The sequence below is a fragment of the Oryctolagus cuniculus genome, chromosome 10 (genome assembly GCF_964237555.1).
Source record: "Oryctolagus cuniculus chromosome 10, mOryCun1.1, whole genome shotgun sequence".
NCBI classification, from domain to species: domain Eukaryota; kingdom Metazoa; phylum Chordata; class Mammalia; order Lagomorpha; family Leporidae; genus Oryctolagus; species Oryctolagus cuniculus.
Genome location: NC_091441.1, coordinates 118,372,698 through 119,398,007, shown reverse-complemented (window position 1 = coordinate 119,398,007; position 1,025,310 = coordinate 118,372,698). Strand labels below are relative to the sequence as shown.

Sequence of the window (1,025,310 nt, the reverse complement as noted above, 5' to 3'; positions counted from 1 at the left end):
GTCCACAGCTGGGCATAGGCACTGATCACATCGCAGCCTGAAAGAACTGAAAATAGATCAAGATTTCATGACATGGAGGCCGCCGCCTGCAATGCTGGCATCCCACATGGGTACTGGTTCGAATCCCGGCTGCTCCATTTCCAATCCAATTCAGCTCTCTGCTATGGCCTGGGGAAGCAGTAGAAGACAGCCCAGGTACTTGGGCCCCTGCACCCATGTGGGAGACCCAGGGGATGCTCCTGGCTTTGGATTGGCCCAGCTCCAGCTGTTGTGGCCATTTGGGGAGTGAACTAGTGAGTGGAAGGCCTGCCCCTCCCTCCCTCCCCCCGCCCCAGCCTCCTGTAACTCCTGCAACTCTGACTTTCAAATAAATAAATCTTAAAAAAAAAGATTTCATGACATTATTCAGAATGCTAGGCAACTTAAAACCGATGAATTGTTTGTTTTTGCAATATTCCCTTTAATATTTTTGGACTTAAATTGTCCATAGTTAACTGAAGTCATGGACAGCCAAACCACAGATAAGAGGGGACCATGGTGCATTTCAGGAAGCAAAGGCATCTCAGACGGTTTTACAAACAGGGGCCAAGTGCTTCTGTGTGCATGAGGCATGGCTACATCTGAAACACACATGAAAGTTGCAAGGATGGAAACAGCACACTGAGGGCATACACGCAGACTCCATGGTGTGATCCCAGCATAGAGAAACTCTAGGACAGAGGCTTGAGTGTGATAACGATGCTGTGGGTTCAGGTGTGTCTCTTTAGGAGCTCTGTTCCAATGAGAGTTTGTTTGGAAATAGGATCTTACAGGTACAGTCAAGTCAAAACGAGTTTTCCCCATAGTAAGAAGAGTTCTGGTCCAGTGGCCAGGGTCCTGCAGCTCTAGATCCAAACGATGGGACATTTCTGTGGTTCTGAAGGGCCAAGTCAGTGGGCTGATGCTACAGCAACCCTAAGAAACCAAATTCCCACTAGTATTTCATTTCATACACGAGGTTCAAAATTAACATGAAATTATTTTGAAAAGCTGCATATCTATTTATAGCAATATCTGTCTTAAATACACATTAATATTTGTTCATAAACAAAAAGCTACAGTAAATCAGTGGAAAATCAGTCAACAGATACTGACCAAAACAGATGCTCATTTACTTTTTTCTGGCTATGAGAGCGCAAATAAATAAAAATTAACTGCACAGGAGAATAAATGGTAAGTTGAAGAAGATCAAATTTAAATCTATCAGTAACTATACCCAGAGGAAGAGGTTCCTAATTTTTATGTGCTAATGAAATTATTTTTATAAAACAAATTCCACAACATGTAAACAAAAAGAACATTTAATCCAAATTCAAATGAAACTAGTAAGAATTATTAAAATTTTCAACTATATAGCGACATAAGGTCACATCAACAAAGGGGTGAGGAGGAGAGAAAACTTTCTTTCTTTTGGATCTGCAAGCATACCCACAGAGACAGTATAGGATTGATTTAAAATGAAGCTTGTATGACACAACTAAAAGAAAAAATGAGTAATCTTAGATACTTACGGTAAACAGGAATGATGGAAACGCTTAGTTCAAAGGATAGAAAATTAGTGTGTCTATGTGGTTATGTGTTATCCCAAAGCCTGTCATTGGTATAATAAAAATATAACTTTCTATGATGTTAGGAAGAAAACAAAGATGTCCACTATCAGAGAAATAAGTATGATATAAAATTGGAAAGAAGAGAAGAAAGCCATCATTATTTACAAAAATAGGTCTTACCTGAAAGAAAATTAGTTGATAATTCCTTAGAACAAAGAAAAGAAGATGGTGACATGACCAAGGCCAAAATTACCAGGTAAAAATCAAGTTTTACTCCATGCAGACAAGTGCGTTTTTAAAAGATGGAGGATTCTATTTCCAGTAGAAATAAAAAGATAGCATACCTGTGTGGACTCTAAGGAATATTTAAACATAGTTTATTGAAGGAACATTAAAATGTTACTGAGACATCTGTGAGAATGCTTACATGGTGGGAACATTACTAGTTCCTGTGCAGATGGACTTTATATGAGGAAGATCTGTTTGCCCCAAGTTATACTCTGTATGTAGTTGAATTCCAGTAAAAACGCCAATAGGATATTTCCCACTGGAATTAAATAATCAGACTCTAAAGATATTTGGAAGATAGAAAGGTTGTAGAAAGGAGTGTGGGGAGAGATGGGTTTCCTAGCTCTCATAGTTATAACATGAATGTTTTCAGACTAAGCAGGAAAGTAACAACAGAGTTCAGAAAGGGACCCAGATCTCACAGGAGTTTTATTGTTTGTCAAAAATGGACCTTGCAGAGACTGGTGTTGTTGCGTAGCCAGTGAAACAGCCGCCTTCAGTGCCAGCATCCCATATAGGCATGAGTTCAAGTCCCAACTATCCCACATCTGATCCAGCTGCCTGATAATGTGCCTGGGAAAGCAGCGGAAGATGGCCCAAGTACTTGGACCCCTGTCACCGATGTGGGAGACCAGATAGAGTTCTGGATCCTGGTTTCTGTCTGGTCTTGCCCAGGCCTTTGTGGTCATCTGGGGAGGGAACCAGCGATCGAACGTGTCTGACTCTTTCTCTGTTTTTGCTTCTCTCTCTTGGTGTCTGTCTGTCTGTCTCTCTCTCTCTGGCTTTCAGATAAATAAAATAAATCTTTCAAAAAAGCAGAAGAAAAAACAAAAATGAAATTTGTATAATGGAAGGAAGCACATGGTAAATATCATAGAGAAAAATTGGATAAAATAGAGAAAAGATATGAATGAAAACCTGAATGTACATGTGAAAACATGGGAGCACTTTTTGCTATTTTGAAGCAAGGCAAATATTTCTTAGGATGGCTTACATTGTAGCAAATCATAGGAAATATGCAAAATCTTGTAAATTCAACCCTTCTTATGCATTGGAGAAATACACTGTGAGCAGTGTTAAAACACAAGAGAACAAATTAGAGAAAGATCCTTCTAATACATGCCACAAATGTGACTACTCTTCATTTGTTTACTGTAGAACGAATTTTCTGCTCATCAGAAAAGAATCCAATAGGAATAAATAGGCATTGTGATAAATAAGCTTTAAAGAAATGTGAAAGAACGTTTGTCTTTTTAGTTTTTGAAAAGATGCTAACCTCTACTTACAGAAATGTATGTAAGAATACTTCAAAAAGGTAGTGGAAAACAGAATGAAAAGAAGTTTAGCTTGGTGCAAATATTTTTGAAATCTATTTGTGATTTTTTTCGTGTACACTTTTCCCATAAGGCTTTTGAAGACTTCTTGTCTTGAAAAGCTTTGGGCTACCATTTGTTGCTGATTAGAAGAAACCTTGGGTATTTGTTGTGGCAGCTGAAATCACACAGCTTCTGTACAAGTCACCTGGGTCATAACATTGATAACATGTAGCAAACTGAAAATGTAGCTGTGTTTTGATGTAGCAAATTTATTTCCAGGTGTTTTCACTTTGGGAATTCTGGAATGTGAAGGATACAGACAAAGGTTTATGGAGGAGACCAGTCACTACAGAGTTGGTTAGTTACTTTCTCCAAGTGTTCAGCCACAGAAAACTGAATTCATTGTTACAGTGTATCTTCCTTTTGTCACCATTTGTGTGCTGGTGTAGGTTTCAACTACATCTGCAAGAATTTGCCCAGGATGAGTAGCAGAGAAAGAAGCAAACACAAACAGGAAGGGGAGTGACTCTGAGATTCCCTGTCTGCGCACTTACATCATTTTGTGGTCTGCCATGTGCTCAAATTATCCATTCAAAGCACCAGTAGCAAAAAAACAATAGAGAAGGGAAGAGCGTTTTCGTAGGCATTTCACAAATGTAGTTTATACTGACTTTAACAGTGTGGAATTTTAGTTCAAAGCTTTAATTTCCATCCCCCTTGTGTATTAGAATACCTCCATTTAATCATTTAGAGGATAATATACCCATTGAATTGTTTCACTATACACAAACTTCCAAAAGCATTTAGATTGTCAGCAAGTTGTGGGTTCTTTTGCTGTGAATCTGGGGGCCTGCTCATAGAGTATTGGATAGCAGCAAGTTTTTCCTAAACCATGGTTAACACCGTTTCCTCCAGGCTCACCTATTTATATGTGAAGCGGAACTCCATGTGCATAGGTCAGTTAATAAATCCTCCAAGTGTTTAATTTGCACCCATGATCTCTCTGACCCAGAGACTCTGAGCTGTCTTGATTTACTGAATATTCTCTTTCTTCATTTTAGAGCAGTCTGAATATTTACTTCAAAGATTGTAGTTTCCCTTAAAATGCCATCAGGGGCCTTTTCATTCACTCAGCAAATATTGACTTGAGATCTGGGTTTATGCCATTCTGGGGATATTTGTAAAGAAGATAGTGGATGAGTGTGCTATGTGAAAATCCCATGTTCTCTTGCGCCGTGTAAGCTGCTCCTATTTTGCTACAATGTGAGCTATTAATTTACATTCACGTGTGACTTGCAGTCACTGAATGAGAGACACTGAGACATGAAGATGAATGAGCTGTGGTCACTGAGAATCCAGCCACGTCGAGATGTGTGAGTGATTGGTTGTGGGACAATGTGGCATGTGAATTTATAGAAAGATGTATAGGAGCTGATGTTAGGCACACATAACCTAGTCTGGGGAAGCTTGGCTGGGACGGTGGCTGTGTTATAAAGAAAGGTATCGGACTTCCTTCAGCAAACGAGGAACAAGGCACAGTGGAGGAGCACCAGGTTTGAATTCCAGAATATAAAAGTGACTCGCTCTGGGGCTTTGGGCAGTTACTCAGCCTCTGTTGAAAATAGCGATGATGATTGCCCCTGCCTCTCAGGGTTGACTGAGAATTAAATGACAGGAGTAGAAGAGCACTGGAGTTCAGTAAGGGCCGTGCAAATGTAAGCTGATGTTTGTGTCATGGACTGGAGCAGAGATGCCAGGGAGGAAGGAGCCTGGTGAACAAGGGAGTGAGAAGGAGGAGGACCCAGGTGCAGGAGCAGCCACCTGGGCAGGTGTGGTGGAAGGGGGGGGGGTTAGCAAATGGTCAATCAGGAGGTGTGGGGGGAGGGAGGCAGGATTGTGGTGGCTTAGATAGGCAGGGCACTTCCTGTGCAGGGGACTTCCAGGGTCACACTTGGCTTTCAGCTCTGTCATTCTGGGTATTTGTGGTGGATCAGACTTTGAGATCAGAGTCCCAAAGCCATGGGCTTGTTCAGGCAAGAGATGATGTTGCCTGGACAAGAGGACTGATGCTGGCAAAGAGTGGACGCAAATAATTTACGACGTGACTGATGAGAAGTGCTGTGATGTCCCAGCAGACATCACTGCAGGTGGAGAGATGGGGGGCGTGGGTCACGTGGATTCCTGCTTACAGCAGATTCCACGGTCACCAGCAAAGGAGAGTACATAGGAGTCAGGGGCGGATGAGTTAGGGGTGCATTCGTCAAGTCCCTGACGAAGGACCTACTTTCTGAAGAAAAAGTTTGTCTTGACTTCTGGTTCTGGAAGGGAAGTTCTGGGCGCCTCATCTGGCAGTGAGCTGCTCGCTGGAGAGTGTCCGGGCGGCAGCAGGGAGAGCGTGGGTCAGCCGTTGCCTGGCCCCCTCTGTGTCTATACAAAGCCCAGGAGCCAAGTCCAGACAACTCCTGAGGCTTTGCCTCTGACCGCCGTCACTGGGTTCAGCTTCCAGCCTCTCATCACCATGAACCTGACATTGGGGAAGAAGCTGTGTGGATTCAGGGGGCACATTTCCATGTGGCAGCAGGAGCTGCAGCTTGGGGGTGGGGGTTATTCCCAAGCCATTTCCCGATTTTTGGAATTTCAGAACTAAGCCTGTCAACTTTCTACAATATCAGCTCGGGATTTAAATAAGCATGCAGAAGAGCCTCCCCTGACAAATGTGGCCTTCTCTCCGTCGATGTAAATGCTCCCGTAAATCACCCTGAGAGTTTTCCTGCCTTCCCTGGGAACCGCTCACGAGCCGAAGTGGGTGGCAATAATTTAATCTCTTCATAAATTCCTAAAACGGAAGTGGCAGCCCTGAGTTTCACTCCCAGTGTTCCGATTGTTGCCATCTTATTTCTGGGTGTCGCTGAGGCCTCGCAATGAAACGGAGCATTGGAGTCTTTAAAAGCTGCCCATTTCCCTCTGATCTGATTTGAGGCAGTGCTTTGAGGGGACGTGGGGCATTTTCCATCTCTACACATTTGTGTCGCATACACATGGACTTAAGGTCCTGGTTGCTGAACCTGCATTGAGGAGACTCACTCAGGGGCCTTTTGATTTAATGTAAGAGTTTTGCTATTCTCACCTGCACCCTTGGGGGCCTCATCCCTGCTACCCAAGAATCCCATCAGGATTCATCAACATGTACAGAACTCTCTAAAGTTTACATTCTATGTGAGAACAGTGGGAAAAGTAGCTGGACAGGCGTCAGAAACCTACATAGGATACAGATGCTATGTGTGGGGTTGAATGAGAATAAACGTGGGTATTGTTTCTTCTAGAAGCTTTGGGCCACACCAGCATGCTGGAAGTCTAGTAGATTCAAAGACAAAGTGCCTTTTCCACAGAAGGAAATTTTCAGTTTGTGTTTCCTTTGTGGAGATGTTTACTCACAGTGGAAACTGTTGCTCTTTCTGATAATATGTGTACCTCTACTCTTAATCTTCTCCCTACAGATGGATCATAGGAGCCATTGCAGAGGAGCTGGGTTTTCAAACAGAAAATTAATAACTTCCCTGTATCATGATCATACCTGTTAAACTGCCTCCGTGTGAAAACCCCTGTGACAAGGGTTGCCTGGGAGGTGTGTAGGTCCCTTTCCCCTAAGTGTAGTGTAGCCCTGGAGGCTGGGTCCTTGAGAAAGCGGCGTTTTCCACTCACAGTCCTGGGGGTGACAGTCACCTCTGGTGAGGGCCGTTGGTATGGACACCACAGTGGCAGGAGCATCCCAGAGAAGGACAGATTTGCTGGTGAGACAGGGAGCCTGGCGTTGCACAGGGTCAGTAGCTCTGTGAGAAATAATTGAGGCTCCCATTAGAAATGTGGAATCCCTGCGGAGGGCCTGCCCCCTAGAACACTCCACCTTTGAGGGAGCCCCCACCTGCTTATTGCCACATATTGAAGGTCTGGCCTCCAATGCTTGAAACTTGGCAAGAGACTACACGCCAGCCACAGCGCTAAGTTACCTAAGACACAGTTTCCAAAGGAGATTTTATAGGGATGTTTCTTAAAGTCACTGGGAACTGGAATTAAGAGATGAGTTTGATTTGATGCAAGAAAATAGAAATTCATGCCATTTTAAAAAATCTATGTTAAATTTTCTGAAGATCCACCTGTAAATGCCATGGGAGATAATCTAGTGGGATTTTTATGAGAATGGAGTTAAACAACATGGAGACGGATCCTAAGGGGAGGTTCCCTGTGTCCGTTCCCTCCTGGTTCCTCTCATTACTTATTGGCTATGGTGTTGGGGTCCAGACTCAATGCTCCCGGGACCCACCTGCTTCCTGTCTGTGGCCAGCCATGTTACCTTGGCAGTCTGAAATTGGCCACGGGGGAGGGTTTACTCCATGGGAAGCAGATGATGCCCTCAGCCACACTGCTCTCTTTAGGGGAATCTGTGCGCTTAAACCGCTGTCAGTGCTGAAAGCTGAGTCTCAGGTCAGCCACACTGAGCAGGTGCTCAGCACTCCTGTTATCCACGCCAGCCATTGTCTCCACCGCTGGACCTGGGGCTGGGTGTGGGGAGCAACTGAGACTAGACTAAGTTACTGGAATTAAGACTTATTCTATGCATCTGCTCTCCCACAATATGGCGCTAGGGAGGAGTAAACTTCTACGCAGCTGCCTCTCGCCAGTTTGATGAGCTGCAGGAGCTGATCCTGATCCTGATTGGAGGAGAGCAGCGTGCTTGGCGTGTGGGCAGCAGAGTTGGGATTGGTGGAAGAGGACTATAAAGGAGGAGAGAGACAACATGCACCAGGAACATCTAAGGGGAACATCTATCTGAAGGAACACCTGTGCAGCCCCCGAGAGAGCCGGCCGGCGGTGTGCCGCTCCTCCGCAGAAGCGGGGAAAGTGGCAGGGGGAACCGCCCTTCCACGGAGGTGGAGGGGTCGGCAGCCAACCCTGGAAGGACCAGCAGCAAACCCGGAAAGGGCCGAGCAGACAAAAGAACAGCGCAGGGTCCAGTGTCGTTCCTCCGCGAATGGGGGAGCAACAGCTGGGAGACTCCACTGCAGGGTCAGCGCTCAGCACACGGCTGCCTGCACTCTCAGTAGCCTTGCAGCTGTGCCAGGGCTGTGGGTTTTGCTTAAACAGAAATGATCAGAAGTGTCTTTCTTTAAATGTATATACTTGTATCAGTTCAGTAACAACTACGAGGATGAGAGCACTGTTTTGTTTCACCGTGAGGATGGAGTGGACTAGAACTGAGGCAGAGTGGAGGAGAGCCAGGGCCTGGTTATGGTGGAGCCTGGGTTGCTCTGTTTGAGGCGCTGTCCCAGGATCTATTTCTGGGCTGTGAATGTGTCTCAGTTCCAGCCACAGACTCCATTGACAAAGTCTCCTTAACATATGAGCACATTTGCTGCTTCTCTTGCTGTATCTTTGATTCTTTCTTTCCCCCCGCCCCCCCAACCAGCACAACTTTATTTTTTTTTTCTTTTTTTCCCTGAAGTGAAATGAAGATGTTTCAGTGGCTGAGGCTGGCTCTGTGTCCTGTGGTCCTGCTTCAGCATGTGCGGCAATTCTCTCCACAGCTCTTACACCTAAACTGTGCTGGTGTGGGCAGGTCCTGGATGCCTCCCAGACTCCTGCTGAGATGCTAGGACAGGGACTGTGGACCAGGGAGGGCAGGAATGTGAGGACCGTCTAACTTCTGAGCTGTCCGAGAGCTTTGTGCTCCCGTTGGTTTTGTTCAGAAACACGTAGCCAGCATGGGGTGAGGAGAGCTTGATGCCTCCAGCGTCTGTAGTGATGGCCTCCTTCTGATTGTTTCATTGCTACCCAAGATACATAAACAAGACCGACTTCTTCCCTAATGGAGAGCAGCATCTGACTTCTGCTATGGTGTCATCTCCCTCTGAATGTAGTGTGCTTCTTAACCCCTCTTCTGCCTGTCAGTGTCTTCACAGACAGTACACTCTAGAACGTGATAGAGGTGGGAAGATGAGAAAACGCAGTGTAGAGTTTTACACGCGGATGCTCAGCGTGAAGGAGACACTGACCGTGGTGATTCCTCCTTGCTGCATAGTTGTTCCTCACCATTGCCCATTGTAGACAAGCCCCAGATGCAGACATTCAATAATTTTAGAATGATTGAAATAGAAGATGAGATTAAACCATTGTTTAAATGATTTTGCAGAAAGCAATAAGTTTCGTTCAAACATTTCATCTTGATTTCCGTTTGTTCTTTATATAAAAATAAATCTAGATTGACAGGAGATGAGTCAGAGCTCAGGCATGAGCAGGCATGAGATTTCTCACTGTCTCAGGTACTGCAGCAATTGCATGTGTGGAAAACATCTCTCTCCCTCTTTCTATCTTTTAATTTTTTTTATTTATTTGAGAGGCAGATTTATAGACAAAGAAAGGGAGAGACAGAGAGAGAAGTCTTCCATCTGCTGGTTCACTCCAGCTTCCTCTGTGTCTCCCTTGTGGGTGTAGGAGCCCAAGGACTTGGGCTATCTTCTGCTGTTTCCCAGGCCACAGCAGAGAGCTGGATAGGAAGTGGAGCAGCTGGGACTTGAACCGGCACCCATAAGGGAATGCCAGTGCTGCAGATGGTGGCCTTACCCACTGTGCCACAGCACTGGCCCCTGGAAAGAACCTCTCTTGCCTCGTGTCCGTGTTGGATGGAGAGCTGTGGTGTGCATGTTTCATACGTGTCTGCATGTGTACAGCACTCCTGTACATGTTTGTTTTTCTATTGTACCACGTCCTGTGATCTTCTGTGTTAACACGAAAAAAGTAGATTCTAAATAAATAAGTGAATATTTTATAAGTTTTCTATTTTTTTTTGCTTGCTTGTTTTTTGGAATTTTTTTTACTGAGTACAGGGAAATCCCAAGTGGTCATAGTTTTCAGATTCTCACTTATTTTTCTGAAGTATCCTCCAGATTTCATGTGCTTGGATGAGGGTTTTATTTACAGAAGGAGCAATAGAGAGGGAGGGAAAGAAAGGGTAACTTTGTGGTTCTGGGATCATCAAATCTGGTTTCCTACCTTGTGATGTGCAGTCACCGGTTGCTGATGGAACACTGTTGTCTCAGCACTTCCTCCCTTGACACAAACGGACATGGAACTGAAACAGGACGTGACTAGCTCCAGGTCACCCATTCATCATAGCCCTGGTACCAGAGTCCAGTTTTCAATCCATCGGAACATCTAATACATGCATTAGTCCATACACGCAGCCTTCAACACAAGGTCTGACTGTGCACACATGTGCACAAAGACTGGTCGGGGGAAACAGAATAAATTTCCACTTTAGGAAACAAATATTCAGAAGGAATGCGTGTTGTTGATGGCTAAGTTGGCACATGACCTGAGGTGTGTAGCAGTCACATTGTGCTCTATCTTACACACAGGAGTAGCACAACACTCACAGGACAAGGACATTGAAAACTGGACTCTGGTACCAGGGCTATGATGAATGGGTGACCTCGAGCTAGTCACGTCCTGTTCCAGTTCCATGTCCGTTTGTGTCAAGGGAGGAATGGATCCATGCGCCAGGGTCACTGGTCTGCCTTTTAGTTTATGGGAGTTGGGACAAGCCTGGATTTGAAGGGGCTTTTCCCAACGTTGAAGGGCTGGGTGCCGATTTCTCCTTCTGCACATCTTTGAGAAGTGGACAGAGAAGGACTGAAGAAAGTGAATCTGAGCAAGTCTTTTCTAGCACAACCACCACTTCCTTGCAGAGCCAGCCCTTCTGCACGTGCTGGGTTAGCTCCCTAGATGTCTGTTCTGATCAGACCCACCTTCAGTGGCCCTCCCCCAGCTCCCATGGCAGCAAGAGCCTCAGTTTGAAGTGGTGCATTGAATGAGGCCATCAACTCCCCAGGGAGGCCCCGAGGCCCAGCCCAGCTTCCCACAGGGTGAGGGTCAGGCACGGCCCGCCAAGAAGCTTCCCAGCTCCAGCTCTTGTTTTCTCACCATTGCACGTGGCGTGAATGCATTCTGCCTTGATGGCACAACATCCATGCTTGGATTAAATGACACTAAGCAGCAGAAGTTCTAAGTTTTGTCTGTGCCGTGAGTATGTGCTTGTGCCTGGGGTAGGAGCCAGAGTCCCAAGCTAACAGGATGCCCGGGATCTGGTCCCACGACACCTGTGTTGTCTATGCAACATTTGAAACCCATGTGGGTTGTCTCGTAATGGGCATCCTTGATGCACTTTCTGAAGATGCCTCACACGCCTACATCTTAAACATTTTGCAGCACAGGAAACATTGTTTTGCTGTATTGTCCACAGAGGTTATGAAGTTCCCTCTCATTAGCTCTTTTGACCCTCACCGTGCCTCCTTCCCAGTTAAAGAGAGCCAGGATCCAAACCTCAGCTGAATCTGATTCTGAATCCAGATCTAAGCTCCAGAACTCCTGCCACACCCTGTTTGTCCTCCCATGACGTCACATACGTAAGGGTTTTGAAATGCAGCAAAGTGACTCACAGGTGTGAGGCAGTGACTGTTGCAAACACAGAAGCATGGATCAGTCTTTAAGTGAGAAAGGATCTGACATGGGGAAATCCAAGGATACCGAGACAGTATCATCTCTGGGTTGGTGGGGGAGGAAGCGTGGTGCAGAGATCCGTGTGCAGGGTCAAGTAGAAGGTGAAACAGGAGAGCCGGGTGGGAACCACACTTATCACCAGCCTTGCTCTCATTTGGCCTGGAACTATGATCACAGCCCCCATTCTGCTGCTCGCCCCAACCCCGCCTTCCACAGCCTTCTCTCCACAGTCACTGATGTGTTGGTCTTTTAATTAAGGCTCAGCCTCCACTAAACACCACATCCCACCAATGTCTCCTTTGTCCCTGGATTCCTCCTTAACACATTCATTGTTCCTTCTTTTTTCCTCCCCAGACCCCTACTGTGGGGAGCAACCCGGACTAGACTAAGTTACTGGAATTAAGACTTATTCTATGCATCTGCTCTCCCACAATATGGCGCTGGGAGAAGAGAAAACAGCTTCTACGCAGCTGCCTCTTGCCAACTTGAGTGATGACCTCCAGGAGCTGATCCTGCTCCTGATTGGAGGAGAGCAGTGTACTCGGCGTGTGGGCAGCCGAGTTGGGATTGGTGGAAGAGGACTATAAAGGAGGAGAGAGACGGCATGCACCAGGAACATCTAAGGGGAACACCTGAGGGAACACCTGTGCAGCCCCCGAGAGAGCCGGCCGGAGGTGTGCCGCTCCCCCGCGGAAGTGGGGAATGTGGCTAGGGGGAACCGCCCTTCCACGGAGGTAGAAGGGACGGTAGTCAACCCGGGAAGAACCAGCAGCAAACCCGGGGAGGGCCGAGCAGACAAAAGAACAGCGCAGGGTCCTGTGTCGTTCCTCCACGAAGACGGGGAGCGACACACTACTACTTCCATTTCTGGACTCTTGGGGCCAGAGCATCCTTAGTGTAGGATCAGCAGCGTCTCTGGCCAGCGCTCTGCACACAGTCCTGCTCGCCTCCCAGTCACGACAGACAGAATCACCTCCAGACACTGGCAGATCTTCTCTTGGGGCAGACTCACCTCCTTTGAAAGTGACTCGTGTTTCCCATGAAAACTGCACAATCGAGTCCCAAAGGGGAGAGCTCACCTGAGCAGGATGTTCCCGTGTCCCCTTGGGAGAACATTCTCTCTGTGACTCAGTGTGTTTCTCACATTAAATGATAATTAATTAGAAAGGTGGAGTTTTGATGCCAGCCTTGTGACGTAGCAGATTAAACCCTCACCACCTGCAATGCTGGTATCCCATTTGGGCATCAGTTTGAGTCCTGGCTGCTCCACTTCTGATCCAGCTCCCTGCTAATGTGCCTGGGAAAGCAATGGAAGATGGTGAAGTGCTTGGGCCCCTGCACTCATGTGGCAGGCCTGGGTGAAGCTCTTGGCTTTGGCCTGGCCCAGCCCCAGCTGTGATGTACATTTAGGGGGTGAACCCAGTGAATTGAAAACATCTCTCTCTGTGAGTGTCTCTGTGTCTCTCTCTGTGACTCTGACTTTCAAATAAATGAATAAAAAAAGGCATAAGAAAGGCATAGTTACAGATAGAGGGAGAAAGAAAAAGAAAATCATCCATCTGCTGGTTCACTTCCCCACGCAGCTGCACAGATGCAATGACCGGGACTGGGCCAGGCCAAAGCCTGGAGCCTGGAGCTCCCTTTAGGCCTCCCACACTGGGGCAGGGAGTTTGCTCTCAACTTGCCGACTGGGCTCCTGGGTGGCGGGGCTGCACGCTGCTGTTCCTCCCTCTGCAGCTCTGTTCTTTGCACATGGTGTGCACTCACTGGGTTGAACAAATACATCAATGAATCTGCCAATGCTTTGTGAAGTTAAAGGGACTGACAGATACAAAGTGCCGTAAGTATGGTGATGAGATTTGTGAACTGTTGGGGTTAGGTGAAGCCAGCCCTTTCTCTGGAAAGAACTGACAAGAGCACTCAATGCAGTGCTTACTGAGAGTCTGGATTTCAAGAGCTCCAACAAAGGGCTGCTGTCAATTACACGATCACCATGGTCCACCGAGGAAGCTGATGGGTCAGGGAGCACACCAGTGAGAGTCTGGATGACATCAGCAGAGGAAACCAGCAGTGTTTAAACGACTTCTTTTGAACCATCTACAGACTGCATCTGCTCCCTTCATGGCTGATGCAGAGGTCCCTAAGCTGCTGGCAGGTACACTAACCACAGACCCTGCTCTCCAGACCAGATCTGCATGGAGAGCAGGAAGCAGCAAGGGGAGAAACACCTGTGGATTGTGGAAAGTGAGAGGAGTAGTTGTTGCTTGTCAACGGTTTTACTGCAATCTCTGTAGCCAGCCGTGGCTTTTCTGAGCACTTTGATACCTGGTAACCATCTGCAGAACTCACCCAGTTCTCCAGAAGTAGGAACCTGCTTGTTCTCATGCTTGGGATGAACACAAAGAAACTGAGACCGGCAATCTTTCATTAAGGGGAAAGGAAACTTTCGAGTGAAACGCAAGTTTTTAGCAGGAGAGTGAGGGTGAGAAGATCAGAGTGGGGGTGAGAAGATGCAGGGGAGAGCGAGGGTGAGAAGATCAGAGTGGGGGTGAGAAGATGCAGGGGAGAGCGAGGGTGAGAAAATCAGAGTGGGGGTGAGAAGATGCAGGGGCACTTCTAAGGACATCAGAGTGGGGGTGGGAAGATGCAGGGGCACTTCTAAGGACAACAGTTCATGTCCACCTGGTCCTGAGCTCCTCCACTGTCATGCAGGGCCAGCAACCCCTCTCTGAAGCCTGGAATCCCCTCGCCCCACTTCTGCAAGTTCGGCTCTTTTCTCATCTTCTCTCAAATATTGTCTCCTCCAAAAGTCCACCTATTTAACCTATCTTAGGGGTTATTTATTTATTTAGAAGGCAGAGCAATAGAGGGAGAGGGAAAAGGGGCAAGAAGGCGAGGGAGAGATGAGAGGAAGAGAAGGAGAAAGGGGGAGGAGGAGGAGGAAGATGAGGGGAGAGAGAGAGAGAGAGAGAGAGGGAAGGGAAGGGAAGGGAAGGGAAGGGAAGGGAAGGGAAGGGAAGGGAAGGGAAGGGAAGGGAAGGGAAGGGAAGGGAAGGGAAGGGAAGGGAAGGGAAGCAGAGAGATCATTTGGTTCACTCCCCAAGTGACTGTGACACCCAGGGCTTGTCCAGGCTGATGGCAGAAGTGAAAGCTCTTTCTGGGTTTGCCACACAGGAGGCAAAGGCTCACACACTTGGGCCACCATCTGCGGCTTTCCCAGGTGCAACATCGGGAAGCTGGGTCAGCGGTGGAGCAGCTAGGACTTGAACCTGTGCTTGATACGGGTGCAGGGTCAGAAGCAGCACTCTCAACCTGCTGCACCACAGATGGCCATGTATGAACATATCCTTCGCACTCACAGCTGGGCCTCTTTTAAAAAATATTAATATGAAGAGAACAGATTTCATGTGTTTCATGGGTACAGTTCTCAGAAGACAGCCATAATGCCCTCCCTCCCTCTCTGTCTCTGTCCTCAATCACTTTCCTGCCCTCCTTTTTTATTTTCTTAAGATGTTTGCAAAAACATATTTTCCATCTACTCTGTAATCACAGGCATAATGCACACTAACCATAATATTCCACAAGTCAAAAGTGGGACCAAAACCAAAAGTGGGCTAAAAACAACAATCAAATCACAAGATGTCCATTTCTTATATTGACTACCACATATCAGAGAAAATGATATTTTTCTTTTTGGGACTGGCTTATTTCACTAAGCATAATGGTTTCCAGTTGCATCCATTTTGTTGCAAAAGACAAAATTTCATTCCTTTTTTATGGCTGAGTAGTATTCAACACTGTATAAATACCACATTTTTAAAATATTTATTTGAAAGTCAGAGTTACACAGAGAGAGGAGAGGCAGAAAGAGAGAGAAGTCTTCCATCAGTTGGTTCACTCCCCTATTGGCTGCAGTGGCCAGAGCTGCGCTGATCTGAAGCCAGGAGTTTCTTCCAGGTCTCCCATGCGGGACTTGGACCATCTTCTCCTGCTTTTCCAGGCCATAGCAGGGAGCTGGATTGTAAGTGAAGCAGCTGGGTCTCGAACCAGCACCCATATGGGATACCAGCACTTCAGGCCAGGGTGTTAACCTACTGTGCCACAGTGCCGGCCCCATGTATACCACATTTTCTTTATCCAGTCATCAGCTGATGGACATCTGGGTTGATTCAGAGTCTTAGCTTTGAGTTTAGAAGGAACATTCCTCAATACAATCGAGGTAATCTATGACAACTCACAGCCAACGTCGTATTGAACAGAGCAAAGGCGGAAGCATTTCCACTAAGATCTGGAATCAGACAAGGATGCCCACTTTCTCCGTTGCTATTCAATAGAGTTCTGGAGGTTTTAGCCAGAGCCACGAAGCAAGAAAAAGAGATCAAAGGGATACAAATTGGAAAGGAGGAAGTCAGATTATCCTTGTTTATAGATGGCATGATCCTATTTATAGAGGGACCAGAAGACTCCACTAAAAGACTTCTAAAACTCATTGAAGAGTTTGGTAAAGTTGCAGGATATAAAATCAATACACAAAAATCAGTACCCTTTGTTATACAAACAGTGTCATTGCGGAGGAAGAACTTGTAAGATCAGTACCATTCATGATAGAAACAAAAAAATTTAATACCATGGAATAAAACATAACCAAGGATCTGAGAGATCTCTACAAGGAAAATTGCAAAATATTAAATAAATAGAAGAAGACACAAAAAAATGGAAAAATCTTACATGTTTATGGACTAGAAAAATTAATCAAAATGACCATACTACCTAAAATAGTTAATAGATTTGATGCAATCCTAATCAAACTACCAAGGACATTCTTTTAAGATGTAGAAAAAACAATGCTAGAATTCATATGGAGACACAAGGAATGGTGAATAACTAAAGTAATGTTGTACAACGGAAACAAAACCAGAAGCAGTACAATACCAGATTTCAAGACATACTGCAGGGCAGTTATAATCAGAAGAGTCTGGTACAGGCACAAAAATAGACATGTAGACCAGTGGAATGGAATAGAAACCCCAGAAATCCACCCACACAGCTACAACCAACTAATCTTTGACAGAGGTGCTAACGCCAATCCCTGGAGAAAGGACAGCTCTTCAACAAACGGCGGTGGGAAAACTGGATCTATGCATGCAGATGTCGGGAAGAAGATCCCTACCTTACACTTGATACAAAAATCCACTCACAGTGCATCAAGGATCTGAATCTAGACCTCTTACATCTGAGAACTCTGAAAAGTCCATGGAAAATGCGTATCATGAAACAGCTGTGCATTGTGCATGCGCTTCCAAGTTTTTTTGCACCAAAATGAAATGTCTGTGAACTTTTTGAAATACCCGCAGCTATCGTCCTGTTTGTTCACCTGCCTAACTAATCAGGCTCTGGTCATGACTTCTGAGAGTCTTTACTTGGTTTGCTTTCAGCTTTCTGTGGCTGGAGGGTTCCCCTCTCCAGAGGAGAAGCATCCTCTCTCATCCCCGCATGGCTGATAGCTGGCTAGCCCACTGCTTCCGTCTAACAGTTGCTTGGTTTGTATTGTGCGTTAGAGATCCTGGCTTCTGTAATTGAGTTCTTGTTGTGGGCCAGGAACCAGTAATCTTGCAACACAGCTCTTGTCTCAGAGAGACACATCCTGGAGGCCGTGAGGTCCTCAGTCCTTGTAGTATGAGGTGGCGTCAGTTCCTGGTTCCCGTGCTGCACGTCGGTTTTTGTGGATCCCACAGAAGTAATGTCGGAGCAGCTGCAGGGATGACAACAGCTGATAGGAAGGGTTCATTCCGTAGGGGGCAGGGGTGCCTCAGGACTGACAGGAGTGGACGATCGAACCCGTCTCGTTCGTGCAGTTCCGAGGCTGGCAGTTACTGCCTTTGTGGCCTTGGGTAGGTTGCTGGACCACTCTGAACCTCACTTTCCTGATGTGAAAATGAAGTTGACAGTATCTGTCCTTGTTGTAGGAATTTTATCAATGAATAATTCTAAGTGCTTGAAACATTGCTAAGTGACGCGTACAAGCAGCAGAGTGCACTTAAGCCGCTCGTGAGACTCCCACTCAAAATCAGAGTCTGTAGAAAGCAGGGATTCAGGAGATAACACAGAACAGCCATCATCTCCATGCAAAAAAAAAAAAAAAAAAAAAAGGTTAAGGTTGTATATACCACCTCTACTTTACCCTTCGACCCATTTAGATCATACGTTGAGGACACACTCCACTTTCCTTAAAGAAATGGATAGCTTTTTAAGGGCATCCCATAATAAGGTGTGAGTGAAGTCACCTCCGGCAGGTCGAGGCTACAGGGGGTGATGCACGATTCTGAACATGTGGGGCTTGCGTTCCCGTGGACAGATGTGCGATGTTTCATCAGCCGCTTCCTGGATGGGGTGGGAGGTGGGGGCACAGGTGTATCCCAGGGGCTGCTTTAGCAGCACAGAGGTTGACAGAAAGGATCACCCTCGAGCCACTTGGCTTCACAGCTGCACGGAGAAGGAAACAAGGCAGCAACACAGGGTCTGAGCGCCAGGCAACTGGAAAGCCCCAAGGAGATCCGCTCCAGGATCGGGCCACGCAAACCCCGATCACCTCAAACAAGCACGCAGTTCTGCGGGAACTCCCTCCCTTGCAGATCGCACAGGTTTTTTTCTATCCTTTCTTTTTGCCATGCATCACTTGTCATGGGAAAGCGTTTGATAGCCCCAACTAAGACTTAAGCACCCTGGTCAAAAGCTAATCCTGGCGATAATTCAGGCTATAAAATATGACAACATTGCACTTGGAAGGTGCGTCTCCACATTAGCAGAAAATAAGTTTTCTTTCCTTAATTTTGTACATAAAGTATCTGTCTTTGCTAAAGCGCGCCTCCCAACCTTTCCCAGATTGTTAAAGGCCCCATCGTGTGTAACTGGGGCTGTTTAGTCTCGTTTATTTGCTCTGCACACAGTAACCACTAGCACGTTCCACTTTCTCATTACCAGGCCTTTCAGAATTATTGCCGAACAGCATATCCGTGTGACTGCTCAGTTGCAATTCCTTTATAGTACTGCTTGATCTCAGCCTGGCTGCCGTGGATCGTGGACTTAATGTGCCTCTTTTCAGGGGTCTGGTAACCTCCAGATGAGATTGTTCTCTTCAGTCCTTGTAGATTTCAGCGGCTGCCCATGCGGCCTCCTGCATGGCAGTGTCTCTTGCTAAGTAAAAGCCCTCGGCTTGTCATTTCTGTAGTCATTTACTTGGAAATTATCGTCATTCATAGCTCTTTCTCATCAAGTGTTTCTCAAAGCAAAGTCTAGAATTTTAAGTTCCGGGCATGGGAAGGTATCAGAGGCTTAGCATCACCTGGCCTTTAAAAAAAAGTATGCACTTATTTTATCTTTTTAAAGTTTTATTTATTTGTTTATTTATTCGAAAGTCAGAGTTATACAGAGAGAGAAGGAGAGACAAAGAGATAGGTGAGAGAGAGGTCTTCCATCCGCTGGGTCACTCCTCAGTTGACCTCAATAGCCAGAGCTGCCCCCATCTGAAGCCAGGAATCAGGAGCTTCTTCTTGTCTCCCACACGATTTCAGGGTCCCAAGGACTTGGACTATCTTACACTACTTTCCCAGGCCATGGCAGAGTGCTGAATCGTAAGTGGAGCAGCCGGGATACGAACCAGCACCCATATGGGATACTGGCACTGCAGGCGGTGGCTTTACCCACTATGCCACAGCACCGGCCCTATTTGCATTTATTTTAAAGTCAGAGTTACAGATGCAGAGAGAGAGAGAGAGAGAGCCAGCTGTACCTTCTATCCATTTGTTCACTCCCTAGATGGCTGCACCAGCTGGGGCTGCAGGAGCCGGGAGCCTCATCCAGTTCTCTCAAATAGGTAGCAGGGGCCCAAGAACTCAGGCTGCTTTGCACTGCCTTTCCCAGGCCACTAACAGGGAGCTGGAACAAAAATGGAGCAGCCAGGAAACAAACTGGTGCCCATATGGGATGCCACTGTTGCGTGTGGCATCTTTACGCACTAAGCCACAACATCAGCCCCAGTAGCATCTGGTTTTAAAAAGGTATATAAAACCTTGAAGCATCATGGAGAAAGGACTTCATTTTTATCAGAACGAAGGGATGGAGTACGTTGATTGAAAAACCCTAAAGGAATAGATAAACTTATTTGCCGATTATCTGCTAGGCATGAGATTTTAGGGACCCTCCAATTTTTGCCTATTTTATTTGTATTGTTTTCATTTTTTCATGCACCCTGGTTTTATTGATAGTAGAAATAAATGGAGAGTTGTTCTTCTATTCATAGAAAAAGAAATGTATCTGTTTTCCCAAAAGGAAGCCGGTAACTTTGAGATATGTTATCTCAATTTTATAGTTGTAAGCGTTTAGCACAGATTATGTGTAAGATACAAGAGTGACAGAATACAAAGAAATAAAAGACAGGATCCACAGCCTTTTGTGCGCAATGCAGTTTACAGGTGGGCTAATAAATGATTGAGAATGATAAAGCCCTCTGTGTTTATTCAGAAACTGCTTGAGTCTTGTTACTCACCACATCGAAGTCTTCTCAGCACAGAGTTGTCTTCTGATCCGTACAAACCCTGCCTGGTTTGCAGCTCGCTTTCCCTTGGAAGATGTGAGTGGCCAATGGACAGACATTCCCCTGGGCTACAGGCAGCATGGGGAGGAGCCTGGTGCAGGGTAGAGGAGAGCGAGTGCCAGGGCAGTGATGTTTTAGTCCTAGCATCATTGGGAGAACTCCCTGACGTGACGCTGGCAGAGTGGTGTGTGGAGTGAGCAAACCATCAGTTACAGCTGTGCAAAGGCCCCGGGGCAGAACATGCGGCAGCACATGAAGGTGGCCAGGAAGCAGAGTAGCTGTGGGAAAGGCTCCCATCAGGAGCGTGATATGGGAGGAACTGAGTGAGGGGAAGACAGATCAGAGTGAGATTGAAGGAGGGAGCTCCGTGTGTTACACAGCCGGCTGGGGTGACTGCTGTACACAATAACCTAGTGTATATTCTATGGTCAGACACAAGAAAGGGGCCCCATGCCTCCAGTTCCAAAGTAACATCACAGAAGGGGAATGACCCGGTTGCCCCTCTTCCAGGCCAGCCCTCTGCTGTGGCCAGGGAGTGCAGTGGAGGATGGCCCAGGTGCTTGGGCCCTGCACCCCATGGGAGACCAGGAGAAGCTCCTGGCTCCTGCCATCGGATCAGCGCGGTGCGCCGGCCGCAGCGCGCCGGCCGCGGCGGCCATTGGAGGGTGAACCAATGGCAAAGGAAGACCTTTCTCTCTGTCTCTCTCTCTCACTGTCCACTCTGCCTGTCAAAAAAAAAAAAAAAAAAAAAAAAAAAAAAGAAGGGGAATGAGTGTTGACCCTGACCAATCAGCACACATTGTAGACATGCACCAAAATGTCACACTGGAGCCCAGAATACGTACAATCATTCATTTAAAAAAAAAAAGCCCAAATCATATCAGGCCATCAAGACCAAGGCAATGGTTTTGAATTTCATAGCAATTATTAGAGGAAACTTAGAAAGTTGGAATGAAATGGAGTGAAATAATCTTATTTACACGTTGAAAGTCTCGTTCCTGCTAAGCTATGGAGAGAGGTGTTGAAGAACCAGAAGTCAAGACATGACCCAATATTGAGAGACGATCATTTAGGCCAGTGGCTGGAAGACTATTGGCTGCCTGTTCTCATGCCCCCCTGAGAGCTGAGAATGGCTTGATACAGTTATATGCCTACGTAATCGTCTCGGCATTGCCTCTTAGCCGACAAAGCTTCAGCCATTTATTTTCTAACCCTTTCTGGAAAAAAAAAATGCTGGCTCCTGGCTTAGGCAGTGGAGTTAAGCCTTAGGCTGCTGCGTTTCCAGCAATGATTATTTCTCCAAGCAAGTTTTTGCTCTGCAGAGGAGAGGGAGAGAAATGATGATTGGCAGGTGGGATGAAGGGCAGAGCCCGGGGAAGACAGAAGTGCTTGGATGCAGGATGTAGTTCAAAGGCCGAGTGCTAAGATTTGCTTTTACATTGTATGCAGCAAGTGAATGAGAGGGGCCAAGAGGATTCTGGGAGTTTTGGCCCAAGCCCCTAGGGGGATGACTGTGCCCATCGGTGAGCTGGGGGTGATGGCAGGGAAGGAGCTGGAGGGCCCAGCGTGGGCAGGGGTGGAGAGTGTTGCTCTGAGCATGTTCCTGTGGTCACTGCTGCTGGACGTGCAGAGAGCGATGTGCAGTGAAGGCTGGGAGGGTGACATAGACAGCGCTTCCTGTGGAAGCCCCCGGGACGCCTGGGAGGGTGGGGACTGCTGCGTGGCAGGCTTTCTCCAACAAGAATGATAGTGATAGCTGACAGTCCTGCCCCAGTCTGTTGTAAGCCCGGTGCGAAAGACCTGCCGGTTAGGGGCGTGCACCTGCCTGGATTTCAGCACCACTGCCAGGAGCATCAGTGATGAAGGGGCCTCCTGCCCCGCTGTGCAGCCCATCACACGGCTGCTGCCAAAGCCACACCTGCCCCGGCTGTCTCCCCTTGGAGGGTGAGCACAGCAGGCCTTCGAAGGCAAGAAAGGCTCCTCCAGGCTGATTGTGGTTCCAGGTTCCCGATCATCTGGCTGAAACTGCTTTAGATTACCCAGCATTCCAGAAGCTTCTGCCCACCTCCATGCTTCCCTCCTTCTCTCAAGTCAGACTTGCTTCCTGGCCTAATAACTCCACTCTCCCAGGCTTTCCTGGGCCCATTCCCGTCCTGTCTCTCACAGGCAGTTCCTCAGTTACCTCCTTGTGGGCTTAGTGCCGTCTGCACGTCTGCATCAAGAGCCCACACTCAACACAGTGGTGCAACTCCTGATCTCATCACTTCCCACTGACAGCCATGCAAACCACTCTGCCCTGTGCCCTTCACCATTCCCATACTGCAGACCAGAAGACTAAGGTTAGAAGGGCTTATAGAATAGCTTCTATATAGCAAGCCAATTTTTTTTGGAATCCTATTCTTAGCAGGTGAAAGCACTGGGTGAGGACTTAAACCTGGGACTTGCTAACTCTGTGGGACCTGTGTCCACCAGCTGTTGTTCTCAGCATGGGACAGCGTTCTCTGGGTGTTCACAGTCCCCAGAGACATTATTTGTCCTGACAAGGAGCTGAAGGCCAGGGATGCTGCACAGTGCACAGGATACCATGATTGGAGGGATTGTTCAGTATTGAATACCCCCAGTGCACAAGTTGAATTTCATGGCTCTATAAGGAGAGGGAGAGCCCCAGCATTTAAATGAGTAACAGGAGAATTGGGATAGTCACATATAAAATAAGATGAAATGAACAAGCTCATTCTCTGTTTCTTGATAAGGAAGTAGTCAAAATAATTTCAATACATATTAAAAGCCTACTGTGTGAAAAATCTCAAAATCTGCAAGGCAAAAAAAATACTAGCAGGTGGAGAAAATAGTAGTTTTGGGTCATTATAAACATATTGACTTCTGGGGGGAAAATGCCATTTCTTCATTGTTTCCAGAATTAATAGGGATGCATGGGGATACTTCCAAGTTCATGAAAAAGTAGATTAAAAGATGTTTATTTTTATACAAGAGTTTTTGGAATCCATGTAGATGAATGTATTTTCATGCTCAATTAGGCCCAAAACATGTATGCCAAGCATTTTAGGGAGTGGATATGATTTTTGACATCATTTAATTAGAGAAAACTGCGGCTTAGATCTAGAGGAAGTGGAATTAGAATAGAACCAAGAGCCAGAAGCCTTGGCACTGTGCTTGGAATGTGACTGCAGAATCCCCGTTGGGGTAGAAACTGGTGACTTGGTTACTTTCAACTTCTTCCAGTCTTAGAAAGTTGGTGGTCACAATTCACAGGTGATAACTACCGTCTCCTGTTTCTTCTTTACAATGTTATTGATTTATCTGAGAGGCAGCCAGACAGACACACAGAGCTGTGGGCTATTGGGATACCTCTCAAAGGCCCACAGTGGCCAGGACTGGGCCAGGATGAATTGGAGAGTTAAAATTCAATCCAGGCTGCCGCCGCGGCTCACTAGGCTAATCCTCCGCCTTGCGGCGCCGGCACATCGGGTTCTAGTCCTGGCCGGGGTGCCGGATTCTGTCCCGGTTGCCCCTCTTCCAGGCCAGCTCTCTGCTGTGGCCCGGGAAGGCAGTGGAGGATGGCCCAAGTGCTTGGGCCCTGCACCCCATGGGAGACCAGGAGAAGCACCTGGCTCCTGCCTTTGGATCAGCGCGGTGCACCAGCCGCAGTGCGCAGGCCACGTCGGTCATTGGAGGGTGAACCAACGGCAAAGGAAGACCTTTCTCTCTCTCTCTCTCTCTCTCCCTCTCCACTCTGCCTGTAAAAAAAAAAAAAAAAAAAAAAAAAAAAAAAAAAACCACCCTCAATCCAGATCTGCCGTGTGTGTGACAGTAACTCCAACTACTTGAGCCATCACCTGCTACCTCCCAGGGTGCAGATATCAGGGAGCTGAGGGCAGGACCAAGAGCCAGAACCAGGGCTTGAATCCAGACACTCAGATGTAGAAGGTGGACGTCCCAGTCACTAGGCCGGATGCTCACCCTGATTCCTCCTCATATCACTATCTTCTTCCGCCTTTTTGGCCCACAACCCACACATCTTTTGTGTGTGAATTTTATTAAAATCAGTGAACAATCGGAAAGAAACAAAACAACCCCAGCACTTCCTTTGTTTTGGCATGTATGTATGTTGGGTTGTATACATTTCATAGGAATAACATGCCGTGGTCTGAGGTGTGAGTGTGCTGGGACAGCTGGTTGAACCATTTTTTGGGAGACCCACCTTCCATATTGAGTGCTGATCTGAGTTCTGTCTACTCCACTTCCGATCCAGTTCCTTGCTGACGTGACTTGGAAACAGTAATTGATGACTCAAGTGTTTGGGTCCCTGATACCCTTTAGGGGACTGGGGTGAAGTTCCTGGCTCCTGTTTTTGACCTGGCCCAGCTGTGGCTGTGTGACCATTAGGGGAGTGTGGATTCTCTCTCTCTCTTTCTGTTTGTCTCTCTCTCTTCCTCTATCACTCTGCCTTTCAAATAAGCAATAACGATCTTTAAAAACTATGCTATGGTTTGTGACCACGTACTCAAGTGTAGAGACACTAGCATTATACTGATTCAGCTTGCCTTGTCTGTGACCCAAAGAGGTTTTTTTGTATACATGGAGAATGGAGGTAGGCAGTTTTCCTCATTTCTATTTGTGGGTGTTGGTAGGATAACAATAAATTCATATTTAATCTCGTGTAACTATATGCATTTTATCAATTGATTCGACGAGTTTCACGGAAGAAAATGTTTCGCCAACACACCACTTTCTGCTGAAAATAGTCTCCCTGGAAAGTCTTCCAGAGCAGTGAACGGTGGCTTTGTCAGTTCCTACTGTGGCATCTGTGCAGCACGTCCATGGAAGAGGGAACTTTACAGTCCTTAATAGAGACATCGACCAGGACTTCCCCAGAGAATCCAAAGTCCTTTGACAAAAATCAATGTTGGGCTGAAAGGGAAACCGTCTGCACCTTACCCCTGACACTTTTCTTCCCATTCATTCCTTTGTATATACTTTATCCAGTATTGTACAAGTAAGTCTCCACGCACACTCCTTAGAAAACTCACTGTTTAGGAAAATGGAGTTTGGACACCTGCTGGAATATTTTCAGATTGCCTTTTATTTTCATTCTGGAGAAGAAGGGGAAGAAGTGAAGACCAATACAGATGGCAGACGGTGTTCTGAAGAGGGTTCACAGTGGGTAAGAGTTCTTGGGCACTGTGTGCTGTGTCCTTCACTGGATCCTTTCCACGGATCCTAGTAGCACACACACCTGAGTGGTTGGTGCTGAGTAACATTCTACAGATAGTAACAGCTGGAGAGGGAGGTCAAGTTCATTACATAGCTGGTAGGGGACAGAGCTCCCTCCTAAACCTGGAGGAACTGGCTCCAGATCTGAAAATCTTAACCAAGAGAATTGCAAAACGGTTGTGCTTTGTCCACTGCACCTCTCATTACACATTGTGCAGCGACGTTGATAAATAACCAAAGTGACACGTACTACCTGTGTGGCTTGAAGGACTCAGTAGGAGGCACACCAGGCTGCATGTTAGAAACTAGGAGAAAGAAGATTTAGGTCTACCAGTTTGAGCTTAAGGATCTCCGGTTGTAAAATTGAATGGGCTAGATAATGGTGTCTCTAAAATTCTTTCTCACTAGCTCAGACATCTACCAAAGGAAAATGTCTTAGTGTTCTTTCTCCATGCTTGTTGCAGGTGCATTAAGTGCATGGAACCCTGCCACGGTGTGACAACACAGGCTGAAGGAAGGACTATGAAGATTTTATCTGGTAGGTGGCATGTGTCTGCTTAAAGATGTGGTAATGAAAGTCGTGTCTGCTTACTTTGGGTCTAACATGGTTGACCCAATGCCAAGAGGTAAATTAAATATGACTTAGTAGGGGTCAGTGTTATACTTAGAACTAATTCTAGTATAAATTATTTTCATTTCTCCTTCCTGAATTGTGCAAGGAGATGTGTGTCTCAGAACAGCAATAGGGACAGTTGCAGTGAGAGATCAGATTTACAGCATGAGCAGAGCTTTCCATGTGGTAGGCATCCCATCTATGTCTCAGGGCAGCCACGTGTTGGTGGGGGGGAAGCATGGGAACTGGCAATAGTGAACTATTTAAATATGTGCACCAAGGCCGGCGCCGCGGCTCACTAGGCTAATCCTCCGCCTAGCGGCGCCGGCAACACCGGGTTCTAGTCCCGGTCGGGGCGCCGGATTCTGTCCCAGTTGCCCCTCTTCCAGGCCAGCTCTCTGCTGTGGCCAGGGAGTGCAGTGGAGGATGGCCCAGGTGCTTGGGCCCTGCACCCCATGGGAGACCAGGAAAAGCACCTGGCTCCTGGCTCCTGCCATCGGATTAGCGCGGTGCGCCGGCCGCAGCGCGCCGGCCGCGGCGGCCATTGGAGGGTGAACCAACGGCAAAAGGAAGACCTTTCTCTCTCTGTCTCTCTCTCTCTCACTGTCCACTCTGCCTGTCAAAAAAAAAAAAAAAAAAAAAAAAGGAAGACCTTTCTCTCTCTCTCTCTCTCTCTCTCACTGTCCACTCTGCCTGTCAAAAAAAAAAAAAAAATATGTGCACCTGCTGTCCCTTGATAGGTAACATTTGAGTAAAGAAAATTCTCTCAAGTGAAAAATCATTAGACTCTGAGTAACATGTCAGCCAGCTCTTAACACTGGAAATTGGTTTGATTGGCAAAGCTACTTCAGCTGGTAGAAGAAATACTCAATAAAATCTGGAGGCCATAGAAAAGGTAGTGGGCGGCAAGGTTTGGTGAGGAGGGATGGGATGACTGGATAGAGCGTGGATGAGGAGGTTCTGAGGTTTATGCTGTTGGAATACTGTGTGTGATGCTATGAGGGAGGGTTTGTACTGTTCTACATCTGTCCAAACCCATGGGCTGCACATCACCAGGCTGGAAGCCTAATGTGAACCAGACACCTTGGATGGTAATGATGTGTCCAAGCAGATGTGTCAGGTTAGCAATTGAACCACCCTGGTTGGAGATGTTGATAACAGGGGAAGTTGTGCATTTGTGGATTTGTACATCTCTCAGAATTTTCCTGCAAGCTTAAAGCTGGTCTAAAAACAGTCTAAATAAGAAGTGCTACCTCTTGCTTAGCCTTTTTTGACATTATTCTAACAGCCTGTTGTATAAAGGCACGGTCTGGGATCTCATTTTGTCACAACCTGAGCCCAGGATCCAGGGTGAGAATTTTGTTTTAAATATGACATGATATTGTCTCCGCATAACAGTAAAATAAAATATGTGTCTCTCTGCAAAGAATGGTGTGTTTGAAGTTGGGTAGGTGAACATGGGGTTCTGTGAGTAGGTTTTGATGACTGCTTGCAATTTCTTGTGAGATTTCAGTAAGATCATATTGAGCTTGCAAATAATTATCCTAAAAGTCAAAATCTTATCAGTGAGAAGGGAACTCTAATGTGGATTATCTTACTGGTATAATGATGAACGAGCATGTTCAAATTCACATCAAAGTGTCTGGTGGGAAAGGAATTCTGTAGGAAAATTCTTCCCAGTTGATTTTATCAGAAGCTGTTCTTTGAAGGGTGAGCACTCATCAAAGAATAGAGGCTGCTATATAAAGCTACATCGACCTATAAATATGACTAATTAAAAAGAAAGTGGAGCTGTAACTTGCTATGTTTTCGTCTTCAGTACCAGTGGCATCAAAAAAATCATTCAGAATGCTCATAAAAATTGCTTTCCATGTTTCTTAGGACTAAAAACAGTTTTTCAGAAACTGGATTAATCCTCTTTTCCTGACACTTTTGCCAGAAGTTTGAGATAAAAAGAAAAACACTCTTATTATGTTCCCTGCCTGAAAGAGCAGTGGAGGTAAGATCTGAGTCCAAAATTGTGCATTGCTGCCTCCAGTCATTCTTGAAACCTTTCTTGTGGCTGTGATGCGCAAGAAATAGCTGGGGAATTTTTATCTCCACCCCCTCAAGTTACCCAGATCATCTGCTCCTGCTTTTTACAAATAGAAAAGAGGAAAACTGTCCCTGATGCTTTGTGTAGGGTGGGCGCCTGTGAGATCTGCTATTTCCATGGGTGGATCAGAAGCCAGTGTCACGATGGCTTCCCACACAGCAATATGGGAACCCACATTCACAGCAGGATTCCCAGTTGGCAGGATAGCCGATTGCACCTGCTAATAAACACACAGCTATTGGGGGTAAGATTCCTCAGGACAACTTAGAGAATTCAGTTAGTGTTTTGTGTGGAAATCAGAAGTTCCTAAATTGGGATGATGATTTCACAGCCTTTGAAAAGTGCAGCGTGGTGCAAGAATTAATTGTTCCTACTCTTTTATTGCCATCATTGATGACTACATGATTGTAGCTGCATGCTAGTCTTTTTGGGGGGGGGGGGTAGGCAGAGTGGACAGTGAGAGAGAGAGAAAGAGAGAAAGGTCTTCCTTTGCCGTTGGTTCATCCTCCAATGGCTGCCATGGCTGGCGCGCTGCGGCAGGCGCACCGCGCTGATCCGATGGCAGGAGCCAGGTGCTTCTCCTGGTCTCCCATGGGGTGCAGGGCCCAAGCACTTGGGCCATCCTCCACTGCACTCCCTGGCCACAGCAGAGAGCTGGCCTGGAAGAGGGGCAGAATCCGGCGCCCCGACCGGGACTAGAACCTGGTGAGCCGGCACCACAAGGCGGAGGATTAGCCTAGTGAGCTGCGGCACTGGCCCTGCAAGTCTTTTCAACAGAATCTTGCTTGTCAGAAAGCATGGATTCAGTGAATAGAAGTGAACCTCCATATAAACAATAAATTGAATCAGATTTCTGAGAATTTGTCTTGAAAAACGTTAGGGTAGGAAATGATGCCTTGACACTGGCTGGGAAGAAGATGCTCTGTGATTCTGAGGGAATCTTTGATGACGGTGAGTATGCCTCTGGCAGCAGGCTTTCTGGAATTATGGCGTCGAGATGGAAGTACCCCCACCTATGCTGGCTGACAAGCAGGGACTGTCCTACTGGGGCTCCCGAGACAGAAGCAGAGCCACTGCTTTCAGGACCCCCAGGGAGCAGTGTTCGTCCATGCCCATGTTTCACCAGGGGCCATGGACTGCAAGGTCCTGGACAAAACCTGCTGTTTGTGAAGAGCACCTTGAGAGAGTCCTCGTCAGACCAGAGCCCTTAGTCCTCTACAAGGTGTGCACAAGGTCACGGACGCCTGGTGCTTGCACTCGGAACTTTGCTGTGCACATTTCTTGTCTCCCTGTTTCTACTACGTTAGAGAGCAGCACAGATCCACCAGCATGCTGGCCTCTGCTTGCCCCTGTGGCGTGTTTCAGCAATGTGGCAGGTTACTCTGACCCAGCGAGTTTACGTGGTGTCACCATGGGAACCACTCAGTTCAGCTCTGGGTCACGATTCACCTCTTCCTCATCCTGCTTACTGCTTCTTTAGGACATGGAGCTACTAATCATGTCTGGTGGAGGGATTTTGAAACTTTTTCTTGACTGAATAGTGCTTTGTTCAAAGGAATAGTAACAATGTAACAAAAGATGCTTGGTAGTTAACACAGAGAAGCTGTCTTCAGCATTTGGGAGCGTTTTCCTGGGATGATCTTCGTCTTCTGTTGGCTCCACTTGGTCTTCGGAGGTCACCAGGAATTTCACTGACTGTCCAGGGCTCTGCCATACCCAGTGTTGAAAGCTGTGTCTGGAAGATACAGTGTCTTTCCTGGTCTTTAATGGTTTTACTAGAGGTCTGTGACCAGTGTGATTTGGAAATGTCCCTTACCTCCCTGTAAAAATATGCTGATTATAACTCATAATCTAAAACCAGTGCTTCAGTTTTGGTCTGCATCTGTCCAACTGCATTGTTTCAGAGTCTTTGGGTCGTAAGTAGGAGGAAACTCAACTCCATCTACCAGAAAGTGTTCCAATGGCTGAAATAAATGAATGGCTTAGGGGTGGCTCTGGGTTCAAGCACAGCTGGCCTCCAAAAAGCTGAGAAAATGCAAGATTTTGTCTCTTTCTGTTACTCGTTTCCTGTTACACACTTTAGATTATCAGATACTAGCTTTATTTTCTTCACATGGTAGCCACCAATGAATCTTTAGCAAGTTCCTAAGTAATTCCAACAGAATTTTCAGAATTGTGCTTCATTATATCTTTTTTTTTGGTTGATTAATAGACTTTATGGGGGGTTGCTTTCATTATTACATAAAAATTGAGCAGAAAATACAGAATTGCCCAATATTTTTCTCCCCCATACACGGTTCCCCTATTAACATCTTGCATGAATGGAGTACATTTATTATAATTGATGAATCAGTACTAATATATTATTGTTAATTAAGGTCCATACTTTATACTAGTGTTCACTTTCTGTTGTGAGGTAACATGAATTTTCAGAAATGCGTAATGCCACATATCTGTCGTTATATTTCAGCTTCCCACAGAATAGCCTCATTCATGAAAAAATCCCCAGATCCGCCAGTTCGCCCTTCCCTCCCTCCTGTTGAACACACAGCACCAGCGATGCTTTTACCGTCACCAGAGTTTGATTTTTGCAGAATGTCGCATGTGGGAATCTTACAGAGGGTAGCTTTTTAGGATGGTCTTCTTTCACTCAGCAGTTTGCATCTAGAGTTCCTTTCTCCTGCCTTAGTAGGTCATTTCTTTTTGTCTCTAATACTCAGTTGTAAGGATATCCCCCAGTTTGTTTTTCCATCATTCATTTGTTGGAGGCTATCTTGAATGTTTCCACCATTCAGTAATTATGAATAAAGTTACTCTAAATGTTAGTGGGCAGGTTTGTGTGAACTTTCATGTGTATGTTATTTGGATAAACACTGAGCAGTGTCATTGCTCAGTTGCATGGTAAGGCTATGGCTAGCCTCACGTGCCCTGCATCCCTGTCTTAAAAAATGTCATGGAATTCCCATTCCTACCATATGAATGATTTTTTTTTTTTTTTTGTCCCACATCCTGGACAGACTTTGCTGTTGACACTGTGAGATTTCAGCTGCTCTAATCCAAGACTCTAGTGAAATTTATCCATTTTATTTGGTGTCTACCTTGAGCCACTCTCTGTGGTCAAGGGATTCTACTGTGCTGATTAGCCAGGCCGGCATTCCAAGTCTTTCTCTCATATAGCGATGACAAGATAGCAATGTAGATTCACAAATGAAAGTGATGTGCAGTAATTCACAAAGGGAATTACATGTGGTGTGAATAAAAATAAGTTATTCACAGAAAGTTAAATATGAACTCCTGAAAGGCAGTGCTGGATAATATTAATTATACCTAAGTCGTTCTCAGGGGAAAAACACGTGGCATACAAGGAAGCCTCAGAATGTTCATCGAAAAGTAGAATTAAAATGTAGTGCAATGTATTTTTAATTTTTTGTTTACTTGAAAGTCACAGTTAGAAAAAGAGAGGGAGAGACAGAGAGAGATGTTTTCCATATGCTGATTCACTCCCCAGATGGCTGCAATGGCCAGAGCTGGGCCAGGCCAAAGCCTGGAGCTTCATCCCAGTCTCCCACATGGGAGGCAGAGGCCCAAATACTTGGGCCATATTCTTCTGTTTCTCCCAGGCCATCAGCAGGGAGCTGGGTGGGAAGTGGAGCAGCCAGGACACAACCCGGCGGCCATATGGGATGCCAGCATTACGTGGGGTGGCTTTACCTACTACACCACAACACTCGTCTCAGTGACGAAATTTTAAAGTTAATGCTTATGATGGATTTTTGGATAGTTAATGGAAAATTGGTGTAATGAAAAAAATTATGTGTGATTTTTTTAAATGTGCCAAAATAAACTTCCCTTTTAATTTCAATTTCCATGTACTTTGAGAAGTGTCCTTGTATTTCCAGTTGAAAGAAAGAGGTGTTGCACACGTACAGTGGAGTAAGGGCTAAGAGGCAGAGGTAATGCTGAGCTCAGTATCTGAGCTTTCAAGAACCATGGAAATAAAATACATTTACTTTCAATATTAATTCTGCGTTGTCCATACTGATTCATGAGTACGCGTAGCTCCTTTCTATGTGAAGTGTAACACACAGTGGAAATGAAATAAACAATTCAACTTGAATTTACAATTTAAATTAAGCTATTATTCAACATAATTACTAGTCTGAATGTTTCTGAAGTTTCTCTAATAAGAACTGTGGAGGTTGTTTATTCTACAAGACGGTTCATTGCATAGTTAGGAATCATCATCAGTGACTCTGTGAGTTGATGATCATAGTGTGTGTTTTAGATGGGAGCATATTTTCAGTAGTGAAAGTACAATGCCCATTAATCTAATCAAACAGCTTTTTATTTGCATGGATTCTATAAATGTTCTTTGAAAATGAATACTTGGCCAAGTGCCGTTCTAAATGCAACCGATGAGTTTAAAGCTTACAGCAGGGAAGGGTGGGTATAGGTTAAAGATCCATCCACATTGGCACAAGTTGGAGATGTGGCGTGGGGAAGGAAGACAGCCGTTAGTGTACACATTTCACAGATTGATAACGATATTTGTCCAGTGATTGATTTCATCTTGGGATTGATCATTAGCAAAAGTATAAGCCATATGGCAGCTGACAATTACAAATGTGGTTCTCTTAGTCATTTTTATCCATTGAGGGCAACAATTTAAAGAATCCAACATGTTTTAAGATGCTTAAGGCATCATTCTGAAGACTTTACTCAGTAATAGTGTTGGAATTATTCTATGTGGAATCTTTATAGAATCATGGGTGAAGGATTTTGAAAAGAACTTAAAATGATTCCCAACTTTATTCCATGTAAGATGTTTGATCATGTAATTCATGATTCTGATAACATCAGTGTGGAGTTTTTTTGTGATATTAGAGGAAATAGAATGATTCATAGACATAGATTTTTACATGTGATATGAAAAACTAAATTTGACTCAGTGAGATGGCCAAGAAGTGATGATGTCTGTGAAACTACGGAGTATTTAAACAAATTTTGTCAATGCAACCAGACCTCAAAAAGTTTGTTGGAAAAATGGAAGTTTTGTTTTAGCCAAAATGTTTGAAATCTATGTTTTCATAATACACGCTTTCCATGAACTTCTGAAGTCTCTCGTTTGTGTCTTTATTGATATACTAAGTTTTGGAATCCAAACTACCCATCCCACTACACTTCTTGCATTAGCTTTGGTTTAATCATATGACTTTTGTATTTGAAAGGAGACAAACTGTTTTTGCCTTTATAACAGTAAATATAAGACAAAGGCCATACACCCTTACTGTGAATTGGAGATCTTAGTTTTAAGTTTATTCCTGTTAATTCAAACAACTTAGGATACCCCTTAACTATAATTTTTCAGATGTATTTATTTATTTGAAAGGCAGAGGAAAGGAGAGAGAGAGAGAGAGAGAGAGAGAGAGAGAGAGAGAGATTGATTGAGAGATTGAGAGATTGAGATTCCATCTGGTGGCTCATTCCCACAAATTGACACAATGACTGGAGTTGAGCTGGTCCTAAGCTAGGAGTCAGGAGTTTCCTCCAGGTCTCCCACGTGAGCGCAGGGGCTCAAGGACTTGGGCCATCTTGCACTGCCTTCCCATAGCAGAGAGCTGGATCAGAAGTGGAGCACCCTGAACTTGAACTGGTGCCCAAATGGGATGCCAGCACTGCAGACGGTGGCCTTACCCTCTATGTCACAGTGCTGGGCCTCCCTTTAACTATAATTTAAATGATTGTTTAACTATCAAGTTGTAGTGATGTCTCAACTTAAGGTGCATTGTCATTTTCATTATTGTAACTGTTGCCATTGCCATGCTTGCCACATTTTGTTTTCATAGCAGTTTTTAAAAAGCTGAGTGACGGTGTCCAATGGTATCAAATCCGGTGTGGTGCTGCATTTTATTCAAAAATTGTTCTTGGTTCTGAATTTGCAGAAAGAGAATCTAGAATGAAATGTTTGGTTTTGAAGACAGAATCTAATGGATAATATTAAACTTCCAGCAGAGTTGATCTGGATTACTGTGCTTTCCTGTAGGTAGAGCACACGATTGGAGAGTAGAAATATACGGCTTCGTTATTACATGATTTTCCAAACCCCACTTGATCATTGTGGTGTCTGTTTTCTCAGCTGCGGAACACAGAGAGAAAAATAGGACTTGACTTCAACACAGCTCCGTAACTTGCGTGCCAGCCGTGCCAAGCATGATTGAACTGTCTCCATAGCAAGTCGCTTTTCTTCTCCCTGGCATGTCCCATCCAGTTCCACTTCCCACACAGGGGACGTCTCTCTTCTCTCCACATTGGGCTGTATGGCTCCCTGGCTTTTGATTCTCCTTCCTCAATAAGATCAAAGTTTCTTCTGGAAGGTCTATTTTAGAAGATTCCATCTGTGCAAAAAGACAAACAATTATGGAAAGCACAGCAGATACTATTGGGATATTTTCTACCAAAAAATCTCCAATCATAGTGTTTCTGGAAGAGCCTTCATGTAACTTGCTACTGGTATTTGCCCAAATTCATTTATTCAGTTTGGCCCAGCGAGGAGGGAGGTTGTTATTGGAAGTGCAAATACTGAACTCAATATTTCGTTTATTCAGAAGGGGGCACACTTGTGCTTTTAATAGCAGACGTATCCTGATTTACTGGTGGATGAGATTTACATAGACTTTTAGTAGAAGACAAACCTGTTCCTCATTGTCAGGTTTGCTTAAAATACGTACACATGAATATCTGCACCAGTCTCTTCTCCAATAGGAAGAATGAGAGAATCCAACGTGGAGAGTGACTTCTTTTTTTTTCGTCTGAAGTCCAAAATCCTATTGAGTCAACAACTTTGTAATTTGGATTTATAAGTATTCAAAGTAATTAACTTTGCTCTGCACAAAGGATTCTGTGACTGTGGGAATAATGTTTTCAACATCCTCTGAAAAATTTTAGTTTAATCTCTGACTTTTGGCATCCTTAGAGCTTTAAAAGCATTTTCCCCATGAGTCTGTTAATAAGGAGCGATTATGTGTATTCCAAGATGATAGGGACCCACTTGGAGGTAGGAGAGTGGCATCATGGTGCCATCCACCCAGTAGGCTGCCTTGACTTCAGCCATACTCATGTTTCTCAGGCACAAGACAGGCCTCAGAATGATGTTTGCATAAGGTTAGATGTTTATTCTAAAGCCACTGAAAATCATCACCACCCTAGACAACACGCATAACTTTGACCTCAGTGTTGTTTTGCTGAACCTAATTCAAGACTTTGGGAAAGAGTAATAAAATCTCAGCAGTTTAAATCATACACTGCCATATGCATCGAATAGAAAGGTACACAAAGATCGAAAGAAATAACAGTTTACATTGAGGCTTTATTAAAAACTCATCTTAGTAATCTTTGTGAGGTATCTTTGATGCACAGAGGGCTTTTGCAATTGATGAAGACAGTTTAAAATAATGCAGGAGAAAATGTGCAAGGTGAACAGGGGCCTTTTGAGAAATTACAATGAGAAGGATGTGTGGAAAACTGTCATGGTATGTGCAGTGTCAGCAGAAGAGAATTCTTCTGTTAAAATGCATATCAAACAACGAGATGGAGCTTGAACCTATCTAAATGAGTCAGGTCAACGTGAGCCCTGCCCGTGCAGCCGCTTGATCCTTGTCATTGTGAAGGATTGGTATTGATCTCCCTCCTCCCTCCTTCTCCATCTTCTGCCCCCACAAATTTTTCTAAGACAGTGTTGATGCAGGTGTAACTATTTCTAGATGATAACCTGACAATCTTTATCACTAATTTAGCACGTAGATTGAGGTTATATCCTAACAAACCCATCCTAAGTTGGTGAAATACATGCCAGGGCCAGTGCAGGTTAAAGCCATGGCCTGCAGTGCCAGCTTCCCACGTGGGCACTGTTGCAAGTCTCAGCTACCCTCCTTCTGCACCAGCTAATGTGCCTGGGAAAGCAGCCGAGGGTGGCCCAAGGGCTTGGGCCCCTGCACCCACATGGAAGACCTGGAAGAAGCTCCTGGCTCCTGGCTTTGGCCTGGTCTAGCCCAATCATTGGGGCCATTTGGGAAGTAAAGCAGTGAATGGAAGATTTTGCTGTTTGTCTGTTTCTCTCTCTATAACTCTTCCTTTCAAATAAATAAATAAATAAATAAATAAAAACGTTTGAAAAAAATGTCAAAAATGCACTGAGCTTTCAGCATCTCTCATAAGAGAGTGCTGTCACAAAAATACAACATGCAAAGATGTCTGGTTTTTGCTAACCACATAGATAATGTTTAAAGAGAAGTAAATAAGTTGTGGTAAAATCCTCTAAATGAATCCCTTGTAACCATTAATATCATAAAGAGAATCCATCTGTACTGATTTTTCTAATGTCCAAATGTGAGGGTGAATTGAAAAACACAGATTGACACAGAGGTTGTGAATGGATTACAGTCATATGAGGGAGAAACATACAATTATATGGGTGTAAAATAACTAACAGGTTAAGCTATATATTCCAATGGAGTTCTAACGGTGATGTTCTCAGCATGAAGAGTGTCTATGTGTTCTCTGTAATCTATTTTATGACGTATGATGTCTTAAAATCATGTCCTTATATTTGGAGGATATAATAACACTGCCGTGAATACACAACTAGCTTTAAATTCAAATGGCTTAATGCTTCATGTAGAGGAAAAAGAGAAAAAATGTTTAAAATGTAGACTCTCTTGCACTGATAGGAGGGAACACGGAAAAGCAGGTGAGTGGGCCTGTGAAAGCACAGGTTCTGGGGTTTTCTTTATGCCATACAGACCCCCGTTTCCCTTCAACTCCTGTAAAACGAGAGAAGAAGACCCTGATCCTCAGGTTTCCTCTCAGCTCTGACTTGAGAGGATTCCACGTACAGGCATCCGTTTAGCTCTTTGATCTTCACCGTCTAATGTGGTCTCTGATCTGGGGAGAAGTCGCAGGTGAGCTCTGATACTTGCCTTAGGCGTGACATACAAGGTGTGTGTCTCCGAGTTTTTGGTTCCGTGTATTTTCTGTTATCCCACAGGGGACCTGGTACCGCAGGGTCCTCCATGATGCCTTCTAAGGAGCTGTCCACGAACTACATGACTGTAAATGTGAACGGCAATGCAGGATTCAGTCTGTGGTTTAGATCTAGATCAGCAAGAATCTAGGTCTTGGACCTTTTTTTTTTTCTTTTTACCTTTTCCAATCAGACTGCAAGCTCCTTGGGGGACGTGGCAGTGTTGTGTGCCTCATTCAGTCTCTCACCTGTAGCCTACAGTTCTTGGTACCATGTGGACAAAATAAATAGAAGCTCCTTGACTGAATGAGAGATTGAAGAATTGAACCAGTGAATCCTTGGATGGGTAGTCACATGCACAGATGATAGGAGACTGCTTGAAGTTGTGCTATCACAGGTGTGTCTGGTCTCTAGGTGTGCCACTGACTGCTTGTCCGTTTCTCCTCCTGGGCTTTAATGCTTATAACCATTTGAGTAAAACCCTAATTCCTTACCTTTACCTAAAAAGGTCCCATGAATTCTGGCTCCTGGCGCTCTCCCTTTGCTTTGTATCATTCTCCCCCATCCCTACAGTTCATCTTGCTGACTTCTGGGAATAACAGGCGGACTCTACTGGAGAAGTCATGTGTTGGGAAGGACCGTTTGTAGGGCTGTGCATGCCGTCTCCTCCTCAGGACACTGAGGACAGTTGTCCTCTACTTAGCAGGTGTTTCTCTGACCATCACCATTGCAGCAGCTTCAAGACCCCCCTTGCTTTCCTGTCCCACGACTCGCTTTGTGTTCCTCATCACTCCACTTTCCTCTGGATGTTTGTTGTTTGCGTCCCTAGTGCATGGCCTTTTCCCTCTCCCACTCACATGGTGGCTTTCTGAGGACAGGTGCCTTCTGTCTCTGTTCACAGCTCTGACTGTATTGTGAGAGCAGTGATGGAGGCCCCAGAGGCGTGCCAGAGCCTGGTTCCCTAAGAACAAGTAATTTCCCCTCTAGATAGAACCAGCCTTCCTGTCAGTGCAGAAATTCTTAGGAATCTGCACTTAGGAATCCGGTTTCTAATTCCTTTGTGAAATGCTGTTGGTGTGACAATATCTACTCGCAGGGTCATCATACGACTTAAGTGAGGCAATGAATAGGAAAAAGATTTTGTTAGCAAAGTGTTCGTCATTTCTGTCGCAAGTTCATTGACAAGGAACCAGGGATCTTAGGGGCTGCAGAGCTGCCCTTAGCTGTCAACCTGCCCCCAGGCCTCTTGGTGCCTGTCCACTCTGCAGGTCACCATTGACGTGTGTTGGCTAAGCTAAAATCTCATGGGTATCACGTGGCTATCTCCGGAAAGTTAGGAAGGGAGAAAATCTTTGACACGAAGGCTCATGAAGGTCAGTGAAAGCAACCAAAGAGAACTTGGGGATGAAAAAGTAGGACAGAACTTGCCCCCTGGCCCAGACTCCGAGGGAACACACTACTTGCGATGTTTCCTGTGAAGCTGTGAAAGGCTAACAGGGTTGAGAGCAGAGGTCCCACAACTCCGCACTCAGAGCATGACTTTCCAGTCCAAGGGACTTCCCTACCCTGAGGGTTACACTTTTCATTCACCTTTTATCTAAAGGCTCTGTTGCTGTTTCATGCTTTCCCTCTTTTTCCCATTTCCTTCTTAAAAGTGTTCACTGATGCTTGGTGCACTTCTTTCCCATTTGATATCATGGCACTGTCTTATCATCATGTATGAGACTAGAGACTACATTAATTATTGAGTCGTATCTCATATTCTTACTAAATTCACATAACAGCTATTTCTGATAACTCAATTTCCTCTGTCATTTATTTAAATTTTACCCCATTTTTATATTTTATGTGTACTCACTAAAATGCACATTAATGGTAAGTCACACACTGCTTTCAGTGAATGAAAAATGAAAAATCTTAGGGAACGAACTTCAGACACAGCTGATGAGCGGATAGTATTAAAGTCAAGATCACCTTTATTTGTCTTCTCACTTTGGGTCTCTGCTGGTCCACCTCCTCTCCCCTGTCTATGAAATCTGATGCTTACAATATTTTCTTTACTGCCTTTGATGGCTGGAACTTTCTGATGCAACAGAAAGTATGGAAAATTGATTTGCAAATGTGAGGTTTGGAAAATCAACAGGAGAGAATAACATTGTTTGTCATAGTTTTGTCACAGAAGAATGACATTATTGAGCTGAAAGTATCCTGTCCTTAGAAACAACACAAGTATAGGGACAGGAGTTGTAGCGTTGCATGGGAAGACACAGCTTGGGACACTCACCTTCCATATTAGAGTGCCTGAGTTTGAGTTCCGCTTTGACTACTTCTTGTTAATTTGTCTGGGAGGCATCAGATCATGGCCCACATACTTGCGTCTTTGCCTCCCACATGGAAGACAGATGGAGTTCTTGGCTCTTGGCTTTAGTCTGGCCCAGCGTTGATTGTTGAGGGACTTTAGGGGAAAGAATTAGTGGTTGGAATATTTTCCTTTCTCTCTTTCTCTGTCTCCGTATCTCTGCCTTGCAAATCATACAAAGAAAGAAAGAAACAACACAGATGCAGAGAAATAGCGACTTTTCCAAGGCCACCCAGATCTAGAATTCATGATCCCAACCGAATGTCTTCCAGTTTAGTTTTCTTTCCACTGCATTGTTGTGATTCTGGGTGCTTGTGGGTTAATTTGTTCTCTGTGACCCATTAACATCTATAGTGGTGCTAATCAAAGTTGTAGAACTGTTCTAGACATTCATAAAACAACAGCAGAGTGAAGCCTCTATGCAAAATTTTTTTAAAAAACTTTTTGTCCTTACAAGGACAACACAGAGCATAATCATAGGTATCATCTGCATTTCACAGATGAGGACCTTTCTGTGCGTATGGACGTGTTAGTCAAACTTTTATAGATGGGAAGTTGGAGGCCTGGCATGGGAATCTCAATTCTGTGCCTTGAGAGCTTGAAATCGTAGCCTCTGATTCTGAGTTATGATGTGACAAACTCTTTCCTCTGTATTGGATTCACAAGTTGAATTTATTTATTTATTTCTTAAATCACAATTTACATTTTTTTATAAAAATTTATTTGGTAGTGTTATAGATAGTGAGAGAGAGAGAGAGACAGAGAGAAAGGTCTTCCTTCCATTGGTTCATTCCCCAAATGGCCGCCATGGCCAACACTGTGCCGATCCGAAGCCAGGAGCCAGGTGCTTCCTCCTGGTCTCCCATGTGAGGGCAGGGCCCAAGCACTTGGGTCGCAGTACCGGCCCAGTCTTTGGTTTGAAACCACACAACTTGAAGGCAGATAACTGGTCTTACAGATTGCTTTATAGTAGGGCAAAAGTTATTTTTGAAGAAACATAAATTTCTATACCCAGGTATACATATCAGTGTTTCTGCAAATTGTATGGCTCTGTGCCATGATGTGGCAGTGACAGAATGCCTTGAAATATGTTTTCTACATGTTTGAAGGAATTGTCACACGCTGGTCTAGTTCTGAGGGAGCTGTCCAGTGCTGAATCATCTGACAGGATGGCCACAGAAGTAGCAGGGATAATAACAGGCTCCAAGCCCTGGCCCCTTTTTTCTATGCTTATCAAGGCCAAGATTCTAACTGAAGAGTCCTAATGTGCATTCCTAACAGCATTTTCTGTCCATATTGTAAATATTCACATTAAAATGGGTCTTGTTCCATTTTAAAAGCTCACATGAAAGACTACAGGATATACCTTGAAATTGTGAGAGCAAGGTCACCCCAAAGTCTACAGAGTAAAAAGCATGGCATTTGGAAGAGGTAAATGTGTTTTCCAAAATGGAAATATCCATTGTAACTTCTTAAATACCATTCATTCTGAGAATGTGAGAAACAAGAATAAAAGACCTTGAACAAGACTCATTTACATATCTCTTTAAAAAAGAATTTTATTCAATCCGTGGTCCTGTAAAAATAGTTAAAATTTACAGTGGTAGTTATTATATCTAAAGACGTGAAAATTACTTTTCATATAAATTACTCAGGTTTATAGTGAAATAGCTCTGAGAATGTTAGTACTCTATGTAATAATTTCACTAACATATTGATCTGTTTCTACTTATTTAATCTTGAACATTCAAATTATGTTTGAAAATCATATGCATACTGTGAACCAAAAATCTAGTGCATAACTTTCCCATCTCAACTGTAATTCCAAATATATGATAGCTAAAATATGAATTGTTTTTTTTTTTTGGATTGTGCATTATAGATTAAATCATTTGTTGAACTCGTTCATTATATATTGGCTCTTCAAGTTATGATCCTTTGTTTTCATCCTCCATTAACCCTATAGTTCAATGTTGAAAGGTTAAGGAAAGTTACATTTCCAATGCAGTGTGAAATTCAGGGGGGGGTCAGTACTGGGCCTCCTTATCACTTTATTCTGCAGGATCCTCTATGAAACTGAGGGAGGTGGGGTCTTCAGGGAGGGAGACACAGAGGCAACCCTTAGTAGTTCAGGCGATGTCTGCTAAGCCAAGAGAAGACAATATTGTAGTCACAAAGAGGTTTGTATTAAAAGATAGGAAGGTATGGAGGGCCTGGAATTCTTTGAAAAATTAAGAGAAGGTCTGCCTTGCTGGGAGCCAGACTACATGAAAGGATGGAACAGGAATTAGAAATAATAAGATTGGTGTAGGGAACTGGAATTACATCATGGACGTCCCTTTCCACCATGTTGATGATTTTGACTTCGCTTTTAATAGGACTGTGTTTCTGTTTTAAGTATTTAAGTAAGGAAGTGGCTTGATCATGTTCGTATTTTACAACAGTGATTTCATCGCAAAGAGGAGCCCACAAGCAGATGAATGCAGCGTCATCATAGACTGGAGGACTTGTAGGAAGCCTGCCATGGGGTTCTGGGTGAGAGATGCCGTCAGCCTCAACTAGGCTTTCACTGAGTAGGGATGGAGAGAAACAACTAAAATTATGGGATTTTTAGATTAAATTGAGTAAATATCAGGGTTGTTTGAATGTGGAGAAGGGTGATGTTGAAGGGTCACAGAAACAAAGTAGATTTCTGGAATCTGCAGCAGTGGTTAATGGTTCTACAATCAAAGGTAGAAGCGTAAGGAAGAGTTTGTAGGTCAAAATGGTGAGATCATTTAAGGAGTCTAAATGAGATGGATAGCAGAGGTTCGGGCCTATGTAGTCTGAAGCAATAAGATCTGAGTTGGAGGTTGAAATTCTGGAGTTGTCAGCAGATGGATAGTCACTGTCATCACGTATGGGATGCATGATACTACCCAGTGCAGACTTGTGAAAGAATGACCCTGAAACTTAGGGGTCAGAGGACTTAACCTAGAAACCAAACACAAGTCAGAGTCCTGGATGTGAACTGCAGAGTCTCTGTGGGAGGTGTACAGTGTAGCTCATAAACCTGCATTTTTCAGAGGCGGAGTCCTATCTCTTGGTCTTGATGAAGATCACCCTCTGGCACCCATTTGAAGGAGAAGTAAAAGAGAATTTTCCTTGAGTAGCCTCAGGATATATATAAGGTGGGCAGAAGAAGAGGAATGCAAAATTGAAGACTGTAATGTAACAGGCAAAAACATTGAATGAAATTCAGCCAGTAAAGTACTACAATTTGGGGGAAAAGAGAGCAGATACAAAAGGAGTGGTCAGCAGGTTCAGAGGATTGAGAGATGCAATATAGATTCACCTGAAGTCCACCCACTGGGTACAACTAAAAGGATATCAGAACAAAGTTGGCCGGAACAGTTTCAGTAGAATGATGTGGGCTGCAGACAGACTGTGGTAGGTTGAGAATTGAATAGGCAAGGAGGAAGAAGACACGAGGCGGAGACACAATCTTATTAAGCAGTTGGGGTTAAAAGGGAAGGAGCAGCTGCAATGACAAAGAGAATTTGAGTCAGAATTCTATGTTGCACAGAAGTGCTCCACCCTTAGGGGGTTTAGAAGTCATTATTTACTTATATTGTATTTCATAGAAACAGAAAGAAGAAAGACAGAAAGAGGGATAGAGAGAGATCTTCCATCTACCATTTCTTTCCCCAAATAAAACAACAGCCAGGGCTGAGCCCGATTGGAACCAGGAGCCATGAACTCAATCTGGGTCTCCCACGTGGGTGACAGGGGCCCAAGTGCCTGTATCATCAGTGGCTGCCCTCCCTGGGTGGACATTAGCAAGAAGTTGGATGGGAAGCAAAGGAACTGGGATTTGAAACACACTCTGGTATGAGCTGTGGGCGCCTCAAAAGGCAACTTAATCACTTAATCCAGACAGAGAGAGGGAGAGACAGAGAGAGAGGTCTTCCATCTGCTGGTTCACTCCACAAATGGCTGCAATGGCCAGAGCTGGGACAGTCCAAAGCCAGGATCCAGGAACCTATTCCAGTTCTCCCACATGGATGTAGGGGCCCAAGCGCTTGGGTCATCTTCCATTGCTTTCCTAGGCCATTACCAGGGAGCTGGATCAGAACTGGAGCAGTTGGGACTCAAACCAGTGCCCATATGGGATGCCAGCATACGAGGCAGAGGCTTAACCTACTACCCTATAGTGTTCACCTCCCCTGAGTTATTTTTAATGGAGTCATTGAGGTGAAATTTCCATTTTATAAAATTCATGAATTTCAAGTGCATAAAAAACTCAGTGACTTTTCACAAATCTCTACAGAGTTGTACAGTCATTACAACCCAATATTAAAACGTCTCCATTGCCCCAGTGACACCCTCAGTCCCAAATAACAGCCGATTCCAGGCTCATGCTCAGCCCAGCCATCTAATGCATTTACTGTCCTTGAAGATTTCATAGACTTTTATATTCATCATAAAGATACAAAAATCTCGGAATTAAATGATAAATTTATTTTGGTGCAAAAAAATTAAGTCAGCATACATGCATCTTTTCTTCATTTTCTATTAAATTTTTGGAAGCTGCTCATATGCTTAGATTTCAAAATGTTTTTGCACCAAAATAAGTATGCATTAATTTTGTTTTCTACGAATTTTGAGCAACATTCTTTTTTAATAGAAAACTTATAAATTTCAAAAGTACAGCTTTTGGATTATAGCAGTTTTCCCCCCCATAACCACCCTCCCACCCACAATCCATCCCATCTCCTACTCCCTCTCCCATCCCATTCTTCATTAAGATTCATTTTTAATTATCTTCATATACAGAAGATCAACTTTATATTGAGCAAATATTTCAACAGTTTACACACACACAGACACATAAAGTATAAAGTACTGTTTGAAGATTAGTTTACTGTTAATTCTCATAGTACAACACATTAAGGACAAAGATTCTACATGGGAAGCAAGTGCACGGTGACTCCTGTTGATTTAACAGTTGACACTCTTATTTATGATGTCAGTAATCACCTGAGGCTATTGTCATGTGCTGCCAAGGCTATGGAAGCCTCTTGGGTTCACCAACTTTGATCTTATTTAGACAAGACCATAATCAAAGTGGAAGTTCTCTCCTCCCTTCAGAGAAAGTTACCTCCTTCTTTGATGGCCTGTTCTTTCCGCTGTGATCTCATTCACAGAGATCTTCCATTTAGGTCATTTTTTGCTACAGTGTCTTGGCTCTCCATGCCTGAAATACTCTCATGGGCTTTTTATCTAGATCCAAATGCCTTAAAGGCTGACTCTTAGGCCAGAGTGCTGTTCAGGGCATTTGTCATTCTATGAGTCTCTTGTGTATCCTGCTTCCCATGTTGGATTGTTCCCTTCTTTTTAATTCTATTAGTTATTACTAGCAGAGACTGGTCTTATTTATGTGTTTCCCTTTGATACTTAATCCTATCCTTAAGATCAGCTATGAACTTAAACTGATCACTTTAACTAGTAAGGTGGCGTTGGTACCTGCCAACTTAATAGGATTTGGATTCCCATGGCAAGTTTTTAGCTTTACCCTTAGGGGTAAGTCTGAGGGAGCATGTGCCAAACCGTACATCTCCTCCCTCTCTTATTCCCACTCCTATATTTATATTTAACAGTGATCACTTTTGAGTTAAATTTAAACACCAAAGAATAATTGTTTGTTAATCAAAGAGTTCAACCAATGCTATTAAATAGAACAAAAAATACTAAAAGGAATAAAATAGTAAGTTGTTCCTGAACAGTCAGGACAAGGGTTGATCAAGTCACTGTTTCTCATAGTGTCCCTTTCACTTCAACAGGTTTCCTTTTTGGTGCTTGGTTAGTTGTCACCGATCAGGGAGAACATATGATATTTGTCCCTTTGGGACTGGCTTATTTCACTCAGCATGATGTTTTCCAGATTCCTTCATTTTGCTGCAAATGACCAGATTTCATTTTTTTTTACTGCTGTGTAGTATTCTGTGGAGTACATATTCCATAATTTCTTTATCCAGTCTTCCGTTGATGGGCATTTAAGTTGATTCCATGTCTTAGCTATTGTGAATTGAGCTGCAGTAAACGTTGAGATACAGATAGCTCTTTTATTTGCCAATTTCATTTCCGTTGGGTAAATTCTGAGGAGTGGGATGGCTGGTCCTGTGCAACACTCTTCTATGTGATCTTGGGATCTGAATTCTTTGACTTAATGTATTGTTGGTGAGGTTCACCCTTTTTTGTCTGATCTGTCAGTATTTCCTTCTTTTGTGTTGCTCAATTGCATTCCTTTATGTAGATATGCAGCATTCATTGTATCTTTTTGTCATTTGATGGATACCTGGGTCATTTCCACTTTTGTGAGCGTTCATGTACAAATCTTAATGGAGCTGTGTTTTCACTGCTCTTAGATAGCTCTCTCAGGGTGCGATTGCTGGGTGGTAGGTGAAGTTCATGTTGGATGTTCTCAGAAACTATGAGACCCCTTTCCAGAGTAATACAAGATGTTACAATTACACTCCCCCAAACCCAGCAGTATGAGCTGAAATTCCATTTGCCTTTATAATTGCATTTATTTATTTAGGCTAAAGGAGAAAAGGAGTATAATCCTTTTGGTAGTGCCATTGAAATGTGAATGAGCATCAGCCTGCCCCCTAGTTGTGGCCAGTCCTGCCATGCAGTCAGTGTAGGTAACTGGGATTCTGGTCGGCTGTGCTCTACCTTGGCATCCCCATCTTTGCCTGCAGAGACCTCCCAGCACACAGCTGGTGGAATTATGCCTGGACAAATGCAGAGGTTGAATAGTGAGGTCTGATGGACCCGACAGTGAAAGTTCCTGTTCTCTGCCTCATGTCATAGAAATGGGGGTATTTCCATACCAGCACCAGCTATGGACTTTGAAAAAGTGATTGGACTTCCTTGAGCTCACTTTGCACATCTTTCCTATGTGGATTATCACAACACCGATCTTACAGGGATATTGCAATAATCAAATGAAATTCCTTCTGTAAAGCACTTCACTCAGTTTAACCTAGAATTCACATACAAGGAACAATGGGTGTTCATATTTAAAAATGAAATCAATGGTCAAGAATAGGGTAAAATACCTCAGTGCAGTTTTACTTACATTTATTTATCTGTTCTTCCTTTCCTGTGTCATGTTTATGTTCTCTATTTTAAGCTGAAGTCTCAAAATTTAGAGCTGGAATGTTTTTTGTTTGCTCTTGATAAAAATTAAAATAGGAGTAGCAATGGCATTCTCCATTATTGTAGACTGACAATGGATCCGGAAGTCTGCTAAAAATCTTCCTGTTTGTGCATGCTAATGCTGTATGGAGAGATCTCAGATGGACTATGTTGGAGTAAAGTCTTCCAGGTGTATCTGTCTCATCTTGTCTGGCCATGTAGACCCCTCTTGTGCCACCCCTGCCAATGGCAACCAAGTCTCAGTTACTCCTGGATGATACTGATAGGGGACAGAGGCTGCAGCAGTCAGAGAGGAATGGCTCATGTGCAGATACATATGGGCTTCATTGCTCTGCCAAAGAAGCAAGACCAGGACCAAGAATAGCCTGGTCCGATGGTGATCACTGTCACTCCCCCATCCATTTCAGGTGACTGCATTCTTGCTCCCAGCCCTCCCCACACTCACTTCCTGTTCACTTTCCTAGCTGGATTTTTGCCTTGACATAGCCAAAGCTTACTCTGGTATGTCATCCATGTAGACAAAGGCACAGGCACCCTTTTTGGTTTTTATCTTTTTCTTTTAATAATGCAGCAGGCTGTATTTGTTTGGGATTTATTCTCCAGTGGCGGTCATTAAGTTGTTCATTTTAATGAAGTGTTTTATAACTTTGAAAGGAAACCTGTCCCCAGAGCAGAGAGCATAGCTCTAAAATGCAGTCAGGTATTGAGGGGGAGGAGGCGCCCAATAAACTCTTTGGACAGGCTGCCATGTTGAGACACAGAGTCCTCATGGGGACATAACAAAGCAGTATTTTTGGCCAAATGTGTTGCACCTTCTGGGTTCCCACCTCCCATGCTGCAGGGAGCCTGGATTCTCTTCAGCAGGCAGTCATTTCTGCCTGGAAGATGCGTACGTGAGAGTGGCAACAGCGATGTGACCACAAGTGTTGAGCAGAAGGGTGGTTGGCATGCAGCAGCCAGGTTTACCCTACAGTCCACTACAGTCTCCCTGTGGAAAAGGTTTCCCTCCTCCCTTCAGTGTGGACACTGTCTCGAGGGCCATCTAATTTTTAAAGTGTAAGTGTAGTCTAGGATTAAAAAGAGAGTCAGAGGCCAGAGCCAGTGGTCTTCAGTGCACCTGTGCCTGACGCTTCTCATTCCACCCCTGCTGAGCTGAGTTCCCAAACAAGTGGAACCCAGTGTGCAGACACATTTGCCTCTTTCACGTATTTGGAAACACGAATCTGCAAGCAGGCGTTGAAATGCCAGGAGATTCCATATCAGCATCTGGCTTGCTCTCCTCCTGCTGAACCTGAGATGTTGGAAGCTTCGTTAGCCCTGCATGGGACTGTGGACAGGTGATGCACATCACATGCTGTGTTTTGCCCACACTCCTGGACGCTCTTGCCTTTTACTTAATAGTGCTGGATGTTAGTCTGTACAAACATTTGATCCCATTTTTATGCCCTGTAGAGAACTGGACCTACATGTAAAGGATTTTCTTATACAACCCAAGCCGACAGGTCTAATTCGTGTTAGAAGTAACTTAGGGGCAAGCCTGAAAGTGTGCAGAGAGCAGGCAGCATTTGTTTAATTTCCTTTGCTACTTGTCGCTCCCCGTCTTCGTGGAGGAACGACACAGGACCCTGCGCTGTTCTTTTGTCTGCTCGGCCCTCCCCGGGTTTGCTGCTGGTTCTTCCCGGGTTGGCTACCGTCCCTTCCACCTCCGTGGAAGGGCGGTTCCCCCTGGCCACTTTCCCCACTTCTGCAGGGGAGCGGCACACCACCGACCGGCTCTCTCGGGGGCTGCACAGGTGTTCCTTCAGATAGATGTTCCCCTTAGATGTTCCTGGTGCATGTTGTCTCTCTCCTCCTTTATAGTCCTCCTCTGCCAATCCCAACTCGGCTGCCCACACGCTGAGTACGCTGCTCTCCTCCAATCAGGAGCAGGATCAGCTCCTGGAGGTCATCACTCAAGTTGGCAAGAGGCAGCTGCGTAGAAGCTGTTTCCTCCTCTCCCAGTGCCATATTGTGGGAGAGCAGATGCATAGAATAAGTCTTAATTCCAGTAACTTAGTCTAGTCCGAGTTGCTCCCCACAGCTACTAAAGAAGTGATCACAACCAGTCAACAGTAAACCCTTGCTCTGCGCTGGGTGCTGGCGTTTCTCTCCTTTTTCTCCTTTGAGTCTCACAGCAGGCAAAGCAGGTGCTTGGTTCACTCAGTATTAGTAGACTCAGTATTATTACTAATTAGTAATATTATACTAATATATACTATATATACTAATATATTATACTAATATATAATATTAGTAATATACTAATATATTATTACTAATTAGTATTATTAATTATTATTATTACTCAGTATTACTAGATGAACAGTGACAACAAAGCCACAAGCCCTGAACCTCAGAGAGATTCACACAGCTTCAGCACAGCCCTGCACAACAACCCATCTTCGTCATCTCTCCTGCTCCTGCCCTGGCCTAACACCCTAAATGATTTCCCTGAAGTATCTGTAAAGGATTAACTATTTCCCATCGACTTGGAAACCTAAGACTATGTAGAATGCATATTGATACACATCAGAATTTGTCTCCACACTTAGTAAAGTTCTGTGGCCTGTCTCTGCTCCTTCCCCCCTTCCGATCAAGGCATGCTCTTTTATGAATGGGCAGGCGTGGGAATGGGCAGGCGAGGGGAGCCTTCCCCACCCCGTTCTTATGCACAGGCTTCTCGCTATTGCAAATGAATTATGTATCACCCTGAAGTAATTAGCAAAGACGGTGTTGTTCGGCTGAATTTTAAGCTAATTAATCTGACCTAATTCCTGTCAAAAATAATTAGGGTAAAATATGTGCTCCCTCAGCCACTGTCTGTGGCCACTGTGCTGATGCCTGCCCTGTGCTTGCCCTGCCCTGGCATCCAGGCGCCTGGGCTACAAGTCTGTCCTGAGTTGCCCATGTGCACTACCTCCCCCGATTCTACACCTGAGTAAAGACAGGAGGCTGGGCTGACCGTGGGACGCCCATGTGGATGAGGCTAGTGGACCACTGATGTCACAGCTTCGCAGTTGAAATCTACAAGCAGTCTGTCTGCTTCACCAAGCTCGGGTTGGGGGAGCGCGTGTGGGGGTGGGGGGGCGAAGCTGTGCACCTGTCCCAGCCCCTGCACTTTTCCTAACATGAAATCAATGGCAGAGTCTGCCGCCACCTGCACTCCTGCCACCCCAGGATGGGCTTTAGAAAATGTCCTTAGTGGGAGAAACTTTTACGCATCGTCCAAGTCCTTGCCTGTTCCTAGGGAGATAATTTAGGACAACTGCATAGGCAGGCTTTGGCTCCGGGGTCTGTCACCACACTAGGATGGTCTGGAGTTGAGAGGCCCAGAAAGGACAGAGCAGGATGTAGCTAGCTGTCTGCCAGTCAGTGCCCGAGCCCTGGCCCCTGCCCGGCTGTCCTAGACCCTGGCCCTCCGCGGCCCCTGGCCACGCGCTCTGGTGTGTGAGGGAGCTCCTGGGTGAGGCCGTCTGTGGAACATGGACATTGCATCCCCAGCCGTTCCGAGTTAATCATTTCCCCATTAAACCCATGAACCTTCCCCACCCCCTCCCTTCTGAGTCTCCAGGCAACCAGTAAGCACTGAATCACATTAAGCCCTCAATTTCAAGGCTGCAGTTCAGGATTTTACTGCATATTTGTTCGCTTATTTATAGAGACTGCAGCATAAAATTCATTAATTCCATGTAATCCTCAGTACCTCGGTGATTCAGTTCTAAACCACGTCGCCTGTCTTTACATCACTCCAGTGCTGGGTCACACGGGTACTAATGGTTCTCTGAGCTCTAAGTTGGATTCCCAGAGGGAAAATTTCTACAATTTCTGGTTCTTGGTAATCATTCAGCATTTGGGAGTAGTCTTTTAGGAAATTAAAAAAAAATCCAGATCTCCTTTCTTCAGTAGCCCAGATGTCCACAGCTGACTTCGAAGGAAGTGTAAAGGCGTCCAATTCAGGTCCAGCCTGCACCTGCGGCCAGCATCGCATTGTTTGCTTTAGCAGATTACGACTTTGATGTGAAAGAGAAGCGCTTGGAGACAGTCCTTTGTGGGAACGACTCAAAGAATCAAGGTTGTCATTTCCAGGTTCTCCCAGCACTGTGAGAATGAAGACTCGTCTTCTACCAGAGTGCTCTCTGCTTTGAGAGCTGAATGATCGGAGACTCTCCCACCAGCTCCAAGCAAGCACCTCTGCGCCCTGTCTGTCTGTCTCTTGCAAAGCTCTCTAGTGTCCCATACGACTAGTTGCTCACAACTGTGCAAGACACAACATAGTCAGCGTAGGTTCACCTCTAGTTTGTTCAAACCCAAAGCCATCATCTACGATGGCCGCATTGAAGAATGACTTGGCGAGGAGGGAGGTAAAATCCTCTCAGACCTCATGCTGAGTCAGCCACCCACCCTGGCCAGTGTGCTGGTGGACTTGTCTTCCACCAGGTCCTCTTGGGGAAGAGGAGTCCCCAGGTCACACAGACACTCTGCGGCCAGCCTGCTTCATCTACAGGTGATATTGTGCCCTGGAGTCAGTTCAGATCAATGTGGGCACAAGTGCCCTTTGCCCTGCACAGACCCTGCCCAGGGCTCTTCCTGTGTTGTCTCCCAGGTGTCTCGTTCTTTGCCCTCTGCCTCCTGCTTGTCGGTCATCTGTCCACCCTGCAACAGGGGCAGTGAGACATCTTGGCAGAGTCTCCATCCCCAGTGAGTGCACAGTACACCACCTCCCCGGTGGTGGCAGGACCAGTGAAACTGTTCTCAGTCCCTGACCATTAGGGTATAATCAGCTCCAATAGCTAATACCCCCTTGAGTTAGCAAGGTGCCGTGGTTAGGATGGCTTCCTACAGTAAAACGACGAACGCCTTTCACTGCTTAATGTGCACCATATCCTTAGCTTCCAAGGATTCCAAGAATGGATTTCTAAGACTGGCAAGGAAATCAGCGCATTTTCAAATGCTATAGTAATCCCTTAATTATGTGTATATATATATATATAAATGCAAATTAGGAATTTATTTTATATGGCAAATGTACTCTATGAATGTTGAAACTACTGTAGGGCGGGCATATATTTTTGTTTCGTTATTATTTGCAAATGTTTGGAAGAAAAGGAATCTGGAATTCACTTTCAGCAAGGCTCCGAGTATGGAGGAGACCAGCGGACTCAGTAGGTTAAACTGTTTCTTAAAATAGTCGCTTTTTTTCCCTTTGAGCAATAAAGGCACTTAGGAAACGTTTCGGTTAATCCCTTCACAGATGAGGGGAAATGTCATTCCCAAGCTAATACTACCATCCACTTTAGCACATTAAATATTCAGTGCAGGCCACAAACTAGGTTAGTCCTTATTTTTTATAACCAATTTTATTGTGAAATTTAGCATCCATGTCGATCAGTCTGCTCAAAGAGATCTATAAGTCAGTGGTATATCACAAATGATAGCACACATGTGATGTCACACATGTTGGGAAATGGACGATTGTCCCCTGGAGTTGCTAAGCCCAACCCAGTTCCTTCCTTCCCAGCTCCCTACTACAGTACCATGCAACCAGAAATGCTGAGTTTTGGGCTTTTTGTGACTTCAAAAAAATTAAATCGCCATAGTATATATGCATGCAGGTGTGTGTCTCTTCCTTCACTCACTGCGTAACATTCGTTTATATACTTGTTTGTGGTATACCCTGGTGTTCCTCTTTCTATTGTCTAGACATTCCACGACTCGTTTGACTGTAGGAATATCATATACTTTATTTACTTGGGTCTGAGTGTTATTTGGAGTTTGCTGGGAGGCGCACAGTTCTGAACAGGTTCATACCTATGTCTTCACACACAGTTGCATGCATTTCTGTGTCCTTAGGCTTAAACTGTCTTTATGTTTGATCCCATACCTGTGCTCCTGCAGAATCACTAAAAGATGTTCTTTCATAAAAACTGTTGAGTAAGGAGGGCTAGTTAACATACTAGAACCAAATACACTGCATTTATTACCTGATGACAGCTCTGCAGGTTCTTAGTTCGATATTTAATGAACTAAACCGAGTTCCATCCTGTACTGTGGAGACGAGTGGACAGTCTGCCTTTTGCAAGGCCCACTGCTTCCTTCTCCTTGTTTTCACCTTGAGTGGCGTGGCTGAGATGTAATACCTTCTTCCTGTGAAGTTGGGTTTTGCCGTTTGGTTGTATTATTTCTGCAGGTTTTATTATTATTATTATTATTATTATTACTGAGTCAAGTTTCTTCCACGTCACACTATGTAATGTTCTCTTTGCCTGGAATGCCCTTATTTTGAAGCCTGTTGTTACAACTTTAACCCAACTGGGAAGTCTGCTCTGACCGTCCCACCTGCCCCAAGTTTTCCTCTGTTATATCACCCTTGGTATTTTTTGTTATAGACTTTATCCCCATTAGTAGTTACCCTGCTTGTGTCTTACTGTCATTCACTGTTTTCTGGGCCTTTCCTTCTTTGGCTCTCTGATATATGTTCATCGATAATCTCATGTTTATTTATTTTGAGTGAGCTATATCTAGTGTCTGGAATGATACGTGGTTTGTAGCAGGAGCTACATAAGGATATGACAGAAAATTGAAGAACCAACAGAAGGACAAGGAGGGAGAGATGTTCATGTAGGTGAGGAAGTAAAGAGGCAATCCACATGATACACAAATTTTGTAATTCAGCATGGCAGGTGTCTGTGCAAGATTTGTGCAGTCGGATTTCCTTGGGAGACTGCAAGTGCTGCGCACTGTAGCAAATACTCAATGTCAGAACCAAGCAATGAGCCCCACGTTTCCATTCAGGATAGAGACTGACAGCAATGAGGGAACCAGGGCCCCAGGACAGCATGTGACCATCATTCTGGTTTTCTATGCACTTCTGCACCGAGCTGTCTACCCCTGAATTCCTTTCTGAGTGATGTGCATCCCACAGAATGAATCTGAGTCAAACCTGACCTAAGGGTTACAAGCCATGCAGACAAGGGGAAGAGGGGAAGAGTGTGGTCGCTGGGTGCAGTTGTCAAAGACAAAGGAGGAACCAAAGTGAAAGAAACACAGTAATCAACTCTTCAGTATTTTCTCATATCCTCTTGGAGGAAACTGGATGATGTCCAACGATTAATAGAGCAGAGTGATTGGGTGACCCTAGGAGAAGGCATCCTCTTGGCAGGCTGTTTGCAACCATGGTGCCTGTCACACTGCAGCAGCAGGTGCAAGGTGTGCAGAGAGGCTTACTCCCATCAACTTCCTAGCAACAGACGCAGGGCATGCACAGTCGCTTACCCTTATCTCCACCCTAACACCTGATGCAAGGTGTGCACAACTACTTTTGCCCAACAGCATCATAGCAGCAAATACATGGGGTGTTCAAACAGTTATGCCTGTCGCCACTGTAACAATAGACACAAGGTTTCCCTGATCAGTAATGTCTGTTACCATCATAGTAACAGGCAGAATGTGTGCAGGATCGTTTCAAACTCTTAGTGTCATGACAACAGATACAATATGTCAGTGTTCATAAGTGTTCATGAGGATGTGTGCTAAGATGAGTCTAGGAATGGCCCCCAGGAAGCCCCAGAAAAGTCACAGTGACAACACAGGCATTATTAATTCCAGGAGTTGAGAACGCGAGAATGTGCTGGCAATAGAGCAAGTGTGTATTTGACACATGACAAGAACAGAAGGAAGTCCTGTGATGGGTGGCTTCGATAGGAAAGTGGTGGAGTATGTATGCTTCAGGTAGGGAAAACATTTAAATGGCTAGAGTGTTGCATTGACAGTTACCAACCATTCCATCCATAAAGGGTTCTACTGATTGAGACTGCTTCTTTCTCCCTATGAGGGTAGCTGTAATTTGACTGTGTTAGCTACTAAGGGAGATGACTCATTTTCCAGACAGCTTGGCAAGAATATAAAGTAAGAAAAGGAGGGCATGAACTGTGTCATGTAGATACCAAATTCCTTGTCTCAAATCTTTGCTGAGGAAATAGTAAAATAGAACAACCCAGGAAGTCCAGGAAAATTATATGGCAGAGTAGTCTGTAAATTGCAAAGTGGGGTGGGGGGATACTAGTTTATCAGGGGGAAAAAGTGACTGTTCTGATGACTGATGGCTTAAATGGAGCAGAGAAACTGGGACAGAAAACTGCCTGTCACATGTGAGAGCTCCAACAGGGAGCTGTGCTGTCATTTGCTTGGCAGTGAACTTAGTACCTCCCTTCCCCTTCCCCCAAATAAAAAAGTCACAAAATTAAAGTCACAAAATTAGGCAACTTAGCAGGGCTGGGTCATCTCCCTCCTGAAACTCAGCATCCCCCAGCCCTGGAAGGCTGTAGAAGTGCTGTTCATTGTGCTACTTGCTAACCCTGTCCATCTGCCTGACCTTGTGGTTCACACCGCGGTCGTGAGTGGAACTCTCTGATGGTCCATGGAACCAGAGGAGTGACAAAGGCTTCCCAGCTCTGACCCCTGTCTGCCTAAGAGGGGACTTGCCATCTCGAGGAGCAAAAGTGGAACTCCTACTGGTGGCTTGTGAGAAACCAGTGTATGTGATCTACTATTTTTTTAAAGATTTGTTTTATTTATTTGAAAGACAGAGTTACAGAGAGAGGTATAGACAGTGAGAGAGATCTTCCATCTGCTGGTTCACTCCCCAGATGGCCACAACAGCTGGAGCTGCGCCGATCCAAAGCCAGGAGCCAGGAGCTTCTTCCAGGTTTCCCACGTGGGTGCAGGAGCCCAAGGACTTGGGCCATCTTCTACGGCTTTCCCAGACCATAGCAGAGAGCTGGATCAGAAGAGGAGCAGCTGGGACTAGAACCAGCACCCATATGGGATGCTGACACTTCAGGCCAGGGCTTTAACCCACTGCACCACAGCACTGGCCCCTCAACTATTTTTTTTAATTTTATTTAAGTTATACAAGTTTCATATATTTCTTTTTTTTTTTTTTTTTTTGACAGGCAGAGTGGACAGGGAGAGAGAGAAAGACAGAGATAAGGTCTTCCTTTACCTTTGGTTCACCCTCCAATAGCCACTGCGACCGCCATGCTGCAGCTGGCGCACCGCGTTGATCCAAAGCCAGGAGCCAGGTGCTTCTCCTGGTCTCCCATGTGGGTACAGGGCCCAAGTACTGGGCCATCCTCCACTGCACTCCCGGGCCACAGCAGAGAGCTGGACTGGAAAAGGGACAACCAGGACAGAATCTGGCACCCAGACCGGGACTGGAACCCGGTGTGCCGGCACCGCAGGCGGAGGATTAGCCTATTGAGCCACGGCGCCGGCCCTCATATATTTCATTTATACAGAAATAGGAACATAGTGACACTTCCCGCCCTTCCCTGCTTCCGGCCCACACTCCAAACATTTGTGTCCCTTCCCTGTGCATTCCTACTCTTAATTTTTATGAAGATGTGTTTTCAGTCTGCTTAGTGATTGCATAGTTAATCCTACTCTAAGTAAAAGAGTTCAACAAATAGTATGAAGAGAAAGAAAAACACTGATCCTCAGTGGAAGAGACGAGGGTGTATTGGAATGAGATAGACGTTTTCAAATTTGGTGATTGTTTATAGCCCTTGTCATCTACTGTTGAGCTAAAATTGCACAGAATGTCCCCAGCTCTGAGCAAAGGGGAGCCAGTGTCGCCGTTTCCCTAGCAAAGTTTTATTATTTTCTCATTTGGAGATGAGGCAGAATTGAAAAAAAATGCTCAACTCCTGCTTCCCTGAGAGGGAGTTGAGGTCAGTGCATCTTGGGATTTCTGAGCTGAAGGAGTTAATCCTGGTCACTGTGGTCACTTCCCGTCTTCCTGGAAGACTTACTGTAGCCCAGAGGGGAAAGATGAGTTACAAAATTGATTGCTTTGCGAATTTATGTCACAAATATTTACTGAGCACCAATTAGACCCTTGCCAGACACTTCATTAAAGGATATAGAGAAAACAGAGAGAAAGGCATGATGCTTACACCTGCCATCAGGTGGGCAGTTAAGGGGAATAAGCTGCCAGTGTTCAGGGTCGTGTGTGTGCATGGAGGGCACCTGGTTGCAGGCACAGAGGCCTTGTTGCCCAGGTGTCTGACACTGGGCAGCTGAGTTTCTTTCACTGTGCTTCACTTGACTTCTCATTAGACGTTGGGGACCTTAGCATTTATGCCCTAAGGTCGTTGGATGACTGAATGGGAAAGTGCACATCAGAAGTTGAAATTTTCTTGCTATCATTAGAATCCAGATCTAGATGTTGAACACAAAGCTTCCCAACATTAGAACGGTTAGGTCATGACTGAAGCAAAGTCTTGGAAGTGTTTCTTGAAGAAGGGATTCAATTATTTTCCTTTTGAAAAATTAGTTCACAAAATACAGGGCCAGCACTGTGGCGTGTTGAGTTGGGCCTCCGCCTGCAGTGCTGGCGTCCCACGTGGGCACCATTTCATGTCCTGGCTGCTCCTCTTCCAATCCAGCTCTCTGTTGATGGCCTGGGAAGCAGGGGAAGATGGCCCGGGTGCTTGGGCCCCTGCACCCATGTGGGAGACTCGGAAGAAGCTCCTGGCTCCTGGCTTCGATCAGCCCAGTTACAGCCATTGCAAGCATTTGGGGAGTGACCAGTGGCGAGGATATCTATCTCCCCCCGGCCCTGTGTGTGTGTGTGTGTGTGTGTGTCTCCCTCCCTCTCTCTCTCTGTGACTCTGCCTCTGAAATAAATAAATCTTTTAAAAAAATTTGACTCCTTGAAATACTTGTGCATTTTCATGGAGTATAGTTCAATATTTCAGCATATGCACAGCATACATCAACCAAATCAAGAAGTGAATCCTTCCACTTCCTTGTCACTTCTTTGGAGCCTGTTCCTCTTTCTGGTTTATTGACACACGTCCTACCTTCTGTGCTATGAACTGTGTCAGTACCTGTTAACCAAACTCAGTCTACTACTCTCCATCCATTTACACTCACAACGTACAGTAATCACTCTTGTGAACTCAGATCAACGTTTTTAAAGCTTCCACATATGACAAAGAAAGTACAGTATTTGTCTCTCTTTATCTGGTTTATGTCACTTATTCTAAGGACTTCCAGTTTCACTCATTTCACTGCAAGCATCAGGATTCCATTCTTTTTGTTTTTCTGGCTGAAAAACGCTGTGTGTTGTGCATATGCTACATCTCCTTGTCCATTGAGCCCTTGGTGTGCATGTTGTTTGGTTCCCTGTTTCAGCATTTAGGAATGGTGATGCCACGCATTTGAGAATACCAGGGTCTCCAGCATATTTATGTGTGAGGTTTTATTCTGCACCGTAGCTACTGTGCACACCCAGCACTAAGAGGACTTGTGCTCACCTAAGTTGGGAGCTCAGTTTTCCAGCAAATGGTGATCCATTACGTGAGGAAGGAGCCAACCCTCTTCATACACCCAAATTTAAGTGTTGCTCCCTGAGGTTTTGCTCTTACCAACTGGCACAGTATGATGGAGTATAAGAAAACACATGTTATCACAACAGGTAATGTAATCAGAAACCTGCGTCACCGTCTCTCTTCTACTGTAGACCGTCAGTGCTGTGAGGTCTTGGCTGTATCTGTTTCCTGTTGCTGAGTAACAGGCAACTCTAAGAAAGAACTACAGTGGCCACTGAACCTGTAGGTTGGGGAGGGCTCTGTGGTGATGAGTCATCTCTGCTCTGTGCCACGCCAGCTTGAGGAGGAGCTGGGCTCATTGAATGGCCAAGAAGCTCGTGATGGCTGTTGGCGGTGAACTTGGTCAAGGCTGAGGGGCCCTGTAACCTGCCAGCTGCTTTTCAGCCTTCTTCAGGGTCTCCACTACTACTTCCCAAGTATCTGAGAGGTCCTCAGTGAGTGTCCCCGAGAACCAGGCAGGCACTTTGTGGTCCTTTGGTCTTGCTTCAAGAGTTAGCACTGGCCGTGTCACTGGCTGTGTCATATTCAGAGGGAAAGAACACAGACCATCATCTCTCTACTGGGACAATGTCAAGGTCATGGTCTCTGAGAAACGCTCTGTTAGAAGTGCCATTTCCACTTTGGTCACCAGTCTGACAGAGCAGCTGCTTAAGAAATACTTGTTCATTGTTCAAAGAAATTCAATGGGCAGAAATAAAGGAATATGTCATCATTCTCTCTCTCACCCTTTCCAGTTACCACTGATTTTGCATATACAGTTGGGCTCATGGCTTGAAATTGTATGGGTACCAACTCTGGTGTCTACAGTCGATACTGGTATTTTACTCTCCCTTGGGAGCTAAAAAAAAAAAGTGATTACAAAGCAGAATCGGTAGTGCCTTTGAGAGTGGTAATTTGAATAAATGAGGTGGAATTTGATTGTAAAGGTTTATCAAGTCATCACAGAATATCATAAGGAGAAAAATAGTTCTGAAAGAGGAAAATAATTGATGCTGAACCAGTACAGTTAGGATGAAGGGCGTGATATGATGATCAGCTCTCCGGCACTTCTGGGGGAACAGCAGCCAAAAGGAGCAGCGGCAGAACTATGTTTAATTAATGAACAGTAGCGCAAGAGGGTGCTCCAGAAAGATGAGAGAGCGCAATTGAGGCTGTGCCTCCTGGGAGAGGCTGCATGACTGAAGTACTTCTCCGTGTGATGTGATTAAAATAATCAAGGAGAATGTTGAGCATCGAGTCATGAATTTAAAGGATTTAGTGCCCCTATCTAAACCTGTACAAACATCACACCATCATTTCTAAGTACTCTCTGCACAGGGAGAAGGCCACCAATGCAGTGGCTCCTCTCAGAAGTTGCAGGAGTGTCTTATTCTCTCTCCATTTCTGCCCGAGATACCGTTGCCTACCTGGATGTAAGTTCTGTTCCATTCCTATAAGATCTGTTCAGCTGGAGGGGGAGTCGTGGTGTAGCAGATTAAGCCACTGTTTGGAAAGCCCACATCCCTTTCCGGAGACCCTTTGTATGAGCCCTGGCTACTCTGTGCTTCTGATCTGCTTTGCTGGTGATGTGCCTGGGAGGCAGTAGATGATGGTTGAAATGCTTGGACTGCTAGCACCCATGTGGGAGACCCAGACAGAGTCCAGACTCCCATCTATCTCTTGGCCCAGCTGTTGCCAGCATTTGGGAAGTGAAGCAGCAGACAGAAGAACTCTCTCTCTCTCTCTCCCCCCCTTTCTAATAAATAAATAAATATTTTAAAAAATCATATTCAGAGAAAAAAAAATTACAACATAATCTGTGTAACAGGCTAAACGAGGGGTTCTAAGTCTCTTTTCTGTATCACATGTAATTGTGTTTAGTTGTAATGAAAACAAAGCATCCAATCTAGAAGCCCTTCAGAATAAAAAATTGACCCTCGTTTATCCTGTCGTTCTTGATTACCTCACCAGCAGCAAGTGTTTCTTGGATTCTTCCAGAATGGTTGAAATTACCAAACTTTGAAGTCAAGGGAAGGAAGATTTTCTTTGTTATTGTACTTTTGTACATGTTCTTCTGACGCAAATGCAAGTCACCGACACAGGAGTGGACGTCTCAGGCTCTCGGTCCCAAGTCAGCATGAAAGCAGACTCATAAGCCATGAGAGCCATCCCCATAAGCATTTGCTTGCTTTCCTGGCAGAGCTGACCAGCAGTTGCCCAGCTGATATTTTCTCCTTATCTTGCTGAATGGCAATAAATGCATGATGTAGATGAATGGAGTTGAGGAAGAATACATTGTACAATGATATTTATACTTATTTACATATTGATCATAGAGGATTTGGGCACCATGATTGTATCTCTGACTTAAAAAACTACTTAGAATTCTTCTAACTTAGCTTCTGATTTGCTGTGAGGGATTTAAAATGAATACACACTCATTTCAATGCATAACAGCCAAGATAAGGAGTCAGCTTATGTGTCCATCAACAAATAAATGGGTAAAGAAATGTGGTCTCTCTATACTCTGGAATATTACTGAGCCATAAAGAAGAATAGAATCCTATAATTCATAGCCTCGGTGATGGAAGTAGAGGTCGTTCTATCCTGTGAAATAAGTCCTATAAAGCACAGATTGTGGAAGCTGAACACATTGATCTCACAGAAAGGGAAAGTCCAGTAGTGGTTCCCTGGGCTAGGAAGGGAGGGGACAGGGTGGAGAAAGGCTGATGGATGGACTTAGGTGTGACATTGAATAGGAGGAATAACATCTAATGTTCTGTAGTGCAGTAGGATAACTATGGCTGACAATACCCAGTTGTCTGTTTGACGTGGCAGGAAGAAAGGATTTTAAATGTTGGCAACACATTAAAATGATAAGAATTTTAGAAGATGGTACACCTTGATCTGAGTATTCCACATTGTGTACACATCATGACATGCCACACTGGATCCCATCATTATGTTCAATTATTATGTCAGTTAATTACAAATATTTTTAAAGACTGATTCCTCTAAGACACTTTCAATCCTGTTTGAATTGAAGTTACTCACCAAGTTGAGAGTTCACCTGTGTTTTGCTGTAAATAAACAAATTAGAATATGAAGTAGGCATTCATTGGCCTAATACAGGCTCTCAGGGTAAGATTCTGAAGCTGGCAGGGGGCTTTGTCTCTGCGGTGCGTTCTTCGCTGGTGTTGGTGCAGGGGTTAGAGCAAGCAGTGTCTCTCTGACTCCTAACATCATTCCCAAGTGGAGACATCGTTTTCTGTTGGGTTTTCCGACCTCTTTATTTGCTTCTCTGCCTATTCTTGGAGCCTCAAGGTGTCCCTACACTCTGAAGTCCTCGGAAGAGCTTGAGTCATCTGGTAGGAACCCATGACTTAACTTAGCAGTAATAATAATATCAATAATATTAATAAAACCTTGCAAACCACCTCATGCAGTCAGTGCCCAGTCCCTCCAGAGCTGGCCAAGGAGAAGAGAGGCTTTCTCTGTGTGCTTTGCTCTCTCTCTCTCTCTCCAGGGCAAGTCTGGCTGCAGAAGAGGCTGTGAGCCACTCCAGCCCCTGTGCCTGCTGCACAGCCTCAGGTCCGGCACTGCTCCCCAGGAAGACCCCTGATCCCCTTCACCCCGTGTAGTTATTTCTGCTGAGTCACCATTCCTGAAACTCCCGGTGACCTCAGCATAAAAGGTGGAAGGGCAGATCTGGTTTGAGCCACATCCTAGAAGGTTTACCAGAGACGATAACTGAAGGGTCCGGATCAGAACCCCTGTTGCACCCACAGTGAGTTTGCTTGTCCTGGAAGCATTATGAAAAGACCCTATCATATTTGCTATCTCTTGGGACTTTATTAGAGGGTTCTTTAAAAATATCCTTTTCACCCTACCCATAGCACAAGAGAAGGTGAGACATTCACAACCTTCACAGGAAAAAAATAGATCAGAAACTATTTTTTTTTCTAAATAAAGAACTTATTTTCATGGTGCCTAGTCTCTCTGACCTAAATTGCAGTAATTCAGTATGTGTGAAATTACCTTTTCTAGGACAATAAGATCATAGCAAAAATGGAGGGAAAAATGGCAGGAGAAAGAGGAAAAAAAACTAAAACATCACCCAGAGTTCAAGGAGTCTGCCACGAACAAGAAACTAAATAGTTATAAGAAAGCAAATCAGAAATGGAAACTGCTAATGAGAAGAAGGAGCAGTGATCTCCCCTGGGCAGCTGTGTTTAGGGGAGTCAGGAGGTGCTGAGCCCAAAGAATGGCATCTAACTGAGCTCTGCATTTCCGGAACTTACTTTATTAAGCTTTTCTATCACTCTGGCGTCCATGGTGATGGTGTCACGGATTTATTTCTGTAATTAAGTGGATGCTTGTTTACCAGCAGAAATAAAGCTGGCGTAAAAAGACACATGATGGGTAGCGGGGTTCAGACTTCATGAATTATTGGTAAGGGCTGATGAGCTGGGTTGTTACTTCCTTCTCTGCAGGTCCATGGATTTCGTGTTTCAGATCAGAATGCTGGCAGCAGACAAGAGAGGGGCAACCACCAGCAACTTCTAATGGCCCACCGTTGCTTCTGCTTAGTATCAGTCATAAAAATATCACAGAACACAGTCGTTTCTTAGTGCTGCGGCCAGCACCTGAGCAGGGTGTGTTACCGTCATGATATTGCCGCAGGCAGGTGTTGCACTGTGGGTGGAGTGTTGTCCTCTGGGATTTGATGTGTGGGAGCATCCACCTTGGCGTTGCTGTGCTGCGTGTTAGGGGTGGGTGGTGTAGCCACAAGCAGGCTCCGTGTGAGTCACCCTGATACAGATTTGGCACTTGCACATGGTCCAAGAAACTTCTGGAAGATAATTATGACTTAACTCCAGGGCTCAAGGACTTTGTAATTTTACTTCTAGAAGGATCTTTAATAGAGATGAAAAATATTATAAAGAGGAGATGCATTCTTCATGGTTCTAAAAGGGGTGAAAATCGGATTTCTGGATCCAGGATCACTGATAAATTCCTGTTGAGCTGCTCCATCCACGATATATTTTTTAAGCCCATATACATGAGCATTTTTCATAGAACCTAACTATGTTGACCAAAATCAGTTTAAGGATAAAGGATAAAAATATATACAATTTTATGTTTGAACTACTTAAGGAACTGCTATAGAATAAGACCAGCATGTTCCTCACCGTTTAATTAAGGTACATGAAAGAGTGGAAGTCAACCTTTTGAACTTTGCATACAAAGATCAGCTGAAACAGGTCTGTTTTGCCATCAGTTGGAATGAGTATGGTTTTCCTTTGTTTAAAGCAAAGTTCTGCAAATCTCAGTGGCTTAAAATGGCAAAGGTCTTTTTCATGCATTCTGCTCATCTTAGGCCCACGGAAGTCTTTGCTAACCGTCGTCTTCTCTCAGCAACGCAGGCTGATGGGCCCTCCCCATGGGAACGGCATCGTCTCCTTGGCAGACGTAAGGAAAGGGAAGAGTTGTACTTCATACAGACTCCTGCTCACGCACTATGTCAAGGGTCTTCAAAAAGTTCATTTTAAAAAATTGCATCACGAACACCCAGGAATGGCTTTCAAAAGTGGATTGCAGAAAAATAAACTCAGCAAGGCAACGGCCAGCCCAGCTTCAGGTGCAATCCTCTCATAGGTCCAGGATGAGAGAAACAAGGAAGATTCCCAGAGAGGCACAATAACTGGTGACTGCTGCATTCAAAGGTCCTTCTCTCCTTGCCAGCAGAACATGCATTCTCCCTGCCCCATTTTCCCTCACTCCTCAAAACTACCCCAACACTCATTGTGGGTTAGCTGATGGCTCTGGCTTCAGTGACGTTGAGTTTGCATGTCAGAGGTCATAGAGGCTGCCGGTTCTCGCTCCTGTTCTTTTTCTTTTTCTTTCTTTCTTTTTTTTTTTTTGACAGGCAGAGTGGACAGTGAGAGAGAGAGACAGACAGAGAGGAAGGTCTTCCCTCGCCGCAGGTTCACCCTTCAATGGCCGCCACGGCCGGCGCGCTGCGGCCGGCGCACCGCACTGATCCGATGGCAGGAGCCAGGAGCCAGGTGCTTTTCCTGGTCTCCCATGGGGTGCAGGGCCCAAGCACCTGGGCCATCCTCCACTGCACTCCCTGGCCACAGCAGAGAGCTGGCCTGGAAGAGGGGCAACCGGGACAGAATCCGGCGCCCCAACCGGGACTAGAACCCGGGGTGCCGGCGCCGCTAGGCAGAGGATTAGCCTAGTGAGCCGCGGCGCCAGCCTCGCTCCTGTTCTCAGATAAAATAGATGAAGAAGAGTGACCTAGCTATGTTAAGTTACTTAGCTGCACAAACTACGTCCATGTCAGTGGTGAGTGATGTTTATCACTCTTCTCTGTCACGTTACACAGTATCCTTGGGGATATGACAGCAATGACTGGCTTCTTGAGAATTTCAATTGGAGTTTCCATAATGTTCTACAAGGAAACTAAAGTAGTTTAAGCTTTTCTTTTCAGTAATTTTATGAATATGTCTGTATTTTAGCACTGACACACTCTTTTTGGTTTAAGGCTATTGGAATAGAAATTTGGTTTCCATTAACAGTTATGTTTCCAGTCCCAAGAAGAAAATATCTGGCATGTAGGAGATGTTGAAATAATATTTGCTACATTTCTTTGTTTATTGTTTCTTTTTTTATTTTTTTTATTTTTATTTTTTGACAGGCAGAGTGGACAGTAAGAGAGAGAGAGAGAGAAAGGTCTTCCTTTGCCGTTGGTTCACCCTCCAATGGCCGCCGCGGCTGGCGCGCTGTGGCCGGCGCACCGTGCTGAGCCGATGACAGGAGCCAGGTGCTTCTCCTGGTCTCCCATGGGGTGCAGGGCCCAAGCACTTGGGCCATCCTCCACTGCACTCCCTGGCCACAGCAGAGAGCTGGCTCGGAAGAGGGGCAACCGGGAAAGAATCCGGCGCCCCGACCGGGACTAGAACCCAGTGTGCCGGCGCCACAAGGCGGAGGATTAGCCTAGTGAGCCACGGTGCAGGCCTGTTTATTGTTTCTATCCATTTATACTGATACCTAGTGAGTTCAAGAGAGTTCTGTGTGATTTGTTTATGTACAATCTGTGCTTACCAAAATGCCTGGGCAATATTGTTGAATACATAAAAGAAGTAATAAGAAAGTCACTAATTTGAGCTAATTATGAAGACTGAAGTATGGAAATAGCTGAACTAGTTTGTCATTGTTAAAGCAATCAGATTTTATTTAAGTGAATATAAATTATACCAAAGCAGCAGTATCACTCAGAAGATTCTCTTTCTTGTGATATATAGCTTACATCCAACTTGACTTGATTTTGTGTATGGTGACAAGTAAAGATCCGATTTCATTCTCCTTCCAATTTATGTCCAGTTTCATCCACAATATTTGTTGAAAACACTGTCCTTGCTCCAATGTATATAGTTGGTATTATTGACAAATAATCAGTTGGCTGTATGTACATGGATTACTTTCTGGGTTTTCTGTTCTATTCCTCTGATCTGTATGCTTTATGCCAGTACCATTCTGTAAGACCTGAAACTATGAAACTCTTAGAAGAAAATATAGAAAAGACATTGGTGGAGGCAATGATTTCTTGGATAGTACCCCCCAAAAACACAAGGAAGAAAAGCAAAACTAGATAAGTGGCATTATACCAAACTCAAAAGCTTTGCCTAGCAAAGGAATCATTTTTTCAACAGAATGAGAGAAAACATTTGCAAGCTCCTTATCCAACAAAGTATTAATAACTAGAATATATCAGAACCCCCAAATTTCAACAAGTACAACAACAACAAAACAACCAATCCGGTAAGGACCTGGATGGATAGTTCTGAAAAGAAGAACTGCAGATGGCTGGCAAGCATACAAAAACCATGTTCAGTATCACTGGCCCTTAGGGAAATGGAAACCAAAACTGCAGTGAGATGCCACCTCACTCCCATCATCATGGCTATGATGAAAAAGGCAAAGTAAGAAATGCTGGTGAGCGGGCAAAGAAGTGGAAGCTTGAGATGCACTTGGTGGAATGCAGATCCGTGCAGTCACCGTGGAAACACGATGGAGATTTCTGTTTAAACTACAGGTAGAACTGCCATAGGATCAGCAGTCCCACTATTTAGTATATATCCAAAAGACACAAAGTCACTGTATCAGAGAGATACCTGCTCCACAGTGTTTATCACCGCCAAGATACGGGCTCAGCCAAGGCGTCCACTGTCGGGTGCATGGATGCAGAGAGCGTGTGGTATATATAAACAGTGGAGTACTACTCAGCCATAAAAATGAAATCCTGCCAGTTACAGCAAAATGGATGGAACTAGCGGATGTATCGAATGAAATAAACTAGACACAGAAAGACAAATAGCACACGTTCTCCCTCATATGTAGGAGCTAAAACAAAGCAAAACAGAAAGTCTTCTCAATATGAAAACACCGTCTTAATTAGTGGAGGGGTAGAGGGAGTTTGGATGAAAAGGAAGTAGGAGAATTTGGGTGTAATTCATTCAGTTTGACAAATACGTCATAAAATGTTAACAGTAGGGGAAGCTGGGTGTGGAGTACATGGGAACTCTCTGCACTGCTTTATAATTTTTATAAATTTGAAAGTATTCTGAAATAAAGTTTTAAAAAATTCATAGTTTACACACAAACTTAGCTGCCCAGTTCTGAAATGAAGCAGAGTTCTCAGAGGTGACGTAATCATCTTGTTTAGTGATTATTATTCTTTGCTAAGTTCTGCAAGTACTGCGATCAGTCTCACTTTGGATGCATTTAAACAATTTGTCAAGCTTGGCCATGTTGCCATAGGCTAGCAAGTGTGCAGGTGGACATGACTTGAATTCATTGTAACCTTACTAACATTTACTTTTAAGCTCCTGGATCTTGCTTTCTTAATACAGTGTACTTTAGGATTTATTACAGTTTCCTTTCAGTTTAAGTCTTATTTTCAAAGTGTTAGCTGTTCCTTCCAGTTTTCAAGGAAGCATTCCAAAAGCTCCAATATGGGGTTGACCCACAGAAAAACAGTTAAATGGAGGTGAGTGTTTAAGTGAGCAGTTAAAACACAGCTTGGGATACCCACATTCCATATTGAAATACTCAGGTACAAGTACTCACTCCCTTTCTATCCAGCTTCCTGCTAATGTGTGTTTGGGAGGCAGTAAGGGATGGCTCAAGTATGTAGGTCTCTGCAGTACATCTGGGAGATCGAGACTGAGTTCCTGCCTCCTGGCTTTGGTCTGGCCCAGCCCTAAATGTTAGGGGAAACTGGGAGTATATCACTGCATAGGACATTGATTTATAGCTCTCAAATGAGTAAAATAAATACATTTTAAAATACTACAGTGTAAGTGCAAACCTCAGTTCAAACCCTCCCATAAGGTAGGTCTTCTCAGACCTCCACCTCACTGGCCTCAGCATGTTCATGGCATCCAGCACATTTGATCCGATTTGGAACCTCTAATGGTGTTCTCCTCCAGCAATAGCTCCCTAGCCTTTGTGGGGTTCATCTTGAGGTGGACAGATCCCTGTGCCTGTGGTAGGGCTTGGGAGGAGGGGCCATTGCTTGATATTTTTATTTCCCATTTGAAGGAAGTTAAAAACCAAAGGAGCTGCTATAAAAGGTGCAATGAGCTTGGCTGCTCTGGGATTGCCTGGAGCTGGCAGCTCCACAACCATCCATCACCAAAATGTGACAAGCTCCACTCTCTCCACCTCCGAGAGGCAGACTTTAGCGTCCTGACCGACCCCAGCAACAGCTCACTCAGCACTGTATTAGAGAGGAATGCATCTGTTGACTGATTATTGCATGAGTACCCGCAAAACACAGTCTGCATCAGGTACCGCATGACCAAAGATCCGAAAGCATCCATTTCTCTTGCAATTTTCTCTCTCACTTCCCCTCCAAGCAAACAGTCATTGGCTCTTGTTTTTCTCTCTCTGCAAACCTTGCAGTCTGTCAAGCTGGCTTCATTTGTCTTTACCCTCCCATCTTTACACGTGCATTCATGGGCAAATGTGAGCACAGGCACACACACACACACACACATGGGCACACATAGGCACACATACATGCACACATGCACACATTGCCTTTGTCAAGCAAGAAGTCTCTCTTGATTTCTAGTGGGGATTCTCTTTAGAATACATTGCAAAATAAAAAAGGTCCTTTGAGGAAGCAAGAGAGACTGCTTATGGCAGAGAATGAATTTTCTGCTCTCGATTCTCTAGAAATTGATGTACTGTTTTGTGTTAAACTTTTTTGTATGCTAATTAGCATACTCTTTCATTAGTCAACAAATGCTTACTGAGGGTCTACAACATGCCACTTTCCAAAAGACAAGTTCAATATTTAATAATTTCTTCTAAATTCACGGTTTAAGCAAATAACATTTGTGTCTATTCTCGGTAAATACTGACGTCTCTTGAGTGTTGTCATGGATCTGATCCTGAGCAGGGGCCAAGGTGACGAGGTTGACACTGACAGCAGGTTCTCGTGGATTTGAACAGGGGCTGGGGGAATACCGATAGACAATAAAGACCACAGGGCTGCTTTTGCCACTGGACACTGGTCTCTGGCCTCAGAATGAAACCTTGCAGAGTCAATTGGGTGTGAACAGTGAATGAACTATCACATGAGACTGAAGAGGGTGAACCAGAGGTTCAGAGCAGCGTGGCTTTCAGAGGGCACCATATCCACCGTCTCCACGGAGACAGGTGCATAGAGATGGAGGGAATTTTACAAAGCTCGGTAGGTCTCTTCAGATTTGGACTGTGACATCGTGCCTTCTCTTTTTTGATGTAGAATTTAGCAAGTCAGGACTTGATGAATCAGGGCCACAGGGCTGTATGGCATTTGAACACAGAACGGAAAGATTTACCTACAGGCACAGGTGCAACTCTGAGTGATTGTGTTGGTAGATAGATATAGATATAGATATAGATATAGATATAGATATATGAATGAATTAGCCAAGCTAGGTAATTCTGTCCTGTATTTCTATATTTGATGGTTAACATACAAGAAGCTGCTTTCTGATCTTAAACTTAGAACACTACAACCCAACTACTGCCCCCACTACCATGAGGTGAAAACCATGTATGTTCAGCAGAATGCATAATGTTTTCAGATTACGTGTACCCTCTGGCTTCTCATTGAAATGGCATGGTCTTGTTTTTAATTATCTGATCATTTAGATCTGAAATCTGTGTTGGTCTGACTTTTTCAAATAATCAATGAAAAGGGTAAATGGCCCTAGCCTATGTGATCTAAGTGATCAGTGTTTACTCGCTCACCAGATAAATGCCAGCCCTGGACTCCCTTTTTCCTGGTGCAGAGGTGGCCCCCGCTGGCGGACATGGACACTGTTCCGGAATCCTCCATGACAGGTGCCCCATGCCTGTGAATGCTCCCTGGGCTCGGGGTAGGGGGTGGGGTGGAGGGAGCGCATCTGGAGTTCCCCGGCATGATGAGCAGGGCCAGGGAAATGTTGGTGTAGGGAAGGATTCTTGGGCTCGTCTACACTGCATCGATTCCAGCGTCTTCTCAGGGTGGCTCAGGGGTGTTTGGGGCTGTCCCCACAGGGTCTTAGGTGTGAATGACATTTGCTGCTGGGAATGCCGTTCTGGGTCTCAGCAGCAGGTACAGGTTCACCTCTCAGGGGAGTGTTGACACTCAGGTGATCCCTCCTTTTAGACTTTGTGTTGTATCGCTAATGACTTGGGCACTTTTTGTTTGTTTGGTCTCAAATGATTTTGACTTTACAAAACACAAAAGCAGACACATGTATAAACGTATACACGGGCACTGCATACAGTTTGTGGCAAAGTGGAATTTAAGAAGTAGGCTTGTTTTGGTTCAAAAAAACCTTTGAAATCATGTGCATTATTTCCAAGTATGCATTTTCCATGAGTTTTTTCAAGACGCCTTGCACACACAGCAAAGATAAAGAGGCGTTGGGAATGAAAGCAGGTTTTAGGAGGACGAGATAGAAGCCTGTTGATAAGCGATGGGACATTGTTTGCAGGTAGCCTGAGTTTGCTGCTCTTACGTCCTGGTCCTTAACTTGGTGCAGGCCTTTTCCTCTGCACTCGCTCCTCACGTTCTGTGCAGGGAAGCAGGGGCAGCCACATGGCAGGTGCAGGAGAGGAGCCATGAGCCAGGTGCAGGTGCTGCGGTGACCTGGTCCCACAGAGGCCAGCCAGGCCAGAAATGCAGCCCTCGATGGATGGGATGATAGTGGTATCAGGGGGACTCAGGGAGAATGAGGAAAATGGCCAGGCTGGACGCATCACTGTTAGACATCATGGCACGTCTGGAAATCTACTTGAAAAATTCCCAGTCCCCTTTCCGGGATGAGCACAGGCACAAATGTCCTTCACTCCTATCTCTCCCCACTCTCATAAGGTGTTTTGAATAGGATGGCACTCATATTATATTATATTATATTATATTATATTATATTAGATATATTATACCTTTTCTGAGAACACATATACATTGTACCTTTGGCCTCATCGGTGAAAGCTGCAGAATGTAGGCCATTTTATGTCCTAAGTATTAAAACGTTGCTATTTTATCCTTATGACTGTGTCTCGATGTAGGAATCTGAGTGTTAGTGAGATCCAGAACCTCCAACAAGATCTCCTAATGCCAAAGTCTGTCTGCTTCTACATAATTCATACTGGTTACCCAATATCTGGGAAATAACTGGACATTAATACTACACACACACACTCATCTGCACACATACAGTTGTCTGTAATGACCTTTTAATGTTTATACCTTTAAAAAGGAGTTTTTCAGTTCAGATTCCTCCTGGTGATTTGGCTCACCTTTCCCTTCCTGTTTAGTCTCAGACAGAAATATGGTGGCTCTTCCTGTTTGTGGACACCCAGCACCCCCCACCCCATAGTTAGGTGGACCTGGTTCCTGATGTGCCAGAGACTGTCCTGCACTATTGCAGCTCCCATGTCCAGGTCCAGGGTCCCCGGGTGCCCCTTCGGCCAGGCTGTGGGTGACGGAGTCTCCGCATCGTTACTTGTGTCACAGTGCCTGTCCTGGATCACTCACACCCTGGGTGTCTCCAAGGCTTCCTGACTCAGGCCTCACTCACACTAACAGGTAAGCACATCCATGGTGCGGACGTCAGAGCTCTGGGTGCCGGGGAGAGTGGAAAGAGCGTGGATGTTAATGATAGCACGTCAGTTTTCCTGCCTGAAGTTTGGTGTGTCACAGTATGGAAATCAGTTCCTGACAGAGGGAGCTGAGTGCTGTGATGCTGATGAAGTCCGAAGGGCCATCTCTGGGGATAGAAACAGAGCTCCAAGTGGGTCCGAACACCCCAGAGATGTTTGCACAAAAGGCTGAGAACGCGCCACAAACTATCAGAGCAAACATTAAAATTCAGCTTGATTTTTTTTAGCAATTGATCACAAATCTGGAGCTTTCTCTGTGAAGACGTCTGATTGTTTGAAGACCGGCTTTGTGGCAATCTCTTCCCCTGCAGAAGTAATCGTCTCTGTCCCTAAACGCTGATTCGTTAGGGGCGTCCTGGGCAGGAGGCAGCGGTAAAGAGTTACTTGAACATGAGCTCTGTGAGCAGAGGCCTCTCCAGGTTATTGCAATCAGTCTCTGTGCCTGGCGCCTGGCATAAGCCTGGTTAAAATACTGTTTATATGAAAGGAGGGAGACAGAGGCGCAAGGAATGGCCTTACTAAGGCTTGTAAACCCAGCCAAAAGAAGCCCAAGCGCTTCTTCCCCAGCGCCATTGCTTTCAGTCTGGGTGCAGGTGTTTCCCTCCCAGGTTTCCTCTGGGACAAGGGCAGGTGTCAGCCTTGTCCCGTTCCAGAGCCCACATCAGCCAGTGAGCGTTACTCTGCTCTTCTGTGGAGGACGGACTGCACTTTCACCTTTGTGATTTCGTTCTTATTCGGTGATAAACTCAGTATAAGCCAAAGCAGTGAAGTATTCCCTACTCAGTTCAATTGAAACTGATTCCTAAAAAGAAGTGATTTTGATACACTGAGTTTCTCTGTTTTACAACAACCTCTTATATTTTATTGTCCCACTAATAGGCCCACAAAAACACCATTTTACACCTGACAGCTAAACAAATTCTATTATTTTTAGAAATATTTAGTTAGTTAGCTGTAAGGCAGGGCGATGGAGAGAGGGAGATCTTCCATCTTCTGGTCCACTCACCAGGCGCCTACAACACCCAGGGCTGGGCCGGGCCGAAGCAAGGAGCCTGGAACCCTATCCCAGTCTCCCAGGCACCCAACCACTTGGGCCATCTTTGATTGTCTTACCTGAGGCGTCAGCAGGAAGTTGGATCCAGGTGAAGCAGCCACGAATGGCACTGGCACTCTGATAAGGGATGCCGGCGTTGCAGGCGATGGCTTTACCTGCTGCCCCACAGTGCTGGTCTCTAAACAGATTACCTTCAACCTCAGCTACTCCACTGTCCAGCCTGGGAGGTGACAACTTCCTGAGCGTTGGTTTCCTCATCTGTACAACGAGGGTCATCTCAGCACAGATCGCCCAGGGCTGCCGCAGGAGTTTTAACGACACACACATGTCTGTATCACACACGTCAGTCCTCAGATCATGCTGCTCCTTCTGACATGAGGACATCTACTCTTAGTGTATTTAATAGAAATATGCAGTTGATATACATAGGTCCAGTAGATAAATGTAACAGATAAGTTTATTTAGGTGTAAAAACTCTGGAAATCCATGCATACAAAAGGCCTTCAAAATGTTAATGGAAAATACATTTTTTGAAAAAAATCCTGCATGGATTTCAAGAACTTCTTGTACCAAAATAAGCTTATCTTTTGAATCCGCTTTCCTAGGAACACTTTGACGTACCGTGTGTGTAGGGGGGTGCATTATACAAAGGAAAAACGGATGTGAAATAAACCGCATGGGGCACCCGTGGTACACTCACCAGGGTACCCCATGAATCCGCTTCCCTGATTCCTCACATAGGAATCAGCCCTGGGTGCAGTCCGCAGCCCTCACTGTCACACACAGCTGGTCTTGCTGTCAGCTCACCACCAGACCTGCGGAACTGGGATGGCTGCTGACAGGGCCTGGGAATTGGCCTTTCTCCTAAGAACTGGGTGATTGTCCGCATGCTTCAGTCTGACATCTAAAGAATCTTTGCCAATCACGTGGGCCAGTCCCACCACCCTTCTTGTCTTATGATTTGGACTCAAAGCCAGGGACCCGCAGCTCAGTTTCATGGTGCCAGCTGCTGCAAAGTGTGCGGGCAGGAGCCTGTGACCAAGTGTAGCCTCGTTGGTACCGCCGGTGGGAGGGCCTGGGGACGCCTGGTCCACCCAATGCATGGGTGTTAGACAAATTAAATCACAGAAGACAGCATAATTTGTAGACTCCAAAGGTCAACATAGATGAACGCATTCTTTATCCTGCAAAATAGATGCAGATGTCACAGGTGTGAAGGGAGGCAAGAGGTTATTAACAAAGCACTGTGAATTTTGTTCAGGTTAGTTTTTAAAAGGCGTGTGTGGCTCAGATGTGTTTCTTGTATTGTTTTAAAGTTGTGTTATTTTACATGTGACAGTAGCAGTAATGTATAAGCAGTAATGCATAAATCCGAGACAGTATGTCAGCATTCTCCAATGAAGACTGTTATAAATGTCCTTATGTTTCCTTCATAATTATATTCATAATTGCTAAATGCATAATAGGAAAAATAAGCCGCATATTTTGGTGTAATCATCTGTTAATGGCAATGAGGTTTCTGTGCAGACGGAAATGAGACACAATCTAACATTATCGTTAATAACAGCCTGTGCCAATTAAATAATGAATCCATGTATATATTTTCCTGTCCCCTTACTGCCTGAGACTGGCACAGGACGCTGGGACTGTGGCTTTACAACGAGAGGCAGGTGTTTAGCTTTTCATTTAAGACACCTGCATCTGGTATCAATATGCCTGGTGTTGATCAATGCTGCTACCAGCTACAGCCTCCTGTGAGTGCAGACCCTCAGACGCAGCAAGTAATGGCCGGCCCATTTATGGGGCTCCCTGTCGGCCACATGGAAAACCTGCATTGAGTTTCCAGTCTCCGGCTTCAGTCTGGCCCAGGCAGGGTCACTGTGGGCTATTAGGGAGTGAACCTACAGATGAAAGATCAGGGAGAGAGAGATTCCATCCACTGGCCACAATGGCCCCAACTGGACCAGGCTGAAGCCAGGAGCCAGGAGCTTCATCTGGGTCTCCCTGATGGGTGCAGGGGCCCAAGGACTCTGGCCATATTTCACTGCCTTCCCAGGTGCGATATTAGGGAGCTGGATTGGAAGTGCAGCAACTGAGACTCAAACTGGCACCCAAACTGGCTCAGTCTCAGGTCATCACAGGCACCACCAGTAGCCTCGCTGGAGCCAGGGACCCCGTGCCTCAGCCACTTATGTGTCCTCAGCACCACAGTTGCCACCCACTTTGTGCTCAGAAAACATTTATTTTGTTTCTCTTTCCCTGAGCTCCTTTTCCATTGTCCCCACCCCATACCTTCTTTGTTTCTCTCTCCTTGTATTTTCCCAAGGTCACTGACGTACACTGGCATCAGCAAGTAGGGAAGTTGTGCGTGCTTAAGGAACACAGTGGGAGCTTTGACCTATGCCTCCATTATGCACTGCGGACCACAATCCATGTGAGCAGCACGCCCCTGCAACACACAGCTGTTGTGTGTGTGTACTGGTGTGTGCAAGTGTGTGGCATGTGTTTGCACCTGTGTGTGTAGCATGTATGTGCATGTGTGTGCACTGGTGTGTGTAGCATTTTGTGTGTGCACCAGTGTGTGTAGCATGCATGTGCATGTGTGTGCACTGGTGTGTGTAGCAAGTGTCTAGCATTTGTGTGTGTAGCATGTATATGCATATGTGTGCACTGGTGTGGGTAGCATTTTGTGTGTGCACCATGCATGTGCATGTGTGTGCACTGGTGTGTGTAGCAAGTGTGTAGCATTTGTGTGTGCAGCATGAGTGTTCATGCGTGTGCTCTGTTTGTATATAGCATGTATGTGTGTAGCAAGGACACTTCAGAGGTCTCTCAGCAAACCTTGTGTAAACAACACAGCTACTTACTACGGTCCTTCTTACTGCATTCCCTCTTTTCCACACTCTTTCCTTTCCTCAGTAGGGGAAAAACCCTTCACGCATTCTGGCTTCAGCCCTGTTTTCCTTTGGGAAGCCAGCAGGTGTAATTCACTGTGAGGTGCGTGAGACTTCTAGGAAATCACCATTTGTGGATGCAGGAACGTCCAAGGTTCTTGCAACAATCAGACTGGAGAGGCAACTTCAGAGGAAAAGCCAGAAAAATCTCCCTGTCATCTTTCTTGAAAAAAGAGGATGCTGGCCAGTGCTGTGCCTTACTTGGTTAATCCTCCGCCTGCGGCGCCGGCATCCCATATGGGTGCCGGGTTCTAGTCCTGGCTGCTCCTCTTCCAGTCCAGCTCTCTGCTGTGGCCTGGGAAGGCAGTGGAGGATGGCCCAAGTGCTTGGGCCCTGCACCTGCATGAGAGACCTGGAAGAAGCACCTCGCTCCTGGCTTCGGATTGACACAGCGCTGGCCGTAGTGGCCATTTAGGGAGTGAACCAACAGAAGGAAGACCTTTCTGTCTGTCTCTCTCTGTCTATAACTCTACCTGTCAAATAAATAAAAAAGAGGATGTTTTTGAAGGCTCTCTGTAAGTGATAATGGGGTCCTTAACACAGAGACCCACAGCTTTGTGTTTTGGGATCCACTGTTCTCAGTGTTTTGGGTTCACTTCCTGCAGTGGTTCCCATGACGCTGTCCGATTTAATGTGTGTGTCGATGCACTTAGAATGGCTGCCCATTTCTGGGGAGTAGTGAATTTTCCAGATCCTAATGGGAGACCACCTGCAGAGAACTGGCTGCTCCTTCTGAAAAATGCACGGGACCACACTCACTTCGTAGCTTGTCCAAAATGCGTGGCAGAGCCATGAATCAAAAATGAGAATTTTGCTTGATTCAGTCACCACCTGTCACTCTCTTTCAGTGTCATGGAGCCGTGACACCTGGATCTCTGCCCGTCCTGACTCCAGCCAAGAGATAATTGCTGTGACCCAAGCCTAGACTTGCAGGATGCACTGCCTCACCGCCAGGAATGATAATCAGAATACCAGTTCATCTCTGGGTGCTGATGAGGCTTCTCAATTTTTTTTTTTTTTTTAGTTCTTCACTTGACACTGATAATGCTTCACCCGTTGCAACTTTTAGTATAAAATTCCAAGACAGTATGTCTTAGGGTCAGTCTCTGGAACACCTACAGACGTGCACAGACGTCCTGCTAGGACCCATCCGGGATGCTGCTTGCTCCGCTTACTTTTAACTCCGTGCTCTTGGCTGTTCACTCTTCAGTACATATCTGGAGTCAAACTAGCTTGGCTGGACTGAGCCTGAGCGATTGCGAAACAGCTTATCTAATGCTGGATGATAGCTTAAGAAAAGAACTTGAAGGAAACGGGGACGCAGGAAAGGAGAAAAATCTCTGAGCACTCAGCAGCTCCCCTAAGAGTGTTTTCCATTGCCTCACTCATCTGCCAGCTGCAATCTGACCCCACAAGATGAAGCATCAGCTTTCCAATGCGAGGATACTGAGACCTGCTGCTTAGTGAGTGTGAATGGAGTCAATGAGCGCAGTGTACTTTCAGTGCACCTTATGGTTTATAATTGTTGATAGCGGTAGCTCTTGGGTGCCTGAACTTGTCCTCGCTGTCGGATTTTAGTGCTCAAGGTTCCTGCATTATTGTTGTTGCTTTGCTCATAAATAGGTTGAAATCTGCGACTTCTTCCAGTCCCTTCCTAATTCCTCCTCCATCAGAATGCCAGGGGCACATCAGAGGTGAACATTGCTGGAAACTCTGATGTTTAACACAATTCCTGCTGTCTGTTCTTGGAAATGCTTTCATGAGTTGTCTTTAGACAAGTGAGACTGGGAAAAATGGAAAAAGAGAAAAGCTATTCATAGAGTATAAAGTAAGGTTTTTCTTGTTGACCCAAAAGAGGATGAGAGAGTAGAAGTGTGCACCAGGAGAGCAGATGAGTGTGGGAACACACCTTACAGCTGCAGGGTGCGTCATGGGGTCTGCTGGACCACGCTTGGGAGGATGGTGGTCTGGATATGGGGTGAGGCTGAGCTGGTGTGCTCAGAATGCTGGCCTCAGGACGTTGTTGGTCCAGAGAACAGCATTGGCAGGAGGAGAGAACCTCTCTGCAGTGCTGGCAGCAGGGTGTCCTGGTGTCGATGTGAAGGTTGACGGAAGAGGGGGCATCACCAGTAGACAGGGAACAGAGATACGTTTGTGAAAGGAAGCACTCAGGAGGCACCTGACTGCAGAATTCTCGACCATCGCAGAACTCGTGACTGCTGCCCTGTCATATCACCTTCAGTTTCAAAAATGCCCTGACATCTGTGTTGCAGTCACAGCAGGGTCGTCTTGTGCCGGGGTCTTGGGTGCTGTGCAGTGGCTCAGTTTGACTTGCTGGCTGCATGTTTGGTTTTCCCAGGCACCAAGCTCCTCTCCCATGCCTAGCCCTATCCCTTTGCCCTCAGAAGGAAACACATATTTTTCTGTTTCTCTGTCTCTTTTCTGTCTTCCTAAGGCCCTTCTCATCATCAGGTGCTACCAGACGCTCCACTTACTTTGCGCTACCTTCCTTGCCCACCAAAAACATGTTTCTCCCTGTTACTCTCAGGAATCATCCACCCCAACAGCCCACTTTCCCCTAAGTCTTGTTAAAATGAGAACCTGGCCACACCTTTCTGTCTGTTTCCTACACTGGAATATAAGAGCGGCAAAACCCAGAATGAGCTCCACGTGTTGAAGTCTGAGTCACCAGTTTAGAGAAGTTGAGAACATAAGTTCTAATAAAAAAGGAAAGATTGGATTGAGCTGCTGCGACAAGAACCAAGTCCATAAAACAAGCTATCTCTGCTTCTGTCACAGCCTCATGGGACAGCATGGCTGGCTGGGAAATGCCACGCTAGTGACAAAGTAAACTGCTTGTTCCACATTAGGTCAGAGAATAAAATGTGTTTGGAAAGAATAAACGCCAACTAGAGAAGGTTGTATCTGCTGTCTGCAAACAGTGATGGGACATACATCAAAGTGAAAACAAATTACTTTTAGTGATGATAACTTTGTTAACAGAACTTGATTCCCTTTGGATTTTTCTGGAATAAACCTGCAATTCTCACTTTCACCCGATCACATGTAATTGACCCAGGGTGGTTGTTCAGCCTAGCAGCTCAGAAAGGCATTCGGACGCCAGCTACGTCTGGTTGCCAGGTCCGGCCTCTGATTCCGGCTTCTGGCTGATGCGCAGCCTGGAAAGCAGTGGTGACGGCTCATGTACTCGTGCACCTGCCGCCATGCTGAGGACTGGAGTTGAGTTTTGCGCTCCTGGCTTTGGCTGTAGCCCAGCCTTGGCCGTGTGAGCACCTGGAGAATGAAGCAGCAAACGGGAGTTCTCCATCTCCCTCTCCTCCCACCTCCCTCCCCGCTTCCCCTTATCTCTAAATTTCTGTTTCTCTGCCTCTCAAACAGTAACTAAAGAAGTCTAAATTTAACACACAAGGATATAGCCAACTGAAGGGTATCTTTTGAAAACACCTAAGCACTATTAAAACGAAGGCTGTGAGGCGCAAGTGCGCATAGTCACCGTGTTCATGAAAAGGAGTATTTCCTTACAGTTCTTGACTTGGTTTCAAATTCAAGATTATATTTCTCTGACATTATTGCATGAGAATTTTGAAAAGCTGAGCAACTTCAAGTGAAGGAAGAAAAGCCAACCCAGTTGGAAACTTGAATGTGGAAGAATCTGCTGCTCTGACGACAGAGCGGGTGATGATCACTTGCTTTCTTGGCTCTCGGATAATGAAGAATCATATAAATTTGGGGGGAAAGACGGGGAACTTGCAGTTGTGGGGAAAGAGCTGAAGCTGTCGGTTTGCTGTATAAATGCTTCTGTGTCATGTGAAGATGGAGCCATATCTCTTAGGAGCATGTTACACATTTCATCAGAAACAGAATTTTTCAATAAAAGTTTCTTTGTAACATGGCATAATTCCTATCTAAAATTGTTCACTAATGTAAAGAGAACAGATTTCCTAAGTTTCACAGGCACAGTTCTAAGAGCATAACCACTTCCTTCCCGTCCCCCTCCCCCCTTCAGTCCCTCCTTCCTTCCTTTTTCCCTTTAATTTTTGTGAAGATGTAATTTCAGTCCCCTCTATAGTCACAAGCTTAATGCACCACTAACCTTAACATTCAACAAAAAGTAGGATGACCACGGTTCCACAGGAGTGTACACAGGGGCTAAAAACAACAATCTTTTCAAAAGATGTCCACTTCATTCCTGATACATTTTATAGTCTATATTAACTGCCATGTATCAGAGAAAATATATGATGTTTGTTCTTAGGAGACTGGCTATTTCAGTAAGTGTAGTGCTTTTCAGTTGCATCTGTTTTGTTTCAAAAGCCAGGAGTTCATTCTTTTTAGGGCAGAGTAGTATTCCAGGGGGTATATATATTGACCTAATTCATCAGCCATGATGATTAAAGATGGAGAAGATGAGACCAAAATTAATTTCAAACATAAAATAAATCTCAATATCTGTACTGCCACCATATGTTTTTAGGCTGTTGATATTTATTGGAATAATTCATCTGGGAAGGGAGTTCTCACAGCTCTCTGAAAACATTGTGAGGGTACACACTAAGTTTTCATTTTTCAAAACTTCCCAGGAATCATTGTAATAAGTAAAGCAAAGACTACATTTTCTTCACTGGAATTTCCATAGAATCCATGGAACAGATATTGCTTTCTCAGGAAAAGAGATAAGCTTAGTTCTCTTCCCAGTTACCTTCTTTAAAACAAAAAGAAAGAAAGATGCATTTATTTGTCAGTTTGAAAGTAGGGTGACAAGAAGAGAGAGAGAGAGAAAAAGAGAGCTTCCATCAAGAGGTTCACTCACCAAATGTTCATAACTGCTGGGACCGGCCCAGGCAGAAGCCAAGAGCAGGAGCACCAACCCAGTGTCCCACGTTGGTGCAGGGTCCCAAGTACTTACAGCATCCTCTGCTGCCTCCTCAGGCGCATTTGCAGGGAGCTGGATCAGATGTGGAACAGCCGGGGCTTGAACTGGGACTCGGACCTGGGGTGCCAGTGTCACACAGAGCCCTTAAATCACTACACCACAACATTGGCTCTCTTCCCAGGTACTTTGATTTCCTATTGTTAGGTAATGTGCGTGCATAAAGACTGGTGCTATATATTTCCACTAAATAAAATAGAGCTTCCTTCTGTCTTTGTAAGAGAGCTTCAGAAAAACTGAGAGCTGCCAATACACCCACCCTGGGGTCAAAGTTGCTGGTCTGGGGCCGGCGGTATGGTGCACTAGGTTAATCCTCCACCTGTGGCGCCGGCATCCCATATGGGGGCCGGTTCTACTCCCAGATGCTCCTCTTCCAGTCCAGCTCTCTGCTGTGGCTTGGGATAGCAGTAGAAGATGGCCCAAGTCCTTGGGTACCTCCCTGCACCGCATGGGAGACCTGGGAGAAGCTCCTGGCTCCTGGCTTCAGATCAGTTCATCTCCAGCCATAGCGGCCAACTGGGGAGTGAACCAATGGAAGGAAGACCTCTCTCTCTGTCTCTCCCTCTCATTGTCTGTAACTCTACCTGTCAAATAAATAAATAAAATCTTTAAAAAAAAAAGTCTCTGGTCCTATCCGTCGCATTTCACTGGGCTCCATCCTTCCACTTCCCGTTGTCAGTCTGCTGTAGGTATGCACAGGTGCCTGTCTGTCTCCCCGGATTTGGGGAAAGAGCCCCTGGAAGACATGTTCTTCCTCATCTCTCATTTCACATGAACTCTAGATGCTCCATAAATCAGGTGGGCCACCGTTATACACCTTGCTTCACTCTCTGCTGAGCTGTTAGGCATGTGGATTCATCATTCATGAAGCGTTCAGAACACAGGGACTCACACTGGTCAGATTGTCTGAGTCTCAGACACTCGCCCTGTCCAGGCCGCAGCACAGACCGTCCATCCTGGCCAAGGCTCCCTGCTCCCTCACTGTGGAGAATCCGGCCTCTCAGCAGGCTCAGCCGCTTTCCTGAAGACATGTCAGACCTCTGGGTGCCTGTGCACTCTGTGCGCCTGCCACTGCTGTGTGTCTGCTGACTTCTTAGACATACGAATCTACTATCTCTGTCCTCAGCCGCAAATGACTGCAAAGCCTTTTTGGAGAGAAGAGTTTCCAGGTTTCTCAGCAAACAGGGAGACATCACCATGTGATTTTTTTTAACCCGAACACAATGTTCTAGGCACATTTTGTCAATAACAGAATTTCCTTAAGTTTGTCTCTCACTGACTAGTAAACCAGTAACTAAAATACATCTGATTTATAGTTTGCAATACAACACTGGCATTTATCCTGTTAATACAAGATTCTTTGGAATATTGAAATCTTGATATTATCAAGACAGTCACAATACAGAGATTACTTTTCCCCATACAATGAGCAGGTCACCTTTGAGCTGAATGGAGACTGTGATTCTGAGCTGGATTTACGCTATTTCTACCCAGGATGATAAACTCTGTGGCCAAGAGTTCATGGCAGAGTGCTAGCAAAGAAATTGGCTTACCAGGAAGCAGAGGTAACTGGGACAGTGTTTTTCATAATAGCTCTGTGGAATCATATATTGGGCTTATTTTGCATAGAAGCCTTCTTTTGACATGATGGTCTAATTAATGACAGAAAGAACTCAAAACTGTTTTATGTAGATTTACTGTTTTAGCTGTCATACAATTTCCATTATTTTGAAGCAGGGTTATATTTCTTTTGTTTTTATTTTTTTAGCATGAATTTTTTAACTGAACAGCTATGTTCCTTTTCTTGTATCATGTGTACCCATAATGTGTTGTCTATTATTTCTAGATTTATATTTTTAAGTGAAATGAAAATACATATTTGCAAAATAAATGCAAGATTAGGATCTTCCTAGATTTTATGTTCCCCTACATCTTTCTTATATTTGTTCTTCTACAGTAAATCAAGAGCATTTGTTGAATTTGCCTTTACAGTTTTCCTGGTAACTGCTCTCTCCCAAGCTCCTATTCCATTAGGTTCTACTCTTAGGAAAGAAAAGATTTGAGGAGAAACACAAGTGACCCTTGCTAAGCAAGTGACTTATTCTATGGGAGCAAAAATGTGGTAATATTAGACCATACGTAAGTAGCCTTGAGTAGTCCTGAGGTCATGAATTTACAGATTTTGCAATGGAAATTATGATTCTTAGTTAATCCAGTAGGTTAATTACATGGAGACCACTAAAAAGAGATTCTATTTGGGATGTGCATTTTGCCTAATGGTTCAACCTCTTGGTTATGATGCCTGAATCCCATATCAGAGTGCCTGGGTTCAAGTGTTGGCTCTGATTCCTGATTCCAGCTTCCTAATGCAACTCCTGGGCAGCAGGTGATGTCTGAGTATTTGGGTCTCTGCCCCTGACATGAGATACCTGGAGCTCAGCCCCAGGATTTCCTTGGTCACTGTGGGCCCTGGGAGAGGGAACCAGTGGATTGGGTCTCTCCTTTCTTCCTTCCTTCCCTCCCTCCCTACTTCTAATGCTCTCTTCTCTCTTTTCTTTCTCCCCATCCTGCATCTCAAGACAAAATTTAAAGAGATTTTGCTGCACACACACACATATCACACATACATCATATTTTTCTGACCTTTTCTTGTGCTTAGTTGAATTTAGCAGACTTCAAGCACACTTTGCAACGAGCACATGCTCTACTATGTGTTGGGAATATACCAGGTTGAGTGAGGACTGGTTCCTGGAAGCAGTGAACATCTGAAAAAAAAAAAGATTAGAAAAAAAATCACTCATCTAAAGTCCATGTCTTAAATGCTGTCAAGCACAAAAATTAAAAATATATATCTCCTACTATTAGAAACAGGCCTCTATCCCACTTATTTTTGTCACCTTCTCTTCCAGTGTTTTGTGCTGTATTTGTTGCATAACTTCAAGTGGATTTTGGAAACATGGAAATGGCTGGATAACCACGTGCGCCGTCACCCTTAATGGTAACCACAGCACTCACTGAGTTTTGCTGTTGTTGCTCCCCACTTCAACGCGAGCAGGGTTAAATTTCATTCTCTCTCATTCTTCTGAGATTTCTGCCTCATGGCCTCATGCGTGGCTCTTCAGTGATGCGGTGACTCAGCAGTGGATGGCATCCACGCCGTGCAGATGGTTTTGGTGATGAGCTGCTTCACACTGCAGGTCCTGTCCACGACCTCCCTATGCACCATCACAGGGAAGAGAGAGCTTTGGTCTTCCTGCAGCTCTGGGCAGTATCATGTCAGTATTAGTTCATCATAGACTTTCCTTCATCTCTTTGTAATTTATGGCAGAGAACATGAACTCCTTATTTATTGGTTCAAACAGTCCAAATAGCTTTTGGGGAAGGACTCTCTCCTAAATCTTTGTAGCTAGGATTGATTTTATTGTGGGTTTCAAAATTGGGAAAAGATCTTAGCTTTTCACATTCCGTTATTGATCCTCTTAACAATGAACTTAGGATGGGTTTCAGATCCCTTTTCAAGCTCAATCCGGGCTTCCCATGTGGGTTAATGGAACACAGTTCTTTGAGCCATCATCTGTTGCCTCCAAAGGCCTGCATTACGATGAGCTGGAGTCAGGAGGCAGAGGCTGGATTCAGAATAACTATTCTGTGTAGGATGCAGGTATCGCGACTGGTGTGTCAACCACTAGACCAAATGCACACCTTTTTATTTTCATTTTTAAAGGGAAACAATGGAGAATTTTAGAGACAAAGATTTTATTTTAGCAGAGATCATAGTCATTGTTCCATCTTCTGTGATTTTGAGATGAAAGTAACAATTAAAAAATTAACTGATTTGACCAATGATGCATTAGGCTGACTTCAAGCACCTAGATGTTTTACTAATCCATGTAATCAGTTTAAACCTTTTATGTAATCATAGTATATTAGGTATGTGTAGTGATAAAGGTACCATAGCAAGCGATGAGCTGTAAAAGAGATGACAAAACAGAAACCCCAACCTAAAAGGAGTTTGTGACTGGAGTAGAACTGGGAACCACTGAGAGCTCCCTCAGCCTGAAGACGCAGATTTGAGGATGAGCAGCGTCATGTTGTCCTGGTAGCAGCCAGGTAGTGAATGAGATCTTGAAGGAAAAGGGACGAAGACAGAAAGAGTAGCCGAGCCAAGGATGAAGTCCTGGTGGGAATGTGCTCCAGGGAGAGGCATTCGCAGGTGAATTTGAAGAACCAAAGTGACTCCATTTTTAAAACAATAAAAAAAAAAGCAGCCTCCGTTTCCCATAGCAGATCCGGGTCCTCGTAAAAGCAGGCATTCAGGCATTCTGGAGATATCAAAGCTCACCAGGGACAGCTAGCTCGGCAGACCAAGGACAGCACCGCAGAGATCGCTAAACAAAGTAACTCCCTGTGCCCAAAGCTCCCGAGCTGTATGTAACTCTTTCCCTGCTGATGTAGCCTTTTTTTTCCCTTTAAAAACCCTGACCCTCAACTCCTTGGGGCTTCTCTGTTCTTGCGTGTTCAGGGAGCCCCAGAATGCTGGATCAATAAACCCCTTGCTGATTGCATGAGAGAGTCTCTTGGAGTCATTCCTGGGGTGGCGGATGCTTTTTCAACCCTAACAAATTCAGCATCAACAGTTTTGAAAATCAAGGGACAGGAGAACCAAGAAATAAGGGGTGAGTGGTCTTAGATACATTACAGAGACACCCGGAGGGCAAAGAATTACAAGCAACATTAGACTAAGAGAACCAGAATGGCTGGAGAGGTGTAAGAGGCTGCTTGTGTATTAAGGGGTCACAGTGCAGATCACAAAATGCATGGTAAGGAGAAGACAGAAGTAAAAATCTGCAGCGAGCATTTCCCTCGGTTCCTTTGCCCTTTACACAGTCGTTTGAGCCATCGCTCGGAAAACCAAAAGGCGGAGGTTGGGACAGAGCACCACAGTGAAGTGATTTGGGGAAAATAATGGAAAATTTTTGTAACTGAAGAAGCTCTCAGAAAATTCACTTGACAAAATTAGGAATGGAGATTTTCCATTCTCTTGTCTTTTTTTGTATTTGTTTATTTGAAAGCCAGAGTCACTGTGAGAGAGAAGGACACAGAGACAAAATGTTTTCCATCTGGTGGTCACTCCCCAGATGGCCTCAGTGGCCAGGGCTGGGCCAGATAGAACCAGGAGGTTGGAGCTTCTTCCAGGTCTCCCACAGTGGATGCAGGGGCCCCATTACTTGGGCCGTCTCCCACTGCTTTTACCAGGCTGCTAGCAGGGAGCTGGATTGTAAGTGGAGCCGCTGGGACTTGAACCAGCGCCCACAGGAGATGCTGGAAGTGCAGACGGCAGCTTCACTCTTTATGCCACAACATCAGCCCCAGAACATCCATGTTATGAAATTAGCAGCCAATGGCAGTCCCTTAAAAATTTTATTTGGGAATAAAAAGAAAAAAGCCAAGCTATTTCCTGCTGGAATCAGAGTGAGGGTGGAACAAAAGTGTGTAAGAATCTGGGAGTGGAATGAAATCCTTGTTGGGCCTGAGAGCTAAATCCCATCTGTCCTGGACAGCTTTGCTCCGATTTGAAGTAATTTCAATAATTTCAAAGGAGACTAAAACAAATTGTTTCCCCCACCCTTTCTGGGATCTCCGTTGCAGCCTGTAAGACGAGACAGGGTGACAGGGCATACATACGTGTTTGATGTAAAGTGATGGGAGCCTTCATCGGGAAATGAAGGTGCACCCTGCTGCTGCCAGTAGCAGAGCAACCTGAGTGCCTCCACTTTGGAGGTGATGGGCAGGGCAAGCGCTGCAGAGTGAGGTGGGAGGGAGGTGTGTGCTGAGGTAGGAGCCTGATACCAGCTCAGCACAGGCAGCTCAGACGCTCCCAGCCTTCGTCTGCCTTCACAGGTGAGGCTGCTCCTTCTCCTGGCCATATGGAGGGCACCGCTCCCATCAGGGTCTCATGACCACTGCAGGGGAAGCTCGGGGGTCCTTCCTGGACCTGCTGCCTCTCAGCTTCCTCTGGTTTAACTTGCGATAGGCTCCAGACCTGGGCATCATGTGTTCGGAGCCCCGTGCTTCTCCTGGTTGGAACTTTGGAGTCCAGAAGGTGAAGAGGCAGAAGGTGCCCACCCCAGCGAGCACATCTGTACGCCCTGGCCGCAGGTTGGGCCACTGAGATGGTTGCGTCTTGTGTCTGGAGCAGTCATGTGCATGGGAGTGGGGTGTGCACTGACAGAGTGTGAGCAGCCCTCCAGGAAGAGGCATTCCCTTGGCAAGTAAACAAGAGGTAAAGGTGAAAACAAACTCTAAACTCTGCTCTCGGGTCCAGAGTGCATTCACACAGAGCTGTGCACTTGGAACACCAGGAGCTCCTTGGGTAGTGAACAGAGAGCCACAGGAGGTGCCCAGCGAATGCCTGGTTGTGATCCTGCCGTCCTCTGTGGAGGCATCCTTGTGGCTGGGTCTTGGAGCAGACCATGGACCTGTCAGCCTTCGGCTTGCAGGCATCCTTCTGGTTTTTTCAGCAATGGTCTGAGCCGTCGGGCTTTAGCTCTCAGTGGTGCCAAATCGAGAGGCGGAAAGAACACTGCAAGATGTTAACTTGAAGCCGGGTTTTATAGGAGGCTACAAGAATTAAGCAGGATTCAATCCAGTTTACAGGTGGATAAGGAAACTTTGAGTACGAGGAACAGGGTGGGAAAAGCAAATAACCCACTGGGAATGCTCCACTCTTTCATAAAAATACAATTTTTCTCTCTGCAGTCACTACCATTTCTCTGGGAGACTCAGAATAGGACTAATTTGTTTGCAGAATATGTCCTTTCTGTAGACTTGACCTGAGTATTTATGTATATGCATCAAGAGCTGTCATTAGCTACATAGGATCTTTCTTTAGTTTGCCCTGCTGGGAATTTCTATCAGGAATCTCAGATGAGATGTTTCAAAGCCTTTGGAAGCTAGGAAGCCAAGCGTAGATTTGCAGGCATTCTCTTCTTAAGTCCCTACCATTTCCCGAGGTTCAGAATATCATATTTTCAATGCTGGGAGCCCTGTCAGCCACGCAACTGACCAATTTCTCCACAGGGTTTTGTAAGCTGTGGCTGCATCAAGTCAGCCTTCGTCCCTTTCAGCTTTCTGCTCATATCTGAGTGTGTGCTCGTCATTCTCCAGTGTGACACCCCAGCCACCAGCCTTGGAGATACCACTGGTGTCTCTGTTATTTCCCGTTGCACAGAAAACAGACTCTCACTGAAGTGTCGCACAATAACGATAGAGCCATGCAAACAGGAACACTCAGTCATAGTTTCTGAACTTTGGAGCAATCAAGTAGGGGAAAAGCACCAAATGCTTTCTTTCTGTTTCTGAGGGGATAATTGACCAGGTTTCCCCAGTTCTTAGAATTTAAAGGAGTTGCTTAGAGCTGGAAGAGGAAACATGGAAGCACTGCATTGTTTTAACCAAGTAGACCATAACAGTCAGCATCCTCCCTCAGCCCCTTCAGCCCCATGTGATTAAACACGACCCAGCAGTTGCAGGAAACCCCTGAGGTTGTCCACTAGAGCCCTGCAGGGTCCTGGAGCAGGTTGTGCGCACCACGGAGGACTGAATGCCGCAAGGCAGGAAGCCGTCACGGCACAAGGTCTGCTGAGCGTTGACTGCACTGTGGCACACAGCTTATAGAGGTCACTGGAATCAGGACCCCTTCCATGGACGATGAGGAAGACGGACACAGTTAGGAATTCCCAAGCTTTCTAAAGTGCACACAGATCACATCAGTCCACACAGATATCCCATAAAAAGGTTTATCCTCACTTCTTACTTCATACTGCTACCCCAGAAGGTTTAACATAACAAATAAGTCCCACTCGTTTAACATCTCCTTTTTGCACGGGAAAAGACAGATTCTTCTGAGATTTCCTAAGAGCCCTCTGGGAAGTTTCAAACTTAGTGGGAGATCAAAAGACTTAGTTTAAAATTGGACTTCGGGAATTTTGTAAAAATATACTAAAAGCCTTGAAGTCTTGGTTAAATGGAATCACAGATTATTATTAAGCAACACTTAGTCGTCCATTTAACCAGAGTGACAATTAAGTATTTCAATGGCAAATACAGAAAGGTGCACAGTTGGAAAAAGCGAACATCATGTTAGTGTTTAAAAAGTCAGTTATTTGAGTGACCAGGATGTCGCTCCCCCTCTTCATGGAGGAATGACACAGGACCCTGCGCTGTTCTTTCATCTGCTCGGCCCTCCCCGGGTTTGCTGCTGGTTCTTCCCGGGTTGGCTACCGTCCCTTCCACCTCCGTGGAAGGGCGGTTCCCCCTGCCGCTTTCCCCACTTCCGCGGGGGAGCGGCACACCGCCAGCTGGCTCTCTCGGGGGCTGCACAGGTGTTCCTTCAGATAGATGTTCCTGGTGCATGCCGTCTCTCTCCTCCTTTATAGTCCTCTTCCACCAATCCCAACTCGGCTACCCACACGCCGAGTACGCTGCTCTCCTCCAATCAGGAGCAGGATCAGCTCCTGCAGGTCATCACTCAAGTTGGCGAGAGGCAGCTGTGTAGAAGCTGTTTCCTCCTCTCCCAGCGCCATATTGTGGGAGAGCAGATGCATAGAATAAGTCTTAATTCCAGTAACTCAGTCCAGTCCGAGTTGCTCCCCACACAGGAGAGCTCCTCTCCTGGCCCACACTCCACGTGTCTGCCGGGGCCACTACTGGGCTGGGGCTGAGGCTTGAGCCAGGAGCTCAGACTTAATCTGGGCCTCCCATGACAGGGGTAGGAAATCAACCACTTGAGCCAGCCCTTCTGCCCCTCTGGGTTGGCACCGGCAGGAAGCTAAAGCCATGAGCTGGAGATGGACATGGAAATTAAACACTGTTAGTGGGATACGGCATCCAGCCATGAGGCCAAAGGCCCAGCCCTCTGAGCTCTGTAATATTGAGAAGTTGAGGTTTTGTGTTTTTTTTTTTTTTTTTTAGAAGTAAAGATCTGATAAAGGCAACAAGAAGCACAGGAAAACGATTTTTGATAAAAGATAAATTCTTTGCTTTTTAGGCAAATAGCTCAATGGGTAAATACAAGTGTTTAACAATAATCCAACGAAACCTTGCCCTTTAACAGTCAAAGAAAATCAAGTTTCAGTTTTGCATAGGTAGACTGCTGGGCTTTTAGCTCATTTTCAAACCTTCTAATAAACCCTTTCACATCTCTGTCGGTGTAGTGCGTGGGATGACATCTTTTCTCTGCAAACATTTTACAAATTTCTGTGCAGCATTTGCCTTCATTGCTCTCAATTTAGAATGATCAGTCCTCCTGACTATGGGCCAAAATTATTCCTTTTATCTTCCCTTTACAATTTCCTATCTTCCTATCTTACATACTTTTAAAAATCAAAACCACTCCTATGATCCTTGCATACTTTGTATATAAAGTTGTCCCCCGTATTATTTGGTAGTTTTACTTCCGATATTGAGTATAATTTTTCACCGTTAGTAGCCTTTCTTTTGCAGCGAAGAATAGCAAGTAGACAGTTGTGAAGTCTGTGTTGGGATGACTGCATTCATGAGCACACTGTGGAGAGAACGTCTCACCTTCTCACAGACATATGCTTCCACGTGTACTCTTCCTCGTGTTTGTTAACAGCTCCAAATGTATTTAGTTCCTCTATACTGTGTAAAAACAAGATGCTGAAGGTATACAAACTTAAACTGAGTAATCACCATTTCAGTAGTTCATCTTTGAGATGGGACATGGAATGCATACCTACTATTTAATTTATGTTTGTATGACTTTAAGAATGAAAATCACCAAAATGATTTGGGAAGCTGTATTTTGTTAGATACACGTCACACCAACCAAAGCCAGCCATCACTTAACAGTCATTATTTTTCTGTCAACTCTGGTTAGTTTTATTTGATAAGCAAACCCAAACAGGAAAAAAAAAAATATGTTCATCTTAACTCAGCAAACAGAACTGTTTCTATTAATGTACACTGTTAAACAAATGTTATTTCACAAAGATTTACCCAAGTTTTATGAACATAAAAAGCTCCTATGCTTCTGAGATTTTCAGGAATAATTAATTCTTGTACGTACTCACATTGCTCAAAGTCAATTTGGATAGAACTTTGGTAGGAGATTTTATAAATCCATTCTAGGACACCATCCAGAGGGCGGAATGTGTTTCTGTAGCACATATTCACACACAGACAGGAGACGGTTTTCTTTCTACTTCTGAGCCATGCGTTGGGGGGCAGTACAGAGATAGAATAGTCACTCATTTCCTGAGAGTCGTTTCTCATTTTTTGCCTCATTATGGTGTTGATGGCAGTTAGAATAAGGCAAGGTTTCCTCTCAGTTGTGGCTAAGGCTTTTTATTGATATTTATGGAAAAGACTTTGAGCATTTTGCTTTACCCTTGAAAAATAATCACAAGGGTCTGTGGGCTAAATTTTCGTCTCCCCTGGAGATATCCAGTAGCAAACTGATTGTAGACAACCCCTGCTGGCCCCTGTTCAATTTGGGAGGCCTGAGTCACCTCTATGGGAGCTTGCATATTGAAGAGATGGTATAATTATACCTCCAGGTGACCAAGAAAGGATGCTGGGCTTCTCCAGGAAGGAATTGGGGGGGATATTTCCAAGTCCAGGGTCATTGTGGTTGACTCTTTTCTTCTGGTGTTGTACAGCCCTGTGAATTCTTAGGGCTGCCGCCCAGAAACACACTCGTAAAGTGATTTGCATGGGAAAGCTCAGAGCTACAGAGGTTTGATCAGAGTCTCAAGAAATAAGTGGGATTTATCAGGGACATTAAACTGCCTCACGACGTCCTCCTGGGGCTTTGGCACAGCTTCTTTCTGGCTCTCAGCATCGCTGAGTCTATGAGTGCCTTTTGCAGTTCCCAACTTTCTTTCTAAGGCTGATCTCAGCCCCTTACCTCGTTATGGGAGCTATTTTGCTGGTTTGCTTGCTGGTTTTTTCAGACCAGCTAAGGGATTCTCTCTTTTCCATTTATTCTTTCATTCAGTCTTCTTGTAAGTTCCAGTAATACCTTTGTTTAGGATGAGAACTCTAGGGGCTGGCATTGTGGCCTAGCAGGAAAAGCCACCACCTGCAATGCTGGCATCCCATGTGGGCTCCAGTTCAAATCCTGACTGCTCCTCTTCCAAGCCCGCTCCCTGCTAATGTGCTTAGAAAATAATGAAAGGTGCTCAAATGCTCGGGCCCCTGCTTCCATGTGAGACACCCAGAAGAAGCTCCTCGTTCCTAGTTTTAGATAGTCCCAGCCCTAGCCATTGTGGCCATTTGGGAAGTGGACCAGCAGATGGAAATGCCCGCCCTCCCTCCCTCTATCTCTTCCATTCTCTGTGTGTTCACTCTTCCTCTCTCTCCCTCTCTTCCATTGTCTGTGTAACTCTGACTTTCGAATACATCTTTAGAAAAAGAATGAGAGCTCTAAAACAATAAAAAAAAACGTAGATATACAAGTCTGAATCCTCAGAGCTACACCTGTTCCAACTGTAACTCAGATCCAAAGCCAACACTCCAATAGATTAGCAAAGGTGCACAAAGGCATCCCCCACAGAGGGGACACCAGCGGGCATCGTCACCGACCAAGCCACCCCCAAAGGCAGTAGAAGGCAGGAAAGGCAAAGACAGCGTCCTGAGGGCTGGCAGTGGTCAGCAGGACATCGCTGCCAAGGAGGGCAGCCCACACTGTGTCCAGTCACCCTGCCCCTGCAGGCAGAGACACATGTGTTACAGTGGCAGACTCTCCACCCAGAATGACACTGACAGAGCAGCAGCTGCTGGGAGAGGGAGAGGACCAGAACCCCAAGAATACCCAAACCACAAATACTTCCAAGTAGTTTTTTCTCCTGGTAGGCTAAATGTGGAAAGGGAGACGATTCAGATCTAATGACTGCTTGGGGCCCTGTGCGTGCAAATTCAGGAGTCGCGACTTCATGAGAAACGCTGCTTGTGGCAGCTCTGTTCAAGGCCGTGGATTTCAGCTGGCGCCGCAGCTCACTAGGCTAATCCTCCGCCTCGTGGTGCCAGCACACCGGGTTCTAGTCCCGCTCGGGGCACCGGATTCTGTCCGGGTTGCCCCTCTTCCAGGCCAGCTCTCTGCTGTGGCCCAGGGAGTGCAGTGGAGGATGGCCCAAGTGCTTGGGCCCTGCACCCTATGGGAGACCAGGAGAAGTACCTGGCTCCTGCCATCGGATCAGCGCGGTGCGCCAGCCACAGTGCGCCAGCCGTGGCGGCCATTGGAGGGTGAACCAACGGCAAAGGAAGACCTTTCTCTCTCTCTCTCTCTCTCACTGTCCACTCTGCCTGTCAAAAAATAAATAAATAAATAAAGGCCATGGATTTCGCCTGTAGTCTCTGGGTGGAACATAATGACCAATTAGGACCTGTAGGGAAGGGAAACAATTTATTTCCCCCCGCTTCTTTTTTTTTTTTAAGATGTATTTATATACTTGAAAAGCAACTACAGAGAAAGTAATGCTCTGTTTCACTTCCCAAATGGCCTTAACAACCAGGGCTGGGCCCAGCCTGAACAGGTGGTCTGGAAATCCATGCAGGTCTCCCACATGGGTGGCAGGAGCCCGAGGACTTGAGCCCTCTTCTGCTGCTTTCCCAGGCCGTCAGCATGGAGCTGGATCTCAAGCAGAGCAGCCAGGACTTGAACTTAACACTCACATCTAATGCAGGCATTGCAGGTGGCAGCTTAACCCACTATACCACAATACTGGCCCCTCCCCTTCTGTTCCTATAGGATCAGCTGGAGCCTGCAACAATAGACAAACAGAGAAAGGAATGCTTATTTATTTTAAGTTTTAGGTGACACAGGAGCCTTTATAAAACCCAAAGTGATGGTTAAACCTGCATGTTTTTAGACTAGGTTGGGAGAAGAGAAGAAAATTCTGTAAAAATGTGGTAAGACAAAGGGACATGAGCCAAGGGCAGGTAAATGGTGGGAACCCTGGCAAAGCCCTCATCTCTGAGGTTTATCTTGACTTCCCTTGGCCTTGGACCTAAATATCCTCCCATCGTCCAGATGAAACAGGGACCCCTTATCTGTGGGCTGCACTACCTGCCCCAGGGGTCGCTCAGAGGGTCCCTCCTGCATTCAGTGGGCAAGGCTTCATGTTCTGGTGTGCACACCGTCACTTGTCAAGTTGCAATGTAAGTAAAGCACTTCTGAAGTCCAACACGCACCCACCCACACATTCCCAGGGTCACGCCTGAGAATTTCCATTGATGTCCATTTTCTTGACAAAGACATCAAGGGAATATGCCACGAAAGAGAAATTTGGCAGATGCTCTTAAGCCAAACCTAATTACTAAGGCTAGTTAAGAGAAGAGGGACCGTGGAGAGAGAGCAAAGAAAGAAAAATCTTGCCAGCATTGTTGCTGGTCTTATATTCAAAAATCCTATTTGCAGATAGTGATATAAGCATGGTTCTGAGGGATCCACAGGTTAACAAGGAAAGATTTGTTTTGGAATTTCCATTTTTGCTTCATTATTTTAGGATTCAGAAGGGTTTTGCTATTTGCCAGACACATTTTTTCACTGTATGAATTGAATGCTGTCGGGAGTGACCTTCCATCACTTGTCCCTGTCTCTGCAACATGGTTGCTTCTATAGCTTGACATATTAGAGATGTCCCTTTCGGGCAAGTCTTGAATAAGCCATCTTCTCACATAATTTGACAGTAGCAAAGTGGTACCTTCACCTAAAATGTCACCTGTGCCATGCTGGCATTCTGCGTGTGATCATGGGTCCTGGGACGCCTGCCAGAGAGAACTCTGTGTGTCTGTTTCATGAGTGTTCCTGTAGTATCCAGGATCATGTGCTTTTATTAGCTGAGATTTTCATCCTTCATAAAGAAGAAAACTTTTTAAAAACGGGACCTAGAGTAGACAGATTTCTTGCTACATTCATCAAATATTAAATTTTTCAAAGAAAGTAGAGGTCATTGAATTTAGCCATCACAAATGAGTTGGAAAAAAAAAAACTCCTTTCTGGAAGAAAAGGGCAAGCGGAATCATTCGGGCTGAGGCTCCTTGATTTTGCTTCCACCTTTCTGCAGGTTTCCTCTTACGCTTTATCTTTATTACATTAAAAGGAAAAAAAGTGGTTTTCCTATGTTGTAACAAAATTGCAATTAGGACCAGAGCTTTTTGAACTTCTGGGCTATGTGTTTCTTAGTCATTCTTCTATCCCATTAAAAACTTAGACCAGAATGCTGTCACAGAACGTGAGATCTTGAGAGAGAACAGAGAGAATTAGAGAAAATGGTTAGAAAGGGGCTGAGATCATCAGTGAATATTCTTCTCTACTGAACTGTGCCTTTGTACAGGTCCTCCCCATCTTTTGAGTATGCTGTTCATGGCGAGTGAAGTAGTTAATGTAATAATTTGGTCCAGAGTCCAGTGTGGGGCTGAATCGGCCCCTGTTCTTGTTGTCCTGCATACTGTAGACTGTTGAGTGACATGAACATCCTGCACAGGAATGTGGGGTAATGTGCTAGTCTTCAGCCCACCAGACTCCATGAGAAACCACTCAGGACAGTCACAGACGTCTCCAGACAATGTCACGTATCCACTGGGGCCAATGTCACTGATCATTGAGGAGACGGCAGAGAATCCAAATCAGAACTGAGAGACCTAAGCTTTTAGTTAGGTCCCACATGTTAATTTCATGTGTGGATGTTTGTGTCCAGGTTTCTAGCAATATAGTGAGATATTTTACATATTCTAAGGAAAATCATTGGAACGCATAAGTGAGGCAGGTGGAGGAGTAATAATAAATAGAGATGATGTGGGCTGTACGTGAATTGTCAATCATTCTCTCCCTGATGGTGCGGTGAGTCAACACAAATATTTGACATCATGATTTCATATAATTAAGCTTTCTGTAACCTCTTTGTGTCGTCCTATAAAATATTTAGCAGGAAAGCAAATAAGTATTTGTCTTTGATTTCTGAGCAAGGCAGTCCAGAGAAAGAACTGAACAAAGGCAAAATTCCAAGTAGGGTATGGGAATGGCACTAGAAGGGCTCTGATAATCTTGCTATGTTGCTGTCCCAACGTGTTTGGCTGTGAGAACAGGTGAAGAAAAGATCGCCTTGCAGAATGGGCTATGGCATTCTGGGTAGCGTCTGCCTTGAATGTATTTCTTTACTACCTGAGTACAAGGAGATCTGCAAATCAGCTTCCCATAGTTCTGATGGAGTAAAGTTATGTGTTGGCTTATAGACTTGCTTGGGTTGATTTTGGGCTTAGAGTGAGTGAAATCCTGTTACTTCCACTGTAAAATCACCCCTCCATCACCTGCATGGTCCTGGTGAGTCTGACATTTGCAGTGGTTGAGCACTTTGTGGCAGGAAGTATCACTCAATTTTGCCCAATCAGGTTATTTTTGCAAGTGTTTGTGTTTGTTCTGTGGACACTGGCATGGATTTCTCTGGCACTTTTGGATTTTGGTCTTTAGGATTCTGTAAGGCAGCTGGTAATGTGCTTTCTGTCTGGGTTGCCGGTGTCAAGAAACAGAAACAAACCAACACACAGAAATGCAAAGTCAAGGACAGCCGAAGGCCCGAGTCTCATGGCTCCTGTGAGGGCCTGGATCTGGCCATCGCTGACGCTGGTCTTCTCTCTCGGCCATCTAGTGACTTGAGTCAACAAAATCACCCTTTTGCTTCATGTACTTCCCATTAGGCTTCCATTCCTTACTGTGGAAAGAGGCGTCCTGTTTCAATCAGTGAGGACTCTGAGCAAACACGGACCAGAAACGCCAAATGTCAAGAGCCAGAAGACGAACAGAAAGGGGGATGAAAGGACAGCAGATTAAAAAGAAATGAGGCACAGAATGCCTGTGGAACCTTAGTGTGGGGCTAATGAACAAATTAAAAGGGAGTGCAGTTCCATTCCTCAGGGACAGTCAAGCTACGAAAGCAGAATGACGTCACGGCAGATTGAAATGCAGACAGCCCCGGAGAAGAATGGTGTCCAGAATCCAACCAAAGATTCCATCCTGTTTTTCACCTGCTGTTTGCAAGTTCCAGGGATGGGAGGGCAAAACATTAATTCCTCTAGGTGAAAACCACATGATTTATTTTTTCAGATTTCATTTATAAGTCATCATTGAGGAGGGAAAGATTCAGGGGTGAGAGAATCTTTTTTTCTGCCAAGGGCCATGTGGATACTTACAACACCATGCAGAGACCATAGCAAATTATCACCTTAAAAGTTCCCCTGCTGCGGATTGAAGACCTGGACTTAGAGAGGTGCCAGTAGAGGCGGGAAGGAAAGGGATGTCATTCTATTCAGTAAAACCTGCACAGTGCAACAACTGTTGAAATGGAGGGAAGCAAAGAACAGAATGGACAGTTGTAACAGAAAACAAAAACCCAAGCTAGGGTGAGTAGGGGGGAAACTGTACAGGAGGTGCCTCCAGCGTAGCTTCAACCCCTGACCTCAGGAGCCTGTCTGTCTGTCGTCGCTTTAGCATTCTTTGCTCCTTCATTGGCCTGATCTTCAGGGAATGTCTCCTGTTGGGAGCTCTGGCTTGGCATCCTGAGAGGTCAAGGGTCCGGAAATGACCCTGATGGAGTCTGCTTGGGTGCTATGCTCATTGCTGAAGTGACAGTTGTACCTAAGAGGACATCCTTGCAGCTATCCAGGTGCCGAATGATCATCAGTATTGGAGCCAGGAGACAGGCAGACATGCCACAATCAGGCAGAGTAAGCGATGCTCTGTAGCCAGCATGTGCTTGTCTTTCCTGCCATCACTTTAAGTGTCTTCAACTCTGCTGTCGTCTGGGGTGGGACATGGAAGTTGTCAGGTGACAATTGTGCCTTGTTAAGTGTTCACGTGATCACCAGTGGGTTAGGATCAACACTGAGAAGATGCGTTAGTGTAGAGAGCTTTGTGTAACTACCTAACTTTGTGAAAGATGTTTAAGGTCTATGTATGCATGGATATTAACTATCAGTATAGACTATTTATCATGTTCTAGGATGCATACAAATAAATGCTTAAACTTGACCACCATTTATCACATATTTATTATGTTCTAGGCACTGTGCTAACAGCTTAATCATATCACTTTAATTAAATTAAAATATTTTATTTATTTGGAGGGAGAATTACAGAGAAAGGGAGAGACACAGAGAGAGAAGGTTCTTCCATCTGCTGGTTCACTCCAGTTTTCACCTCCAGTCCTTGCCACACCGTGAGATTCAGTCGTCCTGTTTCTCAAAGCTTCTCTTGCTGGGACACTGTGGGAGCCATGTTTCATTTCTAATGACACAGACACGTCTGAGAAGTTGCTGTCCTGGTGGTTGTAGAATGTCCTTCTGTTGGGATTTCTCTGATGGCTTTCTCATGATTAAGATGGGATTATGGGTTCTGGAGAAGAAGACAGGATTAGAAGAGGGCCTGTTAGTTCTCATCACACCTCAGGTGCCTGGTGTGTGCACTGTCCCACAGCTTTTCACTGTTGCTCAACGTTGAGCCCTGGCCTGAGGGACGCCCCTGCCTGAGGGACATTTGTGGTGTCTCTCTAATGTAAATTTACCCTTTCCAAGTTCTTCTTAACTTCTTAAAGGTAGAGTTGAGGTGCAGAAAATGCATGTGCTGTATGTAAGTGTATGAAGCCATTACTATGACAGCTTAATTTACCCACACAGCCACTACCCAGGTGAAGATGTACCACCTGTCTGTCAACCCTGTGATGTTGTTTTCACTGTTCCTAATTCCGTCTTTTCATTTCTAGAAGTCCCTGAAGAAATCTTGCAGTTATAATTGAGTTGTAAGTGCCCCAGCTCCACAGACTTACCACACTCTCAGAGCCGTTCTGGAATAAGCACTCTCTGTGTTAGCATGGATTCTACGGTATGCCTCTTACAGACGGGCTGTCTGTCCGCCCATCTTTCTAGGCAAGCATGAGTAGGAAATGCAGTTATACCACTGCATGGACTTGCAAACTTGTCCCCTAAGTAGGAGCATGAGAATGTTTAAGCCTACCCCCAGAAAAAGAGATTTACACACACACATACACAGACCAGAAAAACACGGAAACCAACAGCTTCCTTGGAAACTCTCAGCATGTGAGAAGATGAGAACCCTGACCTGACTGAGTTGCCTGTGGCAGAGAGCAGGCCGTTTGAGATAAGACCAAGGGATGTTACTGTGGCAGATCCAGAGTGAGAAGTAGAAAAAGCAAGAGGTGTTTCCCTTCCAAGGTTTCTAAGGGCTACACTTCTCTTTAGACCCAATAAAATAGAGGCAAGTTGGGTGTGGCCTCAGCTTCACGAGACTTATGTTGGAAAGGGTTTCCAGGGGCAGTTTGACCGATGCTGCTTCAACTGTGAATTACCGTAACCACTGTTAGATCTACAGGGAAATAATGCATTCTACAAGAAGGGACCCAGATGTAAGTGTGAAAGTTGTTGCGAGTTTACGTTTTATCAACAAGTCTAAGAATCGTGGCATGTTGTTGGGGCTAAAAAAATGTGAAAACTCAAGGGAGAAATCTCTTCAATTTATAGGTAAGAAAAAATATATAAAGAAAGAGTTGTGTAATTTGTCTGGATCATGGGATTTTTTAAAAGATTTATTTATCTATTTGAAAGGCAGAAATACAGAGAGAGGAGAGATAGAGATAGAGATAGAGATAGAGAGAGATAGAGATAGAGATAGAGAGAGAGAGAGAGAGAGAGATCTGATAGTTCACTGCTCAAATGGCTGCAACAGCCAAGGCTGGGCCAGACCAAATCCAGGAGCCAGGAGCTAATTCCTGATCTCCCACGTGGGTGCACAGGCCCAAGCACTTGGGCCATCTTCCACTGCTTTCCCAGATGCATTAGCAGGGAGCTGGATTGGAAACAGAGCAGCTGGGCCTCAAACCGGCACCCACATGGGATGCCAGCATTGCAGGCGGAAGCTTAACCTTCTGTGCCACAGTGCTGGTCCCAGATCATGGGATTTTTAAACCTTTTGTATCAATGACTGAGATATAATTTAGCTAAATGAAAATGTACATACGTTAAATATACAGGCTGATGAGTTGTAAATATATAAAGTAAGCATAAAACTTGATCTACAACAATACTGCAGTCAAGTTATCGATTGTTTCTACTACCCTGGAAAGGTACCTAGTACGCATGTATCTTCCAGCAACTGCTTACCCCCAGACCTAGCCTGATCAACTCTCTTACATACTATTTTGACTTTTCTAGAATTTGTTTACAAAAAGTGTCATATAGTAAGCACTGTTTTTTTTTATCTGTCTCCTGTATTTTGTATAATGTGTTTGACATGTATCTGTGTTATGTGATCAGCAGTGTGTTCCTTTATGGAGCGAACAGCATTCTACCATATAGATACATCTCCATATATTTATATTGCCCATAGATTTTTGGCTTATTTCACTTTGGAATAGCATCACTATTCGCATTCTTATGGAAGTCTCTTTGGGCATAAATTTTATTCTTTCCTTGACTAGAAGTAGAAAATTAAATTTCCTGGCAAGTGTATGAGGGTGTTTCAAAAAGTTTTTGGAAAAAATAAAAAATAAATTCATTTTTGGTACAAAATTTTTGAAATCCACACTTAATTTTCATTTTTTAAAGATTTATTTATTTACTTGAAAGTCAGAGTTACAGAGAGGCAGAGAAAGAGAGAGAGGGAGAGAGAGTGAACGACAGATCTTCCATCCACTGGTTCACTCTCCAAATGGCCCAATAGTCAGAGTTGTGCCAATCAAAAATCAGGAGCCAGGAGCTTCTGCTGGGTCTCCCACATGGGTGCAGGGGCCCAAGGACTTGGGCATCTTCTGCTGCTTTCCCAGCCCACAGTAGAGAGCTGGATTGAAAGTGGAACACCCATGGTGGTGCTGGCACTGTGGCATAGTGGATAAAGCTGGTGCCAGCAGTGCCAGCATCCCATATGGGCGATGGTTCAAATCCTGGCTGCTCCACTTCTGATCTAGCTCTCTGCTATGGCCTGGGAATGCAGTAGAAGATGATCCAAGTCCTTGGGCCCCTGTACTCACGTGGGAGACCTGGAAGAAGCTCTGGCTCCAGGCTTCGGATCGGTCCAGCTCCAGCTGTTGTGGCCAGTTGGGGAATGAACCAGCAGTTGGAAGACCTCTCTCTCTGTCTCTGTCTTTCTGTCTCTCTGTCTCTGTCTCTCTCTCTCTGCCTCTCTCTCTGTGTAACTCTTCCAAATAAATAAATAAATCTTAAAAAAAAAAAACGTGGAGCACCCGAGACTTAAACCGGCGCCTGTCGCTCCCCCTCTTCATGGAGGAACGACACTAAACCCTGCCTAGGCTTCATATCCGAGTCATGGCACCATTATGTCGCTCCCCGTCTTCGTGGAGGAACGACACAGGACCCTGCGCTGTTCTTTCGTCTGCTCGGCCCTCCCCGGGTTTGCTGCTGGTTCTTCCCGGGTTGGCTACCGACCCTTCCACCTCCGTGGAAGGGCGGTTCCCCCTGCCACATTCCCCACTTCCGCGGGGGAGCGGCACACCGCCGGCCGGCTCTCTCGGGGGCTGCACAGGTGTTCCCTCAGATGTTCCTGGTGCATGTTGTCTCTCTCCTCCTTTATAGTCCTCCTCCGCCAATCCCAACTCGGCTGCCCACATGCCGAGTACGCTGCTCTCCTCCAATCAGGAGCAGGATCAGCTCCTGGAGGTCATCACTCAAGTTGGCAAGAGGCAGCTGCGTAGAAGCTGTTTTCTCCTCTCCCAGCGCCATATTGTGGGAAAGCAGATGCATAGAATAAGTCTTAATTCCAGTAACTTAGTCTAGTCCGAGTTGCTCCCAGTTGCTCCCCACAGGCGCCCATATGGGATTCTGGCACTGTGGCAGGCAGCTTTACCCACTACACCACAGCACCAGCCCCCAGCATTTTTCTTAATTTGCATCTTCATAGATTTTTTTTTTTTTGAGGAATCCTCATCTGATTGGCTTTTTAAGGACCTGACACAGAATTTTGTACAGTGGTCATATCAGCAATGTATAAAATTGTCAGTTCTCCCGCATACATGTCAGCACTTGGAATGTTCAGTCATTTTTATTTCGCTCTTTTAGTAGGTAGTCATATCTCTTGGTGGTTTTAATTTGATTATCTCAGGTAAGTAATGATACTAAGCAGTTTTCCCCTACACTTGTCATCGGCATATCTTTTTGGTGGCCATATATATTCTCTATCCTGGGGTGTATGTGCACGTATCCTGTATACCCCTATTTGTATACAAGTTCTTTAGCAAACACATGTTTTGTGCCATTTTCTTCATTGTACTTGCCCTTTCTTCTGTTTTTGGCAGGAGTCTTTGAAAGATTGATACTTTTTCCTTGAGTGTTTGATTAAATTCATCTGGACTTGGAATTTTCCTTGTGGGAAAGATTTATTATATTATTTTATTTATCTTATTTTAACAGCTTTATTAAGATACATTTTAGAAATCCATCAATTTGTAATAATTTTTGCTAACTTCACCAGGCTCGGCAGCCATCAGCGTACATCAGTTATAGAACATTTCCATTCTCCTAATGCCCGTCTGCAGTGACGGCCCACGGCCACCGGCCTGCGGCAGCAGTGCTAATATTTGTGCACAGAAGTCAATTTAAGAGACATAAACCTTTTAAGATTTTCTGTACCTTTCTGTGCCAGCTTTGGTGGATTTTGTCTTTTATGAGTTTTCCCTTTGCATGCACTGGTCTGCTGTGTGGACGTGAGCCGCTGAGGTCGGGTCTGGATCTTCTCTCGGAGTCTAAGCTAGGCAAAGGGAGGGACATGTGTTTCTGCCGAAGGCCATTTTGATATTTACAACATCACTCAGAGGCCATACAGAATTATCAACTTAAAAATTAGCCTGCTATTGATTTATTGAATTCCGAGTCCCACCTGCAGTTGCATTGACAGGGCTGGACCAAGTGATTTCTCTGGTGTTACAGCACCTGCAGGCCAGATGTTCCCCACCCCAGAAGAATGGTCTCTGATTTTAAATCGGTCATGTCTCTCCTTTCTTTGCTGTCCAGCGGGACATTGAGTTTAATCTTTTCAAGGAACAGCTTTTGGTATTATTGATTTTTTTTCCTCTGTTTTTAACATGTTCTATTTCATTGAATTACACTCTTTAGTATTTCTTCTCCACTTACCTGAGATTTAATATATTTTATTTTCTAGTTTTTTATGCATGTGAATATCATTTCTAATAGAAGGATTTATATTAGCCCTTTGTCCCTAAGATCTGTATTAGCAACACTCTATGTATTTACACAGGCTGTTTGTTTTTGGTCATTTTAAAATATTTTTTCTTTCCCCAGTTTTTTTTATTGAATTGCAGGTTATTTTAAAAGTGTTGTTTAATTTTCAAATAATAGAGATTTAGGGGGTTAACATTTTGTTACTGATTTTTTCATTTAATTCCACCATTATTAGAATGAAGTCCATAATTTAAAATGTATTGAGATGTGTTTCAATGAACAGTTATGGTCTGTTTTAATCACTGCTCTGTGCATCTTCAAGTTCATTGATTTTTCTTTTGCAACGTGCAAATCGTGGTACGCATAGGCAGTGTATTTCAGACGTTACCTTTCTCTATTGAACTTTTCAGCTCTAGACGTTCCATTTGGTTATTTTTAAGTTTCCACTTCTCATTATGTCTACGTTTTTCTCCAGTTCTTGCACATCTTTGCAGCGTGTGCTAAGACTTGTTTCCTCAGTGCTGAGCACAGATTAGCACACATTTAGTGAATTCAAGCTACAGTCATTTTTCTCACAGTTCCGCAGGTCCTCAGTAGGAAGGTTCAGTTGGGTTCTTTTCTTTGTCTCCACGACACTGAAATCCAGGTGTCAGTCAGGCTGTGCTGTTACCTGGGGGAGAATCCATGTCCAGGCTCCGCCGTGTTCCTACCAGGAGCAAGCTCCTTGCACCTGCAGAGCTGGTGTCCCAACTCCTTGCTGGCTGTCATGTGGGATGAGCCAGTTCCTCCTTTATCAAGAGAGACTGTTTCGTGCCAAAACCTTCTGGCACATGGAAGATCTCTGGATTCTTCCTATGAAATCAGCCGCAGGAAGTCTCCATGTTTAAAGCACTCCCATAATGTGGTTGGACTTGCTTGGAGAATCTGTTTTAGAGTTAACTGATTCATGACCCCAATTACTCCTGCCCAGAGTCTTTTTGTGAACACAGGGTTATTTTGGCATTCTGTCACTTTGCTGTTGCGTTGTTTGTCCTCGATTCCAAACTTTGTATTGTGTTGGCTACTTCTTTCTTGAGGTTTGCATGCCTTTTTCTGTACAATGGGATGCAACATGGCCAAGTGTCTTCTTGTCATTATCTTCCCTAAAAATGGTTGAGGTTTGTTCTCATGGGCATTGAGTCTCCCGCAGATCAGCTCAATCCCTGCTAGGTGTGTGTGTGTGCATCGTCCAGTTTTCTGATGACTTGCAGTAAGTGAGAAGGATTTTGGGAATGGTGAGTTGATCATGGCTAGAAGCTACAGTCCTGACTGGATACTGCCTGGCTGTGAGAAAGTCCACAAGTGCTTCATGGCTACCATCTCCCTACTGCACTGAGACTGGCTTCTGGTTCTTATGGTTTACAGATACTTTGGGTTTTTTTGTTTTGTTTTGTTTTGTTTTGCAGGAGGGTTGTAGTAGGATATGACAGACTGAAGAATAAAAATTATAACAGGATAAAGAACTTGTATGGGTGAGGCCCTAGCACCAACTTATGCTGCACAGTTTCAGAGCAGATCGGATAATGGGGTAAGCCACAAGTTATGAAAGCTTGTGGTGATCATACGTGATCACCTTAAAGAATAATGTCTACATCTCAACTGAAGTGACAGATACAAACATTCCTGGGCAAATGAGCTGAGCAAATTTTTACAACTAAAATGGAAAACAAGCAGCTGTTTGTGTTCAGTTGCTGCATCTGAAAAGTAAGTGTGATGGTAAAATCTACCATAGAGCTATGTGAGATCTGCATCACGTATATGAGATTAGCTAATTCACTGTGAGGATTCAACAAGTGTGTACATCCTCAGAGAAGGACAAATGGGATCAAAGTGCCAGATGAGTCGTGGTTGTTATAATCATTTCTTGTGTACAATGAGGGTAATAACAGTAACTGTAACACCTTTACCAGCTCAGTACACAGACTCAATGTATACAAATTGGTGTTTCAGTGTGTAATACACAGTCGGTATTCAGTAAACAGAACAATCCTCACACTTTGGTCAGGGGTGATTCAAGAAATATCTGAATTTCAAACAGTAGGTTCCCCTGCCTCCATCACCCTTACGTAAGCAAGTCTTGAAAACGTGGGCCATGTATGTCATTCTGTTAACAAGGAAAGTTGTACTACCTTAGCTTATTTAAAATAGGTAATTTAAAATAGGTAAATTTAATTTAAAATAGGTAAAATGTCACACCCTACTTAGAGCAGAGAGAAGCAAAGGCAGAGAGAGGGAGCCCTATACTATCCCTCTCATGAGATGAACATGGTACATGGTGTTTTTAAGACAATTTAAAAATCTGTTGGTTATGCACAGTGCTTCCTACGTGTCTTGTTGCTCACTGCCTAGCTGGCCATTTGAAATCACTGTAATCTGGAGGTTGGTATTCTACCCTCAGGTCTGAAATCACATCAAGAGCTGAATCTTGGGTCATTGCACTCTGGGTCATGGGTCTCTGAATTCTATCCAGCTCATCGTAGAAAGATCTGTAGCTGTACATTAATTACCCATGATCCTTAAGTACTTTCCATCTAAATTAGCACCCTCAATTTGAGAGACCCAACTAGGTTGATGGAATATGCTGGACTATGAGTATACTGGGTGCAAGATAGAATGCTTGTAGGTCAGTACATCATCAGGCATTGCTGAACAGTCTCTGATGACCTTGTCATGGTGTAGTTTCCCCACCATATCTTGAGTCTGCCTCGCTGTGTGGGCTGATTCATTCTAGGACAGACTTTCTCCGTTGTGTGGACACGGCAACTACTGTGAGCCCCACCTTCACATCTGAGTAACTGAGAGGAATAGATCTGCTTTCGTTCGGAATGAACACATCAAAGTCAGGACCTCCACCCGTCCATGAAGTCATCCATCTCACCAGAGGAAGGGGAATTCATCTGGGCCAACCGCATTTGTGTCACATCTCACAGTGTGTGTGAGGGGGTGGATGTTAGGATGGACAGCTGCATCTCACAGCTGGAAAATGAGAGAGGCTTTTCCCCCAAAGAACGGCCGATGCTTCCACTAAAGGAAAAGGAAGGGGCACTCTATCCTCGACCCACCACGGGTCACTGTGGAGACACTGACAGGGCTGTAGGGACCTGGCCCCAGACCTTCTAGACAGGCATTGCAGAGAAACGCAGAAGAAGGGAGTTGGTTTTGCCTGTTGAGAGAAAATCACTTTGCTCCAATGCACAGCTCTGGAAGAAGAATTGCTTTGGTCTTTCTAATGACAACATAAAATATGAAGCACGGGGGAGTGGTTGCTATGCCTGGAGAAACAATTTTTATAGCTGTGGTTTTCCCCAGGGTCATTGTCACACCCCTTCCTGCCAAGGCCAGGATGAAGGTGTCTTTCATATGTTCTGGAAGGAGGAACCAGGGGACCCTTTGAGACCTGGGAAGAAAGGAAACAGGTGGGAGGTCTCCTTGGTTCTGAAGTCAGACTCCCCTCCAGGCTTCCTGCTCAACACATTCCCATTGGTCAATAAGAGTGAAAGATGTTACAACAGAGGGCTTGAGGACTTGAGTATACCTGATGAGAGATCTCAGATGGAGCATCTCAAAGCCAGACTTAAGATAGGAAAGTTTCAAGGCAGGAAGATAGTAGGGGAGCCCTCAGAGGCATAGACGCATGCAGTGTTTTTACTTAAGAACATCTACCATCTTTCTGGGTCTCCATTCCCTAATCTGTTATGATGATGATAATGAATGATAGATGCCGGATTGGTTATCTTGAGGAAGGAGTCGGCAGACATAATGCTTGGTACCTGGAAAAAGCAACCTACTGTTTAATCTCATTTTTTATATATAATATTAAACATTAAATGCATTCACATGGCATTTATTAGCAATGGTATACTTTTTAAAAAGATTTTATTTATTTATTTATTTGAGAGGTACAGTTACAGAGGGAGGGTGAAACAGAGAGAAAGATCTTCCATCCACTGGTTTACTATCCAAGTGACTGCAGTGGCCAGGGCTGGGCTGATCCAAAGCCAGGAGCCAGGAGCTTCTTCCAGGTCTCCCACACTGTACAGGGTCCCAAGTACTCGGGCCATCATCCAGTGTGTTCCCAGGCCACAGCAGAGAGCTGGGTGGGAAGAGGAGCAGCTGGGACATGAACAGGAAACCATGTGGATGCCAGAGCCATAGGCAGAGGCTTAGCCTACTGTGCCTCTGTGCCAGTCTCAATGATATGTTTTTAATAATTATATTTGACCATGAGCTAACAGAAAACTCAAAAATTCAAGTGAAAATCTCCTCATCAAACAGCAGAGTTCTTAGCTTATATAATTGGAGTTCTAAGTACAGACCCTTGAGGTTGGTTGGATGGCATGGCACAGAGAACCTGTGTGTGTTGGCTTCCTCTTCAGTGAAAGGGCTGTCTCATATCCACATAAAATCATGCCAGGTGGCAGGAGCCCAAGAGTGGCTTCCAAATTCCCCATCACACTGCTCTCTGTGTGTCATTGGCATGAATCCCTCAACAAACTATTAGAAAGGAAGATAGGATTACCAGTAGGGGTCAGTTCCAACCCACTTCTCCCAGGCTTGGTGGGATGAGTTTATCTGTACACCGTCAGAGTCTCTTAATCAAATGGGACCAGGAAACAGATGAATGAATGTTAAGCCATAAAGTATGTCTCCTGCAAATAAATATATCAGAAAACTAGTACAGGAAATGGGATATTGTCTCTCTGCAAGGGAAAATGGCCCCCACTCAGCAGAGCAAGGAAGAAGTGAGACTGTGTTCTTAGAAGGTGTGGATGAAGAGAGACGTGAGGGGTGGAAGAATAGGCAGAGTGCATTACCACCCACTGCACAGGGAGCAGCAGCTGAGCACAACAGCCTCCTATGTAACAGATTGGATTTGCTTTTTGTTTTTAGAAAACTTTTATTTAATAAATATAAATTTCGAAAGTACAACTTTTGGATTATAGCAGTTTTTCCCCCATAACCTCCCTCCCACCCACAACCATCCCATCTCCTCCTCTCTCTCCTATGCCATTATTCATCAAGTTTCATTTTCAGTTATCTTTATATACAGAAGATCAACTTAGTATATACTAAGTAAAGATTTTAACAGTTTGCACCCACACAGACACACAAAGTATAAAGTACTGTTTGAAGACTAGTTTTACCGTTAATTTGCATAGTACAACACATTAAGGACAGAGATCCTACATGGGGAGTAGGCGCACAGTGAATTCTGTTGTTGATTTAACAATTGACGCTGCTATTTATGACGTCAGTAATCACCCAAGACTCTTGTCATGAGCTGCCAAAGCTATGGAAGCCTCTTCAGTTCACCAAGTGTGTTCTTATTTAGACAAGGTCGTAGTCAAAGTGGAAGTTCTCTCCTCACTTCAGAGAAAGGTACCTCCTTCTTTGATGGCCCATTCTTTCCACTGTGATCTCACTCACAGAGATCTTTTTATTTAGGTCAATTTTTGCCACAATGTCTTGGCTTTCCATGCCTAAGAAAGTCTCATGGGCTTTTTAGTCAGATCCGAATGCCTTAAGGGCTGATTCTGAGGCCAGGGTGCTGTCTAGGGCATTTGCCATTCTACGAGTCTGCTGTGTATTCCACTTCCCATGTTGGGTTGTTCTCTCCTTTTTATTTCTATCAATTATTATTAGCAGACACTGGTCTTATTTATGTGATCCCTTTGACACTCCTATCTTTATGATCAGTTATGAACTTAAAACTGATCACTTTGACTAGTAAGGTGGAATTGGTACATGCCACCTTGATGAGATTGAATTGGAGTCCCATGGTATGTTTCTAGCTCTACCATTAGGGGTAAGTCTGAGTGAGCATGTGCCGAACTGTACATCTCCTCCCTCTCTTATGCCCACTCTTATTTATTTATTCATTTATGTATTTATTTATTTTTGACAGGCAGAGTTATAGAGAGAGACAGAGAGAAAGGTCTTCCTTTTCCGTTGGTTCACCCCCCAAATGTCAGTGCACTGTAGGCAGCATGCTGCGCCAATCCAAAGCCAGGAGCCAGGTGCTTCTTCCTGATCTCCCATGCAGGTGCAGGGCCCAAGGACTTGGGCCATCCTCCACTGCACTCCCTGGCCACAGCAGAGAGCTGGACTGGAAGAGGAGCAACCTGGACAGAATCCGGAGCCCCAACCAGGACTTTAACCCCATGTGCCGGTGCCACAGGCGGAGGATTAGCCAAGTGAGCCACGGCGCCAGCCCCCACTCTTATTTTTAACAGGGATCACTTTTCAGTTAAATTTAAACAACAAAGAATAATTGTGTGTTAAAGAGTTCAACCGATGGTATTAAGTAGAAAAAGAAAATACAAAAAAAGAATAAAACAGTAAGTTGTTCCTCAACAGTCAGGACAAGGGCTGATCAAGTCATTGTCTCTTACAGTGTCAGTTTCACTTCTACAGGTTTCCTTCTAGGTGCTCAGTTAATTTTCACAGATCAGAGAGAACATATGATATTTATCCCTTTGGGATTGGCTTATTTCATGATGTTTTCCAGATTCCTCCATTTTATTGCAAATGACCGGATTTCATTTTTTTTTTTACCACTGTGTAGTATTCTATAGAGTACGTATCCCCTAATTTCTTTATCCAGTCGTTTGTTGATGGGCATTTAGATTGATTCCATGTTTTAGCTATTGTGAATTGAGCTGCAATAAACACTGAGGTGCAGACAGCTCTTTAATTGTCAATTTAATTTCCCTTGGGTAGATTCTGAGGGGTGGGATGGCTGGGTCATGTGGTAGGGTTATATTCAGGTTTCTGAGGAATCTCCAAACTGACTTCCATAGTGGCTTTACCAGTTTGCATTCCCACCAACAGTGGGTTAGTGTGCCTTTTTCCCCACATCCTCGCTAGCAACAGATTGGATTTGAATACCAAGGGAACTGTAGGTGGGACACTATTTCCCCGCAGGTGAGGATGAGCAGTGGAACAATGGCGAAAATAAATTAAACAATATGATCCGAAAACAAAATGCGAAGGATGTAAGTCAAGTCTGAGACCCGAAGTTGGGTCACATATCTCAGTAACGGGAGAGAGAGGACAGAGCTCCCTCAATGGACCCAGCCTGCAATTTTACTTTTTATATATGCTCCTTGTACATAAACCAAGATTTTCCTCTTATCAGATCTGACACTTGCATATTGACTGGCCCAGTTTTTTTTTTAAAGATTTATTTTATTTATTTTAAAGTCAGAGTTAGAGAGAGGAGGGGCAGAGAGAAAAAGTTGTCTTCTGTCCACTGATTCACTCCCCAAGTGGCTGCAACAGCCAGAACTGCACTGATCTGAAGCCAGAAGCCAGGAGCTTCTTCTGGGTCTCCCACGTGGGTGCAGGGCCCCAAGGACTTGGGCCATCTTCTGCTTTCCCAGGCCATAGCAGAGAGCTGGATTGGAAGTGGAATAGTCGGGACTTGAACCAGTGCCCATATGGGATGCCGGCACTGCAAGAGGTGACTTTACCTGCTATGCCATAGCACCGATCCCAACTGGCCCAGTTTTGTATGAACCAGTCTTACATAAAGATTTTCAGTTGGTATTCCCAATACACACACACACCATCCTCTGTGATGGGCCATTTCCTATGTCCTGTGTCTACAGGTATCAAGAGAACTGAAATACCATGGGTACAGGATATGTATTGATTATATAAGCTGAGGGTCATTTGCCAGCTTCTCTTGCCGTGTGGTTCAGGTGGCACTAGTGTCTGGCCAGAAAAATGGGTCTAAGTGTGCAGCCTCCCCCAGCCAGCCTATGGCCAACAATCACGGTGACTGGTCAGGGTGTGAGCCACTGGCTCTGGGAGCAGCAATCTGAACTTTCCATGCATTAATCAAAGTGCATTAAGTGCTTCAGTCTTAGATTATTTTTCCAAACAAAATTGTCTCACAATCAACTACATATCCTTTAAGTTCTAGACATGGTCTACGGTGACTAAACAAGAGCACAGCAACTTATCTGCCTGTGCTGCCGCTCTGCCCACTTGTAGTTCAGGTCAAAACATCGTCTCGGAGAGAAACAGCAGGAATACCCGGCTCTTACCCTCAAGGAGCTTACAGATGCCTGCAGTGCAAGGGAGATAGTGACCATGGCCAGATGTGTGGGGAGAAGGAGCAGAGTGAAGTGCACCCTTCTGCAGCCAACCGAGGAGTCTTTACCGAGCAGTTGCCGAAAATGGGACAGGGCTGGAGGCACGCACAGGTGAGGAGTCAGGTGGCACGACTTTCTAGCCACCTTGTCGAACATTTTTGTCCTCAAATTCCTAATAAGTAGCTGAAATTAAGAACTCACTAGGGACAGAGTCTCTTCCTAGATGGACTGAGGTCCTGAGGCTTAAGCACTAGAACTGCAGTCCCTTGTTTGCCACAATCCTTTGCACTGCTTTCTGGGCTGTCACTACTAAATTAGCTGATGCTACTTGTGGCTCTCCGCTTCAGCTGCTCCACAGGGCCTGGGAGCACAAAGGTCCTCATCAAGCCTGCCTCACTCTGTCTCTGTCTCTCTCTCACTTTTCCTCTTGTCTTGTCTCCTCTCCCTTCCCCTCTCTCTCTCACCCCGCCCTCTCTTCTCCTCTGCCTTTCTCTCCACTCCCCTCCTCCTCCTCCCTCTCCCTCTCTCTTTCTCCTTCTCTCCCTGTCTCTCCCTGAGTTTTGAGTATCTCCCAGCTCACGTGGAAGCCCCTGGCAAAGCTACAGGGTTCTGTGGCTGCAGGTCTGGCAGGAAGGAGCATGGCCATTGAGGCATCGGGCATCGGCCAGTGTACGCTGTGCATGTATGTCTTTTTTTTTTTTTTTTTTTGACAGGCAGCGTGGATAGTGAGAGAGACAGAGAGAAAGGTCTTCCTTTTGTCGTTGGTTCACCCTCCAATGGCCGCCGCAGCCGGTGCGCTGTGGCTGGCGCACCGTGCCGATCCGAAGCCAGGAGCCAGGTACTTCTCCTGGTCTCCCATGGGGTGCAGGGCCTAAGCACTTGGGCCATCCTCCACTGCACTCCCTGGCCACAGCAGAGAGCTGGCCTGGAAGAGGGGCAACCGGGACAGAATCCGGCACCCGACCGGGACTAGAACCCGGTGTGCCGGTGCCACAAGGTGGAGGATTAGCCTAGTGAGCTGCGGCGCCGGCGCATGTATGTCCTACTGCATCAAATGTGAGGAAGGCTGCTATTCACACTGTAGTCAAGGGTAGATCTGCATAGGAATTATCGCATAGGTTTTGGAAGAGGACAAACATCTTGTTCTTACAGGGTCAAAAAGCACCACCATTTCCAACAAACAAACCAAGCATTTCTCACGTGCTGCCCTATGCCCTGTGTGGACTCTCCCAGCAGAAGTCCAGGGTTCTCATGGACTCTGGTTGACCTCTTTGCCCCATCTCACACTCAGTGCTTCAGCCGAAAGATTCGAGGCTCTCATTAGTCTGGTTTGGATCTCAGAAGAGGGGTCAGTTGTCAAACCACAAGCATGGAAATGTCAGAATAGAAATGGAAGGATGGTGCCCCCACAGGAAGACGAACAGATGCCGGGCAAGAAAAGACAGAGGTGAAAAAGTGCTTTGCATCAGGAAATATTTGAAGTGAAATGTGGATGACCCAAAGTGTGGTTTCCTCCATGTAACCCACCAGAGATTGTTGGTCTAAAAACAGCAGGGTGGCCTAAGGGACATGGAATATTTTAACAGAGGAATTGAGAGGTGAAAAATAGGTTGGAAAGCATCCCATTCGGTCTGCTCATTTTCCACATGGAGGAACTTAAGACCCAGACAGGGGACCAGCAGTGTCAAGGACCTGCTGGTAGCTGGTGGCCAACTCCACCAGTCCCTATTCTTGACTTATTTTTTGGTACAGGGGTGGTTTCTTTGTGACGTCACCAAGAAGGTATGGTACAGTCTTGTTTCTGGTTTTCTCTCCCGGAACGCTGTTTGCAAGACGGTTTGGGTGGGCTCTAGGAGACAGCTTCCCCAGGACTACAGCCTATCTCCTCAGTTCCCCCACAGACAGACAGCTTGAATTTCCTTATATAGGCACCAGGGCCACTTGTTGCATTAAGCCAGCCCTGCTTGGCCTGAGCACGCAGGAGGGAGTGCTTTCCAAAAACAACGTCGTCTTGGTACGGCAGCCTTCTTGGGCTCTGGACTCTGCCCCCCACCCTGGCCCCAGCCATAAGCTGGGAGAAGTCTCCGTGCGCTCCTCCTTCCTCCTACCCTCACCTCTGTCCGGCTGTCACCAGCGCAGAGAGCGCCTGGGAATGGGTAAGGAGGCAGCCTTGCACCTGTCAGCACTGGAGAGCTAGCGCGCTTGCACACTTGCCAAGTCTTCCATCTCTCGCCGTGGAAGGCAGGCGAGGCACCAGGCGCACCCTAGCTCCAGCTCCGGGCACAGACCTGCTGCCGAGGACCGCGCGCGCAGTTTGGCTGCTGGCTCCCCAGCGGCGCGGCGCCGGAGGAGAGATTCCCCGCCTACCCTTGCCTCTCCCCGTTTCTACTTCTCTCCAAGGCCGGCCTGGCGCCCTTCTGGGGAAGTCTTTGGGTCCAGTTCTTTAGGTCGCGAATGGAGATCCTGGGGTCTGCGCATGGTCCCCAGGAAAACAGAACACGGGAGGCTCGGGGACCCCACGCGCCTCCTTCGCGCCCTCTGTCTGCCTCGCGCCTCCCTCGCGGCTCCCAGGAGCTAAGGGCCAGGCTCCGGACCCTGGGGCCGGGAGCTGCCAGCGCCAGATATCTCCGACGCTTTCCGGGGCTGAGGCCTCTCCTGCCCTGACCGCGCGCGGGGCTCCCACGGGGAGTCGGGGGCCCGCGCTCCGCCCTAGCCCGCGATCCGCAATCCCCAGATTCCCCAAGGACCTCGCGACTCGCGTGTTCCGAGGCAACCCGCCCTCCCCGACCGCCCACTCGCACCCCCGCCCCGACACGCAGCCCCTCCCTGCGTGATGATGCAAGCCAGTGGGGAGGGCGCGCGCCGGGCAGGGTGGGAGCGGAGCCGCGCGGCGAGGGAGGGAGGAGTGGGAGGAGGAGGAGAGGGAGCCGAGCGACCATTTAAAGCGATAGCAATCCCTGCCCTCTCCCAGAGCCGGGCTGTCGGAGAGCGCGAGCGGCCAGCCGGGGAGCGAGCGCGGCGCGCTGGCCAGCGACCCCGAGAGCGCCAGGTGCCCCAGGCTGGCAGGCGCCGCGGGACCCCCGAGCCTCGCCGGCCGCCCCTCCCTGGGCGCCCCCGTGCCGCGCGCCTGCGGGCACCCCTGGGCTTCCCCGGAGCCGCGCACCCCGAGGGGCCCAGAGCTCGGCGCGCCCGCCACGGTCCCCTCCAGCGCCGCCGCCGCAGCCGCAGCCCGGGCAGCATGGTCCGGCTGGGCAAGCTGTTGGGCGTCCTGACTCGGATGGAGTTCCCCTGCTGCGTGCTGGAGGTGCTCCTGTGCGCGCTGGCGGCGGCGGCGCGCGGCCAGGAGATGTACGCCCCGCACTCGATCCGGATCGAGGGGGACGTCACCCTCGGGGGGCTGTTCCCCGTGCACGCCAAGGGTCCCAGCGGAGTGCCCTGCGGCGACATCAAGAGGGAGAACGGGATCCACAGGCTGGAGGCGATGCTCTACGCCCTGGACCAGATCAACAGCGATCCCAGCCTGCTGCCCAACGTGACGCTGGGCGCGCGGATCCTGGACACTTGTTCCAGGGACACTTACGCGCTGGAGCAGTCGCTCACTTTCGTCCAGGCGCTCATCCAAAAGGACACCTCCGACGTGCGCTGCACCAACGGCGAGCCCCCGGTGTTCGTCAAACCCGAGAAAGTAGTCGGAGTGATTGGGGCTTCGGGGAGTTCGGTGTCCATCATGGTAGCCAACATCCTGAGGCTTTTCCAGGTAGGGGGGGCGCTCCCTCCGGGGAGGAGCGCGCGGGGGCTCCCTGCGGCGCTTAGCGCTAAAAGCTGCCTGGAACCCCCGGGGGCACGGGACCAGGTCAGCCCCCCGCGCGCCTCCGCGGCGCAGATGCCGCCCGAGGAGAGACCTTCCCGGCTCGCGGTCTCCCCCCTCCGTCCTCTTCCCCTCGCTCCCCTGTCCATATTCCACTCCATCCAGCCCGACACCGGGATTTACGGCCCCATTTGCAAGAAGCAATCTGCGAAAAGCAAGGCGATGATTTAAATGGGTTTGCATTTAGAGTGAATTACGGTCCGAACACGGGCTTGGGGACGCGCCGGGCTCCTGGGCAGGCAGGTCGGCGCCTGGAATACCAGAAGATGCACCCACCGGAGCCTGGCATTTGCCTCCTCCCCTGCTCCCACCCCCGAGCCACCTGGGGACCCTGCACTGCCCCTGGAAAATCGGGAGAAGACCTGGAGGCAGCACTTTGTGAACGCGGGGCGCAGCTTCACCCAGCGGGGACTGCCCCCTGCCCGTCTCCCTCCCTCGGGTGGGATTCCCCGACCTGTGGTGGGGAGAGAGGCGTGGGGGGACCCGCCCGCGGTGGGTTTGCTGTGGGCGCTGCTCTGCGCCGTCTCAGTCGCACTGGCAGCCCGGCAGGCGGCGGGAGCCGGGCGCTCAGCCTTCGCCTCCCCACACTTCAGACCTCGGCCCAGAGATGAGCTCATGCCAACTGCGAGACAAGCTCGTCCTCGCCGCCTGCCGCTCCCACCCCTCGCCCACCACCCGCCTTCCACAGCGCGCAGCCCCCAGCCCCGCGGCTGGGCACCGAGGCACACAGGCGCCTGGGTGGTGGGCGCACGGAGCAGGGCCCGCGCGGTCCGCCTCTCCCGGTGCTGCGGGCGACAACAGCAGCGCAAAAGCGAGGGGAAGGCGGCTCCAGGCCGCTGAGCGGTGGGCTCTACCGCAGTGCTCTCGCCTAGCGCTCCCCGGCAGCCTGTGCCCCGCCGCTCCGGTGCTGCATTGGCTCCAAACGGATGGCTTTAGGCTTCAGACATCTGTGTCCAGGGGCTCCGGGACTGTGGGTTCCCTTGAGTCTGACCCCTCGCTTTGCCTGCTTCCCTGTCTTCCCTCCCTTCGGTCCCTGCCTGCCTTCTCTTTCCCCACTCCCAAGTTCTTGGTTCCTCTGGGTCTCGATGTAAGAAGCCTCCCGAGGCGCGGCTCTCTCCCTGGCTGGTGGCGTCTGAGGCCGGCACATCCCTTCCAGAGATGCGCTGGCTGACCCTCGTCGGCACTCCACGGGGTGAAGAAGCACCTTCCTCCAGAGTGCTTTCTCCAGGGGTACTGGGTGTCAGGAGGGGACTCCGCGTGTGGCCTGGGGTGTCGCCGAGTCACCTCCAGAAGTTTGCCTTCGGAAAGCCGGGGCACCAGGGGAAGGTTGCAGTCTGGCATGCCCCCCCCCACACACACACCATGGTCTGTGCGAGCATCCCTGATTCCCTCTGAGGGTGCCAGCCTGGAAACGCCTAGGTGTCCCCCAAAGTGCTTTGAGGGTGGCGGTCACCCTGCATTGCTCGCTTTTACAAAAACCCTGGATTGCGGGTAGTCACACCCCAGAAGCAGGTTCTTCACCTCTGATCTCACAGCCTGGCAAGTTGAGGGGGCTGAGTTGGGGAGAGGGGATGTCAGACACCCCCTGAAAGGAGCTGGGGGCAGGCTTGCCCCTGGGCCCAGGGCTTGAGGCCACATTCTGCGTTCAGTGCTGGGAGACGGCTTTTCTGCCTGCTCCTCTCTTCTCCGGGAGCAGGGGCCTTGCTACAGATGGGCCTGCCTGGCAGAGCGAGATGCTGGGAGGAGGAAGGGCTGAGGGACTGTGCTTGCCGAAGAGGATTCCAGGGGGAGCTGGTTCCTTCTCTGGTGTCTGGTGTGCGAACCTGAGGCAACTCGCAAGGGGAAAAAATTACATAAAAAGAAGGCAGCTGGCCTCACACTCAATTCCCTCCTTCCCTGGTCTACGGGCGAAAGGACCCTGATGCTGGTGCTATCCTGGTTTGCCGGGACAAAAGCCATTCAGAGGAAACACTGCCTTTTCCCTCTGATTTGCCAGTTGCAGCTATGCATGCTGGATTCAAGAGCGGAGGCAGAGGAGCCTGGCTCTCACCTGCACTGACAGGAAAGAGGCTGGGAGGAGGAGGAAGGCAACAACTTGTAGCTGGTGCTGCAAGCTGGCCATCGCTACTGGTGTGGCATCCTGGCCAACCACTGCCCATGCAGGAATATCTACCTGGGCTCCTTCCAGTGGCGTGGATTTGTTTGTTTGTTTGCATGCCTTCTTATACGCTCCTGGCATGCAATTCCAGACTCCCATTCCTGAGCCTTCGTACCTGCATAATGAGTGGAAAGGAAAGTGGCACATTTCTGTATTATTCTGAAACACATCTGTCGGGCGGGGGAGCTGGAAGAGGACCGTGGTGAACCCTGTCTGGGATTTCAGGGTTCGGCTCAATTGAGTGTATCCTCCAGTAAAGAAACTTCTGCAAGTGATTGAGTGGCTGGCTCCTCCGGAAAGCCAGGTTTCCTTGTCCCTGGGAGCCCTGTGGGTTACTGCAGGGAACCAGACCCAGCTGTAACTTGAGCTGTAACTCAAGGGTAAGATAAGGGTCTAGCCTGGGGAGGGAAGTCTTAGGGTCTTACGTGTGTGTGTGTGTGTGTGTGTGTAGGGGGGTACTTTGTGCTGAGGGCAGCGGGGAGAAAGAGGATAGGAGATGCTGCTCCTGTCTGCAGAGTCTGGGATGAAGTTCCTCCCTAGCGATCAGACCCGGGCAGGAGTCACTGCTCAGGTGGGAACAGTGGCTGGGAGTTGGAGTTCCTGCCCTCCTGCGGGTTCCAGGTCAAAGAAAGGAGCTGAGTGAGCCCAGTCTCCTCTATGCACACACAGAGTCGGTTCCTAAACGGCCTAAGAGTCACACACAGCCATCGGGTCTCTCCAATCCAGGAATTTGAGGCTGATGAAATTAGTGGGTGGCCGGGGATCTGCCAACGAGAATCCAATCACTGCAGCTTCCCTGCACCGGGTTTCCAGCCGCACAGAAGCATCAGGGGGCAGTTTCTGGAGATTGGCTTCTGAGCCTGTGCAAAATAATGCTCTCCTAATGCAAAGAGAGATTAAGCATAGATTATTAAGAGTAACATATTTTTAAAAAACAACCACAGCATGAGGATGGCTTAATGTGGAGAGGTTATATAATATAGTGGCCAAAGGATTAATCATGTACCCTGGCCACTGTTTTATGGACCGTAAGTAAGATGTATTATGGTGGAAAGTGATGGGAATGTTTTTATTCAAGGTTTCTGTTATTGATTTGAGAGCAAACACTCTGAGAGTATAAATTACTCTTCTCCATCCTGACTTGGAATGAGCTGTGTTTCATGGGCACTGATGTGGTTCCAGCCCTAGACTGGGGACTCCATGGAATCTATGTCACTTGTTTATTTCCCTAAAAGCAGCTTGAGGGAAAAGGGTTTGCTCCACCCTTATTGGGGCACCATGCCAGTCTGAGCCCGTGGACTTTATCCCGCACATTTGTACAGATATTTGCACACTTGTCAATGTTTGCCTCTTTTTGTTGAGCCTTGGATGTAATCTCTAACTATTGGGGCAATGTTTATACATGAGTACCTGGGTTTTTCCTCTCTTCATTGTTTTTTTTCTTTCTCTCCCCTGTCCCCTTCATCTTATGTAATCAGATGGAACTCGGCTCATGGGACAGTGTGATTATTACTATAGGGAGGAAATTAAAGTAAAAAAGCAACTCTAACCTACTCTTTTGCCAATTGCATAAATATAGGTGTCCCTGCCATTTGGAATAATCTCTCTAACAGTCTCTGCCTGCATACTTGCTGCCTTGTAGGAAACTTACCCAACAGATGGTGAGTGGGGAATTTTTAAAGGGGCATTTTTTAAAAGAGCAAAGAGGAAAAGAATGAAGCTGTGTGCATCTCTCCTCGTGTGTCCTATATACACACACCCACCCAGTGAGGATCTTCCATTCTCTTCTCATGAACTAGTGAAGATATGACTGCATGCATTTCGACTTCATCAACATTTAGAGTTGATCAGATCCCAAGTGCTCAGGTCCTTATATGTGCACAGGCTGTGCCAAGTCCTGGTAAGACCATGGCCAGTTGGTGGTGCACTTCCTGCCCGTCTTGCCATCGACCAGCTTTGTGGTCCTCACCAAGTCATTTGATTTTCTAGATTTGGTTGTCCTCCCTGGATTTGTTTGTGTTTTCTTCGCTGTATTTTGTTTCTTTAAGAAATGTCGTTTCTAAACGTCTCCAATCTTTATGATGGGCTTGGGGAACAGCTACTCTTGTGGGAAGTTTCTGACGCTGTGTTTCCATTTCCCACCTTGAATGTCCCGTGTTTGCGGTGCACTTGGACGGCGTGTCTTCTCATGGCTGCCTTGGTCACAACTGGTCCAGTGGATTTCCCAGACTCAATCTTTCCCTTGCTTCTTTTTCCAGTTTGACCCACAGTGCTTTATGTCAAGGCTGGTATAGGGAAAAAGACCTCCGGGGTCAGCCTGCCTCAGGGTTGGAGATGTAGGCAAGAATTAGAATTGTTCAGTTTACAGGTGCACCCAGAGCTTTTGGCTATATGAATCCTGTCTCCTCACCTGTGGCAAGTAGACTGGACTTTCCTTTTGGAAAATGGACAAATGATGATATCCTGCCTGTCTTTCTGGCTGTTGGGATAAATCGCCTAACCTAGGTCAACAAACAGGTGCATGCCTCCAGGGTGGTCATCTGACCTGGTCCAGGCCAATGAAACACCTCCCCAAGACTTTTCTGTTAGAGAAAAATGGGGCTCAGTTCTGATGTCTCTGGGTGTGTCAGTGGGAAGACATGATTCTGGAGTGCCCCCTGACCACCCCATGAAGGGAGGGACCTACTCTCCGAGGTAGGCAGGATGCAGTGGCAAGGAGCCAGAGCTCTGCTCATCTTCTGGGACTCCCACGGGCAGCTCCTGCATCTGAATCTGCACGCATCCCTGAATTTCTAGTGCATGCCTTAAAAAAGTTTCTTTCCCTGTTTTTGAGAGTGTCCCAGCTGAAGCAGCTGATTGCCTACATTAGCGGAAGGGTCATTGACCAGCGTTGGTGGAGTGGAAAATAAGAGATCCTGTTTTCTTTACTTTTAAACCTGATCCTTCAAGCTCGGATTGGGGATGTTCGGAACCCTGCGTCCGTTTTCATTCTTGCTGGTGTTTTCTGTCATTGCTTTAGGCATCTGTGAGTGCGTCTTTCCAATCCTGATGCAGCCGAGAGGGCGGGTTCTTCCGATGTCAACAGCAGCCTCTAGGACTCCTCGCTGGAAGCTTTGGAGCCGTCCTCAGTTCCTTTCATTAAAGCAAATCTTCTGTTGCTATCCCCAGGGCACAGAAGCATTTTCGTGGCATAATGGAGTACAAAGTACATTAAATTCCTGGGTCCCTGTACAGTAGGCAACAAGCCTAAGACTATTCCACATCCTCTTTTACTTTAAATAGGCAATTAAGAACAGTTGAAAACTACATTTTCCCAGCAACAAAGATGCGTGTAGGATTACTTGGTAGGAGGACATTTGTGCATTGTGGACTTAGCCTAATTAATTAATGGATCTTTTGCAAATTAGTTGAGCAAGTTTGTGTGTGTGTGTGTGCGTATCACATAAATGTTTTCTACACTTAATAAAGTAGAATCAGTACAACATTTTTACAGGTAAATATTTGAAAAGAATACTCTGTCACAGTTCTTACTATCATGGCATTTCCATGTTTGATAAGTAACTTCCTTTCAACTATATTTCCTATTAAATGTTCCTTAAATCAAGTTATTAGATTATAAAGTCAAAAGTAAAATATATGACTAACAATTATCAAAGATACAAAGCACATTTTATGAGACATACTCCTTTTTTTTTAAAGATTTATTTATTTTACTTGAAAGAATTACAGAGAGGCAGGGCAGAGGCAGAGGCAGAGGCAGAGAGGTCTCCCATCCACTGGCCACTCCCCAAATGGCCACAATGGCCAGAGCTGGGCTAATCTGAAGTCAGGAGCCAGGAGCTTCTTTTGGGTCTCCCACATGTGTGCCAGGGCCCCAGGACCTGGGCCATCTTCCACTGCTTTCCTGGGCCATAGCAGAGAGCTGGATTGGAAGTAGAGCAGCCAGGACTTGAACCAGTGCCCATATGGGATGCCGGCACTGCAGGCAGCGGCTTGCTGGGCTGCAGTGTCGGCCCCACTCCTTTCTTTTTGGTAACAGTGGTGGTGACTGTCCTAATCTGAGGCCTCATGATGAGCTGCCATGCCGTGTACTGGATGCACTTCATCTCGTTTAATCTCAACAGTAGTCATGTAGTATACAGTGTGTGGTTAGGGAAGGTGACTGTCTGGGCCAAAGTCATACGGCTGGTTATGCAGAGTGTGCACACAGGTCAATGTGTCTAACAACTACCAAGCACCATGCTTAGTTGTTGCTGAAATAATTATAGTCACAGCTTTGCCTACCTTGAGATCATAGTGGTTTCAAGAGATCAAAGTGGCTGATTGTTTACCTGTCTCTATTTGCGGAAGTAAATACTTGATTTCAGTCCTGAGACAAAATCAATGTGTAGGTCTTAGCATGTTTATATTGAGAGAGAGTGAGGGATGGAGGGAGGGAGGGAGAGGGAGAGGGAGAGAGAGAGAGAGAGAGAGAGAGAGAGAGAAAGCTCCCCCATCCATTGGTTTACTCCCCCAAAGCCCACAAAGGCCATGACTGGGCCAGGACCAAAGCAGAGTTCTGGGAACTTGTTTAGGATCCCCTTTGTAGGTAACAGGGACCAAATCACTTTATAAACAAGGTTTATTTACTTCTCTGGAAGGCAGAGTAGCCAGAGTGGGGAGCGGGAGACCTAGTGTCCCCTAAATGACCACAGCAGCCTGGCTGATCTTTGCTAGAGCCAGCAACCAGGAGCTCCCTCTGAGGCCCCCACGTGGCAGAGACTTGAGCCATCATCTGCTGCCTCCCGGGCTCATTAGCAAGGAGCTGGATTGGAAGCAGGGTGGCCAGAACTCGAACCAATGCTTCCACAGGTGCCCCAAGCCGCAGCTGAACCCTAAGCGGTGCCATAACACCTTCCCAAGGGCCACAACGACTTGAGCTGTCACTGCTTCTTCCAAGGGTCTACACTAGCAGAAAGTTGGACTCCAGTCCAGCTACTGTGCTGTGGGATGCCGGCCTCCTAACTGGCATCTTCGGTGCTAGGCTTAACGCCCACCCCCACCCACTGGAAGTTGAGCACTGGGACTCTCAGGTCCACATGGGAAAAACTCATTCTGCATTATTCAGCGAGCAGCCCAGAGTGCCGGCAGTCAGCACACAGTAGCGTTTTCATTCAAACAAATGAGAATAGACGTTTCTTCTTGTTTTGATTCAGTGCCCATCATCCTGAATTAGGACAGCTCTTCCTAAACTTTATTTCATCCACTCCACTCTTCCTACAACCTGAAGGGAGGAGATCCATCATCCGGATGTATGTGCAAAGTGAGAGCACCGTATTAATACAGTCACTCAAGGTCAAGTTGATCGAGCAGGGGAACACCCTAACGCATGTGGCGTTGATGCTGTGAGCTGTGGACGGACGGCTGGGAGAATTTTTGGTTTGTGAATTATTTGGCCTCTTGCTGTCCAAGTGCTGCAGCTTCATGGTTTCATAATTGGTCATTTACCAGCTCTTCCTTCTCTGGGTGCTGGGCCTTGTCTGTCCTGCCGCTGCTGGTTCCCACTCTTGCTCTGTCTGGGAGGTGGCAGTGGGGAGCACGCTCTGCCACCCCACTGTTGCACTGACACGAGCTCCATGTGCCAAAGCGCTACATAGACACGTTAGCCGCTGTTGGACTTGACTGTGCTTTCAGGTCTTGGTCCCTGCAGAGCTCATGGGGCACTTTGCCATGAAAAAACACACTCCATCAGAGGAGCTGTCAGGCCTCTCGTCCAGGGGTTCAGAATCAAAATCTGGGGTTAGGCAAGCCAAGATTTAAATCTACACTCTCCGCTTACAGTGTGACTGATCAAACAGGTACCAGTTTGGGTGACTTTTCGCCAATGTCCTGATCTTTAAGATGGGCATAAAGTATCAGTCTGATAGAGTAAATGTGAAATGTGTATGTGTGTGAATATCACAGCCCTGAATTTAGGGTGCTATAAATGTTCAATAACTTTAAAAGCTATTATTCTATCATGTTATTATTATTCTATTATTAACTGCCACTATTTCTTGAGTAATCCCGCCACTGCTAAATTTGCTGTAAAATTACTATAGTATCATGCTGGATTATACTCTTCTCAGTTGTTAAATGGAAAAACTCTGTATACACACAAAATATAAACATACACATAGAGACTGGAGTGTGTGTGTGTGTGTGTGTGAGAGAGAGAGAGAGAGAGAGAGAGGGAGGAAGGAATGCTTGTTTTATGCTTTTCAGTAGAATGAGAATTTTCATGGCACTGATGGAAAACAAACCATGAATTCCATGAACTCCAGAGAGTGCAGAGATTAACAGCAGTGAAAGTCGGCTCTGAGTTTAGGTCCATTGCGACCAGCCGTTTTCTTAACTAAGAGCCTGGGCGAGTTATTCACGGGTTTCCAGAGCTCCCCCTGATTTCTTCATATACAATTTTTTGTTAAACGTATTTACTGAACCCCGTCCCTGTGCACTTTGCTAAGTGCTTGGACCCATCTGTGAAACAGCAGCATGTCTCTCTCTCTCGGGCTCTCTCTCTCCCCTCCCTCCTCTCTCTCGTCTGCCACTGTCACCCCTGGAAGCAGGTGGGTGTTTATAAACAGATCCCTGGTGCATCCAAGGTGGAACATTATGGGATAAGGCAAGGAAAGGGATGTGGAACTCAGGAGAGTCCTGTGTGGGTCTCACTGGAGGGCGAGCGATGTGGGCTTTGGTGTGAAATGGGACAGGCAGGGTGGACTTGAAAAGGGGACATTTGACCAGACTTTTGGCAAAGAGCTGGCAGAATGGAGGAGGCAGACATCTCCCTGGCGTGGGAATGACTGTTGGCAAAACTCCACAGCGGACAAGAGCCCAGCACGGATGCGATCCCCAGGGAGGCTATGTGGCAGAGCAGAGTAGGGGGAGGAAGGGTGTGCAGGGGGCTCGTGGGCAGAGCTATGATGGGGCCAAGTGGTGCAGCGCCTTGCAGGCTTCATGAGCTTTCTCTGTGTCTTCTGCATCTAGGCAGCCCCTGTAGGGTGTGGGCTGCAGGGTGGCGTGGCTGCTCTTGGGTTTTAGAAAGATAACTCTGTCCATGGTTCTGAGGGTGAGGGTGGAGAATGGAATTGGGGAGAGCATGCAGGAGGCATTTGACAGTGACTGTGGGCTGGTGGACCCACAGTGTCAGCAGCAGAGGGTCCAGGAAGCACCAGGTTTTGGTGATTGACATAGGGTTTCCTGGAAATCCAACAAGGGATGCATTTGGGACAGCTATAGAGGTGAGATCACAGTCCTCGGAGGAGGAGGCCGGGGTGGGGCAGATGGCCTGAGAGAGTCCCTTTTTGGAGCTAGAAGGTTTGGACTGGTTTCTTGGCATCCTCAGAGGGTTGTTTGATGTGCAGTTGGCTGTCAGTTCTGGTTTCCTGGAGCAAGATCTGGACTGAGGGTACCTTTGTATCAGGTGCAGATACTCAAAGTAATTACTTGAAAGGGTTGTTTTAAAGATTAAATGAGCCAATGCAGTTAGCACCGTAGGCTCTTAAGCACTTAATAACTATTAGCTAAAAATAATGATCTGAAATGGAATAAAAACACCTGTAGTTTGTTTCTGCAGGAAAATTGAACAAAATAGCATCTCATTATTTTAGTATTTGTGATATGACTATTTTAGTCAGATACTGTAGTGACAAACATTTAGAAGAAATGTTTCAGTTTCCTACCTTTCTCTCTGATTTCATAATTATAACCATATTTTGTAGGGTTTGCATTAGTTTTAATAAAGTAATTCTATGAAAAACAGTTCCAAGCTAGTTCGTGTAATAATCTATTATTATCACGGGTTCATTTAAAAATCTCCATATTGGGGTCCATTGTGTATACACACACATACATACATGTACTGTTAAGCTGTAGTCTGTGACACCAGCGTCCCATATGGGTGCGGGTTCGAGTCCCAGCTACTCCATTCCCAATCCCGCTCCCTGCTCATGGCCTGGGAAAAGCAGTGGAGGATGGTCCCAGGCTTGGGAAACCTGGAGGGAACTCTGCTCCTGGTTCCAGCCCAGCCCAGCCTCAGCCATTGTGGCCGGGTAAGGAGTGAACCAGTGAGAGGAAGGTCTCTCTCTATCTGCCTCTCCCTTTCTCTCTGTCACTTTGATTTTCAAATAAATAAATAAATCTTTACAAATATCCATATGAATAGGTCCTTTGAACAATTTTGCCAGGCATCTTTCATTTGCTTTTCGAACGGGAAGGGTGGCGGGGGAATTTCATCTCCCAGGTTTCCATTTCCCTTCAGATCTTTGCAGACTCCTAAGCAGCCTGTATGTCTGTTCCAAAATCCTGTCCCTTGTTATTGGCCACTGGATACTGGCCTGAGCCTGCGATTGTGCTACACATGCATGACCATGTTGTCTGCACACATCTATAACCTTATTTCAGCACTGTCATTATGTAAGCTATATTTTAATTATAATTATAACACATTTTATATCCACTCGCATCCATTTTTGGTTTTCAGGGAGAGAGCAGCATGTAGTAAATTTTATCAAATGTAGCATCTGAAGAAGTGAACAGAGGGTAATTGTGTCATTCTCTGTTCACTATAATTAAGTTCAATGGAGTTGGCATAATAGAATTAAGGTGGAAAAACATGTGTTCCATGGCTCCCCCCCCCCATCTACCCTGTTCACATCGGAGAGCAAAGAATTAGCATCTTTTAATAAGGAGGTAGGGAAAGACAGAAGCCAGCAGATGAATTCCAGGCACAAGAAGAGTGGGACAGCCGGCGCCGCAACTCAATAGGCTAATCCTCCACCTTGCAGCGCCGGCACACCGGGTGCTAGTCCCGGTCGGGGCGCCGGAATCTGTCCCAGTTGCCCCTCTTCCAGGCCAGCTCTCTGCTGTGGCCAGGGAGTACAGTGGAGGATGGCCCAAGTGCTTGGGCCCTGCACCCCATGGGAGACCAGGAGAAATACCTGGCTCCTGCCTTCGGATCAGCGCGGTGCGCTGGCCACAGCAGCCATTGGAGGGTGAACCAACGGCAAAGGAAGACCTTTCTCTCTGTCTCTCTCTCTCACTGTCCACTCTGCCTGTCCAAAAAAGAAGAAGAAGAAGAAGAAGAAGAAGAAGAAGAAGAAGAAGAAGAAGAAGAAGAGTGGGACTAAGGAAATGAAATGTTGCGATTGGATCTAAGAGGCAAGATCTGCTACCTTGTCTACCTAGGGGACTTCAGTTTCTGGAACAGTTGAGTGGGAAAGATGCTGTGCACTGTCCCCGTGAGCTGGAGCACACTTGTACTCCATTGCTTCCTGTTTCCTGGTGATGGGTTGCACAGACGGTCTCACTAACTGTGTTGTGTAGGGCAGAGCACATGGATGCGCCATGACTGACGCTGTGACATCTGTCACTCTGCAAGTTCCCGGGTTCATTCCCTCGATCTTTGCACTCACTCTGTTGACTTAGTTATGTGTGGAGGGCAAGAATGCCCATGCAGAAGAAAGGGTGTGGTCGTTTTTTTCTGTTTTGGTGAGATGTGACGTAGTGGTCACAAGCAGAGGAGCTGAGCATCTTTCAGATCCGTGCTGTCCACTAGGGGAGCCCAAGCAGCCTCCCTGGTGGTCTGACACTCACTATTCTCATCTGTGAAGGGTGGTGATGAGAATTCCGTCTTCCTCACACTGGTCTGTGGGTGACATGAGCACATCCGTGTCCTGGGCGGGGCACAGTGCCTGCAGCACAGTCAGCCCTCTTCTTGGTACCTGGTAGCATTGTTCATCCACCTCACCTTGAGCTGTCTGCCCATGAACCTGCACCCCACCGGCCCATCCTTGCCATGCCCCTGTCGGAGGGCTGGGCTGTCACACTGAGTCTGCTCTGCTGGTATCTGACCCTCAGTCCTCACTGGTGCTGGGCCCGGCAGCACCATTCTTCACTTCTCATGGAGACAGTCTTTGGTTTGAGAAGGCAAGAGAGAAGGATTTGTCTCCTGTCCACCCAGGGCACTGAGTAAGCTACTCATCCCCAGCAGGTGTGTTGGGCAGAGGGCCCTGTGCTGAATGGGAACACGTCACGATGGATTTGAACTATTTCAATCACATACTTGGAGTAGGATCTTGGGTGCTTACTTGGACCTTGCTAAGCTTGAATCTACACATGGAGGAAAGCAATAATAATATTCAGACTTCTACATGCTATTGTTGTGAAAAATAAGAGAGTCAATATTTTTGGTGCTAGGCACCTAACTTGGCATCTGCTAAGCCATCCACAAATGCTAGCTGTGGTACCTGCTTCCACTGCTGAGGTGACTAAGTGACTGCAGGCCCTGCCCTGTTCACACACACAGGATAACTTGGACAACCGGCTCATGGTTGTCAAGCGAAGTGTCCCTCACGTGTGCAGCCTCAGAACCCAGGAGTTCTCACACCTCACTCAGAGTCAGAGGCAGCCTGGGGCGCTGTATCAATATCATCACTGCCGCTGTCACCATTGCTGGCATCGTCTGTCCAGTGACCTTGCTGGGCACCTTGTGTGTGTCACGCAGCCGGCTCAGGCCTGCACGTGTGTTACTTCTTCATGTTTCCCCACTCAGGCAGGAGGGTTCCTGCCATTCTGCTGAGAAACACACGAGGTATGGGAAGGAAAAGCAAACTGGCCCCTGGAGGGAGAGCTGGACTCCGGTTATCCGACCTGCTGCCTCTCTGGCCTGGGGAACCCTGCCATCTCTGGCTTGATGCTCTGCAGCGTCCTGCTAAGATCTTCTTCCAGCCAGTCCTGTCAGGGGAGAGCAGGTTCTTGACCCCCAGAGCTCTCACTCCCCTGTGCCACCCTGGCCTGGGTCCTAGGAGGTCGAGAAGGGACCTCTTCAGAGACCCAGCCAAGGGGACCTGCTCCCTGAAGCCTCTCCTGCACCTGCCAACTTTCTTTCCCTCTTCCGCATCCCCACATCTTCCTCTAGGTACTTACCTTGACCTTTTGGAGTCCGTGCATTCTGTCCATGACTCAGCCACTCTATTTAAAGCTGATTTACTTGAGGTCAAGCGTGGGGTCTTACTCATCCTGAAACAATTATCCCCGGCAGCTTCTAACTCTGCGCTTTCCCTCTGGTAGAACTTTCGCAGATGTTTGAATGAATTGTATTGAATTGACTTCATCTATACTACATTGGAAGTTAGACATAAAAAGCTTTCTTATAATGGAAACATTCTTAGTAAATCTCTAGCATTCTTGTTTTACTAAATAGTCAATATAATACCATATATATAAAAAAAACAGAGGGCTTGGTTCTACAGATGTTTCTTTGGAGAGTACAAATGAGCATTATTAATCCAAAACCTGGAAACCAAACACCTTTTGACATCACAAGTGGGAAATTCCACACCTGACCAAGTCACACTCAGAGCACAGGCGCCCTGACAAAGCTGCATAAAATTACCCTCTGGCTGCGTGGATAAGGAGCAGAAGAAACATAAATGAATCTCTTGTTTGCACTGGGGTCGTATCCTCAAGACAACTTTATGTGTCCATGCAAACATTGAAAAATCCTAAAACACCCGGAACTCTCTCTGAATCCAAGCATTTTGGGGAAAACAGGCTCAGACTATGCTCCGCATTGCGTTATTTATCGTGTACTGCTGTACCTGTGTCATCGCTGTTAAGTCCACCTCGTTTCTTCTGCTTAGGACTTAGCTTGTTGGTTCTGCTGTGGACTAATCCATGTGTAGTGGTATCATTTGTTCATGGAGGAAATGCAGTGGATCAGGAGAGGGAGGGAGTCTTAACTCCTGTATATTGGCTTTTTAGAAAGGCAACACAAGGGACTATGGTCGTTTTACGTTTCTGCAGAGAGCATCAGTTGCCCCCTATCTATAACTGCACTCATTCAAGGAGGAAAACCATATTAAGAGGGCCTGTCCTGATGGGTTCATCATCTTCTCCTCCATCTCCATGGGAAGAGACTTGGCTGATTGGAGGGACGTCATCATGGCACCGGTGCCCTCCGTTTGCCGATTTGCTTCCTCTCTTCAGATATCAGTGCCTGGGTGATTGCTGGGCACTGCGACCGAGCTGTGTCAACCTGTAAAGGATGGGCTGTTTTTCTCCCTCACCATGCACACATACATCGGAGCCCCAGAAGTGGCTTTGTGACCGTGCTCATGGACGGCAGAGGGGAGCTTGCACTGGGTCTCATTGCCAGCCGGAGGCTTTTACCACCAAATCCAAGTTGTGTCCCTGTCATAGGGTGGGCTAGACAGTGTATATAATTTACTCAGCTCTTCAGAATTAAGTCCTTGGTTGTAAGTTATATGGGGGGGGAGGGGAGGAATGGACGAGGAATTTGAGCTGTGGAATGGTATTTTCCTCAGGTGTGAGTGTTGGCTTTCTTGACAAGAATTCATTCATTCATTCAGAATAGAATGACCGTCTGTCACAAGAAGGCATTGAGGCCTACAGACAAAGTCTTAGATGGGTGTGCCCGGTCCAGGGACCGAGCTGGAACCTGGCCAATCTCGCACTCACAACCCCAACACTCACATTCATTCACAGGCATCTTGATAGCACCCGGGTCTTGCCATGTTGGCCTGGGGTTAATGACAAAATGGTTTTGGCCTTGGATACGAGCAGTGGGTGCACCTGGGGGCCTAGTGGTCCCTGCTGTTCATAGATGTCATACACCATCAGCTTGCAGATGCCGGCTACCCACACCCCTGTTTTGCACACACAACCTGGAGACCTGTCTGTCTGTCCTCCGGCTGAGCCTCGGCCGTGGCCGTGGAGCCGGCATCCTTAGTGAGCATCACGGGTGGAAGCAGTGGACTTCCAAATGCCCTCTTTGAGAACTTACGATGCAGTCTGGAGGAGGAGAGAAAACAGTGTCCCTTGAAGATTCGAGGGGAAAAAAATAGGCCAATGGATGCAAGTTCCCTCTTTTAAGATTTTATTTAGGTATCTGAGAACAATCTTATTCATTCATTTATTGGAAAGTCAGAATTATGGAGAGAGAGGGAAAGAGGAGGATCTTCCATCTGCTGGTTCACTCCCCAGCTGGCTGCACCAGCTGGGGCCAGGCCAGCCCAGACTGAAGCCAAGAGCATAGAGCTCCATCCTTGTCTCCCAGGTGGATGGAAGGGCCCCGTGTACTCGGGTCGTCTTCTGTTGCTTTCCCGGGTGTAGAGCAGGGAGCTGGATTGCAAGTGGAGCAGCCCAGACTGAAACCAGTGCTCCTACGGGATGTGGCATCGCCAGCACAGGTTAGCAGTGGTGCTGCAACACCAGACCTAATAAACGATTTTGTGTTGAAGAAATCCTGGCCTCTGCTAGCAAGCGGCAAGTGAAATTATTAGGCACTGTGCACACACTCACACTGACACACTCAGGCAGGGGAGGGGCTGATCAGCTTCCATTCAGCGCATTGCTTGCTGTTAAGTGTATTCTTTTTTTTTTTTTTTTTTTTTTGACAGGCAGAGTGGACAGTGAGAGAGAGAGACAGAGAGAAAGGTCTTCCTTTGCCGTTGGTTCACCCTCCAATGGCCGCTGCGGCCGGCGTGCTGCGGCCGGTGCACCGCGCCGATCCGATGGCAGGAGCCAGGAGCCAGGTGTTTCTCCTGGTCTCCCATGGGGTGCAGGGCCCAAACACCTGGGCCATCCTCCACTGCACTCCCTGGCCACAGCAGAGAGCTGGCCTGGAAGAGGGGCAACCGGGACAGAATCCGGTGCCCCGACCGGGACTAGAACCCGGTGTGCCGGCGCCGCAAGGTGGAGGATTAGCCTAGTGAGCCGCGGTGCCGGCCTAAGTGTATTCTTTAAAATGTCCTTTTACTTACCTATAGTTCTAAATTTTGAAAAAGAAACATTTTATTTTTTTCTTTAATCTGAGTAAAGATAGCCAACACTGACTAAAACCCACAAAGTTAAAATTAAACATATACTTCACAAAATTACCAAAAACTCAGTAAATGGCCTAGAAGTTCAGCTAATGAAACTTCCAAAGGGTGGACTTTTTTATGACTGTAGTGTTTCATCTCTGAAGAAATGAATGCTGAAAATCTTCCAAAGCTTTTGGGACGCTCAGTTTAATGAGCAACTACTTTGTGCCTAAGACTTCATTGTACCCTCGAGAGTCTAGAGTTCCGGATAAGGCCTCCTCCTCCTAATATAATAACAACCACAACCACACTGAATCATCTCAGGGAAGAAGAGTCTACTGGGAAACAGACTAAGAATCCTCCCACGGCTCACAGCAGAGGCTGTCACAGGTGCATGGGCTTGGACACCACGCGGCGGGCAGGTTCCTGCGCCCCTGTCCACTCAGGTCAGGTCCTCACAGCCGCTCCAGCTGCACACCCTCGTCCCTCGGGAGATAGGATGTTCTCCTCGTCCTCAGACGTGTCTGCATCGGGTCTGTCCTGTTGAAGCACTGGACTCCAGCCCCAGGGTTTCCGGATCACTAGGCTTGCGATTCTCACAGTCACTTCCTTGACGTTTTATGTGTGGATGCATCTGAAATCCACTCCTGGATATTTTCAGGCGCACACTCCGCCACTCTCAGCCTGGCCGCTGGTGTGCAGGGTGCAGATTCAGCCCAGGCTCCTGGAGCAGCCAAGCTCTCAGGGCAGCACGCCGGGGACTGGATGTCGAGATGCCACTGTTGGGAAGAAATTGCGAACCCTGTTAGGGCTTCCAGAAGCTTCCACGGGAACGCGTTGTCTCCACACGTGTGCTCTAGGAAGTCTGATCAGAAAGCTGTTGAGAATGGGAGTAAGGGAGGCAGCTGGGAGAGTCTAGAACTCAGTTGGGCAGAAATACTGGAAACGGAGCAGGTGCCTGGGCTGTGTTTCCTGGGACAGCCCCCTCCTGGCACCCAGGCTGCTGGAGGGCCTCAGGGAGGGACCAGGTCCCTCTGTCTTCCCCTCCCTGCTTCTCCTGCTTGTCACTGTAATGCAAATGGTAGCAGACAATGGCTGAATGTTTGGCCCTGTTTGCTTGTTTCAGGCTGGAAGAAAGGAAAGCAAAAGGCAGTGTTTAGATCCTGGTGTCACTTATTTTCCAAAAGCCATGGGAGGTTCTCTTGGTTCAACCCAGCCACCTTGGCTCAGAGGAGACTGAGGGCTTCCCAGGTGCAGCGTTGGGCACAAGGAACAGGACAATGGTTGCTGATTGCCTGCCCACTGCCTCCAGTGAGTGCGCCCAACACTGCCTTATCCCCTATATTTTGCTTTGAAGAGTGGTGGAGAAATGTGTCCGGTCTGTGAATAGCCTCTTAGGAGGGGAAGGAGCATGGAATTGTGCAGCCCCCTAGGGAGCCTATTCCTCCTAAAAACTCTGCGAAAATGTGTTTGGGGTTAATGATGCTTTCATCCTAATTTGATAACTTGCAGTTGATCATCTTGGACTGTCCAAGTCTGTGCAGATGTTCTAGGAAGCTTCAGTGTGGTGGAATGAGGAGGCCATGCCAGCACTTCAAAAAATTCTGGAATAACTGATGTTCAAAAATGTCTTTGGACAAATGGATTTGATATCTTCCATCCAGGAGATCTAGGAGCTGGGATCTTCGTTCGGGTCGCTCACATGGGTGCAGGGGCTCAAGCACTTGGGCCATCTTCTGCTGCTTTCCCACGCTGGATTAGAAGAGGAGCAGATGAGATATGAACCAGCACCACAGACAGAGGCTTAGCCTACTAAGCCACAGTGCAGACCCCATGTCTGTGTTCTTGATCCATGAGAATTCTCCAGCATCCTCCATCTCATGCCTCTTTGTGAGGCATTTCTGGGTGTCCTCACTCTCTCTTCTCATGCTTGGACTGGTAGCTTTGGGATCCGCAAGGAGGGAAGGCCTATACTTCCGGGAATGGAGAGTCCTTGTCAAGGTCCCCGCGGGTGCCTAAAAGTCAACCAATGAGGATCAGACCCGCCTCAACCTTTAACCCCTATGACCTGAATTTATAAAAGGAGTACTCCTGACCTCTGACGTTCGACTTCCCTGGCCTCTGCTCTGTTGCTCTCTTGGGACCGGGGAACCTCGCCCGGGAGCAGAATCCCAATAAAAGCCTGTGAATTAATTAATTCGTCTGCCTGGGAAGATTTGTTACGCACTGGACACCTTGCATGGACTACCGCTCTGACTAATGGAGCTGCCTGGTGTGGTTCTCCAGAACGTAGAGTGTTTCCATTTGTAACCTGGATAGAACTGTTAATGACCTTAAAATATGAACACACCCTGGCATGCTACTGAATACTGAAAATTAGATAGACATATAAGCAATGGAGGACAGGGTTTATTCCATCCCAACATGTCATTTTTCAGGAAAGAACTGGAGTCCCAAAATGCCCACAGTAAAGAAGCACTGAGAGAGATAAGCCTGAGTGCCAGTGGAATGCAATTTAGGGCACTATTTCAGTCTCTCTGGGTCATCCAGTGTGGTCTGCCCTGCTTTGGTGGTTCAAGGTTCGCCATCTCCATCATGGGGCTCTACATTTGTCTCAGAAGGAAATGCAGAGGGGAAATCGCTCGCTGAGTTATAAAATGATTATCTCACACATCCTATCAGTTCATCATGTTGTTTCTTGCCATTGTCTCTGGGTCAGTAAGCAATGACACGGTCACCCTGCGTGGAAAGTGGAGATGTGCAGGATTGGTCCTGGCCACGTTCTAGAAATGTCTCCACCATCTGGAGGGCTTGCAGATGTTTGCTACACACTGGCTGTGGCTGGCAGAGTGAGCTGCTAGTCGGTGGGGTGGGGAACCCCTGGCCAGCAGGCCATATGAAATCGCTGGGTCTGGCCCTGCCAAGGCAACCACAGATGCCTTGCATCGAAATTCAATAAATCTATAGAAGTCTAATTTTTAAGTTGATAGTTTTGTCTGGCCTATGAATGATGTTATAAATATCCACATAGCCCTTGGTAAATAAAGGGTTCCCCAGCCCGAGGGCAGAAGATGGGTACACATGGGCGTTCTGGCCTGGCTGTCTTCACACCTGTGGATACAGGTGTATGTGTGTGAAATGACACCTGGGGATGCTAACAGACACTGTGCCTCTTGTTGCTGCCTCCCCTAATTCAGGACAGTCACTCTGTCATGTCACCTGCCCCTCATACCCAACTTAGAATCAGTGGGATAAAAACTTAGAAAAAATTATTCTAAAGTCACTGATACTTTGAAAGCTACAGAGTGTCCATACCCAGAAAGTTTTACCAACTTGGAATGACAAATTTGTGGGAAGTATTGTTTTAAAGAGAACATATTTCATGAATTTCAGATATACAGTTTTAAGAACATAGCAATATTTCCCCCTTTCTTTCCCCCCTCTCACTCCCCCTCTTTCTTCCTTTTTGTCTGTCTGTAAGTTTTGCATAGCATACTTCCAACTTACTTTATAAGCACGAGTTCAATCCTCTACTAAATAAAGAATTCAACAAGTAGAAAGAAGAAAGACCACTGTTCCTTAGGAGCATAGACTATAAACAGGAATCAAATCTCAGGGTGTCAGTCACTCATGCATATTCCACTTTTTGTACCCTATATATTGACTATTAACTACCATAAAACATAAAAAAATAAATGTATTGCCCACAAATTTTTCATTTCAAAATTGGTAAAAGTGAGCCATGATGTAAAATAATTGGGAAATTAGAGGAATAAAAGTCTTCTCATTGAAAATTAAAATATCTTTGATTGTCAAAGTAATACAACTCTAGAAGTTAAGAGAACATAAAGGGGGGAAAATGACTATAACTGAAAATCCCATTTCCAATAAACCATGTCTAACATTTTTGAGGCTGTTTTGCTAGTGGAGGTGTATACAGACAAAGTGGGGAAAAATGACTTCTGCAGTGATCAGGCCAAACCCTCAGACTCTTCTGTAGCTGTGTGTTTACATTTTTAATGGTTGAACAGCAACCCATCATTTGTTTATCTGCTCGGCGTTGGTTTGTTCCAGTGCCGTATTTGCTACTAGAAGTGAGAAGAGCATCCTTGTCTGTGTGCCTCTGTTCCTTCACTTCTGTAGAATGACCCTTGTAGAAAGAGATTGGCCCAGACCCCATCCACGTCTCCCATGTGAGTGGCAGGGGCCCAGGCACTGGGGCCATTTCTACTGGCATTTGCAGGGAGCTGGAGCTGACCAGAGGAAGGAAGCTCTCCCTCTGTCGTCTGTCTGTCTCTCTCTGTAATTGCACCTTTGACATAAAAAAATGTTTTTATAAAGAGAAATAGAATGGCTTCCCATTGGTTTGGTACAGGTGACACATGGTGTTCCAGAAAGGTTACTCTGCCTCATTTCTAGCTGTGAGTTATCATATTGCATGTTTTGTTACACTCTTAACGGTACCAGCATTATCCATTGATTTTGTGTATGCCAATATGATCAATGCCTTCTGTGGCTTCCCTTTTGCAGTGAAGGGAGGTTTTACAGGGTAGGTAAGGTGCATGGGGATAAAGAAGCCATAAATCACGCTCCATGGGTGATTTACTTACCTATAAAGCTGGCATTTAAGGTTGTGTACTTGTCATCAGATATGCACAATTAATTTTTAGCATGAAATGTTAATATTAGCAAGAATGGCCTGAGATGGGCTTAGCAACAGAAATGCGGAAATGCAGGAGAGCCTCTGATCCCCCCGACTGACAGCTAGGGCGTCGCACTGTGGGTGTCCTGCTGGGGGCGCCTTGGTCCAGTGAGCCCAGCTCGAATGAGTTCTTGGGCAGGGGAGTGGATGGCGTCGTCCAAGGGGTCATCCTTGGCCCCTTCTGGAAAAGAGCAGCAAGTACCATGCAGCACAGGGTGATCTGTCTGGCCTGGAGACTTTGAGCTCCCCTAGCCCTTAAAGACAGTGTGAGCCAAAATGCCAATATGAATCATATCGACGAGAGTATCATTGAAGTGACATTTAGTTCTTTCAACGACCCAACCTGTTTTTGCAATGTGCCATCTGTTGGTGAATGGGCAAAGCCATTTGACACATCTATTTGGTACAATGAATGAATGTGACACTCAACATTTTGAAAAACTGAAATTGAATCCATTTGTCAAGAGTAGCGGCTCCTTGTTGTGTTTTATCCCTTCAGGAAGAACTAGATGGCATTGTAGGCAGCAAGACGTCCTCACTTTTGGCCTCTGGAGTTGTCCAAACCAGGAGGTGCCGTCTCATCAGCTAGCTAGCTCCTTGTCCCTGAGACTATTAAAGTAGTTCTGTGTGACCTGCAAATTGAAGAACGTATTTACAAGCTTTGCAATATTATATACACAAAGACATCCAGGTTAATAAAATAAACCCTACCCATATATTAGCACAATTTTAAATACTTCATTGGATTACCTATCATTTTCTAGTGATAACAACATCACCATTCTGACCGCTAAAATATGCCTTGTTCTCCCCTGTAGCCCATTTGTATGCTCCTGGGAAAGTCAGTGTTTTCCTCATGTGAGATGAACCCAGTAACACATGCGTTTAAAATTTCAGGGAAATGAATGGTGGTGGTTGTGAACTCTTCCAGTACTTTCTGTACCAGTGTGCGCCTCACTTTCATGCCTCGATAGTTTCCATGTTGGAATAAATGGTGTTTCATATAAGTTGTCCAAGTAGATGAGAACCTACGTGAAGGTTCCATTCACACCTAGAAATATGGATGAATTCCCATGCCCAGTGCAAAAGTAGCAAAGACTTTGTTCTTACAGTGTAAGCAGGTGGTATGAAGCCCAGCTTCAGGGATTGTTTTTACGTTGGCACAGGCGAGACCTCCCTCCTACTATGTCTACCCCACAGCTGCCTACAGGGGCTTTGGCACTCTGGAGTAGTAGTAGTTGGAAGTAAATTACGCTGTACAAATAATAGTCAATAGTAATTATAGTTATAATAAACACCATTCACTTAATGTCTGCAATCTGGTAAGTACTTTATAATCATAACATATTGACAGCTATTATATATTTTTCAAGTTAGTTTGAGGGTTTTTTCCAGAATTTACTGAAGTGTAATTGAAAATTTGTATATATTCAAGGTGTAAAACATGATTTGGTATATGTACACATTGTAGTATAATTACTACAATCAAATTAATTGGCACATCTGTCACAGGACATATTTACCAGTGTGTGTGTGTGGTGGGGTGGGCACTTAAGATCTCTCTCATTACACTTCAGGTAAGCAGTGTGGAGTTATTAGCCACAGTCAGTGTGCTGCTGAGTTCATCTGAGAGCCCTTGCGTTGTTATGGATAATCCTGGGTTGGACTCTCATCTCCGTTACCTCCTAGTGAGTGAATTTTGTCCACCCTATGCTATTTATTGCATAATTCTTCCCTAACAATATATAAAGCATTATTGCCTGGGATGCGGGATGTTTGTGGAATCAGCAGATGCTCCGCTAAGATACAATATAACACTGTAGCATGTGCCACTGTATTAGCATTGATCATTACTCTCCCTGTTAATTCTTGCAATCTATTGAGTAGTCAGTGACAATAATAAGACTAATAATGTACAGACTCATAAAATGCTTAGGATGAGCCAAGCACTTTGCATACATTATCTCGTTTAATCCGGATCACATCACTCTGTAAATAGCATCTTTTGCAGTGTTTGTGGTGAAATTGAGGCTTGGCGTGATGGAATAGCCTGCTCAGACGTGAAGTCCGATCTGAATCACTCGAGACACGTGTTTGCACCACGGAGTGTCTGTAATTCTACTTCTCATTTGGTTTGTTGTTGTTGTTTTTGGCTTCCAAGCCTCTGCTGTGAAATTACTTCCTTTATTTGGGAAATTTTCCACTTTATGGGCTTTGGTGAGGGGAAGCAGTTGCTTCCACTGTACTGACAATTCCAGATACTCCATCCACTGTCTTTCTCAGCCTCTGCTCCATGTGGAAGGCTGTCAGGTCACCTGGGCTGGGCCAGTTCTGCCCATGTTCAGGGCGTTGAATGAGAAACAAGTGTTAGAAGGCAGGCATGGCGGAGGGTGCTCCCCAGGGAGCACCGTCCCTGGCCTCAGCATGCAGTGTGCAGTGCCTGCTGGGTCAGCAAGGCAAGCTGGGGCATTGGCCTTCCCTTTGGCCTGTGTCTCTGGTGTCCGTGCTAGCACTTGGCTTCTGGTTTTTGTCTGATTCTAGTTACCAAGTTCTAACCAAGAACATTTCAAAAAGCTGCTTTTGTGTGCAAGCCAGGCAAACCCAGTTCTGTATCTTACAGAGAAGAACTTTCTGGTTGGACCTCTGTCCGGTGCCCCCAGCCAGACAGTGATTTCAGTGTGGTCAACAGCGATGTGAACACACCTAGGAGAAAACTCAGGGATAAACAGGGCGCAAGCACTAAGTCGTGACTGTGCCTGGCTCTGAGTGGCATGAGAGGATCTCTTCTGTAAGTGTCCCATTGTGTCATGAGTTCCTGTTGTACATCTCCTGCTGGACCTGGTTTCTCAGTGAAGTATTACCCCAGGTGCTAGAGACTTGGGTTGGGTACCCTCCCTGGTTGAGGCACCCACTGGGGACCTTAGCGTTGTCCTGTGAGTAGAACAGGTGGCTGCTGTATACACAGTGACCTTCCTGTCTTGAGTGGTTAACACATGCCTCCTGGGAGCAAAGGACACAAACGTTCTCCAAGCATCTGAACATGGGAGTGGTGGGGGAAGGAACATTGTGCCTGTGTTACAGTTTTGTGTCCAGCTGCCTTTCTCAGGCCCATGCTCGGCAGCCTGCCCCTCTGCCCAGTCACACACAGGCCAGTTAAACCCAGCGCTGGCCACCGCAGGGCTGCTGAGCTGTGCCGCAGACATCCCGCGAGTGAAGGGCTTCGCTCCTGCTTCTGTTCCCTGATGCCGCATCACTCCCGTCTCTGAGCTCCAGCTCCTTCTGTTTGACTAGCATAGGCTGGACCAAGGTAGAAGTGGACAGGAGCCAACAATGCCAGCGTTGGCTGCAAAAAGAGGTGTAAGAGCTCATACACCTGACAGCCTTAGCACCTTATACACAACGGGTGTCCTGCAAGAGAAAGGTGTGCCTCGCCCAGGGAAGTTGGGTGTCCGTGTGTTCTCTAAGTGTCATGATGATTGGATCAATAACATTTATGGATACTTCCTCTTTGAAAGGCGCATCATCTTCCTGGTCTTTTGTCTCCACGGCAACCCTGGGAAGTCAGCATTATTATTGTTTCAATATTCTCATGGTTCATGAAAATGGAAGAATTCACCCTGAATTACAATTGGGCGTTAGAACAACGAGGGCTGGACACCAGATCTGCATGGATTGCATTGCGTGATGGGGAGCTGTTTATTGCCAGAGCAACGGGACGCGTACATAATTCTGGCAGATGTCATCTCAGAAGCTCCGTGTTACAGCAGAGCAGTTGAGTGTGTGCTTGAGTTAAGAAGGCTTTAGAGACGACAATGACTTTAAGGGAAGTTGCTTTGTTGGCACTTTGCACGGCACTGTCCTACCTGTGGCTGATACTGAGGGTAACCGCTGAGTAACTCACTAACATGAATCCCGGGCATCGTCTAGCCTACCTCCAATTTCACGTGTGACCCAACTGACCCAGTTATCGTTGTCGTTTTCTAAAGACACAAGTGGAACATGCAGGCCTGCCCACCTTTTCCGAATATAAGGGTGCTTCAGTCTCTGCAGAAAAATGAAACGAAAAGAGAACATTATGTTCCCTCCAAACTATCATGAAATCCATTCTTTCTGTGCGTGTGATAGGCATTTTCTGTGAACATCTGGAAGACCTCTTGTGGACACCCTTAGTTGTGCAGGGGCAGAGTGGGAGAGAGTGAAACAGACATGCAAATAACTCTTTCAGGATTAGAACTACTATCACCGTCTTTATCTTTCTATGTTGTTAATCCCTCTTAGCCCTTACTTAGAGTTTGTATTGTTTTAAATGAGCAATGCTTTTCTCATGGCATTTGTACATATGACTACTGTATCCTTATTCTAACACTGATGCTAACAGCTAGAGACCTTTGAAACACTCCTCAGACTTCATGCTTTCATTCCAAAGTCATGAAACTAAACCAGACAGGTGAGGTGGAGATTGAAAAATCTCCGGATACCTTTCCTTCATTTGGGACAAGGACTCCCTTGGGGTCACTCTCATGCCATCTCCTATGAACCTGGGTGTGGGAGCAACTTCCATTTGGGCAAATGGGAGTCCTAAGAGCAAACCAGAAAAGGAAAAGTGGAAAACTTTTAGGTAATGGTGCAATCAAAATGGATATTTTCTTGGCAATGAAAAAAATTGCTCCTTGAAAAATTCAACCACTGTAAGTGCTGTGGTGAAGATCTTTCTGGAAGAGGTACAATTTCCTCTGAAATTCTGGGAAATTTTATTTGTAGAGATTGATGCTGAGTACATGTGTTTCATTTCTTTCTGTTGTTTTCATTGCTATATTGAGATTAAAATATGTAGCAGAATCAGGAATTTAGAAGCTTAGGCACTTGATAGGACATTTGATCTGAATCTTGCAAGTCAATTCTGGATGCGCTGGAAGTCACATAAGAAAAAAAATCCAAGGATGTTCTTATTTTATCAAATATAGTAATGAAAGCAAATCTTATTTCTAGCTAATAAAATGTAGTTCTTCAGGTCATGTTTTATTTTGACAGAAAATAAATTTTCTGTATCCTAAAAATACCAGGGAGTAAGGACAAGTGAATTAAAATGCTTGTTTTGGGTTGGAATCATAGTCTTTAGTATCCATTATCTTTAATGAATTTTCTGTAGCAATGTAGCTCGTTTGCATACTATTTTAAAATGATTTTCTCCTAATGTGTCTATTCATTTTTCTATCATAGTATGTAACTATGCTACCTAAATAAGTGAAATGTATGCTGCATCCATCTTCTATAGCTTAACTAGGATATACTGAAAGATAGGTGAGAGAGAGGTAGAAGAGAGGTGGGGAATACTGGGCCAGGCAAAGTGGCAAGCTGTTTCTTTGCTTCACAGCCTCTTAGTCACCGTGAACTGTGTCTGCGGCGAATCCTGTTCTTCTTGGCCCCTCTCCCTAGACTTATGATGCAGAGGACACATCTAGAAAGACAATCGTGTTATAATGTACTTCATTAGTTGCTTCTGTTGAGCAACCGTAATTTGAAGAAATGACTTTATTCTGGGTGATTTGGAAGATATAAAAATGTAAAAGGCACTGTGATGACAAAGGAACCCAGTTTAGTCAGGGAAGCTGAGGTTTGCTGTCCCAGAGACACACACACACGTCCATGCAGTCTCCAGAAAGGTCACAGATAATGTGTAATAAGAAAAGCAGTATGCCTGAATTTCTTTTTTTTTTTTAAGTTTTACTTATTTTACTTGAAAGTCAGAGTTACAGAGAGAGAGAAGGAGAGGCAGAGAGAGAGAGAGGTCTTCCATCTGCTGGTTCACTCTCCAGTTGGCTACAACAGCTGGAGCTGAGCCTATCCGAAGCCAGGAGTCAGGAGCTTCTTCCAGGTCTCCCATGTGGGTGCAGGGGCCCAAGCACTTGGGCCATCTTCTACTGCTTTCCCAGGACACAGCAGGACTGGGAAGTGGAGCAGCCGGGTCTCAAACCAGTGTCCATATGGGATGCTGGCACTGCTGGCGGTGGCTTTACCCTCTACGCCACAGCGCTGGCCCTGAGTATGCCTGAATTTCAAAACTATCTTAGACCAAACTGTTATCCTCCAGTTCTACTTTGACAAGCATTCTGAATCCCCCTCATGTACGTACATGCACACACACGGATAAGCACTGTTATGTTCAAGTTTGTGTTCAGAGGAGGTGTTACAGTGAAGATAAGATGTTTGCTGTCATCAGCTTTCTAGAAGTTTCTTTGGTTCTGAAATTAGGGGAAAACAAAGCGTTTCAGCCGGTCAGTCGGTGTGACTTAGGTGGAGGAACGTTGCAGCTAAGGGAAATCGCATGATTGATTAAACCTGTGTTTGTTCAATGCCCAGATGGTTATTCCAGTGCTTGGCATGTGTGGAGACACCCGTTTGCTCCACTACATGAACAGGTGTCTCTAGTGAAATCTAACTGTCACAAAGAAGCGCCATTGCTCTTTGATTTGCAACTGCTTGCGTCTCCTACTTCACCCACTGTTGTCTGCATTCAGGAGAATTCTTAACTGCAGGAGCAGGAAAGACAACTTGCCTTCTGGTTTCTGCTTTCCATCCCTAAACCAGGGACTGTGTCAGCCGTCCAGGCCACAGATGCCTCCTGGGTGAAGGGAGCAGGCGTGGAGGTGGATTTTGAGAATGGGTCCAGTGGGAAGTGAATGGAAGTCCAAAGAAGGACACGACAGGTGTGCTGCACTTAAAAGGCACACCAAAGGCGTCACCCCAGTGGCCCGTTCTCCAGAAACGCCTGGATGTGTTTGCCCATGTGTGGTAGAATTTTAGAGGTAAAATTGGTAGTAAGGATGGAAAACTGCCTTCAACTTCTTGCAATTGGAACAGAGAATTCACAGCGGGTTTCCAAGAACCTTAGCGACTGCACTTGTAATAATGCCTGTTCAAGTAGCTGCTCTTGTCTGTCATTTTCTTTTAATACTGCAACTCAGATTCTATAATTATTTCCACTTTGGAAATTTGAGAGGTGCATCCTGGAGGTGCCAAGTCAGTTGGCCAGGGTCAGGTTCCCAGACTGGACAAATGCAAGGAGCCATGGCGCTGACAGTGCTCCTCCTGCGAACCCCTGACGTCAGCCTCACCAATCATGTTAAAGGGTTCTGAGCCTATCATATAGGCAGCTCCAAAGAAGATTTTAAATCACTGCAAATAGTATTTTCCTGTGCTAAATGCTGGGTTATCTTACAGCACGTAGCGTGAGATTAATGGGCCATTTTTTCCTCATCACAGTGTTAAATGGCTTGGTTTGGATGCCTTTCAGAAGGATGTGAGTTGAGCCATGCTGAGCAAGTGGGGAGAGTCAGCTGTTGATGAAAATGGGCCCACCCCTCCCCTGCTTCCAGCTGCTTCAGAAAGCAAGCATGGTTTCTTTTAGTAAGAGTTACCTGTTTGTCAGCTAGAGCATGTACCGTGCCTGGAGGAAGTGTGTCTTCTAATCAAACCCTATCTTGGCATGTAAAATAATCTTTCCTGTTTCACAGGCCTGCCAAAGTATGTTCTTGTACTTTCCGACTTCTGGGTCCCTATCATGAATATATTTTGCCTGAGTTTTAACTTCATGTATTGTCCATTGGGCAGGGTATCTTGCCAAAGTGCATCATGTAAAAATGCAGGCTCCCTGGGGACAGGCATTGCACGGTGTGCTGTCACCGTGGCTAGGAGTCGTAGCTGCGGTGGGTTGTGCGTGCACACCTGTCAGCCAGGTTTCACCTCCCACCGTTAGAGAAGCGCCCACCACAGACACCGGCTAGCGCACCTTGCTCTGTATTCTGTAGTCTCTGCGCATGCTGAGAGATCTGCCTCTCTGCTTTCGGTGCCAGCCACCTCCTGTTTTCCTAAACAACTACTTTTCTTCCTGCTGTTACTGGCTCCTCGCGAGTAAGTGTGTTATCTCCCCCACAAGGAGAATTTATTTCTCTGTCTTCTGCGTTGCACTGTTTATCCGTCTATAAATAGATCTGCTCTGTTGCAACAGTTGTCATACTGCATCGTAGTTATTCGCTGATCTGCTGTTTGTTGTGTGCTTGGTAGGAATGGAGCCGGAGCGTGCTACACTTCTTTTTGGCATCATCAGGAAATTACTCCAGTCCCTAATCAGCGCATGTAAAATGCTGTGTACGCTGGATCCATTGTATTCTATACAGTAATATCCCTTTGTTCTCTGACTTCCAAAATTTCAAATAGACAGACTGCTGGAAACTAGTCCTAATTTTTTTTTTTTATATTTCACACTGATGGCAGCTTTTTGGGTCATTTTCTTTGGAAAGCAGCCTAGCATGGTGTAACAGTCTTCCCAGTGCGTTACCCAGACTGGCACATTGATATTGGTGCCTTGCTAGAAATCCCAGTTCTTGATCTCAACCATAAACCTGCAGAGTCAGACACGATGGGAGAGTCCTCAGTACTCATGCCTGTGCTTGAGCAAGCCTTCTGCATTACTCTGATGCAGGCTGAAGTCTAAGGACCACCGCTCAGAGCAAGAGAGTGAAATCTGAGCTTTGTACAGATCTGGATCCCAGCTCCACTTGAGAAAGTTACTCTCCAAAAGCCCTTCTGGCACCTTCTTGACGCTTTTGTGCCTGCCGTACCTTTTTTCTGACAGCCGCATTCCATTCATGTGTTCAGTATACACAGGAGTGACTGAACCCATGTACAGCAGATAGATGCTTGCTGTTATCATTATCTTCAGGCAGCTTATTGACTCATCCTGAAGACACATGCAATAAATGTAGCGATGTGATATATAAAATCAGCAGCTCAGAAGAAAGATGTTGGCGAAATAAGCCAAGCACAAAGAGGCAGATACCTTATTTTCTTACTCACCCAGAGATGCTAAAAATACCGATCTCATAGAAGAGGAGAGTACAGTAGTGATCTTTAGCTACTAAGAAGGGAGGGAGGCACACAGACAACAGGAGAGTGTTGGGACGCGAGTTGGTGCAGCATTAAGGTATCGGTGAAAGCCCGCCACGTCTGTCGCCCTGGGCCTGGCGAGGGAAGAGGAAAGGGGGGCATTCCTGCGTAGAAAGGACCGTCCTGTAGCAACTGTGACCCTGAGGTGAGGGGTGCAGGCAGCCCTCAGCCGTGTGGCAGAGAGGAAGCCAAGCGACAGACATCCAGACCTGACTCCTCTCTTGAACTCGGGCTTAACTGTAGAGTCTGTGACATTAATTCTGCTCATGACTTAGCCTCTCTGTGCCATAGTACTTCAGGGTGGAGAATGAAGACAGTGCGCTTGCTACAAGCATCGCCGAGATCTACTGTGAAATGGACTTAAGGGTTGCATCTCTTAGGCCAGTGCCTCGGCTCACTAGGCTAATCCTCCACCTTGTGGCGCCGGCACACCGGGTTCTAGTCCCGGTCGGGGCACCAGATTCTGTCCCGGTTGCCCCTCTTCCAGGCCAGCTCTCTGCTGTGGCCCGGGAAGGCAGTGGAGGATGGCCCAAGTGCTTGGGCCCTGCACCCCATGGGAGACTAGGAGAAGCACCTGGCTCCTGCCATCAGATCAGCGCGGTGCGCTGGCTGCAACGTGCCAGCCATGGCGGCCATTGGAGGGTGAACCAACGGCAAAGGAAGACCTTTCTCTCTGTCTCTCTCTCACTGTCCACTCTACCTGTCCAAAAAAAAAAACAAAAACAAAAACAAAAAACTACATCTCCTAATGAAGCCTTAGACTCATGAGCTAAGGTGATAACGAAGATGCTGAGAATAACCTCCCTTATCTGTCGGACTTTCGCTAGGTGTCTGATGTGGTGTTGGTTCCTTTAGGTATCTTTTCTCACTTAGCTTTATCTGTTCCTATTAGCAAGACACCACTGATGACTCAGTTGTGAGGCAAGAATCAAAGGGAAAATGTACCAGCAAATTAATTCTTAATGAACCCGCCAGCTTTGTAACACAGGATACGCAAGATGTCTGACAAAGAACTGGGCATAAAAATACCCCACTGGACAACTTTTGATGAAATATTGATAAAAAGGCAGAACACAGGCTGGGGACTTCGAGGGGGTGCGGTGGCGTTAGTGTGATGTACTTTGATGGCACAGAGGCCTCGCACCAGGGAATGGCGCAAAGGTCGCTCACGGCACAGGGGAAGCCAGATCACCAGGCTCACAAAAGGGGAACTGTAGAGGAGGCCCAGAAGGCTGTAGAAGGCTTCTAAGTGCGCGTCCACCAGGAACACGAACGGTGACGGAATGCCAGAAAAAAAAAGGAAGAGGTTGGCTTCATTAATGGTGATCTGTTTTAGAGAAACTGGCAGATAGATGATGGAGGTTAGGACACCTTTCTGGACCCGTGAGAGTTTCATGCCCAAGCTGAGATTCAAGAGCTCAGAGGGCACGTTATTCACACTTTCTACCCACTCACTTTGTAGAACAAACAGAGCGTCTGGAACGTTCAAGGGTTTCACCAAGGAGACGGGTACCTAAGGAGAGGGTGACCTCTGCCCTTCAGGTAATTCTGCCTTTCAAATAAATAAATTTGAAAGACAGAGTTATAGAGAGAGAAAGAAAGAGAGAGAGAGAGAGAGAGAGACAGACAGATAGAGAGGACCTTCCATATACTGGTTTACCCCCCAGATGGCTGCAGCAGGTGGAGCTGGGCCCATCTGAAGCCAGGAGCCAGGAGCTTCTTCTGGGTCTCCCCAATGGGCACAGGGGCCCAAGGACTTGGGCCATCTTCCACTGCTTTCCCAGGCCATAGCAGAGCGCTGGATAGAAAGTGGAGCAGCTGGGACTCAAACTGGTGCCCACTATGCCACAGTGCCAGCCCCATAAATAAAATAAATATTTAAAAAATGTATCACATGAATGTACTTCCAGGAAAAGGTGCCCAGCATGATAAATTTGGAAATAAGGGATGCAGATATGATAGGTATTTTAAGATTCTGAAAATAGAGGTTAAAAAGAAAGCCATTATTGATTAAGAGAATGCATAAATTCAACTAGATGGGGGATAAGGTCAACCACAGGGGGTTGGAGATAGCAATGTGAAAACAGGGAGTTCCCTAAAGTGGAAGTTCAGGTATCAAGAAGTTTGGGGGCCTTCATGCATGAGTCTATAGGTTGAGCAACAGCAACAATAAAGAATAAAATACAGGGCTGATGTGCAGACAACAGCCTAGAATGAAATCTTGCAGAAAGATATAGGCACAGGCAAAGATTTCTTAGAAAAGACCTGGGAGGCACAGGCAGTCAAAGCCAAAATTAACAATTGGGATTACATCAAATTGAGAAGTTTCTGTACTGCAAAACAGTCAGGAAATTGAAGAAGCAACTGACAGAATGGGAAAAAATATTTGCAAATTATGCAACTGATAAAGGATTAATAACCAGAATCTACAAAGAGATCAAGAAACTCCACAACAACAAAACAAACAACCCACTTAAGAGATGGGCCAAGGACCTCAGTAGACATTTTTCAAAAGAGGAAATCCAAACAGCCAACAGACACATGAAAAAGTGATCAGGATCACTAGCCATCAGGGAAATGCAGATCAAAATCACAATGAGGTTTCACCTCACCCCGGTTAGAATGGCTCACATACAGAAATCTACCAACAACAGATGCTGGCGAGGATGTGGGGAAAAAGGGACACTAACCCACTGTTGGTGGGAATGCAAACTGGTGAAGCCACTATGGAAGTCAGTTTGGAGATTCCTCAGAAACCTGAATATAACCCTACCATATAACCCAGCCATCCCACTCCTTGGAATTTACCCAAAGGAAATTAAATTGGCAAATAAATGAGCTGTCTGCACATTAATGTTTATTGCAGCTCAATTCACAATAGCTAAGGCCTCGAACCAACCTAAATGCCCATCAACAGTAGACTGGATAAAGAAATTATGGGATATGTACTCTATAGAATACTATACAGCAGTCAAAAATGAAATTCGGTTATTTGCAACAAAGTGGAGGAATCTGGAAAACATCATGCTGAGTGAACTAAGTCAGTCCCAAAGGGACAAATATCATATGTTCTCCCTGATTGGCGACAACTAACTGAGCACCAAAGGGGAAACTTGTTGAAGTGAAATGTACACTATGAGAAATAGTGACTTGATCAGCTCTTGTCCTAACTGTTGAGGAACAACTTACTATTTTATTCCTTTTAGTATTTTTCATTCTACTTAATACCATGGGTTGAACTCTTTGATTAACACACAATTATTCTTAGGTGTTTAAATTTAACTGAAAAGTGATCCCTGTTAAATATAAGAGTGGAAATAAGAGAGGGAGGAGATGTACAGTTTGGCACATGCTCACTCAGACTTACCCCTAATGGTAGAGTTAGAAATATGCCAGGGGATTCCAATTCAATCCCATCAAGGTGGCATGTACCAATGCCATCTTACTAGTCAAAGTTTAAATTCATAATTGATTCATAATTCAGTTTAAATTCATAATTGATCATAAAGACAGGAGTGTCAAAGGGATCACATAAATAAGACCAGTGTCTACAAATAAAAATTGATAGAATTAAAAAGGAGAGAATGATCCAACATGGGAAGCGCGATATACAGCTGATTCATAGAATGGCAGATGCCCTAGACAGCACTCTGGCCTCAGAATCAGCCCTTAAGGCATTTTGATTCGGCTAAAAAGCCCATGAGAGTTTCTCAGGCATGGATAGTCAAGACACTCTGGCAAAAAAAAAAAAAAAAAAAAAATGACATAAATGAAAGATCTCTGTGAGTGAGATCACAGTGGAAAGAATAGGCCATCAAAGAAGGAGGTACCTTTCTCTGAAGGGAGGAGATAACTTCCACTTTGACTATGACCTTGTCTAAATAAGATTTAGGAGTTGGCGAACACTAGCGGCTTCTATAGCCTTGGCAGCTCATGACAAGAGCCTTGGGTGATTACTGACATAATAAATAAGAGTGTCAATTGTTAAATCAACAACAGGAAGCACTGTGCACCTACTCCCCATGTAGGATCTCTGTCCTTAATGTGTTGTACTATGCAAATTGACGGTAAAACTAGTCTTCAAACAGTACTTTATACTTTGTGTGTCTGTGTGGGTGTAATCTGTTGAAATCTTTACTTAGTACATACTAAGTTGATCTTCTGTATATAAAGATAACTGAAAATGAATCTTGATGAAGAATGGGATGGGATGGGAGAGGGAGTGGGAGATGGGATGGTTGTGGGTGGGAGGGAGGTTATGGGGGGAAAGCCGCTATAATCCAAAAATTGTACTTTGGAAATTTATATTCATCAAATAAAAGTTTGAAAAAATAGAAATCCTGCAGAAAAGCTACATCCATGTAAACTTATTTTCTGCTTAGTATTTAAAATTTTCTGGGGGGTGTGAAAGAAGTTGTTTTAAAATCATATGAGTTAATTTCACTGGGCGGTGAACACTACCAAGTATTTTTACATTTAAATTAATTAATGCACATAAACATCAGTTCAAACTAAAAGTGAGCAAACCCATGGTGCTGTACTGTTTTAAAGAATGGGAAGGTAACCTTTGCTCTGAGCAGTCAGGGTAGAGGTGAGGGCACAGAAACTTAAGAAGGTAGCATTCTTGGAAAAATTGTATTAACATCTATCGGCTACTACAGTTTGGAAGTGTGGTGCTTTAGAAAATTATTGATTTTGAAAAATGTAAAGTGTGTAGAGACCTAAAGTGTTCTTTTAGTGATGCATTTGAATGCCGTTTCAGAAAATAAACACATTTCCCATCACGGTGCAGCGAGGCTAATGGAATAACGCAGGTGAAAGCTTTTTGGCCCGAGGGTCCCATCAGGGCCAGGTGTTACTGCAGAGCTCGCCGCGGCACAGAGCCGCCAGGGCGGGAACCGGGGCTATTTTTACACGGGCCAGTGCGGTACTCACAGCATTCCCGGCATAAAGTATCCTTTGGTTTGCCTCTTCCTGATGTCTCCTCTGACAAACCGAACCGTCCTCAACCATTACACTGCAAAGTCCATAAAAACAAGGTTTCTCTCCGAGTTGAGCTTTCCTACATCTTGCGACTTGGAACCCAATGCTGGGAATGCTATGAATATTATACAATTGTTTTCCTTTGGCAATCAGTTAAGGGGAGTGGGGACTTCTGTATTAAAGATGAGTAAATAAATTAATCATTAATCAACAGCAAGATTTATGTTATTTATTAGAAAGCAGAGTTACAGAAAGAGAGGGAGAAAGAAAGACTTCTTCTATCCACTGGTTCACTCCCCACATGGCTGCAATGGCTGGTGCTGGGCCAGGATGAAGCTAGGAGCCAAGAGCTTCCTCTGGGTCTCCCACGAAGCTGCACAGGCACAAGGACCTGGCCATTGTACCAGCTGCTTTCCCAGGTGCATTCGCAGGGAGTCGAATTGGAAGTGGAGCAGGCAGGACTTGAACTAGCACTCATACGGGATGCCAGCATTGCAGGCAGTGGCTTTATCTACTACACCACAGCACTGGCCCTCACGTTTTCCTTTTTAATTGTATCTATTATGTATAATGGGATCCCTTTGGGAAGTACAGATATTGATAGGTATAATTCAATTCTTTGGAAAATAGTTCTTCATACTACTTTACAAAGAGTATTTTGGAAAAAAACATATGTTTTCCTTTTTCTTGTTATGCTTTGACTTGTGGGTTGGGTAGCTTTTTTTTTTTTAAGATTGTATTTATTTATTTGAGAGGTAGAGTTACAGACAGAGTGTGAGAGAGAAAGGTCTTCCATCTGCTGTTTCACTCCCCAAATGGCTGCAATGGCTGGAGCTGGGCAAATCCGAAGCCAGGAGCCAGGAGCTTCTTTCGGGTCTCCCATGTGAGTGCAGGGGCCCAAGCACCTGGGCCATCTTCTACTGCTTTCCCAGACCATAGCAGAGAGCTATGGACCGAAAATGGAGCAGCTGGGACTAGAACCGGCGCCCATATGGGATGCCAGTCCCACAGGCTGAGGATGAACCTACCACACCACAGCACCGGCCTGTGGGTAAAATCTCTTGTGAGGCCTTTGGTAGCACAGGAAAATTAATGAGCTCATAACTTTGTCCTGACTATTGTTTTTGTTGTTTGTAATTTTTTTCTCCTGGCTTTAATCTTGACTGCTTGCATTTGTCTTTCTGTTTAGAAATAATTTCTTTTTCTCAGAATTACACTTGTAGGGAAGTCTTCTTTCTATTTGCTGAACATTTCCTTAGACTATTTTTTTTTGAGCATTTCTAATTTTGTACTCATTTGATAAGAATATGTCCATATAGGAACTCTTTATTTTTTTGCTTCATGGAATAAGATTTATGGGGATTTTCCTGGACTTAAACTAGAAAGTAAAATGATGTTTTTTAATGAAAAAGCAGTGGCTTGGTTACAAAGTGAATCAACGCCCTAAATGTGTTTGAAGTGATTTATGTACTTTTATCGGACTACCTATTCTTTTTTTTAAAGATTTTTTATTTGTTTATTTGAGAGGTAGAGTTAAAGACAGAAAGGGTGAGACAGAAAGGAAAGTCTTCCATCTACTGGTTCACTCCCCAGATGGCTTCAACGGCCAGAGCTGTGCTGACCCAAAGCCAGGAGCCAAGAGCCAGGAGCTTCTTCCAGGTCTCCCATGTGGGTGCAGGGGCCCAAGCACTTGGACCATCTTCTACCGCTTTCCCAGGCCACAGCAGAGAGCTGGATGGGAAGAGGAGCAGCCGGGACATGAGCTGTGCCCATATGGGATGCTGGTATTGCAGGCGGAGGTGCAGCCTACTACGCCACAGCACTGGCCCCAGACATCCAGTTCGTCTTGTTTTAATGATGAAGGGGATTTTTAATTCTTTGTGACTTTGTGGTATACGTAGCTGCTTAATTTTTGCAAATTTTTAAATCTAGAAATCTTATATTTAAGGTATACAAGCTTCATGCATTTAATTTATATAAATTTAGGAACATGGTGATTCTTCCCACCTTCCCCTCCCCCCACCCATATGCCCAAACCTCTTCCTCCTCCCTCTCCTATTCCTCTTCTTATTTCTTACTAGGATCTATGTTTAATTAACTTTATACTCAAAAGATTAACCCTACACTAAGTAAAAAGTTCAACAAATAATATAAAAGAAAAAAAGTTTCCTTAACAGTCTATACAAGGGATATTCAAAGTCATTACATCTCAAAGTGTCAATTTTACTTTTATAAATTATCTTTTAGGTACTCTGTTAGTTACTGCAGATCAGGGAGAATATATGGTATTTGTTTGGAACTGGCTATCACTAAGTATAATGGTTTCCAGTTGCATCCTTTTTTTTGCAAACGACAAGATTTCATTTTTTTCACCACTGTGTAGTATTCCATGGTGTACATATCCCATAATTTCTTTTTCCAGTCTTCAGTTGATGGACATCTGGGTTGATTCCATGTCCTGGCTACTGTGAATTGAGCTGCAGTAAACATGGGGGCACAGATAACTTTCGTTTCTTTGGGTAAATTCCCAGGAGGGAGATGGCTGAGTCATGTGCTAGGTCTATATTCAGACTTCTGAGGATTCTCCACACTGTCTTCCACAGCGGCTGCACCAGTTTACATTCCCTCCAGCAGAGGATTAGGGTCCTTTTCCCCCACTTCCTTGTCAACATTTGTTGTTGATTTCTGTATGAAAGCCATTCTTTCTGGTGTGAGCTGAAACCTCATTGTGGTTTTGATTTGTCCTCACAGCTAGTGATCCTGCGCACTTTTTCAAGTGTCTGTTGGCCATTTCGATTTCCTCTTTTGAAAAATGCCTGTTGATACCCTTTGCCCATTTCTACACTGGATTGTTGGTTTGTTGTTTGAGTTTCTTGAGCTCCTTATATATTCTGGATATTAATCCTTTATCAGATGCATAGTTTACAAATATTTTCTCCCATTCTGTCTGTTCCTTCTTCACTTTGCTGAGTGTTTCTTTTGCAGTACGGAAGCGTCTCAATTTGATGTAATTCCATTTGTCAATTTCGGCTTTCATTGCCTGTGTTTCTGGGGTCTTTTCCAAGAAATCTTTGCCTATGCCAATGTATTTCAGAGTTTGCCTGAGTGCAGTGGTGATTACAACTAATTGATCATAGCCAGTTACAAACCACCTATTTTTTTTTTAAAAAAAGATTTATTTATTTGAAAGTCAGAGTTACAAAGAGAGAGGAGAGGTAGAGAGAGAGAAAGAGAGAGATAGGTCTTCTGTCCACTGGTTCATTCCCTAATTGGCCGCAATGGCTGGAGCTGCACTGATCCAAAGCCAGGAGCCAGGAGCTTCTTCCAGGTCTCCCACGTGGGTGCAAGGGCCCAAGGACTTGGGCCGTCTTCTACTGCTTTCCCAGGCCACAGCAGAGAGCTGGATTGGAAATGGAGCAGCCGGGACTTGAACCAGCACCCATATGGGATACCGGCGCTTCAAGCCTGGGGATTAGCTGGATGCGCCACAGTGCCAGCCCCACACTGCCCATTCTTAACCACCAGGTTAACGTCTACCACAAACCTCCTCCCAGTACGTGGCATTGCCTTGGTTTCCTCCAAATCCTGCGGGAGGTTTATTGTGTTTATTTAGAGAGATTTGTCTTTTTCACTTTTTTTTTTTTTCCACTGACAACTGTCTCAAAAGCAGGATTGTCCCTGAGTACAAACGAGCAAAATGTTTAGGCCACGTCTACATCTGTGTTAAACTTTTGGAAATTCAGAGCGAAAGCTGAGAATCCATACCCAAGTCTGTATCTTTTTAGTGTTACTGTGGAATATGACTGTAGCTTGCAGTTGAAAACCTGAATTAGAGAAAGTCTAAGTTAAATTAGTTCAAAGGTTAGAGCTGAAAGTTCACTGCCTCAGATACTTACACACATTTATTTTGTATGTTCTGGGCTCATGACTGTGTGATCCGTTCTGTGAGCTGCAAAATGCTACTAAGAATTGTTCTTGTTCAATGCCACGGAAGGAACAAACGTGATACACTGTGTCTGGAAGCAAAGCAGAACTGCACAGCCGCATCTGCAGGTCATCTGATGGCTTGGGGACCGCCAAGCAGCATCTTCCTGCTTGCTCCTGAGCTTCGGTTTGATTCGCTCAGTATCCGTTAGCACACGGCGAGGTGCTCAGTGTGAGCATCTGAGCTTACTGAACACACGTGAACACATGCGCACCTGCACCAGAGTCCAGGACTGCGGGAGTGAGAACTCTGAATATGCTTTTGGAGAAAACTGGGCTGCTCTCCACCTCACGAGCTGACCAGTATTTCACAGCCAATTAAAAACCAGCTTTTGAAAATTAAATTGGATTTAAAAGACATGATGCGAAATCTTAAGAGAGGTCTATTCTGGCTTTTGAAGTTGAGTGTTATCCCTTTATAAGTATAAACAGTTGGCTTTTGTTTGTTCTCTATCTCTTATTTAAAAGATTTCTTTCTTTTAAAGATATCTATTTATTTGAAAGAATGGGAGAAAGAGAGAGAGAATCTTCCATCTGCTGGTTCCTTCCCCAGATGGCCATAGTGATGGACTGGGTCAGGCAGAAGCCCAGAGCCAGGAACTCCATTTGGGTTTCCCAGGTGGCTGGCAGGGGCACAAGCACTTGGACCACCATCTGCTGTCTTCAGGCAGCCCGTATGGCATGTTGGCCTCACAAGTACTGGCTTACCTGTCTATACCATGATAGCTGCCTCCTAACTTTCTGTCTCAAAAGGTGAATTCTATTTTCTTTATTGTTTAGGTTTATTTTATTTTATTTTATTTGAAAGAATTACAGAGAGAGGTAGAGTCAGAGAGAGAGAGAGAGAAAGAGAGAGGTCTTCCATCCACTGGTTCACTCCCCAAATGGCTGCAATGGACAGAGCTGAGCTGATCTGAAGCCAGGAGCCAGGAGCTTCTTCTGGGTCTCCCATGTGGGTACAGGGGCCCTTGGGCCCTCTTCTACTGCTTTCCCAGGCCACAGCAGAGAGCTGGATAGGAAGTGGAGCAGCCAGGTCTCAAACCAGTGCCCATACGGGATGTCAACACTGCAGGCCAGAGCTTTAACCCACTGTGCCACAGTGCTGGCCCCTCTATTTCTTAACATGGATAACATCAGCAAGGTAACAGCCATACCCAAAACTTCCCAAAATGTCCTTGATGTGTCTTACAATCAGTACCCACCACTAACTTTTAGTGTTGTACCCATTTTTTTTTTTTAATTAAAAAATGAAATGCTTGAAAAAGTATCTTGGCACCATCAGAGAAGGAAATTCTCCCTCATCCTGTCTTCTCTCTAAGGAGAAACTAATGTCCAGGCAGGATATTGATTTTAAAGTGTGAGGAGGAGATGTGCTAAGGAACCATGGTGCTGTTTGATCATGGAAGATGAGCACCACTGTGATCTGCAATGCAGATCTAGTCCCGGTTGGGGCGCCGGATTCTGTCCCGGTTGCCCCTCTTCCAGGCCAGCTCTCTGCTGTGGCCAGGGAGTACAGTGGAGGATGGCCCAAGTGCTTGGCCCCTGCACCCCATGGGAGACCAGGAGGAAGCACCTGGCTCCTGGCTTCAGATCGGTGCAGCATGCCCGCCACAGCACACCATCCATAGTGGCCATTTGGGGAGTGAACCAACAGAAGGAAGACCTTTCTCTCTCTCTAATTCTACCTGTCAAAAGAAAAAAAAAAAAAAGAAATCGCCAAGTCTTCAGAAATTGATTTCCTTTAGCCATGGTAGTTTGTTCTTAACTCAGTCCTTTGTCTTTTCCTCTCTCCCTCCTTCTCTTCCTTAACCCCTTGCTGTTATTAGTGAACGAGGAAGAGGATGTCATATCCCTTAAGTATACCACCTAACATCAAACCCCCTGAATAGATTCCATTTTTTTAAGAGGACAGAAACAGAAAATGTTGCAGTCACAGAACCTTGGAGACGGAGAGGCACTCCTGGGTCCTCCCTAACGTCTAGCAGGTTCGTCAAGGAGGTTCAAGGCTGGCAGCTCTTGTTTCTAATGCAGGGATGCTAGCTGAGCCTTGATTTTGTTTCCCAGGGAACAAGCAGAGTATGTGGTGCGCTAACAAGGTCATCTTCACCTTTGGAAATTAATAACTGCATGGAAACAGTGCTCTGTGCTTCGGTGATTTCTCTTTTCCTTCCTCTGGGCTCTGCGCTCTTGCCTGCAGAGCTCTGCCCTGTTTAATTCTCCAGTCATCCCGACACGGAGCAAAGGTGTAGTTGTTCTTTCCCTTGTTTCACAGAAGAAAACTGGGGTTCAAAGAGGCTGAATGACTCAGCGCGGGGTCACTCTTGGCGGTGATGCGAGTGCCAGGAATAGCACCCCTGTCTGCTTGCCCTCTCTCTGTTCCCTGGTCCAGTGTGACTGTTACAAGGCCCCGTGCCTGTCCTCACATGGAGGCGCTGAAATGTCCCTTTGTTAGGACACTCTGACTGTGACAAGACTGACCAGGCACAGAGAATATTAGGACAAAGGACCAGTCTTTTTTGTTGACTCTGCCCCCGGTGAAATCCCACAGCCACTCTGTAGGAGAAACATGAGCCATCCATTAGGATTGTTTTCCCGTTAGAGCCGGCTGGAACTGGATTTTGCAGAAACTGAAGACATGTCTTGTGGTCTCAGTGCTAAAATGAGAGCCAAGGGAGTCAGAGACGCGATGCTGCCCTTTGCAGGTTGTTTCTCTCCTGTTTCTCGCAGCCTTAAATTCATTACCAACACCGTGTATTCTAACTCAGCACTATTCATCATCTGCCTTGCACATATTTGCAGCCAAGGAAGTTGCCCAACTCATTAAAAGCTGCCATGATTCAAATCTTACGACCCTGGGTGACATCCCAGGAGGTGGCTCGTGGTGGCATGTATTCAGTCATCTCCCGGACGGAGGGACGAGAACACGACCTCTGACGTAGGAGGCTGGCTCTCCATGGAGTGAACCTGGAGCTGGGAACTGAGGGAGAGCTCTTGAAGAGAGCTGACTCTTGTTGTCTAGCAAGGAGCTCACTGCTGGCTGCCAAGTCTGCCTCTTGATGAGTGGCTACTGCAAAATCAGCCATCGTAATAAAACCGCCCAACTCTTCAGTGATCTCTCCGCGCTCTCTAGTTCCCGCATGCTCAATAAAGTGAACCACCCATGTGAGCATCTGCAGATCTTGTGCCCATCATGACTGCTATTCTGATTTGTTTATTGGAGAGGCAGAGCTACAGATAGAGAGAGGGCCAGAGAATAGGAGGTCTTGCATCTGCTGGTTCACGCTCCAAAATGGCGACAGTGACTGGAGCTGAGCTAATCTGAAGCCAGGATCCAGGAGCTTCTTCCAGGTCTCCCATGTGAGTACAGAGGCCAAAGCACTTGGGCCATTTTCCACTGCTTTCCCAGGCCATTATTAGGGAGCTTGGTCAGAAGTGGAGCAGCCAGGACTCAAACCGGCGGCCATTTGGGATGCCAGCCTTGCAGACAGCAGCTTAACATGTTATGCTTGGCACCAGCTCCCGTGTCCAGGGCTGTCAATGTGTAGGTTAAAGCTTCCTCTATGCGCTCCTTCAGGACAGATATGGGACCTTTAGTTTTCACTGTCCTTCTGGATCATAGCTCTTTCAGTCTTTCTCGATGGACAGCCTAGAAATGTTAGCTGAGTGGCTGTATTTTCTGTATCTTCATACAGCACACAGAGGACTAATGTCTGACTTCCCGCTGTGTCAAACAAGGAGGTGACTTGGGCTGGAGACCTGGATGCCCAGGACACGTGGTGCCTCTTTTCCTTACTGTGTTCTTTAGAACCATGGCTCATCTATCCCGACATTCTTCCCTCTTGTTTCTAGACTTGACCATAGGATCCTTCTGCAGAGAATATTTCTATCACTGAGTTTGCTTTGAGTTGTGGTACAAGGAAAATTCCATCTTCATTCCTTGACGTAAACATTGGGGAAAGTGGCCATTTTTATGTAAAAAATGTTTGTATAGAATGGAAAAATAGTTTTCATGAAATAACTCAGTAATAATTCAGTGAGGGGAAGTGTTTGGTCCTGTTAACTTTGATTTTCATCCTGCAAGTGCACCCAAGGTGTAACGGAGCAGGCTACGAAGCCTCTAGATGCGATGTATCCATGCGTGTTCCTCTAGGATTGTTTCTGTCTAGATGTTTAATGTGGCTTTCATTATTAGCAAGTTAAGCTTGAGGAACAGATGGAGAGGTACAAAGGATACTTCCAGACTGGCACAGTCATCAAGAAACAGTACATGAAAAATAACTTCTGGTGGGTAGAGCAAATGGACCATGAGGAATGGAGAAGGCTGGCATTCGTTGGACTCATCAGTAACCCGTGGTGTTCACCAGTGTGCCGGTTTCACAATGAATTAGGGCGATTCATGCTTGCTGCTGTGTTAAATACTCCTCCAATCCAGATGGTGCAACTTGTATTTATCAAGAGCATTGTGCTTCAGGTAACCCTTTATTAGCAGGTCATTTCAAGTCGTGAATCAGGATCCCATGCCTCTCCCACCTTGGAAAGTTGTCTTAAATACATAGTCTCCTAAATTACAGCAGAAGGGAACACAGATAGCATGTTTAGGGTTTCTTGCTGGAGGCTTCTCCTTTTGAATAGGATGCAAAGCAGGAATTTCACCCAAATACAAGAATTCTTGAAAAACCATGAAAAATTGATGTGCAGATGGCTAAGTAAATTTGTAGCAAAATAAACAGATGTTTTAATTTCATTTTTCATGAACTTTTTGAGGTAACCTTGTCAAAGGCCTGTGTACCCAAGAAGCGGAAAATTAATTGCATCTCACGGTCTGGGGTTGGTTGAAGATGGTTCGTCCGTGGCAGATAAGAGCAGCATTTGCTGATAATGACAAGAGGAGTTTGGGGAAGATGGATTTCTCATTGTTGAAGAGCCCTGACCCACCTTACTGAGTTCCCTGTTGTCATAAATTAAACCATCCCTTGGAAAGAACCAGTCTAGCTTGTGTGCTATGGACAGAAGTACAGTCTTATCTTGCATTTAGTAATTCAGCAAATACGTGTGACTACCAAGCTCTATCCTGACGATGGTGCCCGACTACTCCCTTTTCTTGGGCCGTGGGTGATTTCTAGTACCTAGTGCCGGATCTGAGCAATCTAACTTATGCACACACCATCTCCTCCTTAAGAGTTTTCCTTCATCCTTGACCAAAAATGAAACGGGGAGAGAGGGAGGGAGGGAGGGAGGGGGGAGGGAGGGAGGGAGAGAGAGAGATTAAGAGAGATATTTCTCTGCTTATGGGAAGGTGTCTCTAAAATCTGGCACTTTTTCTGCCACATCTGAATAATTCCTTCCTCCACATTTGTTGGCCTACTCAACACTGTGAGCAAATTCTCCCTCATCTCTCTTTTTACAAAAGTGTACAACCACAGTATATGCATTCTTTTATCCTTAAAAGATAATTGTTTTAGTTATTTTCAGAATGTTTCATAAGGTCACATATTCAAAAATCACCTAATACAAAAAGATAAACAGAAATTCCTTCTGGGATTTCTGTTCCCTCATCTAACCAGTTTTCAGAGCCCCTACAGGTTTCTAAACAACAGCTATTAAGTTATCAGGTGCCCATCGCAGGTTTTTGTTGGATATTGCCAATGCATAAAATCTGTCACAAAGATTTTTATATCATGAAATTATGAATGCAGGAACCTGGGACAAGTCAGGTAAGTAAATGTTTGTACAACCGTGGCAAGGGGCCATCACCAGAGGATGTCATCTAATAACCAGTGTTTTCTATTTATTTTCCAAATCAGATGTAAGAGCAGACATTTTTCATAGCTAATGAACAACTTCTACTTTAGTTCTTGCTTGTTTCCACTTACTGTTAACCTTTTTGTTTGTTTGTCTCAAACAATGTATTTGGTTTTGAGAGGCTAAAAATAAAAAATGTTTTTCTTTAAAGGGAGATTATTTTAGGCTTAGGGAAATAGATATAAAACCAGGAACATGTGGTAATGATAGGCATATGATCTTTTTGAAATTATTTGAAACGTGTCTGTCGCATTCACATTCATCAACTGCAAGCAAAACAAGGTGATAATTAAGGTAACTTTGCAGATGGATAACATGAGAGTATTAAGCCAATTCTCAGTTTCATACTTGTTCCTCACTCTCAAGTAGATCTCCAACAACTCTGATTTCATGGTCATTCTAACGAGTCCAACAGCTGTCTAAATGCTCAGTGCCTTCCCCAGACATTGTTAAATATTTTTAATATATCACCTGTGGCTCCCTGAGATGTTAATTGAAGTTAAATGAATGGGAAAAAATGAAAAGATTGTTGTAGAAAATATGTTTGAGAAATGCTGTGCTGGATAAAATAAGTATGATTCTTGACTCCAGGACTTCCGAGACCTAGAATAAGCCATCCTGTGCTCTGTGAATTCCATGTAAGATGGTTTGCTTGTCAAGTGCTTGTCAACCTCATAGGGACACACCACCTTTTGTTGGTAGAATATGTTAGAGAAGTCTTGCTTCTAGAGACTTTAGGAAGCGCCGGCTGGTCTCAGTGGAGCTGCTGAAACCTTTGCAGTTGGAGGGAGGCCCACAGACAAGCTCAGTTCCATTTCTAGAACAGAAATCTACATGCTGTCTGCGCTATGGGCGCAGTTGGCTGCAGCTGAATGTTTGGATAACAGAAAGTTCAGTCCCTTAAAAATAGGCTGCATCTATAGTTGGAATGCTCTTCCGCTGGGAAATTTTATAGGCATTTTACAGTTAGAAAATTTTACCTTCTAAATGTGTGCCTTTGGGACCTGGATCTGATCTCTAGATTAAGGAACTCCTATTTAACTCTAAGAATCTTTTCTATTCACCATGATAAGTGCCTGGAGAACAAAGAAAAAGAAGTACTGTTGGAATCAGCTATAAATCATGACCAAAGATTAATTTAAAATTTTGTAAAAAGTAACTTGATTTGAAATTTATATAATAATAGAATGTTATTAAATAAATAAAACCAGCTAATTTTCTCTTAAGTCTAATAAAATATAAGCTAGTTTATAATTCTGCATATTTGTGAGGATGAGTGATTATTCAACAAAACTAGATTTTAGCACCAAGTTTATCCATGCTGAATATTCAGCATTAGCAGCTCAAATCAAACAGGATAATTCTGACTAATGTTCAGTCAGAGTGTCATCAGTTTTCCTGAGGTCTTCTCTTAATCATTGAATACCCCAATAAATTTATTTCACAGCCCCATTTATTTATTTATTTAGTTAGCTAGTTAGTTAACTGTATATCTTTGCAAGTTCTCATTTAGCAGTGACTTTGTGTGTTGCTTCTAGCCATTTCTGGTATTAGTAACATTGGTTACATGATAGTCTTTCTTCAAAATCTGTAATTGTTGTTTGAAATTGACTTACATTTATGCCTGTTGTATGATACCGTGTTCACATCAGTGAGTAACTGAAACAAGATGGTTAGGTTACTGACTTAGAATGGCTGGGTTCTTTGGGCAGCTTAAAATTGTAGATTATGTAGATATAGATAATGAATGAAGTTTCTCAATAGCAACCAACTTACGTGCAAAATACAGTGTGAATGAACTCCACAAATTTTATGTCCTCACCTGTTATTTTTTTCCATTTCTCAATGATGACATCCTTGGTGTGCCAGTTAAGAATATTGCCATCTTGACTTATTGTGGACTTTCTCATTTCTAGATTCTAAGTTGATGGACATTTAGGTTTCATCTTCCATTTGTGTAGTGGTGTTGTTTCTTCTGAAGATTAGGCATTTCAGATGTGTTAGTAACAAGAGCAGGTGAGTAGGTGTTAGTGTTCCATCTACCTTGCTTCCATCAGCTTCATGCACCTGAACAATAAGCGACCAGAATGGATGATGCAGTGAGTTCATAGCTCTGACCAACAATTGTTTCTTGACCTTAACCTCTTGGGTATGACCACCTTTATCAGCTTGCTATGTGAGATCGCAGTTCCCATGCTCGTATTCAAGATCCTTATCTCCAAGCCCTTACATCTTACTCCCCGTGTCCTTCCTACACAAAGGGAACATCCGTCTACCATGACTGTGCTGAGGTACCTGGGGAAGAGCTCATTCTTCTCCTTTGTTCCAGTTTGTCCCTGTACCCTCTGCAAAAAAGTGCCTTCAAATTCTTCACACACCTTAGTCTAGTCTAGACCCTGATCCTCTCTAAGAGCAACAAGCCAGCCAACCACTAATCACTAATAGGCTCATAGGGTGCCTTAAAAAACTTCTCCCCCTCCATCCCAAATAACAATGTCAGCCTTCACTAATGATTAAATCGCTCCCATAATAACTCAGTTTCTAAGTTCATATTAAAATATTCTTCATTATTTTAGTTCTTTTCATGTGTTTTGATATCTCTGGGATATCATTCTTTGAAGCCATAAAATTTAGCATATATTATCTGTTTTTTCAGTCTTATGTGTCTTGTTTTCTACTGTGTGAGTGTTCAATAAATCTGACTTTGATATTTTAGAGAATAAAGCAAACTCCCCCAAGTCCCCTCCATTTCTGTTCAAGGACAGTGTAGACTATTTCTTTGTATACTGTTTGATGATAGCAGCCCCAAATAATCAGAATATCTTTTGATTTAGTTTTTCCACCACAGATGTTTTGAAGTACCCTCAAAAATTCAATGAAGTGTCTCACTTTTATGATTTTGTGATGAGTCACATACAAAATAATCATCAGTATTTACAAATACTCAGAGTGCAAATATAAACATCAATATTCACAGTGCAATTATTTTGAAATTTTTATTGTTTATTCTTACAAAGGCAACAGTTATTTCGTAATTATGATGGTCAAAATTTTTAATAGTTGGAAATGTTTTATTTTTCCTCTTGTGTTTGTTTTATCTTCTATTTTATCTTAGATATGAAGGGGCAAGTTTTACTTATATTTCATAGTAGTATATACACAAAATGCTTTTAACACATCATGTGTAAATATTGACTTTTGCAGTCTCTTGAATAGCAGATATGAAGAAATTGTATTCATTCAAATATTGCTAATTAACTGATTTCAAAACAGAACATTTTCTCAAGCTTCAGCTCCTCATGAAGTTATCAAGTTTGTCTTGTTAACATAAATCACAAGATTCTGTACATCCCACTAAACTTCAGAGTTATATGTTGAAATTAATGCTAATATATTCTCTGCAAATTTGGGAAATTCTCTTGGTTGGTATCCTTGGATACTTTCTGTTCATCAAGGTGGTATAAATACTTTGATGATGTTGACCTAAAGGCTTCACAGTTCATAGAGGGGAATGTGGAAGCTGAATGACAATTAAATACAACAGCTAATGAGATTTATAGCCCTATTTCTTCCTTCAATTAAACATATTGAGTGAAGATTATTATTAGAATCTGGTTCTTTCAAAAGTCTAGTCCTCCACATCGGAAATTCTTTCCTCCACTTGCTCTGCACTCATGTTGAAGCTCTCAAGTGTATTTTTTATTTTGTGTATTGAAGTCTCCAGCTCCAGCATTTCTTCTAGGTTCTTTGTATATGATTTCTGTCTCATTAGTGAATTTCTCATCCATGTCCTCTATTATTTTCCTCATTTCTTTATACTACCTGTATTCCATTTCATCACTTTCACTTTCCTTAGGGTCATTGCTTTGAATTCTGTTTCAGGTATTTCATAGTTTTCCTTCAGATCAGGGTCAGTTTCTGCAGCACTACTTTGGAGGTGTTATGCTTCCTTGCTCTTCATGCTACCTAAGTCCCTAAGCTGACATTTGTACTTCTAGTGTAGTAATCCTTGCTTCTTTATGGAGTAGGTTTTGTTGGCAAATGATTTTTTGTTTAGGTGGAATGAAATATATCACTTGGCTTGTTGCTTTGGCTTTCGTTCTAGGTAAGCCCAGATGTGTAACCTCTGAATAATTAATTTTGTTTTAATCGATATCAGTGATGTCTGTAACTGCCACAGTTATCTGGTGCACATATCATGGAGGGAGAAGTGTGACTTGAAGCAGATCTTTCTATCGCTTAGACAATGGAATAATTATTCTTTGTGTTACCTGTCTTTGAACCTGGCACTTATGCTTCAGCCTTTGTGCATAATGGCAGAGTCAGAGCTGGTTGGGCATATCTGTTCTGGTTGGTCACTTGGAGGCCCAGAGTACACTTGATCCTCATCTGTTGCTATTTATGTTTCAGTCAACCAGATTCATTGACCCAGTCATACAATTGTTCTGACAAGTCCTGTGTTCATCCACTCTGCACACTTTCTGGAGGCTGACTATGTGCCACCTGCTGATGGGTGATGGGTTATGGTTGACGGGTGATGGGTGACACAGACACAGCCCAGAGTTGGAAAACATTAAAGGTATATGTAGGAAGAAGAAGTACAGACATTAACAACATTATACACACACATACATATGGGAGGTTTACAATAAATATGTGGTACTATGACAGCATGTCAAAGGAGAGCTAGTATTGGCAGGAGTCCACAGCAAGGCTTCTCTAAGTACCAATTGAACTAAGTAGAGAGGGATGTGTTAACTTAGCAGTGGCAGAAAGTTGAGTTACTGGGATAAATGAGCAATACAGGGATATTGTCTTAGTCATTTTTGGTTGGTGAACAGTGTACCTTAGACTGAGTAATTTAAAAAAAAAAAACAGAAATAGATTTCTTGTGGTTCTAGAACCTTGGGAAGTCTGAGATTCAGGTTCTGTGAGATGCAGTGTCTGTTGCAGGCTCTCTGCATCCTAGATGCTGCTGCTATGTATCCTAGTACAGTGGAGACAGGGAGCAAGCTGCCTCGGATCTCTCTCTCTCTCTTTTTTATGATAGGTAGAGTTACACAGTGAGAGAGAGAGACAGAGAAAAAGGTCTTCACTCTGTTGGTTCACTCCCCAAATGGCCGCCATAGCCGGTGCGCTGCACCGATCTGAAGCCAGGAGCCAGGCGCTTCCTCCTGGTCTCCCATGCGGGTGCAGGGGCCCAAGCACTTGGGCCATCCTCCACTGCCCTCCCGGGCCACAGCAGAGCTGGACTGGAAGAGGAGCAGCTGGGACTAGAACCTGGTGCCCATATGGGATGCTGGCGCCGCAGGCGGAGGATTAGCCAAGTGAGCCATGGCGCCGGCCCCTGGGATCCCTTATATAAAAGCACCAATACCATAGATGAGGGCTCTGGCCTCATGATCTAATTTCCTCAGAAAGAACACACCCAGTCCTTACTACTGCATTGGGGATTTGATTTCAGTGGATTTTGGAGAGACAGAAACATTCATACCATTGTAGACAAGCAAGTGTATTGGTTCATTGCTATTTCCATTTGGAAGCTACTGTGTGTCCACACTGTGGTTAGTCCTGAGATATAAGAAAAAAAAGAAGGTTTATCACAATCCAAGTGGGAGCTTGACTGGGGAAGAGCATATCGCAGGATGAAATTGATTAAAACAAAAAAGAGCCACTGTAAGCAACCCTCAGGATTCCCCACGTCAAGCACAAATGTCTCCCTTTTGTTGGTGTGTGTGGGGAGGTATGGCTTCACATGCCTCCTGTAACTCAGAGGAGTCTCCATCCTACCAGTGTCAGTACCTGACCGTGAGCCACACACTGGTGACTTTAGCTCTTGGTGTCTCCGTGTTGTCATCTCCAGTGGTCATGTCCCAGATACTGACATCGTTGGGTTGGGTGAGTCCTGGAGAAGAGTTGAGGGCTCTGCCGAGCACTTAGACCGTATCAGTTGTAGATGCTGCAGTTACTTTGGTGTTTTTGCTCATGGTTTGTTAAATTTGAATTTGATTGAGGAAAATCAATATAATTAAGTGATGAAGAATGCTCACAACAGATTTATTCAAAGTGAATTACAAGGGATAAATAAAACTTTCCATACAAATTGGAAATTCAGATGTGGAGACAAGAAAAATCTTGAAAGAGGCAAAAATGGTCTTGTGAATTGATTCAGATGTATGTATTACCCAAAGACACTCAGGAAGACTGGAGATCAGTGAAGTTCAGTTAATTGCTATTTTTTGGGAAAGGGAAGATAAATGTTTGTAATAAACTTAAATGAAAGATTGTAAAAAAAATGGTTCCCTCAGCACACAGAGGCAGAAACACATGCTCGTGGTCAGGCAGCTCGGGCTGAAGTATTTCTCAAATGTCCTTGAAAGTTCCCAGAGACAGTCTTTCCTCGGGACAACATTTCTCCTGTGAGTAAAAAATGTTCTTGCCTACAAATGAAATGCAGTCATATATTACATTGCAACCAAACTGATAGCAAGGCTGCTGTCAGAAGTGAAGGGAAAAGTGTCACCTTCTGTCCAGGGATTGCGTGTTCTAGATTTCTGTGCCTTTCTCAGGGATGCCCCACATTCAATCAAAACAATCCAGTAATGAGTGTTGAGTCCTCTTTACTTACCCTCTAGAGGGATTTGTGTGGGCATATTATTGTACTGTGAACTCCCTGCCTCAAACCTTGTGTTTCACCTGCACAACTGAGAAGCGAAGACTTCTTTTCACAAGAAAAAGAATCCTATAACACTGACATTTAAAATATTTGCTTGCTTTTGAAGAAGGCTTTGCATTTTCCAAAGTGCTAGATACATAAGAGTGTGCATCTCCATAAAGCAGACAGGGCGAGTCTCAACAACAATATTTTACAAAATAGGTCACAGAGGCTTTGGAGGAGCTGCTTGGTCAAGGTCATTATGAAAGTTCGACAAGGATTTCATCACAAGGAATGATGCGGAGTTCAGTAGGGCAGCCTACGCCTTCAGTTCATCTTTCCTCAAGAATTTTTACCATCATCCTGTTGGATGCCATAGAGAATTCTGAAGCCCATGGGGACCCCCAGTGTCTCTGTCATGTTACTTAGAGTCTAGCGGAAGGATTCTGGCTGGACATCCTCCGGCCTAATGATTGATCACACACACTCTGGAATTTGAATTCCAGCTGTCTTACTTACTAGCTGTGTATCCGTGGGGGAAGTTACTCAACCTCTCAAAGCCTGTCTCTGCTTCCACTGAGTAAAAGGTTCATGCTATCTTATGTTTATTCACTCATTTGGTGATTACTGATTAAGCATCTGTCACATGTCAAGAGCTCTGCTAAGAATGTAAGAGATTTTCAGTCTCCAGCAGAGGTCAGGAGAGGTTGGAGCAAAGACTTGAACTGACCCTAGGAGAAGTCGAAAGGCTTAGCTGACAGAGATGACAGGAAGGGCTCCTGTGCAGTTCCTGGAGGTGGGGCTGGAAAAATTCAGAAGCCTGGGTTGTGATTTTGGGCATAGTCTATTTCCAGTCTCAGTTTCCTGATCTGCAGAATGAGGATAAGAATCAGACCTATCTCCCAGGGTTCATTTATTCTGAATTAAAAGAAAAGATGTGACATGGAGAGCGTCTGATACGTTACCGTGTGTGTGTGTGGGTGTGAACAGAGTCGTTCTCCATGACCTCTCTTTATAGAAGGGGTCACAGCATAGTTTAATTTTCTGGCTGAACTTGTACTTGAACTCTTGATTTAATTAATTTTATTCTGTTGACATATCAGGCAGACATTATCCTTTCAATTCATAATTCTTACCCTGTTGGTGTAATAAATTTAATTTTGATTCTTTAGGAATGTAGTCACAAAAAAGGGGGGAATGTCAAAAGAAATGTGTTCTAAATTTTATGGTTCAAAAAATACAGAAGCTTTGTTTTCTTATTTGTAATTTTTCTACTTGAGTATTCTAATCAGCTACTTGTCCCCTCTGTATCCAGGCAAAAAGCATCTGAAGAAAACACTTTAAAATAGTAATTTCAGGCGTAAGGTAGCTGGGGACTCTTCTGCTTGATTTAGGTGAGTGCCCATCATCAGTGTTAGTGGGATAATACGGAGAAAAATAAGTTTCAGAAGTTTCCAGGTTATACTTATCCATAGTAGGAAATTGAGACTTAACTAAAACATGCCTCCTTCTTCTAGTTGCTTCTTCATCCAGGACTTGTTTCCCAACTGGCTGAGCTGCACCAGTAGTGACTGTTCAGCAGGTGTCTATCATGTATTTTCATGGCACGGACTGAAATGCAATGGCTAAGAATCAGACAAAAAGCCATGTTCTATTCCTTGGCCTTCCAAGTTAATTCATATTAACATATAGCCAGGACATTGGTAGAGTATGCTTTAAGTATAAGCATAGTGTTCTTAATATATTTTGAGTATTTCAAACTCTTTGTTAATTCAGAAGGGTTTTGAGATTGCCAAGCAATAATTAGCAAGAAAGCAATAATAAATTTGTGTCGCTCACTCAACCGAGAAGTTTGGAGATTGATGACTTTGTTGCAGATGTGTAGGGTGATGTCTGTGCTGATCACATCAAGTTAATTCACTATAGTCTCTAATGGTGTATCTGATTGAATGTCTGATCTGCTTTCATCCACTCTAATGTAATTCTCACCACTTGGGGTTGGCCTTGGTTCTCCCTTTAGATCCGCAGGCTGGGCTGAGTTGTTTCGTGTGCATGTGATGTAAGGCAACCCTGCCTCTGAGATGTGACGTCTGTAGGAACTTCTTTTAAATTTTCGTTTCATTTTGTCAGTGTCTATGCATGGGTTCAGCATCATAAATCCTCAATATATCATGAGCATGTGTGTAGCCAAGATCAGGAGGATGATCTAGAGACTTGCTAGATGCTGGAAGCCTCAGGAAAGTCCATAGAGGCAGGCAGTTTTAGAATAGCAGCCCCTACATTCTGGAGACGGGCCAGTATCCTCGTGTGAACCAGTTTGAATGTCAGTTCCAAAGGCAACATACTGTTGGCTAGAGGAATCTCTTCATCCAGCCGCTATGTTAGCTCACGCGGTGTCCCCACTTGGACCTGTGTGTGTGTGCTGCTGTGAGTCTAAGTCCCGGGAGGAGCAAGGCTGATGAGGAGCAACCTGCTCGGCTTGGGAGTGTGCCCGGTGCAAAGAGCGTGCCTGTGGAGTGAGAAAGATTGTCTGCAGGAGGAGAGCTGGGGCGGACGGCAGGCAAACCCCGACGGCTGTTTGCCCGAGAGCCTTCTGCTTAGCGGGAGGCAGCAGTGCCCAAGCTGTGGTTTACCATGGATGGATGTCCTGGTGTCAACACCCTGAGCAATCCTGCAGTCAGGTCCCCGTGTCTCAAGGGAGTGCCGAGACAGCAGCTTCTGCCTCACCTGTTATTTAAAGTTTCTAAGGTCTTTGCTTCCAGGAGAACACGTGTGTCTGCTTTATCATGAGTATCAGGGCTACTGCTCTCACGGATGCTGATTTAACAGCGGAAGTTTCCACGTGTGTCCAAAGCCATCTGCTTGTATTCCTTGTCAACTTCTTGGGCATCAGGCACTGCACTGTGTATTTTACCACCATGCTTTGTTTAAGAATACACCTCTCTGATGGGTATTAAAGATTCCTGCCAAGGACACTGTACATGGGAATAACAGCCAGATAAGATAAATGTGTTATTATTAACAGTAATGCCCTAGCTCCTGTTAAGCCATCACTTTGGATTTCTTAGTAAGGAATATTGTTCGCTCTCTTTTGTCTCTCTCTGTGACTAGACCACAGGACCAGCCTAAGGGGGAGTGTGGCTTACTCCTAGACTCACAGCCCGGGTGGCTGGGGCAGACCTTTGACCTGTTCGTTTGTCACTTTTCAGAGCAACAGCTCCACTCACTGCTCAGTGAACGGTCTGTTGATTGGCCACTAGCATAGCAGTTCCTCTCCCTGCAGCAGGACGGAGAGGAGTAGACTGGATCTTCTTTTCCCTCCCATGAGCCACTCTTGATGATAGAAATGACCAATCAGAAGTAAACGTGGAATGTGCTGACCTTTCCCTCACCTTGGGTGATGACTTCCTTCTTTATAGTGAGGGCTTTCACTTTTTAATGACAAACAACTAATGCTGTGCTTCACTTGAATCAAGTAGCCAAGACTTCTCCAAGAGAAGTTCTACAGAAGAATCCTGTGTCTCTTTAAGCTCAGCACGTGGATACTTCAAAAGGTCATGGAAAATGGATTGAAAAGTGTATTGTGGGGTAGCATATTTTAAAATCCATTCTTGGATCTCCATAATATGCATTTTCCATGAAATTTTTGATTACTCTTCTTTGTATGGGTTTCAAAATTTGGGGCATTTGTCTTTTATTTCTGTTTTTCTGAGAACTTCTTGTAGTACCCTTATAGATGTCTCTAGAGTTTAGACTCTAAAAAATATTGTTTCCTGCTTTTCATAAGGAATGAAATACAAGACTTCAGTTTGCAAACTGATGAACTCTTCTTTCTTGCTAGGCACACTGACTACCATTGCATTGTTGGACAAGGTAGAGAGAGAGCATCCTTGGGCAGATCAGAAGATTTCAGAATTCTGACATGAGATAGCTTGGAAGTTGAAGAAGAGGCTGGGGGAGACTAATGTGTTAGACACTATAAATCAATATTGAAACAGAGCTTAACACATTATAGCTCTTCTGGAAAGAACTTCAGGTTCTGACCATCAGTTGTTTAATGTTCTGTTCATAGACAGTGGGATTACCATTGAAGTGAGACACTTTGACCGCCATTGGCATGGTCTGGTTTCAGGCAGCAGTGCATTAGTTGTGCTTAAATGGATAAAGAATGTTGAATAATTAAGTGAAAGGGAAATAGGAGACCTGCATTCTAATTTTGCCTTGGCTATGGAGGGGAATGAGGTTGGCTTTTTGTCTCTCCCAGGTGGGTATTAACTCAGTTTTCTCACCTGTACGATAAGGGGGTGACCATAGTTCTTTAATAATCTTGGATGATCTTTAATTCTGTGTTCTAGATACATCTAGATCTTTTGTAATAGTAAAGGCAGAGAAAGAAGACACACACACACACACACACACAGAGAGAGAGAGAGAGAGAGAGAGAGAGAGAGAGAGAGAGATGGGAAGGCTAGACAAACAAAATTTTAGGACTTTAAGAAGAAACCAGGGGACAACTGATGTGGTAGAGAATATATTCTAAATGAATATTGAAATAGATCCTATCTGCTTACTCCTCAAATGCCTGCAGTAGCTGGGGCTGGACCAGGACAAAGCGAGGAGCTGGTAATTTAATCCAGGTCTCCCCTGTGGGAGGCAGTAACTCAACTCAAACCTAGCTTAGCTTTTGCCATAGCCGCTCAGGAAGCTGGAGTCAGGAGCCAGAGCTGGAACTTAAACTCAAATCCAGACACTCTGATGTGGGGTATGGGTAGCTTCATCAATTTCATACCCTCTGGGCCTAATTGCTACGCCCAGCACCCATTCCTGGAAGCATCTAAATTTGATTTATGCATAAATTCAACCATAAAAATGTTCTTATAACTCCAAAATGGCCTTGACACTGGATTAACATGGAAAATGAAATATTTTGAGGGTTGTTCATAGAATTGTCAGTTTAGATTCATCTTTACTGTTGGCTTTCATTGTTTGTGTGACTTTTAGTACATCTATGATAGTTGTATTTTTCCTTTGCACCTGGACTGATGGTGGATGGGCGGCTTGGAGAAATACATCGATGCTTATTTTAGATGTTTTGTTAGCAGTGTCGGCTCTGTGATCTCTGCTCTATCCATGCATTATTTATTTCATTTGGTGTGGATTCATAAAATTCCTTCCCATTTATAGGACTGTAAATACAGCTGACTGAACTGCTCTAGTCACTGAACACATCATGTCTTTTGTGTGAAGGAAGCTAGCTGTCTCTCTGTCATAGGCCTGCTCCACTTTCATTGATTTGCTCTCTTATGACGGTAGTTCAGTGGAGTAACAGGAGAGTTACAAGAACTGAGGCTCACTCCAGTTAGAGTAGGAGACTTGAACTTTTCCTAAGCTTTTAAACTTGCCACCTTCAAGGCAGTGTTCACCTCTCCTATTTCCTCCTTGACCCAAATGGAGATAACTTCTCATCATACAACATGGTTACAATGGTAGACGTAAAGGAAAGTAAGTCTACCCCTCTGTTACGATAGGGAGGGGGAGAGGAAGAGCAGGGGCAGAGGGAGAGGGAGAATGTCTCCCAAGCACTGGTTTTGTGTTGGGGAAAATACTTGAGTTGATTTAATCAACTTTGGAGGTTTGCCCTGGGCTGCTTTTTTTTTTTTTTTTTTTTTGACAGGCAGAGTTAGACAATGAGAGAGAGAGAGAGAGAGAGAGAGAGAGAGAGAAAGGTCTTCCTTCTGTTGGTTCACCCCCTAAATGGCTGCTACAGCTGGTGTGCTATGCCGATCCGAAGCCAGGAGCCAAGTGCTTCCTCCTGGTCTCCCATGCGGGTGCAGGGGTCCAAGCACTTGGGCCATCCTCCACTGCACTCCCGGGCCACAGCAGAGAGCTGGACTGGAAGAGGAGCAACTGGGACTAGAACTGGTGCCGGTGCCATAGGTGGAGGATTAGCCTAGTGAGCCGTGGCGCCGGCCAATGCCCTGAGAGAGAAATTTGAAAATATTAACTTTTTAAAAAATATTAGCTGCCCAGGGTACTGTGGAGAACTATATAAAAGAGATAGACGAATACCTGCGAGAGCACCCAAAACTAAGATGAAGTGGGAAGGCGGAGCCAGCACCGTTGGCAGTGAGTTAAGCACTGCTCATGACATTGACTTCCTATGTAAGAGCAGTGGTTTGAGTCGTGGCTGCTTTGCTTCGGATCCAGCTCCCAGAAAAAGCACCTGGGAAAGCAGCAGGAGATGCCGGAAGTGCTTGGGTCCTCCACCCATACGGGAGACCCAGCTGCAGTCTGGCTTAGCCTTAGCTGTTGATGTGAATTTGGTGAGTGAACCAGTAGATGAAATCTCTCTCTCTCTCTCTCTCTCTCTCTCTCTCTCTCTCTCTCTCCTTCTCTCCCACCCACACAAACACACTGCCTTTCAAACAAATAAGTGAATCCTTAAAAAGAGAGAGAAGGATTCTGATTTCTTAGTTTGAGAGTGATCGCTGCTGATCTGAGTTGTCAACTCTGGTTATGGGTTGGGATCTCTCAAGGAGCTTTTCGACATCTTACAGTCCAGACTGTAACTTGCATCAACTGAATATGGCTCTCTAGTGTGTTGGGCTGTCTGATATGTTGGTATTCTCAGTAGAGACTGAAAGCTACCGTAATGCTAAGATTGTATGGGTGACGTGCCGACGTGGGTGCTCTGGCAGAGTGGCTCTGTGCCTCACGTGGGCAACTCGCGTGTGAGCAGTGCTGTGGAATAGCCAGTCATATATATGAACAAAACTGCAGGAGGGCTACAAGACCATGAAAGGAGCTCGCCATGTGTCAGCAGTAACCCCGCATCTCCAGGGTGCTTCTCAGAGAGGGGACTGCAGGCCTGTGATGTGGGACCCCCAAGCCTGGATCCCTGAAGGGACCCCGGAGGGCTCCTTTTGAGGATCCAGACCGGAGGACCCACTGTGTGATAACAGAGTCCCACCGTGGCCTAGGGGACTGACGCCTGAGCCTGCCTTCCTGCCAGGAGCAGAAACGACCAAAGGTCTTTCTCTCGAGGAGGAAATAGAAGTTTGAGTGGGGAGGATGGAGAAAAGGAAGAGAAGTCAGACGGATCTTTGTGGACTTACTCTCAGGGAAAGCTCCGTATTTAATCTGTCTGTCCTGCTTTCCACGGAGCATTTCGGGCTCCACCTATGCAGCTAGTCCTGTGTCTTCAGGGTGGATGCTTGGTGCAGTGTGTAAGATGCCTCTGGAGACTCCCGCGACCTACATCAGACTGATTGTTTCGAGTCCTTGCTGCGCTTCAGATCCAGCTTCCCGCTAATGTGCACCTTGGAAAGCAGCAGCAGACACTGCCCAACTACTCGGGAGCCTGCATTCATGACGAGACCTAGAAGAAGTTACGTACTCTTGGTTTCAGACTAGCCCATCCCTGGTTGTTGTGGGCATTTTGGGGGTGAACCAGTAGGTGAGAAAAAACTCTCTTTTTCTCTGTTTCTCTGCCTTTCAATTAAAATGAAAATAATTTTAAAAATAAAGAAAAAAGTTTGCCTTCCCTACACATTGTTTCAGTAGGGAGTTTTACTTCCACTGGTATTTTATTCACTTGGCTTCCAGGCACTTAGGACAGTCCCTTGGGAATCATTTCTTGAATGACTAAATAAATAAGTGAATGACTGAATGAATGAATGAATGAATGAGACAGTTAGGGTTAGGGTTAGGGTTAGGATTAGGGTTAGGGAACATGCCCCTAACCCTAACCCTAAGCTTCCCCAGTTAGTCACCCCTGAGAGAGTTACGAAGCACATTGTTAGACCTCAAAAGGAAACATGACCTTGATTCTAGCAGTTGTGGGCACACGTCTTCTGTCACCTGACTCAATGCAACAGTTTCCTCTGAAACCAAGTGGTTGCCACCCAGTTTGATTTTGAGCACTTCTCAGGGATTTGGGATGTTCTGGATGATTTAAACCATCTTGAGCTCTAATTGCCATTTATGACTCTCTCTCGTTTCTGCCTCACTGAAGCATCCCAACTGGTAGTGCCCTTTGACCCCACAAAACTACAGAGAAAATATTCTAGGCTCACACCTGGCTTCTCAGCTGTCTGCAGGTCATCATCAAGCCCCAGGGTTTCCTTCCCTCCGCATACGCATCCTGGTGTCAGAGTGAGTCTCAGCACTGCAGAGACTTGTCTCCCAGAGTAACTGTGTTTGTTTCATTGTCTCACGTTCCTCGAAGCAAAAGCAGTGCCAAGACCCTACATCCAGTGCTCCCTCTGACGCAGAGTGACACCCATGCAGAAAGCTACACTGCTATTAGATGGGGTGCCTACCTCAGAAACCAACTTGTACTTGTTTCATCAATAAAAGTAATGTGGGATGACATAAAGAAAATCAGAAATCATTTAAAACCACCCACTAGCCAAAGGCAAGCCCTTTCATAGCCTTTCTGGTAGTTTTCTCTCTCTTCTTTTTCTCTCCCTGTAGTGTCTGGTGTGTGTCCATTGCTGTGGACATCAGCAAACAGACATACAGGGGTCCATCAGCAAGTTGGTGGAAGGGCATGTGTTTAACCAAATGCTAAAGATGCCAGTTAAGACTCCCAGGTCCCACATCAGAGAACTTGGCTTCTTTTTCCAGGCCCCAATTCCTGATTCCAGTTTCCTTCCAGTGCAGACCCAAGGAGGCAGTGGTGCTGGCCAAAGCATTGGGGTGCCAGCCACCAGTGTGGGAGGCCTGAGTGGAATTCCAGGCTGCTAGCTTCCCAGGCTCTTGTGTGCATTTGGGGAATGAACAACTAGAAGGAAGCCTTTTTCCTGCTCCTCCTTCTCCCTCTCTCTTTGTGTCTCTACCTCTTAAATACATTTTAAAAATCTTATGGAAAAATTGAATTAAAAGATGTTTAAATGTGTATTTTGAGGCAAAAACGTGTGCAGTGTTTTTAATCCGTGTTTTAAACTTTATGACAAGTATTGGACGTTATTACCTGGCTATAATTTTAGTTCTACATCAAAGTTTACACATTTCTGCCAGAGTCAAATGCAGCTCACAAATATTTTATTTCTTCCAGACTGCAGTGAATATTTAAAAGCCAGAAGGTTTTGCAGCTTCTTTTGAGAGGGGATAAGGTGGTGATGCTGGCCCTGTAGCCTGCCCCGCTCCTGGTGGGAGCCGTGTGACAGGTGCTTTCCAAAGGGAAGAACTCCTGGAGAGCTGTGTTGTTCCCTGCACATCCCACTGAACAGTTGTAGGATTCTAGACCACAGGTGTGCCGGAACTCGGGCCGCAGATCCCTTTGGCTAGAACTGAAGGTTGGTTCCATTTCTTGTCAACTATGGAGTTGTAGCGAAAACCATATTCACACAGATACTTGATAAATTCCTTCTATGAAATCCTCAACTGGATGTAGAATTCTTAGACTAAAATGGACTAGCAGTTTTTATAAATAAACTTTGTTTTCTGATCATCATCAGGCTGACAAAGCCATGCTGTCTTTTCTCAGTTCTACTCTCATAAGCAGCAATTTGGTCACTCTGAAGAGACCTCAAATGTCCATGGGAGATGTAACTAAAGGATGTTTAATTGATAATGTAAGCTTTAAAATCCATGCATAGCTTTTATTTCTTTTCTGTTTCTTAAATATTTATTTTATTTATTTAAAAGGTAGAGCCAGAGAGAGAGAGAGAAGAGAGATATCTTCCATCTGTTGATTCAGTCCCCAAGTAGCCACAACAGCCAGGGCTGGGCCAGAGCAAAGCCGGGAGCCAGGAGCTGCTTCAGGGTCTCCTGCATAGGTGCAGGGGTCCAAGCACTTGGTCTACCTCCTGCTGCTTTCCCAGGCACATTAGCAAGGAGCTTGATCAGAAATGGAGCAATCGGGACTTGAACTGGTGCCACTATGGGATGTCAGCTTCACAGGCAGTGGCTTTATCCACTGTGCCACAACACTGGCCCCCATGCATAATGTTATCATAATATGATTTCCATCAACTTTGTTGTGAAACAACTTTATGAAAGATAAAGTTGTTCAAATTTCATGTTGTACACTTTAAATAAATACAATAAAATACAAACAAAAATAGAGTTGTTACAAAACTATCAAGTCGTTCAATTAATATTTTATGTGGATAAATTTTGTAATACCCAGTGAAAATGTAGAGGAAAATGAATGTACATATATGAGTCCCTTTGAGAAAACAAATATTTTTGCTATTTTAAAAAATATTCCTACTTTTATATGCAAATACATGCATACAGATTTGCATGTACTGATATTCTATACACATATAATGGTTACATGCATTGTTTACATAATTTTACCTGTGTTACATTTGCATTTAATGTAACATGACCATTACAACATGGCTCTGTCCCATATGATTTAATATCTTTCTTTTGGCTGAAAGTTGCTTTCTAGTCCAACATACGGTTTCTTTTTTTTTTTTTTTTTTTTTTTTTTTTTTTTTTGACAGGCAGAGTGGATAGTGAGAGAGAGACACAGAGAGAAAGGTCTTCCTTTTGCCGTTGGTTCACCCTCCAATGGCCGGTGCACCGCGCTGTTCCGAAGGCAGGAGCCAGGTGCTTCTCCTGGTCTCCCAACATACAGTTTCATTTATGGCAATAATTCCCTGTTGTTGGACACTTAAGTTGTTTCTGAGTTTTTTTTTTTTTTTTTATAAATGGTACTCCAATCAATGTCATTTTACATGGACTTGTGTGATTGCTCCTAGCTATATACTTTGAACAAATTCTGAATATGCAGTCACTAGGCCACAAATGCAACTTGCCCCTCCAACAATGTTTTTTAAAAAACTTGTATCCATGGGTGGATATTTGGTGCTGAGATTAAAATACTGTTTGGGGTGCCCACATCGGAGTGCCTGAATTTGAGTTCCAACTCTGGTCCTGATTCCTGTTTCCTGGAGATGTCCTTGCAGATGATGGCTCAAGTGTAGCTGGGTCCCTGCCACCCATGTGGGAGACTTGGATTGAATCCCCAGCTCATGGCTTTCACCTGGTCCTGCCCTGGCTATTGTGGACATCTGGGGAGTGAACCAGTGGACTGGGTGTTTTCCCTCTCTCTGTGCCTTTCAAATAAGTAAAATAAATTAAAATTTAGAAAGTCTAAATTCTGACGTTTGCATTCACAGTTATTTCAGTTAGATTCCATTTTGTTGTTTTGCTCCTTACTTTCAGCCTGTTGAGGTCTGTTGTAAATTGAGCATATCCTTCAGTAATCTTGCTCTCTCATATCAACGTGTGTTCTAAACACTTTGCACACTTTTGCATCAACTGGGCATGTTCCTAAAGAGACCCTTGGATTCCTTCAGCGATTGTTATTCTAAATACTACAGACAAAGTGATTGATTAACACACAGATAAGATTAAGCCCCAGTGTTTCCCCAGCAGAGTTTACTACTCGGGGTTGGTTCTGCAGAAGTACCACGGTGTTACTTGCACAGTCGCTTTGATTCTCCATGTATGCATTACAGTGTACGAAGAAGCCAATGCTGTGAGATGATTTAAATGTGAAAATCAGTATGCAAATGATAAATATTATTTATTATTAAGCATAATTAGCAGTTGCTGCACAATTATTTTTCTGCCAGTCAGTGTGCCACATACCTTTCAAAATGAATGCTTCTGATGAATAATACTGAGATAGGAGAAGAATGAATCTTTTCTCAACTTTCTCATGATAGCTGGTATTGCCAGGCACACACCTTGGATGCAATCAATGGAAGCTTAGTTAAGTAGGTGATGATCTTCCCTTGCTCTCCAATTTATCACTAAACGGCTTTGCCAGGGATTGCAATCATTGCAAGGTGGTAATTGTAGCCTTGTGCTGTATTTACCATTAGAAAATCCCCTTTTTACTGGCGCGTGCCATGCTAATGAACACTGGCTTTATGGGCCCTTGTTTGTCATCGCCATGACTAGGTTCCCCTCCCTTTGACTGGGCTCGTACAATGCAAGTTGTAACATTTTAAGGTGACTTTTCTATATGCAGTCTGGCTTGCAGTCAGTGTTCTATGCTCTGAGCCTCTCGTAGCCAAAGGGAGAGCTGTGCACACCAGCACTCACAGCCAGCTCAGCAAAGTGAAAGACGCTGGGGGAAGGCTGGTGGTCTCTGTGCCGTTCAGAGAGATGCCGGTGTTGTAGCACAAGCTGAGTCGTCAGACAGAGTCGGGAGTCAGGCAGGTGAGGACCGTGTGAGCAGGGAGTCCCTTTGCTTGATAAAGGCGGTGCATCTGGTCCAGCACCCGCGCTTGTCCGTTCTTGCCCTGGCCTGTTTGGAGCTCCACTCTTCCTTGGATGCCTCCCCTACCTACCAGCTGTTCCTCTCCAGCTTTGCTTGGGGATATCTGTGGGAAAGGACTCTGAGAGCCCAGGGCCTGACCTCTGAAATACGAATCAGTGTTTTAGGAGCTGTGCAAAGTAAAATGGAAATCGGGAGTCTAATGAAAGGGCCTATGGGCTGACGGCAAGTTGTAATGCCTTGGTGTGCCGTTGAGGGTGCTGGAGGCCACACTGCTGCAGCAGGCATGTTGCCCCAAGGGAAAGCCAGCGGATTGCATTCAGCCTATTCCGACTTGGAACTCACAGTTCAGACTTTTCTGTAATTGTGAGAGACGGTGAGGAGAGGATACGGACGGAGTCTTTGGTTCGCCATAAGGTGAATGGGACGGCACATGGGTCCCCCACCTGGCCCTGTTGACTTGTTAACGTGAGCACCCATCAGAAAATCAAGACTGGGGTAGAATTCTGAGCGACCTGAGGGTGTGCAGGTGGCCATACTACCCTGACACACTATACTACCCAGGTGCTGTCAGGGTAGTGGTTCACCTAAGTGGGCATCTGTGAACCTAGGCCTGTGTCTTCTCAGCACCAGGCAGGAGCAGTTCTTTCTCCCTGTGGGTTATGCCCTCTGATGCTTTCTGCAAGGCGGGCTCTCAGCCAGGTCTGGAGAGATCCTCTAACTCGCTCCCCATGCCTGGCTTTGCAACGAAATGAAGTGGATGTGCAGGTGCACAAATGGTGGTGGGAGAGTGAGCATTGCAGGTCGGTGTTTACATCCCAGCCCCCCTGCCGACTCAATTATATACATTCAACAAGTTCTTTAAATTCTCCGAGTGGTGGTTGCCTTGCCTGTTAAGGAAAAACAGGGTCGGGCCATACAGGGTTATTGACAGCATTAGAAATAACTTCGGCAAGAAGGCTAGCACGGTGCTGGCGTGGAAAAGACAAAAGCTACCAAAGTGATGGTTGCATCTATAACTCAGAGAAGAGGCCATCCAGGACTGAATCCATGTAGGATACAAACTTATCAGCAGAACTTCAAGTCAGAAAGAGCTCAGCTCACTGTGTGGCTGTTTTCTGTAGTTAAAGGTCTTAACACATCAACTTGTATCCAAACATATTCTCAGTGTGTAGCAGGGGCAATGCGTTTCCAATCTAAGCCATTAGAAATACAATTATGTAATTCTTTGGTTTCTTAGTGTTTGATTAGTCATTGTTAATAATGCATCAGAGTGCTTCTGAGTTTGGCTCTTGTTGAATTATAAATGCTGTTGTTTTATACCTAAGAGGCATGGTCTGCCCACTGCAGGTGGAGTGCAAGGAGGCATGTTGGACTGGCTGGGATGGCTTCTGGTCTCAGGCAGGAGCTGGTTGGAGTCTGTGGAGCTGCTGGCTTCATCGTTTCTGGGTGTACGTGGGTCAGATCAGGATGCTAGTCTCCAGCTGCTACAGGCACTTTCATGTGGTCTTCGTTTCGTGAGTGCTTCTTTCCTTGCATTTTTGGGGATACACAAGGTGCTGTACCAAGTACAAGCTCTGACAGGTGCTCAGTGCTTCCAACCTGCTCGTTTTTTCTCTTTCCCGAAAGCAGCCTCAAATTCAAACTCCTGCCGGTTATTGGGATGCCCTGTTCTTTCCCAACTTGGTTCCCATCCCTTCCCTCCTCACCAGTCACTCCTGTCAGCTCAGTACCTACAGCGAGCCAGCCCTCAAATCCGTTCACAGTGGTTACTGCTGCGTGTGTACTAGTCCCATTTCCAGTGGCTCTGCAGACAGACGTCACCCCTTCACCCATTAGTTAAAAATGATCCTGACCACTTGACTCAACAGGTTCCTTTTTGAGAGACTGGTAGCGGCAAGCATTCGTGTTTCTTAGCAGAAGAGTTAAGGAAAAAGCCCAGCCCTGTGTTGCCTGAGGAAGGATCCCATCTTTGATTAGCAATGTCTGCTGTGGGAGCAGCAAGACTGAGCAGGCACAGAAGCAGTGATGGAGAGGGCTCCCTTCACTGCCCTTTCTCCAGGGACCTTGCTGGAGATTCGGGCCATGTCCCACTGTGTTGCTGCCTAGGTCATTCACAGACTGTGCACTTGTCACGTCAAGTCCCTGTTACTTACCATGAAATCCTCCTGACTCAGACTTCCCATGTGGTAGTTCCTCCATCTGAATGACCTGCCAAGAGCCCCAGTACTCCACAGTGCTGCCCCATGGCCCTAAGAACCTCCCTCAGGTTGTTCTGTGTCACATCACCATCGTCTGTTATGCAGTAGGAATGATACAGAGGTGATGTGCAGGGCCACAGGTAAGGCATGGCTGTGGACGCCTGCATTGCAGATTGTGGTTCCTGGTTCAAGTTCGCACTCTGGGAGTGCACACCCTGGGAGGCAGCAGCTGATAGCTCACCCACATGGGAGCCTCAGAGTCCTTTGCTCCTGGTTGGGGTCAGGTTCAGGCCCAGCTGTTGCTGGCCTTTGAAGAGAGAGAGAGATGATCCCTCTGACTGTAGTGCTCTCTGTTTCTGTCATTCTGTCCAGGGCTCACTAGGCTAATCCTCCGCCTGCGGCACCAGCACACGGGGTTCTAGTCCCGGTCGGGGCACCAGATTCTGTTCCGGTTGCTCCTCTTCCAGGCCAGCTCTCTGCTGTGGCCCCGGAGTGCAGTGGAGGATGGCCCAAGTGCTTGGGCCCTGCACCCCATGGGAGACCAGGAGAAGTACCTGGCTCCTGCCTTCGGATCAGCGCGGTGCGCCGGCCGCAGCAGCTATTGGGGGGTGAACCAACGGAAAAGGAAGACCTTTCTCTCTGTCTCTCTCCTTCACTGTCCACTCTGCCTGTCAAAAATAAATAAATACATAAAAGGCAAGCTTTTTAAAAAAAATCTGGTATGGGCATGTAATTATTCCTTGGTACAGCACTTATTCGTTGCTGTTCAGAGTGGGGACAGAATTGGGATGACAACCCAGATGAAAAAATGAGTTCTGAAGAGCAGGAAGTGAAAACATACCTCAGTGAAATTTCCCCGTAAGGACAAGTCCAGCGTTACAGCTTAGACTCTCCAGTTGGATGCTGTTTCACTGTGAACCTTGTAGTTTTAAGTCAGGTCACCAGATACATTATCTTGATCTGTAATATCCTTGGAGCGCTGATACAGAAAGTAAATAGCTATTTTGCCTGCAGAGGGCATGCAATCAGACTTCTGCTTCGAGGACAGTCTTCCTTAAGTTTCTGTTCTGCTCTTCACCTGTTACATCCATTTACTGTTGTGATGCAGTAGCCCTGATGGGTCCTTGGCCTACATGCACAAGGTTCCTGGGGATTTTGCTAATGTAGGTTCTTCTGAAATTTTAAGCGGAAAGTATATCCCAAGCATCTCCCATGGGTTGGGAGCCTGTGGTTATAGTAGAATAATTTAGAGGAGCGAAGTGATATTTGTCGTTGAGATTTGAATGCTTAATTTGAAGATAATAAAGGAAAAATCATTACTAGTACGACAAGGGATATTTAAAATAAAATATGCTTTTAACTGTGCCACTAACTTTTTATAGCTTTCCTGATAATTTATTAAGTATTATAATCATTGCAACAGAAGGTAACATCTCACTTCCCAATTAAAGCCTTCTGAGAAATAAGCAGGAGTCTTTTGGCTTGTTCATTTATTTTTTATAAGGTACAGGGAAAGAAAAGGAGGGATGCATGGAGAAAGAATGGGGAACGCCATTTCCCTAAATCACATTTGAAGGCAGGTGGAGTTTAATAAAATCCAGGAAGGGAGTCTGGAAGGCAAGGGTCATTAAAAGCAAAAAGCTTCTGCAATTACATTAGAGACCTTGAGAGAGATGTAGTGTTGCGTGTCAGTCTCTATCGTTTCCTCAAACGTGGTCATTCACCTTGATCCATCGTGTACCAAGGAGATTTCATCGGTTGGGTTGGCATCCCAGGATCACAACCCGGCTTTATAGGACCCCAGCCTGAGAGCAGCGAAGTGTGAACCCACACATCAAGTACAGAGAGAAACGGAAGCAACACTGAGATCAAATGGGAGCGCTGCCTTTAGGGTGAAATCAACCTACGGAATTCTAAATCGAGGGTGAGCAATCTATGCACCAGTGCCATGTTCAGCCTCTGATTTAACTTGAATATCGGGAAGCCATTGATAGGAAATGCATCCTGCAACTTACTTGCAATCAGAATATCAGAGAAGAGGAGGTGGGGCAAGCCATGGTTCACAAGATGAAACCAGAAATTTTTATCTTTTTCTCGAAAGAATAATCATCAGTACTATGCCTACTATATGTAATCCAACAGGCCATGTTTTCCCAAAACAGGGTCTTTTAGGAAAGACTGTCAAGAGATACAAATATTGTCAATCATTCTCCAAGTCAGGTATAAAATTATGCCAGAGTGCTACTCAGGATCCATACTGTTGTTCAGAAAAGTCTAAACCAGAACGATAGCATTTTTTTTTTTAATTTGGCCAATATAGATGGCAGGAAATATTGATTTATGAACTTTTATTTTCAACTAAATGGTCATGTAGAGAAAAAGCCAATGGTATCAGGAACATAAGGGTTTTTTTTTTAAGATTGATTTATTTATTTGAAAGGCAGAGTTACAGAGAGAGAAAAGGAGAGCTACAGAGAGAACTCTTCCATCTGCTGGTTTACTCTCCAGATGGGCACAACAACCACGACTGAGCCAGGCTGAAGTCAGGAGCTTCATCTGGATCTCCCACGTGGTGCAGGGGCCCGAGGTCTTGGGCCGTCCTCCACTGCTTTCCCAGGCCATTAGCAGGGAGCTGGGCCAGACGTGGAGCAGCTGTTCCTAAACGGGTGCACATGTGGGATGCTGGCGCTGCTGGTGGGAGCTTTAACCCACTAAGCCACAGTGCTGGCTCCAAACACAAGTGAAACAAGCACAGAGTTGGGATAAATGAGAGAAAATAAGGAACTGTTTCAAAGCTAAACCAGTTCCAATGAGTAGATGGAAAATATACCTACTAACTGTGGGTTAGCTGATTCTGCCTGCCTACCTGTAGGTTCATTCCACAAAATCCAAGGTAGGACTCAACAGTGATGATGTGCTAGTCTGGGTGCAGTTACTGTTCATGCATTCCTTATGGTTGGAAGGTCAGGAAACTTCTAGAATGGTGTCCAGGCCCAGAAGACTGTCAGTAACCACGTGTTTGATGAATGGATTGATGATACAGTCTGTTTATGAAGAGAGATTTCTGGCATTTCTTCCATCTTTTTCATTTCACTTATCATTTAACAAGATATTTTAAAGATATTATTTCTCTGAGAGGCATTGTGGCACAGTGAGTTAAGCTGCTGCATTGATGCCAGCATCCCATATGGGTGCCAGTTCGAGTCCTGGCCATTCCACTTTCAATCCAGCCCCCAGTGCTCAGTCTCCTGCTCCCCACTTGAGAGACCTGGATGGAGCTGCAGACTCCTGGCTTCAGCCTGGCCCAACCCTGGTCATTGCTGCCCTCTGGGAGTGACCAGCGAATGGAAGATCTCTCTCTCTCTCTCTCTCTCTCTCTCTCTCTCTCTTTCTGTGTAACTCTGCCTTTCAAATAAATAAATATATCTTAAAATTTATTTCTCTTCCAGGACTGATATGGACACGGATATAATACTGATGTGCATTAATAACTGTTTAGGAATTTAAGTTTGTTAGGAGAGAGTAATATTTAAAGTCAAAGTCAACTAAGGAATATATCATTATAGTTCAGGCTTAGTCCATAGTAAAGATTATGATTTTAGTGTCTGGGATTGAGTCCTACCATCGCTTCCAGTCCAGCTGTCTTTGCCAATGTGCTGAGAGGCAGCAGATGATGGCCCAAGTACTTGGGTTCCTGGTAGCCACACGGCAGACCTGGATTGAGACTTGGGTTGAGTTCCTTAGAGAGTGAGCCATCAGATGGAAGATTCTCTCCCCCTCTCTGTCTCTCTCTCTTTATCTCTCTCTCTATCTCTTTATTTATCTCTCTCTTCCCACTCCCAGCCTGTCACTCTGCCTTGCAAATAGATGAATCCTAAAAATAATATGGCCCTTAATTGAAATTGATAGGAAGACATTGGGTCGAGTCCACGTGAGCATCTGTAGGCTTTGCAGAGTTTCGTAACAGCGTGTGTCCCTGGAACAGGCTTGACTGGCCCTAGTCCCAGAGAGATCGGGCAGGAGAGGGACAGCAGGCATCAGTAGGTTTCTGAGTACAGGCGAGAGGGGAGCTGGCCAGTGAAGGACACATGTGGATCACACAAATGAGTAGGACTTGGCAAGTTTGCATCTGGTGGGGTGTTTACAAGGGGGACTCCTGGATTCTTCCTCCCATGATGACAATACTCTGCCCCGAGAACATGGACTGTTGGAAGATGGCGCTCTGCCCCAAGATAGAATTTCATGGCAAAGGTCAGGGGGCTCCCACCCAGTGCACATAGCATTTCAGCAGTCCTGAGAAGTTCAGTGTTGCCTAAATCTGATTCCATGGTCATTTCCCAAACTTACTCCATCTCACATCCCCCAACCACAGCACCAACTCCAGAGCATATGTTAGACAATAGTGGGCTTGGAACAACTGGAGCTCAGTTCACATTTATGTCTTTAGTTGGAGGGAGTGGTGTAGGTAGCAAAATGGAGAAGACATCAATAGGCAGTTGGACAATTCCTTTTGCCAGTACCCAAAATGAGTACAAGTGAGTGAGTGTGCCCTGAATTGTACAGTGCCCATAATGTCCTGTGCTGTTGGTTTTGCTGTGAAGACAGCTGATCATTGTTCCTCAACAAAGGAAACCTACTTATTTACACCTTCTTTGTAGAAATATGGTGGTACCAAAAGACTAATGGAACATTAACTTGTAACCTCCCTCCCAAAAGTAGCCATGTAGCATATAAATTTAGTATATAATGTAACTAAATTTAGCATATAATGTTTGTCTTTTTTTCAAATTTATTGTCCCACAGCTCTCATTTGTCCTTCTTACATGTTCTGTGGATGCACCTGGCCGCCTTGAGTCTTCTTTGCGTTGCTGGGTGGTAGGATAGTGGGACTTATCAGCAGTGACGCTGGGGAGAGCAAGGCAGAAAGCGAGAGTTGACTTCCTGTTTCCAGTGTGCTTGCCGGGAAGTCCTCTGGCGGCCTCTCCAGTGCCCGACTCCTGCGGCACCTGTGACTTTGCCAGGGCACAGCTCTGCAATGGCTCCCGGTTTCCCCAGCACATCTTCTCCAGCAACCAGCCCCTGCGACACAGGGCTCAGAGTCCTGCTGATGTGCTGACACAACCCCCATAGGCAGCTTCAGAGTTCAGGGAAGCTGTCAGCTCCCCAGCACACCATGCAGAGCTGGCGTTGTAGACGGCCTTGGATGGGAAACTCCCCACGTTTAGCTTTCCTTGGAAATCTAGAAGGTGGGTTTCCAGTGACTTCCACATGGACATTTCCAGAAAGTTCTTTCAGCATGATACATAGGACCTTCTCTGCCCTGCTGTGGGCCGGAGTTACATTCTCTCCACGCAAGTCTGGATGCTTCTAGCCAGGTATGCAAAGACATTCTCAGCCTGAGTAGAGGCTCTTAGTATCTGCTGTTCCTCTGTGTGTGTTTGCCACTTCCCTTCGCTTTTCACTATCTGTTCCTTCACTACTCCAGGCCTGCGTCATAATTAAAGACAACTTTACATTAAACTTTACATGCTGAAGCTTTGTGTGACTGCTCTTTCCTGGATGGACCCATGATGCTAAGTCTCCTACTCTAACATGTGTGTGTGCACGCGTGTGTGCATGTGTGTGCATGTGTGTGTGCACGTGTGTGTCCGTGTGTGTGTCTGTGTGTGTTTCCATGTGTGTGTGATTCTTTTGTTTTTGAAGAATCATGGGTGACTTATTCACAGCAATCTGAATGTACGCATCTTTGTTGTAATGGTTTCCTAGCAGTCCCTAATGGCAGTAGATATTACATGTATTCTTCCTCTATTCCTTATTATCAGATATGTCCTAGTGTGCTGTTGTCTAGTTCTATACTACGCTCTTTTAACATCCTTGAACAAAGGTTTCTGGCACATCCATAATGATGGCCTTACAATGAACTCTCAGTCATTTGGACATTTGGGTCAGAGGCAGAGGAAGAACAGAGTGCTTTATAGAATTCCAGGTGAGTTGTGAACATTTTACTTAGTGGTAAAATGAAACATCGGACACAAGTACAAGAAAAAAAAAAAAAAGCCCTGGTCATTATTATCTCTTGTCAAAATGTCATAGTAGAGATTTGAAAAATCTCCCATATAACACAGAAGCTGAATCCAAATGTGAGATTTCATTATTATATATCAATTATAAGCTATGCCTGGCTGTTCTTTGAGTCTCTGGTGTTTTACAACTGGGGAACCTACTGCATCGTAAGAATGGTCACTGGGGGAGGATTAAATGATACAGTTGTGGATCATTTCTCCAATCTGTAGAGAAAGAAAGCAAAGTGTTAACCTGGACATCCTCAGATAGTTGAGCTTGGCTGATCGCTATGTTTCCAGAGAAGATGCCTGTAGCTACAGCTGGAAGCCCTCGTTGTGTGGCCACCTGTTCTCATGACATAACTGTATCCCAGGTAGAAGAAGCCCTGAATATGGAGCGAAATGAACATCGCTGACCGGCTCAGTATGCTTCAGGTCAAGTTGAACACCCAGGGAATGGTACTGTTGGACACGATACAAAATCCTCTCCCACCAGGAAGGACATGGAGGCGGTCCTTCCAAGACCGGAGGACATGGAGGCAGTCCTTCCAAGACCGGACATGCCTCAGGTTGCTCCTGACACTGGGTGTCACCCACGCTTCGGTCACACATACAAAGGTTTTCTGAATGAGCTGGTAGATGCAACAGTATTTACTGAGCCTTTGAGAGATAGTCTTTTTATTTACTTATTTATTTTAAAGTAAGAGTTACACAGAGATAAGGAGAGGCAGAGAGAGAGAGAGAGAGAAATATAGATCTTCCATCCACTGGTTCACTCCCTAGTTGGCCGCAACGGCCGAGGCTGCGCTGTTCTGAAGCAAGGAGCCGGGAGCTTCTTCCAGGTCTCCCATGTGGGTGCAGGGGCCCAAGGACTTGCGCCATCTTCTGCTGCTTTCCCAGGCCACAGCAGAGAGCTGGATCAGAAGTGGAGCAGCTGGCACCCATATGAGATGCTGGCACTGCAGGCAGCGGCTTTACCAGCTACTCCACAGTGCCAGCCCCATCATAAAACATTAAGGAGATAGAATATACATTGTGGATTGTCATAATGTAATCATGAAATCAGGTACCTAACTCCACTGCCACGGCCAAGGTCATTATAGGCAACGTTACATCGACTTTTGGAGCATCAGCTGTGTGGACAGTGTATGTTTTGTCTGTGGATTAGTTTGATTAATCCTCACAAAGCACAAAGCTCGTAATAGGTTAATTGCCAAAAAGAAAGAAAAAAAGGACCAATAATATCTCCATTTTACAGGTGAAGATGGCAAAGGGAAAAAAAAAAAGTTAGGTATTTCTGTGCGATCACACGTTTACCTGCCCATTGAGCAGGTGCACATAACAAGCTGACTCCGAGGACGGTGGCTTAGGCCCTGTGCTGTTCTGCCTTCCTTGTTCTTAGGGATGAAAACAAGTCTACTCCTGGGCCTTAAAGACATTCTTCCTCCACCATTGTTCGGCTCCTTTCATCTCTTGTTCCTGTAGAGTCTTAAAGAAACAGTGCACCATGGCTGTTACGAAAGTTGTGGTCTTCTTCCCCTTCTGTGACCATGTTCAACCACATGGCTTTTCTTTCCCACAGGCTGAGTGGTGCTGCGTGTCCTAACACAGTTGTTAGCAGCCTGTTTCCATCACCACTGCACCTAGCCAAAAAATAGTCACCTGTACAGTGCTCTCCCCTGGGCCCATGCAGAAGTCACAGATGAAGTAAAATCTGTCTTTTGCAGCTTCTTCCGGCCCAGCTGTGACTCCCTCCTTTGTTTCCCTCTGATCCTCGGGCCTGCAATGGGGAACCCACAGTCTAGAAAGACTAAGAGAGAGGGGCTGGAGAATAAAACCTGAAATGCAAAGGGCAGGCTTGTAGGGTATTCAAGAATAGAAGGCGTAGCAGGGACAGGCGTTGACACCCAAGGCACCGTGATTTCTAGCACAAGACAGGGAAGAACGAAGCAGTGGGGACAGGGACACATTTGCAGGGAGTACTGCGTGCAGCCCGTTCCAAGTTTCTGATTAGAATTTCGCTCTTCAAGTGTGGGCCACTCGCATGGAATTCCCGACTATGAAGGTCCTGCTTGGTGTTTGACAAATCTGATGAAGATAGGCAGGGGGCTGGAAACCATAGGAGGGAGAGTAGGTAGCAAATCATAAAGTTGTGTTTCTTAAGTAGAAGTCAGCCCTACATATTAATTCCCAAACTTGGGTAATCTGTTGATATCCCATCTCATTGTAGGCCACGTTCTGTTTATTCATTAGTTGGCAATAGGGCATGAAAGCAAAAGAACTCACTGAATAATCTAACCCTTCGGCCAGCGCTGCGGCTCAGTAGGCTAGTCCTCCGCCTGCAGCGCTTGCACCCTGGGTTCTAGTCCCGGTCGGGGCGCCGGATTCTGTCCTGGTTGCCCCTCTTCCAGTCCAGCTCTCTGCTGTGGCCCGGGAGTGCAGTGGAGGATGGCCCAAGTGCTTGGGCCCTGCACCCCATGGGAGACCAGGAGAAGTACCTGGCTCCTGCCTTCGGATCAGCGCGGTGCACCAGCCACAGCGCGCAGGCCACGGCGGCCATTGGAGGGTGAACCAACAGCAAAGGAAGACCTTTCTCTCTGTCTCTCTCTCTCTCACTGCCCACTCTGCTGGTCAAAAAAAAAAAAAATCTAACCCTTCATCGTCCCTTATTTGAATATTTAACTAAATAGCTGATGTCAGGATTACTTGTGTTTTAAATTTCATTATTCACAAGTTATACAGAATCACAAAATTACAAAATGGTCAAGAGGACTCAATACATGTTTAACGCAAGCATTTTCTACAGATGAGAGAACAGTTAAGAGAGGTGGTTTGATGCATATATGCTCAACCAAAAAACCATTAAGGAGCTGTAATTAGAAATACTGATTTGTACTGCGTCCCAGTTTTGTGATTCATCCATTTCTCCATTGGCCAGTAAATCTTATTCTTGAAACATAGAGCACTTAGGCTTGGCTACAGAGGGTAACACTGCACACACACACACACACACACACACGGGCGAGGGAAGAAATATCAAAAATTAAATAAATCTGGAATTGTGATTTTTTTTTACCAGAGTTATTCACATTGCTATTTTGGGCTCAGAGCAGTAGTCTGAAACCACATTTAAATGGAAAGTGTATCTATTCCATATTTATAAATCTTTAGATTCTGTATGTGTCATGAAAATGTAAGTAAGTTTTAGAATAGAGTTGCATGAAATTAATTTCTCCTCTGTGTCAAAAGGCTCCGTGGTAGGCAATTAGCGCACGAAGCACCAGGGATTGCTGCCCTAAGGGCTACACTGCCAGATGAAATTGCAGAACTCAAATCCCATCATTATCCTGGTGTTTATTTTCTGTTTGTGTGGCCTAAGGAGGACATCATCTTCCATCGATAGTTACCTCATCAGAAGGCTGAGGGTGTCTTCTGGGTTCTGCCCCCGTGATCTGCAGCAGAGTGAATAGTTGTGAATATGAATATGGAGCAGGCTACGCAGCTCCTTCCTGTGTGTGCTCCCTGGCATACTTAGAAAATGGTAATATTTATATTAACTGGAGGGGATTTAAATGGGGCCTGGTGGAAAGCATATTATACTACTTTAGAATTAAAGAACTATAATAAAAACTAAATATATGGTGTTTGGGGAGATATTAAATGCCTAATTTACATAAAACGTCCAAATAATGCGTTTAATTTTTAAATGAGAAATTTGTTCCTGCTTTCACCAATTTAATTTTTTCCATAACATTTTCAGATTTAACTCATACCTAATTCTGGTCAATATAATTTAGTTATGTTCTCCTCCTATTTTCATAGTTACATTCGACAATACTTTCTCATTTTTTTTCAACCATTCAGCAACATATAAGGTTATTTTTAAAGGATTTATGGGGCCGGCATTGTGGCATAGTGGGTAAAGCCACTGCTGGTGACACTGCTATCCCTCATAGGCACAAATTCATGTCCTGGCTGCTCTGCTACCAATCCAGCTCTCCGCTAATGCACCTGGGAAAGCAGCAGAGGATGGCCCAAGTGCTTGGGCCCCTACACCCACATAGGTGTCCCAGCTGCAGCTCCTGGCTCCTGGCTTCGGCCTGACCTATCCCTGGATTTTGTGGCCATTTAGGGAGTGAACAAGCAAATGAAAGGTATCTTTCTCTCTCCCTCCTTCTCTCTCTGACTCAGCCTTTCAAGTCAAATAATTAACACTTTTTAAAGAACTTAATATATTTTTTGCATTCACTCAAAAATTTGCAATTCCTCCTGATAATGTATGTGAAATTAAACTTAAAGTTTGATGTTGTTTTAATAAGTTAGTCACCCTGAGGGTGGGGTTCTATAAGAAGCCTTCCAAAATCCATGCAAAATGTAGATCATGAAAAATGCATGAATTCCAAATCTTTTTGTAGCAGACTAATCCTATCTTTTTCTTCCTTTTTTCATAGCATTTTTTAAAGCACCCTAGTGTTTTGTAAAGGACTCGGGCTGTGTTAGGACCCCCATTTCTGTCTAACTAGGGTATCTACCATGCAGGCGTGTCTTCACCAGGCGGTACACGGACACCTCGTCCCTGGAGCTTGAGTCATTCTTGCTGTCCTTGTGGTCAGTGAACATCGGTGTACGCTGCCGCTGGCCATTGCAGGAGTTGAGTGTGGATGCTGCCACTTCCGCCCTCCAACAGATCCTTCTTCCCTTGGGTCGCCCTCCGGAGGAGCCTGGAGAGGCTTCTCGTGGCTGGGTGTTAATGGTCCCAGGACGCTGGGCAGGCCTGTCTCCACCACGGAGCCCCAGAGGTGAGTGGATCGTGATCCCATGTCCTACTCACACGCTCTTTCCCCAAGCCGAGTCCGGAAGCAGCCCAGATAGGGCCACCTGCCTTAGGGATGTGACTCAAAACAGGCTTGACGAACCTTGAAATAGCTTAGAAACAGCGTTTGTCTGTTTTCTCCTCTCTTGATCTCATGCGTGTAAGCTGAAATTCTGTTGTATTGAACACACACTTGTTCATTGATCTTCAGCAGGAGGGCAAGGCCCTTGGTTGGAAGCAGCAGCTACAGATGGGCTCGAGATGGTATCAGTCAGAGGTTTATGGGGAGAAATTGAGGATGAACAATACCGTAGACACATTAGTAGTAGTAATGTTTTGCTTTTTCTTCTACAACTAACCTCTAAATGTTTGACTTAATTCTATTATTTGAATGATTTTGAACTTATTTAGACATAATCAGTATTAAACTCAAAAGGGCCTAACAAAGTCAAAAAGAGATTAATGTCGGTGCTTCTTTCAATTTTTCTATATCCCCATCTCTCTGGTAGTTCTTGTATTCACACCATCCTCGCTAAGTGTGGCATGGGCTCTCTCTGGTTCTCATCTGAATGTGCCTGATGATGAATGATGCTGAATATCCCTTGAGATGTTTTTGCCATCCTATGTCTTGTTAGATTGAGTATGTGTTCAGATCTTCTTCCACTTTTTGTTAAGCCACATTCATGTTGTTGAGTTCTGAGAAGTATGTCATACGTTCTACGGATACATGTTCCATCAGATGTTATACGATTTGCGAATATTCTTTCCAGGCTGTGGTTCAACTATCCATTTTCTTAATAATCTTTCACATAGTTTTTTGTTTTGATAAAAATTATAAATATATATGTGTGTGTACATATATATGTAACTTTTTTATCTCTTTTGGATCATATTACTGGTGTATTGTGCTAATTTTTTTTTTGGCCTTATTTCAGTCCCAAGATTTTCCCCTATATTTTCATCTAGATGCTTGTAGTTGTTTTATCTAGATGTCGTGTAGTTGTTTACAAGCTGTAATTAAGTTCATAGTCTACTTTGTGCTCATTTTTGTTATATGGTGTATGTTATGGATTACAACTCATTATTTTGCATATGGACATGTAATTTTTCCAGCACCATTTTTGTATATGCAGAAGAGAAAATAAAACTGTTGTCTGTGTATATGTGTGTTAATGTATAAACTGTCTCTTCTCTTTATTTATTTATTTTTTTGACAGGCAGAGTTAGACAGTGAGAGAGGGAGAGAGACAGAGAGAAAGGTCTTCCTTTTCTGTTGCTTCACCCTCCAATGGCCTCCACGGCCAGTGCACTGCGCTGATCCAAAGCCAGGAGCCAGGTGCTTTTCCTGGTCTCCCATGGGGTGCAGGGCCCAAGCACTTGGGCCATCCTCCACTGCACTCCCGGGCCACAGCAGAGAGCTGGCCTGGAAGAGGGTCAACCAGGACAGAATCCGGCGCCCCGACCGGGACTAGAACCTGGGGTACCAGCGCCGGAGGATTAGCCTATTGAGCCGCGGTGGCGGCCGTCTTCTCTTTATTTGTATGTTTGTTTAACTTTATGCCGGTATCACACACTGTTGGTTATGGAGGCTTCATAACACATGCTGACGTCAGTAAAGCACATCACCCGTCTTTGTCCTTTAAGGTTCTTTCCCTGTTCTGTTTTGCACATCTGAGTTTTAGAATTGCCTCGTCAGCTTTGACAGAATCATTTGCTGCTGTGTATTTGGGATTGCACTGAGTTTATGAGTAAAATTGTCTTCTTAATCCTTCGAGCTTACAGTTCAATGAAAAAGATACTTGAATTTATTCAGAACTTTCTTAATTTTCTCAAAGATGTTTGGTAGCTGTCACTGCACACGTCTAGCCCATATTTTGTCACTTCAGCCCCTAAGAATTTCAAAATCTTGATGTCACACATATCGAATGATAGCTTCAAATAATTTTAAACATCAATTCTTTTTATTCTAGCAGATGGGAGTACATTTGGTTTGTATATTGATCTTACATTTCGTGATCTCTATAAGCTGGTTTTATAGATTGACAACTTTTTTTTCCTCTTTAAATTTTATCCGGAATTTTACCCTTGCGGTCATGCCATCTGCATATCGAGAGGTCAATCTCTGTTTTTGGTTTGGACGTTTTTCTACTTTTCCACTTCCTCTTCTGCCGTTTTGCGCTGGTTATAACCTCCAGTACCTGGCTGAAGAGGACCTGCAGGAGAAGATCCTGCTTCCTGGTCCCTGATCTGCAGGAAGATCTTGTCTGTCTTCATTAAAGACGGTGTCATCTGCAGGTGTTTCCAGCCACTGTATATCAGGTTGAGAAAGTTCTCAGAGAGTGTTCATCAAGAATGACCTGGTTTTGTTAAGTGATCTTTCTGCATCTGTGAAGATTGTGGGTTTTTTAATTTGTTAGTATATTAAATCACATAGATCGATTTTTGAATGCTAAACTTGTAGACCTAGGATAAACTTACTTCATCGCCATATATGATCCTCTTTATATATAGTTTGATTTAACTTTTCCAATTAAGAATTTTTACAACTGTGTTCATGAGAAATAAATGTCTGCAGTTTTCTTTTCTTGTATTTTCCCCTTTTTCTCTTAATTTTGCTAGCAGGGGAATGCTAACCTCATAGAATGAGTTGGCAAGCTTACTCATTTCCTTAATTTTTCTGGACTTTGTACACTTGCTATTATCCCTGTCCTAAACAGAATTCACCAGTGAAGTAGTGTGGGTCATGGGTGTGTGTGCGTGTGTGTGTGTGTGTGTGTGTGTTGTTTGTTGGGTTTTTGTTTTCTGGTGAGAGGGTCTGCCATCACAAATTGATATCCATTTAGATAAAAGCCAGATGTTTGATGTAATCATTGACGTGTTGCTGGAGACATCTGCATCCCATATCAGAGAGCCTGGGTTCCAGTCCTGCCCCTTCTTCCAATTCCAACTTCCTGTTAATGTGCACCCTGGGAAACTGCAGGTGATGGCTGCATGTCGGGGTCTGGGTCACCCACGTGGAAGAGCCAGATGAATTCCATGCTCCTGGCTTCAGCCTGGTCCAATTCTAACTGCCAAGTGCATTTGGGAACTGAACTACCACATGGAAGATCTGTCTGTCTCCTTCTCTCTGCCTTCTACATAAGTTAAAAAAAAATCAACTGGTAAAGAAGAAAAACTAGAAAGCTCTTTAGGTTTTGTATGTCTTATGTGAGCTTTGGTATTTTGGTATTTTGTGTCTTTCATCCAAGCTTCCAATTTATTGGTTAAGTATTCATAATATTTCTTTATTACTTTTATTATCTGAAGAATCTTAGTTAGGTGTTACCTCTCTCATTTCTTTTTTAAAAGTATTTTATTTATTTGAGAGTTAGAGTTACAGAGAGAGACAAAGATCTTTCATTCACTGGTTCACTCCCCAAATGGCTGCAAAGGTTGGAGTTAAGCCCGCCCAAAGCCAGGAGCCAGGAACTTCTTCCAGGTCTCCAATATGGTTGCAGGGGCCAAGCCCTTGGTCCGTCTTCTGCTGCTTTCCCAGGCCATAGCAGAGAGCTGGATGGGAGGGGAGCATTCAGTACACGAAATGATGCCCATATGGAAGGCCAGCTCCACAGGCAGAGGCGGAGCCCACTACGCCACAGTGCCAGCCCCTCTTTCATTGCTGATGCAGCTAATTTGTTTCACCTCCCTTGGCTCTTTTTCTCCTGTTCAGTATCACCAGTAGTTTATCAGCTCTACTGATTTTTTTCAAAGATTTGTCTTTGGTCTAATTTTTCTGTATTTATTTTTAAATTTGTATTTTCAGGCTGAACTTTATTATTTTCCTAGCTTACTTACTATGGCTATACACACACACACACCCCCACACACACATATCTATCTATCTATCTATACATGTATATTTGTAGCTTCTTGGTGTGAAAATTGAAGTCACTGATTACCCCTTAAGTCCTGTTTCTGGGCATTCTACAGATACTGATATGTCGCATTATCTTTAACATTTAGCTTAAAATAGTTTTTAATTTCCCTTGTGATATCTTCTTTTATTGGTTTTTTGAAGCATATTATTTAATTTACAAATATTTGGATTTGTCTAGAGGTTGTTCTATTTTTAATTTGTAATTTGCAGAACTTGTATCTTTTTACATTTACTGAGGCTTGGTTTATGGGCAAGAGTACAGCCATCTTGATAACTTTCCAAGTGCATTTCCATAAAAAAAAAAATGCATGTTTTACTATTGTTGAGTGTTCTTTCAATTTCAATTAGTGCTAGTTAATAATAGTGTAGCAAAAGTCTGGGCTACCTTTACTGATTTTTTTTATTTGAGTTATAGACAGTGAGAGAGAGAGACAGAGAGACAGAGAGAAAGGTCTTCCTTCAGTTGTTTCACTTCCCAAATGGCCACCAAGGCCGGCACTGTGCCGTCCGAAGCCAGGAGCTTCTTCCTGGTCTCCCATGCGTGTGCAGGAGCCCAAGCACTTGGGCCATCCTCCACTGCCCTCCCAGGCCACAGCAGAGAGCTGGACTGGAAGAGGAGCAGCCGGGACTAGAACCAGCGCCCATATGGGATGCCGGCACCTCAGGTGGAGGATTAACCAAATGAGCCATGGTGCCGGCCCCTCTCTCTGTCTCTCGATTCCTTCAGCTCCTGAGCTTTGTGTGTTTTGTAGCTCTGATACTGTTTGCACAGGCATTTGCTATTGCTATGTGTGCTTGACTGACCCTCTTTCTTTACCAGCTCATCCTCTTTAACTGAGGTAGTAGTGTGTTCTGGAAACCATCTTGGTGATAACAGAACCACTCTGCTTCCTTTGGTGGTGGCTGTTGGTATTGTCAGGCAAAAGCCCATCATCTTTATCTTGCTTTTCTGCTTGTTTCATTCATATTTTTTTTTGACAGGAAGAGTTAGACAGAAAGAGAGAGAGAGAGAGAGAGAGAGAGAGGTCTTCCTTCCATTGGTTCACACCCTAAATGGCCGCTACGGCCGTACTGCGCCAATCCAAAGCCAGGAGCCCGGTACTTCCTCCTGGTCTCCCATGCGGGTGCAGGACCCAAGCACTTGGGCCATCCTCCACTGCACTCCCGGACCACAGCAGAGAGCTGGACTGGAAGAGGAGGACTGGGACAGAACCGGCGCCCCAACCGGGACTAGAACCTGGGGTGCTGCAGGCGGAGGATTAGCCTAGTGAGCCGTGGCACCGGCCACTGTTTCATTCATTCTGTGTCCTGGGATTTAAATATTCCTGGGCTTTCTTGGGATGTGGTGGTCTGTTTTGGAAATCATTGCATTCTTTCTGTTTTTGTCTACAAGAGTGTTAGGGAAGTCACAGTCACATCAGTCAAGGCCAAGTATTCTCTGCAATGAGGCAACACCCTTCAGAACCTCTACCCATTAGCCCAAGAAATACGATGTTTTCCAATCTGAGAATGGGGATGGCACTATTGGAGGGCCTGTGTGCGCCTCGCTCTGTTATTTCTAAACCTTTCAGCACCCTGATAAGTACTTGGAGGTAAAGCTTTGGCCGACCTCTGGAACCCTCTCTGTGTGCAGCTCTTCCTGTCTAGCTGTCTTGATCTCTGTAGACTCAGCGCTGCCTCTCCTCACTTTGGGGAGTCTGCCCAGTCTGCCTTGGTTCCCCTTCCTGCTGTGTGCACCAAGAGGTCTACCAGCGTGCTGAGCTGGGGCAGTCACCTCGCTGGCTTCCTGTTTGACCTTAATGCTCAGTTGCTTAAACATCTGCATATATTTTTTCCTTCTTTTTTTTCTTTCAGTGTTTCAGGTGAGGGTCAACCCAGCCCCTCACATTCCGCGTTAGCTAGATTAGGGAGCATGTGGGCAAAGGAAATTGAATCCTGGGTACCATGCGACTTACTTTCTTCTATGACTTTGCTGCCAACTTCCTCATGGATAAAAGGAAGTCTCCTGTTTCCCTGGGGATTTCCCTAATGCAGTCGGGAGGCAGCATTGCAGCCACAATGGATAATTGACTGCACACTGCAACATCTGTTCTGGATGAAATAAAGAAGATTCACTTCCCTACATTCGATTAGTGAGGGTGATACAAGTGGGGGAGCAGCCGTTGTCTGTAGTGACTCAACACGAAAAGAAGTTTATTTCTTGTTCAGGAAGCAATTGCACACGGTGTTTCTGATTTGCTGAGAGCTTTTTTGCATGAAATGACTCAAAAATCCAGGCTTCCTTGAGCTCCTGGCCCTGTTATGTCTTAAGACTCGGGAGACGTGTTGTCTTCTTTCTTAGTGCAGCTGGGAGGTAGACGAGAGCACTGTAAGGGCTGCCTTCCGTAAGCACCTCGACCTGGGGGTGGCATTCAGTGCCCCGTTCTCCAGGCAACTGCAGGGGCCCCTGGGAAATTAGCCCTTGCAATCAGCAACCTCAACAGCTTCACACTGAGGAAGGGAGCTAACTGGGCTGAGCATCTCAGCATCTGTTGGCAAACCTAGAGAACTTGGTGGTCGTTGAGTCCTTTGTAAAATGCGTCATTTCTTCCATTCTTCAGCGTAGCAGCCTAAGGTGTCTTCTGGGTTGCCTCCGCTCCTGCTGCCGTCACCTGTGTCTTTTTGACAGCAAGCACAGCACCCTGGGCTTTTTTGTTGTTGTTGTTCCCACGTGTGGATAAAAGGCATGCCTTCCGCCTCACCAGGTGATTGGTGAGAAATCTCTCAATGGTGGCGTCCCTTAAAAGGCAGACAAGACTGGCTTGCAATGCGCTGGGGCAGAAGACCTGGCCGGCTCGCTTCCAGCCAGGTAGGCCACTAATGCTGGACTTCTTTGCGATATGTAGACTGCTCGTTTGCTTGAGATACAGAAATTATAAACCGAATGATGTGGTTTTGAGACTTAAGTGGGCTAATTTAGATAAAGTGCTAAGCGTGGGCTCAGGCACATGGAAAGTGATCTATAATTGAAGCTCTTGGAATTATTAAGGGCTAAATATTAAGCAAAATTTTCAGTGTCTTTCTTTGCATTGTGATAATACGTTGAAAATCTTCGTCTTGGGTTGTTTGCTGCAACTAACTTCTAATTGGGTTTTGCTGTGTGTTGGCTGTCTGATTTCTCAAGGGACTGAGTTACACTCTCCACCTCATCTCGTGCAAGTCTGAATACGCTGTGCACAGCTGAGAGTGAATTTGCTTTAGGATGTGCCCGCCTGTGGGAGACAGTGAGAGGGAAGCACACCAGTGCACGGCTGCGGCCCTCAGCGTGCACGTCAGGTCCCCGTTCCGTACCTCACAGACCGCCTGAACTTGAGCAACTCCTGGTTCCAAATCCGTGAGATTTGAGCCCGTGATATTTCTCCCCAAGGGCAGTATCCTGACATCATTGAGTCACGTGACTCCAAGCCCACTATTCTACACCATACTATTATCATCATTATGGCATCGTTCATTGGAACATTTATTTGGCATTAGGCATGTGCCGTCCCCTCTACTATGTGCTCACATACGTTCTTGTATGCCTCAGCCTTCTTGTTGATAAAACGGAGCCCATGTTGCTCAGGTGCCCCCCTCCCTGCCGTAGGGCTAATACAATGATTGTGTTGCAAGATCTGTCACAGTGGGTGGAACCCTGCTTTACCGGCACGGTTCCTAATGCTTGGTGAAGCTCTTGGTTTTTTTAAGTGTCCATGGCCTTAGGCAATTTGATCTTCCTTTCACATAAATAATTCCTTGTACTCAGCCTGCCCTAATCAATAGTAATGCAGAACTTGAGGCAATAGTGAAGAACAGCCCTGTATATAACATCCTTATGGCAGAGTAGGAGGACACTCTTTTCCTGAAAGATTCGGCCACTCAAGTTACTATACGCGGAGATCATTGTTCAGTTTGAGTGGTGACATCTCTGCACCACGTTGTAAGGCATGGATAGCGCTCTTCATGGAACACAGCGCTAGTACTCTCCATGAATTTATAAAACTGCACCTCGCCGGCGCCGTGGCTCAATAGGCTAATCCTCCGCCTTACAGCACTGGCACACCGGGTTCTAGTCCCAGTCGGGGCGCTGGATTCTGTCCTGGTTGCCCCTCTTCCAGGCCAGCTCTCTGCTGTGGCCAGGGAGTGCAGTGGAAGATGGCCCAGGTGCTTGGGCCCTGCACCCCATGGGAGACCAGGAGAAGCACCTGGCTCCTGCCTTCGGATCAGCGCGGTGTGCCAGCCGCGGCGGCCAATGGAGGGTGAACCAACGGCAAAAGGAAGACCTTTCTCTGTCTCTCTCTCACTGTCCACTCTGCCTGTCAAAAATTAAAAAAAATAAATAAAAAACTGCACCAGGTTAGGGTTAACCCTAACCCTACTAGGGTTTGACAAAATCAATTCTGAAGTGGGATAGCTGAGCCTATGCCATGGAACACCATGTTCCCAGGTGACCCTAGATGGGTACAGATGCCTCGAGGCAGGGCAGCTGATAGGTTTTGCCTGATGGGCCAAAGGCCATGTGTGACTGTTTTGGGAAAGACTCTGAGGCCAGCTGAGGTCAAATGGAAATGGTTTCATCTGTAGCGGTGTTGAGGCCGAGGACCGAGTCAGGTGCTGTCTGTTGACCTGCTCTGCTCGGAGGCCATTCTGTTAGTACAGTGAAGGCTTGCTGTGCCAGCAGCTCCCTCTAACCCTTTGGGCGGACCTGGGTACTTCTCCGTGTTCCCCGATTCTAACCATCCTGCAGAGTTCTCCTTACCTGAAGGGCTCTTCGGTCTGCACACCTGACAGTTGTTTGTCCCTCTGGTTGATGTCCGGGGCAGATTGCATATGGTAGTGTAGCTCGTAATTGTGCCTGTTCAAAGAGCACAGGGGCTGATGAATGCCATTGGAGGGAGAGGCTAAACCTTGAATACAGACATAGCGTGTGCTTTAAATTACAATTTGGAACCCATGGTCACGAACACTTAGGCTGAGTAAATATAAATTCAATTAAGATGACGTGTGGTGGTGCTTTCTAAAAACACTGCTGAGACCAGCATCAAGTTTGCATGAAATTGATTATCTAAAATTAGCTTGGTAACTACTCACCCTCTCCCTTGTTTGTGCAGGTAGCATGTGGGAATTTGCCAATTAGAATTTGCTTTACAGAGCGGTCCCTTCAGTGCCTTCATAGCGCCTTTTTCAGCTTCTCTTTGGACCTGTGTGTTCTGTTGTGGGACAACCATGAAGTACAAGCCGGAGATGCCCCATCAATGCTCATTCTTTTTTTTATTCCACAAGCTCTATCTATTCAATTTAATTGATCTCTTGAGTGCAGGAGTCTCTTTTAGGACTCAGCACTTTGCATTCTCGGCTCGTATATCTCACCTATTCTCTGAGGGCAGCGAGGTCTGAGCATGGGCTGATGGCCATGGATGCCACAGCGTCGCTTCCTTAGGACCGGGGCATGCGCTAGGCTGCACGTAACCTGTGCACAAACATCGCCCTCTGCACGTGTGTTCCCAGCACAGACAGAAGAGCCTCTGCTTTGGTGTTTGGTGCCTCACAGGCTGCACATCGTGCATAAGATATTTTAAGTGCATCGTGTATCCCTGTGGATGTCTTGTTGGTTTCTGTGTACTTGCCACGTGAAAGCCTTGTTGCAGACCTAGCCCACGGCCACTGCTGCTGCCCTGACACTGACATTGGCATCTCACAGCACAGGAAGTGGACACATGACCTCGTCCTGTCTGCCATCGGTCCATCCAGTACTGTGCTGTCTGGAAGACCTGACGTGACAAGGGGGGAAATGCTCTCCCAGCCCGGCCAACGTGAGGTCTCCCATGTGTCATCTGTTGACTCAGTGTGCTGGGTGTTGAGGAAACTGAGGGAACAGTGGGACATAGCCCTGTTCACCTGGAGTTGACAGTCTCGATGGGAAAGTGGACTTTAAACCAACAGGCCTGCCAGTAGGTGTAAAACATAGTTGGATGCATTTTATAAGTATAGGCTGTTGTGATAAAACACAGAATGGAGGAGGCAATTTACACATTTGTATATAATACATTGCCGGATTTTAAAGTGTATTAGTTGATCTTTTGTAGCTGTATATACCCACAAAAGTATTTTACATTCAAAATGTCAAGTATATTACTACTCCCAGTTTTTCGATGCTGTGTGTAATCCTTGCCACTCTAGTTCCTAATCACTATGCTTTAGTTGACATTTTCTAGAATTTTATAAAAATAACATTGTGCTTTTTGTGGGGAGGGGGAAGAATCCGGCTTGTGTTACTCAGCATTAAGATTTTGAGATTAATTTATTTTGTCGCATATATTAATAGTTGGCTGTTTTTATTGATTGATCGATTGCTGTTTATTTCTTGTTGAATAGTACCCCACTGTCAGTCTATACCACATCTTTATTCATTCACCTGGGGGTGGATGGTTAGGTTGATTTCAGAAATCCTGTCAACAAGTTTTTGTGTGCATTCTTGACCTCTATTTTCCTAGGTTGTTTAATATCTATAATTGGAATTTGAGATGCACAAATGCTTTGTGTGAGACATTTGGCCAATGAGTAAGTGGCAGCAGTAGGGATGTAGACCTTACATAATGGATATACGACACCTATTGGAGGGCTGAAGCCGAGCTGAACTAAATTCTGGAAAGTCCTCCTAATGACCAGTGAGGCTATCACCAATTTCATACCGGAAAATCCATGACCTTGTTGAGAAAGCTCTCCCTGAAACTATTTTATCCTTACTCTATACAGTCCTAGGAAACCCAGGTGCCACCTTCCTTGGACCGTAGTGTATTAGAAGCAGAAAATCCAGTAGTGGAAGAGAATTCATGCAGATATGTGAGAGCTCGTGGTACAGCAAAATGCAGCAGTGTGGAAACACATGAACTATAATTCAGAGACTCCGTAGTTCAGGGCTGCTGTGTCAGGGGCTATGGCTTTATTGGTATCATCTGATTAAGATGGAAGGAAATTTCTATTGCCTGAATGAAATGCTGACCTCATGAAACTCCTCAGAGTGACAGCTAGCCTGGGCTGTGTGCAAAATCCAGGACCTGCGTGGAACTCTCTGCATTATCTCATTGAATTCACAGAGAGACCATCAGGTAGATGCTGATGGATTCTAAAGTGAGAAATGGAAACCTGAGTGGTGTCAGACACCTTGGCCTTGGTTACGTAGATCTTTGGTGTGACCTCGGCCCACCCGGTCTAAGTCACCAAGAAAAGATCCAATCATGCTGTGTTCAGTTGTGTACGTGAATTCCACAAAAAAACACAGTTAATGCATCTGAAATAGTAGAAGGTAGAAGCATGCGTTTACCACTCATGGCAGATGAATCGAGTGGTTCTATAAATGCTTTCTGGCGATGACATTGCTTTTTATGGTGACCTGACAGAGTATGAAAAGACCATGTTTGCGGAAATGCAGTCAGAACATAAGGATAGGACCAGAGAATGCACTGCCCCGTACCGGCTCAGCCCAAGGCCTGCAAGAAGTTACAACCCCTTGTCTCTTTGCACAGGAAGTGGCAGGGTGTCGATAGATTCAGGCCCCACGTCCGTCGAGAGCCCATTCGTCTTCATGGCGGGATGGGTTTTGGGTCAGCAGGGCGAGGTTTTCCAGCCCCAGCAGCACTCGTCTTCCTCTCCGTGAGCTCTCCACTGAGAGACTTCTCTGCTGCTTGAGAGGGGTGGGCTGCTGTGATGCCAGGCACAGCTCAGGTGATGCCCACACGAGTGTTAACCAGGCCCACAGCTGGTGCCCTGACAGTGCCTGTGCCGCAGAGTGCAGTCCAGGCAGCAGCTGAGGGGAGCTCCCCCAGCTCCTTCCTCTTGGCCTCCCCAGTCTCTCTGTCTTAGCTGGTTCCTGCCATCCCAGTTCTATTGAATGCCTTTTGCTTTCTGGGATTTGAGAGGTCCAAGGAATTCTGTGGTCTTGATGCAGACTTGGCCTGCCCTGGGATTCCATCGTGCACTTTGGCAGCCTGACGGATGACATCTCTCCACCCTCTCCTGCTTGCATGCCTGCTGCTTCCTCTCCCAGCTGACTGTTGGGACAACCCCTCCATGCCTGCCTTCCCATTCCCATTCCACTCTGGAACTATTCCAAGCCTAGCCTCCCAGGATCTTTGCGTACCCCACGTACTCCCCCTTAACCGCATGCGTCTCTGAATCCGGAAGAGTCCCCCACTTCCTTCTTCAATTTCTGATGAGTAAAAACCTGACCTGCCCAATGGCTCCACTTCCCTAACTGACCTGAAGAGCCAGCAATTCCTGAAAGGATTGAAGGGAAGTAGAGCTCTGAACCTGGGTAGCAAAATCTGTCTTGAGAAACATGCCCAAGTGTGCCAGCTCCCCACACTGGGATCACCTGGACCTCCTAGTTACTCTCAGTTAATCTGCTTGGATGTGGCTGGAAGAAACTGTGTTGTCTTCAGGCTGCCACTCAGGCTAACCCAGCAGCACATCAAGGTGGAGGATGCTCCCTGGTCCTTATTACTAGGGTCGACTGCCCACCCCCTCTAGTAGTCCCTCCCCTCTACCCAGGGATGCCCCGTGAGTGCTGTTGGCTTCTCTCCTCTGTGCACTAGTGTTTTGAGTCTGTGCAGGGTTATCCCTGCTGGAGTATTAACTGCTTGCATTACATCATCCCATCTGGAAAGCAAAAGAACTCCCTACAGCATTCTATACCCAAGGTCCCTTATCTCTACTGCTATATAGGAAAACCCTGGAACACTTGTCCCAGCTCCTCTGAGCCCCAGACTTGCCCGAGTCCACTGTCATCGAACTTCGATCTCCAGGTCTCCCATCCAACCCCACCTGACTGTGGGTTCTCATTGCTCACCTCAAACATGAATCGTATCACAGTGGAATCTGCTTGAGCTATGGGAACACAGGGTATATTTGTCTCTGAGCTTTCTTTGATTTTAAGTTTCTGTTGATTCCATTGGAAAGAGAGACAGACATACAGAGAGACAAGGATCTCCAACCCCATGGTTCACTCCTCAAAGTTCCATAACAGCCAAGGTCTGGATTAAGCTGGAGCCGGGAAAGTGGAGAGCCCAGTAGGACCCTAGGCTCTCATCATCTCGCTTTTCAGGTGCTTACTTGTCTCCAGCTATTATCCATCACGGGCTGATGGTGAGGAGGCTCGCTTCAGGCTGCCATGCGGAGGACTGGCCTGCATCCTGGGAACGCTGCCGAGGGAGCCTCGGATGGTTCCTTCCTGTGCCTGTGCCGTGCAAATCGCAGCTTTCACCCATGCAGTTGAAAAGCACCGTGATGGTCTACGGGAGCCTGTTGTGTTTGGGGATGTTTTTCAGGTGGCTGCTTCAGCACAGACACGCACTGTGCAATTCTCTGCCAGGAGAGAAGTCAATTGTTTGCCCGAGATGGGACCGTGTAGAAAGCTGAGAAGCTGAACGTTCTGAAGAACATTTGTTGGCTGAGACTCCTGCTTTCTGGAGCTCAGCTGCTCCATGTACCTGCTGTAAACAGCATCTGTGTCATAGCTGTGCTGGAATCCAGGCGCGTGTGGCTGTGGCAAGCCCAAGCGTATCTGGGTGGACTATGGCGAGAAGAATGGATCTCTGCTAATGACTTAGAGCGAGAAAATCCAGAGGAGGAAAGCCGTAAGCCTGGTGCTACTTCCGTGCTTTCCATGCTGTGTCTGCTCAGTGCAGTGGCCTGGAAGTGCCCACCGTAGTCTCCCTGGTGAGGTAGGAGGAGGGCAGGTGCAGTATTTGGAGGTGCAACGTTGGAGAGTAATGGAGGTTAAATGAGGCCGTAAAGGCATCTTACGAGTGTTGCTCTAAGACTGCAGAGTCCCCACCGGCAAGAACGCTCTTGCCAGATGTGCTTCTGAAGCCACAAGTCTGCAGAACCAGCAGCTGAATAAACCTCCATCTTTATAAGCGACCCAGTCGGTGGCTTCCACTTACGGAACCAAAAAACAGACTTGCTCGTGCACACACACTCAGACGTTTAGACACACAACACATTGGAGCATTTCTTAATGTAGTACACAACTGATTCAGACCATAAATTACTAGCATTTTTTCTTTATTATGTAAAAAACATTGTAGCACTTGTATAAATGGCCCCCTAGTTTAAAATAAATGCAGTAGTATTACAGGTACTCATTACGAATAAGAAAATTTATGTTGTTGGGGCTGGCGTTGTGGCATAGTGGATTAAGCTGTGGCTTAGGACTCTGGCATTCCATATTGGAATGCTGGATCCAGGCCTGGCTACTGCACTTCCTATCCAGGTTATTACTAAGTCCTTGAGAGGCAACAGGTGATGGCCCAAGTGCTTGGAGACCAGGATAAAGTTCATGGCTCCTGGCATAGGCCTGGCCCAGACCTGGCTGTTGGAACCATTTTAGGGGTGAACCAAGTGGTGGCAGTCTCCTCCTTTCTCTCCCTGTCTCTCACCCCCTTCCTCTGCCTTCCCAATAAACAAATCTTGAAAGAAGAAAATACAGCCGGCGCCGCAGCTTACTAGGCTAATCCTCCGCCTTGCAGCACCGGCACACCGGGTTCTAGTCCCGGTCGGGGCACTGGATTCTGTCCCAGTTGCTCCTCTTCCAGTCCAGCTCTCTGCTGTGGCCCAGGAGTGCAGTGGAGGATGGTCGAAGTGCTTGGGCCCTGCACCCCATGGGAGACCAGGAGAAGCACCTGGCTCCTGCCATCGGATCAGCGTGGTGCGCCTGCCGCAGCACGCTGGCCGCGGTGGCCATTGGAGGGTGAACCAACGGTAAAAGGAAGATCTTTCTCTCTCTCTCTCTCTCTCACTGTCCACTCTGCCTGTCAAAAAATTTTAAAAAATAAATAAATAAAAGAAGAAAATACAAGTTTGTAACCTTGTGTCCTCTGTGTACCTCACATTTGCCATGGTGGAGTTCTTTTTTTCTTTTAAAGATTTATTTATTTGAAAGTCAGAGTTACACAGAGAGAGGAGAGGCAGAGAGAGAGAGAGAGAGGGAGGGAGAGAGAGAGGTTTTCCATCCAATGGTTCACTCCCCAGTTGGCTGCAATGGCTGCAGCTGTGCCGATCTGAAGCCAGGAGCCAGGAGCCTCCTCCGGGTCTCCCACGTGGGTGCAGGGGCCCAAGGACTTGGGCCATCTTCTATTGCTTTCAAGGCGGAGTTCTGTTGGTGTTTTCTTGACTTGGCCTAACTTTGCTTTCTGAAACTTTATTGCCTTTAAGCAGTGAAGTGAAAATAATTGGTCAATTTCTGTGCAGGACTGTCACCCCTGATTCCCCACCCCATCCCCATTTCCTTGTGTGGTGCTGAACTGAAGTCGCCCCCTGTGAGTTCAGCAGTATCTCCTGAGTCAGGACATCTCGAGGTCTGGGACAGTGCTGGACACTGGGAAGCACTGCCCATGTCCCAGTGCACTGAGCTGCTGCAGCCACAGACCCAGCGGTTTCTGATCAGAAACTCCTCAGGGTTCTAGGACCCTGGACTGTGATTTCAGAAGGCCGGTGTGGTCTGCTTCCGGTGAGGGCCCTCTGCTGCGCCCCAGACTTCTGCTGTCTCCTGGGTCCTCACGTGGTGGGAGAGGGTTAGGGAGCCTCTTGTGTTCTTTTGTAAAGGCCTGAACTCCTTTGTTTAAGGGGTCAGAATCATGGACTTCTTTTTCTCCTTTTCTTTTTTTTTTTTTTTTTTTTTTGGCAGGCAGAGTGGACAGTGAGAGAGAGAGACAGAGAGAAAGGTCTTCCTTTGCAGTTGGTTCACCCTCCAATGGCCGCTGCAGCCGGCGCACCGCACTGATCCGATGGCAGGAGCCAGGTGCTTCTCCTGGTCTCTCATGGGGTGCAGGGCCCAAGCACTTGGGCCATCCTCCACTGCCCTCCCTGGCCACAGCAGAGAGCTGGCCTGGAAGAGGGGCAACCAGGACAGAATCCAGAGCCCCGACCGGGACTAGAACCCGGTGTGCCGGCGCCGCAGGCGGAGGATTAGCCTAGTGAGCTGCGGTGCAGGCTTTCTCCTTTTTCAAACTCTTTCTTAACTCCCCGGTGCCCAGTCTCACTTCTCAGGCGCCTGTCGTCTTTGTCACTGGCTCTGTTTCTGGCGCATACACTCCTGATAGGGACACAGCTGAAGCCTTAGATTTCACTCCTCTGCTCTTCCATGAATCCCCGTTTCTCCCGTTTCAGCTGTAGTCTCCATGAAAGTCGTCGTAACAGCTTTGTGTCTGTCGCTTCCCCTTGGTGAGCTGTGGTCTCTGTCTCATGACCATTCTCACATTTTGCTTGTTTGTTTTCAGCTGAAAACCAAGCTCATTGTCATTATTTCTACCAGTGCCTTCCCAGTGCTAAGGTCATCATCATTGTACCATTTGTGTCTGCTTCCTCTGTTTAGGAAAAGCAAAAGGGAGGGAGGGAGATACTTTGATCTGCTGGTTCCCTCCCTAAATGCCTACAACAAGCAGGGCTAGGCCAGGCTGAAGCCGGGAGCCAGGAGCTCCATTTGTGTTTCTCACATGGATGGCAGGGGCCCAAGCACTTGAGCTGTCTTTGGCTGCCTTTCAAGACACATCAGCAGGGAGCTGGATTGGAAGCAGAGCATTCAGGACTCAGAACAGAACTCCAATGTGCGGCTTAACCCACTGTGCCATCGTGCTGGCCCTTTGTCTTCCTTGTCTTGAACTTGGTCAGATAATTCACTGGGTACCGAGGCGCTTTCTGTCAGTTGTCTGTTTTATCTGGGTCTCGTTTCCCATTCTGGCTGGTGTCCTCTGACCCAGATGCGTGCCTCTGAGCAGCCAGTCCCCGCGAGGAACCAGAGCTGTGGAGATCCTCAGGTCTTGACTTTCACAGAGCAGCCCATGTGTTCCTGGAGGCGAGAGCTGCCTCTTTGCTTCGTGGCAATTGGTATTGGTCTGCAATGATCAGAATGTGGCGTGGTAACCCGGCGAACAGTGAGTCTACCTGGGAGACAGAGAGACTCTGGATGGTGCCCTTGTCAGACACCGAGCATCCTGTGTGTCTCGTCACCTGAGCTGGTGGGAAAGAACTGAGGTGGCCTTGGTTTGGATGGAGTTGCAGGTGGCACACAGCTGGATGATCCTCAGACGTCACAACGCGGTCCTGACTCCAGGCTGGACCGTGCACTCTCAGAATTTCACCCCCTTCTGCTCATCAGCTCTGCCGTGTGAGATCATTGCTTCCATTTCAAGTCTTTGCAGGTCATCAGAGACTCCAAACAAGCTTTGAGACGAAGGTAAGAAGGGCTCCACTCTGGCCCCTGGCTAGGTTGCTGATAGGTTATTCCAGATTCACTGGGTCTGCTTTCGCACTGGGGAGGTGAAACCTGCCAAACCTCCTTGATAACCTGCTGTTGCTGTTTGCCAGTGAACACGTGTACAGACACTGATGTGAGTTCTCTCTTCAGTGTTGCTGTGCTTCTGGTGCACAGTCCTAGGCACAGAACATGCAAGGCTCATGCTTGCACCTGCTCTGGGACTCACACAGAAAGGCACGGAGTGCACAGTTGACCTGGGTCACTGTCGCTCCCCCTCTTCGTGGAGGAGCAACACTAAACCCTGCCTAGGCTTCATATCCGAGTCACGGCACCATTATGTCGCTCCCCATCTTCGTGGAGGAGCAACACTAAACCCTGCCTAGGCTTCATATCCGAGTCACGGCACCATTATGTCGCTCCCCCTCTTCGTGGAGGAACGACACAGGACCCTGCGCTGTTCTTTCGTCTGCTCGGCCCTCCCCGGGTTTGCTGCTGGTTCTTCCCGGGTTGGCTACTGTCCCTTCCACCTCCGTGGAAGGGCGGTTCCCCCTGCCACATTCCCCACTTCCGCAGGGGAGCGGCACACCGCCGGCCGGCTCTCTCAGGGGCTGCACAGGTGTTCCCCTTAGATGTTCCCCTTAGATGTTCCTGGTGCATGCCGTCTCTCTCCTCCTTTATAGTCCTCCTCCGCCAATCCCAACTCAGCTGCCCACACGCCAAGTACGCTGCTCTCCTCCAATCAGGAGCAAGTCCTACAGTTTATTGGCTGAACTGGAGGCAGCTGTGCGGAAGCTGTTTACTTCTCTCCCAGCGCCATATTGTGGGAGAGCAGATGCATAGAATAAGTCTTAATTCCAGTAACAGTCTAGTCCGGGTTGCTCCCCACAGGTCACCACCCCTCCCTCTGGCTGCAACCCTCTCCTCCAACAGCTGCCAAAAGCTTTGCGAGTCTTCCTCGCCCTTGGCCTTGAACGATCCCAGTTACTTTGCCAGTGACCTCTTATTGAGGGGCTTCCTGGTTGTGGCCATCTGGGGAGTTCCCCAGTAGATGAAAGATATCTTTTCTCTCTGCCTCTCCATTTCTGTGACTCTTAAAAAAAAAAAAAAAAAAAAAAAAAAAAAAAAAAAAAAAAAAAAAAAACTAGATTTTTACAAAAAGTAAGAATGCAGATTCTTGAGTTCCTCTGTACATCTAGAGATTCAGAAACTCTGTAGGCAGGGGAGGTCCCAAAATCTGTGGAAATTTTTTCCTTTTTTTGTTTTTGTTTAAGACCTGTATTGGAACTGTCAGTAGCTTCTCAACAGAGCCTTCTTTTACCAATGGGCTTTCGGTAGGAGTCAGAGGAATGAGTAGAACCCAGGGGTCAAGTGACAAAGGAAAAACATTTCCTGTGATGGGAATCCAGTGTCCATGGCCCCAGGCCCCTGGGAAAGACAATATCCAAAACTGGACAGAGCAGAGTCGTTGGGAGCCATCCTCCTTTGTTCTGCTGACTGTGGTTTGTAGATGCCACCTCCCCCTTCAGTTCCATCAGCAGCACCTTGGCCTGTCACTTCCTGCCTGCACCCAATAGCTCACATAGGAGACGCATGGAGATTCTCTTCTTTGCTTGCTTTTCCTCGTTATTGATTTATTTACATTTATCAAAAGGCAGAAAGGGAGAGAGACAGAAGAGAGGGCAGAGACAGACAGAGCTTCCATTCACCGTTACATTTTCCAGGTTCCTGCCACAGCCAGGACTGAACCTGAGAGCTCGGGAAGTCATCCCATGTCCCATGTGGCTGGCAGTGACCCAGCTTCTTGAACTGTCACCTGCTGCCTCCCAGGGTTCGTGGTAGCCAGAGCCCAGGAGCAGATGCAGGGCTGAGACTCAGACCTAGGTGCTCTATCGCTGGATGCAGTGTCCCAAGCTGCGGCTCAGCCCCTGCACCAAATGCCCACCCTAAGGGGACTATTTTAAAATTGAAATCTTAAAGTTGTTCCTAATTCTCCATAACCCAGTTTCCGCCTAGGAACAACCACTTTCCCCAGCTTTCTGGGTGACACACGAGCTGCCATCCACTTGTGTGCCTTGGTGGGGTGATTCGGGCGGGGGGAGGGGGAGGAGGCTGAGATTTCAGCTGTGTAGATGGACAGGCCATGAGCTTGTTCCTTTCAACATTTCCACAAGGAAGTCGCACTCCAGCTGAGAAACGGCTTTACCTTAAGGAATACTGTTTGGAGTATCTCTGCCCCCGATCATTTGCACCAGAGTGCCCTGGGAGTTTTCAAACCAGGTGCCGAGTTAGCCTGTAGGGATATTTCTGAGGGACTGTGGGTATCTCCAGTGATCTTACTCGATTCTTGGTTCTTTCATCACAAATAAGAATTTATTGTGGCTCCACCAGTACTTGATTTTTTTCCCAAACTTTTGCAGTATGTGTACTTGGATGGCATCCTTTTAATCTCTATCAGACCACATAATTAGAGTAGGCAGGTGGTGAAAGAGTGGTGACAGTATAACCCTGCCTCACCTTGGCTGTTGCCTTCTGCAGATCAAGATAGAATGATGTGTAGCAGGAGCGGAAAGATAGGAGAATGCAGGGGTGGGCTAATAAATGAGACTCCTTCTCAGCTGGGGTGTGCTGGGGACCCGCTAGTGAATGGAGGCTGTCGTAGTTTTGCAATTGTCATTTCTGACAGTGAATCCATATTCTTAGGAAACAGACAGATTTTACTAATTGGCCAGATTTTTGAACGTCGTTCCTGCTCTGATTGATCATGCATTCTATGACCATTTCCTACTCTTAGTGTCTAACATCCCCCTACCCTACGGGTTTGCTTTAGAGAATTGGTGTCCCTATCTGATAGGTGATAAATCTATCAGAATATCGAAACATCGCGGCCCTATGAAATGGGACCCAATGACGGGCCATTTAAAGTCACATTAGAAACTGGCTTTAATGAATCAATAAAGCAAGGAGGATTCAATAATAAAATACAATTAATAATAATGAGGATGATAAAATAGTAATAAAATCAGTTAAGTGGAGTCTACAAGTGAGTAAAAGTGTAGCAGGAGAGACATCTGCCATTGATGGTTCTCTTGTGAACCTTGACCATGAGGCTTTGTCTCGTCTATCATCAAATATCTCACCAGTAAAGAAGAATGATGATGATATCTGACAGACTTGTATGGGATTAGAATTGATTGACTGGTATCAGGTGACCAGGGAATTTTACAGGCCCTCAACCAATGTTCCCAGACACCATAGACATTGCTTTCATTGCTAAAGGATAATGAGACCGTCAAAAGGTTGCCTTGGTTTCCCCTCATTAAGTGACTCTTGTTCCTCACAAGTATCTTTTCTCTTCAATGGTCATCAGTAGATGGAGATTATGAAACACTTGTTATGCATTAGGGCTTTTTTTTTAGTTTTTTACTTATTTATTTGAGAGGTAGAGCTACAAACAGAGGGAGACACAAAAAGGTCTTCCATCCGCTGGTTCAATCCCCAAATGACCGCCATGGCTGGAGCTGAGCCAATCTGAAGCCAGGAGCCAAGTGCTTCTTCCAGGTCTCCCATGTGGCAGGGGCCATCTTCAACTGATTTCCCAGGCCACAGCAGAGAGCTGGATAGGAAGAGCAGCAGCTGGGACTAGAACCAGCGCCCACGTTGGATGCTGGCGCCACAGCAGCCCACTGTGCCCCAGAGCTGGCCCCTCAGTGTTCGGGGGCTGCTTATGTGTGGGGAGCAACCGAGACTAGACTAAATACTGGAACTGCTAAGACTAATTCTATGCATCTGATCTCCCACCATATGGCGCTGAGAGAGAGTAAACAACTTCTACACAGCTGCCTCACCAATTCGACTAATAACCTGCAGGAGCTGATCCTGCTCCTGATTGGAGGAGAGCAGCGTACTCGTCGTGTGGGTAGCAGAGTTGGGATTGGTGGAAGAGGACTATAAAGGAGGAGAGAGACAACATGCACCAGGAACATCTGAGCAACCCCTGAGAGAGCCGGCCGGCGGTGAGCCGCTCCTCCGCGGAGGCGGGGGGGTGGGGCAGCTAACCTGGGATGGCGTTGTTCCTCTACGAGTGGGGGAGTGACACATGTACATTACCCACTAGGATGGCAATGCTATCTAAGGATAAGGAACAGAGAGGAAAGGATGGAGCATGTAACTTGGGTGAAATGCGGGGTGCTGGCCATCACTGCCGTGCAGGGCTTGGAGGCCAGGCAGGCAGGCTGAGATCCCTTGCTGCATTTTCATCATGACTCTCAAACCTGGATGCAGCCAGGATGCCCTGCAGATGCCCCAGCCTAGGCCAGGTAAACCAGCATCGCAGGTGGGGAATGGAGGCGGCATCGTTATTTGTTTAAAAACAACAAAAAAAAAACACAATTGCAGCAGCCACTTGAGAATAGAATGCTATATGTCTTAGGGGCATTGGTAGGCCTTCTCTGAGATTCAGGGCACTACAGCCTGGGACTTGTGATAAACCGAAATGCCTTGTCTGATATGCCAGCAGGACCTGTGGCTCCCTGAGGGCACTGGGGAAAGTGACCCAAGTCCCTCTCCTGGCTCCCGGTGGCCTCCTGCAGCCCCAGGCTTTTCCAAGCCACTCTTCACCTCTCGTCCCTCTGCAGCTGTGTCCAAGTTTTCCATTTCCGTAGGAACTTGTTAGGTGGGGACTTACTCTAAGGACCTCATTGTATTCTGATTGCTGCTATAATGACCCTGCTTCTCATTAAGACTGTGTGCTGAGATACTGAGCATTCAAATATCTTTTTGGAGATGTGCGGTTCAATTCCCAAGACTAAATACAGGGGCCGCTGTGGCGCAGTGGGTAGGGCCACCACCTCTGGTGCCAGATCCCATATGGGTGCCGGTTTGGGTCCTGGCTGATCCTCTTCTGATCCAGCTCTCTGCTATGGCCTGGGAAAGCAGTAGAAGATGGCCCAAGTGTTTGGGCCCCTGCACCCACGCGGGAGACCTGGAAGAAGCTCCTGGCTTTGGGCCAGCACAGCTCTGGCCATTGAAGCCATCTGGGGAGTGAACCAGCTAATGGAAGACTTCTGTCTCTATCTGCCTTTGCCTCTCTATAACTCTCTGCCTTTCAAATGTATAAATAAATCCTAAAAAATAAGTACATGCACCTGGAAAGTGGCGCCATCACCGTTCCCTTTTCATTGCAATGCTTAGAGGATAGTGTTGGTTCATTTGGTCAGAATGTTTATTGTCATATTTCACAGGAAATAGCTGTGTAAACATTGTTCGTTGGGATCATTTCTTGTTACATTGTGTTCTATTCATTGTGCTCGTTGTCGTCCTTTCTTTTTCTTGTCCCCCTTTCTTTTTCTTGTCCCTGTGAAGGGAAATCACTGAACCTTCTGCATTCCTGTGGCTCACGAGGAGATTTTCACTCCCTGCTTCCAGAGGGAGCAGCTCACTCACCACTGTTTCAGCCCCCGACACGCACACTCGTTCAGGCCTGATGGAAAATGTGTCCCTAGCAGGAAGCCTTCTCCTGACTGCTGCACATGCTGTACTTTCCCCAGGATGCACCTGCTGCTGGGCGGTGCTAAAGTTAAATAGTTATTGGGTGCCCCAGAAACCCCCTGTGTGAAAGGCTTGATCTCCATAGCTTTGTGGTAATGGATTAAGGGTGGCATTTAATTATCTCCAGTGATGGGATCTTAAGGTAGAGCCTTAGGAAATGATTGTTCAAAACATATATATATACTGGAGCCAGCACTGTGCTGTAGCAGGTAAGCTGCAGCCTGCAGTGCTGGCATCCCATATGGGCGCCGGTTCAATACTTGGCTGCTCCACTTCCAATCCAGCTCTCTGGGAAAGCAGAGGAAGATAGTGCTTGGGTTCCTGCACCCACCTGGGATACCTGGAATAAGCTCCTGGCTCCTGGCTTGGGATTGGCACAACTCCAACCATTGCAGCCATCTGGGGAGTGAACCAGCGGATGGAAGACTCTCTGTCTCCCTCCCTCCCTCCCTCCCTCCCTTTTTCCCTCTTCCTGTGCCTCTGTTTCTTTGTAGCTCTGCTTTTCAAATAAATGAATAAATCTTAAACGTATGTATTTATTCCTATTTGAAAGGCAGAGAGACAGAGACACAAAGACATAATGGAGATTTTGTGTCTGCTGGCTCACTTTCCAAGTGCCTACCAGCTGGGGTTGGGCTAAGCTGAAGCCAGGAGCTTAACAGTCAGTTGAGGTTTGTAAGGTGATTGACCAGGACCTAAGTGCTTGAGCCATCACCTGCTAAACCCCAGGGTGCATATTAGTGGGAAGTTGGATCAGAAGTGGATGCAGGACTCAAACGTGAGCACACAGGTATGAGACGCAGACCCAGACCTCCCAGGCTGTGTCTTAACTGCTGCACCAAATGCCTGCCCTAAAGAGTGATCATGCTCGCCGAGGCTGGGGGGAGGGGGGGGCATGACTGAATCATGGGGTGCGTAAGGAGAGACCTCTTAGAAGAGCTTGCTCTCCATCTGTCTCTGCTTCCTGGCTAGAGAGCTTCCTTCCACAGGCCTTGCAGTATTCACTAACCTCGTGGATGGTAGCGTACTGCGGCTGCCGGATCTCAGACTGTGGACTTGGAAAAACAGGGGTGAAACGAAGCTTCTGCCTTCCTTAGTAGCTACTCTCAGGTGTTTGTTACAGGATCACAACTGGTACCAGAGGAGTGGGGTCACTGCTGGTTACCTACAACTGAAGATAGAGATGAGCTGACAGAGTTGGAAAGACCAGATGAGGCAGTTCGGAAGGCTGTAGGTACAGCATGGTGAGTGATTCTAATGAGTACTCCAAATGCCAGAATCTGGTGGGAATGTGAACGTTACAGGCTCTGTGATGAGGTATCAGACGGAAAATGAGAATTCCCTTGAGAGTTGGGTGAAAGGCCATCCCTGCGATGTGGTGACACAGAGCCTGGTGATTCGGTGTCCCTGTCTAGGGGATCTGTGGAAGACTGAACTTGAAAATTATGGACTGGTTGTTGGGCTGAATAGATTGTCTAGGCAGCATGGGTGAAGGTGGCTGCTGTTAATAAGTTGCACAATGACAATCGGTAGCTGAGAGGAGCAGAGCAACGTTTGCACATTTCTCAGCCTGGCCCTGACAGGCACTGTGCTCAGGACAGAGTGCAGTGGAGAATGATTGCAGGTAAAAGGGAGCCACATACTAATGGGCAAGAGATGGGGCTGAAACATCCAGAGGACATTTCAGAGCTCTGGAAATGAGCTCGTCCATCACAAGTCATTAGAGCTCTGGCACTGAGAGGTTTTCCAGGGCAGAATCTTTGCATGAAGGAGCCCGGGGTGCTCCTGTGCTCACCCAGCCTGAGCTCCTGGTTCTGGCTTGGCAGTGAAATGCTTGGAAGATGCTGCAGACCGATTTATGAATGTGGAGCTACATTCTTGCTGATGGCAGACCTTGGCGTCCGTGCGGTGCTGGTTTTGCAGGCACAGGGAAAGCAAGCTATGGCATCATAATGACTTTCAATGAAGTCTAAAGGGAAGCTTGGGAGGCCAGAAAAAAACCCTGATTCTGCATCAGGGCCCCTGATAGGATGATGCCAGAAGGAGCTGGGGAGTCAAGCCATGGTATAGACCCCAGAGATAGCAGCAGTGTTGAAGACCCACCAGGGACATCGGCAAGCGGCATGGAGCGCAGACCTTGGAAGTCGGCGATGTTGGTGTGCAGCCTCAGAGAGCAGCCGTGGAGGCCAAGACCAGTAGAGCTGTAGTATCAATGGATGTCAGGACTAATTGCAGGGAACACAGACCTAACCCGGGTAGAGACGCTGCAGGTAAGATGTTCCCCTGTCCCCAGGGCCAAGCCACATGAGGATGTGGGGTCAGAGCTGCCACAGAGAGTCCCTCCCAGGGTGGTACCAGTGGAACTGCAGAGATGAGACTTCAACCTGCGGGCCCTGAAGCAAGGGCTGTGATCAGTAAACCCATCAAGTTGGCCCTGCTGCTGCCACCGTGTGCCGGAGATGATAAGCATGGATCTTCAGTATTCAGCACTTACTCGGCTGTGTTTGGGTCTTGATTTGGCCTAATGAATCCATTCTATTTGTCTTCCTCTGTCAGAATGGAAATCTATACCTTGTGTCCTTGCACTTTACAAGAAGATAATTTGGTTTTCATTGGGGCTATTGGCTGGATTTTGCCTTGAGTATCAGATGAGTCTATACATTGAGCAATGGTAGAACACTAAGACTCTGGAACTTTGAAGGATGGGATGAATGTGTTTTGTGTGTGAGATGACATGAGCCTTTGGGGCTGGGGGATGACTTCTGTGGTTGGCATAATAGTTTGGGTGTCTCCTAATGTTCCATGTGTTAAAAGCTTCATCCATTCTGTCTTGTATTAATGGATCAAAGATGGAACTGAATCCACTCAGGGTGTCTCGGAGGCCTTAGACTTTGCAGAGTGGTTGCATCTGTTGAGGTTGCTTGGGTGGAGCCCCGTGATGCAGTCATGATGACCCTTGGCAGAGAGCACCTGGAGAAGCTTGCTCTCTGTCTGCTGCTGGCACATGGTCCTCCTCCACACACATTGCACCTTTCACTCCACTCTGCAGACCCCAGATTAATGGGCTCCAGATCTCAGACTGTGAACCTCCAAAACCTAGAGCTGAAGTAGAGCTCCTTCCTTCCTTGGTGTCTGCTGTCAGTAACTGATCATAGGACTGCACAGGGAGGAGTTGACTTCTCACTGTACCAGGTGTACCGAGGGCCCAGGCTTCTCAGGTTTTCTGATTTTTTCAATATTCCTAAAATAGAATTTGTATGTGAAATCCTTCATCCCTGTTTTATTCAGTTTCTGTAACCTCAGGTTAGTCCCTGAAATTGGCCGTGCTGGAGAATTTGCACCACTGAAATCAGCAAGCTCTTTTATTTTGATTTTTTTCCTGCTCAACCCATAATTAATAATTTATCAACACAACCCTCTTTTTGTTTTTTTTGTGTTATTTATGAAATTTGTGCCTTTTAAAGTTGTCCTCAACAGACTAGGATAGGAGGTGTGTGTTAATAATGTCTTCAGATTGTATGCCTGTGCTGACTACAGTAATCATTATACATAAAAGGGTGGTTTGCAGTTGATAGAAATATTTTATCTACATTCTGTTTTTATCTTTGAAATTCTTACCATTATCTGCATTGTATAAATGAAGAAATCAGTCAGCAGGGTTAAACTTCCTGAGGTCATGGAGTGAGTAAATGCTTAATGTTTCAACGAATGCAGACTAGAATCTTGAGCCCAAATCTTCTCATGTGACGCATTTCATATTTAGCCCATGAGAATATTGTAGAGTGTGAGAGCACTTGACTGAAAGTGGCCTTCTGAGATAGTAAGTTTATTTTTATAAACATTCATTCATTCATTCATTCATTCACTAGAAAGAGTGACAAACACACATACACAGGGAAGGAGAAGCAGAGAGAGAGAGAGAGAGAGAGAGAGCAAGCTTCCATCTGTGGGTTCATTCTTCTCCTCAAATGACCACAGTGCCCAGGGCTGGGCTAGGCCAAAGCCAGAAGCCGGGAACTCCACTGGGCCCACAGGTGTGGCAGGGGCCCAAGCACTTGGGCCATCTTCCAGTGTTTGCACAGGTGCAGTAGCGGGGAGCTGGGTCAGAAGTGGAATAGCTGGGAGTCCAGTCAGTGCTGCAGTTGGGGATAGCAGTGTTGCAGGTGCCAACAACCTGCTGCACCACAACGCTGGCCCTGATAGGTTCATTTTGGTGTTAAAATTTTTGAAATGCATGCACACAAGAAATCTTTTTTTTATTTAGTAAATATAAATTTCCAAAGTACAGCTTATGGATTATATTGGCTTCCCCCCCATAATTTTCCTCCCACTTGCTCCCCTCCCATCTCCCCCTCCCTCTCCCATTCCATTCACATCAAGATTCATTTTCAATGATCTTTAAATACAGAAGATCGATTCAGTATATATTAAGTAAAGATTTCATCAGTTTGCACCCACACAGAAACACGAAGTGTAAAATACTGTTTCAGTACTAGTTATAGCATTACTTCACATTGGACAACACATTAAGGACAGATCCCACATGACAAGTAAGTACACAGTGACTCCTGTTGTTGACTTAACAATTTGACACTCTTGTTTATGGCGTCAGTAACCTCCCTAGGCTCTTGTCATGAGTTGCCGAGGCTATGGAAGCCTTTTGAGTTCGCCGACTTCAATCTTATTCCAACAGGGTCATAGTCAAAGTGGAAGTTCTCTCCTCCCTTCAGAGAAAGGTACCTCCTTCTTTGATGGCCCCGTTCTTTCCACTGGGATCTCACTCGCAGAGATCTTCCATTTAGGTGTGTTTTGTTTTTGTTTTGTTTTGTTTTGTTTTTGCCAGAGTGTCTTGGCTTTCCATACCTAAAATACTCTCATGGGCTCTTCAGCCAGATCCGAATGCCTTAAGGGCTGATTCTGAAGCCAGAGTGCTATTTAGGACATCTGCCCTTCTATGAGTCTGCTGGCACACAAGAAATCTTTACGAAGTTCATGAAAAATGGATTTCAACTTTTTTTGCACTGAAATGAACGTACCTTTGATTCCATTTTCCCCACTTTTTGAAATAAACTCATTGGTCCTTTAAGGAATGGTTAGTGATAATAGGTCCGAGCAGTGTGAACCTGTCCATTCTTGAGAGCTTAGGGGATCTCTGTGACAACACCCTGTGGTTTTTCCCTGGCACCTCCCCTTGGACGGGTGACAGTGCCAGGCAGGTGTAGAGTCACGTGGAGGTGGTGGTGTAGTGATGAGTGGATCTCTTGTCTCTGCACAGACTTCACTCCTTGTGTTTTCCTAGAGCATGAGAGATGCCCCAGGAAACTCCTGGGACTGGGTGCGGCCGTGGTCACTGACTCTGGATTCCTCGACGACACCTCTGAATGTGGAGCACAAGAGTGCAGGGTCCCATCCTGTGCATCTGTCATGTGGAGGAGCCAAATAAATACTCTCTTCACACCCAGAGTTCTGCACGCAGCAAACCAGGCCAGGAGGTGCATCACTTGGTAAAATCACGTCTCAAATGCGTGCTACCTAGGAGGAGTTTGCTCTTGCTTGCCTGGCTTCCAGTAAGGGGTGACTCTGAGCTTGCAGGAGGCACCTCCCTTGCAGCCCCTCCCATGTTCTCCCTGCTGATCCACAGGTTGGAGCTAAGTCTGCACTGCAGATAATGAGGGGCTGCTAACCCATCCAACCACCACTGCCTGCCAGGTCTCCCAGCTAAATCACTGTGTTCAGACTTACCAGTTTAAGTCAAAGCTAATTGCTGTGTTTAAAACAAACACCAGAAAAAAAACCACTTTGCTAATTAATCCTCATCCAGATGCATATTTAAAATCCATTAGAATAGAAACTACATACTCACAAAAGCAGAGTCTCCCATAGTGTCAATGTTCAACTTTTTGTGATTATTTTGAGACTGTTAGGAAGTTACAGAATTACAGAAAAGTTGGGAGATCAGTCCAGAGAACTTTCGGTCTTGAACCATCAGAGAGGATGCCTGATGCTCCCACTCCGTTCCTATTTTCAGGGGTGGTTGTCAGAGGCACCTTGGTATCAGCTGTCAGAATCTTGAGTCTGACACTGTTAGACACCTGCTCTCTCAACCTCAGCCCCAGTTCAGGTCTCACCCATTGCTCCAATGGGTCCTTAACAGTAAAATAATCTAGTGTAGTGCTTGGTTTAATCAGTACCAGCTATAGATCATGTTTGCCTGTGTGTATTTAGGCTCAAATTCTTTGTTTTCTTGCTATACATTTTACTGTCCTTATTGTTCCATTCCCTTTATTGAGATCTAGATAGTGTGGATTAAGAAAGTCCTTAGGGCGATGAAGAGAGAAAATTCTATTGAATAAAATTAGGGCAGCAGCAACTTCGCTAATTATCTACAGAGTTCATCCCACAGGTGCTTTACTAAAATTAAATGTAAATCTTAGCTGGCTTCTAAAAATCATTTTTCATTTAGTCCATTTCCTTTAGCGTGGAGATTAATGGTAATGATAGCAAACAGTATTCAGGGAGCATTGTCTTAATCTCGGTCCCCTGTGTTACCTTGCTTAATTCTCACACAGCCTGACCAGCAGGTGTTAGTGTTGTGATTATGCCTGCTTTCCAGAGGAGGTCCCTGACTGTCCACCTGTCATCCCACACAGCCGAATACGTAAAGAGGGCATTCGTGGTATGAGTGTGCGTTTTGGGTGATGTGAGTTGTACTCAGTAGTGTTTCCTCACTTGGCTGACTCGGTGACTTCCGAGCGCGCCCTGTCATTCCACCTCGAGGGCAGAGCGGGAGGTCCCTTAATTTGTCATAAAAAAAAAAGGCACCCATGACTTTTCTCTGCATTAGATTTTGCGTTCACAGCTCCTGTCTCCAACCTCCGCCATCCCGAGGCTTTCTCTAATGTTGGGATTGTGATTCCCAAGTCTCGGATTTTTCTGATGAAAAGGGTCAGGTGCATCTGCCAAAGTCTTGGGTCCCTTTTGAGGGCCAGCCAGAAATAGAGGAAGCAGCACAGCTTGGGAGGCCCCTGGTGCTTGCCTGCTTCCATCCATTGGTACTTCCTGGTGCAGCGTGCTGTTGGTTTGAGTGTATGGGAGGTGAAAGCTGAGATGGAGAGAGCAGTGCAGGAATCTTACTGGAGAGGAACCTGTACAGAGGTCATAGATTCTGGCTGAGCTCTGACCAAGGGTCTTCCAGGTCAATGGAGACCTTGCAGCCAAGGTGTCCCTCGAGAGCCATCTTGTATCAGGCAGAAATGGCTCCCGATGTAGCTTGAGCTCTGCTGTAAAGCTGAGGGGGACCCTGCGAGAGCTAACGCCGAGGCTGCGAGCCAGCCGCCAGCCCAGCTGCTGGACAGGGGTCATTTCTTGAGAGGCAGCTCAGAGGCGCATTTCCACGCCTGTCACCCAGTGATAGATTGACCATTTCAGGAGGAAACTGAAACTGGACTCAGAGTCAAATAATCGGAGCCCTAGTATCGGCTTCTCCATTAACTAGTTATTGTATTTTGGGCAATTTGAAACTTTCTCTGTAAGAAATGGGAACATAATGGAAAACAATGACATAAAAACATCAGTAAGATCCAAACGAGGCAGTGCCTAGGTGTGCACTACAAAGGCATAGACACATGCTTTGAATGATTATTTGGTGGTTAAATTACTGTTATTATTATGAATAACAGAGCTGCTATTATTATAACCAAAAAGAATGTAGTGACCCCTCACTGAAATCCTGTGAGTCCTGCTCACTTTTGGAATGAAGATTACAGAAGCACAATATGGTACCAGGGTCCTGTGCACAGGAGACTTGCCTACCAATGCTGGGGAGGGGTACACACAGACAGACACGCACCCCAGTCTAGTGGAGAGAAAAGAAGGTAGAAGATGTATGGGTATCCCTGTACCAGTGATATTGGGGCCACAAAGGGAGAGAGTGAGACTGAGCCTTGCAGCCTTTTTGGGAAAGGAGCCATTAGGCAAAGAGAACGGCAGGTACTCGGGCCCCAGGTGGGAATATGTGTGTGGTGTTCAAGGAGCAGCGCGGCAGGAGATGCAGTTGGAGAGAGCAAGCGATGCGGATGTGAAAGCAGGGAGAGAGGCGGGGAATGGGCACATCCTGGAGCCTGAGCGGAGGCAGGGCTTGTGTTGTGATCCAGGCAGGGAGGCTGCCGCAGCAATGTGAGCCGAGCGGGGCTGATGTGTGAAGAGCAGACTGTGAGCGCAGGAGCTGAACTGAGATGCCAGCAACCACGCCCGTACGAAAATCCAGGAGAGAGGGGCTGGGAGCTCAGGCCAGGGCACGCACGCTGAATTGGTAATGACGCGATTGAAGGGATTGGATTCTGGACACGTGGCAGCTGGGAAGTTAACAGTAGTTCCCCAAGAAGAAGGTGCAAACCATAGAAGAAGAGCAAGGATGACCCCATGAGGTTCTCAGTCTGAAAGATAGGAAGGCCATGGCGAGATGGAACACGATAGGTGGACAGCACATTCGGGCAAGCACCAGAATCTGGCAAAAGGTTGGCATCTCAGTTTGGGGTACAAATGTTTTGCTGTTTTCTGTTGGTCAGTCCAGTGGAGACTGAGTGGGCACTGAGGGAGGGAACTCTGGAGCCCAGAGGATGCCAGTGTGGGAGCCATCCGCTCTCAGGTGGCTTGTAGTGCCTGGAGAAGGGGACTGCGGACATCGTTGAGGCATGGAGCCTGGGGTGACAGCAGAAGACAGAGTGAGACGTGGAGTTCAGCGTTTTTCAAGGGGTTGGGAGTGGTCAGTAATGGCTTCTGTGCAGGTGCCTCCTGTGAGACAGGTGGAAAACAAAGAGGAAGTTGTGTCCGGAGTTCTGGTGAGAGAACTGTGTCAAGAAAGATGGACATCTCAGCCTGTGACAAGCTACTGCCCCTCAGAGAAGCGCTCACTGGGTGCATCACAGGAAAGCGTTGCGTGACCCCGACAGGAGCTGCTGGGGCAAAGTGGCAGACGGGGTGGGAACATGATCGACCTGTACTTTTCAGAAAAGAGGAGGAGAATTGGGAATTGCATAGAAAAAGGATTCAAGGATTCTGGCTGGACAGGGAGAGAAGGGAATGAGGGCATAGGGGAGGGAGATAGAACAAACAAATTGGGCTTGGGGGTCGTGGTACACAGATAGGAAATTTCGGAGCGTGCTTACGTACTGACATGTTCCAGTGTGTGTTGGAGAGAATAGCAACACGCTTCCTGGAGGAATTGTTGTGCATATGAGGGCTTGGGATGTAACACAGGGAGAGTGGTGGGGATTAGGAGTGAGGGCAGGACATTGGCCGAGAATACAAAGTTTGGGCGCACACCTGTCTGATTTTCACAAGGGAGACCTGAATTTTAACATGAGTTCTGCTTCTCCTGTTTCCTAGCTCTCTGAGATTCGAAAAATCATTTTACCTCCGAGGTCCCTTGAATTTGTAGGAAGTAAGCAAAATCAGGCCTTTGACATTTATTTTACCACACTTCTCCTTCGTGTGCATCATGGCACACTGAACACACATGTTGATGGGCACATGTGTGTATTTGTAAAACTGAAGTTCAAAAAATGCATTAATTATGCATATGGCAGTCCTTGCTATTTTCTCCTCTGTGTGTAACCTAATTATTCTGATGTACTTTAGTTTCACTTTGCTGTTTATTTGTTTTAAGCCTGGTTGCTCATCTTGCAAAATAGGCTCACCACCCATTATTGGGTCACAATCCAGTGTGAAAGCCCTTGGGTTGTGAAAACCTTCTCCTCTAAGTGCCTATCAATCTTTAATCATGAGATTTTGTGAACTCAGAGAGAGAACACGAAGGATAAAGTAAGCTCGGTCCCAGTAGGCACGTTCTGAACTTGCAGTCTGAAACTGGAGCTGAACCACAGGCCGACACTTTAAAAAATAGGCTAGTGACCAAGGCTGTAAGATGGGGCGACTCTACAGTTTGGTTTGGCATGGCCTCTCCTGGGTTCTCCAGTCTGTTTCCTCTCCCTGCACCTGGCCCACCTGATTCTCTTTGGTCAGTTGCACTTACCCTATAGGTGCACAAATTGCAAACTCTGCTGGAGTTTAACCCAGCACTGCCGAAGCCATCTCCTTAACTAAAGGTCAGAAAGTACAAGATCACCTGGTATTAAGCTAGAATTGTAGAGAAATAAATTGTGAAGAAATTTCTTCAGGCAGGTACAGTCCGCTTACACAGAGCTAATTGGGCAGGAAGTCAGGTACCTGCCTGGAAGTCGGATGTCAGAAAACACCTTCTGCACGTGGAGAGGCAAAACCTCACCTTGTTGAGGACGACGTCGTTTTACCTGGTTCTTGTGTCCAGTCATTAAGGCATCGCTTTTCCACTTAAATGTCCTGGTTTGGACACCACCTGTTTGCATTCTGTGCTGCTTGCCCAACCACTTGGAAATCATTCTTGCCTTTGAACCCCACAGCTCTCTTCCCTCTTGTAAATGAACTGAAACAAAATCTGTAGCCAACCCCATTTACTTCAGTGAAATGAGTGTGAACACTCCTTAAAAGAAGATTGACAAAACAGGAGAAAGTTCCAACATGCGGTGAACTCTCAGGGCCCTCTCATTTTTTTTTCATACTTCTTCCTCTTCAAAAGCAGAAATCCTGTCCCTGGAATGCAGCTAAGGGACACAGCGCAGAGACCGGGCTGTGCTAAGAAGAACCAGGGATCTGTGGTGACTGACGGGGGAAACTGATCAGAAGGACTCCTCAACAAGTGTTCATTGATCAATCCAGAAACAAGATGCATTCCCCCCTCTAGCTGTTGGCGAGCCAGGAAGGAGTGATGGAAGAAGCTGCTGGCTGAATGGGAAGCCGTGGAGAAGCCTGGGAATCAGTGGCTGCTGTGGACTGTTGTGGTCAGCATCAAAGTTGAGCAGCAGAGATGGGCAGTCAGCCGCAGGAAAACGAGAGTGCCTTCAGTCCAAACTGTGCCCTCACTCTTCATCCCATGCTGACGTCATATTCCCAAACCTATATCGGCAGATGCTGAGCTGGTGTGTGTGTGTGTGTGTGTGTTGCATCTGTTTCATGGTTGAAATAGGTCTTCATGATTACTCTGTTGTTTGTTACATTACTGTAATAATTTGTTCATTTCCTCAGTACTAGAGTTCATTGAAGGCTGGGACACCTTGATTTAGACTCAGCGTTGCCAACCCACCATAAGTGTAGGGAATGCACCAGAACCACAGACAAAGCCGTCAAACAAGCAAGGAAGCCAGAAAACCAACCATAAATATAATTTTAAAGATATCCCATGTTTTCTTTCTTGGACTGTGGAGGAGTTCCTTGGTGGATTGTACTAGTATGGGTCCACGTGTGGGCTTACCAAGATGAAGGCAGTATTAGAATACAGGGGCAGTGCCAAATGCTGAGAGTACACACAACATCCGCCAGCCAGTGAGCCATCAGTCATTACTGGAAAAATGCCTTTATCTCAACATAGTCTTTCCTAATAGTTTTTGCCCAATGGTGGAGTGATTTCAGGAATATAAAATATTTGCTTAAAATCAACTGGGAAAATAATATTCTTTCCTTGCCCTGTGCTAACAAACTTATTATATTTTCTTTTAGAGGTCCCACATGAGCAAGAATAGTGGGTTGAAAGGTGGCCCTAGAGAGAAGTGTCCATCTCCCACCCCAGAACCTGTGAATGTGAGTTCACTGGGGGAGAAAAGGAACTTTGCAGAAATCACTAAGGCTGTTGAGGTCAAGGTGGATTATCTGAGGGGACTGTAAGTCCGTGAGAAGTGCACTTGTAACAGGACACCAGAGGGTGATGAACGCAGGATGGCAGAAGGGGCACACAGAGCCTGGCAGAAGGCAGAGATGGAGCCCATGTCAGCAAGCATGGGACTCCCTGGAGTTGTCAGAAGCCAGGAAGTCGTGTGACGTTCTCCCCTAGAGACTGGGGGGACTCCTGCCCTGCCAGGAAGCCCTTTGCACAACTTGACATTGGACTTCCAGCCTTCAGAACCCTGGGACGATAACTATCTTTGGTGTTAAGCCACTGAGTTTATGGCACTTCCGTTTTGGGCTGCAACACACAGAAATGAATGCAGCAAGGTCAGTGAGGATTATTGTTGCAGTACCTCCCTCCCACCCCACTTATTCCAGACATCTAAATGGCTTCGGCCACTTTTCCAGAATAATTTTCTATAAAGTGAGATGTTATTGAGTCAAATGAAGACTCGGTTAGGCAAAATTACCCTGCAAAATGAAGATTTTTATCGTACTATATTCTTTTACGGCAGCGAGTGAGGAGGAGAGTGACTTCGGTACATCATCCCCATTAGAGAAGAACATAGCAGCATGGCAGGAAATTAAAAGATCTCTTAGAACATTTTTCCTGATGAAAAATAATGGGGGAGACTTTGTTAACAAGTGGGAACACTAACCCAGAGTTCACGTAGCTGCTGGGCTCGCGTGTGAGAGTGGCTTCCCATCAAGGGAGCCGGTAGAGGGGGGTGTGAACATTGACACAATCCTCTTGCACTCCACCCAAGTTCTCATAGTCAGAAGTTCTAGTAGTGGGAATATGTGTTTCTCGGTAGCCCACTCGGCCAAACAGTGAGACTCTAAAGGGAGGATTGGATACTTTCAACAGAGCTTGGAGTTCATCTCTAAGTATCCGCACTAAAACATCTTACAGTGAAACAGATGCAAATGAACTACCATGTGATCTGAGATTTCGCACCCTGAATGCATTGGTCTTGTCAGATGAGGAAATGGCTGTGAGCCTTGGCAGCGGAGCTGTATGATTGCTGTGACCTTCTCCAGTCACACTGTGCTCGTTAGGATGTGCACAGTGACACTGCCTGGAGCAGCCTTGCAGAACCGGCTCTTGGCACTCATGGGCGTCTCCAGTGCTCACCAGCATTCGTGGAAGCTCCGGGTCAAGGTGTCCACAGCCGTATGGTTTGAGGATTTTGCTCCTGAACAACCACACTTCCAGGACTAGTAGCAGTCTGAGTGATGCAGCTAGAATTGCCTGTGAGGTTTAGCAAATAATACATATGAAAATAACGTTAACATCACAGCGTAGAAATTAACTGAACAATTGCCCATGGCAATCACAGAATATTCGACAGCAGTGGAAGAAGATTACGGAGATCTATACCTGTGGAGACGGTGACAGGGATGATGACAAATCAGTACTTACTGTGTCAGCTCATCTTCTTAAAGCATGCACGTGCAGAGAAAATAGCAAGTCACCAACTAGGTTATTGTCTGTGTGTATCAATCTGATTTTGGGTGATTGCTGCTTTCTTGGTTCTTTCCGGGATATGTTAATGAGTGTGTGGTTCTGTGAGAGGTCATGCATTCTGCTACATAAAGACATATGGGTGAGGCATGGTGTTAATTCTTATCAAAACGCCTGTGAATCTCAACTAGGATTCTTTGGTTTACCATCCAGCTTCTAGTATTTCAGAATGAATGCTCTCCAGAGTTAAATGTTAAAAAGAAATGTATTTTGCTATCATCATCTTGATAATATGCATCTCATTTCCTCTGTTTCTTTCTTCTCTCTCCACTCTCCCCTCTCCCTTCTCCTTTTTGTTGTGTTGTTCTTTCTTAATTTTAATGATGAAGAATCCTTGGGAAGAAGATGCAAACAAAACTCTTACTTAAAAATTCAGAATGCAGTGTTAATGATTAGTTTGATTTTGCTTAATATGTTTGCAGTTAAAGAACTTTAAAGGTGAAAACGGTTGACGGTCTCTCCAGAAAAAGGCAGAGACAAGATTCTGAAAGCTGTTTTGGGGAGAAACTGGTAAACATGAACTGCTTGACGCTCCTCGTAGATCCATTGGCTTGACTTTGTGTCAGGAATTTCTGGGCTGAGCACTCTTTAGGCTCTACTTACATTCTTCTGGCCCTAGGCAGGTGGCAGCCTTGTATCCCTACCTGTCTGTGGTGCTAATTGCTTCTTTTCTGCCTTCCAAACAAATATTTTATAATGGAAGAAAACCCTAAGGGGTGAGGCTCCTTTGTCTGTTGTTCCCTGAGGAAGCTGAGAATCCTTGCTCTGCCCCTATAGGATTAACCCAGTGAGTTTACAAAGCAAATCAGTTTTCTGCATGTGCTCATTGCCATTTTGGGGTGATAGGGCATCCATTTGGTTAATTTTACAAGTAGATAGTGATTAAATGCTTTGAATATTGTCAGTGGTGATCCAGCACACACCCAATGCATGTATAATGAGATGTTCACTGGTAGCTGCTCTTAGAGAAGAAGAAACCTGATGGGGGTGGGGGGTGGGGGCACAAGAGGACTGTCCCTGCTACCGGAAGACAGACTGCTAACCCCAGAGTGGAGGGAGAGAAGGTGGGGAGAAATCCTTGAAGCTGCAGGCATGGAGGAAGGTGGTAGGCTGAGCGAGGTGCCCCTTCCCATGACCCACAGTGGAGAGTCGTGAAATTAGTGAAGTTATCAAATGTTGCATTAGGAGGGAGCTCTTCTTCCATTAGAAAGAAAAGCTTGTAAGAAGCAAACTTTACCTTGAGCCTGCTTCAGGAACAACCAACCTAGGACGGACCCAGAAGTGAACACGGGAATTCTGCTGCGAATTGACAGCAACCCCCGGGGGCTGCCGGCTGCGGTGCAGATAACGGAGTTCCACGGCAGCGCTCAAGGATGCTGGAAGCCAGTGCTCTTCTGGACCTGATTCTTTCATGTTTAAATTATAAACGTTGGAGTCAATTTATAATTCAGATGTGTTCTTTTACAGCAGAATAGCTGTAAGAATTCTGGGGTATTTATATGCACGGTCTGAATTTAGGCACGTTACATAATTCCCCACCACTCCTGGGCTCTCTTGGCAGTGGGTGTTTTTCTCTGGGAGAGGAAGCTGAATGAGGAATGCAGAAGAGAACAACAGAGTCTCCCCATCTCTGCTCACGCATCAGAGATGAGGCTTCAGGTGCCTCTCCTGGTCTTTGTATCAACACCACCTGTATGTACTGCACCCAGAGCTCATGCCGGCTCAGGTTGTTGTCGTCAGTGCAAAAATTGCCCTCTGAGGCAGGAACTTTGTGCCCTCTGATTCCTCTAATGCTGAGAAGGCATCGCCCTCACAGGGCTTTTGTTAGCTTTCTCCAGATCCATGTCTTCTGAGTCACTGTTTCCCAACTTAGGGCAAGGACTGCTTGGTTTGCATTGAAATAACACTTTTTAAAAGATGTACTTGATTAATTTGAAAGGCAGAGTGACTGATAGAGATGGAGAGAGAGAGAGACAAAGAGATAGTCTGTTGCTGGTTCATTCCTCAAATGGCAATGGTGGCTGGGGCTGGCCCAGGCTAAAGGCAAGAGCAAGGATCTTCATCTTGGTCTCTAAATTGGGGCACAAGTACTTGAGCCAACTTCTGCTGCTTCCCAGGTGCTTGAGCAGGGAGCTAGGTTGGAAGCGGAGCAGCCAGGACTCCAACCAGCCCTCCGATATGAGATTCTGTCATCATAGCTGATGGACTAACCTGCTGTGTCATAGCACCAGCACCTGAAATAACGTTTTAATCTGTCACAATGGATGCTGTCAAGAAATTGGCAGGGGGAAAATAGAATCTGAAATCAAACAGCTAATTTCAAAACAGCTAGGATGTTTTTTCTCAACTTTCACTTTTTAAGTTGTTTTTTTTTTGGGGGGTTGCAGTTCCATGAATTTTAATACACAAAGAGATCATAGAGGCTTCCACGGAATCAGGATGCACAGCAAATGCACCGATTAAAAAAAGGAAAAAAGGAAACCTCCTTTGTGTTAACGCTGTATAGCGAGTCTCCTCCAGTGAGAACCGTCGGCTTCTGGCCTGTTCTTTGACTAGCCTTGTCCTTTTGAGACTCTGACATGCAGGGAAGCATCTAGTATCAACCTGGCTTTGTTCACTTGCATAATGCCTTCGAGATTCATTCAAATTGTTGCCTGCATTAAGACCTCATTCTCTGTTATCGCTACATAGTATTCTGTGGTCAGGGTGTACCAGTGTGCCTTTAGTTAGCCAGTAAAGAACCTTGAATTTTTCCCAGTTCAGGGATGTTATAAATAAAAATTTTAGGAGCATTCATCTCTAGGATTTATTATGAACATAAATTTTCACTTTTCTGGAGTAAATACCAGGGAATGGAATTTCTAACCTTGGCTTTGGAAGAAAAAAATGCAGTGAGCAACGATATTCCCATTACATTATTTATTTATAATAATTAACAAATTCCTTCTTCACTTTTCCTTGAGAAATTATCTGTTTCTATCTATCTTTGTCCTAGATTTCATTATGCACAGATGAAGGGTTTTAAAAAGAAGTTTTTTTCTAGGAAATTTCGGCACAGCCACAAACCATCTAACAGCCACACGTATCTCTGGCTGTCCAGGAATATTTGACATGAAAATTGTAAACAAGTCACACCCAAGAAACATTGCACTTGATAATTCTAGCCTGATGAGAAAGCAGGAAGTATCACTCATCAAAAGCTCCCAAGGTCTTTGTCGGAAAGAACGTTTAGGGGTTGGGTAGAAGGAAGGCTTCCTCTCCTGATGTTTTAAGGAGGTGGGTTGTCGAGGGGTCAGAAGTGTGTATTTTGATGACCTTGTGTGAACTTGATATATACCTAGGGTCTGGTTACTGTTCATCATGATTCTCAAACAGCAAATGAACTCAAGATTTATTAAAAAGATGCGAATTTTCATATTTTGCCACCACACCACGGACTTGTATTCTATTAAGGGATTGTCCTGTGTTCTAGCTTGATATTGAATGATGCAGTTCATCAATAAGTCAAAAACTATAGAAGTTCCCCACTTTTCAGAGTTTCTTGTCATATATTTGAGTATAGTCATTCCTTTCTATACCTTAATCTCAGATGAAATTTGCTCCGAATTTTTTTTAGGATTTATTTATGTATTTGAAAATCAGAGTTACACAGAGAGAAGGAGAGGCAGAGAGAGAGAGAGAGAGAGAGGAATATAGAGAGAGAAGTCTTCCATCCACTGGTTCACTCCCCAGATGGCTGCAATGGCCAGAGCTGCACCGGAAGCCAGGAGCCAGGAACTTCTTCCAGGTCTCCCACACAGATACAGGGACCCAAGGACTTGGGCCATCTTCTACTGCTTTCCCAGGCCATAGCAGAGAGCTGGATCAGAAGTGGAGCAGCTGGGTCTTGAATCGGCGCCCACATGGGATGCCAGTGCCCCAGGCCAGGGCGTTAACCTGCCATGCCACAGCACTGGCCCCTGAATATTTTTTCTTTTAATCTTCAATGTTCTGAAATTTTTCTGAGGCATCCATCTCATTTAATCCTACACCACAAAACATAGCCCATGTATGGCTTGTTTTCTGGATATCCTAGAAGAAAGAGCTCATCCCAGGCATGGCATACCAACAAGTGATTACCTCACTGGGAGGATCTGAAGGACATCTGATGCTTGGGGACTTTGAGGCTCTGTCCTTAGGGAAGCCCTGCTGAAGTATACATAAGCTCACTGGCGTATTGTCCTGGAGGTGATCATCTTGGATCTCTTAGCGAACGAGGCACGCTGCCCAGCCCGGAGCTTGGTAAATGTAGACACTCTACTGTCTTTGTGGCTTCTCCAGTAAGCTCGGACCTTCGGAGAAAAAGCAGAGTGGAGAACTTTGAGAGAACGAGTGATACGTATCAGGCCAACTCAAGCCCTTGTCTTGTCAGTCCTGCTGTCCCATGTGTACTCTGCTCTTGTGAAAGTGACTGCCAGGCCGGCGCCGTGGCTCACTAGGCTAATCCTCTGCCTTGCGGCGCCAGCACACTGGGTTCTAGTCCCGGTCGGGGCGCCGGATTCTGTCCCGGTTGCCCCTCTTCCAGGCCAGCTCTCTGCTGTGGCCCGGGAGGGCAGTGGAGGATGGCCCAAGTGCTTGGGCCCTGCACCCCATGGGAGACCAGGAGAAGCACCTGGCTCCTGGCTTCTGATTAGCGCGGTGTGCCGGCTACAGCTTGCCGGCCGCAGCGGCCATTGGAGGGTGAACCAACGGCAAGGAAGACCTTTCTCTGTCTCTCTCTCTCTCACTGTCCACTCTGCCTGTCAAAAAAAAAGTGACTGCCCACAGCGACCCAGTCAGAGTGATAGAGATTTCATTCCATCAGCATTGACTGGACTCGAGGGTAATTAATGGGCCTGTGCCACGGCTCGCTTGGCTAATCCTCCACCTGTGGGCACACCGGGTTCTAGTCCCAGTCGGGGCACTGGATTCTGTCCCAGTTGTCCCTCTTCCAGTCCAGCTCTCTGCTGTGGCCTGGGAAGGCAGTGCAGGATGGCCCAAGTGCTTGGGCTCTGCACCCACATGGGAGACCAGGCGGGAGCACCTGGCTCCTGGCTTCAGATTGGTGCAGCGCGCCAGCCATGGCAGCCATTTGGGGGGTGAAACAATGGAAGGAAGACCTTTCTCTCTGTCTCTCTCTCTCTCACTAACTCTGCCTGTCAGAAAAAAAAAGGTAATTAATGATTAATTGACAAGCATTTAAGAGTAGTCATGTTGAAAGGTGCCATATGTTTACTAGAGAAGTTAGCTTATTTTTATCTTCGTGGATACCATTTTTTCCACCCCATGAACGTCATACAGGAGTTTATCTCAATGTGTCTTAGATCTGTGTCTGTGTTGTGGTGGGGCAAAAGTCCTGCTGGATGTTGCCATCATCCCAGATGTTTCTGGTAGCATTCGTGGAGAGAGATGGGCAGACCACCCTGCAGGTGCACTGGTGGCTCCTGAAGACTGAGCCCGGAGTGCTAGGAAAGGAAGTGCGAGGAAAATCGGGTCCCCCACTATGACAAAGGTGTCTCAGAGCAGAGCAGAGTCGGCTGCTGGCTCCGTGCGTGGTTTCTGAGGGGAAGTCCTGGGCCAGAAGAGTTCAGGTTTCAGTGTGGTGTGGATGAGCCACCACGCATCTCAGGGCCTCGGCTGCTGTTCCGTTCAGACAGAGCAGCAGGACTGGGCCAGCCCTGCCCTGCACATCAGACTGGCTGACACCTGTGCTCTCTCCACCACCCTTCCTGTTGCCAGTGTGTGGTTATCAAACCATCTTAACGAATGCCGTGCTGTTGAACCCCCAACCCCTTCTCCACGATGTGCCAGCAGGTCTATCAGGTAAATCCCCTGTGTAGATGAAGAAACTGAGGAACAGGGCTGAAATGACTTGCTGAGGTCCACATTGCCGATACGAGGTGGACCCTGCAGGTGAACCCCGATCTTGCAGTTGAAATCCATCTCTCACTCCAGTCCTCTATGGCCATGTTGCTGAGGTGGTAACACAGGGATGCTTGATCCTGCCCAGAGCAATTTGGCCAATGAATGTCAAGGATGTGTCATTAACTCTGGGAATGGGCTTGACAGTAAATATAATAAAAACTTATATGGCACCTTAAAATTATCTAAAATAATGTGTGAGAAGCCCCTGACCAAGAATGTTAGTAAGACTGGAATTTACCTATTGGAAAGCTTTCAAAACTCCCGGTAATACTATGTTTGTTTTTATAATGGCTACGATATGTCCTTGTACTTTGATGTATATTTCCCCAAGGGTTAGTGGTGTTGGGCTCCTTTGTGTATATACCTGGTAGCCACAGTGGAAATAACATTGTAGTTACACAGTAGCCCTCTAAAATGTATTCTTTTTGTATAACATGGAACCTATGGTTAACATCTTAGTATTGCAAGCTTGAAAATTTAGGAGGTTGTATCTCATGGTAACTTCTTCAAAAGCAAAAGTAGAAGAGCATGAACATACAACAGGAAATCGTTGGAAATAACATATATGCTTATTAACCTCTGCTATGGTGGTGGTATCATGGTGTGTGCCAATGTCCAAACTCACCAAGCTGTGTGCATTCAACACGTGCAGGGTTTTGTTTTGTGCCATCAAGGAGTACATGAAAACACTTGACGCAACCACAGGGTTCTCGTAAAATTGTAATACAGCCAAGAATTCCTGTTACCTGGTGACATGGTGTCCGCAGAAATGCCATAGTGCAACGTTTTCCACAGGTGGTTGGGTTGGGTGGTGCTGGTGTCAACACACTCCTGGTGCTGCCGGTCATATCACAGCACAGCATGTGCAACTGGTGTAGTGCACACTGCTTGATAGTAAATGGGCACGTTCCCAGGTCATTCTGTGCTAGACTGTCCATCTTGACTTGACCATGTACCCGCTACTGAGTAAGAACAAGTTGACTGGGAGAGTGCCGAGTTCTGCCTGCAGTCTCATCCGTCTCTTCTTAGCCCCTCGTCTCTGCGGCATCCGGAATTCACCGGGCGTGGTCAACCTGCAGCGCACTGGTAGCGTCAGCACAGGCTGTTCTGTTTCTGGTGGGATCTCCAGGTGACGTGCTTTTGAGCACATATGTCCAGGGTTAAGAAACGTATGACTAGGTCTTGCTCATAGCTCAATAAAACTCTTCAGGGAAAGCCGTCTTCAACAGTCCCAGCATACGTACTGATGCAGTTCCTGCTTCACGTCCTCGCTTCTCACTCGGCCTCCGGAGGCTCCACCCTGGCTTCTGCCTCCGACGTGATCGTGCAAGTAGCCACGATGATTTCCCGAGCTCATTCTGCTTCTTCCCTTTGGGACCCTCTGCTGGAACAGACTCTCGCCGTCTTCGCCGAGCTGCCTTCTGCTTGTTCAGCAGGATGCTGGTTGCCCGGAAGCCCATGTCTGTGCAGGAGCCCTCCTTCCAGGAGAACAGCGTAGCCTTGAAAAAGCAGTTCAGGCCCACAGAGCGTGGCTCTTGCCCTGCAGGAACTGTCCCTGAGCCAGGCTGCTGCACCCCCTCCTGCTCTCGCAGGTTGACATCTAGACCTGGCGGGTGGTCATCGGGAGTTCCAGCAGGTGCTGAGCGGATCCGTGTTCTACACAGAAGTTGCTTGGCCACTCAGGGAGTTTTCTTTCTCAAATAGCTGTGTGTGTTTTCCCACTTGAATCCCCTTGTTCGGGGTCTTAGCATTGTCCACTCATGAATCCCCTTGTTCGGGGTCTTGCTGTTGACCTTGAGGTTGCTGACGTAGAGTCACTGATTTTCCCCTGTAGCCCAGGAACCCACTGTGAAATCTGCCTGGTGGAAGGTTTTTTTTTTTTTCCTTAATAAAACGTTGTATTTCATAACATTTTCCCATCTCACATGACAGCAACAGAGACTGAGATGCTCACATTTAATTTTCATTTTCAAATCTTGCGAACATGCCCTCCTGCTTTGCAAGAATTTTTGTTTGGAGTATAAATTCCCAGCCATTTATATTTTCTATCTTTGAGTTATAAACCAATATGAAAGTAGCTATTTGATCGCTCTTTACACACAAAAGGGAGGATTATCACGACCCATGTAAATAAATGTTCCTAAGATGCTGTTTTGCAAAAGCTCAAGTTGATTCTCGAGATTTTCATTGGTATTACTACAAAACCAAAGTTCCTGTTTTTCATCACTTTTTAGTAATAGGTAAAAGGACCTTGGTTTTCTTCAGAATTCAGTTTCTGAAATCCTTCCGAGTGAAAATGTGCTGTGAGAGTCTTTGAGAGCAGAGGCAGGTAGAATGTACCACATTCCTCAAAGTAGATTCACCAGGGAACCCTTCTGTGCAAAGCTTGTCCAGGTATGCTGTGTGGAACACCCACTGAGAGAGCCAGTCTCAGGAGTCATGTGGTGGCCTGGCGGGTCAGTCTTTGCTCCAAAGACAACATAGACTGAGAAACGATGACAGAAACTTGAAATCTGGAGTATTTTTGAAGCTGCCCTTATCTCATAAATGAGAAAACTCAGAGCTGTTATGGTTAGGAACATTGTCCACAGTGGCATATCACAGGAGGGGCCTGGTATTCTACTTCTTACTCTGTATTTCTGACTTCCGTTCATGGCTGCCATCTGGGATTAGAAAACCTGTTCCGATCCCATACTCCTTCTGTCCCTCATAGCCCCTCTTAGCTTTTCCATTGTCTCCCTCCTGACCATGCAGCTGTGAGCCACTGTGCTGGCTGTTACATAAGACATCTGAATCTCCAAGGAAAGGCTGTTACAGGAGCAACTGGCCAAATCTAAGACTCCAAGACTAAGCATAGGTAGAGGAAAAGTCCACCCTTCAGGTTCAGAGAGCCAGTAGTCAGTGCTGGAAGGCTGTGGTGCCTTCACTGGCCATTTAGCATGAATCACTGGTCTGACATCACTGTGAGAAGTTCTCATGTGATCTTGGGGTCCGGGAAGAGCAATGCGTTTTCCAGAGTGGAGGAGGAAGCAGCCTGTGTCCACCACATGGTGGTCAATCTTGTCCAGCAGGCAGGTCAGCACTGAGCATGCGGATAGCTTTCCCTTGCCGTCATTCCCTTGGTTCTTCTGTTGATGCTGATTTTGTAGCGCCCAAGAACACAAGTGCCAGCTGACCCTCCGCTTCCCTTCTTGGTTCCCTGTATTCTTGGGTCGCTGGAGGACTGTGTGTCTACCAGAGCTGCCGACTGTGGACTTCCTGCACGAGAGAGAGAGACACAGCCCTTCCCACTTTCCCCCTTTCAACTTGAACTCTGTGAAAGCTGAAGGCGGACAGTAGTACTTGACATTTGTGTTATTGTCCCCAAATCTTTGAAAGTTGTTGGTTCTCAGGCCACATCTTTTAGTCTTTGCTCCCTTAAATAGTTGAGAGTTAGTAAAAGGAGATCATTGAAATCAAAAGAGAGGCAAGGCTTTGTTGAAGCAGTAAAGCCAGTGCTTAGGGCATAGCCACATTGCACGTTGGAGTGCTGCGGTTCAAGTCCTCCCTCTGCTCCAGACGCCAGCTTCCTGCCAATGCACACCCTGGGAGGCGGCAGGAGATGGCTCCCACAGTCTTGGGCCAGTCATTCCCATATTGAAGAGCCAGATTTCATTCTTGGATTGTGGCTTCAACCTGTCACAGCCATGTTGTGGGCATTTGGAGAATGAAAGAGTGGATGAGAAATCTCCCTCTTTGTCTCTGACTCTCTTTCAAATAAATTTAATATTTTTTTCCTTTGGGAAAAAAAGCAAGTAAACAAATCTAGTAGTGCTACTTGATGGATTCCTTCAGAGGGATTAGAAAATGGACATCTTCAGGCTGGTGTTGTGACGTAGCAAATGAAGCCACTGTCTCTAGTGCTGGCATCCCACATGGGTGCTGGTTAGAGTCCTGGCTACTCTGCTTCCAGTCCAGCTCCCTGCTATGTGCCTAGGATAGTAGTGGAAGATGGCCCAAGTGCTTGGGCCCCTGTATCACATGGAAGACCTGTAAGAAGCTCCTGGCTCCTAGCTTTGGCTTGTCCCAGGCCTGGCCATTGTACTCACTTGAGAAGTAAACCAGCATATGGAAGATTTCTCTGTCTCTCCCTTTCTCTCTCTTTCTCTTTCTTTTTCTCTTTTTATGTAATTCTTTCAAATAAAAAATAAAAATTTTTTAAAATTAAAAATGGACATCTTCCCAAAATTGAAGTTAGGAATTTTATATAAATAAAAACACAATTTTATTTGTTCATTATTTTGTTCTTACCAGAACAGTAGGCATCCAGATGTTTTAAGGTAACTGTCAGTATCCGTATCTTGATATTTACTAGGAGGGAATCCAGAAATGTTTTAAAAAAAACGTATTGGTTTCTGTAATTCTCCCAGTCGGGAGGAAGCTGGAGAGAGGCTGAGAGCTGTAGAAGAGGGAAGGTATAGAGAACCTCCCCGGAGAGGGAAGGCTGAGGTACAGCAACAAGGGTGAGAGGCAGGCTTGGGGCCATGAGCAGAAGGCTGTGTCCACATTGCAAAGGTGGACAGCATGTATCCAGAAAGGTTTCTTAGCATTCCACCCTTGTCTCTTGGACATGACTCGTTACTTTTCAGTAGACTCCACGTAGTAAGTGTTTTTTTTGAGTCTATATAAACGTGGCTTGTCGCTCCCCCTCTTCACGGAGGAATGACACAGGACCCTGCGCTGTTCTTTTGTCTGCTCAGCCCTTCCTGGGTTTGCTGCTGGTTCTTCCCGGGTTGGCTGCCGACCCTTCCACCTCCGTGGAAGGGCGGTTCCCCCTGCCACTTTCCCCACTTCCGCAGGGGAGCGGCACACCGCCGGCCGGCTCTCTCGGGGGCTGCTCAGGTGTCCCTTCAGATAGATGTTCCTGGTGCATGTTGTCTCTCTCCTCCTTTATAGTCCTCTTCCACCAATCCCAACTCTGCTACCCACACACCGAGTATGCTGCTCTCCTCCAATCAGGAGTAGGATCAGCTCCTGCAGGTTACTGGTCGAACTGGAGGCAGCTGTGTAGAAGTTGTTTACTCCTCTCCCAGTGCCATATTGTGGGAGAGCAGATGCATAGAATAAGTCTTAATTCCAGTAACTTAGTCTAGTCCGAGTTGCTCCCCACAGTGGTTGTGCTTTGATTGTTTGGAGTCTTCAAATACTTCACCTGAAATCACACGCATCTAGAAGAGATAATGTGCAATGCAAATAACCGACATGCTGTGCAGACTCAGACACAAGTCACACATACAGGAACAAGCTGCCCGCGGGAGCTGCTAAGTGGGAAATGTCACCCTTTAGTATCAGCACGGTAACCAGCATGTAACAGGATCCACTGGAGGTGGTCCAGAAAATTCTAGTGAGGCAGCTGCCTACCACGGTATGGGTGGGTTCCATGGAACTGGCCAGGGGTGCTGAGCTTGGTGAGACCAGTGATCACAGCAAGTTCATAGCACCCTTGACCCTGGAGGGCTCAGGATAGGAAGTGGTGATTTTTCAATCCCAATGAGAGATGGAGGTGCCAGGAGATTGCCACCTGACAGGAGCTGTAACCATGGAGAAAATAACCAGTGCTGGAAGAACTGGCTCCTAGCAGGGGGAGAGTGAGAAAGCAGCACCTCCAGCCCTCGTCATTCTGTCCTCCTCCTCCTTCCTGCTCCCTTCCAGGGCTATCCCAAACTTGGAGTCCACTGCTGTGCATGGCCATATCCTGCAATCAGTGGGAGCATCCAGGGACTTCTGAGGCCATGAGGCGCTGGTGAGAGAGGGCGCAAGTAGGTCACAGAACAATGCAAACCCTGGAGCATGAATGACACAATACCGTGGAGGGCTTTCACGGGAGTCCCAGCAGATTGAGAGCACACAAGGAAGTGGAGAGTGAAAGGCAGTGATTCAGACAGGCTGAGTAGGAGGGCGTGAAATGTGTCAGATAAGAGCCCTTAGGAGAGGGCAGAGGAAAGCATCAGATCCCTGTCGGAGTGGCTTGCAGTGTGGTTGGTGCTCACATGGTCTTGACCCGAAAAGGAGGTAGGAACAGTTCATCTGGTGTCAGAAAGCAGAGCATGGGGGAGGTGGAAACTGTGCTTTGAAATCAGTCAGGAGTGTACAGCGGAAATGGAGATAAGCTACCATGTGGGTCCGAAAGGGATGCTGGCCGTCGTCGGGGAAAGTGGACGTGATGGTTCTAGACCTCATAGAACGTAACAGTGGCTTAGACATAGATGGAGCTGTGGAATGAACCCTTCGAACCTGAGTAATCTGTGTAGTTCTGTAGCTTAAGGAAGGAAGCCAAGTTGGCAGACGTGGGAACGGAGGGAGGAAGGGGTGGGTTCAGTTTTGGTCACTTGTGCTGGACCACGTGGGTATGCATCACGGACAGGCTCTGAACACTTCTGGGCAGTCACCTGGGTAGAGATGGGTAGCTGCCTAAAAGTGAATAAGGTTTGATGATAGGAAATGAAATAATAGTAAACTCACAGTGGCTACCTGGGAAGCACTATCCCGTGATAGGATTATATAAAGGGGCCACTGCAAGACATAGAACAGGGATATTTTGAGGGAGAAGAGAGAGAGCAAGTACCAGGGCATTGGAAGCCATGGAAAGGCCCATTTTCAAGGTAAAATATGCTTGAAGAGAACCAAGACTGAGAAAGACTGTCGGTTGGGCATTTACGTCAATTACCTGCCGGGGACTTTGGGAAGTGGAGACCAGGAAGAGGGAGGAAGCTGGGCGAGGTGTGTGGTTTTGTTTCTCTGACGGAGGAAACCCAAGGGCTCCGGCTGTGCTGCTGTTCTCCCAGGTTCTGCCTGTTTACTGCTCATGGAGGATGGTGTTAGTCGTCCCTAATGCAATTTAATCACAGTATGCCGGGAATCCACAGGAGGGAGACATTACTTTCTAAAAGTGACTCGGCGAGTTATTAAGTTGCCATAATGTGTTCATACTTAAAGCAGACAACTGGAAGCTGTTTTTAAGATTTCCAACAGAATAAAAAAAAAAGGACATTAGAAACATCTGTGAAACGTCCTGGACATGTTTAATTCTTTCCACAATCTAAAATATTACAGCTTTTAAAACTATACATCCTCTGTTTCCTGAGCCCAGTTTTTACCTTTGTGGTTTGGACCCCAGGGACAAACACAGGGTCTTCGTTTCTTCCTTTTAGTACCTCTGGTCCCTGATTCTTGATGCTGCAGAAATAATTTTCCATGTTTCCCTGAAGCCATTCATGATGAAATCTTGTGTCCAGACGATGAGATGAAGTTAGGTTTTGCATCTCCATGCTGAAAAGGAGATTTGGTTTAAGGATGAGCCAGTGCTGTTTCTTGTGATCCACGGACTGCACTCACTCTCCGTCTTTCAATCAGTACAGGACTTGCTGGGGCTGGGGGAAGGTGAAAGGGAGGGATGTGTTTCCAAGTGGGAATACAGCTCCCCAGGCCAGCTTCTGCTCCAGCGGCCAGGCCTGCTGATGACGTAACAGGGTGGGGGCTCATGCCTGCCCCTTGAGTGACCATCAGGAATGTGGTCTCTTTCACTGTCCCATGGTCATCATGAGACATGAGTAATAGATAACATTTGTCGATGTAAGCAGAGGTGACTGCACAGGAGAGTCGAGAGGTGGGTTTGTAGATAGCATATACTCCATTATTTCTCTCCTCTGCTGTGGTCACTGTTCGAGTGTTGCTCTGGCTTCCATCACTACAAAAAGTATTTGGGAGGAGCTACTTAAGAGTCAGATTTATTTCAGCTCATGGTTTTGGAGGGTTGCAGTCTAAGATCAGGGACCCAGTTGATCTGTTGACTGATGAGGCAGTGCATGGTGGAATGCCTGCAGAGGGAAGATCACAGGGCTAGCCAGGAATCAGCGAGACAGAGGCCTGATTGGCTTGAACAGTCAACCTTCCCACAGCAACACAGCCCAGCTAACCTCAAGACTTCCCACAAGGGCCACCTTCTAGACACCATAATCAGAACACAACTCTACCCTCATTAACACTAATCCATTAACCATTAACCTCAGACTCTGAGGTTTAAATGAGTGAGTTGAGGAGACAAATATTGTACAAACTGTAGCAAATATAAAAGCAATCATAGGCCGGTGCCACGGCTCACTAGGCTAATCCTCCGCCTCACAGCGCTGGCACACCGGGTTCTAGTCCCAGTCGGGGCACCGGATTCTGTCCCGGTTGCCCCTCTTCCAGGCCAGCTCTCTGCTGTGGCCCGGGAGTGCAGTGGAGGATGGCCCAAGTGCTTGGGCCCTGCACCCCATGGGAAACCAGGAGAAGCACCTGGCTCCTGCCATCGGATCAGTGCAGTGTGCCGGCCACAGCATGCTGGCTGTGGCAGCCATTGGAGGGTGAACCAATGGCAAAGGAAGACCTTTCTCTCTGTCTCTCTCTCTCTCACTGTCCACTCTGCCTGTCAAAAAGTAAAAAAAAAAAAAAAAAAAAATCATAAACAGATGGGCTTGAGTGTATTCCAATAAAACTTTATTTACAGCCACGAGCTCTAGACATTGGGTCATGGTTAACTCACAGCTGCTTTCGGCCCCTGAGTTGTTGAGGCTGCTAAGTGAGAGGGATCTATAACAACAGACCCGACTCCATTGTTTGCAGAGCCACAGCTGCGCTTTGCAGAGAGAGTTCGGGAATGGAACAGATACAGTGCAAGTGTCGCATTTCTCTATGGGAATGTCTGGTAAAACAGGACCGTGGGTTCATTCTTTACCGTAAGTGAGTCATACAGGAATCAAAAAAAAAAAAAAAAATAAGGAGATGCTACCCACTTGGCGCAGCTATTGGAGGAAAAGTGAGCCACACTTCCAGAATTTTTCCTGAAAAGTAAACCACAGAAAAAAACCAGCAAGCCTTGGAGATGTCAGAGAGGAGAACCCAGGAGCTGTGCTGGCGTAAGCCGGGGTCTACAGGAGGACATTTCTCAGCTTTCCTCACGTCACTAAACAAATAATTGAACTCCAGTTGTGGTTGCAGAGGTTTGGGAAGAGGCAAAGCCAGGCGTGGCAGTGGTGTTCTGTTGCTGGGCTGAGGCTGGGCTGCTGCTGGCTGCATGGGTGCACCCACTGTGTACAACACATCTGTACAGCCCTGACCCATGTTCTTGTCTGCATCTATCTTATGCTGAACTTAATAAGCTTTGAAATCTAGTTATCTGAACAGCTGAAGTGAAGGCAATCATTGTGTACCTGTTACACAACAATTGCACGGTGCGGTTCAAAGACTGAGCTGTGACGTGGTTGCTCTGTTGGTGGACTTGAGCTTGCTGCGATACAGGCAAGGCTCTCTGCAGTGCTGTGTTGGGAGTTTGCTTCTGAATTCTCAAATTTTCTAAACGAGTACTTCTTTCGGGCCAAGTGTCACGATGTATAGGTATCTGTCTAATGAGGAAACGTCCCGGTGTCTCGTCCCATCAGCCAAGTGTCCTACATCGCTCAGGTTTTCTGTCGCACAGGTGCAGTGTCTTCCCTCCCTGCTGCCGCCTTCTCTGATCTCCCTCGGTGGTTCCTGTGGCCGAGTCTCTGCTCCCAGCCGGCGGAAGCCTGAGCCAAGGACTCCTTATGGGGGCAGCAAGGGTCCTTTCTCACCCCAGTCACCATCCCTGGCAAACAAATCCTGGCAGCTCAGTGAAAAGCTGGGAAATTGGTACACAGAAAGATGTCTGGGAGGAAAAATACCCATCGGGTTCCTGGCCTTATAAACAGACTCCATGCTGATGCGACTCTGCAGAAAAGAAAGCCATCAGGTACCTGCAAATGTGTACAAAGTCATACCTAAAACACAAATAGCAAATATGTGAGTAAATTTGAAATCTTGCTAGTTACTGTTTTATTCTTTCTGTGGGGGAGAATAAAAATTTAATATTGACAGACTGAATTCAGTATTATTCATTTTTAAAAGGTGCTTTTATTAGCTGTAATAAACAATATTTTCTTGGTCAGGTGGCACTACCAAGATTGTTTTTCTATAGAAAATGAGCAATTTTTAAAATCTCCTTTGAATAAAAACTTAGGCTTAATGTTTTTAATGGCTTAAGTGATTATGATGACTATATTTAAAATAAAAGGCATATTAATTTGGTTTTAAAATTAAGCTTCAGAATACAATATTCATATTCAGTAATAAACTGTGTGGGTTGCCTTACGTGCTCTTTGAATACAGCACAGGAGCTTACACAATATTTTTTCAGATTTGTTCTTTTGTGTTAAAGGTTTTTGCAACTTTGTTTCCTCTGCAGAAATGCAACCATAGTAGTCATGGTGTCAGGTTTGACATTTGACAAAGCCCGATGGGAGGTCTCAGAGGGTCATACAAAATGCATAGCTGCCTGGACTGCCTGGAGGGACTGAGTTTAAGTTCAAGCTTGTTTTGTGATCTGAGGCCACTTGATTTCTCTGAAACTCAACCCTGTCGTTTGTATAGCCAGGGCTTAAATTCCTACACCATGTAATCGTTGTCTGGATTAAATGGGATGGGGGCACTCATGCCATGGTGATGTCTCTTCCCTTCCAAAAGCGTTGTCTCATTGAAGGTTTGCAACAGCCTTGTTAAAAGGTGATTGTTAGCAGTCAAGTGGTGAAAGAGCAGTCTGCAGCTCTCCATAGCTCCTGACCACAGGCGTTTCCAAGACACATTGGCAGCTGTGGATTGACCAGTAGATCTCAATCTTGCCCGTTCTTCTGAGGTTCAGGCTCAAGGGGTGGCCGACTACTGGGGACATCCACTGCTGTGTAGTAGGACAGAGGAAGAGACAGACCCCAACTCTTGCTCAGACATGGCCTGTGTCCCCTCTACTCACAGTCCCATGGCCAGAGCGGCCAGAGAGCCTGACTGGGGTAGGGGGGATAGGGCAAGGGAGGGTTCTTTGAGGAGAAGGAGCCTTCAAGGCACACCTCCCTGGAGAAGACTGACTGACTTATGATGGGAACAACACTCTTGGGTCTTGATACTATTAGCAGTGTGGAGGCTGCTTAGCAGATACCCTAGCCACCCAACATAAACCAAAATGGAGAAAAAATCACTGATAATTTGTAGTCATGCAAAGCCTTTTTGAAGCCTGTATTTGTGTGTGAACATGGTCTGGCTGGGGTTGGGCAGTGCACATGCTAGCCTTACACATATGCCATTAATAGTTGAGATAATTAATTTTAAAGTGATTTGGGGATCTATTAAGCCTAAAGGGATAAAACGCTGCTGTATGTGAACCAGCAAAATGGCCACAGAGGAAGAACAACTTGTTTCAGAGTTTAAAATATAATAAGATGAACTTTTAAATTGAATTGAGAAAAGGAGTAAGTTACAGATAAATTGAGTTACTAAAGTGTTTCCACTTTTTAGAACTGAATTAAGGGCTTTGAAATTAATTTACTTTGGAGCAGAATGTGCTCAGTGTAGGTTTTGTTCATTAATTTGTTTGTGGATTGAGTCTTTTGAATGGAAAACAAAGCTGTTTTAAAACTCTATTTCTCCTGTTGACAGCCCTGCACCAAACTTTTCTGTGCTCCACGCGTGAATCGCGTACCACATGCAGATGTGCAGGTGCACATCCCCTCTGCACGTGCGTTCACTTTGCAGGCGACGCTTGTGTGCCTGGACTCCCTGCCAGTCCTGTGAAGTCTTCTACAGTGAAGACTGAGTTGAGATATACAGCATGTTTTCATCTTTACTACCGACTGTTGATCAGTGAGGGAAACACTCAGGTTACAGAGGTAACATTCCATTTTAATTAGTGAGAAACACTCCGGTTAATTTGGAAAATGTCCTTATGTATCTGATTTGCAGTTTTTGAAAACTCTGAAGTAGGAGAAAGATGGGTGATTCTCTTTGGAGGTTGGATTGTTGAGAGCCGTGCAGGGAGGCTGATGAAGTCAAGGTGTTCTGGTTAGAAACACTGGCTGTGGATCAGGCTGATGCCTCATTTCTAATCTCATTCTACAGCATTTCAGATTTGTGTCTTGGGAAGTTCATACGCCCTTTACAAGACTTAGGCTCCTCATCTAAAAAACTCCATATGATAGTGACAGTGTTGTGTTGATAAATCAATTAAAACTACATATCTAGTAGATACTGTTGCTCATGAAAGCTTAGTTTTGTATTACACACCATTTAACAGATTCCATATTACTCTATAATAGTACAAAGTATCTCTAGTAAACACGTGTGTGATGCTTAAACATATGTTCTGAATACATACATTAAAGAATATTATGAACACCTACTTTATCCTGAACTATCTGCTAGCCATCGTAGATGTAGACATAGACAAAATCTGGGTGGTTTTTGTTGGATGGTGGAGACGTGAAGGGTTCGCATTCTGTGCACCAAACACACCCAAGAGACGGTGTGTGGCTGTGCCGTGATTCCACATTGCCGGATGGTTCTCAGAGGATCGCACCTCACGGAACTCCGAAATCCTGCTGGGGCAGAAGTACTGCTTTTTCTCGCTCTAAGAACGATGGGTGGGAATGAGTCACTGAGCTGGTGCGCCAGCCCGGTCTGTGTTAAGCGTTGGCTGTGATTTTGTTTTGCAGTTTTGGCTACACACGGGGTGGCTGCTACTCTGGTACTATACGAGTGCTGGAATCCAGTGGTGCACATGTTCCTGGGTGGAAAGTTTCGCTTCCATGTGTGTCTTAAAGTGACAGGACACACTGATGACTCTGTGTCCTTGGTGAGTCGAGGAGAATCAGAGCACCTTCTCCGACTCAGGGTATCGCCTGAGGTTGCTGTCTAGACACCACCTAGAGATGAGCTTGTCTGAAGAGCTGCTCTGGGTGCCTTGGAACGTGAATTTCCCCATAGGGAAGCCCGAGAGTCTTTCTATCCTGGCCACTGGCTTCCCACACAGTAAGTGATCCAAGCACTCAACGCAGAAGCCTGTTAGCCATCGATGACCCGAGCTCTGAGGCCACAGTGCCTGGCTCATACAGCACCTCCTGTTTGTACTGGTTACCTGCACTTGAACAGGCGCGGACTTGATCTGAGTATGACCTGAATGTTGTTTGGGTCCATTTTAGAGGCTGATTACTTCTGTAAAAATAGACATGTTATGTCCCCAAAACATAGAGATGAACCATAAAGATAGGTTTTGTTTATTTGAAAGGTGGAGAGACAGAAGAAAAGATCTTCCATCTACTGGTTCACTTACCAGATGGCTACAATAGATAGCTCTGGGCAAGGCTAAAACCAGGAGCAGAAAAGCCATCTAGGTTCCCATACTTGGGCTATTTTCCACCATCATCCACTGCCTTCCCAAGCCCATTAGCAGGCAGCCAGATTGGAAGTGGATAAGTTGGGACTTGAACCTGTGGGCTGACATGGGATCCAGCATGGTGAGCCAAGTCTAACTCACTATGCTATCATGCAGGCCTGCCATTTTTATATAAACTATAACTTTGATTAGAATTAGAAAGTACAAGAATACATAGAAAATAGTGAATTGAACTTCAACTCTTTTTAGGTTATCATTAGTGAGAAACTTGAACTTCTCTTTGAGAACAAAAGTATTTCTAGGAATTACTTTTATGCTTGAAATGCTTACATGAAATTTTTGATGAAGACTTTCTTTATAACGATCTTATCAAAGTCTTGTATGACTGAAGCTTTTTGTTGAAGATGTTTTACAAGTAGATAAAAATAGTTAAAATCATTTTTGTGACAATTTAAAACTTGTATCAAATTATGTTCAAAGATTATAACAGCTCTTTCTTTTGCATTTATTGTGATAGTGTGAGTGGGTTTAAAATCCAGTCTTTTTCTTTTTATATCAAGTGTTCGAAAATAATGTTGAAGTTCTAATTTATAGTATGTACTGCCTTATTGGATTAGCAGACTTAGGGTGAGCTTGGTGGTTCCTTAAAAAGCAAATCAGACAATGCCTCCAAAACCCACATCCAATAAAGGACAGGCAAATCAGTGTGCAACCAGACTTGGTTGTCAGGGCACTGGTGGGGGCTGTGTGCATCAATGGTCTCTGATGGCTGTCCCCATGCCCTGGCCCCTGTGCAGACCGAATGCAGATTCTGCATCAGGTGCTCTGAGAAGCATGGTGATGCTACATTGGGCACTCTGACAAATGTGATGCTGCACCTGTCCAAAGTGGGGGCCCCGTGTGTTGCAGCTGGCTCTTGAGATAGATGGCCAGTTGGTAGTTCACACCCTGCCCGGTCAGCACACCAACATGGAGCAGCACACGCTGGTGTCATGTATGACTGTCACCGCCCAGAAAGACCAGGGGATTTCTCAGCCATTCCTGACAGCATTACCTCCAACCTAAGGTTGCTCATGGCTGGAGGTGACCGCCTGGGTGTTGTTTGGCTGAGTGTCTTCTCTGAGGCACCTGGGGGCCCTGTCTCCTGGCAAACTCATATCTCATCTGTAGCATGTGCACCACATAATGATGCCTCAGCCAGTTGTGACCTGCATTGACGGTGATGGCTTTGTGCAGTTACAGTGCAGCTGAGAAGTTCCTGTCTCCTAACGGTGTTGTAGCCATCAGTGTCACAGCGCTGCATGATATTCACGTGTGTGTGTGTGTGAACACTCCTGCCGTGCTGCCAGGCATATGACAGCGTGCACACATACACACACACACACACACACTTACATGCACTGCATGATACTTCATCACAGGATGTATGCCTGTGCCTCTGGTCTATTCACTGGCTATGTTTTTAGTCACTATTGTACAGAATATTCTAATTTTTACATAGAAGTTGACAGTGGGACAGTATGCCTTATGCGGGCAGCAGCCTGATTCATCTCCTGTGGACCACATCTCTTGATTGTATCAAGAGTTCCTATCTGATGACTGATTACATCTTCTGGGTTTGCATACGTGTGCTCCATGATACGTGCACAATGATGCGTTTGCCGAAGAACACGTTCATCAGACCTCTTCCTGTTAGGAATCCGATGTACAAACTTCTTTCTATAGTCTCAATCTCGGCATCTTTTCAGTTCTGAAGACCTCTGAGACTTTTTGTAATACTGTATTTATGGTCGACAGAAATATGTGCCATTTTGAGTATTTGCAAAAATATTGAAACATATTTATGAGAACATTGCATGGAGTGATTTTCTGACTTAACTAATCGTGACATAATTAGACATTGTTAGGTCTGACTTTTTAATGGCTGGTATCAACACTTCAATTAGAACTTAAAAATCGAGAATTACTTCAGGTGCAGGAGAATCCCAAAGCACAGAAATGATATCTCATCACTCGGTGATACCCAGCATCTCAAGATGTACTTATTTTATTTGAAATTCAAAGTTAGAGCAAGAGAAAGAGACGTTCTATTCACTTGCTCACTTCCCAGATCACCCCACTGGCTAGGGCTAGGCCAGGTCGAAGCCAGGAGCCAGGATATTCTTCCAGGTCTCCCACTTGGGTGCAGGGGCCCAAGCACTTGGGCCATCTTCTGCTGCTTTCCCAGGCCACAGCAGAGAGCTATATTGGAAATGGAACAACCAGGACACAGACTGGCACCCACATAGGATGTTGGCATTGCAAGCAGCGGCTTCACCCGCTTCGCTACAGTGCCGGCCCCAACACCCAGCATTTCTCTTGCTTCCCCTCTTCATAGCCATCCCCAGGCTTGCTTCCTGTTGGTACACATTTGGGATAGAGGGCGTGTCTCCTTCCTAATAGCACCAACGTACGGCTTAGTGTTGAGTGTCCTTGTCTCATTGCTGATCCAGGCAGTGCATTCATGGAGAAAAATTCTCTGGCCAAAACTCTGTCTAGTACATACGTAGGCAGTGAAGGGGATTAAGGCAGTCCCCTTCAACTAAATGGCTAAGATATGGGAGACGTATGATTTATCAAAGGAGAAATGCATTCTTGTAATCAGAAGGAAGATAGACACATGCGACATTCCCCAGCCCTCTACCCTCAAGTTCATTGTGTGTCCTGCTCTGAGTCTCAAAATAAGGCTATGGGTGCATATTTCGATAGAGTTCCCTAGGAAATGGTTGAAGAGACCCTGGTCTGTTCCCTGTTGTAGCTTGCGTCAGTTTTTTGGAGCAGTGTGATAATGGATAGGAAAATGGTTGGTGTCTTAAGCTTTGCTAAACATAGCAAATATGTCCTGAGCTTTGTAGTCACCCCAACTACATCCCAGCAAGTGTTGCGGAACAGTCTATGTGCTGGGACCCGTTCTCCGAGATTCAGAGCGCTATTCACTGGGAATTCTCACAGAACAAATCCCTTTTAGTGAAATCAGTGTGCTTCCTTCCATCAAACTGTAAATATTACTTTTCTGATGATCTTTCCTCTCAACACTGGCTGCAAGGGAGTTCAGAGAAAAAGTTAATGTATTCTCATAGCAATAGTAGTCTTTGTGGCTGTTAAATCTGCCTCCCATCCTTATGATTCTGTCGGTATATGACTTTAAAATAACAGTATAAATTACACTAAATCATATTGCAATAAAAAACAGAAATTTTTATTCACTTTGTTAGTAATGAGAAAAACAGTTCATATACATATACTCACATGACACCCAACCATATATGTACGTGTTATAGATACACAGATGGATAACTACAATACATGGCATATGTGTTACATGTGTGTATGTGGCTAAGAAACATGGATTTCAGGTTAACTGCAGACTTGAAGTATTTCTAATGAATTAAGTTGACCACGCACCCCCTGAGTGTTAGCGCCTGAAGGAGATGTCTGAATGAAAAAGGGTGGTGCTCCTTTGATGGTGATCCAGTAATCCCTATTGAGATACAAATAACTGCAGACAATGCCACTGATCTGCAGGTGCACAGACAGTTGTTTGCTGGAGAGAGCACCAAGCCTCCCTTGCTGAGTGTCCTGGTCACGGGGGTCTTTCTGGAACACTCCAGCCTAAACCGGATATCTCCAGTGATTACTGACCCTGTGGCTACTGAAGAAAAATCCCAGAACAAGGCAGGTGACCTGCTCCTGTCTTTGGCTCTGCCGTGTAGTGGCTGCTTTGTGTAGGTGAGCAAGCCCCATTGCCCCTGGAGTCTCTGTTCCCCATCACTGAGATGGAGATGAGGGCCACACCTCACCTGCAGGGTGACCAGAAAGAAAAAAATGGGCACTTTTTAAAAAAATCTTTTTAGGTTTTATACTATCTGATACTTGATTTTTTTCGTGACAATGTGATAATTATACAAAGGGAACACAGTCGATAAAGTTCATAGATAGAATTTTAAGAATACGATTGTCCTTCCTTCCTCAGTTACCCTCCATCTCTCTCTCTCTCTCTCTCTCTTCCTCTCTCTCTGTAAGGTGTCCGGCGTGCTACAAATCTTCCCAGGCAGGCGAATCAATTAATTCACAGGCTTTTATTGGGGTTCCGCTCCCGGGCGAGGTTCACCAGTCCCAACAGAGCAACAGAGTGGGGGCTGGGGAAGTCACGCGTCAGAGATTGGGAGAGCTCCTTTTATAGATTCAGGGCATGGGGGTTAAAGGTTGAGGCGGGTCTGATCCTCATTGGTTGACCTTTAGGCACCCGCAGGGACCTTGACAAGGACTTTCCTCCCCGTAAGTAGGGCTCTCCATTCCCAGAAGTGTAGGCCTTCTCTCCTTGCGGATCCCAAAGCTGCCATCCTCCCCCTCACTCTCTCTCTTTCTCCCTGATCCCCTCCTCTGTTTTTCTCTTCCTTTCTCTCTCTTTCTTAGTTTTTGAGGGGATGTATTTTTATTTTTATTTTTTTAAAGATTCACTGTTTACTTGAGAGGCAGAATGACAGAGGGAGAGACGGAGAGAAAGGTCTTTCATCCACTGGTTCGCTGCCCAGATGGCCACAATGTTTGTAGCTGTGCTGAACCGAAGTCAGGAGCCGGGAGCTTCTCCCGGGTCTCCTTTGTGGGTGCAGGGCCCCAAGCACTTGGGCCATTTTCTACTGCTTTCCCAGGCCATCAGCAGGGAGCTGGAGCAGCAGCTGAGCTTTCATGAACCAGCACCCATATGGGACACCAGGCCGGCACCACAGGCAGATGCTTAACCAACTACTCCACAAGCGCAGGCCCGGGACATATTGTTTTGTAAAGCAGTGGGCGCATCAGCTGGGTCTTGGGGGTCTCCTCTGCATTGCTGGGTCTTGGGGGTCTCCTCTGTAGCCTTAGCTCTTGGCTAATAGATATTGCATCTCCACAATGGGGAGACCAGGGAAACCCATGAGCAAATATCACTGAGTGTCTAGAGTGTGTCAGGGCCCTGAGCACGTTAACCTCATGTGCCCTTTAGTTTGGAAAGTTCTGAGCTACCGAGTCCTGTCTGAGGTCGGTTATGTTTTCCTCTTACTGTAGATGTCGGTCCTGATTAGCAAAGTTTCACGTGATCCTATGCCCCGTGAAATGCCCAAGGTCACCCACAGGTGTTCCTTTCCTGAGGGGAAAACACTGCACGTCTCACACACAGTAGTGAGCAGTAGCTTCACATTCAGTCCAGCTGTGACACTGCACACACGCTGGACGGGTTTCGGTCTCTGGGAAACGGGTTGTTCACCCTTTGACCCACCGAGGACACCTGTGTTCCCGCTCCAACAGGAACTGCTGACACTAGGCACACAAAGAAGATTCAGAACACTCCTCTTTCTGACTCACCTCACAATTATGGTAAAGCATATATTATTCTCTAAGCTCCGAGTCTTAACATCTACCAAGGAATGAAAGAAGACACAGACTCGCCTTGGTGTTTATTTGGATTATGCCCGTAAGTGACGGATAACGCAGTGTTGTCTTCAATAGCTGTCCTGGTCTCTCTCCAGGGAGTCCTTGCCATGAATGGATTCTGCACTGTGACAAGGCCCCTTCCTGACCCAGAAGGGGTGAGGGAGCCGATTGGCTCTGAGTATCTGACCTGCTGGTACATTCGTGGCATTGTTTTGCCAGTTGTCTGTTCCCTTTGTCATGAACGGCCTGCCTAGCTTGTAGAAGATGGAGCCACTTCTTGGTTTAGGGCCCGTTTCTTAAGGAAGGCATTTAGAAATCAAATCAGACACTCCTAAGGGATGGGAAACTGATGATGATGTATGTCCTGGCGGGGGGGGGGGGCGCCTAGAGATGCTTAGGGCACCACTTTGCCACTTGTGTTTCCAGTTCATTAAGAAAATATGTCTCAAGCAGGAGAGCGTTGCTGAATGAAAAACTCAGTTGTTTGAAAATTTGCATCACCGCGGACAACCAGAAGGAAATAAAGTGAAAATGCCATCTTGTTAAGGAAAAATGCTTGTGCATACAACAACAACAAAAACCCAGAACCTACCTGATGATGGTTTTGTATCTCAAATGCACATTGTGTCTACATGTTTCAGATGGAGGACTCAGCTGTTTGCACTGCGTTGTAGGCTGGAGCTGGTGTGCCCTCCGGCCTGCTTGATGGTACTTTTCTCACGTTCATAGTCCTCTTTGTCTTCGGGATGAGCGCATAGCCCGGGAGTAGGACTGAGCATTGGCCAGGCAGCCTGTTGTTAGACACATTTAACTCACACTCTCCTCTTGTCTCAAGCTCAGTTTGCTTACCTGAAAAACACAGGCAAGAAGAGGGAATAGGTCACTCTCCGTGCAGCAGTTTTGAATACACAGAGACCTTCTCCATACTGTGAGTCCCTATTCTCAGTAGAGACTGGATTCTTGAAGGAAAGAATTTCAAAATCAAGAATTATCGCTGTGATGGAGGCCTTTGTTTATCCCTGGGAAATGACTGCTTCATTCATGTACATCATTGCTCACTATCCTAAACTCTCCTCATCCTGTCCTTGCTTTTATTAAACCACTGTCATATGGTAGCAGTAACGGTTGTGTCAGGAGTCTTCGAACGGTTCATGGAAAAGGTGTACTATGAAAAAATTAGGCATGGGTTTCATGTTTTCTTTTTTTTTATTTGCACCAAGATATATTTATCTTTAATTCTATTTTTCCGTGAAATCTTTGAAGTATGCTTTTAATTGTATCACCATATCATCATTTTAACAGATTCTGAGTATATCTCAAATGCTAAATATTAAACAATACAATGTAATTAACTCCCCAAACAATGGTGATGCAAGAATTACTAAAAAAAGAAAACCACTTAGAAATGAGAAAACTGAGATTTGTGGAGCAAGGGCCGAGGTCACCCAGCTGGTGGGTGGCAGAGCCTGCCCAGGGCAAGCAGAGTGGATGTTTCTGTCCCTGGGCACGGCATCTGCCCTTGGTGTTGACAGATGATGGTTGTCTTTGGACTCTGCCTGTGGGATAATCACAGGAGCAGTCCTGAGCCCAGACCTGTCACATTCCTTTGGACCCTGTCTACGGGGGAATTCACAAGAGTAGGAATCTTGAACCCAGTGACCTGTGGGCAGTCCTTTGGGTGGCCTTTGTGAGTTAAGTCCATGGAATCTGATGCCTCAGGTTGTGGTAGGTAAAGAACTTGCACAGACTCTCAAATTGGACTCCAAAGTGTTAGAAGCCAAGAAGATTCTGTAGCAATACCTCTAGCAACTCTGAACTTGGTCAAAACAGCCTTTTCCCTAGACTCAGCATAGCAACTGTTGACTCTTCAGCTACACATAGAACCTAAGAACGTCATTAAAAATACTGTTCAGTGATAGGCAAATGCTGCCTGGTACCAACACAGCAGGTGCAAGGAGCATTGGGACGGGGGTTTCCCAGTAGGGAGCGGAGTTAGGTCTCAACTCCAATTACAGCAAGGAGAGGTTGGGATTTACAGCAAAGGGGCTGAGGGCTGGGTCAGTGGACGGAAAATTACTGAGAGGAATGGTGAGAATCAGGGCAGAAACTGGCGAAGTAGACTTAACAGGGTTCTTGCATCTGGAGAGGTGATGTGCTCATGTCCCACGAGATGTCTCAAATTTAAAGGACCATTGTATGTCGTTGGTAGGATTTGACCATTGTGAGGACCCTTTGTGGCCGTTTTTAGTCTCTGCATACATTTTTAAACCCTGTTTAAAACAGAGAACAACAGCTCTTATCATTGGTAATTATCTCCTGTTTTTCATTTACATGGCTATCGCTTAAAGCCAGTGGTTTTAGTATTACAAAATCGGTTTTATCTAAAATGAAATCCATTTAATAACACCAATAACTTGTTCCTATAATTGACTAACAATTGAAAGCAAACCTAGTAACAGAAAAGGCCCAGTCTCCCGTGCTGGAGCCAGGCCTAGGAGGGTGGGAGTGCTGTCTTTGGTTTTGAAGGATTAGTGATTTTAACGTGTTAAGTGAGTGTGTCATAGAAACTGTGGGAAAGGTATCATTTTATACTTGAGCTTCACAAAGCCTTAGGAAATGGCAAATGAGCCCTTGGGTATCTGTGGCTCAGTTTAGTCCGTCCTTTGTGTTGCAAATGAAGGCTCCTAGAAGTGCTTTCCTCTAAAATAAAGCTTTGGAATTAACCCGGGAAGAGGTTAAACTGCTGAGTGAGATTGACCCAACTGAGAATTGTTTGGGTCTGGTTTCCTCTCCCTGCCAGAGCATTGCCCTTGCCACGCGGGCTCCCTGTTTCCCAGGAGGGCAGATGCGTGAGTGCCCAGGGAGATCCAGTATCTGAGTGCAGTCAGGGAAGAGGAAAAACAGGAATGGTGGGGCCCTCGGTCTACCTCCTTGTCCCTTCCCGAGGAGACCATCTCGGCTCTTGCTTTTTGAAAGAGGATTTCAAAACCTGGGGGTCTCCTAGTTTAAGAGAACTGTTCATTGGAATTCCTAATACACACAGAGAGAAACAGGAAGTAATGTTGAATGGGTCTCACATGTCTATGGTGAAGTCGAGGAAACTACCCCAAATATGCAGCCCTGGCCATGGAATGTTTCACGCTGAAGGAGCTGAAGCAAGTCATGGGCCCTCACGTGGACAGTAGCCTCCCTGTACCCCAAGGAAAGAGACATCTTGATTCCCAAAGATGCACACACACAGAGAAGGCTGCCAACAACCAGGACTCGCTAAGTTCCCCGCAGTGGACAATCTTGAATCACACCCTTTCCCCCATGGCCTTTTCCCACAACTGTTGGTTCCTGTTCCTAGCGCACCTCCTCCAGGCAAACCTCCGAGATATTGTAGTTTCCCTTCCAGGTCACATAAAGCAAGGTCTACCACGAAGGGATTTTTGTACAATTTTTTATTTCCTAGCACATGTACAAGTTATATTTATACTATTCTGTAGTCCATTAAGTGTGCAATATGTTACATCTAAAAATGCACATACCTTATTTAAAAACGCATGTTTGGTAAAAAATGCTAGCAACCGCCTCAGCCCTCAGTGCATGGTGCCCTTTGTGCTGGTGGAAACTCTTGCCTGTTGCTGACTGATGAGCATGGCTGGTGGGTTTGAGACCTCAGTTCTGGAGTAGGCTCTGGCTTGGGAATGCGCCATCTGCTCTCCAGCCCACTCCGCCTTGGCTTGTCTCTAACTCCCGCATCCACTGGAGTGACCTTTCATTGCTAAGAGCTTTTCCTTTGCTCTCACAACTTGGTTTGGTGCAGGAGGCCCATGAGAGCTTCGGCATGCCCGCCTCACTGGGTTGAACCATTTCCAGCTTTGGATGTAGTCGGAGAGTCTTCCTTTCACTTGATCATTTAGAAGCCATTGCGGGTGACTCTTGGCCTAATTCCCACATTTTTGTGCCTCAAGGCCCAGAGAAAGCTGACGAAAGGAGGAGAAGTGGTGAACAGAGAATCAGGGGAGCAGCCAGAAAGCACACAGTTATGGATTAAATCCCTCATCTTGCGTGGATGCAGATCATGCACCCCGGAATAGAATGGCAGCATCGGAAAATCACTGAGCACGGATCACCGGAGCAGATACAATGACAATCAAGCAGTTGAAAGTATTACAAGAAATACCAGAATGTGGCACAGAGAAAGGAAGTGAGCCTGTGCTGTAGGGAAATTGACACCCAACATCTTGTTCAAAGCAGGTTTGCTACAAACCTTCAATTTGTAAACGATGTAATATCCGCAAAGCAGGAGTGAAATAATGCACAATAAAACGAAATGCATCTATACAAAACATGTATAAGAGCAGCGGGCACTGTGTGCAGTGGGTTAAGCTACGGCTTGTACCTCCAGCATCTCATTTTGGATCGAATTCCACCTGCTTCTAGTTCAGCTTGCTGCTAGCATGCAACTGGGGAGGCAGCAGCTGACTGCGGTGTGTGGGAGACCCGGAGCGAGTTCCTGACTAACGGCTTCTGCCCTCCCTAACCCTGGCTATTGCAGGCATTGGAAAATGAACCAGTAGATGAAAGATACAAAAAAGGTCTCCTCTCCCCCCCCCCCCTTTCAAATAATAAAAACAAATATGTCGCTCCCCCTCTTCGCGGAGGAACGACACAGGACCCTGCGCTGTTCTTTTGTCTGCTCGGCCCTCCCCGGGTTTGCTGCTGGTTCTTCCCGGGTTGGCTACCGCCCCTTCCACCTCCGTGGAAGGGCGGTTCCCCCTGCCACTTTCCCCACTTCCGCGGGGGAGCGGCACACCGCCGGCCGGCTCTCTCGGGGGCTGCACAGGTGTTCCTTCAGATAGATGTTCCTGGTGCATGTTGTCTCTCTCCTCCTTTATAGTCCTCTTCCACCAATCCCAACTCGGCTGCCCACACGCCGAGTACGCTGCTCTCCTCCAATCAGGAGCAGGTCCTGCAGTTTATTGGTCGAACTGGAGGCAGCTGTGTAGAAGCTGTTTACTCCTCTCCCAGCGCCATGTTGTGGGAGAGCAGATGCATAGAATAAGTCCTAATTCCAGTAACTTAGTCTAGTCCGAGTTGCTCCCCACACAAATATACTTTCAAAAATAAGAGGACCTTGTACTACAAGCATCCTTTGTCAGGGTGCTGGTTTGAGAATCCTGGCTCCTCTGCTTTCAGTCCAACTTCCTGCTAAGGATCCTTGGAAAGAACTGGACAGTGGCCCAAGCACCTGGGCCCTTGCCACCCATGTTGGGGACCCAGATGGCGTTCCAGGCTCCTGCCTTCACCCTGGCCCAGAAGCAGCTATTGGAGACATTTGGGGAGTGAAACAGCCAACGAACAATTTTGCTCGCTCGCTTGCTCACTCTCTCGCGCCCTCCCTTCCTCTCTCCATCTTTGTTGCTCTGCCTTTCAGATAAATACATCTTTAAAAATAAATTTTTTCTGTGTCTTCATGAATGCTCCTAGGCCGTCTAACATTTTTTCTTCCTAAATTAGTGTGCATTTCTCCCATTTAGGCTTTGTTGAAGGGACCTCCGTTGTGGACCTGGGCTTGGTGAGAGAAACATTTTTTCTGCTTTACTCTTAACACTCCGTACAACTTGTCAATTCGTGGTCATTCTCATCTTCCTTCTCCCCTCCAAAATCACATTTTTTCTTCTGCCCTGCAGGTATCATATTAATTCTTCTGTAATGTTTCCAGTATGTTTCTCAAAGTGACGTATATTAGGAAAAAAAAAAATCAAGGGGCAGGCGTTTGGCGTAGTGGTTGGGACACAACTTGGGATGCCCGCCTCCCTTGTCTGAGTGCCTGCTTTCAGTACCAAGCTGATTCCACTTCCTGCTCATGTGCACCCTGCGAAGCAGCCCAGGGACTGGGCCCTGCCTCTCAGGCGGGAGATGGAGGTGAAGTTCCAGGGTCCTGGCTTTATCCTTGCCCAGCCCTGACATTGTGGGCTTTGGCAGGGGTATGGCAACCACTGAAACATCTCTCTCTGTCTCTCTCTGCCCTTCATCCTCCACCTTGAGAGTAAGTAATACGTTAATAAAAGCTTCAGAAAAATCAAAGCACCATCATGACTAAACATCATCAAGTTCATAGTCAATATTCGCATTTTATTACCTTCACATTTTCCTTTGTTTTAAATGTACGCCTGTTTATCCACTTTACACACAATCTTTATGAGGTGATGTGAATTGAGAGCCAAGGGACAGCAGTGCATTGCTACTGATGGCTTTGTCTTCTGTAGTTCTCAGTCTGCCAGTGTGCCCTTCCTTTTGTTACTTGTTTCCTGCGGTGAACACCTCAGCTACACTGCATCCGTCTTTCCGTGTATTTTCCCACAGTTCAGATTTTGCTTTTTTGTGATGCTTTCTGACATATTTGTTCCTCTCCTGCATTTCTGTGAATAGATACAGAAGTCTCATCAATTCTGCTATTTTTTTTTTTTTGCAAGCATATGCACACCGTCACCTGCTGTTCTGCTTCCCTGTGGATGCAGAGGAAGCGTCAAGACCTCTATTCCAGTAATAACACTTCTCTCAAAGATCATTGCCTGCATGTTTTTTTCCCAAAGGTTCACTTTTTATTTATTTGAAAGGCAGAATTATAGAGAGACGGAGAGACAGAGAGAAATCTTCCATCTCTTGGTCCACTCTCCAAATGGCTACAACAGCTGGGACTGCACAAGGCTGAAGGCAGGGGCAGGATCCCAGAGCCTCCTTCATGACTCCATGGGTGCAGGGCCCAAGCACCTGGGCCATCCTCCACTCCCTCCATTCCCTGGCACACCAGCAGGGGGCTGAATTCTAAGTGGACCGGCTGGGATGGGAGTTCTCTGTTTCTCTCCCTCTCTCTCTCACACTTTCAAATAAGTAAATTAGATTGTAAAAAGTGTATGTTCACATGATACACACTTCTATCTTAGAGGAACAGCAGCCGCTGATTTGAACTGATTCTCCTTCTTGAGCTGGGAACAAGCAGGACTCAGAATTGTCCCTTGAGGAGAAGGTCACGTGGATGAAACGTTAGTTATCCTGGATGTTGAGTGACAGAAGCCCTTCCTCAACAGTGAAAGTCACCTGTGTGGTCTTTGCTAGAGGACTGAGTAGACATCTAAAAATTCTGGTGCAGAATCTGGTGCAGGATAGGAAGTGAAACAGCCAGGGATGGAACTGGTGCCCATATGGGATGCTGGCACTGCAGGCGGCGGGTTTATCCACCACTCTACAACATGACTCCCCACCGCACCCCATTTTCTCTTAACACAGTTGGCAGCTGTTGAGTGTCTACAGTCCATCATCTGTGGTTTCCATAGCAATTAGCCTACTTGGCACTGGGTGTGGCCATGTTGCCTCAAGTACTCTCTAGTCTTAGTCCACACTCTGCTGCTGAAATGGCACGCCTGAAGGAATAGCTTATAGAGAAAAGAGGTTTCATTCACTCATGGTTCTGGGGGCTGGAGAATTCTAGATTGGGCAGTTTCATCCAGAGAGGGCTCCAGGCTGTGTCACACTGTGGTGGAGGAGCCACAGGGGCAAAAGCCCTGCAAGGGAGGTCATGTTGGGGAGAGTAAGAAGAGCAAGCTGGCTGCTCAATAGGCTAATCCTCCACCTGTGGCGCTGGCACACCGGGTTCTAGTCCCGGTCGGGGCGCCGGATTCTGTCCCGGTTGCTCCTCTTCCAGTCCAGCTCTCTGCTGTGGCCAGGGAGTGCAGTGGAGGATGGCCCAAGTGTTTGGGCCCTGCACCCCATGGGAGACCAGGAGAAGCACCTGGCTGCTGCCTTCAGATCAGTGCGGTGCGCCGGCCGCAGTGGCCATTGTATTGGGGGTGAACCAACAGAAAAGGAAAACCTATCTCTCTGTCTCTCTCTCTCACTGTCCACTCTGGACAAAAAAAAAAAAAAAATGCCAAGGAGAGCAGACTGCATTTATGCAGCCTGGTCTGAGAAGAACTAAGCTGTGTCTGCGGGACTCATTGCACAAGAAACACGGTCCCTCTCAAGGTCCCACCTCCCAGCCTGGCTCTGACAGCTAACAAATTTCAACTTGAGTTTTGGTGGGGACAAACAAGACGAAAAATCCCTGAGTTTGTAGGTTGAAGAAAACATTTGAGAATATGCTATGGATGCTTTCATCTTTGCACCTATGCAATTACAAATGCATTTTTATCAATGCAGTTGTGAAATGTCATTTTTAACATTTTCTATGGAAGAAGAAGCCTAAAAAGGGCATAATGCAGCCATCGCTGCACAGACCGGGCGCTCTCCCATGCCTGGCTGCGGGGTCCTGGGGCTGCCTATCCTAGCCTTGGCTCATAGCCTTCCTTCTGAGCAATCATGCTTTTCTTTCCTAATTTCTGGTAACTGGATACCACACACTGCTTGGCTTACAACAACACAAGTTGACTCTGTGACTGTTCTGGAGTTTAGAAACCCAGGAGTCAGACTATTGGACTCTACTGGGCAGCTGGTGATTTTTGGCATCGTTGGGTGGCACCTGTCACTCCAGTTTCTGCCTTTGACTTGTCCCCATGTGTCTCTCTCCACATTTCTTCTTCTAAGGACTGGGCATACACAATGCGGGTGTACCCGAGAGAATTCACCCTCACTTGCTTATCTCTGTGAAGACCCCATCTCCAAATGAAGTTGCACTGATGGTCCCAGGGATGAGCGTTTCACCCCGCCTCTGGGGAGGCGGGTCTAACACAGCTGGCAGCCAGTGAGTACCCTTCTCAGTACAACTTGTCAGCAAACAGATGGTTCTGGCCTAATGGTGCCAGTGCTGACGGTGAGCAGCCAGTGGGAAGCTCCTGGAAGTCTCCCTAGGTGCAGTGGGTGAGCTCCTTCTCATCAGGTAGTTTCTGGTATCTTCAGCAGTGGAGACACGATCCTCGGCAGCAGACCACTCCCCGTGGACAACCTGTTCCCATAACTCCTGCCCAGTCCTCTCCTGCACTCTGGTCTCAGTTTCCTGGGAAGTATTACCTCCCCTTCTTGTGCCTTTTAAGAGTGGTCCCTACCCAGAATCCTCCTACTGTATTTTTTTTTTTTTTTTGACAACAGATCTCCTTAAAGCAAAGCTTGAATATTTAGTTATGAAAAAGCTAGTTTTCTCTTATCTAGGTCAGGCAAGGCTTAGTGTTCAAACCTTCCCCAGAGGGAGAGATAATCCACACCAGGCTGCTGGCCTGCAGAGGCAAGGAAACCAAAGCATGCAAACTACAGGTCCTGGCTGTGTCTACCCCGACGTAGATGAAAACAAGTTGCAAGATGATGAAAACGGAAGGAAGTGCTGTTGGGACTAGCGTTCGAGGGTGAACAGGAGATTGCAGGGCACAGAGTGAGAGTCAGGGGAGGCAAGATGCCAGCATGAAGAGGGATGCAGAGCTTAGAGAAGAATGACGTGTTCACCACCCACAGTCCGGGTGGCCACAGCAGGGAGTGGGTGACAAGCCGGGCAAGAGCAGATGCTGTGTGTTAGGTCCTGTTCCTATGACTTGAGTTTACCCAAAGCATCTCCTAGTACTACCTCTGCCTTCTGCACTTTAAATTGACCTTACGATGCAGACGCTCAAGTGTAGAAGTGGGAGTCTATTGGCTGCATGTAGCTGTGGTCACACATCGCCACAACCTCAGTGGCTTGCAACTGTGGAAATTCCTTGTCTTACTTCTGGAGGTCGGGAGTTGAACAGGCTATGACCGAGATCCTTGCAAAGGTTGGTGGGACCCTGAAGCTTTCTGGGAGCCCTAGGGGAGCATCTGTCTTTTTGCCTTTCCCACCATCTAAGAGCTACCCCCATGCTTTGCTTCTCGGCCCCTGTGCCTCTTCAAAACCAAGTATGGCTGGTTTGGTCTTTGTCTCATCCCAGTGCTCTGTCTCTTATCTGCTTCTCATTTCCCCTTGAGGGGCCCTGGATGGTGGCACTGAGCCCATCTGGGCCACCCAGGGTCGTCTCCCCATCTCAAGATGAGCTGATTAGGAACCACAATTCCGCTTATAGCCTTAATTCTCCCTTGCCGTAGAACACACACATTCCCAGGGTCCAAAGTTAGAATGTGGACTTGCTTAGGGAGAGGCCTTGAGTTTTGCCTATCACAAGGCAGAAACAAAGGAGTGGGTTAGGCCAGCTCAGCACTGTCATGGTGAGAAGGTATGGGGTAGTGTCTTGTAGGACTGAGTGTAGCAGAAGGTAAGTGATGACACAGAGGTGGGGACAGACCTTGAAAAGTCTTCACACAGAGCTTGCTTTTCAGACTTCTCTTCCCCCGTGGCTGCAGAAGCAGGGACGCCCACTGCAGGAGTCCTGTGCCTGGCCGTGTGCGGCTGTTCTATCAGGATCCTCCATGCACTCGTCTGTGCTTTCTCGCTCTGTGTCTTTCCTGGCATTTTCTTCTGAAAGGTTTTCTATGCATTTGTTTTGTTCTGCCTGCATCTCATTCTAACAATAGTTTGCTATGTTCCTTTAGATGCCTCATTACCCAGAAATCTAGTTAGAGGAGATTAGCAAGTGACCATGACTAAGAGAGTGGCATTTGTAGCATTTTCATCTAAAGACAAGTTCCATGTTGCAAGGGAACCTATGATTTACTTAAGAGTAGCAGGAGCAGTCTGCAGTATCAGAAGCAGTGAATCCATGCATTTTGATGTTTTTATAGCCTTCGTATCTCATGACACCTGCCTTGCAATACCTTACATGGCTAAGAGAATGCAGCTAGGTGACTACCACTGTCTGTCATCGCTCAACACCCCCGACAATGACTACATTGCGGCTTTTTCGGCTGATCACCTCCTTTATACCCAAGGAAAGGGGGTGGAGGGAGAAGCGATGGGTTCTGACAGTGTCAGATCCGTCATCTCCGAGAGCATGGTGGGCTTGACTCGGGGACCGTGACTCATATAGCCTTGGGTCTAGGACACCCGGGTTGCATTGTAGGCATCACTGACACTGCTCATTATCAGTACCATCTACAAGTTGCCCAGAGCCCTGTGGCTGGTGTAACCAGCGATGGTCACCCGGTATTTGACACATCTACACTGTCTAAAAGAAATGCCATCAGATGCATAGTTCTCATCTGCACGTTCATGGAAAGACGATTGCATCAGGGATAAAATGCCTCTTTTAGGACCCCTTGCTTTTATCCAGCTTAGAAATGCAACTCAGATAAGGAGGTTGCTGGTGTTGAAATTTAAGGCAGGTTTCTGACCCACTGTTTCCTGTGTCTTTGGTGGGGGGATTGTATGTGTCCTTACAGAAGTACTTTATCTTTTTTTTTTTATCGTCCTGAAACCTTTAAGTGTCCTTTGGAAGTTTTGTGGGGAAATGGACTAGAAATATAAACCGACTTTGGTGCAACAAGTATTCCAAAATCCAGGCATCATTTCTTTTTCTTTCAAGATTTATTGTATTTATTTGAAAGGCAGAGTTCCAGAGAGAGAGAGAGAGAGAGAGAGAGAGAGACAGACCTTCTCTCTGCTGGTTCAGTCCCCAAATGGCCACAATGGCTGGGGCTAGGCTAGGTAATAGCCAGGAGCTTTACCCAAGTTTCTCTCCTGGGTACAGGGGCCTAAGGACTTGGCCATCTTCACTGGTTTTCCAGGCATGTTAGCAGGGAGCTGGATCAGAAGTGGAGCAGCCAGGACTCGAACCGGTGCCCATATGGGATGCAAGCATCGCAGGTGGCAGCTCAACCCATTGTGCCACAATGCTGGCCCCTCTGTGTCATTTTTTCATTATGTGCTTTATCCATGAGGTTTTTGAAGACTCCTTGTATATAAAAAAGAAACATCATTCTGGCACCCAGGAAAAAGTAAAGAAAATTCTCCCACATGAGAAACACAAGCCTAGAAGTTATTGTTACATGAGAATAATCCCTGACATTATCAACTCAGTATTCTACCAGAAAGTTGCCTCTGTCCCCTCACTCAGTGAGAGTGCACACTTGCTCTCACTTACAGGCTAATGTTTGAGCTACTTCTCCCCAGTTGCATCATATTAGGAAATGTGAGATATTGCTGCATTAATTCCGGATTGAATCCTGCAGCTCCCATCTGACATATTTGACACTGTCTACCTTTCCTGCTTGATTTATTTCTGTTTGGTTACCAAATTTCTCACCCCATCTATTTGTCTCATCTTCCCCAAACCTCTCTTCCAAAACCCACTGCCTGGGTTCATGCCATGCTCTCTCTCCCTGAGCTCGCCCATCCCACTGTGTTGTGTTCTTTCTTCTTAGCGCACACAGCCCTCAAGGATCAGCCAACATTCCTCCACGAAGCCAGGCCTGAACCCCGTCTTCTTGTGGGGAACTGTTAATTGGGGGAAGTCACAGCACTTGATGTACATGCTTCCCTTCCCAGGTGCCCACCATCTGCCATCAATCTCTTCTGTGCTGGTAGCTGATACCAGGAGCCACACACTGACCCACACAGCTGGCCTGGCACCCATTCTGGAACATGCCGTACAATATTTGTAAATTAGGACATCTTAAAAATCTGCTGGTCTAGACCTGTGAAAGATGCAAGAGCTAGCTAGCCACACTGTATAGCTGGTGACAACTGGCCGCAACTGAGAGACGGCCGTCCTGTGCCGTAGGCAACGTATTCCAGGGTTTGCTCAAGCTCACGCCACCCCTCCTGACGGCACCCCACCAGCAGTGCTCACTCGTGATTCTGGGTTTGCTTCTCTGAGGACACCGTAATACCTACAGATCAGCTTTGCTCCTCTGTCTACTGCCTACTCTGCACATAGACGCTGGTCGTGGCATAAGATAAAGAAGAAATACAAAGATGGAACCCATGCAGACGAACGGTAAAAACACAAATACTGCAGAGTTATAAGAGTTATTCTCATTCCTCTAGAAAATGCCCCCGATTTGCCACTGAATTTAAAGACAGTGTGTATTCGGAGGACCCTCAGCTCCACTGGACTCTCCCCAGGTTCCTCCTGGGTCTGTAGCCGCAGAGACCTCGGCCAGTGTCTTGAGCATGCCCAGTTGCTCACCCGTTGGGTGTTCTCTTGGTTCCCTGGTCTCTTCGTGATTGGCTCATGGCATCATTTTGGCCTATGGACTTACCTGATCTCCCTGTAAAAAGTTACCCCATTCTCCTTCTTCACCACTTCTTGCCCTACCATCCAAATCTGTTTCCTTCTTCATGCCTAGTAGGGTCCTAGTTATGCATCGGAAAGCCTGCTTTCCTCTTCGACTGGGATGGGACCTGGTCTCTCCTTGCTTGCTCTCCCAGTGCCTGGCACGACAGCAGATGCTGGTGTCAGTCATTTACGCAGCATTTCTAACCGCCTGCTCTACGATGTCACAGTAGCTACTTGTGCTTTTTCTGCCTACTGGGTTTGGAAGTATCTTTGAGATAAATACCCAGCTAGGCACTTAGAAAAGAAACCAATAAAGGTATAATGTTTTTTATAGACACTCAGTAGAGATTTGGCAGTGCGTTTATAGAGTGATTCAGATTAGATTTGAGGCCAGTTTCAGAGAATCTGTTAGTTTAAAAATTTGAGATAATAGTAACCCTTGGCCCACAAATAGCAAATCAAGAGTTCCATTTCTGGCAATATGGAGTAATAGGAACGTTGGGTTTTTCCTACAACCACCTATTTCATATATATTCATATGTCTATACACAAAATTTACCTACACAAAATATATGAAATGATGATCTACAAGAGAAGGCGTCACAAACTAGGGGCAGAGCTTCTTGAGGGCGAAAAACAAGCTAGTGTGGCCTGCTGGTTGTGAAGGCTTCTGGCCAATTAAATGTGGGAAAAGATGGTCACCATAATCAGTCACTGAGGGGATGCTAATTAATGCAAACCACCAGGAAGTAGCAGGACACACCTGTTAGAGTCGCTACAATAGAAAAGAGTGACCAAGCAGGCCAAGTGTTTCCGTTGAAGGAGGAAATCACGAGGTCCAGGGGAAAGGCAGCCACGTTAGGGACAGTGGGACAGTTTCTAAAAGTGAGACAGAGGACGTGGGAACATGAAACGGCACAGGTGCTGTGGGGACACGGAATCACCATAGGATCCAGCAGCTCCACCTGTAGGTACATGCCCCGGAGAACTGGACACCAAAGTCAGACAATTTCTGTTCCAGTGTCGTTAACAGCGCTGTCCACAGTAGTTACAAGGTGGAAATAGCCGAATGTCCACTTGTAGATGAACGGATCAATAAGATGTGATCTCTGCACATCAACAGGATATCATTCAGCCTTCAGGTAAGGAAGTCCTGATACACACTGCGGCTTGGATGAACCTTGACAAGCTTTACTGAGTGAAATAAACCAAATGCAGAAGGAAAATACTTGATGACTCTAACTCGATGAAACTCCTAGAACATGAGATCCGTAGGAAAGAAAGTTGAAGGATGGTTTCCAGGGCTTTGGTTTGGGAGAAAAGAATGGAAAGTTATTTTTTTTAGGGATTGATTTATTTATTTGAAACGTGGAGTTGGAGAGATCTTCCGTTCACTCTGCAAAGGCCATGACTGGGCCAAGCTGAAGCCAGGAGCCTGGGACTGCATTCCTGGTCTCTCACATGGGTGCAGGGGCCCAAACATGTGAGCCGCCCCCCATCGCTTTCCCAGGCTCATTCCTGGGGAGCTGCATTGGAAGTGGAGCTGCTGGAACACAGATGGGTGCCTGTACGGGATGGTGGTGTTGCAGGCAGCTGCTTAACCTGCTGCATCACAAGGCCAGCCCCGTATTGTAATTTATTTTTGCTGGGTACGGAGGTTGGGTTTGGGAGCTGTGCAGGGTGAAGATAGATGCCTTCAGTGTGAAGGCGCCTAATGCTGCTGAATTGTGCACTTACACTGGTACTACAATGAAATTTATCTTGTGTATGTTTGAATCACGGTAAAAAAGTTAGATACTCACCTACAGTAATATCCAGCTATTCCACTTTTTTATCCAAGATAAAAGAAAGCATACCTCTGTACAAAAACTTGTACAACAACACTCACAGCAATTTTACTGACAATAGCCAACTACTGGGTGCAATTGAAACAGCCACCAATAAGTAAATGGCCAAGCAAATTGAGGTTTACCTACACAATAAAATAATACCCAGCCATGAAAAGGCACACACCAGAGCCAAGGCACATTGCAAGAATGGTGGTAAATGAAGGAAGGAAGGCAGATGGAAGAGAGAACATTCCGTGTGGCCATTTCTATAAAGCTCTGGAAAATGCAATCTCATCTAAGGTGGCACGGAGCAGGTCGATGGTGGCTTGCAGGGCTGTACCAGCTGCGCTCAGAGAAAGTTAGTTTTGTGCCCCCAAAAAATGAAATTCGTACATAGGAAGGGGTCTTCAAAACTTGATGGAAAATGAGTATTATGAAAAACTATTCATAAATTTAGATTTTTATAGCAAAATAAATGTATTTTAATTCCATTTTCCTACAAACATTTTTTGAAACATTTATTTAAAAGGCACAACTAGAGATAGAGAGAAGGAGAGAGGGAGAGAGGGAGAGAGAGAGAGAGAGGGAGAGAGATCTTCCATCCACTGGCTCATTCCCCAGATGACTGCAATGGCTGTGGCTGTGCCAGGCTGCAGGCAGGAGCCAAGAACTCCATCTGGGTCTCTGTCATGCATGACAGAGGCCCAAGTACTTAGGCAGTGCTCCACTGTCTTCTCAGGTGCATTAGCAGGGAGCTAGATTGGAAGCAGGATAACCAGGCATTGAAGTGGTGCCCATATGCGATCCTGGCATTGCTCAACCCACAGCGCCACAACACTGGTCCCTTACATGCTTTTGAAAGTACACTTTGATGTTTGTAAACAGGGTTGCAAGGGGAGATGACACCAAGACAAGGGTGGAAGAATTCCTAAAAGTCAGTAGGAAACTGTGTGTGTGGGTATTTTCATCATCCTGATTTTGATGATTTTTCCCAAGGGTATGTACTTAGGCAAGAATACCAGTTCGGGGGGGGGGGGTGATTGTTGGTCATTTGGTGCAGGGGCTGAGCCACCTCTTGAGAGGCCTGCATTGGAGACCCCATATCAGAGTCCCTGTCTGAATCTTGGTGCCACTGTCCGTTCTACCTTCTTGCGGATACGCCCCCTGGTGGCAGGATGTGATTGCTCAAGGGGTTGGATCCCTGCCACCCCTGTGGAAGTGTGGGGTGCTTGGATTGAGTTCTGGCTCCTGGTTTTACCTGGCTGAGCCAGGGAGCATTTTGGGAATGAGCCCGTGCATGGGAGTTCTCTCTTGGTTTCTCTGTCTCTGTCTTTATCCCTCTCTTCCTCTGACTTTGTGTTTGTTGTTTTGTTTGTTTGTTTGTTTTTGTTTTTTGCCGTTGGTTCACCCTCCAATGGCCGCCGCAGCTAGTGTGCTGTGGCCGGCGCACCACGCCGATCTGATGGCAGGAGCCAGGTGCTTCTCCTGGTCTCCCATGGGGTGCAGGGCCCAAGCACCTGGGCCATCCTCCACTGCACTCCCTGGCCACAGCAGAGAGCTGGCCTGGAAGAGGGGCAACCGGGACAGAATCCGGCGCCCCAACCGGGACTAGAACCTGGTGTACCGGCGCCGCAAGGCGGAGGATTAGCCTATTGAGCCACGGTGCCGGCCCCTCTCTCTGACTTTCAAATGAACAAAGAAATAAGTATTTTTCAGAATCTTCAGGTTGAACAACCTAAATATATGAAGTTTTTTTTTTATTTCAGTGTAGCACAATAAGGGTTGTTACAGATAGTAAGTCTCATATAATAGTATCCAAGAATATCTTTATGTGTGGACTGGGCTTCTGCTCCAAACCCCATTGTTATTTATGGAAGGCACACTCCAAGACCTGGAGCTTTCTCACCGTAATTTGATCCAGTGGATTCTTGAAGTCATTGGCTTTAGGAGATGGAATACATTTGGTGTCCATGCATCTTAATGAAAATTAATGATAATGATTTGAAATTTAATGGATTCCTTGCAGACTTATTGCAACTTAATAGAAAATGATATAGTATAATTTGAAATCAATTTAAATCATCCCAATGAATAATTAATATGTCTGCCATAAAATTGCCTAGCATCTATTATTTAGAAGCAAATGCTTCAGAATCAGGTTTACCCAAACTTTGGCTCTCTGGAGGCACAGTGTTAAAGTACCCTCCTCCCTTCATGGTCTTTGGACAGTTCCTATGAGGTGCTAACTGTAAAAACATGTTTGTAGTCAAAAATACTTTTTTTTTATTTGCTCTTTATATGCAGCACATTCGTGAACACTGTCCCAAAATTCCTTAGGTAGAAAACAGTGTGAGATAAACACCTCTGTCCTCTGGTCAGTGACTCGGCACAGCCACTGCACCCATGTCTCCCTCTCCAGCTGGTATTCGACCTGCCCGTGCTTGTGTCAACTCCAGTAGTTTCTGTTAAAGTCCCTGCGCAGGGGCAGCCTCTGGTGCAGAGGTTAAGACACTGCCCTCGGGAAGCCCACACATTGGCGCCATATTGGAGCAGCTGTGTTCAAGTCCTGCTGCACTCCTGCCCCAGCTGCCCACTGACGTGCCCCCTGGGAGGCACTCGAGTCCCGGCCTCTGCACGGGGTACTGGGGTTCAGTCCCCGGTTCCTGGCTTCAGCCTGGCCCAGTCGTGGCTGTTACAGGTATTTGGGCAGTGGACCAGTAGGTGGAAGATGAATAAAAATAAAAATTTTCTTCAAAAAAAGATAAATTCCATAATACCTAATGTTCCTTTTATTTTTTCGGTCTAGGATAAATTTCCTTTGATTTAATTCCTTAAAATCTGGACTCCAAATGTTACTTCAAATAGTTTTCCTTTATATTACCATTGCTAATATTGCATTGTATTATGTTATATGTTAATAGTAACATGATATAAGTTACATATAATGATTTTTAAAGAATTTCTACCTCTCCCAAACCCCAAATTATCTGATTGCATTGTGCTCATTAATTTATTCCTAATATGTAGCAGACGTAGCACAGACATTAGAAAATATGACAGCACTTTAAAAATTTTTGGAAAATTAGGATGAAAAGATAAGCTTAGTTTGGTGCAAAAACTATTTTGAAATTCATGCATATGTTTTTGAAATGTATATTTGCCATAAACTTTTTTGAAGACCCATCATATGCGTGGATTGCAAACATTTTGTACCTTAATGAATTCATCATTTGGTTTCATTTTTCCATGAACTTTTTAAAGTGCCATAGTCTATGATGAAGGTAAACCAACGAACCCAAGACAGGATTTGGCCATGGAAGTCAAGTCGGAAGACTGGCACAGCCTCCTGATCGGTGCCTTTCTGGTGGCCCGGCTGTCCCCCGACATTGGTCGGGCGTTAAAGGAAATGGCAATCAATGCTTTGTGACTACAGGAAGGCTTCGCAGCAGGATGTTGCATTGTGAGTGACTGCCCTCCCACAGCGTGTAAAAGACTTCTCACGTGGATGGCAGCCCCTGTGGGAGCTAATTCCACAAACCAGCTTGGGCAGCAATATGTTCTTGTGCTTTAAATGATTCTGCTGCCTAAAATGTATGGAGGCCTTCTGCTGGTGGGAACACAGAATCTATACTTCACCCCCAGTGCATGACTGATTAAGTGGTTGTGGGAAAGTGTGCATTGCAGCCCAAAGTGTCCTCAGATGCTCTTGGAATTTATCCTGGGAGTTATTTGGGTAGATGTGAGCAACTTGATACGGTTTAACTTAAGTGTCGTGAGGTTGTGTGAAGATTTAAGGAGACACTGATGAAAGGCACTTAGGACCGCAGGACCTAACAGGTGTTCAATAATGTGTATTAATATTACGGCTGTTCTTGTGAGGAAGAGAAAAATCAGCCAGGAATATAGTGGGAGACACATCTTCTCTCTTCCACATCACACGAGAATGATTTCCCTACCATGATTTTGGGTCTAATTCTCCAGTGTACTTTTTAAAATAGCGGCTAGTAGATCTTTAAGATTTCAAATGATTTCTTCAAAGATACTATTGCACAAGTTCTCACTAAGCAAGTGGTGAATAAAACTATCCACATGATGATAAGATGAAAATAATAAGAATATTCTTTCAGATTCGCATCACAGATGATGAGGAGGGTGAATCCTTTGGCAATCCTCTAGTTCATGCTCTTAGTTTGCAAAGGAGGAAATTAGAACTCAGGAAATAACCTATTCAAAGAAACAGTGACTCTAAGTGAACAGGGATTGGAACCTACACTTGTGCGCTCTCCTCCCAGGGGTCTTTCCACTGTCGCCCTGTTCTAGTCTTCCAGCTCTCTGTAGCCTTTCTCATGGTAAAGGCATCAGTCCTCAGGTTCATTCTTTTAAGGAGATTCACTTCCTGTGTAACTGAGCCACCCACTACGTGTTTCAGGGGCTGTTTTCTCCCTAAAATGCAGATAGACTTACTTTCCAGGACTGACGGTTGCCTTCCTCTGTTTGTAAGAAATCATTTGCCATCACCTGCTGTTTGCCAGCCTGTCTCCAGTTCAGCAGAGTCCCCGCATGCAGGGAAACCCATCCATCCCAAGTCACCTGGGACACTTGGTCACCCCACAAAGGGTGTCTGGAGAAAGTGACTCACTGGAGTGGCAGGGGTGCAGAAGCCTGGGTAGAACTGTCTGATTAATTGATCATAGGAAGAGTTTCAAAACATTCCCGAGAAATGGGTACTGTTGCAAAAACTGCGTGGATTTCAAATAATTCTTCAACCAAGTAAACTTCAGTTCTATTCTTCCATCATCTTTGTGAAGGTTCGTCTTGCTGGGGATTGCCTTCTGTTCCAAGTACGAGAGAGTGTTGATTGCCACGTTCAAGAGCCTTCTCCTCAACTATGCCTAGGGCATGCAGGTGGTTGGGGTCTTTCAGCAAAGGGTCGTTGTGAATTCAATGGCACAGCCTCGTCTCTGTTGAGCGGGAAAGTCATACAGGAACACATCGAGGCTAAGCTTAGCAGAGATTTTCCTCTGGGTCAGACCATACCAGGTTCCTTCAATGATTTCATTCCATCATGGCTTTTGTGTTCCTCAATTGAGCCCATTGTGCAAATCACCTGGGGAAATTTTTGGACGAAAGATTCTCGGTGGGAACTGGAAATCTGTGTGTAGGACAGGATGGCTCTGGTGATTCTGATAATCAGCCAGTGCTGGCAAGAGCAGTTTGGAGCCACCAAAATGTGCATCCTACAACCCTCGTAGAACTGGCTAGGCAAGAACTCTGAGCCGTGAAATCCACGGTCCCCTCTCACCTTTGGCAAATAGAAACTCGGGGCCAGGAACAGGTGTTGGTGATGAAGGGCAATTAAACGAGTGAGTTGAGTCAGAAGCTTCGGCTGCTACAGGGCTTCTGCTGAATTCATCTCAGCTGCTTGCAGGCGTCCCCGTTTCCAGGCTCCCTCAGTCCAGGAGGGAACTCGGGAGGGAAGGGAGAGACGGCTCTCAGACTTGGAGAGAGGAGAAGACCCGGAGAAAAGAGGATTCGGAGGACCAAGACCCTGTGAGTCTGCGGTTTGCACGGAGACCAGGGCGTCCCGGGGGCTGACCCTGCTGGGGTCCTGGGGAGGACTGTGAATGTGGGGTGGCAGGTAGCAGGCGTGTTAGTATTGGCTGCTTCTTGGGGGCTGAGCAGGTGCACCCGCTGTGGGACTGTTCTCTGTGGCAGAAATGAGAAGGCTCTTTGTCCCGGAGTAACCCTGTCTGAGATGAGAGAGCTGTGCTTAGAGACGCCCGAGCTCCAGCCTCCCAAAGTGGTTTCAGCAAAAGCAAAGCACAGAGCCCCAGCATGTGTTTCTTGGAAGAGAGGACATTACAGGTATTTCAGCCAGTAATGTACAGTTTCTGTTGAAATAAAATGTCCCTTGAGAACAGGCAAGGTGTGAAAAGCGCAGGGGAAAACATGGAATGGAAGGCTCTATTCCCAGCCCTATGCAGAAAGCCACATAAGAAGGTGCTGTCTGTGAGAAGCAACCTGGGTGATGTATAGTATTTCACATGCTGTTGAAAAGGAAGTAACAGACGACAGCAGTCCTTGGCTTCCTCCTGAGTCTACCAGCCTGGTAACAGGAGGACAACTCAGGGACTCTGGAAAATCCCAGACCCACCTCCCCTGGCCCTGTACTGTGGCTTTGTCACTTGCCACTTTAGTGATGAATCTGGACAAATTCCTTAGTCTGCTGGTGTCTAAGTTTGCTCGCATTAAAAGCAGGAATAACGCACTGTGTCCTGGGACTGCGCTGTGTCCTGGGACTGCGCTGTGTCCTGGGACTGCGCTGTGGGTGTAGCAAGTTCATGTGTGCCAAGGGAGTAGACAGGTGCCAGGCACAGCAGGTGCTTGGTGGGCTGCAGCCATTGATTTTCTGCAGAGACAAAAAACTACTTCTGCATAGCTCCTGAGGAGCGGAAACCCACCACGGCTGATTGAAAGGAGGAGCCAAAAAGCACACAGCGGTTTTGGTATGTGCTAAATGCCTGTAGGAGCAGGGGAAATGTATTTGGTACAGACACCCTAATTGCCTCATGAAATAGAGCCTGTGACTGCAGTGAGGGCTGCACATGTGACTACAATGTATTCACAAAATAAAGGGCTGAGTCGTCATAGAAACCACAAAGGAGAAATTATGCTCAGAGTTCCAAGTCCCTAGTTATTAAATAGTAAACTGAGACTTTGTAAACATGACAATGCAAGCTAAGCATACAGTTTTCAAGTTCCACTCTGCTGATTTAAATGGTCTAATTGCTCCCCATATTAAATAGGTACCCCCTTTTGCTCTTCTGCTGATAAACTCTAATAAACAGCATTTGAGTCAGTAAAGAGATATTTCAAGGAATAGACATTTTCTTGAACTCTATGGAGAGTTCACCTCTGTCTAAAGAAGGGCGGTCCCTAGCAGGTGCTTGGCACCTCCAGCTGCACATGGAGACTGGGTCCGTGCCCCTGCCTCTGCAGTGTGTTCTTGTACTTAAATCTTTTTTGAAAACTGTTTATCTGTTTGAAAGTCAGAGTTACATAGAGGAGGAGGGGCAGAGAGAGCGAGAGAGATCTTCAATCTGCTGTTTGACTCCCCAAGTGGCCGCAAAGGCTGGAGCAGGGCTGATGCGAAGGCAGGAGTCAGGAGCTTCCTCCAGGTCTCCCACATGGGTGCAGGGCCCCAAGGGCCATCTTCTGCTGCTTTCCCAGGCCATAGCAGAGAACTGGATGGGAAGTGGAACAGCTGGGAGTTGAACCTGCGCCCCTATGGGACTCCAGCATTGCAGGTGGCAGCTTTGCCGGGTACACCGCAGCACCAGCTCCAGTATTTAAATCTTAAACTCTTTTGGGTCATATTTGTGACAAATCTGTGCTCAATCAGCTTGCACTCCCCAGCCTGACAGAAAGGGAAGCTCCAACGTGCTTGTTAACACAGAACCTCTCAGGAGAACCGTCGTAGGAATCGGGAACCTTCCTCTGAACTAACACCCTTGCCATCCTGCAAACTAGAGAGAGAGTTTTCCAAATCCCCCTTTTCCTGGGCCCCAGACGGAGCAGATTTCAGCAGCAGAGGAGAAACTGCAGAAGCAAAGCTTAGTGACAGAGGTTGCCTCCTAAGGAAATACTCAGCTTGGCGTCGGAGCCCCCAGAGAGCAGCTTTGTAGACGGCAGAGCTGTGAGAGCACTCGGCTTACTCGCCTGGCACCAAGACTCCAGGTGCGCTTCCCAGAGGGCGCCCGCATGGGGTTCTATGCCGGCAACACCTGTGCCGGGATGTGTTGGCCCAGAGCCTCCGTTCCAGGCAGGCTTGGTGATCAGCGTTGCTCCAGTTCTCCCTGCAGTGCAGAGAGGTTGACAGTTATTTGTTTAATTGGTGAGGAAACTGAGCCTTGGAAGATTTTTATCATATGGTAGTGAGTACTGACACTGTCTGCCTTCATTTGCTGTTGGTCTAACAAAACACCTGACCGTGAATATGCGAGGTCTCGGAAAAGTTCACAGAAAATGTATGTGACGAGCAAGCTGGATATGATATTGAGTTTTTGGCAGTGACATAAACATTCCTTTTAATTGCACTTTTGCACTAACTTTTTGAAGTCCTCTGCTGCTGAAAATTCAAGACGTGGTGGCTCTGGATCCTGCTTTGCCTCTCGACACCCCTGACTACATCACCCCGGGGGGGGACGGCATCACATAGCTGGGGCCTGTGTGAGATCAGCTCGCAGACCTGTGCGACTGCATGCCTGAGACGGTGATCCCAAAGGCTGTCACCGTACCTCATCCAGTCTCTGCAGACCCAGGCCTGTCCTGAGAGACAGGTGTTAATCATTTCCATGGGGTGTTCCTCCACACCTAATTAGCAATTGCTGGATCTCATCTGTTAAGAGTTCCACCCACTCCTAACACCCCTAGGGACCCAGCTTGCAGGACAGGTAGCTTCGGAGGATGAACCACACCCTAATCATACAGTGTCCGCCATTGTTTCTGTTCCAACAAACACTCATGTTCTCAGCCTTCATGTCTGGGGTGTTCTCAAAGTGGGAAAGCCATAGAGATTCTCAGGCTCCCTCCAAGGCCCTGAGTTAGTGCCTGGGTGTGGTCAACCCTCTGTGGTCTACCAGTTCCCCAGGTCATTCTGCAAAGTAGAAGATACCACTGCGGCTTCTCTGTAGTGCTTCATGTTTTAACATAAACAACTCAGTCCAGTGACCTCAAAACTCAAGAATGTTGGTTTTCTTGCATGCCTGTGAGGATGGAGGTAGCAAGTTCCCTTCCAAGAAAGAAGGAGTTGTTGAGGAAAAGGTGGAGAGAACCCAACGCTGGTGAATTCTTGTTACTTGTAGCATGAGCCTTAGGATCGTAACCAGAGAGGAAGGCAGGTGATTGGGAGAAAATTGGCTTAGTTTTGAATGAGAAAGTGGTTTCCTTATGGCTTGTGACAGTTATTATATGGATTAAGTAATTCCGTTTATGTCTTTATTCCTCTAATGAAGCATGCTGAGGTGAAAAGTGACTTGGCTCGTGCTGAGCACTTGTGACAGTTTATTCCCCTTCAGGGAAGACAGCAATGCATATGCTAATAAGACCAGAGCAGCTACATTTGCTCATGAAGGTGACAATATGGCAAGTTCCTGTTATGTAGGTAATACCGGATGCTTACTTGGCACCTAGCAAGTGTCAGTCGATCAAGGTGGAAAGTCAGTGCAGAGGAAGTGTCCCCATCATCAATGTTTGAAGTGCTGATGTGTAGGGGGACCATTTACCTCTTGGTGGATGCTTGTGTTGCTTCCAAATTTCTATGAAATACTGCTGTGAGTATTTATGTATGACTCTCCTGTGAACAAATACTTTGATTCCTTTTGAGTAAAGATCTACAGTAGGGTTCCCAGATACCAGAAATTCACCGGTTTTTTGTTCGCATATTTCCTGGCCCCATCCCCCACCCCCACCTTCCATCCCCATCCCTGTCAGTTTTTTTTTTTTTTTTTTTTCCATTTACTGGTATGGTTTTTACAGGTGTGTCTTCAGTTTGACCAGTGCTGTGTTCCACAATGTTTAATCTTTTACTTACTTACAGGGTATTTTTCATCTTAGAAATTGTTATCATTAGAAGATGAGTTTGCAAGTTTTCCCCTCTCAGATAATTTTTCTTCCAGCTTCCAAGATCATATGGAGCTCGATGCAGGTGCAACTAGATCAGTGTTCAGCAGGCAGCTAATTTTGCTCCACTCTCGGGGAAATGCTCCTCCGAGGACTGCGTCCAATCCCTGACCAATCATGAAGTTGTCACTCTGGCTCTAGTTCTGGTTCCTGAGTCTGGGACTTGGAAGTTTCACGACCCTGCTGACCCTGACAGTGCTCAGCTTTGTCCTGAAAAAGGTGGGGCCCAGTGAAGACCTTCACCCTTCTGTCCCTGGGCAGGGGGCTTAAAACCAAGCTGCCTTTGTCCTTGGACGCTCAGTCCGGACTCCTTCATTTCCGACTTCGGGAGTTCAATGCCCTCGTGGAACCAAAGATGGGGGAGAAAAAGAGCCTCAGATGAACTTTGCAAGCTCTCATTTCAGGAGAAAGCATGGGTGGCATAACCCAGCGTCTGTTAGCCCTTCTTGGCAAGTACCAGACAGCGTTAGGATGAAACTTGGGAATCCCAGGACTTTGCGTGGCTTTTCTCTGCCCTGCCTGGGCTTCTGCTTTGGGCTGAACGTCCCCAGATAACGCAGCAGCGTGGTCCCGGCACCAGCCCTGCCCTGGTGCCTCCATTATTCTAAACAGGTGAGTGTTGGGCTGCATTCTTCATGTCAGTTCTGCCGTGGTTATTTTCTGGAATCCCAGTATAAGCCTTTGCCCTTTATATGTTGATGAATCGTCATCTCCTTGACTTCAGTAGTTCTTTCAAAGCAGTCAATATACTTGAGAAAAATATCCCATCTTATTTCAGAAATAACATGTAGTTCCACATTGTCTGAAAATATGATATGCCACCAATTCGTATCATTGTCACTGATGAAAATATTGACCACAGTTGTGTCAGGAATCTTTACCTGTGTTCTTTCCCAGACTGGGACTGATCTATGAATCTGTTTAACACATACAGGTGGCCTTTTGTATCCACTGGTTTTATGTCCATGGATTCAACCAGCCATAGATAAAAAATAGTGAAAAAAAAAAAAAAGCCTTTGTACTGAACAAGTATGCATTCTGTCTTCTTGTCATTATCCCCTAAATGATACAATAAAATATTTACATAGTGCATATATTGTACCAAGTAACCTGGAGACTGGAGATGATTTAAAGTATGTGGAGGATGTCCATAGGTTCATTCAAATACGAGGCCCGTTAATATGAGGGATTTGAGCATCTAAGAATCGCGGTACCTGCCGGGGACCTGGAACCAACCCTCAGCCACCTCCTGTGGATCGGAAGGGAAGGTGGTGATTAATTTAACTGAATCATGAATCAACCTCGCCTCTCCTACGCCTCCTTTGTGGCCAATAAATTTGTGCTTGTTTAGGGAGAGAAGTCAAATCCTTGCCGGTAGCCTTAATGATAATCAGAAATGGTTTGGTGTTGGCAATGCATACAAATGTGAACTGCATGACAATGCTGGTGGTGACTGCTTGCTGATGATAGGATGAAATGTTGTTGAAATATCTTTGTCATTTCTTTATCAGAGTATATTCTTACAAGATAATCATTTTAAAAATCGTTTGTGTTCCGCATCCCCCAGTCTACTGTTTGGATGATGATTTGGGGATAAAGAAGGAGGTCTTTGACATTTTATTAGCTAATCCTTATAACTCCTAGTGATCACATTTTCATTTTCACAGGCTAACCATAGATCGTTTTAATTATCTTTTCTAGAATCTTCGCTAGAGCTCTTTGCTGCTTTGGAAATGCCGAGTTGTGCTGATCTGTTATCTGTGTTTCTTAGAGTTTAAGTTGCAGGAACTGAGGCTGAGCAGTTTGAATTTTAATGTCCCTAAAATGCATGGACTTTGTCTGGCGAAGGTCACACACACAGATCCTGATTGTTTTATTTTTTTTCTTGTCTCTTTACTGAACTTTCATTGATGTTTTTCTCAGCTCGATTTACAAATAACTGTTAAAGAGGGCTGTCTCCTGGCAGAAGCTTTGAGGTGAAATCACTTGAAGGCTGTCATTTCCATTCTGTGGATATTCACCTTTCAGTACCTGGCCCTGGGCTCTGTTTCTCCTGTTTGTTGCTGTTTCTACAGAAAGGCATCCAGTAGGGAAAGGTGAGGTCTCAAAGCTTCTCTCCAGTGCCCTGGCGACCACCAGTGCTGTGCGTTCATGTGGGAAAAGGTGGTGTGCTCGTGACCTCAGCCAGATCTTACTCCTGACCAGGCAAGGTCATGAGGTTGAATTTCCTAAGTCACATGTTCATCAGCCAGGACAGGTGGCACAAACTCCATGGTGGTACAGTCAGGGGTGTGGAGTTAAATCGGATGTTGTCTCTCATTCTTCCCGGTGGAGTCTCTTCCATCTAGTACAGCCATCTTCCAGGCCTTGTTAGGTTTTCTTTTTTTCAATTGCAGGCTTTTTACACAAGGCACCCCCTTTGGAGAGGCCTTGACAGTTAACGTGAGGGACCAGCTGAGAGGTTTATTCTGCAGGTGAGGTGAGACGGGTGAATGGATCTGGACGCAGTGAGACAGTTCGAGAGAGAGCCTAGGAGCAAAACCTTTTCTGATGGATTACACTTGAGTTTCTGGAAAAGAAGGTCTGAAATAAAAGTGTTGGGATCAGGCATTGGCTGCGAGGGTTACATTTGGGCCATAATTAGTGCTGTGGGGTATGGAGACTTAGGGTAAGTGGATAGCAGGACACAAGATTCAGGAGTGAAGGAAGGATAGGGTCCTGACTTCTGGGAACTGGAAAGCAGCGTTTAAGTAGATGAACCCTTGGAACAGAAGTAGGGATGGATCTGGGCGGCACTCTGCCTAGGTCCCGTCTGTTGATGCACGTGGCACCAGGCACTAAAGGTCAGCCTGTTCGCATGAAGATCCTGGCAGGGGCGATTGGGTCAATGTGGCCATAAAGCTTCAGGGCTAGGAAAAACTCCCAGGAAGGTTTTGCTCTCAAAATTGGAGCTTTTCCATAGCCTTGAGGGCTCACCTTCCAGTGTGTCTTCAGTGTCACTGTGTTGGTGCTTAGTTATACTTCTGTTTAGTTGTAGTTCTTCAAAAGGCTCAACAATGTGAAGATTTTGTGAAATGACTTCCTTTGACATGCACATAATTATCGATCCTTCCTCTGAGTTCAACATTGCAATCAAGTGGAACACAGCTGAATGCGTGCATTGAGGCCTTGGAATATTAAAGTCCTCCACCAAAGTTTGATTTCCTTTATTTTTAATTATCTCTGACTTACACTGTTAAGCATGAGAGAGAAGCCAAGCAACAGACTTCAGACAGTATTCTTTCCCTTCTAATTGAGGCTGAACTGAGCCACAGCTTTTTTTCTATGTTGGTGCTCAGGTTTCTGAGTTGTATTGGCAACTGACACTAGAGAACTGGCCATTTAGTCTTTGATTTTTGTCTGCAGTAATTTTGTCTATAATGAGGGGGTGTGCATGGCCATGAAAATTAGTGTCTGAAGTATTCACATAATAGCTGAAGGAAATTAATGCTAAATGGATGTTTGCCTGTTGGTTTTGCTGACCCAAGGAAGTTCAGGTTGTCATATTTCAAGGAAATGAAAAAGGATGTGATGGGCTATGTTAAAGTTATATTAGGTTTATCAGTTGAAAAAGGCGAGGTATATTTGTCTTCAGTTTTAAAAATGTATTTTTAGTTGACAAAAGTTGCATATATTTATTGTGTACAAAATGATATTTTAAATACATATATGCATTATGGAATGTCAAAATTGTTATTCACTGAAGTCATCAGGTTATTCCATTTATCTCTTAAATTTTAAACTCCTAACCAGCTCCTGGTAACCACTTTAATTTCTTTAATTAAACCAAATTTAAATTAAATTTCTTTTAATTAATTCACTTTAATTTCTCTGAATTCTGTTTTTATGATGTTACCTTAAGATGCTCCTCTTCAGTGAGCTAAAGGAGTTTGCGTTCTCAGGGAGCGAAGTTAGTGTATTGTCCTGGAGATTCAGCAAACATAGGGGTCCTGACATGAAACATCTCAGCCATGCCCATTCGTTGTTCTCACACTCGGCTCCTTGATTGAGAATCTACTGTGGTCCGAGCTTCAACCTGGAACACGTTGACTCAATTCCTATGCTGCTATTCTCAGATAGCATGAGGGATATCTTATGAGGGAGGCATTTCTTACTAATATAACCCCACAGAACAAGTGTAGGGTTTCACCCTGAGAAAGGGTTTGGAAGGATAGGGTCACGGCTCTTAGTGAGGGATCTGAGAGCTAACAGAGTGACAGTACAGGGTATGTGGTGGAGAAAGTGGGAGAGAATCACACACAGACTGCTTGCCTGTAACCAGGACCTGCCGTGGAGGGCTGAGGACCAAGGCTTAGCCAAAGAACCGAAAGGGAAGATCGCCAACCTTGTTCGGCATCAGAAGAAACTGATGCAGGCCATGAAGGTGAATGACAACAGGATGTAACATAGCTACATGCGTGGGACTTGAAAAACCGCTCTTGGTGGTGGGTTGGTGATGAGTGGAGCTTGGGTAGGGATGGGTGGGACTTTGAGGAAGATCCTGGTAAGAGACGGATGGATATAGTGGAAGGGCTTGTCACCCTGCACAGTCTCATATCTCGTCCTTGCCACGGACTTGACTCCTGGGACTGTCTGTGAGGCACAGGACTACCTTTTAATGAAGGAGGAAGAAAGCAGTGAGCATCCAAATCCGTTCTTAGCAGAAGCCTTGCAAACACCAGACTGTGTGATGTGTATCTCATCAACACTTTATAAAGGAACCAAGATTGGGAAGACTTGAATGATTGCCAAAATCATAGAAACAAAAGTAAGCATAGAAACAAAATGGAAGTGTGTGCTTCACTTCAAAATCCACGTTCGACCCACTGTAGTCGCTCAGAATCAATCCCCCCTTCATGCCATCCTTTTAATAGCAATGAGCAGGCCGGTAGATGATGGACTATAGTCTCGGAAGTGCTGGAGGATGCATCCCCCCTATTTTCTTTTTTTTTTTTTTTTTTTTTTTATTTTTATTTTTATTTTTATTTTTATTTTTTTTTTTTATTTTTTGACAGGCAGAGTGGACAGTGAGAGAGAGAGAGACAGAGGGAAAGGTCTTCCTTTGCCGTTGGTTCACCCTCCAATGGCCGCCGCGGCCGGCGCGCTGCGGCCGGCGCACCGCGCTGATCCGATGGCAGGAGCCAGGAGCCAGGTGCTTTTCCTGGTCTCCCATGGGGTGCAGGGCCCAAGCACCTGGGCCATCCTCCACTGCACTCCCTGGCCACAGCAGAGGGCTGGCCTGGAAGAGGGGCAACCGGGACAAAATCCGGCGCCCCGACCGGGACTAGAACCCGGTATGCCGGCGCCGCTAGGCGGAGGATTAGCCTAGTGAGCCGCGGCGCCGGCCCATCCCCCCTATTTTCAAGGACAGCTGGAAAGCTCACAAATAAAACCATGACAATCTACAGATTGAGGAGGGAAGCCACAAAAGCCCATTCCCATTGCAGTTGACTCTTGGGGTGGTTTTGACAAACGTGTTTGTATTGAATATTGCTCTGCAGTGTCAACAGCCAGCCCTTGTGAAGGTGAACACCGTGAGAAACGCCCCGATGACTGGTTGTGATGCAGGGATTTAACGTAGAGTTGCTTCCTGAGTTCCCCACACTGCTTTCTCCCCAATCACATTCCAGTAGAATGAAATTTGGGGATATCTTACAATCAGAACTCTACTTGTTGTAACTGGATAAAGTGTTGACATTCTCTGAGATATATAGGAGTATAGCGAAGAGTATTGGAATATAATCTTGTCCCAAGATTTGCATTTCTAGTTTTAAATACTAATTAAAAAGAACTTCAAAAAGTTCATGACAGGCAACACTAAAAGATTAGTTTGGTGCAAAAACCTTCTGAAGTCCATGTGTATAAGATGTATTCTAAAACTTGATGGGCCAGCGCCGCGGCTCACTTGGCTAATCCTCTGCCTGTGGTGCCAGCACTCTGGGTTCTAGTCCTGGTTGGGGCACTGGATTCTGTCCCGGTTGCCCCTCTTCCAGTCCAGCTCTCTGCTGTGGCCCAGGAGTGCAGTGGAGGATGGCCCAAGTGCTTGGGCCCTGCACCCACATGGGAGACCAGGAGAAACACCTGGCTTCTTGCTTCGGATCGGCACAGCATGCCGGCCGTAGTGGCCATTTGGGGGGTGAACCAATGGAAGGAAGACCTTTCTGTCTGTCTGTCTCTCTCTCTCTCACTATTTAACTCTATCTGTCAAATAAAATATCAATTTAAAAAAACCCTAAAATTATGAAAAATGTGTGTAGCTTTTACAGCTTTTTTGCACGCGAATCATGTTTAATTCAAATTTTCCACAACCCTTTTGAAGTAAGCAGAGATGCACGTAGGCTTACAGATTGGAGATTACACTGCTTTCATTAGAGGCAAAATGCAAAAAGCATTTGCAGTTGAAAAATGGGATTTTCCAGCATGAGGTGTGCAGAATCAAAAGCTTCCTTACAATTGTGCTATAATTTTACAAAAAATACTTACATTGCTTTTGTATGTGATCACCACCTTCCTGTGAGACTGATCAGCTCGTGGGGAGTCTTGGTTGTCCTGAAGTAGTTCATATCCAAGAAGAGACGTATAGAAAGCCCAGCTCAGTGAGGACAGCAGAGTTACACAGGTGGACAGGTGGCTGTGGAGGGCAGTCCAGTCAGGAGGCCTTGGGAACCCCCACTCTGTGGTTCCGTCCCTCCCTCATTGATGGCTCTGAGTCTGAAGATAGCCCAGCTAGCTCTGAATGTGTGCTCACTGTCACATCCTGGGCACCTTTGTCTTTTTACCTAAACACCTGGTGTTAGCAAAGGATGTGATCCCACATGGCTATGAGGTGTCCAAAGGAGTTAGGTATTTGAAACCTCCCCTTTCTCCATCCTCCCCACGCTTGAGATTCAAAACATCCCTTTCAGTATTTTTTATAGAAATCTAAATGAAGTCAACCATCTAATACAGTTTTAAAGCACAATGCCTTTCTTGTATTGTGCAGTAGTTCCTATTCATTTCAGCTAGAAAACTATTTTCAGGAAGATTTCAATGGGTAATAAAAACAAGAGTCTGACCTGCGAAATCAAACTACAACCTCTATATCCTTGCACAGTGTTAAGAGTTTAGAAGCTAAATAAATCACGGCCAGCACTGTGGCACAGTAGGTTTAGTCACCACCTGCAGTGCTGGCATCACACACAGGTGTTGGTTCATTTCCTGGCGGCTCCACTCAAGTTACAGCTCTCTGCTAATGTGCCTGGGAAAGCAGCATAGGATGGCCCACGTGCTTGGGCCACTGCACCCATGTGGGAGACCTGGAGGAGGCTCCCAGCTTTGGAATGGCCCAGCTCCAGCTATTGCAGCTATTAGGAGAGTGACCCAGCAGATGGACGACCTTTGTCCCTGTCTCTCCCTCTGTACCTCCACCTCTCAAATGATTTTTTTTTTTTTTGACAGGCAGAGTGGACAGTGAGAGAGACAGACAGAGAGAAAGGTCTTCCTTTGCCATTGGTTCACCCTCCGATGGCCGCCATGGCCGGCGCGCTGCGGCCAGCACACGGCGCTGATCTGAAGCCAGGAGCCAGGTGTTTCTCCTGGTCTCCCATGCATGTGGGTGCAGGGCCCAAGCACTTGGGCCATCCTCCACTGCACTCCCTGGCCACAGCAGAGAGCTGGCCTGGAAGAGGGGCAACCGGGACAGAATCCCGCGGCGCCCCAACTGGGACTAGAACCTGGTGTGCCGGCACTGCACGTGGAGGATTAGCCTATTAAGCCGCAGCACTGGCCTCAAATTAATCTTTTTTAAAAGAAGCTAAACAAACCTAGTCTACTCAACTGTTATATAAATACATTTTACAGTTCTCAGTTTTCATTTGTGCTAGAAGATGATGCTTCAGCCCCATTCACAGAACTACAGGGATTTAATAATTAAATGAAGTGTGCTATTTTTGGGGGAAGAACCAGCTCATGCTTCAGAAATGGTTTTTTGCTCTTGCATTTACCTTTAGGGGTCCAGCTGTGGAGTTTGGAAATTGCAGAGGCCTAAGCCTGGCTGTTTGGATGCAGAGGTTTTATGAGTCAAGGATGTTGGCCTTGGGGCTTGATGGTCTCAGCTTTTAGTCTGTGGACATTATGACCTAAGAGACAACACGCAGGTGGAACTGCCTGTCCACCCTCCCTGTTCACTGCTTCACCGGAAGCACGTTGCCTACAGCAGGTAACACACTGGGTTCTGAGAATGGCCAAATGTGAGCCCGTAGGAAGAATTAGGAATAATTGGAGTGTACAGTTGTAGAGCGGGGGTAGTTTTAAACCACCACCACAGGTGAGATAAATACTTCTTCTGGGACTCTCAAAAATCATCTGTTAGAATCTTCCCTTCACACACACACTCACACACACACACAAGGATTCTGGCAACCACTGGCCAACTTTGAATTGTTGCAGTAGCAATAAGGGAAGTCAAGAAGTAGATCTGTATTTCGTTGCTTGCGTACAGTTTGTTGCTTTTGGTGTGTGTGCATTTCCTTCCAAGTGTGAGAAGACTGCTCTTGCTGCTGAGTGGTATTGCTGCCTTTCAAGGCCTCACAGTTTGTGTATTCCCTGGCTAATGGATGTTTGCGTTCTTTTCCAGTTTGGGGTTGTTAAGAATGAAGCTGTTATTAACACTTGTGAACAAGTGTTTCAGTGGGCATATGTCTTAATTTCTCTTGGGCAAATCCTAGAAGTGTGTTGTTGGTTTCATGGTTAGTATATGTCTGATTTCATAAGAACAGCTTAGTTGCCTCGCACAGTGGCTACATCATTTTGTATTCTACACAGCATCATGTATGAATTTCAGTTGAACCATATCCTCAGTGACACTTGGTATTTTGCTTCTCTTAATTTTGGTCATTCTAGTTGGCGTTACTGATATAAGGACAGTTTTAATTTGTGTTTCTCTAAAGCATAATATTAATGTTTTCATGTACTTTATCATTTTGTGTGTGTGGTAAAGTGTCCGCTCAGATCCTTAACTCATTTATTTGACTATTTTACTATCTTTGAATTGTAAGAAAGATTTATAATCAGTATGTGTCCCTTATTAGGTGTATATTTTACGACATATTCTGCTGGAATAGAGCTCTAAATTTCATTTTACTTGTGCTGTCTCAAAAGTACTCAGAATTTTTTTGAAAAACCCCTTAATTCCTGCGTTGGTCTTTAAAATGTAGGCTCTCTGCTTCCTTACCTAGTTAAATTTTCCTCACTGTTAGCATCTAGAACAGTTATAGTTCACATTCTTTTACTTAAGCTATAATCCATTTCACTTACATTTTTAATTTGTTGTACAGGAAATGATGGCGTTTTTCCTGTATTGATTTTCATTTCTTTGGATAATACTTGTTGAAAATGTCATCACTCCTCTATTAACTGCCTGCCTTCTTCAAAAATCAATTTGTCACTTATAGTGGATTTATTTCTGTATTACCCGTCTGTTCTGTTCGTTTGATGCGTTCCATCTTTATGTGATTTCCACACTGTTCTGATAACTGTGGCTTTAAGACAAGCTTTGAAGTCAGATGGCGTGAGTCCCTCTGTTTCTATTTTTTCCCCCAACATTGTTTTCCATTATAAATTCTTTGCTTTCCTGTATTTTCTGTGTTTAGAGTGTTTATCACTTTCTCAAAAAATCCTTTGGGGATTTTGATTAGGATTCCAATAAGTTGATAAATGAACTTTATATAAATTCATACTTTAACAGTATTAAGCACAATATATTGGATTTCTTTAGTTACACAAATACATATCCCTAACATTCAGCAATTTTATGCTTTTCTGCTATATGATAATTTAGCTTTCATGTCTTTGTTGCTAACATGTGTATGCACTTTTCATATTTTGTACATTGGTGTTGTATCCTATAAATCAACTTGTTAGTTGTAAGCCTTTTTGTAGATTCTCTAAGATTTTCTGAATAGGTGGTCTGTGAATGAGGACTTCCTGTCTCCTCCTCTGTGAAGTGAATGCCCTGGACGTTTGCTTTCTTGTCCGGCTCACTGGGTGTGATACCTGGTACCACACTGTTGGATAGGTGTGACGTCATCAGTCATGCTTCATGACAGTCTTCTGCGGAAAAGATGGACTGTGCCAGCCCTCACTGGGACTCCATTCTGATAAATGCTTATTAGTCAGGAAAATTCACCTGAATTCCTAGTTTTCAGGAAGTTCGATTTTTAGCCACTATTCTGTACTAAATTTTTTCCCAAAGCTTTTGTCTGTGTGCATTGAGATGGTCATGTATTGGATTTTTATTGGTTTTCTCTTCCCTCTTTATCTCTCTCCCTCCCTCTCTATTATGTGGTAAATTACATTGATTGATATCCACGTATTACTTCTTTTTTAAAGATTGATTTATTTTACTTGAAAGTCAGAGTTACACATAAGAGAAAAGGAGAGAGAAAGAGAGAAAGAGAGAAAGAGAGAGAAAGAGAGGTCTTTTATCTTCTGGTTCACTCCCCAACTGGCTGCAACAGCCGGAGCTGTGCCAATCTGAAGCCAGGAGCCAGGAGCTTCTTCCAGGTTTCACACGCGGGTCCAGGGGCCCAAGCACTTAGGCCATCTTCTACTGCTTTCCCAGGCCATAGCATAGAGCTGGATCTGAAGTGGAGCAGCCGGGTCTCGAACCTGTACCCATATGGGATGCTGGCACTGCAGGTGGTGACCCTACCTGCTATGTCGCAGCGCCGGCCCCCACATAGTACTTCTTAAGACAAATTCCACTTGCCGTACTATCCTGTTAATATTGCTTAATCCAGCATGATAAAAAAGTTTTAAAGATTTTGCTTCTACATTAGTGATGGATATTTGTAGTTATCTTTTATGGTAATTTCTGATTTTATTATCGGTGTGGTACTGGCTTTGTGGATTAAGTTGGGGAGGGTTTGCAGCTTCTTTGTTGTATGAGTTGTTGTTGAGTCAGCGCTGCTCCTTTGACCATGTTTGGTAGGGCTTGTAGTTTTCTTTGAGGGAAGATTTTTAATTAAGGATTTATTTCTTTTATGGTCATAAGATTATTCAAGTTGTGTTCAAGTTATCTAAGGTGTACAAATGACCGAGAGTTATCAGAAAGAAAAAAGCTTGTTCAGCATCATTAGTTATCAGGAAAACGTAAGTTAAAAACACACTGAGACATTATCTCATGTGTTCGAATGGCTATTAAAAAACAGATAATAATAAATGAAGTTGAGAAAAATGGAGCTCTTGTATACTGTGAGTGGGCGTACAAATGAGTACAGCCATGACAGGAAACAGCATGGTGTCCTCAAAATATTCAAAATAGAACTACCGATGACCCAGGAGTTGTGCTGAGGACTCACAGGACATGAAATCAGCATGTCAGAAACCACATGCACTCCCATGTTCATTGCAGCTCCGCTCACACTGGCTGAGACAGGTCACTGACCTAGGAATGCATGGAAGTGTGACAGAAATAAGCAGTCGGATAATGAAGGACACAATGACCATTGCAGGAAGATCGGTGGACCTGAGGACATGAGTTAAAACACGCCCAGTGCAGACTGAGCAGAATGGCAGGTACTGTGGGGTTCCCCTGATGGGAGCGTGGCAAAGGCTGAGGCTGTGGAATCAGTAAAGCCGTGGCTCACAGAGACTGGGAGTGAGGGCATTGGGCAGAGATGCTGATTAAAGGGCACAGAATTTGACTAAGACGTGAATGCGTTCAAGGGCGCCATGGCACAGCGTAGAGACCACACTTGAAAGTAGCTTAGATCTTAAGGATGTTCATTGTACAAAGAAAAGATGAGGGAGGTCCTGAATATGTGCAATAGCTCATCGTAGCCACTTCACAATCTCTGTGTTGACAGAGACGTCGTCTACACCCTGAAGAGGTAGGATGTCGGATCTGCCTACTCACTTTATAGAAAAGTGTATACTTGTGCAGATTTTAAGAAGTACTTCCTTGTTCTCCCACGTGTGTGGAATCTGCGGTGATGCCCTGTTCTATTCCTGATAGGGACAGCTCATCTTCTCTTACTTTGCCTGTTCGGTCTGGTTAGCAGGTTATCAATCTTATCGATCTTCTCTTAGTTTCATTAATTTTCTCAGTTTAGAAGCATTGATTTCTGCTGTTAATGTATTATTTTCTTCCTGCTGTTGTTCGTAAGGAAGGGTTAATGTGCTCTTCTGCTAGTTTCTAGTGGAAACAGGTGATTTATCTGCGATGTCTCACCTTCTCTGCCAGAAGCATTTAATTCTGGGAGTAGTCGTGTGTCTGCATACGCCCTGTAAATACTTGCAGATTCACTTTATTCCTCCATTTAGTTTGAGGAATTCCATAGTTAGCCTTGTGACAACTTCACTGGACTGGACTTCTTTTGTTAAGTCGGCTTTTTAATTTCTGATTTGGGGGAATTTCTTGCTATCTATTTCTTTAGATTTCTAGTAGAATTCGGATCTATTCCAAGTCGTGCTGTCTGTGACTTGAATCACTTGAAATATGTTGAAGTTAGTTGATTTCTGTGCTTGCTCTGCCGTGTCATGTCTGTTGCTCTTCTCTCCCACTGAACACCCAGATTCCCACCCGTGTCCTTTCCCTTCTGACCGAAGGACTTCTTCAACATCTAACGTTGTTTAAATTCCAGGCCCTGAGAAAGACAACTATGAAATTTAGCTTGTCTGAAAATAGGTTTATTTTGCCTTACTTTTAATTTTTTTTTTTCATTGAAAAGCAAAGAGACAGAGACAAAAACAAAGTCAGACAGTCCCCACCTACCAGTTCACTTCTCAAACTCCCACAGTGGCCCGGGGGTGGGGATGAAGCTGGGAGGAGCTCGGTCTGGGTCTCCCACATTGGCTGTAGGAGCCGAATTACGTGAGCTGTCTGCTGCCTCCCTCCTGCACTGGCAGCAGCTGGAGCCAGGCATCAAACTCAGGTCTCAGATGCGGGATGCTGACGTCAGGAGTGGCCTCTTTACCCCGTGGCTGGACAAGAGCTGCTGGCCTGTAGATTTGAAGACTGTTTTGCTGGATGCGCTATAATGTCCGGATCCCCCCCACTTTATTCATATATCATATATCACTGTTAACAACCATCTGGTTTGCATAGTCTGAGGGCAGCTGCCGCTGTGGTTTTAGGTTTTCTTTCAATATAGACATTTATTATTGCTTCAAAAAATTTCTCCTTATGAACAGCTTGGAGGAGATTTTTTTGTTTGTTTATTCTGTTGTAGTTTCATTATATATCTGGATCTGTGGCTTAGAGTTTGTGTCACCTCGCAGAATATTAGATAATTTCTTTGGTTTTTCTTTTTTTGGTCTGTCTCCTTTCTCTCTTACACTCGTGTTCTCTGTGTGTTCAGTTGTTTTACATTTTAGAAGGGTTCACCAATATTCTGCCCTCTCTTTTTTTTTCTTTTTTTAAAGATTTTAGCCAGGAGCTTCTTCTGGATTCCCCACGTGGGTACATGAGCCAAGGTACTTGGGCCATCGTCCACTGCTTTCCCAGGCCATAGCAGGGAGCTGGGTTGGAGGAGGAGCAGCTGGTACTACTAGAACTTGACTCATATGGGATGCCGATGCCGCGGGCCAAGGCTTAGCCGACTATACCACAGCGCCGGCCACTTATTTTCCTTTTGAACTCTTTCCTCTTACTATTTGATTTTGAGTGATCTCCATTTTTACCTGGTCACGTTGATGATTCTCATTCATTTCTCCTTACCGCATGCTTTATATTGTAGTTGGGATATTTCCACCTACAGAATTCCCACGTGGATAGTGTTCATTCTTCTCATTTCTTCATGCTGATGAGCCTGCTGTCCTGCATTGGGTCCAGTCCTGGGCAGCTCTAGCCCTCGGCTTCTGTGGCTGAGACCACCATTGTGTCAGTGCCGTGGTCAGCCTGCGGGATTCCTCACCTGCTCCCTCAGGTTTGCTCATTGCCCAGAAACCTGTCCAGGTCAGTGTTCTGCCAAAGCCCCGGGGAGAATTCTCCGGAGTTCTTCAATCTGCTTCTCTCTTGATGCATTTCTATGCTTCTCTTCCCCCTCGTCCCAGAGCTCCTCTCTCTACTGTCTGTGGAAGTCTGGGTGTCGTGGCTGTGGGTCTGCCTGAAACTTAGACCCAGGGACTCAGTTCAGTGAGGCTGGCAGACTGTGTGGGTTCCCCTTGCATGAGCCATGGCCTGGGCTTTGTCCTGGCTCCTAGCTCTGACCCAGGGTAACTGTGGGGCTCCCTTGTTCTGTTTGCTCCGAGTATCTGAGTGCCCAGTCCAGCTTTCCGTCAGTCCAGATGGGTGCATTAATTTGGCTTCTTGAATCCCATCTTGACCCCAAAGAAAAAGTTGTTCAGGTTTTTTTTCTGTTGAAGGAGACGAGTTACTTCTCAATGTTACTGCATCTACATTTGTGGTTTGGACAGATGGCGATGACCACAGTCGCACCCACAGAGGGATATGAAGCAGGTGCGTGGGGCTTCACGTGGGACAAGAGCTTCTCAAGGCTGTGACCGATGATACTGGTTTAGGTGACCGAGGGAACGCTGTCCACGCACTCAGAGGGAAGGCAGTGTGGGGAGGTAGTCTCAGAGGACGGAAGTCTGAGTAGGCAGTGTGGGGAGGTGGCCTCAGAGGACGGAAGTCTCAGTAGCCTCCCAGCTGGGAACTGGAGTGGTGCGAAGAGGCCCTTTGCTCTGGGCTGTAGGCAAACAGAAGGCATCAAGTTGCCCTGTAGGGCCCCTGCCGTTGACTCTGCAACCCTCAGTGTTCTGGGGAGGAGTTTGCCTCAACCTCAGTGTCCTCCTACTGGTTCCTTATTGCTTAGGCCAAATGCACATTTGTGGTTTTCCCTGCTACCTGTCCCCATGCTTTCCTCTACTCTCACCCCTCCCACACTCCTGTCCCCCCTACCTTTTCCTCCCTCCCTCTTGCCCCTCCCCTTCCCAGGCCTCCCACAACTCTCCTAGTTCCCTTCCCCAACCTCCTTCCCCTTCCTCCCACAAATATCCCCTTGTATCTACTACCTCCTTTTGTAGAGAATTGGTTGTTTTTTTATGCTTGTTTTCAAAGAGTGAGATAATTAAGAGAAAAACCTTACGTATTTTTCTCCTAAAAATAGTGCCATGTTTTATCACATCATTAACTTGGGTTTGAATGCCTTCATTACATTCATGCTATAATTTAGTGCTTGATTTTGCTGAAGACTCCATCAATGTCCTTATTAGTTTTAAGGGTGTGAAAATGGCATTTTCTTATCTAATTCGGTTCTCTGAATGATGCTGCAGTACAATTAAGCACTCTCATTTGGACTTTGCAGGGTAGGTCTCTACATATGGTAAGAATGACTGAAAATACGAAGAGTTTCAATAAGGTTCATTTCAAGACTGGTTTGAAACGCTTCACTCATGAGTAAATAAATAAATAAATAAGCAGGACAGCTCCAAAGCTCCGGCAGCACAGTGCTGCCCCTGAGAGATGCCCAGGAATCTCCTTGGAAGGAGTAGACAGGAAAGATTCTCAATTAACATATGGATGATTTCTATGCAAATGAAGGCTTCTTGGACACTCAGCTCTAGGGGATGTTTGGTAAGTTTGTTTAATTATGATAATTGTGCTATTACCTCTGAAATCTGTTTACCCCTGTATTTATACATATCTTTTGTTTTATGGAGGTCCCTTCGCATTCAGAGACCCAGAGCAGGGCGGGGGTTACTTGGGCAGTCTGACTGGGGGCTCAGTTTACTTGTTCTGTATTAGGGGACTAGTTTTGTACATCCTATAATATTCTAATGTCACACATAAAAATTCCCAAGGGCTGCCTTGCCAGCAAATGGAATGTTTCTTCAAAATTAAATTGTGGTAGATGACCACATTTTGCAAAGAAAAAAAAAAAAAAAACACCGTATTTCTGGGGAAGGAATGGCCTGAATTGACCAGGCTGAGGACACCTTCATGTGAGTCGGAGGAACTGATCTCTTAAATAATTTTCAAATTTTAGTTGTTTCTTCTTAATGTCTATTTGAAAAGCAGGGTGATTGATAGATTCGCCATCCACTGGTTCACTCCGCAGATGGCCACAAAAGGTGGCCTGGACCAGGCTGAGCCCAGGAGCCAGGGGCTCTGTGGGTGGCAGGAACTCACATACTTGAACCCTCATCCACTGCCTCTCGGGCAGATTAGCAGGGAACTGGATAAGAAGCGAAGCCGGCGGGACTTGATGAGGGATGTGGGTGTCCCAAGCAGAGGGTTTACCTGCGGCACCACAGTGTCCATCTCCAAGTCTAGTTTTGCGGCTGGAGAAAGTGAGGCTGAGGATTTGGGGGTGGGTGATGTAATGCGATGTACCCCACATTGTGCTGTAGCGTCTCTACTGTGTCCTAGTAACTTGGTCTCCACTGCTTCAGTTACGATTGGACAGTTGTTCTGCCAGAAGGGTAATGGATCCATCGAGCAGGTGAACAGGAAATGTTTTATGTGGCCTGTGACTTTATGTTAGCGTTTGAGCAGTTTTCCCTCGTGACCTTATTCAGTCCGCTGAATTTTTGATAGGCTAATCTGAACCAGGGGCATCGCTGATACTTTAACTTCTGTGTGTGTGACGCGCGCAGCTTTTTAGCATGTGTGAGTTCACACAGCCTTTTATTGAAGTCCACACACTGAGTCTGTTGGTGTTTCTGAAATGATTGGTCATGTTAGATTTTTCGTTCTCTAGGCTACACCATTCTATAAGACCAGCTCCTTGAAGTTCTATCATCCTGGCCAGTCTGTGCTAAATAATTTTTATTGTAGCTTTATCTTGTATGCACAGCACAACTGGAGACTTTTAGCACAGAGAGTCTGCCAGAGTTTTCTCTGCCTCACTTCTTTGGTTAATGTAGAATATTACATTGATGAATATCGAATATTTATGCTCGGAAAAAGTTGGCTATGTTTTGTTCTGTGGATGGGGATGAGCTGTGACTTGATGCTTTTAGATACCTGAGATCCTCTTGGGGTTTTGGTAGTATCACTGTTGATTTGGTTAGGGTTTATTTTTATTTCCTGGTGTTTTATTAATACATATTTTTAGTACCACAAAGTGAATCCTTCATGATTGAAAAACAGATTTTTATCTTTATTGAGGTTTTTGAAAAACTTATTTGAGGAATGGCCAGTTGGCAGGAGTTAGGTCTCTGATACACTGATAAACCAGTAGGCCAAATGGCTGCTTCAGATTTTTGGTTTTTATTTGTTTTAAATCACAAGTTTTCAATGAGATGAACCTAAAAAGCCAATATTAACTACTTCTTCTTACATGGTGTTTCCCTCACTTTTATTTCCCACTATTGTTTAGTCTGTAGGTCTTGTATCTGGGAGGATTTTAATAAAACTTCCCACTCAGTCCTTTGACCTTAAGACAAGATGATTGGCCAGCGCCGTGGCTCAATAGGCTAATCCTATGCCTTGCGGCGCCAGCACACCAGTTTCTAGTCCCGGTCGGGGCGCCGGATTCTGTCCCGGTTGCCCCTCTTCCAGGCCAGCTCTCTGCTGTGGCCAGGGAGTGCAGTGGAGGATGGCCCAAGTGCTTGGGCCCTACACCCCATGGGAGACCAGGAGAAGCACCTGGCTCCTGCCTTCGGATCAGCGTGGTGTGCCGGCTGCGGCAGCCATTGGAGGGTGAACCAACGGTAAAAAGGAAGACCTTTCTCTCTCTCTCTCTCTCTCTCTCTCTCACTCACTGTCCACTCTGCCTGTCAAAAAAAAAAAAAAAAAAGATGATTACGACTCAGAAGAGGGCAAGATTGGCTCATGTTGCTGTTGACTGTCACTAGTGCTGAGCCTTCTACAAAGGGTGGTTGGGGTCTTGAAAGCCACCGTCATTGTGTCTGAAATAGTTTATTTTGGGTCTGGTGTGGTCTACACGCTTGTGTATCATGAAGCTTGGGTGTTAGAATTTGAACTCCGTACCTAAGGTCTGTTATGTGCTTGTGTTAGCAGATGGAAGTCCTGGGGGCTAAGCCTTATTACTGCAATCAAAGGACTCAAGAGAACCTAGAGAGGGAGACTGCCTAAGAGGACCCGGCACAGAGGTGCCTGTGCACTGGGAAATCGGCCCTCATCCCGTTCAATCTGCTGGCGCTGTGGTCTTAAACCTTGCAGCTTCCATACTGTGTGATGCATAAGCCACCTCGTCTGCAGTCCTTGGTATAAGCATTACGGGCAGAGTAGCACACACTTCTTAGCGGGCACAGGGAACACACTGAAGCAGAAGACTAGCACCAGTTTGTTCCTGTCTCCTATATGATTTCCTGAATACAACGGAGTGGGAAGGGTGATCCTTGGAAGTCAGGCTCTTCAACTGTCCCAATCACTTTTGCACCCTAGAAAGCAGACCCTAAGAGGCCGGTCGGCTTTCCACCTGGACTCTGTTCCCGTCTCCTGGAGCTAACACTGTTGAGTAACTGGAGAGGCTTTGGATTCTTTTTCCAAGAGTCTGCTTCAGTGCCTCAAGACAGCAAACATGTGGCCCAAGATGGGTGCTTGCTTGGTGGTGTTTGTGTGTGAACTACCAGAGTAGGCTTGCTTGCACCATGCCACCTTAATTGCTCTAGTACCTCCTTGTCATTTGAATAGGACAACATGACAGTCTTCAGGTGTGGAGGAGGAGGAGGAACAAAAAGGACAAGTCAGTGTAGGGACAAGTTGATAAGAAGGAGATGAATCTTTGCTACCTCCTTTCTCTTTTCTGTCTTTGTCAACTACAGTGCAGGGCAGCGTGTGGCCCTAGCCATCTCCCTTCACAGTGAAAGGACCAGAGTGACCCATAGACAATAAACACACGTCTAATTCATCTTATGGAAGTGATACATACAATCAAATAAAGTCATTCTGATTGTTTGCTGTATATGCTGACTCAAATGGCTTTTTTGGATTAGTCCTATCCCACACACACAAAAAAGGATTTTGTTTACTGCCTGGATATGTTTTCTTGGGCTTGTCAGTTAGGAAATACCCTTGTTTTTGTTAAGAGTAGAAAAGCATAGACAAATAGTGCAGGGCCAGATACAGGAGCATCTTGGAAGCCTGTGTTGAGATTTCTGTTGCATCGCATTGTTGATCTCTGCAGCAATTTCCCCATCTCTGTGAATGGCATCATCCCCTATCACAGTCATGTTGTCAAACCGGTGACTGATGGGTAGAACACACTGCTTATTAACTGTGTGAGCTTTTCCTGTGCAATCGCTCTGAGTGTAATTGAACGGCCTTTAAGCTTTATTTGAAAGTCACTATTATTTAGTGCAGACATCGTTGGATGGGCTTTCATGGAAACACTTACAGGTAGGCAGACCACTGAAGAGCACATCCTTCATGTTAAGATTGGGATGAACTGAGATAAATCCCAGGAAGGCTGTGTGTGAAAATTCAGCATGATACAGGTGCATTCCTTCTGTAGGGATTGACTGGGTCGTGATAGTCACCCTCCCTGAAGCACGGCTGTGCGGCTGGTCCTGGCAGTCTTCATGACACAACTCAGCAGTTGTTGTTCGTAGTTCATGACTGATGTGTTCTACACTGAACACATAGGAGGTACAATGAAAACATTCCCCTGAATTCTACGTGAGGAAAAGAGGTGGCAACGTGCCTGAACTTCCGCATATGCTATGTTGTATTCACACCTGGATATGATCATAATCTGTAATGTTGCTATCATGCATCTTGATTAAGAGCTGGAAATTGTGATAGCAAAGAATCAAAGCCTAAAATGTTGGTCTTCCTTCATTGGAAGAGCTCGGTAGACAAATGAGAGATGCCTCAGCAGAGAAAAGAAAATGCGAATTTAACGAGGAACAGTGACTCTGGATACAGGATAAGTGAAAACTTAGACATGGAGAAGCAGAACTACTTTGCATATACAGCCTCTTTCATTACCTCCCCCAAACCTTTCAGAAAAATATATTTTTCCATGGAATCTTAATGCAAGTCAGCTAAAGCCGAGAAGCTCAAGTAGCCTGATTTAAGTTTGGTTGGTAGAGGGAAAGTATGTATTTTGTTTCTCTTCAGAGTTGGGGGTTGTATGACTTTGTTAGGAGTTCTCCAGGGTAGGATTAAAAATAAACAGCTGTGTACACTGTTCCTCTCTGCTCCACTCCAGCTATTAAGTGAGTTAGTATTATTGTCAGAGCTGTGTTTGAATTAGACCTTGCAAAATACAAGGTAAGACATTCCATCCTCCTCTCTCCATCCCCAGTCCACCCCACCCATTATTTAGTCAGTTGACAAAAAGGAAGTTCCTGAAGAGAGATGAGTTTGGGAATATTTAAACAATTAGTACAGTGAAGATCAGCCTGGGTTGCTCAGAGTATGAAGATCTGAGATGACGCAAGACAGCACACATGGAAATCCAGCAACAGGTATTTCATGGACTGAACGAAGCTGTACACTGGAGAGTTTGTATCTTTTCAAAGGACAACCAGGAGACCCTACAGCAGCTTAGCAGATGGAGCTCAGGATCAAACTTGGGAGCACATATCTGCAAATGAATGCAAAAGTATGGAGCCATGACAAAGGGGGAGTTTCATTCTAAGAAGAGAGAATCAGCATGAGTTAGCTAAGAAATACAGTCCATGTGCCAAGGTAGGCATTAAAAATAAATGCATAGAAGTGGAAGATGTGACCCTTGGAAGTCAGGACTTTGATTGCGCCAATTACTTTTGCCATTTGTAAGAAAAATAACTCAAAGAATGGATTAAATGAAGGTGTACCATGGTAGTGATAATTAGCAATAGGGAATTCCAAGTAGAACTGATTTTCAGATTACTTTCTGGCTGCCTTTTCCCATATCTAACCTTGGTTAAGTCATTACTTGATGCACAAATTGAAAAGACCCCTACTGATACTGGGTGGTTGTCACCAATAAATGTGTAATTGCCCTAGAGCCTAAGAGATTGAGTTTTGCAATTGGTCTGTCTTATCTCTGCCTCTTCATTGGGGAATGGCTTGAGAAGAGGAATAGTTTATCCTTGGCTATTTTTTCAGGAAGAACTACACTACAATCTGCAGTTGAAAGGAATAATGACTGCTCATGGAGATAGTTCATTCCCACTGGTGGTGTTGTGATAGACACCAGAAAGTCACATTGCAGAAAACCACTTAGAGAAGTAGAGTCAGGAAAGGGCCACTGAAGTCAGTGAAGCTATCTACGGTTGGGTTGTAAACACGCTCACTGTTGCCTGTCCTGAAGATACTCCCAGGTACACGCGTGTGGTTTTGGGACCCAGCCATCTCCAGGGAGGAGTAGTCGGTCTAGCAGACAGTCTGGTTGGAATGCAAGGCACAATCAAGACATGGTATTTATTACAAACGTCTCCACCAATTTGGAGATTATTTTAATATTATCAGATCTATTCATAGCCACTCATTTTACTCTGTAATCTGAACTCAGAAACTGCTCTTACATGATGTGATGATTTTTTTGGTGATGATAAAGCAGATGACATTCGTAGTAATTCAGAAAGAATGTGTTGGATACTCAAAGACAGCAGTAACAAGAGACCAGCTCTACTTCAGAGGCCGTCGATGGCTCAGTTCCTCAAAAAGCCTCATTTCTTTGTACAAAGCTCATGCTCTTGCTCATGAATTTGATAAAATATATGTCCCTTAAAGTAATCTCTTGGATGTGAAATAATTTGAGTAGGTTTATGATCCTATGACCATCTATGTCTTAGATTAAATGCATACCAAGTAAAGAAAGTCATCGGTAAGTACGTAAAACTCATTGTCAGAATAGAATCTACATAACTTCCTATTCCACTTGAGTGCTCTGTTACCTGAAAAGCAATACAAGGATAGATAAATGCCCCTATTTCTCCCACATCTGAACTGCAGTTCTTTAATCAGACCCTGTGTAACATCTTGCAGAAACTTACTGCATGAGGGTGCATCAGAAAACTCAAGGCAAGTGGAAATAAAGAATGCATTTTGGTGCAAAAGTTTCTGGAAGTGATGGACAGAGAGGTCTTCAAAAAGTCTATGGAAAGTGTATAATGGAAAAACATGTACTGATCTCAAAATGTTCCACACCAAAATAAGCTTAACTCATTTTTCCCATGAACAGTTCAGATTACCTTCAACCTAGTTGAGGCAGCTCAACCTGCAATAACAGACAAGTTCAGAAATCTCTTTGGCTTAATGCAATGGAAATGTATTGCTAATTCATGTAGGGTAAAAATTGGTATGAGGGAAGGAGACTTTATCGACAAAGAATCTGCCATTTTTCATGCATGATTCTGTTTGTTGGAAGGTGGCTAAGAGTCAAGGGGAAGAGAGAGGTAGGAGATGAGAAGGAAGGTTCCTGGGCAAACACTGCAAAGCTCACATGTCACCTATGTGCAAAGAATGTTGATTAGAATTCAGTTGCGAGGCTATGTCTGACAGCAAAGAGGCTCAGAAACAGGGTGTAGATTGAGGAAGAAGGAGAGGAATACTCAGAGATAGGGAGTTGATGCCATGATACATCAGTGTCTAGTGCGGAACTACTTTAAAAGACCCCTCTGTTAACGCAGGATACTGACGTCATTCCACACTCCAGTCAGCTATTCAGGAAAACTGCTTAGAACAACTTCTGTCCTCAGGTTTAATAACAATACGAATTGGAAGGTGAGATGGGTGTTGTGGCACAACAGTAAGCCATTGCTGACGACACCAGCATTCCTTATGACGCCAGCTTGAGTCACATGTATTATGCTTCTGATCCAGTTCCCTGCTAATGTGCTTGGGAGAGCAGTGAAAGACGACCCAAGTACTTAGGCCCCTGCCATACAATTGGCAGACCCACAGGGGTTCCTGGTTCCTTGCTTTGGTGTGGTCCATCCCTGGCTGTTGTGACCATTGGGGGAGTGTGCCAGTAGATGATAGATCTTTCTCTCTCTCTCTCTCTCTCTCTACCCCCCCCTCTGCCCCTCTCTTCCTCTTTTCCTCTCTACCTCTCATTCAAATAAACAACTCTTTAGAAAAAGAAGTGGAAGGATTTGGGATAATTCATGATATATAAAGATAAGGAAATTGTGATACTGAAACAAGAAGCCTTTATGACCCACCATGTGAAACTGGAAGATGGCATGGAAATGAAAACCAGAGTCGGATGGGTTCAGCTACTTCAATCAATTACTAATGGAATAAATGTAGCAAGTGTGCCTTTTTTGAGTGGAATAGTGAGAAAAGGAAAAAGGATAGCTCTCCATGATCCCAGTCTGTTCAGGTACAGCATGCGCTTCTACAGTGTCAATTAAATCATGATGCTTAGCAGTAGGGTAGTGATGTTAGCATCATACAGAAGTCACATTGGTTCATACACTTTCTTTTTCAGTCCGTCAAGGGTCTGTGAGTAGTTGAAACACAGGATAGACTTCACTGCTAATGGCGGAAACCTGTTCCCCAACTGCACGCAACCTTTCACAATCTTTTACAAGACCCCATGTTGGCCATGAGTGTGTTTTTTTTATCATCATTTATTGTGGCTGATATGCAGTGGAAATTGGTCTCTTAGTTAAAGTGGAGTGAAAGGATATTAGCATTATCTTGATAGAATCAGTTGCATAGGTTTTGAATGCTCTGACCTCAATCCAGTTTTTCTTATAAATGATTTTTCTTGATGTTTGCAGAATATGGTATTTGGAGCATTCATGTAGTCCATAATAGAAAATATTCCTCTCTTTTCTGTTTCAGGTGTCAGAAACCCAAAGAAAATGAAACTGTATTAAGGCACACAACTGGAGAGCTTAGGGGTTTCTTTGGCTTCGGGCATGACTATAGCCAGCACTACAAAACACTTCATAGGTAGCTATCTGTTTCTTCATCTCTTAGCTCCACTTTTCTCAATGGACTTCAGACTGAATGCATGGCCTTTCTACAAGGCAGATAAGTGAGCAGTATCAGCCTAATGCTTGTTCTCATGGTGTTGGGGTGTATATCCATCTGGAGTACCTTGGAAGAAAGAAATGGCACAGTCAAAGGGATGAATAAAGACCCTTTGATGTTGAAATTATTGACAAGTTTCAGGCATTTTAAAAGACAGTGTGGAGGGTCAGTGTGGCGCTCACGGCTGTGGCAAGACAGGGATGTGGGTGTTTCTGGGCTGAAGGCAAAAGTGAAGGATATGTTAGCAGAACAGGTAGGGTCAGCGCTGCGACTCACTAGGCTAATCCTCCACCTGTGGCCCCGGCACATTGGGTTCTAGTTCTGGTTGGGGCACTGGGTTCTGTCCCGCTAGCCCTTCTTCCAGTCCAGCTCTCTGCTGTGGCCTGGGAAGGCAGTGGAGGATGGCCCAAGTGCTGGCCACCTGGCTCCTGGCTTCGGATCGGTGCAGTGCCGGCCTTAGTGGCCATTTTGGGGGTGAACCAATGGAAGGAAGACCTTTCTCTCTGTCTCTCTCACTGTCTAACTCTACCTGTCAAATAAAAAAAAAAAAAAAACAGGTGAGGACTGTGGTGGTCAGAGAGGGCCACCCTACTGGAGCTGTAGCCTTCATAGAGACACACTGTCACTGCCAACCTGCATGCAGTCCGGGGGGCGGGCAAAACTAGGGGATGAATTCCCCACCCTTTGCTTTGTCCTCCTTTTTCCCAAATCTTCCAGTGCCTTATAAGAGACTCAGGCTGACACAGTCCTTAGAACTTGGCTATCAAGGGAACAGAGCAAGGAGACCATGAGGCATGGCAGGGGACCTGGAGAATATCTAACAGGGCTGGCTGATCCTGCTGTGTCCAACAATCCAGCAGCTTCATGTGATTTTTAGAGAAAGTTCTCAATGTTTGTATTGATTGACAGGTGTATACATGGTGGCCAGGGACATTTGATCTTCTGGTTGTATAACCTTGTCCTTATGGATTTCTGTACTGTGGGATTAGCAGTGTCATCAAGAATATAGCTTTCTGAAGAAACAACCACTTTTGTTGTCCCATTCCCCATGGTGACCCTGGGTCGCAGCAGGTGACAGTGGCATGTCCAGTGCTTGGGGAGGACATGTCTTCATGTAGGATGTAGGATGTAGGGTGTGATGTGGGAGCACTGTGCTCTGTTGGCATCCTGAAGTCTCCACGAAGCTGGAAAGCGTGTATGTCACAACTGAGCCCTCTGGTATTGCTCAGTTATTGTCAGTTCCTCTGTGATCTAGCAGGGGTGGGGAATGTCCACCCCCGTGCCTTATCAGACTCAGGAAATTATTTGTGACCAAGAACATATGCTTTGGGGAGGAGTTTTCTCAAACATTGTTATGGACGCACAAAGCCAATGAAGACTGATGACAGTGTCTGGCTATAAGAGATAAGTTACCCCCTACTGCTGAGGTAGCCTAGTTGCTTACAAGAACTTCACAGCCAGTAAAATCAAAGTATTCAGTTTCCCCAGAGAAAGAGGAGGAGGAAGAGGACATCCTGAGGGTGATGCAAGGTGAGTTCGCCCAGCATTCTCCTTTGCACGGTTGAGGTGTGACTTCCCAGAGACCTGAGAGGAGGGAACACATCCTCATGCCCACTCAAACATGGATGTCCTCCAAGTCTCACTCAGAATGTGGAAAATAGCTTGTCAGTGAGCTGGCTTCCAAAGCACACTTGGTGTAGAGTTCTCCAGGCAGCTGCAGAAAATGAGAGCTGATCTGGCTAGATGGCGTAGTGTCAACATTTGTGTTCCTCTGGCTGACACCTTTCCTCCTTACGGGGCATTTGTATATTTCTAAAGGAATGGTAAAAATGGAAACTTGCTGCTAATAAATTCATTTTTATTGAGTAGTCTTCACTGCAGAAAAATGTGGCAGTAGTCTACAAACACTTGGAATGTGAGCCCCTAGAAAATGGATTTTCAGGAAGGATTTTATTATCATTAATTATTATTATTATTATTATTATTACTGTTGGTTTGAAGGAAATAATAGCCTATGCCAAAGAGTTCTTTAAAAAACCATTATGAGGGGGCCAGCACTGTGGCGCAGTGGGTTAATGCCCTGGCTTGAAGCACCAGCATCCCATATGGGCACTGGTTTGAGAGCCGGCTGCTCCACTTCCGATCCAGCTCTCCGCTATGGCCTGGGAAGCCGTAGAAGATGGCTCAAGTCCTTGGGCTCCTGCACCCACGTGGGAGACATGGAAGAGGCTCCTGGCTCCTGGCTTCGGATTGGCCCAGCTCTGGCCGTTGCTGCCAGTTGGGGAGTGAACCATTGGATGGAAGACTCACACTCTCTCTCTCTGCCTCTCCTAGCTCTGTGTAACTCTGACTTTCAAATAAATAAATCTTTAAAAGCCACTATGAGGAAGCAAGCGATATCAAGCAGGTCTGTCTGACCTTTCCCCCTTCCCATAGGAATCCGTGCCTTCAGGGAGTTCAAATGCCCTTGCGCTGTCAGTTGGTTTTGTTCAGCCGTGTGATACTGCGAAGCAACATGATCGAGAGGAGGAAGCAGGAACTGCAGAGAGAGCTAATGCACACTCTGTGTATCAAATAGGAGCTAGAAGCTCACTGATTTACCAAAGACACATTTCCAAGAATCCTTTTATAGCATTCAACTCAGCGACGGTCAACGAGTTCAACTTCATTAAAAACAGTCCTTTCTTCTTGACTACTTTTGCTAAATTATTCTTGAAGTCTTTGCTTTCCAGGAGTGCTGAGGGCTTTCTGTTTTTTTAATCCCCTGGTGAGACACAGTGTTCATGCTGTATGCAAAAAGAGGCTGCACTTGTCCTGAGCAAACCTTAGCCTCCTAGTTGGAGTGAACAAAGCCAGACAGTCAGTGCCTTGTGAATGAGGCTTGTCCAGGGATGGCAGCTCCTTTCTGTTTGATACTTAACTGAACCTGTTTATCTGTGCCCAGGTACTTGGTTTCAGGTTCCTCTCCACATCTGGGGGTAGTTTAGTCTACAAAGGACCTGGAAAAGTTGATAATGAAGTAGGTGGCATTTTCCTTTTACCATTAGTCCCCACTGAAAGGACCATCATGCCTTGGGAGATGTGGTGGGTTTGATGTGCCCAGGATCTGTGCCTGCTGTTGAGTAGCGAGTGAGCCCCAGCTGTGGCTTGGCTTGGCTGTGTCTCATGTGCTGGAGAGCTGGTTCCAGCTTAATGCTACTGATGAGCGGGAGGATCTGTAAGTGGTGGGGCCTCCAGAGAGATGACTGGGTCACGGCCACCCTCAATTAGGGGTGAATGCTGGTGTCACAGGGTAGGGTGGGTGGCTGGGGAGTAGGTTTGTTCTCAGAAGACTGACTCATTGCTCAAGAGCAAATCTGGCCCCTCCCCAGTTTCTGGAGTCTTTAACGTGTGCTGAGTTAACCACCATTTTCACAGGCACAGCTGATGTGCACTGACGAAGGCAAACACGGAAGGTCAAACACATGGGACTGCCTGACCTCAGGCCTTCATCCTCCCAAACTGGGAGCAAAGGTCCCCCTCCCTCTCCCCCTCCCTCTCCCCCTCCCTCTCCCTCCATACACACACACACACACCTATGTGTGTATATAAGTACACAGGATGGGCTCTAGGACAAGATCTCCATTTTTTAAATCCGACCCCACTTCCTGCACATTGCCTCCTGCTTTGACAACCCCTGTTGTGGCATCAGAGTGAGCTGTGTTGAAGGGATGACCTGTGCATCCCTGACCAGGAGCAGAGGGAGTTATGTCACGGAAGGAAGCACAAACCTAGGGAAGACTTTAGTGAGTATGTGAAGTATTTATGGATTTGGAGTCAAAGCAGATTGGCTGTCTGGAGAGCTGTTGTATCAAGTATGATTTTGAGTATCCACTAGTATTTTTAGAAGATGCCTTCTATGAAAAACTGGTTGGTAATATTAGTGTTGAAATCCTGGGGGAACAAATGCCGTTGGCACCTATAAGCATTACTACTGATTTATAGTAATATTTAATATTTACTTGGTATTCCTTAACCTGAAAGAACTGTCTACCAAAGAGAAAAAATGCTTGAGTGAAATGTTCAGTGCAGTTCCACTGTTACTATGACAACTGGCAGGCAGCAGGAAGTATGTCTCCATCTCTGCGGATAGATTCACAGGGTGCATTGGTCCCGTTGCCCAGGGTAGCTCTGGACCATGGCGGGTGACAGTGGCGTGTCCAGTTCTTGTTGAGGTCAGGTTTTCATGTAGGAATGAGTGGCAGCATGTGCTGGGGGTGGGCGTGGTGTGGGGGCGTAATCTCTTCCTGCTCTGCTCTGCTGGCATCCCAACGTCAACGTCTCTCTACGGGGCTGGAAAGCGCGTGGGACACAGCTGAGGCCTCGGTATTTTTGCTCAGTTATTGTCAGTTTCTCTTTGATCCAGCAGGGGTGGGAGTGTCCGCCCACGCGCTGTGTAAGGCCCATGAAATCATTTGCTTCAGTTCTGCCAAGGCAACTGCAGGCAAGACTTGAAATTCAGTGAATCCACAGCAGGGCAATTTTTAAGTTGATAATTTTTCCACAGTGCCTCAATGACACTACAAATATCCAATGGCCCTTGACAGAAAAAAAGTTCCCCATGCCTGATTTTGGATAAGGCATCTCTAAAGACCTCACTCAGGTTTTCTGAAACTCCTCCCAACCCTTCATGTCTGCAGAAGGATATTAATAGCAATGCTGTGGATGTTTGTTTTTGGGATTTTACATTGTGTTTCTTCGTGTGAGGGAACTCTGTTTTCTTGTTACACCATTCTGGCTGGAGTCTGAATTTTTTAAAGATTTATTTATTTATTTGAAAGTCAGAGTTGCACACACACACACACACACACACAGAGCAAGCTTCCATCAGCTGGTTCACTCCCCAGTTGGCCACAACGGCTGGAGCTGTGCCCATCTGAAGCCAGGAGCCAGGAGCTTCTTCCAGGTCTCCCACATAGGTGCAAGAGCCCAAGGACCTGGACCATCTTCTACTGCTTTCCCAGGCCATAGCAGAGAGCTGGATCTGAAGTGGAGCAGCTGGGACTCGAACTGGAGCCCACATGGGATGCTGACATTTCAGGCCAGGGCGTTAACCCACTGCACCAAAGCTCCGGCCCCCCCAAGTAACTTCTTATCAGAGTACAGAACAGTACTCTGTGTGCATGCTTGTGATCACTTTTGTGAATAATGTGGAAGGATTTATGGATTCAAAAGTAGAAATTTACAAGTCTTCTGTTGTCTCAGCTTAAAGATAGTTAATGAACCTAGTGAGAGTAGGATAGGCTTTGGTATGATTCCACGGGCTACAGAAGAGCTGTCATTTGTTTTTTTACAAGAATGGTCATGTGGCACTGCTTTCATGTTAAGGACAAGTACATAGAGAACATGGTCAGCATGGGAAGGATGCTCTCAAACTGACGCAGTGATAAAACAGACTCTCGGGATACAAAGAAAACACTCTGAGTACCTTACTTCTTACCTCTCAAAATAATTCCGCCTTTGCCATACCTGTTATCTTGTCGAAACAGGTGCTTTTTAGTGATGGCAACACAAAGTCTCCACACACTCAGTGAAGTCCTTGAAAGTGAATGGGAACTCAGGGTGTCTGATGAATCCACTTGCTACCTGGAAGCCATGAGACTTAGTGATACAGACAGGTGGACTGTCTTTGAAGAAAAGAATTAAATCTTCCCCTAACAGTTGATTTTTCAGGTCCGATCTGAAGAATTCTTTGATTGCCCTTTGGTTGTTGAATCTCAAGTTTGATTTGCGAGATGGAAACCAGGCTGGGTTAGTTGGATGAGTTCCATGAGACTCATGTGTGCAGGGTGGGGATACGCTTTTTCTGCCAGGGGTCATTGGAATCTAACCTCATCTGCAGGACATACAGAATTATCACAAATGAGCCCACTCTTCATGTACTGACTTTCCAGGCCTGCTCGGGATTACTTCGGCAGGGTCAGACCCAGACTTTGCAGGCTTTATAAGACCCATGGGCCAGTAGAGAGTTGATGGTAAAATGTCAGGTTTGACTGGCCTTTGTGACTGGACTAAGTGCTGACAGATCTGTTTAGCATGTTCACAGCTGCAGATGGAAGGTCGCTATGCAGTCCCGATCTCCATGCCTGTGTGTACCAAGTACGGGCACGGCCTCAGAGTCGAGCCGCCTGGCTATTCTGGGGGAGGTGGGACGAGGATCTCATGGAAATAAAACATCCCATAAATGTTTGCTTTCTGGTGGGTTCTAAAAATCAGGGAGAGCCGGCGCCCCGGCTCAGTAGGCTAATCCTCCGCCTTGTGGTGCCGGCACACCGGGTTCTAGACCCAGTCGGGGCACCGGATTATGTCCTGGTTGCCCCTCTTCCAGGCCAGCTCTCTGCTGTGGCCAGGGAGTGCAGTGGAGGATGGCCCAAGTGCTTGGGCCCTGCACCCCATGGGAGACCAGGAGAAGCACCTGGCTCCTGCCATCGGATCGGCACGGTGCACCGGCCGCAGCTCGCCGGCCGCGGCGGCCGTTGGAGGGTGAACCAACGGCAAAGGAAGACCTTTCTCTTTGTCTCTCTCTCTCTCACTGTCCACTCTGCCTGTCAAAGAAAAAAAAAATCAGGGAGGAATATGAAATGAAGCAGAAAGCCCAAGGTCAGCACGCAGTTGGGATTCATAGATCAAACAAAGATCTCTGAATGAGGGGACATCATCTAGAGCTTGGAAAGGAGGAATTAGAAGATAAATTTATGTTGTTGAGAAAGTAAAATCATGCATATTTTTTTGTCACTAACGTGCATTTCCGCCAACTTTTTGAAGACCCCTCATCTTGTAAGAGGATAAGGAAAGAGGTTAGGCTGAAGACGATTTTGTGGCGTTCGTTAATAAGAGCAGCAGCAAATGCCTGAGTGTTTCTGATGCACACAAAGTCATTCATTCTGCATGCGTTGTGTCAGTGACACATGGTGGAGCTGGTGCTGTCAATATTCAAATGCGGTAGCCAGGGACCGTGAGGCCTAGCCAAGGAAGAGCTTGCCTGGAGCTGACCTCGTGGGGAGCGGGGAACTGAGATGCATGGTTGCTGATGACTGTAGACGTCAGCACAGGCTTCAGTTCATGGAGGGTGAACCGTAAGGCGTGCTGAGCTCACCAGGAGGAGGTAGGAGGGGAAATTTTCTCTGTGGGTTGCAGTGGGAAAAACACTGCTCCCCGAAGACTTGTGTATAGAGAAGGGCCCTGTTCCATGGATTTCTGCCAGTCTGGGAATTGTTTGTGCCACTGTTCTAGGAACAATATAAATATCGAACTTAAGCTTCACTGCACACTCTTGCAGAAATTTGATAGTAATTTTATACCTGTGGAATCTTGTTAGCAACAGAAAGGGGTACTATATTTTGCATGTATATATAAACAAATCGTATTTATATGTGCATGTAATAAACATAGATGTAACATATATAAATATGTATATTTATATATATATAAATGCAAAGTTACAGAAGGGAGAGGCAGAGATATCTTCAATCTTTTGGTTCCTTCCCAAGTGGCCACGATGGCCAGTGCTGGTCCCAATTTAACCCAGGAGCCTGGAGCTTCATCTGGGTCTCCTAAGTGGATGGATGTGGCCCACACACTTGGGCCATCATCTGTTGCTTGCCCGGGAACATTAGCAGGGAGCTGGATTTGAAGTGGAGCAACTGGGACTCAAAGCTGTTCTCCTATATGGGTTGCTGGGCATTGTAGGTTGCAGCTTAACCCACTACACCACAACACCAGTCCTGTCTATATAGTTTTCTTTTATTAGGACTGGTTTTTAATGTTTTCTGTCATGCTCAATAGCTGTATGGAAAATTTAAAATAAAAGTCATATATTTTCCAGCAAATAGTTTGAGATGTACCAATGCAGAATACAGATCATCGTTGCTCTAGTTGTTTGTTACTTCTGAAGTGAGTTCACATCTACTTAATAGGGATGGTGGGCAAATTTAAAAGCCAGAGGTATCAGCTAGCATTGTCACACTGTTTAGCACAGGGTAAACGTTGAAGCAGAGCTATATGAGAATAAAAACCTAGAACAGCTTAACAGCACTGCCATTGGTTTTCACACCAACGAGTGCTTAGGTCTGACCAACAGGATTGAAGGGGAACTCGTCAAAGTTCCACCAGTCTGTTTTCATAATGGAAACATGGAATAAAAAACTCAATGAGAAAGCCCCATATGGATTCTTTTTTTTCTTTTATTTTTTTCAAAAACAAGTGTTTGCAGAGAGGTGCTAGATCAGCCCTCTGCAGTAGTTGATGGTGAGGGCTGGTGCTGTGGGTTGATGGTTCTGGCACCCAGAGGGGTTCAGCTGTCAGAGTAGAGGCTGGGGCGTCAGTCCCCAGGACTTCGCAGCCACAGGAGGCAGGGAGGCTTCCAGCCTACTGGAGCAGCCTCAGCTGCTGCCTTCGGGGAGTTGAACATGATTGTCCATTGTTGGGGGTTCCTGAAAGCCTTCTTCCCACCTCCGCCTCTGAAACCCTAGGTTACCCTACTTCAGTTCCACCTAATCAGCATAGACAAAACTTTGGGGAGGACTTGGACTTCCACACATTTTTTCGTGGAACATTCTAGAAGGAATGTGTCACAGACTATTGTGGTTCACATACCGTCCTCTTTCATCAGTTGTCTATGCCACGTGCTTAGGAGAGAGACTGTTCCCTTCCTGGCTTCCAGATGACTTTATACTTTTCTCCCATAGTCCTCTATCACCAAATGCGAAACCTTGATGACTGTCAACTCATCTGGAATTTTAAAAGAAAAGCACAGCTTTGCAGCGTGAATGAGGATTTTGTAGATTTACCGTGTACCTGCTTTGTAAAAGGTACTGTGCTGGCCAGGGGGAAATAACAGTGTGGGATATTTACTCCTGTTACATCTGTTGGGAATCTCATTGCCATACACATAAGAAATAATCCTAAATCATATACAAGCATAAGTTTAGACAGAATAATGTGCCAAGAAATACAGCTAGATGTTCAGTTGCTTGCTTGCTTGCTTGCTTTTTTTTTTTTTTTTTTTTTTTTTTTTTTTTACAGGCAGAGTGGACAGTGAGAGAGAGAGAGACAAAGAGAAAGGTCTTCCTTTGCTGTTGGTTCACCCTCCAATGGCCGCCATGGCCGGCGCACCATGCTGATCCGAAGGCAGGAGCCAGGTACTTCTCCTGGTCTCCCATGGGGTGCAGGGCCCAAGCACTTGGGCCATTCTCCACTGCACTCCCTGGCCACAGCAGAGAGTTGGCCTGGAAGAGGGGCAACCCGGACAGAATCCGGCGCCCCGACCGGGACTAGAACCTGGTGTGCTGGCGCCACAAGGCAGAGGATTAGCCTAGTGAGCCGCAGCACCGGCTCAGTTGTTTTCTTAGGCACCAGAGTGCACCGTCATGCACAGGCCTTAGACAGATAGACCCATCATGTAGGCCACTGCTCAAGGGTGAAAGGCTAAAGATGGCAGGTACGCGGCCCTGCTAATGCACCTGGGAAAGCCGTGGAAGATGGCCCAGGTGCTTCGGCCCCCATACCCACATTGGAGGCCCAGATGAAGACCTTGGCTCTTGGCTTCAGCTTGGCCCAGTCCTGGCTATTATGGCCATTTGGGGAGTGAACCAGTGAGTGGAAGATCTCTGCCTTTATCTCTCCCTTCCTCTCTTCCTCCCTGTATCTCTCGCTCTCTAACTCTGCCTTAAAAACAAAAAGAGATGGCAGTTAAATTCATCCTAAGTAGCAAACGGTGTTGCATGAAGGTTGCAGATGGAATGACAGGAAGTCAAGGTTGGGAGCTGTTGTTCTAAACTGATGAAGTCTGTGCACTTCTGTCACACACTTTGATATGGCTCTGGGATTATACAAATGACAGGCACAGTTGGCTGTCCTAATGAAGAGCCCAGTGGGGCCAGCACTATTGTCTAGCAGGTAAAGCCGCCATCTGCAGTGCTAGCAACCCATATCGGTGCTGGTTCGAGTTCTGGCTATGGGCCCCTGAACCTATGTGGGAGACCTGGAGGAAGCTCTGGGCTTAGGATTGGCACAGCTCTGGCCATTTCAGCCATCTGTGAACCAGCGGATGCAAGACCTCTTTCTCTCTGCCTCTGCCTCTTCCTCTCTGTAACTCTGCCTTTGAAGAAATTTTTTTTTAATAATTATTTTATTTATTTGAAAGTCAGAATTACATAGAGGAGAGGCGGGGGGGGGGGGTGTCTTCCATTCTGCTGGTTCATTCCCCAAGTGACTGCAATGGCCAGGGCTCAGCTGATCTGAAGCCAGGAGACAGGAGCTTCTTCTGGGTCTCCCACACGGGTTCAGGGGCCCAAGGACTTGGCCCGTATTCTACTGCTTTCCCAGGCCGTAGCGGGGACCTGGATTTGAAGAGGAGCAGCCGGGACTCGAACCGGCGCCCATATGGGATGGCAGAGCTGCAGGCTGGGGCTTTAACTCACTGTGCTACTGCGCTGGCCCTCAAAGAAATCTTTTTTTTTTTTTTTTAAGATTTTATTTATTTATTTGGCAGGTAGAGTTACAGACAGTGAGACAGAAAGGTCTTCCTTCTGTTGGTTCACTCCCCAAATGGCCGCAACAGCTGGAGCTGAGCTGATCCGAAGCCAGGAGCCAGGAGCTTCTTCCTGGTCTCCCATGCGGGTACAGGGGCCCAAGCACTTGGGACATCTTCTACTGCTATACCAGGCCATAACAGAGAGCTGGACTGGAAGAGGAGCAGCCAGGACTAGAACTGGGGCCCATATGGGATGCCAGCACCGCAGGAAGAGGATTAACCTAGTGCACCACGGTGCTGGCCCCCAAAGAAATCTTTAAAAAAATATATATTACGCTTTGCCCGCACGCTGCTGTCCCCATTGTCACAGTCACAGCCACGTAGATTCTGCCGTCTGTAGCAGAGAGGAACGCAGCCTGTGCAACAGGTGATGGGATGGGCCCTGTGGTCTCCTAGTGCTTCCCTCAAGCCACAGCCGGCTGAATCCTGATGGGCGCAGGCTGGAATGTACCCGACGGTGAATTCTGGTATCACTAGCAGCCATGTGATCATTTGCCAATTCCAGAAATTCCGTTTCCTTGAGGAGAAACAGGCCACCTGCCCGTGTGATTTTCCCATCGTTGTCCAGGAACGCAGGTTGCTAGGCCCTCCCGAGGCCTGCAGCTCTGTCATCTGCATGATGATAAACTCCTCGTGGAACGTGGGATGTAGGGGAAGCCTGCAGGCGGACGGAGAGGGTGAAGGAACCTGTGGGATAGGGGTGCTGGGTTGCATGTGTGATTGTGATGGTATCCTCCAAGTCTTTCCTAAGTAAGATAGTCTCCCTCTATTTTTTAAAAAGTTGAAAGATGCCAACAAGACAGACACACATATGCACACAGAATGACAGAGAACTTTTTTTGTTGTTTCTCTAAATGCTTGCAGCAGCCAGGTTGGACTGAGTGAAGTGCCAGTAGCTCAGTCTGGCTCTCTCCTATGGGAGGCAGGAACCCGGTCACTTCAGCCACCACCACCTCCTCCTGGAGTCTGAATTAGCAGGAAGTTGGGGTCAGAGCCAGAGCCAGTGACTGAGCCCAGGTACTCTGCTGTTGGGTGCAGGCATCTTACCTGCTAGGCTGCGTGACTGCTCCCTTCATTTCTGTTGTTGATGTCGTTGTTTTGCTCCAACATGACTATATTAGGATTTCTCAGTGCAGAATTTAGTCAAAGCTAAGAAGGTGATTTACAAAATTTCCCTTAAATGAGATTTAGTCATAGAAAAGGTGTGCAAGTTACTGGAGCCATTGTCAGTGTCTTAACTTGTAAGTAACAGACGAACACCTAATAATGAATGAGTGGGTGGATTTTGGGAGAACATGGCGGGGGGTGGGGGTGGAATACAGACTACTTGTTGACATTGCTTCGTTATCTGAGAACCCTGAGTTGGTTTTCATGGTTGAGCTGTTCACAGGTCTGATTCGCAGATGTTGTTAGAATTTGGTAGCTGCTATCTTTGATAAGAAAGAAGTAGAGATGGGATGCCATGTTTCAGATCGTTTTTGTGTGTCTTTGAAACAGTTGAAGTTCTCTTAGTTAATCAGAAACGCAAGGCAGTATGGGTGTCACGTTGCTATAATATTTGCTATGTGGTAGCCAAAGAACTACATGTTTTCTATGTTAAGTTAACCTTCAGTTTCACGTTGAAGTAGTGGCCAGGCCCGTCGGTTTTGGGAGTTAACTGTAATTTGAATGCCTCCTTTTCCTTAGAGGCGCACATTCTATAAAGAACTGGGTGGCGTGAGGTCACTGCTAACAAGAGTATAAAGGAGCAGCCTCGCAGAGCCCCTCACCTTCTGTGTCTGTTCTGTCAGCTGTTAAATGAGAATAATGCCTGTTCTTCGCAGATACTGTGAGGCAGACGATAAAGGTCACTGTGCTCTTTGAAAGAATGGTGCCATATAAATCCAAGATAGCATGACAACCCGAAGACTTTACTGAAGCCTTTCAACAGGGTAGCGGTGACTGCTACGACCAAAAACGGAAAACTGCACAAATGACTGGTCAGTTGGGAGGAGTTCACATGAAAACAATCCATGCTGATGCTGGGTTACTTTCTAATCAGGGCTGGGTGATTGAAGCCTGCACTTGTTGGTGTTGAATCAGTGCCTGAGGGAAGCACACGGCCGGAGGTGATGAGTAGGCAGGAGTAGGTGGAGATCTGTATCAGGGTGAGTTGCCTGTGATGGGACTTGGAAGGGAGTTGGTGGAACAGGAGTTTGGATAAATGGGGGATGTCCTTGTAAAATTCATGGAAAATGTGTTTTAGGAAAACTGATGCATATATTTTGAAAATCTTGTATGCCAGATTAAACCTGGAATTTCGTTTGCTCCAGGAATGTGTTGAATGAACTGCCCTGATGCGCAGTAGAGACTGTGGACACGGGTTTCCAGTAAGCTGATGCCCGTTACATCACGTACAGCCAGATGCCAGGCCCAAAACTTTTTCTTTTCCTTAACAAAACTCTTCCCCAAAATGTGGTCCTGAAATACACTGTGTTGTTAAGATGACTGGACTGCGTCTGGAGTTCTCATCCCAGGAAGCTGCCTTGCACTGATGACACTGTCGCATTTTTTTTCTCATGAAACACTTGGTCCTTTGAGCTTTGGATTGCAGAATTCCTTTTGCTGCTTTTGGTCTGAACCCCTCCCTGTAGATACTTTTGTTGGAGATTGAAGTCATTGACCTTATGACAAGTTCATAAGGGGGACCTCACAGTCCCATTTTCATCCTAGCTTTGATGGGTTCGCAACATGAGGTGCTCCTTGCCTTTACTTACGTTTCACTGGTTTCTGATGTGTAGCACATGAAACTCCAATTCCTGACTGTGGCACAAGGTCCTTTGTTACGCAGGGCACTTTCCTGTGGCTATTAGGCTCCATGTCAGCTTATAATTACACACACACACTTGTGGACACGTAGTCCAATTGTATTATCTTTATCCTCTTTTGAATCCTATATGGAAGCTTTGTTTTTCTTATAAAAAATTACCTCGTGTATTCGGTACTGCAGGGAAGCATGGTATGTGACACTGAGTCGTTTGGAAAGGAGTTAGTCTTGCCCAGTTGTGCTACACAATCACAAAGACTGGGGTTCCTAGGGTCTTCTTAGACCTGCTGTTGAAGCTGGTGATAAAACTTTGCCGAGTTGCCTCTTGTCATCTTAGTACCATTTGTAGAAAAGACTGTAGTACATAGTTTTTGTAATGATTTAACTAATACTCTTGAGTGTCTAACATGATACTTGATGCAAAAGCGTGATAGATGTTCTCTGTTCGTCTATCATCTCTAGGCCAATAACCATTGATTTTTTTTCTGCTGATTTTCTAATCACATAAAAATCTACTGGGATTTAAGTGCCATTGCAGCAGTAAAGTAGCTTGCCAAGCTGTCTACTATTGTGATTTATATTTTCATAGGGAGAGAGAGAAAAGAAGTAAGCAAATGCAATTACTAAGGTCTGGGTGTCTTCTCTGTCACTGTTAAGAAAATAAAGATCTTGGGGCCAGCACTGTGGCTCAGTGGGTTAACGCCCTGCCCTAAAGCGTCGACATCCCATATGGGTGCTGGTTCAAGACCTGGCTGCTCCACTTCCAATCCAGCTCTCTGCGATGGCCTGGGAAAGCAGTAGAAGATGGCCCAGGGCCTTGGGCCCCTGAAAATACATGGGAGACCTGGAAGAAGCTCCTGGCTCCTGGCACAACTCTGGCCACTGTAGCCAACTGGGGAGTGAACCATTGGATGGAAGACCTTTCTCTCTCTCTGCCTCTCCTCTCTGTAACTCTTTCAAATAAATAAATAAATCTTTAAGAAAAAAAAGATCTTTCTGACCAGATAGTTGGGAATGTTTTGTGCCAAAGTGGGGAGTTAGTATTGCAGGGGTGCCACGAGCAAACTGAGCAGGCTCAGGTGGGAAAATGTGGATGTTTATGAGACAACCCTAGTGCAGTCAGAGAATGATCGGTGATTTTGTTAGTTGGGAGATGATGACGTGGACAGGTTGTGTGGGTTACTGGAGAGAGTCTAGATTCCTCTCTTTCGTGTGTGAAGGTAACAAAGTGGTTGGAGCCATATGAGAGCGGAAGTGATACGGCTTGACTTAGAAGTAAAGAAAATGAAGTTGACTCTTTCCTGGACAACAAATTTCAGAGACGTTATGAGGCACTCTGTGTAAGAGAGGAGGGGCACTGCATTGAGGACAGTGGATCTGACTGGTGGTTTCTGGAGTAGCAATGTCAGTATCACATAGTCCTACCCCAGAACTCCCAAGACACAGAGTTTGGAGGTTAAGGAGATGAGATCGCTATCATGGAAAAACCTTCCAGGAAAGGCTGGTGTTTGCCAGAGTTCAACAGCCTCTTCTCTAGGTCTTGCCTACCAGTGATGATGATAGGAAGTGGTTATGCAGTTGGCTGAAGTCCGAGTTAAGTAGTTTTACTGATAGTTACATACAAGGTGTGTGCAGAATTTAGGTTTGTCAGTGAGGCACTGGTTGAATCTGGTTGCTGCCCACTCACAGGAGACTTGGGAGAAGCATTTGAAATGGAGATAGGTTCCATCCTAGGTGTATCCATTCAAATGAGCCCATTAGCCATCCAAGCAGGGCTGTGGACTAGGTAGCTGGCAGTTGCAGTGTGGACTGTCTTTTCTAGCTGTGTGTACAAGGACGGATTGCTGTTCTGGAATTCTCTATTCAATTCATGAAATTAAAAGAGGATTTGTAGAGGTTTAACAAGCACCTAGGGCAGCTTTTTAAGAATTTTTAAGAAGAAAAAAAGTGAATTCTTTTTCCCAAGACTAATTCCTTCAAATTGTTATATGCTAAGGATCACCTAATAGCATCTCTTCAACGACTAAGTGTATTTTGATGAGCCTGGAAATGAAACACGTTTCCTAGTACTTTGAAAGACATAGATGTCATGAGCATTTCATATCCCCAGGTAGAACGCATTATCTGATTTAATAGCTTGCTAAGGGGCTAGGTTGCTTGCTTGTGAAGTCTTGAGAAATGGTTTGCAGAGACAGTACAGGGATTCATATAGCCTGTGAAATCTGTTTCATGTCATATATTATCAGACTGAGCTCAGTCTAATCCACATCAGTTCATTCAATTTTGAACAGCCGAGGCTCAAAGTTACATCGGCTGCTGATAGTTGGTTTTATAAATCTCATACTTAAATTATGTACCATGTTATCTACCTACATTTACGTTTGGAACATAATATATCTTTGTATTTAAAGAACCAAGGTGTTCTTGGTTCTTCAGCTAATAATCTACCTAGATTTATAATGGGATAAGTAGTTTTATTACGATGCGTTGTAGCGTTAAGCAAACGATTAATAGTGTTTTTTTTTTTGTTTATTCTAATGACAGTCTTCTAATCATGAGCAAAAGCAGTTGTATAGCTCTTTCCTAAGTTACAGTTTTGGTATGTTTTGATGACTGAGAGCTTTCGTAGTAACAAATGGAGCAGGAAGAATGGGTGTTAGCAATAAGTATTCTAAGTATCTTAGAAGTTGAACAAAATACGCTCAGTCCTAACAGTTTAGTTACTATGTAGGAAGGAATTGAGTGGTCAGTATAGCAACTATTTGCTTCGACATACTTGGATAGTTAAGTGCTTCCTTCATTTCTTTTGCTGGGGACATGTACATTCACACAGATACTTACCTCTCTTCTAGAAATAGAACCTGCACCATCACTTGCAACATGATCCTTATTTAATTGTTGCAAACCATTAATGTTTGTTGAAATCTGTTGCAAATGTCAGTGGGCTTTAAAGTTGAAACGTATGAATCATATAAAAAAAGACAGTGCATGGTATATAATCAAATAACATGTGATAGATATAATAATGCAAATGTTGAGTTTTAAGGAGTTGGTTTTGAGTTGTAAGACTATTGAAATCTTTCCTAGGTTAAAATGTGCTGAAGTTGTTTATTTGAGGGCAGATCAAGTGGCACTAATGTGTTCAGTTCTGCTCATGTGTGCATGGGCATACTGAGTTCCTGATGATCTCATGGATTCTGCACCTTGGCTTCCTGGGACCTCCACCATCCCGTCCATACTCCTCTGAGCTCTGAATATCTGCAACTTGAATTTAACAGAGCAGACGTGCAGCTGTCCCTCCGGTTTGTGGGCTTCAGAGAAAACCACTTTTGTGTTGCTGCTGTGGCTCTCTTACTTGACTCAGCCCTGGCACTCAGTGGACATTCAGTCTCAGAAGCGATGTCTGCGAACATGCTCACAGCATGGCTGGGTTTTGTAGACCTCTTGGTGGTCTGCTCTACTTCTCTGGACACGAGAGCCTTGCTTTCTAGTTTAGTTGGAAAAATGGACCACGGCCTTTTTTTTGGGTGTTTAAATGGGATGTCAAGATGTTGACTACTACAGTTGGAGCTGGAAGGTGTGATCGGAAAGAAATGGTGACCTGAGAATTGTTTTCAGTTTAATAAATAGAATCCAAAATGGCTGATTAGGTTTTGTAGTAGTTTTAAATAAAAGAGAGCTGTCTTGCATATTGGTTTACTTATAGAGCCTTACATAATGTAGGTTAATCTATTTACTGAGAGGAACAAAGCATCATTTGCAGGCTGTAGCCTGAAATTTCCTGAATGCATTTTCGTCTCTAATGCTTATGGATGTTGTATAATCAGACCAAAGAAAAGGTAGGAGAAGAAATTAACATTTATTGGATATATACTCATGAACATATGACTTAACAATTAAAGACATTTGGTATCATTCTATGTCTTCAAATTCAGTTTATAAAAATAGTAAATAGTTATCTTGTAGTAGTCATGGTTATATACTTAATGGAAAAATACAGACTGATTTATTGACATTATGGAATTCCATGCTATGTCTTGGGGTAAAATTTTCAGAGGCAGTGTTTACCTTACATTGAGTGTGTACCATACTTGAAGAACATGTAAGATGATGACTTACTTCAGAGTAATGTATCCCAACATGGGGCTGGTGAAGATGAGGCCAACGTTGAATATACAAGTAAAATTTTCAAAAATAGTTATTTACAAACCTTACAAAGGAAGGTATGTATATGTAATATATAATAAGTGTTTGTAATATATGTACTCATACTACCGTATATGTCTATATGACAGAATAACAGAGATGAAGAGAGAGAGAAGGAGAAAGAGAAATGTGTGCTTTCATCTAATGATTCCGTCCCCAGATGCCCACGGCATCCAAGGCTGAGCTGAGGTCAAAGCCAGGATCCTAGATCTCCCACATGAGTTCCTGAGACAGCACTGCTGCCTTCCAAGCTGTGTGTTACCAGGAAGCTGGAGTCAGGAACTGGAGCCACAACTCAACCCTAGGCAGCACAGTGCAGGGCGGGGACTGCTCACTGACAAGTTAACCAGTAGGCTGAAGACCTGTCCCTGCTACACATTTCAAAAAGTGAAACCTTAAATAAATGTTATAAATCAATTTAATGTAAATATGAAATATATAGACAATGTGTTTGTAAATATGCACACATATACACACACATATGTTATGTAAATAACTGAGATGGCTAAGTTTTTTTTTTTTTTTTCATTATTTGAATTACATTTGATCTCATAAGGAAAAGACTTCTTTTCTTGGGCCATTTGTCATTGGCATCGGTTGTGTATTCTTACTGCTGTCCACACTGTTTCCACAGCATGTCTAGCTCACACTCAGGTGCTCCTCCAGCTTATCCTTAAAAGAAAGGTGTTTTCTCTCTAGCATTCATTTGAGCAGTGCATGTGTTTATTTTGCAGGAAACATAGAATGCGGGTGGGTGATTTTTTGGCAAAATAAAAGGAAGAGGCAGTGAGCATTGACTCGGTCCTCTTCCCTAGTTTGGATCAGCAACTGCTGTTGTCACAGCCTTTCTCTGAGTGTCACCTGGGAGTGAAAACCCAGCTCTCCTCACCTCAGGGATCAGGTAAAACAAATAGAAACACAAATCTTAGGACTCCTAACAATATTCATATTCGAACAAACCATCTCAGCCTGTCCTCTGTAAACACCTCTTCCAACATTCTGAATTGGTCATTGTCAAGACTGTTCTTTTTTTCTGGGCTAAGAAATCTTTGTAAGCTAAGTGTCTGTTAGAAACACTTTTTTTTTTGTTGAGCCCTTGCATCGCTTTGTTTTTCAACTTCATCCAGTGGATCTTAGAGAGTTCCTTAAAGCCGTTGTCTGTATGCAAGGTTCCCTAGCAAGAACATTCAAGGCATAATCAGAATAAAAAATCTGTGTGAGAGGGTATATGTGAGTAAAATGTGTATGCAAGTGCTTACTTAAAGATTTTTAAAGCCCTATGGAGATAAAAGTGTTTTTTTACACTATTCATTTTTAACTACATATCGTTGGATCTTAGATGGATGCAAAATCCAGGATTTGTGTTAAATGAGAGTGGCACATTACATCATGGGTTTCCTGAAGGGAGATGTGAATGTCATGGAAAGGAAGGAAATAAATTATTTCCAAAGAAATGGTTCACATAATTCATGATGTTTGACCAATGCCTTGTGACTTCTGTGCGCACAGGTGTTGGTAAGAGTTGGGGCCTGGTGGTTGGTTGCTCTGCTCCAGTGCAGGGCTTCGTTCATTTTTTTCAGACATTTCCATGCATCTTGTCAGAGCAGAAAGCTGTGAGGCTTCCACCTGTGTCCCTGAACTCTGTGAAAAGAAATGTTAGTTTATTATTTGTCCTTTGATGTTAGGCTTGTTAAAGAAGAAGTAAAAGAATGGGAAGAGGAAAAATCCAGGCTTCCCAACCCAGGAGTGGAGGTTGCTGCTCACGTTCTTGGGCCACTCTTGGGCTGCGGGCTGTGGGCAAATGGAAGCCAGCACTGCCTGGTCCACAGCTGGTTTGGACTTTGGTTTCTGTGACCGTCGTTCTGAGTTCCCTCCAGTGGTATGAAAGGGCGCAGAACAGACAGCTTAGATGGGGCTACAGCTGCTACATAAGGGAAGGCACTCAGGAGGCCAAAATAAAAATAAACAGGAGGAAGTGAAAAGCTGTCTTGTAAGCGTAGGATTTATTTTTGAAAATAACCTTTGGGGCAGGTGGTAGGCCTGGCTCTAAACACCAGTTAAGGTACCCACATCCCGGATGGGAGTACCTGAGTTCAAGTCCCTACTCTTCTCTGGGTTCCAGCTTCCTGCTAGTGCTGACCCTGGGGGTAGCACCCTTGGTCCCTGACATCCACGTGGGTGACCCTGAGTTCTGGGCTGTTTGCTTCAGTCTGGCTCTACACCACTTGTTGGGGACACCGGGGAAACAAACCAGGCACTGGCAAGTCTTGCTCTCTGTCTTCCTCTTCCTCTCTCTGCATCACAAAACGTAACAAACTTGATAAGCATGCCTTTTCTTAGGATCAGGAGACACATTAGATAATTAAGAGATTTGGTTTGTCAATAGACTTCATCTTGGGTTGCTGGATTAAAAAATCTTAGCATATTAAAATTTGTGAAACATGTTAATCCCATCCTGCAAACAGATGGCTTTCTTTACGACAATCTTTAAATTTTTAAGGTGCAACTAATGAGTATCTACAATGCATGCCAAGCTGCCTGCTAAGTTACTCTCTCTCTTCCGTGTCTGAAAAGATTCCACATTTTTATCGCCAGTGAGAAGTTCCTAACAGCTCTCATGACCTTTTTCCAGCTGATAGGAAATGGACCAGTTTATGTACAGCTGAGAGAGAAAGACTTCCAAGACCAGGGGACTCTAAAGACGCAGCTGTGGGAAAAAGACTCTGTTCCAAAGCCCTGACTACATGAGATGGAAGAAGCAATAAAAGTGTTTTCCAAGAGCTGAAAGCTCGTGAGGGCAGTCATTCCACAGATGTCGTACAAGTTCTCCAGAGAAGTCGGGTTTATGAAATAATCCCTTTATCCGCAGCATACAAACGATAACTTGCCAACCTATTTCAAAGGTTGTGAGGATTAAGTGATTATGAAAATGTGAAATGACTTTATTAGTGTTGGTATGCAGACTCTACCAGTTGGCTAATATTGGCCAGCCTGGTCCAGTGAGCTTGACCACAGCATGAATCAATTTTGCATCTGGACAGGCCTGAATTCGCCACTGCTTTGTAACTGTGTATTCTTGGTCGAAGTCATTAACATTTCTGAACCTCCCTTTTCATATCTTCTATTAACACTCAGGCTGGGAAGATTAAGGTGGAGTATTGGATAATGCATCTGTGGGTGATCAACAGACATTAAGTATTGTGGCCATCACAATCCAGTTCACCAGACATCAGTGCCCTTCCACACCGCGGGTATAGAGTTGGCCGGCCCCACAGCGGGCACTCACACTGGATGGAGAGGATGGCCCTTCTGTTCTTCTGGGTTGCCAGTGTCAGGGGCATGTGTGGAACTGATTGCCAAGAGTGGTTCAAGTGCGCCTTAAAGGAGAAGCCAAGAGAATATCGAAACTGTAAGCAGAAATCCAAAACAGATTGTGAAAACAAGAATTGCAGTTTAAAAGAAATTTTTAAATGACAAAAGGAATACATTACAGATAAATGGGTGATGACCCAGAATAAGTAATCCTAGAGTTTCTGGTCTTTTTGTGCAGAACTGAGATTTTTCTGCACATGGGGTGAGTAACTATCACTTTCCACTGGTTTTGGTCAGAAGTCTGGAGAAATTCCAGTGTGACCCGGGGGAGTTACCTCATTTTGGGCAGTGCAGTCCTTTGCCTTTAAGGATTCAATGATAACAGAGAAAGCATGAAATCTATAGGAGAGCAAATAGGATAAATAAATAGTATAACTAAAACATCAAGTTATAAAATCAATGAGAAAGGTGAAGTATAGACTTAGGATGTTATTCAGTTTTCTTGCATCAGTTGCAGTTTCTGTATCAAATCATGCTTTGTAGATCTACTTCCTTTTAAGGCTGTTCATGTTTCTTCCATAATTCTCTAAACATACTTGAAAGATAGATTCTTTCTCGTTTGACTGTTGATACACACAACTGAAATGCTGACTGTGAGCTCTGGGAGAACCGGAAGGGCTGCATATGCTACCTCTGCTCTTCATGCAAAGATGTGGGGAAACTTCCACAGAGAACTAAAATGGAAGGCAGCCATGGTTGTTGATGCAATCACTTAATGAGACGGGCATTCGAGAAGGCAAGTTTCGATACGGACTGTCTTAAAGCGTTTCCACAGTTTGGAAGCTGGCCCATGACTTTGAAGAGAGTTTGTTTGGTTTGTCAGGGAAATGGGGAGATGCTGATATAATAAAAGCTGATAGTTAGAAAACAGTAGGTCTGTAAGGGGTGTTGTGACCGTGGTGAGAATGTTTCACATGTGGAGTGTTCCTATAGTGAGCTCTTTGTCTAAAGATGCTGACATTGTATGCTTATGCTGTTGGATCACCTTTTAGGAATTTGCATTATATACAAATTGATTGATGGGATGATGTAAATGTTTCAGTTCTGTGGAAGGCAGGGCAGAAGAACGGTACAGATGATGAGCTGTCAGAAGGATTTATCGGCAAGCCTAGCAAAGACACACCAAACCCCCACACCCAAGCCACGATGGAGCAGCCGGTGAATTTGCTAACTGTTGACAGCTGAAGGCTTCTCTTGAGACTTACACGTTCCCTAGGTTTGTCGAGTGACAGAAGTGATACTGCAGCAGCTAGAAGAATCATAAGACATCATTTCTACCCTCTGATACAAGGTGTTTGTTATTTTCATCCAACACATCACATAAAATACCTTGTAAATGGCTGCACGGCGCATTATGAAGTAGCTCGTGCTGTGCTTACGCCGGCCCATTTTCAGCATTTTCCTTTGCCACAGGCGTCAAGAAACGACATTTTTGGCAGTGTCTGCTGCCTTCAGGATCTGTGCTCCCTCCCAGAGCCCCATTATCTCATTAAATCATTCATGTACAGGAGGGGGAATGTTGTTGCAGTGAATAGAAAAAGCTCAGTTTGTTTCTGGAATGCTCCACCTTTTCAACAAATGCCTTTGGTGTGCAACCTAAGTAAATAACTCAATCAGAGCCAGGCAGTGAATGTCAGGAATGAATGTTTCTGGTGGTATGGTGCAGACTAAGTCTAAGAACTCAAAATAGTTTTGGAAACTCTAAAGGACAGAGGAGCACCTTGATGTGCCTTTGTGCCCTGTGTGGTGTTTTTTTGGTTTTAGCTTAATGTAGGGAAGCTCTTTGCTGACCCATGTCACAGTTAGAAAACTGAATCATCACCTGAGATCCCCTGGCTGCCTGGAACCTCAGTTTTCTCATTTGTAGAATGGAAGAGTACATTGAGTTTTTATTTTTCAAGGTTTTTAAGCCATGCGTTTCAGGAATTGATCATACGTTTGCTCAGAATCTAGTTACTGCTGAGTTAATCTTGTCTACAACTAGTGATGAGTTAGCTCTCTTCAGGGTTGACTTTTCAGATAGACAGAGTTCCTTACCTGATCTTAGATGAGACGCATTTGCTCTTCAAACTTCTTGATTTGATCCTGAATCCATTATTTTCCACTTAGGTGGTTTTGGACAGTGGATACATTTTGTGTCAGTTTGCTTTCCTTTAATGGGGTTCATTGGAGAGTTTCAATGAAAGAACATTGAATGCGCACGTGCTGACTGACAGTGTCCAAAGATAGGTTTGATGGATTCTTTGTGTTTTCTGTTGCAGTAACCTTTGGGATCTTGGAGTAGCCTAGAAGACTCTCATAGCTGCTGCGCTCAAACATAGAAGTTAGAAAATTCTATTTATGTAATGCAGTCGTGTGTGTCTGTGTATACATACACACGTACACATACACAATTTTTTGTTATGTACTCATCAAGCAGTTAAAGTAGCCTTCTTGCATCCTGAAATGAAATTCTTTGACAATTGTCTTTAACTTACGCATTCAAAATGACTATTGAGAATTGTTGTGGATGCTAGGAATAAAACAGGACATAGTATAAATATATATACATTCTTTGACCTCAATAAAATTACGTTCCAGTGAAAGGCAATTAACAAACAAATGGATAACTAAGTTCATGTTACCTGGTGACAGTGGTTCTGTAGCCAAATAAAACTAGCTTAAAAATAAAGAAATCATGATTTTTCTGAGCATGGCAAGACATATTGTTTAATTGTCTATTTCTTCCTTCATTGAGTGCTATAAAGAGTAACACACACATACCAAGATGAGAGCAGATGATGGCTTGACAGTGTCTCCCACAGCAAGTGTCTTTTTTTTCTAGTAGGAAGACCCCAGAACAAAGAGTCTATTGTAGAGTATTTTCCAGGCTGTTTATCTGTCAGCAGATGGCAAGCTAAGAGTGAAGGTGATCCAAGCTAAGATGGCTGGTGATGGCTGAACGGCTTTGAGGGGTGTCGCCTGTCCCTGCTGGAACACGTGGGGTAAACTGGCTTGAGATGCAGTTCAGACTTGCAGATGCTCAAACACTGTATTGCTTACATAAGAAATAAAACCATGACCACAGGCTGCAGGGTTTATGTCTTAGCTCTGCCACCTCTTCACTTTGTAACTTGGGGCAGAACAGTTGAATGTGCTGAGCTTCTATTCCCTAATGTGAAAAAATGGAAAGAACTAAGTGTGTTCAATAATTAGAGTTTGGAAATGAAATGAGTTAATGCCTGCAAGTCAGTTAGCACATATGTAGAGTAAAAAAAATTAGACCCTTATTTAATCAAGGACACTTCATTAATCCATTACAGAATCTCTTAGGGACCATTCATTACTGTTTGATGAATAAGAGAAAAGTGGCACTCTTCCACCAAGGACAAAGATACCTTTTTTTTTTTTTTTTTTTTTTTTTTTTTAGTTTGGGGACTCTTGTCTCATCCTCATGCTTTCTCTTCCTGCATGTCATTAGCATTATGCCCTTGGCTGGCTGCAGTAGGAACTCTTGGTCTCCAGTGTGGATTTCAAGTAATGCTTAGCCCAAGAATAGATTTGCTTTATGATGAACACGCTTCAGGGAACACACTAACCCTAACCCTAACCCTAACCCTAACCCTAACCCTAACCCTAACCTCTGGACAGAAGGTGGATGACTTACGTTTCCTGCAGAAGGGGGGACGGTGAGTGCCCCGATTCTTCTCCTCCTGCAGAAATGGGGACTGTGAGAGTCCCGATTCTACTCCTCCCCTCGGGTTTCGGAGAGCCTTCATGCCATCTTTGCACTCAGACGTGATACTTGGGTTTCCTCTGTCAAAGCCTTTTCTGGAATGACAGCATGCATTTCATCAAGAGACCAATGCGCGTTCTTAAGGATGATTGTGCTTCCTGTTTGTCATTTTGTGTTTTCCTTCTCTATTTGCTCTGAATATTTATTTTGTGTAGTAAGTACTCCTTGACCCTGAGGGTCTACGTTTTGGGGAATGTGACATGTTGGGAGATAGAAATAACATTAGCTCCCACTTACTGCTTCAAAAGGAGTTAGTGTTGTCTATTTTACTAGGGATAAGCATTTTGTAGTTCATAATTACTGTCTTGGTGTAGAATATCCTGTGTTACCCTCATGGAGTGATAAACATACAAATTGTCAGTGCACTGAGCATTCTGGGCTCAGAGGGAATCTCTTCTGTGTGCACTGACATTTTCTCTTGGCTACTGGTTGTTTTCTTTCCCAATTCTCTTCTGGTCCTCTAAAGCAATTAAATGCTCAAGGAAAATTAGCTAATCATTGAATACCCTAACCACTGCTGCAAGACACCTTCAGGGAAAACAGTACACACAATTTACATACATGTGTAGAAGGGAGTACTTCAGAATTCCTTTCAAAAATTGAATTATAGAGGTTCCAATCATTTGGACATCCATATATAGCTTTTTGGGAACTGAACTGGGTATACAGCTGTACACTTTAAGATATATTTGAAAAGCTGGATTAGACATACACACACATACACAGGGGGAGAGAGAGAGAGACAGACAGACAGACAGACATCTTCCATCTGTTGGTTCACCCTGCAAATTGCCACAATAGCTGGGACTGGCCAGACCACAGCTACATCTGGGTATCCCACATGGGTGGCAAGGCCTGAGTACCTGGGCCATCTTCTGCTGCTTTCCCAGGCATGTTAGCAGGGAATTGGATCAGATGTGCAGCACCCAGGACTCCAGCTACTGCTTACATGCAGTGCCAGCATCACAGACGTTACCTTAACTCTCGGTGCCACGGTGCCAGCACGATGCAACACCATCCACCGCAAGTTACGGCAAACTGCACACATCAAGGGAACAGTCTTCCTCATGACTGCCGTTTGTGGGAGTGCACAGGCCACCTGCAATTCTCACGGCCTGGCTGTGCCCAGACACCGGTTCCCAGAATAGAACTAAGTGCTGTCCTTAGGGTTATAGCTTCAGGTCAGGGATGCACTTGGGATGAGAGATAGCAGGGATCGAAGTTGTTATATCTTCTCCCCATTTATTCATAATCTGTTGCCTTCCAGGCTCAGTGTTGTTTTGAATAAGCAAAAAATGTCCTGAGCTCTGGTGTCCAGAGTTGCTTTTTTTTGGAGAGGGCTGGCGGTGGTTATCATTACTTCATTAGGATTGATAAAATCCTTGACCACCTGATTAAACTCAGTGTCCAGCATCTCTTCCCTCCCAGGAGGTCAGGTTGGGTCTGACTTCCAATATTTAGTCACATGACTGGTGGTTTTTGACTTGACCGACCTCCATCCAGAAGTTCGTTGGGTGACAACCTAACCTGAGTTCCCCCAGAGTGGGAAAGACATGCGGATCCATCTGGAAAGTCCAACGGTTTTTCAAGGTTTTGCTAGGAACCAGGAATGAAGACTAAATTTATCTTTTTTTCTTTACTTTCCTACAGATACTTTGTATCAAAGCCATTATGCAGTTGAGGAATGAGGTCAAGAACAAGTGTACATCAATAGTGGGATTGTGTAAAATCCAGCTCTGACCCCTTCTACCTGAATAGTGACTGATGAGGAATACAAAAGGCATAAATTTGCAGCAAGGAGGAACTGGTCTGAATCTGGGGCATTCACGCCTCCTCTTCACACGCAGGCGATGCGACACTGAGCACCTGCCCACAAACAGGGGCAGAAGAGGGGGCCTGGTAGAGTGACTCACCCTCACTGGTGGGGCAGGATCCCATGTCCATGCCATGGAGGTTGATAATTGAGTTGAGTGTTGTGACTACCCATAGGCAGTTCTGAGAGGTTGGGAAACACCCAGAAAATGGCACTTGTTTTTGAATGTAATGCTGACGCACTCAGGGAAAAAAATACGAATCAGTGGATGCTCGTCTCTTGTACCAGACAATTGGTTGTCTCTGCAGCTTGGCCTGGAAGAAGTAGGATGAGGGAGACCATCAACAGTTCCTGCAACGTGTGCTTTTCCTGTGGAGTGTACGCTCAGTGCCTCCGTTTTGTGAGACTGGGAAGGTAGCACCAGTGCCATCCATGTTGTTTGAGTAGTGTGTAATAGAAGAGAGTGAGAGTAGCCAGAGTAAGTATGGAATTAAGGATCCCTTACTTGACTAAATAGGGTGAGCAAGTCAGCTACTCTCAGTCGCCTTCGTTTTCCCATCATCCTTGCCCCTTTGATCTGGGCATGCTTTGTTTTACTGTCATACAAGTTTTGTGTATTTTTTTTTTTTTTTTTGGACAGGCAGAGTTAGTGTGAGAGAGAGAGAGAGAGGGAGAAAGGTCTTTTTCCGTTGGTTCACCCTCAAGTGGTCACTAAGGTCGGCGCATTGCTATGATCCAAAGCCAGGAGCCAGGTGCTTCCTCCTGGTCTCCCATGGGGTGCAGGGCCCAAGCACTTGTGCCATCCACTGCCTTCCTGGGCCACAGCAGAGAGCTGGACTGGAAGAGGAGCAACCGGGACAGAACTGGTACCCCAACCGGGACTAGAACCCGGGGTGCCGGTGCCACTAGGCGGAGGATTAGCCTAGTGAGCCGTGGCACCAGTCTGTGTATTTCATATATACACATTCAGGAACACTGTGGTATTTCCCACCCTACCCTCCTTCTTGGTTATGCTCCAATCTTTCTCCCTCCTCCCTTTCCTATTCCCGCTCTTAAATTTTACGAAGATCTACTTTCAGTTTACTTAACGCATTCTCAGCACTCCTAAACACTTGTGCTCACCAAAACTTCCATGGCCAAATCCTTGATTCACGTACCTCTTTTAACATTTGCAGCTCCTGTTTGCATGACCCAATATTGTTTAAAATTTCCACTTGGGGAAAAGAATCGGGGACTTGAAACCTCAGTCGGATGGGTCACTTGTGGGAATCCCACACACTGTGTATTCTCAGCTCTTTATCCTGATTGCGAAGGCTGAGATGGCAAAGAGGGGCATTTGGCTTGGAACTTGAGGTGCCTGTTAGGACTCCCCCATCCCGTCCTGAAGCACTGGCATTGATGTCCCCGTTGGGCTCCCAGTTCCACCTTCCTGCTGATGCTGCCTCTGGGAGGTGGAGCTGAAAGATGAGCGTTTAGGGTCCTTTCACCCACATGGGACTCAAAGATGGAGTTTGTGCCTCCTGCCATCACCTGGCTCAGCCCTAGCTGTTGTAGGTATTTGGTGAGTGAACCAGGAGATTGGGGGGTGAGGGTCTCACTATGTCTATATTTTTAATGACAAAGAAACAATATCAAAATGAAGCTTGGGTATAAATATTTTGTATTTTCAAAGTAATTGTTAATTCCTACAATTTAATTATCCAGACTGATTTTTACATTCCTCATGCGGTTCCCTTATTTCTCTACCAAGAGCCACTTCTATCTTGTTGGACTTCACTGTTGTGTGTCATGAGTGGTGAAATGATAGCCCAGGACACGTAATCCAAATGACTTTGAATCACTTGATAAGTGAATTAATAATTTCAGCTGCACTGGTTGCTTGTTGAGTTCTTAAGTGTTTAAGTTCTGGCAGTAGAACCTAGATAGAGGAATATAGAAATATGGATTACGCATGCTTAAACATCTAATTAATCCACCTGAAATTATATAACACAATTTCCCAGATGAGCTAGTGGTTTACAGGGTCAATTTCGAGTTGTCAAACAAATGAGAATAATGGATTTAAGAAATCTTCACTGGGCCGGCGCCGTGGCTCAACAGGCTAATCCTCCGCCTTGCCTTGCGGCACCAGCACACCAGGTTCTAGTCTCAGTTGGGGCGCCGGATTCTGTCCCGGTTGCCCCTCTTCCAGGCCAGCTCTCTGTTGTGGCCCACGAGTGCAGTGGAGGATGGCCCAAGTGCTTGGTCCCTGCACCCGCATGGGAGACCAGGAGAAGCTCCTGGCTCCTGCCTTCGGATCAGCGCGGTGCGCCGGCCGCAGCGGCCATTGGAGGGTGAACCAACGGCAAAAGGAAGACCTTTCTCTCTGTCTCTCTCTCACTGTCCACTCTGCCTGTCAAAAAAAAAAAAATCTTCAATAATCCCTGAAGCTTAGATGGACACAGGAAGTTTTTTTTGTCATCTGTGGATTAGTTCTGTCCATTATTTTATCTCTTTATGTATTATACATATAATAATTCTCCCAAACAGTATGGAAGACATGATATAAAGAGGAACTTGAAGGTTAAAATATGTCCTGAATTTTTGGTTTTGCTCTTCAGTAAAACTACAATTACAGCTCTAGTGGCAATAGCTGTTAAGGAATATTTTAGGTGCCATTTATAAAAAAATCTAAGCTGGGTACTAACAGTCTGATGGACTCCACTTGTACTCCAAGGGGCTGTCACAGTCTGTTTTTGGTTTTCCGAGTCTTGAGTTATGCATGCGGTGCATTTTCCGTTTAAGGCAGAGATGAGCCTTGGAATGCATACATATTAGATCAACACTAATTTTTCCCGTTGAGAAATGGTATAGTTGCACAAGCATGCTTAAGCAGTTGTCAGATGTGCTCCCTAGTGCTGATGGACGTTTTAGCTTCATCTTTGTAATTATTATTACCAGTGTTAGGCTAAGTCTCTTAAAACCAAGGCTTGTGTCTGTTTTGTGTTTGAACTTGAGACAGGACTCTGTTACTGTATTAGTAGTACTCTAGTACCTCTTAGGATTGAATGAATGAATGTGCTGGGAGTGGACAGAAATACCATTGAGAAGTTCACAAACTTAATTGAAAAATGTCTGCATAAATAATTATTTACCCACAGAAATTCACAGACTTGAATTTTTTTTAAAAAAATATTTATTTGAAATGCAGACTTAGAATGAGAGACAGATCTTCCATCCACTGGTTCACTTCCTAAATGGCTGCAGCAGCCTGGGCTGGACCAGGCTAATGTCAAGAAACTGGAACTCCATCTGGGTCTCCCTGGTGGGTCTCCCTGGGTCTCCCTGGGTCTCCCTGGGACTTGGGCCATCATTTGTTTCTTTCCGAGGCACATAAGCAGGGAGCTGGTTTAGAAGTGAAGGAGCTGGGACCTGAACCAGTGGCCGTATGGTATGTAAGTGTTGAAGGTGGCAGGTTAAGCAGCTGCACCACAACACCCAAACTTGCCCTTGTTGTCACAAATCTTGAAGGCATACAAAAGGTGCTATTGATAAAAAGGGGCAGAATTAAGGAAGCTAAACCACCGCAACACACTTTTTTTAGATGACTGCGGACAGATACGCGTTATGAAACACCATGGTGTTTCATGGCCGCTGCACTTGGGTAATACAAGAATATCTCTCTGGGATTTCGGTTCAGGCACTTTCTGAAACTGTGTTAATTGGCACCCCTGCAGTTTTAAAGAGCTTGATGCTGCTTCCCAAGGGAATGCTCTCTGTTTTTCCCTCAGAAAGAAGATTTTGCAAAGTGAACATGTTGCTATTAGAAAAACAAAAATAGGATGGTTTTTCAGAACCCAAAATACCAACCTAAATCATTGTCTAAAATTCTTGCCACAGTTTCATGTTAATGAGTGCAGTGTGAAATAGTTGGGTGGTGGTGGTGGGGGAGGCGGGAAGCATGGGCCTTGAATTTTGATGAGCTTTCCCATTCTGGCTGTGTCTTTCTGGAGAAATGTGACTTTGTTAATTAAAGAAAAATTTACATGCAGTCAAATTCTCAAATCTTATGAGAGCAGCAATCTGAGTTTCAGGAAGCCATATAAAGCAGAAGTCTGTCTAACTGTGGCTCCTATGAAGATGTAGAACATCATCAGAAAAAAATTGTCCCACGCCCCCGTCAGAGCTACCTTCCTTGTTCAAAAGCTAATGATGTTTGGATTTTTATCTCAATAAATTGGATTTTCCAGGTCTTGAAACTATACAAAGGAAATAGCACAATGTGTATTCTTTCATATCTGGCTTATTCAGTTGAACAGGTATTTCTGAAATTTGTGTTACATGTGCATTAGTTTGCAACTTCTCATTGCTGAGTTGCGTACCATCTCATGAATGCGTTACAGATTGTCTTCCCTTCTTCACTTGTTGGACGTGCCTATTGGCAGTTTTTAATTACTGTGAATAAAGTCATTATGAACCACCTTGAACTCTTTTTGTGGCCATATGTTTTCAGTGAACTATGTATTTATTTGGAAGGCAGACAGAATCAAAACGGGAGAAAGAGAAGGGATCAAGACAGAGATTCATCTAACCACTGCTTCACTCTCCAAATGGCCACAGCAGCTGGGGATGGGCCTGATCAAAGATAGGAACTAGGAGCCAGGAGCTCTGAACAGGCCACTCATGTGCGTAGCATTGACCCAGGTACTTGAATTATCATTGGCTACCTCCAACAGTGCACGTAGCTGGGGTTTGAACCAAGACATTGTCTTCAGCAGGGATGCGGACTGCCCAAGTGGCAGCTGTATCCCTGCACCAGATGGCCTTCTCAACGCTTGTTTGTTTTTTTTGTTTGTTTGTTTGTATTTTTTTAAATACTTAGTGCAGTCATTGTGTCGTAAGGTAGCTTACGTTCAATGGTATGAAGAACTCCTAGACTGCTAACCAAGTTAATCATACCATTCTTCCTTCTCCGAAACTATCCACAAGAACTCTAATTGCTCCTTAGGTTCTCCCACTGTTGATGCTGCTGGTCTTTTTATTTTCGTCTTTCCAGGAGGGGCATATATAGCATTAATTTGCACTTCTCTGAACCCTTTTTTTGCCTGGTACAAATGTAGTGGTGCCACCTTCTCATGCTTACTATTTCCATGGTATATTCATTTTCCCATTCTGTGCCTTTATATATAAGTGCATATAGCATATGGGTGGACCCATATCTTCTGTTCAGTCCTTCTGAATGTTTAATAAAGTTAATGTATGATTGTGGTTAAGCCTGCCATGTATTTTTTTAAAAGATTTATTTATTTGAAAGAGCTACACAGAAAGAGGAGAGGCAGAGAGAGAGAGAGGTCTTCCATCTGATGGTTCACTCCCCAGATGGCCGCAATGGCTGGAGCTGCGCCAATCTGAAGCCAGGAGCCAGGGTCTTCTTCCAGGTCTCCCACGCGGGTGCAGGGGCCCAAGGACTTGGGCCTTCTTCCACTGCTTTCCAGGCTATAGCAGAGAGCAGCCAGGTTAGAACCAGTGCCCATATGGGATGCTGGTGCTTCAGCCCAGGGCGTTAACTCACTGCTCCACAGCGCTGACACCAAGCCTGCCATATTCTTCTTAGTATATATTTATGACTCCTATTGGTACAGTTAAGTATTGATTACATTGGTTCATATCTGTGTATTTTCAATTGCAATTCTAGAGATAACGGTCTGCATCCTTAATTTATCAGAGTCTACTCAAAGATAGCGTAGTACTCCTTCACTTGAAATGGAATATGTTTGCAAAAGTGTGAACTCATTTGGCCTTTGTGTATATTTTGGGATGCTGTCATCAACCCTTTTACATATGTGTATCTTCAACAAGCCATAATGTTAATATGTTGCTTTTTGAATGTAGTTAGGTATCTACCTATATATTTGCCTATGCCATTTCTATTCATTTCTGTTTACCTGGAGCCTGGAAAAGCTTGTTTTAGCATTTCTTGTAATCAGTGTTGTGGTGAACCAACTTTCTTAACTATCTTTCACTTTCTAATGTTTTCTTTGCCTTGTTGTTGTTATGCTGTGTGTTCATTTTGATGTCACATGGACTATGTTTCCTGAAAATTGAATTTTGATGAATGGTTTTCAGTTATTTTATGATATTGCTCCAACGTTTGCTGGCCGTCATTGTATTTGAAAGTAAGTCAGTGTATCTACAAATATGGGTTCACTGTTATATTAAGAGGTATATTTTTCTGGCTGATTGAAGACTTCTTTTTTTTCTATCTTTATTTAAGGGGCAGAGTTACAGACTATATGTATATAGTGAGAGAGATATCTTTGATCTGTTAGTTCACTCACCAGATGGCCACAATGCTCAGGGCTGGTCTAGGCTAAAGCCAGAAGCCAGGAGCTTAATCTGGGTCTCCCACATGGGTTTAGGGGCCCAAGCTTTCATTCTGTCTTCTGCTTTCCCAGGTTCATGAGCCTGGATTGGATGTGGGGCAGCTGGGACTCAATCTGGTGCTGTATAAGATGTTGACATCACAGACAGCGGCTTAACCAGCTTGCTGTAACACAGCTCTGGCCACCGAGTTTGGTTTTCACAAGTGTGCTCACGATAGCCCTGGGAGTGATTGCCTTTGTATTTATCTTGCCTGCGGTTTGTTGAGCTCCCTGGAGTTGTGAACTGAAACATTTTCCTTGAATTAGGAGATGGTCACCTATTTGCTTAACATGTCTTGCAGAATATAAAGATGTATTATGAAAACCGTATGGTTTGTAAATTTTTCCAAAATAGATTCTGAATTCCAGTTTTTTCACAAGATTATTTCAGTTCCTTTTGGTTTTCCCTACGTCTTTGTTTGACATACTCTGTGACTCCATGCATTAGGAAAGCTGTGCTCATCTTGTTTTTTCTATATTTTGGTTTCCTCTTGATGCTGAATTAAGTCTGCTGATCTGTGTTCTGCTGCAGTGGGCCTTTCTTTGGTTGTCTGAAGTGTTTTGTTTAGCCAGTTCAGTAAATATTCATTTTATATGCTTTGTTTTTAGTCTAGAATTTATGTCTGGTTTCTTCGGTACTTTCTTTTTCTAGGCTGTAATTCTACCTCTCTTGAGACATTTGACCATTTTTAAGTTTTAAACACGTTTACAATACTTGCTCTGAAGACCTTCCTTGCTAATTTCCATTTATATATAGCAGTCAAGATTACTAGAATGAATGCTTTGGATTCTTGTTGAATGTGAACAGTGATACACAAAACCGCATGGTAAGTATTTTCTATTTGGTAACCATGTGGGCATGACCTAACTTTGCCTTTCAAATGCTTTCATTTGGAAATTCATATAGGTATAATGGTGTTTTCCTCATCATTCAAATTATATGGTATAACCTCTCTTGTGAAACCACTCACGTATCAGAAAACTCTTTTTGGAAAATGTACATAGGCCTTTTGCAAGCTTAATTCCTGTTCCATCCAGTCTTTTTACTTCTTTGTTAATCAGCTTGATCAACAATACTCATAGAGGGACATACATTCAAAATGTCAAATATATCCATTCATATCTCAGGATTAAATATTAAATATTTTCTTCAGTGAGATTTCTGAGAAAATTAAATTAGGCGATTGGTTGGAGCAGGGCAGTGACAACTCTAATAAAGCAATTAAGACATTTTCTTCCTTTTGATCTTTCACGGGCCATTCTGCTTCGTCATTGACCCCACTCATGTTCCAATTCTTATTTCATCAAATGACTGCATTTGCAAACTTCTTGGACATTGCTATGTTTGGCAGCTATGAAAAAATTCCAAATGTGTGTGATAATTTTCAAGAAAACAAAGCCCCAAATGAATGGGATGTCTGTGCACTCCCCAGAATGGGGCTGCAATCAACCCATGAATCGGGGCAGCAGCTGAGCTGGCGCACACGCAGGATGTACCAGCTGAAGCAAGTCGGCAGTTGGATTAATTTGGCACTGGGTTCAGTTCATTCTGGCATTTGGACCGAATTTCACTGCTGCCTGTGACCCAGTTCCACCTGCATTGGTCATTGCTACTTTCAGATACTTGACAAACTATCTGTGGGATGGACTTGGACTGGTGGTGTGGACAAATGCAAATGTGTGTTGTGTTTTCTGGCAACAGTGGCCCTGGGGAGACAGATGGTGTGTGCCTGCCAGTGAGGAGGTCCTGCCCAGGTCCGCTTGCCCAAGAAAACATTGAGCTAATGATGAGAGGAGATCATGCCCTTCACTGAACCAATGTAATGAGTGTGCATGCAGTGCTGAGTGGTAGGCTAGGGATCCAGTGATGACCGAAACAAACCGCCGTTAGCACACTGGGTTGGGAAGGAGCTACCCTCTGCACTCACACAGCCTAACGTGTGAAGGACAGGGACAGAAAGCTGAGTATGTCAGGACCAGCTCAGGTCATGCAACTTGCTTTTCTTCCATTCATTAGATCATTACTGAGCACCCATGAGTCATCACATGACTCCATTTTCAAGCTTCTTGGCCGGTGCTGCCATAGCTCACTAGGCTAATCCTCCACCTGTGGCGCCGGCACCCCGGGTTCTAGTCCCGGTCGGGGTGCTGGATTCTGTCCCGGTTGCCCCTCTTCCAGTCCAGCTCTCTGCTGTGGCCCGGGAAGGCAGTGGAGGATGGCCCAAGTGCTTGGCCCCTGCACCCGCATGGGAGACCAGGAGAAGCACCTGGCTCCTGGCTTCAGATCAGCGCAGTGTGCCGGCTGTAGTGGCCATTGGGGGGTGAACCAATGGCAAAAAGGAAGACCTTTCTCTCTGTCTCTTTCTCTCACTGTCCACTCTGCCTGTCAAAAAAATAAAAAAACAAACTTCTTGGACATTGCTATGTTTGGCAGCTATGTAAAAAACATCCCAATGTATGTGAGCCTACAGTGGGGAGAAAAATAGGCACTAATTTTTGTTGTTCACTCCTAGAGCGTAAAGTCCAGTCTTCGTGCCTGTTACATAGGGGGCTGGGGCCTGGCAGCAGTTTGATAGGTTTGTGTTGAGTGAGTATTCATGCAGTAGATTGGTAAAGTCTGGGCAGGTTTTCTTGTGTGGGCCTGTAGCATGAATCTGTTATATGAATGAACATTTTTTAGAGTAGAGCTTTTTTGTTTTGTTTTGTTTTTAAATTTTTTTTGACAGGCAGAGTGGACAGTGAGAGACAGAGACAGAGAGAAAGGTCTTCCTTTTCCCGTTTGTTCACCCCCCCAATGGCTGCTGGGGCTGGCGCACCGTGCTGATCCAAAGGCAGGAGCCAGGTGCTTCTCCTGGTCTCCCATGTGGGTACAGGGCCCAAGGACTCCCGGGCCCTGGAAAAGAGCTGGATTGGAAGAGAACAACCGGGACAGATTCTGGCACCCCAACCGGGACTAGAACCCGGTGTGCTGCAGGCGGAGGATTAGCCTATTGAGCCGCGGCGCCGGCCCTAGAGTAGAGCTTGTTAAGGATGGCACATGTCAAAATTATGGTACCCTTTTCCATGAGTAATATAACAGACATGTGTACCTGGTAGGACGTTGATCCCAGGGGAATCTACGTTTGAAATAACACTGCCCACAGAAATTCTGAACAGATGCTGGCAGCAGGGGACCAGTGCAGTCTGTGCTCAAGAGGTTTTGGATTTTACCAACAGGCACCAGTGAAACAAACTTTCCATGAAGTTTATTTTGCAATGCCCTGTACTTCAAGAATTGCTTTCAAGGAGTAAGCTGCTCCTGGGAGAGCTTAGAGAAGAAGTGTAATGAAGTTCGCTGTGCTACAAGATCAGGCTGTAATGCAGCTCAGTTCACGGTAGCTAAGATACAAATCTACTGAGATACTCATCAGTTGATGACTAGATAAAGAAATTATGGTGTATGTATTTGTAGTGTGAAACACTACTCATCTATAAAGAAGAATCAAATCCTGTCTTTGAAATGAAATGGATACAACTGGAAACCATTATACCTAGTGAAATAAGCCAGTTCCTCCCCTCAGCCACATACCATGTGTTTTCTCTGATCTAACTATTCGAGTATTGAAAATGTAATGCGAATGAGTGAAATTGACATGAGATTGGATGATTCTTTACAGCCCTTGTCTACTGTTAAAGTCTTTTTTTCTTTCATTTGTTGAACTTAATGTAGGGTTAATCTTATGAGTGTAAAACAAAATGAAAGTAAATCATAAGAAATAATAGAGGGATTAGGAGAGGAAGGAGGAAGGTTGGGCGTGTGGACGGGAAGGAGGGTGGGGTGGGAAGTAGGATTGTCCCTAAATCAGTATATAGGGAATTCTTGAGATTTGTTTAATTTAACTAAAAAAAAGAGATAAACATTAAATGTGTGAATTAGGAGATCCTTGACCTTCTGCTATGCTGGGAAAAGTGGTGACTTCCTGCCAAAGACCATTTTTGGAGAATGGGGCTAGAAGATTAAAAATAAAATAAAAACAAACCAGGACAGGTGCTTGAGTGTTTGTAAGATGATGGACAAAGTCACAGGTGGCGTGCAGGTGGAAGAGGAGACGGAGTGGCCCTCAGGGAAGAGCAGCTTCCTGGTCGCTATGCATCATGTCATGCGATAGGGTTGCTTGCCTGGGCAGTGCCGTGTTCCTGGAAATGCTGTCTGTGCTGTGATGAGAGCTGGTTTGGCTCTATAAGTAAGTGCTGTGTGATAGTGTTCAAGCACCCGTAGCATCTTTTCCGTTTTTCTCCATCTTGTATTTCAGCGGCAAAAGGGACTGTCAGCCTTCAGGTAGAGGAGCTCTGTGAGTGTCTGATGGCGAGAATTGATGAGACTGGTCTCTTAGGTGATGTGAATAACATGGGAGTCTGGGCACACATGTGGATGGACTGGTTACTGAGCGTAGATCCACCTCCACCAGTCATCTTGTTCTCCCGTAGAAAGAGGCATTTGCTGCTGCTGTGGTCTTACTGTGCTTTGCTCTCACCCCCACCTATTCTGTGTTTTTGTTTCTTTGTCACCTTGAAATCTTTAATTATCCTTGCGCTGACTTCTCTGTGTGCCTTATATTCTAATTCATGCAAGAGGAATGAATGGTGCCATTAGTCCCATTCCTTGTGAATTGCCTTGTTTGGTTTCTTAGGACCAAATGAGAGAGTGTTAGCTATTTAAACCAAGGAAGTAGTTTCTTCGTTCATTTATTGGTAGTCAACACACACACACACACACACACACACACCACTGAGGGTGTAGAAACCGCCAGAGGGGTTTTATTCACAAAGTTAAGGTCACTTCATGCATGAGTTTCAGCACAGGTCAAGGTCACAGTTTCTGCAGCCTGGCGTGATGCAGCTATCAGGATCCACGAGCAGATGTGTGTCTGGGATAGTGTGCACTTAGAAGTTCCCTGAGTATCTTTGCCCAGAGGAATTTCTTCCTCTTGTTTAACTTAGGGAGTTCACTCAGGGACTGAGGAAGCGATGGTCTGAGTCGAGTGAATCCTCGTGTGGTTGTCACACTTGTGTGTGCTCATGCATGGCCCCAGGAGGAGCCTCCACTCTTACCGTGTTTCTCTTTTTTCCTACTTGTTCGTTTGGCTGCGGTGTAGTTCGGTGCAGTTTTGGTGGCTCATGGTGTCTCATCCGAACCAGAACCCAGCGGAAAGTTGGAGGAAGTGGGTTCTGGGAAACTTGATTAGCAACAAAAACTGTGAAGACAAATCAGAATGTAAAAGCCATCAGAAGCTGACTTTGCGTGGTTGCTGACGTTTGGATGTTTCTGCGTGACTATTCCATGTCAGACATGACACATGTGTTTTGTCCCTCTTTGCACCTCAGGAGACCATGATCCACAACACGGGCTTCACTTGAGTCTGTCTGCTCTCTGGGCTGAGCTGTGTTGTGCTCAGGTGAGCGTTCCCCGTTGGAGGAGTAACCATGGCCAGGAGACGTCCTGTGTAGGAATGCACAAGCCCACGTCCCAGTAGTGTTTTGTCTTTTTCCTCTACTCTTCCAATTCAGCGTGCAGGAGTTTGGACTCCTCTATGTTTCCTCTGTTGTATTCAGTCCTGTGTGTTAAAATAAAGGATGGAGTTAAATAAATCAGCTTGCAGGCTAGGAAAATGGAATGTCCATCTGTCCATTTAAATGAAATATACGTAAGTAATAGCAATTTAGAGAAAAACCAATGCCTTGCAAGAAGTTATCATTTCCCCCATCTGTCCACTGCAGAGAACAAGCCTGTAATTGCATTGTGAACACTACCTTCGCATCTGGAATTGACCTTTCTTTTTGTCTGTTTTTATTTTACACTTTTAAATCAAATCTGTTGAGCTCCCCTTAAATTAGATGAGAAAAAATCAGAGTCAAACCCATCTACAAATGTACTTCAGTGCTTTTCTGACGGTAAATAGTGATCTAAAAAATAAATGTGTATATTTGTGTGTGAATGATGTGGTTTTTCTACCTTAGAGACTTACTCTCATTTTTTAAAATATAGAAGCATTGAAACTTCCATCTACTGCATGTGGAACATCATTTAGTAGCCAAGAAATTTACCAGACTCCCTAAATGTCCAACAGATTTGATGACTGTGAAAACTTTTGGAAGACCCTAATGCTAGATGTCTAACCAATTCACACTGTACTTGTGCAGCATTGACTATGTACTGTCCCTTGAAGGATGCTGCAATGTAAAATATAAGAGCAGTTTACAGAATCTAATAGGAAGTAGGAAAAAATGTTCATAAAGACATAAAGATACGTTAATTATATTAGCTTACTTAGCCCTAGGTTAAATACTGTGATGAGGTTCTTGCTGGAAGTCCCTTCCCAATTCCAACAGTATTTAGGTATTCACTTCAATTCTTAAGACATTAATAGATCACCTACTACAGCGTCCAGTAATTCTATATACATGCGGTGAAGTTGCAAATCATAGCTACATAGTTGTCTTCACTACAGGCAAAAATCCATTCATCCATTGATTTAGGATTTGTACACAGCTTTGGTGGTTTCTGAAGTCAACACAGCAAGTGAGTGATGGAAGAAGTGTAATGTTACCAGCAGTCCCCAGAAAACTCAGTTTCACCAGCTTTTAAAGCTAAATGTAGAATTGACTTCCTGTAAAAAGTATATCCCTGATTGTCCACCATTTTTGGCATGGGGCAGGAATTGATGAAATTGAAAGTTAAGTTGGCAGGAGCACACAAGGTGGGAGTTTATTGAAACTGTTAATACTGCGTGTGGCAAACAGTGCATCTCAAAGAAAGCAAGTGTTACCAATTAGGCCATGACTTGATAAAGGACACAACAAGCGATTTTTATGGAAGAAGTTGCTTACTGGTTTGCCAATGAGGATTCTGTAGTCCATGATTTTAGAAATGCTTTCTCTTTCTCATTTTTGAATCTCTGACATTGAGATGAATTTTGTGATGGAGGTTGAGTTGTGGCTGTCATCAGCCCGGTATGAGGTAACGCTCACTTGTTTATACTTGGTGTCAGCTGTGACTGTTATCATGCGATAGAATGCTATGCATAGTCGGTGCTGTACCTGCTGGTGCTATGTACTAAGCAGTGCCACAAAAGGTAGGATGCCATGTCCCATCCTTGGGAATGGGAGAACAGTTCCAAAGGAATGAGTGTCTGCTTTGACTTACTCATCACGTCAAGCAAGAGGGCCCAAGTTCCAGTTGACTTTGAACCCTACCTCCCCAGTCCCAGTGGCCCGTGACTCCAAAGCGGAAGAAACGGAGCTGACTTCATTCAGGAGAGCAAGTACCAGCCTCCAGACTTGACGCAGGGATTTGGATGACCACCGTGTAGCAAACAGTGGAGCGGAGACACTGGTAATTACCAGAGGAGAAGTGATTGAGAGGCCTGAGTTCCTGACGTGATGAAGTTCGATGAATACCTTAACCCTGTTGTTGTTTACCGATGTTTCTTAACCCAATGGGGGGCACATGGAGATTCACTGCGTGTGAAAATGCTTCTTTCCAGAAATATATGGGAGTTACTTCAATAAAAACACTTCTAAGTAATAACACATTGCATTATAGTCCAATTGTAATGACTTCTTTTTTTATTTATTTTTTATTTTTTTACAGGCAGAGTGGACAGAGAGACAGAGAGAAAGGTCTTCCTTTTTACCATTGGTTCACCCTCCAATGGCCACTGTGGCTGGCGCACCGCACTGATCTGAAGCCAGGAGCCAGGTGCTTCTCCTGGTCTCCCATGGGGTGCAGGGCCCAAGCACTTGGGCCATCCTCCACTGCACTCCCTGGCCACAGCAGAGAGCTGGCCTGGAAGAGGGGCAACCGGGACAGAATCCAGCGCCCCGACCGGGACTAGAACCCGGTGTGCCGGCACCGCTAGGCGGAGGATTAGCCTAGTGAGCTGCGGCGCCGGCCGATGACTTCCTTTTTTAATAGAGTTCGTTCAGAAGTTAGAAGTTCGCAGCAGAATTGAACTGAAGGTGTAGAGATTTCTCATGTGTCCCACAACACCACATATGCACAGCTCTCCCTGTGACTAATGTCCCCAATTCCAGTGATGTGTTTGTTCAAATAGATGAACCTAGGTTGAAATGCTATGGCCAAGGGTCCATAATTTATTTTAGGGCTCACTCTGGACATTGCAGGTTTTCTGGGATTTGAAAATACCTGTTTGCACTGTTTGTTGTTCATGGTTGTGTTGCTGCTGTTAGTGTTGTATTAACTACTGGTGCGTGTTACCCGTGGTGTCAGATGTGATGAGTATATGATCATCCCCCACACCAAACTAATGACCCAGCACCAGAACACTGAACACGGACTATACAGCGTATCGGTCTGTGATCTTGGGTAAAAGAAAATGGCAAGCAATGTCTGAACACTCTAACTTACCCAGTATTTTGATGCGTGATTTCTGGGCATTGTTTTAACAAAATATCTACAGAAATTATCTTACAGTGCAGAAGAGTCTTTCCCATGATGACACAGCTCTGCGTGCACCCTGCCTTTGAGATAGTAGGTGACAGGTTTTTTTTTTAAATCGGTTGTGTCAGGGCAGAGTATGTCTAACATAATGGGCATAAAAGCTTAAACTTCTGGGAAGAAAAACATTGAGGAGTCCAATGGCCTTTGTAACGCTTGGGTTGCTCTAGCGCACAAATGTGAGTAGGCGAGGAGCAGAGACTCATTAGAGGCCGGTCTCGCTGTCTGGCTGCCGAGCGTCAGTGGTTTAATGAGCAACCAGGTCGTCACACAGAGCAGCCCCTCTGAAGTTGCTCCATTCCTTAATACAGAGCCTGCTTTGGTAATAACAATAAAAAACGAAAAAACAGAAACAAAAACACAATGTTAACCCTCTACCAAAACTTCTTCTCTAGTCTTTTAGCTTTGGGTTGTAGGTTGGAAGCCCACAGCCTCCTTCATAAACTGAGAAGCTATGATCCAAAACAAGCAGAATAAAAATCTTAAAAAGATAAAATGTGTTGAGGATTTACTGTTCACACCTAGGGAATGCAGTGTCCGTCTTCGCCCCATTGAGGCCACAGAGCTTCTCTGGCTCTGTTGGGGCCGCCCACAGAATTCAGGCTCCTTGGTGCTGTCTGAGCTCTGTGCTTGGGGAAGTTGGAAGTCATCATTGGTCAGAAATGAGGTGTGTGTGCGGGATAGCTGGTTTGAGGGAACAGTCAAAAACCAGCATGCGCCAAGGTGAGTCTGTTTATGATGGCACCTCAGGGAAGTGTGTTCTCATTGCTGGTCTCGGGCCTGCTTCAGTGTTGTTTCCCACCAACTCCATGCTCTGCTGTCCCCTGGTGGTGCACTCTGCCCCCCACCCCCACCCCCCACCCCCCCGCCTCTGGTTTCCATCAGTGTCTGCTCATGGGGAGGAATTCGGGTTGGGTAGTGAGAGGCAGCATTTGGTGAGCACTTCCTATGTGCTGAGCTGTGACCATCTTTGATGTTCTGGGTCTGAGTCAGATGACCCCACCCTGCAGACACAGATCCGCAGTCACAGAGGAGGTGCATCATCTTCCCAAGGTCACACAGCTGCTTCGGGGCCAGTGGTGCCTGGAGTCCAGCCAGACTGCAGTGGACACAGTTGTAACCATGGCGCTACCTTTTAGCAAGCGAGAGCTTCAGAAAGGAAAGTCGCTGGGTCTCCCTGGGCGGTTTGCAACAGTGCTCTGAGCTGCGAAGGGTGTCCCTGTCATAAAACCAGCGGTAATAGATGTCCTCAAGGTGCGTATGGCAAGTGAAGAACAACACATGCCAGACAGGCTGCTCTAGAGCCGGAACAATCCCAGCAGCTCAGGACGGGTTAATTTCTCTCCCAGGTCTCCTCTGTGGTCCTAAGTAGAAATTTGTCCTCGGAACCAAAATCTTTTTGCCCCACGTGCCAACAGTAAGCGCACAGATGCATACTGAGGGTCTCTGTAAGACCTGTTACAGTGGGGTCCAGGAAAGTCTAAAGCATGATAATCCAGGATGTGCTTGAATGCCAACAGTGGGCTCATCTGTTGCAAATATTACTCTTCCCTGTGGACTGCCTGGCAGGCTGTTCCATTCAGGTAAATGTTATTGTGTCACTCACGCCATCTAATCAATGGTGCCGGCTGATGGAAGAGGCCAAGAGGGAACGAAGACATCCACACTCAGGGTTGGTGATGTGGATCAACAGGTCACACTGCTACCTGCAACACTGGCTTCCCGTCTGAGCACTGGTTGAGTCGTGGTTGCTCTCCCTCTAATCCAGCTTTCAGCTAACGTGCATGGGAAAATAGATGATGGCTAAGTTCTTGGGCCCCTGCCACCTGTGTGGGAGACCTGGATGGAGTTCCAGGCTCCTAGTTACAGTACTGACTGATCCCTGACCACTGCAAACATGTGAGGAGTAAAACCAGCAGATGGAAGATCCGTGTGTATGTGTTTAAATAAACAAGTAAGTTTGTTAAAAAAAAATCAATTTTCTTTCAATGAATTCTTGATAATTCTAAGCAAATGGAAGATTTGGAAAGAGAACATGGATCAATTTATGAGAAGAACTTCAAAAAGTTCTTAGAAAAAAAATTTGGAGAAAAATTGAAAACAATAGATATATTTTTCATAATACAGGTCTGTGGGGAGCAACTGGGAGCAACTCGGACTAGACTAAGTTAGTGGAATTAAGACTTATTCTATGCATCTGCTCTCCCACAATATGGCGCTGAGAAGGGAGAAACAGCTTCTACACAGCTGCCTCCAGTTCAACCAATGAACTGTAGGACCTGCTCCTGATTGGAGGAGAGCAGCGTACTCGGCGTGTGGGTAGCAGAGTTGGGATTGGTGGAAGAGGACTATAAAGGAGGAGAGAGACAACATGCACCAGGAACATCTAAGGGGAACATCTAAGGGGAACACCTGAGCAGCCCCCGAGAGAGAGCCGGCCGGCGGTGTGCCGCTCCCCTGCGGAAGTGGGGAATGTGGCAGGGGGAACCGCCCTTCCACGGAGGTGGAAGGGACGGTAGCCAACCCGGGAAGAACCAGCAGCAAACCCAGGAAGGGCCGAGCAGACAAAAGAACAGTGCAGGGTCCTGTGTCGTTCCTCCACGAAGACGGGGAGCGACACAGGTCTGAACATTTCGAAGCACTCCTCTCTCTCTCTCTCTCTCTCTCTCTCTCTCTCTGTGTGTGTGTGTGTGTGTGTGTATCTCAGAAGCCTAAGATGAAACTTGCTGTCTCCTGGAATAGTCTGTCTCTAGCAGATTGACTGTCTGATGCTACTTCTTCTGGGTACAAGACAAGGACCCAGAAATGACCTTGTGTCTACCGTGCTTTTCACTTGTCTCATCTCAGCCACTCTGAATATTTAGATGCCTCAAATGCCTGGTAGGGGAACCTCCTGGCAGTGCAGGTGCAGATTGTACAAGTGAGATTGTCACTTGGGAGGTTTGTGCAAGACTCAAGGTAAGTGGTTTACAAGGGTGCGCGTCTGTTGCATTGGGTGCAGTGCTTAGACACTGTCCCAGCAGAGTGTGGTGATGGTGGTAAAAGGAATTCCTCCTTTGTAGAATGGTCAGTTACTGCCCCAGTGACTGGAGGAATGGTTGTCGAGTCGGGCACCTCTGCATGTGGGCTGCTGTTTGACCATGCACTGGGAACTCAGGTAACCATAACAGCTAAGGTGCAGCTCAGCTAGATGCCAGGCTTGTGAGGTCCCGGGCAGCATTGCTGACAGCTGGCTTGCACTTGCTCACTGAGCCTGTGCGGCCTCTCGTCCAGTTCTCCTGCAGAGAGGCAGCGCGTGAGTGAGGAACAAGTGACACACCTCGGCTCCAGGTCTGCGTGAGGAGCTGAGGTCCCCCACTGCTGTGTCTGAATCATGATGTCTTTGTACGCTGTTATTTTTCAAAGTTGTGCTTTCTTTGTATTTGTAAAGAAGTAATATGACTACTTAACCATTACAAAAGGCAGTTGCTCTGCGAAAAATAGAAAAGGAATTACTTGGAATGGTACCAATAAGATAGGATTCTCCGTGGTTATTGTACTTTGTAGATTTCTCTCTTTAGAAGCAAAGTCTAAACATTAGCCTTGCAGATGATGCTGTGTTGCTTCTTTTTAAACAAAATAACCAAGATTTATTTCCTATAAAGTAACTTCGTTAACACAACACAATGCTCTTATTTTTAGTTCTTGTTAAGAAGGAAAGTGGGCAGTAAATAAATTTTCCCTCAGTGTTGAGGTTGCAATTGCTTGTGGCTATGGAAATGGGTTATTTGCTCTGCCCAGAGATATTTGACCACTTTGTGTGTGAAATTAAAACTTGAACTCAAGTTGGAAAATAAAACTTGGGCTCACCCAGTTCAGTTCTTGGCTGTAAGTGTGAAACTGTGTGAGAATGGTAGTAGATTAGACAGTCCTTGGGTTGAACACTGGTTTCATTCCAGGCTAGGAAAACTGGTCGACTAAGGGCATTCAGAGGGAAATAAATCACTGACCACAAGCTGCTCTCAAATCTGTCCAAGCAGTGGGCTTCAAGACAAAAGTGATCATTTTAAAATGTTGGCTTTTGTGCTTATGGGACTGTGAATTTGCGGAAATTCTTAGTCAACGTAAGTCTCAATATGATCATCATAAAATAAATCAAGGCTAACTACACTGATGCTGATGGTCAAGAGTGAAACAAGATACAAGATCCCTCAAAACACCAGGTGGACAGAAGTTACTTGGAAATTTACTTTTTTTTTTTTTTTTGTAAGACTGAAACCACAGTTTCTTGGCGTCTAAAGAGATGAGAAACATTGGTGGTTCATTTTTAATCCACTACTTGAACACCCTGATCCTTTAACAAATCATTTTGTGAGTATCAAAGAAAAAAAATGTAACTCACCAGTGAATACAAAAATAGGAGGATGTTTCCAGGCAATGGTAAAAGTAACTTCCTATGCACAGTTGTCCCTCAAAGTGTAGAACTTCACGGTTAACAAGTACTTTGGAGAGGCCGGCGCTGCTGCTCACTAGGCTAATCCTCCGCCTGCGGCGCCGGCACACCGGGTTCTAGTCCCAGTCAGGGCGCCTGATTCTGTCCCGGTTGCCCCTCTTCCAGGCCAGCTCTCTGCTGTGGCCCGGGAGTGCAGTGGAGGATGGCCCAAGTGCTTGGGCCCTGCACCCGCATGGGAGACCAGAAGAAGCACCTGGCTCCTGGCTTTGGATCAGCGCAGTGCGCCGGCCACAGCACGGCGGCTGTGGTGGCCATTGGAGGGTGAACCAACGGCAAAGGAAGACCTTTCTCTCTGTCTCTTTCTCTCACTGTCTACTCTGCCTGTCAAAAAATAAAAAAAAAAAAATTAAAAATACTTTGGAGATACGACAATGAGGGGACTGGGAAAGTTGGGGAAGTGGTGTTGCAGGACAATGCATGTTTTCCAAGAAGTATCTAAGGAACTTCTCCAGAAAATGAGGTACAGAAAACGATCCCTGGCTGTTGTGTACTGTCAGAGGGTGTTTATATATATTGCATCACTGGATCTTATGTAAATAACAATACTTTCCCCACATTGAGGTTATTGTCACAAATCTCAATCTGTGATGCTAATCACTGTTTTCAAGGACAAAAGTATATAAATGTATGCACGGGCTGTCTATATGTTAAGTGAATGTGGCAAAATGTTTAATTTCGAAAATATCGAAGAAGAGCAAAGACAAGACCGCAACAAACAGAAAATAAAGTAATAACTTGCTCTTGATAGAATACCGGGTAGCATGAAGTGTGCAGAGAAATTGGGTAAGGATGGGCTCATAGGCTCCCAAATGCTGCAGTCAGTCAATCAATCAATCACCAACCAACCCAAAGAACAAAAGCAGATGAGAGAGTCAACAAAACAACTCATAATATCTGATTGTTAGAGCCATTTTCGAAGTTAACCGATACCTGTAAAATGCCTCTCTCCATCTCTGTTACTCTGCCTTTCAGATAAACAAAGAACTAAACCTTTAAAAATAAACCTGATAACTTTTTTCTAATGAGATAAAAATGTTTTCTGTGGTAGTGTCTCTAAAGACAGTGGAGCCCTGCACTTGGAAACTTCCTCCAGATAGTTTTTGGCATTTTAGATCCTAAAACACTGAATATAAAACAGTAAACAGGTTGTTTTAATCAAGAGAATATCGGCTTTTGCACCTTCCCAAATCATTACTCATTCGCATTTTATCCTACTGGGAGGTTACATTTATATCTTGGAAGTGTGACATAGATAATCACATCTTGGCTCTCCTTAAAACAGTAATTAATCTGTTTTTCCTTATAATTAGGAGCTTTGCTGTTTCTGGGATTTAAAGCCTAGCAACAACGTTCCTTCCAAATACTCATGCAAAGAATGAATGGAATTTCCCAGTTCTTCTCCACTCTATCAGAAGCCATTTTGTCCGTTATCGGAAGTGTGTGTGTTCAGTCCAATCATTCCAGTGTTGCTAAGCCTTTTCAACTGTTGCACAACATTCTCCCGCATTTTCATGAAATTCCAAGTGTTTTCCCATCGACACGTTCACATTTTCATGAGGGGGGGTTGGGGGCGTGATTTGTTGTTACCTCCCTAGAGCGTTTCGCAATTTGTCTCAGAAAACAATTGCACGAGGATTATACTGAAAAGTCTCTCCTTGTGGTTTGATAGCTCTTGATCTCAGTGAGCTGGCTTCTCTGATGTTTCCAGTCTACATGCTTTCCAGAGGGGTCACTAACTTGATCAGACTAGTGGACCGTACACTGCAAACACTAAAGTATTGCCCAAGAGAAAACAAGTGCTCTCCCAAGAGTATGCTTCACATTTTCACCATTTTTGGATGCTTGAGTTATGCATGAGTATTTGGAATGGATTATTTGAAATGAGCTTTAACATCAGTAATCTGGGACTAAGTATTCCCCTGTAGGCACTGATGTTAGGCCAAATCCCGAATATTAAAGGATTAGCCCAGATGTGCCTGTGAGCTTTCCTCTGCTCCAGTGAGAATCGGGCGTTAGCTGACTATCCACAGATGCAGTCTGCTTATTCTCAAGATGAATGCACATCAAGTTGATTCAAAGATGATGAAATCAGGTCAGTGTGTGAGCGGACGACTGCGACTCAGGTTGGAAGATGATGGGCGCCTCTGATCTGAGCGGCTCATTTCCTCCCCTCGTGAAACGTGCCTGCCTGGCATTTGTCTTGCATTGATTTAATATGATTTTTACCAGAGATGACAAAAGCTTTTCGAGAGATGACAATCTTTCATTAAGGTGGTGGTGATGACTTTTTTCCCCCTCACCGTCATACAAGCAAATCCCAGGAAGCGGAGTTGTAGAATAAGCACAAAGAGTCTCACAATACTTGGGAAAACCGAAGGCATTTGAGATACTTGGTTGCAAGGTTGAAATTGGAAGAGGAAACAAAGAAGTAATTACTAGTACAAAAAACTGATTACACAATGATTGAAATATTTACATGTTCAGGATGGAAAAAATTTCTGTAGGAGCCCAGAATTTGGGATATTTAACGAGTCAACCACACAAACTATGCAGTTGAACCATTATCACTGTCAAATTCTGATTCAAAGAACAATTTTAGGCCATGAGGGGCTGGGAAGATTAATCTCAGTGCTGAAAGATGAATCCAGCAGGTTGAACAACACAGTTCGAGGCAACCCAAATGGCCATCAATAGGTGAATGGGGATTGCTCTAGAAGCATGAATGGAATGCTGCCCAACAGTAGAACACAGATGAGGATCATAAAGGTTAGGCTGAATGGAAGAAGACAGCAAGAGTGCAGATGGTCAAACCTATTTGAGAGCAGTACCAGCTGAGTGCCTGCTGGGTGGGGTGGAGCCCAGGGCAGGGCTGGATGCTAAGAATGTGCACAGGGAACTGGGGAGACAATGCAAGTGTCGGGCATTGACCATGGCATTGCTTGCCCAGTGGATGCACTGCTCAGAGGACACTGGCCGTGTGGTCCACAGTCACAGCGTACGGCACGTCTTCAGAAACTTTGTGGGAAGTCCGTATTAGGAAAAAACTACAGTGGTGTCAACATTGTTTTGTGCTCAGACTTACCTTTTAATTTCATTTTCCGTTAACTTTTTGAAGTGATTAATATTGATATAAATTTTATTTCTATAGTTATTTAAAAACTTTAAAATATTTTAGTTGTATTTCAATATGATTATTTCTTTCAAACTAGACAAAAAAGAACTTTTGAAGCCTAAATATTTTACGAGGATAATTTCTTTTTGCAAAAAAAAAAATAAAAATGAAAACTAGTGGGAAATACAGGGCTGCATTAGCTGTGCAGCAGTAATCACCTAACTTTTATCCCACTTTGAGGATAGTTGTTGGCCCTGGATATTGCCCTGTTCACACTTGAGACTTTTCAGAAGAGCAAGAGAACACTTTCTGTATCTAGCACACGGCATTTAGCAGACATCTGTCAGGGTAGATCCTGCCACTGGAGCCAAAGTACTTTGCAAAAATAATATTTAGCTTTTAACTCTGAGATAATCAACTAGCGAAAGCATCTAGCAAGCTCTTAGCAAGCACTTGATTGTGGGAGGGACCTCTGTTTAACCTTGAATATCCCTGTGGGAACAACTGGGTAAGCATTAAAAAAGGCGTTCTTGGGAATTTTTGCAAAGACCCCCTTTTCCCTGGCTAGACTCACAGGGACACTGTGCGCCCTGGCTCACTGTCACGTTGGTGAATTAGAATCACTGTAATGGAGCCGCGTTGCCTTGGAACGTGGCGGTAGTAAGTGTGCCATCCACCCAGATGATTTGCCTGTTGTCTGCTCATTCCCTCTCTTCCCTCCTCCGTCTCCACTAAACTTCTCTCCTCTTTGTCATAGCAGTAGTGCTTGCTGAGACTGTCTAATGCACGTGTGTTCTCTTTCTTGAAGCTACTTTGTTGAAGACAGCGGAAGGCTATGGAACCTTGGGGTATTAGAAAGGGGGCCTGGCATCTGACTGCCCAGCCTGAGGGCTTCTGGGGCTTCTCCTGGAGGAAACGGGGAGGCCTGTGTCTGGGAGGGTGTCCTGACTCTCCAGATGGAGTTCACTGGAGATGGTTGTAGCCGGGGTCCCAGTGGGGCCCCGATCTTATCTTCAGGTCTTTGTTGCGTCCTGCCCAGTCTCGCTGCAAGATGGCTCATCCTTTGCACACTCTGCTGCTCCCTCCCGCTGCAGCTCCTCAGCTGTTCCTGTATCCAGGACTGACTGACTTCTGAAAGGAGCACATACCTACGCTATGTGGAGGCCTCCCTCTGTGCTGCTCATCAAACCCTTCTTGTTCATGAAAATCACAAGGGAGATGGGGTGGTTGAAACCGACATTTGGAATCTGGTTAGCGCAGAACTGTTCCAGTTATTGTTACTGAATAACTGCTAGGATGATGATTTTGTTGCTAGGATAAACACAGGCACCATTTCTTTTCTCATCTATTGGTTACAGCAACTGCACATGCTCTTAGTAATAGGTTGTGATTCAGTCGTGTCTTAGTAAGCTGACTTCTGTCTAGACCACTTTCTCCTTGAAGTGAACCCAAGAGAGTGATAGCTTAACTAGGCTGCTAGTAGATGAATATCTTTCATTTATACAACTTCTTTGTTTTCAGCTTCACTCAAATGCGTTTCGTACACCACGTCTAGTGTAAACATTGCCTGTTACTGCATAAGTTGAGCTGAGATTTTTTTTTAAATCCCTTTGGTTGACAAATTTTCAGCACTTGAATCCAAATGATGACAAATCAGAGGGTTGTAACAGCTTAATTCAGTCCAAACTAGAGTCGCATACCAAGGCTGCGCAGCATAAATACTCCTTCTCCAAGATGCATATTTGCTAATTTTCTGCCTTTTGAACATTTAGAGCCACTTATCTCTCGGTGCCCTGTTGGGCAGCACTTGCTGTGCTCGTCTGACAGCTTTTAGTTAAACTTGGAAGGGGTATTTTGGCAAAGACCTGTTAGCAGAGAAATGATCTACAGTGAGAAGTTTGGCTTGTTGTTCTCATTTTTGCTGTAGTCGCTCTCAGTTTCACGATGGCTCCCTCCAGCTGATGACACAGTCTCAGAAGAGTTGGTTTTGAATATGAGAAGCTTTGCCTTCTTGTGTTGGTAGCAAGTTGGCAGCTGCATTGTCACCTCCTCTTCAGGTGGTTTCCCAGTTATGCTTGGTTCTGTGTGACAGGGGGAAGTGGAAGAATAGAAACACATACTGTGTGTGCTGCAAAGCAAACAGGACCAGGTCAGCCTTGGCGGCGAGGAGTCACAGTGGTCATCGTTCAAGGGCACAGGCTGGCTGTGGGGTGGTGCCATGGGGGCAGGCTGCCCCGTGGTTCAAATGCTGCCAGTCTTGAGTGAGCTTGACCTATGCTGGCTGCAGTGGTGTCCATCCCAAAATGGGCTGGTACTCAGGCACTTTTTTTTTTTTTTTGACAGGCAGAGTGAACAGAGAGAGACAGAGAAGGTCTTCCTTCTATTGGTTCACCCCACAATGGCCACTGTAGCTGGCGCGCTGCGGCTGGCACACTGCAGCTGGCGCACCGTGCTGATCACAAGCCAGGAGCCAGGTGCTTCTCCTGGTCTCCCATGGGGTGCAGGGCCCAAGCACTTGAGCCATCCTCCACTGCACTCCCGGGCCACAGCAGAGAGCTGGCCTGGAAGAGGGGCAACCAGGACAGAATCCGGCGCTCCAACCAGGACTAGAACCCGGGGTGCCGGCGCCGCTAGGCGGAGGATTAGCCAAGTGAGCTGCGGCGCCAGCCTCAGACACTTGGTTAAGACTTGAAATCACCTCTCTCAAAGTGCAATCTAGTACTAGAACTTGGTCCTTAAACCACACGCCGCCATGCTCCAGGGAGGAGGAATGCGTGGAGCTCAGGCTCAGAGCTGTGCGAGGAAAGTCCGCTCTCCTGTTTCACTGTCACACTCTGGAAAGTAAGGCTGGACCGCTGCTCACAGAGGAGACCCTGAGGGTTTTGTTCACTTGGACGGGAAGTGGCCTGCTGGTTGAACAAATGAGGAGGCCTGGGGATGTCTCAGCTTCTTGGGTGTCCATTGCCTGTGTTACACACGGACACTGTCCTTGTTTCCAGGAGTCTGTGTGCCGAGGAAGAGGGCTGAGTTAATCTCTGTGAGCGTCCTGGAGCTTACAAGAGTCCTTAAATATTAGGAAGTTAGGCATCCCAAGCTCAAGGTTGCTGGCCTTGTGAGAAACTGTCTGGCTAACCCACTTCTCTGTCTGCTTTACCCACTTCTCTGTCTGCTTTCTTCTCTCCCGTCCCACCCTTCCTATGTGCCTTTCCTTTGTTGATCTCTGCATTCTCCACTGGGCTCTGTCTCTGTTTATCACTGCTGTGACTCCCCTTCTGTTTTTTTTCCTGGTTAATGAATGCAATGAAGAGCTCGGTTGGATCCCGTCTTGGTGAGAGGTATGTGGGAAAATGCATGCAGTTCTCTTTGAGCAGTCCAGGACGTGTCACCGACCTCAGTGTTCCACTTCAGGAGAAGGTAGGCAAAGCTGGGCAGTGGCCAGGCTCAGGGGCTCATGAGCAGCAGCTGCAGACGACCCCGATGAACAGGACATCCGGCTTAAAGGGATTCATCACTTGCTCGAGTGTGACGCCACTTGGGGAATCCTCAGAGAGGAGAGGTTTGGTGAGACAGATTGTTTGCAGTCCCACAACGCAGGCACACGTACCGTGCAGTCACAGAGACACAACTCTCTCTGCCCCCAGTGCCTGAAGAGGAGAGACCCCATCTCGTCACACCTGTTTGTCTTCCACAGCAGAGCTCCAGTGACACACACAGCGGGCAGCCCATGTTGAGTAAGGACTGCACTACATAATGAGTTAGGGTCCAGTACCACCACAGAGACAGTGGGCAGCAGAAAATGCTGAAGCCAGTGCTTCGCTGTCTACACTTACGAATTAGGATGACTATTTGAACACCCATTTTCTCTAGCACTAATAAAGTGAAGCTGCCTGCTGTCTCCTCCAGGGCTAATATTCTTCAAAGAATTTTCTGGAGAGAGCATTCCTTAGGGTGTGTTAAAGGTTCTTAGGTTTGCTTTGTTAATACTGAGAAATTGAATTTTTGTTATTCATAATATCTATTGGGTTTGCAATTTATTGTATACATAGTATAATTATGCTCCTGCTACAATACGCATGAATGAGATGGGCACAAGTGTTTTGTTTATTTCAAACCCAAGGGGCAAAATATGCATAGTCCTGTTGAACAGGTTGAGTCAACTTCCATTATCTAAGTGTTCTACTTCTGAGAAGGTGAAAGTAGTTGAGGAGTCTGTGATGTTTCTTTCGCTCTCGGGGCTGATGGACTTACCCAAAGAATGATTTTGCAAGTATGGAAAGCTTTAGGTGAATCCTGTCACAGATGAAGTCCAAGGTCCTTAATATTCCCTCTGACTTCACTGTGGCAGTAGATGAAGATCCAGTTGCAAAGTGAACTCTTTTTTCTTGGAGGTGTGCCAGTCAGTGCACACTGGGTCATTGGGGTTCTCTCAAGTAGAGATAGAGGTAAAAGACAAAGAAAAAGTAGGGGAGTTCAAAATTTAATATGTATATGAGGTCCTTTGCTTAAAAATGGGTGGATGTGAAATAAAATGGCAACTATTAGTGAAAAATTGGGGGCCAATATTGTGGCACGGCAGGTTAGTTTCATTTTAATTGATGTTTAACAGCTTCTCCTTGATCTGCAGGTACAAGTCTAAGAACATCATGATACTCTCCTCCTCTGTACCTCCCTCTTTACCATACTCTTCCCTTCTGCATTACCTGTTTTTGTTTTATTTTTTGAGATAACATTTAAATTTATATTAAAAGACTGAATACTTTACTAAATAAGTGTAAAGAGTAAATAGCAAAAAGTCTCAAGATTATTGGGAATATAGACAATGGCCAGAAATAATACTTGAATGTTTAAATGACTCACACACGGTATTTTGGGTCAATTAGTCATTCAAAATTTCTTTCAATGAAACACAACCAATGACAATGTAATATCTAAATATTTCCTATGTATTTATAAGATGATAATTAAGTTCATGTAGACTTTAATCCATTTCCTCTCAACAGTTTATGCACAGGAAAAATTTTATGCATATTAGAACGCAAATAATTATATATTATTTGTACTCTATTAATTACCACAAATGAGGGAAAACATGTGGTATTTGTATTTTGGGGACTGACCTATTTCACTAAGTGTAATAGTTTCCCATTGCATCCATTTTGTTGCAAAGCAAAGGATTTCATTCTTTTTACTGTTGAATAATACCCCATAGTGTGTATGTCCCAGATTCTTACTCCAGTCATTGGTTGATGAGTGTCTGGGTTGATTCTGTATCTTAAATATTGTGAGTTGAGCTGCTAGAAATACGGAGGCACAGCTGAATCTTTCATGTGCTGATTTCATTCCGTTGGGACAAATTCCCAGGAGTGGGATGGCTGGATTGCATATATGGTAGATCTACTTCGAGTTTTCAGAGGATTCACCATGCCCCTACTAACTAACATTCCTACCAGTAGTGGATTGGAATACCTTTTGCCCACATCCTTGCAAGTATTTGTTGTTTTTTGATTTCTGAATGAGAGCCATTCTAACTTGGTTAAGGTAAAACCACATCGTGGTTTTGATTTGCATTTCCCTGATGGCTAGTGATCCTGACCATTTTGTGTGTGTGTGTGTGTCTGTTGGCCATTTTAATTTCCTCTTTTGGTGGTTCTGGGGCTGTGGTGCAGCAGGTTAAAGCTTTGACCTGAAGTGTTGGCATCCCATATGGGTGCCAGTTCTAGTCCCGGCTGCTCCTTTTCTGATCCAGATCTCTACTATGACCTGGGAAGGCAGTAGAAGATGGCCCTGTCTTTCAAATAAATAAAATAAATCTTAAAAAATAAATTTCTTCTTTTGGAAAATGCCTGTTCAAGTCCTTTGCCCATTTCTTAACTGGATTATTTGTTGCTATTGTTTCGTGAACTCTTGAGAGAGTGCAGATATTAATCCTTTATCAGTTTCATAGTTTGCAAATATTTTCTTCCATTCTGATGGTTGCCTCTTAACTTTAAGTGTTTCCTTTGCAGTGCAGAAGTTTCTCCACTTGATGTAGTATTTACCTATTTTTGCTTGATTACCTATGCTTCTGGGGTCTTTTCCAAGAATTCTTTGCCTATGCCAAATTCTTGGGCAGAGTTTCCCCAATGTCTTCCTCTATTTGATGGTATCAGGTGGTAGATTTAGATCCTTGATCCATTTTGAGTTGGTTTTTGTAAAAAGTATAGGGTAGGGGTCTTGCTTCACACTTCTGCATACAGAGATCCAGTTTTCTTAACACCATTTCTTGAAGAGACTGTCCTTGTCCCGGCGATTGATTTTAGCTCCTTTGTCAAAGATGAGTTGGTTGTAGATGCATAGATTGATTTCTGTGTGTTCTATTCAGTTCCACTGATCTCTATGTGTATTTTTGTGCCAGTACCAGCTTCTGGTATTGTGATATCTCTGGCTTTGGTTTTATTGCATAAGATTACTTTAGCTATTTGGGGCCTCTTGTATTTTTCTATGATTTTTAGCATCATTTTTTCTAGATTTGGGAAGAATATCATTGGTATTTTGATTGGGATCACATTTAGCTTGTAAATTGCTTTTGGTATTACAGACATTTTGATAATACTAATTCTTCCAATACAGAGATTTAATCATTTCTGTATATTCTATTTCTTTAATATTTTGCAATTTTTATAATAGAGATCTTTCATCTTTTTGGTTAAGTTTATTCCAAGTTATTGAAACTTTTTGTAGCTATCATGAAGGGAGTTGATCTTAGAAAGCTGTGGCATTGTTTGTGTATACAAAGCCTATTGCTTTTTGTGTGTTACTTATATCTAGCAACTTTACAAAACTGTCTTATGAATTCCAAATGTCTCTCAGGAGAGTCATTTAGTTCCCCTACATACAGGATCATGTCATCTGCAAACAGGGATGATTTGACGTGGCACTTTGTAATTTGTGTTTTATTTTTTTTTTTTTGATTTCTTTTTCTTGTCTAATGGCTCTGGCTAAAACTTTGAGGACTGCATTGAATAGCGGTGGTGAGAGTGGCATCCTGTCTGGTTCTGGATCTTAGTGCAAATGCTTCCAACTTTACCCCATTCGATGTGATGCTGGTTCTGGGATTGGCATATATTGCCTTGATGATGTAGAGGGACGTTCCTTCTATACCCAATTTGCTCAAGGTTTTCATTATGAAAGGATGTTGTATTTTATCAAATGCTTGCTCTGCATCTATTGAGATCTCTGCATCTTTTTTTTTTAAATTTGGAAGAAATTCTTTACTTGGTATAACAATGTTTCAGTTTGAGAGGGAGAGATAGATTAAGATTTCTTAGAGTCCATTTCAAACTTGGTTGTGACAGTTTGATTCTTCAGAGTAGACCCATCTGCTGTAAGAATTGAGAAACGAATCTTCATTGCTGTGCTTGACATTTTAGCAAGGAGATTATCTTCTCATTCTTCCTCTACTACATGCATGAGTGTGAACACAGCTCCCATCTGGTAGCTGGGAATAGACAATTCACATCCTTAGGGCACTGCTGCCGGATGCCTGTTGTGACCAGGATGTCCTACAGAATCTCGGGCTTCCTCATGGGGATGATGGTGCTAGACAGCTAAGTGTGCTCCTGCCTTTAGTAACAGGAATTAAAGAATCCTTACTCTGGGGCCGGCCCTGTGGTGTAGCAGGTAAAACCACCGCCTGCAGTGTCGGCATCCCTTATGGGCACCCGTTAGAGTCCTGGCTGCTCCACTTGTGATCCAGCTCTCTGCTATGGCCTGGGAAACAACAGAAGATGGCCCAAGTCCCTGGGCCCCTGCACCCTTGTAGGAGACCTGGAAGAAGCTCCTGGCTCCTAGCTTCGGATTGGTGCAGCTCCAGGCATTGTAGCTGATTGGGGAGTGAACCAGCAGAGATGGAAGCTCTCTTTCTCTCTCTGCCTCTCCTTCTCTTTCTCTGTAACTCTGACTTTCAAATAAGTAAATAAATAAGTCTAAAAAAAAGAATGCTGACTTTGAATTGCTTGAAGTGGAGTGATTTAAAGAAGTTATCTTTTTAATCCATGGTATAAATGAAAATCTACTAAACTATTTCAAATCTACTTTTAGCTGAAATTGGGAGAAAAATTATGTCCTAATTAATCTTTTTTTAAAGATTTATTTGTTTATTTGAAAGTCAGAGTTACACAGAGAGAGAAGAGTTAGAGGTCTTCCATCTGCTGGTTCACTCCCCAAATGGCTGCAATGGCAGAGCTATGCGGATCTGAAGCCAAGAGCCAGGAGCTTCTTTGGGGTCTCCCACATGGGTGCAGGGACCCAAGGACTTGGGCCATCTTCTACTGCCTGCCCAGGCCATAGCAGAGAGCTTGATTGGAAGTGGTGCAGCCAGATCTTGAACTGGCACCCATATAGGATGCTGGCACTTCAGGCAGCGGCTTTACCTGCTATGCCACAGTGCCGGTGCCCCTAATAACTCTTACAATCATCCATACTATAAGCATTCAAAATGTATCTTGGGTAGAAGAAAGCAGTATGGTCTTCAGAGTTAATGGGTATTTATACCGGAAGAGTTGAAACTTGCAAAGAACATTTGTGTTTGGTACTTAGAGTGTGTTCTTGGAAATAAAGCACTACTTTGGGTCAATACAAGATGATCCTAGTATAAGCACTCGTGATGTTGTTTATTGTCTCTAATACACAATTTGTATCATCGTAGGGGAGTTTGGGCTGCTGACCTTGTCATCTTTGCCTCCTATAAAATTATTTTAAAGGTCATTTAACCACAGCTGTTTGTATTTTAAAGTTCCCTGGCCAAGTGCTATGCTTAACCCATTTTTCAGGGTTGTGGCAGATGACAACCACGCTGTTCCTTTCTCTTCCTTAGTAGTAGACCTCTCTTTTATTTGGGGTAATGCACATTGCTAAAAGGTAATGGTTTTGAAAACTCTTTACTTGTAGCTAAGTGTGACCTGTGAGAGCACAGATTTGTAGGTTTAAGTAAGCCTTGCAAAGCTGAGGAGATGATGGACAAGAAAGACTTGAGTCTACTGCCCCTTGTCCTTGTCTGCATGCCCAGATCTACTGCCTGGGATGAGCCCAGGATGGCTGGACCTACGTGAGTGTGATTGTCATCAAGGGTGGAATTGGCATCTAGCATGCAAGAGCAGAAATGCCAGGAACCTGGGTCTCTGTGGCCAAGATGGCCACACCGGCTCTGTGCTGTTAACCCAACAATGTCTCTGATGTGAGATATACACTTATGTGCATAGATTGACAACTGATCAAACTAGTTCATCACTGAAATTGATGAAGAATCAAGATGAATCAGTTAGTCCAGCATATTTTGAAGTCTTAATACACACAGGAACTAAATACTTGAACAGAACAGCATGGAATTTGGGAAACATCACAATAGGATTGAGTGGAAAGGTCGGATTGAAATTGTGTCTTGCTCATCATGTGGTGCTGTGCCTGGTAAGGTGTTTTCCTTTCCTGAGCACTGTTCATGCTGTAGAACATATCTGACTGCATTCGCCCTCTCATCCCACCCTTGACCTTCCCAGCACCTTCTTCTGGCAAAATGCACCTCACAACCTCTTATGTAAAGGACGAGCTCACAGGGGACAGAATGCCCAATTACAGCCCAGATTCACCTGTACTAGGAATCCATGCGTTATTATGGAAGGGATTAGCAGCTGTCTGCTGAAATCTGCCCCAAAGCAAACCTGCTCCCTACAGCCAGCAGTATTGCCAGTAATGACTTGCGCTCTCCCTCCCTCCATCTCCCAGGAATCAGTCAGCCTGCAAAGCAATTACATGTGAAAAAGATGCAATCATGGTAATTGGAAGATGATACAGTGGCAGGTGATGGTATAGCAGAAGTCGGGGTATGAGGAAGGAAAACCATACATGTTAAATTCTGCAACTCAGTATTTCTGATAATGCATGCTGAAGAGAATCTACCATGGTATTCCAACCTGAAAAGTATGCTGGGAATCTGGGAGGAGGCATTTCCTCACACACGGATGGCACTTACATCAGGATCTCTTAGGCCTGGGTGAATTTCACTGACACTGGTTATCCATGGCGAAGACTTCCCCTTTGTTTTTTTTATTTATTTATTTATTTTTGACAGGCAGAGTGGGCAGTGAGAGAGAGAGAAAGGTCTTCCTTTTTCTGTTGGTTCACTCCCCACTGGTCCCTGCAGCCGGCGCACACTTGGGCCATCCTCTACTGCCTTCCTGGGCCACAGCAGAGAGCTGGACAGGAAGAGGAGTGACTGGGACAGACTCCGGTGCCCCGACCTGGACTAGAACCCGGGGTGCTGGCGCCATAGGCGAAGGATTAGCCTATTGAGCCACGGCGCCGGCCAAGACTTCCCCTTTAAAAAGCTTTACTTTGAGCTTTTCCCTTTCTCTTTGTAGATGCCCATCTCAGAGCTGGGAGGAGAGACAGAGAGGGAAGCAGAGAGCCATGCTCAGCTCTGCTCCTGCAACCGGTTCCTATGATCTGTAGGCAGAAGACCTCCTTACTGTCACAGGGTACAGATTTCCTGTTCTTGTAACAGCTGGGAGAAGAGACAGCTTCAGGTGCCAAATGCAACAGCAGAAACGTTCTGTCATAGAGACGTGGCTGAATCATCAGGGACACTCACCATAGCTCCAGTTGAGTCCTTGTTGAGTGGTGCTAACATCTGAGTGCAATGGCTTCTTAGTTATGACAGTGACGGTGCTGGGGACTCAGTAGTTCTGGAGGTTTCTGTCTGTGTCTTGCAAGAGTTTGATGACACATGTTTAAAAAAAAAAGATATTTTACTAGTCTGTAAGAGTGCTTACTGTAATAGATAAAAACAAAACAAACTAAGATAAGTTTGAATTCTGTTTACTTCATCGGCTGGCCACATCCTAGCTGGAAGTCAATTGGTGTTTTAGATAGTCCTCTCAAGGCAGGTAAGTTTCTCCCTGTTCTTGAGAAGAGCCCAATCTTCATTACTCCCTGCACTTGATGTGATTTGGGGAAAGGTCTTCCTTTGTTCCTTTGCTGGAGGAAATCTCCCTCCCACCACCCTGTTAGTTTGAACAATGCCTGTGGCCATATCCTTCCCAAATTCCCGGCTCTGGCTGGTGGTTCTCTTTTTCAGTGACCTGTCAGTATGTTATCTAAACAAGTGCCCGCCTACCAGTGATTTCTGGAAAACAGTAAGCATAGATTAGGAAAAGTACTTAGGGGAGCTGGAGCATTGTGGGTCACATATTCGCTGTAAAAACTACATGTTATTATCCCTTTCCACATTTGCTGAGTAGCAGTGCACAAACGCACTCGGAAAATTGTTTATGCCTTTTCTAAATACTGTCTGTGTGCCTCTAAAAAGTATAGCACTGGGCTATCATCAGTTATCTGTGCTTAGAATTTTCAGATTAAAACAGCAGTGTCACTTGTCCACACACTAATCATGTGGCCTTGCATTATCTGTGTTAGATGGTGAGAGTTAATTCCTATGCAGGAATCTTTTTCTTCATTGTTTATTTATTTGAAAGGTATAGTGACAGAAAGAGATATCTTCTATATAGTGGTCCAGTGCCTTCAACAGTCAGGGTAGGACCAGGATGAAGCCAGGAGACAGGAACTCCATGCAAGACTGCCCAATGGATGGCAGGAGCTTAAGTACTGGGACATCAAGGGGTGATTCCCAGAGACGTTAGCAAGGACCTGGATAGGAAACCTGGCAGCTGGTACTGGATCAGGTGCTGTGGTATGGAATGCTGGTGTTACAAGCATGGCTTAACCTGCTGAACCACACACCTGCCCCATCATGAGGGAATCTTAGGGATGATCCTCTTTAAAGTGGCAAATAGATAATGCATGCATATTTTCTTTGAGGATGAGACTTATAAAAAGTTAAGCATAGCTTTTCTAATTTTTATACAGAAACAGAGTAAATAAGGAACTTGGGCCCAGCAAACCTCTTCTAGAGAATGGGGGTTGACAATGATTTAATATGAGTTGGAACATCGACATCTGTGGTCTTCTGTAGGAAGACTGTATGTGTGCAGGGCTTGCCCGTACCCTTGAAAGTGGCTCCTGACATAAAGCGCAATTGCATCATGTTCAGCACCCTTTCTGTGCAGTGTAACTTATTGTTAACTTTTTAAAGAGATTTATTATTATTTATTTATTTATTTAAATTAGAAGGAGAGAGAGAGCTTCCATCTGCTGGTTCACTCCCCAGATGGCTGCAGTACCTGGGGCTGGGGCCAGGGCAAAGCCCTGGAGCTTCATCTGGGTTTCCCCCATGGACTCAGGGGCCATCCTCCACTGCTTTTCCAGGCTATTAGCGGGCAGCAGGATTGGAAGCAGAGCGCCTGGGACTTGAACCAGCAACCTTAAGGGATGCCATTGCTGCAGATGGCAGCGTAACTCACTACACCACAGCACCGGCCCCCTAACTTTTTGAAATTGGAATTCATACAAGAGAGTTTACTAGAAAACTCAGTATACTATAACTCCGTTTTCAACCATCTTGAATGATCAAGATTTTTTATTATGGCAGACTGTCCTTACAAAGGCGGTGAAAATTGAGTGAGAGAATCAATTGGCTTTAATCTCATTCCCTCCTGGCAGCGTCCACACGGGGAGAGAGCAGAAAACCATGGCTGCCATGGTGTCATGCATTCCATTGCGAGACTGGATGATGGTGGTAGCTAGAAACAGCAAGTGATCTGACAATTCGGAAAAGCCACCGAGTAGGAAGCCAAGTTCGGGAAGTACAGAGAGCATACAACCAAATGCGGTTCCTTTCCTGGTTTTCATTTGTGGCCATGGCGTCCTGATTGCTGTTTTCTTTTGCCCAGAGCCCTGTCCTCCATGCCCTCAGTTGGGACAGTTTCTCTCACCTCCAGTCTGCCATCCACAGATGACATTGTGTATTCCTGAGAGAGAATTTTGTGCTTGAGCACTGGGGAGCAGTCTGCCAACCTCTCACTAGTGGGCAAGACCAGAGGTGGTGCTTGGCATCTTACACTACCCTGTATGGTCCCAGTGCCCCCAGCTGCAAAGCAGGACCTGGCCGCAAGTGTCCATTGTCCTGGTCTGAGAAAAACTTGGCTCCAGACAGCTGACACTGGGGCTGCTGCGAGAAGACATCATGAGTAAGCTGCTAGTGTCTGTTAAAAAATAGCTACAATGTATCCTGAGCCTGTGCAGGCTCAAAGAGTTTGAGGATCACGTGTAATTAATGTGAGAGATGTTGGGAGAAACCTACTCGCTGAGTTTCTGTTTCTCTGTATCTTTAGGGAAGGATCCTAGATAACGAACTTGAGGCAGTTCTTTGACACTGAACAGTTCATAGACCCCAAGAGGTTGACACAGTCATTTCCCAGTGTGCTCCTTCATACCTGTCTGGTGAACTGTATGTCATGGTTTCTGTTCACCTCACTGGAGGGGAAGGCCTCTGTTGTATCATTATCTGCAGGGTGTATGGGAGGATGGATTATTCCATAAAGGCCATTTACATCAGCTCCCCCTCCTCACACAGCCCCTCATTCCCTTCTCAGTAGGATGCCTGTCTAAGCAAGGGCACCATGAGGCCAGCTCGGTGGTGTAGTAGGCTAAGCCTCCACTTGCGGTGCTGGCATCCCACATGGGCACCGGTTCTAGTCCTGCCTGCTCCTCTTCCGATCCGTATCTCTGCAGTGGCCTGGGAAAGTATTAGAAGATGTCCCAAGGATTTGGCCCCTGCACCTGTGTGGGAGACCTGGAATAAGCTCCTGGTATTGACCCAGATGGGCTCAGCACTGGCCACTGTGACCATTTGGGGAGTGAACCAGTAGACTGAAGACCTTTCTCTCTGTATCTCCCTTTCCCTCTGTCTGTAACTTTACTCTGAAATAAAATCTTTAAAAAAATTAAAAAATAAGCAGAGGCATCCAACAAACAGCCCAATGTGAGATGTGGCACATGATATCTTTACCCTGCCATAGGTCCTGAGATGATGGGGGTGGGGGTTAATCCACGCCAAGGATAGAGCAGTCCCAGACAGAGTGCCCACCCAGTGAGAAACACTGCTGGTGATTTATTTTAGCTGTTCCTAACACCCTGAGGTCTCAGCTTTTTCCTTGTTCAGTGTTCCATAGAATGGGATAAGCCTAGTCCTAAGTGGTATGTCATTCCCAGCCTGTGTCTAATGTTCACTAACAGGAGGCGTGTGGATAACCAGGTTTCCTTGCCGTCTTCCTCCCCCTCCTCCTCCTCATCCCCCTCCTCTTCCTCATCCTCCTCCTCTTCCTCCTCCTCATCAATATCATCATTGGTGGCCATAGGTTTTGTCATTGCCTCTGAGACATTTCAGTCAAAAATGAGGTTTGTCTCATCTCCATGCGCTGACCTGCATCTCACTTGCTTACCCTGGTCTGGATGAGGCTGTACCACTGCTTAGGACTCAGCTCTGTTGCCTAAGGCATCCTGGGCTCAGATTGGCTACCTCAGGCCCCGAGTGCTGATGCCTGGACCCTCAGGCACAGTAGTCTCCCCTTGGACTCCACATGGATTCGGGGATGAGTGCAGGTGGTTCCTGCAGGCCTATCACAGAGCTGTGGCTGAAAAAAGAATGTTCCTAGCATCTTCAAAAAGTTCGTGGGAATGTGCAGTATGAGGGAATCTTGCATAGTTTAAGAAAAAATTTAGCACCAAAATATATCTAGCTTTTTGTTTCATTTTTCCTCAATCTTTTTGAAGTATCCTCATAATGATGGACAAAACATGCATATGATGATAATGTTTGTACCTTTTATTCGTTGCTGTAAGACTTCATGGATGATGTGACTTGAAACATGGTGGTTTTAGGCGGGCGCCACGGCTCACTTGGCTAATCTTCCGCCTGCGGCGCAGGCACCCCGGGTTCTAGTCCCGGTTGGGGTGCCAGGGTGCCAGATTCTGTCCCAGTTGCTCCTCTTCCTGTCAAGCTCTCTGCTGTGGCCCAGGAAGGCAGTGGAGGATGGCCCAAGTGCTTGGGCTCTGAACCTGCAATGGAGACCAGGAGGAAGCATCTGGCTCCTGTCTTCAGATCTGCACAGCGCCGGCCATAGCAGCTGTTTGTGGGGTGAACCAATGGAAGGAAGACCTTTCTCTCTCTCTCACTATCTAACTCTGCCTGTCAAAAAAAAAAAAAAAATGTGATGGTTTTATTGCTCTTCTGTTCCATTTGCTTTTTCCTTGTAAATTCCTTTACTCATGTGTAAGGTACAGCCTGTCATAATCCCTAGTCTGAATGAAGACTTGCAAAGCAATCCTAAGCCTTAACAGCTAGCATTCTTTGAATTGCGTGCTATAACGAATGGGACTTGTAGTCCAGTCCTGGAACTATTTGTGTCTCAAGAAAATGATTAATCCCACTCAAAGTTTTGAATCTATTTGCTACTATCCAGTTAAGGAAATGAAAGAAAATGAGTTGTGATACTTGGCACCTGTGTCATATTTTAAGTTGTGTGAAACCCCAGATATTAAAGTGATTTAAAATTGTTAGCCATTGCTTAGTACTTGAGAATAAGAGTACCAAAATCTGCAGTGCTGCTCAACCAGAGATGGTGTCTGAGGAAGATGTAAATACAAACCAGAGAGAGAAAGGCTTCCAAGAATGAATCTGAAAGGTTTATGTGATAACTTTCCCTTTGTGGGGGGGGATCCATATCACTAAAGCTTAATAAGAACTAGGAGGGAAATGACTGCTAACTGTGAGCTTAATAGGACCCCACTGGGAGTTCATTAACATCTCAACAGATGCCCAGGAGCAGTATTTTAATTGGACTTGGTACTTGGAAAAATTGCCATTGTGGAAGGTGCTCACTGAAACACTTGTTGGTCCATCTCGTGTCACCTTCCTCACTACACAAGTCCCCCAGAGGTAAAGGAACCTCTCTCCCGATTGACCTTGTCCTAGGCTGTGCCCTTACAAAGAGGAAGAGCAGGCTGTGTGTGAACCAGTGTCAGCCATTTCCATTGCTCTGACTAAGTAGAATGGCCCTTCATTTGTGTGAATGTTCAGTCATTCACTGTGATGACAGTTAAAATTGTCTTGGAGTGCTGGTGGCCATTTGGATTTCTAAGATCATTTTTTTAATGAAGAATACATCAGTTTTAGGGGTGTGGATGGTAAATGATGCCTGATCTCTTTGCCGCATAGTGGTTGCCTGTGTAGTAACCGTGGGATGAAATGTATTTCAGAGGCACACAGTCATGTCAGCAAGTGTTCAAAGGTGAAAGTGCATCACACACTCATAGTTTATTAGAAATGACATAGAATTATTTTCTCTAGATTTGTTTAAAATACTCCTTTATTTGTCCTTTTTGTCTCTTAGGATGTGGCGGTAGCAAGATTAACGTAAGGTAAAGGCATTTAGTTAGAACCAAGCACCCAGGACCCCAAATGCTGTATTTTCTAGTTGCATCTGACAGTCTGCTTCCTCAGGGGAGAGGAGTTAAAGAGAAACAGGGAGAATCAGCCTCACTAAAATGACAAATCCTTGGGGCATGTGTTGTGGTACAGCCAGTTACACTGCTGTCTACAATGCCAACATTATATATGGATGCTGGTTCTAGTCCCGGCTACTCCACTTCTGATTCAGCTCCCTGCTAATGCAGCTGGAAAAGCAGCAGAAGATGGCGCAAGCCCTGGGCCCCTGCACCCATGTGGGAAGCCTGGAAGAAGCTCCTCGCTTTGGCCTGCCACAACACTGGCCACTGCAGCCATTTGAGGAGTGAACCAGTTGATGGAAGATCTCTCTCTCTCTCCCTCTATAACTCTGCCTTTTAAAGAAGTAAATAAAAATCTTTGGGAAAAAATGACAAATCCTCATTGATGATTCAGGACTAGACTGAACCAAAGGTACGAGGTGGCAGAGAGTTTTGAGGGTCCAGCTTTTTCCTTTTTAAGATTGTATTTGAGAGGCAGAATTACAGACAGGGAGAGAGGTCTTTCATCCGCTGGTTCACTCCCCACATGACCACAACAGGTGGAGCTGAGCCTATCTAAAGGCAGGAGCAAGGAGCTGTCTCTGTGTTTCCATGTGGGTGCAGGGGCCCCAGCACCTGGGCCATCTTCCACTGCTGTCCCAGGCCACAGCAGAGAGCTGGACTGGAAGAGCAGCAGTGGAGGCTTAGCCCGCCGCCACAGTGCCGGCCCGAGGCTCCAGTTCTAAAAGGACAAAGATGGGCGGGCTGCCCAGCGACTTCCTTGACCCTTTGCCGGTGAAGCATTCTCCAGACACCAGACTCACGTGTCCTGTTCCAGGGATGCGGAAAGAAATCCCAGGAGAACGGGACCAAGGACAAGGAACAGTGCTCACGGTGTTCAGCCTGAGGCTCTCCTCACAGACCCACCCTGGGGCTGGGCTGCTTCAGAGTGGTGAGGACGCACCAGGAGACTCTGTCCTCTTCCAGTCATGCCATTCACTCAGTCAGTCTTTCGCTGTTTTGTACTTAGCAGAGACTAAGTCTCTCTTCTGCTCGCTAAGGAGTGCTGTCCAGCGGTGAATCAGTGAGGAACAAGGTCCATGCCCTCTATGAGGTTAAGTCCCTTCAAGGAAGGAAGGGAAGAAGATAATGATGCAGATGGTTGTTCAGTTAGCATGGTGAATCCTGTTACTTAACTGTGTCTCAGACGAATTCCTGAGTCAACCTTCCTATAAACTCACTCTGTTTCCTTGGGCAAGTGCTAGGGAGCTGTGAATCTTGAAGACCTTGTTAGGACTAATGGATGTATGAATTGCAGCTTGCTTATTGATTTAGGCTTTGATTTGCTTATTTGCAAGGTAGAGTTAGGGAGAGACAGAAACGGAGTTCTTGCATCAACTGGTTCACTCTCCAAATGGCCACAATGCCAGAGGTAGAATAGGACATAGCTAGGAGCCACAACCCTTCTAGGTGGCAGGGGGCAGGGGGCAGGGGGCAGGGGGCAGGGGCCCAAGCACTATAGCGCCTTCTGCTGCTTTCCCATGTGGATTAGCAGGGAGCTGGACTGGAAGTGGAGCAGGCGGGCCTTGAACCGGTGCTCACAGGGGAGGCAGGCAGTGCAGGCAGCAGCTTAGCCCACTGCACCACAGCTCTGCCTCCTGGGTCGAGTATAATATAACTCCTAATTATTCTCTCAGTCTACCAAAATAATTCAAACACCTTAGTCATTCTATTGGCAAATAGGAATATTGGGATCCCAAAGCCATTTAGAAACATATCTATTATCTGAGTTACTCACATGTCCATTTAAAATTCTCTTGAAATTTGATTTTTCCTAGTGTTGTTTATTGTAGATTTATAAAAAACTTTTGGACTATAAAGTTGTTTATATATTTTGATTCTAAAAACGACTGAACCTTTTTTCTGTCTTAAAAGTGATATATGACTGGGAAATCGTTACCTCATGTGGGATGAAATAAGGTGGTGTTTATTGCTTTTTTTTTTTTTTTGAGCTTTATTATTATTTTTTTTTTAACTGGAAAGGCAGAGTTAGAGGAGAGACAGAAATCATCTGCTTGTTCACTCCCCAGATGGCTGCAACAGGCAGGGCTGGCCAGGGTGAAACTAGGTTCTAGTTGCTTTTTCCAGGTCTCCCGTGTGGGTTCAGGGGCTCAAGCACTTGCGCCATCTTCCACTGCTTTCCTAGGCGCATTAGCAGGGAGATTTGCTGTCCAGCTTGCTACACGAGTCGTGTGACTTGTGTTTTGGGAGAGAGAACTGAGAACTTCTTTGCAGAAGACACCTGATGGGGGGAGGTCCTTTTTGGCTGTTGGGAGACCTGCACAGAGAAGAGAAATGACTTTTATGTGTAACTATGGGAGGATGAAAATGCGTGGAAGACAGTGGAGATGCAGGCGTGCACTGTCCTGCGGTGGGAGTGGTGGCTGTTGAGGGGGGGGGGGTTGCTATTGTAGGGGAGCAGGGTGAGCACCAGGTAGGGGCGAGGCAAGGAGTTTCCATCTCTTCCGGTTCCCTGGTTTGATCTTTCAGCCACACTTCAAGTCCTAAGGAAATCTCAAAGAGCCACAAAAACTGGGCTTCTTTGATTAACAGAAATATGGGTAGGTTTAAACCTATCCAGCTTGTCTCCAAAGAGCTTTTAGACTGCCCAACTCCCAGGATCTAATAAGGCTTCATACAAACTCTAAGCCACCTGTATATGAATTAGGAAGTAGATCTCTACATTCCCATTACAGAAGGGTGAAAGAGAGATGCACATGAATGTGCGTTTCTCTCGATGCTCGGTAAGAGCAAGTGGGAATGCCGTACAGATTCCTATGGGAAGAAATGGGTGCCCACTCTGTAGCGAGCCAAATTATTGTCATTTTTTGAAGACTGAGAAACAGGATCTGAGTAATGTACATTACTGGATTGAACTTGCTGAGAAAAAAAAAACAGTAAATTTTTTAGGAAGAGTAATTTTTATATTCATTGTAAAAAGTTGATCTATTACATTTTTATAATCCCCCTATTTATATGAACATAATTTTATATAAAATGTATGAAATTGTTAATAGCTTTTGTTTCAGGATTTGGGAAGACTGTTCATTGGACTGGAAAAAACAACAGCAAAATAGATTATAGATGCATTAATGTGTTTGCTCTTAAAAACAATTATGTAAATATATAATAATGAAATCTCAGTGGCAACATGTACAGTCAGCATGACAGACCATACTTCTCACTGTGGAAAACAGGAAAGCTGTGAAGTAAAACGTGGAAATAATAAATCCTAAAAAAATGATTTTGCATGCAAAAATATCATGCATAATAATAATTACATATTCATCTCTTGTATTAAAATACATAAGCAAGTAACTATTTTATAAGTCTAGTGTTAGATTAGAAGAAAAACTTTGTGCCTAAATATATTTGAGCAGAAATGGAGAAAATTAAATAACAGATTAGATTAGGTCATATAAATATATAGTATGTGTGTTATGTTTGCAAATGACTATGGATTGAAAACATTCGGGTTAAAAGCTGAGTTTTCGTTTTTGGAAATTGTTAGCAATAAAGAATGTAATTAATTCAGATAAGGACTACATTATTGGAAAACAAAATACATGAAAATTGTGTATGAAAACTAAACATTAAGCTGACTTTGCTGCTAAAAATTTTTGCAATCTGTGCATAGTTGCTCGTAATACACAATTTTAATGAACTTTTTGAAAACTCATATTCATGATTTTCAGGTTTTTTGGAAAAACTCACATTTGAACTCCATTTTTTCTTGGAATATTTACAGAGAGGAGAGACAGAGAGGGAGAGCTCCTGCATCTGCTGGTCACTCCCCAGGTTGCTGCAATGTCCAGGCCTGGGGGAGGCCGAAGCCTGGAGCCTCTTCTGGGTCTCCCACATGGGCGGCAGAGGCCCAACACATGGGCCATCTTCCACTGCTTTTTGCAGGCCTTTAGCAGGAGTCGGATCAGAAGTGGAGCAGCTGGGACACAAGGGATGCTGGCATCGCAGGGTGCGGCTTTACTGCCTGTGCCACCACACTGCATATTATTATTCATTATTATTCACCAACATAATAATATTCATTATTAAAATGGGAAGTGGCAGAGACAGTGTTAAATTCAGTGAAGGAGATCATGAAATGTACAGGAAACTAGTAACATTTTCCCAAGTCGGATTTTGTTAAATAGTTGCACTTACTTTCTATTAAAATCCCAAAAGACAGGAAAGGTATACATGGCATGCTTAGATAGCTTTAAGAAAGTAAATGACTAGGGTGGGCACTGTGGCGTAGTGGGCTAAGCTTCTACCCATGGCACCAGCATTCTATATGGGTGCTGGTTCGAGTCCCACCTGCTCCTCTTCCAATCCAGCTCTTTGCTGTGGCCTGGGAAAGCAGTAGGAGATAGCCCAAGTGTTTCAGCCCCTGCACTCATGTGGAACACCCAAAAGAAGCTCCTGGCTCCTGGCTCCTGACTTCAGATAGTCTCAGATCTGGCTGTTGTGGCCTTTTGTGGAGTGGACCAGCGGATGCAAGACCTCTCTCTCTCCTCCACTCTGTCGGTAACTCTGCCTCTCAAATAAAGAAAATCTTAAAAACAGAAATTTATTTTAAAAAGGACTGTTGTTAAGTGTGATAAAAAAAAATCACATTTGCTGTGTTGGTATAGATATGTAGTTTTTTAACTCTAAAGTGATTTGGCTGGGTGCCAGTGATCCCCGATTTTTAAAACCAGTGAATAAAGAGGAGAAGAAGCCTTCAGATGTGAGTGTTCTTCCCTGTTTTCTCTTTATTGCATGGAACAACAGCGAAGTAGTGGGTCCTGCCGTGGCCGGAAAAGGATCCCAGCATGAAGAACAGAGTGACAGCACAGGGACTCAAAGATGAGCACCGCACAGCAAGCTTGGTTTAATTAGTGCTTAACGCTCCCTACTGTTAGGAAAGCAAAAAAGCCTCACGTGTTGAAGAAGGCACCACCTAAAACACACACAAAAAAATGCTACAGGAAAAGTGGAAATACTGGATATGGAAGTAGAGGTTGCAGGTGTACAAATCCAGACGGAGCTCTTCACTCTGAAGTCATGGGTGTGTGGTGACGAAGTCTTTCCCAGGAAAGACGCACGTCAGTGACCCGTGAGCATTGCCGAAGGTATCAAGATGCTTCCATGGACAATGCGTCGTCAGAGTGGAAGAAGCAAAGTCTCCCTGGCTTTGGCCTTGGCAGTGATTTTTTAATATCAAACCGAAAGCCCAGGCTACAAAAGCAAAAATAACAAGTGGAGCGACATCAAATTTAACAGCTTCCATCCAGCTAAAGAAACAATCAATAAAGAAAAGAGGCACTCTTCATGATGGGAAAAATCATTGCTAACTGTATCTGATAAAATATTACTATTGAAACTATATAGGGAACTCATAGACCTGGACGGTAGAAAAACAGCTTGAAGGAAGAGTGAGTGAAGGAACCAGATATTGATTTAAAGAACACGTTCAAATGGCCACCAGGTATATAAAAATGTGTTCACATTACTAATTTTTTTTTGACAGGCAGAGATAGAGACAGAGAGAAAGGGCTTCTTTCCGTTGGTTCACCCCACAAATGACCACTATGGCCAGTGCGCTGCACCTATCCGAAGCCAGGAGCCAGGTACTTCTGGTCTCCCATGTGGGTGCAGGACCCAAGCACTTGGGCCATCCTCCACTGCCTTCCCGGGCCACAGCAGGGAGCTGGCCTGGAAGAGGAGCAACTGGGACAGAATCCGGTGCCCTGACCGGGACAGAATCCGGTGCCCTGACCGGGACTAGAACCCGGGGTGCCGGCGCCACAGGTGGGGGATTATCCTAGTGAGCCGCGGCGCTGGCCCACATTACTAATTAGAAGGGAAATGCTGGTCAGAACTGAGATAGGGTATCCCACGATGTCTGTGACGATGACTACCATAGCAAAGACAGTAAGGGCAGGAGTTGTGCCCTAAGTGGGACCCAGCATTTCACGCCACAGCGCCTGGGTTTGAGGCAGGCTGCTCTTCCCATTTCAGCTCACGGTGAACATGTGCCCTGGGAGACAGCCGGTGATGCCTCACGCACTTGGGTCCCTGCAGTGGTTGTAGGAGACCAAAACTGAGTTCCTGGTTCCTTGCTCTGGGCTCTGGGTTGACCCAGTCTTGGCTGTTGTGGGCATTTGGGACATGAACCAGCAGATGGGAAATCTAGGTATTTATCGTGGCATTTCTTGTTAATAATAAAAAAAATCTTAATAGAGAAATAGTTAAAAAAATAAAGAAACAGAAATAGTTTAGTGAGGGTGTGTAGAGAGGATCCTTCCCAAATAGGTGCGAAATAGAAGATAAGTTGTAATTTGTCCTTGAGACAAGAAGTAGGAAGAGTCAAGGTGTGTAGTAGGAACTCACAGACCTGGATGTAGAAAAGAAAGTGACGTGGTGAGTCATTCCAAGCAAGAAGGATGGTGTGGAGTCCGATGGTGACAGAGCGGAACATACAGGAAGGAAGGAAGCCCGGAGCTAGGAGCTTCCTGTGAGTGGCGGTATGAGGAGGCGGGGTTGCCACCCAGAACAGAGTCTCGGGTGGTGCAGACTGTGGGAGCTGCACCCAGAGGGTGGCGTGGAAGTGGTTCCTGGCCTTTCTGCACCTTTGTACCTCCCTTGTTGGTAAAACCAGAAAACCAGAAATGAGTCTGTGGTGACCTTGTGGACAGGGGAACGAGCTGGTATATTACAGCACTTAGTGTGGTGGCTCTCAGGTGGACAGCCAGGAATGCTGCTTCAGGCCAATTAGAATTCTTTGTACACAATTTTACTAACGTAAAGAGAACAGTCTCATGTATTCCATAGGTACAGTTCTAAGAATATAACCATATTTCCATCCCTCCCCTCCACTCCCCCCCACTCCCCCCCCAAATCCCCCCTCTCCCTTCTTTTAAAATTTTTATAAAAACATAAGTTCAGTCCACTCCACAATCATGGGCCTAATTCACCACTAACTATAATACCCAACATGTTAAAAATAAAAAGGAAGACCACAGTTCCACAGGAGTATAAACAAGGGATAAAAACAACAATCACAGAGATGTCTATTGCATTCCTATAAATTTTTGTATTCTATAGTAATTACCACAAATCAGAGAAAACATGGTATTTGTCCTTTTGGGACTGGCTTATTTCACTAAACATAATGCTTTCCGATTTCATCCGTTTTGTTGAAAATTAACAGACTTCATTTTTTATGGCTGAGTAGTATTCCATAGTGCCTGTATACCGCATTGTCTCTATCCCGTCTTCACTTGATGGACATCTGGGTTGATTCCACATCTTAGCTATTGTGAATTGAGCTGCAATAAACACGGAGGTGCAGATAAATCTTGCACGTGCTGATTTCATTGCGTTTGGGTAAATTCCCAGGAGTGGGATGGCTGGGTCATACGGGAGATGTTTGCAGATTTCCGAGATACCTCCATGCGTCTTCCATGATGGTTGTACAAGTGTGTTAAGAACCTTTTCCCTCACATCCTCACCTGCGTTTATCATCTTTTGATTTTTGAATGACACCCATCCTAATGGTGACAGGGTGGTACCTCTTGGTGGTTTTTGGGATTCTCATGTTGTTCATTGGGTAGTTGTACCTTGATTTCCTGAAGAAGTCCCTGTCTGTGTCCCCACTCAGATTGAGCATGAACTGTAAGGAAGAGCTTTGAAGACACATGGCCATGGGCGGTGGGGGCGGGGGGTGGACACAGTGATCCAGTCTTGTCCTCACAGCACTGTGCCAGACAGGGATGGAGTTGGACACAGAGCGGAAATTCAGAACAGAAGCTGCTTCTCAGTTCTAAATGCCTCTCCCGGAACCTAAAGAAATGCACTGTGGGTCCTCCCTAACCCTTTAGAATTCACAAAGTAAAATTACAAATGCTAAAAGTAATGTTCCATTTGACCATACATCTTTACAGGGCAAGACATCCGGAATGCGTTGCTGGCTTTCAGTGTTCCCCGAGGATAAGGGACAGGAGTATTACTCACCGTCTCTAGTTTTTGTGAAAATTCTAGCCGATGTAATTAGAAAAAACACTCAATAAATGGCTTGCCTCCTCGGAAATCTCAAGAAAATAAACTGGAAGCAATTAGAACTAATACGATTTTTAACAGGGGTGTAAGTCACACAGCAAATATATAAAAGTTAATAAATTCCTGTATGCTGGTAATAGATAGCAAAATGAACATTTTGTCTCACACATAATGAAATGGAAAATAACTATTATTTAGAAATAAAGTTAACAGTGAGCAGGGCCTACCTGTAGGCAATTAAAAGACTTCAGTAGCAGGAAAGAACATGCAACTGAATCGATGGAAACAGACGTTGTCCCATGGGAGCCGATGAAACGTTGTAAATAGGATTTCTTCCCACATTAATTTACAGCTAGTATCTACTTTGCATAAAATTGTTCATGGGACTCTATTATGAACTTGAAAAAAGTATTCAGAAGTTTCTGTGGCAAGCTTAACACAGAGTTGCTATGATCATTTAAAAAAAGCAATTCTGCAGAGGGATGTGTTGATGGGAGCAAAGCTTTATGGCAGTCTAAGATCATGAGAGCAAATGAGTCGAACACTAGCCAGAGACTCCAGAGAAGTGGCAGACCCCAAAGACCCCAAAGGATGTTTAAGGATATAGGACAAGAGAGTGCGTTTCCTGCAAGGCGAAGAATGGTTATTTAACCATTAATGCGGGGGCAAGGAGTGGACTGTTCTTCCTGACATTGCAACCCAAAGTCAGTTCCCTGTGGAGGAAGGTTCATCTCCACGGCATGAGGAGCAGCCTGAGCATCGTGCTAGGGACACAGCCACGGATGTGTGCACAGGTGCGCACAGGTGTCACTGGGCTCTGGTAGTGAAGACTGGAAAAACGCAACTACGTAGCATTGGGGATCAGGTTTATGCAGGTTAAATGTCCATACAGCAGAACCCTTTGCAACCATAATGGGGAGGGGTGGGGGGGGGAGACAAGGAGTAGGAAGGGACTGTTTCTCTGTATATGTGAGAACACACATGGATGATAGAGAATGATTTTACAGGTCAGGCATGAAGATCACCTTATTGGGGCAGGCGTTGTGGTGCCGGAGAGTAAGCCGCCATGTGGGATGCCTGCACCCTGTGTTGAAATACAGCGTTGAGTCACAGCTGTCATTTTTCTGATGCAGCTGGCTGCTGACGCGCACCCTGGGAGACAGCAGGGGATAGATCTGAGGCCGCATCCTCCCACATGGGAGGCCCAGACTGTTCCAGGGTCCAGGTTTCACCCTGGCCGAACCCTGGCTGTTGGGGAAGGGGTGAACTAAACCAGCAGTTGGAAGCTCTGTATCTGTGCCTCTCTCCCTGTTACTCTGCCCTTCAAATAAATAAATATTTTTAAAAACTACCTTATTATTCTATTTTACATTTTTTGTGATTTATATTTAGGTGATTTTCTAAGCAAAACTACAAACTCATTCCATACAGTGGAGATTATAATTGTTTTAATTCTGTCTTACCGTCATTATTGACAACATGACTCTTATATAACTTTTTATGATGAGAAAAGAATAACAAAATTTGAGACTTTAGTTGTACTACAGTTATTAAAGATTATATGTATACATTATTTTTTATGTTAATATGATATTAATACAAAGAGAACAGTTCTAACGTAGTTCATAGATACAGTTCTAAGAATACAATAATACTTTCCTTCCTCCCTTCTCCCATCTATTTCTTTTCTTTGTTAGGTTTTGAGATAACATGCTTTGTTTTTTAAATTATGCAAAGAAGCCTCAGTAAGAGATGGAGTATCTGTTTTTTTAACACTGAGTTGTTATTCTACTCAGTTGTCCTCACAAGATCAATTCTCCTTTTCCACAAATGACTGGCAAGAGGGGAGGGTTTCCACAGCAGAAAGAGAAATTGTAGCTCAGGATCAAGGAGAGTGTGGCAATAAATCACTAAAAGTGACTAATACTCATCTGGTTGGTTGTATGTGCCAGTTGTAACACACAGCACAAAATAATTACTGTGTCAGAGGAAAGATGAGTTTGCAAACTAAATATAAAGCGAAAGGGTTTGGTAAATACCCAGCTTCTTACTACAGAAATTTTTATAATCATTTCTGTCCTTCATCTTTGTTAATAGGAGGGAGGGAGCATCTCACAAAGCCTAATTTGAAACTCAGATTCTTGGTGTCTTGCGTTCTTTTTTCAAACAGTCTGCAGTTACACACATATTGTAAAAATAAGTGCTGTGGACAGGGGGTGTGTGCATGATGCTAGAGAGAAATATGGCTCCTAAGCTGGGAACGGCTATTTATCTGCACTGGAGGGAGTGGACCACAGAGAGCGATCATTTTCCGAGGGTGCGTTGTGATGAGAGAAATTGGTTTTGCCATGGTTTTCATTCCTAAAATTTGCAGCACAGTTCAGAAACTGATTTGCATCAGGGAACTTGACAATGCTGGTGTTTTACGGAAGCTGCATAAATTCAGCTGCAAGGAAAAGGCTGGATGTGTCTTTATTAGCAGCCTTTCACAGCTAGAGAGGGATTTGGGCAGGGCAGGTCTCTGAGCAGTGCGTGAAGGTTTTATGTTTCCACAAGTGGCGAGGGATGGAAATGTGTTGAAATGCTTGACTTCTCCCTCTCATTTCTTGTGAAAGGCCTCCGTCTCTCTCTTTCCATTTTTTTCTTCCTGAAGCTTCTGTTCAGTTGATGTTTTCTTTACTTAAAACATAAAAATCCAAACCATAACCGACACACAGATATGTCATCCTCTTGAGATGTTTATAGAAGCTTTACATGGAAGGTTTGAACAGTAGGCTCAGAGTAGCCAGCACCATCACACAGTGGCTGCATTGTCAGTTCAGTGGGCAGAGATCAGCCTGGACTGCGTCTCATTTTCTTACACTTAGTATTCAAGTATTTGAGCAAGACCTTAGGAGGTGTTATCCTGAAGAGTCGAGGCTGGAGCCTTGCTCTGTGTTTCGTAGCTGCGTTAAGACTGGAGACCAGGTCGTACTCTGCTTCAAGCTTTTGGTTTTTGTTTTGGTCAAACAAACCTAGAGCAGAGGAGAAGAGCATATGTGTGTTTGTTGATGATTAGATAAGGCGAGGTACCCACAATTTGGAAACACTACTGGCTCTCACAGTAAGGAGTTGAGTAAACAATAGCCATTCTTTCTAAACCAGTGGTAGGAATATGCAAAGTATTCCTGTGCCTTAGAACCACCCCATGGGCTGCAGACAACATGGGAAGTGAAATGCAGTGGAAAGAATAACCTTATTTTTTGATGATTATTTGATCACCTCCACCCCCATGTATGAAATGCCCCTGCTGTTCCAGGAATTACACTGGGCAATGCACATTCCTTATCCCCGCCTCTCACTCAGCTGTCAGGTCATGGAAGTGAGATAACTTCACCAGCATAGACAGTAGTCCACCAAAACACCGTGATCTGATTCTAGATCTTGCACAGGACAAATCCTCCTCTCTCTGCTGCACGTCACTGCCCCCGTCACTGAGAGGTTGCACAGGAAAGACCCTGCAGGGTGTTGGTACCTTTCTGAAACTGGCTTTGGGCTCTGATGAAGGGACAGAGAGCTGCCCCTAGTGGTCACAGTCCAGAACTGCAGCTTGGACAGTGGAGGCTCCTGTTGGAACAGGTTGGATTTGACTGCAATGCTAACCTGGAAGGTTTGTGAGCAAATGTCCCTTAGGAGGACAACCAGGCTAATACTGAATGCAATTTCGGGGCTCAGTGAGTCAACTTGAGTATACCTTGGACATGGGTGAGCCAAGCTGAGCTGTTCTGCTTCCTGTAAGCAAAGATCAAAACTCACCTTTAGACGGTTGAGCAATGGCTGTAATAGAGGAGATGTAAACCGTGGGAGAGTTGGCAAGCAGTTTTGTCAGAAATGATTGCACACCACTGATGGTCTACTGCTTGCTGGAGTGAAGAGAAAGAACAGGTGCTGGGCTCTGCACGAGGTCCTGAAGGCAGATCCCAGGGCAGTTTCCTCATTGGCGACTCCTTCAAGGCTGCCCAGAGAGCACTCGTGATCCTGGGCAAACGGTTTTTGTAGCTTTTTTATTTTCTAGGTAATTTGATTTTGTTAAAACAGATTGTCTGTCTAGGTAATTTGATTTAGTTAAAAACTACTTCAGATAGCTAAATCTCAAAGGATCCTTCAAAACAAACAAGGTACTCTTTGTGCACATGATTGGGTTGTTGGCTGTGCCCTTCTGCGAGGCCCAAGGATAATCCTGACAGGCGTGAGTGCTAGAACTCTTCCGACGTCCAGTTCATCTGTCCTGGAGTCAAGGGTCAGTGCACTGCCAGAAGCGGCTCAGCGGCACCTGAGGGAGGACACCAGCTGACTCCAGCACCCAAGGAGGGGTTGAGAGAGTTTTAAGGAAGCTCCTGCAAAGCGAAAGGACTGTTGGGAGAGGATTTTGGAGGAGGGAAGCATCCTGCCTTCCCTGGGCCTTGGGGTGTTACTGAGATGCCTTGCACATGCAGCCTGCATAGGTACTTGGTCGACTTCAGTCAGTGTTAGATGGGTGGTGCTGCCCTGGAGGGCTCACAGGCTGTCATCTAAACCACTCTATCTGGACACCGCAGCGAGGTTGTGTTTTTTGCATGGAAATTAAGCTGTGATCCACAATGTTTAGAAGAATGGATGTGTGCCTTTTTTGCCTACCTCTCCTGACCTTAAAGTTGCCATGGCCACCTCCGTGCCCCTTACAAAGAGGGGGAAATGAAGGGGCAGAGCGGGAGGCCAACGGTTTGATCCTACTGAGAGGAGAGTGGTTGTCATTAGGTGGTCTACGACTGTGCGGTGGTGTGTGACAGAGCTCTCGTGTCCCTTGCAGCTCTTAGCCTGTTCTGCGCAGACCACTGGGTGTGTCAGCAAGCCCCTGGAAGTCTGTGCTCACACGGTGCTGTCCTGTCTTTTCAGATCCCTCAGATCAGCTACGCGTCCACGGCACCCGAGCTCAGTGACGACCGGCGCTACGACTTCTTCTCCCGCGTGGTCCCGCCCGATTCCTTCCAAGCCCAGGCCATGGTGGACATTGTGAAGGCCCTGGGCTGGAACTACGTGTCTACCCTTGCGTCTGAAGGAAGTTACGGGGAGAAAGGTGTGGAATCCTTCACTCAGATTTCCAAAGAGGCAGGTAGGAAGATCTTGCAATGCTTAAGTTTCATGCGTCACATGTCTGCGTTGTGGGGTCCTCTTGATAAGTAAACACTGCAGATAATCACCCTGTCTCTACTCTGAGGTTCCCCAAGTCCTGTGAAGCCCATCTGTCATCTTCTATAGCACTTTGTGGGTTTTGGAGGGATTTGGCAAGGTGTGAAGCCGAAGTCCTTTAAGTTGTATGACTGTAGATCCCAGTCCCTGTGTGATGCAGCCTGAGACAATGTGACTCCGTGTGCTTCCCCACAGTTGTTCTTCCTCTCTACCCCTCTTGGGAAGGGGATCATCGAAAATGGCACAATCCCCATCCCAGCGCCACTCAGATCGGAAGATTGACAGTGCTACCTCGGAATGATCTGGCAAAAATAAAGTTATCCAAGCAGTATAAATTTAGTCTTTAGGCAAGTAACCTTCCCAGCGTTCTGTTTTGAGGAAGGCAGTTCTACTCAGTAGCACTAGCAGAAGATTGTTTGGGGCGTTTATTTCTCATATTGGGGGTACTGGATTGAGATGTTGGGCTTGCTCTTGTCCACTGGGCAGATCATGTGAAATACTACAAAATCCTCACACTTGGGAATCCCGACTAGTAGTACTCAGGTCTCAGTTTGCCCTGTGTGGAAATACTGAACAGACTATCTTTGAATGTATAATATGCACACTTGGATTTTGCTGTACAATTCTTAGACTAGAATCAGCTGCTCAGTTCTGTTTATAGGAATTGAGTCTAATTCAAACTGCTATTAATAAAAATAGGTGATTTTTTCAAAACCAGCCAACAAGTAAGGCAACAGACACAGAAGGACTTTGCACGAGCGAGCGTGGGAAACGTCAGTCTCCGAGGCCGTATCTGCACGTGGCAAGCAAAGGGAGGGAGGCTGAGCTTGTTTGCACGTCCTGTGCTTGTGATTCGGTTTGCTGCATGAGCTGTAGTTTCAGAAATTCCTATTGTTCTGGGTCACTCTCAGGCTCTTCCTTCCCGCTGCACGATTCTTAGCCTTCACCTAACTGGAAAGAGACCTCGTGACAGTGGCTGACTTTCCTTCTCAGTGCTGCTTCTGACCCTGCACTTCCTGTGTCCTGTGGGTGGGTGTTGAGTCCCAAGTGGATTCTGCCACTGCACTCGTCAAGTGGGTTAGGCCTTTACCTCCTAATTTTCCCCCAGAACTTTGAGAGGAGATCACAGCTGTTTAACTCAAAACCTTTGTTTTAAAGGGGAGAATGTCTGACATTATACAGGATACATTTTATGATTAGGAAATTGGTCTTCACTTCGGGCTTGTGGTACACTGTAATGTTTAAGATTCATTCAAGGCTGGCTTCAGGAATCCCTAGGGAAATACCTAATCATTTTTGCTGATTGCATTTTTGGTTTCTTTCTTTGTTACTTGAATCCTGCTTTAAGTTAGGGCTGTATCTAAAGCATTGGGATAGAATCAAATAAGTAAGACCAAAATGAAGAGAGACTATGAGTGAAACAGGAAGAGGAATCTGAGAGATAAAGTTCACGTGCTATCTTGCACCACCTAATAGCTACAAGTGCATCTCACAACGAACACTGAAGTTGGTACTGTGCAAAGCAGAGACAGAACAGTGTTCTTTCTGTCCCAGCGTTTACAGAGCTCACACAGTCAAAATCTTGTCAATTTAGTGAAGATCTTCCCTTACCTTACTTAGGTTTAGGAAAGAATGTTTCTGGGTCTTTCTAGTAGGTGGTGTTGTAGACCCTCGTTCATTTCCTGTGGTGGTTTTTGGCTTGGCATCATTAGGTAGAAAATTAGAATATCAGGGTTTGGTGCACAATAATTCTTGAAAATACAGAAGCCCCTACATGTAGTCTGAACTCCCCAGCTTACGTTTGCAGCTAACGCAACACTGAAGTGGTGCAGCCGAGAGAAGCAGGTTGTGTCAGTGGCGTCACCTTGCATGCTGTCCTTCCCCTTGGAGTCTTTGTCCTGGAGGGTGAGCTTTTCTGTAGTACCAGCTGGTGCTACTGGGAGCAAGAGAGCCCTGATGGGCTAGGTCACACCTTTGCACCTTTTTTTTTCTTTTTAGGATCTTGTGAATTTACTTGAATTTATAGAAATGTAGGGAGAGATAGAGAAAAAAGGTTGTTCCATCTGGTGACTCAATGCTCAAATGTCTGCCAATAATCAGGGCTTTAGTGCTGGACTAGGGCAAAGCCAGGAGCATGAAGCTCCATTTGGATCTCTGGGTAGGGAGTTACCAAGAGTAAGTTCAAGTTTTCACATGTTTCCTAGTCTACTCGTGCTAGTCCTTAACACTCAAGGAAGACATGAGTCTGCTAGGCTCATGCAACAGTGTTGGTGTGGCGGAAAGACCAGAAATCACACTGGGTGTGGTGTCAGCAAGACCCAGATTTGATCAGTGGACTCCATTCCATCGTTGGTGTAACCATTTGGACACTTGACCCGGATGTTTTCGATCCCTGCTCCATCAGGTTGGTGAAATGAACAAGATGGTGCGTAGGCAGTCATCTAAGACTCACCAATTCTTGATTCCCGGCTATCCCAGTGGTTCCTGTGAATAGAGTTGCGGTTTGCATTTGAAAAGTTTGAAAACAACAAATGACAAAGGATAACTGCCTTCAGTTGCAATCACAAGGTTTATTATGTAACTGGGTTGCTATGAGGAGTGTAATTGGATTGAGAAGTACAAGAAGAAAAGAAAGTGAACTTGTGTACACATTGTCTTGTGTCTGTGGCATTGGTGTGTGCGTTCATGTACTGTGTGTATGTATGTGTATATGAGAGAGAGGGAGAGAGAAAAACAGGAGGAAGGAGGGACAGACAGAGGGAGGAAGAGAGAGAGAGGGAGGGAGGAAGGGTGAGAAGAAGGGTGAGAGAGGAGGAGGAAGAGAGAGAGGGAGGGAGGGTGAGAGAGAGAAAAAGGGAAGGAAGGAGAGACAGACACAGGGAGAGAGGAAGGGAGAGGAGGGAGCAAGGAAGGATGAGGGAGAGAGAGAGAAAGAAGGCACACGGGAAAACAAACCCTTGCTTTGCCATGGTGAGTCTGCTAGCTGCTTGCAAGGGCTTGTTTCCAATCTCTCTGAGCAGTTTGAATAGGAGGTTATGATTCTTTGCCTTTCCAAGAGGCTTTCCCCTTTCACAATACTTCAGTTTCAGATTTTAATTGGTCTTGAACCCTGAGGCCCAGGCTACCTGTGACCTGGAGCTTGAGGTGTCTTCCCCCATGCACAGAGCCACAGCAGGTGCATGAGCCCTCTCTTGTGCTCTGAGAGAACAGTTGCAGAGGGGGACATCAGACAGAAGAAGCCAGCCTTCAGTGGTGGCTCTGTACTCTGTTGGGAACTTGGAAAGCTATGCAAAATTAACCTAAAAGATAGAAGAAAACCTCAGTACTTACCTGTGTACAGTCCTGGAAGGTGTAAGTACACATGAGCATTGCTCCGTGTTGGGCTTTCGAAGAAGACTGTGCTGTGGTAATCTCAGTTGATGAGATTTTGTAGAAGAGCCCTATTTGTGTAAATGATCCTGTTTGAATGAATGCATGTGCAATATCAGCAAAAGCAATTTGTAGCTTGATAGATCCAGGAATGAGAGAAAATTCATTCTCACTAGCCCGCTATTCTTTAACATCTGGGTTCACACGCTAACAGGAACTGCCTAAATTAAACATAAACATTCCTTCTTGTGAGAGTCAAGATCATTGTGTAGGACAGCTTGTGGCCTTAATAAATTCAAGATCGCTTGAACTACGTCTGATTCAAGAATTGTCAGAGATAGGATTAGCTCTGTGACTGCAACAGTGTCGGTCGTATCTGTGTTGTTTGCGCTGCGGCACAGTTTCCAGGAGAATTCACAATGTGGCAACAAATAGGAGAGATGTGTTACAGCCATGACATCTTCATGATTGCCATGTTTACAAAACTTCCATGCACACTTGCATCATCTTCTGAGTATTTCATGGCCATCACTTAACGCAGTGACAAATATTGATCTTGTAATTGTTGTTATCCACAAACACTCTAGAATTTGTTCTGTCCATTACCTTGGCCAGGAATATGTTTTCCTAGAATAATTAGGTGAAATGAAATGACTGTTCATAACCAATAGCTGGCATTCAGTTTTGTAGACCTCAGGAATTCCTTAGATTGACTTATTGCAGATGTCAGTCACTGTGTGCTCCTCTCTCCTGAGTAGGTGTGATGTGTTTTATCACTGTGTGCATTGCATGGTGGCCATAGTGGCAGTCCTTAGGTCTTGGGGGCTGCGCCCTCGCAGTTCTCACAACAGGGTCATTAGAAAGCTTCAGCTTGGGCCTGAGTCCATTGCCGTTGGCTCCCTCCCTCCTTCCTCCTGGTTATGTGACCCTTGTCTGCTCGTGCCCCGCTACATGGCACCTTCACTAGGAACTGCATTCTGCTTTATGTTCTTAGACCCTGCAAAGCTGAGCTAAGTTTCTCTCTGTATGTGACCTGCCTTGGGCATTCTGTTATAGTTGTATAAAAGCTGACTGATGCAACCTCACAATCCTCAAATTCTTAGATTATTACCTACCTTCAAGGGGTTTTGAAATGAAGCTGCTGGGGCCGTTGGTGTGGTTTATTATGCTGCCTGCAGTGCTGGCATCCTGTATCAGCGCTGGTTCAAGTCTCAGCTGCTCTACTTCCAATCCTCCTCTCTGCTAATATTCTACGAAAAGCAGTGAAGATGGTCCAGGGACTTGGACCCCTGCACCCGTGTGGGAGACGGGACGAAGTTTTTTGCTCCCGGCTTTGGTCTGGTGCAGCCCTGGCTGTCACAGCCTTTATGGGAGTGAACCAGTGCATAGAAGACCTCTGTCTTTTTCTCTCTCCCTCTCTGTCTGTAATTCTGTCTTTCAAATCGGTGAAAACAACTTAAAAGTAACCATGTGGGACTGCTACAGATGCTGTACAAAAACAATCAAAATCTTAGCAGGTTTTTTAAAATATAAACCGACAGGCTGGGGCAAGGCATAGAACCGCTTTACAGAATCTCGTCATCTGAGATGCCATGGCACAGTTGTCTTTGAAAGCCCAGCAAGGAGCAGCACGCATACGTACTTAAATCTTCCAGGACAGTACATGGAGACGTATTGAGGTTTGTTTTGCTGGCTCAGAGAAATGCTGTATAGCATTCAAAATACCCAGCGGAGTGGACAGCACCCATTGAAGGCTGGTGCTTCTGTCTGATGGCTTCATGTGCATTGGTTCCAGATGTCCCCGAGACATACTGAGTGCCTGTATTCAAGACCTGGCTCAACTCCTGATTCCAGCTTCCTGCAAACACACAACCGGAGAGACAGCAGGCATGGCTCAAGTACTTGGGTCTCTGCCACCCATGCGGAAGACCAGGGTGGAGTTCCAGGCTCCTAGCTTGAGCCTGGACCAGCCCCAGCTGTTGTGGCATGTCAGGAGTGACTTAGTGGATGAAAGATCTCTGTCTCTCCCTCCCTCTGTCTATGGTTGTGCCTTTCAAAAAAATAAATCTCAATAAATAAATAATACAATGAATCTGTGGAATCCTCTAGAAAAGACGGTGAATGTTTTTGACTCGTCGTTGGTCAGCACATTTTAGATTTTATGCTTCCATGCTTTGTAGCATCTTTGTGCGTGGTCTTTTGTCCATCATCAATATTATTTCCCTACTTTGGAGGCCATTTTATTCATTTTAATTTATAACTACCTGTCGCTCCCCCACTCGCGGAGGAACGACACCGGACCCTGTGCTGTTCTCTTTCCTCAGCCCTTCCCGGGTTAGCTGCCGCTCCCCACAACCTCTGCGGAGGGGCGGCACCCCCACCGCTTCCCCTGCTTCCGCGGAGGAGCGGCACACCGCCGGCCGGCTCTCTCAGGGGTTCCTCAGATGTTCCTCCTGCATGTTGTCTCTCTCCTCCTTTATAGTCCTCTTCCACCAATCCCAACTCTGCTGGCATTCTCTCCCCACACGCTGAGCACGCTGCTCTCCTCCAATCAGGGGCAGGATCAGCTCCTGCAGCTTGTTAGTCGAATTGGTGAGGCAGCTGTGTGGAAGTTGTTTACTCCCTCTCAGCACCATATGGTGGGAGAACAGATGCACAGAATTAGTCTTAGCAGTTCCAGTAATTTAGTCTAGTCTCGGTTGCTCCCCACACTACCGTTACCCATTCTTGCACAGAGCCTCCCAATGTGGTACCTCCTCTGCTGTGTGGATAAACTAGTTGCCATACCAAGTAAAGTGTTTAAGTGTCTGTTTCTGACTTCCTGTTCCACAGAGGATTAAGAAATATCCAGGGGCCGGTATTGAGGCATAATGAGCAAAGCTGCCACTTGCATTGGCGATATCCCATATGGGCACTGGTTTATGTACCAGCTGCTCACCTTCTGATCCACCTCTGTGCTAATGAGCTGGGAAAAGCATTCAAAGATGGCCCACATACTTGAGCCCTTGTCATACACGTGGGAAAACTGGATGAAGCTCTTGGCTTGACCAAGCCCTGGCCATTGTGGCTATTTGGGGAGTGAACCACCAGATGGAAGATTGTCCCTCTCTCTCTCTAACTCTGATGTTCAAGGCATTTATGAACTGGGGTCTGCCTCAGCCTCAAGTCTGGGTCCACAGTTGCCATCCTCAGTTCTCACCTCACGCGTCCGTACACACACTCTACCCAACCACAGTCAAATTTGTGTGGGTATCGGGGTATTTTCTTCCTGTGCGTGTGTTCCTCTTTGTTCCTGGACTGCTAGCTGATTCCTAGTTATCTTTCCAAAACATGACACCTTGGGGAAAGCTAACTCTTAATTTTTTTCCTTCAGGGTCCTGTTTTGTGTTGTGGTGCGTATGTTTGTCCCTTGGTTTGCACAGTATTGGTAAGCTTTGATGTGTGCATAGAAGCATGGTAGATGACCAGTCACACACATTTTGATGAAACACTGAGATTGCTGTAAGGTGCAGCTGAAATACCAGATGAGTAAGTCCCCCAGTCCTCCCTGAAGCACGGACCCAGGCACATGGCACCGTCAGGACTGGTCAGACACGTTTGGGCCAAGATTGAGGGACACACAGAAGCAGGCACAATGGAAAGCCTATTTCATTCACTGCAGCTGCAGCAGCAACACCCATGTAGCAGGGGTGAACACCCATGTAGCAGGGGTGGATGTGACATCTGGAGTCAGCTGCCCAAAGTGGTGTCGTCTCCAGCTTCTCATTTCCAGGAAAAACAGCAGCAGTGCCCAGCCAGGTTGGTTTGTTGGCATCTTACTTCTAGGTTCTGGCTTTGATTGTGACAGCATAGCCGGCTTTAATTTCTGCTCATTTTAGGATTTTGTTGCCTAGCCTTGCCCGTGACTCTTTTAGCCACCTAATATAATTGAAATAAATGGTTTTTCTGCTGATTCTAGATGGTCTTCCCATCTGGGGTTTGCATTCAGCCTTCATTAATCTAATTAGAGGTTTCTCTTTTCTGAGTTCTGTAGTATCTCATGCCTAACTTTGCCATTGGATTGGTTGCATTTCATGGTAATCATGTACACAGTTGCTCTCTGCCATGAGAAGTTTCTTGAGGGTGAACAGCATGTTGTAGTTGAGTTTTGGCCCTGTATGCCAAGGGCAGTACCCAACACAGAACAGGGTCAGTAAGTACACTGTGAATGTAAAAATGTGTGAATGGTACAAGTGATGATTAACCACAAGGCTGTAGTTAGTACTTTGTCCAATTCTGAGAGTGATCATTAATCAGCTGTAATAAACTCCTCGCATGGGAGGGAGTGTATGGGGCAAGTTATTCATTGGTTATGTTCATGCAGTATCTAAGCATCATTTTTGCAGCAGGTCCTGATCCAGGATTTTAATGAAAAATAGTGATAGCAGTGATGAAGCCAGGAGAAAAAAACATCTATGCTTTCGAAGAGCAGACCTGCCAGAGAAGAGCCTGGTTGGGCGCTGCTTTGGGAGAAGACTTTGCAGAAACCTAGGTGCTTTACTGGTATTAAAAGATCAGTCAGAGTTAGCCAGGCAAGGCTGTCCTCAGGGGGTTGTGAGTGACATTCTAGAATGAGAGAAGTGTTTTAAAACCCCAGAGTAATAGTGATCAGTGTTACTTTAATCTTTAAGTGCCGTTGAAGAAATGCCATGGCTGTGACTCTTGAATTCATATGATATAAAATTCTCTTCCAAGAACCGTGATATTCATCCCAGAAAATGCTCTGATGTTTGAGCCAAGAGCTTCATTTCCTGGCCCTGGTTTCTCTAGTAACACCCTGGGAGCCAGTGTATTGCTTCTCTGAGTTGCAAAGTCATCACATACTTCGGGAGAAAATGTATCCCTGTTGGTTTAGACTGTTCTCAGGTGCATATCATCCTGATTGGAAGTCGCGGGTCCCTCCTGAGCGGTAGTAGATCATCACTGTTAGTGTGAGACTAGAAGTAGATAATGACTGTATTTTTGCTGTGTGAAGAAGCAGTGCAAAAGTGAGTCTCAGAAATTCCTCCTCATTGCATCTCTTCCACCTGCCTTCCGTGTGCCGGGAAACACAGGGGAAGTAAACACATCTGAAGGTGGAGGTGACTCCTCCTGTGCTGGCTTGCGGGGGAATGACTGCCACATGATAGTGATGGTGATACAGAGGCTCAGGTTGTAGCAAAAAGTAGCATAGAACCATCCACACACAGAGGGGTAGACACTCAAAAATCAGGAATTCCATTGAACAGTAGAATGTCTTGTTGAAGGAGGGTTGGGAGACGACTTTGTTGTCTGGAAATAACTGGGTGTGTGTAAAACATACTTATAATCAATGTTTGGCGGCAGGAAGAGTGTTGTGTTTATCCTACTGAATATGGCAGTACTCGGCCATCTTGGTGAAACCTCGTGTTTCCATACTTCATGAAAAAGCTTTCCTGGGAGAAATTTATGGTTTAGGCTATCAGTGGTTTTTCTAAATTATGGCAAGAGTGATGAATTTCATTCAGAAAAAGAAACAGTATATGAAGAGTATTGGTTTATAAAGCTGGAAGGGCTTATACAGGGCAAGGCTGAAGGGTCACCCAGTCTAGGTTAACTTGCAGTTTTAGGGTCGTAACAATGAAGAAGTGTCTGCAGCCATTACTGAAGTGGAGTCCAACATGCGCTCCATTTTATTCTCACATTTCCATGTCTCACTTGAGGATGTCAGTTATCTGTAGGGCGCTTGCCCGTGTTGGGATGTGGCAGCTTGGGACGCCTTGGTTTTTGGTTCTCTGTAGGGCTGTGTTCAGTGGGGTAGAGACATGTCCCAATGAACTTGAGTATTCTAGTCCAAACTTCGGTGGCCATGGTATAGCAAATGCCACTGTCTCCGTTGCCTTGTTGGTGGCTCCCCAGTGTTCTCATCCACCTCCACTGGGCAAAGCAAGCAGAGAGCTTGACAGGTGTCCATACAGAACAACGAATACTCAGTAAACAAAAACATAGCAGCAAACACTGCAGCCACTCACCTGGACCCCTCTGAAACGGACGCAGAGCCTCCAGTCCAGGAAACGTTCAGTGAAGAATTGATTGTAAAATATCTGTGTATTGGCTTCCGTTCATCTCTGAATTATTTTGCATATTGAACAACTTGACCGGTATAAGTATAACCTCTTTGAGACCCACACGAGGGGCTCTGTTTTCCTTTATTTTGGTAAATGAGTCCCTGTTGTTCAATCTCTGGGGACATAATAGGAAATTCTGCAGAGTACCACATCGGCCACATAGTACCTTAGGCGCTCAGACAGACTGGGTAGGAGAGGACCAGGATCTCTGGCTGCGATGGTGGCCAAGTTCACTGAAACGGGCTGCACTGGCTGACATTGGGAAACTCAGGACTTGAGTAGCTGGTCTATTGCCTGGTATTTACCTTGCTTCTTACTCTTGGGCTGGACAGCTTAAAAAGCAAGGACATAAAGCACACAGCCAGTAATCACTGGACGGTGTCATTCTATTATATCAGTATTTCAGAGTGGGCATCTGTTATCAAGCAAGGTTCTTGGGATACTTCAAAAATACTGTAGAAAAAAAATTTAGCAATTCAAAAATGTTGAAAAAGACTTACTTAATTGAAAGGCTTAGTTGCTGAGAAAGGGAGAGGGAGAGGGAGAGGGAGAGGGAGAGGGAGAGGGAGAGGGAGAGGGAGAGGGAGAGGGAGAGGGAGAGGGAGAGGGAGAGGGAGAGGGAGAGGGAGAGGGAGAGGGAGAGGGAGAGGGAGAGGGAGAGGGAGAGGGAGAGGGAGAGGGAGAGGGAGAGGGAGAGGGAGAGGGAGAGGGAGAGGGAGAGGGAGAGGGAGAGGGAGAGGGAGAGGGAGAGGGAGAGGGAGAGGGAGAGGGAGAGGGAGAGGGAGAGGGAGAGGGAGAGGGAGAGGGAGAGGGAGAGGGAGAGGGAGAGGGAGAGGGAGAGGGAGAGGGAGAGGGAGAGGGAGAGGGAGAGGGAGAGGGAGAGGGAGAGGGAGAGGGAGAGGGAGAGGGAGAGGGAGAGGGAGAGGGAGAGGGAGAGGGAGAGGGAGAGGGAGAGGGAGAGGGAGAGGGAGAGGGAGAGGGAGAGGGAGAGGGAGAGGGAGAGGGAGAGGGAGAGGTTTCTTCAATTCTCTTTGGTTCACTCCTCAAATGCCCAGAAGATCTGAGCCTAGGCCAGGCCGAAGCCAGGTGTGAAGAACTTCACCCGGTTACCCATGTGTGTATGGCAGGGACTAGGTAATTGGGCTGGTGGATATAGCCTTCCAGGTGCTTAAGGGGGAAGCTGGATCTGAAGTGCAAGGTAGCAAGGACTTAAGCCAGTCTTTCTGGTTGGAGGGGTGTGAGGGCAGACAGGAGGTCCAAAAAGCAGCTTAAACCACTATGCTGCAAACCTGCCTGTGAGATAAATTTATTTGGGTGCAAAAAATTCCTTGAACTCTTCAAATTGTTTTCTCACAATAGGCATTTCCTGACCTTTTTGAAGATATCTTCTTATTTAAACAGGCATTCCTTGGTTATTTTTGTATTCCCTATAAATAGTGATATTAGAATGTCCTTCTGAGAAATTAATGTGATAAGCGACAATGTAGGTTTTTATACAAAAGGGAAAATAAGAAAGTGAAGCCATCCTAGTAATGAGAAAGGTCTTCATTGGATGAAAAATTAGAGGTTTACATTATGGATGAAAAAGTCAAAGAATCCTTGCTAATGGTATCCACGGTCACCAAAGATTGTTTGTACCGTGTTAGTGATGCTTTGGGATTTAGCATAGTTTTAAAGGGAAGAAGAAGGAAGGGGAGGGAGGGAGGCCAGAATGGGGGAAATAACACTGACTTTAGAATTGTATGTATAAAATATATGAAACCTGTTTACTTTATATAAATTATTAAAAAGTGCCACTAAAATCAACAACATACACATATAGCAGGTGTATTTCAGAGATCATGATGCATTCTTTTAAGGAAGATGAAGTTATCAGAACTGCTCCGGTAGAAATTAGAGTGAGCAGTCACCAGATGGGTAAAGGGGTGTTGTTATTAAAGTCTTGGCACTTGTGGAAATTACAGAAATCGTACATGGTACTAATGGATATTTTTGGCACAAAAATGGTAATGCTTAGTTGCATTTCAGAATGACAAGTGCAATTTTACAAAAGTCCGGTATATAGGGGTGCACTCAGTACATGTCCCACCGCCTGTGGTTGTGGATGAATTGTGTGAACTTTGTATATTATTCTCCTGAGTGCTTCTTTCACTAGCAGTCAATGGGTAATTAAGCTGGGAAGCAGAGTAAGAAGGTTCCTGTTAGTTTTCCAGATCCTATCCAGCTTTAGGGCGTACCTGTGTATACGTTAGTCTTAAAGAACAGGATACCAGACGGCTTGGGTATAACTAAATCTCAATTGGGAAGAAGAAAATAAAACAAGCATCTTCCGCAATCAAAACATCTATATTTACCAAGTCGCTGCTTCTTTAAAGAATTGGACTGCATCAATTTCAGCGTATTTGATTATTATTCTACATGTCTTATTAACTCACTGCGAGGCAGTCAACCAAATGGTAACCCTCTGTGCCAGCTATTTGTAAATTTATAAATAAACCCTTGTTGAGAAGAGTGACAGTAGATGCTGGTGGGTGCTACCGTGGTGAAACATAGATCCCTGGGGTTGAGAAGTCCCCCTGGGTGCCACGCGGGAGCAGGAAGGCTGTGGGACCAAGCCTCATCAGGGTGCTTGGTACTCAGCTGTCTTTCTGTAGATGGTGGCGTTCCCAAGGAGCTGCCTTGATGTAACTGAACAAGAAGTTTCTGCTTCCTCTTCCAGTATGCGTGAGGGTTGATGGGATTTATTTTTCCTCTGAGCAAATGCACTCAAAGCTCAGTGATGCCAATCCCCTGAGAGTAACGGCTGTGGATGGCAACAGAATCAAGAGCTTGAGACAGTCGTCCTGAGCTGCCTGGTTGCTGGCTACCGACTTCGACGACTGATACTGATTCTGTGTTGCTTGGCTTCTGTCCACTCCGTGTGCATGGAGAACACATCTTCACTTACCCTCTGTGGAAACAGAAAAACTTGTTCACAGCTCTGTGTTCACAAGGATGCTTCGTCCTCAGAGTCAGCCTCCCACGTGTGAAATGCATGAATTGTGTGCTGTGAAATAAACAGGATGTGCACTTGTGTATCAGGTCCTCATCTTAGGCTCGCGAAGGGGGAACTTGTAACACTCAGGATGACGTTATGGTTACTTTTGAAGTTATTACCAGTGGGATATTGCTGTCGGTGTTTCTGTTTAGTCCTTTCTGGACATTGAAATCATTTGTTCAGAAACTGGGATGGGGAGAATTTCCTAAAGAACAACCAAGTACCAGGAACAGAAACCAAGTTTGGGTACTTAAGTCAAAAATACAGGGACTTCTTTGGAAGTTTGAAGGCAACTCAAAGAATTATAGGAAATAAGAGAGAACCAAGCTTGGCAGAGGCAGGAAGCAGGCTCCTGCCTGATTCAGCCAGCAGAATGTGATGAACTGTGTTCCCAGGGCGCACCCACATGCAGAGGTAGCTCTGTTCCGGGTAGGACGCAACTCTGTGCTTCAAGTTCAGAATTGAGTGAGGAGGTACTCCAGGGTCTGTTGTTGGTCCGGTGTTCAGCCCTTGGATATAGGAACGTGGGGCCCCTGGTTGATAGTTCCACAAAATGGTTTTTGGAATCACTGCAGATATCCTGAGATAACTGTTGGAGACATCGATACGGAAAGGGCAACTGGTAGGAGAGCGTCGATAAACGTGCAAGAGTAAGTGTGGTGAAATCAATTTGCTTCTTCAGTATTGGAGGTTTGGATGAAAGAGAAGAATTAATTACGTAAAATCCAATTCAACTGAGGCAGTTCTGTTAAAATTTTGAAATACTAATTTTCTTTTCATTCGTTTTAGTCAGATCCTACAAATAAACCATTACAACTGTAAACACTTGTAGAGGCTTTCCCAAACCAGTAAGTATAGAGAGACATAAAGTGTGGTTCCCCAAGGTCTACACCTGTTGCAGAGCCAAATTGAAGCTGTCTATAGATCCATTGAGCTCCGCGTAGACAATGACTTAAGGAGCTGTGTAGTGGGGTCAGGGGGAAGTGGTTGTCCCCACAGTATGGGAACGCTTTTGTATTGATAGGAGTCAAGACGAACATTTTCGCAGGATAACACTGACTTTTGCTTCTTTCTGCTCAGTGTTTTAGTAAATAGAATATTACTTCACTTACATACATTCACGGAATTCCTCCCAGCAGAGCTCTGGCTTTTGATAATGGGAGTCCACAGACTGTCTTTGCAATGTGGAAGTGAAGGAAGACGCACTTTGTTTCTCCATCTTTGCTCGCGTGCGCGCGGGTTTCGTAGCTGCCCGAGCAGTCGTCTGAAGCCCAAGAGAGGGGGACTCACTGAGAAGCAAAATGCCAGGGCCAGGAAGGGGGCTGTCCTGGCAGTGTTTGCTGTGTGGTCTAAAAAGGGCTTTTCACTAATTGTGGGAGGGACAGGTGATACGGCCCAGCAAGCTAAGCTGCCGCTTGGGACACCCACTTTGCAAATGGAAGTACCTAAGAGCAAGTCCCACTTTGGCTTTGGCTTTGATTCCAGCTTCTTGCTAACGCACACCCTGAGGTCATGGCTCAAGAGATTAGGTCCCTGAGACCTGGACTGAGCCCTAGGCTCTTCCCTCCACTAGGTGGGAGATCTCTTTGGATCTCTGTCTCTGACTCTGCCACTCTTTCTGCCTTTCACTTAAAATTTACAATTAAGAAAAAAAATTGGAGAACATTGGAAAAAGAAATATTTTTGGAAAAACTGGCTTTGTGGAGCTACCATTTGCTGCGCAGTTGGGAAAACAGCAGCTGTAGGAAGGAGCACGTGTAATAGACGCGTGCACTTGGACGGATCTGTTGGTTAAAACTCCATTACAGGACGAGCACAGGCTGACCCAGAGGAGGACTGAATGCCCTTCACTTCACTTTCAATCTCTCTTTCCCTCTCGCACTTTCTCTTAGACCTGTAGCCATGCAAGTTCTGTCCTCGGTCTTCTTGTTTTGTTTTGTTTTTCTTTACTTTTCAGGCCTGGCCAGCCCCTCAGGCTTTCTCTGGAGCCCATTTTTCTGCCTGGAACATCCCTGCCTGTCCAACTTCCCTTTTTCAGCTTGGTCCCGTCTGTTCCATTCTCCCCTTTGCCCTGCCCCGTGTGGCGTTCCTGTCCCAGATGCCGCCTGTGCTCACACTTACTTGGTTTTGTCATTGTCAGGATGTGAAAGATGACAAACTCAGAGTGACCATGGCTGTTAAAAATGTGGAAGGGGGGCCGGCGCTGTGGCTCATTAGGCTAATCCTCTGCCTGCGGCGCCGGCACCCTGGGTTGTAGTCCTGGTTGGGGCACCGGATTCTGTCCTGGTTGCTCCTCTTCCAGTCCAGCTCTCTGCTGTGGCCCGGGAAGGCAGTGGAGGATGGTCCAAGTGCTTGGGCCCTGCAGCCACATGGGAGACCAGGAGAAGCACCTGGCTCCTGGCTTCAGATTAGCACGGTGCGCCGGCCGCAGCGGCCACTGAGGGGTGAACCAACAGAAAAGGAAGACCTTTCTCTCTGTGTCTCTCTCTCTCACTGTCCACTCTACCTGTCCAAAAAAAAAAAAAATGCGGAAGGTGGCTGAAAACCTTTGAGGGTCTCCTCTAGAGTTTAGGACAGAGGACCACAGAGACACCAATTATTAAAAAACATTGTCATAAAATTCTATCATGTGAAACCCATAAATGTGCTTGTCCTTTTCATTGCTGTAACTCTCACCCTCCAGAGAGCCTGTTTTCTCCCCCAGGCTTGGCGAGAGAGCTCCGCTGGCTTGGTGGTCTGGTAGAGAAGCGTGCATTTCGTGATCCCTTATGGTTGTTGTGGCTGCGATTTTATGACAAATCAGAAAATTCACACAGTGTTAACCCTAGGTTTCAGATTGTAATATCGATGATTTCCTTGATGCCAGTGTTGCTGAGCTTGTTAAAGCAAGACCTAATGTAATGATGTTTTTTTTTTTAAATTGAAACTTAAACTAATTCTGCTAATGGATTAACAGGTTTGTTTTATGCATTCGATGCATGAGGAAGGTTTTTAGAGATTCCTTTTTATGTGCATGAGAAAGGATGACAACATCAGATACATGGTTCCAACCAGAAAGTTAAGGCAGACTTGATTCTGTGGAGTTGGGAGTTGAAAAATGAGTGTTTCTCACATAAATTATAAGGAGCCACATTAACTTGTGAAACAGTGAGACATTAAGTTTCAGATGGAATGCATTTTTCATAGGGCGCAAGTGTTACCTAGTTTAAAGTGAACTTGAATTTGCTCTTGTGTAGTTGAGGCGTGGATGCTACCTGCACAGGGCAGCCAGGGTGAGGCTCACTGCTGTGTTCCTTTCTGCCAAGGCCAATGGGAACAGCCAGGAGGGAACCTGGAGCTTCACACACATGGCTCCTGGGAGATGGGAAAATGCTGCGTAGCTGATGGTCACTTTGCCTCCTTGCCTTTCTTCTTTCCTTTTCTGTTTTCTTTGTGTTAGTGTCAAGAGTATGATTGGAGGCCATGTGTACCAAGTTTCAATCCTAGCTCCACTGGTATTGGAAATGGGAGTTAATGACTCTTGCCAAGATTCCATTTCCTTGTTTGTAGAAGAGAAATGATGCTAACTCTTTCCTTAAAAGGCTTTTGTGAGAAATAATGGGATATGTAATACATGCAAGTGCTTTGTGCAGGGCCTATTATAAACAATCTATAAGCATTAGCTACTCTAATTCTTATTATACTAATGATGATCCTAATGATAGTGCTAATAACAGTAGCATTCCTTCTGTTCTTATTGTTTCTGTTTACTTATTCATTGACTATCTCTTGAGTGCCTACTGGTGTCCAGCCCAGTTCTGGATGCCAGGGCTGAACAAGGTAGACCCAGATCTTGTCTGTCCATTCTAAGGAGAGGAGTCTTAAGGGGTTGGGGATTTGTCAGTGAACACTAAGGGCAGAACTCTTTTATTTGGAAGATTGCATTATAATGATGGCACCACATGAAGTGAGTCGGTGAATGGGGTGAGAAGCAATGAACCAGGTGATATCTCCGAGGTAGTACCAGCAGGACTTGCTGGTTACTTGCTGTGGGGTAAGAGGGGTGTTCACACATGACCCAGAGGGTTTTGTAGTCTACAATGCGTTGGTGGGTGATGGATGTTAGTGAAGTGGGAGGAGGTTGGGAGGATGGGGTAAGGTTTGAGAGCCTTATTTTAGACTCGTGTCGTTGGCATGTCTGATACGTGTAAGTGTGGGAGCTCTTCAGGCAGGTGAGTGGACAAAACTGGAGCTGAGGGAGATGTAAGCCTCAGGTCTGAGATCCTCAATCCTCTATGACCCTGTGGGGTGGGAGGCAGTCACTTCTGCAGGGAAGACGCCTGGGGGCTGGGATTCTGGAATATTCCAAGGTGAAATGTCTGTTGAGTTGGAAAAGTCAGAAATGATGATGACTCGGAGTCACAGGAAAACAGCATTGAAGGGTGCGGAGATGAACTGAAGATCAAGTAAGACAAAGCCTGAAGCTTGAGCACAGCCCTGAGCCCCAAACCGCAGCGGGGAAGGTTCGTGAAAGACAAGGAGGTAAGAATTTGGATGCAGCGAGCAGAAGATGTAACCACGAGCATCCAGATAGAGAGGGAGAATCGGCGTCTCCGGAGGTGTGAGGAGTCTGGGAAGGCCATCTTGACAAGCTTGTGTTTTTAATACTGTTACTCCACTGTTCCTCCCACTCCTCAAATTCTTTCTTCTCTTTTTACCACTGTCGTCTTCCTCGTCGTCTTCTGGGTCCAAGATGCTGATGTCTTGGACCACTGTTGGTGGGGGTTACTGATATGAAATGACCCAGACCCATCTCTTGTGGAGCTCAGTGTCTAGAACCAGGTGGTGGCCGTGGTCGGGCGGCACGTCCACTGTGAGGCAGGCTCACAAGTGTCCAGGAGGTGGCTCAGCAGGGTCCCCAAGGCTGCAGCTGGGGTGTCTTTCTCGGATGATTTTGAGGAACGCTTGCTTCCTGGTCCTAATGAAATGGGAATATGAAATCTTGCTCAGAGCATGTAACCTGCAGCTCTGCCTTTCTTTCAAAGACCTGTGCATAACGCACAAGACAGAAATCTACATGTGCTAATTCTCTCGGGCCGCAGCAGAGAGCTGGACTGGAAGAGGAGCAGCCAGGACTAGAACCCGGCGCCCATATGGGATGCCGGCGCCGCAGGTGGAGGATTAACCAAGTGAGCCACAGTGCCGGCCCCTGCGTGCGCTGATTCTGTGAGTGCTTGGTGAGTGCCCACTGTTTGCTTGTTACTCTTGGAGCTTTTGAGTCATCTGTGGTGATAGTCTTTGTGCCCATGGGTTTTCAGGCTGATGGGTGTACGCAGTGAACAAGTGACAGATGTTACTTCAGGTAGGGTGGCTGCGGAATCGTCTGTGAGGAGGAACTGCCTAAACAGGTGAGTAAGGGGAGGAACTGATCCCTGTGAAGACTGGAGAGAAATCGTTCTAGGCGAAGACAACATCAGTGTTGAAAGAGGTCCACGGAGAAATGTCTTGGTACTTAGGAGTTGAGGCCACACCTATGTCTTTTTTTTTTTTTTAAGTCATCTCTCTCTCTTCTTAAGATGTGCGTAGATACTTGAAACAGCATACTGGTTCCTGAGGTGCTGGTCTGACCTCACTACCAGGGCTCCTTCCCGAAGCCTCCTTAGTGGCTCTGTAGGAAGCACCCATGTGGTTGTCAGGTCCCACTCCATTGTTGCCATGTTTGTCAGAAGCTAAAATCGAAGTGCGGAGTCAGAATTAGCCTCTGTAGGGCCATGGGCATTTGCAGAGGTGAAGGAAAAAAGAATACAAAGATTTTTTTTTTAAATTCATTTATTTATTTGAAAAGCAGAGTTACAGAGAGGCAGAGAGAGAGAGAAAAATCTTCCACCTGCTGGTTCACTCCCCAAATGGCCGCAGTGGCCAGAGCTGGGCTGATCAGAAGCCAGGAGGCAGGAGCGTCTTCCAGGTCTCCCATGTGGGTGCAGGGGCCCAAGGATTGGGCCGTCTTCCACTGCTTTCCATAGCAGGGAGGTGGATTGGAAGTGGAACAGCTGGGTCTCGGCCTGGTGCCTGTATGTGATGCCGGCACTGCAGGCGGTGGCTTCACCTGCTGTGCCATGGTGCCAGCCCTGCCAAGGTTTCTTTTTTGTTGTTCCAAACTGCATTTCTGTTAACATCTGGACTTGAGCCACTGGTCCCACATGAGGTCTCTACAGAATCCAGGTGACCCCTGACTCAGGGCCCGTTATCTGCCCTCCCCAAGGCCTGATCTCAGCCACCTCCTCTCTCTCCTTGGCACTGCTGTGGCCACTGGAATCAATCAAAGCTTTTGGCTGTTAATGGTGGGAACTGGCTTTCACGTAAAAAAAATAGCCTGGCATTAACCAGTCAGGAAGTCAGTAAGGATGAGTTATCTCCGGGAAGCTCAGTGGGAGTCACCACTTCTCGCTGGCCCTGTACTGGAGGTGATGACCATGAACATGTAATATGGAGTCAAAGACCAGGTCTGGGAGAGAGCACCCAGGTGGCTCCCAAGATTTCTTATTCACTTCCTGGGGACAGCTGTATAATGTGTGATGAAGCCGAAAACAGCAGAAAAGGAATGAGATGGAAGAAGACAAGGAAAGAAGGTGGGTCTTCGGGACTCCTGCTTTCCAGGGTGAGAAGATAGACTTGGCATTCATTGCCGTCCTCACCTCTCCGTGTCCTCACACACAGGCAGGGTGTTGGGGACAGAGGCCTGCGAGGTGCACAGAACTGATCCCACTGTAGACGTCCATCGTGTCTCACCTGAGACACTGGAGGTATCTCATCGCCCCCTTGCCACTCACACCAGCCTCCTCCGGGCCCCAGCTCCGTGCCGTGTGCCGTCGACAGCCTCTCTCAGGGTGACCCCTGCACCAGTTCCAGAACAAGGGCTGCTGCACAGAGCAGGCAGGAGCTCACTGTGCTCGTGGAGGGCCAACCTCGGGCTCCTTCCTGGTGCAGTGTGCTCAGGGAAGAAAACACTCGAAGACAAACTATCAGAGCAGTATAAAAGCACATGCTGGCCGGCGCCGCGGCTCACTAGGCTAATCCTCCACCTTGTGGCGCCGGCACACTAGGTTCTAGTCCCGGTCGGGGTGCCAGGTTCTGTCCCGGTTGCCCCTCTTCCAGGCCAGCTCTCTGCTGTGGCCAGGGAGTGCAGTGGAGGATGGCCCAAGTGCTTGGGCCCTGCACCCCATGGGAGACCAGGAGAAGCACCTGGCTCCTGCCATCGGATCAGCACGGTGCGCTGGCCACAGCATGCTGGCCGCGGCAGCCATTGGAGGGTGAACCAACAGCAAAGGAAAACCTTTCTCCCTTCTCTCTCTCTCACTGTCCACTCTGCCTGTCAAAAACAAAAACAAAAAAAAAAACAAAAAACAAAAAGAAAAAAACCAAACACACGCTGTGTCTCTTGTGGTCCATTCATTTTAGCACTTGAAAATATAAGTCCAAGTGTCCTTCAGAAACTTTGTGGAAAATGGAATTAAATGATGAGCTAATTTTGGTGGAAAAATTGAAATCAATGCACGGTTGTCTCATTGAATGCATTTTTCATGAACTTTTTGAAGATAGCTCCTATGTCTCCTGCATATTTTTAGTTGGATCAGATTTGGCTTAAGTTTTTGGTTCAAAAAATTCAGTGTCATTTTCCAAAATGAGAGACCCAAAATACACTGGAGGAGGCAGAAAAATCTTCCACTAGCAAAAAAGTAGCAGTGGAAATGCCATTTAGACTGTGTACTGTCAACCAAATTGATTATCTTGAGAGTGTCAAAATGCCAGGGCTTAAATACCTTAAAACCTTTACTATTTAGCATATATTAATGATAAATTCTTTAAATCTTTATTTCTCTGTTTAAAAATTCTCTTTTTCATCTGGCTTGCCAAATGTATATGCTAATTCCCATACCTGCTTTATTTATTTGGCATTACCAATAGGATTTGTATTTTCAGTGAATTTGCTCAATAATTCAAAATGAAATTTCACTTTTAAGTTAGCTTTGAATTCTCAGGTATTTGGAAATAATGTCCTTACTTTCATGATAGAGAAGACAACACTATTTTCATGAATATAGCCTTTTCTTTACTGTGATACGTGTTACTGTGAACGTTGATTGATTTGACAAAGGTTTATCATCACCGACTGGAGATTAGATACACTGGGGAGAGACTGTGTAATTGTATAATCAGATGTCTCGGCACTCTAAAGACAAAGACAGTGCTTAATTATGAAGTTCGTGTAAGAAGCAATCGCTGAATATAAATAGAGAAGGTTGTTTATGAATGTATAGTAGAGGCATAAATGGATTATCTTCCTTAACCTTATGCCTATCACTGTCATAGGTTTCAAAATAGAATAATTATGTGCCATTTTTTTCCAGTAGCCTAGACAAGCATTTTGGAGATATTATAGTGTTAGAGTCCACCACCACCCCCGGTCCTCCCGATTAACTGATGGATGAACAATTCAGTAGTGAGCAGAGATGTTTTCTCCTAACTGCCAAATTGGTGTTAACCTTCCCTGGCCACTCTGCAGCCACTGTCTCCACCCGGAGTGGGTGACTGTTTGTCTCATGGAAAAATTGCATTGCAACACAGCCAGGCGAGCCAGTGAGAAGCCCGGGACTGGAGCCCAGCCCTGTGGCCTCTGTCTGCAGTTCTAACCACCTGACCGTGGAGACCAAATCCCTGCATTTTCTAAGCCAATTCCAGGGCAGCTGCTTATTAACGAACAGATGTCACTCGATGGCACCAACATCCATCAGAGGAAAGGATTCTGCTTGAGTCAGTCCCTCGGCTCCGCAGAAGCCACCACTCGGAGCGCTCTCCCAGGGTTCCTGCTCACTGCTTTGTTAATAATAAATGGCTGTGTCGCCCTGCTATTTATCTGGCCTCGGGAAAGGAATAAAATTTAGCTGTTTGTGTTTAAATGAAATGTCTTGTAAATCATGGCAACCTTTGTATAATAATGCGTTTTGGTTATAAAATGAGGTCAGCTTTGCCCAGCTGAATGAGATGGAAGCTCATTATACCTCAAATGAAGTGATAAAAGATAGAAGACTTTTTAATAACACAGAAAGCATGGCTGTTTGTATTCGAATATTCACCATTCTACTGGTAATGGAAACTTAAAAGAAGAGGTTTTGTTTTCAATCAAATATTTCCTGATCAGCACTCTAGGCAAAAATACAATAGCAGCTTTGTTGGTTTTTATTATTATCAACGTAAGAAGCTCTGTCCCTAACAAGGCTGGGTGACCTTGGTCACATGCAGTAGGCTTGCAGTTTGGAGGCTTGTGCCTTGTGCAGCCTTGGTCACACCAGTCTGTGTACTCTGATCCTGTCCTGGTGGCTCCCTACTTGTGATGAAAGTGGGGAATGTCACACATTTCCACGTATGCCTGGCACAGTGCTGTTTTGTGATGGAGGGTCTTTGGGTGCCATGAACAGAGATCAATTCTTGTTGCCTTCGGGGGAGGAGGAATTGAGTTTATTGAAGAGATAATGACTTGTGTCAGCAGTATTCAAGGCGGACAAGAATAAGCAGACTACTAAAAAGGCAAGGTCAAAGCTCACCTGGACTTTGACTGCCAGGCCCTTACGGATCCTCTTTGTGGATGGGTCAATAAAATGACTCAACTATAATGGTTAGTTGGCCCATCACAGGTTTTTTTTTTTTTGTTTGTTTGTTTGTTTTTTTTTTTTTTCAAAGCCCAAATTCCTGAGTGAGTCTGGCCAGGTGACAGCATGGTAGTCATTCAGGGAGGAGGCTCGTGGTGGGGGTTCTCTGTGAAGGCACTTCCTGCCGGCTGTGGCTACCCCGTACTTGTCCAGCTTGTGCAGTGCTGTGTTTTCAGATGCTGCGGCAATACACAGAACTTCATGGATGCCCACTTAAGACCCTGCTGTCGTTGGGTCGTGATTACAGAACTTGCTATCTTGAGCTTCCTCAGCCCTGCTGTGGACTCTGTTTTGTTTTCCAATCCTCCAGGGAAGTCTTGGGCCCCAAAGTGATCTTACTTGGAAGTGGAGCATTTAGGAGGTGATTCAGGTTTAAAATCTGTTTCCTAAGCCCTAAAGTCCACCTCATATTGGGCCCTTTCCTTCCTCAATATCTTTGCCAAGAGTTTGATTCAGACAAAGCTCATTTTCCTGAGAAATATCATCTGTTTGGATGTGTGTTTCTGGACTCCATGCTCTCTGGGATGGAGCAGGGGCCAGCAAAGGTTTGGCCCTCTCTGCCGCCTTAGGCTACAGGGCATCCATTTGCAGAAACAGCTTTTGTCCTCATGTTAATGACCTCGGTCAAGAGTCCTCATGCACTCTACATCATGACCTCTCTGATTGGTTCACCTAAGCCCCTAGAGCCGAGGGGAAGTGTGGTAGCCAGGTGGCCACCCTGCTGCAGTCATGCAGTGGTGCTGTCATGGGCTTGTCTAGTGGAAGCGTCACTCACGTGAGTCCTTGAACCCCAGTACTGTATAGAAAGCTGAATAAATGAGAAGGGCGTGGGATAGTGAGAGGCACTGCTGACTTAATGACAGGTAACTCATGGAGTGAAATACATGGAATGACTTTTTTCTGGGCTATAAAAATGGGATACAGTGGTAGCAGGTAGTGACTAAGGTAAGTAGAATCCCAGGTGAAGCTCTAAGTGTGTTTCATGTTTGCTTGCTGGGGAGACGATATATCTGTTGTTCATCATCTTGGGACACAAGCAGGGGAGGCAGAGTTCTTGGCCATAATAATGAGCCCATTTTGTTAAAAAGCAAAGGCAAATGCGGCTGTTGACTGGTGAGTGCTCAGCCGCAGGGCCAGTCCAGCCTGAACACTGAGGGCATCAGGAGGAAGAACACTCTGTAGCTCTGGGGGGGACTCAGTGTCTGGTAGGGGGACACCATATCGGTTCATGTCAATGTTGAAACTAGACGTCCATGCAGTATAGTGGTTCTCACACTTCCATCAGCATCAGAATCACCTGTAGGACTTGCTTGCTGCCAGTTTCTTGGGCACCATTCCTGCAGATGCTGCAGTTAGGTTAAGGTAGGGCGCAGGAGTTATGTTTTTGACTGATTCCCAGGGATTTCTGGTGCTGTTGCCTGGCAGACCATGGTTTGAGAGCCACTAATGTGTAGGAACTTACACAGGGATGATGCAGACCAGCCCTCTCTGCTCTGGGTGTGTTTAGGGAAATGAGTGAATTGCTGTGCTTTTTCAAGAGTAGATTTTAGCTATTTAAATCAAAATGGAGTTAGTCCGGTGGATCTTGGGTGGATCATGGTGAGATCATTGTGGTCAGTTTTCCAGAATCACTGAACCATCTCATACCATACAAGTGGCCCAGTGATAAGACAGACACCATGACCCAAGTAAGGAATGTTCGCCAGTTTCAGAGCTACCGAGAACCTAAGTTTTTTGTGCTTATCCCAACACCAGTGGCATGTCTTAAATTACTGCCTTTGCTGAATGCCAGTCTATTGCTTGAATTCTGTGTGGGGCCGTCTTCCTCTAGTTGCTGAATTTTGAAGCTCACTCTCACAGGATGAACTCTGATGGTTGATCGTTGCCTGCATACGTCCGGGTGAGATGGAGGAAGCTATGGAAATGATGCTAACAAAGCTTGATGGGTCATCACGGAGGGCATGCGTGCACAGGAAACAGCTCCACTGCAGGGAGGTTTCACAGATGGGCGAATTCTTCCTTTTGGGAGAAAAGGGAGAGAAAGGTCTTTCGTATCACCTGTGCTAATAAGAAGATTGAGCTACACGAGAAACTGCTGATGAGGCAGACATGACCCCTTAGTCACCTGACTTTGGTGTCAGTTTGCAGCCTGAACTTGCCTTTGATTTTCCTATGGAACCTTCCACCCTAGACTTGTGGGCTGCCTTTAAGAGAATCATTTGCATTGCACGAACAGACACCTGCCTCATACACCTGCTGTTTGCCATACCTGGAGTACACAGCCTCTTCTGCTTCTGATGAATGCTCAGCTCTCAGCTCTGCTGTCACCTGCTCTTGGAAACCTTGCCTTATCTCCTTTACCACTGGAAACCAGCACTGCAGAGTGGAGGCTAGGGAGGGGTGAGGGGGCACCTGCTGTCCTACAGTCTTGTCTGAGAGCAAGGTGTCTGCTGGATTGAATCCTTGTGAGGGAAGACCAGTTGCAGGCCTCTCAGCTGGGACTTGGACATCATCTGCCCTCTATGAATACCTGTCTCTGTGTCCAGACATGCCCCATTGTAATGAGGACAACAGCCGTACTGAGATATTGTCCACCCTAATGACCTCGTGGTAATTTGATTACCTCTGTCAAGAATCTGTCTCCAGATAAAACACTGTGGGGTCCTGGAGGTTGGAACTCTGGTGTGTGTGTGTGTGTGTGTGTGTGTGTGTGTATTTGGAAAACAGCTCAACTAGCTGCAATAGATGTCATCCCGCCTTCTGTCTCTGTTGTGGAGTGATCCTGGTTAGAACCTCCCTGCTCCTTACACAGCCCCGTGTTTCCTTTCCCAGGACATCATGCCCCCTAACAAGGCGCCCTTGCGTATGAAGTGATGTAACCCAATGGTTAGAGCCCTGCAGTCCAGGTTACGTCTTTTGATCTCAATCATGTGCACCCAGACGCACAATGCAGGACCTAATAAGAACTCAGATGCATAAAATGGAAACATCACCACCTCCCCAAACATCCACGCTCCATATTGCTGGGTGAGGGTGATGTGCAGTCAGAAAAGCTTCCCAGTTTAAAGACTTCTCTCTACTTGAGCTTCCCCTAGGAAAATAATTCCTCATCGGTGAAATGGAAACAGCACACAGTTTCCCAGTGCCCTATTACCTGGCTGCAGACGCAGGTGTAGAGTACATTCTAGCTAGAAACGCGTGTGTCTTTCAGCACTCAGGTGCAGAAGGACTTCGGTGTTGGCATGGGAAATTGCCAATGTGTTCCATTTTCATACACATTCCCCCAGCACAAGATTTTCAAACTAATACAGTGCTAGTGTGACGTGCGCTGTTGAACACCCAGAGGATTTGCCGCAGGAAGGTGTGAGATGCCCCCTGGGATTTTAAGTAGCAAATCTCTCTCTTTTTTTTTTTAAGTAACAGAATTGCAAGCTAAATCTGGGTGGAGTGATGGTATTAGCGGTACAATGTGGTAGACACTCAGTTCTCACACAAAATATTTGGATCTGCCTTGTTGTGGCTTTCACGTCTTAGCTTCAGTCCTTCCAAAGGTACATGGATGAACTGGATGATTTTCACTCCTGGGTCTGTGGCGTGACGACATTAATTTAGACCTTATAAGGTTGAGTAACCTTTGCTTATTTTTCAAAGCTGGCCTGATCCTTTTCTTCTAACTTGAAACTTTCCAAACAATCCTTATATTTTTTTGTAGCTCACAGCCCCCTCGAAAGTCAATACACAGTGTTCCACCATGCATTATGTAACATGACAAATTTATCCATTGTGACGTCATTGGGCATGGTGTCAATGGTTATAAACATGGTTCCTGATGCCGTATTTTGAGAAGGAACAACACATTCTGGTTGTTTGGTGTCAGAATCACAAATAGATGGAGTTTTATTTGGAAACTTTCTGTTTCTTTCAAGGTCTACATCCACTGGTAGCATGAGATGGAATTTTTTAGGTTTTTTTTTCCTAAGGTATATTTATTTATTTGGAAGGCAGAGTGACAGAGTGGGAGAGAGAGCAAAGGAGGGAGGGAGGGAGGGAAGCAGAGACAGAAAGCTTCCACCCACTGCTTCAGTCCCCAAATAGCCACCACAGCCAGGACTGGGCCATTTGGAAGCCAGGAGCTAGGAACTCCAGTCTGGTCTGCCATGTGGATGGCAGAGGTCCAAGTACTTGAGCCTTCCACCCTCCTCCTCCCACTGGGTCGCGATGGGATGCCCATACAATCTCAAGATACGCACGTCATGCGTCCCACTTGCCTAAAGCTGTCTCATGTTTTGCCTTTTCCCATCAGATGGGCACCGAGCTGCTTAACACCTTCATAGGGCTCCAAATAACCTGGCCCTGCCCAACTCAGACCTGCTTGTTTGTTGCTTTTCAGGGGTCAACCCCCACTGGTCTTGTGTGTTGCTCATATATCCCGTGGTGCTCTAGATTTGTGGTTCTGGTGAGTTCGATTCCCTCTGCCTCACCTACTCTCCCCAGCTTCCCTAGCCCTGGCTCCTGTTCCTTTGCCAAGTTGACTCCTAGTTGCTGTTGGGAGTTGTATTTCGGTTGCTCAGGACACCAGAACTCCTCTAAGCTTCCTCATTCTCAGATGATCTTAGCAGTGTGTATGGGGAGGAGAGGGAGTGTCTTCAAAAATTTCTTAGAAGATGCATATTATGAAAAAAATTATGCATGGATTTCCAAAGCTTATTTTGGTACAAAAATGATATTTTCAGAAAAATATGGCTTGAGAGGTAGAGACATGGAGAGAAGAAACTACCATCTACTGTTCCACTCCCCAGTTACCCACAATGGCCTCAGCCTGGTGCCAAAGCTGACATCTGGCAGAGCAAAGCAAGTCTCCCGTGTGAGTGGTTGGAAAGCAAACACACGAGCCATGACCACTGCTTGCCAGGGTCTATGCTGGCAGGAAGTCAGAGTCAGGAACCCGAGCCAGAAGATGAACCTGGGGGCTCTCCCATGGGACACGTGCATTGTACCTGCTAGAGCAGAAGTCTTCACCCTTAGAAATCAGCTTTTCATTCAATTTTCCTTGAACTTTTTGAAATAGCCTCATGCTTTTTTGTGTGCTGTTTCTCCTAATTGCTATTAAGCTACTATTTTGTTGGTTTGTCTGTCTTGTTTAACAAGCAAGCATTGGGGCTGGCATTGTGGTGCAGTGGGTAGAGTTACAATGCTGGCATCTCATATAGGCTCTGGTTTGTTTCCCAACTGCTCCTCTTCCAATGCAGCTACCTGTTAATAGACTAGGAAAAGCAGTGGAAAATGCCCCAAGGGCCTGGGTCCCTGCTACCCACGTGGGAGACCGGGAAGAACCTTCTGACTACTGTGACCCAACCTTGGCCATTGCAGCCCCCTGGAAAGTGAGCTGGCAGATGGAAAAGACCTCTCTCCTTCTCCCTCTCTCGTTCCCTCTCCACCCCCTCCCTCTCCCTCTTGCCCTCTAACTTTTCCAAATAAATGAAAGGGCGCCATAGTTGGTAAAGCTGCTGCTTGTAATGTCAGCGTCCCATAGAGGCACCAATTCAAGTCTTGACTGCTCCACTCCAGCTCCCTGCAAATACGCCTGGGAAAGCAGAGGATGACTTTCCAATGCTTGGCCCCTGCACCCATGTGGGAGACCCAGACGAAGCTCCTGGCTCCTTGTTTTGGACTGGCCCAGCTCTGGCCATTGCAGCCATTTGGGGGGTGAACCAGAAGGTAAAAGATCTCTGTGTTTCTCCCTCCGTCCCTCACTCACTCTCCCTTTTAAAAGAACATAAATAAATAAACGAGCTCTGAACATGGAAATATGTTCTTTATGTTTGGTTTTGTGCATGAAAGTCATACATAGCTGAACTGGAGAATCTCTGTTGAGTGAGTGGAGTAAGAGCAGGATTTCTGTTGAGATAGGCAGGAAGCCGAGAGAGAAGGGAGTACTTCCTGTCTTTTGATGGTGGCTGGCTTCTCAGTAGGTTCGGGGGCAGCAGAGAAATCTTTGCAGGGAGGAGAAATACATCGAAAATCTTAGTGAAAGAAACACAGTGATACGTATCTGGTGAAAATCCTAAATGTGTTTGAATCCAGAGTAGGACAAAATGATAGATCTGAAAAACTAGGCTAAGAAAAACTGAGGATGCAAGAGTCCTGCTTTGATTCCAGAAAGAGAAAGAACCCACTAAAAGTATCAGGGATGAAAGTGACATCGCCGTGACGCAGGAGGCACCATTTGACACGGGATGGGTAACACCGAGTGTTTCAGAACCAGACACCTTAGGGTTCAATCCTCAGTCTCATCTTTACTTCCTGTTTGGCCTTGGGAATTGTAGTTACGCTTTATGTTAAACAGAACAGTGCTTTTTAATAGCAAATCCTGACGTTTCTGTGGCTCGGTACAGCGGAAGCTTATTCTAGTTGCTCCAAGCTGGAGGCCGTGGTCAGGAGTGCTTGAGTCTGTGTGTCTTCTGGGTCTGCAGTCCCACAGCTGAGTCCTCTGGGTATGGCTATCTAACAGGGCTGGAGGGACGGGGGACATTCTGCCCACTTGTCCAGAGCACTGGCCCTACCTTCCATGTAGAAATCCATTGTCTGGCCTGGTCTCCATGTGAAGGGGGCTGAGAAATATGGTTCCTGCCTGTTGCAGCTGCCTCCCAGGTCACCTTCAAGCATACAAACATGAGTTGCAACTTCTGGTGAGCTGTCAGCCAGTCGAGCTGCGTACTCTAACCCACAAATCATCCTTTGAGTATAATTAGGGTTACAAGAATGAGTAACATGCGTATTTGTCATAAAGAGTAATGACGCTCTCTGGGACACGCCCCAGCAGTGCTGAGATCGTAAGGGATTCCATCCTCTAGGGGAAGAGAGAACAGGACCCAGAAGCCACTGAGGATTAGAACAGTGTACGTTACACTTGGCTGTAAACTGATGTTTTCAGCTCTCATTGTTGGAGCATGTATTTAAACTCCTGAGAACTCAAGTGGATATAACTTGCCCTGTTCCGCTGAGACAGTTGTGTGATGCAGTGAGCAGCTGCCCTCAGCAGGCCCACATCTGTGCTCCGAGCACAGTGTGGTTTTCAAAGAGTGTCGCTACCTTGTAAATATTTCTAGCCTTACATCCTGAGTTAGTTACGTTGTTAGCCTGGATGACAGCGTTTTGGTGTCCCATTGACTCAAGCCAAACAGTTCTGAGGCTTGCTTGTAATGAAGAAGAGGTTATGTCAGTTTTTAATGTGGTGCTTAGCACAGTGTACAGAACAAGCATAAAAACAGTTGATGAGTAACAGCTTGCCTCAACTTGGAATTCACATTAATGAAGATCATCAAGAGTGAAACAGTAACTGTCCTGGAGACATCATCACGGGACACCAACTATTTGGCTGGCTGGAGACAGTTGTGTGTGCACGCACAATGCACAGTTTATGCTGTGTTGTTCATGTTTATACAGTTGAGCAAATGCATCCTTGTATCTTTGTCCTTTCAAAGAAAAAAAATGCATCTAACTGACAACTTAAATTCTGCAAAACCTGAATAACTGTTGTTGTGAAGAGTCGCTGTGTATCAAGTCATTTTTTAAAATGAGTCCTAGAAGAATAAAACATATTTGTAAATGACCCTTCTGGCCACCAGAACTGGAAATCTTGCAGTATTTTTCCATTTGTGTCTCTTCATGGTGTTTTTGGGATGAATTTGCTGGGCGAGAGTTTGGGCTAATTATATCTTGGTTACTCTCTGTTCTTCCGTTCTTGCTGTCTGTATCTTAGTTCCTCACTGCAACTATTATAATACCCAGATAAACAAACGGGTCTTTCACTCCTGTCCCTTCATGAATCCGTGTTCCTCATGACCCTCCAAGTCCTGTGATGCACGATTGCCTGGGGAAGACTTGTCTTACATCTTCATGTGTAGAGGGATTAGAGAACCACAAGTTGCAGGTGGAAAGGCCTGCTCAGGTCCCGACATTTTCCACTGGTGCCAACCCAAGGGAGCTTGCCTTTCTTGTCACCTGGATCCCACAGTTTTCCAGATCGCCCTGTATGTATGTTCTGTTCGTTCCATCTTCTCTCCTACATTTCTGTGAGTTGGAATGCACCTGTCATGGGTGACTGGGTCGAGGTTCTTATCTTTGACACAAGAAGGAATTCAAGAATGAAGTGCAGGTACAGATGTGCAGAGGCGAGCTTTGTTTACGTGCAGAGTGAAAATGCAAACACGGAGGAGAGCTGGCATGCTCAAGAGAGAGCTGCCTTCAACACGGGTCAGGGCTGTCGCTTCATGTGATCCGGAGGCAGAGGGAGTGGGTTCTAGGGTGGGACTTAAGTCATAGACTCAAAAGGGGCAGGGTTTGGGCTGAGGCTTAAGATGATCTGTTTCTATGCCGTTTTGGAACTCTTGGACGTGTAATGACGTCAGGTACACGTTGGGACCGGGAGTGTGAATGACATTGTAATGAGCTAAAAGCCATCGCATGGGTGGAGCTGGCAGCCATGTTGGATATTTTTAGCTGGTGATCTAAGCAGCAGTTTTCCAGTGTCCAGAGGGGAGGGAAAGGGCAGTGCAGGTGGGGCAGCATAGGCAAGGCTGCCTGGAGCAGGCAGGGGTTGAGGGCCTCCGCTTCTCCTCCTCACTGCCTCCCTCCCTCCCTGGCTACATCACAACCATGTCTTCAAACATTGTAGAATGCACAACAGGGAACCATGGGGATAAATAGGCTCACAATTCTCTTCCCAGCCTGCCTTAGGTTTTTAGCTGAATAGTGAGTAATGAGGTTACTTTAAAGAGTTCACAGAAAATTAGAATTAAAAGATGATTTAGTCTGTTGCAGAATTACTTTTTTCCTAATGTGTTTGAGTATTCTTTTTTAATTTATTTAACAGGTAGAGTTATAGACAGTGAGAGAGACAGAGAGAAAGGTCTTCCTTCCATTAGTTCACTCCCCAAATGGCCACTACGGCTGGCCCTGTGCCGATCTGAAGCCAGGAGCCAGGTGCCTCTCCTGGTCTCCCATGCGGGTGCAGGGCCCAAGCACTTGGACCATCCTCCACTGCCTTCCCAGGCCATGGCAGAGAGCTGGACTGGAAGAGGAGCAACCAGGACTAGAACCCAGCGCCCATATGGGATGCCGGTGCCACAGGCGGAGGATCAACCAAGTGAGCCACAGCGCCAACCCCCTGCAGAATTATTTTGAAATTTTTGCATAGTTTTTTCATACTACTGAGTTTCTGTGAACTTTTTGATGACTCTTAATAGATTTCAAAATTTTTGTCTGCAAATAAACTTGCTTTCTAAATCAATTTTGGGTAAAATTTTAAAAGTATCCTCCTATTTAATCTTTTGGGGGACTCAAACTAGTCATTGTTGCAATTGGAACCAAAATACACAGCCTTTGGGACCCTTTGGGGCTGCGGTATCAAAGCAGAAGTGACAACTCTGTCCTCTGCACAGAAGTGTTTTCCATTTCCTTCTAGAACATCAGGTGCCACTTATCTCAGGCACTAGTGTTATCTCTGCTGCCTGAATGGGAGTTCGTGGAGGTTTAGTGAGTCCCTTTGCCTCCCCTTGGTATCCGTTTGCCTCTACTTTTACTGACACAGGGAACAGTGTTTGATTCATCCAGCTGCCCTGTTGATACCTTATATTTATTTGCGGAAATAAATGAAAGGAGGAAGGGAAGAGGGAAATGATTTTTTTGTGTTTAAATCTTGAGATTCAGAAAATATAGTGTATTTTTAATACTAGGACTTAGTACATCACTTGTATTAATGTAGGCTCTTAGGATGCGAGAGTGACACTTGATCATCACCTGTAATTGACTATTAATTAAGACCTCAAGTTTGATTAAATCTATCACAAATGAAGAGACTTTTAAAATAACATTTTCATTCCAGATTGTTCTCTGTCTCAGAACTAACTCCTCTTAAATCTTGATAAAAATTCCCAGTCCTGGGTTACATGTGAAAGTGACTTGTTTCCTGGGTTAATTTGTTTCCTGCTCAGTTTTGCTGATTAATTGACTTCCTTATTAGCACATCGCTCTTTACTTAGTTGAATATTTTGGTTAAATGTATCTGTGAGATAATGTGAAACCAAGCTTCTTGAAGAATAAACTTCTATGTGTTTTTTTTTTTTTTTTTTGAGGCCAAAGTCATGTGATGGCATCACAGCAACTAGGTAGGATGTCTAGGGATGATTGTGTGTTCACTGAAATTACTCTCAATGCATGCCTGTAATATGTTGGGCGCTGAGATAAAAATTGCTTGAGAAACCTTTCTGGCCTAAGTGGAAGCCTTGTTTTTGCCATTCTCCTCCAGATTTATCACGCATGATTTGTTTAACCACGTATTGTCAGATAGCGCCTTCTTTTCTGCTCTGTGCATTTTAAATGATCCAGTGACCTGGCACTCTGTTAGGTACACGGCATCCATTGGATCCTCACAGAGCTGTGTTAACTAGCATTGCTCACTGCTAGCTAAGCCTCTAGCTGTGATTCATCTCTTCCGAGCCCTTGGGCATGCACAGCCTTATCAACCAAGCGTGATGGTCAGATCCGAGGGTCATCGTACGCAGCATAGTTGTCCATCATCAGAATGACCCTTGGAAACCCTGAAGGAAAGGTGAAGTTGCAGATGAAGAGATCTCTGAATTAGCCCAGCACAGCAGAGTTTTCCCTCCAGCTTTGGAGCAGTTCTGAGCATCAGAAGGCTGCTTATCTATTTAAGTGATATTATATGAAGAACAGAGCATCTTGATACTCTGGAATCAAATTTAATAGAATGTCAACTTGACTAGCAATAGAAGCACTTGATGTATGGAGTCCTTGCATGGTGTGTTGAGCTGTTGACTTCCTAATTCCCCTCACCTCAGCAGCAGCCCTACAACCTCCCCAACCTCAACCCCGAGAGCTTCAGCAAGTGGAAATGATCTTAACTGTTTCATTTTTCTCCTCTTACTCATTTCAGTTTTTTTTCCAAGAACAGACCTTTAATTTATGCAAAGGACTCTACTGCCGATCTGTCAAGATGAGATCCAGGATTTCTGTTTGGACATCCACAGGCTGCCTCTTTGTCGATTTTGTTCACAACTTTGTTTTAGACTGATGATAGCAACCAGTGGCTCTACATTTTAACTCAGAATAGCTACTTCAGTTGAAGAAAGCTCAACTCCTTCAAAAAAAAAAAAAAAAGGCGGTTGATGTTACCCACCTACCTGTGTAGACTGGAGCAACTTCTTTCCGTTAACAAGAGCTGAACTCTTCCAGTCTATAGAAGTCTTACAACCCACCTTCTACCCAGTCCAGCTTGGTGATTTGCTGTTGTGATGTCCTAGTAAGAAATTGACTGCTATCTTGAACAATTTACCTTCCACATTTAATGGAGAATGGTGTGGCTAGTGGATGCAGGAATCACTGCATAAAAAATCAAAGGGAAACACTCGGTTTGCTTCTGTTTTTTAAATGTTACACAGAAATGACAGTTTGATCAGGGTCCTGGGCTTTGCCGCTTATTGGAGTTGACTTATTGATTGTCCTTTAGCACATCAGCATCCTCAAACTGCCCTGAGAGTAATGCTTTTAAAATAGTTCATGACTTCCCGAACTTAATTGGCCTTGGAATCCATCCTTTTCTATTTTCCTATGTCTTTTTGTTCACATACCTATTTGTAGAACATAGAGAAAATATTCAAGAAACAGAAAAAATAATTACATTAAAAATGAGCTATTGGGGCTGGCCTGCAATGCCAGCATCCCATATTGGCACCCATTTACATCCCAGCTGCTCCGCTTCCAATGCAGCTCCCTGCTAATGCTCCCAGGAAGGCATCAAAATATGGCCCAAGTGCTTGGGCACCTGCACTCATGTGGGGGACCCAAAATGATGCTCTTGGCTCCTGACGTGGGCCTGGCCTAGCCCCGGCTGTTTGCTATTTGGGAAGTAGACGAGTAGATGAAAGATCTCTGTTCCTCCTCTTCTCTAACTCTGCCTTTCAAATATTTTTTTTTCATTTTTTTTTATTTATATAAGGCGAACAAATTTCATGTATTTCATACACCCAGATCTAGGAACATAATGAGACTTCACTCCCACCCCTTCCTCCCAGCCACACTCCCACCCTCCCTCTTCCTTCCGTTCTTAGTCTTTCATTTAACCTTCACAATGACATACTTTCGGTTTACTTTATAATCACAAGGTTAACCGTCCACTAAGTAACGAATTCAACAAATAGTAAGAAAAAAAAAAAACACTGTTCCTCAATAGTAGAGACAAGGGATGTCAACAATAATCAGATCTTAAAATGTCATTTTCACTCATTACAAGTTACTAAGGAACAAGCCACACTGGAATCTTGAGACCCCTACTTTATTTTCAAGGTGTTGATGACTCAGACTTCGTGTGTGTGTGTGTGTGCGTGTGTGTGTGCTTAATTTTGGCTAGAGCCTTAGCCAGGTTTGATATCACATAGCTCCTGGGTCACTGTTTGAAAATATGATGCATCACTGAATATCATATTGATACTTTTGAATGACTTCTTTCAACTAACACAAGCTGAACACTTCTGCATTACACACATCTTCTAACTTGCCTCCTATCTAGTCTAGCATGGTGAACTGAGGGCTGTCGTATCTGAGTAAGAAATGCAAGGGGCTCATACAACCGCTTGGCACACTTCAAACAACCACCTGTGGCCCTGCGGTAGACTGGCCTTGAGGCTGTGCATGCTGGGATGGTGTTGGGGGCGATGGATACATTCGTGTCCCACAGCAGGTGCATTCCAGCCTGGTCACACGCAGTGTGGGCACCACTGCCAGCTATGATTCATCTCTACCACAGCTTCCCATTTAAAGACTTGGATTTAAATCCCGAACTTCAAGGTTCAGGCTCTTTGTAATAAACCCCAGTGCAAGCCAAGGTTTACCCAAACAGTTCCTACCAGCAAGAAACCACCCCAGCAGGTGATGAAGGACCTTAGATCTCTAAGTATATGACTCCTAAGAGTCTGTGCCGGGTTTGAAGACCTCTGTATTACGAAAGCAGCGAGTAAGTGTTGTGTTCCATAGGAGATGCAGCTAACATGCAGCCTTGTGTCCATTCCTTAACATTGTTTCTAGTGCATACTTCTATCCTGTGTCACTGCCCTTGCACTTTGATTTTTCAGTCTTGGGCTTGTTATACTGCCAATTTCACGTCCTCCTTCAGGAAGTCATTTTTATTTTGAATTGGATGAAGTGTCCTGTGATCTGTTTTAAATAGGGATTCCCATTCAGCTAACTCTTGGGATTTTCTGGGATTATAAAATCTCAGATTATTCCCCACTCTGGTATAATTTCATGGTCTCTGGCACTGGACAGCAGGCACCGTACGGTACCCTGGTTTTTGACTTTTCCTTGAGAAAGACTTCAAGAGCAAGTTGGAGAATATCAAGTGTCCAGCAGCAAGCATTTGAGAACACCAGAGCACACAGTCCACAGTCCCAGTGGAGGCTCCCTCTGTGGGGAGTGGCCCTGTCCCTGAGCTGGGCTCAGCATTCCGGGGCTGGTGGATGACAGCGGAGGTGTGTTCTAACTAAGGGCAGGGGTCTCATGGTTATTCTGGGATGTAGGTGAGGGTTTCCTAGGATTGACTTGTCAGCCCTTAGCTTCTTGGATGACTGCATGTTTCTATGTTGGCAGCTGGTATGTGTGTTAATGTGCTTATGCATTACAGTGGGTGTCGAATGAGCTGTAGGGCAAGCTAGGTCAGGTTTGGAACCCTAAACTGGCATGAACCTGATCCAGCTAGGGGGTCAGCTCTTTGCAGAGCCCCAAGATGAACCAAACCATCCCTTGCAGGCCTTGAGATAACAGAAGGTACCCCAGAAAGGATAGTCACCCCCTCCCTCCCATCTCCTTGTTGCCAAGTTTGTAGCAGAGAGTCACAAAGGAAGATCCTAAAGCTGCCTACAGTTCTCTCCGGTTGCTCATCATATGTGTCACTTACCATGAAGCTCAGTCTCGACTGTTCCCGTGTCTCCTTACGGTGCCTGGTGGCTCTGCAGCAGTGAGATGTGTGGTGCCCCTTGGTGTGTCCTGATCTGCCTCTCACTCTTTGCAGGCACAGGTTAGAGGCTCTTTATTTACATCTGATTGTCTCTGTGCAGATTTCTTCTTGCCAATGTTTTCCTCTCATGGAGCCCAGCTTCAGGAACCTTGCCCTGGGGTTATAAATGTTGTCTTTAGTAAATTATACCCTGACCGTAGTAATACACCCTTCTTTCCTCACTTGATGATCCTGTGGGGAATCCCATTGTTATGCGCCTTTGGATCTTAATCTCTTTTCCAGGCTCTTGCACCCACAGAGATAAGAATTCCTAGCAGAGGCATAATTACAGTGCTCAAGTGGCATAAATACAGCACTTTAGTGGAAGAGGATTTACTTAAGAGATAGAAGATACATTCATGCATGAGTGTGGACCATCCCACGTGGGGAGATATCCATCATGGGTAGGCAAAGATCTGCCTATGCATGCATGGGTAGGGGCAGGCCAGAGAACGATCCCCAGGCAGGGTCAAGAGCAAAAGGAGTGCTCTCGCCTTGTCAGTCTTTTCTATGAGCTAGGGTGTGGTGCCCTAATTGAATATGCAAACAGGGTGGAGTTCAGCCTGTGTGATGATTTCTGGGTGTTCCACAGCGCCTCCGTGTGGATAACTTCCACATGGCCGTCTTGGAGCCTCCTGCTCTGTGGTCCTGGATGAGACACAGGTGCATTACGGGCATAGGAGACTGACAGCTCAGGGGACAGTGTTAGAACACAGGACCTGCAGACAGGCCCGCTCACGTGTTCCTCCCTGACTCCCTGCCTGGTTTCCCCATATTGCTGCAGTATGTGATACTGATATTCCTGCTGTCAGGATAAATAGTATCTATGTATACAGTGTTTATATATGAAGTGAGTATGGCAGCTTTGCTGATTCTGATACGTAAATACATATTTAGGGAAACCAAATGAGAGAAATTCAGGTACTGACTCACTGGCTGATTTTTAGTTCTTAATGTTCTCATATTTTTTTAAAACGGCTAGAAGTAAAAAAAGCAAAACTCTATTTTGCATGCTGTGCAATGCCATTCTTAAATAGCAAATACTGTATCCCTGTCTGCTTAAATGATATTTTCAAATCATTATTGGAATGCATTGCATTACATTACACACAACCTAAGGAAAGACAGAGTGTGGATTTAATGCATGTAATTGTGTGCAAGTCCCGTGAGCAGTGACCTTGATGCAATGGGTTTCTTTTCCAAGTTCACAACTAAAGAATAGTGCAAGCTTGAGTCAGCCTGATTCTGGGTCTGGGAACTGTTTTCTACTTGGACTCCCTTTTGTTGTTTTTTTGCCGCTGGCTTGGTTTTCCTTGTTCTGACAGACACATGTCCAACATTTGGCTTCATTGAATGATGTGGATAGAAGTGGTAATTAAATAAAAACTACTCTCTCTGCTTTCACTAGTGCACACATAACTGTTCCAGTAAGAGTGTGTCCCGATTGCTTGAAACCTTGAAGTCTCTGCAAGACTTTCACTCTGTGATGTGCCAACATCCAAGCTCTCCGTACCCGAGCTGGCTGCCCTGCACTTAGGATTTTGAATGGGTAGCAAATTTTCCTCCTCTTTCATCTTTAGGCCATTAAAAAGTAGTATTGCTTCCACAGAAACATTTTGAATAGGATTGCTTTCTATTTTTTTTCTTTTATCTCTTCCTCTGAATTTATACAGAAAGAATTCTAGAGAAAACTTCACAAAATTAAGTTACAACACAGTAAATCTGAAAATTTGTTTCTGTACCTTGTTCTTGCGAAGTGTCATGCTCAGAGATGAGTTTTGATCAGGCTGTTATGATACCACTCAGGACACCCACGTCCCGTGTTGGAGTGTCTGGGCTCAAATCTTGGCTCTACTCCCAATTCTAGCCTCCTCATAATATGCACCCTGGGAAGCAGCACGATTCAGGTGCATGGATCCTTGCCACCTGCATGGGAAATATGGATTGATCTCTGGGCTCTTAGCTTCTACCTGATCCATCTGTAGTTGTGGATATGAGGGCAGTGAACTAGCAGATGGAAGATCAGTCTCTCTCTCTCTCTCTGTCTCTGTCTCTTTCTGCCCTTCAGGTAAAAAACAAGTTCAGTAAATAAATATTTTTAACCTCTGTGAAGTTTAGAAAAGGTACCAGCCCCTGTAAAACGGCTTCCATCTTCTGTTTCTTCTCCCAAGTCCCTGAATGGGAAAGGTTCACGTGCCACAACATTTCTCCTGAGGAACCAGCTGCTCATCTCACAGCAGTGAGCAGCCATGAGTAGACTGGACAAACTCGCCCAGGGAAGACGTTTATTGTTCCAGTACCGAAGCCAGGGAAACAGCTTACTTTATGAAATCAGACATAATTTTACATCCTAGATTTTGCTGTGACCCTACTATGTGATAGATGATCTCAGGTGTAGACTTAAGGGGGAAATGTTTTTATTTATTTACTTATTTGAAAGTCAGAGTTATACAGAGAGAGGAGGAGAGGCAGAGAGAGAGGTCTTCTACCTGCTGGTTCGCTCCCCCAGATGGCCACAACAGGCAGAGTTACACCGACCCGAAGCCAGGAGCCAGGAACTTCTTCCGGGTCTCCACACAGGTGCAGGGGCCCAAGCACTCGGGCCATCCTCCACTGCTTTCCCAGGCAGTAGCAGAGAGCTGGATCAGAAGTGGAGCAGCCATGACTTGAGTTGGTAGCCATATGGGATGCCGGCACTGCAGGCGGCAACTTCACCTGCTACGCCACAGCGCAGGTCCCAAGGGGGAAATGTTTTAAAACTAAGAAGACGACAGCAGTGGTCTTGGACTTGCAGTGATTTTCAGGCACAGTGCAGGGGCACACACGGCAGCTCAGCAAGCGTGGTGGACTAGGAGTGTGGAGTGACTCAGGGTCGGCCTGGGCACCGTCGTGTGCAGTGATGCCTTGTTCCAGAGATTCTAGTCCTCTATTTGCAGGATGCACCGAGCGTGTGTATAGTGAAAGTTTAATGTATATATATAGTCAGTGGGTCTGAAGGGTAAGTGCCCATGACCTAATCTTGAACTCAGAGGCCCTAGATGGAGAAAGAACCTGCGGCAGTACCCTCACTGTGCACAGGAGTCCCTTGATGTCACATCTTTCCCACTTGGTGCCTGATATCTAAGAGGATGAAGAGAAATGGGGATGTGCACAAAGCTCTTGTCATGAACATGGCCTGTGGCAGGTGCTCAGTGAGTAAGACCTGAGTTTCCACCATCCGATGTGGTTGCTACAATGAAGCAGTCAAAAATACTAGGCCAGGTGTGAACACCCCGGTATGGGGAGATGCCGGTGAAAACGGTTGAGGGTGAGGAGATGGAGGAAGCCTTCAAAGAAGTTGATGGGTGTGCTTCAGACCTAAGAAGATGCATTAGGAGTTGAAGGGAGAGAACACATGACGCTTTGGAGACCAAATGTGGCTCCTGAATGCCACGTTCACAGATGTGGCCCTGACAGGAGGTTCAGAAAGGAGCATCATGGCCGCACTGTGGCTCACTAGGCTAATCCTCTGCCTGTGGCACTGGGTCTCTGGGTTCTAGTCCTGGTTGGGGCGCCAGTTCCGTCCTGGTTGCTCTACTTCCAGGCCAGCTCTCTGCTGTGGCCCGGGAGTGCAGTGGAGTATGGCCCAAGTGCTTGGGCCCTGCACCCACATGGGAGACCAGGAGAAGCACCTGGCTCCTGGCTTTGGATCGGCGCAGCGTACCAGCCGTAGCGGCCATTTGGGGAGTGAACCAACGAAAGGAATACCTTTCTCTCTCTCTCTGTCTCACTAACTGTGACTGTCAAAAAAAAAAAAAAAAAAGTAGAATCAAGTGTGTGTGTGGGATGGTCAGCCACACCATGCTGGGAATAGTGAATGAGCGAGAGAGGACGGGTATTGGCGCTACAGGAGGAAGAGTGAAGACAGAACCATTTCATTCAGGACGTGATGTGCGGTGCAGCTGACTCCACGGCAGAAAGCGTAGATGATACCTCAGCTATACCTATCCCTAAAAATGTAAAAAAAAAAAAAAAAAAATTTGTGAGTGTAGTCTGTGTTTATCCTTTCTTAGGCAATTTCTCCCTGCTGTGAATGGTTTCTCTTATGAAGTCCCTGTATTCCACGTTTTTATCAAATTTGTGTCATTTCTCAGAATAGATCTAGTTTGACTTTTCCTACATAAAAATCAAAGGCTTACAATGGCTAGAAAAATACATACCTGGAAATACGCTAATGATTCCATTGCTGAACTGCGAATACTCTGAAAACCGTGGTGTATACGCTCATTCATAAAACACGGGCCCTGCTCTCCCCTACCCTGCAGGTTTCTTCCCCAGAAGGCATCACAGTGTCTTTGCATATAAATAAATTAGAACTACAACATCATTTTTAATGACCGTGTGGTTTTCCATCACATGAACTCTAATACATTTAAACAGTCAGATCCTAATGAATATTTATGTATTCAAATATACTTCTGCATTTATGAGCCGTGTTGTGATGTGTACCAGTTATATTATTCATGCGACAGCCTTGTACGGCTGAGATATCTCCTCTATTGATCCGTTTCCGTTTCTTCCTTATGTTCCATACTGCTGTTCTGTGCTTTCCAATACATAATCACACTAATCAGAAGAATTTTAATATTAATTTATGACACATATGCTGTGGATCGGTCAGTGCACTGTTTTTAATGCATTATGTGATTCCAGCCTTCTGCAGCCATTTGGGGAGTGAACAAGAAGATTGATCAATTGATTTCTCTCTCTCTCTGCCTTTGAAATATGTAATAAAATAGATCTTAAAACATAAAAGCATTTTACAGCTAAGGAAACAGGGTGTGGGAAAGAGAAAATTATTTGTTCGGGCGAATATAATTCTGGAGGAATTTGAAAAAGTTCTTTGAAGGATGGAATTAAATCATAGGTTTATTTTGGTGCAAAAGAAATTGGAATCTGTGTGCAGTTTTTTCATGATGCACACCTCCCGTGAACTTCCCGGGCACATCCTGCCTTACTCAGTGCAGCAGCCAAGGTTTCAATCCTTTGTCAGGGAGTGCAAACTGCAAGTCCTTAATTACTATGCTGCGTGATAGGAGATCATGCCTTCATCCTGTGAGAGTCACTTTGTCTAAAATAGCTCTCAGCACCTGCATGGGGACTTGGCAAGGACTGGTGTAAGCCCTGGTGTCATTCCCTGCAGGATCTGAGAAAAAGAAATGGATTTTTTTTTTGTGGCCTTGGGAGTGTTATGTATTCGTATGTGCCTAAGTTCGTCTGAGCCTGTGGACGAGTTAACTCAAGACAGCTGATGCCCAAACCAGTCTCGTCGTCTTGTTAGGCTTCCTCAGTGTTCAGATGGATCCTGCTGTAAAGCTCTGTGTGTTGGGACGTTTCCGGTGGAGTTGTGCGGGTGTGGTGTGGTGTATGCCAGTGTGGGTGAGCTGGTGCACAGCTGTAATGGGAGACGCTGTGTGGTCTTCCTGCTGTTCCATGGCATACAGGTGTCAAGGTCTGATGGCCAGAGCAGTGGCATCACCTCAGAGCCTGTGGGAAAGGCTCGTTCCTGGACCTCACATCCCACTTACTGGTTCAGAAGCTCTGAAGAGCAGCCTGCGGTCAGAATCTCTCCAGAAGATTCCAGTTCAGGCCAACATGTGAGAATCGGTCCATTGGGTTGGCAGTGCTGACGGGGATGTTCCCCTCTCCGAGTCTCCACGTAATCCCCAGACTTAGGTATCTGGAGACGTACACAAGTCTCTACCTGGAAGTTAAATCAGTTGTGTCTGTAATTCTACTTTTCACCTTACTGTCTCTAACCTGTGTACAAGGTGGTGGTGGCAGGGCCGGGCAGGGTATGGGGTTGGGGGAAGGTGGTGGTGGGAGAAGTTGTATCTTTGTGTAATAAAAAATACAGACCAGGATCTTGATTTTTCCTAACAGAATGTCAGCTTCGTGAAGAGCATGTCTGCCTGCTGTCTCCCACAATCTGGAGATAAAGCTTCCCATCCAGTGGTTCCACAGTGAGCCAGACAATTAAACAGCAGCCACTGGAACCTGCCCAGACTCCGTTGGCACTGCCACGTGAGAATGCAGTGCTGTGAGTTATATCACCACCCATACTTCAACTGGGCTTTGTGTTGGTTGGTTTGTTTTGCTCTTACCATTTTAAATCAATAAATCATTTAAAATCAATATCATTTTAAATCAATAAATATTGACCATAGGGTAGGCATATCTGTGTAGTTTTTTTTCCCTCTATTAAGACATTTATTTTTCTGTATTTTTTGTAGGTTTGTACTTTACAATTATGCCTTTTTTCTAGATTTGCTTAAAAATTTGTTCAACATGACTGCTTAATTATCCTGTTTTACTTTGAAGAAAGTTGAGCCTGGTATCGTTCCTGGTGTTTGTTAGAATCAGTAAGAGTATAGCTAGTGGTAAAGATCAGTACCTCTCTCACTGTCCACTCTGTCTGTAAAAAAAAAACGATCTTAAAAAAAAAAAAAACAGTACCTCTCCAGGTCATTCCGTTGCATTGGTTCCCCGATTCCCTTTCTTCTGTCAGAAGCAGTGCCTGTCTCTCCACACACGCATCCTTTTCTAGTGCCTGTTTCTGTCTCGGTGACTGTGCTGCTCAGAGACCACGTTAATGTGCCACTGTGATGGCCACATTGAGTGTCTTTTTCGGGTATAATTAGAGTCTCCCCTGCGTGGTACTATTTTTCGGTTTTTATTCTTCTCATCCTGACGTTAATTTGTCTTTGATTGTTAGCTGTTTCTAACTTCTCTTGGGGCTGGTATCATCCTAAATAATACTTTATTTTTCCGCAGTAGAACCAAGCACGACAGTCCCTTTCATATGTGTTTGTCAAAGGTAGCAGTTGATTTGCATCTGCATCTACTGACTGCTTCTCTGAAACACACCCATTATGCTGTAGGGGAGCAGATGCACACACGCACACACACGCACACACACACACGTGCATATGACCTTTTCCTTTTCTCTGGACAGCAACAACATGTGCTCTGAAACCGAAATAAAAAAGGGCTTCAGACAAAGTATCTCCGGTATGCTTGCCCTTCCTCTCTCTGAATCCCGTGCAGACCAGTTAGAACCTGTGTGGCCATGACCTGATTGTCATTCTAGGCCTCCATGGTTTTTCCAGGGCAGGGGATGTGACGTATTCATTCCTGAAGTCTCAGCACTTAGCCTTGTTACTCTGAGTTGATGTCCAGGAATTCAATTAATTGCAGATACTGAGATGAAAGATTACTGTTTTGAGAGCCCAGGAAAGAGGTGAACCTAGAAGGACCAGCGTTTCTTGCTGGTATTTTTATTGGGGGAAAGATGTGTGTGGGCCGACTGGTGGTGGTGTTGGCCTTGTACTTGGGCAGGAGGGTGGAGTGGACTGCACTCGGAAGGGCAGGGCTTGCGAGGAGGCCCATGTGTGGAGAATGAGGAGATGGATTTATTTATGCAGGAACTGCTAATGTAGCAGGAGGTGAGCATGGCCAGCCTAGAGCAAAGCCAAGACTGCAGGCCGAGCTCTGTGCAGCTCAAGCCACAGACCTTTATAGCTCAAGGCTCCGAAGAACTTCCTGCAGGTGTGTGCTGTAGTGAACAATTTCGCTTGTCAACGGTGTTGTAGGATACAGGTAGGTGTGTGGTGGCCTGCGGGGCCAGATCTACCCAGTGAAGATTCTGTTAGGGGGTTATTTTTATGATGCAGAAAATGCAGCAGGCCTTCTGTGGCCCTCAAAGCCCACAAGTTTGCTCTCCAGGCATCCACAGGAGAAGTTTTGTCTCCTTTCAGGGGAGAGATGTGAGGTGGGAAGCAAAGACCTGAAATAAACCTGGTGGGACCCAGGGAGCACACGGTTCCAACAGTTGAGCCCAATAATTCATGTCCCACCCATGCAAAAGGCCCGCAACACTTCTTGGGAATTTTGGAATTCTGAAGATGATTTTGTTGCCAACACTTTTGAAACCCAGGTGTGGTTTCCTGATAATGCACGTTTCCCATGAACTTCCTGAAGACCCTGTGGACAGCGACCCAAGGCACCTGCTGTTCCCTGTGCGCGATTTTCTCCCACGCAAGGACTTGGGACTCAGGCTCCTTGCCTCCTGTGGCCCTGACATCCCAAACACCTCATCATCATTGCATCAAAACAGTGAAAGGGCAGATGCAGGAAGTCTCCCATGCTTTTCATTAACCCTGGTTTTCTGGACACATGCCCCTTCCATTTGCTCTGTTCTGTCCACATGTGGTCTCTTCTACAAATAGGAGTGCTGGGCAGCTGTGCCACCGAGTGTTGGCTGCCAGTCACAGCTCTAGTGTGTGGACTCGAGCCTTGGGCCATATGCCCTCCGTGAGGGACAGGTAGTGGTGGCCATTAGCTCAGCTGGAAGGTGACTGCCTTCCATGGCAGTGGAGCTAAAAGCTGTGTGGTGATACACTGAGACACCTGAGATATTGTCACACGGTTCAGTGAGACATGGAATTACAAGATAAGTTCATCTTGATGCCTGAAGTCTTAAAATCCATGCACATGATGAGTCTTAAAAGGGTTCGTGGAAAATGTGTAATATGAAATGATATGCAGGGAGCTGGCACAGCGGCTCACTAGACTAATCCTCCGCCTTGTGGCGCCGGCACACCGGGTTCTAGTCCCGGTCAGGGCGCCGGATTCTGTCCTGGTTGCCCCTCTTCCAGGCCAGCTCTCTGCTGTGACCTGGGAGTGCAGTGGAGGATGGCCCAGGTGCTTGGGCCCTGCATCCCATGGGAGACCAGGATAAGCACCTGGCTCCTGCCATCGGATCAGCGCAGTGCGCCAGTCGCAGTGCACCGGCCGCGGCGGCCATTGGAGGGTGAACCAACGGCAAAGGAAGACCTTTCTCTCTGTCTCTCTCTCTCACTGTCCACTCTGCCTGTCAAAAAAAAAAAAAAAAGAAAGAAATGATATGCAGGGATTAAAAAAGTTGTAACAGAATAAACCTAGTTTTAATTCTGTTTTTTCCAAGAATTGTTGAAGTACGCATGTATATATAAATTTATGTGTATATATAAATATATTGCATGCATGTATGCATAAATATGCATTCATGTATATGTCCACATTAACTCATTCGTGCATTCGTAAAAGCGAGCTGCACACACACACAAGCGCACACAGGACAGCATATTGCACCAACCCCTCTCACGGGCAGCAGGTTTTTCTTTTCTGCAAAGCTGATGAGCTGTGGGCTTCTTGCTCTCCCTGTTGTTTCTGTCTTGCGCCCTGAGCCAGGAACCAGGTCTGGATGGTGCTTCCACCTGCGTTAATTTATGCATCTGCTGACACAGCTTGCAGATGCCTCTCTGCTTTCCTTGTGGTCCTGTTGAGTGTGTGATTTTAGAAGCTTGGGGTTGAGAGTGAGGGAGACGATTGAGCTTGATGGCGGCACCGTGAACCTACTGTTCCTTGACCGATTGAAGGCTCGCTGTCGGTTATCTGCAGTATGCTATGCATCTTCTGGAAGTGTGCCCAGATGTTGTGCTCATCTGGAACAAGACTCGGAAGCAGATTTCAGAACACATGTGTGCTGGTTTTAAACACGTGGTCCTGGACCATTTTCCTGTTTTTAAAGCCACGTAGATTCAGCATTCTTGTCTATTCCGATTTGGAAGCGTATTCAGGACTGCCTTGATCCTGAACGTCCTGGAGAGCTTTGCTTAGTTCTTTGACATTGTTCCGGACAGCTGAGCTCTTAGCAATAGGTGCTTTGTTCTTCCAGTCGCTCTGATTGCTAGCTTGAGGCAAGGCTCTGCTCTCCGGTTGTCAGACTCATCCCTGTTCTGTGAACGCTCCTCCTCCTAGTAGCCGAGCATCCCCCTCCTCACGGTATCCCAGCCCGAGAGCCTGCAGTGGAATCTGCAGCTACCTCACGGTGCACTAAGTTTAGTTGCTGAGTTTACAGGAAAGTCTGTGCCACTGCCAATTCTCCCTAGGTGGGAATAAGTAGGCATCTTAGGAAGGCTGTACCAGAGATGAGGAACCTATTTTCTGTTAGCCTCAGATCGGGATTCCACAGCCTGGCATTAGTGTGAGTATATCTCCTCGTACTGCCTACAGCACTAATGATCTGAATCACCACCCACTGACCTTTCACTCCACTCACACTTACGTGGGCATGAGTCCTCCCTCACTTCTCCGTGGGGCATTCACTGGCTACATACTGTCTACTAATTTTTGGATACAGTGGTAAGCAAAATCAAATAATCAGGTTTTGAGTGATTTGGGTTACATTGATCGTGAGTTTTCAGTCTGCAGGTTGCAGTATTAGCCTTGACCTTGAAAGGAGAAAGTGACCCCCACATAGCCCTTCCCCGGGAAGCCCTGCCTCCTCACCCTCTCTCCCCCTGCCCCTTTACCCTCTCTGCCCCTGCCCTGTGGTAACGGAATTCGTCCATTGCTTCCACCAAACGCAAAGTTAATTTTGCATCTTTTTTTTTCTTTTTTTTTTAACAGGCAGAGTGGACAGTGACAGAGACAGAGAAAGGTCTTCCTTTGTGGTTGGTTCACTCTCCAATGGCCGCCGCGGCCAGCGCACCACGCTGATCCAATGGCAGGAGCCAGGTGCTTATCCTGGTCTCCCATGCGGGTGCAGGGCCCAAGCACTTGGGCCATCCTCCACTGCACTCCCTGGCCACAACAGAGAGCTGGCCTGGAAGAGGGGCAACCGGGACAGAATCCGGCACCCTGATCAGGACTAGAACCCGGTGTGCTGGCACCGCAGGCAGAGGATTAGCCTATTGAGCCGCGGCGCCGGCCCATTTTGCATCTTAATCGACTTTGTGATAATTGTTTTATACGTCTGTGGACAAAGCTCCATGTTTCACACAGTAGCAACTCAGTCACTATTTGTGAATGAGTTAAGAATTTATTATTTATAGAAATCCCACTCTAGCTGTTTGTGTTAAAGTGATGACTTACGTTAGTATAAAAATCGGTGCACAGATGTTCACTGAAGTATTTTTCCTAACAGTGGAAATGGGGAACAACTCAAATGTTGATTGGGAAATGAATGAATAAACTTGAAATACTTGGAGTCCTACTCGTCAGTGAAGAGGATCAAAATGTTAAGAAAAAAAAATACAAGGATCAGTGTCAAAGGCGTTATGCAGTGTGACACAAACCATTCTCTGATGATGGGTGCTTATGTGTGTTTATGTCACATTCTCCAGAGAACAGGACAAGGCTGATAACAGAGCCCGGTGATCAGGAATTCATGGGCCTTACTACCTTGCACCACGCGTAAACTTAAGGCTGTTTTCTTAAACATAACTGAAGATGAAAAACGCCCTGTGTTCTCAATAGCAGGGCAGAGTCCCAGACTGCCAGTGAGAGAGGTTCCGTAGACCTGGCTGAAGCCTGAGAATCTATCCTGTAGCAGGAGTCTGGGGAATCCTGAGATTGAGAAAGTTTGGAAAACTACTCTCGGCGCATGGTTTCTGAGTTATTAACATAATTAGCAGAGAGGACCTGCTGGGGACTGGGGTGGGGTTCAGAACCTGTGTGATCAGCTTGGATCCCAGGAACATGGCCCTGCAGTGTGTGTGGGAACACCTTTAAAAACTGCACTGAGCTGACTCCCAAGGTGAAGTCCAAGTCCATCGGCACTTCCTGCCCACTCCTGCTTTTCACTTCCTCTCTCGTTCTCTACGTGGGTATTTCATGCCTGTCCCAGCTTCCTCAGGGTGCCTGCTCCACTCCCCCAATAGTTAGTTGGCCTTGTCTTTGTCCCCTGGAAAAATAGTGCTATTAGATGTACTCTTCTTCAACTACTTCTTCTTCTTCTTCAAAAGGTGGAATTGGGCTGGATTGCATGCTTTTCATCCACCCTATTTCCCAGGTGACCCCTCACTGCTCTGTGCTCTTGGCTTCCGTGGCTGTTGACCCGCAGGCCTCTCTGTACTGTGATTCCAATTTCTCCCTCTCTGCTGACGCCTTCTACCCAGCCTGTAAATGTGCTCAAATCATCTCCATCTCACACAATCATCTCTCCTTTGACTTGGAACAGTTTTCTTTATTGCTCAGCCTTTCTGTGTCTCTGCCCAGCCAGATGCCTCAAGGAGATAATAGCGGATGGTATTTTTCACTTAGTAGCCTCTCTCTGCTTTTCAGTCCAGGGAAATGAGACTTTGTTCCCACCCTGCCCTGAGGTAATGCTGTAGCTGCTGCATCTGGTCTACCTTCTGATCTTCATCAGTACTTCTTTCTTAGAAGTTAAGCCTTTCCCATTTTCCTGATTTTCGGATCATTTTTCTGTGTTGCCCTCTCTTGCTCATTACTGCTTATCCTTCATCCCCTGCTTCTCTGTGAGTCTTTGCTTGAACCTTATTCCTCTGAAAAATTGTTCTCACGCTCAGGACTTTGGCACGACCGATAATCTCATGATGTGTTCTTGTAGAAGTCCCAGGAACATTTATAAAAGAAAAATGCCCATGTTTCTGTAAGAACATTCATCTGTATGTTTTTGTTAACTTACTCTATGAGAAATAACAAAACACAGGACCCAGGATCAGTATGCAGAAATAATTTATATTCCTCTACATGGACAATGAACAGTCTGAAGTAAGAAAACAATTACATATTCAATAGCAAAAAAAAGATCAAGATTCTTAGGAATAAACTTTTAAAAGAACTGCAATTCTTACTTGTTGAAGGTTGTAAAATACTAAAGGATAGAATTAAGGAAGAGCTAAGGAAATGACAAGCTCTCCTGTGTTCATGGATTGGATGATGGTTGGGTGGTGGCACTCCCTGAGTGACTGTGAGTTTTAGTGCAGCCTCCACCAAAACCCCAGCTAGCATTTTGCACAGTCCTTATTTGGAAAAATGACAGCTTAGTTCTAAAATCCCTGTGCAGATAAGAGAGACTCAGAGCCAAAATAATCTAGAAAATGAGGAACACAGGTGGAGGGCTGTGGGGAGCAACCCGGACTAGACTAAGTTACTGGAATTAAGACTTATTCTATGCATCTGCTCTCCCACAATATGGCGCTGGGAGAGGAGAAAACAGCTTCTACACAGCTGCCTCCAGTTCAGCCAATAAACTGTAGGACTTGCTCCTGATTGGAGGAGAGCAGCGTACTCGGCGTGTGGGCAGCTGAGTTGGGATTGGCAGAGGAGGACTATAAAGGAGGAGAGAGATGGCATGCACCAGGAACATCTAAGAGGAACATCTAAGGGGAACACCTGTGCAGCCCCCGAGAGAGCCGGCCGGTGGTGTGCCGCTCCCCTGCGGAAGTGGGGAAAGTGGCCAGGGGGAACTGCCCTTCCATGGAGGTGGAAGGGACAGCAGCCAACCCAGGAAGAACCAGCAGCAAACCCGGGGAGGGCCGAGCAGACGAAAGAACAGCACAGGGTCCTGTGTCATTCCTCCACGAAGAGGGGGAGCGACAGAGGGCTCAGACTTTTCACTTGCAAAGTTACCATAGAGCCACAACGATGGCCGAGTGGGAGGAGGTGATAGGTAGACACGTAGACTATCACGATAGAATTGTCCAGAAGTATACATTTACGGTCAGTTAATTTTTTGAAGGGTGCCAAGACAATTACGTTGGAAAAAAAACCTGCCTCTTAGGATCCTGGGAAAACCATTTATTCACAGGTAAAAGAGTGTAGATGGACTCCTCACACCATGTACAAAAATGAACTCAAAAATGCACATAAATGTAAGAGTTAAAACTCCACACTTCTTAGAAGAAAGTGGAAGTAGAAGACTTTGCAGTGAGGAATGGTTTGTCAAATACAGCATTAAAGTACAAGCAGCCAAAGAAGTACACAGGTAAATCGGTCTGCTTCAAAGGGCATGATCGAGAAAAAGTACTACATTCCACAGAATGATGGAGACAGTTGCAAATCATGTCTATGATAATAGTATAGAAGTCAGAATGTATAAAGGATTTTTATAACCAATATGTAAGCAAATAAGCACACACATTCAAAGCACAATGACAAACCACTTCACATCCCCTAGGCTGCCTGTCATGGAATAGACAGAGAATAAGGTTGCAAGGATGTGGAGAAATTGGAACCTCCATATTGCTCTTAAAAATCTGAAATGTGTGGCTGCCTTGGAAAACTTGCTTCTAAGAAGTATGGAGTTTTAACTCTTACATTTATGTTCATTTTTGAGTTCATTTTTGTACATGGTGTGAGGAGTCCATCTGCACTCTTTTACCTGTGAATAAACAGCATTCCCAGGATCCCAAGAGGCAGTTTTTTCCCAATGTAATTGTCTTGGCACCCTTCAAAAAATTTGGTCTCTGGTTTGGACAACTGGTAAGGCAGCGGCACAATGTAATGAGTCAAGATAACAAGGTGAGTCGGAAACAGGACCTAGTCATTCTTAGCTGTCAACTCTAGCTGCTGTCTTTTAACTCCAGTAAGATCATCCGCTGTAGTAAATGGGTATGTGGGTGGGTGAATGGATAGATAGATTTGGGAATGCATGTCTCTGAACTGGAGAAACATCATAGCAACAACAAGTATGAGGATATTTCAAAAGTTCATGAAAAGATGGATGAAAATACAAGCTTATATTGGGGTGGGCACTGGTACATTGGTTCAGCCAGTGTTTGTGGGGCTTGCACGCCCTCTCTGAGTGTGAGGTTTGAATGCTGCCTCCAGTCTGGATTCCAGCCTCCAGGAAATGCACACTGAGGAGGCAGCAAGCAATGGCTCAAGTACTAGGGTTCCTGCTACCCAGGTGGAGGACTTACATTTCACTCTGCTCTCCTGACGGGAGCTTGACCTAGCCCTTCCTGTTGCAGGAATTTGGGGAGCTAACCAGCAAATGGAAGATCTCTTTCCTTTTCTGTGTGTCTCTCTACAATTCAGATACATGAAAACAAATATATTTTGTAAAGGAAGGAATTTTGTGATGTAACTTGAAACCTTTGGCGTTTGGAACTCGTTGGCACGTTCAGGGAGTTGGAAGACCTCTCATTTCCTGTTTATTGCAAAGCTCCTAATTCTTTTTTTTTAAACTTTTTAAATTTTTATTATTTTTTGACAGGCAGAGTGGACAGTGAGAGAGAGAGAGACAGAGAGAAAGGTCTTCCTTTTTCCATTGGTTCACCCTCCAATGGCCGCTGCGACCGGCACACTGGGCTGATCTGAAGCCAGGAGCCAGGTGCTTCCTCCTGGTCTCCCATGGGGTGCAGGGCCCAAGCACTTGGGCCATCCTCCACTGCACTCCCGGGCCACAGCAGAGAGCTGGCCTGGAAGAGGGGCAACCGGGACAGAATCTGGCACCACAACCGGGACTAGAACCTGGTGTGCCGGCGCTGCAGACGGAGGATTAGCCTATTGAGCCACAGCGCTGGCCAAAGCTCCTAATTCTTCATAAGATCCAAAAACAATGCATAGACTCCATGAGATAGTGAATGAATATCAACAGTACATGTACATTGCATCTTTAAAGCATCTAAAATGTGTAAGATATTGTATGATACATTAAGCTACATTCATTCTCTACATCTTTATTTCTGTTGGTGTAAATTTTCCAAGATTATTTAGATCAGAAAACCTGTTAGACCATCCGAAGTTGGGAGAGGAACCTGTGCAACTTAGAAAAATAAAGTGAAATTTTATAAGGAGTTTAATTTACTTCTAATTCTAGAATTTATTTTGAAATGTCAAATAATATAAAAAGAGTAAAGCAACTTTGTATGCTTACTACAGGTGGCAGTGGGTTATATTCTATTATATATGAATATATATATATAATTCCGTGTTGCTTAAAAAGTGGTTTTTTTTTCTCTCAGAGTCTACCACTCAGTTCTTCTTGAGTTTTTTTTAATGAAATTCTCTCTGAGAACTACCTACAGACTGGATGATGCCAACAGTTTGGAGACAAGTTATTCCTAGTAGTGCCCATACTAAACTTCTCAAATTTTCTTTGTATGGTCGGCGTTCCTTAAATCATTTACCAAGGCCTTCTCATGCAACTAACTAGGTAATCCCTTCAGAGCAAGTTCCTTTATCTCCAAACACATACAGGGGAAATGAAGACACATTCAGCTGAAAAGAGTAGGCCAAAATCCTACAGCTGGGTGACACCATAGCCAGCATTTTCACCCCCTCTGATCTGATGGATAACTGATCTCTCAGAGATAGGATATGGATATCCATGTTTAAAGCTGGCTACAAAAGGCTAATTCTTGGAGCAGTCCTTCAAATATAATGCCATTTCCACGTAAATAATAGAGGCAATGTTTTGGAGTAGTATTTACGGTATTTCCTTAATAGGACATGACTGGGCTGGCCATTGTAATATTCCTCTGTTGACTGCGTGGCCAGGGTGTGTGTGTGTTTATTTTTTTAACCTTAATGCACTCATCTTGGCCTGCATTTAGGATGTGGTGGTCGCAGCATGATGCCTTCACTAGCAACGTGTTTTCACAGGAAAAGAGCATCCATAGTCACTTGAGTCAAACCAAAGGTAGCTTACAGACTGGTCTCGCTCTGTTCCCTGATACTGGGGGAAGATGAGTGCTCTGCTTGTCAGTTGTTAGCTTCTCACTAAATCCTGCATTGAGGTAAAGGTGCCAGCAGCCTTTCTCATTGCCCTTTCGCAGTTTCTTACTCCCAAGCCAACACATCATGCATTTTAAACCAGCAGTGGCCCACCAGGGTGCTTCTGTGTTCCTTATTCTCCGCTTTTTCACGGGCAGCGTCGCCTGACTCAAACACATCCCAGACCTTTTGTGTCCAAATCTCCAGGGAAGGAATTTAGGAAGAATTCTGGTGTCTTCTGGGAAGTTTGAGCCTCTGTTTTTATGCTCACTTTCACAGTCCGGATTCCTGCTGCCTAGGTCCAGACGCCCACTGGCTTTCGGAAGCCTGATTCTTCTTGAAGTCTCCTTTCCCAATGTGTTGGTGTGTCAGATTATGTAGACTTTGGTCTATCATGACACTTCTAAATACAATGTTGACCAGATAAACATTTTGTACTGACATGCACTATAAATACTGCTGTATGGGCATGTTCTCACCCCTGCCATTTTAGATACCGGACGTTAGACTGGTGATAGGTTAAGCGAAAAGACGTGTTGGGAAGGAAAAAAATCAAGTATGCCGAAAGTGGAGAAAGGGTCTTGTTGGAGACAGACATTCTAACATCCAGGAGCTGCAATACGGTATTGGTAACTGAAGACTATTTCAAAGTACTTTGGGCTATCCATAGTAAGAAAGAAAATGTAAAATTACTTAAGGAAGTTGATTGCTTCAGTTAAAAAAGAGAAGACAGACTGAGGTGTGCACCTAGGTGAGCCGGTCTCACCAGGACCCCAGGTGGCCATGGATCCTTGGAGAGGACGGTGCTTGTGGGAGGCGTCCGCCTCCTCCCGTGTTCAGTGATGAGGAGCAGAGAGTCTCTCTCTTCCAGTGACTGCTTCCTCAGAGTGAGGAAGTTGCCTTTCATGCCTAGAGTCAAGGTCTCTGAAGCTCTATGAGCTAAGCTGAGGTTGCTTGCCCGTGGCTTCCCCAGTCTCTTTGCTCAATAATGTGCTACAAAACCAGCTGGCTGAGCCTCGTGTCTGCGAGTTCATCACTGGCAAAGACTCAGCGGCTGCTCACAGCCTCATCAGGTCAGGTGGTCAGAGCAGGTCTCCCTGAGGCTCACGGGCTCCCTTGGAGGGAAGTGTGGGTACGCAGACACGGGTGTAGCGGCTGAACCACCCAGAGGCGGTAGGAAGAGAGTCTCGGCTGGAAGTCAGAAGCATCCTCCTCCGTGTACTGACTGTTCCATTCTGACGTCTCTGGTGGGACTCCGGGAGGGACCATTGCTTCTTAGGAGTAAAGAGAAAATCCTGGCGCTAGACCTCTGCTAACTGTAGAGCACCGGGTATCCTTCCCTGTGCATTAATGAGTTTTAAATTAAAAATCGCACTCAGTGGAGCTCCGTGTGACTTTGGTGTTCTAGGTCAATGTGTTGGAGAATTTCTGAGTCAATAAGTAATTCAGTGAAAAGTCAAAACGTTTGGTTCCAGAGAAGTAAATAATCAGCAGCCGTCTTGCTTTGTGGGTGATTTATTTATTATGTCCAAGCGAGTGCAGGAGGCCAGGAGCAGGTGGACAGGTGATTCTGAATGTTGGAATGCAGTGTGAGGCTGTGAAGGCTCCAGTCACATCTCTTTCTCTGTGTTTGCTTACCACGTAAGAAAGCTGACTCCAAAGATCTGTAACATCTAAGTTCATGCTTGTGTCCCTAGGAAGTGGATGAATGGGACTTGGTTTTGTAAATTTGTTTAGAAAAAGATTCCAAAGGGCTGACTACCTGGGGCTCCTTGAATGGTGCATTAAATTTAGTGCTCCATCTCCTTTAATGCCTTATAACTCTGAATTAATCATTTGAGAGAAATATGTAGGTGGGACTACATGCTTCTTTTTTAAAAAAAGATTTTTTTTTTTTATTTGAAAGAGTTAGAGAGAGAGAGAGAGAGAGATCTTCTATCCACTGGTTCACTCCCCAGATAACCACATTGGCTGGAGCTGGGCCAGGCCAAAGATAAGAACCAGGAGCTTCTTCCAGGCTCCCATGTAGGTGTCAGGAGTCCAAGCACCTGGGTGGCCTTTTGCTTTTTTCCAGGCCATTAGCAGGGAGCTGGATCAGAAGTAGAACAGCTGGGACCAGCATGCGATGCCGCGTATTATATGAGGCGACTTTGCCAGCTACACCACAGCGCTGGCCCCGCATTGTTTATTTCCAGTCCATAGCAGAGGTACCTGGGGCCCCACACTTTTGCTGGCATCAGAGAGAGGGAGATGTGATTGCCGGGGCTGGCCTTCACTTGGCACCACCTCATTCGTCTGGACCCACACAGCACGTGTGGCGACTGAGCTGCGTCGCCTCTCTTTAATGCAACGATGTCATGTTTATTTTCTCATTTGAAAAAAATAAGAACCCACACTAACGTCAGTATTTCTTTAGATGGCCAGTCTTCACGTAAGGGTGGAGTCAACATTGGAAAATAAGACAAAACCTTCAGCATAGCACCTGTTGGATTATGAGGCTGTTTTTAGCTTCTGTGGCGAGGTAGATGGGTGGAAACCATGATGGGAGTGTGGTAATCTGTGGTGGGGCGGGGGCGGGGGGCGATGATAGTATTCAACAATACAAGTCACTGCAGGTGTGGTGGAAAAAGCAGATTTAAGAGAATTTCCAGAGGAGTGTGGAAGGCCATCCGCTAATTCTAACACAGAACAAAGATTTTATGTCGATTTAAACACCATGGCTAAAGGAGGAATTCATGGAAATGTGCTCCGCATCTTGTAGTCACTCCTAAAATGTCACGCAGACACCTCGTGTGCAACCTGGTCCTCTGTACTCGATGTTGCATGTGTCCTGATGCTTCCTCAAATGGGCACTGAGGTTCTGTGCTCCGGAGAGGAAGCCCTGGCGTGGCCGTCGCTGTCAGCAGCGGGAGCCGAGGGGTGGGGTTGCAGTTGCTGCTGGGTGCCTGCCTTCTTTCATTCCTGGTTTTCTGTTTCTGCTTCTCTGTGCATCCTCAGATCTGCGTCCTCACTTGTTAGATCATTCTTAGCAGGTGCTTGGGACACCCATAGGTCATCAAAGTCAGGCTGTCTAATTTTGCAACTTGCCCATGGCTCCTGTTGAATATTCTGTGGGAAAAGAAGCAATGGGTATTGGCTTAAATGAAGTAGAAGAATAATAGGTGTGACTTATTTATCTGCTACTAATTGATTAATAATTGATAAGTAATTTAAGCAAACCAATTTATTACACAACTTAATTAAGCCGTATGTGCTTTCTCTGTGTTAATGGTTAAAAAGTTTCCTGGAAAGGGAATCGAGTATTATTAATTTAACAAAACTCCTCTTTCTTGAAGAAGGCCCGTGACCTCCCAAAGCCCTGGGACTTTCGACAGTGCTCACAAGGGCTGCATGGCGTGATCTTGGACAAGGAAAAAAATAACCCTGTCCTCGGTGAGGTGCAAGACGGGAGAGTCTATCTTTGTATCTGCTAAACCTATGCAAGAAAAGCACCGGGAGAGAGTGCATGTGAGAAAATGCAGAGGTGTCGACAGCTCTCAGGACCTGCCTTGTGACAGTGTGACTGTAATAGGCTTAGAGAGGAAGGTGATGCAGCGCAAATGTGAACCCCTCTCCACCTCCGTGTATCGCTGCCTGTGCTCCTATAGGTGCCCCCTCCCAACAGGGGCTGTGTCTGTGAGAGAGTCAGCACCACCAGGGCTTGGAGGGGGTGGGGCGGCGAGCTTCAGTGGAAAGAATGCCGCAGAAGGAGTTTGGTTGAAAGTATGGATAGGATGCGCTGCTGCGTGAAGTAGGAGTTGTAACTGAACATAATTTACCTGTGAACTGTTGGGACGGAAATTAGTCATGACAGGGAAAAATGCAAGCAGGAGAAATCAAATGTAACCTGAAGGAGAAATAGCAGAAAATGGAAAGGAACCATGGTAGGTGCTGGCCAAGTCCATCGCTGGCCCCTGCAAGCAGCCAGGATCCCGGCTAGGCTGGGCAGGCACCTGCCAGACATTCAGGAGCAGTGGTTCTCCGCCTTCACTGGCCACTGAGCACCTGAGAGTGTGAGCGTGTGCTGGCGCCCAGAACCCACTCCCAGTGGTTCCGAGTTAGCTTGGGCCCGCAGGGCGTGTGTGTCAGAAGTTTCTCGAGTGGCCCCGGAAGGTCTCATTACAGTCCTATTTGCCAACTACTATTCTGAAAGAAGAAATCTGTATCCTGCCACCATCCGTCCCGTGTGTGGTGTTGATAACACACTCAGCCTGTGCCCTCTACATCCAGTGTTCCCAGCACAAACCTGCATGACCTCTATGCGTCCTGATGCACAGGCCTACCCTCTCTGGTATAAAGCAGGGAGGAGGGCAGCTCTAGAAATCAATGTGGTGTCCAGTGTCCTCCTGCTTGCTTGTCTCACATGTCAAAGCTTCTCTCTCCTTGGCTTCAGCTTTGGGCACACACCCTGTATGACATGAACCTCTGTAAGAAGAGATGGGAGAATGCTAGTACACATTAGAAATTTTTAGGACCTTCGTGGTCTAATTTCCCTTGTTTGTTGCTAAACTTTTGCAAATCAAGCCAGCATTGGTGTGTCTGTTCTCATGGAAATGACCCGTTACACCTTCCATGGGCCTCCTGCATGAAAATCAGTGTATTCACTCCAGTTGTTACTTGCAGTACAGAGTGGAAGTACAAAGGACGGGAGCTTTGAATGGATCACATGGATATCCCAGTCATCACTGTTTCAGTATGGCTTCCCCCAGACCACGTGTGAGACGGTCCTTAGAGAAGGGCATCAGTATCAGGACGTTCAAATGCTACGTTTCTGGGAATCAGGATAAATATGTGGGCCCCATGTGTGATCTCTCTCTCTCTGGAAGATGTATTCATTCATTCCCTCGTTCACTTATTTGTTCAGTGATGGCTTTGAGGGGGCAGTGGCACCAGCAGAGAGCAAAAGCGACACGGCCCAGGCCCTTGGTGGCCCAGACTCCTCCCCAGTGATGATTGGCGATGAACAGAGAGAGAAGCGTATGGGGGCGACTGGAGAGGAAGGTGTGGAGCTCGGTCTCACGTTGATAGTGCTGCTCGTCTGCTTCCCACCTAGCACGTAACCTGGGCCAAGCCATTCAGCTTCTCCCAGTCTTGATTTTCTCATCTGTGAGATCCAGATTTATTTATTCAACAGATCTGCTTGGAACACCTTCTGTTTATCAGGTGCTGTGCCAGTTGGTGGAGAGGAAAGCAAGAAGGAGACAGGAGGGAGGCTTGCTCTGAGGGTACCTGTCGACTCATTGCCTGGGCCTTAGGGGGATTCAGGATGTTGTAGATGGTTCCTCATACATCTGCACTTGATCTTAACCAAAAGGCCAAGAAGTGATCCTTGATGTATCTGATGAGACTCCCACAGGACATGTTACCTGGGGGAACTGCAACATCGCCCCACACCCCTCTGCCGCTGGTTTGCCCTAGCAGGAGTCAGGTGTGTGTGTGGTGTGTGTGCGGGAGTGAAGGAGGAGCACACGGAGTGTGGCCCTGGGCAGGATGTCCCCAGGGGGCTGTGACAGGTGAGAGGCCAGGTGGTGGGAGGTTGCAGCCAGACCACGGTTGAAGGTGGCTTCCCAGCTCCAGGAATCCTGGCTGTGCCCTTTACTGCTGTGATCCCAGGCATGAGTAACGCCTGGAAAACACCAAGTGCCAAGAAACCCTTGAATGAATCACTGAGTCAAATGGAGGATCTGAGTTGGAAGGAGGAGAGGGAGCCAACAGTGAATGTGTGTGTTGAGAGAGAGTGGTTGTTGCCAGAGAACTAAGCATTTAATGGAAAGTATTAAATAATGGCCCAGTTCAGAAAATGTCAAGAGGCAGGCAGGGACTGCGCAGTGGCAGGCATAGATAATGTAGAATATACTGAAAAAGTGTGTGGAACCAAGGAGCTGTCCGTCACAGGGGTCACCCAGGGACATGGGGAGACCCTGGAGGAGTGAGGGTTTGGGATAGAAGAGCAGGGACAGTGGGCGGATGCAAGGTGTTCAGTGAATGTAGAACCACATGAACTTCAGCCAGGAATTATAACAAGAGATGGGTGGAAGCAGAAGAAGGCTGGATTCCCAAAGCGCAGTCTGTATGTTTGTTTTTCCTGAGGATAGAGGTCGTTGGTTTGCACATGATAACAGGTGTGTATCTCATCTTGCAGGGGCATGGGGAAGGAATACGAGAAATGAGAAGGCAGAGACAGTCCATCTTTTGAGCCTGATGGACTAACAGCGCCCACTGACTCCCGACTGTCCTGTAGAAGGCTTACTTCTTGCGTGTGCCAGGCAGTGTCTCTGCAAGCCTCGTCTTGCTCGGTTGTTCACAGTGCACCTAAGAGATCGCTTTGTAATGAACTCTGGTCACGTTGCTTGCGGTAATTGGTAGTGGCGTGGGTGCTTCATCAGCAGATCTGAGCTCAGGAACTTCAAACAGTGCCTTTGCACTCGGAGCTGGCAGGAGCATTATCAGCTTAAACAAATGCAGGATTTCCTCAGTGCAGTGGCTTCCTAGCCATTAGAAATGGACCCTAAGAAGCTTTCCTACCGGTTTCCTCTAAAACCCTACTGTTGTCTTCAGCATACCAATGAGCGCAAGCTATCTTTGGAAGATTTGTTATTCTTAAAATAGAGCTTTAGTATTATTTAAGAGAAAAAGAAAAACTAAACCCTGGGGAGTGCAGGGCTGTGCACAGGACCAGGTGTTGGAGGGAACTGTGTTTAAGAATCAACCCGGGAATGGAAATGCCAAGAGCACCACAGATGGGATTTTAACTGAAGCTTCCTCTAATTTAAGATCTTGCTTTCTGCAGAAATGAAGGCACTGTTAAGGAGAGGTTATCTGAAAGCCAGTAGCTGAGTATCTTGGTGTCAGATCTGACACTGAGGACCTGGGTGACCACGCAAATCCCCTACAGACACCTGTGTGTCCTCCAGGGCCCCAGGCTGGGATGGGCCATGGAAAGATGACACAGTGACGGGGACATTACTGTCCTTATTGGCTCGTGCAGAAAATTCCATGTTCTGTTTTGTGCCTCGTGCATCTTCAGTTGATGGAAACTATCATGAGGTATGATTGATACATTGATAAATCCCTTATTAAATGCACAGCTTTCTATCTCCAGCATTGCCCAACTGCAAGGCTACCACAAAACACACCAAACACCAGAGTAAGGGAAAAGGTTTATAGTGGGAGGGCTGGAGGGGAACCCAGCAGGCTGCCTCCCAGTACATGAGAGGAGAGCAGCCTGTCCTAGGTGGACAGGTCTTAGTAATGGCTCAGCAGAGATAAGGAAGGAAGCGCAGCAAATTCCACTGTACGGAGTGAAGACAGCAAGGGTGGTTGGGCCATCTGGTCACTTGATTTCTGGGAAGCCAGGAAGGGCTTAGGAAACTGAAAGTTACCTTGGAAAAACCAAAACTTGCTTCAAAGGATGGCGACGGGACCAGAGCCTTAGAAAGTTGTCTCCATCTGCTATCCCTGTGACTTCGTTAGCAATGGGCACAGTTAAACAACTAGTTCCCTTCCTGCATTGTTAGAATTTAGAAGCAGCAGAGAAGATCTGAGTTTTATACTGCAAACCTCTCTGAATCATCGTTATGAGTGGCTAAAATAATATAAACAGCATGAGTACTGGACTGTAGATAGAGGGCAAGTGTGTGTGTGTGTCACATTGCAACTTTTTTTTTTTACCATTTTCATTTCCAATAAATGATCAAAGTTCTACATATCAAAGAAAACTGATGACAGAATATTTTAAAAATTTATTTTATTTATTTGAAAGAGTTACAGAAAGTGAGATAGAGACACACAGAGAGAGGTAGGGACAAATAGGAAGGTCTTCCATCCACTGGTTCAGTCCCCGATGTGGGAGCAGGGAACCAAAGATTTGAGCCATCTTTGGCTGCTTTCCCAGGAGCATTAGCAGGGAGCTGGATAGAAAGTGGAGCAGCCAGGCCCATATGGGATGCCGACGCTCCAGGCCAGGGCTTTAACCTGCTGTGCCACAGTACTGGCCCGATAACAGAGTATTTTAATACTGCTTTGCCATTAAGTGAATAGGGAAGGTTGTCCCAGTTCTATATAATAGAAGTGTTCTTCAAAAAGTTGGTGAAGAAAAATTGAGTGAAGATAGGCTTTTTGGTGCAGAAGAATTGAAATAGATGTGTAAAACGCATTTGCAACAACTGATTTTCCTTTGAAGGTTGACTTACTTGAAAGGCAGAAGGGCACAGAGAGATTTCCAACCACAGTGTCCAGAGCCAGGCCAGCTGAAGCCAGGAGTCAGGAACTCCATGTGGGTTTCTTCTGTGGGTGCTCGGCTCATTGTCACCTGCCTCCTGGGGGACTCGGCTGGGAGCTGGATTGGAAGCCAGGATGGGACTGGTTCCCAGGTACTCCAACATGGGATGCAGATATCCTCAGCAATGGGTTAGCTCGTTGTGCCTTGCACCTGCTCCCTAGCACTGCCTTGATGGCCCCTTGTTTGCAAGGATTCCAGGATTTGTGGGCATGAAAATGAGTTTATCTTTTAATTAGATTTCCCAGGAAGTACCCTCATGTATAAAATAATGAGATGGCTTCAGAGATTTGTTTACAATGGGAAGATAGCAAGTGTTTGGTGGCCACACTCTTAAATGCGCAGATGCCCCAAGCAAACTCCTGTCTGTTTTTGCAGAAATGTCTTTGATTATTCATTGGTTCAGGTTGCCCCGTGTGTCCTGCACGCGGGAAGCCTGGGCAGGTTAGGGTCCTTTGCTTTCTGTCCTCTCCGTCAGTGTTGGTTTCATCAGGAACACAAGTGGCCCACATTGCTTTAGACAGGTGGTATTGAGGGTACCCGTCTGAAATTCTGCAAAATCAACATTTTACGGTGTTTGTCAGAATCCAGGCTTCCATCTTTGATGTGATGTGACTCAGGACTTCCAGCTGAATACACGGTTCTCCAGTGATTTCTGCTGTCACATCATTTAGGTGCGGCCTGCTGAGGACACAGCTGTCTCAGGTGAGCTGGTGTAGCTGAGAGGTCATGTGTCTGCTTGACAGATGCTGACATGGAAAGAAATGAAAATAAACAAATAGGCAAAATTGCTCTCTTAACCGTAGGGGGCTGGTGAGAGGGGAGTGGGGGGTTATGGTGTCACGGAGGAGAGAGGGAATGATGGAATACGATGTCCTGGAATTACAGGGAGGCCATGGGCAGGGCTCCGATAGTGTTCAGGCAAATGAGAGTTGGGCCCCATGGATGTGACTCCAGTGTCTGCTGCCCGACCCAAACCCGTGCCACGGGCAGAGTTGCTGGTTGCTGTTTGGCTGTGGGTTCCTGGGTATCCTGCGCTGCTTATAGCCATAGCTGACTTTGTCCTCTGCTTCAGGGTCTTCACACAGACTCCTCAGATGGATATTACAATCTGTACCTGCACTCTGAAAAAAAAAATATATAAATCACCAACACTGTCACTGTTTCTGTCACTTGAGATGAATGTTACTAATAAGCCAACAAATAGATTTCCCATAGTCCTCTATTTTTGTTGTATTAAGTACTTCTTCTCTACACACATACAGACTCTGATCACAGAAGTGATATGTACACGTTATGAAATCTCTCCAACTTCTATTATTAAACATTAAATATTTTTAATATTAAAAATATAAAGTATTTTGTAACATAAAATACATTTAAGCCTTTTTAAAATCCCTAAACTTAGAGGTCATTACTTTTCATGTTTTCATAGGGATAATGATGGAGCTATACAAATACATGTTTCTAAAATAAAATAAATCTGGGCCAGGTGTTTGGCACCTGGGAATTGAGTCACAGGTTCTCATGTGGGGGTGCCTGTTCTGCATCTGGACAGCTGCACTTCAGTCCAGCTTCCTACCCTGGAAGGCAGCAGTAATGGCCCAAGGATGTGGGTCTCTGCCACACCCATGGCAGGCCTGGAAGGAGTACAGAGTTTGTAGTCTAAGCCTTGCCTGGTTCTGGCTATTGTGGGCATTTGGAGAGTGAAGCAGCAGATGGAAGATCTCTCTCTCTCTCTCTCTCTCTCTCTCTCTCTCTCTCTTTCTCTCTCATATCATCCCCTCTCTATCTGCCTTTCAAAGGAAAATAAATAATTTTTTTAAAAAATCCTACATTCGGAGTTTTTGTATTTCCTTTACCACTTAAAATGTTGGGGTTGTCATTGTATATTCTTATTACTTGAGATGTTCTTTTCAATTTTGATTGAGTACCATGTAGCATTAGAGGTGCTACCTGACTTCATTAGAAGGTGTTGAGGCAATCCTTGTCAAGAGGCAGGATTTCATCTAGGTGTGTGCCAGCAGTGTCTAGGGTATGACTACATGTAGCACAGCTTAGAGATAAGCCTCCAAAAATACCAGATGATTCCCTCAACTTACATTCCTGGAAGTTCCATCATTGATTACAGAGCACATATATGTTTTAAAAGTTTGATACAGATTTTAAATGACTACAAGAAGTTTACTGATTGACAGTGTACACAGTTGCACCTGTTCACTGAGTGTCATTGTTGCTGAATGTTTCTTAGATGGTGAGGGGTTTTCTCTTGACTGACAATTCTTCTAGTGAAATTAAAGTGTTTCACAGATTTGTCTTCAATTTGCATTTTTTCTTGAGAATTGTATGTGCCCACGTTCTATTTTGACTTGGAACTTTTTGATGGCTGTATAACTTTGTGGCTGAAATTTTTTCGTTTTAAATTCAGGATAGTGTTAAATTTACAAAACAACCTTTGAGATGATACTGAGTTCTCATACCAATACAGCTTCTCTTGTTCTTAAGGTCTTAGGTTGGTATGATGTGTTTGTCGTAATCTATAAACCTCACCCATGTTCTACCATTGTGGTGTCTCATAGAACAACTCATATCACAACTGACCACGCTTAGGTTCCCCTCTTTTTTTAAACTGAGACATTTTAAACAAAAATAGCTTGATTATTTAAATAAAAGATCTTCATTATAAGACAGAATCCGATGATACAAAAAGGTTAAGGAAAAATTGTAAAATTGATCACTTTGCCCCCACCCCAGGGCAGCTGTATCGGTAGCTGAGTCTCTGCTTGTTTTAACACACCAGTTTTTAATGTGTTTTCCAGACGGATTCGGTTTGCGTGTCTTCCCAGCTGTCTACTGGACATTTCAATTCGCTCTGCTGCTAATTGTTCTGTTTGCATTTATGCTGTCTGTTGCCATTTTGATTGTGTTGTCCTTGTGTATTTATCAGCTTTAATAGTATTGATTTGTCTTGTGCATTACAAGTATAGTTTTGTTTTAAAGCACCTTTGGTGCTGCGTTTGCTGCTTTTGCCGCTTAAAGAAATTACGGGTATTTGCGCTATTGATTGTGTGGTATCTGGACATGAGTGGCAGGAACCAGCTTTCCTTTGGGTCACCAAGTGTGTGTGCAAGGGCACACAGGCTCTCTGTTCGCATTGAGTCTCCAGTCCTTCTCACGTTAATTATTTGGTATAATGTGGGGGGAAAAAAACCAAACCTTTGTTTTTCTCCCCAACCGAATTTTCTACCATATTTAAAAAGTTTTCTAAATTTCACAGTTTCCTGTGTTTTTCTTTGATTTCTAGGATTTATCTCTCATTCACAAGTTCGTTTATTCATGTATTGAACCTTACAACTGGAAGATCTTTGCCAGTCAGAATGTATAGAACTGAAGTAACGATTGCGTCTGGAAAATTGCGTAGAGTTAATCACCTATTGATGATTGTGTTAGCTTTGCATTAGTGCAATGAAATAGCTGAGCACCTACCTGTAATGAGCTAAGAAGGCTCATTGTGGATTCAGTTCAAGAGATTCAGAGTGCAGAGAGCTTGGCCCAGGCTCTGTGACAAGGGCTGCCCCTTAGCTGTGTAACCTCAAGGACGGGAACAGCAGGGACACGTGGGAGTGGCAGACCACATGTGGAGCCACAGAGCAAAGTCACACTTGCTGCTTTCATCACAGCTGTCCGAGGAGAATTACCCAGAGGTCACAGGACAGCTCGCTGGCACCCTCAGTGACCAGAGGACCTCCCCTGTGTCCCACCTCTTAAACCTCCTTCCTCCTCCCAGCAATGCCACCCTAAGGGCCAAGCCTCCAATGGCGTGGCTACATGGGGGACACCCAGACCTTAGCAATGGTCAAGTTAATTGTGTATCTTGACTTCATCAGCACCGCTGCAGAGAACACATCTGTACACATGTCATTTTGTACACGCCCCATTAGCCTGTGCGAGTCAGATGCTTCAGTGTGTGTTTATGTTTAAAGGATGTCTCTTGACCTAGTTGAGCAGGTTATAGGCAAGCAGCGAGTGGCAGGCTTTGTGACCTCGGCGGTGGTGGGTTAGAGTTGAAGACAGTGGTGTGAACTCATGTTTAGTTTTGTATAGCTGCACATAGTTAGGTGCAAAAATGCTGAGATGTGGTATCTGTTCACAGGTTTGTATCCGGGAATTTTCTTGTGCTGTTAGTTTCAAGCTAGAAGCAACCATACGTCAGGAGCCCAAGCACAGGAGACATCTACATCTTGATTGCTGACACCATTATCCATCCCATCAGTGGAACCAGGGCTACTGGAAGCATTGGCTGATTTGATGATTGGGGCTGAAAATACTCAGGTTGAGCCTGGAGCATCATACAGTGCTAGAAAGTAAAGAAACACTTAAAATAAGACAAAACATTCCACTACAACAGTATGCCACAGCAATACAGGAACAAATTCAGTTCTAAATGTCAACAGCTAGAATTAATTTGAGCAAGAAAATAAAGTTGTATTGGATTATAACCTGAAGCATAAAATAAGTATTCATGAGGCTGTAGAGAGATACATCCATTTGTCTTAGGGTCAGACTTCCGGGGCAGGATTGAAGATGCCTCTTGGGACGCTCACTTTGCATAATGGGGTTTCTGCGTTAGTCGTGGCTCTCCCTTTGAGCTCAGTTTCCACGCTGGGAAGAATGGCTCAGATAGTAGGATCCATGCCACTCAAGTGGGAGATACGGATTGGGTTTGAAGTTTATGGTGTCGGCCTGGGCCAGCCCTAGCTGTTGATTGCGTTTGGAGAGTGAACATGAGTAGATAGGAAATCTGTGCTTCTGTCTCCGACTGCATCTTTCTGCCTTTCAAATAAATAAAAGTAAATTACTTAAACATTTAAATGACTTAATATAATCACTGGAAGTAAATATGCAAATCTCCCAAACAGAAGAATTCCAAATACATTGTATATATGACAGTAGTTCACAATGTTTGTTGAAAATGAAATTAAAAGATGACTATTTTGGTTTGGAAATGTTTTGAGGCCTGTGCATAGTGTTTTCATAATACATATATTCCCTGCACTTTTCGAAGACTGCTTGCTTGGATTTTTTTTTTTTGAAGATTTATGTTATTTATTTGAAAGGCAGAGTTAGATAAGGAGAGAAAGGGAGAGGGTGAGGGTGAGGGTGAGGGTGAGGGAGAGAGAGAGAGAGAGAGAGAGAGAGAGAGAGAGCGCTTTATGCTGGTTCACTCTCCAAATGGCTGTAACAGCCTGGGTGGTACCAGGCTGAAGATAAGGGCTTGAGGCTTCATCCAGCTCTTCTACATGGGTATAGAATTGGGGCTATCTTCTACCTCTTTCCCATGTATGTTAGCAGGGAGCAGGATTGGAAGTGGAGCAGCTGGGACTCGAACCAGCACCCATATGGGATGCCGGCGCTGCAGGCAGGGGTTTTTGGCTGCTACATCACAGTGCTGGCTCATTCCTTGCCCTGTTGAAGCGTAAGGTACACATAGTGACTTCCTGCAAAGCAGAAGTGTACGGACTGGGCATATGGTGCAGTGGTAACGTTGACCTTGTCACACCCACACCCTGTAGCAGAATGCCTGGTTTCCGTCCTGTCCTGTTAATGCACACCCTAGAAATAGCAGGTGCTTATTCAAGTACTTAGTCCCCAACACCCTGATGGAAGACCTAGATTGAGTTCTTTGCTCCTGGACTTGGCCTGGTCCACCCCAGATGTTGTGGGCATTTAGGGTGCTAACCAGTGGATGGAAAAATAATTATCTGTTTTTGGCTCTACCTTTCAAATGAAGAATGACCAAAAAAAAAAAAAACACACAAAGAAACAAAGAGTACAGTATGCAAAGGAGGAAAAAGTGACTTCATGGTCAAGAAACTTAATAAACAGTGTCTCGGGTGATTAAGGACACCATCAGCAGTGCTAAATCATAGTGTCATCTCCACACTCTTCTTACCGTGTCCTGGGAATGACATCTCCTTCTGTGGTCTTCCTTCAAAAAGTACATATCCAGGTGAACCATGAGAGAGAAACCAGGCATAACTCAGTTGATGGGCATTCCACGACATATCTGACCAGTACTCCTCCAGTCATCTGCAAACCTGATCCAGCCCAGAGGAGCTCAAGAGAACATGAACACAACCTACAGGATTAGTACCTGAAATATCGTGGAGCATAAAGAGTGCGTTGCATAAGAAATGGGAGCGTTCGTGCATGGAATTCTTAATTCTGATTCATGAATCATGACAAACCATACTAATGTAAGATGACAATAGAGAAGCTAGATGAGAAGTCTCTACGATTTTCAGTTTTTCTGTAAATGCACAAGTTCTCTAGAAAACCTTTAATAAAAAGCTCAATTTCCGAGGAACCCTCCATTGAGAGTTCTGGATCTTTACTCTTATGAACAGAATAAGAAATTTGTGTTTTTAAAGATTTGTATCAAGCATGTCTTTTTAATTCTCTGATAGGTTAAAAATAGAATCTTGGTGTAATTTACATTTTCTTTTTATGAATAAATTTAGTTGAACAGCTGCTCAGATGCTTAAAAATATTTGTGTGTTTTTGTGCCAACTGTCAGTCTACATCCTTTACTTAACTTTTCATTGGGCTTTAAAAAAGTCTTCCATGATGGTGTGTTTGTCAATCGTCACCAGCGACGTGGCAGTATGTCTGTGTGATAGAAGTCTCAGGATGGCCCCCAAGACCCCATCCCCTGGTCTTTGCATCAAACAGTCGTTTTCATGGTGCCATGAGGAGATTCTGTTGATGTAGTCAGATGATGCTAAAATATTCCCTAGATGATCTGCATCTCTGTGGAGTCACATGAAGTGGGAGGGAAAGAAGATGTAATAAAAGGGACAGGGTAGGGAGAACGTAGCAGGGGTGAGTTGAGGCAGGAGAATGACAGAGGGAGGGTTAGAAGGAGATAGAGGGAGTGGAGTCCTTGAGCTGTGGAATCATGATAGCTCCAAAGCTCATACCAGCAAAATATCCCAGATCTGCAACCACCAGAACCCAGTTCTGCCAACAGCCTGAGTGAGTTTAACAGCATCCGTCCCCAGAGACCAAGAAGGAACACAGCAGTGACAATGCTTTGTTTTTGACCTCTTGAGGCTATAGTAGAAAAACTAGGTGAGCCCACCAGGCTGCAGACCCCAGAACTATGGGATTACAGGTCTATGTTGCTTTCAGCTGTGAAATTTCTGATGATTCGTTGTAGCAGTGATAGGAAACCAACGTAGCAGGCAGTGGAATTAATTCAGTTTGTTTCCCTTAAGCACCGTCTTAGATTTGTTGATGTGTTCTCCAGGCCCGCGCTATATTTCAGGAGTTAATTCTAAGGAATTTTGTATTTAAAGTGTTTTGTTGTTCATTGCCAGTCTTTTAGTAATTGTAGCCAGTTTGTTTTCTTTGCACTTGAATATGTAAGGGTATTTTTCTCCTGCCATCAACATAAATGACAACGTATCTGGATAGTGAATTTTGAAATCACACATTTTCTTACTCATAACATGATTCACATTGCTAAGCTGATGTTGGAGAACCATGTGTTGTTACCCCTTGACAACCTGTTTTTGTCTGCTTCTATACTCAGATTTTCTGTTGACTGAATTATGTCCAGGTGTTTTGTTTATGCCAGTGATATTGGCATCTGGTTGGTAAGATCATTCTATCAGCACTGAAAAAATTTTCTTAATTGGATTGTAAGTATCGTTCAGTTTCCTCCTTTTCTGAACTTGAGGGCACTGATTATCTCAGTTCGTCTGTTGTCCTGTTATCCATACAGGTTGCCTGATCTTAGATCATTGAGCGTTTTTCTTTCCCCCTGAACACACAGGAAGGGTTCTCGGGCTTCTGTCCTGCCCCACTGTAGCACAGCTCTGCTGTTCCTTCTCTCTTCTGTCCCTTTGCTCCTTTCTGTTCTGCAGTGGCAATGTCAGAGTCTGTTTCCTACTTCATATCTCAGTTTGTAATGTGTCCTTCTTATAAATATTTATTTTACTTATTTGAAAGGTAGAGTGACAGAGAGAGGGGAAGAGACAGAAATCTTCCCTCTGCTGCTTTGCTCCCCAAACAGCTGCTACAGCCAGGGCTGGGCCGGGCCAAAGCCAGGAGCCAGGAATTCCATCTCCCATGCAGGTGCAGGGGCTGAAGCACTTGGGCCATCCTCTACTTCCCTTCCAGGCCCAGTAACACGGAGCTGAATCAGGAGTGGGACAGCTGGGACTCAAACTGGCACTCTGATATGGGTGCTGGCGCTGCAATCTGCAACTTAACACAATGTACCAGAACACTGGACTTTGTACTGTTTCTTATATTTAAACTTGTTTACAGTAAGCAGGCGTGATCTCTCCAACAGTCTCATTTTTCCCAAATAAATCTTTTTCATCAAAATGCTCTTTCCTTTTGAATTATACGTACTCTTTTCTCCTTTATTGTAGGAATGGCTCATGCCTGACTTTGAGTATTTTCTGTTTATGCATTTCTACATAGCAGTGTCTACGGCAAACTGATCTTGTCTACAAAGAGCCCCTTATGCCCGTATCATTGTCACAAATGCATGTTTGGCGTTGTCCTGTCATCCTGTGTAGATGTCTGGAGATTTCCCAGGCAAAAAACAAGGGCTGTGTGTGGTTTCTCCAGTTGTTCAGGGAAGCTCTATCTCTCTCTGCTTTCTCCTGTACATGGCTGAAGCTCCTCTGTCATCTAATTTCCGCTCCCAGTTGGCCTGTTTGTGGCACTCAGCGTGGCTCTCGATGGAATGTTTCCTGTGGCTTTTATCTGTGGACTGAAGGATTATTCCTAATACCTGTTGGCTGTCTGTTTGATGTCTTTCTTGCCATTGATCTCCTAGAGAAGCTACATCCAGAAGCTGTTACTCTGTGGTAGGAGACAGCTCCACAGTAGTGCTGCCTGCAGCTCCCAAAGCTCCCATTGATGTCCACTGCTTTACTTCTTATTTCAGAAGGGCAAGAGAAGAGAGGTGCGGGGAAGAGGGTATGCATTGAACAAATTAAGTTCAAAATCATTCTCCAAAGCGTTACCTCTAGCAGAGAATCTCAGACTCAAGCTTTTTATTGTATCAGGTACAGAGGACACTTTCTGTCTTCGTGGTGCTGGGAGAATAAGAAATCCATGTACGTAAGGTACAAAAATAAACTCAAATGGATGAAAAACCTAAATATAAGACCTGGAACTTTGAAACTGCCATCAGAAATCATAGGGAAAATGCTATAAGACATGAGGATGGGCAAGGATTTCCTGGATCAGACACCAAAGGCAAATTTAAGGAATGGGATTTCATCACACCCAAGAGCTCATATATGGAGTCTTAAAAAAATGTGATCTCAAAGAAATTGAAAATATAGTGGTGCTGGGGCCAGTGCCATGGTGTAGTAGGTTAATCTTCTACCTGCAGCGCCGGCATCCCATATGGGCACCGGTTCTAGTCCTGGCTGCTCCACTTCACATCCAGCTCCCTACTATGGCCTGGGAAAGCAGAATATGGCCCCAGTCCTTGGGCACCTGCACCCACATGGGAGACCAGGAAGAAACACCTGGCTCCTGGCTTCAGATTGGCGCAGCTCCAGCCATTGCGGCCATTTGGGGAGTGAACCAACGGAAGGAAGACCTCTTCCTTTGTCTCTCCCTCTCACTGTCTGTAACTCTACCTGTCAAATAAAAAAAAAAAAAGGCGAAAAGAAAGTATGGTGGTGCTTCCAGGAGGATGTGGAGGGAAAAGGTTGGAGTGCAGCTGAACCACAGGGAGAAGTCCTGGGTTCTGTCTCAAAGTGGGGAGATGACCGACCATGTGCTGTGTGTGTTTCTCCATTTTGAAAAAGAAAAATTACTCATTCTGAGATATTAGATGTTCTCACTATGAGAAAAGCCAAATGTCTGAAGATATACATGTGTTTACCTGGTTGAGTATTACAGAACACATAGGTGTATTGAAATATCACTAGTACCCCACACGTAAGTGTAATTTTTGGAGGTCTTTTAAAATTTTTTCACCAAAGAAATGAATGATGTATGTATGATGAGCCCCATCTTGTAGGAGAGAGGAAGGCCACAGAATGACTAAACATGTGTCCCTGAGTCATCATCCTTTTCCAAATATAGAATATTTCCTGCATCCTGGAACAGTGGGCAGTGTTTCGGGTCACTCTGGTCACTTCCTTTGTTGTGTCTTCCATTTCTCATGTTGTATACTGAAAATAGTTAATGCTTTTCTTGTTAGTATTCCATTCTAATCCCATTTAATAGAACTCTCCGTGGTTTTGTAGGTTAAACTACCTTTTCACAGAATCACATCTTGCTGTTTTGCTTTCCTTGCTGTTAAGGTTTAGAAAGGATATTCTTTTTTTTTTTTTTTTTTTTTTTTTTTTTTTTTTTTGGACAGGCAGAGAGAACAGAGAGAGAGACAGAGAGAAAAGTCTTCCTTTGCCGTTGGTTCACCCTCCAATGGCCTCCATGGCCGGCGCGCCGCACTGATCCGAAGCCAGGAGCCAGGTGCTTCTCCTGGTCTCCCATGGGGTGCAGGGCCCAAGCACTTGGGCCATCCTCCACTGCACTCCTGGACCACAGCAGAGAGCTGGCCTGGAAGAGGGCCAACCGGGACAGAATCCGGCGCCCCGACCAGGACTAGAACCCAGTGTGCTGGTGCCGCTAGGTGGAGGATTAGCCTGTTGAGCCATGGCGCTGGCCCGGAAAGGATAATCTAATGTTTTCTTGACATTTTTAATCCTATATATTTGTAGAAGAAATACAATTAGTGTGCCATAAGGTGTGTGTTTTATCTTCATAATCTTCCCTTACACTTTTCAAATTGCTTTTCCAATTGTTTGTACCAATTGCAGCATTCTCAGCAATATGTCACTATAACATTTTGACCCCGACTTTAGCAGATCTAGCTTCCTTTATATTTTAAAATAAATACATGAACTCTAGATGGGAATCTCCATGTTGCCAAGGTGATAATTTTCATAGGATTTTAAGAGTTTGCTTGTACCATAAGCAGATGTAGAAAGCTTCAAAGAATCAGTGCACATCTTTCTTCCTTCAGTTACAAGTTAGTGGTCTCAGAAACTCTTCCAGGAGCAATTCTAAATTTTTGAAATTCAAACACTAATCTGCAAATGATCCCTAGCATATCACCATCATCTGATAACCTGTTTAAAAGGGCTCTTTGATCTGGGTTTTTATGAGAATTAGACTATAAGGTGTGAACAGTTGACAAGCTTCATGTCTAATGTTCATGACTTTTTTTTAAAGATTTATTTTATTTATTTGAAAGGCACAGTTACATAGAGAGAGAGAGTAAAGTTTCCATCATGGCTTCACTCCCCAAATGGCCACAGAGCTGAGGCAGGGCCAGGCTAAAGCCAGGAGTGATGAGCCTGTTCCATTTTCCCCACGTGGGTGCAGGGACCCGAGCGCTTGGGCCATCTTTCGCTGCTTTCCCAGGCAGATTAGCAGGGAGCTGCATCGGAGGTGGAGCATCCATGACTCGGACAGGTGCCCATGTGGGATGCCCACACTGCTGGCAGCTTTACCCGCTATGCCACATCACTGGCCCCCTTCATGACCTTTTTAAAGTAAAGTGCATTGGTCTCTTCCATTAATGAGGTAGTATTTCCAATTCCGATTTGAAACAAAGACTCTGACTTCTTTACTCAGTAAATCCACACTGTGTACCTACTACGGGGCAGCCCCTGAGTCATCTAATATAGAAGCACGGGAACTTGAGAGCAGATGGTGTCCTGGTTTTCTATCGTGGTGTGACAAACTGTGTAGACAGCGTCCTACTTTTGCTTCCCTGTGTAACAAGCTGAGTGGCTGGTGTCCTGCTTTTCTCTGTGTCTGTAACAAACTGTCAGACACTTAGCAAGCTCCAATAACCCAGCTTTGTCACCTGGAGTTGGTGCAGAGAGGAAGTCGACTGAAGCTGCAGCTTTGCTTGCCTGCTGTCGACCTGGGTTCCACTGTCATCTGAGGCTTGACTGGGGAGGGGTCTGCTTCCCATCTATTAGGGTTGCTGCCAAGTCCGTGTCCTGTGGCTGGGAGACTGAAGACTCTGCTGCCCTCTGGCTGTTGGGTAGAGAAGACCCTAGTTCCTAGAGACCCCAGAGTTCCCTATTAAAATGGCCAACTCTCACATTTGCTGTCTGCTCAGCTGGGATCCTGTATAATAGACTGCAATGCTAGAGAAGATGAAGGATTCCTTTTGCCAAGATCTTCCGGTTGGATGCCAAGTTCAAAGTTGGCCTGCATTCAGGGGAAGGACTTGTGAGCTGCAGTGGGACCCACTGAGCTGCCTGAGTGTCCACCCTGGAGAGGAATGAGCAAGTCTGAGTGCCGTCTTGGATGTGGTGTAAACCCATCTTTCCCTCCCTACTCGGCTCTGTGTTGGGTTGCAGCCCTGCCGTATCTGCTGTGTTGTGTGAGTTCTCATGCCGTGTGAGAACTCAGTCTGCTCCTGGGGCATTTATATGAGGATAAAACTCTGTTTTATGAGTTTGCATTACTTCATCGTGAACATTTGTCTCGGGCTCAAGCCATACAGAACGTAACTGTGGCATTGCTCTAGTTTGATCCCATAAATAAATGCCCCTTATTAAGCCCATTCACAGGGCATTCTGACAGAGCTAAGACTGGCTGCAGGTTGAGAAGTCACGTGAGGATTAGGATGCTGGAGTATCTTCTTGCAGCTATCATTTAAGTTAAGGTTTCTATCTTGCAGTATTCACCTGTTGACCCTCAGAAGACTTACTTGAGTGTTGCGTATTGTTTGCTGCAGTAGTTAGGATTTATATTGGTGTTACCTTTGGCCATTTGAAGTTTGATTATTTCTATGAATCTGTTTGAAATTAGAAGGTTTTCATGGTCCAGCCTTTGGAAAGTTAAGGGTAATCCATTTATTCCCGGATCATCAGCATCTGCACACAACACGGTTATTAAAATTCAAGCAGACGGTAGCTTTGTGTTCTGGAGCCCCTGTGCTGCTGTGCCATCCTCCGCACCTCCTCTGGTGTATTCACTTGGTTTTCTGAGAAGGGAAGGACATTTTGAGTTCACAGAGATACAAGATTTTATCCTAGGCCTGTTTTTGAGTATGACTTCAGATAAAGTACTTCACTATCCTTTCCTTTCATTTCTTCATCTGTGTGGTATGGGAGTACCTGCCTCATATGACTGTTAGTATTGCTGGAAGAAAATGGTAAACAAATGAGTATAGTTAGTAAGAATTCAACAGGTGAGAAGTTGAGCTTTTTTTTTTTCTTTTTAAATGCAGTTACTCAAAAGCATAGAGGGGCAGAATTCCCTTCCTGTGCTGTTTACATGAAAGTTAAAAGAGGAGATTCTGCTGTCTGTAGTATTGGGTAAAGCCTTGATTCTAAATGATGGGACTATAACCATAAAAAGAGAAGGGTGACGGAATGGCCCAGAGGTGCTTCCTGGTTTTAGAGACACTGCCATCTCCCAGTTGAAACACTGTCTCAGAAGTAAATCTCTGTCTGTGGCTACTTCCACATACGTAATCACTTAGGCACTGTGAAGGCAGTCTCTTGGCTTTGGTCAGCTGTGGTGTTACCAGCTCAGGCCACGGACACGTTGATGAGTTTGTCCTGGTGGTGAGGGATGTTTACTACCTGAATGTTTCAGTCCAGGAACCCCTAAGCCAGGCTGATTGACACTGAGGCACAGGGCCAGAGAATGACCGGGGGAGCACTGGTACCAGCAGCAGGTGTCTCTGTCAGGCGTCCCATGGTTCCGTCCAGCTCTGCACATGCCATCTTGTGATTGCTTATTTGTAGTCGGGAATGGCTGTCCACTCCGAGTAGCACTAACAGAAACCACGTCTGTTGGAATGTTAGAAGATTAGAAATGAAATCAGAGGGAACAGGTAGAGAAACCGGATTCCAGAATTACAGGACACAGCGTTTTCAGGAATCTACCAAGCAGAGATGGTGGCCCCTTGCTTAAGGAATCTTAAGCATAATAATGAGGACTCATTAACCTTAATGCTCCAGGTATTGTATTGTTTCAATGAAGAATCACATTCAAGAGAAGGAGTGGACAGTTTACTTAGTTTGAGCCATATCTCCAGGCTTTGTGTATGTGTGTAGAGAGGAGAACCATGAGGGAGTCGTGTGTGAGAGCACTACTGAGAACATGTCCAGTGGTAGAGGGGTGAATTCTGAAGAGCTGCTATCAAAAGAAGTGGAAATGGATGTTGGACCAGCAAGAGCAACAGACGGATCCCAGACTCTTCTCCGTGCTTGGGAAGGGGGCCCCGTCCACGAGGGACTTAGGAGACTGGGAATCGGGTGCTCGGGGATGTTGATCATAACCCTGTAGAAGTGTGCACTGTCCCACTTTGCTTAGCCTTTGCGTTATTGGCTTTCTCAGTGTGGGTACTATCCATCCCTACTCCATGTGTCTGGCATGAAAAATGATAATAGCTTTGATAATGGCATGATGGAGATGAGGTCAACTTGCAATTGACTTGGTGAGGTATTAATAATTCCATTTAACGATTTTACAGGTGTTCACATAGTAGTGAATGTGTTTCAGCCTAAGGAGAAAACTTAGGCTTTTCTCTTATTACAAAGTGGAAAAGCAGTGACTCCAGAGCTTTTATTGAGATCCATTGTGATAAACTCCATGACCCCTTACAATGGGTCCCTTTATGGTCTTGACTTCATTGACTGAGATAAGCAAGGTAGAGGTAATTAATGGACTAAACTTCAGTGCTAACGTTCATAACAGTAAGAGAGAGACAAGATAACCACAGTGATAATTTCAACGTGAGATAACTTTAGGAGCAATTGCTACTCCCTGTGAGGTAGCCCTTTTGATGATTTCCTCCTTAGAACTGAGAACAGGGAGGCAGGAGCAGTGAGCAGCTGTTGAACACCTTATCTGGAAGCAGCAGGCTGGGATTCAAGGCCTTGCATTGTGTGAGTATTATGCTAAACTGCTTCTCATCTACATGTAAAGATGCTAATCATTTATCCATTATTCTGTACTGTAGTCTCAATGGGAGTTTTGAAAATGTTGAGACAGTTGAAATAGTCTGCGAGAGTAATTGAGGAGTAGATAGAATTTAATGGCGAATACTCTCTGGAGAAGAAAACAAAACAGTGGAAAGAGACAGAAAAAGTCAATGAGCTCCTTCCCTAACCCAACCCTGGTCACCATGGACAGAGTCTTATTTTTCCTGGGAGGCAGATGTTTAATACTTCTTTTGTTTCTAGGTTTTATGGATCAGCGTTTTCTCATCGTCTACTTGAACTCCTGTGTAGGAAAGAAATTACCTACTCACAATGATTAAGGATCTTTGGTTTGTTTTTTTTTGTTTGTTTGTTTGTTTGTTTTTTTTTGTTTTTTTTTTTTTTTTTTTTTGACAGGCAGAGTGGACAGTGAGAGAAAGAGACAGAGAGGTCTTCCTTTGCCGTTGGTTCACCCTCCAATGGCCACCATGGCCGGCGCGCCGCGGCCAGCACATGGCGCTGATCCAAAGCCAGGAGCCAGGTGCTTTTCCTGGTCTCCCATGGGGTGCAGGGCCCAAGCACCTGGGCCATCCTCCACTGCACACCCGGGCCACAGCAGAGAGCTGGCCTGGAAGAGGGGCAACTGGGGCAGAATCCGGCGCCCGGACCAGGACTAGAACCTGGTGTGCCGGCGCCGCAAGGTGGAGGATAAGCCTATTGAGCCGTGGTGCTGGCTAGAATGATTAAGTTTATAGTAAGATAAATAGATGTTGAAAAACATTTTAGAATGCAAAGAAACGGAAAGTTACAACCCACCCTTCGAGGGAGTTAGGAGCTAACGGAGATGGTGAATCAGAGAGATGCTTATGGTTTTGTCTGAATGTGAATCTCAAGAGCAGGCAAGGCCATGCCGTACTCTGATGAAGGTTGGCAAAGTGCTCTTAGGTCGACGGTTGCCTGAACTGGATGCATCTGATGAAGAAGGTATCAGCAACTGCCGTTGGGTGGTTCGCCCTGATGGTAGGTTCATTCTCTTGTAAGACAGAGACAGTTTGTTTACCTGTGGCTCTTCTCTTGGATTTGTCCAGCAGTCATTTGAAGTCAGTGAGGGTGTGTGGCAGATAAGGAGAATCTTAGAAGCTGGATGTGGGCTGGTGGCTTAACGTAGCTTTTAAAGAGATTCTGTTGCTGTAAGACTGTGTTGTTGATTTTTTTTTTTCTTCTCAGCAGCATTCGTGACCTGACACTGATCTGGAAAGACTTAAAATCTGATGTGTTAGGACATTTTTGCAAACAGCATTAAGCATGCCTCAGGGAAGAAATAATGGAGCAAGTCAAGGAGGTGGCTGTAGGAGTAGTTTTGGGAAGCAGCTGCTGCATAAGATCCTTTTAGGTCGTTATGACCTCAACTGGACCACAAGAGACAGCATTCACACCCACCCTTCCATTCATTTATTCACAGGAACAATGAAAACTACCCACTCAATATGTCTAAACTTGAACTTGTGTTTATGTATGTGTGTGTTACGGGGAAGGGGGATTGGAAGGCTGCTGTTTAAAGTCCTCTCCCCGCCCCCACCATAGCCCAGTCCCTAAAAGGCTTTGGGAGTGAGCCTGGACACTGAATCAGGTGTTTGGGTGAGAGTTGCTGAGTCCTGGACTCTAGTATTCCAGTTGGATTTCTTGTTGCTCTTATGTCCATCTGAAGAACATGGCCCATAGAAAGATTATTTCAGTAAAATCAATAGCAAATAAAAAAAGTCTCTGATTGTACCCTGTCAGCATTTGTCTAAGTTGGTTTTATGTTGCAAGAACAGAACATTAGACTGAGTAACTTGAAAGACAAAAGGTTCATTTAGGCAAAGGTCACTCATCGTGGGACAGCCTTGTACTGTTGGCTGTCATGGTGCAAGCCAGAGTGATGAAAAGATGCATTGGAAAGAGCCGAAACACGAGGGACATTCTTACTAAATAACAGCTTGCTTTCATGTTAGAGAGACCAACCCCGTAAGAGTAAGAACTCAGTTACTAGCACAAGAATTAGCCCAGTCCCACAACAGAGGCAGGAATCCCTCTTACCCATCTGATCACCTCTCCTGGGCCCTACTGTCCAGCATCCTTCAGGTGACAACCACCTTTCAACATGAGTTTCAGCAGAAACCATAACCACCTCTACATGTCTTTCTTTAGACTTTGAGCAAACCAGCCATCTCCAACATATGAACAGATGGCATTCTAGAATATTTTTATCTGAAATAATTTATTTAAAAACGTTGGATTATTTATAATCTTTTCTCCAGAAACGCTCTCTGTGTTGGCCGAGTTCCAGGGCTAACCAGTAAGACATCTCTGGAATGTTCCTGGATGTGACTTTACAGTTGTATGGAAGGAAATCACTGCAAGAGGGAAAACAGATTTCATGACAGCTGGCAGGTGGAAGCATAGTATGCAGAAGGCACCCAACTAGGAGCTTAGCGTGCCCTGATGCATCTCAGACTCCGCGCAGCTCTGGAAGATAAATCAGATTGTCCATTGATTTTTAGATGAAGAGGTGAAGCCATTTAATGTTGAAATAATTACCAGGGTCACAGACTGGGAGGAAGAGGACCTGGGATTAACCTGGGCCCTGCAACTCTAAATCTGCCCTCTTAGCTCCTGCCCTCCAGGGAGTCAGGGTTTCAGTTCCACATTGAAGAGGACCCAGTTTATGTTGGGTGCTGTACTGGGTGCTGGTGATCCAGAGAAATCTCATTGCAGTTGTATACATGAACCACCATGTATGATACGGTACAGAGGTGCACAGAAATTGAATGACTTGGACGTTGAAGTAAGTGATTAACTTGTGATAAGGAAGCAGAAAATGAAGGATTTTATGGTCATAGTGGCTTCTTACATGGTTTCTGATGTGTGAGTAAGAATTGTGATGCATGATGGGAAGGAATATTATTGGCAAAAAAAAAAAAAGTAGCGATGGGATGTTAAGTGCAAGGAAAAGTGATAGCCTGAGTATTTGGGTGCCTTGAGTACATGGGTGAACTCTTTTGCAATATTTTTTCTCACTCAGCTCTTGTCCAGAACTTGAGTTTACAGTGTAGTCCTTGGATTGAATTAAAATATAGATCCAGTTCTCAGAGTTTGAGATTTTTACTGTGGAAATTGGGATTTGTGTGTGTGTGTGTATGTATTTATATACGTGTGTATATGTGTAAGGAGTGACTCTGACCAGGCCAAGTGATGGCAACCTGGGTCAGAATGAGATGACCACACAACAGGTAGGAAAGGAGGGCTGTGTTCCGTAAGGTCAGTGTGTGTGACAAACATGTAAGTGATTCATCTTTTGTTTGGAAATTTTGTAATTCCGAGGACATGAGTGTAGGGGGTTCTTGCAGTAGGCGATAAAAGACTTGACACAGTGCAGAGCAGGGTATCTGGAGCTTTGCAAGACTGAGTTCAGTTTACCTACTCAGCAACTTGACTGCAGTCAGTGTTTCCATTCCTACGTATTTGCATTGTGTTTGGAAAGCAGAGCAGTGGATGAGGGGAGGGAGGGAGGGAGACATATTCTTTCTGCTGGTTTATTCCCCAAATGCTTGCAACATCCAGGGCTGGGCCAGTCATAAGGGAGGAGCTAGAAATTTATCCCAGGACTTCCATTTGGATGACAGACTCAAATGCTTGACTCATCTTCTGCTGCCTTCCCAGGATACACATCAGAGGACACTGGATCAAAAGTTGGGTCTAGAACCAGGCATGCTAATACGGTAAATGAGCGTTCCGAGTAGCCATTCAGCCACTGTACCAAACACCCGCATCATAGAAGCTACTTTTGTTAGCAGTATTTTGCAGATGATAGGGACACAGCTACTGCGTAGGAGAGTTAAGATTCTAACTCACGCTGGATGAAGAATGCAAGATTTAACACCGCTTGAGATGGGCTCTCAGGCTCCTACGACAGCCTTATCATGATCTCTGGGTGACCTCCTTCACAAGGTGGAAAATCCTGGATGTGTATCCATGCTGATGGCGATAGTTCATGGAAGGCTTCTAGATGCCTTTGCATTTTCACAGTTGTATGGAAGATGAAATTGAAATAGTTCTTTGTGTTGAATGACTGTAAACCTATCACCAAGTTTTGGTTTGGACTATCACTTCAAAAGAATTTTTCTTTATTTCCAAAACTGATTTCCTCTTCTTAAGATAGTGAAAATATATATCCTACTTAGGATTCTGGCAAACTTTATCACTGAGGTTACGGCATTACATTAAATAGAGAAAGCTCCATTTATTTAATCTGCTTTTCTCAGCTTTCCAAGATAAGATTTATCAGAAGGCTAGAAGGTCCTGATCACTGGCAAGTTCTTCTAATGGACATCTGGATTAATTATGATCCCTTCCCTGATTAAGTATCAGTGACTAATCCTGTGATGTAGGTGGAAGTCACCACTGCTATAATTGTTGGGAAATACAAGGAGAAAGACCCAGAAACTACATTGAATCAGAGAGAGGTAGGATGTGTAACAGCTATTTTAATTTCACGTTCTAACACCTTGCAGTTTACTTAATCTAAAGCGGGGTGGGGGAGGGATTAAAATCTGTAGAAGCTGTTCAGGAAGACTCCATGATTTCTTTGCAATTGTGCCTACAATGAATATTACAGCAAAGGCATTCCTTGAACATTCAGTCTGTGTGACACCATGTTTGAGAGGAGAGAAGTATCCGGTGACCACATCTGTTGTACTTGGTTTGCACAGAGTATGACTTTTAAACAGGTGAGAATCTCAGAAAATTACTCTTAATTGTAGGATTCTCTGGAATCTCTAGGCTGAAAAGAGGTGGTTAATCCTTGCTCAACTGAAACATTAATACTTTCTAATCTGCAACATTCTCTCGGAGTAGCTACCTGCTTTTTTTTTTTTTCTTGGATGCTTGGTGTAGTCAGTAATTTATTATACCATAAAGCAGCTCATAGCATTTTTGCATAGTTGGGAACATTAGAAGTTTCCTGCCTCCAACTTCTGCTTACTCATCCTATTTTTATTACCCTACAATTCACCTGTTTGAATACCATTTTAGATGTTTAAAATACAGATTTTCTTAATAACCAAAGAATGGTAAGATTCAAGAATTTTATTAAAATTGTATTTATTTGAGAGGGAGATTTACAGACAGAGGGAGGGAACCAAAGAGAAAGGTCTTCTATCAACTGCTTCACTCCACAAATGGCCACATCAGCTGGAGCTGGGCCAATCTGAAACCAAGAGCCAGGAGTTTCTTCTGGATTTTCCAAACAGGTGCAGGGGCCCATGCATTTGAGCCATCATCTACTGCTTTCCCAGGCCAAAGCAGAGAGCTGGACTGGTAGACCAGCAGCCAGGAAACAAACCAGCACCCGTATGGGATGCTGGCACCAGACGGAGGCTTAACCTACTGTGCCACAGCACCGGCCCCAGAAATTCCAGAAATTATAGTAGGAATTAAGAAAATAAAATATTGTGTAGTGTTGGCCCAGGAACAAGGTTTCACTGGAATACTGAAAAATGAGGTAACTTCCAGAAACACAAAACAGATTGGGTTTTTGAACCTGTGGGCCGAGGCTCCTCTGAAAACATGGACCTGGCTCTGTAGTGTTAGTCATCACCCAGAGATGCGGATTCCAGAGGCTTGGTGTGGATTTCTGTTTGTTTCTGCTCCTTTTCATGAGATTGACAATTTAGGAGACTTCCTCACCCCTCTGGTCCTGTTTCCTTAGCAGTAATTATAGTGTCTGCTACTTAGGATTATTCTGCGGTTATAATCATCTTTATAAACTACTTAGCAGTGGGTCTGGTTCACAAACAGCCCTCCATAGACTCTTTGTTCCATAAATAGTTACTGGTGACTCACGTGCCAAGCGTCTCATCTAAGGAGAGATTGTGTAGATCATCGTGAAGATTTCCACGGCCTCAGAAAACAAATACAAGTCGTGTATTTGCACATATTTTTCTACCAAAGAAAATTGCTGCTTTGTGTTTCTGGACAATGAACGTCGCTTTACAAAACGCTAATCGGTTGCTGAACACTTTGAATGCAGGATAATTTGTTAATGTAATAACGAAGACAAGGAAGAGATTCACGGCGTTTTTTTCCAGGATATTCTCTCCACAAGGATGATGTTTTTCTGTACTACTTAATATTCTCAGAAGGTTGCAGATCAAAGAGGCCTTCATTAAATCCATCAGTTTTTTTCTATGACCCATTTTTAGGACTCAGCTCTGGTGTAGGACGTTCATCTCCCATTGTGCTAACAGTAATGAGACTTAGCACTTGCTTTTTTAAAATTTTTTGACAGGCAGAGTGGACAGTGAGAGAGAGAGACAGAGAGAAAGGTCTTCCTTTGCCGTTGGTTCACCCTCCAATGGCCGCCGCAGCCGGCGCACCGCGCGGATACAATAGCAGGAGCCAGGTACTTATCCTGGTCTCCCATGGGGTGCAGGGCCCAAGCACTTGGGCCATCCTCCACTGCACTCCCTGGCCACAGCAGAGAGCTGGCCTGGAAGAGGGGCAACCGGGACAGAATCCGGTGCCCCGACCAGGACTAGAACTCGGTGTGCCGGCCCCGCGAGGTGGAGGATTGGCCTAGTGAGCCACGGCGCCAGCTAGCACTTGCTTTTCGAATTTATTTGGGAGAGGAAGAAAGTGTGCATGAGTCAGCGACTAAGCTCCCAGTTGTTGACTAAACACCCCTCTCCCCAAATACTCAGCATGGATGGGAGTACTCTGATGTGAGACACAGACATCTTAACTGGCATCTTAACTGGTGGGCTAAGTATCTGCCCTAAGAATGTACCCTAGCACAGCCATCATGGAGGACAATATGGAGATTCCTCAGAAATCTGAAAATATGACCTCGCCATTCCACCCCTGGGAATTCACCCAAATGAAATGAAATCATTATCTGTACCCCTGTGTTTATTGCAGCTCAATTGACAATAGCTAAGGTATCAACCTAGATGCCCATCAACTGATGACTAGACAAGGAAAATACACATATACACTCAGAAATATTACTCAGCCCTAAAAAAGAATGACACTGTCTTTTGCAACAAAGTGGATGTAGCTGGAAACATTATGTTTAGTAAAATAGACCAGTCCCCAAAGGACACATAGAATGTGTATTCTCTGATATGTGGTAACTAATACAGAATATAAAAATGGTATAGGAAAGATATGAACAACTTTGATCTTTCTATTTTTACTTGTTGAGTGCCGTGGTTAGTGGTGCATTAATCCTGTTAATATAGAGTGGATTGAAATTATATCTTTTATAAAAATTTAAAAAGGTGGATTGAAAGAGAGACAAGGAAGTATGGTTATCTTGTTAGAATTGTACCTATGAAATATATGAAATCTGTTCTCTTTATATTAATAAAAATTTAAAAAAACACCTGCTCCTAAGAATTCTCTTTATGCTATTGATGTATGTCACCTTTATGTAGATCCATTTTGATATTTAACTGTTTCCTACATGCCTCCTTCATGAGAACACAAGGTGATATTTTCATTCTTAATGTAAAGTCAAAGTTGGGAGATTGCTTTTTTTCCCCAAAGAAACCTTTTATTTAAGGAGAACAAACTTCATAAGTACAGCTTTAGGAATATAGTGATTCTTCCCACCATACCAACCCTCCCACCCCACCTCCTCCTCTCTCTCCCATCCCTAGTCCCATTCTCCATTAAGTTTCATTTTCAATTAACTTTAAACACAGAAGACCACCTCTATACTAACTAAAGATTTCAACAGTTTGCACATGTGTACACACACACACACTGTTAATTTAACAATTAACACTCTTATGTATGATGTCAGTGACCTCCCAAGGCTTTTTTTTTTTTTTTTGACTTTTGTTTGACAGGCAGAGTGGACAGTGAGAGAGAGAGACAGAGGGTAAGGTCTTCCTTTTCTGTTGGTTCACCCCTCAATGGCTGCTGCGGCCGGCGCACTGTGGCCAGCGCACTGTGCTGATCTGAAGCCAGGAGCCAGGTGCTTCTCCTGGTCTCCCATGGGGTGCAGGGCCCAAGGACTTGGGCCATCCTCCACTGCCTTCCCGGGCCATAGCAGAGAGCTGGACAAGAAGAGGAGTGACCGGGACAGAAAACAGCACCCCGACCAAGACTAGAACCCAGGGTGCCAGCACGGCAGGCAGAGGATTAGCCTATTGAGCCATGGCGCCGGCTCACCCAAGGCTCTTGACATGAACTGCCAAGGCTATGGAAGCCTTTTGAATCCACAAACTCTGTCAGTATTTAGACAAAGCCATAAGAAAAGTGGAAGTTCTATCCTACCTTCTGAGAAAGTTACATCCTTCTTTGATGGCCACTTCTTCCCACTGGGGTCTCACTCATAGAGATCCTTCATGTAGGACATTTTTTTGCTACAGTGTCTTGGCTTTCCATTCCTCAAATGCTCTCATGGGCTTTTTAGCCAGATCTAAATATCTTAAGGGCTGATTATGAGGCCAGAGTGCTGTTTAGGGAGTTTGTCATTCTATGAGTCTGCTGTGTGGCATGCTTCCCGTGTTGGATCATTCTCTCCTTTTTTATTATCTCTGTTATTATAACCAGACACTTGATCCTATTTATATGATCATTTTAATACTTTGAACACTTTAACACTTAAAATAGCATTTTTATCACCCAGCTTAATGGACTTGGGGTCCCATGGCAAGTTTATAAACTGTATCCAGAGAAGTAAGTCCATATAAATGCATGCAGAACCCTACAGCTTTATAGTTAAAAACTTCCTCCTCACTCTCATTCCCACTCTTATTTTTTACTGAGATCTATTTTCAGTTGACTTTATATACATATGATTAACTCTATGACAAGTAAAGATTTCAGCAAATTCTATCAAGAAAAAGAAAACTGTTCCTTGACAGTCAAGACAATGGCTGTTCAAGTTATTGTTTCTCATAGTTTCAATTTCACTTTTACAGATTTCCTTTTAGGTGCTCTATTAGTTATCACAGATCAGGGAGAACGTATGGTATTTGTCCCTTTGGGACTGGCTTATTTCACTTAGTATGATGTTTTCCAGATTCACCCATCTTGTTGCAAATGACAAGTTCATTTTGTTTTACCTCTGTGTAGCATTCCATAGTGTACATATCCCATAATTTTTTTATTCAGTCTTTCATTGATGGGCATTTAGGTTGATTGCATGTCTTAGCTATTGTGAATTAAGCTGCAATAAACATGGGAATGTAGAGTTTTTCTAGCTAACCTTTCTGGTCATTGTCAACCCATGAGACAATGAAGGGCGGGGTCAGCCCCTGCTTCCCTGTGCCTCTCCCTGAGTGTCTATATGCTGCCCTATGTGATTGTGCCTCTGCCATTTTCTGCTTCTGTGAACAGCATTGTTAATTCCTAACATGTATATCAAGTAACTTGCCACATTGGAGGTTGGGTTTTGCATGTATAGGTGGAGTTAGAATCTGTTGCTTCCCCAGCTTATTGGAGGGGATCTATCTACCTGGAACCTTGGACAGTACCAAAACAGGTCCTGCTAGGGTCCTGCTGAGCTGCTCTAGGGACCCCTTTAGGCTCATATATGGCAAGGCTACTTGTCTCCAGCCCTCGAGTGGTGGAGTGAAGGTAGCAGCAGTGCCTCCAGCTTCAGAAAAAAGCACCCTTGCAGGCCTGCAATGTCTAGGACAGCACAGAAAAGCGTCAGGTGCATTCTGCTCACAATGGAATCAGAGCTTCTGTTTGAGCTGCCTATACAGATAACATGCATCACATCTAAAGCAGATATAATGACTACAACAGGCTTATAATTTGTTCTTTACTCAAATGGAGTCTACTGGACTGGACTTTTGCCATGAAAGAAAAGATCTAGCTTGTGAAGAAGATGATTAATGGGTGCTACATAAATGAGATCAGTCCAGCAAAAGTGCTGCGAGTGTGTCTCAGAGACCACTTTAGACCAGGTTCTCTGTGAACTACAGAAAGTTATTCCTCACAGTTCAGGGATCTGGAAGGACAAGGTCATGGTGTGGGCAGCTTTGGCATCTGGTGAGATCTGCTCTGCTTTGTGGAGGGCTCATTCTACCTCTGTCCCCAAAGATGAAAAGACTCCCTCTTTGCAACCTTTCATAGGGAAATAATTTCCATTCATGAGCATCCCATCCTCATCACCTAATCACCCCCTAAAACCCTGCTTCTAACGCTTCTGCCTAGGGTGTTGAGTTCCAACACAGATTTGAGAGGGAGAAGCACTGTCCCAGTAGACTCTAACGGTTACTGGGTACCTAGAGTTGTAGATCTTCTAAACCTTTTATGGCATTTTATCTTTACCACAAGCTTTGAAAATAGTTGTCTTCTCCTTATTTCAAAGAAAATGACAGGAGGTTGATTGTTGTCCTATATCCATGCCATGTGCAATCTGCCTCGACAACTTCTTGCATCAGAAGATGAAATTCTCCCCAGTGCTTGAATATGGACCAGCTTTGTGACTCCCTGGAACACCAGGATGTGGTGGGGGCACTCAATATACCACATTCTGAACCAGATCAAGACACCTGGTCCCCTTCCTCTTTTTGTCTTTGAACGCAGACCAGAAGCTGTAAGGGCAAGCTGGGGCCAGCTTGCTGGATAGGAGATCCTGGGCTCAGTCACTACTCCCTCTTGTCAACCATGAGATACATGAGGATTATTGTTCTCAGAACTCCCACCCTCAAGTCTGAGTAGTAGCTGATCACACAATCATGGTCAGGCCCCCAAAACAATATGGCAAACCTGTAACAGCAAACCCACCTACTCATGTCTGAGCACCACGAACTGTGTACCAGTGCTGTGCAGCACACTGAGCTTAGGATAGTCAGCTACACAGCAGCAACTCTCTGACATGGGAGGCTCTTCTGCTTTGATCTGCTCTGCTTTGCTTTGTCACTAATCCTCTGATGCCATTAAAGAGAAGTCAAATTATTAAATATGTATTTATGAGCAGCTCTGTGATCATCATTTGTACCTTCTTGTGAATGTTATAAAGTTCATTCAAAAAGCATTATTATAGAAAGTTGTGCAGATTTAAAAATGTTTGAACCAAAATAACTTCATCTTTTAACTCAATGAACATTTTGAAGATATATATATCTCATATGATTTTATTTTTGTGGTTATGCTGTTCATGTGTGATTTCATGTGAGATATGTATATCTGAGCATTTATGTGTCCTGCTGGTCCTGTTTATCTGGTGAACCCTAATAGACCGACCTATAATAGGATCTCAGTGCAATAACTTCTTTCTTTTCTTTGATACCTCTCCCTGTCCATATGAAAGCCAAGAAATTACAGAGGAGCAGCATTTGCTGTGGATAAAGTTTTTTTTTTTTTAATTTTAATACTTAATTACTGGCCGGCACCGTGGGCGCAGTGGGTTAACGCCCTGGCCTGAAGCACCAGCATCCTATATGGGCACCAGTTCTAGTCCCGGCTGCTCCACTTCTGATCCAGCTCTATGCTGTGGCCTTGGATATCAGTAGAAGATGGCCAAGTCCTTGGGCCCCTGCACCCATGTGGGAGACCCAGAGAAGCTCCTGGCTCCTGGCTTCGGATTGGCGCAGTTCCGGCCGTTGCGGCCAATTGGGAAATGAATCAATGGATGGAAGACCTCTCTCTCTCTCTGCCTCTCCTCTCTCTCTGTGTAACTCTGACTTTCAAGTAAAAAATAAATAAATCTTAAAAAACTTATTTATTTGAAAGTCGGAGTTACACAGAGAAGGAGATGCAGAGAGAAAGAGATACTCCATCCAGTGGTTCACTCCCCAGATGGACACAATGGCTGAAGCTGGACTGATCTGAAGCCAGGAGCCAGGAGCTTCCTCTAGGTCTCCCATGTGGGTGCAGGGGCCCAAGGGCTGGGGCCATCTTCCAGTGCTTTTGCAGGCCACACTATGCCATATTGCCAACCCCTCTCCAACATCTTTGATTCTACAACTTCTGATCCTGGGGTCTACAGATGGCGTGACACACATTTGATCTTGTAGTGTCAAAAGATACTTTGGTTTGAATGATTTTCTAAAAGCCAAGACCGGGAACCAAAGAACAAGAGATATGGTTTTTTGCTCTTTTTCTCAGTGTCGTGGTTTTCCTCTCAAGATTGGTTCTGTCTTTCCCTCAAAGCAGGTCACTATGTGGCTGGATCTTCCGGTCATAGCTCCGTTGCTTTTGGCTACAAGCGTCCCCATAGATTTTAATAAGCACCTCAAGAGTAGAAGCACTCCATCTTCTTATCAATTAATTCTCCATCCCTGCTGAAGGTAATGTCTAACCAGAGCAGATGATGTTTACACAGTGAGCTGAGGGAACAGTGTGACAGCTGATGGATAGATGCTGAAATGTTGGCACCTATTGAAGATGGAGCTTGTCAGAACCATTGTCACATGCTTCTGACTGAGCCCTCAAGCCTGAAACACCCACCAGTAACCCGAGTTCACCACTTTTCACAATTATAAAAGATTACTCTGTCTTTGAGTGTTGGGTTACTTCCCAGGGAGGTTTCAGGCTGGCTTCTGACTACTCAGCGATTTGTTTTTCTCTAATACAGGGGAGTAGCGTGGTTCTTAGCAGTTTCTGGTTCACAACAATCTGCTGTTGTGTGTTTTTTAATTAAGTAAGCAAAAGAGATCTTAGCCAAAGTTGACTTTAATGTTGACTTCTTCTTGCTTTATCTCAAATTTGAGATGTCTTTATTCACTGTCCAAATGGTGCGTGACTTTGATGGAGAATGTTGGATTTTGGTTTGTGTAGGGATTGAAAAGATAGGGATTACAAATGAAGAACAGTAGTTGTCATAGTTGTGTGTGTCCTCATCCTCATAGTGTTTACTTGTGTGCCAAGCACTGTCTTGAGGGTTTCACTACTATTAATTGTAATCCCTTGAAGAAATTATTTTTTACAGTTATGATGAAAAAAAATTGGAAAACTTTAAACCAAGTAAGACCGTCTCTGAAACCTGAGGTAAAGCCAGGAAAAACTCAACCTCAAAAAAAGCTCTAACTTTGTATGAAATAAATTGAATCAAGATATACTGGCAGGGCTGGCATTGTGGTGTAGCAGGTAAAGCTATTGCATGCAACACCAGCATCCCGTATAGGCACCAGCTCAAGTCCCGGCTGTTCCACTTCCAGTCCAGCTTTCTGCTAATGCACCTGGGAAAGCAGCAGAGGATGGTCCAAGTGCTTGGTCCCTTGCCACCTGGAAGGAGCTTCTGACTCTTGGCTTCAGATAAGCCCAGCTCTGGCCATTACAGACATTTGGGGAGTGAACCAGCAGATGGAAGACTCTCTCCCCCTCCCCCTCCCCCTCTCTGTCTTTGCCTCTCTCTCTCTCTCTCTCTCTCTCTCTCTCTCTCTTCATAACTCTTACTTTCAAATAAACAAATACATTTTAATAGAAATGCATTGGGGAAGAGATGTATAATTTGGGACATGCTCAGGCTGACTTGCCCCAAGTGGTGGAGTTGGAAGCATACCAGGGGATTCCAATTCAATTCCATCGAGGTGGCATGTACCAATGCCATCTCACTGTTCCAGGTGATCAGTTTCAGTTCACAGTTGGTCATGGTGAAGGGACTGGGAGTCAAAGGGAGCACATAGACAAGTCTAGTACCTGCTAACGCTAACTGATGGAGTAAATAAAGGGGAGAGTGATCCAACATGGGAAGTGAGATACTCAGCAGACTCATAGAATGGCAGATGTCCTAAATAGCACTCTGGCCTCAGAATCAGCCCTAAAGGCATTTGGAGCTGGCTGAAAAGCTCATGAGAGTATTTCAGGCATGGAAAGCCAAGACACTCTGGCAAAAGATCTCTGCGAGTGAGATCCCAGTGGAAAGAACAGGTCATCAAAGAAGGAGGTACCTTTCTCTGAAGGGAGGAGAGAACCTCCACTTTGACTATGACCTTGTCTAAACAAGATAAGAGTCGGAGAACTCAGAGGGCTTCCATAGCCTTGGAAACTCATGACTGGAGCATAGGGAGATTACTGATGCCATAGACAGGAGTGTCAATTGGTAAAGTCAACAACAGGAGTCACTGTGCACTTACTCCTCATGTAGGATCTCTATCCTTAATGTGCTGTACATTGAGATTTAATGCTATAACGAGTACTCAAACAATATATTTCACTTTGTGTTTCTATGGGGGTGCAAACTGTTGAAATCCTTACTTAATGCATACTAAACTGATCCTCTGTAAAAAAAAAAAAAAAGAAATTATCAATTCCCAACTTGACTCTCACTGGGATTAAACATGACAATAGGTCTGCTCTGATTTCATCATCATTTAAAAAAATCATCTATTATTTTTCACTTTATGTTTCTGTGTGGGAGCAAACTGTTGAAATCCATACTTAATGTATACTAAGCTGATCTTCTGTATATTAAGATAATCGAAAATGAATCTTGATGTGAATGGAAGGGGAGAGGGAGTGGGAGAGGGGAGGGTTGTGGGTGGGAGGGACGGTATGGGGGGGAAGCCATTGTAATCCATAAGTCGTACTTTGGAAATTTATATGCATTAAATAAAAGTTTAAAAAAAATAAAAAAAAATACAAATTTCAAAAAAAAAAAAAAAAAAGAAATGCATTGGTTACCCACTCTCTGATAGACACTCTCCTAAATGCAGGACTTCACGCTTAGGTGAGCCTGTGCATATAGCAGTGAACGGAGGAGAAGCTGTGAATTTCCAAAGCCCATCCGTCCTTCTACCAGTAAGAGGCTTAGGAAGCAGGCAGGTGTTTCAGTTTAGCCAGCTAAGTCTTGGGATTCTCTTTAAACCACTTCTCCAGGGCACAGCTCTGTGTTTGCTTATGCACAGATGTGTGTTATAAAAACATCTCAGGAAGCTGGCAGCTTTTGAGGGTCCCGGTCCAGTCACTACATGCCAGGAGCAGGTTTCTCAGCAAAACTGGCACACTCGGACTGTAGCTACCCTGTGTTTCCTCTGTCCCCTGCTGAAATTCTTGGTTTTTACCTATGAGACATTTTTTGGAAATTCAGTGAGATTAGTCAGAAATATGTTTATCTTCGAGGAAAGTGAACAGTCCCTGGTCCCATCAATTGAGCTGTTAACTTATAACCCTTTTTTGTGCCAGATATTGCTATTTGATTCCCTCCAGGATGTGTCTTAGCACCAGGACAGGATTAAGCAGAGATGTCAACTTAAATAATGATTCTCTGACTGCTTGCAGCTAAATGGTCTAGAGAAATAGCACATGCTGCTTAATTCCCAGGGAGCCAAGGGCTTCACAACACGGAACCTTTCAGAGGGTATGAACCTAAATTACGTGGGAGTTGATAAGTATAATGTGGTAAAAGAAGGTATTCGGTCCATCAGCAAGTGATGATGCTTCAAACGGTCTTTACACCATTGAAAAGACGGAGTTTGAATGGAGGTTGGACGCATCTGTTGAGGTGTAGAACACTGGGTCTTGCTCCATACAATTCAGTCTGGTTACATCCGAACTACTCTTAGTCTCGTGTCGTAGACTGAAAGGCCTTTTGTTGACCTTAAGTAATTTTTGCTGCACACATGTGAATGCTGAACATTGATGACCGTGAGTCAGTCGGTGGAGATCATGTTGATAGACACTAAGAATCCATTTCCACTTATTTTGGCTTGTTTGGTTTCAGGTGTAGGAATTTATTAAAAGAGAAGGCTACCACAAACGTGCTGTGTTTCAGATGTGCAGACCCGGCCCATTTTAGGGTTGTTTTTAGATAGATTAATCTCAGGTGCATTTTTTTTTAATTCCAGGGTTTTGCATTAGTGTCTGCCAATTAATTATGTCTTTCCATTTGTTTATTTCAGTGTAGACATAACCCATTTCCCCTCGTGATTGTGCCATATGGTTTTGGACTTTTCTTTTGGAACTCTGTCAAAACTGCCAGTGCGGATTCAGAAAATGGTGTAGATGAAAAAAAATCTCTCAAAGATGGCGTACTGCAACTTTCCCATTTTTCCCGTTGAAAAAAATGAAGTTCAGAAACAGCAAATGGCTTGCTTAAGGCAGTGCTTTCCAGACATTTTCGTATTGTGCCACAGATGGCTCTGGTGGTACTGTTTGCGTGGCACACCGAGCTAACATTTAAGGCTGTTAGCAGCTACAGATGACCAGCCCGAGGGCTCCAGGGTCTGGAGGATGCTTCTGGCCTTCCTGAAGATTGGAAGACTGTTATGCAAAGCACATTTTAGCTCTCTGAGAGAACATTCCCTAATAGACGGTTTGCATAGTTCTGGTCTGAATTTAACTGGTAGTGGAACAAATAGCCCAGTTTCTATTGACATCAGATAAAATAATGTTTATTACTTCATTGGCTATTAGGAAGGTTGAGACTTACTCAGTGGGTCAAGGTTCACCTGAAATCATATTCCTTCATTCAAAGGGGCTCTTGCCTCCCACACAGGTCCACCCATTCTCAGGACAGTGACAATCTCAGGATGGAACATGGTTTCACCCGTTCATGACTGTTCTGACTTACAGGTTACAAGTATAACAATGAAAGACTCTTTGCCAGGATCCCTGGAAATTGCTCTGGCGTCTCTTTGGTTCTGAGCAGAACATGAACCCGCCCCCTAAATGAAGAGTTGTACTCAGGAATGCAGTCCGCCGATTGCTTGAGGCTTCTGTTACGTGCTTGACCTTTGGAGTCCGTGTGAGCCTGGGTAGGATCGGGAAAAAGGGAACTCTCCAAAGTGAGCTACAGTTTCAAAAGAAAGGAGAGTAGCCGGCGCCGCGGCTCACTAGGCTAATCCTCCGCCTTGCGGTGCCAGCACACCGGGTTCTAGTCCCGGTCGGGGCGCCGGATTCTGTCCCGGTCGCCCCCCTTCCAGGCCAGCTCTCTGCTGTGGCCCAGGAGTGCAGTGGAGGATGGCCCAGGTGCTTGGGCCCTGCACCCCATGGGAGACCAGGAAAAGCACCTGGCTCCTGGCTCCTGCCATCGGATCAGCGCGGTGCACCGGCCGCAGCATGCCGGCCGCGGCAGCCATTGGAGGGTGAACCAAGGGCAAAAGGAAGACCTTTCTCTCTGTCTCTCTCTCTCACTGTCCACTCTGCCTGTCAAAAAAAAAAAAAAAAAAAAAAAAAAAAAAAAAAAGAGTGAGTGGTGGCTAACGAAAGCTTCAGTTTTCTGGTTTGTGTATCATTGTGATTACTATATCAGCTGTGCTGTTAGCTGTTACTTTCTGTACACATCTGCTTCAAGACCCATTATTTTTGAAGCATCATGATTAAATTTACTACAGCAATCAGTCTTCTTCATTTTCTTAAAAAGTACTTAGTTTCATGTACTTGAAAATCAGAGCAACGCAGAGAAAGAAACTGATGGAGGTCAGCCATGTGCTGGTTGACTCCCACGATGCCCAATCTTAGGTCCGGCTGAAGACTGGAGCCAAAACCTCCACTGGGTTATCCCACGCGGGTGCCAGGGGCCCAGTCACTTGAGTCATCATCCATCCCTCCCAGGCAACGGCGTAAGCCAGCAGCTGGATCAGCAGAGCAGCCGAGACTCACGCTGATGCTCTGATGTGGGACACGGATGTTACAGTGACCGCGTCCCCCTCTGAGTCACCTTGCCTGCCTCAGCCTTCCTCATTAAAACGGTCAAAATTGCTGTTCGTTATTGAAGTTGTACAGTGTTGCAGAAGCAGTTTTATGTACCCTCTGTATGAACACTTATTTATTGCAAGCACTAAATAAGTCAGAATTCTTAGCACAACCACAGTAATGGCAATTTTGGACGTGTTTGTGACCATTTTTAAACCTCAGTGTGGTGAAAATTTTATTCTTTATTAAAACATGTCTTTTCTCTATGATTCCCCTATTAGCAGAAGTCCCACACAGCCATCTCAAATGTTGGGGGTTGACACACAGCATCTGTCTCACACTGCTACAATAGCGTGCCAACCGACGAGTCATTTCTAAGGAAAATAAGTTAAGTCCTCAGTTTAATAGGCTGGAAATTCCAGTAACAAGGTGCTCATGTTCGGTGAGAGCCCTTTTGCTTCATCATAACGTGGAAAAAGGCACCACAAGGGCAGAGCACATGTGATGGAGACAAGGATGGGAGCAAGAGAAAGCCAAGGATGTGGACGTGCCTTCCATGAAAACCCCACCGGAGAGAACGCGTCCTCTCGCAGGACAGCAGCCTCGGTCCACTCGTGAGAACAGGGCCCTCAAGACCTAAGCTCTGCTTCGTATCTCAGCTCCAAGCACTCCACAGCAGGGCGCTTCACGTGAGCTTAAGAGGAGACACACACCACAGCAGCATCCCGTGGTCCATCTTGCTTAGTTTCCTCCTTTGGTGGAAAAATGGCCTTTATGTAAAGCAGACCTGAATTACAACTTTAGTTTCTAGTCATTGTGAAAGGACTCGCATCAGATGCATGAACTGGTTAATAGCAATTTTAAGTTATAAAGAAATAGTCATGGAAATGTTTTAAGGTTGTGGAGGATGACCAAGTGCAAGAAGATCCTGGAGGACACTCACATCCCGAGAGCAGGGAAACACGTCGAGTGAGAGCCACGTCTGACTGGCTTTTCCTTGGAGGATGCCCCTACGTCTCTAAGACACAAAGACAATGAAACTCTGCAGGAGAGTCCCAGCCTGTTGTAGGTGGCATAGCCCTGTGTGACTGGGATGTCAAGCTTCCCAAGTGGCTGTAGAGTCAGGGGAGGTAGAATTCTAGCAAAGAAAGTGTTGGAGGCCGGCACCGCAGCTCAATAGGCTAATCCTCTGCCTTGCGGCGCTGGCACACTGGGTTCTAGTCCCAGTCGGGATGCTGGATTCTGTCCCGGTTGCTCCTCTTCCAGTCCAGCTCTCTGCTGTGACCTGGGAGTGTAGTGGAGGATGGCCCAAGTGCTTGGGCCCTGCACCCCATGGGAGACCAGGAGAAGCACCTGGCTCCTGCCATCGGATCAGTGCAGCGTGCCAGCCGTGGCGGCCATTGGAAGGTGAACCAATGGTAAAGGAAGATCTTTCTCTCTGTCTCTCTCTCTCTCACTGTCCACTCTGCCTGTCAAAAAAAAAAAAAATTGTTGGAAAGTTTGCGGCAGTAGAAACGTGTCAACCACGTGCCGACTCCCAGAATATGCATGAGAGGGGAAACTGTCTTTTCTGAAAATGTGATTTTTTCAAAGATTGACTTATTTGAAAGTGTTGCAGAGAGAGGGAGGGAGCGACAAGAAACAGAGTCCCTCATCTACTGGTTTGCTCCCCAAGTGGCCGCAACAACCAGGGCTGAGTTCAAGCTAAGGCCAGGAAAGCAGTGACTTCATCTGGGTCTCCCATGTGGGTGGCAGGGACCCAAGCAGCTGGGCCATCTTCTGCTGCTTCTCCCAAGCCGTCATCAGGGAGCTGGATCAGAAGAGGAGCAGTAAAGGCATGAAGCAGCACCCATGTAGGATGTGGCATCGCAGGTGGCGCTTGAACCCCCGCGCGGACATGCTGGCTGCAGGAAAGATTGATGAGATCCCGAGTCAGCGGTAGCTGAAAGACTGCGCGGACAGAGCAGGTACTTCAGAACTCCATATTCAGGGTGGGGGGAGATGCTTAGAGTTCAAATTCTGCAAAGTTAGGAAGTTTTGACCAGAATCTCGTGTTACTACTGAAACTCTACAAGAAGTAAAATTTTAGAATTGATAGCATCGAGGGCTCTGAGTCAAGTGACGGCTTGACACCAGGTTTCAACAAGGTCAAGGTGATGCACAATTATTGCCTGCTGATAGAGCACAACAATTCATGGACAAATACCTGATTTGGTGACTTCTAGGACACAGCAGCCATAGTTTCCAATAGATAATAATACATGCTTATCATGTGAAGAAATGAGACAGATATGACCCGCAGATACCTGGTAAGCCAAAACAAAATAACTCAGAATTAGCCTCTAATGACTTAGAAATAACCATGATAGGAGACAGCCCTATGGCGTAGTGGGTAAAGACACCGCTAGCAGTGCCGGCATCCCATATGGTAGCTGGTTCTAGTCCCAGCTGCTCTTCTTCCAATCCAGCTCCCTGCTGAAGGCCTGGGAAAGCAGTAGAAGATGGCCCAAGTGGTTGGGGCCCTGCATCCACATGGCAGACCTGGAAGAATCTCCTGGCTTGGGGTCATTCCAGTTCCGGCCGTTGCAGCCAACTGGGGAGTGAACCAGCTGATGGAAGTATGTCTGTCTGTCTGTCTCTCTCTCTCTTTCTCTTTAGAAATGAATACTTTCAAATGAATAAATAAATCTTTAAAAAATAATAACCATGATCAGTGTACTGAAGGATCTTTTGGAAAAGATGGATATAGTGGATGAAAGAATGAAAATTCTTGGGAAAGGTCTAAATTTACAAAAGACTAAATGGAGAACTAAAACTGAACAGTGCACAATCTAATGTCCATTTTTTTTAGGTAAAATTAACACTATGCTTTAAAATAGCATATTTGGACATAACAGATTTTTTTATCCATGAGCATGAGGAAAGTTCAATAGAAACCATCTAACTGAAGACCAGATTGAAAGAACTGGGGGAAAAAAAGCCGAGATAACCTACAGGGCAGCATCACATAGCATAGCATATGCCTATTTGGAATCCCAAAAAGGGAAGAGAAACAGAAAGGGGCAGAAAATGTCTTAGAGTAAATAAAGGCAAAATATCTCAATGATGAATACCAACTTGCAGACCAAAGAAACTGAATTAATCTGAGGCAGGATTTAAAAACAAATAGCGTGAACACCTGTCTAGGCACATTATGGTCAAACTAGAAATCCAATCGAAATGAGGCTTGCTGAGAGGATGCCATGGAAGAGACACGTGATGAATGGGAGGGCAGCCGTGGTGGGCAGGGGCTGGCGCAGGTGTCACAACGTGGGGTGTCCTTGAAATCTAAATTGTGGAGAAAAGGAAAACTCACAGAAAATGTTTAGTAATCTTGAAAAATGTCACTTATATAAAGGGTACATATTTCATGGATTTCATAGATTTTAATTTTTTTACTAATATAAGGTGAATATTTTCATTTAATTTATAAATAGAATTCCCTCCATCCATCAGCCCCCATCCTTCCTCTCTTTATTTCTTTCATTTTAATTTTTGGAATAACATAAAATTTTCTTTATAATCACAGTCTTAATATACAACTAATGAGAATGTTCGACAAGCAGTAAGTAGAAAGGCCACTGTTTCACAGGAATTAGGCAAGGACTATAAATAATTTGCAAGTCATAAGATGGCAGCTTCACTCTCCTGCATTTAGGGTTTTTTCTTTTAACTCCATGTATTAGCTGCCACATATCAGAGAGAACATAGTTGTCTTTTGGAGCCTGGCTTATTTTACAAAGTATAGTATTCTCTAGCTGTATCTGTTTCGTAGGAAAAGAGTTTCATTCTGTTTTCTGGCTGAGTAGTATTCCATCACGTATATATATTACTCTTTACCCAAATCCCATTTATCTATTTTTGCATTGTTGCCTGTGCTTCTGGGATCTAACCTAGGAAATCTTTCCCTATGCCAGTGTCTTGCAAGGTTTCTCTCTAGTACTTTGATTGGATGCGTTTGTACATTTAGATCCTTGATCCGTGTAGAGTTGATTTTTGTTTTGTATGTAAGGTAAGGGTTTGTTTCATACTTTTCCATGGGGAGATCCAATTTTCCCAACACCATTTGTTGAAGAAAATATCCACTTTCTAGGCAGTAATTTCATCACATTTATCAAAAATTATTGGTTGTATGGGCATGGGTTAATATCTGAGGTTTCTCTTCTGTTTCATTGTTTTAAATGTCTGTCTTTGTTTTGATTTTATTGTAACTGTCATGTAGTAACTTCTGATGATTAACGGTGAAAAGTGGGAATCGTCTCTTTGGGATCCTAAAGAAAACAAACATCATCCATAAATCAATATGAAAGGAAGACATTCTGAAATAGGAATAAAGTTGGTAGAACTCACCACAACAAAGCACACTCGAAGATGGCACAGGAAACTCAGTGAATACAAGGGGAGTGAAGGCTTTGGCCCAGCAGTGAAGATACTGGTTTAGATATCTCTGACCCACATTAGGGTACCTGGGTTTAGTCTCTGACTTGGGTTTCTGATTCCAGCTTCCTGCTTATGCATATTCCAGTGGGCTACAGTGATGGTCCAAGTCCTTGGGTCACTGCAAGCCACATGGGAGACCCAGATGGCGTTCCCGACTCGTGTCTTGGACTTGGCCCAGCCCTAGCTAGTCCAGGTATTTGGAGACCAAACCAGCAGATGGAAGCTCTCTGACTCCCTCTCCGTCTTCTCCTGCCTCTATACCCTTCTCCCCACAATACCAACCTTTATTAACTACTACTCTGTATTCAGATACTCATTTTTTAGCTTCTGCATGTGAAAGGTAACGTGTAGTTTTACCTTTCTGAAACTGACTTAAATTACTTACCCATTTTATTTTATTTTTTTAAGATTTATTTATTTATTTGAAAGTCAGAGTTACACAGAGAGAAGGAACGTTAGAAGGAGAAGTAGAGGTCTTCCATTCGCTGGTTCACTCCTCTAGTGGCCGCAACGGCTGAAGCTGCGCCGATCCGAAGCCAGGAGCCTGGAGCTTCTTCCAGGTCTCCCATGCAGGTGCAGGGGCCCAACCACTTGGGCCATCTTCTACTGCTTTCCCAGGCCACAGCAGAGAGCCAGATTGGAAATGGAGCCAGATCTCAAACTGGTACCAATATAGGATGCCAGCACAGCAGGCAGCAGCTTTACCTGCTATGCTACAGCACCAGCCCCTAGGTTTTTTTTTTTTTTTAATAGTCTATATATAAACTACAACAAATCAGGAAAAACATTGTATTTTTTTTAGGTCTGATGTATTTCACTAATCGTTGTGAATTGAGTTGCTATAAACATGGAGTGTAAATGATTATTTCACATGCTGATTTCATTTCCATTAGGTATATTCCCAGGAGTGGGATGACTAGATCATTTGATAGATCTATTTGCAGATTTCTAAGGCATTTCCATGCTATCTTCCATAATAGTTAGATTAAATTCCCAACAACAGATGTTCCTGTGTCTCTATGTTGTCATCAGCATTTGTTTGTTTTTACTTTGATTTTTTTTTTAGATTTATTTATTTTTTTGAAAGACAGCAGGAGGGACACAGAGAGAGGATGAGGGGAGAAAGAGAGAGATTGTCCATCCACCAGTTTACTCCCCATACGGCCATAACATCTGGGGTTGATCAGATCCAAAGCCAGGAGCCAAGAGTTTGTTCTGGGTCTCCCATGCGGGTGTAGGGGCCCAAGTACTTGGGCTATCTTCTGCTGCTTTCCAAGGCACATTAGCAGGAAGCTGATCAGAAGTGGAGCAACCAGAACTTGAACAGGCACCCATACAGGTATGCCAGCACTGCAGGTGCAAGCTTAGCCTGTTACTCACAATGCCGGCCCCCTTGTTTGGGTTTTTGAATGATAGCCGTTCTGACTGGGAGTGAGGTGAAACCTCATTGTGATTTCCCTGATGGCTGGTGATCCTGAGCATTTTTTCATGTGTTTGTTGGCCATTTGTGTTTCATACTTTGAAAAATTACTATTTATACCCTTTCTCCATTTCTTAACTGGATTGTTTGTTTTGTTGTGGTTGATTTCTTAAGCTCCCTGTTTATTCTGCATATTAGTCCTTTACCAGATATAAGAGTTCTCAAATATTTTCTCAAATCAGTTGCCTCTTCATTTTGCTGAATGTTTGCTTTGCTGTGCAAAAGTTTCTTAGCTGGATGGGATCCCATTGTCTCTTTTTACTTTTGTTGCCCGTGCTGATGAAGTTTTATCCAAGAAATCTTTTCCGATCCCAATATTTTGCAGTGTTTTCCCAATGTTTTTCTCGAGTGATTGGATTGCTTCAGGTCTTAGATTTAGATCCTTGCTCAATTGTGAGTAGATTTTTGTATAGGGTGTAAGGTAGGGATCTTGTTTCATACTTGATAATGTGAAGACCCAATTTTCCCAACACCATTTGTTGAAGAGATTGTCCTTTCTTCCAGGAGTGATTTTAACTCATTTTTCAAAGATTGGCTAGCTGTAGAAGTCTTAATCCATTCCTGGGGTCTCTTTACAGTTCTTTTGGTCCACATGTCAATTTTTATGTCAGTACCAGGTTCTTTTCAGTATAATTACCTCTAGTATGTCTTGATATCTGCTTTCATGATGCATCTGGCTCTTTTATTAAAATTGCTTTAGCTTGGTGGGGGGCTCTTGGGTTTCCATATGAATTTTAAGAGCATTTTTTTTTTTGTAGATCTGAGAAGGTGCTTGGTGTTTTGATTGAGATTGCATTGAATTTTTAAATTGCTTTGGGTAGCATGTTAATTCTTACAATCTACAAACATGGAAAATTTTTCCATTTTTTATGTGTATTGTTTTTACTGTTTTGTACTTTTCATTGTAGAAATCTTGGGCAGACTTGGTTAAATTTGTTGGTTCATCCGGTTGAAAGCCTTGATTCATTCTTATTTTCCTTTTTGCCTACCTGCCATTCTGTTACCTTTTCTGTTATTTCTGTCTTTAGGATTTCTTAGAGAGTTTTTGTAAAGCCGGTCTGATGGTGAAGAATTTCCGGTTTTTGCATGTCTTGATAAATCTGCGTTTCTTGAAGGATAGCTTTGCAAGGTAGAATGGTCTTGGTTGACTTTTTGTTCTATTCAGAGCGTAGGTGATATCCTTCCTTTCCCTCTTGACCTGTGAGGAGTTTGACGACACCTGTTCATTGTGTGTGATGAAGCTTCCCTTGAATTTGACTTGGCAGTTTGCTCTTGCATTTTTTAGGATTCTTGTGTGCACTGTGACAAGCTGGCTCTGTGTAGCAGTGAGGGTGTATTCTGGGCATGTCTACTTGAGATGCAGCGGGCCTTCCATACCAAGATACCCCCTATCATTTATAAGGCTGGAGTTTGAACCTGTTGTTACATTTTCTATGTCTTTGCGTTCTCTTCCTCATTGAAGTTCTCACAATTCAAAGTTGTTGTTTGTTTAAAGGAGTTCCAAAGATTTCAAAGACTGTATTCTTTATTATTTATTATACATACCTTTTTTTATGTGACTTGGATGTTTTGTAGGATCTAACTTCAAGTTCAGAGATTCTTTCTTCTGATTTATCTGGTTGGTTATTGAATCTTTCATCTGTAGTTGCTATTTAATCATTTTTTTAATTTCCAAGTTTTTGTTCAGTTATTTTTCAAAATCTTTGTTTCTTTGCTGAATCTCTCATTTATATCATGCTTTGATTTCCTAGTTGCATTAAGCTGTGTGTCCGTATTCCCTTTTATGTCCTTGAGTTTTCTTCTAATCCTGCTTTTGAAGGTATTTGGTCAGGTATGTTGTCAATAGGCTTCTCTTTGGAGTCTGTGCTAAAAGGATATTGGTTTTACTTGGAGGTATCATGTTACCTTGTTCATTCTTCTTATGTTCTTAGGTTGCGATTTGCACATCTGATGGATCGGTTTTGTCAGTTGCTTTTAAGGATTCCTTTTGTGATAAATGAATTTTTCCTAAAAACACATCTAAAAATGTGGAGAGCTTCAGGGACTTGTGTGCCACCCTCATGCGGGGACTTTGCTACTCTCCTCTGCATGATTCCAGGGTGGTATATATGCTGTTGAATTGAGCACAGGATACGCCAATTTAAAAGCATCAACATCATAAACCTAGTCATAAACTGAATAAAATGTCTACATATTCTGGAAATCTCAAGATAATTCTGATAGCTATTAAAGGAAACGTAAGTAACTGCAAGGGTAAACCTTGTCTGTAGGTTGAGAAGCTTACTGTTACTGATCTGTGAGTGCCTTTTCAACAAAATGCTTTCTCCTGCTTGTACAAAAACTTGGTGTACAGAGTATTGCATCTGACTACCATGGACCTTTATTAGAAGTTCAAAACTTAATCGACTTCTATGGTTTTTTTCGAGCTGTGAGCTCTTAGAAATGTGCAAAAAGATGAGATAGCAACTGTAGAGTAAATGGGAGTTCAGATACATATGCTGTGCCTCCCTGGGAAGCACTGTGCGTGCCTAGTGGGAAGATGTAGCTTTAGGATTCCTATAGTAAGAGGAATCCTTCACTGACACGTGTCTGAATCTTGAAGGGATGTCTAGTTTTTAGAAGGGTTTGGTCCCCACACGTAGAGGACTTTGAAGGCAGTTGGACCTCATGTGGACAGTGGTGGTATTTCCTTTCACTTGAGCCATACCATCACTATCCATATCCAAGATGAAATTACTCACGGTTATTAGAGTGATCCAAGTACTCACTGAGCAGAAACACCTGGCTCTCTCCTGCTGCCAGTCTACATCCTTGGAGCAGGCCAGTCATGCATATTGCCAGTTTGGGCTTTGATTGTCTGAATTACACATCAGTATCCAGGAAGATCCCCAGGAAACAGAGCTCTGCCACTTCTCTCCAAATTGATCTGTAGATTTAATGCAACCTCTGAACCCTGAGTATAATTTTTCTTGTACAAAGATTAGGAAGCTACATCCGAAATTCCTATGGAAATGATAATGGCCCACAAAAGCCACTAGCCAGAACATCTTGAAAAATAGCGTTGCAGGATTTACAATACCACGTTTCAAGACTTGTTCTCTAAAGGTTTTGTAATGAAGTGAGTATCACACTGGTGTAAGGATAGATAAATAGATGATTGCAACAGAACGGAGTTTGGTAATAGCCTCATGCTTATCAGCTGATTTCTACAAAGGCAACATCGTGATTCAGTAGAATTTGCAGGGGTCGGTGCTTTGGCTTAGCGGGTAAAGCTGCCACCTGCTGTGCTGGCATCCCGTATTGGCTCCAGTTCAAGTCCCGGCTGCTCCTCTTCTGATCCAGCTCTCTGCTGTGGCCTGGGAAAGCAGTAGAAGATGGCCCAGGTGCTTGGGCCCCTGCACCCATTCAGGAGACCCAGAAGAACCTCCTGGCTCCTGGCTTTGGATCAGTGCAGTTCCGGCTGTTGCGGCCAACTGGGGAGTGAACCAACAGATGGAAGTCTTCTCCTCCTCTCTCTGCTTCTCATTCTCTCTGTGTAACTCTTTCAAATAAATAAAGAAATCTTAATAATAAAAAAAGAATTTGCACAGTCTTTTCAGTTGACCTTGCTGGAACAACTTTCGGCCCACACTTTTCTAAACATGAAGTTTAGCTCTTAGCATTGTGGTAAAGCGGGGTCAGCTGTCACCTGCGACACCAGCATCACACAGCAGACTGCCAGTTAGAGACCTGCTCCACTTCTGGTCCAGCTCCTCCCTAGGACCCTTGGGAAAGCAGCAGAAGGTAACCCAAGTCCTTGTGGCCCCTGCCACCTGCATGGGGGACCCAAGTGGAGTTTACTGGCTCCTGACCTTGGTCTGGCCTAGCCTAGGCTGTTGGAACCATTCGGAATATGACTCAACAGATGGAAGGTCAGTCTCTGTTTTGCCTCCCTCCATCTCTCTTTCTCTCTGTCACTCTGCCTTTCAAATAACATAAACATGTAAATTTTAAAAATTAACTTGAACCCTTAGGTTTCAGTATACATAAAGAAACCGAATCATAAGTCTCAGTATTTTAGTTATAGCTATCATGATTTTAGGGAAAAATAGCCAAGATTTTTGGGGGAACACAAATATAATTATTGTCATGGGCCAAATGACAGTATTTTAGTCAATATATAGGTGTGTATATAAGGGCATTTACAAATGTCCATGGAAAATGGAATTAAAAGATAAATTTATTTTAGGGTAAACATTTTTGAAGTCCTGTCATTGTCATAGCTTCTCCTTAAAAAGTTGATGGTAACTGCGTATTACGGAAACTCTGAGTTGACTCCAAAAATTCTTCACAACAAAATTACCTGTTAAATGTATTTTTTCTACGAACGTTTTGATTTGCCGTTGTGTGATAGTAGCTAAGCCACATAGCTTTCATGTGTTGTCAGCTGTATCATAGTGGTTTGTGTTTACACAAATGACAACGTTTCCCTGTAATCCGTCTCTCAGAATTTATTTCACTCGTTAGGCAGTGCATACCTGAACCAATACAAGCAGCAGTTTGGTGAATATAAATGCATGAAAACAAAGGAAGCTATATTTGAAGGAGAATATAATAAACAGTTTCATTCCCACGACAGACATTCTTGAGGAGTCAAAGCTAACCTGTGATGGTGACGATTAAAAATAATGCTTGCTTTTCAAGAGGCAAAAAAAAAAAAAAAAGTTGAAAAATCACCTCTTTGTTTTGTGATGAGAATGTGTTTTATGTTGGGGTTGCACATTTGTCAAAGCTTATTTGACTTTGTCCTTAAAAATCAGTGTTTTATCACATATAATTTTCCATTTCAGAAATAGGACATTATTGAGGAAGAAGTTAATCTGTATAAATTAATTTTATCCAGCATAATGAAGTGGTTTTGAGTTCTGGCTCTATATTAAAGACTGCTACTGTTGAATCATTACTTTGTCTCTGCATGGAGACCTTTGTCCGGCGACGGAAGCTCTCTGTGCCTCAGACAGGCTGTGCATGAATCACCCATGGAAGAGACTTATTTGAGGTTCAAATGAGACAGAACGTACCTGGTTCCTGATGCATAGTAGAGAACAGGTTCCTGCTGTTACTGTAGATTTTATTGTCACTGTTTATAAGTGGAGAACACAGTAGATTTATTATACACGAAACAGACTAAAAGTCCAGGAGAAAGTAGATGTACAAGGATAGCCCTAGATCCATGTATTTATGTCACTATGAAGTCTAGAATTTTTTCCCTCGTCCAGCACAGATAGCTCTTGTGCCGGGGAGAGTCTGGCTTGGGTGAGCCTCTGGCTTCCCTAGGCTGTTGTCTTGGACTTCTCTCTGGATCCATTTCAGTGCATCCTACTTCTTTTCCCCTCTGTTAGAATCCTCTCCTCTCCCCAGGGTGTGGATAATCGTGGCACTTGACTTCTGAGGACATGCTGAGCCGAGGTTAGAGATGCCACTCAGCTGGAAGAGAGGACGAGCTATCAGCAATGTGTCCCTGTGTTTGCTGTCAGAAGTACCATTTCACGTCTGCATTATTACTCTAGAATCACACTTGGCCTTCAGCAGTTTTGTTGAAGTGACCTCATTGAAATACTTGTTAAGTGTGTGTGCATGTGTGTTAACAAGCATATTTGAAAAGGTTCATGGAAATGGAGTTTAAAAATGTATTTATGTGCAAACATTTTTTGAACTATATGCATGGTTTTTCCTAGTAGACATTTCCATGAGCTTTTTGAAGATCCTTAATCTACATGGATTTCAAAATTTTTTCCAGCAACTTTTGGTTCCATTTTTACAACCCCTTGGAAGGGGCTTCCTAAGTGCGTCATTAGAGCTAAAACTTTGCTTAGCTTTCTTGAGATTCTTGTAGAGGTTCTTGAACTGTATCCAAACATTAATTATACATACACCTGCTCTACAAGTCCTTTACATGATGGGCTTCTGTTCTAAGCAACTACTCAACTTTGGAGGATAAAGCCAAAGGACTTTAGAGCGCGTATGACACTACTTGCACACCATCTGTAACTCCCTTTGCATTTTTTCTTGTGCTTTGTTTAGACTCTAACATTTCCTTACTTTGTTGCATAAAGGTAAATGCATAAGGAGAGTTAAAGCCTTCTGTATAGTATTTTAGACAGGATAATTTGAGTTTGAATGCTTGTCCTTACACGTGTAGTGTTGTGTGATTTAAAAAAATAAACATAGGTCAGTAGCATGGAAACTGTTTTGACAAGAGAGATGAATTAGGATGCACAGATAACATGGACATGACTACACAAATGGCTGCACCATCACAATGACAAGTATTAACAAACACAAGTTACCTCGTCAGGTTGGATTTGCTTCCTAAATTTGAAAAATCTGTGAAAATCAACCAGGAATTACTAACTCATCTATTTGTTGCAGTATAGGTAGAGATGTATGTGTGAGACAGAAAACCACGCTGTAACCAGGAGAGAGAGATGGCTCTCTGTCTCTCCGTGGTCTGCATTTCTCCCTGCAGGGCCTGTGCTCCTTCTGTCCTCTCTACCTTCTGAAGGGTGTGACCGCACCGTGGGAGTCAGAGTGGCACGCCCCCGGTGTGCACTTGGCCGGGGAGGGTGGAAATGGGAAGAGCAAGAAAACTTGGCTTAGAAGGACGTGGCCAGTATACCTTGAGCATCGTTGTGCTGTATCACTTGACAAGAAGTTAGCCCCATGGCTTCAGCCCCACAGGAAGCTGGGAAATGTAGGCTTCTTTCTCCTCTGTGAGGGGCTTAGGTAAATATTTTGCCTTTCGTAGAACATCCTATTTCAAGGCAGATATCCCTAAAAACAAGATGGGAAAACAAAACAAAATGAAAACAAACAACAGTTAGAAAACCTTCCAAAGATTCTTTGATCTATATGCAGCTCCTCTCAAAGGATTACTTTGTTAGAATTTGTAGTTATTAGTGAAGGCACCCAGACCTTACAGTTTTCATTATCTGTTTTGCCAGGAAGGACTTAAATGTACAGTAAGAGACCTACTCTTATTTTACATCATTGTTTCATTGAATAATTTGTTAGTATGTACACGTTTGTGTGAAATCTAAACATTCATGCACACACACACATGCCCACATATTTTCTCCGTGTCAGACTGGTAAGAATCTGTAAACCCCCTGCACTGTGGACTTGGGTAGTTGAGGGTAAGTGTGGTTCATCTCTGAATATTTTAAGTGAGAAAACAGCGATTAGGGGAGCTTGAGAAAGGGAGCGTTGGTGAGATGATCATTATGACCAAAGTGAAAATAGAGAGGGGATTAGAATTATGCTGTAGGCAGCTGGGGGATAAAAGATGAACATCGTTTTACCAGTTTTTCATGAATGACTTAATGGAAGACATGTGGCCAGCTTGGATGCTATTCATCAAAAGTTGAGAAAGCCAGTGAGTGTAGGGGGGAGAAAGACACATGTATTGAGACAGATGTCCTGGGCTAGGAGTCAGGATAACTGCTGTCCCCCTGGAATGCTTGACCTTAACTCATTTACTTGTCAGAGCTGTCACTGTAAAGCCATTATCGTTTTAAGTGATAGTGTTGGGATATATTCAAAATCTGTATAGTCATACTTGGCAAATGCTAAATGCCACTCAGATTGCATATACATGAGTCATTTCAGTCATTGCTATGGCTTAATTAGAACGGAATAGATGGTAGATAATTACATTAAAGGACTGTTGGGCTGTTAGGATGCTACTATTTTTATTTTGATACTTGTTGTGAGACCAGTAAAGACCACTAAGGATTGAGTTCAGATGGTAGCAGCGCATACTGTTGCCGGCACATTGGCCATCTCTTCCTCCGTCCAGTTCAGAGACATCAAATCCACTCAGTGCGTTCGTTCTCGATGCCCGGACATGTGGCGGATCCTGAAACCGTTGTCACTCCCATACCATATTCCCTGAAACTAGGATTGAAGGCCTGTGTGCTCTTGTATCCATTAGAAGCCGTATGGATGACCTGCTATAAAGCACCCATTATGAAACAGAGTTATTACTACTGTGTTTTTGTTCCTGGAAGGGAGGCCAAAGATGGATGAATAAGCTGCATTAGCTTTGAGGCACACAACAGAGCCTTCCTTTCAGCCTTTAAAAGTGCTGTTTAAATTGGACCTCGGGAACACAGGGCTGTCACTCCAGCCCCCACAAATTCCCTGGGAGGTGGAAGTTACCTAACTTCCATGCACACCGAGTTGCATCCTTTCCCTGTGCAAGAGGGAGGAGATGAGCTCAATGGGAAGCCAGAACATGGGATTTGTTACGGGAAGGCCAGTGTTTTAAGGCTGGGCTCCCCAGCTTCAGCGACTGTATGGAGACAGATCTGACACTGGCAGGTGAGAAGGCGCCCTTGGGAGGACCGGATTGATCCCTTGCCTGCACATTGTCCCCTTTGCCTTCCCTTCAGTCCCCAAGATGCAGGTCAGCACCAGACTGCTGTCTGCACAGGGACGTGGAAGTCCTGGTGCTCTAAGTGGGAGGTCTCGCCCTCCCGTGATGCTTACGCCCCTTTTAGGAATCGGAAGGGAGCTATAGACAAAAGCATGTAAAATGCTGGCCTGGACGCAGACATCCCATTCATTGGGTTTTGTTTGACCAGCCCAGTGTATTTAAAAAAAAGTGAATTTGCTGTCAAGGTTGAAAATAGAGGAGATGTCCCACAGAGGTGCGAGGTGCTGGTTTTCCTTGTGAGAAAGTGAGAGCGCAGTACTGGACTTGGAACACCTGGCTAAATTTGAGGAGCAGATGTGCCCTTGGGTCCGTCACCCATTCCTCAGATCGCTTGCTGTTCCTGTATTGACCTTGGCCTGTTGTTGGTTTACGTGGATCCTAGTAGACTGCTTAGGATATCTTCCTTATGCCCACTTCCAAAGACGTCACAAAGATTTCTTGGACCTTGATTTGCAGGCATCACTTCAAGCCCATCCCACACAGATATTTGTAGAAGATTAAGAGGTACTGCATTAACCTTTTGCATGATTAATTAAATCAGAACATTGAAACCGGAGTTCAGCATTTCTGTAGCCTCACAAGTGGTGACTCAGAAGCAGAACTTATGAATGGTGAGTGATTCATCCTGCTGTTACTGCTACAAGTGCGAGGAGCCTCATGGGACCTAGTGCATGGTGACGGGCTCCCAGCCTCGGCTCTAAGCCAGGAACTCACCTAGGAGTGATGGGACCCAGCGCATGGTGACGGGCTCCCAGCCTCGGCTCTCTATGCCAGGAACTCACCTAGGAGTGATGGGACCCAGCGCATGGTGACAGGCTCCCAGCCTCGGCTCTCTATGCCAGGAACTCACCTAGGAGTGATGGGACCCAGCGCATGGTGACGGGCTCCCAGCCTCGGCTCTATGCCAGGAACTCACCTAGGACTGCAGGTGTAAGGCAGTAGACATTTTCATCCTTGCATATCCAGAATTGGGAGTACAGAACCGGCACTGTGGCAAAGAAGGTGAAGCCACCACCTGTGGCGCCAGCATCCCACACAGGTGCCAGTGTGTGTCTTGGATGCTCCACTTGCAATCCAGCTCCCTACCAATGGCCTGGGGAAAGCTGCAGACCACTGCCCAAGTGTTTGGGCACCTGCCACCCACATGGGAGACCCAGATGAAGTTCCTGGATCCTGTCTTCAGCCTGGGCCAGTGCCAGCTGGGGGGTTAACCAGGGGAAGAAAGAGCTCGTCCTGACTCTTTCTTTATCAGTCTCTCTCTGTTTCTCCCTCCCTCCCTCTCTTTGCAAATCTAACTTTGAAAATAAATAAGCAGATGTTTAAAAATGAAGAATTGAGAGTATAATGTTAGACTGTTCTGAGCGCAGTTGTTTCTCAGCTATTTCAGCATGACTGTCAGAATCAGGGCCAGCTTCATGAGCCTGTGCATGACCCTATGGAATATTTACTTATTTTTAAAGGATTATTGGAAAGGTGGTGTGATTGATACACAGAGGGAGGAGGAGAGGAGGAAAGAGGTGGATCTTCCCTCTATTGGTTTAGTCCCCAAATGCTGGCAATATCCAGGGCTAGGCTGGGGCAAAACCAGGAGCTAGGAACTCCATCCAGGTCTTCTGCATGGGGGGCAGGAACCCACTTACTTGGACCACCACCCATTGCCTCCCACTTGGCCTTAGTAGGAAGCTGAATCGGAAGCCCGTAGCAAGCAGAACTTGACTAGTTGTCCAGTATGGGAGGCATGTGTCCAGGTAGTAGCTTAACCCGGAGTTCAAAAATGCGTGTGCCAGCCTCCCGTTTAAAGACCCTGGGCTTTGCTGTTGCTGTATTGTTTTGCGGAAAGAGTTCCCATGTTCCCATTGCCCTGGGTCCCACATATGTGTTCTACCACCGAGTTATATTCTCATGCTCTGGGTCCCACACGTTTTACGTCACGTCCTGCTGAGGAAGCAGGGGAAGTGACCTGTCCTGTTCGTTCAGCACGCAGAGCGGTGCCTCCTACCTTGCCCATACACAGTAACCATTTATGTAAGAAGGTTGGGTTCACAGGCACTCCAGCAGCAAACTTGGTGTAGCTGAGGGCCGTGTGTTGGTGCGCTTTGTCCTGCTAGAACAGAATATCAAGGTAACTGATGAAGGGTTTATCTGACGCAGGGTTCTGGATGCTGAAAAGTTCATCCGAGTGCAGTGGCGTCTGCTCTGGCCTCAAGCTTTGTGAAGACCTGGTGCAGGGCAGCACGGGTGAGACAGAGGATTGTGTGAGCTCAGCCCTCCCTTCCTCTTGTCAATCCACTCATGACGCCATGGGGAGCTACTCCCACGACCCCACATGATCCTCATCATCTCCCAGAGGCCCTGCGCCCAGATACCACCAGCATGGGACATGGGGGATTGAGGCCCCAGCACATGGACACCGGAGCACACATGCAGAGCTCAGCAGCCCGGAGTTTTCTCGGCCATAGTCTCTCTCGCAGTCGCTTGGTTCTCCCATGGCAGCTCTGACCTCAGCAAGAAGCCTGGGCCTACCTGTGTTGCAGTAAAGCTTATCCACTTAGATAAGCAGTGGGCTGCAGCTGGCTGTTCTCGGCTCTGTGGCCAGAGTGCGCGTGTTCAAGTCTCACCCCAGCAGTCCTCTGAGGCTTTAGGGAAGTTGCTGGATTTCTCTGTGCTTCCATTTTTTTCTTTCTGGAAAACTGAGGTAATTAGATAGCTTTCTTCACGGAGTAGTTGGAAAGGTTGAATGAAATAATGTATAACCCCCATACTGAGTTGGCATAGCTCAACTCTTGCGCTTGAGTACTTCTGCGATCATTTCTGTCAGTTGCTAGACTCTCAGAGCTCTCTGCACTTTATTGATGATGGACACATAGAATCTTGTAGAATCTGTGCTTGATCCGTCTTGAAGGAAGAGCAGAGATCCTGTACAATATCCCGGCTTTTCTCATTTTCCTTCCGCCAATGTCTCACGGCAAGAAGTGATGGTTATTGTAATCACACTGGCTCCGTGCCTAGTGGTGTTAGCGAGGAGGAAAAAGATCCAGTGTATTTTGTTCGAGAGACCTATCATGTTTGAATCCCAGCTTTTTCTAGCGGCTGATCTGGACTAGTGCGTGGGGCACTTTTCATATTGGAAGGGCTGTGTGGTGTAACTGTTGAGCCCTTAGTCTCTGAAACTGCCTGACTTTAAATCCCATCTCCACTGACCTCAAATCTTGGGATGCTCAGATCAGTCTCCGGGGCGTGCTCTCCTAGCCCCTTGATGGCACAGGCTACCCACTTGCTCCTCCCTTGCGGGAGCCTTCACACACAAAGCAGAGAATCAGGTCATTGCCTTCACTGTGTAGGCATGACTTTGGGTCACAGCTGATGGGTTACAAAAGAGGGCTCAGAAATGTTGCCGTTTAATTGTATGCCTTGGCAACGAGAGCTATTTGCTTTACAATTGTTTGATAAGAGAATAAAACAAAACTTGCCTAAAATCAATCTTCCTCCTCTTTCAGGGTATTTATAGCTTGTATCTATTTGTGGAAGGGATGGTGGTGAGAAGATGGGAGCATCACGGGAAATTTCAAGTAATAATAGCATGCTTTCTTCTTCGTAGGTGGAGTTAGCAGCAACTGTATGATTCCCTCATAATTTAACATGAGTTCTGTCTGGATTCCACAAAGTACGCCGACCGGCAGGGCAGTGTCATCACCATCTGTGTTACTGTAGTATCTTCAGGAAGATTTCTGTGAATTCCCTCTTGGATATCCTATACAGTCTGTTTATCCCTGAAGCTGTGGAAGCCATCTAAGAAAACCATACATCAAACCACATCTCTCCCTGATTGAATTGTCCCTTATCGATTAAATGATGTACACAGCTTTCTGTGTTTTTAAAAATGTTTGTTAATATAAAGAGAACAGGCTTCATGTATTCCATAGGTAGAATTTTAAGAGGATAACCATACTTCCCTCTCTCCCCTCTCTCCGCTAGCTTAGTCTTTGGTCACCATTCCTTTTTTTCTTTAAGTTCTTGCAAATACATAATTTCAGTCCATTCTGTAACCGCAAATTTATCGCGCCACTAACCATAATAGTCAACAAGTGAAACGTTTAAAGGTCACAGTTCCCCAGGAGTATAAACAAGGGCTAAAAACAGGAATCAAATCACAAGATGTCTGTTTCCAGCCTCTACATTTCGTTTTATTTATTCGTGTGTGTTTTGTATTAATTGCTACGTAGCAGAAAAGGCAGGCGCTATTGGTCTTCTGGGACTGGCCTATCTGACTAAGCAGTCCTGGTGCACCTGTCCCTGACCTTTGCCCCTCATTGACAATGCTGGCCTTTTCTCATTCTTCTGACCTGTGGGGCTTACTGCCTTCTGTAGTCCTAGCCTAGCTGTGCCTCTCCTTGGACCTGTCGTGACTGTCTGTGTGCCTGTCTCGTGCACAGTCTTCAGGGCTCAGCTTAGCTGTCCGGTTACCCTCGCTGCATTAGAGAATTCTCCGTTTGTTCCTGTATTTGTCGTTTTTCCTGCTACAAGGAAATCACCTTGAAGTGGGAAATTGTCTTATTCAGCCCAGCACTTAGAAGTTGGCTTGAGGCAGATAAGTTGTTCAATAAATAAATATTTATGGCATGCATAACTAAATGAATGAATCAGGATGACTTCTGTTTGTTGAAAGGAACGTATTTAAGCAAACAGGATAGCTTGCCTGCTCTTTATTATGTCACTTAAATATCAGGGAGAAAGCTGGATGCCAGCTGGGATGTCTGTGTGACTTTCTGCTGTTAGGTTTAGTAAGAAGCTCAGGGATGTTTTGCTTCCTTATTACTATTTAAGAGACAGGCAGACATGGAGAGAGAGAGAGAGAGAGAGCTCTCTCATCCACTGATTAAATACTGAAATATCAAAGTTGGCTGGGCCTGTTATGGGCCAACACTGGGAGCCGGGAACATAGTCTGAGTCTCTCCTGTCATGGCGGCAAGAATCCAGCTACCGGAGCCATTGCTGCCGCCTGTCAGGTCTGCGTTGTCTGGGAGCAGAAGTCAGGAGCGAGAGCCAGGATTCAAACCCAGCACTTCGTGTCAGGCACAGGTGTCTTAACTGCTCAGCCAAACGCCAGCCCCTCCCAAGGAACTCAATAGTGAAGGACTCTCTGAGGTTGAATGAGCTCTATTTTCTGTGAAATGCAGAGTTCCACCTCCCTGCTGACTGCACAGTAAGTGAAACCAAGTTCCCCAAGTTTGGAAGCAACGTACTCAAGATGTCACTTACTGGGTGCCTACTGGTTCCCCAAAATACTCTGGAAGTCAAAGGTGAGTACATTCAGCCTCTATCCTGGGACGCATGCCTTCTCAAAGAGGGACAGAGATAGAGCAAGAAGTAAGCTGTACTTGATTAAGTTTCTAATTGAAACTGAAAACTCAGTGACAGAACCCAAGACAGAGTGACCGTGTGTCTCAGCACTGGGAGAGCAGCCTTCCTCGGAAGACCTGGCTTCCGAGGTGCGTGGAATTCCACAGTGTGGGTTAGAATGGGGTTCTCCCCGTTTTCTGTCTCTGACTGTGAGACTTAGGCTCTGAGCAGGGCAGGTCAACTCCTCCTTAATCCTCCCGTGCTCCCTTTTTAAGCCCTAAGCCAGAGAGGCCTGTAGGTAAGGGCAGCTTAGAGGGTGCACTTGAGAGGTATGACACGCTTATGGAGGCTTCTCTGGAAACAGGTGTCTGTTGCTAAGGGCAACATCCCTTTGACTGTTTCATGGTCTGTAGGTTTGCAGCTTTGCTTCCTTCAACATCACCCGTAAAGCAGTTCTATGGGAATGCCGTGAGTATTCAAGATCAAAAGGGTCTTTTGCATAAAAGACCTTTATGCTCCTCGCTCTTGCAAGGAGCAGAGCAAATCCCCCCAGCAGCCGTTAAAACCTGCCTACTCCGCATCAGGTAACCCAGAGGGAGGGCAGCCTTCAGAGGCAACGTTGGGCTGCTCTCATTTAGCTTCTGCTCTTTCTCATAGTCCCAGGAGCAGTTTGTGAGGGTGTAAATTGCTTACATCTGTCATGCAAAGCAGCTGAGCCTGCACAGAAACCTGGCAAGGCCATGCAAACGTCATTCCTCACTTGACAGCTGGTGGAAGTTAGCGCTGCTTCCACTGTGGTTATCTGACCTGTACACCTGCTTCTGCCACAGTCCTAGAAACCTTTCTTGGCATTTCATTTCCTCGCTCTTGGGAGAGATTTGCATGCTGAATGGTTCGTGTGTGTGGACGTTCCATTCCCTGTGTGTCCTGATTCTTCTCATCAGGTGACTTCCTTGAGAAAGTGCAGGGGGTGAGCACTTTGCAGTCTATTTGACTTGGGCAGGTTTTGGGGGACTGAGCACCCAGGCTCTGAGCGCTGTGTTAGTCTGTTTTCAGTGGCTATAACTGAGTAGCTAAGGTCGCATGTTTTATGAAGTAAAGAGCTTCAAGTGGCTTATGGTTCTGGAACTTCCAGCGCAAGACGCTGGCTTCTGATGGGCTCTGATGAGGGCCTCATGGCAGAGGGCATCCCATGGCAGGGGTACCTGTGAAACAGACCACCTGGTGGGCCGGGGACAGAACAGATTCAGGCGTCAGGGTCACTGCTGTATAAAAGCCTACACATGGGGTACTCACCTCTCAACAGAAGCATCACTCTGTTTTAGGAGCAGTGCCCCAATGATCTAAACAGCTTGCACTAAGCCCCACTTCTTAAAATATCTACCACCTCTTAATGTACTTTTTCATTTTTTATTTCCATTTTTATTTGAAAGACAGATAAAGAGAGATGGACAGAGATGGTCATTTCATCTCTGACTCAGTACCCAAATGCCTGCATCCCCTAGTGCCATGTAAGGCCAAAGCCAAGAGCCTAGAATTCCATCTGGGTTTCCCAGCTGCGTAGCAGAGGCCCAAGCGCTTGAGCCATCGCCTGGTACCTCCCAGATGTGCATAAGCGGGAAGCTGAATCGAAAGTGGAATATCTGTACTGGAACCAGGTACCCCAATAGGGGCTGTTGGCATCCAGGAGAAAACTTGTGCACTCCAACCACCTACCCACTCTACCTCTTAATACCACCACACTGGGGCCCCTTTTGGGAGACATAATGTGGCCATATTCAGTGCACAGGGGCAGTATGGTGGGAATTTAATTTCCTTCTTCACCCACAGCTCTGTAAGTGGTGTCATATTTGCATCCTACTTTGATCAGTGGAGGCTGTTTAAGCCCACGGAAGAATAACAGTTCACAGGTTGCACTCAGTGACTCCCAAGTTCAGGATTTAACTGGCACACCAGGTTTAAATCATCTTCTCTCCTGTCCTTTAGCTAGCTTGCTTTCTTACTACTTCATTTGTGTTATACCTTGTGGCTTCACTGGAGATGGGACAGGAGTCTGTGGAACACTAGGGGACCCTGGAGTGGGTGGACATTTTAATAGAACTGCCTCTATGTCCAGATTCAGACCACCCACACCAAGGCCGGGGGATTCAACAGCAGGAGGGCTGGGAGAGCGTTAGAGGGTGGTAGGAGCCAGAGCAGTTGGAAAGTGTCCGTGTGATTCTGATTCTCTTAGGGAAGCCAGAAAGTCTGATTCTCACGAGAAATTTCCAGTTCCCAAATGGTGGTCATGCACTTGAATCTTGCACAAAAAGTCTACACGAAAGGCTGTTGCGGTCTGGTTTGGACTTGGGGTGAGTTCGTTACTCTGTGGTTTAAACAGCAGGCGTAGGGATGCCCTCCAGAATTGATCGTCTCCATCTAGTTTGTTTCAGGGGCATCATCTCGGTTTTGAACCCCGAGTGCATCATTGCCACCCTCATGTCCTGTGATGAGTCAGAAGGAAGGAAGGATGATGGAGCTCTGATTGGCAGGAGGTGGGGCTCTGGATGGTGCCAACAGGTGCAGAGGGAATAGAAAGGCAAGGATGCATAGATGTGGCATTCCCAGGTGAATCTGGAAAACCTGAGGTGTTTATCCAACTACCTTCCAGCTCCAGTGTAAGGCACGTATGAACAACCAGGAGTGCCCACTGCAGCTCGTTCCAGTTGGCTGTGCTGGCACAGATGGAGCTGGTAGAGCCCACGCTATGTATGTGATCATACGTGTATGTGGCATATATGTATGTGGCAGTCCCAGCCATTCATGCACTCAGTGTAATCTTTTCTGTCTCTTTGATGCCGGAACATTTGCCCAGCAAGTGAGACAGCAGTGAAGGTGAACTGGCATTCTGAAGTTGACGTTGATAAATTCTGTGACTTTTAGAGAATCTTACTTTAAAGAGGATGTGCCATAGAGTCCTTGGAAATACTCAGAGCACACAGAGATGTGGTAGGTCTTGCGAGAGTGGACCCACAGGTAGAGGTGCCCAGTGGCGCCGCTGTGCCACTGCTATGCTGGGGAAAAGTCCGCTCAGCATCCCCATGTCCCACCATCATGAAGAGCTGGCCCCACACTAACAAAGGTCCCTTCACCCTGTTTTGCTGATGAAGACCTAACAGACACTCCGAGAGGCTGAATTAGAACAAAGGCTTAGGTCAGATGTATACTTGGGTTGAATGTGCCAGGAGCTTCCGAATTTCAGAGACGAAAAATTGCAGCAGCAGGTGCATGGTCACACATTGGAGCTCACCCCTTCTGGATGCTACATCCACTATAAAGAAACCATGTGCAAATGGAGGGCCATATTTACAGCAGCCTGCCTTCAACGACCTGATACAGAGTCGATGGACTGTGGATGTTGCATTACTAGCTAGCCTTTCATAAACGAGTTGCTTATTTGTTTGCATTGGAACTGGGTGCAGCTTCTTCAATGAGGGTTGTGTTGAGTGGCTGGTGCTGGTGGGAACTGGAGACTGATAACCCAGTGTTTTGATGGACTGCACCACAGAAGCAGCGTTGCAATCTCTCTGACCCACTTCTGCCCCAGCTTTCTGCTTTCCTGTGATCCTTTCTCCTTGCTGAGGTGTAGGACACCACTTTCCCTCAGGTCTCTTTCTACACGAAGTCCGGAACTACCAAAGAGGACCCCAGTTGTCATAAATCTTGCAAATCCATTAACCAAGGAAGATACAACTCATGGCACAGAGGAGGAGGCGGAAGATGAACACCACACCTGGAGCCCAGGACTTTCTGTCTTGTGACGTTGTGTGGTCTCCAGGTCCAGTCATTTTCTCTGGACATCATTGTCGACCCCTCTGCAAATATCCACAGCCCATGCCCACCCCACTGCCTTCTCCCTAGGCAGACGATGTTCAAGCTTCATCACTAGACCCCTTCCTTACGTAATACGCTTTGGGCACTTCTGCACATTAACAAGTGTGTTGTGCACTTCTCTTGTTAAGCTGTCTTTTGTTTTAGGGGTCTTGGCCATGCCCTTTATGATCTCCCTTTGGGAAAGGGGGCACTCCCTTTTCCTCCCACAGAGAGGGGAGACAAACACTCGGACATAAATTTAAGGTGGTTGGTATGCTTCTTAGTAGGCACCTTTTCGAGGAGAGTGAGTGCCTTGGGAATCTTTGGTTTCTACCCCCAGGGACCAGGGTTGCCTCCTGTTCATGCATGTGGGCAGAGAATGTCAGGACAGGTGCACCCAGCCACCTTCCTACCTCCTTCCTACCTGAGACTAAGGTTTTTTTTTTTAAGATTTATTTATTTATTTGAGAGGTAGAATTAAAGACACAGAAGGGAGAGACAGAGAGAATCCCATCTGCTGGTTCCCTCCCTAAAGGGCCACAACGTCTGGAACTGCGCCCATCCAAAGGCACGGATCAGGAGCTTCTTCAGGGTCTCCCAGGTTGGTGTAGGGGCCCAAACTCAGGTCATCCTCCACTGCTTTCCCAAGCCATTAGCAGGGAGCTGTGTTGGTAGATCAGCAGCCACAACTTGAACTGGCACCGGTTTGGGATGCCGATGCCCCAGACAGCAGCTTTACCAACTAACTAAGCCACAGGGCTGGCCCCTGATACTAACTATACTAGGCGGGGGGACGGGGGGAGTGGAAACTGGTCGGTCTAACCTTTGGATCTAAGCTGATGTTCATTGAAGAGTAGAAATCTGAAGAAAGCATTGTAAATGCCTCCTTCCTGGGGCGGGGGCACAGAGTTTGAGGAGGGTAAGGGGAGACTGTCCCCTTGTCTGCTCCCTGCCCCGGCTGAATTGCTGATCACTCTAGCACAAGCCAGGCTCCCTCCTTTGTTGCAGTCCTAGGCAGCCTCAGATCTCTTGGTTGTCGGTTTGCTAAGATGGCCCTGTGGTGAAGGTACCAGACTCCTGATGGCATCATCTGCTGATTCCTCGCCAGGGTGCTGGGAAGCCGGGCCCTGGGGCAGGCCAGGGTGTGCAGCCATCGAAGCCTCCTGGGCCCTGTGAGTAAGACAGCTGTGAGCCTTGGGCTTGCAGCAGGTTCTTAATGCTGCCTCCAGAGAGCTCTGTGCACTCCTGTGCCCTGTGCATCCGTCCATGAATGAGATAGCAAAGTGGTTTAAAAGGAGGACACCAAAGCTCTGATAGTCCTCATTGTGGCGAAATAACCAAATGAAGCAGAAACAGCCGTGATAGTGCAGGAGGGAAAGAAAGTACTTGTCTGTGTTCAAAGTAAAAAAATCTAAACCTGAGATGCAACCCGTGCTATTAAAACTCACTTCTGCTGGCTGCGGACTGATGGATTCAGTTGAGCAAAGCATTACTTTTCCAAAGAAAGCATTCTGTCTGAACACCCCGTGCTTCCCAGATCACTAAAATTACAAGTGCTGGTCCTGAAGAAACAGTATCTTGTCATGGAGCGTGGAGTGTGTCGCTGCAGGTGGAGGTCGCTGGAAATTGCTTTTCGCCAGGCAGTCCAGAGGACATCAGACAGGGCTGTGCATACGGCCCGAGTCATACCCAGAAACCATATGAAACAGACAATTTTCCGTGAAGTCACAGCACCTGCGCACTATTATTACTCACCCTTGACAATCTCACAGAAGGAAAACAAAGCCACCACCCCCCCTTTTTAAGTTAACAAAATCCTTTTATTTTCCAACTCAGCAAAAGCATTCAGCTGAGGATTTTGGGTGTGAATTTAATAGAACCTAGAAAACAAATTTAATTTATGACAATCTAAACAGAAACTCAGCATCATAGCACATTTTAAGCCGCTGACTGTTTTTGAGCCAAAGTTCGTAAAAATCACCAGGGCTTTTAAAGTTTGGATAATTCATGCTGATCAGCAGGTCCCTGGCTTTCTCTCACACATTCTAAAATATATTGAATTTCTATATTGAATTTCAGATTTGGATTTAGCTTGTTTGACGGACTCTGAACTGGTCCTTTCACTGAGGGGGGCAGGACAGAACCCCTCACTGGTTTTAATGGACCCTGAGTTTTCATTTGTACCAGCAGAGGAGAGGTATTTGTTGATGTTGCTTGCTGGTGCTTTTGTGTGTTTGTTAAAAAACAACTGAATATTGAATTTGGAGTTTTTCATTGTCTTTTTTCTTTCAAATCAAAGCAAAGCAAAAGAAGGGAGAAATTACTTCTTCATGGGAAATTGCAATGAGCTGATGGATAGTGATTACAGGAACCCAAAAGCTACAAGGTGGAAGTGTTCACGGCTTGTGTTTCGGCAACTGTTGGTTAGGCCTGACTCACCGTCTTCCATAGGCAGGGAATGTAGAGTAACGGATGGTCGGAGCACACAGAGCGAGCCAAGGAAGGGTGTTCTGTCTTCGTCTAATGAAGAAGCCAGGCCATTGCGTTGGTAGCACAAGATCTTCCTGAATCTGCCGTCTGTGTTCCTGGCACTGACGGCAGACAAGTTGCATCTGGTGGTGTTCTGATGGATCCTTGCAGGGCGAGAGTATGGATTTGTCCCCGTGTGACGTCCTATCTTTGTGGAGCCCCGGCATCAGCGGGGGTTGGAAATGGGGCCCCGCTGGTGATTGCTGTAACCAGCTTTCTGTCAGTGCGCCAGAGACACTTCTAGGATTCCACATCTCTAAGGTGCGCTCAGCACGCAGAATCACGGTGGCACTGTTGAACTGTGACTTTTTAAGAAAGGGAAAATCAAACTCTCCGTGCGGATATCCAATGAACACATTGTAATTCTTCTTTGAGCCATCAATAGGGAAGGGACTGGCGATGGACACTGCAGTGAGTGAACCAAGGATTAGAAATGAACTTGGCAACGGGTGCACAGTTGGCTTGGGGTAGTCAGTGGGCAGCCACCAGTCATGACTTACTAGCTTGTCTTTCGGAGAGAACTGTTTCCCCTGCTGTCTGTTACATGTGATTTATGGGAATAAAATAGCTCAGAGGCAGCGAATGGACAGAGTTCCCAGAGAACTGGATTCAGACCATGTAGAAAGGTATGCCCTAAAGTAAACAGCATTTTCCACAGAAGCGCACAGTTGCTGACTCCCTTTGTGTGTTGGGAGCCCTGATTCATTCTGCTCATGAAGATGGATCTATCATTTAGCAGAGCAGCTTGCAGTGTGAACCACAGGGATTTAAACAAGGAAGCAGCAGTGGACGTTCTTGTGATCTTTGCTGCTTTCAACATCAAAGAGCTGGCGGCGGAACCTGGGCTTGGCTGTCTGCGAGTTTGCGAGCCGAGTGGCACTGCAGCATTTGCTGCATTCTGGGGTTGCCCGCGGCAGGGCTGCGGCCCCCCACCCCACCCCCCTGGTGTCTTGTTTGATGCTCAGGGTCCCCCTCCTGTGTGCAGCTGTGCCCGAGAGCTGCTGCTCTTCCAACACGTCTCCTCTGCAGTTTAGCAAAGGTTGCAAAACTATGGCCTCTGGGGAGCCAGGCTGCTGGTGCCAATGCAGGCAGCTCCTGCTCCTTCAAGCCATTCAAATTAAAGTTGATTTTGCTGCTAGGTAAGGAAGACGTAGCTACGAACAAGCACAGACTCTGGGCTGCCATTTGGCCACCCTTATTGTCGAAGGCCACAGCAGGTCATTTCCTTCCACTACGCCTGCCTCATTCTCTCTGACTCTCGGGAACTCTGTAGTTTGGCTTTTGCTTCCTGGGTATTTTGTCTTGCTGCTTCCTCCCCTGCGGAATCTTTGGACCCCTCATTCCCAGAGGGTGTTAAGTCCTGCACTTCCTTTACATCAGAGTCAGCATCACAGTTATTAGTAGGAAGGTTCTTCAGAAAGTTTAAGAAGGGGAGTGGGCAGCTAGCCGAGTGATCGAGATGCCCACATGCCACGTTGGATGCTGATTTGAGTCTGACTTGAGCTTCCTACCAGTGAAGCTCCTAGGGGTCAGGGGCGGTGGCTCCAGTGCCCAGGTTCTTGCCACCCATGCGGGAGACTCCGATGCTTGACTATGGCGTCAGTCTGCATGTCCTGACAGCTTTGGCTGCAGCCCAGCTCTGGCCATCATCAGCATTTGAGGAGTAAACCAGCAGGTGGAAACTCTCTCCCTCTCTCTGTCTGCATTTGTATCTCTGTCTCTTGGGTTGTGTGTGTATGCCTTAAATAATGCGCATTGGAAAAAATAAAATAGAAGTTGATTTTGTTAAAAAAGCATTTGAGGTCATGCATGCTGTTTTTCATAACATGTACTTCCCATGGAGTTTTCCAAGACCCCCTCGCTGTGTTGCCTCCTGGGTCTCCAGGAGTCATCCCTGTGTTGCCTCAGTTCTGCTTAAGAGTGGCTGCATCAGGGGCTGGTGTTGTAGTGCAGTGGGTTAAGCCACAGCCTGCAATGCTGGCATCCCTTATCAGCGCCAGTTCCTGTCCTGGCTGCTCCACTTCCAATCCAGCTCCCTGCTAATGCACCAGGGAAAGCAGCAGAGGATGGCCCGAGGGCTTGGGCCCCTGTGCCCATGTGGGAGACCTGAAGAAGCTCCTGGCCCTTGACTTTGACCTGGCCCAGCTCTGGGTATTGCAACCATTTGGGGAGTAAACCAGCAGATGGAAGGTTCTCTCTCTCTCTCAACTCCACTTTTAAATAAATAAAATAAACTTTAAAAAAGAAGAATGGCTGCTACCAGTCTGGTACAGATTCTTCACCCTCCTGGGATGTGAGGATGAGCAGCTGGAGCCGATTGGAGATGCAGAGGCTGGGTGTACCCAGGGTTAGTCCATCAGTCCACACTTGAACAGGGCCCAGCTGAGTGGGCTGCACTTGGAAGTGAAAAACACTGCTCCCTCTGTCCACAGCCTCTTCTGCCCTCACTCAGATCTCTGCATGGAAAAAAATTAAAACAGAAACAAAGCCTGAGATAGCTGCTTGCAGTTTCCTCAGGTCTTCTGCACTTGAGTGACTGTGGCATCAGTCAGCACATCTTGACAGCCTGTAGCCTCTGCGTGCCCTTCAAGCACGTCTGTGCTCCTGCTTCCGCAGGGACTTTTCCAGCCCCGTCTAAAGGAGTTTTAGGTATTGTAGCAGCTTTGTGGAGGAGAGCCCAGCCTGCAGTTTTAAATCAGACACGGGGCTGGCGCTGTGGCCAAGCAGGTAAAGCCACCGCCTGCAGTGCCGGCATCCCATGTGGGTGCTGGTTTCAGTCCTGCCTGCTCCACTACCGATCCAGCTCTCTGCTATGGCCTGGGAATGCAGTAGAAGATGGACCAAGTCCTTGGGCCCCTGCACTCAAGTGGGAGACCTGCAGGAAGCTCCTGGCTTTGGATTGGCGCAGCTCCAACCGTTGCAGCCAATTGGGGAGTGAACCAGCGGATGGAAGACCTCTCTTTCTCTGTGTAATTCTGACTTTCAGATAAATAAATAAATCTTTTAAAAAAAAATCCCAGGCAGGTTTGATCACAGAAAGCCTCGTCCGTGCTCGTAGGATCAGCTCACGTGGTCTGACTTGCTCTGCGTCTGCCTTCTCGCCTCCTTACTTCCTCTCCTTCCCTACTCTCCGACACCTCCTTGCCTCTTCCCTTCTTCCTCTCACACACTGCACCCACGTTTGGGTTGGGTTGGCTGTTTGTTTATTACTGAGTTTCAGGTTTTTGCATCTGGGGAGAATGGTCCTTGATCCTCTTGTCTACTTCAAGTATTTTCTCCCAGCGTGTGACTTCTTTTTATTCTCTGGACATTTTCTTTATGGGAATAAAAAGTGTTAATGTTGTTGAAGTGTAGCTGATCTGTGTTTCTGTCCAGGAGGCCTGCCAGTCAGGCTCTGATAGAGCAGAGTTGAAGCCTCGACATAAAATAGTGGACGTATCTGCTGCTTCCTGAAGTTCTATCAGTTTTGGGCTCATGTCATGTGACAGTTTTAGAAAATTCTAAAACAAGAGTGGTGTCAGGCGATTACGAGCTCATCTGTCCACCGAATGAAAGAAAGCCTGAGCCTTTGGGAATGAATAAGCCCTAAGTTTAGCTGATTTTGAGTTTTGCTTACTGCCAATAAAAAGTGCAGGATAGAGGCATACTCTGTGGGCACAACCATTCACACAGCAGACCCTGTTGCTAACAGCGTTTGTTGTGCAAGTCCAATTAGTTCTTACCTTACAGTCAGGTGCTGTTAGAAATTAGCTGTTTTCAACTTGAGCCAGTTAAATAAAACCTCATAATTAGTAGTTAGTCCAAAGAAAGCAGACTTTCCATCTCATGATGAAACCATTGACTGTAACCACTTTTGGATTTGTCTCTGCTTGAAAGAATCCACTGATTCTTTGGAACTCATCGATGATGCTTTATTACCCATCATTTTACCCTGGAGTCCAGTTTAACCTCATGTTTTTCTTCTATCAAAGATTGAATCCCTTTACACTAAAACTGAGTGAAGTGATTTCTAAACCACTGGATGATACAGACCAGAAAGATTCCTGAGAAAACAAAGTTGGGTCAACTAACTTAAAATCGACCGTGCTTTATTTTGTTAAGAAAGATTAATTCTGAAAAATCTATTTTTACCTTCTAGTATTATTATTTCATGAAAACAGGCTGTTTGATATCTCCAGTTGAAATCCAGGCCAGCATTCTGGATGAGTCAGCAGCGGCCAGGGCTATAGACTCCTGTGGCATGTTGGTACGGATGCGGCTGGCTGGAAGTGCACCTGTGCGCTCAGGAGAAATGGTGGTTCCTGTACGTTTGCAGTGTATTGTGTGTGTTCTCACAGGTTGTGTTTGCACCAAGAAAGGAAAAGAAATAGAGAATAAGGTGAAGCCAGAGGAAAGGAGACTGAGGGAGCTGTGGGCGTGTTTTATATTGTATGGGTAATAGCCAAGGACTATTTCTTCCTTAGCTCTCTTTGCGATTTCGGTAATAATTGATGAATTTTGAAGATTTTAAGAGTCCTAGAGTCCTGAATCGTTGCTGAAGACGAGTACCTCCTGCTTGTGTGCTGTCTTTTCAGTGTTTGCTTCTGACTTTATACTCAGTGTCACAGTGGTTCTTAAAGCCTACAGTGGCATTGCTGCTTTATGGACAGTTTGACATAAAAATACTCTTTTAAGAGTGATAAAATGCATTAAGATGAAATTTCACATATACTCAAAATTATAATAACATGTTAATAGAATATGTCTTCAAGTGATTCCTGAAATCAGAGTCTTCATGCAGGATCAGATGTTCAATTTTGTTTTATTCTTGAATTTTTTATGGTTAACGTCAATATAAAAACAAATTACAAACCCAATGATGTCAATACTCTGATTTATCTTATTTGACTAAATCAATGATCAGAAACGATGAGGGCATGTACTTTTGGTAAAAACTGCATAAAATACCTAGCTTTAAAAAATGATGTCATGTTTTTATTAACTCAGCGTGATTAGCTTCTGCAGAGCAAAGACCATCTTTTCCCTTTGTTCTATGCTTCTTTGTATTTGAATTTATTCATTCCTTGTCTACGTGGTAGATTTTTAATTCATTTGTTTATTGATCTGGACAATAGTCATTGAATACCTACCACGCTAGGTGGCTCCTTGGTCCGCAGGACTTGCAGCTGTAGTAAGGTGTCGTTCTCTGTACTCATCAAGCACTTGGAAGAACAGACAACTGAGCAAGTTGGAAATCAGGCAAAGAACCACAATGGAGCCCGAGACTGAATCTGCATCTGTGTCAGCAGAGTAGGTCTCCGGACTCCCCCGTGTCTGGAACACAGCAAGTTCTCGGAATTTCTCTGAATGGGTTAGATACGGCTGGATAATCTGAGTGCAAAAGAGAAGCATTGAACGGAATTATCATTTATCTCTTTGATAGACCACGACTACAGATTTCATGGTTGTGACTTCTCACTTCTTTGGTCTTGGGAAGCAGTGTCAGGTCCAGAAGAGATGATCTCCATAGTGTCTTTTTAACTCTGAGCATTTACAATGTTATTGTCTACTTTAGTGTAGATAGAGGATTTTTCAACATAGAACAGATGGATTTATTGACTACCAAGCTCATAGAAAAAAATGCATGAGCTTCACTAAATACTGGAGTCATTTCTCAAGTAATGGTGAAAAAATCTTATTCTGTGCAAGGCTGAAAATCTGAGGGAATGTCTATTGGTTTTATTTATTTTTTTAAGATTTGTTTATATGAAAGGCAGAGTTGCAGAGAAATGAACAGACAGAGGGGTCTTCCAACTGCCGGTTCACTCCCCAGATGGCTGCAATGGCTGGAGCTGGGCTGATCTGAAGCCAGGAGCAGCTTCTGGGTCTCCCACGTGGGTGCAGGGGCCCAAGCACTTGGGTCACCTCCACCACTTTCCCAGGCTGTAAGCAGAGAGCTGGATTTGAAGAGGAGCAGCTGGTACTCAAACCGGTGCCCCTATGGAATGCTGGTGCCCTAAGTGGAAGCTTAACCTATTACAGCATAGTGCTGGCCCCCATCCATTTTTTTTAAAGATTTTAATTATTCATTTGAGAGGTAGAATTACAGACAGTGAGAGGGAGAGGTCTTCCTTCTGTTGGTTCACTCCCCGCATGGCTGCAACGACTGGAGCTGCACCAGAACAAAGTCAGGAGCCAGGAGCTTCTTCCAGGTCTCCCACGTGGGTGCAGGGGCCCAAGCACTTGAGCCATCTTCCACTGCTTTCCCAGGCCACAGCAGAGAGCCGGACTGGAAGAGGAGGAGCCAGGATTAGAACCGGCGCCCATACAGGATGCGTACGCAGCAGGCAGAGGCTTAACCTATTAGAGCACAGCACTGGCCCCTATCCATTGGTTCGGAATAATGAGATGCGAAGATGCTGGATGCAGAGCACCACTGTGAAGTCAGGGACTTTTATGTGACTGTGCTGCCCACAGCTCGCTGCCTCTGTGAGCCCCAGCTGGGGTGGGGGTGGGGGCTGGATACTAGTACTTGTTGCAAATGCTGCACTGGCTTTTCCTTGCTGCATAGCTCCTTGTATGCAGGGTGGACCTTTGACAAAACTGCATGGGACTGGACCGACAGACCTTGTCAGTCAGCCATGGCTTGGGCTCTGAGAGCCAGCCTCTTCGTCTCTGAGTCAGGGTGGGCGAGCTGAAGTGAGGAGGAAGCAGAAGGCAGCCGCTCTAAGAGAGGAGGCTCCGTGTGGAGAGCAGAAGCCTGCAGGTGCAGCCCTGCACTGGCAGAGTCCATGATGGCTGCCTGGGACCTTCCGCAGAGACAGTCAAACTTTGTTTGCATATACCCATGAGATCCGTGTGTTCATGACATGGGGCAGGGGCCAGCGCAGCACTTGAGTTGGGTATAGGAATTGAAACCTGAAGAACCACTTTTCTGAATCACCAGCTCCATCAGGGGTAAGACCAAGTGCATGCTCCTGTTTGGACATTGCCTACTCTTGGAAACTTGCCCAGAAACCCTGACCGTGTGGCCTGGAGTTTAAGAAGGGAGATTGGTGACCTCAGCACTCTATCCGGCGTGCATTGCTTTAAAGACATAGACTCATTCCAATAAAAAATAGGCATTTTTGTTTTGTTAAAAGGCACATTATTGTTGAGTTGAATAACCAGACATACTTATCATTTAATATCCTGGTTAAAGATAAAGAGGGCCTACCATTTCTTTTTTGTTCTGGGTGAGGATGAATCCAAATACATGAGCCAACATGTGTACTTGGAAGAAAGTTGAGCCATTGTACCAGAACCAGTTGGAAATTCATTGGTGTCTGAAGACAGTAGAAGATAAATTCACATGAATGCCTGTCATTCTTTTGGAGTGACATTGGGCTTATGTTGACCCCTCTTAGTTTTCTCATTGGCTGTGTGAAGTGTTCCACGTCTTGGAATTGTGAGAAGAACTGCATCATTATCTTGTTGGAGTGGGCTCAGGAATTGGGTCCTGGATTCAAGTTCTGGTGATCACAGGCAGCAGGCACGTGTGGGATAAGTCTCTGTTTCACATTGTGCACCTGAAGGATTAAAATGATCAGTAGTGATGACACCCTCGGCTGTCACAAGAAGCAAACACCATTAGGCGCATGACGCACTTTGTGGGAAGCCAGCTAGTACTTGGCACCCGGAGTGTCGCTCCCCGTCTTCGTGGGGGAACGACACAGGACCCTGCGCTGTTCTTTCGTCTGCTCGGCCCTCCCCGGGTTTGCTGCTGGTTCTTCCCGGGTTGGCTACTATCCCTTCCACCTCCGTGGAAGGGCAGTTCCCCCTGGCCGCATTCCCCACTTCCGCAGGGGAGCGGCACACCGCCGGCCGGCTCTCTGGGGGCTGCACGGGTTCCCTTAGATGTTCCCCATAGATGTTCCCGGTGCATGCCGTCTCTCTCCTCCTTTATAGTCCTCCTCCGCCAATCCCAACTCGGCTGCCCACACGCCGAGTACGCTGCTCTCCAATCAGGAGCAAGTCCTACAGTTTATTAGTTGAACTGGAGGCAGCTGTGCGGAAGCTGTTTACTTCTCTCCCAGCGCCATATTGTGGGAGAGCAGATGCATAGAATAAGTCCTAATTCGAGTAACTTAGTCTAGTCCGGATTGCTCCCCACACGGAGCAAGCCTGGGAGTGTTGTTGATGGAAGATCCAACGCTGTGCACATGGGATCATGTTCAAACCAAGGATTCTCAAGGCAAGAAACAGTATCTTTGGAGTTAATGCTACAAGTGTGCACCATTGAGGACGTGTGAATGGTGTAGCCTGTGATTTCCATCTCCTTATTTAACGAGAGACAAATAAAAGTGGACACACGTACACACACACAGACACACACAGACACTCTCCTCTCCCCCAGGACTAAGCAGGTACAAAAAAGGTTTTTATCACCACAGCCAGACTTTCAGGTCAGGAGAATGCGATCGTGTCCAGGGATTTTTAGTTGGCACCTTTCAGAGATGCTAAATTTACTCTGAAAAGGAAAAAAAAAAATAGAAAGTACCTATTCTTTCTGTGCTGGCAGAGAGAGTACAAAATGGTTCTCTCTGGCGCTCAGACGTTTACGTAAGCTGTCTTCCCTCTCCCAGGCAGCTAAGAGGTAGGATGACAGATGAGACTTTCTGGTGCCCTGCACTTGGCTATATCTAAAGGAAGTACGAAATGGTGGAAACAAAAATGTGTTTTAAAACATCGTTTGGAAAATAGAACAGTGCAGAAATCATCAGGTTCTTTTCTTATTTAAAAATTTGTTCTGTGTAAATCCAATTATCTTTGCCATGCTAAAGCAGGTATTTTCTGTGGGTTTGTGATCCAGTTGAGATTATTTCATAAAACCTCCTTTTTGGGCGTCATACATCATCTTGTCATATGAGCAACACAGATTGTGTCTAAGTCGTTACGAGATGGGAGATCTCACTGTCATTTTTTTCTGCCTATTCTTTTTGAAGGAAGTCCTTCTGTGTTACAGATCATGATGCATGAGGCAATACTTAGTGATCTCTTTCCATGATCATTCATTGCAGCCAAGTATATTCGCTTATAGCTTCGTGAAACGCCCTTTTTTTGCAGTTTACCTGGAAGGTAGGGCATTTTTCCGGTGTTCTTTAAACTGTGCACTGCTGTCAGATGAGCTGCGAAGGCGTCTTCAATGAGGTTGTTAGCAATTCAGCCTTCCAGGCCCACCTAACACCTGCTGGACCAGTTTTACTTCTCAGATTCACCTGCACAGTGCCTGTGCGCCATCACCGTGTAGCAGTGCTATGTTCAAACGTCAGAATGCCATCTTCCTCCAGCTGTCAGAGCGTGGCTCTTCAGGTCAGCCTGATGGACTGGAACAGTATTTCCAAAACGAAATTTCACAATGGGAATCATAAGAAAACTGACCTACTAGTTTCCTGTTTGCTCCTGTCACCAGTTGCCTTCTGCTTGGTGACTTAATACAGATGTAATACCTCACCCAACTGTGCCTCATTTGTCGATAACCAAGATGTTGCCGGGTCTGTGTTGCTTCTGCACGCTCCGAGAGAAGCCAGTCCTGACCTTTCGCAGTCTGCCTGCGGTACCCTTGCCTCGGTCTTCAGATCCAGGGGTGTGGTCCCTTCGCATCTCTCCCTCACTGGCTCTGACCTTCCTGGTTTGCTGTTTGCCCTGGGATGACCCTTGCTGTTGCTGTGGGTTCATCGACTCTACGTAAAGTCAGCTGCTCATCAACCTCACTCCCTGCACCCTTAGTTCTCCTTGGCCAACGTAACTTATTTACAAGTTGTGGGGAGTGAGGCATGGGGATCCGCAGGATACAGTTCTTCTCCACATTAGGATCTTAAATGGAGACCATGTTGACCAAGGATAATTCAAATGTGTACTGTCTGCAGAATTTCTCAAAATCTTTGACAGATTGCAGTTGCACCGTGAAACATCAAGAATAAGATTCGCTAAGTATTTGGTCGGAGGACCATTTTACTAAAACCTCCCACGAGAGGGGATCTTATTTGTCTCCTGTAGGAAATGAGGACCAGAGCCTTAATGTTGTCACTTTCTTTTGTATCTGAAGATGAACTAACATCCCCAGGCTGAGGATTGAGAACCAAGTGTTCGTCCCTGAGTGAACCTGTCAACACATCGCTTTGCTCTTCTATTCCAGCTTTGTTTGGTGTCCTAGAAATCTGCATTCACGCCTTGAACCTGCCTCTTCTTAGCTGCATGACCTTGGGTTCACCTCTCTGAACATTACTTCCCAAGCTGTAAAATGTCTAGAACAGTTCAGAACCTGAATCCTAGCGCCTGCCAGCTGGTGAGGATGCCAGCACTGGCCACTTTCACGGCCAAGTCGTTCCGAAAAACAGTTTCTCTCTTTATGCTTTCTCGTTTCCTCAAAGTGAAAGAGGAGTTTCAACCTCATGAAGTTTTTGTGACTTTAGAGCAGATCATGCGTTTAGAGAAATTTGAAGCAACACCTGGTGCGAACTGAGTCTCTGGGAGTGTTTTGATGAGGTTTGGGTGGTGGTGGTGGTGGTACTCAGCTGCCCACTCCAGGAGTCTGTGTAAAAGTAGAGAAAAAACAAACAGGATAAGAGGATTAGCCCAGTTCCCCATCAGAATGTTGACTTAATGGATATGAAAAACTCATTTGAGGTAGACTAAGTATATACACAATGGGATATTAATCAGCTAGTAAAAATACCGAAATCCTGACATTTGCAGCCAAATAAATGCCACTGGAGATCATTGTGCCAACTGAAATAAGCTGGACCCCAAAAGAAAGAATATCAGGTGCTCTCTCTCATTTGTGGTAGTTGATATATATACACAAATGCATTATATATATGTAATGCATGATACATGACCTGTATTATATAATGACATTGTATATTTACATATATATAAATAGTACCATAATTTCAATGATCTGTGATTATGTTAAAATTTACTGTAAATGAAATGGACAAGTTTTCATTTGACTGTTTATTGCCTTTGCCTACATTCTTGCTGAACTATGGTCTTCTTACATTTTACTTATTGAACTCTTCATTGGAACGTTAAACCTTTGACAATAATGTCAACTAAAAATGTGATGTCAAATATTAAAGAAGAAAGGAAGGAGGGAGGGAGGAAGCGTGACTGTATTCTTAGAATTCTGTCTGTACTGCACTGCATCTGTTCTCTTCGTGCAGTATCCCATTAGCATGAGAATTGATGAAAATTGTGTTGTAATAATTGTCATCCATTTGCGGCGACCCTGTGAATCTCATGCACTAACAAATTGCTTAAAAATGAATTTTAAGTTTTACTATTAAATGCAGCGAAGGAGATGGTTCTGGAGAGGTATTTGTTGGGTAAAGAAGAGTCAATTTTAGAGATGTCGGTGGCATTAGATGGCAGAAATACTTCATCAGGAGAATCATTGTAGCGAAGTGACTACACACATGCAGCCTGCCTGGGGCAAGTCACCAAAAACTTCTCTACAGCCCCACACATGTGTTTCACTGGCAGGTGAAAAGTTCACAGAGAACTCTTGTTGACTGACACATGCAAAAATATGACAGCACTTTTTTAGAAAGAAAATAAGTGAGGTTTCTGACCTGGTATTTTAAAATTCTAATAAATCCAATTTTATATGAAAGCTGACTCAAATAACTGATTAATCAAACCAATTCAGAAGATCAGGGCTCTAATTAAAAGTTCTGTCTATACCTTGTGACGGGGCAGTTCACATGGAGCTGGAGTGGCACTGTCTGTCTTTCCTGAGAGGAGAGAACATAATCGGGCATCTTAATTTGTCTCTATCACAATCTAATAACTCAATTAAGTTGTGATGGGAAAATGAGCTGAGAAGGAAATTGAGAGAAACACGCTGATTTCCCTGGGTTTAATTAGCTAAGTAGAAATCACAATGCTCATAATCACGGGCACACGCAGTTAAAATTGTTGATTATCCAGCGACCAGAGTTTGGCTTCAGGAGAGGGGGTGTGGGTGTGGGTGTGGGTATGGGTGTGTGTGTGCTCTCTCTCAGATGTGCGCCCAGTGCTGTCACCTAACGCCACTGGTGCACATGGACAGGTCAGTTTTGAAATGTCAGCACAGCATCACATAATTAGACAAGTGGGTTGTGTCATTTACTTTGAATGGGGAGAGACAGTTTGGGAAAGGTTAACCAGATGAGTTAACTGGCCTCTTTATTACAGTCTAGATTTTTAATCAACACCCAATAAATCCCTGGCAGGAAACCAAAGGCTGGCTTCTCCTTCTCTGACTCTTACTGACGCCAAGCCATCGCAGTTGTTCTACTGGGTTATCATGAAATAATGAAATTTTTTTGTTACATAATTAAATCTAGTTTTGAAATGGGACTTGTTTTGCCTTAAAGTTGGTCCTGGAAAAAAATCCCTTTTCACCTTTCTGTTCCCGTTTTGTCTTTTACCTCAAGGCCGTACTTTGAACTTAAAGTCATTCACTTTTTAGTAACTCCCTGCTTTACCTAGCAAAATTACAACCAGTAGCCATGGTTTGAAATGACTAATAAAGGCAGAAAGCAACTGTAAAGTGTGATCATTTTAATTCATTTGTATTCTTTTGTAATAAATCACAAATAAACAAATAGTATAAAAATAGGAAACGAAGAGATACTGAATTTAAATGTTATCTTTTGTAAAAGGGCAGGGGGACATATACCAACATAAAGGTACAGGTAGACCTGTTACAGTAACAATTATAACCCCATGGCTATTATTGGGAAGCTTTTGCCTATGCAATTTTTATTAAATTTTTAAAAATTATTTTTTAAGGAATACTTTTTTTACTATCCTTCATTTTTTATTTGCTAACTAAAACATACAGATTATATATGCTCACATTAATGGAGCGCTGTGTGATGTTTGCAAATCCGTCACTTATTTTGCAAGAACCAGTCTTGTGTGTGTGCCTGTTCCATTGACAATTTAGCAGATTTTGCCAATCTGTATTTGTTCAAGGTAGTTGGGAGAATATTTATTTGAAAATGACTTTCTTCTGCAAGAAGCAATAGGTCACAAGTAGTAAAATTCTTAAAGGTGAATATATTTCATCAGAATATATGTAATTCCTATTTTATATGAATTCCAGAAATTGTCATCCATCCATGGCTATATTTCTTTGGATACTACTCGGATATCACTTTGCACATGCCTCTACACTTGGGGAAATTTTCCATAAAATATCTCTGTCCAAAAACTCATCATACATATGTATCATGCATGGAATACATTTTGTAACTCCTTTTTCTGCAAAAATAGCAAAAAATGGTGACTGACACCAAACATTGTGATTAATATGTTGCTTTAGGATTATTGACAGCATTTAGTGATTTCTTCGTTCATCACAATCATTGTGCTATTGCAGATGATCTCAAAATATGGAAAGGCAAAATTGTCTAATTTTATGGAAGGTAGAGGCATAGCCTGTGCCTCACATGAACTTGAACGGTTTCTGTCATAAACTGACTCCTGAAATGAATTTGGTGTGAATCAGGAGCCAACTGCATGGTGTTTTCTACCTCACCTCCATGTGGAATGCAGTGTTCATAAGAGGTAAGCAGCAACAGGGGTCCAGATCTGAACCTGAGCTATGTGGGTTTTTTTTTTTCTTATTATTTGACAGGCAGAGTGGACAGTGAGAGAGAGAGACAGAGAGAAAGGTCTTCCTTTGCTGTTGGTTCACCCTCCAATGGCCGCCGCGGCCGGCGCACTGCAGCCGGCGCACCACGCTGATCCGAAGCCAGGAGCCAGGTGCTTTTCCTGGTCTCCCATGGGGTGCAGGGCCCAAGGACTTGGGCATCCCCCACTGCACTCCCTGGCCACAGCAGAGAGCTGGCCTGGAAGAGGGGCAACCGGGACAGAATCCGGCGCCCCGACTGGGACTAGAAGCCGGTATGCCAGCGCCTCAAGGCGGAGGATTAGCCTAGTGAGCCGCGGTGCTGGGGAGTTATGTGGTTTTCAAAGTTAACGCAGTCGTAGCCGGTGTTTAGAACTTTGGTGAAGGGTCAGAGGCTTTGTCCTAAAGCTTGAACTGGTCCAGCTGCCCGTGTTGGTACGATTTATTTTTGGGACTGATCATATTTTTTTTTTATTTTTTTGACAGGCAGAGTGGACAGTGAGAGAGAGAGACAGAGAGAAAGGTCTTCCTTTGCTGTTGGTTCACCCTCCAATGGCCACTGTGGCCGGCGCACCGCGCTGATCCGATGGCAGGAGCCAGGAGCCAGGAGCTTCTCCTGGTCTCCCATGGGGTGCAGGGCCCAAGCACTTGGGCCATCCTCCCCTGCACTCCTGGGCCACAGCAGAGAGCTGGCCTGGAAGAGGAGCAACCAGGACAGAATCCGGCGCCCCGACCGGGACTAGCACCTGGTGTGCCGGCGCCGCAAGGCGGAGGATTAGCCTAGTGAGGGGCAGCGCCGGACTGACTGATCATATTTTTATACATTGTCAGGAGCTCTAACAGGGACCGTATGGTCTACAGATTATATGATGGTCATGGTCTGGTCTTTGACAGCAAAGGTGTCCTGACTGTTGAATGAGGCCATCAAACGATGTGGGAATAGCAGCGTTTCCTTCCATCCCTGTCAAGGATGTCTGCTGTGTGGTTTTGGTCGTGGACAGGTGGCTCATAGGTCCTTTGCTTTCAGAACCCAGCTGCTCCTGGACCATTCTCCTCACCTGCATCTCACTTTGTCTCTGATTAGAGCTGAGGTGTTCTGGGAATTCGATGATGGACGCACAAGCTGAGTACTACCCAGGGCTTTGCCTGCACCTGTAGATGATAGGGACGGTGGTCCCCACATGTCCAGGCCCAGCGGAACTGCAGGGTGGGGTCACGTGCTGCTTGGTGCTGTGTGCACGTGCTGGAATCATCCGCATGGACTCTGGCGCTGCCTGAGGCTGACCTGCACTGCATGCATCCCGGGCCTGCTGAGATTTCTAATGCATGCCCTTGTGAAACAGGCCTTCGCCTCTGTGCCTACAGCGTGATCCCAACTCCTCTGAATCAGACAGCTCTAACCATGCGCTGAATGCGAGAGAGCCTTCTGGGGCCGGCACCTGCCATGCCAGCGTCCCATATGGGCGCTGATTCAAGTCCTGGCTGCTCCACTTCCCATCCAGCTCTCTGCTATGGCCTGGGAAAGCAGTAGAAGATGCCCCAAGTGCTTGGGCCCCTGCACCTGCGTAGGAGACCCAGAGAAAATTCCTGCTTCCTGGCTTTGGATTGGATCAGCTCAGCTCTGGCCATTGTGGCCAACTGGGGAGTGAACCAGCAGATGGAAGACCTCTCTCTGTCTCTGCATCTCCTTCTCTCTCTGTGTAACTCTGACTTTCAAATAAATAAATCTTTAAAAAAGAGAGAGCCTTCTGGATTCTTCGTGCTTTCCCACCCTTCTCTTTAATTCATTATTTTTAAATTTTTGGGCTTACTTGTAATACTTGCATGTTCTGCGGGGCCTGTTTCCTTATCTTTTCTTTGTTTGGAACCTACCAACACCACCCGACAGAGTATAATGCATTTTGCTAAGCTTCGTTGACAGCCTTGTGCTGTGTGTAGAACACCAGAACTCGTTACTTCTCTTTGACTACATTTTTGTACCTGTTATCCCACCTCTCAACCCCTTCTGAGCTTCCCACAATTGCCGTTTTAAATTTAGATGGACTGTTTGGTTTTTCACCTGGACATGTGGAAGGGGAAGCATGGCGTTGGCCGCCTCCTGCTTCTGTTAGTGCTTAAGGAACGTTCTTCTTCCCACCTGTGTCAGATTAATTCCTGAAGCCCAAGGTGACTTCGAGGTGGGTGCCGCTGTTGAAGCAGGGCCCCTCGGGGTCTCTAGAAGGCAACGTGGACCGAATCCACGTGCCACACAGCAGCGTAGTAAATCGCTTCAGATGGGAATGATCGTGTTCACTCCTTTGATTTCTTTAATTCCCAGCACTCTTAAAGCAGCAGCTATGACCCAAGGCTGTGATGAAGGCGTTTGGATGAGGAGAGACGTGCGTCTTCCCCTCTTGGGAGGGCACTCTGCCAACTTTGATGCTCAGGTCCCACCTAATCAGGAAGGTGATCGCTTGCTTTAACCTAAATGAACACCTGTATTCATTCTTACAAGGTTACAGGCTTTTCCTTAATATTTTTGCATTGAACATTGAACATTGGTTGATGAGGTAGCGTTTTGTGTAATCACATTTCAGGGCTTCATTTGGCATGTGTCAGGCCAATTGGAAAACCACAGGACCCTGTGATTTCCGACTTCTTAATCCCTAGGCACAAGTGCTGTAGTTTGGACAAATATTTCTCCCCTCACATTCTTGGTTTCTGGGAGTTGGTGTGACTTCTCTTTATCAGAAGCAGTTGATTGGCGTGATTTGAAGATGCAGTTGCTTCAAAGCATTGGTTTCATTGTCTGCATTGGGAATAGCAGCCCCCCACCCCGCTCATTTAGTGATAGTAACCCTTAGAATATACAGTGACAAAAGTAAAAAGAAGGCTGTATTCTCACTCGTGTGTGTGTGTGTGTGTGTGTGTGTGATGCAAAACATAAGCCTTGGGAACTGTCCATGCTTTATTTAATCAGGTGAATTCTAGGATTTGAGGATATTTGTTTGCGTGATTCTTCCTCCCTTCTTTCAAGACCGTGTTGCAAATCCTTGATCAAATTTACCTTGCTACCATTAAAGTGTGAGCTTTTTTTTAGCATACATTCCATGTTTGAGAATGAAAAAGTTTTCATTTCTGTTATCAAAACACAAAAATGATGTAAAAAGTTGAGTGTATATGGAACTATGTGAGAAAACATGTTGTCTTGGTTCGATACTGACAACACCTTGTTGGAAGGGGACCTCAGCATTATCTGGGGCAGCCTGGGGTCAACCAGTTGGAAGATGGTTGCAGTTAGAGCTGTATCCTGACTCCTACACACATGGCAGCTGCATGGCTGGTTCTGGGAGGGAGATGATTGTGGCAAATTTTCAGAATAATCCTGTGTGTAGGCTCACGAGTTCTGTGCAGATGAGCACACTAACCTCAAATGGAGAGGTTGACCGCGGGAAATTCTCAGCCTCTGTAGAATGACTACACAGCCTTGCTATTGAGTTCCCAAGGCTGATGGCCCCTCTCATGGCTGGACTTCTTGTGGGGATTCTGCAAACAAAGCAGGGAGAGGAAAAGAAGAGCAAGGCTTCTCCCAGAGCTGGGGTAAGGAAGAATCTCCTTTAAATGTTTTCCTCTGTGCAAAGCTCAGAGCTGTGGTCCTGGAGAGCAGCTGTATGATGTTAGCTCCTGTCCTGGTTGGCCTGCTGTGCTTAGAGAAACATCTCTTTTGTTGTGGTTGTTCAAGATTTATTTATTTTTACTTGAAAGAGTTACAGAGAGAGGAGAGGCAGAGAGAGAAAGGTCTTCCATCCGCTGGTTCACTCCCCAGTTGGCTGCAATGGCCAGAGATGCGCCAATCTGAAGCCAGGAGCCAGGAGCTTCTTTCAGGTTTCCAGCGTGGGTGCAGGGGCCCAAGGACTTGGGCCATCCTCCACTGCTTTCCCAGGCCATAAAAGAGAGCTGGATCAGAGGTGGAGCAGCTGGGACTCGAACCAGTGCCCCTATGGGATGCCGGCACTGCAGGCAGCATCTTTACCTGCTATGCCACAGCGCTGGCTCCAGAAACATCTCTTAAATCGTGTAGCCCTCTTCACGGAGGAAGGGCATGAATTGTCCCCGGCGTTGGTGACAAAGGATGCGGATGACACGTTTCTGCATCCATTAAATGTGAGATTCATGCATCTCCACTTCCTTGGCTTGGGACAGGACAGTGATAAATAGGCAGGTTTCCATACCAATGATACATGGTCCATTTCTTGAAAAATGGCTTTTATGGATAAGTGTACTCGTCCAAGTCTTAAGAGGGATAATAGCTTGCTGCCATTCTGATATGTCTTAGAACGAACGCTGAGGGGCAGAGGGAAAAGAGTGATGGAGAAAGACCTTGAAAAGCAGCACAGTTCTTGAAGCTCAGCTCCGTTTGTCTTTGAGCAGAGGTCCCTGCTGAAGTGACAGTTCATCCCGTTCTATGCAGATGACTCTAGCTTTGATACCTCGAATGGCGGATTGTTACCCAAATTAGCAGTACAGCGGCTTGAAGGTACTGCTCTCTCTGCTCCTTCACACATGCAGTTCTGTGTGTTCAGGCGCTCCCTCAAGTGCACAGAAGCAGCCCAGAGGCTGGAGTATGAGCTGATGCTCATGTAGGTGGGCAGGATGGAGACTCTGGTTTCTCCTCTAAGCAGGTACAAAGGGATATGGAATCGCTTGCTGGAGAGTGCAGATTAAAAGTTCTGTGACTCATCCATTAAATGTAAGGCACTGTTATAACGTAGTTCACAGAAATGTCTGTAATTCACAGAGAATTGATAGCCCCAGCGACCATATGGAGTGACAGGCATTCTGTTGATTCTTTTTATGGATTCATTGGGAGAAACGTGGTGCCGCTAGGGAGAAGGAAGTCACCTGAGAATTCATGTTTTCATGCAAGTTGTTAAGGAAATAACTATGGACTAAAGGTCAGGTGTCGTAACTTTTTGCCCCAATATCAGCTTTGGCTATATAGCCTTCAGAATGCCAACTTAGTTTCCAGTTACTGACCTTGAACAGGGATCCATGCTTCTACTTCTGCCCATCTCTCGCATAACCTGGTAGTATTTAAATTAGAAGGGAGGCATTAGAAAATGCAGAGCAGATGAAGGAGCCAGGATGGGGCAAAGACAGTACTTCTGTGAGGGGACCACTGGAGAATAGCCCACCTCACTTAGTGGTCCATTCATGGAAAATAACAGTACGGATGCTTGCAAGTATTACGGATGCTTGTATACATTACGGCAGCATGGTACTGCAAGAAAGGTGCACAGAGATTGCTAGAAAGCTCACGAAGGTGAACTCATAGCCTCAGAACCACGGCCACGGAAGTATAATCAGATAGTTCTCCTTTGAATCTATGCCTACTCCCAACTCCTCCCAAAAGTGAAGTTCCCAGGAGGGTTTCCCACAGAGACACAGCATCCTTTCATCTCCTTATCTCCGAGGTTTAAATCGAGTCATAAAAGAATTCTCTGTTTTCCCCATATGCATTCAAGTAAGAACTGACTACTTCCGGTGCCGCGGCTCACTAGGCTAATCCTCCGCCTTGCGGCGCCGGCACACGGGGTTCTAGTCCCGGTCGGGGCACCGGATTCTGTCCCGGTTGCCCCTCTTCCAGGCCAGCTCTCTGCTGTGGCCTGGGAGGGCAGTGGAGGATGGCCCAAGTGCTTGGGCCCTGCACCCCATGGGAGATCAGGAAAAGCACCTGGCTCCTGCCATCGGATCAGCGCGCTGGCCACAGCTGATGAACCGCAGCTGATGAACCGCAGGGTGAACCAACGGCAAAGGAAGACCTTTCTCTCTGTCTCTCTCTCACTGTCCACTCTGCCTGTCAAAAAAAAAAAAAAAAAAGCTGACTACATGAAGAGCATTTTGGAAACTGGTATTTGTCCTGTTCTGGCTCTGTGACTTGATCTGCTTTTAAGCTGCACGGATACACATCAGAACCTCCTGACAGAGGAGCTGCTCAGTTAGAAGGGATGCCTGATTCCACTGTCCAGGCTGCTTGAGCCATTGGAAGAAATGGTTATCTGACAGCTTCTCTCTTACTCAGGGAAAGGAGCAGCCTGCCTTCCAAAGGCTGCCTGAGTTGGAGTGAGCACTGTTTAACCTCTGGGAGTGCATTTTCATTGAAATAGGCAGGACCCCAGCATTTCGGAACTTGCTGTCCCATGATGGAACGCTGTTTGCAAGGGAAGCTCAAAGCCTCTGCAGAGGCCATCACAAGGAATGCTGTCTGAGTACACAAGTCCCTGCAAGGGAGTGGGCTGTTTGGTGCTTCCAGCAACTGAAACAGTGCCTGAAACATGGCCCTTTCTCGCTGAATTCTTAGACGAGGGAATGAAAAAACACGGAGTGTGAACAGGCCAGGAGAATAACTCACAGTGGGCCATCATGAACTGAAGGTATGAGCTCAGGAATCCAGTGGGCTTAATTTTAGTCTCTGGGGATAGGTTGGTTGGTCCTTTGCCCTTTGTCGAACATTTTCCATTATCTGCAAAATAGGGGGGTTTGCACTCAGGGTTCTGTTGGTTCCTAGATTCCAAGGTGAAGTCAGGTAGAGCATGCACAGTTGGCCCTTGATTTCTGTGGGACTCAGTGTGTCCCGTCGTGGGAGGCGAGTGCTTCTCGGGTACAACCATGACACTGGCATTGGTGAACTTGTCTCTGTCGGCTCACTGCCCACATTCCTTGGCTGAAAGATACTGTGGACCTGCTCCTGATGAGCCCGTGCACCTGAGAGGCTCGGGTGAGAGATGTGGGCCTCCCTGGCAGGGCACAGGCAGGACTTGCCTTGCCCAGGAACACAGGCCCATGTGGTCATCCCACACAGTCTGGGGCAGGCCACCCCTCCACCTGTCCACCCTGCCTTCCTTCACTTGGCTGCGGCCACCCTCAGTGCTGCAGGCTTCCCAATAACCTGTCTGTGTTCTGGCTCCTGAGACTCTTCCGGGACTGTCTGTCTGCCCTGGCTTCATTCTTTCCTCCCATCCAGAATCGGATTTGTAATTTATTTATTTGAAAGAGTTACACAGAGAGAGAAGGAGAGGCAGAGAGAGCAGTCTTCCATCCGCTGGTTCACTCCCCAGTTGACCGCAACGGCTGGAGCTGCGCCAATCTGAAGCCAGGAGCCAGGAGCTCCTGGGTCTCCCACATGGGTGCAGGGCCCCAAGGACTTGGGCCATCTTCTGCTTTCCCAGGCCATAGCAGAGAGCTGAATTGGCAGTGGAGCAGCCAGGACTCGAACTGGTTCCCATATGGGATGCTGGTACTGCAGGTGGTGGCTTTACCCTCTATGCCACAGGCTGACCCGAGGCTGCTCCACGTCTAATTCAGCTCTGGGAAAAATGGTGAAGGATGGTCTAAGTGCTTGGGCCCCTGTTAGCCACATGAGAGATCTGGAAGAAGCTCCTGCACCTGGTCTCAGCTTGGACATTGAGGCCATATAGGGAGTGAACCAGCAGATGGAAGGGCTCACTCTGCCTCTCTGTGTGTGTCTAAATCTGACTTTAAAATAAATGAATGAATGTTAAAAAAAAAAGTGATAAGGAGCTGTCAGGGACTCAGCGGAAAATCCTTGCCCGCCCCTCCCCAGCCCACTGCTGTTGGCAGTGTCTGCCTACCTGCCTCTTAGACACTGACCCCCAGCCACCCAGGGAACTTGTCTGAATGACCATGCAGGGGCGCTCACCCCCACTTGTCCACTGTTTCCACTGCAGTGGTCATCCCTTTGATAGGTGTTTCGCTTTGAAATCTGAATGACATGTTCACGTTCAGGAGTTTTCTCTCCTGTGGCTACTGAATTGGGAGTTCTCTGAGGGCCATGATTATTTAGAAGTATGTCTGATTTGAAAGAGTGGGAAACTGACTGCTGGTGGACTACACAGAGAATGTCTTGTTCTCTCCCATACCTGGATTTAGATGTTTGCTTCTGCTAGGAGATGTGTGATGTCAGGAACTCTGGTGAAAAACAGTTTTCCGGACTTGATTCTCAGCGTTTTGCTTGTGACCCAGTGGTGCCAAGAGGACAGCACAAGCTCCAGGCATCTTATTTTTAAAATATTTATTCTAGAGTCAGAAAGTCCAAGAGAAGGAGGGAGACACCTCCAATAGCCTTTTTCTGTCTCTAAGTACTTATAACAGTCAGGCAGAAACCTAGAGGTGTGAATAAAGTCCAAGTCTCTCACAAAAGAGGCAGGGACACAGTTACTCGTGCCATCAGCCGCTGCCTCCAGCAAGAAGCTGGAATCAGGAGCCAGAATCAGGGACTGATCCCAGGCACTCTGGTGTGTAACATGGTTCTCTTAACCAGTGTCTCAACTGCAGGGTCCAAAGCCCACCAGGTTCCAGAGTTGTTGATACAAAAGGCTGGAGGAAGACCCACGGCTGCTCTCTCCCTCTCCCACCTCTTCTCCCCGAGACAGCTGAGTTTTCTGAGACTGTCTCCAGCATATGTCTGCCTGTTGCATTGGTCACATGGTCATCCCTACTGCTCAGAAGTCTGAGACATGAGGACCACTGTTGAGCACTTCAGCTGTTACCAGTGAAAAGCTCTTACTTAGAGCTCCGTGTATCACCATCCTAAGCAAAACCAGTCCTCTACTGGGAGAGATGGAAGGGGATGGAGGCTGGTCAGTCTCATGTAGCGTGACCACGACCTTTCTTTACACTCCTGTAAGTACCCATCCTTCTGTTTTGCCAAGCTTGAGAGTGTCTTCTGTAGCCTGCGGTAGGAGCTCTGCCACATTGTGCTCTGCTCACCTCTGACTCCTTGTAGAATATTTATTCTCCTTGCCTCTTGTTTGTGGAGTGGAACACTATGTTGTAAGAACACTATGTTGTGCTCTGACATGAGGTGCTAGAAGACAAACATCCTGGTGCTGTTCTGCCATTAAATTTCTGTTTTGGGGGTAAGTTATTTCTTTTCATAACTGTTTCCTCCTGCCTCACTGGTTGGTGGGATTGTTGAATGTGTTCATCTTTATAAAGACTTTAGAATGGTATCTGAGCTGTAGATAGAGGTCAGCAAGACCCAGTCCTTCAGCTATGATTAATACTGTCACTGTCAGACTCTGTGGAGCTCAGTCTCCCCATTAGTAATGGAGAAGTAGTTAAGATTATTTTAAGGTTCTGTCTACTTCTTCCATATGAGTATGCGATTCCTTAAAAAAATGCTGCAGAGTATTTCACATAATATAGTCTTAATAAATACTTGCAAAATTGAATTATCAAATTAAATCATAGGCCGAATCTTGAGTGGAACCCCACTGTATATGAGCTATCATAGGATCGGGTTGCAGACTTTGAACCATTTCCTGCTGCATCTGCCTATGAGATGAGAAACAGTCCATGATCACTGGAAAGAGTAAGGTACTTGATTAGAAATGATCTTCACTCACGTTGCTTCCCAGCACAAGGAGAGAGGACACTGACCACTTCCCTGCTCCGAATCAAGCAGCAGTTGACTTCGGGGACTTGGCAGTTCCTTCCCCAAGTTCAGTGGTGTGTATCTCCTCTAGCCATTGAAGTGCTTTCTCTTAGAGCGAAGAGATGGAAGGGAGGCCCACAAATGGAGTGGTCCTGTCTGTGACATGGCTCTTGCACACTGCTTATGTTGACACTACCTGATGTCTCCGCAGGCTGGCTCCCCGTAGAAGTGTGCATTGCTTGGCGAGTTGTAACACCAACTGGCATAAACCCAGGTGGCTTTTAACCTGCACCTGGAATGCTCCTCCTTCATCTCTTGCTATTAACCTGCATTTGCTCACTGGAACCTGTTTTTGTGCTGGGGTGACCACTAGTGTCAGAGATGCTGGCGTGTTCAAGTCTCCATGAGGGGTTCAGCTGGAACAGAACCAGAGATGGGAGGTAGCCTTCAATAGGGTGAAAGCTTGTCGTATGCAGATTGTTATGTGTCAGGAAAATGAGATGCACTGAGTTTTTGCCGTTATTAAGAAGTAAGCCCACTGCAGTGTGAGCACTGTGTGTGGATGTTGTCTCTGTGTGTGGGTACTGGTCCATTGCTCAGCTCCTTGTTGATAGACACAGAGAACTTGCTTGTTTTGTCGCCGTACACATTTGGGCACCACAGGCTTCTTCTGAACTGAATGCTTGAGTCGAAGTCACCCACCTGCAATGCAAGTGAGTTTTTGAACTTAGCCAATTCCTTTAGGTTCTATGAGATGAGAAACATCTCAATGTTGATTGTCTCTCCAGCAGGTGCAGCTCAAGCCTTCTGCGAGGAGACCAAACAGCATGTTTCCTTCTCTTCCTGTTTTCCAATCTTCGTCCTCTTTTGCATGTTGGTTTTATGAATATGTTCTTTCCAATTAGCATCTTAATAGCCAATTTATCTCTTCTGTGGAAGTGTTTGATTTTGTTCACCTGTGGGCAGTTCGCTATAAGAAGAGATGAACCTCTTAATTCTGCAGTCATGAAACTCCGTGCATGGGTTCCCCAGTGTGCGCTGGGTGAGCCTTAATCCAGCAGTGCACGCCGCCCATCCGCTAATCAGATGGCCAAATGGAGTTTGTCCTCATTTGCTTAATCACTCAGCTGTAATTGAATCCTGATAGGATGCTGGGTTTCTATCTAGAATGGCCCCCTTGTCCTGCCAAGCTGGTGGTGAAATGGCCATTTCTTTGTTTTTTAAAATTTGTTAATATATTTGACAGGTAGCAGGCAGACTGATCAAAAGAGAGGAAGAAATGGGGGTGGGGGAGAGAAGACGGAAGGAAGGAGATGTGACATTTGCTTACTTTGTCCCCAAATGGCTACAACATCCACATCCATACAAGGCTGAATCCAGGAGCCAGGAACTCCCTCCTGCTCACCCCCATGAATGGCAGGGACCCAAGTACTTGAGCCATCTTCTGCCTTTCCAGACCATTAGCAGGAAGCTGTATTGGAAGTGGAGCAGCCGGGACTTGAACTGGCACGCTGTTGCAGGTGTTGGTGTTGCAAGCAACAGCTTCGCCTGCTCTGCCATAGCCCGTTCTTCCCTCCAGCAGCCCCGGGAGAGGTCACAGAGGGTTTCCTCCCTCTCCTCACGTTAATGTGCACCAGACTTGTAGGAATTGAGGCATGGAGAAGAGGGAGGATGCGGGCGCTGTGACCTGGGGAAACTTCTCTTGCTCCCAGCATCATCATGCCCACGTAGCACAATATAACAGTCTACCTTCTTTCTTCTCTTTGTGTCGCCATCCTGTATGCTCCATAAGCAGAGCTGGCTAGAATATGAAAGCACAGCTCTGTGTTCTAGTGATCACTGATATGGAGACATCCAAGTGAGCGTTGCTCAGTATCAGCTCCTGAGCCAAAAACCTGGCAGCAGTCTCGCCTGGCTCAGTGATTGTCAAAGTGTGGTCCCTAGATCACAGCATCAGTATCACCTGGGAGGATGATAGAGCTGCAGATTCTGCTGAATATGAACTTCTGGAAGCAGAAAGAATAAACCTATGGGCCAACTTCTCCAGGTCAAGAAGTGTGTGAGGATCACTCACCTCCGGCTCTTGCTAAAAATTCAGGTTTCTGAACCTGCTCCAAGTAAGAATTTATTAAGCTAAGACCTGGACATGCAAATAGACAGTTGAGTAAGTAGGTAAGTTGTACAATAAATAGACATACTAGTCACCCATGAAACTCACAAACATCGATGATTATTATGTCCTAACGATGTCGCTCTGTTCCCTCTGCTGCGTCTGCATTTGCTATTTTGAATTGCCCTGCAGATCTGCTTCTTTGTCCTGTTGATTCCAGCATTTGGCTGTGTCAGTATAGATTCCTGGATGTCTGTTCTTTCTCTGGGCCATACCCTCCTGCCATCATTGTTTGTTGTGTAGTTCACTGTGATCTGGTTTTGTCCACTGGAGACTCTTCGAGGTTGGTGCCTGTGTCCCTCTCACTCGCCCTCCCGTTGAGTTGTCCTTGTGTCCTCCTGCATGCCCCTACTGCAGAATGATCCAGGTTCCTCTTTGCATGCCGGCTCTAGCTTAGCATCAGCACTTTAGCTAGGGAGATCTGGTTCTTTTGGTTGAAACTGGTGTTGCAAAACCAATAATTGAGTACTGCAAGTCCTAGCTGTGAGGGGGTATCACCACATCTTCTCGGGGGGTCCTGTTGGATGCACACATACCTGTAGATTTTTTTAAAAATTGCACCAAATAAACTTACCTCTCAATTGTGTTTCCTACAGTTTTTTTTTTTTTTTGACAGGCAGAGTGGACAGTGAGAGAGAGAGACAGAGAGAAAGGTCTTCCTTTTGCCATTGGTTCACCCTCCAATGGCCGCCATGGCTGGCGCGCTGCAGCCGGCGCACCGTGCTGATCCGAAGGCAGGAGCCAGGTGCTTCTCCTGGTCTCCCATGGGGTGCAGGGCCCAAGCACTTGGGCCATCCTCCACTGCACTCCCAGGTCACAGCAGAGAGCAGGCCTGGAAGAGGGGCAACCAGGACAGAATCCAGTGCCCTGACCGGGACTAGAACCCGGTGTGCCGGCGCCGCAAGGCGGAGGATTAGCCTAGTGAGCCGCGGTGCCGGCTTTCCTACAGTTTATTGAAGTACTGTTGTATTTATATATAAACCCTGTATGCAAGTGTGACCTGCTCTCTGCAATGTGAATTTATACTGACGTCACTGCCTCCAACTTGGTACCTCAGGTGTTTTCTGGCCTTGGCTCCTTGCTGATGGATAGACACATTTTTCCCACAGTAAGGAACCTGGCTTCTGTTATCTCTAGTTAAGTTTGCTTGTTCATCTCAAGGATGGAAAGCAGTTTCAGAAATGCCAACCCATATCTCTGCGACACAATCAACTTAGAAAACAGAGTGCCATTTTATGTACAGCCTTTTGTATTTACATGTATTATTTCTGATTAAAATGCTAAAGTCATCATTACTTTAAGCCAGCTGTTGTTTCAACAGGACGCCTTCAGTGAGATCACCTGAAGTGTTCCAAATGTGTGGAGCCATTTGTCACAGTCCTTGTTCCATGTAGGATCCCCTGATATCCCGGCCGAGTTTTCAACAATTCAGTCATTGCTGCATATTGTTCCGAAGCTGCCTGCAATCTTGAACCTGTTGGCACAGCTGTGTATAGAACACTGCAGTCACCCTAGAGTTCTTTGTGTGGTCCCCGTGCGGTCGGCCTCTCTCCCTCTCCAGCCCATGGAATGCACCTGTGTATTTTCCACCCTGCAGTTCGCTCTGGGCCACAATACAAAATAGAGTTAAACCATACGTCACCTCTTGGGTTTGGCTTCTGTTAGTTAACAAAGTTGGTTTAGGTTGCTTTTTGTTGTTGAGTAGAGTTCTGTCTTAGGGACCAGTTTTTCACCCATTCACCTCTTGAAAGGTTCCATGCTTCCAGTTTTGGTGGTTATAGAACTGTTAGACATAGTGTAACTGCAGGTATGCAAGTGTAAATTCTCACTCCGCTTGATTAAAAACCGAGGAGAGAAACTGCTCTGTGGTAGGGTAACCGGCTGACATTCTGGGGGCTGCCCAAACACTGGCACTTCCAGCAGCATGGAGGGAGTGTTCCTGTGACTTGCTCGTTTGTACCCTTTGGTGCTTTTCGTTGATTGGTGGTGAGTTTTTAATTTTTTTTTTGACAGGTAGAGTTATAGACAGTGAGAGAGAGAGAGAGAGAAAGGTCTTCCTTCCGTTGGTTCACCCCCTAAATGGCTGCTATGGCTGGCACGCTGTGCTGATCCAAAGCCAGGAGCCAGGTGCTTCTTCCCGGTCTCCCATGCAGGTGCAGGGCCCAAGCACTTGGGCCATCCTCCATTGCCTTCCCAGGCCACAGCAGAGAGTTGGACTGGAAGAGGAGCAGCTGGGACTAGAACCCGGTGCCCATATGGGATGCTGGTTCCTCAGGCGGAGGATTAACCAAGTAAGCCATGACGCCAGCCCCGAGTTTTTAAATTTTTAGAAAACATTAATTTATTTAGTAGGCAGAGAGAGAAATAGAGAGAGTGGACACGTGATGTTTCTCCCCATATAAATGCCTTCCATGACCAGGGCTGGGCTGAGGGGAAGCCAGGAGCTGGGAATTCATTGCAGGTCTCCTTTGTGGTTGGCACTTGCCCAATACTTGAATCCTCACCCGCTGTCTCGTACAGGTCAGGAACCCAGGTAGAGTGTTGAGCTCAGTTACTCCCAGCTGTGACTGGGGCGCATTAACTGGGGTCTGAGCTGCAGGCTGAAACACCCACCAGGCTTGCTGTCTCTCCTGGGCTCTTCTCACGGATGTGTGGTGGTGAATCGCTGCACATTCAGCATGCCTTTCTCCAGAGACTCTGCTGATCCTCTTGTCTTGTTCCTGTGAGCAGTGTATCCATTTTATACTAACTTTTTTACTGATGCATAAAAGTTGTGTTTATCGAGAACGGTAAGAGTTTTGATACTGTGAATTTGGCATTTATAATTTCTGTAGGGATGTTTAGGTCACAGATTCTTTGTTTGCCTTTGATGGCTTAACTACTAAGAAGTTTTCCGTTTCCTTTAGGTAGCCTAATGTATCATTGGAAAGTTTGTGTCAGAATTCATGACGTCAGCAGTCTTACCTTATTCCACCTGTGGTCCTTTGTGACCACTTGCTTTGTGAGCAGCCTGCCTATGGCTATGGGTATATGCATTTCTATTGATCCTTTAAAAATAATGGGTTTTGCTTTCACTGGTTTTGTTTTCAGATTCATTGATTTTTTTAACATTTATGTCTTTCTGCTTTTTTTTGATATTTGTTCTGCTCTCCTCTCTTATTAATGGGCAGGTTCTAGTTGCTGACTTCAGATGTTTCTCCTATATAGAAGCGTGTAGTGCTATTTTTTCATGAACTTCTGTAATTACAACTATACATTTTGATATGCTGCATTTTTTTCTGTTAGCTCAGAATACTTTTTTTTTTTAAGATTTTCTTATTTCTTTGAAGAGAGGGATACATTGATGAAGGAGGGGAGTGAGTGACAGAATGAGTGAGGGAGATAGACACACAGATCTTCCATCTGCTGTTGTGCTCCCCAAATGGACAGAAAATTCTAGGGCTGTCCCAGGCTGAAGCCAGAAGCCAGGAAATCCATCTGTGTTTCCCACATGGGTTGTAGGGGCCCAAGCACTTGGGCCATCTTCTGCTGCCTTCCCATGTGCACTGGCAAGAAGCTGAATTAGAAGTGGAGCAGCTGGAACTTGAACTAATGCTCCAGTATGGGATGCCAGTGTCCAAAGTGGCAGTTTAACATGTTGTACAAAGCACCAGCCCCGGAGTTCAGAATACTGTTTGAATCTGACTTGATGCTTTGTTTTTGACCCATGGGTCAGCTGGTTGGTTATTTACTTATTCATTCATGTGAAGGGCTGAGTGACAGAGGGAGCTTCTATCTACTGCTCACTCCTCGAATGCCTGTGACATGCAAGGCTCAGTTAGGTCAAGCCAGGAGCCAGGAACTTCAGTCTGGTCTCCCATACGGTTGGTTGGGGGCTGTGTACTTGAAACATCTTCTACTGCCTTCCCAGGCTTAACAGCAGGAAGCTGCATCGGAAGCAGAACCAGCCCTCTGCCAACACAAGCTGACGGTTCACCTAGTGCACCGCAACCATCCATGGGTTATTTGCATGTGTGTTGGTTAATTCTCAAGTTGTTGGAGATTGTCCTATTAGCTGTTACTGGCTTCTGCTTTTTCTGTGCTGTGCTTTGCCTGACCGCTAAGCTTTTCAACGTGTGTGTGTGTGTGTGTGTGTGTGTGTCCAGTTCCTGAGTGTGGTCGCAGTGAATGGCTCATTTGCATTTGAAAGCGGTGCCTGCTCTCCTGTAGCTGTGAGGACTGTACCACAAAGGTCAGTTGGATCAGGTTGGCTGACACTGCTGTTCCAAGTCTGTGTTGTGAACAGGTGATATCCCGCATACTGAAGGCTGAGAGCCCCTTATAAGGAGCCAACATGGAGATCAAAGTATTGTGGCAGCTCACTTTGGACTCCAGTATTCCTTTCTCCATGTTTGTGGAAGCTGAGAACCATTTACCTGGTTGTCCAGATTGTGCAGTGAGCATGTGCATTGTAGGTTCAGACCCAGACGCACTTGCAGAAGCCGAAGACGGACCTCTTGTCTCCACGCCTCATTCTCTGCCCCTGCGTGGTCTTTCTTAGTTGTATCCTTTCTAACCCTTTGACCCGTGCTGGTTTTCTTAGTGTTCTGCAGAACACTGGATCCAGGCACAATTATTGGGCACAGAGGGAGCCGTAGGACCCACACCAGTTACTTAGTGAACTGCTGCTCATTCCCTACCTTGGAACTCAAGATTTCATTCAGTATCACAGTGGCTCTGAGAAGCGTGCAGAAAACAAATCTTTCATTTGTTCATTGTCCCCTTTATGCTAATAGAAAATGGGTAATGCAGAACATGTTATACATTTTTTTTTTTTGACAGGCAGAGTGGACAGTGAGAGAGAGAGACAGAGAGAAAGGTCTTCCTTTGCCGTTGGTTCACCCTCCAATGGCCGCCGCGCTGCGGCCGGCGCACCGCGCTGATCCGATGGCAGGAGCCAGGAGCCAGGTGCTTTTCCTGGTCTCCCATGGGGTGCAGGGCCCAAGCACCTGGGCCATCCTCCACTGCACTCCCTGGCCACAGCAGAGGGCTGGCCTGGAAGAGGGGCAACCGGGACAGAATCCGGCGCCCCGACCGGGACTAGAACCCGGTGTGCCGGCGCCGCTAGGCGGAGGATTAGCCTAGTGAGCCGCGGCGCCGGCCGTTATACATTTTTTAAGAGGATTTAACAAGATGACATATGTAAAACATTAAATAATGGTTTGGGCACATGTACATATTTTTTAAAATATTTCTTTAAAAGGAAGAGTTTTATATATGTATATATATCGAGAGAGAGAGAGAGAGAGAGAGAGAGAGAGAGAGAGAGAAATTGTCCATCCACCAGTTTACTCCTCAAATGGCCACAATGGCAGGGCTGGGCCAGACTCAGGCCAGGAGCCTGGAACTGCAACAGGATTTCCCATGTAGATCGCAGGGGTCCAGGCACCTGGGCCATCCTCTGCTGCTTTCCCAGGTGCATTAGCAGGAAGCTGGATTGGAAGTGGAGCAGCTGGAACTCAAACTGGTACTCACATGGGATGCTTGTGTCACAGGCAGCAGTTTAACTCACTGTGCCACAACACCAGCTCCTTAGTACACACCTAATTAGAGTTTGTTACAGCGTGTTGTATTCTTGTTGGCTTTATTTTGGGGTTATGTCATTGGCACTGAGCTTTAACGTTTAAGATGGATGTGAGGGGAAAAAAGCAAAAAGCAAGTGCTAACACATAAAAAGTCAAAGAAATAAATGTGGCATTTTACCCATGGTGCTTTCAGTGTAGCCTGTGAAATTGACTTTGAGGGCCTTGTCCAACCTACCAACTCTGTCTGCCAAGCTATACCTACCCCTTCAAATTAGCATCGTTGATATTCCCAGCAAACCTGGGCATTTATGTGTATCACGAGGAGAATCCGGCTGTGCACGGGGTGTGATGTGTGCCACATCTGAAGAGTAGCCTGGGACTGAGCACCACTCTCACTCAGAACCATCGCCAAGGAGGCGTCGTGCCCTCAGCACTCAGAAGGGCCTCCTCCCCCGCCTGCGTCCCTGACACCAGTATTTCTGCAGGTACCATTCTCATGCTCTGCTCTCTCTCTCTCGAACAGGTGGCCTCTGCATCGCCCAGTCTGTGAGAATCCCCCAGGAGCGCAAAGACAGAAGCATTGACTTTGATCGAATTATCAGACAGCTCCTGGACACCCCCAACTCCAGGGCCGTGGTGACTTTTGCCAACGATGAAGATATAAAGTAAGGCTGACTGGTGACAGCTGTTGGTATGCATGTCACAACTTGAAGAGATGCAGAGATGGGGCTGCTGGCGGAGAAGGGGCAAAGCCGGCCAGGGAGAACTGCTGTTCCATCAGGGCCAAGGCAGTGCCTGCTTGGCACACACCCCTCCCCCCATGTCTGCTGTCAGCCATGGGGGTCCCAGTGTGTGTTGCTGCCAATGTATGTTCCTTCTGTTAGCAAGATAAATGCACTAGACTTTTTAAAAAAGATTGATTTTAAAGACTGGATTGCAGAGGGAGGGAAGGGGGGAGAGAGGGAGGGAAAGAATATCAATCTTCCGTCTGCTGGTTCACTCCTCAAATGGCTATAATGATGAGGGCTGGGCCTTGGCAAAGCCAGGAGCTGCTTCTGGGTCTCCCAAGCACTTGGGCCATCCTCTGCTGTCTTACCAGAGTCAGCAGGAACCTGGATCAGAAGTGGAGCAGCCAGGACTTGAACCTGTGCCCATATATGATGTTGACACTGCATGCAGTGGCTTAATCTGCTATGCCACAGCACTAGACTTTTTAAAAGTTCTGTTATTATAAATATAACTGAATACAGTACATTTTAAGAATGGTTCATTTTAATGTAAAAGAAAAAAATCCAGCCTTTAATTATGGCTGAACTTAGACTCAGTATGTCCAGAACCAAACATGTCACATCCCTGCTTTCTCCACTCTACTCTGCTTTTTTTTTTTTTCCTGCTTAGATGCCCCCTGCTTTGCTTTATAATCAATGTCCCTATGGTGTAGAATCTATTTTTTTGATAAGTAGTGTTGATACTTGATTAATAAAATTTTTTAAGGGAGAGGGTTTATTGGAGAAAGCTCAGTAGACCGAGGGAAGTGGTGAAGAGGGAAAAAGAGAGGAGACTGTAAGAGAGACAGAGAAGAGAGAGAAGAGAGATGAGAGGAGGAGAGGAGCCAAGAGAGAGAGCCAAATCACCTAAAAGAATGCATGCTAGCGCAGTGGCTCCCACATGGTGTGTGTGTGTGCTCTGTGTGTCTCCTCTCCTGCACCTGCGTCCCTACTCGCTGTCTCATCATGGAGCTCCCTGGATATCAATATTGATCCATCCATTCCATTTTTGAGTGTTTTACACAGGCGCTGGAATTTTTTTTTTTTTTTTTGCTGCACCCATATTGGTTGACATTCACAGTTTTTTAAAAGAATAGCATTATTAGTATTTTGTTGGTGGCCTGGGCAAAATGTCTGCATTTACAAAATTTTTAAAAACTTAAATTGAGTTGTCTTAAGCTTATAAAACAGAAATTGTGAAGTAGTACAAGTAGTTCTTATTATGATCAGTCATAAGTTTTAGTAAATATCACATAGGATAAGTAGCAAGATGAGACAATATATTTACATAGTTAGGGTAATATATATAGTCATTAATTTCCTTTTCCACTAACTTCTGTGCACAAATATAAGTATAAAAATACACAATGTCAATATGCCTTATATTATACAAAGATAAACATATAATATTTAATACAAATATAAAGCAATAGCAAAATATATAATTTTATGTGTTTATCTTCAAAGCACTTACAAGATAAATTCCCAGGAATAAAGCTTCTAAGACAAAGATGTGTCCCTACTTAAATGAATACAAATATTTTCTTTAAAAGAAGTCAGGGGAATTTGCAACTCCACGGATATAAAAGATCTGGGTGTGTGAGTTATAAATCTTCAGCTGTCTTGTAGTTCAGAATAACATCCTTGTATCTGAGGATGAATATCCTTTATTACATGAAATGGCAGGGTGTGTGTTACTGTTGCTTCTTGCTTGGATGTGTGCGCGGTCCGTATCATCAGCTTCCCAAAGCCGAGCCTCTCCCTTCTCGGGGCGTTTCTCCACGCTGCTCCTGGGCGTGCCCCTCTTCCCACTGTGGATCTCTGCTCGCCGGTGGCGAGGTGGGACTGTCGACAGAGTACTGTCCTCATTCCAGGGGACGCCTTCTGTCCTAGGAGAGCACAGTCTCACCTGGGTAAGCTCTCTTCCTGCCTGCGAACTTCTTTGGGCATCATATCACCTGTCGTTGAAATGGAAATTCTCTCTACCTCATCTTAGGGGGACCTGGCTTTGTCCCATCTTCCCCGTCTAGTTTCATCCGAAGCCCCTAGCCTCTGTGGGGTGCAGGTGCAGGGGTCCTTAGAGTTTCCTTTCTCCTAAGCCTTTGTAGCTTGTCTTCCAGCTCCCTGGAATGCTTTTCCTTCTGCATCTCCGCCTCCCCGTCTTGGCCGTCTCCAGTGTCAGGTTCTTGGGCACTCACTGAACTTTGGGGAATTCTCCGTCATCACTTCACTGTTTATGTCACTTGTGCCATTTTACGTTGCTGGGCCATTTAATTAGAGTTTGTGCTTTTACACTGGTCTGCAGGCTGCATTCTCACAGAGACAAGGGCTTTCTGCTGTGACCTCAATGCCTCGCTCTGGCCAGGGTGGACACTCCGTAACTGGCACCCAGGGAATGAATGACGCATGCTCTGCTGGGGGATGTGATCAGACGTTTCTCTTTGTGGATTTTACGATGTCTTAAAGCGAGGTCCACACTGAACGTTTTAGGCCTCACCTGCACTCATGCGGTTTCACCTCCGGCGTGGCCTTTGCTCTTCCTGTCTTTTCTGTCCTTGCTACCTGTCGGGCTGTGTCTGTGGTCCAGGCTCTGTCTCAGACAGGCTCTTCAGCAGGGACCTGCTTCTGATCACCACTTTCGTGCCTGGGTCCTCTCCTCGCAAGGAGCTGGTGGTTCTGTGTGAGGACCTTGTCTTGTGCTCACAGTGCATTTTAGCTGCCGATGAGATTTTGTTGTCCTGTGATGATTCTCATCTTTCTGCTCCAATTTTTTCTCTAGCTTCACCCGCACCCTTCAACATCTCATGCATCCCTTTGCCACCTGTTTTGCAAAAGTGTAGAATATGTCGTACCTTGTACAATGCACTTAAGAGAGGCCCTGTGATGGATTGGAGGAGTGCTGCTCTCCACTTGGAGGTAGTGTGAGGTAGGACTTTGGAGGGTGAACGTACACAGTTCCCTGAGAGACCGTGTTTTCCCCGGCTCCGGGGGTGTGTGTGCTGAGTATCGCTGCATGCTGTGTTTCACAGCTGTGAAAGTCATTATCATCACTGAGTTCAGTGATCAACCTCAAGGGCTTGATTCTTCCACAACGTGATCGAAGATGCTGACGTGACGAGTGCTGAGAACCTGCAACGTTGTGCTATTTCTTCTTTTTAAGAAGATTTACACTGTAGATGGGAAACTGAGATTTCTGGGAACATTAACTTCAAATGCTCTGTCAGACGGCAGCACTGAGAACACACTCACACCTCGATTTTGAAGCTCAGATGAGTGCTAAATCAGATGTGGAGACTGATAATTTGGGTTTTAGAGAAGAGAAAATTTCTCTGAAACACTTCCTTCTGATTATCAAAGCAACACCTGCCTTTTGAAAACCTGCTGGGAAATAAAGAAAATCATCATCTAAAAAATAATAGGAACCCTTAAATTTTATTTTTGCTTTGCTTGTCTAGAATAATGAAAGGTTAGAGACAATAATTGCAAAGCATAATTTAAAATAACTTCCTATAAAACCTTTGGTTCCATACTCAGAGGAAACCACTAACAACATCTGCTGTAATGTTTATACTTCTTTATATATACACAGTTTTTCCTAACAGAATCAGTACCATATAGAATTTTATGTCACTTCTTTTTAAAGATTTATTTTATTTATTTGAAAGAGTTACAAAGAGAGGTAGAGACAGAGAGAGAGAGAGGTCTTCTAACTACTGGTTCACTCCCCAGACAGCTGCAATGGCCGGAGCTGTGCCAGTCTGAAACCGGGAGCCAGGAGCTCCCTCCAAGTCTCCAACATGGGTGCAGGGGCCCAAGGACTTGGGCCATCTTCTACTGCTATCCCAGGCCATAGCAGAGAGCTGGATCAGAAGAGGAGCAGCTGGAACTAGAACCGGTGCCCATGTGGGATGCCAGCACTTCAGGCCAGGCCTTTAACCTGCTGCTCCACAGCGCCGGCTCCTTATGTCACTTAAAAAAAAAAAGATTATTTATTTGAAACGCAGAGTAATGGGGAGGGGATTCAGAGAGAGAGATCTTCCATTGGGTGATTCACCCCCCCAAATGACCACAGTAGCCAGAACTGGACCGGTCTGAAACTCGGAGCCCGGAGCCTCTTCTGGGTCTCCCAAGCAGGTGCAGAGACCCAAGCACTTGGGCCATCTTCCACTGCTTTCCCAGGCCATTAGCAGGGAGCTGGATGGGAAGTGGAGCAGCCAGGACTTGAACTGGTGCCCACATGGGATGGTGGAGCTGTAGGCAGCAGCTTTACCTGCTCCACCACAGCACTGGCCCCTTTTTTATGTCACATGTTGCAGTTCATGTTACATATGAGTCAGTTTCCCTACCACAAGTATTTTAAGTGGTTTAATCATATTTATCTTTTTAAATTATTCATGATTCATTCATTCATTCATTCCCCAATCAACTGCAGCAGCCAGATCTGGGCCAGGCTGAAGCCAGGAGCCTGGAACTCCATCACTGACCCTGATGTGGGTGCAGGGGCCCAAGGACTTGGCCATCCTCTGCTGCATTCCCAGGTGCATAAGCAGGGAGCTGGATTGGAAGTGCAGCAGCCGGGACTTGAACTGGTACCCATATGGGATGCCGGCCCTGCAGGCCAGGGCTTTAACCTACTTTGCCACAGCACTGGCCCCTTCTTACTTATTTTCTAAGTTTTTATTGCTGTTTTGCTTTCTAGAATTTCCATCACTTTCTTCTTTATCTCTTCTAGCATCATTTTAACTCCACATTTTTAATAACTAAAAGGTTTTCCATGCAGTTTGTTGTTTTCGTCTTATCTCACGGTTACAACAGATGTCGTAATCCTCAGTGTAGCTGTTTCCGTGATTTTCAGGTCTTTTGGGCACTGTCTCTGCCCCACCCCCACGCTGTCCTGTCCTTTTTTAGCTTTCCCGTTTCACACTGGGGGTGAAGTTCCTTGCTGATCACGTGACTCTTGGCCGGTCACATTTTCAGTAAGATGCTGACAGGCTGACAGGGGAGGACTTTGCACCAGATGACGTCCCCTCGGGACTGGACATGCATTAGCTTGGCTCTCCCAGTAGATGAGTTCTCTGTGTTGGTATCTAGAATGTTTTTTCTGAGCTGACTCCCATCGTTCCAGAACATCTGTTTGCTGCCGGAGGTGGAGTGAGACTCCCCCACGTTGCCTCCTGTGAGAGGGTTAAGGTTCCTGTGACTGTAATACATACACTGGTCCTGAGCTTCCGGGCAGCCCCTCTCACCTCCGCCCACATGTTCCCATCTGCCTCGTGGTTAGGGCACTTGCAGTGTCAGAACCTCGTCTACGCGCCCCACTCCCCCCAAGAAAGCAACCACACCATTCCCTGCCTGGAGGAAAGAGACGAGCTGGGGTCTTGCCGTTTCATTTGCTGTTGCAACTCTGGCCTCTGTGTTAAGCCATGTGCCTATGGGGCAGGTAGCTGGTAGCTCTAGGTCCTAAAAGATAAACATGCCACTTCTCTTGTAATGTAGCCAGTGAAGGAGCCCTGGGAGTAACTTTTCCGTCTTCTGCTACTTCTGCATCCCAGAGTCCCAAAACAAAGCTTTTGGCCAATAGGAGAAGTGGATTTGGTATCCTGTCCTCATTATTAGCATTTCCCTCCTTGCTGATGGATATGAACATGTTTTTGAACATTGATGTTTCTCCTTTTATATTCCTTTTCTTTAAAAAGATTTATTTATTTGAAAGTCAGAGTTACACACACACACACACACACACACACACACACACAGAGAGAGAGAGAGAGAGAGAGAGAGAGAGAGAGAGAGAGAGAGGTCTTCCATCCGCTGGTTCACTCCCCAGATGTTCACAATGGCCAGAACTGTGCCGATCCAGAGCCAGGTGCCAGGAGCTTCTTCTGGGTCTACCACACAGGTGCAGGGCCCAAACTTTTGGGCCATATTCTACTGCTTTCCCAGGCCATAGAAGAGAGCTGGATCAGAAGTGGAGCAGCCAAACTGGTGCCCATATGTGATGCTGGCACTGCAGATGGCGGCTTTACCCACTATGCCACAATGCTGGCCCCTCATTTTATATTCTGACATCTGCTTTCTTTATGAGACTGTTAGATTTTTTTTCTTAAAACTTTGTATGCATTAGCTGTATGCATACTGTTGGTATACATTTTAGGGATACGTGTACTTAATGATACACTTGGTAGGTGTATCATCCAGTGGCATGCTTGTTGGCTTTTTAGGGATGTAGAGACATTGACATCCTGTTTGGCTGTTGATGTGGACTTCGTGGAAAGGAGTAGTTCTGCATGCCTCCTGTGTGCTGTTCAGCACAGTTCTTGGTCATTAATATGCTTTTCACATTCTCTTTCTCAGGCAGATCCTTGCAGCCGCCAAGAGAGCTGACCAAGTGGGCCATTTTCTCTGGGTGGGATCGGACAGCTGGGGATCCAAAGTGAACCCACTGCACCAGCATGAAGATATTGCAGAAGGCGCCATCACCATTCAGCCCAAGCGAGCAACCGTGGAAGGTATGGCGTTTAGCACTGGTACTGTGTGCTACGGCTGTGGCCAGCGCTGTGTCACTGGGCCATAGCATGTGCTTGTCTGAGGATTTGGGTTTTTTTCATGTAATGGATGCAAGGTGGTTTCATAAGATGCAAATGAGGCCACACCTGGTGTGTTGTTAAGGCAGCACTCCTCTTTGGAGGAGAAGATACTGTTTTCATAATAAGCATGCAATTTGCATATACTCCTGTATTCATTCATGCCTGGGAGCTTTCTAAAAGATGAGGGTTATGATGAAAAGAAGTGAAATCATAGCACTTCCAAGTAGCCGTGAGTGTGCTGCACCATCAGACAAAAGCATCCCCTTAGCAAAGAGCTGCACGGATCCTTCCCTTCATGGCTTCCAAGGTCCTTCCCTGTTCAGTGGTCTGGGTCCCAGGGCACAGCCTGCTCACCATCCTTCCCACTTTGGCTCTCTCTCCATCTTTCCCCTCTGTGGCCTTCCCGAATCTCTGCCCCTTTCTTTGCTGCTGCGGAGACTTTTTGGGAGACAGAGGGTGTTCCGTGGGTTCTTCTCATGAGACAAAGCTTGCTGATTGCGATGTGCTCTGTAACTGCAGAAGAAAAATTGTCTCTCAAAGCAGGCACTGTGCAAAGCAGAAGGAACTCCTCTGCTGATGCAGGTCCTTCCTTGGGCTCTGTTTTCTGAAGATGTGGTCTCTAAAGATTCCCTAAAACATGCGTTGCACATTCAACGGAACTCTGTGCTCTCACTAAGAAAGGATCAAATATTTACACTTCTTTCTTTCCTCTCTCCACTCCAGGCTAATTAATTATTTCCTCCCAGAAGGCTGTGTGGTCTGTGTAGATTTTTCAAACAAATCAGATTGTGGTTCTGTCACTGTTCCCTTTCTCTGTTATCTGCAGGTGATAGAGATCCCATGAGTCACGCAGGGTTTCATTGAGAGACTTTGAATTAATTTCATTCTCCGAGACATGTCCAGGGGAAATTGCCTGCCTTACAATGCAGTTGCTCATGGAATGCATGAATGAAAAGTAACACTTTAACTCTAACTATGCCTGACCATTCAGAATCTTGCTTAGCTGCCAGGTGTCTTGCCTTGTGCTAGGGATCAAGAAAACAGCAACAAAACAGACCTCAAAGCACACAGAGCTGAGTGAGGGTGTCAGGAGGGAGCCAATGGCTCCACTCACAGAGCGTAAGAAACATGCCAAGTGAGCAGAGAAGGAGGGTGCAGGGAGCTGCTGTCTGATGTCTCTGGGTGGTGACACTGTGCTTGGGGAAAACGGCTTACAGGAGGTGACTGGTGGAGTGGCTGGAGTGGCGACTGGGAGCTCATCCGATGCTCTCAGGAGAACGACCCCAGGGGCTGGAGCAGCACAGTGAAGGAGCTGGAAGCCCCCGGGGGAGCTGCAGGTGCAGGTACTTCATTCTGCAGCACAGCCCCCCACTCCAGCTCCAGCTCTTTAAAAGCCTTCCTGCCTTCGGGACATCAGGAGGACTCTGCTGGGCTGACGAACTCCTGCTCTGTGTTTGAGTTTCTGCTCATGTTGTAATTTTGCTTGTTAGCCATTGGTGGCCATTGCACCCCGTCAAGACTGGATGAGGAGCCCCTTGATTCTCTGGGATCCCATCTGGCCCCTACCATTCTAACTCCCTCTGCTCGTCTCTGTCTAGAATGCTTCTCGTATAACCAGCCCTGCGTTATTTGCCTGGATGTTGCAGGGTGTGCAAATACAGCTTGTAGCTGGTTGTAGCTCTGGATAGATGGAAGAATGACAGACCACATAAAGTGGTCATTTGCATCAGGAGTGTGACTTAAAACTACATCAAAGAGTTTGTCTTTTTTTTTCTGAGTTCTGAGGAGCAGCAGTGAGCTTGTATGTGATAAATTCTGGGGGTTGGAATCTACAGCCATGTCTTTGTGTGAGAGGGAAGTCGGTCAGTTGGGAGCAGGGTTTCTTTCTAAGAGCTGGCGCAGAGAGTTGTGGGGCCCACTAAACCCAGGGATGTTCCTTTCAGGAAATTACTAATTATCTCAAAAGTGCTATACATTTTTTAATGAAAATTATGTTTCTCCATGTATATGAGGACAGATAAAATCACAAAATCAGCCACAAAACAGTATGGTGAACTGGGTCTTCCAGGTCCAGTGCTATGGAGATCCACCCCCCCCGCCCCGGCTGGTTCAGAATAAGAGCAGACTGGATTTAACGTGATGGCAACACATTGGTGGTGTTGCCCTTAAGAAAGTGAGAAAAATAAGGTGTTGAGTTGTACAGTGACCTCTCACTGATGCTATGGAATATGTAAAATAAATCTGTAATGGAACATGTTCTCCATGGGACAAGTAAGCTTTGCTGTCCTGTTGAGAATTTGTTGTTGTCCTTTTGTGGATTGGGCTGGGCTACAACCTCCTCCAAATAGGCATATTCCTCCTGCATCCCTCTTTGACTGTTGTGTAACGTTGTCCCCTTCATTGTAAATGGAAAAAGCCAATCAATAATCAATACTTAGCCCCTCTAGATTCATGTTGTGTACATGTTCGGCAAACATCTCGATTTCTTGGCTGCTATTTTCTGTATGTGCGAGAGTGTAACATTGCATTGATACATGGTCTCTGTGACACTCACTTTGAAACATTCTTTTATGTTCTTTGTGTGTTGACTCTGCATTTGTGGAATGCGCCGCCTCTGTTTCTTAGCCAAGAGTGTCGTTTTCTCCCTTTTAGCGTAAGGACCGTGGGAGCAGAATCCTGGCAAGGTCAGTGTCGTCCTGCTGGCTGCCCCTCATTCAGGGGAGCTCTGGGGATGTCTGCAGGGCTTGGCAGCTCCTCTCCAGCTCCTGAGCCAAAGCATTTGTGTAATTGTGGTTTCCCTGTGCTCTCTGATAAACCCAGGGCTCCTGGCGTTTCCCTCTTGGTGTGCAGCCCCACGCAGGAGGATGCTCAGTCATCTCTCCAGCCCCGGGGTGGTCCTCCGAGAAAAGATGCCCACGTGGTCTTCAAATCTTCACCCTCCCCAGTGCCGTGTTTGTCTGAGAGTCCCTTCGCTGGGCTTCCTCAACCAGCGTCCCACAAGGCTCCTGGAAGAGCCTGTTTCTGTCTCTCCCCCAGTCATGGACGTTAGGACGCTGCTGTGATGAGGGGGGCATTCGCAGGGCTGAGTGCAGAGGCTCTCACAACTGCTGATGGCTTCCAAGTAGGTGAGAGAACAGTTTGATGCCCAGATTAAAGCTGCAATTTGTGCAGGAATGGACAAAATTAAATAAATAATACTCTTGGGCCAGTTTTTGTAAAGGATTTTAGGATTTTTAATCAAAACCCAATGAGTTCTTTGTGCATTTTCCCTAAAGCCAGAACATAGCTGTGAAAGTGTGAAACAGTATTTCTGGCTCCAATTTAGATGCACCCTTTTTCAACCTTGTTTGATTACCTGGAACATTCCACATGGGTTACAGAGTTTTACTAAATGAATGCAAGAAAGAAAATGCAACTTTGAACCAGAGTACGATTTCTGTGCAATGTGTATGCCTTTTACATCTGTCATCTTTAATAGGGGAGCAGTGAGATAGGGCACGCTCATTGTCAAGACAGTTTCCTTTAATGAGTCTTTTGTAAATGTTGATGCTATAAATCCCAGCCATGTATCAGACACACAGAGATGCCCCAAGTGAAAATCTAGACCAGAGATAGGACAAGTCTTACATTGAAAGAGAATGTGACAGTTAATAAAGAGCATAAATGAGTAAGACTTTATTAGGATAGTTATTAAATGCATTTTTTCCTAAGGACTAGCATGCGGATGGCTGAGGTGGGAAGGATGAAAGCAGACCAGGGAGCAGGGGACTGTACAATCAAGATAAAGATTTGGAGTACCTGGGTTGGGGTCAGTGACGAGGCTCCCTGGCTTGCGGTAGATTTCTGGCCTGTATCTTTATGAGGTCCTCTCACTGCCTTCAGTCCACCAGTGCTTCCCTTGTCCCTGTTTCTTTGTGGTCTGGAAAAGACTGATTCTTCAAGGTGCAGATTAACTGGTTAGACTTTTGAAGGTTCTCTTCATCTGTGCTAAACCAAGTTCCCTCAGCCCCAGTCCACAATGTGCTGGGTACCCCCGACCACCTACACTGATCATTCTCTCTGGGTACACACTTGGCACTCTCACCCAAAGGGCAACGCCTGCAGCCTGTGTCTCCCCTGTGATGCTTCGTCTTTGTTTTTGAACCTCTGACTTTGGCCAGAAGACCTGGTAAACCTGAAGAGATTATCGTTGTCTTTCTGTTAGATCTTGTGACATAAGAGTATGCCAAGGGCTGCATATTTGCATGAATTTGAAATCTTCTCTAGGTGTGGCAAGTTCTCATTCAAAATGATCTTTCTATGTGACTTGGTTTCCAAACATTTTTAGCAGAACAACCTGAACACTCTAAGTCCCAGGTGCACCAGAACCTAGATGAGTTTGAAGTCTGACGTTTCAGCCCATTAAGGGAAAAATGAAATCTGTAAATGACGGAAAGTTTTATTTTTGTCCCAACTCACTCGTTATGTGCATGGTATTAGTTGTGCGTTGCAGCTGTGTTGGAACTCTATCTATACACGGAAATGTTTTTTCTTGGTAGTAACTGGGAATGATCAACACTTTGTTTTTGCTATGTGTACCGTACTATTTGTAAAATGACTTAGAAACTAGGTTTTCTGCCTCTACCTACTTGGTCCTATTTGGTATTGTTAGAGGACTGGACTGGTTTCTGTTTTGGAATGTACACTTCTAGCCAAAGGATCAGTTTGTCTGGGGGCATCATAGAAGGTTTTGACAAAAGGCATAGGGTGGTCCCAACCCATGAGAGTTTTGGAATTTCTATCATTGAACCCATCTTCAGCAAACTAGAATTGAGTTCAATTCTGATAGATCCTAAGGATAAGCGAATGAGATCCCATCCCAGTATAAAAGGTCCTCACTGTCTACTTGGGAAACAGACAAAAAATATCAGACCATCACCATGTTTGAGGGTGAATGTAAAAACAGAGTTAAACCTGGGGAGAGGCTTGTGTGAACACCAGTAGGTAGAGAGAATTAGCTGACAAAGGGGGATAGCACCAGTGTGAGGTGGCCTAATGAACATGGGTGGGGATGGGTAGTTAAGGGGAATTGAATTTGCAGATGGTCAGAAGCAGGAAACCGTGTAGAAGTGTCAGAGCAAGCTGGAGGCTATGTAGGTGCTCACGTGAATGCAGGACTCAAGTTAGGAAGAGTCTGCAGGCGTCTCTTCCTGCGGATCTACGGCCGAATCAGAGCCGTCCAGTTTTTGGTTCTTGGTGTGATAACCCAGAGTTGAGTCCAGTCTTCCTTTAACAGCTAATGGGATTTATTCTGCTAGAATAAGAGTGGCTATGGTGCAATGAATGATTGACAATTGATGTGCAGTTTGAGTGTATTTATTTAGTTAGTTCCAGCTTGCCTGAAGCTGCTCGGAAAATTTCCCGCAAAATCCAGCGGGCTCCTTGAATTCCCATGGCTAAAGAAAAAGCCACCACAATACGCCATTCTCATCTCGCCATTTCTAGGTGCACCTCCTGATATATAGAGGGAGTGCTTTTGTGTCCTGTTCATGTTGGTCACTAGTATTGTGTGACTTTTTGCTGGAGTGTATTTGCATCAACTAGTAGATGCAGATCTTAAGTACACCACTCAGTGATTTTTCTATATATGTGGACACGTAGGTAACAACTGCACAAATTCACTGAGGGTATTTCCATCCCACTTGAGGTTCCTTGTCCCCCTTGCCTTTTGCTAATCCTACCATCCTCATAGAGATGAATGTTTGCTTCTCTTTCACATGATAGAAATAGAACTTTTTATTTATGTCTCAATAGGTTTCACTGTTCTTGAATTTCATAGGATTATTATGTATGTGTGGGAATGTGGAGTAGTGTGTGTGTGTGTGTGTGAGTGTGTGCTTTGTATGAGAGGAAAGATTTCTCCCTCAGTTATCACTAGGATCATATCTGAGACATGTATGAGAAAAAAGAGATAAGATAAATAATTCAAGTATATTTAATTACAATTTCTATGTTACCTGGGAATCTTTAGATTCCCAGTCAAGCAGGGAAGCCTTTGTATTTTTACACTAAAATTGATGAATAACCGACTGTCGGTAAAGAAGTGTGACTGGGTAAAAGACGAGTGAGCTGGTGTAACTCGGGAGATGTTGGTCTGATGGTCTGTTGGTCTGTTGGTTCAGGGTCTTCCCTGCTTTCCTATTTCTTCAAAGATAGGCCATCCCTTCTCCTGGGTACAAGGAACTCCCTTCGTGAATGGGATCTTTTTTTTAAGATTTATATTTTATTTATTTGGAAGTCATTGTTAGGAGGAAACAGAGAAATAGAGATGGGGGTTGGGAGAGAGAGAGAGAACTAGAGAGAGAGTTTTGAATCAGCTGCATCACTACCCAAATGGCTACAACATCCAGGGATGGACCAGACTGAAGCCAGGAGCTTCATCCAGGTCTCCCACTTGGGTGCAGGGCCCCAAGGATTTGGACCATCTTCTGCTACTTTCCCAGGGGCATTAGCAGGGAGGTGGATAGGAAGTAGAGCAGTTGGCACTCGAACTGGCACCCGTGTGAAAGGGTGGCAGGACAGGCAGCGGCTTAACCTGCTGCCTCACAATGCAAGCCTCCATGGATGAGATTGTTCCAACCTGCTTCAAGGAGAGAGATGGGAGAAGGTCAGAGAGCAACCCCCGCTTTGGTTCTCTCCTCAAGATGCTGTGTTTTGAAACAACAAATCCTAAACTCTGTAAGTGTATGTGTGTGTGCAAAAAATGTGGAAAACGGGATTTTTTTAAAAAACTAGAAATAGAGCAGGGACGTGATAGCTGGAAGGGAGGGAGATGTCCTTGGCATGACATAACGCTGGGGCAATGGATCCGTGGTGTTGCATATAGCAGTAGTGTCTGCTCTATATTGCTATGTAATATTCCGTTATTCAGAGACGCTGCACTGTGTTGATGCATTGCTGCCTCATAGACACTGGGTTTATGGGTGCTGTGCAGATGTAATCCCTTATGCTTCCTGTTTAAAGCTGATTGTGTTAAGATAAAAGATCCCTGTTAACTTTTATTACTTTGAGAAGAGCATGTCTTTCTTAGTGGGGAAAATCTTACTCTTGCACGTTTTTCAGCTAACGTCTCATTTAACAAGATAGTCAAGGGCTTTTTTCCATGACTGTCACTGGGATCCTTTGATAAACTTTTGTTGCCATTATAAGTTACAAAGGAAATAACATGGCTAGAATGTAGCTGAAAGTCAAATAATACAGAATGATATACTGTGCAATACAGGCAGTATTTGAAAGGATTATTTATGGTTTGAGTTGTCATAAATATTTTAGAGTTCATGAGGTTCTGATATTAATGATGTTACTAAGAGGCTTGAAATACAGATGGCATTTTTATTTATCATTCTACTGCAAAACTTGATTGCTTCATGACCTTTGTGTGTATATGTATCAATATATGTTTAGTAGAGAGTTCAATTATTTGACGAATTGGATGAATACAGAAACTGACCTCTGACCAGTTCCAAAAGTAGAGAAATGGGTAATTTTGCTCCATAGGAAATGGATCCTTTTTTAAAAAAAATTTAATCTATTTGTGTTCTCTCTGGTCTGTTTGATTTTTCATGCCCGTCTTTACAAAACAAATCACAGGGGAATGCAATTTCACTTTCCCCACTTTAGTTCATAGTTAACACTGGTATTTATGGCCCTTGCTGTTTTTCTTTTTAATCACAAACCAGTTTGCCAAAAGCCAATCATTCTGACACTGACATTTATGTATTCTAACCCCAGGGAATTTGCTTTTCAAGAATAATTTGAGCTATAAAAACGTCTGATGATTTTATGGAACGTCTTAGATACAGACCAAGGAGAGCACAGTGTAGTGGCATATATTTTTGATATTCCAAGAAGTGTCCTTGTCTTTGGCTGATTGTTTCAGCTGTCAGCATGGCTCATACTGGCACTGGTGACCTGTGTGATGGTCGGGCTCCCTCTGGCCTGACCGTGCCAACGTCACTATGAATGGTCTCTAGCCAAATAACATGGGATTCCAAGAAAGAAACCAAGAATGTTAAGAAGGTAGTCAACAGTGAAGAAAAACAGAATTTCCTTGAAATTAGCTGTGCAAATATTTTTAAATGGGAGGAAATGGAATTCTTGACTTTTTCATCTCATGGATAAGTGCTAACTGAAAGAGGCTATTTTCATGGAAGTGTTGATGTCAGTACTGACAGTGACATTGATAGTGAACTTCTGTTAGACACTGATCAGGTCTTAGGAAATACAACCCTGGAAGTAAGAGTTCTTCTAAAGAACATTTTTTGCACTGAAAAAACATGCAGATGTTTGGGTTAGATAACTTGCCGAATGTTACATAAGATAATGTCTGAAGAAACTTGATTTTTATAACAAAACTTCTCTCTTCTTGTCTTTAAAACTTCTTCTCTCTTAAGTATGAGGGTGCTTCACAAGGCTCATGGGAAAATAGAATTAAAAGATAAGTATATTTTTGGTGAAAATATTTGAAACTCATAAGTAATTTTTGCATAAAATGCACTTTACAGAATATTTTTCAATACTTATAATTAGGATCTTAAAACTTTCATAAAAAATTCAGCTTACCTTTTAACTCAATTTCATATGAGCATTTTGAAGTGATTTGTGCTCTTTATATTCTATGTAGGGAAAGGAAGGTTGAACAAATTGGTGTTCAAAAATTATTTGTTTTTGAAAGCTACAGCTTGGGAGGTTTCGACTGTGGTGTTTGGTTGTTGGCAATGAGCTCATCTTAATAGTGTCTGTTTCTTAAATTGGGTTCCTTGGAAGCAGAGTCTAAGTTAAGGAATCTGTCCACTCGTTTTATGGAGGGAAGACAGCAGGGGAGGACCAGGGAAAGCACTCGGTAAGAAGTGAGCTTGTAGCCGGTGCCGCGGCTCAATAGGCTAATCCTCCACCTTGCAGCACCGGCACACCGGGTTCTAGTCCCGTTCGGGGCGCCGGATTCTGTCCCGGTTGTCCCTCTTCCAGTCCAGCTCTCTGCTGTGGCCCGGGAGTGCAGTGGAGGATGGCCCAAGTGCTTGGGCCCTGCACCCCATGGGAGACCAGGAGAAGCACCTGGCTCCTGCCATCGGATCAGCACGGTGCGCCGGCCGCGGCAGCCATTGGAGGGTGAACCAACGGCAAAGGAAGACCTCTCTCTGTCTCTCTCTCTCTCTCTCACTGTCCACTCTGCCTGTCAAAAAATAAATAAATAAATAAATAAAATTAAAAAAAAAAAAAGAAGTGAGTGCATTTGGAGTCTCGCTTCACTCAGAACATGGAGAGAGCTGGAGGATGAATGGCTTTAGACGCTTGGGTCTCACTGAGCTCCAGAAGTTTGCCACTTGGTGCTCCACATGCACAGCTAAGAAGCCATCTTTGTAGAGTTATTCTCTCTTATTTCTGCAGAATGTTCACATCTACGTCAGTAAGATGTGAGGTGGCGAGGGTGCCTTGGGCATTTGGTGTAATGGTTAAGTTGCTGCTTGGGACAACTGTGTGCCAGGTGAGGGTGTCTTTGAGTCCTGGCTGCTTCATTTGCTATCCAACTTCATGCTACGGTGCATCCTGGACTCTGTTAGGCCCCATCTAAGTACTTGGCTCCCTACCACCCGTGTGAGTAACCCGGATGGAAGGCCAGATTCTTAGCTTCGACCTGACCCAGCCCCAAGAACTTGAGGCCTTTGGGAATGAACCAGTGGATGGAGGGTATCTTTCTGTTTCTCTGTGTCCCTTTACTTTTTAAATAAAAATTAAAATTTTAAAATAACAGCAACGTAGTACAGCAGACAGCAGGAAAATCACCATAGCCCTGGAGCGACATAACATTGTTTTCAGTGTCTACTCTTGTCTTTCTCATGGGAAAAGCCAAGTGCTGTTGACCTTCTTTCCTTTTATATTTGAAGGGAAAAGAGCTAATTAGCCAGATCACATTCACTGCGTTCCACATGTAGTTGTGTACGACACTGGGACTTCGTTCATCTGCTCCGCAGACTGTGCCAAGTTGGAGTCAGCAGCTACAGTTTAAGCTGCAACATGGTTTGGTTTCCAGTAGTTCACGATGACCTGGCATGATTCAGCTGGTGTTCTATGGACCAAACTAGTGAGACAACCATGGGTATGAATGGGCACACAGAACCCTGCACCCGACTAGTGAGACAACCGTGAGTATGAATGGGCATACACAACCATGCATTCATTCTTTGACTCTCTAAGGGTGGCCCAGTGACCCCTAATTGTGCAACACACATCATCCCAGTTATGAACAAAGGGACATCAGAAAGTATGTGGATAAATTGAATGAGAAGGTAAATTTATTTGCTGTCAAAATGTTTTGAAACACATATAGTTTTTTCCTAATATACATGTAATGGAGTTTGTGTAGACCCCTAGCATACATGAATTAAAAAAGTTCTGCAAACAAAATGTTCATTTAAGTCCATTTTCCACATTGTTCCTCATAGTTGGAACCAGGAAGCCGTAGTATGTGGCTCCATGGACCACCGTGAGTGAGACCTGGCCAAGACTCTGCTTGTTTACTAATCCTTGGCTTTGTTTGTGAGTGTGTGTATGTGTGTGCTTGTGCGCATGGGGCAGTAGTCATAGTCTAAATCAGCTCATGGGTAAGAAATACCTCAGAAACTACAGAAAGCATGGTTCCATCCTAATGAGCTGTTGCCTAAGGGGACATCTGTAGAAAAAATAAATCCAATTTGTCTGAGAAAATAAACCACCCTTGCTCCCTTTGCAAACATGAGCACCACCTCGTTCTGGGCACAGCCGAAGGAACTTTGGAATTAGATTGAAGTGACAGCCACAGTAATTAAAGTTCCCAGAGTCTGGTGAACAAACAGTGACCAGAAAAAATGATTTATTTTGAGAATAAAACAGCAGCCTGAATCAGTGGTTTCTTGTGAGGAGCCTGCTTCCAAGTTCAAGTGATACTTGATTGGAAAGGAGGCGGATTTCTGCTGTGTTGGGCTAGTTTTGCCTTGAGAACCTGTTAGATAAACAGCAGGTGCATTGCTCTCACAATCCTTGTGACTCCAGATGGTGATGCACAGAGTGACTGTTGGCGTTTGTTCTTTAAGGAGCTCAATGTCAAAGGTCTTCCTACGCAGTATTTTGTTAGCTGATGGCCATATCATTAGTTAATGAGGTTTAATGAAGCACTCCACACGGAGCAAGGGAAAAGATGTGGAGGGAGGACCATCAGAGAGACGGGGGTGGGAGAGAGAGAGAGATAGTACTGAGCAGGACTGGGAGAGCAGAGCAGGAGGGCAGAGGTTTGCATGGGCTCGTGGTGAGCAGTTATGAAAGGAGAGATACAGAGAAAGAAATGCACGAGGAGAGGGAGACAGGGACACCGGGTCAGACAGGTGGAGAGGGGCAGGACAAGCTCCAGGGGGTGGGCAGCATGTGCATCTGGGCCTGGAGCAAGGGGGCGGGTACGCCAGGTGAGCACGCGAGGGCGCTGCAAAGTATACCGGGAAAATAGATGACTTGACTTTGCTGAAAAATTTTGAAATCAATACAAACTTTTTCATAATACACATTTTCCTTGATTCAAAAGTCTATTGTTTGCATGGATTTCAAAATATCTTGCAACAAAATAAATTTCTTTTTTAAAAAAGATTTATTTATTTATTTGAAAGTCAGAGTTACACAGAGAGTAGAGGCAGAGAGGAGAGAGAGATCGAGATCGAGATCGAGATCCTCCATCCGATGGTTCACTCCCTAATTGGCCATAACGCCCAGAGCTGAGCCGATCCGAAGCCAGGAGCCAGGAGCTTCTTCTGGGTCTCCCACACGGGTGCAGGGGCCCGAGTCTTGGGCCATCTTCTACTGCTTTCCCAGGCCGTAGCAGAGAGCTGGATGGGAAGAGGAGCAGCTGGGACTCGAACCGGCACCCATATGGGATGCCAGCACTTCAGGCCAGGGCGTTAATCTGCTGCACCACAGAGCCGGCCCCAATGTGTCTTTTTTTTAATTTAGGAGGATTATTTATTTATTTGAAAGGCAGAGAACTAGAGACAGGGATAGACATACAGGCAGGCAGAGAGCGTCTTGTCTTCTGCTTGACCCCCCAGTTCCCATAACCCCAGGACAGGATATCAGACTGAAGGTAAGAGCCCAGATCCTCCCCTGTGGGTGGCAGGGACCCAGTCACTCGAGCCGTCCATCACCTCTTACCTCCCAGGGTGCACCTTGGCAGGAAGCTGGAATCAGACGCAGAGTCAGGCCTGGAACCCAGGCACTTGGAAGATTCCCGTTTCCCACGAACTCTTTCAAATACCCTCATACGTTGTAAATGTGATCACAGAGCAATTTAATGAAGAAGCGCAGGGCGTGCTAGTGACCATGGGATGTTTATGATAATCCGTTAGTGTCACCTCCACCCTCCTGCTTGACTTGAGATTTCCTTTGGGAGACAAGGACGTGTGGCTGTCCCCTCGGCTTTGCACGTGGCACACTCAGTGTGCTTTGCACGGTTGCTGCAGGTGGTCTGTGATGATGTCCCTGTTGCTGTACTCCAGCCAACAGGAGGGTCACGTCACTTGTTAATTGGACAGATGGGTACTTCCAGGCAGCTTCCTAGAAACTGTGACCAGTTCTGTGATAATACTAAAAAAGTTCATGGATGAAGTGGAATTAAAATATCAATTTATTTTGCTGCTATACTTGTTGAAATCCATTCATAATTTTTTCATAATATGAATTTTCTCATGAACTTCTTGAAGATCATTTGTGTGTGTGTTGGGAGAGGGAGGGTTACAAAATGTTTGCACCGGTCCGGCACCACAGCTCAATAGGCTAATCCTCTGCCTGTGGCACCAGCACACTGGGTTCTAGTCCCTTTTGGGGTGCCAGATTCTGTCCCAGCTGTCCCTCTTCCAGTCCAGCTCTCTGCTGTGGCCCAGGAGTGCAGTGGAGGATGGCCCAAGTGCTTGGGCCCTGCACCTGCATGGGAGACCAGGAGAAGCACCTGGCTCCTGGCTTCGGATCAGTGCGGTGCGCCGGCCACAGCAGCCATTGTGGGGTGAACCAACGGAAAAAAGGAAGACCTTTCTCTCTGTCTCTCTCTCTCTCTCTCTCTCTCTGTCTACTCTGCCTGTCAAAAAAAAGTTTGCACCAAAAATAAAATTTTTAATTCTGTTTTCCACAAACTTTTCAGTGTCCTCAAGTTCAAGAGAAAGGGCTTGGGAAGTGGGGAGCTTTTGAGTTTACTGCCAGTAACCATGGTACATATACATGCAAGTCACTTGGAAACAGCTGGGTCTACTTCTTTGCGACGGTCACACTGCTCACCTCGGCAGCCCCCTGCCTGCCTACACATATGTCTTCCTGGTAACCATGGTCCTCTCGGAGGTACTTGCACCAGTTTCAAACATCATCCTTTGTTTTCTTTCTTTTTTTCTTAAAGATTATTTGTTTATTTATTAATTACTGTATTTAGAGATTGTCCCCCCATTGGTTCACCTCCCAGATGGCTGAGATGGCCAGCCCTGGGCCAAGTTAATTCCAGGAGCTTTTCTGAGTCTCCCACCTAAGTGGCAGGAGCCCAAACACTTGGTCCATCCTCTGCTGCTTTTCCTAGGCTGTTAGCAAGGATCTGGATTGCAAATGGAGCAGCCAGGACATGAACCGGTGCCCAGATGGGATGCCGGTGTCACAGGCATCAGGCACAGCTGGTGTGTGTGTCCACTAGCTAGAGTGTGCAGCAACACTAGCCCCTCTCCTTTGTTTTCTTCTTTGTCTCTCTGGCTGGCCTTTTGTCCCCTGTCCATCTGCACCCGTTATATCTGGAGTATGCGCCACATGTGAAAGACTGTGAAATCTTGGCCATTTTTTTGCTTTCTGTGGAGCAAAAATACTGTCCGTCCTGTAACTTGTGTGACATTTGATCTGGGCCCTGGGGCCCTGGAGGCCACAGAGAAAAGAGGTGGCCGATTTTGTTCCTTCTACTGGGGGGCCTTCCGGAACTCAGGAGAGGAGCTCTGTCTCTTCTTGCCCTGAATTACTGAGACTGGACTTGCAGGCCTCCCTGGAGGTTGCAGGTTTATGTAGAATCTCAAACAGCACCTCTTCCTGTTCACGTGTTGAGGTGTTCTTTTTTTTTTTTCTTTAAAATTGATTTATTTTGAGTGGTAGGATTAGAGACAGAGGGAGAGACAGAGAGAAAGGTCTCACATCCACTGGTTCACTCCCCAATTAGTCCAACAGCCAGAGCAGGGCCAATCCGAAGGTAGGAACCAGGAGGTTCTTCTGTGTCTCCCACATGGGTGCAGGGGCCCAAGCACTTGTGTCATCTTCCATTGCTTTCCCAGGCTGTAGCAGAAAGCTGGATCAGAAGATGAGCACTTGGGATAAGAACCAGCGTCCATATAGTATGCGGGTGCCACAGGCAGAGGCTTAGCCCACTACACCACAGCACAGGGCCCCCACGTGTTGAGTTTCCAGCATTCCATTAAGATCCTTTTGCTGATTTTTGTGCGCAAAGTCCGTCTTCCATCATAATTCCCCTAGGACACCTATATTTTGTCTTCACCACAATTATTACAGCAGCATTTTTGAATACCGACTGATACAGATACTTGTTCCATCCATGTCCCTAGAATTCACGTTTCATGAGAACACAGATCACATATCTCTGTCAGGAGCTTGGCTCTTGGCACAAAACTGATGCTGAACAAAACTGTTCAAGAAAATAGTTTGTTCATTAATTAACGTGTTTCTGTGCACCAACCAGTATCTGCTGACCTAAATGAATCCTGGTGTGCCTAATGAAGTGCTTGTTTGCGGCTTACAATAAATTTATCAAGCAAGGATAAATTCTGAAAACAAATACCAGGGGTTGTCAAAAAAAATTCTCAGAAAATGCATATTAATGAAAAATCTAAATGTAGATTTCCAACTTTTTGCCTTAAATAAACTTGTTTTAGTTTTACTTTTCCAGAGATGTTCTGAAGCCCCTCCTATTCTTAGACAGTTTTACAAAATGGGTCAGAGTTAACGTGCATGTGTCTTCCTCCTTTAGCACCACGTCTCAGAGCAAACATCTCCAACAGTTCATATTTTTCCAGCTGAAATCAGTGTTAGTCCCATCAGAAAGAGAGAGGCAGAGAGGAGAGCAGCATGTACGATTTCTTCCCTCAGTCTGGATATAATTCATTGAAGTAACATTCACTTCAGATTTACAGGAAAAATGGGTCTTAACCTCCAAGATAACATATGCATTTATATATTTATTTATGTCTTTAAAAACTTTTACCTGAAGCCGGCACCCTGGCTGAATTGGCTAATCCTCTACCTGCGGCACCGGCACCCCGGGTTCTAGTCCCGGTCGGGGTGCCAGATTCTGTCCCGGTTGCTCCTCTTCCAGGCCAGCTCTCTGCTGTGGCCCGAGAGTGCAGTGGAGGATGGCCCAAGTCCTTGGTCCCTGCACCCTCATGGGAGACCAGGAGGAAGCACCTGGCTCCTGGCTTCGGATCAGCTCAGCACGTTAACCATAGCGGCCATTTGAGGGTTGAACCAACAGAATAAAGGAAGGCCTTTCTCTCTGTCTCTCTGTCTCTCTCATACTGTCTAACTCTGCCTGTCAAAAAACCAAACCAAACCAAACCAAAACAAAACAAAAAAATCCTTTGACCTGTAGTATCGTCTAAGTGCAAGATTTTCTTCTTACCTTTACCATCAAAACAGATACTCCTCTTCCCTTGTAGAAAATGTTTCTGCCATGAGAAGGAAATAGGATATTGGATTTTTCATACCTAGCTTGCATTTTAATCTCTTTTAAGCTTATTAAAATGTAAAGATACCTAAGTTCTATCGCCTGATGTTCTGATTGCATCTAAAGCGATACCTTATTACGTATTGTGTTTTGTGCCTAAGGAATCCTTTGAGTGACCCCAATCTTGATATTAAACTCAACTGATTCCACTAGCAGCTGATTTTCATGTTAGACATTAAATAATATATAAGAACATGTTGAGTCCTATAAGAAATCGGTGAAAATGTAAGTGATATTGACTGTTACATAAATGGAAAAAATGAGGTTTTGATAGGTTGTGGTTTGAGCCCGGGTGTCAGCTACCACATTCCAAAGAAGGAAACACCTCATTGTCTGTCATGCTACAATTCCTACTGAAATTCAGTGGGTGTTGCTTATCTGTTGTCCAGTTAACCAATATTTTCCTATAAAAAGATGTGCTGTACAGGGCTGGCTTCCGTATCAAGGATAATGGATTAGGAACATATTTCTGACTTACTGTCGCAGATTTCCTGTCCTGAACCACTTGAAGATGATGGTGATAACAATGTAACGTGATGTGACATAACGTAACATAAAGTAACATAATGTAACCCTGTGTCTACCCCGTTCATGTGGCCTAGCTCAGTTTTGGAAGAAGGGTTTGAAGTAGCAACATATTGATTTGTGCATCCCAGCCTGGCAGGCCACCTCTCATTGGTGTCTGAGCATCCGTGCTTCCCGCAGCTGGCCCTGGGGTGAGAACTTGGGGTGTGAGCAGGAGCAGAGCCCTGGGCCCTAGACCACCAGACCGGGCTTTGCGGGTGCCTGTGGTCTTGGAGTCCGTACGCCAGCAGGGCAGTAGCAGCAGAGTAGAACTTCAGTGAGCACGGCATCTCTGATGGTTGAGACGGCAGCCGCCCCTCACCTGATGCCCACGGAATCCTTGTTGGCAAAGGTTACACCTCTGTCTGTCTCATGAGTCCCTGCTTCTGCTACTTTGTGCTAAGAGGATTCCTCTCTGGCACGAATTTTGCCAAATATCTCAAGCATTGACATAAGACCTTCACCGAGTGGTGTCTTATTCCCCACTTCTGTGCATCCAGGTAGATGCATCCGGGCACTTAGTGGGGGAAGTACCTGGGGTGCATGCAGTGATGTTCCAGGGAGTCTGTCCCACCGAGCCTCTTGGCCTCTTCACAGGTGCTCCTGCTTCTGAACGTAAGTTACTGTTCTCCAAGGCTGATATTTGATACAGACGATAAAATAAAAGCAGGTCCCAGCCCCTTTCTGTTTATAACCTGGCCTGTGTGCAGGGTGTTAGCTCTGCGACATCAGTATCAATCGTAGCCTGCTTTCTGCCAGGGAAGATGCCATCAGAGTCTTCCAGCCACAGCTGTGGAGTCACAAGGGGGACATTGCGATGACAGATGCGCTCCTAAACTTTGTGGCTTCACGCCTGCTTCCCAGCGCACGCGGGAGAGGCGTTCCCACAGTGCTCGTGGAAAGCCAGGCGGTTAGTGCGGAAGCCACTGCATCCGACCTGTGGCTGTGCCTCACCTAAGTGGTGCAGCACTGCCGCCCACGTGCACTGGACCTCCGAGCAGCTGCTTGGCCTGCAGAGAGAGTGTCTCTCGTAGTTTGAAAGTGCTACCTGATTGATTCTTTGTGAGCAGTGTGTGCAGCCACCCACCAGCTGGCTTCTCTTCTTGACCTGCTCTGAGGAGCTGAGAGTTAGGATTTTCAGACCGAAGTCAGGTGGCTGGATTAGGCCACAATTGGGTGATATGTGTGATAGCAATGAGGTGAGTTGTGATAGCAATGAGCTGTGTGTAAATGGACGTTGAAGAATGCTGATAGGAATTGCATGTGTAAATTAAAAATATATGGCATATACCAATCTATGAATCCATGCTTTAGTCAGTATTTTTCTTTTTGTGTATAATTATGTGTATTTCCATTTAGCATGATTTATGCTTCTGTGAGTGAGCATTGAGAGCATATTTACAAAAGGAACGATGGAATTAGATCTGTGCTGTCTTCTCCCGTGTGTTATGCATGGATTTACCAGGATCAGTAACATCCGAGTCTTGAAGCACCTTTTCAGGGCTTATTTCTCTCTCTCTCTCTTTTATTTGACAGATAGAGTTATAGACAGTGAGAGAGACAGACAGAGAGAAAGGTCTTCCCTCCGTTGGTTCACCCCTCAAATGACCACTATGGCCGGAGCTACGCCAATCTGAAGGCAGGAGCCAGGTGCTTCTCCTGGTCTCCCATGCGGGTGCACATGCCCAAGCACTTGGGCCATCCTCCACTGCCCTCTTGGGCCACAGCAGAGAGCTGGACTGGAAGAGGAGCAACCGGGACTAGAATCCGGTGCCCATATGGGATGCCAGCGCCGCAAGCGGAGGATTAGCCAAGTGAGCCATGGCGCTGGCCCCCAGGGCTTATTTCTCGTGCATGAACCTTCACCCCAGTCAGCAGCAATGGCTGGCAGTCAGGAGTCTACACAGAGAACATTCCTCCTTTGATGGTCAGTGCCCCAGGTGCTCTGTGAAACTCCCTGTGTTGTGTGGGGTCCCTGGTCCACTGGTATAGAAGCCAGTAGAGTCCCTGCCCTTGATGTCATGACTGCAGATGTAAAAGTGGGCTCCCATCTCTGGAACAAGCCTGTGAAGTCGTGAAGTCGATGTTGACAGGTTCTCTCCATGTGGCTTCCTGATTGTAGAAGTAAGTTAAGCTATAAACTTGGCCTTCAACGAGTTCAACATTGTGTTATAAAAAAAAATAGTCCTTACATTTTTTTAAGATTTATTTATAACTCAGAGTTACACAGACAGAAAAGGAGAGGCAGAGAGAGAGAAAGGTCTTTCATCTGCTGGTTGACTCCCCAGTTGGCCACAACAGCCGGAGCTGCGCCGATCCAAAGCCAGGAGCTTCTTCCAGATCTCCCACACGGGTGCAGGGGCCCAAGGACTTGAGCCATCTTCTACTGCTCTCCCAGGCTATACCAGAGAGCTGAATGGGAAGTGGAGCAGCCGGGTCTCTAACCAGCACCCATATGGGATGCTGGCACTGCAGGTGGCAGCTTTACCCACTATGCCACAGTGCCAGTCCCAGAAATAGTGCTTTTAAGGGTGGAGAATTCTCTATCTGAACTTAGAATTCCACACCATCATTCTTTCATGTTTGTCTCTTTCAGAAAATCATTTAGAATTCACAAAATGATGTTTGAAAAACCATTGGACTCTCCAAGCTATGGGGAATTCTATGTAGCAGAAACTTGGTAGTAAAAACTGGATTTTAAGGATTTTTGATGTCTGGACCTGTCCTTGCATTCTTTTTTGGTTTGCCACAGTTATTGTGGATGATGAGGGCTTGTTTGAGTTGTGTGTCTCCTGGGGGAGTCTGCAAAGTGATCACAAGGCAAAAATCCAAGTAGATGAGAGGTACCAGTTCCTTTGGATTTATTTTATTTTAATTTTTTTGACAGAGTTAGAGACAGAGAGAAAGGTCTTCCTTCCGTTGGTTCACCCCCACAAATGGCTGCTATGGCCGGCATGCTGCGCCGATCCAAAGCTAGGAGCCAGGTGCTTCTTCCTGGTCTCCCATGCAGGTGCAGGGCCCAAGCACCTGGGCCATCCTCCACTGCACTCCTGGGCCACAGCAGAAAGCTGGAGTGGAAGAGGAGCAACCAGGACTAGACCCCAGTGCCCATATGGGATGCCGGCGCCGCAGGCAGAGGAGTAACCAAGTGAGCCATGGAGCTGCCCTGTTACCAGTTCCTTCGTTCCCCTGATGGCTCGCCATGCTTTCTCAAGCAGGCTTTAACAGAACAGGAAATGCATCCTCTTAGCAAGTCCAGTGATGGGCCACAGGGCCTGGATGCCTGCTGCAATGGGCGTGCCGCATGCATTGTGTGTCTTGTGTGGATCTGCTGGTCTGACAGAGGTACAGCTCCCCCTGTGGATTTAGGACAGTGTTCCTTTTCCCAGCACAGTGGTGATGGTTTCATGGATATCTCCAGGGGCCTGTGGACCCCACTTCTCTCAGGCTTTGAGACGTCGCTTGGAACGCTTATTAAGCGGACGTGCTGGCAAGTTCAGTCTGCTTGGTGAGCAGGTTCTGTGCTGTAGAGAAATTGACCCACGGGGACATGGCCTGCTCCTAGCTGGGGATAGGTAAGGATAGGAAAGGTGAATTGAGGAGCTTTGCAGAGTTTCCCCTGAACGCTCAGAGCTGTGGCCGCTGTGTTTCCTGAATTACTGGGCAGTCATGTTTGTTCAGCTCTTTCAAAGAGTGTGTTCTGCCAAGTGCAAGTGGCCAGGGACTGTTTGCAGGTTGCATTCATTTGGATAGCAGAAGAGGAAAACTGTAAGCCGGGGGCAGGAAATTGTTGGCTCGAAAGATGACTATCTGGGAGTCTGGATCCTCTGAAGTTGAGAAACAACTTTCCTAAAGAATTTTAAAATACCCAGGGTAAGGTCATAAGATTGTATTTTCTCTAACACTCAAAAAGTCAAGGGGTATATTATGTTGGTGTGTGGTCATATTACAGTCCCGAGGATGTAAGGTCTTTCTGAACAAGAATGATGCTATATTTCTCTCTCTCTCTCTCTCTCTCTCTCTCTCTCTCTGTGTGTGTGTGTGTGTGTGTGTGTGTGTGTGTGTGAGAGAGAGAGAGAGAATGCCTGTAGTCAGGCTTACTGTACCCACAAACACAAATTTCCCATAAGCCTCTGGTGTTACGCACCTGTGACATCCACCCGTGGAGGATAGTCCCAGAAGCAAGGGCTCTTGTCTTCAGCCGGGATGTTTGCACAGCTTTGTGTCATCACTCAGACAGTTTTATTGTAGAGAATGGGAAAATACACCTACAACGAGCAGGAGAATTGTCATTTCAGAGCTCTGACCAAGAGTCTGAAAGGAGATCAAAATCCCATCATGAGAGCCACCTGAGCTGTCTTTGCAGCGTGCCCCATGGCTCCAGGACTGGCGTTGTGCGTACTGGAGGCCCTGAACCAGCAGTGAGGGCCAGGCATGACATTGAGGTGAAAACTGAACAAATTAGCTCCAGGCAATAACAGGAAAACATCATTGAAAGGAAGTTGGAAGTATGCACAGGCCTCGTAGAGCTGATAGTTAAAATAAGGTCGTTTTTATTTATTTTTTTTATCACAATGAGTCAAGATGTGTGCCAGGATTGCAGAGGTTCCTGAAGTCATGTCTCTCTCTTACAAGGATGTCCCCTATAGTAGACAGATGTGAACTTGACCGCCTGTGTGTTCTGCTTCCTGTTTAATTACCAAAAGTTTGCCAGAAATCCTTTCTGCTTTTAAACCATCTCATTCAAAGAAAGTTACAAAGGAGAGGTAAAATTTGTGCCCCAATAATGAATTTATTATGTCCTATTTAGAGCTAATATTTAGTGATGACTTTAAATTTCACATCTGTTTAATTTTTGTTAATTTTGAATTGATAAATACTAGTTGCACATGGAAGATAGGATGAAATATTTTGATCTGTGGACACATTGTAGAAAGGTTCACTCCAGTAATTTTGTATTTCTGTCACTTGAGCAACATTTTTTGTGAGAATAGTAAAATCCCATTCACTTGGTTATTTATTTATTTATTTATCTAATTTTAAAGATGTATTCATTTGTTTGAAAAAACAAAGTTATAGGAAGGCAGAGGCAGAGAGAGAGAGAAAGAGAGATATCTCCCCAGATGGCTACAGTGGCCAAAGCTGAGCAATCCGAAGCCAGGAGCCTGGAGCTTCTTCCACATGGGTGCAGGGTCCCAAGGACTTGGGCCATCCTCTACTGCTTTCCCAGGCCATGGCAGAGAGCTGAAATTGAAGTGGAGCAGCTGGGACCTGAACTGGTGCCCCTATGGGATGCTGACACTACAGGTGGCAGCTTTACCCACTACGCCACAGCACCAGCTCCTCATTTAGTAACTCAAAAAGATTTTGCCACTCAATAATAGCACATTTTTGTTACCCATTTGTCTGATGATTCCACATTTGACTGTTGTGAATGGTGTTGCTAGAGACATGGGAGAGCAGGTATTTCTTTGGCAGAATGGATCCACATCTTTTGGGTATATACCTAATGTTGGGATGGCTGGGTCACATGGCAGATCTGTGCTCTTTAAAGAAATCCCCAAGCTGTTTTCCGCATTTTTTCACTAATTTACATCCCCATCAACCGTGTGTATTAGGTCCCTTTTCTCCATATCCTCACCATTCAGAGAGCAGTGAGGTGATAACCTCATTTTATGGTCTTGACTTACATTTTTCCTCGTGGTAATGACACTGAGCGTTTTTTCATGTATTTGTTGGCCACTTGGATTTCTTCCTTCGAGAACTGTGCACTCACGTCCTTTGTCCATTTCTTCCCTGGGCTTTGTTGTTGCTGATGCTGGTTTCTGAGTTGCTCATATATGCAGGATATTAATCCTCTGTCAGGTAAGCAGCTTGCAAATATTTCTCCCATTTTGTGGCTGCCTCTTCACTCTTGATTGTTTCCTTCGCTCTGCAGAAGCTTTTGATTTTACTATAATTCCATTCATTTGTTTTTGCTTTTTTTTGCCTGTACTTTCAGTGTCTTATCCAGGAAGTCGTCACCCACACCAATGTCTAAAAGTATTTCCTTTACATTCTTTCTAGCAATTTTACAGTCTCAGATCTTCAAAGTAGGTCTTTGAACCATCTTAAAGTGATTTTTTTATATGGAGAGAGGCAGCGGCATAGGCATCTCATTTCATTCTACCTACATACGTCCAGTTTTGCCAGCTCCATTTATTGAACAGAGTATCCTTTCTCCAGTGTGTGATCTGGGCAGTTGTGTGAAATATCAGCTGGCGGTAGGCACAGGGAATAATTTCTGGGTTCTCTGTTCTGTCCCACTGATCTATGAGTCAGCTTTTATGCTAGTTAGGATAGTCTTGCACTATGCTTTGACATCAGGTGTCATAATGACCATTGTTAACTGTGGATCATGAAATCTTAATCTTGCAGTGTAACTGAAACGTTGCACTCTCAGATGAAATCTCCCCTTTCCCCACCCCTGTGCCTCCTCTGAATGCTGCATAGAGGGAACCCTTACACACTTTGCGAGTGTAAACTACTGCAGCCACTTTGTCAACCAGGATCAAACTCCCCTGAAATACACGTGCAACTTGCTGGCACCTTTGTCTGAGGACCTCCTGTGGACAGAATTAAAATCTAGAAGTTTGGTAACTTGCTCAAGTTTGCTTCGTCAATACAAAGAGCTGAGATTTGAACTCCATCTGTGTCCGGTATCAATGTCCTTTCCTCTTGCTGCTGTCACATGTATACCCACAGAAAGTAAAGTGAAAATCAGAACTCAAATGGACAGATGGAGCCTTGAGAGAAGGTAGATGACTTCAGACTCTGTGCGCATTGAGTGTTGGTGTGTATGGGTGCTACCAGGAGCAGGATCCTCTGCTGCACCCAGTTCTCCTGCAGTCAGGGTCCCCCTGTCACATCTCTGCCACACCTGTGTCTTGCCTCCTTGAGAGACTCTGGAGACATTTGTTGGATGTGAGACATTCCGGTGACTTAGGGACCCAGAAGAATTGTCCCTGACCTCCTGCATGATGATTGTTGAGACAAACTCTAAGTTTCATTGAGCCTGGCTTCCATTGCCTTTCTTAAGTGGGCCAGTGCCATCAATCCAGACTTTAAAACTGGCCAACAAACATCAGAAGTGCCTTAAGGCTTGGATTCTCTCAAGTCTGATGAATGAAGAGCAGCGTGTGGTGTGTGTGCTACCTGTCTGTCCACCCTTCCACGTCCATGCCAGACATCACTCATTGGTCACAACCTGCTTTCTGACTAGCTCTGGATTTGGTCACATCATGATTTTACCACTGACACTTATCTGGTATCTGAAAAGCTTACTGGGGACAAAACTTCACATGTTTTTTAAAAATATATTCACTTATTTATTGAAGGGCATAGTTGCAGTAGGGTGGGATTAGAGAGGAGAGAGAGAGAGAGAGATGCAGGGAGAAAGAAAGAGAATGTGCTAGAATGTGCTTTCTGCTAATTCAGTCTCAAATGGCTGCAACAGCAGGGTCTGGGCCAGACCACAGCCAGGAGCAGGAATCCCATCCAGATCTCCCACGTGGGTCAGGGACCCAAATGTCAAGCCAGCATCTACTGCCTTTCCAGCGCGTTAGCAGGGAGCTGGATCAGAAGTGGAGCGGCCTGGACTTGAACTGCCCAGTATGTCCAGCATGTCCAGAACAGCAGGCAGGCATGTCAAGCAGTGACATCACTGGCTGTGACCCAGGACCTGCCCCAGAATGTTGTCAGCCTTTGCCTGCCGCCCTGTTGGTTGGCCAGTGTGAAGTTGCAGTGGATTCCCGGCCTCCACCTTGACTCACTCTGTCTTGCGTGGGGCCAGGGCCTTTCTGTTTCTTTTTTTTTTTTTTTTTTTTTTGACAGGCAGAGTGGACAGTCAGAGAGAGAGACAGAGAGAAAGGTCTTCCTTTGCCGTTGGTTCACCCTCCAATGGCCGCCACGGCCGGCGCGCTGCGGCTGGCGCACCGCGCTGATCTGATGGCAGGAGCCAGGAGCCAGGTGCTTTTCCTGGTCTCCCATGGGGTGCAGGGCCATCCTCCACTGCACTCCCTGGCCACAGCAGAGAGCTGGCCTGGAAGAGGGGCAACCGGGACAGAATCCGGCGCCCCAACTGGGACTAGAACCCGGTGTGCCAGCGCCGCTAGGCGGAGGATTAGCCTAGTGAGCCGCAGCGCCGGCCGGGCCTTTCTGTTTCTGACCAGCTTCTGCTCACGCTGCTGGGCCGAGTGCCTGCTTTGGGAAGTCGTGTTGTCGAATGAGGAACACTGCAGTTGAGGTCATGGGCTGGGGAGCCAGAGTTGCGGCCTCAGAGCCAGCTCTGCCATTTGTTGGTCCTTGGGCAAGTTCTTGAACTTTGGAAGTCCTGCAGTTTCACGTCTGGAAGTTTGGCATTGAAAGCCTCTCACAGGAGGTTCCCAAGGATCGGGGGAGTTCACTGATTTTCAGTAGTTACAAGAGGAGCTGGAACTGGAGTAGGTTGCCAGGAAATCTCACTCCATCTTCCTCGTTCATTGTGGCTATGAACCTGTGTAAGGGTTCCGTGCCTGGTGTGGCTCAGTGTCCTGGGGTTCAGCAGCCAGGCACACAGCAGCACACCTGACTGGGGCCCTGTTAAGCTGCCAACAGGACTGTGATGGAAGGAACTGTAGCAGCTGACAGCTCTCCGAGTGGTTCTTTGTTGAAATACCCGTCCACCTACTAGTGTGCCAGTTGTTTGGGTTTTTTGATGGTGAAATTGGTGCACAGAGGCAGAGACTGTATCACAATTATTGATGCTTCCCCCCCAAAAATGCCAGCCCTTGTCACAAGGAAGGAAGAATTCTGCATCGCATCTCAAAGGTAGAACAGAATACATCTTCACAGAGAGAGAGAGAAACCCTAGAAATAGTGTGTCACCTCCAGACTGTGGCTTGGTTTTTTGGCTGGCGTTTTTGCGGACAGTGACGGAAATCTATCATCCGGATGCCTTGGGTGCTTTGATCATTCCTTTATGTGTCCACACCACTCAGTGGCCGTGATACTCCTGGGCCCCGTGGCCAGTGCCTGCATCCAGCAGGCAAGGGATGAGAGCCACAGGAGAGGAGCTGGTGCCCACAGAGAAGTGATACCTTAAGGGTTGACTTAGTCAATCTCTCAAATCAGCAGACTTCTTTTCTCTGACTTGTGAGGTTCTGCAAATCAAAAAGATGCCCATAACTTCAGGTATACCTTTACCAAACCCTGTTTACTGAAAACAAGAAATATGCATCCAGAAGGAAGTGAGGACCTATCCAAGGTGTGTGGCCATTATGGAATGCTGGACACTAGAAAGCCCATCTGAATATTCCTTCGTAGATGTCCCGGTCTGAACTTGACCGGAAGTCAAACTGATGATCGGGGATTGCCTCTGAATGGTGATTTCTGCTTGTGACTCATCCGCTCTGTCGGCATGTAACGATTATTCTGGCTTGCTGATGGTGGCGGGACTTTTTCACAGTTTGGGTTGCTGTCACTACCGTGGGGGAAGGTGAACACTGCTTTCAGGTGCTCCCAGTTTTGCCTTCCTGTAATGATAAGCCAAGGTCGACATGGAGGGTGTTTTCCATCCTGATGATGTTGATACCTTCACGGGAGTGAGGACCTCCAAGCCCAGATGCGTTGTGAAGAGCAGTGTCGTTACACGGGAGACGGGATGTGCTGCCAAACTCGCCATCTTCCTTTCCTCCAAACACAGAGACTGCAAACTGTAGAAACTACAGATCGTGAGCCACTAACTATCCACTCGCATACGAGGAAACTTCACGAACTCCATGGAAAATGGCGTCAAAGTGGAGGGCTTTCGGTACAAAAATGCTTTGAATTCCTTGCATGTTATTTTTACATAACACATCGTCCCTGAACGTTTTAAAGGCCCTGTTACGCATGGATTTCAAAAAGATTTTGCCCTAAAATGCACTTAAGTTTTTTTTTTTTTTCAAAAGATTGATTTTTTTATTTATTTGAAAGGCAGAGTTACAGTGAGGTAGAGGCAGAGAGAAAGGTCTTGCCAGGAGCTTATTCCAGGTCTCCCACATGAGTGCAGGGGCCCAAGGACTTGGGCCATCTTCCACTGCTTTCCCAGGCAGTAGCAGAGAGCTGGATTGGGAGAGGAGCAGTCAGGTCTTTAACTGGTGCCCATATGGGATACCGGCATTGCAGGCGGCGGCTTTACCTGCTATGCCACAGCACCAGCCCCAATGTAGTTATCCTTTAATTCCTTTTTCTGCTCACTTGATGCGGATCCCAAATACCTTTCAGACGTGAGACTCCCATTGTCTTTTACTTGGGTTGGGTGATGGTGGCCGTCGTTGAGGGGGGAATGCTTATTACATAATTGTCTCATCTGCGGTCCCACTGTGCCCATGCCGGCTAACGTCCGTGCTCTCCGGGTTGAGCAGCACTGTCATTGCAGGTGGTCCAAGTGTCTCAGCTGTGGCTGGGAGCAGTCACTTGGCCTCCGTCAGCCTTCAGAGGGTCTCCCATCTCATGTCCTGCGGGAAGTAGAAGACGACTTCCCCCGCAGAGCTGAGCTGAGAACAGAAAGGTGGAAGAAAGCCTAAAGAATGTCCCTGGGATGGCTTGATTTCTCCCGTGAGTCATTTTCTTGTGAGTAGAGTTAGTTTCCACGGGGATGCTAAGAGGAAAATTACTCCGAAGAATTTCTGGATATGGCTGCAGTGGTGTGGGAGGAAAGAGAATGCCATATTTTCAGTCACTTCCCTTCTGAAAATGGCCAATTGTGAGATTTGTATTTCCTTTACCCTCTCTCGTCTCTGGTGACAGTAATGCCAGGGAGCTCAGCGAACACAATGCTTTTCCCTTTTAAAATCTCTTCCCCACTTGTTCATGGTTTCATGGACTTCGGTGGTGTCCACCTTGTCTATTCTGATGCTTGGTAGGAAGGGGAGTATCCCTCCTCTGGCCTGGCACTGAGACCAAAGTCCCTAAGTGAGGAGCTTGGAATCTTGAATGTGTGAGGCAGCCCCTGACTGACTGACTTGAGTTCAAAGCACCTGAGACCTTGTGCTGTGCCTGGACTGCTTAAGAGAAACCAGACAGATAAAATAGTCGGGCGTTTGGGTTAGGGAGTGTAAACACTGCGTTAAAAACAGAGCGTTCAGCAGGGACATAGGCCTCGAGGAAACATCAGTGTTTGGAGCTTCCCCAAGTTTTCATCAATCCAGGTTACTCCGTGAAATCAGTAAAATGTCGTCATGTTTTCAAAGAGGCCTGGGTGTGTTTAGAGAGAGGGGTGGCCCTGAACTGTACATGGAGTGCACCTGCTCCGGTGCTGTCACCCCCACCCATGCTGCGACCTACAAAGCTCCTGGCCGCATTGCACTGGAGCTGAAGGCCTCCTGCCTGCTCTGGTTTGCTCTCCTGTGTCCTTGCAATGACTGTTTTGAGCCTCCTGTGCACACGTAAGTGAATCCATCAGTAACTGCTTTCTGGACTCTGGTGGCGTCACACGTGGTGTTGCAGACAGGCTAAGAAGATGTGCTTGGGAGGGAGTCACTGTAACTGGAAGATGTTCTCATGAGGGCTGGGAGCAGGTGCTGCCATCACAGACGCCCCACATCCGATTTCTGCAGTAAGTGTTTGGGGATCTGCAGTATCCCAACATCCCAGTGATCGGCTTTTGTCCATGAGCCATCCCCATAGCGATCTCTGACCCCATGTACACCAACCATAAAGGGATAAAAAAACTAGGAAACAGAAACTTCTTGTCCGTGCATCATTCTCCCCATACTCAGGATTTTTTCTCTTCTCCCACACCTTGGTGTAGATGGCTTAGTTGGAGTTCTGCATATCCTTCTCCAGGTGGGGTTGGTTACAGGGTCCCCTCCGTGCCTCGCTGGTGGAGTCCCCAACTCATGCTCACTTCTCTGTCTCGGTTCTTAGCTGTGCCTGCTGCTACTGTGGATTTGCAACAAGGCCACACACGTGCATCTGCTTCTAATCCTGCAAAGCTAACACTCCCATCTTCCAGAAGGTAAAACTGAGGCTGTGATTGGCAGAGTGACTTGTCTCAGTGTCACGCTTGGCGGTCAAGCCTTAGGACTCTGGCGATGGAGTACTGGTCCCTTAAGTGGCCTCCAGGCCTTGTCCCACACTCATTCTGAAAGTCACATCTGTAACACCTGTGTGCTGGCCACAGCCTCTTAAGTGCCTGTGGGCTCCCTGCACTCTGGTTCCAATGCAGAACGTCTTTGTTGAAGGCAATGGTGCTGGTTGCTGTCAGTCTTTGACAAAAGCATTGATGTCGATTGGCCGGCATCACTTCTTGTTGAGGAGCTTCCTTCTGAGTTGAGATGTCTTCTGAGGCTGGGGTTCCAGGCCATCTATCCATGGACACTATTTTTCATCTCAAGACATAGATCGCCGTTATTGGCTCCTGAACATCCTCATTCCTCCAACTCTGCCGCCTTTCTGGCTGCACCGGTCTCCCTGCGGCCACTCTCACGTCGAATGCGCTGCTCCCCCCTCCCTCCCACGGTTCCTTGATGACATTTGCTCCCCCACAGTACCAGGAACACCTCGGACATATTTTCCTCAAGTCCCAGTTAAATGCTTCTGCCATCCTGGATTGCTGCTTACTCTTCTTGTTCCTCTGGTAGTTGTGGTAATAATGGCTTCTCAGATGATAGATCCACAAATGTGCCAACTTGCTATCAGGTGGAAGCATCAGTTGATGTTCAGCAGGTGCGATTTGTCCGTGCAGGGACTCGAGGACCCCGATGCTCTCGTCACTTGACTTCAGTGCCTGATAGAGTGGCCATTTGACCAACAACACAAGCATCATGTTGGAGCTGTTCTGTGGAGCGGTGAGCATCCTGCATCCCAGAGGTGGGGTGAGGAACACCTTCTATGGCCTGAGAGACATACAAAGCCCATGAACTCCTTTGTTCTGGCCTTGCCAAGGCAACCACAGTGGAGCTTGAGATTCAGTCTGTGGGGAGCAATTCGGACTAGACTAAGTTACTGGAATTAAGACTTATTCTATGCATCTGCTCTCCCACAATATGGCGCTGGGAGAGAAGAAAACAGCTTCCGCACAGCTGCCTCCAGTTCAACCAATAAACTGTAGGACTTGCTCCTGATTGGAGAGCAGCGTGCTCGGCGTGTGGGCAGCCGAGTTGGGATTGGCGGAGGAGGACTATAAAGGAGGAGAGAGACGGCATGCACCAGGAACATCTAAGGGGAACATCTAGCTGAAGGAACACCTGTGCAGCCCCCGAGAGAACCGGCCGGCGGTGTGCCGCTCCCCTGCGGAAGTGGGGAAAGTGGCCAGGGGGAACCGCCCTTCCACGGAGGTGGAAGGGATAGTAGCCAACCCGGGAAGAACCAGCAGCAAACCCGGGGAGGGCCGAGCAGACGAAAGAACAGCGCAGGGTCCTGTGTCGTTCCTCCACGAAGAGGGGGAGCGACACAGTCCATCTATAGCAGCCTAATCTTTAAATTGATAGTGTCCAATCAGCCTGAGAATGATGCTAATGAATATTCAAATGGCCCTTGGCCCAAGAAGGTTCCCTGTGGCTGCCCCGTGGGTCCCAGCAAGCTGTGTTTGTGCACATCCTCCTGATTCAGATCGAGGTTTGAGGATCACTACTCCACAGCCCCACCGTGGTCTCTGTCTGTCTGGTGGAAATTCAAAGAGAATGCAGACCTACTAAGCATGATTCTTGAAGTGACTGTCTGAGAAAGGACACACTTTACTTGTGCAATGTCTTGTTGATAAGCCAGTGGAATGACTGACGTCATGCATGGGGGATATGATGGTCCCTGTGGTTCAAGGACACCTGTCGGCCTTGGCCTCCTAAGAGATTCTTGCCTTCTGGATTTTCATGAGGTCTCTAGGACGCAGTGTGATGGGCTCTGTGCATCTGTCAGCTGGACTCTTCACAGTGAGCATCGTCGGTTCTTTGTTCTTGGTCATGATCTGATTTCCTTCCTTGTTTGACTTGATGGGAGCATGACACACGTTTGTTTCTCTGTTCATTCACTGCTTGGCATAAAGCTGAGAGAATTCGGAATGTTGGGGCGGCCCTTTCTCCTGAGTAGCAGAAATGTCTCTTGTTTGGAACCTGGCCTTCCCCACACACTTCTTGCACCGACACCCGTTGGTACTCAAGTCTTTGAAGGTGTTCACAGACTGGAGGACCTGATTTTTAGCTCACAGGGTTGAAGTAGATTGAGTGCAACCTCCTTTTGTGTCCACTCATACACAGCTTCCTAAGTCACCCTGGCTACCGTCTCTAAGCCCGGCCCTGGAGAGCCTGGAGTGAGACAGTACAGGGCCAAATTGTGATGGTATGAGTTGTAACATTTAGCTCCCAATGCGTTTTTCCATTTTCCCTGTAACAAGATTCCAAGGAGCTTATTTTTGGGAGGTTGAATTTGTAACTGCGAGAATATATAAGAAATAGTCACACATCTATTTGTAAAGTTGAAACTGTTAAATTGTTCTATATGCATACTTGTTTACTGAATGGTGTAGTAAATTAAAAGCATCCCTCTTTTCCCATTCACAAAGTAATCACACTCAGATGCTTCATACACATCCATTAGGCCCATTGTTTTGTTGTTGCTGGTTCTGCTGTTGGAATCACCTCGTGGTTTGTCACAGGATATTTCCTTCCACCCACCTTGTTGGAAGTGCAGGCTTTTCTAGTCTGTGAATGAGGCTCTCCTGGGGACCATTCACTGGTGTAAGGGCCAAGACATGAAACAGAAGGGCGACTGTGATTGGTGTTATTTGAAGTTTTCCTGTGTTCTTGAAGTATTCACAGTGCTTTTCCACACTGGCATCATGTAGTACATGGTTTTCTAAAATGAATTTGAAGAGATGTTCTTGAGCTTATTAATGCCTATAGAATTTGTTTTATGGGCTGTACTTTTTTCCTTCTTCTTCTTTTAAAGAATCTATCAGATTCTTTGGCATTATCAATGCCCCCAAAGTAGCATTGACTGAGGGTTTTGGGTTACAGTCTTTTCCAGTAAGGCTCTTGTTTTCCAAACAAACAAAGCCAGGGAATGTCCAGTCATAGGAACAATTTCCTGTGGATAAAGGCAGAAGTAGGTGCCCTGTGTTAGGAGCCGTAAAAGAAAAGACAGAGTGGCCAAGTGATGAAATGTGAGGCATCACCTATGAGGTCTGTAGAAGATCAACAATCTCTCAGCACTGATGTGCAGCCTGGCTTATTCTGACGTCAAGCCTGCGAGAAGCATCTGTGGCTTCCTGTGCGTCAGACAAAGCTCAAGCTGCCAGACCTATCTGGTTGTCCCAGAGTTCCTTGCAATAAAGGGCAAAGCTGGGTCTCAGATCCAGGATGGTCTCATTCCTGTGCTTGTCATTTTTCTGTTGTCCCCGTGGTAAAGAGATCTTAATGGGAGCAGGCATTTTCTACAGCAGAGAAAGGTGATGTTTCCTCCAGTGGCCATTGAGGGTAGAGTAGATGGAGGGCACTTGTCTTGTATCCAAGAGAGCACAAAGTCACGCAGCGACAGGCTGCCCTCTCCCCACATGCAGCCCCTTTCCCCCGCCCTTAACGTGGTCGCCTTTTCCCTGGAAGTGGGAAGCTGACTTAGAACCTGCTCAGGCCTCCCCGAGCATCATAGAAATAATGACTTCCTGTGCTGGCAGCCTTGCGGAAGCTCTGATTCACACTGTCCAAATAGGCAGCAATAAGTCACAAGGGATTTTATTATGACTGTTGTGCTCCTGCCCTTAGAAGATTTGCAAGGAGATGCAGTTTACAAAGTTCTGTGACACTGCTCTTTATCTCTCTCTGTTGGAACCAGTTTTCTTGGCGCTCACACAATTCAGAACCACTTGATGACAAGGACTTTTATAAATGGCTGATGTCCCCAGTGCCGTAACACTTCCCTTCCTCACACAAGCTTACAGTCCCTGCAGAAGTATTTTCTTTCTCAGGTTGCTACTGCAATATTGAAACAGTATTTAAACATCAGAGACCTCCCCTAGGACGTGAATTACTGGGGCTTTTGAAATAAGATCAGAGTGTGTTGTTACGCTGCCTGTGTTCCTGGCTGACTGGAGTAGAGCTCAGTGTCCTCTTGCAGCAGGGTGTGTCCCCCTGTCTCACAGCATGCCCGTTCTGCTCTTCATTGGCCCTGTCCATCTTGACACTCACGGTCACAGGTCACCAGGTGTCAGAGCTGGTGCACCCTCATTGCTTCCCATAGTAAGAAAGTCTTTGTCTCTGTTTGTGTCTTTATCAAAAGTGAGAAATGGAACCACTGTTGTATGTTACAAGTAATGGCTATTTTCAGCTTTGAAAAAATGTAACTTCCAATTCAGTAAGCCAATAGCAGTCTCCGGAGCTTAACTCATGTCGGTTGCTTGCTGGGTTCCTATCATCCTTTGAAATTATGACTTTTGCACACAGCAGCATAAAGTTTAGCTGGCTCCCTCTCTTCCTCTTTTACTCTCTTCCTCTTTCAACCTATTCCAAGACTGCACACCAGTTCTTCTCAGGGGCTGGGAGTCGAAAATCAGATGAGTAATGGAGGCAAGGTCTGTGGTGAGCCAGGAGAAGCAGACAAATCTGGAAAGATCCCAGAGCGAGAAAGGAGATTCCTTTAAGTCAAGAAGGATTGCAATGCTGGAGTCGAAGTTATGGCAAAGTGAGAAAGCACAGCGTGAGGTTAGTGCCAGAGATGCTGTTACTGAGGTCCCGAGGGTGTGACTGTGACCATGTGTTAAGTAACAAAGATTCAGGGAGGTGGAAGGGGTTCGGTGATCACGCAGACCAGAGTTTCCCAAGCACGCTTCATGGGCCACAAGTACGGAAGCGACCTTTATTTAAGGAGTCCCATGGCCAAGAACATTTGGAGACTCCTGTTCTGTAGTTTTTCTGGAAGCATTCACAACCTGTTTGGATAGCATAAAGGCTCAGAGAAGTCCTGAAGTAAAAAATCTAATTTTGTGTTTGGAAAATGCCTTTGATCATCGAACTGTTCGCAAATAACAATGTTCAGGTTCCTGTGGAATTAATATTCCTGCTAATGCCTTCTCTGATAAATGTTCATGTTGAATACAGATTATTTTTATAGATGATTGTCCCTTTTATCATTTATTTGTGAGTCTGTTCCTCACTTAATTATGCAGGTTCTTTGTGAACTTGACCTCAGGCTGTTAGGCTGTGTCCCTGGGTCCCTGTGTTCGTGACTTTGCCTTTACTATCTCACAGTGTTTGTGGGATGTCACATTCTCTGTTCATTAGGCTCCTCAAGAAAAGTCACTGTACCCTATTGATTTTGCATGTCTCTATCCCGGGAATAAGCTTTTCTTTGGCTTACTTCCTTTTGCATAACCCAGTTTCTTTAAGTTGGTTTTCTGGGGTTGTGAATGATTATAACGTATGCGTGCACGGGCGTGCGCGCGCACACACAAACACACACACATATCTAGGAAGTGTCTGAGGAGATAAGTGTAAACTTGATGATACCTACGGCACCCTTCCGTGATCCTCATTATTTCCTGATGTTGATGACTTGTTCTTGATCTGCGCTGAGTCTCCTTGAGTCATCTTCTAATCGCTGAGAATGGAATTAGTCAGCAAGGCAGCTAAGGATTTTATCAGGTACTGAGCCTTGTAGCAGACATAGATTTCCAAAAAAAATTTCTGACGGCTGGCAGAGACTGGATTTGTCCTGACTCATGCTGCACTCTGATGCCAGGAGAACTCGTTTGTATCTGGAAATGTAAAACAATCACAATGTTGACAAGCGCGGGAATGCTTCAGTGTTGATGCGTGTCCCCTTCACGTGTGTGTGGAGTGGCTAGAGTGGTGACTGCTTGGATTCTCTGCATCAGCCTCGATATGTTTGTGCTCATGAGCCATTTTTATCAGGGAAGAGACTGCTACCAGCAAGTACTCAGAAAGGAAAGCCTGAAATCTGTTGAAAAAAAAAAAAAAACCTTCTTTTAGATTTTGGGGGATAAAAGGGAATTAAACTTAGTGAAAAATCATAAAAATACACAAATATATGCTCTGGGGAAATGAAAGATGCCAAAGGTAAGAAAGAGTTTGTTAACACAGCAGTTACCATGTGTCTTCTTTCTAGAATCTTCCATGATCATAATAGTAAGTCCCACAGACTAAACATTTTCCTACCGTGACTCCCTTCGGATTCACTTCCCGGCTTCCACGCTAGGGTCCCTCTGTGACTCAGGGTGCTCTGGTCTGATCGCTGAGCTCTACTTAGCCGTTTCCCCTCGTGGACTAGTAAGGTTGTGACTGGTTGGTTCAGGCTGGTTCTTTTCCTATAAGAGTCTGCGTTTTGAGAAATCAACATTTCTCTACATCCATGTTGAAAGGGAACCCCTTCCGGGGTATTCTTTTTTCAGGAGTAAATCTCTACCTAATGTCACTTCTTACCCTGGTGCCTAAGTCCAAACTCTCGACTTGAAAGAATAATCACTTTTGATGAGCTTGGTGTTCGCATAGAACTTGTAAATGCTTGTTATTTTTTTATTTGTTTATTCTTTTTTTATTGGACAGGCAGAGAGAAAGAGAAAGAGAGAAAGGTCTTCCTTCCGTTGGTTCACCCCCCAAATGGCCACCACAGCCGGCCTTTTCTTCTAATTACAGAGAAGAGAATGGTCAGCAAGGCAGCTAAGGATTTTATGCAGCAGACATAGATTTCCAGATAATTCCTGACTGGGGTCCACACTGCCTTTGGTCATTTTAATCTGCTGGTGTACAGAGAATTCAGGGTAATGTAAGCTGCAAGGCAGAAGTGGCTACTGGTGAAATTCTGCAAACTATCTTCAAGATTTTTTAAGCCTCATAGTAAAAAGGCATACTTTATTCTTTCTAAGCCTGAATTTGCTATTTGTCAAGCCTCTGTTTAGCTTTCAAGATAGACAAATGCAATGCACTAAAACATAATACAAGAATAAACAGGGGCTGGCGCAGTGGCTCACTTGGTTAATCCTCAGCCTGTGACGCCGGCATCCCATATGGGCCCTGGGTTCCAGTCTTGGTTGCTTCTCTTCCAGTCCAGCTCTCTGCTGTGGCCTGGGAGGGCAGTGGAGGGTAGCCCAAGTGCTTGTGCCCTGCACCTGCATGGGAGACCAGGAGGAAGCACCTGGCTCCTGGCTTCAGATCCGCATAGCTCCAGTGGTAGTGGCCATTTGGGGGGTGAACCAACAGAAGGAAGACCTTTCTCTCTGTCTCTGTCACTAACTCTGCCTGTCAAAAAAAAAAAAAAAAAAAAAGAGAGAGAGAGTGTCTCTGTTAAAGACTAAGATCAAAAAAGTGGTCAACAATATGAAAATAACAAGAATTCACCCTTCCCTTTTTCCCCCAGAAACCTTTTATTGAAGGTATATAGACATCATACATTTCATAAATCCAACTTTAGGCACATAATAATTCTTCCCACGCTACCCACACCCCCTTCTCTCACTGCCACCTCTCCTCCTCCTCCCTCTCCTATTCCCATTATTTTTTACTAAAATCTATTTTCAATTAACTTTATACATATAAGAGTAACTCTGTACTGAGTTCAATAAATAGTATGAAAAAAAGGACCATTCCTCAACAGTCGAGCAAGTGCTGTTCAAAGCCATCGCATCTCAAAGTGTCAATTTTACTTCTACAGATTACCTTTCAGGTGGTGCTCGATTGGTTATCACAGGTCAGGGAGAATATATGATATTTGTCTTTTTTGGGGCTGGCTTATTTTTCTAAGTATAATATTTTCCAGTGTCATCCATTTTGTTGCAGATGACAGGATTTCATTTTTTTTTACTGCTATGTATTATTCCATGGTATACATATCCCATAATTTCTTTATCAAGTCTTCAGTTGATGGACATTTAAGTTACTGGCTGTTGTCATGAGCATTTTTTTCACTCTGGGTCTTTGTACTTGGCATCACTATTTGGGTTTTCCGGTTGGCTAAGCAGCTCTGGCTATGGCTTAGATCTTGCTTGATGTGTCTGTTTTCTGGGAGTGAACTGATGTGTACTTCTAGACTCCTTCTGCTTGTGCAGAGGGGACGCTCCATCAGCACTGCTGTACCTTCAGGACCCTCTGGTAGTGAACAGCAGCAGCGAGGGCAGGCTTACTTAGAAGTTCTGTAGAAAACGGATCCACTGAGTGACTCAGAGTGGAAAGGAGTAAGAAGGTCTGTAGCAAAGAGATCAATTCAGTCACTCAGAGTGGAGAGGAAAAATACTCCACAGAGACACACTGTCATTGCTCAGAAAGCTAGGAAGCTATGAATACTTTCTTCCCACTGCTAATTCCTACCTGGCCCCAGGTGAGTTCCCCGAATCTTCTGTTTAGGAAACAGAGAAGATTGGGATGGGTGTTCTTTACAAAGTGTAACAGATCCAGAATTACTTTGCAGCTAGGGAGCCTGGACCGGGAGGACTCTAGGGAGGATTTCTGCTGATCCAAAGGAGTAAAAGGGCTTGTGCCAGTGTTTGTCCATCAGGTACCATGCAGGCCAGTGCATAGCCATGAGGTTATTCAAGTCTGAAGCCTCAAGCTGGTGGGTAGTGTTGTGCTGTCATGCTTTTGTCTCTCTTAGTGGCCTGGGAAATGAAAGGTTAAAGCTAGAATTGGAGCATTAGGCTATTTTCTTTGAAATACTTTTTTTAAATGATTAATTTTTTCAAGTCATTTGAAGCAGCATGATTAATGTGCGTAGGGACATGGATGAGTGAAAGTTGAAACTGTATATGATCAGCACTCCAGTAGGAGGCCAGGTACAAAGTAATGGTAATTATTTTGAACATTTTTAAACACAGCATAGCAGGTTCTCATCATTAAAGGTATAGTCCTGTTTTAAAAATACGTGGTCAGATATTTAAAAAGATATTGTGCCAGCGCCGTGGCTCAATAGGCTAATTCTCTGCCTGTGGCACTGGCACCCCAGGTTCTAGTTCTGGTCGGGGCGCTGGATTCTGTCCTGGTTGCCTCTCTTCCAGTCCAGCTCTCTGCTATGGCCCGGGAGTGCAGTGGAGGATGGCCTGAGTGCTTGGGCCCTGCACCCGCGTGGGAGACCAGGAGAAGCACCTGGCTCCTGGCTTTGGATCAGCACGGTGCGCTGGCCACGGCGGCCATTGGAGGGTGAACCAATGGTAAAGGAAGACCTTTCTCTGTCTCTCTCTCTCTCTCTCTGTCTCTCTCACTGTCCACTCTGCCTGTCCAAAAAAAAGATATTGTATCTTTTGTCAAAAATAAAAATGAGGCAAAATAACCATTTTATTCATTGGTCATTATCTCCATAAAATTTACACACAATATGGATATGATATGCAAAATTGTCAAGAAACATTGAGAAAATGTTTTTTCTCTCCACAGACAGTTATTTCAAACTTTAAACTGTGTTTCTTTCTCTCTCTGAGGCAGAGAGCGAGCGAGCGAGCGAGCGAGCGATGCTCCTATCTGTTGGTTCCCTTTCAGATGCCTCCAATGGCCAGTGCTGGACCAGGCTGAAGTCATTAGCTAGGAAATCAACCCAGGTTTCCCACATAGGTAACAAAGACCCAAGTGCTAGAGTCATCGTCTGCCACTTCCAGGGTGCACACTGGCAGGAAGCTGGAATTGGAAGAGGAGCCAGGACTGGAACCTGTACACTGTGAAATAGGATACATGTATCTCAGGAGACATCTTAAACTCTGTGTCAAATACCTGTTGCAAAACAGCCAGTTACTTTGAATTCAGTTTAATTTCTTTGTGAATGAGCTCTGCTGTGCTGGCTTATGCATCTATCTGCTTGACAGACATTGGTCAGATCTACAGCTACTGAGCTGTCACAACTGTTCCAGTTCATTGAAAAAAAAAGCGATGAGTCTTTCTTGCAGAAATTTTTAGCGCAATGTATATAATTGTCCTAAACTTCTACCCCCAAGTTTATGCCAGATGTAGCAAGACAGCTCAGATGTAAATCGGTTTCACTGCTTGATACTTGAATAAGTCCTAGATGCTGAATTTTCATTTCTTATAGTTAAATGTATGGACAATGATAAAAAAAAATCTTGAAGTTATGGCGGCATTTAGATGGGTCTGTCTATGTCATGAAAGCCACATTTGCTGTGTTGTCTTAATCCCATGACTTTAATTCCATCACTTGACTGTGCCTTCTGAGCTGTGACTGTAGCTTAGGCACTAAGGAGAGGATGATCAAACAATGGTAGAGAAAAATCGACAGTATTCACTGCTTGGTAGAAGGAGCAAGTTGTGTCACATCCTGGCCGCTATTTAATGACAGACTCATGGCAGGGTTTGGGAGACCTTCACACCACCTCCTAGTTCATCTTGTCAACTTTCCTCCTAATGCTGAGCTGAGCTACAGCTCATGATAGTGACTCCTCGACTCCTCACGTGTGTGTCTGTGCAGAGAACCAACAGAAGGTGCATTAATGTGGAATTCCTTTTCACTCCCCACATCTGTCCCCTCCATTTTATTACCACTGCTGCTGTTTTTCTTTGGAGAATCATTCCCCAAAAGTAACCCATGTCATGAAGTGGTGTCCAGCCTTCAGCTCTGCATTTCTATTTATCAACACAGAGCAAAGTCTCAAGTTGCTCAAAGCTTCATGAATATTCTTTTAAGTCTCTCGTATCACGTGTGTGTTGTTTTAAAGATTTTTTTGTTTATTTTACTTGAAATTCAGATTTACACAGAGAAAGGAGAGGCAGAAAGGGGGGGTGGGAGGGGCCTTCCATCTGATGGCTCACTCCCCAGATGGCCACAACAGCCGGAGCTGCGCCGATCCGAAGCCAGGAGCCAGGAGCTTCTTCTGGGTCTCCCACGTGGATGCTGCGTCCCAAGGACTTGGGCCATCTTCCGCTGTTTTCTCAGGCCATAGCAGAGAGTTGGACAGGAAGTGGAGCAGCCGGGTCTCGAACCAGCGCCCATATGGGATGCTGGCGCCTCAGGCCAGGGCATTATCCCACTGAGCCACAGTGCCGGCCCCCTCGTGTGTGTTGTTTTAATGATCCAACCTGCTTTCAGGGAAACGGTGTTTAGTATACTCACTTTTCATGAGTACTTAGGATTGTACTAGAATTCTCTCTTCTATGCCCCTACGGGAAGCATACTTGCTGTATTCTCCAGTTGCTCCTGTCCTGCTTGGTGATCATGATGAGCGACTTTGTGTACACAAAAGGGGATTATTGGGTCTCAGCCAGTATAAGCACCATCAGTCCTGACTTGACAGTGTGGAGTGATTCGTCTCACCGGAAGCCCACAGAGCCACCTCTAATTCATTACCCTCTTTTCTGTGGTTCAGTGGGACCCTCCCCTATCAGGTGTGTGCTGGTAGCTTGGTCCTCACTGTGGCTGTGTTGAGTTGGGGTGGGGGGGGTGAAGGTGCAGCCTAGTGGGAGGTCCCCAGGGCCTGACCCTCAGAAGAAGTGAGTGCAGTTTTCACAGGAGTGTAGACGGTTCCCCCAGAGAGCAGGCCTCACCCCCATGTCCTCCTGCCTCACATGTGACCCCTTGTTGTGCACACAGCCCTTTGCTTTTCCACTTCTTGGCCGTGAGGGCCCTCAGCAGAGAGCAGACAGATGGATCTTGGACTTTGAACCTCCAAAACCAGGAGCTACGTAGACCTCTTTACTGTATAAAGTACTCAACCTCCAGTACTTTGTTATAGCAACAGAGAATGAACGAATACATCACAGCAGTGGATATTTCTGGTTTTTCTATCATTGTGATGGATAAGATTATCACTTAGTGCAGTGTTTGTGTATTTCAGTCTGATTTTCTCGTCCCTAAATTATTTACTTGATCTGTTGAGGATAGAGTAGCTACTTAGGATTCAAACAAAAGGCTGTCCCCCAGCTGCAAAAAGATGAGTTCTCTGTGTATTTTGGGAAAAGCTTGTTAATCGTTAATTCTGTGACTTCAGCTTTCTTTGATGTTAATGCTGATTTAATCTTCGTGATTTTCAGAAAACAGTGCTAAAATCATCATGGTTTTTATTTTATTTTATTTTATTTTTCCGTGTAGTCCTCTCATGGTTGAGCAGGGTCAGGGCTGAGGGGAGAGAGAGGGATCGGTGCCCTGGTTGGCTGATCCCAGATTCAAAACTGGTGCTTTCTGGGTGAGCTTTTCCTCCCATAATGCTTTAGTGACTTCTTCAACCCTATTGAAGATTTCTGTCTCGAATTTTGCTTTGTTCCATGTGCATATTCTGTTTTTGATATATTTTTCAATATTCTGTTGAAGTTTATGGTTTGCCTCTTGTAACCAATATCTGCTTGGATTTTTTAATATTCCTTTGTGTGTCTCTGTGCTTCCCAGGGTGAGTTTATGCGTGTTCCTTTGTTGTGATTATCGGTATATTTATATTCATTTCTACTGCTTTCTTCTCTGTTTTCTGTATTTTTAAACTTTTATTTGCCTTTTCTCTCCTTCGCGCCGCCGTTGGAGTAATTTTTTTAAAATTTAATTTCCTTCCTTTCAGTAGGAAGCTAAAAATGTTACCCCCGTTAGTGTGTTGGTGACTCTGAAGATTTAATAGACACACAGGACTTGGAAATGTAAGCATTTTTGTTGCTCTCTATTCCTCTGGAAGAATACCAGCTGTTGGAAGGCCACAGCACTTCTCTCCTAGTTCTTTGTTCTCCTTTTAAAAATTCCACGCTTGCAAATCCCTTACTCTCTGTCCTCACTGCACTGGGGGTTTCTGTAGTCATGTTTTGTTCAGATTTACCCCCGTGGGAATAAAGTGCCTGAGTTTCTGCATCTTGACCATGTGTCTACTTCATTCCTTCTAATATGTAGGTTTCCGCACACATTTCCGTAAGGGTACGTGGCAACGTGTGTGTAAAACTGCCCTTGTCTTGTCCTCATTCCTTATTAACTGTTGAGTTCAGCATAGAAGTGTGGATCAGGAGTCTGGGCCCTCAGGGCCCTTGAGCGAGCGTTGTGGGTTCCTGTGCTTCCGTTGACTGCGATGGGTTTGCTGTCCGTCACATCACACCTTCATTAAAGCAGCTCGCTGCTCCTCTGATACTGCTTAAGGCTCTCTTGTCCTCCTCTGCTTCCTTGTCTGAATCCACTGTGACAGCAATGGTTTATAAGGGGGCCTTGGTGTACTCTAGGAAACTGGAATTGGTATCTTACTAAGTTCAGGATGCCTCAGTCATGTCTTTCTGGATGTTCACCCCTGAAACTGCTCTCCTCTCTGCCGAGTTCCTCATGGACTCGGCATACCCACGTCTGTGGCCATGCCTTGGTTTTGTTCCCGTGTTCATCTCCGTGCCAAGTTCTGTGAAATTTCCTCCAGCTGTTTTCCACTTCAGTGATTATCTCTTCATCTGTATTTAATCTAGTTTTAGTCCTTTGGGTGAGGGTTCATTTATTAGAACATTTTATTTTCTGTAGTTGTCATTTCAAATAAGGGGCTTTCTTTGTGTCTTAGTCCCTATAGTATCTTAATGTTTTAATTGCGGCATTCCACTTTATTTTCTCTCCTTCATTATTTAAGCTCAGCGTCGCACAGTGGCTTTCAAATGCCCACATTTCCTGAGTCACGGGAGACGAATCCTCTCTAATTGCTCTCTCCACTGATTCTCTCATTTATGTGTCTACACAAGGCTCTTTGTGTGTAGGACCTGATGCCCTGCTGTGCGAGTGTGGACATAGAGCAAGTTATGCATAAGACCAGAGGTTTAACCAGTTTGGGACCAATTTTTACATTAAATCTTCAGTTGTGAGAATCCCATACACATGAGGATATTTCACGGAAAAAGAATTCAAAGATGATACAGATTTCCCCATGAACTTTCTCTCTCTCTCTCTCTCTCTCTCTCTCTCTCTCTCTCTCTCTCTCTCTCCAGAGTTAGACAGTGAGAGAGAGAAAGAAAGGTTTTCTTTCCATTGGTTCACCCTCCAAATGGCTGTTACAGCCAGCGCGCCATGCTGATCTGAAGCCAGGAGCCAGGTGCTTCCTCCTTGTTTCCCATGCGGGTGCAGGGCCCAAGCACTTGGGCCATCCTCCACTGTCCAGCTCTCTGGATAAAATAATGAAAAACCTGGACAAGAAATAGAATTGTTTGGGATTTTGAGTAAAACACAAACATCACTTACTCTGTTTTAGTTTTTATTTTATTTTTTTTTTTATCTTTTATTTAATGAATATAAATTTCCAAAGTACGACTCATGGGTTACAATGGCTTTCCCCCCCATACCGTCCCTCCCACCCACCACCCTCCCCTTTCCCACTCCCTCTCCCCTTCCATTCACATCAAGATTCATTTTCGATTATCTTAATATACAAAAGATCAGCTTAGTATACCTTTTTTTTTTTTTTTTTTTTTTTTTTTTTTTTTTGACAGGCAGAGTGGACAGTGAGAGAGAGAGACAGAGAGAAAGGTCTTCCTTTGCCGTTGGTTCACCCTCCAATGGCCGCCGCGGCCGGCGCGCTGCGGCCGGCGCACCGCGCTGATCCGATGGCAGGAGCCAGGAGCCAGGTGCTTTTCCTGGTCTCCCATGGGGTGCAGGGCCCAAGCACCTGGGCCATCCTCCACTGCACTCCCGGGCCACAGCAGAGGGCTGGCCTGGAAGGGGGGCAACCGGGACAGAATCCGGTGCCCCAACCGGGACTAGAACCCGGTGTGCCGGCGCCGCTAGGCGGAGGATTAGCCTAGTGAGCCGCGGCGCCGGCCAGCTTAGTATACCTTAAGTAAGGATTTCAACAGTTTGTTCCCACACAGAAACATAAAGTGAAAAATAATAGATGATTTTTTTAAATGATGATGAAATCAGATCAGACCTATTGTCATGTTTAATCCCAGTGAGAGTCAAGTTGGGAATTGATAATTTCTTTTTTTTTTTTTTTACAGAAGATCAGTTTAGTGTACATTAAGCAAAGATTTCAATCGTTTGCACCCCCATAGAAACACAAAGTGAAATATACTGTTTGAGTACTCGTTATAGCATTAAGCCTCAGTGTACAGCACATTAAGGACAGAGATCCTACATGAGGAGTAAGTGCACAGTGACTCCCGCTGTTGACCTTACAAATTGACACTCCTGTTTATGGCATCAGTAATCTCCCTATGCACCAGTCATGAGTTTCCAAGGCTATGGAAGCCCCTTGAGTTCTCCGACTCTTATCTTGTTTAGACAAGGTCATAGTCAAAGTGGAGGTTCTCTCCTCCCTTCAGAGAAAGGCACCTCCCTCTTTGAAGACCTGTTCCTTCCACTGGGATCTCACTCACAGAGATCTTTTGCCAGAGTGTCTTGGCTTTCCATGCCTGAAATACTCTCATGGGCTTTTCAGCCAGATCCGAGTGCCTTTAGGGCTGATTCTGAGGCCAGAGTGCTATTTAGGACATCCGCCATTCTATGAGTCTGCTGAGTATCTCACTTCCCATGTTGGATCACTCTCCCCTTTATTTATTCTATCGGTTAGTGTTAGCAGATACTAGACTTGTTTATGTGCTCCCTTTGACTCTTAGTCCTTTCATTATGATCAATTGTGAACTGAAATTGATCACTTGGAATAGTGAGATGGCATTGGCACATGCCACCTTGATGGGATTGAATTGGAATCCCCTGGTATGTTTCCAACTCTACCAATTGGGGCAAGTCGGCCCGAGCATGCCCCAAATTATACATCTCTTCCCTCTCTTATTCCCACTTTTATGTTTAACAGGGATCACATTTCAGTTAATTTTCAACACTTAAGAATAACTGTGTGATAATTACAGAATTAAACCAGTCATATTAAGTAGAACAGACAAAAAAAAAATACTATGAGGGATAATGTATTAAGTTGTCCATTAGCAGTCAGGGCTATGCTGATCAAGTCACCATTTCTCATAGTGTCCATTTCACTTCAGGAGGTTTCCTTTTTGGTATTCAGTCAGTTGTCACCGATCAGGGAGAACATATGGTATTTGTCCCTTTGGGACTGGCTTACTTCACTCAGCATGATGTTATTAGAGAACATTGGAGAAACCCTTCAAGATATTGGCACAGGCAAAGAATTTCTGGAAAAGACCCGGGAGGCACAGACAGTCAAAGCCAAAATCAACTATTGGGATTGCATCAAATTGAGAAGTTTCTGTACTGCAAAAGAAACAGTCAGGAGAGTGAAGAGACAACCAACAGAATGGGAAAAAATATTTGCAAACTATGCAACAGATAAAGGGTTAATAACCAGAATCTACAAAGAGATCAAGAAACTCCACAAAAACAAAACCAACAACCCACTTAAGAGATGGGCCAAGGACTTCAATAGACATTTTTCAAAAGAGGAAATCCAAATGGCCAACAGGCACATGAAAAAATGTTCAAGGTCACTAGCAATCAGGGAAATGCAAATCAAAAGCACAATGAGGTTTCACCTCACCCCGGTTAGAATGGCTCACATACAGAAATCTACCAACAACAGATGCTGGCAAGGATGTGGGGAAAAAGGGACACTAACCCACTGTTGGTGGGAATGCAAACTGGTCAAGCCACTATGGAAATCAGTCTGGAGATTCCTCAGAAACCTGAATATAACCCTACCGTTCGACCCAGCCATCCCACTCCTTGGAATTTACCCAAAGGAGTTTAAATTGATAAAGAAAAAAGCGGTCTGCACCCTAATGTTTATTGCAGCACAATTCACAATAGCCAAGACCTGGAACCAACCTAAATGCCCATCAACGGTAGACTGGATAAAGAAATTATGGGATATGTATTCTTTAGAATACTATACCGCAGTAAGAAACAACGAAATCCAGTCATTTGCAACAAAATGGAGGAATCTGGAACACATCATGCTGAGTGAAGTTTTTATTTTATTTTTTTTAAATTTTTATTTTTTGGTATATATATCTCATAAATACACTGGGAGCATAGTAATTCTTCCCAACAGACCTGCCCTTCCTCAGTCATTCCGTTGTGTGCTCATTTTGTTTTGGAATTTTTTGTCTTCCTTTGAGTAATTAAAAAATGGAAATGATTCTTTCTTTGGTGGGGGGAGAAGGAAGGAGATTTTGCATCCACCTTTTCACTCGCCAAATGCCCACAATAGCCAGGGATGGGCCACGCTGAAGCCAAGACCTTGGAACTCACCCGTGGGTGTTGCGCAGCCCCATAGAGCCATTATCTGCTATTTCCCGGGATGTACAAGGAGCTGAGGTGCTTGGACTTGAACCGAATCGCAGTGACTGGGAATGGTAAAAATCAAGTGGCAAATGAACTGCTGTTGGCCGGTGCCACAGCTCACTAGGCTAATCCTCCGCCTGCGTCACTGGCACCCCGGGTTCTAGTCCCAGTCGGGGCACCGGATTCTGTCCTGGTTGTTCCTCTTCTGGCCCAGCTCTCTGCTGAGTCCTGGGAAGGCAGTGGAGGATGGCCCAGGTCCTTGGGCCCTGCACCCGCATAGGAGACCAGGAGAAGCACCTGGCTCCTGGCTTCGGATCGGTGCAACGCGCCTGCTATAGTAGCCACATGGGGGGTGAAACAATGGAAAAAGGAAAACCTTTCTCTGTCTCTCTCTCTCTCACTGTCTAACTCTGCCTCTCAAAAAAAAAAAAAAATGGACTGCTGTGTCGACTCTCACCCACCTCTTGAATGGGATATTGGGGGAGAGGATGGGGATAAGCCCCCCAAATTCCTTCCACTATCTTTTTAAGAAAGACCGCTATATGTGAATGATATAGTATGACATGACATTTCTAAGACAGAGGGGAATTTTAAAAAAATAGCACTCACAGTTGAAAAAATGCAGGAGAACCCAGAGAGTGGAATTCCCCCCGCCCCCCACCACGCTCCACAGTCAGGATAGAGCCCAGTGGGCAGCTGATTGATGAGTTTGGCTGGACTGAGCTGCTCTCCCTGTGTCCCCTTGCCGGAATCAGGAGGGTCCAGCAATTCTCAAAACAACCAACAAATTAAACATCAACAGTCCTAAAATAAGAATTTTAAGAAGGCTTAAGGAATCCAGGAAGTAATGTGTGCTTGGAGAACAGAGGACAGGCAGCAAGTGTGACAGTGTTGGGATAAACACAGCACCTGTGCGGCCTTCACACCGCCCCCGGAGCTGACAGACGAAGCAGGTGTGGGTGGGTATTTTGTTCCCTGGGATCCAGTGGTGAGACTGTTGTGGTGGAGCTGATAATTAGACCAGTAATTAAAAAATGGAAATGATTTGCGAAACTGGAACGACACATGAGTATCTTTGCTCATCACATCTTAAAAAGAGGCATACTTTTCTTTAAATACTATTTTAATATGAAGCTTAATTGTTTTCTTTTAGAAATGAGATTCTTAGGTTATGTGTTGGCAACAGGGAAAATGGCACCATCACACTAGTTTAGTCGGTACTAATAGATAACTTACTCTATGGCTTTTTTTTCTGTTCAAAATGTTAACTTACATTGTTGGATTGCAGTAGCCTTTTTTTGCAGAAAACAGAGCTTATCTGCTTCTTGGTTTCACAGTATTCTTCAGGGAGCTACAACATGGAGCTGAAAGAAGATAGCATTTAATAACAGACGAGTTGAATATAGATCTATGTACTAAAAACTTATCTGGGCCGGCGCCGCGGCTCAACAGGCTAATCCTCTGCCTAGTGGCGCTGGCACACCGGGTTCTAGTCCTGGTCGGGGCACCGGATTCTGCCCCGGTTGCCCCTCTTCCAGGCCAGCTCTCTGCTGTGGCCCAGGAGTGCAGTGGAGGATGGCCCAAGTACTTGGGACCTGCACCCCATGGGAGACCAGGAGAAGCTCCTGGCTCCTGCCTTCGGATCATCATGGTGCGCCGGCCACAGCGCGCTGGCCACTGTGGCCATTGGAGGGTGAACCAACGGCAAAAGGAAGACCTTTCTCTCTGTCTCTCTCTCTCACTGTCCACTCTGCCTGTCAAAAAATAAAAATAAAAAACTTACCTGATACGCGTCTCCTCCTGTGTCAGCGTGTTGCAGTAATGAGTGCTGGAGCATAGTGATGGCAAAGACCTGGTGGGCAGTGTGTCCCCGGTGGGCAATGTGTTCCCGGTGCACAGTGTGTCCCCGGTGGGCAGTGTGTCCCCGGTGGGCAGTGTGTTCCCGGTGCACAGTGTGTCCCCAGTGGGCAGTGTGTCCCCGGTGGGCAGTATGCTCCCTGGTGGGCAGTGTGTCCCCGGTGGGCAGTGTGTCCCCGGTGGGCAGTGTGCTCTCAGTGGACAGTGTGTCCCCAGTGGGCAGTGTGTTCCTGGTGCAGGTGGACCCTGGTTCCCTAGCCCTGTGCTTTCAGGGACTCATCCATCACTTTTATTCAAATTTTTATTATTTATTTTGAAGGTATAGTTTCAGAGACAAGCAGAGGGAGCTCCCCCAACTGCTGCTTCTCTCCCCAAATGCCTGCAATGCTCAGGGCTGGGCAGGCCCGAGCTGGGAGTCAGGAACTGAATCTGGTATCCTGCGTGGGTGACAACAACCTGACCACCTGAGCCTTGACCTGCTGCACCCAGGGTGCACCTGAGCAGGAGGGCGGAAGCTGGAGTGGAGCCAGGCTAGCATCCAAGGACTCTGGTGCAGAATGTGGCCGTGCCAAGCCCTGGCTGAGCCACTGCACCGGCCAGCTGCCCGCTGGTCTTTGTTCCCAGCACGCCTGCAGCATCAAGCTTAGTGCTAGCAGGTAATGACAGTTGGGTAAAGGTGTGTGAAACAGGTCAGAGATGAGGAGAATCGGTGTTTTCTGTGCACCTCCTGAATTCAGCATTCTCATCCCATTGTTTTGCAAAATTCTGCCTAGTGCCAACCATCTTTGATTCATTTTCATCCTGACTTTTCTTTGCCTTTGGTCTCCGTTCATATCAGTGCAACCTGAGAAATCTGTGTAGGGAATACGCACAAACATGGTGCATATGGATCTGAGAAAAATTGCTCACAGAGCTTTTGGGTGGCCCAGCTCCTGCCTCACACCTCAGCATCGTTTGTTCTCTGTCACATAAACCTCCACGCTGTGTTGTCTTAGTGCAAGTGTGCACTGACAGAGCCCGGAACGAGCCGACGTCAACAGGGCAAGCTTAGGCTTCCTTCCAGTAGCTGGAGAGTGGTGCGTGGCTGGCAGGGGCACTTATGCACCCACAGTGAGCCGCCTCTGTCTGGGAAGTTCTCATCTTCAGTCAGTCGGGAGGAGGGGGAGGTGCCGGCAAGGTGACACACGTGCATTTCCTACCAGAGATGTGATTTATTTGCTTCGCTTTTCCCCCTGAACAGAACTTTGCCAGATGGCCAGCAGCAATGACAGGGGTAGCTGGGAAATGTTCCGTTAGTTGGGTCTTCATCTCCAGAGCTGCATGGTTAGGGTTTGTGTATTGTGTGTGTGTGTTTGGAGCAGAGGAATGCATGGATAAGGTTAGCGTATGTGACATTACCCCGTGGGTCCTGTTTTGTTTGAACGATAGCTGTGAATTCAGCTGATTTTGTGTTTCCCACTAAAGATAAGAGTTTTGGTATGAAAGAAATACATGTTCTTCATCATTATATCAGTACTGCGGGTCATGGTCTCTGGTGCATAGCAGGTGCTTCGTTCATGATTGGTGGATGGATGAGCAGCCTCAGAATCCATGCAGATCTCTCAGAAGGTAAAATAGCTTCTGTCGAAAGGGTGCCTGCTCTCTGAATTACAATCCCTGTTCTCCATGTTTCCCTACCTGTATTCTGAACTAACCAAGGATGCCACAGATGAAAGAAGTAGCTGAGAAAATACTAGTGTTCCTCATAGGAAACGTCTCTGGGAAAAATGACAGCAGGGCATGTTGTGGTTACAGCCACTGGGCCTTGCACAGGCGATGGGGAGACCCCATAATCTGCAAAGCCGATTCTATTGAATGATCCTGCTTTCTATGGCTAAAAATAAAATTGTCCAATTAGCTCTCAGAGCTAAAAGGATTGTTGGTGTCTGAAGCCAAAACCCCAAAACAGCTGATGCTGAGATTTTTAACGTTTAATCTGTTCAGCTACAAGTCCTGTGCCTCTGAGTTTGCCAGGGGCCTCCCGTGTCAGATGTGAGGCAGAATCTCACTGGACCCCTTCCTCCTAGCTGTGTGCCCAAGAGGCTCCGCTGACCATTCCCGTGGGAGCTTGAGAAAGGGCTGGACGTCTCCAGAAAGATCCGTAGATGAAAGTCAAACAGAAAGTCTGCAACTAAGACCAGGAATTGTCCTCCTCTTCCTCACCTTCACACCACGCCTTTCACTGTAGAAGGATCCATGAACATCAGCCTTGGGGTTGGCGCTGCCGCTGTGGTGTTGCTGTTGATGGTGGTGAACTTGCAGCTGAGAGCCCATGTTTCTTCTGCCTATCAGGCAGCAATGCACCTCAGATAGGTAGAAAATATTGTAAAATCAATATCGTAAAAGCTTTTGAAATTCCGCATTCAGTAAATGAATCTGTGCTTCGCTTTCCTCAAGGCTTGATTTTTCATTTCAGAAGCTGAATATGTCAGTTACATATCTGTGCTATGAATTTGAACACAAACAGAAATTTCCAGTAAAACAGTGTTGTGTGTATGCTCCTCCTTTCCACAGAGCCTGTTCAGGAATCAGTGAACGTTTGCTGTACATCATTTCCTGGGCTACTTAGTCTAGAAAAGTGTAGCCCAACCTATAGTAAATTAATGTTTTAAGTTAAAGTAATGGAATACACGGGCCAACTTTGTGGCATAGCAGGTAAAGCCTACACCTATGACACCAACATCCAGTACAGGTCCTAGTTCGTGTCCCGGCTGCTCCACTTCCCATCCAGTTCCCTGCTAATGTCCTGGAAAGAACAGCAGAAGATGACCCAAGAGTTAGGTCCCTGCCACCCACATGGGAGCCTGGATGAAGCTCCTGACTCCTGGCATTGGGCTGTCCCAGCCCAGGGCCATGTGGGGAGTGAACCAGTACCTGGAAGACCTGTATGTGTGTATGTGTGTACCTGTCTGTCTTCCTCTATTTTTTTAAAAAAGTAATTAAACACATTTCCTATGAAAATAGAATAGAAATGTTATGGCCTTGGTGTATTGCTAGGGGAGGTTACCTTGCTATGGACCCTGGAACAAAGTGGTTCTCAAAGTATTCACATAGGAGTTGGAAATAAAGAAAGATAGTCCACGTGTCAGGGGGGTTTAGCTTGGTGAGAGACTTGGGCATAATGGATTTATAACTGAAATAGATAAAGATCACAGTAGAGGCTTTGCAGCACCTCACATGCCAGACGGCAATGAAACAGGAGCTGGCTGAGCTCGGTGTTGTGGGCAGTGTTAGCTTCTTGTGACTGGAACAAAGTACCTGACCCAGATGACTTCACAAGGACAGAGGTTTGTCGTGAAGGTGCACGGTTTGAGAAGGGTCGGCCCCATCGGTTCAGCCTCTGTGACCCTGTTCTTGGTGGCACAGTCCCAAAGCCGTGCAGAGCATCACAGGACAGGGCGCACGTTTCTGCCTCCATGTCTCCCGTTAAAGTCACCATCCTTCACGATTCGGTCAGGAGGGCCGCACAATGACCACCTGATGGATTTACGTCACTTCCCAAAGGACCCTCGCTAACTGCCATAACTGGATTAAGTTTTCACATTGTTAGGACAATTAATGTAAGAATTGAGGACCAAGGCTCTAACCCAGTGAGCCGTTGGAAGACCCCTAAGCTAATATCCAGACTGCAGCAATTAGTAAACTAATAATTGTCGATTGTTGATGATGAGCTAGGGACTATCCTAAAGGCATAAAGTAGCATAATTCCTAACAGTGTGCAGTGACATAAGTACTGTTGGGAGCTGGCGTTGGGCAGGTGGGGTCTGTCTTCAGTCTCTGCATTTCCACCTTGCCCCTCCTCCTGCTACCACCCGTAGAGACTCTAGGAGGCAGTAGAGCTGGGGACTGCACCACGTCTGACTCCACCAGCCCCCAGGTTTATACTCTGTCTCTGCCACAGGGCTTGGAAGGAAAGATCAAACTTTTTTATTGATTCATTTTCATATTTATTTGAAAGGGAGAAAGAAGTCTTCCATCTAATACTTCGCTCCCTAAATGGCTGCAAAACCTGTGGCCCAGCCAGGAAGATACCAGGAGCCCAGAACTCATTCTGGGTTTCCCACATGGGTGACACAGACCTGAGTACTCGAGCCGTTGTCACAATAGCAGGAAGCTGGAATTAGAAGTAGAGCAAGGGTGGTGCACTTGGTTAATTCTCCGCCTGCGGCACTGGCATCCCATATGGGTGCCAGTTCTAGTCCCCATTGTTCCTCTTCCAGTCCAGCTCTCTGCTGTGGCCTGGGAAAGCAGTATAAGATGGCCCAAGTGCTTGGGCCCCTGCACCCGTGTGGGAGACCAGGAAGAGGCTCTGGGCTCGTGGCTTTGGATCAGCTCAGCTCTGGCCCTCGCGGCCACTTGGGGGTGAACCAACGGAAGGAAGACCTCTCTCTCTCTCCCCTCCCTCCCTCCCTCCCTCTCTCTCTTCATCTCTCTCTGCCTGTCAAATAGATAAATCTTTAAAAAAAATTTTAAAAAAAAGAGTAGAGCCAGGACTTGAATGCAGGCTCTTCAATATGGGATTTGGGGTATCCCAAACTGTTTGATCTGCTGTAGAAAACAGCTTACCCAAAAGAATCGCACTGTGAAACAGGATATCTTTTCTGAGAGACTTGTAGAGTGAGCAGAGGTGTGGGTCTGCGTGCGCAGGAGCTGGGTAGAAGCAGAGCGTTATCCTAGAACGGGAATACGAGGAAAAAATGGAGGTGGCCAAAGAACACAGAGACACGTGGAGGTGATCCATCGCTGTATCTGCTGCAGGGGAGGCTGGTGGGCAGGAGGAGATACCTGGACAGGGGCCCGGGGACTGTCGGGAGCGTTCGCCTGCTTCCAGAAGCTGTTGAAGTAGGTGAGAAAGGTGGGCCAGCATACGGGCGTGGTGGGAAGCCACTTCCCTCAGTAGCCAAGGGTCCGTTGGTAAGGAGGAGTGAATTTGGGTGGGAGGCAGTGCTCACTCTGGAGTTGGTCAGGTTCTGAATGCTGGTGAGGCAGAAGTTATGCGTGACCACGTGGCGTGTGTCAGCCTCCCCATGGGGTCAGACGCTGCTGGGTGCTGGAGAGCTCCACCCTGTGATGGTTCTCAGTTTGAGCAGCACCAAGTAGAATCCAGCCAGTGCTGAGGAGCTGAGTCTTCTCTTAAAGACAAAGAGGCCTTTGCAGTGAGAAGTGCAGAAAGCAGTCCGCATATATGATAGGCTCTCCCTACGAGTCCTGATGCCACCAGAGCCCCGGGCACGCTGTGGCAGCCCCTGGGTCACGGGGTCGACTCTGCACCATTCCCACATCAGGTCATCCTTCTGTGTGGCGGTGTGCAGAATTAAAGATGCCTGGGTCCACAAATGGTTCAGGATTGTGCACTTTGGTTAAAAAAAAAAAAAACAGGAGAGATACATTGATAACGTTTTGTGATTCTCAAGAACATTGAGGGCTTCATTGTATCTCAGGTTGTGTTGTATCTCACCACAGTTCCCCTCCGTATGGATTTTATGCACAGTGGGTACAAGGACAGGGTACAGAAGGGGGTGGTAAGGAAAGAAAGCAATGGAAAACACCTCTTTCACAAAATTTCACAGGACATCTGCCCTTGGCAGTGAACACCAAGTATAAGCTGCTTTCTCTCTCATTGAATGCATTTTTCTAAGAAAGAAAGAAAGAACGAAAGAGAGAAAGAGAGAAAGAGAAAGAGAGAGAGAGAGAGGAGGGGGAGAGGGAGGGAGGGAGGGAGGGAGGGAGGGAGGAAGGAAGGAAGGAAGGAAGGAAGGAAGGAAGGAAGGAAGGAACCTTCTGTAATTTCCCAGTAAGCCAATAGAATTCAAGTTGCCACTTGGAAAGCATAATTAGAAAGCCTATGTGGAGTGTTGCTGAAATCTGGAATTAGGATCCAGCCATTGGATAAATCTGAACACCCTGGAGTCTTTGGTTGTCTTTCCAGGACCCTCTGCAAAGAGTCTCATAGTTCAAAAGAGAGCAGGTCCCCTCCGCGTGGTACTTGGCTTACCGGTGGCCCCAGGCACGCTGGCCACTGCCCCCTGCCTTCCCAGCCCTCTCTGCGGAGTTTCTCTTACAGAAGCACAGGTTGCTATTGCGGTTGGCATGTAGGTGTCGAGACACTCATTTTCAGAATGGAATCGTGTCTTTAGAGTTTGTGACATTTTCTCAAATTATTTCTGTCTTGGACAATATTGTTTTGTTTCTGTCTGCATAAGTATATAAGAAAGACTGTGTGGATGTGTACACTGAGCTTGAATCCGCCTTGTGATGCTTGCTGGGGAGGGCTCCTGTGTCAGTCTCCTCCCACTAACCTCCAGCTTCCAGCAAACTCTTTTATTAACAGCACCAAGAGGCCAGTCCGTCACCCACGTGGAGCATCTTTGCATAAGCGCTGTTATTCCATTCTACTTTGTCCTTGGTTCAAGGTGCAATTCTTTTTTTTTTTTTTTATTTTTTGACAGGCAGAGTGGACAGTGAGAGAGAGAGACAGAGGGAAAGGTCTTTCTTTTGCCGTTGGTTCACCCTCCAATGGCCGCCGCGCTGCGACCGGCGCACCGCGTTGATCCGAAGGCAGGAGCCAGGTACTTCTCCTGGTCTCCCATGGGGTGCAGGGCCCAAGCACCTGGGCCATCCTCCATTGCACTCCCTGGCCACAGCAGAGAGCTGGACAAGAAGAGGGGCAACCGGGACAGAATCCGGCGCCCCGACCGGGACTAGAACCCGCGGTGCCAGCACCGCTAGGCAGAGGATTAGCCTAGTGAGCTGCGGAGCCGGCCAGGTACAATTCTTAAACCACAGATGACTCCATAACAGCTACAGAGGAACGTGGAGAAAGCCAGCCAGAGGACAGCGGATCCACGTCCTCTCTGGGCTGGCTCCGGAAGCCTCTGCCCTGAGTTTGCCACTTCAGCAGTGGCATGCACCGAATGTGCTTGGGGCTCAGTGTTCCGGAGTAGCCGTACTGTTGCATGGAGCGCCCTGTGCTGATGGCTGATGTCTGTTTGCATAGTGCAATGCGGTAGCTTCCAGCTAGTGCAGCAGTAGAACCCTGGAAATGCTGCTGGTGTGCCAGCGGATTTCGTTCTAGTTTGAAATGGAGTAGTGAATGGGAGAGGTGTGTGCACCCTGTCATGGTGCATCTGAAGACCAGTCGTGCCAGTGAACTGTCCCTGGAGAGAGACCCTTAGCCTAGTGGAAACCTGGTTTTTCCCTGACTGTCCCTGGACCCTGCTGTGTCACACACGTCTCTGGATGTCACTTTCCCCACTGGAGAAAGGGCTCAGAAGACGTGTTCCTGTGTGATGTGGTGGTGACCTACGGCACGAGTGCCACTGGCTGTTTGTGCAGCACAGGTCGGCACCCATGAACACCAGAAGACCTTGGGTGTGAATGTGTGAGACAAGGCTTCAGGGAGTCATGGAAGCCACATGAAAAGAGGAGTTCGTGATGATACGAAACAGCTTTGAAATCCCGACAGCTTTTCCTAAGGAGCGTTTGCCATGAACTTCCTGAGGTCTTTTTGTACCAACCTAAACTTACCTTTTAGTTTCACACTCCATGTGCCTTTTGAGGTACCGTGTGTGTGTATAGAAAGAGTGTGGGATGAAGGGCTTAGAGGAACCCCAGTGATGTGGCCGTTCCTGCCTGCCTGCCTTGGGGGATTTTCCAACTCTGTTCTGTGGCCTACTAAGCACTTCCTTAGTTTGGTTCTACTTCTCAGGGGTGCAAGTTCCTGTCCTGGCTGCTCCACTTCTGATCCAGCGCCCCACTAATGGTCTAGGAAAGCAGGGAAGAAGGTTCAAGTGCATGGAACTGTGGGATCTACTTGGGAGACCTGCAGGAAGCTCCTGCCTCCTGACTTCATCCTGTCCCAGCTCCTGCCATTGTGGCCTCTTTGGGAAAGAAGCAGCAGGTGTAATACCTCTTTCAGTCCGTCGGTCTCGGTCTCTCTCTCTCTCTCTCTCTCTCTCTCTCTCTCTCTCTGTCTCTCATGTGTATCTCTGTAACTTTGATTTTCAAATAAAGAAATAAACCTTTTAAAAAAAAGTCAAGTGCAAGTCCCTTAGACAGGCCCCCAAGGGAAACCTGCAGGGGTCATGACGGCAGCCTCCCTCCGAAGTAGGCTCCCTCCTGTCAGTTTCACCCCAGGCCTCCCCAGACTTCTTGTCCTTCCCCTCCCGCGGCTCAGTCATCTACTGCTTCTCAGCACCGTGGCTTTGCTTCTTCAGTGCCCACAGCATTCTCCTCTGCACCCTGTTGCTGGGTTGTCTGCTTCTCCATAGCCCCCTCTCTCTGCTCAGTGGCAGCCCCAGCCCAGACTCTACAGTGACTGTGTATTATTTTAGCATCACCCCAGGAATAACGACAGCAGTGTCCCCTAGTGCCATTTCAAGCCCTGGCTGTGTGCTGCGCCTCCTCCCCATGTCAATCTTTCACGGAACCTGTGCCAAGAATCTGGGTCCCCATGTCTGTCTTCCCCACTAAAAGAAAAGCTCAAGTCTCGTTCACGGCTGTAACCCACCTGTCTGGAGCTGCAGCTTGGAGAAGGTTACCGTCTGGATGAGGTTGTCTTAGGGACTCTGAAAAACAGGGAGAGCATTTTCAAGATGGCAGAGTGCTCCCTCTGTGTAAGGTGGCTGTCTTTTAGTTAAGACTTCCTGCCGACCCACACTAGGGCAAGCACGGGGCTCCCCGCCTGTGGCCCTGGCTGTCTTGTGAGTTAGACAAGTCCATTCCAGATGGGATGTTTCCTCCCCCTGCTGCAGTCTTGCTGTGTTGACTGTCCACTCACCAACACCATCACCATTGGAACGAGCTGTTTTCCTGATGAGTGCCATGCAGGCATTTCCCCCCTGTGATGTAGAATGGTTTGATTTCCCTAAGGACAGTGCAGTGGAAGAGTTCAAGTAAGGTGGAACCCCCTGATTGCCAGTGACCAGAGGGCTACCCATGTGACAGTGCAGTCTTCCTGGGAGTTCTTGTAATGGCGCATTCAGAAATCTCTGCGCTCAGAGTGGGCAGCCTCAGAGCCCCTGCAGACCAACGGTTGACCATGTGTGGCTCTCAGGACAAACTGCACCCACTGCTGTGTATATCTGCATACATACGTGAAGTTGTATTGAAACACAACAGCACCTGAGTTGACCAGCTGCCACAGAGACCATGGGGCCTGCAAGGCCGAAGATATTCACAATGCTTGGCTCTTCACAGAAAAGAAATTGCCAATCTTTGCTCTGAAACTGGCTTTCTTAACCTTAGTATGACTACCCTTTCAAACACAAGGATTCTTGAAGTGAGGGCTGTTGTGTGCAAGGTGCAAAGTTTAGTGGATCTCGGGCTCCTGCCTGCCAGGTGCTGGTAGCACCACTGTCCCATGTGTGATAACCAAAGTGTCTGTAGACAGGGCCACATGTCATTGGGGGAAACATCACTGAGAGTTGGGAATGACCGATGGACGCAAGATAGACCTCAGTACATTTCAGCAAGAGTAGATCAACCAATGAAGTCCATGGCGTTGGGTTGCCAACTGCATATTTGGCTTTGGCAAACGCAGTGTAGAGATTTCAGTGGCCCACATGGAACGTGTTTTATCTGCACGGCCAGAAGGGGGAAGCAGAGAGAGATGCCAGTTGAGTTACTGTTGCTCTCTTCCACACAGAGGTTCAAGTCCAATGGCATACGCCCACTTGAACTGCTGCAAGACTGGGTTCGAATTAATGATATTCCTGTGACATCTGATAGAAATGAGTTTAAATCTGAGTCTGGTGAACAAACTAGCTGTATAAATTTGGGTAAATTATTTTATACTTTAACCTAAATGCCTTTTGTAAAACACTGCTAGGATTACATGTTGTCATGTTCTTATAAAGCACTTAAGACAGTGCCAGACACCTAGTGAGTTCTTAGGATCTAGCACCAGTGAGAGTGGCAGGGTTGGAGGAGGAGTAGAAGAAAATAGGAAGAACCTGGTGTTCACAAAGCATTCTGTGAAATGGCAGAAAGCAGCGTGAAGACCAGCATGCACTGGGCCTGCAAAACCATTAAAGTGGTGTCAGGCATTGGAGTCCCTGCACGCTGACATGATTGAAACCCAGGCTTGCTTCCCCTGCAAGATCTGAACTAGGTCTGTGGATGAAAGACAGGGTCCAGCTTTCAAGGAACAACTCAAAGAAACCAAATATAAATACTTACATAACAAGAAATTATATAAGAAGAGTTTAAAATACAGAATACTTGCTGTGCTAATAGAACACAGAAATCTAAAAGTCTCAACATTAGTGAAGGGTGCTACATAGTTAACTGTTAAAATTTCTTTGCAAAAATATTGGCTTTTCCTCTTAGCTGTGGAGGTTGCCATGGTAGTTGTCAATTATATGAGAGGTGATGATTGCTCTCTGTCACCTGTGTCTGGCACCCTCTGGGGAGTCCTTTGTCCCCTGTCTCAATCCATGAAGTTTTAGTGGAGCTGACTCAGATCCGAATTCCAGGCAAAACCCGGGGTTTTCAGGAGGCAACCTTTCCACACATCCTCCTTGGGGTAGAACAACTGCATTGCCCAGGTAGAGCCAATGGACTCTTGGATTTCTATGGCGAGAGACTCACTCCTGTGTTCCAGTCTGGGAGCATGGGGGATTGTAGGGGCTCAAGTGTGAAACTACAGAGTGGAAGACCAAATGTTTCTTCCGATGTTTTCTGTCCTGAATCCTCCATACTTACACTGGATTGTACATCTGGACAGGTACCCTTACATGGAACAAACATTTCAGCTGGCTGAAATCAGTGGGTGGGAAGGATTATGACAGCGTTGGGGACGGGTGGATACTTGGTGCCCAAAGGGCCAGCTCCTGGGAGCAGCTCCCAAGGTCCAGGGCTCTCCTGATGGACGAACGCCCGGGGGACGCGTGCTGTGTGGCGTCCTTCAGGCTTCAAGACATCCGTGGAAAATAGAATTGAAATCCAAGTTTATTTTGGTACAAAGGTGTTTAAAATCCACTCGTTGCTTTTTCATGACACTCGTTTTCCACAAACTGCTCAAAGATCTCTCATATTTGTAATGTGAAGTCCAGTTCATGTGTTAGAGGCTGTTAACACTAGCTGTGTCTGAATAATACTGACTTGAGTGATATCAATGAAGTATTAAAATAATGTATATTATCACATAACAGAGTATATTAATAAATAAGATGCAGTCTTATTTGTGAGAAAGTTACAGACTACAGTAGATAAAACATGCAGTAAACTCTTTATCACCTGCTTTCAACGGTTAGGAGGATTGGGCCACATGGGATGCATCTTTCTTTCTCTTCTTCCTTACTGAAGAGTTCCAGAGAAGAGCCCAGGCATCAAGCTTCTCCCCTGGTGCTTCTCTGAGAATTAGGAACATTCTTAGAATGACAGCAGTGCTGCTACCACAATGTACAGAGATGCTGTGCAGTCCACTGTCATATTTTTCTGAATGCCGAGAAATACCTTTGTAGCACCAGTTTTATGTAGGTTGTTTACTGGGCACACAGTATGTGCTGGACATCTGGACACAATCTGTGTCCTGTCCTCACAGCTCTGGACGATCGAGACTGTGGGTGAGTCGCCAGAGAGCTCTCACACTGAGCATCCTAAGCCCTAGACTGATGGTAATACCATCTCATTCATTCCTGCACATTCATGAACAAAATCTTTCTTCAGTTTCTTATAGGACTTAGGGATCCATGATATTATTTGATTTCTCATATTTTACATGATTTGGGAGTATGAAATTAACCAAATATTTGATAAATCTGTAAATAATGAATAAAAAAGTTCCCTGGATGGAGAGTTTAAATTTAAAGCAAGCCAAATGGGGAATGTATTTTGCATATGTCCCTTCTGTATCAGGGAATATGGGGTTACCCTAAATTCCTGCTTGGTTTGCCCCAGGCCACCCCTCCTTGCTTTCTGTGCCCCGCATCACCTGGCGAACCATCTTCCCGTGGAGGCTGAGGCCGATTCGCTTCCATATCTGCTTCCTAAGCACAGCTTCCCTGCCTGCTGCCTTCCACTCTGTCATCCTCCAGGGACTCCCATTCTCCAGTCTTCTTCCTGCCCTTGTTTCTCTTCCACTGACAGATAACACTGTATAAAAGCAGCTTGTACCTAGTTTTTGTCTTACTGTGGCTGTCCACAATATTTCTTTGTTTTTTTTTTTTTTAAAGATTTTATTTATCTATTTGAGAGAGTTACAGACAGTGAGAGGGAGAGACAGAAAGGTCTTCCGTCCATTGGTTCACTCCCCAGTGGCCACAAAGGCTGGAGCTGCACCAATCTGAAGCCAGGAGCCAGGTGCTTCCTCCTGGTTTCCCATGTGAGTACAGGGGCCAAGGACTTGGGCCATCTTCTGCTGCTTTCCCAGGTCATAACAGAGAGATGGATTGGAAGAGGGGCAGCTGGGACCAGAACTGGTGCCCATATGGGATGCTGGTGCCACAGGTGGAGGATTAACCCACTGTGCCATGGCACCAGCCCCTGTCCACACTATTTCAAAACATGGAAACCTACAGAAGAAACTAACCAAGTGAGTTGGCATGATGTAGAAATGTGGGCAGTCCTTTGTCATTTCACAAGTGATGAATGCTTGATAAGCTTCAGGAAAAATAAATAATACAGAGAAGTTGTGAACGTGTGCCCACAGATGCAAGAAATGATACGGATGGCCTGGCTTGGACAAAGCCCTAAGTGGCTTTAACATTCCGCTTGGGATGTCTGTTGTTAAGGTGAGGGCTCTTGTAGGGCACAATCGAAAAGAGCATACCTGCATCCTGTGCATACTTTGTGGCTCGGGGCTCATTATGTGCTGTTGGTACAGGCATTATGGGGGAGAGAAGCTGTGATTCCTGATGGAGAATGATGGGCGGCACCATCAGGTGGATGGGTGGATTCTGGGCACGGTTCTGCTCTCAGCCTTTGCTCTGGTGTGGGATACAGTATGCATTGGCAGGAAACACAGCTGCTTTGTAGATGGGCGAATCACCTGGCTCTAAGATACTGGCCAAGCTGGCCGGCGCCGTGGCTCACTAGGCTAATCCTCCTCCTTGCGGCGCCGGCACACCAGGTTCTAGTCCCGGTCGGGGCGCCGGATTCTGTCTGGGTTGCCCCTCTTCCAAGCCAGCTCTCTGCTGTGGCCTGGGAGTGCAGTGGAGGATGGCCCAAGTCCTTGGGCTCTGCACCCCATGGGAGACCAGGAGAAGTACCTGGCTCCTGCCTTCGGATCAGGGCGGTGCACCGGCCGCAGCGGCCATTGGAGGGTGAACCAACGGCAAAAGGAAGACCTTTCTCTCTGTCTCTCTCTCTCACTGTCCACTCTGCCTGTCCAAAAATAAATAAAAAAGAAAACAAAAGATACTGTCCAAGCTGAGTAAGAGGAGCATGGTAAGGCTCTGCCCTTTCTAGCATGCCTAAGTGGGGGCGTACCAGCATTTTGAATATGCCAGCTTAGCTGCGAGGATGGTAGTGTGGAAATGCAGACACGGCTGAAGGAGTGTGCCTCCGCTCGGTTCCACTTGCCAGGGTTCAGCCCTGGGGACAGAATCCGCTCCACCCGGTTGGAACTTCTGAGCCAGAGCCGGGTCTATTCCTGTTGATGTCGCCCATCCGGGGCTTCACCCTGCGGAAGCTGCTTTTGCAATGGAACATCTGTGGACATTTTCTGTGATGATGAAGAAAGTGAAAGATTGCATATTGTAGTCAGAAGACGGGGTGAGTAAAAATGGTGGATTCTGGTAGTGGAGGCGTTATGGGTGGAGAAACATTTGGAAGCAGAAGTAATGCATTTTCCTCTCCTAGCTTTGGCCAGTGGAAGACTGCAAATCAGTTTTATTTTCTCCACAATCTGTGTTCCATCTCACGACGCCCTGACTTCATTCTCTTAGTTAGTACATTTCTTGTTGATATCCACCTTTTCTTACTTTAGAAAATATTAGTCTTCATTTTCATTTGTTGTGTCATTTTGTTGACAATATGTAGGGGTTTGAGACCATGTACACCTGGGCAGGATTCAACCTTTCAGTTGAAGAGCTTTGCAATTTTGCACACAGTAGTTCATAACCATTCATTATTACACTGATCCATTAATTTATTCTGTCCATATCTGTTGGTGAAACTGAGTCTTACATCACATGGAAGGAATAGGGCTATATCGATCGAAAAAACTCATTAAGGACTCTGTTCTTGGAGTGTGTGGCTCACTGGGGTAGGCAGGAATTAATCATTCCATGATACCTATAAATGTAAAGTGAAGAAATGATATTCACGTGGTGCTATGAGAAATTACCATGGAACATTGATAAATACTGTGGAAACTGAATGGATTTCAGTAAACTTTGAGCACCAAGCTAATTTTACTTTCTTTATAAGATTTCTTTATTATTTGAGGAGCAGAGCTGCAGAGAGAGAATGAGACAGTGACACAGAGAAATCCTGCATCCATTGGTTCACTCTCCAAGTGACCTCAAGTGCCTGAGCCGGTCAGGGCCGAAGCTGGGAACCAGGAACTCCGTGTAGGTCTCCCACATAGGCAGCAGGGCCCCAAGCTCTGCGCCATCCTCTGCTGCTTTCCCAGGCTCATCAACAGGAAGCTGGATCGGAAGTGGAGCAGCCCAGACTCGAACTGGCACCGGTACGGGATGCTGGCATCAGAGGCAGCAGCTTAAACCACTGCATCTCACTGTCCCCAGTAGATTTCATCTTTAACTCATTTTTTTGCATAGGCTTTTTCAGGATCCCTGAGCACCCTGACCACCCTGAAGTGTGGGTTCCTTAGCCTCCATTTCTGTATCTACACAGTGGGAGTAATAGAGAGTCATGAAGATTGAATGTGATAACCAGGGACAGTGGTGTGCCTAGATATAGTCCAACACAATATGGTGGACTGAGATCCTGTACTCTGTGATCTTGATAAGAGTGTCCACATGCAACCGGTGGAGGTGGGAGAGAGATGCCTTATTCAGGCTGGGACCAGGGTTCTTCATTTATTGTATACACAACTTTTTGGTAACTTAATATTTCATTTATTACTTTTTGAGATAATATTTTTAATTTACATTATAGTCAAAGGATTAATGATTCAACTGACTAAGTAGTTCAACAAATACAAAGTAAAAAATGAAGAAAATAGATTGCGGCAGGAAAATAGATGAGGGCTATAAACAACAGTCAAAGGAAAAGATGCTGACCTTCGCTCATACAAAGCGGATTAGGTTTCTTCCAAATAGCACAGTGAGTCCTGTGTGTGCTCTTGTCTCTGGAATGAGAAGCCACAGTTTATAGTCCCTGTTTGATTTGATTTCAGTCCGTATCTGGACATGTGCTGACGATCGCCGCCCCTCAGATGCTGCTGGGCACACTGGACAGGGGAGATCTGTCCATCAGAGATGTTTCATGAACGTTCGTACAGTGATCCTGATCTCCTCACTACCCCCCCTCCCCCGCCACCTGCCCACTGAGTGTGTCAAGGCTTCTTGTACCTGTTGTGCACTGACATTGTGGGCAATTCTGTAGCATCCTTACTGGTAAGAAGAGACATTGTTCGCTTCTGTATCAAGTTGTTGATATTTACCAAACAAGCGTATGAAGGGGCATAGCCTCTGGGATGCCGGACTTCTACTTACAAAGCCCTGCTCTGTGGAAAGCAAGCTGGCCTTGTCTTCCTTTCTGATCCTTGTGCCTCTTGTCACCTTGGCTTCTCTCCCTGCAAGGGGAGGCGGTCCATCATCCTGCAGAAGAGGGCGGTCACGTGACACCTCTTTGCCTTGGTGCTGATCTGTACAGGGAATTCTCTTCCAGCCATCAGAATTTTATTCTTACGTGCAGCAAAACCCATCTCTGACTCAGAATCTGAGCTCTGCACCGTAGCAGTTGTTTGTTTTTTAGCACAAATGTTTGAGCTTCCTCTGAACAAGCACTAGAATGTGGAAGATATTCTATAAAAGTGTGTTGATTAAAAAGGAAGCAAAAAAAAACAAATGAAGACGTAAAAATAGCTTAGAGTAAGCGTGCTTGGTGTGGTGACCAGCAGGCTGAGAGTGGCTAAACTGAAATGGTGTCCGATGAAAGTTGGGCAAACTTCCCTTGGTTGCCTAAGGAAGCAGATCTTGAAGATGGTGGGATTCTATCAATCTGAGTGACCACAGTGCAAGGCACAACGTTAGTCCACTCGGGGCCTTGGTGCGGGTCATTTTAAGCATGCCAGGTAGGCGGTGTTGTGCACTGATTTCTCTTTGGCTCCCTGTGAGTGGTCTTGGTTTCAGTACAACACATCCCAAGCCAAGCCCGCACCTGCTCCAGGTTTCAGAGGGAAGCTGTCGGTTCCCAAAGGCACTGATCCTGAAGGAAAGAGCTTGTCCTCCTCTTGTCTGTGAGTTCCTCTGGGGAGTGGTTCCTTGCAGAGCTGGTGCCTACAGCACTGGTGTGGTGTCTGACGCCCGAGGTGCAGTCACACCGTTGGGTGGAGGGATGTGTTTCATCCTTTATACGACTCTGGTTCGTCTGTAGGACTGTGGTGGCTGAGTTTACACAGTGAACGTGGGAATGAGTGTGATGATTTTTAATTTTTTTGAAGATTCATTTATTTATTTGAAAGAGTTATAGAGAGGAGAGGCAGAGAGAGAGAGAGAGGGAGGGAGGGAGGGAGAGAGGGAGGGAGGGAGGGAGAAGTCTTCTGTCCAATGGCTCACTCCCCAATTGGCTGCAGTGGCCAGAACTGCACTGATCTGAAGCCAGGAGCAAGGAGCTTCTTCCAGGTCTCCATGTGGGTGCAGGGGCTCAAGGACTTAGGCCATCAGCCACTGCTTTCCTAGGCCATAGCAGAGAGCTGGATCAGAAGTGGAGCAGCTGGGTCTCGAACCGGCGCCCATATGGGATGCCGGTGCCTCAGTCCAGGGCGTTAACCCACTGCGCCACAGCGCCAGCCCCAAGTGTGATGATTTTTAGATGGGTGGAAACTAAATTTTGTGATCCAAACAAACAAAACATTCTGTGTTACTGGACGATCATAACTTGTGTATGTAACCACATGCATTGAGTTATTGCTTGTATGAGAAGGCTTCAACAAGTTCACAGAAAATGAAATTCATGAGTTAGTGTTGCTGCCAGTTTCTCTCTAAATCCCTGCATAGTTTCTTTCCTAATACGCTTGTTCCATGAAGCTCATGAACTTTTGTAAGTGTACTTATATATACCTGGATACTGAATTATTCCAGAGTAATATTTACCTATCAGATGAAATACTCTGAAGACTAACAAATGCTGGCAGGTGATTTTAAGATACTTTCAGGAAGTCGGTCAGTGAGAAATATCACAGGTGCCCTCAGAGACTCTTACACGTATCTGCTGGTCTTCCCTGCTACATGGAGAAGGCAAAGATGTAAAAACAGAAACGTCTGCATTTAAGTCTTCCAAATATTAACCCAATTAAATACAAAAGTGCTCTCATACTACTGTGGGATGGATGACACCTACCGCAAGATTTACTCTAATTAACCTCAATGTTTACCATTTTAAATGGAACTTTAATCTGTTTAGTCTTCTGTTAGCTTTGTGAAGTTTTTTTTAATCAAATCATATTAGTAATGGTCATTAGAAATAAACAGTCATTTATAACTTACTGTAGAAGTAATAATGAAAGTTTTATGACATTCCAGGCCAAAAATTAACTTACATCCATTTGTGAAGTAACATAGAATCAATACCGGGATTATCAAAAAAATTAATGAGTTTTTGGACTAATTGATTTATTAGTGTTTCCCGATGCTGTGCAGTAATACATACTGAAAACACACACACACACACTCACTTTTCTATTTTCTAGTAGGAAAAAAAGATAAAATAAATCTTTGGGTTTAATGTTAAAAATATGTATTATTGAGCCAGTGCTGTGGCATGGCAGGTTAAGCCCCCACCTGCAGGGCCAGCATCCCGCATGAGCGATGGGTGCAGTCCTGACTGCTCCACTTGCAGTCAGCTTCCGGATCATGTGCCTGGATACGCAGCAGGAGACAGCCCACCCACTTGGGCCTCTGCCACCTCACGGGAGCCCCGGGCAGAGTCCCGGGTTCCTGACTGGGGCCTGGCCTCCTCGTCATGGCAGTTGCACCATTTGGGGAGTGAATCAATGGATGGTATACATCTCTCTCTCTCTCTCTCTCTCTCTCTCTCTCTCTCTCCCTCTCTCTCCCTCTCTCTGTCACTCTGCCTTTCAAATAGATAAGTTGATCTTTGAAAAATATATTTTATTTAACCTTTAGTATCCAGGGAATTGTCAACTCGAAATATCATCAGTAAGAAAAATTGTAAATGAGGTGCATTTCGTTCTGTGTTTCACACCAGCTTCTTCAGAGCCCTGAGAGTGGTTGTGTTTAGCACACAGTTGCTCTCGTCACGTTCCTCTGTCTCAGTAACTGCACGTGGCTGAGCCACTTGATCTGCAGTCACCACCTTTGCCCGCTAAACACTTCAATTTTCTACCCATGCTGTCTTTCTTCCAATGTAAGAAACTACAAAATGTGCTATGGAAATCAAATATCTTTTTTTTAAGATTTTATGTATTTATTTGAGAGGTAGAGTTACAGACAGTGAAAGGGAGAGACAGAGAGAAAGGTCTTCCATCCATTGGTTCACTCTCCAAATGGCCGCAATGGCTGGAGCTGCGCTGATCCAAAACCAGGAGCCAGGAGCTTCTTCCCAGTCTCCCATCTGGGTGCAGGGGCCCAAGCACTTGGGCCATCTTCTGCCTTCCCAGGCCATAGCAGAGAGCTGGATTGGAAAAGGAGTAGCCAGGACTAGAACCAGTGCGCATATGGGATGCTGGTGCCACAGGTGGAGGATTAACCTACTGCGCCACAGCGCCAGCCCTGGAGATCAAATTTCTTATAGGTACATTTTAAACATTAGGTGAAGTACTGAAAAAATAGCAGTTCACCTTCCTTTGTAAACTGACTTGGAAACTTTTTCATCTGGAAAATGTCCCAGCAGTATTCCGAGTTTGCATTCCCCCTTAGGGCAGAGGGAAGAAAGTCAAGGCTCTCTCACAAACAAACAATACCTTGAAAAGCCTTCCTCATCAGAGGAAGGCAGAAAATACCTTCGGGGAGATTAAATTATGTTACATTTAACCATGTAGAATGTGACAGTGTAATGTAGTGTTTTTTCTTAAAGATATATGTTAGATACAGATTTTGAGAAAACAAAAGTACTTATTTGTGGTCAAGATGCATTGCTGAATCTTACTTAATGCAAAATCAGTTCCTCAATCACTGTTTTTTAAGTATTGTTTTAAAATTTATTTGAAAGGCAGAGTCACAGGAGAGGAAGAGAGACATCTTCTATCTGCTGGTTTATTCCCCAAATGCCCGCTATAGCTGGGGCTGGGCCAGGCCAAAGGCAAGAGCCTGGAGCTTCATCTGGGTCTCCCACATGGGTGCACTTGGACCATTTTCTGCTGCTTTTCCCAGGCCATCAGCAGGGAGCTGGATCAGAAGTGGAGCAGACAGGACACGAACTGGGACTCACACGGGAAGCTCACGTCACAGCTGGAGTCCACACCTGCTGCGCCACGCCACGCCACGCCACGCCAGCCCCAGCTATTACTGTTTTTTTTATTATTTTTTTTTTATTTTTCTTTTTTTTGACAGGCAGAGTGGACAGTGAGAGAGAGAGAGACAGAGACAGAGAAAGGTCTTCCTTTGCCATTGGTTCACCCTCCAATGGCCACTGTGGCTGGTGCACCGCGCTGATCCGAAGGCAGGAGCCAGGTACTTCTCCTGGTCTCCCATGGGGTGCAGGGCCCAAGTACTTGGGCCATCCTCCACTGCACTCCCTGGCCACAGCAGAGAGCTGGCCTGGAAGAGGGGCAACCGGGACAGAATCTGGCGCCCCAACCGGGACTAGAACCCGGTGTGCCGGTGCCGCAGGTGGAGGATTAGCCTAGTGAGCTGAGGCGCCAGCCCCCAACTATTACTGTTAAAGTTTCTTGAGTCTTCCCTCTAAATAGATTTTTAGACATAAGTGTTGGAGTAGATATTTAGCCCAGCAGTTAAGACAGCCTCGTCCCTTAATGCTCTTCCTGAATTTGATATCCAGCTCCGGCTCTCGACTCCAGTTTCCTTAGAATGCAGACCCTGGAAGGTCACAACTCAAGGAGCTGGTTCAAACCACGCATGTGGGAGATCTCGATTGAGTTACTGGCTCCTGACTTCTGCCCAGGCTGCTATTAGCAACTAGGGATTGACCCAGTGAATGAGCAGCCTCCGCCTGTGTGTGTGTGTGTGTGTGTGTGTGTGTGTGTTTATGTGTATTTCTCTCTACCTCTTGAATTGAATAAGTTAACTAAAATATAATTATGCCAAAGTGTCAATAATAGCTAGCTTGAACTTGTATGGATTAAATTGTATATGCATGGCTGGCCGGCGCCGCGGCTCACTAGGCTAATCCTCCGCCTGGCGGCGCCGGCATACCAGGTTCTAGTCCTGGTCGGGGCTCTGGATTCTGTCCCGGTTGCCCCTCTTCCAGGCCAGCTCTCTGCTGTGGCCAGGGAGTGCAGTGGAGGATGGCCCAGGTGCTTGGGCCCTGCACCCCATGGGAGACCAGGAGAAGCACCTGGCTCCTGGCTCCTGCCATCGGATCAGCGCGGTGCGCCGGCCGCAGCGCGCCGGCCGCGGCGGCCATTGGAGGGTGAACCAACGGCAAAGGAAGACCTTTCTCTCTGTCTCTCTCTCTCACTGTCCACTCTGCCTGTAAAAAAAAAAATTGTATATGCATGGCAATGGCATATAACAAAAGTAACTTAAGTAATAACTTGAATATATGTTTCTCATAAGTACTCTTTCGTGTGCATGCTCTACAAGGCACGGACAAAAGCCTTCAAAGCATCCGTGGTGGCAGTGACTGAGCTGTCCATGGATGATGGAATGGAGAAACGCATTGTGGTATTTCCATTGCCTGCAAACTCTCAGTGACGGGCATGAGTGAGCTACAGGAGGGTGCGTCCACAGGAGTGACTTCATGTGGAAAGTGAATGTTGAGTTCAAGACGAACAGCACAAAGTACATGCAGTATAATCCATCTACATTAAGTTGAAAAATATATGAATTTAGTGGTGTGTTCATTGTGCTAAATCTATGAAGAAAAATGGAAATGATGATTAGAAAAGCCAAGATAAAAATGGAGGCAAGGAGTTTGATGGTGAAGGGATATGGATCCTGGGAGAATGTATTTCCTGGCCTCAATGTGAATTGCGTGGATGCTTGTTTTATAATTAATACACACGGCTCAGCTTTGTGTCATTGCTTCTAAGCACGTTATACTTCACCATCAAGTGGCTTTGTGTGATGCACAGTTGCTGCATTTCACTTGCATCCCATTTATCTCAGACTTAGGTATCTTCTATCATACTGTTAGCTTTCTAACAAATTTTGAGCTCTCGAGCAATTAGGTAAAAGCTTCCACTAAGTCTTAATTCAAAAAAACTATTGACAGGCAGGCGCTGCAGCTCACTAGGCTAATCCTCCGCCTGTGGTGCCAGCACCCCGGGTTCTAGTCCCCGTCAGGGCACCAGATTCTGTCCTGGTTGCTCCTCTTCCAGTCCAGCTCTCTGCTGTGGCCCGAAAAGGCAATGGAGGATGGCCCAAGTGCTTGGACCCTGCACCCACATGGGAGACCAGGAGAAGCACCTGGCTCCTGGCTTCGGATCAGTGCAGCACACTGGCCGTAGTGGCCATTTGGGGGGTGAACCAACAGAAAAAGGAAGACCTTTCTCTCTCTGTCACTGTCTAACCCTTCCTGTCAAAAAAAAGAAAAAAAAAACTATTGACAAAAATGTTGGGAACACTAGCACTTGCAAGTCCCTCTGCAGAGACAACTCAAGCCCTAGCGACACAACCGTGGAGACCCCCTCCTCAGCTGGGTGTTTAAGCAATAGCATTACTGCTCATAGTTAGAATCATGGCAGTGAGATGGAGTTGTTGTGTCAGGTGAGACACTGTAATTTACTTGTACTGTGTTGTATCATCTTTACCATAGAATTACCAGGTAAGGTCCCTTCTTAGTTACCACTGTTCTCATCTTAGACATGAAGTCAGGCTTTGCAAATAAAAGCAACATGCTGGCACCACAGAGCTGCAAGAGACCAGAACCTGAATGGGAACTCAGCACACCTGATTCCAAAATGTGTCCCTGTCTCTCCTCTATCCTGCCTTCCTGCCTTGCTTGGAGACATTGTGAAAAATCTTCAGTTCAGCCAGCATGAATGCACCCCCCTCACATGCCTCCAAGGGGGTGAGTGCTCCTTGTAGCTGCTGGGAAAGAAACTCAAAGATAGCACTCAGATAACATCCAGGGAGGACATGAGGAGTGTTCCCCATGTTGCCATGGTCACCAAGCCTTGTCAGCAAGAGAGAAACTTGGTGTCACCTTGTTTTGGTAGAGCCGTGACACTCCTGCTGATCTTGAACTTACTGGCTGTTGATCCCTTGATAATTGTTCTAGAAACCCATAGATATTTTCTGCAGAATGGTGTCTAGGTTTCTTCCACCATTAATTTTGCTCTGCTCTCCCTTTTTTTAAAGGAGGAATACACTGTCCTGGCTGGTCTCACAGTGGCCCTGTGATTCTCAGTATTCATGAATGTCTGATTGTCCTGTACCAGTCCATCAACTCTGTTCACAATATAGGTGGTCCCACTTTGAGTTTGATTTCCTGACGATCTTCCCTCTTTCTCCACCCTCATTTATCTTGGGATTCTCTGGCTGTGTGGTGGCATTTTGTTCGTCTATGCCAGAGGAAGTAGATTTTTGTATGGCGATGCAGTACCAACAGACCTTGAATGGCCCTACTTGCCCTTCGACTTCTGCTGGACTCACATGGAAGTCATCACACAGGGTACATGTTTGTTCTCATGGTAAATCTAAAGCAACTCTTTGGTTTGCTCCTTACTCTTTCCCAAGCTGGTTATAGAGTTCTACTTCACAGAGCAGGAGACCATGTTTCCTGCTCACTTCCCTCTTTGAGAAAATGAAACCAAGGTTACAGCTTCCTTTTGGCCCAGGCTTGGTGGCCTGGCCTTGACAGAGTCCATTCTGGGCAAAGCTACATCAGAATTGTCACTGAGACCCACGCAAGCCTGTGGGAATTGTGGATGGAATTAATTTCCTGGTAATCACACTTAGAAACCCTCATGGTCACGTGTCAGTCTACAAATGTATAGCCACGTGAATCTCTACAGTTATTTATCAAGTGGTTGAAAAAATAACTATAATCCTTGAACTTACTTGCTTTTGTTATTTTTCTTTATAAGCAAATTTTATGTGCCAAAAAAAAAGACAGCTGACCAGCTAGCTTACTTTGAAATACACTCAATTCTCATCCTTTGCATTGTGAATTAACATACATTACAGGCATTTTGGCTTAACTAGGTTTTATATTTTTATTGTTGTTTAGGTAGGGGGCCTGGTAGGATGAGTTGAATAGGAACGCATGAGGGTTGGTTTGCACGTTTCTGTGTGTGTGTGTGTGTGTGTGTGTGTGTGTCATCAAGACCAGAACTTGGTTGACATTTGCTGTTTGAGGGATACATTTTGCCTAGCCTGGTAGGTGTGAAACAAGTTTGGGTAGGTGCCCTATTTGTTTTCTTTTTTTTTTTTTTTAAGATTTATTTAATTGAAAAGCAGAGTTACAGAAAAGCAGAAGCAGAGAGAGATCTTCCATCTGCTGGTTCACTCCCCAAATGAATGCATTGGTTGGAGCTGGGCAGACACAAATCCAGGAGCCAGGAGCTTCTTCCATGTTTCCCACATAAGTACAGGTGTCCAAGGACCTGGGCCATCTTCCACTGCTTTCCCAGACCATAGCAGAGAGCTGGATCAGATGTGGAGCAGCCGGGACTTGAACTGGTGCTCATATGGGATGCCGGCACTGCAGGCAGCAGCTTCACCTGCTACGCCACAGTGCTGGCCCCATGGTATCCTCTTTCATAAGAGCTACACTTATCCCATTCCTTCTATGATATCTGATCCCACAAGTACCTCTTTGCTACTTTGAAAGGAGTTTTTTTTCTTGAATTCTTCATTCAACAGCACCACCTATGACTAATTGTTTCTGCTTGTTCCTCCTATGTGTATATAAATTAGTTTTGTGTCATAAAGTACAAGGACTTCCTGGAATCTAATATTATTCCACTTCCCATAAGCTGCAGGACGCGTGTTCTTGAGAAACTGGAGGAAGGAACAGAGAACCCCAGGAGCCTGTCTCTCAGTCTCCCTTGAAGGCGTCAGTACCCACAGATCGCATTTCCTGCCCCCTGGCTTGTTCTTTATTTGATTTCAAAGTGCCAGTACCACATTTCTTGGGTTACAGAAAGTATTCAATTTAATTGCTAAAAATGAGGTGAGTATGAAAAATTGTATGAGTAACTAAACCAAAGAAAAAGAGATAAAAATAAGAAACTGCAACCACCCCTAGAGAGCTTGGATGTAATTTTGGTGACTCTACTTCCGGGTGCCTTAATTGTTGCACACAATTTGGGGAACACCACATCACACGACACACACCGGTTCTTGCATGAATTTCGGAAGAGCTGTGGGAGAAAGTCCTACAGTTCAATAAGAGACATACTGTGCACTCACTCAAAACCCACACACGCAGTTGCTTTACTTTAGTTAGTTTTTAAAATGTATTTGCTAGCAGTGAAGAGACACAGACAAAAGGGAACTTAGTCTGAGTCTCTCACATGTGTGGGAAGAATCCAGTTACTTCAGAGTCACCTGCTACCTCCCAGGGTGCACGTGGGCAGGAAGCTGGAGTTAGGAACACCAGGTGGGTATCATTCATACCCATGTAGTTTGATAGGATGTGTAGCATCTTACAGACTAGGCCAAATGCCTGCCCCCAAATCGCTTCCCTGGAAGTCGGTGGTTTTCATTTGAGGGTGACTTTTGTGACTTGGAAGGCACTCGGGAATGCTTGGAGGTACTTTTGGTTGTCTCAGCCTGGGCAATGCTGTTGCTGGCATCTAGTGGGTGGAGGTCAGAAGTGCAGCTCCACACTGTATGGTGCACAGAGCTTGTTGTCTACAGCAATGACAGAGCGGAGACCGAGAACATTACTTTAAGAGGACTCGACACACCTGGACATGGCCAAGCTACGCTTGACTCCGGTGAGAAGGAATCTGTGCTTGTTAGAATTGTAGCAAAGGTTGAAGAAAATGAGACAATGCAGCAGAGGCAGGATGACTAGCTTCTGCGTTTCTGTAGAGCCGCGTGGCGGTGACTGTGACTTTCAGCATACATCATATACAGAATTCTTAAATCAGAGGGCTTGGCCAATAGCTATATTACGGTATATCTTCTGCATGTGAGAAACCATTAGGATATGCTGTCCGGAATCACTGTAGTGCCTCAGTGTTGTTGGGTGCATGAAACAGGTAATCCTCAAACTTGGAGATAGCCTGACAGTGTGAGTATGATTTTCCTTGGTTTCTGTAGGAGTCATGCTAGGGTGGATGCCCAGGAATGTACCAAGAGACAGATATTGGTTCATTGCAGCAAGAGTTTTCCCACCTTGGTGTCTCTGTGGGAACGCAGCAGGAGACCTCTAAGCCTGGGCAAGATGCTGTGACTCCATGTTTGGAGAGAAATTGTATCGCCCATGCTCAGCAAAATTTTAAAAGGCATTTTAGCAATGAGTGGGGAATTGGAGATGGTGACTCTCTCTTGAGGTCATGCCAGGACTGGCCACACATTTTGTGCGTGGGGAAAAGGGTGAGAGGGTCTTTCATGAAGCATGTGGCTCAAGATGGCAGCGTCAGAGCCTTGTGGGGCCTTTGTGAGGGGCCCCCATGCAAGTGCTCAGGTCGTGGCCCGTGAAGCTGGCCCCGCGAGGTGCTAAGCCTCGGGTGCCCGATACCCATCTCCCAGGCCCTCTCTCTACTCCTCTGGGGACCCCCTGCACAGCTTTTGGGGCGTCCCCACCTCTCCTGCCTCTTGATTTTGCCTCGACGTGTCATCGGCTGGCTCACAGGAGTGTGTGAGGCTTCACACTCAGCTTATTTGTGTTTCAGAACCTGTTCGTCCACAGTCAAGCCTTCCTCTCTTCACCTCAACACTCAAGACCATCTTCCTGTTAAAAGAAAATAATAAATCATCATCATCATCATGCCTTGAATCCAGCCTTGGTGGTGTTCCTCAAAACCCGAAGTCCTTTCCTCCTCCTCCTCATTTTCAGTCTGTCCTTGCAAAACTTTTTAGTTCAGACAACTGCCATGCTTAGTGTCCGTGAGTCAGCTGTGGCTGTTGGAGGGGCCCATTGCAGAACCAGGAACACAACTCCAGAGCTGCAGGCTGCTAATGAGGTCTCATCTCCTCTGGAAGCTAACCCAAGCTACCTGCCACCTCATTGCCACCTGTGATATGGGAATGTTGAGAGCAGATCTTCTGGAAGTTGAAATAAATTATGCACGCCACTTAGAAACTAAAAATAGTACTCAATAAAATTGATTTTTTATACAGCTTTACAGTATTTCTTTTAAAAAATATTATTTGAGAGGTGAAGTTACAGGCAGAAGGAGGGTGAGATGGAGAGAAAGGTCTATCCACTGGTCCAACCCCCAAATGGCCACAACAGCCAGAGCTGCACTGATCCAAAGCTGGGAACTGGGAGTCAGGAGATTCTTCATGGTCTTCCCCACGGGTGCAGGGCCCAAGGGCTTGGGCCATCTTCCACTGCTTTTCCAGGCCATAGCAGAGAACTGGATCGGGAGTGGAGCAGCCGGGACTCGAACCAGCGCCCATATGGGATGCCGCACTGCAGGCTGAGGCTTTACCGGCTTCACCACAGTGCCAGGCCCTGTAATCCTCCTTACTTGTGCTATTTTCTGGATTGAGTAGTTGGGAGTAAAGGCTTTTGAGCACACAGATGAGGAGTGAGTGTGGCTTCCATCTTTTCCATCTGGTGAACTTGAGTGAGGTAGCTTCTCGCACAGCTAATTCAGTCCTCTAAGAATAGACACAGTGGGTTCAGCCTTGCAGGGTGTCATAAGGGTTATCGGAAACCACATATGCGAATATCTCTATAGAAATCCCACTCAACAAATGTGAACCTTCCTTCCCGTCCTGGTGTGTTCTCCCTCAACTTCTACTGACGTGGGACCCATTCAGTTTTCAAAGTATTTGTTTTAATTTTATCTGCAAGGCAGAGAGAGGGAGTCTAACAGAGACCACCATGCACTAGCTCACTTACTGCAGAGTGGGCCAAGCTGAAGCCAGGAGCCTGGAATTCACTCCTTGTCTCCTGGGTGGGTGGCGAGGACCTGCTTCCTCCCTAGAAGTGTGTTAGGAAAGCTTCACCGGAAGTGGAGGAGCCAGAACTGAAGCCAGGTATTCCAGTATGGCAACACCCTTATGCGTTTATTGGTATGTACATTTTCTTTTTTTAAAAAAAATTATTTACTTATTTGAAAGAGTTAGAAGAAAAGGCAGAGATAAAAAGAGGTCTTCTATCCGCTGGTTCACTCCCCAGTTGGCCACAACGGCAGGAGCCATGTCAATCCAAAGCCGGGAGCTTCCTCCAGGTCTACCCACGGGGGTGCAGGGGCCCAAGGACTTAGGTCGTCCTCCACTGCCTTCCCAGGCCACAGCAGAGAGCTGGATGGGAAGTGGAACAGCCAGTACTCGAACCGGCACCCATTTGTGATGCCGGCACTGCAGGCAGTGGTTTTACCTGCTATGCCGCAGCGCCAGCCCCTCTATTTTCTATCATAAAATGTTGGTGATGTTTTGGGGAAGGGATTTGCATCACATGCTTGTAGCATTTGCTGATCATAGAGAATGTTGCTGCGGTTGACTTCTGCAGCAGTTACTTGCTTTATTATGTATCTTATGATTTTACCGAAGACAAGCTTGTGGTTTTTCTGACAAGGAAGTAGTCCCTGGTGACTGAAATGGAACAGTATTTCCTTTGGGTAATGTCACTGACTCTAGCAGCACACAAAGGTTTCACCCGTCACTGTCACCACACTCTGATGCTCAGTGTGCAGGCTGCCGTTGGCGGGAACAGGAATCCTAGTGCATCTGTAGTGCAGTGAGGAGCGTGGTTTGTTGTTGGAGACACATCCAGGGCACAAGCCCATCGATGACAGGGCCTTCTGGATGGAATGCCAAGTGCACTTCATTAATCACAGACCCCTGACATGTGAGTCCCCCCTTCCAATCCTGTTCCATACCTAGTGAAAAGCAAGGAGGCCCTTGTGAGGCCCAGGGACAGCCGACTCCATTTGTAGTCCCAGAACAACAACACAAAAATGCATTACACCTGACCATTCTAGGCATTGTCAAGTACGCTGAGCACTGCTGCTCTCCAAAGCTTTTCTTATGCATTTGTCCAGAATTGGCAGTGTTTGCTTCCTCCTGGGAAAGAGTCAATCATCTAATCTCTGTAGCTTCGGAATCCTTCTCACCTCTGTTAAAATTACCTATGCATTTCTGACTTCTTGGAGATCCCAAGAACAGGGTCCTTTCCTGCAGTGTCCCCGTCAGTATTACTTGCAATCCTTACAGGTGCCAATGGAAGACAGCTTTTGGGATTCGCATTAAGAAAGAAGGAGAGGAGCCTTGGTTTGTTGTGAGATTAAAAGGGAGTCTCACAGAACAGGGAAGGGGTGCATCAGGGCCTGGGACGCACGCAGAAGCAGGCACTTGAGCACCGTAGGAAATCCAAGCTGCTTTTCTGCCTTCTGTTTCTCTCCTTGCAGAGCCTCTAATTGACTCGTTCTTTTTTCCCAATGCAAACTGACTCTTCCTGCTTCCCAGCCAACCCGGCCGCTGCCAAGAGCTCCCATCTCGCTGTGAAAGTGAGCAGTCCTGGGTAAGCGGGACTTCATTCTTTCCAAGCAAGGGAATCCGATTGGCCCAGATAGCATTAGGTGCTCGCTCCTAATCCAGTTGATCAGCGACTATTAGAGGTGCTGCTGGCTCCCAGAAGGCGGGAGGTAGTTGTCTCAGGACAAGCAGCCCTTCCCACTGCAGCTCCTGATGCGAGGTCTCAGAGACCCCTTAGTGGCTCAAGTGGTAGGAGAACACAACGGTCTGAATTTGTTTCTTTAACTTTATGTGAAGCCCTGTGTTCACAGGTTTAATCTGTTGGCGCTTCTGAAATGATCAAGTCTTCATCAGTGTGAAAAAGAAATCATCAGAAATGGCTGACATCCGCTTTGCTTAATTCAGGTGTTGCCAAAAAAGAGATCAGAAAACAGAGGTGTCGACTTGTTCTGCTCAAATCACAAAGCTACACTTGAAAATGATTTTTGTCAACAAATTTTAAAATTATATCTTAAATATCAACGGAAGCCTTTCTAGTCATCCAAATATTTGTCACCGTCCTATTTCCATGAAAATTTGAATTTTAAGTAGCCGTACATTTGGGACATCAGGTTTTTTTTTTTTTTTTTAATGAGGTTTTCTGTTTCCTTTTCTACAATTTTTTCCCCTCTGAGATCTACATGTGAAAAATGAAGGCCTTTGTCCGCATGTTAGTTCCTTTCTTCCTCTCAGTCTTTGGGTGCTGGTTGCCTCTGTGGTTAGGAAGACAGTGAAACATCATTTTGGTGAAGTTTCTTCTGGATTGTGTGGACACTGGGTTATGTAAGTTTAGGTGCAGGCTCCCAGACAGCTTCTGGCTGTGGAGACATTTTTGGATCAGAGCGTGCAGAGAAGATGGTAACTAAGCAACATGGTTCTGGCACAGTGGCTGAGGCTTCCGCAGTGCCCAGGGATCCTCTGACGGCCTCGTCTGCCTTTTGCTCCGGCACTACTTGGGAAGACGGGTAGGTTCCTTTGCCGAGCTGATCAGTAATCTCTGTGTGTTAAATTGATATTCAAATATTATGATTGTTGAAAATTAAACACATATGAATATAAATCTGGTAGTTTAATCTGGTTGTTAAAGATAAACTCCGTGAACATTTCTTCATAAAAGATACCCATTACAAATGTTCACATTGTCTACACGTGGTCATATGATCTACACATGTTCGTGTAATCTACACATGTTCACATGACCTGTTGAAATACAGATTTGACTCATGAATAAGCATGCATGCAGAATGTTACTGGTGACAGTTTTAGATACCTTGCAGTTAACAAATAACAATTTTGAGGCCTGGCCCCGAGATGCGATCAGCAGTGGGAAACATAGCTCAGTGCTTATGTGACATTTACGATGTGATTTGAGTAGCAGGTGATGGTATTTAAGTAACTGGGGTGTGTAAACAAAGCAGATGTATTCAGATTGAGGGGGTCTGTCTGTTCCAATACAGCTCTCGGGAGCTACGTGCGAATTGCACACACAAGTGATCAGCTCGGTTACTACTGCATAGTGAGTGTGGTCAGCCCTCACTGCACATCGAATCACCCAGGTCGTCTGAAGCTGCAGAGGCGGAGGCCGGCCTTGTCCTCTGGCTGAGTTGGTCCGGCTTAGAGTGCAGGTCACCCCTTTCTAATTCCATGCATGGGGGCCGTGTGTAGTCAGGGCTGTGGACTGCCATCCTGGACACAGAGCTCTGTGGGAGAGTTCCTGGAGGAAGGGCTCGGTACAAATGGCCGTGTGTGGGCTGTTCGAGCGCAGTCCGGGAGATGCACCTGCAGCTGTCAGGTCCTGGAACTCGCTCCTCTGCTCTCCAAAGGCCGTCTTGAATGCAAGGCAGATCTCACTGTGTAAATTCCCTGCCGGGTTCTCAGTGTTATTTTTATTCCCCATGATCTTCTCTAGCTAGGTAACTGGGCCAACAGCCTTTCTGAGAAGTGACCAGCAGGTTTCTTCCTAGTGTTGAGAAAGTAATACAAGCTCAGGTTGGAGCTTAAAGTTCAGGGGACAGAGTAGAGAAACAGTGGTAGATGACTGATGATTCAAGGCCTTGTTTTTTATAAAAATTACTAAAGATTAATAAAGGGACTGCCTTGGAATCTCTTCATCTTAAATAAGTTTTGAACTCTTGTTGGCAGCAGAAGTATGATACCAGGATGCATGGTCGATGGAATTTACCATAAAGAAATACAGGGTGTGTTTGAAGACATGGTTCCTTTCAAACATCATCCTTCTCTCCTACTGTTGCTGGCCCAGGGGCAATCACAGAATATCCGTAACGATTTTGAATTCTACAGAAAGAAAAGAATCTTGAATGCAAGCAGGATTAAGCCACAGACCTGAGTAAGCAATAAGCAGTGTTAAGAATACACCTTCTTATTTTTGGTTCGCTACGAAGACAATCCATAGCACCCATCCCATTTTCTATTCGTGATCATTATGGCCAGATTATATATTAAATGTAAAGCATCCTGTGCTTTCCTCATTCCAAGAGTAGCTGTTGAACTGCTAGTCTACAGCAGCAGAGAACAGTATGTCCAGTATCTAAAATCCATGCATGGCATTTAAATCAAAGGTCTAGGATGGGTTGTAGCCCATTTTGCATTAGCCTGTGTTGTCCTTAACTTGTTAAAATATTCCTATCTAGGCATGGTATTTGATATATAATAAATGAAATCTCAGGAAATTCTTGAAAATATGCTTTCAAATGAAGGATGGCACCGGAGTTTGATGTTAAAGAAGTCGGATTGACATGAGACCGGGTTCAGTAAGACTGATGCCATGATTGCACTTGGACGTCCGTTAGGCTGGAGTTGTGACGAAGGTGACATATTCTTCCTGTACCTTCTTTGGATGAAGTTTAATGACACATTCAAAGATTATTTTTATGAAAATTAGGTGTCTGGGGCTGGTGCTGTGGCCTAGAGGATAAAGACGCCACCTGCAGTGCCGGCATCCCATGTGGGCACCAGTTCATGTCCCGGCTGCTCCTCTTCTGATCCAGCTCCCTGCTACTGGCGTGGGAAAAGCAGAAGATAGATCAAGGGGTTGGGCCCCTGCTCCCACATAGATGACCAGAAGAAGCTCCTGGGTCCTGGTTTTGGCCTGGCCCACTCCTACCCATTGCAGCCATCTAGGGAAAGTGAACCAGGTGACGCAAGATCTCTCTCCTTGTCTCTCTCTGTCTCTGGATCTCAAGACTTTGAAATAAATAATAAAATCTCTCTCCCTTAAAAAAAAGAAAAGTTAGATGTGCATGGAAATAAGAATTACAACATAACTGCTGCTCTGTGCCGTTTTGTATAGAGCACATCGAATTATCCATGGAGTCTGAAACTGCTGAGGCGCAGGCCGGCCTTGTCCTCTGGCCGAGTTGGTCCAGCTTAGAGTACAGGTCACTCCTTTCTTTTTTTTTTTTTTTTTTTTTTTTTTTTTTTTTTTTTTGACAGGCAGAGTGGACAGTGAGAGAGAGAGAGACAGAGAGAAAGGTCTTCCTTTGCCGTTGGTTCACCCTCCAATGGCCGCCGCGGCTGGCGCGCTGCGGCCGGCGCACCGCGCTGATCCGATGGCAGGAGCCAGGAGCCAGGTGCTTTTCCTGATCTCCCATGGGGTGCAGGGCCCAAGCACCTGGGCCATCCTCCACTGCACTCCCTGGCCACAGCAGAGGGCTGGCCTGGAAGAGGGGCAACCGGGACAGAATCCGGCGCCCCGACCGGGACTAGAACCCGGTGTGCCGGCGCCGCTAGGCGGAGGATTAGCCTAGTGAGCCGCGGCGCCGGCCAGGTCACTCCTTTCTAATTCCACGCATGGGGGCCGTGTGTAGTCAGGCCTGTGGACTGCCATCCTAGACACAGTGCTCTCTGAGTACCTCGTTGAAATCAGGGGCAGAGTTCCTGGAAAAAAAGGCTCGGTACAAGTGGCTGTGTGTGGGCAGTCCTGGGAAAATTTGGAAAAGCCTAAAAAGTATAAGGAATGGCCCTGTATTTTAGTGAAAATAACTCACGGAGGTTTTTTTTGTGTCTCTGTGTTACTTCAGATGTATGTGTGTATATAAAGAAGTAGAGAGTATAGATGAGATTCAGTATCACTCACTGTGAGTAAACACCCACTATGGATATATCAGTATTTGAAGACTTGCTTCATAATGCCTATGAGTAATCAGTCACACTGTCAGTGCATTCTGACTTTTTAAAATGTTTGTTTGTTTGCTTGTTTGAAAGGCAGAGCTACAGCAGGAGGGAAAGCCAGGTGGGGGTGGGGGTGGGGTTTCTAAGTAGTGGTTGACTTGCTTAATGGCCACAGCAACCAGGTCTGGGCCAGGCCAGGAGCCAGGGACTGCATCCTGGTCTCCCACATGGGCGGCAGGGACTCGGGCACTGGGCCCACCTTCCCCTGGCTTCTCAGAAGCATCAGAAAAACACTGGAGTGGAAGCTGAGCAGCCCAGACTCCAGCTGGCGCTCTGATGCGGCTGCAGCTTAACCCACCGTAGAATGTGCCATCCCTCTAACTTTGTGAATATAACGTACAATTACAGAGTCCTGCTTCCTTGGGCTTGCTCTTCAGGTTTATGCTTTCTGATGGGTACAAAGTGTTTCACTGTACTGATATTCAGTCTTGTGATTCCGGCATTTGCAGTGATTCTAAGTTTTCGTCGTTATGAACGGTGTTCAACTGACGACTTCCATAACTACTTTTTAGGCTCTCGACTAAAGGAATTACCTCCTACATACATAAAATAGAATCATATAATGAACACTAATGAACAAAATACTGAGGTTTGAATATCATCACTATATCACTAATTGTGTTTTCACTGTCCCCACTGAACAGATCAAATCCCATATGCTACATATTTTCATTTAATATTTTAATTTTACTCAATATGTTTAATAAATTTAATTTTACTCACTACGTGTTTGAATGTATCTCTGATAAGAGTCTTTGAATTACAAAATCAGTCTCTTATTCAATAAAAGTAATAGTCTCTTAAAACCATCTAGTGCTTTATACTGCTATTTTTGAGTATAATTCCTTGTTTCAGGTAACTACAACAAAGCAAAATGGCTTGGTCAAGAGGCTGCATTTCGGGGTTGACTTTGGGTTCTCACTGGCAGGTGCCACTCCTGTCCCGGGTACATACTTTGACTATGACGATTCTTATTTTGCTGTGGAGGGGAGAAGACGACAGGGAAACGTGGACAGCTTGAACACCACATAGGACAGAAGGAAGACGAATAGGAAAGTAGAGGGAAGAGATTACATGAACCTTAAGAACCCAAGACTCTGACAGTTCTAACTGCGGACGTGACGGACACTGCTGAGTACGACCATTTACTGGGGGCATCTACTGAACACTGGGCCAAGGTGGCAGGGGTTGAAGCTGAGGCTCATGAGGTGGGGTAGATGGAGGGAGAGCCAGTGCCTTCTGCGATACCCTGCTTCAGCCCCCATTGCACACCTGTAGCCACAGCCTTGCAGGTGGGCGGTAGCTGCTGCTGGTGTCACCCAGGGGTGGGGAATGTCCTGCCCCTGGGCTGTAGAAGATTCTGGCCCTGCCAAGACAACCGTCCACAGGTGGGACTCACAATGAGTAAATCTTCAGCAGGCTAATTTTTAAGTTGATAATTTTGTATGGGCTGCACATTAGGTTAGAAACACTCAAGTGATCCTTTGCAAAAAAAACACTTCCCCACCCCATCTCACTTCCATCTCTGCTGACTGTGCACCTCCTGAGTTTCTCCATACTGCTACTCTTGGGCTGTTCAACATGCTTGGCTGCACGTGGCGAGGGAAAAACTGGGTTTCCATGGGTGGAGGGTAGTTAATGTATAACTGGAACTCGTAGGAAAACTGCACAACCTAAAGAAGAAGAAAGTGCATGCATTTCCTTGGCAACATTAGATGTAAATTGGCTTAGTCTTACTATTTTCAACATTAGACCATCTATGAGGTCGGCAGGACAATCTTCATTTCGTAGTTGAGGAAACGTCGGTGTGTCTCTAAGTGTTTACTGGAAAGAATGAAGAAAGAAAAAGCTTAAAAAATGTATAGTTCATTAAGACAAAACCAATAAAAATGAAGTGACTGGGCATGAATATTAATAATAATAATAATAGTTAAATAACAGCTGTCAGCAGAGCCAGGATCCACGCAAGTACATCCACCTGCAAAGCCAGATCTTGACTGACAAATATCCATCCGCATGCCGTGTGTTATTTCTCTTCTCACATTTTCTCTTCCTCTTCGGCCTCTCTTCTTCCCCCTGTGTATTTATGTGTTCTTTCAAGTAAGCGGACATTTGCAGTTTTGCCGACACTGGTTGGGTCACCTGCCCTCTGAACTGGGCGTTGCCATCATCCTCATGTTACAGATGGAGAAAGACTGCTTAGGATTGTCCCAAGGTCCCCTGACTAGCACATGGCAAAGCTAGCAGATACATCCTTGCGTTCCAGTTTCTGAGTCTTCTTTTACCCAGTCGCTGTCCATTTAATACGTGTCGTTTGTACGTGTATTTATGCCCCTCGAAGTATATTCATATGACATGAGCACCTTTCTCTTTCCATGCACTTTTTTTTTTTGACAGGCAGAGTGGACAGTGAGAGAGAGAGAAAGAGAGAAAGGTCTTCCTTTGCCGTTGGTTCACCCTCCAATGGCCGCCGCGGCCAGCGCGCTGCGGCCGGCGCACCGCGCTGATCCGATGGCAGGAGCCAGGTACTTCTCCTGGTCTCCCATGGGGTGCAGGGCCCAAGCACTTGGGCCATCCTCCACTGCACTCCCGGGCCACAGCAGAGAGCTGGCCTGGAAGAGGGGCAACCGGGACAGAATCTGGCGCCCCAACTGGGACTAGAACCCGGTGTGCCGGTGCTGGTGCTGCAAGGCGGAGGATTAGCCTAGTGAGCCGCGGCACCGGCCAAGTTACCATTTGTTCTTGAAAAGCTATTGTTTATAAATTATTTTAATTGTGGTCCTTTTCTCTATAAGTGATGGTCATTTGCCTTCATAATGATAGATGGGTTCTCTCTGTTTATGTCCTGTTCCTTCTCAAACTTTTTCAGCAGCTTTATCAAGGACATATTGCAGCAGCCTGCAGTGGTATTTCTTGGATCATTGGAGTTTGCACCTTACTCATGTTGGATCTCAGGATTGTCAGAAAAGAGATCCCAGCGGTAGAGAGCCGGTGTCTGCCCTGAGGAGCACATGCAGCTCACTCCCGGGCCGGGAGGCCATGGTGGGAGGTGGCAGGGGAGGTGTAGAAGGGCTGTGAGCTGTGGGGCTTGGGCTCCCAGAGCGCACAGCCTTTCCTCATCGCAGCAGGACTGAGACACGGACACCTGCTGCCTCCCCGCTCCACCACCAGAAATAGCCTGTTTTCTGGACGATCCTATGGTTGTGTTGCTCCTCTTTATAGTTAACCACCCACGTCTGCCTCATTAAACCATGGGGCTTAGTAATGCCCGGTTCTGGGCTTGACATAATCTAAGTGATACCGAACATTTCCTTGTCTGTCTTGCTTTCTCTTTGTTACAGTGAGTGGCTAGGATGGTGCGCGCGCATGTGTGTGTGTGTGTGTGTCCCATCAGGTGTCACGAACCCATGTGCTTCTGAACCCTTAGCCCATCCATCCTTAACTGGAAATGGGCAGCAAATGCCAGTAGCCTTCCCTTCATAGTCTGGGGTATGGGAAGTGTGGCTGCACACAGCCCCTTAGCCTGCCAGGAGGCTTCTCAGCTGCATGCTGGGAAAGCGGTACTCGGGCTACTGGTCACTTTCTGAGGCTGCCTGCAGCTCCGTTAGTATCTGTCAGCCCCTCTCTGCCCAGGCAGAGCAGCCAGTGTGTCCTCTGACCTCCTCTTGACACTCTGATAACTCTCCTTTTACACAGCACAGTGGCGTGAGCCTTTTCCCCTCTCATCCAGAAAGGTCACCTCCCAAACAAGCAGCCTGGGATGATTATGTCTGTTGATTCACACACTTGTGTCTCAGGCACAAGTTTCAAGGAGTGTTTGAGAGCAGCACCCCAGGTCAAAGAAGAAAGAACCAGGTGAGTGTAGTGATAACAACAACTCAGGCCCTAGCTGTGTCTCCTGTGTTGTTTGAAGTTTACTTTTAAGACTACAGCACGGTCACTCAACATATCCTCGATGGAGTGCTGGCCTCCAAATCACCCAGACAAGTGCACAAATGAAACATTTCTGTCCACAAAAGCAAGAGTTTCATATTAAGAACCCTGTCTGCTCCGTGTGAAAGAATAATCTTTCTTCTTCAGCATAACTCCGGTTCTGAGTCTAATTCCTGGAAAATGAAACCCATACTCTGGTCATTTGTTAATGAGGTGGATGTCCAGGTACTTTTCTTCTGAGCCTTAGCAGCAATGGGAAGAAATTTTCAGTTCACTATTAAATATGTACACATGGACACACCCAAGTATTTCTGCAAGTTCATGGAAAGTGGAATTTAAAAATAAGTCTACGTTTGGCACAGAAAAAAATGGAAACCCATGCATCATTTTTAATGCGCACTTTCTGTGAACTTCATGTTACAGTTGCACTCATACACATGTGTCATTAGGCTGGATTGATGGAGTTTTTTTAACTTTTTCATCGCTCCCTGATGCTCAGCTCCACGTTGGTGGTGGTTTTAGGTACTACAGTGAACACCTTGTTGTTGACTTAGATATGAGGGTCTCGGGCTGCAGGAACAGTGGTGATGGTGTGGTGAAGGCTTTGAAGCCCCGCAGAGCAGAAACTGCCTGTTGGCATAAGCCCAGCTGCCAGACTTGTTCAGGGCATCATCAAAACCTGGCTCCAGTAAGGTCTCTTCTGAAAGCTTGAGGATCTCATCGATGTTTTCTTCTTTATGAATGAAAATGAGTAGAGGGAACCTAAGAGTCTCCTAGGTTTGTTTTGTTTTGTTATTACTGTAGCTCTGATAAAGATGAATGAATTCATAGGTTCTGAAACAGATCTGACTGCTGAGCAGAGCTAAGTCAGCAGGAAGGAACCAAGTTGGATAATAACTGTTCCACCTCTGCTCCTGGTGCCTTGGGTTGTCTGGAACAAGCTCCGTATTTTGGAACTGGCTTTTTGCTCTAGCACTCGCACCTTGTAGCCGATTTTGTCATTTTGATGGATTGCCCCCTTTTCTATTGTCTGGGTCTCGCCAGGGAGGTTCACTGTAGCTCTGGAGCCTGCAACTCAGAACCCAGGGTTGGAGTCAGGCTGACTCAGGCCTGAATTCTCAGAGTCTTGGTTTCTGCCTTGAAGGTATGGCTGGGAGCCTTAAGGTCTCAGTAGGGGTGATGTGGCCCATTTTAGCAAAAGGTATATAAAGCATTTATTTTTTATTGTAACTCTTGATGTGACTTTTGTGGCTTTAAAATCAGCAGAAAAGTAGGAATAATTTAGATCATGTGGAAGTGAGTCCGTTTCTCCCACAGATCTTGACTTTCACCTTCTTGGGTTTCAAAGTCTTCCTAGTGCCGCAGTCAGGATGCCATGGGGAAGGCTTGGTCTTCGTTTTTATGGGTTGGTGAGGGGAAGCTCAGAAAGATTAGGTTTGAACGTGCTCATGTTTCCGTGGCCTGGGGAGGCTGTTAGGGCTGGGATTGGAGCTTTGCGCTGTGACACCGAGTCCTAGCTTTCTCGCCACTCTGATTCTCACAAGACCTCGTGGCCTCCATGGAATGTTGAGATGATCCAAAAGAGACAGATAGATCATTTGGGGCACCTGGACTGTCAGGTGTCTCCTCATCTGGACATCCTTGATGCATAGCGTTAAGCCTTATGTTGGTTCATTTTATAAGTGGCCTCTCCAAAAATCTTTATTCCTTTTATCCAGAGAGTCAGTTACAGGATGAGACCTCACTAAATGAGAGCGTTCCTAAAAAGACTTGCGAAGACCAGCAGCTTGGAAATGCAGACTGTGAGGTAATGAGGGACTGAGGAGATGTTGTTCCTTCTACGTCTCTGATTTCCCATCTGCAGAGAGGGAATAGAGATATTAGCTATCATGTAGGATATTGAAGTGAAAGTATGTATACCGCAGTATATGACCTGTAGTAAACCCTGAAATTGTCCATTATTATCTTTTTTTAAAGATATTTATTTATTTGAAAGTCAGAGTTACACAGAGAGAGGAAAGGCAGAAAGCAAGAGGGAGATCTTCCATCTGCTGGTTCACTCCCCAATTGGCTGTAATGGCTGGAGTTGCACCTATCCAAAGCCAGGAGCCAGAAGCTTCTTCCAGGTCTCCCACATGGGTGCAGGGGCCCAAGGACTTGGGTCATCTTCTACTGCTTTCCCTGGCCACAGCAGAGAGCTGGATCAGAAGTGGAGCAGCCAGGTCTCAAACTGGTGCCCATATAGGACGCCAACACTGCAGATGGTGGCTTTACCCACTACACCACAGTGCCAGCCCCCATTATTATCTTTTTAATAGAGATTTGTTATTTTTCTGAGAGAGAGAGAGACAGAGAGAGAACAGGAGAACTCCCATGCACTGGTTTACTTCCTAAATACCCCTGGTGGCCAGAGAGTTGAAGCTTGGAACCTGGAACTCAATCCGTGTTTCCTGCGTGGCTGACAGGGACCCAACTACCTGAAACATCACTTTCTGTCTCCCTGGAGCAATGTTAACAGGAAGCCAGAATCAGAGTGCAGCTGGGATTCAGAGCCAAGCACTGTGAGATGGGAAGCACACACCCCAGGTATCATCCCAGCAACTTCGAGGCCAGATGCCTCCCCCTGTCCTCTGTTAGCTTTTTGGTGATGTTGTTACAGACAAGATTTCTGGTCTAGCTCTCTGGAGATTCAAAGTGTGCCGTGATAGTTCACATACAGCTTTTGTTGGAAAGGAAATAGCATTTGTAGGCCACACATCTGCCTGGAAGATGGAACTGGACATTTATCCATAGGTCTCCAATAGAACATCTTGTCAAGTTTTTTTTCCTTCATTATTTTGATTGACATAAAAAAGCATCGAGTGTGCTGATCCCCAAAACTCAACAGTGCTATTTTTATTTTTTGATTTGCTATGATTATCCCCCAAACAGTGACCTCCTCATTTAACTCGTTTTAGGGTTCGATGCTTACTTCACATCCCGCACGCTTGAGAACAACAGAAGAAACGTGTGGTTTGCTGAGTACTGGGAGGAAAACTTCAACTGCAAGTTGACGATCAGTGGGTCCAAAAAGGAAGACACGGACCGCAAGTGCACAGGTAACGGCATTCTCGCTGTCCTTCTCCCGTGGCTTCGCGTGGCCAGCACTGAAGTGTCTGTATAGCCGACAGCAGGAAGCGTGGCTGGAGACAAATTGAAGGAGTAGACTGAATTTTACTGGATTGTTGAGGGGAAGTGGAACAGGAACATAAGTGGAAGGGACAAGAGAAATACAGATGAATACAGATGAGAACGCAGTCTTGTCTTCCTTCTATATTGCAGCAGCTGACATTGTCACTGACCCTTTGAAGTCACGAGAGATCATGTTGCTTTGGACATTTTATCAATAAATACTAGTCAGTGCTTCATCCAGAAGTAGGAAGTCACTTCCGAATAGAAAGAAAAATCTCTGACAAACTCCATACCCTGACCAGCTTTAACTGTTAGTATGGGTTTATAATAACAAGAGTTCCTAATGATTTTCATGACGTCTGAGTTCACAGATCATCTGTTGTTTTAAATAGACTTCAAAGTATTCACGGCTTCTCCTTTGCAAGCTTGCATGAATGTTCCAAATCAAAAACCCGTGTTGAGCAGTCGTGAGGAAAAGCGTACACAGGGGTCCCTTCACTTACAACTGTTTGTTGAACCGCTGATTGCTGGAACCACTGTACTTAGCACTGGTGTTCTGATGCAGAACGCCAGGTGTGGATGCTGTTCCCGTGCTCACGGCTGTCTGCTGGGGGAGATGTGACCTTGTTTCAGTCATCTCTCTCTGAACACACAAGTGTATGTGTGTTCTGGGCATTCTAAGAGCACACACCATAACAATTTCACGCATGTCGAAATCCATTGTCTCAGAAGACATTCTTGATGACATGATGGTTGAGCTGGTATCTCGAGGAGGAGTGGGCACTGGCTGGTCAGAGAAGAAGTCTGGATTGCAGGCTTTGGGGTGGAAGCCTGCCGCAGGGCTCTTGGCAGAATTATTGTACCTCTGAGGATGTCACAACACGAAAATGCAGTGGGCACATAGCAAACAAGTGGGGATGCTTTAGCTAAGACCCCTCGAGTGCCTTCAGCAAATTGACGCTCCTGTGGGAGCCCTGTTATCATGCCTGCATTTAGTTTATCTTTGCTGTAGGACGCTTCGGTATCGATTATCTGGGAACTGCAGCTAGTCAACAAGCAGATACCGATCAGGTAGAATGTATAGAGTCGGTGCTACCAAGAACACCGTAAAGGCTGTAGGAAGCTTCTGTGTGCTCTTCTCACTCAAGGAGTTTTCTGTGACAAAGGAGATTAAAGACGAGAGCAAAGAACAAATCAAAGTAGATAAAGTAATCAATATGATGCAAATATGGAGCTTTAACTTGGCGCCGTACAATAGTGGGTTAGCCATTATCCAGTCCATGTCGCATCACAAGAAAGCGCTTTCAGAAACATGGTCCTTATTTGGCGGTGCAGGGTCGGGGGTAGGGATTAATTCATTGTTGACCAGACCCAGGTGACACAGAGCTTTCATGTGGAAACTTGAAGAGATTAGTTTGACATCTGGATAATTTGTCTGGATGACAGCAAACAGTCAGGTGTGCGGGAGCACGTGGGTGATTGATGACCGTGCTCCGTGTTCTCTCTGACATCTGGCGTCCGGCTGAGTGTCTGCCTTGGAGTGCAGTGCCTGGTGGCCATCAGCTGTGTCCCCTCCCACGGCCAGCCCCTTGTCTCCTTGTCTTTTCATCTGCTCTGCCTAACACAGGCTGTTTGATCGGCAACCACATTTTAGGGCCAGTCCTTGAGGTTTTGAGGTTTATAAAAAGATTTGCAATTCACCAAATTGTAACAATGCAAATAGGAGTGTTTTTGTCTTCCTACCATTCTCCTTCCACACAAATGATCTGGGGTCACTGGTGTACATGTCCTGTGATCCTAGATCATTTGTAGATTGCTTCCTTCTTAACCCTTGCACAGAGCCATGGTGGGTAGAGGTAAAGCAGTGTCTGCAACGTCCTACCTCGTTCTATGGCATTTCTGCACATGAGTGCTGTGAATACCCAAGTGGTCATGTGTGTGTGTGCATGTGTGTGTGTTTTGCTTTTGTCTTCCTTTTTTTTTTTTCAAAAGCCAACTAAACATGGATCTCGATCTGATGATCCCGAAACACTACTTTTTAAAAAATTTTTGTTTATTTCAGAGTTAGAGTTATAGACAGGGAAAGACAGAGAGAAAGATCTTCCATCCACTGGTTCAGTCCCCATGGCCACAATGGTCAGAGCTGAACCATTGCAAAGCCAGGAGCCAAGAACTTATTCCAGGTGGGTGTAGGAGCCATGTTCTGCTGCTTTCCCAGGCAATAATAGCAGAGAGCTGGAGGAGAATAGGAGCAGCTGCAACACAAATCTAAGCCCATATAGGATTCTGGTGTCTGTGGCACTGGCCCAGCCCACTATGCCACAGTGACGACCCCACCCCCAACACTATTTTAAATAACTTGACATTTAAGTACACCTTAGTTTGGAAGTGGCACCTCTGGAGAAAAGCCTCATGGAGAAGATGTGGAGAGAAGTGACAGATGCCACTGTGTTGCTGGGAGTCTTTGAAACTGCTGAGAAAGCAAGTTTTACTGCGGCAAATAGATGAACCAGAGGGGGATGCACTATTGCGTTGAAGAATGTGGGTGACAGGAGGGAAAGCTGCTTGGAAACCAGACTTGGCGACATGAAAGGAATGGACATCTTACGAAGAAGCATCTGGGCGGGAGCCGAGCAGAGGGGTCTGGCACTGCAGAGAGCACAAATTTCGACCTGGATACTGCAGGAAGTCAGCCATTCATGCCTCTCTTTCTATGACTGGGCTCTGCTGAAGAGCAAGGAACCAAGCACTGCCTGTAGTAGTCACTCGGGAGGAAGTAAGTGCCAATTAAAATGCAAACTTTTTTTTTTACTGAGCTGTATAGCCTCTTTCGACATAATGAGCTATTTGTTATGTATTAGCTCTGCATAGACTGAGATTGAATCAGTCATCTGACAGGACAAGTTTAAAGATGAGAGATGAGATGCATACGGTTCAGAGAAAGTGAATTCGTGGACTCAGGATATAATGATGAGTTCTAGAATCTTCCAGAAAGTAAGGGGTCATGAGAGGAAGAGCAGTTGTTGAAAAAAAAAAGTATTAAGAAATGGGGAATAAGCTGTGCATACTTTATATTTTACTTGGGGCTAAGTACACTTTCCTTCTTATAGAAACCGATCCGAGCAGCCACGAAATCTTTATTCTCACAAATTACCCATATGTGTTGAAAGTCTCCTTGAAGCAAGGGTTGCTGCGACGTTCTTCAATATTTTCATACCAATCCAAGTGCCCTTGATAATCCACCCCTAGAATTCCCCAACCTGACATCTTGACATCCTCCTTTACGCTGGACGTGGCCCCATCTCCACTGACACAGACGGAGGTTTGGCCAGGAGCCTTCCTGCTCCTGAGTTCTCTTCCCTGCTGTCCATATGGGGGAAATGGACTTGAGCAGGTGCATGGCGGCCAAGCTGCCACAGAAAGCACAGTGCTGCTCCTGCCAGTTCACGTTGGAGCTGCGTTTTCTCATGGAGGCAGTGCTGGGTGAGCCACTGCAAAGTCAGCCTTTGTAGACAGTGCACCTCAGACTGTCATGCAGAGGCAGACAGGATAGGTGTGGTTTTCTGCAGGTGATGTTGGTGTCCCTGTCCTTGGCTTGCCAGCTCATGTGCTCAGCCTTGAAACTTGCCTGCACACCATTGGTATTTAAACCTCTTGAAAGTGTGTCCTCTTTGAGGGTTACTCATTTCTGGAGATGCTAAGGCCATGGAAAGCACTACAGTTGCACACAGGAAGTGAGGTCATGTTGGAGTCCGGAAGTGCACTAACCCACAGTGGTTGAACAGAACCTTAGCTTTGAAATCTGCAGTTACCTTGGCCTCTGCGTGCGGGAGCTTGGGGAAGGGTTATGTAACCCCTAGAAGCCAGCCCTTGGTTTTGAGATGAGAATAGTGAAACCTCATGTCCAAAACTGTGGTGGGGGCTTCAATGAGGTCATTCAGGTTGGAGATGGCACATAGCACTGGACCTCACAGCAGGGTGGCTGTGGGCATGGTGTTCTGCTCCTCTGGCTGACGCTGTTGTCTGGAGGTGCTCAACGAAGATCCCGCCACCTGCATCTATCTGCAGGAAGACTGTCTGGCACACTCCCACGGGAAGATGAACCCAGAGGTTTGCATAAGCCTTGGAGTGCAGATGGCGGCTTTTCTCCGGGGGCACGTTCCACAGTGAGGTATTGCAGAGTTAGAACTTCTGACAGACTTGCACCTGTTATGTGGTAAGTAGAGCAGGAAGCTCAGGGCTTGTGGAATGTGAGTGCCACAGTACCGAGTGTGTGACCAAGTGTCCCTGGGCCCTGAGCGTGCTTACCCCCTCAAATGCAAATGTCATCCATTTCGCCCTGATGAGTTTCATCCTTAGGTCCTTCATAGCATCTCAAGGTCTTAGCTCTTATATGTCCTTTACACTGGAAAGGAGGCTCTGAGAACCCAAATCTGTGGCCCTGTGGCAGCCTTCGGAGTTGTCACTCTGTCATTCTTTTTATTTAAAGATTTATTTTATTGACTTGAGAGGCAGGGTTTCAGGGAGGCAGAAGAGTGCAGACAGAGACCTTCTATCCATTGTTCTCTCCCCAAATGGTCTCAGTGGCTAGAGCTGAGCCCAGCAATGCCAGCAGCCTGGAACTCCATCCACGTCTCCCACCTAAGTGTTAGGGGGCAACCACTTGGGCCATCGTGTGCTGCCTTCTCAAGTGCTTTAGCAGGGAGCTGGATCCGAAGTGGAATAGCTGGCACTCAAACCCGTGCTGCGACATGGGACACCGGCGTCACTGGTGGTGGTTACCCCGCTGTGCCACAACGCCAGCCTCCCCTGTGCTGTCCTTGCCGCTGGCACAGAGCATTGGTCTGAGTGACCTCCCTGCTCTGCCAAGGGCTGCTTTGTGAGTTTCTCACCAGAGGCACTTCCTGGCTGAGAAGCAGGCGTGGAATGTCTAGAAACCTCCCAGGGCTCACTTTGGGCTTTCTAAGCTTTGTTGTCCTTTTGAGATGGTGGAAGTTGGAAGCATCAGTGACATCGTTTTTGCTTAGTCCCTTTTTTTAGTAACACCCGATTGTGTTGCATTGCTACTGCTTTCCAGGCACACAGGACGCAAGTTTGTTGCTGTTGGCTGTGGAGAGATCTCGAAGGCTCTGGAACACAGTCTGGTCATGTGCACATTGGGGAGGGTCACGACCCTTCAGGTCTGTTTGCCTTTACCCTCCGTTTCTCCAAGCTCTCTTTCTCAGGGCTGAGCTAAGGAAAAGCCAGTTAATCTTCAGGAGTAAACCACATCATTCTCCAGTCTCTACTCTCCCTGGGGCCCTGCCCACGCCTCTGCCATTTGTTAACAAGACAAAGAACGGCAAAGGCTTTGAGAATATATGTGCAGAAAGAATTTATGAGTCTGCTAATTAGTTTTTCCTGTCATTTTTATTATTCTATTCTGAATTGACCTTTAATTGTTATATAGATGTATTATGGCACCTAATTTATTTAGCATGATTGAAGAATCTACATCAGAATGTTACAGATGAATCATGTCTAGCCTTGTGGTGCCCGAACACTTCTCACAGCCTTGCTGGGGAGAAGCAGTACAAAGTGCACTTGCCCACAGAGACTGACACAGCTTACTGTGGTTTCCTCTCTCTGGGCGCATTTGCTAGGACTATGAGCTGAGCTGGGGCTTTGTCAGATTTTTGATTATCTGACTGATGTGTAAATGTCCACATCTTGTTTGTTGTTTCTGGAGCCACCCTTGCCCTTAAATGTTTGCCCGTCTTCCCCTTCTTCATAGGAACTAGAAACGTGTCACCTCAGGATTGTTAGGTGTTAAATAATTGGTTTCATTTAAGTGAACATTAAGTGTTACATGTCAGGAACATCGCGGCAAGGCTGAGATACGTAACTCCATGGACTTAGTGAGGCATCGCACAGCAGAAACTTGGATGAGTTTTCTGATGGAATTTAGACAGATGGCAGGTCAGCTGACAGGGGATTCCCCAAGTCAAAATGATCTAAGTGCTGCATCTGAAATCCTCATGGCTCATGCAAAACCTCCTTAAATCCTTCTTGGAATCATGGGATATTGGATGAAAATCCTATGTCTATAAAAGATGATTATGTTTCTAGAATTGGTATTCCCACAAGAAATAGTCCCAAGAAATGATAGTTATCTTTAGTGTAGCATTCAGTCTTATTTAAATGCCGTGCTAATTCTGTGGCTTTGTTTTAAATTCATGTAGGTGTGAAAGTTTGTCTTGTATTTAAAAAAATCAATAAGGTTATTTTAAAAGGAGTTGAAGTACTGAAAAGTTGACCTTTTTATTTAAATAGCAGCGTATCATCATCTATGTCAGTAGTCACTTAATGCACCAGGTAAATTTGACAAAATACACAGTGCTTAGACTGTGCTTGATTCTGGGAGCAGTAGTCCATGTAGCCCTTCCTCTCATTCTATCTTATGAGAGGAAAAAACAGCCTCAAAGTCGCCAGTGAAAACTAATAATTTTTAACCCTTTTCTGTAACTTTTCTTTTTAGTTGATAGTGCCTTTTTTTAAAACTTTTATTTAATGAATATAAATTTCCAAAGTACGACTTATGGATTACAATGGCTTCCCCACCATACCGTCCCTCCCACCCGCAACCCTCCCCTTTCCCACTCCCTCTCCCCTTCCATTCACATCAAGATTCATTTTCAATTATCTTTATATACAGAAGATCAATTTAGTATATATTAAGTAAAGATTTTAACAGTTTGCTCCTCCGCCTAGCGGCGCCGGCACACCGGGTTCTAGTCCCGGTCGGGGCGCCGGATTCTGTCCCGGTTGCCCCTCTTCCAGGCCAGCCCTCTGCTGTGGCCCGGGAGTGCAGTGGAGGATGGCCCAGGTGCTTGGGCCCTGCACCCCATGGGAGACCAGGAAAAGTACCTGGCTCCTGGCTCCTGCCATCGGATCAGCGCGGTGTGCCGGCCGCGGCGGCCATTGGAGGGTGAACCAACGGCAAAGGAAGACCTTTCTCTCTGTCTCTCTCTCTCACTGTCCACTCTGCCTGTCAAAAAAAAAAAAAAAACAGTTTGCACCCACACAGAAACACAAATTGTAAAATACTGTTTGAGTACCAGTTATAGCATTAAATCACAATGTACAGCACATTAAGGACAGAGATCCTACATGGGGAGTAAGTGCACAGTGACTCCTGTTGTTGACTTAACAAATTGACACTCTTGTTTATGGTATCAGTAATCTCCCTAGGCTCTAGTCATGAGTTGCCAAGGCTATGGAAGCATTTTGAGTTCACCAACTCCGATCTTATTTAGATAAGGTCATAGTCAAAGTGGAAGTTCTCTCTTCCCTTCAGAGAAAGGTACCTCCACCTTTGATGACCTGTTCTTTTTACTGGGATCTCACTTGCAGAGATCTTGTGGGGAGCAACTCGGACTAGACTAAGTTACTGAAATTAAGACTTATTCTATGCATCTGCTCTCCCACAATATGGCACTGGGAAAGGAGTAAACAAGTTTTGCACAGCTGCCTCCAGTTCGACCAATAACCTGCAGGAGCTGATCCTGCTCCTGATTGGAGGAGAGAAGCGTACTCAGCGTGTGGGTAGCAGAGTTGGGATTGGTGGAAGAGGACTATAAAGGAGGAGAGAGACAACATGCACCAGGAACATCTATCTGAAGGAACACCTGAGCAGCCCCCGATAGAGCCGGCTGGCGGTGTGCCGCTCCCCCACGGAAGTGGGGAAAGTGGCAGGGGGGCCCGCCCCTCCATGGAGGTGGAGGGACGGCAGCCAACCCGGGAAGGACCAGCAGCAAACCCGGGGAGGGCCGAGCAGACGAAAGAACAGCGCAGGGTCCTGTGTCGTTCCTCCACGAAGACGGTTAGCAACATAATGGTGCCGTGACTCGGATAGGAAACTTAGGAGACATAATGGTGCCGTGACTCGGATAGGAAACCTAGGAGGGAAGAAATGAGAAAAAGTGGGAAAATACCGGAGAGAGAGATTAGAGAGAGCCTAGGGAAAAGCCGGACGGAAAAAGTGCCAGAAGAAGTTAGGATTGAAAGCGAAAGTGAAAGCTGGAAGAAACATAGACTCGGATATGGACTGTGGGGAGAAGCCAGGAGAAATGAGAGGGGAATATTGTTGGAAGAAAAGTTAGGAAACATACCGGGTAGAGAAAAATATGTTAGGGAGGATGAAGCCGCGGGGGCAGGCCAAAGCGGAGACGTAAGCTAGGTTGGAATTCGTCAAGTCAGCCCGGGGAGCAAAAGGCAAAAAGCTAAAACCAGAGGCGGAGACGTAAGCTAGGTTGGAATCTGTCCGATTAGCCAGGGGAGCAAAAGACGGGAAGCCAAACTGAAAGGCGCAGACGTGAGCTAGGTTGAATTTGCCAGGTTAGCGCAGGGAACTTAGACTGAAAACCGAGAAGCGGAAACGTGAGCTAGGCTGTGTGATTCGCGGAAGCCGCCGCGCGCAGAGAGAGCACGCAGGGCACAAACGGGGAGAGCGCATGGGGCGCGAGTAGATAGGAAGTGCAGGGTTGGCACGGGGCCATGGTGCGGGCGCGAAGGGGTGCGGAGACCATGGGGTGCGCGCGAAGCCGGGAAGCCGCGCAGAGCCGGGAAGCCACCGCAGGGTGGGCGCTGGGAAGCTGCCTCGGGGCGGGCGCCGGGAAGCTGCGGGGATAAGAGAAACAGAAATATAGAAGTAAAATGAGAGAAATAGGAATGCTGGCAGATAGAAGTAAAATAGGAGAGATAGGAATGCCCGAAGATAGAGAAATAGAGAAAAATAAGGCCTCCCCACAACATGGCAATGAGAGAGCTTGGATTCGGTCTGCCTGATTAGGTGAAAAGCACCAGCAGGCAGCTTGACCAGAGTATGAGCTGCAGGTCACCGAAGATAGGCACGAATCAACACCAATAAGTCTCCCCACAATACAGCAATGAGAAGGCTTGGATTTGGTTTGCCTGATAGGGCTTGTAAGCACCTGCAGGCAGTTCTAGCAGAGCAGAGCATGCGCTGCAGGGCACCGAACACAGGCACGCATCAGCGTCTAAAAACCTCCTCACAACATGGCGAAGAGAGGACCCGGATTCGGTTTCCCTGATTGGTAGGGCTTGTAAGCACCTGTGGGCAACTCCAGCAAGCAGAGCAGAGTGTGTGCCACGGGGCACCGAAGACAGGCGCGTATCAATGCCAAAAAATAAAAAGAAAGGGGGAATTGTGGGGAGCAACTCGGACTAGACTAAGTTACTGAAATTAAGACTTATTCTATGCATCTGCTCTCCCAGAATATGGCGCTGAGAGAGGAGTAAACAGCTTTTACACAGCTGCCTCCAGTTTGACCAGTAACCTGCAGGAGCTGATCCTGCTCCTGATTGGAGGAGAGCAGCGTGCTCGGCGTGTGGGTAGCCGAGTTGGGATTGGTGGAAGAGGACTATAAAGGAGGAGAGAGACAACATGCACCAGGAACATCTGGATAACATCTGAGCAGCCCCCGAGAGAGCCGGCCGGCGGTGTGCCGCTCCCCCGCGGAAGTGGGGAAAGTGGCAGGGGGGCCCGCCCCTCCACGGAGGTGGAGGGACGGCAGCCAACCCGGGAAGGACCAGCAGCAAACCCGGGGAGGGCCGAGCAGACAAAAGAACAGCACAGGGCCCTGTGTCATTCCTCCGCGAAGAGGGGGAGCGACAAGATCTTTCATTTAGGTGTATTTTTTTGTTTGTTTTTTGTTTGTTTATTTGTTTTGCCAGAGTGTCTTTGCTTTCCATGCCTAAAATACTCTCATGGGCTCTTCAGCCAGATCTGAATGTCTTAAGGGCTGATTCTGAGGCCAGAGTGGTATTTAGGACATCTGCCCTTCTATGGGTCTGCTGTGTATCTCGCTTCCCATGTTGGATCGTTCTCTCCCTTTTTGATTCTATCAGTTAGTATTAGCAGACACTAGTCTTGTTTGTGTGATCCCTTTGACACTTAGACCTATCAGTGTGATCAATTGTGAACAGAAATTGATCACTTGGACTAGTGAGATGGCATTGGTACATGCCACCTTGATGGGATTGAATTGGAATCTCCTGGCACGTTTCTAACTCCACCATTTGGGGCAAGTCCGATTGAGCATGTCCCAAACTGTACGTCTCCTCCCTCTCTCATTCCCACACTCATATTTAACAGGGATCACTTTTCAGTTAAATTTCAACACTTAAGAATAACTGTGTATTAATTACAGAGTTCAACCAATAGTATTAAGTAGAACAAAAAATACTAAAAGGGATAAAATATTAAGTTGTTCATCAACAGTCAGGGCAAGGGCTGATCAAGTGACCGTTTCTCATAGTGTACATTTCACTTCAACAGCTTTCCTTTTAGGTGCTCAGTTGTCACCGATCAGGGAGAATATATGATATTTGTCCCTTTGGGACTGGCTTATTTCACTCAGCATGATGTTTTCCAGGTTCCTCCATTTTGTTGCAAATGACCGGATTTCATTGTTTTGACTGCTGTATAGTATTCTATAGAGTACATGTCCCATAATTTCTTTATCCAGTCTACTGTTGATGGGCATTTGGGTTGGTTCCAGGTCTTAGCTATTGTGAATTGAGCTGCAATAAACATTAATGTGCAGACCACTTTTTTGATTGCCAATGTAACTGCCTTTGGGTAAATCCCAAGGAGTGGGATGGCTGGGTTGTATGGTAGGGTTATATTCAGGTTTCTGAGGACTCTCCAGACTGACTTCCATAGTGGCTTAACCAGTTTGCATTCCCACCAACAGTGGGTTAGTGTCCCTTTTTCCCCACATCCTCGCCAGCATCTATTGTTGGTAGATTTCTGTATGTGAGCCATTCTGACCGGGGTGAGGCGAAACCTCATTGTGGTTTTGATTTGCATTTCCCTGATGGCTAGTGACCTTGAACATTTTTTCATATATCTGTTGGCCATTTGGATTTCCTCTAGAGTGACTTTTTATTAAAGGATTATTTATTTTAAAGGCAGAGTTAGAGAAAAAGACAGGAAGAGACAGAGATCTTCCATCTGCTGGTTTACTATCCAGATGGCTACAGTGGTCAGAGGTAGGCCAGTCCAGAGTCAGGAGCCAGGAGCTTCATCTGGGTCTCCCAGGTGGGTGCAGGGGTCCAAGCACTTGGACCATCTGCTGATTCCCCAGGCGCATTAACAGGGATCTTGATTAGAAGTGGAGCAGCTGGGACTCGAACCAGCCCCCATATGGGATGGTGGCACTGCAGGTGATGACTTTATCTGCTTCACCACAGCGCTGGCACCTACTTCGATTTTCAAATCAATGCTCTAGCATTTTCTAGAAATTCAGTCTCTACCTACCAGTGATTACCTGCCATTTGGTCCATGGCAATAGAAATTCGTCACCAGGGCCTTGAGGAAATGAAGGCACACATGTTGCTTGTGAGGGGTGTGAGACCCAGCACTGTGGCATCTGTCTTATCTCCACAGTGCCATCTCCAGGGACGCACCTGTGGACTCCTGTTCTTAGTACTGGGGACATCCAAGTTCCTTGTGCCTGCCTGCTGTGTCCTGGCCTCTGTGTGGCCCAGGGTCAGTTCTGATGTTGATGACTTTGAGAACTCTCCAGTCCCTGTGGTTGGAGGAGGGTGCAGAGCTGAGACCCCCTTCTCGGGAGTTCACACAAGCATCTGTCTTCCCCGTGTCCCCTCAGCCACTTCCTTTTCATCTTCTGTTGTTGAATGTGTGTCTCAGAGACCAGAGAAGATTAACTCAGCTCCCCCACCCTCTCAGTTCATGTGGCCTGCACTTTAAGTCCTGCACCTGTCGGGACTCCAGCGTTGGGAGTTCAGAGCCCAGTATGTACCACAAAACATTAGTTTATGAAACTCGAGGGCCAATCCTGTGCTGATGATATTTTTTAATTTATCCAGTCGTGTATTTTATTACAACCATCCTTCCCAAAAGCAACAAAAACAAGTTCTGAAGCCACCATAATAAAACAAAACAGCCACCTCTAGGGAGCAGGGAAATGAAAGGCATAGTGATTTCCATAATATGCTGATAGATGAAAATATCAACGTGCAACCCTAACCAAAACGCAAGCACAGAAGAAAAGGGATGGTTGCAGTCAAGGCCCCTGTCTGAACTCATCTACTTCATTTTCTGAAATCTCAACCAGACGCCAAGGTGGAGGCGGGCTGCCTTCAGCCTCAGGAAATAGACGTTTGCAGGTGAAACCTGCAGAACGGGCGTTCTTCCTTTTCCACCACCCTACACAGCATGAGAAGAGCTCTCTGCACCCACTGTTTTCATTCAGACCACACTCCCTCCATTCCTCTGGCCACGCGGCTCACCCGGGCATCCCCATTAGTGGTGTTTAGTTCTGTGTGGTTCAAGCCAGGCAGTGGAACACCAGGTTCCATAAGTGGAAGCCTTGAAGAAGGCAGACGACACGGCATCTGTATTTTCTGGAAGCTGTTGTTAGTTGAGCTGTGTCATCTCTCTCATTAACTCCAGCAGCCAATGGCTTGAAAAATGGGCATTATGGCCTCCCTGTGTTTGCAAAGTCTTTGATGGTGAATGATGAGTGACAAGGAATTCCTGAACTAGGGGAAGGAATGTGTGTGGTTTCTCAGGAGCAGCTCTCGTAACCCAAGTGCCTCTTGGACGCAGTGGAAGCATCAGTAATAGGATTTTAGTGTCCCGTTTTGAAAGCAGGGCTGTCAAATGCCTTACCAAGATGCATGGAGCCTGTTAGAATGGCGCAGGCAGCCTTTAGAAAGAATTGGTAGTCCAAGTTTCCCACTTTTTTTACCCCCTGGAGAGAAATATGAATAACAAAGGTGTTACTGGCTTTTACAGTGTGTGTCGTATCATGTGCATTTGTCTAGAGCAGGAAAATCAGTTTGCAGGAGAACTGTCCACCCTGGATTTAGGCCCACATGGAGGCTTCATAGAGATGCTTGGAGCCACGTTTCACCTTCCTACTGAAACAAGAAGCAGGTGTTTGGGTGCAAGAGCTAAGGTCCTCGTCCTCATCCTCATCCTCAGAGAGCACTCGTTTGCTGGGCCCGGAGGCTGTGTGCTGATGGCTGACATCCCCCGGGAGTGCCGCTCAGAGCGGGCTTTCTGAGTCACAGCTCTGAGTTACTGTGCCGCCCTGGCCAGGTGCCTGTGCCATCCTCGCCCCTCCTCCATCCCGTCCTCTGTAAAGTCACAGTGATAGTACGCCCTGCTGTGGGGCCAGCGCCGAAAAGAGAGGGCACAGAAGTGCCTGTCGGAGATCCTGAGGGCTCGGTGGGTCGAGGTGCTTCTGCTGTGGTGGTGTTGCTATCTGATCCTGTCACTTAAAAAACAAAACACAGGGGCTGCGTGGTGGTGCAGTAGGTCCAGCTGGCCCTTAGGACACCAGCACCCCTTGTTGAAGTACAGGTCCAAGTCCTGGCTGCTCTTTTGCTTCCCACCCGGTCTCCTGCTAATGAGCCTGGGAAGCGGCAGGTAAGGCCCAGTGCTTGGATCCCTGCCGTCCAGCTGGGAGACCCTGATGGAGTTCCTGTCTCCTCCTTTGGCCTGGCCTAGCTCCAGTCATTGTGGGATTTGGACGGTGGTTCAACCACTGCTGCAGGACCACCTGTGAACGGTGGGCAGACATCGGCAGGGCAGCGTCTCTGTGTGGGGCTGGTTATATCCCCATTATATGGACGATGAAACTGAGCTCAGATGGCTCCACCTGCTGGTGAGTGCAGCTGATTCTCCCCCAGGCCCTTTCTCCTCTGTGTCTCCCTGTTCTCCAAGGCCCTTAGCAAACTGCACGTGAGCAGGGATTTGGGAGAAGCAAGCTGGTGTTGCTTACGTAGCATCCGTCTCTCTCTCTCTGGCACCGGGAACGTAGGGACCCTCGTGGAACACCTGTGATGCTGCTCTCGCCTTGATCTGTCGCAGTGTCTAGGAATAAATAGCCCCTGTGCGGAGACTTGCTGACTCTCATTCCTTTCTCCTCTCCAGAATGGGACAGTAGCTTCCAGTTTGCGTTCACACTCTGTTACGGTGGTGCAAAGTCTCGTCCGGTTATCATTAAACAGCAGGGAGTCAAAGCTGGGGCTGGAAATTGTCTCTGGGTGTTTTTCATTCTCCTGGGGCTCTGTCCTTTCTAGGTGGGGAAAACCCAGGCTGACAGCCTTTGTCCAAGCACCTGGGGGAGGCAGCAACCGTGGGAAACCAAGGCAGCAGGAAATAATCCTCTTAAGGAAACTCGTAGCAGTATGGAGGCAGAGTTACAGGCTGAGCTAGTGTAGTGGCCACTGTTCTGGCAGAAGTGGGCAGTATACCATGGAAGGAAACGTTGATGAAGGAAACCGATGCCATTGCTAGTTCCTTGGAGAAAAATGCAACTGTCATGTGCAAGTTTGGGGCAAGTTTATAACAAATGGCTGCGTTTTAGATGAAATTCTTTAAAAACACCACAAAGAAAATAATAGTGCCGACAGCCAAGCTGCAGCCATTTGCCTCGTGTGCATAGGAGGGCACAGGCGTTGCTCTAACAAGTAACTGTTGCACTTGTAACGTCCAACAGCCTGGCTGTCGCTGTGAGCGCATACATCACACCCTCTGCGCAGACTGTATGTCATTCGATTCTCTTCTCCCTTGGACCAGCTTTGAGATGGCAGAAAGTGCACTACTGAATTGCATGCACTCAGAAATTGGTAGCATTTTTATTTTGCTAAACTAATCCCGTACCCCAGTGTCTGAGACCGCTAGGAGCCGCATACCATTTGTCGGAGGACGACTGAAGCTTTCTCCCTGGCCCCTTGCTCATGGGGGCAGTGCCCCTTCTCACCCTCCTGTGCATTTGGTTTTTGGTTTCGGTGATGGCGTCTAGATCGTTGGTGCATTGGAACCTTTGCACACACGGCTCCCTCTGCTGGCAGTCCTCTTCCTCGTCACGGTTTTTGACAATTTAGCGCTCACTCACCTGCTACCTCTCTGTGTCAGGTCTCCCAGGAGGCCTCCGCTGAGCCCCGGCAGAGACAAAGAGCAGTCCTTCACTTTCCACTCTGCCCACGTTCGCTCGCTCTGTTTTGGTGCCGGCCTCATTGCTGTCTCTAGGAGGTGAATCCATGCGCTCGCTTCTGTGTTCACACCCAGCGTCTCAGCTTCTCAGCCGGGGCAACGAGCTGGGCTGAGACGAGGAGTTTTGCACGTCGCTGGTAGGGAATTCATCTTTGTTTCCACACTGAAGACAAAAGCGGCCTGCTGCTTCTAACCCATTTCCACACAGTGGATCTGGCTGGAGGTGAGCAGCAGGAGGCTCAGGCCTGTGGTTGGACAAGGCGCCCAGCTTTGCACTTACAGGCCCTGAAGTGGTGGCTCTGGGCTCCACAGTCAGCCTGGGCCAATGGGGCCAATGGCCAACCAGGGCCTGTATAGCGCTTATTGGACTGTGCATGTTAAGTATTTGCTCTGTCTGTTATTTTTCCTGTAAGACACACACACAAGGAACATGGAAAGAGCTGCGTCAGTGAGAGCTGACAAGTGCTCCTTGTGAAGGGAAGATGTGAGAAACCCCAAATCCAATCAGTTGGCATGTCCGGGCCGTCCCTTCCTTTAATAACGGAGAAAGAATCACACACAGAGGACTGGGCAAAGCCTCAGCCCCTCGGCTTGGGCTGTGTCCTCCGTCTGCTGATGTCTGTGACGCTCATGTCTAGGAGCTGCCGGCCGTGGGGTGTGATGGGGGAGAAAGAGGGTGCGGGGGGAACGGCCAGTGTGAGCTGGGTGTTTGTGCAGCCAGAGGACGCCCGCATCCCGTGTGGAGGAGGCTGCTGTGGAGTCCCCGTTGTCTGCAGTCCACTTCCTGTGAGCGCCTGCCTCCAGAGGCAGCAGGGGGTGGCTTAAGTACTTGGGTCCTAACAGCCACATTGAAGACCCCAGATGCAGCTCCTGGCTCCTGTCTTTGGCTTGGTCCAGCCCCAGCTGTTCAAAGTTTTGGGCAGGGAACCAGCAAATGGAATATCTGTGTGTGTGTGTGTGTGTGTGTGTGTGTGTTGTGAAACATTTCAAATAAATCAATAAATACACTTAAAACTTTAAAAGTAACAGTGGTCATTGTTTATTAGTTAATTCCTTAACTAATCCTCTTCCTGCAAACATACAGGTGAATACAAATCCAAATGAATGGACTTTAATATGTTTGCAAATTTTTCACTTCTGATTCTAATCTCGAGCACCTTTTATTAAAGATTTATTTATTTATTTGAAAGGTAGACTTAGGGAGATAGTGGGAGAGACAGAGAGATCTTTCATCTGCTGGTTCACTCCCCAAATGGCCACAATGGCCAGAGCTGGGCCAGTCCAAAACCAGGATCCAGGAGCTTCCTCCGGGTCTCCCTTGTGAGTGCAGGGGCCCAAGGACTTGGTCTATCCTCTGCTGCTTTCCTGGGTGCACTAGTAGGAAACTAGCTTGGAAGTGGAGCAGCGGGGACTCGAACCAGCACCTACATAGAATGCTGGCATAGCAGCGGCTTTACTCACTTCTCCATGAGGCCAGCCACTGGAGCATCTCAATCCATCGGCAGTATTTATTGCACGTTGGCTGTGTGCCAGTGAGTAGCTTACACTCCTTGCATAGGTAATAGCCGTCATTTCAAAAGGGTGTGGTGTGGTTATCTTCCATTTCTAGCTGCAGAAAATGAAATGCTCAGAAATTCTGTGATTGCTCACAGCAGCCTGTAAGTAAGGAAACGGAAGCAGAAGAACTGAGTCCCTGGCCCAGGGTCACAGGAGTGCACGCGCGGCTCTGTCTGAGGACTTGCACGACGTATGCTCAGGATCTCGGGCAGAAGACGGCAGAGCCAGCAGCCAGGCCAAGCTGCCCCCAGGCCCTATTGGCCTGTTTCTCCTGCCCTGAGCTGGCTTCCTGGTCTAAGTCCAGGTGAACAGGGGTCAGGCTGCACCCATGGCAGTGAGGACCCAGCACGTGCCTCTGGGAGCCCTAGCAGGAGGCCCTGGGTGACTGCTGTGACCACAGGCTTCTGGGGATTGCACGCGCACCTGCAGCTCAGGTTTCCGAGGGCAGCCCCGAGCCCTGCCGCGTTGTCCCTAGAGGCAGCCTGTGTCTACCAGCCCGTGAGTGAGTTCCTTTCCACTGAAGAATAGGGACGCGGTGTGGCCGCAGAACAGTGTCCTGATGCCTCGCTGATGGAGAACCAGGGCACAAGTCACAGACCCACAGATCTGCACCAAGGCTGCTCCCCTCGCCTGACAACAATCATGGCCTCGTCTTCATCTTTTTGTTTTTAACCCCAGAACGTGTGCCCACTCATTTCAGTACTGAGTGTCAAGTTCAGCAACGCTCAGGGAAGCCACGTTTTCCGTGGATGTGGCTGGTGTTCTTGAGCCTGGCTAGCCATTCCCGGGGCCCAGGTGTGTGCAGACCATTACGTGTTTCTGCAGAAAGCTTACAGGGCTAGCCTGGGAGGTTGACCTTGGGTCATTGTGATGCTAAGAACTCAGGGTACCTCTTAATGCATTTACTTGTAATTTTATAGTTCATCAGACCTGTACCAGTGTTTAGTTATCTTGATGGTTTTAAGTTATAGACAACAGCTCTGCAACTTGGTATACCGTCGATGCTGAAACTGTGCTTGTACTTCCCAGTTTTGCAGGTACATATACATATACAGGAGCATTTAACAAAGTTGTCAGGAAATGAAATGGAGAGGTGATCATTCACCTTGATGGAAAAGCATCTGAAATCTGTTTTTGTTTTTGTTTGCTTTTTGTTTTTTCTGTTAGGTGTTTTACATGGACTTTTAGAAGACTCGTGAACTTTTAAAAACTAGTTTTTTTTTTTTTTTTTGACAGGCAGCGTGGACAGTGAGAGAGAGAGACAGAGAGAAAGGTCTTCCTTTGCCGTTGGTTCACCCTCCAATGGCCGCCACTGCCGGCGCACTGCGGCCGGCGCACTGCGGCCGGCGCACTGCGGCCGGCGCACCGCGCTGATCTGATGGCAGGAGCCAGGTGTTTCTCCTGGTCTCCCATGCATGTGGGTGCAGGGCCCAAGCACCTGGGCCATCCTCCACTGCACTCCCTGGCCATAGCAGAGAGCTGGCCTGGAAGAGGGGCAACCGGGACAGAATCCAGTGCCCCGACCGGGACTAGAACCTGGTGTGCCGGTGCCACAGGCAGAGGATTAGCCTAGTGAGCCGCAGCGCCGGCCGGAAACTCGTTTATTTTTATTTCTGCTTCTTTCAAAGGCAAAGCTACACAGGTCGTGAGAGATAGAGTGATTTCCCCCATCTGCTGATTCACTCCCAAAATGCCCTCAACAGGCAGGATCGGGCCAGGCCTAAGCCAGGAGCCCAGGCCTCAGTCTGAGTCTCCAGCATGGGTGGGGGGCTTGAGCCGAACTATCCGCACCCACTGCCCTCCAGGGTGTGCATTGACAGCAGGCCGAAGTGGAGACTGGGATCCGGACTTGAACCCAGGCACTGCCAGATGGGGGTGGGTGCGCCAAGCTGAGCTAGACTCCTGATCTTTTAAAGACCCCGTATAAGAATGCGGTACGGTACTTTTGGGAGGAGGGGCAGGGATTGTTATTCTCACTAAGCTTATTCTGTAATTCTATTTGCCTTCTGTTTTTGAAGATCCCTCCTCTAAGGAGATACCATAAACCTGTTGTTAACTTTTTTTTTTTTTAATTTTTTTCCTTGGGATACATTTTTAAAAGCCATGAAGTGGAACACTGGAGAGTGAGGTCACTGAAGCCAGGTCTTCTTAACACAATTTCAGCTTGATTCATCCTAGCTATGAAGCCTAAAATAAGTGACTTTTGGAAGCATTGGTGATGGTGATAATTGCCTGATGAAACTGTCCTCTGCATTAAGGAGGATTCAAAGTCACAAGCAGCTGAGAGGTATTGTGGAGCCGCTCTCTGCAGACTGTACTAATTTATTCAGCTGCCGGCAAACCTACCAAAATGCCACCTCTGCTCTGATTTGTACTTCTTGGAAAACTTGCAGAATGAATATTTTTTTCCATGTGTTGGGGACTGGTTTATCCATTTTACGAGATGCACTTCACAGTCTTTAAATTGTTCTGATAGCCCTTGTGTTGTTTCATCGTCCCTACACCTCGGCGGAGCTGGCAGGGTGGAGGGTGTGTACAGTCCTCGGAAGAGGGAGAAGAAGGCAAAGCTCTGAGGCACCCTGCAGTCCCCTGCCCAGCCGCCAGCATCTGCTGGAGGCGACTTGAGCCAAACAGTTTTGCGTGACCGTCATGAGCAGTGATTCCTGAGAGGGGCATCCCCGCACAGAAAGGTGAACGCTCTATTTCCCAAAACAAGACATGAGCACTGCCTAGCTTTGCCCTGCCAAAACTGAACGGCTTGGGAGATGTTTGAACATTTTATGAACTACTTCCCTTAGCTCATTTGTTAACCTGAAGAGACTTAATGAATGACAAAGAATTAGATACACTGGAGATGTTGAAAGTATGCGTAGCCTATCAAAAATAAAATGTAATGGTGGTAACCTGTAAAGTAATTTTTAAATGACATGTTTTTAGGACTTTATAACCTTGGCGTCCTGGACTGCTGTCCCCCTTGTAATCCAAAATGTGAATATTGTGAGTTGTTTCACTTTGAGTATTTTTTTTTATTTTTAAATTTCTTTATTATCACTTTATTTTAAAGGCAGAGAGAGAGAGAGCGCGCGCGCACGCGCTTCTGCTCACTGGTTCATTCCCCAAATGTTCACAACAGCTGGGGCCGGGTGGGTCAAGCCAGGAATCCAGAAGGCAGTCCTCGTCTCCCACATGGGTGGCAGGGACCCAGTGACCCGAGCCGTCACCTGCCGCCTCCGCTGGTGTGCACTCCCCTTGTTCTGTTCTCTCTAGGGAAGGCTGCTAGGTCTGGGACAGGTGGCCACTAGGCACCTGGAAGAACGTCCATCATCATGCAAATGAAGCCACAAGGAGATTTTCCTACACATGGATAAAAACAAAGATTGGGCCGGTGGCGCGGCTCTCTAGGCTAATCCTCCGCCTTGCGGCGCTGGCACACCGGGTTCTAGTTCCGGTCGGGGCGCCGGATTCTGTCCCGGTTGCCCCTCTTCCAGGCCAGCTCTCTGCTGTGGCCAGGGAGTGCAGTGGAGGATGGCCCAGGTGCTTGGGCCCTGCACCCCATGGGAGACCAGGAGAAGCACCTGGCTCCTGCCATCAGTGCGGTGCGCTGGCCGCAGCGGCCATTGGAGAGTGAACCAACAGCAAAAGGAAGACCTTTCTCTCTGTCTCTCACTGTCCACTCTGCCTGTCAAAACAAAGATTGGTGACACTGAGTGTTCGAGGAGATGCAGGAAAGCCAGCGCCCTTTGCCGTGGCTGTTGGGTACGAGAGCACAGCTGCTTCGGAGCACTCTCTGAAAGTTACGCAGCCCTGTTGCTGAGTGTTCCTGTAAGAGAGGAAGTGGTGTGTCCACAGGGCGTCGGGTGGAGACGTTGCGGGGACTTCTTCCACAGCAGCCCTGTTGGGGGTCATCTCTGGGTGGGTCTTGTCTGCACTTACCTTGCAAGCGGATGTGCCGATGATCCTTTCAGCGTGTGTTTGTAGCAGACAGCCTTGGGAGGTAGAGATTGTGAGTCCCCGTGGCAGTGCAGGGAACATTTGTTGATTGGTCAGTGTATTTTTTTAAAAGACTGATTTTTTTAAAGAAGAAGTTACAGAAAGGCAGAGAGACAGAGAGGTTTTCCATCCATTGGTTCACTCCCCAAAAGGCCACAACCACTTGAGCTGCGCCGATCTGAAGCCAGAAGCTGGGAGTTTTTTCCAGGTCTTCCACGCGGGTGCAGTGGCCCAAGGACTTGGACCATCTTCTACTGTTTTCCCAGGCCTTAGTAGAGAGCTGGATGGGAAGTGGAGCAGCCAGGACTCAAACTGGCACCCATAATGGGATGCTGGCACTACAGACGGTGGCTTTGCCCACTGCGGCACAGCACCGGCCCTGATTGGTCAATGTAGTACAGATAATGTCTGTCTTGGGAGCACTGGCCAGGTAGGTGTGCTTTGAGTTTGTAACACAAACTCGGGTTCCTGAAGCTCAGAGATTGGCAGCTGGATCGTAAACCCATGGTGTGTGTGGCACCCACCTAAAGCACTCTGCGTCAGTCCGTGGGCCCTGCAGTGGCCTGGTGGAGATGTTGTGGTTGTGCCATTCCTGTACCTGGCTCTTACCCAGGCTCACCCGTTTTCAGTCTCCATCCATGAAACTGTGGCAGGCTAACAGGTTTAATCTCAGACACCTCCCTGTTCTACAGACACCCCAAAGTAGAAACAGCCCCCACGTCTGTCTCAAAAAGGAAGTGAATAATCAAATTCCGATAAAGCCATTGGTAGAATAATTGTTACTCAAGAAATGATGAATTGTGATACTTGTTATCAAATGCATAAATCCCCCAAAATTGGATTGAGTACAGTCAGAACCCAGAAACCCCTGATGATGTATTTTAGTAATTTTTGAGTAGAAAAAACTTAGGTTCCTCAATCTCAGATCAGGGTGTAGTGTTAGTTTAGAAAGTTTTACTATAAAGAAGAATAAGAAGAATTCCTGTGGTGACAAACATCTGTGTATTTATATACATTTATCAAAACAAATAGTTTACATATGACCTAGCATTTCACTGTGTGCATAATACGCTCCATTCAATATATGTGCATTCAATTACACACACACACACACACACACACAGCATGGAGAACTAGAAGAGAGAATCTATAAGACTGAACACTAAGAACAGATGAGCCAATCAGCGTGGTTGCCTGGTTTGCTTTATATCATGTATATGCATCAAAATATGCCACTGTGGAAATATGTAATATTAAATGTGAACATAATATTTAAAAATAATATAGCAACTGCCGCCTGAGACGACATGGAAGATTGAATGATGGTACTTGAATTTGCTTTGGAAAATAGAAAATACTGAGTGAGGGTTAACTGTTGTGGTGACTCAGTGTAGCACTATCAACAAACACCAGACAACCTGAATTTGGAAGCTCCTTGGGAAATGACAGACACGTTTATCCAGTGTAGGAGTGAATCTCCCAGGGTCGGCCCTGTTGTGCAGTAGGTTAAGCCTCTGCCTGCAGTGCCGGCGTCCCGTGTGGGTGCTGGTTTGTGTCCAGGCTGCTCCCTTCCCAATCCAGCCTGGGAAAACAGTGGGAGACGGCCCACGTGTTTGGGCCCCTGCACCCACGTGTGAGACTCAGAGAAAACTCCTGGCTTCGGATCAGCCCAGGTCCACCACAGCCACTTAGGGAGTGAACCTGAGGATGGAAGACCTCTCTCTGTCTCTCCCTGTCTCTGTCTGTGGCTCTGGCTCTCAGGTGAACAAATGTATCTTTAAAGAAAAAAGAGGGAGAAAGAGAGAGAGAGAGAAATGGAGCAATGTTCCATTGCAGGGAAAGAATAAGGCTTCACAGACAGACTCTTTGGGCTTAAATCCCTGCCTGGCACATGATTTTACCCTTCAGTAGTCCCTCGTGGGCCGGACACAGAGTGGAGACTGACTTTGTCTTTGAACAGCGTGGGTCTCCGTGGAGTTGACAGGATCCTCAGCATAGAGTTTTAAGCTGAGACGCATTCGCCGTGCTAGAATTGTTTAACAAATACCACTCGGATTTTGTCTGCTGGTTCAATGGAAATCATTTGAGAAGGAAACAGTGCCCGCTTTAGGTTCCAGAAGTTCAACAATTTTTAACTGTAATCTACTAGTATTGCTTCATAATGGAAATTGATGAAGTATAAAGAAAAAAAAAAAAACCAGCGAGAGTGAACACCAGCAGGAATAAAGATAAGTTCTGCAAGTCTGCCAAGGTCCCTGGTTTTTAAAAGCCACCAGAAATACTGTATTCAGAAGAAAGCAGTGTATAAAATATTTGGAAGGGTAAGAGTGAAATCCACCCCCAAAAGTGTATAATTAACCAAAGTTTATAAAAAATGGAGGAAGTGCTCCGTGGATGTGTTGAAAAACAGGTGCAAGGAGAGAACATGTGACGTGGGACATAGATCTCAAAGAAAATGCAGCCCAGGATGGTGAAGATGCAAAGCATTGAAAATCATGGCAGACGAAGTGAGTGAGCGTAGCCTTCCTCATCAGTGAGTCTCCGTGTGACTGCTGGGAACGGAAAAGCAGCCGTGGCGACGTGTCCAGAACTGACGGATCAGGGCGACATGAAACCTGCCCACCAGGAGAAAGCAGACAGCTAAAGCGATCAGGGCAAAGCGCCGTTGGTCACCACTGTGAAGCAGGGGCACAGAGAGACTGTCTGAGGCTGGACCAGCAGCAGGCGCCACTCTGAGTTCACCGGAACCTATGTTGTTCACTCTGGAGAGAATATTATCGTCACATCTCTATCAACAGCAGAGGCCACGGTTTCCAGGTTTAATAGTATGTGAGAAGGCCACTGAATCCTATCATCGTACCTTGCTATGTTGTAGAAAAAGTTTATTGATGAAGAATAATGTGAGTGACATCATGAAAGTGAATGAGGGCCGGCACCGCGGCTCACTAGGCTAATCCTCCACCTTGTGGCGCCGGCACACCGGGTTCTAGTCCCTGTCGGGGTGCCAGATTCTGTCCCGGTTGCCCCTCTTCCAGGCCAGATCTCTGCTGTAGCCCGGGAGTGCAGTGAAGGATGGCCCAAGTGCTTGGGTCCTGCACCCCATGGGAGACCAGGATAAGTACCTGGCTCCTGCCATCGGATCAGCGTGGTGGGTCAGCTGCAGCGCGCCAGCCGTGGTGGCCATTGGAGGGTGAACCAACGGCAAAGGAAGACCTTTCTCTCTGTCTCTCTCTCTGACTGTCCACTCTGCCTGTCAAAAACAAAAAAAAAAAGGAAGAAAAAAAAAAGAAAGTGAATGAGGCATCCATTTGTGAGTGGTGGCCCAACATTGTTTCCAAAGCACTTACGAGACACTTTCTTCTAGGATTGTTCTAGATAGAAGACACTCACACCATAGTTATTGATCAGATCAGGCTCTTAAGTGGTGCAGCAGGTCAGGCCGCAGCTTGCAACCCCAGCATCCTCTGTTGCAGTGACGTTTCGAGTCCCAGCTGCTCTGCTTCACATGTCGCTTCCTGCTAGTGCACCCAGTGAGGCAGCAGAACACGGCTCGAGTCCTTGGGTCACGACCACCCTTGTGAGCGTGAGATCTGGATGGAGTTCCTGCCTCCTGGCTTTGGCCTTGCCTGGTCCTGGCTGTTGAGACTGACGGGGAGTGAACCAACATATGAAAGTTGCCCTCTCCCTCTACCTGTCCCACTTTCTATCTCTGTCTCTATGTCTCTCTTTCTCTCTCATGCACTGCCTTTGAAATCAATAAATATTGAAAAACATTTTTATAGGGGGCCAGCGCCGTGGCATAGTGGGTAAAGCCTCTGCTTGCAGTGCCAGCATCCCATATGGACGCTGGTTCGAGTCCTGGCTGCTCCACTTCTGATACAGCTCTCTGCTATGGCCTGGGAAAGCAGTAGAAGATGGCCCAAGTCCTCGGGCCCTGTACCCACATGGGAGGCCTTGGTTAGGATTCCCCAGAAAAACACTGCGTCATTAATACCGAGAGTAGCTTACACTGTTCCCATTAATAGGGCAAGTCATTCTTGTACCAGTGATGTGATGATAGCTGTGGAGGTTTAGGGATGCTTGCAGATGCCCTTCACACAGTCAGAAGTCTCTCTCTGCTCTTGGTGTGCTGAGTTTTGTTATCCTGAATGCCTGAAACATGTCTCAGTACATTTTCCATTTTTTGAGATGATGAGTTATGTTTTTATTTTTAGGTTAATATCATTCTAATTACGTTGATTGAAACGAGAATGTTAAATAACTAAATCAGTCATACAGTACTAGTTAAACCACATTGTTCATTATGTACTCATTAAAGCAATTAATATTTTGTTAAGGAGTTTTACATCCTGTTTTATAGTGATACTGTTTGTAGTTTTCTTCTCTTGTGGAATCTTTCCCCTGATGATATCAGATGAACTTTGGCCTAAAAAAACAAATCGGTTGATGTCCCAACCTCTTTTTCCCTCTGAAAGAGATTGTACGGAGCTGGTCATCTCACGTACTTTCAAATGCTTGATACAATTTACTGGGATGGTTATCTCAACCTCAGGTTTTCCTTCCAGTAGTTGCTGATTGGATATTCATTTTATTTTACTTCTACAAGACTGCTCATATTTGTTCTTGAGTCAGCTTGGTAGTTTATATCGCTCAAGAAATTTTCCATTTTACAGATGTTATTTAATTTATTGGCAAAACATTGTTAGTGTCTGTGTAGGGTCTGTAGCACCAGCAGTAATGTCTCATTCTTTATCTGCACATCTCCTTTCTTTATTCCCTGAATGATTTGTCTAGAAATTTATCAGGTTCTTTACTCTTATAGAAATAAATTGTGTTGCCCTTACTTTCAGCATTTTTTTTTTGTTTGTTATTTTTCCCGTTGCCTGATTTTCTTCTTTCTGTCCACATTGGGCTAAGTTTTCTCCTCTTCCTGCTTTCTGTTTCTAAGAGGCTTGGATCCAGGTATAGCAAATACTTTCTGTAAAGGAATAGATGCTAAATACTTTAGGACGGTAGTCATGTGCAGTCTAAATTGGGGGCATTACAGTTAGTAAAGTAAATGTTTTATTTTTTAAAGATTTAAAGAGAACTGTGCTAATCCGAAGGCAGGATCCAGGAGCTTCTTCCATGTGGATGCAGGGGCCTAAGGACTTGGGCCATCCTCTACTGCTTTCAGCCATAGCAGAGAGCTGGATTGGAAGTGGAGCTGCTAGGACTAGAACCAGCGCCCTGGTGGGATGCCAGGGCGTTAACATGCTGAGCCACAGCTCCAGCCCCAGTAAATCTGTTTTTTTTTTTTTTTTCAACAGGCAGAGTGGACAATGAGAGAGAGAGAGACAGAGAGAAAGGTCTTCCTTTGCCATTGGTTCACCCTCCAATGGCCGCCACGGCTGGTGCGCTGCGCCAGCGCACCGGGCTGATCCAATGGCAGGAGCCAGGTGCTTCTCCTGGTCTCCCATGGGGTGCAGGGCCCAAGGACTTGGGCCATCCTCCACTGCACTCCCTGGCCACAGCAGAGGGCTGGCCTGGAAGAGGGGCAACCGGGACAGAATCAGGTGCCCCGACCGGGACTAGAACCCAGTGTGCCGGCGCCGCAAGGCGGAGGATTAGCCTAGTGAGCCGCGGCGCTCAGCACAAGCTTCTGTGGCTTCAGAGAGGTACTCGCTGGCCAAATAACATCAACTGATACTTGCAATCGAAACAAAAGTTACACATTGTCATTGCCTTGACAACACAGGATTAGCCTGGGGCGGTTGTTCCGCTCCCTGGGACTTTGTGTGATCTGCTTGCTTCAGTGTCCTTGGCCAAAGCTGGGGTTTACCTTTGCCATCCCCTCCCCCACACCATCTCTCCCTTCTGGTTTCCTCATTGGAGCAGGATTGTTCCTATTAATCGTGTCAGATCCGTGGTATCTGCCATTTTCCATACCTTCTTCACCCCTAATTTCCTTGGGCATCATAACCAAGCATCTGTTGTGAGAAAGCAGGCTGTTAACACACCAAGGCTAAGGGGGTCTTTCCAAGAGAAGGCCTCACCAGCAGAAAGAAGGCTAGACGTTCTGATAGCAAAAGACGTTTCATATTATTCCAGCATATGGACAAATGACAGTTGATTCAACAAAAGGGTGAAGGAGTGTGTGTTTGCAAGGTGAATATTGGACTCTGGCTAGAAACCACAGTGGAAGGCTGGTGCCGCGGCTCACTAGGCTAATCCTCCACCTTGCGGCGCCGGCACACCGGGTTCTAGTCCCTGTTGGGGCGCCAGATTCTGTCCCGGTTGCCCCTCTTCCAGGCCAGCTCTCTGCTGTGGCCAGGGAGTGCAGTGGAGGATGACCCAAGTGCTTGGGCCCTGCACCCCATGGGAGACCAGGAGAAGCACCTGGCTCCTGCCATTGGATCAGCGCGGTGCGCTGGCCACAGCGCACCGGCCACAGCGGCCATTGGAGGGTGAACCAACAGCAAAGGAAGACCTTTCTCTCTGTCTCTCTCTCTCACTGTCCACTCTGCCTGTCAAAAAAATAAATAAAGAAAAAGAAAAAGAAAAGAAAGAAACCACAGTGGAGCAGACAGTCAGCGGAGTGAGCTGCTTGGCACACTGAGAACCAGGAGGTAAATCTTTCAGGTTCTCACTTTACCTGAATGGCAGACTCCTTCCCATAACGTGATGGAAAGGACGCACTGCATCCAAGTACAGAACGTCACACTATCTCTATAATCAGAAAGAATGACTGTGAGCTGAGATTAACTGGAGCTGAGTTCCCTTGGGTGAGAGCTGGTACAGTTTGTTGAGCTGCTCAAACCTGATTCCGGCAGGAATGTGCAGTTCTCGTCCCATCTCCACTTCCCACCCAGCTTCTTGCTGGTGATCAGCTGATAGCGGAAAGTTCTTGGGGCCCCGCCCCCACACGTGGAGACCCAGATGGAGTTCCAGGCTGCTGGCTTTGGCCTGAACCAGCCTCAGTTGTTGCTGAAGAGTAGACCTGAGGAGTAAAGAGATGTGTGTGTATGTGTGAGCATGTGTGCACACAAGTCTGCGTCTCTCCGCCTTTCAAAGAAATAACAATAAAAATAAAAAAAATGTAAAGAAAATGCTTTTATTTTCTAATTCCAACTATTTTGTTGAAAGTATGTCTCAACACGGCTAATGTGTGTGCTTCGTGTTGGTCCCTTAGAACTCTGTAAAGTGATGCCTGAGTACTCAGCTAAATACTGAGGCAGGACTGTTCATTCAGTCCATCACATGGAGAAAGGAACACGGCTGAATTCAGACTTGGCTGTGTGGCTGCATTTCGCAGGTCCATCCCCCTATTTGCTCTGTTGTGAGGAGTATGCTGTGTGATGGTTTTGAGACCACAGAGTGACTGGGGTAACCACAGGGAGTGTATGTGTATTGGGGACACTTCCAATGCAATTCTCTAACCTCCTTGTAAGAGTCTGTAAGCTTCCTCAGAAGGCGTCACACAAACGCCTTCTTCACATCTCACTGGCTGGAGCTGTATCCCAGGTGTGATCCACAACCAGTCCCTGCAGAGGCAATGGCATTGGCGAAGAAACATCAGGATTGAGCCAGGGAGGCTCTGGGAGAACCCCAGGAATCTTCACCCCCTTGGGTGGCTGTCAGTATCTAAGTGGAAGAAGGCAGGGAGTGACTCAGAAATGGCCAATCACGGAGAGGGATGCAGTAGGGAATGTAACGCTTCAGTGTCTGTCTGTTTTTTAAGGAACTTGCCTCTTCCAGTTTTACTGATAGCAACCCATAGTCTTCAAGTCCCGTTAGTTCCAAAGACAAATTGCACGCTGCAGGCTTCTCCTAGCCTCCAATATGCTAATGAGGCTGGTGTCTGTTCAGTGGAGGGAGGGTACCTGCAGTGTTTCAGTGTCGTTAGTGAAAATAGTGTGAGTATTTTTCAAGTCAATCTTCTGGGGATGAATGTCTTTATTAATGCAGTTTAGAAACTGCTCCCTTAATTTATGAGTGTGAACCCATTTCATGCTTTATATTTTGCTGTGGGCACAAGGCTTTGCACATTGGCTTTTCCAAGTGCTAACAAAGAAGAAGAGACATTTATTAAATAGCATGTAATGAAATTAATATTAAATATGAATGACCTTAAAAAGTAAGACACATGTCACTCACTGTCAGAATAGTAAGTCCTGTGGCATAGTAAAATGTTAGTGTTAGAATGTTGTTGGTGGGTTGCCTGTGAAGTTCTTTCTTACTGTATATTTAAAATATTGTGTCACAGAAAGTTGGACAATAATCAAAACATCACAACAAAACAAAATGTAGCTTTCATATACACAAGGAGAAATGGAGAGAAAAAGCAAGGAACAGAAGATGTACGTACCCAGTTGCCAATGTGGGTCAGCAAGAGGCCACTGCCGCTATACAGGACAATGTAGAATAGAGAGTGAAATGATGTACAAATTCACCCTTTCACCAAACAGTCCCATCTCTTCGAGTCTGTGCCCTGTGTTCTCAGGGAAACACTGGAGGCGTGTCGGTGTGAGGCTGTCGGGACGCTGAGCTCCTTAGGTTGTGAGTTAACCTTGACTGTTATTGTAGGAGTGCTATGTGTGGAGTACCAGAGAAAGCAAGTGGATGCTCCCAACAGTATCATTAAAAACCAGGCTCTCCCTGTAGGGAACGCAGGCAGGAAAGAGTGTCGTGGCTAAGTCACAACTCAGCAAATTGCAAGGAGCAGTAAGAATTCAGGACCAAACTGAGGTTTACAGAAATAACAGTCTTCTCCACGGAAAACCCTAGATGTCGTGACACCCTGGGCATTAGGCTGAGTGCTGTTAAGAGAAACACACATAGAACCCGTGGTATCTCACACCGAGACATTGATGTGTGCTGAGCACGGAGGGGGGGGCAGTGGATTTGTTAAGCGCTGATTTTTCTGTTGTGGAGGTTATACTTTCCATTATAAAGGCTCTGAAAAAGTCCCCCAGGGAAGAAGCCTTGTTGTCATTGCTTGTCACACACTGGCTGTCAGTTTTTCTGGGGTGGAGTTGAGGCTGTAGAGTTCATGCTGTTCCTTTGCTACACAAATGTGCAGTGAAGACACTTGGGGGAATGCAGGTATGAAAATAAAATGCAGTGTGTGGATAATTACTCTTTAGAGAAGGACAGGTCACCAGTGTCCTGGAGCTAATGAACGCGTGATGTATTACAGATGTTGTTGAGTATCTGCTAGATGCGAACTTCTATGAACTTCTATGTTCAGTGTGGGGATTTAAGAAACAGAAGGGAAGAGAAAAGTGTCTGGGAGAACTACTGGAAGAGCTGTTGTTAACGCCATAATGCAATCTGAAGCGTCAGTTGGAAACCTCGGATCTTACTTGAGGGGTTGGGTGTGGGAAGCGTTTGGATTGCGTCTTCACAGGAAACTAAGTTACAGTACAGGAAAGCAAGGAGTATGGGCATCCCCGGCCTAACAAAGAGCCTGAGCGAGGGAACTCTAAGCACAGCGGACACCCACGTCAGGAAGAAGAGAAACAGAAGTAGACATAGAGAGAGAATGGGCAGGGCCAATGGGTGAGAAGACTCAGGGCTTTGGGAAGTGCCGAGCCAGCGCCGTCACCGTGGCCCTGCCTGCACATGACGTTGTGACCTTGGGCAGCTGACTGGCTCGCTCTGAGGCTGAGCGTCCCCTTGAGTGTTAGGGGAGGGATGATGTCTGCCGCACAGAGTGAGGAGGCAATGAACGTGATCTACGCCAAGTCCAGCACCAGGCGGCCCCTCATGAACTGATGAAGGCAGACATCTGGCGTTGACCCTGATGTACAGAGAGGGAATCATGCGTAGGGCATTGATAGAGTACCTGGAACTGTTCACTGTCTGGGAGGCTGAGTCTGTGGAACTTAGCGCTCGGTCAGACATGGGCAGTGTGAGAGAGGGGAGGGTTAACACGGAGAGAATGAAAAAGGATACCAGGATTCCTCATCCAAGCACCCAAGTTTCCAGTAGCGACAACTCTTGAGATCTGAACACAGGAGGCCAAGCACCGATGCAGATGCCAATGAGGCCAGGGGTGGAATTTACGGTTCTTTGTGTTTTTAAAAAATTGCACTCCGTGTATTTATGTCATTTAACTTTTCACGTGATTTATTTATTTTGAGGGTAACATTTTTAACTTACGTTATAGTCAAAGACGTATGCTTCAGTAAACAAAGAATTCAGCCTGCAAAACTGAAAAGATCGTCTTCCAGCAGGATTATAGGTGGGGTCACAGTCAGTCATCACATGAGATGTCATCTTTGCTCATATACAGTCAATTTAAAAATAATCACAGATCATGGCCGGCACCACGGCTCACTAGGCTAATCCTCCACCTTGTGGTGCCAGCACACCGAGTTCTAGTCCCGGTCGGGGCGCCGGATTCTGTCCCGGTTACCCCTCTTCCAGGCTAGCTCTCTACTGTGGCCAGGGAGTGCAGTGGAGGATGGCCCAAGTGCTTGGGCCCTGCACCAGCATGGGAGACCAGGAGAAGCACCTGGCTCCTGGCTTCGGATCAGCGCGGTGTGCCGGCCACAGCGCACTGGCCGCGGCGGCTACTGGAGGGTGAACCAACGGCAAAGGAAGACCCTTCTCTCTGTCTCTCTCTCTCACTGTCCACTCTGCCTGTCAAAAAAAAAATCACATATCAGTCAAACTGTAGTGGTGTATCATCGTAACAGTTTGACAAAGATATAAAACAAAGTTTGACAAAACTGTATTTGTGGCAGTAGTGTTATTGATAGGCATTTCTTGGTTTTCATTTTTGTTTTTTGATTCAAAGAAATTCTGTGTGCTTTCTGACATTTTCCTTTATGGCTTTGTAGAGTGAGCTCTGAAGAGCTGCATGCACAGCTCATTTTATTTTATTTTTTTAAATTTATTTATTTATTTGAAAGTCAGAGTTACACAGAGAGAGAAGGAGAGGCAGAGAGAGAGAGAGAGATCTTCTATCCATTGGTTCACTTCCTAATTGGCCGCAGTTGCCGGAGCTACGCCAATCCAAAGCCAGGAGCCAGGAGCTTCCTCCAGGTCTCCCATGCAGGTGCAGGGGCCCAAGCACTTGGGCCATCTTCTACTGCTTCCCCAGGCCTCAGCAGTGAGCTGGACTGGAAGAGGAGCAGCTGGGACTTCTACTCTCAGGGTCCTGGTGCCGTGGGAATTCTGTATTTTGAATAGTTGCTTGGCCTGCTACAAAAGTTCCCTCAGAGCACTGCTTCTAACTCTTGTCTCAACATCAGAAAAGTTAGGGTAATGGGCTCCCAAGTAAAAATCCAGAAGCTGCGAGGACAACCTGTGATGGTGGCCGGATGCGGCTGTGTGGCTGAGATGGTTGTAGTCCTGGATGCGTGATTTTCTTTCTGTGTCATTGAAAGCTAATGACGTTTTCCACGTTGTACTCAGCAACCACTTTGTGTCTGTGTGTTTCTTGTTTTAATGTGCAGGACAGGAGAGAATTGGGAAAGATTCCAACTATGAGCAGGAGGGTAAGGTTCAGTTCGTGATTGACGCCGTCTATGCCATGGCTCACGCCCTTCACCAGATGAACAAGGATCTCTGTGCCGACTACCGGGGTGTCTGTCCGGAGATGGAGCAGGCTGGAGGCAAGAAGTTGCTGAAGTACATTCGCAATGTTAACTTCAATGGTGAGTTGTGGGGAGCAATCCGGACTGGACTAAGTTACTGAAATTAAGACTTATTCTATGCATCTGCTCTCCCACAATATGGCGCTGGGAGAGAAGTAAACAGCTTCCGCACAGCTGCCTCCAGTTCAGCTAATAAACTGTAGGACTTGCTCCTGATTGGAGAGCAGCGTACTCGGCGTGTGGGCAGCCGAGTTGGGATTGGCGGAGGAGGACTATAAAGGAGGAGAGAGACGGCATGCACCGGGAACATCTATGGGGAACATCTAGCTGAAGGAACACCTGTGCAGCCCCCGAGTAGAGCCGGCCGGCGGTGTGCCGCTCCCCTGCGGAAGTGGGGAATGTGGCCAGGGGGAACTGCCCTTCCACGGAGGTGGAAGGGATAGTAGCCAACCCGGGAAGAACCAGCAGCAAACCCGGGGAAGGCCGAGCAGACGAAAGAACAGCGCAGGGTCCTGTGTTGCTCCTCCACGAAGAGGGGGAGCGACATAATGGTGCCGTGACTCGGATATGAAGCCTAGGCAGGGTTCAGTGTCGTTCCTCCACGAAGAGGGGGAGCGACATAATGGTGCCGTGACTCGGATAGGAAACCTGACTCGGATAGGAAACCTAGCTTGGATAGGAAACCTAGGACGGATAGCAAACTTAGGAGGGAAGAAACGGGAAGAAACGGGAAGAATTGGGAAAATATCGGAGAAAGAGACTAGCAAACAGCCTAGGGAAAAGCCGGACGAAAAGGGTGCCGGAAGAAGCTATTGAAAGCCTAGGCATAGACTCGGATACGGACTACGGGGGGAAGCTGGGAGAAATCTCTAAGGTCGAAAGCGAAAGTGAAAGCTAGAACAAACAGACTCGGACGCGGACTGTGGGGAGAGGCCAGGAGAAATGAGGGAGGAATATCGTTGGAGGAAAGTTTGGGGAAACATACCGGGTAGAGAAAAATGTTAGGGAAATTGAAGCCGCGGGAGGCAGGCCGAGGCGGATACGAAAGCCACTTTGGGATTCTCAAGTTAGCCCGGGAATAGGGGGCGAAAAGTTGAAACCAGAAGCTGAAACGTGAGCCTGGTTGGGATCCGTCTGATTAGCCCGGGGAGCAAAGGACGGGAAGCCAAACCGTGGGGCGGAGACGTACGCTGGGTTGAATTCGCCAGGCTAGCCCGGGGAACTTAGATTGAATGCTAGTGGCGGACACGTAAGCTACGCTGTGTTACTCGCGGAAGCCGCCGCGTGCAGAGAGCACGGGGCGTGAATAGATAGGGAACGGGGCTGGCGAGGCCGTGGTTCAGACGCGAAAGGGTTAAGTGCGAGACCACGGAGCGCGCGAAGCCAAGCCGCGCAAAGCCGAGCTGCGCAAAGCCGAGCCGCGCAGATGAGGCGCGGGCTGAAGCTGCGCGGAGCCGTGAAGCTGCCGGCAGCGCGAGGCGCCGGGAAGCTGCAGGGATAAGAGAAATAGAAGTTTAGAAATAAAATGAGAGAAATAAGAATGCTGGGAGATAGAAGTAAAATGGGAGAAATAGGAATGCCCGGAGATAGAGAAATAGAGAAATAGAAAGGCCTCCCCTCAACATGGCAATTAGAAGGCTTGGATTCGGTCTGCCCGATTAGTGAGGCGATGAGCACCTGGGCGGCTAGCAGTTTATGCGCCGCAGGTCACTGAAGACAGGCACAAATTAACATCAGTAAGGCTTCCCCACAATACAACAATGAGAAAGCTTGGATTCGGTCTGCCTAATTAAGGCGGTAAGCGCCAGCAAGCAGCTCGACCAAAGCATGAGCTGCAGGTCACCGAAGATAGGCACAAACCAACACTAATAAGTCTCCCCCACAATACGGCAATGAGAAGGCTTGGATTCGGTTTGCCTGATAGGTTTTGTAAGCACCTGCAGGCAGTTCTAGCAGAGCAGAGCATGCGCTGCAGGGCACCGAACACAGGCACGCATCAGCGCCTAAAAACCTCCTCACAACATGGCGAAGAGAGGACCCGGATTCGGTTTGCCTGATAGGACTTGTAAGAGCCTGTGGCAACTCTAGCAAGTAGAGCAGAGTGTGTGCCGCGGGACACCGAAGACAGGCGCGTATCAACGCTAAAAAATAAAAAGAAAGGGGGATCTGTGGGGAGCAATCCGGACTGGACTAAGTTACTGAAATTAAGACTTATTCTATGCATCTGCTCTCCCACAATATGGCGCTGGGAGAGAAGTAAACAGCTTCCGCACAGCTGCCTCCAGTTCAGCTAATAAACTGTAGGACTTGCTCCTGATTGGAGAGCAGCGTACTCGGTGTGTGGGCAGCCGAGTTGGGATTGGCGGAGGAGGACTATAAAGGAGGAGAGAGACGGCATGCACCGGGAACATCTATGGGGAACATCTAGCTGAAGGAACACCTGTGCAGCCCCCGAGTAGAGCCGGCCGGCGGTGTGCCGCTCCCCTGCGGAAGTGGGGAATGTGGCCAGGGGGAACTGCCCTTCCACGGAGGTGGAAGGGATAGTAGCCAACCCGGGAAGAACCAGCAGCAAACCCGGGGAAGGCCGAGCAGACGAAAGAACAGCGCAGGGTCCTGTGTTGCTCCTCCACGAAGAGGGGGAGCGACATAATGGTGCCGTGACTCGGATATGAAGCCTAGGCAGGGTTCAGTGTCGTTCCTCCACGAAGAGGGGGAGCGACAGTGAGTCTGCACACGTCCACACCTTTTAGAATCCTCAGTGTGGACATCCTGGGTTTCCTAGCTTGAGTTGTTGCACTGTAGTTTATGGATATTGGGTCCGAAACTGATTGTGCATATAATTTCGTGCGACCCAATCAGTGCATGAAAGAGCGGATGAGTGAGTTAATACATGTTTGCTGGTTATGGTTTGCTACCCATCTTTCGAAGTGAAGAGGGTTGAACACAAAACTGGAACATTCCTTTATGAATGTCAGTGGGTGTGGAACGGCAGAGGAGAGACAGAAAGAGCAGTTGAAGTATTGATGATAGTTTGCTAAACTAACCATATCTCGGGTTAAAAGCTTATGTCTCAAAGTATCGACTAGGTTGAGAATTAAAAGCAGTGGGTGTTGGCAGGTGAGAAAGTCAGCAGGTTGGGGGTCACAGCGGGCACCCTTCTCCCAAGCACAGTTGTCCCTCGGCACGTGTGGGAGATGGCCCCAGCACCCCTGAGGGTACCCCTTGAACAGAGCTCAAGTCGCTTACATGGAACGGTGTAGTGTTTGCTTATGACCCATGAACATCTTCCTGTGTGATTTAAATCATTGCAGATTACTTAAAATACCCGTCACAATGCACATACTGTATAAATAGTTGGAGTACTATATTGGCTAAGGAATAGCACAAGAAAAATCTGTTTAGATTGAGTACGGAAACGGTTTATTTTTCCAAATACTTTCCTTCTGCGATTGGTCAAATTCAGGGCTACAGAGCCCAAGGAAATGGAAGGCTGGCTGTACGTTGTTTTTGTAGGTTTGATTTCTATATTGTAAAACTTCACATACTTCCAACTCAATAATCTAGTTAAGAAAATCTAACTGTGTCATGTAAAGTCCAGCACCATTAAAAATAACCCTAATCTTACTGCAAATGAATGCCATAACTACAGTGAGGGTAGGGAAGAAGAATCCATGAATTTGAGTTATTTTGTAAGATGCATTTGACTTTGTAACCTAAAGATAAAGACAGAAATAATTGCGCATAGATATTGTAAAGCAACTAGTACATATATGGGTTTTCTTTCACAGTTCTGTAGCTAATTGATGTAGGATAAAAACTGATAAATAATTAAACACAGTGTGGATAATGACAGCCAAATTTCTTACTTGCAGGGTTAGAAATTATTAATAATGCATGAGAGAAGGTTAGAATGAACACTCTTAGGATGGGTTAGAATAGAAGACACCAGCATGAACTCATGGCTTTAATATATATGAAAATGAGTAGATGTAAAAGTTGACAGGTACACGTATGTGTGTTTTATGTTTATATTTTATATTTATATTTCCTGGAAGGGCTGGTATACATTAGAAAGAAGTACACCTAGCACCTAGATAATATTTAGAAATTCCCTTGTCCAACATAAGGAACCAGGACTTCCTAAAGAAACTGCTGGATTGAGAACCATGTCAGGGCAAGCGCAAGGCAAGCTTGGGGCAGGTTGTATTATACATTTGGAACACGCTGGAAAACTGCAGGAGTCGTGTGGACAGGGCACAGAAACTATCCTGGGAGAGATCGCATTGAGCAGCAAGGGACCATATAGGTTATAACCGTCAAAATCTGTAAGTTCATACTGGTAAAAATAAGCAAACTGCAAGAGGAGGAACTGCATGATGGAATGGTGGAAATGTGGAAAAACAAAATTACCATTTTGCAAAAACCTCAGTGTGGGGAGCAGCCCGAACTGGACTGAGTTACTGGAATTAAGACTTATTCTATGCATCTGCTCTCCCACAATATGGCGCTGGGAGAGAAGTAAACAGCTTCCGCACAGCTGCCTCCAGTTCAACCAATAAACTGTAGGACTTGCTCCTGATTGGAGAGCAGCGTACTCGGCGTGTGGGCAGCCGAGTTGGGATTGGCGGAGGAGGACTATAAAGGAGGAGAGAGACGGCATGCACCGGGAACATCTATGGGGAACATCTAAGGGAACCCGTGCAGCCCCCGAGAGAGCCGGCCGGCGGTGTGCCGCTCCCCTGCGGAAGTGGGGAATGTGGCCAGGGGGAACTGCCCTTCCACGGAGGTGGAAGGGATAGTAGCCAACCCGGGAAGAACCAGCAGCAAACCCGGGGAGGGCCGAGCAGACGAAAGAACAGCGCAGGGTCCTGTGTCGTTCCTCCACGAAGAGGGGGAGCGACATAATGGTGCCGTGACTCGGATAGGGAAACCTAGGAGGGAAGAAACAGGAAGAAGCAGGAAAATGCCGGAGAGAGAGACTAGCAAAGAGCCTAGGTGCCGGAAGAAGCTATTGAAAGCCTAGGCATAGACTCGGATATGGACTGTGGGAAAGAAGTTAGGATTGAAAGCGAAAGTGAAAGCTTTCATAGACTCTGATGCGGACTATGGCGGGGAAGCTAGGAGATTGAAAGCGAAAGCGAAACCTGGAGGAGGCTTGGACTCGGATACGGACTGTGGGGAGAAGCCAGGAGAAATGAGAGGAATATTGTTGGAAGAAAACTTAAGGAAACATACCGGGTAGAGAAAAATGTTAGGGAGGATGAAGCCGCGAGTGCAGGCCGAGGCGGAGATATAAGCCACCTTGGAATTCTTCAAGTCACCCCGGGGAGCAAGAGGCGAAGATCTGGAACCAGAGGCAGAGACGTGGGCCGCCAGGATTCGCCAGGTTAGTCCGGGGAACTTGGACTGAATGCCGGTGGTGGCGGAAACATTCGCGGAAGCCGCGCAGAGCTGTGAAGCCGCCGCGGGGCGGGCGCCGGCGGGGCGAGGCTCCGGGAAGCCGCGCAGAGCCTCGCCCCGCCGGCGCCGCAGAAGCTGCCGCGGGGCGAGCCGCCGAGAAGCAGCTTCGGGGCGGAGCCCGCCGGCGGGGCGAGGCGCCGGGAAGCCGCAGGGATAAGAGAAACAGAAGTTTTAGAAGTAAAGTGAGAGAAATAGGAATGCTGGAAGATAGAAGTGGAATGGGAGAAATAGGAATGCCCGGAGATAGAGAAATAGAGAAATAGAAAGGCCTCCCCTCAACATGGCAATAAGAAAGCTTGGATTCGGTCTGCCTGATTTAGTGAGGCGATGAGCACCTGGGCGGCTAGCAGCTTGTGCGCCGCAGGTCACCGAAGACAGGCACGAATTAACATCAGTAAGGCTTCCCCACAATGCAACAATTAGGAGGCTTGGATTCGGTCTGCCTGATTAAGGCGGTAAGCGCCAGCAAGCAGCTCGACCAGAGTATGAGCTGCAGGTCACTGAAGATAGGCACGAACCAACACTAATAAGTCTCCCCCACAATAAGGCAATGAGAAGGCTTGGATTCGGTTTGCCTGATAGGTTTTGTAAGCCCCTGCAGGCAGAGCAGAGCATGCGCTGCAGGGCACCGAACACAGGCACGCATCAGCGCCTAAAAACCTCCTCACAACATGGCGAAGAGAGGACCCGGATTCGGTTTGCCTGATAGGACTTGTAAGAGCCTGTGGCAACTCTAGCAAGTAAAGCAGAGTGTGTGCCGCGGGACACCGAAGACAGGCGCGTATCAACGCCAAAAATAAAAAGAAAGGGGGATCTGTGGGGAGCAGCCCGAACTGGACTGAGTTACTGGAATTAAGACTTATTCTATGCATCTGCTCTCCCACAATATGGCGCTGGGAGAGAAGTAAACAGCTTCCGCACAGCTGCCTCCAGTTCAACCAATAAACTGTAGGACTTGCTCCTGATTGGAGAGCAGCGTACTCGGCGTGTGGGCAGCCGAGTTGGGATTGGCGGAGGAGGACTATAAAGGAGGAGAGAGACGGCATGCACCGGGAACATCTATGGGGAACATCTAAGGGAACCCGTGCAGCCCCCGAGAGAGCCGGCCGGCGGTGTGCCGCTCCCCTGCGGAAGTGGGGAATGTGGCCAGGGGGAACTGCCCTTCCACGGAGGTGGAAGGGATAGTAGCCAACCCGGGAAGAACCAGCAGCAAACCCGGGGAGGGCCGAGCAGACGAAAGAACAGCGCAGGGTCCTGTGTCGTTCCTCCACGAAGAGGCGGAGCGACATAATGGTGCCGTGACTCGGATAGGGAAACCTAGGAGGGAAGAAACAGGAAGAAGCAGGAAAATGCCGGAGAGAGAGACTAGCAAAGAGCCTAGGTGCCGGAAGAAGCTATTGAAAGCCTAGGCATAGACTCGGATATGGACTGTGGGAAAGAAGTTAGGATTGAAAGCGAAAGTGAAAGCTTTCATAGACTCGGATGCGGACTATGGCGGGGAAGCTAGGAGATTGAAAGCGAAAGCGAAACCTGGAGGAGGCTTGGACTCGGATACGGACTGTGGGGAGAAGCCAGGAGAAATGAGAGGAATATTGTTGGAAGAAAACTTAAGGAAACATACCGGGTAGAGAAAAATGTTAGGGAGGATGAAGCCGCGAGTGCAGGCCGAGGCGGAGATATAAGCCACCTTGGAATTCTTCAAGTCACCCCGGGGAGCAAGAGGCGAAGATCTGGAACCAGAGGCAGAGACGTGGGCCGCCAGGATTCACCAGGTTAGTCCGGGGAACTTGGACTGAATGCCGGTGGTGGCGGAAACATTCGCGGAAGCCGCGCAGAGCTGTGAAGCCGCCGCGGGGCGGGCGCCGGCGGGGCGAGGCTCCGGGAAGCCGTGCAGAGCCGTGAAGCTGCCGCGGGGCGAGCCGCCGAGAAGCAGCTTCGGGGCGGAGCCCGCCGGCGGGGCGAGGCGCCGGGAAGCCGCAGGGATAAGAGAAACAGAAGTTTTAGAAGTAAAGTGAGAGAAATAGGAATGCTGGAAGATAGAAGTGGAATGGGAGAAATAGGAATGCCCGGAGATAGAGAAATAGAGAAATAGAAAGGCCTCCCCTCAACATGGCAATAAGAAAGCTTGGATTCGGTCTGCCTGATTTAGTGAGGCGATGAGCACCTGGGCGGCTAGCAGCTTGTGCGCCGCAGGTCACCGAAGACAGGCACGAATTAACATCAGTAAGGCTTCCCCACAATGCAACAATTAGGAGGCTTGGATTCGGTCTGCCTGATTAAGGCGGTAAGCGCCAGCAAGCAGCTCGACCAGAGTATGAGCTGCAGGTCACTGAAGATAGGCACGAACCAACACTAATAAGTCTCCCCCACAATAAGGCAATGAGAAGGCTTGGATTCGGTTTGCCTGATAGGTTTTGTAAGCCCCTGCAGGCAGAGCAGAGCATGCGCTGCAGGGCACCGAACACAGGCACGCATCAGCGCCTAAAAACCTCCTCACAACATGGCGAAGAGAGGACCCGGATTCGGTTTGCCTGATAGGACTTGTAAGAGCCTGTGGCAACTCTAGCAAGTAAAGCAGAGTGTGTGCCGCGGGACACCGAAGACAGGCGCGTATCAACGCCAAAAATAAAAAGAAAGGGGGATCTGTGGGGAGCAGCCCGAACTGGACTGAGTTACTGGAATTAAGACTTATTCTATGCATCTGCTCTCCCACAATATGGCGCTGGGAGAGAAGTAAACAGCTTCCGCACAGCTGCCTCCAGTTCAACCAATAAACTGTAGGACTTGCTCCTGATTGGAGAGCAGCGTACTCGGCGTGTGGGCAGCCGAGTTGGGATTGGCGGAGGAGGACTATAAAGGAGGAGAGAGACGGCATGCACCGGGAACATCTATGGGGAACATCTAAGGGAACCCGTGCAGCCCCCGAGAGAGCCGGCCGGCGGTGTGCCGCTCCCCTGCGGAAGTGGGGAATGTGGCCAGGGGGAACTGCCCTTCCACAGAGGTGGAAGGGATAGTAGCCAACCCGGGAAGAACCAGCAGCAAACCCGGGGAGGGCCGAGCAGACGAAAGAACAGCGCAGGGTCCTGTGTCATTCCTCCATGAAGAGGGGGAGCGACATAATGGTGCCGTGACTCGGATAGGAAACCTAGGGCGGATAGGAAACTTAGGAGGGAAGAAATGACTCGGATAGGAAACCTGACTCGGATATGAAGCCTAGGCAGGGTCCTGTGTCGCTCCTCCACGAAAACGGGGAGCGACACCTCAGAAGTCATTGGTTCAGGCAGGGAGGATCACTGATGGGAACCCAAATCCTTGCATTAAAGTGTGATGACAGACAATATACGTACATCCTTTCATAGGGTTTTCCAGAAGCTAGGTAACAACTACCAAGGAGAAGTAGTAGTTTTACAGCAAACTGGTAGGCAGCACCTTTATCAAGTGGTCAAGGTTAACATTGCATCCTAAGACACGTGGACCTCAAGTGTCTCTTGATAGATTTGTGGACAGCGTGTGCCTGTGGATGTGAGATGTGGACAGGACACAGCAGCTTCTTCACAGCCAAAAGCATGTAATTTAACAATAACCCCAAGGTAACGCTAGAACAAAGTGAAAGGTGTCCTACCAGATCACTTGCCAGAGTTCTTGAGAATGTCCTGTTGTGAGAAAAGCAGCTGAGGAGCTGCTCCACGCTGGAAGGAATGAAGGGGGCTTGACTGTCACATGGGAATATTGAATGCTGCTCTGCCAAAAAGAAATGGCATTGATGTGGCAGTGGAGGACTTTCAGATACGTGTATGGAGAAGAATTAAAGTTAGTTCTAATAGGATATCGATGTTAATTTCTTAATTTCCATAGTTACATTATGAGTTAAAAATGTTCTTTTTTGCTTCTCTGGTTGTCAGTATTATTCCTTTTAAACCCATATGAGTAGTTCTTTCTTGTAGAGGCTCCCTGGTATCTGGGTGAACAGGAACCATGTTCAATTTGGGGGTCAGTATTCTAGTCAGGCCCACAGAAATCACCCCCATATAAAGCCACAGCACACTTTAACAGATTATCTTCTTCCTGTAGTGTCTTCCTAGTTTTCAAGAAATCTCCAAATATATACAACATTTTCCCCCAAACTCTCCAAATAGAGATTTTGTTATTTGTCAAGCCCTTCGTAACAAATGCTGAAGTCACTCTTGTGTGCTCTGGGTTGTGGTCCATGGATATATGTGACCGTTGTTACCCTGGTAACTAAAAGAAAATCATTTTCAGAATGGTCTTGATGATTTTTCCACTTCTTTTAGCCAGTGATTGTGGACTTGTTCATAAAGACAGGGTTGTCCTCTGAGGGGTCAGAGTTGCTGAATTTGGGAGTAGACTGCAGGCTGATGTATCAAATGATGGTTCGCTGTCTGAAACTGCTAAGCACCTTGTGTGGACTGGCTTAGCTAATCTTCAAAGCATCATGATGGCTTAGATAGTATCATTTTCTCTGCTTTGACTGATAAGGAAACGGATTCACAGAGAAATGCGAAGCGTAATGCCTGAATCCCTGCAGGTAGGTAGTGGTGATGTTCTGCTTGGAGGAAACCCAGGAGACCTGCCGCAGCTAGCCTTTGAACAAAGAATGTGCCCTCCCAGCCGGACAGACCTGAGACTCTGCAGGAGTCCCCAGGCAGAGCCGGCTTTGTGTCTGTCCCTGTTAGCGTGGTGGACGCGTTCGCTGGTCAGCATGATCTCTGTGGAGGCATCAAGTTCTTCTGTGTGGACAGCCTGACACTGTGGATCCTGGGTCACTGCCCCGTTTGCTTGTAGCGGGGCTGAAAGTTGTAACATGAAGAAGCTGTGATAAATGTAATCAGTGGATCAGCGCCACTTGTAGTCAGCAAGTGTTACCGTGAAAAGAACTTACCAAGCTTAACTCACTCATGTTGCTGATTTTTCTATAGAAATCAAGTGCTCAGGAGTAGAAACCACTTGTGCGAGACTTCAGCAGAGAGCAAGGAGAAATCAGAGGCTCGGGTCTCTCTCGGCTGATTGTGAAGAATTTAGTCAATGTTGTGCTTGTTTGAGAAAGAGTTTGATTATTCTTTGTCCTAGTAAGCATGATCATGCCCCTCTGTTACCTTAGTGGAAAGTTTGCTGTGCTCTGCGGAGTTTTGTTCCCGACCAGTAGATGACAGTTTAATAACTCTGAACTTCCCATTTGCCAAAGCGTCAATTTAGGGAATCATAATCGCGTGTCCTCAAAGCATCGCTATGGCTTTGCCAAGCACTTAACCTCCTCTTCTGCACTGAGAAAGAAATGACCAATTTAGTCTTTCTCACTCATGGCCATTTTTATTTTTCCTGCATCGCCAATGAATGCTAAGTCTTGAGCTTAAATTTGTCTCTCTCTCGGCCATCCAACCAGATGGCAACACTTACAAATGTATATTTAACAAATTCAGTGTCCTGGGTGTAAAATCTTCAAGGGTTGCCATGTCATGAATCATTTAGTATGAGGTAGGTCTGTGCTGGTTTCCAAATTGAGGCAGGGTGTGTTTTGTACAGATGGCACATCACACACGCTCTGCTTGTGACAAGATAACTTTCTGTCAACCTCGAGGGTGAGCTCTGTGTCTCCCCGCTCTGGATCTGAAGGAGCCTGTGCAAACTTGGGATGTAACGGTGTTTGACCGCTAAGGCATAATAGGCAGTAGGATTTCTGTATGATTCCCTTGACACATCCATCCCGTGCATTCAGCTACTATCTTGTGGGGAATCCAAGTGGTCCCTTCGACAGACCACATGCAAATGCCCTGTGCAGCCCCAGCTAGGGTCCCACCTGACAGCCACGTTCACCTGCTCCCGATGATGTAAATTCACCAACTCACCAAACCCAGACCAAGCTGCAAAGAACCCATGGAGTACAAAAGGTTCCCAAAATGTGTGTCCCCAAATGAAAACGCCAGGCGTGCATTTTGAACTTTTATCCATAAGCGTAAGCCTCCTTTATTCTGCTTCCCATAAACTTTTCCAAGTCCTCTCATGCATGCTCCGCTTGGGGTTTGTGGTGCAGAAAGGGTTAACAGAAGCACAGGTCAGTGCTGGCTGTCTAGGGTCGGTCTGTGGACGGAGACAGCGAGGACAGCAAACACTGTGGGGCAGGACTGTCCACTACCTGGGCATCTTCAGACCCAAGCCCCCTGTCCAGGACGGAAGAGAACACAGCAAGGTCCTCCTGTCTGGTGGAGCGGATTGCAGGCTGGAGCAGAGTCTGTCAGTCATCCCTGACTCCTGCCACCCGTCCTGTGCAGGGCTCCTGTTCCTCGACCTTCCAGCCCTCACACCCTGTGAGAATCTCTGCAGGTGATGGCTTTCCATTTCATAACCGCTTTCTTCCCCACGGACTCCTTTGATATTTCATTTTAGATACAGAGTGCCTTGGACACAATGTCTCTCTTTCTCTTTCAGGAAGTTCAGGGGGCTATTATAAAAACATAGGGGGAGGTTGGAAATAATAGGGCGCTTGCATTATGTTATCTATCAAGAAGGTCAAGCCGCACAGTGTGGTCTTCCAAGTCATCTCATGGATCAGGCATTCAGCTCTGCTTCTTTAATTTTTTTTTTAAATGTGAACTTTAATGAGAATGGAAAGGGCATGGCAGAGTCATTTCTCCTAGCAAAGATTATAAGCAGGAAGAAAAAGAGACGAGGCAAAAAGTCCTGTTCTGATGAATATTGAGCTGGTGATTTTGAGTTGTTTGGGGCCCCAGGACAGCACTCTTTCTGCTGCTTCTCAAACTCCAGGCAAAACTTGAGTTGCCTTATTTAAGGAGGCAATGCTATAGACTGACAGCAAAGCATAACATGAATCTTACCCTCCAGTGTGAGAAGAGAAAGATGAGAATCTGATGAATATGAGTGTCTTCTTGCAAAATGACACTATCCTCATTTTCTTGCTAATAACATGGGAAATCCAGATTCCATTTCTTGTCTTTATATAGCAGAAGGGCTGACTGCAAGCAAAGAGCCAATGATTTTAACACTGTTTCGTCGTGTTTTGTTGTCGGGGAGGGCACGTGTTTCTACACAGAGAGTTTAAGAGGCACCTGTTGTGATAATGTGGATGCCTTCCTGGTCTGTGGAGATAAATTCTGGGTAGAGTGTAGGAAACGCAAACTGAAAGGGTGCCTTGGACATAAGGTCATGGATTAGAAGCACTGTTAATCATGGGAGCTCAAAGCTCTCTCCTAAAATGCACTCTAGCCTGTTGGGAAGATAAAAGCTATTTATACCCATGGAGAGATTTAAATTTGACAGCCATGGGAGAGATCATACTGGTGCACTGGAAAAGATGATGGTCTAGCTAACTGAGGCCATGTGTTCTCACTGCTCTTGAGAAACGTGCAAGTACAAAACTGATCAAAATTGCATCTTTCAAACACCCTGGCCCTTTGTTGAGCTTCTGTTACTCATGGGCACGGAACTCATGAGCTCCCCATATCATTGACTTTGATCCCACGAGGAAGGTATTAGGGGCAGCAGCCAGAAGTAGAATGAGGCCAAGTATCTTGTCAAAGTCACACAGCATGGGGTGGTTCAACTCCATTCTGGAAAACCGCAAAGCCTGTTGAACGTGCTTTGCTCACTCAGGTAGCTGAGTGACTGGGGTGAGTGGCTCTCCTCCCTCCCCCAGACCATGTAGACTTTCTCACCTGGGAAGTTGGGCAGCTGGAGATCCTGACCCATCCAGGTTTTTATTAACTTCCTGTTTGCCACTGTCAAGGATGACCACAAAGCCAGAGGCTTGTACAACACAAATAGCTGATGTTCCGGTTCTGTCGTCCACAAGTCCAGCACAGGTCTCCGTGGGCTTTCATGAATGTAAAGGCAGGGCTGGCGGCTCTGCAGGCCCCAGAGTGAGGACAGTTTCCTGGCCTTTTCAAGCTTGCAGAAGCCACTGCTCCCCATAGCTCAGGGACTCCTGCATCGCTCCATCTCTTATCGCATCTACAGCTCCGACTGTCACTTCCCCTGTCCTTAGAGGACCTCTGCTGTTCTCTGGGGCTCCCTGTGGCCATCCAGAGCCATCTCCCTACTTCCTAGTCCCTGATCCCGTGAGCACATTCCTTCTGAGGCAGCTTCTGGGGTGCATTTGGTTCCTGTTTTAGCCCAGAATCTCATGACAGGCAGCTGTTGGACAGTCCGTTGTGGCTCGGCCTCTGTCTGCCCTCCTGTCACTTTGAGTTGCCTCTGCCGGGGGGTAACATTGAGTACAGGTTTCGTCTTTGATGCCTCTACTGGCCCAGTACACTGCTGTTCTTTCTAGACCTTTAGTTCAATTTCTTTCTTGTGCAGTGTGATCACATCGGCAGAGTCCCTTTCAACACCACGCTTGCTTCCTCAAGGTTAATGTCTGTCCCTCTTCCCCTCCTCTCCTCTCCTCCCCTCCCCTCCCCTCCTCCCCTCCCCTGTCCTCCCTTTCCATCCCCTCCCCTCCCCTTCTTCCCTTCCCCTCCCCTCCCCTCCCTTTCCCTCTCCTCCCTTTCCTTCCTGTCCCCTCCTCCCTTCCCCTGCCTTCCCTTCCTCTCTTCCCTCCTTCCTTCCTTCCCTTGTTTTTTGCCGACTGTTTCTGCACACCCTCTCTCCTTTCCAGGTACATACTGTCCAGGAATGATGCAGTCATAAGTCCAGATCCTATGGAAGCTCGTTCAGCATGCACCCTGTTATCCTGCTGTGCCTTGAGCGTCATTTGGGGTGGTACCTACCCAGTCCCCAAGTCCACCCTCTAGAGTGATATGGTCCTGTACCTGAACCCCTTGTCCACTTGACTCTGCTTTAAGCCTGGTAAATTCAACCCTGTAACCCCCAAGTTCCTGTCCTTAGCCTTACTTTCTCTCCAGTTCACCAAATCTACCCCTGTCCCAGGAAACCCACCCAGGTAATGTTGTGAACTGTATAAAGGCTTTAGCCCACCGTCCTCTCCCTCTCTTGCTCCCTATCCTAGGCCCTTGAGGCACCCTGCTGTCCTTTCTCAGGGTTCTGTGAGTAATCTAATTTTTCTGCCCTCCCAGTCCTTCTCATATGGATGCATAGAGGAAACTACTTAAGTACTGGGGCTCGGGCAGGATTTCTTCCCTCTGCACTTGCTATCCCCAGGCTGTCTCTGCACATGAGTTCTAGGGACCATTGTGGGGACTCTCCTAAGCCATGAGGATATCTACAAACTGCCTTGATGCTCAGCGGATCTCAAGACTGTCATCTGTAGAACTGGCAGTAGATGGGTTGGGAACTCTAAAAGTCTGTCTTTCTCTTGTCTTTCCCAGGTAGCGCTGGCACCCCAGTGATGTTTAATAAGAACGGAGATGCACCTGGGCGTTACGACATCTTCCAGTACCAGACGACAAACACCACCAACCCCGGTTACCGTCTGATTGGGCAGTGGACGGATGAACTTCAACTCAACGTGAGTTCTCCTCGCTCCTCTTCTGCCCTTGAATGGAGAGTGAGGAGGCATTTAATTTGCTCAGTTAGGGGAGTGTTCACTGGGTGTGTGTTAGGGCGCATTTACAAGTGAGCATGCAGCTTGCTGCAGACAGACAGTTTGGATACAGCTGTGACGATGTTGATGGGAAATGTTGCACTGAGTTTGTACCAGACATTATGCTCTGCATCCTTATGGAGGAGTTCTTTTATTCTGAGGCTCTTACTGCTAAGGAAACAAAGGACCAGCTAATGCTTTCGCTAGATCCTTCTCTTAGTTGGGTGTTGATTTCTTCCTCCCATCTTTCCTTACTTCCTACGTTCTTACTTTGGTGGTGATAATTTGTTGCATTTCTAATGCAGATCAGTGAGTCACATGGTTTTACAATAAGTTTATCTGGGTAACTACAGTGCTGTTGCTTTCCATAGCCTCTTCTTACTTCTGTCAGTCGTGAACTTGGGCAGGCAGCCACTTTCTTGTATATGGTGATGCCCAAGTCCAACAGCAGGTGCCTCGGCTCGGTGGCCGGTTCTGTCTCACTCAGCCTTTTGTTCTACTAGGGCCTTGGGAGTTCTGGAGGAGACTCAGGTCTACTGGGGAAGGCCACCTGCTTCCCTTAAATGACTCAAAAGTTAGACTCAGCAGAAACATGTGCAGAATGTTGGGCCAAATGTTTGCTCACCTAACGGTCCCAACCAGTAAAGCAGAAAATCAGCCATCACAGTCCCTGCTCCCTGTTTTCCTTATGTTTCTTCTGACATTGAGAAAGATGCAGTCCCCCTTCAGACCCTAGGAAACACTGACAACTGATGACAAGATGACATTTTGGAAATGGGATGCAGAGTGGGGGTCCTGGGGGTGGAGATCTGTGCTGCAGGTTCTAAGAGGAGAAGGTTTGTGCAGGCAGAGATTGGTTGGGGGCTCCCCAGGCCAGCTACCTCATGTGCCCTGGCCTGGCCACGGCTCTGCTTGTGCCTGCCAGTTCTACCTTAGCAGAGCTTCAGTGTCTCAATGAGGTGACACTGAGATTGAATCCCAAGGGTTGTAAGCTGGCGTCCGGCAATGGACAGAGCCAGACAGCCAGGGCCAGATTTGACTGAGATGAATACAGAGGGCCAAAGCCAAAGAAGAAACTAAAATCACCCTGAATCTGAAACACTGTGCACTTGGAAGCAAGAAGAGAAAATAAAGGCAAAACAAGCCAAAGAACCCAAAGACAAATCCAAGGGTGATTGTCCAAGGCAGAATCAAAGCAGCCTGACCTGGCTGCCATACACAAGGTGCCTTTTAATTGGGTGTTGCTGTGAGATAAAAAGGGAGGGTCAGCCAGCACTAACGGTGAAGAGTCGAGGCCTGTGGCGTTTATGAAGCACTCAGGGATTGAGTTGAAATCCAGGGGCTTGAATCGGAGCATTAATCTTGGCTGGCATAAGCCCTGCACCAGTGTTAAATTTCTGGCATGCGTCATTTGTCCATATACACAGGAATTCCCACCCGGCATTTACCAACTCCAGGTACTGAGGAGAAGTTGTGCTAAGGACCAATACCGATGCTGATCTTATTGTTCTTTGTTTGGCTTGTACTTTATCCCTCGTAAGAATTGTATTTGATTGGTCAGTTACCAGGATTTTGTTGCTGCTGTGCTGTGTTTTCTTTTTAAAGCCCTACTCTATTAGTCAGCTTTTCGGTACTTTAAGCAAACTAGCTAAGAGAAGCTACGTAGGAGGGAAGAACATTTATGGCACCTGACAATTTAGACAGTCACAGCCCAAGATGAGGTGACCCCGTTGGCTTAGGCAGCTGGTGAGCCTGGAGGGTGGTGGTTGGATGATCACACACTGAGCCAGAAAGCAGAGAGACCCAGGGAGCAGTGTCCTCCTCCAGGTCCCTGCATTTCTTTTCTAAGGACATCACGATGTGCTCATGGGCTCCACTTCACTACCCTGAGCCAGTCTAGTGGCTTTCTGAGAACCCAGTTGGATCAAGCTTCCACCTAAATGCATCGGCTGTCAAAGTGAATTCATTGACCTTTATTTAGTGTAAGACTTTTGGGGATTAAACATCCGTGTGAGTTTGAGGAGTGAACCCTGTTCATACCACAACAGATACCATGTGAGAAGCATGGGGACTGTCATGGTTGTGTGCAATGGAGACCGATGCTTGTGTGGCTCGTTTTCTCACACACTTGGCCATCAAGGATGGAGGTACTAGCTACTCCAGTTAATTCATAGCTGTGTGGAAATTCCACCTCGTGCCAAAAGAGGTGGTGGGACAGGGAATAATGGAAGTAGAGAGGGAGGGGTGCACCATGGGAGCAGTCATCAGTGTGACAGGTAGGTGTGACCATGCAGGTCAGAAGGCTGAGATGATAGGGGTCTGATTGCTAAGGGAGAGGGGTAGAGGGGATGCAGGAGATGGTAGAGCAAGAGCTAAGGATCGTAGGAATGCCATCCCATGCAGGCCATGCTAAAACTCAATTTTATTCTGAGAGCATTTGAAAGTCATTAAGAGATATTAAGCAAGGGAGTAACTACATCAAATTTAGGAGTAATGATTACTTTGACTTCTGGGAAGATAATGAATTGGAAGGGTCATGAGTGGGAGTGGAAGGACCAATTAAGAGTCTGTGTAATTGTCCAGCTACAGCAGCACAGCTGTGTCAAGTGGCGCTCTGGTTTCTGTGAACATCAGAGTCCGTGGAAAGCCTGGGAATACACAGACAACATCAAAATCTCTGATCTTGGATGTGCAACAGCTAGGGCTTGGGGAGTCCTGAATGACTACTGTTGTTGATAAGAAGTCCCTGGTCACTGCCGATAGCACTGTCTTCCCTGAGATGTGTGGTGAGAGTGGGGAGGGAGCTGAATGAGTGATTCATGTACCAGTAACTTTCAGAGCTGGCTGAATAATGGAAAATCTTGAGACGAGGAGGCCTGCTGGGGGCACAGGTGAAAAACAAGAAGCCAAATATTTAATGTATGACGTGTTTGAAATAGATCAGAATGAAATGGATGCAAGTCTGTAGCCCTAAAAAAGTCTTAATCTATGGTATTAAAAGCAGGGCAGTGGGGATTTGTTAACATACGAGTGACCTCTAAATCCATTAGGAAGAGAGGAAAGAGAACAGCACAGAACAATGCAGAACCCTGGCCTTGGAAACCTCATAGGAAGTGATCCAGTGCCGTTCCAACTCCTCCAGGTGGCCCCTTCTTTGGAAGACAACACCAGGTCGGCCTGCAGGGTTGAGCTGACCTTATCCTTTGGGGTTTTGGTTGTGGTTTTGGAAGCTGGGTCAGGGGTACGCTTGACTTCACAGTTAGTGGGGCATTTTTTTTATTCTCCTTGGTCTTGGTGAGGGAGGAAGAGCAGGTGGGTTGCCTGCAAGCTCAGATAGAGCCCTTAGTTTGTATTTGCTGTCACGTGGACCCTAAGTTGTCACCAACTAAGCCTTGGGCAGGACCACTTTTAGAAGAATGAGAGAATGGCTTAATTCAAGCACTGTCTGTGGCCGCTGAGACGCCCAGTTTCAGTACAGAACCACCCTCTATACCCATTTTATTGTTAAACTGAATCTGAAACATCTCCAGTGGAAGAACCTAAGGAAGAGAAGGTAAGTACAGCGGCCGGAGGACACCCAGCCCTCGGCTGGAGACCACATCCCATGAATCTCTTGCAGTGAGTGGTGTCCTGTCCATTGTCATCCTGCCCAAGGTCTTCCTTTTACTGTCATTATTTTGATTGCACTGCAGATGCCGTGGGAGTGCGATGTGGGAAAACATAGTGTAGGTTTTTCTTTCTTCTGCTTAGCAGGACAGAACAAAGCATTCAAAGCAGTGAGTGTCCTTCTCCAAACTTACAAAGGCTCAGGGGTGCTCTTTTAATTCCTGGCCACATCTTCTCTCGCAAGTGAAATTTTCAGGATTCTCATTGGTCAGTGACTGCAAATGAGTTTCTGAGCCAGTGACTCAGTCTTCAATTCTGCAAGTCCCAGAGCTGTAGGCAGGTGTCTGTGTCACTTTCTATCCAGTCTTGAGGAATGTAGGTGCCTAGCAGTGAGTTGCGTATCACAGAACAGCACACACACTCTCACTACCACCTTAGTAGCTCTGAGTGCTGTCTACTCAGTACCTGAACTACACGATTCCCTTCCAGGGTGTTTTTGCATGAACAAGAATTGACTAGAAGGGAATCACAGCTATTGACTCTCCAGCTGCAACCCCCACAGAAGTGCCCCGACTTCATTCCCTGGGTTCTGTTCTGTCAAGTGATTCCATGTGATGCTTTTTCGGGGGAAAGCTGCAGAAGGGACGAGTCTGCAGTTGCACAAAGCTCTTCTGTGGTGAGCTGAGCAGGATGACCACTAACAAATGTTGGGACTAACAGCAGACAGGTCTGTGCCCTCCAACCAAGAGCACACCCTGCATTCGTGGGTCTTTGAGACTGGAAGATGGGCACCCATTTAGGGAAAAGTACCAGCAAGTTATGTTTGAGCTAGATCTTGAAGGGTAAATGGTGATCCTCTAGAGGGAGAAAAGAAAACACAGTGCTTTCGGATGAAAAATGAGGTGCTATTTAAAAATCAGAGTAGGGGAATAAGTTAGGGAAAAGGCAAGAAATGCAATGCAGATGGTGAAAAAAATGAGTTATATTCTTTTTGTCAGTGATAGAAACAAAGGTGATTTTTCATAATTATTATTTGTCATCATCTTTCATTTATCTGGAACTAGTAGGAAATGTTGATATGCCCCAAATGTTAATTTGTCAAATAAATGGAAGTCGCTAAAATTGCAAAATATTAATAAAGTGAGAAGGGGAAGGGAGCTGTTTGTCGTGGTGGCCGCCTGTTGGGAGTTGAACGATCTTCAGAATTCAAAGATGCTTTAACCCTTCCTGGGTGGCTCCAGGATGCAGTTCTGCAGGACAGAGCAGTTCCGTGACGAGCTCACATGTCACTGCTGCAGACCACAGCTCCTCGGAGGCGGCGTCTTACTGCGGTGGTGGCTTTGCACGCTGCAGTAGGACTGTGTTTGGACCACTGATAGGCACATATAAAACTGTGTGTCGTGACCATGGGCCCTTTCTAGTGATGGATGCTGCCCGCAGCTCCCCTGAGAGGAACACCCGTGGTCCCTTGTGTTCCCTGTGGTTTCCCGTGGCTGGTTCTCAATTCCAAGGATTCAGAGTAGTTCAGTCCACGTCAATCACAGTGGCCATAATGACAGGGGTGGGCACCCACCCTAAGCCTGTCCAATCAGGATGAGCCCCTGGACATCTGCTGACCAATCAGGAACAGCGACACCTGCTTCTTAGAGTTGGAGGCATCCTTTGGAGCCAGGGGAGCCATCGTGAGGCTGCCATAAAGGAGCTCCAGAGAAGAGAAGTCAAAAGTAGAAAAGAGCAAAGAGATTCTGGCCACTTTGCAGAGGCAGGGAACCTCTGTTGAAAGTCCTCCTACACTCTTAGGACTGCTCTGCTCCTGGCAGATTAACATGGTGTAGTTGAGATTCTCTTTACTCTTCGTCCCCTCCACTCAAGTGATCAAAAGTGAAAGAAAACATTTTCTTTTGGTTTTCCCAGGATGCGAAAGAAAGAAAAAAAATAGCAGTGGTCCTTTAATAAGCAGATATATTAATTAAAATGAGGTGATTACAATTGGATTTCAAAAGTTGCAATTTTTTGTTGATTGATTCTTTCACATTGGTGAGAATTTTAGCTCTCATCAATATTTAAAGATGTAAGGAATTATGGTCAAAATTACTGTTTAATAAAATTATAGATCCCCAAATCAATACTTACATATACCAGCCTAGAAAATTAGCAGTCATTCTATTGTTTTGTAATTGCAGCAGTAAAGTGTTTTGAAAATCTAATCACACTGAAAATTTAGAATGTTTTGGATGAAATTGGGGTAATAGCTATAGTCAGAACTATGTTGGCAGAGAAAAAACGTGCATGTTGTCACAATCTAGCCTTGCAGCTTCTAGTTTCAGGCTTCTTTTCTGCGGCCACCTTGTTGGCTATCATAACTAATAGCTCTCGTCTCACAGTTCGTAGCCTGGCTGCTCACCATGAGGCCTACAGATGGGGCATCGGACCTGGTTCAGTAGCTCTGTCTCTCAGTTCCAGCATTACCAGCTGTGGAGCCGTATGTAACAGGGAGGTCCTGTTAAACTTGGATAGAATAATGTATGTAACATAGTTCAAACGATACCTGGCAGGTGATAGGCACTCAACAGATGCTGTCTATAACAGCAACGATGACAATATTTTCCCATCCTTCGTTTATCACATCATTGGTTATGGCTCAAAATGTCCACTTCTGTTGTGTAGGTAGAGTATTTTGAGAACTGAATTATAACTCGAGGGCAGGAGCTATGCCAGCGCCGGTCCAGCATCTCCAGTGCCTGTTGGATGGGTGGGAGAGAGGATTGATTGAGAATTCTACCCCACTCACCAGCTTTCTACCCCACTCACCAGCGTTCTGTGATTCAGAGTAGATTCCAAACAGAGTCCTGCACTCTTCTCTAACAGAGTGGCCTGTTGGCTTGGTCAAATCACAAGGTTAGGCTGCGTTGTCTTGAATGATAGGAAGATCAGAAGAAAAGGGGAAAAAAGGATGGAAGAATGGGTTGTAGCTGTTTCCCACTTGGCTTTTCTTTCCGGACGTCTTTTGGGGCCGTCTGAACACATGAGGCAGAACACCTGTTTGGAGCAGTGAAGCAGGAGTCATTGGCTGCGTGTGCTTTCGTTGAAATGAGTCCACAGTAGGACTGTTGATGCCAACCGCATCTACTACCTGTCCAGCCACTTTTTAACGCCACGTTGGAGGGAAAGTCAAAACCAGCAAAGATTTAGGTTCAGTGCATCTGTTCTCTTACAAGGGCGCTGGCCATTTCCTGGGTGTTCGAACCGGAATGAGGAAGGTTTCCTCTGAAAGATGGCAGATAACCTCACACCTTAACTTCTGGGCCAAGTGCCCACACCAAGATAAGATCTTTATGGTATAAACACCTTTGGTACTTAACTGCACAGATAGATTTGTTTGATAAATGTTCTGTTCACGTTCCTTGAAAGTCTTGGCAGGAACCCCAAATTACTTGGAAAGCAGAGACTTTGTCTGGGTTGAGGAGGACTTTTGGAATTAGCAGGGTGAGGATGTGATGCCAGGACCCCTGGAGGGGTGGGCGAGCTCCAGCAGCCATTCAGGTGGCCCCAGCCTTTTCTCAGGCTCCCTGTCCATGGCGGGAACTCACACAGCCAGGTGGTGGGAGGTCAGGCTGCTGGGTCCCTGCTGTGGGGCTGGTCAACTTGGGGAAGAGAGTGGCACTTGGCACCCATTGTGTCCCCAGTGCCTCACAACAGTAACCCACTTTCTTCTTTATTTTATAATGGGACAATAGGTTTTATAACATTGTTTATTTTACTTATTTAAAATGCCAAGAGTTGGAGAGAGATATTTGGAAGGAAGAGAGAGAGAGAGAGCAAGCGAGCGTGCGTGAGTGAGCGCTCAAGTGCACGCACGAGCGAGTGAGATCTACCACTGGTTCACTGCCCATATGCCAGCACTACTTTACTTCTAAATCCCGATACTGGGCCAGGCTAATACCAGGAGCCCAGAATTCCTTTCAGTCCTCCCAGATGTGTGTTAGGAACCCAAGCAGCTGAGCCCTCACCACTGTCTACCAGCTGTTCCTTGCTTGGAAGCTGGATTGAGTGTCAAGCCAAGACTCTGCCCTAAGCAATTGGATGCAGGTGATCCCAGCAGTGCTGTCGTCACTGTGTCAAATGCCTGCCCCTGTAGTGGGATCACAGTCCTCAGGCTGCCTGGCGCTTCCCAGTCCTCCATCCTCCAGTGAACGTGTTGTGAGTGTTTGCATTTTAGCACGGAAATCGCGGACTCTCTTGATGAAATTACGCTAGCTCTACTTAGCTGACGGTGTAAGTTCAGAGAAAGCAAATAGGTAATTCCTCAAAAAGCTGACCATGGAGCTCCCATATGATCCACTGCTCTCCTCCTCGGGGTCTGCCTGCTATCATGCTCTGGAAGCAGTAACGAAGAGCTCGTGATTGGGAGGGTCGACGGCCAACTCCCTGCTAAAGCTCCCAGGTAACCTGCTGCGACATCACGGTCATGGTCTGAGCTTACGCAGCAGTCAGAACCCTGCTTGAACTGAGACGGGCATCAGGGCGGGCACTTGTACGACGTGGGGGACTGCGTTAAGGAACTTCTTTGCATGGGGGATACTAGGTCAGAATTCGGCAAACCTTGTGATAGTGGATTTTTTTAAAATGCTGCTCTCACAGCAAGGAAAGTTTCGAAGCAAGTCTTTATGAGTAAATAATTGCTGGATGGCAAGTTTAGGCCCAGGAGATGAGCAGTTGTCTTTTAAGGAGATAACATGTATTTTTTTTTTTTTTTCTGAAAATGTTCAAGTCGGTGGATTTTCAGGAAGCTCCTGGAGCAGTCCATGTAATTATTTGCAACTGTATCTTCCTGGGAAAGAATGGCTTTCCCAGGAGCAGTGAGGTCTGTGGGTCTGTGTGCCACATTGTAGGTCCCTGATCCAGTTACGCTGGGTCAGGGCAAGGCAGGCTCTTCTGCCAGGGCTCACGGAGTTGGGGGCTGCAGTCTGTCAGCAGTGCAACTGTGCTCCGGGAGAACCTCTAGAGGGCGCTGTTGACACCGTCCTTGCGCTGTCTGGTGGCCTCGCGTTGGGCCACATTGTCAGGTAACTAGGCTTGGCTTAGCCCGTGGTAGGAAGAGGAACCCGCCTGCCTTGTCCGACATCCTTCCGTTTTTCAGAACCCAAACAGCTGAGCCGCTGAGCTGTGTATCATTCCAGTCCACCTTTGCTCCATACTGGTTGGTATCAGAGCTACCTATGTTTTAATTATGGTGTAGTGGGGGTTCATTGTGAATTTAGTTTTCTGGGTAGTGCACCTAGAAGTCCCACCCACCACCACCACCAACTCCAGTCCTGTTACTTAGGTACTGCTCTTCCTGTGGGTATTCTACTCAGGTTTCCATTCCTCCTAACACGTTACATTGTATCACGTCTACAAACAGCTTCTCCAGAAATCCACAGTTGAGAGCAGTAACACATCATGCCTGAAAAATATCAGAGCGAGCAAGAACCTGTTCGAGCCCCCAGTCACCCACATTCCCAAATATTTCTCCAAGTCCCCCCGCAACTGATCTTCTCACAGCTGCAACAAAATACAAATTTCCCTTTGCTAAGCATATAAGTGGTGCCTATGACTTTGTGGTGGTAACCTTTGCATGCACCCCTCACCCTTAGAGTGGAGAGAGCACCTGCTGTCCTGCTGAGGCAGTGGGCAAGAGGAGCCTAGGAATGCTTGCCTGCAGCTGTGCCCCCTTCCCGTGCATTGAAGCTAACGCTACCCTCACACACAGCTCCTTGGCCAGTAGGTGTGGGAACTTCACAGTCCCTTCTGCAGGCACCCAAGGATTTCAGATACAAGCATTGTTTTCCATGGCTCTATTTAACAGCCTTCCCGAAGATGACAGTGAGGAAGAAGTAACAAGTGCAGAACAAGAGGGACAGACAGGAGTAGGGGGTAATACAAAGCAGTCTGAGTGTCTCATAAGCAGCAGATGTGTTCCTGATTGATGGCGAGGCGGGCCAGCAAGGAAGCCTTCACAATGACTGACGGAGATGCGAGGCCTTTATCTTAGCAGGGAACATGCTGCCTGCCGGTTGACGCCTTCCTCTGAAGGCTGAGGCAGCACCCTGATGGATGGGCACCGGGAAGGGAAGTGGCTTGTTGAGATTGCCTTGCAATCGTTTATGGCTCAATGAGAAGCCAGCGTCGGAGTTGGTAAATAGTCACTTCCATGATGTGTGTGCATATTTCCTGATCGTTCATTTTTTCCATTAACAGTATAGATCACCGTGGCTGTAAATGCCAGTTTATGGGATGGAATCAAGAGCGCCGGATTAGAGTGTCAGGAGCGTGGCGGGGAGGGGTGGGACCACGGGCTCTTCTCCTTCTCATCACTGTTATTGTTACACAAATAAGTGTCATTGCCAGGCGCGCTGCCTGTCTATAATGAACAGAGATTTGAGCTGAAGACGTTTGCTTTTCCAGTCATTACCTGACAGTGGCGTGCCAAAGCTATTGAGGATGTGCGGATGCCTTGCAAATTCAGCTGTCAGGTGTCTTATTGGGCATAGCCAGGATTGTGAGCCTTTTTAGAATGGAGTCTTAGCGCAGGGACTCCTGTTGCCCTGTGTTCTTTCATTGGTCGCTGCTCCACATTTGAGCGTTTTTGAATGGAGCTACAATAGCCGATGGCAGAAAATACTTGTGATGCCTTGGTGAGTTGGAACTACCTTCTCTGCATTAATTTTCTTTTTGGAAAGTAGAGGAATTAGTAGATGGATACTGACAGGTGTGTGGTGATACTTGTGAGGAGGTGCTTAGGCAGGGTAACCAGGGTGCTTGGGTGTAAGTGTTTGAGTTTCCTAACTTACGGGCTCTACTACTTAATGTGATTCAGCCTCTGTGCCTCACTCTGTCTATAAAAGTGGACTAAAATGGTCCCCACCCTGTAGGACTGTGATGGAACTGACTATGAAAAGTACTAAGTGCTGTGGCTGGTTCAGTAGTTACTTGTAGAACTACGATTCTAGCTTCTGTGCCCACTCTCCTGCCACTGTCGCCTTCCTCCAGGACCGAGATGCCCCCATCCCAGCTCCTGCCTTCTCCCTCAGCTCGCTGCCCTTTTGCCTCTGCTCACCTGTGCCATGTGTCGCACACCTCTCTGATTCCCCCAGTCTATCCCATCTGCTCTGATAGGTGTGTGTCTTGTGTGCCACTTGAAGTGCTTATTCCATCGCCAACGCAGCACCAGCCACTGGCACATCCCACTGCCTTTGAAGGCCCCCATAAAGCATTTCATGTCTTTAACTGCTTCCATGGAGCTCTCTGTAATATGGTATCTCCCAGGGCCTAGCACTGTGTGCAGCAGCAAAACCGGTGTTTGAGAATGAAACAGTAAAGTAGCAAAAACGTAGGCATCTCTTTGCTGGATGCAAGTTTGTTTGTCAAGAGAGTTTTTGCAGCAGCAGTTTGGAGAGAGGGCTCATTACTGAGAGCTGTTCAAGTCCCTCTGGCCCAAATGCGAAACATGCGTTAGTACAGCAAGAGCCACAAATGCCCCAAGCACATGCGTTCCCCAGAGGGTTGCAGCTCTACCGCACCTGGAGAGGACATCGAGGGCCTGAAGTCCTCCTTAGGCAGGGATCATTCTGTGTTGTGCCCAAGTCTCTTCCACCATGGCCAGCTCTGCTGTGTCTTCAGACACATCAGCCTTGCTGTCAGCTGGCTCCCAGGGGCAACAGGTGGGCATAGTTAGCACCCATGGTCATCACTTTGAGAAAGCCACCCACAGGCTTGTGCCCGGAGGTGACCAATGTGGTTGTGCCCAGTAACCTCAAGAATGGGACCCCCACCGAGCCCAGGACTTCCGGGCTGTTACTAGCCTGCCTTTCTGTGATACCTGTCATGTTTGGTTCATTTTGCTGGGAATAACACAATGAAAACTCATCATATGCCTGTTTTTTAAATACGCCTTTTGAAATCCAGTTTGAATATTTCTGTATTCCATCTTCTTGCCATTTCTCACTGGATCACTCATTTCCCCTTCTCTCTGGAGCCTCAAAAGTCAGTTCACATTCAGCTACACTGAGCATACTGTATCACCTAGCAGTTTCCAGTCTACGGCCCCGGATCAGAGGGCTTCATCCTTCATCCTGCCCCATGGTCCGGCTCTTCCCCGGATATGAAGGTCAGTGTGTCAGGAAAGTCGGCCTCATGGCCAGTCTGTGACTGAGAGTGAACTCGGGGGGCTCTGCTTATCCCTGGTGCTCAGGGTCCCTCACAGACTGTTCCTTCACTCAGCTCACTGGACGCAGTGGCCAGCGCTGTCCAGCAGCCATGGATGCTCAGGCTTCGTCGTTGCCTGGCCGAGGGGAGGGGGATCTGGGGAACTCCTGACCTGTTGGGAGAGCGTGTGCCTCTGCTGTCTGAGCCGATGCGTTCCCTGCTCAGCTCTGAGCGCTGGTACCCTGAGGAGCACACTGTCTGGGCAATAGCTCATGGCATTAAAAATGCATGTTAGCTCATCTTTCAAATAGATGCTTGTTTTTGGCTGAGAGATGAATGAGGCATTTTGCAAGAGAGAGCAGAGGAAGAAGCTGGTGTACTAATCAGAGAAATATTTGCTAGTGCTTTTCCTTGCACTGAGGGGGTTTCCTTTCAAAGTTTAATAGCTGGTGAGGTCTGGGGAGCAGTCAGTGGGTCCCGTCACCTCCTTTTGCAGGCCAGGGCTTTGAGAATCCCCTACTGTGCTGAACTTCGAGTTACTGGGTCAGGGAAGGCTTCTGGCATCCCAAGGAGAGTTGGGATATAGAGTAGTGGGGAACACAGGAATGGAGGTAGTGTCCTTCCTCAGTGGCACCTTATAAGGGCATTTCTCTACAGATGGTTTGCTGTTGGTCCTCTCTTCATGCCTCCCCTAGGCATGTAACCATCATGAATGGCTGTTGGTCTTGTCTCTTCCCACCTCTCCTAGGCATGTAACCTTCATGATTGGCTGTTGGTCCTGTCTCTGCCCACCTCTCCTAGGCATGTAACCAGCATGATTGGCTGTTGGTCCTGTGTCTGCCTGCCTCCCCCAGGCATGCAGTCACCACTCATCTTTCAAGAGAGAACTCCTAATGCATTTGCTCTAGGAACCTTCCTTTTTCCCAGGTGCCCAGTAAACATGATCGAATCATGCTGGAAAGTGTATTCTGAGTACCAGAAGGCAGTTTCAGCCAAGAGGAGGAGAGTCAGGAGCTGCTGGACCTCTGTGTGCCTCTCTGTAGAGTGGGGATATCGACACTGCTTTACCATATAGCCCAGCAAACATGTAAGGGAGTAGATGAGGGAGGCAAGGCGGGGAAAGAGGCCAGAACACACTGCTGAGGAGCAGGTTGTCTCTCAGGTCTCCTGGAGCTAAATACCACTGGAGAGGCCCAGAATGGGTGTGGAACAGCCTCAGCATTGGGGCAGGGAAGCCAGGGGACCGATGTGCACCTCTCGTGCCTTTTCCTTTTAGGGTCGCTTCCTGAGTGGTGCCCTTCCAACACCGATGGCAGACAGAGCCCAGAGACCAGCATCAAACAGGGGGACGCCGAGTGCCGAGCCAGCACACGGCCAGGCCGTGCATCTGTTTGTGCAGTGCCTCCTTGAAGGGGGACAACTGTGCTGAGCGGGGGACCAGGGCAGGGTGTGCACAAAACCCGCACAAACGCCAGTCTCCAGGAGTTGTTGTGAAAATATGTGCACGTGTCCAGCCCATGGGGCTGTCCACATAGAGATCGGCTGTTAACCGGTGATTGTAGTAGCTACTCCTGCACACTGCCTGCCCAGCCGCGTGCCTGCTGCCTCCTCACACAGCCCTCACACTCACTCCCTCACGCCACTGCTGCTATTTCTAGTCCCCCTTCCCATGGACAGACCAAGGTCCCCTACAGTGCTGGGGGTTCAGGTTCATAGGGCAACAGCGGGACAGGTAAAGAGGAACCCCAGAAGTCGACTACGTCATTGACAACCACTGTGTTCTTGTTTAAGATGATTTCTTATTTATGTGAAAGGCACAGTTAAGGGGGCAGGGCGGGGACGGGAGTGGGAGTGGGGAGAGAGAGATCTGCCATCCATTCACTGGTTCGCTCCCAGGATGGCCATTATAGGAGGTGCTGGGCTAGGCCGAACCCTGGAAACCAGATCTTCATCCGAGTCTCCCATGTGGGTGACAAGGCCACAAGCACTCAGGCCATTTTCCTCTGCTTTCCCAGGCGCACTAGCAGGGGGCTGGATTGGAGGCAGAGAAGCAGGGACTCAAACTGGTGATCCATAACCAGTATGTTCACTGCTGTCTCTGAGTAAAAGGGAAAAAAATTGACTGAAAACATGTTTAAATCACAGACGCGTTCACTAACTCTAATCCTGATTTTCACTTTGCTACATGAGCGACTTCTACAACATGCCTTTGAAACAAATGACATTTTGGTATTTTTTAAGCTATTTTATTTATTTGAAAGAATAACAGATAATTGTAGAGCCAGAAAGAGAGAGAGGTCTTCCATCCGCTTGTTTACTCCCCAGTTGGCCGCAGTGGCCAGAGCTGAGCTGATCCAAAGCCAGTAGCCAGGAGCTTCTTCTGGGTCTCCCACGTGGGTACATCCCACTGCGCCACAGTGCCGGCCCTGGAACTTCCATAACTTAGACCCAGCCAGAGCTTGTCTGACACAGGTGCAGCCATTGGTCTAAGAGGTGATTAAAGGTCTCAGGTTCAGAGCTTTGTTCTCAGAGCCCTTGGGAGGCAGACAAGAAGTGGGGGAGACAGCACCATCCATCACAGACTCTCACTGGATGGGACACGTGCTCAGAATCACCTGCCGTGGTGACAGGAAAGAAAGGGAAGTGTGCATCGCCCCTCCGGGCCCCTCCCAGTGTCAGAGTCCTTCCCCCAGGAGCCCAGGACTCAGCCTGAGTCTCACAGCCGCCTGCTTGAACCATCACCTGCTGCTTCCCAGTATACTCATTAGCAGAACAGTGGAATCGCAAGTAGAGCCAGGGTACAGAGCCAGGCACGCAGGTAAGTGATACAGGCCTCTCAGGCAGCATCTTAACCCCTGCACCCAAAACCTGCCCCAGTAAGTTTATTTTGGTCCAAAAAAAAAGTTTAGAATTCATGCATACAAATGGTCTTCAAAAAATTCATAAAAATACATATTATAAAATAGCCATGTATCAATTTTAGTTTTTTACACCAAAATAAACCTAACTTTTTATTCAATTTTTCCAAGAACTATTTAAAGTACCCTCCTATATAAATGAGTAAGCAGGCATGGAGGAGTCTACTCAGCTACAAGATCTGTCTCTTGGTACTTTTCAGGAAGAGTCCAAACGCATCCTGAATTTGATAGACCTGGCAGGAGCCAGTGGGTTAAACTTGGAGGCAAATCCAGAATTTTTTTTTTTTTGACAGGCAGAGTTACAGACAGAGACAAAGGTCTTCCTTCCGTTGGTTCACCCCCCAAATGGCTGCTACAGCCAGCGCACTGTGCCGATCCGGAGCCAGGAGCCAGGTGCTTCTCCTGGTCTCCCATGGGGTGCAGGGCCCAAGCACTTGGGGCATCCTCCACTGCCCTCCCTGGCCACAGCAGACAGCTGGACCAGAAGAGAAGCAACTGGGACAGAATCTGGCCGGCGCCCCATCCGAGACTAGAACCGGGGGTGCAGGCGCCGCAGGCGGAGGATTAGCCAAGTGAGCCGCGCTGGCCAAATCCCAGATTTTTTGAATAATGGCTACTGGACAAGTTTTGCGGCCTCTCTGAGCATGAGAAAAAGACTGTCTTCCTAGCAGAGTTGTCTGAAGGACTTGTGGTCACCCTTATCTGTGTGTGTGGCCGAGCCCTCATGGAACACGTGAATGGCTGGGTGCGGAAGTCCTGTCTCAGGGAGAAGGATCCAGATCTGTTCCCGCGGACACTGAGTTCACATAGCACCTGCCTGACACGGAGATGTCCCCAGTCAGTGTCGCTCAGCATCCAGCGTTTGCTGCCCACACACCTGCTGTGCACTGTAGAAAGCCTGGGACGTGTGAATGCAGTTCAGAGGTCGCATTTGGCTAATTAGAAATTAATATTCCACACCAAAGTGGGCAAGTCAGGTTCCATAAACCCAGTGAGTTGGATTAAATGTTTATCCGTCCATAGACACTCTGACCCCACTCTGTCTGCACAGTCTCTGCCAGTGTGTTGCTTCCCACTGAATTCACACAGTCTGAAGAAAAGCAGCCACCTTAATTGAACTGCACATGCGAGGAAGCACTGATACGTAGATAAGTGGCTACCCCGAGGTGTTAGCCCTTTAACTGTGCCTGGAAGAAGTAGGGGAGAGGACTCGCTGTTTGTGTGTGTGTGTGTGTGTGTGTGAGTGATGCTGAGTGCAGGCAGGCCAGGACTCGCTGGGGAGTGTGTGTGTGTGTGTGTGTGTGTGATGCTGAACACAGGCAGGGCCTGGACTCGATGGGGTGTGTGTGTGTGTGTGTGTGTGTGTGTGTGTGTGAGAGAGAGATGCTAAGCACAGGCAGGGCCAGGACTTGATGGGGTGTGTTTGAGTGTGAGTGTGTGAGAGTGTGTGTATGTGAGATGCTGAACACAGGCAGGGCCTGGACTCGATGGGGTGCATGTGTGAGTGTGAGTGTGTGAGTGTGAGTGTGTGTGTGTGATGCTGAGTGCAGGCAGGGCCAGGACTTGCTGGGGGGCGTGAGTGTGTGTGTGTGTGTGTGTGTGAGATGCTAAGCAGAGGCAGGGTCAGCACTTGATGGGGTGTGTGTGAGTGTGAGTGTGTGAGAGTGTGTGTATGTGAGTGTGTGAGTGATGCTGAGCGTGGACAGGGCCCGGAGTAACCAGCACACCTTTGGTCAGTGGTTACGATGCACTCACAATGGAGAGGCTGGACGGTGGGTCGGGCGTCATGGCTAACACAGCTCAGCCCGGGGTTACAGTCGTGCACAAGGCCCTTGGTGCCCGAAGAGGGTGGCTGGCCTCTCCTCTGGAATGCAGCTGATCCAGGGAGAGAGGTTTTCCTAGAAGAAGTTCACGTGGGTGATGTGGGCGGTTACGCAAGTGCCCTGGGTAAAGATCAGGACTATGGCTCCTCCTGCTAAGGCGTGGTGTTGAGTCATTTGTTGAAATTAAAAAAGTGACATTCAATGAAACACACATTCCTTGGGGGAGACAACAGAAATCCTGGCCTACTGTGTGCCAGCATTTCTCTTTGAAGGTTGGTTTTCACTAAGGTATCCACAGACTCCTACTGTGTGCCAAGCAGGACTCTAACCACCAGGATAGGACCTGGGGAAGGTGGAGGAAGGAAAGCCTGTCGGTGCGGCACACAGCAGCCAGGAAGCCAGTAGGAAAAGCAGCAGGACTGAGATGAGCAAAGCAGAACAGGGTGATGAGGCGTCCAGGGTTGCTGGACAGGATGGAGGCTGGGCTGCCACGTGAGTGACCTCAAGCCACGCACACTGATCCCGGGCAGAATGGGCGTGGCAGAAGGAACAGAAGGAAACAGGAAGAGAACTCTCGGGGTGGGGTGTGTGTGTGTGTGCTGTGTCCTGGGAACTGTAGGAGCCGCCTCCTGGGTGACGTGGGTAGGAGTCGGGGGCCAGGATCCTGCGCCTGGGGAAACATCAGAGGTTTCTTCAAAGTACGAAGGGAAGCCAGCCAGGATTCCACTGAGGGTCAGGCGATCAGCTGGGTCATGTCTGAGCTTGGGCTCTGTGATGGAGTTGGGGGCAGGAAGAGAAGAGAAAGGAAGCCACTAGGCTGGTGGCTTTGCTGTCTCAGGTGAAGGGATGGTGGTTGATAGTCGTTCAATGGGAAATCCCAGAGAGTAGAAACACACCTAAGACTTCTCATTCGCTTTGTGTAGATAAATGGGTGCATAGGTACAGATACGTGCCTATATGTATATGTTTATGTATAGATAATATATAGATGTAAGCATGGACAAATATTTTCCATGGACCATAATGCTGTTACTTAGGAGTGTTAGAAAACACACAAAATAGATGTTAAAAAGGAGCAGCTAAGAAGAAACAAATCTTTTCTATAATTTATCACATTAAAAGACAGTTTGTTCTCACTATAATGTTACTCCTGAAAATGCTATTAATATTTTAGTGAGTAATACCAGAATTCTTCAAAAGTTTCTTGGAAAATGTTATTAAAATAGTTTATTATTTTGGTGCTAGACATTTTTCAACTCCACGCATAGCTTTTCATAATGCATATTTTCTATGAACTTTTTGGAGACTGCCTTTTATAGTTGAATATACCTTTGTATTTTAATAAAAAAAATTTGGGTGAACATTCACTGACACAAAGACTGATTGAGCTACTGTGGAGGTGAGCTTCTTCCCAGGAATGTTTAGAGCGTCTGTCTACACTGAGGCTGCACCTGCTGTGCAACCATTGCCGTTGTTAAATGAGGACTGTACTGAGTGAGTTTGAGCAAGAGGGCACAGTCTGTGTGTCCCGTTATCTGCCTTGTCTGTCACTTGTTGGCAGAGTTTTTCAGATCCTGTAAAGGCAAAATTTCTTAGCTGCTTTCATGGGGCTGCTGCATTCTGATTGTTTACTTGCACCAACAGCAATAGTACTTTCTTCCTGCCAGGGTTCCATGATGAGTATTCATTGAGATGATTTGTTCATACTGTGATGATTAATTCATGCTGGACAGTACTAATTTGCACTGAAAAATAAATTAATTTGCACTGCAAGTGGAATACCTGGCAATGCCCATCGGCTATTAAAAGTGTATCTTCTGCTGCTCAGAGCTGGGAGAGCAGAGTGGAGACTTCGACCCCAGACATCCATTGGCGAGGGTGGATACAGGGCCCCAGCCCGGCACATTATCTCTTCATTACTTCATCCGGTTCCATGCCAGGTGCAGCTCCAGAACTGGGGGCTAATAGTGAGTGAAACAGAAAATACACACAGACACACAGAGATACACATGCACACAGACACACACAGAGACACACAGAGACAGACAGACAGACACACAGAGATACACATGCACACAAACACAGAAACACGCACAGACACACACAAACATGCACAGACACACACACACATGCACACAGACACACACACATACACAGACACACAGACATGCACAGAGACACACAGACACACACAGAGATAGACACACACACATGCACACAGACATACACAAACACACATGCCAGACACACACAGACGCATACACACACACACACAAGCACACGCACACACACACATATATCTGGTATTAGTGTTTGTGTATTTCTGTCACTGCCTTCTAATCTGCTGGTGTTGGGGGATTGGGACTACATGGATCCCCCAGACCTTCCTCTAGAATGTCCCAGGGTGGCTCTTGTCTGTCGGGATTTGTGTACCGGAGCCGTTGACTCATTCCTAACAGGTGCAGCGGAGGGAAGTGCTGGGAACTCATTTCTGAGACTAGACTACAGGCTGGCTGTGGTGTCTGCCCTGGGTGCTCCCTCCCTTGCTTGCTCTGAGAGAACCTGCCCTGTTGGGAGACCCACATGTCCAGGAATTGAGTCCTCAGGCTGAGACCCAGAAGGAAACCAGGGCCATATTCTGCAGCTGCAGGAAACACAGCATGCAGATAAAGGGGTCTTCCCAGAGCCAAGGCCAGAGCTTGGTCCCAGCTGACGACGTTGGCTGCACACGAGATTCTGAACCCGAGGACCCCTCCAACCTGTGTCCAGACTTCTCATCACACAAGCTGAGAAAACGCATGGGTGTGTGTGTGTGTGTGTGTGTGTGTGTTGTGGTATTGCACCCGTAGATAACTAATATGCCTTGTTCTCCTGGCTTCCCATTTTTTTCGTATGTCCGCATTCGCAGGAGAGATGGGATGTATCATTGAAATGATGCCCAGTGAGTTTCTCCGCTTACCTGCTGAGCGGGACCTGGGCACGTGAGCCAGGCGCACCTGCTCGGGAAGGCTGTGTTGTGTGCCTCGTCAGTGACCTCCTTTCTAAGGTCATCAGCCCCTGACTTTCTGGTAGAATGACCTGTTCGTCACAGTCCGTCATGCCTTTCAGTTTGTGCCTGCCTTCTCCTGTTTGAATAGGTGGGAAAAGTTAATTTCAAGAAAAGTAAGTACGTCATATTTATATTTCCACTCCAGGGCAGAATAAACATCACTCCATCCCAAAGCATCATGAAGTACTTAAAGAAACTGAAATCGCTGATTGTTTTAATGTATGTGTTCATAGCTCCAGTTTTCCAAGAGAGTCTTTTTGCATTGTTAGGTTTTGCTTTTCTCAAAGGTGACTGAAAAATATATTTTTTATAGATTTATTTATTTATTTGATAGAGCTACAGAGAGGGAGATAGAGAGGTCCTCCATCCATGGGTTCACTCTGCAAGTGACCCCAGTGGCCAGGTCAGAGCCAGGCTAAAGCCAGGGACTTCATCGAGGTCTCCCACGTGGGTGGCAGGGGCCCAAGTACTTGGGTCATCTCCTGCTGTCTTCCAGGTGCATTAGTAGGGAGCTGGATCGGAAGTGGAGCAACCAGGAATTGAACCTGTGCCTGTATGGAATGCTGGCAACTTGGTTTGCCAAAATTCCAGGCCTGATAAAATGCATTTTTAAGTACTCTCTGCATTGGTGTCACCACATAGGAAGTTAGTGATGCAGAATTATTAACTCATGTTTACAAACTCTACTCATATGTAAGAGTAAAGCAGAGAAGAAGTTCCTAAATATTTGTTTTTTCCCCATCAGTTCCTAAGTAGTTAAGAAAAGCTGTACATCGAGGTGTCTTTAGCATGTTGAGACATGAGCAAATGTGAGTTAGGCAAGTAGATGAAAAGGTGTGTTCTGTGGGGTCAGTTCTGCTAGAAGTCGGCGTGAATTCTCATGTACTTTGCACTGTGCTTTAAAGTTTTCTAGGGTTAGAGAGGGAGGCAGGGATGTGGATTTTATTTTATTTTTTTGACAGGCATAGTGGACAGTGAGAGAGAGAGAGAGAGAGAGAGAGAGAGAGAGAAAGGTCTTCCTTTACCGTTGGTTCACCCTCCAATGGCCACTGAGGCCGGCGCACTGCGGCCAGCGTACCACGCTGATCTGAAGCCAGGAGCCAGGTGCTTCTCCTGGTCTCCCATGCGGGTGCAGGGCCCAAGCACTTGGGCCATCCTCCACTGCACTCTCGGGCCACAACAGAGAGCTGGCCTGGAAGAGAAGCAACCGGTACAGAATCTGGATTAGCCTAGTGAGCCACGGTGCCAGCCGGGATGTGGATTTTTAACACTGTCTCTCAAAATGAATCTAAGGATGTGCCTCATCTTTGTCTAGGGAAGAACCAGCAAAACCCCAGGAGATTTTTCCTAAGTACAGCTTTATATGGGATTTCTCCCCGCTTCCTCTTATCTGCATTTAGGCAGTATTGCTTTATTGGAAAAATAGGTAGGTAGGTAAGCAGGTAGATACATACATACATACATTTATTTCATTTGTTTGAAAGAAAGAGTTCTCTCATCTACTGCTTTAGTCTCCAAATACCTGAAAATGCTGGGGCAGGTGAAAGCCAGGAGCCCGGCACTAATTCCAGGTCCCTCACATGAATGATAGGGACCCAACGACCTGAGCCTTCACACACGCCAACCCGGGTAGGCATCAGCAGGGAGCTGGAGCTGGACGTGGAGCCAGGACGTGGAGCCAGGCACTCTGAGAGGCCATGGAAGCTTCCCATGCAGCAGTTTCACCCCTGGGCAGAGCCCGCCTCTAGGTGTGCTTGCCTTATGAGACACGATGGTGGTGGTGGTGATGACAAGTGCCAGGAGGACTCGAGTGTTTACTGTTGTGTCCTGGGCACACTACAGAACTGGCCATGTTGCTCAGACTCTGCTCTCCACTCTCTGTTGTTGCACTTCTGGCCATCACTGGTGGAGAAAGATCTCTCCCTGGAAGAAGATACGATGTGGATGATGGATGTAGAGGGCGTGTCAGATGACACATCACATCACAGCAGCACCCATGACAGCTGGTCATAATTATTGTCAGCCCTTGTCAATCATTCGACCTGTGCATAATAAATACATTTCATAGTAGGACCCAACCACACACACACACCGCAGAAAATGAAGTATTTTCTGTGCTTTCCACTTTTTTTTTAGAAGAATTCCTGAGTTCCTTGGTGGCTTAGAATCTTTATAAATGAGGCCAAAGGTGCTGTATTTTTCAAGTGACAGCAAACTAGGGAGACTGCTGTCTGTGATAGCCTGGCCTGCTCTGGTGGACTTTCATAGACTGGAGGCTTAAACAGAAGATGTTTGTGTCTCCTGGTTCTGGAGTCTCAGATGCACAAGATGAAGGTGCTGGCCAACTCCTGCCCCAGTGAGTGCCCTCCGCGTGGTGTGCAGAGGGAATCCTTGGTGTATCTTCACATGGCTGGACAAGCAAATACTACCCACTTTCCCTTCTTCCTTTTTCCCTGGTCTGTTACTACCAGCATCGCTTATATATTGATTAGAGACCCATTTATGTGATCTACTTCATTACCCACAGACTTACGTAGTCCTTGTTGTTTCCATTTAAGACAAGTAGCTCAGAGAATTCACAGAAGCCGGATGCTTACTCTTTCAGCTGATAGGAGACACAGTCAGGATTTGAATGCACATCTTTCAGTCTCCAGGCACAGGCTCCCCCGATACTGCACTGGGCTGCCAGGGCCAGCTTGGCCTCTGTCTACAAGGTTGATGCTTCAGGCGATCATGCTGCTGCCCTGTGATAATTCCAGGTGTGTGTGTGTGTGTTTAGCATGGGGATTAATACAGACTGTAATATCATAAAAATTCAATTTGTTAGAGAACATGTATTATCAATATGCGTTCTTCAAATATTCATCTAATAGGGTTACATAGTTACCTTGTGCTTAAGCTTCTTTGGAGGATAAGTGTTGCACAGAATATGGAAGCTCCATGAGAAAATAGGAGAGCATCTTCATAAAGTTCATGAAAAATGTGTCTTATGAAAAAAAACCGTGCATAGATTTCAAGTTTTTCACCAAAGGAAAATCATATTTAATTCCCTTTTTCCATAAACTATTAAAAATAACATCAGACAGGCCGCACACAAGAACATACTGTGGATGATTTATTAAACAAACTTACTTGCACTATGTATATTAATATTAAAGTGGTACATTATTAATATTACATACCCTATGATATCAATAGGAAAATATCAAAACTATGATGAATGGTTCCCAGCTGGACAATTAGGACAAAAACATCAACTGAGCAAACATGACAAAATGTCAGCTGAACACCCCCCAAGCTTGTATAAATAATAAACTGGCATTTGAAATTTAGTATGTGGGATTATATATAAAATGTAATAATTTATTATATTCATCCTTTTTTCTTTTTAGAAGCGATTTTCTGCCCAGTGTTTGTGTTTTTGGGACCACCTAAGTTACTTCACAGGTAAACATCCTTCAGAAATCAGTCCAGTCTGGACAGTGCAGACTTTAGGGCAAAGTACAGGTTTCACACAAGAGCACTCGGAAACAGGGCAGTGGAGCAAACCCTGTAAGAACTGGAGAGTCAGAGACCATTCTCCCCCACCACCCTGGGCTGGGGGAGAGCAAAGCAGCACTTTGGATTCACCCAACCACGTCCTGGACTTCAGCTGTCTCCCCAAGGCACTAACTAAAGGCGGCCTTGATGACTAAATGGTTGGACTTGTTTTAGCCTGAAACAGTAGTGGTGAAATAGCACTTATAGCATATTTATTGTGTTTAGAGTGAAGGAAACATAACAATCTCGCCAGCTCCCTACCCCTGAAAGATAGGGTTCACAGTGCTACAGGGAGCAGCGTCGTGGTGCAGTGCCTTGAGATGCCGCTTGCAGCACCGTCGTCTCGTGCTGGAGCACAGCTGCTTCTGCTGCACAGAAGGCACTCAGGAGAAGGTGGCCCAGGGTCGTGGGTCCCTGCCACCCAGGAGACAGACCAGGAAGGAGCTCTAGCTCCTGGCTTCCGCCTGGCCCAACCCTTGCTGTGACAGCCATCTGGGGAGTGAACCAGTAATTGGAAGGTGTCTGTCTATCATTCATCTATCTTATCTATTTATCAAATGGAAGGTATCTGTCTATCATTCATCTATCTATCTATCTATCTATCTATCTATCTATCTATCTCTATCTACCTAACTACCTACCTACCTATCCAGTTATATATCCATCTCTTCCCCACCTTCTCTGCCTTTCAAATAAATAAATCTTTATTAAAAGATAATGCTACTATACTTGTTGAAGTTGAGTGTTCAAGACATGGGTATAGATTATACTTTCTATTTGAGTTTGTGTTTGGAAAAGTCCCGTTGAAAGAGTTTTACGAATGGCGGTCATATACAAAGTCGTTACATTTATGGTAAGACCTTGTTTGCCTTACTGCTCACTGTGTCAAGTGGGACAGGTGTTTCAGAAATCCATTTCTCAGTATTTGTGAGTGGCCCAGTAGGGCTTACACCCTTGTAACCCCAAAGCCCAGTCTTTGGAGTCTTAACTGTGTAGATAATTTTGTACTAATAGCATGTGTGGGTGCACAAGGGATAGAAAGAAATACGAAGAATGCAAACAGGTGATTAGTTGGGGTTTCAGAGCTCTGGGTGGGTTATTTTAACTGTTTTTATTTCTCTTGGTCTTTCAGTTGTGGTTGTAAAATAAACTAGATGATTTAGATGGGCTGTATAATATATAATAACTTTAGTAGGAATTTGTCCTCTAGAAGAGCTTTTCTGGTTTGTAATTTACATAAAATATCTGTGAATTGTGTGTATGGCATTGCGTGGGCTCCTGGGAAGGTGTTCATAGGAATGTCACCCGCCTCTCATCGACAGTGGGATTCTCCTCAACTCTTTCTTTCCTTTCCACTCCTCTAGTGGTGGTCTCTAGAGAGAGGGGTACACCTGAGAGCTGGATTTGCCTTATAACTCTTCTGTGTGATAGCTGTATGACCTGGGCAAATCATTTTCTCCTCTTTGGGTTGGTTTCTTCATTTGAAAAGTAAATGTGTAAGGACTAAATAAAATAAATTGTGGAAAAATCAGGTGTGGTGCTTTGCACATTGAAGGTATCTAGGGAGTGTCTTAATGAGAAGCAACCTTCAGAAGAACTCCCGTCTTTAAAGGAATAGGCCTTTCCCAGAAATGGTCTTGGATTTCCCTGTTGTACCTGACTAGGACCAACATTAACACAGTGACGGCAAGATACAAGCTGCTTTCTCTCTTTAATGTGTTGAGTGGGTGGGTCACATGGATTAATTCACTTGTAAACCAACAGTATATGATCATTACATGTGGTTAGTTTTATAAGATTTTTATTTATTTGAAGGGCAGAGAGAGTGAAAGAGAGAGAGAGAGACAGACCTCCCATGCCCCAGTTCCACTCTCCAAAGGGTAGCAATGGCCAGGACAGTGACAAGCTGAAACTAGGATTTTTCCAGGTCTCCCATGTAGGCACAGGGGGCCAAAAATGCAGGCCACCTTCTGCTGCTTTTCCAGGTACATTAGCAGAGAGTTGGATCAGAAGTGGAACAGCCAGGTCTTGAACTGACGCCTATATGGGATGCCAGCTTTGAGGGAGCAGTGTAACCAACCTGTGAGGCCACAATGCCAGTCCCTAAAATTCTTTATATACACAGTTGGATTTTATTTTCTAACATTTGTAGAGGATTTTGCATCTGAGATACTGAGATAGTGGTCTGTTTTATGCACTATCATTTTATATACCGCCTACTGAATTTTGGTAGTGGAGAAGTGTTGACTCCATGAAATGAGCTGGGAAGTATTTGTTCCTCTTATATTTTCTAAAAGAGATTGGGTAAAGTGGGTGTTAACTCTTACTCTTACGTTAGATAGAATTCTCCCAAGAAGCCATCTGGGCCTAAAGGCTTTTTTTATGTGAGCTTCTAAATTACAGATTCATTTTATTTCTTGGTTATAGGACTGGTCATGTTTTCTACTGCATTTTCATTCTATTTAGGTAAAAAATTGGTTTTCAAGGAATTGATCTGTTGTTTTAAGTTGCTGAATTTGTTTGTATCAGGTAATAGGTCATATTCACATAACTTTAATGATGGTAGGATTTGTACTATTATATTTTGTTTCATTTCAGTGTTTATAATTTCATCAGTTTGACTAGCATCTCATCAAGGTCGCTGGTTGTTTTTTAAAGTCGGCTTTATATTTGAACGATTTTCTCTACGGGTTACTTACTCTCTTTTTCATTTGTTTCTGCCCTTAATATTTCCTTTCCTATTTGTTTGAGTTATTCTGTTCTTCTTCTTTCAATTTATGGAGGTCAGGATGCAAGTTGTTATTTTAACTTTATTTTTAATGTAATTACTCACTACCATACATTTCCTTCTCAGCAACACATTAGCTGAATCATGCAAATTTTGATGTCAGGCTTGTTTTCATTCCCTTTGAGTTATTTTCCATTTGCTTTGCAATAGTTTCTTCATCTCCTGAATCATTTAAACTTGTGTTGTCTGATTTCTACACTTTAAAAGTTTTGTTGTTTATTTCTCGCTTGACTCCATTGCTGTTTAACAGCACTCTTTTTTTTTTTTTTAAAGAATTAAAACCACAGAGTTTTGTTTATGGCTGAGATGTTCTGCATTAGTGAATGTTTTAAGGGCACTTGAAAAAAGTTTTTGCTCCTCTGTTACTTGGTAGAACATTCTGCAGGAAAGCGTTTCAGAAATGCCATGAAAATGGAATCAAAGGAGGAGTTCATTTTGGCACTTTTTTCATAATACACAGAAAGTGTTTAATATGAAAAAACTGTGCATGAATTATTGCATAGACATAAACTCTTTTTTTAAAAAAACTATTTGAAAGGAAGAGTTGGAGTGGAGAGAGGGAGAGGGAGAAGGAGAGAGAGAGAGAGAGCAGTAGAGACGGGCAGACAGATGAACAGCCATCTCCCATCTCCTATCAGCTGGTTACTTCCCAGATGCATGTACAAGTAGGGCTGGGTCAGGCAGAAGCCAGAGGCTCAGTTCTTGAGCTGTAACTCCTGTCTTCAAGGGTGCACGTGACAGGAAGCTGAACCTGGAGTAGAGCCGAATCTCAAACTCCACTGTGGGATGCTGTTATCCTGAGGTGTATCTTAACTGCTGTACCAAGTGCTCACCCCTAAACTCGTTATTTTAGCTCCGTTTTTTCACAAACTCTGTGAAAGTACCCTGGAATTGACCAATTACTTCTTGTTGGTTAACTGTATTTTTCAGAATTTCTGTATTCTTGCTGATTTTCTGTCTAGTTGTTCAGTCAGTTCCGGCACACAATATTATAAGACTTTAGTTATAAATGTGGATTGATCTATTACTCTTCTCTGCTCTGTCAGTTTTTGTTTTAGGTATTTTATGTATGCATTTAAAATCTTCATCTTCCTGAGGAATTCTCCTCATTATCGTAAGGTTTTTCTTTATCTTTAATGATCACATATTTTTTCAGATATTAACAACACCACTTCTCCATTCAAAAAAAAAGTTTCCCAAGTTTTTTACTTTGAAGATTCCTATGAAGTTAAATTTGATGTGATTTTCTATTTTTTATGTTCATTTATTTTTATTTATTTGAAAGACAGAAACAAAGAGAGAGCTTCCATCTGCTGCCTCACTCCTCAGATGCCCACGACATCCAGGGCTGAACCAAACCAAAGCCAGGTACCTAAAAACCAACCCCATCTGCCTTGTGGGTGGCGGGAACTCAACTACTTGAGCCAGCATCCGACGCCTAACAGTTGCACATATGCTATGTCTACCAGCTGTGTACATGCTACATCTTCCAGCTGTGTGTATGCTGCGTCTTCCAGCTGTGTGTATGCTGTGTCTTCCAGCTGTGTGTATGCTGTGTCTTCCAGCTGTGTGTATGCTGTGTCTACCAGCTGTGTGTATGCTACATCTTCCAGCTGTGTGTATGCTGCGTCTACCAGCTGTGTACATGCTGCGTCTACCAGCTGTGTGTATGCTACATCTTCCAGCTGTGTGTATGCTGCGTCTTCCAGCTGTGTGTATGCTGCGTCTTCCAGCTGTGTGTATGCTGTGTCTACCAGCTGTGTGCATGCTGTGTCTACCAGCTGTGTGTATGCTGTGTCTACCAGCTGTGTGTATGCTACATCTTCCAGCTGTGTGTATGCTGCGTCTACCAGCTGTGTGTATGCTGCGTCTTCCAGCTGTGTGTATGCTGTGTCTTCCAGCTGTGTGTATGCTACGTCTTCCAGCTGTGTGTATGCTACGTCTACCAGCTGTGTGTATGCTGCGTCTACCAGCTGTGAATATGCTGTGTCTTCCAGCTGTGTGTATGCTGCGTCTTCCAGCTGTGTGTATGCTGCGTCTACCAGCTGTGTGTATGCTACATCTTCCAGCTGTGTACATGCTACATCTTCCAGCTGTGTGTATGCTACGTCTTCCAGCTGTGTGTATGCTACATCTTCCAGCTGTGTGTATGCTACGTCTTCCAGCTGTGTGTATGCTACGTCTACCAGCTGTGTGTATGCTGCGTCTACCAGCTGTGTACATGCTGCATCTACCAGCTGTGTGTATCTATGTCCTCCAGCTGTGTGTATGCTACATCTTCCAGCTGTGTACATGCTAGTGCGCCCTAGCAGTGAGCTGGAGTCAGAAGCAGAGCAAGGACTCAGACCTCGCACACCAGCTCAGAATACAGGCATCCCAGGCCGTAAGACACAAACTGCACGCAATACCCTCCCCTGAAGTCAGTTTCTCTTCAGTAACTTAGAGGGGGTCAAGTATTTGATTCACTCTGCCAGTCTCTTTGATTGACACATGAGACCATTTACACTTTGGCTAATTGATGTGTTGATCTTTCATTATGCCACATTATCATTTGTCTTTATTCTCTCTAGCACCTGCTCATCTGTTCTTCTTTTATGTGTTCCTTTGGCTGGCATGTTTTTCAGGATTCAATCTTTCTTTAACAGTGTCTCTGGGTGTAACCTTTTGCATATGTTGCCCAATGTTCTGTGGAATTATGCACATGTAGCAGTCTCCTGGAGTCAGCATTTTACCACTGTCATTGGTACTTGGATCACTTCCATTTGGGACCTTCCCCACATTTCCACGTCATGATCCTGTGTATCAGATTAATTTTGTATTGATTAGCAACTTGAGTTCATAAAACAGGAGGAAAAAGATACAATGTTATATATTCCCATGTTTCCATGCTACCTGTTGCACCCTCTTTCTTCTTCCTACAAGACTCCTTCTTTTATCCTCTGGTTTCTGTTTGAACAACCTCATTTTAGAGTAAATTCATCAGTGACAAATTTTGTTTGGTTTTCTTTATCCTGGGAATTTTCCATTTCATCTTTGTTCCTGAAGGGTGCTTGTGGCAGCTCTAGAATTCAGTTAGCATCCTTTCCTTTAATCCTTGGAAGTGTTGTTCTGATTTCCACAGTTTCAGGGGTAGCTCTGTGGTCTTCTGAATCGATGTTCTCCTATTTGTCATGTATTATTTTTCTCTGGCTGCTGCCATGCTATATTTTTAAATCCATATATAGTTTTAAGGAGTTTAATGATGATTTTGGTTAACTTGTGTTTCTTTGGCCTCATCCTTTTGGGGGCTTGTTCAGCTTCTTCAATCTGTCAGTTTGTGCCTCTCATCAAATCCAGTAAGTGGTCAGGCATTTTTTCCTCCAGTACTTATTTTTTTTTAAAGATTCATTTATTTATTTGAAAGAGTTAAGCACAGAGAGAAAGAGAAAGAGAGAGGGAGAGGGAGAGGGAGAGGGAGAGGGAGAGGGAGAGGGAGAGGGAGAGGGAGAGGGAGAGGGAGAGGGAGGGGTGTCTTCCATCTGCTGGTTCATCTTGCAGTTGGTTACAACAGCTGGAGCTGCGCTGATCTGAAACCAAGAGTTGGGAGCTTCTTTCCGGTCTCCCATGTGGGTGCAGCGGCCCAAGCACTTGGGTCGTCTTCTGCTTTCCCAGGCCACAGCAGAGAGCTGCATCAGTGGTAGAGTAGCCGGAACTTGAACCAGCACCCGCATGGGGTGCCAGCGCTACAGGCTGGGGCTTTACCCACTGTGCCACAGCGCCACCCTCTTCCAGGACTTTTTAATGTCACTCTTTTCCTCTGCTTCTGGGACTCATATGATACAAATACTACACCTTTCATTATTATCACATAGTTGACTGAAGCTCTGTTTTTCTCCATCTATTATCTATTGTTCAAATTAGATAAATTGCATTAGTATGTGGTTACATTTACTTACTCTGTGCTCTGTCATCTGCACTCCTTTGAGTTTCTCTAGCCAATGTATCCTTACATTGTCATTTTAATTGTATGGTTTCTATTTGATCCTCTATTTCTCTGACTTATTTGCAAGTTTTAAACCATTTTTCTTTTATTTTTCAATTATCTGTAATTCATTTCTGAATCACTTTTGTGATTGTTGTTTTGACTGTAACCCCAACATCTGACTCATATCCGTGTTGGCAGCACTTGGTGTCTTTTCTCATTCCTATTCTCATTTTCTCAGTTCTTAGTATGACAGGTGATTTTCATGTAAATCCTGACAATACTGTTGATTGTGTTGAAGGCACGGAAGGCAATTGCTGTGTTAAGCTTGGGCATGTGGACTCCCACGTGAGCGGTAGCTTTAGTTTTCAGTCTTCGTAGTGCTGTTCACAGTGAATATCTATCATTTGCTGTTTGGGCCCCGTGGGTCCCTTGTGTGGCTGCCTGGGTGGGGCACAATCCTGGAACAGGCTGCCAGGGATGTTGGTAGTGAGGATGGTGATGGCATTCCAGCCCTGCCAGACTTCTCTCGGGTGGGCAGTAAAGAAACAGGAAACACTTGTGTCTGTAGGGACACGGAGGCCACTGGAGCCAGCCCTCTTTCTGTTCCTGCATCCCTCACTCAACTGCCCTGTCCTGTCCAGGTGGTGACAAAGAGACTCAGAGCTGTGGAGACCCGGAGGCTTCCTTCTGCAAACCCTTGCTCGGCTGGGTTGCCCTGCGTGGTTTGGTTTTCCTTGCTCTCTCGGTATCTCACAGGCAAAAGGAGAAATCCCAGGGTCCCCAGGAACCTGAGGTCTCTCCTTGGTTCTTGGGACTCCCAGTACATCTCCCTTACCTGATGTCCAACTCACCTGGTGTGTCAAGGCGCTGCTATTCTGAGGAAAAGAGGAAGAATCCTACTTTCAGTGTCTCCTTTTGCTAGACTATGAGCTGAGAAACGCTGGGTCTGTCATGTCACTTTCTGTTGGTTAGGGGGACACACGGGGTCCTGCCTCTGTGATGCTTCTCCTGTCTCGGGTCCTCAAACCCAGTCACCTTCCCCTTATCACCCTTCAGAATCCCCAGGTTGTCCTGTACCAACTGCAGGCTTTGCAGCTGTGCTTAGTGAGACATAGCTGGGAAAAAAGGACCCATGCCAGCTGCTTAAAGGGAAACTGTAAAATTTCCCTTTTGTTGCTGCCTCTTATACAAAGCAGTGACCACATTGTCTTTGTGAATCTCGTCTCGCCTCCCTCATTTCAGGAGGGGGATGTGGAGGCTTCTGGGGCTGAGATCAGTAGGTTTCTGGTAGCAGGGGTGGGAGTTCCCAGCCTTAGTGCTATACTCAAGAGCCAACTGCACTGAAGGGACGCAATGCAGGTCATTTATTCAATGCATGAGAAAAATGCCTCCCCCTCCCTCAGTGCATAAACCAAGCCGCACCCTGACTCCGGGATAGAAATCATGTAAAAGTCATATCAGTGAGACACTGGGCGCCTCTGGAAGCAGTGTACCGAGATCACCTGGGCAGTATTGAGGATGAGAGAGCTGAACTGTATCTCCTCCCGAGGGAATTAGAAACTGTGTTAAAATGAAGATCTCTATTTTTTTTAAAAAGGCCATATTCTTAAAAGTGACAATGTTTTGAAAGAAAAAGGAAAAAAGCTGAAGAGACTTGGCATCTAAGGAATGCAGGACCCAAGGTTGGGTTTCATAATGGAAAAACAGCACTAGGAACGCTGTCCCTGCCTTACTGGGACAGTGGAAGCATTTGCAGCATGGAGTAGATTAACACAGTGTGTCAGAGTTGAAGTTGCTGATGGGGTATCTTTGTTGTAGTTCAGTAGGAATTTTCTCCATTTCTAGGAAAGGTGTGATAAAGCATAAAAGGGGAAAAAAAGTCACACCACAAGGTGGGAGGGAGAAGGGGAATGTGATAAAGGACGTGGTGACTATCAACAAATACTAACAGTGTATTAATGATGTGTGGACCTTGCCTCACCACCATTTTACCTGTAATGTACATTTGGAAATATTAAGGGGTAAAGATGTGGTTAGTACTAGGGTTTACATCTGGTCTCATAGACACCATAGAGGAAGCTGAGTACAGGAATCCCGGCCCCTGCTTTGCCCACACAAGGTTTCTCAGCTGCCAGCACACACCACTGGCGTCCTCAGGAGTTGGCCAGATCCGGCACGGCCACCAGGTCGCTGTTTTGGTCATGAGGTGCCCATCTTGCTCATGGAGTGGGCTGCATGGTCATGGCTAGGATCTGGGATGCTAAGGGCCCTTGGATAGTAGAAAGGTCCATGAGCTACTTCCATTCATGTGGGCACCTGAGATTTAGGTCACTTCCATGAGTAGTGAGGGACTTTAGTGGTGTCCAGACACAGCCAAGCTGCCACTCGCAGCCTTGAGTACGAATGGCAGAGCTGCCTATGGTGTGTTGAGAATCACCAGCAGTCTTCCTGTGAGACATACACTGCCCAGTAGGATCTGCTGCGTGCATGGATCCCTGGTGGGTTTTGATCCCAGATTTCTCCACCTGTAGTCATTGTCTACAGCCAAGTATATTTTAGAACCTGGATCACTTTATCATTTCTCCCAGGTTCACCTTTTCTTACACATGACCAGGTAGTATTTTCAGCTCACAGAACTTGTCTTCATTTTCTGTCTCATGTAATTTTTTTCTTCTTCCCATTTACCCAAAGAGATAGGTGCTTGCAAATACATAAGCCCTCTTTGTATCCATGAAATGTGACATTCTCATCCCTGATGTCCCTAAGAAGAGGGTAGATTTGAACTCAGTCTTTGAATCCCGAATTTAGGTCCAGCCTCCATCATGTATTAGCTCTGTGGTCTCAGAGGGCGTCTAACCTCTGAGTCCTCCTGTATGTGATTCTGCAAATATGAATGCCCGCATCATAGAATGATTGTCAGAATTAAAGATAGTGGATTTTAAATCATGGGACCTGATGGAGACTAAATAGAAAATGCAGACAGTGAATATCGTATCATTGATCATTATTCCAAGATGGCTGGTCTTTTGAAAAGAATGATAGATGGCATTTGCAGCCATCTTCAGAATCGTCTGGTCCCAACGTTGTCCAAGCCAGTCATCAGCAGGATCCTTCTGCCCCTTGTCCTCTCTCCCAGGACACACAGCAGCCTTTGGGGGTCTATACTCTTTCCATGGGAAATGTTTCCCCAGAATTTCCCACCAGTAAACCTTGGCAGCCTCATTATCTGACTCTGCATCGGTAATTGCTTGTCCACTGGAGAAATTAATGTATGAAAATGACTTAATAAATCACCTCACCCTATGGCGGTGGACTGGTGTGGCTTCACCCTGGGGAACACGGAGCTGACGACAGTAATTTGGGCAGAGCTATATTTTCTGAGTCACTTGGGCTGTGCAGCAGACGCTCAACTTTCAAATAGTCCTGGCCTTTGTCCACAGCTGTCCTTAAGAAGAATGAGCCTCGCTCTTTGTTTGGCCAAACAGCTCAGCGCTGATGCTTTAATTAGGGGTGTAGATGCTGAGCCAGCCCACCTAGGTTCAAATCCTGTCTCTGCTACTTCTCAGATAGTTGATCTTGGGTTGATAGGACTCAATAACGATTGATTGATGCAGAGGCCGTGAAGTATTTTGTGCAGTGTGAGGCTTGCAGCATGCACTCACGTGCTGTTATTTAACATGGGCGCTGGCTATGAAATGGTACCTGGAAGGCCTTTGAGGCATCGTCTAGCCTGGTGATTTTCAAACTCTTCATTTCAGTGGTGGAAGCATTTTTTTTCTCCTAAATAAAAATGGATGGACTTGCAGTCGGTGAAAGAGCAGTTCAGCTGACCTGAGAGATGAGGCCCGAGCTCCCGTCTCTGCCCAGGCTGGCCGTCTCCTTCCCTGGGGTGCCTGCAAAGTGACTGACAGAATCGCCGTGATTGGGCTGTCTCCTGGTGTGTAACAAACCATGGAAAATCAGGGGCTGAAGACACTGACAGTGACTGACTGTGCCCCGGATCTGGGCTTGACGGGGCTCAGTGAGGCAGCTCTCTGGGATTCCACAGTGCACTTATACTCAGGTGGTGGCTGGGACCCCTGAAGGCTTCTTTGCTCCTTGTTTGAGTCTGGCCTGGAAGAGCAGGGGCACCCAGGCACCTCTCACTCCTCCTGGGGCCTCAGGCTGTGGTTTGCCATGTATGACCTCAGTACCCGTAGGTCTCTTACTTACGTGGTAACTGAAGTCTCCGAGGTGGTGTCCCTGCAGCCATCAGCAAAGCTGCAGGCATTTTCAACAATATTCTGCTTTTCAGTAGCCATGACCACACAAGTTTCAAAGGAACAAGACATGGACGTGACCTCCTGAGGGCCAGTGAGTCTGCGGACTTGTCGTGAGACTAGCAAGCCCTGATGGAGTGAATCGGTTTCTAGTGTGTGTGACAGTCATGCTGCCAGCACCAGTAGAGGTCATGGTTCACGGCTGATCCCTCTCTGCTGTGCCCTGCTGTAAACACTCTGCATCCTAACTCTCATGGAGCCCTGCAAAATACATATTTTCAGATGACAAAACTGAGACATCCCGTCTGGAAGTGCCCAGGTGATGAAGAAATTAAAGGCAGAGTCAGGAATTAAAAACTCAGCTTTGGACCACTCCCAGCATGAAGCTACTGGGGCTGAGAAACCAGTCATTGAGTTAGAATTAGGTAGTTGGATTTTTAGACGCTTTTCTTGCTGACTTTCCTAGGCCGTAGCACCCTTTTATGTCTAACCCTACGTTATTCGTTATAAACCATTTTGCAAACCTGTTTTGACAAACCAGGTTAAAGTGTCCCTTGGAATCCACTGCGAAGCTTATATGAGCTCTTGTCTTTGCTTTTAAGCCTCCTTTGGGTCAAGTGTATATAAAATATTCTCTGGCAACAAATGCACAATACTCATATCAGTCATCATTGGGTGTGAAAGCAAAGCCCTTTTCACATGAGATGGATTGAACGTGTCATCCCCTTTCCACAGCAATAAGGGTCTGCGGTTGGCGTTCACTTTGCTCGGCTCAGCTGCCTGTTCTCGGGCTTGCTGGCTTTGGGATTCTGAAGGTGGCCTTGCTGCCAGGGGCCAGTTTCCTTCAACAGGACCTGCTGGACCTCAGGGTAGAAGTGAACCTCCCCTTTTCTGCTTACCTGGAGGTTATTGCGAGGCCCGGGGGAGGTGGCGTTCCTGTTAGAGCGTATTAATCAAACTCATCCGTCAGGATCATGAACACTGACTGTGATGGATTCGATTATTATCTGTCAATTCCTTCTCTCTTACGCTCATCTACCAGGACAGAAAAAGTGCTCTACCCCACTCACGTGGATTGAGCTAAGTGTGCTGCATTGTTGCATGGACACTTAGCAAGCTGGAACAGAGACGCCGTGTGGCTTCTGCCTCTGTTCCCGGCATTCACCTGTGAGCCAGACACACACCATGACACCGGGAGAGGGACAGACATAGGAGAGACTCAAACCCAACCTGTGGCCTGTGTCTACCTGCAGACCTCCCAGTTCAGGTCACAGAACTGCCCTGCTAAGCCGGGCGATCACGGCCGAAGCATTGACGGCAGATCCGTGAGCGCGCTGGGAAATGTTGGTCCTGGCTGGTTGCTGAGTAGGTGAGACTTCGGTTTCACACTGTTAAGGAGGACTGATAACAAATGTAGCAGTAACATTTACTGACCGCCTGGTGCCGACTGCTGTACAGTTACTGTTATTTTGAGCATCTCCAGCAGGGTGGGAGGCAGCACTGTAGTGCATTCCATTTCCTCTCCATTCTAAAGCAAACCCACAAAGTGGACACTGTAATTATCCCCAGTCCTTGGCCTTAGAGCTGCTTTTCACCTTGGATTAAAGGGATGAGAAAAGTTCATCCAAATGGACTCTTTGGAACAAGTCACCCAAGTGGAATTTTGATGTCCTTGTCAGGATCGGAAAAATAGGTGTCTCTGAAATTCTTGGGGAACATTAACAGCTCCTGCCTTTTTAAAAAAAGAAAAGATTTATGTATTTATTTGAAAGAGTTAAAGAGGGAAGGAGAGGCGGGGGGGGGGGGTGTCTTCCATCCTCTGGTTCACTCCCCAGTTGGCTGCAGTGGCCAGAGCTGTGCCAATCTGAAGCCAAGAGCTTCTTCCGTGTCTCCCATGTAGGTGCAGGGGCCCAAGGACTTGGACCATCTTCTACTGCTTTCCCAGGCCATATCAGAGATTTGCATAGGAAGTGGAGTAGCCGGACTTGAACCAGTGCCCATATGGGATGGTGGCACTGCAGGCGGCAGCTTTACCGGCTACACCACAGCACTGGCAACAGCTCCTGCTTTTTCAGAACTGATTCATCTGCCACTGTGCCATTGGAAGCCGCTGCTGTCCTCATGGTTAAAAGAGCTGGGACTAAGGCTGCTGTGTACTGACTCCTGTGTCAACCTCTGTTTTGATCATATTCCTTAGTGCGCAGCACCCATCTGGGCTTGCTACTAACGTGATCCCCCTACAGAGGGACATCTGAGATCCAGAGAAGTTCAGGAGTGCACTCACGGTCACACAGCTTGTTGGTGACTGCTGGAGAAATCAAACACAGGACCTGACCCCATCCCTACCACTATAAGCTGTCTCCCCGATACCGGTTTCTTCGCCATGTCATTTGCCGTGATTCCATACCTTGCTCACATCCACGGTATTTTATATTTGAGGTATTTAAACAGTTTTCCTGACTACTGGTCACAGAAACACGTACTTAGAGTATACTGCATCCAGCGCACTATGCATTGCAACGGGAATGAATAACTGGGAAGAATTTGGGACTGAATATCAGAAGACCTAAGTTTTGTTATCTCATGGTCATGGGCCGTAAGGGTGGAAGAGGCCTTGTGTGGAACTTCCACTTGAACTTTCTATCCTATGCAGGAATTGATTGCTTTATGTGGTTAATAAATAAGTATCTGGCTTTGGATTTAAAGAATTGTATTCAAAGGGTCAGAAATTCTGGCCCTGCTGCCAGTTTCATAGCACCTCAGCAAGCCACAACACCTGTGCTTTTTGAAAGATTTATTAATTTATTTGAGAGGCAGAGTTAAAGAGAGGGAGAGACAGAGAGAAAGGTCTTCCATCTGCTGACTCGCTTCCCAAATGGCTACAATGGCTGGAGTTGGGCCAGTCCAAGGCCAGAAGCCAGACCTCCCACGAGGGTGAAGGAGTCATCTTCCACTGCTTTCCCAGGCTATAAGCAGAGATACGGATCAGAAGAGGAGCAGCCAGGACACAAGTCGTACCAACATGGGATGTTGGCCCCACAGGCAGAGGCTTAGCCTGCTACCCTGCAACGCTGGCCCCAGCCACGTCAGCCTTCATCTGTGGTCAGGTCTCATCTGTGGATTCGTAATGGTTCAGCTTACCTTCCACTGTTGGAGAACCAAGAGTGAGATGTGTTAAAGCCCTGAGCTCCATGGCTTCCCCAACACATCGCCAGTGGGTTATGTAATCATAGATTATCCTGTAGAGAGGTGGTTCTAGCCTGATCATTCTCGCTCACACGTTTCCCATTTGAAGACAGAAGTCTTAGAAACACCAACTTGGAACAGAACCTCTTTTTGTAATTGACTTTTAGTGCCAAGTAGGAGTATGCAAGACACAAAGCAAGTCTGTTCTCTTTCTGCGTCTGTGTCCCTACCGTGAGATAGAAACGGTTGGGTTAGAACAACGTTGTGTCTTAGGAGTCTCGGTTTAAATTCCTGCCCCACTTGTCTGCCCACACAGCACACTCAGTCATAACAGTGCGTGTCATTTGCGCTGGAGGATGTCACTGTTGCAGTCGCTGTGCTGTGCCTAATTGCCACCACCAGGAGTGTCTGGGAAACCCCGGACGGTGATACCATAGCTTCCCCCCAGGGAAGGCACATCCCACACAGCAGGGTTTCAGACAGGAGAGCAGCGCAGCCTAAAGAATTTCAGAATTCACCAGCAAAAGAACACCTGAGGAAGAGCCTAGACATAGTGCTTCCTTTAATTCCTTCTTTTTTCCTCTCCTCCTCCTGTTCTCTGGAGTGAGGGGAATGGGTTCAAGGTATGGCTGGCACCAGGGGATGCAGAAGTAATGACTGTCCTGGGCTTACTTGAGACTCCCTGCTTGTCACATGAAATGCATTATTCTTCGATTATTTTTCCTTCCAGACAAATCGTACAAGCACTGTTTGGCACATCTCCAGTGAGCATTCCTTTTATTTTTTTAAGTCAATTGCACTGGAAATATTATCTTTTTAAAAATGAATTAATTTTTACAGATGTTTGTTTATTAGTGAAGGAGACAGAGAGAGAGGTCTTCCATCCACTGGTTTACTCCCCAAATGGCCACAACAGCCGGAGCTGAGCTGATCTGATCCAAAGCCAGGAGTCAGGAGTTTCTTCCAGGTCTCCCACGTGGGTGCAGGGGCCCAAGGGCTTGGGCCATCTTCCACTGCTTTCCCAGGCCACAGCAGAGAGCTGGATCAGAAGCAGAGCAGCAGGACATGAACCTGAATCCATATGGGATGCCAGCACTGCATGCAGAGGCTTAGCCCAACAACCACAGCACCGCACCCCCTTCCTTATTTTTTTAAATATTTTTTTATTTTAATTAATTTATTTAAGAAATGTTAAGGCAAACAAATTTCATGAATTTCATATATACAGGTTTAGGAACTTAGTGATGTACTATCTCTTAATCGCCCACTGCAGATTGGATCTTGACTTGGTTGTGTGCTGTGTATCCTCTCTGTGTGTGGTTCTAATGTGGTGTGTTAAAGATGAGCATTTCTGTGTGTCAGAAGGGATTGAGAATGTCGGCATGTTTGTCATTGTTGGCTAAATCTTCTGAAGTCAGTTGCTAATTATAAGAGCTTGTAACTTTAGGGACTTAGCTGATGAATTCAATTGAACTGTCAGCGTTCTTCAGGCTAGACTGGCTATATAAAGAATCACCGACCAAATTGCTTTAATTAATGAATGCAGAGATAAGGCGGCCCATGGAGAGACACCTGCACCATCTACGGCATTGTTGTCGCATGGGGGACCGGAGGAACACAACCCTCTCAGGGGTGGGCACTTGGATTATTAACCAGCGCACTTCTGTGGATTCACACCATGTACCCAAAGCGTGGGGATCCAAACACGCCATCTCACATGGCCACAGCCCAGAAAGAATATAAAACTGTCCTGGAAGACTGGCCTCACATGAGTGAAAGAACTTGAGAATCAGTAAAAATTGGGTGGTTATTATTTGTAGAGCAAGGGGATTGCATTTTTGCAGGGAGATTGCTGCAGGAGACATGTTTTACCCACAGGAAACTGATAAGAAAGATGAAGAGATGAGGGCTCACTTCATAGGTCGGGGGGCTCAGCCACTTTGCTTGAAGCTGGCGTGGTTCCCTGCCTCTTTGTACCTGTTCCTAAGGTATTCATGGTTTAGCTCTTCAAGAAATGCTCTTCTCACTGGTGACAACTGAGCTCTAAGATTGCACGTGCTCTCCTAGAATCATCACCCCACCGCCATCTCCAAACATGCCCCACACTCCTACCACAGCCTGGTCACCATTGTTACCAACTTCAGTGCCAGGCTGTGAGCCAGCATATGGACAAAGACCTGGTGCTTGCCCATCATTGATTTACAAATGCCTAAGAGATCCTGGACATTTAAAACCCATTCACTGGGGGCTGGTGCTGTGGCTCACTTGGCTAATCCTCCGCCTGTGGCGCTAGCACCCTGGGTTCTAGTCCCAGTTGCTCCTCTTCCAGGCCAGCTCTCTGCTGTGGCCCAGGAAGGCAGTGGAGGATGGCCCGGGTGCTTGGTCCCTGCACCCACATTGGAGACCAGGAGGAAGCACCTGGTCTTGGCTTTGGATCAGGATGGCGCAGCACCAGCCGTAGTGGCCATTTGGGGGGTGAAGAAGACCTTTCTTGCTGTCTCTCTCTCTCACTGTCTATAACTCTGCCTGTCAAATAAATTTTTAAAAAATTGATTGAATAAATTTTTTTTGTAAGTAGCAGAAATCAACTCTGGTTAATTTCAGCATAGGGAGACTAAATGTGTGTGTGAGTGTGTGTGTGTGTGTGTGTGTATGTAGCTGGAGAACCAGTCAAGAAATAGCCCTGTCTAGAGGACTGGGAAACAGGAAGCAGAGCGTTGAGCCGGTCACGGGGAACGTATGATCCTAACTGCAGAGACAAAGACTCACCAGCGATATCTTTGATCTCCAGAGTTAGCGCCATCTGGAGAAGTGTTGGCAAAAGTCCCCCCAAGCACAGAGGCCGCAGCGTTTTGTGTTCATCTTACAGGGAAGGCTAAGTCTGGAAAACCCCTGGTGTACTCAAAGATCTTTCAGACTGAAGAGACTTCAGGGGCCCTGATAAGGCGTGGCAGCTAATTGGAGCTGATTAGCCCATCAGCAGGAAAGAGCTGAGGTCAGGTGCTCAGTTAACACCGAGTGCACTTTGAGAACTGGTGTAGTTCCCCTGACTTCATAGACGTGAGACAGAGTGAATAGGCCTGAATTTGTTGCTAACTTATAATTGAGAAAGTGCTGAATTATGCTGGGTGTGTATGAATTTTTACAATATATCTCATTTTCATAATTCAGTGCTTTTCTCTTTGAAAGAACTCATGCTGTGTAATTTAGGGTTCAGCTTTATTTCAAACAAGGTAGAATTCCTGCTGCAATTATGTCTCAGTTTGGTCTAAAAATATATATAATTCCTGGTTAGCCCCTGCTTGTTTAACCTGTATTTCTGCTTTCCTGGAAATCTGTTTCTTTGCTCTGGACTGTTATTCCTGCCCCATCGGACCACCCAAGGGCAAACTCTCTGAGACCAGAAAGAAAAGTAAGGATCAATTACCTAAAGTAGAGAATTAAACAGCAAAGGGAAACACTTGGAGATTCCTGGTACGGAAAACTCCAGTCAGGAGCTGTCCTTTTCTGACACTTGTCAGATAACCAACCCCGGTCACTGTGGTCAGTGGACGTAGGGAAGGCTGCGGCCGTGGTCATTCTGTCCACATCAGACTCCGTGACTGGTCGTAGCGTGACAGAAGAGCATGGGAAGTGGGGACTGTATTTATAAATAAACCTGCTGGGAACAGAGAGAGCAGACCTTGAGCTGTGGGTGACAAGCTCAAGAACTGGGAGAAAAGACACCAGTGTGTGCCTTCCAGTTCTAGTTCTTGAAATGTTGCTTCAGGCAATGTTAGAGCCATTTTTACATTTTCACTTGGCACAAATAATGTATATATTGTATAACAGATGTAATAATACTTGCGTACATTGTGCCATGGCTAAAACATGCTACTTAACACATGTGGTACCTCACCTATCATTTTTAAAAAAAATACATTCTCTCTTTGCCTCCCTCCCTCCCTCTCTCTATATCTCTGCCTTTCAAAGTAATAAAAATCACATTTAACACGCATGTACATATTTTCTTTCAACAATTTGCAAGAGGACATGGCATTTTTTAATTCTTACTTTTTTTAACTTTTATTTAGTAAATATAACTTTCCAAAGTACAGTTTATGGATTACAATGCCTTCCCCCCCATAACTTCGCTCCCACTTGCACCCCTCCCATCTCCCGCTCCCTCTCCTATTCCATTCACATCAAGATTCATTTTCAATTATTTTTATATACAGAAGATCCATTTAGTATATATTAAGTAAAGATTTCATCAGTTTGCACCCACACAGAACATAAAGTGTAAAATACTGTTTCAGTACTAGTTGTAGCTTTAATTCACATTGGACAACACATTAAGGACAGAGATCCCACATGAGGAGTAAGTACACAGTAACTCCTGTTGTTGACTTAACAATTTGACACTCTTGTTTATGGCGTCAGTAATCTCCCTAGGCTCTAGTCATGAGTTGCCAATCTCCCTAGTTCTAGTATGGAAGCCTTTTGAGTTCGCCAACTTTGATCTTATTCAGGAAAGGTCATAGCCAAAGTGGAAGTTCTCTCCTCCCTTCAGAGAAAGGTACCTCCTTCTTTGATGACCTGTTCTTTCTACTGGGATCTCACTCACAGAGATATTTCATTTAGGTCCTCTTTTTTTCTCCAGGGTTTTCTTGGCTTTCCATGCCTACAATACTCTCATGGGCTCTTCAGCCAGATCTGAATGCCTTAAGGGCTGATTCTGAGGCCAGAGTGCTGTTTAGGACATCTGCCATTCTATGAGTCTACTGTGTATCCCGCTTCCCGTGTTGGATTGTTCTCTCCCATTTTGATTCTATCAGTATTAGCAGACACTAGTCTTGTTTGTGTGATCCCTTTGACTCTTAGACCTATCAGTGTGATCAATTGTGAAATGAAATTGATCACTTGGACTAGTGAGATGGCATTTGTACATGCCACCTTGATGGGATTGTATTGGAATCCCCTGGCACATTTCTAACTCCACCATTTGGGGCAAGTCTGATTGAGCACGTCCAAAAAAATCCTTACATTTAAATATGAGCACTAAACATCAAGTTTAATAGTTATGTTTCAAAAAATCATATAATTTTACGTGTATATAGAAGAAGTATCTTCAGAAAGTTAAAGGAAAATGTGTATTACAAAAACTACATGGCTTCAAAATCTTTTTGCACCCAAACAACCCCTTCTTTTCTTTCTATTTTGCATTAGTGTTTTGTAGTACAATCACGGACATATATAAGTACACAAACCTATCTATCTTTATATCTGTATGTATATATAATGACATACAAATATGTCATTTTTAAAAGAGATTAATGTGTTCTGTGCTGTGCTGAATGCTCATGAGAGATTCTCTGCAGCTGTTTGCTCCTTCATTAATGAGTGGAGTCGTGATGGGGCTGGGATATATTTCTACAGGTATTCTCAGCCAAGTTGGTTTGGGCAATTTGTTGTTATTTCAGTCAACACAAAAGTTGTTTGGGGACAATGGTTCATGTGGCATTTGCTGTAGGAGAAGCAGAGGAGAGGAAAATGAAGGGTGAGGTTCAGGACGTCCAACAACCTTGAGAAGGCGCTGATAATGTCCTGGTGGAGCCAGCTCAGGGGGTTTTCACGTGTTTTCCATGCGTGTCGTGCACTCTGGCTTGGAATCCAGCAGTAGTACGTCTGTCTCCCTGGTGTGCCAAGACTGAGGAAGGCAGCGCTTTGGTCTCTCTGTTTCCTAGGGTGGGATCCAGCCCGTGCTCTGACCAGCTACTTGGCGAAGGACTTGGACCGTAATTCCTCTGGAAAGAGGGGCACTCGCCCAAGTCAGTTAAGCCCAGAAAATGCTGCTCTTTGGGTCACCCTTGTAGCAGTCTGTCTTTGGTAGCACTCAGACAGGTGTGGGAGAGCAGGCAGCCAGGACTGACTGCCTCTGCGGGCATGACCAGTGGGGCCAGGCTGATGCTTGTACTGCAGAGAGCTGCTTTAATGTGACAAAGGACCTCCCAGACATTAAATGTCAGGAACTAAAGAGCAGCAGGAGGAGCTAGAATCAGCCGTGAGGACTTGAAGAGCGAAAACTCTGTGCTTGCTTAATCACCTGCTACCTTGGAAAAGGACAGCCAGATAGATCCCTCTGTCTGCACAGGACTCTGTTCACATCTGCAAAACTATGCAAGTAAGCCAGCATCACAGGTAGTCATTACTGTAGCCTCCTTAACCACTCAGCTAACCAAGCATCAAGGGTGTCGTCTTCACATTTGTGTTTGGGATTTGGGGAGCTTATGCCTCACTCTCGCCTTGAAAGTTTAGCCTCCCTGCTCCCAGAAGTGCCATTTAGGAGCAGAAATGCCTAGGTCCTCTGTTTTCCATGCACACAAACAGCTTTGATTGCCATTTGGGATTTTGTCACTGTTGTCCTTTGACTGTTGAGCAGGTGCATTGATCACTCAAGCTCCCCAGGGTGGGTTGTGCTGCTTTGAGCCGCCTCCTGTGTTTCTCTTCAGGATTGGCAGAGCCTGTTGCACAGACAGTGGCCACATAAGGCAGGGCTCGTGCTGGCCTAGGGGACATGGTGTCTTTAACAAAACGGATTTGAGTACCAAAGGAAGGCACTGATGTCCGTGCACAGACTTGGACGGTGCCAGCGGAGAGCTTGGCAGCCACTCCCCTGCTGATATGCTAGCGTCTGGTGCACAGTGCAGTTGGTTCAGTGCTGCAGCAGGCAGCAGAAAGTGACTCCAAGACGGAGGGGTTATGGGAGGACGATGTGTTAGCCCAAGGACACAGTTCAGGGGTCAGGGGCTGCCGGTTCTGCGGCCTGTGTTGGTACAGCCACGTGCTAGGGATACAAGAATAGTTGTTACACTCACAAATGTTTGAACAAATTAGCAGTGCATCGAGGGTACTTCAAAAGGTCACTGATGAATGGAATTGAAAAGTGTGTTTGGTTGCAAAAAAAAAAACTTTGAAAATCTATGCATAGTTTTTTTTTTTAATAATACACATTTTCTCAGCCTTTTCGAAGGCTCCTGGCATGCATGCATTTCAAACATTATTTATTTTTTTGACAGGCAGAGCAGACAGAGAGAGACAGAGAGAAAGGTCTTCCTTTGCCGTTGGTTCACCCCCCAATGGCCGTCATGGCCGGCACGCTGCGGCCGGCGCATCGCGCTGATCCGAAGCCAGGAGCCAGGTGCTTCTCCTGGTCTCCCGTGGGGTGCAGGGCCCAAGCACTTGGGCCATCCTCCACTGCACTTCCGGGCCACAGCAGAGAGCTGGCCTGGAAGAGGGGCAACCGGGACAGAATCCAGAGCCCCGACCAGGACTAGAACCCGGTGTGCCGGCGCTGCTAGGTGGAGGATTAGCCTAGTGAGCCGTGGCGCTGGCCAAACATTATTTTTAATTCCATTTACCCATGAACTTTTTGAAGTAATCTTATATCTCATGACATGAAATTCAAATTCCAGTGTCCGTAACTGAAGTTTCTTTGGAACGTAGTCTCTCCCCTTTGTTTAAAAATTCTCTCTGGCTGTGTTTGCCTTAAAACAGCGGAGGGAAATAGCTGTGAGTGATACAGAAAAGCCTAGAATACTTACTGCCTGATCTTTTATAGAGAAATGAGTCCACCCCCAGATTTGTGGAATCCAAGTTAGACCACTAGAACTTGGGAAATCCAGGATGCAGGGTAGCGGTGGGAAGACAGGCAGGAGAAAGGAGGAGACGTCATCTAGGCTGCCAGCATTAGAGTGATCCTACACCATGGACCCCTGTTCTCCAGTTCTGGAAGCCAAGGCCCAAGTAGCCTGGTGGAGGTCACCTGCCAGGCCCTAGACCAATGCCCCCATCATATGGAAACTTCATGAGACGAGCAGATGTCCGGTGTCAAACCCTGGCACAGATGCCAGCGTGAGCACAGAGCAGAGGCACCTCCCTTCGCCTTCCTCAGATCAGCAAACGCTGTTTGCTCTCTGGTCACATCAGAGGCTGCTGAGCAGTGCTGGGTGCACACCTGACACTGTGACCTCTTGTCATTAAGATTGAGTGGGCTCCTCATTCCCCGCTGTGTCCTCATCCATCAGAAGTGTCAGCTCTCCTCTCTCAGGTGCACTGTGTCCAGGCTGGTCACGCCCAGACGTGCACCATCTAGGGCCAACTCACTGGAGCACCGAGGAAAGCCAGGGGAGGCTGTAAACTGTGTCTTAATGTTCTCAAGTGAGTTACAGAACTCTTGTTAACCACTTGTATGTCGAACTACACTGGGGACAGGTGTCTGGTGCAGCGGTTAAGTTACCCTTTGGGTGCCTTGTTCAAGTCCTGGCTACTGTGTTTCTGAAAGTGTGCACTCCGGGAGGCACCAGATGATAGTGCAAATTCCTGGGTCCCTGCCACTCAGGTGGGAGCCCCAGACTGGGTTACTGGTTGCTTGCTTCAGCCGGGTCCAGCCCTGGCTGTTGTAGGCATTTGGGAAATTAAAAGACCAGATGGAAAAACAAGATGTATGTCTCTCTCTCTCACTCTCTGTTTCTCCCTCTCCCTCTCTCTCTCTACATGTCTCTCTCTCTCTCTCTTCCCCCCCATTGTATTCAAATAAAATAAAATAAAAATAATTTTAAAATATAGTTACATTGGATTTCCCTAGATGATACTGCAAGGACTCGAGTGCTTGTCTCCAGAGGGGGCAGCAGATGGGAGCGGGAAGAACAGGACCTCTGGTGTTGCGTCCACAGGGGCTGTAGCTTGAAGACACAAAGGGCCATTCAGTGTCCGTGGAAAGGCTGGGCAGTGACAGCCATCAGTGCAAATTCTGTTTTATTCTTAGTTTTGAGGGATGCTTACGTGAAACACTCTGAGCCTGACAAAGGTGAAATTCAGTTACTACTGTAAAAGTAAGAAAATGAATTGTGATGGAGAAGTGGAAAGGGAGCAGCCTACCTTCCTACATGTGTCTCTCCAGGAGTGCGGTTTCTACAGCGAACAGACACCGTGGGCGAGGAGAATGAGCTTGTGTGTGTGGAATGAAGGGGAACAGCTGTCTCTGTTTCCAGGGTCCAGGCAAGAAGAAATACTTTGAGGTTTTAAAAGTGCTTTACAGGTGGGGCCGGCACGGTAGCACAGCGGGTTAAAGCCCTGACCTAAAGTGTCAGCATCCCATATGGGCCCCAGTTCTAGCCCTGGCTGCTGCTCTTCCGATCCAGCTCTCTGCTATGGCCTGAGAAAGCAGTAGAAGATGGCCTAAGTCCTTGGGCCCCTGCACCAATGTGGGATACCCGGAAGAAGCTCCTGGCTCCTGGCTTCCGATTGACACAGGTCTGGCCATTGCAGCCATCTGGGGAGTGAATCAGCGGATGGAGGACCCCTCCCTCCTCTCTCTCTGTCTCTGTCTCTACCTCTCTCTGTAACTGTCTTTCAAATAAATAAAATAAATATTTTTTTTAAAAAGTGCTTTACAGCGGAAGTGGCTATATGGGGCACTCATCTTTTTGGGTTCGTATTTTGGTTTGTTTTTCTGAGCTGAGGAGAGATTCTTGGGGAACTGGAAAGAGAGTGTCCATGAGTGCCCCTCTCCCACTCCAGGGTGTGCTAAGAGTCTGTTCCCTGGAGCACCCTCCCTGGGTGCTGCAGACACCCAGGGAAAGAACGGCATAGCTCTGCTCTGAGCAGAAGAGGAGACGGGCGCTCTGGGGGAAAGCGTGGCAGAGCAGCCAGGTGACAGAGTCAGTCTGAACTTGGCCTCACCTTTGCCCTCACGGGCACTCATCTCTGTGTTTCAAACATTCATCACTGTGGCGAAGGTAGGAATACTAATTTGGTGTCTTGGCATAACAGATAATAGAAAATCAATTTTAATTGTCCCAAATGGAACTGCTCTTTACAGTTACAGGTGGCAGCCGGGCAATACCTGTAGGAAATAGATGAGTGGAGGGTGGAAGGAACTGCTTCCTGTCCCTAGGAGAATGGCAGGGAAGCTATGAGGGAGCTCAGCCCCTCGGTGTTCACACACACACACACAGGGCACCTGCACAGGCTGCAGCGTGGAGCCATAGTGGTGTCACCGGCGTCCACACTCTCGTCCCCTTCCTGATGTTCTCATAGTGGCAGGGCTCTCAGAATAGGGGCGGCCGCCAGGGAGCACCTGCGCCTCACTTGGTCTAGTCTTCCCTGTTCTGTCTCTGTTTCCTGTAGGATGCAGGTCACTCTCTCTCTGAGCCTCACTCCTGCTTGTCGTTTGTCACACGTTTTCCTCATCTTTCACGGAGTCTAGCAGTTCTTCTGGGGCGGTATTTCATTTTAGCGGAGCTCAGCCCACCTCTTCACTACTGTGTGCCTTGAATGAGTGACAGCCTTCGCAGTGAGGCCGGGGGAGGGGAGAGGGAAGCGGTGATGTCATGCATGGGCTGTGGTGAGTGTGAATGACTATGCAAATGAAGCTTCCAGGAAAGCTCTGGTGTGGAGTTGGAACATAAATGCATCAGCTGCTAATGATGGCTTTTTTGTTGTTTAAATGAGATTCTGGCATTGCAGGAGGCAACTTAACCCACTATACCACAATGACAGCCCCTGTAGCACTTTTATAAAAAAAAAATTATTTATTTATTTATTTATTTATTTATTTATTTATTTGAAAGTCAGAGTTACACAGAAGGAGAGGCAGAGAGAGAGGTCTTTAATCTGCTGGTTCACTCCCCAGATGGCTGCAATGGCCAGAGCTGGGCTGATTGGAAGCCAAGGGCCAGGAGCTCCCTCCGGGTCTCCCAAGTGGGTCCAGGGGCCCAAGGATTTAGGCCATCGTCTACTGCTTTCCAGGCCATAGCAGAGAGCTGGATGGGAAGAGGAGCAGCCAGGACTTGCATGGCTGCCCATATGGGATGCCGGCACTGCAGGCAGCTGCTTTACCCACTTGGCCACAGTGCCAGCCCCTAATAATATCTTTTATTCCCTTCTTCTCTCCTTTTAAAAAGAAATTGTTGAACCATATCATACGTAAAAGTACATCATTCTATTTAAAACTCTCAGGACTGGGCAGAAATAGGAATGTGAAGGCAGACTCATTCCTGGTAACTCTCAGTAGGGACTGGCTTGGGGCAGTGTTTATGTGTAAGGACTCCTTGTAGGAGAACTACATGAAGTGCCCGATAGAGTTGCATGTTGGGACAGAACCTCATTCCCTGGCTTTGCACCCCTGAAAATAGTATGTCTTTAGTAAGCTTCCCAGGTGATTCTGATGCAAGATGGCTTTCGGAGGTTCGGTCAAAGGAAAATTATTGGCCCTGGACAGTTGGTAAAAGCCAGATAAAGTCCCCAGTAAACTCCACTAGGAGCTGCCTTACTCGTTTTGGCATCAAAGGAAATTAGCTCTTTCTGTCCCCAAGAGTGAGGACCACTGAGGCTTCGTTTCTGAAGCTCTGGCTGGCCTCTCCTAGAACTCCAGGTCTCTCTTGTGAAGTGAGTCATTAATATACAGCACCGGATGGTGAGTTGGAAGTCCAGCGGCAGCCTGACTTGGCTCTGAGTACAGAGCGTGACCGATGCTCTATCCTGACCTGGAGCCTCTGTGGAGATTTCCATGTGATGCAAGAACACAGTTGTTTTCTCCGGAGTCCTGTACAGTGAACCCTTGCTCAAATGCTAGAACCGCGAAACTTTGCCGTGTTTGGAAGTTAGGTGGTTTTGTTTCACTTTTTTCTCTGGGTTCAAATAGGACTCTTAAGTTGGAAAGGGTTCCTTGTGTTTTGCAAGGGATTCAGGTTTGCGTTCTGACTGTATGGCCTTAGGGAAATTCCTAGCCTTCCTGGGCATTGCTTTCTCCGTGTGTAAAATGTAAATGCCGATCAGTCCTTCAGACGGTCTTGTGAGAACGAAGCGCACCTTGAATGCTCTGGTTTCTCGTGTGAAGTACTTTTCTGTTCCTTTGAATAGCAAGTGCGATATTAGATGAAAAAGAAAAAAATCAAAGCAGATACTGCATATTGTCTGTTAACTTGCGGTTTCTCAGCTTCAGGACTGTTGCCATTTTGAGTCAGATAATTGTTAAGTCTGTGTGTTGGGGGTGGGGGGCTGCCTGTGCATTATAGAAGCTGTCAGTTAGCAGCATTTTTGGACCCTCCGTGGCACTCCCTGTTGAGATAAGCAGAAGTTGCCCCTTGGAGGGCAGGAATCAGTCCAGTGAGAGTCACTGTCCTAGGTCTTTGCCTGCAGTTGTAAGTGGTGAAATAGGACTCAGAGATCAAACCTCACCAACATTTTACCAAACCAACAGCAAGAAGGGAAGTAAAGCGTGAGAAAGCAGTGCTATCCTTTGGGAAGTTCTTGGCCTTAGGGAGTTGAGGTCTCGCACTGTTGGAGTGCCACAAGCGAAGGCTGACCTGTTACCTGGAGGGTCCCCGTAGCAAAGGTGAGATTTTCAGCTTTCAGAGAGCCCTGATCATAAACTTGGCCAGTCCCAGATTTTACTGAGGTAGGGCTCCGTGGCCCTTGTGTGTAGACCAGGAGACAATGTCTCCTGTGTGCTGCTGGTATAAAAATCAAATGCTTAGGTTATTCATTCTTACATGGGAAAAACCTGCCACCTGTTAGCCTCCATCATGTTGGTGTGATCAGAGCTTGTGATTCCTTTAATAGGTACCAGGAAAACACTTGGTGAGCACGCATGAGAACAAAGGGCGCAGGTGAGAACTCTCCAGTGTGGCCTGGCATCTGGCTGCCCGTCTGATACTGCCACCCAGCCACCCTGGCGTGCAGCATCCACAAGGCTGCTGGCCAGTTCTTTAAGGGGACTCGCCAACATACACCCTGAACCTGACTCCTCCCGAGGTTTCATTGATGACCAGGTTGCCCCCTAACAGCATAGCATTTGCACATAAGTATAGTAGTGTGTGTTAGACTTGAACCGTGTTTTTGCATTGTGGTGGCTGTGAATCACTGTAGGTAGCTATATGCTATCTTTCCCTGCCCCCTTCTGGAATGTTCTTCTCCCAAGCTGGCCAATAGCAAGCTTTCCCTCTCTGTGCCTCACTAACATTACCTCCAGGAGGTAGCAGAGGATAGAACAGGACAGGCCAGGACTGCATAAACTACACCAAATCCCCAGCCGCGCGGCAGTGTAGAAGTGGCTTGGTGTTTGTTTCAATTTCACAGATTGCCTTGCCTTTGGTTTAGTTAGTTAACATTTGATGAACTTTGTTGAATGGAAACTTATGTGGTTGGCACAAATAGACACTTGACATTATTGTGGGAGTTACAGTCACTACAGTTCCGACCGTTGTTGCTGATGGTTCTGGAGGCTGGTGTCATCTTTTTGGACCAGACATGAACACCTCACCGGGATTATTCTAGTTTACCTCTCTGTGAGTTCAACCAAGTCTGAATTTCTTTGATCATCAGATTTTAACTCAAGAAGTTGTACGAGGTTTGCCCAGCTGCCCTGAAACTAAAGTGGGCTCCCACCTGCTTCATTAAGTGTTATTTACAGGGCCTGAGGGCTCCGACTTCTAAGCCCCCAGGGAGAGGTGAGCTGTGGGGTGGTGATTGTTCAACACCAGGCTCCAGGGTCCTCTCTCACAGACCCCGGCAGCTCTGGCGCAGGGCCAGGGAGCTCCGACTATGTTACCGGAAGTTCTAAGCGATGCCACCGGAAATTCTAACTGTGCCGGCCATAATTGTTAACAATGCGGTGTAGTTTATGCAGTCCTACTAGCCCCACCCCACCTGGTCCTTCAGGGAAACGAGTCTGGAGAAGTGAATGTTGTGGTCAGCTGGAAATGACGGTGCAGCAGTGTCCACCCAGCTTTTCCCACTGTAAATGTGTGGCTCTTTTTATCCTCCCAGGTGCTTTCTTAGTAGAATGCGGGAGCTTTTACTTCCATTATAAAATGGACATTCACCACCAGATTTCTCTTTGTCCTGAAAACATTCAAGGACATTTCAAAAAGTTTGTAGGGAAAATAGGATTTAATTTTTTTTTTTTTTGACAGGCAGAGTGGACAGTGAGAGAGAGAGACAGAGAGAAAGGTCTTCCTTTGCCGTTGGTTCACCCTCCAATGGCCACCGCGGCCGGCGCACTGTGGCCGGCGCACCACGCTGATCCGATGGCAGGAGCCAGGAGCCAGGTGCTTTTCCTGGTCTCCCATGGGGTGCAGGGCCCAAGCAACTGGGCCATCCTCCACTGCACTCCCGGGCCACAGCAGAGAGCTGGCCTGGAAGAGGGGCAACCGGGACAGAATCCGGCACCCCGACCAGGACTAGAACCTGGTGTGCCGGCGCCGCTAGGTGGAGGATTAGCCTAGTGAGCCACGGCACCGGCCTGAAAATAGGATTTAAAAATCAGTTCATCTAGGGGCAAACATAGCTTGGCGTTGCAGTGGCTCCCAAAGGAAGTGCTCATTCGCTGGCTGGTGTTTGTGTTGGCTGCTGCCTCGGGAGCTCCGTGGGCTCATCCGTGTCATCTGTCCGTGTGGACTGCTCTGTGTTCACTCTCAGCACGGTTGCTGGTTGCTGAGGCAGGTGCCCTAAGAATGACTATTGGAAAGATATAGAGCTCCTGATCAAAACCCAGCTTTGAAAACCAAGATAGCATCATTGCCTCTTCCTCTTTGGCTGGGGTAATCCCAATATCCCACCTGCATCCCGGAGCAGGGAGCTGGGACAGCAGCGCTTGGAGAGTGAGAGTGCCCTTAAGTCATAAACAGAGTATGTGGGAGGCCTGGCTTTGGGGTACATCTTCCCCCAGAAGAGCATGGTTATCGAGTTGCCTGTGCTTTCTGGAGTGCTGGAGGCAAGAAGGGAAGAGGGAGGGAGGCAGGCAAGTTCTTGCTGGACTCAAGGACTTAAGGGCCACATGTGTGGTCAGCCAGGTGCACGTCCAAGTACATATGCCCTCCATCAATCCCCCTCGCTTCTGGTGTTCTTCACACCACTTTTTCTCAGTTCTACCTTCTTTATGTCCCAGATTCCTGTGTGGTAAAAACACGACCTTTGGATTGTTAACACTGCCCATTAGTATAAAATAAATAAATAAAAAATAAACAGCCACACACATAAAGCAAGGAGTCCACTGACAAGGACCCCAGCTCAAGTTCACATTCTGTGGATCATTTTCCTTTCATGCCTTAAGAGCTACCAGGATGTGGAAGCCATGTTTCCCAGGGCTCAGTACATTTCCTGCCATTGTCTAAGGCTTATGATGCTGCGCCATCCACAATTGAGCTGTAATTGGAGCATCCAGATTTCCATTTAAAATAGATCCCATTTCCCTGGTAGGGGGATTATCCAAATAGCCTGCTTTCCCCAGCGGGGCATCAGCAATGCTCGCATCAGCTCACACTATTGCGCTGAATTGTGAGGTGGCCCTAGTTTCCACACACCTGCTGCCCCGCCTGATGATATGATCAAAGTGTGGGGGTTCCCTTCCTCACGTGTCCAAGGTCTTCTCTCTTCCTTTGACAGTTGTGCCCTCTTTAAATTCTCACTTGCAGGTAGTCTCAGCCAGATACTTTGCTCCTGGTAAGTGAAGTATTGTATGGGGAATCAAACTGAGGATAAGATAATCATTCAGCTCTGGTAGGCATATCGGTCCAAACACTGCGGGGTACAAAGCATTGCGTTCACATGAATTAGCGTAGGTATGCAGTGTGTGCTCCCTCTGCACCTGCAGAATTTGACTCCTGTGTGGTGCTGTATCCCCTCATCCCTAAGTGCAGCTGCCATCAACTAAAGAAACAGAGTCTGCAGACCCCAGAGGCCGGCTGCACGCGGCACACGCAGGTTCCTCTCAGGGTTGATCTGGTCTGCCAAGTCTCCTGGGACCCTGAGATGTCTGTCCCTGGGCTTATGCTTCCATCTGTGCTGTTTGCTGCTTCTGTCTCCACCTGGAGGCCCATTGGTAGCTCACAAGCTGGCCGGTGGGCAGAATGTCCTGTTCAGGGCACAGACGCAGAGCGAAAGATGCCCCCTGCACATTGTTAGGTTGTAGTGCTGACCCTCCATGTGGTTACATTCGGAAAGGAGGCCTTTGGAAGGTCATTAGGGTCGGATGAGGTGGTAAGGAGTGGGGTTTTGTGATGGGGATACTGCCCTCGTAAGAAAACATGCCAGAGACCTTGTGTGTGCATGTCCTGCCCTCCCCTCCCCCTCCCCTTCCCTCCCCTCTCCCTTCATCTCCCCTCCTTTCCCCCTGCCCTCCCCTTCCTCCTCCCCTCCCTCCCCTCTCCCCTCCCCTCCCTTCCCCTCCCCATCCCCTTCCCCTTCTTCTTCCTCCTCCCCTCCCTCCCATCTCCCCTCCCCTCCCTCTCCCTCCCCTCCCCTACCTTCCTCTCCCCCTCCCCCTCCCCTTCCCTCTCCCCTCTTGCCTCCTCTTCCCTTCCCCTCCCTCCTCTTCCTTTCCCCTCCCCCCTCTTCCCGCCCTTCCCCTCCCCTCCACCTTTCCCTCTCCTCCCCTCTCCTCCCCCACCTCCCTCCCCTTCTCCCTCCCCCTTCCCGACTGACCATTCCGACAAGCATTGGTGAGGATTCCATGAGATCCTGCAGACGAAGCCTTTTGCTCTGTGTCTGGCGTAGGAAGTGTGCTCGGCAATGTTTTTCCTAAGAAACAGGATTCTCATGGCTACATATGGCTCATCTCAAGACTGGCCAGACCCTGCTCTAATTACCTCTCTGCAAAAGGCTGTGTTTTTTATACTTAAGGCTTCTTTAAGAATTTAATACATTCTTGGGAATTGAGTGTAATCTTGTCCATTTGGGCTATTATTACAGCTAATAGTGGAAATCTAACTCAGTGTCTTAAGGGAAGAGATGCAGATGGCTGACTGGCGTAATGCAAGTGTGGGAGAGACACAGGTGTGGTTTCCTTCAGAATCCCTGGAGTCTGGGGTCCCATGCCCCGGGGCTGTTGCTCGCACCCCACTCCTCCCCCTCCCTCGTATCTCTCCTCCTCCTCTTATTCTTCAGACCAGCTTCTTGAGTCTGAAGATGCGATCACTGCCGTCCTTGAAATTTGAGCACAAGTTAGGGAAAAGCCTTTCCCAACAAAGCCCCAGATTTTGGGAGTGATAGATCACTATCTTGTCCACTCTCTACTTCTCGTGGCCAGGGGACTGGGTTTCCATGTCTGGCTTGGCATATGCCATGGACCTGCTGCTTGATGTGGAGGAGAGAGGCTGTGTTGACAGCTCCCTCCAGGAATGATGGGGTGGAACCCAACCGTGTGACTGTTTGCTTGGGACCAAGTCTGAAGAGTGGGGTTACTGTGTCAAGGTCTTTAACATCATAGAGACCCTTAAGGTATGCACATTGCCCACACCTTATCACAGGCTATCTCTGGGCTTGCATAGCAAAGCCGCACACCAGGGCCTATGTGCCATCCTACACCGCCAAATCCAAGTGCTCGGTTGAGCAGCCTGCCTCGACACCTTGCTCCCTACTCTCCATCTTCAGGGTTGTAATCAAATGCTTAGTCCTGGCACTAACACAAGCCCTGTCCTGGCGTTCTCACATCCTGCTATGATAAGCAATAGGCTGCATCTTAAGATCAGGAGGCGGGGGCCTTGGTCCTTCAGAAGCCGTCACGGCTGAGTCAGCGCCGTAAGCTTGGCCCTGAGCAGCAAGCAAGGCTCTCCACAAACCCTGGGACCTCCCCACAGGGCTCTGGTGTTGCATAGGAAGCCCCGGTCCTACAGGAAAAATAACCTTCCTGATATTCCCTGAGTGTCTGTTTGGTGATTGACTGTCATCTTCCACTCTGCCTTGTTGAAATCAATAGGAGACTTAATGAAGTGAAAATGGAATCAATATTTAATTCCCACAGGTAGGAGGGATTGCCATGGCCTGTGTGCAGCTGCCAGCTTCCCCCTTTCGGAGTGGTAATGAGAGCCAGCCTCACTCAGCCTCACGGCTGACACTCACACCTGCAATGGCTCCCTTGGTGATGGACTGCGTTCCTACTGTGTGTCAGGTGTCGTGCTGGACATTTGGAATCAGCCAGTGAGTTTCAAACTGCGATTTATGTATTGGCCGAGAAGGTGCTAAGCACTTGCCCTCGACCACGTTTCCAGTTGCACCTTAGCAAATGATCGTACAGGTGAGGACGCTGAGACAGGGAGAAGGGCTTACTCAGTGGGAGCACTAGAGTGTCAGGATTTAAACCCGAGTCTGGTTGGTTGTACATCCTGGAGATCTGCAATGTGCCTAATTGCCTTCCATTCCACAGATGAGCTAACTGAAGCTCAGGAATGCCATTCCTGAGACCACACAGTTAGTGTGTGCATCGTGTGCTTCATCTCACCATCCATAGCTCCTCTGAAATAGGAGTTGAATTGCACAGGTCTCCATTGTCTTACTCAGGGGCTGTGGTAACCAGGTATGGTATTTTGTGCCCTGGGAAATTGAGCGGTGCAGATCTTGCACCTAAGAGTGTGTGATGAGTAGGGACAATGCACATGCATGGGGATGTAGAAGGGGCTCCGATGAGGAATCCATTACAACACCCTTTGCTGCAGCCATCAGAAAGCAAGGTTTCACATTGGACAGAGGCATAAGGAGATGAATTTTCCCGTAAGTAGCAACGACCTACACAGGGTGGTTTGGGGCTGATGTATTAAGCAGCTCAGCCTCATGAGGTCTTTCCCATTCTCTTCTCTCCCACTCTTATTTTGCCATTTTGCTCCTGCTCGTCTGTTGTTATTACAAAGCATTTTTTGGAGTGTCAGATGTTACTTCCAGAAATGACCAGGTACTGAAGGGCCGAATGCATCTCTGTAAGTCTTTCTCCTCCTCTATTCCTCTTCCTCCTCCTCCTCTTCCTCCTTCTCCTCCTCTTATTCCTCCTCCTCCTCCTTTTTAAAAATATTTATTTGTTTAAAGAGTTAGAGAGAGAGGGAGAGAGGGATATTTTTCTCTATGCTGGTTCACTCCCAAATGGATACAGTAGCCAAGGTCAACCAGACATAAGCCAGGAGCCAGGAGCTTCCTCCAGGTCTCCCACATAGATGGCAGGAGCCCACACACTTAGGCCGTCTTCAGCTGCTTTCCCAGGCACAGTAGCAGGGAACTGGATTGGAAGTGGAGCACCTGGGCCACGAAGCAGTGCCCATATGTGATGCCAGCATCTCAGGCCTCAGCTTTATCTTTTGTGCCACAATGCCATGCCCTGTTGTTCTCCATAATGTCAGCAAACCTCTCCTAGGTAATCTCTGAAGACCCAAGTGAAGGCTTGGTCAGAATCTGTTAACATCAGTCCCCCAAATAATTAGTGTTTCAGGAAGTGAGATAACCGTAATAGACTTAGAGGACCTAGGGGCAGCACTGGGACAGCCAGGGGAGGTTGGGGAGATAACAAACCAGGTTCTATGTGGGAGAGGCTGGAGGAGGACAAAGGACACTAGAGATACACAAGCATATTGCCCTAGGGATGAAGCTGAGATGGTTGCTAAGCAGTTCTAGGACTGGGCTGGAATGACCACAGCTGGGGATGGAGAGGGTTCAGAAGTCACGAGAGCCCAAGAAAAGCTCAGGTGCACAGAGGCAAAAAGCAGTACTATTGCCATTCCCCTGGCTCCCTCAGCAGGTGAAATGACAGCTCCACCCTTCCCCCCTGGGCTGTCCTGGGTTGGCCACTTAACCTCCATGTGCTCTGATTCCCTTGCCTGCATGATGGATGCTGTCACACATTAAAAATTTGGACTGCTCACTGTGCCCAAGGATACCAGTAGTGAATATTGATTTAAATACCCAAGAGTGTAGGAGACCTCTACTGGGGAGTTGTGCTCAGTGAAGTGACTATTCAAGGTTGCTCAAACCCCAGGACCAAGGGAGGCAGCTTCACTGGCCAGGCCAGGCACCTTGATGGATAATTGTATCCACACCAGGGACAACATCACCCCGCAGGGAAATGATGCCCTGGCCAAGCCATGAATCCATGGTTGTACATCAACACAGCTTGGCCTGTGTTTAAAAATTTCTGTAGGTTCCATGTGGGTGAGCAGGAGCCCTGAGCTCAGGATGCTTGAGGAGAGGCACTGGTGCTTGCCCTGGGACTTAGTGGGGACACTGTGCTAGGATGCTTGACCCGCATCTCTCAGCCTTTGTACCACAGTAGTCGTGACTCACAGCATGGGCTCTGGAACCAGCATGCTGAGACTTGTTAATTGAAGTCAGTTGGCTTGAGCTCCTCACTCAAGAGTTTTAGAAAAGGTGTTTTTTGGCCGGCGCCGCGGTTCACTAGGCTAATCCTCCACCTTGTGGCGCCGGCACACCAGGCTCTAGTCCCGGTCGGGGCGCCGGATTCTGTCCCGGTTGCCCCTCTTCCAGGCCAGCTCTCTGCTGTGGCCAGGGAGAGCAGTGGAGGATGGCCCAAGTGCCTGGGCCCTGCACCCCATGGGAGACCAGGAGAAGCACCTGGCTCCTGCCATCGGATCAGCGCGGTGCGCCAGCTGCAGTGTGCCAGCCGTGGCGGCCATTGGAGGGTGAACCAACGGCAAAGGAAGACCTTTGTCTCTGTCTCTCTCTCTCACTGTCCACTCTGCCTGTCAAAAAATAAAAATAAAAAAAAAGAAAAGGTGTTTTTTGGGTAGGTATTCCCAGGCACTTGGTGAGGGAGTAGAGAATGTGGGAAGCCAACAGAAGTCATTCCTGCCGTTCTACCAGGGTTTATCAGAAGTGCTAGCTTTGTAGGATGAAAAGGGATTGTTTCATCAAGGAACCAAGACTGGCTGTTGAAATCCAGTGAATTCTCTACCTCCTGAGATGAGACTTAATCCTAAGGACTTGGTGTAGCCTGCCAGCCACATAACCCCTGGTCATGCCTGCCTCCTGGTCTCTGGGTTTTATGCTCTTGAGTCGTCTGCCCCATGGTCCCTCATAGTTGGTTTGTGTGACCGATAGAATGTACCAGAGTGATGGGATGGTACCACCCCACCTAAGCTGTAAAAGACACCGTGACATCTGCTTTGCTTTCTCTGATCACAAGTGTGGGAGAAACCAACCGCTGCTCAGGAAACCACAAACGGTGGCTTGTGTTGGGCTCCAACGCAGCTTTGTGTTTCAGTGAACTTCTCAGTGGCTTGCAGAGGAATCCACATGCGTGCTACCCTGGCCAGCTCCTGTGACCGTCTCACGAGATACTGTGAGACAGGGACATCCAGTTCAGGAATTGAGTGAGATGATCGATCTTTGGAAGTATCTAAGTTTGAAATAATTTGGAGACAGCAATAGATACATCTATTTGAACCACCTCTTGCAAGGACCAAGCTCCTGAGGCCAGAGGAAGTCGAGAGGCAGAGAGGGCACAGGTGCTCATGGGAGGAAGCTTATGGCATGCCTGAGATTGCTTGCTGCAGCTGCAGGTGGCTGTGGGGCACACTGGGGGGGGGGGGGGCTGCCGCCTGAGTTGTGAAAGCTTGAGTGGGACGGCTCACGCCTCTGAGCTTTGTCTCTTCTGCATTCCTGCTTCTCCACTTCCTGGTTGTACTCTCTTCTTTCCGTGTATTTATTTATGAAACGATTGGTTTGGAAGGCATCTCCATTGCTGAATATCATGCGGATCCTCCACTCTGCTCTGGCTGACACCACAGGGCCACTCATGCAGACGTGGGTCTGGTCATAGCCTGGAGCTGTTTCAGGTGCTGACTTTAGTTGTGCAGCTGGGAAGAAGCAGCAGGGTCCAGCACTGCTGGCTGCTGAAGGAACCTGACAGCACTGCTCAGAAACTAGAATAAATGTATAAATAAGAGAAAAGACAGAGCCGCGTGCTCGCTATCTGCCCCAGTGCAGATCTCCATGGTGTGCCTGCCAAAACGTCATCACATGTTACATGGAAAAGACTTGAGGTCCGCCCCCTGTAGCTTGTTGTATGCATGCAGATGCTGAGCTGGGGCAGCACACTTGCATCTCCTCGCTGCTGGAGCTTGGTCTTGCCCTTGGTCTATTCTTAGAAGCCCAATGGAAATAGCATTACAGGACTGGTACCATGCAGACTGCAGATTGGGTCAGCAGGGCAGAAAGGCATGGTTTAGCTGAGGTGGCTTTTTTAGCCAGGGTGGTCTTGGGCAGCAGTGTGCCCAGTAGCTGTCGCTGACTTTACCCAGGTGTCAGCTTATCATCAGCCTGTTGATGCTGACACCACAAGTCCAACAGCCATGTCTGCTTGGATCAATGATGGCTTTTGAGATATGGGTTGTTTCTTATAGCCTGTGTTGACACTTGTGCTGGGTGAGGAGCAGGCCTGGGGAAACTGTCAGGAGATGTGGTCACCTATCCCTCAGTGTAGAAACACCAAGGATTAACTGACTTCATGGTGTTGGTTGGTAAAGGCATACCCGTGGGCATGCTGGCCACATCACTGAGTATCCCATGGTTGTCACATCTGGGGCTGGTCCAACCATACCCTGTACCAAGGCAACCAGAAAGGAAAAAAAAATCACAATAGCAAGAATGCACAGTTAAACACAGCTTAATAGCATTTCTTTGGAATTTTTTATTTATTCATTTGAAAGGCAAAGAGAGAGTTCTCCTCTGGTTCACACCCAAAATGCACATAAAAGCCAGGGCTGGGCCAGGCTGGAGGCTGGAACTCAGTCTGAGTCTCCCATGTGGATGACAGGACCCAAGTCCTTGAACTGTCAGTCAGCAGGAAGCTGGGATGCAGAGTGGAGTTAGGTCTCTAACCCAGGCTTTATGCTACAGTGTGCAGGGACCACATGCAGCCTCTTAACCATCAGCGTCCACCTCTACCTAGCAGGTGTTTGATGTTTAAAGAGCTATGTTGTACGTATCAGGAGCATTACCTGCCGTGGTAATGCACTCATCCGTTTTGTAAAGTATCAAGTGTATAAAACTCAAATGAATCTGGCCTATAGGACAACCATCAGAACAGGAACTTAGGAGTCAGCTTATGTCTGGTGAGGGGAGAGTGGCGTTTCCCTGTGCTAGAAGTGTTCATGTGAGAGGGACACTCACAGCCTCCATCTCCAAATCACTTGGGCCTTTGCCAGGCGGTGGAAACTTCAGTTGTTCTTCAAAGGCTTCTGAGGGTCACTTTGAGGGGTTTGATTCTCAAAATGAGATCAGGAGATGTAAGGACTGGAACCCAGAGACCTCACATCATGCCCAGGTGGTGACTGTGTGTGGGTAGAGACTGTGCAGGTGGTGACTGTGTGTGCAGCTGGTGACTGTGTGCAGGTAGTGACTGTGTGCAGGTGGTGGCTGTGTCTCTGAAGGTGGTGACTGTGTGTACAGGTGATGACTGTGTGTTCAGGTGGTCAGTGTGCTCTGGGCAGCACAATATGGGACCGAAGCATTCAGTAGAAAACTGCACTTCCCAGCCCTTTTCCCTGCAGTCCCAGGTGGGACATGCTGTGATTCCATTCCTGGGAAATGTATGGGCTAGGCAGACCCACAGGGCCAGGTACTGGGTGACTGGTTGCCAGAGCTACAGTGAAAGGAGTTTGCTTTGGAGTGACAGAATGTTCTAGAACTAGATAGTGGTGATCATGTGAACAGAATGGAAGCCAGTGAACTGTGTATGTGAAAATTATGACTCTAATGATGTGTGAGTTAGATTCCTATTACAAAAATAAGTTCAAGAAAAAAATGAGGGCATATAGTCACACAGGAGAGCTAATCAAGTGGAGTTAATTTATCCAGCGAGTGAGGCTGATTAGCAGAAGAAAGCATTGTTAAAAATGTGTCACATACTCACACACTGGAATATTATATAGCCCCAAGAAGGAACTCTAGCTGTAGGCAAAAATACAGGTAAGTCTTAAAAATGAGATTCAACTGGAATAAAAGCAAATTGAGGAGGTACATATGGATTGTTCATTATGTTTTTGAAATTTGAAAAAAATATAAATTCACAGATGTGTTTGTATGTAAGTAAGTGTATACCTAAAACCAGGGTTAGTGATTTCAGCTTTTAGAGTCAGATAGAGGCAGGGCCTGACAGATTGATTTGTCATAAATTAATTGGCAAGTACGCTAAAAGTCACCATTATGTTTCTTCTCCTTTGGACCTATTCTTAAGCGTAAATATCATATAACGTTAGGGTAACTCAGAAGAAATTGTAATTTTTTTTCCTTGCTTAAAAATGTTCAAATGCCAACAACTTAATGCTATTCAAGCTATTTAAATAAGTAAGTCTAACTTTGGAGACATGGAACTAAACATACTGATGCTACCTTTAACCCAGAACTTACTTTTGGGGCTGTATTTTATAAACCAGGCTGTTAAAGTCTAGCAGCAGTGAGATAAGAGTGACACGAGCGAGAGCGGGGCATTTTCCCTAGATGGTTGCCATGTGCCTGGCACAGTGCGAATGATTCACCTTTTACAGAGAAAATCTGAGGTTCAGGTGTAAACACCCAAAGTGATCGTGTGGTGGTGGTGGTGGGGTGATTTGCTGTGGTCCCCCGTGTTTTGCCCCACTCTGCATAGAGAACTAGATCCTGACTCATGAGCCTCACCAGCCCCTCTGTCCATCTTCACTGTGAGAACCCAACCCAGATGGCATCATTTGTTGACTTGGCTTCCACAAGTCTCCAGTGCCTCCCCTTGCTGGATCCCCTTCGGTTCTGGAGACCACAGTGTGGATCCTGCACTGGGATCCACTCTTGAGCCTGGATTAATTCTCACGGTGTGGGTTGTGGTACTGTGAGGCCACCTCATGAGCTTGGCTCCTTCTCTATGTGGCTGGCTTGGCCCCTTCTCTGTGTGGCTGGCTCCCTTCCTACTTCTCCAGCATGCTGTGACACAGCTTGGGGGCCCTCACCGGGAAGCCGGCACCATGCTTCTGTACCCTCCAGCCACTGGAATCGTAAGCCTTGTGCACCTGCCCCGGATCTGTTATCCCATGTAGCCTCTTTTTCTCACTAGGATATCACTCACACTGGAACAGAATCTCGCCAGTGGAGGATGAGGACACTCCGCCTTGATCCCTTCTCCAAATAACTTGAATCCAAGTGAATTCAGCTTCTAGAGGACTGAGGATTTCCGCATGCTGTGTGTTTGCAGGGAACAGCATTCAGTGCATAGTGGATGTCTTTCATGACCTTCCCTGCCCCCAACCTTCCAGGGCATCTGCTGTTTCCCAAAGTGCTGAGGTTCCTTCAGTCCTCAGAGTACCACAGGTCTCTGTCCATGGTGCTGCCAGCCTGGCACACACTCCCTGGGGCTTTCTACAACTGGCTCCCTCCCCACCTCTAGGCCTTAGCTCTCAAGAACACCTCCTTTAAGCTGTGTTTCTCATCCCACTCTCTCTTAACTAGGCCCTTATCCCACTTTATTTTCTTTCTCTTTAGCCTTTGAGTTTCCTTTATAACAACGTGTGCATTGTAGCTAAATTGTGAACAGAAATAACCCATTTATAGTGAATTATTTGCCCATGTTTGGCTCATGCCCACCCCCACTGTATCCCCACATGCACACTCTTTGAGTGATCACACACAGTCTCGACCCTTCGGTTGGTGACTGTAGCAGAGTACTGGTCCCATAGTAAGTATCCAAAATGTTTTTCTGGAATGGACAAATGGATGGAGGGTGGTGGGTCTTCTCTGGCACACAGATTACTACCAGGGAGCCAGTGCTGCATTAGTGATTAGAAGCAGAGGGGTTAACAGGAGACAGGCCTTGGAATTCAGCCAGTTACCATGTGATCCTGAGAGTGCGCTGAGTCCTCTAGACCCCTAGTGTGTTGTGTGTGAAGCAGCGTTGATCACAGCACCTCCCCGGCTTGATGAATGAGGAGGAGCAAGAACACAGGCATGGGGGTGGTGGCATAGGGGACAAAGCAAGGATGGCTTCAGAATTCATCAGAAAGTGAAGACATAAGCTGGGGCTACCCAGGGAGTCCCCAAAAGACCAGTCAGTCTTTTCTCACCCAGCTGGTGTGCATGCTCTGAAAACCTGCAGGGTGGCATGGTCTTGGAGCCACTTTGTATGGCACGTCCTCCGACTGTCGGGCAGCAGTTCTGTCACTGGGCTGCAGGCCTGGAAATCACTCATTCCAGTAATAGTTCACAGCCTTCCAGTGAGAAGAAGGCAGGCCAGGAACAGGCAATATCCATACTTTTGATTTTATGGAGGACATTTAGCAAAAGGCTGTGAAGGAAGAATTAGCCAGAATGCAATAGAAGGAGAGAATTCGGTGGGTGTCCCTTTAGGCAGCAATAAATCAGCACACAAACCTGGAGCCGGGCTGAGTGCTCGCCGCCAGGGACAGAAGACAAACCGCGTGTCTGGGGATGGTGCTGCACTTCAGTCAGCTTTAAACAGGACGCACAGATTCATCCCCAGGCTTATCCTGACCCAATAAGGGCTGGCTCTGGCAGTACTGCTTGGGCAAGCAAGGTAGATTTCACTTAAATAAGAGAATTTCACTGTTGAAAGCCAACCGGAGGCAACATTGGGCACAGTGGTTGAGGAACCGCTTGGGATGTCAGCATTGCATGTCAGCGTGCCTCGGTTAGGCTGCCACTCTGTGTCTGTTTGCCGCTTCGTGGTGATGAGCAGGCACTGGGAGGTGGCAGGTCGTGACTCGTGTGCTGGGTCCCCACCACTCGAGTGGGAGACTGAACTGGATTCTGGGCTCCTGGCTTCATCCGGGCCCAGCTCCTTCCTTTGTGGCCATTTGGGGGAGTAAATCCATAGACAGAAGTTGCCTCTAGGCGTTTCTGTCTCTTTCTCGGTATATGTATCTTTGCCTTTCAAATACCTTAACATAAATTTTTAAAATGTAAAACTGAAATTAGGTGAATTCCACTATTACATCAAGACAGGCAACACAAGTGGCCCCACTCTGTGGCTTACAGCGCTGGCATCCCATATCACAGTGCCATTTCCAGTCACGGCCACTCTACTTCTAAGCCAGCTCCCTGCAGATATGCCTGAAAGGCAGCAGATGACCCAAGGATGGAATCTCAGGCTCCTGGCTTTGGCCTCGCCCAGCTCTGGCTATTTTGACTATTAGGAGAGTGAACCACCAGATGGCAAATCTGTCTGTCTCACTTACTCACTCACTCTCTCTCTCTCTCACTCTCTCACTCTCTCACTCACTCACCCTCTCTCACTCCCACTCTCTCTCTCTCACTCTCTCTCCCCCCTCTCTCTCTCACCCTTTCTCTCTCTCACTCCTCACTCTCTCTCTCTCTCTCACCCTCTCACTCTCTCTCTCACTCTCACTCTCTCCCCCCCCTCACCCTTTCTCTCTCTCACTCCTCACTCTCTCTCTCTCTCTCTCTCTCAATCTCTCTCACCCTCTCTCTCACACACACACACACACTCTCTCTCTCTCACTCTCTCACCCTCTCTCTGACACTCTCCTCACTCTCTCTCTCTCACTCTCACTCTCAACCTCTCTCTCTCTCACCCTCTCACTCTTTCTCTCTTTCTCACTCTCTCTCTCACTGTGTGTGTGTGTGTGTCCCTCCCTTTAATTTTTAAAGAGATTAATGTGACAGTTGATTTATAACTGAGAGAGAGTATGTTCAATTTTGGGGATCCAGAGAGGACAAACACGAGGTAGAATTCTATTCTCTTAGAACAAAGCCCCCCTACTCTTGGTCTTAATCATGCATACTGGGTCCTAGTTCTGAAGTCAGCTTTGCCCTGGACTTCCCAGATAGGAGAACTTGGATAGCTCCCAGCTGTGTCCCATCTGTGCACCAAAGGTGCTGATGTGCCAAGAATCTCCATGGCAGCCTATGATCACTCTCTAGTCTTAGGTCACAGATGCCTCTTGTCACAGTTCCCTGTACCTCTCCTCTTTTAATGCTCAAGGTCGGCTGCTATTCTTGTCCTTCCTCCTCCTTCCATTATTCCTAAACATTTTTTCTTTTTTTATTACTACCTCTTTTGGAGTATTTTATTTTTTACTTTTGTGCCCTAATCATCTGCCTCTCTCCCTAACGTCCTAATAACACAGATTATTTTTCTGTATGAATTTCTGCCCCACAGTTCTTTGAAATAGGCATTGCAGGATCTATAATTTGTTTTCTCTCTGGAAGCAACGTTTGACCCCTTGTGGGTTTGCCCCTCCCTGTTGAGAAGGCATGATGCGCACAGCAAGCTCCATGTTAGGGAATGCTTGTCTCGTCTAGCACAGTGTCCCCAGTGCACAGAGATGCACACTGAGAATCACTGCGTAGATCAGAGGGTGACTCAGCTAATGGGTGAGGATTAACTGAATCCTGTAACCAGGTGCCTGGTCTTATGATTACGACAGACGAATCAGGAAATGCACATTCCCTTCTACTTCAGAATGCCTGTCTCAACCTTCCAAAAGCATTGATCAGTATCATTTCAGATCTTCATTTCCATGTTTTCATCTCTAGCTTGAAGGCTGACTCTTTGAGGGCAATGTCAATTGTCTGCTGTGCTGCTATCACCAACTCTTCTGACTGTCCAGTGGTGAAGAATTGAAACAAAGGATGGAAATGCAAAGTCCAGCTCATCCTTGGTCAGAACGAAGCTCAGAGTCTGGTGGTCCCTGCACTGGCAAAGCTGGCACCACAGGTTTGCTCACAGCATACTTCCATCTCCAGGAGTGCTTGGAAGACACGTGTCAGCACCACCAGGCAAATGGGAATAGAAGCTTATTCAAGGCATTTGAAGGTGTTGTAATTAATTATTTGTGAGGCTGAGAGACAGATCTGTGTGTGTGTGTGTGGAGAGAGAGAGAGCGAGTGAGAGAGAGAGAGAGAAAGCACCCATCTGCTGGTTTACCACCCAGATGTCTACAGACTTGATCCTGATAAAAGCCATGAGCTAGGAATGCAGCCAGTCACCTTTGTGAGTGATGAGAACCAAACTGCTTAAGCCATTATCTGTTGCCCCCCAGGACCGTACACTAGCTGGAAGCTGGAGCCGCAAGCCAGAGCTAGGTAAAGAACCCATTACTCAGGTATGGGCAGGCATCTTGACAGCTAGGGTGAACACTTGTTGTTCAATGCATTTTTTTTAGCCAGAAAGCCTCAGAGTTGAGAATGCCACTGCTTTGCTAATTAGGGAAGTAACTCTGCCCTTGGAGTTTGGCTTCGCAAGATGTAGCTCCAGATACTGAGTCTGTGGCAGCAGAAGCCAGAAGAGGGGATGATTTGGGGGAGGCAGGTAGTGCCTGGGCAGGAGAATCAGGGAGCTCAGAGAGTTCCAGAAAGTTCTCTTTCCTGACCTGGCTACTGCTGGTGGGGTATGTTCACCTTGAGATAATCCAGAAACTACTCACCTGTGACTGGTGTCTTGTTCTGTATGTGCGCCATCCCCATCAGCTCAAACAGTGATAATGAAGCCATTGGGAGACTCCAGACCTCCAGAGGATTGGGTGCTCATGCAAGTCACTTCCTCCCAGATCTTTGAGTTTCCTCCGTGGTCACCCAGAGCAAACAACAGCACCTACCTCACAATTCTGACATGAGGATTAAAGATCACAGCATATCAATCACGTGTGACAGTGCCTGGTTCACTGATTATTCACTATAAATCTGTCCATGTGTGCATGTCCATTACCATCATCGACTTAGTACACATTTATTGAGAGCAGACCGACAGTGTTAACACATTTTTGCACGGCGAGGGTCTCATTTCAGGGTAAAATGAGGGCTCCCCTAGCCTCCAACATCTCGTCATAAACATTTTCAAGTACACAGAACAGTTGAGAAGAGGGTACCATAAGCATACTCCCCTCTGCTTTGGAACCATCCTTAACCAACACCTGGGTGCTCTGTCCATGGTCCTGAAACGGAGAATCCTGAGGATCCACAGCACTGGGGACAGTAAGGCGGCCCAAACGAACCAACCTGGATGGAGCCACTTTGTGTTGAATAATCCAAGTCTTAACGTTCCCGCTTCTCATCAGTCCGTAAACAAAGGGACTTGCTGGGGGATGTGCAGATAACACGGGTCCAGGGCTGCTGCGTCCTGCCCAGAGGCAAGTGCAAAACAACACCTCCGCTGTCCTTGGCCTTAGCCTGGGCAACAGCAAATGCAGCAAACGGGAACTCTCCCTGAGTGCTTTGGAAGCTGTGTATTAATGCTGACCACGAATGGGTCTCATTTTCCACTGAATGGGTAATAGAAAGGCCTGGAGTCATTTTTTTCGCTCAGACACGCTGACTCTCTGCATCCTAATTTTCCTGTAACGACTACATATCATGTGTACAATAAGAGCATTTGTTTTGGTTCCTGCTTAATAAATTGTGGTTCTGCTTTAATGAACAAAACCAAATAATTTGTAATTGACCCATTAATTATCTGCCTGTAGAGGCCTGTGTTTGAGTAACTGAAGATACTGTTGGGGAACATCTTCCTATGCCCTCTGAGCTGCACTCTATCTAAGAGACAACCCCTTTGGGGGTGTACAGGGGAGGGTGTGGAGGCACTGGCAGACTGAATCAGCCTGAGCCTTCCAGGCCATGGAGTCCAAGGTAGGGAGTGAGAGCTTGGTGAAAATTCAGCTAATTGAGATGTTAACTGATGAACTTATCCTTCATGGGTCCAAAAGAAAAGCCTGCCAAGAGTGGTCTTTCCCAGAACAGCCACCCAGAGCACTGAGCTACAGTAGCTATAACAGTGTGTGCTGAACTCTGCTGTAGTATAGCGGTTACCACGAGCCCTTAAAAAAGACCCAGTGCCCAGGCCCCACACATTGTCAACTAAATGAGAAGGGACAAGGGGAGGGGGAAGGCAGAAGGCACCCTGTTTTTTCCAGATCATCCAATGGTAACAGTGTGGAGCAGAGTTTGGAAGATTCTGAGACAATGGCCTTACAAACTGCTCATCTGAGATGCATGCAACTCCCCATAAACTTACATAAAAGATAAGCATAACAAGAAAAGCCACCAACCAACCCAAAGCATGAAGTCGCCCCAACCTCCTATCATTGTGGGCAGTATCATCCCTTTGGCTTTTTATTCCATTATTGTTACTGTTTGTGTTTTTGAGAGAGGATGTCTGAGAGTCAGAGAGAGCTGCCATCTGCTGATTCAACACCCAGATGTCCACACGGCAGGATCCAGCCTGGGTTGAAGCTGGGTTTGAGGAACTCAGTCCTGATCTCCCACATGACTGGCTGGAATCAGACTACTTGAGTGCACATATGAAGGAAGCCAGAATTTAGAGTGGAGCCAGGTTTCCAACCTCGTCACTCAGTTATGCATCCCGGGCTTCCCACATGTGCCAAACGCCATCCTCCTTCATCGTTCTGAAATACAATTGACTTGATGTGTGCAGTGCATTATTTAGCTAATTGCACATTGTTTCCTGAACAGTGAGTTTGCAAAAGGCAGCAGGCACCCTGCAGATTGTGGAAGGAAGACCCAGTGAGATAGCATGGTGGAAAAAAACAGAGTGAGAGGACAGGGCTGGATGAGGACCAGTTTAGATCCCAAACAATGGTAGCCAGCACTGCCCACTTCTACCCACAGAAATGCCCTTCTGAGTGAAAAATCCTGGCTGTATTTAAGTGGAAAACCAAGGGCAGAAAGCATGTTCTAGAAATAAGAAAGAGGGCCAGCACCGCAGCTGAATAGGCTAATCCTTCGCCTGCTGCACTGGCACACTGGGTTCTAGTCCCGGTTGGGGCGCCAGATTCTGTCCCGATTGCTCCTCTTCCTGTCCAGCTCCCTGCTGTAGCCTGGGAGTGCAGAGAAGGATGGCCCAAGTGCTTGGGCCCTGCACCCGCATGGGAGACCAGGAGAAGCACCTGGCTCCTGGCTTCGGATCAGCACGGTATGCTGGCCACAGCATACCGGCTGTAGTGGCCATTGCGGGGTGAACCAATGGAAAAGGAAGACCTTTCTCTTTGTCTCTCTCTCTCTCTCTCACTGTCCACTCTGCCTGTCAAAAAAAGAAATAACAAAGAGGTGTTTCCTGGGGAGAATGGGAGGCAGATCTCCTGCTGAGCAGTGCAAAGCCCTCTGTGGTCTCCTCCATCTCTGAGCACTTGGAGTCTCCTCTCGTTTACCCACCCTGGTTTAATTGAAGTGACCTCAAGCTGTAGAGCATGAGGTGTAGGGCTTTCCTGAGCCTGGCTGGGTTGCAGCCCTTCCTGAACTGTCTTTGTAGGGCATCAAGCCTCTGTTCCCCATTTGCCCTAGGATCTGGGATGGGAGCTTTGCCAAGCTCACAATAAGACTCAGCAGCATCGTGGCTAAAAGCACCTGCCATGATGCCTGGTGCTGTGTGGGCTCAGTACAACGTGATGACTCTTGGCATCCAGTCATGCACCTGGGATGTCTTCTTCAGTTTCCCCTAAGTCATCTTCGTGGGCAGAGTGCTCAGGGAGCACCATCCTTGAGGGCAGCTCCAGGATCTGGCTGTGGTGTGGACCTGACCCCAGTGCCCACGCAGTGAGTGGACTGTAACATGTTCAATTGTGGGAGTTTTTATCCACACCTGTTACTGAAGTCGCATGACACCAACTTATTAATTACAAGAAATTAAAAGCAGAAGCAGTAAATGTTTGAATGTGCATCTGCCGAAGCATTTCACTGCATTCGTAACATCTCTGTTGTGGAGGTTATGTTCAGCCATGGAGACTGTGTGGTAGAAACACTGGTATCACATGCCAGTCTGCCTCATGACATCACAGAGTCCACCTACCATCAGTTATGGCATCAAAGTCGGCAAATGCCACAGAGAGCTGGTCGGGGCCCCAAGGCAACTTCCCTACTATACATGTAGAGGGAGGTTTCCCCAAAAAATCAAACGAGGACAAAACAATTCCCTGTTCTGAAAAAGATACCATGAGAAGATGCTGAGAGCAGACCTCCAATAAGCAGCCAGAATCCGGGCTCTGCTTTCTTAGGTCTGAGCTACTTGTGTTTTGCAAAGTGACAGTGACACGTGAAATTACGTGCTGATATCTCAAAAAAAAAAAAAAATCCCCTGGCCCTACAAATCTTTCGTGTTTGCGTTTCTTTAATTGCATTTTTAAAGGCAATGTGTTCAGGCGGTCTCCACACCCAAAAGGCATAGCCAGCTGTGGTGTGAATCTGTCTATGTTAGTGACCCCACACTACCACAGCTCCCAGCTCAGGCACCAGGGCAGCTTGGAAATGGGGAACAGCTGAGTGCTGAAAGTCCCCCTTGCCTTCCGCACAGAGGTAGAGCAGCAGACAACAGGGATTTCCTGGGTTAAGGTGGTCAGGAGAGGCCTCTCCTGGGAGGGGACGTCGTTGTGCCCGAGTGTCCAGTTGCTGGTGGGCGCCTGTGGATCAGCTGTTCAGCCTCCCCATGCCTCATTCTCCTCAGTGTTCAGGTGTGGATGGCAGGAGTCCCCAGCTCTGAGAGACCAAGCCAAGCACCTGATGCCACCCATAGACCCTGAGCGCGGGCTTGATGGGCTCTTGCCAAGTCTACTGCTGCTGGGATACTTCTGTGGTTGAACTCAGCCATGATTGGGCAAGCGTGGAAGGAGAGAATTTCAGAGAAACGGACGAGTGTCTCCACTAATGCTGAATAACAAACTCACCGATGCAAGAAGCAGGAATAAGGAAGACAATATGACACCCCCAAAAGAACACAGCACTTCAGTACTGGATTGTGAAAAGATGAAACTGAAGAAATGCCAGAAATGGAATTCAAAAAATTGATCATAGAATTCTTAGAAGTAATTGAAAATTTCAAATCATTCGGGCAGAACACACTGTATTCCCACTTCCATCTCCACGATCCTTGACCCCTCCCTGTCTGTCCCAGGCTCCCCAGACAGGCCTCCTAACAGGTGCACAGGGGACAGATGTGGACACTGAGTTTTAACTCACATTTTGCAAATAGCTCTTGTTTTTCTCTCTTGGGAAAGGTTCCTTTCAGGTCTCACATTTTGTGTACCTTCTAATGGAAGGTTAAAACATTATCACGACTGCCTCAGCTCTACATCGTGCATTTAGCAGTGGGAATGTAGAGCTGGCAAATATGTTTACTGGCTGGTGGTGGGATTTAAGGCAGATACTTAGAGTGCAGAGTCCGTGTGTATAACAATGTCTCAGCTAGCAGCAGCCCAAGTCTGTCTTCTGCTTACTCTTGTCCTCCTGTATCCCCTGGCCCTGGCTCTTGGCTCTACCCTTGGGACAACCATTTCACCGTGCGTTGAAAAGCCTGCTTCTCATGGAGAGCCAAGGCCTTCTTGAGCTTATCAAAGCATACTTCTAATGGAAGCATCCAAGGGGAACTGGCGTTGTAGCCAGTTCATGCAGGTTAATCTTGGTCTCAGTTCGTTCAGGCTGCTGTGACTGAATACTGCAAACCAGGTAGCTAATAAACAACATTTATCTTTCACAGTAACAGAGGGTGGGAAATCCAAGGTTAATACACCAGTCACCGTGGTGTCTGGTTTACAGATGGTCTGTTCTTCCTCATGTGAACACAGTGATTCCTCACCGCCTGCTCACATGGTCGACGGGACAAGCCAGGTGTCTGGGCATCTCCCAGAAGGGCCCTCATCTCAGCCAGGAGGGCTGCACCCTCATGATGTAACCATCACAGGCCCCATCTTCTCCTGTCATCCCATTGGTGATGGGTTTCACTGTATGAATCTGGGGGAAGATACGGATGTAAGAGCATTGCAACCCCTGTGTTTCAGTTGCTGCAGGTCTGTCTGATGGAACCCAGGAGGGATCCAGTGAGATACTGCCTGTGAAGGGCCCAAGAACACGCATAGCATGTGGAAAACCCCCGGTCATTGCTGGCTCCTGCTGTGAACAGGCAGCACTGGGGTAGTCGGCACCTGTTTGGTTGTCTGTCCTGCCGGGCGCGACAACCGCTGGTGAAAGGAGATACCATCCCCATCCTTAGGGACGTGGTGGAGGAACAACACGCATGTCAGATTCCACTGGGAGGGAGCTTCACCTCTACTGGGAGACACGCAGGGGTGTCCTTGTAGGAGTGACCGGGAGCTGAGGGCTGTGGACAGACTGGTGCCAGCCTGGACCAGAGGAGGGGAAGCATCCAGCAGCGGGAGAAGACAGTGTTCTGAGCCCTCGGAGTGCGGTTACTGTGCCAGGGTGAGATGCACGTGTGCAGAGGGTCAGTGTGGAGCGCGGTAGACACTCTTCTGAGAGCCCAGGACTACTGCAGAAATGCTCAGAGCTGGGGCCAGCATTGTGGCAACCCAGGAAAGCTGCCACCTACGATGATGGCATCCCTTACAGGAGCTGGTTCTAGTCCCTGGTGGTGTTCTTCCAATCCAGCTCCCTGCTAATGGCTTGGGAAAGCAGTAGAAGATGGCTCTTGTTCCTGGCTCTTGGCTTTAGCCTGGGCCCGCTGTGGCCATTGGTCATTTGGGGAGTGAAGCCTCCTTCTTTCTGTAATTCTTTCAAATAACTAAGTGAATCTTTAAAATCAAAAAAGGAAATGCTCAGGGACCCACTCTGAGGGCTAAGCAGAGGGGAGAGATGGAGGCAGCCATGACAGGCTCTGGAGAGTTGCACCCTGAGACAGGGTGATGGACAATGAGCAGGGGCGAGTGTGAGAGGCCCAGACAGTCCTTTCCTGTTTGTTAAGTTCACTTCTTTATGAGGCAGGAAGAGGGGAGACTGAGAGAAGCAGAGACAGTCGAATAGAGAGAGACCGCCCATCCATTGTTTAACTCCCCGAGTGCCAGCCAGAACTGGGGCTGGGCCAGGACTGCAGCTGGAAACCAGAAGCACAGACTGGGTCTCCCATGTGAGAAGGAAGAGCCTCATTACTCTAGCCATGGCTGCTGCAGCCCAGAGTTTTCCTTAGCAGGAAGCTGGGACCTGGGGTGGAGCCAGGACTTGAACCCAGGCACCCGGATGTAGGACCAGGGCATCTTAACCCCTAGGCCAACTACTCATGCTAGATTTTGACTTTCTAACCTCACTAATGCCTCGTTCAAAGATGCTGCCCCCTACAGGAAAAAGCTGTGTGATGCAGTTCTGAAGTTGTAATACATTTCCAAAGTCATATTTATCTAAGATTATAATTAGAATAGCACTATTAGTTCATAAGACCATGTTGAGAAAGAACACGAAAATAAATTACCATGAATTCGGCACCTCCCATGCACTGAGTCCTTCTCATTTATCTTGTTCCGCTTCTGGGAAAACTTCTAAGGCACAGGCTGTCTCATCAATCAGATGAGAAAAGGGTTGAGAGGCGGAGTGGCCTAAGCATATGTAGATGATAAGGAAATAAGTGTTTGGTTCCGTGTTTTAATGAAAGCGAAAGCTACTGCACACTTCTGCCCACCCGGTATTTTCCGGCAGCTTCCTATGCACCATATTCTGCAGTCCTCCTACCACTTCCTTTGGCACCTGCTAGTTCTTCTCTCCATGAGAGCAGCAGTGGATATCTGCCCGTGGGGAATGGCCATGACCTCTGCAGGGATGCTGGTTAGAATTCCCCACTGGAGGTGCAGTGAAGCCCCACGGGTGGTTTTCCATTGCTCCACTCCTTTTAGCAATGACAGACTCTGAGTGGGTTCAAGGATGCGGGGAAGGGCTGGTGTCGCCCAGACTCTGCGAGGTGGATGGACACGTAGAACGAGAAGGTGAGGAAGGAGGGAGTGAGAGAAGAGAGGGTACAGCTTCCAGAACTGATAGCTGTCGTTGGCAGGCAATGTTTGCCATGGCAACAGGAAGCAAAACGTGGCATTAAATTTTATTGAGAATAGCAACAAAAACCTGAAGCTCATTAAGCACCTTCAAATAATTTACAATGAGCGTCAGTAGAAATAATTCTGGACAGAGGCATGGATTTGTCTCTGTTTTCTGTTACTCTCAGCCTCTGCTCTCCCGTGGGAGCAGCTCTTCACATCTGCGTGTGAACCTCAGAGGGCTACAGAGTGGACCTGGGTGGGATCTATATCCTTGTTGGATGTTTGCAGTCACGTAGAGAGATTTTGTTTTGTTTTGCTTTTTAAATTTATTTGTTGTTTGAAAGGCAGAGTTACAGACAGGCAAGGACAGAGAGAGAGAGAGAGAGAGAGAGAGAGAGAGAGAGAGAGAGAAAATGAGGTGTCTTCCATCTGCTGGCTCACTTCTCAAATGGTCACAACTACTGGAGCTGGACCAATCCAAAGTCAGGAACCAGGAGTTTCCTACGGGTCTCCCCCATGGGTGCAGGGGCCCAAGGACTTGGGCCATCTTCCGCTGCTTTCCCAGGCCACAGCAGAGAGCTGGATCAGAAGTAGAGCAGCTGGGACTTGAACTGGTGCCCATATGGGATGCTGGCACTGCAGGTGGTAGCTTTACCTGCTGCAAGGCAGTGCCAGCCCTGAGAGCTTTTCTTTAAAAAATGATTTTATTTGAAATCTAGAGTCAGAGAGAGAGAGAGAGAGAGAGAGAGAGAAAAGGGGGGGGGCACATAGAGAGGGAGATGGAGGGGGGAGGGAGACGGAGGAAGAGAGAGATCTTCTGTTTGCTAATTCACTCCCCAAATGGCCACACTGACTGAGGGATGAGCCAGGCTGAAGCCGGGAGCCACGAGTTCTGTGCACGTCTCCCATGTGGGTGGCAGGGCCCAGACACTTGGGCTGATTTCTGCTGCCTTCCCAGGTGCAGCAGCTGAGAGCTGGACTGGAAGCGCCACAGCCGGCACTCAAACCAGCACTCCTGTGGGACGCCAGCACCGCTGGCCTTTGGTGAGCTTCTTGTTGGCTCCTGTTTCTCTTCGGGGGAACAGAGGGAGGAGAGGCCGTGCGATTGGCACAGGCAGTGCAGTTGTGGAGCTGTTCCTGGCACTGTACAGGTGCGCACCTGTGACTGGTCGGGTGTTTGCTTTTGTAGGTGGTGTCTGCAGGGACAGCAGGGAGGCGGCCTTGTCAGGGTTATGGTCTGGCAGCTCTGCAGATCTGAGAAGACGCATCCATAAATACTCTTTCAGTGGCCATTGTCTGCGGCCTGCGAGACGTAAACCTTTAAGTAGACAGATGAGCATGTAGACACTTAGTACTTGAGCTGAGGGCTCAGGGAGTTACTCTTAACTGGCATGATTGTTAACGAGGATCAGAGATAATGCATGCTTAATACACGGCACAGAGTGCACGTTTAATCGCAGTTGTATTATTGAAAAGTGGAAGCCTTTTTTGATACTCTGTGGTGAAATCCAACTTTCTGGCCAAGTTTTAGATCTGAAGAACATTTACGGTTAAATATACTACCTGGCATTCAGAGTGCAGAGGGAGGGAACAGCCTGCAGCCTTGCTTACAATGCTTCTAGGCCGGGGAGAATTCTACAAGTTTTCAAAGTTACTCTCATATGAAAGAAACAATGTTAGTAAAATAATAATAAAATAATGGGCAATTATTAGATTCATATATATATATTTTTAAAGATTTTATTTATTTGTATGAGAAATAGAGTTGCAGACAGAGAGTGAGAGAGACAGAGAAAAGACCTTTCATCTGTTCACTCCCCAATTGGCTACACCAGCCAGAGCTGGGCTGATCCAAAGCCAGGAGCCAGGAGCTTCCTCTAGGTCCCCAACGTGGGTGCAGGAGCCCAAACACTTGGGCCATCTTTCACTGCTTTCCCAGGCCATAGCAGAGAGCTGGATCAGAAGAGGAGCAGCCGGGACGTGAACTGGCATCCATATGGGATGCTGGCCCTGCAGGTAGAGGCTTAACCTACTAGGCCACAGCGCAAGCCCCTATGCCCATGTATTTTTTTTTTGCTGACCCAGGCCCAGCTAATTTTATCCTTGTTTGTGTGTTTCATAAGACAGTTAAGAAGAGTTCATGGATTTCAGTCAATTCTGTTGCCTAAATGTTATTGACATAGCCTAGGCATTAAGTTATTATCATTTTCAAGCTCTGGATTAAGAAAGTAATTACAAGGCTTTACTAGTTAAGTCCTAGCTGCCCCATCTTACCAATACTGTGGTTCTTTCTACAAGGCGGGATGACTGTTGGAATTGCTGATGTGATAGCCGTTTCGTGACAGCAGTCTGCAAGTGACCGTTAGTCTTGGGTGCATTTGTCAATGTTTGTGTTCAGGGAAGGCCAGCAAAACTGGGGAAGCCCGTTACTGCAAACAGCAAAGTGGTTAGTTTTCCTGCGAGAACATGTCAGTTCACCCAAATAGGTTTATTTGGGTACTGATTTTGTTTCATTAAAATTTACTGAGTAATTGAGTTCTGAAAAATTGGCTTATTGTAAAGAAATGCACAGGTTAGAAAGATGGAGAATCTGTTTTAGTAATGCACACATGTGGCACCTACCGTTTGCATGAAAATGGGAGTTCACTATGGGGACTGGTTCTGAGGGTATGAATGGGATGTGCTCCCCAGTGGAGTTGCCTGGCTTCTCACTGGAGATGAAGCCAGAAGCTCCAAAGGTGTGAGCGCTTTCAACGTTGAAGGGAAACTTTCGTACTTAGTAGGTTTGGAGTGGGGCAGAAACCAAGGTGTGTGTCCTTGGGTTTACTTGGAAGCACGTTACCCGCTGCCCCACCCTCCAGCTCTAAAGTCAGCTGTAAAATCTTTACTTAACCCACTTGGAAGGCACTGCAAGCAGCTCATGGAAAATGGAAGTACAAGATGAGCTCATTTGGAAGCAAACTTGCACTTGAGAAGTCTTCACAAAGCTTGAGATGAAACAGCGATGGATGGCTTTTCTGGATTTCTATTGATGTGAGAGGCAGAGGCAGAGACGGACACGCAGAGAGCTCCCACCTGCTAACTCACTTCCCAAATGCCCAGAATGTCCGGGGACACAATCCGCATCTCCCACATGAGTGGGGGAGCCTGGCTCCTTGGGAATTAACGGAGTCCTGCAGTAACTTGCTTGGTCCTAACGTTGCTGCACACCAGTCAGGAATGTATGCTGGTTTCTACGTCACAAACCTGTCTCAGCCTCCCGATAGCATTGATCAAAATCCTTTCAGGTTTCATTTCCACGTTCTATCTCTTACTGACTGTGGACACTTTGAGAGCACAGCAAGGCCCATGTTGGCCAGAAACTAGGGAAAGAAGCCAGGGCAAGGAACCATAGCTTGTCATTCGGAGGGGACGAAGGCCATGGCCGCCTAAACCGCTATGCCCAACCCTAGATTTCACTTTCTAAAATTTTTTTGGCACCAAATTACACCTGTCTTTCAATTCCATTTTCTATGAGTTTTTTTAAGTACCCTCGTATTTGTCTTTCTTGTCTCTGAGAAGCTTTGAATCCATGTTGACCCCTGGGCCCTTCCGTGACTAATACAGTCGGAACCTATTTGTCGTGAATTCAATGTGGATGCTAGTCTCATAGGGAATCTGAGCAGAGGGCCGCTGCTGTGGGCTGTCAGTCCCCTGCACAATTCTTTCTCCACCTCTCTGCAAACCTGAGTGAGTGCACAGGACTGGATTAGCAGGTCTGCTTTCTTCCTCAGGGGTCTGCGTGCTGGTTGCTTGGCTTTGCATAACAGGATGCCACAGATTAAGCAGAAGAAATGTATTTTCTCACAGTTCTGCAGGCTGGCAGTGTAAGGCCAAGGTGTCCCCTGGCTGGCTCCTGGTGAGGGTTCTTCTGGGCGTGCAGACGGCTGCCTTTGTGCCTCCTATGGCCTTCGCTCCATGGGAGCACTCGCAGTGTTCCTTCTTCTTATAAAGCTGCAAGTACCCTGGCATTAGGGGTCCACCCTGTGATCTCATGTAAGCTTCTTCATCCATGATGGGTCCTATCTCCAGATCCAGCCACATTGGTGTTTAAGGCTTGGACGTGGGGCTTTGCAAGGGTTGTAACTCTATCCATAACCCACAGTATCGGAATGCACTGTTAATTCAAGAATTGCACATTGTCAGACCCCAGCAAAGCAGCAAGGGACATGGGAGTTGCAGTAGCACCTCTCGCCATTCCTTGGCTTCAGGTCAGGTTTTTTTTTTTAAAGATTTATTTATTTATTTGAAAGTCAGAGTTACACAGAGAGAAGAGAGGCAGAGAGAGAGAGATCTTCCATCCGATGGTTCACTCCCCAGAGGGCCACACCAGCAGGAGCTGCACTGATCCAAAGCCAGGAGCCAGGAGCTTCTTCTGGGTCTCCCACGTGGGTGCAGGGGCCCAAGGACTTGGGCCTTCTTCTACTGCTTTCCCAGGCCATCGCAGAGAGCTGGATTGGAAGAGGAGCAGCCAGGACCAGAACCAGCACCCATATGGGATGCTGCTGCTTCAGGACAGGGCATTAACCCGCTGCGCCACAGCGCCGGCCCCCTCAGGTCAGGTTTTAACCTGAGGTAGTAAATTAGATCTGTAAATAATGCATCTGTCTCCAGACAAGAAAGGTAACCCGACTCGACTGGGCAAACGCTTTTTCTTGCCTTGCGGAGCATGCTCCCACATCGCTAGTCAGTCTCCATTAGAGACGAGAATGGATTTCAATCCTGCCATCCCCGTCTCCTTCCCAGCTCTGCACCTGCCCGTCCTGAGCTGATTGACATCCACCTTTGCACTCAGGGAGGCTGGGGTTACTCTCATCCGTAGTTCTGGACACACTTTCTCATTCTTAAAGAACTTTCACCTACTTGAAAGGCAGAAAGAGGGACTGAGTGACAGAGAGAGAATTCCATATCAGAGTGCCTGGCTTTGATGGCCAGCTCTGCTCCCAGTCCCAGCTAATGTGCATCCTGGGAGGTAGCTGACAGTGATGGCTCGAGTACTTGGGTCCCTGCCACCTGCACAGGGGACCAGGATTGGGTTTCAGTTTCTGGTTTCAGCCTAGCCCAGGTCCAGCTACTAAGGGCGTTTGGAAAGTGAACCAGCAGATGGTTCTGCCTTTCAAATCCATAATATAAATATATATATATCTCCTGTCTAAAGGAGTTTCCTCCATGTTATTCTTTCTGTTAGCATATTACAATTAATCCTAGCACACCACACATTTGAATTCCATGAGTCCACTTATGTGAAAACTTTTTTTAGAGTTGCAATAATTTGAGAAAATGTGCAGATAAATGCGCCTTAGATATATTGAAAAAATTAGGAAAAGTTTATGTGTGTCTTGAATGTGTACATTCATGTACATTGTAGTCTCTTATCATTTGCTACCATAAAATATATTCATATATATTGTAAAAAGTTCTAGCTTTTCAAAACTTACACACATGCACACACACACACACAAACACACAGTGCTATTAGCTTTGGAGAGAAATGTCAACATCTAGATGCTGTGTGTTTTTTTTTTTTTCAAGATGTATTTATTTATTTGAAAGGCAGAGTTAGAGAGAGAGAGAGATGAGGAGAGAGGAGAGAGAGAAAGGTCTTCCATCCGCTGGTTCACTCCCCAGATGACCACAATGATCGGAGCTGTGCCAATCCAAAGCCAGGACAGGAGCTTCTTCCAGGTCTCTCACGCGGGTGCAGGGGTCCAAGGACTTGGGCCATCTTCCGCTGCTTCCCCACGCTATAGCAGAGAGCTGGATCAGAAGAGGAGTAGCCAGGACTAGAACCGGCACCCATATGGCCATATGGGATGCTGGCACTGCAGGTGGTGCCTTTACCTGCTATGTCACAATGTCAGCCCCCCTCTTCTTATTCAGATTTACTTATTTATTTGAAAGGCAGAGTTAGAGAGAGAGAGAGAGAGAGAGAGACAGAAAGGCTGTGTTAAATCAGAACTGCTTAAAATGAGCTGTGCTTCACACTGGGCCCCAGGAACAGAGCACGGCCCCTCCTCTTGCTGAGGCAGGACGTCTCGGGTTATATTCAGGTTTTCAGCTGTGAAGGGGGTCGGTGCCCCTACCCTGTGTGTGGTTCAAGGCCCACCTGTGTGTATTTCTTGCTGCGTGGCTGTTCCAGCGCGTGCTGCTGTGCCCTTGCCTCGGCGTGTCCCCCCCTCTGAGCTGCTAGAGCTCCAAGCCCTGTCCATCCCATCATGCTCAGTGGCTGGATCACAGCGCGTCATACCTGGCCTCCACTGCAGAACTGCTGAAGTGTGGTCGCCTGTGTCTGCGTCTCCGCCAGTATCTTCTTCCTCCCTTCCATGTTGGCACTTAGAATTGCAACTCAACTGAAGTGGCTTACAGACTTCCCCGCCAGCCCAGGCCCTCAGTCTCACGGATTCCTCTTCCTAGCGTTTGCTCAAGCTAGAAGTAGACCAACCTCAGAGACTCTGCCCCAGTGTTCCAGACAAGGAGGCTTAAGGTCTCAGTGTCTTCAATGACCTTGACTTTGCTGGGTTTCCATGCACATTTCAAGTCCAACTCATGGCCGCTTAGAGGCGGTGAAACACCAGTATCCTGAGGACACGATGTAGCTGGTGCTCATGTCTTAGTTTCAGTGTTTAATACGGCACAGTGAACACAGGAATGCTCACTGAATGGCCCTGGAGTTCCAAGGCAGGAGAAATGGCAGACAACATCAGGAGGATGATGTAAAGAATGCTCCTGTGTACCCCAAAATTGAAGGACCCCTCTGGGGTTCCCTCATTTGCATGGTGCTGGGTGCAGTTTTTCTTGATGAAGGCATTTTTTTCCACAGCCCGTTAGCCCTCTGGGCATCCTGGGAAGACAGTGAGGATCATTTGTCTCATGTTCTCGCGTTGAGCTGCATTTCAGTGACAAATAAGCAAATGCAAATCTTTGGTTTGGTTACAACCACTTCTCTCTGAGCCCTGTGAAATTGTGAGATAGCTGAGTTTATTTTATAAATAGTTTAACTGAATTTTTAAAATGTTGATGGAATTGGACACCACCATCTACACACATGGAGCCCGGAAGCCTGTTGCAAAGCTCCTTAGTGTGTGGGGAAGGGTGCGGTGGCAGTAGGTGGCTACTTGGTTAGAGGTGATACAGAGTATCAAATGTCCATTACCCAGCCCAGTCACTACTTAGCCTCTGAATTGGCAACCGAGATTGGCATTCCAACTATTTGAGTGGTTTCCTTGCCTTAGCTGTTAACAGGTTGATTGTTTGCATTACCACTGGGCAGCATAGACTTAAAAAAATATGTTTAACCTGTTTAGAGTCCGGAAGGAGAACTAACCCATTTCCATGTAAGACAGAGGTTAAGAGTTTGGTTTGGCTGGCCAAGTGGCCATGAGGAGGAAGGGTTTGGTTGAGTCTTGATCTTGTGAGTGAGGGAGGGGAGTATGGGCCATTCGGCTGGAGTTGTGTGAATATAACCATGGAGGTGATAGGAAGAAAAAAGCTAAAAGTCTCAGGAAATGTTAGTTTACCCTGTCTCTTATCATGAAAAACAGAAGAAATAAAAATACTCATTCTAACTGATGAGTTCCATTTTACAGCATTCTTATATACATAATCATATTTGATTCTGCAGCAAGTCTGCGAGGGAATTAACCTCATAAAAGGGAAGTGACTGGCCCCAGGGTATCCAGCTTATATCGAGAGCAATGACGACCCAGTTCTAGTTCTTGGAATTTTCTCATGACCCAATATATCCTGGTGTGACAGGTTCCATTAGCCCCAAAGGGCAGTGACTTGAAAGGTGATTCCAGAATCCCAGAGTATTAATTAAGCAGTGTTTTCCTTTCTACAGCATTACAGGGGAATCCAGATCCTGCCTGATGCTGGGCTAAAACGTAGTACAGGAAGAGAAAAAAAATTGTTTGTTTTGTGCTCACATGAACTAGAAATCACCAGCTGAAATCAAGGTAGCCTAGTCTTTCCTGAATAACAAAATATCTCAAGACATTTAATAAGCTAATATGGATCTTAGGTCCCTCGCGTGTATATACTGGGCAGGGTGATTTCTCAGAAAGTTAAGTTGCAAGGCTAATATGCATTAGAGTGAAATGAGAGACAGATACTCTCCCCAAAATCTCTATAAAAAACAGTTTCTGTTTGCTAGTTCAAAAAAGGAAGGCAAGAGATCCAGAGCTTTAAGAAAGTAAAGATGGGAGGGGGGGGAAAAGGGACAGAAAATGAAAGCCCTCCTTATGTTGAGTCCTAAACTGACCAATCAGAATTCCTCTCCACTTAACTGGCATGGAGTGTGGCCCACCCCAGGTGAGTGGGTAAACAGAAATTTGCAAGTGGTTGTGAGTCTGCAAACCCAAGATGAATGGCAGAGCTGGTTAGAAAAGGAGATTTAGTATCAGAAAGAGGATTTCAATTGTTCTTGCCTAGGCAGTTTGTCAAATTTAGAGCAAGTCAGATTGGGGAGGCTCAGGCAAAAAGGAAGAATAATGAGTAGAATGAATCTTCAAGGGCAGAAAGGCAAGCTTTTTTCTCCCCTTAAAGAATTCTCCATTTATGTCCTGATCCTGAAGTGTCTTTGTTGAGATGGAATCCATCTCAGGTCTCATAGCACCTTTTAGACTCCATGGATGATTTTGAAAAATAGGTGTGACCCCGGTTCTCAGAGTGTGAGTAGAGGAAGGGTGGGTGGAACAGCAGGGCCCTGCCTAGCTTCAGAGATCTGCACCACATAAGCTAGGTGCTGAGTAATTACAGAAGAGGAATGAGGGCGCGAAAGATGGGTGTGAACAGGATAGTGCTTGCAGGGGCCCAACAGGTGCTAAAGGAAGCCCAGGCCATGGGCGTGGCGGGAAGTGCACAGGGATGAATGCAGAGTAGAGGTAGAGGGGTCTGCTTCAGAGATTGGAGCCCTTTATGGGGAGGCTGCTTCCCTCTCCTAGGCAATAGACTCTAGGATTTCAATCCAGGGTGAAGTAGAACTCCTGTTCACTTCCCAAAATGGCATCTGGCAACCTCAGAGAACAAGTTATCTCAAGCTGCTGTTCTTAGAGAGTGAGCTCTAGGAAGCAACACAAGTGTGGTGTCTCCTCTATGGGCTTATGTTCTAGTGGAGGGAGATGGACAGGCAGGCAAACACCTAGACGTTTAATTTCAAATGCCTGTTGCTATGGAGAGAACTAAAGTCGAGGAGTAAGAAATGAATGAGAAGATCTAAAATCAGAGACAGCGTGAAGAAGGCCCTGGAGTGATGGTTTTAGCAGATCAGTGTTGTGGTGGTATTCAGGACTGAGGACTTGGCGCCCCACACTCAGGCAGTTTTTTTTTTTTTTTTTTTTTTGACAGGCAGAGTGGACAGTGAGAGAGAGAGACAGAGAGAAAGGTCTTCCTTTTTGCCGTTGGTTCACCTTCCAATGACCGCCATGGCTGGTGCGCTGCGGCCGGCACACCGCACTGATCCGAGGGCAGGAGCCAGGTGCTTCTCCTGGTCTCCCATGGGGTGCAGGGCCCAAGCACTTGGGCCATCCTCCACTGCCTTCCCGGGCCACAGCAGAGAGCTGGCCTGGAAGAGGGGCAACTGGGACAGAATACGGTGCCCCGACCGGGATTAGAACCCGGGGTGCCGGCGCTGCTAGGTGGAGGATTAGCCTATTGACCCGCGGCGCCGGCTCAGGCAGATTTTTAAAACATAAAGTTGTGTGCTAATTGTTACTAGATGATGCTAATGGCTGATGGATTCCAGCAGAAACTTGATGCATTTGTGGCATATGAGAGGTGGGTCCAGTAGGTCAGTGGATTTCTGGGGGTTGGTTATTTAAGCCAAGTTTGGTGTAGCTTCTCCCTCAGCTTCCTGGCTCACCACCTGATCATTCCTCTGCACCTGCTCTACCCTGACCAACCTCTGCCAGATGCCAGTCCAATGAGGCCACCAGATCCTGAACTGTAACCTCCAATATCAGCTGAAATAAACCTTTAATCTCCAGGAAGAACTTTCACATGTTTCCATTAAGATCCTGAAAAATGGGGAGCTAGCGCTGTGGTGTGGTGGGTAACGCTTCCACCTGCAGTGCCAGCATTCCTTATGGGCTCCAGTTCAATTCTAGGCTGCTCCACTTCCAATCCAGCTCTCTGCTATGGCCTGGGAAAGCAGTGTAAAATGACCCAAGTCCTTGGGCCCCTGCGCCCATGTAGGAGATCCAGAAGAAGCTCCTGGCTCCTGGCTTTGAATGGGCCCCTCTCCGGCCTTTGCAGCCATTTGGGGAGTGAACCAGCGGATGAAAGATTCCCCCACACCCCACCTCTGCCTCTGCTTCTCTGTAACTCTGCCTTTCAGATAAATAAATGAGTCTTTAAAGAAAAGTCATGAAAATCCATCAAATTCAGGGGACAGATGGGAAAATTGTTAGTGGAAGAAGATGGGAACAAACATGGACAGATTTGTTCTCTGAGGTACCAGGGATAGAGAAGGTCAAAGATGACCTTACTGTCAGTACTAATTTCACAGAATTATTGAAGTTTTTATTCTGTTTCAGGCAGTGTGCTTCTGTACATTAGTTTCCTCAATAAGTCTGGGAGGTAATCAATATCTCCATTGCATAGATTTTTTTAAAAAAATGGGGTCCAGAGAGCTTAAACAACTGGCTAGGGTCACTGTGCTAGGATTTGAGCCCATACCCATTGAATTGTAACGCTCACGAGCCAGGGCTACTCTTGTACACCAGGAATGGCCGGGGTATGTGCAGAAAGAGCCACAGAGAAGGAAGATGAGCCATATGGTCTCAGATACAGAGTCTGAGGTGACACTGTGACAATCAATGCTGGTGGTACTTGACTGGGGGACTCAGTTCCCAGAGCGCTGGGCATGAGCACCTTGGAGTTCTTTGCACGCATTCATCTGGTTTCTGTTGCTGTCAGATGTTGTGCAGTTAACTGCTGGGGAAGCTACTGTGTTTCAGCGACCATGATGATTTCTTAGACATGTCTTCTGAGTCAGTCTTCATAAAATCAGTTCGAGGAGATGAGACTGTGTATTACCTGCTTGCCTTTGGCCATGCCGTGTGGAGCTGATGGAGCCAGCCTTGGTACTCAGGAGAGGCTGACTTCTCAGCTCAGGCTTTTGCTGTTTTGAGCTGTGGATCAGCTTTATAAAAGGGAAAGTGTTCAGAGAACAGTCAGGGACCTGCTGGAATCAGGTTACGTCCTTGGCTGCAGATTGCTCAGGACTTGTTTTTCTCTTGCTCCGTGGTGTGCTAATTGTGTTCCTTTTCCCTCTACCTAGCAATTGAGTGCCCCATGTTTAATTCCCTTTCTTCCCTCAAGAAAATGCCAAGGACATTTCAACTGCACCCTCCATGCTATAGATAGATGTGGAGTAAATGACCAGAAAACAGAGGAGACTAACATAAGTGCCTGTGGATCCTTCCATCATTCCTAATTACAGTCCCACTCACATTATGATGGGACAGTCACTGTGGAGGCGTGGGCAGTCTGGTCTTTATTCACACCATCTTTGCTCCATTCTACCCAGCAGCACTGTCGATCCCCCTCCCATAGGTTGCTTCCAAGATGGACAGAGTGGAGGGAGGTGGTTGTCCACACAACTGGCTATGATTTGGAGAAATAGACTGTATCCTGTCTTCTATGAAATTGCTTCAAAAAGTTCATGGAAAATGCAATTAAATAATAAGTTCACTTTGATGCAATTAAAATATAAGTTTACTTAGATGTTTCCCAATACTTGTATAGTTTTTTGGTCATAACTCTCATTTTTATTAACTTTTTGAAGGCCCCTCAAATGCCTGGATTTCGTATGTATGAAATTGCTGTTGCCACACAGTTGGTATTTGTTGTTCTGCTTTGTTTGGATCTGAGTGTGCTGATTTTTTCTGTAAGAGGCTGGATAGTACAGACGGAAGGCTTTTCAGCAAATCCTTCCCCAGCAACTGCCTTAAACCATTCTTAGCATAAAAGCAGTGACAGATAACATGTAGACGGTGGAACATGGGCGTGTATGCCTACAGCTCCGTTTCCAAACAGGCTATCATTTGCCAGCCACTGGTGCACTTCCTGAACTGTTTTGTAGAAATTTAATTTGAGATATTTTTAAGGCATCTATATGAATTATGCTTGTGTTATCTATTATGTTTAACTCCAGACTTTAGAAAAACAACTACTGTCAAATGTTATCAGTAATTAAAACAAAATCAGCATCTGAATTGGTAAATATCTTTTAGGGAAATGTGGGGCTGGAAGGAGAAATGAGGGTTCATTTATAGCTGGTGTATCAGTTGTTGATGAAGTGATGGCTCCTCTAGTGACAATATTTCTCCAGAAAAAGATAGCTAAGTGCTGTCACTAATTCTTTGGCCATCTCAGTATATTGTGTTATTAAAATATTTTTCCAATCAAAACTAAAAAAAAAAAAAGAGAGAGAGAGAGAGAGAGAGACTCCACATAAGGCTGTCCTGATTCTTCTCAAAACAAAACAAGCAAACCAAAACTACGAAGTTCTAAAATCAAATAACGCTGGTTTCCTTTAGTTGTCAGTATGGGAAGAGTTCATGAGAGAGAGAGAGAGAGAGAGAGAGAGAGAGAGGGGAATGTAGATGCAGTGTTGAGGCAGACTGTTTAATCAGCTGGGAGCACTGAATAAGGCAGATTTCAGCAAGACCCCCACTCCATTTCCTGTTGTGGAAATGCAAGTATTAAAACAGAAAATACTGACCGTGTAGCTGGAACCACAGTGAAATGTGTTCTTGGCTCACACCTTAGCACAGCAGTGTGCCTTCACACTTAGTTGTCTTCTGGAGTGGAGATTTTTCTTACACTCAACTGATTTGTTTACTTCCTGCTCCTGGCTTCTGTAGCCACTTCTGGTTGTTCGACCAATGATAAAATGAAACTCAAGTGCAGACCTTCCTGACAAAGCAAAACTTCAATTCTAACACAATATCCTCTTACATTCCAATTCAATCATAATGGAGTGGTTGATAGAATTTAGGTGATCCTGTGCAATTCGGGACATGCTCAAGCTGACTTACCTCAAACGGTAGAGTTAGAAACATACCAGGAGATTCCAATTCAATCCCATCAAGGTGGCATGTACCAATGCCATCTCACTAGTCCCAGTGATCAATTTCTGTGCACAATTGATCATAATGATAGGACTAAGAACCAAAGGGATCACATAAACAAGAATAGTGTCTGCAAATACTAGCTGATAGAATCAAAAAGGGAGAGAATGATCCAACATGGGAAGTGAGATACACAGCAGACCCATAGAATGGCAGATGTCCTAAACAGCACTCTGGCCTCAGAATCAGCCCTTAAGGCATGCGGATCAAGCTGAAAAGCCCATGAGAGTATTTCAGGCATGGAAAGCCAAGACACTCTGGGGAAAAAAAATGAAAGATCTCCGCGAGTGAGATCCCAGTGGAAAGAACGGGTCATCAAAGAAGGAGGTACCTTTCTCTGAAGGGAGGAGAGAACTTCCACTTTGACCATGGCCTTGTCTAAATATGATCAGAGTCAGTGAACTCAGGGGGCTTCCATAGCCTTGGAAACTCATGACAAGAGCCTAGGGTGATTACTGATGCTATAAACAAGAGTGTTAATTTGTTAAGTCAACAACAGGAGTCACTGTGTACTTACTCCTCATGTAGGATCTTTGTCCTTAGTGGGTTGTACATTGAGATTTAATGCTATAACTAGTACTCAAATAGTATTTTTCACTTTATGTTTCTGTGTGGGAGTAAACTGTTGAAATCTTTACTTAATGTATGCTAAACTGATCTTCTGTACATAAAGAGAATCGAAAATGAATCTTGATGTGAATGGAAGGGGAAAGGGAGTGGGAAAGGGGAGGGTTGCGGGTGGGAGGGACGTTATGGGGGGCAAGCCATTGTAATCCATAAGCTGTACTTTGGAAATTTATATTCATTAAATAAAAGTTTAAAAAAAAAAAAAAAAAAGAATTTAGGTGATCCATTCTGATTTTTGATGAGAGGGGGCACCTCATACGGTCAAGATCTGTCTTCATCCCAGTCCTGTGGAGAGCTTAAGTCAGTATTTATGAAATCTGCTTGCACACTAATCACCTAGCAACTTTAAAACATAGCCACCCCTACAGAGTGTCCTGGGATATGATCCAGACTTTGGAGTTATCAACTATTCCCAACTGGTTCCAACGTGCAAGCCATTCTGGAACCACTGGCTTAATTCCCACTCCAGGCTCAGTGACACAGCAAAGTTTTTGCATGTTCAGCCTCCCGGAGTGCTGAGGACAAATGGAATTCTAAATCCCTTTCAGAATGCCCAGGATCAGCTGCAGTTAAAAATATTCTCTCAGTGTACACAGATCAACTCAAAATGGATCAAAGACCCAAATATAGGAACTGAAACTCTGAAATTACCAGAAGAGACCATAGGGGTAACATTTCAGGCCATTGCAATGGACGAGGAGTTCGTGGATCAGATCCCAAAAGCATAAGAAGTAGAAGTAAAACCAAGCACATGGGATATCATCAAAGTCAAGAGCTTGCACAAGCCAAGACTCACCTCCCAGAAAGGGAGTGGATATCCCATAACCCCACATCTGATAAGAGGTAGTAATCAGAATATTTAAGGAACTCAAACAATTCAATAGCTTATACTCAAATATTCCAGCTTTAAATAGGGAATAGACTTTAAGAAGCATTTCTTAAAAAAAAAAAAAAAAGATTGACTTATTTATTTGAAAGAGTAACACAGAGAAGGAGAGGCAGAGAGAAAGAGAGAGAGAGGTCTTCCATCTGATGGTTCACTCCCCAGTTGACCTCAATGGCTGGAACTGCACTGATCCGAATGCAGGAGCCAGGAGATTCTTCCAGGTCTTCCATGTGGGTGCAGGGGCCCAAGGACTTGAGCCATCTTCTACTGCTTTCCCAGGCCATAACAGAGAGCCAGATCAGAAGCAGAGCAGCCGGGTCTCAAACTGGCGCCCATATGGGACGCCAGTGCTTCAGGCCAATGCATTAACCTGCTGCGCCACCGGGCCAGCCCCAAGAAGCATTTCTAAAATGAAGGCATACAAATGGCCAGCAAGTACCTGAAAAAATGCTTAGCATCAGTTATCGACCGGGAAAGACAAATCAAAACCACAAGGAGACAGTATGTCCCTCCAGGAAGATTTGCTGTTATCAAAAAGTTGAAAGATAACACTTGCAAGAATGCAGTGGATAGGGAATCCTTACACATTGTTGATGGGAATTTAAATTAGTGCAACCATTATGGGAAACACTTTGGGGTTCCTAAGAAAACGTCAAAACGGATGTGCCGTATTATCCAGCATTTCACTCACATGCTTGTGCCAAAGTGAAGTGGAATCCTTCTGTCCAGGCGACATCAGCACTACTGTGTTTTCTGCAGTACTGTCCACAATAGCCAAAGGTGGGAACAACCCAAGCTTGAAGTGATGAAGAAAATGTCCATCTACACGACAGAATACTCTCCATCCATTATAAAGACCAAAGCTTGGCATTTGCAACATCGTGGATAGAACTGGAGGACATCCCGTTAACTGAAATAAGCCACACACAGAAAGACAAATATCACATGATCTCACTCATACATGGAAACTTGAAAGCTTTGTTTCCTAGAAGTTCCAAGTCCAGTGGGGGTCAGCAGAGGCTGGGGAGTGTGTGGTGGGGGCTGTAGGAATGGGAAAGCTTAGTGGGCACTACATTGTAGTTAGATAGCAGTTAGAAGTTCTTGTGTTGTGCACAGTAGCATGACTACATATAATGATAATGTATATGTTTCTAAAGTAAAAAAAAAAAACTAGAAGAAAAGAGTTTGACTGTTTTCACCATAAAGAACTGCTAAAAGTTGGAGAAGATAGACACATCGATCCTGTTGGAACGTGACACAAAGTATATATGCTTCAGAATGTCCCAGGGCACCACAGAAATAGATGCAATCTTCCATCTCTTAAAATCATCTTAAAAGTGCATTCCTAATATACTGTACCCAGCAGTTTCTCTATAGGGTACATAAGAAGCTGACTGCTCTCATTTAAAAAAATTGAAAGGCAAAAAATCTAAATGAACAGGTGTTTTTATGGGAATACGGAAGTCCTGCATCTGTGTCCGCAGTCTGGCCCTGCTGCGTAAGGGTTGGAAATCAGGGCTGAGTTCAAAGACGCTGAGGTGCTGCAAAATTCCCCCTCAGGTTCTTTCTGTCCTCTCCCGGACCCCAACACCCCCTCCCCATTTCCTCTGCACCTGAAAGGAAGCCTTGGTCCTTCCTACCATTGAAAATTTTATTTTTATGCTTTTTTTTTTGTTCTAAGAAAGTGTTATCCATAATTTACACAAGGCAAATGCATTATAATGGACAAATGGCATTCTACTAAGAAAGCTGTTTGTAAATTAGCTCATTCTGCTAAGCTTCTAACCAGGAAGATTAGTATGGCAAAGAATTAGACAGTAAAAGCACTACGCAGCGAGGTCTGCAGTGGAAGCGTTGCTAAAATACACACAGAATTTCACTGAGACGGATTCCCCTGGAGTGACAACGTTTTCTTTTAGATAGATGTGCCTGGGGGCTGGGGGAGGGACAGAACTCTGCTAGATAAAAACAGATGTACTGTGCAGTGTCTTTAACAGTTCTCTTGCCCGGTTTTTGCATTTGGTAGTGAGACAGCTTCTACTTGGTTCAGTTGTAAAATCCAGTGATTTTTAAGGGCTGCATATCTTTTGTGGACTGGCTCTCTCTCTCTCTCTCTGGAATCAATCCCTTTCTCTTTTTTTTCTTCTAAAAAAATGAAAATTTCTCTCTGTCTCTGTCTTTGACCAAACACAAATGCTAGAGAACTCTCACTGGAAGATGATAGAAGATGTCTAAATGAGAAGCAGTGGAGTCCAAGTGGATTTTTCTGCGTCTGGTTTTCTGCCATCCCAATTTTATAAGCATTGTCAGGAGACAAAGACATATGTTTTTAATCAACTGTGCTTCTAACGTTTCCTGTCTTCCTACTCCTATGGTTATCTGCTATCCATGCAAGAACTGGAGTTATTGGAAAATTGTCTACCAGTCTCAGAAGATGGCATGTGCCAAATGCAGATATAAGAATAGAGTACAGTGTTGTAATGCTTGAGTGTAATTAGTAGACACCTAGGAAAAATGGATTAGCCATTGGAGAAAGTCTGTAACTGGGTGTGCAAAACCCCAAGGCAGAGTATTATCAGGATCGGTTCAGTCTGGTGACTTCATTGCGCCATCAGGTACTCAAATGCTTTTTTAAATCTGCATTTTCTGGCATATATACAGAAGATGGGATGTATTGTTGGGGTTGTCTCTGCACGGTAATGAAGTGACTGCCGCGGCTGCAGGCATCGTATTTGCACACAGCAAAGTTCAAAGGCGGAAGACAGCACATTGCTTCTTTGGATCTCTTTTGTGGTAATTAAGGACATTTGCCTAGGATTCAAAAGCAGGCTTAACCTTGTGTTCCCTGCCCAACTGCATAATCTGCTGTTTTGTGAAGCGAAGGTCTACCTATCACACAACCTGTGTGTGGTGTATGGTGTTCACTGAGGGTGCTAGGTGTTAAGTTCGGTCATCTTGCCTAGAGCTAGGATCTCAGTAGCCTTGCTCTGTGAGCCAGCTACTGAGCATAGCAGGTATCTAGTAAGTCCAAATGTGGGTGCTCAGGATGAACATGTGTACTTCAGAGAGAGTGTCAGCATGAATCTTCTCATGTTGCACGTATCAGACATCCCAGTCTTTGTCCCAGGCTTTCTGTACCTCAATTTTGGCTTTCCGGATCATGGAAATGCATTGTTGTTGCAGGATTACGCAGAGAGATTTGCATTCCTGCTAACCTTCTGGGAGCCTAAATTGTCGTGATTCTTGCTATCTCATAGCCCTAATTATCTTCCCTTGAATAGCTGCCCACAGGCACTTGGAGCAGATTGCTTCTTTGTGGGCAAAGGAAGCACTGTGCCTATGTTGATGGCAGTGGATTCACACCAATCACCTGCATCGCTCCAGCAAAATTCTCACTCACTGCAGCCGTTATGTGTTAGTCGGTACTTTCACAAGACACAGATTATATTTTCCCTAATGATTTTTATTGGCAAAGTAAGTAGATTAGACTTTTGTGCATTTGAAGCAAAGGCAACATGGTTGGTTTTATACAATTAAATTGAGCTGAGATCTACTTTAAATGAAAACTGAAAACAGATTCAGTAATCAGTCAGTGTAATGATTGTGGCTGTAGCTCTTGTATGTATTTGGGTAAGTTGAAGGGGAAAAAATCTGCTCAGCATCCCCAGGCTTTTTATTTTATTCTGAAAGAAGAAAAAATAGTGAGCTGGCAGCATTTGAAATTGGCTGTAAGATATTGCATACTGTGATCGTTTGTATATATCTGCAAACTCTGTACTTATTCCCATAGATCAAGTTTAATCTTACGGCACATCACTATCCACTCGTGTTGGATTAGGGAATGTCACAGTTAGCTAATGAAATTTATTTATTGGTTTTTGTGTTAATCTTTGCTAGCAACCATGAGGAGGGCCTTTTAATTTGACATTTGGAAACATTTGTACTAATAATAGCAATTTGTGTGTTCCTACATCTTGAAATTTGACATTTGTAAAATGAATGCATATCTTTTTCTCTTTATTACAAGTTATTTCCTTAATGACTTTGGGATGGCTGCCAGTGACTGCTTTAAAAATGATGATGTAGAGAAAGAAATGATTGTATTTTAGATTTACTTAGACTTATTGGTGCTGACTTGGGTTTTGTGTACAGGCAAATGAGTTCATACTGAAGTCAAGTACAGATTACTGGGTCTCTGGTTAAAGTTTAAATTCACCAATTAGAAGGGTAGGATATTTTATGAAGCTTAACCCTGGAGCCATTCTTTTCAGAGAAAGCTACTTTTTGTTGAGATATTTGAATGTATTTGACATTGTAGTATGGATGTCAACATTACATCTTCCTGTGCATTGTATTCTGTATTGAAACAACACTGAGATTCTAATGAGCACTCAGTTATGGTTTCCTTTCCATGTATATATATATATATATACACACATATATGTCTTATAAACATACACATATATGTCATATATGTCTTGTATGTAAAATTCCAGACTTTCCAGTATCTTTTTAATTTATTTTTTTGTTCAGCTATATTAAAATTGAATTAACTAGTATGAGGAAAATCAGTGGTATTTATTACTTGGAATTTATTCTGTAAAATAATTTGCTTTCAGTACCTCTTTTCAACTTTCATGTATTAGATTCTGAAACTATTTAGCGTATGTATTTTATTTGTATCATATATGTCTAGGTGTATAATATGTATGTTTTATGAATATGTGTGTATATATGTATATGTATATATATGTACATACACACACACACACATACAAACACACACACACATGTAGCTGGCCAGGACTCTTGGTTTCAAGTAACAGAACTGAAATTCTCAGTGTTTTCCCATAGGTGACTCCAGTGACTTTTTAGTAGGCATAATCCGTAATTGTAGGAAATTTTTTATCCTGCCAGGGCCATTTGGGTACTTACAGCATGGTTCACAGGTCACACAACATTGTCAGCGGAACACTTGGCCTGCCATAGAGGTATTGAAATTTGAGTCCTGCCTGCAGCTGCCATGGCAGGGCCGGGCTGAATGGTTTCAGTCTCGGGCATCTCCCACCCCTCCTTCAGGGACAGCTGTATCCAGCCCAGCAGTAACCTTTCTCTCTTCCCTCTCCTCTCCTCCTGCTGGCTTCTTGCTCTAACAAACTCTTTCCTTTTTGCATCCACATGCACCAGCTGCCTTCTAACCCTGGAACTCCAAGTCCAGCTTACACAAGTATTTTTTTTTCCTGTGTGACCTCAGTCACATGTTAAAGTGTACAGCCTGGGAAACATGTGGCTGTGAGGTGGACTCTACGGGTGGCTGCCAAGGGCGATCCTTGCACAGTCGGCAGCAGCATCACCTAGGATGTTCTCAGGCCCCATACCAGAGTCAGTGGATCTGAAAGCAGAGCACAGGTGAGCAGACCGTGTGGTAAGAGGTCCTCCAGGTGCTCCTGGTGTGTCCTCAAGTTGGAGAATGAAACAGGGTACTCAGTGGCCAGGTCTGGTTCTTGTGTGCAGCTCTCAAATTCCACCCCACAGCAGAAAGGTCACAGAATTAAAAAACAAAAACAGCATGAAGAACTGAGTTGGGGAGAGGAAGGGCTGCCCAGTGCAGTGAGGCCTCGCCCAGTAGGGAGCTGCCCGGGTTCTCCCGACATGCTGGTGTGAGTTCTCCAGGAAGCCGGCGCTCTAACTCAGCAAATGCACACCCTTCTCTAGGATGCAGGGTTTCCTTGAGATTCTCCCTGCACGTGGGTGGCTGGCCAGTCTGTCTCCACAGCACATCGTGTTCTCGTCTGGTGCTTCCTGAAGCCTGGGGATGCGTTCTCTTACTGCTGGAGCCGCCGTTACGCTCCCCTGAGATGAGTGACAGAGCAGCCTCACTGTGCGTCACAGGTGCCCCCAGTGATGCCTACAGCATTGTAGAGAGGGCGGTAGGTGCTGCAGTGTCACTGTAGCGCTTGGAAAACAAAGTCTGATAGCAGCATCTGACAAGGGATGGGTGTAGTGTTCCCCGTTACTAAAAGTGTATGTGAGTGTGTGTATTATGTGTGTGTTTGTGTTGTGAGTATATGTGTGGTGTGTGTGCATGTGTATGTGAGTGTGTGTGTGTGCATGTAAGTTTGTGTATGTGTGTAACTGCATGTGTTTTTCTGTGTGGTGTGTGAGTGTGTGTGGTGTGTGTGCATGTGTGTGGGTTACGTATGTTTGGTATGTGTGTGCCTGTGAGTGTATGTGTGTATGTGTATGGTGTGTGTGAGTGTGTCTGCATGTGTTCATGTGTGTGAGTTAGGTATGTTTGTGTGAGTGTGTGTGCCTGTGTGTGTGTGTGGTGTGTGTGTGTGTGCATGTGTGTGGGTTTTGTATGTTTGGTATGTGTGTGCCTGTGAGTATGTGTGGTGTGTGTATGTATGTATATGGTGTGTGTGAGTGTGTCTGCATGTGTTCATGTGTGTGAGTTAGGTATGTTTGTGTGAGCGTGTGTGCCTGTGTGTGTGTGTGACTGGATTGTAGCATTCACACTTCTCATCCAGGGGAGGCAGGAGAGTGCAGACCAGCGATTTCCCTCTCTGCTCACAGGAATCCTCCGGTGCCTGTGGAAAAGATGCTGACGTTCATTCTCGGGGTGTCCTGATGTGGCAGGTCAGGGTTGTGAACTGGGGTTGTGCAGCATCTCAGGGGGTCTTGCAGTCCGGCGTATTTGAACATACCCTGGCACGGTGAAGAGCGAGGATAGAGAGTGGAGTCGGACAACGTTGGGTCAAATCATGGGTTCGGCTCTGACTGGTACTGGGGGGGCTGTGTTAGCCTCAAGTGTTGGCTGCTGTCATTGTTGTTAACTGTAACATCCCCAGACGTATAGGGCAAGATGGTGGTGTAGCACGCCAAGCTGCTCCCTCTGATGCCTGCATCCCACGTGGGCACCAGTTCAAGTCCCGGCTGCTGCATTTCCAATCCAGCTCTCTGCTAAAGGCCTGGGAAAAGCAGAAGATGGTCCCAGTGTTTGGGCCCCTTCCATCCATGTGGGAGACCGGGATGAAGCTCTTGGCTTCAGCCTGGCTTAGCACTGGCTATTGTGGCCTTCTAGGGAGTGAGCCAGCAGATGAAAAATCTCTCTCTCTGGTGTCTGTTTATCTCCTTCACTCCCTCACCCATAACTCTTTCAAGTAAATAAATCAATCTTTGTAAAAATTAACAAACATAAAAATTAGGTATATTTATGGGGAACTTTATGATGTTCATTGTATGTATGAATTGTATAATATCAAATCAGGGGAAATATATTTAATCTCTTGAGCATTTAATATTTATTTATGGTGAATGCATTCCAAATCCTATGTTCTAAGTTTTTTAAATAGAAAAAAAAATATTCAGTAAATTCTTTGTGGTCATTCTGTTGTGCAAATGAATCCCAGAACCTCTTTCTCCTCTCCAGCTGTGAACTAGCACTTACCAGTCAACCATTCCCTCTGTTCTCCCCAGCTTCTGGGAACCACACTTAGTACCTTCTATGAGGTCACGTATTAAACTCTACATACAGGTTAGATTGTGTGATACTTGTCTTCCTGTGGTTGCCTTATTTCACTGGACATAATGAGTTCCATTTCTACCCATGTTGTTGCAAATGCGAGATTTCATCTTTTCTTACGAATCAGCAGTTAACATTCTGTTGTGTATTTATACCGCATTTTCTTTACCCATTGTTAAGTGGGTGGGCACTTAAATTGTTTACATCTTCCGGCTGCTGTGAATAGGGCTATAATAAACAGGAGAGATCAAATATCTCTTCCAGAGATGGGCTTCATTTCCTTTTAATTTATCTCCAAGAATAGGATACTGGATCATATGGTGGTAGTTCTATTTTTAGTTTTAGTGTTTTGTATTTTTTTATTTATTTGACAAGTGGAGTTGGAGAGAGAGAGAGCAAGAGAGCGGGGCTGGGTGGGGGGAGGGAGGAGAGAGGAAAGCGCTTCTATCCATTGGTTCACTCCCCAAATGAGGGCTGAGCCAGGCAGAACCAGGAGCTGCATCCAGGTCTCCTACATGGGTGCAGGAGCTCAAAAATGTGGGCCATCCTCTGCTGCTTTCCCAGGCACCTTAGCAGGGAGCTGGATTGGAAGTGGAGCAGCTGGGACTCATACCAGTGCCCATATGAGATACTGGTGCTGCTGGTGGTGGCTTAACCTGCTAAGCCACAACACTGGCCCCTGGGTTTAGTTTTTGAGGAACCTTCCTGTTTCTCACAATGGCTGTACTAATTTACATTCCTACTCCCATTGTGGGAGAGTTCTCTTTTCTCCACACCCTGGACAGCACTTGTTGTATTTTGTCTTTTTGATGATAGTCAATACTACTGGAGTGAGGTGATATTTCATGGTTTTGATTTGCATAAAATTATCTAATGATTACTGATAATGAGTTTTTTTTTTTCATGTACCATTGGCCATTGGCCATTGTATGTCTTACTTTGAGAAATGTTGATTTAGCTCTGTTGCTCATTTTTGATTGAAATATTTGGTTTCTTGCTATGCAGTACTTCCAGTCCCGTAAATGTTCTGGTTAGTAACCACTTGTTAGACATGTAGCTTAGAAATGTTTTTTCCAAATCTGTGTGTTAACTCTCAATTCTTTTGACTATTTGCTGTGCTGTGGAAAAGCTCTTGAGCTTGATGGAATGCTATTTGTCTAATTTTGCTTATATCTTCCTTGCTTTTAAGATCTGAGCTTAAGGCCGGCGCCGCGGCTCAATAGGCTAATCCCCCACCTAGTAGCGTGAGCACACCGGGTTCTAGTCCTGGTTAGGGCGCCGGATTCTGTCCCGGTTGCCCCTCTTCCAGGCCAGCTCTCTGCTGTGGCCAGGGAGTGCAGTGGAGGATGGCCCAAGTGCTTAGGCCCTGCACCCCATGGGAGACCAGGAAAAGCACCTGGCTCCTGCCTTCGGATCAGCGCGGTGCGCCGGCCACAGCGTGCCAGTCGTGGCAGCCATTGGAGGGTGAACCAACGGCAAAGGAAGACCTTTCTCTCTGTCTCTCTCTCTCTCACTGTCCACTCTGCCTGTCAAAAAAAAATATATATATATATGAGCTTAAAAATCCTTGCCAGTTCCAATGTCCAGCAGTTTATTGGAAAGGTAGAATGACAGAGAAGTTTTTCCCTGTGTGTTCTTCTAATAGTGTCAGGGGTTCATCTGTCATATCTAGGTCTTTAATCCAATTTGAGTGTATTTTTGTGTATGGTGAGAGATACAGGGATCTACTGTGATTCCTCTGCATGTGGATATCAAACTTTACCAAAACCATTTATTTTGTAAAACTTTTCTTCAGTTTCATGTTCTTTGTACTTTTGGCAAAGGTCAGCTGGCTGCAGATGCCTGGGTTCATGTCTGAAGTCTGTATTCTGGGGCTAACACTGTGGCATAGTGGGTCAAGCTGCCACCTGCAGTTCTGGAATCCCATATGGGCACTGGATAGAGTCCCGGCTGTTCCATTTCCAATTCAGCTCTCTGCTGTGGCCTGGGAAAGCAGTGGAAGATGGCCCAAGTGCTTGGGCACCTGCATCCATGTGGGAGACCCAGAAGAAGCTCCTGGTTTCAGAGTGGCCCAGCTCCAGTCCTTGCGGCCATTTGGGGAGTGAACCAGCAAATGGAAGACCTCTCTCTGCCTCTGCCTCTGCCTCTCTGTCATTCTACCTTTCCAATAAATAGATAAATATTTTAAAAAATAGAGTCTCTGTTCTGTTTTCTTGGTCTGTGGATCTCTTTTTATACTGACAGCGTGGTAGTACTTCATCACTGTAGCTTTGCGATATGTTTGCAGTATGCTTTAAAGGGAGGTAGTGTAATAGCTCCTGTTTTGTTCTTTTTACTCAAGATCACTTTGGCTATTTGGCCCCTTTTGTGGCTTTATAGAAATTTGGTATTTTTTCTGGCAGTATAAAAATATCATTGGAGTTTTGCTAGGGGTTGCGTTGAATCTGTTCGTGGCTTTGGGTAGTTACACATTTTAACAACATTACTCTTAAAATTCATGAGCATGTGTGTCTTTCAATTTGTTTTTGTCTTCTCCAGTGTTGTTCATCAATGCTTTAGAGTTTTCATTGTAGAGATTTTTTGACCTCTCTGGTTAAATTTATTACCAATATTCTTGTTTTCCTTTTTATGGAACAATATGGAAATAGGATTGTTCTGTTGATTTCTTGTTCAGATGATTCACTATTGGTACATAACAATGCTAGTGGTTTTTATTTGTTGACTTTGTATCCTGCAAATTTGCTGAATTTGCTTATTAGTTCTATCAGTTTTTTGGTGAAGTCTTTCAGGTTTTATTTGTACAAGGTCATGTCAGCTGCGAACAGGTGAATTATTATTTTTGAATATGGATCCCCTTCCTTTCTTTCTCTTGCTTAATGACTGGAGCCGGGACTTCTAATGATGAAAAAAAGTGGTGAGCATGAGCAGACGTCGGCTGTTGCAGACCTGAGAGAGAAGAACTTGAGCTTTTCCCTGTTCAGTATGATATGAACTGTTGGCCTGTTACATAGACACTGTGCTATGTGAGGTGTGTTCCTTCTGCCTTCATTTGTTCGGAGTTTTTATCATGAAGGATGTTGAGTTTTATCAAAACCCCTTCTGAATCTGTTGAGATTATCGGAAGATTTTTGTCCTTTGCTCTGAAGAGGCGGTATCGTGTTCTTACTGCCTTGCAAATATTGAAACATCCTTGCATTTCTGGGTTCAATCCTACTCGATCATGGTGGATGATCTTTCACATTTGTACTGTTGGATTCAACTTGCCGGTATTTTGTTGAGTATTTTTGCTCCTGTGTTCATCAAGGGTATTGGCTCATAGCTTCCGTTTTTGTTGTGTCCTTGTCTGCTTTGGCTATCAAGTTAATGCTGACTTCATAGAAAGCATTGGGAAGAACCCCTGCTCTTCTACTTTTGAAATAACTGTAGAAGTACTGGTGGTATTCCTTCTTTCAAACATGGACAGAATTCAGCAGTAAAGCCTTCTGGGGCCGCGTTGTTCTCTGCTGGGAAACATTTTTATTGCAGATTTAGCCTTTCTAACCAAAATTGGTCTAGTTTCCCCATGGTCTATTTACCCATGATTCAGTCTTGGTAAGGTATATGTGAATCTGTCTGTGTCTTCTAGGTTACTGAATTTGCTGCCATATAATTGTTCGTAGGAATATCTAGCAACGTTTTGTCTTACTGTAGTGTCAGTCAATATGTCTCCATTTTCACCTCTGAGTCTCTGTCTTTGAACCTTCTCTTTTTTTTTTTTTCATGGCTCATCTGGCTAAGGATTTATATGTTTTGTTTATTGTTTGAAGTACACAGCCCTTCATCTCTTTCATTGTTTGTATATTTTTAGTCTTTATGTGATTTGTGGGGATTCAAGGTTTACTGTATCATCACTTGTTCCAACTGTGGGTTTATTTGTTCGTGTTTCTCTTCTTGAAGTATAGTACTAAGTTGCTTATTAGGCATCTTTCTGGGTTTTTGATGCACATTTTGATTATTATAAACTTTACCATTTTTGCTTTTGATTTTGGTGTACTATGCTTTATTTTCATTCATTTCAGGAATTTTTTTTATTTCCTCCTTGATTTCTTGCTGGATCCCCCTAATTGTTAAGGAATAAGATGTTGAATTTCTATGTATTTGTTTAGTTTCCATAAATTTTCTTCTTATGGAGTTCAAGCTGTATTGCATGGTAGTCATAAAAGATACTTGATATAATTTCTATTCTTTGAAATTTATTGACACTTGTTTATTGCCCTAACCTATGACCTTTCCAAGATAATCTTCAGTGTCCCATTGAGAACAGTGTGTATTCTGTAACTGCTGGATAGAAAGTTCTGTAGATGCCTGTGGCTTCAATTGATCTAGGTGTACTTTAACTCTACTGTTTATTTTCTGTCGAGATGATCTGTGTTTCTGAAAGTAGGGTGCCCAGGCCCCTATTCGGAGCCTATCCATTGAGGGCTAAGTGTGCTAGCTTTTTGTGTTTGACGCTATATTGAACGGGTATGTAAGTGTTAATTCCTTTTGTTAGAGTGTGCCAATTACTACTTTTGACCTAAAATCTCTGTAATCTGATGAAAGTATGGTAACTCTTGGGTCCCAATGGTGTGGAATATCTCGTTCCCTCCTTTCCCTTTCAGTCTGTGTGTATCCTTAGAGGGTAAGTGAGTTCCTTGCAAGCAGCATAAAGACAGGTCCTGTTTGTCAATCCATTCATGTGGCGTGGGGTGAAGTCATGGTTGTAGCTCTCACTCACAGGGGTTAAGCTACTTCCATCAGGCCTCTCACGTGTTCACTGCTATGATTGCTTTTTGCTGTGTGGTTATTTTCCTGCTCTCTTGAATAACAGACGTGTTTCATCTTCTTATTTCCAACAACACAGATAGAGGATATGCAATGGGGTAGAGGAGTCCGGGAAATCCCCCCTTCTGTGTGCACACTGCCGTGTAAGCCTGGACAAAGGAAGAAGACACAAAAGGGGACCCCATGCTGCTGGACCTGTGAGCCTTGCGATGGTTACCAGTACCAGTTTGATGAGATGACGTGCCAGCACTGCCCCTATGACCAGCGGCCCAATGAGAATCGGACCGGCTGTCAGAACATCCCCATCATCAAACTGGAGTGGCACTCCCCCTGGGCGGTCATCCCCGTGTTCCTGGCAATGCTGGGCATCATCGCCACCATCTTCGTCATGGCCACTTTCATCCGCTACAATGACACGCCCATCGTCCGCGCGTCTGGCCGGGAACTCAGCTACGTCCTGTTGACAGGCATCTTTCTCTGCTACATCATCACTTTCCTGATGATAGCCAAACCCGACGTAGCGGTGTGCTCCTTCCGGCGCGTTTTCCTGGGGTTGGGTATGTGCATCAGCTACGCGGCCCTCTTGACAAAAACCAATCGGATTTATCGCATATTTGAGCAGGGCAAGAAATCAGTGACAGCCCCCAGACTCATAAGCCCCACGTCTCAGCTGGCAATCACTTCCAGCTTAATATCAGTTCAGCTTCTGGGTGTTTTCATTTGGTTTGGCGTCGACCCACCCAACATCATCATAGACTATGACGAGCATAAGACAATGAACCCTGACCAGGCTAGAGGAGTTCTGAAATGTGACATTACAGATCTCCAAATCATTTGCTCCTTGGGATATAGCATCCTTCTCATGGTCACGTGTACCGTGTATGCCATCAAAACTCGGGGTGTGCCCGAGAACTTTAATGAAGCCAAGCCCATTGGATTCACTATGTACACGACGTGTATAGTGTGGCTCGCCTTTATCCCGATTTTTTTCGGCACTGCTCAGTCAGCGGAAAAGGTAAGTGAAAATGCACAGCTCGTCATATGTTTCAAAAATGTATTTGTAATTACCGAAACCCAATGGGTTGTGTCAAGTTGGAGGTTTTACGTGTGCAGGATTATATTTCTAGGAGTTGAGAATACTTGGGTCACTAGGCATGAATGCTCCAGGGGTCTAAAACTCATCATTGTGCTCCATTTATCTCGCTGGAAACCAACTAGAAGTGGTCTTTTCAAGGTAATTATATTTACTATAGAATTATTCAGTGTAACAAGAGATTATCTAGTATAAAATGATCTCATCTATCTAAATTAAATCATGCTATTTGCTCATAGTCTATCCCCTCTGCTTGCACACATATTTCTTTATGATGAGAGGAGACAGCCACAGTAGCGTATTCTGTAGTGGGGAATGTGTCGTGGTCATCATTGTCATGTTCTGTCACTTTTTTAGTGACTGCCTTGCTGTCGACTGTGAACAGGATCAGGTATATAAGCTATGTAAGCTCTACAGCATACTCGAGTTGCCAAGTGTGTATTAATAAACTATGGCCCAATGAGTGAATGAAGAAAAGCTTTGGTTATCATTCTACCCTAGACTGCTCACAGCTACCCGTCCATTAAGCACAGCAAGCAATGCATAATGAGATCAGAGACCCAACTTTCTTGCCAATAGAGATGTTGTGTGTCATCCAGCTGTGAAAGTTCAAGGTTTTCAAAGTTCATGGTCTCCAGTATGTGGGGCTATGCTGTGTTTGTCTAAGATACAGTTCCCCAGTATAGCTACAGGCTGAAGCATCCATAAATTAGGCAGCCCTCCTGTGTGGATTTTAATGTGGTTTCTAGCTCTAGGTTTGACATGCATGCTAATTTGGCAACCTTGCGGTATTATATTTAGCTAGATAAGATTGATGTATATATGATTCCTGATCATAACCTAGTCTGGCTGTAGGTTTGTATATTTGCACATCTTACAAGCGTGATCTGTTAATGCTAATAAGTTGTAGTGTCCTCCACCAGATGTGGGCTGTGGCAGGCTGGTGCAACTGAGGCTGGGACAGAGATCTTGATTCCAAGTGGCACTCTGTAGGAGAGACCCGAGTTCTAGCTTGATCAGGTGTCACTACTTCTGATGTCTGACTGTACTCCATGTTACTTTGAATGCATCTCATTAGCATTCGAAAATGTCTGTCTTTAATGAAAAAGCAGAAAGATTAAATTGGGAATGTTTAAAAATCTACAAAAGTCTACGATTCCAAGCACTAGCTGAATCTGATTTTTCATTCTAAACTTTGTTCTCTGTAAAGTCATATAAAGGATTAATGGCATTTGGCTGGTTTTCCAACTGAAAAGATATCTGTTACCTAAATTGTGTGATTCAGAAGCTATAGATTTTGGCTATCTTTTACAAAATAAAAGTGAATAGTTTATGAAATCATTCACAATTCTAATATCAAAGACAATAAATGTTTCCAGATTGTAATTTTAGCCATAAAGTAGCTAAGAGTAAGTTCTTCTAAAATACATGCTCATTGAGTATATATGTTTCAAATTCATAATGCATGTTTATTGTCTGTGAAACCAACTTGAATTTCATTTTATTTCTTCCATTTCCTTGTGGGCCAAGAGAATAATAAAATGTAAGTCAGAGTAGTGAAATGCGGTGGAGAGGGAAAGAAGTCTCCAGTGTCTGATGGTAAATTGATAAGTATTGGGCATCTTCTGGGATGTGCCATCGAGGCCTTTGGGAGTAATCACCATGTTACTACAGCAAACGGTTACCCATGTAACGTGTTTAGGACACGAAGACTTCTTTCCTGTAAGTGAACAAGAGGGACAAACAATTGCAGTGTTTTCTAAATGAATGCTGTTGTGTGCTGCCTAACAGGTTCTACCTCTTCCATGTCGTTTTGCGTCTCTGGATCCTTCCGGTCTTGCCTGTGTATCTTCTCAATAAGGTCATGTGTGAAATGGCTTATTTAAAAACTTGGAAGTGAGACAAGGCTTCAGAACTGGCATTCATCCATTCTGCTTGTTCTAGGGTTTGTTGGGCTGGGAGAATCGGGCTGCGGGAAGAAGTAACCTGTGTCCAAGCAGTGCGCCTTTGATCTGAGTTTCAGAAATCTCGTTTTCCTTTCTATCTTCTTGAAAAGTGAGGGTGTTTTATGGTTGACTGCCACAGTTAAAGGTACTGAGTTGCCACATGGCAGCAGTGAATTGGTATATAAAAATGCACCCACCCTAATGATGGGCATATGGCAAGATAAGCATGAGCAATCCATTAAAAAATACCACTTTGCTTACATTAAACCACGACATTCAAATTGTAGAAGGCAGCACCTTGCCAAATGTTATAAATAGATCATGGCAAAAGCCATCTTTTTTGCCAAGCTAGCAACTTAAAGAACCCAAGCTCTTCCATTTTGGGGCAGATCTAACAGTTTAACTGTTTTAAATGGAAGAAATTCACAGTGCCAGAGCAGTAAAGATTAGTCAGTGAGTTCAGTAGTGACTGTTTTCTCTTTCTGGAAATCGAATTCATTTTTGATTATGCTAAGGGTATCTTTGTGAAATTTCTCATCAGTTTAATGCATCGGCACAGAAAGCTGTTAGTTCATTGCAGGAACGTCAGCACCCATGGAATGTACTTCTCCTGTCGTTAGGAGGGTCGGAGAGATCGCTGCCTCCTTGATCGATCACTGCTGGCCTGGGAGTTCTTCTGTGAGGATCTTGCAAGATGGCTAGGGATGCAAGTGTGAAAAGTAGCTGCAAGAGACGATTCCAGCGTTCAGAAAGTATTTCTAGGAGACTGAGATGGTGCAGGGAGAGGCACCAGCTGGTGCAAGCACAGCACAGGAGTTGGCTGGGCTAGTGCAGAGCAGTAACATTGTTACTATGTCCTGGCATTATCTGCTCCAGCCCCCACCATTGTCTTTGATTCTGGGTGTTACCTCTACAGGTACACATCCCTATCTTCAGATAGGGATGATGGATCGGGAAAATCTTCCGGAGGACACCTTCATCCAAAGCATCTTGGCCAGATGTCTGGAAAGCTTCCTAGGCAACCTGTTACATCGTCTCCTACATGAGGGCTGGGAGACAAGCTTCATGCCGCTTGACTCTGCCCAGGACAGTAGATCTTGGAATAAAAGTGAGACCAGAGATTCCCAGAGGTCTGCCCTGAGTCAGGAGTGGTTGTGCAGAGAGGAGGACGATAAGAAGTGAAAAAGGAAAGAACGTGAAGTAACTGAGGTTCCAGAAGAAATTACTAGAAGAGTAGTGCCGTGGAGGAAGGAGTGTATCTTTCACAAGGGCATCCGTGGGCGGCAACTCTGCATACATAAGAGAAGAACCAGGATGTAAAACAAACTTACATGATAGGACTCTTTGATTTCCACTGGAGCATTACTCCACTAAATGACAGAATTAGGACAACCGTTGGCAAGCCTCTGACCCAGCTTGGGATGCTTAACTCAGTGGTTCTCAAAATTGTGTCATGTCTTCCCCCTCCATCCCCCAGCAGATTCTATAGGTTGAAAATAAAGCATAAAAGCCTTCCTCTTTAACAAGTCTGCTGGGAAAATGCCAGTGGAGATCAAGCAGACTTCTTAAAACGGCCTCATGCCTCCCTCCCAGCCGTAGAGGACGGCCTCTGAGCAGTCCCTTGATTTCTGCTTTTAGGGAACATTGAGGGAAGCATTAATTCCCATCCCAAGCAAAGAGGAGGTGCAGGGATCAAGTAATCAGGAGATCAGAGAAACTCTACCCAGGATCAAAGGCAGATGTCAAGGACCCCCGGGGTCTAAATGAAGTTTCAACACCAAGGTTTGGGCCAGAGACTTTGAAAAACTAGAACCAAGGCCCCAGCCCTGGGACCAAGGATAGCAACAGGACAAGCAGGTGGGAGTAGTTCTTGAGAGGCTGTTAGGAGCACTGAGGATGGTGTCATCTTGCACGTGTGACACAGTCTCCCAGAATCTGAACACAGAGCCAAATCGGCCTAGAACAAACACAAAGGGTGTTCAACAAGTTCATGGAAAATGCTTATTATAAAAATCAAGGCATGGATTTCAACATTTTTCACAACCAAAGAGACTCAACTTTTAGTTTAGTTTTCCACAGACAGAAGGCACCCTTCTATAGGGATAAGAAATATTTGGCATGTAGCTGAATATTCCTCCGTCAATGCCCAAGGTAGACATCACTAATCAATCCCAGCACCATTCCCTGGGATTTGGGTGTGGTCTTGAAATCCTTCTCAGCACAGCCTAGAGGCAACCATTGTCCCAACTGGATTAGAAAACCAGCTGTCGTTTATGATTTAGTTTCAGCCTCCTATCAATGGTCCCTGACACCACTTCCCATCCAGCTGCTTACGTTATTGGGAGAGCACCAATGAGAGGCCTTCATTAAGATTAATCAACTTAAAGGGAAAGGAGAGCTAAGAAAATCAGAAAATTATTGTTGCTGATCGTAGGCTGCCAACCGGCGCTCCTAAAGGAGCAGTCCTCATTCTCTTAGATAATATGTTATGATTCTGCCGTGTTTGATTGACTAAAATTTTCTCATGGTCTTTCACCCATTGAACTGAGTATGGCAAAGCATCTGCCCTTCCTGGTTCTATGGGAGCGAGGTTCGGAAGATGTCCATGTCCATTAGGAACTCAAAATGTGGATCCGTGTAGGTCTTCAGGCAAACTCTGACTAGTGCGAGGCATGGCTGAGGTTGCACCACAAAGAGTGATAGACAGGTACTCAGAGGAGCAGCTTCCACCAAAGCACCATGAAAACCACGACAAGGGGGCTGAAACGGACACAAGAAAACCACATGAACACCCGGTAAGAAGTAATATCACACGTCCGATGCAGGGGTTTGGACACAAGGCATGTGGAGAAAAGATGACACTCAGGCAACTGTGGCTCCCTTAGATAGGAGAGAATATAATACAAATTAGTGAAGCCTCACTTTCTGGGCAAGTTTTGAAACAATGTGAATTCTCACAGCTCCCTCCCAAATGAAGCATTTGGCAGGCGTCATATCTTTTCCGTGTGGTGGGCCAAGTTCATTTTAAGTACCGCAGATTGGAAGACAAAATATACGCCGTCCTTTCTTGAGGGGGAAATATTGCCTTCAGCTCTTGTTGAATTTTTCGGGGTCTTCCCTCTGACACAATTCCCAGGCAGCAGGGCAGTCAGAGAGGCGAGAATTCCATTGCAATGGGGCCTCCTCCTCCAAGCCCTGGAGAGCCAGCACCGAGTGGGAGTGTGGGACCAACATGAGCAGAGGGTAATTGGCACGAGCAATTTCCGTGGTAGTATTTTAGGCTAAAGGAGGGTGAGAAGCAGCTAGAGGTAAGAAAACAGGTTACATGTCTATTGTAGCAGATAGAGGAAAGTTACATGTTTATTGTAGCGGATAGATGAAAGATAGCATCAGTTTGCTAAATGCCTGATAGGTTAGCAGAGAGAGCACGCAGGTTTGTGTGCCAGTTGGAACATTTTTTTTTTTAACCTTGAATCTGCCACAACCCCCACCAGGAATGCCCTCTGGAGTCTGACTTTCTTCTTACATGGCTTTGGGACCTCAGCTTTAGAGAGATCCTGCCCCAAGGACCCAGGCCCTGAGAGCTGGGAGGACCAGCATAGCCAGGCCGGTGTCTGTCCTTTGGCTGTTGGCAGAGAGTCACCGACCACCTCTCATTTTCAGAAAGACCTTTTGTCAGACCACAGGGAAGCCAGGCACAACGTAGCATGCTGGGGTAGTGAGGGAACTGCCCAGTCCAGTCGTGGGCTCCTGTGATCCCGGTGAGACGTCTCAGTACTGCCCACCTGCCCTTTGTTCCAGGCCCCACTTAGCCTCTAGGCTTCCTCTGACCTTGAAGCTGGCTGGGTAGCCCTTTCCTGGGCCTCCCCCTGCACCACACCCTGCAGCGTGCTAGACCTTAGCAGTGTATGGTTTGTACAAGCCGTGTTCCTCCTTCAGTCCTCAGTTCTTTCACCCCACAGTGGACCCAGTTATCCCTACTCACGGGTTTCAGAGCCCAGGAGACCTTGACATTGGTCAGCACAACTCCTTACTCAGTTTTGACATGACTGGGTGCCGGTGAGGATGAGGAACAGCTGAAACCCTGATACACTGCTGCTGGGAAGACCAGAGATGGCACCTTCACTTTGGGGGAGTTTGCCAGGATTTTAACAAGTTGAGCTACGCACCTGTCGTGCCTGCCTGGCCTTTCCACTTCCCTGTGTACCCATGGGTGGGGAAGCAGTGTGTCTACGCAGAGACTTAGAGGAGTTTTTTTGCAATAACCCCACCTGGAAACACCCCAGTATTCAGCAGCAGCTGAATGGATAAACAGGTTGGATCAGTGTGTGAAATGGAACCCCCCATGTGCACCAGTCGTCCCCTGACACAGTCAGCAACGCTGGGAATTCTCAAAGCAAGCAGGCTGAGGGACAGAACCCCAATGAACACAGTACAAAGCACCCTCAATGACTGCATATAGATTGGTATTTTTAATTTTTTTTTTGACAGGCAGAGTGGACAGTGAGAGAGAGTGACAGAGAGAAAGGTCTTCCTTTGCCGTTGGTTCACCCTCCAATGGCCGCCGCGGCCGGCACACTGTGGCCGGCCCACCGTGCTGATCTGCTGATCCGATGGCAGGAGCCAGGAGCCAGGTGCTTTTCCTGGTCTCCCATGGGGTGCAGGGCCCAAGCACTTGGGCCATCCTCCACTGCACTCCTGGGCCACAGCAGAGAGCTGTCCTGGAAGAGGGGCAACTGGGACAGAATCCGGCGCCCCAACCGGGACTAGAACCCGGTGTGCTCGCGCCGCTAGGCGGAGGATTAGCCTAGTGAGCCATGGCGCCGGCCCAGATCAGTATTTTTAAAAAATTCTAATTTATCTTTAGGGACAGAAGGAAGATCCTCCATTGGCTACTGATGGGCAGGGCAGGAATGCAGGATTCCCAAGGATGTGAGGACAGTTTGGGCATGAGGCAGACACTGATTGTCTTCACCTTGGTGATGCTTTGACAGGCATTGCCATGTAGACACTGATCCACTGGTTACTAAGTATCAGTTCCACCTCCGCAGAGCTGTTAAAAATCCCGTGGAACCCCTTCCCCCTCATCCCCCTTCCTCCTTGCCTTAAACTTCATCATCGAGCACCCTTATACTGATTGCCCTCGTTGAGAGTTGCTACAATGATTAGGGGTACATTCGTGAGAGTGTGCGGAGAGAGCTTTGTGGTAGTCGGTGGCACATAGCCAATAGTCAGCAAAGAAGAACTTTGCCCTCGGCCTCAGGCTCACCTGAGCAGAGATGACTGGGAAGACACCAGCAGGAAGAGGGGCAGAGGGTAGAGGATTCTCCTATTTAGGGTGGCTGGAATAGAGGCAGGGATTGTGGGTGACCCAAGCCTGCACTGGGCCGGGGAGCAGACTTGAAATCCTGGAGGATGCCTGATAAGGAGTTGGGACTTGATTCTGGGGGGGCATGGTGCTGCAGTTGTGTGTAGGGCAAGTTTGTGGCATGGTTGGGACATGCTCTAGAAAGCTTATTCATTATTCATGAGGAATGGACTGCGTGAGTAGTTAATATGTGGAATTCTATCCTAGGAAGACAGACAGTGGCTCCCAGGCTGGATGGAAATGAGCTTGGTCTGGGCTCGGCTTTCAGTGGACAATAGTTGGAGGGAAGAGGGAAATGTGGAGTCTGGGAGGAGAGTCGGGAAGGGAGCTGGCAGCAGGAAAGAAGGCAGCAAACCTCACCTCCTCCCTGCCGTGCCATGCACCGGGCACACCTAGGTTAGGAGTCCTGGGAAGAGTTGTTTCCAGGAGGCCCCGTGTGCTGGAAGTGCTGTCCACACCCACTCGTCCCTGAAGGGAGTCTCCTCAGTGTGTTGCTACAGCACTAGCTGCTCCTGTGCAAGGCGCCTGCACGGCTGCTGGCCTCTGTGCACCTGCCAGCAGCAGTGGCCTCTGAGGCCTGGAGAGTGGGTGCTGAGGGCAGGTGCCATGTGCGTGGACATAGGGACTTCAGATGGCCGGGTGGTTAACCTCTGCTTTTGGCTGTCTCTGCCTCTGCTCAGGGGCTGCGTTGGGCGTGCCAGGTAGGACTGGATGTGGCCATAAATCATGAGAAAGTAAGCAGCCTTGTGGGCAGTGGCAGGCTTCAGGGAGGGCTGCTGTGGATCATCTCAACTCCGAGCAAAGCTTACGATTTCCCCTTCCACAGGCAGGAACGTGCGTGTGTGGGGTAAGTAGGAGGACACAGCTGGGCAACAGAGGAAGTCTAGGGCATGGCTGAGAATCCAAGAATGCAGAGGACAAGTCACTGGGGCTACACTGGCCCTTCTTTGAGGTCCTCACCTGGGGTCATGAGTAGACACCCAGTGGGGACGCGCCAGGGCCTGAGACCAAAAGTCCTGTCTTCTTCCTTGTCTTGCAGGCTTCGCTCTGCACTTCCGCCTTTGATGTGAACTCCCTTGACTGATTTATCACTTTGTTTCCAAAGAGCCTTGGTGGCCATAGAAGGAGTCAGACCTGGGAGATGCTGGCTGGCGGACCCGAGCCCTAGATCAGTGTGTAATGACTGGGTTTTGGCGTTCAAGGACAGATACACAGGCTGCCAGACTCTACCTTTATTGTGCTTCTTTGGTATTTTCCCCAGTGTCCTCACCAAGTGATGAGCTGGAGACACCACAGCCACGTTACACTGTTGGTGAGGCGAGCACTCTGCCTGGTGCTGACTGTGTGCCTGATGAACAGGATATTCAGTTGTAATACAGCATGCAAACTGCTACCTGTGCAGTGCTGAAGATCTGGTAGCGTAGAAGTACCTAGTGGGTTCTTTAAAAAGACTTATTTATTTATTTGAAAGGCAGAGTTACAGGGAGGGAGGGAGGAAGGGAGAGAGAGAGAGACAGAGAGAGAGAGAGACAGACAGACAGAGAGAGATCTTCCATGTGCTGGTTCACTCCCCAAATGAGTGCAAATGACTGGCCAGAGCTGGACTGGTCTAAAGAAGCCAGGAGCTTCTTTGGAATCTCCCATGTGGGCTCAGGGGCACGTGGGCCATCTTCTACTGCTTTCCCAGGCCATAGCAGAGAGCTGGATCAGAAGTGGAGCAGCCGGGATGCAAACCAGCTATTTTCTTTCCTGGTACATTAAAAAAAAAAAAAAATCAGCTGAAAGGCTTGAGAAGACATAGGTTTTTCTAATTTGGGTAGTAAAATGTAATTGAAATCTGAATCCAGTATCCTGCTAATGCTTATAAGGTAAACAGGGGTAAGTATGTGTTTTGTGAATATCAGTACCTTTGTAGTTGTCTCTAAATGGAGATGTTTCCTGGTTAATGTTGTCGAGAGTGGACTGGATTCTTCAGATGCTGAAACTATGGTACAGAAATCTGACAGATGAACCAGAAACAAGAAAATTGCTAATGCAGCCGCTGAACTGAAAACTAGAAATGCTCATATCAGCCACAGCGCCCCTACCTTTTCCAGGAGCTAAGATAAGTGAGGATTCCCGCTGAGCAGGCTCAGGGAGAGCTTTGGAAAACGGAGGGGGCTGTGGTTTCCATTTGTCATGGAAATCCTGCTGGCTACCCAGCTTTGGGGGGAGGAGAAGGTAAGAAATGACTCTTAGAGGGTGGCGCTGACAGTCCGTCCACCCGACAAGGGGACAGTAACATCTCTAACGGGTGGCATGGTGCCGGAAATGGAGAATCATCTCAGGAACATGTCTGGGGGCTCTTGCTCTTTTTCACGTTGGCATTGATGACTTGGCGTAGAACCCAGCTGTGAGTTTGCTGAACCAAGACTTCCATTACACGGCAGAAAAACCCTGACTGGCAGATTGACTTAACCAGCAAATGGGCACAATTTGGGTTCCCGCCCATAATGCTGCTGTCTTTCTTCCTCCAGTGAATGCCACCCCTGAGATATATCTTTTGTGAGCAGGTTTTAAAGTGGTTTCCTTTTCTTTGAGAATAGCTCTGTTACTTAAGAATCTACTTTAAGAATCTATAACATGACCCGGGACCCCAGCTACTGGAGATCAAATCACTTCTACCTTCTAGCGGCTTCCCACTGATACCACTGTGTTGCACTCCAGCCACCATCACAATTGTAGCGGGATTTACATTCTTCTTAGGGCTTGTGAGGCCGGGATCAAGGGTCCAAAGCCCTGCCTGTTGGTCCGTTCTAAGGAGTCGCCATCGAAACACATGCATTCATTGCTCCTCGTCCGTGTTGCGTTGTGACTTCCCAGTGGCTACTTTCACACTGCAAGGTAGAGCTCCTTAGCTGAGACAGAGATCATATGGCCTGCAAAAGTGACAATATTCATAGAGGGGGCCTTTGCCAACAAGAACTGCCTCTGGTTATCTGGTGCCCTGGTGCCGTCCTGTCTACCCAGTCTCCGTTTCCTATTCTTCTCATCCTCATGGCTTCTCTTAGGTCTTGCTAATGTTGTGTCTGCCTCTGACCACAGCAGGGCCCTCGCACTGCACCTGCCTCTGTCTAGGGTGTTGTCACCCAGACCTTCCGTAATTACTTAGCTTTTGGTCACTGCAACAGATACCTGGGAAAGCTACTTAGACAGGAGGAATCCTTGTTTTGCCTCATAATTTTGGAGATGCACAGCCCAAGACTGGGCAGCTGTACTGATTGGTTGTCTGTTGAGGGTGGCAGAGAGCAGAACAGGTAAGGAGGGAGGGTCCCAGAGTGAGCCAGGAAGCAGAGAAAGAAGGAGTGGGTGTGACTCAAGCTTACTTCAACAACCCAATCCTGAGAACCGCACTCCAAGGGCACACCTGTAGTGACCTCTGGACACCTGCTAGGCCCACATCCTTAACACTGTAACTATATCAAGCCAGTCCTGTATGAGTACCTTCAGTCCATGACTTTGGGACAGAGGGAGCCACACTGTCCACCCTCTTGTGCTGCGTCCTTCCTGCCACTCAGATCCGGCCCCGTGATGTGCATCACACACAGGTGTTAACTCTTCACCGCCCAAAGTGGAAGTGACCTCCACCCTACTCCCCTCCCGTGGCTTCCTGTTGTCAGTCAGGGTTCACTTGATGTTCACCTGCATCTCCTCACTACAGTGTAGGGTCCTTGAATGCCAGGACTTGGCCCATCTGGTTCTTCTCTGTATCCCTCGGGCTCCTAATGGCGGTGGGTACTCAGAAGTGCTCAATCGGTCTCTGTGGAATGAATGGATGAGTGAGTTTGGGAGTAAGATCTGTGTCCTTATCCTCAGCAAATAGAAGTAGAGGGAGCCACACAGTCAGTGAAGCCGTGGGAAAGCAGATCGACTCCAAGATATCAGCGTGCCCCCCACCCCCGCCCCCGTGCTGGGGAGTCTGTTCCTGAAGACTGCACAGCCGAGGCTCACCCATAAGCGGGGCCAGGCCCCGGGAAACAACCAAGGCTTTGGAAACTGAAGGAGTCGATTTTGAAATAATTGATGAGAGTTGCTCGCCAGTGCACGTGTAGAGACCTCACATACCGTGTTCCGTGGTCAGATCAGTGAAGAGGAAAAGGAGCCCAGTACTCAGTAACGATGCAGGGGTGGGGAATGGAGAGCCTTGCTAGTTACAGCAGGATCTTTCCCTGGTCCGATCTTTCTGCACCAAGAGCCTTCAGAATGTGAAAACTTCTCACTGAGCCATTCCATTTCTGGTTCAGGAACAACCTGGAATCTGGAAACATTGCCACAGGTGGAGGTACTAGACCTTTCCTCACAGCCTAGATAACCAAGGGGAAGTGGCTAAGTACCTTATGGTAGAGAAGTGTCCACTACACAGCTTAGCACCCTACAGCTGACGGTATGAAGGGAGTCTGGACCGCTGGTCCCTGGCCCTTCTCTCTGCGTCAGTCCCTGCATGTAGCACTCGCCATGCCCTGTTTTTCACTGGGACTCCACACCGTGTGTGAGGAGGGACTGACAGCATCCCCATAACAGATGAGAAAACAGAACCTTACAGAGGTCAAGGGACTTGGCTAAGGTCTCAGAGCCAGGGAGGCACAGGAAAGCTGCTGGCTAGATCCATCTTAGAAAATCACACTGCTCTCATAGGCGGACATGGATAGCAGAAAGTGTGAATAGAAAGGATCATTTCTTTGATACTGGACAAATCACTGGATCTGTGTGTGCCTCCGTTCTCTTATTCGCAAAGTAAGAATTTCAGCAGCATTTTCATACCAGGTTATCATGAGGACTGAGTAAGTGAATGAGTTGTCACATCGTGCGTGTGTTCCATAAGAATATACACATAGTACGCACTCGTGAGTGTCTCTGTGTGAGTGGGTGGGCGGCAGTGTGGATGCCAGAGATGCTTGTTAATGCTGGAGAACCAGCTAAAGAGTTAGAATGCCCAACCTGTGTTCTAGTGCAGGGAATACAGGCTTTGAATAAGTGAATATTAGAGAGGATGCCAGACTGGCGCAGGTAGCGAGGAACCCGATAAACAGGAGAGGAGGTGCTGGAGGCGGGGTGGGGGCAGTCTTGACCATCGTGAGTCAACAGTCAGAGAAGGGCCTCCCTGGGAAGATAACCTTCACCCCGAGACATGACGAAGCAACCATGGGGACAGCTAGGAGAAGAGAGTTCGATCCAGAGGGAGCAGCAGGTATGCAGGTCCGGAGACAGAAACCTGTCTGCGAGGTTTGTGCAAGGATCTGGAGATCAGTGTGATCCAGCAAGCAGGGAAACAGCAGGACACTGGAGCCTGGTTCTCACTTCAGAACCCCTCCCCCCGCCCCCCGGGATGCTCGTACAGAGACGTCTGTAGCAGGGCAAGAGTCGGACGAAGGAGGACATTTCCTAAGCACCTCAACATTTCATGGAGCTTGTGTGGAATTACATCCCCGGCACCGTCCACAGAAGCCGTCACAACACTAAGCCAAATACAAGTGCTGTGTCCACAAATAGGGATCGCATGCTTGTACCGTGTACCACGTCAGCTAGGTGGCCTGGTCTACAGCTTGCAGGAAGGGACCAGGCCCTGTGGGCAGCGTCCTAGGGCTCCCTAGCCTGATGGAGCTTGTTCTTCCTTCCTTCCCAAAGGATGTGGCCATTTTCGGATGCTGGGCAAGTGCCCTACAGCCTACAGCTTCCCTTCTTCCTCTTCATTCAGGAATTTTTCTTGGGTTCCTTGATGTGCTCAGGTGTGACAAAGCAGGCCATGCAGTTGGCGTGCGGCACAGGGCCAGGGCCGTCTTTTCCCCCAGGCTCCGTGGGATTGCCACTCTACGCTGTGCAGGTGTTGCCTGAACAACATTATGTATTACCCCTACTACTCTGCCCCGTCCTGGGCATACAGGTGACCCAGGCAGTGCTGCAGGTCACCACACACTTGGGTTCCACTGATGACCCTGGCTTTCACTTTGCAGTAGCTCCGTTTGATAATCAGTGCTCTGTCAAAGCAAAAGTGGCTAGGCAGACAGCACGGACATATTGCCACAGACGCAAAACCTCTGAGTGTGTGTGGCAGGCAGCAGGTGGGTTGCAGTCCAGACTGATTGGGAATTCCAGAGGCACCCACGGCACCAGCTGGGCCTCTGCTCAGACACCTCCAGGTTGCTCTCCAGGGGCAGAGTCCTTTCTCCAGGAGCGAGGAAAGGAGAGGTCGAATGTTGGAGAAACCAGCAGGTGGCGAATTGCTGGCCTCTCACAGGGCTCAGCATCAGTGTTGATGGAGCCAAAATGTGTCCTGCCTCCTCCCATCTTCCTGTGTGTGTGTGTATGTGTGTGTGTCATGTCATCCACACTTTCCATTCTGTTCCACATGGTACCTTTCATTGTAAAGAAATCCTTCATCCCTTGTTGAAGGATTAAGGATTCTCTCATCCATCTGTTAAGGCTGGACACAAAGTGAATATCAGCTTGGTCCCTGGCCCTGTCTGGGATCTGGGGACAGTGAACGGTGCTGCTAAGGTTGGTAGTGCCAAGGAACATATGCAGTCAGGAGATAAATCATTACTAGATCATTTGGGACATGGTATGAGCTCTGAAGAGAGTCCTGCTGGTGAGTGTGAATAAGATGTCTGCAGAACACAGCGTCTTCAGACTTTGTAGAAAGGGAAGTCATTGAAGAGGAGATGAGATACCGAAGCTGAGTTAGTGATGAGAAGGATCCAGAGGGCTGCCGATATCTGTTAAACTCATTCCCATTGGACTGTCATCCTCTCCATGTCCTTTATTCCCTTCTCCTCCTCCTCCTCCTCTTCTCCCCTTTCCCTTCTCTCTCCTCCTCCAAATGAACTGGATCCAATTTGAAAACTGACCCCACATGAGGTACAGGCAAAGTGTATCCACTGAAACATCTCTTTGGCTGTTGGTGCGAACATGTTGGTTAGTGGTAGTCGTTTCTGAAGTGCAGACACTAGGGGAGGGAGGAGGTGATGTTGAACATGAACTTGGAGATCCCTCTGAATGACGGTGAAGATGCCAAGTAGGGTTGGATTTGTGAATCGAATTCAGGAGAGGTGCTGGGATTTGTCAGATCACAGGTGATTTGCTGACCTTGAGATGAGATGCTTCAGACACGCTGTAGAAAGAACAGTCAGGACAATGTCCAGGTGCCCAGTAAGCAGAGCTCAAGAAGGAGAGGAAGTGGCACAGGAGTTGGCCAAGGACATGCAAATGGAGAGGAGGAGAAACAGAAAGGACAGTGGCCCAGAAGGAGAGTGAGGGAGATATTGGTAGGTGCATGCAGGGTTCACTGTTGGCTGGGCAGTGGGATCAACACTGGAAACTTTAAAGAGTGGCTTGATGGAGCGATGGAAGTGATGGCCTGAGAAGAGCTGGTGACGAGACTGTCAGCATGGCAAAGGCTGACAAGGAGTTGTCACTTTTCTTTTTAATTATTTATTTACTTTGGACACACATGCACACAGAGTAAAGAGAGAGAGAGACAGAGACAGAGACAGATAGGGAGAATGCTTCCTCTATGGGTTCATTCTTCAACTTGAAGAATCCTGGAGTGGGCTGAGACTCTAGCTGGGAGCTGTGAACTCACTCCACCTGGGTAGCAGGAACCCAGTCACTTGAGCCATCACTGCTGTCTCCCAGGACCTGAGTTAGCAGGAAGCTGGAGTCAGGAAACAGAGCTGGGTACCAAACCCAGGTACTCTGATGTGGGAAAACAGGCACCTGAACTCCTAAGATAAATGCCCATTATTGCCAGGAGTTTTAATGTCACAATTCTGTCAAACACAATTGCAGCTTTAAAGACCCCGGTGGTTGGTAGAGTAGATTATAAGGTCAAGGTGTAGGGGTCTTTAAACATGTTTTTGCTGAACACAATCATCTTGTAAAAGCATAAGCAAAATTTGGAAGAGTAATGGGATCGTTATTACAGTGGTTCGTGCTTAGTGTTTCTGGCTTGTTTTTACAGCCTTGTAGAGACAGACAAACCATTCTCAGCTTACGGAAACAAACCACCAGGGAGACTGCACCCAGCGGCTATGTCTGCAGACCCCTGCTGTGCGTGGGCTGTTCAGTGACTTTCTTCACTGCATTTGGCCATGCAGGTTGTCCCGTGCCAGCTCTGGCAGCTGCGTCTGTGGAGGATGCCAGCCCCATCAATACACAGCATGTTCTGGTTCATGGTACTGTGGTTGTTTGGTGTGGTTCTTGTCCATGGTGCTATAATTGCTTGGTGTGGCTCATTTTTTGTTCGCTGTGAGGATGAGATTTTAAGTTTTTAGATGCATTCCTGGAAGAGATGAGAAGATGGGATTTTTACTTAATTTCAGTAAGTACATTGTGTTGTGGTAGCTAATACCAGGAGTGAGGGAGCAAGGACAGGATGCCGTGTGGTCTGTAAGTGACCAGAACGCATCATCCATGAGGCAAAGAGGAAGTTGCAGGTGGAGCAAACCCCGGGTTGTATGTGTCATTGTATGTGACACAGTTTCCCTTCTCTTCTCATTGCCTGCTGCCTTGAACAGAGAGGAAGTGTGATTCTCCCATAGACCAGCAGCACAAGTGTCCCTTGGCCATAGGAAGCGTGTGTCTGTGTCATATCAAGCCACGGACATTGCACACATGTCAGAGCTTCTCTGGATCTCAGGATTCTGCTCTTCAGTTGTAGTAACTAACATGTGGCAGGTGAGATGCACAGAGCCGGGGAACCTAGAAGAGACCAACACCGCTCCCAGAAGAGCTGGTGGGTGCCAGGGTCTGTGGAAGTGGGGGCACTGTGCACTGAGGGCAGAATCCCACATTGTGGTGCCAAGAGCAGGGGTGATTAAGGTTGAGCGCCTCGGTTTCTAGCCTGCAGGAGTAGAAGGGGGAGAAAGAATGCCTGGGAGGAGAAAGGGAGCCAAGGGCACTTGGTGGACAGAGCCTCTGCCCCAGCCTATGGTGACTCCAGCAACTTGTCCTTACATGGCCCAGGCAGCCCCCACACTCGTGTCCCACTCAGTCATCCAGCATTCTCTCCACCCAAGACCTGCTGCCTCCCACCCCTGTCCAACAGCACAGAAACTGTGCTTCAAACGTCGTCGTCAGTCTTCAAACGTCAAAGCACACGGTGGGATTTGGCTCCTGAGCTTCTGTCACAAGGGTCTGGAATTTGGCCTTCATAATCATTAAGTAAAGTAGGGCTTTGTAATCCTCAGAACAACCTTAAAATTAATTTTTAAAAAAATCCTGTGGCTTTTTCTGAAGCTTCTGAAATGCTACTGATGGTTCTGCTTTTAACCAGATGTGCTGCAAAGTGGACCACATGCAGGTGTTTCTTGCTTGGGCGCAAGAGCTCCTCCGTGGTGATCCTGGTTCTTGCATGGCTGCAAAGAAGCTCAGAGCATCATTGATGATCTGTTGTGGACGTCTTTTAAAACTTAATCCTGGGCCAGCACAGTGGCTCAATAGGCTAATCCTCTGCCTGTGGCACCAGCACCCCGGGGTTCTAGTCCTGGTTGGGGTACCAGATTCTGTCCTAGTTGCTCCTCTTCCAGTCCAGCTCTCTGCTGGGGCCCGGGAGGGCAGTGGAGGATGTCCCAGGTCCTTGGGCCCTGCACCAACATGGGAGACCTGGGTCCTGGCTTCGGATTGGCGCAGTACGCCGGCTGCAACGTGCCAGCCGTAGTGGCCACTTGGGGGGTGAACCAATGGAAAAAGGAAGACCTTTCTCTCTGTCTCTCTCTCTCTCTAACTCTGCCTGTCAAAAAAAAAAAAATCTTAATCCTGGGCAAGGCATGGGGGATCCAGCTCCTCACAGCATTGGCATTGAGAGTTTTTGCAGTAATACCTGCTGTGTGAGTTTCAGGGGTGAGAGTTTGTCTCCGCCTCCCATCCACAGGTTGATTGGGGGATAACTGTCAGTGCAGTGCACCAAAAGCTAGGTGTCTGTGACTGATGACGTCTTCTGCATCTCTGATATGGAGCAGGGCTTGTTTGAAGGACAGAGAAGATGAGCTGACACAAATTCTTAATTCCTGGTACTTCCGGTGGGCCAGTGACAAGCTGAACCCTGCAGCCACAAATAAGGCTGCCGCCTGCCTACTGTGGTTCTAGGAGATCACAGTGAATGTTTATTTCGCAGGCCCCCATTGTACACCACTGCGGAGTCTCTAGTGAGCAGACAAGCCTGCCAAGCTGGTCTGGGGGATGCAGTGGTATATTTCATTAACTGTCCTGGCCCTTAGCAACAATCCAACTGCAGGGCACAGAAGTTGTTCACGTAGAATATCTGGAAGACTGACATTGTCACGGGAGCTGCTGAACCGCCCAGAAACATTGTCATCAAAGCGACTCTATGGCTGTCTCCAGATAAGACCCCGTTTCCGTGGCTAAACACTTGAAAAGGCACACAATGGCACCATGATTTTTATGCTTCTCCATGTTTCTTTTTTCCAATGCCTACTTAAAAATCAATTTATTTTTATCCTGGTGTGTACCAGGGGTGTCGTGTTTGTTAGGATGGAAAACCAATTTTAATTTAGTGGGAAATAGATTTCCTTTATCACATGGAAATGCAGTGTAAATGAGAGACACCAAATAAAACTCCCCTTCTTCATCCCAGGGGTTGAGATGTGCGATGGAACAGAGGGACCGGTTTCGATCTTGATAACCCTGCTAGGATTTCTGCTTCTGGCTCTTAGTTGTCAATAAAAAGCTCTTGGGAAGCAACACAGATGACACGGTGATGCCTGTCCGGCAGCGCTGTGTGTTGGGAAGTTTGGTGAGACAGGTGGAATGGATAAGCACTCGGCGCCTCTCCCAGGGTCCACAGGCGTGCCCTCTGCAGTCTCCTTGGCCCCTGGCATCAGCTTCCCCGACCCAGAAAATGGAGGGCAAAGTTGCCTTTTAGCCTGTGATTTAGGGGAGTTTAACTGTGAAAACTTCTTAGCATTTGCCCATTTCTTCTCATTCAAGATTTTTTTATTTATTTGGAAAGTTCATGGAAAATACATTATAGGTAAAGAATGCATGCATTCCAAAAACTCTTTTTCATCCAAATAAACTTATCTTTTACTCCATTTTTCCATGAACTTTTGGAAGTTCCTTTATAGTAGACTAGTTAGCATCTGGGGAAACTGAGGTTTAACTGAATTGATGCATACGTCCATTCGTCTCGGAGGCCACACCATGGCTTCCTCATACATGTGTTTCATTGTCCTTGTATGTGCTGTTTTACCACATTCAGATGTGATTTCCTACTGCAGTTACTCTGGGGAGAAAGGGAAAGAGGCGGTCGGTGTGCAGCATTGTAACTGCGTTTGTGTCCAGCCACACTGGCCTCTGGTCTGTCATTTGCCTTGTTGTATCCTGCTGTGGAATCTCTGAACTTGTTAAAGGTCACAGATGCACTGACATCACTCTGCACCTGTCTAAAAATACCACTTCTGTTCACCACTACTCTGAAATTATGCCACTTACTAGACTTGCTGGCTTGAAGTTGTTATTTAGTATAGAAAACCTTGTTCATATATGAATAATGCAATATGGAAGGCATCTTGGTATGTATATTTCAACCTGTCTGGCTTCCTTTATAGCATCAAAAGGCATGATTTTGAGAAGGGGTCCGTTAAGATTTCGTTAGATTTCCAAAGAGGACTCTGACACCAAAATCCTTAGGAATGTGTGTGTTAGACCTTGTATGACAGAGATGACTTACATCTGTGCTCATCAAAGCTCTCGGCAGACTTCAGGTATTACATGAGTGCATGGAGGGTAAATGAATACAGAAATGGAAGGTTCCGGAAGATGGCCCATCATTCAGAGATCTGCTCACTGGCTGTAACTCGCTGCGGTTTAATTCTTGCAAGAAAAAGCACATCCAACCTTGTATCTAATTACAGCATTTTAGACTGCAAAGAACAGACACCTGGCTGATGGTAGCTTGAATGCCAAGGAGATGCATGCTGTCATGCATAGGAGGGCAATAGGCAGCCAGGCTTCAGGTGTGGTGGAGTTCAGGGTTTCCATGAGTGATGAAGAACTCCAGGAGTTCTTGCCTTGTCTCTGTCGCTGTCCATGGTGTGAGCTCACAACAGCCAGTCAGTAGCCCCTGGACTGCCAGCTTCTTGGTGTCTGTTCAGTGGAACAGAAGAGATCCTCACTCCCAACCGTAGAAAGTGTGTCCTTCCCTTTCGTCTCCCTGAGCCAAACTGGAATGGATAGCACTCCTGGCCCAGAGCAGTTGCCAGGGTAGTGCCATGTGTTAATTGGCTATGACAAATCACCATCCATCTCTGCATCTCAGGAGGGGAGGCAGACGATACTCCTTGCTAGAAAGAAAGCAGGCTGTGATGTTGGACAGCCAGTCGTCAGTGTGAGTGACACATGTGTTTCCATCAGGAGACAAGCAGTAGCAGAAACAAAAAATGTCGTTTTGTTTGTTAAGCTGATTTGTGGAATACAGGCTGAGAAGAGAGGCCTGCCAGTGTGGGGATGACGTTTTTGTGTTTTGAAGCAGCCCTGCTTTTGATTCTGTTAGAAGGAAGCTGTGGAGAGGCACAGGCGGGGATGCAGAAGCACCTTGCTTTTCCAACCCCACCTCGACCCAGGAACAGGTGTCACTCCAAGTCATGTTTGACCTGCTATGAAATAAAGGATACTGGGGGAGCACCCAGATGTAATGCACTTCTCTGCTCTTCTTTCATACTCTCTTCTTCCTGTTCACCCAGGAGCAATCTCTGATTATCAACCACAGAGATGAAGAGCCAAGAACAGAAAGTCAGAGTGTTTCTGTAATTACTCACAGAGCCCTGTGCCTACCCCAAAAGGAAGGATGGTATCTCACAGAGGTGACATCTTTGCATGATGTCCCCTGTACCCATGCAGTCAGCATCAGGGACTACTGTGTGTAATTAGCCTTCCATCGCATTTTCCAAAATTTAGCTCCTAGAATAGAAATTTGTATGAAGATGTGACTGTAGCTAATTTGCCTGCTACTGTTTCATAATAATGGAAGTTATTTTGGAAGAAATTACTTTGTGTAAGTTAGAATTCTCAAAGGTAGGCTGGCAGTCCATGTGGAATTCTTTGAAGCTTGCAAGTGTTGGGCTTTAATGTTCCTTACATCAAACCAGGAGCGTCTGCCATCCCTACCACCTGTTATCAATTAGTGCAGCCACCTAGACCATTTCTAGATGCTTCCTGGCGTATTGAGGATGAGTTAGTAAGTGAAGCTCTTAAAAGGTGTGGGTTATTCCGACAAGCAAAGCAGCTGCTGTCAAAAGGGGATATTTTGTGAACTCAGTGTATTTGGAGAAATAGGATATAAGACAACAGCTGTTTGATTTCTCAGGAGTCTGTCATATGGCCCTGTACCTGAAAACAGGACATTATGCTGAGATAGAACTACCAGTGGATTTTGCCCTAATACCCAGATACACTGCCTTCTGATCGAATGTGTCAGTTTTCAGTTGGTGCAGTGAAACCTAGATTTCTTTCCCAAACAGCTGGGCACACACTGGGCATACAAACTTTCCTTGTTGAATGAGTAAAAAGTCAAGCTGCCTGTCAAATCAGCATTCCTAATGGAAAGTCCTCACCAGCCCATGGGTTGTGTCATTCACTGGAGATGGGTGTGGCTTCTCATTGTCCCCATAACCCAAAGGTCTGCTGGCTTTTGATGCAAGATAAGTCTACTGTGGTGCAAATTTGTGTGTTTGTTTTTGTTTTGTTTTGTTTTGTTTTGTTTTGCAATCCATGCACACAAAGGTCTTTAAGAAGTTCAAGTAAAGTACATATTAAGAGAAAACTCTGCATGGATTTCGATTTTCTTGCACCAAAATAAACTGAGTTCCACTGACCATGAACTTCTCCAGGGACCCTCACGTGTCACAGAGGTGCTAAGTTACAGCAGGGGTTTCCAAGTGCATCATTCTGGGTTGTGTTACTTCCCTGAGAAAAAACTTGCAAGTCAGCTAAGTTTCCAAGCACTCTCTCAAGGAAGCGGGGTATTTTATTTATCTTCACAGCTCCCATTCCTTCCAATGTACTAAGTGACATGTGCTTGTTTTATGAATTGCTCCTTTGCCTCTTGTAGGGAGCAAGGTTTAGTGTGATGGGATTTTTTCTGTTCTCTCCCGACTTTTGTGGTTATTGTTTGTTGTATTGGCCACACATTTAGGCGAAGTAGGGAGATGTTTGAGTTAACTTGACATGATTGAAAATTCAGCTTTGAAAATATTTTTAAATTAATACATGTTTAATATTTTATTATGTAACTCATTTTCAATGAAGGCGTTGCAGCCCATTAAAAGGAGATATCAAAGAAACATAAATTTATGTGGAATAAGGAAAGTCAAGATGAATATGCAAATATATTTTTAAAAATTGGTTTTTGCCATAGGACTAGGGTAGAAAATTCAATTGACCTTACTAAATGCTGACCAAATATATCTGTGTCTTCAGACCACAATATTTTGCATCAAGTTAACAAACAGTAAGTCACAAGTGTGTAGAATAGCTCAAAAGCAGTGAACGATATGATCGGATAACTTAGAAGGGCTTTCTCTGAACAATACATATTTTTCCATTGGAGATCCAGTAATTATTTTGCTTATAGCTAATTTTTTTTTTGACAGGAAGAGTGGACAGTGAGAGAGAGAGACAGAGAGAAAGGTCTTCCTTTGCCATTGGTTCACTCTCCAATGGCCACCGTGGCCAGTGCGCTGCGGCCGGCGCACCGCGCTGATCCGATGGCAGGAGCCAGGTGCTTCTCCTGGTCTCCCATGGGGTGCAGGGCCCAAGCACTTGGGCCATCCTCCACTGCACTCCTGGGCCACAGCAGAGAGCTGGCCTGGAAGAGGGGCAACCGGGACAGAATCCGGCGCCCCGACCGGGACTAGAACCCGATATGCCAGCGCCGCAAGGCGGAGGATTAGCCTAGTGAGCCGTGGCGCCAGCTATAGCTAATTTTCTTAAAGTGTTCCCTCTTACTGACCTAAAATAACCCCATAAAATTATTTACAACCTAAAAATAAGTTTGATTCCTGTGAGTTTAGCCTGTTGTCCACATGGGAGCAGCAAGTGCTGATGTAGTATAGAGGATTGTGCAAGTTGCTTTGCTGGACGTTTTCACAAGAAATCTTAGAAGTTGAGTCATTTTCCATGCTGCGGCTCAGAGCCCAGCCCAAGACACTTGGCCAGATTCCCCGCATTGTCCATCAGGTGAAGCAAATTTCTCCCTCATCACAGTCTCAAATTCTGTCAGTGTTTGTGGCCTGCGAGAAAGAGGTGTTTTTTATCTGTGACGCTGAGACCTGTGAGCCAGGTATCAGGCTCACTGTTGCTTAAGACCTCCCCAAAAGTCCGTTTTCCTTCTTTGGAGGTGATGTGACCACGTGGATAGCATCCTCACGTGGAACAACCATTATTGTCTGTTACATTCTGGAAGAAGGAGGGCGGCCTCTTACTGAATCTGTGAACATAACTACACATCATGTAAAATTGGTGACTCAGAGTTTGTGACAAAGTGAAAATGCAGAATCACTTGCAAATGCTTCATTTCAGATGACAAAAGCGTTGTCTGCCAGCTTGTTGTACATTTCCAAAGGCTTGAGAATAAAGAATTTTCTTATCTATCAAAAACAAGACACCGGGCTGACCTCAGTAATATTGTGAGCAGATAATGCAGTAAGATTCCTTCAATAGTCCGTTCGGTCCAAGGTAATTAATTCTTTTTCCATTGGCTCTTTCGGTAGCAGGCTCAGGAAGCTGCCTGCTGTTTCCTAAAGAGAGTCCTGGAAAAGCCGGAGTGGTCTGATAATGTCCAGACTGCATCTTACTCAGTCATTTCCTTGGGGGCTTGGAAAGCCTTCTGGGGGAGCGGGAGAGAAACAAAAGCCATGTGCAGTGGCAGCGTGCCTGGCGGGCTGTGGTCAGGCATTACTGCAACGTGCAGACGTAGAAGGCCAGATGAGGGTTCACGTCTAGAATAATGCAAGTGACCAGGAGACTGGCTTGTTTCTGTGACAGGCAAAATAATAAAGCCAATCAAAAAATGCTTCAGATAAAATCATGTTTCAGGACACTCTGAAAGAAGAGAGGGGGAGCTACATAAAATTTGTACAAACGAATGAACGTAATTTTTATAGGAGAATAGAACTTTGATATATCTAACTCATAATAATCCCAGGGCATAGTGTACATAGCTCAGTGAGGACACAGCACAGGGTGAGGGGAGGACGTCGGTGGAACTCCTTCATAGCTTCATTCTTACAAAGCCTACAGTAATGCCTCTGTGTTTTCCTAACGGAATCCACTGGCCAAGTGAGCACTAGAGTGACCTTACAGAAGGGAGGTTGTCGTGACGTATTTTAAATAGTAACTGAAGTGGTAAATGGCTGTACTGTCCCAGGCATCAGCACACTTCTTCTAGAAATGACCAGCAGGTAAATATGTGAGTTACTGGGTTATAAAGTCTTAGTCAACACTGCTACTGCATTGCCAAAGCAACCATGGCTAGTAAATAAACAACTGAGCTTCTCTGTGATCCAGTACAAAACTTTATTCATAAAAACCGTGCAGTGGGGCCTGTGGTTGGCAGGTGGGCAGATTGAATATCGCATCAGCTCTGTACCATGGTCAGGCACAGCACAGCCAGGCCACTGACAGATAGAATCAGACCCCACGCAGTGAAGACACTGACGAACCTCTCAGAACTTCCAACAGAGTGGAGGACTTCCGAATACTTAGAGTGAATTATAATTCTCCTGTATAAATTTAACCTAGGGGAGGATGGGCAGCTCATATTTGTTAGCACAGAAAATGAATCTAATTATTCCTTTTTATAAATCAAATGAACAGAGTTTCCTCTTTTGCCTCCATGGGCACTCAGAGATAGCTGTAGGTGTAAGAGTCCCTGAATGTTTTATTCATTTTTCCTCCCTTGAGGATCTGAATGGAGAAAGAGAATCTAAAAAAATTTTTCGAGATTATTTTGAACTCATGATGAAGATAGAACTTTAAGCACAAATGTACATAGGAGGTAGTATAACTATAAAAGCTTATTTAAAAAAAAGGAGGACAATTGCTTGTTTTCTTAAAATCCCAGGGCATAACAGAGTCAGCACACCGCATAGAAGTTCCTCTGGTAAGAAAAGAATATGTACTATCTTGGCAGCTTGCACAGAAATAAAAGTGACCATCATCTGGCCTGGGAAAACATTCACTATTAAGTGAAGAAAATAAGCCCATGAAAGCTGAAGGAGCTGTAATAACTTAATGTGTTTTATCCATTTCTGGATTGAGGTTTTTGAAAGACAAGGCAAACGGGTTTCACTTTATCAGTCCTGTCCATTAGGACCGTCTTTCCCATACTGCAACAAATTGACACTTTTCTTCCAGGACAGATCTCAGAGGGCCCATAATGTTGGAAATAACTTTATGCTATTATGGGATGTTATTAATATGCACTGCTTTCATGAGTCATTATATAAGCCCTGTAAAAATAGCTCACTTGCAGTTTCTGATGTGGTATCGATAATTACAGCCAACAAATAAAACCTCTTTGGAGACATCAACAGTTTTTAAGAGTGAAGGCGAGTAAAGAATATAAAGCAGTTCAGGAGTGCAGAGAAGTGCAAAAACGAAACAAAAACGACACCATCACCGCCTTGGAACTAAACTACCTTTCGCCTTGAAAGGTTTTCCTGAAGTGTTGTGCTGCTAAGTATTATCTGCAACACTTAGATTAATTACTGTTTTCAGCCACAGTAAATAGCCACTCTTTCAGAGAAAACTAAAGGGTGGGCTAACTGCATACTACCTATCACAGACTCAGAGCTCGAGGTCACAGTTAACTTTCGTCAAGGTCAGGTTCAGAAACTATCAAAGAATTTAACCTGGAGTCTTAGGGGTTGCGCTTCCGAAGACACAGGCTTGAAGAACTCTGAGTTAGTGCTTCCCAAATGCACTGACCATACAGGGGTGTTAAAGGGGAAGAGAGGTGGGAGACCCGGGAGAAGTCACTGTTCCCTGGTGCAGACAGGCCGTTCTCACATGGGGCTGGGTGATCACTCGGACCACCACTAAGCAAACATGGCTACTGCAGTGCCCGTGAGAGGATGATGTCGATGGCTCTTGCAGTCCTAGAGTTCACATCGGAGGCAGAAACTGGAGACGTGACTGAGTCCTGGTCCCCTAACGGCCTCCCAAAGTCTACGTTGCATTTCCTCATGATTTTCTCAGGAAGGCACACTTTCTTCCTTGATGCCCATTCCTTGTACGACCCACAGCGGTGAGAATGGCACACTCGCCCAAAGGGCTTAAGACGGGTCCTGAAGACAAGCAGTAAAAGCACTGGGATCAGTAGTTGAGTGTTTCTTAGCTGGAAATTATCTGGATACCCCACGCCGCAGAGAAGTTGGGAAGTATCATGTTGACAAGGAGGGAAGGAGGGTCAGTCTATGAAATTCAGCCCTGGGAGAATTGAGACCGACGGTGATGATGGAGAATCAGAGTGGAGAATGCTGGGGCTGTAGAACAGGAAAGAGCGGAGGTGCTTACAACACAGCCGGAGCAGCTGACAGCTCTGGGCAGGGACAGTGCATGCCACTGGGGGGAAGGCGGGGTGCGCAGTCAGCGGGAGGGTGCAGGAGATGGAAGTCCCAGGCTGGGCTCTCAGAAGTGGCCTTCGAAGCAGACTGCATCCCTACCTTCCTCCCTCTTCTTGTGCACCCCTCGTGGTTGTCCCAGGCAAGCCACAGACAGTAAAATCGCTTTCTCATACAAGGCAAGTTGTAGACACCAGATCCCCATCTCCCAAAAGTAGCCACGAACCCTGCAAACGTGGCTGAGACCGTGCCTGCCTTTCTGCTCAGGTGTGGGAGTTGTCTGTGGACAGATTCTGTGATCTGCCTTGTTTGACTGTAGATCGAGACGACCCCGCCCCACCTCCTGCCGCACTTCACAAATATCCAAGGAGACAGTGGTGTCCAGAGAGGCCAAGAAGAATCTGAACAGGTCTCAGCCTTGCTGGGTCCCCCATCATGTTTCAGTTAGAGCACCCTGGAGCTCCAGCGACACAATTGGTTAGCGCGCGGTACTTTTACAGTTAGAGCACCTCCTCTTGTCCAGTCATTTCCTTACACTGCTGTCTGGGCCTCCCTGAACCTGACCCGTAAAAGCGGATCCCTTATTCACCCTGGCCACTGGGGTCTTCGTTCTCAAGGCCCCCATGTCCCAGACAACCATGATCATGTGACTTTGTAATGGTTCTTCTCTTCATCTGTCTGGTGCCAGTTTTTCCAGCAGCCTCAGGTACCGAGGCTTCAGGGGCAAAGTATCAGCTTCCCTACCGCACACGAGTGGGTAGGTGTCTAAGTGCAGAGTTGGAAACTGCTGGATCTTTTTCTGACAGCTTCTATTCTGCGAAATACAGAGCAAAGCCGTCCGCTGAGTATAGGGAAGGAAGCTTCCGGCCTTTCAGGGATGAGGGCCCTGAAGCTGTCGCCGGAGAGCAGAAACACACAGGGTTAGACATAGTGACTGTCGGAGATACCAGGGTCTCATCTGTAGTCAGCAGTGGCGACTGTGAAGTGAAACCAGCCACCTTGGGAACCCCGCTTGTGAACACTCCTCTAAATAATGCAACAAGGGACAGTGGAAAGAAATCAGTTCTAGGTGCTCTTACCCTGTTTCTATTCGGGTATTTTTGCAAATACATTCCCAGTCTTTAATGCTGGTCATTGGTTGACCTGGTTTCACTTCAGCCAAACCGAATCACCTGTTGCCTGCGTATGCTGCTTGTTAGTTTTTCAGCTCTGGTTTTCCTGTGTGGGCATTTGGCAAGGGAAGAGTCCTCTCTGTTATGGGGCGAGGTGGGGGGGGGGGCACTTGGAACACCCCTCGGCTACCTCCTTGGGCGAGAAGCTGTTGAATTTTGAGTGTGAAGTAGTTTGGGATTTGAATCCCGGCGGTGGCAGTCCTCTCCAGGAGCGATTTGTTTAAATACGTGCAGAGCTGTGCACGGGCTCTCTATGGAATGCGGAACTGGCCACTGTAGGGATGCTTCTCAGAGCATTCTGGGTCTCCCAGGCTTGTCCATTTGTGTCCTCATTTCTATCAGAAGGACATGCTGTGCCCATGATATCACGATGCACAATTAAATGGCCAACTGTGGATTTGGAGAGAATTTTTAGTTTTCAGAGGGCAACTGGCCTAACAGAAAGATTTAGACAAGGAAAACCCAGCCAGCTACTGTGAAGGTGATGGACAGCATTAGGCTCAAGGGATATCCGAAAGAGGTAGCTTGAGATTCTGTTTCTCATTTTCATGAATTCAGGCCATGACATCCGGCCAGTTCTCTTATCCCTGTAGAAATCCAAACTTTATCCTCCAGACCTCTGGAGAGTCCCCAAGGCCCTGTGTTCTTTGAGTTTTGGTTTCCCCTGTAGTCATCAGACTGTGCGCTGGAGTGGGAGACTGCAACCCACAGGAAATAGCTGACACATTGCTGTGCCCCTCTGGGCTGGCCATTGAGAATGTGAAAATAGACAACAGTAAGAGGCGATTTAATATGTCGTCCTAGATCTTGGTCACAAAGGCTTGCTGGAGCCAATAGAATGCTATCCACCTTGAAATACGTCGGCAGTAGTCGTATACAAAGCTGCCTTCAAGAATCCAGGAAGGTACATCAGAAATTTCTGGAAAGCTAAGTGGTAGAAAATGACTTTTGAAATCTGCCCACCATGTTCATATTCTATAAGCTTTTTAGGATCTCTCTAATACATGGATTTCAAACAGTTTTGCATTGATAGACTGACTGTGTAATTCGCTTGTATAGAAAGGCCGTGGGCTCTGTCCCATGGACCATGTCTGGTTTATTTCTAGGAACGCATGGGAGGATTCCACACCGTGTTCACCTGGCTGTCACTTTGCTGAGCCTGTTGTACCTCTTCTGTGAAGTGGAGACGCTAAGAGGGCTTCTCTTCTTGGCTTGTTGTGAGAGTCTGAACGAGCGAGTCCACCCAGACTCCTTGGAGCAGCACCTGGCCAAGAGTTGGTCTTGACAGCCACGCCCTGTTGTTTGCAGGGGCCGCTTGTTTGGTAGAGAGGAGTGGGCCTGGGCCCGGGGAGCTGTGATACATGCAGGAATGAGCTGTATGTAGTGGGGAGGAAATAACTATGTGGGTGCAGGCAACACTTGGGCAGGAAATTGCCTCTGAGCCAGTCCTTCTCTACCACATGTCTGCAAACCCTGTGTTCTCGCCGTCTCCCATGCTACCACCAGGTACAGACTGCTGCCTTCCTCGTCGCTGCGACCACCCCTGGACTGGCTTCTCCATTCCTCTCCTTACTGCTGTCTTGCCTTCGGCACTGGGCAATGAGAGTGCTTTCTGTCAATACACAGGCTTAGGCTTTTACCCCGTTAAAACTTCCAGTGGGTGTCCATTGTCCTGACTGCACTGTGTGGTTATGTTTGGAATTGTTTTAAGACATTTAACAGACATAAAAAATTAATATATATATTTATGGTGTACTATATGTCTCACATATATATTTTTTCATTCATGGTAAATACATTTATCCTTTCAAATAGTTAACATTTTTGTTACAGTGAAAACATCCCAAATTCCTAGCTTCCAGTTTCTCATAGAGAAATAAACAGTTACATTGAATGTCTTCATCCTCCTGTGCACGAGTGCCCTGGAACGTCCCACTCCTGTCTGGCTATAACTCAGTACCTGTCCATCAAGGTGTAGAATGTTACAAGAATGCAAGGCCCCATGGGATTTCATACCCCTCTCCCTTTAAGCAAAGAGTCACAAGCTGTCACTTTGGCCCATCTCTTTCCCAAGCTTTCTCTTTCTGTTCTTGGAGCACAGTATTCATGAAACCCTCTGCTTATTACAAGAAATGTTCTATTGATTTAAAAAGACAAATATGCGTGTTTGGGAAGTGCAGAGTGACAGAGAGGCGGAGGAGAGAGATCTGCCATCTGCTAGTTTACACCTGAATTGCCGCAACGGCCAGGGCTGGTCCAAGCCAAGGCTGGGCATCGAGAACTGCACGGGGGTCTCTCCCAGGCGGGTGCTAGGAATCCCAGTGCTGGGTCTTCCTCTGCTGCCTGCGAGGTGCGCTAGCAGGGAGCTAGGTCAGTGGTGGTGTAGCCAGGACTTGAACTGCCGCTTCATTATGGGATGCTGGTCTCCCCAGCAGCAGCCCAATGCACTGTGCAGCCATGCCTGCCTCCTAGGGGTGTCCTGGAGCATCCCCCATACTTGTGCTTCTTCCCCACGAAGCCTTCCATGAGTGCTGTGGACAGCGTCCCCTCCCCACCCCCCAGGCTCATGTCCTCCATGTCAGTGCAGGTCCCAGTGCCCTGCTGTGTCAGCTCCACAGGACTCATCTGTGGGTGAAATTCCATCTGCTTCTGTGAACTCCGTGGCCACTGGATTCCATTATCACCTTTGTAATAGGTTCACACGCATCATCCAGACTCATGAGCCTGATGTATTAGAACCGGAATACGGAATGTTCGTTTGCAATGTGATAACAGACTTGTCCCTGGCACCAGCGTATCCGTTTCAGAGTGGCTGGTGTATTGTCTTTCCTGTTGATGAGCAGATCATGGTGTAGAGTCAGAAAGGTGAACGGTTAAGGGCTTTGGTTAAGTTAACCCAGTAACTTTCTCTTCCCTAAGGCAGGATACTGTTCCAGGAGAATCAGACACATCAACAACATGCTCTTCTTTTTTTTTTTTTTAAAGATTTTATTTATGTATTTGAGAGGTAGAGTTACAGACAGAGAGAGGGAGAGACAGAAAGGTCTTCCATCCACTGGTTCACTCCCCAAATGGCCATAACAGCTGGAGCTGAGCTGATCTGAAACCAGGAGCTAGAAGCTTCCTCCAGGTCTTCTACCTGAGTACAGGGGTCCAAGCATTTGGGCCATCTTCTACTGCTTTCCCAGGGCACACGCAGACAGCTGTGTTGGAAGAGGTGTAGCTGGGACAAGACTGGCACCCACATGGGATGCTGGCAGTACAGATGGAGACTTAACCTGCTGCACCACCATAGTGCCGGCCCCCAACATGCTCATAAGTCATGTTTTGTCTCCAGTTCCCTGGAAAATCAGCTCCCTTGTTGGTGACCTCGTTCTTCTTTGATGTTGGTCAGCCCCCTGAAGTCTTTCTTGGTCTTCTTTGTTGGTATACCCTCTCTTTAAAGTGGCTTTCCTGGGGCAGGCATTGAAGTACAGCCTCCCCACTTGCTACATGGGCATTCGTATCAGACTGTTTGAGTCCCGGCTACTCCTCCCATCTAGCTCCCTGCTAGAGCACCTGGGAAGGTAGTATAAGGTGGCCCACATACTTGGACCCCTGCCACCCACGTGGGAGACCTGGATGGATTCCATGGCTCCTGTTTTGACCTAGCCCAGGCCCTGCAATTGCAACCATTTGAGGGCTAAACCAGTGGATGGCAGATATGTCTTTCTGTCTTTCTTTGTGCCTTTCAAGTAAATAAATACCTAATAATAAACTCTTTAAAAAGGTGGCTTTACCCATCTTGGCCCCTGTTGCTGAATTAAGGATAAAGGAGCAATGGCGTGTGCTGGTGGGTCATGGTGATGGCAGCCTCTCTGTCCCCCGAGGATGGTAGTGCATGTGATGAGCTTTATGAAGCCATTGGCTGCCTCTAGGCAGGTTTTTTTTTTTTATTTGACAGGTAGAGTTAGAGAGAGAGACAAAGAGAAAGGTCTTCCCTCCATTGCTTCACCCCCCCCAAATGGCCGCTACAGCCAGTGGTGCGCCAATCCAAAGCCAGGAGCCGGGTGCTTCCTCCTGGTCTCCCATGCAGGTACAGGGGCCCAAGCACTTGGGCCATCCTCCACTGCTTTCCCGGGCCACAGCAGAGAGCTGGACTGGAAGAGGAGCAACCAGGATTAGAACCCAGCACGGAGGATTAGCCTAGTGAACCATGGCGCCGGCCCCTCTGGGCAGGTTTTCAGAGGCAGGTGATGTGGCTGAGCCCGCATTTTATGAGAGATTGGCAGTGGACAGGGGGAGGGAAAGTGTCTTAGTTCTCTCCATGGAGGCCAGAGGGAAGCAGGTGAAATTGGCACAGACTGGCTCGAGCTGGAAGGGGCCTTTGTGATTTCAGAAGTAGAGCTCCCAGAGGCTGGAAAAAGGTAAGTGGACCTCACAGAACCTGCGTAGCTGTGCCCGCCCTCGTTGCCATCATCTGGGAACACTGTAGAAACGTGGTCTCCAAGACCACACCGCGTCCTACTAGATGAAAATCCCCATGTGCCCATGACAGGTTGAGACGCAAGGCTCTGTAAGGCACAGAAGTCTTTGCAAAGAGAAGTCCTGAGGTGTAGAACCGGCAGTCAGTTCACTGTAGAGTAATAGAGAAATCCGAAGGTAGAAAAAGACATGAGCACGTTTGTAAAGATGCGCAAATTCTCATGAAGATTTCAGACGGGCATCTCACTAAAAGCCAGTAGCCCGGATTTTCCATCCTAACGTCTGTTAGCCTGGAGTCCCTGGGCGTCCCAGTCTCCCTCTCTGACCTGGGAGGCTGCACTGGGTGCTTGCTCGCAGCCTGCCTAGGATCCTGCCTGGTGATTGTGTAGTCACAGTGTTCATGACACAGCATGGCAGGATGGATAGAGAGTAGCGTCGTGGTTGCGAGCGTGGATTACAGATTTCAAAGGTGTCGAGACTGAGTCATCAATTTAGGGTGACTGGAAGTCACTTCAAAAAGTGAACAGAAAAATGGAATTACATGTTTATTGTGCTACAAAGAAACTTTGAAACTCTCACAGCATTTCTTCGTATTACAGACCTCTACGAACATTTTAAAGACCCCTTATATACATAGAATATAAATTTTTGCAGCAAAATAAAATTTGTCTCATTATACACAAACTTTTTTTTTTTGACAGGCAGAGTGGACAGTGAGAGAGAGAGAGACAGAGAGAAAGGTCTTCCTTTTCCATTGGTTCACCCCTCAATGGCCGCTGCAGCCGGTGCGCTGCAGCCAGCGCACCACGCTGATTGGAAGCCAGGAGCCAGGTGCTTCCTCCTGGTCTCCCATGTGGGTGCAAGGCCCAAGCACTTGGACCATCCTCCACTGCCCTCCCGGGCTACAGCAGAGAGCTGGACTGGAAGAGGAGCAACCAGGACAGAATCCGGCGCCACAACCGAGACTAGAACCCGGTGTGCCGGCACCACAGGCAGAGGATTAGCCTAGTGAGCCGCGGCGCTGGCCTCCACAAACTTTTTGAAGTGTACTCGTGCACTCTTAGTCGAGATGCTTTAACCTCTCCTTGTCTTTCTTCATTCTTCAAATGGGTATGGTATCAGCAGTAGCTACCTCCTTGAGATAGTTTTCATAATGAAATTGAGATCAATACCACAGGATAGTATGCATTTCATACCATGGTCATGGATGTCATGGTCATGATGTGAGCATATGGGTGGTGTGTTTGCCTTGTGGAAGGGACTCTGAGCAGAAATCCCAGAGCTCTGCTGGGAGCAGGAGAGGCTTGGATTGAGAGAGGGCAGCCCAGGTCAAGGAGATCACACAAACAGCAGCGTCTAACTCCGGGGAGAAACGGGGTATATTTAACCTGCAGGAGATAAGACAGCGCAGACACAGTAGCTGTCGTCCAAATACAACAGGCTGTCAGGGTGCAGAGGCTCAGGTCTCTCCCTGGAGCATCAAAGGGAAGAATTAAGATGAAGGGTGAAGGGATTTGGGATGGATGACTGGTGGGGATTTGGGAAATGACCATTGAGATGACGAAGACTTCTCTAGAGGGACGAAAGTAATTTGAGTGCCAAGGAAGAATTCTTAAGGACAACTGCAGTATAACCATACGGATTTGAATTCGTTTGTGGCGAGGACAATGAGATTCAATGCAAGATCCATAGCTTATCTTCAAAGAAGCAGGATTTCATTTCTTTCCAATATGCAGAGTAACTTAAACCAATTAGTTTTTCAGAGTAAATTAATGAGCTGGTTTAATGAACAGATAATATGGACATGTAAATTATCAGCTACATGAATATGTAATTAGTGTTTCTACATCTTTTTTTAAAAAAAATCTTCAAGGTGATGTGAGAGCCTTAAAAGTGATCTCCTAATGGATTTACCTTCTGCCTTTACCTGGGAAACGTTTTCTGTGATCCATGCTACCTTCTGCCACTTGCACCGCACCAGGATGGACCTGAATTTGTCATCGTTGGCTACCACATAGTTGAGGTTGTCCTTAGAGAGTAAAGGTATGCCTGGTAGAAATATTTGCCTTATTCCATCAGTGATCGACTTCAGCTCGACTGCTGTCCTCAAACTGCCAGAGAGGGTTCCTTCTCTGCGTTCGGAGTTGCAACCATAACATACATATGTCACGCATATTTCAACCAGACTCCATTACAGCTGACAAAACATTTCAGCCCAGATGGTGACTGGGCTTTTGGTGAACACTCTAAACATGCGGCATTATTCATCCATGACTCTGGGAAGATAAACATAAGGCACCCCTTCTCCCAGGGTGGGGAAGTGTGGAAGAAAATGTCCACATCCTCCAGTGTGCAAATACACTGGTTTTCCCTCGGAAGTGGCACCATGCTTACATTCTGTTTTTGCAATCATAGAGGATGTATTTTAGCGATTTGGCAAAGCTCATCTGACCTCTGACTGGGAAAGCGAAGTGCCCTGCACTCAGAATCCCTTGGAGGGCCCCTTGCAGATGAGCATGCGGTGAGAGCAGTTGGTGAACCACCCAGAGGACCATGATCACTTCTGCCACCATGTTTTGATAATTTGACTCATCTCCATCCTGTTCCTCTAAGTGCTGACACTGAGGAATATTGAGAAAACATTGTTGGATTAGAATGCCTCACTACTGCTATTTCACTTGTGGAAAATGTTCATTGAAAACTTAAATGGTTAACTAAAGTACCCGATCCATGCAGACGCTTAATGAAAATAGTCTAATGCCCAGCACCCAGATGAAGTGTCAGAACACGATGAACTTCCCAGAGGTCACCCCAGGGCTTTCTGCCCATCCTGACCCCGGGGTAGGCCTGGGTGATGATAGCAACTGGCCAAGCCAGGTGCAGGTAGGAGCCCTGGAGCCACAGTCCTGGCCCACTGCTTGCATGGGTGTGGAGTAAATGGCCAAGTTCAAGAGCAGTATCTGTTTCTACCCTTTGATGCTCTAATTTCTGAACCCTTACACTTAAGGCATTCCACCAGGGTTTCGTCTTAGAATCTCATCTGATAAACTTCATATTTTACTTTGTCATTCTTGAGTATTCCAAAGGAACTCAAAAAAGTAACAGAATATTTTATTTCCCCTTTCCGCAGTAACCTGTTATACATGATTCTACTTATTCCAGCAATTATAATTCATTGTTATTCTTGAATTAATTCTAATAAAAAGTATTACTTTCATCTGTTTCTCAATATACTGGAGTTTGGAAATGTAATTGTATGTACTGTCTTATTTATACACCACTGTGCTTTGCATCTCAAGCCTGAAGTCAGAATTTCTGCATAATGGATAGGAGCTTCATTTGTACCTTCATCTCTGTGTTCCTTCCGACTCTTCACTTCTACCTGAACCTACGAACTGTGTGACCTGAGGGTCATGCTCATCCTTCTGTCTCAGACCTTCTGGGCAGTTCGATGTTTGTGCAGGAATTTAGGTGCAGTTTATTTTTGCTGGTGTTTAAAATAGTTGTAGAATATTAACTGAGGCACAAATACCCTGCATGCAGGTGGCAATGTCACGTCATGTGATGACACATACATACATGTGTAATGTACAGTCAGGGTGCACCTGTTCTGTCTTCGAACCTGTCACATTTCATTAGGTGAAAACAGTCAAAATCCTTGCTGCTTTTTTTATTTTTTAGAAAAACGTACAGCAATTATCGTTTTCTGTAGTAACGCTATTGTGCAACAGAACACCATGTAACTTAGCCAGGCCCCCATAAATGATTTTCCCCATTCTCTCCTGGCCTCCGGGAGCCGCCTTTCTAGTCTTCCGTGAGATCACCATTGCTTGGAGTCCACAGACGAGTGACATCAGGTGCGCCTGGTTTGTCTCACTCAGGTGATGACCTCCAGTTTCATGTGTGCGGTGGTGAAGCAGAAGATGGCACCCTGTCTGAAGCTGTGTGGTCTTCCACGGTGTGTGTGCACCCCGTTTGCTTTATCCATTCAGCACTTGCTTTGCTTCCTTGTGCCCATCGCTGTGCTGCAATGCACATCCTGCCACACACGGACTGCCTTTCCGTTGGACTCACACCAGCAGCGGGACTCATGGATCCTATAGTTGTTCTCCTTTAAGTTTCTAGCAATCTCCACACGGTTTTCCACACACTTCCGTGTTTTAATTGTGTGAATTGACGTTCACTCCAACAGTGTGCAAGGGTTTTCTCTCTTCCATGTGCTCAGTAGCTCTCGCATCCCCTTGTCTTTCTGCAAGAGCCGATCTCACAGGAGGCAGGCCTCTCTTGTGTGGCTTTGATTTGCATTCCCCTTAGGGTTAGTGATGCTGAGATTTCTTTCAGGTATACGCCGGCTGTGTGCTTTGAGAAATGTCTGCTGCCCATTTCTAATCAGATTACTTGTTCGCTGTTGAGTTGTTTCTGCTCCTTCCATGCTATGGTCACTCACCCCTGGCTGAGGTACCGTTGGGGTCTTTGGACTGCATTGTTTTCACTGAGAAGTCAGTCATAGGCTCCCCCCTGATGAGCAGGTGTCTTTTATTTCCTCTATCTGCTTTCTACGTTTCTAACTGGGTTTTATCAGACTCTTCTGTTTGGCCGTATCTTTATGCGTTATCTTGTCTAAGGGTTCATGTGCACATGTGTTTTTTGTATGCATTTGTGTGACTATGTGTTATTCATGTGCCTGTATGCATGTGTTAATTACGTGTCTATGTGTACATGTTGTGTGTATGTGTTACATATATCTGTGTGCATGTGATAGGTATGTGTGTTATGTGCCTGTATATGTATGTATGTGTTACACGTGTCCTTATTACATATGTGTCTGTAGTGTATGTATGTGATACGTAACTGCGTGTTGCATGAGGATGTGTGTGTATCATCCTGCATGTTTTCTGTATGTATATTAGTGCGTATTGTCTTTGCCTGAGGGGCGACAGTTTCTCACTGTCTTTCACCAGTGTGGATAATTCTCATTTTCTGTTTCAATATTACTTCTTCTCTATTTATATGTTTATTTGATCCCAGGACCCTGTGTTTAAATAAGACAGAATGTCATACTGTGCTCCTTAGACTTCCATATATTTCTTCCTGTCTTTCTGGAGTCTTGTTTTCCTTTGCTCAACCTTTGAGTTCATCTGCCTCCTCTTATGTCCTAACCTACACCAAACCTGTGCACTGAGTTCTGAATTTGTTGCCATCCTTTTCTCAAGTCTCACTTGGAGCACCTAAGAACGGCTACCCACTGCAGGTGGTGCAGATGCTGGTAGGCAGGCAGTGTGGAGGAGTGGCTGACGCTGTTTTACCCAGAGCAGAGTGGCTGTTGCTTCTGAGTAAGGGTGACCCCCGTGAGGGTGGATGCACCTGTGTGTTGTCCTTGATCCTCGCTAACATGTGAGTCTCAAAGCAAAGTCTGGATTTATGTGGCTTTGCAAAGTAAGCTGGTGGCTGTTGGGGAGAACGTTATCAAGGGGAGGAAGACTGCCCAGAACACCAGGATTACCTCTTTCTGACTTTACTCCCTTCTGGCTTGGGCTCCTTTTCCCATAATTCTTCTGTGCCCTGCTAACACACATGCGGAATGATGTCACGCATGCACAGACATTGACAGTGCAGACAGTTTTAATACTGTGCTGGTTTTCTCCGCGTCCTCAATGGGAACGTTGAACTGACGTTACATCATATGCTATCAGCAGGAATGTCCTGAAATGCAATTTGTCAGAGATGCTCTATGTAGATACTATGCTATTTAAAGGTGAAGTAAAGATATGTACTGTTTAAATAGAGTATCTATCACAAGCTAACCACTTGACTACCGGCACTATGACATGCATATTTTTTAAGTTTTTCACCAAAAAACATAGAGATCTTTGAACGTGAGATGTACCGGACACCCTCCAGCAGTTTCCTTCACAGCTTAGAACGGCTTAGAGGATGTGAATCGGTGTCCTGTTTGTGTGTTGGACTTCACAAAGATGCAGGATGCCAGTGCAGACTGCACGGTGCCCCTAGTCAGACGATGCTTACACGATTCATGAACACTTTGAAAACATTCCCTGGGTCTTCTAAGACCTGGCTGATTGCCCATCGTTGCTGCAGCCAATCTTGACTACAGCCACGCCGAGTGTCAGTGCAAATGACTCTGCGCTCATCCTTTGACTACTCACCCACACGCTTCCGTTTCCTGTGTTTTGTTTGCTTTATCAGACCACGTAGCTGGGGTCTCCTTGGCATTTCTAATAACCATTTTAAGAAGTATGCAAAGTTAAAAATGTCCTCAAAATTGTTTTATGATAACCACGGGAAATCTTACCATTACTGGCTGATCAGAAGCACTGATGACTTTAAAATCTTCTCCTTATTTAGATAATATGTTTCCTTCCATTTTATTGCCAGTATTAATGATGTCAGAAGGAAGAGTGTCCATTCCACACTAACTTGTAGATTCAACATTATTTTGATAAAATGGCAATGCTATTCAATAAATGGATTCTAAAGGGAATCTACTAGGAAGAAGAAAATAAACCATGAAGATAAGTTGGGAAAAGGAGTGTTAGTGGCTTGGTGTATCATTTGACAAGGTATATAGTAAAACTAACATAATTAAAATGCTGCCATTCTATTGTAAGGGTAGACAAATAGCTGAATGGAGCACAATAGAGAGTAGGGCAAGAGATGCATATAAATGGGATAAGCTGGCTTATGGTGGATGTGTCATTATAAATCGTGAAGTTCAGATGATTGTACACAGTGCATCATGTGCTGTGAGCTGGAGAGCCACTGTGGAAGGAAAACCAGGCACTCACAGTTTGTATCTTCAGAGAAAGGAATCTATGGACAGACAAAACAGCTCAGATTCAGGAAAAAATAGCATGCATATAAATGTGAATGATTTTAGGATGGGCAGAAATATCTAAAATAAAAATAAGAAGCCACAAAGCAAAGGATTGGCAGAATGGATGAAAGTATGAAGCAAAGAAAGGAAGAATGAGAAGCAAGATGGAAACAACTCCTGCAAGTGAGGAAAACACAATACAGCAAGGAGAGCAAACCACTGGAATAGAACACACCTGATACAGGTGTCCAGCACGCACCTGCGACAGGTGTCAAGACTGGTGAACCCTGTAAAGACAATGCCATTGGAGGTAGGCAGACACTGTCTTACCAGAGCAAGGAAGAGTTTGGACCAGATTCAGTGGAGCCTTTGTGACACACCTGCCAAATGTGAACACTGTTATAGAATAAGGATTGACTGGACCTGTGGCATAGCAGGTTAAGCCTCATGGGTGCTGGTTTGAGTCCCTGCTTGCCCCACTTTCCATCCAGCTACCTTCTAATGCAGATGGGAAAAGCAAAAGAAAATGGTCCCAGTGCTTGGGCCCCTGCCAACTATGTGGGAGGCCTGGATGAACCTCCTGGCTTTGACCTGTCCCAGCCCTGGCCATTGTGGCCATTTGGGGAGTGAACTAGGGGATGAAAGACCTCTCTCTCTCTCTCTCTCTCTCTGTCTCTGTCTCTCCCCCTCCCTCCCTCCCTGCCCCCCCTCCTTACCTTCCTCTCTCCTCTCTTTCTCTTTCTGCCTCTCTGCCTCTGCCTCTATTTCTATAATTCTGCCTTTTGAATAAATAAATAAATAAACCAATTTGTTTGTAAGTAAACCCAACTGCAGTAGTAAATAGCTTAGGACTCTGTTTGAAGTCGGGGTTCCAGATGTTAAGGATGCTGGTGCTCACCTATTGTATGCAGAAGAAAATGTAGAGCCTGGGCACATTTTGTAAGCCCTTCTGTGCCTTAAGGTTCTCACATGCAAAGTTAGGGGTGCAGGGTGGTTAGGAATGGTGTAGCACAAGGCTGCTGAAGATAAGAATGTGTAATGTTGGGGGCTCGTGTTGTGGTGAATGTGGCCACCAACTGTGATGCCAGCATCCCACAGGAGAGCCAGTCCAAGCCTCAGATGCTCCACGTCTGATCTCCCTGACTGAAAGAGCTCCTGAGAAAGCAGCAGAAGATGGCCCAAGTACCTGGGCCTCTGCCACCCACGCGGGAGGTCTGAGTGGAGTTCCTAACTCCTGGCTTTAGCTTAACCAACCCTGAACTTGGTGGCCATTTGGGAATTAGATCAGTGGATTCAGGATTCTCTCTGTCCCTCCCTCCCTCCCTCCCTCTCTGCATATCTTTAAAAAACAGAAAGGACAATGTTTACCTCAGTGGCTAGCAAACGAGTCCTTAATAACTATTGACTGACTTAATTATGACTTTGATGCTTTCATTTCATTTGGAGGCAAGAATTGAAACCCAGCTGTGCATGAAGGAGCTGGGGGTATTTTGAGTAAATCACAATCTTCGTTGCTTCATTTTCTTCATGGACACTTGCAGAAAATAACGGTGCATTTCCACATTTGCGTGGCATGAAGCAAGTGTCATTTAAGTGTGTGTTAAAAGAAAAATATTACATGTAGCTAGCCAAAAATGTTTCTGGCAATCAAGACTAGAAGTTTATTTTTTATTATGTTTTTTTTTTTTTGGTAGGCAGAGTTAGACAGTGAGAGAGAGAGAGAGAGAGAGAGAGAGAGAAAGGTCTTCCTTTCCGTTGGTTCACCCCCCAAATGCGTTGCGGCTGGTGCGCTGTGCTGATCCAAAGCCAGGAGCCAGGTGCTTCCTCCTGGTCTCCCATGCGGGTGCAGGGCCCAAGGACCTGGGCCATCCTCCACTGCCTTCCCAGGCGACAGCAGAGAGCTGGACTGGAAGAGGAGCAACTGGGACAGAATCCAGCCACCCGACCGGGACTAGAACCTGGGGTGCTGGCGCCACAGGCAGAGGATTAGCCTAGTGAGCCGTGGCGCCGGCCAAGACTAGAAGTTTAAACGCTGCAAAGAACAGTTAGGAAATGTGACCATTTTGTAAGTGAGTGAGATGGGGACAGGAAAGCTTGATTTCTTTGCCCTTTTTGTAGTTATTAGGGTTTTATTTTCACTTGCCAACTGGAACTTTAAAGGACACAGGGAAATATTGCGAATAGAGCAAGCACAGATTAACCTGAGTTGGATGAACGCTCTTTGGCGGGCTCCTCCGTCACCCAGACCCCTCAGCCTGATCAGCCCCCACCAAGCCTGTGTTCCCAGGAGCTGTCCAGCATCCACTTCCTGAACTTTCTTGGGGGACGTACCTTGAAAGGTGCCAATTACAGCGGGCTGGACATGTCAGCAGCCGCTTCCTTGCCATAGTGCAGAAGGGCCATTGGGAGAAGCAGATCTGCAGACCATGACACTGATCTGCTAAAACCGCCCACTTTTATTCCCTTAGGATACTTCTGCAGACTGCAGTGAATGCTACTGTAGATAAATGTTGATCTTCAGAGGTCCAGAGATGGGGTAGAGAACTGACTGAGAAAATGGTCCTCCTTTTACTGGCGAGTGTGCGCGTGGCTTCCCCTTTGGCCACAGAGGATAAGGACAGACACGGATGGGACAGAGAGGAAGGAACCCTGGGGATCTTCAGGAAATGAGATGCACTGAGCTTATATTAGCCGGCCCACTTTGCAAATATGTGTCAGGGAACGCGGGAGTGCTTAATGAAGGCAATTAAATGTAATTTGAAGACAAGTTTCTCCTCTCCAGTGGTGACACAGCTCCTGCTAACAATTTCGGTGATCAACATAATGTGAGGACTAAATTGGCCCTAATTGATGAAACTGAGGAGTGGGGCTATTACTCAAATGGCAGGTGTCAATAAAAGTCTAAATTGGACGGTTCCAGGGCTCTGAGTCAGCCTGTGTGCAGATACAAAGTTGGTAGAAATGAATGGATTTCATGGAAATGTTGGCTTTCACATAGAAATACCTGCTTGGTCTCAGGAGACTAGCCTAAGACCACAACATTTGGGGCCTGTTTACCCAACAGCAAAATACAATGGAGTCTGTTCACTGTCTACCAACACTCAACCGTTAGGTGTAACTTCCAAGGCTGCAGAGTGGCCATTCCTGCCAGGCTCGCTGTCAGCTGCTGTCACTTTAGCCAGCTTCTGAGCAAGGGCAGGGAACGGAGAATTCCCTGGAAGTTTATTTTGGAGGAACAGTCTGTGTGGTATGGAGGCCACTTGTAGCGGCATGGAACAGGGAGGACGTGCTCAAGGCAGACTTAGCAAACTCAGTTTCTCATCCTGTACTCATTCCCTTGGAACGAGTCGTCATAAGCTCAGGAACAAATGCTGATGGAAACGTTGTGTTGTGTAAAAGGCCCTAAGTATTGTAAGAAACTTCCCCCTGCCACCTCCCAGCTAAGGGCACCTGTCGGTCTTGGCTGGGTCTGGCCTCAGTTGTCTGTGTGAGTGTGGTAAATGCTGGCCGCGTGTTTACCAGGCAGCGCCATTTCTCTGTAAGCTTGGCCTTGGCCTGGTTGAGATCTGGCAGCTGAGAGCTGACGCCACAGTGCACACTCCTTGCACTTCCTCCTGCAAAGCCTCACTGCCCCTGCCCCGGCGCTGCCTGGCACCCCGGGGAAAGCCGAGGATTGGCTACTAAAGGAAGAAGTAGGAGAGCAGAGAGACGCAGTGCCCATTAACCGTGTTTCAGGAGAGAGAGGGAAATGGTATGTGCACTCCTTGTGTGTCTAAGTTGTCAGTCGTTTAAAATGTTTTCAAATGTGTGATTACCTTGTAATGCTTGTGCAGGTTTATGGGGTACTTCTACATGTATATAGGTTACACATATAAATGTAGTATATAGATACACACTACATGTATATAGTCACTTAATTAAGGGGATTACCATTTCGAATTCCATACCTTTCCTTTGTGTTTGGAGTCAACCAGCTCTTCTCTTTATTTATATGGAAAATCATACTATATTGAGTTCAAACTGCAGTCACCCCTCCATAATGTGGGACCCCTGGAACTGACTATTTGACCTTGGCACCTGTTACCTGACCTCTTTCTGCCACCCTGGCCATCCTCCACAGCCTCTCTTAACCCTAATATTTGCACCAAAGTGGATAGACTTTTTAGGGGACTGCCAAATGTAGCAAACCAAGATATAGAGTGTCCAATTAAATTATTCTTTTTGAAAAACTGAATTTTTAGTACAAAATATGTATTACTGGGGCTATACTTAAACTAATAATGGTTGTTTATCTGAGAATTTAAACTCGAGGTCATTCTACCATGTCACTGGGCAAATAAGTTATTTTATCAATTTGCTCTGCTAAACACAAGTTTGGGAAAAGAGTATTATGGTTTAGGATTTCAGATAAAATTTATTTTATTTGAAAGGCAGAGTTAGAGAAAGCGAGCGAGCGAGAGAGAGAGAGATATTTTCCATCTGCTGGTTCACACCCCACATGGCCACAACACTAAGGACTGGGCCAGGCTGAAGCCAGGAGCCAGGGGCTTCCTCTGGGTCTCCCAGACAGGTGCAGAGGCCCAAGCAGTGAGCCATCCTCTACTGCTTTCCCAGACCATTAGCAGGGAGCTGTGTGGGAAGTGCAGCAGCCAGGACTCACACTGGCACCCACATGGGATGCTGGCATCGCAGGCAGTGGCTTCCCCTGCTATGGCCCAGCGCAGCCCCTAGGTAAATTTGTTTGAGAGTTATTACAACTGAGAACCATCATCTGTCAGGGACAGAGATGCAGCAAATGTCGATCAGAGAAGTCCTCTGAGCTGACCCTCAGCACGCCAGGAGGGGACTGATTGGTGCTTGGGTCCAGCACTGAAACTGGATGTGCAACCATGTAACCACATATGGGTGTTTGTTTCCAGAAAGACTTTGATCTGCTGTTGGAGAAATGTAGTATGTTACTTTTCTCTCCATCTTTCTGTGTGGCTTGAGAGTCCAGAAATTGCTTTCCGTGACCCAGATTGAAACCGCCAGTTAGTGGCAGCCTGGACTCCATCTTCCTGCCTGTCCGCTGTCGCAGGCTCGTCTGGAACGTCAGCAGGCACCTCTGCTCTCTCTTTCGCGGTGGGGCAGGCTCTGCTGGTCCCCTCTCGGCACAGGGCAGTGGGGAGAAATCTCATCCCCAGGAGGAGCTGGATAATTCATTCCAAGGTTGTCACACGTTCCACCTAGCACAGATTTTTATCTCTTTCTCTCTTTATACTGTGGGAAAAGAAATGCATTTCCCCACCCCCGAAATGAATTCCTATCTCTTTTTATGGGCTGCAGTATCTCCCTAATTGAACATAAACATGAGGGATGTGGGAAGACAGGAACTTGGCAGACAGCAGTGAGACGGCAGACACCTCACGATGACATGCATTTGCAACAAGGAGCTACACATTACTTTCCACGGGGACCAGATCCCTGCTCAGCGATCACCGTCACTGTGAGCTGTGCCGAGACGGCACTCCGATGGGCTCAGAAGTGAGCCATTCTTGTTTGCCGAGTTACGATGGAGCCACTGGTTTCCATGGCTACCGTGTGCTCTAATTGTGATACATTAGTAGCAACAAGATGTGGATGGCTCCGGTCATTTAGGTAATTAAACACAAACTCAGACTCTGCCAAAAGAATTATAGATGGAATTAGCAGCCCCCCCCAAAACGCACCTGTAAGATGTGGATTGCCAGGTCCCTGTCGGCTGGCCGGGGAGAGCAAGGGGAGGCAGAGGCTGAGCTCACGGGCTCCAGACTTGTCTCTGTTATGCATATCTATATGGGACTATTTTATAATTTATTTTTAAAGTGTGTTTGCAAATGTCAAACAACAGCACTGATCAGTGGAACCCTTTCTCCTTCTTATTATTATTGCTGTTCAGCCCAGGAAAATAGGAGAAGTTTCACAGCAGCTCACAGCAATTACAGAAAATGATGAAGCCACAGACGCTCCACAGACACACTGAGAGGCTGAAAATAGGAGTTGATAATGGAAAAGGCTGACACAGACAGAACCGTGGCAGCCCGGCGACAGGCTCGCATCCCTGAGGGCCTGGTCACCTTCCGCTGAGAGTATAGGAACCACAAGGCTCGGCCGAGGTCAGCCAGGACGGGGTTATTTAGACTCTGCTGAGCAGTCCAGGCAAATGCAGAGCACTGGACTGCGTGAGTCGATGCCTGCCTGCCTGTCAGCCGTGTGCAGTGCTACAGGGAGATGCTGTCTCCTTGTTTCAGGGTAGGAGACGGAGGCTGGCAAAGTGCAAACCATTGACCCCAGATTGCCACCCCAGGGGAACTCCTGTCCCAGGGAAGGCCCAAGAGCTGTATCAACAGCTTAGCATGAAACTTAGGGGTACTAGTTTGTTTGTTGAGTGACTAAACACTTGCTTCACACTTGTTCTCTGGTAGTCACATGGAAGGCAAAGATCAGAAACAATGTAGCCACATGCAACAATGTAGCATATCCTCTGACTTACAGCAGCACACGGTCATCTTTCAGAATGCAACACAGAGCCCTGCCTGTGAACATATCTGTTCCATGCTCACAGATAGGCCACCGACTTCAGTGGAGTGCCCAGGTCCCACGAGGAGACGCCAGTGAGTGAAGCAGACCTGGACCTCGTGTTTAACGCCTGTGGTCAGATGGGAGAGGCTACTGTGTAATACCACACATGAATGGCGCGTTCAGTGGTCCTTTGTGCTATGGAGGAGATGGATGGGGTACAGTGGTGTCTAAAATAGGATGCACCTGACCTTGATTGTGGGTCCCAGGGCGGGACATGCACACACCTGCCCATGAGTCAGAGGAGCAGGGCAGGGAGACAGGTGACTGTGGGCATGAACCATGGCCATGCCAACCCCGTGCTAGAATCTCTCCTGTGGTCCACGTTAGCTGCAAATCGTAGAGGAGACGTGTGTGTGGGCTGCGTGCTTCACGCCAGCCCAGCCGACGCCTCGCAAAGTCTTGATAATGACTTGCTTCAGGCCCCAGCTGAGAGGAGGCCCTGTGGCTGCCCAGGGACTACGAGGGGCCGGCAGGCAAAACTCAGGGGGCTCAGGGACTGCTCCTTCTCAGAGGTGGCTGCCTCTGTGGAGTTGGTGTCTTTTCCATCCAGACCTGGGGTACGAGGGAATGATCCCTGCTTTCCGTTGCAGCTCACCAAAGCACTGTCTTGCAGTCCCGTCAGCACACTTTGCCGAAAGCTAAGCCAAGGTGCAATTGAATCAAAACTCATTTAAGCGGAGCAGCACCAGCCTCGCGGTCCCTGGGTGCACACGGGGAGGGAATCCAGGGCAGCTTCAGGACCAGCGAGTCTGGCGGAGCAGCTGCAGCCTGCTCCCTCGGCTGTCTGCAGATCAAGTCCGCCATCTGCCTCAATGCCTCCACACCATCCCTGCAGGGATGCAAGCCGGACAGGGCATCTCAGCCCCCAAGGCATTCATTGTTGTCTTGCCAATGTCATCAGATGTGCACGTGTGACACTGTTAATAAGAGATAGTATCTATGAGAGGAGGCTACACATGACCACACGAGAATAGAAAGCCTGGGGCACCTATAAGTTATGGGGGGAGTTGATTCTATGGAGCAAAGAAGAGGTAACTGAGTTACCTGGAAGAGTCATGTGTGTCTCACCTGTGTTGATGTGTGTTGGTGCGTGCAGCTGTGGTGGGGAACTTGCGTGGGCCAGTGTTCGGGGAGCAGTGCACGATGGTTTTGTGAAGGTATCCTGTGGGGCAGCAGGCAAGCGTCTGGGCCTCGTATACCAGGGTAGGGTTACAATCCTGAGTCAAGTGTGGAGCTCTTTGTAACCCAGATGTACACATGTCCATTTGACGAGGTTGTTTTGAGCTTTTGATAGAACAGTGACTGCAACAAGTCACGTGCCTTCGGGTTGCATTCTGAGAGAGATGTACAAGGTTGGCCCGTGATGACTGCCCTGAAGAAAAGATGTAGTAGGCAGAGGATGAGAGCAGAGTCGTTGCTTTCTCCTGGATAGAAACACCTTCCAGACATGAGGCATCTAACTGTGAGGGGGTCAGGAAGTCAGGTGTAACGGATCTGCAGTGGGATTCTACCTAGGAAACCGGAATCATGCTTCACACACAGACTTGAACTGTAGGACATTTGCACTTGGCTTTACATGAACTATGCAGTTCCATTTGGATGTAAATCATCAGTGTCTGGTAACACAGGCATTTCCAGCAGGTTCTTCTGAAACCTGTATGCTGCACTCAGGCTGTGTAGGCTTCTCAAACGCTGGCATGATTAGTAGGCACTCAAACTTAGTTCCTGTCATACCTTGCTGTCACAACTCCGATAAAATCTCCCCCTTTATTTTTATGGAGATTTAATGAGAAAATGTATATGGAATGAATGCCTAACCCAGCATCTAAACGTTCAAGAGGCTTAGCCCCTGTTGAGGAACGTATCTTAAGAGATCCTGCTGCAGACGGACTTCCTGAGAATCTTCTGGCTGGCGACCTTGGTAGGATTTGAACAGTACAACGATTCAGAGGGGAAAGTTTGTACACGTCTTGCATATGGCTGGAGATGGGGACACGTTCCCAGGTGTCCTAAGGCAGCTGATGTCTGTGGTGAGCCAGCTGGTGGTGCTTTTGGAATGTTGAGCCAGTGTATGCAAAGTGCCTTTCAAGCAAATAACCAAGATTTGAAGGAGGATTGCAGTCCTCATGGGACAGCTGAGTGGTGATGTGTCATTGTCCATTCCAGTGCTAGGATTTCCAAAGAAGGGGCTAGAACAGGCATTTGTAGCGAGACACTGAGCCCGAGATATCGACAAAGGGTGCAAGAGAAGATGGTGGGTGTGGGCTTAGGGTTCCAAAAGAACAAGAAGTGACCTAAGAAGGGAGGAGACATCATCTTACAAAGTGTCCCACCTGCTGTGAGTGGAGACACTGTGAGCATTTGGGATGCAGGCTGTTGGGCACGAGACAGCCATTCTCCAAGGAAAGGGGGAACTCCCAGAGCACACCCCAGGAAGTAAAGGGAGCCCCTGCTCTGAGCTGCCTCCTCCAGGGGGCAGGTCCTATGCAGAAGTCCTCTTAGTAAATGCAAAACCCAAGATGGATCGATGTTATCAGGGTTGTGACAGGTAATTATGACAGTAACAAAACTGGCATGCCTATAAATTGTGCTTCACAGCGTTGTAGAATCCAAGGCCTTCTGCACTCTGAAAGCAAGTATGTGGCTTTCCTGAGAAAGTATTGGGCTTCCCAGTATCATGCGACAGTGAGTACTTACATCCAGATGTGATTTCAAAGTCCACCTCAAGCCAAGGCTATCTCCTACTGGGAGACGCTCCCTTTGTCCCAGGGCCTTGGATGAGGGGCTCACTAGCACGTGATGGGAGGGAGTCCTGTGGGGTCTGTGCAGAAGCGGGAATGAAATGTCTGCAGGCGGTTCCCTCTCAGCTCTGCACCTGAGGTCCGGGCCGCTTTGGGCAGCAGAAGGTGTCACTTTCCTAGGGCTGTCCTGACAAGGTACCGAAGTGTGCTCTCTCCCGGGTCTGGAGGTTGGAGGAACGAAAGGAAGGGAGGTGGCAGCAGGGTTGGCTCCTTAAGAGAGCTGTGAGGGAGAAACCTGTGCCTGGCTTCTCCCTCAGCCTCTCCCTGGAGGAAAAGCACCCAACGCCTGCCTTCACCTCCAAGCTGAGCTCCCTCGGTGGGTGCCTACATCTCCCCTGTCTGTGGGGATCCCAGCTCTCCTGGGCTGGAGCCCTAATAACTCTAACAACCTCATCATAGCAAACTCTATCTATGGGGACGCTGTGTGTGAATAAGGTCGTGTTCTGAGGCACTGTGGCACGGGATGTTAAAACGCACACTCCAGGAGGATGCAGCCCCACTGGTGACGAAGCCCGGAATCTTCATCACGTCAGGATCTGACATCCACATCTCGCAGCAGCGCAGGTGCAAATGCCTCCTTTCATTTTTTCATTTTCTAGAAGCTTTAGTCAAAGACTAGGTTGTGTTCCTTCGGCAAACACAGAATTCTGATGGGGGGACAGAAGGATCCCTGGCCTGCAGCCCCACCTGAGCTGCTCCCGTGCTGTGGGTAGCCTGTGAGCCTCATCTGTCCCTTCTTTAATCTGGAAATTCACCTTCCCGAGTCAGAGGCAGGGCTCCAATGCACTGCCAAAAGAGGTTGGAAGAGCTGTAAAATAACATGCTCTTTAATCCCTCAGTGCTTATATGTACAAAACCAGGAAGAAATTTCCTTCTTACCGATGCACATGGTTGAAATCAAGTGCATGCCTGAAGTGGCAAATTAGTCTGAGAGATGCCACCTGGAGTACAAATTAACACCATAACTCTCTGTGCCGATGCAACGGAGCGCCCGTCCCCTGTTCCAGAGGCTCTTGTTAGCTTACTACAGCTAGATGTCTTAGGAAATAATGATTGCTTGTTGAGAGGACAGCTCCCATGTTCATCAAGACAGAGTTTTCTCTGCAGATGTGGGAGGGTCGGCATGACAGGCACTCACCGGGTCTTGAAACCATCACACTCAGCGGCTCAGAGGAGAGACGTGTTGCTGCAGCATGCCCCAGAACCCTTGCCGCTCAGGGCGTGTGCTGCTTACTGCATCGTGTTGTAGGGTTGCATCAGCAGAGTTACAGAGACGCGGGCACTCAAAGCAAGAAAGGCGCTTTCTCAGTGTTCTGAAGGCTGGAGCTCTCCCGGCGCCGGCAGGACTGGATTCGGCAGCCTCTGCCTGGCCTGCAGGTGGACATCCTGCCCCCGCGTCCCCCCGACATCTTCCCTCCACATACAGCTGTGCACCAGTCTCCTCTTCTCTAATGGTCATGGGCCACAGTAGGCAAGCACACCCACCAGTGACCTAAGATTAAATTCATGAGCTTTGCAGAGACGAGGTCCCATTCTCCTTGGGCTCTGGGAGTCAGGATTTCATCACAGGCATTTTGGGAGACTAAATTCAGCTCTTAGCACTCTGCCCTCATGGCCTCCAACAAGTCCACGTCCTTTACCTTTGCCTGTGTGAAACAGACTCACCAACTGACATTCAGATGTTTATAAAGCTTGAATCAATTTCTCTGTAATATATCAAGATATTTCTTCCTTCCTCATAAAGGGAGTGGTGTATAAATCAGTTCTGTTACACAGGGAGACTTCAAAAGATGGATGCAAAATGGAATTAAATGTTTACTCTGGTCCAAAAAATTTAAGATCCAGGCACAGTGTGTTTATTTATTTTTTTTTTTTTTTTTTTTTTTTTTTTTTTTTTTACAGGCAGAGTGGACAGTGAGAGAGAGAGACAGAGAGAAAGGTCTTCCTTTGCCGTTGGTTCACCCTCCAATGGCCGCTGCGGTCGGCGCACTGCAGCCGGCGCACCGCGCTGATCCGATAGCAGGAGCCAGGAGCCAGGTGCTTTTCCTGGTCTCCCATGGGGTGCAGGGCCCAAGCACCTGGGCCATCCTCCACTGCACTCCCTGGCCACAGCAGAGGGCTGGCCTGAAGATCCAGGCACAGTGTGTTTATAATACACAGTGCCCAGGATGGTTTGGAAACCTCTTGCAGATGTTAGTTAATTTGTTCAAAACTAGATAAGGGTCTAGTTTTGGCCAAGTCTGGGGGCTACACCAGTGTCTTCAGATCAAGTCCATGTTCTTACAGCCTCGGCGTACTGTGCCTGTAGCAAGCCCTAGAATCATTTCTTCTTCATCTCTGCATCGTCGGCATCTGCCACTCAGCACCCATTACACAGTTTTCTATTTCAACTGCATTTCTAAGAACTGCATTTAATAGGAATGTCAGTATCTCGAGGTTTCGCCATTCGGAGGGAATTGGCTCAAGTGCTGGCCCCATCCTGTGCTGCCCACAGCCTTCCTTGCCTTAGCTCCTCAAAGTCCAAAGATGTGATTTGGATGAGACATCACTGAAGGTGCTCGCTCTTTGACCGTTCCACATCTGACTCTGACTTGAGAATCAGAGGAGCCTTCCTGGGGAAGGTGTGGGAGTGGGGGGACTCAGAAGGGCTGGGAGAGGGGTGTCTGGGGCAGTGGAAGGATCAGCACCGAAGAAACTCAAGTGTGCTCCCCAGACGTGACCCCGGTTCATGCAACCCTGTTAGCATCTGCTCACCTCCAGGAACACACAGAGGTGGTATTCACGCACACATGATTATATGGCTGTCTGGCACCATTTCCCCGTAAGATCACTGTCCTTTGGAGGATCTGTGCCTCGCTCTCATTCACCCTCTGCTGCTATGCTGCTGAGAATAGGCACAAGCGTATAGATCACAAAACTCCTGCTAGCCTCTCCCCAAACCTTGCCACAATCCAGAAAAGACAGGATCATTCTTGCAGGCTGAAGTAGTACATAAAGGGGAAGACAGGATGGTACTAGCAGGCTAACAGATACTGTTCCATAAAGGCCCCATTAAGGAAGGCACTAGGGTGACTGTCAGAGCTTGGAATACCTGGTCTTTTGAGAGAGCCACTTTCATCATGTAATGCTGGCTTTTCCGGGAGGCTAAAATTCTCTCTGCAGCTGGTCCAAGGGTGAGCCTTCACTGAACGCTGCCCTCTGTCCAGAGCAAAGAAGATGGAGGCTCTTGCATTAGTTCAAGCTGATACGACAAAGTATCACCGGCTGGGTGGGTTAAGCATTAGCCTATATTCCCCAGAGCTGGGGTTTGCTGCTGGAGATCGGGGTGTCAGCCTTGGGCTCTGGTGAGGCCTCCTATGCAGGTTCATAGGCGATTCTCTGCCTGCTGTGTCCCCACATGGCCTTTGTCCTGTGCATCACAGGGAGCGTGAGTGCTGGGGTCTCTTCCTCTTCAGGCATGGGCCGGTGGCCCCTTAGTCAATCTCTGGTACCTGACTCAGGGACCATCTGCTATCCCCTGGCACTGGGTGGGGTGGGCCGTGCTGGGAGACACAGTTCAGTCCTTCCTCAGCGGATAGCTGGAAGCCGCGCCCCATGGAGCTTGCAGTCTGAACCCAGAACAGTATCTCGTGAGCCCGCACAGGTCTGACAATAGGACTGGGTTGCTTAATGCTGTCTCCAAGAAGAGAACATGCTTTCGCATTTGGTGGGTTTCTCTCTGTCCCTTCGAGAATGTTAAAATACAAATGAAGCCCAGGAAATTAGCACCTGCAGCCTATCCCCAGAAGAGATAGCTAATAAGTAGGGAAATGACGTTTTTTCTTCAGCCGGCTCACTTTCGTGTTTTCTAACATGTACCACTTTGGCTGTGGAGGAGTTTAATGCAAATTAATCATTAGACTCGAGTTAGGAACAAGATGGTATTTAACAGCGGTTATACTGCTAGGGTAATCCAGCTCCTCAGATGTAGCCCGCGGCGCACGGCCACACATGAACTTGATACTTGGCTTGTCTTCCTTTATTTTCAATTTTTTTAATGAAATAGATGACAAGCGTGATTGCTAAGCTCAAGGTCAAATAATCTGGGCTGGGGGAGGAAGGAGACTCAGGACAGACAGACCCTGAGGAAGCCAGATCACAGGGCATGGCCATCAGGTCCTCCTCTGTGCTGTGGAATCTTCCAGAGATGTTGAATCTGACCCGAGAAGGGTGCCAATAGAACCTCCCGGTTAGTATTGGCAGCACCTGCCTGGTGTTGTGTGAGTTTGCCCTGACTGCCACGGCAGGTAGAGGTGGTGTGACCTGTCTCTGAGAGGAGCTCACCCACCCCCCTGCCAGGACCACCAGCCCACTCTGCTTCCGGCTACACTCAGACCAAAGCTGACGAGGGGAGAGACAGGTGTTTCCCAGAACGTCTTGTCTCTCGCATCTGAGAAATCACCTGCCAGACAGTTTGGCTTGTCCCTCGTGGCTCTTTCGAAGGTCCCCTCCTCTCAGCACGTCTGCTTCCCGTGAGAGCTTTTCGCATGAGCAGCCACGCCAGGCTGTCTCTGCATAGCAGGGGAGAGGACTGTTCCCTAGAGCCGTCACACACAACCATCTCCCTGGACCACAGGCGGGAGGACTGGGAAGAACATTCTTCTCTCTCAGGACATAGCTAAGCGGTCCCCGTGGCTCAGCATTCATGGGCATCCCATGTGTGAGACTGAGTTTCTGACTGTGTCTGATCACTGATGGTGCTGCCAAATGTCGTCCAGTTGATAAAGAAGGAATTCTCTGTTGAATGATGCGGCTTCTCCAGAAAGTCTTCTCCAGGTAGTCGTTACTGCACACACACACCCCACACACACACACACACACACACACCAGCATGTTGTTAAAAAGGAAGCATTCCTGGGAAGCCGCTGATGCACTCGGTTCCACAGCAAACTGCCTGCCCAACTCTCTGGACCCTGGGTCAGAGACCAAGCGCAGAGTGAAGTCCCTGCAGTGGTGCAGCACTGCTCCTGACCACCAGGGGGCACTCAACCAGCCAGGGCCTTGCAGTCCTCACTTTGGGAGAAAGCTGAGCTACATATCCAACTTGCTGTAAGACCAGGGCACCATAAGAGGGATGCCTGGTGTCAGGGGTAGAAGCAGCCAGACACTAGGGATCTTGTGGGGTTGCAGCCCAGGCAGGACACGTGTGTCCACAGGGAGCGCTGCATGCAGTGGGACCCAGTGTCCATTTGGCAGCCGTTGCAGAGCCCAGAGAAGTTAGGGACCTCCGTCACTTTTAATTCTTCCTTTCAATATTTCATCTGATAGCATCTGCTTGCTTTTTAGCAACTTTGATGTTGCACACGTCAGGAACGCGCCCTGCCTTCCGACCTCTGGAGTGTGATGCTGGACCTAGGCCAGGCTTGCTCCACTTGGGATCGCTAGCATTCTGTTTAGGCCGGATCATTTGTTGGCACGGAGGGAGGGACCAGCTTGTGCACTGTGAGATACGCAGCAGCAGTGCTGGCCTCTACCCAGGCAGCAGGGTAGACGCAAACTGGCCTTGGTTGAGCTAGGGGGACACGAGGAAAGTAACAAAGCAAGCCTGAGTTTGTATGTGCGTATCTGTGAGCTACAGCAAGCACTAGGTGTGGGAGAAGATCAGAGAACGGGCCTGATTCAGCCCTGGTGAGGGACAGTCCCTTTAAGGAGAATTGAAGATGAGATGCAGGAATGTCCCAGAACGAGCAAGACCACAGTGCCCAGATGTGCAGGACAGACGTGGGCTCACTCCAGGAACTCCAGCAGGTCTGTGCAGGAGGCTAGGCCCAGCTCGGAGGATCCCCGCCTCGGCACGGTGGGAAGCCTGTGGAGACTTTGCATCAAGGAGGGGATGTGGTGTGGCTGGCGTTTTCAGAACCACAGATCCCCATCTGGCACAGAGGGCACACGCCGGCCGTTTTCTTGTTAGACTTAGCGTGGGGACTTGGAGGACGAACAGAAAGTGAAGGCCGGAGCCGGAGCCGGAGAGGGGTTTGCTGCCCAGCTAAATCTGCTGCACCGTTTCAGTCCATTTGCTGTGGCTGCAACAAAACACAGGAGGCTAGGGTAAGGAGGTTCGTTCAGCTCACACTGTTGGAGGAAGAGAGTCCAGGCCTGGAAGCCCCCCTGCTGGGCTGCACTGAGGACCCCCCCTTCGCGGCCTGTCAGCATGGCAGAGGGAGCAGCAAGGGGGATCCAGGGGCTGCAGTGGCTCATCCACAGGTTGCTCACTGAGCAAGGGACTTGTATCCCAGAGAACCCCCGGAATCCTGCACCCCCAAGAGTGCTTGGGGAAGGAACCACCTTGCGCTAGGCCCCAGCTCTTAAGAGTTCCACCGCTCCCAGCGGGAACCCCACTTGCAGCACAGGGAACTGGGGAGGGCACACGCTGGTCATCCCCACAGCAGCACAGCACACGGCGCACTCACACGGACACGCTGGTGGTCGACACGCAGACTTGCTGCCCGTGAGGATCCCCGTGAATACTGCTGTGATGGAGTATGAACGTGGAATGTAGTACACGGGAATTAATGAAGATTGACATAATTAATTAAAGCCTTATTGGGATGTGAGGCACACATCATAAAATGGTAGTTACAGCCATGAGTATTTTAATTCTTGCCATTAAGAACAATACCATGAGTTCCTTACCTATAAATATCAAGTTTTCCCTTGGATGTATCTTTCAGAAACATCTGCTATGTCTTGAATTTTACAATGAATGTTCACATTTAAATCATTTTTTAAAGAAATAGTTCAGTGTGTCTTGAAAAGACTGTATTAATTACAGAGCAAGGAATCCTTTAATGGAACAATTTTACTTCTTAATATCTCATTCAGTGTTGGTAGCCAGACTCGAGTTTCATAAAATGATGAACAAACGGCAGGATTATATTTTTAGGGAAACAATAAAAATGGAACTGTGTTCTCATTAGTCATCTGGGAAAGACAGACAAATGCATCTACAAGTAGGAGTTGGAGCCAGTGGGTGTGGAAGTCGAGAGACGGCCCAGGCCCATGCAGCAGGCGAGATGTGCGTTCACACGGTCATCACAGGGCCGAGGCGTGGTTTTATGGACAAGGGCTGACAAGCCTTACGGAAGACTGGGCACTGTTCTAAAGATGGCATAGGCTGGTGAGCAGTTAGCATGCCCCAGGAACCACTCCTGATACCTTGAGTCCTCTCGGGCTCACGCCAGCCAGGTGAGGTCGATATTATTATCCTCATTCTTGGGAGGAGCCAGCTGAGGACCTGAAACTCGGCCAAAGGCACAGAGCTGGCAGATGCAGGCGTGAACCTTGGCGTGGACGGAGCTTCGTTTCAGAAGCTGTGCCTTACATAGTAAGGTCTACAGCTGCAAGTCAGAAGAGGGAAGAGAGGAACAGATAGTGTGCGGGGACGGCGCAGGACAGGATGTGTGTGGGCACTTCTGGCCCTGCACCTGCAATATCCTAGCTGCAGGTACTGTCGCCTTTGCTCACCGCTCCTGTCGGCTTGTGAAGGCCAGGCCAGACCAGTTCCACGTCTTTCCTCCAAAGGCATTTAGTCCTGTGTCTATGTCTCTGTGTGTACTCCATCGCTTATCAACACAACCCTTTCAGGGCGAGCCCTGCTTCTTGCTTTTTTTTTTTTTGATTCCTTTGTTACAGCTTTTTCTCATCAACTTAAGTACATTCCGGTGGCTAGGGCTCTTTTGTAATTAGCAGCGTCCCAGTGCTTGACCTTGGAATGTACATGCAGCAGGAGACACTGCCAGCAGTTTAAGAGGAGCTGTCCCCCTCGTCTTGTGTGGTGGGCTAGCTTTTGGTTCAGCAAGATGTGCTAAATACTGAAAGAGCTTGGCAGAGTGCACGTCTGTGGAGATGCTAACACGGTGCCCAGTGCCCGGCACTGTGCCCAGGTATCCGCCGCTTGCCCTTCTATGCCTGACATACTCAGGATGAGGTGGCTAAGGTAACAGTAGTGTAGAGGCAGCCCGGGAGCAGGAAAGCTGCTAAGTTCTCCTAATTGAACTCTGATTTTTGGCCGCTTCATCAGCTTTTTGGCAGATAGCATCTCAGTGTTCTCGAGGTCAGGAAGGAGTTTGTTCTTGAACAGCAGTGGATACTGACAAGTCTTTTTTCCCACGGCAGACTGGAAAATTATTCCCTTGAACACACGGTCAGATTTTCACAAAGGTCTGGCATTGTTTCTTGTGTTCTTTGACTGACTAATAAAGTGTCGACTGGGTATGTTTTAGGGGACCCAGCATGATGGGTCAACAGAGGCGTTGGGTTTTGCGTTTCTTTAGCTTTGCTTTGTGTGTGGAGGCTTCGAGGCCATCTCTGGTGGTTCTCCATCAGATAGGGGAGGGGAGGGCCCCCATTCTGCAGCCTCCCCAGCCTGCATCCTCTCTGACTTCAGGGTAGCATGCAGCCTAGCACGTCCCACCGCACACGGGCAACACCCACTGTTCTGCCAGTGACAAGATTTCATTGTTTTATGCCTAGACAAACTGTGTGTGTCTGTATCCCATTCTATGCATTCATGTGTTCTGGGACGCTGTGGCTGATTGTTTATCTTGGCTACTTGCGCAGTAAACACAGGGACACAAGCCTCTCTCTGATACGCTGATTTTATTTGAGTATGTACCAGCTAGTGGGGTTACTGGAACACAGGGGAGAGCTATGTACAGTTTCTAAAGCAATCTCCATTCTGTTTTTCACAGTAGCAGAAGCTAAGAGTTCCTCTTTGTCTGCACTTGCCAGTGTCTATTAGTTTTGATAATAGCCATCCTAACTGGGTTGGAGTCACGACTCATTCTGGTTTTGATTTGTATTTGCCTGAAGACTAGGGGTGCTGAGAATTTTCTCATCAACTTGGTAGTCATCGAGAAAAGCCCATTCAGATAATTTGCCCATTTACAATTGGAGTATTTGGCTGCTAAGCTGAGTATATATTCTGGGGTATTAATTTCTTGTCACATGAACAGTTCCTCTTTCTATGAAGACTGCTACTGGCATTATGATAGGAAATACATTGAGTCTGTAGATCACCTAGGCTATTTTAATAATAGTCACTCTTCCAGTATCAAAACATGGAAAGAGAGGACATATTCTGTGTCTAGAATGTATTTCAGATGTGTTAAACTTTCTGTACCTGTTATTACTGTTTAGTGCTTTTCATGTAAAGATCTTTCACTATCTTGACTGCTGTAGCTCTTGTGAATGGTATTCCCTTCTTGATTGCTCTGTCAGGAAGTTCATCCCGGGAGTACAGATATGCAACTGTTACTTGTATGTTGATGTTGTATCTAGTCTCACACCCGTGGTAAACCATGAGTTTATCTCTCAGTGAAATGTCATGTGAACTGCATGCTTTCTTTCTCTTACATGATTGTTCTTGCTAAGACTTTCAATATTGTAGCAAATGAGTGGTGAAAATACACATCTCTGTCTTGTTCTAGATCCTAGAGGAAATGCTTTTAGTGTTGTCTCATCATGACAAACCCATAGCGTCAATACACTTTCTGTCCCTACCTTGTAGCGGCTGCTTCCCATGAAGGCAGAGTGATTTTTTTTAAGATGTCTTTATTGGAAAGGCGGAGTGACAGATGGAAAGATCCGTCTTCCAACTGCTTCTGCCTTCCCCAGCGGTCAGGGCTGGGCCAGGCCAAAGCCAGGAGTGCAGACCTCATCTGGGCCTCCGTTCTTGAGCCGTCATCTGTTGCCTTGCACGTGGCACAGTAAAGAAAATCTCACTGGGAACCAAGAGTGACAGGAGAGGGTCTGCATGTCCAGCCCCATGCACGGTTCTCCCTCGCGGTGGTCATGAAGTAAGAGGTGTTCTGGGCATCTTGAGTGGACAGTACAGTTGGCTGTCCTGTGTATAGGTGATTCCTAGTGGATGCCATGAGCAGGGAGCTGGAGAGGAAGGGGTGGGGACGGATACAGGTTCACCCACCGTTCCATGGTGCCTGCTGCGCTCTCCTCTCAGCGTGTGTCTTCGCATCAGGGTAGTTTTCGGTTAGGAGAAGACTTGATTCTCATATCGTTGATCTGTGAGTGCACTCAGACCTTTGTCAGCATTTCTTCCTTACAGTGTACAGTTCCCTTAGGGCCTGTGTGCAGGGCTGCTCTGATGGCCATTGCTTCCCGCAGGCAACCTTTGTCTCTCGTAAGACACTTTGCCTGGATATAGTACTGTCAGTTGTGAGGTTTTGTGTTTTCTATTGGGATGCTTTCAGAGAGCTACTGTGCACTGGGTCACTCCCACATCCCTGACTTCAAGTAGAGAGCGAGCTTCCTTCTGCCGGTCTTCTCCCCAAATCCAGCCCTACACTGGGTTGAAGCTGGGATGCAGGAACTGGGTTACGTAACTCACACTGCCTCCCAGAGTCAGCATTAGCAGGATTCGTACCCCCTTGCCTTCTGACATGGCTTGGAGAAGATGCTTTGTCGTCATTCCGGTTGGGGTCCCTTGGGCTGTCTGGATGTGGAGGTCCGTATCTCTTTCAGTACTTAACTCATCAAACAGGGTTTCCAGGCTCCATGGAGTGGTCTCTCCTAAGCCTCAGGCTTTCTGCACTGTTGTAATCTTTTCCCTTTGTTTCAAAAACTATCCAGGTCAGATATTACTTCTGATTCAAACTGTATGTTTTGTTGATTGTAGCTACAGTTCCAGGATCCCTTTTGTTGGATTTCTCATTCACATGAGATTTTTTTCCTCACTCCTTTGAATATTCTCTTGCATCTTGTCCAATTTCCATAAAATATCATTGTAAGTCCTTTTTCACACATTTCTTAGACTCTCTCCAAGGTAGGATCTCTGCCTGGAGAATTACTGTTTGGTATTTCTTTGTCGAGGTCTTCCTGTGCTCCTCTGTTGACACCTGCACAGCTGGTCTCTCCAGTTCATGGAGTAGCACTCTTTGTAAAGCAGAGAAAATGTGGAGTTCCGTTTGGTGGTTATACTGGCTTTGTTGCTGTGTTAGCTCCGTCTGATCTCCTTGGCTGTCCCCAGGAGCAGTGTCTTCAAGTGCTGCAGTTGTCCGTATTGTGTAACTCTGCGCCTCCAGGTCCGGCCAGGCAAGCATTGCTGACAATGGAGCTTACAGCAGCCCCCGCCGTGCAGCTCTGGAATGCCGATGGGGCCGTCCCCAGGGTGAGCAGCTGATGCTAAGGCTTACAGGGTGGGAATGACAGGCCGTCAGCTGTAGACTGGAGGGGGTCTCCTCCTCATCCCACAGGGTGTGTGCAGGTGCCCCCGGGCTTGTGCATGGGCTGTGAAAGGTCGGTGCAGTGAGACAAGGGGGGAATCTCACCAGGTCCCTGCAGGCCAGCAGGGATGACTGCTGCCACGGGGCCTGTCCTTTCTCTCTGAGCTATGTGTACGAGTCCTGGGGACCGTGCTGGAGTCCGAAGATTCCTCATGTTGTCCAGTGGAGCAGGGGGTCCAGCCCTGGGGCGAAGAGTGACTCTGAGGGGTCCAGGGAAGCTCCTTGTGCGTGGGATCCGAGCAGTCACGGACATCAGCATGCTGGTCTCATCCTGCCGCTGGGAGGAGGGTAGGGGGGTGGTCAGTTCTGCCAGTTCCGGGGACAGTATGGGCCAGGGGTGCTTCTACTTACTTGTTCCCAGCACGGAGGAGCTCCCCCTAAGCCAGGGAGGGAACCGGGCTGGCAGTTTGCTTCATCTGGCTGCCTGTTGTCTTTGTGGTTCTCCACGGGAGACAGGGTTCCCTTCCGATCTCCGTGCACACTCGCAATCTGGTCCTTCCTTGCCTGCCTGCCCGGGGAACTTTCCATTACGCTGGAAGCCACGGCCTCGTGCGGATATTGAGCATTATTCTGCAGACTGCGGGGGTTAAGCCATCATCGGAACCACCTTACACTGAAATAGGCCCGGCAGCACAGCAGGCCACGAATAGACAGGATTTGAAAATCCTGATGGAGGGAACTCAGAAGATGCACACGGATTAAATCTCTCCTTTGACTGGAGTCAGGAAAACTTGAGCGATGTTACACACTGCACCCGTTTCCTCCAGAACTGTGAGGCATGGGGCTGTCACACCAGCCGTCCTCTGTAATAAAAATGACATCTGTAATTAACTTCTTGAGACGCTACCATCACTAGTGTTTAAGATAAAATTCATTATTTCTCCACGGCCCTGCTTCCGTTGCAAGCGGCATGTGCAGTAGATAATTACTTTGATCTTTGCTGGGAATGGCTCACACGGAGCCCTCGGTATCACTCCATCTTGATCCCTACACATCTCTAGAAGTGAATTCAGTTTGTCACAAAAAGTACATCCAGCTTATTCATTGCTTTAAAAATATACTGCCTTATCAAAAAAAAAATACCCTAGCACATCTCAGAACAGGAAATTTCTCATAAGAAGTTCATGGAAAATGCTGACGATAGGTTGTTGATGTGGATGGCCAGATCTTGGTCTGGCCTCAACTGCACCCACCGGGCTGACTCCTCCTCCTTGCAAATTTACTTGGAGTCTTGGATCCTTTGTAGTGTCGCTTCCTGTCCCGGTTCCCCCTCGAGGTTGGAACAATGGTGGAAAGGCCAGGGGGCTGCTTTGTCTCTCCCTGCTCTATAGACCTCAGCTGAATGAAGATACAGACTCAGACCCCTTGATCTTGCTTTTCCTGAGCATCCAGTGGTGTGGGGACACACACTGTAAATCGTTCATGCTAGCAGCTAGGGAAGCCATGGCATGAGAACACAATGGAACAGTCCAGAAGTCAGCTCATCAGCACACCAAAGGCAAAGGTAGACCATGAAAGCTCTTAGCACCAATCTTTACAGCGTTCTTCCCTGTGATGCAGATGAGCACAGATGGCTACAGGTATGCGTCCCAGGTCATCAGCTGACCTTATGCACTAAGGGAACACGTCCTCAAGTCAGCCGGACACCGTGGCAGGATGACAAGTCCTGGTAGACCTGTAGGGGTTATTGGCAATTTCTGATTTCCTCACAGAGATCATCTTTCCCCTTGATTCTCGTGATGACTTGACTCATCCCCCAACTCTTGGTCTATCTTTTCCCAATGAGCATCACAAGAGGGATTAGCAAAATGGAACGGATAGGTGGATGCAGTCGGGAGGAGGGATATGGGTGGATACTCCCCCCTCCCCCAGCAAAGCAGACATTCTAGAAAGTGACTTGAGCAGAATATGGCCCCTGGGACTGAGTCAGCCATGTAGGCAATGCACACAGGGCTCTGGGTCTGATTTTACCAGGCAGTAGCAGCTGGACAAAGTGGGTCTCTGAGACGGCACTGGGGTGTACCAGGTTAAGCCGCCAGCGGTGCCAGCATCCCATATGGGGACTAGTTCACGTCCTGGCTGCTCCTCTCTGCTATGGCCTGAGACCCAGAAGTTGTTCCTGGCTCCGGTTGTTTGGTCAGCTGGGGAGTGAACCAGTAGGTCGAAGACCTCGTTCTCTCTCTTTAAAAACAGTGTGTCCCACTTGAAGCATCTCTGAAAACCCAGAGGAAACCAACAGCTCAACAGACTTTAATTTGCAGCACTGTCCTCCATTGCTGTAGCCCATCACCTCTATCGCACAGCACAACCACTGTAACGATGCCTTTAAGTCATCTGGCACCCACGCACCTAGCTGGAGACACCTGTGGAGACGTGGCTGGGCAGCCTGAGCAGCGCTGTAGGCCCATCGCTGAGTGTGTAAAACTGGTACAGAAGTGACAGTGCAGGCACAGAACACGATCTGACAATGGTGACATCACCCTCACTGCACCCAAAAGGCTGTGCTTGCCCACCATGGGACCGCAGTGCCTGGGCACCGAGTGCTCCCTGGAGCAAGGCTTGGGGACTTCAGACACCAGAGAGAAAAGCAGGACAAAGAAATTCATCTCAAGGAGGATTCATTTGTGAGAACCACCAGCAGCCATTTCTTTCCCATTCATTCCCTCACTTCCTCACTCTCAGGCCTACACACTTGTGCAGATGGCCGAGGTCAAGCTCCAGAATTGCCAATTAACCCTTGGAAAGATTCAGCTGCCTTTGCAAGGTCCTGGGAATCCAGTCCCTGATGAAGGAGGTCAAACTTCCCCAAATCCAGAGAGTGTGCCACTGAGACAGGGTAACTGGGATGCGCAGTTCACAATGCATTTTGACACAATTAACGGTGATGTTCAGAGTAACTCTGGGGGCAGGCATCAATGTCCTCTTTTTTCAGAAGAGGAAACTAAAGCTCAGGTTATGAAAGGCAGACCCAAGCTCACAGACGTGGGATGCCCATGGCAGTCCGCGGACCCCTGCTGGGTCACACAGCCCACACACAGGCAATGATGCCTACCCGTGAGACAGCCCCTTCTCTTTTTTGAGCAAAGAACAGACCGGGTGCTTGGAGGTCTCAGTCTCATGGAGCTTGTCTCGCCATCGCCACTGAGTATAGACTGTGTCATCCAGCTGGGGACCCATTTCAGGGCATTGGACAGCGGAGCCGTCACGACACCAAGAGGGGACGCAGCTCTTGTTCCCTGCTGGGTCAGCATCCCAGGGCTCTGCTACCGACTGGGAGTCAAAGGAAATCAAGCAGAACAGAGTGTGATGGGGTTGGCACACTCCCATCCGAGATTCTGTTCAGAGTTTCCTGGCTCTGCCCGCTGCAGACAGCGTGTCTGATGCGTGCCTGCCCTGGTTTTTCTCTGACAAAGTCCAACGCTCTCAGACCCGTGTTTCCTCTCCTCCCAGACACACTCACAACCTTGGTCCTGCCTCCCTAGCCTCTCGCTTCCAGACTACCCAGCGTCCTCAGCAGGTGTATCAACAATGTGTTCCTTCACTCTCACTCAGTGAGAGTAGACCACCTTTGCTTGCTTAGAACCTCTACCAGATGCCTAACTTATGTCTGTCAGTCTCCTCTCTCCCTGGACCCATCTGTGAGACACATCTTGTTCAGGCAGAGTCACAGTGATGCTCCCCCGACCCTCAACATGAACCGCTTCCCCACCACCTGATCCTTGCAGCCCCCAACCTGCCCTTCCGTCTTGACTGTCGCTGTATTCCTGGTATTATTTTCACAACATTGCTGACCCTGCCAGGCTCCTGGAATTGCTAATCCTGCAATGAACACTCTACTGTCAATGTTTGTGCATTAGGTGCTGTTCACCTGACGAAGGCCACGCGCATGCATCCACCACCTGTTCAAGGTTGTCCAAGTTTCCTCAACAACCATCTCCTTCCTTTAAGCTATTACAGCCCCTTTTACATGAGCAATGCAACACACAGACACACGTGGGATCCTCAGAAAATGATGAAAGAATGACACATAAATTTCCAAATGCACTAAAATACATTTCTAACCTTCTAATTTCATGTTTTCCACCGGCTTTTCTAAGGGCTCCCATGTATGTCTCTGTGTATGCAAATACTGATCTATTGATGACACATACAAGTCTTAAGGGAAATGCAAATGAAACGTCATCTCACTCCAGCTGGAATGGCTCGCATCCAAACGTCACAAAATAACAAATACTGGCAAGACATAGAGCAAAGGGTGGCATAATTCACTGTTGATAGGAATACAAATTAGTACCAACGACTGAGGAGATCAGTATAGAGATTCCTCAGAAATCTAAAAATAGATTGAACACAGGACCCAACTCTCCAAATTCTGGGAATATAGCCAAAAGAACTGAAATCAGCCTATGACAGAGATACCTGCACTCCCAAGTTTACAGCAGCCCAATTCAGAGCAGCAAACAAATGGAATCAACCTGGCTGCCCATCAACAGCTGATGGACTGAAGAAACTGTGGGAGTATCACTCAGCCACGAGGAGGAATCAGATTCTGGCATTTTCAGCCCAATGGACGGAACTGGAGATCACCATGCTAACTGAATTAGGCCAGATACAGGCTAATTCTGTGTTTTTTCTCTGATGTGAAAGCTAATATGTAAGTAGAGTATAAAATAGTAATTGTAGGAAGCACATATTTAATTTTATCAAAATGAGAACGTAGTTACTCTGTATGATTTTTACTCATTTTCTTGTTAATATAACTATTTTCAATAACTATTTTCTGTCTGCATGACAGAAAATAATAACTCTGAGTTGCTTTACTTGTCCCCAAATCTTGTTTGCCACTTTGTTGAGAGTGTCTGGGTCTCTCTGCACGAGAGCTATTCACCGGTTCCAGTCTTTCTGATAGATAATTTGGAGGTGCATTGAATCAAAGTGTCGAAAAACATAAGAAATTCCATTATCAGTTAAGGAAAAAGTGCATTGGCTGAATCTAGACAAAAAAAGGTGTGCGCTTGTGTAGCTGTCACCTACATGCACATACACATTCGCATCACTCTGAAAATCCCTTCTATTTCTTTTGAGCCACCGCCCAATCTCCTGTGCAGGCACCACCATGTTAGCCTGGTCATTGGTTGCAGGTGCCTGTGAACAGCCTACAAATTAAGTCACACAGTATCTACCCTCGTGTGTCTGGGTTCTGTACTCACTGGTGGGCTGCTTGGGTTTTGTCGGTACTCTGAGACTCAGCCATGTCAGTACATACACATAGCACAGAGCTTCTTACCCTCTGTGGTCTTTTTCCCTCTCACCTCTGACTGATGACTCTTAGGGGCCAAGTCTGCAACCAGCTTATCTTGCCGTCTCTTACAGTTCCCCTCTCAGGTGTAGTCGATGCCTGACACATACTTGTTGACCTAAAGTCAGCAAACGATCCATTTCATTCTTGGATCACCAGATGAGTTCAGCAGTAAAAGTCAAATATAGGCAGGACAGTGTGTCCTGTGTGGAACACCCTGCTGGCGGGACAGGTGTGTGACAGCAAGGAGGGCTGCCTGGGCGTGGTGCGACACCTGCAGCACCTTCCAGTAGTCCACCAGGACTGACAGCAAAGACTCAGTGCCTTGTGCAGGGAAATTCTGCATCTTGACGTGACCACGTGCCTGGGATGGATGACCATGCCCTGAATTCCACGGGTTTTATGACCACACATCTCAAACCGAAATGTCAAAAATTCTACTTGTTCTAGAATAATAATAGAACATGATGAAAGTTGAAGATTGCAGAGTCTGAATGCCAGTCAAGCATACGCTCTGAAGGCAAATGTATTCCATTTGCCCTTTGAGTTTCTGTGTAAAGTCAATGTGGAGCGAGTATGAGAGATTATTTATAGCAACGGCTGCAGTCCGGCTCTTGAAGCCTACGCCTCTGCACTGGTTGCCAGTCTAACAGGGCTTCAACACTGGGAGACAGGGTGGAAATGCGAGACGCCTACTGCAGTGAAGTGCTTTCATGGGGAGAGGACTCGCTGTTTTGTCTCCTAACTTCAGTGCAGGACTCCAGGGAGCAGTGCCAACATCTCTGACTGCAGCTCAGCCAAGGCAGAGCTGACTCCCAGATGTGTGCCCCCACAGTCCCCGGGTCCCCGGGCCCAGCAGCAGAGTCAGCGCTGCAGACTCTCTGTTGAGTGACACGCTGCAGCCTCTGTGAGGACAGAGGAGGAGGTCCAGAGCTGTCTGCAGCCATGACTGCCTGAGTCCACCTCCACTCAGTCACTGACTCACTCAGTCCTTACCCAGTATCACCAGGGAATGCCCAGGTTCCTAATGATGACTGTAACCCAAGCCTTCCTACCGCTTCCTAAAACTCTTTAAACCATAGAACTTTCTAGAAATTGTTACATCACACTGCACTGTCTGGGAAATGAGTGGTCTTTTGGAAAAGATGACCTCTAGGGAAGTAAATGGGAATATTTGATGGCTCCCTTGAAGGAGAGGGTACAGGGTGGTTTTAAACATGGGAGTTCTGTGCTTGCCAACATATATCAGACACCAAGGACTTCCCGGACGACACAGGGCCCTACCTTGGTCACCCTTGGCTTCAGCAGTTGGAGAGCGTGAGCAGATGACCACCTTTTCATTGTCGCGTTGATCCCGGAAGCCCAAGGCAGGCAGTCAATAGTTACCTACAATCAAAGAGTGAGGAGCAGCTCGTAGGCGTCACTGACACAGCAAAGGCAAATGTTGTGAGCCCATCTTACTGATGCATGATTTCAGCATCCCCGAAGACATCATTGGGGGCAGAAACAGCATGACTCCCCCGGTTCCCAAATTCTTCAGGACGCAATGAAGAGAGGCAACTTATTAAAGTCCAGTGACCCAGGACCTGTCCTGCTTAGCACGGTGCTCCTTGTATTGTGTCAGACGGTGCTTTAATGGCATCACATCCTGGGTAACAACTCAAAATGCAGATCCCTGCACTCCGTACCTGGAACTGCAGGAGACAAAGCAGGCGATTCTGTTTGAGATCTGATGCCACAGACACCGAGCACAGGTTGGAGGCCTGGGACTACAGCTCTGCTTCTCTGTCCACTCCTGTCAGTTATCACTTGCTTGATCTTCCAGAGACCTGACTGCAAACCCCACGTGCACAGGGCCAGGCAGGGCGCTGGAGGAAGCCGGCAGAGCAGTCCTGGGGGCAGAGCACACTGGGACTGGGCAGAGCGAATGAGCCTGGCCTGCTGTGCGGGGGCCATTCCCCTCCACTCAGCAGTGGGGGTCCAGACTGGAGACCACTGCACAGAGCTGGAAAGCCAGCATTTTACATGACCCTTTCAGACATCAAACCACTGCTAACCCATTCACAGTTTTTTTTTGTGCAAGCTGTTCCATAGGCCCGAAGCCGTCCGTTTGCCACTGAGTGACGAACCCTATCTTAAAGCTTAGCTCTGTTCTTTCTCTTTAACTGCCACAGAGGCTAACCACATTTACTATGCAGGGCTGGGTGGCAGGGGTCAGAGATAATGTAAATGCAAAGCACTGTATAAATCATAAAGCATCAAAGTAAGAGGCTATTAATATAATTACCATTATCATAATCATTGAACTGCAGTGCCTAAGTGTGTTACGTGTGCAAGAGGAGAGAAGGGAGGATTTTTTTTCTTTTCCAAGTTCATTTGCCCACTGACGGCAGAAGCAGTGTCCCTTCACTTATGATCTGCTTCCTGGGTGAGAAGTGAATAGATGGTCATCTACAGGGCTAGGTCATCCTATGGTCTTTTTTTTTTTTTTTTTTTTGACAGATAGAGTTAGACTGTGAGAGAGAGACACACACAGGAGAGAAAGGTCTTCCTTCCATTGGCTCACCCAATGGTCGCTACAGCCAGAGCTGCACCGATCTGAAGCCAGGAGCTTCCTCCTGGTCTCCCACGCAGGTGCAGGCACCCAAGCACTTAGGCCATCCTCCATTGCCCTCCCGGGCCACAGCAGAGAGCTGGACTGGAAAAGGAGCAACCGGGACTAGAACCCGGTGCCCATATGGGATGCTGGTGCCACAGGCAGAGGATTAACCCAGTGAGCCATGGCACCGGCCCTGGTCTTACTTTTCTACCCATGGCCTTGCAGAGAAAATGGTGAGGGGTGACAATCATACAAAGTAGAGTTAAGCATGTGTGATGTGCAAGATACCAATAGAACACACAGAAGAGGGGTGGAGACGACGCTACAGGCATGCATGCACAGGTAGCTATGACTACAGACCTTCTGATAATCTAATTTGTGCAAATAGTTCTAATAGCACAGACCTCATCCCTCGGTTTGCCCCTGGTCACAATTTGATATATATTATGCCAGAGAATAACATGATTTTTCTTAGCGCTTTTATCGAGTTATCTGAATAATTCAATTCTCTCCCAGACAAGTCCCCAGAATATTAAAACACGCTGAGGCTGAGAAATGATTCCTTAGTCCCAGGTCTCTGCTTCTCCCTGGTCTCCTGCTTCACGGCCCTGGAAAACAAAGTCGTGACAGCACCAGCTGGAGGGAAGAGAAGGTGGCCCATTCTCTTGCCATGCACCCACCAACATCAGCTAGGTTTTGCCCACATAGTTTTTTCAGGATCTCTGTTACATGGGAAACTCACCCAAGGCTTTGTCAAACGAGATTCTAGCAGAGGTGAGGAAGGGAGCCATGTGGAATGAGGCGGCACACCCGTCAGAATGGATGGGCACCTCTCCAGGGGAATCTGACACAGGGTGCCCAGGTTCCTTGCAGACTGGGATCTACAGCAGGGTGGGATCCACGGATTCCCACCACTTCTCTGTGTCCACCCCCAACCTCCTCCTCCTCCACCAAGGGCTTCCCTGCTGTGAAATTCCTCCCAGAGTCACCAGACTGGGCAGCCTGCTTGGCTCCAGACAGCACGTTCCTGGGGTGCTGGAACCACCTTCATTGTATAAAATACTCTGCTGCCTCCATGGCTCCTACCTTCCTGTCTACACATGCCTGTATTTCTGTAGGCCCCTTACACACACAGGCTACTTTCTGTCTCTCTTCCTAACAGCCACACAACCTATATAATTGTGTTGAGTTACAAGGCAAATGGTTTCCTTTTCCATGTTCCTTGGCTTCGCTCCCCCTTCCTGGGCCAAGTCTATTGTGCAGAAGGCTGAGTGGTCCTTGCTGAACTCCCCCCAGCCAGCACTCTCACGGCTGCCCTCCTGGCTTCCTCCCTATCATAGTCACTGTCTGCAGGTGCGCTGTTCCGCTTGTGAGTTTAGCATCCAAGTGGAGGATGAGAAGGAGCCGAGTCCCACGTCCTTACCTGTGTCTCTGCCTCCCCCTGCTCTCACTCCCACCCCCATCTCCAAGGAGCCACCGACGACTTCTCTGTACTAGGCACCTCCCTACCCTTAGAGGGGAACCACAGAGGCTGAGTTCCCCACTGCCAGTCCCTGGGAAAACAGAATGAAAATGGAAGAGCCTGCCCTCCTCCCAGGCGCATGAAGCCCACGTCCGTACAGGTCTCAGTGTCCACAGACGCCACGCCTTGGCTCCCAGAGTGCGATGCTGGAAGCAGCAGCGTGGGCCTGTGTGCCGCTGGGGCGGAGAATTGGAAACGAGCCCTCCTGGACCTGCGTATGACTCTGCCATCAGCCTCCCATTTGGCCTCTGCAGGTGGTCATCTTCTCCAACCTGACCCCAATTTTCCTCTCCTGTCCGAGGCCTCCTGCTATGCAGAAGAGCACCGAGGTGGAATTTATCACAGTGGTCCCCGCGTAAGGAAGGGAGCTGATGCTGTCCCTGCGCGGGCAGCCTCTGGTTGGTGGTTTTAACTCAGAAACATATTCGAAGCTCTATCAGGATTTTGTAGCTCTCGGTTTGCGTCTTGGTTTTGAAAAGAAGTCTAATGAGCAGCTTCCCAACCTAGGGCACAGAGAGGCTGTCTGTCAGTGCTGGGTGTGTGCCCCATGCCGATCTCGCCACTAGCTTTTCCCCTTCCTCCCGTGTGTCTGCCTGAGTGCACCCTGGCTGGTTTTCAGGCAGTCATAGTGCACTTAGTCCTGTCAGATCCAGCATCCAACTTCCTGATGGGCCCTGTTACTGTCACATAGTACACGCGGGTCCAAAGCAAGTTTGTAATGCTTTGCCAACAGCTTCCACCAGGTTTCCCGTGCTCAGCGAAGCCAGCCCAGCCCCATGTCCCTGCACGGAGCCCTGGTTTGAGGGGGAGACTTTCTGTACAGGAGTGGATTTATAAGAACAGGGAGCATGGAGTTGGAAACTTGATGATAGTTGACAATCCAGAATCACTCACTATTGGATTGTCAACTATTTTTCCATTAAAAAAAAAGTACAGTTCCACAGTGAATGAATAAGGCAGCACTTCCCCAGGGTGTTGTGTGAAGTCCAGCTGTTTGTGAAATCCGCATACACCAGAGGCCTTCAGAAACTTCATAAAAATATATACTGTGAAAAACAGCTACACATAGTTTCCTAATAACGTCTGCTTTATGATAAACTTCTCTCTGCCGCCGCTCGTCCACCAATTGCCCTCGCATCTGAATACCCGCAGGCGCTTGGAAGACATGAGCAGGTCAACAGGCAGAGAGCCATCCACGGGCATCCTCTCTCCCTCGTGGTCCCTCGACATGTCCCCTCTCTGGCCCTTAGGTAGCGTTCTCTGAGAGGTTTACTGAGCAGACAATGGATGGAGGGAACAAGAACTCAAAACTCAAGTAGGAATACAAGGAAGGGCGTGGCCGCCCGCCCCTCAGAACAACCCTGGAAAGACCTTGTCCTCTGCTTCCCAGACCAGAGTCAGAGGCAAACCATGGCATTTTCCTTGGTCAGCCTCAGCCTTCCCCTCTCAGGAGAGGTGGAAACACTCCCCTTTGCTGTCCTCCCCCTTCTCTGAAAGCAGCTTTCCTGTTCACTTTCCCTAAACTCTCCCATGGACACAGCACATCCTCCTAAGCCTCCCCTTGAACGTACTCAACCAGGAACGGTGTTGAATGGTTAGAACAATGACAAGGACACTGTTGTCCTGAGACACAGCACAAGCAGCCAGGGTCAGACTATACAGAAGCTGTGTGGCATGCATGGAAGAATTTGGAATTCAAGGTAAACACCATAGTAGGACCACAGTGGTTTTCAACAAAGGGGGTCCACAGTGTCATTTAAGGAACAAAGTCACTCTGTTCCTACGGCACGGGTGACAAGAGCAGCGAGGGATACCACTGGGGCGTCCTGAAGTGACAAAGGATGCTGGCACTAGAGGCAGACTCGAGCTGTGATGTAGGAGTAAACAAGTGTTGATGAAAGAGGGGGAGGAGATGATGGACTGTCACTGGCTGAGCAGATGACCTTGCGACTTAAAGAGACGGGGCAGGCTACGGGAGAGGTGGACTTTCCATCGCTAACCTTGTGCACACTGGCTTAGGTATCAGAGGAGGAGCAAAGCTACGCGCCCGACACCCCCTCTGCCTGGGCACCATCTTCCAACAGTGCCCCACATGCTCTACAGCACACCTGGGAACACCAGGACACAAGCTGTTTGAGCAGTGGGGACTAGCAGAGAGCAACCTATGATCTGTCTCCTTTGAGACTTTGCTGGAACATCTTTTGTGAACTCCCCAAAGAAATGGATGGAAGAATCCCTTAACGCTTCCTCTTAATGTGGCCATGGCTTCAGGTTATTACCAATATAGCAGTTGCTTTCTTGCTGAATTTGTAATAGAAAAAACATATTTTTAGTGGAGATTCAGGAACCAAGGGGACAGATAAAAAAAAAAAAAAAACCTTTGATAGTGTTAACAAGATTGAAAGATCTGGCATAGAAGAAGCAAGAAGGGGCTGATCTCCCCTGGGACCCAGAGAGGAGTCTTATTTTGTGAAGACTGGAAAAGCTCTTGAGATTCGGTACAGCTGAGTTACAGGGTACCCTATTCCAATCAACAGCCTTAAGAAGACTCCAAACTAGTTCTCATGAGCTGTGAGGAGGGCTGGAGTGTGCTGTCCCCTGAGGCAGGCGGGGCCATCAGGGGATCCTGCTGGAATAGATGCCAGTGACTCCCACAGCAGAAGGAGTGGCCTGCAACCCTGGCCTGCTGGCTCCATGTCTGCCCCAGGGTGCCCAGTTCCTCCCACAAGGAGAGACCAACAGCATCTTTCATTTGATCAGAGTGCTTACATAAACCTCCTTACTGAAGTGTTCAGAAAATCCACACTGCTTGCCTCGTCCTGCTGCATGTCTTCGTTTTTCTGAGTAGTAGCAGGTAGCACAGACCTGTGGGTGAGGTGAGCCCAAGGCACAGCCCCGCTGTTTTCCCTCTATTATACTGTAAATAATTTGTCCTTCTGAGTGAACCCAAGGCTTACCACCTTCCTTCTCCGAATTCTCCCTCATCATATAATATGGGTTGTGTAATTTTCCACACGAATTCAATCCCACTGCTGGTTAAAAAAACAAGATAGGGCACGGGGATGCTCTTTTAACAAGGAGAGGTGTTCCATGCCAACATGAATTCTGTAATAATTGTTAATTTCATAGTGGTGATAATAGATTGTTATTTTTATAATGATTATAGCACATCATTATCTAGGCTTCCCCTGGAAAATCTGAGGCCTTAATTACAGGGTGAGTTATTTGTTTTTACGTCTGCCCCACATTATTTGTATTTGAATGCATACGTCTAGATACTCAGGGCACTCGGCAAAGGCAGGAAACCTTTTATCCTGCGGAAGGAGAATTAGGTCACTTTAGAACTGATGCGCTGATGCTCTGAGGCCAAGGACGGAAGGAACCGGTGTTTCTCCAGACCCTGCCTGCTGCACGCACAGGGCACTCCCAGTGGGAGGGCATGCCTCGGCATGGCTCCCCCCACTGGGAAAAGCAGCCAGCCTCGGAGCCCTCATGCCTCATACTCCGCTGAGAGCCGCGGTGCCTGGGAGTGTGCCGACCCCCTCTGCCAGGCAGGGATGGAGCTAGGGGCTGTGGGTGATGCGCCGAGCCTGCCGGCAAAGGCAGCTGCTGTCCTGCCAAGGGGGCAGCTCTGCTCAGGGCGAAGGTCAGTTCTCCATAACCCTTGCTGCTGACCAAGCGCAGGGCTTCCTCCTTCCTAACGGCAACACAGCAGGAATGCCCCTAACCCAGGGAAGCTCTGGCCCCAGGTCTGCTTCGGAGGCACCCACAGAGAAGAGAACACTGCTGTCTGTTCTCCCTAACATTGATCCTGCTCAGCAACAGCATGGGAGAAAGGCAGGGGGGCCCTAACCACGGCAGCGAGGGCACTAAGGAAAGCACACCTGATCCCAGCCCCGCCCCCACTCTGCCTGCAACCCTGCTGTCTGGAGACGCGGGAGGAAGGAGGTGGCTTACTTTCTAGACTACAGATGAAGCAGAAGCCATACAGGGTGCTCATGCAGCCCACGGCCAACCCTCAGAGCAGGGGTTTGGGAGCTTCTCTCTGCCTTAGGACTTGAGCCTCGGGGAGGGAGGGGAAGGAGGAAAACCTCCTTGGGGTGATCTCTAGGATGCAGCTGCAAAGGAGGGGTGTGGACGGGCAGTTCTCAGAGCAGACAGCGGGGAGAAGCAGAGAGTGCCCCGGCTTCCCCACGCCTCGCCCCCGCCGCCCCCTTGGCATTCATCTGCGCTATCCCCGGGCTGCCCACTGACGGGTTTGCAGCACCAGCCCCTGTGCCAGCCCCTCACAATATGTGAGGCTACGCTGATTATTTATAGGCTTCTTCGAGCCCGTGTGGCTGGGTCTGCGAACGAGGTGCCGAGCGAGGCTGAGCCAGGGAGTGGGAGACTTACAGACACCTCATCAGAGCTTCCTGCCATGAATCCTCTGGCCCGGGTCTGGGGGGCGCAGCGTTGCTGATGGCTGTCACCCCGGAGGGGCTTTCCACACCGTGACTATGAACAGGCTGGAACCAGGGGTTGCAGATAACAGAGGCCCACACCTCACTCTGCAGAAGACCTTGCAATTCAGACTGTAAAGGCCTCTAGGACAAGCACTCAATAAATAGTAGGGCTTATGATTGGTATGAATAACTTTAAAAAATCACTCTCTGCTGGTCTTCAGAAAACATGTAATTCTGACTTAAAAATGTACTCTGGAGCCGGCGCCATGGCGTAGCGGGTAAAGCCGCCACTTGCAGTGCCTGCATCCCATATGGGTGCCGGGTCCAGTCCTGGCTTCTCCACTTCCTATCCAGCTCTCTACTATGGCCTAAGAAAGCAGTAGAACATGGCCCAGGTCCTTAGGCCCCTGCACCCGCGTGGGAGACCTGGAAGAAGCTCCTGGCTTCGGACCAATGCAGCTCCGGCCATGGCGGCCAACTGGGGATTGAACCAGTGGATGGAAGAACTCTCTCTCTCTCTGCCTCCTCCTCTCTCTGTGTAACTCTGACTTTCAAGTAAATAAATAACTCTTTAAAAAATATTTTATATCTGAGAGAAATAACACTGTGTGGAATAGCAGTTATAAATTTTGTAATAATGAGCCACTGTCTTTAAAAGTGTTTAAAATATGGCCCCAGGTCAGAAACTTCAGATTTCACACCAAACACCCTATCAGAGCACACACATTCGTGCACTGATGGAGCCCTGTGTTTGAGAGTCAGGTCTGGTCTGACCCAGAGCCTCAGGCTGCCTCAAGATCCTGTCCACACCACCAGCCCTGGCCAGCACTCCTGGCCATCAAGTCTCCATGGCCAAGGGAACTAAACAGAATCAGAAGCTCACATCACGTGGCTGGCTAATTTCATCAAACGCCAGGACTTGAGTCCAGGGGCTGAAATTCCCTGGAGCAGCGGGATGTCAAACAGGATGAGCACTGAATTTTAAGTGGACAGCACAAGCTCTGAGGAAGGACATTCAAACCTCAAGAATGTACCCGCCAAAATGAAACATGCCTGCTGAGTGGGACTTACAGGCAGAGGGGGTACTGGTCCACCCACTGGACCGACATGAAATAAACCAAACAACTCGTCTGAGAGATGGCGCCAGGGTTCGAGGTGCTCGTGCGCTCTCCAGCGTCTGCTGCCACACACACACCCGCCCCCACCGCTGCTCCCTGCCCCCCTACCTTAGCCCTTCTTCATATACAAAGGACATTGCTTCCTCCCTCTCTGCCTGGAGACTCAGAATTAACCACAGGGCCGCTCAGAGCCGGTGGTGCCCCCACTGTGGGCTCCTATTCAGCCTACTTCCCATTCATTTCCCTGTAATGCTGTTTTCTGGGGCTCTCAAAACATCTTTGAAAAAGACCTTTGTGCCAGTAGAGAGGACACATAAATAAGCTGCAAAGGATCTGAGGCTGTGCGAACGCCAGGGATCCTGGACTCCAGTTTGTCCTTTCAACACATTGCCTACACACACAACAGGGACAAAGCCTTCCGTAACCGCTCTCCTCTGTCGCTCGCCCATCTGCCCGGTGACATCTTTGGCCTCTGTGCTAAAAGTAGCACGAACTCCAATCACTACTGCTACCTTGCCCTGGCTCTGGGGATAAGTTTTTTTTTTTTTCCTCTTAAAATAAGGGGTCACAGAGGCAAACACAAACTGTCTTCCTGGATCAGGTAATCCTCTAATACCTGGATCAGGAATCCTCTAATGACACCGGAAATTCACTCCCTTTCCCTTCCTGTTCCCTCTGCTCATGGCAACAGAAAGGCCTTCTTAACCATTCCCTCCATGGTCCCCGAGTTCCAACTCTAGGAACTGATGCAACTGAACCACAGAAGCTGGCTAAAGACAGGCCCACCTCCTGCCTGGCTGGGCAGAAAAGTAGAAAAATGGGTGCACTGATGATCAAATTTCACCCAAAAAGAAATCTGCTTTGTTTTCTAAGCAAATATGTAAATGAGATTTACAGTCAAATTTGATGCAGAAGAACATGGCTTTTTTTTTTTTTTTAAATAAAATTCCCAAAGCTGGCAATACTAGGCCTATTCGTTCAGCTTCTCTAATGATTCACCCCCACCGCTGTATTTGCGGCAAGTTTCTTTCCGAAGCCTGCTCGGAGCGAATCTCCCGGGCCCGGGGCTGCTGCACTGCGGGTTCAGCCTGCACTGCGTTAGGGCCTTCTCCTGTCTGCCCAGGCACTCTCCAGACTCAGGGAGGCCATCCCTTTGTTGTAATCCCTGCAGAGGGCGTGAGCAGACTGTCACAGCCAAGGGGCACAGAGAGCCTTGAGAGGGGCAGTGGACGGCAGCAATGGGAATAGGAGTCACAGTCGTTACTTGTTACCTGTTTTCTAAACGCCACAGCAGGGCACGGGGCTCAGCCTTTCATCTGTGTCAAGTATTCCAGTGATGTCAGAGCCACCGACCCTGAGAGTCGTCTTCACAGCCGTTTTACAGAGGAAATGGAGGCGCACAGACAGTACCCCATTTGCCAGTGGCCCAACAACCATGGAGGGTCAGGACCGGGGAATCCGGTCTCCCTCCACTGAAACCAGGAGGTGGACTGAAAAGAAATCATGGTGGACACGAGGGGCTGGTTCTGGAAGACGACTGCCCCATCACCTGCCAGGTCCATCAGTCCAAGTCCACTAAGCACCTAAGGGGGAGGGAACCGTTTTCTGCCAAGGGCCACTTGCGTATTCACAGCATTTATGGGCCACACATCATCAGCTGGGCAAGCAGCCTGCTATAGATGCATTGGATTTCGAGCCCTGCCTGCAGGTGCCTTGGCAGTGCTGGACAGACCAGAGCATACTGTGGGCGTTCCACGCTTTCCATCGAGATGGTCCACACCCCTCTAGGAAGGTGGAGTCCAGACAGACGAGAGCGATCCAAGCCGGGTTCTTTCCAAACGCTATTCAAACTCCACTGGCCAAGACGTGATGGGATCATTTAAAGTGCAAACGTCCAGTCCTGCTCTACACCCAGTGAACTAACGCAGGTGGTAGAAATGAATTTAGCGCCTAATAACGGCTATGCATGCCACACTGAAGAATCGCCATTATGGACCAAATTTTCCTTTCTAGTGATGGGAACCAAAGGCTAGGACAGAACTTACATCTCAGCAGCTCCTGTCCATAGCTGCTTCAGGGCTAAGTCCCACAAACATGACTGCCCTGTTCTGGATGTGCTTATGGGGGGAAACGCACAGGTACACTGATGTTCTACAATGGATTAGGAACATCCATGGGCCTGGTGTGGTGATACAGTGTGTTAAGCCACCTCTTGTGACAATGACATCACATTCAAGTGACGGTTCAAGTCCTGGCTGCTCTGTTTTTGATCCAGCTTCCTGCTGACGGGCCTAGCAAAGCGGGAGATGCTGGCTCCAGTGCTTAGATCCCTGCCACCTACGTGTGCAACCCAGATGGAGTTCCAGGCGCCTGCTCTCAGCTTGGCCCAGCCCCAGCTGTTCTGGCTATGTGGGGAGTAAACCAGCAGAGGGAAGATCTCTAATTTAGAAAATAAATCAAATAGCCATAGCGCTACATGATATTGACCATCCAGACAGCCGTGTCCAATCCAAGGTACAAAGTTCAACTGCCTGACATGGAGCAAGATGGTAACTGAGACAGCTGCTTGGAGCATCCTCTACCCAGAGAGACATCAGTGTGAACGGCTGTTCCTGCACCAAGTCACCTCAACAAGAGACCACAGTGCCTCATTGTAGCAAAACTGGAAGACCAGATTCAACAAAGGAAGTCAAAAGCAAAGAGGGGCCAAGTCACGCTCCCCCAGCTCCAAGTCCCCCAGCACAAAGATAAATCCAGAGTTAACTCTAGATCTTAGACTTGAAATCCAATAGTAGCCCCCGCCTGACAGAAGCCAGCGCCCAAAAGGGCTGCTCAGCCCCAGTCCTAGGCTGCTACCTGCAGACTGACTGCTTAACCAGGCAGCTCACGGGCCGCCTCTGCCTGCCGATGGCACGCAATGGAGTGGCACCGGGAAGTAACAGAGAGGGAACTCAGGACTTGCTTGGGAGCACGGAGCTGGGCTGCTGTGACATCCGGTCCCTGCCCCCAGACCAATGCTAGCAGGTGGTGCCTGCTGCCTCCCATTAGATGGAGACCTGTATCCTGCTGAGACAGACTTGGCTTGGGCATACGGTTGCCAGCTTCAGGTTGGCCTGGCACATGTCCCCTCCCCTCCCAGAAAGTGCAGGGCCTGTGACTATGAGATTCAGGCATGTCCTAGCTTAGTACAAGACTAGGTAGAAAAAGTACTGTTTTTATTACCACCACTACCACCCCCGCTGCCGCCCAGTCCTTAGGCAGACAACAGCAAGCACAGGACTGTGTCTTGAGACTCAATACAGGGATGCAAGCACCCAGCTTCAGGTGGATCCTAATAGTCTCCTATCCTGAGGCCAGTGCCAGTGCACATTGCCTCTGACCGGCCACGATGCCCAGCAGAGTCCTGTGGTCCCGATAGGGTGGACTTACAGTCCAGGCAGCATCCCCTGTGGCTGGATGCATCAGCCATGGGCTATGAGTCCGTGTCAGCAGGAGACAGACCATGGAAGTGTGGGCTTCAGTCCTATTCTCATACTGCTCTGCTGTCAGTGGGCTGTGGGCTCCAAGTGCAATGCAGCATTGCACTGCTGGCACAGGACTGAGTGTCTGGGTCTGCCCTGCTCCCGGGCAAGCTTGTGAGGACAGACAACCCCTTAATAGAGGGCTCCTTGGTTCATTCTTGAACGGCAGATTTGAGACAAATCTGAGCTCACGGCATCACTGACACAGTGATGGTGCACTACCAGCCAACTTTAGCAAACCGCGACTCAGGGCGCCACCTAGTGCTGAAGTAGTGGAAGAGTTAACATTCTGGGAAAAAATAAGGAGACTGCTTACCACTTCTAGAACAAAACAGCCACAAACTGAGACTATAAAAACTGGGAAAAAATAATAACTTCCCGTGCAGGTGGCAACACATGCCAGTAAGCGTCAAGAACTCACATGAAACCATGACCCCACCAACAAAATGAACCCGCAGAAACCAGCCACCTTGGATCTCACATTGTCAAAAGCTCCAATGAAGAGTGTGAATTAGTTATTTTGGAGAAACTCAGTGAAATTAAGGAAAACACAGGGAAATGATTTAATATGCTAACAGATGCTTGGCAGAGAGATGGCATATACTTCTGAAATCTAACAGAAAACTTTTAACTGAAAAGCACCCCAGCAAAATGTAAAACACAAGAGAAATTGCTAGTAAAACACAGAGAAATTGCTAATACAATAAATCCAGCAGCAGAAATTAGTGATCCTGCAGGGAGACTGAAAACAAGCAGACACAGGAGACAAAATAAAAGAGATGAGCAAGGAAGACAGCTTAGGAGAACTTTGGGGCAGCATAACAGGAACACACATCTCAGGTCCAGGAAGGTCTGCCAATACCTAAGAGATACCAGGTGCATTCAAGGATATACTAATAGAAAATCCCAAACTCTAGATAAAGATATACACCTCTCCAAGCACAGGAAAGGGAGAGATTTGCATGCAGATTTAACTCAACTCAGTCTAGTCCAGGACAATTTATGATCCAGTTCTCCAAAGTCAGTGATACATGGGATTCTTAAAGCTGCAACAAAAAATCAAGGACACGTAAATGGCTCCCTCTTCATGACGCTGCACACCCCTCGGGAGAGAGCTGCTGAGCAAGCAGGGAGTGGGGCGAGGTTTTCACAGCACTGAAGGGGTGAAGGCAGGGGACTTCCAGCCAAGAATCTGAATCCCAGAAAAGCTGCACTTTAAACATGAAGGATATACACAAGCAAACGCTGAGAGAATTTGTCACCACCCGACACCTACTTTGAGATAAAATCTACAGGCAGGGCTCCACACTGAGAGATGCTAAGGAGTGAGAAGACAGTGACAGAAGGTACACACTTCAATGGAAAGAGTAGATCAACAGAAAAATGCAGAATGTGCCCTAACAGTAAACAGGTGACATAACCATTCACAACCCGTGGATGGAGGAAGAGACTCAGGAGGACATGCAAAAATTCCTTCACACAAAAGCAAAGAAACAAAACACACCAGCATCTATGGGATACAGCACAAGCAGTACTAAGATGGAAGTCTGTAACACTGAATGCTTACATCAACAACAGGAAGATCTCAAATGCATGATTTAGCTCTACAATTTCAGCAGTCAGAAAAATGAGCACCAACGAAACCCAAAATTAGTAGATGGAAAGACGGTACAAAATCAAAGACGAAATAGATTTAAATGACTATAATAAAAAAATCAATGAAACAGAATTTACACAGTCTCAACAAACTAAGAAAAAAAGAACAATATAATCAGACAAAAGAGGAGGTATTACAAATGACATCATAGGACTATAAAGGATTACCAGAGGTTATTATGGAAACTGCACACCAGCAAATCTGATAACCAAGAAGGCATGAACAAATTCCTGACACTAGCACACCTTGCAAAGATCAGATCATGAAGAAAATAGAATATATAAACAGACCAATGAGTAGGCAGATTAAATCAGTGATAAAAAGTCTCCCCTCAAAGAAAAGCCTAAAACCAGATGGCTGCACTGTGGAATTCTACTAGTTTTTCTTAAATTATTCCCAAAAAATGAAGAGGAAGGGGCAGGGCTGTGGTGCAGCAGATGAAGTCACTGATGACATCCTGTATCATAGCACTGGATCAAGTCCTGGATGCTGCACTGCTGATCCAGCTTCCGGCTAGTGTTCCTGGGAAGGCAGCACGAGACTGTTCCAGTGTTTGGGCCCATGTGACCATGTGGAAGACCTGGATCAAGTTTCTGCCTTCAGCCTGGCCCAGTCCCTGGCTTTGCAGCCGCCATTTGGAAAGTGAACCACCAGATGAAAGAGATCTCTCCATCCCACTCTCTCTCTCTCCACCCCTCCCTCCTTCCACTCTCCTTGTCACTCTGCCTTTTAAGATCTTTTAAAACTATTTCAGAGAAAGAAATTCTTTCATTTTACAAGGCCAGCATTACCTTGATACCCAAGTAGACAAGGACACATCAAGAAGATAAAGCTACGGTGGATATGCTTGAAAATCCTCAGCAGAATACAAACCAAACCCAGCAGCTTATTAAAGAGTATTCACCATGATCAAGTGGGAGTCATCCACGTGTGGCAAGGATGGTTCAGCATAAGCAAATCAATACACGTGATACATCACATCAATGGAGTGCAGGACAGAGTCCTACAGAAACATCAACAGATGCAGAAAAGGAATCAGACAAAACCCAGCATTCTTTCATGATAAAAACTCTGAATCAACAGGGAAAGAAGGAAAGAAGCAATGTACTTCAACAGAACAAAAGCCACATGGAAAAGCCTACAGCTAACATCATAGTAAATGGAAAAGTGCTGAAGATTTGTACCACTGTGACCTGTGGAAGACAAGGATGGCCACTACCACCACTTTTATTCAACACAGCACTTGAAAGAAAAACTACACAAGTGAGAAAAAACAAGAGGCATGCAACTTGAAGAGGAGGAACTCAAATGGTCACTGTTGGCAGATGACATAATTTACATATAGACTGCACCAAAAACTGTTAGAACTAATAAATAAGTCCACCAGCATTACACTAAAGTCAGTGTACAGTAATTCTATTATTCCCCAACAGCAAATTATCTGAAAAAGGCATCAAAAAAGCATATGAATAACTTTAATCAAAGGGGTTAGATGTCTGTATAATTAAAACTAACACACTGATGAAAGAAATCAGAGGACATGAACAAATAGAAATATATCCCATGTTCATGGAATGAAAGAATCAGTACCAATAAAGTAACCATTCTACTCGGAGCAATTCACAGATGCAATGAAATCCTTAACAAAATACCAAATTATTTATAAAACTAGAAAAAAAGTATTAAACTTTGTGGAGAGCCACCAAGTGATTGTGAGCAAAAAGGACAAAACAACACACTACAAACATAACATTAAGTAGAAGAGCCTGGTATTGGCATTGAAAACAGACACACCGACGAATGGCAAAGAATGGGGATTCCAGAAGTAAACCCATGCATCTACAGTCAATGGATCTTGTACAAAGGTAATAAGGATGTGCAATGGAGAAAGCAGTCTTTTCAATAAGTAGTTCAGAGAAAACTGGATATTTCCATGTAGACGAGCACAGATGGACCCTGCACACATGCTTCATCATGTACAAACTGTCATGTACAACTGTCCATGGATTAGAGACTTAAATCTATGACTGGAAACTTTGACTCTGCTGTAAGAAAACCTGGGGACAGTGCTTCCTGACTTTGGAACCAGTGAGAGTTCTTTGTTAAGCTCTCAAAAGCATAGGAAATAAAAGCAGAAATAAACAAAAGAGGCGTCACTAAGGAGCGTCTGCACAGCAAAGGAAATGACCAACAGAGTGAAGAGACCCACAGAATGGGAGAGCAGATGTGCAATGTAAACACCTGACAGTGGGCAAATGCCGCAAGAGATGAGAAACCAAACTCAATAAAAAAAAAAAAATTAAGTAACCCCATTTCAAAAATGAGCAATAGATTTAAACAGGCATTTAAAGAGAAACACATACAGATGGCCAACAGGTACATGAAATGATGCTTGCCGCCAATCCCCAGGGAAGTGCAAATCATAGCCACAGTGAGAGTACACCTCACTCTAGTTAGAATGGCTATTATTAGAAAGACGGAAGTTAACATATGCCAGTGAAGAAAGTAGGAATGTCAATTAGCATGGCCACTGTGCAAGCAGCATAGAGGTTCCTCAACAATGAAAATTAAAACAGGGACAGGCATTTGGTTCTGGCAGTTGTTACGATGCTGGGTAGCATAGCACACATCCCATACTGGAATAACTGATGTTTGGGTCTCAGCTCTGCTCTTGATTCCAGCTTCCTGCTAGCGCACACTGTGGGAGGCAGCAGATGACAGCTCATGTGCTTGGATCCCTATCATGCATGCAGAGACCTGAATGGGCTGCCTGACGCCCCGCTCCTGGCCACTGTGGTCTTGGGAAAGAAAATTGGCACTGCAATGCTCTGCTTCCTTGCTATTCTAACAAATAAACAAATAAACCAACGAACCAAATTTTGTGAATAAATAAATGTGATCCAACACTCCCACTGCTGGATATATATCCGAGGGAAATAAAATCACTCTGTCAAAGAAACATCTGTACTCCCAAGTTTACTGCAGTACACGACACACAACAGCCAAGAAATGGAAGCAACCTAAGTGTCCATTGGCAGGTGAATGGAAAAAGAAAATGCAGTGCATGTGCACAGTGAGATACGATTCATCCATGAGAAGGATGAAGTCTTGTCATGTGCTGCAACGTGGATGCCGTTGGAGGTCACAAGGTCAACCAAAATGTGTTAAGCACAGGAAGACAAGCACAGAATGAGTGGTGTGGTACACAAGGCTAACCCCCTGCTTGGGACACCTGCATCCCATCTCAGAGTGCCTAGGCTGGAGTCCGGTCTCCACTTCCAATACAGCTTCCTGCCACTGTGGATCCCAGGAGGTAGCAATGACCTCCCAACTGCTTGGGTTCCTGCCACTCACTTGGGAGACATAGATGGAGTTTCAGGCTCCAGGACTGGGTCTGATACAGTCCTGGCTACTGTGGGCATTTGGGGAGAGAACCTGCCGGTGGAAGATACCTCCTTTCTCCATCTCAATCTGCCCCTCTGCCTTTCAAATTAAACAAATACATATTTTTAAAAAAGAAGGCTAGCACCCCCATATTACTCATGTAAAACCTTAAAAAAGTGATCTCACAGAACTTAAGAGTGTAATGCTGGTTACCACACTCTGGAGAGGGTACAGGGCAGGATGGGACGGGGAAGAGCTTATTAAGAAATGGATACCAGGAGTCATACAGGAGTAAGTAGTTCTGGTGTACTGCACAGTAGGGTAACTGGAAACAGTGATAATATACTGTATTTTTCTCTAAAAAAATTAGGAGAAAGAATTTTGACAGTTTTCACATAGTCTCTTAAAACTGTTTATGTGACATACATGAAATTTGTTCTTTTTATATAAATACATGTTCTTAAAAAGCTTGAGGATATATATTTACCCCAACTAGATATTACACAGTACACACATGTATAGAATCATCCCATGGTTTCCCATGCAAATGCACAATTTTTATGAAAAATTCTCAACTTTTTAACTCTGCCCTTTGGTATGACTGGAGGGAGAAGCTTAGAGGATTTTCTCGGCACAAAATCATTCCTGGAAATGCAACTCAGAGCCACAACAATTAATGACATTTGTCATGACACTCTTCCCAGCAGGGTCGCTTTTGAAGACCCAGGATCTATCTCTGGATGAGGGGCACAGTTCAAGCCACTGTGCTCGCCCACTCCCAAGCGCCTGCTCAGTTTGAGAAAGCTTCTGGGATTCAGGACTCGGGGTTATCACTGGAGAAGGGTAGTGCCCTCAAAGTGGGGTCTGGGATTTCTTCCCGTCGCTTCTGCCATGCAGGTGTGCCAAACATCATGGCTGCTGCACCCAGATTTCGTAACAGAAAAGAGACACAAGTGACCTTCCGCTTTCCCAAAGCACCATATGGCTTCTAATTGCAGAAGCAGTTCTCATCCTGCGCAGACACCTGCTCATCCACACCCTCCGCAGAAATGCCGGACATGGGGAAAAATGCAAACATAAAGCGATCCATCTGCACGGTTTCTTTATAAAGGAATTGTGGAAGACAGAGATGCGCCCCCCCCCCCCGCAACGTGCTCTGTGACCATATCCACTCTATATAAGGAACCACAGCTTACCAGCCCATGGGGTGAGCAGAGTGTTCTATCACGTGACTGACATGAGAACACACGAAAAGCAGGTAGTACCGTGGTTGGCACAGGATACAGCATCTTCAAGAGCTGGCCTGTGGCAGCTGTTCAATATGTAACCACAGCAGTTGCTTTTAAAAATGTTTTCCTTTTCTTTTTATTTATTTTAAAGGCAGAGGCACAGAAAGACAAAGAGAGCCAGAGACCCACAAACAGATCTCCCTTGCCCTGGTTCACTCCAAAGATGCCCATACAACAGTCAGGGTCACACCAGGCCAAAGCCAGGAAGCTAGAATTCAATTCAGCTTTCCTACATGTGTAGCAGGGACCCAGCTACTTTCGCCATGACCAGCTGCCTCCTAGGGTGCACATTAGCGGGAAGCGGGAAGTGGAAGCAGAGCCAGGACTCAGTCCCGGACACTCGGATGTGGAATGCTGGTGACGTCACTGCTGCACCAAATGCTTGCTTCCTGTCTTTAGATGTTTGCATCTCCCCATAAACTAAAACCTGCAAGTGTATGTGTGCAGTGTGTGTGTCTGTGTGTGTCCCTGTAATTAAGTTTGTACTCCCACAGCATGCAGGGTGTGTGGCCGGAAGACAGTAAAAAAAAAAAAGGCAGGAGTATTGTATGTGCCCCTTGCAAAGGGGTCAAACTCCACCTCTCCAACAGAGACATTCACTCAGACCCAAGTCAAGCCACCTGATGCCTCTGGTTAGAAGTAAATCACCTACTCAGGAATGTCATTTTGAAAGGGAAGCATTTAAAAACAAAAGCAGTCAATAAAAGGCCCAGGAAAACCAATGAAATAACATGCTTTCTGACTCTACCTTACCTCCCTATCAACTGAACCATTAGATAACCTACAATGGGCATTAATTCCAGAGCTTCTTAGCTCTGGAATATAAACTACATACAAACTACTGAGCCTCCCCTGGTCATGAGTGCTGAACGAATGCAAAGTGTGCGCTTAGGAAAATACAGACTGTGCCCATGCTTCCTGCACGTGTGCCCAGAAGTGATGCCCTGAGCTCTGCAGACACCATGGTTCCCTGGTGGACCAGGCAAGTGTGACTCCGGAATTCCCCCCTGCTGACATCACCATAATGCCACAGTTACACATGGGGAATAATAAGAATGCACTTAAGGCAAGGTCAATGTCACAGTCATCCCTTCGTGGTGTCAGGATGCCTTCAGTAGAAGGAAAGGATATTCACAGATGCAAAGCGAATGCAGGGATGTGTGAAAATCAGTGAAACTGACTCAGTGTTTAGAGAGGCAGCTGACAGAACACAAGGTAGCAACACCGTCTGTGAAAAACGTGCAGAGAAGGTTTAAGGACGGGTCCCTGGAAGAGGGAAGGCAGCAGTCTGTAAACTGCAATGGCATGTCATGGGAAGAATCCACACGGCTGTTTACAGTACAGTCCACAGGACGACAAACTCCAAACAAAATCATCAAGTAAGTAGTATAGTATCTGTGAGACCTCCATTTAAGTCTTCCAGCTCCACCAACAATTTCCCATCAGTTGTTCTTGACAACGAAGTCAGCTTTGTATTTTTTTTCAATTTTGCTAATTTATGAACAGCCAATAAGGCATCCAAGTAAAATTCAACACTACCCATTTTACATAACCATAATGATGGCCCATGATAGCAAAGATTTCTTTGAATTTTGATACAAGATTTTAAGATTTCTGCAAAGCAATTTTTTAATAGTGAGAGCAGTAGCCATCCTCAGTTAATTTACCAAGGGTTCTTCTGTCTGAGTTGCTCATTTTTCTGTAGAGCTGTCACCCTTTAAGATCTGCTCTGGTTTAAATCAATGAAGTGGAAGTGAGCTGTAACTTGCCGAATCTTGGAAATTTTCCCCTTGAGCAAAAATTAATACTGCTGCCCCCCTATAACTGGCACTGCACTTGTTTACTCAGGGTCTCAAGGATGTAAAGGAGTAAGGCAGGAGCACCTAGCAGAATATCCTGTACAGCTTCAAGCTGGAGACACATTTTAGAAGAACACACTTTACAGTGATGGGTGATGAAGTGCTGGGTGGAGAACAGGATGCCCATGGGAGAAGACAAGGGGCCTGAAGTCCATTCAACAGCATGTTTTGTGGCCCCCATAATGACCAGACAATTATGTCGAGTTCCACAGCACCCAGCATAACACACAGTAAAAGCTCAATAGATAGAAGCTGTCCTGGCAGGATATAAAATACATCTTGTCTACTAAGAAACTGATCGCCTACTGAACCAGCATGTATTCACAGCAGTACACACCATTATGTAGGTAAGACACCTGTTTCTGCGTAATGCTGACTGACAGCCTGTAACATAGATGTCTTTAGAGTTTAGAAACCTATAAACTGATCACACTCTTGCTGGCCCCACAGTGCTAAAAACATTGCTGAAAAGGGAACTGAATGTGGATTGACAACACAGTAAGTAGGTGTTTAGCATCTTGGGAGCTAATCCCAGATTTCCCCCAGAAAACCCCTCCAGACTCACACCGTTTGTATAGAGTGAGCACTTATACTCATGTAAGTGCAACACTACTTATACACAATGTCTCGTACCATATGGACACATTATTCCTAGTAGTCTTGCATCCCAAGACTTACAAAGGTAAAGGAAGTACTACCATATTTTTCTAATATACAGAAAAAAACTAGAGTCCTACCACCAAGAGAATATATAGCTTAAAACAAAATATATGAGGCATATAATATAAATAAAAACAAAATATAGTATGAAGTCAAACTTTATGGTTTAACTTTTCAAAAAGTTGTCCCAATGTGTCATCCCTAGATGGTTTCCCAGTTACAAAGGTAACCACAGCATTATAATTATGAGAGCTGGTGCCCTCCTCCTTAACCACATCATGGAATCTGGCCTCACCAGCAGCAGACAGGCTGGCGTGGCTTCTGGCCAGGATGAACTCAAATGCCAACAGTATGAGCACCCATGAAGCATTTCTGGCAAATGCATTTGACCTCAACTGAATAAGAAGAAAACAGTCAAGTCCAGAACATGGGGCACTCTAGACATCACTCTCCTGGGCATGAAAGCTTTCCGAAACCTAAAAAAAGTCTGGCAGACTTGTATATGGAAAACTATGGACTACAACCCACAGAAACTAAGGCAGACATCAGGCAGTAGTGAGACGTGATCTCCTGATGGTCTGGAAGACTCTGTGTTGTGAATCAGCTAATGCTCCCCAATGATTCTGTAAATTCTATGCAATGCACTTGCTGTAGACACTGGCGAGCTTATTCTAAAATCAACATGAAAATGCAATAAATGCAACTAACATGATGTGACAATAAAAAGAATAAGACCAGAGGAAAACACCACTGCAGAGGGAAAGCTGAAAAAGCCCCAGAAGAGCCAGTATCCACGGGTGTGGGACACCAACACTCCTAGCCAGAGGAGGAACCCTCAGTTAGCACAGGCTTGGAGGCCAGGAAGAAAGCTACTTACTTATAATTATGCTTACTGTAGGCACAACAGCTTTGTTTCAGAGAAGGAACTCACACTGTCCCCTAACCAAATCCTAGAGTACAGCCCATAGCCATACAGTTCCATCTTGGAGAAGGACCATCTGTTGAAATCCATACTCCCTTTGGGCATAAAAGTCCCCACTTTTCCTCACCCTTGGTCACGCACAAACATTCCACCATCCTAGCAAAAACATCAAAAAGCCTCACCAATCCACTGACCCTAGATCAGGCACCACCCTATGATACAAGAGACAGGTAGTTCAGAACAGCAGGGGCACCCTGTCCCCAGCACACTGGAAGCAGGTGTTCTTGCCCTCTCGGACTTGGAACTTGTTCTTTTCCACTCTGCCTTCCCTGTGCCACTCAGCACAATTCTCCTTCCCAGCAGAACCCAGGTACAGCAGTTCTGCCAGTCAGCACGCTTGCAATCCTGGCCTGTCAAATGCTTGCAACCTCAGAGGGACTCAAAACAAGTGCCCCAAGCCCCCACCATGGCTGCTATCAGTTCCAGTGGCAGGAGACACTGCACTATATCATCCAGCTTGAACCAAAGTCAAAGTAGCTTAACAAACTTGCACTCAAAGGCACATCTTCGAAGAAAGCCTTCCATCCACAAAAGCCACCCTTTGAATGCAATACAGAAATCCATCTTTCAGATACGCATGCATCAACACAGGCACACAAGAAGTGTGAAACACCCAAGCCAAACAACAGCTCCAAAGAAGTCAGAGCTCTTTAGCGGCAGACTCCAAAGAAAATGAGCCTGCTGGTATTCCTCACAAAGAAATCAAAAGAATGAGTTTGAGAAAACTCAGGGAGACACAAGAGAAGGCAGAGAGGCGTGTTAACAAAAGCAGGAAATCAATGCATCATGTGAGTGAGAAATTCATAGAAGATATGGAGATCTTAAAAAAGACCAAATAGCCATCTTGGAAACAAGAACTCAGTAAGTCAAAAGAGAAAAAAAAAAAAAAGCATAATAGAAAGCCTCAACAGCAGACAAGATCAACTATCTGAACTTGAAGACAGGTCTTGAGTCAGGACAATGGAAATGAAAACAAGATGGTGACACCTTAGGGCCACCAATCAGTGATCCAGTCTTCACATCTGGGGATTTCAGAAGAGGAAAAAAAAAACCTATTAAGTGAAATAACAGCTGAAAACTCTCACGTCTTGGGAATCACACGGACAGGCAGGTACAGGCGGCCCCCATCGACATGGCCAGACAAGATCCTCACTGCATTGCAGTGAAGTAAAGCACAGAGAGACCCCAGAACTGCAAGCGGAAGCCACCACGGCACATCTCAGGGCGCTCCATTCTCAGCAGAGGAGATATTCCACGCTCTGAAACAGAAAGCTGCCAGCCAAGCTCACCTTCGTAAACGGAGAAGTGAGGATTTTCCAACACAAGCGGCAACTGACCATGAGATCCATCTCCCCAAAGTCCCTTTAGTCCTACCTCCAGAAGCAAGAGCGAGATAACCATCACTGAAGTAGTGGAACTGTATAAACCCACCCAGAAAGGCAAAAGCACAGAAGACAAATGTCAAAGAATCCAACTTCATTACTACGGTGAGCTAGCAAACCACAAAGATGTACAGAGGAAGACAGGAGAAACAGGATACTCTGAATCAAAGAGAAGTTGTTTTTGCCTTTTTTTTTTTTTTTTTTTTTTTTTTTTTTACTTTTAGGAGTCATTCCATTGGTGTAATAACTCTGAAGGTATACGAGCTAAATTCTCCAATTAAAATATACAGCTTGGCTGAATGGATTAACAAATGGCAGACTCAATGGTATGCTACCTATAGGAAAATTATTTCCCCAGCAAAGACACAGAAGGAGCAGGATTTGGCTACAGCAAACAATTCACACTGGGGTTGCCTACATCCTATACTGCAGTGTACGGTTCAAGTCCTAGCTGACGTGCTTCCAGTCCAGAGGAGCAGCTGTTCAAGTAGTTGGGTCCCTAACACCCACACAGGACACTTAGATGGAGTTCCGGGCTCTTGGCTTCCACCTGACCGAGACATGGCAGGTGCGGGCATTTGGGAAGTGACTCAACCTGGAAGCTCTCCATGTCTGTCTGTCTTCCAATTGAAGTGAAATTCAAGAAAGACTTTTACGAAGACCACAGAGATTGGAATTGAGAGGATTCAAACAGAACCCAAAAGTGAGAAGGAATGCCTATATTTAATACCAGGCAAAATAAATTTTAAGACAAAAATCATAAAAAGAGGCAAATGAAGATCACCCTATGAATGGTCTTTAAAACATCTGTGTAAAGTATGCAACGTGAAAAACACCTGTGCATGGATTTCAGAAATGTTCACCCCACAGAAATGCATCTTTGAATTTTATTTTTCCACTTTTTTTGGAACTTTATTCATACCATGATCAAGGAAGCAGTTCATCAAGAAAATATGGGAATTCTAATTGTGGATGGAGCTATTGTCGGAGCACCTGATTTTATAAAACAGACACAATTAGAGGAAAATCCAGGTTTCAGAAAAACTAACATTTGGTCGCTTTACCACCACCCTTCCACCAGTGCAAAGGTCGCCCTGCAGGAAGAATCAGCAGAGAGAACAGCAGAGTCTACGATGTTCTGCAGATCACACCACCTGACAGACAGGTGCACAACATTTCATCCAGCAGCTAAGCACACACATTCTTTTCATCAGCAAACACACAGCACGTTCCCTAGGACAGGCCACAAAACAAGTTCAAGCCAATTAAAACTAAAAACCAAACATTAATTCTTCTGTCCATAATGGACTGAAAGCAGAGATCAACAACCAAAGAAACCCTAGGAATCATACAACACGAGGGGACTTCAAAAACTCTGCAGAGGGTAGGTGTTTGGCGCACTGGCTAAGATGCCGTTTGGGGCGCCTGCCTCTGCTGTTGGACTGCCTGATTCGAGTCCTGGCTCTGCTGATTCCAGCTGCATGCTCCTGTGTCCATTGGAAGTCAGCAGGTGCTCACCCAAGTGACCCTGTCACTGCCACCCACTGGGCAGGCCCGGGTGACCTGCAGTCTCTAAGAGGCCACCTGGGGACAGAACCGGGGAGTGGGGTCCAGTGATTGATCCATCTTTTTCTGCCTCTCAAATAAAGACATATATTTTTTTTTTCTTTTCATGGACAACAGAACTCAAAGTTGAGCTTAGTGAAGTGGAGAAACTTTTTGAAATCCATGAGCACATGGGGTCTTTAGTGTACCCAGAAAAGCATATTATGAGAAAACCATGCACAGATTTCAAAAAGTGTAGCATCAAAATAAATGTATCTTTCAATTCCTTTTTCTATGAAGAATGTGGAGTATCTTCATGTATTGAGATGGTACAACGTGCTTCTGAATGAACACTGGGTCGCTGAATGAAAATGAAACTAAAAATTACAAGTTTTCTTAATATAACCAAAAGTGGAAACAAAAAGTAACACAACTTGTGGTATGCAGCAAAAATAGTTTGGAAAGGTAAGTTTATAGCAGGAAGCAACCACATGAAAGAAACGAAGATTTCACACAAACAAATAAACAATGCAACTAAAGGGATAGAGGAAGCAAGAAAGATCAGAGCATAAATACAAGAAGAAAAAATTCATAAGTAAAAAGTTCAGTGATATGAAGAGGTTTTTTTTAAAGATTAAAGATAACCCTTTGACCAGACTCATCAAAAGATAAACAAGAGGCAAATAGACAAAGACTCAAATAAACAATACACAGGTGAAAAAAAAAAAAGAGGCAGTATAAATGATACTGAGAAAAATAAAGAAGCACCGGGGGCTACTGTGAACAACTATCTGCCAATAAATTGCATTGTGTAGAAGTGGATACATTTCCGCACACACTTAACCTACCAGAGTGAGCCAGGAAGGCAGAAAACTTCAAAAGGCTAATAGCAAGTTAGGAGACTGAGTCAGTGACAAAAATCCTCCCAGCTGCAATGCTGAGCGTAGGAAGGAACTAACAGTGTTTTTTTCCAACGACCCCAAAAAAGTGAAAGGGAGGCAGGCTTTGCACTCATTCCTTCAGGTCAGCGTTAACTAGATACCAAAAGAATAAAACAAAAACAACAAAAAAAAGGAAATGGCACAACAGCAAAAAACTATACCACCAGTCTCACTCATGAACACAGATGACAAATTAAAAACAAAAACTAGCAAACTGAATCCAACAACATATCTAAATGATTATATGAATAATCAAGTAGGACATTTCCCAGAGATGCAAGGGTGGTTCAACATACACAGATCACTGAATGTAACACATCACAGCAACATAATGAAGCATCAAAGTCAGGTGATCATGTCTCTAGCTGATGAGAAAAACATTCAGGGAAACTCAACACCCCTCATAATTAAAACTGAGCAAATCAAGTGAGAAGGAACAGACCTTATCATAGTACATGTTGTATGTGACAAACCCATAGCCAAAACATTCCCACGAAGATTTGAAAACCAAATAAAGATATCCACTCACACTGCTCTTAGTCAACAGAGTTCTGAAAATGTTAGCTGGAACAGTTAGGTAAGAGAAACAAATAAAAGACATACAAAAAGGAAATGAAGAAGTCTGTTTGCATATGACATGATTTTCTATAAAGAAAAATCAATGCACTTGATCCAAAGACTTAGATTTAGACATTTATAACCAACTTTGTAAACTTTGTAAAGTTACTAACAAAAGATCAGTATTTAAAAGCAAGTGAAGGGGGCTGGCACTGTGGCACAGCGGGTTAAAGCCGCAGCCTGCAGAGCCGGCATCCCATATGGGTGCTGGTTTGAGTCCCGGCTGCTCCACTTCCAATCCAGCTCTCTGCTATGGCCTGGGAAAGCAGTGGAAGATGACCCAAGTCCTTGCGCCCCTGCACCCATGTGGGAGACCTGAAAGAAGCTCCTGGCACTTGGCGTTGGATCTGCTTAGCTCTGGCAATTGCAATCATTTTGGGGAGTGAACCACCAGATGGAAGACTTCTCTATTTCTCTCTCTCTGGTTCTGGCTCTCTCTGTAACTCTACCTTCAAGTAAATAAAACAATCTTTTTTTTAAAAAAGTAACATTTTTATACACTAGTAACAAACTCACTGAGAAAGAAACTCCAAGAGCAGTCTGATTCACAATAGATACAAATAAAAATGCTTAGCCATAAATGTCAACAAGGATGACAAAGAACACTGCAATGAAAACTCCACAATATTAATGAAAGAAACTGAAGTAGACACAAAAATAGAAAAACCTCCCACGTTCATGAATTGAAAACAATATTATCAAAAGATCCATACTACCAAAGCAATTTACAATTCACCGCAATTCACACAAAAGTAGTATTACACTTTCCCAGAGCTAGAAAAAATATTCACAAAATTTCAATGGGAACAAAGACTCCACGTAGCCACAGCAATGGTGTGCCAAAAGAACAAAGCTAGAAGCATCACAATGCCTGGCATTCAGACAAAGCACAGTGCTATAGTGCCCAACAGAGCACAGTACCGGCATGTAGACAGACATGGAGACCAGTGGAACAAAATACACAAAGAACAGAATAGAGGGTCAAGTGTTGCAAAGCACAGAGTTTACAATGCATTCTTAGAGCTTTTATGAATAAGCAGGAGAGAGGGGCTCTAGGTGTCTACAACTAAAGTATTAGCAGGGGAAAATAACCCTGATCTCACCAGTGCACATTGCATTGACTTACTGAAACATCACACTGCACTCCGCACAGATGTACTTCTTTTAAACCAAAAAGCCTTCTCAAATAGATGGCAGAAAATCTCGGTGACCTTGAGTTAGACAAAGCTTTCTTAGATATCACATTAAAAAACATCATCTATAAAAGAACAGACTGGTAAATTAGAAACTTCTGTTCAAAGCATAGTGTTACATCAATGAAAACTCAAGTCACAGATAAGGGGAAAAATCTATGTGAAACACATTTCTGATCAAGGTTTTCTGTCCTGAATATACCTTCAAATTTCAGCAATTGGAAAATCTAACAGCAGAAGCACAAAGCACTGGGCAAAATATTTAACAGATAAGTCCCTAAAGAAGGTACATGCATGGCAAATAACAACATTAATGTTACCAGTGAATAGGAAAAGGGCAAAACCACAATACAGTTGTATCACATACCTATTAAAATGGCTACAGTGATGAAGACTGACCACATCAAGTGTTGGAAGAAGTGGAACCATCCATACACTCTGATAAAATTATAAAACAGCACCATTGATACTTTTCAGTTTTTTCAAAGTCTAATCATGTAACTATCATGATCAAGCCATTCAGCTCCTTAAAATACAACCTTACAAACTCATGGACATGAATATTCACAAGAATAACCATCAACACTAGAAAGAACCCAACCACTCATCAACAGATGAATGGATTTAAAAATGTGGTATATCCATACAATGGAATACTATTAAGTGATAAAAATGATCTATTGCTACACCCAACAACATGATTGCATCTCAAATAATTATGCTAATTTTTTAAAACAGCTAGAAAAGCAGTAGATATTGTAGGATTTTATTAAACTTTTAGAAAATGCAAACTGATTTACAATTGCAGAAAGCAGATCAATGGTTACATGCGGTGGGGGTGGTAGAAAGGAGGGAAAGGTGTCGCTCCCCCATTCGCGGAGGAACGACACTAGACCCTGCGCTGTTCTTTTGTCTGCTCGGCCCTTCCCGGGTTTGCTGTTGGTCCTTCCCGGGTTGGCTGCTGGCCCCTCCACCTCCGTGGAGGGCCGGCACCCCCCGTCACTTTCCCCGCTTCCGCAGAGGAGCGGCACACCACCGGCCAGCTCTCTCGGGGGCTGCTCAGATGTTCCTCAGGTGTTCCTTCAGATGTTCCTGGTGCATGTTGTCGCTCTCCTCCTTTATAGTCCTCTTCCACCAATCCATGCTCTGCTACCCACACGCTGCTCTCCTCCAATCAGGAGCAGGATCAGCTCCTGCAGCTCATCAGTCAAATTGGCGAGAGGCAGCTGCGTAGAAGTTTACTCCATTTCAGCGCCATATTGTGGAGAGCAGATGCATAGAATAAGTCTTAATTCCAGTAATTTAGTCTAGTCTCAGTTGCTCCCCACAGAAAGGCAATGAAAAGGGAATTCCACTGGTTCAGTCCTGGTAACTTGATGAGATTTCATTCTCTAAATAGGTAGGTGCACCTTATACTTTATTCAATAAACCTGAGAGACTGTTCTAGACTGAGACTAAACTCACAAAGCTAAACTTCACGTATGAGCTTGGATTGGGTTTTAAAATGTTTGGAGGTGGACAGGGGGAACACATGGACATGTCTGAAACAAATGGAAGAAGTGAGCTTGGCTCCATGTGTTGGATGGCGCTACACTATGACTGTTACTCTTCTTAGTTGTAATAGCGGCCTCACACGTATGTGCATGTCCTTAGACAATGCATGCCGAAACCAAGTGTGAAATACCACGATGAATATAACCTTTAAATAGTGTAACAGAAAGAGAATGAAAGAGAGAAAAAATGTCCTATGGATGAGAAAATACACATTTTTTTTGCTCTCATCCAAAGTTTCTGAAAATACGGATTTTTTTGAAGTAGAATTTTGGGGAAAGTGTAGGTACGCTGTTTGTTTGCACGCACGTGGATTTCAGAGGACACGGAAGCAGTTTTACGGCACAGACACCCGGCCTGCCACCTGCCAGACAACCTGTAGGGTGCTCAGCGGCTAGAAAGGGCGTTAGAGAACAAATGCTAATTAGACAACGCTTGATTCTGATTGGAACTTAAATGCCTCTGAGGGTCCCAAATGGTACCCCAAGTCAGGCCGGACTTCCAGGGGGCACAGGGACAGGGGCTGGATTTGGGCGTGCCCTTTGTACCTCAATCAGTGGGCAGAAGGGTAAGGAGTAGAACTGGGCAGCGGAAGCGGGAGGAGTTAGCAGGGCTCAGCTGCTCCGAGACTTGTGCTAAGGGCTGCCCCACATGGGGCAACCTGGCCTTTCTGCCCCACCCTCTCCCAGGGCTTGCTGGCAGCTGCCCCAGGGAAGGGCGTGTGAGCTGAGGCCATCTGAGGCTGTTCAGTTAAGGCACAGCCCAACGACCCCGCCAGGCTCTGTGGGAATATGGCCTCGGTCCGGGAGGCAGAAGCCCACTGGATCCTGCAGTGTAACATTCAGGCAGAAGGCGCTTGTGTCTTGGCAGGGCTGTCCACGCAGGGATAACTGGTAATAGTGCTCCTTAAATACTCAGCATATAGGTGTTTATAAAATTTACACATTGTTACTGCTTAAGTTACTTCAGAATTCTAGTTTTCTCCAGCACGTGGCTGGAGTTTCCTCAATTTGTAGTGGGATATGGAAACTCTGGATTTTACCAAAAAGGAGAAAAGCAGCAGCTGGAGAAAGAACACCATGTTTCTGATGCTGAAAGGGGAAGTGGGAACCACAGTGTGGCACACGAGGGTTTACTAATGGCCTTGTCTCAATTCCACAACTCTTTTTTTTTTAATTTGACAGGTAGAGTTAGACAGTGAGAGAGAGAGAGAGAGGCAGAGAAAGGTCTTCCTTCCGTTGCTTCACCCCCCAAATGGCACTCACGGCTGGCGCTGAGCCGATCTGAAGCCAGGAGCCAGTAGCTTCCTCCTGGTCTCCCATGCAGGTGCAGGGCCCAAGCACTTGGGCCATCCTCCACTGCACTCCCGGGCCACAGCAGAGAGCTGGACTGGAAGAGGAGCAACTAGAACCGGGTGCCCATATGGGATGCCGGCACCTCAGGTGGAGGATTCAACAAATGAGCCACAGCACCGGCCCCTCAATTCCAACAACTCCTCAGGGACAAAGAAAAAGCTAGAATTCAGAATTCTCATACCTGAAAGTCCAACCACTCCAGCCCTACACCGTGAATATATCTGGCTCCAAAGCTTAAGTATCACCTTTCTGGCACAAAGGAGGGATAAGCTTGTCCTAAAACACCTTGGATGAGCATAAGGTCCACATTCCAGTTTCCTAGTACAAGGAAGATGCTAGCCATTGTGCTACCTGACACCCTGTCATCAGTGACCCACATTCCCCAGAACCGGAAGTATGGGCACAAGGGCCAGCTCTCCAAGTGCCAGCTGCACATCCACACCCTTCTTTCCTGGGGTGTTTGGAGTTCCTCACCCAGATCAGCTAATCCCTCAGCTCCGTGACAAGTGAGAGCTCCTCCCTCTGAAGGCACCCCTCAAGGCTGCCTCTCGCTGTCATTAAGCAATAAATCCCCCTTGGTTCCGCTTCTCCAGGGCACCAGCAGTTTTTCCCCAGCTCCCGGCACAGGCGTTCTCTCGATTCAGATCCAGTCCTTCTGTCTGTAAAGGAACAGGCCTTTCCCGGGTCAGGGCTGGGACTCCTTGAACAGCTCTCTTTCTGCATGACACTGGCTGAGAGTGTGTCCTCTGGAATTTACAAACTCTGTTTTTATTCCATCTTTTGCATTAACTCAAGAGCTAGATGGGACTCAAAGCAGCCCTAGCATGCACAGAAGATAATCAGGATGCTGGAGAATTCCTTCTTATCTTCCCGCTGTGGCATCAGTTCCTTTCTCTTCCTCAGTGCCTAGTGCCTTTCTCTATTCTGTTCTCGACTGAAACCTTCCTGTGTCGTAGCCACAGGTGAACAGAACCATCAGCCACTGCCACCTCTCTGCACCTGAGATGACATCTACATTGCATTGCTGTGTTACTTTTTTTTTTTCATCTGTTTCTCTATGTGCCTGGCTTAAGCACATCAGTTTTTCATTTGAGGCTGTCTGGCAGGGTGTAAGTAAGGCTGTATCCAACTGGGGGACAAGCTCACAACATTGCCTTCATTTGACAGGGAGCTGCAAAGCTGGTTTTGGCAAGGAAACCAGAGAGTTTTGACTGCATACAGACGATGTTTGCTCATTATTCTTAGTGGGGAATATGGACTTCACTATAATACACAGCTATGCAAACTATGGCAAAGAACCAGAATATTCTGTCAGCTCCCTTTAGAAATCGTTGGAGCTGTTTGTTTTTTTAAGCACTGGCAATTAAAGCCTTCGAGGATGAAAAATTAAACAGTTGCACCATCTTCTCTTTTATTAACTCGGCTTCTCAGTTGAAAGTGACTCCATCAAGAGTGAGCTTTAGCATCTAAACAACATTTGCTTGTTAGCTGTGCCCCAGATTACCAGGCCCCTGCACGAGGCAAATGACTCTTTTTTTTTTTAAGATTTACTTATTTATTTTAAAGGCAGAGTTACACAGAGGCAGAGAGAGAGAGAGAGAGAGAAAAGAGAGAGAGAGAAAAGAGAAAGAGAGAGAGAGAAGAGAGAGAGAGAGAAGTCTTCCATCCGCTGGTTCACTCCCCAGATAGCTACTCCTGGCACCGATCCAAAACCAGGAGCCAGGAGCTTCTTCTGGGTCTCCCAAGAAGGTGCAGGGGCCCAAGGACTTGGGCCATCTTCTACTGCTTTCTGGGGCCATAGCAGAGAGCTGGACTGGAAGTGGAGCAGCTTGGACTTGAACTGAGGCCCATATGGGATAGCAGCACTGCAGGCAGTGGCTTGACCTGCTGCACCACCACACTGCCCCTGGGCACCCCACTCCGTATTCAACATTAAGATGCTCATTTGAGTGTCTACGCAGTCCTAGGAAGGTGGAGATGAAAAGGCTTCATTAAAGAGGACGCACATCTGGGCATACATCTGGGGCCAGTGCTGGGCCAGTGCAGTGCCAGCATCCAGTACAGATGAGGGTTTGAGGCCTGACTGTTCCTCTTCTGATCCAGCTCCCTGCTAAAGGCCTGGGAAAGCAGTGGAAGATGGCCCAAGTCTTTGGGACCCCGCGCCCACATGGGAGACATAGAAGAGTCTCCTGGCTCTGGCTCAGCCCAGCTCCGGCCACTGAGGCCATTTGGGGAGTGAACCAGTGGATGAAAGACTCCTCTCTCTGTCTTTCCTTCTCTGTAGCTCTACCTCTCAAATAAATGAATTAATTTAAAAAAATCACGCACATCGATGTGCACGGGACCGCGAGTACCTTCCCCAGGACCTCCACAGCAAGTCCTGTGATGGGTGGGCTGGCCCATCAGGCAGGTCCCTGGGAGCACAGTGGAGGAGCCCTTTGAGGTTTCACCTCTCTTTCCTCTTGTAAAAAATACAGTGGGGGCCAGCACTGTGGCGCAGAAGGTTAAGCCTCTGCCTGCAGCACTGGCATTCCCTGTGGCACCAGTCCCAGCCCCGGCTGCTCTGCATCCCATCCAGCTCCCTGCTCATGCCTTAGGAAAGCAGCAGAGGATGGCCCAGTACTCGGGCCCCCACAGCCACATGGGAGACCCCAAAGACGCTCCTGGTTACTGGTACTGGTCTGGCCCAGCTCAGCTATTGTAGCCACGTGGGGAGTAAACCAGTGGATGGAAGCACTATCTTTCTAAATAAAAAATAAATTAAAAACATATAGTGATTCCATAAGCTAAGACTGCAGACAAAATTAGACTTCAAAATTATTTTTAAAAGACTGTATCCATTTGATTTTGAAGTTCCCTCAAAGTGTGATATGGTTCTATTTCAGCACTCAGGTCAAGCAACAGACCTGTGTCTAAGAAGTTTGTCTTTTATTTGTTATTTGTTTGTTTTAATTGTAAGCACTCTCTTCATGAGCCTAGATATTTTCTCGGTTGTGCAGAGAGTAATTTCAACACATTCTTGTCACTTAACCATTTTTTAAAAGTATCTTTTGCGTTTCTTTTTACAGTTATAGACAGTGAGAGAGAGAGAGAGACAGAGAGAAAGGTCTTCCTTCCATTGGTTCACTCCCCAAATGGCTGCTACTGCCGGCACTGGGCCAATCCAAAGCCAGGAGCCAGGTACTTCTTCCTGGTCTCCCATGGGGTGCAGGGCCCAAGCACCCAGGCCATCCTCCACTGCCCTCCTGGGCCACAGCAAAGAACTGGACTGGAAGAGGAGCAACCGGGACTAGAACCCGGTGCCCATACGGGATGCCAGTGCCGCAGGTAGAGAATTAGCCAAGTGAGCCACGGCGTAGGCCCCCTCTTTTGCATTTCTTAAAGGAGGTTGATTTTTAAAACAATATTTATTCATGATTCCAAAAAACTCGATGAAGACGGAGAACTGCGGAACCAAAACATGTATATGTAAGGCCTCAGTTAAGTCAAAGACAGCAGCTCTTTGCAGGAAAAAAAATACAATACTCACTGCCTGAACTTGTCTCTGCGTTGTCATGGCAACCACCCATTTCCCATGGTGAGCAGACAGTTAGGTTGCTAACCTGAGTGTGAGCCCCAGGTTTTGGGAAGGAAGGTTCCCAGCCCTTCCCGAGGGGCAGGGTTGCTGGGTTCCCACTGTGGGCACAGGCTCTCGGGGGTCACTGTTGGTAACTAAGCTTTAATGCTCAGTGAACATATGAAAGACGAGTTAGAAACTGCAGCACGCCCAACCCCCACCTCAAACATGGCAGTCTCTTCACTCCAGGGAGCTGGGGATTTCTCCCTGTGAGGCCCTGTGTGCCTTGGGCTGTTTCTCCTTCACCATCACACAGGGCTCAGCTGTCTGTTCTCTGAGATGACGCAGGGATGCAGCCAAAGGCCAGGAACGGAATCCCCTAGCAGCACGCTCCAGACCTCCTGCCTTAGCAACATCAGCTATGGGGAGATTCAGCGATGAGTAGAAAAATCAATGAGCTGAGCAGACCTGCTTCCTGCGGGGGAGGTAGATACTGGTCACACACTTCAGGGCAACAGTGGTCTTTGCTTTGGGAACTGAGGACAGTACCGGATAGTCCTGGCTAGACAAGCCTGGCTCAGGAAGTGACGCTTACTTGGAAATACGCAAGGTGACTGCAAAATAGCAGGTGCAGCAGGCAGAGAAGCCATGGCAGTGTGCTCAGGGTGATCAGCAGGGTCATTGTGGCAGGGATAGCGATGGGAGGAGCTGTGAATGAGTGACTGTGGATTCGGTATGGATTATCCAATCAGTAAGGGCTACCTCATTCACGAAATGCACAGTGAACTTGTTTCCTAGGCTGTGCACTAGGGTGCAAGGCAAGCTGCACTTGGCCGCTGCCTGGGGTGCGTTCCCTTCTAGGTCTCTCCCGCTGTGACTTCCACAAAACACTCTGGTTCCGTCCCCATCACCGCTCTGCGTCTTCATCTGCTTCACTTTGCAGCTAACAGAAATGGGGCTTGGAAGGGTTGCATGCAACCCTCCAGATGCCACAGTCAGCAAGTGGCAGGGCCCACATCCACAGGCAATCCTGTTCAACCCAATCCCAGAGCAGCTGCCCAGCTTCCACACGCGCTCCCTACACCAAGGCCATGCACTGGCTCAGCCACCATGAACAGAGCGCTTAACGAGTAGCTGCAGAATGTCCGCCTTCACAGACCATCCAGGCTAACGCGGGGCCCTTTATCAAACACACACACAGTGAATGAACACTCACAAATCGAGAGCAATCAGACCTAGAGAAAGCACACAAGATGGACACAGTTTAGACTGGAGGGCACAGAAGGCTTCTCCAAAGACAGGGGCTGAGACCAAAAGGATGGGAAGGGAGGAGACGGCGAAGAAGGGGAGGAGCAGCACCAGCGGCAGAGGATCAACAGGTGGGAAAACGCAAGGATGCACTTGGGGAAACTGCCCGAGATGCAGAGCAGAGTGCGAGGGAGTGGGAGGAGGCAGATGACAGCTCGGTGACAAGACGGAAACACACAGGACACAAGGAACACAGGACAGTTGGGGGACATGAGCAGCCAGAACCGAGAGAAGAGATGGACAGAGCTGAATGACGGTGCCGGCCAAACCTGCCTGACTCCCGCAGAGACGCAAGGCGGCATCTTCCAGACCTCACATAGGGGCGGCTTTGTTTCTGTGAGAATTCGACACTGTCTTCTCATCACTGACCCTCTCAGGGCTAGCTTTCCCGATTACTTTACAAGTCCAGTTTTTTTTTAAAGTGATGATATGATATGCCCATGAAATGACAAGAACATTATTTTTACTTAACCATTCATCAGATGTCAGTATTTTCATTGGATTCCCCTTCTGTGTTCATTGCATCTCTAAAGACGACTCCACCAACTGGCAAGCCAGCACAGCTGCGCACGTGTCACAGTCTCCCCTGACATCTGTACCCATGGAAGACTTGAATTTTAGGTTTTATTTTCTTTACACCCACTGGATGGCTTGCAGAGCAACACAAAGCATCACGTCTGTTAGCCAGTACCTTGCCCAGGGAGGTACAAGCCGGCGCTTCATACTATGAGAGAATCTGGCAGGGCCTCCTGCCTCAGGGACACTGGGTTCACTCTGGAGGATTCCGGGGTCAGGGACGCACAGGAGCTGGGGGGTATCTGGCCGCAGTGTGCCCTCAGGCTTGCTGCGAGAAAGGGCTTGGTTGTTCATGTCAAATTACGGCGAGGCACAGACCTAACTCTTTTGGGCTCTTGAACCAGCAGGAATGGTAAATAACCTCTTAGCTAACACAAGCAAGGAGAACTGGTAGTGGCTGCGTAGAAAAATCAAACTGCCTTGAAAATGCTGAGTTTTTGCTTTTTTTTTTTTTCTTAAATCAAAAACCAGAGGTCCGTGGCCTGGGGGTGAGGTTGAGGGCACAGATTTTGTGCATTAGCCTGTGTGGGCTGTGCCTGCTCTCACACACACAAATCCAAAGTGACCCGCCTGGAACACACAGCCTGCTAGAATGACTCAGGGAGCACGGCACTGAGCTGTTCCAAGGATATAGAGAACTGGAAGGAGAATGTCTCTCTGAAGGTGCCATGGGGGAGCACAGACAGCATCAGGCTTCCGGTGCGGGCAGCAGGGTAACAAGACGCAGGTGGTCACTCTGTCATCTTATACTCCAGAAACCCACTGGCATTCACCTGGAGTCCTCCCTTGCATCATCCATCAAATAAACACTACAAGGGTGTGTAGGCTTCCTAGCAGATGTGCCTGGAGGTGTTAAGGCAAGAACAGATGCAGTGACACAAGGTCTAATTGCCGCCATTATTAGCAATCCTGTGCCCAGAGGCCTAGCACAGATGACCTGATGTGTGTCTCTCTGCCTATGATCCATCTCTCAGACTTCTATTCCAAGCTAGGAGGTCTACAGTGAAGAATGTGCCTGTTATCTGCAGAGTATGAGGGTCTGATTCCATTAATGATAACCTGCATTTCCTGGGCAGCCACCATCAATGCCAGGTGCTATGCTAACTGTTTTTCACATTTCTTTTTCATTGGCACATAGCAATAGTACAGACTTATTGGAAACGATGTGATGTTTAAGTGAGCAGATACTTTTTTTTTTTTTTTTTGACAGGCAGAGTGGACAGTGAGAGAGAGAGACAGAGAGAAAGGTCTTCCTTTTGCCGTTGGTTCACCCTCCAATGGCCACCGCGGCCGGCGCGCTGCAGCCGGTGCACCATGCTGATCAGATGGCAGGAGCCAGGTGCTTCTCCTGGTCTCCCATGGGGTGCAGGGCCCAAGCACTTGGGCCATCCCCCACTGCACTCCCTGGCCACAGCAGAGAGCTGGCCTGGAAGAGGGGCAACCGGGACAGAATCCGGCGCCCCGACCGGGACTAGAACCCGGTGTGCTGGCTCCGCAAGGTGGAGGATTAGCCTAGTGAGCCGCGGCGCTGGCCAGCAGATACTTTTCAAACATGATTTCCTTTCATCTTCCAAGCTCTCAGAGCTTTGTGGTAGGGGCAGCGCAGGGGAGGATTTTGGACCAGACACTCTGGCAACACAACACTTCTGTCTGTATCTCGATGCCACAACTTCCTAGAGCTGAGATTACTTGCCCCAGTCCATCTACCACTACCACCTGCCCAAGGCCAGGATCCGCCATCCATCCTAACAACCAGATCTTTCCTTTTGAACCATCTCAGTCATCCATGAAAAAAATGCCCTCCCCCCCTAGTCCATGAAAGCATATTAACAAGTTCCTGGAAAAACAGAATTAGGTTTATTCAGGCTCAAACAACCTTGAAACCTCTGAAAAATGTGCACTGTGAAACAGCAATGCAGGGGCTTCAGAAACGGGCCCTAGGAGAGACCTGTCTTTTAACGCGTGCTGCACGGACTCCATGGACCTTTTCAAAGTCCCCCCAACCTGGGTCCTTCTCTCGTGGCGTGTTCTCTCACCATGAAGAAAACCCGCCATGTGCTGGCCGTCCCGATGGCCAAGTGACTCCCACTGCCGGGCACCCTGTCTCCCTCCACACCACCTGCCATTATCCATCTTCCCCAGCATCCACTGTGGGTCAGACGCGAGGGGCACAGGTGGCACGGATGGCAGACAGCGGCGTTCCCCACCACAGACTTCCCCTTCAATGGCGTCACACCCACGTGTCAGACATCTCTCAGGTAATGATGCACCATTCCTCTTAGCCGCTGTGAGCCACATTTGTCATTTTTATTACCCAGACCTGAGGATGCCATGACAATTACGAAGCTTCTCTCGTCTCACCCTAAATACGCTATTAAGGCCTGCTTGGCCCAGTTCACAGCTGTCACCAGGGAACACACAAAATGGCTTATGTCTTATAAAAAAAAAAAAAAAGCCAGTGACAGATCAAAGAGGGATCTGAGTATGCTTTCAAACAAAAAAGAAGCAACTAAATGCAACGGTTTTTCCCCAAATGGGCTGTTATTCAGTGGATTCTGCAAGAAAGACAAGGATTTCAAAATGTGTTAAGATTGTAGGAAAAAGAACAATATAGAAAACAAGTTACTCTGTGTGACAGCCAATAAATCAATCAAGGACAGCAGTATCCTTTGTTAAGTGGCGACAACGCACCGGGCACCCATCTGTGTATCTTCACTGGCTGTCTCACTGGGTCCCATCATCATTTTCCCCTCTGCAGCCATCATGACAGAGAAGCACACGCGTCCTAGGAAAACAGCTGGTGACAGAATACCAATCCGCAGTGCTGGACTCCATGGGCATTTGTCCGACCTCACATTTGCTTTAAGTGTGGACCTTGCCACCCTGTGGTAGACACTGTGTTCATTCTCTACCACGGCACGCGTGTTCTCAGCACTCGCCATGTGATCCAACAAGGGAAAGATGGCACCAAGTGACACAAAATACAGAAGAAGACCCACAAGTCTCTGGCACGTTTAACACAGCTTAAGTGACTACAAAGTACATGAACGCCACAATGAACGTGGCACTTTAGCTTACACAAATGACCCAAAGTTTGCCCCCAGAAGTGGACACCAGAAGGCTTGCTGCTGGCGACCTCTTGTTAAACTGGCCATGCTGCAGTGGCATGTGTCTGTGTGTGGGCGTATATCTCCCCCTGTGCCTGCCACACAGCTCACTCAGTGCCCCTCGGGGAAGAAATCACAGATGCAATCACACACTGCATTATACTCAAATCGTCCCCCACAGCACTGCTCCTCGAATCAATCTCCGTCTTCCAGGCCTGCCTCCTAGCACAGCGGACTGCTCTCTGCCCCGAGGACAGGGTTAAGTGCTACTGCAGCCACAACTCACAACTCGGGAATAGGCCAGACAAAGGACCTGGGCTGATGAGGAAGATGGGGACGCTTTCCAGAGGCGGGGCCAGGGGACTGAGCAGCACACAGAGGCTGGGAGTCCCAGGCAGGGCAGGTGAACCAGGTGCATCCAGGAGGAGGGCAGGTCAGAGTGAGAAAAAGGACTGTGCGATCCCTCACTGCACTGACAGACGTAAGCAGGAGCTGTAGGCTCATGTGCACAATGTGATGATGTGGTCTCTTACGTACACTGCGCCACGAGTAACTCACGCTGATTCATGCACCACCCATACATGTACCGTTTCGTAGCAAAGAAACTTGCAAATGGCTCTCTTCGTCGTGTTCAAATGCACTGCCACCCTCGCCCACCACTGTGCTGTGTGACATCTCTGTCACCTTCCTCCTGCTGCCACAAAGCGGCTCCCATGTGCAGAGGGCCCACTTGTCCTTTACACAGCGTGTGCCCGGCACCTGGGCCGGCTCAGTACTCGGCAGTATCTTGACAGAAATGGTGAAGTGTTAAGTGGATGAATGTGTATGGTAGGTCCCTCAATGCCACCTGGACAGCAGAACTAACCCCAGGCTTACATCCATGGCCATCAAGAAACCAGGTCTGTCTAGCAGGATTTCACACCACCGACTCTCTAGAGCTTGCCATTCAAACAGTCCAGTTTACAACATAAACGAAGGCGGGCATTCGTGAGTACATCACTGACTCATTTCTGTAGTCTGCGATCATCGTGAGACACTGGTTGTTCTAATGACGCTATCCTGAGAACCCCAATTGGAGACTGCATTTTTCCCTGAGAATTCCAGCCTTTAAGCTAGATCTGTGCCCCGGGAGCTTTCCTTTCATTTTCTTGTCCTTTTTGAACAGCATTGAGAGTCCTCTGATTTTTCGAAGTTTAAAGCTTGTCACTCATGCAGGTATTCATGGTGTGCCTTCCATCTCAGAATCGTCCTCAATTACACTGGTTTCTGGAACTCACACAGGAGCTGGCAGTTCTCGGGCTGCTCACAAGCACTCCCTTGTAAGTGTTCCAGCTCCCTGACAGGTTAGCAGTCAAACATCAGGCAAGGAAAACTCAACCATAAGCAGGACACGGCACAGCAGGAACAGGGTGGGTTGTGGTCCCATTTCCATTTTATACAATGAGCAAACATGAAGGCCAAGGGGAGAATCCTCCTGCAGCATCACAGCTGAGCTTTGCCTGGCACTGGACTGACCACACGCCTGACCATCCCTTCAGTGCACTGGCAGGTGCATTTGTGACGAGACATGAACAGGGATGGACGTGGCTGACACTACCGCTGGGCTACTCAGCAACATGTATTTGCAAGGCTCCAAATCAGAGTGGTTACAGAGACAGCCTTATGCTGACACCTGCAGCCCAACAGCCGTTGTGCCAGAGCACAACCATCAGCAGCCAACACATCACTGGTTCATATTTTCTGGGCACTCTGCTAAGTCATTTTTAAGTGCTTGTTCATTTCTTTGCATCTACTCCAAAGGCAGAGCAAGAGAGAGAGTGAGAGACAGAGACACAAAGAGAGAGAGACAGAGAGAGAGCGTGAGAGAGAGAGAGACAAGAGAATATGGCAAAGAGATTCCTTTGCACTGGTTTACTCCCCAAATGCCCACCACTGGCAGGGCAGGGCCAGGAGCCCGAGCTTCATCAAGGTCTCCTATGTGGGCAGCAGGATCCCATGCACTTGAACTGTCCTCTGGTGCCTCCCACGATACTTCAGCAGGAAGCCACATCAAAAGCAGAGGTGCTGGGACATGAACCAGCACTGTGATATGGGACAGAGGTGTCCCAGTGATTCAACATGCTGTGTCACAATGCCCACCCCTACCTACATATATTAGTTAGCTTAGACTGTCTATTCAATAAGATACAGTAATTATTACTACCTTTATTCTATGGATGAGGAAACTGAGATTAGTTATAGCACACATTCAAGTCTATCAAACTCTCAAGCCTGGTTTCACTCTCTATTTGCTGGTTTCACTGTGAATTTCTTGCCTACATGTTCTGTATTTCTGTAACCTAAATCATACACACTGGGTATCAGAAAAGCCACATTCTACCCAGGAGCAGAAACTAGACCCATGAAATTCAATGATGTTGAAGATTAACTAAGCTCACTTATTACAAGACACACACATTCAAAAGCCATCTGTTGCTTCCTACAAGCCGGAGCACTGTGTACTGGGTCAGCGGGACAGGCTCAGTTCTGCACCAGGGGTGATCTCAGATGGCCCAGCGGGGCGGGGCTCACTGAGTGCCAGCCCCGGACAAGGCTTCAGCTCAGTAGGACTGTGTCCTTGAGGAACGCTGTGGTCTCCAACCAAGTGGACTGGATGTGGGACTGAAGAAATGACGCAAGCAAGAAGAGAGTGTGAAACAGCCAAGATGGAGCAGGGCCATGCACTGCTCAGCACGCATCAGCGGAACAGGAACCATCACAGAGTAAAGAGAAATGCACTGGAGGGCACATGGCCTGACAACGTGGAGCTCCAGGTGAGCTGCTGACTGCAGGCAAGGCGGCTGCGATGTGGTTCTGGTTCCTCTCCCTGGCTCAGGGCGTGCAAGTCCTTGTGGACCAGCACCTGTGTGCTCTCTGCTCTCAGAACCCTTTATTTGTCTCTTTAAATGTTGACTATTAATGAATATGACTGGCAGACAGAAATAGAGACAGTCATACGACGCCCTGTGGTTCACTCCCCGCATTTACTCATTGGCCAGGACTGGGACGGGTCCTAGTCAGGAGCTGGCAACCCAGTCCTGTGTGGCAGGAATCCAAGCACTGGAACCATCACCTGCTGCCTCGCAGGGTGCATATTAGCAGGAACCTGGAGTCAAGAGTAGAGGTGGGACTCGAACCCAGGCAGTACAACAGAGGAAGCCGGCGCCTCAACCAGCATTTTAATCCCTGCACCAGGTAGCTGCCCTGCAAAGCCTTCTCATCTTTTACCTACACACTTAAGAAAAGACTTAGGGCTGGGCATTTGACATAGTGGCTTCTGTGGCAACTGGGACGCCCACACGCATGTTGCCATCTAGCACCTGGCTACTGCACGTGCTGAGACACAGCAGGGGATGGATCGAACACCTGGGGACCTGCCACCCACACCAAAGACCTGCATGTGGTCAGTTCCAGGCTCCCAGCTTCAGCCTGGCCTCGTCCTGGCTGGTGAGGGCATTTGGGGAATCAACCAGTGGATGGAAAATCTCTCCCTCTCTCTCTCTCCCTGCTTCTCAAATAAAGTGAAAAGTTAAAAGAAAAAGGCTTCCTACGTAAGTCCTATCCCAGGTACTTCAGGGACGCTCATGCAGTCATTGGGACGAGACCGTGAGGCAGATCCCATGTATTCCCACTCGAGAGAGGCATGAGCTGAGGCAAAGCAAATTCCTTGGGGTCACAAAACCAGGGAATGAGAACCATCTGTTGAAGCTCTTTGCCCATTTCTCAACTGCACTGGTTGTTTTTTTTTTCTTGTTGTCAATGTTGAGTTTCCTTAATTACCAGTTTATTTGGGATATTAATCCTTGGTCAGACAGATAGGTGGTTTGCAAATATTTTTCGCATTCTGTTGGAGGTCTCTTCACTCAATCGATCGCTTCCTTTGCTGGGCAAAAGCTTCTGAATTTGATAAGAGTCCCATTCGCTTAGTTTTGCTTGTGTTGCTTGTTCTGGGGTTCTTGTCCAAGAATTAATCCCTACACCAATGTCTTGGACTGTTTCCCCAATGTTCTCTTCCAGCAACAACATAGTCTCAGGTCTTACATTTAGGTCTTTGATCCATTTTGAGTTGATATTTGTATATGGAGAGAGGTATGGATCTAATTTCATTCTTCTACATAGATAAATCCAGTTTTGCCAGCACCGTGTGTTTAAGAGATTATCCTTACTTGACTGTAGGGTCTGAGCACGTCTGTCAAAAATTAGTTGGCTTTATGTATGTGGATTAATTTCTGGGCTTTCTATTCTGTTCCACTGACCTATGCATCCATTTTTATGCTGGTACCAAGCTGTTTTAGTCACTGCAGCTTTGTCATACACTTTGAAGTCAAGTATTAGGATGCCTACAGCTTAATTTTTGTCTTGTTTTGGATCACTTTGGCTATTCTGGATCTTTTGTGATTGTGTATAAATGTTAGAACTTCTTTTTCTAGATCTGTAAAGACTTTAATAGCTCTCAAAAGAGCAAATACAACTGGCCAATAAATATATGAGAAAACACCCAACATCACTAGCCATCAGGGAAATGTTGATCGAAACCACAATGGGATATCATCTCACCCTTGTTGGATGCCTGAAATCCAAAACACAGGGAGCAGCAAATGCTGATGAGGATGTGGAGAAAGGGAACATTTACACACTGTTGGTGGGAATGTAAAGTAGCGCAGCCACCGTGGAAAACAGTGTGGAGACTTTGTAAAAAACTAGAAAGAGACTTGCCATATGATCCAGCAATCCCACTCCTGGGAATATACCCAAAAGACTTTATACAATGTCTGCAAGAGATACCTGCTCCAGCCTACTCATAGCAGCACTGTTCACAACAGCTAAAATCTGAAATGTATCCAGGTGTCCATCATCAGATGAATGGATAAAGAAAATGTGCCAGATATACACACTGGAATATTTTTTGGCTATAAAAAATGAAATTCTGCCCCTTGCACCAAAATGGATGCAGCTGGAGGATATCACATTGAATGAAAAAATTCAGACCCAAAAAGACAAATATCCCATGTTCTCCCTTACATGTGGGAACTAAAATTTGAAAAGAAACAAAAAGAACAAAAGAAAAAAAAAGAAATGTCTATGTATATCAGTATTGCTGCAAATATTGTTTTGCAAAACTTGCTTTTATAACTTTGTGAAACCAATGGTTAAGAATGTTATGTTATTCCAGCCTAAAAAAAAAAAAGAGCAATTTCTGAATTTTTCAAGAGAAGCAACATTCCTAATGGCAAAATATTTAAAGTTGGTTCAGAAAGCTTTTTGCTGTAGGATCTCAAAAAAAAAAAAAAGATTCTAGTTAAATGTTTTAATTTCCTAACTTCCATCAGGCTGATTCTTAAGGTCTATTTTGTAGAGTAAGCTGCCTTCCAAGATCAGCAAGGTTGCAGTTTCTCAGTAATAATAAATGCCCTACAGGTAGCTCACCAGCAAGCGTTTTGTTTCTCATCCAACAAGAGTACTTGTTAGGGGTGGTGATTAAATTTACAGGTACCTCAAGAAAAAGAACCTCAATCTACTGCATTTTGTTTCTTTAGCTTTTACATATAGCGTTTTGTTCTGTTTTTATTATTTTGTTTAAATATATGAGCTTTATGGACTCCAATACACTGTCGAAAGAAATATTCAACTTATTCTTAGCAATATCGTATCGTTTTTTAAGCTTATTGTCCCATCTGGTTCCACAGTTGCCCGAGTTAGAATAATACTTTACCAAATGCACCCCAAGGGGAACGGATGTTTCCTGTGTTTATAAAGTGACAGTAGTGTTCCCAGTCCTTTCTGCTCATGCTGCTTACTGAATCCACATCTCCCTGTCACCCAGAGGTGCGGGAACTTTCTTCGAAGCTCAGAGTCACAGCTCAGAGCATTGAACTGTGTTCAACACAGACCTCACCGAGGCGCCACGGAGTGAACACCAAGGCCCCAAAGGTGCTGCTGAGCGTGGTGGCTGGACCAAGCTGGTGTCCCCAGGGCCAGCCTCCAATGGGGAGAGGTCTTGATGGGCATGAACAGCCGGGGAACAAGGCTCATCAGTATTGTGACCCAGAGCGCTTGCTGCTGTGTTTAAGTGCAGCTGGGTCCTTTGGAGTTTGTTTTTAGAACTTATTAAGTTTGCACTATTTTTGCAATAAACTCACGGAAAACCTCAAAAGTAAAAAACAAAACAAGCAAATGAGAACTGAACTCTGACTAGCTCTAGATTCGTCGTCCTTAATCAGTGTGCTAGAAAAAAAAAAAAAAAGACCCTCACGGTAGGGAGAGAGGTAGGGAGCAGATGGGAACTGGGTCTGGCTCAGGGACATTGGTCTCACTCTTTACACATTTCTCAAGCATCCTCAGAGATTGAAAAAAAAATCAATAAAACATATCAAAGTCTTGATGGCCTCTAGTTTGCAAATAATGGTTGTTCAATTTGTCATAAAATAAACAATGTAGTTTTGGAGCGTTCAATAACTCAATAGTACTTGTTACGGAAAAGTATACACATCTACACATACAAGGGTGTTTCAAAAAGACTATAGAAACATGGAATGGAAAGCTAAGTTCACTGTGGCACAGGAAGTTGAACTCCATGCTTTTCGCACACTACACACTTCCCATGAACTTTTTGCAGACTCTTTTACACAGATACACACACACATATATATATGTAACCATATATAGGCAATGTAGAGCTACATATACATAAGAAAAATAAAAACTCCATGAGTGATCGTTGCAACTGAAAAATATGCTCATGAGCAGAAAAACAGAAACCTAACATGTAATGCCGTGGAAACCATGGTTTGTAAAGCCCTAGCGAGGGAGCTAACAGCCGGGACCAGGAAGGAAGGAAGGGGAGTACTGGAGGTGCTCAGAGCTCCGTGAGCCCCGTAAGCCTCTCCTGACCAGCAGGGGCGAGCAGGCGACGTCACAGTGAAAGTCTGAAGGCGCTGTGGTAGCTGGAGAGGACTTTTACAGACGTGGCCTCGTTCACAACACAGTGACAATTAAGTCAGTACAGTGCTGCCTTTCTGCTCGATGGTCACTAGGGTCACCCGGTCAGCAGCTGGCAGCCCCTCACCATTCAAATTGGGGCTTGACAGCAAACTGTATTCCTGCCAGACACGATGGAACACTTGCTTTTGATCTCACGGGGCCTCCATGAAAAGGAGAAAGATCAGAAGCGTGCAAGGAGCCAGCGGGTCGCACAGACATTGTTTACGTAGAGAAAGGCTATCTACCCCTGAGTCCTAGATAGAAAAGAGGGGTCCATTGTGCCAGCAGCTGGGTGCATCTGTCCTCTATGGATCAGGTGTCTACAAATGGCCTGCTCAGCACACACAGCCATGTCCCCAGAGGCAGCCCCTGCCTTCCTGCAGCTTAGCACCTGCACGGAGAAATGGAGAACCACGTGACAGAGATCACCGTGAGAGCACATGAGAAACCCAAATGCACCACGCAGTTCGCCTGTGGCTTTCCTCTTCGAGGCGGCTCTAGGCAAGAAAGCAGAAACAAGCCAGCCACACCCCTCATGCAGTACCTGTGCAGATGTACAGCCGAGGCAGTGAGCTAACACCCTGGACCACAGCCGGCAGCTGATGCGCCGACTTTCTGAGGACACCTCTTAAGGTTCCCTCCAGACTCCCAGTCACGCCATAAAGCAAGGCTGTGGCTCCTGCTAGCCACGTGTCAATGTGCAGAAGTGGGAGATGGCGACATCCTTAGCTCCTGCTATTGGGTGTGTTCTGTGAGAGACAGAACTGCGTATGAACGGCTTCCTTCTCAGCAAAACTGAACTCAGTACTGAGTAGGTATGAAAGGATGGATTTCAACAATCACAAAGTAGAAGCCATATACAGTAGCATAAAGACCTTTCAGATGAGGTCCCAGAACGTCTGTGTTGTAAACAGCCATGTACCATTAACCCCTTTACGTATCAGTGTAGAATTAAAAATAAATCCACAGCTTATTCACGATTATGAACTTCTATGATCTTCTTCTTCAGCTGCCATTATGATGCAAAGCACTTTAAATCTGATTAATCATCAGCCCTGACCTTCCAAGTCAGAGACTTCTCCAGGGCAAGCATGCAAATGGATTTACCTAAGGGCATCCAATTAAGATATGCACAAACTCTCCACTAAGTGCCCAGAATTGTTTCGTCTTTCTTTTCAATCACAAAGTCCCGAAGGATGGCCGGAGCTGCGGCTCACTTGGCTAATCCTCCACCTGCAGTGCCAACACCCTGGGTTCTAGTCCCACTGGGGGCGCCGGATTCTATCCCGGTTGCTCCTCTTGCAGTCCACAGTCCACAGTCCAGCTCTCTGCTGTGGCCTGGGAAGGCAGTGCTTGGGCCCTGCACCCGCATGGGAGACCAGGAGGAAGCACCTGGCTCCTGGCCATTTGGGGTGGGGTGAACCAACAGAAAAAGGAAGACCTTTTTCTCTGTCTCTAACTCGGCCTGTCAAAAAAAAAAGAAAGTCTGGAAGGTTGCTACATTTTCTCTCTTAGTCACTGTTGACATCACTTTAAGTGTCCAGACTCCCTCTGCAGTCATTTGATTTGTAATAGTGCCTTGTGTGTTGTGTCTCCTAGCTCTACATACAAACTACCACGCTCACCATCTCCATGAACCTAAGTGCATCGGTGGCGCTGGGGATGCTATACATGCCGAAAGTGTACATCATCATTTTCCACCCTGAACTCAACGTCCAGAAACGGAAGCGAAGCTTCAAGGCGGTAGTCACAGCTGCCACCATGTCATCAAGGCTGTCACACAAACCCAGTGACAGACCCAACGGTGAGGCCAAGACAGAACTCTGTGAAAACGTAGACCCAAACAGTAAGTAAACGGCCTTTGGTATCCCATTCTGCATCGGGGAGCTCTGTAGAAGGTGGCGCGTGCTGGGCTCTCTTTGGAGTAACACTGTGACCGTTCTGGTCTCACTGACGGGAATGCCATGGGGCACGCCGACTTCTGCTTTCCAGAGTTCCAGTCCCTCTTGTCCTGGTTTACTGCCCCTTGTTGGAAAGAGCTTTCCTAGAGTTCAGTGACTGAAGGCTCTGTCTTGGCTTCTTGCGCATTGCTACCAAACCTACGAGCACACCTGTCAGGTGTCAGCTACCTTCCTTGCCCTCCTCCTAGAAGGGAAATGACCTCCTCGTAGAGAAACATCCAAGTTAACAATCTCTAACAGCAGGACAGAAACTGCAGTAGTTACCAACTTTGCAAGCACTACTTCTTTCCAGGAGCACACACATACAGACAGTTATCATTTTTAACTGAACAAGTCTTCTAGAAAGAAAAATCCTTGCATAGAAGTAAATTTCAGTGTGTTTTTTTAAGTAGACACATTGGTGGTTGCCACACACTGTACACCAACAGGCAGATAAACTTGTACCAAAAACAAGTATTTGCAACAAGGTATCTCTGCATCTCCCTATACCTGTACCTGTGATGGTAAATAGATCTCCATATTTACACCTCTTTGGCTGCTTATTCTAGAAGGTCTTGTGACGCTGGTATTTCAGATGATATCTCTACACATACATATAGACACAAACACATCCATGAATGCACACAACACAAATTTAATGAGATACTTCCCAAAATCAATAAACAGAAATTACGGTTGGAAGTCGGCATGTATTTTTAAAAATAGCCCAAAATTAGGGGGTTTAAATTTGGACAATTCAATGCTATACTACTTGAGAATTACTAACTTTCAGACACTTGTACTGTGACTAACTCTTAGGACGAGGCCTAATCCTTGTGTCCTGTGGTGTGTGATACTGCATGCTAAAAGACTAATGCTAATACTAAGAGTTGCACCTGCCCCGCTTTGAGGTATCACGTCAATGCTTGCTCCGGAAGCTTATTCCTCAAAGTCAGTGTGTAAAGCAGGTACTGGTCTCAGCAAGATCAGGTGAGTCACCACAGTGACCTGTACCTGGCAGAAGCTGGACAGCTCCCAGTTCTGACCTCTGCACTGTGGTAGCTCCTCTCAGCTCCCTGTTCTCGGAGCAGGGGCAGCAAGCCAGCTTCCCAGTTTGGTGAGGCCACTTGTGGTACAGAATGTCATGATGCTTACAGGGAAGTTAGTGAGTTCAATGTGCTATGGAATGTGGAATACTGCTTGTTGTGTTGCCCACAAAGGCAAGAGTAAGCCAAGCTCACAGAAGGCTGCACAGGTAGAGGCCTCTTCTTACTGAGTCCAAAATCAAATACCGTGCTGTCTATTTCAGTCACGGCAAGGATGGAGTCCCATTTGGGAATCATTTGGTGTTTTTTTTTTTTTTAATCGTTGAAAAGGTTTTGATGGGTTTTATGGCTGTTATTCTGGTGTCTACATAGAGCCAAGAAAAATACTTCAGAAAAAAAATAAAATATAGCCTTTGTCCTACAACCAGTCTGCATTTTTAAAAAGTTGCCTGAGATTGTCTGATTTTATGTAGACACTCCTTAAAATACCACAGTGACTTTGCTGAGCTAATCGCTGAAACATAGGAGGAGATTCATGTACCTCCAAACATTGGGGTTTCTGCTGACTCAGCTCTCGCAGGTCCCGAGGAAGACTGAAAAAAACCTTAGCCTGTAGCTTCCTGAAGCCACTGCGCTGTCCTGTACCCGTGCTGTCCAGGGCCGTGCATGCCAGAGGCCCATGACCCCACAGAGCTGTGCTACGTATGGTTTTAATTCACACAGCCGCCTGTGCTGGTGCCCACTGTGTGCGCACAGCTCTGACACTTAGTTCATCTTCATGGGCAAGGATTTCATTCTAGAATATTCCATCTGAGTGCACACTGGACACAGATGCCACAGCCTTACCACTCGTGCAGATTGGGAACAAAGTTAACTTATGGGAAAAGACAGAGGAGTTGAGACAGAAATGCAACAGATAATCATTGAAGATTTTCCCAAAAAAGCCATTCAGATGGAAAAAAATGATATCCTAGATATCAATTACACTTAGTTACTTAGTTACAATGACTCCATCTATGTGAAAATGTGTATGCAGATGGAAAAAAGGCACTATTGACAAATCCAATAAAGGAAAATGGACAAAACTAGCCTGGAGCTAGAAAATGTCATCAAATTGGGTTTAAAGCCGAATAGAGCTCCCATTATCTCTAACATGTGAACATTAGTGACAGAGACAAAGGAATGACAGCCTGAACGTAAGCCATCTGGTTACGAATGAGAACACAGATCATGCGTATGACCAGGGACTCTGGGTATCTGAGAGGGAGTCCAGTTAGTGACAAACACAGGGAACTAATGGACCACAGACGGCCTCTCTCACTGCTCTCTCAACACTTGGTCTCAGTGTATTTCTACCCTCCGTGTTTTCATCGAATACTCTGCTCCATCACCGCACTCTGCCATCCGGTGCACGCGCGCTTTTGCTCATGCAACTCCACGTGCAACCACGCGTCTACATGAAACAGAATTTGCTTGTTGGCTTCGTGTGGGCACACACTAAACCCATCCCAGTGCTGCCTGGTTTTTCTTCAAGGAGTTCGATTTCCCTCTTAGGTTGCTTCTTCAGTTAAAAATGCCATCGTTTGAAGGAGAAAGCTCTGTCCTGTATGCAATAAACAAAAAGCAAAACTTCTCAACATGTTCAGTGTCTGTGACTTCTGACATCAGATGGATTCAGAGTTGGGTCAATGTTGCTGAGCTCTGCATTCCGCATGAAAAGCTCAAGCCGGCATGCAGTTTGGTTGCATACTGAATGCTTATTTGTAGAAGTAAGATCTCTGTCATGAGAGGTGCAGAAGAGGCAGGCTGCATTTCGGTATCTGCGGTGCTAGTCAGCACGGGGCCTCTTCAATGCTCCTTTCTAAGAAGAAGGGGACCTTGAACTGACCCTGCCACCTGCATCCTGGTCTAGGCACGTCCCCTGCAGGTCTGTTGACTTGCAGATGGAAGTTCAAGGCCAACATGTAGATGCCCAATTAGCAGGGAACGTGAGGTCTGTGCTGTGGCCACAGATTACCAATGGTCCCTCTGATTCCCTTCAAGGTGGAGGGTGGCATCAAACCACAGGCCACGTGGCTTTGCCGGGATGAGTGGGTAAGACCTGCTGCCTTCCGCATTTGGACTGGTCATGCTCATGAGACCCTGTGAGTGACCCTCTGGCCACATGCTTTCCTTGGTAAAGGATGACGATGCATAATTGCAAGGGGGCTCCGGGCTACCTGTATTTGAAGATACCATCCATTTTCTCAGCCAGTGCTCCACAGGCAGTGCAGAAAGGCACCCCAAATACTTGGCCAGTCACAGGCAATTAATTCACTGTGGCCAACGGGTAGCATCTGGAGGCAGAAGGCAGGTGGACAACTAAGGACTCAACCTTTCCATGGCTGTGACAATGTATGACCCTGGGAGAGAGGCTGGACATAATACTGCTTAAAAGACTGGTTTAAGCCAATGAACACATTGTATGGTCAAGCACCTATTAAAAGAGTTACAGTGTGCATCTAAAATATAGGATAAGTTATTTTTCAATTCAAGTTTGTATAGTTGGTACTTTGATGCTGTTTAACTACCATTTTTGAGTTACTATAAAGAAAATATGTAAATAAAAACTGGGCTGTTCTCAAAGCAAGGGATTATTACATAAAGTAGAGCTGTCAAGATAAGCAAGTATTTGGTTAAAAGTAAAATTTAACAAACACCACAAAAGAAATAAATTAAACTCTTAGACCACTGGAAAATGGATGTGGGTACCAAAACCTACACAAAAACGATGCCTAGGAAATCCCAGACCCTAGTCCCGTGCTGTGTGAATCTGTTACAGCTCTTGTTTTGTTTGGCTTCTTCATTTGTTTGGGTCCCCGACATTCTCCGCATTATGCTACTTGTTTCATCTTTCTGAACTCACCACCACGCAGGCTGGCCAGCAAGACTGGACAAGGCTGACATAAAAGGAAGGGAAACAGAAGAAATTAACTCTCGAATCAGACAGATAGGACCTGGAGCTGGTTCCCTCCTCGGCTCCAGCTCAAGCAAGTAAAACCCAACTGCCTGGCCTCAAGGGTCCCAGCACTCCCATGTTCAGAGGTACCTGAATCGTGATGCACAGGGCTGCCGAAGGCCCTCACACCTGCTCAAAGAGTAGGTCCAATGCCTAAGGTCTCTACCGCAGCCTCCTCTCCAAATGAGCAAGAAGCAATGATACTAACAGGAAGGAATGCTGTGTGCACATGTGTTTCATACTTGCTGTATATTTACTTTTCCTGTAGACTGTATACCACCAGTAAGAAAGAGTGTACAAAAGTCTGTCACTTGGTACACTATCCCACCAACAGTGTAGCTTTTGACCGCTTTCTACAAGGTAAGACAACAGCCTCATTTTTATTTGTGTGTGTGTTCTTGTCTACTCTGACAATGCGAAATGTTCCCGTAAAAGCTGTGCATGATGGCCTGTCAGTCTATCTAGATCAACAAATGCTTTTTTAGAGATATGTTTGATACTTCTGTGCCAACAGCTGCCCTCGGTCTTGTGCCTGACTCATTTTCCGGAGAAAATATTTGTGGGTGTAGGTATAGTTGTCTGTCGTGGACAGCCAGGCAGAGACGGCACAGGATGGGAGCTAGCAATTCTGATGTGTGCTTGATTTTAAATTATTTTTAAGTGCATGTTTCCACACTCTGGCAATGTTGAAAACTTCCAATGTATATATAAGGGCGAGGTTTTACAATCCTAGTGAAACTGTTTATTCTGACTGATGTTTGTTGAACACATTCAAAGAAATGTCCACATTCCCAGAAATGTATCCATCCAAACAAGAACAAATGACTCTTCTCTTGTATGACTCTTCTCTTGTAAATCCAAGTGTACGCTTGGTTGGTTGGTTGGTTAGTTGCTTCCTTTCTCGAAGCAAAGAAATAGCAGAGGTTTACTGGCTCGCTTTGCCAATGAATCAGAGATGATCTGTGGCTCATGGTCTGCCTCTGAGAAACAGAACCAACTTCCTTCAACTCAGAGGAGCAGGCAAGGAGTTCCTGAAAGATCACCAGGGTCTGCACACACCCAGGAATCACCAAGACATAAAAGGGTATTGCAACTGATAGCGCAGAGGGAAACCATGCCATCACACGATGTGAACCAGCCACACACTTGGACTGGCATAGAAACAGTAACTGACTGGCCTCAGGCGCTTACCTCTTGTGGCCCTCAGGGAGGACGGGACACTCTGAAGGGCAGCCATCACTGTGACGATGATGGTTGTCCTGGCTCAGCCTGAGCAGTGTGAGGCTGGGGTGGGAAACAGCAGTTGCTCCTCAACCACCCTCTCTGGCTGCAGCCAGGGCATCCCACGGGGTGGAAAAAGAACAAGCAGCACAGGGAGTGGCTGGGGAAGGTAGGCAGGGATCCCTACTGGCTTCCTCTACATCTCCTATAGTGCTTGTACAACAATCAGGAAGACCTGTCTCCAAGACAGTCAGCAGGGAGGTCTCATCGCGGGATTGGGCAGCTTGCTCTGCTCTTACTGTCCCTTTCATGGCTAACACTGGGGGGCCACCAGATTGCTGCTCCTTTTGTTTCTGTCTTTGTTTTGGGGAGGTGTTTTGAATGCAAACAATACATTGCTCATTTAAAAAAAAATTCATTTATCACTCTAAGGCAGGACAAGAGTGCTTTCCAAGAGTAATTACATTTCCTGTTGATTTTAGATGGATGCCAGTAACTCACTCTTTAATTTTGGATGTATTGTTCACACAGTTTTTTCCTATCAACATGATCTGTCCTAGTTTTTAAATAGGGCATTCTTCTCCAGAGATAATACGTAACTGTATTCCAGTGAGATTTCAAGTTTTTGCAGGACGAGCGCTTGTCAAAACACTGTCGCTCATCACTTTAATAGTTCCTTTACATGAGACTGCCTTAGAATAAATGAGAAGGAATTTTCCCTGGGTAAAAATGATAGATTTAATCTCAATCCATTAAAAATTCTCTTTAGGTCCATTCTGAGCTGATGCCTTTTGGTTTAAAAGGGAGTGAGATGAAAATATTTTAAGTCAATCTTTCACCCGAAAAATACTGTTAAGAGGTGTTTAGAAATCAGCTTTTCGCTAAAATTGTCTTCCTTCAATGACCTCTGACTGGAATGATTCCAAGAGTGCAAACAGTGAGGTCAGGCAGCAGCAAAATCACATCGGGGAAACCTGGCTTTGCCATGTAGACCACTCACTGTCTTCCTGGTGCTGACACCACGAGGCTGTTCTTAGCTCTTGTCTGTTTCTCCCACTCTTGGCTACTGTAGTGGGATTTTGAACACAAGTAGTACAGCCATTTGCTGTCCTTTTCTGTCCAGTTTAAATGTGCTTTGCAAATTAGTGCTATGCCTTTTGAAGAACTGCTTACACTATTTGGGACTGGAAGTTGTCCTGAGTTGTTTTTATTCAAAGAGCAGGTAATTCACCTTGTTCGGGTCAACCAAGAGACTCAAACTCTGAAGGCCAGAGAAATCACTTAATGTTGTGAGTAAAAATTCATTTTGTTTAGGGCTACGTAATAGGCAAGGGAAAGTTACAGACTGGAGAGTGAATTTTGTATTACCCTGCAATTAAAACCTCACTTTTGGCTACTGTGTCCCAATAAACGCACACACCATGTACAGAAAATTAAACACGTATTTGTAAGGGGGATAAAGGAAACAGGTTCAAATGCAGACAGCAAAGAACCTTAGTGTGGTCTGAAAATGCCTTCCACCCCTCCACACTTCCACTGGAAAACACTGGCCTTGCACAGACATTAGGGGCACATCAGCATACTGGACACCAGCTGCATCTAGCATCTGGATGTTTATAAATTTTTAACTCGGCCAGCGCCGCGGGTCACTAAGCTAATCCTCCGCCTTGCGGCGCCGGCACACTGGGTTCTAGTCCCAGTTGGGGCGCTGGATTCTGTCCCGGTTGCCCCTCTTCCAGTCTAGCTCTCTGCTGTGGCCAGGGAGTGCAGTGGAGGATGGCCCAAGTCCTTGGGCCCTGCACCCCATGGGAGACCAGGAGAAGCACCTGGCTCCTGCCATCAGATCAGCGCGGCGTGCCAGCCACGGCGGCCATTGGAGGGTGAACCAATGGCAAAAGGAAGACCTTTCTCTCTGTCTCTCTCTCTCACTGTCCACTCTGCCTGTCAAAAAAATAAATAAATAAATTTTATAACTCGCCCAAGTGCTATCTGAAGACTTTCATTTAAAAATGAAATTAAGTAAAAAAAAAAAAAAAAAAAAAAAAAAAAAAAAAACCAGAACTATGATTCATCTGGCATCATCAGCAGGTCACTAGACTGTTAGAAGGCCAGTGTTCACCCCACTGATTAGCATTCTAGTTAGAGTGACTCTGAACTCAATTCAGCCTTGCAAATACAGAACCAAAACAGCCGTGAGCCATGCATACCCACGGCTTTGTTCTTCAGATCAAATGCATGGATTATAACATTATTGACATATTATTATTAGATGGTAACATAAAAATCAATGATCTCTTATTTCTTATAACAAGATTATGTGCCAATGTTCAGTATTTTGGAACTGTGCAAGTTGGTTTTTTTTTTTTTTTTTTTTTTTATCAGGTTGAGTCTTTGTGCCTTTTAACATTCAATGTGCTATCCATGCCCTAACTGGAGACCAGTGCAATTTAAAATCCACTTTCAAACACTCTAAGTATAGCATAGCCAAGAATATACTCATATATTATCTGACCTCTGACATTCAATCACCCTAGAAATAAATGCAACCATAAATCTTTTGGGCATATTTCCCTCTGCCTAAGAGCTCAGAGAAACACCACAATTTCTCCTTTCAGGGTTTGCTATCCCAGCGTCTCCTCAAAAAGCGATTAATAATTGCCATCTCTGTTCTGCAACTTGAGCTCGACTTAAAGGAATGGGATCGAAGTTCACGTGGTGGCATTTCTACCAGTTCTTAGCCTACAAGGGAGGCATACATCATGTCCCTAAGTCACAAGAATGAAATCAAGGTTTCGGCTCAAGCTCACCCTGCACTGTGTGTCCAGACTGACCAAGCAGAAGGGCATTCTTGAGTTGGGCCAATGAAAGAAATGTTTGCTGAGCACCTGTTCTATGGGCCGCCCTGCACAGACTGGGAATGGGGCAGCAGCAGACGGTGCCTCTGGGAGCTGAGAGCGAACGGAAAGCTTGAAGGAAGTGGCAACACCTCGGCGTGGCAGGAGCTCCTGGTGCAGGTTCTCACTCGGTGATCTGAAGCTGCACTTGAGCTCATCTGAAGGATGAAGGACTCCAGGGAGCCCTAAGAGGAAAGGCCGCCGAGGCAGGGAAGAGGACGCACAACGAATCCGGGGTACAGGAGAACAGGACCTGCTCTGAGCCTTGCATGCAGCTCCATGAGGCTGAGGTCTGGGTCTGGGGTCTGGGGCCAGAGGCTCTCAGGGGATGACATGCAGGAAGCAGCCTGAGAACTTAGGGCTGGGTCTTCTCTATCTTTGCACCCCAAGCACAAGGCCTGGCAAATGCTGAACCCCCAGACCATGTGTGTGGGGTGAGTAGAATTCAATACCCCAGAGATCCAAGACTGAGTCTTACCTAGAACCTGGTAGATTCACAGTAGATACCTACAGACGATTACTTATCAGAAATACTAAAATACCGAGTCTGCAACCTCAGCAGGGGGATTGAATGCTTGTAGATAAAGCCTTTGCAGTCACAAAGACCACCTAGATAGGGCAGCATTTTAGCCTGATGTTGTAAGTTTCTACGCACAACTCCAAAAATGGGGTCAGTGCTGCACCTGCACTGCTCTAAGAAGTCTCTCTCTGGATGTGCTATACCCATGTTCAAGAGGCTGTTTCTTGACTTCCACAGACTATTTTCATTCACAGGACAAGTGCATGTGAACATTCCCATTGGACATGAATCCTAAGCATTTGCCTTAAGCTGTTAGAGATTCCGATTTAGTAGAAAACAAAAACAATCAGAGTTGCAGTTTTCTGATTTATGAGTGCATTTACTTTGAGACTCGCATTCTGTACTGATTTTTGTCTTTTGGTTCCCAAGTATCAGCTGCACAGGAAAAGAAGCAAGCACATATCCTAAAACAAGGTCAATTTATCACTGAAATCTTTCCTCCCCCCAATTATTGCGAATGAATGTCTTCGATATCCAGCTAACGCTGATTCTTGTTTCCACTACTAAAGATGTAGCTCAACTTCGCAGGATTTTTTTTTTTAATCTTTAATTTTTGGCTGTACAGTGGAGCTTGGATGCATTTTAAATTAACTTTCTCTAGGAATCAAAGGTAATCATTATTTCTCTTTATCATCTACATGAATATTCTCATTACTTTTTCCTTTTCAACTTGAAGATTGGTTTTGAATTCCCTTTCTTCCTCTGCCCTCCTTCAGCGTGACCCCCGAGGATCCTGGCCTGCAGGAGAAGCACGGAGGCAACAGCAGAAAAGCCTGCTCTTACTGAGCGGGCCAGGTCGCGGGAGAACAGGGCACGAAGCCGCAGCCTCGCTCTCTGTAAGTGGAATCCCACACACTGCAGATGACCTTCTGCTTGCTGTCTTGTTCCTCGGCCCAAACTAAGGCAAAGTGGCCTGGAAGGCTTTCCCTGCCCCTCCGGGGTTGTCTGTCAGTCCCTGTGATGGGGAGGGGGGAGTCATCTTCCCCTCCTGTTACACAGAAGCCACCTTCCCTAGACGTGTTACTGTGGAGCCTCCAAGTCCGCTCGGAGAAAGCCCTCCCTTGCAAAGGCTGTGCCTGCGTGAGGAGACAGAAGGAAGCCTTATCAGCAGCCCCTGCTCAGCTCTCTACGTTTTCTTTTAATTCACTTTCCTTCCTCCTTTTTTGGTGGTTGCATTTTCATCTACCATGAACCATCAGAGCTGGAAGGGATGACATCTCGGTTGGCAGTGGAGTTGTGGAATCTGTTCTCTAGTTACAAGCCCTGGTTCTGAGATGAGTCACTGCAGTCTTTTGATGGGTCATTACAAGACTTTCAGCTTGGAGAAATCGACAGAGAAAGCTATCTGTCACTCAGCAAGGCTGCTGTGGGACAGAGAGACTCACAGCACCTGATATACGAGCCACTCCATGTAATCAACTTCGACAGGCACGCTAGCTGGCAAGCTTAGGAGAGTTTAACTACAAATCATAGTTCTGGGGTTCATTGTGAACAATGGAGTACTGACTAAGTGAATCAGAGGCCCTTAATTCGTCCTTGTAAAAACAAATTTGGTTTCCTTTCGAGGCCAGGATACAGCAAAATCAATTCGCAAAACCTCTGAGAAATCTTCACTGATACTTTCAAGCCCAGTATTTCTCCAATCTACCAAACAAGGAACTGCCATTGAGGATGGCGCTCATTTACCTCGATTCTTATGGCCCAGAAGGGAACTATGTAGCAGTTAAGTAATAATAGCAACAATGATATCAGTGACGATGAGAACAGTTGCAAGCTAGGGTCTCCACTGCTGCAGAGCCTGGGCAGTACTCAAGGACCCCTGGATGTGGGTGTTCATCCACTCAGCCAGCACACAAGGAAACAAAGCCTTGCAGCTGTGTGTGAAGCGTCCTCCTAGTAGCACACACCAGTGAGTGGCCAAAGCAGTTACTCAGGTCCTGTGCTCAGGGACCCTGCTCCCAAACCTCGCAGGACAGACCATCATATATCCCATCAGCATTTACTGTTCTCAGCAGTCGCTTCTAAAGGACTTGAACTTAGTGAAGGTTTGGAAGCCCTCTTCCCCCCCAAGGCTTCTAAGCAAAAATCTCAATCTGACTGCAGGGCCACTATGGAATAAGGTGGACCCTCCATTTGTTCTCTGTGGTCTTGCAAGCACTACAACCACTTGACGTAATTTCACTCCCTGTTGGATTCTTGTGGCGATCTGAAAAATTAAGTGCCGCTGTCCCTGCTTCCAAAAACAGGGTCCTGCTGCAGGCATTGGGCAGCGAGCATTGAAGAAGCTGCATGACACATCCACAAGTCATTTCAGAGCGACAGAGCATAGGGCCCAGCTCCAGTTGTGTTATCGGCTTCCTGCTAATGCATCACCTGAGAGACAGTTGGGTTCCTGACATTTGGGAGACCCAGATTGAATTCCTCATTCCAGGTGTTTGCTTAGCCCGGCTCTGGCGGGTGCCAGCATCTGGGTTTGACCCAGTGCATGGCACAGAGAGCTCTCGAGCACATATACCCCACCGACTCTGCCTCTCAAATCAATCAGAACCATTTACTTCTGATTTTTATAAAATGGGCATGGCATTTCAGAGGTAGAAAGGTCTAACTTTGAGAATTCACTGAAATACACTGAAGAGCACATATGAGGTCTACAGGCAATGCTCAGATGGGCGCAGTGTGCTCAGGGTTGGTCATGGGTCTCGGCACACGCAGCCTCCATCTCTGCTGAAGACGGTGGAACTTGGCGTGGGGACAAGAGCAAAAGTAATCAGGCTTGGAAGAGGATCTCTACTGTTAAAAACTCGCGATTTCCAGAACTAACGGGAAAAGAGCCAACTAGCCCCCACCCCAGCTTCGTCACCGACTCCTTCTCTGCTTTTGCCACAGTGGAGCTTTGTAAAGAAAGCGACCACCTGGGTTATTAGCATCAGGCTGAGCTGAAACCTTGGTGAAGCTGGCCTCTGAGGATTAGCAGGAAAAATCCAGGGCGCTTGCTCTAGGGACCTCATTCCATGCCATGCTCGCAGATTTCATGTGCATTTTGTCCTGTGGTTTGCCCAAGTCCAGACCGAGACTCGAGCTGTTGTTTCTCTTTAGGTAAAAGGGGTGACAGCAACGTGTCATCTGCACTTGGACGTGGCCCCCGGATCCCACAGTCGAAGGCAAGTGTCTTCCTACCTTCTTCAAGTGTCCTAAGGAAGCTGTGCTACGTAGCCCAGCAATGAACTCAGGCAGTGAGAGACCCTGTCTAGCCTGCATGACGTTCATCATCACGGTCCAGTGAGAGCTCTGTCCTCTCAATTCTCCAAAATAACAGAAGTGCCAACAGACAGGTCTTGAGACCAGGCACAAGGGAATTATTTACGGAAGCTGTGGATGCCACGGAGCACAAAGCCAGTCTTTACAGTGCACTGGCTCCTTGGTCTCTTCGGGTCAAGTGAGCAAGAAGAGCAGCATCCTTGAGGGTACCTACCCTATTCCCCTTTATAGAAAAGGGGGGTGAAACAAGGGATCAGCATGTGAGTCTGTCGTGTGTGCCCAGCAAGAAAACCCTGACTCCTTGGAAAAGACTATCTCTCTGTGCCTCGGTCTCCTGATCTGGGAAATACAACTCATGTGCTAGTGGTGAGGGCCGAGGAAAGGTAAAGCATCTAGAACAGAGCTGGGCACAGCAGCGCTCACAAGTTCATACCGTTACTATGTCACCTTGGATTAACACGGTTTTCCTGTCTCTGTTTCTTCCAGGAAGGACCTCTGGAGATTCCGACCTCTCTACCATTTGCTCTCTGTACCCATTCCCCTTGTGTACCATAAACAATAAAGTTTGAGAGTGTCAAGACATCTACGTGCAACTGCTCTGTGTCTGGAAACACCGGCAGGATTTCCACACTGAAACCCCCATATGTCTCCTATCTTGTCTTCAACCTATTAAGTATTGACCATTTTTGGAACAATGATGCCTTAAAGCCAGCATTTCACTGCACTATCAAACAAGCTCTCTGGAAGACCTCATTCGAACACACTGACATTTCATTTAATTTCGTAACAGAGAACTTACTTCCTGATGTTAGAAGTCAAGATATCAAACGTGGTCACCATCACAGTGATGTTTCTATTAAAGCAGGGTTATATATTAGCACTCAGGCATTTACGGGAATGCAAAGGACCAGTTCTAAAAATCCTATCTATGGCAGAAAATTTACCAGGAGAAAATCTTCTGATCTTCTGTAACACATCTTAATAGCTGTGCTAGTCTAATTTAAAATTGTTTGCTTTGGTCCCCCCAACCTACTGCTCACCAAAAGGTCACCTGTGTTAGGGATGCTTCCTCCATTATTTTGATGTACATCAGGTTTGAAAAACTTTTTCTTTTCTTTTTTTAGTTTTGCCTAATACTCACGTGCTATTGATGTGCTGGCAATCACTTTCAAGTGCTTTCCAGGACATCAAAATTGTGTATTTTGGAAAAGTTATTTGGGTTCATCTCACAAGTGGCAACGAGCACCACGCCCCTGGAGTCACCTTGAGCTGTCTGCTGGCTCTGCGAGAAGCTAGCTCAAGGTCTTTCCAAGAGACTCCACAGGCTCGTGTTGCAGACTGGAGAGGAGGCCTCCTGCTGGGCTTGCTGGCTGGGGCAGGACAACCCAGTGCCATCTTTACTGAAGGCCACGTCTCCAGGGTAACGCCAACACTGAGCTAGGTCAGTATTTCCTTTTCCTATACTATGTGGGCCAAAGTGCATTTTGTAGGTGCTGTGAGTGGAGGTACCCTGACACATGCATTCTACTGAGTACAGTAGAACAACATTGCAATGACACAGTCCTCATCTCTCCTGAAAGATTACTGTGTGTGAATCTTCAATTCTGGTTTCTATGCTTTTCTGCCCAAATCAAATAGTGAAAATGGTGGACATAATCTTCTTCAACCACTGCTCTGAACAAGTTAGCCACGATCTTGTGGAGAGACCACACAGCACCCAGGTGAAGACGGGTAATGCTGAAGTGTGGACTCCTGGAAGCCAAAGCCAACAGATCTGTGGTCTAGATTAATGTGTAGGAGTGTTTCTTATACCTCATCTGCAAACTAGGCATAACATTACGTAACCCTATCATTGGAGAGGCATTTGGATTAATTGAGTTAATACATATAAAATGTTGAATACCAATCTTGGGATATAATCTGATGCTAAATAATTTGTTAGATCTCCTCCTCTTATCACTGTCACCAAGTGAGCTGCAGCTGTCAGTCCACAAACAGCCATGAGCCACATATGGCTATCTCAGTTTAAACGAATTGCAGTTCCAGGAAACTCAACGGTTTGCTCCTCAGTAGCACCTGCCACACTTCAAGTGTTTAATGGGCAAACGTATGAGGGCACATCAAACCTTCATGGAGAAGATGCGTTATGAAAAGACTGTGCATGGATGTGAAAATTACTTTTGCAGCAGTATCTATGTTTCAATTCCCCTTTCCATGAATTTTGGAAGCAACCTCACAGCTGTACCCACCGCACCCAACAGACAAGAGGCAGAAGCTTCCCATCATCACAGAGAGTCCCACTTGACAGAGCTGAAATACAGCTTGGACCAAGTCAAAGCAGGAAAAGCACCTCCTTCCCAGAAGACGTGCCATCTGTCCTCAGCCTCCTCCAAGAAGCTACAGGCTCTCTCTGGGAACATGGGTACCCATTTCTTTGTGCATGTTTCCTAAAATGCGGTGTGCACCAAACAGTATGCATTGCATGTCGTGAATTAACAAGAGAAAAACATTTGCCAGAAATAGTTTTCTGTCCAGTTGTTTACAAGGCCCTGCCTTTATCGCTTTGACCCTGCACACAATTCTGGAAAAGGATTGGGTCCCCCACCTTGCAGTAGAACCCTGTATGCTACAGATATTCATGTGTGTCGGCAGCAGAAAAATGAAGCTCAACCCTCAACCATATGAACACAGTCCTCCACCCAACCTGAAACAGGGCATGCCCAGGCATGCTTTGCCTGTGATCAGCCCATCTGCTGGGGAAAGGCCCAATCCCTTCCCTCAAGAGCCATGCCGATGGCTCTTGTTTGTCTCGTGCATCATTGTCTGCTGGGCATTTGGATTGTATTTCAGAGTGAGGCAAAAATCCTAGCAAAGAGTGGGACCTGGCCATTGTTACTGGCAAGCCCAAGTTTTACGTCAGTCATGAACCATCAGAAGTGACAGGCGCCAGGTAGAGGAGGCCCTGCTGTCAGTCATCACTGGACACCAGATGAACTCTTCTGGCAAAAGAAGCCTGGGAAGCTAGGAATATGAGCCAGAGTAAGACACAAAGGCCAGCCCTGCTCTACCAGTCCAGCTGGGCAGGCTACAGCTAGGGGACACCTGGGCCCGGATGGCGAGTGCTCACACCAGGCAGAACTCAGGCAACATGATGGCGAGATAAGGGCAGAGGGAGGGAGAACGGATGATTCCTTCATCCTGTCAACTTGCATGCAAGCTATTCATTTCTCTTAAGGAAAAATAACGGTTGTACTGATGAATCGTGGCAATAAGGCAGTGTCAATGACACTACAGCCCAGAAATAAAAAAAGAAAAAAGACAGAATCTAATTATTTTAAAACCGCATCACCAATTAGCTGTTACAATCAACCTGCCCTTCTGCAACATTGTATCCTTGTGCTTCATTATTTACTTGCACGCATTACACCTCATTTCAACTACAGGGCATCTCACCGAGGCAGGCACATCACCCTCATTTGTCAACGTACAAACTATGGCCCTAGAAGCTGAGGAAAATCACCCAAGGCTTTAGAGACAGAAGTGGTTCAGAACTCATTCCCGACCTCATGATGCCCTGGCGTCTCTTCATTAAGGAGCTGCAATATCTTTGAACTGACAAGTTCATCTGGAGCCAAGGAGAGTCCAACCACAACAACCACCAGCTTTCATTACAGAAGATGTAGATTTACAGTGCTGTCTGGAAAAAATATCTCCCTTTCCTGCACCCACCGGTGATCAGCAGCAATGAGTGGCCACTTGTCCCCTTATCTGCAGAGAGTAGAGAGCTCTGCTCAGAATGGAGAATGAAGAGTGATGGCCACGAAGGAGTGAATTACTGACTTTAGACAGCGACATATGCTACGTGTCTCTCAAGGGCCAGGAGGCGGAAACGACTGTGGTCCAGAGCAGTGTGTCTGAGATCTTTCGCCTCTCAGCACCAACAATCTGAGCGTTTGCACATTACTGCACACTTGACAAAGCCACTGCAAACGTCCCATGTAAAATGAGGGTTCTCATTTTCAAACAAGCAGTACTGTGTGGGTAACTCTAAAGTTTGCAGCCAGTCTGAAAGAAAAGCAAACACCTTGCTCTTTCTTTTGTCTGAGAGTATTTTAGGGAACAAAGAACGTGGACCACGACTGCAAACCAACCAGCAGACAAATGGAGGACTCTCCAAAAGGCTGAGATGCAGGGAGCCACAGCCCCAAGGAGGCAGAATAGAAAGCGTCTCTTTGTCATACAGTATGTGTTCACGCCTACAAGAGATGGGCCAAGAGGACTGAGAGTAGCCATTTCAAGGACACGTTCCACCCACGCCTTAGTGACGGAGGCAGCAGGTGAGAGGGCGCGGATGCAGCCAGACAATCCTACTTCAAGATCGAGTGCATGAAACGGGGCAGCAACAGTCCTGTCCAGGGTTGAACATGGGTGGCGCCCATGCAGCAGCCGCCATGCCAGGCACTTCATTTGCATTAACATATTTAACTTTGTGACTTCATGGAATTGACATCGTTGGGCTTATTTTACAGACGAGGAAGCTGAGCACAGACATGTTAACTGCCAACTTCCCCAACATTGCACAGTGAACAAGTACTGGATTTTGGAGATAAATGCAGGCTCTCTGTACCCAGAGGCCTTAACAATGGACTAGCCATGGTGACAGGGACCTGTGGTGTGAGACGGGTCCATTTCTCAGTACACCTGGACGCAGGGCTTCCGTGTGGCAGGGGGTCCGGTGCTGGACAGTTCCCTGCTGCAGGGATTAACCGGTGCACTACAAAATGTTAGCGCGCTTGGCCTCTACCTGGTAGATGCCAGCAAAACGTCTACCCTGGAGGTATAAGCATCAAAACCATTTAGAAAATCATCAATTTCTCCAGCTATTGCCCAGTGTCTTCTGGGAGCAAAATTGCTTCGAGCTGAGGATCACAAGGCTAGGTGTGACGGTAAGACTGGAGAAAGGAAAAGCCTCTGTATCAAAAACGCAGCCTAAAATGACCTCACATTCCATTCTGAAGGCTATGGGAATGAGTCCTCTAGAGAGAAAGGTACCACGTAGGGCTGAACAACTGCAGAGAAGGAGACAAGATCAGGGTCAGAGTTGCTGGCTGGGGCAGTGGTGGTGCAGGGCGGGGAGGGGGTATCCTCTGTGAGAGCTGCAACAGGCACTCTTGAGGCCTCTGAACAGGACACGATCCGCTCACACTCTGCAACTCCTCGAGCTACAGAGAGCAAGAATCCTGCCCCGAAGGACTTGTTTCAGCCACAGCCCCTGGGATAAAGCCAATCCCGGCTCTGAAAGCTCCAAGTCTGATTTCAGTACGAAGGCTTGTGAACTGGGGAAGGGCGGCTCAGCCTTGGAAGGCCCTGTGGTGTTGGACCTCACGCCACCACGTAAGGGGAACCCTGTTCCACAGCGTGCGAGAAGCTGCGTGGACAGAACTCTTTCCCGGAGGCTCCGTGACAATGGAAAGCCTGCACGTGTTCTCCTGCACCTCTGCATCAACACAATTTCACACCTCAAGGGTTTTCACAGCAGCTCCTTGTACCAAGATAGGAAAATCTAGTCGTCCACTCGATATTCTATAGTGAACATGCTACTTTTATGAAACAAAATCTAGCTTATGTTTTTAAATCAGGTTTTATAATTACAATCAATCTAAGAACCACATGTCATGTGCCAAGTTGAGAACATGGACTAGATCATCTAATTCAGGGCTTTGCAAACCAGCCTTCTCCTTTTCTACTGCCTTTATGGGCGTCCAGCAAGTTCTTGACAACATGACTGTGAAGGCTTGGGGAGAAATATTTTCTTAGCCCTCTGTAACCAGGCTGCCATGGCCATTTTGAACCCAGTGCAGCTACAAGCTTCTAACCGACTTTATGTTTTCTTCCAAAGAGTGAGCTGGATTGCCTAAGAAAAGTTAACTGATCCCCGAGGAAGCGAGCAGAGCCTAGTCGGCTGGACAGCCAGCCACGGTCCAGGGTTCCTGTCCTTGAGGTCGGACACTACTTTACTCAAACACAAAGATCTTCCCACTCAGCTGCCTCCTCTATCAACACAAGTTCTCTTGAGTTCAAGGACAATGGCACGAGCCAAGGTCCCAGGATGTGTTATGTTGAACAGTCACTAACTAATAGCCCTACTGAAGCCCTACTATATTTGAGAGAATCACTGAGAACTTTCGGAGATCAGACATACCACGGAACATCTTAGCAATCCTTCCCGAGCTCAGACAGGGAAGCAGTCTGCCTTTGGTAGAAGCACATCCCAGCCATGACGTGCACATTCCTCCATTCCAGGTGGAAACCTGCCCCCAAGAACCACCTCACTGTGGTCTCGGCAGCAGCCTGGGGGCAGGGTGCAGGCTGGAAACGCATGACCCAAGCGTCTCACATCAGCAGCTCTCCTAGGAACACCACCCAGCTCTCAGCTTTCACTGCAGTTGGAACAAACAGTAACAGTGAAAATGGTTTTCAACGGCTTTGTTAAAAATGTTCCTCACCGTGGAGGACTTCGTTAGATCAGGCATTTTGCTAAGAAGCTGAAATTTTAAACCACTGGAGGTTCCTCGAGCGTTATGCTTTGCCACTGCAAAGGATCGCTAAGCTTTTATATTCTTCATAAATGGTAAATAGATTTAGTCATAAATATCCTCTACTATGTGCTTTGCTGCTCTTATTTGGAGGCAAGTTGCACTATCTGATTACGCAGGATAAACATTATCCAGTGGCCATCGTATGGGGACCACAGTCAGCAAAAAGCACAATTTCTTCGTCAATGAAAGGGATCTAAAGACATCAAACCCCAAACATCTGCCACGCCTGGTTGGGGAAAGAGGACACTGAGCAGTGTCTTGTGGTGTTTTAAGAACAGTGACCAGCTGGCCTGAATGCAAACAGTCTGAGGACGTAAGGAAGGAATTCACATCGTAGGATCAGCCGCTAAGTGTTCCGTTCATAGGTGCTGCCTTCATTCCCTTAAGAAGTGGAGAAAAAAAACCAAAACCACTTTCTTCTCCAGGATCAATCTCGAGAGGAGAGTGAGCAAGCAGCCAGGAAACTCTTTAACCAGAAAGCCACCAGCGCGGTGGAAATGAGGCCTTTGTTCCCTCTTTCCCTCAGGAATCGGGAACATGAAATCGTTGAGAATATTTGGGGACTGCAGCGGTGGGGCTGGCGGTGTTCTGAGACGTGCCTGGAACTGGTGGAGAGTGAGCGGCTCTGGCACCTAAGGAAAATGATGCGACCGAACCAGCAAACAGCCCAGCCCTTCCATGAAGGTGTTTCTCTTCTGCAGTGCCCACCAGTCCCCTTGGCTGTTGCAGGCCTGGTTCTGGAAGCTCATGCAGAACACACAGGTTACCATTGATTCACGCATCTCTTCTGACCTCAGTAAAAGTGGAGGGACTGTCATTAAACTGGTGATGCAGCTTCCAGTGGAAAATTGCTTTTCATCCCAAACCATTGGATGACGGAATCCTGATGGCAGATTTCTCCACTGGAACTTTGAGGGGTCTTCAGTGAGTTCACGGGAAATCCACATTATGAAACACGTGTATGGATCACAAAAAGTTCCTTGCATCAAAAAAAAATCTTTCAATTCCAATTTTCCTCAAGCTTTTGGACGCGCCTGTGTTGGGAAGCCAGACGCTGGGCTCAACAGGATGCGGCATCACCCACACTCTGCGGGCCTGCTCATCACGCACCATCTGCGAGTAGACGTGTTCAGCCCCTAAGTTCTGGATACGGTAGCAGACACTGCCTACTCCTCCTGGCCACTGGACTTTCCTCTTCTAGTATAGCCCTGTGCACGTGCTAGATGGACCATCCTTTTTTTTTTTTGAGCCAGCTCAGAAAATACAGGGGAAATTCAATGCATGCATTTGTAACTAACATGACCCATGTGACTTCACTGAGCCACATAAATTTTAAATAAGGAAAGAGTGGAAAAGAGGAGACAAACAAGGAAAAACATTTCTCTTCCTGCTTTCCGTGATCAGCCTCGAGCCAGGCCTCCATCTAATGGGGAGAGAGAAGGCTTGCAAAAATGCAAAGAGAATCCAAGTTCATTAATCACAGAGGCCAAGGCTTCAGTAGCTAAAGACTCCAGAAATCCTGACTTGGATCCTCTTTGCATTCTTTGTGATCAATGAATAATGTAAGGCAGCCATTCTCAAATGTTAATGCCCATACCATCACCCAAGGGTCTTGTTAGAACACAGGACTGAACTGAAAAATGTGCTGAGGCTGCCTCCCTGGTGGCCCCCCAAGGGAGGACCACACTGCTGGTTTTTGGACCACACTCGGGGAGATGGTGTATTTAAAGGGTCCTGAAGGAAAATTTTGACTCTGCCCAACTTGTACTATGCATGCCAACTAAAAATCCTAATCCCTATGGAAGATGTGAGTCTGCCACACATAAATGCTTCAATCTAACCTCACAAAGTCATTGCACAATTTACATGGTGAGTGTGAAATCTTGCTATAATTCAGTGGCTATTGTTACCTGAAGGTGGTTCCGTCTCTCAGCATGAAACATTAAAATACAGCAAGTTACAATGCTACTTCGGGGTGTTTTAAGCTATTCTTCTAAGTATAATGGCTTAAAACACCTCAAGGAATAAAAGCATAAATAATGAAAATATCCAAACCCCATTTACACTGTCATACGTACGGATCTTAATTACAGACTACAGATTTTCATCTAATTGCGAACACAAGTCAGGTCTTGAATAATTGGGAGGAGGAAGGGCTCAGCTTATCTTAGAAATAGTTTCAGTACAAAAACATTCTTGTTTTTCAAATATCATTGTTACATTTTAAAACACAGAAATACAAGAGATAAAGATACTATTTTTTTTTTTTTTTTAAGAAAAGCTGGTACACATAACTCAACAAAGGCGTCTCATAGCAAGATGAGCACTCCGTGAATCAGGGGTGCTGTGACATTGTGGCTGCGGCTCTGACTGCTGGCTGGAATTCCTGGGCACTTTGAACAGTGCCCCTGCTTGGGCATGTCCTCCAGGATTCTCTAACTGGTTGAGGATGAGCTTCCTCCCCAGGTGCCCCCAGGGCAGCCGGGGCTGAGACCACTGCTCTAACACAGAGATCTTCAACTGCCACCCCACAACCAGTGCATCTGCCTAGAACTGCACATTCCTGAGCCTTGGCCCCGACCGGAATCAGAACTCTGGGGTTCGGACTCATCAAGTTGTTTCTTACACAAGCTCTGTCCCGAGAAGGACCCTACTCAGTGTTCCTACTTGAGGACCCTTCCAGAGATCCCCGGGAAGACCGGACGTTGAGACATTTTTGTTCTGATCAGCAGCCTCTCTCCAGGGTGTTCAGTCCAAAGACGGATAGGCTACTTCTAACCTAAGAGTCTCCTGGGTGGAAGGCATCTTAGTTTTATTTAATTAACAACTTAAGGAGGGCTATACTGCTCCCAAAATGTGATCTTCCTTAACGCCTGAACACCTTGAGCCCCGGGAGCCCATCTCCTCCTGGCCCAGTATTTTCCGTCTCCCAAGGCTTACTGGGAAGAAGCCCTGTAGGAAGTTTTCTAAGAGGAGTCAGCTGTGCTTACACTGACCCCTGCAGTGGTTGTTAGCATCCGGAGGCTACGCAGACACTCACGTGAGGTTTGCTGGAAACAAACTTTGTGTACTTACAGTAACCGAGTTCAGATGTTTTCAAAAATATATTAAATATATAATTTTAGTTGTATCAAACTCCCAAACTGAGTATTTTCAAAATATTGAACAGAAACTCGGGCTTGCTGTTTCATAGCCGTTTATGCGCGTGGAGAGCTAACGACAGCTCCTGGTCAACACTTCATTGTGAACACCTCTTCACCATTTCCACTTTTAGCTGATACCGAGAGGGATCACACAAATCTATGAACCACCACATGATGTCTCGATGGACACACACACACTGTGTAATGCTCCAGCCGAGGTCAGCATTTCTCTCCTCCCAGACACTCATCCTTTCTTGATGGTGAAAACATTCGCAATCCTCCAGCTTTATATAAAAATACCCAGAACATCCCCCTTACCTACAGTCACCCCACTGTGCGAAAGAATGCCAGAACTCCTGTCTCCCATCCAACTACAATGCAGCAGGGGTTAACTGATCTGTTCCCGTCTATGCCTGCCATCACCCTCCACAGACCCTGTGAACCACCCTTCTCCTCTCAACTTTCTTCACTATCTACAAATTCTTCACTTAAAAACTACATGAGAAACTCTGTATAGGTAGACAGCAAACAGTTTAAAAGTGTTTTTAAAGCATTTCAGAAATGGCTAACAGCTGCATTTAAAGAAACCAACAGTGTCCCCTTTACTGAAAAGTTGTCATATTATGATGTCACCTGATATTATGAAAGAATGTCTAATCCAGGTCAAGCTATTTTTTCTCAGTGTGCTAAATCATGACTGTGGTTTACATATATTATTTTTAAAGATTTATTTATTTATTTGAAAGGTAGAGTTCCAGAGAGGTAGAGGCAGACAAAGAGAGAGAGGTCTTCACTTCCCAGATGGCCACAACTGCCAGAGCTATACTGATCTGAAGCCAGGAGCTTCTTCCAGGTCACCCACGTGGGTGCAGGGGCCCAAGGACTTGGGCCATCTTCTATTGCTTTCCCAGGCCATAGCAGAGAGCTGGATCGGAAGTGGAACAGCCTAGACTCAAACTGGCACCCACATGGGATGCCGGTACTGCAGGCGGTGGCTTTACCCACTAAGGCATGGCCCCTAGATATACTATGAGAACAATGACAGATCGTCCAAATTTAGGTGATTTTACTCCTGATCATTTGTGTGTACTATGAAAACGAGGGCAATTTCTCTCACGCACAAAGCCAGTTGTCCTGAGACCTTTACAAGGATACCCCTAGCTCTGTGTTTGTATATGACAGTAACTGAAAAAAATGCATGGAAACTTGACTGCGAAAAATGTTTACTTTGGAGCTAAAAAATTGAAATCTAAGTGTTTTTTCCCTAACGTGCATTCTCTGTGGACTTGGTGAAGACCTGCCGTCCCTGTGTGAAGAGCGCAGGTGATAGAGTACGGATGAACTTTCTACCGCCTACAATTCTCATACAAACTGCAAACCTGGGCGGCTTCCCAAAACCATCCTTTTTCACAAGTTGCTAGGAGAACTCCCTGAGCTCAGTGAAAGCTGCTATGCTCACAATAGCTTTCCACTGGGAAAGGACACAGGTTAAGATCAGCCACAGAAGCAGCACGCAGAAGAGAATCCAGGAGAAGCAATCAGCACGGAGTCCCTGCCATGCCATGGAGTCAGGGGCACCCAACCCTGAGTATCCGGGTCTCACAGCACACAGAGCACTGCAACACGGGGGGCTCCGTGAGCCTCAGTCTTCAGAGCGCTTCGTGGTGCTCCATTCTGTGCGCGAGATTAATGACTGACAAGTGATTCACCCCGTCTCCTGTTAACTAAGAACGCCCGCTCCAAGGCATCCAACTCGAGTCTCATTGCATCCCCTCCTGCGTGACCAGCATCCACCCTAAAAAGCACTGCCACTGCCCGGCTAGCAGGAGAGCACAGAGTCTCCCCAAACTAAGACTTCTTTGGGGAATGGTGCAATTCTTGATGAACAGTATACCAAGGACATACCAGCGCAAGTTAAGTCAACAGTGTATTCAAATGGGTACGCAGGCTTGTAGAAATATGCCACTCTTCTCCTAATGAGCAGTGTGAACTCACTCAGATTAGATCCCACCTTCCCCAGCATTACCCTTCATTCTCTAAGATAGAAAACATCTTCTAAGACTCTCTCCTGTCCCTTGCTAGCTTCAAAAATCCTGTTTCTTTTGGTCAATTTAGAAAATGCATTCTTTGAAAAGACTGCCAAAAACAGGCTTAATAATAGAACTGTTTTAGATGCTTTAATTGATTTACTTTAATATTTTCCTGAAAGGCAGAAACAGAGGGACCGAGAGCCAGAGAGGGAGAGATCTCCCATCTGCTATTTCACTCTCTAAAATGCCCACAACAACCAAGGCTGGGCCAAACTGGACAGCAATCTGGAGCTCATCCAGGTTACTTACTTAGGCCGTGACCTGTGGCCTCCCAGGTTGCAGGAAGCTGGTGTCAGGAGAGGAGCTGGGGCTCAAATCCAGCATATTAACAGGGGGTGTGGCATCTAGTGTGTGCACCAGCTGCACACAGGCCCCATCCCCGTGTTAGCACCTTCACCCTTCTCTGAACTCAGTTCCTGTGGAACTGGGCAGCATTCAGCTCCCAGGGGCTTCCCTTCCTTTATTGCAGGAGAAGCTAGAAGGGAACTCGACAGCAGGATGATCATCCTTTGAGCGTAACCGCTGCGTGTTACGTAGCAGTTGGGTTCTAACTACTCCATTCAGCAACATCTAGCAGTTTCCATGGAGACCGATGCTGGACACAAGGCTTAAGTGATGCTGCAATTATCAGGAGCACCATGTGAGGTTGGCACGGTCACTGATCTGGCATCTTTTTAAAAAAAATTCTTTGTAATTAAAACTATCCATTTTGCAGCAGATTGAAAATATTATTTGCCAAACACTAGCAGATGGCAGAGACTTCATGGTCACCAGAAATTTCCAGAATCACGTAGGCCAGATGCCTCCAATGCATTCCCAGGAATGAATTTCATCCCTGGCATCGGCCACAGACTTTCCGAGTTCCCATCATGCTGTCTCCTCCCCCAGCTCCCCGTCGAGTGGCAGCCCGCACTGTGGGCTCCTGGTCCACGAGTCCCACGTCTGTGACTGCACAACAGAACACACTGCTGTAATGGTTTCAATTCTCCTTCTTTCCCTTGCTCTATAAAACAAGCTTTTTATTGACTTTTCCAGCTTCAGAAAATTGAATTTTTAGCTGCGTATCAAATGGGGAAACTCACAGGGCACTCAGGCTGGCTAATTTCTCATAATTACAGGGTTTCACACAATGTGCCGGTTTCTCTTATGCCATTTTCTTTTCCTTGGAAACCTCTGTTTTGTTCTTTATTTTTTGACTTTCAGATCCAACAACACATATCTAGGTTTTGGTTTTGCACAGATTTATTTCCTTTATTTTAAGCCTATGAATATTGTTCTGTATAATGAGATGGAGTTTGGGTTGATTTCAGGTTAATACAGAGAACACAGTGAAAAGTAGTATTACATACAGAGCATTAGCAAGCAAGGGAAAGAGCAAGCAAGGTGGTGGGGCAGCTGGCTGCCTGGCAAGCGGAGGTTGTGGACAGACACAGGGGAAAGGAACGCCTCCTGCATGGTCAGCAAGGACAGGGAGACCAGGAGCCGACGGGGAGGGAGCTTGGAGTCTGTGGGATACAGTGACAGTCGGGAACCGAGCTAGGAAGGATACTGTGCCCTTCACAGGCGTGGGCAGGAAGTTGGTGAGAGTGTGCAGAACGAGCCGGGACCTTCTTTCCTAACAGCCAAGGCAGGTGCCTGGAAGAGAGGCAGCGGCAGATGGGACGGAGCCTTCTAGAGCAGTTCCAGGGCTGGCAAAGTGATGGCGAGGATCCCCCCCCCATCACAGTCAGCTGTGCACCCAGGGGCAGGACTCCCCCATCACAGTCAGCTGTGCACCCAGGGGCAGGACCCCCCCATCACAGTCAGCTGTGCACCAGGGGCAGGACCCCCCCATCACAGTCAGCTGTGGACCAGGGGCAGGACCCCCCCTATCACAGTCAGCTGTGCACCAGGGGCAGGACTCCCCCCCAATCACAGTCAGCTGTGCACCCAGGGGCAGGCCCCCCCCATCACAGTCAGCTGTGCACCCAGGGGCAGGACTCCCCACATCACAGTCAGCTGTGCACCCAGGGGCAGGACCCCCCATCACAGTCAGCTGTGGACCCAGGGGCAGGATCCCCACCCATCACAGTCAGCTGTGCACCCAGGGGCAGGGCCCCCCCATCACAGTCAGCTGTGCACCCAGGGGCAGGGCCCCCCCATCACAGTCAGCTGTGGACCCAGGGGCAGGACCCCCCCCCCATCACAGTCAGCTGTGCACCCAGGGGCAGGGCCCCCCCATCACAGTCAGCTGTGCACCCAGGGGCAGGGCCCCCCCATCACAGTCTGCTATAGACCCACGGGCAGGACGCCCCCCATCACAGTCAGCTGTGCACCCAGGGGCAGGACCCCCCATCACAGTCAGCTGTGCACCCAGGGGCAGGACCCCCCCATCACAGTCAGCTGTGGACCCAGGGGCACTGAGGGAGGCACAGCTTAGAGGGCAGCTAGGTTGGCTTCCCTTAAATCATTTATAATTTGATTTACTAAACTATTCATACATGTAATGAGTAAACTGCCAATCTGATGACAGCAAATGTACACCTTGTGCAACTCTCCACTTGTGAGTCTGTACATGCACTTGTGGGTACTCAGCTTACAGACGGAGCACTCGACCTGTCTACAGGAAAGGGAGGGGTCAGGGCGGAGGTGGCTGAGCGAGCTCTGCCCGTCGGCGTCACACACAGCAACCTCCCCACCCTCTGCCGTCCTGGGGTCTCGAGTGGGCTTCATGTCTGCTAGGTTTCCAAACAAGTCTGAAATCTCTCCACTTCCGGGAAGCAGCCCAGTGTGCTCAGTCTCCTGGAAAACAGTCACTGTCAAGGTCTCAAACGCCTCGCGTCGGTTTGCGGGAACTTAGACTGCGGACGGGACTCTTTTGTGACACAGGAAGCTGCCAGGTGGAGGCACTCAATGTGTGTAGGAGGACGGAGCACCTGGGCACCCAGCGCTCCCCTTCACTCCCCGCACCCCATCGCTGTGACGCCCATCTGCACAGGGCCCAAGCTCCTTCCTTCCCCGTGACCTGTGGGTGATCCCCAGGTTCATGGTGGCTGGAGACCCTCTGGAATCTAAGTGCTGATAAGTCTAAGTTTTATACATACATGCACACATGCACATGTATGTTATAGGCTTAAGAGGGATCTGCAGAGAGTTCATGGGAATGAATTTTTACATATGAATGCCTTTTTGGTGCAAAATTTGAAATCCATGCATGATTTTTTCATAATATGCTTTTCATATATTATTAAACATGAGCACCAAAGTGTTCATACTTTTACTCCCATTTGTACATGAATATTTAATATAGAAGCACAGCACATGAAGTGTACTTGTCTTATTCGATAGCACAGGGATTGTGCTGTTGCTCTCATCTTGACTCACATTCCCATTTTTTAAGAGTTTCAGCAGGTTTCCCCCAAAAGTAAAATATCTGTAATCAGCCTCACTACTGAAGCAAAGGATGCTGACATTAAAACTCTGATGCCATTCTCATCCCAAACTAAAAACACGGAACAGGAGAACCCTACGGGGCCCATTTTTGCTGCAGCAAAAGGCTCTGCCCAAAGTACAGCCCGTCACTCCCTGGCGCAGCCACCCTGGGAGTCACTGAGAGCGTCAGGAGTCCTTGTTCTGTCACTCACGGCCCTGGGACCGTGCCAGACACTGCCACCAGGGATAAACTAGGACCTCAGCCCCTCAGTGTGGGGGACAGAAATTCTGAAAGCACCTGCCCGGGTCTCATCTCCTCCCGACACCAAAGTCCTGACCTGTACTCATTCACACTGAAAGGTGCTGGTGCTGAGTCCTTCAACTAGACCACTTTCTGCCTGGCACCTGCCCTCCTCACCTGCTGACCTGGTGTTGGCCTCAGCCTCTGTGTGCAGTCCCTTCCTGAGACTAGAGTGCCCCCCATCCACCCCCTGAGCCCCACAGCTGCCTCTCACACACTCTCCTCCTGGGGTCGTCCTGTTTCCTTCACTCGTCCTCGGTCAGTACTTCCCAAGTGGCAGGTACCATGATGTCTAGGACAGGCCCTTACCCACGCAGACCTTGGATTTGTTTTCAGGAAACCATCAAGGCAGCCTACAGAGACAGACTGGGGCTGGGACTGGCTATGTTCAACAATGCATCCCTGAGGAGGTGACACAAAGGCGAGAAGGCACAAACCATGCAAAACCACTGGGGCGGGGGTCAAGGAAGTCAGGGCAGAGCCTGCCTAAGATCAAGTTCAAAGACCCCAAGGCAGCTGCAAGGTCATCATGGCCAAGGACAAGGCCAGTGACCACAGTGCTCAGGTGAGCAGGAGACAGCAAAGAGGTTAGAGCTGCAGGAAGGGGCTGGTGCTCAGGACAGACTCTGATCAGGAAGGGGAGCCACTCAACTTCCCACAACGGTGTAGGGAGACTACACCAGAGCTGACCGCCTGGATATGGGAGGCACTGGGGAGACTCCCTGCTCAGTTGGCAGTGCAGCCACCGGCAGTGGGGGAATGGCTCCTGTGCCGGGGGTTCCCATTCTCTCCCCGCCTCACCTGTAGATCGCAGGCAGTGCCACATCACCCTCACAGGTGCTTCTCTGAGATCCACGCCCTCTAAGGATGCAGCTCTGAAAAGTGCCGACTCACAAGTCACTCTGAGATGTACGTAGCGTGCTACTCAAACTACTCAAACGGCGTGAGTTGAGGGTTCACGTCAAGACCCGAGAGGCTCCTGGGAGAGTTTTCCAACACTTTTGCAGGAAGTGACTGCTGACATCCAGGCACACAACTGACCACAGCAGAACACACAGTACCCACGGACCCTTGGCCTCAGACTTAGGAACACCCTGAGAGAACCCCAATCACCCCACTCACGCTGATGTACAGGGGATGGAATGGCACACAGAAGGTACCCCCAGCTCTGCGTTTAACTCCCTGGGAAGCCCTTGGGCAAGTTCACCTGCCTTGGCCTCAACTTCCACAACCAACAAAGAAGCTTATCACATGAAATGATACTGAGGAAGTACAAGGCTTGATGCCATTAATGAGTTACGCTGTTGACCTGGGGGCAGGTGTAGCATTGTGCTGGGAGCCCGAGACTGCGTGGCCTTGAATGACCAAGTTCCTGGATCTCAGCTGCAATTTTCTCATCTGTAAAAATGACTGGAAGATGATGCCTAGCTCACAGGCCATGGTGCCAAATACAGTTCTTAAATAATGCATGTGAAGTATACATCAATGATTAAAACTATGAAATAAGCAGCATTTGATAGGACTGCCATCAGCAGGAAGGGCCACAGGTGCTGTTTCCTTAGCCATGGTGGGAGTCTGCCTTCCGCTCTCTGCTCATCTGATGCCTGGGAAGTAGAAGTGTTTATCTTGTGAAGAAGCCAAACTGGACAAAAAGAACAGCATGACGAAAATCTACCCACAGCCACGGTGTCTCCTCCCGGGAAAGGGATCGGGGGAGCCTTAGACTTCACTCCTCTTGACGCAGACTTGCAAAGAGAAACCTTTCTCCGCCCAGGATGCCTTTCCTTTGTGTGAATTCTGTTCAGTGAGTTCCAGTGCCAAGGGAAAGCAGTGAGCCACACAAGGCAGGAAAACAAAGCACTCTACAGATCTCTGTCACCCCCAAAGCTTGCCCATGTCCCTGAGGCTTTAGGAACCAACCCACGCTTGGGGAGAAGACACGTGCACACACTCTGTGTTACACAGCTATGGTAAGGAACAGAAACACTTGAGCAAGCATTTTGGCATCTGAACCAAAGCACGGAACACAGCCTTGGTCTGCGTCGGGTGTCTCCACTTTCCTATTATCGATAATGTGGACAGCACCAATTCTCCTCTGAATTTTGTGTGCCAACAAGGCCAAGAGTGATGAGCAGAACTGACCTGGATGGAGATTTGTGGAACTGGCAACATGCCACGTTTGACTGGCAGACCAACAGCAGCACCACTGCTCTCACTCCTGGCCAGTTAGAAATGCTCACGCCCAGGCTCCAGCCCAGATGGGCTGAGATGGAATCTATCCCCCAGCAGCACGCCCAGGTGACTCATGTGCACGGCACCACTGGATAGGTGCTCACTGGCTCTGCTCTTCCAACGCACCCCACGCTAACCCGAGGGCTTGGATCTGTCTGCTCGGAAGCCGCGTTGCACCAGCCAAGATATCACTATGACGCAGTGGCCCGCCGAGTAACTCTGGTATCTAACAGTGGGCTGGGTTCTCAGAGTTGCGACTCAGCTGTTTCTTTCCAAGCCTGCAGACACAGTCACAATCCACTGGTCCACAGGGTTATACTGGCGAGCAACTTCTGAACTACACGGTAGCTTCATTCCCACCTGTGCAAGGCGGCAGGTGGACAACACTCAGCCTTACGCCCGGGTGTTATGGACAATGACCAAAGAAACCAAACACCTTCGGGCAGAAAAGCACACAGTTGATTTACACCTGTGGACCTGACTACACTTGTGTCTCAGAGTCAGGCCCCGCTGCTCCGTCTTCCCCTACTTTTACACCCTAAATTTAGCAAGGCCGTTGGGAGGAGGTTGAGGCAGCTTTGAGGAGCATGCTGCCATCTTAGGCCCCTGGGGATTAACAAATCACAGCTGCAAGGTAAGCTAGGTTTACAAACAGGAACGAGTAAGTTATAACTTAAAGACAGTTTCAGGACGTACACAATGAGCTTATCTTAAGTATGTGGCTAGGTCTTTATGGCAGGTGGGGAACCTAACCGGTTTTTAAGTCAACATTGGTTGGCTTAGACCTAGCTGGCCCTTTGATAACAAGGGGGAGGGAGTCTGTAGCATTCCCTCCAACTGGTCCTTGATGGCAAGTGGCAGAGGGTTTGTAACACAGGTACCAAGCAGGTAGCTTCTCTTCACGGCCAAAGTGATGGCAGCACCTAGCCCTCCCCTTGCCAGGAACACAACACTCTCCTAGGAGTACAGACAAGCCTCCCAATGAGGGCAGAGAAAGGGCCAATTAATTCACTGCTTCGGTGGGGTTTAAGGCAATTCTCCATAAACGGCTCACCGGTGTTAGGTTCCAGTATCAGAGCCCTGTTCGCGCTGGTTTCGCCTCTTCTTCCCATCATTCAAGGGACAAAGCTTCAGGCCCACTCTCCCGTGACTGGACATGTCCCCACTGGTCAAGCTGCTTCTCTCCCTCTCTCCGTCATAGTTCTTTACATAAACACGAGGACACACACTTGGGTCACCTGAAACCTAAAGGCATTGTGACCTCCGGCAGGCCAAACATGAATTCGCCCAAACTTGTTCCCTCCAACAAACTTCGCTTTCTGGACTTCTTACAGATGAGAGAGAACTTATCAGGGATTCCAAAATGTCCATGGGAAAATGGGATCAGCAGTGTACTTTGACACAAAGAAGGTCGGAATCCATGCATAGTCGTTTACAACATACACGTTCTGTGAACTTTCTGAAGAGTCCTTTGAGGCCTTACAGCAATCGAGATGCAGAATGTCCTTCTTACTAAAATAGTGCACCTGCCACCGACGGCTGCTCCTCAAACTCCCAATCTGACTTTTGTTGTGCTGGCAACCCATTCATTTCCACCCTGCATTTTTCTGATTTATACCATGGTTTTTGAGGGAATAAAGTTTGCCAACTTTCTTTTTATTAATTTTTGGTTTTTAATTTTTATTTTGTTTTTCACAGAATCAATACAGTTCATAGATAAAACTCAGAGAATATGATGTTCCCTCCTTCCCTCTTTTTCTTTCTTTTTTTTTTTTTTAGCTTTTGAGATAACACCTTTTAAATTTACATTACAGTAAAAAAGGCTTAACGCTTCACCAAATAAGAAGCTAAACAAACAGAAAGCAGCAAGAACCTAGTTTAGTGGGAATACAGACAAGGACTATAAATACTAACAGAATGTAAGTTTTTCAGATTTCAAGGATGTTTGTAAGAGGATGATTTGTTTTGTAACAAAGTTCCTTTCCAACAGTGCATTTACAGGGGCAAGTCACACACAGAGTTCTACAAAGGGAATCAGCGAAATACTACAGCTCCTCCTTCGAAATGCGATAGGGAACTTCGGAGCAATCTGAATGTAAATGTGGCTTATGACTGTAGTGCAGCACCAAATACTTCCTGGGGTGTAGGAGCTTCCTGGAGAGGCTTCGTGGAACTCACTCACGTACCTGGGAGCTCTCTGCTCCCAGATCACAGCACACTCAATGCGGTGTCCTATGGTTCTCAGAGCCTGACACGCCACACACCCAGGGTTAGTGCCGTATGCACGCCACGGCGGTACTGTGCGCCATGCAGCTTAACGGACTCGAACAAGAACTTCCTATTTTCTCTGCAGGGATCATCACTCAGTCGGCCATGACTATACAGCAATGGGTAAACACCACCACCAGAGGATGATCTGCCTTTACCTCTGAATCAAGTCAAGGGTGGCTGCGGAGAAAGACGAACGCCTTGTGTTGATCAGGCACAGAGTCCTGAACACACGTGTATTTCTTTCACTGACCCCAACAGCAGAGGGACATCATCGGTGGTCCCTCGCTGGGTGGGTGTCATCCACCCATGTGCAAAAACCGCAGCTGAGCAGGTGCACCGTGCGTCCTGCCTAAGGCAGAGGCGAGGACGGCACTGGGCGGCAGACGGCTCCTGCTCTGAGTGACAGCACCACCCGCTCTGCCGTCCTTTCCAGGGCCTTGGGCCCATGCAGCAACCTCTGCTCCATGTTCTCTATACCACGTGCGGGAAGAGCCGTTGGCTCTGAAGGGAAATTAGAGGGGGGGAGGGGGAGGATGAAGACGATGATGCTAGGCTGTGAGGGGACAGAAGTCTCGTGCCACTGCTCTGAGCAGCTGCGCGTCCCAGTGACCGCCCCCAAATGTCATCTCCCATGGGCGTAGGAGAGTCAGGATGGGGTGAAGAGCCTTGGGTGCTCCCAGAGGTCAAAGCCCAGGCCCAGACACCTACAGTTGTTTCCTGAATGAACATCCAGAAGCTTCCACCACACACATCCTCACAGCCGCCCGCTCCACGGTGAGGAGGCTCCCAGCTGCAGCTCTGCTGCCCCAGGCCAATCTGCTCAGGCGGGCTGTGGCCTAACTCACCAGGAGAGACGCCAGGGGCTGCGACACAAGCCAACACAAATCCACAAACACAAGACCCAGCCCACAGGAAGCAGATTTGAACTCTGCAATCCACTATGAAAACCTAACTAGAAAACACGGTTATTTTAGTGCAAAAGCCATTCTGAAAAAAAAAAAATGCACTTTCATTCAATGTATTTCCTATCAACTGCTTCAGGATCTCGTGTAAGCTAACAAGGAAACTGGTCCCACAATCCTTATCACCCTGGTAGTGCCTCTCTCGTGATTAAAAGAAGTTTTTTCTCTACCGTATCTCCTTCTGTGTGGTGGCAGAAACAAAGCAGTGAAGAGAGGGAACTTAAGACATGAACATTTCCCAGTACTGATAAAATACGACCGCGAGGGACTTTCCGATGCTTACTCGATGTGTTTATTAGCTGCATGATTTGTGCATCCTCAGAACCACTACAAGAGTAGGTTCTTTTTTTTATTTTTTTTTTATTTTTTTTTTTTTTGACAGGCAGAGTGGACAGTGAGAGAGAGAGACAGTGAGAAAGGTCTTCCTTTTCTGTTGGTTCACCCTCCCAATGGCCACTGCGGCCGGCGTGCCGCGCTGATCCAAAGCCAGGAGCCAGATGCTTCTCCTGGTCTCCCGTGGGGTGCAGGGCCCAAGCACTTGGGCCATCCTCCACTGCACTCCCTGGCCACAGCAGAGAGCTGGCCTGGAAGAGGGGCAACCGGGACAGAATCCGGCGCCCCGACCGGGACTAGAACCCGGTGTGCCGGCACCACAAGGCGGAGGATTAGCCTAGTGAGCCGCGGTGCCGGCCAAGAGTAGGTTCTATCGTTGCTCTTCTGGAATGGCTATGCAAGCCAAAGTACAGAGAGGTCACACAGCAAGCGGCAGAACGGAGATTCAAACACCCAGGCTCTGGCTCTGAATCTCATATTCAGAGAGAAACAGGTTGTACCTCAAAGGCTGCAGATTCGGCCTTTTAAATTCATCTTTCCAGTCCTCCTTCATACGTCCCATTCACGTGTCTGCCTCCTTTGCATTCTCCCATCTCTCCCTGCAAAGTAGGCAGGAGCTCCACGCCCCCAGTGTCGCCCCACCCCCCACCCGAGAGTCCTCACAGTTCCCGCCCCTTCCACACGCTCTAGCTGCAGGGGTCCCTGAGACAAGCCGAGCTCCAGGTCCAAGGTGGCCTTTGGCCACCCAGGAGCTTTGTCATCAGGCTACAGGGATGATTCCCTGGCTGGGGACACGCGGTGTGGACAGGACAGTGCCCATTTGCCACAAGCTGTCTCTGGCTTGCGATCCGCTGTAAAACACCTGCTCCCTTGGCCAGCAATGCCACACCCCCATCCCATAGCTTCCTGAGGGCTGGGACACATTTATGGCCCTCATCTCCTTTTCTTTCCGCCTACAAGGAAAATGACCCTTTCCCACAATACGGATCAGGGTCTGCAAATGGAACATCAGCCGTAGCCTCCATTTCCAGCACAAGTGAGAGCAGTGTTGGGCCCTTCACACGCCAACGACCCAAAGCCTAGGGCGTGTATTAGGAGTGGGAGAGCAGCTGCCGGGCTTCATGGCGCAGACGGAGCAGTGGCGGCCAGAATTTGCTCAGGGAGTGTCATGGAGGATGAAGAGCTGGAGAGAAATAAACAGGCTCAGTCCAACTGGAACACGTACCGTGGTTCATCTGGACATCCTCATCCTGTGGGTTCAAGGGCGTTATTGATCGATCTTATTTTTATGGCTGGTTCTTTTACAGAAATTGATATTTGATGTCTGTACTTACAGGACATCAAAATAGCCAGTTGAAAAGCAATGCATTCATTCAAACTGATTCCAGTAACACTCTGATTTAGGAGTGAACAAGGGAAATTGGGTGCTTGGAGTTTATTGAATTTTCTGGTTGACTTGGGCTTAGCAGATAACCTCTCTTTGTTTCATTCCTCATGGTTGAAATTCTCATTTTCAAAAAAATGTATCTCTGTTTACCGGGTGAAGCAGGCTGAGCACTACTTAAATCATTTTTACGCAGGCGGGACTTGGGGAAAGACCTTGGGTCCATTTGCCTGATGCCTGGTGCTAACGACACACAGAGGCCAGAGGACCAGGCGTCCAGTGGGGGTCCTCTTTGTTCCCTGAAGCCAGACCATTCTTCCCCCTCTCTCTTTCCAAAACGAATGATTTTGATCCATTTTCTCTCTTCCCATCTAAAAACAGATGAATTATAGATAAGCCAACTGGGGTTTTCATTTTGAAGTTTTAGCGAAAAAGAAATTGGAGAGGAATCACTTCCAAAACCATTATCTTCAAAAATAATGGAATCATACAAACACGTCTGCCGGTGCAGAGAACCACAGCACAAGCCTCTTGCAGACTGCTGTTCCTGAGACCATGATTCTGCAGGCGTAAGCGAAGTTCTGCACAATACTGGTACCTTTTCCCCACTTCAGAGACCAGAGACAGCCAGCCATGCAGCCGCAGGATTTGCATACCACGGGTATTTCAATCTATCCTCTTTCTGAAGCGGTCTGCAGACAGGCAGCATAGGTACCATCAAGTGCAGAATATGGAACATGCCAAATGGACCCAGGGTTCACACGTAAAGTGGTCAAAGACCTCAAAGTCAGGTATCTGCTTTGGGCATCTGTGGGCAGGAGCAACGTCCACCAGCAACAGCTAAGGTGAGGCCTCCCTGCTGGTCAGAAAGGAGATGCAGGGCCCAGTGTGAGCTCTGCCAGAGGCCAGGAGGAGGGCCAAGGGCTTTCAAGACTTACAGTCCTTCCTAGGGTGCTTGCTGTGGACAGAACTCTGCTCTCTGGTTTTCAAAGCACGTATCATTTCTTAAGTTCTCACAGCAGCATCAGAGGCAAGCCAGGGCACAGTGGCAGAAAGGACGTGACATACCATCAAGCTCACGTCTCCGCTCTGGTTTATAAAAGCTCCATTTTCCAAGATCATGAAGGTGAGCAAGCGCGACATCCCCCAGGACAAGAAGCAGTGCCCAGAGTTCTAGACAGGTACCCTGGAGTTAGGCGGCCAGGATCTGCCAGTTGTGTGACTGCAGGAATTGTACCAAACTCTGTGTGTCTGTTCCCACCTGCAAAATGGGAGAACGGAAGCCTCTTCTTAGAGGGCTGTGAGGTGACTTCTCTACAATGCTTGGGTACCATGTCTGAGTGCTAATATCCCATGAGGGCTTACCCTGTTGCATTCCCTACCCTCCTTCTCTGTACATCTCGTAAGAGACTAAAGAACTAAGTATCTAACTGGTTGGGTGTGCGGCATAATAAAAGAGGGAACTTTTGCACAGGCAACATTGAGAAGCCAAGGCTCAGACTTGAAGCCATGGCAGTGATGGAGTATCAACAACAGAGAGAAAACTGTCAGTTTAGTTAAGCAGGAAGACACTTATTCAAGGACCCTAGGCAAGGAGACAGCGAGGACGTCCTAGCTGGGAGGTGGAGGACAGGCTGGTATCTGTGTCTCTGGGAAGAAGCTGAGGCAGGACTGAGGTGTGCTAAGCCACTGCCTTGGGCAGAGCAAGGTCTCTGCTGAAGAGCTTGCTAAGTCCAACAGTCTGCACACGTGTGCACGTGGTCCAGGTCTCCCAGGTTTCTGAGGGCAGGGGTGATCTCCATGCTCCGTCACCGTCACAGCCCTGCACCTGTCCTGCATGGCTTGCACCAAGGGTTTGGCGAATGTTTTGAATGAAGACATGTGTATCCTCCTCCCCCACTGAGATGAGGAGCTGTGGTGATGGAAATGGCATGCACATTTACGATGGCTTGTCCCCAGACGCAGTAACCATCCCAGCAAACAGTCACTGTTTGGAAGTGCTTGTCTGGAAAGGCACTGCTGTTCTCAACCAAAACATTCTAGATGACCTTGATTTTACGAATTTTGTGTTGCTATCACCAAAAATGCTTTTTCTCCAAAGTAAGATACTTCTTTAGACCAACTCTAACATGCAGAGATATGCAGCCACTCTTACTCTAAGGGAGATGCAGTCTCCAGTGTAACTGTGTGCCTGCACTCTCTTTTGCAAAAATTCAGGCTCCCCACGCACAGCCGCCCAGTCACAACCAAAGGGACTGTACTGAAGATCAGGTTCACAGCTTGCTCTGCTCCAGAACTTAACAGCCCAGCTGTTCCAAGTGTCACACAAGTCTCCTCTGGAAATGGTATCCTGCGAATGAAAACGGTTCATTCTGTGAAGCAGACCAACCAGCTGGGTTGTGCCACGCTCACTCTTCTGAATTCCAAGGTCAGCTACAGGTGGCTGGCTTTAACAGAGCACAGCTGTATGGTGAAGCCAGGGGTGGCGCCATGGAGGCGATGCAGGTGGTGGTGGTGAGGATGGAGAGGAGAGCAGGACCTCCTGGAATGGCTAGCACCGTGCCCAACACCTGACACACATCCCACTCCCCAAGTTATCACCACCCTGATTTTTTGTAGACCTTTTAAAGGCAAGGAAGCTGAGGCTTAGGAATCTGTCACGCTATCAGAGTCGGTAGAGCAAAGCCCGGATTTCAGTCCAGGCAGGTGGACAGGAGCAGCCGCACTTGAACCATGACCTTGTGAGGCTTCTCCCATGTGTGTCTGAGGCAACCCCAGCTTCTCCTTTCAAGAACCACACAAGCGAGATGATCTCCCCCTTGGTTTTCCATTCGCCACCTTTTCTGAGTTTACAGAATGATCCGTGACTGCGTTGTTTAAATAGTTGTCCCTTCCACGTCCATGCAAATGCTGCATGTCCTAGCCCAGGCGTCTCCCCTGCCCTGGATCCCCGGGGAGGAAGGTGACGCTGAAGAGCAGAGTGGCTCCTGCCAGGCTCCAGAGTCAGGGCTATCGCTGGCCACCTGTGTGTGTCGGTGTGCTTCTCAGTCCCCTGAGGTCACCTGCACATCCTGAGCACTGCACAGGAGCCGCTGCTTCCCGCGATAAGCTGGATGCTGATGGAGGTCGGGGAGGCAGAATTTCAGGCAAGAAGTCAATAGGCAGCAGGTGCTGCAGACAAAAGGCGATGCACAGCAGAGTCTGTTCCAAACCTCTTGGAGCTGATTGCAAGACGCAGTCTGGTCAACAGTCGAGGGGTGGGACATGGTGTCGAGTGGGCATCTCTCCGTGCTGCCTTCTCTTAGCTTCCTTTGGCTTTATGAGCACCAGAGACTACAATGGGGCTATCAGAGATGACATCAGATGTGTTCCCAAACCTCAGGTCTCCCTCGTAAAATAGGAATGCTATCAGCACCCACTCGTAGAGCTGGTTGCAATCACGCAAAGGGTTTGTGACTATGCAGTGCGTGGTGCAGTGTGCAGCACGTTGCAAGCACTCAACAAACCCTGCTGCCGTCAGAGCCCAAGCATCGGCTGCCACATTCAGGACCCATACTTAACTTTGCAACTGCTCGGAAACAGGCGCTTTCGAGAATTTATGGTTTAGGGTCCCTGTGTCTCAGCCTTGATGACTTATTCTGAACACATTCACCCCACAGAACTTCTGGCCAAATTGTTTAAGGGAGGCACCCGTTAGGGATGAGAAAGGTTGTTTTGGATGCTGGGTATGTAAAAGCTTCCTCGGGAGTGTGGAATTTTGAGTGGCCGCCAAGGCCGTTGCACAGCTAGCATGGATCATGCAGAAGCACCGTGCACAAACACGCATGTGCCACAGACGCACACAGGTAACTTCAGCTGCAATCTTTTCAATTGCGTCAGCTTGCTTGTCCGCATCTTCACTTTGCTTTATCAATGCAGACACAGTTAATTCTCAGCTGTGCCATTGAGTAGTGGCTAAGCAGGGGCTAATTCATGTCAGCTAATCTGACGTTCTTCTGATACTATGCAGTAGACATCCAATTTAGTAAGCCAAAATGGATACAAGTGATATACAAATAAATGTGCATCTACAATCTCCAGTGATTGATTTTACAAATAACACAGTAGTTCTACAGTGAGGGTTCCTGGAATCAATGATCACCAGGTCCAACGGTGCACACAGCCGACAAGGACTGTGTAGAAGGGAGCGTGGCTATTGATTATGTGTCCAAGTCCATTCTGTACAGGAAGAAACCGTCACTGCTGCCATAACAGATGCTTCAAACCCTAATCCACTTCTGGATCTTGTCGAGTCACAACCTCTCACAGCACAGGACTGCAGCGTCAGACTTCCACGGGGATGCTACAGTGGCTGATGATGGCTTCCTTGGAGACACCGGGTCCCCAGTTCATCGTGCGACTTTTCCAACGTTCGGAAAAGTAAAACGAACAGCAAAGCAAAGCTCTCAAGTATGAACAGCAGCAGACACCTCCCCCTGTTGGCTTGATGTGTATCTGTCTTGAACGACTTGAAATTACAGACACAGCGGCACTTTACTCCAAAGTGTTTCAGCTTATCACAGAACACAGACGGCCCCCAACACAGCTATGATACCACTGCCACACCCAACCAAGAGCACAGTGACTCCCAAGGATGATTGAACACCTGCTCCGTGGTCGCCAATCCTCGGGTTGGTTTTCTTCCCCCGGACACAAGGCTGTCCCTCTTCCTCCTCAGTCTCTGCAGACCCAGAGCCTCGAGCGTAGCCAGCTGCTCATTGCCACAAGTCACCTGCTGAGCTCAGGCTCCCGTGAGACGTCCTCATGTCCCACCACAAACAGTCAAGGCCTGAGTCCGAGAAGCAATAGGTAGTGAGAGCAGGTCCATGAGATATCAACACAGCAAACAGAGTGTGGGGAAAGAAATGACTGCCAAACTCGAAACTGCATAAATACCTCTGGGCTTTTTAAACTGGCTTAAACTCCATGTAGCTAACGTATTCACTGAAGGCACAGGATCACTCTACCCATCCTTCCGGGATTTTGTTCTCAGTTGGCAGCAACTAACTGGCCACCTGCAGGAGAAAAGGATCAAGGATTTCCACTGACAGCAGTGAGGATGCACACACAGACCCGCCATGAGGGCGAATAATGGGCAGTGGGGACCCCCTGAGCCACGGCGTACAACTCACACTTGTTCATCCCTGCCCAGTACCTCCCTGTCCACGGAAGGCCAAAGGCCTGCCATAGCAGTGCCCTGTTGCTGGCTTCCATCCAAATGAGAGAGAGTATGCTGGGAGAAGCGAGGCTTTGACCACAGTAGACAACACCCTGGCAAGCACGGCCACTTCCTACTCTGAACACACATCGCTGGCCCACCCTGGCACTTCCCACCTCGGAAGCCTGACGTGACGTGTGAGGTTGAGAGCCTACATTCACAGAGCAGCTCACCAGTTACAGAATTGCTAAGGTTGTGTCCATGCTAACGTCAGGGGGCAGTCTCATTAGCTCCCAGTCGTCCAATGAACACGCAAGTGCTTCAGAAAGTGTTTTTAGCAAACCATTTATCACATGACACAGATACACATCACACAGGAAATAAATGAAGGGCTAGGCAAGATTCTCAAGGCCTTTTCCAAGACCACATCACGGGAAAAAATGGCCATTTTATGATTCGTAACAGGACAGAATCGCTAATGATATAATAATCCAGTCCAAGCTCATTTGCTCACAACAAAAAGTGAGAGAAGACACAACGAGGGGTGTGGGTCGTGCACGAGAGCCACCCTCAGAGGCTTCCTCAGCGCCCACTTCAGGAGCCCGGGGCCCAGTGAGTGGAGGAGGAGCTTCCCACCAGTGCAGGGAGGCCCCAGCAGAGGAGGGAAGAGACACAGGCCCAGGAGACCGCCCCCAGCACCACTTTTATCTGGTTATGCAACCTGAAATTAAAACAGAGCTGCGGTCTCTTTCCAATATGTAAATACAGCTGCAAGATAGAAATTTACTGTAAAAAGAGGAAAAAGACTACCACTCAACTATCCCGACAGAGCTTTATAAATCACTTCTCCCAACTCTTTATCTTGAAAAGTTCTAAACTTACAAATACATCAGAATATATCTAATAGCATTTCTCCACATGCTTTTTTATATATATGAAGCCAGATCAAAAAATTCATGGAAAATCGAGACCAGAAGCTAGGCTTTGTTTTTTGTTTTTGTTTTGTTTTGTTTTGTTTTGTTTAGAGCAAGCCATTTTGAAATCCATGCATAGCAGGGGTCTTCCCAAAGTTCATGAAAAAATAGCATGAGACCACTGCACATTTCAAAGTTGTCTGCACCAAAGTGAGCCTACGTTGTAAGCCCGCTGATCCACACACTCTGTGATGGACCTTATGCACATTCCTTTTCCCCATGAACTAAATATAAGCAAGTTGCAGACTTCGGACCACCAACATCCTACACCCTTCAGAATCTAGCCCCTGAGAACAGCTCTGTCCCACAAAACCTCAATACCGTTTTACACCCAATAAACTTACCAGTGCAATGGTCTCCTTTAATGCAAAGTCAGAATGAGACCTTCCCAGCTTTCCCAGAATTTAATCAAGGATCCTGCCCTGCGTTTGCTGTGTCGGCCCTGCAGTCTCCTTTTATGTGAGACTGTCCACAACTTTCTTTACTCAGTTTTCTATCTTTTACAATGTTGACATATTTGAAAACTCCAACAGTTTTTGTATAGTGTTTAATATGATTTATTTTATTCTAGGTTTGTGATGCAGTTTTAATCAGAATAATCAAAATTTTGCAACCTTTTTATATTAAACATTATTGATGCTACACATAAGCATTTTCCAGGTTTCCCCACAGAATTAATAGCCATTACTTTTAATAGCTTGAAAAGGCCTCAGCAAAAAAACACATTAGAATGGACTTAACTCACTGTGACCTTAATTTTAATTTTGTTGATTATAAAAAGATGTTACTGTTTAAAGAAGTAACAAATCAGTATGCAAATAACAGAGGAAACAAGGAAGTCTCCATCACCACGAAGTTCTCTGTTGAGACAGATGCATCAGCTCTGGGTCTGAGTTTGAGTGGCTCAGGGCCTCAGGGCAGGAGCCGTGTCCCAGCTGGGGCTCAGTGCTCAAACCTGGCACTCACTCAGGACCCAAAGGAGTCACAGCAACTCAGTGCTCTGTCCGACAGGACAGAGACAGGTCTCCTCTTTCTGAACTCTAAGCAACCTGTGTCCAAACCTCAATGACCTTGTGATTTTTGTAGGGAGACTTGGTCTGGCATCTATTTTCTGGACTGGACTCCAATCCTCCATCTGCATGGATCCCCTAATACACAGTCCTGGGGCTCTCCAGCCTCTCTAACAGCGGATTGCGATTCTGAGCCCCTGCCTTTGGCCCAGCAGATTAGGCTGAGGTGGGCTCCAGGGAGGAAGGAAACTCAAGGTTCCCTTCATCCTTTCTCTTCCTGAGGCCTGGAGGCTTCCAGTTTTCTCACTGGAGCCCGCCTGGTCCTCTGGGGTCTGCCGCCTCAACAGGAGACCACTGAACTTGCTATGAGGGCACACATCTCCTTTTCACACTAACAAAACCAACAAACAACAATGGCAGCCAGAGACTCAGGTCTCGGGGCTTCCCTGAGAGGCTGGCTTCAGTAGCTCCTCACCCACCTTCTCCCCGCTGAACTACGGAGCTGGTGGCACTGAGGGCAGCCCTGCGACACGCTGCGGCAGTCCTCGCCGGACTTGATGGAGCACGACGTCCCGCTCGCTCCATCAATGCCTGGCTGGCCTCCCCGGCAGCGACCCCCCACACCCACGGCCACCTGCAGTCCACCCTCCAGGATACCACAGCAAACTCTCTCCTTTCCAATGCTGCTCAACTCCTTCCGCGCGGTCCTAACATCCAGAACCCGGCAGGGGTTGTGAAACATCCCTGGCAACCTCGGGTTCCCCTCACTGCCATCTCTTTGCCAGCATTCCTTCTCTCTCTGAATCAACCTTGTGCTCGCCAACCTTCAAACTTGTTGCAATGTTTCTGTTACTCCTTGGCTGATACAGCATCCTCATTCTGCGACATTGGCTGTGCCCCAGCTCCTTCTGCCTGCTGGGAAAACACCCGCGTGATCCCTGCTCGAGAGGCAGCTCGGTTTCGCCCTCCTCTCGGAGACATCCCCTCGCTCCACAGGCAATCCCTGGCCCTTCCCCACACCCATGTGTTCGGCAGCACCCAGGCCAGGGCTGGAGTCTCCACATCCACCATTCTTGATCACGCTGTTCCACCTGCCAGCTCTGGACTGTGCACCTGCACTACTCACTCTCCAATCCAAGACTCTGCAGAACTTCTCTGCCCGCCTTCGTATCTCCACTCAGGCATCATCCCCTCTGATCTTCTGCTCCCTGCCTATGATGGCAATGGCGGTAACCTTGACCTAATCCTCTTACAGCCCACCCATCACCGAACTGGGGGTTGGCCTCATGCTACAGTTGATTCTTAACATTTTCAGATTCCTTACTTATATGTTCACGTGATTGCTAAAATTCACTTTTAACTCTGAGATCAACAAAACAGACACCCGTTATCCATAGGTAAGACCCCAGAGGCAGTCTGGCTTGGGAGATAGCACCAAACTCTGTAGATACAGCGTTTGAGAGTTTTTGGTATAACCAAACTGCCCGAATTACAAATTCTGCACTTCTGGGGCACCTTCAGGTAAAATAAAGATTACCTGAATACAGGCACTTCTAGCCCCACAGGGAGTGCAATGATAAATTCACCAAGGGACTAACGGGAGGGTAGCACACACTGCAAGGATATACTGGACAAGGATGGCCCCCAACTCCGGGAGGACAGAGCAAGACAATGTGTCTCTTTATTATTTTCAGAACTGCTTACACTTTAAACCTCAGGAATCATTTATTTCTGGAATTTTCCATGCGGTATGTCTGGCCAAGTGACTGAAACCATGACCGCAAAAGCATGCCTTCGGATCAGTGCAGCTCCAGCCACTGCGACCACTTGGGGGGTGAATCAGTGGATAGAGGATCTCTCTCTCTCTCTCTCTCTCTCTCTCTCTGCCTCTTCTCTCTTTGTGTAACTCTGACTTTCAAATGAATAGATAAATCTTTAAAAAAAAAAAAAAAAGAAAGAACTATTCCCCCCACTGACTCACTCCCCAGTTGGCTGCAACAGCTGGGCTGATCGAGGCTGAAATAGGATCCTGGAACTGGACCCAGTGTCCCACATGGGTGGCAGGGGCCCAAGCACTAGGGCCACCTTGCACTACTGCTCTCCCAGGTCCTGACCAGGGAACTGGAGTGGAAACAGAGCAGCCAGGGTACAACCAGAGCTTGAATATGGGATGCCTGCGTCACTGTCACCAGTGGGAGCTTAACCCACTGCACCACCACATCAGCCCCCAATTATTAATACTAATTATCTCAGAATTTAAGTTCCATGTAAGCAAGGACTGTCCCTGTGCTGGTACACAGGCATATTCCTACTGCCTAGACGAGTGTCTGACACAGAGTAGCTGCTTCATACATACGGGCTGAACTGCCCTGAACCAAACGTTGTTCCAAGAGATTATTTTCCCTACCTTTGTGCCACTAGTGAACAGTCAAGCTACTAGCACATAGTCAGCTCTTTCTTTTTAAAGATTTATTTATTTGAAAGTGAGAGTTAGAGAGAGTAGAGGCAGAGAGAGAGAGAGAGAGCGAGCTTCCATCCGATGGTTCACTCCCCAGTTGGCCATGATGGCTGGAGCTGCGCCGATCCAAAGAGCCAGGAGTTTCTTCCAGGTCTCCCATGTGGGTGCAGGGGCCCAAGCACTTGGGCCATCCTCCACTGCTTTCTCAGGCCACAGCAGAGAGCTGGATCAGAAGCGGAGCAGCCATGTCCTGAACCGGCGTCTACATGGGATGCCGGCACTGCAGGCCAGGGCGTTAACCCACTGAGCCACAGAGCCAGCCCCGCATGGTCAGCTCTTAGTAAACACCGGATAATTTCAAAAGCACAGAACTGACTGACTGAATTTCCTGTCCCCAAATACCAAGGCCTGGACTGTGTAGGACGTTTTCACCCAGAAACACTAAGTACCACTCTGCTGGATTGTACCTCTGTTGTCTGTGTGCAACATCAGCCTTCAGACAGACCCTGGCGAGGAGCCTGCATCTTGAGACCACTTCTGCAGCGCATCCGCAGCACGCCAGGGGCACACACGCACAAGAGCTGTGCCAAGCTGAGGCCCAGAGCTTCGCGCCAGAAGAGCGGTTCCTGCGGTGCAGTAACAGCCTCAATCCAACTAGCCAGACTCGAACCTGGCGAAGCTTAAAGACCTTTCAGGAGACAGACTTTATGTGCTTCAAGCACATCTTTCAAGAACCGTGTCAACCTCTCCTTGATGATTCACACCTGAAAGTACAAACTGGACGCTGTCAAAAACCAAACGCCAGAACATCATTTACTCTTTTTATGGTGGAACTGAAAACCCACTTCTCGATTTTAGCCAGGCTGTTTCGGCCCTGCCTGCATGACAAAGGCGGGGTGACCAGGTATCATTTGAAAGTTACAAATGGGCCGGCACCGCAGCTCACTAGGCTAATCCTCCACCTTGCGCGCCAGCACACCGGGTTCTAGTCCCGGTCGGGGCGCCGGATTCTGTCCCGGTTGCCCCTCTTCCAGGCCAGCTCTCTGCTGTGGCCAGGGAGTACAGTGGAGGATGGCTCAAGTGCTTGGACCCTGCACCCCATGGGAGACCAGGAGAAGCACCTGGCTCCTGGCTTCGGATCAGTGCGCTGAGCTGGCCGCAGTATGCCGGCCGCGACGGCCATTGGAGGGTGAACCAACGGCAAAGGAAGACCTTTCTCTCTGTCTCTCTCTCTCACTGTCCACTCTGCCTGTCAAAAAATAAAAAAAAATAAATAAAAATAAATAAATAAATAAATAAAAGAAAGTTACAAATGGAAGTGAGGCCCTTAACGAGGACAGGTCCCTTTGAATGCAGGAGCAACAACAGGACTGAAAGCAGGCAGGCCAAGGTGGCGAATCCGGGACCCCTCGCGTTTCTGCTCAGTTCCTCTCCCTGCAGATGCACAGAGAGGGCCCTCCACAGGTGCCCCGGCTACCAACACAGAGCACCGACCCGGCCAAAGGATCTTCAGAAAGTTCATGGAAAATGTGCACTAGGAAGGAAACCAACTGTTTTCTTGCACCACGGTATACTTAGCTTTTAAACTCCACTTTCTCATACACCTTTTGAAGTGTCCATGTACTACCAAAGTACAAGGGAGGTCTCTGGCATCTAGACAGGCCGTGTCCCAATGCTGGGGACACAGGTGAGATGGCAGCTGGCCGATTTCTGTGTCCTGGCACTAACAGGAACAGCACTGGGCACAGGGTAGCCAAGGCTGTCCAGGTTTGTTGATGGCTGCCGAGGCCGCGGCTTCCTCTGGGAACTGGGTTATGGGGGTCTGTGAATAGGGAGCCCTGCTCCCCGCTCCTGGGCCAACCCAGTGCCCACAGAAGCCGCTTCCATCACTCAGTACTGCGGAGGGTGCAAAGGGCCTTGGGGTTTCCTCTCTGTGTGAGATGCAGGCCTCACCCTTGTCACATGAAGAAGAGGAGAAGGAGGGAAGAGGAAGAGGAAGGGGAGGAGCTAGAGGAGGAGGAACTTCACTCTATGGCTCAGGGCAGGTGGCAGCCGCGTGTTACAGTAACAGACAATGAATGAGAAGTGGACGTGGACTCCACGTCTGACTGGGAAGGTAACTGCCTACCACGAAGACCGGCACTAAAGGTGTTCAGTGTCTTCCTCGGATAGATGGCTGAACAGATGGAAGTCGCCCAGAGTTTGCAGCTTCTGCAATCAGGTGAGAACGAATGGTCATTTGGATTATGGAGCTGCGTGTACCGGTTTGGTGCATTTTTACCATGGCCGAGTTTCACGTGACCAGAAGCCCTACTGATAAAGATGGGGACAGGAGTGTCCACCCTCCCGGGGAGCTGCTGCAGAGGCTGAAGACCCCAGTGTCTTAGTCCAGAGTGGACCGGTGCCTGTGAGAACCTCACTTCCCAGGAAACTGCTTTCCACTGCTGCTCTGCTGTGCACCTGTGTGGCTGAGTGATGAGCTGCTCCTGAAGGATTTGGGGGAGATGATTACAGAATGAATTCCTTTTGCTTTATAAAAATACATGAAGTTTATCCATGTCTTTATGTCGCTTGCAAGAAGTTAACAACTGAAGGCAAAAGCTGTTCTCTTGCCATTAAGTGGGGAAGGGCTCAAGGCCCTCATGTTGGGACTGAGCTGGAAACAGACCACTGACCACAGAAGTAGTGGCCCAAGAGGCCTCTGTGTCTCCCAGTCACTGCCGGCTGCAGCAGGAAGGATCCTACTTGGTCAGTGAACAGCAGCCCCGTGTGGCGGGTGGCGGGTGGCGGGGGCCAGGCAGTGCTCACAATGGGCTCGCAGCAAAGGGGCCCTGGACACCTGCCCACAGGACAGAACCCCGGAATCACAGCATCTGCCGAGCACGGAGCATGGCGAATGGCGTAGGCAGCATCGGTGAGGACATGCCTGATGCATTTCCGGACGTTTGTCCTTGGCGGTGCAACACGTCCCTTCAAGAAAGGAGGCGGAGGAAGCGCCGTGGCATCCAGTGGGCTTTGGAGACAGCGGAGATGGCGCCTGGGCATTGCCAAGGGCCCGCCTAGAGCCTCGATCTGGCCTCTGGCCTCCAGTGCTGTCTTGACTGAAGCTGTACTAAGACTCTGAGCCCACTTCTATAACCTGAACAGAACAGCGCTCAATAAATACACTTGTTGGGTGGCTGAGTATAAAAGCGAACTTCTCCATAAAAATAAGCAAGTCCAGCTTCTCTCAAGGAAAGGAGGAAGGGGCATCCCGCGCAGACTGTGCCTGTCACAAGGCCCACACTGCTCGTCATGTCACATAGTCAGTCTACTCCAGCCCCTCACGCTGCCGCCCCAGCCCACAGAGTGCCCTGAGAACGCCGAGTCATGTGGGGAAGGCTCTGGGGAGCCCGACGCAGGTCTGGGTGCCCCTGTGCAACGGCGTCAGGTATGATCTGGAAGTACAGCTGCTGACTCAGCTTTCCTGGGTCATTCCACAGGGCCACCGGCGACGGCAAGTGTGCCAGCCGCACAGCTGTGCTCCAGTAACCCCCGCTGCTCCCCGCAGCCGCGTCTCACGCTGCTCTGCCTTCTCTCTTGTAGCAGCATGGCCAGGAAGCGTTGTTTTACAATTGCATTAACTCACATTTCTTTAACTGATGTAGAATATTTTCCATGTATTTGTGTTTCTTAGCATACACATTACCTGTTTATATTTTTCTGAACAATTTAGGTAGCCTCGTATTTATTCCTATACACACGCTTTTAAAAAACCATGGATATCACTCCTTTGTTGGTTTACTATACGGCAAATAATCTGCCCTAACACACAGTCCCAGGGTGCACACCACCCTCAGGGAGGCGGCAGTGGCTGTGGGGGTGGGGGGAGGCTGGGGAATCTTGGGCAGAGTGGGAGGGGCAGGGAGCGTCCCACTCCTTCAGCTCCTTGGTGGGCCTCACCGGTTCCTCAAGGGAAAGTGTCAATACACCGACAGGTGCCGCACTCAGGGCTGGGACCCATGCTGGTCTCACTTTTCGTGAATGACAAATTTCAATCGTTTCTCACACACACACACTTGTATGTAAAGACCTCTGCCGGTTCTCACTGGATTTTTTAAGAGCAGCTCTGGAGACCACGTGGCAGGTGGCTAAGGAAAGATGCAATTATCACTTAAGAGAAATGACAGTGCGATGAGCAAAGTATTGTTCAGTATGGCTGGAGTTTTTACACCGCGCTAGCCAGGAGACACTTCCTGCTTTTCACTTTTCCCCCTTGTTGTCTTCACTTCCTTCCCTCTGGGTTGTGAACACACCACAGGATAAAACACTGGGAGAACCCAGAGCTTTTCTGTGACTCACGCGAGGGCTCCGAGAACACGAGAGAAGCCGCACTGACTCGCTGACGGGCACTTCAAAGTGCGCACCCGCGGGGACGAGACGCCCGGGTGAGCTTGAGCCACTCACCTTCCCTAAGCAGCAAAGGGGCCCGTGTCCTGGGCCCCAACAGCCAGGGGCCCTGAAATGCCTGTGTACAAAAACCAGGCCTCCGTAACACCCTCTGGTTTTTTTGCTTAAAAAAATCTATCAATATAAAAGGAGATTTCATGCATTTCATACGCAGAACTCTAGGAAGACACCCACTTCCTTCCTTCGCACCTACTGATCAGAGGGCTTCAAACTGTCAGCAGGGACAGGGCCATCCCCTGCCACCCTTCCTTAAAATCTTTAACTTTCTAAAAGAAAAAAAAAAAAACCTGTTAGCGATTTTAAACTAAAAAGTGTGTTTCCATGGCAAGTATTTCACTGGAAAACTATTTTGAGCCAAGCAATTTTCTTTCCTGGACCATAAAGTACATTGATATTCAAAATAAATGGAATTATCAGACCCCATGGGCACTTACTTTATTTACTCATAAGGCTAGAATGGTTTAAAAATAAGCATTATAATACATTGGACATTGCTGCGAAAAGTACATAAATTGCCATTTTAGGTAGAGCGCAAACTTCATTACGATTTCCCTGCAATGTTCCTAAGCAATTCTGCCCAGAAAGCATACACAGAAGCTTATCATTTGTGCAGAACTTGGTAATTTAGAAATGCATGTATATATTATAGCCCCCTATGGGAACTGGAATATTCCGCACACCCGCGCTATCAGCACCCTGCAGGGTAAAAATCACTCTCATTTTACAAAGTCTCCAAAAAACTCAGCACCCTGGCCTGGGGCTGGGATGCAGCTCACGATAGGCAGGGCCAATTCAGTGGCAGCACAGTCTGAGCAGGCACAGGCAGGGAGGCATGGGTCCACGCACCTGCTGGGCTGGCTTTGCGGCGCTGGCTTCGTGGCGTCTCAGAGGCCCCCTGTGTCAAACGGAGGTCCCAGATGGCACCAGCTCAGGTTACATGAGGACGTGAGACAAAGCCTGTGTGGTCTCTGTGTTATCATCTCTGTGTTTTTCAAACACAGCCTCATGTTTTCTGGGTTGGGATATGAATTTAACAGCACAGGGAAAATGTTTCTGTAACTGCTTATCCCTTGGATAAAGCAACTAGCACTCTACAGCACCTACGTGGGGAAATCCAAGGCCATAACTCTCTATTCACTCAGCAGTTTTGCTTTCCACAGAAAACAGCCTTGATGAACCGCACAGAAGAGGGGTCGGAACAAGCCTCCGGTTTTTCTGTCTCTGCCCCCTTTTGTAGTGAGGCAAACTGGGCCTCATCCCTTTCAGCCATTAGCAGCCCACGCCTGCTAGCTACAGTTCTGTCAATAAGCTTCAGAGTCAAGAAGGTTCCCTTCCCTGTACCCGAAGCAAGCACACTTCCAAAGACACGACACACTGCTGACACCAAGAAGCGTCTTGGAAGTCACGGCCATTGTCAAGGCCCTGGGTCTAGCCACCCTGACTCCAGCCTACCAACCTGGTTCTCCAAGTGAGCCTTCAACACCCTGTAATTCTTTCCTGCCGTTTAAGTTAACGAATGCAGTGTAATGTTAACAGTGATGATGTAACAGTGAAATGAGTCTTCCAATCAGAATGAAGGGAGGCTCCTAACATTTTTTAAGATTTATTTCTTACTTGTTTAAAAGGCAGAGTTAGAGAGAGAGAGAGAGAGAGACCGAGAGAGACCAAGATCTTCCACCTTTGGATTCACTCCCCAAATGGCCTCAACGGCCGTGGTTGGGCCAGGCCGATGCCAGTATGAGTCGCCCATGTAGGTGCAGAGGCCCAGTCATGTGAGCCATCTTCTGCTGCTTTCCCAGGAGCATTAGCAGGGAGCTGAATCCCAAGTGGAACACTGGGAACTTGAACCGGCGCCCACATGCGATGCCAGCATTACAGGCGGCAACTTTACCTGCTACACCACAACAGCAGCCCTGAGAGTCCTAACTTTTAATCAAGAAATCAGATCCATTGTTCTGTACAGTGTACGCTCTTTTGCCTGCTGTACACAGGCGTGCGCGCACTGTGACAGACTGGGGAAGCCGCGCAAGGTCAGACGCCAACTCTCACAGCGTGTTACCCAGGATCTCCGTTCCTCCTAAATCACGCGTGAGCCGAGTGGTTAAGACAGCCACATTCCACAGTGCAGTATCTGTGTCTGACGCCCAGTTCTCACTCCGGTCTCCAGCTTCCTTCTGACGTAAGCTCTGGGAGGCAGCAATGGCTCAAGTAATTGGGTTCCTGCAATCCCGGGACTGCATTCCCGGGAAGCTCAAGGTTCTGGCCCCAGCCCAGCCCAGCCCAGCCATTACAGGCATTTTGCAGAGTGAACTCCTCATGAATGGCAGTGGGCACTCTTGTGCTCTCTGCTTCAAATAAATGAACCAAAAAATGTGAAACCACACCCCGAGTCCTCTTGAGTTCTGAAGGCATTCTCGCTGTTTTGCTGGTGGTGGAGGCACTGAGTGAACAATTCTATTCACAACCTAAGAACAGCAGGGAAGTCAGGCATCTCAGAAGGCCACACGACAGTGACTTTCTGTCTTGGTACCGAGAACCGGAACTGAAAGCGGGGCCACCACACTGGATCGCGACACCTTTGCTCCCAGCGTTGAGGACGGGAGAGGGTTGCCAGTGCCCAGCTCTGTGTCGGTGGTTTGGGGGAGGTGACCGATATGTCTGTCTTCACTCAGCAAGGGACAAAGTGAGTGGAGGCAGGTCTCAAGATCACTGTGAGCCAAATGGAAAAATCACTCCTTCTGCATCAATGGAAAACCAGTACGAAGGGTGCATGCTGCGAGTCACCCCTCAATGGAAACATTTGTGCCAATGACCGTTTGCAACACACTGAGGATGGCTGTGTGAGGACCGTCCATTTGCACCGATTATGTGGGTCAGGCCTGGAGAAGGCACACTGAAGTCAACCTACACGAGTTAGAGACCCGGGACAGAGCTTGCTCAAGCGAGGGCTACCAGTTCCAAAAAGGTCTCGGGGAAGATCACACAACAGAACACACTGACCCACACAGGGGCCCTGTACCCTCAGGGTTGGCTCAGAGAGCCTGCAGACGGAAGGTAAATGTTCCAACCTTTCAGAGCAAAACGAGGGTGGCTGGAGACATCGAAGCAGAGATTCACTGGGAATTTTAGGTTGTCAGGGACAAATGCGTAGCCCAGGCAGACGTGTGTTCCTCCCCAGTCCACCCAGTCCTTGCATCTCAACTCATCCCAGTTCTAACTCAGATTCTGCCCCAACTGACTCTGCCCGTTTCTTTTGTTTCAGGCCCTGCTGCAAAAAAGAAGTATGTCAGTTATAACAACCTGGTTATCTAACCCGTTCCATTCCATGGAACCGCGGGGGCAAACCCTCCGTTCTTCGGCCACCCACCTGGCATAGGACTCCCTTGGTCCCGCCCGCTTCACATCACGGGAGGAGCTTCCCCAGCCGGGAGACCAACGTTAGAGGATCCAAGTGTCCTAAACAGCTGCTTTATGGAACATCCTTCTTTTCTCTTGGCTTAGTAAGTCACTGGCATCATCACTGCCAACTCGGCTGCTAATGTTGGACATTCCCTGCACAGGGGAGAGTTGAGACTCAAGTCCCACCCAGGCTCTTCGGGATGAACCACTGGGCACTGCAGGACCGGCTCGGGGCTGCCCTGTCTTTCTACGTCTGTACTTCTAGGCTGCAAGGTTTTGAGATTTTTCTGTACAGTTTGTGAGGACTTTTGCACTTTGCCATCCAATGTCGTACCTCGGTTCACTGTTTGTTTCCGAATGCCCTGTTTTCGTAAAGCCCTATTCTCTCAGATGGCGGAATAGAGGGGGAAGTGTTGGAACGAGTAACAATTTCAAAAGATCTCGGCAGACTGAAAAAAAAAAGTGATGCATCTGTACATGACTGTGTCATTACAATGATAGCACCACTGCAAATCATGTTTGTTTTTTTTTTTTAAGACAAAAAAAAAAAAAAGATGTTTAAAGACCAAAAACTGTGCTGAGAAAGGCTGCCCACCTATCCTTGGTCTATGATGGGTTGCCCAAAAGGCGGGTCTGGGCTGAACCGAATAGAGGTCTTGATGTTTCGGATGCATGCCAGTAATGTATTTTATAGTACACGTCAACCATTTCTGTTCAATATTTGTATTTGTGTTCTGTTACTTTACTTAGGGCGTATGGATATTTTGCAATAATTTTATTACTTGTAAAGTTATTTGAAGGACAGGTTATGGGTTTCCCACGTCTTGATGTTTCGTTCTTGCTCCACGGCTGACCGGTGTAACAAAGGACTCTAACAAAAGCATGGATGTTTTCCACAGTTTGTCATCAGTACTTTGGTTAATCTTGCTGCTTATGTGCCGATTTAGTGAAAAAAAAAAAAAAAAGACCCTTTGCCGAAACATTCCCTCTTTCCATTATCTTTCAATTCTGTGATATTGTCCAAGAATGTATCAATAAAATACTTTGGTTAACTTTTTTATTTCCTGCATTAAATATTTTTAGTTGTTTCTTCCCCCTTTCAGTTACATTCTACTTCCTCCAGGACTGAGGCCAGAGAGCAGGGTGGACAACGAGCCTCGGGAACGCGGCCTGGTGCAATTCCTGATCACGACCGGTAGCAGAAACATGACTCAGCTTTTTCTTATCACGCTGAAATACCTTAGTCAGGCTACTTGCAAAGGAAGGGGATTTGCTTGGTTCATACTCTTGGAGGCTTCTATCCAAGATCCAAGGGCCCCACTGGTTTGGGCCCCGGGGATGGGGTTCTTGCTGGATAGCATAGAGCTATCACATACCAAGAGGTAGCAGGTGTCTACGCTTTTACAAACCCACAGCGATTTCAACGAGGGAGCCCTGCCCCAGTGACCTGACCCAAGCTAATCACCTCCCATGGCCCACACCCGTAAAGCATAAGGGGACCCGTGTCCATCTTCTTAGTACCACTGACAGGACACACTGGGAATAAAACCTTTTACACGAGACACTGTGAGACCCTTACCTGAGAAACCGGATTCTGAATCACAGAAAACATTTAGGAAACATCTACAGAGCTGTGGGCTGACGCCAACAGAGCCACCACAAACCTCACGCACGGTTTTCTTCCCGATCCAAGCTGGAAGGCGACAGCTCTCACACACTGACCCGACTTTCTCACTGCAAACACCGAGGTGGGGTGGGGAAGCCGCCTGCCTCCTCCATTAGACGGCCTGGGTTCAAATCCTGGCTTTGGCTTCTGACTCCAACTTCCTGCTGCTGTGGATCCTGGGAACAGCAGGGATGGCTCTAGTGGGTGGGTTCCCGCCACTCACATCAGGGGCCGGGACTGCGTTCCCAGCTCTCATCCGGCCCTGCCTGGGCCATTGTGGGCACTTGGGGGAGCGAACCAGTGACCAGTGGAAAGGTGCTCTTCTCTCCTTCTGCTTCTTGGTTGTTTTTTTTTTCTGATTTTCTGGCTCTCAAGTAAATGAAGTTTTTAAATAAAACATAGAAAGTGGCAGAAGAATAAAACTAAGAGCGATTTGCTTCTGTAGTACCTAGTAGCCAGGCAACAATCCTGGGAAAAGGTATACGTCCCCACCGAATTTAACCAAAGGACACAACTCAGCAAAGGCGACTGCTATGTTTCCAAGCGTGTATGACGCCTTGTTGCTGATGCCAAGACTAAGACTCGGGCGTCCCAGATGTCAACAGTAAGAAACGTCCTCACACATCAATTCCTCATGCATCAGTTCAATTTGAGGAACACAAAGGACTGTGTGTTTTCAGAGAGCGAGTCCCCAAATCCCAAATGTATTCAGATAATCCGCGGAGGATCCAATGGTGACTCATTTTCTACTGGGAGCAATAACCCCCCGCATCTGCCTCCCAGCTCCGGCACCTGCACAGCTCCTGGGGCTGCCCCCTCAGCTCCCTCGGCCAGAGCGAAGTGTGTACACAAAGCAGGAAGCTCGCTCTTAAGTGACATGGAAAGATTCAAATATGCTCCTGAGATGTACCTATCTCTTGAACACTGCTCAACCAACAGCCTGTAGAACAAATTCCAACAGAGCAGAATGGGTGCAGGATTGCTCACATATCCAAGTTAGAGAGCCAAACAAACCAGCATAAAACCAACTCTCTCGCTCCTGCTGAGGGTCCCAGGGGAAGCCACAAGAACATTCTCAACGTCCCACTTCCTGCACAAGAAAACAACATAACAGAATACCTCACAGGCTTGCCATGGTTAAGAGGGAAAACTCACACAAACACTAAGAACAACGCTGGACAAAGGACTCCCTCTCCATGCACATTAGCTCTGAGGGTCACCAATGCCACTGTCACCAGCACCAACACCGCCAGGCCTGCTGCATTCTAAAACAACAACCAGACCTTTGTTCCATCCATGGACCCGACCCACAGGCTAGGAAGGAGCGAAGAGTGATCGTAACGGAAGCAGGGAAAGAGACAGAAAATTCCAGAGCACGGCGCACATCCCGTAGGTGCATTGCGTTCCCTGCAATGTGTGCTTTATCAACAGCCACATGTTCCATTCCCACACCCAGTTCTGCCTTCCGCCACTCCACTCCCCCTCCACCCCAGTCACTGAGTGAGAGAGGGTCTGCAGCCACAGGGCGTAGCTGTCGGGAAGCACCTCCCACACCAGGCACCCCGACCCGTGCCCACTCCCCTGCAGTTACGCGCTTCTCCTTGCTCTTCTCCCTCTCTGCCAACCCCACCCGACCCCAAAGCCTCAGCATGCTGCTCTCCCTCTCCCTGCCTCCCAGCCCCCCACTGTCCACGTGGCTTAGCCTCCTCCAGTTTCTTCCGGAGCATCCCCGACGCCTGAGAGCGTTCCTGACCGCATCCCAGAGCGCATCCACTGCCTGACCTAACTATCGTCACCACACTCGGGCTTTGCTCACGTCCGAGACGTGCTTTCTCCTCCGTGGCATGATCTGGGACCCTGTATTCTCTGCTGTTCCAAAACCTAGCACTGGCTCGCTGCGTGCCGAGCGGGAGCACTCTGCGTGTATCTGGGAGTGAGCCCAAAGAACAACGAACACATGGTGTCAGGGAGGGAACGGAAATCAGAGGAAGGCCGGAGCAGCTGTGTCGGCCGCTGGGCCTGGAGCTGGGACTTTAAGGGATCCACAGGACGAAAGGAGAAAGTGAGCCATTTACAACCAGCCTCGCACGAGACGGTGGAGCTACTTCTCACGTTAGGTGGGTTTCCTCCCAGCAGAGGATACATCAGGCTTGTTGGGAAATAAGGTGGGAACTCCATGCACCCAGCTGACACTCCCAAGCAGACACAGGCCCTCCTGCAGGAGTGGGGGACAAGGCAGGAAGGCACAACAGCCGGAAGTGTGGGGCCGAGAACCGGAACGCCCAGCTGGGAGCACGTTCCAGCGGCCAGGGGCAGTCACACCAACGGGGCTCAAAAATCGTACCGGGCTTCGTTCTCTACGCTAGCATCATGCAACACGTCATTCCTGGAGACAGAGGAAGCTTTCCAGGGAGCCGAGCAAAGGCCGAACGCACGGACAGTGGATCTGGTGTTTCAAAGTTAGCTTCTCCCTACAATGGGGAAAGGGAGACAGAACAGGGGCAACAGAGCGGACAGCGGAGCATCAGGCTTCCCCGGGCGTGTGAGGACGAAGGCAGAGGGAACGCTGTTGCCAGGCTGGCGGAATGCAGCCCATGTGGGTGATCTGGCTGCTGGACCCCTAATCCTCACCTCTCAGGTCTTAACAGCTCAGAGGCAGCCACGGGACTGCACTGTGATCTTTAGCTTGGCCCAGTGTGGGCGTTTTCTCTGTGACAATGGCCTCTGGGAATTTCTAGCAATTTAATACACATTGTAGGGGCCAGTGCTGTATCATAGCAGATAAAGCCACCACCTGCAGAGCCAGCATCCCATGTGGTTGCCAGTTTGAGTCCAGCTGCTCCACTTCCAATCCAGCTCTCTGCTGTGGCCTGGAAAGCAGCAGAAGATGGCCCAAGTCCTTGGGCCCCTGCACCCATGTGGGAGACCCAGAAAAAGCTCCTGGCTCCTGGCTTAGGATTGGCACAGCTCTGGCCATTGCAGCCATTTGGAGAGTGAACCAGCGGATGGAAGACTTTCTCTCTCTCTCTCTCTTTCTCTGCCTTGCCTCTCTGTGTAACTCTGCCTTTCAAATAAATAAATAAATCTTTTTGAAAACCACATTGTTGTCAGGCTTCATTCCAAAAATTTTTTTTTTCATCATCAGCCTGGGGTACCGACAGGGCATTTCTGTCTCCAGAAGCTTCCCTGCTGATGTCAGCGAGTAGACCTGAGAACCAACACTGCAGTCCAGCAGGCCTTCAACTTTCCTACACAGCAAGACCTTCTGGAGGGCTGGCAAAGACCCCCACTTTTAGAGCCCCTCCCAAGATCTAACTGGTACATCCGGGGTTAGGCCAAGCTTTCATACTTCTCACCGTTTCCCGGCTGCTGCTGCTGGTCCGGGGACCAGACGCGGCCAAAGCCAAGGAACCCCAATGCTCATCTCGCATCTGGCCTTGCGCTTCAGGAAACTGCCAATGACTCTTTCACTGGCCCCGACACAACTTGCAATGCCCCCTGCACTCTGGACTTCAGGATTCCCGACACCCTCCAGGTGGACCCCTGTCTCAGCCCGGCAGCCATCCATGTTCCCTCCCTCACAGCTGTGGGGCAAGTCCTGAAACCTGCCTCCCTGGGAAGTGTGCCTACAGCCTCGCTGTCACCCTGGAGTCTCCCCAGGACTCAGAACAAAACACTCAGAGCCCTGCCCCAGTGCCTTGCCCACTCCCTCCCTAGGTCAGCTCTCGGGTTCTGTCCGTCTGAAATCCCTCCTCGAGCCTAACCTTTCTACCGCACTGTGCCCAGGCTCCTGCCCCTACCTCGAGAGTGCCAGCCTCGCTGTGTTCTTTCCTCCCAGTTCATTTTCTCCAGGTCCTCCTCGCTGGGCCACATGAGGCCCAGAAAAGCACTTCTTTCCCTTGGTACAGGTCCCCGGTGTCACGGTACACAGAGGGTGGACATTTACTGGACACAGGCTCCGTTAGAGGAAGCCAGGCCTCTGCCCTTGCAGGCTCTAGGAAGGGCCCGGCACCTCCCAGAGGCCCTGTTCTCACTGTGAGCGCCCCCTCCAGATGCACTGTGTGCAGCGGTACGACTCAGGTTGTGTCTTCCTCATCTGAGCCACCTGCTCCTCCACTGTCCCCCGCACACGCCCTTGTCTTATTTCTGTCCGAGCACTCAGATCCCCCGCTGTCCACACTCCTGGGCCCACAGTAGAGAAACCGCTTTCCCTCACAACCGCAGGAGGGAATTCCCTGTGAGAAAGGCAGTTTCCCAGGGAGCATGCAGGCTGGGAGCCAGCCAGCTCACAGCATCCACTGTTGCAGTAACTGGCATTTGCTTTATTTCACCTTCTCCTTCTAACAAACGGCTTCCCACGTGGCCGCTGAGCAGGACAATGGCCTGGTCCTTCTTAGGAGCTGCCTTCGGCACCGTGGCCAGTCACCAGTAACAGGAACCGGGTCACAGAAGCCACACCACTCCCTGAGCTGCCCTTGCTGCGACTGGGGCGTGGAGACATGCTCCGGGGGGGACTCGCGTGCTCAGCCCAGTGCCAACCGACTCACAGGCACCATCCCACGTGATCGTGAAAAAAGGCTATGGGCAGGAGGCGCCCATATCAGCTTCATTACAAAGAGCAGAAGGCAGGACAGACTGGCGGAAGAATTCCCCTTGTGCCACGTGGCTGATCAATGTGTCTGGATGCTGCTGCTACTCATGAAATTCTAACGCCCAGAACGTGACATCTCATTGACCCAAGATTAACAATTACAGTCACTACCCTCCATTTCTGACGAGGATGAAGTAAGATCCTTACAGCAGGGTTTTATGTACACGGGCAGTGCGTGGTAACAACAGCACAGACTGCCGAGTGTTCAAGCGCCCCCTGAAACGGATGCTGCTCAGAGTGATCTCAGAGTGATCTCGGCTGCAAATACACGCAGACCCACAGCAGGAAACGGCTTGGAAGCAGCACACCAAACAAGTTCAGCGATCATGAATTATTATTCCCCATTTTCCCCCTTAGTTTCCATTTGCTGTTTTCATCCTCCAGGGCCAAAGTGAACTTGCGCGATCATTCTGCAGATTGCTGCTGAGATGGTGAACGGCACACGATGCTGGCTCTCAAGCCGCCCTCCACACGGACCCAGAACAGGCGTTCAGGATGTGGCCGCCACATTGCAGCTGTCTCGGGGCCCTGGGAAAGCAGCCCTGGCACAGACCCTGCCCCAGTGGAGGTGACCTGGAAACGGGAGGAGGAGGCTCATGGAGACACTGGGAAGTCTCTGACCCTCCCCAGAGCACATTCCTGAGAGAAGCAGGGATGCTGAGGCTAAGGAACGACAACCACCTCCACCCACAGCTGCACCTGCCATGGCACACCCTGCCAGGCAGAGACTCCAGGAGATCTCAGAAACGCACAGACCCTGTCCCACGGCAAGCGATTATCATGCGGGAAAACCTCGGACAACTTGTTCCTGTGATACACGTAACATTCGATCCAGACGGATCAAGGATGCAGACGGCAGGAGACAGAACCTATTTAAGAGACAACGGGGGTGTGGGGCTGGTATCTCTCCAACCTTGGGCCTAGGGAAGGGTTTCTTGAAGAAAACAGAAAAGAACAATGGCTAATTTTGATCACTTTATAATGCAGGTTGCTGGCGTTCACTGAAAACACTTTAAATGGAATGGAAACAAAGCTGCAATCTGGGAGAAGACCAGTGCAATGCATATACCGTAAAGGGTGAATATGAGAGTCCTGTAACAGGAATACACACATGACAACTAGGAGGAACGTGTGCGTGCGTGCACGTGCACACACAGACATTTTCGACATCACACACAGCGGGTACAACCCTCACACTGCCTGTGCGCTGAGACCCTGCCTTCCACAGCCATGGTGTGTGTGTGGGGAGGGGGTGGGTTCAGTGAGTGAAGGTGGAGTCCTCGTGAGTAAAATCAGTGTCCTGTAAGGGGCGCCAGAGAGCGCCCTGACTGCTGTGTGAAGGTGCGGGAAGAAGCCGGGGCTTGTGCAGCAGGACAGGGGTCTCCGCCAACAAACCCGCCAACCGGATCCGTAACCGAGGACTGCCCACCTCCTGCTGCCTATAGGCCAACCCCAGGTACAGGTGACCAGGCACTGTGTGTGTATGGATCACACGCACACACACACTTCTGTGCACCTCAATTACCAGGAATATTTACACCCCCTACAAGTTGGGACGGTAAAGACACACAACAGTGCAAAGAGCAAGCCCGTCACAGCGCAGGAAATCCCAGCACTGAGAAACATATGAAGACGGTCACCTGCATCAGCCCTGAGCAGCAGAAAGGCAAGACCACCGGGAGTGAATGTTTTACATCCCCAACATATACCTGCCGTGTGACAAAAAAAGGTGGCCGAGGAAAAGAGCTCTCTCCTGCTGCTGCCCTGAGGGTTCCTTATCACCACCAGTGGGCAAGCAGTTTTTATTTCACATTCAACATTTGCACTCCCTAAGAACCAGCAGCACCCTAGTTAGCACTGACCCAAGAGGCACTTTCTCTTAAATGTCCTTGGACACCAGTGTGAGGATGTCTATAAAATAACTGTAGTACTTACTATGTGGCCAGCACTGTTGCATAATGGGTTAAAGCCACCACCTGCGACCCCATATGGGCATCCTGTTCCAGCCCCTGCCCCTCCATTTCCAATCCAGCCCCCTACTCATGGCCTGGAAAAGCAGCCAAAGATGACCCAAGTGCTTGGGCCCATCTACTAATGTGGGAGACCCGGATGAAACTCCTGGCCCAGTCCTGGCCATTGCAGCCTTTGGGGAATGAACCAACAGGTGGAGGCTCTCTCTCTCTCTTTCTCACTCTCTCTCTCACTCTCACTCTCTCTCTCACTCTCACTCTCACTCTCCGTCGTCCTCTCTGTAACTCTACCTTTCAAATAAATAAAATAAATTTAAAAAAAAAACCCCACTGGAAATAGTCCTAAATTCATTCATGGGAAAAAGGTATAAACCACAGGGCAGTCATTCGTGGAATCTCGTGTAGCAGCACGGGCAGTCACATCACACAGGTCAGTCTCATTCAGGGTAAGAAAGCAAGGCCTAAAAGACCACAGCATTCAGGAACATGATTAACTCTGACAGAAGTGGGGAGGAGAAGGAAGACATTTGTAGACGGGTGTGAACTTCTGAGGCCGTCAGAGTTCCTGCCCTGGTGTAGGATACCAAGACCTCCCTCGACAGCAACAGAGAAACAGAGAGAAAAGCAGATGAGCTCGGATCAATAATGACGGCACAATGTATCATAAAGATGGAGACTCACTCAAGAGCCTTTGAGGCCAGTGCAACACGGACCCTAATTTCCCCACTGCACATCAGTGAACGACATGACTAGGGTGTTGCTCGCATTATTCACTGGGCCACGCTGCCTCGGGGAGCCTGAGAGTTAGTGAACTCTGCCACAGCCACTGCCACTGTCCCACAGTGCCAGTGCTGGTTAGACGGGCAGCTCTGCTCCCACTGGAGGGGCAGCCCAGTGATCGGAGCCAACAGCTCCAGTATTAAGGGTGCTAAGTGGCAGCACACAGGGCGAGGGTAGGCCTTGCAATTCAATCTAATGCTCCCTTTCCAAGTCATCACAGAAGCCCTGGAGGGTCTACAGGGAGTATGCACACACTTGCAAAGAGACCACCAGCCAACTCCACCAGGCAGCTATTCCATATTCATGGAGCAGCAGCCATCAGAAGTGAAAACTCCAAATCTTTTCCTGCAGGGTCTCAGTCCACCCGTACAAGGATGCACTGGGCCCGAAGAAAGCTAAGTGCACCTCTCGCCTGTTCCCCAGCCTCCCCATCCCAGAGACAATCAGACGCGGGGGGAGCCAAGTCAAGCAGGGACTCATTTATTGCATGCATAACAAAGCCTTTTGTAGCACAAAACTGCAGAGTCATTGGGGCAGGGCATAAGGATGACCCATCACTTAAAGGGTCCCTTTACGGGACGATTTCTTGTAGGACCAGCCAAATGTCTATACACTTGTATCAGTTGTTGTCACTTCCCTTGATGTTGGGCAGCCAATTAGCTTTGGTGGTAAACAACTCTGAGTTCCACCCACCTTACTTCCTCTCAACGCCGTCTTTAAATAGCCTCCTGTAACTAATTCCCCCACATTTTCCAAGGGAAAAAGCAAGCCAGGCCCCTTCACCAGCCTGCATCGGTGGCTTTCTGAGTCTGACATCCCCCACCACCCCACCGAGAAACACGACGCCCGGGCTTCTATTTCCTTGTGCCATGAAGACTAAGGTCGCACACACTGGCTCACAGGGCTGGCAGCGGGAGGGTGGCTGCTGCCCACAGCATCAAGGGCAAATCCCAGAGAACTAGAAGACCTGTGGAGATACATCCCAGCCAGACCCCAGCACTCTGGACTGACGGTTTTGCCTGGGAAGCACTCTGCCCTAGGCCAGCTGAGACAGGGTCTTCTCATCCTGATTTGCTCAGTCATCCCACTCCCACAGTGTGGGCCTCCTCCTCCTCTCACCAACCGAAGAAACACAGGAGAGGTCAAGGCCAGGCCCTGGGGTTCCACAACTAGCACCTGCCCGTCTGTCTGCCCGGAGGGAAGTTGGCAGATGTGTGCAGAACCAGAGGTTCCTCCCCACGTCTCATCCCCACCCCCCATCTCACCTGGTCCTCTCCTCTCCTGACTCTCATCCCACATTTACAACAGCAGGAATAACTCCATGAGAGGTAAATGGACTTCCTGTGAACAAAACACTTGGTCCCCCGCTGATGACATTCAACAGCTACAACAGACCTGCTACCGAATCCTAGAATGGTGTTGAATTCATTTCTTCCCTGTCTGTGGGCACAGGCTCCCGTGTGAAAAAGACAGTAATACATGAACAAGCAGACCCCTAAGTCCCCGTGTCCTGTCCCCACACCATCAGCAAATTTGCGGGGGAAGCAGCATGTACCAAGCCCTTTGCTCTGCACACCATCTGGACCACCAGCTAAGCCCCACCCAAGAAGGGGATCCCCACGCAAGGAGAGCTGGTGGGAGGCAAGCGTCTGGTCTGCAACCGACCGTCACACAGGCAGGGAACAGGGAAGCCACGGGCACCAACAGGACTGCATCCTATTCTTTTATGATGGGAACAGACTGTCTGCCCACCAAGATGTTAGTTTGGGGGAAAATTTACTTCGCGTATCTCAAGAGAAGTGTAGTCTCACCTCCACCACCTGACACCATGCTGCTAATTTCTCTAGAACACTGGTTCCCAGACTTCAAGGGTCATCAGCCCCCTACCCCAGCAGGTATGAATGTTTGTGTCTTCTCAAAGTTCATGTTGAGGGGTGGGTACCACGGCACAGCGAGTCAGGCTGCCATCTGAGATGCCCACTTCCCCCATTGAAGCGTGGGCTCAGGTCCCGGGTGCTCCACTTCCAACCCAGCTCCCTGCTTGTCAGCCTAGGAAGGCACCAGGTGATGGTTCAAGGACTTGAGTCCCTGCCACCCAAGAGGGAGACCTGGTTGAATTTTAGCCTGGCCCAGCCCGGGTGTGGCATTTGGGGAGTAAAGCAGCAGATGCAAGATTCTGTCTGTTCCCCAACATTCACACACACGCGTGCCTTTCAAGTAAAATAAGTAGATAATTAAAAAAAAAAAAATCCTATGGAAACCCTAACCCCCTGGTCACATCGTCTCCACGTCAGACAGAATGAGAGTGTGGGCCCTCAGGGGAGGAGGAGCCTCTGGGTAGGGTCAGCCCTCTGGATGGGAACACCTGTTCCCACAGAAGAGGAGGCGCACCGCTGCCTTGCCCCTTCCCCAGGTGGAACGCAGTGAGACAGCATCATCCACAGACCACAGGGGCAGCCCTCTGCAGACCCTGCACCAGCAGTCACCTGCAGACCTCTGAGACCTGGACTCCTGCGGTGGGCAAGACACCCAGGAGGTGGTGCATCCCCAGAGCAACTCGGACGGACTACGCGAGCACGCCTGTCCACGCACGGGCAGGCTGCTGGGTTCACGGGCAGGCTCTGGTTCTGATTCTGTGGCACTGCCACAAACCCACGGATCTGCCTCTCCAGCAGGTTCCCACTGCTGACCCTGTGCAGGAAGCATCTCAGCCCGAGAACAGCGCTCTAGAGAGGGAAGCGAAGTAATGCCTTCTCCCAAGCTCAGGGCTCTCCCAGCTACACAAGGCCCAGGCTCCTCAACTGCGGGAACCTGGAGGAGCTGCACATACATAAACGTTTGTTTGTGTACTTGAAAGGTAAAGCCAGAGAGAGAGAGAATGAGAATAATCCACTGCTTCATTCCCCAAATGGCCACAATGGCCACGCGAAATCCAGGTGAATGGAACTCTATCCAGGTCTCCAATGTGGATGCAGGGGCCCAAGAACTTGATCCACATTCTGCTGCTTTCCCAGGAACCTTAGTAGGAGCTGGATCGAAAGATGAGCAGCCAGGACTTGAACCAGAGATAAGATATGGGATGCTGGTATTGCAAGCAGCAGCTTAACCCACTGCACCACAACACTGGTCCCAGTTTTTTTTTTTTTTTTAAGATTTATTTATTTTGAAAGTCAGAGTTACAGAGAGAGAGAGAGAGAGAGAGAGAGAGAGAGAGAGAGAAAGAAAGAAAGAAAGAAAGAAAGAAAGAAAGAAAGAAAGAAAGAAAGAAAGAAAGAAAGAAAGAAAGAAAGAAAGAAAAAGTCTTCCACCTGCTGGTTCACTCCCCAACTGGCACCAATGGTCAGAACTGTGCCAGCCGGAAGCTCGGAAGCCAGGTGCTTCCTCCAGGTCTCCCACATGGGTGCAAGGGCCCAAAGACTTGGGCCATCTTCCATTGCTTTCCCAGGCCACAGCAGAGAACTGGATCAGAAGCGGAGCAGCCAGGACTCAAACCAGTGCCCATATGGGATGCCGGCACTGCAGGTGGCGGCTTTACCTGCTATGCCACAGTGCCAGCCCCAGCTTTTAACAGATCCTAATGCTTACAAACATGGGGCTCCACTCATCTTCAGGGTGTGGCACTTGGCGCACCTTCCCAGCTCCCAAGTGACACCAGGTGAAGACCCTGTGATGACACTTGGTCACACAGAATGTTCACTGCCTAATTTCTGTACTGTGTAACCTGCCAAGCTTTGTATGAAAATTTTAGGGGGAAAAAATCCAGTTTCAAATGTACTTTTTTCAGGCGTTTCTGGGATTACATCAAAACTCTCTCATTTAAAATGCACGGTGGTTTTCCCTTAGGATCTGGAAAGGAATTACGTAAGAGAACTAATTTGTATCTGCTTTGGATTTGAACAGGATTTGGCTCCCGCACTCAGGCAGATGCTGGAGCCTCAGAGTCTAATTTAGCTGCTGGGGAACAGGTTAATGCTGCTGATTGATGGGTTAGGGTGGTGGCTTGACCCAAATACGGCATCTGGAGGTGGGGCTTCTGGGAGGCACTGGACTGGCTTAGGTTGCTGGCGTGGGGCCAGGTGTTTGAGAACAGAACAGAGACAGGGTGCGGGGAGAGCCTGCGTCCTGGGCCCAACTCTGCTACCTGACTCTCCAGGCCACCACACCTCGGTCACTCTCAGGCTCCACGAAATGGCAGCCTACAAAGTCTTGGGCTGGGCACCTCCAGCTATGACCCAACATGAACCCTCTTCCCTCCTAAGTTCTCCTCTCAGCAATTTTAGTTTCAAAAACCTGACTAATCTGGGGCTGGGGCCGGCACTGTGGCATAGCAGGTAAAGCTGCCACCTGCAGTGCCGGCATCCCATATGGGTGCTGGTTCAAGTCCCGGCTGCTCCACTTCCGATCCCGCTCTCTGCTATGGCCTGGGAAAGCAGTAGGAGATGGCCCAAGTCCTTGGGCCCCTGCCCCGTCGTGGGAGACCTGGAAGAAGCTCCTGGCTCCTGACCAGCTCAGTTCTGGCCATTGCGGCCAACTGGAGAGTGAATCAGTGAATGGAAGACCTCTCTCTCTCTGTAACTCTGACTTTCAAATAAATAAAATAAATCTAAAAAAAAAAAAAAAAACCTGACACACAGAGAAAATTCCCAGTGTTCAAGGAGCAGGGTGTTTCTATGGACGAGAGTGGGTTTACCAGCGGCTCTGCGTGGAGACAGGTGAGATGCGCAGGGGGAAAGTGCATGAGGCTCAGTGTCACTGAGGGAGAGGTCACACCCAAGAGCAAGAATCTGGATATAAAAGCTGGAAATATTCAATGAACTGTATCAGAAAAGACTGCATTTTGTCACAAGCAACAGAAAACTCAATTAACACTCAGGCAACTATTTTTTCCCGGAAAGTATGTAGGCTAACATGGGGCACCTGCTGCAGCTGGTCCCTGCGTCATTTGTCTTCTCCTGCTCCGACCCCCTGGATGTGTGACTTTCATCCTCACTTTCATGAAAAGGCTGCTGCACTTCCGGACACCACACCCACGCTCCAAGCTGAGCCGTCTTGCAGGAGGCTCTGTGGTTTTCTGCAGGAGAAATCTCACCTTGGCGTCTTTACGATTTGCTGGATCCAGGAGCATTTTGTGGCCCCTTCGGAGAGGCTACAGCCTCGGAGTGAGAAGAGAGGGGCTGGTGTTGTGGCGCGGTGGGTTAAGGCCACTGCCTGCAATGCCAGCTTCCCACGTGGGCACGTGTTCAAGTCCTGGCTGCTCCACTTCCAAACTGGCTCCTTTGCTAACACATCTGGGAAAGCAGCAGAGGATGGCTCAAGTTCGTGGGCCCCTGCATCCACGTGGGAGATCCAGGTGGAGTTCTGGGCTGCTGGTTTCAGCCTGGTCCAGCCCTGGCTGTTGCGGCCATTTGGAGAGTCAAACAGTGGATTCAAGATCAGTCTGTCTCTGTCTCTGTCTCTGTCTCTCTCTCTCTCTCTCTCTGTAAATGCCTTTCAAGTGAGCACATCTTAAAGAGTGAGAAGACAAAGAAGGAAGTAGCTACTTAACTAAAACTCATCGAGGAAAGACCTCACGGCTGGCGCGATGCACCCTGACCCATTCCACACCACCATCCCAGGCCGATGGAGAAGCTCACAGGCTCTCTGGGAAGCAGGCACTGTCTCCACATGCCCGCCCACTGCGCTGCGTCATTTAAGGCAAACTGCCAGTTCCGCTCGGGAGGAGTGTACAAGGACTCGCAGTGACAAGTTCTACTCCAGGCTGTACTGCAGCTCCTGGGAGAGAACGGAGCATGGGACCAATTCTTCCCCTTGGCCTAGTCCACTTCCCTGTGCTCCACGTGGAGAATGTGATCAGGCATCAGTCTCACTTGCAGCATCAGGTCTCCATGCAAAGAGCAGCAGAGCGCGTCACACGCGTGATCCTGAAATGCATGGTGCAGACAGACTCGTCTGTGCCTGCCCGGATCACCCACCGATTTGGACAATCTCTACATTTCCTTCCTCGTCAGCACCCTTGATGTGCATTATTGAGTAACTCCAAGGCTTCCTGACAGTCCTTCCACATCAAAGCAGAAGCCACACAGCGACTTCCAGCATAGCCCACGCTGCAGACCGGATCCAAGAGGTCCTCAACAAGTTCATGGAAAACGCACATCATCAAGGGCCTGTACGTGAATTCCCAGTTTTCTGCACCCAGATCAACTTGTGTGCTAACTCCACTGCCCATGAGTCTGCTGTTTGCAGGTACCCTGTATCACAGAAGTATCACTGCTCGTGGGTACTGCTCAGCCCCACGCCAGGGCACACACACTCCCTCCCCGCCCCGCCCCAGGCGATCTGCTCTGGAAACCTCAACGGATACTTTGTAGCTGCTGCTGTGTGAGGATGACTGGTGAGTGGGAAAGACCTCAGTGCTGTAACTGGCGGGCTGGGTGAGGGGCCCTGGGGACGCCTCTCACACCCGCCTTCCCCACCAGCTCTCAGGGGGCCTGCGGAAAACCTGAACGCAGGCAGTCCCCACCTGCCTGTGCAGCTCCAATTCTGGATGCAAATTGTTTTCACGTTTCAGAAGCACACACACGGGACTTTGACAGGAAACGCGGGGAAAATACAACTTACCACTGTCATTTATAGAAAGCCAGGGAAGAAAGCGAGTAACGACGGGTGGTTAAAACCTACGGGACAACTCGGTAATTTTGGTAATGGAAAACAACTACGCCAATTATAAAACAAAGACTGCCAGAAAAACAACTTGCAGCTACTTAGAAGTTACGTTCTTTAAATACAGAGCACAGACAGTCTGAGAATAAAAGGTTGTACGGGGGGCTGAACAGAGGCCCCGAAGCACCGGGTCCTCCTCCTGCATTTGTAAATGTGGTCTGGACTAGTCTTTGCAGGGGGGAGTTAAGTACCTACAGATGGGAGATTATCGTGGATTATCTGGGAAAGCCCCAAATGTCACCTCATTATCTGATAAGCAGGCGGCTGAGGGACATGGACAAGGAAGAGACCATGTGTCCCTAGAGGCAGAAACTGCAGTGAACAACCATAAATCGGTGAATGCTGCAGCCGGAGGAGCTGGAGGAAGCAGACAGGGGATTCTCCCCTGGGAACTCCAAAGGGAGCCTGGCCCTGCAAACACCTGATCTTTTGTGCACACCAAAAAGCTTGAGAAATACCTAAGGAGAGAATAATTGAAATCATTACATCGGTGGCGCCTGCCAAGTTGCCTTCCAGTCTACACCAGGCAATTATCGGAACCCAGTGCCAAGGAGAACACAGCAGGCTGTTAGCACTAATGGCCATTTTGGAGACCACCCAGGTCCAGCACACACCGGAAACTTGAAGCACGCCTAGAAGATTCTGTCCGACTTTGGACTAGCACGTTCCCACCCTAGGTGGAGGCAGTGCCACTTCCTGAGCTGGTTCACCTCATTCCTGTAGAACTGCAGTTCTAAGTGGAGGGCGGGGGTGCGGAACACCCAGACCATGAGCCATATGAAGCCTGCAAAATCAGGCCAGGGCACATTCAGGTGGGACTCGAAATTCATTCAATCTGTGTTGTAAACATCCAAAGGGCCCTAGGCAGAAAAAAAGGTGCCCCATCCACAGCAGTGAGATACGACCATGGATTCGCTTCATGGCCAGAGACAGATTCTGACAGATGCCCATTTCGATAAACCCTTTCGCTGTGGGCCAGGTTCCCGGGAACCCAGCAAGGAAGGAAAGAGAACGAGAGAGAGCAAGCAGGGAAGAAGGGGATCTGGGTAGTCAGGCAGGGTACCGGATCCTGAACTGGGGACGCGCCTGGGGAACAGTCCAGCACCTGAAAGCCAGCACGAACCTCTCAAGTGCTGTTCAAAGGCTGTGATGTACTTTTTCAGCTGCCCAGCCTTTTATAGCCACAAGCTCTTGTGAGTGAGCTGTCCAGGACCACCCAAGAGACGATCTGCAAACTCTGGATGGAAGAAGAGCAGGTTTCCAGGCAGAGGACCGGGCTTTTGACAAACTGACAGAGAAAACCTCAGTGGATACTGAGTGACATTACGAGACAGCTGGCTGAAGGACCACACGGTGCAGCTGTTCCTCTACTGGGTTCCAGAGAGACACCTGTACTCTGTGCCTACTGCACACCATCATCAACAGCCAAGATACAGACCCCAACAAAACGCCCACCAGCAGATGAGCAGGCATGAAAAATGCGCCATTTTACACACAGTGGGATATTACACACCCATAGAAAGACGTCTGTGCCTCAACAGATGGCCAGCCCCTGTACTGGAATCTGCTGCTGGCCAAGATACAGGTTTAGTGAATTTTGAGTCCCATTCACATTTGTCCTGGCAAGAAGGGTGAGCGGTACCCTGGGAAATCCACATGTGGGCACTCCAAGAAGTTCACGGGAAATGCAATTAAAGGTAAGTTTATCCTGGTGAAAAAGAGTTTTTGAAAGTCACATATAGAATTCTGATAATCCTTGTTTTCCATGAACTTTTCAAAGACTCCTAATCTGCACAGATTTGAAATATTTTGCACCAAAATAAACTCATCTTTTAATTCTATTTTCCATGAACTCTCTGAGGTCCTGTCCTATAAAACAAAGCCCTGTGTTGAGTAAAGGGGAGACTGTGGGGTGGGGGTGGGGCTTCTGAGCATGGCAGCCATGAGCTGCAACAGGGGCAAGAAAACTGAGCAATCAGGAAGCGTCTCAGAGGGGCTGCCGCTGTGGCATAGTGGGCTAAGCCTCCGCCTGCAGTGCCAGCATCCCATATAGGTGTTGGGTCAAATCCCAGCTATTCTGCTTCAGATCCAGCTCTCTGCTATGGCCTGGGAAAGCAGTAAAAGATGGCCTAAGTCCTTGGGTCCCTGCACCCACGTGGGAGACCCAGAAGAAGCTCGTGGCTCCTGGCTTCAGATCAGCCCAGTTCCTGCTGTTGCCGCCATTTTGGGAGTGAACCAGTAGATGGAAGACTTTTCCCTCTGTCCCTCCTCTTCTCTGCTTTTAACTCTGCCTCACAAATAAATAAATAAATCTTAAAAAAAATAAAGTGTATTAGAGATCATCACTAACAAAGACCTGTACGGCATTAAAGTAGTCACGCCAGCTTACGTTTTCCCTCTAAGGGGCTCTGAATATCCAGGAATCCTCTCTTTGGGACCTCACCGCAGAGCCGGTGCTTCGAAAGCCAGTGGTCTGTGAGTGGAAATGGTGAGCACAGGGATCTCCACCTGCATAGGCCTGCCCCCCACAGCTACATGCAAAGGGCACCTGGGGAATCCCTGCTGGGTTCTCCAGCCAACAGCAGGCCTGCCGCCTCTTTGAAGGGTGAATGTTGCATGTCTGTCCCTGGTGCTACCATGTGCACTTAGGAACCCAAAGGGGAGGGAGGAGGGACAGACTCCACACTGCCACTCAGGCTGGTGAGTGTCCTGAAAAGTGCAAGCGTCAGAATCTTGGTCCCCAAACACAGTGGGGTTCACAGGCGGCACTTGGGGAGGTGAAGGGTATTAGAGGCTGCCCCTGTGAGTTCACGCATCTACCCAGAAATGAATGGATTAATGGGCTACGTCAGGAGCCCCTGTGCAGTGAAAGGCAGGGCTCTGTGGCACACTGGACTAAGGGGGTAAGGTAGCGCAGTGCCCCAGCCGCAGAGAACAGGCGGAGGGGACCCAGGAGCCAGCAGAGACAGACCCTGCGGAGGCAGCACCTGCAGAGCTGCCCCTAGGAGATTCCGCAAAGGTCCCCTCTGCCTCACAAGAGGGTTTGTTTTCAGAATTTTGGGGACCATCAGGGCAACCCCTGCTGTCCTCTTGTGGCTGGCCTCCGAGTCACGTCACTCTCCTGTGGGACTCTCCACCCAGCTTCTTTAGATCCTGGGCCCTCTTCTGAGACGTGGGGGTTCTTTCCCCCGGATTCCTCACTGGGCACATCTGGGTTTGCTTTCCCCGAGAACAGATTCTATGAGGAGACAAAGAGGACAGGTGTACTTGGGAGGGGACACTCGCCGTGCAGCACCAGCCTGACGGAGTCCTGAGACCAAGACGGAGAGGCAGCTGATGAGAGTGTGTGATGGACAAGGCCCTGCTGGGGTCACCAGAGCAACGTCACACCAGGAACCATGACAGCCGCTGCAGAACCAGGCCCCCAGATCGTCCCCATCAGAGAGCCCAGCCACTCCTCCTCATTCTTGGTCTCAGGGGGCTTTGATTTTGTCTCTTGGGAGAACAGAATGGCCTCAGCTACCAGCAAAAGCCCTCCCCAGGGGCAGGCATTTGGCCTAGAGCCTAAGACCCCCGCCCGTAGAACACAGACCCTGAGCTCCCCAGGGGCAGGCGTTTGGCCTAGAGCCTAGGACCCCAGCCCCGTAGAACACAGACCCTGAGCTCCCCAGGGGCAGGCGTTTGGTCTAGAGCCTAGAACACCAGCTCCTAGACCACAGAACCTGAGCTTGGGACCCGTCTCTGGCTCCTGACTCCAGCTTCCTGCTAAGGCAGACCCTGGGAGGCAGCAGTGGGCGTGCAGGTAATGGGATTCCAACCACCCACACGGAAGACCTGGATTAAGTTCCTGTCTCCTGACTCTGGTTCCAGCCCAGCCAGAGCCACCTGGAACATGTGGGGAACAGACAGAAGTGTGCACTCTCTCTCTCTCTGCCTCTCAAATAGACACATCTTAAAGACTTTCACTGGGAAGCAGACGCTGGAATCTGAAGTCAGCCAGGACTCACTACAACAGCAGGGCTGAGAGTGAGCAGAGCCCCAGAACCATCCACCATGCTGACGGCCAATACCCTCTCGGGCCAGCAACTCAGCCCGTTTACAGAAGTGAATACAGATGGTATCCTACTGACAGTAACGTCCAGCCTCATACTGCACACACTCAACAGTCCACACTGAGAGACTACTGTGCCAGTGTCATTGACACTGAAGCCATGCACCAGTCCCAGGCAGTAACGAGAATGTGCAAACGAAAATGAGTGACACGCCGCCCAAGAGCGAGCTTTCTGCTTTAAATCCATCGCCACTGCAGCTCCCTTTCACAGTGTCCAGCGAGTGATAAAATACACAAACTCTCATTTTATTTATCTGTATACAGGCTGCCTAGAGCCTGGTTTTTGTACTCTGTGTTTACAGAATCTGAGAACCCCTGGCTTTGGATTTACAGATGCCATCTGCAGAGTGTGACGACATCATGCACATGGACACAAGCAGGGCTGTCCACAGACAGAACAGCCCCATCTTCTCTTGGTGAACTCCTTGGCTCCCAGCTTGCTGGGATGGCAGCTCCCCAGCCTCAGCTGGAAGAACACGGACACAGTCGGCTTCCCACGGGACCCACCCTGCACTGACAGCCCTCTGTACTGCAGGGCGGCCTGACCCAGGACTCCTGCTGGCAGCTCCTGGATCTCCTGGCACCCAAGCCTACGCTGCCTGGAGTCCAGGCGATTCGGCTATCTCTGGCCCAATCAGAAAAGGCGACACAGAAGGGAGCAGGTGTTTTTGCTCCTGCGCAGCCAGCTGCACTGGGGCCCAGCCGCACCTGTCTGAAGAAAGCCAAGGGATGACAGGTCTCAAACTGTCACCCTGTGCCCCCAAACCCAACTCGTCCCCAGCGTCTCTCGCTGGCGTCCAGCTTGAGTCACTTCACAGAGTTTTAGGATGCAAAGCCTCATATAGAAAACCTCGGCTGAGTTCGTAATAAGTGATATGCAGAACCAACCAGCAGGAAGCAAAGCACATTCAAGTGAAGCTGTATCCCAACATGTCACATGCAGGAGTGACCCAAGGACGTGGAAATCCAACCAGAGATTCTTACCTAAGTCCCTTACGTCTCCAGGTTTCCTGTTTTGCAAGGTGGTTCCAAGCCATTTGGGAGAACAGTTGGGGGTGGGCCCAGTTTCTCTTCCCACACCAGGGATCTCTCACTCATGGCAGAGAGGGCCTGTGCATAGCTGCCATCATGGATGGACAAGGACCAGATCTGCCACAGTGTTTCCCCTACATCACGATGCTCCCAAACAGCCAAGCACTCACTTCCTACTCCAAAGGTCTCCCCCACAGGTCGCTGGCAGGCCCAGATCAGAAAGAACACAGTCCACACTGACCTACGGAGTGCCCCATCACTACCAGGTACGTGGGCGGGGACCACAACAGGTGCACTGCCTGCCATGAGCAGCTCACCATGTGACGGGGAGGATGGAGCACAGCCCACCACACACACGAGGGGAAGCTGCCCCAGACATCCAGAGGGCCTCCTCCTTAGCAGTCCCGGGTTCCCACATAGGCCATGTACTGCCTGGGCCTCCCAACAAGCCTGAGGCCCAGAGAAAAAAAAACGAGGCCCAGAGAAGCCTAACTTAGCCTCAGAGGTTAAAGGTTACAGGAGGCGAGCCCTGAGCCAGACACTGATGAATGCCGGACAGGCAGATGCTCCCAAGTAGACTGAAAAGCCCACCAGCAGACTCGCATGTGGACAAGGTGTGAATCACGCAGGAAGAGGGAAAAGCGTGTGCAAAAACACACGGTCACAAGCTACGGAGACGCTGTGGTGTGCACTGGAAACAGCAACAAGCTCACTGACGGAAGCACAGGCAGCCGATGCGGGAGTCAGCTGGGGTTCGACTGTGGAAGCCAGTGGTGCCCAGCTGAGGAAGGCAGAAGCGCTGCTGAGAGTAGGGACCTGACTGCTCAGAACCAGGAATGTGACCAGTGACAGGCGACCGTCCAGGTGTGCCCAGGGGCACACTCACACATGGCTTACGCAGCGGAGCCATCAACAGCTGGGAGCACACGCCAACGTCGAGAAGAGAAGCAACAATGCTCCCCTGAATCCGAATCAGCCGCGTGACGCTATCGCTGAGCACCTGTCCCCTGTGCGCTCTGGGGCACACGCACACATCTCTGCCTCCTGCCGCTGCGACCCCGCACAGCCCTGCCAAGAGCCAAGTGCCTCCAGGGACGGCCACGTGCCACCATTCCTGGAGATGACCTGCACGGTGAGAAGGGGAGGAGGAGGAGGGGAAGGAATATAGGGAGGGGTCTCACGGTGAGAAGGGGAGGAGGAGGAGGGGAAGGAATATGGGGAGGGGTCTGTGACTTCCTGCTGTGGAACAAGGGGCTGTAGGAGGCTGCAGCTTCAAAGACCAACTACAGGTTGGAAACCCCTTGGTTCTCATGTTTGGGACCAGAAGTGTTTTGGATTCCAGACTTTCTTTTTTCTTTCCAATTTCAGAACATCTACATATACACAACAGGAGGTCCTGGAGCTGAAGGCCCCATGTACATGGGAGATTCACTGATGTCTCACATACGCCACATACAGGGATTGGCACCTAGAATGTAACCTTGCAGTTTTCATCATTCTGTGCATGAAAGCAAGTCCCCTGTTCCGGAGTCACGCTGGTGATCCACAGGGGTCAGACTGTGCAGAGCCTTGCATTTTCATATTCTGGGACATTCCACGTACATTTTCCCCGGTAGTCTGTTCAGACAGGGCTCCACAGTGGCACCTGTTGGCATCTGGGCCAGTCTCTAGGAAGTTGGCTGGGGACAGTTGGAGAGCCGGGCTCCACAGGACCACCCCTTGCACACGGAGCGGGGGGGGGGGATTTCCGACACGCCCAAGCAGAATTCCAAGGGACAAGGTGCCACGCGCAGCTTCTGAACAGCGACGCCGACGACTGCCGCAGTCTCATTCCCACCAGACTCTGCCAGAGAACTCAGAGTCCAGGCCCGGCCCAACAGTGCTGAGACAGACACCAGCCCTGGATGGGACATCCACACGCAAGGTGAGAGGGGGAGGCGGTCAGCACAGCTCCCGTGCAGCCAAGGTTGCGAAACGGCCGAGGGTGCCGGCGACGCCGCTGCTGCAGGATCCAGCGGTGTTGACCGGCTTGTTCATCAGAAGGCCACACAGTAAGCAGTGCCGGCTTTGCAGAGCCCAGCCAGGCCCTCCCGGATTTTCTTGGGTCGCTTGTACTCCCCCAGGAGATCCACTGTGCGTGTTTTCTGCTTGGCTCACAGGGTAAGCAGCAGCAGGCTGCAGGTTGACCTGCGAGCCCCAGCTGGCCACGCTCCATGCCAGGGCTTCCATGGCCAAGCAGACTTGCACAGCTGTCTGCTTTCTTTCCAGAATTCCCTCGCAGGCAAGGACACAGTAAGACCCTGAAAAGCCCTAAGAAATCTGAGTGATGGGGCTGGTGTCGTGGCACTGCAGGTTAAAGCTGCCGCCGGCAGTGCCAGCATCCCACAGGGGCTCCAGTTCGAGTTCCTGATGCTGAACTTCTGATCCAGCTCCCTGCTAATGTGCCTGGGAAAGCAGTGGAGGACGGACCAAGTCCTTGGGCCTCTGCACCCACGTGGGAAACTTGGAAGAAGCTCCTGGCTCCTGGCTTCAGCCTGGCCCACTGCAGCCCTTGCAGCCACAAACACCCACACATACACATACACACACACACACACACACACTCTCTCTCTCTCTCTCTCTCTCTCTCCCCCACCGCCCCTCTCTGTATCTCTGCCTTTCAAATAAAGAAATAAACCTTAGGTAAAATCTGAGCAATGCCACATCTTTCCAAGTTCCACTGACTTTGACTTTTCAGTAATTAAGTTTTTCCTATCTAAAATCTGCCTTAAGCAGCCTTTTCGAAAACAGGGCTCTGTAATGAATGAAATTAGACTGTGACCAAGAGGTCGAATTAGGACCTCGTTATAGATGCTGTTTAATTAGCAGATTTTAAAGACTGATCTCTATTACATGTTAGTTAGATATAGGCAATGAGTTTTCCAAAGTCCCCACAATATTTCACTCTTCTCATTAGGTTAACCCTCCTCTTCAAGGTGCTATTTTAGGCCTAAATGCATTTTAAGGAAACCTGCTGGCCTAAATCCTAAAACATTACTCCAGCATGCATTCTAAATGTTACAGACTCAAAGTTAGACAAACGTCAATCAAAAGGCAAGGAAAGGGGAGTGGGCATTGGGCACGGCCCTCAGGATGCTCCTTGCGAAGCCCACGTCCCCTGTCAGCCCCATTCTGTCCCTTCTGACTCAGCCAGCTGCCAAGGTAGATCCTGGCAGGCAGAGTTACGGCGCCCACGTGGGAAGCACAGATCAAGCTCCAGGCTTCTGCTTCTGGCCTGGGCCGGCCCTGGCTGGTCAAAGCATTTGGACGTACATCAATAGATGGAAGAAAACTCTAACACTCATTCTCTCTCCCTCTCTCCCCTTCTCTCCCCCCCCCCCTTCAAATAAAGTAAAAAGCAAATTAAAACTCTTTGAAACCTGATGCTGGTTCATTAGCACAGCGTCATCCAGACGCAAAGTAGGCCTTGGATTTACAGCTTTCAGAGGATCACAGCGCTATCCCTGAGCAGCTGCGGGATTTGCAGTAAGTGAGCGACTTTCTCCCCACCCTGAGTTCCCAGCCTGCTGGAGACATGGAGCCCCTTACTCCCAAGACTGTCGTGAGCCTGGAGGGAAGGAGGTTGCCCGTGCATAAACCTGCCCCGGGCTGAGAGGTGCTACACACACCTAAGTTCACAGCATCCCACAGCAGCAGCGACACAGCTAAGCCGGGTCTCCCAGGCAGGGGTCTTCTCCCTTGCTACACTGTGACTCCTTCATGGATGAAACTGCTCAGATTGCCTGGATGCAAACCCTGGCTTACTCTGTGCGGCCTTGGGCAAGGTGGCCAACCCCTCGGAGCCTCAAAACAGAAAACACTCCTGCCTGTTTCATGGGGGATGCCACATGGACCACCCCGCTCAGAATATAAAATGCCTTAGCATCCAGCCTACTGCAGGCTGTAACTTTCACTACTGACATTTGTTACTATTAATGACCCTACTATAGAAACCTGGTAATTAGCTTTAGATCCTAAGATGGATCTTGTAATTTTGTCCAAAATCATTCTCCGGGAATAAGGCTGATCGCAGATGCCAACAGGAACAATATCCCCAATTTGCATTTCCGCAATCTTGACTACATCCCGTGTCTGGGCAGGAGATTTACGTGGATTCCATCATTTATTCTTATACTAGACCCACACGGGGGAACTGCCACCACCACGCTGGCACAGAAACGCTATGTGACTGGCCTGAGGTCACAGCAGGGGCTATCAGAGGAGCTCCCCTGCCCACGACAGAGGGAACTTCCCAAGAGCAGGTGCTCCTCCCTGACATCCATCACTTGTGCAGGATCAGTCAGGTAGAGGCGAGTCCACATCCCAGAGGAGAGACACACTGTCAGTGGACACCCTTGTGCAGGAACAGCCAGGTAGAGGCGAGTCCACATCCCAGAGGAGAGACACACTGTCAGCGGACACCCTTGTGCAGAACAGCCAGGTAGAGGCGAGTCCACATCCCAGAGGAGACACACACTGTCAGCGGACACCCTTGTGCAGAACAGCCAGGTAGAGGGGATCCACATCCCAGAGGAGAGACACACTGTCAGCAGACACCCTTGTGCAGGAACAGCCAGGTAGAGGGGAGTCCACATCCCAGAGGAGACACACACTGTCAGCGGACACCCTTGTGCAGAACAGCCAGGTAGAGGCGAGTCCACATCCCAGAGGAGAGACACACTGTCAGCGGACACCCTTGGGCAGAACAGCCAGGTAGAGGGGATCCACATCCCAGAGGAGACACACACTATCAGCGGACACCCTTGTGCAGAACAGCCAGGTAGAGGGGAGTCCACATCCCAGAGGAGAGACACACTGTCAGCGGACACCCTCGTGCAGGATCAGTCAGGTAGAAGCGAGTCTACATCCCAGAGGAGAGACACACTGTCAGCGGACATCCTCGTGCAGGAACAGCCAGGTAGAGGCGAGTCCACATCCCAGAGGAGAGACACACTGTCAGCGGACACCCTCGTGCAGGACAGTCAGGTAGAGGCGAGTCCACATCCCAGAGGAGAGACACACTGTCAGCGGACACCCAGCGAAAGCAGCCGGATCATCCTCCAGGTACCGAATGCTGCTGCCAGGGGTAAGGCAGCCATGGGATGTCCTTCAAACAGCATGCGACAGCCACTCACTTCTGGTGAACGAGGGTGTGTGACTCCCCGTGCAGATCTGGGCCAGGCGCACGCAAACCCGCTCGGGCTTACTCAAGATTGTGCCATCAGGTAAGACAGGGCCTGGCGGCTGGCTGTTACAGGACTGCCTTGACCTGTCTGAAGGCTGGCTGACCTCCAGCTGGGATGCTGAGCAGGGTGGGCAGTGTCTCTCAGCACGCAGCAGACTGGCCGGTTCTTACTTATACTGGGGAACAATTCCCAGAGAGCGAGAGAAGCACGCACGGCCTCCGCGGGCTCAGTGTCCACATCAGAGCTTCGGAAGGGTCACACCACAAAGAGGGGACACGGGTCCCACCCAGCAAAGAAACAAGCCACAGGGATGCACAGCAAGAGGCACAGAGCACGGCAGGAAGCGAGGTGAGGGACTTGTTTGCTTCACACCGACCGCAACAGGCAAGACCTGCCTTTCTGGAGCAGCAACCGTGAGCTGCGTCTTGGAGCAAAACAGGAGGAAGGCAAAGCTGTTCAAGGAAGAGGGGGCTCACGGGGCCGGCGCTGTGGCGTAGCGGGTAAAGCCGCTGCCTGCAGTGCCAACATCCCGGTTTGAGTCCTGGCTGCTCCACTTCCGATCCAGCTCTCTGCTATGGCCTGGGAAAGCCGCAGAAGATGGCCCCAAGTCCTTGGGCCCCTGCACCCACATGGGAGACCCGGAGGAAGCTCCTGACTCCCGATCGGCACAGTTCCAGGTGTTGCAGCCCACTGGGGAGTGAATCAGTGGATGGAAGACCTCCCCCCCCCCCGCCCCACTCCTTCTCTCTGTTTAACTCTGACTTTCAAGTAAATAAATAAATCTTTTAAAAAAAGTTAGAGGTCAAGTGCAATTGCATGAGTGCACCTGTGCTTGACCTCATGTCTTTGTGAAATGTACACGTGTGGACGCACACATGTGTAAGTGTAAGGCACACGTCCATGACACAGTGAATGGGACATTCCACCTGCTCGGCTGGGCTGCGTGCCTCTTTCCCTTACTTTTTCTCTTTCCATGTAAGAACACCCACGTCTGGGACATGAAGAACCCCTTACGGCACCCAACAAAGAAGTGCCCTGACCATCTTCCTAGAAATCCTGATCCAGCAAGTCTTGAGTAGGGCTCAGGAACCTCCAGTGTGGCAAGCAACCTAGGAAGCTGTAGGCAGCCGTGCCACCACTAATAACAAAGAAACAATGTGTGAACTTACGGAGGGATCATGTACAACTTCTCCCTCCCCAGAGCTGCCACCTGTGTGTGTCTAATTTACCTGCCCAAGCTGCAGCGTCCTAAGGCTCATCCAGGGAACGGGGACCAGCGGGGAAGCAAAGAGGGGAGGATGCGGAGAGTGGGTGGTCAGGGCCTCCAGCTAACATGCGGCTTGCCTTGCTGCCCACTCCAAGAAGTGGGCTTTAACTTCACCAGCTGTCAGGGACCATAACCAGGGCACACAACCTCAACTATTGAAGTCACTGTTGGAAGCATCTTGGCAACTTCCTCAACACTTGCAATAAACTTCATATAAAAAGACTCCAGTGACTGTGACGCACAATGCAGAGTAAAATCGGCTGAATTCCAGGACTGAGCTGGAAATGATGAAAGCAACCCAGAACACCTACCAGGGCACCAGGCGCAGGCAAAGCCACAGACAGAGCCCTGGACTCAGGCTCAGAGCCTTCTCCAGTTCTTTTCACTGCCCACAGGTGCAGGTGGAGGTTCTGGCTGTGCACCAAGCCTGGGATAGCACAACCCACTTAGCTGGTGGTACCATGGCTTCATTAACATAGTCATCTCCATAAAGCATCAGTTATTCTTCAGCGTAAACAGGGTACAGAGATGTGATTATCCTTTAGAGACCAGCTCCCATTATTCAGTACCAAAAGGTCACTTTATTTTAAGGGAGAAAAAAATGTCCCCGTGTTATAATCCACTCTATTGCCACAATAAGATGTGATCCACATGATTACTCAAATTCATCAGGGACAGAATGGCAGGCACAGAATCCCTTCTCTGGGGTGCGTATTGACACGGGGCCATGTTGCTTTGTGGGCGGCAGGGACACAATTATGTGAACTGTCACCCGTTGCCTCCCACGGTGTGCAATAGCAGGACGCTGGAAATCAGGAGCAGAGCCTGGACTGTAACCCAGGCATTCCAACTAGCGGAGCGGAACTCCAAGCTATGTGTTGCCTGCGGCACCGAATTCCCTGCCCATTCTAGTCCTTGAAGAGTATATGCTAAGCACCCAAGATAATCCTGGAAAAAGCAGAAACTCACTAAACGGCAACCACCATTCTCCCCCAACCCTGGATGGTGATAATGGGGAAGACGAGAGCCGTGCTCTGGTCACCAGCACCATCCTCAGAGCCAGCGACCGGGGAGATGGAATTCTGTTCTGCTTCTGACCAGAACTTCCCGCACCAACTGGGGAAGTCGTTTCCATTCTCCAGATGCTGCCTTTAAAAGGACAATGCCCTGTGCACCTTCCATACTCCCCGTGAGGCCATGCACCCACGCGCCTTCCGCACTCCCCGTGAGGCCGTGAGCATCTCCCACGAAGCACTCACTCTGTTAGCAGCTCACTGACATTCTCAACACGGCCAGTTCCCCAACTTACTTTCCTTCCTCCTTTTTCTATGGGCACTGGTGAAGAACCTTCAGGACTGAGGGCACACGTGTCAGGCTGAGCGGAGAGCGCGTTTCCTGCATGGAGAGCAGGCTCGGGCCAGCATGGTTGCAGGAGTAGCCCCCTCAGCCGTGCAGGTTATTTGGAGCTGACTGCACCTGTCAGCACGGATCCGACTTCCTCCCCAGGTTTTAACACGGACACTAAAGCTGGAGGAGGCCAACGCCCTCTCAAAGGTTCACAGAAGTGAACTCACTCCAGAGTCCATGTATTGATGCACTAATGTCTTTGTCTACAAAGCTAGAAAACTAATACCATTTGTGTAAGACTACCAGCATCAAATTCTGTGCTTCCGATGGAACATTCTAGAAACGCGGAGTCTCAGGTCCTCAGTCCAGGACTCCTGCTCCAGATGGTAGGGGAGAAAGCCCAGGGATCTGCGCTGTCACCATCTGCAAACTGCTAATCTAAGTGACAGCGGCTTCCCTGACCATGGCCCCAGGCACTCAAGCACCCAACACCCAGGGGACCGTGGCTCCCTCAGGCACCAGCCCTCCCACCCCTACTCTGTGCAGGCAGCACCCTGCCTCTCTCCTGCCTCCCCTGCATGTGACCGCAGAGGCTCTGGCCCTCAAAGTTCTCACACAGACCCCAAGACGGGCCAGAGTCTCGCTCCCTTTGCGAGCCTGGCTTCCGAGTGAAGAGAGGCAAGCACACAAGGGTCTTGGAGGGGACTCATCACGGCAGCTGGACCCCGACAGCACAGCCATCCATTTCGCCAGCACCCAGGAGCTGCGAGGATCCTGCCCTCGCCAGGGCGTGGTGGTTCAGAGCTTCCGGCACCGTATCAGTGTCCCACCATCCTCCCACAGTAATACTGAGCTACCCAGTGTCCGTCCAACCGTTCTCTTTAACCCACCACTGCCTGGGTTAGCTGCTGCTCCTTAAAACCACAGGACAACAAAGACGTTGTATTGCTATTCATGCTGACCCTGCCCCCAAATAAACTGTAGCACAAGCAATGCCGGTGACAGAGGCCAGCAGCAAATGCATAGAGAATCACGGAGTGGGGCCAGAGCACAGCGTCCAAGAGCAAAGCCTGGCAAAGGTTTTGGGGGGAAGGGAGCTCCAGCTGCCCTGAGAGCCAGTGGTGAAGGAAAGTGGCTCCCACTCACACCACCTAGGAGGGTGGCACAAGAACCCCATCATGACCAGGCACCCAGGACTCAAAATGCCTGCGGCTGAAGATCCAGGCCAGACTGACTCACTGCTGGCCACGGCACCAAGTCAGAGGCTGGGCAGGATGCAGGCGGCTCTGAGCTTTCTGATGGTTTCCGAACCCTGATTCCGTCTCCCTAACATTCCGCCAGCACCCTTCCCACCCCGGGCTGTCTCAGGATTGCACCAAGGCTGCCAGCGGTTCCTGGAGCAAAGCTTCCAGCAGGCGGAGTGAGGAAACCAAGCACGGTCCGCCACCCTCTCCTCGCTCCAACTTCACACTGATGGCTCAAAAGCCGACCGTGATGCAGCAACCATGGAAAGGGGGTGCAGTCAGTCACCCCAAACACAGAAAGTGGGCAGATGCGGGGGTACAGCTGCTTGCTCCATGCACTGGGGCCTGCACGGCCTGAAGGATAAAACCACTGAGAGCTCTGAGGACAGCGGGCAGGAAGGAGCAGACGCTGACAGGGGTGCTGGCATGGGACGAGGCGGGCAGGAAGGAGCAGACGCTGACAGGGGTGCTGGCAGTGCTGCCGCAGACCCTCCAAGCCGCACCCTGGGGTGCACGCTGAGGACCTGGAGCTGAGCCCACACACTCTGCCAAGGGCCAGGCAGTGCCCGCGCCAGGTTTGCAGCCCACGCGGTCTCCATTCCACCCACTGGGCCGTGAGGGAGCTCAGAGGAAGCTGGTGAACAGGAGTGGCTGTGTTCCCAGAGGCATTTGCTGCAACGGCTGTTCCTGATGTAGGTGCAGCTGGCCAGGCCCTGACCTGGAGGGCCTAACCTCGTGTTTGGTACAGGGGCCACGGATCATGGAACCTGCAGCCCGAAGAGCAGCTGCTGCCCTCCGGGGCCTCTGCCGTCCGAGACCTGCCCGCGGCTCGGTGCCTGCCCGTTCCCTCGCAGAACCTGTCGCACTCTGATTCGCAGGAACTGCTCGGCACTGAAGACAGTGAGTGAACTGGCGCGGTTCACTGTTCCTAACTGTTGCCCGAGGAGGACACTCATCAGCCACCACTCCACGGCCCTTCTCTCTCCAGCTGCCATTCTGAACCGGGCACTTCCAGAGGCCTCACCCACCAACACCTCCAACCCATCACTTCCCCAAGCAGACCCCGTCCCAGTGTCCTCCCCACCAACCCCGGGCTTCCGGTTCTGCTGAGGCCCTGCCATTGTCTCACTCCCTGTGGCTCCGGCTTCCTTCCCCCAGGCCTTCCCCTTCCAGGCAGCCACGTGGCCCTGCTGCTTTCCCCTCAGGACTGCATGCGTCGCACCCCGGCTCTTCCCAGCCTCGCGGCATGGCTTTCATCCCGGCCTGCGATTACTCCCCACCTCACCCTCGGAAGTAGCCGCCTCCAGCTCCCCCCACTCTCAGGCCTGCCTCCCAGCAGGTACACAGCCTCTCAACACCTCCACCTGCTGTGCCCCTCTTCTTGTGCACTGCAGGAAACCCTCAGAATCGCACTCCCTGGCCACGTCTGGGCCCCTAACACGCTTGCTCAGGCTTTGGCTAGGTGGGGTTGAGATCTCAGCAATGCCACTGCTCCCGGGCGTCTGACCCAGGCTTTCGCAGGACCCCAGATCTTGTGGGCTTCACTGTTTTCTGCACGCATCAATCCAGCTTGGAAATCAACTTGGGAATATTCTCACGGAACCGCCACCCGTCTGCAGCCTGCTGGGACACTTGGGCCACAGCCCCACCTCTGCATCAGCATCACCCCATCCCTGCTATGCCCTGTCAATCACAAATCTTCCCGACACAAGCGCCCGCCCCCACGCCTGCTTCCCGCTGCTCTACCACCACCATCCTGGGTTACCGCAATGGCCTCTGCCTTCCCGTTTGACTCTTGCCCTTCAACCCTCTCCCTCTGGAGTCGCAGAGATGTTCAAACAGAATCTTAACAAATCACCTCCCTGCTTCAGCTCCGAAGGCCTCTCCAGGTCCTTCCTCAGTGCGGCTCAGACTCGGATCAACATCCCAACGACCCAGGGTATTCAAAACTACGATGCCCCAGCTCCACCGACTCCAGGTGAGAGATCCCAGGGAGAGAGACTACCCCGGGCAGGTTACTGTTGTTTTTTCAATGTTTTAAATTTTAGATTTTATTTATTTGAAAGGCAGAGTGACTGAGAGAGAAGATGGACAGCCAAATGGCCACAACCAGGGCTGAGCCAGGCTGAACCCAGGATCCAAGAACTCCATCTGCGTTTCCCATGTGGGAGGCAGCAGACCAAGAGCATGGGCTGTCATCTGCCACTTTCCCAGGTGCATCAGCAGGGAGCCGGGCAGGAAGTGGCACATTGATAAGGGGCACCCACATTGCGAGTGGTACCTCACCCTGCTGTGCCACACCACTGGCCTCTATGGGAGATTTTCTAGAAGCTGTTACTCAGGTTTCTCTAGTTTTTCTTGTCCTGAAATATCTCACTCCATGAGTATAAAACGTCATCTGGGGAGATCTGTGTGCCACCACGGTAGGAGCTGACCAGTGTCAATACCACGATTGCCCTGCTGCCACGATGAGGGTTCAGGGCCGTGGGCACCAGAAGGAGCCATGGCCTTGCCAATCTCCCCAGTGCCCCAGGAGCCTGATGCTTCCCAGCCTGGGGACGCAACGACCCCCAACTCCCATTTGTCCTCCCGCAACTGAGTCACTAGGGTTCAAGCTACTGCCACACCCCGACATACGGATTCCTCCCACCGTTCCGCAAGTCCACAACCACCTCACCGTTCCTTAAAATGCTCTGGTTGGTGTAACTCTTGGCTCACTCTCTCTCCTTGCAGAAGGAGCTGTTTAGAAGCAACTCCCTTGATGCACGGTGCAGTGCCTGACCTGCAGGTGCTCACCACTATTTAGCTCCAGTAGAACAGAACTCAGACAATGGTGGCTACTACCACAAAGAAACTGCTGGCCCAAAAGTTGTCTACTAGGCCATGGCCAGCAATGCTGGGGATAAGTCGCCTGACCCACTCCAGACACTTTTCAGGGTAGAAGGTTTGATGTAAAACCAGCTCCAATCCAAAGTGAGAGCAGTCCATCACCCAATCCCACACCCCAGCCCTAAGCAGGTGGAGCCAAGCTCCCTGGTGAAATCTCCCACTCCAAGGGCAGGCAGGGTCTGGATTTTGCTGGCACAGTCCAGTCCACTCCCTGCAACCTTTTTGACTGGGGGGGAGGGGCGGGGTGCACATCAATTTCTCACCAGTGTTACTGCTTCCTCCCCTTCTCCACACATTTGATATGGACCGTATAGCTACATGAATGCACGTGTCCATGAGCACACACATGGGATCTGCATGTGCTTAGCCTGAGAAACAAACTAAACCTACAGGCCACAGAGTACACAGTTCTGCGTCACTTTGATTTTCATCTTTCATCCCCCAGCTTGTAGAAGCTCCTGTCCCCGACTGGGTCTCCTTCACAGCACAAGCGAATCTTGCCCACAAACAGCGGCAAAGCCAGTCTTCCTCCATTCCCCCCTCTACTCCCAACAGCTCCAGGCACATCCTGCCCTGGCCTGACTGAAGGGGACTCCGGAGATGCAAACAGCACAGATGGGAACGGAACAGATCCCAGGCCCCTGGTGTGAGTGCAGCTCCACCTGAGGGGATGCCCCACGGGCTCCGTCTCTCCTCCAACTCCACACTCACACACAGGCAGCCAAGCCACATTGGGTGCTATGATGGCCTCCAATGCTGCTGCGACAGGAAGGGGGCAAAGTAATTAGTGATAAAACCCAGTGGTTCCTTAGGCATCGACTCAAGGACGGGTTGGATGCCCAGCATCTGACTCGGGAAGTCCGGGCCTTTCCAACCGGTTCCCAGGTGATGCCATCCCGCTGGTTCTCACAGCACACCTGAGAGCCACCAGCCTCAGCTCACCCAGTTCTGCCCTACTGGACTGCAAACACTGGTGTCCACGAATTTGCCCCAAAATGAGCCCTCAGCATCCCGTGTATTGTTAAAAAAAAAAAAAAAAAAAAAAAAAAAAGTCTTACAACAACTTAGAACGGAATTTAAATTTTAATCATCTTTTTTGTGCAAAAAAGTAAATCACGGCACCAATGGGACACAGCTGATCACTAGTGCTTACTGCAACGGAGCTTCAGGTCTGCATCACCCGGGTAGCCTTCAAACACAGCCATGTCCAGGCGCAGCTCAGCCCAGGGACTGCAGAATCTCTGGGGCAGCCCCTTCCTCTCTGGAGAAACAGAGGTCAAGGTCACCAGGAGGGAGACGCAACACAGTCAAAGCTACAGGCAGTAAGTCCGCTATGCACTGAGCAGGTACTCGGGCAGTTAAAACTCTGCCTCCGTCGACTTAAAGCGTATCACATCTGATGTCAGCGGAAGATGGCGGACGCTGAACAGGCACTAACGGGAAAAGAAGGAATCTGTGTTGTACATAGACAGACAAACAGAAGGATATAAGGAATCTACTGTGTAGCAAGAAGGGAATATATTAAGGTCCATTAATAAAAGAACGTAAGTTTAACTCGTTTAAAACTTGCCTCTGTCACCCGGGCTAAGCCACAACCTCTCTGATCTATTTGGTCATCTGTGTCTTTTTAGGAATTCTTCCATTCTGTCTCAATTGTCTAATTTGTTAACATCCTACTTTTTGTAACATTTCTTCATCATCCTGTCTTTTTTTCTGCAATGTTGGAACCTCCTTCAGAAACAAGACTCCAAACCCCACAACACATCAGGGGCAGGAGCAAAGCAGGGCCCGTGTGAGCATCAGGGCCACTGCCAACCCCAGCAGCCTTTGCTCTCCCTCCGTCACCAGCACCATGTGTGAGTACCTCACCCTGCTCCTGCAGGACAACCTACGCCACGGCTCACGGAAGGCCACCACGCAGGGCCTCGTCGCCAGGAGCAGGCCAGCGTGTTGACGGCATCTTCCTGCTGTCGGTATATTGAGGCTTCACTTAGCAGCTGGAGCCTTGCTGGGCCTGGAGAGACCGCCTTCCTCTGGGGTCAGCCAATTCCTAGACAGTCACTCTCGCTGCCCATCTGCACAGCATCATGGAGTCAGAAAATTGAGCAGCCTCTCTGAACACTGGGGAGGGCAGACCTTGGGGCCCAGGGTCACACTGCTCTACACAGCAGAGAAAGCTCACACACACCTCAACCAGAACACTGGGGAGGGCAGGCCTCGGGGCCCGGGCTTGCACTGCTCTGCACAGCAGAGAAAGCTCACACACACCTCAACCAGAACACTGGGGAGGGCAGACCTCGGGGCCCGGGCTCGCACTGCTCCGCATGGCAGAGAAAGCTCACGCACACACCTCAACCAGAACACTGGGGAGGGCAGACCTCGGGGCCGGGCTCGCACTGCTCCGCATGGCAGAGAAAGCTCACACACACCTCAACCAGAACACTGGGGAGGGCAGACCTCAGGGCCGGGCTCGCACTGCTCTGCACAGCAGAGAAAGCTCACGCACACACTGAACAGCTGCTCTCTTCTCTGCAGCTTCACAAACATGTCCAAAAGGCCCAGGGACCCAGGAACGGGTTGACAGGTCAGCAAAACTCACAGTGGGCAAGAGTAGTGCCACGTTTCCAATAAAACTGTCGAGGCAAACAGGCAAATGAGCCAACAGTGCACACAGCGTGCCACTATTTAAGTAAACCAAAATAAACATGGAGTAAGACCACATGTCACTAGTTCTAAAGAATGAACCGAACGAGAGGCAGCCGCTCCTGACGAAGCTGCCCAGCAGTCAGCAGTGGCCAGCATCTCCACACAAAGCTTCAGCAGTATCTGCAGTATTTTCTATCTTTAGGAGCATTATTTCCCACATTTTAAAATGTTTTTTTTTTAAAGCTAGCAGCAGAACAATCATACATAAATTGATGATTTTTAAAAAGGTGCAATCAATATGGCTAACCACCAACAAAGATTAATTCCAAATCTAACCATGAATGCCATCTTCCAATTTCTTCTCCATCAATCAAAGCTCAAACCCCCCTCGAACCAAACATGTAATTAAATCCTGAACATACAACGTCTGGCTTGAGACCAGCAGGGAGGATGGTGTGGAGGCGAGAATCCGAGAAGATTGGGTGGAAGAGGTAAATCCGTGCTGGCCAACAAGCATCTCTAAATTCAAGGTCAAGATGGTGGGGCCTCATCCCATCCCCACCGGGAAGCCGTACCTGTTTCAAGCTGGAGATCCGCGTGGATGAAAGGGATCAATCAATACCCACTCTGCACCCCTGCCACAAAGACTACCCCTGCACCATCATCTCAGAGTGAAGGAACCGTGGGGAGTTTCAGATGCTGGGCAGGAGCTTAAAAGACGCGATCTGCCCTCTGCGGGGGGCTGCTTTTTAAAGAAGGGTTTAAGACTTTAAGAACACATTAAGCACAGCGCCCTGCTTGCCTCACTCACCTTCAAGGCCTGGCATGGATGCTTGGGAACAGCAGCCAAGAGGACGATGCTATTCCAGCTCTAGGTGGCCAGCAGGCTCCTCCATCAGCAGGGCAAAGCGTGCCCCTTTCTTTCACGGCTACAGCCTCCTGGGTCCTGCTGTTCAGAGCAGACCCTGTGGGGAAAGGAACAAGCAAGGACAACACGGATGACAAAACCGTCGGTTAAGGTCCTTCCTGTAAACCCTGGATGCTGTTGGGTTCAGGAACGTTGAGCAGAGGGGAACTGTGGGATACACTTGGTTAGATTTCCAGAATCCCACATGTGTGCTCCTCCTTTAGAGGGGTCTATGGGTGACAGCAGGTAGGGGCAGTGGCACAAGGGCATGAACCAGATGAAAGAGCCCTGTTCCTATTCTCTGTCTTGAACAAACTTCTTCTCAAAGCAGTCAAAGAAAGCCTGAGAAAACCAGCCCAGAGAGAAAGAGGCCTGACAGAAAACCAAAAGCAACTGCAATGAGACAGAGAAGCAGTATCTGTCCCCTTGAATGCAGAAATGCAGTCCCCAAGCTCTGCTGTCGATAGCTTTGGGGGTAGAAACATAAACCAATTGTGGCATTTAGCTGTGGGGCCTTGGGAAGCCTTTACACCACACTGGGTTGTTGGGGTGGAGCCCCCGTGATCGGACCCCAGTGAGGACACACACACACACTTGCTGTCTCTTCTGTGAGATGTGCTGTGCCACCTCAGGATGCTGGCAGCAAGCAGCTGTCATCAGAGGCAGAGACAGCTGGGCCCATGATCTTGGACTGTGAACCTCCACAACTGTGAGTCAAAGACAAGACATCTCCTGTCTTTATAAAGTGAGGCTACCTCAGTAACCAAGGGCTGGTGAACACACCACCACCAGGCAGCCCAGCAGCTGCTACTGCTGCCCACACCCCAGGGACTCTCACTCCTGCTGGGTTTGCTTTGTGACATGTGTTGCGACACACTCCTGCTCTCCTCGTGGGTAGACTGCGTGCCTATTACAAGCACATAACCAAACACTGGCAATGTGAATTCCCCATGTTCAAGAAGGCTGCATTCCAGTGTGAGCTACAGAGAAGGGAGCAGGCAACAGCCTGGAGGACCCACACCAGAGGCCAGGGGTCTGTAGCCACCAAGAAGAGGCAGAGCTGGCAGCCTTGTGACTGCACCTCCCAGGCTGTCTTCACACCACCCCGTGACATCCCACTGCCTCGGCCGTCTGGAAGGGCCCCCAGCCACCTGCCGGGAAGACGTTTCACAGACACACCTGCTTCTACTCCTTTCCTAGAGCCTCAGCCACACGGAGCAGCCTCCATCTCATCCAACACTTTCCCTCTTTCCTGAGGGTGTCAGTCTCTCCTCCACCCACCCTCTCTCTTCTGATGTATGAGTTAGGTAGGAAGTCAGAAATGAGCTTATGTGTGTGTGACAAAGGCCTAAGGAATTGACCTCTACAGTGGTCCAGCATCCGCATCTCAAAGTCATCTGGATAACCCTCCAGGTACAGCCCAGTATCTACATTTCAAAAGTCCTGCCTGGATCCTGAGGACCTTCCAGGGGGTCCTGCCCCTTCTACCTGGCCTGACAGACATCCTTCCTCTAAGGCGGGCAACGCCAGCCAGGCTTCCCAAGTCTGACAACTTTCATGGGCAAATTTTTTGTATTTACATCCAACAAGTCCTTTGTTCTGGGAGAAGAAGGAAAGCGGGATAGAAGAGGCAGAAGTCCCCTTAAAAACCTCAGCCTAAATGTGCACTACGCACTCTCTCAGGTTTTGTCTGGAGAGGTGCCCCTCTGTTCTTACAGATGTCCCTACCCTAATAAACCTTGCTATGTTGCTTTCCCCTGCTCTGTCTCACACCTGAATTCTTTCTTGCACGAAGACAAGGACCCTTTGCTTCTCTAGTAACATATGGACTGCACGCAGCTGTCAATCACAGCACCACCAACTTTTCCCCAACAACTCCCCATAGTCAAGTCTACCTGTCCCACACCCAGGTGTGGTGAGGACCTGACGCCACCTTTGCTGCTCAAGACCAGCTCCCAGGGATCCTGCCGGCCCGAGACCAACCCGGCCAGGCTTCCGCAGGCTCCTCTCAGGGCCTGACCGGCACTCAGCCATGCTGGCCCAGCGGGATTCAGACAGCTCCAGCTCAGCACTCAAAAGGCTGAACGCTGCACCTCACTCTTTCTCACAGCTCTGGCCCCACTCTTGCAGCTGGGCCTGTGCCGTGGGCTCCATTGCCCAATCCTTTCCCTCCCCTTGAGCTCTCAGGTCACAAGGCTCCTGTGAGTGTGGGTGATCCTGGGTCTGGCTGGACGGCTGCCTGCCAAGCCCATGCAGGAGGTGGTGCCTGCCGCCTACCGCCCCGGGAGGACTCAGCACAGAGACCCAGCCAGGTCCTGACTGCTAGGCGACAGGGGTCCCAGGCACATTTCCCTCACCCCCACACTCTGCTGAAAGGCCCTGTACTAGGTACACAGCTCCCGGATGTGGCTGAGACCCCTAGGACCACCTGTAAGGCTACATAGCCTACGTGACCTTCAAGCTGAGGGAGAAGCGTACAGGCAAGTATGTGCTTTATCCTATAGAATCAGTGTTGCTATCTGAACTAGCTACTCCTTTGGCCTGCCCTTTGAAAGCTTGTGCCTGATCGTTAATAAACAACCATGTTCACCGAAACTTGTCTCTGGTACTTCTTGTCGAAGAACACCGTCGCCCCACCGTCCCAACAGTGTGGGCCTCGCAGGACGAGTTCGCACTATGAGCAGGGGCAGCAAAGTCCCCAGAGGCACCGATGGCAGTCAGACACAGAATTCTAGTCCAGCTTTGCTCAGCCAACCTCCCTGGGTCTGTGATGGCTGGAGTTCTCCTGAGCAACAGAGCAACACGATGGATGGAGATGCACAGACACACACACACACACACTCAGACACACACACACTCAGACACACATACTTAAATCCACACACAAATACATACATGCCGTCACACACACACTGTGACAGAGACAGACAATGACCAATAGCAACAGAGGGAAGTCAGCAAGGAGACTGACTGACGGATTACGGGAATTGGCACGTGCAACGATGGAGGTCAGAGGTCACAGAGCTGCCCTGGCCCGAGTCCTGCAGTCAGAAGGTCCGTCACCCAAGGCCAGGAAAGGAGGACAAAGCCCCCTGCCTCTCTGTTCTGTGCACACCCACAGCAGGCTGCACCATGCTCACCTGTGGGAGTGAAGGAGGATCTCGCTTACTTCGTCTACTCATTCAAACGCTGAACTCTCCCAGCACAAGGCCGGACCTGTGGGCATCCCTTAGCTGCTCAGCTTGACACAGGAAACTGACCACTGCAGGCCCCGGTGGCCCTCATCTGTAAATGGCCACCATGACACCTGTTCCCCAGCGCTGCTGTGAAGATGAGCTGGGTGAGGAGCCAATTCCCACTGTGTGTGGCTCATCACCAGACCTTCCAAGCACGGCCCCCTGGCCCACTCTTGCCGAACTCCCTCCTGAGAGTGAGCAGGATCCAGCCAGGTTCTACTAAAGCCGGCATCAAGTGGCAGGGACTGGGCGAAGGCAGACCTCATCTTTGCCCCAGCGCAGTGAAGCCAGCTCCGCTCGGACAAGGAGAAGGATGGGAACAAAGGGTCTCCTTAAGGGCTAACCATCTGCTCAGGGGTAAGCACAAAACCTGCCCTCCACAGAGCCCACTGAAGCTAACAATAAACAAACACCACCGTTGCATCGGGACATTTTCAAACAACGCATCTCAGTCTCCACCAAGCCCCATCTCTGGCAGAGGCTGCCCACAGGTCTGCAGGGAGCAGAGCAGGCACCATGTTCAGACCTCAAGCAAAAGTGACCGCTGACGACAGGACTTACTGAGCCAGCCACTGGTCCTTGCACTTAATCCAAACTAACTCCTGTCCTCCAGGAAACACTAGGAGGTTGGTCATCATGTTGCCCTCACTGGACAGGTGAGGGGAGTTGAGGTGTGATGCGCACAGTCACCTCCAAGTCCCCCTTCTGAACTACAACCCGTCACTGCCTCCCAACCATACAACAGCCACAGACTACAGAGCAGGCCCTGCCCACACAGCACGCTGCTGCCTGCGTTTACAGCCCCCGCCCCCGCCAGAGCTAAGCTCGGGAAGAAACCCCCAGCCTACCCAAACAGCTCCAGGTGACTGACGGCCAGAGTACCTACTTCCAAGGACCTTGTGAGCCACCCGGTTTCTTAGAAACAGCTTCACAGTGAGGACATTTGGAAATACAAAAAGAACGACCTGTGTTGGCAGTGCAACCCTGTGTAATAGTTAGAGCCCACCTGCAGAGTTACCTACTTCTAGCCTGTGGGTGCCCTCGGGCTCTGTTACAACCACCAAGTTATGAACACTGACGGTAACATAAAACAAATCTACCTTCCACCTAGAGGGACACCTTGACCCTCCTATGCCCCGTGTACATCTGAGCCTCTGAGGCTTCGCCCAGGAACCCGGCCGACTGCCTGTCTGGTCCCCTCATTGAGGCGAAGCTGTCCCGTCAGCAGCATGAGCTCCCTTTACATCTGTCCGCGAGTCCTGACTTGACTTCCAGGTGTGTGACATTCTTCTTTACTGCTACTTACTATTACTACCAATAGGTCTGAACATCTCTGCCTGACTCACTCCTCTGTTCCCAAGGCATCAACGCCTGAGTCCCCCATGCATTCCACTCAACTCCCCGTACAGCAGTGGACACAAACTGATAGAAAGAGGCTTTGGTTTACTTTCACAGGCAGAGTGCTTGCCCTGTACAGTATCCCAGAACTGCTGAGTTCTGGGTTAAAAAAAAAACAAAACAAAACAAAACAAAAAAAAACACACAGGCACCTGCAGAGACTTGGCAATTTCCATGAGAATGTAGAGACATTAACTCTACTACACAGCTTTGTGCTGCAAATCTGAACAAAAACAAACTCAGTGCAAGGTCAGTGTAGAAGCCAAAGACTCAGCTTTCAGAGGTACCCTCCCGCCTCCCACCACCACCCTGCCTGCCACCCAATCTGTACTGACTGCAGGCGAAGAATGTGTGAGAAGGCAGGTGCCACTGGACTCACAGGAAGGCCAGATGAGATGCTGAAAACAAATCCTCTAACAAACACAGCTTGAGATACAGGATCAGGTGAGCGAAACAGCTGAGTGTGCACCATCTGGAGATGGCTGATAAAACCCACGGAGAGAGGGGCGAAACTCTCGAGAGATTTCCCACAAGAAATCAACTTGGAAATGAAAAACAGAATTGAAAGCCACAGTGGTAATAATATGGCTTAGCAAGACAGAACAAATAGGTGGCAGAGAGCAGACGCGCTTGGTTCTTAAAAAGCATACCCATTTAGTCCAAGATGCTGGTTGCACTATGATCTGCTTCATTTGCAGGGAATATTGAACCCTAGAGTGACTGGGGGAAGGCATTAAGGCAAACACAAGCTTTATCCTTTCAACAACAACCATAAGCTTTATCCTTTCATTTCATTCAAATGGGATGCTCAGCAGAGGATCAAAAAGCAAACCTAGGATTAACCAAAGTGCACATTCAGGCCTCCTAGGCAAGGTAATTAGTAAGATAAAAGAGAAGGCAAGAGAGTTCAAGGTTAAGGACATGGAACCCAGGGTCCTTGGTCTTAGCTGTGCAGTGGAACCACCTGGGAGCTGGGAAAATGCTGAAAATCAAGTTTCCCACCTGTAACACAGTCACAAAACACATCAAACCCTGGAGTAAGGGAAAGGGTTTACTGGGGAAAACCCAGCAGACCAGAGGGAAGGGGTGAAGAAGGGCAAAGAGAAAGAAGGAGAGCATAAGAGAGACAGAGAGGAGAGGAGCTAGAGAGGAGAGAGAGAGCAGAGAGACAGAGACGAGAGGGGGAGAGGAGAGGAGAGGAGAGGAGAGGAGAGGAGAGGAGAGGAGAGGAGAGGAGAGGAGAGCAGAGAGCGCGAGAGAGCCAGGTGTTCAGGAACAGCTCCTTTGCCAGAGGGCGGGCAGGGAAGCAGGAGCAGCAAATCCCATTAGGATGGGGGTGGAGCTTGACACCAGCGGTTGGGCCATGCGGTCACCTGGCTTCCAGCAATGGCGGGGGGCTAGAGCCTAGGATGGTGTCAAGGTGTGGATCGTGCCATAGATAAAACTGCACCATTTTCCTAACACCACCCAGAGTGTCGAATCCTCCTGGCCTGGTGTACCTGGATGTTAGGTCCCTAAAGCATCTCTAGCTGATTCTATTATGCAGCCAAGACCATGGTGGAGCGATGCTTCCCAGACTTGAGCGCCGTCCCCAAACACAGGTGGCTGTCGGCATGCCAAGTGTCTGAGCCTGGGCCTAGGAAAGCACCCTTCTAACGAGTCCCCAGCTGATGCTGATGCCGCTGACCAAAGACTGGACTTCAAAATGGAACCACCGGATCCAGCTCTGACAGCACCAGGCCCCGGTTTTAAAACAAACTATCCAAGATTTTACAGGGGCTAAGAAGGCAATCCGGAAGGGGAGTTAGAAACCCAGCATCAGGGTCATGGAGCAGGGGGTGCTTTTCTTCTCCTGAGTGGGATGTTGCAACAGGCCACCAGTGCCTCCTGAATTCGGAAGTGTGGGACTGGCATTCCACGGGCCCCAGCTGGCAGAGAACCTAATGCGTCTATTACTTCACTTAGGGATGAGGACCTCAACCCTCACCCCACCCAGACATAAGTGTCAGTTGCCAGCCATGACTGTCCAGTGTACCTTTTTAATCATCACAGAAACTTAATACATTCTGAGTGCCTGTTCTGGAATACACCTGACCCAGCCACCAGAAGAGCCACTCAGCTAGCTAATAACTGCAATCCATTCTTCAACTCTAAATGTCGCAATCGATGTAGAAAACAAGCATGTCCCTTTTACTATATTAAAAGGACTCAGCTGAGATGTGTTTTTCTCCCAAACCTGAAACCTCCTATGAGAACTTTCCAATTGTGCATCGTTAATGGCAGCATTGAGCTGCGGGAACTTCCGTAAATCTTGAAGGCTGTCTCTGATGCAGGCTGCCATGTCCTGGAAGCAACAGACCAAGAGCTAGGGCTCCTGAAACTCACCAGGGACAGGTAGACTTCATTATATTACCTGTGGTTCCCCAACCCATCTAAGATTGATGTCAGTGCTGCAAATTCTCTTTCTCCCTGTCAAGGCCAATTTCAGCTCCTCTCCTTTCTTTTTTTTTCTTTTTTTTTTTTTTTTTTTTTTGACAGGCAGAGTTAGACAGTGAGAGAGAGAGACAGAGAGAAAGGTCTTCCTTTTCCATTGGTTCATCCCCCAATGGCCACTGCAGCCGGTGTGCTGCACTGATCCGAAGCCAGGAACCAGGTGCCTCCTCCTGGTCTCCCACGCGGGTGCAGGGCCCAAAGACTTGGGCTATCCTCCACTGCACTCCCTGGCCACAGCAGAGAGCTGGACTGGAAGAGGAGCAACCGGGACAGAATCTGGTGCCCCAACCAGGACTAGAACCCGGTGTGCCAGCGCCGCAGGCATAGGATTAGCCTAGTGAGCCGCAGCGCTGGCCTCCTCTCTTTTCTAAGCCCCATCCCTTCCACCCTCGCCTACACAGTTCTTAATATTTGCTCAAATTCCCTCCTGCTCACTGCGCTACCTGATTCCAATCTCACTTCCATTTTTTCCTGCCACCTACACCCATGGCCAGGATGCTTCTTTCCAAACCAGGGACTGGCAAGCCACGACCTCCAAGCCAGACACAGCCCTCTTTTATCTTACATCAGAATGCGGTCTGGTCCTGGTCCATTCATTCACATACCAGGGAGCACTGCTTTCACACAGTAAGGACAGAGCTGAGCCAGAGATGGCAAGAGCCACAAACCCAGCAAGCATACTCCCCAGCCCTTCACAGACAAGCCGGCAGATCCACGTTGTCAACTCCTGCTACTCAGTGTGATCCATGTTCCAGAAATACCAGCAGCACTGGGAAGTTTATTAAAATCACACAGGATCAGGTCCCATCCCAGAGCTCAGAGCCAACTAATGCATCTCCACAAATCCCCAGGAGATGAAAACAGACAGGAAAGGAATAGAGGTAGGTGATCACAGTACCCCAGCATTCCACAATCCTTACATTTTGTAAGCAGAGTGGGATGAGACAGGGGTGTGCCAATTCACTACTTTCATCTACACTGTCAGGTCATCATCCTAGGGAGGGGTAGCCACAGGAAGTGCCTTGTGCATCTGCATCTAAATGGTCTACAACAGGCTTGGTAAAGGGCGTAAGCAATGGCAACAGGAGCTTGGTGCAAGGAAGAGAGCTAGAACACAAGGTGGCCAGAGAAACTGAATCCGCACTTCTGCCCTCAATGGGCAATACCTGAGGATTTGTTGATTTTGGCAGCTTAAACACTTTGCAGTGGTATCCTATGTGAGGATGATCAAGTTGCTCCTGTGTCACTCTTCCTCCACCAAGAACCATCATTACCTAACCCAACCAGAAGACCGTAAGACACATGAGAAGACCGTCAGTGCACCTGCTGCAAAGTGGCCACCTCGTGCAACTTCAGTGAGTGTTCAGGAGCTGGCTCCTCTTCTCATGCCTCTTTACCAACACTGTTCGTCTGAGTGACAAATTCCCTCTGACCATGTTCTCCAGCAGCATGGTGGAGGGAAGACCAACTTGCTCTCCACATAGCTGTTAAGGACAATCAGTGGGGCCAGTGCTGTGGCTCACTTGGTTAATCCTCTGCCTGTGGTGCCGGCATTCCATATGGGCACTGAAGGGAGCGGCCAAGAGCCACCGAGAGCCACCCTAAAGGTGGCCTTGATAAGATAGAAAAACAGGAACTTTGACCCAGTACTTTTCCACTGACTATACTTCCTCACCGCTCAACGACCTCCTCCCCTTGTCCAAGCTTAACAAAGAAACCGCAAGGCACGTAGGACACGTAGCCACCCGTTTCTCCTCCTCAATGACCCCCTCCCCTTGTAGTTGCCCAATGAACTCACGCCACCCTATGGTATGCTAATTTTGTGGTTTTGCCCCTTAAAAGCTGTGTGAGATAACTGCTCAGGGCTCCTCTCTTTCTCGCGGCTTGCGGCAGATAGCAGAGGGCCCATTTGTGCAAATGAAATAAAACTGCCTCTTGCTTTTTGCATCGCCTGGTCTGGAGTCTGTGTTTCTGGGGTCGTCACAAAAGGGCACTGCTTTTGGGGTCCTTCAGGCACTGGGTTCTAGTCCCGGTTGCTCCTCTTCCAGCCCAGCTCTCTGCTGTGGCCCAGGAGGGCAGTGGAGGATGGCCCGAAGTCCTTGGGCCCCTGCACCCACATGGGAGACCAAGAAGAAGCACCTGGCTCCCGGCTTCGGAAGGGCGCAGCACCAGCCGTAGCGGCCGTTTGGGGAGTGAACCAACAGAAGGAAGACCTTTCTCTCTGTCTCTTTCACTGTCTGTAACTCTACTTGTCAAATAAAAAAAAGAAAAGGACAATCAGATATGTACCTAAAGCCAATGGTAGCCCAGTGCCCAGTAGCTACGATAAGCTGGCAAGGGCAACCTGTGGACTACTGCTTAGATGCATGGCAGGTGCCATGCCCCATCGTACTGCTGAACACTGAATCTCAAAACAGGCGGAATCCTGACTTGACTTTTTAAAAACTGATACAAAATGAAGACGTGTTAAAGATTTTATTGAATCCATTATTAATAAAGGGGTTGGTGAGATGTTATAAGTTCAAAGGAGAAGTCAAAGCAGCACCCATGTGTGTGGAGTAAAGCATACTGAAATGCATTTACGAGTAGACACAGGAGCAGAGAGAGGCGGCAGTGGACTCTACACTGGACAGAATTTATTCGCATAGATATGGCCAAGAACATTTGCATTACAATCCATTATCTTCAAGTTAGTTATCTGCAAGTTCAAAAGAGCTCAAGGGCAATGGGAGGCTAGAGGGAGACAGGAAGTCACGGGCACAGACTCCCCTGGAGCCACTCAGTGCTCCTCTTGGCTTATTTCCGGTTTTTTTCTTCTTGGTAGACTTGCTCATCATCCCAGAGCAGTACCAGAGCAGTGTCAAGGCCACGGGTTCCCATCGTCTCCGCACTGGGGCCACGTACCTCAGTCACGGGTGAGGTTTTCAGAGACTGGCCTCAGGAAAACCAAAGCCACAAAAGGAAAATCCTGGGATGCAATGTACGACACTGTGTCAGCCAAACACCCTGTCTTGATGTGAAAGATCACATGAATTATCTACCAAGACTGAGGATGTTATAGACAGAAAAAACTAGCTCACGCCCCAGGAAACCACCGAGCCACACTTTAATACCCCTTGGCAATCAGTTCTATTGATCATTGTGGTCAATGGCCAGAGAGGGAGTTAAGGGGACCTGGCTCAATGCCTCCACATACCATGTTCATGGAGATCCGGCAACACCAAAAAATAGCTGGGTTTCACTACTTCCTGTGTACTCAAGCCTCACCCTGAGCCTTACTTCTGGTAACAAGTTGCAGTTCTGTGTTCCTGCTTCACGGTCTATAAACCCCTTCAGCAGTCAAATCCCAGTATTAAAGGGAGTCCTGGGGTGCTTGCCTTCTGCTTGTCTATCGGATCTCCCCACAAGTCAAGAATCTGCTCCCGACTGGGGCTCTGGGTCCTGCTGCAGCCTTGCTTGACATTCCCCCCTCCATCAGCCCATCCTACCCACATCCCTGCTGTGCCCACACGAGCTCTCTCCTGCAGAGCTCCACTTCCTGCACCACTGTGCACTTCCTCAGCTAGCCACACGCGGCCTCCTCCAACCAGGACAGCAGTGTGGCATTCTCTACTGGATCCCACGCGGGACCCCAGCCACTGCCCCTATCCTGATGGCTCAAGGTCAGCTCTGCCTCAGCCCTTTCACCTCAGTATTGCTGAGAGCTGAGCTAAGCCACTGTGTACACAGTGACGTTCTGAGGTGGCTAGCTAGCTCTACCGCTGGAAATCTGGAGACGGACCAGCACTGCTGCTGAAGGAGAGCCCGAGTCTCTTTCCTTCCGCCCATCCTAAGTTCATGGCTGAAATCCTAAAAACCAAAGCCCGATCGGTAACAGTAAAGCACAGGACCTACTTATCGAGGTTTTAGGTGATGAGAGAACTTACAGGGAAACGAATGCTCACAGAAGCAGATCGACATCAGTATTTTACACTAGGTTAGTGGGCTATTTGGCTTTTAATTAACCAAACACCCAAGGCAACTTTACTTAAAAAGAGGAAGAGTTTATAGAGCCCACAGTTTGTGTGGTTCACTGCCCCACTGGTGCAGCCTTTGGGTGGTAGATTTGGGGCTGGCATGGCACTGGGATGACACAGGCTACCACATGCTAAGGAATGCATCAAGATGTAATCTCCGTTCTCACCAGTACTGAGCAGAACGAATCCAATCACCTTCCAAAGACCCCACCCCCAAACACCACAACTGGACTATGTTCCCACCTTCTCAGTGCCATTACCTGGGGACTTGGAGGATCAAACCTTTATGTTCTTGGGAGCAAATATTTCCAACGGTAGCAATGGGATAAAGAGCAGACAGGTGAAGAGAAACATGGCAACAAATAGGGTCTGAAACTGAGTTTTCTAGAAAACAGTTCACCACACACATCTGTGAAGTGTAAATAAAATAATGCAAGAAACACTGGGACCTCCAGGGAGGGCTGATGGTGCCTGGGCTGCAACTCCGTGCCACACCCTGCAGGTGGCCCTCACATGCACCACCCCACGGACCCTAGCAATGCTGTGGCACACATACTACTGTGGGCAGAAGTTATCCTTCCCATTTTACAGATGAGGAAACTAATGCCAGCGGCTGGCTTAAGGCAGCTCACAGCAAGTCACTCTGCTAACAGCTGCTAGAGCCAGCATTCAGATTCAGGAACACCAAAGGATCCCATACCCGTATGTGTCCTGAACCTCCTAACAGGTTTAACCTAGGTGCCCAGCAGCAGGCAGCTGCATCCCAAGCCATCAACCTGTGGACACCCAGGCTATCTACCCTCTCCCTCATCCCAATGCCACTCTCACTCCTCTGCACTCCCCTCACTTTCACAGAAATCACCAGGGGTTCTGAACCTCTATCGGGCCACAGATCCAATATCATGCCTGGTTTAATCTTCTATAAGTTGAAAATTCTTGCGTGTTTTTTTTTTCCCTCCTTGCTGCTTCTACTGACAGGCGGAGGCAGCATCTCAGCCATGCCAACCAGTAATTTGGCAATCATGGAAAGGCTGTGACAACCACTTCTTGACGCAGCAATGCTCCTTTCTGAAGACAACAAAATATTCATCCAAGAAAAACAACCCCAGGCTCATTTGTGAGCTTTCTGGAAGTATTAATAATAATTGGTGTGGTTTTTCTCCCTCAATGTGTGTGTAATGAGCATAAACTCTCAATAATTAATTACAAGAGAAAAAGACCCACTGCCATTTTGTAGTCATTTTACAGAGCTGATTTCCTTCCATTAACATGATACTGGCATTGGAACAAGTAGTAAAAGTTTATATACTTAGCCACCACTACAGTAATTAATTCTTTTTAACAATACTGCATCCCTATATGGTATTCAAAGGCTACCTGCAAAGAGCCAGTCTCTGGCCAGTCTCTCAGACAGTATGCTGGACAGTTAAAGGCACCAGCACCCCACAAACATGTCTTCAGTAGGCACTCATTTGGAGCAAAGTACTGTGCCAAACACCTGGGCTCATACGTCCAAGTGTCTGAAGAGTGCTCATTACCTGCCAGGCTCTGTTATGGGTGGTAAGGTTGGAGAAGCTCCTGGCCAATCAATCATCGACCTGACCTTTGTCTCCAGTTCCTGGGGTGGACAGGTACATCTCAACTCCTGCAATTTCCTAAGTCATCATCCGTGGTGGACCCCTTAGACCACACTGACCGCATGTGAGCAAGGTCCATACCTAGCTTAGGCTAATAAGGTGGCTTGGAATGGGGGTGACTACAGGATAGAAGCTTGGGGTCATGAGATGTGAAGTGGCCTCTGCAGAGAAAGGTAGGAATTGAGGTTGAGCTCAAGCTCATGGCCAGTGACTTCATCTATGTTACCACGAATGCAACTCCAACCAAGCGTCTGTGTGAGTGCCAGAAGACAAGAGCTGAGGACATGAGAAGTGTCACATCCTGGGCCTTCCCAGACTGCACCGTACATATCTCTTGTGCCTTGCTCCAGCTCCTACCCTTCTGCTACAGTAACATTCTAACAGTTAAGGACATCAGGCCCCACGGTTCGGGTTCCAAGTCATTTTAGCAAAGTATCAAGCTCAATCAGCTGGCTCCAACCACCAAGTTTGTGGGCAACTGGTCAGAAGGGAGGGGACCTGGAGACCCTCAAATATGAAGTAAAGGCAGTTCATGAAAACCATGCCATTGGCACATGGCCTGGCTCAAGCTAGCCAGGGTCAGCAGTCTGCAGAGATAGGCAAGGAAGATGCCCTGGCCTCAGGAGCCTGGGAGCAAGCACGGAAGGAAAGAGCCAAGATGGCATGAGCAGGGAAGAGCTTGAAGGAGCAGCAGGCTCACAGGCTGCAGAGCAGGGGCTGGAGGAAGAGGCAAAGTTGGCCACGGAAGGCCTTTCTAAGCACGGAGTCTAGACTCAGAGATGGAGAGAACCACTGAGCAGCAGGTCCTGGACCTCAGCCCTTGTGGAAGCATCACGCAGAACAATCCAGAAAAGGCTAAGATAAAATCAGCAGCAGAAAAACTGCTTTTGGGAGGAGTTTCTGCTGAAACGTGTCTACGGTGAATTTTCTGGTACTGGAGGCACGTTTTTTCCATTCTGAAACCATGAAAAGAGTGTCACGGAAAATGTGTGTGGGCAAGACTGCACACCCTAGGAAGCCAAGAAGCCAGAGCAGCACTGCAGGTGAAGCCAGGGCATCAAGAATTCTCTGGAAGCCTCTCTTGCAACCAGCTCACGGTAGCCCTACAGCACCTCGCACGGACACTCTGAACTCTCAGTGCGCTCACGGATTGAAGGGGGAACTTTCAAAGTGAAGATTCTGACCCAGCGGGACTGGGCTGATGCCTAAGACTGTGCAACCATAGTAAGCACGTGGGGGAGGCTGAAGCCACCGTCTGGGGATGCCGCTCTGAGTCAGGAAGCCGTGGCCCAGCACTGCACAGCAGAAATAAAACGCGGCTCACAATCACTGAGCAAATGTGCATTTCCATGGTCCTGGCAGACTTTGCAAAAGATACAGAAACTCTGTTGACACAACACAGTTGTCCCTAAACTCCACACACGCTCAAGTCCCACACATGAAATGACACAGCATGTGCAGACAACCTACACTTCTCCTGCTGTGCACTTGAAGTCATCTATGGGTTAACAGTACCTAACACAATGCAAATCCTTCTACTGTATTACGTGAGGAATAGCAATATGGAAAACACATCTATACATGCCGTACTGTACATGCTCAGTACCCCTTTGTAGTCTCCTTCACACAACACACATTTGCTAGGGTAGAATCTGCAGAGGGGAAGGTCCAATGCTGATTAAACATCCTATTTAACCCGATAGATCTGAAATAGTTTCATCTAACACCAATCCAGAAAACATCAAGAATGAATTCTGGTGTTTGCACTACATCTACACAACGCCCTGTGCCCTTTATACTCACGCCTCCACTGGAAGAGGTGCACTGCACTTGGTCGGTAGCCAACTGTGTCCCGGGCCCCACTGCTCAGTGCAGCTCTTCCCTGGAAGGAGTCTTACAGTCAAGCCTCGGAGCACACAGAAGCCAGGCGCACAGCTGCTCCTGGTGAGGAGCTTTGTCTTGTCATTACCTATCCCTCTAAGTGGGTTTTAGCACTACACAACAACGCGGCAGCTTTCCTGATATCCTTTATATTTTTTATTTATTTTTATTTTTTATTTTTGACAGGCAGAGTGGACTGTGAGAGAGAGAGAGAGAGACAGAGAGAAAGGTCTTCCTTTACTGTTGGTTCAACCTCCAATGGCTGCTGGGGCCGGTGCACCGCACTAATCCGAAGCTTAAGAGCCAGGTGCTTCTCCTGGTCTCCTATGCGGGTGCAGGGCCCAAAGACTTGGGCCATCCTCCACTGCATTCCCGGGCCATAGCAGAGAGCTGGACTGGAAGAGGGGCAATCGGGGCAGAATCTGGCACCCCGACCGGGACTAGAACCCAGTGTGCCAGCGCCGCAGGCAGAGGATTAGCCTATTGAGCCTCGGCGCCAGCCTTTTTATTTTTTTAATTTTTTTTTCCTGGTATCCTTTATAAAATGATGGCTATGGCACACCCACCCACATCCCCCCACCACACACACACAGAGCAGCTGTTACGCAAAGGACTGTTACAGTAGTCTCTTGATGAATGCAGTAGGAATTTCCACAGGTGTTTCCTGTAAGCAAGGTAGGCTGGATGCAAGAAATCCATGTTTTCTTCTGCTGCAACTGAATGCTCCCAATTGCCGGCCAACATCAACACAAGCCAGCAGGCGATCACTCAGACGCCCTGGCTGCCCTGGTAATGCTATTAGCATCTCTCATCTTGGTCCCCTAAGCACCTTAGGAGCACGGCTAAAGCTCTGCCAAGCTCTGGGACTCAAATAGCCCCAATTTACAAACAAACTGATCAGGCAGCCACTGACTGAATTATTTGTTTCCAATCCCAAGTCCCATTCCACCGGGTCAGCAATCGAAGCCACTGCCGTGGGCGCCAGCTAGCATCACCCAGCTCTCCCAGAGACACTGCATTTCTGGCTCCCCATTGATTTTTTGAAGTCATCTAAAGCAACAGTCTGGTGAAGAATGGTGTTGGCAAAAAGGAAGAAAATGAGCTGTTACGATCATTAAAATAATGATTTTGCAGATAGTCATAGTCAGAAGTGGTATCTTTGCACAGTAGGCACTATTGATTGCACAGACAAGACAAAATAGGGTTGCAATGCATGGTAATTAAAGCTGGGTGAAAATTTAACAATGAGAATAAAAAGGTGTCCTCCTGGATTTTTACTGAGGTCCCAGGAGTAATTGCAATAAGTCACAATCTGGGATTGGGCACACACAGATGCCTGTGTGACTGAGGCCTCTGGTTAGTTGAAGACATACGGGTACACACATCTTCACTCTCAACGATGGAGCACTTACCCTGCCAGGCACTACACTGACGATCTCCACACATACATCAGTGGGTTCTCACACCTAGAAGGCGCAATCATTGAAGAGCATGGTTTCGTAGATGGAGGTTCACAGACATATCCAAGGTCACAGCCAGCCAAGGTCACAGCCAGCCAGGAAGCACAGAAGGGAAGACCTGAACTCCATCAGTCTGCCTCCAGACTTGCCACACTGTTAACTAACAGCTGACACCACCCTCCAGTTCCAAGAAGCCCTCCTGGCCTAGAATAAATGACTCCACATACTAAGCCAGCATCCAACTCACGTTATTCCCACTTCTTAAGACTAGCTCAGCATTTGGGAGCCAAAGAAAACCAATTTACCTTGAGCTTCTCTCATGCCCCGGCTAAGCCACGGTTTCCTGAGACCACCCCTCCAGGCAGTACCAGCCCCCAGTTTCCTTCCAGTGCCCTCACTCCTACGGGTCCCCAGCCTCATCTTCGACAGGGTGTCCATGACTTTCAGACCCTCTGTTAGCCGCTCTGGTGGGCTGCAGCAAGAGACTGAACTCATAATAGGGTTCCTTGCAGTCAGCCTGTCAACAGAGCTGGCGTCACAGAGCAGGGCATTGTGGAAGGGGCTGCCCGTTGGAGACACCTGTTCTTATGACCTTCAACCTCCACCCCAACACACCCACACTAATCTGATGGGATCAAGAAGCAGCAGGAACCTCAAGTGTCAGTGCACAGGACGGCTCAGAGATGGAGCACAGCAGAGAAAGCCCCACACTGCGTGTCTGCAGTGATGCGGCTCAGAAAGCCATGGTGCAATGTGTGCCTGCTCAGCTCAAGCAGCGTCACTGAATAGAAGCCACCGGGAGACCCTAGAAGCTCCTCAGAACAGAGACTTTCTCGTCTTCCATTGCTGTGCCTGCACTTGCAAGCATAAAGCCAGGCTGTCTCTACAATTCCCTTACCCAAGGAGACTTCTATAATCATGCAGTGGCCGTAAGGCCCTGCCCAAGGCATTTCATTTAGCAGCCAGGAAGGACTGACCCCTGGAGAAGAGAGGGGCCGCAGAGCCCCGGGTGCCCAGGCGGACCCTGCACTGGTCCTGAGCGCTGCTCTGATACTACCTGGAAGACTCCATCTGCATGAGACCACGTCTGCTCCCAGCAAAGCCTTGCCCCTCTGCTCCCCACAACTCACGCACGAGCTTCTGCCTGCTCAGCCTCCGAAGCGTAGCATTCCCAAGCTCACTGTGTCTCCTGGTTCACCCAACTCCCCTGAAATCATTCACTCACCCTCCATGCTATCTACATTCCACGCCTCCCTCTGTCCGGTGAAGAAGGGTACGCACACATCTGCACCACACTGGGTCCTTGGCAATCACTCTCCCATCCTCCTTTGCTTGCACAATGAGTGTGCAGCCCTTGCTCCCTGTCCCCTGTCTCCTGTCAGTTCACTTGTGATCCTTCAGGGGGCAGCAGAGAAGCCTACCCCCTCCTACAGCCACGGTACCCATCATTAGATAGAGTCTATTTTCTCCTTGAATCCAAGCTGGTACTCTGGCTTATGAAAAACTTGAGGGTTGGGCAGAAATGACATTTTCACAGTTCTGAGCCCAAGCCTAAAAACATTTCAAGCTTACACTCAACTCTTAGAAGCCTGTGTGCAAGCAAACTTACTGGAATATCAGAGACAACATGGGCAGAGATGAGCTGTGGAAGCTGAGGCCATGTGAGTCCAGCCACCCCTGGCCAAGCCCACTTCTGGCCACAGGTGTCTCAGTGAACCCAGCCCAGACCACACAAAGTATGCAGCTACCGCCAGTCCAAGTCATCAATCTGAGCAGGCACAAGCTAAACAACGAGGTGATGTCTTAAAGCTGTGAAACTTGAGACGTTTGCTACATTTTTAAAAGCAAACAAATACACACACCTGCAGCTGCCACACAAGAACTCCAAGTCATGTTAATATATAAGAAGCTACAAAGGCAATGGAAACCCAACATCATAAGCATCGTCTTGTTCAGGAACACGGGACTGCACTATTACTCCTGGGTGCAGACACCTGAGAAAACAGAAATGGGACACAGGGGCCAGAGTGGAGGATTAGCACTGTTCGCTCACAGACTCCTCAATTGGCTCTGGCTCGAAAGATCATTTCAGTCAATCATGCCGATGACTGAGCCTTCTAACAGGCAAGAAGGTCCACACCAGTGCCCCTTCCCAGAGCCCTTACAGACACAAGGACAGCCTCCTGGGTTGAAGCCAACGCTACCAGGAGGGAGCATCAAAGCTGTGGCAGAGATCCCGGAGGGGTAACCTCTCCCATTGTCCTCAACTGTGACATTCACCAGCCCAGGAAATTCTCCAGTGGGCCTTTAGGACGTGTGCTCCACGCCTCCCGAAGCCGGCTCTGAATCTCTTCTGCAGGTAATATCCACTCCACTGCTTCCCCACACTGCAGAATCTAGAGACAGGAACGACGCTGGGCCCGGTTACTGCCAATCAATCACAGTGAAGACAGGACATTTTCCATCACATTAGGGATACAGAGGAACTCAGTTCTGGTTTCCATCATCTGAGCGTCAATGCACTTGTCAATCTTCCACAGTGTTAAGATGACACAGTGGCAGTTTCGGGTAGGAATGGATGTGGGATATCCTTCAGAAACCCAGTCAATTCAGCATGTAACTCACTATGCTATATGCTATTTGGTGCCAGCGGTTCCTCACTTTTAATTTTTATGTTGTTGACACCACGTCTGCTGCAGGCATCACAGTTATATTGCTGGAAGCAGGAACTTTTTTTTTTTTTAACTTGACAGGTAGAGTTAGACAGTGAGAGAAACACACAGAGAGAAAGGTCTTCCTTCTGTTGGTTCACTCCCCAAATGGCTGCTATGGCCAGCGCTGCACCGACCCAAAGCCAGGAACCAGGTGCTTCCCCCTGGTCTCCCATGTGGGTGCAGGCGCCCAAGCACTTGGGCCATCCTCCACTGCCTTCCCGGGCCACAGCAGAGAGCTGGAGTGGAAGAGGAGCAACCAGGACTAGAACTCAGTGCCCATATGGGATGGCGGCGCCACAGGTGGAGGATTAGCCAAGTGAGCCACGGCGCTGGCCCCGGAAGCAGGAACTTTCTAAGAAAACTGCCTGTGTCGGATCCTGGCCTCTCCACTTGTTAGCTGTAGGCCCTTGCTCTGGCGATTTCTATGCCTAAGCCGCCACACTTCAGAAGAGGGGGTAATTATATACTTCTATAGGGTTAGCATGAGGAGTAAATGAATTTCTCAAGCTCTCTCACTTTAACATGCTAGAGGCACAAGTTACGTTTATACCAGCAGAGGTTTAAAAAAAAGAAAGAAAGAAACCCATACTGATTTGGGAAAGGTTCAATGTGGATTTTAAAATCCACCTTTTGGGAGTCAACAGGGAACATACAATCTACTTTCCAAACTCTTAAGTCTCTGAGCACTCAACCCAGGATGGTGAAAAAAAAAGCGTCAAGACCATGGATCCCACCTCCCACAGACTCCAAGGGTGGCTGGCTCAGGGGCTGTGCTGTCAGAGCAAAACTGGGTTGAGATTCCTGCTGCAGCACCTACCACGAGCAAGGCATTGGTCCCTGCCCGCCTTAGGAGCCCTCAGTTCCCTCTCACGCAAATGCTGAAGCTGTGGAGTGACCAGGAGTCACCAAGTGTATAACGCATCCATCACCACGTGTCCCACGCAGGAACTCATGACCCAGCAGGTGTGCCAGTGATGGAACTACTGACCCCTCTCTCCCACCTGACACTGAGTTCTGTGCCCAGAGGAACTTCGCTTCCCTACTTCAATTCCTACCGGCCACGAAGAGCAACAGTTCTCATCTAGGAAAGGTCGGAGTCAGTGCCTATGGCTGTCTGACCTGCGGGAACACAGAGCTCAGCTAGGAGACAGGCGCTCAGTCCCCTTCCAGGCGGATAAGGCGCCTTCCTGAGATGAGCTTCGACGGCAGTTAGTGTGACGCATTTCTAACTGAAACACAACATCGTGACTTCTATCCAACACCCTCCTCAGCCCGGTTCTCTCACTTACTCTTCAGGAACCTGAACTTGGGAAAGAGCCAAAAGCAACAGTGAACTCATAGGACTTCAGGGGCCGAGAGAGGTGACGACAAGTAAGGCATGTCCAGGAGTGGACGGTTTGCTTTTGTGGGCATTCTTAGAGCAGGAGTCCCTTAGTTTGAGGGCTCTATGAGGCTCAGAAATAAAAACTATGGGATGCACTCTTTATTGTCCCCAAACAACGTATAGAACATTCAAAGAAAATCGTTTTTTTTTAAAGATTTTATTTATTTATTTATTTATTTATTTGCAAGTCAGAGTTTTACAGAGAGGAGAGGCAGAGAGAAAGAGAGAGAGAGAGAGAGAGAGAGTCTTCCATCTTCTGGTTCACTCCTCAATTAGCCGCAACAGCCAGAGCTGCACTGATCTGAAGCCAGGAGCCAGGAGCTTCCTCAGGGTCTCCCACGTGAGTGCAGAGGCCCAAGGACTTGGGCCATCCTCCACTGCCTTCCCAGGCCACAGCAGAGAGCTGGATGGGAAGTGGAGCAGCCAGGTCTCGAACTGGCACCCATATGGGATGCCGGCGCTTCAGGCCAGGGCGTTAACCCGCTGTGCCACCGTGCCGGCCCCTCAAAGAAAATCTTAAGAAGCTAAAGCACTTTCAAGAAACCCCCGAGTCTGACCGGGTAGGACAAGTTGCAAAGATTAAGGCCCTTCTGAGTGAGCTCCAAACATTTACAAACCAAGAAGATTTCCTAGGCACTGGACACTTAATCAGCCACAGTGTACACTGCATGCACGGCAGGCCTGGGTGACCCTGCAGGACAGAGATGCAGAGACAGACCTGCCTGTGTTAGCAGTGGCACAAATACCTGAGGAAGCTATTAGGAAAGAGGGCTTGTTATTTTTTAATGTATTTATTGAAAGGCAACATGACAGAGCTAAAAAGGAAAGAAAGGGGATGTTACAGTTGATTTCTCAACAACGTTGCAGTGGATTCGTTTCTGAGAGGAGGAGCGTGGTGGGGGCAATCACCACACAGACCCCAGGAGTCGGGTGAAAGTGGGCCTGAGGCCAGCAGCCCGCAGTCAGTACAACAGCTTATATATAGTCAAGACCAGCCAATCCGGTCAAGGGGCGGTCTATGCCCCCAACCAATCACAGCCTGTTGCCAGGCAGTTTCCAAAGCCATCCAATCACAGCTGGTTGCCAGTCAGGCTCTTGTTGCCAGGCAATTTCTGAAACCATCCAATCATCCATCAGTCAGGCTCTGTTGTCATGTGGTTTCCAAAGCATCCAATCACGGCCTGTTGCCAGGCAGTTTCTGTTGTCCGCGGCCATCTTGGCATGACCTTTTCACCTCATTCCACCACAAAGGGGCAGGGAGGAGAAGGGAGAAGCGAGGTCTTCCGTTCTCTGGTTCACTCGACAGGTGGTTTTAAGAGCTAGGCCAGGTCAGAGCGAGGAGCCTGGAACTTCTTCCTGGTCTCCCACACGGGTGGCAGGGCTCAAGGACTTGGGTCATCTTCCGCTGTCTTCCGAGGTACATTGGCAGGACAGCCAGGATGGAACCAGCTCTCCAACGTGGGAGCCAGCATCAGAGACAGAGGCTTCCTGCGGCGACCCGACACTGGTGCCACGGAAGGCTGTTTTGGCTCTGGGTTACGGAGCTCTCTGTGGGAGATTACGGGGTCCTCAGAACTCTGACACAGGACGCAAGCCACGCGTGGCGGAACACGTATCCCGGAAGCACCACATGGACAGCGGAGGAGCAGACACACACAGGACACGCGTGTCCACATGTTCTTTCTTATAAAGCCAGACAATCCCATCACAGGGCTGCACGCCCGCAACCCGAGCCAGTTCACTCACTCCCCAAAGGGCCCCCCTTTAGAAGCATAAGGGATGGAGTCTCCACCCTTCATCCATCAGCCTACAAGTTGGGGGTTTAAATACCTGCATAAACGGGGGAGTCTAGGCCTGCTCAAACGACAGCTACACTCTCCAGAGAAGCCGCCAACACAGGCTACTGCTGCATGCCGTGAACGACAGGGACACGTCAGGTCACACCAGGGGCTTTGGGTAGACCATTTCATCAGTTAACTTCACCGGTAAAGCAGACCTGAGGCTTGTACGGAAAGCACATGCAAACTCACAAATAGTCAAGAACTTGCTACAGCTTACAGCACAAGATGAAGGACAAAATCTGGCTTTCAGCCCAGGCTTCTCACGTTCAGCCCGTGCTGGTAGCAGCTGGAGGGAGTTTGGTATCTCCATGGTGTCCCTACCACTGGCATTCAGATAACTTTTTTTAAACCTTGAAAAATATAAGGTTAAAGAAAATGAGACTGGTTTTCTCATTCTACACTTCCAAAGAAGGGTACAGCATTCCTCATTTCCCAAATGAAACTCGTTTTTTTCAAAGGAAATTTGGCTATGGTTAGGAACTCCATGTTTGAGGGGAAAGTGACTGATTTTATTACCAGGTTAAATGCTTAGAGTGGAGATCAGGCCTTCGGTGTAGTGGTTAAGATGCCCACACCATACACCCAAGCGCCTGGTCCCCATCCCTGATCTGGATCCAACTCCACCCTCCCGCCAAGGAGGAAGCTGTGAGGCAGCAGTGATGGCTCCAGGCACTGGGTTCCTGCCACTCACTGGACTGAGATCCTGGCTCCTGGCCTCAGCCCCCAGCCACTGTGGGTATTCGGGGACAGAACCAGCAGATGCAAGCCCTCTGTGTCTTTCTCTCAAACACATTGGATAAATACACACAGAAATTACATCAGCAGGTCCAGCCATCAGAGATACGGTGTTGCTTTTGTTAACCAGCAGAGTGTGCGTGGGAAAGCTGCGATCTTTTCTTTAGTATTTCACAATTAAAGCACGTGCCTTTGTTTCTTTTAGTCCCGAAGCTTAAAATACTTTTTACTTGAAGGTCACTGGGAGATCTCTCTTTAAAACGTTATTTTTTAATCCTGGACAATGCCGTGTGTGGGCGGCTATTGAGGAAATGAGAAATGACGTACAGATGTGACCATAAATTTTCACGGCTGCTTCAGAGAGCAAAGCAGGGTGTTTCTGCCTGAGCCCCCCTTTCAGGTGAACTGCCTGGACCAACAGGCAGGCGGGCAGAGTGCTCGCTACACGGCGTCTGCAACAGGGAAAACGCTGCAAACAACCTGAACGCCTACAATCAGGGGAAGGGAAATGTGAATAAGTTTACTCATGTCTCATCTATGTGGCGATAAATTCTTGAAATACATCTACATAAATTAACCTCAAAATATATATTCATGGAAGAGCGAGCAACTTGCCTGGTTCATGATCAAAGCTTAAATCACTTGGGGGCTGGTGTTGCGGCCCAGCAGTTTAAGTCACTGCTTGTGACACTGGCATCCCCTTTAAGAGTGTGGGTTAATCCCCTGCCTGCTGTGTTTCTGATCCAGCTTCCTGCTAACGCACCTGGGAAGGCAGAGGCAGATGCCTGGAGTTCCTGGCTCCGGTCCTGAATGGTGCAGCTATTGGGGGAGTGAACCCACAGATGGAAAATCTATCTCTTTGTCACCCTGCCTTTCATACAAGTAAATCCACACAAAATTAAAATCGTGTTTTAAAAAAATGAATGGAAACCCTTGCTTGTCCTCTTACACACACCAGTGTATTCTGTGAGTGGAGCGGGATTCCTTCTGTAGCGTTTGTTTATAAAGAGTTAACAACAGGAACCCTGCCTTCATCTGCGCAGGCTTCTATAAACCTCACAGGCAAGGTGACTTGGCAACAGCTGTCGCTGACTGCTCACAGTTCTGGAGGTCGAGAAGCCCAGAACAAGGTGGCAGCCCATCTGACATCTTCCTCTTCAACAGATGGTCAGCTTGCTGGGTCTCTGTACGGGAGAGGGGTGAGGCAGATCTGTGCGGTCATATCAGGAAGGCAGGAGGTTCAGCCCTGGCACCCTGATCAGACTCAAGGCCCCTCTCGTGTTATCACACTGGCAATGGGGCTTCAGTGTCGGAGTTCAGACCACAGCAGACCGAAACACACATGCCCACTTAAGAGAGAGAAAATTCTGAAAACAGTAAGTACCTGGCACATCTGGGGTTTTGAGGGCATTTTACCTAGTTATTAATCTCACGGAACTACTCAGAAATTGCCCCGAGCATATGACTTATTGACACACCATCTAGTGGCTGCTGCATTTTACCTCTCACGCCCTGTGAAGTGTACGATACACACTGTACGTGGCCAGTCTCGAGCACTCGCCGGCGCCTCAGTGACACGCTTGTGTTCTGTGGTTGTGCACAGCAGGGCACATTTTCCAGCCTGCTGGCTCTGTGTCCGAGTCCCCCTTTAGCAACTTCATATTTATTGGTTATAGATCGCGCTCGTAGCACACGCTACATCATTGCAAGCTTTAAAAACAAAAGATCGATAACGGCTCAGCTGCCAGCATCCCTGTGCAAACTGTCCCTTATCTATCAGACTGCGGCGCACGGCAGCAGACTGCGCAATTCCAATTCTTCATGGCTCTACAAACTTTCTCTGACATCAACATGATTATTTCCTGGGAAGCTGTAACTTTAAGCAATTCCCGGAACTCCAAACTGCATGAATCAGCAGCCCGGATTCAGGATTTGAAGTGTCAGCAAATCATCTCTTAAAAACGTGTAGTTCCTGGAATGCTGGGCCTGAAAAAACAAAGTCACGTAGTCCTCCCAAGATTTCAGAGGCCTGTGGGGAGATGGAGACACACACATACACACAATCAGGCTCGCCTCTTAAAAATACTTTTAAATTATCAAATGGTATCAAGAGCAGTAATACTTGTACCTCACCTTAGAAAATCAAAATTCTGAGTATTCACAAAAGAGGAAGCTCAGTTGGTTTCATTCTATACAGGATTTAAAGTACTAGTTTTAATGGAAATCATCTGCAATGAACTGAAATGCAACATGGTTTTCTGTGCAGAATTCTAGCTAGTCTTGGGTTCTCCTTTATCCCCCCATTTTACTCTAACCCTTTCTAAAATGATAATCCGCTAACATCACAGGACGCATTAGAATTATCCCCAAGAATGCCACATGCTCTTGGGTTCCAGCTTTTGCAAGTTAGCTTGGAGTAGATCAATTACGCCCAGTGGGAGGGGGATGTAGAAATACTAGAATAAAACCTTTTATCGCCGGCGCCGCGGCTCACTAGGCTAATCCTCCACCTTGCAGCGCCGGCACACTGGGTTCTACTCCCAGTCGGGGCGCCGGATTCTGTCCCGGTTGCCCCTCTTCCAGGCCAGCTCTCTGCTGTGGCCCGAGAGTGCAGTGGAGGATGGCCCAAGTACTTGGGCCCTGCACCCCATGGGAGACTAGGAGGAAGCACCTGGCTCCTGGCTTCAGACCAGCACGGTGCGCCGGCCACAGTGCGCCGCCTGCAGCGGCCATTGAAGGGTGAACCAACAGCAAAGGAAGTCCTTTCTCTCTGTCTCTCTCTCTCACTGTCCACTCTGCCTGTCAAAAAAAAAAAAAAAAACAAAAAACAAAAAACCTTTTAAAACTATGTATTTGAAAGTATTGAGCAATCAAGGAGGTGAGTGGGGACTGAGGTGTGAAGACTGAAGATAGGGAGCAAAGCTGAATATGGAGCTGCTTCCGAAGCTGAGGCCAACCTTCCACCTGTTCAACATGGCAACCTACAGGCCAATCGTACACGCAGCAGACTGTGACGGGGGTGCAAGGACAAGTCCAGAGGGCAACCACAGGCCTGAAGCTGAACATGAGGCCGTCTCAATGGCCTGCGAAGTGAACGCCAGCCTTTAGAGCCGTCAGTCATCGGCAAAGGGCGCGGGCTTTCTGGGCCATCTGACGGGGTTCTCCGGGGAAGAGGAAAGCCAGCATCATCAAAGGCTAAAGCTTAGTTCAAACCAGCTCAACCCCAGACTGCTCCGGAGGGTCCTGGTCCTGGTCCTGGTCAAGTGAGCACTAAAAGCCACCTGAAACCTTGTCTCCAGGAAGAAATTATCCAATCACTGAGTGATCTCAGCAATTCACACACGGTGCCTGACAGTGAGTAAAAAGCTTTTAAAACCTGACTCAACGTGTAGGGGTCAATGATACATGTCAGGAGATAAGAGCATAAAAGCAGCTATTTCTTGATTAAAAAAAAAAAAGATTGAAAAGAGGCTTGGACATTGGAGCCATACAATATTTAACTTACTGGTGAGCCCCAAAAGTTAGAAGACTTAATGAGAATTTTTAGAAAATGATTAGAAACTTTTATAAAAAAAATTCCAAATGTTGCTCTTTCCCCTGGCACCTCCGAGGTGGTCAGCTGCTTCAAAATGAAGCTGAATATCTCCTTCCCACCTACTGGCTGCCAGAAACTCATCGAAGTGGACGATGAAAGTAAACTTCGTACTTTCTATGAGAAGCGTATGGCCACAGAAGTTGCTGCCGACGCTCTGGGTGAAGAATGGAAAGGTTATGTGGTCCAGATCAGTGGTGGGAATGATAAACAAGGTTTTCCCATGAAGCAAGGTGTCTTGACCCATGGCCGGGTCCGCCTGCTGCTGAGTAAGGGGCATTCCTGTTACAGACCAAGGAGAACTGGAGAAAGAAAGCGCAAATCAGTTCGGGGCTGCATTGTCGATGCCAATTTGAGTGTTCTCAACTTGGTTATTGTAAAAAAAGGAGAGAACGATATTCCTGGATTGACTGATACCACGGTGCCTCGTCGCCTGGGTCCTAAAAGAGCCAGCAGAATTCGTAAACTTTTCAATCTTTCTAAAGAAGATGATGTACGCCAGTGTGTTGTAAGAAAGCCCTTAAACAAAGAAGGTAAGAAACCTAGGACCAAAGCACCCAAGATTCAGCGTCTGGTTACTCCACGTGTCCTGCCACACAAACGCTGGCGAATTGCTCTGAAGAAACAGCGTACTAAGAAGAACAAGGAGGAGGCTGCAGAATATGCTAAACTCTTGGCCAAGAGAATGAAGGAGGCCAAAGAAAAACGCCAGGAACAGATTGCCAAGAGACGTAGGCTGTCTTCTCTGAGAGCGTCTACTTCTAAATCTGAGTCCAGTCAAAAATAAGGTTTAATAACAACAAACAAATAAGATTGTGTTTCAAAAAAAAATTCCGAATGTTAACAGTAGAACTGAAAAGTATAATAGCTGGAATTAGATGCCTTGAATACAATAAAGGACAGAATTTGTAAATGTGGAAATCATGCAGTAGAAAACACTAAGATTAAAGCCGAGAGAGAGATTTTCAAAAGGTCGGTAAGTAACAAAAGAAACTCGTTGTTCAGTCAAAAGGTGTAACTCAAGTTATCAGAGTTTTCACAAAATGCAAAGACAAAGAATGTGCCAATAGCAGTATTTGGAAAGATACTGCCACGGAATTTACTAAATACAAGACACACATTCTTTGCTTCCTAAATGTCAGCTGTCTCTTCCTAGGACACGACGAAGCTGAAATGGCCTGGGGACTCCCGGGGGAATGGAGCAACATGGCGGAACAGGATCACCCAGCAACTGTGCCTTCTTCATTAATCTGAACTACTCCTGAACCAAAAAAAATAAAAATAAAAAAATAAAACACCTTTACAAGAGCTAAGCACACCAGCTGTGAGATCACAGCACCTCCTCAGAACTTGAGAATAAAAAGGTTCTCCTGAAAAGGTTAGGAAGCACATTATCTCTGCCCCCCTTCCCCCCACCCAGGGCAGCACAGCGTGGAAAGAGATGTCGCCTGCCTGGGAGAAGTGAGCATGGGAACACACCCGGGCCCCTAAAAGCAAGCTCACCACAGTGAGAACCCAGCACCAAGGAAGAAAGTCACAGTCCCTTACTCAGAGTCGGCACCCACGATGTGAGATGTGAGACTTGCACTGGCATCACACAGCCACTCAGCCTTCTGTCACTTACGTACGGTCCACATGACCACTGAGGGAGTCCTCTTGTGCTAAGACTAAACTTTCCAGGCCACAGCAGAGAGCTGGATCAGAAGTGGAGCAGCAGAGACCAAATCGGTGCCCGTACTGGATGCTGGCACTGCAGGCAGTGGCTTTACCCACTGCACCACAGCGCCGGCTCTAGAGTAGTATGTTTTATAATCAACCTCATAGCAACCACAAAGCAAAAACCTGCAACAGGTGTACCAAAAATTGAAGAAAAGAAAACAAAACAAAACAAGAAAACCTCCCTGCCAATGGCCTAGGGAAAAGCAGTGGAAGTGTCCCAAGCACTCGGGCCCCCGATACCTCTGAGGGAGACCTGGATGAAGCTCCTGACTCCTGGCCTCAGCCTGGCCCAGCACTGGTTGTTGCAGTCACCTGGAGAGTGAACCAGCAGACAGAAGATGTCTCTCCAGTATCTCTGACTATAACTCCATCAAATAAATAAATGATGTTTTTAAAACGGTAATTATATAATGACAAAGGGATCAGTTCAGCAAGAATATGTCATGTTTGGGAACGTATATGGACTCAACATCTGAGCACTGAAATACAAAATCCAAACGTTCAAAGATCTGAAGGTAGAGATAGACTGCAATGCACTCATGGTAGAGAACTTAACACTGCACTTAGCAACAGATACACCCGGACAGGAAACCAACAAAGAAACAGTCAAATAAGCTGGGCACACAGATCTAATACCCACCTACAGGATATCTCGTCTAAAAGCTGCACAATACACATTCTTCCCAATTGCATTTGGAAAATTCTCCACGATAGAACAGGTCTTGTAACATAAAATTAGTCCTAACAAATTCAAGACGGCTGAAATCATACCAATTATCTTTTCTGATTCTAGCAGTATAAAAATAGAAATAACTGGAAGAATGTGACAAATTTTACAAATCACGAAAATTAAACATGTTCCTGATCAATGGGTTAACGAATTTAAATGAAGTCATTACAACTGATAGCACAAAAGTGCCAAGTATCATAACACACTATTAACAGAAATTATACATGAAAAAGGATAGCCTAACATGCATAAATTCCTGGACATACACAATCCACTGAAAACAAATTATGAAGAAACAGAAAATCTTAATGAACCAGCAACATGGAAATTTAATCATTGATAAAATTGTCTCCTATCAAAGAAAAGCGGACGATCCAATGATTTCAATGTTATTCTACAAAACATTTAAAGACGAATCAATATCAACTACTCTCAAACTGTTCCAAGCATGAGGATGAGGGAGTACTTCCAAACTCATTCTACGAGACCAAAATTACACTGATAACAGGCAGACAACAGTGGAACAAAAAGCGAAAACTACAGAAAAATATCCCTGATGAATATAGACACAAAAACCCTCAACAGAATAGTGACACGCTGAATATAGCACATTCAAGAGTCTTGACCATGATCAACAGGAATTCGTCTGAGAAGTCCTTGCACCTAAAGATCTGAAAGACCTTGCAATGATTGTTCAACATATGCAAATCAACACACCTCCCAGATCATACTAACACAATGTAGAACGAAGCCTTAGAGAATTATTATAAAATTATAAAGGCTTATCAAATTTCAGCAAATGCCAAGAGACCATTTGACATCATTTGCCATCTCTTCATCATGCAAACTGTCATCAAATTCAACACAGAAGGAACAGAGCTCAATACAAAGTCATGAATTACAAAACCCCAACTAACATAATACTGAATGAGGAGGCTGGCGCCGCGGCTCACTAGGCTAATCCTCCACCTTGCGGCACCGGCACACCGGGTTCTAGTCCCGGTCGGGGCGCCGGATTCTGTCCCGGTTGCCCCTCTTCCAGGCCAGCTCTCTGCTGTGGCCAGGGAGTGCAGTGGAGGACGGCCCAAGTGCTTGGGCCCTGCACCCGCATGGGAGACCAGGAGAAGCACCTGGCTCCTGCAATCAGATCAGCATGATGCGCCAGTCGCAGCGCGCCGGCTGCGGTAGCCATTGGAGGGTGAACCAACGGCAAAAAGGAAGACCTTTCTCTCTGTCTCTCTCTCTCACTGTCCACTCTGCCTGTCAAAAAAATAAAAATCACTAGGCTAATCCTCCGCCTAGCGGCGCCGGCACACCGGGTTCTAGTCCCGGTCGGGGCGCCGGATTCTGTCCCGGTTGCCCCTCTTCCAGGCCAGCTCTCTGCTGTGGTCAGGGAGTGCAGTGGAGGATGGCCCAGGTGCTTGGGCCCTGCACCCCATGGGAGACCAGGAAAAGCACCTGGCTCCTGACTCCTGCCTTCGGATCAGCGTGGTGTGCCGGCTGCAGCGGCGAATTGGAGGGTGAACCAACGGCAAAGGAAGACCTTTCTCTCTGTCTCTCTCTCTCACTGTCTACTCTGCCTGTCAGAAAAAAAAATAAAATAAAATAAAATAAAAATAAAAAAATAACTAAGTAAATTAAAAAAAAATACTGAATGAGGAAAATTTCAAAGATTCTCCTCCAGGACCTGAAATGAGACAAGGACACCATTCTTGATATTTCAGTCTTACTCAACATTAAGACTAAAAATGCTAAAGAGAATTTAAGATGATCTTTTATATAGAAAATCCTAAAATTACACCAATAAATTGTCAAATAAATTCAGTAAAATTGTAGAACACAAAAGTAACAGAATCACTTCTTCACCTGTTGGCTAGGATCAAGTATGTAAGTACCACAGAAAAATCAGTAGCTTGTTTGTATACTACAGTGACTATTTTAAAAAAGCAACCAGGATGGGGCTGGCACGATGGTGCAGCACATTAAAGCCCTGCCTGTGGCACTGGCATCCCATATGGGTACCGGTTCGAAGCCTGGCTGCTCCACTTTTATGTAGCTCCCTGCTAATGCACCTGAGAAAGCAGCAGAGGATGGTCCAAGTGCTTGGACCTCTGTACCCATGTGGGAGACCCAGAAGAAGCTCCTGGCTCCTGGCTCCAGCCTTGCCCAACCCTGGTCATTGCAGCTATTTGGGGAGTGAAACAGTGCATGTAGGACCTCTCTGACTCTCGCTCTCTGTAACTCTGCCAGGAGCCTGCAATGTGGTGCAGTGGGCTAAGCAACTCTCCAGCTTTTTCACTTCTGGTGCAGCTCCCTGCTAATGCCCCTGGGAAAGTAGTAGAGGATGGCCCAAGTGTGTGGGTCCCCACACCCACACGAAGACCTAGATGGCGTTCTGGGTTCCTGCCAGTGCAGCCATTTGGGGAGTGAATCATGAATGGAAGGTGTCTCCAACCCCTCCCCAATCCAGTCTTTCACTCTCTTTTTATTAAATAAATAAGTATTTAAGAAAACACAATCAAACTCACTATCCCCTTTATAACAGCTCCAATTTAAAAAAAAAAAAGTTAGGAAGAAATTTACCAAAGGGGACAAAGATTTCTAGACAAAAAACTGATGAAGAAAAGTAAATAAGACACAAACAAATGGGCAGACACGCTACGTGCGTAGATTAGAACAGATATTGGGGCCGGTGCCGTGGTGCAGGTTACTCCTCTGCCTGCAGCACCAGCATCTCATTTGGGCGCTGGTTCTAGACCTGACTGCTCCTCTTCCAATCCTGGGAAAGCAGCAGAAGATGGCTCAAGTCCTTCAGCCCCTGCATCCATGAGGGAGACTGGAAGAAGCTCCTGGCTTCCGATCGGAGCAGCTCCGGCCATTGTGGCCATTTGGAGAGTGAACCAGCAGACAGGAGACCTTTCTCTCTGTCTCTCCCTCTCACTGTAACTCTCTCTCTCTCAAATTAATAATACATTCTTTAAAACAAAACAACAAAAACAAAAGAGATGAACAGGTATTATTACATTAACTATACTGCACAAGGTGATCTACAGACTCCACTCTATCCTATCACAATCCCAATGAGTTCCACAAAAATGGAAAAATCCTAAATTCCTAGGAACTACCAAAGACCACCAATCTTTGCAGTACTGACAAAGAAGAATAAAACTACAGATATAACACTACCTAAATTCAAAATTCAAGGGTACTTTAAAAAGTTAATGGGGCTGGCACTGTGGAGCGGTAGGTTAATCCTCTGCCTGCAGTGCTGGCATCCCTTATGGCCCAGTTCTAGTCCTGGCTGCTGCTCTTCTGATCCAGCTCCCGGCTAATGTACCTGGGAAAGCAGTAGAGGATGGCCCAAGTGCTTGGGTCCCTGCACCTGCGTGGGAGACCTTAAAGAGGCTCCTGGCTTCAGATGGGCGCAGCTCCGGCCATCGTGGCCAATTGGGGAGTGAACTAACAGAAGGAAGACCTTTCTCTCTGTCTATCCCTCTCACTATCTATAACCCTACCTCTTAAATAGATAAATAAAATCTTAAAGTAAATTTAAAAAATTTAATGGAACATGGATGTATAAGGTAAACATATCTTGGGAAAGTTTTTCTTTGTTGCTTTTTAATTGACAATGTAGTTTTTTCAAAGCAGGGTCATTGTGGGCATTTGGGTAGTGTACCAATAGATGGTAGTGGTCTCTTTGTGTTTCTCCATTTTTTTTTTTTTTTACTTTTACAATGTTTGTTTATTTTCATTTACTTGAAAGGCAGAGCAAAAGAGAGAGAGAAAGACAGATCTTTAATATGCTGGTTCATTCCCCTAATGCTCACAACAGAAGAGCTAGATAAGGCTTGTGGGGAGCAACTGGGAGCAACTGGGACTAGACTAAGTTACTGGAATTAAGACTTATTCTATGCATCTGCTCTCCCACAATATGGCGCTGAGAAGGGAGAAACAGCTTCTACACAGCTGCCTCCAGTTCAACCAATAAACTGTAGGACCTGCTCCTGATTGGAGGAGAGCAGCGTACTCGGCATGTGGGTAGCAGAGTTGGGATTGGTGGAAGAGGACTATAAAGGAGGAGAGAGACAACATGCACCAGGAACATCTAAGGGGAACATCTAGCTGAAGGAACACCTGTGCAGCCCCCGAGAGAGCTGGCCGGCGGTGTGCCGCTCCCCCGCGGAAGTGGGGAAAGTGGATGGGGGAACCGCCCTTCCACGGAGGTGGGAGGGACGGTAGCCAACCCGGGAAGAACCAGCAGCAAACCCGGGGAGGGCCGAGCAGACAAAAGAACAGCGCAGGGTCCTGTGTCGTTCCTCCACCAAGACGGGGAGCGACACAAGCTTGTGCAGATGAAGAATTTTCACACGGTTTATGGAAAATGCACATTGTTAAACTATGCATGTGTGTCAGAAAAGTCTCACACCAAAACAAGTTCATCTTTATTTCCACTTTCACAAGCTTTTAAAGCACCCTCAAATATATCATGTACAGTGTAGTATTTTGAAGTATACGTGCAGTGTGCAATAAACTAATTAACTAATGGATCCCATCACTTGATTATTTTGTGATCTAATCACAAATACACAATATACACTCTTCTTGAATTGTCAAGAACACAGTGTATCAGACCTCCTGAGGTTTATTCCTGCTGTCTGACTGCTCATCCTTGGGGCAGCCTGTCCCTGCCTACCCTTCCCATAGCTCCCCTGGCCTCTGGGAATCCTCATTCTCTACTTCATTGGGGCCAGTTTTCAGCTTCCACATACAGGTGAGATCATGCAGTATTAGCCTTACTTTACTGTTTTTGCTTGTGGATGATATATCCCAGATTGCTCTTGTCTTGTGTCCGTTGTTGCAAACTGAAGGTGATTCCATATTATGGCTATTGATATTGTCACAATAAACTTGTGAGTGATGTCTCTGACATACCGATTTCAGTTCCTTTGAACATACATCTAGCGATGGGATTGCTGGATGAAACAGAGGTTCTGTGTCTAAGCTTTGAGGAGCTTTCCTATTGCTTTTCCGTACAGCTGTTGTAAGCGACACTCGCATCAGGAGAAGGTTCTCCTTTCTCTGCATCCCGGCCAGCATTTGTCATCTGTTGTCTTTGTACTAATAGCCATTCTATCTGGATGACATTTTATCTTACTGTGTATATGTGGGTTTTCTATTGTGTTCTTTTTGTTGTTGTTTTTAAATTTAACCATGGGGCCAAGATTTCAGCACACAAAATTAAGTCTCCATGTGGGGTGCCTTTTCCCATGTAGGAATGCCTGGTTTGAGTCCCGGCCACTCTGCTCCACATCCTGCTTCCTGCTAATGCTTCCTGGGAGGCAGCAGACATGGCTCAAGAGCTTGGGCCCTGCCACCCATCTTGATGACTCAGATGAAGGTCTGGGCTCCTGACTTTAGCCTTGTCGCTCCCCGTCTTGGTGGAGGAACGACACAGGACCCTGCGCTGTTCTTTTGTCTGCTCGGCCCTCCCCGGGTTTGCTGCTGGTTCTTCCCGGGTTGGCTACCGTCCCTCCCACCTCCGTGGAAGGGCAGTTCCCCCTGCCACTTTCCCCACTTCCGCGGGGGAGCGGCACACCGCCGGCCAGCTCTCTCGGGGGCTGCACAGGTGTTCCTTCAGCTAGATGTTCCCCTTAGATGTTCCTGGTGCATGTTGTCTCTCTCCTCCTTTATAGTCCTCTTCCACCAATCCCAACTCTGCTACCCACATGCCGAGTACACTGCTCTCCTCCAATCAGGAGCAGGTCCTACAGTTTATTGGTTGAACTGGAGGCAGCTGTGTAGAAGCTGCTTCTCCCTTCTCAGCGCCATATTGTGGGAGAGCAGATGCATAGAATAAGTCTTAATTCCAGTAACTTAGTCTAGTCAGGGTTGCTCCCCACAGCTTGTGTGCCACCAAGAAAATCTAAATAAAGTACTGAGAAAACACTTAATGTACACTAAGGTTCAAAGAAGAGATAATCTGAACAGACTGCTATTCAGAAAAAAAGTACCAGTCAGGAAATCAGAGGCAGACAAAACACCTCACATCAAACAAACTCCAGGGCTCAGAGTTGCGCCAATGATCCTCCCACGACTTAATTATGAGTTTCTACCCAACGACTTTATGCTATGATTTACAGTGATGATTCTCTACTAAAAATCTCTGACTACTGGAGAAATATTTGCATCTAACCTGCTGAGACTGACAGCAAAGTGAGAACTTGTGATATCATGTTTAGTTACCAGTGTTACTTGAAATCTTATATACTAAGAAAATGAAACCAACAAACATCAAAAATTGGAAAAAATCCAGTAATTATTAGTGGAAATATCTTCAATGTCAGGCTTATAAATTTGGGGGAACATGGCAGCTGCTTGATGTGGAAACTCCTACATTCTCGCCAAAATTACCTTAAAGTCAAGAGCAGCACACGAGCTATGCCTTGGATTTTACTAGCGAACACAAACCTTACTTATCATCATTACCTAAGAGTAGACAAGTAAAGAAACCCAGCAGCCCTCCCCTCCCGGCTGCGGACAGCAAAGCTCTGGACAGGCAGCAGTGCAGGCAAAAAGCAGCGTGAAGCTGTCCCAGGGGTCACAGACAAAATGAGTGTCAAAATAATTCAGTAACAAAAAAATCAAAACGTAAACCAGCACAAGCATGGAGGTGTCCAAGAACAATGCCGAACAGACAAATGCAAGAATAAGAGGAGTGGGAAGAAGGGTGCATTCCTACAGGTGCTGAGTGCCATCAGGTAAGCATGTGGAGATGCCTAGTGTTGGACAATCACCGTTCACAGCAGTCACAGGAAACCGTGGTTCAGGCAAGAATCATCAATGGATGCAGAACACGGCGGAGGCTTCTGACAAGGAACAGACACGTCTCCCCACAGAATGCCACTGAGTTCACAGGGGACACAGAGACTGCCCAGGGGATGAATCAGAGATCATGGCAAGGGGTCGAACTGGCACCACCCACAGAAGGCAGACGAGCGCCAAGTGCCTCCGAAGGTGAGGCTCTGACCAGCACACAGCCCCTCTCCCTACCTCTCGCACGAGAGCCCGTCAGACACACTCCAAGTGAGACATGTCCCACGACAAGAGGCAGGAAGTAAGGTTTCTGCACCAATGGGTATCAGAGCCAAGAGTGACACATGGAGATCCAGGGTACTCCCAACCACGGACTGGTTTCCCAAGTACAAGGACAACGTGTTGTGAATGCTGATCTCTGGGTCAAGCAACAAAACTGGAATCATTTGGTAAATTAAAGCATTCTGTTCACTGACGTGCACCTTCTTCCTATTATATGGGACAATGACTCACTGTTTTTTAAAAACGTTTATTTTTATTAATGTGAAGTATCCATCTGCCATTTGCTGTTTCACTTCCCCAAATGCCTGCCACAGCCAGGGCTCGGCTGGTCCAAAGTCAAGAGCCAGCAACTCATCCAGGTCTCCCAGGTGGGCTGCAGGGTCTCAGACACGTAAGCCATCGACTCCTCCTCCCATGCAATATATTAGCAGGAAGCTGGATAGCAAGCAGAGTGGGTTTCAAACCCAAGCTCTCTGATATGGGATGGAGGAGTCCCAAATGCAAGCTTAACCATAGTGTGGCAAAGCCTGCCCACCATGTCTCAAATTCTTAAACACGCAGTACTTCGGGGTAAACGCCTATGATCTCTGTAACTTACTCTCAATTTTATTAGGAAGAATTACCATGCACATATAATGAGAGACTGAGAATTCACAACTGAGCAAATAAAACAAGACAAAACGTTAAGAAATAATTGTTATGAAGGGTATTGTGGGTCTTCTCTGCCTTCTTACTGCAGTTTCTTCCTAAGTCTGCAATTATTCCAAACTACAAAGTTTAAAAACAGTTAAAAGGAGCATTGTTTGCCGATTATCACACTGTACACCTAGAAATGTTGAGACTCTATAAACAAACTCTGCCGTATTAATAAATGAATTTCAGAACACTGCTGCTTCTAAGGTTATAGTAGTTCTGCATACGAGAATAAGCAAACATTCAACAATACCAAAAAGTCCTTCATCAAATAGCAAGGAATCGATCTAAGAAAATCTGGCAGGTTATTTACATAGAAAACTCACACAAATCAAATCCAAACAGAATACAAAACACTCTTTAGAGAAATGGAAGCTCCAGAGGGGAATCTGATACCCTGTCTGACATCTGGAAACAAACACTGTTAAGTTATTAATTCTCTTCAGGCCAATATAGATAATCAGAATGCAATTACAAGTAAATCAGGAAAGATTCCTACCTCCAGTATGGACAGCAGGATGACTAAAAATAATTATCAAGAATAAAGTTACTGGCTTCACACTGATAACTAGGCTTACATAACTTATACTATAGAACTACTGCATATGCAAGAATCCAAAAATGAATAAACTTTCACTTGCCTTTACAGTTAATTTATGGTAAAAATAAGGGTGCTATAGAGAAGTGAAGAATGGACGGAGTTTGGATAAATCTAATTGAGTCCACTGGGTATTGTATGATATGTGTACGGTATTGTATGATAACTTCATACACAAACTAAAGATAAACGGCAGTATAACATATTGTGTCCATGAAGGTGACACACACACCTTCCTCAGGATGCAGAAGGCAGCTGTCAAAGTGAAAAAGGTAGACAAAGTGTACAACATTGAACTTAAGAATTTAGGTCTTGGGCCCAGCGCTGTGGCATAGCTGGTAAAGCCACTGCCTGCAGTGCTGGCACTCAATATGCCAGTTCAAGTCCCAGCTGCTCCACTTCTGATCCAGCTCTCTGCTATGGCCTGAAAAACCAATGGAGGATGGCCCAAGTGCTTGGCCCCTGCACCCACAGGGTAGCCAGCTCGTGCATTCAGAATGGTCCAGCTCCAGCTACTGCAGCCATTTGGGGGAGTAAACCAGCAGAAGGAATCTCTCCCTCCCTCCCTCTCTCTGCCTCTTTGTGTCCCTCTCTGTAATTCTGCCCTTCAAATAAAGAAAGAAATATTTCCAAAAAATAATTTAGGTTTCTTGAAGTACTATCAAGAGAGTAAAAAAGCAAGCCAAAGAGAAGGAAGAGTGTCCATGACACCTCGAATTCATAATGGTCCCATATTTAGAGTACACACAAAGTTATTCCAAGCCATAAGAAAAAGATGAAATCCAACTAAATAGTGCACAACAGACTTCACAAAAGCAGACATTCAAATGGCAGACAAGTACCTCTAAAGATTCAAGCCAGGGGGATCCCAATACAATCCCATCAAGGTGGCATGTACAAATGCCATCTCACTAGTCCAAGTGATCAATTTCAGTTCACAATTGATCACACTGATAGGTCTAAGAGTCAAAGGGATCACACAAACAAGACTAGTGTCTGCTAATACTAACTGATAGAATCAAAAAGGGAGAGAACAATCCATCATGGGAAGCGGGATACACAGTAGACTCATAGAATGGCAGATGTCCTAAATAGCACTCTGGCCTCAGAATCAGCCCTTAAGGCATTCGGATCTGGCTGAAGAGCCCATGAGAGTATTTTAGGCATGGAAAGCCAAGACACCCTGGCAAAACAAAAACAAAAACAAAAACAACAACAACAACAAAAAAAACAAACCAACAACCCTAAATGGAAGATCTCTGCGAGCGAGATCCCAGTGGAAAGAACAGGGCCATCAAAAAAGGAGGTACCTTTCTCTGAAGGGAGGAGAGAACTTCCACTTTGACTATGACCCTGTTGGAATAAGATTGAAGTCAGCGAACTCAAAAGGCTTCCATAGCCTTGGCAACTCATGATTAGAGCCTAGGGAGATTACTGACACCATAAACAAGAGTGTCAAATTGTTAAGTCAACAACAGGAGTCACTGTGTACTTACTTCTCATGTGGGATCTGTCCTTAATGTGTTGTCCAATGTGAAGTAATGCTATAACTAGTACTCAAACAATATTTGACACTTTGTGTTCTGTGTGGGTACAAACTGATGAAATCTTTACTTAATATATACTGAATTGATCTTCTGTATATAAAGATAATTGAAAACGAATCTTGATGTGAATGGAATGGGAGAGGGAGCGGGAGATGGGAGGGATGTGAGTGGGAGGGAAATTATGGGGGGGCATTGTAATCCATTAACTGTACTTTGAAAATTTATATTTACTAAATAAAAAAAAAAGATTCCTCAAGCTTACTTGTCATTGAGGGAATGCAAATGAAAAGGAGATTCTACTACAGACATGACTTTGACAGGCTAAGAGCAAAATCAAAGGGCAATGGCAAATGCTTGGAAGCAACGGAGGCTCCAAACCTCTCCTGGCAGTACCAACTAAGGGTGAACACAGGCAAAACCTCCAGAGCTTCTCAGCACACGTCCATCCCAGCATGACCAACCAGTCACACCACTATCTGGAACAATCACAAACCAGCAAGAGCTCCTCAGACAGCGGAAATAAGGGATTATTCTACAAACCGATGTTGGCCAAAGAATTCACACTCATGGGGTCAATATTGTGGCACAGCAGGTAAAGGCACCACCTGCAACGCTGGCATCCCAAATGGGCATCAGTTGTGTCCTGGCAGCTCCACGTCCGATCCAGCTCCCTGCTAACAGCCTAGCAATAGCAGCAGAAGATGGCCCAAGTGCTCGGGCCCCTACGAAGCTCTGGTGAAGATCCTGGATCCTGGCTCCAGGCTTCAGTGTGGCCCAACCCCAGCCATTAAAGTCATCTGGAGAGTGGACCATTGGATGGAAGATCGACTACTCCCTCCCTTCCTCTCTGTATTTTTGTAACCTGTCCGGGTTCCAAATAAATAAATAAATCTTTATTTTTTTAAAAAGATGTTATTTATTTTATTTGAGAGTTAGAGTTACAGAAAGTAAGAGGGAGAGACAGAGAGAAAGGTCCTCTGTCCATTTGGTTCACTCACCAAATGACCGCAACGGCTGGAGCTACGCTGATCCAAAGCCCGAGCCAGGAGCTTCTAGGTCTCCCACATGGGCACAGGGGCCCAAGGACTTGTGCCATCTTCTACTGCTTTCCCAGGCCATAGCAGAGAGCTGGACTGGAAGTGGAGCAGCTGGGACTAGAACCAGCGCCCATATGGGATGCCGGCGCTGCAGGCAGAGGATTAACCTACTGCAACACGGCGCCGGCCCCATAAATAAATCTTTAAAGAAGGAATTCAGACTTAGAGTACATAACAAATTCTACATTTATAGAAAAGTTCAAATTGCTGTGCTGTATTAAAAGCCATGGCAGCAGTTACCTTTAGGGAATAGGAAGTCCCCTAGAGTGAAAGGAGAGGACACGCTCTGGACGGCTGGCCATGTTCTTTATCAGGGTGCACACCACGGGGCTCTCTTTCCTGTATTAAACCCCTCACCATGAAAACTCAAGTTTCTACTTATGCTGCAGCTCACCAACAGCGTACCTACTGAAACCTTCAACTTCACCAAACACAGCGTACCCTGACTGTAACAGCCAGCTACAACCAAGGTCTGCTTTACGAACAAGTGACCCCGCACACGTCAACAGTGTTCTGCAACACACACTTGTTCCGCAGGCACAGGCGTGCCGGCTGTGGGCTGCCTCCTGATGCAATGCATGCCCCACGGGTGCTGATGCGATGCTGGGCGGCTGGGACCTCTCCTCTCAGGCTTGCCTCACCTCGCTTCCCGCTGTCCAGCAGGCCCAGCAACACACATGGACACAGGGCCATTAATGCGACAGGGCCCAGGCAGGGATGGGCACTCGGAGCAATGGCGCCCAAGGACCACCATCAGCCGGCCTTGGTTACCATGCAGCCTCATCTTGTGTATCTGAGACTTCAAGCTCCCATTAGAGAGAACTGTGTGAGGTCTCAGTCCTGACTATCGCCGGGCTGGAGATTCCACCGGCCCGATGCCCTTGGCTTGGGAAATGCTGCTACACTGCCACTTTTTAACCGGGCTAAATCTTCCTCAGGATTCTCCAAGACTTACTTTGAATGATTCAACGTGTCATACTGAAATTATTTTTTAAGTATGTGTTTATTTATATGAAAGTCAGAGTTAGAGAAAGAGAGAGAGAGAATATACTCCATTCTCTGGTTCATTCCCTAGATGGCTGCAATGGCCATGGCTGGGGCAGAAGAAGCCAGGAGTTTCAGCTGGGTTCTCCCACATGGGTGGCAGAGGCCTGACCACTTGCTCCACCTTTCAGTGTGCTCTCTGGGACACCAGCAGGGAGCTGGATCAGAAATGAAGCAGCTGGGACACGAACCAGCACCCATACGGGATGCCGGTGTTGCGGGTGGCGGCTTTACTCATTAGGCCTCAATGCTAGCTAGTCAGACTGAAATTATATTTTTAGAAAACTTTTATTTAATAAATATAAATTTTGAAAGTACAACTTTTGGATTATAGTGGTTCTTCCCCCCATAACCACCCTCCCACCTGCAAACCATCCCATCTCCTATTCCCTCTCCTATCCCATTCTTCATTAATATTTAATTATCTCTATATACAGAAGATCAACTCTATACTGAGTAAAATTTCAACAGTTTGCACCCACACAGACACACAAACTATAAAGTGTTTGAAGACTAGTTTCACTGTTAATTCGCATAGTACAACACCATAAGGACAGAGGTCCTACATGGAGAGTAAGTGCACAGTGACTCCTGTTGTTGATTTAATAACTGACACTCCTATTTATGATGACAGTAATTACCCGAGGCTCTTGTCACGAGCTGCCAAGGCTATGGAAGCCTTTTTAGCCAGATCTGAATGCTTTAAGGGCTGATTCTGAGGCCAGAGTGCTGTTTAGGACATCTGCCATTCTATGAGTCTGCTGTGTATCTTGCATCCTGTGTTGGATTGTTCCCTCCTTTTTAACTATATCAATTATTATTAGCAGACACTGGTCTTATTTATGTGATCCCTTTAACACTTTATCCTATCTTTATGATCAATTATGAACTTAAACTGGTCACTTTAACTAGTAAGATGGCATTGGTACATGCTGACTTTAGGGAATTTGGAGTCCCAGGGCACGTTTCTAGCTCTACCATTAGGAGTAAGTCCGAGTAAGCTTGTGCCGAACAATTTTCAGTTAAATTTAAACACCTAAGAATAGCTGTGTGTTAATTAAAGAGTTCAACCAATGGTATTTAGTAGAAAAAGAAAATACTAAAAAGAATAAAACAGTAAGCTGTTCTTCGACAGTCAGGACAAGGGCTGATCAAGTCATTGCTTCTCATAGTGTCCGTTTCACTTTTACAGGTTTCCTTCTAGGTGCTCAGTAGTTGTCACACATCAGGGAAAATGTATGGTATGAGTCCCTTTGGGACTGGCTTATTTCACTCAGTATGATGCTTTCCAGATTCCTCCATTTTGTTACAAATGAGCGGATTTCATTTTTTTTTAACCACCACTGTGCAGTATTCTATAGAGTACATATCCCATAATTTTTTTATCCAGTTTTCAGTTGATGGGCATTTAGGTTGATTCCAGGTCTTAGCTATGGTGAATTGAGCTGCAATAAACACTGAGGTGCAGTGCAGACAGCTCTTTTATTTGCCAATTTAACTTCCCTTGGGTAACTTTCGAGGAGTAGGATGGCTGGGTCATGTGGTAGGGCTATATTCAGGTTTCTGAGGACTCTCCAAACTCAGACTGAAATTATTTTAAAAATCTCCTGGTAGCATGGGAAGTATCACTATATTCCTAAATTTGTGTATATGGAATGCATCATTTGTAGCCCTTAATTTAAAAAAAAAAAAAAACAACCTCCCATGCAGTCATGAGAACCTCTGCCAGCAACAAGTAAATGTCACAGTCCATCATAAACATCATTCCAGGGCTCCCCCTCCACTGGGAAACCTCTGTGGCTGCTTCAGGACGAGTCAGGCACCGCTGCTACAGACTGCCCCAGAGCCTCTCCGAAACTGCACACATCCCAGGGTCCCAATTTCTTACAAGCCCGAGCAGCACCAGACTGCAGGCCACTCACTCTGTGTCTTTCTAGTACACAGCAGGCGCTTACTAACTACTGATGTGATCAGCACAGGTTTCAGTGTCCAGGGGGTTTCAGGTGAAGCCCGACAGACCTGGACTGCAAAGGTGATGACCATCACTTCAACACCACTTTCTGGAAGCCCTATTTTACTAATTTCTCACTTTGTTGTTGTTGTTGTTGTTGTTGTTGTTGTTGTTGTTTTGACAGGCAGAGTGGACAGTGAGAGAGAGAGACAGAGAGAAAGGTCTTCCTTTGCCGTTGGTTCACCTTCCAATGGCCGCCGTGGCCGGCGCACCGCGCTGATCCAAAGCCAGGAGCCAGGTGCTTCTCCTGGTCTCCCATGGGGTGCAGGGCCCAAGCACCTGGGCCATCCTCCACTGCACTCCCTGGCCACAGCAGAGAGCTGGCCTGGAAGAGGGGCAACCGGGACAGAATCCGGCGCCCCGACCGGGACTAGAACCCGGTGTGCCGGCGCCGCAAGGCGGACGATTAGCCTAGTGAGCCGCGGCACCAGCTAATTTCTCACTTTGGTATCATTTTTTCTCAGACTTCCTACTTTAATTGTTAATTAGTCTTTAAGAGATTCAGTGTGATTTGTAGATGCAACTCTAAGAACATAATGATATCCCTCCCTCCCTTCCTCACTCCCCAGCTCTCTTTCCCACCATCTTTCCTTCTCCTTTTTGGCTTTTGAAGTAACATTTTACACTTACAGTACAAAGGCTTAATACTTCACTAAATAAAAAGTTTAACAATTAAAAAAGCAAAAAGGCCCTAGTTTAGTGGGAATATAGACAACAGTGATAAACAATAACTGGATGGAAAAGGGACCATTTCGCCCATATACAACAGATTCTAAATTCATCATGGATTGCTAGAACTGCTGTAGTCTAACATTCATTGTTCTTCTTAAAGCCAAGTTATTTTGTGCTCGGCTCTGAATCTGACAGGCACAGCAAGCTCTACAGCAGCCTGTAAGTCTAGTATGCATAAATTAATACATCATATTCGTGTTTCCCAAACACAGAGAAAGTTCCCCAGCAAGCGCCCCTTATGCACGGAGAGGTCTCACGCTGGCTGCTCGCTGCTGCACCCCCAGCAGGGCTGCCTAGATCAACGGCTCTCATGGTGGCACTGAAGGCGTCTAGCACAGTCAGCATGCAGGCCACGAGCTGCTGACCAACAGGAATCTCTATCTCAGCTCTCCTGTGAGAGGCAGTGGATCGTTCACGTATTCCCATGTATCTGCCGTGGTTTCCCCTCAAGATGGGTGATACAGGATCTTTGGAAAACACTACCACCATATCCCGACGGAGGCATCATTCGTCATAGTCATTCCAATGACACATGTGACTTTTCCAAGGTGATCTGACAAAAACGAACGAATGGGAAGACATCTGGGGTTGTCCCTGGGGACACCACCCCTGCTAAAGCCACCAGGGGTCACTTCTTGGAAGTTGGGGAGCTCCGCAACCTCACTTCCCGCCCACATTCAGAACTGATGGTCAATTTCTCACCTCTCTCTCCGGTCTGAAGCATTCCCCCGTTCTCCCTGTGTGGCAATTCATGTATGCAATGTTCCTGTTTACATCTCTCTACTACATAAACTTTCCTATTGCTTTAAGTTTTTATCTTTCCCTCAAACTGTTTTTTTAACTTATTACCTTGAGGTGTAAGAATGCCTTCACATCTAAAGGATCAATAACCATATCAACAGCAGCAGACAATGTCAACTGATCTGCATGTACGGGATACCACCGGGATACCCGTGCTAAGAGTATTTAACATACAGGGCCCCACTGAACTCAGATTTGGAGCCATAATTCACACACACTCCCACAGACACTCACCAGCAAATGGGAGTGCAAGGAGGAGACCTTGTTTCTGAGGCCAACATTGTCTTTTTATCGACAGCAGTATCTTTTCATTCTTTTAAGAGAGTCCCTAGCTAAAGGTCTTGTTTAAGAAGCTAGGAACACAAATGCCTTGCAGAGGTAGCCTGCCATTCTGCACAGCAGAACAATCTAGGGGCTGGGAAGGAGTCGGCGGCTGCTGGTGGAAGATTTGTTTACCATTCATCTAGGTCCTTCACGAGAGAGACTTTGAAAAACAAATTCACCTGAGAGGCAGTTAAAGATGAGGAAAGGTGGGAGATACTGAAGGGTCGGGGGGGGGGGGAGAGTGCTCCACCCACCGGTGCACTCCCCTGAAGTGGGGGGAGAGAGTGCTCCACCCACCAGTACATTCCACTGAAGGGGGGGAGAGTGCTCCACCCACCAGTGCACTCCCCTGAAGTGGGGGGAGAGTGCTCCACCCACTGGTGCACTCCCCTGAAGGGGGGGGGAGAGAGTGCTCCACCCACCGGTGCACTCCCCTGAAGGGGGGGGAGAGTGCTCCACCCACTGGTGCACTCCCCTGAAGTGGGGGGAGAGTGCTCCACCCACCGGTGCACTCCCCTGAAGGGGGGGGAGAGTGCTCCACCCACTGGTGCACTCCCCTGAAGTGGGGGGAGAGTGCTCCACCCACTGGTGCACTCCCCTGAAGGGGGGGGAGAGTGCTCCACCCACCGGTGCACTCCCCTGAAGGGGGGGGAGAGTGCTCCACCCACTGGTGCACTCCCCTGAAGGGGGGGAGAGTGCTCCACCCACCGGTGCACTCCCCTGAAGGGGGGGGAGAGTGCTCCACCCACTGGTGCACTCCCCTGAAGGGGGGGGGAGAGAGTGCTCCACCCACCACTGCACTCCCCTGAAGGGAGGGGAGAGTGCTCCACCCACCGGTGCACTCCCCTGAAGGGGGGGGAGAGTGCTCCACCCACCACTGCACTCCCCTGAAGGGTGGGGGGGGGAGAGTGCTCCACCCTCTGGTGCACTCCCCTGAAGGGTGGGGGGGAGAGAGTGCTCCACCCACTGGTGCACTCCCCTGAAGGGTGGGGGGGAGAGAGTGCTACACCCACTGGTGCACTCCCCAAATGCCCACGATGTCCACAACCAAGCCGGTCTGGCTGCAGCCGGGAGCTGGGAACTTGTCCTAGGTCGTCCCTGCTGGTGCCAGGGGTGGGACCAGCTGAGTCACCCACACCACACGGCCTGCAGGGTCTGCAAGAGCAGGAAGCTGGAGCCGGGAATCCACAACACGCCCTCGGAGGTGGGCCACAGGAGGCTAAGCGCTTGCTCCTGAGGTTTCTTTCTATTATGAATTCCCGAGAGTCTAAGGAGGACAACCTTACAACGATGAAGTACACCGTTTACCACCCCAGCACCTGCCTCCAGCCAATATTCTAGTGCCTACACTTCAGATTTTCAGATGCTGTATTTGAATATCCACTGAGCTTTAATCCTATATCCAGAGATCCTTGAAAACCAAAGCAGTCTACAATTCATACTATTATGGAAAGCAATGGATGTAGGTGCCTTTTCTAGCTAGCAAATACTTTTTCTTATGCAGATGGCCCTATCTATAAAAAATAAATCCTAGGAAATAAATAGCTTATTTGAGAAGATTAATTGTTCCCCCAGGAAAATTACTTCCATCATAATCTTTCTTTTGCAAAAGAAGCAACAAAAAAAATCAAGCCAGCTGCTTTGTAAATAAACAATTTCTAAATAACAGTAGGAATAACATTGCCTACTCTATGTATTGTGCCAAACACATGCACCTATATCCTCTCATTTATCCCTATGACAAGCTCATGAAGCAGCGACCATTAATATATTACATCTTCACCAATTCTGTTTTACATTGAAGGCTTCAAACGTATTCTAAATTTTATGCGTTTGTATATATCCCATTATTTTAGTGATTTAAGAATATTTTAGAATGACTTTTTTTTCTACTTCTGAGAATTAGAGCAAAATGAAGAAACAGTATTTTCACTCTCTCTTCTTCCTTTGCTCCCTCCCTCCCTCTGGTCTATTTGCGTGTGCACATGTGGTAATTAAACAAAACCCTACATGTTTCTGAAACAAAAATAAAGGGCGCTCCATTTCTATTGCTAGCATACTAATTATATTGTGGCTTCAATATTGCTTTAACACGAAGTCATCGCTGGATAACTCCGAATCCAAAGTAAGAAGAAAGAACAAAAAAGATTTTGAAAGCTTTAAATGTGTTCAATTGATGATTCATTGGGATGTCACAAGGGAATGTTTCTTAGAACTTCTGATCATCGACAAATAGTTTCCCAGTCGAGAGCTGTTTCAAGCTTTCTCTCAAGGTCATCATTATAGACACCCTGACAAAAAACAACACCAGAAACTCCACCTGTCCACTCAAAACTCGTCTTCCAGCCCAAGACTTACAGCCTGGATGAAACGGGAGTATCACGGTTGTCAAAAGGGCAATGTTTGGGGGCCGACGCTGTGGTGCAGCAGGTAAAGCTATCACCTGCAGTGTCTGCACCCATATGGGCTCCTCTTCCAATCCAGCTCTCTACTATGGCCTGGGAAAGCAGCAGAAGGTAGCACAAGCCCTTGGACACCTGCACCCACATGGGAGACCCAGAAAAAGCTCCTGTCTCCTGGCTTTGGATCTTGACATCTCTGGCCCTTGCAGCCATCTGGGGAGTGAACCAGCAGATGGAAGACCTCTCTTTCTCTCTCTGCCTCTGCCTCTCTGTAAATCTGCCTTTCAAATAAAAAAAGTCCTTTTTTGGCAACAACTAACTGAGCACCAAAGGGGAAACCAGTTGAAGTGAAATGGACACTATGAGAAACAGTGACTTGATCAGCCCTTGTCCTGACTGTTGATGTACAATGTAATACTTTATCCCTTTTAGTATTTTTTGTTTTGTTCTGGTACTATTGGTTGAACTCTGTAATTAACACACAATTATTCTGAGGTGTTTAAATTTTAACTGAAAAGTGATCCCTGTTAAATATAAGTGTGGGAATAAGAGAGGGAGGAGATGTACAGTTTGGGACATGCTCAATCGGACTTGCCCCAAATGGTGGAGTTAGAACTGTGCCAGGGGATCCCAATACAATCCCATCAAGGTGGCATGTACCAATGCCATATCACTAGTCCAAGTGATCAATTTCAGTTCACAATTGATCACACTGATAGGTCTAAGAGTCAAAGGGATCACACAAACAAGACTAGTGTCTGCTAATACTAACTGATAGAATCAAAAAGGGAGCGAACGATCCAACATGGGAAGCGGGATACACAGTAGACTCATAGAATGGCAGATGTTCTAAATAGCACTCTGGCCTCAGAATCAGCCCTAAAGGCATTTGGATCTGGCTGAAGAACCCATGAGAGTATTTTAGGTATGGAAAGTCAAGACACCCTGGAAAAAAAGAAAAAAAAAAAGAAGACCTAAATGAAAGATCTCTGCGAGTGAGATCCCAGTGGAAAGAACAGGTCTTCAAAGAAGGAGATACCTTTCTCTGAAGGGAAGAGAGAACTTCCACTTTGACTATGCCCCTGTCTGAATAAGATCAAAGTCGGCGAACTCAAAAGGCTTCCATAGCCTTGGCAACTCATGACAAGAGCCTAGGGAGATTACTGACACCATAAACAAGAGTGTCAAATTGTTAAGTCAACAACAGGAGTCACTGTGTACTTACTCCTCATGTGGGATCTGTCCTTAATGTGTTGTCCAATGTGAAGTAATGCTATAACTAGTATTGAAACAGTATTTTACACTTTATGTTTCTGTGTCAGTGCAAACTGATGAAATCTTTACTTAATATATACTGAATGGATCTTCTGTATATAAAGATAGTTGAAAATGAATCTTGATGTGAATGGAATGGGAGAGGGAGCGGGAGATGGGAGGAATGCGAGTGGGAGGGAAATTGTCGGGGTGGGGAAAGCCGTTGTAATCCATAAACTGTACTTTGGAAATTTATATTTACTAAATAAAAGTTAAAATAAAAAATAAATAAAAATTTTTAAAAAGGCGATGTTTGGTTAGCCTTAAAGACAGCTGTCACTTTGTCAAAAGTGGATTATTATCCATCAATTCCTGGTCTTCAGCCACAAGATACCAAATACATAACTCATATAAAAGAATATATGAATTTTCATCTTGGGACTGCTAGGAGCAAGGCTTTTAACTTAATTCCCAAAGGTGAAAGTGACACAAAATAGATTACGAACCACTATTCTTTAAAGAAAAGATAGTAAAATATGGAGAAACAGAAGCAGGTAGATTTATCACAGTGACATCTCGATTTTTCTTCCACCTCAAAAAATGTACCTGCAGAGGCAGAGAACGTACCTCCCTTCTTTTACTCCTATAAACTTAGCTTAGTTAGATTATTTACAGGAGTAGAAAGGCCTGCAAAGACTTTACACAGTGAACTTTGCGTGAACATCAAACCGAGAAGTCAGCTGTGAGAGTAGACCCTGGTGTCTTCAGGGTACAGAGAGCGCATTTGCTGTGCACACACTCCAAGGCGGGCACACAGGAGACCACATGAGATTATGCGCGTTCTCGTGTTACAAAGGAGGGAATGGGGTGACACCCTGCCCTAAAGCACCCAGTGAGGGGGCTGCTAAGGCAGGATTCCAATTCCACTCTGCTGTGTGCGAGTGGGAGCCTTCACTGTAAGGAGCTGTATTTGCCGACTTT

The 1,025,310-nt window shown here is 46.8% G+C and overlaps 2 protein-coding genes, 2 long non-coding RNA genes and 1 other non-coding gene across 9 annotated transcripts; 4 read left to right on the top strand and 1 right to left on the bottom strand.

Moving 5' to 3' along the window:
- Positions 1-113,731: 113,731 nt before the first annotated feature.
- GRM7 (glutamate metabotropic receptor 7) lies at positions 113,732-940,500 on the top strand. 5 transcript variants are annotated; one of them, XR_007913802.2, is made up of 12 exons: positions 113,732-114,567; positions 378,735-378,951; positions 530,252-530,393; positions 536,850-537,004; positions 624,418-624,558; positions 656,657-656,857; positions 671,557-671,696; positions 772,708-773,643; positions 886,890-887,136; positions 891,543-891,634; positions 895,111-896,579; positions 896,686-896,804. XR_007913802.2 is itself a non-coding variant. In XM_008273589.4 (11 exons), the coding sequence occupies exons 1-10, from the start codon at positions 114,049-114,051 to the stop codon at positions 891,611-891,613; spliced, it is 2,769 nt and encodes a 922-aa protein (XP_008271811.3). In that variant the 5' UTR covers positions 113,732-114,048; the 3' UTR covers positions 891,614-891,634; positions 939,304-940,500. The 5 variants fall into 5 exon arrangements, 4 of the variants coding, with proteins under 4 accessions (XP_008271811.3, XP_051687849.1, XP_002720666.4 ...); XM_008273589.4 differs by lacking the exons at positions 895,111-896,579; positions 896,686-896,804 and adding an exon at positions 939,304-940,500; XM_002720620.5 differs by lacking the exons at positions 891,543-891,634; positions 895,111-896,579; positions 896,686-896,804 and adding an exon at positions 939,304-940,500 and having other exon boundaries at positions 113,733-114,567.
- On the top strand, positions 281,407-335,916 carry LOC127487208 (uncharacterized). Its single transcript, XR_007913807.2, has 2 exons — positions 281,407-290,941; positions 290,984-335,916. It is a non-coding gene; the product is annotated as an uncharacterized lncRNA (long non-coding RNA).
- Positions 480,741-480,846, bottom strand: LOC127487228 (U6 spliceosomal RNA). Its single transcript, XR_007913835.1, has one exon. It is a non-coding gene; the product is annotated as a U6 spliceosomal RNA (small nuclear RNA).
- Positions 896,672-917,160, top strand: LOC138844154 (uncharacterized). The gene is made up of 3 exons (XR_011379685.1): positions 896,672-896,805; positions 899,066-899,130; positions 899,714-917,160. It is a non-coding gene; the product is annotated as an uncharacterized lncRNA (long non-coding RNA).
- Positions 940,501-1,002,283: 61,783 nt separating the features above from the next.
- On the top strand, positions 1,002,284-1,003,107 carry LOC127487210 (small ribosomal subunit protein eS6-like). Its single transcript, XM_051831891.2, has one exon. The coding sequence runs from the start codon at positions 1,002,320-1,002,322 to the stop codon at positions 1,003,067-1,003,069; it is 750 nt and encodes a 249-aa protein (XP_051687851.1). The 5' UTR covers positions 1,002,284-1,002,319; the 3' UTR covers positions 1,003,070-1,003,107.
- Positions 1,003,108-1,025,310: the final 22,203 nt, after the last annotated feature.

Coding starts and splice junctions, on each gene's coding strand:
- GRM7 (XM_008273589.4), top strand. CDS start 114,049: ATGGTCCGGCTGGGCAAGCTGTTGGGCGTCCTGACTCGGATGGAGTTC. Junction 537,005..624,417: donor CAAGCGAGCAACCGTGGAAG/GTATGGCGTTTA, acceptor AACTCGTTTTAG/GGTTCGATGCTTACTTCACA. Junction 624,559..656,656: donor CACGGACCGCAAGTGCACAG/GTAACGGCATTC, acceptor TTTAATGTGCAG/GACAGGAGAGAATTGGGAAA.
- LOC127487210 (XM_051831891.2), top strand. CDS start 1,002,320: ATGAAGCTGAATATCTCCTTCCCACCTACTGGCTGCCAGAAACTCATC.